Raw genomic sequence first — 1,153,433 nt, 5'->3', positions numbered from 1 at the left:
TAATGATTAATTTGCTTGCACCTTAAGCCAAAAAGGAATGATGAATAATTTCTTCAATTTGAACACATGTGAAATAATGAGCATTTGAGCATGATCCCTTTGCACAATTGAGCCAAATAATGTCAATTTGAGATGTATTGAACATGAGGAGTATTTTGCAAAAAGAATGAATCAAATTGGAGCATTGTATCAAAAGTTATGCCATTTTAAATTTCCATGCACACCTTGTGATCAAATGACCATAACTTCTCAACCAATCATCATATGGTCATGAATTAGGACTTTTTGGAAAGGGGAGACAAAGATCTACAACTTTCATGTTCACTAAAAATCCATTTGAAGCTTCTTTGACATTGACAAGTCAAGTTGAATGTGAACCAAAAACTTGCCAAATTTGGAAACTTTGAATTATAGGTCATTTTCCATTTTTAGTAACTTTTGCCATGACCTTTGAATCTTCAAGATGGATGTTTAGAATGATGAATAGGCCTCATTTGAACATGATTGAGGTGTCTTAACTCATTTCCCCACCTCAAAGCCCTCAGTTGACTGCACAGTTGACTTTTGGTCCTCAGATGACCTTGAAATATCTTGATTAGCTTGGGCCTCTACCACTTGGTGAAATAGCTTCAAAATGAAACCCTAGCTCATGTAAGCTCCTTATATTAATCATGTGGTCCTCATCCCAAGAAAATACCTCATCTCTTGCACAAAATATCTTCTTGAAGCTCTTGACCTGGTGATTGCTTAAGCTACAACAAAAGATGTTAGTGACATATTTTTGTGCTTTTGGTTAGTGAATAAAACAAGAAAAGCAATGATATACAATTCAAGCATGCTTGGTGGTCTCAAACCACTCACAAGAGATCCCTACCCAAAGGGAAAGGGAGCCAAGATTCTCAATGATCCTTGAGGCTATGCAATGCAATGCAATGCTATGATGCCATGAGGGATCTTAGGGACAAAATTGGGGTCTTACAAATACTAACTTCTAATCATTAACAAATAACATTTAATTTCAAGCCATTTACTTTTAATGCACTTTAATTTTTAAGCTCTATTCATTTGCCATTATACATACCATTCTAATTGTTTATATTAATGCCTTTTCACTTTGTCCACTTGGACCATATTGTGTGATATATTGTATTTGTATATATTTGTTTGCTTGTGTGGTCTTTGGCCATTAATGTACATAATAAGAAACAAAAAACCCTAAAAAACTATTGCGTGGACTGTTGGTTTGATCTTGAACAATTGGACTTAGAATCTAGGCAACATCCCTATGCAAAAAGACTTGGCCAATGCCAACTTTCATGTAACCAAGTGCTTGCAATTTGAAACTTCATCTGATACATCATTGAAGATTCCTTTGAGTTCATCTGCTACATGATCATTGTGAAGCTGTTATTTTGAACCTGTGACTTGTGGAACTCATTTGTTACATGAGCAAATTTGAAGGAGATCATGGAGTGGCTAAAGCTTGGATGTGGCTATCTTTATTTGATGCCTTGCTCTTCAAGTTAATATTGTATGCATTGTTTGTTGCTTGATTCTAGTATCCAAGGGAATTTGGGGTTTCTATATGGCATTCTTGCCTATTGGATTGCAGCCCATTGGTTAGATCTTTTCAACTCTTAACTTTTAAATTTATGCTTAGGATTAGTCTATTCATCTCCTCCCCATCTCTTTAATTTCAAAATCTCTCCCTCCTTTTAAAAACTTCTTTGTTTGAACTTGTTATTTTCTAAACTTAGACCCTTTGCAAATTAGAAACTTTGGCCTTATGCCATTGCATTTTCGAACTTCTTTTCTTAAATCAAACTTGTAAATAAACTTAACAATACTTGACTTAAAATTTTCAAAAGCCAAAAAGAACTAACTCATTCAAACCATTTTCTAGGCCCTTGTGCCTTTCAAACTTAATTTTTGATTAAAAGCAATGCATCCACTTTGAAATTTGTATCACAAACTACGAGGTTTTGATCCCTCATTTTTATGTTGGTACGTAGGCACAAGTCCGAAGGTTATTCAAACAAAAAAATATAATTAATGAATTCTTTTCTTATCCCCTCATTCTATTTGTTTGTAAACATTACTTTATACAAAATACATATGCACACAAGAAAGGGCTCCCTAGGAGTACCTAGGACACTTTGGGTCCTAACACCTTCCCTCTGTGTAACCAACCCCCTCACCTGTAATCTCTGGCATTTTATTAGTTTTGATTTGAAAACTTCTTATTTTTTGTGTTTTGTTCGTACTTTTCCCTTTTCCCCTGGAAATAATAAAAGCGCGATTGCGACTCTTGTTATTTGATGTCTTGCTTATCCATAGCTTGATGATCATGAATTTACCGCTACACACACTACCTACAAAAGAAAAAAGCTATAGATAGACATATTTTTGGCATTTTGGTTAGTAAATAATGAAAAACAAAGTATGATACAATCAAATGTGCTTGGTGATCTCTCCCAATGAAAACCCAATGAATGAGGGGTAAGGAGGATGCCAATGTGTGATCCCAAAGCCAATGTACATGATATGATAGCATGAGGGATCTTAGGGTCAAAATTGGGGTCTTACAACTGTGATCTGGAAAAGTTTAAAGCAAGATACAGTTGCTGATTCTACAACCGAGGCCGAGTATATTGTCGCCTCAAGTGCAGGAAAGGAAGTTGTTTGGATCAAAAAATTCATTTGTGAACTTGGCATAGTTCCTAGCATTGTGGATTCCATTTATCTCTATTATGATAACAATGGTGCCATGCACAAGCTAAGGAGCCTAGATCTCACCAACGATCCAAACATATACTTAGGCATTACCACCTCATTCGAGAGATAATAAATAAAGAAGATGTGAAAATATGCAGAGTACCTACACTTGACAATATTGCTGACCCACTAGACTCTTGCACAGCAGAAGCATGATGTCCATACTAGATCTATGTGTATTAGGGGTATGCCTGATTGGCTCTAGTTCTAGTGGGAGATTTTTGGTGTAAGCCCTAGAGGCTAATACTTCTGGTACTTGTATCGAATTATTTATTAATAATAAAAGGATTTTTCTTATTATGTTTGTTTAATAAAGTCCCTCGAATAGCTAGTCTGTTTAATGTATCAAGTGTGACTTAATCATGAGATCCCATTAAACATAAGGACAATATTCTTAAAGTATCCGTAGTAGAGCTTTGTTGTGAAATGGGATAACATTAAAGCATTAAGACTATTATATATATAGACCGATGATCACATCTCATGGATCATGGATAAGGAGTTATCAAGTCTTAAACATAGGTATGAATATTAAGAGTAATATTTATACTGGATTAACCCTCTATGAGAATACTACATAGAATGTTATGCAAAGTGTCATAAGTTATTCTCATGGTGATAATGGTGTATACCACCCTTCAACCTGAAACCACTATGGACCCTAGATGTAGAGTCAAGTTCTTTATTGCTGATTAAACTTTCTCCGTAACTGGATGACCATAAAGACAGTTGATGGGTACTCCACGAAGCAATTTGAGGGACATGAGTGACCTAGATGGAATTTGCCCATCCTGCGTAACATGATAAATGTATAAGGGACCAATATTGAACTGGACAAGGATGACACAGTTTATGCCTTGTGTTCAATATAGATATAAGTGCAAAAAAGGTAATTGTAGACACAAGTATTATCACAAAAAGGGATTTGTCATATCACATGACATTTTCATGTCTTGGGTAGCAGTGATGTGTTGCTAGATACCATTCACTGTTTATCATGTTAAATATGTGATTTAATATCATTTCCAATATCGCGAAAACCTACAGGGTCACACACAAAAGGACGGATTGATGAGAGACAGAGTAAATAGGAACACCGTAAGGTACGGTGCACTTAAGTGAATTGTAGAATATCGTAAGGTACGGTGCACTTAAGTATAATACGAAATATGGTAAGGTACTATACGCTTAAGTGATTTTCAGTATACCATAAGATATGGGCAACATACACTTAAGTGGGCTTTTTAGCTTGCAGGACACACAAGTGGTTCTATAAATAGAACAATTGTTCAGAAGCATTTAACATGATGAAATTTCGTTTCTCTCTCTCTCTCTCTCACTCACTCACTCAAAGCCTTCATTCATAGCAGTTAGCACTGAGACTGAAGGAATCTGTTCGTGTGGATTGAGTACAGGCATTGTCATCATTCAGCGCTCGTGATCACTCCTTAGATTTGCATAAAAGGTTTCAATAACCACAAGAGGTAACGATTTCTATCACTGATCATGCCCATTTGTAAGGATCACTAAAGGAAAAATTTTAATTTTCGCTGCGTTTTGGATCACAATTTTCCTTCAGTATCACCTTGCCTAGATGATCTCCTTGTGCCTAGTAATGGTAAACATGTGATAAGACATTTTCTAGGGTAGAGAGAAGTCAGGGTCAACATCTTACCCACGTCTCCTTTGGAAATAGTAATTCAATGGTTCACTATTAACTGAGTGGGTGATGAACTTTTCCAAGGAAACCTTAGGCCCAAGGCCTTTATAAATATTTTTCCCCAAGAGGGGGTGGAATTCATATGATTACAATTAAGCATTAGATAAATATGTAGAGCCTCTCATCTCAAATGATTATGTCCTCTAAACAACCATAACATCACCATACAAGGCTTCTTGTTGCCGTGGGCAAACCCTAACTACCATACAACTTAATATACATATTGTTAGCCTGTAATTTTGAGCTCGAAAAAGTTAATTAGATGATGCACTAGAATAATACTAAGTGTTAGAATTGATTGACATAATTCGACAGTAATGGGTAAGTCGACTAGAGCGTTTTGACTAGCATCCTGAACTATAGTTTAGAAGTATCTCAAGATAAGGTGTGGAAGAATCTCAAGAGAAGATCTTAATACATGGTTTGGGGGAGTCTCAAGAACAGATCTGATAGATCACTTGACACCGTATTGAGGTCGAAGCTTTCGACATTCTTCAAGGACTTTAAAGATTTTGGAAACCAAATACTAGAAAGGGGACTTAGCATTATCATCAATCACCTTTGACAAACAGAAAGTTATTAATCGCAAAGAGAATTTTGAATGTGGGGTAATGATTTTTAGTATTTTTCAAGTATTGACGATGTGGCAGTGCATCAGAAGATCAAGTTGCATGTTCTTGAAGACGTGTTAGTTCTCTAGGAATAAGTTGTCGAAGACAATTTACCTTTATTTTAGTATATATAGCAGTTTCATATGTTGTAATCAAGGTCTCAAATTTCATATACTTTCTCTATAGAACTGGAGTACCCGAGTCATAATGCAAAACAGTTTGTGAGTAACATGTGTGTTTGTGTCCCTTTTTGTTTTATTTACTTTATGTTTCCTTAATTGAAACACCATTACTTTCTATCATTTATTGTGTTTATCTGATGTTGTTTATTGCAAGTTTCTTTTAATTTAATTCAAGCTTTTTCATCGTTAAAGTTTGTCTTTTATCTTGTCTGCATATAGACACTCACAATCACCTTATATACATACTTTCTTGTAAACGTGTTTGCACAAAACTGCTCCCGAGATTTTTCTAGTTAATCTCACAGACTTTCAAACTCGTGATTTTTCGCTAAAACCACCCGCTAACAAATTGGCACGTATATTGGGATCTTTTGTGCAAAAACTCATCTTTTCTCTTAGAAGAAATTATTGTATTATTTACACAACTGTGTTCTACATGAAATGTTTTTAATGTCCATAGTCATATGTGTATGAGAAGTGGTAGGATTTTAGCATAAATGGTTAACCCAAAAAATACTTCTCGTTCCCAAAATGATGTTGCAGACCTCGAACCAACAGACACTTTGATGGTTGGGACAATAGGGACACAAAACCCTGTCAGAGCCACATGCCTAATTTTAACTCCAGTAGCGACTTCAACGTCAATACCAGGAGTATTTGTTTCTTTACCATCGGTGAAAAACATTCCAACCACACCCAAACCTACTTTGATAGGTGTAGGAGACCTTAATCTCCCTTATGTCCCAAGTTTTACTCTACCTTTAGTTACTAGGGATTATCCATATGGCATGCCAATTGCCATGATGGAAAGTTTACAAAGTCACACTTCAATGTTTATAGATAATGCTGCAACGATAGAGACACCCCTTAATCCTTATTTGGTGTCCGAATATTCTATAAGAAACCTTGGTCGAATAACACAACCACAAGGAGGAGTTTGATATGTTCCTCCATGAATACCAACTTTAACAACGAATTCCCTAGTGTCTATGAGGTAATAGATGGATGAAAGTAACCATGAGATGATGAACATGTTAACACAACAAATAGGTATTGTGTTTCATCTTCTAATACATAACACAACCTAGAGTTACCAACAGTTGACCCATCAGATGGGTAGAATTGTTGTTTTTGTTGGGCCCTACAACGTCAGTTGTGTTGGCACCTAATAACCAAATTCCTGTTGAACAACCTCCATCTAGGATAGTCGAAGGAAACCAAGCCAAAATGGCACTGAAATAGTTATGGTGCCAAGTGACCATGAAGTTGACCAAGTACTTAGGAATGTCCAACAAAATAACTTTTGGGGTAAAAATAATATAACTAACGTGGTCGAAGAGATTTTAGCCCATAATTGCCTTAATGTTGCCTTAATAGGCCTAATTATTTGGCTCCTCTGTCGAATATGTCTGGCAGACCGAACTACCCAGGGGATGGAAGGTCTCCAAATTCACCAAGTTTTCTGGTGACATCAATAAGTTCACAATCAAGCATGTTTCTAGGTATCAAACTGAGGTCGGCGATATAGCCAATAATGAGAATTTGAAAATGAGGTATTTTCCTAATTCTTTGACAAGTAATGCTTTTACGTTGTTCACCATCTTTCCTCCATATTCTATATTTAATTAGAATCAATTAGAAATATTGTTTCATGAACATTTATATTTGGGCCAAAGATTAGCCTCATGGAATTAACAAGTGTGAGGTGAAAGATGGTCGAAACCATAAATGATTATCTAAATAGGTTTAGGATAATGAAGTCAAGGTGCTTCACTTAGGTGCCTGAACATGAATGAGTCAAGTTGGCTGCAGGGGGTCTTGATTATTCCATTAGGAAAAAGTTAGACACTCAATATCTAAGAGATATGACTCAATTAGCAGATAGGGTTTGACATATAGAATGTTTGAAAGCTAAAAAGGCCAGCTTGAGTAAGTATCATATAAAGGAAAAAGTAGCCTACATTGAGATAAAAGAAATAGAAAAGTTATCTGACATGCACAATGATTTTGTCGAGGAAAATGAGGTAAATGTGGCAGAACTAAAGCCAAGTCCTCCCTATGTATGTAAATTACTAAAACCTTCAAATGGGAAAAATCTCATTGAACCAAAAATGATAAACTTATCACAAAAATTTATACGTTTGATGTAACTAAATGTGATGAGATTTTTATTTCTTAGTCTCTGATGTTCAAATTGTAATTCCGAAAGGGCTTTAGACACCCTCATTAGAACAGATAAAGAAAAAAGTTGTTGTTGTAAATTTCGTAACTTCTTAGGCCATAAAATTTATCAATGTGTGGTTTATAGGGACCTTGTTTAAAACGTATTGAAGGGCAGGAGGCTCAAATTTGCTGATAAGGAAAAACCTCAACCAGAGGAAGAAGTTAATCCTAAGTTCGAGGAGGCTCTTTTCCTCGAGCCTGTGGATGTGTTCATGGTTTATATCACCGATGGCACAAAAGGAGTTGAACCCAGTTACAAAGAGAAATTGAAGGTAGTTTTTCCCAAGGCTGAGGAAGAGCTCATCGATTTTTTGAATAAGTGCAAGCTCAAATTTTATGAGGTTATGTTGTACTCATGTTGCAATGCTATTTTTGATAAAGAAGTTGCGTAAGAGTTGGAAAAACCAACCCCTATCAGTTAAAGAAATTTGGTCGACAAGACCAATGCAAGAAGTTCTTTTTCAATAAGAGGGGATTCCCTAAAAATACTCAGATCCCTAAGACCTATGTCCCTCCTGCTAATGACCCTTCTAAGGAGTGGGTTGGACATGTAGGAAGGTCGATTGTTGATAAGGGAAAATGGAAGCTGATAGAAGTGGGTGCAGGATCCTCCTACCTTGACAACTCTCAGGCATCCAAGAAATATTCATATATTTCTAAAAATAACATGGGGAAGAATCCCATGACGTGAACCAAGTGGAGGAGGCACTAGAGAAATAAAAATTTGCCTTCGAAGCAGGGATCGCAAGCAAGAATAGTTGTGTTCAAGCTACGACTGATGGACAAACGACAAAGAAGCCTGTCAAATAAAGGTTATTTCCCCCATTACCACTAGTGATGGAAAATGAACTAAAGATTTATATCGATGAAGAGGAAGAGATGGTGATTAATTACTTCGAATCAGGGCCGGAGGATGATTCAGATATTATATGCAACATGATATCTATGTGAAACTAGCTGAAATATGCCCACCGAATGCATCACACGCTCGAAGGTACAACATAGTCGCCACCAAACTTTATTTATCCCAAAAGAGATAAGGGAAAATATCGATAAAACCCAAGGGAAAATAGAGAAAGTATTAGCACCCCTCACATCCATGGTACTCCATGGGAACCTTTTTGAATGCTCTTGCTTGGATGGGTGTTGATATCTTCATATACCTGCAAAACAGAAAAATGGGTTAGAAAAAGAGTGCTCGAGGAGAATTGGGGCCCTCATGCCTACATATTCTCATGGTGCAATAAGAAAGTCAGAGCTTTGTAGTTCGTGGAATCGTAGAGGACAAAGAAAAGAAAAGAAAGTCCTCGCCAAGGATTCACATCCTTGTGCCTAGGTATCCTCATAGTGCAATAAGGAAGATAGAGCTCCGTAGTTCATAGGAAAAAGACCGAGAAAAAGATAATTGGGGGTGGTGTTAAAATTGGAAAGAAAAAAGCTTACCAAGTCATGGGGATTGACATGGTAAGCAAAGAAAGCAGGAACCTGTCAAAGCACTGGGTCTAACATGACAGGGATCTTACCAAATCATTGGGTCTCATATGGTCAGGGAGAAAAATAGGAACTTGTCAAGGAATAGGAACTAATATGACAGGGGTCTTACCAAAGCACAAGAACTGATATGGTAAGGAGGAAAATCATGAACTTGTCAAAGCTCAGGGACTGATATGGCAAGGTTCTTACCAAGGCACATGGTCTGATATGGTAAGAAAGAATTTAGGAACCTGTCAAAGCATTGGGTCTAACATGACAAGGGTCTTACCAAAGTATTGGGTCTCACATGGTAAGGAAAGAAAAGCAAGAACTTGTCAAGGCACATGGACTGATATGACAAGGGTCTTACCAAAGCACTGGGTCTCACATGGTAAGGAAGAAGCACATGAACTTGTCTAGGCATAAGGATTGATATGACAAGGGTCTTACTAAAGCATTGGGTATCACATGATAAGGGAGAAAAATAGGAACTTGTCAAGGCACATGGACTGATATGACAAGGGTCTTACCAAAGTACTGGGTATAACATGGTAAGAAAGAAATTAGGAACCTATCAAAGCACTAGATCTAACATGATATGGGTCTTACCAAAGTACTGGGTATAACATGGTAAGAAAGAAATACATGAACTTGTCAAGGCACAAAGACTAATATGACAAGGGTCTTACCAAAGCATAGGGACATATATGGTAAGGAATAAAAGTAGGAACTTGTCAAGGCACCGAGACTGATATGACAAAGGTCTTACCAAAGCATTGAGTCTCACATGGTAAGGGAATGGTGTCAAAACCAAGAGAAGGGGGTTAACCACTAAGGTGATATCCCTGAATTGTGGTGTCATAACCAAGAAAGAGGGTTAACCATAGAAGGTTATGTTCCTAGAAAGGTGATTACAGTGGTGTTTAACCCAAAAGATGAGAAAAATGAGCCACATGTCTAGTTGCAAACATGACAGTGAATTGACTGGAATTGCACTAAAGTCTATGAATAAAAATAAATACTCTGAGTAGCTAGGGTCTACATCCTGTGCATAGAGGTACTCTAGACAAGGGTAAGGAAGATCCCCTCTCATCATTTTCTACTACTTAAGGCTCATGTCATTCAAATATAGTCAAAGACTGACAGGTTATTGATGCAAGTTCCTAAAGATGCTTGTAGGGATGAGTCAGATGATTGTGATCTGCTGAGGAGATCTGTAATCCACCAGGAGTCTTGAACTTGTTGAGAGGATGAGGCTCCAAAGTAATAGAGATAAGTCACATCAAGTGACCAATTATGGTCACTTGACAAAGACAAAGAGGAAGTGTGACAGATGGAAGGATCTAGTTAATCAAATGGGAATTTGATCAAGCCAAATCATAGGAAAGGGATTAATGAACACACAGAGATGAATGATCATACAAAACTAGCCTAAGGTTTCATTGTTAAGTAGCCCAAGAGAAAGCCATGTGGGTTCAAATTGTATTGTCATATGCCTCATTGTTAGGTAGCCCAAGAGAAAGCCATGTATGTGTAAAAAGTGTGTTAAACCTAAGCAGATGAATGCAATATGCATAAAGCAGCTGAATAAGACAGATGAATAAGACCATAGACTCAAAAGTTCAACAGGAGAGAAGCAAGTCAAAGTGTCCACAAGATCCACGGGTCCAAGGTCACTCCAAGTCAAGCAAAGAGTCTAAACCTAAGTCAAAGTTCGAAGTCCAAAAGGTCTTTATCACTCCAAGTCAGGCATAGGGTTAAGATTAAGTCCAAGTTGCTTTATCATCTTTTGATTCATTAAGATTAACAAGCAGTTCAATCAAACAAGATAATAAGCAACAAATGAATAAGGCAATATGAATATAGTATGGAGTGATATGATGATTAATGAGCCATGAAATTAAATGACATAAAATTCAATGACTTGAATTAAATAGCAAGAATTAAATGGAATTAATGTAAAGAGCGAGAAGTAATGTTAGGAGTTAATGGTTAATGAATTGTACCGGGACAATTTAGTGATATGTTAAGCAATCATAACTAGGCTTATGTAGAAGCCATACCTATCTGAGACCGATCAAAAACAATGTATGTGTCCGACAAGTTAGAGACTTAACACAAAGTTAATCTCAAGCAACATGTCACACAATGATAAAAAAAGGAAGAGAAGAAAGTAGAAAGAGTGAAATGGAAAATCAAGGAAATCACATAGGGATCATTCTATCCACAAATCAAAGGACTCAAAATATGGCGCATATAGGGTTAACCTATCATTGATGCAAAGTATTGAAGATGATTCAAGATCATCTATCAACAATTTTGGACAAAGAAGGTTGAATCAACCTCAAGTTTATCTATCACTAATTTCAGATGTGGAAGAATTCATCAACCAAGCAATCAACTCCATTCAAAACATCAAGTGAATGACAAAAAGAAATAAAAGATGATCAAAATATGATTTAAAAATGATTAATAAAAGAAAATAAAAGATAAAATGTCAAAGAGGGGTCAAAACACAAAATAAAAGCCCAAGAAAAATGCGAGAGGTCAACAAAAATATGAGAGACTTGACCTCAAAAGTTGGGATCAAAACTGTTTTAAAATGATTAAAATAAAAATGTTAAAAGAAAATTAAATGAGAAATAAGAGAAAATATGAATTAAATGCAGAATTATTTTTAAAAATGTTATTATGGAATTATGGAATTAAGTTGGACTAGAAAATAATAAAGGAGCTATTTAAAATTAATTTTGGTTGAAAAGGAAATAAAAAAGAATTTAATTTTTTTGAATATAACAAATAGCAAAGGTGGCACGCACTGATTGTGTAAGTGATTTGAATTTGGACCCAATGCGTGCGAAGAATTTCATCTTTTCAACCTCCAAAATTTTGATTTTGCAACTTCCTGAACTTGAAGTTTTAAGCTCAAACACGTGTCATGCAAGCTTCTACTTCACTCATCATTCATGTCCCCCTACATCAAGGCAATTGATTTTTTCTAAGCAAGGAGAATTTGATCAAACTCGTGAACAATCCTAGTTCTTCAAAGTAAAATTAAATGACTAAAACAAAAGATAAATCTCAGTTAAGAGAGGGCTTTTGATCAGCAGAACAAGGCAAAGAGTATGGTAACTTGTTTGCTTGAAGTTGTAACTCGTATCTGCCTTTTTGATTAGAGCTTCATAAGTCAACAATGGTGGATATGGAAGCAAGGCTGCAAGAGCATTCAGACCACGACAATGCTTCAGACAACTTTAGATGATGCCGATGAAGGATTATGGAAAAAGAAATGGAAGCAAAAGGACTTGAATCGAAAAAGAGATTGACTGGTAATTTAAGGTATCGGGCTTTAACTATTTCAGAGTTTCCTTGGCTTTCAAAGCTTGGGAGTGTAAGACCCCAATTTTGACCCTAAGATCCCTCATGCCATTTCATCATAAGCATTAGCATTGGGATCATATATTGGCATCCTCCTTACCCCTCCTTCATTGGTTTTTTTTTGGGAGAGATCACCAAGCACTTTGTGATAATATCATACTTGTATTTTATCATTTTACTAACCAAAATACCAAAAATATGTCTTTGCATTTGCCTAACTCTGTTGTAGGCATGGCATGCTCTCCAAAGATCACAACCATGAATTGATACAAGAATGGTTACAAGCATCATACATGAGTCCCAATGATCTCTACATGTTATATTGATCATGTTTTCTTTAAGAGTTTGAGGGTGATTTGCCTTGGAAACCCTAGTTTGACTGGGTATCTTGAGTAACTTCTCCAACAAGCTATCTCACAAATTGATCAAATTTCCCAAGGGACACTTCAAATTTCATCATCTTATGCATATATGATCTACCATGGACCAAGAAATTCAAGATACTTGAAGATTAGCAAGTTGGTTGATGGTGGTTGGCCAGATGAATTCATCTGATCAAAATTGGGTCTCCCTAGACCCTATCTCCTACATTTTTTACCATATTAAAATGATTCCTAGAGCAAACTTACTATAAATGACATTCCAAACAACATTCATGTTGAGACTTAGATCTATTTTTTCTTGGAAAATCATTTTCTATGTTGAAACATTATAGGTCATTTTGTCTAAACCCTAATTTGAAAGTCAACTTCCCAAGGCCATAACTTGATCATTTTTATGAGATGAAATATTTCCAAGTTGAAAAGTCAAATTAAAGATGTCTAATTCAACTTTTATGTTTGGAGTGGGAGCTAATTCAACTTTTTTGAGCATGTGATATGAGGTTACATTATAGGTCACTTTTGACCTATACCCTTGATCAAATGATTTTTCCAAACTTCAAAAATGCATAACTCTATCATTTCTAATCCAAATGACATGAAATTGGTGACCATTTTTAAGGTATTTGAGATATATACAACTTTGATGAATACATGTTTCTCATTTAAAGCTCACATAAAAAGTTAAGCAAGGTGGAATATTGAGATATATGGCTTGACACTTAGAAAAAATTTCAACATTTTGAAATTTCCAAACTTCCACCTCAAAATTCATCATGATTCATGCTCCAAATGGAAAAGTGTTGAACATGAAAGTTGTTTCTCTTGATCTCACCTTTCTAAAAAGTCCAGGTTCATCCATTTTGGACAAGAATTACTAGGTCTGCGCATGGCATGAACACGATATCATCATTTGGCAAGATTGAACTTCAAACATCCATGCATAATTGCCTAGCATTCTAACATGACTTCAGCCTTGCTTACACTTAATTATGGATCAGATAGAGTGATTTCATGGGCCTGTACACTCCCATACACTCATGCATCTCACATTGCTAATTTTGGAAGTTCACTTCAAGTGTGCAAATATCAATTGAATTGGCTATAAATAGAGACCTCTAGCATCAGAATTTTACACACATTCGCGCCAACTTTGATCCTAAAACTCTAACCCTCTCATTCCAAAGGATAATCCTGAGAATTTCATTTGAAGTTGAGTTTGAATTCTCACTGTTTTAAGATTCAAAACACCAGGGATCCAAGACCTTTTGTGCATTCCATTCTACTTCTGCAAGCATTTGGAGTGAGATCAAGCACGAGCCAAGGCAAGAACAGTTGAATCCAGACCTACATTGAAGGTATTTTCCAGAAATTTTCATCTCTTCGATTCTCTCTCAATCTTGCTCAATTCTCTTGATTCTTTAGTTGTATGAAGTCCTACCAATGTAGGCAAGAAGATTGAGTTGCTTTGAGGCCAAATTGAAGCAACTCAGTTTATGTGCCTCAAATTTCAACTCCATGTATCTCTCAATATACTTGGAGTTAGGATGAATTAAGGTCAGATTCGTGCTCTACGCCATTTTTTCTTTCAGATCATGTCTTCCTCTTTCATTTTTTTAATGGTGATAAGTGAACCAGTCCGGCCAAGGTCGCCAGAGAAGACGACCGGCCTTTGGACGCCGATGATGTGCTGGCTTGGTTCTGAGTCATTGATCTCATTTGAATTGTTTTAATCACGAACGTGCATTGTAATTACCTTTCTTGTGGCGCATTGACTAAATACCATAATGGAACGCGCGCTGGTGGCCACTTGATCTGCCACCTCAATTAATGAGGGAGATCAAGTGGCTCACGTTTTTTGGTTATTTTCTGATTTTCTTTTATTCCTTTTATTTTCATTAATTCATATTAATTTTAATATTGATCCAAAAATATGAGAGTTTCACCAAAAAATTTCAAATAATTTCCTCTTTCATATTCTGAATTAAAATTATTTTTTGGATCATTATTAATATTTTTCATGATTTAATTGATTTTTATTTTGTTTTTAATTGTTTAAAAATACTTTTAAGTCTTTTAAAATTCTGAAAAAATTTCTCCAAGGTCCTTTGACCTTGTTTGACCTATGATAAATCTCATGGCCATTTATTTGGTGTTTTGATGAGGTTTTAGGAATTTGACAAACCATATTTAATTTTATGCATTATTTTTAGTATTTTTAAATTGAATAAATGCCAAATAATTATGGAGACCCTTTTGGATTTGGAAATGTCACACAAGTATTTGTGGTTAGGCATTACTATCTCTAATTTGGGTCTGAGAAGCTGAGGACCGTAGAACATTTACCCCCTCTTGGTCTATTTAGGACGTAGTGCGGAAACTGTTCAAGTGTAGACTTGATAACAGTTGTTACGCGATACTACACTCAGACGAGTTTCTCTTGAGAATATTATTGGTCGATGCGTCAGTCATCTTAACCTGTAATATCTGATAGATGGAATTAAGACTCTGGGAACTTTTTAGAACATGATCTATAGGTTTTATCCTTAGTTCACTCCTTCGGGATGGTTCTTACCCAGACTCCATGCCCGTGACTTGCAACAAACCCTTGATTCTTAGTTGATCCAATCAAGTCTTGTCAATATCAATGGAACTTGGGTGTTGATAAGGTGTAAACCATAATCCACCAAAATGGATGATTGATCTTAACAATGACTTGATTCATCCCTTGACCTTTATTTGCCTTGTGTGTGATCCCTTATTTGTGATTGTTGCATTCATGCGCATCATAACATTCATCACACGAAAATTTCAAGGAACTGAGGTATTATCTGCAAATATTTTCAGACCATGGACTATGGACGAAGGAACACTAAGAAGTACAGTTTCAGATGTCCCGACTTGATAGAGTTAAGGAAGCTAGCATCTTTTGTATTAGATCCATTGGACTTCAAACAACGTCATGGGAAGCTTTTGTTCATCTTGCTTGATGATGTGGTTGAAGGACTTTTGAGTGTATTGGTGCAGTTCTATGATCCTCTCTATCGATGTTTCACTCTCCCAGATTTTCAGCTTGTGCCTACGTTGGAGGAGTATTCTCATCTTTTGGGGGTACCTGTTTCTAGTAGAGTACCTTTTAGTGGATTGGAGGAGATTCCCTGATCTAATATTATTGCTGAAGCTCTTCACTTGAAGAAGTCTGAGATAGAGGCTCATTGGGTGAAGAAAGGAGGGTTATTTGGGTTGCCATCTGATTTCCTCATAAAGAAAGCTACTGCTTTTGCTCAAGCCGGTAGTGTGGATGCTTTTGAAGCTATCTTTCCATTGCTCATTTATGGATTAGCTTTGTTCCCTAACATTGACGGTTTTGTTGATGTTAACACCATTAGACTTTTCTTAATAGGGAATCATGTGCCTACTTTATTGGGTGATATATATTTCTCTTTGCATCTAAGGAATTCTAAGGGTGGTGGAACTATTGTCTGTTGCATTCCTCTTCTGTACAAGTGGTTTATTTCACACTTGCCTCAGACACCTGCTTTTGTGGAGAACAAACAATGTCTACGGTGGTCTCAGAGACTTATGTCTCTCACTAATGATGATATAGTTTGGTATGATCCGTCTTTAAGCAGTTTGGAGATTATTGATAGTTGTGGTGAATTCTTTAATGTGCCTCTCATTGGTACACAAGGAGGAATTAACTACAACCCTGCTTTGGCTCGTCATCAACTTGGGTTCCCCTTGAGAGACAATCCTAATAACACTTTGTTAGAAGGTGTTTTCTATCAAGAGGGTAAAGATCCCTAACATTTGAAGCATAAGATTGTGCATGCTTGGCATAATGTGCATAGGAAGGGAAGATCCGAGCTTGGTCCATGCAATTGTGTAGCTTTGGAAGCTTACATCTTTGGGTGAAGAAGAGAGCTTTGGAGTTGAAGATGCCTTATCCTTGAGAAAGACTTATGTCTATGGTTGTGGTTGAGCCATTAACTCTTCCTAACCAAGATGTAGAGGAGTTGGAAGACGTGCTAATCAAGATGAAGCAAAAGAAGGATATGTGGGAAGAGCGTTTCCATGCTTTGAGGAAGAAGCATGAAGAGTTGCAGTTGGAGTCTAAGGACAAAGATGCGCTTATTGAGCTACTTGAAGACCGAGTGACGAAGAGACAGAGAGAGCCAGAGGTTTCATCTTCTAGCCTGCCTCAGCCTTCCGTTGCTTGGAAGAAGATTGTTGACCAACTTGTCCTTGAGAAGACTCATATAAAGGCTTCTTTTGAGACCGAGATCCATCGCATTCGAAGGAAGTATGCGCCTACAGCCAGATCTTCTGACATTGTTGTTAGGGATCCTTAGGATGACTAGTTTCCTTTTCTCTTGTATTTTTCATTTGGTTTCTAAAATTTTACTCAATGTAATCCTTCTAATTTATATAAATAAAAATAGGTTTTTGGTCATATCCAAATTGTTGCAATTGCCATTTAAATATATATATATATATATATATATATATATATATATATATATATATATATATATATATATATATATATATATATATATATATATATATTTGCAAATGATATAGTAAGTTCATTGAAAAATAAAAATAATCAAACATTGCAGTTCATGCATCATTTGCATAAGCAAGTTTTTGCTAGATGTCTGATTGGTGTTTCTTTTGTGCTTTAGCCAAGCTGACTCACCGTTACAATACCCGAGCCAATCATCTGAGAATCATGGAGCACTTAGAGAAAGAGAACAGCGAGCTGAAGGATGAGATCGCCCGCCAGACTGCCATGATGGAGTCAATTCTTGTCGCTCAGATTCAATCTTCTCCAACGCCTGCAACTCCTCCTGCAAGGACTGTTATTTCAGAGGTGGCTACCTCTATTGTGCCTGCTGCTGCCGCCCACTTCGCGCCAACTATGCCTGCCGGATTCCTGTGGGTAATGTCGTCCAACTTTGTGCCAGAAGGCTTTGCGCCTACCTTTGTTTCCATGCCGGTATCTAGCCCGGTCATATCCGTGCCACCTCCCGTTATGCACACTTTGCCTCGCGTAGAGGATACCACCTACCATTCTGAGTCGTCTGAGGGTCCGGATGTTTATGAGAAGATGGATGAAATGAAGGATCGGTTTCTTGAGTTGCGCAAGGAATTGAAGACGCTGAGAGGTAAAGATTTGTTTGGGAAGAATGTTGTCGAGTTGTGTTTGGTGCCCAACATTAAGATCATGGTGAAGTTCAAAGTGCCTGACTTTGAAAAGTATAAGGGGAACTCTTGTCCGCTCAGTCATCTTGTGATGTATGCTTGCAAGATGTCTACTCAGACCGACAATGATCAATTGCTTATTTACTACTTCCAAGATAGTCTGACCGGCGCTGCGCTTCGTTGGTATATGGGATTGGACAGTGCCAACATTCTCACTTTCAATGACTTAGGGGAGGCTTTTATCAAGAAGTATAAGTATAATGTGGACATGATGCCAGATAGAGACCAACTGAGGTCTATGTCTCAGAAAGATAAAGAGACATTTAAAGACTATGTGCAGTGATGGAGGGAGTTGGCTGCCCAGATCACTCCTTCTTTGGAGGAAAAAGAGATGACAAAGATCTTCTTGAAAACTCTGAGTTCATTTTACTATGAACGAATGATTGCTAATGCCCCCAGTGACTTTACCGAAATGGTAAACATGGGGATGAGGCTTGAGGAAGGAGTTCGTGAGGGACGTTTGTCAAGAGATGAGGCATCAACAAGCAAAAGGTATGGTAGTAATTTTGGTAAGAAGAAGGACAGTGAGACGAATGTAGTAATTAGTGGGAGGCAGAGGAGGCCTCAGATCAGAAGGAATCAAATATCCCGTCAACATCATCATCAAGTATCTTGTGTTATCCCGGTATTTTCTAATTAAGAAACAACACCGGTTCAACAACAACATCAACAACAACAACCGCAACAATGAACAAACACCTACAACAACAACAATACCAACAACAATCATCATCAACAAAACTTTGAGAGGAAAAAGGTCCTTTTTGACCTGATTCCTATGTCTTACGCAAAGCTTTATCCATCCTTGGTTCTCAAGAACCTTATCCAACCAAGAAACCCGCCACAGATTCCAGAACCACTTCCTTGGTGGTATAAACCTGAGCTCCGTTGTGCTTTTCATCAAGGAGCACCCGGACATGATATTGAAAATTGTTATCCATTGAAGTATGAGGTTCAGAAATTGATGAAGAGTGGTATGATGTCCTTTAAGGATCGTGCGCCGAATGTGAAAGCAAACCCTTTGCCCGCTCATGGGAACTCTTCTGTGAATATGGTGGACGGTTGTCTTGGAGAATTCAAAGTTTTTGATGTGCGGTTTATCCTAAGATCCTTCGTGCAGATGCATAAGGATGTTTATTTGGTAAGTGAATGTGAGCACGACCATGATGGTTGCGTTGTTTGTAGTGTTAACCCAAGGGGTTGTGATGTTGTGAAAAAGGACATCCAACGACTGATGGATGAAGGCATGATCCAAATTGTTCAATCCCGTCATGCAGATGACGATATTAATGTCACAGTGCCCGTTTTCAAGCAACAAGAGCGGTTGGTAAACCAGTATGACTCCAGTAACAACAATAGTCAAATATCAGTATCGCTGTTGGTAATACGGTTAGCGGGCCTAGTCCTGTATTCATCTAATAAAGTTGTGTCGTATCAGTATAATGCTACAATGATGAAGGATGGTCAAGAGGTCCTGTTGCCTACGACTAGTTCAGTGGTGAGCATTGCCGATGTTACTAAGGTGACCCGTAGTGGTCGAGTGTTTGGGCCGGTGTTCCCAAAGGATAAAGAAGAATCGGTTGTTGGGAAGAAAGTGGAAGTGCCTAATGTAGACCCAGTTGGTTGCTCAAGAGATAAGTCTGGTGAATCCAGCAACTTGAAACCCAATGATGATGATGAGGTACTCCGACTAATCAAAAGAAGCAAGTTCAATATGGTGGAGCAACTGCTCCAAACCCCCTCAAACATCTCAGTGTTGTCTCTGCTGATGAATTCCTAAGCACACAGAGAAGCACTACAGAGAGTTCTCGAACAAGCTTTCGTAGAACATGATGTTACAGTGGATCAATTCGATCATATCGTGGCTAACATCACTTCTTGCAATAATCTCAGCTTTTGTCATGAAGAACTCCCCGAGGAGGGCAGAAATCATAATTTAGCTTTTCACATCTCGATGAATTGCAAAGAGGATGCTTTGTCAAATGTGCTTGTTGACACCGGTTCGTCACTAAATGTGCTTCCAAAGTCAACTTTGTCAAAGCTATCTTATCAAGGAGCACCCATGAGGTCATAGTATGTTACCTCTTCATTTGATTTGTTTCTGGAAGTTGATTTTGAGCGATCTCCCTTGGGTCTTGGTCTTTTGAAGTTATTATTCCTTTTTCTCCAGAGTTGTTTTACTCTTCTGGTCAAAAGGGATAACTCCTCTTCATCATCAGAGTCTTCCTTTTCAGAGTCATCATTGTCTTCTTCTTCAGCTTGGAAGGCTTTGTTCCTTTCTGGTTTACGTCTTTCAGATATAGATTTCAGTGCTACATATTTGTTCTTCTTTTGAGGCTCATCTTCCTCAAGTTCTATCTCGTGACTTCTGAGGGAACTAACGAGTTCTTCAAGGCTGATGTTGTTTAGATCCTTTGATAATTTTAATGCGGTGACCATGGGTCTCCACTTCTTTGGTAAGCTTTTGACAATCTTTTTGACATGATCTGCAGTTGTGTAGCCTTTGTCCAGAACCTTGAGACCTACAATTAAAGTTTGAAATCTAGAAAACATTACCTCTATAGCTTCATCGTCCTCCATCTTGAAGGCTTCATACTTCTGAATTAGAGCCAGAGCCTTTGTTTCTTTGACTTGTGAGTTTCCTTCGTGAGTCATCCTTAGGGAGTCAAGTATTTCTTTAACAGTTTCCCTGTTGGTGATCTTTTCATATTCATTGTAGGAAATGGCATTCAGTAGTATTGTTCTGGCTTTGTGATGGTTCTTGAAGTCGCGCTTCTGATCATCCGTCATCTTGTTTCTGGCAATGGCAACGACATCATCAGATGTAGGAGGTATGTAGCCAATAGTAACCATGTCCCATAAATCAGCGTCATAACCCAGAAAGAAACTTCTGATTCTGTCTTTCCAGTAATCAAATTTTTCTCCGTCAAAGATTGGAGGTTTAGCGTTATAACTATCTCTTTCATTGGTGTTGACCATACTGTTTTTCTCACGCTGGATCTCTCTACACTGTTAAGTGTTTGATTAGAAAATCAATAACAGAGTTGAAGCTCTGATACCAATTGAAGGTAGAGAAAAACTAGAAAGGGGGGTTTGAATTGTTTTTGAGAGAATAAAAACTTTTGGAAAAGAGACACACGTAGACACAAATAAATTCAACACATAATTTTATACTAGTTCGCTTGAAATTCAAAGCTACTCCAGTCCACCCGGTCAAGGTGATTTCACCTTCAAAAAGGACTTAATCCACTAATCTTGAAAGATTACACAAGCAATCGTCTAAGAGGGGAAAGATCTCTTAGCCCTCTCAAATTTGCTGACTTCACAAGTCACTTGAGGAGATTTTACATCAAATAAATAGATTTACAGTAATGCTTAGTGCTTCTAGGTAAGCAGAAATTACACAAGTTACAAGCAAGGAATTATTCACACGTTAGAGCAGCAGCTCGTGTGAAAGAGAGAATAGTGAGTATAATAGAAGTGTGGTATTCTCGTGTGTTTCAGGTGTCTTCTTAGATAGACGTTCCATCCTTTATATAGGAGTGATGAGGCGACCGTTGAAGGATGTTAATGTCAGAATCTTGGGCAATGATGGATGATTAATATCATTAATCTTTGTGTTCTTTCCAAAACAATTTTGGGGCTCCATGAACTTTTTCCTGAAATAGATTCTTTCCATAAGTAAATTCCTTCATAGCTAAGCACTCTGAATCAGAAGGTTCGAATATCAGAATCTTCATTAATTAAGTGTATCTTCAGAAGATGCTTGTCACTGACTGTCTTCAGAGTTTCTTTTCACTTGATTTTATCAGAGCGTAAGGCTTCAGATTCTAGAGTCATTCTTTCGCTTCAGAGTGCCTGATGTCTCTTATTTAGTTTACGCTTGTGTTGATCAGAGTCAGAGCTTCTGCTTGCGTATCAACTAAGTGGTATCCTAGAACTTCTTTTTGTATCTGATGATTGTTTATCTGATTGTTTTGATTAGAGTCCTGCATACTTAGAAAAATTTCGTTAGGGTACCACTTTTGTTTCATCCTTTGTTATCATCAAAATCTTAGAGATACATTGTAGAAACTAAATTTGTTCTTACAACTTGAGTGCATCCACTCACTAAATCACTATTCAGATTCACGAAACATCAATCCCCGAACGGACTTACGTCTAAGCTAGGCTCGGTTCACACATGCTCGTATGATTCGACTTTCACGGTGGATATTGGGTCCTCTATGAGGCTTAATCCCCAGTTCAAGCGATCGTCACCCGTATGGACCTCTAACTCACTTACGGTCTCTTTCACCGTATGGGCCTCTAACCCACTTAGGTGTCCACCTTCCCCCCATGTCCGCCATGGTTGGGACTCAAACCCAATTGAGGCACGAATCATTGGTACAAGATTCCCATTTTATGCTTTACATAAGCCTCTCAAATGGTATGTGCATAATCATAAATAATTCTGAATACGTGATTAGTTCTCAATAATAAATAGGACTTTTGGAACAAAGGTTCCTCACCAAAATATCAAACAAATTCTAATGATATCATATCAATTTTCATGGCATCATAACATGATCCGATCTCATTACATAAATCACACATGTTCCATACAAAGCATATTTATTCGTTTACCAAGTGAATACTTGTCCATGATACACACCTAGGTACTGTTGCATCCAAGCATCACCGTATACTCATTTCCATAACATAGATTATGATTCTAAGTTATTAATCAAGTTATTCTCCTAGGTTTCCTCACTCATCTTTGTAATTTTTTTAATCATGTTATTTTACAATCAAACATCCAACCAATTCATGGCATACACATTAGCATAACAAAATGTCATGCATGAAACACACATAGTGGTATAACATGTCACAATAAACCCTTGGCATATCAGACTCACAACATACTCATTAGTATCTTAGGTTATTCAAGTCTTTATACACAAACAATTCAAACATAATCAAGCATTATTGGTTAGTTCATGGTCTCTCATCACTATGCAATATCTCATTAGATTAGCTTTCCAAAGCTTCAAGTCTCATATCAATCGGATTCACGGTTCTTGAGTTATGGTGGAAACAAGAACCACATATTTTAACTTAACTAATATTCTAGGTTAAACCCATCCAATCTCATGTAAATCAACCGATTAATGTTAAATTAATGCATACACATCATGGTATAAGTTATAATACATCTAAGGTGGTTTAGAAACATGAAATAAGTGGTTTTAGGAAAAACAAGGTTGAACCAATCGATTGAGCTGGGAGCAAATCGATTGTATGCAGTTTCTGTAAATTATTTTTCACACATTTTACAGGACCAATCGATTAGGCACTGTAAGCAATCGATTGACATCAGCAAAATTCATCTTTTTCTTCACTGAATCGTGAACCAATCTATTGGTTCTGCAACTTTTCTATAACCAATCGATTGATACCTGCATAAACTCTAAAAATACCTCTTCTAAACTCATCCTTTGACATTGTTAATCACTCTAAATCATGGTAAGACATGTACCAACATAAGCTCATATGAATCAACAACATAATCCACATAACATAACATCAATTCACATAAGCAACATGAAAGATCACTAACAACATGTAACAACAAGGATACCTACCATACTATCCATTTTCTTCATGACTCAAGACAACAACACCAAACCCTAGTATTCTATATCATGATAATCTTACTCTAGAGAGGAAACTAACTAGAACTCACTTGATTCAAGAAGATGATGATGAGACTGATGTTATGGAGATGAAGTTGGTGATGATGAAGATGGAGATAAGATGATGGTGGTATGATGAGTTTCTTCTTCCTTCCTCTTCTTTTCTCTCTTATTCCTCTTTCTTCTTCCTTCCTCTTCTTTTCTCTCCTCTTCCTTCACGTTTTATTCTTCTCTTTCTTTCTTAATTTTCTTCCTTTCTCTTTTTCCACTTCCTGATAACTCTTTCTTCTCAATCTTATCCACACCTTTTCTTCCTATTATTCCCACCACACAATATGTATATACATACTATCATATAATATATAATATTATGTAATGATACAAAATATCCTCAAGTGATATTTTTATCTTTTAGTACCAATTGACCAATTGTTAATGTTACTAAAATGTCCTATTTTTTACTTATTAATATTAGTCTTCCTCTTTTATTAATAATTAATCTCTTCAGAGTTTATTGGTTACTCTATTGGTCCCAATTGACAACCTTTAAAGCACATATGAGCTCTAATTGTTCCAACTGACAAGGGATAGAGTACATAGGAACTCTGTTGATCTCAACTGACAATTAATTGAGAATTTAAGGGTATATGGGATATTACAATCATACATTTGGTTACTTACAACATTATCCAATCCATTTTTGCCTTTTTCACAACTTCATATCACTTGATTTAATTCAACAATCTTTGCTTCAAGGGTATATATTTATTACATGATGAAATTATTTTAAATTTGTTTAATTCTACTTGCAAGGTATTATATTCACTTTCTAAAGATGAAATTATTTTCTTTTACTTAACACATAATCTAGAAAGCTTTAGACATTTATTATGCAAATCATTAAAGGCATCTTATAATTCATCATAAGAAGGTTTATCATTTGAGCCCAAATTACTAACCTCATAATAATCATTGAATTGATGTGAAACCATGAAAGATACATGTTCTTGTTCTTCATTTTCATAATTTATACCCACATCATTGTCTTCATTAAACTTCTTTCTTTTATCAATTTTCATTGTTTTGTCTCTTTTCAAGATTTTTTTCAACTTCTTAAACAAGTACTTTTATAACTTCATCAGCTTCTTAATTATTGGATTGAGATTCTTCATCATCATAATCTTTGACTTTAATTTTTAATGCAAGGGATCAAATTTTATGTTCACGCCATTCATGCTTCTTCAATCGTTCAATTTCTAATTCATGTTCTTGCAAGTTTTTGAACAATGTCGCTAATGTCATCTTTGATAAACTTTTATTTTCAGAAATAGTTGTTACTTTTGGTTTTCATTCTTTTGTTAAAGATCTAAGTACCTTTATATTTAATTAATTATTGGTGAATATTTTTCCAAGAGTTGTCAAGTGATTTGTTAAATGAGTGAACCTCTTTTGCAAATCGGGTATCTTTTTCCAGATTGTATTCTAAACATCATATATTATTGTGTATGTGTGTGTGTGTGTGTGAGAGAGAGAGAGAGAGAGAGAGAGAGAAAGAGAGAGAGAGAGAGAGAGTCTAGTCTAGATCATTTTACTTCCTCCATACCTTCATGTGTGATCTCTAAGGTTTCTCATATTTATTTAATGGATTGATAATTAGACACCCTAAAGAATTTATTTAACCCCGAGGAAGATGTTATTATATTTTTAGCTTTCTTATCATGTAGAATTTTCTTGTTATGATCATCATTCCATGTATCTTCAGGTTTTGGTTGACTTACACCATTAACAACTATAGTAGAAATTCATATATCATTTTTCACAGATTTCCAAACTTCTAAGCCTTGTGGTTCTGGAGACATTTGAATTATAATCTCCCAAAAGTCATAACACTTATTGGTGAAACTAGGTAGTCTATTGACGTTGTTGCCTTCTCCTAAGAAAGATTTTGTAAAATCCATATTAACCCAAATCAAGGAGCAAGTTGTAGCGGTAAATTCATAACCATCAAGCTATAGATAAGCTTAACATCAATAAAACCAGAGTCGCCACCGTGCTTTTATTGTTTCCAAAGGAAAAGGGAAAAGTACGAACAAAACCAAAAGATAAGAAGTTTTCAAATCAAAGTTAATATAATTCCAGAGATTACAGGTAATGGGGTTTGTTGCACGGAGGGAATGTGTTAGCACCCAAAGTGTCCTAGGTACTCCTAGGGAGCCCTTTTTATGTGTGTATGTGTGTTTGGTATAAAATGATGTTTGAGAAAAATAGAATGTGGGGATGAGAAAAGAATTCATTAATTATATTTTTGTGTTTGACAAGACCTTCGGACTTATGCCTACGTACCAACATAAAAATGAGGAATCAACACCTTGTAGTTCGTGGTAACAACTTCAAAATGAGTGAGTTGCTTTTAATAAAAGGTTTAAGCTAAAAGAGGCACAAAGGGCCCAAAAGTCTGAATGGGTGTTAATTATTTTTGTCTTTTGAAATTTTAAGTCAATATGATTAGATTTGTTTACAAGTTTGATTTAGGAAAAGAGTTTGAAAATTCAATGGCATAAGGCCAAAGTTTCTATTTTGAAATAATGTATAAGTTTAAAATCACAAGCAAAGAAGGTTTTTTGAAAAGGGGGAGATATTTTGAAATTTAAGAAGTGGGAAGAGATGAAGAGACTAATCCTAAGCATAAAATTTAAAGTTAATAGTTGAAAAGATCTGATAAATGGGATGCAATCCAACAGACAAGAATGTCATATAGAAAACCCACTTTCCCTTTGGACTTTGAATCAAGCAATAATCAGGAAGCAATTACCAATATCAGACATCATGAAGATCAAGGTATCAAATAAAGATGGCCACATCCAAGCAAGCAAATCCCATAGCTAGCAGTCTTCTTTGTCTTCTCGTGTATCAGATAAAATACTCCTTGATCAACTTAGAATGATGCATCAGACATAAGATCAAAATAACAGTTCTATCAAGGCCATGTAGAAGATAAGTTCAAATAGATCCCAATACTTGCATCAGATGAAGGCTCAAATCACAATAACTTGGTCTCAAAGTGTTGGTATTAGCCAAGTCCTTTTTGCATAGGGAATGTTGCCTAATCCTAAGTCCAAAAGTTCAGATCAAGCTCCACAATCCACTCAAACATTTGTTAGGGTTTTTTGTTGTTCATTAGATATTTAAGGTCTTAAGACCAAAAGCACAAACAAAATACACAAACAAATATATACAATCACAATATATGGCTCAAATTAGCAAAGTAAAAATGGCATAAATATAAACAAGTTAAATGATATGTAAATGACAATGAATGGTAAATGACTAAAAAATTAAATTACATAAAGTAAATGACTTGAAAGTAAAAGTAATATTAATAAAAGTTAGTCAAATGTTAGTGAAGGTTAATTATATGTTAGTGGTGTATTGTTTTTCAATTGGTTAAGTCATTCTTTGGAGAACACTCAACCATCTATTCATAAGCATGAATCTTTGAACCAAGACATCTTCCAAAGAAAGGAAAAAAGGCCAAGTTTCAACATAATACCATGAAATATGGGAGACTTACAATCTCACTTACTAGAATGATATGCCTTTGGGTCAAATTTAGCTCTATGTTAAGCAATCGTAATTGGACTTATGTAGAAGTCACAACTATCTAAGGTCGGGCAATACAAATTTAGATGCTAATGCATGTTAGAGATTTGGTATGATGAACCAAACTCCTAAAACATACCACACACTAAAAGAAAAGATCAAGAGGGATGGACCTATCTCATTCATACTTGTATTGGTTCATCTGATACAAAGTCATTGATGAACCAATTAGCTTTAGGATATCGAGACTTCATTGGTCAATGAAAAGGATGAGAAATAACGGGGATGAAGATGAAGAGGGAGGGGAGATGAGAGAAACAAAAATTGGTCATGGGAGGAATTTTATCAAATTAAAATCATTCATTCATTTTGGGAGATGGAATGTACATTTCATCAATCCCCTAAATCCAATGATTTTAATCCAATACAAGTCAAATCAACCTTTACCAAGGCCCAAGCAAATAGTCAAACCTCACAAGACCATAAAAATGGCTCAACATAATTTTTACACAATTAATCAATTAAAAATGCATTAAAATACAAATTAGTTTGGTCAAAACCTAAAACCTCTTCAAAACACCAAATAAGTGGCCAAGAGATTTATCCTAGGTCAAACAAGGTCAAAGGACCTTAGACAAAAAATTTCATGATTTTTGAAAAGTCAGAAGTATTTTTAAACAGTTAAAAATATGCACAAAAACATTAAATTCATGAAAAATATCAAAATTAATCCAAAAAATAATTTTAATTCACAAAATGAAAGATAAAAATAATTAAATATTTTTTGTGAAAGTCCCATATTTTTTGGATAAAAAATGAAATTAATATGAATTAAACAAAATAAATGGATTAAATAAAAAATCAGAAAATAAAAAGAAATTCAAAAACATAAGGCCCATCAGATCTCCCTCATTAATTGAGGTGGCAGATCTGATAGCCACGCGCTACGGTGCACTAGACACATGAGTCAAGCGCGCTGCAACATGAGTTAAACAAAACAAAGACCAGGATTAAAACATGGAATCAAGAACAGATGGTTGGGAAGTTGCCAACACACCACCGGAGCCCTAGCTCCGATCATCTTCTCCGGTGAGGATCACCGGACTGGTCCAACCAAAACATCATGAAAAATGAAAAAGGAATACACTAATTTGAAGAAAAATGCTCAGGAGCATAAATCCGACCTCCATTTCTTCCAATTCCAAGTATATTGAAAGATACACGGATTTGAAATTTGAGGTTCATTATCTGAGTTGCTTCGATTTGACCTCAAAGCAACTCAATCTTATTGCCTACATTGGTAGGACTTCAGCAAACTAAAAATCACAAAGAATAGTGAAGAATTAAGAGAGAATCCAAGAGATGAAGTTTCTGAATTTTCACCTTCGAGTTGCTTCAAATTTGCTTGATCTTGATCTGGATTTGCTTGATTCCTCTTCCTCTTGCTTGCAGTGATCAATTGAGATGGAAAGGGCAATGAATTCTTGGAGTTTGAATTTCAAAATAGAAGGTGAAATTCAAACTCGATTTCAATGAAATCTTCAAGAATTTCTATGGAGTGAAGGGTTTGAATCGTCTTGGCAAAGCTTGGGCAAGGTATTCATGAAATTCTGAGCTCATTGCACTTGTATTTATAGCCAATTCAAATGCTTTCTACACACTTTCATTTGAAATCCAAAACTAGCAATTGCATCATGAGCTTGCATGGGCGTGTACAAAGCCCAAAGAATGATTGGAAAAGGTCCAAAATCATGCACATGTGATGCTGAAAGCAATGCGTTAACCCATGCAATGTTGAAATGAAATTGAACATGAGAAACTTCCAAATGGTACCAAGCATTACACCCATGCACAAGTCCTTCAACATTGATCCAAGTGAGATGATCTTGGACTTTTTGGAAAGATGAAATCAAGGGGAACAACATTCATGTTGAACACTTTTCCATTTGAAGCTTGGATCATTATTAATTTTGAGGTGGAAGTCTGGAAAATCAAACATAAATGAAATTTTTTTAAGTACCAAGTCAAATGTTTACTCCTTCCACCTTGAATAACTTTTGTTATGGACTTCAAATGGAAAAACTTCCTTCATAAAAGTTGTATCTATATCAAACCTCTTAAATTTGGTAACAAATTTAACCTCATTTGGATTTGGCATGAAAGATTTATGCATTTTATAAGTTGAGGAAAATCACTTGTTTAATGGTAATGGCCCAAAATGACCTATAATGTTTCCACTTGGGCTATGAATTTTCAAGTTGAATTTGAAATTCTTAAAAACATCAAAGTTGAAGAGGACATCTTTAATTTTATCATGGAATTTTAATGGATTTCATATCATAAAAATTGAGCAAGTTATGATCTTGGGTAGTTGACCTTCTAACTAGGGTTCAGACAAAATGACCTATAATCTTTCACCATAAAAAATGACTTTCCAAGAAAAACTAGCTCTTGACTTCAAGATAAAAGTTGTTTGTAATGTCATAAGGAGTAACCTTTCGCTTGGAATAATTTTCATATGGCAAGCATTTTTGGAGATAGAGTCTAGGGAACCCCAGTTTTGACTAGTTGACTTTCTCTGGTCAACCACCATGAACCAACTTGCTAGTTTGACATAATCTTGATTTTGGGGAGTCATGGAGGATCATATTTGTTTAAGATTATGTAATATGAAGTATCCCTTTAAATATTTGATCAAATGATGAAGAAACTTCTTGAGGAAGTCACACAAGATACCCAGATGAATTAGGGATTCCAAGGCAAACAAGCTTCAAACTCTTGATGATTTCTTGATCAAAATGATATGTGAAGACCATGGGGATCCATATATGATGTATAAAGTCAATGTTAACCATTTCTTGATTAGTCTCCTTGCATTGAGGGTCTCAAACCCTAGATATGAGCTTGATGGAGCATGGGTGAACACACATACACTACCTACAAAAGCAACAAACTATACAATGACATATTTTTGGTATTTTGGTTAGTAAATAATGAAAAACAAAGTATAATACAATCAAAAGTGCTTGTTGATCTATTCCAATGTAAACCCAATGAATGAGGGGTAAGGAGGATGCCAAGGTGTGATCCCAAAGCTAATGTATATGATGAGATAGCATGAGGTATCTTAGGGTCAAAATTAGGGTCTTATAGCTGCCCCTATTTAAGGATATTCTAACTGAGGATGTGAAGGTTAAAATCTTCGTATCAACTAAGTAGAATGGACTTGAATAACAACATCTATAAACAAATTTTGGTCCCTAAGATACCTCATAATGCATATGATATGAAATGTTAAAATAATCTTTATGGGGAAATATTGCCACAAAGGAAAAAGAATCCAGAGAGACTGAAAGTCCACAGGAGCATAATGCATTCCGTAAGGAAAACTCACTGGGGAGACAGAGACTTTGGGGAATAAAAGTTGTGCGTAAGCCGGGTTACGACTTGAAAACTGATGGAGATACGAGGGGGATTCCATGAAAATAAATCAATGGAAGGACTTAGTCTAGGGATAAGGGAAAATCTGCAAGGGAAATAGGTAAATCAGAATAAACCAAAGTACTCGAACCGAGCAAGGAATTGGCGAATTTCACTCAGGAAATACGCACACAAACTCAACTAGGGAAGAATGAACTTCAACATAGGAGTACCAGAAGTACATTATCTAATACCGTTTACTGGATAGGAAGATAACATATTCTGACAAAGAGGCATCTGTTACCAATTAGGGTAAACATATCAAGGATGACCCGCTGAGGAAAAAAAAGGTGTATTCGTTACCAGCTACTGTGTAAGAATAGCCTACTAGGGAAAATATCAAATAGGATTTACAACTATCGGTTACTGGGCAGAAGACCAAAGAAAGAGAATATATGTCACTGGTTAAAGTAAACATATCAAGGATAGACTCCGGGGAAGAATATCCTCATCGGTTAGGATGAACATATCAAGGATAAACCACCCGGGTAAAATGGGAAGAATATTTGTTACGAGTTAGGGTAAACATATCAAGGATAAACTGCCTAAAAAAGTAGGAACTATATCTATCGGTTACTGGATAGAATACCAAAGAGAGAATATCCGTCATCGGTTAGGATGGACATATCAAGGATAGACTCAGCAGGGGGAAGTAGGATTTATAACTACCAGTTACTAGGCAGAAGACCGTAAAGAGGAGAAAATTCGTCATCAGTTAAGATGAACATATCAAGGATTAACTCGTTGGGGAATGAAATAGGGATTACAACTACCTTTTTACTAGATAGAAAACCACAAGGGGACAATACCCATCATCGGTTATGATGAACATATCAAGGATAGACTGCCTGGGGAAACGTGAAAACGAATTCGCTGGGAAAAATAAAGGAAGTAGATTACTTTTACCGGGTATTGGGCAAAAGAGAAGTACTCACAAATCAAGAAGAATATTACCAGTTACTAGACAATAGACTCTAGGGGGACCCAAAAGTATCTATCTAGGTAAGAGCTAGAAAGAACCGGTCAAACAAAGACTCAACCCAATGAGGATGTAACTCAAGGGGAGTGGTTCCATCCAGATAATTAACTGGGGAGGAAACTGAAATAATTATCATCCACGAGGAAATAGCTCAGTGGGGAATGAGAAAGTTTAAACTCTTTCTGCCTAAGGGGATGACACTCTACAATCGAAAGAGGAAAGACGCACCAAGCCTGTATGGGGAAATAATGTCACCAAAATAGGGAAACAGAATAATGAAATTAAATGCGATAAAAAATGCATAAGGAAATGTATGATGTATGAATATGTATGTACATGATTGACAATTATGCTGACAAAACTATCGCAAAGGATACAAATGTCACGGATTTGAATCATCGCTACAACACACAGGTAATCTCGACAAGATGGAGACACCAACTGGAGAAACGTGATTGGGATGGATGCAAATCAACTGGCTCTGAATATATCAAACCTAGCTGAAGAAAGAGAAAAGATCTTCTGAGGATCTGAACCGTCAACTTTGCGGGGAATTTTAGGTCAACACCATACCAAATGGGAGACAACCTCGGAGGGGACCAAATCAAACACTGCTCAGAATCAACACTGCCGGGAATCAGGAATGAACTTCGCTAGGGGCTTCAGGAGATAAAACTTGGTACGGGATCTGAGTCAAACTGTTGAAGATGTGAGCCTATCAATCAATAGCGACAATGACCCGCGAACTCAGCTTAGGAAACTCGACTTACTGTTGGGGAGGAAAAAAATCACCAAACCAACCGCTTGGGCAAGACCAACAATGCTTCGCACTTTATGAATCACCTGTTCTCAGATTGCTGTTGATATTCCTTACTGAAATTGATTGCCTTTTTAAAGTAATTGCTTTCATATTTTAAGAAAAAATCATTTTTATTTATTAATTTGTTTCAAAATTATCATCATAAAATTCAATTCTATAGTATTTCTTGACTGCATCATAAAATTATCATCATAAAATTTTTATTTATTAATTTTTTCAACTTAGTGATCTGGTCTTTTTATGTTAGGCGAAGTATTTCTTGACTGCATCGGCGTTCACAGGACGAGTGAACTCTTCACCATCCATAGTTGTAAGAATCAAAGCACCGCCTAAAAAGGCTCTCTTAATAACATATGGGCCTTCATAATTAGGAGTCTATTTGCCCTTGTCATCTGGTTTGAAAGATAGAATCTTCTTGAGCACAAGGTCACCTTCTCGGAACATACGAGGCCTGACCTTCTTATAAAATGCTTTCTTCATTCTCTACTGATATAACTGACCAAGACACATGGCAGTCAACCTTTTCTCTTCAATTAAATTCAGTTGGTCATATCTGGTCTGACACCATTCAGCTTCTGTCAACTTGGCTTCCATCAAGACACGTAATGATGGGATATCAACCTCTACGGGGAGCACAACTACCATGCCATAAATAAGAGAGAAAGGGGTTGTCCTTGTTGAAGTGCGGATGGATGTACCACCATTTTCTGAATGATCTTCTTAATGTTCTTGTTTGCAGCTTCAACCGCCCCATTAATCTTAGGTCTGTAGGCTGAAGAATTATGGTGTGCAATCTTGAAGTCTTTACAAAAGAGCTTCCACCATATTGTTATTCAAGTTTGATCCATTGTCACTAATGATCTTACTTGGCACACCATACCGGCATATAATCTGATTCTTGATAAACCTCACAACAACTTGCTTGGTTACATTCACATACGATGCCGCTTCAACCCACTTTGTGAAGTAGTCAATAGCCACCAAAATAAAACGATGTCCATTTGAAGCTTTAGGCTCAATCATGCCAATCATATCAATTCCCCACATGGAGAAGGGCCATGGAGAGGAAATGGCATTCAATAGTGTCAGAAGAACATGAATTTTATCTGCATATATTTGACACTTATGGCATTTCTTCACAAACTTACAACAGTCAGATTCCATTGTCAGCCAATAGTAACCTGCTCTCAACATCTTCTTTGCTATAGCATGTCCATTGGAATGAGTACCAAAGGAACCTTCATGAACTTCAGCCATCAATAAGTCCGCTTCGTATCTATCCACGCATCTGAGCAAAATCATATCAAAATTTCTCTTATAGAGCACATCACCATTCAGGTAGAAGTTTCCAGCTAATCTCCTCAAAGTTTTCTTGTCTTTAAAAGATACCCCAGGTGGGTAAATCTGACTTTAGAGAAAACACTTGATATCAAAGTACTACGGTTTTTCATCTTTGACCTCTTCAATAGCAAACACATGAGGTGTCCTATTAAGACGCGTCACAGTCAGATTGGGAACTTCATTCCAGAATTTCACCATAACCATAGAAGCCAATGTTGCAAGAGCATCTGCCATCCGGTTTTCATCTCGAGGGATATGATAAAACTCAACCTTTGTAAAGAAAGTAGAAATCCTCCTCGCGTAGTCTCTATATGGTATTAAACCGGGTTGATTTGTCTCTCATTCACCTTTGATTTGATTCACAACCAAAGTTGAATCTCCGTAGACGTTAAGATATTTGATTCTGAGATCAATAGCCTCTTCAAGCCCCATAATGCAAGCTTCATACTCAGCCATGTAGTTTGTACACTTGAAAGTCAATCTAGGTAAACGGTAAATGAGTGCCTTGAGGAGTAATGATCACTGCCATAATGCCATTCCCATACTGGTTAACAACTCCATCAAATACCATGCCCCAACGGGAACCAAGCTCTGGCCCTTCTTCAAGCAATGGCTCATTACAATCTTTCATCTTCAAGTACAAGATCTCTTTGTCAAGAAAATCATACTGCACTGACTGGTAATCTTCAATTGGTTGGTGAGCCAAATGGTCAGCCAAGACACTACCTTTAATCGCTTTTTGAGATCAATATTCAATATCATACTCGGATAACAACATCTGCCAACGAGCAATCCTCCCGGTTAAAGAAGGCTTCTCAAAAATATACTTGATTGGATCCATTTTGGATATCAACCAAGTAGTATGATTTAACATATACTGGCGCAGATGCTTAGCAGCCCAAGCCAATGCGCAAAAAGTCTTTTCAAGCATAGAATATCGAGTCTCACAGTCGGTGATCTTCTTATTGAGGTAGTAAATTGCATACTCTTTATTTCCAGTTTCGTCTTGCTGACTTAGAACATAGCCCATACTCTCATCGAGCACAATCAAATACGTGATCAATGGTCTTCCTTCAACAGGAGGAGACAGAATCGGAGGCTCAAGCAGATACTCCTGGATACTATCAAAGGCTTTTTGGCATTCCTCAATCCAACCACAAGACTGATCTTTCTAAAGAAGCTTAAATATAGGTGCACACGTGGCAGTCATATGCGATATGAATCTTGAGATATAATTCAAGCGGCCAAGAAAACCTCTGACTTGCTTCTCAGTTTTGGGTGTCGGCATCTCTTGTATTGCTTTGACCTTGGAAGGATCAACTTCAATACCCTTCTTACTGACAATAAAGCCCAACAACTTACCAGAACGAACACCAAAAGTACACTTATTGGGATTCAAACGGAGTTTGTACTTCCTCAAACGCTGGAACAACTTCAATAAATGCTCATAATGTTTTTCTTCATCACTTGATTTGGCAACTATATCATCAATAAATACTTCAATCTCTTTATGCATCATATCATGAAAAAGAGTGGTCATACCTATCTGGTACGTTGCACCAGCATTCTTTAAACCCAAAGGCATCACTCTATAACAGAATGTTACCCATGGTGTAATGAATATGGTTTTCTCCATATCTTCAGGTGCCATCTTGATTTGATTATAACCGTAAAATCCATCCATAAATGAAAAGACTTTGAATTTAGCAGTATTGTCTACCAACATATAATTGTGTGGCAGAGGAAAATCATCTTTCGGACTGGCTTTGTTCAAATCTTTGTAATCAACAGACATGCGGACTTTTCCATCCTTCTTCAGAACATGCACAATATTGGCCACCCACTGCGGATATTCGGAGTTAACAAGGAAACCAACACCAAGCTGCTTCTTCACTTCCTCTTTGATATTTACTGCCATATCAAGATGAATTCTCCTTAACTTCTGCTTGACTGGCGGGCATTCTGACTTCAACGACAAGCTATGCTCCACGATCTCAGAATCCAAACTAGGTATGTCTTGATAGGACCAAGCAAACACATCATAATATTCTCGAAGAAGATCAATCAACCCCTTCTTAGCTTTTGGAAACAGTTGAGACCCAATCTTGACTTCCTTCACATCATCTTCGGAACCCAAGTTGACTAGTTCAATATTCTTTTCAAACGGATGAACGGCTTTTTCCTCATGCTTAAGTAAACGAGATAATTCATCAGATATTTCTTCATCATCAGTCTCTTCCTAAGCCTCAAACACTGGGAAATCAAAGTTTGGAGAGAGAGTAGGATCATTATATTCAATGGGTTTGGGAACCAACCTGCATAATGATTTGATATTTTGATTTTAGAGAAGTGAACCGTGACCAAATATTATGCAGATGGGAAATTATTATTTATTTATGTTCTTTGTGATTACCATATTCAGAAAAGTTAAAAGTAAAAATAAAACATCATAGATGTGGATGAATAAAATTGTATTTCATTGTTGATAATTGAAATGCCTAACAATGTTCACTTCTCCCTTAGGCATACGAGAAGGATTTTTCTTAAAATGAAAAACAAATTACTTAGAGCGGTGAACAACAATAGGAATATCAACAGCAACCCAAATGTTGCAAGTATGGTCATGCGTCACAAAGTTGGCGCAAGCTTCGTCTTCATCATCATCATCCTCGATCACAGCAGCTGAGTGTTGATCATTACCATGAATGAACCCTCCATTATGGAAACTCAGTTGAACATCTTCAGTTTTTGGTGTTGAACGACCCTAGTTAAAAGTACAATCCGGCCCTATTCTTGTTTTCAGCAATCTCTATCACACGACCCCACTGATCAGTGTTGCCAGTCTCATTAGCTTTCTGAGCATCCTTCAAAGAAGACATGGGTGCCCTAGTTTTCTTCACTTCAGCAATAGACAAGGATTGGAATGGAGTCCCAACATCCTCCTCAGCTTCAACATAAGAAAAGGATGACAAATGGATCACTAAAAGTGCCTTCTCTCCACCAACAACGACAAGTTTGCCGTTTTTCACAAATTTAAGCTTCTGGTGTAGAGTAGATGTCATGGACCCTGCTTCATGAATCCATGGCCTTCCCTATAAACAGCTATAGGCCGGGTGAATATCCATCACTTGAAAAGCAATATGAAAATCACTCGGACCTATCTTGACTGGAAGGTCCACTTCACCAATGACAGTTTTATGAGAACCATCAAATGCTTTGACAATCACGCCACTGTACCTCATTGGGGCGCCTTGATAAGAAAGTCTGGATAGAGTTGATTTCGGGAGCACATTTAGAGATGACCCAGTGTCCACCAACACATTAGACATAGCATCCTCCTTGAAATTCATCGAAATATGGAGCGCCAAATTGTGATTTCTACCTTCCTCGGGAAGCTATTTGTCATAAAAACTCAAATTATTGCAAGAAGTGATGTTAGCAACAATGTGGTCGAACTAACCCACAGTAACATCGTGCTCAACATAGGTTTGCTCTAGCACTTTCTACAATGCCTCCCAATGTGCCTCGGAATTCATCAACATAGACAACACCAAAATCTTTGACGGGTTTGGAACAGCTGCTCCACCATATTGAACTCACTCCTCTTTATTAACCTCAAAACCTCATCATCATCATTAGTCTCCAGCTTGCTGGATTCACCAGACTGACACACTGGAGCACTAATTGGATTCACCACTGGCATATCTACCTTCTTACTGATTGAAACATCCTCTATCCCCTTCGGAAAGACCGGACCGAAGACACAACCACTATGGGTCACCTTTGAAATATCAGTTATATTCACCACAGAATTTGCTACGGGTAAAGGAATCTCTTGACCATTCTCCACCATGGTGGCATTATACTGATAAGGCACAACTTTATCGGATGCATACGGAACAGGGCCCACTAACCATATTACTAACGATGATATCGATCTATTAACATTATTATTGTTGTTGCTATCAAATTGGATTACTATCCGCTCATGGGTCTTGAACACAGGCACAATCACATTCACATCATATATATCCCTCGAATGTTGAATCTGGATTACATTCTCATCCATCAACTTCTGGATATCTCTCTTGACAATCATACACCCATGGGGGTTCACACTACAAATTGCACAACCATCATGGTCTTGCTCATAGTCACTGATCAGACACAAGAGCCTATGCATTTCCACCAATGACCTATGGATACGTCGTACATCAAAAACTCGGAAATTCCCTGGGCAGTCGTCCACCATGCTGACAGTAGCAATACCATGAGCAGGTAACGAATTAGCTTTCACATTAGGCGCACGGTCCTTAAAGGACCCCATCCCACTCTTCATGAGCTTTTGTACTTCGTACTTCAACGGGTAGTAGTTCTCAATGTCATGGCCAGGGGCTCCCTGGTGAAAGGCACAACGGAGTTCAGGTTTGAACCACCATAGAAGTGGCTCGGGAATTTGAGGTGGATTTATGGGTTGAATAAGGTTCTTAAGAACCAAAGATGGATATAATTCTGCGCAGGACATAGGAATATGGTCAAAAGAGACCTTCTTCCTCTCAAAACTTTATTGTTGATTATTGTTGTTGTTGTAGTTGGTTCTTTGTTGCGGTTGTTATTGATGTTGGTGTTGTTGAATCAGAACAGATTGATTGTTGGAATTGTTGGAAAATACAGGAATCACTAAAGAAACTTGATGTTGATGCTGACGCGGTTGAGAACTCCTTCTGACATGAGGCCTCCTCAGCCTCCCCACAGATACTGAATTAGTTTCCCCCTTCTTTCTCTTGGAGAAACTACCACCGTACTTCTTACTAGATGATGCTTCTTCCTTAGACAGACGTCCTTCACGGACTCCCTCTTCTAACCTCATCCCCATATTTACCATTTAGGTAAAGTCACTAGAGGAACTGGAAATCATACGTTTGTAATAAAACGAATCAGGGTCTTTAGGAAAATCTTCGTCATCTCTTTCTCTTCCAATGGAGGATTAATCTAGGCAGCAAGTTCCCTCCACCTATGAGGATACTCTTTAAATGTATCCTTATCCTTCTGAGACATAGACCTCAGCTGGTCTCTATCAGGCGCCATATCAACATTGTATTTATATTGCTTAACAAAAGCTTCACCCAAATTGTTTAAAGTACGACCACTTGCGCTGTCCAACCCCATATACCATCTCAAAGCAACACCAGTCAAACTGTCTTGAAAGTAGTGAATCAGCAACTGATCATTATCAGTTTGAGTTGACATCTTTATGGCGTACATAACAAAGTGACTTAGTGGACAAGTGTTTCCCTTATACTTTTCAAAGTCAGGGATTTTTAACTTCATCTAGATCTTCACATTCGGTACCAGGCAGAGCTCAACATCACTCTTACCAAACAGGTCTTTTCCTCTCAACGTCTTCAACTCCTTTCGCAACTCAAGGAACTGATATTTCATTTCGTCCATTTTCTCATATACATCCGGGCCCTCAAATGGATCAGAATGGTAGATAGTGTCCTCAACACGAGGCAAAGTATGAAAAACTGGAGGCGGCACAGACATGACCGAGCTAGATGTCGGCATAGAAAGAAAAATGGGTGCAAACCCTTCAAGCACAATGATTGGTGGCATTCCCCACGGGAATCCAACAGGCATGAAAGGACTGGATTGGCTAGCAGTGATGGGAACAGTTGAGGTAGCAACCTCAGAAATAGCAGTTCTCTGGGGAGGAGTTGCGGGAGTTGGTGAAGACTGATTCTACGCAGCAAGAACAGACTCCATCATAGTGATCAACCGTGGAATCTCATCCTTCATCTCTCTATTCTCTTGTTCCAAATGTTTCATGATCTTGGGTTGATTGGCGTGATTGTTCTATCAGTTTGTCAGCTTGGCTTAAGCACAGAAGAATAACCGATAAGATAATTTGGAGGAAGAAAAACCTGATATGCATATGATGCATGTAATGCAATATTTTGGTTTGTTTTTAATTTCAAGGAACACATGAAGTTCTATTGGCAAACATATTTAAATAATAATAGTAACAATTTGATTGACAATAAAAATATCTTTTTATTCATAAAATTTGGAAGGATTACACTGAGTAAAATTTCAGAAACCAAAGTATAAATACAAGAGAAAAGGAAACAGATCATCCTAAGGATCCCCTAGCAACATTGTTAGATGATCTGGCTGCGGGCGCGTACTTCCTTCAGATGTGTCGAATCTCAGACTCAAAAGATGTCTTCATCTGAGCCTTCTCAAGGACAAGTTGATCAACAACCTTCTTCCAAGCACCGGAAGACAGAGGCATACTAGAGGAAGATGGACCATCTGGCTCTCTCTGTCTCTTCACTTCTCGGTCTTCAAGAAGTTCAATAAGCGCGTCCTTTTCCTTTGACTCAAGCTGTAACTCCTCATACTTTCGGCTCAAAGCATGGAATCACTCTTCCCATATATCTCTCTCTTGCTTCATCTTGGCGAGTGCGTCTTCGAACTCCTCTATATCTTGGTTAGGGAGAATTGATGGCTCAGTCACAACCAAAGACATATGTCTTTCACAAGCATACATCATCTTCAGCTCCAAAGCTCTCTTCTTCACCCAAATAGTGTAAGCTTCCAAAGCTACACGGTTGCACGGACCAAGCTCAGATCTTCCTTTCCTATGCATATTATGCCAAGCATGTATCATCTTCTGCTTCAGATGTTCGAGATCTGTACCCTCTTGATATAAAATACCTTCTAACTGAGTGTTATTAGGTTTGTCTCTCAAGGGGAACCCAAGTTGACGATGAGCCAAAGCAGGGTTATAGTTGATTCCTCCTTGTGTACCAATGAGAGGCAAATTAGAGAATTCACCACAACTATCAATAATATCTCAGCTACTCAATGTAGAATCATACCAAACAATATCATCATTAGTGAGAGACATAAGTCTCTGGGACCACCTTAGGCATTATTTACTCTCCAAGAAAGCAGGCGTCTGAGGCAAGTGCGAAATAAACCATTTGTGCAGAAGAGGAACACAACACACAATAGTCCCACCACCTTTAGAATTCCTTAAATGCAAAGAGAAATACATGTCACCCAACAGAGTCGAAACAGGATTCCCAATCAAGAAGATTCTAATGGTGTTAACATCAACAAAACCGTCAATGTTAGGGAACAAAGCCAAACCGTAGATGAGCAACACAAAGATGGCTTCAAAAGCATCCACACTACCGGCTTGAGAAAAGACAGTGGCTTTATGAATGAGGAACTCAGAAGTCAAACCAAACATTCCTCCTTTCTTCACCCAATGAGTCTCAATCTCATACTTCTTCAAACGAAGAGCTTTAGCTATGATATGAGATCTGGGAATCTCCTCCAATCCACTAAAAGATACCTTGTCAGAAATTGGTATTCCCAAGAGATGGGCAAATTCCTCTAACGTAGGCACAAGATGATAATCGGGAAAAGTGAAGCAACGGTAGAGAGGGTCATAAAACTGAACCAAAACACTCAAGAGTCCCTCAACAACATCAGCAGATAGCACAGACAAAAGCTTCCCAGAATGTTGCTTTAAGTCCAAAGGATCTAATACAAAGGATGCTAACTTCCTTAGATCTTTCAAATCAGGACATCTGAAACTATACTTCTTAGTGTTACTTCGTCCATAAGCCATGGTCTGAAAACATTTGCAAATAAGATCTTAGTTCCTTGAAATTTATTTTTGTGATGAATGTTATGATGTACATGAATGCATGAATGCAACAATCGCAAACAAGGGATCACACACAAGGCAAACACAAACAAAGGTCAAGGGATGGATCAAGTAATCATCAAGATCAATCATCCATTTTGGTGGATTATGATTTTCACCTTATCAACACCCAAGTTCCATTAATTTTGATGAGACTTGGTCGGCTCAACCGAGAACCAAAGGGTTTGTTGTGAGTCTCGAGCATGGAGTCAGGTTAAGAACCATCCCAAAGGTGTGTACTAAGGATAAAAACTTGTAGATCATGTTCTAAAAAGTTCCCAGAGTCTTAATTCCATCTATCAGATATTATAGGTTAGGATGACTAACTCATCAACCCATAATATTCTCAAGAGAAACTCGTCTGAGTGTAGTATCACGTAACAACTGTTATCAGGTCTACACCTGAACAGTCTCTGCACTACGTCCTAAATAGGTCAAGTTGGGTTAAATGTTCTACGACCCTCAACTTCTTGGACCCCAAATCAGAGAGAGTAATGCCTAACCACAAATAACTTGTGTGACATTAGTAACTCCAAAAGGGTCTCCACTGAGTAGATGGGTCTCAAGCCAACTTGTTAAGGACTACTCCACACAAGTTGAACATGACTATACCACCCTCATATCTTAATTGCAATCAAGTTCGGGTTAGAACTTATCTCACCACTTAGAGATCACCAAGCACAACAAGAAAATTATACCATACAAAGAAGTATACAAACATCAAATATACAAATATATACACATAAAAAAGTAGGCTAAACCCACTGAGGACTACTCCCCAGTAGAGTCGCCACTTAATTTATGTAGCAGTAAATTCATGACCATCAAGCTATAGATAAGCTTAACGTCAATAAAACCAGAGTCACCACCGCACTTTTATTATTTCAAAAGCAAAAAGGAAAAGTACGAACAAAACCCAAAGATAAGAAGTTTTCAAATCAAAACTAATAAAATGCCAGAGATTACAGGTAAGGGGGTTGGTTACATAGAGAGAAGGTGTTAGCATCCAAAGTATTCTAGGTACTCCTAGGGAGCCCTTTTTTATGTGTGTATCTGTGTTTGGTATAAAATGATGTTTGAGAAAAATTTAATATGGGGATGAGAAAATAATTTATTAATTATATTTTTGTGTTTGACAAGACCTTCGGACTTGTGCCTACGTACCAACATAAAAATGAGGGATTAAAACCTCGTAGTTCATGGTAACAATTTCAAAATGAGTGAGTTGCTTTTAATAAAAGGTTTAAGTTAAAAGAGGCACAAAGGGCCCAAAAGTTTGAATGGATGTTAATTCTTTTTGTATTTTGAAATTTTAAGTTAATATGATTAGATTCGTTTACAAGTTTGATTTAGGAAAAGAGTTTGAAAATTCAATGGCATAAGGCCAAAGTTTCTATTTTGAAATAATGTGTAACTTTGAAATCACAAGGAAAGAAGGTTTTTTGAAAAGGGGGAGAGATTTTGAAATTTAAGAAGTGGGAAGAGATGTAGAGACTAATCCTAAGCATAAAATTAAAAGTTAAGAGTTGAAAAGATCTGACCAAGGGGATGCAATCCAACAGACAAGAATGTCATATAGAAAACCCACTTTCCCTTTGGACTTTGAATCAAGCAATAATTAGCAAGTAATTAGAAATATCAGACATCATGAAGATCAAGGCATCAAATAAAGATGGTCACATCCAAACAAGCAAATCCAATAGCTAGCAGTCTTCTTTGTCTTCTCATGTATCAGATGAAATACTCCTTGATTAACTCAGAATGATGCATCCGACATAAGATTAAAATAACAGTTCTATCAAGGCCAAGTAGCAGATAAGTTCAAATAAATCCCAATACTTGCATCAGATGAAGGCTCAAATCACAATAACTTGGTCTCAAAATGTTGGCATTGGCCAAGTCCTTTTTGCATAGGGAATGTTTCCGAATCCTAAGTCCAAAAGTTCAGATCAAGCTCCACAGTCCACTCAAACATTTGTTAGGGTTTTTGTTGTTCATTAGGTATTTTAAGGTTCTAAGACCACAAGCACAAACAAAATACACAAACAAATATATACGATCACAATATATGGCTCAAATGAGCAAAGTGAAAATGGCATAAACATAAACAAGTTAAATGATATGTAAATGACAATGAATGGTAAATGACTAAAAAATTAAATTACATAAAGTAAATGAGTTGAAAGTAAAAGCAATATTAATAAAAGTTAGTCAAATGTTAGTCAAGGTTAATTATATGTTAGTGGTGTTTTGCTTTTCAATTGATTAAGTCATTCTTTGGAGAACACTCAACCATCTATTCATAAACATGGATCCTTGAACCAAGACATTTTCCAAAGGAAGAAAAAAGGCCAAGTTTCCACACAATACCATGAAAGATGGGAGACTTATAATCTCACTTACTAGAATGATATGCCTTTGGGGTCAAATTTAGCTTTATGTTAAGCAATCGTAATTGGACTTATGTAGAAGTCACAACTATCCGAGGTCGGGAAATAAAAATTTAGGTGTTAATGCATGTTAGAGATTTGGTATGAAGAACCAAACTCCTAAAACATACCACACACTAAAAGAAAATATCAAGAGGAATGAACCTATCTCATCCATACTTGTATTGGTTTATATAACACAACGTCATTGATGAACCAATTAGCCTTAGGATATTGAGACTTCATTGGTCAATGAAAAGGATGGGAAAGAATGAGGATGAAGATTAAGAGGGAGGGGAGATGAGAGAAACATAAATTGGTCATGGGAGGAATTTTATCAAATTAAAATCATTCACTCATTTTGGGAGATGAAATATACATTTCATCAATCCCCAAAATCCAATGATTTTAATCTAATAAAAGTCAAGTCAACCTTGACCAAGGCTCAAGCAAATAGTTAAACATCACAAGACTATAAAAATGGCTCAACATAATTTTTACACAATTAATCAATTAAAAATCAAATTAAAAATGCATTAAAATACAAATTAGTTTCGTCAAAACCTAAAATCTCTTCAAAACACCAAATAAATGGCCAGGAGATTTATCCTAGGTCAAACAAGGTCAAAGGACCTTAGACAAAAAAAATCATGATTTTTGAAATGCCAGAAGTATTTTTAAACAATTAAACACGTGCACAAAAACATTTAATTCATGAAAAATATCAAAATTAATCCAAAAAATAAAAATTCAGAAAATGAAAGAAAAATATTTGAAGATTTTTGGTGAAAGTCCCATATTTTTTATATAAAAAATAAAATTAATATGAATTAAACAAAATTAATGGATTAAATGAAAAATTAGAAAATAAAAAGAAATTCCAAAAAACAAGGGCAATCAGATCTCCCTCATTAATTGAGGTTGCAGATTTGATGGCCACACGCTAAGGTGCACCAGACACATGAGTCAAGCGCGCTGCAACATGAGTCAAACAAAACAAAGGCCAAGATTAAAACATGAAATCAATATCAGATGGTTGGGAAGCTTCCAACACACTACCGGAGCCCTAACTCCGATCATCTTCTCCAGTGAGGATCACTGGACTGGTCCAACCAAAGCTTCATGAAAAAGGAAAAATGAATACACTAATTTGAAGAAAAAATGCTCAGGAACACAAATCTGACCTCCATTTCTTCCAATTCAAAGTATATTGAAAGATACATTAATTTGAAATTTGAGTTCATGATCTGAGTTGCTTCGATTTGACCTCAAAGCAACTAAATCTTGCTGCCTACATTGGTAAAACTTCAGCAAACCAAAAATCACAAAGAATAGTGAAGAATTAAGAGAGAATCGAAGAGACGAAGTTTCTAAATTTTCACCTTCGATTTGCTTCAAATTTGCTTGACCTTGATCTGGATTTGCTTGATTCCTCATCCTCTTGCTTGCAGTGATCAATTGAGATGGAAAGGGCAATGAACTCTTGGAGTTTGAATTTCAAAACAAAAGGTGAAATTCAAACTCGATTTCAATGAAATCTTCAAGAATTTCTATGGAGTGAAGGGTTTGAATCGTGTTGACAAAGCTTGGGCAAGGTATTCATGAAGTTCTGAGCTCATTGTAATACCCCAAAATTTACCCTTCATTTATCCTGAAAAAAAAAAAATTTAATTAATTAATTAATTAATTAATTAATTAATTAATTAAATAAATAAAATAAATAAATAAAATATAACAAATTATTTTGGACTTGGGTCTCCCTCATTTGAGCCCATTACCCACGAAAATCAGTCTATAAATACTGAAGTTTCAGTAGAGGAAAAGACACTTGGAGTTACACTGGGAGATTCACTTGAGAAAAAGGGAGAGAAGCAAAATACTCTGAGGTTTCCTTGGAACAAAACCCCGAGGAAAAAGATAGTGAGAGAAGAACTAACAGAGTTCAGAGCAGCCTCCAAACCCTGAAGGGAACTCAACTTGTAAACCTCACGGGTGCAACTCAATTTCAATCAAGCTCTCCAATCAGGTTTGCCCTATATCCATCATCTTTATGCCTTTTATTTGAATGCTCTAAATGTATGAGGTATTATGGGTGAATTTGATACCTTTTTTGTGAGCCTTTTGTGAATTTTGATGGAATTATTCATGCGGTTACATTTTGATTTAGGGGCAACTCTGGGTTACCCTATTTTGTTTATTCTAACCTGTCTTGTGTTTCCATGACATTGTTTTCTCTTGATTTCATCCTGCTGCTCTAACCCTTTGTCGAGTTTTGTGAGGGCTCACATGGCTTTCGCAGAGACACTCGCGTGGTTTCCCACTTTATTTGTGGGATACCCCCTGGAGTTTTATTCTGATTATTCGTGTTGACTGATTTCCTTTGACGGTCCAGCTGGAGACATTTCAGGGTTTCTTGCCCCTTTAACTGCTATAGCTTCGGATCTTTATCCGTGTGGTAATTTTTTCCCTTTCTCATACTTTATCGCTTTCTTAGCTGGAAGACCTCGATAGGAGGCAATGTTTGAGCCCCTTGGTGGCATTTTACTTTGAGATACATGTTTTGTGTTTTGTATTCATATCCCTGTAGGTAGCGCGGTTCCTTCGTCAAGGACTGCCTTTTTGCCCTCGAGCATCCCAAACCCTAAAACCCAAAGCAACACGTTTACTCCTTCTACTACAGGCGAGTAAGTCTCCAAAGGTCGAGCATCCGGTAGATTGCGTAGTAACGTTGTTCGTCCAAAACCCAATCCATAACCCCGTAGTTAGCCGAACTACGGCTTGCTCTGATTCTCATTCCAGATGAGATACGTAGGCATAAGACGCGATGTCTTAGCGAGCACACATCCCCCAACCCATAGGTCAACCGAGCTACGAAGACTCTGATTCTCATATTCAGATGAGATACGTATGCAATGGATGCGACATCCACGCGAGTCATTTCTCTTAACCTTTTAGTAAATAGTACATTAGGCAAACCCACACCCTTTAGACAAAAAGCCACAAAAGTGGATCCCGTAGAGTACTACGGATGCGTAGGGGTGCTAATACCTTCCCTTCGCATAACCGACTCCCGAACCCAAGATTTGGTTGCGAGACCCCGTCTTGTCCTTTCCTTTTTTCAGGTTTACTTCGAGCGTTTCCTTTCCCTCCTTTGGGATGAATAACGCACGGTGGCGACTCTTCTGTCATTTTCTTTCGCCGGTTGTTTTTTCGCACACTGTATTTTTCAGGTTGCGACACTCATTGCACTTGTATTTATAGCCAATTCAAATGCTTTCTACACACTTTCATTTGAAAACCAAAAATAGCAATTGCATCATGAGTTTGCATGGGTGTGTACAAAGCCCAAAGAATGATTGGAAAAGGTCCAAAATCATGCACATGTGATGCTGAAAACAATGCATTAAGCCATGCAATGTTGAAATGAAATTGAGCATGAGAAACTTCCAAATGGTACCAAGCATTACACCCATGCGGAAGTCCTTCAATATTGATCCAAATGAAATGATCTTGGACTTTTTGGAAAGGTGAGATTAAGGGGAACAACTTTCATGTTGAACACAACTCCATTTGAAGCTTGGATCATTACGAATTTTTGGTGGAAGTTTTGAAAATCAAACATAAATGAAATTTTTCTAAGTACCAAGTAAAATGTTTACTTCTTCCACCTTGAATAACTTTTGCTATGGACTTCAAATGGAAAAACTTACTTCATCAAATTTGTATCGCTTTTAAACCTCTTCAATTTGGTCACAAATTTGACCTTATTTGGATTTGGCATGAAAGAGTTATGCATTTTAGAAGTTGAGGAAAATCACTTGTTCAATGGTAATGGCCCAAAATGACCTATAATGTTTCCTCTTGGAACATGCATTTGCAATTTGAATTTGAAATTCTTACAAACTTCAAAGTTGAATAGGGTATATTTAATTTGATCATTGAATTTTAATGGATTTCATATCATAAAAATTGAGCAAGTTATGGTCTTGGGGAGTTGACCTCCTAACTAGGGTTCAGACAAAATGACCTATACTCTTTCACCATAAAAAATGACATTCCAAGCAAAACTAGCTCTTGAATTAAACATGAAAGTTGTTTGGAATGTCATAAGGAGTAACATTTATCTTGGAATCATTTTCATATGATAAACATTGTAGGAGATAGGGTCTAGGGAACCCCAGTTTTGACTAGTTGACTTTCTCTGGTCAACCACCATGAACCAACTTGCTAGTTTGATATTCTCTTAATTTTTGGGACTCATGGAGGATAATATATATGTAGTATGATATAATATTAAGTATCCCTTGAAATATTTTATCAAATGATGAAGAAACTTGCTGAGGAAGTCACACAAGATACCCAGATGAATTAAGGCTTCCAAGGCAAACAAGCTTCAAACTGTTGATGACTTCTTGATAAAAATGATATGTGAAGACCATGAGGATTCATATATGATATCTAGAGTCAATGTGAACCATCTCTTGATTAGTATCCTTGCATTGAGGGTCTCAAACCCTAGATATGAGCTTGATGGAGCATGGGTGAACACACATACTACCTACAAAAGCAACAAACTATACAATGACATATTTTTGGTATTTTAGTTAGTAAATAATGAAAAAAAGTATGATACAATCAAAAGTTCTTGGTGATCTCTTCCAATGCAAATCCAATGAATGAATGGTAAGGAGGATGCGAAGGTGTGATCCAAAAGCCAATGTATATGATGAGATGACATGAGGGATCTTAGGGTCAAAATTGGGGTCTTACACAAGTAACCTTACTCTTGCTCTGATAGCATATGTAGCTATGAGAGACAATCTAAGATGAGAGTGAATTAGATTTGGTGAATTTTTCTTGATTTTATGCAATATTTCTCGAATTTTAAATTTATCAGAAACAAGTAATTGGATGATACTTTAAGATTAATGTAAAGTGCATAATTTTAAAGGTATAAAGATAAAGAGTATATCAGAATTATACTAGTTCCCCTTATCAACCAATGATACATCTAGTGCCTCTACTCCTTAGAGAATTTTCCATTATATTTAGATCATTCTACAACTCTCCACCAAAATCTCTTTACAACCTTCTAAAACATATAAAAACACCAAACCCTATGATGGACTCTGAATATCCTCGAATCAAAGAACATTTTAAATAATCATCAAAACCTATGATGATCCTCACAAAAACAAGAAAGTACATAACTTTCTATTTATAATCATCTTTCACCAACACACAATGATGAAAAACACAAGCATTCAAACTTTTGTTGAGAAATGAAGAATGTGGTAGTAGGCTATATGTCAAATCCACTCGTGGGATTATAGACTTTATTTTCTCAATATCACAATTCAAAATATATAATTAATTGCTTAGATTCTGTTTTGATTTATGAAACTTTTTCTGATTTATGAAAGTTCACATAGTTTCAAACCATTTGAAAAATGAAGAACCATTTGAAAATGATATTTAATTCTTATAAATATGATTTTGAAACTTGGTAATTCATTTTCTAGTGTATGATGCTTTATACACACTTCTAAAAACCTCTATGGATGATTTCATAAATTTGAAATGGTTCCATGAAACTTTGCAATTCAAAAAAATGATTTCGTTTGATAAAAAATGCACTGGTTCATAAGGTATTCGGTTACCAAAATCTTGTATTTGAATACCAACTTGTAACGTTCCAAAAATTTTAAATTTTGCCACTTATATTCGTATACAAGAATGTGGTATTCGAATACCACTATCATTCCAACACTAAAATCAACTTTTTAAGGCACGACTTCAATGGTTTTTATGCGATAAATTTGAAAACGTTTTCGGTTAACTTTGAATGAATTTTTCTAAGTTTTAAGTGATATATAAGATGAATGATGATTTATCAAAGATAAAAACAATCTTAACTTTGCTCAATGTCGATCTTTGCCACTTTGTCATGATTGATTGTTGTCTTCATCTTTATCGTTCACTGTGTTCATCTTTTTCTTCTTTGTTGATTATTGTTGACTTTCTTTTTTGGCATAGTTAATCACCAAGTTACTTAACTTAATTTAATGTTCCGCTTTAGTCTCTTAACTAAAAAACATTACAACTTAGTCTTTTAACTTCACTTCTGTTACCCTATTTGGTCTCTCCCGTTCATTTCTAGAAAAAAACATTAAGTTCTAGTGACATGGCATGACAACAAGGTCATTGGTATAAATCTGAGTCAACATATGTAGTTAAAAACTGATATACTATTTAAATTGCAAGGGTTTTGTTTTTGGAGGTTAAAACAAAATTCATGTAATTTAAACAATGTATAAGTTTTTAACTATATATGATGACTCATATTTGTACCAATGACCTTGTTGTCATGTCAAGTCACTAGAATTTAACGTTTTTTTTTCTAGAAATTAATGAAAGAGACCATATAAGATAACATAAATGAAGTTAAGAGACTAACTTATAGTGTTCTTTATTTGATGATCTAAAACGGAACATGAAATTAAGTTAAATGACTAAAACATGTATTAAGTCTTTTATTTTTTTTATTGATGTATTTGTCTTCATCAAAACCTATCTATTGTCAAAATAAATACATTTTTTCACAATTTTTAATTTAATATAATGTTTTTTTTTTTTACAATTTAAGAATAAAATTGACTTTTTATTTATTTTTTAGTCTTTGAAACAAAAGGGCAGTGTAAAGATTCGCATGTTACATCCTGATCCAGCTATATCTTGCTTACAAAGTCATAAAGGTACAATCATAGTTGATGAGAGGACAGATACTTTACATAAGAAAGGTCTATAACTTTCCTTAACATTTCAAACTAGGGAGACACGCCCTGTCTGGTTAAGGAAATTATTATACTAATAATATAAAACTGTCTTACCATTCCAGCTCTCACTTGGCCACAATATCCTCAAACCACCAACTCATATGGGCCATTTGTCATCTCTTATTATCACAAGTAACAAAAAAAAGCTTGCAATGTTTTGTGTGAGTGATGGTAGTATATAGTATTTTTTTTTTTTTATGAATTCTTTGGAATATGTTTTACAGAAATATCCAAATCTGAAAATAATTCTTCGACTCTGATGAGTCTTGGAAAAGAGGATATTTGTTCATTTATAAAAACCAGCCCATATGTTGATAATGGTAAAAATTAGGATCATAAACATAGAAACGTGATCGCATAGAGACTGCCACAAGCACTCTATTTCTGGCAATTCATTTATTTATTTCATACTACAATAACTTAGATGAAAAAAGTGTTTCAAATTCTTTTTCAATGCATTAGTTTTTTTAACCAGTTTGAAAACTGTTTTAATTTATATATTGTGTAGAAAAGTAATTCTATTATTTTAATGAATTAGTTTATGCAGTGCTCCAAAAGTGTATAATTTCTCAAAATGGTCTAGTTTGTAAACAAAAAATTCAATCGGTCATACTTTTTCATTTTTTTAAATACTGTATTAGTATTATAGTGAAGGGGTGAAGGTTGTGTTTGACAAATGGACCTTCTCCCATTTATATTAACACTTTTTCCACATTTTTTAATATATTAAATTAATTATTTTTGTTAATATAATAATAAAATAATTATTTTAATAAAATAATTATTTTAAAATGTATATTTAAAATTTGCATCATTTTTTTTGTATTTAAAAGAAATAATTTTCTACTATTTCAGTTTTTTTAGAAATAATTAAAAGTAATAATAATAAAAATAATAAAAAAATAGTAGAGTTATTATTCATTCCAGTCACCACAAATCATTGGTTTGTGGTATAACTCCTTTGCCCATTGGTTTGTGGAGTGGCCTTCTATAAATAGTAGAGTGTTAGAAAATAGTATAGTTATTATTCATTTCAGTCACCACAAATCATTTATGATTATGTATCTCTGGGCTGTTGTTTTTTTTTAGTACTTATGAGCGTTTTCCTAAATTTATAATGGAATTTTAGAACATTGATTACAATCATCAACACGAGTTTTCGACAATACACCTTCGCTCATTCAATGTGTATTGATCAATGATGTATTGTCATTTCAAGCATTGCGTGTTCATTATGTTGCAACAGACCTCCGTTCATTCAATGTCCCCTTAATGCTTCAAGTTATTGTTCAATAAACCTTCACCCATTAGCTTAAAAAAAGGTACAATAGACATTCGTCCACTGACTTAAAAAAAGTATAGTAGACCTTCACCAATTAGTTGTAAGGTATCAAACTGGTCAAAGAAATATTGTGCCATGTCGCATCGCGTCAGAGCAGGCATTAAGACATTAGACCAATGGATAATACATTGTCTTATGCATGCATGTAGTCTTATACTTTAGATAATAGTCGGATGCATTGTTACTGTAACACTCTAAACCCCACATACAATTTAATATGGAATTTACTTAAACAAAATGAAACAATTCAGGGTGTCATGCACAATCAAACATAGTCTGCTCCGTAACACGGGTTATAACATAACAATTTAGAACTTGCCATTGCATACTCACTTTTACTTAAGATATCATCGCAGTGGAATCATTTTTAAAATCAAATAAACACAATATTGCAACTCATGACATTTAGTCTCACAAACCCCAACCTTCATAATGCAACAAAAGAAGTTATATTATTCAACTCACAACAACTTTGAGATCTCAACAAAACATAAATAGTAACTTCAACAAAATAAAACAAGTGAGAGCAAACATTCCCAACCCGATGTTACATGATCAGAGCAAGACCCTACTAATAAAATGACAAACTAATGGAAGCCACTCCAAGAGTTATCTTCCACTTACTTCAACAATGCTACTCCTGAGTAGATGATCATTCCAAGAGTTATCTTCCACTTACTAATGTAAGCCACTCCAAGAGTTATCTTCCACTTACTTCAACAATGCTACTCCTAACAAACAAAAGGGGTGAGAATACACTTCAATAATTAACAGTGAAAATAAGCGGGAGTAGATGATCACATAACTGTGAGTGCAACTTCCATTAGATAATTGTTTGTATGATGTCAAAACTAGGATACTTTAGCGTTAATGTATATTGGGCGGTATCCTCTGGTTCTATATGTGCATCTTAGCATTAGGAAACATGAGAGCATTTGGAAACAACTTGGAAAATATCTCATGCATCAAACATGCATGAAAAATCATTTTTTGTGAAAAATAGGTATTACAGGTCGACACATGCAATTACAGGTCGACCTATGGAAAAACTTTCTTGGTTATAGATCGACATATGTAGTCTATAGGTCGACACGTATGCTGATGTATTAAAGACTGTAACATCTATCTCATGTGCTAATTCTTGAGGTCGACACATAGGAAACGCATAACGGTCATAGGTCGACACATGACTTTAGACAAGTCGACCTATGCATCAAATAGGTTGACACATAAATCGTATAGGCCAATCTATGCGATGTATTTTTTCAAAAATTCATATTTTCTTAAGTCCTTTGCATTTCCTTTTGCTCTAGTTCACCCATACGAATAAATACTTCATACATGCATCATTCTCTAGTAAGGTTTCTAGAGTGAGTAAAACCTACATGAATCCAGGATTTCAAAGCATTCTCATCATCTTCAACTCTATATATGCACACACAATTAAACTACACATAATCATTTTTTGATTGGGTGTCATCTAGATTAGGGTTGATAACATCCAAATAGGTTTGTTGTACCGAGAATATTGGATTGAGAACTTTGAGGGATTCAAATCAGAAAACCGAGTTGGGGTTTTCCTTCAAGACCTTTTAGGGTTTGAAGGTTTTGGACAAGATTGTGAAATTCAGATCCGATCAAGTGAAAACCTTGCGACAAGGGGTGCCTTGCAAGGGATTAATGTGAGACGGTGGATCGTGGTTGTAAATATTGGGTTTTAACATGTGTGCGCTTGGGATTAATTCAACCGGGTGAAAGCCATGTGATAAGGAGTGCCTTGCATGGAAGTAGCAAGAATAGGTGAATTGAAGCGACATTGTTGGTTACTTGACCAATATTTGATCAATGGTTTTGGAGGTGGTAGAGTCAACATCAAACTTATGATTGTAGAGTTCGATTTCTTCATCTCTTGTATACACATATTTTTCAAAGTAAGATATAATATAATATCTCAATTCAAAATCGAATTGAGGCCATACATACACATAGTGAGGACGATTGGGGAATTGCCTAAACAAATCCGTGTGCATTCTCTCTCTCTCTCTCTCTCTCTCTCTCTCTCTCTCTCTCTATATATATATATATATATATATATATATATATATATATATATATATATATATATATATATATATTATATATATATATATATATATATATATATATATATATATATCTTTTATTTTGTGGTTTGCAAATTGTCGATTACATTGATCATTTGATCAACATTGTTTGATCATATGTTTGAATGCGTTTTGAAATTTGTGTTGTTGTGTAGATTATAAACCATTTGCTTGTGATTGGATTTCTAAGAACAACAAACACTACATAAAGCTCCAAACATAGTTGATCGCACACTAAATGTTCGACAAATTGCTTGGCTTAATTTTTTTTTTTGTGTTTTGTTAATTGGAGATAGACTTTTCCTATTGTATTGTATTCAACTAGTTGTGATTAGTTGTTGTTGATTGACTTGTGGATTATTATCATTGCATTGACACCTCTACGCATATCCGAGATTTTTGATAGTAGGTTCGGTTAGACGATTTTTAATCCAGGAAATTTTTGAAACTTGATTCCGTGCTATAAACTTTTTCAAAACCAATTTTGGTGCAAGTTTTCAACTTATGATCTATTCACCCCCTCTAGATCCTGACCTATCGTCTAACAATAAAAACAACATACACATTACTCAATCAACACTAACATATTAAGTATTCTCATCCAACAACGAAACACTTATGCAATATACCCAACACCGACTCATTATGCATGTGGTACCAAATATGAACACTCAAGTTCATTTTGATCCCCGATGCCCATCATAGGATCAGATTACCTCTTAGAATCGGAGCATAACAAATCACTACCATCACCATAGGTAGGACTTCACTAATCCTCCATAATAGGAATTATCTACTCACACTCGATCCATCATCATAGGATCGAGGCTCACCTAAAAGAACTGAAGTTCTGATAACATAAATACATGGACTCTTAGCATGCAATAACAACACATACACATACACCTCTCTTCTGACCGTGTATGCCACCAACAAGATAATCAACATGAACATAACATATGTATAATTAAATATACAACATCTTTAATAATCACCATAAGTATTCATGCTTAACAATTACTTTTACACACACATAAGCATATTCCACTAAATATTACTATAACCATACCACTATAACAACATCATTATTATTCAACATTTACATTGTTAACCAATTGTGATTAATATTCTCATCATCATAACATCATCACAAGATAACATCAACAATTACGCATAAATATCATCAATTATTCATGTTATCACGATGCAATTAGCCACTGAAATTAATTCTATTTGATGGTAAATTGCATTAGCTTTTCAACACTTCAAACCACATCTCAATCCAAGTCTAGGAACTTAAGTTACGGTGATTTGAATCGCAAACAAAAATTTTGTGTTGTCATGCTCTCCCGGCGAGCCAAGTCAGTAGCGAAACACCCTTTCCTCTCCTGGCAAAGACCCAGCAAGACCAGCTCACCGTGAGCTCACCCGACAAAGCTGACAGAACCCAAAAACACGATTTTGCACTGCAAAACCTTCAAAGCCTTCCCAAATTCGATCCCAAACATCCCCTAAAAGTACAAAAACTTATAGCACATGAATACCACACAATATCATATTAATTCCTATTAATCTAACATGTTATTACACTAATTTAAATAAAAAAAATAGAATTATTCATACTTTAAAAATCTCGATCTCGTAACAAAACTCATGTTTATGAACACATAGCATACAAAATAATTACCCCAAATAAAGTACACAAATTTGCAAGTAATGATAATATAAAACAAAATTGAAATCATGTTATTCATCACATTCATTATAACTAAAGGAATAATAAATGATGTAGGAGGTTAAGGGTGCCCCCACTCTATTCCTCATGCCTTAACACCCATTAGAGAAGCACATCTTTTCACTTACCTTAATTCCTAGCAGGACTTTGGTAAAATTCAGGTTTTATTGATCCTTCTTCCTCAACTGCTAACCTTCTCTCTATTCTCCCTTGCCTTTTGCCTCTTTCTCTTCTTTTTTTTTTCAATTTTCTACATACTGATCCATAAAGCTCAAAACTTAAGTTAGGCTTTTAACTTATATCATTAGGGTAATCTTTCTAGAATTAAAATTCTGACCCAACTCTTATCCCCCTTACTCCTTCCTCCCTCTCACTTCTCATAATTTCTCTTTTTACCCAAAGTCTATATTTTCTCATTATAATTAAATAAATCAAATAAATTACTATTATTTAAATATTAAAATACTAATATTCTAGATTTAATCTAGTTTTCTCCATACACTCCACAATTCTAACTATACACCCTCAAACACTTATTTCTTTAGTTAAACCATAATAACTAACTAAATTGAACACAACTATAATTAAATAAAACACTGAAAATCACAAATAATCACCAATAATTCAAAATAAAACAATTAATAAAATTGGAGTGTTACCGTTACTATCAATAATACTGATATACCTAATTCATTTATTACCATCAAAACCAAAATTTTCCATCAAAATACCACCATTTTACTATTATTTTCACACTCACTTTCCTACAATCTTCTAACTCTATTACTTACTCACATCATCAATTTTTCATAATCAAAATGTATCTGTTGTGGCAAGAAAATAAACACTATTGAACATGGGAAAACATTGAATCATACATAAGTTTTTCTATGATTACTATAAGACCCCAAATTTGACCCTAAGATCCCTCATGCTATCTCATCATATGCATTATCCTTGGGATCACACCTTGGTGGACCCCTAATTCATTGGGTTTTCATTGGGAGAGATTACCAAGCACTTTTGATTGTATCATACTTTGTTTTTCATTATTTACTAACCAAAATACCAAAAATATGTCAATGTGTAGTTTAACTCTTTTGTAGGTAGTGTGTATGCTCACCCATGTTCCATCAAGCTCATATCTAGAGTTTGAGACCCTCCATGCAAGAAGTTCAATCAACAAATGATTCACTTTGGCTCTAAGCATCATATATGGATCCCCACGATCTTTACATGTCGTTTTGATCAAGAAATCACTAAGAGTTTGAAGCTTGTTTGCCTTGGAAGCCCTAATTCATCTGGGTATCTTGTGTGACTTCCTCAACATGTTTCTTCAACATTTGATGAAATATTTAAAGGTATACTTCATATTACATCATATTATGCCTATATGATCCTCCATGAGTCCCAAAAGTCAAGAGAATTTCAAGCTAGCAAGATGGTTCATGGTGGTTGGCCAGAGAAAGTTAACTGGTCAAAACTGGGGTTCCCTAGACCCTATCTCCTACAATATTTGTCATATTAAAATGATTCTAAGATAAACATTACTCAAAATGACATTCCAAACAACTTTCATGTTGAATTCTAGAGCTAGTTGTGCTTGGAAAGTCATTTTTTATGCTGAAAGATTATAGGTCATTTTGTCTGAACCCTAGTTTGAAGGTCAACTTCCCAAGACCATAACTTGCTCAATTCTTATGATATGAAAGCCATTAAAATTCCATGATGTAATTCACGATTTCTACTTCAACTTTTATATTTGGAGGAAGTTCAAATTCAATTTTAAAATGCATGTGCCAAGAGAAAACATTATAGGTCACTTTGGACCAATACCATTGAACAAATGATTTTCCTCAACTTCTAAAATTTATAACTCCTTCATGCCAAATCCAAATAAGGTCAAATTTGTGACCAAATTGAATATGTTTGAAAGATCTACAACTTTGACGAAGGAACTTTTTCCATTTGAAGTCCATAGAAAAAGTTATTTAAGGTGGAAGAAGTGAGCATTTGACTTGGGACTTAGAAAATTTTCAAATATGTTTGATTTCCCAAACTTCCACCTCAAATTCATCATGATACAAGCTTCAAATGAAAAAGTGTCCAACATTAAAGTTATTCCCCTTAATCTCACCTTTCCAAAAAGTCCAAGATCATCGCATTTGGATAAAAAATGAGGGACTTACGCATGGCTCCACTGTGGGATTTGTTTTTGCAAGTTTTGGACTCAAGTGATCATTCTTCTTTGCATTCTTCATTGTAATGACTTCAACATTAATTACACATGAATTGGAGATGGATTGCATCATTCCTTAGGCCCAAATCATTGCCCATGCATCCATGCAAGTTGGTTTCCAAATTTGGCAAATTTTAAGTGGTGCAAAAATCAATTCCAATGCCTATTTAAACAAGCTCATGGCTTCAGAAAATTAATCCACACCCTACCCAATCTTTGATAGACTGATCCAAACCCTCATTTCCATAGAATTTATGAAGGTTTCTCTTGAAATCAAGCTTGAACTTCATCTTTTTTTTGGAACTTCAAACTTCAGAAATTCACCTCCCTTTTCATCTCAATTGGCTTCTGCAAGCAAGAGGAAAGGAAAGCAAGCAAATCCAGATCAAGATCAACTGAAATTGGATCAACTCGAAGGTGATTTTTCAGAAACTTCATCTCTTCGATTCTCTCTCAATTCTTCACCATTCTTTGTGATTTTTGGATGGCTGAAGTCCTACCAATGTAGGCTGTAAGACCCCAATTTTGTCCCTAAGATCCCTCATGGCATCATATCATAACATTGCATTGCCTCAAGGATCATTGTGCACCTTGCTTCCTTCCCTGTGGGTGGGATCTTTCTTGAGAGTGCTTCTTGATCACCAAGCATTGCTTGCATTTGTATGTCATTGCTTTTCTTTTTATCACTAACCAAAATGTACAAAAATATGTCATTAACCCTTGTTACTTGCAGTTGAAGCATTTGCAGGTCAAGCAATGAAAGGCATCCAGTGAGCAATAGATGGTGGTTATTCTTGAGATTTGGGCCCCATGATCATTATCAAGAGTTCATATGAGCTATGATGTCATTTTGAAGCAAAATCCCAAGTGGTAGAGGTCTAAATTTCATCAGGACATTTCCAGGTCATCTGAAGACCCAGAAAGTCAACTGCAAAGTCAACTGTGGATTTGGAGGTGGGAAGTGATTAGAAATACTTCATTCATGTTCAAACAAGTCTCATTTGACATTTCAAACACTCACATTGAATAATTTGAAGTCAAGTCAAAAATTTCCCAAAATGGAAACTGACCCATAATTTGAAGTTTCCAAAAATGGAAGGGTTTTGGACCAACTTCAACTCAATCTTACATCATCAAAAAAGCTTCAAATGAACTTTTGTTGAACATGAAAGTTGTAGATCTTTCTCTCCCATTTCCAAAAAGTCCAAGATCATGAGCATCTGATGAATGGTTGAGGAGATATGATCCAATCATTGCCAAGTATGCATGGAACTTCAAATGAGCATAACTTTTGAACCAAAGCTCCAATTTGAGTGGTTCTTTTTGAAATTTTCTTCTCTTGACCTCTAATTTCCAAATCATGCATCACATTACACAAAATCTCATCACATAATCACTTGCTATTCCATGCTTTTTTTGGAGGGAAATTGCAAAATTCAAAAATGGTGCATTGTATGGACTTTCTACCATTGCCATTAAGTTTAAAAGATAATTTTAAGTGAAAATGATGAGGCCAAGGGTACTGTTCACGTGTAAATAGTACATGCACCATGCAAATTTGATTTTTTGCAAAAAACACCTTATTTCACTTAACCAAGTTAATTATGGATTAGCAAAGTGATTAGGAAAGGATATATATACTCTAATTATAACATAATTGAAGGAGGTTAATCACAATTCACATTTCTAGATCCAAAATTCTCTCTCCCTCCAAAATTTTCTTCCATTCATAATTCAAATTTTCTTCAAATAACATTGCAATTTTACTTCATATTCTTGTTCCCTAGCTTTGATTTAGTGCATATCAAGTGTTGTTTTGTTGAATTCGACCAAGAACTAAGTGAAGCAAGCTCATGAAGATGAAGATGGAATTTCTGTTTTGAGCTAGATCCAGCACCTTTCAAGCTTCAATTGCTTCATCAAACATCATTTCAAGTGTTGTAGAGTATATTTGGATCAATACAAGCTGTGGATCTTGCAGTTCAAAGGTTCTGCTCTTCAAGAGGTTAATTTTCGACCCTCTTAATCTTGAAATTCATTGCTATATTCTGGTAGATCTTGTTCTCCTGATGATTCTGATCTAAAAATCATGTGAATTGGTGCATTATTGAGCAAGATACGTGTAATTCAAGTTTGATGCATCAAAATGTTTTCTATCGATTCTCTCTTGTTATGTTGATTCATGCTTAGCTATTACTTGATCTTTAATCTCCATTGAAAATGCTTCATGTTGATGTAATTGTTTTGATTTTCTGGAAAAAAATTCTGGAAACGTGTATGAGCTTCATGCTACTGTTCATCGTCTTCATCATGAAGAAGATGAAGTCCATCCATTAGCGACGGACTCTGTTGATTAGCGACGGATTCTGGAGTTTGCCATGTTGTGCTAGGGTTTGGTCGTGATTGGTCCACGCGTGCGTCCACATTGCATTTCCATTGGTTTACAGCGCTTTGACTTGGCCATGCAAGCATTGACCTGCCACCTATTAAATGAAACAGTGCATTTCATACGCACTGGCGCGCCATTTTCAAATTCACCCAGGGATCGATTCCCAGCGAAGGCAATTTTTCAAATTGTTCATGATTTTTAGTGTTTCCCTCCATGAACCATGCCATGCTTCATATTATTTTTTTTTATTTTTTTAAATTGTAAAATCCATATCAAATTGAAAATTGATCCAAAAAATACCTGGTTTTTTGCTAATTGATCCTTGAGATGTCTAGTTTTTAATGATGATGCTTTCAAAAGTTGTGCATGGCTGGATTTTATTTGGTGCTATCATATGTGATCATGTGTCTATTTGTGACCTTGTCTTATTCTTCTTGTTGTGAAATGCTTGATTTTAATCCAAATGATCTGAAATTTTACATGCTGATTCTAGACACATTGATTGATGTTTTGGTTTTGGTTTGGTATTTTTCTCATTTACCATTTCTGTTTTATGCTTGTGTTAGCATGGTGTGACAATTTGTGTCACACATTTGGTTGTTCTTACTTGTGCAATTTAATTTCCATGCCAAGTGATCTTTGATGCTTCTGATTTTTTGTATGATGATCATGTTAGATGTCTTGAATGTTCATGAATTTTTCCAGAATTATTTGAATCATTTCTGTTTTGATTTGGAATTTTCATTCATGACGTCCATATATGAGCCTTGAAATTGCCTTTGACTTCTTTTGATCATGAAATGCCTTTGATGATTGATTTTGATGTGAGCCTTTTTAGGACTTGTTAATATGTGTTTGAAGTTGCATTGTGTTGAATTTCATCTTCTGTTTTGAATTTTTTCCTCACCTTCGACCCTAGGCTTTGACCTAGTGGTTTGTTGCTTACATGTGAGCTTTGAATTTCAGGTTTAAGCATCCAAATGCCATGGTTAATGATGCTTCATCACTTGAACATTGATATTTGCTTTTGATTACTAACACTTGCTGTTTTGTAGGTTGATGATAACTCATTTGAGTTTGCCTTATGGCTTTTGTGTTGTACATTGGGATTGTCTGTTGGTTATTAACTGTTGTCTGTTTGTCTGAAAGTTGTACTGATTGGTTTAGCTGTTTACACATGTACCTAAGTTGCTTTAAGTTCATTTGAACTTTGCTTTGCTTTGCTTGTGGTTGGCATACCACTTAGGTATAACCCCTAATCTTCATGTAGTCTGGAAGACCTGTCATGTTACTTTGGCAGGCACCTGTCTGAAGCCCTCCTTAAGAGGCCATGTTTTTGTTTGTTTAATTTTTGTGCCAAGCAGGTTAAGTCCTCTTAAGAGGCAATTGGCAGGTAGAAGGGATGTGTAATCCATCCCCTGCTATTCAGTTATGTCATTCACTTTGCTCACACCATGTGTTGATGCATTGTGAATAAGAACCCAAGATCTTATAGAGTCAACCATATGTGGAGAAGAGTTCCTACATTCTGAACTCCCACACTTTCTATTGTTTAAAGCTCTCCCAGGCCAGGGATAAGAGCTATGAGGCATAACCCTCATCTCCATTTCATCTGCTTCACCCTAACTCTCAATGTTAGGGTTAAGAGCTCAAAACACCCATACAGTATTGGCTTGTTTCTAAAGCCTAACCTTGATTGAGCCTATTGATTGTGTATAGTGTGTGCCAACTGATTGCTTGATTGCTTATTTGTTCATCTGTGCATAATTGTTTATGTGTGCCTTTGTGCATTGTTTTCATCTTTGAGCATTAATTGTATATAATTTCATGATCATTGTTCATATCTTTGTGACACTTTGTTTGTCCATTGAGGAGTCAATTGTAAGTCCATTTATTGGCAGTTGTTTCCTATGATCTAGGTGGAGTTGGGACTAAGACCATTGATTGGCATCCCATTTCCTTGGAGTCGAGTGTAAGACCATTTATTGGCAACTTGTTTCCTCTTGCTTCTTGCATTTGTTTCTTTTGTTTTGTGAGACTAGTATAAGTCCATTGATTGGCATCTGGTATCCATGTTTCTCTTTGTTTTAGGAGATTGGTATAAGTCCATTGATTGGCATCCGGTATCCATTTTCTTTTGTGAGATTGGAATAAGTCCATTGATTGGCATCCGGTATCCATTTACTTTGTTCATCTGTTATTTGCTTGTTGCCTTTTCCAAAGGAATCACTTGGATCATCTATATATGATCTCAAGAGGTGAATATCTAAGAAGTTTTGCATCCCTTAACCTTCACCCTTTTTGTTCTAAACCTCCATTTGCATGTTAACTCAAACCAAAAAAATATTGTGCAAACATTTTCATTTCTTTTCAAACTAGAAACCTAGGCCTTAAGCCTTTGATTTTCAAACTTCATTTTCATAATACTTCTTTTGAATTGAATTGTAATCATACTTTGACCATCTTTTGTGAATAATTCTAATTGGTTAATTACACTCATTCAATTGTTTTGTGGCTTTGTCCATTCTTGATAAGTTTTCATACATTAGCCATAGATCTCAATTATCTTAGTGGTTGATGTGAATCTCACCTTTTGTCCTTAGTGATTGAATTGTAAGACTTCCTTGCTTATTATAGGGCATGGTCCCTCACTAGCAAGTTGAAGCTTTTCTCACATGGTGGACTTGTGGTTGTATAGGTTGAGTTTTCTCCCATGGATAATGAAATACCTTAGGGCTTTTGTTTAAAATCAATCCACTCATATTTTGGAAATATTTTAGCCGAACTACGAGGTTTTGATCCTGTAAAGGTACGTAGGCAATGGTTATCCATCCAAACACAAAAATAATAAAAATTGTATATTCTTTTCTCATCCTCCCAATCAATGTTTGCACAAATAAATATGTTCATAAACAATATCTTTTGCAACAAGTTGTGAAAAGGGTTCCCTAGGAGTACCTAGGATGCATTGGGTGCCTAACACCTTCCCTTTGCATAATTACCCCCTTACCCAGATCTCTGACCTTTCATTAGTTTTCTATGTGTAAAACTTCTTAGGCTTTTGTTCGCTTTTTAGCCATTCCTTTGGATAAATAAAAGTGCAGTGGCGACTCTATATTTGTATGCTTTGCTTTTGATTTAGTCAATAAATCATAAAGTGACGAATACACCGCTACAGAAAAGTGGCGACTCTGCTGGGGATTTATTTCTTTCCTAGTGGGTTTGCCAACTTTTCACAATTGTTGTGATATATGGTTTATGACATATTTTTGTACAAATTTGGGATTACTGTATTGCTTGTAATAATTGATTTGCTTGATATATCAATTGCTTGCTTGCTTGGTGATCTGTGAGATGAGTTCTATACCCGAACTCGAGTGCACCTTATGATAGGAGAATGGCATAGCCTCGTTGTTAGGGACCAATTAGTACTACTTTTTATATCATTTTATTGGTCCCTTTTACCAAGTTTTGATGTAATTACACACTTTTATTCTCACTATTTTGTATAAATGCAATTAGGTTTAATTTATTTTGTTTTGAATAGTTATTTCACCTTTTTGTTAGTTTTGTAGAATTTTGGGATAAGAAAGGCCTTGGATTGCAACACCACATCTTGGAGGAAGCTTGCCAAACAAGGAAGCTGGAGAAGCAACAGTTCGCGCCGCGAACTGCCTTCGCGCCGCGAAGGCTGCGAATCCAGCAAGCTGACTGAGGGTCAAAAGTGCTGTTTTGCAGGAAAAGTTTATTGCCATTTTGATGTCTGCCTGGGAACTGCTTTTCTGCTTTAGATGACAATGACTAATTAGGGAAATGTCAACCTTTTTTGTTAGAGACAAATACATTATTCTAGGGCATTGAGATTTTACATTTTTTATCATTCACACATTGATATTGAGAGCTTTTTGTAAGAGAGAAAAACAGAGTTTTTCTTCTTTAACTTTCTGCTTTGAACAATGATGATGAGGAGCTAAACTCCCCTTTGTCAAGATTGGAGGTAGTAGCTATTCTCATATGTTTATGTATTCCATTTGATTTATATGTATGATAAAGATTGTTGATGTATTGAATACTGTTTTTGCCCTAAGTTGAAAACCAGATTTGAGTAGTTGTCGAGAGAGATTATTTGAGTCTTGACATAAAACAGATTTCCAAGTAGTGAATAAGTTGTAGAGATAGATTTATTCATTACTATTCTTTGGTATTAAACATTAAAGATTGCTATATTGATAGTTAGGTGGAGAGATCGTCTAAGGATCAATATAGTGATTATCACAATATCATTTAGACATAAATGACTTTGAGAGGATACTTGAACATCATCAATAATCTTGAATCTATTTATTTATCATAAGGAATCATAAGCATTTGAAATAGTGAACTCCAATCTTGCCAAGCTTTTATATTTGATTAAAACCATTTTACTATTTTTAGTGACATTTACTCACAAGATAATTTTCCAAACAAAACAACCTTGTTACTTTCTAAACTTATAACATTTGGATTATAGAACGGCGGTAATATCAACCAATCTCTGTGGATACGATATAAAATATTTGCCGAAGATATACTTTTCAACAAATTGGCGCCGTTGCCGGGGATTGGTGTCGATATTACAAGCATTGCAATAATTCTTTGTTTTAAGTTGTGTTACAATTATTATTATCCCTCTTTTATTTCACTTGGTTTGTTAGTTTTGTAGATTCTAGTGCATGCAAGGAAAAGCAACCGAGGAACAACTTCAATTCGATCCTGAAATTGAAAGAACACTTGGGAAGCTCAATAGCAAAACACGAAGAAGAAGGAAACTAGCCGAAGAGAGGAACCGGAGAGAAGAAGCATCTACTTCCGCACTTGTTCCAATCGAAGAAGTGGTTGTAGAGGCTTGTGACGAAAACATGGCGGATGACAATCGTACCGAAATGTCCGCCAATAGTCCAAGAAGAAATGCTCAATTTGCCCGTGGAGGAAGAAATATGGAGATGAAGACCGGAATCCTCCAACTTCTCTACGCAAATCCATTCACCGGAATGGATCATGAAGATCCGTATACCCATCTCATCAAATTTTATGAGATTGCGGGTTCTACGGGAATTGATGAAACGGGTGAAGAGGCACTATTCAAAAGGATGTTCCCACACTCCTTAGTGGGGAAGGCAAAAGAGTGGTACCTTGATCAAGCGGCAAGAGTAATGACGAATTGGAATTTGTTAGAAGAAAAGTTCTTAGAAAGATACTTCCCTCAATCCCGATTCATGGAAGCCAAAACGGCTATTGCGGTATTCACTCAAGGAGGCAACGAGTCTCTAAATGAAGCTTGGGAAAGATTCAAATCAATGTTGAGGAAATGTAAGGGACATGGTTTTGATGAGCTCACTCAAATCCATATTTTTCTAAATGGACTCCAATCAACTCACAAGACACTTCTGGACGCCACCGCGGGTGGCTCGCTTATGTCAAAAACTGCGGAAGAAGCTAAAGTCATTATTGAACGGATGGCCCTCAATGATCATCAAGGTCAACATGATCGTAGCCCTTCACAACGTAAGCCGGGAGTTCTTGAGTTAAATACCAATGATGCCATCCTTGCTCAAAACAAGCTACTCTCTCAACAAGTGGAGCTTCTCACTCAACAAATGGCCAAGCTTCCACATCAAATAAAAGAGATTCAAGGGTTTCAAGTTCAGCATCAAGTAGCATGTTGCGAATTATGTCAAGGGGATCACCCTACTGGTTTTTGTCCTCCACCCCAAGAAGAAGTGAGTTATATGAACAATCAAAATCAGGGCTATCAAAGACAACAGCCTAACAATCAAGGCTACCAACCAAGAAACAATCAAGGCTATCAACCGTCAAGGTTCAACAATCAGAATTTTCAGCAGCAAAGTCCTTACCAACATCCAAACTCTCAAGGACAGCAGTCGCAAGGAGGAAATTCCAAGCTAGAAGACACTCTTCAACAATTCATGCAAGCTTCCATGGCAAATCAGAAGAGTAACGAAGCAGCAATTAAAAATCTGGAAAATCAAGTAGGTCAACTCGCGAAGCAACTGTCGGAACAAAACGCAGGGCCTTCTTTCTCTGCTAACACTCAACCGAATCTAAAGGAGCATTGCAAAGCAATTGTCACAAGGAGTGGTAAAGAGTTGGTAAGTGAAAAAGGTGAAGAGATTGTAGAAGAGAACATCACTGATGGGATGCTGGAAGAAAAAGACATAGTTGGTGAAAGGGAAAATGCTACTGGAAATGCTCAGTTCGCGCCGCGAACCACCTTCGGGCCGCGAAAAGAGCAGGTTTTGCCAACTGATCAGCAGATTGATTTAGAGGGGAAAAAGGATGTTGAATCAAAGAAGAAAAAGAAATCTGAGAAAGGGGTGAGCGTCATTCCAACTCAACATCTACCCTATCCACATGCTCCATCAAGGAAGGACAATGCTAGGCATTATGCACGGTTCACGGACATCTTCAAGCAACTCCAAATCAACATTCCATTTGCTGATGCATTAGAACAAATGCCACGGTATGCTAAATTCATGAAGGACATTCTTACAAAGAAAAGGCGACACGTGGAAGATGAGACCATATTGCTTGATGCACGGTGTAGCGCCATCATCCAAAAGACTCTCCCAAGGAAGGAGTTCGATCCGGGCCGGGTTGTTCTACCAGTAACCATTGGAAGCACATACGTTGGAAATGGGTTGATTGACTTGGGCTCTAGTATAAATTTAATCCCCCTCTCCATTGTCAAAATATTGGGGAATGTTGAGATTAAATCGACGAGAATGACTCTACAACTAGCCGACAAGTCTACCACCTCACCATACGGAATCGCCCAAGACATGCTTGTGAAAGTGGACAAATTTTTGTTTCCGGTGGATTTTGTAATAGTAGAGATGGATGAGGACCGTGATGTACCCCTAATTCTTGGAAGACCTTTTATGAGAATAGCTCGGATGATGATCGACATAGATGATGGGCTAATGAAGGTGAGAGTGCAAGATGAAGAGGTGACTTTTAATCTTTTCGAAGCAATGAAACATCCAACCGACAAGCATGATTCTTTCTGAATCGATGCAATTGAAGAGGAAGTAGTGGAGGTCGTGAACCAAATTCATATTTCTAATCCTCTAGAAAGATCCCTTATCGGAGCATACAATGTGTTAACCGACAATGAGGAACGAGAGATCGAAGCAATGTTGCACGAGCTAGAATCTTGTGGTGAGCTGGCCTATCAAGAAGAATTAACGGAAGACTTGGATGCAAAGAAGAAAATGGAAGAGCAAAAGTTAGAGTTGAAAATGCTTCCGTCACACTTGAAGTATGTGTTTCTTGGAGACGAGTGTACCAAACCAGTGATTATAAGCAACGCGTTGTCCACACAAGAGGAAGACAAGTTGAATCAAGTTTTGAAAAAGAACAAAGGTGCAATAAGGTGGGTGTTATCCGACTTGAAGGGTATTAGTCCGGCCTATTGCATGCATAAGATCATGATGGAGGAGAATTTCAAACTAGTTGCGCAACCTCAGAGGCGTCTGAATCCATCAATGAAAGAGGTGGTCCGGAAAGAAGTTGTCAAACTGTTGGAAGCCGGAATGATTTATCCTATATCCGATAGCGCATGGGTGAGTCCGGTACAAGTGGTCCCCAAGAAAGGCGGAATGACGGTAATCAAAAATGATAAAAATGAGTTGATTCCGACAAGAACAGTGACAGGGTGGAGGATGTGTATCGACTATAGAAGGTTGAACCAAGCCACAAGGAAAGATCATTTCCCACTACCCTTCATGGATCAAATGTTGGAGAGGTTAGCCGGTAAAAATTTCTACTGTTTCTTGGACGGATATTCGGGGTATAATCAAATTTCAGTAAACCCGGCAGATCATGAGAAGACAGCTTTTACGTGTCCTTTTGGCATCTTTGCTTACCGAAGAATACCTTTTGGGTTATGTAATGCACCGGCCACATTTCAACGGTGTATGCAAGCTATATTTTCGGACTTGATAGAAGAATGCATTGAGGTGTTCATGGATGATTTTTCTGTTTATGGATCATCTTTTGAATTGTGCTTAAAACACCTTGATGTAGTTTTGGGGAGATGCGTGGAGACCAACCTAGTGCTCAACTGGGAAAAATGCAATTTTATGGTCACTGAGGGTATAGTACTTGGTCACAAGATTTCTTCTGAAGGGTTAGAGGTGGACAAGGCCAAGGTGGAGGTTATTGAGAAACTGCCACCTCCAACTAACATTAAAGGGATAAGAAGCTTTCTAGGACATGCCGGTTTCTACCGGAGATTCATACAAGATTTTTCAAAGATCGCAAAGCCATTGAGCAATTTGCTCAACAAAGGTACGCCTTTTCTTTTTGATGAGTCATGTCTTAAAGCTTTCTTAGATTTGAAAGAAAAGTTGGTCACCGCACCAATAATCGTAGCACCAAACTGGAACCTTGATTTTGAACTCATGTGTGATGCTAGCGATTATGCAGTTGGTGCGGTGTTAAGACAAAGAAGCGATAAAGTTTTCCATGCCATACACTATGCTAGTAAGGTGCTTAATGAAGCACAAGTTAATTACGCAACAACTGAAAAGGAATTACTAGCCATAGTATATGCATTGGAAAAATTTAGAGCTTATTTGATTGGTTCAAAAGTTGTAATCTACACTGACCACTCAGCGATAAAATATCTGCTTACCAAGCCGGATTCAAAACAAAGGCTTATTCGTTGGATCCTTTTATTACAAGAGTTTGATCTAGAAATTCGGGATAAAAAAGGTTCTGAAAACTTGGTGGCGGATCATTTGTCTCGGTTGGTCAATGTAGACATTACAAACAAAGAACAGGAGGTGAGAGAAGAATTTCCAGATGAAAAACTTTATGCGATTCAAGTGAGGCCTTGGTTTGCTGATTTTGCTAACTACAAAGCAACTGGTTTAACACCGGAAGACCTCACTTGCAATCAAAGAAGGAAATTCTTGGCAGATGCAAAATATTATGTTTGGGATGATCCTTATCTGTTTAAAGTAGGAGCAGACAATATTTTGAGAAGGTGTGTAACAATTGAGGAGTCAAGAGACATTCTTTGGCACTGTCACAACTCTCCGTATGGAGGTCACTATAGTGGTTTGAGAACAGCCACTAAAGTACTCCAATCGGGTTTTTATTGGCCATCTTTATTCAAAGATGCGCACGAACATGCGAAGAGTTGTGATACATGCCAACGGAGTGGAGGAATAGGAAAACGGGATGAAATGCCTCTAACCAACATGCTAGAAGTGGAAGTTTTTGATTGTTGGGGTATTGATTTCGTTGGCCCATTCCCCTCTTCTTTCTCAAATGAGTACATACTAGTAGCTGTTGATTATGTTTCGAAGTGGGTGGAAGCAATTGCCTCACCTAAGGCCGATGCCAAAACTGTGATTAAATTTTTAAAGAAGAACATATTTTCATGTTTTGGTGTGCCTAGAGTGTTGGTAAGTGATGGAGGCTCACACTTTTGCAATACACCCTTAGAAAAAGTTCTGCAACATTATGGTGTAAAGCACAAGGTGACCACTCCCTACCACCCACAAGCGAACGGTCAAACTGAGGTTTCAAACCGGGAAGTCAAACGGATCCTTGAGAAAACAGTCTCTAATTCAAGAAAAGATTGGTCCTTAAAACTGGATGAAGCTTTGTGGGCGTATCGCACTGCCTACAAAGCACCTATTGGGCTGACTCCGTTTCAAATGGTGTATGGGAAGACTTGTCATCTTCCAGTGGAAATGGAGCATAGAGCATTATGGGCTCTTAAGTTCTTGAATTTCGACTCCACTCTAGCTGGAGAAAGAAGGAAAGGTCAACTCCATGAATTGGAGGAACTAAGGAACGATGCATACCATTCTAATAAGCTGTACAAGGAAAAGGTAAAGGCATACCATGATGGAAAGGTCCGCCATAAGGAGTTTCATGTTGGACAGATGGTATTGCTTTTTAACTCAAGGTTGAAGTTATTTCCTGGTAAGTTGAAGTCGAAGTGGTCAGGACCATTTGTTGTCAAGGAAGTACGGAATTATGGAGCCATTGTGATAGAGGATCCAAAGTCACAAGAGAGCTGGACTGTCAATGGTCAAAGACTGAAAGTCTATCATAGCGGTGACATAAACCGTGATGTGTGTGTCATTTCCTTATCTGGACCAGGTTAATCGAGGTACCGTCGAGCTCTTAACGACGTTAAATAAAGCGCTTGTTGGGAGGCAACCCAACGTTGTAAGTTTGAATTTTATTTTTCTCAGTTGTGTGATTTTTTATCTCTGTTAAAGTTTTAGAATTGTAAAGTTCTGTTTTTTGCTATTCGCGCCGCGACCCCCTGTTCGCGCCGCGAACTGAATGAAAATTTTTGAGTGGGTTCTGTTTTTTGCAGTTCGCGCCGCGACCCCCTGTTCGCGCCGCGAACTGAATAAAAAAATTTGAGTGGGTTCTGTTTTGTGCAGTTCGCGCCGCGACCCCCTGTTCGCGCCGCGAACACTGCGTAACAGAGTCACTTATATTCTGTTTAGGTCATTTCTTTTCTCATTTCAAACATTTCTCATTTCAAACCAACTTTGCCGCGCTTTCACCCCACTCTCAAAATCCCACCAAATCTTAAAATTCTTTAGTCCCATTGTTCAAATCTTCAATTGTTAGCAAGATTTAGTGATTCAAAAGGTATGCACTCTTCAATTTCTCTTTTCCAATCCTTTTTGGGGTTTTTCATTTAGGGTTGGTTAGAAATCAAATTTTTCTGTAGATTACCTTTTGAAATCACTATGCATGTTTGATTTAGAGTAGGATTATGGTAGAGTTGAGAATTTTGATTGATTGGGAGTGGATTGCTTCCCACTTGAGGAACCCTAGGAAGCTCTGGGAAATTTCCTGGATTCGCAGAGTTCGCGCCGCGAACTGTGAATTCCAACACCATGTTTTTGTGTTGACTGTTTGCTAATCCTGTTCATATTTGTTTTGTGGTTGTTCTGGTGTTGATTGCAGATGTCCAAAAGAACTAAAACCACGACACCTCCTCAAGCACGTTCATTCAGGAAGTTCATTAGTGATGAACACGAGGCACGATTCGAGAGCCTCATCAAGAGAACCATTTTGCCTGAGAGGTTTATTCGGCTAGCTCCAACCGGGGTGTATCATAGCGTGGTTGCGGCTTTTGAACAACGAAAGTGGATGAAGTTATGCGAACCAGAAGCAGCAATCAACTACGATATTGTTCGAGAATTTTATGCGAATGCTATGCATCGCGAGGAGGGTACGGCTTTCATTTACCGATCCAGGGTAAGGGGCAAGATCGTTTCCTTTGGAAGGGATGACATTAATTCTTATCTGGGTAATCCCTTAACTCTCGGAGAGGGTGAGTGTTGTGAGTACAGTACCATGGAGGCAGCTAACAGGTGGAATCTGGAAGCGGTCAATGCTACCCTATGTCTCAGCGGAAAATCCTACGAACTAAATGATGAAGGACATCTGAAATTGTGGAAAAGAGAAAATTTTAATTTGGGAGCTAGGGCTTTTCTGGTGCTACTGTTGACTAATATCCGACCAAGAAGCCACACCACCACAATTCCTATGGACGTAGGGTGTCTATTGTACTGCATCATGGTCGGGAAGTCTGTGGATGTCGCAGCCCTCATTGCAGGCGAACTGAGAAAGATAGTTTTAAGCGGAACCAATTTCGGTGGCAAAGCTGGTGTACTCGCTTATCCAGGACTTATCATGGGACTGTGCCGTAAGGCAAATGTTCCCATCCCTGAGGAAATACACTTCTCGATCACCAGTGTGATCAATGACTCATATCTGAACAGGTTTCTGCAAAACCCATATGATAAGACTGATGCACCTGGTACTTCTTCATCCAGAGCCCGAGCCAGACCTCGACCTCAACCTCAACCTCAACCTCACACTACCCCAGGCTTTGATCAGATGGTGTTTGCCAACTACTGTTGCGAGAGCTTTGAGGCCTCCAGGAGGTCTCAATCATTTCTTTTCGATGCCATGCAGCAGCAGTTCCAGAACACGTTTTTGGCACCAGAGGCACGTACTTTTCCTTCGCAAGCGAACTATGCAGCTTATGCAAATTGGCCTGAGGGCAGGCCAAATTTTATGGGGGGTGTAGGAGGCAGTGCTTACCCAAATGAGGAGATGGAGGATGTTCTTGGAAATGTAGGTGGTGACGAAGAGGAGGAGGATTGAGAATGTGGAGATTTGAGAGTTGTTGTATTTCTGAGTTTCTTTGTACTATTTCTGTTTTTGTTTTTGGGAATTTGCGACGTACTTTTGGGTGGCTCTAGTTCACCATAACTTTATTTTGGCACTTTATTTTTGTTAGTATTTTGACAATTGCATGAATGCTAGTTGAGATTTAAGTGTGTTTTAATCAAATTTTGGTTTACCAACATTTTTGTTTAATTGTTCTTATTCTTAAGTCAAGCTTTAAGCAACCGAGAAATGATCGCAAAGAAAGAAGTATAGGACACTTCGAGTGGTGATGATAAGAATTAGTGTCGGCATTTCAAGGTACACTTTATCGCTTTCTAGACTTAACATGAGTAGTTTGATGGTGTATGCAAATTTCAAGTCATAATTTCATTGAAGTATATGTCAGTTTTGAATCAAAATAGGACTTAACCATTTGTGAGGAGACTTTCCATTGTACACTAAAAAGCGGGAAACCGAGCATTGTTTTAACTCATTCTTATCATGCTAAATCATGCATCAATTCATTTTTGTGTGAAAATTTTGAAAATGATAGAGGCATTTTTTGTGAGAAAAACCACTTGACCAAAAAAGTTTGAATCAACTAACCGTGTGAGGAATAATCCTTAGTTAAACCCCTTTGAGCTTATTTTAGGATTCATTTGATTGATCATTGTAAAATCAGTTGAAAATTGTGGAATAAATGAATCCTAATTTCTTTCGTATCAGTTGAAACCTCAAACCAAGTTGTTTGCGAAATTTTGCCTTTTGCTTGTGTCTAAGTAGGGAGCATTATTGAATAATTTTGGTTTTGGAATCTAAAGTTGGGGAGAGTAAAATGAGAAGTGATTAGAAACTTGGAAAAGTGAGTTTCTTATGAAAGGGTGAAAATTTGAAAAGAAACAAGAAAAAGAAATCACCCTTGAAACCATAGAGCAATATAAAAAATAAAAAAAAATAAAAAAAAAATAAAAAAAAATAAAAAAAATAAAAAAATAAAAAAATAAAAAAATAAAAAATAAAAAAATAAAAAATTTGCTCATGGTTGTGTGGATGTGGAAAGAAAAAAGAGCAAGAAAAAGATAGGGATCAAAGAAAGGGAAAGTGTGTAGAGTTGAATATTTGGGAATGCTCCCTTAGGATAGGCAATTTGGTTGAATTCTCTTAATCATATCCTTTCTTGTAACCTAAGCCACATTACAACCTTTGAAAGACCTCTTGATTCTCATTTTTCACATGATTTGGTACTTGTTGTGATAACCGCATGATTTGAGTTGTTGTTGATTTAATTGCTTGGATGAGTGAAAGTAACCCTTCATTGTTATTCATCAATATTTTGATGTGTGTGTAAGTTTGATTCAATTTTGACATATATGGCTTCGAATTCCTTGGAATGATTTTTGCACTCTACCATTTCCCTTATTCATGTTTTGTCTAGAGTTGAGATAGGTGAATTGAGAAAATGCCAAACACTTTTGAACCATTTGAATGTCCTTGATAAATTCTTGTTTAAATCTTTTGTGTCATTGCTTTGGTTGTAAGGGTGGAAACTTTTGTTTAGGGACAAACAAAATGCTAAGTTGGGGAGAGTTGTTAGGGACCAATTAGTACTACTTTTTATATCATTTTATTGGCCCCTTTTACCAAGTTTTGATGTAATTACACACTTTTATTCTCACTATTTTGTATAAATGCAATTAGGTTTAATTTATTTTGTTTTGAATAGTTATTTCACCTTTTTGTTAGTTTTGTAGAATTTTGGGATAAGAAAGGCCTTGGATTGCAACACCATATCTTGGAGGAAGCTTGCCAAACAAGGAAGCTGGAGAAGCAACAGTTCGCGCCGCGAACTGCCTTCGCGCCGCGAAGGCTGCGAATCCAGCAAGCTGACTGAGGGTCAAAAGTGCTGTTTTGCAGGAAAAGTTTATTGCCATTTTGATGTCTGCCTGGGAACTGCTTTTCTGCTTTAGATGACAATGACTAATTAGGGAAATGTCAACCTTTTTTGTTAGAGACAAATACATTATTCTAGGGCATTGAGATTTTACATTTTTTATCATTCACACATTGATATTGAGAGCTTTTTGTAAGAGAGAAAAATAGAGTTTTTCTTCTTTAACTTTCTGCTTTGAACAATGATGATGAGGAGCTAAACTCCCCTTTGTCAAGATTGGAGGTAGTAGCTATTCTCATATGTTTATGTATTCCATTTGATTTATATGTATGATAAAGATTGTTGATGTATTGAATACTGTTTTTGCCCTAAGTTGAAAACCAGATTTGAGTAGTTGTCGAGAGAGATCATTTGAGTCTTGACATAAAACAGATTTCCAAGTAGTGAATAAGTTGTAGAGATAGATTTATTCATTACTATTCTTTGGTATTAAACATTAAAGATTGCTATATTGATAGTTAGGTGGAGAGATCGTCTAAGGATCAATATAGTGATTATCACAATATCATTTAGACATAAATGACTTTGAGAGGATACTTGAACATCATCAATAATCTTGAATCTATTTATTTATCATAAGGAATCATAAGCATTTGAAATAGTGAACTCCAATCTTGCCAAGCTTTTATATTTGATTAAAACCATTTTACTATTTTTAGTGACATTTACTCACAAGATAATTTTCCAAACAAAACAACCTTGTTACTTTCTAAACTTATAACATTTGGATTATAGAACGGCGGTAATATCAACCAATCTCTGTGGATACAATATAAAATATTTGCCGAAGATATACTTTTCAACACTCGTCGACTTGTGTGGAGTTATTCCTTAGCAAGTTGACTTGCGAGTCCATTCACTTGGTGGAGGTCATGTTGGATTAATAATGTCACACAAGTTATTTGTGGTTAGGCATTATTCTTTCAACATGTGCCTTAGAAGCCAAGGACCTTAGTTTACCAAGCCCATCTTGGCATATTTTTAGGACGTATTGCGGAGGTCGTTCAGATGTAAGATCTGATGCGATTGTTACGCGATACTACACTCATAAGAGTCTCTCTTGAGAATATTTTTGGAATACGAGTATTCGTTCCTCCGATAATATTCGAAAGATGGGATGATGACTATGGGAACCTCTGGTAGAACATGTTCGGCAGGTTTAAACCATAGTACACTCCCTTTGGGTGGTTCTTAACCGAGACTCCATGCTCGTGACTCACAACAAACCCGTGATTCATGGTTAATCCGTTCACCCATCGTTAATATCAATGGAACTTGGGTGTTGATAAGGTGAAAACCATAATCCACCAAAATGGATGATTGATATTAAGGATGGTTGAACCGTTCGTACATCGTTAATATCAATGGAACTTGGGTGTTGATAAGGTGAAAACCACAATCCACCAAAATGGATGATTGATATTAAGGATAATACGAGCTATCCCATGACCTTTGTCTGGTGTGCTTTGCTTGATCCTTGAGTGTGATTGTTGCATTCATGCATTCATGCATTCATCTGCATCCATATCATCAGATAAAAAGAAAATTTTCAAGGAACTTAAGGGGGTTTATTTGCAAAATTTTCAGATATGGAAAGACAAAAAAGGCATACAAAGAAGTACAGCTTTAGACAACCCGATGTGAAAGAGTTAAGGAATCTGACATCTTATGTATTAGATCCCTTGGGTTTCAAAGCTCGTTATGGGAAGCTTCTGCCTCTGCTGACTACTCAGGTTGATGAAGGGTTGATGAATACTTTGGCACAGTTCTATGATCCTCTATATCACTGCTTCTCTTTTCCAGAATTTCAGCTATTGCCTACCCTTGAGGAGTATGCTCATCTTGTGGGTATTCCGATTCTGGATCAGGTGCCGTTCAGTGGCTTGGAGAGTATTCCTACTTCTCGAGAGATAGCTGACTTGTTGCACATAGATGAATCCTTGGTTAAAGCTCATATGACTACCAAAGGTGGAATTCAAGGTCTCCCTTCTGAGTTCCTCATTGCTCAAGCTACCGTTTATGGGAAAGCCATGAGTGAGGATGCCTTTGAGGCCATATTTGTGCTTCTCATCTATGGATTGGTATTGTTCCCCAACATCGACAAATTCGTGGATGTGAACGCCATTAGAATCTTTTCTGTTCTTAATCCCGTTCCGACTCTGTTGGGTGATGCCTATTTCTCTTTGCATCTGAGGAATGCGAAGGGTAGTGGTGCTATTGTGTGCTGTTTGCCTCTGTTGTATAAGTGGTTTATTTATCACTTACCTCAGACGGTCGCTTTCAAGGAGAACAAGGGATGTCTACGGTGGTCTACGAGACTCATGTCTCTCACTAATGATGATATCTCTGAAGGAGAATTTGCGACCCAAAGCGCAGCGGAAATTAAAATTTCTCCTTTAGAGATCCTTACGAATGGTCATGATCAGTGATAGAGTATTTACCTCTTGTGACGGTTGAAACCTTTGGTGCAGATCTCTTGTGACGATCAAAACCTTTGATGCAGATCCACGAAGCGATCACGAACGTTGAACGATGACAACGTCTCTACTCAGTCCACACGAACGGGTTCCTTCAATCTCAGTGCTAGCTGGTACGAATGAAGGCTTTGAGTGAGAGAGAGAGTGAGAGAGAAAACGAAAATAATGCAACCGCAAATTTTTGCTTCTGCACAAGGGTTCTATTTATAGAACCACTTGTGTGGGCTTCAAGCTAAAAGCCCACTTAAGTGTATTTTGGCCCATATCTTATAATATGCCCCAAATCACTTAAGCTCATGGTACCTTACCATATTTCGTATTCTACTCAAGTACATCGTACCTTACGATGCTCTATAACTCACTTAAGGGCACCGTACCTTACGGTATTCCTTAGTTACTCTATCTCTCATCAATCCGTCCTTTGTGTGTGACCCTGTAGGTTTTCGTGACGTTGGCAATTATATTAAATCACACATTTAATATAATAAACAGTGAGCGGTATCTAGCAACACATCACTGCTACCCAAGACACGAAAATGTCATGTGATCTGACAAAACCATCTGTGATAATAATTATGTGTATAATTACCCTTTTGCCCTTATGTCTATATTGAACACAAGGCATAGACCGTGTCATCCTTGTCCAGTTCAATATTGGGCCCATAGACATTTATCCTGTTATGCAGGATGGGCAAATTCCATCTAGGTCACTCATGTCCCTCAGCATGCTTCGTGGAGTACCCATCAACTGTCTTTATGGTTATCCAGTTACGGACAACGTTGGATCAGCAATAAAGCACTCGACTCTACATCTAGGATCCATAGTGGTTTCAGGTCGAAGAGTGGAATACACTATTATCACCATGAGAATAACTTATGACACCTTGCATAACTTTCTATATAGTATTCTCATAGCGGGTCAATCCGGTATAAATATTACTCCTAATATTCATACCTATGTTTAAGACTTGATAACTCTTTATCCATGATCCATGAGATGTGATCATCAGTCTACAAACATAATAGTCTTAATGCTTTAATGTTATCCCACTTCACACTAAAGCTCGACTACGGATACTTTAGGAATAGTGTCCTTATGTTTAATGTGTTCTCATGATTAAGTCACACTTAATACATTAAACGGACTATCTATTCCAGGGACTTTATTAATCAACCATAATAAAGAGAATGCCTTTTATTATTCGATACAAGTACCAAAATGTATTGGCCTCTAGGGCTTACACCAACAATCTCTTGGTATGATCGTGCATATGATGGTGTCCAGATCATTGATTCTTGTGGTGAATTCTCCAATGTGCCTCTTCTTGGTACATGTGGTGGGATTAGCTACAACCCTGTGTTAGCACGACGTCAACTTGGGTTCCCCCTAAAGGATAAACCTAATAACATTCTGTTAGAAGGTGTGTTCTTTCAGGAGGGTAAAGATCCCCAAGGCCTGAAAGCCAGGATGGTCCGCGCTTGGCGCAAGATTCACAAGAAGGGTAGAAGTGAATTGGGTCCGAAGAACTGCATAGCTTTGGAGCCATACACTACTTGGGTGAGGTAGAGAGCATCAGAGTATCTCATGCCTTATGATTATCCAAGACCTACACCGTTGGTTGTGGCTGGGCCTTCAACCCTCCCTAACCAAGGCGTAGAGGAGTTGAGAGACGAAGACCTTTCACGTGCTTGGGTCCGTGAAAGAGAAGAGTTGCTTCAACAACTTAAGGAGAAAGATGCCATGATTGAGTTTCTCGAGCATCAGGTCATTGACGATCCTGATGATACTTGGACTTCTCTACTTCCTCAGTCTTCTAAGTTCTGGAAAAGGAGGTATGACAGACTCGCCAAAGATAAGGCGGACATGGAAGCAGCATATGAGAGAGAGATCAAGAGGCTTCGTGCAGCTTATCTTCCAGCATCCCGAGCTTCTAGGGATCCATAGGATGTTTATTTTCCTTCTCTCTTGTAATAATTGATAATGTTGTACTTCTTTGTTCAAATATATTCGATGAGATGTTTTCCATATGCGATTAAATGCTTAATATTAAATTTTTTTGCAAATAGAACCCTAAAAGTTCCTTGAAAATAAAAATAAATCATGTGCACAAGCATTGCATGCATCATTTTGCATAAGCAGGTGTTGTTCTGGTCTTCTTGTCTGTGGCCTAACTCTGTGCTCTTCATTTATTTGGAAGACAAGCTGACTCATCGGTACTACACCCGAGCTAATTCTGCAAGAGTGATGGATCAACTCGAACAAGAGAACCGAGAGCTGAAGGAAGAGGTCGCTAGATTGAGCGCTCTGATGGAGCAGTTTCTGGCTGCTCAGAATCAACCGTCTCCACCACCAGCAACTCCTCCCCAGAGGACTGTTATATCAGAGATTGTCTCCTCGACAGTGCCAGCTGCCAGTGCCCATTTCATGCCAGCCATGCCAGCCGGGTTTCCTTGGGGTATGCCTCCTGGTTTTATGCCTGATATTCCAGCTCCTACCTTTGCTTCCATGCCGACATCTAGCCCGGTCCTTGCAATGCCTCCTCCTGTCGTGCATACCGCTCCCAGGGTAGACGACACCATCTATCATTCTGAGCCGTCTGAGGGCCCAGATGTTAATGAGAATATGGATGCAATGAACGACCAATTCCTTGAACTCCGCAAGGAATTGAAGACCCTTAGAGGGAAATATTTGTTCGGCAAGTCTGCTGCTGAACTCGGTTTGGTTCCCGGTGTTAAGATACCTGTCAAGTTCAAAGTCCCTGACTTTGAGAAGTATAAGGGGAACACCTGCCCGCTCAGTCACCTGGTTATGTATGCCAGGAAAATGTCTACTCAGACATATAATGATCAGCTGCTGATTCATTATTTTCAGGATAGTTTGTCTGGTGCAACTCTTCGGTGGTATATGAGCCTAGATAGCGCAAACATCCGTTCCTTCAACGATCTTGGCGAAGCTTTCGTCAAGCAATACAAATATAATATGGATATGGCTCCTGACCGTAATCAACTCAGAGCCATGTCCCAAAAGGACAAAGAGACATTCAAGGAGTACGCCCAGAGGTGGAGAGAGTTGGCAGCTCAGATTACTCCTCCGCTGGAAGAGAAGGAGATGACTAAGATCTTTCTGAAGACTCTTAGTTCATTTTATTATGAGCGGATGATCGCTAGTGCTCCCTCTGATTTCACCGAGATGGTGAACATGGGGATGCGATTGGAGGAAGGAGTCCGTGAAGGACGGTTATCCAAAGATGAAGGCTCTTCAAGCAAGCGGTATGGGGCGTTTGCTAAGAAGAAAGATGGGGAGGCACATGCTGTGCAATCCCATGCTAAACCAAGAAGACCCTCTGCTAAGAGGAAGCCTGTGCGTCATGCCAGCAACCAGCATCAGGTGGCTCATATAGCACCTGTCTTTTGTGACAATCAGCATCATAATCAGCAACAACCTCAGTATCAGCAACAACATCGCCCTCAGCAACAGGCTTACCAGCCTCGCAACAACAGTAATCAAGCTAATTTGGGTTATGAGAGGAAGAAGATCACCTTCGATCCGATTCCTATGTCATACGCTGAGCTATATCCCTCTTTAATAGAGCAGAAACTGATTACTCCTAGAGAGCCTTCGGATGTGCCTGCTAACCCGCAGTGGTGGTACAAGCCCGACCAACATTGTGTTTATCACTCGGGTGCTCCGGGTCACAATGTAGAAAATTGTTATCCGTTGAAGACTAGGGTTCAAGACCTTATGAGATGCGGCATTCTGAGCTTTGAGGACTCAGGCCCCAATGTTACGAAGAACCCATTGCCCGAGCATGGGAAGTCGGTTAACATGGTCCAGGGTTGCCCTGGCAAATACAAAGTCAAATATGTAAGCCATATTCGACAGTCATTGGTTGAGTTGCATCGTCTGTTGTGTGATTATAGTCATATGGAGCACGACCATGACAAATGCCGTATCTGCTCTGTCAATCGTCTGGGTTGTCGCCAAGTGCGCAGAGAGCTGCAAGAGTTGCTAGATGATGGAACTATTGAGATTCTTCAGAACAGAAATGTTGATGAAGACGAACCAGAAGTAAATGTGATTTCTCCTGTGTTCAAAATTCCTGAGCCTATTGTCATCCGTTATGATGGTAGCAAGCCGAAAGTCTCTCCTTCTTTGGTGATCAAGCCTGCAGGCCCTGTGCCTTATTCTTCAGATAGAGCAGTTCCCTTCCGCTATAATCCTGTTGCTATGGAAGATGGGAAAGAAGTGTCGTTGCCTTCATCCTCTGTTATTAATATTGCTGATGTAAGCGGATTGACCCGTAGTGGTCGTGTGTTTTCAGCGCCGAAGCCTCAGGCTAAGGCTGATTCTGATGTTCGTCCAGTGGGGAATGCTATTAATCCTCCGAACCCGACACTTGCTGTTGCTAAACCCTCCTTTGTACAAAAGACTCCTACTTCTTCTGTTGGCCCAAGTGGCACTGTGAATGAAGACTATGATGAGATGCTGAGGCTCATCAAGAAGAGTGAGTACAACGTTGTAGACCAGCTTCTACAAACGCCGTCCAAGATCTCCGTGTTATCGTTACTTCTGAATTCAGAACCCCATAGGGAGGCTCTGCAGAAAGTTTTGGATTTGGCTTATGTTGATCACGATGTCACGATTGAACAGTTTGACAGTATTGTTGCAAACATTACTGCTTGCAACACTTTGAGTTTCTGTGACGCTGATCTTCCTGAGGAGGGAAGAGACCACAACATGGCTTTACATATATCCATGAATTTCAAGAGCGACGCCATGTCCAACGTGCTGGTGGACACTGGGTCATCTTTGAATGTATTGCCGAAGACCACTCTTTCGAGATTGTCATATCAAGGGCCTCCCATGAGGCAGAGTGGTGTTGTTGTAAAAGCTTTCGATGAGTCGCATAAGACTGTGATTGGGGAAGTGGATCTCCCAATCAAGATTGGACCAAGTGATTTCCAAGATACCTTTCAGGTTATGGATATCCACCCATCTTATAGCTGTCTCCTTGGCAGACCATGGATTCACGAGGCTGGCACCGTGACATCCACCCTACACCAGAAGCTGAAATTCGTCAAGAATAAGAAACTGGTTGTGGTAGGGGGAGAAAAGGCCCCCCTGGTTAGCCACTTGTCTTCTTTCTCATATATTGATGCTGAGGATGAAGTTGGAACTCCTTTCCAAGCTTTATCTATTGCTGAGCCAATTGAGAAGAAGTCTCCTTCATTTGCTTCCTACCGTGATGCGAAACTGGCCATTGAATGTGGTGCAGTTACTGGTTTGGGGAATATGATTGAGCTTGAAGACAATAAATCCCGGGCTGGCATTGGCTATTCGTCAGGGGTCTTCAATGAGAAAGGGTTGTTCAAGAGTGGAGGTTTCATCCACGCCGATCAAGCTGAGGAAGCTGCTGCTATCTTGGAAGAGGATGCAGAGGATACTGGCAACTTTGTTATCCCTAGCGGGATCTACTACAATTGGGTCGCTGTAGATGTTCCTACAGTCATTCATAAGTCAGAGTAATATGTTCACTTTGTTTGAAAACCCTTCTCCCATGCCAAAAGGAGAAGTGATGACATTGTTGGCAGCATTTATACAATGATATTTCAGTCAATAAATTCATGTTAAATGTTTGTTTTTCCATTTGTTTTCACTTTTTGCTTTTGCATGAAATCGGTAATCACAAAAAACCCTAAAAACAAGAATAAAAGCAATCTTTTCATCTGCATAATGATTTGCTTGTTTAAATTCTAAAGTTTTTATTATCCAAAATCATTATGCAGGTTGATTCTAAAACCCATTGAACATAATGATCCAACGCCATCTCCCAATTTTGAATTCCCTGTATTCGAAGCAGAGGAAGATGATGTTGAAGGGATTCCTGATGAGACTACCCGTCTTCTTGAGCACGAAGAGAAGATCATTCAGCCGCACCTTGAGAATCTGGAAACAGTCAACTTGGGGTCTAAAGATTGTGTTCGTATGGTGAAGATTGGGGCACTTCTTGAAGAGTCTGTCAAGAAGGGGTTGATCAGTTTGCTACGAGAATATTCCGATATCTTTGCTTGGTCGTATGAAGACATGCCAGGTCTAGATACAGATATTGTGCAACATTTCCTGCCTTTGAAGCCTGAGCGCGTGTCTGTGAAGCAGAAGCTCAGAAGAACTCATCCCGATATGGTAGTGAAGATCAAAGAGGAAGTTCAGAAGCAAATTGATACGGGGTTTCTGGTGACTTCCACATATCCTCTATGGGTGGCCAACATTGTGCCTGTGCCTAAGAAGGACAGAAAAGTCCGTATGTGTGTTGATTACAAAGATTTGAATAAGGCTAGTCCGAAAGATGATTTTCCTCTACCACACATTGATATGTTGGTAGACAATACAGCTAAGTTCAAAGTCTTCTCATTTATGGACGGATTTTCCGGATATAATCAAATCAAGATGGCACCCGAGGATATGGAGAAGACAACATTCATCACACCTTGGGGAACATTCTTTTATCGAGTGATGCCCTTCGGTTTGAAGAACGCCGGAGCCACGTATCAACGTGCTATGACTACCTTGTTTCATGATATGATGCACAAGGAGATAGAGGTCTATGTTGATGATATGATTGCTAAGTCCCGAACGGAAGTGGAACATGTTGAGCATTTGCTGAAGCTTTTTCAGCGTCTGAGGAAGTACAAGCTTCGTCTGAATCCGAACAAATGTACATTTGGAGTCCGTTCTGGCAAGTTATTGGTTTTGTTGTCAGCGAGAGAGGTATTGAGGTTGATCCTGCGAAGGTCAAAGCAATACAAGAGATGCCTGCGCCCAAAACTGAAAAGCAAGTCCGAGGTTTTCTTGGCCGCTTGAATTATATTTCCAGATTTATATCCCACATGACTGCCACATATGCGCCGATATTCAAGCTCCTCCGGAAAGATCAGTCTCATGATTGGACCGAGGATTGCCAGAAAGCTTTCGACAGTATCAAAGAATATCTGTCTGAACCTCCGATCTTGTCTCCGCCTGTGGAAGGAAGCCCTCTGATCATATATTTGACTGTTCTTGAAGACTCGATGGGTTGTGTCCTCGGTCAGCAAGACGAATCGGGAAAGAAAGAATCTGCTATCTACTACCTGAGTAAGAAGCTCACTGATTGTGAGTCTCGATACTCAATGCTTGAGAAGACGTGCTGTGCTTTGGCTTGGGCTGCTAAGCTTTTGCGCTAGTACATGATAAATCATACAACTTGGTTGATATCCAGAATGGATCCAATCAAGTATATCTTCGAGAAGCCTGCTTTAACCGGGAGGATTGCCCGTTGGCAGATGTTGTTGTCTGAATATGATATCGAGTATCGAGCTCAGAAAGCTATCAAAGGTAGTATCTTGGCTGACCACTTGGCACATCAGCCGATTGAAGATCATCAGACTGTTCAGTACGACTTCCCAGATGAAGAGATTCTGTATTTGAAAATGAAAGATTGTGATGAGCCTACACTTGATGAAGGTCCAGAACCTGGTTCCAGATGGACGATGGTGTTTGATGGCGCTGTAAATCAGTACGGAAATGGAATTGGGGCAGTAATCATTACTCCTCAAGGCACACATATTCCGTTTACAGCAAGGCTAACTTTCAAATGCACGAATAATATGGCTGAGTACGAAGCCTGTATTATGGGATTGGAAGAGTGCATTGATCTGAGGATCAAGTATCTCGATGTGTATGGTGATTCGGCCCTGGTTGTCAATCAGATCCAGGGTGAGTGGGAGACGAATCAACCCAGTCTTATTCCATACAGAGATTATGCGAGGAGGATTTCAACGTTCTTTACAGAAGTTGACTTTCATCATATTCCTCGAGAGGATAATCGGATGGCAGATGCTCTTGCTACGCTTGCTTCGATGATTGTGGTCAAGTATTGGAATGAAGTTCCCAATATCACTGTGATGCGCTTGGATAGACCAGCTCACGTGTTTGCAGTTGAAGAAGTGAATGATGACAAGCCTTGGTATTTTGATATCAAGAATTTCCTCCAGAACCAGGTCTACCCGCCTGGGGCATCTGTGAAAGATAGGAAAACTTTGAGAAGGTTGTCAGGCAGTTTCTACCTCAGCGGTGAAGTGCTGTATAAGAGAAATTTTGACATGGTTTTGCTCAGATGCGTGGATAGACACGAAGCAAACCTGTTGATGACTGAGGTCCATGAAGGTTCATTTGGTACTCATTCCAATGGACATGCCATGGCTAGAAAGATGCTGAGAGCAAGCTACTATTGGCTGACAATGGAGTCTGACTGTTGCAAATATGTGAAGAAATGCCACAAGTGTCAGATTTACGCGGATAAGATTCATATTCCTCCGACACTTCTGAATGTGATTTCATCACCATGGCCTTTCTCTATGTTGGGAATCGACATGATTGGCATGATTGAACCGAAAGCGTCCAATGGGCACAGGTTTATTCTCGTAGCAATTGATTACTTCACCAAATGGGTTGAAGCGGCATCGTACGCTAATGTGACCAGGCAGGTGTTCGTGAAGTTTGTCAAGAATCAACTAATTTGCCGTTATGGTGTGCCTGATAAGATCGTTACTGATAATGGATCTAATCTGAACAACAAGATAATGGAAGAGTTGTACGCTGAGTTCAAGATTGCACATCATAATTCCTCTCCTTACAGACCCAAGATGAATGGGGCTGTTGAAGCTGCTAATAAGAATATCAAGAAGATTATCCAGAAGATGACAGTTAGGTACAAAGATTGGCATGAGATGCTGCCATTTGCTTTGCATGGGTATCGTACATCTGTCCGCACTTCAACAGGGGCAACCCTTTTCTCTCTTGTTTACGGCATGGAGGCTGTTCTCCCAGTAGAGGTGGAGATCCCATCAATGAGAGTCTTGATGAAAGCCAAGTTGACTGATGCTCAATGGATTCGGAGTCGTTATGACCAACTGAATTTGATTGAAGAGAAGCGATTGACTGCCATGTGCCATGGTCAGTTATATCAGCAGAGAATGAAGAAAGCATTTGATAAGAAGGTCAAGCCTCGTGTGTTCCGAGAAGGTGACCTCGTGCTCAAGAAAGTCTTGTCTTTCGCACCCGATTCCAGGGGCAAGTGGACTCCAAACTATGAAGGTCCATATGTTGTTAAGAGAGCCTTTTCAGGCGGTGCTTTGATGCTCACAACAATGGATGGGGAGGATTTCACTCGTCCTGTGAATTCAAATGCAGTCAAGAAATACTTTGCCTAAAAAAAAACAGAATAGCTCGCTAAGTTGAAAACCCGAAAGGGCGGCTTAGGCAAAAATGAGCGTCTTGGTGGAAAACCCGAAAGGGGCGATCCAGGCAAAAGTTAGAGACATGAAAAAAAAAGTGAATTTGCATCCCGCTAGATTGAGTACCTCACCCTGGGGCAATCTAGGCAAAAATTAGGGATTTGGCAAGTAACTGCATCCTGACAAGACTTTCTGGTTCACAGTTGTCTGTTCGTCATAGATTCTCGATTCGTTGTCAACTGAAGCTTAGAATACATCGGATTCAAATTGGTAGAGAAATGATCATTATGTTCAATGTATCCCTCTTCCAATATATATCACCGATTTCAAATTTGTACAGATCTTTGGAGTCTTGCCATTTGCAGGCTACCATTCCATCAAATAAATTTGAGCTTTTATCCAATTATTTGCACTCTTATTTGTTTCAATTCAACAAATGTTTTGCATGTTTTAATTGATAAAATGTCATTCTTTTAAACAAACAAATTTTTCAAAAAGTGTTTTTAAACAAAGTGAACATTCACGATGATAAAAGGATACTCAAGAATTCTCAGTGCTCTCCCAAGGGTGGCATGATTTCCAACAGGGTAAGACATTTGTTCATATTCCTGGCTTGGTTGTATTCTCTTTCTCCAGATTGTTGTTTGGGTTGTTCCCCAATCAGAGCTTTTGTTGAGATTTTGTGTTCCCAGATCAGAGTGCTTATTGGAAACTTCAGTTTTCCTCTCTTGCAGCATTCTCTCCCCAGCGTGGTTGTTTTCCTTTTGGAAGATTCGGTAGTTGGTGGGTTGATATCCCGGTACTTCGTCCTCTCCTCAGTAAAGTCGCCAACGGAGTTGTTAGTATGATGTACTTCATCTATGCTGCCTCTCCATCAGAGTGTTTTGTTGAGGTTTTCACCTCCACTCCCTTCAACAGAGCAGTGATTCATTCCTCCTCAGCAGTTGTGGTTCCTTTTGGAAGGTTAAGTTTTTAGTGGTTGATCCCCAGTTTTCCTTCTCTTCTTCAGATGAATCTCCAGTAGATTTGTGGCATGGTGGATTGTATCTTTGATGATCTTCCCCTGCAGAGATTTGGTGATTTCCTGATGTTTTGATCCCCAGTAGAGTGGCTTGTATGGCAGAATCTACTTGTGTGATCTTTTCTCCCTCAGTGGGTTGTTCCCCAATGGAGTTGCTGACAGTATCCCCAGTAGAGTTGCTTGTGCGGCTAGATTCTACTTGTGTTCTGTTCTCTTCAGCAGTTCTTGCCTGTGCAGTGAGCTCTTGCTTCTCGGTTGAGACTGAGGATCCCTCTGCAGAAATCTCGGGATTTCTCCATTTCCCCAATAGAGTTGTCTTTGTGGCAGTTGCTGCCTGTTGTGAACTTCTGTTCCCCAGTTGGGTTGATTGATGATCCATCGCTCAGAGATTGTGTGATTTCTCTGATATCTCTGATTTTTTCCCCGCAAATCTTTGCTTTTTAGCATTCAGATCTCCAGCAGATTGGCTTTCCAGTTGGATTTCTTGGATTTTCCTCTGGAGGTGTAGTATCGGGCGTTTGATTCCTGGACCCTGTTTGTGTTAGAAATGTCTGTTTTGTCAGCATTCATCAAACACAAATCACGCATATTCATGCATACTTTCAACATTTAGATATTCATGTTGCATTTTTTGCCATATATCTTTTGTTTGGTATTTCCTGCTATTGGTGATATATATCTCTTCAGTAGATCTCTCCAAGCAGATGTCGGGTGTTTAATCTCTCAAAATAGAGTCCGCCCCATAAGCAGAAAGTGTCTGTCCTTCTGCAGTTCCCCACTGAGATATATCCTCGTGGATGACGGTTGTTTCCGTTTCCTCCCAACACATATATTGGGATGGGTTTTCCTTTTGAGTTCTTTCCTCATTAGGATGAGTCTTGTTTCAGTTTGCCTTTTTGGATTGATCCTGAATTGGCATTTTTTCAACTGTCTCTTGTGCTTCCCTGTGGAATAAATGAATAAGTTGCCCAGTAACTGGCAACAGTTCATCTTATCCCCAGCGGTTGGTTACCCAGAGGTTGGTATTTGCGAACTTTTTGTTCCTCAGTAAGTCGGTGGTTTTCTACCCAGTATTCGGTAGTCGTAAATCCTATTTCTCTTGCTCTCCAGCAGTTTGTGGTTAGTTATCAACCCTATTCTGTTTTCCCCATGCGGAGTTGTGATCCTTCCACTCCCCACACAGAGGTTTTGGTTTTCTACCCCGTATTTGGTAGTTGTAAACCCTAATCTTTTTATCCTCATCAGAGTTGTGGCCTCTACCCGGTAGCCGGTAGTTGTAAGTCCTATCTCTTTTCCCCTAACAGAGGTAACCTTTATGGTTCGTTCTGATTGGTGGTGGATTTTGTGGTCTTCTACCCAGTATTCGGTAGTTGTAAATCCTATGTTGTTGCTGTCTCCCTAGCGGAGTCTGTGCTTGCTTGTGGATAATTGCCGTATGCTAGCAGTTTTATCCTCAGCCAGAGTCTTTGGTCTTCTACCCAATATTCGGTAGTTATAAATCCTTTGTTCTCCCCTTTTGCAGAGTTAACCTTGTTGTTCATCCTAACCGATGATGGTTACTCTTTGTGGTTATCTTCATCTAGTATTCGATGTTGATATTCCCTCCTTGCTTTTGGGTAATTGCTCTGAGTAAGCAGTTGTATTTCCCAGCAAGTCTTTTTGTGGATGATTACCGGATGCTAGCAATTTTATCCTCAGTGGGTCCTTTCACCGATTGCCAGTGATATGTTCCCTGGATCATTGATTTTGTATCAGTGCATCCCCTGTGAGTCATCTTTCATTTACCCTTTTGATCGGTAATGATGGTTGCTCCCTTTGATTGTTCATTTTTATATACCTAGTTTTGGTATCCCGATGCCTTTCTTTTCGGTCGATTTATCCTTTATTTAGCCAGTAACCGGTTGTGGATAATCTTCCATGCGAGTATATTATCTACGTTCCGACGGTAATAGATAATATATCTCATGCACTCTTCAGTCGAAGCCTTTTGTATTTCCCCAGTCGAGTAAGATTCGTATTTCCTTTTGCGGAATCGAATATTCTTTGTTCCCTTTTTTGAGCGTATCTCCCAGTAACCGGTGATATGTCTCCTGGATAATTGCCGTATGCTTGCAATTTATCCTCAGCGAGTTATCTTTCGTCTACCCTGTTGTTGTTGGTAACGATTGTTTCTCTTTTTGGTTGTTCACCTATTATATACTCGGTAACCGGTATCCTTGGTGTCCCTTCCATTGCGAGTATATTATCTACGTTTTGACGGTAATAGATAATATATCTCATGCGAGTATACTATCCACGTTCTGACGGTAATGGATATTATATCTCATGCACTCTTTGGTTGAAGTCTTTTGTCCTTCCCTGTTTGAGTAAGATTCGTTTTCCCGTTGCGGAGTCGAATATCCATCCTGTAAGTCGATTTTCTTTTTCAAGCCCTCTTTTCGGATGATGAGTGTCTTGGCATATATACCAATTCACGCTGTGGTCGGTCACCTATTATATACCCAGTAACCGGTATCCCTGGTGCTCCTTCCTTTCTGCTCCCTATTATGACCTTGGTCCCCTGTGGAGTCAGATTTTCCTGAGTTGATGTACCTTTTTCAGGTCTTTCTCAGATGTTTGGTTGATTGATATCTATCACCCTTATACCGGTCTTAGATATTCTTTCTTCATGAGCTTGCTGTTCTTTCACCCAGTAACCGGTGTTTAGATCACATGTCTCTTTGAGCTTGTTACCCAGTAGCCGGTAACACCTCATCTTGCAGATTTTCCCCAGAAGAGTCTCTTTGTTAGACATCCCCCAGTGGAGTTTCTGTTGTGTTTTTACCCTGTTGCTGTATTGGCGTTTTCCCCAATATATGCAATTTTCCCCGGCAGGGAGGTTCTGTGTGAATCTTTCCCCAGTCCGAGTCCGGATTTTTATCCAAAGTATCTTTTGTGGTTAGTTTGAGTCAGCTTGAGTCTTTCCAATGGATTTGTCCCTTTTGGAACTCTTTTCTCCCCAGTTTGAGTCCTTTACTCCCTAGTAAAGTCTCCAGTCGCGTGTCCTGCTCACGCAGCATCAGTTTCCCCTAATTCAAAGTCGTGTCCTGCTCACGCATTTCTTTTTCTTATCCCCATGAGAGTCCTGTTAGAGTCTCTGTTCCTGGTGAGTGTATTACTCCGATGGATCGTCTTTTCTTCTTTGTGGACCAGTATCCCCCACAGAGTTTGTTTCCTTTGCATTCATACATTTGCATCATGAGGTCTCTTAGGGACCAAAATTTGTCTCATTACTGTTATTTAAGCCCATTCTACCGCGTCGAGATGAAGATTTTAACCTTCACTTCTCCGGCTAGAATGACCTTAAATAGGGGCATCTGTAAGACCCCAATTTTTCCCCTAAGATCCCTCATGGCATCATATCATAACATTGCATTGCCTCAAGGATCATTGTGCACCTTGCTTCCTTCCCTGTGGGTGGGATCTTTCTTGAGAGTGCTTCTTGATCACCAAGCATTGCTTGCATTTGTATGTCATTACTTTTCTTTTTATCACTAACCAAAATGTACAAAAATATGTCATTAACCCTTGTTACTTGCAGCTGAAGCATTTGCAGGTCAAGCAATGAAAGGCATTCAGTGAGCAATATATGGTGGTTATTCTTGAGATTTGGGCCCCATGATCATTATCAAGAGTTCATATGAGCTATGATGTCATTTTGAAGCAAAATCCCAAGTGGTAGAGGTCTAAATTTCATCAGGACATTTCCAGGTCATCTGAAGACCCAGAAACTCAACTGCAAAGTCAACTGTGGATTTGGAGGTGGGAAGTGATTAGAAATACTTCATTCATGTTCAAACAAGTCTCATTTTACATTTCAAACACTCACATTGAAGAATTTGAAGTCAAGTCAAAAATTTCCCAAAATGGAAAGTGACCCATAATTTGAAGTTTCCAAAAATGGAAGGGTTTCGGACCAACTTCAACTCAATATTACATCATCAAAAAAGCTTCAAATGAAATTTTGTTGAACATGAAAGTTGTATATCTTTTTCTCTCATTTCCAAAAAGTCCAAGATCATGAGCATCTGATGAACGGTTGAGGAGATATGATCCAATCATTGCCAAGTATGCATGGAACTTCAAATGAGCATAACTTTTGAACCAAAGCTCCAATTTGAGTGGTTCTTTTTGCAATTTTCTTCTCTTGACCTCTAATTTCCAAATCATGCATCACATTACACAAAATCTCATCACATAATCACTTGCTATTCCATGCTTTTTTTGGAGGGAAATTGCAAAATTCAAAAATGGTGCATTGTATGGACTTTCTACCATTGCCATTAAGTTTAAAAGATAATTTTAAGTGAAAATGATGAGGCCAAGGGTACTGTTCACGTGTAAATAGTACATGCACCATGCAAATTTGACTTTTTTGCAAAAAACACCTTATTTCACTTAACCAAGTTAATTATGGATTAGCAAAGTCATTAGGAAAGGATATATATACTCTAATCATAACAGAATTGAAGGAGGTTAATCACAATTCACATTTCTAGATCCAAAATTCTCTCTCCCTCCAAAATTTTCTTCCATTCATAATTCAAATTTTCTTCAAATAACATAGCAATTTTACTTCATATTCTTGTTCCCTAGCTTTGATTTAGTGCAGATCAAGTGTTGTTTTGTTGAATTCGAGCAAGAACTAAGTGAAGCAAGCTCATGAAGATGAAGATGGAATTTCTGTTTTGAGCTAGATCCAGCACCTTTCAAGCTTCAATTGCTTCATCAAACATCATTTCAAGTGTTGTAGAGTAGATTTGGATCAATACAAGCTGTGGATCTTGCAGTTCAAAGGTTCTGCTCTTCAAGAGGTTAATTTTCGATCCTCTTAATCTTGAAATTCATTGCTATATTCTGGTAGATCTTGTTCTCCTGATGATTCTGATCTAAAAATCATGTGAATTGGTGCCTTATTGAGCAAGATACGTGTATTTCAAGTTTGATGCATCAAAATATTTTCTATCGATTCTCTCTTGTTATGTTGATTCATGCTTAGCTATTACTTGATCTTTAATCTCCATTGAAAATGCTTCATGTTGATGTAATTGTTTTGATTTTCTGGAAACGTGTATGAGCTTCATGCTACTGTTCATCGTCTTCATCATGAAGAAGATGAAGTTCATCCATTAGCGATGGACTCTGTTGATTAGCAACGGATTCTGGAGTTTGCCATGTTGTGCTAGGGTTTGGTCATGATTGGTCCACGCGTGCGTCCACATTGCATTTCCATTGGTTTACAACGCTTTGACTTGGCCATGCAAGCATTGACCTGCCACCTATTAAATGAAACGGTGCGTTTCATACGCACTGGCGCGCCATTTTCAAATTCGCCCAGGGATCGATTCCCAGCGAAGGCAATTTTTCAAATTGTTCATGATTTTTAGTGTTTCCCTCCATGAACCATGCCATGCTTCATATTATTTTTTTTATTTTTTTAAATTGTAAAATCCATATCAAATTGAAAATTGATCCAAAAAATACCTGGTTTTTTGCTAATTGATCCTTGAGATGTCTAGTTTTTAATGATGATGCTTTCAAAAGTTGTGCATGGCTGGATTTTATTTGGTGCTATCATATGTGATCATGTGTCTATTTGTGACCTTGCCTTATTCATCTTGTTGTGAAATGCTTGATTTTAATCCAAATGATCTGAAATTTTACATGCTGATTCTAGACACATTGATTGATGTTTTGGTTTTGGTTTGGTATTTTTCTCATTTACCATTTCTGTTTTATGCTTGTGTTAGCATGGTGTGACAATTTGTGTCACACATTTGGTTGTTCTTACTTGTGCAATTTAATTTCCATGCCAAGTGATCTTTGATGCTTCTGATTTTTTGTATGATGATCATGTTAGATGTCTTGAATGTTCATGAATTTTTCCAGAATTATTTGAATCATTTCTGTTTTGATTTGGAATTTTCATTCATGATGTCCATATATGAGCCTTGAAATTGCCTTTGACTTCTTTTGATCATGAAATTCCTTTGATGATTGATTTTGATGTGAGCCTTTTTAGGACTTGTTAATATGTGTTTGAAGTTGCATTGTGTTGAATTTCATCTTCTGTTTTGAATTTTTTCCTCACCTTCGACCCTAGGCTTTGACCTAGTGGTTTGTTGCTTACATGTGAGCTTTGAATTTCAGGTTTAAGCATCCAAATGCCATGGTTAATGATGCTTCATCACTTGAACATTGATATTTGCTTTTGATTACTAACACTTGCTGTTTTGTAGGTTGATGATAACTCATTTGAGTTTGCCTTATGGCTTTTGTGTTGTACATTGGGATTGTCTGTTGGTTATTAACTGTTGTCTGTTTGTCTGAAAGTTGTACTGATTGGTTTAGCTGTTTACACATGTACCTAAGTTGCTTTAAGTTCATTTGAACTTTGCTTTGCTTTGCTTGTGGTTGGCATACCACTTAGGTATAACCCCTAATCTTCATGTAGTCTGGAAGACCTGTCATGTTACTTTGGCAGGAACCTGTCTGAAGCCCTCCTTAAGAGGCCATGTTTTTGTTTGTTTAATTTTTGTGCCAAGCAGGTTAAGTCCTCTTAAGAGGCAATTGGCAGGTAGAAGGGATGTGTAATCCATCCCCTGCTATTCAGTTGTGTCATTCACTTTGCTCACACCATGTGTTGATGCATTGTGAATAAGAACCCAAGATCTTATAGAGTCAACCATATGTGGAGAAGAGTTCCTACATTCTGAACTCCCACACTTTCTATTGTTTAAAGCTCTCCCAGGCCAGGGATAAGAGCTATGAGGCATAACCCTCATCTCCATTTCATCTGCTTCACCCTAACTCTCAATGTTAGGGTTAAGAGCTCAAAACACCCATACAGTATTGGCTTGTTTCTAAAGCCTAACATTGATTGAGCCTATTGATTGTGTATAGTGTGTGCTAACTGATTGCTTGATTGCTTATTTGTTCATTTGTGCATAATTGTTTGTGTGTGCCTTTGTGCATTGTTTTCATCTTTGAGCATTAATTGTATATCATTTCATGATCATTGTTGATATCTTTGTGACACTTTGTTTGTCCATTGAGGAGTCAATTGTAAGTCCATTTATTGGCAGTTGTTTCCTATAATCTGGGAGGAGTTGGGACTAAGACCATTGATTGGCATCCCATTTCCTTGGAGTCGAGTGTAAGACCATTTATTGGCAACTTGTTTCCTCTTGCTTCTTGCATTTGTTTTCTTTGTTTTGTGAGACTAGTATAAGTCCATTGATTGGCATCTGGTATCCATGTTTCTCTTTGTTTTAGGAGATTGGTATAAGTCCATTGATTGGCATCCGGTATCCATTTTGTTTTGTGAGATTGGAATAAGTCCATTGATTGGCATCCGGTATCCATTTACTTTGTTCATCTGTTATTTGCTTGTTGCCTTTTCCAAAGGAATCACTTGGATCATCTATATATGATCTCAAGAGGTGAATATCTAAGAAGTTTTGCATCCCTTAACCTTCACCCTTTTTGTTCTAAACCTCCATTTGCATGTTAACTCAAACCAAAAAAATATTGTGCAAATATTTTCATTTCTTTTCAAACTAGAAACCTAGGCCTTAAGCCTTTGATTTTCAAACTTCATTTTCATAATACTTCTTTTGAATTGAATTCTAATCATACTTTGACCATCTTTTATGAATAATTCTAATTGGTTAATTACACTCATTCAATTGTTTTGTGGCTTTGTCCATTCTTGATAAGTTTTCATACATTAGCCATAGATCTCAATTATCTTAGTGGTTGATGTGAATCTCACCTTTTGTCCTTAGTGATTGAATTGTAAGACTTCCTTGCTTATTATAGGGCATGGTCCCTCACTAGCAAGTTGAAGCTTTTCTCACATGGTGGACTTGTGGTTGTATAGGTTGAGTTTTCTCCCATGGATAATGAAAGACCTTATGGCTTTTGTTTAAAATCAATCCACTCATATTTTGGAAATCTTTTAGCCGAACTACGAGGTTTTGATCCTGTAAAGGTACGTAGGCAATGGTTATCCATCCAAACACAAAAATAATAAAAATTTTATATTCTTTTCTCATCCTCCCAATCAATGTTTGCACAAATAAATATGTTCATAAACAATATCTTTTGCAACAAGTTGTGAAAAGGGTCCCCAAGGAGTACCTAGGATGCATTGGGTGCCTAACACCTTCCCTTTGCATAATTACCCCCTTACCCAGATCTCTGACCTTTCATTAGGTTTCTATGTGTAAAACTTCTTAGGATTTTGTTCACTTTTTAGCCATTCCTTTGGATAAATAAAAGTGCGGTGGCGACTCTATCTTTGTATGCTTTGCTTTTGATTTAGTCAATAAATCATAAAGTGACGAATACACCGCTACATAGGCAACAAGATTGAGTTGCTTTGAGGTCAAATCGAAGAAACTCAGTTCATGATCCTCAAAATTCAAATCCCTGTTATATACTTGGAATTGGAGAAAATTGAGGCCAGATTCGAGCTCCTGAGTATTTTTTCTTTAAATCCATGTCTTTGTTTTTCATTTTGGTGATGGTTGATGATGGACTAGTCCGGTGAGGTCCACCGGAGAAGAAGACCGGAGCCCTAGCTCTGGTAGTGTGTTGTCACACCTCTCAACCACAGGATCCATTCAAAATGTTTTGATCTCAGCCCTTGGTGTAAGAACAAATTCAGTTCTACAATGTATCTCTAAGATTTTGATGATAACAAAGGATGAAACAAAAATGGTACCCTAACGAAATATTTTTAAGTGTGCAAGACTCTAATCAAAATAGTCAGATAGACAATCATCAGATACAGAATCAAGCGTTAAGATACCACTCATAAGATACGCAACCAAAAGCTTTGACTTTGATCAAACGCAAGTGCAAAGCTAAACTAAAGAGGTCAGAAACTCTGAAGTGGAAGAATGACTCTAGAATTTGAAGACGTGCGCTCTGATAAAGTCAAGTAAAGACAAACTCTGAAGACAGTCAGCAACAAGCATCCTCTGAAGTCTCCATCACTCAATGAAGACTCTTACTCTAGGATCTTCTCATTCAGAAAGCTTAAACTTGAAGAAACTCGCTTATGGAAAGAAACTATTTTTAGAAGGATGTTATGGCGCCCCAAATATTACTTTGGAAAGAACACGAAGATTAATGACATTAATCATTCATCAATGCCCAAGATTCTGACATCAACATCACCCAACGGTCTTCTCACTCTCCTATATAAAGGATGGAATGCCACCCAAAGAAGATACCTGAAACACACGAGAATACAATACTTCCGCCAATCATTATTCTTTCTCTCTCGAGCTGCTACTCTAACGTGGGAATATTTCTTGTTCTTATCTTGTGTAATATCTGCTTATTGTTAGAAGCACTATTCATTACTATAACCATACTATATTGCTAAGATATTTCCTCAAGTGACTTGTGAAGTCCGAAAACTTGAGAGGGCTAAAGGATCTTATTCCCTTAGACGGTTGTTTGTGTAATATTTAAAGATTAGTGGATTAATTCCTTTTTTGAAGGCGAAATCACCTTGGCCGGGTGGACTGGAGTAACTTTGAATTTCAAGCGAACCAGTATAAAATTCTGTGTTGATTTCTTTTGTTTCTCCGTGTGTCTCAATTCGAAAAAGTTTTTATTCTTCTAAAACAATTCAAACCCCCCTTCTTATTTTTCTCTACCTTCAATTGGTATCAGAGCTTCGGCTCTGTTATTGATTTTCTAATCAAACACTTAACAATGTAGAGAGATCCAGCATAAGAAAAACACTATGGCCAACACCAATAAAAGAGATAGGTACAATGTTAAACCTCCAATCTTTGATGGAGAAAAATTTGATTACTGGAAAGATAGAATTGAAAGTTTCTTTCTGGGATATGATGTTGATCTGTGGGACATAGTTACTATTGGCTACATACCTCCTGTATCTGACGCTGGCGTTGCCATTGCCAGAAGCAAGATGACAGATGATCAGAAGCACGACTTCAAAAACCATCACAAAGCCAGAACAATACTGCTGAATGCCATTTCCTACAATGAATATGAAAAGATCACCAACAGGGAAACAACTAAAGAAATACTTGACTCCCTGAGGATAACTCACGAAGGAAATTCTCAAGTCAAAGATACAAAGGCTCTGGCTCTAATTCATAAGTACGGAGCCTTCAAGATGGAGGAAGATGAAGCTATAAAGGTAATGTTTTCTAGATTTCAAACTTTAATTGTAGGACTCAAGCTTCTGAACAAAACCTACACAACTGCAGATCATTTCAAAAAGATAGTCAGAAGCTTTCCAAATAAGTGGAGACCCATGGTCACATCATTAAAATTGTCAAAGGATCTGAACAATATCAGCCTTGAAGAACTCGTTAGTTCACTCAGAAGTCACGAGATAGAAATTGAGGAAGATGAGCCTCAAAAGAAGATCAAATATGTAACACTAAAGTCCAGATCTGAAAGACGCAAACCAGAAAGGAACAAAGCCTTCCAAGGTGAAGAGGAAGACAATGACGACTCTGAAAAGGAAGACTCTGACGATGAAGAAGAGTTATCTCTTTTGACCATAAGAGCAAAACAACTCTGAAGAAAAAGGAATAATAACTTCAGAAGACCAAGATCCAAGGGAGATCGCTCAAAATCAACTTCCAGAGGTAAATCTAACAAAGAAATAACATGCTATGAATGTAAGGAAACATGTCATTACAGAAATGAATGTCCAAAGCTGAAGAAGGAAAGCTCCAGAAGAGAAAGTTTCAAGAAAAGCTCCTTCAAGACCAAAAAGGGACTGATGGCCACCTGGGACGACAGTGGATCTGATTCCTCTGAATCAGACTCTGAAGAATAGACAAATGTTGCATTCATGGCTACCACCTCTGGAAACACATCAGATCAAACTCTGACAAAAGAAAGAGACTCCACAAATAAACAATGTTTAAAACTTGAAGAAGCTTTATCTCAAGCCCCACAAACTTCTAACACAATGATATATAAATATGAAAAATCTTTTCAAAAGTTTCTGAAAAATGGGATAGAAAGAAGCAGAATGGCATCCATGATTTATCGAGTCAGTCAGAATAATAAAAGGGGAATAGGGTATGATCCTAGTGGAGATGCAACTTCCAAAGATGACAAAGTCAAATCTCTTTTTTCTTATCACTACACACATGCACAAGCACAACGTTTTGATAATGCTAGTTTAGCGGTAAATTCATAACCATCAAGCTATGGATAAGCTAGACGTCAATAAAACCAGAGTCGCCACCGCACTTTTATTGTTTCCAAGGGAAAAGGGAAAAGTACGAATAAAACCCAAAAATAAGAAGTTTTCAAATCAAAGCTAACAAAATGCCAGAGATTACAGGTAAGGGGGTTGGTTACACAGAGGGAAGGTGTTAGCACCCAAAGTGTCCTAGGTACTCCTAGGGAGCCCTTTTTTGTGCGCATATGTGTTTTTGTAAAAAATGATATTTGCAATAAATAGAATGGGGGGATGAGAAAAGAATCCATTAATTATATTTTTGTGTTTTACAATACCTTTGGACTTATGCGTACATACCAACATAAAAATGAGGGATCAAAACCTCGTAGTTCGTGGTATCAATTTCAAAGTGAGTGCATTGCTTTTAACAAAATTTAAGTTTTGAAAGGCACAAGGGCCTAAAATGGTTTGAATGAGTGTTAATTCTTTTGGGATTTTGAAATTTTAAGTCAAGTATAGTTAAATTTTTTTACAAGTTTGATTAAGAAAAGATTTTTAAAAATGCAATGACATAATGCCAGAGTTTCTAGTTTGCAATAAGGTCAAAGTTTAGAAAACAAACACAAGCAAAAAAGATTTTAAAAAGTGGGAGAGATTTTGAAATTAAAGAAATGGGGAGGAGATGAAGAGACTAATCCTAAGCATAAACTTAAAAGTTGAGAGTTGAAAAGATATGACCAATGGGTTGCAATCCAATAGACAAGAATGTCATATAGAAACCGAAAATTCCCTTGGACTTTAGAATCACACCACAATCTATACACAAACAACAAGTTAAAGAGCAAGGCATCAAATAAAGATAGCCAAATCCAAGCTTAACAACTCCATGATCTTCTTCAAGTTTTGCCCATGTAGCAGGTGACTTCCACGATGGCATAAGTCACAGGTTCAAAATAACAGCTTCACAATGATCATGTTACAAATGAACTTAAATGGATCTTCAATCATGTATCAGATGAAGTTTCAGTTCACAAGCATTTGATCTCATGAAAGTTGGCATTGGCCAAGTCCTTTGCATAGGGAGTGTTGCCTAAATTCTAAGTCCAATTGTCTCAGATCAAACCAACACTCAACCCACTTATCACAAGCATGGATCCTTGAAAGGAAGGAAAAAAGGCCAAGTCTCCATACATTACCATGAAAGAGGGGAGACTTACAATCTCACTAACTAGAATGATATGCCTTTTGTGTCGAAATTTAGCGCTATGTTAAGCAATCGTAATTGGACTTATGTACAAGTCACAACTATTTGAGTTCGGGCAATAGAATTTTGGTGTTAACGCATGTTAGAGACATAGTATGATGAACTATGATCATGAAACATACCACACACAAAAAGAATATGCAAAGTGGGGGACCTAATCTCATCCATACTTATGTTGATTTTGCAATCAATTAGTCTTAGGATATAGAGATATTATAGGTCCATGACATGAATGAATAAAGAAAGGGAATGAGATGAAGAGGGGGGGGGGGGGGGGGGGGGGAATGGATCAAACACAAATTGGACAAAGGAGGAATTTTACCATGTTAAGATCACTCATTCATTTTGGGAGATGGAATGTACATTCCATCAATCCCCTAAATCCAATGATCTTAACCTAACAAATTCAAATCAACCTTGACCAAGGCCCAACAACACAAGTCAAACTCACAAAGTCAATTAAAATGGCTCTACATGATTTATTTGGCATTTAATCAATTAAAAATAATAAAAATAATGCATTAAATTAAATATGGTTGGTCAATTTCCTAAAACCTCATCAAAACACCAAAGAAATGGCCATGAGATTTATCATAGGTCAAAGGACCTTGGAGAAAAAATTTCAGAATTTTTGGAAACTTAAAAGTATATTTAAACAATTAAAAATATTCACAAAATCAATTAAATCATGAAAAACATTAATAATGATCCAAAAAATAATTTTAATTCAGAAAATGAAAGAGGATTTTATTTAAATTTTTTTGGTGAAACTCTCATATTTTTTGGATCAATATTAAATTTAATATGAATTAATGAAAATAAAATAAATATAATGAAAATTAATTAAATCAGAAAAACGTGGACCACTTGATCTCCCTCATTAATTGAGGTGGCAGATCAAGTGGTGGAGAAAGCGCGTTCCATGGTACACGCTAGTTAGTGTGCTACACAACTGGTCATCACAAGCAACGTTCATGATTAAAACATTTTGAATTGATCCAATGGTTCAGAACACATCCAACGCATCGCCGGAGTCAAGTGCCAGTCATCTTCTCCGATGACCCTGGCTGGACTGGTTCTCTCATCACCATCACATAAATAAAAAAAGAGGACATGATCTTAAAGAAAAAATGGCGTAGATCACGAATCTGATCTCAACTTAAACTAGCTCCAAGTATATTGAGAGATACGTGGAGTTAAATTTTGAGGTGTATGAACTGAGTTGCTTCGATTTGACCTCAAAGCAACTCAATCTTCTTGCCTACATTGGAGGGACAATCAAAGAAAAGAAAAATATGGAAAAATACCTTCAATGTTGTGCAGAACTGGATCTCATTTCCTTAAATTCGTGCTTGATCTTGCTTATGGAGCTTGCAGAAGTAGATTAGGAATGGTACAAGGCTTTGGATCCTGGAGTTCTTGAATCTCCAAACAGTGAGATTCAAACTCAAATTTCAAGTGAAATTTATCAGGTTTTCCTTTGAATTGTGAGGGTTTCAATGGTTGGAGGAAAAGCTGGTGTCATACGGTGAACTGGACTTTATTTGGATTTGTAATCGCAATGTCGCGGTTAGCAAGAGTCGCCACCGACTTTTCTTTTATCCCTTAAGGAAAGGTGGAAAAGAACAGGAAAGACCTTAATTTTAAATTCTTAGGTTCGGGAGGTACTTTATACAAAGGGAAGGTATTAGCACCCTTTGTATCCATGGTTATCCATGGGCTCTTAATTGCTTAATCATTTATGTTTTCTTTGTTTGAAAAAAGTGGTTGAGAAATGTATGAAAAATGTTTTGAAAATGAGAATTTAACTTTGTAATGATTCTTGCATGAATGTATACAAAGTGGTTATCTCGTTTAATTTAGAAAATAGTTTAGAAAAATATAACTCGGCAATGATCCTAGTACGGATGTATGCTAAGTGGTGATTTTCCAAAAGAAGACGTTTGAAAGGTGTGAGGTGCGAAAAGTATATTTTTTAGGTTATGAATGGGCAATTAAGGTTATACCTGTCCGAGGTCTTTCCGGGCATCTCCCGTCCTTATGAGGGTAAAACTGTCCTTACTATTGAGAAGTAAGTAGTTTTATCCTTGGGATGTTGAAGGGTCATCGTAGGGTCATCGATTGGTCATTGAAGGCAACAGTTGTGAGGATACCTTAGCATTCGAAGGCACTATCATCATTTAACCGTAGGCTACGCCGAAGGGACATCGAGGGACAAAATCGTATTTTCGAAGGCAACATCTGAGGGACCATGATTTATTTTATGATGATTTAATCGCAGGGCCATTGCTAAGTGTATCCCCACATTCGCGGGACATGACCGTAATACCGTAATATCATAAGGCAGCAAAGAGAGGTCCAAGATCACTTATTTAAAGGTCATATTTTAAAGTCGATTAAGTAATTAAGTCCATACTAAAATCAATGCACTAAAATTAATACATTAAAATTAAGACATTAAAATTAACACATTGAAATTAATTAGGCCACTTAGGGTGAGTCTCCGCAAGGGTATCCCACAAATAAAGTGGAAGACCTAAACAGCAATCTTTTCCTGGGACATATGAACCTTTGCAAAATTCAGCAAACGGGTTAGAATACCAAATCAGGATGCAATCGAGAGTTGCACCAAAGTAATAGGTAAACAAAGCATGGTTATGATAAAACAGCGGCATCCATTACAACAATTCAAAGTATCCAGGCAGACTTAAGTTACATGCAAAGCCTCAAATATATTTATGAATCTCAATTATGATATCACATGTGAATAAAGCGATAATAGTAACGCAAACCTGTTTGCAATTGAGTCGCAACCTTGAATTGGCCGATCGGCTAGAATTGAGCGGAGGTGACCTTGCTGCCGCCGTAAGATTAGATTCGGTAAAAAGGCACACAATAGTTTACGTTGTAGAAACTATTGTGCAAAAAGAATCAACTAAATACCAAAAGGGAATCAGGAATTGCAAAAGAAATAGTGTAGCACTTGTAAAACACAATGCCTAAGCTGCTGGAAAAGAAGAGAAAATGCAAAGGCGAAAACGGCAAAAGAAAAAGAATCTCGGCCCAAAGCTCCCCCTTTTAGGTTTTCAAGGTGGCTATTTATATTGGTGTCATTAGGTCATGCATGCTGCCCAAAAAGGTCTTCAACACGTACGTGGATATAGGGCCCAACGGATCTTCAAGTCTCCGAAGCGTTGCCTGCGCCCACAAAGTAGGGGAATGGTGTGACGTTCGTCACACCATGTGTGACGCCCGTCACAGGGGTGTGCGAGGCGTGACGCTCGTCACAGCCTCTGTGACGCTCGTCACAGATGCCACACCCGTGTTCTTGTACTTTGGGTTGGGCTTTGCTGTTTGGTCCGTTTTCTTTCCTTTTTGTACCCCTTTTCCTCCACTTCCAAATAAACCACTTTCATATTATCACTAGGTGAGCGTGTAGCGAGTAGGCCAATTTGGGTCATTCGCGAGCTGGGCCTTTGTTCCTTTAAGTGTCATAAAATGAGTCGGAGTGCCCTGAAATGTCTTGAAATATTAATGGGCAAATTTTGGGGTATGACAGCTGCCCCTGTTCAATATTCTTGAACCGAGAGAGTAGAATGGTATGTGCACCCTTCGTGGTCTGAAGGTGGAAGATTATTGAACACTAGAATGCCCCGAAAATTTGCGCTTGTCAATTGGTCTTGATGGAGATGGGCTTAAAGATGCCATCCAGGAAGTTTGATGATGGGAGCTTCAGACTGTGTCGTACGTTAGGCCAATTTGAAGACATGGGTGCCACACTGGGTCGTACATTAGGCTGCCGACTTCGCTGGGGAGTCAGAGTATGCTATATACTGCTGGGGATAAGGGATCAGAATGGGTCATACACTGGACCGTATCTGAATACCAGAGTTAGCTGTTCGTTAGGCAGGTGACTTTGATGGGGATGAAAGATCAGACGGATCGTACGCCAGATCGGTTCTGAGTTGCAGAATGAGCCGTCCGTTAGGCTGAATCTGCTTGAAGAGGGAGTAGTCGTATACCAGACTACCATTCAGGAATGTACCTGTCCGAAGGTAGCACCTGAGCAAAGGAGTAGCCGTATACCAGACTACCATTCAGGAATGTACCTGTCCGAAGGTAGCACCTGAGCAAGGGAGTAGCCGTATACCAGACTACCATTCAGGAATGTACCTGTCTGAAGGTAGCACCTGAGTAAGGGAGTAGCCGTATACCAGACTACCATTCAGGAATGTACCTGTCCGAAGGTAGCACCTGAGTAAGGGAGTAGCCGTATACCAGACTACCATTCAGGAATGTACCTGTCCGAAGGTAGCACCTGAGTAAGGGAGTAGCCGTATACCAGACTACCATTCAGGAATGTACCTGTCCGAAGGTAGCACCTGAGTAAGGGAGTAGCCGTATACCAGACTACCATTCAGGAATGTACTTGTCCGAAGGTAGCACCTGAGTAAGGGAGTAGCCGTATACCAGACTACCATTCAGGAATGTACCTGTCCGAAGGTAGCACCTGAGCAAGGGAGTAGCCGTATACTAGACTACCATTCAGAAATGTACCTGTCCGAAGGTAGCATCTGAGGAGATAAAGGTCTAACTTGGTCGTGCATTAGACTGTAATTGAGTTGAAGAAGGTCAGAATGGATCGTACGCTAGATCGTATCTGAGTCGAAGGAGTCATATGTTGAGCTGAATCAGAATGAACCGTATGTTAGGCTGTATCTGTATACGTTGTACTTGCAATAAATGTCTGGGATGGGCTTAAAGATGCCATCGCTAGGAGGATATCGAAGTGTTGTCAGAATGAATGTTCCCATGAATTGCATCTGGAATATGTATCTGAATCTTGTCTGTGATTGATAAAGGCGTCTGCCTGAATGAGCCTTTTACTTTGACTATATCAGGAGGATAATTAATCTGCAAAGAAAGGTTAGCGCTATGCTATGTCATGATGCATGAGATGTTTTATGCTTTCGAAAATAAATGCGAATGTTGTATGCATGCGTATGTGGTGAAACGATGTAATGAATGAGTTATGCGTATGAGAAGTTCTGCTTGGGGACTCTACTGGGGAAAATAAATCCCCATCTACTGATTGGAGATATTCGTGTTGAGGACCCTCTCTCGGCTGGGGGTTCTGATCGATGGTAGAGATATTCAACAGAGCCTGGCTGGGGATGGATGAGATGATCAATCTGTCTGATGATGCCGACCTCCGTTGGGGAATAACTGGCGTTGCCGGGGAATCGAATTAGTAACAGCCTCCTTGGAAAGCATGGTTAGACCTTCTCCTCGATCCTGAAGTCGTGTAGTAATTGCTATTGCTATTTTAGGCATGCATTTTTATAAACATTGGTCATATCCGAGTGCATAAGTCAATTCAAGTTAAATCAATGGACATTTACGCAACCAAAACAGAAAAGTAAAAAACAAAAGCATCTTTTTGGAAATGAAATTGTATTGATGTTGAAAGAGGGCCTATAAACAGGCAATTTATGTACAAGGAGACAGAAATCCTAGTAAGAGGAAATTGTCAAGAAAAAGAGAAAGCTATGCAGAAAAAGTCCTATCGATTCTAATTCCACCACTGTCATTATGTCTTCAAGCATCTCATCTCCTGCCGTCGGATAGAAGTGATTGGCTTGGTCAGTCCCTTGAACTTGGGTGAAAGTTGACTGAGAACGGGACATAGTCATACGTTTTAATCCCTAATTTTTGCCTGGACCGCCTTTTCAGGTTTTCAGTCCACCAGGATACCCTTTTTTGCCCAAGCCACCTTTTCAGGTTTTCGACTTGCCGGGTGTACATTTTTTTTATATATCCCTAATTTTTGCCTGGACCGCCTTTTCAGGTTTTCAGTCCACCAGGATACCCTTTTTTGCCCAAGCCACCTTTTCAGGTTTTCGACTTGCCGGGTGTACATTTTTTTTATATATCCCTAATTTTTGCCCGAACCCTTTCGGTTCGCCGGGATGCCCTTACTTTTGCCTAGATACGTCGATCTAGCGGGTCTCTTTTATGCGTAGTATTTTTTAACTATGTCCGCGTTCACGGGATGTGGGAAGTCTTCACCATCCATTGTAGCGAGTATCATGGCTCCACCCGAGAATACCTTCTTAACTACAAATGGCCCTTCGTATGTGGGGGTCCATTTGCCTCTGGGGTCAGTTTGTGGTAGGATGATGCGTTTGATTACCAAGTCGCCAATTTGATACACTTGTCTCTTGACCTTTTTGTTGAATACCCTGGTCATGCGCTTATGATATATCTGCCCGTGACATACAGCCGCAAGTCTCTTCTCATCCATCAAATTTATCTGATCGAGTCGAGTCTGAATCCATTCGTCCTCGTCTAAGCCCGCCTCTTTCATGATTCTCAGAGAGGGAATCTGGACTTCCACCGGTAAAACAGCTTCCGCTCCGTAGACTAAAGAGAAGGGAGTTGCCCCTGTCGAAGTGCGTACTGAAGTGCGATAACCATGGAGAGCAAATGGTAACATCTCATGCCAATCTTTGTACGTTACTGTCATCTTTTGTATGATCCTCTTGATGTTCTTATTAGCAGCCTCCACGGCGCCATTCATCTTTGGCCGGTACGAAGAGGAGTTATGGTGTTTAATTTTGAACTGCGTGCAGAGTTCAGTAATCATCTTGTTGTTCAGATTAGTACCATTGTCAGTGATAATCCTTTCAGGGATGCCATACCGACAAATAAGGCTATTCTTGACGAACCGTGCCACCACATTCTTGGTGACAGAAGCGAATGAGGCTGCCTCTATCCACTTCGTAAAGTAATCAATAACGACAAGAATAAAGCGATGTCCATTAGAAGCCGTGGGTTTAATCTCTCCAATCATATCGATGCCCCACATTGCAAAGGGCCAAGGAGCTGTTAACACGTTCAATGGAGCAGGGGGCACATGTACTTTGTCCGCATAGACCTGGCACTTGTGACAGGTTCTGGAGTGATGGTGGCAATCAGCTTCCATGGTAGACCAATAATACCCTGATCTCAGGATCTTCTTGGCCATTGTATGTCCACTAGAAGGAGTCCCAAAAATACCATCATGCATGTCTTCCATAATCCTTTCTGCTTCCTTTCTATCCACACAGCAAAGCAGAGTCGAATCATGATTACGTTTGTATAACACTCCATTACTCAGAAAGAATTTAGCGGAGAACTTCCTCAGGAATCTTCTGTCATTGATGGATGCCCCTTCAGGGTATTCCTGAGCTTCTAAATATCTTTTTACGTCGTGGAACCAAGGTTTCTCCTGTACCTCCTCAGTGTTAAGTTCATAACAGTGTGCTGGTTCATCCAATCGTTCAATAGTGATCCTAGGAGCTTCACCGTCCCATCTGACTCTGAACATAGATGACATGGTAGCCAGTGCGTCTGCCAACTGATTCTCTTCTCGTGGAATGTGTTCGAATGTAATCTCCTCGAAGTATGGGATTAATGTCATTACCTGCTCTCGATAAGGAATGAGATTTGGATGTTTAGTATCCCATTCTCCTTTGATCTGACTGATTACCAAGGCCGAATCTCCGTATACACTCAAAAACTTGATTCGCCAATCTATAGCAGCTTTGAGTCCAAAAATACATGCTTCATACTCAGCCATATTATTGGTACAATGAAAACATAGTCTATCTGTGAAAGGCGTATGGTAACCCTCGGGAGAAATGAGTACAACCCCAACACCATGGCCCAATGCATTAGAAGATCCATCAAAGACCATAGTCCATCGGGACCCCCATTCGGGTCCTTCATCTGGTTTAGGTTTTCCACTATCAGTAACAAGCATGACATCCTCATCTGGGAACTCAAAATTCATAGAGTGGTAATCGTCCACCGCTTGATGAGCCAAATGATCAGCTAGCACGCTTCCTTTGATTGCTTTCTGGGTAGTGTACTGGATATCATACTCTGTTAAGATCATCTGCCATCTCGCTATTCTTCCGGAGAGGGCAGGCTTCTCGAACATGTATTTGATGGGATCCATCCTAGAAATCAACAAAGTGGTATGATTCAACATATACTGTCTTAGTCGGCGAGCAGCCCAGGCCAAAGCACAGCAAGTTCTCTCGAGCAGTGAGTATCTTGTTTCACAGTCGGTAAACTTTTTGCTCAGGTAGTATATGGCATGCTCTTTTCGACCAGACTCGTCATGTTGCCCCAATACGCACCCCATTGAATTTTCTAACACGGTCAAATACATGATTAGAGGTCTTCCTTCAACTGGTGGTATCAGAATCGGAGGTTCCTGGAGGTAGTTCTTGATTTTGTCAAAAGCTTCTTGGCACTCGTCATTCCATATCATTTCTTGGTTTTTCCTCAGCAATTTGAAGATGGGTTTGCAGGTAGCGGTCAAGTGGGAGATAAATCGAGCAATGTAGTTCAAGCGTCCCAAGAAACCTCTGACTTCTTTCTTCGTACGGGGGACTGGCATTTCCTGAATAGCTCTCACTTTAGCTGGGTCCACCTCAATTCCTTTACCACTGACAATAAAGCCCAAGAGTTTACCGGATCTTACTCCAAAGGTGCATTTGTTCGGATTCAATCTCAACTTGTACTTCTTCAACCTCTCGAACAGTTTGTATAAATGATCGAGATGTTCTTCTTCAGTATGAGATCTAGCTATCATGTCATCCACATATACTTCTATCTCATGATGAATCATGTCATGGAACAAGACCACCATAGCACGCTGGTATGTTGCCCCGACGTTCTTTAGACCGAACGGCATTACTTTGTAACAGAAAGTGCCCCATTGCGTCACAAACGTGGTTTTCTCCATGTCCTCAGGTGCCATCTTAATCTGATTGTAACCTGAGAAACCATCCATGAATGAGAACAATTTGTGTTGAGCGGTGTTATCTACCAGAACATCAATGTGTGGGAGTGGAAAGTCATCTTTGGGACTCGCTTTATTCAAATCTCTGTAATCCACGCACATTCGCACCTTACCATCTTTCTTTGGCACTGGCACCACATTAGCAACCCATTGAGGATAAGAAGTAACAGCTAAGAAACCGGCATTGAATTGTTTCATAACCTCGGCTTTGATTTTCTCAGACATTTCAGGACGCATGCGGCGAACCTTTTGCTTGACAGGACGGCAGTCTTCCCTCGTAGGCAGCCGATGCACCACTATATCAGTATCCAACCCGGGCATGTCTTCGTAAGACCAAGCGAAAACCTCTACATAGTCATGTAACATCCGAATCAATCTTTCCTTGACACTGCTTTCCAATCCTCCTCCTATTTTGACTTCTCTTCTGTCTACCTCAGTACCCAGATTTACAATTTCGAGGGACTCTTCATGCGACTGTATAGTCCTTTCCTCTTGCAATAACAATCTGGCAAGCTCTCCAGGGACTTCACAATCTTCCTCACTTCCATTTTCGGCTTGGTAGATTGGATTTTCAAAGTCATAATGAACAGTAGCGGAATTATTATCAATAGGATCCAGAGTGAGTACGGATCTGCAATTCGTTACGTGAGTGTGTGTAAGAAAGCATAGCTTGTTTGAAAGACGACAGGAAAAATAAAGAGCGCCACATTTGAATGCGAAAATGTCCATTGATTTATTGAATATGAAAATATGCTTATGATATGCCAAAACCCTTAACAAATTAGCTATTGTGCCCCGGGTATAGACACAATGCTTTAAGAAGTTCAATTAGAATTTGCAATGCTAAATAGACAATAACAATTACTCCTGACTAAAGGAGATCGGGATAGTGTCTTCAGCCTTCCAATTATTGAGTCCGTCGCCAATTGTTGGGTAGATCCAACTATCCAGGGCGCAATCGCTGTCAGCATCTTCTACAACATTGATTTGATCTTTGACCGTCTTCTCAGAGTTGAATCCCAGACCAGCTTTGTCAGACTTGTACGGTACGTTGATCAGTTGACCCCAGCCAGTACAGCCACCATCTTCCACTACAGCTTGAGCATCTTTCAGAGAAATCATAGCAGGAGGAGCACGACCAACCTTGGGCATACAGGGAGTTGGCTTAAGGACAGGATCGGGCGGGGAAACCACTTCAAATGACTGAGTTGGAGTCTCGAAGAATTCACCATCCATTTCGACGTATCTGAAGGTATGCACACTACTGACAATGTATTCTTCTTCCCCACACACAGTGACGATCTTACCCTCTATTGGATACCTTAGCTTTTGATGGAGAGACGAAGCTACAACACCTGCCTCATGAATCCAAGGGCGCCCCAATAGGCAGGAGTAGGCAGGACGAATGTTCATTACATAAAAGGTAGTGTTGAAAACCTGAGGTCCTATCTTGATAGGGAGAACAACTTCGCCGTGGACAACACTCTTTGCACCATCGTAAGCCCGCACCACAATGTCACTAGGCTTCAGTTCAACGCTCTTGCAGTCAAGTTTCTCGAGCACGGCTTTCGGTAACACATTCAAAGAAGAGCCATTATCGATCAGCACATGGGACAGGGTGATCCCTTTACACTCAATGGAGATATGCAGGGCCTTATTATGGTTCTTTCCTGCTGGTGTCAGATCAGCGTCGGAAAATCCTAGGCCATTGTCAACAGCCAAGTGAGCCACATAATGTTCGAACTGATCGACAGATGTTTCCTGAGGCACATGAGCAGTCTTCAAGAATTTTATTAACGCATTGGCATGAGATTCAGAAGATAACAGCAATGATAACATTGAGATCTTAGATGGGGTATGCCCCAACTGCTCTACAACATCAAAGTCACTCTTGCGAATGATTTTCAACACTTCCTCCATTTCTCGTTTGGCAACGTCTTCAGTAGTTTCTGCGACCGGTGTCTCTGACTGAGAAGGGTTGACTGGTTCTTTTCCTCGGTTTTCGGGAACCGGAGGTGAGATCTCTGGAGAGAAGATCCTTCCGCTTCGAGTAACCTTACTAGTCCCAACAATGTCATTAGGATTAGCAGAATTGCCAACTTGCTTTACACCATGGATGTAAACATCACCCCCATAATTCCACGGAATGGCTTTGCTCGAGGAATATGGTACTGGGCCAGGGGTAGTAATGATCAGGGGAGCTACTCTGGGCTCAGCAATAATCTTCACAGGTATTCTGGGAGCAGTTATCTTCACTGGAATCTTGGACCTCGCAATCACAGATACTTCTTCAATAGGGTTTTCTGCCTTAGAAACCCTTTCAAAGAGGATTGTACGATCGTCCATCAGTCGTTGGATACCATTCTTCAATTTCAAACAGTCTTCGGGCCGGAGTATGCAGAGATTGCAATCTTCAGTACAACCTGGAAATAAACCAGCTTGCAATAAATTCCTCTTTATGATCGGGAGAGGAGATGTTAAATCCGCTACAGTAGTGATGAGAGAACCGTCATCGAGAGCATTAACAGCTTTGTCATGATTAGGCATAGGAGCGGTGATGACATTAGGGGTCTCCGGAGGCTCGAACTCAATTTCCCCAGCGTCGATCATGTCCTGAATCTTATTCTTCAACAGCCAACAATCGTTTGTATCATGCCCAGGGCTATCGGAGTGATATGCACACCTGGCATTGGGATTATAACGAGGCGAAGCAGTGTTGACATTTGCAGGAGGACCTCTGAGGGTGATTAGGTTTACCTTCAGCATACTTTGCAGTGCTTGTGCTAAAGTCATATTGAGCTTGGTAAACTGCCTTCTTGGTCTGTCTTGTCTTTGCTGGAAGTTTTGAGCTGGCGGGGCTGCGATCGTCACTGCTCCAATGGCATGGTCACCGATTTTCTTATTATGATTCCTGTGACCATACACAGCATTCGATTCGTTCTTCCCATGGTAGGACTTCTTACTGCTTGTAGAAGTAGCGGCCTGTAATTTTCCACTTCGAATGCCGCTCTCCACCCGTTCACCTGTCAGTATAAGTTCAGTGAAACCTGATGAAGAACTCCCCAGTAGGTGGCTGTAGAATGGGCCAGTCAGGGTACCCATGAACAGGTCTACTAATTCTCGGTCAGTCATAGGGGGTTTGACTCTGCCGGCCAAATCTCTCCATTTCTGAGCATACTCTTTGAAGCTTTCTTTAGATCCCATGGCCATGTTCTGCAACTGTAGCCGAGTAGGTGCTAATTCAGAATTGTACTGGTACTGCTTATAGAAAGCCGTTGCTAAATCAGTCCAGGTGCGGATGTCAGAACTCTCGAGCTGATAATACCATTCCAACTGAGTGCCAGACAGACTTTCTTGGAAGAAGTGGATCCACAGTTTCTTATCAGTGGTATGCGGCTGAATCTTTCTCACATAAGCCCTTAAATGCATCTGAGGACAGGATGCACCATCGTACTTAGTGAAAGTGGGGATTTTGAATTTGCGAGGAATGGTCACATCGGAGACCAGACCCAAACTTTCGAAATCCAGACCAGGTGTCTTCTGACCCTCCATGGCTAGCATGCGTTCTTCCAGCAGTTTGTACTTATCATCTCTTGGAGAGTACTGTTCATTTTCATACTCTTCATCTTCATCCTCAGGGTTGGAGAAATCAGGATTCTCCTCCTCTGAATCAATTTCTGCCCCCTCCTCTGGACCATTCGGGATTCCAAATTTGATTCCCGTAGCCTGTCCTTTACGCCTTCTGCCCGGGTTAATGAAGCTCACAGCTTTCTTGTCCTTCTTCTTTTCGGCCAAAAAAGCCTTCAGTTCCTCCTGCCCCTTGGATAAGCTTAGCATCATCTCCTTGAACTGAGCATTCTGAGTCTGGAGATCTTTGACAGTTTGCTCGAGATCCATTTTTCTGTTTGAAGGAAAACCGTGAGAATACTGATCCTTTTAGAGTACCTGTTATGCAATGTCATGTTATGCTATGCAATGTATGAAATGTTTTCAAGGACTTTTGGAATTTAACTTTGCATAAATCACCAACAAGAGAGAAATGTTTATTGCTACTTTTTTTTTAATCAATGTTCGTTACAAAAGGAATAATAGTAAAATACAATGAAAGCTCAAGTCTCCCAGGGGCGACTTCTTTTTGGGCGAAGATATGCATTGAGTCTTCGTTCCTCGTTAAGCTGACTGGTGAGCTCTAGTACTTTCTTCCTTTCTGTATTGAACTGAGCTTCAAAAGTATCCCTCTCTTCTTTCAACTGGGTCCAGGATCTTTTCAATTCCTCAACATCAGTAGGCATATCTGGGTAAGGAATGATCTGGGAAGTACCTCCTTCGACCTCTGATTCAACAATCAATGGTCCGACTGCAAGATACGGCATGACAAGTTCGCGAGCTCTGGCGCGTACCCATCTAAGATAAGGTTCCATAGGAATAGAATTTTTCTTGCCTAAATTGCTTCTTTTCACCATGCCCCAAGCTCGTACAAACTTTTGACGGAGATTTTGAGGGTCATTGTCATAGTCAAACACTATACCTTGAACAATTATTTCATGCGGACCATCCCTTCGAGCATACCCAAACTGACGTAGGGCTAAGGCAGGATTATAAGTAATACCTCCTCTTATCCCCATGAGGGGTACATTAGGGAATTCTCCACAACGGTCGATGATGATAACATTTTCTCTGAGGTTAGAACACCAACGGATGTCCGAATGAGAGAGTGCCATTATCCTTTGAGACCACTTCAGATTTTGATCATTCTTCAAGATTGATTGAGGAAGGTGCGAAATAAACCACCTAGACAACAAAGGTATGCAACACATGAGAGTCCCTTGCTTCTTCATAGTGCGCGTGTGAAGGGAATGCAAGACATCTCCAAGCAAGGTAGGCACCGGGTTGTGAGTGAGGAATATCTTAATAGCATTCATGTCTATGAATTGATCTGGATTAGGGAATAACACCAAACCATAGATTAGCAATGCTAGAACATCTTCAAAAGCATGGACATTCATCACTTTTAGGAATTCTCGGGCCTTACTTATCAAGAATTTGGCAAGTAAACCTTTAATTCCACTTCTTGTTACCCAATTAGTTTCAATGTCGGACTTTGTCATGTGTAAAGCTGCGGCAACTTCTTCGGCTTTTGGCATCTTTTCTAAACCACTGAAAGGCATTTGATCCAGGATAGGTATCCCATGCAGCTGGGAGAATTCTTCTAATGTGGGTACCAACTGATAATCTGGGAAAGTGAAGCAATGATGCTTAGGATCGAAGAACTGGAATAGGACTCTCATCATATCTTCTTTGAAACCAGTGGTAACCAGATTGAGGAGATGACCATGTTTCTTGTTGAACTGAGCATGATCTGGGAGTTCTGACACCAAATCCTTGAGTTGAGGAGAGATTGTTACAAGATTGATCCGGATAGTCTTCCTGGAAGCCATAACCTGTTCGACAGAGCAAAGCTAAATTCCTAAGTCCTTGAAATGGTTAGTATGATGATGTTATGATGTTATGATGTTATGATGTTATGCAAGCACAAGCATGTCACACAATAATTATTCCTAGGTTTTAAGGCTTGCATGAGTTCCGTAGGTAAGTACCCTCCCCACTGAAGTTTGGTTGGTTCAACCTGTCCTAGAATAGTAACCGGGTTCTAGAAGGATCTCAGATCATCGACCTTTCTTTAGGTCCACTTCAGTGCAACACCAAGTGGCTGACCGAAGCTTCCCTAAAGTCCAATCTCAAAGAGTGTAGTATCGAGTATCAACCAACCTCAGTCGGAACCGAAGCCAGTTATCTCACTACTTTCTAATGGCTAGGATGAGTCAATTAGGGTTCTAAAGGTCTGGTTAATGCTTTGATGACACCACGCGGAAGCCAAATTTTTCCTCAAATAACATGAGGACCATCAGGACAACCAAAGTGTCACATTAACCGTAGCTATCATTTTGACCATTCCAGTATACGCCGGATAGTCGCGATGATCTATTGCTACTTACCTAAGGTACACTAGATCCGGGTGTAGGATCTTTCACTCGAAGCCCCCTTAAAAGGAATAATAAAACATAAATGATTTTTTTTTTTTTTTAAGATGGACCTCTCTTCTTTCCCCAGCAGAGTCGCCAGTTCTGTCATACGGTGAACTGGACTTTATTTGGATTTGTAATCGCAATGTCGCGGTTAGCAAGAGTCGCCACCGACTTTTCTTTTATCCCTTAAGGAAAGGTGGAAAAGAACAGGAAAGACCTTCATTTTAAATTCTTAGGTTCGGGAGGTACTTTATACAAAGGGAAGGTATTAGCACCCTTTGTATCCATGGTTATCCATGGGCTCTTAATTGCTCAATCATTTATGTTTTCTTTGTTTGAAAAAAGTGGTTGAGAAATGTATGAAAAATGTTTTGAAAATGAGAATTTAACTTTGTAATGATTCTTGCATGAATGTATACAAAGTGGTTATCTCGTTTAATTTAGAAAATAGTTTAGAAAAATATAACTCGGCAATGATCCTAGTACGGATGTATGCTAAGTGGTGATTTTCCAAAAGAAGACGTTTGAAAGGTGTGAGGTGCGAAAAGTATATTTTTTAGGTTATGAATGGGCAATTAAGGTTATACCTGTCCGAGGTCTTTCCGGGCATCTCCCGTCCTTATGAGGGTAAAACTGTCCTTACTATTGAGAAGTAAGTAGTTTTATCCTTGGGATGTTGAAGGGTCATCGTAGGGTCATCGATTGGTCATTGAAGGCAACAGTTGTGAGGATACCTTAGCATTCGAAGGGACTATCATCATTTAACCGTAGGCTACGCCGAAGGGACATCGAGGGACAAAATCGTATTTTCGAAGGCAACATCTGAGGGACCATGATTTATTTTATGATGATTTAATCGCAGGGCCATTGCTAAGTGTATCCCCACATTCGCGGGACATGACCGTAATACCGTAATATCATAAGGCAGCAAAGAGAGGTCCAAGATCACTTATTTAAAGGTCATATTTTAAAGTCGATTAAGTAATTAAGTCCATACTAAAATCAATGCACTAAAATTAATACATTAAAATTAAGACATTAAAATTAACACATTGAAATTAATTAGGCCACTTAGGGTGAGTCTCCGCAAGGGTATCCCACAAATAAAGTGGAAGACCTAAACAGCAATCTTTTCCTGGGACATATGAACCTTTGCAAAATTCAGCAAACGGGTTAGAATACCAAATCAGGATGCAATCGAGAGTTGCACCAAAGTAATAGGTAAACAAAGCATGGTTATGATAAAATAGCGGCATCCATTACAACAATTCAAAGTATCCAGGCAGACTTAAGTTACATGCAAAGCCTCAAATATATTTATGAATCTCAATTATGATATCACATGTGAATAAAGCGATAATAGTAACGCAAACCTGTTTGCAATTGAGTCGCAACCTTGAATTGGCCGATCGGCTAGAATTGAGCGGAGGTGACCTTGCTGCCGCCGTAAGATTAGATTCGGTAAAAAGGCACACAATAGTTTACGTTGTAGAAACTATTGTGCAAAAAGAATCAACTAAATACCAAAAGGGAATCAGGAATTGCAAAAGAAATAGTGTAGCACTTGTAAAACACAATGCCTAAGCTGCTGGAAAAGAAGAGAAAATGCAAAGGCGAAAACGGCAAAAGAAAAAGAATCTCGGCCCAAAGCTCCCCCTTTTAGGTTTTCAAGGTGGCTATTTATATTGGTGTCATTAGGTCATGCATGCTGCCCAAAAAGGTCTTCAACACGTACGTGGATATAGGGCCCAACGGATCTTCAAGTCTCCGAAGCGTTGCCTGCGCCCACAAAGTAGGGGAATGGTGTGACGTTCGTCACACCATGTGTGACGCCCGTCACAGGGGTGTGCGAGGCGTGACGCTCGTCACAGCCTCTGTGACGCTCGTCACAGATGCCACACCCGTGTTCTTGTACTTTGGGTTGGGCTTTGCTGTTTGGTCCGTTTTCTTTCCTTTTTGTACCCCTTTTCCTCCACTTCCAAATAAACCACTTTCATATTATCACTAGGTGAGCGTGTAGCGAGTAGGCCAATTTGGGTCATTCGCGAGCTGGGCCTTTGTTCCTTTAAGTGTCATAAAATGAGTCGGAGTGCCCTGAAATGTCTTGAAATATTAATGGGCAAATTTTGGGGTATGACAGCTGGCATGCAAGGTCCTTCAAATTGATGCAAGGGACCTCTATTTATAGCAAAATGTAAGTGATATTTGCACACTTGAAAATGCTTCCAAAATTGGCAATGTGAAGTGCACGCTTGCATGGGCATGTACAGGCCCATGAAGCAATTCAATTAGGTCCAAATGCAAGTGAAATGAAGTCTGAATGAGAATTGGATTACAAGGCAAGAATGTTTGGATGTTTGAAGGATGATTCTTGCCAACTGATACAACCCTGTTCAAGCCATGCGCAGACCACTCAAACCTTGTCCAAAATGAATGAATTTGAACTCTTTGGAAAGGTTAGATCTAGAGGAACAACTCTTACGTTGAACACTTTTCCATTTGGAACTTGTACCATGGTGAATTTTGAGGTGGAAGTTTGGAAATTTCAACATGTCAAAATATTTTCTAAGTGTCAAGCCATATGTTCAATTATTCCACCTTGGCTAAATTTCTATGTGAGCTCCAAATGAGAAAAGTGTCTTCATCAAAGTTGTATCCCTTTCAAAAAACTTCAAAATGGTAGCCAATTTGACATCATTTGGATTTGGGATGAATGAGTTATGCATTTTTGAAGTTGAGGAAAATCACTTGTTCAATGATATTGGTCCAAAATGACCTATAATGTATCCCCATATCACATGCTCATAAAAGTTGATTTATCTCTTCCTCCAAACATAAAAGTTGAATTATACACCTTGAATTTGATTATGAAACTTGGAAATATTTCATCTCATAAAAATTTAGCAAGTTATGGCCTTGGGAAGTTGATTTTCAAATTAGGGTTTAGACAAAATGACCTATAATCTTTCAATATAAAAAATGACTTTCCAAGCAAAACTAGATCTAGACCTCAACATGAAAGTTGTTTGAAATATTATTTAGAGTAACGTTTCTCTTGGAATACGTTTCATATGATGAAAATTGTAGGAGATAGGGTCTAGGGAGACCCAATTTTGATCAAATGAATTCATCTGGCCAACTACCATCAACCAACTTGATAACTTGAAAATCTATTGAATTTTTAGGCTCATGGGAGATCATATATGCATAAGATGATGAAATTTGAAGTGCCCCTTGAAGTATTTGATCAATTGGTGAAGAAGCTTGTTGAAGAAGTCACTCAAGATACCCAGATGAACTAGGGTTTCCAAGGCAATCCAACTCCAAACTCTTGAAGAATGCTTGATCAAAATAACATGTAGAGATCAATGGGACTCATATAAGATGCCTAAAACCATTGTGGATCATTTCTTGGTTGAGATTTTAGCAATGAGGGTCTTAAACCCTAGATGTGAACTTGATAGATCAATGGTGATCATGCCCTACCTACCAAAGAGTTAGACAAATACGAAGACATATTTTTGGTATTTTAGTTAGCATATGATAAAATACAAGGTATGATACAATCACATGGTGCTTGGTGATCTCTCCCAAAATAAACCCAATGAAAGATGGGTAAGGAGGATGTCAAGGTATGATCCCAATGCTAATGCATATGATGAGGTAGCATGAGGGATCTTAGGGTCAAAATTGGGGTCTTACAGCTAGAAAGCCCAAAGTTCTAAGAAACTTTGGGAAAACTAATCACAAAGGACCCAAAAGATTAGGGGTACCAAAGGATAAGATTGTTTATGTTGCAGATATCTTATGCAGCAGAGTTAAGACACCAATCATGGTACCTGGACTCTGGATGCTCGCGACACATGACAGGAAGAAAGTATATGTTCCAAAGCCTGGAACTTAAAGATGCTGGCTTTGTAGGTTTCAGAGGAAATTAGAAAGGAGGAATCAGAGGCTTCAAAACTATTGGTAATGGAACTCTTCCCTCTATATCTGATATTCTCTATGTAGAAGGATTAATGCATAACCTATTATCAATAAGCCAATTAAATGATAATGGTTATGATGTAATCTTCAATTAAAAAACATGTAAAGCAATTAATCAGAATAATGGAACAATTCTATTCAATGGCAAGAGGAAAAACAACATTTACAAAATAAATCTTTCAGATCTAAAAGATCAAAATGTAAAATGCTTGATGTCTGTTCACGAAGAGCAATAGGTATGGCATAGACGGTTGGGCCATATTAGCATGAGAAAACTTTCTCAACTAAATAAACTCGATTTAGTTAGAGGTCTACCTAAGCTGAAGTTTTCTTCAGAAGCTCTATGTGAGGCATGCCAGAAAGGAAAATTTTCTAAAACATCTTTTAAAAAGAAAAATGTTGTTTCCACCTCAAAGCCTCTGGAACTTCTTCACATTTACCTTTTTGGGCCTGTTAAGACAACGTCAGTCAATGGAAAGAAGTATGGACTAGTCATTGTTGATGATTTTAGTCGCTGGACATGGGTAAAATTCCTAAAGCACGAGAGTGAGTCTCACCCTGGATTCACTAGCTTCTGTTCTAAAGTGCAAAATGAATTTGACTCTAAAATTATCAGAGTCAGAAGTGATCATGGTGGAAAATTCGAAAATAAGTTCTTTGAAGAACTATTTAACTCTAATGGAATATCACATGATTTCTCTTGCCCTAGAACTCCACAATAAAATGGAGTTGTAGAAAGGAAGAATATGACACTCCAAGAAATGGCCAAAACCATGATCAATGAAACAAACGTGGCTAAGCACTTTTGGGCTGAAGCAGTAAATACAGCGTGTTATATTCAGAATAGAATCTCTATAAGACCTATTCTGGAAACGACTTCCTATGAACTGTGTAAGAGAAGAAAACCCAACATTTCTTATTTCCATCCTTTTGGGTGCTCTTGTTTTATTCTCAATACTAAAGAACATCTGAACAAGTTTGATTCAAAAGCACAAAAAAGTATTATGTTAGGATACTCAGAACGCTCTAAAGGCTACAAAGTATACAACACAGAAACCAAAATGTGGAATAATTAATACATGTTAGATTTGATGATAAACTTGACCCTAAAAAGTCAAAGCTAGTTGAGAAACTTGCAAATTTGGAGATAACTCTTGCAGGCTCTGACGAAAAGACTAAAGCATCAGAAGAATTTGAGAAACAAAGCTCAGATGTAACTGAAGTTTCAACTATCCAGAAAAGATCAAGAAGTCTTCCTAACATCTCTGATGATTTGATTCTGGGAAACAAGGATGAACCTGTCATAACTAGGTCAACATTCAAAGTATTTGAAGAAACTCCTCTAAGATTAGTATCTCTAATCGAGCCTACTTCCTGTGATGAGGCACTTCAAGACAATGACTGGGTTCTAGCAATGAAAGAAGAACTGGATCAATTCTCAAAGAATGATGTTTGGGATCTTATCCCAAAGCCTAAAGGAACTCATATTATTGGAACATGATGGGTATTCAGAAACAAACTGAACGAAAAAGAAGAAGTAGTCAGAAACAAAGCACGACTGGTGGCACAAGGTTACAATCAATAAGAAGGAATTAACTACAATAAAACCTTTGCTCCAGTCGCCATGTTAGAATCTATTCGCTTACTAGTTTCGATTGCTGTAAATCATTCCATCAAAATATATTAGATGGATGTCAAGAGCGCATTCCTTAATGGTTATATATCAGAAGAAGTGTATGTCAATCAAACTCCAAGTTTTGAAAATTCTTGTAGGTGCTTAATTGGCTGCATTATATGGTAAAACACAAGCTGGCTACTAATGTCTTGATTGATGTCATGACATGGTATGTTTATGTGACTACATTGTAGGTTAGAATATCTAACTGTACTCTGATGTCTTGACTGATGTCATGACACACTTGAGTAGTTACTGCAGGATTAGCTAACACAGGATTTATGGAATGTCAAACTGGATGCTGTGACATTCATACCTGTCAGCAGATACTAAGGAATAGAACAGCTGGTGTTCTGTTAGAACTTAGTATTTATTTCCAGTCTGGTTATCAAGGGAAGACCAGACCTAGCATAAGGCCTACTGACTGAATGTCAAACTGGATGTTATGACATTCATCATTGACAGCAGCTACTGAACATTAGACAGAGTGGTAATCTACTATACTTCAGCATGTTACTTAGTCTGTTCTTCAAGAGAATAACAGAACTAACTTAAGGCCAAATGTGTAAATGTTAAATTGGACACTTTGACATTTATTAATGTAAGCTGTTACTGTAGTATGGTCATTTTGATCATGTACAGGTCAGCAAAATTGTACAGTCTGTTTTCTGGAAAAACAGACTCAGCATATGGACCTTGATGTCAAGCTGAATGTCGTGACATTCATTCCTGACAGCATATGCTATATTGTAGGTTGTTCAGTTTTCTGTTTCAGCTTTTCTTGGGCTATTCTTCAGGAAGTCAACAGCTTAGAGAAAAACCAGGAAATCAACAACCAAGTTACATTTAATGAACCTAACAAATAGCCTATTTGTTAGTAACCTAGATATTGAATTTATGGGAACTCACGTGACCTTAAATTCAGGAGAATACAAGTGCAAAAGCCCAGGTACTGCAATATAAAAGGAAGGCGTTCCTTCATTCAGTTTCGGGGATTTTGAGGCGTGAAGATTTTGTGTGTCCATCATACTTCACTGCTGTATTTTTGTGAGTCTTGTATTAGACGTATCTTGTAAGCCAAGCCATTATCAAGTAGATGATTGCTGTGGCATAGGGTGTTCATTGAGTTGTAAGTGTTGTGTCGCTCAAAGCTTTTAAGCGTGAGTGCTGTGTATCTTGATTAAAGCTGTGAAGCACAATCAAGAGTTGTTTGAAGTGTGACTTCAAATTGTCTTTAATATTGATTAAAGGTAGTAATCACTGAGGTGATTGAGGGGGAGTGAGTAGGAACTCTGATCTTAGTGTAAGATTGAAATTGCATTGGGTAGGGATTAAGTGATAAGTTATAAACGGGTGAGTTTAGCTTTGAATTAATACTACTAATAGTGGATTTCCTCCCTGGCTTGGTAGCCCCCAGATGTAGGTCATGTTGGACTGAACTGGGTTAACAATTACTTGTGTTATTTACTGCACTTACGTTTAAGTTCTGCATAATTCATGTCTGTGCAGAATTGGATGTCATAACAACCCATGTGACATCTAAAGTCTGATAACTAGAATTTCAATTGGTATCAGAGCAGGTACCCTGCCTGTGATATTCTGGGTGAGATCTAGGGAAGTTACTTTCTAGTACCATGGACAAGGATATAGGACACTCAAATAGACCACCCATGTTGGATGGCTCTAATTATGATGACTGGAAGCCTCGTATGATAGCCTTCTTAAGGTCTCTAGATAGCAAAGTCTGGAGAGCTGTCAACAAAGGATGGGAACATCCAATGAGGACAGGTGAAGATGGAGTCAGTGTGCAGATTCCTGAAGAAGAGTGGGACAAGGAGCAAGAGGCATTAGCTCTTGGAAATTTCAAGGCCTTGAATGCATTGTTCAATGGAATCAGTAAGAACATCTTCAGGCTGGTGCACCACTGTGAACTAGCTAAGGAAGTTTGGATACCCTCAAGGTAACTCATGAAGGTACTTCCAAGGTGAAGATGTCCAAACTTCAGATGCTGACCACCAAGTTTGAAAATCTGAGGATGAAAGAGGATGAGACTATTCATGACTTTCACATGAATATTCTTGAAATTGCAAACACCTCTGGTGGACTAGGTGAGAAAATGGCTGAAGAGAAACTTGTAAGAAAGATTCTCAGGTCCTTGCCTAAGAGATTTGCTATGAAGGTCACAGCCATAGAGGAGGCACATGACATCTGCAATATGAAGGTGGATGAGCTCATTGGTTCTCTCCAAACCTTTGAAATGGGATTGTGTGAGAATATTGAAAAGAAGAACAAAAGCGTAGTTTTTGTATCTAATGCTGAAGAAGAGTCAGAAGCAGGATATACTGAAGATGATGAAAGTATATAAGAAACCTTAGCCATGCTTGGGAGACAGTTCAACAAGCTCATAAAGAAATTTGATCAACAGGGTAGACCCAATGTCAAGAACATTCCGTCTGACATAAGAAAAAGATCAACTTCTGAAGAAAAGTTCAACCAAGGCAAGGGAATCCAGTGCCATGGATGTGAAGGATATGGTCATATTAAGGCTGACTGCCCTACCTTTCTCATGAGGCAAAGGAAAGGGCTATCTGTCACCTGGCCAGAAGAAGACACTGAGAGTGAATCTGAAGGAGAATCTGCCAAACATGTCACTGCTCTGACCAGTGTCTGTGCCTCAGAGGATAACTCAAGTGGAGATGAGCTCACCTTGGATGAACTTGCTGCCTCAAATAAAGAACTATGTGTTAAAAGTGCAGAAGTTTGTATCCAAGGAGAAAAGCATAAGAAACTCATCAAAGAGCTACAAGATGAGAAACTAGAGCAGCTAAAAGTCATAGAGGGTCTGAAGAGTGAGATTTCTTTGCTGACCTCTAAGCTAGACCAAATGACCAAATCCATCAAACTGTTGAATAAGGGATCTGACACCGTGGAAGATATCCTGAAGATAGGACAGAAGTCTGGAACCTCATCTGGTTTAGGCTCTGGGAAAAGATCCTCAGCTGAACGTAAACGCCCAAAGGCTAAAGTTCAGAAATCCCAAGGGAAGTCACATCCAATGTCTCAACATCGAGGACCCAGAATGAGCAATCATCAGAAGAATAAATTCAAGAGATGGAGATGCCATTACTGTGGTAGATTCGGTCACATAAAACCCTTCTGCTATAGGCTACATGGTTACCCAAACCAGATCTCACAAGGTAGGCCTAAGAAGAAGGCGTCTACGCATAATATCCTCAGTAAGAAACAAACCTGGGCGGCTAATCATTCATCTCAGGGCAATCCTAAGCAGCAGGTATCTAAACATCACTTCACTCCTGAGAATCAACAGTGTATTGCTAACCTTGCTCACACATCTTCAAGGGCACATATCGGACAAGAATGGTACCTTGACAGTGGCTGCTCAAGGCATATGACTGGGGTGAGCAACCTAGTGGTGAATCTGCATCCTCCTCCCACCAAGTTTGTGACATTTGGTGATGGAACTAAAAGAGAAGTCAAGGGTGTTGGCAAGCTGGACTGTCCTGAAGCTCCAAAATTGAATGGTGTATTGTTAGTAAAAGGACTAACTGTGAACCTCATAAGCATAAGCCAGCTATGTGACCAAGGATGCAAGGTGGAATTTACCAAGGGAGGATGTGTGGTGTTGAATGAGTGCAATCAAGAAGTGATGAGAGGAGACAGATCCAAAGATAATTGCTATCTATGGAAATCTAAAGACTCTCTCAAGGGAGATCAGGAAGGGAAGCTGGGGCATGGAAGACTTGATTCCCTTCAGGGAAAAGGAATGAAGAAGAACATTCCCAAGGGAGCTATGAGAAGAGTCTCATATCTGTCTGTAGATAAAAGGGACAGACAGAGGTGTGTACTATTGTCGTCTGCAGAAACTCAGTACCTAGGTTGTGGTAGCAGGTGGTCATCCCTAGTATGGAGAAACCTAATGCAGACAGGGTACAATGTCACCCGGAATGTCATGACATTGTACGCTACTAAGTGTGACAATAGTAAGGGCAAAGAGGGAATGCGTGCGTCTGAAAAGTTATAGCAACTAATGAAGTTAGTTAGCTACTGTTTAATAAGTCAAATTATTAAACAACAAATAGTGAGCTCTGAGTGGTCAAAATCTAATAGACCTGACTCTTGCATAAAGCGTTTCACATTCAGTCGCTTCAAACCCCATTCGTGCAAACCCTCTTCCAAAGAAACGGTTCATCTTCCCTCTGAGATATTCAGCATGGCACATCAATCTGATACCACCTCCTATACCACCATGTCCGATTCTCACAGCACGGAGTTCAGCAATCCCAACCGGGAGGAAGTTAGTGTCAACGCTGCAACGACGTCCCATGCAAGAAGACCAAAAGAAACGGTCTCCAGAATCTCCTCAGCTATCGCTCTGGACAACCCTTCCAAGGAAGGATCGAGGTATGTGCATAATGCCATTGCCTCTATGGTCACTAAGATTCTGTCCGGGGATCAGAATGTTCCTAGGGTTTCTGTTCCCTTGAACACTATCGTACCCAATGATGGTGCATGTCGTGAAACCGCAGTTGTGTTAAGGGAAAATGTGGCTGGATTACCTGAAGAAGGTTCTAAGAATGATAAAAATGCAAGCAAGGTGAGAGGTGAGAAAGTAAGTGTCCCTCAAGATGTTGAGGCCAACCCTAGAGCTGACACAGTCAACCTGGACGAGTTTTCTGATAACGAACTGTTGGCCTCGGTTATCCCTAGCATAGCCAAGAGGGTCAGAACTAAGAGAGGGAAAAAGACAGTGATGCAAAGGTCTCCATCCAAGGAAGTTGATGAGACAACTCCTCACAAGCAAACAGGGACAGAGAGTGCACGCAAAAGGAAAGGTCATGGACCTGCCAAACCTTGGAGCAAAGAGGTGCCCAAGAAGTTGAAGACCAAGGTTGTGGTGGTGGAGTCTGAATCTGATGTCCCATGTGATGTTACAACATCCATGTCCAGGAAGAAGTCGTCGTCTAGCAAGTTGGCTGCTAGTGTCTCAGAAGTTCCCATTGACAATGTGTCCTTCCACTTTGCCTCCGGTGTTAACAGGTGGAAGTATGTCTACCACAAGAGGCTGGCCTGAGAGAGAGAACTGGCTCAGAATGCATTGGAATGTAAGGAGATTGTGGATCTCATCAAAGAGGCAGGGTTGATGAGAACTGTGACTCAACTCCCAAAATGCTATGAGACCTTAGTGAAGGAGTTCATTGTAAATCTATCCGAGGAGTGTGCTGATGGGAAATCCAGAGAATTCAGAAAGGTCTATGTGCGTGGCAAGTGTGTGACCTTTTCCCCCTCAGTGATAAATCTGTATTTGGGAAGATCAGATGAAGTGCAACCAGAGCTTGAAGTGACTGACAATACAATCTGTCAAGTCATCACAGCAAAGCAAGTCCAGAAATGGCCTCTCAAAGGGAAGCTGGTGGCCAGTCAACTAAGTGTAAAGTATGCAATGTTACACAAAGTTGGAGCAGCCAACTGGGTACCCAGAAATCACAAGTCAACTGTGTCTGTGATGTTAGGAAAGTTCATCTATGCAGTGGGAACCAAGGCAAAGGTGGACTATGGTACTTACATCTTTGATCAAACAATGAAACATGCTGGGAGTTTTAGTGTGAAGGGACCTATTGCCTTTCCATCTCTCATATGTGGCATTGTGCTGAATCAATTTCCACACATCCTGACAGATAATGACTTTGTGAAAAGAAGAGAGAGTCCATTGGCCTTCAGCTACAAACTGTTCTTGGGCAAGCATGTCCCTGATATTGTCTTGACATCGGGAGAAACATCCAAAGCTGGCAACCAACCAGACAAAGCTGCTGTTATTGCAGTTCTCAGAGAGACCTGCAAAGAGCTGGAGGCTAGAAAGCATGCTTTGGAAAAGCTCATCTTGCAATTGGAGACTTCTGCTGAGGACACGGATGGAGCTGATAGGCAAAGTTTTGAGGATGAGGAGGAGGCCAGCTCTGAAGAGGAGGCTGATGATGAGGCTGAGGATTAAATACTTGTCTTTGTGTGTTTTCTGTCATTTGTGTAATTCTACTTACTATTTGTGGATCTGTAATTTAAAGTGTTGCTTTGGCAACATTTTTGGACAAAAAGGGGGAGTGACAACTGATACCCCAGGACAACAGAAGTTTACTTTGTTAAACTTTGTTAAAACAGGTTCTCATACATGACAGATTGAAGTTTTCCTCTACTGCAGCTGATGTGTGATGAAGTGTGTATTTAGCTTCTGTTTGTATGCTGCTGTGTGTGAAGTTTTTATTTAATTCCCTCCCCTGCAGCTGATGTGTGTTGAAGTTTTGTATTTAACTTCTGCTCCTCTGTATGTGTGCTGCTTTGTGAAGTTTTTATTTAACTTCCATGTGTGTGAATGTGCTGCCACTCTGAGTGTATTAGCTAGGCTTATTTCCTGCTAGGTGTGTGATTCCGCTGCTATGAACTCTGTTATGGGGATCAAAGTGTTTTAGCCAAAAATTTGCCAAAGGGGGAGTTTGTAGGTGCTTAATTGGCTGCATTATATGGTAAAACACTAGTTGGCTACTAATGTCTTGACTGATGTCATGACATGGTATGTTTATGTGACTACATTGTAGGTTAGAATATCTAACTGTACTCTGATGTCTTGACTGATGTCATGACACACTTGAGTAGTTACTGCAGGATTAGCTAACACAGGATTTATGGAATGTCAAACTGGATGCTGTGACATTCATACCTGTCAGCAGATACTAAGGAATAGAACAGCTGGTGTTCTGTTAGAACTTAGTATTTATTTCCAGTCTGGTTATCAAGGGAAGACCAGACCTGGCATAAGGCCTACTGACTGAATGTCAAACTGGATGTTATGACATTCATCATTGACAGCAGCTACTGAACATTAGACAGAGTGGTGTTCTGCTATACTTCAGCATGTTACTTAGTCTATTCTTCAAGAGAATAACAGAACTAACTTAAGGCCAAATGTGTAAATGTTAAATTGGACACTTTGACATTTATTAATGTAAGTTGTTACTGTAGTATGGTCATTTTGATCATGTACAGGTCAACAAAATTGTACAGTCTGTTTTCTGGAAAAACAGACTCAGCATATGGACCTTGATGTCAAGCTGAATGTCGTGACATTCATTCCTGACAGCATATGCTATATTGTAGGTTGTTCAGTTTTCTGTTTCAGCTTTTCTTGGGCTATTCTTCAGGAAGTCAACAACTTAGAGAAAAACCAGGAAATCAACAACCAAGTTACATTTAATGAACCTAACAAATAGCCTATTTGTTAGTAACCTAGATATTGAATTTATGGGAACTCACGTGACCTTAAATTCAGGAGAATACAAGTGCAAAAGCCCAGGTACTGCAATATAAAAGGAAGGCGTTCCTTCATTCAGTTTCGGGGATTTTGAGGCGTGAAGATTTTGTGTGTCCATCATACTTCACTGCTGTATTTTTGTGAGTCTTGTATTAGACGTATCTTGTAAGCCAAGCCATTATCAAGTAGATGATTTCTGTGGCATAGGGTGTTCATTGAGTTGTAAGTGTTGTGTCGCTCAAAGCTTTTAAGCGTGAGTGCTGTGTATCTTGATTAAAGCTGTGAAGCACAATCAGGAGTTGTTTGAAGTGTGACTTCAAATTGTCTTTAATATTGATTAAAGGTAGTAATCACTGAGGTGATTGAGGGGGAGTGAGTAGGAACTCTGATCTTAGTGTAAGATTGAAATTGCATTGGGTAGGGATTAAGTGATAAGTTGTAAACGGGTGAGTTTAGCTTTGAATTAATACTACTAATAGTGGATTTCCTCCCTGGCTTGGTAGCCCCCAGATGTAGGTCATGTTGGACTGAACTGGGTTAACAATTACTTGTGTTATTTACTGCACTTACGTTTAAGTTCTGCATAATTCATGTCTGTGCAGAATTGGATGTCATAACAACCCGTGTGACATCTAAAGTCTGATAACTAGAATTTCAATTCTAAATGTCAAGAACACATTTTTAAACTAAAGAAATCACTGTATGGACTAAAACAAGCTCCTAGAGCTTGGTATGAAAGACTGAGCAACTTTCTCCTGGAACATGATTTCATTAGAGGAAAGGTTGACTCTACACTCTTCTGTAAAAACATTAGAAACAATCTCATGACATTTTTACTAAACCCCTCGCTGAAGACAGATTCTGTTTTATTCTGAAAATTTTAAAAATTGAAAGTTGCCTAGAATAAACCAAATGTGTTTCTCTGAAATAGCAAAATAAGGCTCTGAAATAAACATATAGTATCTGGATCTGACTCTGATACTTCTACCAGTTAGGAGTTATCTGAATCAGAAATCCTCAGGATCTAATCGTTTGGTATTCCTGAAGATTAGATAAATCAACATCTGGGGTATCATGCGTCTGACTTTGGATCTTCTAGACAACTGTCTAGCAGAAATCAAGAGACAGACCCTTGAGATCTCCTCGAGCAGTATGCTGATTTGGGGATTAGACCTCCATCATGACCTGTAATCATTTCTCCCCTAAGCGTGTAAACTTGGATAACATGCATCATTAATTTCATAACTTCTGAACTACCTCTAACACTGTCATTTTGCATGCATTTATTCGGGTATTTACACTTTTCACTCATCACAAACTCACACTTTTACCCTCACACCTTACATAAACCCCATCTCTCTCCCTCTCAGTTCATCATCTCCATCAAGGTCTTCATCATCTTCAAGCAAGTTCTTCATCCTTCAAACCATTTCAATAATTTCTTCATGGATGCTCAAGAACAATCAGTCTACAACTACTCACAAAAAATGGAATCACTGATCAAACACCCATTTCTACTCAACAAACAACTGCAACCACTGGTGTCGTTTCAACCCCCATCTACAGAGAACCACACATTCTTGACAGTGAACCTCACATTCACCTTGCAACGCCATTTGAGAAGCTTGAGGTACTATGCGAATCGCTGGTGGATTTCGATAATATGAAGCGAAATGGCATAGACCTCACAGAGGAGTTGAGAATGCAAGGGTGGGAAACCTACTTTCAGAGACTCTACGGTCCGGTGTACACCTATCTAGTAAATGAGTTCTGGCGCTTCGCAGACTCAGATGATCACTATATCGTCTCTCACGTTCTGGGAGTCAAAATAGTCATCACTGAGAAGTCAATAGCCTCCCTTCCGAACATGGAAAAGACAGGGGGAAGAAGAATCTACAACATTAATCCTAGGGAAAAGTATTTATCCCAGGAAATAGCCCCCACATCTTTCAACAGAACGCTGAGGGCAAACACTCCAAGAACAAAGAACTTCATCAGAATCTCTACGTGTAGCTGAAGATCTTCCGGGGCACCATCCATCACCGCTTTGCATCAAACTCTTATGACTACATCAACACGGATCAGAAGTGCATCCTTTACTGCATCCACAAAGGGCTGAAACTGAATCTACCAGTGTTGCTCTTCAAGAATCTCAGAGATTCTGTCAAGAATACCAGAAACAATATGAAGCCCAGAACCTACATTCATTTGGGAAGACTTATCTGAGATGTTCTGATCGAGAGTGGATTGATGGATCACCTGATCCGTCACAATTTGATGGAAGATGTAACTGTTGACACTGGAAGACCTCTGAGTGCTCGGAATTTGAAGAGTATGGGGGTGATTGAGCAAGTCAGAGCTAAACCAACTCTAGACACTTCCTGGGAAGCACTCAAGGCTCAAAGGAAGATTCCCAATGGTCTCTATCTTTTCTCAAAGATTAACCCTCCAGAAGTAGTGGCTCACTATTTGAAAGACCTTGCAAGCCAAGGGGTGGATATTTCTGAGTTCTCCATGGACTGGCTGCCTGAGCATCCACCAAACTTCATGAAGAGGATGCGAGAGCCTTCTGAAAAGTGAAATAAGGCCAAAAAGGCTAAATTGGGAGAAACTTTTAGGTCAAGACCTCCAGTCCCTCTGGATGATTCTCCAAGTAAGTCTCTGCCTCCCTCTCACTTTGTCAAATTAAAGCCTATTGCTTCTTCTCTTCCCCAAACCATTCCCATCTATACCCAATCAGAAACACCTCCCTCCACCACCAGAACTTCTAACCCACCATCTCTCAAATTTAATCTTGCAACCACTACCATACCCGTTTCTGAAGCAGAAATGCTGAACGGAACCACCTCACCGTCATCTTCCTCACCTTCATCTCCACCATACTACATTCTCTCATCAGACAACGAACCCTCTGACCCCCCAATCCCCCACTCTAGCTCAACTTCAGGCACGTGCTCTGGCCTCACAGCATCCACCACAACCTGAACCTGAATCTGAAGTCGCCTCTCCACCCTCTGAACAACAAAATCCACCTCCATTTGTACAACCACAAACTCCACCTCCTGAATAACCAACACCTTCACCCTCTGAACATCAACCTAGTCCATCACCTGTACAAACACCACTACCTCCCTCTGATATTCCCCCACTACCAACCTCTGAAGACATCATCACTCCTCCAAATCCCGTTGACACTTACCCAACTCCACCATCCTCCCCATCCTCTAACCCTGAACCAGAAACTGCCTTCCCTATATTAAAAGAAGCAATAACTTTATTTGCAGAGTCTTCAATGGAGAAGATCAAGTCTCTGTCTATCAACTCTGGCATCAGTGATGATCGCTCTACAGTAAGGATCCACTGGAACAGAGTGATCAGATGGATGACCTCTGAATCCATCAAACTCAAAGGCCTCTTTGAACAAGTCCGCAACGACTTTATCAGAGTAAGGCTATAGGCTCGCTTGGTCAGAGAGGATGAGGAAAAGGCCATGAATGAAGTGTAAGACCCCAATTTTGACCCTAAGATCCCTCATGCAATTTCATCATAAGCATTAGCATTGGGATTATACCTTGGCATTCTCCTTACCCCTCTTTCATTGGGTTTGTTTTGGGAGAGACCACCAAGCACCATGGGATTGTATCATATTTGTATATTATCATTTTACTAACCAAAATACAAAAATATGTCTTTGCATTTGCCTAACTCTTTTGTAGGTAGGGCATGATCACCATTGATCTATCAAGTTCATATCTAGGGTTTGAGACCCTCATGACAAAGAGCACAACCATGAATTGATCCAAGAGTGGTTATGAGTATAATATATGAATTCCATTGATTCCTACATGTTATATTGATCAATTTTTCTTCAAGAGTTTGAGGGTGATTTGCCTTGGAAACCCTAATTTGACTGGGTATCTTGAGTAACTTCTCCAACAAGCTATCTTGCCATTTGATCAAATTTATCAAGGGAAACTTCAAAATATATCATATTATGAATATATGATCTACCATGAGCCAATAAAGTCAAAAGAATTGAAGGGTAGCAAGTTGGTTGATGGTGGTTGGCCAGATGAATTCATCTAATCAAAACTGGGTCTCCCTAGACCCTATCTCCTACAATTTTCACCATATGAAAATGATTCCAAGATAAACGTTACTTTAAATGACATTGCAAACAACTTTCATGTTGATACCTAGAGCTAGTTTTTCTTGGAAAATCATTTTCTATGTTGAAACATTATAGGTCATTTTGTCTAAACCCTAATTTGAAAGTCAACTTCCCAAGGCCATAACTTGCTGAATTGTTATGAGATGAAATATTTCCAAGTTTCATAATAAAATTCAAGATGTCTAATTCAACTTTGATGTTTTTAGTGAGAGTTAATTCAACTTTTATGAGCATGTGATATGAGGTTACATTATAGGTCACTTTTGACCTATACCATTGAACAAGTGATCTTTCCAAACTTCAAAAATGCATAACTCTATCATCCCAAATCCAAATGACATGAAATTAGTGACCATTATGAATATCTTTGAAAGATATACAACTTTGATGAAGACACTTTTCTCATTTGAAGCTCACATAAAAATTTAAGCAAGGTGGAATATTGAGATATATGGCTTGACACTTAGAAAAGTTTTCAACATGTTGAAATTTCCAAACTTCCACCTCAAAATTCTCCATGTTCCAAGCTCCAAATGAAAAAGTGTTGAACACCAATATTGTTCCCCTTGGTCGCATATTTCTAAAGAACCCAAGTTCATGCATTTTGGATGAGGTATGCTAGGTCTACGCATGGCTTTAACAGAGCTGCATCTTTGGCAAGAATCAAATTTCAAAACTTCAGTTCACTTTGCCTTGCCAATCAAGCTTCCATTCAAACTTCATTTGGATTGATTTTGGACCTTTTTACATTGCATCATGGGAATGCACATGCCCATGCACTCGTGCCATCAACATTGCTAAATTTGGACAAAATTTGAAGTGTTCAAATATCATTCATTCATGCTATAAATACATGCTCTCTGTGCTCATTTGAAACAGACCTTGCGCGCCAGCTTTTCCCCCCATTAAAACCCTCTCATTCCAAAGGAAAACCTAATAAATTTCAATTTGAAATTTGAGTTTGAATCTCAACTATTGGAGATTCAAAAACTCCAGGATCCAAAGCCTTGCAACCTCATTAGTCACTTCCTGTTAGCTTCTCAAGTGTGATCAGATCGTGTTTGGAGCAAGCAACATCAAGAACTGTATAGCATTGAAGGTAATTTTCAGAAAACTTCATCTCTTCGATTCTCTCTCAATTCCACTCAATTCTCTTGGATCTTTGGTTGTCTGAAGTCCTACCAATGTAGGCAAGAAGATTGAGTTGCTTAGACGTCAAATTGAAGCAACTTAGTTGACACACCTCAAAATTCAACTCCTCATATCTTTCTATATATGTGGAGTTAGTTAAAATTGAGGTCAGATTCGTGCTCTACGCCATTTTTTCCTTCAGATCATGTCCTTCTTTTTCATTTTCTTGATGGTGATGAGTGGACCAGTCCGGCCAGGGTCACCGGAGAAGATGACCGGCCTTTGGACGTCGGCGATGCGCTGGATATGTTCAAAGCCATTGATCTGGTTCAAATTGTTTTAATCTCGTGCGTTGCTTTTAAATACCAAGCCTATGCCGCGTTGACTGCAGTGCACCATGGAACGCACGTTGGTGGCCACTTGATATGCCACCTCAATTAATGAGGGAGATCAAGTGGTCCACGTTTTTTCTGATTATTTGAATTTCATTTTAATTTCTTTATTTTCATTAATTCATATTAATTTTAATATTGATCCAAAAAATATGAGAGTTTCACCAAAAAATCTCAAATAATTTCCTCTTTCATATTCTGAATTAAAATCATTTTTTTGGATCATTATTGATATTTTTCATGATTTAATTGATTTTGCATTTGTTTTTAATTGTTTAAAAATACTTTTAAGTCTTTTAAAATTCTAAATTTTTTTCTCCAAGGTCGTTTGACCTTATTTGACCTATGATAAATCTCATGGCCATTTCTTTGAGGTTTTAGGAATTTGATAAACCATATTTAATTTAAATGCCTTATTTTAGTATTTTTAATTTGAATAAATGCCAAATAATTTTGTTGACCAATTATGATAACTTGTTTGTGTTTGACTCTTGTTGTCGGGCCTTGGTCAAGGTTGATTTGACTTTGTCAAGTTAATATCATTGGATTTAGGGGATTGATGGAATGTACATTCCATCTCCCAAAATAAATGGATGATATTAATTTGGTAAAAGTCCTCCTTTGACCAATTTGAGTTTTGATCCATTCCCCTCCTTCTTCATCTCACCCCCCTCTCTATGCATTAATTTCATTTGGCCTATGATATCTCAAAGTCTTAAAGCTAGTTGATTGAAAAATTAGGATGAGTATGGATGAGATTAGGCCACCTCTTTTGCAGATTTCTTTTTTTGTGTGGTATGTTTCATGAGCATAGTCCATTATACTATTTCTCTAACATGAATTAACATCAAAATCCTATTGCCCGACCTTAGATAGTTGTGACTTCTACATAAGTCCAATTATGATTGCTTAACATAGCGCTAAATTTGTAACACAAAAGGCATAACATTCTAGTTAGTGAGATTGTAAGTCTCCCCTCTTTCATGGTATTGTGTGAAAACTTGGAATTTTTTCCTTCCTTTGGAAGATGTCTTGGCTCAAGGATCCGTGCTTGTGATAAGTGGGTTGAGTGTTATCCAAAGAATGTCTTAAAATGAAAAGCAAAAGCAAAACAATACTAACTCCTAACTCATTAACAACTAACTCTTTAATTTCAAGCCATTTATTTTAATATCATTTAATTCTTGCCTTTATTCATTTGCCATTGTTCATATCATTTTAATTGTTTATGTTAATGCAATTTTCACTTTGTCCACTTGGACCATATTGTGATATATCCTGTTTGTGTATACTTTGCTTGTTTGTATAGTCTTTGACCATTAATGTACATAATAACAACAAAACCCTAAAAAACTTTTGTGTGGACTGTTGGCTTGATCCTGGACAAATGGACTTAGAACTTATGCAACATTCCTATGCTAAAGGATTTGGCCAATGCCAACTTTCTTTGAAACCAAGTGCTTGCAATTTGAAACTTCATCTGATACATCATTCAAGATCCCTCTGAGTTCATCTGCAACATGATCATTGTGAAGCTGTCATTTTGAACCTATGACTTGTGGAATTCATCTGCTACATGGACTAATTTTGAAGAAGATCATGGAGTGTTTAAAGCTTGGATGTGGCTATCTTTATTTGATGCCTTTTCTCTTCAAGATAATATAATTGTGCATTTGTATGTTGCTTGATTCTAAATGTCCAAGGGAATTCAGGGTTTCTATTGACATTCTTGTATATTGGATTGCTACCCATTTGGTCTGATCTTTTCAACTCTTAACTTTTAATTTTGTGCATAGGATTAGTCTCTTCATCTTCTCCCCATTTATTTAATTTCAAAATCTCTCCCTCCCTTTTCAAAATCTTCTTTGATTGAACTTATTTTGTTCCAAACTTTGACCAATTTGCAAAAAGGTAGAAACTTTGGCCTTATGCCATTGCATTTTCAAATTTCTTTCCTTAAATCAAACTTGTAAATAAACTTACCTATACTTGACTTAAACTTTCAAAAATCCAAAAAGAACTAACTCATTCAAACCATTTTTTAGGTCTTCGTGCCTTTCAAACTTAATTTTTGTTAAAAGCAATGCATCCATTTTGAAATTTGTATCACGAACTACGAGGTTTTGATCATTTTTATGTTGGTACGTAGGCATAAGACCGAAGGTCTTGCCAAACACAAAAATATGATTAATGAATTCTTTTCTCATCCCCCCATTCTATTTGTTTATAAACATCATTTTTGTATCAAATACATATGCACACGAAAAGGGCTCCCTATGAGTACCTAGGACACTTGGGGTGCTAACACCTTCCCTCTGTGTAACCAACCCCCTTACCTTTAATATCTGACATTTTATTAGTTTTGATTTGAAAACTTCTTACTTTTGGGTTTTGTTCGTACTTTTTCCCTTTTCCCTTGGAAACAATAAAAGCGCGGTGGCGACTCTTGTCGTTTGATCTCTAGCTTATCCATATCTTGATGATCATGAATTTACCGCTACATAAATTAAGTGGTGGCTCTGCTGGGGAGTAGTCTCTAGTGGGTTTAGCCTACTTTTTGTGTGTATATATTTATATATATGTGATGTTTGTATATATGTATGTGTGATATAATCTGCTTGTTGTGCTTGGTGATCTCTGAGCGGTGAGATAAGTTCTGACCCGAACTTGAGTGCAATTAAGATAGGAGGATGGTATAGTCATGTTCGACTTGTGTGGAGTAGTTCTTAACAAGTTGGCTTGAGATCCATCTGCTCAGTGGAGACTCTTTTAGATTTGGAAATGTCACACAAGTATTTGTGGTTAGGCATTACTATCTCTAATTTGGGTCTGAGTAGCTGAGGACAGTAGAACACTTACCCCCTCTTGGCCTATTTAGGACGTAGTGCGGAAACTGTTCAAGTGTAGACTTGATAACAGTTGTTACGTGATACTACACTCATACGAGTTTCTCTTGAGAATATTATGGGTCGATGAGTCAATCATCTTAACCTGTAATATCCGATAGATGGAATTAAGACTCTGGGAACTTTTTAGAACAAGATCTATAGGTTTTTATCCTTAGTTCACTCCTTTGGAATGGTTCTTACCCAGACTCCATGCTCGTGACTTGCAACAATACCTTGATTCTTGGTTGATCCAATCACGTCTTGTCAATATCAATGGAACTTGGGTGTTGATAAGGTGCAACCCATAATCCACCAAAATGGATGATTGATCTTGACAATGACTTGATTCATCCCTTGACCTTTGTGTGCCTTGTGTGTGATCCCTTATTTGTGATTGCTGTGTTCATGCATTCATGCTCATCATAACATTCATCACATGAAAATTTCAAGGAACTGAGGTATTATTTGCAAATATTTTCAGACCATGGATTGTGGACGAAGGAACACTAAGAAGTACAACTTCAGATGTCCCGACTTGAAAGAGTTAAGGAAGCTAGCATCTTTTGTATTAGATCCCTTGGACTTCAAACAACGTCATGGGAAGTTATTGTCTATCTTATCTACTGATATGGTTGAAATACTTTTGAGTGTGCTAGTGCAGTTCTATGATCCTCTCTACCGCTGTTTCACTTTCTTAGATTTTCAGCTTGTGCCTACTTTGGAGGAGTATTCTCATCTTTTGGGGATACCTGTTTCTAGTAGAATACCTTTTAGTGGATTGAAGGAGATTCCCCGGTCTAGTATTATTGCTGAAGCTCTTGACTTGAAGAAGTCTGAGATAGAGGTTCATTGGGTGAAGAAAGGAGGATTGTTTGGGTTGCCATCTAATTTCCTCATCAAGGAAGCTACTTCCTTTGCTCAAGCCGGTAGTGTGGATACTTTTGAAGCTATCTTTGTGTTGCTCATTTATGGATTAGCTTTGTTCCCAAACATTGACGGTTTTGTTGATGTTAACGCCATTAGACTTTTCTTGATTGGGAATCCTGTGCCTACTTTGTTGGGTGATACGTATTTCTCTTTACATCTAAGGAATTCTAAGGGTGGTGGAACTATCGTCTGTTGCATTCCTCTTTTGTACATGTGGTTTATTTCGCATTTGCCTCACACACCTGCTTTTGTGGAGAACAAACAATGTCTAAGGTGGTCTCAGAGACTTATGTCTCTCACTAATGACGATATAGTTTGGTATGATCCGTCTTTAAGTAGTTTGGAGATTATTAATAGTTGTGGCGAATTCTCTAATGTGCCTCTCATTGGTACACAAGGAGGAATTAACTACAAAGCTGCTTTGGCTCGTCGTCAACTTGGGTTCCCCTTGAGAGACAAACCTAATAACACTTTGTTAGAAGGTCTTTTCTATCAAGAGGGTAAAGATCCCCAACATTTGAAGCAAAAGATTGTGCATGCTTGGCATAATGTGCATAGGAAAGGAAGATCCGAGCTTGGTTTGTGCAATTGTGTAGCTTTGGAAGCTTACACTCTTTGGGTGAAGAAGAGAGCTTTGGAGTTGAAGATGCCTTATCCTTGTGAAAAACCTATGTCTATGGTTGTGGTTGAGCCATTAACTCTCCCTAACCAAGATATAGAGGAGTTGGAAGACGTGTTCGTCAAGATGAAGCAAGAGAAGGACATGTGGGAAGAGCGTTTCCATGCTTTGAGAAAGAAGCATGAAGAGTTGCAATTGGAGTCTAAAGACAAAGATGCACTTATTGAGCTACTTGAAGATCGAGTGACAAAGAGACATAGAGAGCCAGAGGTTTCATCTTCTAGCATGCCTTAGCCTTCCGTTGCTTGGAAGAAGATTTTTGATCAGCTTGTCCTCGAGAAGACTCAGATGAAGGCTTCTTTTGAGACCGAGATCTGACGCATTCGAAGGAAGTACGTGCCTTCACCCAGATCTTCTGACGTTGTTAGGGATCCTTAGGATGACTAGTCTCCTTTTCTCTTGTATTTTTATTTTGGTTTCTGAAATTGTACTCAGTGTAATCCTTCCAATTATATAAATGAAAAGAGATTCTTGGTCATATAAAAATTATTGCAATTATTGATATATATATATATATATATATATATATATATATATATATATATATATATATATATATATATGTATATATATATATGTATATATATGTTTGCAAATGATATAGTAAGTTCCTTGAAAACAAAAATAAATTAACAAGCATTGCATTTCATGCATCATTTGCATAAGCAGGTTTCTCTTTCGCTAGATGTCCCATTGATGTTTCTTCTGTGCTTTAGCCAAGATGACTGATCTGTACAACACGCGTGCTAATCACTTCAAAATTATGAAGCATTTAGAGCAAGAGAACAGAGAGCTGAAGGACGAGATCGCCCGCTTGACTGCCATGACGGAGTCAGTTCTTGTCGCTCAAAGTCAATCTTCTCCAACGCCTGCAATTCCTCCTGCGAGGACGGTTATTTCAGAGGTGGCTACCTCTACCATGCTTGCTGCTACCGCCCATTTTGTGCCTACTATGCCTGCCGGATTCCCGTGGGGAATGCCGTCCAACTTCATGCCCGAAGGCTTTGTGCCTACCTTTGCTTCCATGCCGACATCTAGCCTGGTCATGTCTGTGCCACCTCCCGTTGTGCATACCTTACCTCGTGTAGAGGACACCATTTATCACTCCGAGCCGTCTGAGTGTACGGATGTCTACGAGAAAATGGATGGAATGAAGGATCAGTTTCTTGAGCTGCGCAAGGAATTGAAGACGCTAAGAGGTAAAGATTTGTTTGGAAAGAGTGATGCTGAGTTGTGTTTAGTGCCCAACGTCAAGATCCCGTTGAAGTTCAAAGTGCTTGAATTTGAAAAGTATAAAAGGAATACTTGTCCGCTCAGTCATCTAGTGATGTATGCTCGCAAGATGTCTACTCAGACCGATAATGATCAATTGTTGATTCATTATTTCCAGGACAGTCTGACCGGTGCTGCGCTCCGTTGGTATATGGGGTTGGATAGCGCAAGCATTCACACTTTCAATGACCTGGGAGAGGATTTTGTCAAGAAGTATAAGTACAACGTGGACATGGCGCCTGATAGAGACCAACTGGGGTCTATGTCGCAGAAAGATAAGGAGACATTTAAAGAGTATGCGCAGAGATGGAGGGAATTGGCTGCCCAGATCACTCCTCCTTTGGAGGAAAAAGAGATGACAAAGATCTTTCTGAAAACTCTGAGTTCATTTTATTATGAAAGAATGATTTCTAGTGCCCCTAGTGACTTTACCGAAATGGTAAACATGGGGATGAGGCTTGAGGAAAGAGTTCGAGAGGGACGTTTGTCGAAAGATGAAGCATCGACAAGCAAGAGATATGGCAACAGTTTCAGTAAGAAAAAGGACAATGAAGAAAATGCAATAAGCAATAGGAGGCAGAGGAGGCCTCAGATCAGAAGGAATCAATCATCTCGTCAACATCATCATCAAGTATCTTCCGTTATCCCGGTATTTTCTAATCAACAATCAACACCAATTCAACAATTACAACGTCAACAACAACAACCGCAACAACGAACAAACATCTACAACAACAACAATACCAACAACAATTATCATCAACAAAACTTTGAGAGGAATAAGGTCTCTTTCGACCCGATTCCTATGTCTTATGCATAACTCTACCCGTCCTTGGTTCTTAAGAACCTTATCCAACCAAGAAACCCACCACAGATTCCATGGTGGTATAAGCCTGAGCTCCATTGTGCTTTTCATCAAGGAGCACCCGGACATGATGTTGAGAACTGTTATCCACTCAAGTATGAGGTTCAGAAGCTGATGAAAAGTGGAATGGTGTCCTTCGAGGACCGTGTGTCGAATGTGAAAGCAAATTCGTTGCCCGCCCATGGGAACTCTTCTGTGAATATGGTGGATGGTTGTCCTGGTGAGTTCAAAGTGATTGTGGGCACGACCATGATGGTTGTGTTGTTTGTAGTGTTAACCTGAGGGGTTGTGAAGTTGTGAAAAGGGACATCCAGCGAATGATGGATGAAGGCATGATTCAATTTGTTCAATCCCGTCATGTAGATGACGATGTAAATGTCATAGTGCCCATTTCAAGTAGCCAGAGAGATTGGTAATTCAGTACGACAGCAGCAACAATAACAATGTCAGCAATAGGTCAGTATCGTCGTTTGTTATACGGTTAACGGGTCCAGTCTCGTATTCATCTGATAAAGTTGTGATGTATCAGTATAATGCTACAATGATAGAAGATGGTCAAGAGGTCCCGTTACCTTCGACTAGTTCAGTGGTGAGCATTGCTGATGTTACCAAGGTGACCCGCAGTGGTCGAGTGTTTGGGCCGGTGTTCCAAAATGATAAGTAAGAATTAGTTGTTAGTAAGAAGGTAGAAGTGCCTGTTGTAGATCCAGTTTGTGCTTCAAAGGGTAAGTCTGGTGAATCCAGCAATGCGAAGGCCAACGATGATGATGAGGTACTTCGATTGATTAAAAGAAATGAGTTCAATATGGTGGAGCAGCTGCTCCAAACCCCCTCAAAAATCTCAGTGTTGTCTCTGCTCATGAATTCTGAAGCGCACAGAGAAGCACTGTAGAGAGTTCTAGAACAAGCTTTTGTAGAACATGATGTTATAGTGGACCAATTCGATCATATCGTGGCTAACATCACTTCTTGCAATAATCTTAGCTTCTGTGATGAAGAACTCCCTGAGGAGGGAAGAAATCATAATCTGGCTTTGCACATTTCTATAAATTGCAAAGAGGATGCTTTGTCAAATGTGCTTGTTGACACCGGGTCGTCACTGAATATGCTTCCGAAGTCGACTCTGTCAAAGCTATCATACCAAGGAGCGCCTATGAGGTATAGCGGTGTAATCGTCAAGGCCTTTGATGGTTCGCGCAAAATGGTTATTGGTGAAGTGAACCTTCCAGTTAAGATAGGTCCGAGTGATTTTAAAATTACTTTCCAAGTAATGGATATCCACCCGACCTACAGTTTCTTGTTGGGGAGGGCATGGATCCATGAGGCAGGAGCTGTTACCTCCACTTTGCACCAGAAACTCAAATTTGTGAAGAATGGCAAGCTAGTGATTGTCGGTGGAGAGAAGGCGATGTTGGTTAGCCATTTGTCATCTTTATCTTACGTTGAAGTTGAGGATGAAGTTGGAACTCCATTCCAGGCCTTATCTATTGCTGTTGAAAAGAGAGTTGGGGCACCTATGTCCTCATTGAAAGATGAAAAGAGAGTTGGGGCACCTATGTCCTCATTGTGGAAGAAGGCAATGTTGATCAGTGGGGGCACATGGTAGAGGTCTCCGACAACAAAGGCAAAACCGGTTTAGGGTTCCAGAAAGGTTCATCAACTGCAAGGACTGAAGATATGCAACTTAGCTTCCGTAGCGGAGGGTTCATTCATGGCAATGAACAACACTTAGCTGATGTGCTAGAGGATGATGAAGAGGAAGATTGCACCAATTTTGTGACGCATGGAAAGGCTTCCAACAATTGGGCTTCTGTTGATATTCCTGTTATTTTGCATCGATCTTAGTAATTTCTTTTATATGTTTTTAAAATCCTTCTCATATGCCTAAGGGAGACGTGAACATTGTTTGGGCATTTTCAAATTGATCATTAATAAAATTAATTTTATTCATCCACATATATGATGTTTTGTTTTTACTTTTTTGCTTTATTCTGAAAATGGTAATCACAAAAAAAACAAAAATAAACAATAAAGTTGTCCATCTGCATAATATTTGGTCACAAATTCACTTCTCTAAAATCAAAATATCAAATCATTATGTAGGTTGGTTCCTAACCCCATTGAATACAATGATCCTTCTCCTTCTCCAAATTTTGAATTCCCTGTGTTTGAGGCCTAGGAGGAAAGTGATGTGGAAGTGAGTGATAAATTATCTCGTCTTCTTGAGCAAGATGAAAAGACCATTCAGCCGTTCGAAGAGCAGATTGAGCTTGTCAATTTGGGTTCCGAGGATGATGTGAAGGAAGTCAAGATTGGGTCTTGACTGTGTCCAGATGTTAAAAAGGGGTTGATTGATCTTCTTCGAGAGTATTCAAATGTGTTTGCTTGGTCCTATCAAGACATGCCTGGTTTGGATTCTTAGATTGTGGAGCATAGATTGCCGTTGAAGCCAGAATGCCCGCCGGTCAAGAAGAAGTTGAGAAGAAGAACACATCCTGATATGACTGTGAAGATCAAAGAGGAAGTGCAGAAGCAGATTGATATTGGTTTCCTTGTAACTACTGAGTATCCGCAATGGGTGGCCAATATTGTGCCTGTGCCGAAGAAAGATGGAAAAGTCCGCATGTGTGTCGATTATAGAGATTTGAATAAAGCCAGTCTGAAATATGATTTCACTCTACCACACATTGATATGTTGGTAGACAATACTGCTAAATTCAAAGTCTTTTCGTTTATGGATGGATTTTCCGGATATAATCAGATCAAGATGGAACCTGAAGATATGAAGAAGACCACATTCATTACACCTTTGGGAACGCTCTGTTATAGAGTGATGCCTTTAGGTATAAAGAATGTTGGTGCAAATTACCAGAGAGAAATGACTACTCTTTTTCATGATATGATGTATAAATAGATTGAAGTTTATATCGATGACATGATTGCTAAATCAATTGATGAAGAGGAACATGTTGAGCAGTTGTTGAAGCTATTCCAGCGTTTGAGGAAGTATAAACTCCGCTTGAATCCTAATAAGTGCACTTTTGGTGTTCGTTCTAGTAAGTTGTTGGGCTTTATTGTCAGCGAGAAGGGTATTGAAGTTGATTCTGCCAAGGTCAAAGCAATATAAGAAATGTCTGCTCCCAAAACTGAGAAGCAAGTCAGAGGTTTTCTCGGCCGCTTGAATTATATTTCTAGATTCATTTCCCACATGACTGCCACATGTGCGCCTATATTCAAGCTTCTTCGGAAAGATCAGTCTTGTGATTGGACCGAAGACTGCCAGAAAGCTTTTGACAGTATCATTGAATATTTGCTTGAACCTTCGATTTTGTCTCCACCTGTTGAAGGAAGACCGTTGATCATGTATTTGACTGTGCTTGAAGATAGTATGGGTTGTGTTCTTGGTCAGCAAGATGAGACTGGAAAGAAAGAATTTGCAATTTACTACCTCAGTAAGAAGTTCACTGACTATGAGATTAGTATTCTATGCTTGAGAAAACTTGTTGCGCATTGGCTTGGGTTGCTAAGCGCCTGCGTCAGTATATGTTGAATCATACCACTTGGTTGATATCCAAAATGGATCCGATCAAGTATATATTTGAGAAGCCTGCTTTAACTGGGAGGATTGCCCGTTGACAGATGTTGTTATTAGAGTATGATATCGAATGCCGATCTCAGAAAGCAATCAAAGGTAGTATCTTGGCTGACCATTTGGCAATCAAAGGTAGTAGATAATGGATTTCTGCTCCTCCTGTGTTGAAGTTTATTTCTTCCCAGTTGAGTTGAGTGCGCATTTCCTTAGTGAAATCGCTTTCCCCTGCATGATTCGAGTACTTCAGTTTTATCATGACTTACTCGTATCCCCTGCAGATGTTTTTGTTTCCCCGGCTGAGTCTTTCCATTTTGTGGAATCCCTCGAGTCCCCCAGTAGTTTTAAGTCGTAGCCTGACCTACGCATAACTCCTTTTTCCCTAGAGTCTCTGTCTCCTCAGTGAGTTTTTCTTACGGAATGCATTGTACTCCTGCGGATTTTTGGTCTCTCTGATTTCTTTTTCCTTTGTGGCAATATTTCCCCACAAAGCTTTAACTTTTACATTCATATCATATGCATCATGAGGTCTCTTAGGGACCAAAATTTGTTTCTCTATGTTGTTATTTAAGCCCATTCTACTGAGTCGAGTCAAAGATTTTAACCTTCACCTCTTCAGTTAGAATGTCCTTAAATAGGGGCAGTCGTAAGACCCCAATTTTGACCCTAAGATCCCTCATTTATTTCCATCATAAGCATAAGCATTGGGATCATATCTTGGCATTCTCCTTACCCCTCTTTCATTGGGTTTGTTTTAGGAGAGATCACCAAGCACTTTGTGATTATATCATACTTGTATTTTATCATTTCACTAACCAAAATACTAAAAATATATCTTTGCATTTGTCTAACTCTTTTGTAGGTAGGGCATGATCTCATTGATTCATCGAGTCCACATCTAGGGTTTGAGACCCTCATGAACAAAGAGCACAACCAAGAATTGATTCAAGAATGGTTATAAATATCATATATGAGTCCCAATGATCTCTACATGTTATGTTGATAAATTTTTCTTCAAGAGTTTGAGGGTGATTTGCCTTGGAAACCCTAGTTTGACTGGGTATCTTGAGTAACTTCTCTAACAAGCTATCTCACAAATTTGATAAAATTTCTCAAGGGACACTTCAAAATTCATCATCTTATACATATATGATCTACCATGTGCCAATAAACTCAAGAGAATTGGAAATTAGCAAGTTGGTTGATGGTGGTTGGCCAAATGAATTCGTTTGATCAAAACTGGGTCTCCCTAGACCCTATCTCCTACAATTTTCACCGTCTGAAAATGATTCCAAGCGCAAACTTACTCTAAATGACATTACAAACAACTTTCATGTTGAGACCTAGAGCTAGTTTTTCTTGGAAAATCATTTTCTATGTTGGAACATTATAGATCATTTTGTCTAAACCCTAATTTGAAAGTCAACTTCCCAAGGCCATAACTTGCTCAATTTTTATGAGATGAAAGATTTCCAAGTTGCACAATCAAATTCAATGTGTCTACTTCAACTTTGATATTTGGAGTGGGAGCTAATTCAACTTTTTTGAGCATGTGATATGAGGCTACATTATACGTCACTTTTGACCTATACCATTGATCAAGTGATTTTTCCAAACTTCAAAAATGTATAACTCTATCATTTCAAATCCAAATGACATAAAATTGGTGACCATTTTTAAGGTATTTGAGAGAGCTACAACTTTGATGAATACACTTTTCTCATTTGAAGCTCCCATAAAAAGTCAAGCAAGGTGGAATATTGAGATATATGGCTTGACACTTAGAAACATTTTGATATGTCAAATTTTTCCAAACTTCCACCTCAAATTTATCCAAGTTCCAAGCTCCAAATGAAAAAGTGTTGAACATCGAAGTTGTTCCTCTTGATCTTACCTTTTCAAAGAGCTCAAATTCATTCATTTTGGATAAGAAATGCATAGGCTGAGCATGGCTTAAACAGGATGATATCATTTGGCATGGATCAATCTTCAAGCAACAATGCACATGTGCCTTGCAATCTAAGCTAACTTCAACACATCTGATATGCAATTTTGGACCTTCAGCTATCATTTCCTGGGCCTATGTGCGCCCATGCACCATTCCATCATCATTTTCCAACACTATTGCGCCAGCTTTGATCCCCCATTGAAAACGCTTCACTCTCATAGGATAAACCTGATAAATTCATTTGAAATTGAGCTTGAATCTCCACTATTTTGGAATTCAATTCTCCAGGAACACATTACTTCTAAACCTCTCCATTATCTTCCTACAAGAAAGTAGAGTGAGTCCAAGTGCAAGCAAGTTCAAGATCCATCAAGTTCAGACCTCCATTGAAGGTAATTTGCAGAAATTTTAAACTCTTCGATCCTCTTAAATCCTTGCTCAATTCCATTGATTCTTTGGTTGTTTGAAGTCCTACCAATGTAGGCAAGAAGATTGAGTTGCTTTTAGGTCAAATCCAAACAACTCAGTTCATGTACCTCAATTTTCAATTCCACATATCTCTCAATATATTTGGAATTGGAATGAATGGAGGTCAGATTCGAGCTCAGTGCCATTTTTTCTTCAAGATCATGTCCTTGTTTCTTTTTTGGTGATGGTTTATGTTGACCAGTCCGGTGAGGATCAACCGAGAAGATGACCGGAGCTCTGGCTCCGACGATGACTTGGCCAACCTCTGAACCATATGATCCTCCTCTCACGTTCTAATCCTGAGTGTTGCTTTGAATTAGCATCTGTGCCACGCGGTTGACTCATGTACATGTGGAGTGCGCGTTTTGGATCATCAGATCTGCCACCTTAATTAATTAGGGAGATCTGATGGTCCACGTAATTTAGAATTTCTGAAAATTTATTTTAATTGCATTTTCTTCAATAATTCATATTAAATTCAATATTGATCCAAAAAATATGAGACTTTCACCAAAAAATTTCAAACATTTTTCTCTTCCATATTCTGAATTAAAATTATTTTTTGGATCATTATTAATATTTTTCATGAATTAATTGATTTTGCATTTATTTTTAATTGTTTAAAAATATTTTTAAATGTCCAAAAATTATGAAATTTTTTCTCCAAGGTCCTTTGACCTTGTTCGACCTATAATAAATGTCATGGCCATTTCTTTGGTGTTTTGATGAGATTTTAGGAATTGGACAAAACATATTTGAATTAAATGCATTACTTTATTATTTTTAATTGAATAAATGCCATTTAAATTGTGTTAACCATTTGTATTGACTTAATTGAGTTTGCTTGTTTGTTGTTGGGCCTTGGTCAAGGTTTATTTGACTTTGCCAAGTTAATATCATTCGATTTAGGGGATTGATGGAATGTATATTCCATCTCCCAAAATGAATGAATGATATTAATTTGGTAAAATTTCTCCTTTGACCAATTTGTGATCTCATTCATCCCCTTCCCTCTTCATCTCATTCCTCTTCTTCATCCATTCATTTTCATTTGGCCTATGACATCTCAAAGTCCTAATGCTAGTTGATTGAAAAATTGACATGAGTATGGATGAGATTAGGCCACACCTTTTGCATATTTTTTGTGTGTGGTATGTTTTATGAGCATAGTTCATAATACTATGTCTCCAACATGCATTAACACCAAAAGTATATTGCCCGGCCTCAAATAGTTGTGACTTCTAGATAAGTCCAATTACAATTTCTTAACATAGCGCTAAATTTGTGACATAAAAGGCATAAGCATTCTAGTTAGTGAGATTGTAAGTCTCCCCTCTTTCATGGTATTGTGTGGAAACTTGACCTTCTTTCCTTCCTTTGGAAGATGTTTTGGTTCAAGGATCCATGCTTGTGATAAGTGGGTTGAGTGTTCTCCAAAGAATGTCTTGAAATTAAAAGCAAAACAAAACTAACTTCTAACTTACTAACCATTAACTTTTAATTTCAAGCTTTTACTTTAATGCAATTTACTTTTAGCACTTTATTTCATTTGCCATTATACATATCATTCTAATTGTTTATGTTAATGTAATTTTCACTTTGTCCATTTGGACCATATTGTGTGATATATTTTGTTTGGGTTGCTTTGTTTGTTTGTGTGGTCTTTGACCATTTAATGTACATAATAAAAACAAGAACCCTAAAAAACTTTTGAGTGGACTGTTGGTTTGATCTTGAGCAATGGACTTAGAATCTAGGCAACCTTCCTAAGCTAAAGGACTTGGCGAATACCAACTTGTTGAAGAACCAAGTGCTTGCAAAATGAAATTCATCTGATACATCTTTGAAGATCTCTCTAGATTCATCTGCAACATGATCAATGTGAAGCTGTTATTTTGAACCTGTGACTTGTGGAATTCATCTGTTGCATGGACTATTTTGAAGAAGATCATGAAATGGATAAGCTTGGATGAGGCCATCTTTTTTTGAGGCCTTTGCTCTTCAAGAGAATATAATTGTGCATTTGTGTGTGGCTTAATTCTAAAATTCCAAGGGAATTCTTGGTTTCTATTGACATACTTGTCTATTGGATTGCTACCCATTTTGTCAGATCTTTTCAACTTTAAACTTTTAAATTTTGTGCATAGGATAGTCTCTTCATCTTCTCCCTATTTCTTTAATTTCAACTTCTCTCCCTCCATTTTCAAAATCTTCTTTGTGTGAACTACTTTTGTTCTAAACTTTGACCACTTTAAAAAAAGGTAGAAACTTTGGCCTTATGACATTGCATTTTCAAACTTATTTTCTTAAATCAAACTTGTGAATAAACTTAACTATACTTGACTTAAACATTCAAAAAGCCAAAAAGAACTAACTCATTCAAATCATTTTAGGCCTTTGTGCCTTTCAAACTTAAATTTTGTTAAAATCAATGCAATCATTTTGAAATTTGTAGCACGAACTATGATGTTTTGATCCCTCATTTTTATGTTGGTACGTAGGCACAAGACCGAAGGTCTTGTCAAACACAAAAATATAATTAATGAATTCTTTTCTCATCCTTCCATTCTATTTGTTTGTAAACATCACTTTGTACAAAATACATCTGGGCACAAAAAGGGCTCCCTAGGAGTACCTAGGACACTTTGGGTGCTAACACCTTCCCTCTGTGTAACCAACCCCCTTACCTGTAATCTTAGATTTTTATTAGTTTTTATTTGAAAACTTCATACTTATTTGGGTTTTGTTCGTACTTTTTCCCTTTTCCCTTGGAAACAATGAAAGTGCGGTGGCGACTCATGTTAATTGATCTCTAGATTATCAATAGCTTGATGATCATGAATTTCCCGCTACAGTAGGCACAAGCTGAAAATCCGGGAAAGTGAAACAACGGTAGAAAGGATCATAGAACTACACTAGCATACTCAAAAGTCCTTCAACCACATCAGTAGATAAGATAAACAATAGCTTCCCATGACGTGATTTGAAGTCCAAGGGATCTAATACAAAAGATGTTAGCTTCCTTAACTCTTTCAAGTCGGGACATCTGAAACTGTACTTCTTAGTGTTCCTTCGTCGATAATCCATGGTCTGAAAATATTTGTAAATAATACCTCAGTTCCTTGAAATTTTCGTGTGATGAATGTTATGATGCGCATGAATGCATGCATGCAATAATCACAAATAAGGGATCACACACAAGGAAAACAAAGGTCAAGGGATGAATCAAGTCATTGTCAAGATCAATCATCGATTTTGGTGGATTATGGTTTGCACCTTATCAACACCCAAGTTCCATTTGATATTGACAAGACTTGATTAAATCAACCAAGAATCAAAGGTTTATTGTAAGTCACGAGCATGGAGTCTGGGTAAGAACCATCCCAAAGGAGTAAACTAAGGATAAAAAATTGTAGATCATGTTCTAAAAAGTTCCCAGTGTCTTAATTCCATCTATCGAATATTACAGGTTAAGATGACTGACTCATCGGCCCATAATATTCTCAAGAGAAACTCGTCTGAGTGTAGTATCACGTAACAACTGTTATCAAGTCTACACTTGAATAGTTTCCGCACTACGTCCTAAATAGGCGAAGAGGGGGTAATTGTTCTACGGTCCTCAGCTTCTCAAACCTGAATTAGAGATAGTAATGCCTAACCACAAATACTTGTGTGACATTTCCAAATCCAAAAGAGCCTCCACTGAGCAGATGGATCTCAAGCCAACTTGTTAAGGACTACTCCACACAAGTCGAACATGACTATACCATCCTCCTATCTTAATTGAACTCAAGTTTGGGTTAGAACTTATCTTACCACACAGAGATCACCAAGCACAACAAGCAGATTATATCACACATACATATATACAAACATTGCATATATACAAATATATACACAAAAAAAGTAGGCTAAACCCACTGGAGACTCCTCCCCGGCAGAGTCGCCACTTTATTTCTGTAGCGGTAAATTCCTGATCGTCAAGCTATGGATAAGCTAGAGATCAAATAACAAGAGTCGCTACCATGCTTTTATTATTTCCAAGGGAAAAGGGAAAAAGTACGAACAAAACCCAAAAGTAAGAAGTTTTCAAATCAAAACTAATAAAATGTCAGAGATTACAGGTAAGGGGGTTAGTTACACAGAGGGAAGGTGTTAGCACCCAAAGTGTCCTAGGTACTCCTAGGGAGCCCTTTTTGTGGGCATATGTATTTGGTACAAAAATGATGTTTACAAACAAATAGAATGGGAGGATGAGAAAAGAATTCATCAATTATATTTTTTGTGTTTGGCAAGACCTTCGATCTTGTGCCTACGTACCAACATAAAAATGAGGGATCAAAACCTCGTAGTTCGTGATACAAATTTCAAAGTGGATGCATTGCTTTTAACAAAAATTATGTTTGGAAGGCACAAAGGCCCAAAAATGGTTTGAATGAGTTAGTTCTTTTTGGTTTTTTAAAAGTTTAAGTCAAGTATAGTTAAGTTTATTTACAAATTTGATTTAAGAAAAGAAGTTTGAAAATGCAATGGCATAAGACCAAAGTTTGTATCTTTTTGCAAAGTGGTCAAAGTTTAAGACAAAATAAGTTCAATCAAAGAAGATTTTGAAAAGGGAGGGAGAGATTTTGAAATTAAAGAAATGGGGAGAAGATGAAGAGACTAATCCTATGTACAGAATTAAAATTTAAGAGTTGAAAAGATCTTACCAAATGGGTAGCAATCTAATAGACAAGAATGTCAATAGAAACCCAGAATTCCCTTGGAATTTTTAGAATCAAGCAACACACAAATGCACAATTATATTATCTTGAAGAGAAAAGACATCAAATAAAGATAGCCACATCCAAGCTTATCCATTCCATGATCTTCTTCAAGATTAACCCATGTAACAGATGAATTCCATAAGTCACAAGTTCAAAATAACAGCTTCACAATGGTCATGTTGCAGATGAACTCAGATGGATCTTGAATGATGTATCAGATGAAGTTTCAAATTGCTAGAACTTAGTTTCTCAACAAGTTGGCATTGGCCAAGTCCTTTAGCATATGAATGTTGCCTAAGTTATAAGTCCATTTGTCCAAGATCAAGCCAAGAGTCCACACAACTTTGTTTTAGGGTTTTTGTTGTTATTATGTACATTAATGGTCAAAGACCACACAAACAAGAAAAGTATATACAAACAAGGAATATCACGCAATATGGTCCAAGTGGACAAAGTGAAAATTGCATTAACATAAAGAATTAGAATGATATGAACAATGGCAAATGAATAAAAGATAGAATTAAATGACATTAAAGTAAATGGCTTGAAATTAAAAGTTAGTTGTTAATAGGTTAGAAGTTAGAAGTTAGATTAGAAGTTAGTATTGTTAGTAGGTTAGAAGTCACAACTATTTGAGGTGGGGCAATAGAATTTTGGTGTTAATGCATGTTAGAGACATAGTATTATGGACTATGCTCATGAAACATACCACACACAAAAAAGGATATGCAAAAGGTGTGGCCTAATCTCATCCATACTCATGTTAATTTTTCAATCAACTAGCTTTAGGACCTTGAGATATCATAGGCCAAATGAGATGAATGCATAAAGAAGGGGAATCAGATGAAGAGGGAGGGGAATAGATGAAAACTCAAATTGATCAAAGGAGAACTTTTACCAAATTAATATCATCCATTCATTTTGGGAGACGGAATGTACATTCCATCAATCCTCTGAATCCAATGATATTAACTTGACAAAGTCAAATCAACCTTGACCAAGGCCCAACAACAAGAGTCAAACACCAACAAGTCATCACAATTGGTCAACAAAAATTATTTGGCATTTATTCAAATTAAAATACTAAAAGAAGGCATTTAAATTAAATATGGTTTGTCAAATTCCTAAAACCTCATCGAAACACCAAATAAATGGCCAAGAGATTTATCATAGGTCAAACAAGGTCAAAGGACCTTGGATAAAAAATTTCAGAATTTTTAAAGACTTAAAATTATTTTTAAACAATTAAAAACAAATGAAAAATCAATTAAATCATGAAAAATATTAATAATGATCTAAAAAATAATTTTAATTCAGAATATGGAAGAGGAAATTATTTGAAATTATTTGGTGAAACTCTCATATTTTTGGGATCAATATTAAGATTAATATGAATTAATGAAAATCAAAGGAATAAAAATTCAAATCAGAAAATTAAAAAAAACGTGGACCATTTGATCAGCATCATTAATTGAGGTGGAAGATCAAGTGGTTGAGCGCGCGCGTTCCATGGTGCGCCTGAGTCAAACATCCATATGCTTGGTAATCAATATGTACGCTCATGATTAAAACAATTTGAATCCATCTAATGGCTCTGGACTATGCCACATCATTGCCGAAGCAAAGCGTTAGTCGTCTTCTTAGGCGACCTTGGCCGGACTGGTCCATTCATCACCACATCATAAATGAAAAAAGAGGACATGATCTGAAAGAAAAAATGGCGTAGAGCACGAATCTGACCTCAATTTTAACTAACTCCTCACATATAGAAAGATTTTAGAAGTTGAATTTTGAGGTATGTCAATTGAGTTGCTTCGATTTGACCTATAAGCAACTCAATCTTCTTGCCTACATTGGTAGGACTTCAGACAACCTAAGAATTAAGAGAATTTTGCAATATTTAGAGAGAATCGAAGAGATGAAATTTTCTGGAAAATACCTTCAATGCAGGTCTGGATTCAACTGTTCTTGCCTTGGCTCGTGCTTGATCTCACTCAAAATGCTTGTAGAAGTAGAATGAAATGCATAAAAGGTCTTGGATCCCTGGAATTTTGAATCTCAAAACAATGAGATTCAAACTCAATTTCAAGATGAAATTCTCAGGACTATCCTCTCAAATGGAAGGGTAAGGGGTCTAGGATTAAAGCTGGTGCGAATGTGTGTTGAATTCTAATGCTAGAGGTCTCTATTTATAACTGAATCACATGATATTTGCACCTTCCAAATCACTTTCCAAAATTGGAAATGGATGATGCATGGGTGCATGGGCTTGTACAGGCCCATGAGATCATTGCTTTAGGTCCACAAATGAGTGTGAGAGAGTCCGAAATCAACTTGGTTTACAAGGCAAGTGTACATGGAAACTTGAAGTTTGATCTTTGCTAAATGATGATACCATGTTCAAGCCATGCGCAGCCTATTCAATTCTTGTCCAAAATCGATGAACTTGGACTTTTTGGAAAGGTGATATCAAGAGTAACAACTTTCGTGTTCAACACTTTTCCATTTGAAGCTCGTATCATTATGAATTTTGAGGTGGAAGTTTGTAAATTTCAACATATTGAAAATTTTTCTAAGTGTCAAGCCATATATCTCAATATTCCACCTTGCTTAACTTTTTATGTGAGATTCAAATGAGAAAAGTGTCTTCATCAACGTTGTAGCTCTTTCAAAGACCTTCAAAATGGTCACCAATTTAATGTAATTTGTATATGAAATGATAGAGTTATGCATTTTTGATGTTTGGAAAAATCACTTGTTCAATGGTATAGGTCAAAAGTGACCTATAATGTAACCTCATATCACATGCTCATAAAAGTTGAATTAGCTCTCACTCCAAACAACAAAGTTGAAGTAGACATCTTTAATTTGATATTTCAACTTGGAAATATTTCATCTCATAAAAATTAAGCAAGTTATGGCCTTGGGAAGTTGACACTCAAATTAGGGTTTAGACAAAATGACCTATAATGTTTCAACATATAAAATGATTTTACAAGCAAAACTATCTCTAAGTCTAAACATTAAAGTTTCTTGGAATGTAATTTAGAGTAATTTTTCTCTTGGAATCATTTTCATATGGTGAAAATTGTAGGAGATAGGGTCTAGGGAGACCCAGTTTTGATTAGATGAATTCATCTGGCCAACCACATCAACCAACTTGCTAATCTTCAATTATATTGACTTTCTAGGATCATGGTAGATCATACATGTCGCGTCGCGCGAAAAACCGGCGGGAAAAGAAAGAAACAACAGAGCCGCCACCGTGCGTTATTTATCCCAAAAGAGGGAAAGGAAACGCTCAGAGTAAACCTGGGAAAAGAACATGGTCTCGCGACCAAAGAGAATGGGTTCGGGAGTCGGTTATGCGAAGGGAAGGTATTAGCACCCCTACGCATCCGTCGTACTCGACGGGATCCACGCACAATAGAAAGGAAAATGATTGCTAAACACTGCTCAAATACTCACACATACTGGCTGAAAGAAACGCAAGAGACTGACTGAAACTGACTCGGCAGGATGTCGCATCCTGGGCCTACTTAGTCTATCAGGCATAGACATCAGAGTCGAAGTAGTTCGGACTGGGGAAACGACACATGCTCGCTAGGATGTCGCATCCTATGCATACGTATCTTCTCGGACGAGAGAAGAATCAGAGCATTCGTAGCTCGGCTGACGCGCACACAAACAAACAAACAGACACAGGCAAACGTGGAGCCCGACTGCCAATCTCTGGACTTATATCAGCATCCGAACCTAAAACACACGCAAAGAGGCAAACATGGAGCCCAAATGCCAATCACTGGACTTACATTGACATCCGAACCTAAACGCACACAACAGATAGATAGGGAGTCGGGGACTCAGCCTATAACTGTCAAGCACACACTCAAACAGACAGACAACAAATTGCTAAGGAGTCAGGCACTCGAGCCTAGCAACTGTCAGACAACACACACAAAAGAAAGAAAGGGCGCCCGGAGAGATCAGCTCAATCTCCTGCCTACATACTTCATCTGGTATGAAGATCAGGGCGATGTAGTTCCCCTACGCAGGGATAAAGGACTAGCCTAACCAGATAACAGAGGGAGACACAACTCTAGGGAGACTACGACTCGAGCCTAGATGTTGTCATGCAAAATCATCCCTAAGTTAAGGTTTCTAGCTAAATGGCACGCGGGCCGACCTATCCTAAGCATGGCTCACACAGGAAGCAAGCCACGCACACTTAACTTGCACAGGAAGCAAGTCTAAACTAATCCTAACTTGCACAGGAAGCAAGTCAAACAATCCTATCTTGCACAGGAAGCAAGTCAAACAATCCTACAAGCACAGATAGCACACGCTATACACAAACAAGTGGCTCAAACAAGGGTTAGGTTTTAGTCAAGGGGTCATATCAACCTCAACAAACAAACCTCTGGAACTGGGTGAATGTTGCTCTTAACCATGCCATTGAGGGGCTAAGGTGAAGCAGATGAAAGGATGAAGTGAGGATGAGACCTCACAGCTCTTATCCCTGGCCTGGGAGAGCTCAAGACAAGAATGTGTGGGTTCAGAAAGTGGGAACCCTTCTACACATTTAAAACTGACTCAACTGTACAGTTGTACAAGATCTTGGGTTTGTATCCGCAATGCATCAACACAGTGGTGTGAGCAAGGCAGATGACACACTGAATAGTGGGGGATAGATTGCATATCCCTACCTTCCACCAATTGCCTCTTCACTTAGGAGGACTTTGACTCTATGCGAGGACAAAATTAAACAATCACAAACATTGCCTCTTAAGGAGGACTTCAGACAGTTGCCTGGCCAAGTAACAGGCCAGGTCTTCCAGACTACATGAAGTAAAAGAGACATACCTCAATGCAAATTGCTTATACAAGCAAAGCAAAGCAAAAGTTCACAAGGAACTAAAAGCAACTAAAGTACCTGAAATCAGTCAAGCACAGTTAGTATACAAGTTCAAACAAAGCAAACAGAAACAGACACCAACAGTCAATTAGGGGCACATGGATGTGCAAGGCACAAGGCTTAAGGCATGTGAGCCAAGCCACCTACAAAACAAAGAGGTTAGACAATGATACTTGAGTAAGCTCAATCAAAAGAATTGGTCTTAATGGCCATTTGATGGTCAACCTGAAAACACAAACTCAAAGGTGAGTAACAGGACCACTAGGGCAAGCCTAGGGTCAAAAGTGAATGAGAAAGTAAAAACAGCAAGGGGTAAGTATCCAAAATCATGTTCAAACAATTAGGAAACAAAACCAATTGGGCTCACATCCATATCAATCACTATCATCATTTCATGAACCACTTAGGTCAAAACATGGCAAACAGAAGCTCATAGAAGTCAACAGAAAGACTTAACTCAAAAGCAATCTAAACATTTTCCAAAAATCACGAAATAAATCATGATCAAACCTAACACATAGCGTGGTAAGCATGTCAAATTTCAACCCATTTGGACAAGTGGAAGGCAGTCAATGAAAATCAGAAAGTCAAAGCAATTTTGAACATGCTCAAAGAAGTCAACCAAACATGCATCAACTTAGAAAAATCATAAGTCAAGAATGGTGTATGATAAATGAATGGGATCAAAACCATGGTAAAGATGAGGATGTCTAGTTATATCATGTAAAATTTCATGTCCATCCAATAAAGTATGAGAATTTCACAAATGAAATGGGAACATGTGTCACACAAAGTCAACATTTGACTAGGCAGGGAAGAAAAATCTCAAACAAATGGAAAATAGTTCAATTAAATCCAAGAAAATTCACATGTAAACTAGACATACAAGAGTAAGTTCATGCAAAAAACCAAGTCATTTGGAGGTCAAGAAGCATGGCAATGAAAATCATGAAGTTGGACATCAATGGTGTGATACCAATTGTCACACCCTAATTCAAAAAATCATATCTCACAAACTACAAATGATAAATTCACAAACTCTACACCAAAATCACGATGAGTGTGTCTAGTTTAAGAACAAAAAATTTGGGAGCCATTGGATACATTCTCATCATTTCACAATTGATTTGGCAAAGTGTACAAAATTTGGTCACATGTCACAAACCCTAGCACCATTTAAAATTCGACCATGAAAAAATTCTGGAAAATATATGACAAAAAACTAGAGATCAAGATGGACACAACACAAAAAATCCCATTAAATTTGGATTAAAAATGAACAAGTTATGATTTTTGTAAGTTTGAGTGATTAAATGAAATAAAAATTGAAAATTAAATGGATTAATGGAATAAATAAAGAAACAATGGGGGGGTCAACGCCCCGGTCAACGCGCCCAGTAGCAGCGCTCCTTTTTAAATATATATTTTAGAAGGCATTTAATAATTGAATTGGCATCGCGCCCCAGTGGTAAAACACTTGGTATTTGAAGCAAGGGTCTGGGGTTCGAATCCCCCTCGCCCCAGGCCTTTTGACATTTATTTGAAAAACAAGGCAAGGCAATTGCTACAGTAAAAAGAAATTCCAGTAACACATTTACAGTATTCATGCTGCAGGAAAAATATGCAGTATACATATCCATCAAACCCAGGTCAAAATTTCTTTTTTTTTTTTTCAAATTCAAGAATAAACATATCAATGTGTACATCCAAACATGCACATCCATAATCCAACATCAATAACCATTAAACCATCCTAAACAAAAAATATTAAGCAAGAACAAGTTTGGACATCAAAGTTCATTTCACCATATCTCTCTAAATATTCAACCAATCATCACGATTCAAAGAGCAGAGTAACCAGCAAGGCAAGCTCTACACAAAGCCTATCATTATTTCAAGAAATGAGATGTTCGAATCCTTACTTGTTTTTGAAGAAATCCACGAAACAGTTGTTGTTTGTGTGTTTAATGGTGAAACAGATGTAGCAAGGCCCTCCAAATGATGGTTGATGAAGGTTGTTTGGCGTGCAATGGCTTGAGATAGCTTCAAACTTGGACTGCCATTGATGATGCCTCTTTAAAACAGTAGAGGAAAAGGAGCTTCCAGTTGGAGAGTGTTGCTAAAAACAGGTTCAAAATGATGAATAGATGTAGTATTAAGCAAGGCCAAGCTCAGTTCTTTGTGAGTTTTTTTTTTGACTGTTTTGGAAATGCATAAAATGAAGTGTTTTTTTTTTTTGAGTGAGAGCATGAATGAATTCTGGTTTGATGGATGCAGCTAGTAGTTTCCAATGACAGAAAATGATCTCCCAAAATTCTGTTGGATAGTACAAGGCATGGTATGGAAGTATGGAGTGGAAATGTCCTTTTGTTCCAAAATTTAAGCAAGTTGGCATGGCCTCTTGTTTTGCTGGTTTTTTTGGCTGCAAAATCTATTCATAATGACAGAGAATGGCCTCTAAATTTTCTGTTTTGATGAGTACAAGGCATGGCTAAAGTGCAAGTATGGAGGGCATGGTGTAATTGTACTTTTATCCAAATTTCAAGCAAGTTGAAGAATGGCTTCATGTACTGCATAATTGAGCTTGCAAACACATTCTAAATGACATTTATGAGCTGTTCCAATTGGCCAAATGTTGAAAAAATGTTTAAATCAAAAAGTCAACTCTTGGTCAAACTTACATTTAAATGAAAAAGGTCAAAATATGCCATTTTGATTGGTGAAGTTTTGGCTCATGAAATTTATATTTTTGGAAAGAGGGGATCAAATGTGACTTGTAGGAAAAAACCCCACCAAAATTGGCCAAACGGTTTGAGAGATATGGCCTTTCGAAGTTCAAGATTTTCTGAAATCGATTCAATCATAACTTGCCAACCACACATGGGAATTGAGAGTTCTTGGACTTTTTGGAAATGGGAGAACAAGATCTTCAACTTTCATGTTGGGCAAAAATTCATTTGAGGCTTGTATCAAAATGTAGGTTTGAGGATCAAGACTTTCCATTTATGGCAGGTTTCAGTTACAGGCCCAGTTTCCATATTGGGAAATTTTGATCTGGCTTCAAATTCTTCCATGATGGTGTTTGGCATGATGTATGATGACTATTTGGACATGAATGAACTCTCACAAACCAATTCCAATCATCCAATCACTGATTAAATGGACAGTTGACCAACAGTTGACTTTTAGGGTTTCTGACTGATTGTGCATTGACTGATGACTTCCAAACCCTAATTCCTTGAGAACTTGACTTCAAATGATGTCCCAAGTTGTATGAACTCTTGATTATTGATCATGGTGCCCAAATTCCACAAGAATGACCACCATCCACTGCTTTGACTGACAGTTGACCTTTTTTAGGGTTTTTGACTGTCTGTGTATGAACTGATGACTTCTGAGTCTTCAACCCTTGACCAAAATACTTCAAATAGACCTCCAAGCCATGTGAACTTGTTGGACCAACCCCAAGGCCTTGGTTCAATGAGAAATTCCTTTGCTTGCTTGGTTGACTGATCAGGAGATTAGTTTGACCTAATTCTTGATTGCTTGCTCTTGAGGCAACTGAGGGACAATGCAAATGTTATGCAATGGACCATGATATGCTATGACCTAATATGAAAATGTATGTATAATGATAGGTGCAAATTTGAGGTGCTACAGCTGCCCCTATTCAATCAGCTGGGAACCCGAACGGATGATAGCAACGGCTGTCAGACTTTCAGGGTAAACAGGGATTGAATACCAAAGAACCGTAGAATTTGCACAGACTGGATATGATACCAAAGAACCACGTCATTTACCGATGACAAACTGCATGACAGCTTCAGAAAAAGCAAAACCATTTACCGATGGTTAGAAACTGGAAATTTGATATTTACCGATATCAACGTCAGCACGACCATTTACCGATGGCGGCTGGGGAAAACAAACTTCTGAAAAGCAAAACCATTTACCGATGGTTAAAACTTGATATTTACCGATATCAACTTCAGCACGACCATTTACCGATGGCGGCTGGGAAACAGATTTTGATGTAGAAAGGAAGCAAGACCATTTACCGATGATATCTTCAAAGAAACTTGACATTTACCGATGTCAACTTAGCAAGACCATTTACCGATGGCATCTTCAAAGAAACTTGACATTTACCGATGTCAACTTCAACTTGACCATTTACCGATGGCTACTGCAACTGGGAATTTGATATTTACCGATATCGAAGAAAACTGGGCCATTTACTGATGGCATCTCCACTTGGGGGGGATAAAATCTTTGTGGTGATACCAGACAAGACGTTTACCGACGACTTCTGGGGATTTTGATTTTATCAACAAGGAAACAAAGTAATGACCAGACACTTACAGATGACTGGGATGAGACTCGATGTTTACCGACATCAAAAGAATGACCAGACATTTACCGATGACTAGGGTGGGACACGATGTTTACCGACATCGAAAGATGATGTTTACCGACATCCAAAGAAATGACCAGACATTTACCGATGACTGGGATGGGACTCGATGTTTACCGACATCGAAAGATGATGTTTACTGACATCAAAAAGAATGACCAGACATTTACTGATGACTGGGATGAGACAAACAAACATTCGCAACTGGAAACCAGATAGGACATTTACAGATGACTCTACTGGGGATTTCTAGCTGGGGATTTGTCAGACATTTACCGATGACTGAGGAAAAGACTCGATGTTTACCGACATCGAAAGATGATGTTTACCGACATCAAAAAAATGACCAGACATTTACCGATGACTGGGTGAGCCTCGATGTTTACCGACATCAAAAAGAATGACCAGACATTTACTGATGACTGGAGAGAAGACTCGATGTTTACGGACATCGAAACAATGGTGTTTACCGACACCAAATATGATGACCAGACATTTACTGATGACTGGAGAGAGTACCGATGTTTACAGACACCGAAACAAGTGGTGTTTACCGACACCAAAAATGATGACCAGACATTTACCGATGACTGGAGAAAATACTCGATGTTTACCGACACCGAAACAATGGTGTTTACCGACACCAAAAATGAATAAGCACACGCGGGTACTTACTGGTATCACAAAAACGACATCTGAGATATGTCAAGGCAAGGTTGACCACTTGCTGGGGGTCTCACTGAGGAGAAACAAACTTTCTGTCACCATCGGGTGAGGAAATAAACCTCTGTGGGGAATAAACAATTCTGAATGCTGTCAAAAGCAACTGTAGCAGTCTTGCTGTGCTGATGTTGAATGAAATGATCCGCCTCTGCCGGGGATACGGTCTGGTGAAGTTAACACATGAATGCATATGTTTGAATTTTTCTATGGCGTAATGCTCCATATTGGATGGGAATGCTACGCAGTTTTTTTGAGGATGCAATGATTACTACATGCAAAATGCAAATGAACCCTGGCTAGGGAGCCGAAATGATCAGATACTCTGACTCTGTGGGGAGACTCCTCTTGGGGGAAATACTCTGCGGGGAACTTTGCTTGAGGAATGGTAAAGCGACTCCACACTCATGTTGAAGCATGGCACTGCTGCTGGGAAAAGGTAAACTCCGCTGGGGATAAATTCAATGAACCTGCCTCACTCGGGGAGGAAATCGGCAAATACAGGCCTGCTGGGGACAGGCCATCCTTAGATCTGTTGGGGAATAGAAAACACTATCCACAGACGTCTTCGCAGGGGAACATAACTCTGATAGCTTTCAAGCTTGCTTGGGGAAAATATCTGTTGAGGAAACGTCCTCACAGACGCCAATCTGAAAAACAGCACAACGAAATGCCCCCCAGGGGATGTATGGACAAGATACGCTCAAGTGTCCGCAACATTCAAAATGATTTTCAAATGTTTTATCATTCTGCACATTGTTGTGTAGCCTTCATGTTTTTTATATGCAATGCTTATCAAAAATTCGGACATTTTGCGAACAAAACAGTAAAAATAAAAATAAGAGCTATTTATCTGAATAACGATTTTCTTTTTATTGATTGAAGATGTGCCTGAAGAGGCAAATACATTAGGAAGCAATTCCTAGAAAGAGGTAATTGCGTACAAAAGGAAAATCCTATCCTAATGGCAACGTGGACACGGCATCCACTATTTCCCAATTCTGTTATAACTCACAGATCATCAGTTTTCCTCCCAACTCCTTGCTTTCTGAGAAGAATGACTGGACAGATCACATCTTTCGAGATGGCAGACGACAAAGCTCGATGAAGTACAGACAACTCAGACTGTAGTCTTCGCTTTAATCCCTAATTTTTGCCTGGATCGCCCTTTCGGGTTTTCAATCCACCGGGATACCCATTTTTGCCTAAGCCGCCCTTGCGGGTTTTCGACTTACCGGGTGTACAATTTTTTTATTTTATCCCTAATTTTTGCCCGAACCTTTTCTTTCTGCTTTTTGGTTCGTCGGGATGCCCCTTTTTTGCCTGGACTCTTTTATTCTTTTTGTCCAGCGGGTCGATTTATGCGAAGTATTTTTTGACTACATCTGAGTTGACAGGAGACGGAAAATCTTCACCATCCATAGTTGTAAGCATCAAGGCTCCGCCGGAGAAGACCTTCTTCACAACATACGGACCTTCATAGTTAGGAGTCCACTTGCCCCTGTTATCTGCACCGGGAGGGAGGATCCTCTTCAACACTAGATCACCTATCTGATAGCTTCGAGGACGCACTTTCTGATCAAAGGCTCGCTTCATCCTTCGCTGATACAACTGTCCATGACATACAGCTGCTAGCCGTCTCTCCTCGATAAGGCTCAACTCGTTAAACCTTGTTCGAATCCACTCGGCTTCGTCTAGCTTGACATCCAATAAAACTCTCAGAGAAGGAATCTCCACTTCAACAGGTAGGACAGCTTCCATACCATACACAAGGGAGTAAGGGGTTGCCCCGGTCGACGTACGTACTGAGGTACGGTACCCATGCAAGGCGAAAGGCAGCATCTCATGCCAATCCTTGTACGTAACGACCATCTTCTGCACAATCTTCTTGATATTCTTGTTCGCCGCTTCTACAGCACCATTCATCTTCGGTCTGTAAGGAGAAGAGTTGTGATGTTCAATCTTGAAGTCTTTACAAAGCTCTTTCATCATCTTGTTGTTGAGATTCGAACCATTGTCAGTGATGATTCTCTCAGGAACTCCATAACGACATATGATTTCTTTCTTGATGAACCGGGTAACCACTTGTTTGGTAACGTTAGCATAGGAAGCTGCTTCCACCCATTTGGTGAAATAGTCAATTGCAACCAAGATGAAGCGATGTCCATTCGAAGCAGTAGGCTCAATCTTCCCAATCATATCAATGCCCCACATGGCGAACGGCCAAGGCGAATTCATGATATTCAGAGGGCTTGGTGGTACGTGCACCTTATCAGCATAGATTTGACACTTATGGCACTTCCGAGCATACTTGAAACAATCGGATTCCATAGTCATCCAGTAATAACCTGCTCTCAACAATTTCTTAGCCATTGCATGTCCGCCGGCATGAGTACCGAAGGAACCTTCATGGACTTCCTGCATTAACATGTCTGCCTCGGGTCTGTCCACGCATCTGAGCAAGACCATGTCAAAGTTTCTCTTATACAACACATCATCCTGATTCAAATAGAAGCTTCCAGCCAGCCTCCTCAGGGTTTTCTTGTCATTCTTCGACGCACCTTCAGGATATTCCTGAGTCTTGAGGAAATTCTTGATGTCATAATACCACGGCTTATCATCAATATCATTAACGGACTCGGCTGCAAACACATACGCAGGCCTCTCGAGTCGATTCACTTCAATATGTGGCACATGATTCCACCAATGAACTTTGATCATAGACGACAAAGTAGCCAAAGCATCAGCCATTTGATTCTCATCCCGGGGGACATGATACAACTTCACCTTCTTGAAGAACGTCAGTATTCTTCTGGTATAATCTCTATACGGAATCAAATGCGGCTGGTTCGTATTCCAATCTCCATTGACTTGATTGACCACTAGAGCGGAATCTCCAAATATGTCAAGGGTTTTGATCCTCAGATCAATGGCTTCTTCTATCCCCATGATACAAGCCTCATACTCAGCTTCGTTGTTGGTGACGTCAAACGTCAATCTGGCAGAAAAAGGTATATGAGCACCTTTAGGATTGATCAATACTGCACCAACACCGTTACCGTTCATATTCACAGCCCCATCAAACATCAGTGTCCATTTGTCATCTGGGTCCGGTCCTTCCTCGACAAGAGGTTCTTCGCAATCTTTCATCTTAAGATACATGATGTCTTCATCTGGGAATTCAAACATCATAGGCTGATAATCTTCAATCGGTTGCTCGGCAAGGTAATCTGACAGAATACTACCCTTGATGGCCTTCTGTGACGTGTACTGAATGTCATACTCTGTTAGAATCATCTGCCAACGAGCAACACGTCCGGTGAGAGCTGGTTTCTCAAAGATGTACTTCACTGGATCCATCTTAGAAATCAACAAAGTGGTATGGTTCAACATATACTGTCTCAGTCGGCGAGCAGCCCAGGCCAAAGCACAGCAAGTTTTCTCGAGCAGTGAATATCTTGTTTCACAGTCGGTAAACTTTTTGCTAAGGTAGTATATGGCATGCTCTTTTCGACCAGACTCGTCATGCTGTCCCAATACACACCCCATCGAGTTCTCAGTCACTGACAGGTACATTATCAGAGGTCTCCTAGGAACTGGAGGTATAAGGATTGGAGGTTTCTGTAAATACTCTTTTATCTTGTCGAAAGCTTTTTGACAATCATCATTCCACTTGATCGCTTGATTCTTCCTGAGCAGTTTGAAAATTGGTTCACATGTAGCAGTTAGATGAGATATGAACCTTGCAATGTAGTTCAACCTCCCTAAAAACCCACGGACTTGCTTCTCCGTCTTCGGTTCAGGCATCTCTTGAATAGCTTTGACTTTCGCTGGATCGACCTCAATCCCTTTCTCACTGACAATGAAGCCTAGAAGTTTCCCTGATCTCACCCCAAACGTACACTTGTTCGGATTCAACCTCAGCTTGAACTTTCTCAACCGATCAAACAGCTTCTGCAAATTAACCAAGTGCTCCTCTTCTGTCTGCGACTTCGCAATCATATCATCTACGTACACTTCAATTTCTTTGTGCATCATGTCATGAAATAGAGTCGTCATTGCCCTCTGATAGGTAGCACCAGCATTTTTTAGCCCAAATGGCATCACCTTATAGCAGAACGTGCCCCAAGGTGTAATGAATGTCGTCTTTTCCATATCCTCTGGCGCCATCTTGATCTGATTATATCCAGAGAAACCATCCATGAAAGAGAATACCGAGGATTGAGCCGTATTATCAACCAATACATCGATGTGAGGTAATGGGAAATCATCTTTCGGACTCGCTCTATTCAAATCCCGGTAATCGACACACATTCTGACTTTACCATCCTTCTTCGGCACAGGAACGATGTTGGCAACCCACGGTGGATAACTGGTAACAGCCAAAAAACCTGCATCCCACTGCTTCTGAACTTCTTCCTTGATCTTAGTTGCCATGTCAGGACTCGTTCTACGAAGCTTCTGCTTGACCGAAGGACATCCTTCTCTAAGAGGTAATCGGTGCACCACAATGTCTGTATCTAAACCAGGCATATCTTGATACGACCAGGCGAATACTTCCACATATTCTCTCAGCATCTCAATCAGCCTCCTCTTGACAGAGTCCTCTAAAGCAGCCCCAATCTTGATTTCTCTTTTGGCGTCTTCAGTACCCAAATTAATAGTTTCCAACTCCTCCTGATGAGGTTGGATGACCCTTTCCTCCTGCTTCAGTAATCTGGCTAATTCTGCAGGGAGTTCACAGTCTTCCTCACTCTCCTCTTCAGCTTGGTAGATGGGATTGTCGAAATCATACTGAGCCATAACAGAACTGTTCATAGTGAATGCCATAAGATCGCTTCTGCATGTTTGATGCTTTGTTTTAGAAAAAGAGTTCAAAAAAGTCACAAAAACAAAAAACATTGCCATTTTTATTGTTTTGAAAAAAAGTGAAAACAGAAAACAGAAAGACAGGGATCACAAAATTTGTTCAAAAAATGTCCTTCATTAATGATAATCATTAAAACATGATGAGGCCCTACAAAATGAATCACTACGCCTTGGGCAGAACGTAGGATTTTCATGCAAAATGACAAAACAACAGAAAATTACTCTGTTAGAAGAGTAACTGGAACCACTTCTTCAGCCGTCCAGTTGTTGATAGACCCCCCTGGTGCACACGGGCGAACCCAGTTATCCAGATCACAGTCACTGTCACAGTCTTCACTACTGGTTGCAGAGACGTCGCCATGATTCATCAGCCCAGCGCTGGTAAAGGTACTCGGACCCGCTTGACTATTCTGCTCTGCTTGGAGAGGCTCATAACCAACGCCAAATTTGTCTTCTTTGATAGGCAAATCCACCATCTTGCCCCAGCCTTCAGTTTTGCCAGAATCAACAACCTCCTTAGCCTGCTTGTAAGAAGTAATTGAAGCACCTGGCTTCCTCTGCTCAGCATACGCCACCTTCTCAAGAGCCACAGTCTCAAACGCCTGGCATAATGTTTCGTGGATCTCGCCGTCCACCTCAACATATTTGAACGAGGACAGATGACTCACCAGAATCTCTTCTTCACCGCACACAGTCACAATCTGACCGTTCCAGACATACTTGAGCTTTTGATGGAGAGTCGACGAGACTGCCCCTGCTGCATGAATCCATGGACGCCCCAACAAACAACTATAGGCAGGCTGGATGTCCATAACATAGAAGATGATATCGAAAACCTCAGGACCTATCTTCACAGGCAAGGTAACTTCTCCACACACAGAACGTTTGGATCCGTCGAAAGCACGAACGATCAGGTCACTGGGATTAAGCACAAACCCTTCCGCATCAATCTTCCTCAGAATCTGCTTAGGCAACACATTCAACGACGACCCGGTGTCTACCAATACATGAGACAACACTGCCCCCTTGCACTCCATGGTAATGTGCAAGGCTTTGTTATGGTTTCGCCCTTCAGGTGGTAAATCCAAGTTGGTGAAACCTACACCATGTCTGGTGCTCACATTGGCCATCACACCCTCCAGTTGATTGACAGAAATCTCTTGAGGCACGTAAGCCAGATTCAACATCTTCAGCAAGGCATTACGGTGTGCTTCAGAGCACATCAACAGTGAAAGTATAGAAATCTTGGACGGAGTCTGATTCAACTGATCCACAATCTTGTAGTCACTCTTCTTGATTATCTTCATAAACTCCTCCACGTCCTTCTCAAATGACCCCTCGGGCGCTTCTTTCTGAACAGGTTCTTCCTCAACCACAGCTTGCTTCCCCTTTGCTTTGGCGAGAGCTTCAGCATTATTGTCCCTCAAAGGCTGCGGTGCGAACAGACGACCGCTTCTGGTAAAACCTCCTGGACCCCCTACATTATCCACGGCCGGACCAACAGTTGCAGGAACTCTATTCGGTAAACCAATTGTCACTGGAGTTTGATTCACTGGTCTCGTCGGATTTTCAGCCCTTCTGTAATTGCGGTGAGCATTATCATACTTCCACGGCACAGCTCTACTATTCTCAACAGCCCTTCTTTCAGACGCAACGATAGTAGTTGGAACACTGATGGTTACAGGCACGGGAATGGTAACTGGTGTACCATTGGCTGCAGGTGCACTGACGATCCTTTGTCCACGTTCTTCAGACGGTTTAAAGTAAATGGTGATAGTTGATGCTGTTCCATGATCTTTTACAGCCCTACTGAATTGTAAACAACCTTCATCCATCATACCCTGGATACCGGTCCTTAACTGGTCGCAACCATTCTCAGATTCTGCACAGCCCAAACAATCTTCATCACAGCCCGGGTAGACACCCCCATTCAGCAGACGACCCTTCACAACTAGCAGAGAAGTCTGAACATCATCAACATTAACAACCAGATCTTCATCTTCTTTCCCCTCAATATTGTTCACTCTATGCCCACCATGCTGAGGCATAGGGTTGTTCACGACGTTAGGCACTGGAGCGAAGTTGATTGCCTTGGCATCGATCAAATCTTGAACCTTGTGCTGGAGAGCTCGACACTTCTCGGTATGGTGGCCTGGTGCCCCAGAGTGAAAGTCACAACAGACGTTTGCATCATAACCAGGAGGCAGCACTGTAGGCGAAGCCATTGTACGCAACTCAATCATCCCCAACTTGAGTAGTTCGGGTAATAACTCTGTGTAAGACATGGGCAGAGGATCAAATCTTCTATCAGCCTGCAATTTCTGTCTGGGCTGATAAGGACGTTGCTGTTGTTGTTGTTGTTGTTGCGGTTGTTGAACTCTTGGTTGTTGTTGTTGACGAGGTTGAGGTGCCGGAATAGTCACTGCAGCTACTGGACGATATTGATCTCTGTTAGCATTTGTTCTGTACACACCCCCTCTGTGCTGTACAACATTGGTCTCTCCTTCTCTACGGCGAGGTGCCCCAGAGAAGGGTTTCTTTAATGAAGACGAGGAACCAGCATCATGGATCCTACCAGCTTTGATTAGACTCTCAGTCCTCTCTCCACAAATGACAACATCAGAAAAACTACCGAACGGGCAACTCCCCATCCGGTCCATAAACACACCTTGAAGAGTACCGATAAACATGTCTGTCAACTCCCTCTCCAGCATAGGGGGTTGAACTCTAGCAGCCAGTTCACGCCACCTCTGAGCGTACTCCTTGAAGCTTTCTCCGGATTTCTGACATAGACTCTGCAGCTGAGTCCGGCTAGGCGCCATGTCCATGTTATGTTTGTACTGTCTGAGGAACGCTTCACCCAGATCTCTCCAGCATCGGATCGAATCTCTCTTCAATTCCATGTACCAGTCCAAAGAAGCCCCAGATAGACTATCTTGGAAAAAATACATCCACATCTTTTCATCATCGGTATACGCAGAGATTTTTCGATAATAAGCCTGCACATGGGTGCGAGGGCAAGAAGTACCGTTGTATTTGTCGAAGGACGGCGCTTTGAACTTGTGAGGGATTCTCAAACCTTCAACCAACCCCATATTGGTGACATCAAAACCGAGAGAATTTTGACTTTCCATAGCACGGATCTTCTCAGCAAGAGCTTCAACCTTACGATCTCTCTCATTAACCCTTCCTAGAATGTCTTCGTCTTCACTGAGCAGAGAGAACATATCCTCTTGTCTGTCAACAATCGTAGCAGGATTACGGGCCGGAGTACGGACTACTCTGGCATTAGCGGCATCTGGAACAATAGGTTGACCGTTGATTCGAATACCCCCCAACTCATCACCTACAGCATAGTTGTTGACGGGTACGGCAGTAGCAACATTGTTATCATTGACCGGGCCTCCCTCTGGCGGAGCATTGTTGATCGGTGGATTTGCAGCCTCTTGTCTCTGAACCATAGCTCGAAGTTCTTCTTGACCTTGCGCAACCCCTTGCATCATATTCATAAACTGGGCCATGCTAGCCTTCATCTCAGCCAACTCAGCTTGAAATTGATCCATACTTCTCTGTCGATTCAGTCTTGTTAAGTAGCGGTGCGGACGTTGATCAGCTATCCTGCCTGAACAGGAACCAAGAGTGAGAAGTCACGATCAAGAACACCTGTTATGCAAAATGATATGAGTATGATGCTAATGATGCGTATGATGCACATGATATGCTCATTTCTCAGGCATTCAAAGAGCCTGACCCATCCTGAAAAGATGGCAACCTGCAGCAACAAGAGAACAAACAGATACAGGGAAATGCTGACATCCTTATATACACATAAGGGTAAAAAGGCATACAACCAATGTCAACAGAATATCTGAATAAACAACGTACAAAAGAAAAAGAATCCCATCCAACAAGCCTGGAGGTGATTCTTAACAAAAAGATCCAAGAGATGGCTTACACGCAAATGAATCCCATCCAACAAGCCTGGAGGTGATTCTCAACAAAATGCAATCAGAGATACAAACTAAGACAGACGGTCTTCCGGAATGAGGGTCTTCAGGTAATGGCACTGGTCTATCAACAGCGAGCATTCTGAGCAATCTGGTAAAGGAGTGATCTTCTCTTTCAACTGTCTTCTGAGCTCCAAGACTTCTCCTCCAAGGTGGTCCTCTGATCTTTGTCTCAACTCCATCTCCTTCTTCAACTGAGCATCTTTGTCTCTGAGTTGCTTCTCCAAGTCTCTGATCTTCTTCTGATAACTGGCTTCTGCTCTCTGCAGTCTCAAGCGCTCCCGGTGTTCTGCATCTAACATACTCTCCATCTCCTCGTAGGATCTCTTCTTACTTCTCAGTCTGCTAGCATCTTCTCCTTGCACTTCCCTGAGTTGATGGGCCAAGTGCAGCTTATCAGCTTTGGCTTTGTACAGCTCCATATGAGTATCTTGCTCCTTCTCTCTCAAACGGCGATTCTCCATTAGGGCTTGCTTGTAGTGCTCCGCAGACACACTCTCAGCAAGGATCAAAGGTGGTTGCTCCTGCAACGGCTCCATCCTATCGTAGGGTAACAACAAAGTTTCTACTCTCTCCTTGACCCAATCAGTGTAATCGGGCATAGCAACGGCAAACTTCTTCCCTAAGACGGATCCATCTCTGACACCAATGGACTTCCAAGCTCTTCCAATCTGCTCCAACCTAACAGGGTCATCCTTCTTCTCAAAACAAAAACTCTCAGCTATCTCTGCTTCGAGTGGTCTTCTACTCATCACAAACCCCAACTGGCGAAGAGAAAGAACTGGGTTGTAATTGATGCAACCCCTAGTCCCTATGAGTGGCACATTACGGAATCCTCCACAGCTCATAATGACGTTACACACATCCATCCGGTAAGATTGCCACCTGATATCATAGGAGGTAAGAGACATAACCCTCTGAGTCCATTTATGCGTGCTCTGAGCATCCACAAAAGGTCCACTGACTGGCAGAAGAGACAAGAACCATCTGAGCAAAAGTGGGAGACAACACCTGATAGCCCCACCCTTACCATGCCTACTGTGAATAGCATAGTAAGTGTCAGCCAATAGAGTAGGAACTGGATTTCCTCCAATGAAAATGCTGACTGCAGCATAGTCAACAAAATTCGGCATACTCGGAAACAAGACGATCCCATAGATCATGACGGCCAACTGAGCATGAAAGGCTTCCCAACTTCCCTTCTCTGCTTCTTCTCTAGCTACCCTCAACAGAAATTTCAAAGGCAATCCTACAACATCCCCACTGGACTTCCAACTATCACTGACTTCCTTGATACCCAAGTGGAGAGCTCTGGCAATCAATCTAAAGTCAACCTCCTTTGGGACGTCTAAGAAGGGAGTCTGGTGCTGAACTGGGATACTCAACATGATAGAATACTCCTCGAGAGTCGGTGCTAACTGGTAATCCTGGAAAGTGAAGCATCTGAGCTCTGGATCATAAAACTGTAGTAGCGTCTGCAGAGGCACTGGATCTACTACCGTCTTCAATACTGTCAAGATATCTCCATACCGCCCGACAAAACTCTTCAGTCGATCGTCTGTCACGAGGCTACCCAACTCAGCTAGCGGAGTCAACGGCTCACGGTGGAAACTGTAGGAACAGGTCTTCCGCTTCGGCTCGGGGACCGTTGCCATCTCTATCAGTAGACAAGCTCGGGAATGTACCTGAGAAATGATATGCATGCAGGGATTAGTTTTTTTCTTTTTTTTTCTTTTTTTTTTTTTTTTTTTTTTGCGTTTCTTTTGAAAAATAAATATGCTATGATGCACATGATGCAGACTGGACTGGCTGGTTGTGCAATCTCTGATCACTAGGTCGAAGCTTCAGTCAAAATCGGAACATAAATCCCACTTAAGGTTAACTGAACACTGTCTGAACACAAAGTCACCATCAGAACCAAGTCACCAACAGAACCGAGTCACCAATGGTACCTGTAATGAAATAACCCTTCCCCACTCACGGGTGTAGTCTAGGCCAGGGTAAAGCTTGAGAGAAACGCAGCATAAATAACCTTTCGCAGAATACTGTCATATACACACCCGAAGTATGTAACGACAGCATCCCACCAGGGTCTGAACTGCTCGTGATATCAATGTTCCGCTAAGTGGCGCCATACCACCCGCTTCCCATGAATCACTCTATTCCTAGGTATCCTAGATTGCACTCATGGTCTGGTATTGGACCTTTTACCTCAACTGACTCTTCCCCCCCACACAGAGAGAAACAACAACCAGCCAGGTGAACAGATGAATAAATGCAAACATTAATGCAAACATAAATGCAAACAATAGACAATGAATGCAAACAGTAAATAATGAATGCAATAAATAAACACAGCACAAAGCAACCAAAACCCTAACCTAGAGAGCGCTAGGAGAGACTCGCTCAGGGAAGATGGACCAGCATAGGTCAACTTCTCTATTATCCCCAGCAGAGTCGCCAGCTGTCGCGTCGCGCGAAAAACCGGCGGGAAAAGAAAGAAACAACAGAGCCGCCACCGTGCGTTATTTATCCCAAAAGAGGGAAAGGAAACGCTCAGAGTAAACCTGGGAAAAGAACATGGTCTCGCGACCAAAGAGAATGGGTTCGGGAGTCGGTTATGCGAAGGGAAGGTATTAGCACCCCTACGCATCCGTCGTACTCGACGGGATCCACGCACAATAGAAAGGAAAATGATTGCTAAACACTGCTCAAATACTCACACATACTGGCTGAAAGAAACGCAAGAGACTGACTGAAACTGACTCGGCAGGATGTCGCATCCTGGGCCTACTTAGTCTATCAGGCATAGACATCAGAGTCGAAGTAGTTCGGACTGGGGAAACGACACATGCTCGCTAGGATGTCGCATCCTATGCATACGTATCTTCTCGGACGAGAGAAGAATCAGAGCATTCGTAGCTCGGCTGACGCGCACACAAACAAACAAACAGACACAGGCAAACGTGGAGCCCGACTGCCAATCTCTGGACTTATATCAGCATCCGAACCTAAAACACACGCAAAGAGGCAAACATGGAGCCCAAATGCCAATCACTGGACTTACATTGACATCCGAACCTAAACGCACACAACAGATAGATAGGGAGTCGGGGACTCAGCCTATAACTGTCAAGCACACACTCAAACAGACAGACAACAAATTGCTAAGGAGTCAGGCACTCGAGCCTAGCAACTGTCAGACAACACACACAAAAGAAAGAAAGGGCGCCCGGAGAGATCAGCTCAATCTCCTGCCTACATACTTCATCTGGTATGAAGATCAGGGCGATGTAGTTCCCCTACGCAGGGATAAAGGACTAGCCTAACCAGATAACAGAGGGAGACACAACTCTAGGGAGACTACGACTCGAGCCTAGATGTTGTCATGCAAAATCATCCCTAAGTTAAGGTTTCTAGCTAAATGGCACGCGGGCCGACCTATCCTAAGCATGGCTCACACAGGAAGCAAGCCACGCACACTTAACTTGCACAGGAAGCAAGTCTAAACTAATCCTAACTTGCACAGGAAGCAAGTCAAACAATCCTATCTTGCACAGGAAGCAAGTCAAACAATCCTACAAGCACAGATAGCACACGCTATACACAAACAAGTGGCTCAAACAAGGGTTAGGTTTTAGTCAAGGGGTCATATCAACCTCAACAAACAAACCTCTGGAACTGGGTGAATGTTGCTCTTAACCATGCCATTGAGGGGCTAAGGTGAAGCAGATGAAAGGATGAAGTGAGGATGAGACCTCACAGCTCTTATCCCTGGCCTGGGAGAGCTCAAGACAAGAATGTGTGGGTTCAGAAAGTGGGAACCCTTCTACACATTTAAAACTGACTCAACTGTACAGTTGTACAAGATCTTGGGTTTGTATCCGCAATGCATCAACACAGTGGTGTGAGCAAGGCAGATGACACACTGAATAGTGGGGGATAGATTGCATATCCCTACCTTCCACCAATTGCCTCTTCACTTAGAAGGACTTTGACTCTATGCGAGGACAAAATTAAACAATCACAAACATTGCCTCTTAAGGAGGACTTCAGACAGTTGCCTGGCCAAGTAACAGGCCAGGTCTTCCAGACTACATGAAGTAAAAGAGACATACCTCAATGCAAATTGCTTATACAAGCAAAGCAAAGCAAAAGTTCACAAGGAACTAAAAGCAACTAAAGTACCTGAAATCAGTCAAGCACAGTTAGTATACAAGTTCAAACAAAGCAAACAGAAACAGACACCAACAGTCAATTAGGGGCACATGGATGTGCAAGGCACAAGGCTTAAGGCATGTGAGCCAAGCCACCTACAAAACAAAGAGGTTAGACAATGATACTTGAGTAAGCTCAATCAAAAGAATTGGTCTTAATGGCCATTTGATGGTCAACCTGAAAACACAAACTCAAAGGTGAGTAACAGGACCACTAGGGCAAGCCTAGGGTCAAAAGTGAATGAGAAAGTAAAAACAGCAAGGGGTAAGTATCCAAAATCATGTTCAAACAATTAGGAAACAAAACCAATTGGGCTCACATCCATATCAATCACTATCATCATTTCATGAACCACTTAGGTCAAAACATGGCAAACAGAAGCTCATAGAAGTCAACAGAAAGACTTAACTCAAAAGCAATCTAAACATTTTCCAAAAATCACGAAATAAATCATGATCAAACCTAACACATAGCGTGGTAAGCATGTCAAATTTCAACCCATTTGGACAAGTGGAAGGCAGTCAATGAAAATCAGAAAGTCAAAGCAATTTTGAACATGCTCAAAGAAGTCAACCAAACATGCATCAACTTAGAAAAATCATAAGTCAAGAATGGTGTATGATAAATGAATGGGATCAAAACCATGGTAAAGATGAGGATGTCTAGTTATATCATGTAAAATTTCATGTCCATCCAATAAAGTATGAGAATTTCACAAATGAAATGGGAACATGTGTCACACAAAGTCAACATTTGACTAGGCAGGGAAGAAAAATCTCAAACAAATGGAAAATAGTTCAATTAAATCCAAGAAAATTCACATGTAAACTAGACATACAAGAGTAAGTTCATGCAAAAAACCAAGTCATTTGGAGGTCAAGAAGCATGGCAATGAAAATCATGAAGTTGGACATCAATGGTGTGATACCAATTGTCACACCCTAATTCAAAAAATCATATCTCACAAACTACAAATGATAAATTCACAAACTCTACACCAAAATCACGATGAGTGTGTCTAGTTTAAGAACAAAAAATTTGGGAGCCATTGGATACATTCTCATCATTTCACAATTGATTTGGCAAAGTGTACAAAATTTGGTCACATGTCACAAACCCTAGCACCATTTAAAATTCGACCATGAAAAAATTCTGGAAAATATATGACAAAAAACTAGAGATCAAGATGGACACAACACAAAAAATCCCATTAAATTTGGATTAAAAATGAACAAGTTATGATTTTTGTAAGTTTGAGTGATTAAATGAAATAAAAATTGAAAATTAAATGGATTAATGGAATAAATAAAGAAACAATGGGGGGGTCAACGCCCCGGTCAACGCGCCCAGTAGCAGCGCTCCTTTTTAAATATATATTTTAGAAGGCATTTAATAATTGAATTGGCATCGCGCCCCAGTGGTAAAACACTTGGTATTTGAAGCAAGGGTCTGGGGTTCGAATCCCCCTCGCCCCAGGCCTTTTGACATTTATTTGAAAAACAAGGCAAGGCAATTGCTACAGTAAAAAGAAATTCCAGTAACACATTTACAGTATTCATGCTGCAGGAAAAATATGCAGTATACATATCCATCAAACCCAGGTCAAAATTTCTTTTTTTTTTTTTCAAATTCAAGAATAAACATATCAATGTGTACATCCAAACATGCACATCCATAATCCAACATCAATAACCATTAAACCATCCTAAACAAAAAATATTAAGCAAGAACAAGTTTGGACATCAAAGTTCATTTCACCATATCTCTCTAAATATTCAACCAATCATCACGATTCAAAGAGCAGAGTAACCAGCAAGGCAAGCTCTACACAAAGCCTATCATTATTTCAAGAAATGAGATGTTCGAATCCTTACTTGTTTTTGAAGAAATCCACGAAACAGTTGTTGTTTGTGTGTTTAATGGTGAAACAGATGTAGCAAGGCCCTCCAAATGATGGTTGATGAAGGTTGTTTGGCGTGCAATGGCTTGAGATAGCTTCAAACTTGGACTGCCATTGATGATGCCTCTTTAAAACAGTAGAGGAAAAGGAGCTTCCAGTTGGAGAGTGTTGCTAAAAACAGGTTCAAAATGATGAATAGATGTAGTATTAAGCAAGGCCAAGCTCAGTTCTTTGTGAGTTTTTTTTTTGACTGTTTTGGAAATGCATAAAATGAAGTGTTTTTTTTTTTTGAGTGAGAGCATGAATGAATTCTGGTTTGATGGATGCAGCTAGTAGTTTCCAATGACAGAAAATGATCTCCCAAAATTCTGTTGGATAGTACAAGGCATGGTATGGAAGTATGGAGTGGAAATGTCCTTTTGTTCCAAAATTTAAGCAAGTTGGCATGGCCTCTTGTTTTGCTGGTTTTTTTGGCTGCAAAATCTATTCATAATGACAGAGAATGGCCTCTAAATTTTCTGTTTTGATGAGTACAAGGCATGGCTAAAGTGCAAGTATGGAGGGCATGGTGTAATTGTACTTTTATCCAAATTTCAAGCAAGTTGAAGAATGGCTTCATGTACTGCATAATTGAGCTTGCAAACACATTCTAAATGACATTTATGAGCTGTTCCAATTGGCCAAATGTTGAAAAAATGTTTAAATCAAAAAGTCAACTCTTGGTCAAACTTACATTTAAATGAAAAAGGTCAAAATATGCCATTTTGATTGGTGAAGTTTTGGCTCATGAAATTTATATTTTTGGAAAGAGGGGATCAAATGTGACTTGTAGGAAAAAACCCCACCAAAATTGGCCAAACGGTTTGAGAGATATGGCCTTTCGAAGTTCAAGATTTTCTGAAATCGATTCAATCATAACTTGCCAACCACACATGGGAATTGAGAGTTCTTGGACTTTTTGGAAATGGGAGAACAAGATCTTCAACTTTCATGTTGGGCAAAAATTCATTTGAGGCTTGTATCAAAATGTAGGTTTGAGGATCAAGACTTTCCATTTATGGCAGGTTTCAGTTACAGGCCCAGTTTCCATATTGGGAAATTTTGATCTGGCTTCAAATTCTTCCATGATGGTGTTTGGCATGATGTATGATGACTATTTGGACATGAATGAACTCTCACAAACCAATTCCAATCATCCAATCACTGATTAAATGGACAGTTGACCAACAGTTGACTTTTAGGGTTTCTGACTGATTGTGCATTGACTGATGACTTCCAAACCCTAATTCCTTGAGAACTTGACTTCAAATGATGTCCCAAGTTGTATGAACTCTTGATTATTGATCATGGTGCCCAAATTCCACAAGAATGACCACCATCCACTGCTTTGACTGACAGTTGACCTTTTTTAGGGTTTTTGACTGTCTGTGTATGAACTGATGACTTCTGAGTCTTCAACCCTTGACCAAAATACTTCAAATAGACCTCCAAGCCATGTGAACTTGTTGGACCAACCCCAAGGCCTTGGTTCAATGAGAAATTCCTTTGCTTGCTTGGTTGACTGATCAGGAGATTAGTTTGACCTAATTCTTGATTGCTTGCTCTTGAGGCAACTGAGGGACAATGCAAATGTTATGCAATGGACCATGATATGCTATGACCTAATATGAAAATGTATGTATAATGATAGGTGCAAATTTGAGGTGCTACAATACATATATATAATATGATTAATTTTGAAGTGTCCCTTGAGAAATTTGATCAATTGGTGAGATAGCTTGTGGGAGAAGTTACTCAAGATGCCCAGCCAAACTAAGGTTTCCAAGGCAAATCACCTTCAAACTCTTGAAGAAAACTTGATTAATATAACATGTAGATATCATTGGGGCTCATATATGATGCTTGTAACCATTATTGGATCAATTCATGGTTGTGCTCTTTGTCATGAGGGTCTCAAACCCTAGATATGAACTTGATGAATCAATGGTGATCATGCCCTACCTACAAAAGAGTTAGGCAAATACAAATACATATTTTTTGGTACTTTGGTTAGTAAAATGATAATATACAAGTATGATATAATCACAAAGTTCTTGGTGATCTCTCCCAAAATAAACCCAATGAAAGAGGGGTAAGGAGGATGCCAAGGTATGATCCCAATGCTAATGCTTATGATGAAATTGCATGAGGGATCTTAAGGTCAAAATTGGGGTCTTACAGAAGGTACCCCATGGGGTTATGAACGTAGTCTTATCCATATCTTCTGGAGCCATCCTAATTTGATTGTAACTGGAGAAACCATCCATGAAGGAGAAAATAAATAATTTAGATGTATTATCCACTAGCACATCGATGTGGGGTTGTGGGAAGTCGTCTTTGGGAATTTATCTATTCAAATCTTTGTAATCTACACACATCCTTACCTTTCTGTCCTCTTTGGGCACGAGCACAATATTGGCAATCCATTGGGGATAGTTGAAAACTGCTAAGAAACCGAAGTTGAACTATTTTTGTACTTCCTCCTTGATTTTCATAGCCATGTCAGGACGATTCGTTCTTAGCTTTTGTTTAACGGGAGGGCAATCTTCTCTGATAGGTTGATGGTGGACCATAATGTCAGTATCGAGGCCTGACATGTCTTGGTAAGACCATGCAAACACATCTATGTAGTCTTTTAAGAGCTTGACCAACTTTGCCTTTACTTTGTCTTATAGAGGCGATCCTGCCCTGACCTACTTAGCTTCCTCGTTTGTTCCAAGGTTGACCACTTTGACTGATTCCTCGTGCGATTATATGACCTTCAACTCTTGTTTGATTAGTCTTGCTAGCTCTTCGGGGAGTTTGCAATCTTCATCACAGTCCTCATCGGTGTGATTAATCGGGTTGTCGGAGTTATATGAGACTATAGAAAAATTGTCATTGGTGATAATAGAGGGTGATCTGCACGATTTAGGGTTCATGATTTTATTGGTATGAAGGGAAGAAAAATGATTTGAAAAACTTAAATAAAAATAAAAGCATTGCCATATTTTTTGATTAAGTGGAAAAGTAAATGAAAGACAAGGATCACAAAATTGAATGTGAAACGTGGTGATTTTAATTAATTTAATAAAAGGGAAATTAAATGGGGACCCTACAAATGATTTCATCATGCCTTGACCACGACATGGGTTCTTTTATTGATTAAGGAAAAACAGAAAAAAAAGGAAATTACTTCTTGATCATTGTTACTTCGGGTATTTCCAACACAGTTCAATTGCTGGCTCTTCTTCCTTCGGTCTTTGGGTAGACCTCACTTTCATCTTCTTTTACATCCTCTTCTAGGGCACAGATATGACCATTGACAAGGTGCCTGGCGCTTGAGAAGTAATCTGATAGAGGGAGCACTTGTCGCTTTACAACTATCGGCATCGGCTTCTTCAAGTCTTGGGAATTTAATCCCAATCTAAAGTGTGCCTTATTATTAAGAAATTCAAGCATCCTTCAGGGTGTTCACTCCTTATGATGGTCAACGCATCTTTGAGGGAGGCCATTGGGAATTCAACATTTTTCAGTTCCCCTACAGGGCCAACCATTTCAACATTGACAATCTCAAACGATTTAAATGGGATTTCCTTCAACTCCCCCTCTACTTCGACGTATTGGAATTCCGTTAAGTGACTCACCATGATGTCTTCTTCAACCTCCACGACTACCAGTTTGTTGCTATCCAAAAATTTCCGCCTTTGATGGAGCGTTGAAGTAACGGCTCTGGCCGAATGAATCCATGGTCTTCCAGGTAAGCAACTATAAGTTGGGTGTATGTCCATCACAAAGAAGGTAATGAAGAAAGTATGGGGGGAAATTTGGATGGGAATATCTACTACGCCGATTACTTTTAGCCTTGACCCATCAAACACCCTTATTACAAGCCCGCTCGACTTCACCATAAGTCATTCAATGGTCAACTTTTCAAGAGAGCTCTTGGGCATCACGTTGATAGATGGACCAGTATCCATCAAGACTCTTCATCCCTAAATCCTAGGCTCAGACTGGTAGCTATGTTGTCAATCACCCCCTCGAATTGGCACACGTAGATCTCTTGCGGCACATGGGCAACTTTTAGAAATTTGACCAAGGCATTGCGATGTGCTTTGGAGCACATAAGTAAAGACAACATAGATATCTTTGATGGATTTTAATGGGAGAGATGTGGGAGCAAAAATCCTACCGCTCCTAGTGACCCCACCGGTCCCAGTTATACTGATTATTGGTTTGGTAGGCGTCATAGGCTTTTCTTGCATCTTCTGTCCATGGATATAGATAGTGGAGTCATACACCCATGGAACTACCTTGGTTTCATTGTAGGGAAATAATGTCGGGATTGTTATTACCATAGGAGCGATGGGTGTTACTGAAGGAGTCATTTGGGAGAGATTGTATGGAATCTGTAAAGGTAGAACTTCATCATATGGTACTTCAAGGGTAGATACTTCTTCAATCATAGAAGGGCAGTCTATCAACAGAAACCCTTGGTTCATTAGGTTTCGTGTGGTGGTCTTCAAAATTTTACACCATTGTGGGTCAATCAAACATTGTTCACAAGTCGTTGTACAAATAGGAAATGAATCACTTTCCAATAAGACGTTCTTGATATCGGCAAGTGGAGTTTTCAGTTCATCGACATAGGTTATCAGTCTTCGTCCATTATCCATTTCTACCATGTTCACGTTCGTTTTGTTGTGCGGAGGCATGAGATTATTGTTTACATTTGGGACATTGGGTGTGAATGTAATTGCCTTTGAATCAATTAAGTCTTGCACTTTATACTTTAAAGCGTTGCAATTTTCAATGGAATGTCCGGGAGCTCCAGAGTGGAACTCACAACTAGCATTCACATTGTAACCGGGAGGGAGAACCGCTGGAAGGGGTACCAACTCCCTAAATTGTATAAGTGATCCTCTCAACATATATGGTAAAATGTGACTATATGGCATCATAACTGAATCAAACCTTCTTTCAGGTCTTCTTTGTCTTTGTTGTTGCTGTTGCTGATATTGTGGTTGTTGTTGTTGTTATTGAGGTTGATAATGTTGTTGTTGTTGCTGTTGTTATTGAACAAGAATAGTGAAATATTGTTGTTGTGATTGTTGGACAGGAGCCACGACGGATACTTGTTGATATGGAACACGGTATGTCGGGGTCCTGGCTAGGATTAATGTTGTCGTGTTGGTCTCTCCTTCTCTCTTCTTGCCATAGGCGACAAAAGGTTTCTTCACCATGCCAGAAGTACTTGCAAAATTCTGGATTTTACCCATTATGATCATCTTTTCAATTCTCTTGCTAGCCAAAACCAAGTCAGAAAAGCCCGAGGATGTACTTCCTACCATCCTATCGAGATATGGGCTGTAAGACCCCTATTTTGACCCTAAGATCCCTCATGTTATTCTCATCATATACATTAGCATTGGGATCACACCTTGGCATCCTCCTTACCCCTTATTCATTGGGTTTGAATTAGGAGAGATCACCAAGGACTTTTGATTGTATCATACTTTGTTTTTCATTATTTACTAACCAAAATACCAAAAATATGTCAAGGTATAGTTTAGCTCTTTTGCAGGTAGTGCACATGCTGACATATGCTCTATCAAGTTCACATATAGGATTTAAGACCCTCAATGCAAGGAGCTCAATCAATAAATGGTCTAATATGGCTTTAAGTATCATATATGGATCCCCATGATCTTCACATGTTATTTTGATCAATAAATCATCAAGAGTTTGGAGTTGATTTGCCTTGGAAACCCTAATTCATTTGGGTATCTTGTGTAACTTCTTCAACAAGTTTCTTCACAAATTGATCAAATATTTCAAGAGGATACTTAACATTTCATAATCTTATGCATATATGATTCTCCATGAGTCCCAAAAGTCAAGAGAATGTCAAGCTAGCAAGTTGGTTCATGGTGTTTGACCAGAGGAATTCAACTAATCAAAACTGGTGTTCTCTAGACCCTATCTCCTACAATTTTTATCATATGAAAATTCTTCCAAGAGCAAAGTTACTCTGAATTACATTACAAACAACTTTCATGATGAAGTATAGAGATAATTTTTCTTGGAAAGTCATTTTTTATGGTGAAAGATTATAGGTCATTTTGTCTAAACCCTAATTTGGAGGTCAACTTCCCAAGAACATAACTTGCTCAATTTTTATGAGATGAAATCCATTAAAGTTGCAAAATCAAATTCAAGATGTCTACTTTAAATTTTATGTTTGGAGAAAGAGAGAATTCAACTTTTAAATTCATGTGATATGAGGATACATTATAGGTCATTTTGGGCCAATACCATTGAACAAGTGATTTTCCTCAAATTCTAAAATGCATAACTCCTTAATGCTAAATCCAAATGAGGTCAAATTTGTGACCAATTTGAATTACTTTGAGATAGCTAAAACTTTCATGAAGGAGCGCTTCTCATTTGAAGTCCATAGAAAAAGTTACTCAAGGTGGAAGAAGTGAACATATGGCTTGACACTTAGAATTTTTTTTGATATGTTTGATTTTCCAAACTTCCACCTTAAAATTCATCGTGATCCTAGCTTCAAATGAAAACGTGTTCAACATGAAAGTTATTCCTCTTGATCTAACCTTTCAAAATAGTCCAATTTCATCCCATTTAGACAAAGTATGAGTGACTTGTGCATGGCTTAAAGTTGGATCACCATTTGGCATAATTAAACTTCCATCTTCCATACACAAATGCATGGCTTGTTAACATGACTTCAGCAATGCTTACACATGATTTTGGACCTGAATGAATCACTACATAGGCCTATCACACGCCCATGCATCCATGCAAAGTGAAATTGCTATTTTTGAAAGTTTGAAACAAGTGTGCAAATTGTTAGACCCTAATTTTGACCCTAAGATCCCTCAGGGCATCATATCATTGCTCATTGCATTGCCTCAAGGATCATAGCATGTGTGGCTCATTTACCCTAGGGTTGGGACTTGTGTGAGTGGTTTGAGACCACCAAGCATGCTTGAATTGTATATTATTGCTTTTCTTATTTTGTTTACTAACCAAAAGCACAAAAATATGTCACGAACTTCTTTTGTTTTGAAGCTCAAGTGATCACATGTGCCCTTGCTCATAGAAGGCAACCTGAAGCTCTGCTGAAATCCATACCCAACCATACCAAAGGAATTCTGATTTTTATTTTCTCAATTCAAGCTTGAATTTCAACAAAATCAGTTCATCTTCAAGACTTATTCCTTAGCCTTGCATTCATACAACATATCAAGATAAAATTGGAAGCAAAAGTTGGAAGGAATCGTGTTGATCAAAGTTGCTCTTCAAAGGTATATGATCCAACTGTTTTGATCTGAATTTCATCATATAATGTGAATTGCTTGTGTTCAAATGGTTTTCTGAAGTCCTCATGCAAGAGGCAAGCCAGTGGTGGCTTTGATTTCATGTTTTGAAGCATTTCAGTTTGCATACCTGGATTTTCAAGCTCAGATTTCTCACTTAATAGAGATCTTGAGGACAATCCAAGGTTACAGAGGTGATGTACATCACCACAACTTCATTTTGGTACCACGTTTGTGCATTTTGGTTGAGGTTTAAAAACCTGCAACTGGTGGCCGGAATCAGTTGGTCCACCGGAGAAGATGGTGGTTTCCACCACCATCCCCACGTGGATGACTCCAGGCCCTTGGATGAGGCCTCAACGTTCTAATCCTGGCCAATGATTCTTTTGACTTTTTTTAATTCACTTTGTAACGCGTATGACTAATGACCATGGTACGCGCGCGCTTCTGGACCGCCTGATGTGTCCACGTCATTTTATGAGCTAGATCAAGCGCTCCCTGATTTTTCTCCTTTTCTAATTTCTGTTTTATTTTCTTTTATTCCCTTTTATTTCAAAAATTCATAACTATTTTATTTGAAATCACAAAAATATGAGACCAATTACAAAAAAAATCTTGAAAAATCTAGTTTCATAATCTGATTTATAATTATTTTTGTGATTCCATTTAATTTTTTTTGTGAATTATTTTGTTTTTAATAGTTTTTAATTCATCTTAAATACTTTTTGATATCCAAAAATTCCAAAAATATTTTCTTAACAAATATGGATCATGATAAGTCTATGAAAAATATTCTTATCAATTTCTTAATTGATTTGAGATTTATTTGAGATTTTAATTCATTTGTGTTATTTTCCTTTGTTTTTAATTGTTTTAAAATAGTTTCTGTTTTCCAAAAATGTTGAGAAAATTTGTCAAACCTTATTTGACCATGTTAGACCTATGATGATTCAATTGGACTTATCCAAGTTGATTTGAATTGAATTTGAGGTTTGACCATATTTTGGTTCATTTTATTTTATGTTTTATTTTAATTTCAAAAATACCAAAAAATATGTTTGACTTTATTGATCTCTAATCTTCATTTCTCTTCTGTTTTACATTGGTTGATGATGATTTCACTCACATTTGATCATTGTGTTTTGATTATGTCATTTGAATTCTCATTTTTATTCGTTTCATTTCATCTTCATCTTCTTCTTTTTATTTTGGCCAAATGAGTTAATGATTTGTGGTTAGCCTTGACATATGAGAGGCTTAACCTTCTTTGATCCAAATCAAATTCAACTTGATCAAAGATCAAGTGAATTGCTTTGTGTCTAAGATAAGTTGCTTATTGGTCAAGCAAAAAACCTAAAATCCATACAAGACATTTCCTTCTTTTCTTTTGGCATGGCAAGTTGTAGGAGCTTGGCTTACTAGTCATGATCTCTAACTTGTGTTTATTTTCCTATAGTTTTATTGACCGGCCTCAGATAGATGTGATTACTACATTAGTCCACTTACGATTGCTTAACATAGCGCTAAATTGTCTTATGGCACACTAACATTAACTACTAACTACTAACTTTAATTCAAGCATTTAATTTCTTGCAATTTACTTTAATGCAATTTAATTTCTTGCTCATTTATTCATATTGCCTTTTCCCTTTGCTCACTTGAGCTCATATTTTATGTTTATGCCATTTTCCTTTTGCTCATTTGAGCACATTATTGTATATATATATATATTGTGGCTTTGTGCTTGTTTTGTCTTTGTTTGTGTGAACCCAATGCAAAAAGGAGAAATGACTTAGAACTAGGACCTTACCTATGCTTAAAGGAGTTCAAGAGCAACTAGGCCTCATACCTTTAGAATGCTAAACTTGTTGAAGAGCAACTAGGCCTCGTGCCTTTAGAATGCTAAATCTTAAAAGTTGACTTCGATGGACCCCTAATCTAAAATCATTCTTTGTCCATTCCTCTTATTGTGTTGTAAACCTTTTGATTGTTTGTTCTTGTGTGATAGGGATTCCAAACTTGAGATAGTAAAAAGGACCATTGTCATCAATAGCCAAGTTAAGAGAGACAAGCCAAATGGAGATCCTAGGAGCTTGAATATAATATTTGATTGATTGCTTGAGTTGAATGCTAAGTCCAAAGGAAAGGATCATCTTGAATCATCTTTATGATCTCAAGAAAAGGAACTCCAAGGGTTTTATCTCTTCTCTCATCTTTGCATGTTTAGGACTAGCCCTTCTCTTCTTCTCTCCACTCTAACCCAAGCCAAACTCATTTTGTGCAAACTTTGACATTTTTTTTTAAACTAGAAACCTAGTGTAAGAACAAAAATTGTTCTACAACAGATTCCTTGATTTTGATGATAACAAAGGATGAAACCAAAAATGGCACCCTAACGAAAAGTTTCTAAGTGTGCAGGATTCTAAAGATAGAAGAAATAAATCTGATGATGTCATCAGATGCACAACAAGATCAGATACAAATTATCAAGTATCAGAAGCATCTAAAGTGGAATCTCGTTTCAAGAAGCTCTGACTCTGGACAAAACTGCAAAGTATCAGAAGCATCTGAACATAAAGTAAAGTCTAGAAGCTCTGATTCTGGAGAAACGTTATCAGCGCCATCTGAACTCTCAAGAGATCAACATCAGAAGCAAGATTCCAAGATTCTCCAGAAACACAAATACTCTGATTATGGATTTGCTAATCATGAAAGAGTAACGTTGAAGACAAGTAAAGATTTTCAAATTGGATTTCCTGATTAAGAAAGAGACGTTAATCTCCGCTTCCAAGAGAAAAGATACTACTTGTGGTAAGTAGTCACTTCAAAGATGAAAAGTTAAAATGCAGAAGCTATTTAAGTGATGGAGTAAACTCAGTTTAATATCCACCAGATTCAACTCTACTCCAACTCATATATAAATAGAGATGAAATCAACTTTCAGTAAGTAAGAAAATCAACTAGCCAAAACTATACTGAATTATTTCACGCTCAAGAAAATCATCTTTGCTCCCAAAGAATTTCACTAAGCTTTTGCTTATTAAGTGAAAAATCTGTTCTTAAGTTTGTAATACTTGCTTTCTTAGAAGCACTCTAGATTACATATCTTGTATCTAATTTTTATTTGATTTCCTCAAGTGACTCTTTGTAGTCAGTAGACTTGAGAAGACTAAGAGATTTTCTTCTCTCTTAGGTGTTGTTTGTAATCTTTCAAGATTAGTGGATTAAGTCCTTGTTGAAGGCGAAATCACCTTGGCCGGGTGGACTGGAGTAGCTTTGTGTTATAAGCGAACCAGTATAAAATCATTGTGTGATTTTTATTTTGAAAAGCGCTTATTTTTCAAACAATTCAAACCCCCCTTTCTTGTTTTTCTCACCTTCAATTGGTATCAGAGCTCCGGCTCTGTTATTGATTTTCAAATCAAACACTTAACCGTGTAGAGAGATCCAGTGCGAGAAAAACAAATGGCTCACTCAAATGAAAGAGATTCTTACAATGCTAAACCTCCTGTTTTTGATGGAGAAAAGTTTGATTACTGGAAAGACAGAATCGAAAGTTTCTTTCTGGGTTATGATGCTGACCTCTGGGACATTGTCACAGATGGATACAAACCTCCAGTCTTAAATGGAGCTGAAGTTCCCAGAAGCAAAATGTCAGAAGATCAGAAACGTGATTTCAAGAATCATCACAAGGCCAGAACAATACTTCTAAATGCTATATCATACAACGAATACGAAAAGATCACCAACAGAGAGACGGCTAAAGATATACTTGACTCTCTGAAGATGACCCATGAAGGAAACTCCCAAGTCAAGGAGACGAAGGCTCTGGCGCTGATCCAGAAATATGAAGCCTTCAAGATGGAAGATGACGAAGCTATAGAAGCTATGTTTTCCAGATTCCAAACTCTTATTGCAGGTCTTAAAGTGCTTGACAAAGGATACACGACTGCAGATCATGTTAAGAAGATAGTCAGAAGTCTGCCAAAGAAATGGAGACCAATGGTTACCGCTCTGAAGTTATCAAAGGATCTGAACAATATCAGCCTTGAAGAACTTGTTAGCTCTCTCAGAAGTCATGAGATAGAACTAGAGGAGGATGAGCCTCAGAAAAGAAACAAGTCAGTGGCGCTGAAGTCCAGACCTGAAAGACGGAAGTCAGACAGAACCAAAGCTCTCCAGGCAGAAACTGCAGATACTGACGACTCTGAACCTGAAGACTCTGATGATGAAGAAGAACTGTCCTTACTAACCAGAAGAGTTAAGCAACTCTGGAAAAGAAGGAACAACAACAACTTCAGAAGATCAAGACCCAGAGGGGATCGATCAGAGTCAACTTCAAAAGGTAAACCTAATAAAGATATTACCTGTTTTGAATGTAAAGAAACAGGTCATTACAGAAATGAATGCCCCAAGCTGAAGAAAGATAACTCTAAGAAAGAAAGCTTCAAGAAAAATACCTTCAGAACAAAGAAGGGATTAATGGCCACCTGGGACGATAGTGAATCCGAATCATCAGAATCTGACTCTGATGAACAGGCCAACGTAGCTCTTATGGCTACCACATCCAGCAGCTCAGATGAAGAATCTGAAGAGGTATTTTCTGAACTTTCTAGATCTGACTTAGAATCATGTTTATCAGAAACTCTTACCTCTCTTCAGAAATTAAAACAAAAAGTTAAAGACATTAAAGGCCTTCTTAAAGCAAAATCTGAAGTATGTAGTAGACTTGAGACAACAATTCTAGCACGAGATGATACTATCAGATCTCTAACGATAGAAAGAGATGGAGCTAAAACAAAAAGCTTAGAATTAGAAGAAACGTTGTCTCAAGCACCACAAACTTCAAATGAAATTATTTATAAATATGAAGAAGCCTTTCAACAATTTCTGAAGAATGGGATAAATAGGAGTATTATGGCATCCATGATTTATGGAGTAGGTCAGAATAATAAAAGGGGAATTGGGTATGATTCTGAGGAAAATAAAACCTCTACCAGTAACCAGCTTAAATCTCCGTTTTCATATCATTACACACACACACAAGAACAAAAATTTAAGAATGATAGAAGAGCCAAAGTTATAAGAAACTCTGGGAAGACTAATCTAAAAGGACCCAAGAGATTCTGGGTACCGAAAGATAAGATTATCTATGTTGCAGATATCCTATGCAGCAAAGTTCAGACACCAGTCATGGTACCTGGACTCTGGATGCTCGCGACATATGACGGGAAGAAAGTCTATGTTCCAAAGCCTGGAACTTAAAGACGCTGGATTTGTAGGCTTCGGAGGAGATCAGAAAGGAAGGATCAGAGGCTCCGGAACTATTGGTAATGGTACTCTTCCCTCTATATCTGATGTTCTTTATGTAGAAGGATTAATGCATAACTTGTTATCCATAAGTCAATTAAGTGATAACGGTTATGATGTAATCTTTAATCAAAAAACGTGTAAAGCCATTAGTCAGAACGATGGCTCTGTCCTTTTCACAGGCAAGAGGAAAAACAACATTTATAAAATAAATCTTTCTGATTTAAAAGATCAAAATGTTAAATGTTTAATGTCAGTTCACGAAGAGCAATGGGTATGGCATAGACGCTTAGGCCACATTAGCATGAGAAAACTCTCTCAGCTAACTAAACTTGAGTTAGTCAGAGGCTTACCTAAACTGAAGTTTTCTTCAGATGCTCTGTGTGAAGCTTGTCAAAAAGGAAAGTTTTCAAAAACATCTTTTAAAAAGAAAAATGTTGTTTCTACCTCTAAGCCTCTGGAGCTTCTTCACATTGACTTATTCGGTCCTGTGAAAACAGCATCAGTCAATGGAAAGAAGTATGGACTAGTAATCGTTGATGATTACAGCCGCTGGACATGGGTAAAATTCCTAAAGCACAAGAGTGAGTCCCACTCTGTATTCACCAGTTTCTGTTCTAAAGTGCAAAAAGAATTTGACTCTAAAATTGTTAGAGTCAGAAGTGATCATGGTGGAGAATTTGAAAATAAAGATTTTGAAGAATTATTTGATTCTAATGGAATATCCCATGATTTCTCCTGCCCTAGAACTCCACAACAAAATGGAGTTGTAGAGAGGAAGAATAGGACACTCCAAGAAATGGCCAGAACCATGATCAATGAAACAAATGTAGCAAAGCACTTTTGGGCAGAAGCTGTAAATACAGCGTGTTACATTCAGAATAGAATCTCTATTAGACCTATTCTGGAAAAGACTCCCTATGAACTGTGTAAGGGAAGAAAACCCAACATTTCATATTTTCATCCTTTTGGATGCATTTGTTTTATATTAAATACTAAAGAACATCTGAACAAGTTTGATTCCAAAGCACAGAAAGTTATTATGTTAGGATACTCAGAACGCTCTAAAGGCTATAGAGTATACAACACAGAAACCAAAATTGTGGAGGAATCAATTCATGTTAGATTTGATGATAAGCTTGACCCTGAAAAGTCAAAGCTAGTTGAAAAGTTTGCAGATTTGGAAATCACTCTCGTAGAATCTGAGAAAACTCCAGAAGCAACTGTCACTCCAGACTCTGAAGAAATTAAATCTCCAGAAATTCAAAGGAAACTTAAAAGTCGTATTAACGTATCTGAAGATTTGATTTTGGGAAACAAAGATGAACCTGTTAGAACCAGATCTACCTTCAAAACCTCTGAAGATATTCCTCTGGGACTAGTATCTCTGATTGAGCCTACGTCCTGTGATGAAGCTCTTCAAGATAACGATTGGGTGGCAGCTATGCAAGAAGAGTTAGATCAATTCTCCAAGAATGATGTCTGGGATCTCGTTCCTAAACCCAGAGGCACTCATGTCATTGGAACCAGATGGGTTTTCAGAAACAAGCTGAACGAGAAAGGAGAAGTTGTCAGAAACAAAGCTCGACTGGTAGCTCAAGGTTATAGTCAACAAGAAGGTATTGATTATAATGAAACTTTTGCTCCAGTCGCGAGGTTAGAATCTATTCGTCTTCTTGTATCTTTTGCTATTAATCATTCTATCAAATTATACCAAATGGATGTCCAGAGTGCATTTCTTAATGGTTATATTTCAGAAGAAGTGTATGTCAATCAACCTCCAGGTTTTGAAAATTCAAACTTTCCAGAACATGTTTTCAAACTTAAGAAATCCTTATATGGACTTAAACAAGCTCCCAGAGCTTGGTATGAACGCTTAAGCAATTTTCTTCTGGAACAAAATTTTATCAGAGGGAAAGTTGATTCTACACTCTTCTGTAAAAACCATAAAAATGATCTCATGATATGCCAGATTTATGTTGATGACATTATTTTTGGTTCTGCTAATATCTCTGTTTGCCAAGAATTTTCTAAGTTAATGCAGGCAGAATTTGAAATGAGTTTAATGCAAGAACTAAAGTTCTTTCTGGGAATTCAAATTAATCAAACTCTAGAAGTCACATACATTCATCAAAGCAAGTACATTAAAGACGTTCTGAAGAAGTTTGATATGTCTGAATGCAACTCTGCAAAAACTCCTATGCACCCAACTTGCATTCTGGAAAAGGAAGAGGTAAGCAACAAAGTTTGTCAGAAGCTCTATCGAGGTATGATAGGCTCTCTTCTCTATCTGACTGCTACTCGTCCTGATATTCTCTTTAGCGTCTGTCTTTGTGCCAGATTCCAATCAGATCCTAGAGAATCTCATTTAACAGCTGTTAAGAGAATTCTTAAGTATCTGAAAGGAACTCCTAACCTGGGCCTGATGTATGAGAAAACATCAGAGTATAGGCTTTCTGGTTATTGTGATGCAGATTATGCAGGAGATAGAATAGAATGAAAAAGCACATCTGGAAATTGCCAGCTTCTGGGAAACAATCTAATCTCCTGGGCTAGCAAAAGACAGTCAACTATCGCTCTATCAACTGCAGAAGCAAAATATATCTCAGCATCACTGTGCACAACTCAGATGCTCTGGATGAAGCATCAGCTAGAAGATCTTCAGATATTTGAGAGTAACATTCCTATCCTTTGTGATAATACTGCTGCTATTTGTTTGAGTAAGAATCCTATTTTACATTCCAGAGCCAAACACATAGAAATTAAACATCATTTTATTAGAGACTATGTTCAGAAAGGGATAGTAACGCTGAAGTTCATTGATACAGAACATCAATGGGCAGATATCTTTACTAAGCCTCTAGCTGAAGATAGATTTCTTTTCATCTTAGAAAATCTGAACATTAAAAATTGTCCTGAATGAAGTATGGCTCTGAAAAATATAAAATAAGATTCTGATAAAAACAAATATGATTCTGCCTCTGACTCTGATACTTCTACATTGTTAAAAAGATATCTGAGTTAGAAATCTTCAGAACCAATCTCTTGGTATTCCTGAAGATCAGATACATTAAACACGTGGAGCTCTGAGCGTCAAACCTTAGAACTTCTAGACAGCTGTCAAGAAATTCAAAAGGCAGACGTTTGAGTTTTTCCTCGAGCAGTGTGCAAACTGTGGGATTAGACATTCATTTATTAGCTGTAATCATTTTTCCCCCAAACGTGCTATTTTGGTTTTTGTGCTAACGCTGGTATGTGTGTCGTTTTGCATGCGTTTTTACTTAGGTATATAAACACTTTTCTCACATTTCACACACTTATCACTCTCACTCACTCTAAAACCCTAAACCCTTCTCTGCAAGTTCTCTGCAAGTTCTTCATCTTCTTCTTCAATCTTCTTCATGAATGCTCAAGAGCAAGAAGTTTTTAACTTCTCCCAACAGATGGAAGCCAGTTCTAATCCCCAAACCTCAAACACTCAAACACCCACTGTTACAGGCGTCACCATAACCCCTGTTTATCAAGAACCCCACATTCTTGACCGAGAAAGCCACATAAACCTTTCAACTCCCTTTGAAGGTTTGGATGTTTTGTGTGAATCCTTGGTTGATTTTGACAACCTAAGAAGAAATGGCGTTGATCTCACTAGGGAACTTCGTCAACAAGGATGGGAAACCTACTTCGACAGGCTTTATGGTCCAATCTACCCTCTTCTAGTCAAGGAGTTCTGGAGACATGCAGATGCAGATGACCAGTTCATTGTTTCTTTTGTTCTGGGAGTGAAGATTGTAATCACTGAAGCTTCAATTGCCTCCCTGCTGAACATGGAGAAAACTGGAGGTAAAAGGATTTACAACATTCCTCCAAGGTCAAAGCGCATCACTGAAGTCATCAACCCAACAATCTTCAAACCTAATGTTGAAGGAAACCCCTCTAAGAACAAGGAGCTTCACCAGAACCTCCGAGTTTGGCTGAAGATAATTCTGGGAACAATCCATCACCGTCCAGCCTCTAACTCTTCAGATTATATCAATGCAGACCAGAAATGCATTCTGTACTGCATTCAGAAGGGTATCAAGATCAACCTCCCTACTCTCCTGTTCAGATATCTGAGGGATTCTGTCAGAGAAACCAGAAACAACATGAAGCCAAGGTCTTACATCCCTCTGGGGAGATTGCTCTCTGACATCTTCATTGAGCATGGATTGGTAGATGATCTGGAAAAGACCAGATGTATGGATGATCTGGCAATTGATGTAGGGAGAGCTTTAAATGCCAAAAACCTCAAGAGCATGGGAATCATCAAAGAGATCAGAGTCAAGCCAACTCTGGATGTATCCTGGGAATCTCTAAAAGATCAGAGGAAGATGCCTCATGGCCTTGCCAGGTTCTTCAAGAATGAACCCAAGAGTGCCATTGCTATCTACCTTCAGGATCGTCTGGATGAAGGCGTTGATATTTCTGATTTCAGTCTCGACGACTGTCTGGATTCAGTAGAAGATCTGGTCAGATACAAGAGAGGTGTCTCTGAAAAACTGATAGCTGCTGAGGCAAGGAGAGCAAAGAAAGCCAGACTTGGAGAAACTTCTGGAAGCAAAACTTCAGCACCTCTGAATGTCTCTTCTGGTAAGTCTATTCCTCCTGTCTCCTCTGAATTTAAAATGGCTTCCTCTAACCCTCTCTCTTCACAACCAATATATACCACCTCTGAAATACCACCCTCAATCACCAGAACCTCTCAACCTATACAAACCCACCAAAGCATTTCTTCTTCTTCATCCTCTGAATATGAATCTCCTCCTTACCTTTCCCCTTCTTCTGACCAAGAGTCCTCTGACCAAGAACACTCTGACCCAAACTCCCCAACCATAGCAACACTCTATGCCCATCGACTTGCTTCACAACGAACACAAACCACAGAACCTGAAATAACTTCACCACTACAACAAACAACCACCATACCCTCTGTAATTCAACCATCTGCTCCTCTCACCTCTAATATCATTCCACCAATCCTTCCCGCTGTCCCAGAACTAGAATCCGAACCTTTAGATTTAAACCCACTTTATGCTTCATCCCCCAGTCTTCAACCAGAAGCAGATTCTGAACCCCAACCTGAGTCAGAATCTGAACCTCAAACTCTAAATCTCAGCCCTCAAAACTCTCCACCTCATACCTCTGAACCAGAACCTGAACCTGAGCTTTCTAAACCTACCCTTAAGGAAGCCATCTTTATGATTGCAGAGGCTTCAGCTCAAAAGATAGATTCTCTAGTCACAAACTCTGAAATCAGTGATGATCCTGCATCTGTAAGGACACACTGGAACAGAGTCATTGGCTGGATGACATCTGAGTCTTTTAGGCTGAAGAGTGTCTCTGAACAAGTCAGAAATGGCTACATCAGAGATGCTGAGGCAAGACTCCAGGAGAGACTTGCCAGAGAAGCTGAAGCCAGAAGGCTAGAAGAGGAGAGGTTGGCTAAGGAAGCTGAAGAAGAAGCAAAAAGACTAGAGGAAGAAAGACTGGCAAAAGAAGCAGAAATCCTAAGGCAACAAGAAGCTGAAGCTAAAGCTCTGGCAGATGCAGAAGCTCAAGCTGCTGCAGAAGCTGAAGCCCAGCAGGCTCTGACTCAGGGGGAGTCTTCAACTGCTGTTCCCATGATTCTTCAGACTTTGAAGGATCTTAAGGAAGATCAGAATATCCTCCGAGACAGAATGGACAAGCAAGATACGGTCAATGAGAATATCCAGAAGATGCTTGCCATGATCTTGCAGAAATTGCCTCAGAACCCTTAGGCACTTAGGATTTTATGTTTTGTTTGCCTTTTGTTGTTTTTGCTTCTGTCTTCTTTTTGGATCTAATGTTTTGCTCTTGATTTTAATGAATCTGATGTTTCTCTTTTAATGAAGTGTTTTTCTCTTTAAGTTATTTTTTTTTACTATGTCTTTTTGATTCTGACAAAAAGGGGGAGAAATCATTAAATAGCTCTGATGAAAATTTGTCTAAAACCTTAAGCACTCTGCAACATTTGTAGAAATAGCTCTGATAAAAATAGCTCTGATAAAAATAACTCTAACATTAAATTTAAGAATTTGCAGAAAGTTTCAGAAATCTCATTACTTGAAAAGCTCTGGTAAGAACTTCTGAACTCCCTAGCACTAACTCAGGGGGAGCTTCTGTCTATCTGATCTTATTTTATTCATGTTTCATCTGCTATTTTAAGTTGTTTTGTCATCATCAAAAAGGGGGAGATTGTAAGAACAAAAATTGTTCTACAACAGATTCCTTGATTTTGATGATAACAAAGGATGAAACCAAAAATGGCACCCTAACAAAAAGTTTCTAAGTGTGCAGGGTTCTAAAGATAGAAGAAATAAATCTGATGATGTCATCAGATGCACAACAAGATCAGATACAAATTATCAAGTATCAGAAGCATCTAAAGTGGAATCTCGTTTCAAGAAGCTCTGACTCTGGACAAAACTGCAAAGTATCAGAAGCATCTGAACATAAAGTAAAGTCTAGAAGCTCTGATTCTGGAGAAACGTTATCAGCGCCATCTGAACTCTCAAGAGATCAACATCAGAAGCAAGATTCCAAGATTCTCCAGAAACACAAATACTCTGATTATGGATTTGCTAATCATGAAAGAGTAACGTTGAAGACAAGTAAAGATTTTCAAATTGGATTTCCTAATTAAGAAAGAGATGTTAATCTCCGCTTCCAAGAGAAAAGATACTACTTGTGGTAAGTCGTCACTTCAAAGATGAAAAGTTAAACTGCAGAAGCTATTTAAGTGATGGAGTAAACTCAGTTTAATATCCACCAGATTCAACTCTACTCCAACTCATATATAAATAGAGATGAAATCAACTTTCAGTAAGTCAGAAAATCAACTAGCCAAAACTATACTGAATTATTTCACGCTCAAGAAAATCATCTTTGCTCCCAAAGAATTTCACTAAGCTTTTACTTATTAAGTGAAAAATCTGTTCTTAAGTTTGTAATACTTGCTTTCTTAGAAGCACTCTAGATTACATATCTTGTATCTAATTTTTATTTGATTTCCTCAAGTGACTCTTTGTAGTCAGTAGACTTGAGAAGACTAAGAGATTTTCTTCTCTCTTAGGTGTTGTTTGTAATCTTTCAAGATTAGTGGATTAAGTCCTTGTTGAAGGCGAAATCACCTTGGCCGGGTGGACTGGAGTAGCTTTGTGTTATAAGCGAACCAGTATAAAATCATTGTGTGATTTTTATTTTGAAAAGCGCTTATTTTTCAAACAATTCAAACCCCCCTTTCTTGTTTTTCTCACCTTCACCTAGGCCATATGCCTTTGATTTTTTTCAAACTCTTTTTATTAATACTTATTTTGAATGAACCTTAAGTCAACTTTGACTTCATTTTGTGAATACTTCTAACTTGTATATACAACTCACTCAAGTTGTTTTTATGGTTCCAATGGCCACCTTTGTTAAAACCTTTTTCATAAACATTAGCCATAGGTTTGAGTTATCATAGTGGTTGATGTAAACCTCACCTTATCCTTAGTGATTGGAGTATAAGTCTTTCATACTTATTATAGGGTGGATCCCTCACTAGTATGTTGAAGCTCTCCTCACATGGTGGATTGTTGGTTTAGGTTGAGTTTTCTCCCTTTGATAACAAAAGACCTTAAGGCTTTTGATCAAATCAATCCACCAATCTTTTCAGATTTTTTACCCCGAACTACGAGGTTTTGATCCTATCTTTGTGATGGTACGCAGGCAATGGGTGTATCCATTCAAACAACAAAATTGTAAATATGTATATTCTTTTCTCATCTCCCCAATCATGTTTGCACAAATATTTTCACAAATACCAACCTACAATACACACTTGCAAAAAGGGCTCCCTTAGAGTACTAAGGATGTTTTGGGTGCTTAAAACCTTCCCATTTCATAACCAACCCCCTTACCCATATCTCGGACATTTTTACTAGTTTTTGATTTGATAAAACTTCTTACTTGGTTTTTGTTCACTTTCTAACCTTTCCTTTGGATAAATAGAAGTGCGGTGGCGACTCGAATTGTATGCTTACTTTTGATTTAGTCAATAAATCTAAAGGTAACGAATACCCCGCGACAGAAAAGTGGCGACTCTGCTGGGGAGGGTTCTTCCTAGTGGGTTTAGCCTACTTTTCGCTTGTTGTATTATATGTTTATATTTATTGGTGACATATTTTTGTGCAAATTTGGGATGACTGTATAGTTTGTAATGTATGAATTGCTTGATATATATCAATTGCTTGTGTGCTTGGTGGTCTCTTATGAGATGAGTTCTATACCCGAACCCGAGTGCACTTATGATAGGAGAATGACATAGTCTTGTTGACTTGTGTGGAGTTATTCCTTAGCAAGTTGACTTGCAAGCCCATTTACTAGGTGGAGGTCTTGTTGGGATCAATAATGTCACACGAGTAGTCGTGGTTAGGCATTACTCTTTCCAATATAAACCTTAGAAGTCAAGGACCTTAGATTACCTAGCCCATCTTAGCCTATTTTAGGACGTAGTGCGAAGGTCGTTCAAGTGTAAGATTTGATACGATTGTTATGCAATACTACACACATAAGAGTCTCTCTTGAGAATATTTTTGGAATACGAGTAGTCATTTTATCCGATAATATTCGAAAGATGAGATGATGACTATGGGGACCTTTTTAGAACATGATTGTCAGGTTTAACCATAGTACACTCCCTTTGAGTGGCTCTTAACCGAGACTCCATGCTCGTGACTTGCAACAAACCCTTGATTCGCGGTTGATCCGTTCTCGTATATCCTCAATATCAATGGAACTTGGGTGTTGATAAGGTGTAAAACATAATCCACCAAAATGGATGATTGATATTAAGGATGACTTGATCCATCCCATGACCTTTGTGTGGTGTGACTTGCTTGATCCTTGAGTGTGATTGTTGCATCCATGCATTCATGCATTCATTTGCATCCATATCATCAACAATGAGAAAATTTCAAGGAACTTAAGAGGTCTATTTGCAAATTTTCAGACATGGATAAGAAAAGAAGGAATACAAAGAAGTACAGTTTCAGACAACCCGACTTGAAAGAGTTAAGGAGTTTGACATCTTATGTATTAGATCCCTTGGAGTTCAAAGCTCGTCATGGGAAGCTTCTGTCTATTCTTTCGACTTAGGTGGATGAAGGCCTGATGAGTGTGTTGGTGCAGTTCTATGATCCTCTGTACCGTTGCTTCACTTTTTCGGATTTCCAACTTTTACCTACACTTGAGGAGTATGCCTATCTTATGGGTATACCTATCTTGGATCAGTTGCCGTTCAGTGGCTTGGAGAGGGTTCCTTCTTCCCAAGAGATTGCTGACATGCTTCATGTAGATGCATCTGAGATTGTTGCTCATATGACTACCAAAGGTGGAATTCAAGGTCTCCCATCTGATTTTCTCATCACCCAAGCTACTTTGTTTGGGAAGGCCATGAGTGAGGACGCCTTTGAAGCCATATTTGTGCTTCTTATTTATGGGCTAGTGTTATTCCCCAACATCGACAATTTTGTGGATGTGAACGCTATTAGGATTTTCTCTACTCTTAATCACGTTCCTACTCTGTTGGGTGACACTTATTTCTCTTTGCATATGAGGAATGCAAAGGGTGGTGGATCCATTGTGTGCTGTTTGCCTCTATTGTACAAGTGGTTTATTTCGCACTTGCCTCAGACGCTCGCCTTCAAGGAGAACAAGGGATGTCTACGGTGGTCTACGAGACTTATGTCTCTCACTAATGATGATATCTTTTGGTATAATCGTGTATATGATGGTGTCCAGATTATTGACTCTTGTGGTGAATTCTCCAATAGGCCTCTTCTCGTTACATGTGGTGGGATTAACTACAACCCTATTTTGGCTCGCCGTCAGCTTGGGTTCCCCTTAAAGGACAAACCTAATAACATTTTGTTAGAAGGTGTGTTCTTTCAAGAGGGTAAAGATCCCCAAAACTTGAAGGGCGGAATGGTCCGTGCCTGGCGCAAAGTTCATAGGAAGGGAAGGAAAGAGCTTGGTCCAAAGAATTGTATTGCTTCGGAGCCCTACACCTCTTGGATGAGGAAGAGAGCGCTTGAGTACCGTATGCCCTATGACTATCCGAGACCTACCCCTATGGTTATGGTTGGGCCTTCAACCCTCCCTAACCAAGGAGTAGAGGAGTTGAGAGATGAAGACCGTTCGCGTACTTGGGTTCGTGAGCGAGAGGAACTACTTCAGCAACTCAGAGATAACGATGTTGTGATAGAATTTCTGGAGCATCAGGTTATTGATGAGCCTGATGATGTGGTTACTTTTCTTCTTCCTCAGTCATCCAGGTTTTGGAAGAGGAAGTATGATCAACTCGCCAAGGAGAAGGCTGATATGGAAGCAGCTTATAAAAGAGAGGTGAAGAGGCTTCGTGCATCTTATCTTCCGGTCTCAAGAGCTTTGGAGGATTATTTCTAGGGCTTCATAGGATGTTATTTCTCCTTTCCTCCTATATTGTATTTGGTTACCAAAACTGTACTACTTCTTTGGTGTAAAATTTTTTCCAAATATTATTATGAGTATTCCATATATGAGTAATATTTCCAAATATTTGCAAATAGATCTCTAAAGTTCCTCTGATAAAAAAATAAATCATATGCACAAACATTGCATGCATCATATGCATAAGCAGGTTTTGTTCAGCTCTGATCAGTGGTCTAATTCTTTGCACTTCATTTATTTTGAAGACAAGCTGACGCACCGGTATAACACGAGAGCAAATCTTCCCAAGCTGATGGATCATCTAGAGCAAGAGAACCGGGAACTAGAAGAGGAAGTAGCTAGGTTGACTGCCATGATGGAGTCAGTGCTGGCTGCCCAGAGCCAATCGTCTCCAACTCCTGCAACTCCTCCCCAGATGACGGTTATATCAGAGGTTGCTTCCTCAACTGTGCTTGCTGCAACAACTTACTTTGCGCCTGCTATGCCAGTCGGGTTCCCCTGGGGAATGCCTGCCAATTTTGTGCCTGAGGGTATTGCTCCAACCTTCGCTTCTCTGCCGGCATCTAGCCCGGTCCTTTTTGTGCCACCTGCTGTTGTGCAGACTTTACCAAGAGTTGAAGACACCATCTATAATTCTGAGCCGTCTGAGGGCCCATATGTTTATAAGAAGATGGACGCGATGAACAACCAATTCCTTGAGCTGCGCAAGAAACTGAAAACTCTGAGGGGTAAAGACCTCTTTGGTAAGACTGCTACTGAGTTGTGCCTTGTGCCCAACGTCAAGATCCCTGTTAAGTTCAAAGTACCCGACTTTGAGAAATACAAGGGAAACACTTGCCCTCTCAGCCATCTTGTGATGTATGCTCGCAAGATGTCGATGCAAACAGACAATGATCAACTCCTTATCCACTATTTCCAGGACAGCCTGTCCGGTGTTGCACTCAGATGGTACATGGGTCCGGATAATGCGAACATCCGCTCCTTCAATGATCTTGGCAAAGCTTTCGTCAATCAATACAAGTACAATGTGGATATGGCTCCCGATAGGGATCAACTGAGGGCAATGTCCCAGAAAGAGAAGGAGACTTTTAAGTTATACGCCCAAAGATGGCGTGAGTTGGCCGCTCAGACTGTGCCACCCCTCGAGGAGAAAGAAATGACCAAAATCTTCCTGAAGACTTTGAGTTCTTTCTATTATGAGAGGATGATTGCTAGTTCTCCCTCGGACTTCACCGAAATGGTGAATATGGGAATGAGACTAGAGGAAGGAGTCCGTGAAGGACGTCTGTCTAGAGAGGAAGGCTCTTTAGCAAAGCGATATGGGGTCTTTGCAAAGAAGAAGGAGGGAGAGGCACATGTTGTGTCTTCCCACATCAAGAGAAGACCCTCTGTGAAGAGGAAGACTGTTTTCCCTGCCGTCAGCCAACACCAGGTGGCTCATATAGCACCTGCCTTCAGGGTAGTTCATCATCATCAACAACAACAACAATATCAACAACAACATCGTCCACAACAGCAGGCCTACCAGCCTCGAAACAACAATAACACCAGCACCAGCTACGATAGGAGGAGGGTCACTTTTGATCCAAATCCAGTGACCTATGCTGAAATCTATCCGTCTTTGATTGATAGAAAATTAATCATTCCACGTGATCCACCGGTTGTACCGACCAACCCTCAGTGGTGGTACAAGCCAGAGCTATATTATGTATATCATTCCGGTGCTCCCGGACATGATGTGGAGAATTGCTATCCCCTGAAGACCAAGGTGCAAGACCTTGTTAGAAGTGGGATTTTGTTTTTTAGGACGTATGTCCTAATGTCAAGAAGAACCCATTGCCCGAGCATGGGAAAGTTGTTGTGAACATGGTCCAGGGTTACCCTGGCAAGTATAAAGTCCTGTATGTCATTGATATCAGGCAATCTTTGGTCGAGATGCATAGATTGTTATGTGGATACAGTCATTATGAGCATGACCATGACAGGTACCAGGTGTGCACTGTCAACGGAAGAGGATGCTGACAAGTTAGGAAGGACATCCAAGAGATGCTGGATCAGGGAATGATCGAAATACTTCAGAATCGCAACGAGGATGAAGTTGATGTTATTTCTCCTGTATTCAGAATACCAGAGCCTATTGTTGTCAAATATGATGGCAGCAAGAAGAAGGTTTCTCCATCTCTTGTAATCAAGCCAACGGGTCCTGTCCCATATTCATCAGATAAAGATGTGCCTTACCGGTACAATGCAGTTATGCTAGAAGATGGAAAGGAGATGCCTTTGCCCTCAACTTCCGTAGTAAGAATTTCTAATGTTAGTGGTGTGACCCGTAGTGGTCGTATTTTCTCGGCGCCGCCAAAACCCCAAGATGACGTGGGAAGAGTTGCTATTGTTAATCCTGTCAGTCCTGTGGGGACTTCTTCGAATCCGGCACTTGTTGTGAAGGGTGTTGACCCTGTTGTTGTTGTTAAAGCTCCTGTCCTGGTTGGCCAACATGACATTCTGAAAGAGGACTGTGATGAGATGTTAAGGCTCATCAAAAGGAGCGAGTATAATGTTGTTGATTAGCTGCTTCAAACTCCATCAAAGATATTTGTGCTATCTTTGTTGATGAATTCCGAGCCACACCATGAAGCTTTGCAAAGGGTGTTGGACGTGGCATACGTGGACCATGATGTCACAATTGAACAGTTTGATAGCATTGTTGCAAACATAACCGCTTGTAACAATTTGAGCTTTTGTGATGCTGATCTTCCCGAGGAGGGAAAAGACCACAATTTGGCTCTACACATTTTAATGAATTGCAAGGATGATGCCTTGTCTAATGTGTTGGTAGACACAGGGTTATCACTCAATGTGTTGCCAAAATCCACTATGGCCAAACTTTCTTACCAGGGGCCTCCCATGAGGCAGAGTGGAGTAGTTGTGAAAGCTTTTGATGGATCACGTAAAACTATGATCGGTGAAGTTGAACTCCCGATCAAAATTGGACCTAGTGACTTCTAGATCACTTTCCAGGTCATGGATATCCATCCATCATACAGTTGTTTGCTTGGCAGACCATGGATTCACGAGGCAAGCGCCGTGACATCCACCCTACACCAGAAATTAAAATTCGTTAAGAATAAGAAGTTGGTGGTGATAGGGGGAGAGAAAGCTCTCTTGGTCAACCATTTATCTTCCTTTTCCTATATTGATGTTGAGGATGAGGTTGAGACTCCAGTCCAAGCCTTATCTATTGCTGATCCTCCAAGGAAAGGACCTTATTCATTTGCATCCTACAATGATGCTATGTTGGCCATTGAGCATGGTACAACTACTGGTTTAGGACGAATGATCAAGCTGGAAGATAATAAATCCCGGGATGGCATATGGTATTCTTCAGGCATTTCCAATGAGCGTGGGCTGTTCTAGAGTGGAGGTTTCATCCACACTGTTGAAGATCAAGAGGCTGCTGCCATAGTGGAAGATGATGAAGAGGAAGACCTTGGCAACTTTGTCATACCTGGTGGAATCTGCAATAATTGGGTCGTTGTTCATGTTCCAACAGTTATCCACAAGTCCACGTAATATGTTCATTTTGTTTAAAAAACCCTTCTCCCATGCCAAAAGGGGAAGTGATGACATTATTGACACATTAATACAATGATATTCATTAAATAATCACATGTTAAATGTTTGTTTTTCCAAATTATTTTCCATTTTTTCTTTTTTGCATGAAATTGGTGATCACCATAAAACCCTAAAAAGAGAATAAAATCAATCTTTTCATTTGCATAATGATTTGCCTTGTTTGAATTTTGAAATCTCTTTTATACTCTAAATCATTATGCAGGTTAATCAAACCCATTGAACATAATGATCCAATGCCATCTCCCGACTTTGAGTTCCCTATATTTAAGGCCGAAGAAGACGATGTTGAAGAGATTCTTGAGGAGATTATCCGTCTACTTGAGCACGAAGAGAATATCATCCAGCCACATCTTGAGAATCTAGAAACAGTCAACTTGGGGTCTGAAGACTGCATTTGTGAGGTGAAGATTGGGGCACTCCTGGAAGAGTCTGTGAAGAAGGGGTTGATTGAGTTGCTACGAGAATATGTCGATGTCTTTTCCTGGTCGTATGAAGACATGCCTGGCCTAGATACTGATATTGTGCAACATTTCCTGCCTCTGAAGCCTGAGTGTGTACCTGTGAAGCAGAAGCTCAGAAGAACTCATCCTGATATGGCAGTGAAGATTAAAGAAGAAGTTCAGAAGCAAATTGATGCAGGGTTTCTGGTGACTTCTACATATCCTCAATGGGTGGCGAATATTGTGCATGTGCCTAAGAAAGATGGAAAAGTCCGAATGTGTGTGGACTATTGAGACTTGAATAAAGCTAGTCCGAAAGATGATTTTCCACTACCACATATTGATATGTTGGTAGACAATACAGCTAAATTCAGTGTCTTCTCATTTATGGAAGGAGTTTCCGGTTATAACCAGATTAAAATGGCACCCGAGGATATGGAGAAGACAACATTCATCACACCTTGGGGAACATTCTGTTATCGAGTGATGCCCTTCGGTTTGAAGAACGCCGGAGCCACGTATCAATTGAGTAAGATTCTTATTTCCTTATGGAATTGAATTCCCATCCTTTAAATCGAGTTTGCTTTTTCAACCCTCCTTTTTGGATGATGAGTGTCTTGGATATGCTCCCAATTCACGCCTGGTTGGTCACCTATTATATGCCCAGTAACCGGTATCCCTGGTGTTCCTTCCTTCTGCTCCCTATTATGACTTTTTATCCCCTGTGGAGTCAGATTTTCCTGAGTTGAGATATGCCTTTCGGTTCCTCCTCGGACGTTTCGGATGATTAATATCTCTCACCCTTATACCGGTCTTAGATATTCTTTCTCCCTGAGCGTGTTGTTCTTTCCCCCTTATACCGGTGTTTTGATCACATGTCTCTTTGAGTTTATTACCCAGTAGCCGGTAATATCTCGGTGTTTCTTCCTCAACTGAGTGCTTTATGGATTTCCCCGTCTGAGTCCGGATTTTTATCCAAAGTATCCTTTGTGGATAGTTTGTTGTATTGGCATATTCCCCAATACATGCTTCTTTGCGTCAGCTCAAGCCTTTCCATTGATTTATTTTCATGGAATCCCTTCGGGTCTCCCAGCAAGTTATTAAGTCGTGACCTGCTCACACATTTTACCCTTCTTTTTCCCTAGAGTCTCTATCTCCTTAGTGAGTGTATTACTCCTATGGATTTTTCAGTTTCTCCAGATTTCTTTTTCTTTGTGGCTATATGTCCCCATAGAGTGTTAACTTTTGCATGCATACATTTGCATCATGAGGTCTCTTAGGGACCAAAATTCGTCTCTTTGTTATTATTTAAGCCCATTCTACCTCGTCGAGACAAAGATTTTAACCTTCATATCTCCGGCTAGAATGACCTTAAATATGGGCATATTTAAGACCCTAATTTTGACCCTAAGATCCCTCATGGCATCATATCATTGCTCATTGCATTGCCTCAATGATCATAGCATGTGTGGCTCCTTAACCCTTGGGTTAGGACTTGTGTGAGTTGGTTTGAGACCACTAAGCATGCTTGAATTGTATATTATTTCTTTTCTTATTTTGTTTACTAACCAAAAGCACAAAAATATGTTACTAACTTGTTTTGTTTTGAAGCTTAAGCAATCATGAAACCCATTGCTCCTAGGAGGCTCCTATGCTCAAAAGGTGGCCAGATGAAGACGAAAGCAAGCATAACAATAGTTTACAAAGCTCTCAATCATCATATATGTCTCCCAAGTATTTCAATTTGCTAATTTGATCAATATAAACCATAGGGCTTGAGGATTGTTTCCCAAGGAAACCCTAATTCAACTGTGCATTGACTATGCCTTGCTCATGAAGCAACCTCAACCTATGATCAAATTCAATTAAAGGAAGTTCTTTCATTCATTATTTTATGCATATATGAGCCTATGTGAGTATCCTCAATCATTCATTCATCAAGATTTGAAGTTTGGACTTCAGAAGTTGACTAGTCAAGTCATTTGACTAAATTTAAATCCACTGAGACCTAACTTTTGATGTGTTTGTCAAATGAAGATGACCCCAAGAGAAACAATGTGATTAAGAACCATATGAACAACTTTCATGTTCATCAAAAATTCATTTTAAACTTGGAAGGTCAACATTCATTTCAAAACATTATAGGTCATTTTGACTGAAACCCTAATTTTGGGTCAACTTCCCAAGGACCTAACTCACCCATTTTTTATGATTTTGAGGTGATACAAATTGCATTGGAAATCTTAATATGTCTAATTCAATTGTTATGTTGGACAAAATTTCATAATCCTAAAAGAAACACATGTGATAATACAAAACATTATAGGTCGCTTTGGACCAAAGCCATTGAATCTTGAAAAAGTCCAACTATAAGTGCCCATAACTTTCTCATTAAAAATCCAAATGATGCAAAAGTTAAGTCCAAATTTATTATCTTGAAAGGATCTACCACTTTTATGTTGGAGGTTTTTCCATTTGAGGCTTCCATCATTGAGACAGAAGGGATTGAAGTTGGTCACTTTTGGCAAAATTTTCAAAGACATGTTTTGTACATCAAACTTCATGGCCAGTTTTCACAAATTTTCAAACTCCAAATGGATTTTTCTTCACCATAGCTTTTGTTCCTTATGTCAAGACCTTTCCAACCATTACCCATATGCCTATGTTTGGAATTTCTATGTATGACTTTTGAAGAGAGGAACATTTGTGACCATTTATGCATTTCATGATGAAACTTCATACACAAGCAATTATAATGCAAACCACACGTCCAAATCAATTCATCATGCTATCAGATTGCAAAACCATCAACTTTTGGGCCTCACATGCGCCTGTACAGGCCCATGCATGGAGGACCCAAAGCTTCATGCACACGGATTCCATTCACCTTGCCTTGCATTTCAGCTATAAATAACATGCTTACTTCATTCAATAATCAACCTGAAGGCGCCTAAAGCTCTGTTGAAATCCATTCCCAACCTCACACCAAAGGAATTCTGAATTTTCATTTCTCTTTTCAAGTTTGAATTTCAACAAAATCAGTTGATCTTCAACACTTATTCCTTAGCCTTGCACTTATACCATACCTCAAGATCAAGCTGCAAGCAAGAATTGGAGTGGATCGTGCTCATCAAAGTTGCACTTCAAAGGGATTCCAAACTTGAGATAGTTGGAAGGACCATTGTCATGAGCATCCAAGTTAAGAGAAACAAACCAAGTGGGAGATCCTAGGTGCTTGATTGAATATTTGTTTGATTGCTTGAGTTAATTGCTAAGTCCAAAGGAAAGGAGCATCTTGAATCATCTCTATGATCTCAAGAAAGGAACTCCAAGGATTTTATCTCTTCTCTCATCTTTGCAAGTTTAGGACTAGCCCTTCTCTTCTTTTCTCCACTCTAACCCAAGCCAAACTCATTTTTGTGCAAACATTGACATTGTTTTCAAACTAGAAACATAGGCCATATGCCTTTGATTTTTCAAACTCTTTTCATTAATACTTATTTTGAATTGAATCTTAAGTTAACTTTGACCTCATTTTGTGAATACTTCTAAGTTGTAAATACAACTCACTTCAAAAATTTTTTGTGGTTCCAATGGCTATCTTTGTTAAAACTTTTTTTCATAAACATTAGCCATAGGTTTGAGTTATCATAGTGGTTGATATAAACCTCACCTTATCCTTAGTAATTGGACTATAAGTCTTCCATACTTATTATAGGGTGGATCCCTCACTAGTATGTTGAAGCTCTCCTCACATGGTGGATTGTTGATTTAGGTTGAGTTTTCTCCCTTTGATAATGAAAGACCTTAAGGCTTTTGATCAAATCAATTCACCTATATTTTGAGATTTTTTACCCCGAACTACGAGGTTTTGATCCTACCTTTGTGATGGTACGTAGGCAATGGGTTCATCCATTCAAACAACAAAATTGTAAATAATTTGTATATTCTTTTGTCATCTCCCCAATCATGTTTGCACAAATATTTTCACAAATACCAACCTACAATACACTCTGCAAAAAGGGCTCCCTTAGAGTACTAAGGATGTTTTGGGTGCTTAAAACCTTCCCATTGCATAACCAACCCCCTTACCCAGATCTCTGACATTTTTATTAGTTTTTGATTTGAGAAAACTTCTTGGTTTTTGTTTGCTTTCTAACCTTTCCTTTGGATAAATAGAAGTGCAGTAGCGACTCAAATTGTATGCTTACTTTTGATGTAGTCAATAAATCATAAGGTAACGAATACCCCGCTACAGAAAAGTGGTGACTCTGCTGGGGAAGACTGATTGTCACCACCCTAGTGGGTTTAGCCTACTTTTTGCTTCTGTTGTATTGTATGTTTTTATTTATTTGTGACATATTTTTTGTGCAAATTTGGGATGACTGTATTGTTTGTAATGTATGAATTGCTTGATATATATATTGCTTGTATGCTTGGTGGTCTCTTATGAGCTGAGTTCTATACCCGAACTCGAGTGCACTTATGACTGTATTGTATGTATGAATTGCTTGATATAAATCATAAGGTAACGAATACCCCGCTACAAGATGGTCTATCCAAGCGCATCACAGTGATATTGGGAACTTCATTCCAAAATCTCACCACAATGATAGAAGCAAGTGTAGCAAGAGCATCTGCCATCCGATTCTCATCTCGAGGAATATGATGGAAGTCAACCTCAGTAAAGAAAGTTGAAATCCTCCTCGCATAATCTCTATATGGGATGACGCCAGGCTGATTCATTTCCCATTCACCCTTAATCTGATTAACAACAAGGGCCGAATCACCATAAACATCAAGATGTTTGATCCTAAGATCAATACACTATTCCAAACCCATGATACATGCCTGATACTCCGCCATATTATTCGTGTATTTGAAAGTCAGCCTTGCTGTAAAAGGAAAATGTGTGCCCTGAGAAGTAATAATCATTGCCCCAATACCATTTCCATATTGATTAACAGCGCCATCGAATACCATGCCCTATCGGGAACCAAGCTCTGGCCCTTCATCGAGCGTAGGCTCATCACAATCTTTCAACTTCAAATACAGAATCTCCTCATCAGGGAAGTCGTACTGAACAGACTGATAATCCTCAATTGGTTGATGTGCCAAATGGTCAGCCAAGATACTACCTTTAATTGCTTTCTAAGCTCGATACTCAATGTCATACTCAGACAACAGCATCTGCCAATGGGAAATCCTCCCAGGTAAAGCAGGCTTCTCAAAGATATACTTGATTGGATCCATTTTGGATATCAACCAAGTCGTATGATTCAACATATACTGGCGTAAGCGCTTAGCGGCCCAAGCCAAAGCATAACATGTCTTCTCAAGCATTGAGTACCGAGACTCACAATCAGTGAACTTCTTATTCAAGTAGTATATAACAACTCTTTCTTCCCTGATCCATCTTGCTGACCCAACACACAACCCATAGAGTCATCAAGCACTGTCAAGTACATAATCATTGGTCTCCCTTCAACAGGCGAAGACAGAATCGGAGGCTCAGACAGATACTCTTTGATACTGTCAAAAAAGCTTTCTGGCAATCCTTAGTCCAATCATGACGCTGATCTTTCTGAAGGAGCTTGAATATTGGCGCACATGTGGCAGTCATGTGGGATATAAATCTGGAAATATAATTCAAGCGGCCAAGAAAACCTCGAACTTGCTTCTCAGTTTTGGGCGCAGGCATCTCTTGTATTGCTTTAACCTTGGTAGGATCAACTTCAATACCTCTTTCACTGACAATAAAGCCCAATAACTTGCCAGAACGGACTCCAAATGTACACTTGTTCGGATTCAGGCGGAGTTTGTACTTCCTCAAACGCTGAAAAAACTTCAACAAGTGCTCTACATGTTCAACTTCTATTTTCGACTTCGCAATCATAGCTCGTTGATACGTGGCTCCGGCATTCTTCAGACCGAAAGGCATCACTCGATAATAGAATGTTCCCCAAGGTGTGATGAATGTTGTTTCCTCCATATCCTCGGGTGCGATTTTGATCTCGTTATAGCCTGAAAATTCGTCCATAAATGAGAAGACATTGAATTTAGTTGTATTATCTACCAACATATCAATGTGTGGTAGAGGAAAATCATCTTTCGGACTAGCTTTATTCAAGTCTCTATAATCCACACACATTCGGACTTTTCCATCTTTCTTAGGCACGGGGACAATATTGGCCACCCATTGAGGATATGTAGAAGTCACCAAAAACCCCGCATCAATTTTCTTCTAAACTTCTTTGATTTTCACTGCCATATCAGGATGAGTTCTTCTGAGCTTCTGCTTCACAGGTACACACTCAGGCTTCAAAGGCAGGAAATATTGCACGATATCAGTATCTAGACCAGACATGTCTTCATACGACCAGGCAAAGACGTCGACATATTCTCGTAGCAACTCAATCAACCCTTTCTTGACAGACTCTTCCAGGAGTGCCCCAATCTTCACCTCACGAACACAATCTTCAGACCCCAAATTGACTGTTTCCAGATTCACAAGATGCGGCTGAATGATCTTCTCTTCGTGCTCAAGCAGACGGGTAATCTCATCAGGAATTTCTTCAACATCATCTTCTTTGGCCTCAAATACAGGGAACTCAAAGTTGGGAGATAGTGTTGGATCATTATGTTCAATGGGTTTGATCAACCTGCGTAATGATTTTGGATATAAAAGAGATTTTAGAATTCAACCAAGGCAAATCATTATGCAGATGAAAAGAATGATTTTATTCTCTTTTTTAGGGTTTTTTAGTGATCACCAATTATTGTAGAGTCCTGATATGTAATTTTTGAATGAATATCATTGTATTAATGTGCCAACAATGTCATCACTTCTCCTTTTGGCATGGGAGAAGGGTTTTTAAACAAAAGTGAACACATTACGTGGACTTATGAACAACTGTTGGAACATCAACAGCGACCCAATTATTGTAGAGTCCTCCAGGGATGACAAAGTTGCCCAGATCCTCCTCTACATCATCTTCCACTATAGCAGCTGCCTCTTGGTCTTCCACCGTGTGGAAGAAACCTCCACTCTGGAACAAACCACGCTTGTTGGAAGTTCCTGAAGAATACCCTATTCCAACCCGAGATTTATTATCTTCCAGCTTGATCATCTGTCCTAAATCAGTAGTTGCCCCATGCTTAATGGCCAACTTCGCATCATTGTAGGAAGCAAATGAAGAAGGTACTTTCCTTGAAGGCTCAACAATAGATAAGGTTGGAACAGAGTCCCCACCTTATCCTCATCATTTATATAAGAAAAGGAAGACAAATGGCTTACCAAGAGAGCCTTCTCTCCCCCTATCACCACTAACTTCTTATTCTTGACGAATTTTAACTTTTGGTGTAGGGTGGATGTCACGGCGCCTGCCTCGTGAATCCATGGTCTGCCAAGCAAGCAGCTATATGATGGGTGAATATCCATGACCTGGAAAGTGATCTAGAAATCACTAGGTCCAATCTTGATTGGGAGTTCAACTTCGCCAATCACAGTTTTCCTGGATCCATCGAAAGCTTTGACTACCACTCCACTTTGCCTCATGGGAGGCCCCTGGTATGAAAGTTTGGCCAGAGTGGATTTTGGCAACACATTTAGCGATGATCCTATGTCTACCAGCACATTAGACAAGGCGTCATCCTTGCAGTTCATGGGAATATGTACAGCCAAATTGTGGTCTTTTCCCTCCTCGGGAAGATCAGCATCGCAAAAGCTCAAATTGTTACAAGCAGTTATGTTTGCAACAATGCTATCAAACTGTTCAATAGTGACATCGTGATCCACGTATGCCACGTCCAACACCCTCTACAAAGCTTCACGGTGTGGCTCAGAATTCATCAACAAAGATAGGACAGATATATTTGATGGGGTTTGAAGCAGCTGATCAACAACATCATACTCGCTCGTCTTGATGAGCCTCAACATCTCATCACAGTCCTCTTTTAGAATGCCATGCTGGCCAACAGGGACAGGAGCTTTAGTAGATTTATCAACAACAAGTGCCGGATTCGGAGAAGGAGAAGAAGTCCCCACATGACTGGCAGAATTATTAACAGCAGCAGCTCTTCTCATGTCATCTTGGGGTTTCGGCGGCGCCGAGAAAACACGACCACTGCGGGTCACACCACTGACATCAGATATACTCACAACAGAAGTGGAGGGCAACGACACCTCCTTCCCATCTTCCAACGCAACTGCGTTATATCTGTGGGAACTGCTTTATTTGAAGAATACGGGACAGGGCCCGCTGGCTTGATAATAAGAGATGGAGAAACCTTCTTCTTGCTGCCATCATATCTGACAACAACAGGTTATGGTATTCTAAAAACAGGGGATATAACATTCACTTCATCCTCATCACGATTATGAAGTATCTCGATCACACCTTAATCCAGCATCTCTTGGATGTCCTTCCTGACTTGGCGACATCCTCTCTCATTGATAGTGCACACTCGGCATCTATCATGGTCATGCTCGTAGTGGCTATATCCACATAACAGTCTGTGCATCTCGACCAACAATTGCCTGATATGACTGACATACAAGACTTTATATTTTCCAGGGCAAGCCTGAACCCTGTTCGCAGCAGCTTTCCCATGCTCGGGCAATGGGTTCTTCTTCACATTCGGACCTACGTCCTCGAAAAACAAGATCCCACTTCTAACAAGGTCTTGCACCTTGGTCTTCAGGGGATAACAACTCTCCACATCATGTCCGGGAGCACCAGAATGATATACACAATGAAGCTCAGGCTTGTACCACCACTGAGGGTTGGTCAGTACAGGGGGTGGATCGCGTGGAGTGATCAGCATAGGTGTTGCATTACGTGAAAAAACCGGCGGGAAAACAAAACAACAGAGCCGCCACCGTGCGTTATTTATCCCAAAGGAGGGAAGGGAAACGCTCGAAGTAAACCTGGAAAAGACATGGTCTCGCGACCAAAGAGAGATGGGATCGGGAGTCGGTTATGCGAAGGGAAGGTATTAGCACCCCTACGCATCCGTCGTACTCGACGGGATCCACGCACAAAAGGAAGGATAAAGGTTGCTAAAACACTGCTCAAACATCACACACTGGCTGAAAGAGACACAGGAAAGACAAAAGAAACTAACTCGGCAGGATATCGCATCCTGGGCCTACGTAGTCTGTCAGGCACAGACATCAGAGTCGACGTAGTTCGGGACAGGGGGAAACGTGCTCGCTAGGATGTCGCATCCTATGCATACGTATCTTCTCTGACTGGAGAAGAATCAAAGCACTCGTAGCTCAGCTAACGCACGCCAAATAAAACCACACAGGAAACCGACTGCCAATCGCTGGACTTACGTCAGACTCCACACAAACAGGCAAACATGGACACCGAATGCCAATCGCTGGACTTACATCAGACTCCGAACCAACAAACACACACAGGAAACCAACTGTCAATCGCTGGACTTATGTCAGACTCCAACTCACACGACAAACAAACACACGGGAAACCGATTGCCAATCGCTGGACTTACGTCAGACTCCAACACACACAAAGGGTTGCAAAAGAAAAAGGGCGCCCGGAGAGATCAGCTTATCTCCTGCCTACGTACCTCATCTGGTATGAGGATCAGGGCGACGTAGTTCCCCTACGCAGGGAAAGAGGACTAGCCTAACCAGAGACTGGGAAATGACATACTAGAAGGGAGACTAACTCGAGCCTAATAGTTATCATGTAAATTCACCATGGTCCTAGGTCAAGGTTTCTATCTAACTTGCACAAGGAGCAAGCTATCCTAAACAGCACAAGCAAAGCAAACATACACACAAATAGCACACACTATATACAAACAAAGTGGGCTCACACAAGGTTAGGCTGTGAAACACAAGCCAAACTGGAATCGGGTGTAATTAGCTCTTAACCCTAACATTGAGATTTAGGGTGAAGCAGATGAAATGGGAAGTGAGGGTAAGACCTCACAGCTCTTATCCCTGGCCTGGGAGAGCTTCAGACAAATAGAAGGTGTGGGAGTTCAGAAAGTAGGAACTCTTCTATCCACATATGACTGACACAACATAGATCTTGGGCTATTACCCGCAAAGCATCAACACAAGGTGTGTGAGCAGAGTGGATGACACACTGACTAGCAGGAGATGGATTACACATCTCTTTTATCTGCCAATTTCCTCATAGAGGTCTTTTCCTGCTTGGCACAAAGATAAACAAACACAAGCATTGCCTCTTAGGGAGGACTTCAGACAGGTGCCTGCCCAAGTAACAGGACAGGTCTTCCAGACTACATGAAGTCAGTGAGTTATACCTCAAATGGTTAAGCAACCAAGCAAAGCAAAAACAAGTTCAAAAGAACTTAAGCAACTAATGTACCTGAAAAAAATCTAACTCAATCAGTATACAAGTCAAACAGTCAAACAACATTCAACATTAACAGTCAAACAGACAAGCAAGCAATGCAACAAGGTGCAAGCTCAAATACAAATGTCTTGGCATCAACCTATAAAACAACTCAAAGTTAATCAAAATCAACCAATTTAGTCAACTCAAGCAAGTGAATCAATCCCATTATGGCCATGTGCTTCTTAACCTGAAATCAAAACTCAAACATAAGCACAAACCACTAGGACAAGGCCTAGGGTCAAAGAGGGAGAAAAAAATTCAAAACAGGACATGAAATTCAAAATGAATCAACTTCATTCAATTAAGAACACCATCCAAAAGGTCTCATATCAATATCATCAACCAAATTCATTTCACAAACCAATCATGGCAAGGTATGCAAGTTGAAAGCACATTGAGGCAACAGAATGAACAAATGCACATTAATTCAAAAAAGCTCCAATTAATCTCAAGAAAAATCATGGCTAAACAGAACACACAACATGATCATCACACAAAAAATTAGGGCAATTGGACAAGATTAAGCATGGTAATCAAATTGTATAAGGCAAGGTAAGCACAAACAAGCTCAAATAGGACACCAAATGCTACATCAACTTAGCACAAGCCTAAAACAGAATTGGAACATCGTAAAGACCTTCAACCAAAGCCAAAACAAACTTCAATATGTCTAGAAGCAATGTGCAAAATTTCACATCCATATGATAAGGCACAAGCATTTAACAAGTGATTGAAATTCAAGACTATTCAAAAGCTCACAAATGGCAATCCAGAAAGGAAAATCTCAAACAAATCAGAAATGAATCCAAAAATTCCAAGAAAATTCATGATCAATCACAACATCTATAAGAAGCATCATACAAAAAATCACATCAATTGGAATTTATTTGGCATGGCAAACAAACTAATCAAGTTGGACAAGCAAAGGTGTGACACATATTGTCACACCTACATTCACAAGATCATATCTCAGCAATGGCACATGATAAAATTCCAAACTCAACACCAAAATGTCCATCATGAAGTCTAGTTTAAGCATGTAAAATTTCATAAGCATTGGATTAAAACTCATCATTTCACAAGAGATATGGCAAGCAAGGTACAAAATGTGATACATGCACACAAACCCTAGGCCAAATCATTTTCCATCCAGGCACAATTTGTGGAAAAATAACCAAAAAAAACTAGAAACAATAAGTGATCTAATGCAAAAATGTCCAGATTTTTTGGAGAATTTATCAATTAGTTATGAATTTATGAAGTCAAAGAAAAAATAAAAAAAAAGCATGTGAAGCATAGTTCATGTTATGGAGGGAAAACAGATAAAAAGAAATGTCATTTGGATAGATGCTGTGAGCCAGAATCGAAGGGAGGTAAAATTCAAAATGAAGCGTGCTTGCTGCAAAACGCAGCGCTTCATTAATCCTAGGTGGCACAAACGAGCGCTTCAGGCCAATCAAATTGCCATGCGTACGCCACATGGACCAATACATGTCCAGCTTCTCATAAACACATGCAGCGCGCGAATATCATAACCTAACGGATCAAAACACCAATTCTGGAAAATTTCTCAGCAACCTTCATACAGTTCATCATGTTCTTCATGCTCAAGAACAAAAGTTTACAGAAACACAAAATAAGCACATCACTGGATAGATCTCTTAACATGCAACATGAATCCATGCATATTTTAACCTAACTCCACATATCATGAACAAATCGAAGCTAAGAACATTCATACACAAAACTTTGAATCGATCTAACTAACTCAATTTTGCACGAAATTTAATGAAACAAAGCTCAGTTTGATCGACGTTGGAAGATGAACAACAACATCATAATCAATTTAAGAATGGAGGAATTCGATTTCTGACCTCTTGGAGCAAACAAAATTAGAATAACTTAATTCAGGCCTTGGCAAAGCTCAACAGATCCTCTAGAGCACTTGTATGGATGAATGGATGAAGAATGAAGGCTTAATCGTGCTTGATCTTCTCCAAATCTGAATCTACCATTGATGGATGCAAGCTTCGAGCTGCTTCAAATCTGCAGGAATTGCTTTGGTTCTTGCTTCAAACATGGGCCATAATCCTTCCAGATGATGATTTGATCGATGGATGATGAATTGGTTTGAAGAAAATTGAAAAATTTTGAGAGAGAAAATTTGAAGAAAATTTAGATCTGAAAATGTGATGTTGTGTTAATGCTGAGATCTGTTATGATTAGCTATATATATGCTGTGTTAATCATGTTCTTAATCACAATTAAGCATTTGGCAAGTGGATTAGGGAAAACAAGGTGTGGATGCAAATTTGGGTAATGCACCTTATGCATGAAAGCTCAATGGAACAGTGCACGAATTGCCTTGGAATTTCACTTGAAATATTATTTTGGAGCCAATGCAAGTGTGAGAATGTGAAAACAATACTTCATTTTTAAATTTGAAAATTCCCTCCAAAATTCAAATGAAAAATCAAATGTTTATGTGATGAGAATGCATGGCATGTGATCCATAATTTGGATAGTAGAGGTGAAAACATGAATGTACAAAAAAGAACCACTCCATTTGGCCCTATGGTTTGAAAGTTATGCATGTTTGAAGTTCCATGTTCACTTGGCCATGATTGATCCATATCTTTTCAACCACACATGAGAAATTCATGATCTTGGACTTTTTGGAAATTGGAGAACAAGATCTTCAACTTTCATGTTGGACAAAATTTCATTTGAAGCTTGCTTGATGATGTAATCTTGAGGAGAAAACCTTTCCATTTTTGGCAATTTCAAATTACAGGTCACTTACTATTTTTGGAAATTTTTCATCTGACCTCAAATCCTTCAATGTTGATGTTTGAAATGTCAAATGAGACTTGTATGGACATGAATGAGGCCTCTCTAACCATCTCCCACCTTCAAATCCATGGTTGAATTGACAGTTGACTTTGGTTGACTTTCTAGGGTTTCAGATGAATTGATCATTGACTGATGAACTTTGAACATCCAATGCTTGACCAAACCACTTCAAAATGATCCTGGGGCCACATGAACTCATTGAACCAACCCTAGGGCTTTGCTTCCATAGAAAATGCACTTGCTTGCTTGCACAGTTGAATCTTCTGACCAGTCTGACTGATGACATGTGATGAACTATGTAATGAACAATGCAATGTTAATGACCTAAAATGAAAATGTATGTACAAATGGGAGGTGCAAATTTGAGGTGCTACAGCTGCCCCTATTCAATCAACTGGGAACCTGAACGGATGAGAGCAACGGCTATCAGACCTTCAGGGTAAACAGGGATTGAATACCAAAGAACCGTAGAAATTTGCACTCCGCAGGGGATCCAAGGAAAGGAAGATTCACCAACGGACGCTTCCACTGGGAACTGATATTTGTCACTGAACCAGACAAGATGTCTACCCACGACTCCACTGGGGGATTATGATTTTTTTTCAGAAAAAGGAACCACATCCAGACATCGAAGGACGATGAAAGGGAATAGAAGTCACAACTAGACGCCAACGGACGACTAGGAAAAACTCGACGTTTATCGAAACCAACGGAGAGGTGACCAAACATCAACGGATGAATGGCAAGAGAGACAACCATACGTCAACGGACGAATGGGAAAAACTCAACGTTTATCGAAACCAACAGAGAGGTGACCAAACATCAACAGATGAATGGGAAGACTCGACCAGACGTCAACGGATGCATGGAAAAGAAATACATCTAGATGTCAACGGACAACTAGGAAAAACTCGACGTTTATCGAAACCAACGGATAGGTAACCAGAGATCAACGGATGAATGGGAAGACTCGACCAGACGTCAACGGACGAACGGGAGAAGCTCGACGTTTATCGACACCAACGGAGAAGGAGACCAGACATTAATGAATGACTGGGAAGAAAGTGATACAACCAAACGTCAACGGACGAATGGGAAAAACTCGACCAGATGTCAACGGACGCAAGGGAGAAGCTCGACGTTTATCGACACCAACGGAGAAGGAGACCAGACATCAACGGATGAATGGGAAAGACTCGACCAAACGTCAACGGACGAAAGGGAGAAGCTCGACGTTTATCGACACCAACGGAGAAAGGTGACCAGACATCAATGGATGAATGGGAAAGACTCGACCAGACGTCAACGGACGAAAGGGAGAAGCTCGACGTTTATTGACACCAACAGAGAAAGGTGACCAGACATCAACGGATGAATGGGAAGACTCGACCAGACGTCAACGGACGAAAGGGAGAAGCTCGATGTTTATCGACACCAACGGAGAAGGAGACCCTACTGGGGAAAAGCTAATCACAACCAAATGTCAACGGACGATTGGGAAAAACTCAACGTTTATCGACACCAACGGAGAAAGGTGACCAGACATCAACGGATGAATGGGAAGACTCGACCAGACATCAACGGACGAAAGGGAGAAGCTCGACGTTTATCGACACCAACGGAGAAGGAGACCCTACTGGGGAAAAGCTAATCACAACCAAACGTCAAGGGATGATTGGGAAAAACTCAACGTTTATCGAAACCAACGGAGAGGTGAACGGACATCAACGAATGACCTGTGGGGGGAAATACAACCAAACGTCAACAGACGAATGGGAAAAACTCAACATTTATCGATACCAACGGAGAGGTGACCAGACATCAACGGATGAATGGGAATACAGAAAGATGATACGATCATCGAAAGATGATGTCTACGGACACCAAAACAAAACCCACACGGGGATAACCATGACACTCACGGGTATCACAAGGATGACATCTACATATGTCGAGACAAGGCCAAACACTTGCTGGGGATCTCACCGGGGAGAATCAAACTTTCCGTTCGCGGACGGGTGAGGAAATAAACCTCTCTGGGGAATATCCTGAATGCTGTAAGGAGTAACTGTAGCAAACATGCTGTACAGATGTTGAACAATGATTCGCCTCTGCCGGGGATATGGTCTGATTAGGTTCAACACATGAATGCATATGTTTGAATTTTTCTATGGCGTAATGCTCCATATCGAATGGAAATGCTACGCGTTTTGAGGATGCAATGATTACTACATGCCAAATGCAAATGATGAACTCCTGCTGGGGAGCAAAAGATCAGATACTCCGACTTTGTGAGGAGACTCTGCTTGAGGAGTACTCTGCGGGGAGATAGCACCGACTTCTCACTCAGGCCGGAGAATAACACTGCTGCTGGGGAAAGGATCCCAATCCACTCGGGGACTCTGCTTGGGAAACAACCAAAGCGACTTCACTGGGGAAAGACCATCCCATTCACAAGTAGGATAAACTCTGCTGGAGATGCTTTCACTGAACCTGATCCACTCGGGGAACCTGCTCGGGAAAACCATCAACACAAACCTCTGCTCAGAAGATCTGCTAGGGAAAACTTCACAACCCTGACGGGGACAGGCATTCACCACTCTGCTGAGGAAAAGCATAACTCTGGTGGGGAAAGTAATATATCAGACCATGCTGGAGATAGATATCCACAACCCTGCTGGGGATAAGCGCTCACGACCACGCTAGGGATAGCAGTACTTCAAACCAGACTGCTGGGGAATAGAACTACTCCACTGATACTTCCGCTGGGGATACAACATCCCCCCATCTCAGTGGGGATAATCCATCTTCAAACTCAGCTGGGAACTCAACTGGGGAAACATCTGCTGGGGAATCGTCCTCATAGATGACAACCTACAAAACAGCTCAACATACATGCCCCAGGGGTTGCATGGACATGATACGCTCAAGTGCCCTCAACATTCAAAATGATTTTCAAATGTTTTATCTTTCTGCACGTTATTGCTTAGCCTTCATGTTTTTATATGCAATGTTTATCAAAAATTCGGACGTTTTTGCAAACAAAACAGTAAAAATAAAAACAAGAGAGCAATTTATCTGAATAACGACTTTTATTGATTGAAAATGGGCCTGAAAAGGCGAATACATCGGGAAGCAATTCCTAGAAAGAGGTAATTGCGCACAAAAGGAAAAAAATCTATCCTAATGGCAATGTGAACACGGCATCCACTATTTCCCAATTCTATTATAACTCATAGATCATCAATTTCCTCTCAAGTTCCTTGATTTCTGAGAATAATGACTGGACCGATCACATCTTTCGAGATGGCGAACGACGAAGCGTGATGAAGTACAGATAAACTCAGACTGTAGTCTTCGCTTTAATCCCTCTTTTGCCTGGATCGCCCTTTCGGGTTTTCAATCCACCGGGATACCCTTTTTTGCCTAAGCCGCCCTTGCGGGTTTTCGACTTACCGGGTGTACAAATTCTTTTCATTTTATCCCTAATTTTTGCCCGAACCTTTTCTTTCTGTTTTTGGTTCGCCGGGATGCCCTTTTTTGCCTGGACTCTCTTATTCTTTTTGTCCAGCGGGTCAATTTATGCGAAGTATTTTTTGACTACATCTGAGTTAACAGGGGACGGAAAATCTTCACCATCCATAGTTGTAAGCATCAAGGCTCCATCGGAGAAAACCTTCTTCACAACGTATGGACCTTCATAATTAGGAGTCCACTTGCCCCTGTTATCTGTACCGGGAGGAAGGATCCTCTTCAAAACTAGCTCACCAGTTTGATAGCTTCGAGGACGCACTTTCTGATCAAAGGCTCTCTTCATCCTTCTTTGATACAACTGCCCATGGCACACAGCTGCTAGCCTTCTCTCTTCGATAAGGCTTAATTCGTTAAACCTTGTTCGAATCCACTCGGCTTCATCAAGCTTGACATCCAACAAGACCCTCTGAGAAGGAATCTCCACTTCAACAGGTAAGACAGCTTCCATACCATACACGAGGGAGTACGGGGTTGCCCCGGTCGACGTACGTACTGAGGTACGGTACCCATGCAAAGCGAAAGGCAGCATCTCATGCCAATCCTTGTACGTCACGACCATCTTCTGCACAATCTTCTTAATATTCTTGTTTGCAGCCTCTACAACACCATTCATCTTCGGTCTGTAAGGAGAAGAATTGTGATGTTCGATCTTGAAATCTTTGCAAAGTTCTTTCATCATCTTGTTATTGAGATTCGAACCATTATCGGTGATGATTCTCTCGGGAACCCCATAACGACAGATGATTTCTTTCTTGATGAACCGGGGAACCACTTGTTTGGTAACATTAGCATAGGAAGCTGCTTCCACCCAATTGGTGAAGTAATCAATCGCAACCAAGATGAAGCAATGTCCATTAGAAGCAGTAGGCTCGATCTTCCCAATCATATCAATGCCCCACATGGCAAACGGCCAAGGCGAGTTCATGACATTCAGAGGGCTTGGTGGTACATGCACCTTATCAGCATAGATTTGACATTTATGGCACTTCCGAGCGTACTTGAGACAATCGGATTCCATAGTCATCTAGTAATAACCGACTCTCAACAATTTCTTAGACATTGCATGACCACCAGCATGGGTACCAAACGAACCCTCATGCACTTCCTGCATCAACATGTCTGCTTCGTGTCTATCCACGCATCTGAGCAAGACCATGTCAAAGTTTCTCTTATACAACACATCGTCCTGATTCAAATAAAAGCTTCCAGCTAGCCTTCTCAGGGTTTTCTTGTCATTCTTTGACGCACCTTCAGGATACTCCTGGCTCTTGAGGAAGTTCTTGATATCATAGTACCACGACTTCTTATCAACAACAGACTCGGCTGCAAATACATACGCAGGCCTCTCGAGTCGATTCACCGCAACATGTGGCACATGATTCCACCAATGAACTTTGATCATAGAAGATAAAGTAGCCAAGGCATCAGCCATCTGATTCTCATCCCGGGGAACATGATACAACTTCACCTTCTTGAAGAACGTCAATATTCTTCTGGTGTAATCTCTATAAGGAATCAAATGCGGCTGATTGGTATTCCAATCTCCATTGACCTGGTTAATCCCTAGAACGGAATCTCCATATATGTTAAGCGTTTTGATTCTCAAATCAATGGCTTCTTCTATCCCCATGATACAAGCCTCATACTCAGCCTCGTTGTTGGTGACGTCAAAAGTCAATCTGGCAGAGAAAGGTATATGAGCACCTTTGGGATTGATAAGCACTGCACCAACACCATTACCATTCACATTCACGGCCCCATCAAACATCAATGTCCACTTGTCATCAGGATCCGGTCCTTCCTCGACAAGAGGCTCTTCACAATCTTTCCTCTTAAGATACATGATGTCTTCATCAGGGAATTCAAACATCATCGGCTGATAATCATCAATTGGTTGCTCGGCAAGGTAGTCTGACAGAATACTACCTTTGATGGCCTTCTGCGACGTGTACTGGATATCATATTCTGTTAAAATCATCTGCCAACGGGCAACACGTTCGGTGAGAGACGGCTTCTCAAAGATGTACTTTACTGGATCCTTCTTAGAAATCAACAAGGTAGTATGGTTCAACATATATTGCCTCAGTCGGCGAGCAGCCCAGGCCAAAGCACATCATGTTTTCTCAAGCTGTGAATATTTGATTTCACAGTCGGTAAACTTTTTGCTAAGGTAGTATATGGCATGCTCTTTTCGACCAGACTCGTCATGCTATCCCAATACACACCCCATCGAGTTCTCAGTCACTGACAGGTACATTATCAGACGTCTCCCAAGAACTGGAGGAATAAGGATTGGAGGTTTCTGTAAATACTCTTTTATCTTGTCAAAAGCCTTGTGACAGTCGTCATTCCACCTGATTGCTTGATTCTTTCTTAGCAACTTGAATATTGGTTCACACGTGGCAGTTAGGTGAGATACAAACCTTGCAATGTAGTTCAATCTCCCTAACGAACCTGCTTCTCTGTTTTCGGTTCAGGCATTTCTTGAATAGCTTTGACTTTTGTTGGGTCAACTTCAATCCCTTTCTCACTGACAATGAAGCCTAACAGCTTTCCAGATCTCACACCAAACGTACACTTGTTCGGATTCAGCCTCAGTTTGAACTTTCTCAGCCTATCAAACAACTTCTGCAAATTAACCAGATGCTCCTCTTCTGTCTGCGACTTCGCAATCATATCATCCACGTACACTTCAATCTCTTTGTGCATCATGTCATGAAAGAGAGTCGTCATAGCCCTCTGATAGGTAGCACCGGCATTCTTCAGCCCAAATGGCATCACCTTATAGCAAAACGTGCCCCAAGGTGTAATGAATGTCGTCTTTTCCATGTCCTCTGGCGCCATCTTAATCTGATTATAACCAGAAAAACCGTCCATGAAAGAGAAAACCGAGGATTGAGCCGTATTATCCACCAATACATCAATGTGAGGTAATGGGAAATCATCTTTCGGACTCGCTCTATTCAGATCCTGGTAATCGACACACATTCTGACTTTGCCATCCTTCTTCGGCACAGGAACGATGTTGGCCACCCACGGGGGATAAGTTGTCACTGACAAGAAACCCGCATCGAACTGCTTCTGAACCTCTTCCTTGATCTTAACAGCCATATCAGGACTCGTTCTACGAAGCTTCTGCTTGACCGAAGGACAATCTTCTCTGAGAGGTAATCTATGCACCACAATATCAGTATCCAACCCAGGCATATCTTGATAAGACCAGGCGAATATCTCCACATACTCTCTCAGCATCTCAATCAACCTGCTCTTGACATCTGCCTTCAAAGCAGCCCCGATCTTAATATCTCTTCTGGCATCCTCACTACCAAGATTAATAATCTCCAACTCCTCCTGATGAGGTTGGATGACCCTTTCTTCCTGCTTCAACAATCTGACCAATTCTTTAGGGAGTTCACAGTCTTCCTCACTCTCCTCTTCAGCTTGGTAGACGGGATTATTGAAATCATATTGAGCCATAACAGAACTGTTCATAGTGGATTCCGTGAGATCACTTCTGCATGTTTAATGCTTTGTTTTAGAAAAAGAGTTCAAGAAAGTCACAAAAACAAAAAAAATTCCATTTTTATTTTTTTGAAAGATGAAAACAAAAATAGAAAGACAGGGATCACAAAATTGTTTGCAAAACGTCCTTTATTAATGATAATCATTGAAAAACATGATGAGGCCCTACAATGAACCACTACGCCTTGGGCAGAACGTAGGGTTTTGTGCAAAATGAAAAACAACAGAAAATTACTCTGTTTGAAGAGTAACTTGGACCACATCTTCTGCTGTCCAGTTGTTGATCGACTCCCCTGGTGCACACGGGCGAACCCAGTTGTCCAGATCACAATCACTGTCTCCATCTTCGCTACCGACCGCAAAGACGTCACCGTGATTCATCAGCCCAACGCTGGTAAAGGTACTCGGACCCGTCTGCACACCCTGCTCCGCCTGTAGAGGTTGATAGCCAATTCCAAACTTATCCTCCTTGATAGAAAAATCCACCATCTTGCCCCAGCCTTCAGCCTTGCCAGAGTCAACAACCTCCTTGGCCTGCTTATACGATGCAATTGAGGCACCTGGATTCTTCTGCTCAGCAAAAGCCACCCTCTCAAGAGCAACGGTCTCAAATGCCTGGCATAATGTCTCATGGATCTCGCCATCCACCTCTACATACTTGAAAGAGGATAGGTGACTCACCAGAATATCTTCCTCACCGCACACGGTCGCAATCTGACCATTCCAGACATATTTCAACTTCTGATGGAGAGTCGACGAAACTGCTCCAGCTGCGTGAATCCACGGATGTCCCAACAAGCAACTGTATGCAGGCTGGATGTCCATCACATAGAAAATTATGTCAAACACCTCCGGACCTATCTTCACTGGAAAGGTGACTTCACCAAAAACAGACCGTTTGGATTCGTCAAATGCACGCACAATCAGGTCACTCGGAGTGAGGATAACTCCTTCCACATCAATCTTGCCCAAAGTCTTCTTAGGCAGCACATTCAGCGAAGAACCGGTGTCTACCAGCACATGAGACAAAACAGCACCCTTGCACTCCATGGTGATATGCAAGGCCTTATTATGATTACGTCCTTCAGGCGTCAAGTCCAGGTCTGTGAACCCTAAACCGTGCCTGGTACTCACATTGGCAATCACACCCTCCAGTTGGTTGACAGATATCTCTTGAGGTACGTAAGCCAGATTCAGCATCTTCAACAGGGCATTACGATGTGCCTCAGAGCACAGAAGCAACGAGAGTATGGAAATTTTGGACGGAGTCTGATTCAATTGGTCTACAATCTTGTAGTCACTCTTCTTGATTATTTTCATAAACTCCTCCACGTCTTTCTTAAATGAACCCTCAGGCGCCTCCTTCTGAGCCGGTTCTTCATCAACCACAACCTGTTTGCCTTTAGCCTTGGCGAGAGCCTCGGCATTGTTGTCTCTCAATGGTTGCGGGGCAAACAGGCGACAACTTCTGGTAAACCCTCCCGGTCCTCCAACATTGTCCACAACTGGACTAACAACCACAGGAGTTCTCACTGGCACACCAATAGTCACAAGCGCTTGATTCACTGGCCTGACCTGATTCTCAGCCCTTCGGTTACTGCGATAAGCGTTGTCATATCTCCATGGCACAGCCCTATTGTCAACAACCCTTCTGCCCGAAGCAACGACGGTAGTTGGAGCACTGACGGTTGCAGGAGCGGAAATGGTAACAGGAGTACCACTAGCTGGAGGTGCATTAACAACTCTCTGGCCACGTCCTTCTGACGGTTTGAAGTAAATAGTGACGGTTGACACCATCCCACAATCTTTGACAGCCCGACTGAATTGCAAACAGCCCTCGTCAATCAAGTTCTGTATTCCAGCCCTCAACTGACTACAACCGTTCTCAGATTCAGCACAATCGACACAGCCCTGATTACAGCCCGGGAATACGCTTCCACTCAACAGACGGTCCTTCACAACAAACAATGAAGTCTGAACATCCTCAACACTGAACACCAGATCTTCAGCTTCTTCCCCTTCAATATTGTTCACTCTGTATGCACCATGCGGAGGCATAGGGTTGTTTACAACATTCGGCACAGGAGCAAAATTGATATTTTTAGCGTCAATTAGGTCCTGGACTTTATGATGAAAAGCCCTGCAGTTCGCAATGTGGTGCCCCGGTGCACCAGAGTGGAAATCACAACGCACGTTGGCATCACACCCAGGTGGTATCTTTGTCAACGGTGCCATGGTCCTCAACTCCACGAATCCTAATCTGAGTAACTCAGGTAGCAACTCAGCATAGGTCATCGGTAGCGGATCAAAACGTCGATCAGGCATCCTCTGTCTTGGCTGATACGGACGTTGTTGTTGTTTTTGTTGTTGTGGCGGTTGTTGAACTCACTGTTGTTGCTGTTGTTGACGAGGTTGAGGTGCTGGAATGGTCACGGCAGCCACCTGGCGATATTGATTCCTATTCACAACTCTTCTTCCATGTTGCACAGCACTGGTTTCACCCTCTCTCCGGCGAGGTGCCCCAACAAACGGTTTCTGGGACGACGAAGAACCCACATCTTGAATTTTACCAGCCTTGATCAGGCTCTCTGTCCTCTCTCCGCAGATTACCACATCTGAAAAACTACCGAATGGGCAGCTTCCCATCCGGTCCATGAAAACACCCTGCAGAGTACCGATAAACATGTCAGTCAACTCCCTCTCCAGTATAGGGGGTTGTACTCTTGCAGCCAATTCACGCCACCTTTAGGCGTACTCCTTGAAGCTTTCACCTGATTTCTGACAAAGACTCTGCAGCTGAGTCCGGCTCGGCGCCATGTCCATATTATGTTTATATTGCCTCAAGAAGGCCTCACCCAGATCTCTCCAACAGCGGATAGAATCTCTCTTAAGCTCCATGTACCAATCCAAGGAAGCCCCAGATAAGCTATCCTGGAAGAAGTACATCCACATCTTCTCATCATCGGTGTAAGCAGAGATTTTCCGATAATAGGCCTGCACGTGGGTGCGAGGGCAAGAAGTACCATTATATTTATCGAACGAGGGCGCTTTGAATTTGTAAGGGATCCTCAAACCTTCTACCAAACCCATGTTGGTCACATAAAAACCCAGGGAATTCTGACATTCCATGGCTCTTATTTTCTCAGCAAGGGCATCGACTTTACGGTCCCTCTCTTCCACTCTAACCACATCACCATCATCTTCACTGAGCAGAGTGAACATGTCCTCTTGTCTGTCAACAATCGGAGCAGGATGACGAACAGGAGCCCGGGTAGCTCTGGCATTAACAGTCTCTGCAGTAAGAGGTTGTCCGTTGATTCTGATCCCCCTTAACTCATCACCCACAGCGTAGTCATTGGCGGGAGCAGCAGTAACATTTTCATGAACGGGCACACCCACTGGTGAAGCTCGGTTGGACTACGGAATCACGGTTTCTTGTCTTTGGGCTAAGGCACGCAGCTCCTCTTGCCCTTGCATAACACCTTGCATCATCGTCATAAACTGGGCCATGTTTGCCCTCATCTCAGCCAATTCTGCCTGAACCTGGTCCATATTCCTCTGATGATTGAGTCTGGTTGAGTAGCGATGCGGTCTTCGATCAGCTATCCTGCCTGACACATGAACCAGAGTGAGAAGTCGTGAACAAGAACACCTGTTATGCAATATGATATGAGTATGATGCTAATGCATATGATGCACATGATATGTTCATTTCTCAGGCATTCAAAGAGCCTGATTCATCTTCGAAAGATGGAAACCTGCAATACACAACACAGAAGCACATGATCATCATACACAAGAGTAATGAGTACACGGTGAAACCAACAACCTCATCTATAGATAAGAGCAACAGGATCATACAACAAAGTCAACAAAGATCCAAATGGTCAAAGTACAACAAATGAACCCCATCCAACAAGCCTGGGGGTGATTCTCAACATAAACATCAGGAATACAACCTAAGACAAACGACTTCCAGGAATGAGCGTCTTCAAGTAATGACACTGGTCTATCAACAGGTCACACTCTAAACATTCTGGCAAGGGAGTGATCTTCTCCTTCAACTGTCTTCTGAGCTCCACAACTTCTCCTCCAAGTTGGTTCTCTGATGCATGTCTCAAGTCAACTTCCTTCTTCAACTGGATATCTTTGTCTCTGAGTTGTTTCTCCAAATCTCTTATCTTCTTCTGATAGCTGGCCTCAGCTCTCTGCAGCCTCAAACACTCTCGGTGTTCTGCATTCAGCAAGTTCTCCATCTCTTCATAGGATCTCTTCTTGCTCCTTACTCCACCAACATCTACACTCTGGATGTCTCTGAGTTGATGAGTCAGGTTCAACTTATCAGCTTTGGCTTTGTACAACTCCATCTGAGCATCTTGCTCTTTCTCCTTCAACCGACGATTCTCCATCAAGGCTTGCTTGTACTGCTCAGAAGGTACACTCTTAGCAAGGATCAAAGGTGGTTGCACTTGCAAAGGCTTCATCCTATCATAAGGCAACAACAAAGTTTCCACTCTCTTCTTGACCCACTCAGTGTAGTCAGGCATAGCAATGGCAAACTTCCTCCCTAAAACAGCTCCATCTTTGACACCAATGGTCTTCCAAGCTCTTCCTATCTGCTCCACTCTAGCAGGGTCACTTCGCTTCTCAAAATACACACTCTCAACTATCTCAGCGTCAAGCAGTCTTCCATTCATCACGAACCCCAACTGGCGAAGAGAAAGAACTGGATTGTAATTGATGCAACCCTTAGTCCCTACAAGTGGCACATTACGAAACTCCACACAACTCATAATGACATTGCGCACATCCATCCGGTAAGATTTCCATCTGATATCATATGAGGTAAGAGACATAACCCTCTGAGTCCACTTATGAGTGATCTGAGCATCCACAAAAGGTCCACTGACTGGCAGGAGAGACAAGAACCATCTGAGCAATAATGGAAGGCAACATCTGATAGCTCCACCCTTACCATGCCTACTATGGATAGCATAATAAGTGTCAGCTAACAGAGTAGGAACCGGATTTCCTCCGAGAGAGATAGTGACTGCAGCATAGTCCACAAAGTTGGGCATACTCGGGAACAAGATAATCCCATAGATCATAACAGCTAATTGAGCATAAAAGGCTTCCCAATTCCCCTTCTCTACTTCCTCTCTAGCAATCCTCAATAGGAACTTCAAAGGCAACCCTACAACATCCCCACTGGACCTCCAATTATCACTGACTTCTTTGATACCCAAATGGAGAGCTCTGGCAACAACTCTGAAATCAACCTCCTTAGGCACGTCCAAGAAAGGAATCTGGTACCGGATTGGAACATTCAGCAGAATAGAGTACTCCTCAAGAGTAGGCGCCAACTGATAATCCTGAAAGGTGAAGCAACGGAGCTCTGGGTCGTAGAACTGTAGAAGAGTCTGCAACGGCACTGGATCAACTACCATCTTCAACAGTGTCAGAATATCCCCATACTGATCAACAAACCCCTTCTGATTACCACTAGTCACAAGGTTGCTCAACTCTATCAGCAATGTCAAAGGCTCACGGTGAAAGCTATAGGAACAAGTCTTCCGCTTCAACTTCGGGACTGTTGCCATCTCTATCAGTGAATCGAACTCCTGAATGAACCTGAGAAATGATATGCATGCAGAGATTATCTTTTTTCTTTTCCTCTTTTTTTTTTCAATTCTTTTTTATTGCGTGATTTTTTGAAAATAAACATGCTATGATGCGAATGATGCAGACAAGACTGGCTGGCTGTGCATCTTGGAACACAGGATCAAGGCTTCGGCTTGAACTCAGAATCACAAATTCATCTGAAACCCCAAAGTCATCTGAGACAACCCAATCTGAAGAACAAAGTCACCAACAGGATCACAAGTCACCAACAAGTCACCGACGAGTCACCAACTGTACCTGTAATAATGATCATTCCCTCCCCACTCACGGGGGTCATCTAGGCCAGGGTAAGGTCGAGAGAAACGCAGCATAAATAACTCTTTCATAGAACATCATCATATACACACCCAAAGTATGTAACGACAATACCCCATCAGAGTCTGAACTGCTCGTGATATCAATGTTCCGCTAAGTGGCGCAATACCACCCGCTTCCCATGAATCACTCTATTCCTAGGTATCCTAGATTTCACTCATAGCCTGGGTATTGGGCCTTTTACCTCATGTAACTCCCACCCCACAGAGAGACAACACAGCACAGCCAGATGAACAGATGAATATGAATGAATGCAAACATAAATGCAAACATAAATGCAAATAACAAATAAATGAATGCAATAAATGAAACAGCAAAAGCAACCAAACCCTAACCTAGAGAGCGCTAGGAGAGACTCGCTTAGGGAAGATGGACCAGCAAGAGGTCAATTTCTCTTTTCCCCAGCAGAGTCGCCAGCTGTCGCATTACGCGAAAAAACCGGCGGGAAAACGAAACAACAGAGCCGCCATCGTGCGTTATTTATCCCAAAGGAGGGAAGGGAAACGCTCGAAGTAAACCTGGAAAAGACATGGTCTCGCGACCAAAGAGAGATGGGATCGGGAGTCGGTTATGCGAAGGGAAGGTATTAGCACCCCTACGCATCCGTCGTACTCGACGGGATCCACGCACAAAAGGAAGGATAAAGGTTGCTAAAACACTGCTCAAACATCACACACTGGCTGAAAGAGACACAGGAAAGACAAAAGAAACTAACTCGGCAGGATATCGCATCCTGGGCCTACGTAGTCTGTCAGGCACAGACATCAGAGTCGACGTAGTTCAGGACAGGGGGAAACGTGCTCGCTAGGATGTCGCATCCTATGCATACGTATCTTCTCTGACTGGAGAAGAATCAGAGCACTCGTAGCTCAGCTAACGCACGCCAAACAAAACCACACAGGAAACCGACTGCCAATCGCTGGACTTACGTCAGACTCCACACAAACAGGAAAACATGGACACCGAATGCCAATCGCTGGACTTACATCAGACTCCGAACCAACAAACACACACAGGAAACCAACTGTCAATCGCTGGACTTATGTCAGGCTCCAACTCACACGACAAACAAACACACGGGAAACCGACTGCCAATCGCTGGACTTACGTCAGACTCCAACACACACAAAGGGTTGCAAAAGAAAAAGGGCGCCCGGAGAGATCAGCTCATCTCCTGCCTACGTACCTCATCTGGTATGAGGATCAGGGCGACGTAGTTCCCCTACGCAGGGAAAGAGGACTAGCCTAACCAGAGACTGGGAAATGACATACTAGAAGGGAGACTAACTCGAGCCTAATAGTTATCATGTAAATTCACCATGGTCCTAGGTCAAGGTTTCTATCTAACTTGCACAGGGAGCAAGCTATCCTAAACAGCACAGGCAAAGCAAACATACACACAAATAGCACACACTATATACAAACAAAGTGGGCTCAAACAAGGTTAGGCTGTGAAACACAAGCCAAACTGGAATCGGGTGTAATTATCTCTTAACCCTAACATTGAGAGTTAGGGTGAAGCAGATGAAATGGGAAGTGAGGGTAAGACCTCACAGCTCTTATCCCTAGCCTGGGAGAGCTTCAGACAAATAGAAGGTGTGGGTGTTCAGAAAGTAAGAACTCTTCTATCCACATATGACTGACACAACATAGATCTTGGGCTATTACCCGCAATGCATCAACACAAGGTGTGTGAGCAGAGTGGATGACACACTGACTAGAAGGAGATGGATTACACATCTCTTTTATCTGCCAATTGCCTCATAGAGGTCTTTTCCTGCTTGGCACAAAGATAAACAAACACAAGCATTGCCTCTTAGGGAGGACTTCAGACAGGTGCCTGCCAAAGTAACAGGACAGGTCTTCCAGACTACATGAAGTCAGTGACTTATACCTCAAATGGTTAAGCAACCAAGCAAAGAAAAAACAAGTTCAAAAGAACTTAAGCAACTAATGTACCTGAAAAAAATCTAACTCAATCAGTATACAAGTCAAACAGTCAAACAACATTCAACATTAACAGTCAAACAGACAAGCAAGCAATGCAACAAGGTGCAAGCTCAAATACAAATGTCCTGGCATCAACCTATAAAACAACTCAAAGTTAACCAAAATCAACCAATTTAGTCAACTCAAGCAAGTGAATCAATCCCATTATGGCCATGTGCTTCTTAACCTGAAATCAAAACTCAAACATAAGCACAAACCACTAGGACAAGGCCTAGGGTCAAAGAGGGAGAAAAAAATTCAAAACAGAACATGAAATTCAAAATGAATCAACTTCATTCAATTAAGAACACCATCCAAAAGGTCTCATATCAATAGCATCAACCAAATTCATTTCACAAACCAATCATGGCAAGGTATGCAAGTTGAAAGCACATTGAGGCAACAGAACGAACAAATGCACATTAATTCAAAAAAGCTCCAATTAATCTCAAGAAAAATCATGGCTAAACAGAACACACAACATGATCATCACACAAAAAATTAGGGCAATTGGACAAGATTAAGCATGGTAATCAAATTGTATAAGGCAAGGTAAGCACAAACAAGCTCAAATAGGACACCAAATGCTACATCAACTTAGCACAAGCCTAAAACAGAATTGGAACATCGTAAAGACCTTCAACCAAAGCCAAAACAAACTTCAATATGTCTAGAAGCAATGTGCAAAATTTCACATCCATATGATAAGGCACAAGCATTTAACATGTGATTGAAATTCAAGACTATTCAAAAGCTCACAAATGGCAATCCAGAAAGGAAAATCTCAAACAAATCAGAAATGAATCAAAAAATTCCAAGAAATTTCATGATCAATCACAACATCTATCAGAAGCATCATACAAAAAATCACATCAATTGGAATTTATTTGGCATGGCAAACAAATTAATCAAGTTGGACAAGCAAAGGTGTGACACACATTGTCACACCTACATTCACAAGATCATATCTCAGCAATGGCACATGATAAAATTCCAAACTCAACACCAAAATGTCCATCATGAAGTCTAGTTTAAGCATGTAAAATTTCATAAGCATTGGATTAAAACTCATCATTTCACAAGAGATATGGCAAGCAAGGTACAACATGTGATACATGCACACAAACCCTAGGCCAAATCATTTTCCATCCAGGCACAATTTGTGGAAAAATAACCAAAAAAAAACTAGAAACAATAAGTGATCCAATGCAAAAATGTCCAGATTTTTTGGAGAATTTATCAATTAGTTATGAATTTATGAAGTCAAAGAAAAAATAAAAAAAAGCATGTGAAGCATAGTTCATGTTATGGAGGGAAAACAGATAAAAAGAAATGTCATTTGGATAGATGCTGTGAGCCAGAATCGAAGGGAGGTAAAATTCAAAATGAAGCGTGCTTGCTGCAAAACGCAGCGCTTCAATAGTCCTAGGTGGCACAAATGAGCGCTTCAGGCCAATCAAATTGCCATGCGTACGCCACATGGACCAATACATGTCCAGCTTCTCATAAACACATGCAGCGCGCGAATATCATAACCTAACGGATCAAAACACCAATTCTGGAAAATTTCTCAGCAATCTTCATACAGTTCATCATGTTCTTCATGCTCAAGAACAAAAGTTTACAGAAACACAAAATAAGCACATCACTGGATAGATCTCTTAACATGCAACATGAATCCATGCATATTTTAACCTAACTCCACATATCATGAACAAATCGAAGCTAAGAACATTCATACACAAAACTTTGAATCGATCTAACTAACTCAATTTTGCACGAAATTTAATGAAACAAAGCTCAGTTTGATCGACGTTGGAAGATGAACAACAACATCATAATCAATTTAAGAATGGAGGAATTCGATTTCTGACCTCTTGGAGCAAACAGAATTAGAATAGCTTGATTCAGGCCTTGGCAAAGCTCAACAGATCCTCTAGAGCACTTGTATGGATGAATGGATGAAGAATGAAGGCTTAATCGTGCTTGATCTTCTCCAAATCTGAATCTACCATTGATGGATGCAAGCTTCGAGCTGCTTCAAATCTGCAGGAATTGCTTTGGTTCTTGCTTCAAACATGGGCCATAATCCTTCCAGATGATGATTTGATCGATGGATGATGAATTGGTTTGAAGAAAGTTGAAAAAGTTTGAGAGAGAAAATTTGAAGAAAATTTTCAGATTTGAAAATGTGATGTTGTGTTAATGCTGAAATCTGTTATGATTAGCTATATATATGCTGTGTTAATCATGTTCTTAATCACAATTAAGCATTTGGCAAGTGGATTAGGGAAAACAAGGTGTGGATGCAAATTTGGATAATGCACCTTATGCATGAAAGCTCAATGGAACAGTGCATGAATTGCCTTGGAATTTCACTTGAAATATTATTTTGGAGCCAATGCAAGTGTGAGAATGTGAAAACAATACTTCATTTTTAAATTTGAAAATTCCCTCCAAAATTCAAATGAAAAATCAAATGTTTATGTGATGAGAATGCATGGCATGTGATGCATAATTTGGATAGTAGAGGTCAAAACATGAATGTACAAAAAAGAACCACTCCATTTGGCCCTATGGTTTGAAAGTTATGCATGTTTGAAGTTCCATGTTCACTTGGCCATGATTGATCCATATCTTTTCAACCACACATGAGAAATTCACGATCTTTGACTTTTTGGAAATGGGAGAACAAGATCTTCAACTTTCATGTTGGACAAAATTTCATTTGAAGCTTGCTTGATGATGTAATCTTGAGGAGAAAACCTTTCCATTTTTGGCAATTTCAAATTACAGGTCACTTACTATTTTTGGAAATTTTTCATCTGACCTCAAGTCCTTTAATGTTGATGTTTGAAATGTCAAATGAGACTTGTATGGACATGAATGAGGCCTCTCTAACCATCTCCCACCTTCAAATCCATGGTTGAATTGACAGTTGACTTTGGTTGACTTTCTAGGGTTTCAGATGAATTGATCATTGACTGATGAACTTTGAACATCCAATGCTTGACCAAACCACTTCAAAATGATCCTGGGGCCACATGAACTCATTGAACCAACCCTAGGGCTTTGCTTCCATAGAAAATGCACTTGCTTGCTTGCACAGTTGAATCTTCTGACCAGTCTGACTGATGACATGTGATGAACTATGTAATGAACAATGCAATGTTAATGACCTAAAATGAAAATGTATGTACAAATGGGAGGTGCAAATTTGAGGTTCTACAATAGGTCATTGGAATTGGATCAAAAGTGACCCTCTTCCTATCATAGCTGGTGCTGGTATTGTTGTTATTTCGAGGTTGGTAGGCTTGCTGTTGCGGATGATGCTGTTGTTGTTGATATTGTTGTTGTTGATGTTGATAATATTGAGCTTCCCTAAAGGCAGGTGCTATATGAGCCACCTAGTGTTGGTTACTGGCAGGGCTAACAGTCTTCCTCTTCACAGAGGGTCTTCTTTTAATATGGGAAGACACGACATGTGCCTCTCCCTCCTTCTTCTTTGCAAAGCCCCCATACCGCTTTGCAGAAGAGCCTTCATCCCTGGTCAGACGTCCTTCCCGGACTCCTTCCTCTAGCCTCATCCCCATGTTCACCATTTCGGTGAAGTCCGAGGGAGCACTAACTATCATCCTCTCATAATAAAATTAACTCAAGGTCTTCAGAAAGATCTTGGTCATTTGCTTCTCCTCGAGTGGGGGCACAATTTGTGCGGCCAATTCACGCCACCTTTGGGCGTACTCCTTGAACGTTTCCTTTTGCTTCTGGAACATAGCCCTCAGCTGGTCCCTATCGGAAGCCATATAAATAGTGTACTTATATTGCTTGACGAAAGCTTCGCCAAGGTCGTTGAAGGAGCGGATGTTCGCACTATCCAGACCCATATACCATCTGAGTGCGGCACCGGACAGGCTGTCTTGGAAATAGTGGATGAGGAGTTGATCATTCTCGGTCTGAGTTGACATCTTGCGTGCGTACATCACAAGATGACTGAGAGGGCAAGTGTTTCCCTTGTACTTTTCAAAGTCAGACACTTTGAACTTGATAGGGATTTTGACGTTGGGCACAAGGCACAACTCAACAGCAGATTTACCAAAGAGGTCTTTCCCTCTTAGAGTCTTCAATTCCTTGCGTAGATCAAGGAATTGGTCATTCATAGCATCCATTTCTCATAGACATCTGGGCCCTAAGACGGCTCAGAGTGATAAATGGTGTCTTCGACTCTCGGTAACGTGTGAACAACGGGAGGTGGCATAGCAAGGACCGGGCTAGATGCCGACAGAGAAGCAAAGGTCGGAGCGAGACCCTCTGGCACAAAGTTTGCGGGCATCCCCCAGGGAAACCCGGCTGGCATAGAAGAGGCAAAGTGAGCAGTGGCGGCAGGCACAGTAGAGGAAGCTACCTCTGAGATGATCGTCCTCTGGGGAGGAGTTGCAGGTGTTGGAGAAGACTGGCTTTGAGCAGCCAGCACTGACTCCATCATGGCAGTCAATCTAGCTACCTCCTCTTTCAGTTCACGATTCTCTTGTTCAAGATGATCCATCAACTTTGGTAGATTTGCCCTAGTGTTATACCTGTGCGTCAGCTTGTCTTCAAAATAAACGAAGAACACAGAGTTAGACCACTGATCAAGAAATCCTGAACAAAACCTGCTTATGCACATGATGCATGAAATGTTTGTGCATATGATTTTATTTTTATTTGAGGAACTTTATAGAGATCTATTTGCAACTATTTAGAAATATTACTCTTTCTAGACATATAATGGAAATATTCATATCAATAATGTTTGGAAAAAAAATTTACACCAAAGAAGTACAGTCTTGGTAACCAAATAAATACAAGAGAGAAGGAAAATGAACATCCCATGGAATCCTAGAAACAATCGTCCAAAGCTCTCGAGACCGGAAGATAAGCTGCACGAAGCCTCTTCACCTCTCTCTCATAGGCTGCCTCCATATCTGCCTTCTCCTTGGCGAGTCGATCATACTTCCTCTTCCAAAACTTAGAAGACTGAGGAAGAAGAGAGGTCACCATATCATCGGCCTCATCAATAATCTGATGCTCCAGAAACTCTATCACAACATCCTTATCTATGAGTTGCTGAAGTAGCTCTTCTCGCTCACGGACCCAAGCACGCGAACGGTCTTCGTCTCTCAACTCCTCTACTCCTTGGTTAGGGAGGGTTGAAGGCCCAACCATAACCATAGGTGTAGGTCTCGGATAGTCATAGGGCATGCGGTGCTCAGAAGCTCTCCTCCTCACCCAAGAGGTGTAGGGTTCCAAAGCAATACAATTATTCAGACCAAGCTCTTTCCTTCCCTTCCTATGAATCTTGCGCCAAGCGCGGACCATTCTATCCTTCAAGTTTTGGGGATCTTTACCCTCTTGAAAGAACACACCTTCCAACAGAACGTTGTTAGGTTTATCCTTTAAGGGGAACCCAAGCTGACGGCGAGCCAAAATAGGGTTGTAGTTAATCCCACCACATGTACCAAGAAGAGGTGTAACACCCCGAATAAAATAAGAGAATTATTTAAATTAAGTTAATAATATATTTATTAATTTAATTAAATAAATTGAATTATTGGATTATTATTATTACTATTATTTGGAATAATAATTATTGGAAAATATATAAGTTGGAATAAGGAAAAAAGGGTTTCATTGTTGGTAAAGAGTTTTCACGTGAAACAGAGAAGCGGCTGAAAAGTGGAAAGTGGAGAAAGGGCAAAGAGGAAGAGCTAGAGAGCAAAGGTTGAAGAACGGAAAAGCTTGAAGCTTAGAGATTGCCGGATTATCTCAGGTAAGGGGGTTTATCGTCGTTTAATGGGTATTATAGATTAACATGTCATGGGTAGTGATAAACCGTTGAAGTGACCCTAATTGGGATGTTGAATGCTGAAATATTGTGATGAATAAGTTGTATTAAAGCTGTAATTGAGTCCGTAATTGTGTGAGTCGTGTTCCCCCGAACGTATAGCTTTTTACGGAAATTGAATCGGAGGTCCGGAAGTCCTCCAACGGCGGAAAATGCGGAGAACTCTGCATTCTGCCTTGTGTTAGCGCAGGAACTGCTGTTTTGTCTGCGTTAACCGGTTAACCCAGGGCGTTAACCGGTTAACACTGTTATATTTTGTGAAAATGTGCTGTTTTGCCTGCGTTAACCGGTTAACCCAGGGCGTTAACCGGTTAACACTGTTGCGTTTTGCCAGAAAGTGTGTTTTGTCCTGCGTTAACCGGTTAACCCAGGGCGTTAACCGGTTAACACTGTTGGAAAAGTGAAAAATTGATATTTTAATGTTGTGAGCATAATTGGTGATTTGCCTAGGTTGGTGTGTGACATAGTAGGGATTGAGTTATGTTATGAAGTAATATTGTAGTCAATTTTGATGAGTCAAATTTGTTGGGTTTGTGTTATAAAGTGTCGATGCAAGTATGACTGAGTTGTTAAGTTGTTCCGTGTACGGAAAGTTGTTAAAAATACTGAGTTGTAGGCTTGATGAGCCAAAGTTGATTATAAGTTGATTATGTTGAAAACCTTGTTGTGTTGCTATTATTATTATGTTGTCGGAATTGTAAAGTCGTGTATGCCATGTACATTCATATGCATTAAGTCGGAGCTTTGCTCACACCACGTTGGCCTGGATTGGCAAATTTTAAGTTGAAAGTTGAAGGCTTATGCCTTGATGCCCAATAAAATGGCAATGATTTTAAGTTGGGAGTTTTACTCCGATTGGTACCACATGCATGACGAGTCGAGTCTCATTTGAGTTGCATTTTACGTTGTTATTGAGTATGATATTTGAGTTGATGTGCCGTTACTGAACGCAGGATATGATTAGGGTGATTAACGTGTAAATTTACTTAGCATTACATGATGATTTATAATGCTTATTATATCGATTGAGGAACTCACCCTTACAACTATTTTTCAGGTAACGAGCAGTGAGTGAGTAGAAGCTAGTGCTTGGAGTCTAGTGTGGTCTCTTTAGTGGGTCATGCTCTGATAGATGTAACATCGGGACGGGATGTTTTAACTTGTTGAATAATTTTAGGTGTAATGTATTACATATGTTGAATGATCTCTATCCGCTGCGTATTTTGCAAGAGATGTTTATGTTGAATTAAATAATGAGCATGACTGATTTTTATGGTGAAATGTGTGAAGTGTTGTGTGACACCCTTAACTGCAATAATTACTCTGATTTATATATTTGTTGTTGTAAATTAAATATTTGGGGTATTTTAGAAGGGTGTTACATTAGTGGTATCAGAGCAGGTCGGTCTGTCCGGCCAGTTGTCGTGTCGTTACTGTCTAACAATTGTGTATTGTTACTAATCTAACTTTTAAGTTGTGTTGTATTGATAAGTTGAAATGGCTGGAAGGAATGACGCTGCAATGGCTGCCGCAATGCAAGCGATGGCCCAAGCTGTGCAGAACTTGCCAAATGCTGGTGGTGATGCTGGATCACGTAGCTTGGCGACTTTTCAGAGAGAGAATCCGCCGGTGTTTAAAGGGAAGCATGATCCAGATGCAGCCTTGGGATGGTTGAAAGAGATTGAGAGAATCTTCCGTGTTATGGATTGCACTCCAGCTCAGAAGGTTCGGTATGGTACTCACATGCTAGCAGTCGAAGCTGATGACTGGTGGCTAGAGACTCACGAGAGGTTGACCGTGGCAGGTGAAGTCATTACTTGGGATGTATTCCGTAGGGAATTCATGAGAAAGTATTATCCGGAAGATGTCCGTGGTAAGAAGGAAATTGAGTTCCTTGAGCTGAAGCAAGGAAACATGTCTGTCACTGACTATGCTGCGAAATTTGTGGAGCTGTCCAAATTTTATCCTCATTACACTGGTGCTGGTGCTGAATTTTCAAAGTGCATCAAGTTTGAAAATGGACTGTGCTCTGAAATTAAGAAGGCTGTTGGGTATCAGAAGATACACATTTTTACTGAATTGGTTGATAGCTGCAGGATATTTGAAGAAGACAATAATGCTCATTACAAGATTGTCAGTGACCGCAGGGGCAAGCAACATCAAAATCGTGGCAAGCCGTATGATGCCCCAGTGGGAAAAGGGAAACAAGGAGCTGCTCCGGCTCAGAGGACTAGTAGGGGAGGTGCTCCTGCTGGTATAGTTTGCTTCAAATGTGGTCAGGCTGGTCATAAGAGTAATGTATGCACTGCTGAAGTAAAGAGATGTTTTCGTTGTGGTAAGACTGGTCATGCAATAGCTGATTGCAAGCACAAGGAAATGATTTGTTTTAATTGTGGCGAAGAAGGGCATATTGGAAGTCAGTGTCAGAAGCCAAAGAAATCTCAAACTGGGAAGGTGTTCACATTGACCGGAACTCAAACCTCCAGTGAGGACAGACTTATCCGAGGTACGTGTTATATTAATGGCTTTCCCCTTATAGCTATTATTGACACAGGTGCTACTCATTCCTTTATATCTTTGGATTGTGCTGTGAAACTTAAGTTAGAGATATCTGAGATGTTTGGTAGTATGGTAATTGATACTCCTACAAAGGGTTCAGTGACTACTACTTCGGTTTGTTTAAATTGTCCTTTGAGTATTTTTGGTAGAGACTTTGGGATGGACCTAGTGTGTCTTCCACTAGTGCAGATTGATGTTATTCTGGGTATGAACTGGTTGGTGTTTAACCGAGTTTCTATCAACTGTTTTGATAAGACTGTGGTCTTTCCTGATATTGAGGAAGGAAAGAGTTTGTTTCTATCGGCAAGGCAAGTGAATGAGGAAGTAGCTGATGGGGCAGAGTTGTTTATGCTATTAGCGACTTTGGAGGCTAAAGATAAACTGGTGATTGGCGATCTAGCCGTGGTGTGTGATTTTCCTGATGTGTTTCCGGAAGAGGTGAATGAATTACCGCCAGAGCGGGAAGTGGAGTTCTCAATTGATTTGGTACCTGGTACTAGGCCGATATCGATGGCTCCGTACCGTATGTCTGCTGTTGAGTTAACTGAATTGAAGAGTCAGTTGGAAGATCTGTTGGATAAGAAATTTATTCGTCCAAGTGTGTCACCGTGGGGTGCACCAGTGCTATTGGTTAAAAAGAAAGAAGGTACGATGAGGTTGTGTGTGGACTACAGGCAACTGAATAAAGTGACGATCAAGAATCGGTATCCTTTGCCGAGGATTGATGATTTGATGGATCAGTTGGTTGGTGCAAGTGTGTTCAGCAAAATAGATTTGAGATCTGGGTATCATCAGATCCGTGTGAAAACCGAGGATATTCAGAAGACTGCTTTCAGAACAAGGTATGGACATTATGAGTATTCTGTAATGCCTTTTGGTGTGACTAATGCGCCTGGAGTATTTATGGAGTACATGAATAGGATTTTCCATCCGTACCTAGACAAGTTTGTTGTGGTGTTTATTGATGATATTTTGGTGTATTCGAAATCTGAAGAAGAGCATGCTGAACATTTGAGAGTGGTTTTGGGAGTTCTACGAGAAAAGAAGTTATTTGCTAAATTGTCCAAGTGTGAATTTTGGTTAGGAGAGGTGAGTTTTCTTGGTCATGTGATCTCAAGAGGTGGCGTTGCTGTTGATCCTTCTAAGATAGAAGCGGTATCTAAGTGGGAAGCTCCGAAGTCTGTTGCTGAGATTCGAAGTTTCCTTGGTTTGGCTGGTTATTATAGGAAGTTCATTGAGGGATTTTCTAAGTTGGCGTTACCATTGACGATGTTGACTAGGAAGGGGCAAGCGTTTATTTGGGACTCAAAATGTGAAGAAGGTTTCCAAGAGTTAAAGAGAAGGTTAACTACTGCTCCTATTCTGATATTACCGAGTTCGTCGGAATCATTTGAAGTTTTCTGTGATGCTTCATTGTTGGGTTTGGGTGGCGTGTTGATGCAGAATAAGCGGGTTATAGCTTATGCTTCAAGACAGCTGAGGGTCCATGAGAGGAACTACCCGACGCACGATTTAGAGTTGGCGGCTGTGGTGTTTGTTCTGAAGTTATGGAGGCATTACTTGTACGGGTCAAGATTTGAGGTTTTCAGTGACCATAAAAGTTTAAAGTATTTGTTTGATCAGAAAGAGCTGAATATGAGACAGAGAAGGTGGTTAGAGTTTCTGAAGGATTATGACTTTGGTTTGAATTACCATCCGGGTAAAGCAAACGTAGTGGCTGATGCATTGAGTCGGAAATCATTACATATGTCTATGCTAATGGTTAAGGAATTGGATTTAATTGAGCAGTTTAGAGACTTGAGTTTGGTGTGTGAGAGTACTCACAATAGTGTTAAATTGGGAATGTTGAAGTTAACAAGTGGTATCCTGGATGAGATCAGAGAGGGTCAGAAATCCGATGTGCTTTTGGTTGATAAGTTGACTCTAGTGAATCAAGGTCAAGGTGGCGAATTCAGAGTTGATGAAAATGGTATTCTGAAATTTGGTAAGCGGGTGTGTATTCCGAATGTTACCGAACTTAAGAAGAGTATTCTTGAAGAAGGACATCGTAGTGGGTTGAGTATTCATCCTGGAGCTACGAAGATGTATCACGATTTGAAAAAGTTATTTTGGTGGCCGGGGATGAAAAGAGAAATTGCGAGTTTTGTTTATTCCTGTTTGACTTGTCAGAAGTCAAAGATTGAGCATCAGAAGCCGTCTGGGCTAATGCAACCGTTGGCTATTCCAGAGTGGAAGTGGGATAGTATTAGTATGGATTTTGTTTCTGGTTTACCGAGGACAATTAAGAATTTTGAAGCTATTTGGGTGATTGTTGACAGATTGACAAAGTCGGCTCATTTCATTCTGATCAGAATGGATTATCCGTTAGAGAGATTAGCCGAGTTGTATATTGAGAAGATTGTAAGTTTGCATGGTATTCCGTCGAGTATTGTTTCAAACAGAGATCCTAGATTTACATCGAAGTTCTGGGAAGGTTTGCAGAGGGCTTTGGGAACTAAGCTGAGATTGAGCTCTGCATATCACCCGCAGACTGATGGTCAGACTGAGAGGACGATTCAGTCACTAGAGGATCTGTTGAGGGCTTGTGTTTTGGAAAAGGGAGGTGCTTGGGATTGTTATTTACCTTTGATTGAGTTTACTTACAACAATAGTTTTCATTCGAGCATTGGTATGGCGCCGTTTGAAGCTTTGTATGGTAGGAGATGTCGGACACCGTTATGTTGGTATGAGTCCGGTGAGAGTGTTGTGGTTGGACCGGAGATTGTTCAACAGACTACAGAAAAGATTAAGATGATTCAGGAGAAGATGAGATTTTCTCAGAGTCGTCAGAAGAGTTATCATGATAGGAGGAGGAAATCACTTGAATTCCGAGAGGGAGATCACGTGTTTCTTCGTGTTACTCCGATAACTGGGGTTGGTCGAGCTTTGAAGTCAAAGAAGTTGACACCTCGATTTATTGGTCCTTATCAGATTTTGGAGAGGATAGGAGAGGTAGCCTATCGTATCGCTTTACCGCCGTCACTTGCGAATTTGCATGAGGTTTTTCATGTGTCTCAGTTGAGGAGGTACATTCATGATCCGTCGCATGTGATCCAAGTAGATGATGTACAGGTGAGAGATAACCTGACTGTTGAAATATCGCCTATGAGGATTGAGGATCGAGAGTTGAAGCAGTTGCGGGGTAAAGAGATTGCCTTAGTGAAAGTAGCTTGGGGAGGACCAGCAGGTGGCAATGTGACTTGGGAACTGGAGAGTCAGATGAAAGAGTCTTATCCAGAGTTATTTGCTTGAGGTATGTTTTCGAGGACGAAAACTCTTTTAGTGGGGGAGAGTTGTAACACCCCGAATAAAATAAGAGAATTATTTAAATTAAGTTAATAATATATTTATTAATTTAATTAAATAAATTGAATTATTGGATTATTATTATTACTATTATTTGGAATAATAATTATTGGAAAATATATAAGTTGGAATAAGGAAAAAAGGGTTTCATTGTTGGTAAAGAGTTTTCACGTGAAACAGAGAAGCGGCTGAAAAGTGGAAAGTGGAGAAAGGGCAAAGAGGAAGAGCTAGAGAGCAAAGGTTGAAGAACGGAAAAGCTTGAAGCTTAGAGATTGCCGGATTATCTCAGGTAAGGGGGGTTTATCGTCGTTTAATGGGTATTATAGATTAACATGTCATGGGTAGTGATAAACCGTTGAAGTGACCCTAATTGGGATGTTGAATGCTGAAATATTGTGATGAATAAGTTGTATTAAAGCTGTAATTGAGTCCGTAATTGTGTGAGTCGTGTTCCCCCGAACGTATAGCTTTTTACGGAAATTGAATCGGAGGTCCGGAAGTCCTCCAACGACGGAAAATGCGGAGAACTCTGCATTCTGCCTTGTGTTAGCGCAGGAACTGCTGTTTTGTCTGCGTTAACCGGTTAACCCAGGGCGTTAACCGGTTAACACTGTTATATTTTGTGAAAATGTGTTGTTTTGCCTGCGTTAACCGGTTAACCCAGGGCGTTAACCGGTTAACACTGTTGCGTTTTGCCAGAAAGTGTGTTTTGTCCTGCGTTAACCAGTTAACCCAGGGCGTTAACCGGTTAACACTGTTGGAAAAGTGAAAAATTGATATTTTAATGTCGTGAGCATAATTGGTGATTTGCCTAGGTTGGTGTGTGACATAGTAGGGATTGAGTTATGTTATGAAGTAATATTGTAGTCAATTTTGATGAGTCAAATTTGTTGGGTTTGTGTTATAAAGTGTCGATGCAAGTATGACTGAGTTGTTAAGTTGTTCCGTGTACGGAAAGTTGTTAAAAATACTGAGTTGTAGGCTTGATGAGCCAAAGTTGATTATAAGTTGATTATGTTGAAAACTTTGTTGTGTTGCTATTATTATTATGTTGTCGGAATTGTAAAGTCGTGTATGCCATGTACATTCATATGCATTAAGTCGGAGCTTTGCTCACACCACGTTGGCCTGGATTGGCAAATTTTAAGTTGAAAGTTGAAGGCTTATGCCTTGATGCCCAATAAAATGGCAATGATTTTAAGTTGGGAGTTTTACTCCGATTGGTACCACATGCATGACGAGTCGAGTCTCATTTGAGTTGCATTTTACGTTGTTATTGAGTATGATATTTGAGTTGATGTGCCGTTACTGAACGCAGGATATGATTAGGGTGATTAACGTGTAAATTTACTTAGCATTACATGATGATTTATAATGCTTATTATATCGATTGAGGAACTCACCCTTACAACTATTTTTCAGGTAACGAGCAGTGAGTGAGTAGAAGCTAGTGCTTGGAGTCTAGTGTGGTCTCTTTAGTGGGTCATGCTCTGATAGATGTAACATCGGGACGGAATGTTTTAACTTGTTGAATAATTTTAGGTGTAATGTATTACATATGTTGAATGATCTCTATCCGCTGCATATTTTGCAAGAGATGTTTATGTTGAATTAAATAATGAGCATGACTGATTTTTATGGTGAAATGTGTGAAGTGTTGTGTGACACCCTTAACTGCAATAATTACTCTGATTTATATATTTGTTGTTGTAAATTAAATATTTGGGGTATTTTAGAAGGGTGTTACAAGAGGCACATTGGAGAATTCACCACAAGAATCAATGATCTGGACACCATCATACACACGGTTATACCAAAAGATATCATCATTAGTGAGAGACATAAGTCTCATGGACCACCGTAGACATCCCTTGTTCTCCTTGAAGGCGGGCGTCTGAGGCAAGTGAGAAATAAACCACTTGTATAACAGAGGCAAACAACACACAATGGAACCACCACCCTTTGCATTCCTCATATGCAGAGAGAAATAAGTGTCACCTAACAGAGTCGGAACGGGATTAAGAGAAGAGAAAATCCTAATAGCGTTCACATCCACAAAATTGTCGATGTTGAGGAATAACACTAGCCCATAGATGAGAAGTACAAATATGGCTTCAAAGGCGTCCTCACTCATGGCCTTCCCAAACAAAGTAGCTTGAGCGATGAGGAAATCAGATGGGAGACCTTGAATTCCACCTTTGGTAGTCATATGAGCAACAATATCAGATACATCTATGTGCAACAGATCAGCAATCTCTTGGGAAGAAGGAACTCTCTCCAAGCCACTGAACGACAATTGATCTAAGATAGGTATACCCACAAGATAGACATACTCCTCAAGTGTAGGCAAAAGATGGAAATCCGGAAAAGTGAAGCACCAATACAGAGGATCGTAGAACTGCACTAACACACTCATCAAACCTTCATCCACCTGAGTAGAAAGAATAGACAAGAGCTTCCCATGGCGAGCTCTGAACTCCAAGGGTTCTAATACATAAGATGTCAAACTCCTTAACTCTTTCAAGTCAGGTTGTCTGAAACTGTACTTCTTCGTATTCCTTCTTGGCTTATCCATGTCTGAAAATTTGAAAGTAAACCTCTTAAGTTCCTTGAAATTTCTTTATTGTTGATGATATGGATGCATATGAATGCATGAATGCATGGATGCAACAATCACACTCAAGGATCAAGCAAGTCACGCCACACAAAGGTCACAGAATGTTTCAAGTCATCTCCAATATCAATCATCCATTTTGGTGGATTATGGTTTACGCTTTTTCAACACCCAAGTTCCATTTATATTGAAGATATACAAGAACGGATCAACCGCGAATCAAGGGTTTGTTGTAAGTCACGAGCATGGAGTCTCGGTTAAGAACCAACCAAAGGGAGTGTACTATGGTGAAACCTGACAATCATGTTCTAAAAAGGTCCTCATAGTCATCATCTCATCTTTCGGATATTATCGGATAAAACGACTACTCGTATTCCAAAAAATATTCTCAAGAGAGACTCTTATGAGTGTAGTATCGCGTAACAATCGTATCAAATCTTACACTTGAACGACCTTCGCACTACGTCCTAAAATAGGCCAAGATGGTCTAGGTATCTAAGGTCCTTGGCTTCTAAGGTATATATTGGAAAGAGTAATGCCTAACCACGACTACTCGTGTGACATTATTGATCCCAACAAGACCTCCACCAAGTGAATGGGCTTGCAAGTTAACTCGTCAAGGAATAACTCCACACAAGTCAACAAGACTATGCCATTCTCCTATCATAAGTGCACTCGAGTTCGGGTATAGAACTCAGCTCACAAGAGACCACCAAGCACACAAGCAATATATATATCAAGCAATTCATACATTACAAACAATACAGTCATCCCAAATTTGCACAAAAAATATGTCACAAATAAATATAAACATACAATACAACAGAAGCAAAAAGTAGGCTAAACCCACTAGGGTGGTGACAATCAGTCTTCCCCAGCAGAGTTGCCACTTTTCTGTAGCGGGGTATTCGTTACCTTATGATTTATTGACTAAATAAAAAGTAAGCATACAATTTGAGTCACCACCGCACTTCTATTTATCCAAAGGAAAGGTTAGACAACGAACAAAAACCAAGAAGTTTTATCAAATCAAAAACTAATAAAAATGTCAGAGATCTGGGTAAGGGGGTTGGTTATGCAATGGGAAGGTTTTAAGCACCCAAAACATCCTTAGTACTCTAAGGGAGCCCTTTTTGCAAAGTGTATTGTAGGTTGGTATTTGTGAAAATATTTGTGCAAACATGATTGGGGAGATGAGAAAAGAATATACAGTTTATTTACAATTTTGTTGTTTGAATGGATGATCCCATTGCCTACGTACCATCACAAAGGTAGGATCAAAACCTCGTAGTTCGGGGTAAAAAATCTCAAAATATAGGTGAATTGATTTGATCAAAAGCCTTAAGGTCTTTTGTTATCTAAGGGAGAAAAATCAACCTAAACCAACAATCCAACATGTGAGGAGAGCTTCAACATACTAGTGAGGGATCCACTCTATAATAAGTATGGAAGACTTATAGTCTAATCACTAAGGATAAGGTGAGGTTTATATCAACCACTATGATAACTCAAACATATGGCTAATGTTTATGAAAAAAAAGTTTTAACAAAGGTGGCCATTGGAACCACAAAAAAAAATTGAAGTGAGTTGTATTTATAACTTAGAAGTATTCACAAAATGAGGTCAAAGTTAACTTAAGATTCAATTCAAAATAAGTATTAATGAAAAGAGTTTGAAAAATCAAAGGCATATGGCCTAGGTTTCTAGTCCTAAACATGCAAAGATGAGAGAAGAGATAAAATCCTTGGAGTTCCTTTCTTGAGATCATAGAGATGATTCAAGATTCTCTTTTCCTTTGGACTTAGCAATTAACTTAAGCAATCAAACAAATATTCAATCAAGCTCCTAGGACCTCCCACTTGGCTTGTTTCTCTTAACTTGGATGCTCGTGAAAATGGTCCTTCTAACTATCTCAAGTTTGGAATCCCTTTGAAGAGCAACTTTGACGAGCACGATCCACTCCAATTCTTGCTTGCAGCTTGATCTTGAGGTATGGTATGAGTGCAAGGCTAAGGAATAAGTGTTGAAGATCAACTGATTTTGTTGAAATTCAAACTTGAAAAGAGAAATGAAAATTCAGAATTCCTTTGGTGTGAGGTTGGGAATGGAATTCAGCAGAGCTTTAGGCGCCTTCAGGTTGATTATTGAATGAAGTAAGCATGTTATTTATAGCTGAAATGCAAGGCAAGGTGAATGGAATCCGTGTGCATGAAGCTTTCGGTCCTCCATGCATGGGCCTGTACAGGCGCATGTGAGGCCCAAAAGCTGATGGTTTTGTAAGATGATAGCATGATGAATTGATTTGGACGTGTGGTTTGCATTACAATTGCTTGTGTATGAAGTTTCATCATGAAATGCATAAATGGTCACAAATGTTCCTCTCTTCGAAAGTCATACATAGAAATTCCAAACATAGGCATGTGAGTAACGGTTGGAAAGGTCTTGACATAAGGAACAAAATATATGTTGAAGAAAAATCCATTTGGAGTTTGAAAAATTGTGAAAACTGGCCATGAAGTTTGATGTGCAAAACATGTCTTTGAAAATTTTGCCAAAAGTGACCAACTTCAAGCCCTTCTGTTTCAATGATGGAAGCCTCAAATGGAAAAACCTCCAACATCAAAGTGGTAGATCCTTTCAAGATAATAAATTTGGACTTAACTTTTGCATCATTTGGATTTTTGATGAGAAAGTTATGGGCACTTAAAGTTGGACTTTTTCAAGATTCAATGGCTTTGGTCCAAAGTGACCTATAATGTTTTGTATTATCACATGTGTTTATTTTAGAATTATGAAATTTTGTCCAAAATAAAAATTGAAGTAGACATCTTAAGCTTTCCAATTCAATTGGTCTCACCTCAAAATCATAAAAAATAGGTGAGTTAGGTCCTTGGAAAGTTGACCCAAAATTAGGGTTTCAGTCAAAATGACCTATAATGTTTTGAAATAAATGTTAACCTTCCAAGTTTAAAATGAATTTTTGATGAAAATGAAAGTTGTTCATATGGTTCTTAAGAACATATTTTCTCTTGGGGTCATCTTCATTTGACAAACACATCAAAAGTTAGGTCTCAATGGATTTCAATTTAGTCAGATGACTTGACTGGTCAACTTCTGAAGTCCAAACTTCAAATCTTGATGAATGAATGATTGAGGATACTCACATAGGCTCATATATGCATAAAATAACAAATCAAATAACTTACCTTGATTGAATTTGATCATAGGTTGAGGTTGCTTCATGAGCAAGGCACAGTCAATGCATAGTTGAATTAGGGTTTCCTTGGGAAACAATCCTCAAGCCCTATGGTTTATCTTGATCAAATTGGAAAATTGAAATACTTGGGAGACATATATGATGATTGAGAGCTTTGGGAACCATTTTTATGCTTGCTTTCATCTTCATCTGGCCACCTTTTGAGCATAAGAGCCTCCTAGGAGCAATGGATTTCATGATTGCTTAAGCTTCAAAACAAAACAAGTTAGTGACATATTTTTATGCTTTTGGTTAGTAAACAAAATAAGAAAAGCAATAATATACAATTCAAGCATGCTTAGTGGTCTCAAACCAACTCACACAAGTCCCAACCCAAGGGTTAAGGAGCCACACATGTTATGATCCTTGAGGCAATGCAATGTGCAATGATATGATGCCATGAGGGATCTTAGGGTCAAAATTAGGGTCTTACACGGCTCATGTGTTTGCAGTTGAAGAAGTGAAAGATGATAAGCCATGGTATTATGGTATCAAGTGCTTTCTCCAAAGTCAGATTTACCCGCCTGGGGCATTTGTTAAAGATAGGAAGACTTTGAGAAGATTATCTGGCAGTATCTACCTCAATAGTGATGTGCTTTATAAGAGGAATTTTGACATGGTTCTGCTCAGATGCGTGGATAGACACGAATAAGACCTGTTAATGACTGAAGTCCATGAGGGTTCATTTGGTACTCATTCCAATGGAAATGCCATGGCAAAGAAGATGTTGAGAGCAGGCTACTATTGGCTGACAATGGAGTCTGACTGCTACAAATACGTGAAGAAATACCACAAGTGTCAGATTTATGTGGATAAGATTCATATTCCTCTGACACTTCTGAATGTTATTTCATCACCATGGCCTTTCTCCATGTGGGGAATTGACATGATTGGCATGATAGAGCCAAAGGCGTCAAACGGTCACCGTTTTATTCTCGTAGCTATTGATTACTTCACCAAGTGGGTTGAAGCGGCATCATATGCGAATGTGACCAGGCAGGTGGTTGTGAAGTTTATCAAGAATCAACTCATATGTCGTTATGGTGTGCCAGACAAGATCATTATTGATAATGGATCTAACTTGAACAACAAGATGATGAAAGAGCTGTGTAGCGAGTTCAAGATTGCGCATCATAATTCTTCTCCCTATAGACCCAAGATGAATGGGGATGTTGAAGCTGCTAACAAGAACATTAAGAAGATTATCCAACTGATGGTTTTTAAGTACAAAGATTGGCATGAGATGCTGCCATTTGCCTTGCATGGTTATCGTACATCCGTCCGCACTTCAACAGGGGCAACCCCTTTCTCTCTTGTATATGGCATGGAGGTTGTGCTCCCCGTGGAGGTCGAGATCCCATCAATGAGAGTCTTGATGGAAGCCAAGTTGGATGAGGCTGAATGGGTTCAGAGTCGTTATGACCAACTGAATTTGATTGAAGAGAAGAGATTAACTGCCATGTGCCATGGTAAGTTGTATCAGCAAAGGATGAAGAAAGCCTTTGATAAGAAGGTCAAGCCTCGTGTGTTATGAGAAGGTGAGCTCGTGCTCAAGAAAGTCTTGTCTTTCGCGCCCGATTCCAGGGGCAAGTGGACTCCAAATTATGAAGGTCCATATGTTGTTAAGAGAGCCTTTTCAGGCGGTGCTTTGATGCTTACAACTATGGATATGGAGGATTTCACTCGTCCTTTGAATTCAGATATAGTCAAGAAATACTTCGCCTAAAAATAAAAACAGAATAGCTCGCTAAGTTGAAAACCCGAAAGGGCGACTTAGGCAAAAATGAGCGTCTCGGTGGATTGAAAACCCGAAAGGGCGATCCAGGCAAAAGTTAGAGACATGAAAAAAATGAACATATGTATCCCGCTAGATTGAGTACCTCGCCCTGGGGAAATCTAGGAAAAAATTAGGGATTTGGCAAGTAATTGAATCCTGACAAGACTTTGTTCCACAAGTTGTTATCCGTCAAAGATTCTCGCTCAGTCATCGTCAACTGAAGCTTCAAATACATTGGATTCAGAGTTGGTGGAGAAATGATCATTATGTTCAATGTAGCCCTTTTTCCAATATATATCACCAATTTAAAATTTGTAAAGATCCATGGAGTCTCGCCATTTACGGACTACCATTCAATCAAATAAATTTGAGCCTTTATCCAATTCTTTGCACTCTTATTTGTTTCTGCTTAACAAATGTTTGCATGTTTTAATTAATAAATATCATTTTTTTAAACAAATAAAGTTTTTTATAAACTGTTTTTAAACAAAGTGAACATTCACAAAGACTGAAAGGATAAATGGAATGTCTTCAGTGCTCTCCCAAGGATAGTACAATCTCCAACAGGATAAGACATTTGTTCATATTCTGGCATGTTTGTATCCTCTCCATCATCTTTCAAGTTGTCTCCCCAGAAAGCACAGAGAAGGGTGATACATCCTCAAATCCCCAGAGAGTCTGGAGTTTTGGCCTTGATCTTTTTAGAGACGTGTATACCTCCATCCTCAACTCCCCGGAGAGTCTGAGTCTAGCATTTGTGTTTTATCAATTATATGGTTGTCATCCCGTGTATGGACTGACCTAAAGTCCCTTATAGGTTGATAAAAGTTGATATGCTATCTATTCATGAGGAAGTTTGTCTATCCCTAGTGAGCGGAAATTCCCAGCATGAGTAGAAGTCCTTAGCAGGAGTAAACACGTGTTCCCTGCAAAATTATCTTTCAGATATCTCCTCAGCAGTAGTTACTCATGGTAGTTGGTGAAGGGCTTGTTCCCCGTTTCATCCCTAACATAGCACGTGTTGACATAGGATTCATTTTCGATCCTTTTAGCCAGAACAGTCCCTCAGGAGATACTTGTAGTTATCCCAGCAGGTTGGCTTGCAGTCTCTCCCCAGCAAGTTTGCTTACAACTCATCCCTAGAAAGGATTGCTCATAGCAGACTATCCCCGGTATGGTCGCCTACAGTCTATCCCAGTGGAGTTGCCCGGTCAGAGCCTGGTAATTTTTTCTCCCCTCCTTATTGGAAAGTTTCCTCTAAGTTGAGCTGTTGGTGAAGATGTTGTTTCCTTCCCCAGCGGAGCAATTGGTTCTCTCTTCCGTTTGCAGAGATGTCTCTCCAGCAAATGAGAAGGGTTTGTTTTGATTGTTAAAACTTCTGTTTGGCGGCCGTTCCCCACATTGTTTCATATCATTCCTTAATAAGTTCCCCAATAGAGTTTCTTCTATGATGGATCTTATTCGTGTTGAGTTCCCCAGTAGAGTTTCCTCTATGTTGGATTTTATGTCTGTTTAACAGCAAATCCCTGGCAGTGACTCCGTAGTTTCCTCAATTGATTGACAAGTCTGTTTGGTGGTTATTCCCCACAGAATTTCTCATTATCCCTTGATAAGATCCCCAGTAGAATTCGTCTATGATAGATCTTATTGATATCTCTTCATGTTCCCGAGAATTGTTGGAAGATCCCCGACAGTTGATAGCTGTGACCTTCGCCTATCCCCAATGTGAAAGAATTCTTTAACTTGAATTAATTTTTAATGATAGCAAATTGTGTGATCATCATCCAAATTGATTGTGCATTGCATTACATGATATATTTGTGTTCTTATTTTGTCCATCATCCCACTTTATTGTTGCATAAAACATACATATAAACCTACATTGAAAATTCCCTTCAAATAACAATTAAAATGCATTTATATCAGTATGTATCAATACATGAGCCTCTGCATCGATACATGTAGCATATGATTAATCACAAAACAATTTCTGTTCAGTATGCATCGATGCATACGAGCCATGCATCAATACATGGAAGGGCAAAAACTCTATGCATCGATACACACGAATTCTGCATCGATACATGACCACTTGAGACAGCCTGTGCATCAATACATGCGCAGTAGGCATCGATACATATTAGTGTAAAATTCACATACATCGATACACACGAGTTATGCATCGATACATGATTAATTGATTTCACCAAAAAATCACACAACTTACAGTATGCATCGATACACACCCTGCATGTATCAATACATGAATCTGTTTTATGTCATAACAGCAACTGTTTTTGCAGCATATAAGAACAGGTTTCAACAGCAGACAAGGAAACGAATTCATTGAGGGAAAACAATTGAACACAGATCAAAAAGCAGTGTTGGAGCAATTGTTTGTGAGCACATAGAAACCTGAAAGAGACTTCATCTTCTTCATCTTCTCAATCACTCTTCTTCAAGAACATTTACACATAACAATTCTTGTTCTTTGGATTAAAGAAGCATTGAGATAACGTTCAGTGGTACGATCAAGGATCTAGCTGTGGGTTGCAGTGGAACGATCGAGGATCTAGCTGAGTCGAAGATTGAAGGGGGTTTCTAGGAAAAACCTACTGGTTTGTCCTTCAAGAACTGGTGTGTTCTTGAGGGTTTGGGAGTCACATTTGCAGAACAAATTCAGCCGCAGCGTTGCGTTTGGAGATCGGGGGATTTCGCAAGCAGGTCGTGGAACCGGTGAATTGTTTGCAACTTTGTGCAGGAAAATCTTGATCGAGCTCAGATCAAGTGAAGGTTTATACAAGAAGAGGTTCTTGGAGTTTAGAAATTCTGTCTTTGTATCAAAACCTTGTATCAACGGATTCGGCAATAATTGATAATCAAAGTTCTCAATTTCATTTGAAATTGAGAGGGAGACGTACCCACACGCGAGGACGACGTGGGGAACTTCCTTACCAAATCTCTGCGTATCGTATTCTTACCTTAATCTTCTTTACGTTACAAAACCGTTTTGCAATTTCTGTTAGTGTGTGGTGATTGATCATTTTTCTGGACAGCAGTGATAATAAAACTCTTAGTCATACACCATTGCTGATTATCATCAAACACACACACACCAACTGTTTGACAAAACGGTTAAATTGATTGTGTTCATTGGAAATAGAATTTAAGGATAAGCGCATTCAATCTGTTAAAATTCTGTGTGTATTATCTCTGTCATTCTCATTAAAATCCAGCAACTGCACTTGCGTGTCCGGCTTTCTAGTAGCGGTTCAGAATAGACGGAAGTCGATTCGGGACTGCTTCTTTCCGCCATTTTTGAAAACTCTGATTAAACGTTAAATCCGTTAAGTTTTTAAGAGGTGATCTATTCACCCCCCCTCTCGATCACTAGCCACACCGTCTAACAAGTGGTATCAGAGCGCCGGTTCGCTGGTGCTCTGTGGCTGCCTGTAACAGTATGGATTCTGAACCAAAGGGGGCGTATAATAGAGCGCCTATTTTCAACGGTGAAAATTATGGCTACTGGAAAGACTGCATGCGAGTTCATATAAATTCTGTGGATAGGTTAGTATGGGCTGCCATTGAAAACGGTCCGTTTCAAATTACAATGACTAATGCGGCTGGCGCCATAGTACCTAAACCAGAAGATGATTGGAATGAGAAAGATGATAAAAAGTGGTCGTGTGATTGGAGAGCTCGAAACATGTTAATTTCAGCACTTGGTGTTGATGAGTATTATCGAGTATCACATTGCACGACAGCTAAAGAAATGTGGGACGCTTTAGAAGTTGCCCATGAGGGTACTACTGAAGTAAAACAGTCCCGCATTAACACACTCAATCAAGAGTTTGAGCTCTTTCGCATGAAACAAGGAGAATCCATCTCCGACATGCAAAAGAGATTCACCCATCTAACTAACCGATTGAATGCTCTTGGAAAACCTATTTCCAATGAAATTGCTACTAATAAAATTCTCAGGTGTCTAAGCAGGGAGTGGCAACCTAAAGTTACAGCAATCAAGGAAGCCAACGATCTTACAAGACTTACGATTACAACACTGTTTGGAAAGCTGGAAGAACATCAGAAAGCTTTGGAAAGTCTTGAAAAATATGAGAATAAAAGTAAGAAGGAAAAGGAGAAGAAAAGAGACAAAGAGGGAGAGAAGAAGCCAATAGCTCTTGTGGCTTCTAGCTCTAAGTCCTCACGAAAAGAGCAAAGCGACAATGATTCAAGTAGTGACAAAGACTCGGATGATGAGGAAATGGGAGTGTTTGTAAGGAGATACAATAGATTCATTCGAAAGAATGGAGTCAAGCATTCCGACAAAAATCTCATGAAGTTTCGAAGACAATCCATAAATTCGAAACAAGAAGAAAACAAGAAGAGTAGAGGAAGAGGATCATGCTTTAATTGTGGTAAATCCGGACACTTTAAAACGGACTGCCCTATGAAGTATAAGGACCAAAGAAAAGACTCACCAAAAGGGTACAGCAAGCAAAGAAGAGCGTATATTGCATGGGAAAGTGATAGTGATTCATCAAGCACACAAAGCTCAAGTGATGATGATGAAGCTGCAAATCTGTGCCTTATGGCTCACACAAAAAATCAGTCCTACCACAAGAAGAAAAACAATGACAAAAAGGTAAAACAAGCCTACTTCAATAACTTCTCCTCTATGTCTTTTTCGGAATTAAAAATAGCTTTTGAAAAACTGCATAACGAAGCTGTAGATGCTTTTAAACGACTAGCTTCCGACAAACATATCTTCTCTTTTTTGGAAGGTAAAGTAAACAAAGCTGAAATTGATTTAGAAGCATTGAAAACTAGTATTGCAGAAAATTCAAAAACTATTGACATTGACGGATGTAGTAGAGTTAGGTATTGTGACGCTTGTTATGTTTGGCAAAAAGAGGTAAACACTCTTAAGGTCAAACTAGAGAAAGCGCTACAACCTAAAATTACTTATGCCGTTGACCCCAAGTTGTTTAAGAAGTCATTGAATCCTCCATATGCAAAATACTCTTTTATTTTAAAGGATTCAATGAACAAGAAACAACAAACACATCATCATGGTTTATGTCATTATTGTTGTCATGCTGGCCATACCATTGAGAAATGCAAATTTAGGAGATTTCTAGTCCCTAAAGGTATTTATCAATGGAAGCCAAAAGGCAACCATGTTAACACTTACCCTCTTGGACCCAATGAAAATTGGGGACCAACTTCTCTCTTTTGATGTTGTAGGATGAGTGCCTTGCCTCCGTAGATAGAAGGTGGTTTCTTGACAGCGGCTGCTCAAGGCACATGACCGGTGACATATCGCTTTTTATAGATTTCAAGGCAAAGAAAAAGGGATATGTTACTTATGGAGACAACAACAAAGGAGCTATACTCGGCAAAGGTAGTGCAGGTAATCCCTCCACCACTACTATTTCAAATGTCCATTTAGTTGAGGGACTTAAACACAATTTGTTAAGCATAAGTCAACTATGCGACATGGGCTATAAAGTTTCGTTTACAAAAACTTGCTGCATAATTGAACATGCTGAACAAAACATTGTGTTTAAGGGTGTAAGAGTAAACAACATCTATATGCTTGACTTGTTTGATGTACCGTTAACAAATACTAAATGTCTAGTCACCTTGAATGATGATTCTTGGCTTTGGCATAGACGTTTAGCTCATGTTAACTTCGATTTGCTAAACAAGGTTGTATCTAAGGATCTAGTAGTTGGTCTACCAAAAATAAAATTTTCAAAAGACCACCTATGTGACGCGTGCCAAATGGGAAAGCAAACAAGGGTGTCTTTTAAATCTAAAAATGTAATTTCAACTTCACGACCCCTTGAGCTTCTCCATATGGACCTCTTTGGACCTTCTAGGACAAAGAGCCTAGGTGGAAACTACTATGGCTTTGTAATAGTTGATGACTACTCTAGATTCACTTGGACTATATTCCTTCATAGCAAAGATGAAACTTTTTCTGCTTTTAAAAATTTTGCAAATCTGTCCCAAAACAAAATGAATTCCAAAATAGTTACAATTCGTAGCGATCATGGTGGTGAGTTTCAAAATTATCACTTTGAGAAGTTTTGTGACAAGTATGGCATTGAGCATAACTTTTCAGCCCCTCGCACTCCACAACAAAATGGCGTTGTGGAGCGTAAAAATCGTGTTTTAGAGGAGTTGGCAAGAACAATGCTTAATGAGGGTGGATTACCAAAATACTTTTGGGCTGATGCTGTTAGCACAGCCTGTTATGTCCTAAACAGAATCTTAATTCGCCCTATTTTGAACAAAACTCCTTATGAACTTTTGAAAGGAAGAAAACCAAACTTGTCACATCTTCACGTATTCGGTTGTAAATGTTTTGTTTTGAATAACGGTAAGGAAAACATTGGGAAGTTTGATGCAAAAGCGGATGAAGGTATTTTTCTTGGTTACTCAATGTCAAGTAAAGCATATAGAGTGTATAATAAGCGTTTACTTACTGTTGAAGAGTCGGTTCATGTTTCTTTTGATGAGTCTTATCCGAAAAATGTCGGAAAAGGTATTTCTTTTGATGACGCAGGTGTATCTACAGAAGACATACTCAAGGAAACTGTTGAGGAAATTGATCAGTCCAAAACAGCTGCCCATGAGAAGGAGGAAGATACAAGTCATGAAGAAATTGAGGAAGAAAAGACAGCTGAAGTGAATGATCTTCCAACAGCTTGGAGATCCTCAAAAGACCATCCCATCGACAACATTTTGGGAGACATTTCAAAGGGAGTAATGACCCGGTCTAAGATAAGTAACTTTTGTTCTCACTTCGCGTTTGTTTCACAAGTAGAACCTAAAAATGCCAAAGAGGCCTTGATTGATGAATTTTGGCTAATGGCCATGCAAGAAGAGCTTAATCAATTTAAAAGAAATGACGTTTGGGAACTTGTCCCTCGTCCGCGAGATCATCATATCATAGGCACTAAGTGGGTTTTTAGAAACAAGCTTGATGAAAACGGAGTGATTACTAGGAACAAGGCACGCTTAGTAGCACAAGGATATAACCAAGAGGAGGGCATAGACTATGAGGAAACTTATGCTCCAGTTGCTCGCCTCGAAGCTATACGTCTTTTGCTTGCCTATGCGTGTTCTAAGGATTTTAAGCTTTACCAAATGGACGTAAAGAGTGCCTTTCTTAATGGTGTCATAAATGAAGAAGTATATGTTTCACAACCTCCCGGTTTTGAAAATGCTGAAAATCCAGATCATGTTTTCAAATTAAAAAGAGCTTTGTATGGTCTTAAACAAGCCCCTCGGGTTTGGTATGAAAGGCTTAGCAAATTCCTAATTGATCATGGATATTCAAGAGGTAAAGTGGACAATACTCTCTTTATTAAACACAAAGGGAAGCACATTCTTTTAGTTCAAGTTTATGTCGACGATATCATATTTGGTTCAACTAACATACACTTGGTCGAAGAATTTTCTAAGGTTATGCAGGGTGAATTTGAGATGAGTCTAATGGGGGAGCTGAACTACTTCCTAGGACTGCAAATAAAGCAACTTGATGCGGGTACAGCAGTATGTCAAACAAAATACTGCAGAGAACTACTCAAGCGCTTTGGAATGAATGACTCAAAATCGATTGACACCCCAATGCCTACCAACGGAAATCTAGACAAGGATGAGCATGGTAAGTGTGTAGATGTCAAAAGGTTCAGAGGTATGATCGGATCTCTCTTGTATCTTTCTGCTTCTAGGCCTGACATCATGTTTAGTGTTTGCATGTGTGCACGCTATCAATCAAATCCTAAGGAATCGCATCTTAAAGCGGTAAAGCGCATATTTAGATACCTTCACGGAACACCTAAATATGGGCTTTGGTATTCCAAAGGAAGTGATTGTAGCTTAGTAGGGTACTCCGATTCTGATTTTGCTGGCTGCAAATCAGATAGGAAAAGCACAAGTGGCACATGTCACCTGTTTTCAAACTCCTTGGTCAGTTGGCATAGCAAAAAGCAAGTTTCTGTGGCTTTGTCAACTGCAGAGGCAGAATACGTTGCAGCCGGTAGTTGTTGCGCTCAGATTTTATGGCTGAAGCAGCAACTACAAGACTTCAACATTCAACTCAAACGTATTCCTATCAAATGTGACAACACTAGTGCCATAAACCTTACTAAAAACCCTGTTTTACACTCACGCACTAAACACATAGAGATTAGACATCATTTCCTTCGTGATCATGTTGAAAAAGAAGACGTTGTCTTTGAGCACGTTGATTCCAAAAATCAACTTGCTGATATTTTCACTAAACCATTGGCAACGGAACCTTTCTTCAACATTCGCCGCGAATTGGGAATCTTAGATCTTTCTCAATTGATGTCATAAGCATGTTATCTCTTAATTATATTCTGCCTCACCATGGTTGATAAGGGCTGTTTTAGATGTCAATTATACATCACAAGAGTTCTCCAACAGAGGTAATATCAATCCTTTCTACAATTTTCTTATTGCTAAGTGATTGTGTATGTTACATCAAATATCCTTACTCTAGTTGACACAAACTTTGACTGCATAACTCCTGTCCATATTGTGTGCACACTAAAATTTGACTTCTGAATCTCTGTTGAGCATAATCATCATGACAGTGCATAATGCATATTCATACTGCATTAAAATTCATTAAAAACTGGTTCAACATCAGTATGCATCGACACAAATGACGCCTGCATCGATCCATATATTCAAAAATTCAATTTCTTTCAAAAACTGCTTCAGGATGTATCGATGCATCCATCGCACGTATCGATACACAGGGCAATTGTAAACACTTGGCATCGACGCATCCATCGCATGTATCAATACACATGAAAATTTTGAATACTAGGCATCGACGCATGACTATCTGCATCGATACATACTGATGTTATCTGCATTAAATGCATTTCTTTCTCTCTCATGCATCGACACATCAGCCAATCATCTCACTTCCTATCTCATTACTTCATCTCATCTGACCTCAAAAACCTAAAAACCAGTGGCTAACCCTAATCCTTCTCATCCTCACTCTCTCTCTCACAAACTTGGTAAAACCCTAAATCTCATATCACCATGCCTCCACGCACTATTCCAGCCAGAGCCAAAGGAAAAGGAAAGGGAAAGGAAGCAGCCGGTACGTCTCAGCAACCACCAGATGTTCCTTCAAATGCCTTAGACATTCTTCATCCTGCCATTGCTGCTGAATTTGAGGAATCCTTCAAGGCCAGGTTGGTAATGAAACCTCATATCTTTGATAAAACAGATGTTGTTCATTTGCACCTAAATGAAGTAGTTGAACTGTTACATGCACAAAGACTTGGGTCTTTTCTATCTACAAAAGATGAGTATCATGAGGATTTCATCCGGGCCTTTTATGCTGGTTTACAAACTGGTACAGGCTATATGTTCCGGTGTTCTATCGGAGTCAGAACATATACCTTTGAAGCCTGTAATTGGGAAACAGTGTTTCAAATGCCGCTTCCGTCGATGGCTTTCAAGTCCTGGCATGACCTGCATTTTGATCCTGAATTTGACCTGAAGGACTTTACAACTTCTATCCTAAAGATTGATAGACCGTTGAGTGAGGACGAACACATCACGTCAGGTATGATCAAACAAACTCCGCGTATTCTTCACTGGATCATTACTCACATTCTGCGTCCAACCAACAGTGGCCACTCTCGGTTGGATAGGCCTAGCATACATCTTCTCTACATTCTGCAAAATAAGATTCACTTAAATTGGGCAAACTACTTTGTAAAACGTCTATTTTATGTGCGAGACAGCTCCAAAACTGTGGCGCTAGGGTATGCCTCTCAAGTAATGAAAATTCTCAAGTTTTGGAAAGTTACAATACCTATTGTGCCTCTCCTATCTCCATCTGCAGCTCAAGAATTTGATTCTGCCACTCTATCGCATATGGGATATCGATGGGACAAAGACCGCAAGTGCTTCTACTTTTTTGAAAGAAAATCCAAAACCAGAATTTACAACTTTGACGTGCCTTCTGAACGCATCCATGTTGCTGAAGAACAGCCTGATGAAGAAATGCAGGATGCGCCTGAAACAGATGTGCCTCAAGCTGAGGCCAATACTGGTTGGGGTGAGTGGGTGCCACGAAGGTGGTCTCCCACCAACTACGTACCTGAACCTACAGCCCCTCCATTCGCCGGTGGTACTTCAGCCTCAACACCAAATGCGGACATCACTCACATGCTTCAACAGATGGAAATCGTCAACAAAGAACGCCATGAAGAAGCACGGTACTGGCATGTTCAACAAACTGAATGGCACAACGAACATCGGGACTGGCATGATGAGCATACACGGATGTATCACAATCAACACGCTTGGCACCAAGACTTGGTAAAATGGCATCAGGTTTTCTACAACGAAATGTCCGGCTTTATGGATGATTGTCGTGAAAATCCTGGGATTATGGATAGCTTTAGAAGCATTGAAGTTCAGAATCGATTTAGGCGATACTCCTTCATGGGCCAAAATCCAGACACAATGCCTCCTCCTCCGCCTCCGCCAAGCTACCGAGATCCTGACAGACACGATGAGGAGTCCTGTGGTGGAAACAATCCAAATTAACCAACCACCCTTTCATCTCACTGCATTTCATTTCATATTGCTCATGTTTTATTTTGTTGCACAATATATGGTTTAGCTTATGTAACTCTTAAACTCGTTCGCACACTTAAAATGCTTTTCAGTTTCTGTTTACCCCTATTTGTTATTGCCCTTACTTTTTGAATGATTCTTTGTGAATGATTCTTTAACTTGCGGCTTCTTTCTTTGTGATTGATAGCCTATTATCCATTTTTGCCATGCCCTGCTACACTTTCTGCTTGATAACTATGTTCCTCTTTTTGATGTTGACAAAGGGGGAGAAATATGCACAAACTCAGGGGGAGTATCACACATCTTGCCAAATTTGCCATCATCAAAAAGGGGGAGTTTGTGAAAGAATTCTTTAACTTGAATTAATTTTTAATGATAGCAAATTGTGTGATCATCATCCAAATTGATTGTGCATTGCATTACATGATATATTTGTGTTCTTATTTTGTCCATCATCCCACTTTATTGTTGCATAAAACATACATATAAACCTACATTGAAAATTCCCTTCAAATAACAATTAAAATGCATTTATATCAGTATGTATCAATACATGAGCCTCTGCATCGATACATGTAGCATATGATTAATCACAAAACAATTTCTGTTCAGTATGCATCGATGCATACGAGCCATGCATCAATACATGGAAGGGCAAAAACTCTATGCATCGATACACACGAATTCTGCATCGATACATGACCACTTGAGATAGCCTGTGCATCAATACATGCGCAGTAGGCATCGATACATATTAGTGTAAAATTCACATGCATCGATACACACGAGTTATGCATCGATACATGATTAATTGATTTCACCAAAAAATCACACAACTTACAGTATGCATCGATACACACCCTGCATGTATCAATACATGAATCTGTTTTATGTCATAACAACAACTGTTTTTGCAGCATATAAGAACAGGTTTCAACAGCAGACAAGGAAACGAATTCATTGAGGGAAAACAATTGAACACAGATCAAAAAGCAGTGTTGGCGCAATTGTTTGTGAGCACATAGAAACCTGAAAGAGACTTCATCTTCTTCATCTTCTCAATCACTCTTCTTCAAGAACATTTACACATAACAATTCTTGTTCTTTGGATTAAAGAAGCATTGAGATAACGTTCAGTGGTACGATCAAGGATCTAGCTGTGGGTTGCAGTGGAACGATCGAGGATCTAGCTGAGTCGAAGATTGAAGGGGGTTTCTAGGAAAAACCTACTGGTTTGTCCTTCAAGAACTGGTGTGTTCTTGAGGGTTTGGGAGTCACATTTGCAGAACAAATTCAGCCCCAGCGTTGCGTTTGGAGATCGGGGGATTTCGCAAGCAGGTCGTGGAACCGGTGAATTGTTTGCAACTTTGTGCAGGAAAATCTTGATCGAGCTCAGATCAAGTGAAGGTTTATACAAGAAGAGGTTCTTGGAGTTTAGAAATTCTGTCTTTGTATCAAAACCTTGTATCAACGGATTCGGCAATAATTGATAATCAAAGTTCTCAATTTCATTTGAAATTGAGAGGGAGACGTACCCACACGCGAGGACGACGTGGGGAACTTCCTTACCAAATCTCTGCGTATCGTATTCTTACCTTAATCTTCTTTACGTTACAAAACCGTTTTGCAATTTCTGTTAGTGTGTGGTGATTGATCATTTTTCTGGACTGCAGTGATAATAAAACTCTTAGTCATACACCATTGCTGATTATCATCAAACACACACACACCAACTGTTTGACAAAACGGTTAAATTGATTGTGTTCATTGGAAATAGAATTTAAGGATAAGCGCATTCAATCTGTTAAAATTCTGTGTGTATTATCTCTGTCATTCTCATTAAAATCCAGCAACTGCACTTGCGTGTCCGGCTTTCTAGTAGCGGTTCAGAATAGACGGAAGTCGATTCGGGACTGCTTCTTTCCGCCATTTTTGAAAACTCTGATTAAACGTTAAATCCGTTAAGTTTTTAAGAGGTGATCTATTCACCCCCCCTCTCGATCACTAGCCACACCGTCTAACACCCAATGGTGGTCTTTGTCCCTGGCAGCGACTCTGCTTGATCCCCAGCGACAGTCTGTGTCTCCTGGTATTTGATGCTCCCCACCAGATTTGATTTCTCCTGTGGGCCTGGCCTTTCTATTTTGAGATGTTATACCGGATGTCCGTCCATTGATTCTCGGACTTTTTTGTGTTAGATATGTCTGTTTGTCAGCATTAATCATACATAAACCACGCATATACATGCATAATTACAACATTCAGATATCCATGTTGCATTCTTTGCCATATATCTTTGCTTGTTATCTCCTGCTACTGGTGAAATGTTCTTCCCCAAGCAGATGTCAGTGTCTGATCTTTTCATATAGAGTCAGCCCTATAGGTAGAAAGTGTCTATCTTTCCTTCATTATTCCCCACCGAGTTATGTCCTCGTGGATGATTATTGTTTCAGTCTCCTCCCCAATTATATATAGGGATGGAATTACTCCCCTGAGTTATATCCTCATTGGGTTGAGTCTTGTTTCATTGTGTCTTTCTAGTTTGTTCCTAGATTGACTCTTTTCTTGTTATCCCCTGCAGTCCCCTATGGTTTAGTTGTTCAATTGCTCAGTAACCAGTAATTGTCCATCTTCTCCCCAGTAGAATTTCTGTGGCCTTCTACCCAGTAACCTGTAGTTGTAAGTCCTATTTCTGTGGTTTTCTACCCAGTAACCGGTAGATGTAATCCCCTCTTTGTTGGTTATCTTTATCCAATATTCGATATTGATACTCCTTCGTTTTAGAGTATACCACCCAGTAACCGGTGATATATCTCTTGGATGATTGCCCTTGTCAAGCAATTTATCCCCCGCGAGTCATCTTTCATTTACCCTTTGTTTGGTAATGATTGTTTCTCCTTTGGATTGGTCATCATTTTATACCCAGTAACCGGTATCCCGATGTCCTTTCTTTTCGGTCAATTTATCCTTTATTAACCAAGTAACCGGTTGTGGATAATCTTCCATGCGAGTATGTTATATACGTTCTGACGGTAATAGATAATATATCTCATGTGCTCTTCAGTCGAAGTCTTTGTTCTTCCCCAGTTGAGTAAGATTCATATATTCTTATTAGAATTGAATGTCCATCCTATAAGTCGAGTTTGCTTTTTCAGCCCTCCCTTCGGATGATGAGTGTTTTGGATATGTTCCCAATTCATGCCTGGTTGGTCACCTATTATATGCCCAGTAACCGGTATCCCTGGTATTCCTTCCTTCTGCTCCCTATTATGACTTTTTGTCCCCTGTGGAGTCAGATTTTCCTGAGTTGAGATATACCTTTTTGGTCCTCCTCGGATGTTTCAGATGATTGATATCTCTCACCCTAATACCGGTCTTAGATATTCTTTGTCCCTGAGCATGTTGTTTTCTCACCCAGTAACCGGTGTTTTGACAGCATGTCTCTTTTTGAGTTTATTACCCAATAACCGGTAATATCTCGTTTGTTTCTTCCTCAGCTGGATCCTTTATGGATTTCCCCGTCTGAGTCCGGATTTTTATCTGAAGCATCCTTTGTGGATAGTTATGCTGTATTGGCATATTCCCCAATACATGCATTTTTGCGCTAGCTCGAGTGTTTCCATTGATTTATTTTCATGGAATCCCTTCGTGTCTCCCAGCAAGTTTTAAGTCGTGACCTGCTCACGCATTTTTACCCTATCTTCAACAGAGTCTCTGTCTCCTTAGTGAGTGTATTACTCCTATGGGTTTTCAGTTTCTCCTTATTCCTTTTCCTTTGTGGCCATACTTCCCCATAGAGTATTAACTTTTGCATGCATACATCTGCATCATGAGGCCTCTTAGGGACCAAAATTCGTCTCTTTGTTATTATTTAAGCCCATTCTACCTCGTCGAGACGAAGATTTTAACCTTCATATCTCCGGCTAGAATGACCTTAAATATGGGCATCTGTTAGACCCTAAGATCCCTCATGGCATCATATCATTGCTCATTGCATTGCCTTAAGGATCATAGCATGTGTGGCTCCTTTACCCTAGGGTTGGGACTTGTGTGGTTTGAGACCACCAAGCATGCTTGAATTGTATATTATTGCTTTTCTTATTTTGTTTACTAACCAAAAGCACAAAAATATGTCACTAACTTCTTTTGTTTTGAAGCTCAAGTGATCACATGTGCCCTTTCTCCTAGAAGGCAACCTGAAGCTCTGCTGAAATCCATACCCAACCATACCAAAGGAATTCTGATTTTTATTTTCTCAATTCAAGCTTGAATTTCAACAAAATCGGTTGATCTTCAAGACTTATTCCTTAGCCTTGCATTCATACCACATCTCAAGATCAAATTGGACGCAAAAGTTGGAAGGAATCGTGCTGATCAAAGCTGATCTTCAAAGGTATATGATCCAACTGTTTTGATCTAAATTTCATCATATAATGTGAATTGCTTGTGTTCAAATGGTTTTCTGAAGTCCTCGTGCAAGAGGCAAGCCAGTGGTGGCTTTGATTTCATGTTTTGAAGCATTTCAGTTTGCATACCTGGATTTTCAAGCTAAGATTTCTCACTTAATAGAGATCTTGAGGACAATCCAAGGTTACAGGGGTGATGTACATCACCCCAGCTTCATTTTGGTACCAGGTTTGTGCATTTTGGTTGAGGTTTAAAAACCTGCAACTAGTGGCCGAAATCAGTTGGTCCACCGAAGAAGATGGTGGTTTCCACCACCATCCCCACGTGGATGACTCCAGGCCCTTGGATGAGGCCTCAACGTTCTAATCCTGGCCAATGATTCTTTTGACTTTTTTTAATTCACTTTGTAACGCGTATGACTAATGAACATGGTACGCGCGCGCTTCTGGACCGCCTGATGTGTCCACGTCATTTAATGAGCTAGATCAAGCGCTCCCTGATTTTTCCCTTTTTCTAATTTCTGTTTTATTTTCTTTTATTCCCTTTTATTTCAAAAATTCATAACTATTTTATTTGAAATCAAAAAATATGAGACCAATTGCAAAAACTTTCTTGAAAAATCTAGTTTCATAAACTGATTTTTACATATTTTTATGATTCCATTTAATTTTTTTTGTGAATTATTTTGTTTTTAATAGTTTTTAATTCATTTTAAATACTTTTTGATATCCAAAAATTCCAAAAAAAAATTCTTAACACATATGGATCATGATAAGTCTATGAAAAATATTCTCATCAATTTCTTAATTGATTTGAGATTTTAATTCATTTGTGTTATTTTCCTTTGTTTTTAATTGTTTTAAAATAGTTTCTGTTTTCAAAAAATATTGAGAAAATTTGTCAAACCTTGTTTGACCATGTTAGACCTATGATGATTCAATTGGACTTATCCAAGTTGATTTGAATTGAATTTGAGGTTTGACCATATTTTGGTTCATTTTATTTTATGTTTTATTTTAATTTCAAAAATACCAAAAAATATGTTTGACTTTATTGACCTCTAATCTTCATTTCTCTTCTGTTTTACATTGGTTGATGATGATTTCACTCACATTTTATCATTGTGTTTTGATTATGTCATTTGAATTCTCATTTTTATTCATTTCATTTCATCTTCTTCTTTTTATTTTGGCCAATGAGTTAATGATTTGTGGTTATCCTTGACATATGAGAGACTTAACCTTCTTTGTTCCAAATAAAATTCAACTTGATCAAAGATCAAGTGAATTGCTTTGTTTCCAAGATAGGTTGCTTCTTGGTCAAGCATAAAATCTAAAATCCATACAAGGCATTTCCTTCTTTTCTTTTGGCATGGCAAGTTGTAGGAGCTTGGCTTACTAGTCATGATCTCTAACTTGTGTTTATTTGCCTATAGTTTTATTGACCGACCTCAGATAGGTGTGACTACTACATTTGTCCACTTATGATTGCTTAACATAGCGCTAAATTGTCTTATGACACACTAACATTAACTACTAACTACTAACTTTAATTCAAGCATTTAATTTCTTGCAATTTACTTTAATGCAATTTAATTTCTTGCTCATTTATTCATATTGTCTTTTCCCTTTGCTCACTTGAGCTCATATTTTATGTTTATGCCATTTTCCTTTTGCTCATTTGAGCACATTATTGTATATAAATATATTGTGGCTTTGTGCTTGTTTTGTCTTTGTTTGTGTGAACCCAATGCAAAAAGGAGAAAGGACATAGAACTAGGATCTTACCTATGCTTAAAGGAGTCCAAGAGCAACTAGGCCTCATGCCTTTAGAATGATGAACTTGTTGAAGAGAAACTAGGCCTCATGCCTTTAGAATGCTAAATCTTAAAAGTTGACTTCAATGGACCCCTAATCTAAACTCATTCTTTGTACATTCCTCTTATTGTGTTGTGAACCTTTTGATTATTTGTTCTTGTGTGATAGGGATTCCAAACTTGAGATAGTAAGAAGGACCATTGTCATGAATAGCCAAGTTAAGAGAGACAAGCCAAATGGAGATCCTAGGAGCTTGAATATAATATTTGATTGATTGCTTGAGTTGAATGCTAAGTCCAAAGGAAAGGATCATCTTGAATCATCTTTATGATCTCAAGAAAAGGAACTCCGAGGGTTTTATCTCTTCTCTTATCTTTGCATGTTTAGGACTAGCCCTTCTCTTCTTCTCTCCACTCTAACCCAAGCCAAACTCATTTTGTGCAAACTTTGACATTGTTTTTTAAACTAGAAACCTAGGCCATATGCCTTTGATTTTTTTCAAACTCTTTTTATTAATACTTATTTTGAATGAACCTTAAGTCAACTTTGACTTCATTTTGTGAATACTTCTAACTTGTAAATACAACTCACTCAAGTTGTTTTTGTGGTTCCAATGGTCACCTTTGTTAAAACCTTTTTCATAAACATTAGCCATAGGTTTGAGTTATCATAGTGGTTGATGTAAACCTCACCTTATCCTTAGTGATTGGACTATAAGTCTTCCATACTTATTATAGGGTGGATCCCTCACTAGTATGTTGAAGCTCTCCTCACATGGTGGATTATTGGTTTAGGTTAAGTTTTCTCCCTTTGATAACAAAAGACCTTAAGGCTTTTGATCAAATCAATCCACCAATCTTTTTAGATTTTTTACCCCGAACTACGAGGTTTTGATCCTACCTTTGTGATGGTACGTAGGTAATGGGTTTATCCATTCAAACAACAAAATTGTAAATATTTATATTCTTTTCTCATCTCCCCAATCATGTTTGCACAAATATTTTCACAAATACCAACCTACAATACACACTTGCAAAAAGGGCTCCCTTAGAGTACTAAGGATGTTTTGGATGCTTAAAACCTTCCCATTTCATAACCAACCCCCTTACCCAGATCTCTGACATTTTTATTAGTTTTTGATTTGATAAAACTTCTTACTTGGTTTTTGTTCGCTTTCTAACCTTTCCTTTGGATAAATAGAAGTGCGGTGGCGACTCGAATTGTATGCTTACTTTTGATTTAGTCAATAAATCTAAAGGTAACGAATACCCCGCTACACAAATAATAATTCCTTGGCTATAAAAAGAAGCTCTTTCACTCAGAATTGAGGACCCATGCGCGCCAGCTTTGAATCCCTAGCCCTAAATACCTTCATTCAGAGGATAACCTTGAGGATTTCCATTGGAAATCGAGTTTGAATCTCCACTATTTTGAGACTCAAAACTCCAATAGTCCTGCTTCTTTCTTGATTCATTTCCATTCCATCAAGCATCCAGAGCAAGACCAAGCACAATTGAGAGCAAGATCGTGGTCATCTGAACCTGTAGTGAAGGTGATTTTCTCAATTTTTCATCTCTTTGATTCTCACTTAATTCTCCATAATTCTTATTTATTTTGGGTTGTCTGAAGTCCTACCAATATAGGCAAGAAGATTGAGTTGCTTTGAGGTCAAATCAAGCAACTCAGATCATGATCCTCAAAATTCAACTCCTTGTATCTTTCAATATACTTGGAGTTAGATGAAATTGAGGCCAGATTCAAGCTCCTGGGTATTTTTACTTTAAATTCATGTCCTCCTTTTTCATTTTGGTGATGGTTGAGGGTGGACCAGTCCGGTGAGGTCCATCGAAGAAGAAGACCAAACTTGTATCTCCGGCGGTGCGTTGGCATGTCTCAGACCATAGGATGCATCTATTTTGTTTTAAACTCATGCGTTGGTTTTGATTACCATCCCTGCAGCGCTTTGACTTAGGTCTATCATGGAACGCAAGCTGAGATTCACTTGATCTGCCACCTCAATTAATAAGGGAGATCAAGTGGTCCGTGTATTCTAGCATTTTCTGATTTTTAGTTTAATTGCTTTATTTTCATTAATTCATATTAATTTTAATATTGACCCAAAAAATATGAGACTTTCACCAAAAAATTCAAATAAATTCCTCTTTCATTTTCTGAATTAAAATATATTTTGGATCTTTATTAATATTTTTCATGATTTAATTGTTTTTGTGCATATTTTTAATTGTTTAAAAATACTTTTAAGTTTCCAAAAATAATGAAATTTTGTCTCCAAGATCCTTTGACCTTGTGTGATCTATGATAAATCTCATGGCCATTTATTTAGTGTTTTGATGAGATTTTTTAGGATTTTGACAAACCATAATTTAATTTAATGTATTTTTTAATTGATTTTTAATTGTTTAATTACAAATAAATTGTGTTGAGCTATTTGTGTTGACTTGTTGAGTTTGACTATTGTTGTTGGGCCTTGATCAAGGTTGATTTGACTTTGTTGATTTAAAATCATTGGATTTAGAGGATTGATGAAATGTACATTTCATCTCCCAAAATGAATGAATGATTTTAATTTGATAAAAGTCCTCCTTTGACCAATTTGTGTTGATTCCATTCCCCCTTCCTCTTCATCTCAATCCCATTCTATCTCATCCATTTCATTGACCTATGATATCTCTATATCCTAAGGCTAATTGATTGTAAAATCAACATAAGTATGGATGATATTAGATCCACCCTCTTGCCATTTTCTTTTAAGTGTGGTATATTTTAGGAGTATGGTTCATAATATCATATCTCTAACATGCATTAACACTAAAATTTCTATTGCCCGACCTTAAATAGTTGTGACTTCTACATAAGTCCAATTACGATTGCTTAACATAACGCTAAATTTTGACACAAAAGGCATAACATTCTAGTAAGTGAGATTGTAAGTCTCCCCCTTTCATGGTATTATATGGAAACTTGGCCTTTTTTTCGTCCTTTGGAAGATGTCTTGGTTCAAGGATTCATGCTTGTGAATAGGGGGTTGAGTCTTCTCCAAAGAATGACTTACACAATTGAAAAGAAAAAGCAATAATAACTTCTAATCAACTAACATTTAATTTCAAGCCACTTACTTTTATTCACTTTAAATTCAAGTCTTTATTCATTTGCCATTATTCATACCATTTAACTTGTTTACTTTAATGCCATTTTCACTTTGCTCACGTGAGCCATATCTTGTGATTATATTATGATTGCATATACTTGTTTGTGTATTTTGTTTGTGTTTGTGGTCTTTTGACCTTAATGCACATAATAACAACAAAAACCCTAAAAAATGTTTGTGTGGGCTGTTGGTTTTGATCTGAGACATTGGACTTAGAGTTAGGCAACATTCCCTATGCAAAAGGACTTGGCCAATGCCAACTTTTCTGAAAACCAAGTGCTTATGAAGTAAACTTTCACCTGGTACAAATATTGAGATCCCTTTTGAGTTCATCTGCTACATGATCTTGGTGAAGTTGTTACTTTAAACCTGTGTCTAGTGCCTATCTCTGAGCCATTCAAGGATTAAGTCATCTGATACATGGAAGATTAAGAAGAAGATCATGGAGTTGCTAAGCTTGGATGTGGCTATATTTATTTGATGCCTTGCTCTTCATCTTGCTATTTGTGTATTGATATTGCTTGATTCTAAAGTCCAAGGGAAATTTGGGTTTCTATATGACATTCTTGTCTATTGGATTGGATCCCATTAGTCAGATCTTTTCAACTCTTAACTTTTAAATTTTTGCTTAGGATTACTCTCTTCATCTCATCCCACTTTAATTTCAAATCTCTCCCTCCTTTTAAAAATCTTCTTTGTTTGTGATTTCAAAACTATGACTTTATTGCAAATTAAAAACTTTGGCCATATGCCATTGCATTTTTAAACTCTTTTCTTAGTCAAATTTGTGAATGAACTTAACTATACTTGACTTAAAATTTCAAAAAAAAAAAGTAACACTCATTCAAACATTTTTAGGCCTTTGGTGCCTCTCTTAAACTTAAATTTTTGTTAAAAGCAACTCATTCACTTTGAAATTGTTACCACAAACTACGAGGTTTTAATCCCTCATTTTTATGTTGGTACGTAGGCACAAGTCTGAAGGTCTTGTCAAACACAAAAATATAATTAATGAATTATTTTCTCATCCTTCCACTCTATTTAATGAAAATATCATTTTGTACAAAAACACATATGCACACAAAAAAAGGCTCCCTAGGAGTACCTAGGACACTTTGGGTGCTAACACCTTCCCTCTGTCTAACCAACCCCCTTACCTATAATCTATGGCATTTTATTAGTTTTGATTTGAAAACTTCTTATCTTTGGGTTTTGTTCGTACTTTTCCCTTGGAAACAAAAAAAGCGCAGTGGCGACTCTGGTTTTATTGACGTTAAGTTTATCCATAGCTTAATGGTCATGAATTTACCGCTACATAAATTAAGTGGCGACTCTGTTGGGGAGTAGTCTCCAATGGGTTTAGCCTACTTTTGGTGTGTATATAATTGTATATTTGATGTTTGTATATTTGTTTGTATGATATAATTTGCTTGCTATGCTTGGTGATCTCTGAGTGGTGAGATAAGTTCTAACCCGAACTTGAGTGCAATTAAGATAGGAGGATGGTATAGTCATGTTCGACCTGTGTGGAGTAGTCCTTAACAAGTTGGCTTGAGACCCATCTACTCAGTGGAGACCCTTTTGGAGTTATTGATGTCACGCAAGTTATTTGTGGTTAGGCATTACTATCTCTAATTGGGGTCCGAGAAGCTGAGGACCATAGAACATTTACCCCCTCTTGGCCTATTTAGGACGTAGTGCGGAGACTGTTCAAGTGTAGACTTGATAACAGTTGTTACGCAATACTACACTCAGACGAGTTTCTCTTGAGAATATTATGGGTCGATGAGTCAGTCATCTTAACCTGTAATATCCGATAGATGGAATTAAGACTCTGGGAACTTTTTAGAACATGATCTACATGTTTTTATCCTTAGTTCACTCCTTTGGGATGGTTCCTACCCAGACTCCATGCTCGTGACTTACAACAAACCCTTGATTATTGGTTGATCCAATCAAGTCTTGTCAATATCAATGGAACTTGGGTGTTGATAAGGTGAAAATCATAATCCACCAAAATGGATGATTGAGCTTGACAATGACTTGATTCATCCCTTGACCTTTGTTTGTTTTCCTTGTGTATGATCCCTTACTTGTGATTGTTGCATTCATGTGCATCATAACATTCATCACACAAAAAATGACTTCAAGGAACTGAGGTTTTATTTGCAAATATTTTCAGACCATGGATTGTGGATGAAGGAACACTAAGAAGTACAGTTTCAAATGTCCAGATTTGAAAGATTTAAGGAAGCTATCATCTTTTGTATTAGATCCCTTGGACTTCAAACAACGTCATGGGAAACTTCTATATGTATTGTCTACTGACGTAGTTGAAGGACTCTTGAGTGTGTTGGTTCAGTTTTATGACCCTCTCTACTGAAACTTCACTTTTCCCGATTATCAGTTTGTGCCTATGTTGGAGGAGTATGCCCATCTCTTGGGAATATCTGTTTTTGACAAAGTGCCCTTAGTGGACTGGAAGAGATTCCCTTATCTCATACCATAGCTGAAGCTTTTCACTTGAAGAAGTCTGAGATTAAGGCTCATTGGGTGAAGAAATGAGGAATGTTCGGGTTTACTTTTGAGTTCCTCATCAAGGAAGCTACTACCTTTGCTCAATCCGGTAGTATGGACGCTTTTGAAGCTATATTTATGTTGCTCATCTATGGTTTGGATTTGTTGATGTTAACGCCATTGGAATCTTCTTGAGTGGGAATCATGTGCCTACTTTGTTGGGTGATATGTACTTATCTTTACATTTGAGGAATTCTAAAGGTGGTGGAACTATTGTGTGATATGTTCCCCTTCTATATAAGTGGTTTATTTCGCACTTTCCTCAGACACCTGCTTTTGTGGAGAACAAGCAATGTCTATGGTGGTCTCAGAGACTTACGTCTCTCACTAATGATGATATAGTTTGGTATGATTCTTCGTTGAGCATCTGGGATATTATTGACAGTTGTGGTGAATTCTATAATGTACCTCTCATTGGTACACAAGGAGGAATTAACTACAACCCTGCTTTGGCCCGTCGTCAACTTGGGTTCCCCTTGAGAGACAAACCTAATAACACTAAGTTAGAAGGTCTTTTCTATCAAGAGGGTAAAGATCCCCAATATTTGAAGCAAAAGATGGTACATGCTTGGTGTAATGTGCATAGGAAAGGAAGATCCGAGCTTGGTCCACACAACTGTGTAGCTTTGGAAGCCTACACTTCTTGGGTGAAGAAGAGAGCTTTGGAATTGAAGATGCCTTATGCTTGTGAGAGACTTGTGTCTATGGTTGTGGTTGAGCCATTAACTCTCCCTAACCAAGAAGTAGAGGAGTTGGAAGACGCACTCGCCAAGATAAAGTAAGAGAAGAATATGTGGGAAGAGCGGTTCCATGCTTTGAGCAGAAAGCATGAGGTGTTGCAGCTTGAGTCTAAGGACAAAGATGTACTTATCGAGCTTCTTGAAGACCGAGAAGTGAAGAGACAGAGAGAGCCAGAGGTTTCATCTTCCTCAAGTATGCCTCAATCTTCCGGTGCTTGGAAGAAGATTGTTGATCAGCTTGTCCTTGAGAAGACTCAGATGAAGACTTCTTTTGAGTCTGAGATTTGACGCATCCGAAGGAAGTACGCGCCTGCAGATAGATCATCTGACACTATTGTTAGGGGGTCCTTAGGATGACTAGTTTCCTTTCCTCTTGTATTTGTAATTTGGTTTCTAAAATTGTACTCAGTGTAATCCTTCGAATTATATAAATAAAATAGATTTTTATGGTCAATCAAATTTGTGCAATTGTGATTATTATATAATTGCAAATAAAATAGTATGTTCCTTGAAAATAAAAACAACCAAAGCATTGCATTTCACGTATCATTTGCATAGCAGGTTTTTCTTCTGCCAGATGTCTTATTGGTTATTCTTTTATGTTTCAGCCAAGCTAACTCATCGATAGAATACCCGCGCCAATCATCCGAGAATCATAGAACACTTGGAGCAAGAGAACAGAGAATTGAAGGACGAGATCACCCGCCTGACTGCCATGATGGAGTCAGTTATAGCTACTCAGAGTCAATCTTCCCCAATGCATGCAACTCCTCCTCCTCAGAGGACTGTCATTTTAGAGGTTGTTACTTCAAACGTGCCTGCCACTCAGTTCACTCCCGCTATGCCTGCCGGATTCCTGTAAGGAATGCCGCCCAACTTTGTGCCCGAGGGTTTTACGCCTACCTTTGCTTCCATGCCGACATCTAGCGGGGTCATGCTTGTTCCTCCTCCAATTTTCATACCCATCCTCATGTTGAGGATACAATCTACCATTACGAGTCGTCTGAGGGTCTGGATGTCTATGAGAAGATGGATGAGATAACAGACCAATTCCTTGAGTTGCGAAAGGAGTTGAAGACCTTGAGGGGAAAGGATTTGTTTGGTAAGAGTGTTGCAGAACTTTGCTTGGTTCCCAATGGTAAGATCCCGATGAAGTTCAAAGTCCCTGACTTTGAAAAGTATAAAGGAAATACCTGTCCACTCAGTCATCTCGTCATGTATACTAGAAAGATGTCGACGCGAACTAATAATGATCAGTTACTGATTCATAATTTCCAAGACAGTCTGACTGGTGCCGCTTTGAGGTGCTACATGGGTTTGGATAGTGCGAGTGTCCGTGTGTTTAATGATTTGGGTGAGGCCTTTGTGAAATAGTACAAGAATAATGTGGATATGGCGCCGGATAGGGACTGTAGCGGGGTATTCGTTACCATTAGACTTATTGACTAAATCCAAGGTAAACCATACAAGTCGAGTTGCCACCGCACTTTTATTTATCCAAAGGAATGGTTAGAAAGCGAACAAAAACCTAAAAGTTTTATCGAATCAAAAACTAGTAAAAAAGTCAGAGATCGGGGTAAGGGGGTTGGTTATGCAATGGGAAGGTGTTAAGCACCCAAAACGTCCTAGGTACTCCTAGGGAGCCCTTTTCATACTTGTTGTAAGGTTGGTATTTTGTGAAAAAATTTGTTTGTGCAAACATGATTGAAGAGATGAGAAAAGAATATACAAGTCATTTACAATTTTTGTTTGAATGGATAAACCCATTGCCTACGTACCATCTTAAAAAAGATTAGAATCAAAACCTCGTAGTTCGGGGTAAAAATCTCAAAAATGAGTTGGTGAATTGATTGGTCCAAAAGCCATAAGGTCTTTTGTTATCCAAGGGAGAAAATGCAAACTAAAACCACAAATCCACCATGTGAGGATAGCTTCAACATGCTAGTGAGGGGTTAACCCTATAATAAGCATGGAAGACTCATTGTCCATCACTAAGGATATAGGTGAGTATTACATCTACCTCAAGGATAACTCAAACCTAGTAGCTAAAGGTTATGAAAAGTTTTGATTGAGACAAGTGGCCATTGAAACCACACAAAGCATTTGAATGAGTTATATTTACCAATGAAAAGTATTTACAAAATATGGTCAAAGTTGACTTAAAGGTTCAATTCAAAATAAGTGTTATGAAAAGAAGGTTTGAAAATCAAAAGGATAATGCTCAGGTTTCTAATGTTTGAAAACGAATGTTAAATGTTTGCACAAAAGTTTTGGCTTGGGTTAGAGTGGAGGGAAGAAGAAGAATGGCTAAAGTCCTAATCATACAAGAGATGAAGGATAAGAAATAAGACCACAAATGGAGTTCCTCTCTTGAGATCATATTGATGATCCAAGTAGCTCCCATCCTTTGGAATATGCAAGCAAAATAAGTGTAAGCTCAAGCAATCAACATAATCAAACAAGCTCTTAGAAGATCCTCAAAGGCTCTTGTATCTTTCACTTTGGATGAACATGGCAATGGTTCTTCAATTTGGCTCAAATAGAATTCCCTAGCACAAAAGCACACACATCAAAAAGTTCCATGAAGTAAATCAAGAATGGACAAGAGTGACTTTAGAGATTTGGTCCTTCTAATCCATCTTCAATATTAAGGCCTTTTTACACCATTTTGCATAGGGATTGTCCTAGAATCTAAGTCCGTTTGTCCATTTTTGCATTTTGTCCACAACAATCAAAACAAAAACACAAGCACAATAATATATATACAATTATGTGGTCAAGTGAGCAAAAGGCAAGTTGCATTAACATAAACATGTGCTAAAATGAGCAAAGGAAAAAGAAAATAAATAATATGTACAAGAATAGTAAATTGCATAAATGTAAAGAGCAAGAATTAAATGTTAATGGTTAATGGTTAGTGTTAGAGATAGTGTGCCATAAGGCAATTTACTGCTATGTTAAGCAATCATAATTGGACTTATGTAGAAGTCACAACTATCTGAGGTCGGTCAATAACAATGTAGGCAACAACACAAGTTAGAGATTTTGATTAGTGAATCAAACTCCTACAACTAGTCATGCCAAAAAAGAAGATGAGAAATGATCTTGTATTGATTTAGGTTCTTTGCTTGATTAGGAAGCAACCTATCCTTAATGCAAAGCCATTCACTTGATCCATGATCAAGATGAATTAGATTTGAATAAAGGAAGGTTAAACGTCTCATGTATCAAGGCTAACCACCAATCTTTAACTCATTGATCAAAAAAGAAAAAGAAGAAGAAAAAGAAGAAGATGATGAATATTAAAGCACATTAATGGAAATCGAATGGAATAATCAACAAGCATTGACCAAAGATAGAGAAGATCAAGGTCAAACAATAGAAAATAGAAGCAAAATGAAGATTAGAAGTCAAGAAACAAGTAAAATATTTTTGGTATTTTTCAATATTAAAATAAAACTTGAATTAAAATAATAAAGAAAGATCAAACTTCAAACTCACTTCAAATCAACTTTGAAAAGTCCAAGTGAATTTTCCCAACTTCAACAAGGTCAAACAAAGTTTGACAAAAAATTTCAGCATTTTTAGAAGTCAGAAACTATTTTAAATCAATTAAAAAGGCATAAAAATAACGTAATTGAATTAAAATCTCAAAAAAATCTCAAATCAATTAATAAATTGATGAGAATATTTTTCATAGATCTATCATCATTCAAAGAGGTTGGAGAAATATTTTTGTATTTTTTGAATATAAAAAACTATTTAAAATGAATTAAAAATAAGCAGAAAAGAGAAAATTCCTAAAAAATATCAAATAATAAAATAAAAAATATTAAAAATCATTTTTAGAAACTAGAAATTAAAAGGGGAAAAATGCAATTGGTCTCATTTTTTTTGGACCAATAATGAAGGAGATATGAATTTTTAAAAAGAAATGGAATTAAAAGAAATAAAAGAAATAGAAATCAGAAAATAGAAAATATGAAAATGCGTGGACCGTCTAATGAGACTTCATTAATTGACGTGGATCATCATGCGGCCAGGAAGCGCACGCTCACCATACACGCTAGTCAACTGAAGCGCACTGTGCCATTAAAATAGTCATAACAATGAATGTATGAGATTAGATCTGGAAAATGAAATGGAAGGCTCAGATCTAATCTGGAGACCAGACGGTGGCCAGCGCCACCGTCTTCTCCGGCCAACTTCCGGCCAAGCTCCAAGTTGCAGAGAAACAAATGTTCACCAAATGCTACGATTCAGGCACCAATCGAAAGCTGGGGTGATGTACATCACCCCTGTACCAACCAAATCCAATTTAGGTTTCTACATTAAGAGAAATCAGAGATCGAAATTCTGTGGTGTTCAAGTGAACTTAATGGATTTTGAAAATTCGAAGCTCAAGAATGTTGCCTCTATGCAGAGGACTTCAGATCACACAACAACAGCAAGAAATAACCAGTATATGAGTAGAATCGAAGAAACTAAAATGTGAGGTAAACCTCTGATTTGCAGAGCTTGGAGTCACAATTCCTTGCTATGGATGCTTGCAGTTTGTTCCTTAGACCAAAGGGAAGAAGGCTAAGGAACTTTAGATCTAAGAAAACACTCGAGGTAATTGAATTCTAGATCTTAAAATTGAGAGAAAAATTAGTGAGTTCCTTTGGTGTGAGGGTGAGGGTTCAATTGCACAGCATTTAGGGCGCATTCAGGTTAGTGAAATGAAGAGCAATGGCATTGTATTTATAGGCAAGGCAATGCTGAAATGCATGATCAAAAATTTGCTTGAATGGAAAGGGCCTCCATGCATGGGCATGTACAGGCGCATGGAGGGCCCAATTCCACTTGGATTGGGTAGTTGATCATCATCATGTGCAAACTGGACGTGCAAATTATGCATAATCATGTCATGCAATGCAAATTTTATGAATTCTAAAAAATGGACCATAATGTTCATGTCTTCGAAAATGGCTCTTCCAATCTTGAAACACCACCTCATGAGTAATGGTTGGAAATATTTTTTCATAAGGATCATTTGTTATGTTGTAAACACCACCTCATCAAGCCCTTTTGTCTCAATGATGAAAGCTCCAAATGAAACAATCTTCAACATCAAAGTTGTAGATCGTTTCAATACAATCAATTTGGAATTAAATTTTGCATCATTTGGATTTTTTATTAAGAAGTTATGGGCACTTGAAGTTGGACTTTTTCACATTTCAATGCCTTTGGTCCAAAGTGACCTATAATGTTTTACATTATCACATGTATTTATTTTAAGATTTTGAAATTTTTCTCAACATACCATTTGAAGTAGACATCTTAAGCTTTACAATCCATTCGATCCCACCACAAAATCATGAAAAATTAATAAGTTATGTCCTTGGGAAGTTGACCCAAAATTAGGGTTTCAGTCAAAATGACCTATAATGTTTTGGAATGAATGATGACCTTCCATGCTTCAAATGAATTTTCGATGAACATGAAAGTTGTTCATATGGTACTTAAGAACATTGTTTCTCTTGGGGTCATCTCTATTTGCCAAACACATCAAAAGTTAGGTCTCGATGTATTTCAAAATAGTAGATGAATTGACTGATCAACTTCTCAAGTCCAACCTCATATCTTGATGAATTGATGATTGAGAACACTCAAATAAGTTCAAATATGCATGAAATTATGAATTAAATAACTTCCTTGATTTCAATTTACCATGGGTTGAGGTTGCTTCATGAGCAAGGCACAATTGATGAATAGATGAATTAGGGTTTCCTTGGGAAACAAACCTCAAGCCCCTTGATTTGCTTTGATCAAAATGATGAATTGAGATACTTGGGAGGCATATTTGAAGGATGAGAGCTTTGGGAACCATTTCCATGCTTGCTTTCATCTTCATTTGACCATATCAATGCACATAGGATCTCCTAGAAGCTTTGGATCTTGTGACTGCTCAAGCTACAAACAAAAGATGTTAGTGACATATTTTTGTGCTTTTGGTTAGTAAATAAAAAAATGAGAGAAGCAATAATTTACAATTCAAGCATGCTTGGTGATCTCAAACCAACTCACAAGGGATCCCACCCAAAAGTAAGGAGCCAAGATGCTATTATCCTTGAGGCAAGATGCAAATGCAATGTTATGATGCCATGGGGGATCTTAGGGTCAAAATTAGGGTCTTACAGATGCCCCTATTTAAGGTCATTCTAGCCAGAGAAGGGAAGGTTAAAATCTTCGTCTCGACGAGGTAGAATGGGCTTAAATAATAACAAAGAGACGAACTTTGGTCCCTAAGAGACCTCATGATGCAAATGTATGTATGAAAAAGTTAATACTCTGTGGGGATATATGTCCACAAAGGAAAAGAAATCAGGAGAAACTGAAAATCCGTATGAGTAATACACTCATAAATGGGACAGAGACTCTGGGGATTCTAACGGGGATAAGAAAGGGCATAAAATGTGTGAGCAGGTCACGACTTAAGAGTTGCTGAGACACGAGAGGAAATCCATGAAAATAAATCAAAGGGAAGACTCGAGCTGACTCAGGGATGCATGTATTGGGGAATATGCCAATACAGCAAAACTATCCACAATGGATAGTTCGGATAAAAATTCGGACTCAGATGGGGAAAATCCACTAAGGGAGTTCACTGAGAAATGTCCAAATAGGACTCATCTGAGGAAACAACGACTGAGGTATTACCGGTTACTGGGTAATAAGCTCAAGGAGACATGTGATCAAAACACTGGTATGAGGGTGAAAGAACAACACGCTTGGGGAGAATGAATATCTAAGATCGGTATAAGGGTGAGAGATATCAAACATCCACAATCATCCGAGGAAAACCTAAAAAGGTATACTTCGACTCAGGAAATCTGGCTCCACAGGGGACAGAAAGTCATAATAGGGAGCAGAAGGAAGGAACACCAGGGATACCGGTTATTGGGCATATAATAGGTGACCAACCAAGGCGTGAATTAGGGAATATTTCCAAAACACTCATCATCCAAAAGGAGGGCTGAAAAAGCAAACTCGATTACATGATGGGCATTCAATTCCACAAAGGGGATACGAATCTTAATCGACTGGGGAAGAACAAAGACTTCGACTGAAGAGCACATGAGATATATTATCTATTACCGTCAGAACGTAGATAATATACTCGCATGGAAGATTATCCACAACCGGTTATTGGGTTAATAAAGGATAAATCAACCGAAAGGAAAGGACATCGGGATACCGAATACTAGGTATAAAATGATGACCAATCAAAGGGAGAAACGATCATTACCAACCAGGGGTAAACGAAAGATAACTCGCTGGGGATACATTGACAAAGGCAATGATCCGAGAGATACATCACCGGTTACTGGGAGATATACTCAAAAGTGAAAGAATATCGATACCGAATACTGGATAAAGATAACCGACAAAGAGGGGATTACATCTACCAGATACTAGGTAGAAAACCACGGGAGAGTAACCGCCATCGGTTAGGATGCAAAAAATAAGGTTAACTATGCGAGGGGATAAAATGAGGTTTACAACTACTGGTATGAGGGTAGAAAACCACAGAAATAGGACTTACAACTACCGGTATAAGGGTAGAAGGCCACAGACTCCGCTGGGGAATAGATGGGCAATTACTGGTTACTGAGAAATCATTCATCTAAATTGCGGGGAAGTGCAGGGGAAATAATAAAAGGAGTCGCTCTAGGAACAAGCTAGAGAGACACAATGAAACATAACTCGACCTGATGAGGATATAGCTCAGGGGAGAACTGCATCCCAATATAGGTGTTGGGAGGAAACTGAAATAACAATCATCCACGAGGACATAACTCAGTGGGGAATATGGAATAAAGGGTAGACACTTTCTGCCTATGGGGCTGACTCTACATGGGGAGATCAAACGTAAACATCTGCTTGGGGAAATATATTCCACCAAATAGAAGGAGGCAACAATCAAAGATATATGTCAAGAAATACAACATGAATATCTGAATGTTAAAATTATGCATGTTTATGCGTGGTTTATGTATGATGAATGCTGACAAAAAGACATATCTAACACAAACAGGTCCAAGAATCAATGGTCAAACATTCGGTACTACATCTCAAGAGAGAAAGCCAGGCCCACTAGAGAACATCCAATCCGATGGGGGAAACAGATACCAGGAAGCAAATATCTCCGCAGGGAGATGAGAGTCAGTCACTCCAGCTGGGGCAAGGGTCAACACATCTTCCTCAGAAGCTCTCATACTACTCTATAACCAGGCAAAGTCTCGGCGGAGGAGTCTAAACACGGATAAAATCCGCCGTAGAAGCAACTCTACTGGGGAAATTATCGAAGAGGGAAATGAAACTCTGTGGGGAGTAACCACCAATCAAAAGTTTCAGAACCAACATATCTCCTTGTACTGTTGAATAAATCATATATGCCGAGGAGAAGAGAACACTACTCCGCGGGGGGAAGAAAAGCTAAACATATGGACCTTCATAGTTTGGAGTCCACTTGCCCCTGGAATCGGGCGCGAAAGACAAAACTTTCTTGAGCACAAGGTCACCTTCTCATAACACATGAGGTTTGAACTTCCTATCAAAGGCTTTCTTCATCCTTTGCTGATATAACTGACCGTGGCACATGGCAGTTAATCTCTTCTCTTCTATCAAATTCAGCTGGTCATAACGACTCTGAACCCATTCAGCATCAGTCAATTTGTCTTCCATCAAGACTCTAATTGATGGGATCTCCACCTCTACTGGGAGCACAACCTCCATGCCATAAACAAGAGAGAAAGGGGTTGCCCCTGTTGAAGTGCGGACAGATGTACGATACCCATGCAAAGCAAATGGCAGCATCTCATGCCAATCTTTGAACATAACAACCATCTTCTGGACAATCTTCTTGATATTCTTGTTAGCAGCTTCAACAGCCCCATTCATCCTGGGTCTGTAAGGAGAAGAATTGTGATGTGCAATCTTGAACTCGCTACACAGCTCTTTCATCATCTTGTTGTTCAAGTTAGATCCATTATCAGTAATGATCTTATCTGGCACACCATAACGGTATATGAGTTGATTCTTGATAAACTTCACAACCACCTGCCTGGTCACGTTTGCATATGACGCCGCTTCAACCCACTTGGTGAAGTAATCAATTGCTACGAGAAGAAATCTGTGACCATTGGACGCTTTCGGCTCTATCATGCCGATCATGTCAATTCCCCACATAGAGAAAGGCCATGGTGATGAAATCACATTCAGAAGTGTCTGGGGAATATGAATCTTGTCCGCATAAATCTGACACTTATGGCATTTCTTCACGTATTTGTAGCAGTCAGACTCCATTGTCAGTCAATAGTAGCCTGCTCTCAACATCTTTCTAGCCATGGCATGTCCGTTGGAATGAGTACCAAATGAACCCTCGTGGACCTCAATCATTAACAGGCCTGCTTCGTGTCTATCCACACATCTGAGAAGAACCATGTCAAAATTCCTCTTATAAAGCACATCGCCATTGAGGTAGAAACTGCCTGATAATCTCCTCAAAGTATTTCTATCTTTCACAGATGCCCCAGGCGGGTAAATCTGGCTCTGCAGAAAACATTTGATATCATAATACCATGGCTTATCATCTTTCATTTCTTCTACTGCAAATACATGAGCTGGTCTGCCCAAGCACGTCACTGTGATATTGAGAACCTCATTCCAGAGTCTCACCATGATCATCAAAGCAAGCGTAGCAAGCGCATCTGCCATCTGATTCTCGTATCGAGGAATATGATGGAAGTCAATCTCAGTAAAGAATGTTGAAATCCTCCTCACATAATCTCTATATGGGATGAGGACAGGCTGATTCGTCTCCCATTCACCCTTAATTTGATTAACAACAAGGGCCGAATCACCATAAACATCAAGATGCTTGATCCTAAGATCAATACACTCTTCTAGTCCCATAATACAGGCCTCATACTCAGCCATATTATTCGTGCATTTGAAAGTTAGCCTTGTTGTAAAAGGAAAATGTGTGCCCTGAGGAGTAATAATCACTGCCCCAATACCATTTCCATACTGATTTACAGCGCCATCAAACACCATGCTCCATCGGGAACCAGGCTCTGACCCTTCATCAAGTGTAGGCTCATCGCAATATTTCATTTTCAAATACAGGATCTCCTCATCTGGGAAGTCATACTGAACTGACTGATAATCCTCGATTGGTTGATGTGCCAAGTGGTCAGCCAAGACACTACCTTTTATAGCTTTCTGAGCTCGATACTCAATATCATACTCAGACAACAACATCTGCCAACGGGCAATCCTCCCAGTTAAAGCAGGCTTCTCAAAGATATACTTGATTGGATCCATTTTGGATATCAACCAAGTCGTATGATTCAACATATACTGGCGTAAGTGCTTAGCGGCCCAAGCCAAAGCACAACATGTCTTCTCAAGCATCGAGTATCGAGACTCACAATCAGTGAACTTTTTACTCAGATAGTATATAGCATACTCTTTCTTCCCTGATTCGTCTTGCTGACCAAGGACACAACCCAATGAGTCTTCAAGAATAGTCAAATACATAATCAATGGTCTCCCTTCCACAGGCGGGGACAAAATCGGCGGCTTAGACAGGTACTCTTTGATACTGTCAAAGGCTTTTTGGCAATCCTCGGTCCAATCATGAGACTGATCTTTCCGGAGGAGCTTGAATATTGGCGCATGTAGCACCTCAAATTTTCACCTCCCCTTTGTATATACATTTTCATTTTAGGTCATTAACATTGCATTGACATTGCATAGTCCATCATGTCATTAGGCAAGACTGGTTAGAAGATTCAACTGTGCAAGCAAGCAAGAGCATTGTCCATGAGATTAAAGCCCTAGGGTGATTCCCATGAGTTCACATGATTCAAAGATCATTTTGAGGTGTTTTGGCCAAGTATTGGAGGCTCAGAGATCATCAGTCCATGTGCAAATCATCTGAAACCCTAGAAAGTCAACAGAAGTCAACTGTCAGTTCAACTATGGATTTGGAGGTGGGAGATGGTTAGAGATGCCTCAATCATGTGTGAACAAGTCTCATTTGACATTTCAAACATCAACATTGAAGAATTTGAAGTCAGATCAAGACTATCCAAAAATAATAGGTGACCTGTAATTTGAATTTTCCAAAAATGGAAAGGTTGTGGACCAGCTTCAACTCAAGATTACATCATCAAGAAAGCTTCAAATGAAATTTTATCCAACATAAAAGTTGAAGGTCTTTCTCTACCATTTCCAAAAAGTCCAAGATCATGGATTTCTCATGCGTGGTTAAGGAGATATGGTTCAATCATGGCAAAGTGTGGTTGGAACTTCAAATGAGCATAACTTTCAAACCAAAGCTCCAAATTGGATGGCTCTTTTTGCATTGTTCTTATTTTGACCTCTAATTTCCAAAACATGCATTACATTGCACAAATTATCATCACATGAGCATTTGATATTTCATTTGATTTTTGGAGGGAAAACATGAAATTCAAATTTTGTGCACCATTTACACATTTCACCATTGCCTTTGGCTCTAAAATTGCATTTTAAGTGGATTTGAATCAGATTTTCGTGCACAGTTCACATGCATTCCCATGCATGAGGGTGAAAAACCAAATGACACATACACCTCATTTTGCTAATTCCACTTACAAAATGGCTTAAGCATGATTAAAAGAGTGATTAGCATGGCATATATAAAGCAAACCCTAACTGTTTCAGCATTAACAACAATCATAATTTCATATCTAGATCTCAAACACCAAAAAATTTCTCTCACTTTTTTCTTGCAATTTCTTCACATTCAATCCTTTCTTCTTGCTTAATTCTTGTTGCTGAGTTGTTCTTGAGCAGGTTTACACGTGGAGTTGAAGAAAACAGTGCAAGGTTGAAGCATTCTTGAAGCTTGAAGCAACAATGGTGAATCCAAACTCTGGAAAAATCGTGCACAATTGAGCTGCAATTTCTCATTCAATCACTCATACAAGCATCCTGGAGGAACATTGAAGCATCACAAGGCCTTGACTCCATCTAATTCCAGATCTTCTCTACAAGAGGTTACAAATCGCATCTCATAATTTTGAATTTCCTTGCCATCTTATGATAGATCTAAGTATGCTGAGTAGTTTAAGCTTCGAATCGTGCAAATCCATGCTGTTTTGAGTGAGATATGGCTGTTTGAATTTTTGTTGATGAATCTTCTTCACTTCGATCCATGCATGTTTGGTTGTTTCTTGTTGATTTGTTTGTGGATTCATGATCTATGATGAAGGCACTACATAATGATATGCTCAATTTTGATTTCTGGATGCTTTGAATTTTTCTAGAAATGTTGGATGAAGATCTTCATCGTGTTCATCATGTTCATACACATTGCCAGTTTTCCTGCGAATTTTCTTGCAAAACGCATAGGATTACCTGCGAAATTTGCCACGAGTTCATGTTGTTTCCTGCGGATTTTCAAACACGTGCATGCGCGCCAACTTAGGGTTTGTAGGTCAAAACGATGTCGTTTTGAAGGCGCGCGCTTGGCATTTTAGAACTGGCCATGGCTCGAATCCTGCTGAGCGCATTTTCCACATTGCCTTGTGTTTTTCATCATTTCTTCATCATTTCATGTCTTGGCTTCACATTTCCATTTCAATTTTTCTCAACTTCATAAATTCACAGTAAATTGAAAACTCATCCAAAAATTATGAGGTTTTTTGCATCATGATCCTTATCTTGTCTAGTTTTTTATGATCATTAAAATGCAAATTGTGCCTGGCCTGGATATTTTTTGGTGCTAGGATACTTAAACATGTATGCATTCTTGACCTTGCTTTGCTATATCATTTGTGAAATGCTTGATTCTTGTCCAATGCTTATGAAATCTTGCATACTATAACTAGACACTTTGCTTGACATTTTGGTGTTGATTTGGTATTTTTATCAATTACCATTGCTGTTTTATGATCATGCTAAAGTAGGTGTGACAATTTGTGTCACACCTTGTGATGTTCAACTTGAATGATGTGTTTGGCATGCCAAATGATATCCAATTGCCCTGATTTTTTGTGTGACGCATGTTATAGATGTTATGATTGCTCATGATTTTTGTTGGAATTTTTGGGATCATTTCTGATTTAATTGAGATTTTTCATTCTGGATGGTCACATTTGAGCTTTTAAATGGCCTTGAACTTCATTTGATCACAAAATGCTTGTTTCTTATCCAATGCTTCTGAATTTTTGCACACTATTTCTAGACATGTTGAGTGTTGTTTTGGCTTTGGTTTGAGGTTTTTACCAATTACCATTTCTGTTTTATGCCTATGCTAACTTGGTGTGACAATTTGTGTCACACATGTGCTTGTCTTGTGCTTGTCTTGACTTATGCTATTGCCATGCCTAATGATGTCCAATGCTCCTAATTGTTTGTGTGATGATCATGTTGTATGTCCTGTTTACTCATGAATTTTTCCAAGATTATTTGAATCATTTTTTATTTAATGTGCATTTATTTCTTCTGATGTCACAATGTGGTCACAATTTGCATACCTTGCCATGTTTGGTTCATGAAATGCTTTTGGTTAATGATATTGATATGGGACCTTTTGAGTTGTGTTCTGGATTGGATAAGGATGATCCATGTTAAATTTCATGTTTTGTTTTGAATGTTTGACCCTCTTTTGACCCTAGGCTTTGACCTAGTGGTTTGGACTCACTGTTTGGATTGTGGATTTCAGGTTAAGAAGCACATTGCCATGGTTGGATTGGTTCACTCATTTGGATTGATTAGTTGATTGATGTTGGCTAACCTTATGTTGTTTTGTAGGTTGATACCAAGTCATTTGTGTTGTGCCCATTGGCTTGTTCCTTGCACATTGTTGCCTGATGCTTTGTCTGTCTGTGTGATTGACTGTTGTCTGTTTGATTGATTGAACTGTGTACTGATTGGGTTAGATTTTTTCACAGGTACCTAAGTTGCTTTGAGTACTTTTGAACTTGCTTTTGCTTTTCTTGGTTGCTTAACCACTGAGGTATAATTTCTCCGACTTCATGTAGTCTGGAAGAGTTGTCCTGTTATGTGGGCAGGCACCTGTCTGAAGCCCTCCTTAAGAGGCAATGCTTGTGAATGTTTACTTTTGTGCCAAGCAGGTAAAGACCTCTTAAGAGGCAATTGGCAGATAAAAGAGATGTGTAATCCATCTTCTGCTATTCAGTGTGTCATCCACTTTGCTCACACACCATGTGTTGATGCCTTGTGGATATTAACCCAAGATCTTTGTTGTGTCAGTCATATATGGAGAAGAGTTCCTACATTCTGAACTCCCACACTTTCTATTATGAGTCAAGCTCTCCCAGGCCAGGGATAAGAGCTGTGAGGTCTTACCCTCACTTCCCATTTCATCTGTTTCACCCTAACTCTCAATGTTAGGGTTAAGAGCTAAAAACACCCCATTCCAGTTGGCTTGTTTTTGCAGCCTAGCCTTGTATGAGCCCAATTGCTTGCATATAGTGTGTGTGATTGTTTATTGTGCTTGTGTTTGTTTGATTGTGCTGTTTAGGATAGCTTGCTCCCTGTGCAAGTTAGATAGAAACCTCAACCTAGGGCCATTGTGGATTACATGATAACTATTAGGCTCGAGTCAGACTCCCTTTTAGTTTGTCATTTCCCCGTCTCTGGTTAGGTTAGAAGTTCTTTCCCTGTTTAGGGGAACTACGTCGCCCTGATCCTCATACCAGATGAGGTACGTAGGCAGGAGATGAGCTGATCTCTCCGGGCGCCCTTTTCCTTTTGCAACCCCTTTGTGTGTGTTTGGAGACTGACGTAAGTCCAGCGATTGGCAGTTGGTTTCCTGTGTCTTGTTTGCTTGGTGGAGTCTGACATAAGTCCACCGATTGGAAGTCGGTTTCCTGTGTGTGTGTTTATTGGTTCGGAGTCTGATGTAAGTCCAGAGATTGGCATTCGGTCTCCATGTTTGCCTGTTTGTGTGGAGTCTGACATAAGTCCAGCGATTGGCAGTCGGTTTCCTGTGGTGGTTTTGTGTGGCGTGCGTTAGCCGAGCTACGAGTGCTCTGATTCTTCTCTAGTTAGAGAAGATACGTATGCATAGGATGCGACATCCTAGCGAGCATGTTTCCCCCGTCCCGAACTATGTCGACTCTGATGTCTGTGCCTGACAGACTACGTAGGCTCAGGATGCGATATCCTGCCGAGTCCGTTTCTTCCATCTTTCGTTTGGGTTTCCTTCCAGTTTTGTGCAGTGTTTGAGCAGTTATCTAACAACCTTTATTCTATTCCTTCTGAGCGTGGATCCCGTCGAGTACGACGGATGCGTAGGGGTGCTAACACCTTCCCTTCGCATAACCGACTCCCGATCCCATCAATCTCTGGTCGCAAGACCATTTCCTTTCCAGGTTTACTTTGAGCGTTTCCTTTCCCTCCTTTGGGATAAATAACGCACGGTGGCGGCTCTGTGTCTTTTTCCCGCCGGTTTTTCGCGTAATGCGACAGCGCACATGTGGCAGTCATGTGGGATATAAATATGGAAATATAATTCAAGCGGCCAAGAAAACCTCGGACTTGTTTCTCAGCTTTGGGCGCAGGCATCTCTTGTATTGGTTTGACCTTGGCAGGATCAACCTAAATACCTCTCTCGCTGACAATAGAGCCCAATAACTTGCCGGAACAAACTCCAAATGTACACTTGTTAGGATTCAGACGAAGCTTATATTTCCTCAACCGCTGAAATAGCTTCAACAAGTGCTCTACATGTTCAACTTCCGTTCTCGACTTCGCAATCATATCATCAACATACACCTCAATCTCCTTGTGCATCATATCGTGAAACAAGGTAATTATAGCTCGTTGATACGTGGCTCCGGCGTTCTTCAAACCGAAGGGCATCACTCGATAACAGAATGTTCCCTAAGGTGTGATAAATGTTGCCTTCTTCATATCCTCGGGTGCCATTTTAATCTGATTATATCCGGAAAATCCGTCCATAAACGAGAAGACATTGAATTTAGCTGTATTATCTACCAACATATCAATATGTGGTAAAGGGAAATCATCTTTCGGACTAGCTTTATTCAAGTCTCTATAGTCCACACACATCCGGACTTTTCCATCTTTCTTAGGCACGGGCACAATATTGGCCACCCATTAAGGATATGTAGAATTCACCAGAAACCCCGCATCAATTTGCTTCTGAACTTCTTCTTTGATCTTCATTGCCATATTAGGATGAGTTCTTCTGAGCTTCTGCTTCACAGGCACGCATTCAGGCTTCAAAGGTAGGAAATGTTGCACGATATCAGTATCTAGACCAGGCATGTCTTCGTAGGACCAAGTAAAGACGTCGACGTATTCTCGTAGCAACTCAATCAACCCCTTCTTAACAGACTCTTCAAGGAGTGCCCCAATCTTCACTTCTCACACATAATCTTCAGACCCCAAGTTGATTGTTTCTAGACTCTCGAGATGCGGCTGAATGATCTTCTCTTCATGCTCAAGTAGACGGGTGATCTCATCGGGAATCTCTTCAACATCATCTTCTTCTGCCTCAAATACAGGGAACTCAAAGTTGGGAGATGGTGTTGGATCATTATGTTCAATGGGTTTGATCAACCTGCATAATGATTTTGGATATAAAAGAGATTTTAGAATTCAAACAAGGAAAATTATTATGCAGATGAAAAGATTGATTTTGTTCGATTTTTTAAGGTTTTATGTGATTACCAATTTCATGCAAAAAGCAAAAAAATGAAAATAAATGGAAAAAACAAACATTTAACATGAATTTATTGAATGAAAATATCATTGTATTTATGATCCAACAATGTCATCACTCCTCCTTTTGGCATGGGAGAAGGGTTTTTGAACAAAATGAACATTACCTTGACTTATGGATAACTGTTGCAACATCAACAGCGACCCAGTTATTGCAGACCCCTCCAGGGATGACAAAGTTGCCAGAATCTTCTTCTGCATCCTCTTCCACAACAGCAGCAACTTTCTCGTCTTGAACAGTGTGGATGAATCCACCACTCTGAAACAGCCCGCGCTTGTTGAAAGCGCCAGAAGAATATCATATGCCAGCCCGGGATTTGTTGTCTTCCAGTTTGATCATTTGTCCTAAACCGGTAGTTGTACCATGCTCAATGGCCAACTTAGCATCATTGTAGGACGCAAATGAAGAAGTTCCTTTCTTAGTAGGCTCAGCAATAGATAAAGCTTGGAATGGTGTTTCAACTTCATCCTCAGCATCTATGTAAGAGAAGGAAGAAAAATGGCTAACCAGGAGAGCTTTTTCTCCCCCTACCACCACCAGCTTCTTGTTTTTGACAAACTTCAGTTTCTGGTTTAGGGTGGATGTCACAGCGCCTGCCTCGTGAATCCATGGTCTGCCCAATAGACAGTTATATGATGGGTGGATATCCATGACCTAAAAAGTGATATGGAAATCACTCGGTCTGATCTTGTATGGGAGCTCAACGTCTCCAATCACAGTTTTCCTGGATCCATCAAAAACATTAACCACTACTCCACTCTGCCTCATGGGGGGGCCCTGATATGACAATCTAACAAGAGTGGATTTCGGCAACACATTCAGCGATGATCCAGTGTCAACCAACACATTGGACATGGCATCATCCTTACAGCTCATGGAGATGTGTAGTGCCAAATTGTGGTCTCTTCCCTCCTCGGGGAGATCAGCATCACAAAAACTCAAATTGTTATAAGCGGTGATGTTTGCAACAATACTGTCAAATTGTTCTATTGTGACATCATGGTCTACATACGCCACATCCAACACCTTCTGCAGAGCTTCACGGTGTGGTTCTGAATTCATAAGCAATGATAGCACAGAGATCTTTGATGGCGTCTGTAGAAGCTGATCTACAACGTTGTATTCACTTCTTTTGATGAGCCTCATCATCTCATCACAGTCTTCTTTCACGGTGCCACTCTGGCTAGCAGAGACAGGAGTTTTTACAACGGAGGCAGATTTATTGGCAACAAGTGCTGGATTCGGAGCAATAATAGCATTCCCAACCGGGCGTTCAGTATAATCAGCAATATCAGCCCTTCGGACATCAGCTTGGGGTTTCGGCGGAGCCGAGAAAACACGACCGCTACGGGTCAAGCCGCTGACATCGGCAATATTAACAACAGAAGTAGAGGGCAGGGGCACCTCCTTCCCATCCTCCAATGCCACAGCATTGTAGCGATAGGGGACCGCTTTATCAGAAGAGTATGGCACAGGGCCAGCTGGTTTAATGATCAAAGAGGGAGAAGCCTTCTACTTGATGCCATCATACCGAATGACAACAAGCTCAGGGATTCAAAATACCGGAGATATCACATTGACTTCATCATCGTCATCAACATTTCAATTTTGAAGTATCTCAATTACTCCTTCATCCAGCATTTCTTGGATGTCTTTACGGACTTGGCGACATCCCCTTTGATTGATAGTGCAAACACGGCATCTATCATGGTCATGCTCATAATGATTGTACTCACACAACAGTCTGTGCATCTGGACCAATGATTGTCGAATATGGCTGACATATTTGACCTTATATTTACCAAGGCAGCCCTGGACCATGTTAACAGAGGATTTCCCATGCTCGGGCAATGGGTTCTTCTTCACATTAGGACCTACGTCCTCGAAACACAAGATACCACATCTCACAAGGTCTTGAACCTTGGTCTTAAGCGGGTAACAGTTTTCCACGTCATGTTCGGGAGCACCGGAATGATAAACACAATGAAGCACGGGCTTATACCACCACTGAGGGTTGGTAGGTATAGCCAGTGGGTCTCGTGGAGTAATCAGCTTCCTCTCTATCAAAGAGGGATACAATTCTACATAGGTCATAGGAATAGGATCGAAGGTGACCCTCTTCCTCTCATAGCTTGTACTAGTTTGATTGTTGTTTCGAGGCTGGTAGGCCTGCTGTTGACGACGGTGATGTTATTGTTGATATTGTTGTTGTTGTTGCTGGTTATTATTGTGATGCTGATATTGCTGATTATCTCTGAAAACAGGTGCTATGTGAGCCACCTTTCTCCTTACTGAGGGTCTTCTCTGTTTAACATGGGAGGTCACAGCATGTTCCTCGCCATCTTTCTTCTTTCCAAACGCCCCATATCATTTGGCAGAAGAGCCTTCTTCTCTAGTCAGGCGCCCTTCCCTGACTCCTTCCTCCAGACGCATCCTCATGTTCACCATCTCGGTGAAATCAGAAGGAGCACTGGCAATCATCCGCTCATAGTAAAATGAGCTCAAGGTCTTCAGAAAGATCTTGGTCATTTCTTTCTCCTTCAGCGGAGGCACAATCTGTGTTGCTAGCTCTCGCCACCTCTGGGTGTACTCTTTGAAAGTTTCCTTGTCCTTCTGGGACATGGCCCTCAATCGATCCCTATCGAGAGTCATATCCATGTTATACTTGTATTGCTTGACGAAGGCTTCGCCAAGATCATTGAAGGACCGAATGTTCGCACTGTCCAAGCCCATATACCATCTCAAGGCAGCACCAGACAAACTGTCCTGGAAGTAGTGAATGAGAAGTTGATCGTTGTCGGTCTGAGTCGACATCTTCCTGGCATACATGACCAGGTGGCTGAGAGGGCAAGTATTTCCCTTGTATTTTTCAAAGTCAGGCACTTTGAACTTTATAGGGATTTTGACGTTTGGGACCAAGCAGAGTTCAGCAGCAGACTTGCCGAAAAGGTCTTTTCCTTTGAGAGTTTTCAATTCCTTGCGGAGTTCAAGAAACTGATCATTCATAGCATCCATTTTTTCATAGACATCTGGGACCTCAGACGGCTCAGAGTAGTAGATGGTGTCGTGTACCCTAGGCATAGTATGCACGACAGGAGGTGGAACGACAAGGATCGGGCTAGATGCCGGCAGAGAAGCAAATGTGGGTGCAAGACCCTCAGGAACGAAGTTGGGAGGCATCCCCCAAGGAAACCCGGATGGCATAGTTGTTGGTGCAAAGTGGGCGATGGCCGCTGTAATACCCCAAAATTTACCCTTCATTTTTTCCCTAGAAGCATGGGATTGTTTCACATTGCATTACCATCATACTAGGTCATATTCATTGCATACTGCATTAGTAACTTGGAAAATCAGGGTTTAATTGATCACTTCTTACCAGAAGGAGCCCACACAAAGCAAGACTGAGAATTGAACTTCATTCTCCAAATATACAAGTCTCAAGGGGTTCCATATGTCTTATTATGGTCTACAGTTCATCAGTGGAAGATTCAGAACTCTCAGAGTGTGCATCTGCACTTAATCAGGAAATTAGGGTTTCATGGCTATCTGCAACAGGCAAGGTTTGGTGGGAAGTGAAGGAGCTCATTCATGTCATGATTATAGAGGCATCTTGGCCTAGGAAGGTTCATAATCTTCTCACAAAGATCCATTGGCAATCAATGCAATCAGTTCCTAGTCATTTTTGCCCTAAAACTAGGGTTTGGTATAAAATCGGTTTATTTCTGATTCCTTGGGTGAAACTATTTTCCATGGCCCTCCATATGTCCACAAGGGTCTACATACAAAAAAATCAGCTCTTTATTTGAGCCAGAGGTGCTTCAATTGATCAATGGAATCGGGAATCAGACGGTTCGGGAGAAGTCAACTGCGGGGCCAGAAAAGTCAACTCCTGACATTTTGAAAGTGGAATCTCAAAATTCATGCCTAAAGGAGCCTACATATGAAATTTGATCAAGGTTGGATCATGGATTCATCATTTAATCAGGAGTTGAAAAAGTTACTAAATTTAGAAATAGTTGACTTTCCATTTAAGGCAAGTTTTTATGTTTTTTGCACCCACTTTAAGCCAATATTCCATCACGATGCAAGCTCCATTTGAAAATTTCTCGAACATGAAAGTTGTTCCTCTTGTTCCAAGATTTCTAGAGATATAAAGTTTGTTTAATTTGGACTAAAATTGAGAAAATTAGGCTTGACCAAAGTAAGACATTATTTTAGAACACTTAGAAAAAAATTTAAGTCCAAAATTTGCAAAATTTGTCAAGGCTTATGGGCCAGATTCCTTGCACTTCAAGGCATCTTTTGAAAATACTTTCGTCATGATAGTTGTACCTTGCTATGTCCTCTTTCACATCCTTTTGGAATCATCCCATTTGGATCATTGGTTTGAAAGATACACTCATCTAAAGTTGGTATCATAGACTGAATTTTTTGACAACATTTAGGCCAAACTGTTCCAACCATTATTCAGCTATGAGACCAGAACTTTATGGCCATTTTTCACCTCTTTCCACTCATCATTTCAATTTGTGTTCAACATGAAAAGTGTTAAGCTGCATACCATCTTTCTACTATTTGCATTGCCTTGTCATTTGGTTACATAATCATCAAGATATAAAGCCTCAAAGTCACCTATTTGGTTTGTTTTTGTGCTGCACAAGAAAACCAAGTCTGACCACAAAACCAACCAACACACTTTTTACCTCATTTGTTCATGCACTTTTATGTTCATTCACTTAAGTTTTGCTACATTTAGAACTTGCTTTCACCACCCCTCACTTTTGCACCTTTGTTCATAACTCAAAACCAACATTCCAAGCCCATTTAGAACATTTAAACCCTACATATATAAGCTCCTAAAAACCCTAATCTGAAAAATAGTGGTTGTATTTTTGAGCAAGAGGCAAGGGAGTGCATTCAAGATCCATTCCTCATTTTCCAAAAGAACATCTTCCTTCTCTTTCATTGCCTCCACACCAAGAAGTAGTGGATTGTTTTCCACTAGGTAAGCATCCTATGACTTGTTCATTTCATGCTTGTCCATTGTCATTTTTTCATGTTATCCATCCATGTTTCATTTTAGTTTTCATTTATGTCATGCTTGTTTGCCATTATTTCCATGCTTATTTTTTATGTTGTTATTGTGCCATGCTTGTCCATGAACCCTTCAATATGAGACATTACTTTTAAGTTGGATTTTGTAACATTATTTTTTGTTGAATTCGGGTGCATGAAGCCCCCTTGTTGTTCGCTTTTCTACATGATAAAGCCATTATTTTCAATAAAACAAAGCACCATTGTGTTCTACACGTTCCATACTTGAACTTTGATTTTTACATCATCTCATTTAGAGCCCTATAGAGTGAGATATGTTGGTTTGAAAAATGAAGAAATTTGCTGCGTTTTTTCGTGTGTTGCTGCATTTGCATGGCTTGCATGAGAGAGCGGACACGTGTCACTCTCGCGGCTGTTGGATCACACGGCCAGCTTGCAATCTCAACCATCCGCCTCTTTTTGTCTTCTAGTAACTTAAACTCCCCATGACCAATTGACTTGATGTTCACATATTTTATTTAAATGAACTTTTTTTAATTCATGTCACGCGTTACTGTTCATCTGGACTGGGCCTAGTGTTGTGCCCTCTACCTGCACCCCACCTCAAGGCCCATCAATTCATTTATTCACACTTCCATTTATTTCCATTCTTTTATTTATTTTATTTTCTGTTATGTTTTTAATTCTATAAATTATTTTATTTGTTCATAAAAATATCAAAAAATACTTTTAATATTCCTCAATGTTTTATTTTATTTATTTTTATTTTTATTTTCATATTTATTTAATGTTAATATTTTATTTTAATTATTTGTTTCAAATAGTCCATTTTAACACACTTATTTGTATTAATTTTATTTTCTTGACTTAAAATTATTTTTAACTTCTGATTTTTAGGATGAGGATTGACCAATGTCTCATGGTCAACCTGACCTTTTATTGGAATTTTATTTCCCACTTTTAATTTATTTTGGATTTATTTTTAACCTAGTCTTGTTGTTTGACTTTTGGTTTGACCTTTGTTTTGATTCAATTAATTCAATAACCAATTTTCATTATTTTTAAAATCTTTTTGGGGGATGATGATGTCCTGACCCCACCTTAGTTAGTTTAATTTTTCATAATTTTTGTGATTAATTTACTATTTATTTGATAATTTTCAAGTTGACTTGACTTTTCAGTTGACTTTTCTATGATTGATGTTTGACATAGGGATTGCTTAAGGCAATTGAAGAGATCTTTTGATCCTCCCTTGTTCATCTCATATGCCATATATTAGAGGCTTTTCATCTTGATTTTATTCGATCCTTGTATCATTTCCCGATTAAATTATTCAGTGATCCTTTGTGTACATAGTTGCATCTGTCTGATTCATCTGATATTTTTTATACTTGTTTCTTTCATCCATGCTTCTATTGTTTGATTGATTAACATGTTTATACTTCTCATGCATTGTCTAATGCTTCATTATTTCATTCTTTGATTATTTGATTTGATCATATACTTGTTTATATATCTTATTGTTTGATAACTATTGCCTACTTGTATGGTGTATGAGGCATATATTATTATTGTTTGATTGCCATGAACAATCCCCATTCATAACAAATGTACCCATCTCCCATGAAGTGTATAATGTTTATTCTTTCATTCTTTATTCATCTGTTAATACAAGAAATAAAATGAACATCCGATAACCTTTTCAAAACAAGATCAAAACCTCGATCCAACGTCGAGTAATCATTTTCAAAACTTAACAGAACCAGCACGTATTCATCCATCCTTTTGTAAGTCGATTGCTTCATGCATCGCCATTTCTCTTGTAAGTCAATTACTTCAGGCATCGCCATCTACCACCTATAAGTCGATTGCTTCAGGCATCGGAACCTACCCTTTACCCCACTCCTCTTCTTGCTCCATTTGTCGATTCTTATTTCCGTTTAGGTAGCACCCATTAGGTAGAACCCTTTGTATGATAACATAGGTAGAATTCCCATATCCTTTTGTATGATAACATAGGTAGTATTCCCTTATTATTTTGTATGATAACATAGGTAGAATTCCCTCATTCTTTTGCATGCTAACATTAGGTATATGTTCCCATTTGTAAATCCTAACACATAGGTTCGCATTGCATGACAACTCTAGGGCAGAGCTTCCCCATTTTTAGACCTTCTGTGCGTCTCCGATCTCGTGGCATGTCACTCCGTTCTATTGCAAAGAGGTAACTGCCTAAGACTCGATTCAGCGAGCTGCGACACCTGCTGCTAGGACGTGAACACATTGCCCACTCTCCTTTGACACAACTGGTGTCCTCCTTTGTAAGACCATGTTCAGATGGCAACCCCTAGTTAGCCGAACTACGGCAACTCTGATTCTCTTGTTCAGATGAGATACATAGGCACGAGACGCGATGTCTTGCCGAGTTTTGACTGACGACTAACAACTAATCCTTGCTTGTTTTCGCCCTCGTTGCGATTCTTTTCTCTCGCCCTTGTTGCGATCGAGACCTTTCTTTTCTCTCGCCCTCGTTGCGATCGAGACCTTCCCTTTCTCTTACCCTAGTTGCAATCGAGACCCCTGTGTTCCCGTAGTTAGCCGAACTACGGTTTGCTCTGATTCTCACTCCAGATGAGATACGTAGGCATAAGACGCGATGTCTTAGCGAGCACACCTCTCTTTAACCCATAGGTAACCGAGCTACGAAGACTCTGATTCTCATATTCAAATGAGATACGTATGCAGTGGATGCGACATCCGTGCGAGTCATTTTCTTTTGACCTTTCTTTTAGTAAATAGTACATTAGAGAAACACACACCCTTTAGACAAGAACAACAAGAGTGGATCCCGTAGAGTACTACGGATGCGTAGGGGTGCTAATACCTTCCCTTCGCATAATCGACTCCCGAACCCAAGATTTGGTTGCGAGACCTTGTCTTTTCCTTTCCTCAGGTTTACTTCGAGCGTTTCCTTTCCCTCCTTTGGGATAAATAACGCACAGTGGCAACTCTTCTATCATTTTTCTTTTCTCGCCGGTTGTTTTTTCGCAGGTTGCGACAGCCGCAGGCACTGTTGAAGAGGCAATCTCGGAGAAGATTGTCCTCTAGGGAGCAGTTGAAGGTGGCGGAGACGACTGGCTCTGGGCGGCCATGAAAGACTCCATCAGGGCAGTCAATCTGGCCACTTCCTCCTTAAGTTCACGGTTCTCTTACTCCAAATGATCCATTAGTCTTGCAGAGTTGGCTCGGGTGTAGTATCGGTGAGTCAGCTTGTCTTCAAAATAAATGAAGAACACAGAGTTAGACCCTAGAACAAGAAGCCTGGAGCAAAACCTTCTTGTGCACATGATGCATACAATGCTTGTGCATATGATTTATTTTTATTTATCAGACGAACTTTAGAGTCCTATTTGCAAATATTGAAAATATTATATATTTAGACATATATGGAAATATCATATCAATAATATTTGGAGAATATTTTTACACCAAAGAAGTACAGTCTTGGTAACCAAATACAATACAAGAGAGAAGGAAAATGAACATCCTACGGAACCCTAGAAACAATCATCTAAAGCTCTGGAAACTGGAAGATAAGCTGCACGAAGCCTCTTCACCTCCCTCTCATAGGCTTCCTCCATATCTGCCTTCTCTTTGGTGAGTCGATCGTACTTCCTCTTCCAGAACTTGGAAGACTGAGGAAGAAGAGAAGTCAATGCATCATCAGGCTCATCAATAACCTGGTGCTCAAGGAACTCTATCAAAGCATCCTTATCTCTAATCTGCTGAAGCAACTCCTCTCGTTCACGGATCCAGACACGTGAACAGTCTTCGTCTCTCAACTCCTCTACTCCTTGGTCAGGGAGGGTTGAAGGCCCAGCCACAACCAAAGGTGTAGATCTTGGATACTCGTAAGGCATGAGGTACTCGAAAGCTCTCCTCCTAACCCAAGAGGTGTAGGGTTCCAAAGCAATATAGTTCTTCGGACCCAGCTCCTTCCTTCCCTTCCTATGGATCTTGCGCCAAGCGCGAACCATCCTTTCCTTCAAGCCTTGGGGATCCTTACCCTCCTGGAAGAATACACCTTCTAACAGAATTTTATTAGGTTTATCCTTTAGGGGGAACCCAAGCTGACGACGTGCCAAAATAGGGTTGTAGTTAATCCCACCACATGTACCAAGAAGAGGTACATTGGACAATTCACCACAAGAGTCGATAATCTGCACACCATCATATACACGGTTGTACCAAAAGATATCATCATTAGTGAGAGACATGAGTCTCGTGGACCACCGTAGACATCCTTTGTTCTCCTTGAAGGCGACCGTCTGCGGCAAGTGCGAAATAAACCACTTGTACAGCAGAGGCAAACAGCACACAATGGCACCACCACCCTTTGCATTCCTCATATGCAAAGAAAAGTATGTGTCACCCAACAGAGTTGGAACGGGATTAAGAGTAGAGAAAATCCTAATAGCGTTCACATCTACAAACTTGTCAATGTTGGGGAATAACACTAGCCCATAGATGAGAAGTACAAATAAGGCTTCAAAGGCGTCCTCACTCATGACCTTCCCATACATAGTAGCTTGAGCAATGAGGAACTCAGAAGGGAGACCTTGAATTCCACCTTTGGTAGTCATATGAGCACCAACCAGAGATTCATCTATATGCAACATATAAGCTATCTCTTGAGAAGTAGGAATACTCTCTAAGCCACTGAACGGTAACTGGTCTAGGATAGATATGCCCACAAGGTAGGCATACTCCTCAAGCGTGGGGAAAAGCTGGAAATCCGGAAATGTGAAGCAACAGTACAAGGGATCATAGAACTGCACCAATACACTCATCAAACCTTCGTCCACTTGAGTAGTCAGAATAGATAGAAGCTTCCCATAACGAGCCTTGAAACCCAAGGGATTTAGTACATAGGATGTCAAATTCCTTAGCTCTTTCAAGTCAGGTTGTCTGAAACTGTACTTCTTCGTATTCCTTCTTTGTCTTTCCATGTCTGAAAATTTTGCAAATAGAACTCCTAAGTTCCTTGAAAATTTTCTCATTATATTGATGATATGGATGCAAATGAGTGGATGAATGCATGGATGCAACAATCACACTCAAGGATCAAGCAAAGCACACCACACAAAGGTCATGGGATGGATTATGTCATCCTTAATATCAATCATGCATTTTGGTGGATTATGGTTTACACCTTATCAACACCCAAGTTCCATTGATATTAAGGATACAAGAACGCATCAACCATGAATCAAGGGTTTGTTGCAAGTTACGAGCATGGAGTCTCGGTTAAGAACCACCCAAAGGGAGTGTACTAGGGTTTAAACCTGCCAAACATGTTCTACAAGAGGCTCCCATAGTCATCATCCCATCTTTCGGATATTATCGGATAAACGACTACTCGTATTCCAAAAATATTCTCAAGAGAGACTCTTATGAGTGTAGTATCGCGTAACAATCGTATCAAATCTTACATTTGAACGACCTTCGCACTACGTCCTAAAAAAATAGGCAAAGATGGGCTTGGTAAACTAAGGTCCTTGGCTTCTAAGGTCTATATTGGAAAGAGTAATGCCTAACCACGACTACTCATGTGACATTATTGATCCCAACATGACCTCCACCAAGTGAATGGGCTTGCAAGTCAACTTGCTAAGGAATAATTCCACACAAGTTGACAAGACTATGCCATTCTCCTATCCTAAGTGCACTCGAGTTCGGGTATAGAACTCATCTCACAAAGATCACCAAGCATACAAGGAATTAATATTCAAGCAATTCAATCATTACATACAATACAGTAATCCCAAATTGCACAAAAATATGTCACAAAATAATATACAATACAATACAACAAATATGAAAAGTAGGCAAAACCCACTAGGCAAATATCCCCAACAGAGTCGCCACTTTTGTGTAGCGGGGTATTCGTTACCATTAGACATATTGACTAAATCCAAGGTAAACCATACAAGTCGAGTCGCCACCGCACTTCTATTTATCCAATGGAATGGTTAGAAAGCGAACAAAAACCTAAAAGTTTTATCGAATCAAAAACTAGTAAAAAAGTTAGAGATCGGGGTAAGGGGGCTGGTTATGCAATTGGAAGGTGTTAAGCACCCAAAACATCCTAGGTACTCCTAGGGAGCCCTTTTCATACTTGTTGTAAGGTTGGTATTTTGTGAAAAAATTTGTTTGTGCAAACATGATTGAAGAGATGAGAAAAGAATATACAAGTCATTTGCAATTTGTATTTGAATGGATAAACCCATTGCCTAGATACCATCTTAAAAAAGATTAGGATCAAAACCTCGTAGTTCGGGGTAAAATTCTCAAAAATGAGTTGGTGAATTGATTGGTCCAAAAGCCTTAAGGTCTTTTGTTATCTAAGGGAGAAAACTCAAACTAAAACCACAAATCCACCATGTGAGGATAACTTCAACATGCTAGTGAGGGATTACCCCTATAATAAGCATAGAAGACTGTCGCAACGCGAAAAACAACCGGCGGAAAAAATACAGTTTACAGAGCCGCCATCGACGCTATTCATCCTATGACGGAAAGGAAGCGCAGGACTAACCTAAGAAAGGGAAAGGAACGGTCTTACGACCAGAGATTACAAGGTACGGGAGCCGGTTACCCAAGGGGAAGGTATTAGCACCCCTCACCTCCGCCGTACTCGACGGGATCCACGCTCAAAAGATAGTTCAAAGAATAGGAAAAGGTTACTAATAAAACTGCTCAAAGAAATTGCACAAACCGGAATAATAAACAGGTAAAGGAAGATGGAGGAAGTGGACTCGGTAGGATGTCGCATCCTGGGCCTACGTAGTTTGTCAGAAACAAACATCAGAGTCAACGTAGTTCGGGGAAAGGGAGACATGCTCGCTATGACATCACATCCTATGCCTACGTATCTTCTCTATCCAAAGAAGAATCAGAGCACTCGTAGCTCGGATAACGCACGCCGAAACAAAACATCAAAAAGAGACGCTGAGACGTCAAAAGAAACACTCAAAAGGAAACAGAATGCCAATACATGGACTTACGCCTGACTCCTAACAACAAAAACAAACAAGGAAACAGAATGCCAATACATGGACTTATATCTGACTCCCAACAATCAACACAAACAAGGAAACAGAATACCAATACATGGACTTATATCCGACTCCAAACAAAAACAAACGCTAATCAGCGAACACCAAAGAAAGAGGTTATCAGATTACCCAACAAAGTAACCAAACATCCAAAGATGAACCCCAAAGATGAACCCCAAGTGAATAATCACGACAAACATCGCAAATGAACCCCAAGTGAGTGACAACCGTCACAAATGAACCCCGAGATGATAACCATCATCACAAATGAACCCCAAGTGAGTGACAACCGTCACAAATGAACCCCAAAGATGATAACCATCATCACAAATGAACCCCAAGTGAGTGACAACCGTCACAAATGAACCCCAAGTGAATCTCAAAGATGAACCCCATAAGGTATAAACATACCACACACGCACATGCTGAACAAACAAGTACTCACACCAAAACAAAGAAGAGGGTGAACACACACAAAAAAAAAACAAAAGGGTGCCCGGAGAGATTGCTCGCAACCTCCTACCTACGTATCTCATCTGGTATGAGAATCAGGGCGACGTAGTTCCCCTTAACAGGGGAAACAACAAACTAATAGGGAGTCTGGAACTCGAGCCTAATAGTTGTCATGCAAACAATATACCTAAGTCGGGAATAAGGGTGATGAACACACACAAAACCAAAACAACAAAAAAAGGTGCTCGGAGAGATTGCTCGCAACCTCCTGCCTACGTATCTCATCTGGTATGAGAATCAGGGCGACGTAGTTCCCCTTAAAAGGGGTACAACACTCTCCTAACCAGAGACCAGGGAAACAACAAACTAAATAGGGAGACTAGAGCTCGATCCTAATAGTTGTCATGCAAACAATATCCCTAGGTTGAGGTCTCTAACAAGAACTTAACTCGCTTTGGAAGCGACTCAACTTAAATAGCAAATAAACATCAATACAAGTGATCAAACATCACACACAATATTCATACAAGAGGCCCAAACAATGGGTAGGCTTTAGTCAAGAGGGGTCATATCAACCTCGACAAACAAGCCAAACTGTAAGGGGTAGTCAACTGGGCTCTTAACCACTAACATTGAATGTCAGGGTGAGCAGATCAAAATGGTAATGAGGATGAGACCTCATGCTCTTAACCCTGGGCTGGGTGAGCTCATGACAAAGAAAGCGTGGGGATCCAGAAAGAGGGACCCTATTCCACTTGACAGACTCTGGACAAAGATCTTGGGTTCATGTTCAGAAGCATCAGCACGTAGTGCGAGCATAATGAACGACTCACTGAATAACGGGGGATTGGCTACTAATCCCTTTTATCCGTCAATTTCTTCTTCATTTAGGAGGACTTATCAAGTAGCACATGCCTCATCTTGGAGGTCTTTGGCACAATTGTAAACAAACACAAACAGAGCCTCTTAAGGAGGACTTGCCAGCAAAATGCCTGCCAAAAAAGTGACAGGACTTCCAGACTACATGAAGTAAGAGGATAACTACCTAAGTGGTGTGTCAACCACAATCCAAAGCTCAAGCAAGATCTAAAAGCAAGCAACTAATGTACCTGTACAAAAGCTAACCAGTTAGTATCTCAGACAAACAATCAGAAAACAAACAGTGAAACCATTCAACTGTTACACAATTCAATGAGCAATGTTCAAGCAATCAAATGAAGCAATGATCTCAACACATAAACTCAAATCCCTACAAAAACACAAAGAAGTCAGAACACAATCCAATTTTCATCTCAAAAGGTGAGCAACTCAACCATTAATGCTAAATGTCCAAACCTGAAACACAAGTCAAGGTTAGTTCATGTACAAAACATTAGTGCAAAGACTAAGTCCAAAACCAAACCAAATGATCAAAACAGAAGTCAATCTTTCACATAATGCACATTCAAACAATAAACAAAATGTCCTCAAAAGGACCAACATTAATTCACAAGGCAAGTCCCTCAAATGATCAATGTAAAGCAAAGGCAGCAAAGGTGCACAAAATGGACATCCAAATTAGAAAATCCAAATCACAACAGAAAAGCATGCAAAGGCTATGAAATTTTTTATGCAAGCTACTCATGTCATGAACAAACAATGTGCAAGAAATCAAATCCTGAAGAGCTCAAATGATAGATGAATAAAAATGCACAAATTGAATGCCAAACATGTGACACAAATTGTCACATACATCTCCATGTGTCAAAAACAATGAAAGCATATGAGAAAAATTCCAAACCAATTCTCAAAAATCATATCATGAGTGAAGATCAAGCATACAAAAAATCATATCAATTGGATCAAGGATGAAGATTTCACAAGGCAATGAACATAGCATATCAATTTGGCATAAGGTTCAATCAAAAATTCCAAAATAAAAATCCAGAAACAAATCATTCATGAAAATAATCCTATAGAAAACTAGACATTAAAACAAATCTATGAAAAAAAATTGGAGTCAAATTGGATTATTTTACTATTTTTAATAATTTTTCAAAGATGACTAAAATAATATGAAATAATAAAAAGAAATATGGAGGGAAAATGAGAATTCAAATTAATTCAAAAACAAATGCATCACCGCTGGATCGAACACGCGCGCTCAGGATCAAACATGTGAAACGCTGCGTTTCACTTAATGACATGGCATGCACACAAATCAGGTCAATAGCACGCATGGCAAGGTCAAAGAGATCACATCCAATGAAACCAACACGCAGGCGTACACATCAGACGCCACGCAGACAAAGCCCTAACAACACATCAGACGCCGGAGCTGTAGCTCCGGTCGTCTTCTTCGGCCGTCTCCGACGGAGATTCATGAATTTTTTTCCAGAAATCATCGAGCCATATATCATTGGAACCGCCAGGCCACGTAGATCACAAATATCATGATGAAACATCCTAAAACCTCCTAGATTATCCAGATCGAACAAGAACATAATTGAGATCCAAACTTTAAATCAACATAACATGCTCATTTCTCATCCATTTTCAAATATAAACATATCAGCATGCTCCACACAACCAGATCTACACAATTATGTACACAAAACAGCAAAATGTGAGGATCGAATTCAACCTACTTGGAAATGGCAGTTTCTGTACACGTGTTCTTAAGCTCTCATATGCTCCAGATCAACTTCCTTGAACCTCTATTGAAGCTTTGTGCATAAAGGATTGGATGAAAACGCCTGGATCTAGCTTAATTTCCAACTTCCATCAACATGTTCATGTACATGAACTGCTCCAAATCTTGCTCAATTCCAACAAACAATGGTTGATTCTTGCTCAGAATTGCATGAGGATCAAGAATCTCAAAAAATATTTGGTGTTTGTGTGAAGAAAAATGAAATTCAAAGTGAGAGAAAAATTGGAGGGAAATGGAAAATTTGAGATCTGAAAATTCTATTATGAGCAAATGAGATTAGGGTTTGGCTTTTATATGGTGTGTTAATGACACTGAAAATCCAATTAAGCTTTGGTTAAACTTGATTAGGGGAATGTGAAGTGAATTGCAAAAATTGCAAAAATGAACTTGCATGGCCATGTATCACGTGCTCTTTCTCATGCAAGGGTTTGAATCCACTCCAAATTATCCCATGGTCATGATGGAATGATTAAATTGCTTATACCATAAGCCAATTTTGAATTATTGAATTTCCCTCCAAAATGAACATGAATGAAATAGTGAGCATACTAGCTTCTCTCATGCATAGCAAGGCTCATTTGAAATGTATTGGTCATGAGGAGTATTTTGCAAAAAGAATGGACCAAATTGGAGTTTTGTATCAAAAGTTATGTCACTTTGAACTCCCATGCACACCTTGTGATCATTTGGCCATAACTTCTTAACCACTCATCATATGAACAGGAAATAGGACTTTTTGGAAAGGGGAGACAAAGATCTACAACTTTCAGGTTCACCAAAAATCCATTTGAAACTTATTTGATGTTGATAAGTCAAGTTGAATGTGGACCAAAAACTTGCCATTTTTGGAAACTTTGAATTACAGGTCATTTTCCATTTTTGGAAACTTTTGCCATGACTTCAAAATCTTCAAGATAGATGTTTAAACTGACAATTGAACCTCCTTTGAACATGATTGAGGTGTCTCAACTCATTTCCCCACCTCATAGCCCTCAGTTGACTGCACAGTTGACTTTTTGATCCTTAGATGACCTTGAAATGCCCTGATCAGCTTGAGCCCCTTCCACTTGGGGAAATTGCTCAAAAATGAAACCCTAGATCATGTAAGCTCCTCATAACAATCATATGATCTTCATCCCCAGCAAATACCTCATCTCCTTGAGAAACCCTAGTTGGAAGAATGACATTGATTAGGGTTGACCAGAGGTCACAACCCTAATCCAAAGGAACTTGAGAATGAACAATGAAACCCTTGACGATGATAGAACCATGATGATTGTAATATATCCTTGCAAACAAAATGATGCTCAAGACCTTTGAAGAATCAAGAAAACCCTAACTGAAGCCCATGCCTTCAGATGGTTGATCATCAATTCATAGAAACCCTCAGGCTTGAATCATGTAACTCCTCTATCTTTTGAAAAGACTTTGGAGGATGACTTTCTTATTTCACATGATATGTAAAAATGCAATGCCTAATGCTCTAAAATATGAAATGCAATGTGTCAAACTAGTCTCAAGAAGAGGAGGGCAAATTTTGAGGTGTTACAAAGACTCATTGTCCATCACTAAGGATATAGGTGAGTATTACATCTACCTCAAGAATAACTCAAACCTAGTAGCTAAAGGTTATGAAAAGTTTTGATTAAGACAAGTGGCCATTGAAACCACAAAAAGAATTTGAATGGGTTATATTTACCAATGAAAAGTATTTACAAAATATGGTCAAAGTTGACTTAAAGGTTCAATTCAAAATAAGTGTTATGAAAAGAAGGTTTGAAAATCAAAAGCATAATGTTTAGGTTTCTAATGTTTGAAAACGAATGTTAAATGTTTGCACAAAAGTTTTGGCTTTGGTTAGAGTGGAGGGAAGAAGAAGAATGGCTAAAGTCCTAATCATACAAGAGATGAAGGATAAGAAACAAGACCACAAATGGAGTTCCTCTCTTGAGATCATATTGATGATCCAAGTAGCTCTCATCCTTTAGAATATGCAAGAAAAATAAGTGTAATCTCAAGCAATCAACATAATCAAACAAGCTCTTAGAAGATCCCCAAAGGCTCTTGTATCTTTCACTTTGGATGAACATGGCAATGGTTCTTCAATTTGGCTCAAAATAGGATTCCCTAGCACAAAAGCACACACATCAAAAATTTCCATGAAGTAAATCAAGAATAGACAAGAGTGAGTTTAGAGATTTGGTCCTTCTAATCCATCTTCAACATTAAGGCCTTTTTACTCCATTTTGCATAGGGATTATCCTAGAATCTAAGTCCATTTGTCCGTTTTTGCATTTGGTCCACAACAATCAAAACAAAAACACAAGCACAATAATATATATACAATTATGTACTCAAGTGAGCAAAAGGCAAATTGCATTAACATAAACATGTGTGCCATAAGGCAAATTGCATTAACATAAACATCTGTGCCAAAAAGCAAATGAATAATATGTACAAGAATAGTAAATTGCATAAATGTAAAGAGCAAGAATTAAATGTTAATGGTTAATGGTTAGTGTTAGAGTTAGTGTGCCATAAGGCAATTTAGCGCTATGTTAAGCAATCGTAATTGGACTTATGTAGAAGTCACAACTATCTGAGATCAGTCAATAATAATGTAGGCAACAACACAAGTTAGAGATTTTGATTAGTGAATCAAACTCCTACAACTTGCCATGCCAAAAAAGAAGATGAGAAATGATCTTGTATTGATTTAGGTTCTTTGCTTGATTAGGAAGCAACCTATCCTTAATGCAAAGCCATTCACTTGATCCATGATCAAGATGAATTAGATTTGAATCAAGGAAGGTTAAACCTCCCATGTATCAAGGCTAACCACCAATCTTTAACTCATTGATCAAAAAAGAAAAAGAAGAAGAAGAAGAAGAAGAAGATGAATATTAAAGCACATTAATGGAAATGGAATGGAATAATCAACAAGCATTGACCAAAGATAGAGAAGATCAAGGTCAAACAATAGAAAACAGAAGCAAAATGAAGATTAGAAGTCAAGAAACAAGTAAAATATTTTTGGTATTTTTCAATATTAAAATAAAACTTGAATTAAAATAATAAAGAAAGGTCAAACTTCAAACTCACTTCAAATCAACTTTGAAAAGTCCAAGTGAATTATCCCAAGTTCAACAAGGTCAAACAAAGTTTGACAAAAAATTTCAGCATTTTTAGAAGTCAGAAACTATTTTAAATCAATTAAAAAGGCATAAAAATGACCTAATTGAATTAAAATCTCAAATAAATCTCAAATCAATTAATAAATTGATGAGAATATTTTTCATAGATCTATCATCATTCAAAGAGGTTGGAGAAATATTTTTGTATTTTTTGAATATAAAAAACTATTTAAAATGAATTAAATATAAGCAGAAAAGAGTAAATTCCTAAAAAATATCAAATAATAAAATAAAAAATATTAAAAATCATTTTTAGAAACTAGAATTAAAAGGAGAAAAATGCAATTGGTCTCATATTTTTTGGACCAATAATGAAGGAGATATGAATTTTTAAAAAGAAATGGAATTAAAAGAAATAAAAGAAATAGAAATCAGAAACTAGAAAATGTGAAAATGCGTGGACCGTCTGATGAGACCTCATTAATTGACGTGGATCATCACGCGGCTAGGAAGCGCACGGTCACCATACACGCTAGTCAACTGTAGTGCACCATGCCATTAAAATAGTCATAACAATGAACGTATGAGATTAGATCTGGAAAATGAAATGGAAGGCTCAGATCTAATCTGGAGACCAGACGGTGGCCAGCGCCACCGTCTTCTCCGGCCAACTTCCGGCCAAGCTCCAAGTTGCAGAGAAACAAATGTTCACCAAATGCTACGATCCAGGCACCAATCGAAAGCTGGGGTGATGTACATCACCCCTGTACCAACCAAATCCACTCTAGGTTTCTACATTAAGAGAAATCAGAGATGGAAATTCTGTGGTGTTCAAGTGAACTTAATGGATTTTGAAAATTTGAAGCACAAGAATGTTGCCTCTATGCAGAGGACTTCAGATCACACAACAACAACAACAAGAAATAACCAGTATATGAGTAGATTCGAAGAAATTAAAATGTGAGGTAAACCTATGATTTACAGAGCTTGGAATCACAATTCCTTGCTATGGATGCTTGCAGTTTGTTCCTTGGATCAAAGGGGAGAAGGCTAAGGAACTTTAGATCTAAGAAAACAATCGAGGTAATTGAATTCTAGATCTGAAAATTGAGAGAAAAATTAGTGAGTTCCTTTAGTGTGAGGGTGAAGGTTCAATTGCACAGCATTTAGGGCGCCTTCAGGTTAGTGAAATGAAGAGCAATGGCATTGTATTTATAGGCAAGGCAATGCTGAAATGCATGATCACAACTTTGCATGAATGGAAAGGGCCTTCATGCATGGGCCTGTACAGGCGCATGGAGGGCCCAATTCCACTTGGATTTGGTAGCTGATCATCATCATGTGCAAACTGGACGTGCAAATTATGCATAATCATCTCATGCAATGCAAATTTTATGAATTCTCAAAACTCGACCATAATGTTCATGTCTTCGAAAATGGCTCTTCCAAACTTGAAACACCACCTCATGAGTAATGGTTGGAAATCTTTTTTAGGATCATTTGTTATGTTGATCAAAACTCCATTTAAGCCTTGGAAATTGATGAAAAGTGGTCATGAAGTGTAGGGTGCAAAACATGTGCATGTGAGATTTTCAAAAATAGCCAAAGTTCAAGCCCTTCTGTCTCAATGATGGAAGCTCCAAATGACAAAATCTTCAACATCAAAGTTGTAGATATTTTCAAAGAAATTAATTTGGACTTAAATTTTTCATCATTTGGATTTTTGATGAAGAAGTTATGGACACTTGAAGTTGGACTTTTTCACATTTCAATGCCTTTGGTCCAAAGTGACCTATAATGTTTTGCATTATCACATGTATTTATTTTAAGATTTTGAAATTTTTCTCAACATAACATTTTAAGTAGACATCTTAATATTTCCAATTCATTTGATCCCATCTCAAAATCATGAAAAATGAATGAGTTATGTCCTTGGGAAGTTGAACCAAAATTAGGGTTTCAGTCAAAATAACCTATAATGTTTTGGAATGGATGATGACCTTCCAAGCTTCAAATGAATTTTTGATGAACATTAAAGTTGTTCATATGGTCCTTAAAAACATTGTTTCTCTTGGGGTCATCTCCATTTTCCAAACACATCAAACGTTAGGTCTCAGTGTATTTCAAAATAGTCAGATGAATTGATTGATCAACTTCTCAAGTCCAAACCTCATATCTTGATGAATTGATGATTGAGAACACTCAAATAAGTTCAAATATGCATGAAATGATGAATTAAAGAACTTCCCTTGATTGCAATTGACCATGGGTTGAGGTTGCTTCATGAGCAAGGCACAGTTGATGAACAGATGAATTAGGGTTTCCTTGGGAAACAAACCTCAAGCCCCTTGATTTACTTTGATCAAAATGATGAATTGAGATACTTGGGAGGCATATTTGAAGGATTAGAGCTTTGGGAACCATTTCCATGCTTGCTTTCATCTTCCCTTGACCATATCAATGCACATAGGATCTCCTAGAAGCTTTGGACCTTGTGACTGCTCAAGCTACAAACAAAAGATGTTAGTGACATATTTTTGTGCTTTTGGTTAGTAAATAAAAAAAATGAGAGAAACAATAATATACAATTCAAGCATGCTTGGTGATCTCAAACCAACTCACAAGGGATCCCATCCAAAAGTAAGGAGCCAAGATGCTATGATCCTTGAGGCAAGATGCAAATGCAATCTTATGATGCCATGAGGGATCTTAGGGTCAAAATTAGGGTCTTATAGGGACCAATTTGGGTCGATGTCTCAGAAGGAAAAGGAGACGTTTAAATAGTACGCCCAGCAATGGAGAGAGCTAGCCGCTCAGATTACCCCTCCTTTGGAAGAAAAGGAGATGACCAAGATATTTCTCAAGATCCTGAGCTCATTTATTATGAGTGAATGATTGCTAGTGCCCCCGGTGATTTTACCGAAATGGTAAATATGGGGATGAGATTAGAATAAGGTGTCTATGAGGGAAGGTTGTCTAAATAAGAGGCATCATCAAGCAAGAGGTATGGTAATAGTTTCGCTAAGAAGAAAGAAGTTGAAGCCAATGCAGTATCAGTTAGGAGGCAGAGGAGGCCTCATGTCATAAGAAGTCTGCAACCCCGTCAATACCATCGTCAAGTATCATCTGTTATTCCAGTATTTTCAAATAATCAATCTATGTCAGTTCAACAACAACGTCAACAACAACCACAACAAAGAACAAACAACAACAACAACAACAACACCAATAATCAACAACAACAACAGAATTTTGAGAGGAAGAAGGTCTCTTTCGACCCAATTCCTATGACTTATGATGAATTGTATCCATCTCTGGTTCTCAAGAACCTTCTACAACCGAGAAATCCGCCACAGATTCTAGAACCACTTCCATGGTGGTATAAACTAGAGCTTCACTGTGCATTTCACCAAGGAGCTCCCGGTCATGATATCGAGAATTGTTATCCCCTAAAATATGAAGTCCAGAAGTTGGTCAAGAGTGGGATGGTGTCCTTTGAGGACCGTGCGCCTAATGTCAAAGCTAACCCATTGCCTACTCATGGTAATCCCTCTGTCAACATGGTAGATGGCTATCCAGGGAGTTTCCGGGTATTTGATGTGCGACAAATTCGCCGATCGTTGGTTGAGATGCATAAAACCCTGTGTACTATTAGTGATTGTAAGCATGATCATAGTAGTTATGCAATTTGCAGTATGAGCCCCCGTGGGTGTTCATTTGTCAAGAGAGATATCCAGAGGTTGATACGTGAGAATGTAATCCAAATTCAACAGTCTAGGGATATAGATGACGTCAATGTAATAGTTCCTGTGTTCAAGACATCCGAGAGGGTGGTAATTCAATTTGACAGCAGCAGCAGCAGTAACAGTGTCAGCAATAGATCGATATCATCGTTAGTAATACGGTTGGTAGGTCCAGTCCCGTACGCATCTGATAGAGCTGTTCAATATCAGTATAATGCTACTATGTTAGAGAATGGTCAAGAGGTTCCATTGCCTACGATCAGTTCTGTTGTGAGTATTGCTGATGTGACGAGAGTGACCCGTAGCGGCCGTGTTTTTGGGCTTGTGTTCCCGAAGAGTGTAGAAGATGTATCTGTCAGTAAGAAGGTTGAAGTGTCTACAGTAGATCCGGTTAATGCTCCAAGATGTCAGTCTGGTGAATCCAGTCGTTTGAACCTTAATGATGATGATGAGGTACTTCATCTAATCAAGAAAAGAGAGTTTAATATGGTGGAGCAGTTGCTCCAAACTCCTTCCAAGATTTCAGTGTTGTCTCTGCTCATGAGTTCTGAAACGCACAGAAAAGCATTGCAAAAGGTATTGGAGCAAGCTTAGGTAGAGCATGATGTAATAGTTGATCAGTTCGATCATATTGTGGCTAACATCACTTCATGCAATAACCTGAGCTTTTGTGATAAAGAACTTCACGAGGAAGGCAGACATCAAAATTTAGCACTGCACATATCAATGAACTGCAAGGAGGATGCTTTGTCAAATGTGTTGGTTGACACCGGCTCTTCATTGAATGTACTTCCCAAATCAACTCTTTCCAAATTATCATATCAAGGAGCTCCAATAAGGTACATTGGCGTGATCGTCAAGGCATTTGATGATTCTCGCAAGACTGTAATCGGTGAGGTGGACCTTCCTGTGAAGATAGGTCCGAGTGATTTCCGAATTACTTTCCAAGTAATGGATATCCACCCGGCATATAGTCGCTTGTTAGGAAGGCCATGGATACATGAGGCAGGAGCTGTTACGTCAACTCTTCATCAGAAGTTGAAGTTTGTGAAGAATGGTAAGCTTGTTATCGTCGGTGCAGAGAAGGCTCTTTTGGTAAGCCATTTGTCGTCTTTCTCTTATGTAGAAGCTAAGGATGAGATTGGAACTCCGTTCCAAGATCTATCTATTGCAGAAGAAAAGAGAGTTGGGGAACCTATGTCCTTCTTCAAATACGCATAGAAGATTGTTGAAGACGGTAATTCTGATCAATGGGGCCAGATGGTAGAGGTCATCGAGAACAAGAGCATAGCTGGTTTGGGATTCCAACAAGGTTCGTCTATGATTAGAGCTGAAGATGTGTAACCCAGTTTCCGTAGTGGAGGGTTCATTCATGGTAATGAACAACACTTAACTACTGTGATCGAGGATGATGAAGACGAAGACTACAACAATTTTGTGACGCATGGAAAAGCTTGCAACAATTGGACCGTTGTTGATGTTCCTGTTATTATGCATTGCTCTAAGTAAATGCTTTTATTGTTTTTGAAAATCCTTCTCCTATGCCTAAGGGAAAAGTGAACATTGTTTGGCATCTTTCAATTTGATCATTAATAAAATGCAATTCTATTATGTAAGACCCTAATTTTGACCCTAAGATCCCTCATGGCATCATGTTATTGCACAAGTGCATTGCCTCAAGGATCATAGCATGTTTGGCTCCTTAACCCTATGGTTGGGACTTGTTTGAGTGTTTTCAGACCATCAAGCATGCTTGTATTGTATATTATTGCTTTTCTTATTTGATTACTACCCAAAATCACAAAAATAAGTCACTAACTCTTTTTGTTTTGAAGCTCAAGTGATCATGTGCTCCAATGCTCCTAAGAGGCTCCTAATCCCAATGAAATGGCTAGATGAAGATGAGAAAAAGCATGAAAATGGTCCACAAATCTCCTAATCATCATATATGTCTCCCAAGTATCTCAATTTTTCAATTTGATCAAGATAACCCAAGAGGCTTGAGGATTGTTTCCCAAGGAAACCCTAATTCCATTGGGCTTTGATTCTGCCTTGCCCATGAAGCAATCTCAGCCTCTAATCAAATTTAATAAAGGGAAGTTCTTTCATTCATCATTTTATTCATATGTGAGCCTATTTTAGGCCCCTCAATCATTCATTCATCAAGATTGGAAGTTTGGCCTTGAAAAGTTGACAAGTCAAGTCATCTGACTAAGTTGAGCACCACTGAGATATAACATTTGATGTGTTTGTCACATGAAGATGACCCCAAGAGAAAAACTGTTTCTAAGAACCATATGAACAACTTTCATGTTCATCAAAAATCCATTTTAAACTTGGAAGGTCATCATTAATTTCAAAACATTATAGGTCATTTTGACTGAAACCCTAATTTTGGGTCAACTTACCAAGGGCATAACTTCCTTAATTTTTATGCTTTTGAGGTTACACCAAATGCATTGGAAATATTGAGATGTCTACTTCAAATTTTATGTTTGACAAAATTTCATAATCATAAAATAAATACATGTGATAATACAAAACATTATAGGTCATATTGGACCTAATTCATTGAATTTGAAAAAGTACCCAACTTCAAATGCCCATAACTTTGTCATAGAAAATCCAAATGATGAAAACTTTGAGTCTAAATTGATTATCTTGAAAATATTTACAAATTTTATGTTGGAGGTTTTTCCATTTAAATCTTTCATCATGCAAACAAAGAGGTTTGATTAAGCTTGCTTTTGGTGAAATTTTTCAAAGTGTTTTGAATATGTTTTGTACTTGGATTTTCACAGCCAGTTTTCATCAATTTGCACATGCCAAATGAATTTTTCCCAACATGACTTTTGTTCCTTATTTCAAGGGTTTTCCAACCATTACTCACATTACTTATTTGGACCTACCATTTGTGAGTTTCGAAAATCTTTTCATATATGTGCATTTTGGTATTTTATGATGAAACTTAAATTGCAAGCATGTTTCAGTCCTTTGTCAACGTCCAAATCCTTTCCATATGAACTCAACAAGCTTTTTCATTCATCATTGGGCCTCCCACACGCCTGTACAGGCCCATGCACATCAAAGTTCAAATTGCCATGCACATGAAAGAAGCGTGTGATCTGATATCTTCAGCTATAAATAACCACTCCATGAGCTTCATTCATCAACCTTTTGGAGATCTGAATTGCTGCAGCATTGAAACCATAGTCATACCAAAGGAATTGTTCAAATTTTGTTCTTACTTTCGAGCTTGAAATTCAGCATCATTAGCTGAGCTTCAAAGCCTAATTCCTTAGCCTTTCACTTCCCCTACATCCACAAATCAAAGAGGAGCAAGGAACTTGGAGGATTCGTGGCCAGAAGTGCTTCAATTCAAAGGTATACATTCAAACTTTTTGGATCTAGAACTCTCAATTTAATGTAGCATTCTTGTGTTTTTATGGTTTTCTGAAGTCCTCACACTTGAGGCAAGCCATTGGTGCTTTCAATTCATCATTTCATGAGCTTACAATTTGAACACCATGATCTTATTCTTCACGTTTCTCTCAATATAGGAAGAGTGAGGAAGATCCATTGGTACAGTGATGATCTCCATCACACAAGCTTCATTTTCATGTCCTTGTTTTCCATTTTCATTAAAACTTTTTTCTCTGCAACTGGTGGTCGGAAGTGGTTGTCTCGCCGGAGAAGATGATGGTTTCCACCACCATCACCACGTGTGCACCTTCATGGCCTTTGGATCTTGTATTCAAGATCTAATCGTGTGCATCCATTGTGATTACTTCATTTAATACACATTGTGGCGCGTTTGACTTGGATGTACCATGCGCCCTCATATCTGGACCGTCCCTTGATGCCACGTCAATTAATGAGCTCCATCACGTGGCTGTGATTTTTTCCATTTTTTCCATTTTCTTTTATTTTCAGTTAATTCATTTGATTTTCAAAAATTCATAAAAAATTCATTTGAAGTCATAAAAATATGAGACCAACTCCAAAAAATTTCTTGAAAAATCTAGTTTCATATTTTGATTTTTAATTATTTTTGTGACTTCATTTGATATTTTTCATTGATTATTTGATTTTTAATAGTTTTAATTCATTTTAAAATACTTTCTGACTTTTGAAAAATCCAAAAATATTTTCATAGCATTTATGGATCATGATAAGTCAATGAAAAATAGTCTCATCAATTTCTTATTTGATTTTAGATTATTTGAAATTTTAATTCATATTGTGCTATTTTTAATTGTTTTTCAAATACTTTCTGGTTTCAAAAATTTGTGAGAAAATTAGTCAAAGCTTGTTTGACCATGTTGAACCTATGAGAATTTAATTGGACTTGTTGAAGTGGTTTTGAATGGAATTTGATGTTTGACCTTATTTGTTTATTTTTTATTTGCATTTTATTTTAATTAAAAAAATACCAAAAAAATACCATTGACTCTTTGACTTGTTATCTCCATTTCTCTTCTGTTTGGTGTTGGTTGATGTTGATTTGATTCACATTTGATCAATTGGATTTGATTGTGATCTTCTTTTTCCCTCCCTTTCATCTTCATCCCTTTCTTTCCATCAATGGTCAATGAGTTAAAGTCTTATGGTTGGTCTTGACAAATGAGAAGTTTAACCTTCTTTGATCCAAACCAAACTCAACTTGATCCATGATCAAGTGAGTTGTTTTATGTCCAAGATAGGTTGCTTCTTGGTCTGGAAAATAACCTAAAGTCAATACAAGGCCCTTCCCCTTTTGTTTTGGCATGACAAGTTTATGGAGCTTGGCTTACTAGTCATGACCTCTAACTTGTGTTATTTGCCTATATTCTTATTGACTGGCCTCAGATAGGTGTGACTACTATATTAGTCCACTTATGATTGCTTAACATAGCGCTACATTGTCTTATGACAAGCTAACATAACTTTACTAACTACTAACTTTAATTTGAGCATTTAATTTCTTGTCATTTACTTTTAATGTCATTTATTTATTGCTCATTACTCATATTGATTTTCACTTTGCTCACTTGAGCACACATTTTATGTTTATGTCATTTTTATTTTACTCATTTGAGCCCATTATTGTACATAAATATATTGTTATCTTGTGTTGTTTTGTGTTTTGTTTGATTTGAACCCAAATGCAAAAGGAAAAAGGACTTAGAATTAGGACTTATCTATGCTGAAAGGAGTTCAAGAGCAACTAGGCCTCATGCCTTTAGAATGCAAAATTATTGAAGAGCAACTAGGCCTCATGTCTTTAGAATGCTAAAATTCAAAGTTGATCTTAATGGACTTCTCCTCCAAACTTATTCTTTGTCCATTCCCTTTATTGTGTTGTGAACTTTTTGATGTTTGCTTGTGTGTGATAGGGATCCCATCTTGAGATTGTGAAAAGAAGACCATTGTCATGAATAGCCAAGTTAAGAGCCAGCCAAATGGAGATCCTAGGAGCTTGAATTCAATTTATTGATTACTTGTTTGTATGCTAAATCCAAAGGAAAGGAGCATCTTGAGTCATCTCTATGACTTCAAGAAAAGGAACTCCAAGGGTTTTATCTTTCCCCTCTTATCTTTGTATGCTTTAAGACTAGCCCTTCTCTTCTTCTCCCCACTCTAACCAAGCCAAAAATCTTTCTCTTAAAACTTTGACTTTATTTCAAATTAGAAACCTAGGCCTTAAGCCTTTGATTTTTCAAAAACTATTTTCATAATTACTCATGGTGAACAAACTTTAATCCAAACTTTGACTTCATTTTGTAAATAAGTCTAACTTGTAAATATAACTCACTTCACGTTGTTTTTGTGGTTCCAATGGCCACTTGTTAAAACTTTTTCAAAAAACATTTGTCATAGGTTTCAGTTATCATAGTGGTTGATGTAAATCTCACCTCATCCTTACTGTTGGATTATAAGTCTTCCATGCTTATTATAGGGTTGACCCCTCACTAGCATGTTGAAGCCTTCCTCACATGGTGGATTATTGGTTTAGGTTGAGTTTTCTCCCTTTGATAACAAAAGACCTTAAGGCTTTTGATCAAATCAATTCACCAATCTTTGAGATTTTTACCCCGAACTACGAGGTTTTGATCCTCCTTTGTGATGGTACGTAGGAAATGGGTTCATTCATTCAAACAATAAAATTTGTAAATATAATCTATTCTCTTCTCATCCCCCCAATCTTTTGTACAAGTCTTTTCACAAATACCAACCTACAACACATATTTGAAAAAAGGGTTCCCTTAGAGTACTAAGGATGTTTTGGGTGCGTAAAACCTTCCCATTTTAGAACCCACCCCCTTACCTAGATCTCTGACATTTTTATTAGTTTTTGATTTGAAAAACTTCTTACTTGGCTTTTGTTCGCTTTTTAGCCTTTCCTTTGGACAAATAAAAGTGCGGTTGCGACTCGAATTATATGTTTACTTTTTGTTTAGTTAATAAACCTAAAGGTAACGAAAACCCTGCTACATATTCATCCATATCTATGATGTTTTATTTTTACTTTTTGCTTTTTTGAAAATGGTAATCACAAAAAAAAACATAAATAAATAAATACAATTGTCCATCTGCACAATATTTGGTCACAAATCACTTATCTAAAATCAAAATATCAAATCATTATGCAGGTTGGTTTCTAAACCCATTGAATACAATGATCTTACTCCTTCTCCAAACTTTGAATTTCCTATGTTTGAGTTCGAGGAAGAAAGTGATGAGGAAGTATCTGATGAATTGTCTCATCTACTTGAGCACGAGGAAAAAGCCACTTAGCTATTTGAAGAGCAGATTGAGTTAGTCAACTTGGGTTCCGAAGATGATGTGAAGGAAGACAAGATTGGGTCTCGACTGTGTCTAGAGGTTAAGAAGGGGTTGATTGATCTTCTTCGAGAATATTCATATGTGTTTGCTTGGTCCTATCAAGACATGCCTGGTTTGGATTTTGAGATTGTGGAGCATAGATTGCGGTTGAAGCCAGAATGCCCGCCAGTCAAGCAAAAGTTGAGAAGAACTCATCTTGACATGGCAGTGAAGATCAAAGAAGAAGTGCAAAAGCAGATTAACACCGGTTTCCTTGTTACTGTTGAGTATTCGCAGTGGGTGGCCAATATTGTGCATGTTCCAAAGAAGGATGGAAAAGTCCGCATGTGTGTTGATTATAGAGATTTGAACAAAGCTAGTCAGAAAGATGATTTCCCTCTACCACACATTGATATGTTGGTAGACAATACAGCTAAGTTCAAATTCTTTCCGTTTATGGATGGGTTTTCCAGTTATAATCAGATTAAGATGGCACCCGAAGATATGGAGAAGACCATATTCATTACACCCTGGGGAACATTTTGTTATAGAGTGATGCCTTTCGGTTTAAAGAATGCTGGTGCAACTTACCAGAGAGCAATGACCACTCTTTTTCATGATATTATGCATAAAGAGATCGAAGTCTATGTTGATGATATGATTGCTAAATCCAGTGATGAAGAAGAACATGTTGAGCATTTGTTGAAGCTATTACAGCGTTTGAGGAAGTACAAACTCCTCTTGAATCCCAATAAGTGCACATTTGGTGTTCGTTCTGGTAAGTTGTTGGGCTTTATTGTAAGTGAGAAGGGTATTGAAGTTGATCCTGCCAAGGTCAAAGCAATACAAGAGATGCCTACGCCCAAAACTGAGAAGCAAGTCAGAGGTTTTCTCAGTCGCTTGAATTATATCTCAAGATTCGTTTTGCATATGACTACCACATGTGCGCATATATCCAAGCTTCTTCGGAAAGATAAATCTTGTGATTGGACTGAAGATTGCCAAAAAATCTTTTGACAGTATCAAAGAGTATTTGCTTGAGCCTCTGATTCTGTCTCCACCTATTGAAGGAAGACCTTTGATCATGTATTTGACTGTGCTTGAAGAGAGTATGGGTAGTGTTCTTGGTCAGCAAGATGAGACTGGAAAGAAAGAATATGCTATTTACTACCTCAGTAATAAGTTCACCGATTGTGAGACTCGGTATTCTACGCTTGAAAAGACTTATTACGCATTCGCTTAGGCTGCTAAGCGTCTGCGTCAGTATATGTTGAATCATACCACTTGGTTGATATCTAAAATGGATCCGATCAAGTATATTTTTGAGAAGCCTTCTTTAACTGTGAGGATTGCCCGTTGGCAGATGTTGTTATTAGAGTATGATATCGAATACCGATCTCAGAAAGAAAACAAAGGTAGTATCTTGGCTGACCATTTGGGTCACCAACCAATTGAAGATTACCAGTCAGTGCAGTATCATTTTCCTGATGAAGAGATCTTATACTTGAAGATGAAAGATTGTGATGAACCATTGCTTGAAGAAGGGCTAGAACCTGGTTCCTATTGGGGCATGGTATTTGATGGATTTGTTAATCAATATGGCAATGGCATTGGGGCAGTAATCATTACTCCCCAAGGAACTCATTTTCCGTTTACAACTAGATTGACTTTTAAGTGTACAAACAATATGGTTGAGTATGAAGCTTGCATTATGGGGCTTGAAGAGGCCATTGATCTCAGAATCAAATATCTTTACGTCTATGGAGATTCAGCTTTGGTTGTGAATCGGATCAAAGATGAATGGGAGAAGAATCAACCCGGTTTGATACCATATAGAGATTATGCGATGAGGATTTCAACTTTCTTTAAAAAGGTTGAGTATCATCATATCCCTCGTGATGAAAACCGGATGGCAGATGCTCTTGCAATGTTGGCTTCAATGATTATGGTGAAGTATTGGAATGAGGTCCCTAATTTGACTGTGATGCGTATTGATAGGCCAGCTCACGTGTTTGCTGATGAAGAGATCAAAGATGGGAGCCATGGTATTTTGATATTAAGTGTTTCCTCCAAAGTCAGATTTACCCATCTGGGGAATCTTTGAAAGATAAGAAGAATTTGAGGAGATTAGCCAGAAATTTCTACCTAAATGGTGATGCACTTTATAAGAGAAACTTCGATATGGTTCTGCTCAAATACGTGGATGGACATGAAGGAGACTTGTTGATGACTGAAGTCCATGAAGGTTCTTTTGGTACTCATTCCAATGGACATGCTATGGCAAAGAAGATGTTGAGAGCAGGTTCCTATTGGCTGACAATGGAATCTGACTATTGCAAGTTTATGAAGAAATGCCATAAGTGTCAAATCTATGCAGATAAAATGCATGTTCCTCCGACACTATTAAATGTCATTTCCTCCCCATGGACCTTCTCCATGTGAGGAATTGATAAAACTGGCATGATTGAGCCCAAAGCGTCGAATGGACATCGTTTCATTCTGGTGGCCATTGACTACTTCACGAAGTGGGTTGAAGCGGCATCATATGCAAATGTAACCAAGCAAGTTATTGTGAGGTTTATCAAGAATCAAATTATATGTCGTTGTGGTGTGTCAAGTAAGATCATTACTGATAATGGATCTAACTTGAATAATAAAATGGTGGAAGATCTTTGTAAAGATTTCAAGATTGCACACCATAATTCTTCTCCCTACAAACCTAAGATGAATGGGGTTGTTGAAGCTGCAAACAAGAACACCAAGAAGGTTATTCAGAAAATGGTTGTAATATATAAGGATTGGCATGAGATGCTCCCATTTCCTCTACATGGATATCATACATACATCTGCACTTCAACTGGGGCAACCCTTTTCTCACTTGTTTATAGCATGGAAGTTATGCTCCCAGTAGAGGTTATGATCCCATCACTGCGTGTCTTGATGGAAGCCAAGTTGACCGAGGCTGAATGGTGTCATACCAAGTATGACCAGCTGAATTTGATCGAAGAGAAGAGGTTAAATGCCATGTGTCATGGTCAGTTATATCAGCAGAGAATGAAGAAAGCTTTTGATAAGAAGGTCAGACCTCGTGTATTCAGAGAAGGTGACCTTGTGCTCAAGAAGATTTTATCTTTCAAACCAGATTCTAGGGGCAAACGGACTCCTAATTATGAAGGCCCATGCGTTGTTAAGAGAGCCTTTTCAGGTGGTGCTTTGATTCTTGCAACTATGGATGGTGAAAAGTTCACTCGTCCTGTGAATGTCGATGCAATCAAGAAATACTTCGCCTAAAAAGAAAAGAATAGCTCGCTAAGTTGAAAACCCGAAAGGGCGGCTTAGGAAAAAATGAGCGTCTCAGTGGATTGAAACCCGAAAGGGCGATCCAGGCAAAAATTAGAGACATAAAACAGAAAAAATTGAGTACCCCACCTTGGGCCAATTTATGCAAAAGATAGGGATCATGGCAAGTAACTGCAAGTTGGTTGATCTTCAGTCTTGAAGACTTTCTTGAGCACAATGCTTGGTTCTGATTCATCTTCAACCAAAGCTAAGAGCACAGCGGATATTGAAGGCGGTAGAAGGATTAGTGATCATTGTATTCAATATAGCCCTTTTCCATGTAAATTACCGTTTTTTAACTTTTGTAAAGATCTATGGAGTCTTGTCATTTACAGACTACCATTCCATTAAATAAAGTTGAGTTTTTTATCCAATTATTTCCACTCTTATTTATTCATCTAAATAGAATTAAATTTTATTGCGATCACTTTTGAAATTAAATTTTAAAATAAAAAGCATTTTTTCTTAAATAATAAATGCAAATACTTTTTGATCTCATTAAGGAATATCAACAGCGGTTTGAAAAGCGGTAAGCCCTAAATGCGAAGCATTGTTGGTTTTTCCCCAATCGGTTGGAATGATCCTTATTTCATCCCCAGCAGCATTCTCGCAACATTTCAGTAGTCGAGTTTCGTTGGTTTCCCCAGCTAAGTTTGTATTTGCCTCCCGCGAGTTGTAGGCGCGTCCTAGCAGCGGTTCGCACGGTTCGGAAAAATTTTATTCCCCCTGCGAGTTTCCATCAGAGTTTTACCTAACCTCTATTAGCCCTAATTCTGAGCAGTGTTGTAGTTGTCCCCTGCAGGGTTGTCTCCCATTCAATATGGTGCTGACCTAAAATTCTCCGCAGAGTTGATGTTGCAGTTTCCTCAGCAGATCCTCTCCTCTCTCCCCAGCCTGGGTTGACCCCTTTGAGGTAGATGATTCTTGTGCATTCCTTTTACATCTTGTTCTCTCCAGCAGTTGTTTCCCTCCTGTGTGGATTGGCGGAGAATTGTATCGATGATTCAGACCAGTGACATTTGTATCATTTGTGATCGTTTTGTCAGCATAATCATCATATATACATATACATATACATTCATTTTCATTATTGCATTACTAATACACTTTGTGATTCATTGTTTTTCTGGTCCTCTGCTATGACAGTATACTTTTCCCCACGCAGATTTGGTTTGTCTGTCCTCTTTCAATTGTAGAGTGTCAACCCATTAAGCAGAAAGAATTTAACCTTTCTTATTTCCCACTGAGTTACTTCCTCGTGGATTATTGTTATTTTAGTTTCCTCCCCAGTTGATTATCTGGATGGAACCATTCCCCTTGAGTTATATCCTTATTGGATTGAGTCTTTAATAGACTGTTTCTTTCTAGATCTTACCTAGATAGATGCTTCTGGTCCCCTTGAGAGTCTATTAACTAGTGACTGGTAATATTCTTCTCAATTTTTGTAGATTTTTACTTTTTGCCCAATACCCAGCAAAAGTAACCCTTTACTCCCCCAGCGGATTCGTTTTTTACGTTTCCCCAGGAAGTTTATCCTTGATATGTTCATTCTAACCGGTGACAGATACTTTCTTCTCTACTTTGAGTTTATCCTTGATATGTTCATCTTAACCGATGACGGATATTCTCTTTTTGGTATTCTACCCAGTAAAAAGGTAGTTGTAATCCCTATTTTCTTTCCCCAGAGAGTTAATCCTTGACATGTTCATCCTAACCGATGACGGGTTTCCTTCTCTTTGAGGTCTTCTACCAAGTAACCGGTAGTTGTAAATCCTGTTTCCCTTTGCAGAGTTTATCCTTGATACGTTCATCCTAACCGGTGACGGATATTCTCTTTTTGGTATTCTATCCAGTAACTGATAGATGTAATTCCAATTTCTCTCCTCGGAGTATATCCTTGATATGTTCATCCTAACCGATGACGGATATCCTTTTTTTGGTGTTCTATCCAATATCTTATAGATGTAATTCCTACTTTTTTCAGGCTGTTTATCCTTGATATTTTCATCTTAATTGGTGACGGGTATCCTTCCTGATGTTCCCAAGTGAGTCTATCCTTGATATGTTCATCCTAACCGATGATTGATATTCTTCCCCTTTGAGTCTATCCTTGACATATTCACTTTAATCAATGACGGGTATTCTCTTTCTTTGTGGTCTTCTTCCCAGTAACCGGTAGTTGTAAATCCTATTTGGCTTTTCCCAACAGGTTATTCTTACCCAGTAACTGGTAAATGAATCCACCTCCGGATTGCCCTCAGTGAGTCATCCTTGATATGTTTACCCTAATCGGTAACGGATGTCCTCCCTGTCAGATTTCGTTATCTCTTTCGCCCGTAGCCGGTAACGGATGATATACATATGTTCCTCCTGTGTTGAAGATAATTTCTTCCCCAATTGAGTTTAATGTGTATTTCCTCAGGGAATTTCCTTTTCCTACTTAGGTCGAGTATTTCAGTTTTGATCTACCCATTTCCCCGACAAATGTTTTTTCTTTCCCCGGCTGTGTCCTTCCATTGATTTATTTTCATGGAATCCCTCGAGTCGCCTAGCAATTTTAAGTCGTAGCCTGGCCTACGCACGAAATTTTTATCCCTCAGAGTCTATGTCTCCCCAGTGAGTTTTCCTTATGGAATGCATTATGCTTCTGTGGACTTTCAGTCTCTCCGGATTCTTTTCCTTTGTGGAAACATTTTCCCCACACAGATTATTTTTAACATTTCATATCATATGCATCATGGGTCTCTTAGGGACCAAAATTTGCTTTTATTTTGTTATTTAAGTCCATTTTACTGAGTCGATACGAAGATTTTAACCTTCATCTCCTCAGATAGAATGTCCTTAAATAGGGGCAGCTGTAAGACCCCAATTTTGACCCTAAGATCCCTCATGCTATTCTCATCATATGCATTAGCATTGGGACCACACATTGGCATCCTCCTTACCCCTCATTAATTGGGTTTCCATTGGGAGATTTCACCAAGCACTTTTTATTTTATCATACTTTGTTTTTCATTATTTACTAACCGAAATACCAAAAATATGTCAATGTATAGTTTAGCTCTTTTGTAGGTATTGCACATGCTCACCTATGCTCTATCAAGTTCACATCTAGGGTTTAAGACCCTCAATGCAAGGAGCTCAATCAATAAATGGTCTACTATAGGTCTAAGTATCATAGATGGATCCCCATGATCTTCACATGTTATTTTGATCAAGAAATCATCAAGAGTTTGGAGTTGATTTGCCTTGGAAACCCTAATTCATCTAGGTATCTTGTGTAACTTATTCAACAAGTTTCTTCACAAATTGATCAAATATTTCAAGAGGATACTTCACGTCTCATCATCTTATGCATATATGATTCTCCATGAGTCTCAAAAGTCTAGAGAATGTTAATCTAGCAAGTTGGTTCATGGTGTTTGACCAGAGGAATTCAACTGATCAAAACTGGGGTTCCCTAGACCCTATCTCCTATAATATTTATCATATTAAAATGATTCCAGGAGCAAAGTTACTCTAAATAACATTACAAACAACTTTCATGATGAAGTCTAGAGCTAATTTTGCTTGTAAATTCATTTTTTATGGTGAAAGATTATAGGTCATTTTGTCTAAACCCTAATTTGGAGGTCAACTTCCCAAGAGAATAACTTGCTCAATTTTTATGAGATGAAAGTCATTCAAGTTGCACAATCAAATTAAATATGTCTACGTCAACTTTGACGTTTGGAGGAAGAGCAAATTCAACTTTTAAATGCATGTGATATGAGGATACATTATAGGTAATTTTGGGCCAATACCATTGAACAAGTGATTTTCCTCAACTTCTAAAATGCATAACTCCTTCATGCTAAATCCAAATAAGGTCAAATATATGACCAATTTGAAGAAATTTGAAAGAGCTACAACTTTGATGAAGGAACATTTCTCATTTGAAGTCCATCAAAAAAGTTACTCAAGGTGGAAGAAGTGAACATATGGCTTGACACTTAGAATTTTTTTTATATGTTTGATTTTCCAAACTTCGACCTCAAAACTCATTATGATCCAAGCTTCAAATGAAAAAATGTTCAACATGAAAGTTGTTCCTCTTGATCTAACCTTTCCAAAAAGTCTAATTTCATACCATTTGTATAAAGTATGACTGACTTCCGCATGGCTTAAAGTTGGATCATCATTTGGCATAATTGAACTTCCATCTTCCATACATAAATGCATGGCTTATTAACATGACTTCAGCAATGCTTACACATGATTTTGGACCTGAATAAATCATTACATGGGCCTATCACACGCCCATGCATCCCTGCAAAGTGAAATTTCTATTTTTGAAAGTTTGAAACAAGTGTGCAAATAACAATGCCTTGGCTATAAATAGAAGCTCTTTCACTCAGAATTGAGGACCCTTGCGCGCCAACTTTGAATCCCTAGCCCTAAACACCTTCATTTAGAGGATTTCCATTGGAAATCGAGTTTGAATCTCCACTGTTTTGAGATTCAAAACTCCAAGAGTCCTGCTTCTTTCTTGATTCATTTCCACTTCATCAAGCATCCAGAGCAAGACCAAGCACAATTGAGAGCAAGATCGTGGCCATCTGAACCTGTAGTGAAGGTGATTTTCTCAATTTTTCATCTCTTCGATTCTCACTCAATTCTCCATAATTCTTCTTGATTTTTGGTTGTCTGAAGTCCTACCAATGTAGGCAAGAAGATTGAGTTGCTTTGAGGTCAAATCAAAGCAACTCAGATCATGATCCTCAAAATTCAACTCCCTGTATCTTTCAATATACTTGGAGTTAGATGAAATTGAGGCCAGATTCGAGCTCCTCAGCATTTTTACTTTAAATTCATGTTCTCCTAGTAAGACCCCAATTTTGACCCTAAGATCCCTCATGCAAATTCATCATAAGCATTAAGCATTGGGATCATACCTTGGCATCCTCCTTACCCCTCCTTCATTGGGTTTATTTTGGGAGAGATCACCAAGCACTTTGTGATTGTACCATACTTATATTTTATCATTTTACTAACCAAAATACCAAAAATATGTCTTTGCATTTGATTAACTCTTTTGTAGGAAGGGCGTGATCTCCATTGGTCTATCAAGCTCATATCTAGGGTTTGAGACCCTTATAACAAATAGCACAACCATGAATTGATCCAAGGATGGCTATAAACATCATATATGAGTCCCAATGATCTCTACATGTTATATTGATCAAGTTTTCTTCAAGAGTCTGAGGGTGATTTTCCTTGGAAACCCTAGTTTGACTGGGTATCTTGAGTAACTTCTCCAACAAGCTATCTCACCAATTGATCAAATTTCTCAAAGGGCACTTAAAAATTCATCATATTATGCATATATGATCTACCATGATCCTAGAAAGTCAAGAGAATTGAAGATTAGCAAGTTGGTTGATGGTGGTTGGCCAGATGAATTCATCTGATCAAAATTGGGTCTCCCTAGACCCTATCTCCTACAATTTTCACCATATGAAAATGATTCCAATAGAAAACTTACTCTAAATTACATTCCAAACAACTTTCATGTTGAGACCTAGATCTAGTTTTTCTTGGAAAATCATTTTCTATGTTGAAACATTATAGGTCATTTTGTCTAAACCCTAATTTGAAATTCAACTTCCCAAGGCCATAACTTGCTCAATTTTTATGAGATGGAAGATTTACAAGTTGCACAATCAAATTAAATGTGTCTACTTCAACTTTGATGTATGGATTGATAGTTAATTCAACTTTTTTGAGCATGTGATATGAGGTTACATTATAGGTCACTTTTGACCTATAACATTGATCAAGTGATTTTTCCAAACTTCAAAAATGCATAACTCTATCATTTCTAATCCAAATGACATGAAATTTGTGACCAGTTTTAAGGTATTTGAAAGATATACAACTTTGATGAAGACACTTTTCTCATTTGAAGCTCATATAAAAAGTTAAGCAAGGTCGAATATTGAGACATATGGCTTGACACTTATAAAAAAATTGATATGTCAAAAATTTCCAAACTTCCACCTCAAGTTTCTTCATGTTCCAAGCTCCAAATGAAAAAGTGTTGAACATGAAAATTGTTCCTCTTGATCTCACCTTTCCAAAGAGCTCAAATTCATCCATTTTGTACAAGGAATGCATAGGTTGCGCATGGCTTGAACATGGTATCATCATTTGGCAAGATAGAACTTCAAACATCCATGCACAATTGCATAGCTTTCCAACATGACTTCCGCATTGCTTACACTCAATTATGGATCAGATAGAGTGATTTCATGGGCCTGCATACATCCATGCACCCATGCATCATCAATGACCAATTTTGGAAAGTGATTTCAAGTGTGCAAATATCAATTGAATTGGCTATAAATAGAGCCTCACATGCTCAGCATTTCACACACATTCACGCCAGCTTTGATCCCAAACCTCTAACCCTCTCATTCCAAAGGATAATTCTGAGAATTTCACTTGAAATTGAGTTTGAATTCTCACTATTTTGAGATTCAAAACTCCAGGGATCCAAGACCTCTTGTGTGTTCAATTCTTCTTCTGCAAGCATTTGGAGTGAGATCAAGCACAAGTCAAGGCAAGAACAATTGGATCCAGACCTACATTGAAGGTATTTTCCAGAAATTTTGATCTCTTCGATTCTCTCTCAATCTTGCTCAATTCTATTGATTCATAGGTTGTCTTAAGTCCTACCAATGTAGGCAAGAAGATTGAGTTGCTTTGAGGCCAAATCGAAGCAACTCAGTTCATGTACCTCAAATTTCAACTCCATGTATCTCTCAATATACTTGGAGTTAGGATGAATTGAGGTCAGATTCGTGCTCAGTGCCATTTTTACTTTGAAATCATGTCCTTCTTTTTAATTTTGGTGATGGTTATGACTGAACCAGTCCGACCAGGGTCGCCGGAGAAGACGACCGGCCTTTGGACGTCGGCGGTGAGCTGGACGGTTCTGAGCCACAGGATCCTTTTGAAATGAAATAATCTCATGCGTTGGTTTGAATTACCAAGTTTGTGGCGCGCTGACTAGGGCGTATCGTGGATTGCGCGCTTGTGGCCACTTGATCTGCCACCTCAATTAATGAGGGAGATCAAGTGGTCCACGTTTTTTCTGTTATTTTAATTTTCATTTTAATTGCTTTATTTTCATTAATTCATATTAATTTTAATATTGATCCAAAAAATATGGGAGTTTCACCAAAAAAATTCAAATAATTTCCTCTTTCATATTCTGAATTAAAATTATTTTTTGGATCATTATTAATATTTTTCATGATTTAATTGATTTTGCATTTGTTTTTAATTGTTTAAAAATACTTTTAAATGTCCAAAAATTATGAAATTTTTTGTCCAAGGTTCTTTGACCTTGTTTGATCTATGATAAATCTCATGGCCATTTCTTTGGTGTTTTGATGAGGTTTTAGGAATTGGACAAACTATGTTTAATTTAAATGCCTTATTTTAGTATTTTTAATTTGATTAAATGGAAAATAATTTTGTTGACCAATTGTGATGACTTGTTTGAGTTGGATTTTTGTTGTTGGGCCTTGGTCAAGGTTGATTTGACTTTGTCAAATTAATATCATTGGACTTAGGGGATTGATGGAATGTACATTCCATCTCCCAAAATGAATGGATGATATTAATTTGGAAAAAGTCCTCCTTTGACCAATTTGTGTTTTGATTCATTCCCCTCACACTTCATCTTATTCCCCTTCTTCATTCATTCATTCCATTTGTCCTATGATATCTCAAAATCCTAAGGCTAGTTGATTGTAAAATTAACATGAGTATGGATGAGATTAGGTCACACCTTTTGCATATCTTTTTTGTGTGTGGTATGTTTCATGAGCATAGTCTATTATACTATGTCTCTAACATGCATTAACACCAAAATTCTATTATCCGACCTCAAATAGTTGTGACTTCTACATAAATCCAATTACGATTGCTTAACATAGTGCTAAATTTGTGACATAAAAGGCATAAGCATTCTAGTTAGTGAGATTGTAAGTCTCCCCTCTTTCATGGTATTGTGTGGAAACTTGACCTTATTTCCTTCCTTTGGAAGATGTTTTGGTTCAAGGATCCATGCTTGTGATAAGTAGGTTGAGTGTTCTCCAAAGAATATCTTAAAATGAAAAGCAAAAGCAAAACAATACTAACTTCTAAGCTATTAACAACTAACATTTAAATTCAAGCCATTTACCTTAATGCAATTTACTTTTAGCATTTTATTTCATTTGCCATTATTCATATCATTCTAATTGTTTATGTTAATGCAATTTTCACTTTGTCCATTTGGACCATATTGTGTGATATATTTTGTTTGTGTATACTTTGTTTATTTGTGTGGTCTTGTCGCACCTTGAAAAAATGTGATCCCTCGCGATGGACGCGGAAAAATTGTTAGTTCGAACAGAGTCGCCACCGAACTTTATTTATTCCAGTGAAGGAATAGGAAAATATCGATAAAACCTTTAGAAATAAGAATAATGGTTGTCGCAACCATATTCGGGTTCGGAAGTCGATTACGCAAGGGGAAGGTATTAGCACCTCTCACGTTTGTTGTACTCAATGAGAACCTTTTAGTTGAATTTGCGATTTGAATGTTAATTTATGTTGTTTGTTTCCTTTGAGTAATAAAAATATTAAAAAGAGACGGATGGAAACCTCAGAAGGGGGAAAAGGGAGGTTTTTTATTAGTGTGCTCGCCAAGATCTCGCAATCTCGTGCCTACGTATCCTTATAGTGCAATAAGGAAATCAAAGCATTCGTAGTTCGGGGACTATGATTTGGTTGGTGTTTTTTAATGAACGACTGTGTAGATCGCATTCTAAAGACTAAACGTTGGCTTGTCTACTCTTGGCGGAGGCTTAAGCACTGGTTTGTTGTGCGCATTAGAAAGGATTAACAGGGTTCTTTTTTAAAACAGTTTTGGTCACGCGGGGGTGACAAGTTGAACTGATATGTTAGGTGTTTTGTTTGGTTGGTTTCGATCACACAGGGCGAGAAGTTAGGTTTGATGTGTTTAAGATATTTTTGAAGAACGACAAAAGATTGAGCAATGTGGTGCACATCAATCGTTCAATTCTTTCAAGGAATAATAAGACGAACGCCTTCTACTCCTTTTTTGTTTAAATTATTTATTGAAAGTTTGTTTGTGGAAATCGAATATGCACGGCAGTGAGGTGTGCGCCTCCCACTTGCTTATTCTAGAAATAATGAGGCGTGCGCCACCTATTCCTTTATCCAAATTTATTTAATGTGTTTTAATCGGAAGTCAATAACTTGAGCAATATGGCGAGCGCCAATTATTTAATTATTAAGAGATGGAGAGGCGAACGCCTCCCATTCTTCTTCATCCGTGGTTTAAATTGTAAAAAACATTTTATTGATTTGGGAAAATAATTTTGAATTTGTACGGTCGAGACTTTAATTGGAAGTCGATAATTTGAGCAATATGGCGAGCGCCAATTATTCAATCATTCGAGAGATAGTGAGGCGAACGCCTCCTATCTTTTATCAACCGAAATTTAATAATTAAAAATGTTTTAGAAATTATATTAATCTGGAAGAAACGATTTGGGTATTGTGCGATTAATGTTTTAATTTGATGACAAGAATTCGAGCAATATGGCGTGCGCCAATCGTTCGAGTACTTGAGAAACAGTGAAGCGAACGCTTACTGTACTCTTTTTCATCCAAAGTTTATAAAAGAAGATATATTATTACATTAATTTAGGAAGATGATTTGTATTTGTAAGTTTTTAGGGTTTTAATTAAATGACGAAAATTCGAGCAATATGGCGGACGCCAATTATTCGAATAATCGAGAGATAGTGAAGCGTACGCTTACTATACTCCTTTTCATCCACAAGTATATGAATAATCTTTTAGAAGTTATATGGATTTGAAAAGGATTTAAATTTTCACGGCTAATCGGATTAAAATAGAAATACTCGGCATTGGACCAAGATTTTCGCTTATGAATGAGATTGAATGGGTTCTGGTTTAGGCATAATGCAAAATTATGATGGTGAAAGAAATCGATCAATTTTTATTTATCAAAATTAATTGATTAAAGCTTGATTAAGTCGATTAATTAAATTACTGAGGATTAATTATCAACATTATTTAGTTAAAATTAAATAATCAAGTTAATTAAAATTAATTAATAGTAATTAACTATTTGGACAAAATTTAATTAATTAATTTGGTATAATTAAAAGAGAAAGAATTAAGTGATGATGTTGATATAATTGATCAAATTAAATCGGTGACAATGTGCTCATAAAACCGGTTTGTATATAGCGACAACGAATTTGGAGTGTCGTATGTGGATCAAAATGCGGTGAAATGTTCTATTAATTTATTGAAACTTGGCGGCATAACGACATGTACAAGTCGAGTCCATGAATTATAAGTTCGATCACGTAACGCAAACAAAAGCAACAACCGCAGATACTTTTTTTTATTTATTCACAATTAATATAGCGTATAGGAATTTATTATAAGTGGAGCAAAAATGTACAAAGTTAGTAAAGAAATGACCCCTTCCTTTCACTATTCAAATGGCCCATGATCTGAATTTTTAACTCAAATCTAACAACAACAACAACAAAAAATAAATTTATCATGTATAAACAAATATCCCTAAAATAAGATTGACTTTTTCAATTTTTCATGTACTGGCACAATATCAAACGAAATGCAGCAGGCACAATATTCTTAATATCTCACCATCTGTTTGCAATACTAACCAATATTCTATAACCTATAAATAGCAGTAAAATGTTGGACATCAAAATGATCAATTTATGATACTCACATCCAAACGAATTCAACAAGCACACTTAGTTGAAAATGAATATCAAGTAATCAACTCAAAACTTTCAACATGATAATCCCAATCTCAAGCATAAAACTAAATATAATCAAATTGAAAATTAAGGATGCAATTGAAAGAATGGTCAGTGTAACATCAACACAAACTCAAACCAAATCGTTATCGAAATTGTGGGACTGACACGAAACAAAAACAACAACGACATAGAGTAACAACATTCCGAATTTTTTTACAATTCTCACCGAAATTTACAGCACAAAGCACTTTAATACCATCTACACCCAAAACGAATCAAAAAATATACAAACACACACATTATCCAAATATATCCAATATTATCATGAAATCGAAAAAAAAATCAAAGTTCTAAAACAAGCTTAAATTGATCTGTTACCGTAAAATTGAATAGTCATCAAGAGTTTATTTCAGAAGCATATCATCATAAGGTTCTTCAAATCCACTTATCCATGGTACATCATCAAAAATAGGCTCGAACGACACTCGGCTTATCGAAGTGATTTGAAACCAAAACCTTTAATTTCGAGCAGAGCTGAAGAATAAACTTATGTTGTTGTTCGATATTATTGTTGCCGGTTTGTGAGGGATATTGTGAATCGGCACGGCGGAGACGAAGTAGTGCGTTGATGTGAAGACGGATCGCGGTTGATGAGTGTTGTGAAGACGGAGAAGGATGACGCGGCGGTCTGGCGGTTGTTTCTCCGGATGGAAGAAGACGGTTTTTTGTGAGGTTCCGCGGCGGGTTTTGAAGGTAGATTGAGGGAAACACGGACGGAGGAAGTTTTCGTTATTTTGGGGTGGAGGGAGAAAAGGAACAGTCGGTGTCGAGCGGTGTTGAGGTGGAGGTTATGGACGAACGGTGGTGACGGCGGACGTGTGGTTGTGAGTTCGTGTTTCGTCGGCGACGTGAAGGTGTGAGGGCGGATGGTTGTGGGTGAAATGGAGGTGCTGAATTGTAGTTTTGTTGACGATGGCCGGCAATCGTTAGTAGAGGAATGGAGATTATCTCGGTCGGTGGAGGAAGGCGATGGGGTTAGGAAGAAGGAGAGACGTCGCATTGTTGGCGCTTTTGATTTGTTTTAGAGGTCGATGAAGGGTTGGGTTGTTAGCGGTGGTTTCCGTGGTGTTTAGGGTGTGAGAACAACGGAGTTGAGGTGGACGGAGGTGCATGGTGTTGTATGGAAGGTTGAAGACGAAGGGAGAGAAGAAGAAAAATGGATTGTTTCCTGGATTTCGATGGCGAGTATCAAGAGTCTTTCTTTCTTTTTTGATTGTTGGAGAGAGAGAGAGTAAGTTAGTGTTTGTTGGTGAGTGGTGAGAATGGTGCTAGCGAACGTCCTCTGAAAAATGAGAGAACCCTTTCCTCTTTTATTTTCTTTTTCTTTTTTAACGTATCTTTTCCACCAGCTGTGCCTTTTTCTCGTAACCGTTGGAGTGGGGACCAAAATGGGATGTGTGTCTGTTGAAAAGTATATTTCCGGCAAATATTTTTATATCGTATCCACAGAGATTGGTTGATATTACCGCCGTTCTATAATTCCAATTGTTATAAGTTTGAAATGTAACCAAGTTGTTTTGATTGAATAGTTATCTCTTGAGTAAAATAGCACTAAGACAATGAAAATAATTTCAATCAAATATAAAAGGCTTGGCAAGATTGGAGTTCAGTATCCAAATTTCTTATGTTTTCTTAATGACAATTATATGGACTTAAAATTATTGATGATATTCAAGTATCCTCTCAATAACATTTATTTCTAAATGAGATTGTGATAATCACTATATTAATCGTTAGACGATTTCTCCACCTAACTATTAATATAACAATCTTTAAAGTTTGATACAAAAGAAGAGTAGTGTATAAATCTATTTCTACAATTTATTCACTACTTGAAAGCATATTTTAAGTCAAGACTTGAATAATCTTTCTCAACAATAATTCAAATCTGAATATTCAAAATAGGGTACAAATATCAATCATTACATCAATAATCTTTTATCACATACAAGAGTCAATAGGAATACATAAGCAATAAGGAATAGCTACTACCTCCAATCTTGACAAAATGGGGTTTAGCTCCTCATCATCGTATTTGACAGCAAAATGAAATACAAAAATAACCTCTGTTTTTCTTCTCCAACTTCTGAATGATAATCTTTCCTTTTCTCCCATAATGTGTTTAAAGAGTTCCTCCTTTCCCTAAATGTCTCATTTCTATCTAAAACAGAAAAATACTCTAAAAATGATCTAAAACTATCACACTTAAGTTGGGTTCAAAACATAACCATTGGCTCAAACCAAATAACAAGCTTGCTGTCTTTGCAAGGTTCGCGGCGCCAACAAGGGTCGCGGCGTGAACTGAAGGAAGTTCAGCTTCCTTGCCTTGCAAGCTTCCTTAAAACCATTTATTCCAAGCTTTGTTCTTCAAATGCTTCCAAAATGCCATTCAAACTCCTTCCAAATTATGCTCATGCAATCCAATGCTCTCTTGTTCATAATTTCTACAAAACTAACAAATAAGTGAAATATCTACTCAAAACATAATCAAATTAAACTTAATTGCATATTTACTAAATTATGAGAATAAAAGTGTGTAATTCAATAAGAAAATGGTAAAAGGGACCAATAAAAATATATGAAAAGTAGTGATAATTGGTCCCTAACAACTCTCCCCAACTTATCATTTTGTTTGTCCCTAAACAAAAGCTTTCACCAAAACAACCAAAGTAATGAAACAATAGATTGAAACAAGGATTAACCAAAGACATTCAAATGGTTCAGAAGTGCACGGCACTTTCTCAATCCACCTACCTCAATGCTAGATAAAACATGAATAAGAGCAATGGTTTGGTGCAAATGACATACCAAGGGATTCAAAGCAATACATGTCAAAATTGAATCAAACTTACACACACATCATAGTAAAGATGAATAAACATGAGGGTTTTCTTTCACTCATCCAAACAATTAAATCAACAACAACTCGAATCATGCGGTCATCAAAGCAAACACTAAATCATGTAAAAAATGAGAATCAAGAGGTCTTTCAAAGGTTGTAATGTGGCTTGGGTTACAAGAAAGGATATGATTAAGAGAATTTAAACAAAAATTCTTATCCCAAGGGAGCATTCCCATAAATTCAAACTCAACAACAATTTCCGTTTTTTGATCTCAATCTTTCTTCTTTTCTTATTTTTCACATCCACACAACCATGAGCCCTCTTTTTGTTTTTTTCTTTCTTTTCTTTTTCTTTGCTCCATAATTTCGAAGGTGATTTATTTTTCTTGTTTCTTTTCACACTTTCACCTTTTCTAAAACATCACTTTTCCAAGTTTTTAATCAACTCTTCTAATTTACTCTCCCCAACTTTAGATTTCAAGACCAAATTTATTCAATAATGCTCCCTACTTAGACATAGGCAAAAGACAAAATTTGCAAACAAACTCGGTTGAAGGTTCAATTGAAATGAAAGAAATTAGGATTCATTTATTCGCAAAATTTTCAATGGAATTTACACTTATCAATCAAATGAATCCTAAAACAAGCTCAAAGGGGTTAACTAAGGATCACTCCTCACAAGGTTAGTTGATTCAAAACTTTTTGGCCAAGTGGTTTTTCTCAATAACAAACAATGCCTCTATCATTTTCACAATTTTCACAAAAATAGATTAATACATGATTTAGCATGATAAGACTGAATTGAAATAATTTTCGGTCTCCCACATTTAGTGCACACTGGAAAGCTACCTCACAATTGGTTAAGTTCTACTTTGATTCAAAATTGACATGTATCTCAAGGAATTTATGATATGAATTTTGCAACACACCATCAAACTATTCATGTTAAGTCTAGAAAGCGATAAAGTGTACCTTGAAATGCCGACAACTAATTCTTATCATCGCCACTCGAAGTGTCCTACGCTTCCTTCTTTGCAAGCATTACTTGGTTCCTTCAAGCTTAACTTAAGAATAGGAAAAATTAAACAAACAAATGGGGCATACCAAAGTTCATTGCAACACACAATTAAATCTCACAAAAATATCCATGTAATTAACAAAACCAAAGTTTATGGTGAAACGAGAGCCACCAAAATTACAACCATAATTAAAACATAAAAACAATAATAATAAAAAGCTAACAATAAAAATCTAATACTACTCGAAACAAAGTCTTCAATCCTCCTCATCATGTCCACCACCTACGGATCCAAGGACATCTTCCATGTCATCATCATGGGCCGCACCACCACCTCCTACACCCCCCATAAATGTTGGCCTGCCCTTAGGCCAATTAGAATAAGAAGCATACTTCGCCTGGGTCGGAAAAGTGCGGGCTTCGAGCGCTAGAAAGGTATTCTGAAACCGTTGTTGCATAGCATCAAAAAGGAATGATTGAGACCTCCTAGAATCCTCAAAACTCTCACAGCAGTAGGTGGCAAATTCCATCTGATCAAAAGCTGGTGTACTGCGGGCGCGGGGTCTAAAGGAAGAAGTGCTTGCTCCTTCAGCTCTATCCATTTGGCTCTGGCAGAACCTGTTCAAATATGCATCTTTAATTACACTAGTAATGGATAGGTGTACCTCACCCAGAATGGGCACATTTGCCTTTCGGCAAAGTCCCATAATCAGCCCCGGATATGTTAGAACATCGGCTTTCCCACCTAACTTGGTTCCACTAGTCGCAACTTTTCGCATCTCCCCCACGATGATGGATGCCACATCCACTGATTTACCAATCATGATATAGTACAAGAGGCATTCGACGTCCAGTGGAATGGTGGTGTTATGGCTCCGTGGCCGAATGTTATTCAATAAAAGCACCAAGTAAGCCCTTGCTTCCAAATTCAGATTCTCCCTCTTCTATTACTTTGGAAATCCTTGATCATTCAAATCAAATGTCCTTCCCTCAAGCCACAAATGAGCACTAACGGTAGGAAGATCCCAATCATTGGCCATTTCTTTGGCACGGTATTCACACCGCCCGTTATCCGCCAAAGTGAGAGGATAACCCAAATAAGCATTGATCGCATCCCTACTGAAGGTGATGATCTTTCCCCTCACCTTGGTTTAGTAATGATATGCTACTCCTTCCTCCAACTGAAGAGCATTGGCGTAAAATTCACGCACAATGTCGTAGTTGATCTCTGGTTCTGGCTCACAGATTTTGCTCCACTTTCTCCTTTCAAAGTTTGCCACCAGCTTCCTATAATTGCCACCCGGTGACAAACGAATGAATCTTTCTGGTTGAATGGTCCTCTTAATCAGTTTTTCAAATCTTTCCTCGTGCTCATCACTAATGAATCCTCGCACGGATCTTGAAGGACCGGAGCTCATTGTTTTGGTGCGTTTTGACATCTGCAATAAAACCACAAACAACCACACAATAGCCATGATTGAAGTTAGCATACATAATCAACAAAAATGAAGCTGATATTTTCCAGTTCGCGGCGCGAAGGCCCGTTCGCGGCGCGATCAATGCGAACAAGAAAACTCAGCAGCCTCTAGGGTTCCTACTGCTCAAAAAATTTTCAGCAATGATACCACAAACCCTTAACCTATCCTAATTTGAATCATCTCTACACATGCAAGGTGAATTTCAGCAAATAAATCATCTTCTAACAAATGCCCTAGTTCACCTTAATGAGAGACAAAGAAGGAAAAGGAAAAAAAGATTACACATACCTTTGTTAAGAGAAGGAGATTGGATTGATTCTTGCTAAAAAAAATTGGGATTGCTGAGATGGAGAGGGTTAAGTTTGAATTTGGAAGTGAGATAGTGAAAGTGATGAAGAGAAATGTGAAGTTACAAAATATGATAAGGAAATAGAAATAACATAAAACATAACTTAAAAGGGTCTGCCACGCTCAGTTCGCGGGGCGAACTTGGTTCGCAGCGCAAACTTAAATTTTCCATTCAGTTCGCAGGGCGAAGGCTGTTCGCGGGGCGAACTGAAGGAATTTTCAAAAATTGTTTGACATTGGACAGAACTCCATTTTTCTCTATAAAACCAAAACAGACTAAATTGCGCAACTGAAATAACAAAAATTGAAATGCATGCTTACGAAGTTGGGTTGCCTCCCAACAAGCGCTTTGTTTAACGTCGTTTGAGCTCGACGGTTCGATGATACTTCACGGTCCGGCGAGCGAAATGACACAGACGTCTCGATTTACTTCTCCATCATGGTAGACTGTTAGTCTTTGCCCATTCACATTCCAACTTTCTTTTGACATTGGATCCTCAACCACAATGGCTCCATAATTTCGCACCTCTTTCACCACAAACGGTCCCGACCATTTGGACTTCAACTTACCCGGGAACAACTTGAGTCTTGAATTGAAAAGTAGCACCATTTGTCCAACTTTGAACTCTTTGTGAAGGACCTTTTCATCATGATATGCTTTCACCTTCTCCTTGTAAGGTTTGTTTGAGTGATAAGCATTGTTTCTTGATTCCTCTAATTCATGGAGTTGTGCTTTTCTTTTTTCACCGGCTAGAGTGGAGTCAAAGTTCAAGAATTTAAGAGCCCAAAGTGCTCTATGTTCCATCTCTACCGGGAGATGACAAGTCTTCCCATAAACCATATGAAATGGGGTTAGTCCAATAGGAGCTTTGTAGGCGGTACGATACGCCCATAAAGCTTCATCCAATTTAGAAGACCAATCTTTTCTCGAACTCGAAACAGTCTTTTCAAGTATCCTTTTGATTTCTCTATTTGATACTTCCGTTTGACCATTTTCTTGTGGATGGTAAGGAGTAATCACTTTATGCTTTACACCATAATGTTCCAAAACTTTTTCCAAGGGTGTATTACAAAAATGTGATCCCCCGTCGCTTACCAACACCCTAGGCACACCAAACCGTGAAAATATGTTTTTCTTTAGAAATCTTATCACGGTTTTGGAGTCGGCCTTAGGTGAAGCAATTGCTTCCACGTAGTCAATGGCTACAAGAATATACTCATTGGAGAAGGAAGAGGGGAATGGGCCAACAAAATCAATGCCCCAACAATCAAAAACTTCAACTTCCAACATGTTGGTTAGGGGCATTTCATCTCGTTTGCCTATCCGTCCGCTTCGTTGGCATGTGTCACAACTCTTTGCGTGTTCATGTGCGTCTTTAAACACGGACGGCCAATAAAATCCCGCTTGGAGGACTTTAGTGGCTGTTCACAAACCGCTATAATGACCTCCATACGGAGAGTTATGATAATGCCAAAGGATGTCTTTTGACTCTTCAAGTGTCACACACCTTCTTAAAATACTGTCCACACCCGCTTTGAACAAATATGGGTCATCCCACACATAATACTTTGCATTCGCTAAGAATTTCTTTCTTTGATTACTAGTGAGGTCTTTCGGTGTCAAACCGGTTGCCTTATAATTAGCAAAATCGGCAAACCAAGGCCTCACTTGAATCGCATAAAGCTTTTCGTCCGGAAATTCTTCCCTCACTTCTTCTTCTTTATTTGTAATTTCCACATTCACCAAACGGGACAAATGATCCGCTACCAAGTTTTTGGAACCTTTTTTATCCCGGATTTCCAAATCAAATTCTTGTAATAATAAAATCCAACGAATTAGTCTTTGTTTGGAATCCGGCTTGGTTAGCAAATACTTGATTGCCGAATGGTCGGTGTAAACTACAACTTTGGATCCAATCAAGTAAGCTCTAAACTTTTCCAATGCACACACTATAGCTAGTAACTCCTTTTCGGTTGTCGCATAATTGACTTGCACCTCATTTAAAACTTTACTAGCATAGTGGATGGCATGAAAAAATTTAGCTCTTCTTTGATCCAAAACCGCACCAACCGCATAATCGCTTGCATCACACATAAGTTCAAAATCAAGTGACCAATTAGCTGCAACGATTATGGGTGTGGTGACTAATTTTTCTTTTAACTCATGGAATGCTTTTAGACACGACTCATCAAAAAGAAATTGCGTACCTTTGTTGAGAAAATTACTCAAGGGCTTTGCTATCTTTAAGAAGTCTTTGATGAATCTTCAATAAAATCCGGCATGTCCAAGAAAACTTCTTACTCCTTTGATGTCTGTTGGAGGTGGTAATTTTTCAACGACTTCCACCTTTGCTCTATCAACTTCTAGCCCTTCTAAAGAGATTTTGTGACCAAGAACAACTCCTTCGGTGACCATAAAATTGCATTTCTCCCAATTGAGCACTAAGTTTGTTTCCACACATTTTTCCAAGACCACATCAAGATTCTTCAAGCATAAGTCAAAGGACGCCCCATAAACGGAGAAATCATCCATAAACACCTCAATTCATTCTTCGATCAAATCCGAGAATATTGCTTGCATACACCGTTGAAATGTTGCCGGTGCATTACACAACCCAAAAGGCATTCTTCGGTAAGCAAAAATGCCGAAAGGGCATGTAAAAGCCGTCTTCTCATGATCCGCCGGATTGACCTAAATTTGGTTGTAACCCGAATAACCATCCAAGAAACAATAGAAATTCTTGTCGGCCAACCTTTCCAACATTTGATCTATGAAAGGTAGCGGAAAGTGATCTTTCCTTATAGCTTGATTTAGCCTCCTATAGTCAATGCGCATACTCCATCCGGTTACCGTTCTAGTTGGAATCAACTCTTTTTTATCATTTTTTACAACCTTCATACCACCCTTCTTTGGAACTACTTGCACCGGACTCACCCATTCACTATCGGAGATAGGATAAATCATCCCGGCCTCCAATAGTTTGACAAATTCTTTTCTCACCACTTCTTTCATTGATGGATTTAAGCACCTTTGAGGTTGTGCAACGGGTTTGAAATTTTCTTCCATCATGATCTTATGCATGCAATAAGCCGGACTAATACCCTTTAAATCGGATAATACCCACCCTATTGCGCCTTCATTCTTTTTCAGCACTTGTATCAATTTATGCTCCTCTTTTGTGGACAAGGCATTGCTAATGATCACCGGTTTAGTACAATCATCACCAAGGAACACATATTTCAAGTGTGGAGGTAGCATCTTCAACTCTAACTTTGGCTCTTCCACTTTCTTTTTCACATCCAAGTCCTCATTTTTCTCCTCATGATAAGCAATCTCTCTACAAGACTCCAATTCATGCAAAATTGCTTCAAATTTTTTTTCTTCTTTTTCGGTTAAAACATTGTAAGCTCCGATAAGAGATCTCTCTAACAGATTAGAAAAATGAACTTGATTTGCAACCTCCACAATTTCCTCCTCGGTGGCATCGATTCGGAAAGAATCATGTTTGTCATTAGGATGCTTTATGGCCTCAAAAAGATTGAAAGTTACCTCTTCATCTTGCACTCTTACTTTCATGAGTCCATCATCAATGTCAATCATCATTCGGGCTGTTTTCATGATTGGTCTTCCAAGAATTAGAGGAACATCACGATCCTCATCCATGTCCACTATCACAAAATCTACCGGAAACAAGAATTTGTCCACCTTCACTAGCATATCTTGAGCAACTCCATATGGTGAAGTGGTAGACTTATCGGCTAGTTGTAAAGTCATCCTTGTATATTTAATCTTAACATTCCCCAATCTTTTAACAATGGATAAGGGAATTAAATTGATGCTAGATCCCAAGTCGATCAAACCATTGCCAATGTAAGTGCCTCCAATGGTTACCGGTAAAACGACTTGGCCCGGATCGGATTCCTTCCATGGGAGAGTTTTTTGGATTATGGCGCTACAACGTGCATCAAGCAGGATTGTCTCGTCTTCCACATATCTCTTCTTCTTTGTGAGAATATCCTTCATGAACTTTGCATACCTTGGCATTTGCTCCAATGCGTCGGAAAATGGAATATTTATTTGAAGTTGCTTAAATATATCCATAAACCGTGCATAGTGTCTAGCATTCTCCTTCTTTGATGGTGCGTGCGGTTAAGGTAGATGTTGAGCTGGAATAGCACTCACTCTTTTGTCTCCTTTTTTCTTCTTTCTTGGCTCCGCTTCTTTCTTCTCACCCACTTCACCCTGCTGTTCTGCTAAGCTATTATGTTCCTGCTCTTTTCGCGGCACCAAAGTAGATCGCGGCGCGAACTGAACAGTTTTTGCCTCTTTTTTCTTTTCACACTCCACGTCCTCATTTTCAGGTACAACATTCATATCATTCTCTACTGCAATCTCCTCACTTCTTCCACTTGTCAACTCTTTACCGCTTCTTGTAACAATTGCATTACAATGCTCCTTTGGATTGGTTTGAGTGTTGGCGGAGAAAGAAGAACCCACGTGTTATTCCGACAATTGCTTCGCAAGTTGGCCTACTTGATTCTCCAAAAAATTTATAGCTGCCTCATTGCTCTTCTGGTTTGCCATGGAGACTTGCATGAATTGTGTGAGAGTATCTTCTAGCTTTGAACTTCCGCCTTGCGATTGTTGTCCTTGAGAATTTGGATTTTGATATGGACTTTGTTGCTGAAAATTTTGGTTGTTGAATCTTGATGGTTGATAGCCTTGGTTGTTCCTTTGATATGAGTTGTTATGGGGTGGAGGTTGCCTTTGATAACCTTGATTTTGGTTGTTCATATAACTCACTTCTTCCAATGGAGGACAATAACCGGTTGGATGATCTCCTTGACATAGTTCACAACATGCTACTTGATGTCTAGCTTGAGATCCTTGCATTTCCTTCAGTTGTTGTGGAAATTTGGACATTTGTTGAGTGAGTAACTCCACTTGTTGAGAAAGTAACTTGTTTTGGGCAAGAATAGAATCATTGGTATTTAATTCAAGAACTCCCAGTTTCCTTTGTGAAGGACTACGATCATGTTGACTTTGACGATCATTGAGTGCCATCCGGTCAATAATGACTTTCGCCTCTTCCGCATTCTTTGACATAAGAGAGCCACCCGCGGTAGCATCCAAAAGTGTTTTGTGAGTCGATTGGAGCCCATTTAGAAAAATGTGGATTTGAGTGAGTTCATCAAAACCATGGACTTTGCATTTTCTCAACATTGACTTGAATCTTTCCCAAGCCTCATTTAGAGACTCATTGCTCCCTTGAGTGAATACTGCAATAGCCGTTTTGGCTTCCATGAATCGGGATTGAGGAAAATATCTTTCTAGAAACTTTTCTTCTAACAAATTCGAATTCGTCATCACTCTTGGTGCTTGATCAAGATACCACTCTTTTGCTTTCCCCAACAAGGAATGTGGGAACATTCTCTTGAATAATGCTTCTTCACCTGCTTCCTCTATTCCCGTAGAACCCGCAATCTCATAGAATTTGATGAGATGGGTATACGGATCTTCATGGTCCATTCCGGTGAATGGATTTGCATAAAAGAGTTGGAGGATTCCGGTCTTCATCTCTGTGTTCCTTCCACCTCGAGCAAATTGGGCATTCCACCTTGGACTATTAGCGGACATTTCGGTAGGAGTTTCATCCGCCATGTTTCCTTCACAAGTTTCTACACCCACTTCTTCGATTTGAACACGTGAAAAAGTAGATACTTCTTCTCTCCGGTTCCTCTCTTCGGCTAGTTTCCTTCTTCTTCGTGTTTTGCTATTGAGCTTTCGAAGTGTTCTTTCAATTTCGGGGTCGAATTGAAATTGCTCCTCGGTAGCCTTTCCTCGCATGCACTAGAATCTACAAAACTAACAAACCAAGTGAAACACAAGAGTGATAGTAGTAAAAATAAAAAACTTAGAACAATGAATTATTGCAACGCTTGTAATATCGAACACCAATCCCCGGCAACGGCGCCAATTTGTTGAAAAGTATATTTCCGGCAAATATTTTTATATCGTATCCACAGATATTGGTTGATATTACCGCTGTTCTATAATTCCAATTGTTATAAGTTTGAAATGTAACCAAGTTGTTTTGATTGAATAGTTACCTCTTGAGTAAAATAGCACTAAGATAATGAAAATAATTTTAATCAAATATAAAAGGCTTGGCAAGATTGGAGTTCACTATCCAAATTTCTTATGATTCCTTAATGACAATTATATGGACTTAAAATTATTGATGATATTCAAGTATCCTCTCAATAACATTTATTTCTAAATGAGATTGTGATAATCACTATATTAATCATTAGACGATTTCTCCACCTAACTATTAATATAACAATCTTTAAAATTTGATACAAAAGAAGACTAGTGTATAAATCTATTTCTACAATTTATTCACTACTTGAAAGCATATTTTAAGTCAAGACTTGAATAATCTTTCTCAACAATAATTCAAATCTGAATATTCAAAATAGGGCACAAATATCAATCATTACATCAATAATCTTTTATCACATACAAGAGTCAATAGGAATACATAAGCAATAAGGAATAGCTACTACCTTCAATCTTGACAAAATGGGGTTTAGCTCCTCATCATCATATTTGACAGCAAAATGAAATACAAAAATAACCTCTGTTTTTCTTCTCCAACTTTTGAATGATAATCTTTCCTTTTCTCCCATTGTGTGTTTAAAGAGTTCCTCATTTCCCTAAATGTCTCATTTCTATCTAAAACAGAAAAGTACTCTAAAAATGATCTAAAACTATCACACTTAAGTTGGGTTCAAAACATAACCATTGGCCCAAACCAAATAACAAGCTTGCTGTCTTCGCAAGGTTTGCGGCGCCAACAAGGGTCGCGGCGCGAACTGAAGGAAGTTCAGCTTCCTTGCCTTGCAAGCTTCATTAAAACCATATCTTCCAAGCTTTGTTCTTCAAATGCTTCTAAAATTCCATTCAAACTCCTTCCAAATTATGCTCATGCAATCCAATGCTCTCTTGTTCATAATTTCTACAAAACTAACAAATAAGTCAAATATCTACTCAAAACATAATCAAATTAAACTTAATTGCATATTTACTAAATTGTGAGAATAAAAGTGTGTAATTCAATAAGAAAATGGTAAAAGGGACCAATAAAAATATATGAAAAGTAGTGATGATTGGTCCCTAACAGTGTCCCCTCACAAAATCCAAAAAGAAGATCTTTCTTTTATTTTTCGGATTAACTATTTATTTAAATTTTCATTTTATGATTGGTTGCTATAAATAAGTATGGATTGCTAACATTGACCATTGATTAATTCGAATCAACGATTCAGATTGAATCAAAGAAGCACACAAAGAAACACATCTCTTTAAATAATTTGAAATGCCTAAAATGCCCTTTCTAGATGATTGAATTGATTTGAATAATTTAAATCAATTAAATCAAATAAACTTGACAACTCTCTAAATAAATATGATAAAAATAAAATGAGGATATGTAAAATTCTATTTATTTAATCTGAATATTTTGGCGAAAGAATAAAATTAAAACAGCTAGAAATGAATAAAAGTCGGGTGAAAATTTGCTCAAAAAATTAAATCGGACACACTAAAATGAACAGCACGAAATATACTTATTGAAAAAATACAGCGTTTCTTTTAATTTTAAATAAATTTTCACCGGTAAAAAGGCTCAGACGAATTAAAATGCAGCTGAAGAAGGCGTCGAAAAATATAATAAGCACACCAGTTTAAACTACGCGAACCGTAGATTAATAATACTAGCATATGCAAGTTTAATTTTGAAACTTTTTGTCCGCTGATTTTGTCCGTACTTGAGGAATGATTTAACCAAATTGTCTGTATTTTCAAGAATTTATTCCGACTAATATTTTATGTGCTATTCATGATAAAATGCGTGTTATGCTGTACATATGATGCAAACTGAAAAATGGAATCGAATTTATGAGAAATTAAAATGGCCCGGACAAAATTGGGGTATGACAGTTGCCCCTATTTAATTACCTTGAACTAGAAAGTATGAATGACAGCGGTCTTCGTACATTCATGGTGGAAGATAATTAAATACGAAAAGACCCGAATTTTGTCCTTAAAAATGTAAGAAAGAAATGAAGAAAGAAATGTAGTGAGAAATACAGTAAGAAACATTTTTAGAAGAAAAATGAAACAATCAAGACTCTTTGGGAATTATCAGAACAGTATCTTGGATGTCATGGTCGAGATAATCCGATAGTGGAATGATACCTCAACTGTACCTAAGACTTTCTGAGCATTAGCAAAACAACATCTTGATTTGAATGCATGAGATTCCGAACAAGGGAATGATACCTCAATCATATTTAAGATTCTCCGAGGATACCTAGAGCAGTATCTCTAAAAATTGAATGAGACTCTTCATATTGATGAAGCAGCATCTCAAACAGGAAAATGAGATTCTCTGTATCGAATCAAAGCAGCATCTTATATGATGGAATTAAGATATTCCGAACAAGGGAATGATACCTTAATTGAATCTAAGACTCTTCAAGGATACTAGAGCAGTATCTCTAAAAAATGAATGAGACTCATCATATTAATGAAGCAGCGTCTCAAACAGATAAATGAGATTATCTGTATCAAATCAAAGCAGCATCTTATATGATAGAATTAAGATATTCCGAACAAGGGAATGATACCTTAATTGAATCTAAGACTCTTCAAGGATACTAGAGCAGTATCTCTAAAAAATGAATGAGACTCATCATATTAATAAAGCAGCATCTCAAATAGATAAATGAGATTCTCTGTATCGAATCGAAGCAGCATCTTATATGATAGAATTAAGATATTCCAAACAAAAGGAATGATACCTTAATTGAATCTAAGACTCTTCAAGGATACTAGAGCAGTATCTCTAAAAATGAATGAGATTCGTCATATTAGTGAAGCAGCGTCTCAAATAGATAAATGAGATTCTCTGTATCGAATCGAAGCAGCATCTTATATGATAGAATTAAGATATTCCAAAAAAAAGGAATGATACCTTAATTGAATCTAAGACTCTTCAAGGATACTAGAGCAGTATCTCAAAAGAAATTGGAATGAGACTTTTCGTATTGATGAAGCAGCATCTCAAACGGCAAAAATGAGACTCTCTGTATCAAATCGAAGCAGCATCTTATTCGATAGAATTAAGATATTTCGAACAAGGGAATGATACCTTAATTGAATCTAAGACTCTTCAAGGATACTAGAGTAGTATGTCTAAAAAATTGAATGAGACTCTTCATATTGATGAAGCAGCATCTCAAACAGCAAAATGAGATTCTTCAAATAAAGGAAGCAGTATCTCAAACAGATAAATGAGATTCTCCATATGAATGAAGCAGTATCTCAAATGTTCGTCTGTTTGGGGAAATATTTTAGAAAGGGCTCCTTTTGTAGGAGATTTACTAGCCAAGCTCTGTAGGGAGGAAGCTCATAAGAGACTTTTTAGGGTAACCTCTGCATGGGGAGCAATGATAGCATAGATGCTGGGGAATATCGTTACTAACCACAAAATTGAAAAATGGATTGCTGGGAAATAGTTCCATGAACACATGCAGGGTAATAACTCTATTTGAAAAAATGAGGAACGTCCGAGATGCATATGAATGAACCTGGATCTTAATAATTTATGTTTGATGTTTGTATGATTGTTCCACTTTGGGTGGCAATGCCATGCATGGGATGATGCATTATATGCATGAAAGGATGCAATTCTTGGGGATATTTAGGATGTGCATGTAGGAATGTGAGTGATTTTTTTCTTGTATAAGGTTATGCATAAGTATGCGGATGATTGATATGACTGTGTTTTTTTTTTAATTTTCTGTTTGGTAGGAAAACCATTTATGAATGATTCATGTGATGCATGTGGGAATGCAAACGGGTAATTGTGCTTTTATAGGGTTTTATTCTTGATTGTCAATGAGGTTGGACTTTAAATGGGAAATTCCATATGAGAACTGGTGAAGGAGATTGAACTGCTGTAAGACCCTAATTTTGACCCTAAGATCCCTCATGGCATCATATCATTGCTCATTGCATTTTGCCTCAAGGATCATAGCATCTTGGCTCCTTGCCCTAGGGTTGGGACTTGTGTGAGTTGGTTTGAGACCACCAAGCATGCTTGAATTGTATATTATTGCTTTTCTTTTTTTTTACTAACCAAAAGCACAAAAATATGTCACTAACATCTTTTGTTTTGAAGCTCAAGCAACCATGAGATCCAAAGCTCCTAGGAGGCCCTTATGCTCATTGAAATGACCAGATGAAGATGGAAGCAAACATGACAATGGTTCCCAAAGCTCTCAATCATCATATATGTCTCCCAAGTATATTAATTTTCCAATTTGATCAAGATAAACCAAAGGGCTTGAGGCTTGTTTCCCAAAGAAACCCTAATTCAACTGTGCATTGACTGTGCCTTGCTCATGAAGCCACCTCAACCTATGATCAAATTCAATCAAGGGAAGTTCTTTAATTAATTCTTTTATTCATATATGAGCCTATGTGAGTATCCTCAATCATTTATTCATCAAGATTTGAAGTTTGGACTTGAGAAGTTGACCAATCAAGTCATCTGACTATTTTGAAATCCACTAAGACCTGACTTTTGATGTGTTTGTCAAATGAAGATGACCCCAAGAGAAAAACTGTTCTTAAGAACCATATTAACAACTTTTATGTTCATCAAAAATCCATTTGAAACTTGGAGGGTCATCATTCATTTCAAAACATTATAGGTCATTTTGACTGAAACCCTAATTTTGGGTCAACTTCCCAAGGACCTAACTCCTTCATTTTTTACGATTTTGAGGTGAGACCAAGTGCATTGGAAATTTTAAGATGTCCACTTCAAATTTTATGTTGGACAAAATTTTATAATCCTAAAATAAACACATGTGATAATACAAAACATTATAGGTCACTTTGGACCAAAGCCATTGAATCTTTAAAAAGTCCAACTTCAAGTGCCCATAACTTTCTCATAAAAAATCCAAATTATGCAAAATGTAAGTCCAAATTAATTGTATTGAAAATATCTACAACTTTGATGTTGGAGGTTTTTCCATTTGAGGCTTGCATCATTGAAATAGAGGGGCTTGAAGTTGGTCATTTTTGGCAAAATTTTCAAATACATGTTTTGTACGTCAAACTTCATGGCCAGTTTTTACAATTTTCCAAACTCCAAATGGATTTTTGTTCAACATAGCTTTTGTTCCATATGTCAAGACCTTTCCAACCATTACTCACATGCCTATGTTTGGATTTTCCAAATGGGACTTTCGAAGAAGGGAACTTTTGTAACCATTTATGCATTTCATGATGAAACTTCATACACAAGCAAATGCCATTCAATCTGCACGCCCAAACTTGCTTTAAATCATTTCAGCTTGCAAAACCATTAGCTTTTGGGCCTCACATGCGCCTGTACAGGCCCATGCATGGAGGACCCAAAGCTTCATGCACACGGTTTCCATCCACCTTGCCTTGGATCTCAGCTATAAATAAACACATTGCTTCATTCAATTCTCAACCTGAAGGCGCCTGAAACCCTGCTGGAATTGAATCCTAACCTCTCACCAAAGGAATTTGAATTTTCATTTCTCTTTTTCAAGTTTGATTTTCAACAACATCAGTTGATCTTCAACACTAATTCCTAAGTCTTGCATTCATACCACACTTCAAGATCAAGTTGCAAGCAAGAGATTGGTTGGATCGTGCTCATCAAAGTTGCACTACAAAGGTTCACCTCTCAACTATTTTGCTTCGAATCTCACCATATATTGTGCATTGCTTGTGTTGGTTTGGTTTTCTGAAGTCCTCGTGTGAGAGGCAAGCCAATGGTGGCTTTAATTTCATGAATTGTTGCTCTGCAGATTGAACACCTAGATTTTCAACCTCAGATTTCTCCTTCCGTAGGGATCTTGAGTGAAAATTAAGGTTACAAGGGTGATGTACATCACCCTAGCTTTAATTTGGTATAAAGATCATTTGATTTGGTTGAGGTTGCAAAACCTGCAACTGGTGGTCGGATTTAGTGAGCTCACCAGAGAAGACGGTGGTGTCCACCACCGTCCCCACGTGGATGGTCTCATGTCCATTGGATCCAACTGCTGTGATCTAATCCTGACCATGCTTTTGTCTGACTCTTTTTAATTCATGGTGTGATGTTGTTGACTCATGATCACCATGCGTGTGCGCCTCATGTTCCTTAGATCAGCCACGTCAATTAATGAATCCTGATCCAATCGATGTGGATTTTCCAGCTTTTATTAATTTTTGTTTTATTTTCTTTAATTCTTTTTATTTTCAAAAATTGATAACTCTTTTATTTGGAATCACAAAAATATGGGACCAATTGCAAAAAATTTCTCTTAAATTCTAGTTTCATAATCTGATTTTTAATTGTTTTTGTGATTCCATTTAATATTTTTTGTGAATTATTTTGTTTTTGATTGTTTTTAATTCATTTAAAATACTTTTTGATATTCAAAAATGCCAAAAATATTTTCTTAATACATATGGATGATGATAAGTCTATGAAAAATATTCTCATCAATTTCTTAATTGATTTGAGATTTATTTGAGATTTTAGTCCATTTGTGTTATTTTTCTTCATTTTTAATTGTTTAAAAATAGTTTCTGTTTTCAAAAAATGTTGAGAAAATTTGTCAAACCTTGTTTGACCATGTTAGACTTATGATGATCCAATTGGACTTATCCAAGTTGATTTGAATTGGATTTGAAGTTTGACCCCACTTTGTTCATTTTATTTTATGTATTATTTTAATTCCAAAAAATACCAAAAATATGTTTGACTTTTCTTGACTTCTAATCTTCATTTCACTTCTGTTTATCATTGATTGATGTTGATTCCATTCACATTTGATCATTGTGTTTTGGTTATGTTATTTGAATTTTTAATTTGTACATTGTGATTGTATATACTTTTTTGTGTATTTTGTTTGTGTTTGTGGTTGATCCGCTATCGCGCACGGGTCAAAAACGAGTTTAAAAGTGTAGTAAAATAGAAGCGACACTCGAATATCGTATCACAAGGACTCTTGAATGTTATAACCAAACGAATAAAAAAATGGGGTTTTTAAGATTCAAAACTTAAATCGAAGATGACTAAAGGTAAAAGCAAAATTGATAAATAAGCTAATCTATTGTATCGATTTCCGACTTATCATCGATTCTTATAATTTCAATTCCCTAGCGGATTCAATCCCATTCGATTACAATACCCACTGACAAGCGCAAATTGGTATTATATGATGTATTTTCCTAATTTCCGAATTAAGCAAACGGATTTAAGAAGACGCGAATTAAGCAAACGCGACTTGATCAAACACGATAACGAAAAAGCTACGCTGACGTGATTATAGTTAAGGATCATACAAACAATCAAATTTAATCAACTATATCCTATAAGAAACAATTGAATTAAGCAAACGAAAGTAATTGAATTAAGCAAACGAGTTTATAGGAAGAATTGAAAAGAAATTGAAATTAAATTGAAATTAATAAAAACCTCAAAGTGGAATTCGAATACAACAGATCAACTTTTTGGGAATTAGCTCTCCATGAAATCTTCTAAGCAATATTATATCATCAAAATTCAGAATTAGGATTTCTATAGTAGTGAAAGACCTAATATAATAAAAGGTAAATTCGGGCCCTTATAGGATCCAATCCGAAAATTACAAAAACTGACCCAAACTAACTATCTTAATTAAGTCTAGAACTTTAACGAATTATTCGACCATCCTTCACTTAGAATCAGCTTTTCACTTCAACACGAAACTTTTAGCTTATCCTCTCAGCTTTCCAACGCATATTAAAACGCATCAATCCGATCCTCGTAGCTCAAGTTATGATTTGCATAGTAACAAGGCATGAAATAACTATTTATGCTGAAAATAAAGTATGAAAATAAAATAAAACTTAAATATAAAAATACACTAAAATAGTAAAAATAATAGAATAAACTATAGAGTTTCCTAAATAAAATAGTATAAGAAGGTGCATCAATATGCACTGATCAAATTCCCCCACACTTGAACTTTTGCACTCCGAGCAAAATTATAAATTCAAAACTCAAAACAAAAAGAAAAAAACAAGAACAAACAAAACATGCAATTCCAAAGTTTATCAAGATACAAGGTACAAGCAGAATTCTAAGTCTAAGCTTCAAGAATATGGTGTTAGTGGGCAACTTCTTGTGACATTCAAAGAAGATAGAAAAACAGATTACCATATAGTACATCCAAAAGTAATAAGATCCTCACATGATAAATTTCACTCAACTCTCAAGTGTTTAGGTTAACTGTTTACACTCAAAGCACAACATGAAAGTTAGTACTACCTGTCGCACCTCAAAAAATGTGATAATGCGATCCCTCGCGATAGGACGCGGAAAAAATGTTGTTAACAGAGTCGCCACCGAACTTTATTCATTCCAATGAAGGAATAGGAAAATATCGAGAAAACCTTTAGAAATAAGAATAATGGTCGTCGCAACCATATTCGGGTTCGGGAGTCAATTACGCAAGGGGAAGGTATTAGCACCCCTCACGTCCGTTGTACTCAACGGGAACCTCTTAGTCTGATTTTGCTATTTGACTGTTAATTGACTGTTATTTGCTTGCTTCGAGTGATTAGAATTGATGATAGATATGGATGAAGACCTCAGGAGGGGGAAATGGGAGGTTTTTTATTAGTGTGCTCGCGAAGATACAGCAATCTCCTGCCTACGTATCCTTATGGTGCAATAAGGAAATCAGAGCATTCGTAGTTCGGGCTACTACGAATATTTGGTGTGTTTTGTTTTGATGAACGATTGTGTAGGTCGGCGTTCTAATGGCTAAACGCTGGCCTGTCTACTCTCGGGGGAGGCTCTAGCACTGGTTTGTTGTGCGCATTAGAAAGGATTGACAGCGTTCTTTTTGAAAGGGTTTTGGTCACGCGGGGGTGACAAGTTGAATTGATGTGTTTGATGTTTGATTGGTTTGGTTCGCTCGGGGGAGGGAAATTAGGTTTGATTTGTTTGAAATGTTTTTTGAGGAACGACGAAAGATTGAGCAATGTGGTGTTCACCAATCGTCCAATTCTTTCGAGGAGTAATAAGGCGTCCGCCTTCTACCCCCTTTTCATTCGGATTATTATTGAAAGTTTGTTTGTGTATTTTAGTCGGAAGTTGATAATTTGTGCAATATGGCGTACGCCAATTATTCAAATAATCGAGAGATGGCGAGGCGTACGCCTCTCATCTTTTATCATCCGAGGTTTAATTTAAGAAAGACATGTTTAAATGTTTGTATTTGATTTGCAAAGATAGTTTGAATTTATTCGATTGTGTTTTAATTTGATGACGAAGATTCGAGCAATGTGGCGTACGCCAATTATTCGAATAATCGAAAGATAGTGAGGCGTACGCCCCCTATCCTTTTTTCATCTGGAATTTAGGATTAAAAGGATTTAGAATTTCTATAGAAAATGTGATTTGAAATTGTATGATTATTAGGGTTTTATTTGAATGACGAAAATCCGAGCAATATGGCGTACGCCAATTATTCTAATAATCGAGAGATAATGAAGCGGATGCTCACTATTCTCCTTTTCAGTCAAAGATTAATAGAGCTTTTAGAATTAATTGTTAATTGGGGGAGTGATTTTAATTTTATGGAGTTTTAGGGTTTTAATTGAATGACGAAAATCCGAGCAATATGGCGTACGCCAATTATTCGAACAATCGAGGGATAATAAAGCGGATGCTCACTATTCCCCTTTTCATCCAAAATATAGAATTAAAAGGATTTGGAATTTGTAGAAATGATTTGAAATTGTGTGATTTAGGATTTAATCGGGTGACAAGAACTCGCGCAATATGGCGTACGCCAATTATTCGAGTAATTGAGAAATAGTGAAGCGTACGCTTCCTATCTCCTTTTCATCCCAACGTTTATGTTTAAAAGAGAAAATTCTTTTGAAATTGGATGATTTGAAAAGTGGTTTGAACTTGTGTTTATGAAATGAATTTTATTTAGTGTATTATGTTATCTACTCGATTAATCAATAACCAAGTAGGTTTCATTGTAAGAAAGCCCAAGAGTAAGCTATGTGAGGTTGATGGCGATGCGAATAGCAATCGACTTACAAGGGTGTTTTACAAATGGGCTCGATATTTAAATCGAGAATTGTTGTTTGTGCTTTTTTGAAATTGGTTTGGATTAATGATGAATTTGTTTTGAAATAAAATTGGAAATGGTTGATGAAATAATGATGACATAAAATGTTTTTTTTTTGTTGAAATAATATGAAGTTGTGATAGTGGGAGAAATTAATCAATTTTTTTTAACAAAACTAATTTATTAAAATTTGATTTAAATTGATTAATTAAATTAATTAAAGTTAATTATCAAAATTATTTAATTAATTCAAATAATTAAGTTAATTAAAATTGATTAATAGAAATTAAACTCATCAAGTTTTAATCAATTAATTAAGCCAAAAGAGAAAGAAAATAGGAATTAACATTGATTTAATCATGTAACGATGAATATGTTCTCGAAACCGGTTTGAGCATAAAGACAATATGATTGATGTCCTATGCGAGGTTGTAACACGGTGAAAATGTACAAGTTAATATATTAGAACCTTGGGCGGCATAACGGCATTGAATTACCGAATCCATAGTTTTAAGAAAAAATCTGATTTAACATGTACTGAGCTTAAACAACAACAACTCAAAGTAATATTTACAAAGCAATTTTCCATGATTAAGACAAAACAAGTAATCCAATGATTTTGCAAATGAAACTATTACAGGGATTACTGCAAATTAACAATTTCGAAATCAAAACAATATTCTCAACAGAATACAACCCAACAATTTTAAAATTCAACTAAAGACCAAAACAGCCAAAGCAAATCGATTCCCAAAATACCAATAGCAGTAGTGTCATTCTTAAACCATCTCAAGTATAACAACATATCGACACTGCAATATTTCAATGTTTGCAAGTACCAAAAACAGAGTTTAATGTTCAGAATGAAATTCACAACACAGCCAGACATTCTAATGTTCTAAAGTTCAAGATATGAAAACAAACCAAAATGCACTCTGCAATGCTTCAATGTTCAATAATGACATTAATCACCACTAGCTGACTCGAACAAAACAGATAATCAATATAGTAAAATATAAGAAACATGGTGGACATTCGACCTTAAGAGATTACCGAGGCTGACTGGACACGCTGAACCTGTTGATCAGAAATAACGAACCAAATCCTTGCAAACAATGGTAATACACAAATCAACCTAGGTCCGGATAGGCCCAATCGTCTGAATCTGCAACACAATTTTGTTGTTTGCCGGACTGTGACAGAAGCTCACAGTCTTGATGAAACTCGAACGATTGTCACTCGATGCGGCGTACCGACATGTGTACAAGCGAGAACAAACTCGTTGGATCTTTGAGATGTTGAGCGAGGCGATTTTCGCGGTGGTGTGGTCTTGACGGAGTTTGCGATTTGAGGGTTTTGATGAAGGTGTTGAGCGGCGGCGAGTGTGACGGAAGGCGAAGGGTTTGAGTGATGAGGTTTTGAAGGGTTTGACGGATGAGAGGAATTTCGGTTTGGGTTTTGTGGATTTGTGAGGAGGAGAAAGAGAGCGATGGAGCTGGGTTTCGAGGTGAAGCGATTTGAAGGGTTGATGGAGGAAAATGGGTTTGACGGCGGCGAAGAAAAGGTGGGTTTGACGGCGAAGGGTTTTTCGTCGACGATGGATGAAGAAGAAAGAGTTTCGGATGGTGGTGACGGATGATGAGATGCGGGAAGGTGAGGGTTTTGAGAGAGAGAGCATGAGGGGTGTTGGGTGATGGCGGAGGTTGATGGTCGATGAAGGTGAGATTTTGACAGTGGTGAAGAGATTTTCGCAGAGAGAGAAGAGAGAATCAGGAAAAAAGGGTCAATGAAAGAGTGGAGCGTGAAGGGATAAATGAGGGAGTGTGAAGGTACTGAGTGGAAAGAGAAAGTGAGTGGCGTGTAGAGTGAGGTCCGTTGGAAAATTTGTGAGCTGTCAGATCTTATTGTTACCAGGAGAGAGATATATAAGGATTTTGTTTGTTTTCTCTTTTTTAGCCCAAATGATCCAGACGAGAGAGAGTGATTTGTATGGAAAATTAATGAGACACATGTGTGACAGTTGGGAGTGGATTGTGAGTGGAATTGGGATCCAATGTAAGAAAAAAATATATATATTTTTCATAATTATTATTCATAACAAATCATAAAAACTAATTAATATTTAATTTAAACTAACTAATATTTAATTTACACTAACTAATATTTAATTTGAACACATTCTAATTTCTTTAACTAAATGTCTAACCAAAAATATTGACCCATTAAAAACAAAAATCGAGTACAAATTTATTCGAAAAAAATGAACCGGTCACACTACAATTGTCAACACAAAACACATTATTTGAAAAATACACTGTTTCCTCAAATTTTGACAATTCAACCGATTTGTCTGTATTCTCAGATAAATTCATTTCGACTGACATTTTAGGTGTTACTCTTGATGCAAATGTATGTCATGCTATGCATATGATGCTAAATCAAAATGAAATTAATTCTACGAAAAATTAAAAATGCCCGGACAAAATTGGGGTATGACAGCTGCCCCTGTTTAATTAACTTGAACCAGAAGGTAAGAATGACAACAGTTTTCATACATTCGTGGTGGAAGGTAATTAAATACGAAAAGATCCAAATTTTGTCCTTTGAAATGCAATGGAGAAATGCAGAAAGAAAATGCAATGGATTCTAATAACACCAAGGTAATAGGGTAAAACGTCAGATTAATGCCAACCCTCGAGTCAACATTCAATCTTGCAAAGGTCGTTTCTGATGCAAAGACAAAAAACTGATCCTGTTTTCTGGCATCAAAAGGATGACAGTAGAGTTAGCTGTTACCACCAAAAGGATGATAGGAATTCAACATGATTTCCAGGATTGTCATCACCAAAAGGATGATGGATAAACCGAGCTTTCAAAAGTAGTCATCACCAAAAGGATGATGGTTACAGTGGCTACAACAAAGATCGCCATCACCAAAAGGATGATGGTAAGATCAACAACAAATCTCGCTATCACCTAAAGGATGAAAGTTAGACACAATTCAAAGATTTCCATCACCAAAAGGATGATGTCTGTCATCAAAAGGATGATGGTTATTCTGATAAAGTTTCCCATTACAGAGAGTATATCATCAATGTTACCACCAAAAGGATGATAGTTAACTCATCAACCTCAAAGATCACCGTTACCCAAAAGGATGAAGGTAAGATCCAACAACAAAACTTGTTATCACCAAAAGGATGATAATAAGTCAAATAACTTCAATGATCACCATCACCAAAAGGATGAAGGTAGAGTCACACAACAAACTTGTTATCACCAAAAGGATGATAATAAGTCAAAACTCAATGATCACCAGCACCAAAAGGATGAAGGTAAGATCAAAACAAAACTTGTTACCACCAAAAGGATGATAATAAGTCACACAACTCAAAGGATCCCCATCACCAAAAGGATGATAGTAAGATCAAAACAAAACCTTGTTATCACCAAAAGGATGATAATAAGTCAACAATCACCATCACCAAAAGGATGAAGGTAAGGTCAAACGACAAAACTTGTTACCACCAAAAGGATGATAATAAGCACATACGCAATTGATCACCATCACCAAAAGGATGAAGGTAGGATCAAGACACAAACTTGTTATCACCAAAAGGATGATAATAAGTCGACAATCACCATCACCAAAAGGATGAAGGCATTGTCAAACGACAAAACTTGTTACCACCAAAAGGATGATAATAAGTCAATAACCTTAAATATCACTGACACCAAAAGGATGACAGTAAGATCAAACAAACAGAACTTGTTATCACCAAAAGGATGATAATAAGGACAGAACTTTAAAACTTGTTATCACCAAAAGGATGATAATAAGCTGAAACAGACTCAATGATCGCCATCACCAAAAGGATGAGGGTAAGATCAAAACAAAACTCGTTATCACCAAAAGGATGATAATGAGCCCATAACTCAAATGGTCACCGTCACCAAAAGGATGAAGGTAAGACCAATCAACAAAACTTGTTATCACCAAAAGGATGATAGTAAGTCAATAGTCACCATCACCAAAAGGATGAAGGTACTACAAACAACAGAACTCGTTATCACCAAAAGGATGATAATGAATCCACAATCACCATCACCAAAAGGATGAAGGTGAGATCATAACTTCGAAACTTGTTACCACCAAAAGGATGATAATAAGTTATAATGACTTCAAATATTGTTGACACCAAAAGGATGACAGTGGGGTTGGACTTTCCAAATGTCACCATCACCAAAAGGATGATGGCTTAAACCAAGCTTTATAAACTCTATCACCAAAAGGATGATATTAGATTGAACTGGACGTCATCACCAAAAGGATGATGGTTGAACCAAAATGACAAGGATCCTTATCACCACAAGGATCGCCGACACCAAAAGGATGACGGTAGGCTGTAATAATTGCAGAGGCCGCCATTCACCAAAAGGATGAAGGTTGAACCAAAACTTCAAGGATCTTCGACACCAAAAGGATGACGGTAAGATCGCAAATGTCAATGATTTACCATTACCAAAAGGATAACGGTTACTGTAAACAAGACAATGATCAATATTATTCCTCAATGGACTTTCACCAAAAGGATGATAGTGAGAAAAATATTGGAAAAATAAAGCTACTGTCAAAGTTCAGTAAACCTGATTTGTTGGGTAGTATTGGAGCATTGTTGGGTAAGACTTGGTTAGGGTATCGACAACAAAAGGTTGTAGAACAAATATTCTCTGGGGAGGTGCAATTTCTGTCAACAAAAGGTTACAGGAAACGACCTGTTGATGGACGCTCAACGTGAAACAAGGTAAGTGTTTAAAGAAACAATGTTTGTCTTAGCTGAGGATAACATCTTGTCAACAAAAGGTTGAAGGATGTAGCTCAATGGGGAACGCCCAATGGTAGGGTAGGAATTCACTTAGAAAAAGTGACAATGACTCGACTGAGGGTTGGCCTGGATGCCTACGACTAAACCTTGGATTTTGATTCGTGTTATGTACATGAATGATATGTATGTATTATGTATGAGGTGATGCATTGGATGCATGTGATGCATGTTTGAATGCAAAGACTGATTGGCTTGTTTGGGATTGGCCCCCCCTTTCAAAGGCGATGTGTTTTCTGGAAACCAGTACTGGTTATATTTGTTTTTGTGAAGGTGCCACCAAGGTGGGCTTTGGATTTTCTGGTAATTGTCAATGTGGATTGGACCGTCAGCTGGTGAAAAGGATATGACTTCCCGACACTCGGTAGTTGATGATGTGATGAACACGCAATAGATGCGGATACTCTTGGTGCCCCAAGTTTGATCTCTTGCTGATATGTGGTGTATTTGTCTTCGAGAAGATCTCTATTCTTCTTCTGAAGTGTTTGGCCAGCCTGTAACTGAGCATAGCGACATGATTAACGCATGTTAGTTGTGCTTTTGACGTGCCCTAAGGATTCTTGTTGCACTGGTATGGACTTTCGACATTTTTGTTGTGAATCCAAGCAGTTACTAGTGTCTGACGTAATCTGCTTGACTGACTTGAAGATATGAAGGGAATTTGCCCCTTGCAACTTGTCTTGCCCCCTAGTTAGCCTTTGAGGGACCTGCCCCAAACGGGCTGAGTTTTGAAGTGTTTTTCCTCCTTGATCAACCGATGCTTGGAGATTTGCCTTATACTGACCACTTCTTATGTCAATATAATCAAACGGATGTCATACCCATGATCCATGGGATTATGAAATGGTTTTGCTTCGTGTCAGCACCAACGATCAAGTGCCTCTTGAATTGCCCCTTGTTGGAATTTTCTCGATGTCAAGTACTGACTGACAATTAAGAATTGTCATTCAAGAAATGGTGATTTTAATGCAACAGTTATGCAATTTTTGAAAAACAATCATTCATTTTAGAGTGTTGTGGTAGTGTGTGGTGAGTGGATCATGAATCCAGTCACAGTGCCTGATTTAGCTAGCGTGTAAGTGATATAGTGAGAATAGAAATTAGCAAATCTTTGGGAGTCAGTTTACTCAACCTTGCTATAGTATGCTTTCAGAACAAACCTTACTTCAATTAGGTCTTTTGAAGGTTGTAACGTGGCTTGGTTCATGGTTATTGAAACAAAAGGATATAAGGCTCAAAATTTATTTTAACCCACCCCTTATTCATGATGATCTCCAATCCTACGTTCAGTTAATTCACACACATTTGTCTTTTGTAGGTGTAAGGATAAAGATGGTGATTCAAGGTCTCTTGGAATGGCAGCCACCTTATTTCGTTTTTTGGATGTCGGTGACCCTTTGATTTTGGTATGGTGGTCACTGAATCTTGTTTTGTTTTGTTGGAGACTTTCATTGTCTCTTTCAATTTTGTTTTGATCCCTAACTTTTGCATGGACTGCTTTGTTTGAAGCTTTAATCCATCGGGATTGCCCCTGTTTTTGCCTAAGTCTCCTTTTAGGGTGTTGGACTTAGCGGGCTTTTTCTTTGATTTTTTTTTTGAAAATTGTGACTGCCAAGTCATTGTTCTTTGAAGAACAACAGACCTAAAATTTGGATTTGTATGGTTTCTTCGACACTTCAAGATGTGTGCGAAGAATATCATGTGATTGATCCTTGTATGGGATATTTCATCTTGTAATTTTAATGTGTAGTCAAATCAACTGAACACTACCCTGCCCCTGGTTAAGCGTAAGGGTTTTTTTAGATCTGAAAGAAACTCCTACTTCTAGGCTCGAAGTGGTTGACTAGGGATTAACTCCTTATCTCTCCAGTGTTTGGGGATTTGAAACAATGCCTATACATCATCAGCAGGATTTTATCCAAAAGCATACGATCAACAATTATGAGTATTTTGTTTTCGTCATCCTCCTTCCAACATTTACTAACAATAGTGTGATAAAGGAGGTGAAGTGTAAAAGTATGTGTTTGTGCTTTTGCAAATGTGATAGATGAGTGAATATGAAAGATTGATTCAAAGCATGCATAATTATCCCATTAATAAGACCAAATAAAAATAACAATGTTTAAAGCATACAGTACTTAGACAAACAAGATCAAATTACAAGAATGCAAAAATGGTAAAAATGGCATAATGATCGCCTTCATTCAAATGAACAGGCCTTCATTACTTGATTTCTCTGCTTGCTCAGGCCGATGGGAAGCTTTATCTTCGAGGTTCACTCGACTCTTCATGCGCTGGCATGGGATTTGTTGCGACGTTTGGCCTCACTGGCGTGAATGTAAGTGCCTTACTATCAATCAGGTCCTGGACCTTGTGCTTGAAAGCCTTACAGTTCTCTATTGTGTGCCCTGGGGCACCTATGTGATACTCACAGTGAGCATTGGCATCGTAGCCTGGAGGGTAAGGCGGAGTTGCAGGTGTTATCTCCTTCAGAACGACCGATCCATCCTTTAGTAGGTAGGGGAGGATCTTGCTGTATGACACTGGCAAAGGATCAAAATGTCTTTCTGGCCTCCTTGCCCTCTGCTGATTAGGTTGACGTTGTGGAGCACCTTGTTGTTGATTCTGATGTTGTTGTTGGTAAGCCGGCTGTTGATGAGGCTGCTGATATTGTTGTTGATAAGGTTTCTGATATGGTGTCGGGATGACCGCGGAAACCTGATGATAAGGCGTATGAGCATATGGAGGTTCCCTATATCCTCCTCCTCTCATTATGGCGTTGGTCTGACCCTCTGGCTTCTTTGGGAGATTAGGATAAGGTTTCTTCATCCCACTTGAAGCATTAGCAGCACAAGGTAGCTTTCCCTTCTTGATCTGGCTCTCGATTCGTTCTACCACGGAGACGACCTCAGCAAAAGTTGGGAAACTGGATCCTACCATCTTTTCCATGTACAGGGTGTGCAGAGTTCCCATAAACATGTCAATTAGGTCTTTGTCAAGGAGAGGAGGTTGGACACGAGCTGCTAGCTCTCTCCACCGCTGAGCGTATTCCTTAAATGACTCGTTGTTGCGTTGAGTCATGTCTTGTAGTTGTGTGCGATTGGGCGCTAGATCAGTGTTATACTGATAATGCCTGAGGAAAGCTTCAGCAAGGTCTCTCCATGACTGGACCTGACCTCTCCCTAGTTGCATGTACCACTCCAAGGATGCCCCACTGAGGCTATCTTGGAAGTAATGAATCAGGAGTTGATCATTACTGATGTGGGCGGCCATTTTGCGACAGTAGGCTCTGAGGTGAGTTCTCGGGCAGCTGATCCCTTTGTACTTGTCAAAGTCCGGGACTTTGAATTTCTGCGGAATCACGAGGCCTAGCACCAAGCACATATCAACGGCGTCCAAACCGGGAGTAGTGTGAACCTCTAAGGACTTGAATTTCTCTTCCAGAGCATGGAGTCTCTCAACAGCTGGGTCTGGGATACCTCCAACAGCAAGTTTGGCGGGTTGTGGCATGAAGAAGGCGTCGTATGGATCTTCATCACCCATCAAGGATCCATGGCGAGCAGATGTAGCAGAATGCTCATGGGGATTCATGTTGACCATGGGAACAGGAATAGGGATCGGTCCTCCTCTAGGCTGATTAGGGTTACCATCAAGGTCAATCACTCCAGGGATACTGAGCGATGGTGATCCAAACTGGGCAACAACTTTCCTGGCTTCGGCGTTAGTCTCAGCATCCTTCTCCTCTCTGGGCCAGAAGCAACATGGTCTCAAGCAAACGATCCATCTTCGCTTGCATGGAGTCAATGTCTGTTCTCATCGAGACTTGGTTTGCTTCCAGCTGTTCAAGTGTCATCTTGTAGTTGTGGCGTGTCTCGTACCGGTGTCGGGTAGTCAGTGTTACTGGACAAAGGGTAGAGTATGGTGTAAGTTTTTTGTTTCTGGAAGATGATATGCAATGCATGTTTATGATATGCAAATGCATAAAATTTGGACATGTTTTTTCACAAAGGAATACAAACACTGAAGATCATTCATACGTCGGGTACATCAAGATAATAGGAAGAAGCACAGGTTTCTCTGATCACAAGAAATTCCCCAAAGGTAGGTTCTAAAGTTATGTTTTCAAGGAAGGAACTTAGACTCACGGATCAAGTTCAAAACTTCCTCGCAATGGTGGGTTAGCCACATCGTGATGGGAGTTCTGAAATGATCTAATCGAAGTGGGATTCTCGTATTGTACGAACAGGGTGTAGACCCTTCGGTTCAATACTACATAATCACCGATCATGAAAACAAAACTTGGTTTTAAGGCGAGGTCCCTAGAGTCACGGATCGTGTTTAGAACCTCCCCCACAATGATGGGCTAGCCATATTGTGATGGAAACTCCAAACAGATCTACTCTAGGTGGAGTCTTCGTATTGTCCCAATGAGGTGTACACCCCCCGGTTCAATACTACACAACTCTGGGTTCTAAGTTTTTTCTCGAAGCTCGGGTATGGAGCTTATCTCACAACATACATCAAGCCCCATATCAAAGTATCAAGGCAAATTATATACAACACAATCAATCAGAATAAAATACAGAGAGATAAACATGGAAAGAAAGAATATCTTCCAACAGTCATAGCAAAATCAGACTAAGTTAGGCTAGACTCTCTCTTGCTTGGAGCAGGGTCCCCAGCAGAGTCGCCAGTCTGTCGCACCTCAAAAAATGTGATAATGCGATCCCTCGCGATAGGACGCGGAAAAAATGTTGTTAACAGAGTCGCCACCGAACTTTATTCATTCCAATGAAGGAATAGGAAAATATCGAGAAAACCTTTAGAAATAAGAATAATGGTCGTCGCAACCATATTCGGGTTTGGGAGTCAATTACGCAAGGGGAAGGTATTAGCACCCCTCACGTCCGTTGTACTCAACGGGAACCTCTTAGTCTGATTTTGCTATTTGACTATTAATTGACTGTTATTTGCTTGCTTCGAGTGATTAGAATTGATGATAGATATGGATGAAGACCTCAGGAGGGGGAAATGGGAGGTTTTTTATTAGTGTGCTCGCGAAGATACAGCAATCTCCTGCCTACGTATCCTTATGGTGCAATAAGGAAATCAGAGCATTCGTAGTTCGGGCTACTACGAATATTTGGTGTGTTTTGTTTTGATGAACGGCTGTGTAGGTCGGCGTTCTAACGGCTAAACGCTGGCCTGTCTACTCTCGGGGGAGGCTCTAGCACTGGTTTGTTGTGCGCATTAGAAAGGATTGACAGCGTTCTTTTTGAAAGGGTTTTGGTCACGCGGGGGTGACAAGTTGAATTGATGTGTTTGATGTTTGATTGGTTTGGTTCGCTCGGGGGCGGGAAATTAGGTTTGATTTGTTTGAGATGTTTTTTGAGGAACGACGAAAGATTGAGCAATGTGGTGTTCACCAATCGTCCAATTCTTTCGAGGAGTAATAAGGCGTCCGCCTTCTACCCCCTTTTCATTCGGATTATTATTGAAAGTTTGTTTGTGTATTTTAGTCGGAAGTCGATAATTTGTGCAATATGGCGTACGCCAATTATTCAAATAATCGAGAGATGGCGAGGCGTACGCCTCTCATCTTTTATCATCCGAGGTTTAATTTAAGAAAGACATGTTTAAATGTTTGTATTTGATTTGCAAAGATAGTTTGAATTTACTCGATTGTGTTTTAATTTGATGACGAAGATTCGAGCAATGTGGCGTACGCCAATTATTCGAATAATCGAAAGATAGTGAGGCGTACGCCCCCTATCCTTTTTTCATCTGGAATTTAGGATTAAAAGGATTTAGAATTTATATAGAAAATGTGATTTGAAATTGTATGATTATTAGGGTTTTATTTGAATGACGAAAATCCGAGCAATATGGCATACGCCAGTTATTCGAATAATCGAGAGATAATGAAGCGGATGCTCACTATTCTCCTTTTCATTCAAAGATTAATAGAGCTTTTAGAATTAATTGTTAATTGGGGGAGTGATTTTAATTTTATGGAGTTTTAGGGTTTTAATTGAATGATGAAAATCTGAGCAATATGGCGTACGCCAATTATTCGAACAATCGAGGGATAATAAAGCGGATGCTCACTATTCCCCTTTTCATCCAAAATATAGAATTAAAAGGATTTGGAATTTGTAGAAATGATTTGAAATTGTGTGATTTAGGATTTAATCGGGTGACAAGAACTCGCGCAATATGGCGTACGCCAATTATTCGAGTAATTGAGAAATAGTGAAGCGTACGCTTCCTATCTCCTTTTCATCCCAACGTTTATGTTTAAAAGAGAAAATTCTTTTGAAATTGAATGATTTGAAAAGTGGTTTGAACTTGTGTTTATGAAATGAATTTTATTTAGTGTATTATGTTATCTACTCGATTAATCAATAACCAAGTAGGTTTCATTGTAAGAAAGCCCAAGAGTAAGCTATGTGAGGTTGATGGCGATGCGAATAGCAATCGACTTACAAGGGTGTTTTACAAATGGGCTCGATATTTAAATCGAGAATTGTTGTTTGTGCTTTTTTGAAATTGGTTTGGATTAATGATGAATTTGTTTAGAAATAAAATTGGAAATGGTTGATGAAATAATGATGACATAAAATGTTTTTTTTTTGTTGAAATAATATGAAGTTGTGATAGTGGGAGAAATTAATCAATTTCTTTTTAACAAAACTAATTTATTAAAATTTGATTTAAATATATTAATTAAATTAATTAAAGTTAATTATCAAAATTATTTAATTAATTCAAATAATTAAGTTAATTAAAATTGATTAATAGAAATTAAACTCATCAAGTTTTAATCAATTAATTAAGCCAAAAGAGAAAGAAAATAGGAATTAACATTGATTTAATCATGTAACGATGAATATGTTCTCGAAACCGGTTTGAGCATAAAGACAATATGATTGATGTCCTATGCGAGGTTGTAACGCGGTGAAAATGTACAAGTTAATATATTAGAACCTTGGGCGGCATAATGGCATTGAATTACCGAATCCATAGTTTTAAGAAAAAATCTGATTTAACATGTACTGAGCTTAAACAACAACAACTCAAAGTAATATTTACAAAGCAATTTTCCATGATTAAGACAAAACAAGTAATCCAATGATTTTGCAAATGAAACTATTACAGGGATTACTGCAAATTAACAATTTCGAAATCAAAATAATGTTCTCAACAGAATACAACCCAACAATTTTAAAATTCAACTAAAGACCAAAACAGCCAAAGCAAATCGATTCCCAAAATACCAATAGCAGTAGTGTCATTCTTAAACCGTCTCAAGTATAACAACATATCGACACTGCAATATTTCAATGTTTGCAAGTACCAAAAACAGAGTTTAATGTTCAGAATGAAATTCACAACACAGCTAGACATTCTAATGTTCTAAAGTTCAAGATATGAAAACAAACCAAAATGCACTTTGCAATGCTTCAATGTTCAATAATGACATTAATCACCACTACCTGACTCGAACAAAACAGATAATCAATATAGTAAAATATAAGAAACATGGTGGACATTCGACCTTAAGAGATTACCGAGGCTGACTGGACACGCTGAACCTGTTGATCAGAAATAACGAACCAAATCCTTGCAAACAATGGTAATACACAAATCAACCTAGGTCCGGATAGGCCCAATCGTCTGAATCTGCAACACAATTTTGTTGTTTGCCGGACTGTTACAGAAGCTCACAGTCTTGATGAAACTCGAACGATTGTCACTCGATGCGGCGTACCGAAATGTGTACAAGCGAGAACAAACTCGTTGGATCTTTGAGATGTTGAGCGAGGCGGTTTTCACGGTGGTGTGGTCTTGACGGAGTTTGCGATTTGAGGGTTTTGATGAAGGTGTTGAGCAGCGGCGAGTGTGACGGAAGGCGAAGGGTTTGAGTGGTGAGGTTTTGAAGGGTTTGACGGATGAGAGGAATTTCGGTTTGGGTTTTGTGAATTTGTGAGGAGGAGAAAGAGAGCGATGGAGCTGGGTTTCGAGGTGAAGCGATTTGAAGGGTTGATGGAGGAAAATGGGTTTGACGGCGGCGAAGAAAAGGTGGGTTTGACGGCGAAGGGTTTTTCGTCGACGATGGATGAAGAAGAAAGAGTTTCGGATGGTGGTGACGGATGATGAGATGCGGGAAGGTGAGGGTTTTGAGAGAGAGAGCATGAGGGGTGTTGGGTGATGGCGGAGGTTGATGGTCGATGAAGGTGAGATTTTGACAGTGGTGAAGAGATTTTCGCAGAGAGAGAAGAGAGAATCAGGAAAAAAGGGTCAATGAAAGAGTGGAGCGTGAAGGGATAAATGAGGGAGTGTGAAGGTACTGAGTGGAAAGAGAAAGTGAGTGGCGTGTAGAGTGAGGTCCGTTGGAAAATTTGTGAGCTGTCAGATCTTATTGTTACCAGGAGAGAGATATATAAGGATTTTGTTTGTTTTCTCTTTTTTAGCCCAAATGATCCAGACGAGAGTGAGTGATTTGTATGGAAAATTAATGAGACACGTGTGTGACAGTTGGGAGTGGATTGTGAGTGGAATTGGGATCCAATGTAAGAAAAAAAAATATATTTTTCATAATTATTATTCATAACAAATCATAAAAACTAATTAATATTTAATTTAAACTAACTAATATTTAATTTACACTAACTAATATTTAATTTGAACACATTCTAATTTCTTTAACTAAATGTCTAACCAAAAATATTGACCCATTAAAAACAAAAATCGAGTACAAATTTATTCGAAAAAAATGAACCGGTCACACTACAATTGTCAACACAAAACACATTATTTGAAAAATACACTGTTTCCTCAAATTTTGACAATTCAACCGATTTGTCTGTATTCTCAGATAAATTCATTCCGACTGACATTTTAGGTGTTACTCATGATGCAAATGTATGTCATGCTATGCATATGATGCTAAATCAAAATGAAATTAATTCTACGAAAAATTAAAAATGCCCGGACAAAATTGGGGTATGACACTACCATAAGCTTGAAAAGACTCTAACATCCACAATTGAAATACATGCACACAAAGATGAAAAGAACTTTTATTTGGTTGTAACGTGGCCAAGGTAAGGGTGAGATAAATCCTAAGGGGTACTAGGCTAAAATTCAAAGAGAAAAAAGAGACTTGAAAGAAATTGCGGGAAGTGGATTTATAAATTATTTCATTCACTTCAACAACTCTATATGAATTGTTTTCGTTCATATTTTTTTCTCATTTCTCTTTTTTGTTCTTCTTTTTTTCTTTTTCATAAGGAGTATGTATTGACATGTATACATCCTTCTATTTTTTTCGTTTCTATTTTTCTTTTCTTTTTCTACCAACTTTTGAAATATTGCAAACATAATTATTCAACCCCACACAACTCCAAACAAGACTCTTTCAAGCCTTTAAATAGGGTGATATAACATTGTTTTTCACTTCTCGGTTTGTAATGAGTTTTAAACAAAAAAGGATAATAGGCTCAAGGGGGTTTCAAACAAGGGATGAAATTATTTCAGGGTTGACTTTTTGGCTAACTGGCTAAAAAAACAAAAAACAAAACTGCTTTTATCATATCAGTGTGCACAAGTAAACAACAGCATCAACAAGAGTCTATTCAAGTTCTAGAGACTAACAGACATGAGTGAATCACACAAGAAAGAAAGAGATTGATTTTTGTATGTTATCCATATAAGGCTCAAAATCTCACAAGGTTAATTGATCTACCACAAATAATGTACAATTTAGAGTTTAGTCATTCCTATCATACTAAAAATGCATAGCAAATTTTTCACATCACACCACAAGACTTTAGTCAAGAGAACTAAGAAAAATACTCATAATTGTAACTCAAAAACCAAAGGAAAAAACATGCAACTTTTTTTTTAAGAAAGCAAACCAAAACCAAAACAGAGAAAAAACAAAGAAAACAAAACAAATAAATGGTTCTCTCCCCCATACTTAAAACATACATTGTCCTCAATGAAAGAGCATAAATATAAAATAAGAGTGAGAGAAAGGAAGGAACACACCCGAGGAGTCAAGGCGGATAAGTGATTGCATAAGCAGTCTTTCCCAAAGAGAGTTCTTATACAGTCTCTTCTTCCAAGGTCGGGTTCTCATGTAGTAGCTTTGGGTAGTGTCCATTGACCTTGAAATTTTGATTAGTGCATTCGCCTTGTATTCCAAGATCAAAGAAGAACCTTTGATAAGTAAAAGTGTTGAATGAGCGCGTGAAAGTGATCTCCTTTTTCATAATATCAAGAATCAAAGGATTACGGGCTGCCTCACTACTTTTATTTCATCTTTAAGTGAGATCTTATGCATACATATGGAATGGTTAATATCACGAGTGTCAGCCAAGGTCCATCCAATTCCCTTCTTATGTTTCTGCTTAAGTTGAGACTTTGATGAATAATATGAATCCTCGGGAAGTGGTTTAGGCTCTACAGAATGTGGTTGTTCAATGGATGATATGTTTGGGGAAGCCGGAATATCCAGAGCTTCAACTAAATAAACAACTTCATTTACACTGTCACCCTGCAAGGCAGCATCAATCTCAGCACAAACAGCACAAAGGTTAGTGTTAGTACAACCATCACATGAGTAAATATCATCAAAACCAGATAAAGTTGGAAAATCAGCTGAAAACAAATCAGAATAAGCTTCATCAACAACTTAAGAAAGCAACTCTATCTGAAAAACAGAATGCTCTTCCTCGTCAATCTTCTTATTTTTCAAGCTCCTTGTGGGAAAGGGATTGATGATACATATTGTATTACCCCAAAATTTACCCTTCATTTTTCCTGGAAGCATACGCTTTACACCTCATGCATGCATTCATTTTTAGGTCATTTAGCATTTGCATTTCATCATGGCGATCGGAATCGGATCCAAGAAGCTTGAACATCATCCAGGACACTTTGTGGGTCCTATTTAGATGATCAGTCAACACAAGGGAAAGACTTGAGTTACTTCCAACAGGGGTCTATTCGTCAGTCAAAACGTTAATCTTGAAGGAGCGAAGGTTGTTCATGAGCTGTCATGCTCGCTATGCGAAGCCCACGTGTTTTGAAAAAAAAAACGAAAAAAAAACGAAAAAAAAACGAAAAAAAACGAAAAAAACGAAATAAATAAATAAATAAATAAAAGAAAAAATCTTGGACTTGGACCTCTCTCATTTGAGCCCACAGGTCCACAAAAATCAGGTTATAAATTCAGAGTTTCAGTGAAACAAAAGTCATTATATTCCTATTACCCTGGCTGGAAAAAGATAGTGAGAGAAGAGCTAACAGAGTTCAGAGCAGCCTCCAAACCCTGAAGGGAACTCAACTGCACAGAATCACCTCTGCTCACATAAACCCTAAAGATTGTTTTGTAAACCTCACGGGTGCAACTCAATTTCAATCAAGCTCTCCAATCCGGTTTGCCCTTATTCCCATTACCTTTAAGCTTTGAATTTGAATACTCTGAATGTTTGAGATATTATGGGTGAATTTGATATCCTTTTGATGCATGTCTTTTTTGTGAATTTTAATGGCATGATTCATGTGGTTACATTTTGATTTGGGGGCAACCCTTGATTACCCTATTTTTTGTCTCTAACCTGTTTGTTGAGTTTTTGTGAGGGCTCACATGACTTTTGCAGGGATAACTTGCATAGTTTTCCACTTTATTTGTGGGATACCCCCTGGAGGTTCATTCCGGTTACCTGTACTGATCCACTTTCTTTGATGATGTTAGCTTGGAGGGATCTCAGGGTTTATCGTTCCTTTAATTGCTGTTACCTCGGATCTTCATCTGTGTGGTACCTTTTACATTTTTCCCGCATTTTACTGCTTTCCTAGCTGGAAGACCTCGATAGGAGGCAATGTTTTTGTGTTTACTTTATGCAGGTTCCTTTGTCCAGGACTCCTTTTGCACGAGCGTTCCTATAATGCAAGCAAACCTATTGATTTTTCTTCTCCTAAGAACACGTTTACTCCTTCTACTACAAGCGAGTAAGTCTCCAAAGGTCGAGCATCCGGTAGATTGCGTAGTAACGTCGTTCGTCCAAAACCCAATCCATAACCCCGTAGTTAGCCGAACTACAGCTTGCTCTGATTCTCATTCCAGATGAGATACGTAGGCATAAGATGCGATGTCTTAGCGAGCACACATCCCCCAAACCCATAGGTCAGCCGAGCTACGAAGACTCTGATTCTCATATTCAGATGAGATACGTATGCAGTGCATGCGACATCCGCGCGAGTCATTTTCATTTAACCCCTTTTTTAGTAAACAGCACAAGATAAACTCACACCCTTTAGACAAGAACTACAAAAGTGGATCCCGTAGAGTACTACGGATGCGTAGGGGTGCTAATACCTTCCCTTCGCATAACCGACTCCCGAACGCAAGATTTGGTTGCGAGACCTTGTCTTTTCCTTTCCTCTTTTCAGGTTTACTTCGAGCGTTTCCTTTCCCTCCTTTGGGATAAATAACGCACAGTGGCGACTCTTCTGTCATTTTCTTTCGCCGGTTGTTTTTTCGCACACTGTATTTTTCAGGTTGCGACACATACTTTTTTTCAACCTCAACAACAATAGAAGGTTCAGGTTTCTTTTCAGGTGTTACACTAATAATTTTCTTATTTTTTTCTGGGGCTGGTTTTGTAACTTTTTCGGATCTCAAGGAAATTGTACTCACATTAGATACTTTTGGATTATCTATTGTTTGGGCATGTAGTTGATTTGATCCTTGAGCTTGTTGCATGACACTCATTGAAGTGGCAAGTTATCCAATTTGTGGTTGCAAAGTCTGAATACTAGAATCTGTTCGTTGTTGAAATTGGAGACTGTTTACAACCATTTGCTTGACAAATTCCTCTAGTGAAGGTTCAGAAGGTGAAGAGGTGGTTACTTGTTGAGGGTTATATGGTGGTGGTGGTGGAATGTGCAGCATCAATTGTTACACTAAAGAGGTAAGTTCATCAATCTGGTTTCTAGAGCCTTGTTGGAAGAAGAAACTTGAATCTCATTCACACCTTTTGCTTGGACCATAAAATTATCCCTTGTTATGAACTGTTGGGAGTTAAGTGACAAGTTTCCAATCAAGGATTTGACAGCAATAGGATATTCAATATACAAAGCATTATAATCAACATCAAGGACAACAAGTTCTCTCATAGCTCTTTGGTCAGTCATGTTAAACTTAATAGAAAAGAAAAAAAATCAACAAATAATAAGAAAACACAACTAACTCAGCAATGCAGCAACAAATAGGAAAATATTGACAATGTCCCTATTAAGAAAAAACAATTGAAATACGAAAAAAACGATTAAAATAAAATACAAAAAATACAAAAACACAAAAATTAATCTAATAACGTAAATTAAGAATTTTGAGAATTTTTTCAGAAATTTTTGAAACTACCAAAACAGAAAATAAATCATAAAAAATAGAAAAATAGGGAATTTCGATTTTTTAGAGCGACGTCCACTATTTAGTCTCTAAACAGAGGCTTTCGATCCTTGATTTTTTCCTAAAAAATCGACAAAAAATTGGAATAATCTGAGACGATTTGCTTAAAAACAGAAGAAAAAAAATTATCCCAAAACGTAAGAAAGTTAAGGCAAAAAAAATGCTAAAAACAAACAACACCTATGGCTATAATAATGGTTAGACTATAATAATGGTTAAAATCTACAAGAGTCCCGGACAACGACGCAAATTTGATCTGCTGTCGGGCACGGGTCAAAAACGAGTTTAAAAGTGTAGTATAACGAAAGCGACACTCGAATATCGTATCACAAGGACTCTTGAACGTTATAACCAAATGAATAAAAAAGGGAGTTTTTAAGATTCAAAACTTAAATTGAAGATGATTAAAGGTAAAAGCAAAATTGATAAATAAGCTAATCTATTGTATCGATTTCCGACTTATCATCGATTTTTATAATTTCAATTCCCTAGCGGATTCAATCTCATTCGATTACAATACCCACTGACAAATGCAAATTGGTATTATATGATGTATTTTCCTAATTTCCGAATTAAGCAAACGGATTTAAGCAGACGCGAATTAAGCAAACGCAACTTAATCAAACACGATAACGAAAAAGCTAACGTGATTATAGTTAAGGATCATACAAACAATCAAATTTAATCAACTCTATCCTATAAGAAACAATCGAATTACGCAAACGAAAGTAATTGAATTAAGCAAACGAGTTTATAGGAAGAATTGAAAAGAAATTGAAATTAAATTGAAATTAATAAAAACCTTAAAGTGGAATTCGAATACAACAAATCAACTCTTTGGAAATTAACTCTCCATGAAATCTTCTAAGCAATATTGTATCATCAAAATTCAGAATTAGGATTTCTATAGTAGTGAAAGACCTAATATAATAAAAGGTAAATTCGGGCCCTTATAGGATCCGACCCGAAAATTACAAAAACTGGCTCACACTAACTATTTTAATTAAGTCTGGAACTTTAACGACTTATTCGACCCTCCTTCACTTAGAATCATCTTTTCACTTCAACATGAAACTTTTAGCTTCTCCTCTCAGCTTTCCAACGCATATTAGAATGCATCAACCCGATTCTCGTAGCTCAAGTTATAATCTGCATAGTAACAAGGCATGAAATAACTATTTATGCTGAAAATAAAGTACGAAAATAAAATAAAACCAAAAATAAACTTAAATATAAAAATACACTAAAATAGTAAAAATAATAGAATAAACTATAGAGTTGCCTAAGTACAATAGTATAAGAAGGTGCATCAATATGCACTGATCAGTGGTCTTTTGACCTTAATGTACATAATAATAACAAAAACCCTAAAAAATGTTTGTGTAGACTGATGGTTTTGATCTGAGACATTGGACTTAGAGTTAGGCAACATTCCCTATGCAAAATGACTTGGCCAATGCCAACTTTTCTGAAAACCAAGTGCTTATGAAGTAAACTTTCATCTGGTACAAGTATTGAGATCCCTTTTGAGTTCATCTGCTACATGATCTTGGTCAAGCTGTTACTTTAAACCTGTGTCTAGTGCCTATCTCTGAGCCATTCAAGGATTATGTCATCTGATACATGGAAGATTATGAAGAAGATCATGGAGTTTCTAAGCTTGGATGTGACTATCTTTATTTGATGCCTTGCTCTTCATCTTGCTATTTGTGTATTGATATTGCTTGATTCTAAAGTCCAAGGGAAATTTGGGTTTCTATATGACATTCTTGTCTATTGGATTGCATCCCATTGATCAGATCTTTTCAACTCCTAACTTTTAAATTTTTGCTTAGGATTAGTCTATTCATCTCCTCCCACTTCTTTAATTTCAAATCTCTCCCTCCTCTTAAAAATCTTCTTTGCTTGTGATTTCAAAACTTTGACTTTATTGCAAATTAGAAACTTTGGCCTTATGCCATTGCATTTTAAAACTCTTTTCTTAATCAAATTTGTAAATGAACTTAACTATACTTGACTTAAAATTTCAAAAGACAAAAAGAACTAACACTCATTCAAATATTTTTAGGCCTTTGGTGCCTCTCTTAAACTTAAATTTTTATTAAAATCAACTCATTCACTTTGAAATTGTTACCACGAACTACGAGTTTTTGATCCCTCGTTTTTATGTTGGTATGTAGGCACAAGTTCAAAGGTATTGTCAAACACAAAAATATAATAAATAAATTCTTTTCTCATCCCTCCACTCTATTTATTTCAAATATAGTTTTGTACAAAAATACATATGCACACAAAAAATGGCTCCCTAGGACACTTTGGATGCTAACACCTTCCCTTTGTGTAACCAACCCCCTTACTTGTAATCTATGGCATTTTATTAGTTTTGATTTGAAAACTTCTTTTCTTTGGGTTTTGTTCGTACTTTTCCCTTTTCCCTTAGAAACAATAAAAGCGCGGTGGCGACTCTGGTTTTATTGACGTTGAGTTTATCCATAGTTTAATGGTCATGAATTTACCGCTACAGCTACCCATGAACATGCCTACCAACTCTCGTTCGAGCAACGGGGGTTGTACTCTGGTTGCTAGCTCTTTCCACCTCTAAGCATACTCCTTGAAGGTTTCCTCTGACTTTTGCATCAGATTTTGAAACTGCGTGCGGTTTGGTGCCATATGAGTATTGTACTGATAATATTTGAGGAACGCTTCATCCATTTCCCTTCAGGTGCGAACATGGGTACCCTCCAACTGCATGTACCAATCTAGCGATGCTCCATTTAACGAATCTTGAAAAAAGTGCATAAGGAGTCGATCATCGTTAGAGTAGGCGGCCATTTTTTGACAGTAGGCTCTAATGTGGGTTCTTAGGTCATTGGCGCCTTTATACTTCTCAAATTCGGGGACCTTGAATATAGCAGGAATGACTACGCCAGGGACTAAGCATATTTCAGTAGCATCGAGGACTAAAATGTCGATACTTTCCATCGCTCTTAGCTTCTCCTCGTTAGACTTTACTTTTCTCTCCACTTTGTTGGTCGAGGGACCAAAAGCTTCGTACATAGAGGCGTCTTTTTGGACTAAAGAAAGCATCTTGTTGATCGTCGATCTCTATGACAGGGGTATTAAGAATAGGGGAGGAACACTACCAGATGCATCTACTGGAATATGAACTGGAATGTTTCTTTGAGGAGGAAGCAGTGGAGTCTTTACGACATGAGGATTGGTAGATGGAATGGGATTGGCAACGTGAGCATGCTGATTCATCTCCTCTTGCATTTTTGCCATGATTTCCTGGCCTCTAGTGACTGCCTGTATTGTCTCTATCAACTGCCCTATTTGGGACCATACTTAAGACACTTCTTCTCTGAGCGCGGCTTGATTTTGTTCGAGTTGATCCATGACGATTTGCTAATGTCAGCGTGTTTTATATCGGGAAGTCAGTTTGGAGGCATTGTTTCTAATCAAGGAAAAGGATGGGTGGATGAGTTTTTTTTTATATTTTTGAAAATGAAAATGATGCATGAATTATTTTTTTGTTAATTCAAAGCTCTTTAGTCATTCATGTTGTTTATTGCAAGAAATACTTAACGATTTATGTTTGTAATCAAAGATAAAGGAAAGCATACAGAGTGAATCACAAAAGCTTTATTCATCCTTTGAAGGGAATCATATTCATTATAAATATATGTGAATTGCAAAATACAAGTAGGTGAGACAAATAAGCAAACTAAATGTTGACCCTAAAAGTGACCCCTTGAGACTTGCGGAGAGCCTCAATATCGGTGATAAGTTCGGCCATCGTCTTCTTGCCGAATTTGACGAAATGGTAGACCTCTTCGGGGGTGTTTTCTGGGAACATGATTAAATCATCTTCCTTCAACTTGACGGGAAAGTCTTGGAGATCATAATTAGTTAGCACCGCCATGTTGGAATATTTATCCCTCCATTTGTTGTAGAGGGTTTGGAGGTTATGGATGATTTCATCCCTTTGAGCAATTGAAGCTTCGGCTCCATGGCATCACTCCTCCCAATATCAGCACTCGTTTTGTAACTCCATGTATGCTTGATCATAGATTCCCATCTTCATATTTTTGATTTGATCGCAAGCTCGTCCAAGGTTGAACTGCTCGTGCAAGAGGCTTCGGTGAACCTTCTCCCTCTCTAGTTGTTACTTAGCCAAGAGTTCCTTGCACTCTTTTAGAGTGGCTCTAAGCTCAAGGAGTTGGGCTTCTTAATCCTCCCTAGCTTATTTCTTCATAGCATTAGACCTGTCAATGGTCTTCTTAAGGTCCGTAATGGTTCGGTACGCTTGATCCAACTTGTCGTTGCAAAAGTCTAACTCAAAATTATCTCCTTGTAGAGCTCCACCAACCTAAACTCTCTGGCCTTCGACTTCTCTAAGTATCTTTTTGCTATCAGCGAACTTCTCACAGACTTGCTTACCCTTATCTTCCAATACTTGGTTACGTTCCTTGGCACGATTGAGTTGGACTCGTAATTGAGTGTTTCCCAACTCAAGCTCTTGTATTTTGTCAGTTAGCTTGCTTGTGTCCTCTTGTAGTATAGGCTCGAGGTCGGGCATCAATGGAAACGAAGAAGGATCAAAGAGGAAAGGCATCTTGACAACCCTATCCCTCTCTTTTACCCACACAAAGTAGGGTTCCTTGGCTAGGATATTCTTCTTGCCCCACTCTTGGTCAATCCAGATTATGCTTGTCCAAGCTCTTCGCACTCTCTTCACGTTCGAATTGAGTGGATCCATGGTATTGACGATGAAAAGTATAAAGTCTTGCTCCTCGGGAGGACTCAACATGACGTATCCCAATTGTTTCTTGAGTAAAACGGGGTTGTAGTTGATACAACCTTGCATTCCTATTAGGGGTACATTTGGGAACCCTCTACATCTTACAATGACATCCTTTATTTCCCATTCTCTCTTGTACCAGAGGATTGAACTGGTGGAGAAAGGTGCAAACTTTTGGGGCCACGACAGGTTGCTTTGAGCAAAGGGTCCGCGTAGAGGCATACAAACTCTCATCCATAGGTGTAGCAGGGGAGAACAACAAAGGAATGTTCCTCCTTTGTTCTCATGCCTCATATGGAAGGTATGATAGAAGGCGACAAGCAAAAATGGCAGCAGGTTCTTGGTTATAAAGACTTCCACCACCAAATGATCCACAGATTTGTCTACATTTGGGAATAGAACAATTTCATGAATCGGAAATGCTAATGTTACGCTATAGAAGTCTGGCATTTCTTCCTTAATCATCTCTCACGCACGGGCTTCGAGGAATCTCTGATTCAAACCCTTGACGGTACCTTTAGATCCCCAATTGGCCACTAGTTTGTTGGAGTTGATACCTTTCATACCCCAAACTTTTCCCTCCCCTTTTCATCCTTCACTTAACCTTGGATTTGAGATTCATATGCACACATTCATGATTCATTCATGTGGATCATGCATTCGTGTTAATACAAGCATCATAGATTCAAAGTTGATGATCCATTTAAACTAGGATTTTGTTTGAGGATTCGAGAATTGATCATCATATGGAGTGCAAGCCCTAATTTCATGCCTTCTTAGATCTTGATTCATGGAGTTCACATCTTGACATAACATGACATCAAAACCCTAAATCTTGGTGCTCCAGACCTTGGAGATTGCATCATGGTATCCATTATGCATAAACCCTATTCTTGCTTTGGGATGTTCTTTTTCATGTGGCTTGCTTTGGGTGATTTTGAAACCCTGATTTTATGGGCCACTTGGTGACCTTGCTTATGGAGCCTGGTTTCTTGTTTTGGTATCATTGTTCATCTGGTTTGCACTGATCTTGTGAAACCCTAATTCTAGAGGGTAAATCATTCAATTACTTATGGAGTGCTTTGTGCCCTAGTTCTTGATTCAAAACCTTGGGCCATTCGTGATGATTTCATTGATCCTTTGCTTAATGACTCATTTGTTAAAGACACGTGTTTCAGGCATGGTCCACAAGGGTTCAACTCGCACCATTCACTCAATAGCATTAGCATTGCATTTGTATATTGCATCTTCTTGGTTAAGTTGACTGTTGATCAACTGTTGACTTTTTGGTAACAGATCATTACTAATTTTAAGCGTAATTTATGCCTTGTTTTATTAACTCATGTCATCCATTAAACATTCTACATGGTATTCCTTCACATTTGTATCCATACATTTAAATTACCAAGTTTAATCAAGTTGATAGTTTGCATTCATGGTAAACAATTACTTGTTTTAGCATACATGAGTTAACCAACATTTGCCTTTGTTAATCAATTTTGATTGTCATTATAATAAATCATGGTCCATTTCATTGTCCCATATATGTTGAAATTATCAAGTTTGACTCATCATTGATTCTTTTCCATTTGCACTTAATCAAGCTCACTTGAATTTTAACTTGAAGAGAAAACTTTATGCACTTTATTATAATTGGTATCCATATATTTTTCACACATTTTAACAAAGACAAGTCAATTTGTCACATTTCATTCATTAACATTTTGCACGCATAAGTTTGCATCAACAAAACATTTAGTTTAAAAAAAACATATAGTTTCATTACATGTTGAACATTTATACAAAGTTTCCATTACATTTTACAAAGTCCATACAAAAGCCTATACAAGTCATACATTACATGTCATGATACATTCGCCTTGAATTAAAGTTTGGTTCTTGTCTTAGCTTGCCACCAAGTCACCTCTTCCCAATACATTTTCCAAATCCTCAACGTCACCTGTAATATCACATAGCAGAAAGTTGGCCCTAGTAGCATTGGAAATTTATCAATTGACAATTTTTTTTGAACCTCTTGAACAACTAATTTGGGCTGAACTACTTTGGGTGAAACGGTTATATGCTAGTGTAGTTAACTTTGAATGTGACTGTTATTGTTTTAATGAACATGTATGTTTCTTCTAGCAGGTACAATCACAACTAACCAGTTAATTAAACAACTAATTTGCAACTAACACTAATAGTTTTTTATATTAACAAATTAACAGAGTCCAATTCATAAGAGGGTTCAATTCACATGATCAGGGTCCCGTTACAATTTAATTCCAATAGTATTTTACAGAAATTTAATTTGATTCATCAAGTGTCACTAACATCCATTTCACAACTGCATCAAACAGCTCATGACAGAATAATTAAACTGATTCAAATTAACAATCAACATTTTTTAGCAAAGTTAACAATCCATAGCCAACAATTCGATCGATTCCAGTAATTTCAGATTAATATAATTAACCTATACTAACTCAATTAAGTAATTCACCTGCAAATTTATGTTAGTATAACAATCTAACATTCACACTACCTAATCGATTCAACATAACAGAGCTTCATAACAAACTGACTTGGTTAACTAACTTCCTCAAACAGAAATGCATCTAACTGCTAACAAATTTGAATCTCACTAACCGACTTCTCAATCCCTGGATTCCTAACTGATTCTCGTGCATCTCAATAACTAACTTTAACATTATAACTAACTGGTTAACTTAATCACTAACACCATTACAATTTATAACTGATTTACACAAGGTTGATCTATCCGAGGCGATTCCCGGCGCATGGAATATGATTTCGTGTGCTTGGACCATTCCACTTCTGAACAGGATTCACATATACCTTTACTGATTTGGGCCAAGTCATGACAAGGCTCGTTCCCATTTTCTATCCATACCTCACGCAAGCATATTGCACCCCCTTTCAAGACTCAAACAATAGCATGGTCGTGGGCTTCTTCAGACCCATCGTCCCTTTCAGCGCACCATGCACTTGGACCTACACCCCCTCTATTTCATCAATTAGGGCCCAGTTTCTTTTTTTATATGTCGTTTGTATGTTTAATTAAATTAATTAGCTTAATTAGGTTTTAGAATTAGGAATTAATTATTGTTGATTAGCTTAATTAGGTTTTAGAATTAGGAATTAACTCAAGTTAATTTGACTAATTAGATTTTAGGATTAGTGACTTTAGGTTTGTTAGGATTAATCGTGATTAATTATACTAATTAGAATTTTAATTAGTTTAATTAGAAATTCCATTTTTAGAATAAGTAGAAATTTAGGGCTTAATTAGATTATTTAGAATTTAATTAATTTTAAATCTTAATTAGGCCATATTAGAATGATTAGAACACTTAGGCTTAATTAGTTCTTGGTTAAATGTTGATTTTAGATTCTATCTTCCAAATTAGTTCATTTTTTGGCATATTGACCATTTTGCCCTTAGGACTTAGAAATTCTGATTTTTTTATGTATGATCCCTTAACTTAGTGCTTTAATTAGAATTGTCTGATTTCATTTTCACTGATTAGTTCATTAGGATGTTGTACATAGTTCAACTAATTTCATTTTAATCCCACTGATTAATTTTGATCAACGGACACTTTGGTCAACCAAATCCTTTGTAGCATGCTTTAATCCCCAAGCTTATTCATGTGATCTAAAGACCCTTGATCACTTGATAGGGCAAGTCTATCATGCTTAAGCTATATTCGATATGTTCAATCTCAAGAGCTCAAGACCTCAAGATTCAAATGCAAGATCAAGAATTCAAAGCAAATATCAATCAAGCACAATTAACAAAGTGGACTACTTCTCAAGCACAACAAAGATATCAACACTTGTCAATCATAATTTAGATTGTATGGCACGAGCCTTAAGAAAAAAAGAATAATAAGAGTGGATAATTTCTATCCTTGTCTAGGGTATCCTTAGGTACGGGACGAATGACCTAGTTTCTCAAGGTATTCGCCTTTGTTCATAGACTTTAGCGCAATTCAAATAAAATGATTGTCAAGTATTCTTCTATAATAAGTAGTATTGCATCATCAAGATCAATCATCAGGATCTCCTATCAGCAACTTGTCAATTCTGATTCGAGTTGTACGCCATGAGCCTTAAGTAACAAAGAATGATGAGAGTGTAGAATTCATATCCTTGTCTATGGTATCCTTGGGTACGGGACGAATGACCCAATTGCTCAAGGTATTCGCCTTTGTTCATAGACTTTAGTGCAATCTGAATCATACAATTGACAAGTCTTCTTCAAGCAAGCACCAATCATTCAACACCTCAACAATTAAGCATCATTGCACATCAATCCTTTTTCAACAGTGAAACACCATTACTTTCCTCTTGGATTTAGTACCAGACTCTCCTTATTAATGTGCATACATCTTTTGGGATCATTATCTTAGGGTCACATACCCATTTCTTAATCAATTAACTCATGCATTGCCTATCAGTTCAGACTATGGCATATTTTATTCCTTGCCCGTAAGGTGAAGACTTTGGCATTCAGCCTATGGAGTACATACTCTGGATTTATTTTTTTCCAATAAGGTACATACCTCGGTATCCTGCCTTACAGTTCAAACTATGGCATATTTTATTCCTTTCACATAAGGTGTAGAGCTCGGCATTCAGCCTATGGAGTACAGACTCTGGCTTTACTCTTTTCCTATAAGGTACAGACCTTGGCATCCTGCCTTATAGTTCATATTATGGCATACTTTATTCTTTGCCTATGAGGTATAGACCTTGACATCTTGCCTATACAGTTTAGATTGTGGAATGCTTTGTTCTTTGCCTATAAGGTATAAACCTTGGCACTCTTACCCCGTTGAGTTCAAACTCTAGCAAACAATTGATTGTGCATATAGAGTTCAGACTTTGGCATTCTTTAGTCTTTACCCATAAGGTGCATACCTTGGCATTCATCCTCACAACAACATTGTTGCCCCTGTTATCGATCGAAACGATTTTGAGTTGAAACCCTCATTACTATCAGCCGTCCAACAACATCAATTTACTGGAAATCCTACGGACGACCCTAATGAACATTTGACTAAGTTTGTGCAGTACGCAGACACTGTGAAGGTGAATGGTGTATCTCAAAATGCGATAAGACTACGCCTTTTTCCTTTCTCTCTAAGAGACAGAGCTTGGGCTTGGTTGCAATCCTTGTCATCCAACTCAGTCACTACATGGGAAGAACTGAAGAACGTTTTCTTAGCCTGATATTTTCCGCCAAGCAAAACTGCTATGCTGAGAGCTCAAATCAACGGATTTCAACAAAAAGATGCAGAATCTCTCTACGATGCATGGGAGAGATGCAAAGACATGATGAGGATATGTCCACATCACGGTCTCGAAGACTGGGTGATCATTCACACATTTTACAATGGGCTTCTGTATAACACAAGACTGACAGTAGACGCTGCCACGGGTTGTGCACTTATGGACAAGCCATACAACGAAGCCTATCAACTCATCGAAAACATGGCCCAAAACCATTGCCAATGGGGAGGTGAAAGAACTCCAATAGAAAATTCCCAAACAAAAGGTGGAATGTACGAAATCAGTAGCCTTGACCACGTCCCTGCAAAGGTAGATGCCCTTGTTCAAAAGTTAGACAACTTAACCATACCACCCGCAGCCACCGTGGCTACCGTAACTCCAAACTGCGAGTTATGTGGAATTCCTGAGCACACTGCACCAGAATGTCAGATATTAGCAGGAGTCCCCACTGATCAAGTAAATTATGCACAAGGAAATCCTTATTCGAGTACCTACAACCCAGGTTGGAAAAACCATCCCAACTGTTCGTACAAGAACAACAACGCCCTGTATGCACCTGGCCAAGCACCCGTTGTTCCACCTGGATATCAAAAGTCAGCTACTAATGCTCCTAACATGCCTAGGAAGTCCAAGCTTGAACTAATGATGGAAAGCTTCATAGCTACTGTCATACCCCGATTTTGACCCTGAATTTTTTTATTTTTATTTGGCACTTGGCCTAAAATTCATTTGCATACATTCATTCCCAAATCCATTTTTTTTATTGATAGACATGGGTCATTATCTAGCTTCTTGATCATGGTGTTTTTTTTATTATAAAATGGATTTTTATTATTTGACTTTTTTTAACTTTCAATTTGATTTTAATTTCGAAATTAAGTTTAAATCCAAATTTCAATTTAATCTTAATTATTTATTTTACTAATGATTCAAACTCTAATTGATTTTTATTTCCAAATGAATGTTAGAGTTGATATCAAAGTAATCTTAATGAATTATAGATTAATTTGATTTTTAATTTGGTTTTTGCTGATTTGTTATTATTATTTAAATTGATATTTAGACTAGTCTTGGATTATTCCTAAAAGTCCATATCCATTTTATAATCAAATATCCAATAACCCAACTCTATTTTTTTTAATTCCATATCCAAAACCCATATCCATTTTCATTATCCATTTGGAACCAATTTAAACCATAACCATCCAAATAATTATACATTCCATACAGTCAACTACATTTTCATTCATAACATTCCATACATTCAACTACATTCTCATTCATAACTTTCCATGAAAATCAATAAAGAACCATTTCCACACAATATCCAATAAACCTTCCATTTAAATTCAAAACGCCATACAAAGTCAATTCATCACGTTCCATACAAAATAAAATGCCATAAATGTTCCATTACATTTCTATCCCCTCAACTACAACATATACAACCTAATCCCAAGCTCCTAACCTAACTCTAAACAAGCAAACCTTTCATTTTTTCAATAAAACTCGTTGCCCTACTACAAGCTGAAGCATGGCTCTGCGTTTCCTCAGCAGAACACCACCAACCTGCAGTCACCGCATCAGTTGTTGATAAGCAGAAAGAACTTTTGGTCAATAAAGTTGTTAGAAAGCAAACAAATTCAATTGATGAAACGAGAAGGATATTGAAGAGTCTAAATCTTCTGAGGAAATTTTGTCATAACAATCTGCTGAATCTGTTGTTGTCACTGTTGATAAGGTTACAGTGCTACCCACATCGGCTGTGACCGAGGATTCTGTTTCTGTTGTGACAAATAATGAAGCCAGCACGAGGGAACCCATTAGTCGGTCCAATTCTTTGAAGGATAACCAGAAGAAACCTGAAAAAAGGCCAATGCACCTGTTAACCACAACAAGCTGCTATCAAAACTACCTGCAAAACTTCCATGACAGAAAAACATAGCATAACAGCAGCAAGCCAAATGAAACGTAGGTCGTACCAGCTGCAAAGTGAAACGCGAATGGACGAATTGAGCCAAAGCAATCCAAAACGCGGTAGCGGCACATGAAAAGCAAGTTCACGCCAAATGAACCTCGAAATGAAAAACGCATCCAGCACCTACACTTACGCCGCAAAACCTCGGAACTTGTGGAAGCAATCATACGGGAAGTTGGGCTCCAAGGTGATGCAAGGATGCTTCTTCCGATCGGTGTTAATGACACTGTAATTCCAATATAGGATGATGAAGCTCATGTTGCTATCTTATACCTTTTGAGGAAAACTGGGAAGGTTGATGCTTCAAAGGATCAGGTCTTACATTACCTTTTTAGAAACAAGACTTCACAAGTTTTCTCAGAATCCAAGGGATATCACTCCCTACATCTTCACTGATTCTGATCTAGCAGTGGTTGATGATTTAGGGCAGATTTTTCGTGACCATCCTAATTTTCATATGGCCTTGACCTTCAGGAACAACGAGGGTCAGCCTTTGAATTCAGGACTCATTGCAGCAAGATGTACCCGTCCCGTTTCAATTGTGCCCCTGGTCCATAACCGATCACACCAGCCGTAACCTGCAAAAATTAATCACATTGGTCAAAACCGCACATCAACAAGAAAGCCAGAGATCTGTTGTACAAGGATTATCACAGTGACAAGAAGTTCACTATCAGCACTTACTCACCTACTGGAGTTGCCATAACATCCTCAGGGACAAAGAAGGGTGAACTGTTTTTGGGTGATGTTAATACCCAGTTGAAGAACAAAAACATCACTACTGATATCAAAGTTGACACAAATTCTAATCTTTTCATAACTATCACTGTCAACGAACCTGCTCCTGGCGTGAAGGACCTGGAAAATGCTTTCGTCTATATCCAGAAAATGAATTTGAGAAACTTGAGGACTCTACAATGCCAGAAATTAAGCGTTGCAACCTTGCTAATGTCATTTTGCAGCCTAGGCTTTGGGTGTTGACGACATATTAGGGTTCGATTTCATTGAGAAACCTTCAAGGACAGCTATCATAAAATCATTGGAGCAGCTATCTGATCTTGTTGGATGGCAAATGGCTCGACCTCCCTTGGGTCCTATTCATTCCAAAGCTACCTGTATGAAGAACAGAAAGAGCTCGTTAAACTCGTTGATGCCAAACTTGGTCAAGGTTCAACTTTGTATGCAAAAAAAAGCATTGTATTAAGCATTGGTGCAGACAAAACCGACGAGGTCGAGCTTCGGAATGCGAGGGCAGCTGATTTTCTTGTGGTTTCTTCTCGGAAGGTGGTGGGGAAATGATTACTGCAGAGAAAGAGCAACAAAATCATAGCAACATCAACCAAATCATGATCGAAAAAGCTTTGTAATAATTGAAGTTTTAATTGAAAATTTCACTGCAGTAAAAAAATATAGGTAACTCAGCAAAGCATTAGAATCCAAAATTTCCCAAATTGAGGATAAGGACAAATTCAAAGAGAAAGCAGGAGTTCATAGTACCGGTTCCGGATTGTAGCATAAAACAGGATAAATTTGTTTCTGAGCACACAAAAGCGCTTTTGGAGTTTTTCTCCATTGGAACCTTTGGAAGACCTTTGTAACCCTAATCTGTGAGGATAAAAGAGAAAAAGCGATTCAGAGAGGGAGAATTGAAAAAACCCTAATTGGAGGCGGAAAAAGCTACCAAACACACAAAAAAACCTAAATCCCATAATCAGACCTGGTTTTGAAGAGGCGGAGGAGTGAGTTTTTTAGGCTTCATCGTCTCCGTTTGCTTTCGCCAAAGGTGAGCCTCGTTCTCCTTGTCTCTCCTTAAAAACCTTGAACCCTTGCATTTTAGAGTGAGAGGGATTGTGTGGTACGCGAGAGTTGGAGAGCAGCGGTGAGTGAGAGAGGGGAGTTGAGCGATTGAGAGCGAGGGAAAGATCGTGAGATAGGGAGAGCATTTGAGAGTGTTTTTTTTATGAGTTAGAGTGAGAAAGAGTGAGAACGACGAGTCTGTACATTTTTTCAATGTTTTTTTCTTTAATTTATTCCATAGTCTTTTTTAAAAAACTATTAAATTTATGTTTAGGTTTCCTAAGTTCAGTCAATAAATATTTTACATTTCCCATTTTTATTCTTTTTGAAAAAACCAACGGCCAAGGGGTTGGGATTAATTAGGGTATTCTACAGTTTCTTTTTTTATTTAGTTTTTTATTTTAATCCTATTTTTAGTTTATCTTAGTTTATATATTTAAATTAGTATTAAAATAACAGCTAGTTGGTAAGTGGCCTGGTGGAGAGGAGTGATTGCTAGGTCTTTAGTGTAGTGGGTTCAATACCCCTATGTGTAGCTTCTTCTTTTTTTTTAACATTTTCTTTTATGTTTATGCTTTATTACTCATAGTTTTTTTATTATTGTTTAATAACGCAAATTTGATTTCTTTTAATTTCATCATGCATTCGAAACCATTTGAAAACTATAAAAATCATATTTTTTTCTCGATTTAATATCGAGCCCTTTTTCACACCCTTGTAAGTCGATTGCTTTTTAAGCATCGTCGTCAACCTCACATAGCTTACTCTTGGGCTTTCTTACAATGAGCCGGTTCTCTTGCACTTACACTCATGCATTGCATTATTTGTTGTTTGGGTCCGATTCAATTATTTCATGATTTTTTAATCCCTATTTGACAAAATGTACCCCACTCCCCCGATGTGTAATAATTTGGTACTGTTTTATTTCTTTATTACTTGACTGTTTAGTTAGCTACTAACACAAGAATAAAATTAACAATTTCAAAAATACAAAAAAATGTGACTCGATCCAACGTCGAGCTTTTTCTCAATAAACAAATCAACTCATTTCTCCCTCCTATTCCATCCCATTTCAAAAAAAAACTTCATCAAATGCTTGATCCAACGTCAAGCCATTTTTCATAAATAAAAACTCGAAAAATATTAATTCATAGTTAAGACCTTTTCAATAAGATGGAAGTGGAACGTGGTGTATACCACGCACTCCTGAGACTAGGATTCGAGATGTATATCTCGCCAATCCTAGCTCTCGCCATCATCCAAGTTTATCCACTTTGGTTTTCTCTCAAACACTCATTCAAATTTCTCTTAAACGTCCATCAACGCTTGATCTAGGGTCAAGTCATTTTCACAACAAAAACCAAAATACCTAATTCTTACTTAACACTTTTCAAATAAAGATGGAAATGGAACATGGTGTATACCATGCACTCCTGAGGTTAAGATTCGAGACGTATGCCTCGCCAATCTTAACTCTCGCCATCTTCTAAAATTGTCAATGCGGTTTCGTCAAACCCTTTCTCAATCAAATCTAAGATACCTAAATCTTATTTAACACTTTTTCAATAAAGGTGGAAATGGAACATGGTGTATACCATGCACTCCTGAGGTTAAGATTCGAGACGTATGCCTCGCCAATCTTAACTCTCGCCATCTTCTAAAACTGTCAATGCGGTTTCTTCAAACCCTTTCTCGATCAAATTCCAAAAACACTTAATTCCTATCTTAACTTCTTTCAATAAAGGTGGAAATGGAACATGGTGTATACCGTGCACTCCTGAGGCTAGGATTCGAGATGTATATCTCGCTCATTCAAGTTCTCGTCATCATTCAAAACACCTCCAACCGATCAAACTCTTTTCTCGCCGCCGTGCGATTAATCAAAAATCTTTTTCATAAATGAAAGATATATTGTCTTAAGTGATACAAAACAATGTTTCGGCCACGATTGTTGAGTAGAGATAAATGACGCTTTTCCGAATGTAGATTTATAAATCCGTTCGATGTGTGGTATGCGTTCACTCCTCATCTGTTTTGGGTAAAATAATGTTTTCGTCGATTAATACAGTATGACTTTCGCTAAAATCGACCAACAAACAAACATTTTTCTACCCAGAACTACGTAAGCCTTGATTTCTCTTTTGAGATACGTAGGAGCAGGATTTTTAAATCTTGTCAGGCCCACTAATAAAAAACTTAGGTTTAGTCCTTCGTTAAAAAATCCAAAAACATTTTCCTCTCTTTTACTCTTTCTTTCCCACTTAATAATTAGAAAAGCCTAATATTTTAACTAACACTAATGCACACAACTGACCTAATGGTTCCCGTTGAGTACAACGGACGTGAGGGGTGCTAATACCTTCCCTTTGCGTAATCGACTCCCGAACCCTGATATTGGTTGCGATGACCATATCTTATCCTTTATTTTGTCTTGGGTTTTATCGATATTTCCCCTTTCCTTTTTAGGAATAAATAAAGTTCGGTGGCGACTCTGTTCAGTCCATCATTGCGAGCGTGCGATCGCGCTTCGCTTTGAAGTCGTATCCCCATTTTTTCGAGGTGCGACAGCTATCCAAGCTCAAACAAACAAATACTTCTTGAACCAAAACATACATACTAGTGAGCAACTTAAACAATTATCGAGCAAAGTAGACGCCTTAGCCACCCACATCAAAATGCTTGAAACATAAATTTCACAAGTGGCTCAACAACAAGCATCTACTGCTGCTCCCGCTGGCACATTTCCTGGATAACCACAACCTAATCCAAAAGGACATGCAAATGCCATTATATTGAGAAGTGGAAAAGAATTAGACGGACTCGTAGATCCAAGACTCCAAAATCCTGCCATGTACCAAAAACCTGACAAAACAACAACTGAGAAGGTAAGTGAACCGAAGGAGAAGGAAGATAATACCCAAGAGGCCGAAGAGAAAGAAAAACCTTATGTGCCTCCACCACCTTATAAACCACCCATTCTGTATCCTCAAAGACTCGCAAATTCTAAAACTGCAGGACAATTTAGGAAATTTGTTGAAATTTTGAAGCAACTGAATATTACAATTCCCTTTACAGAAGCCATCACACAAATGCCCTCATATGCCAAATTTCTTAAAGAGATCCTATCCAATAAGAAAAAGATCGAGGATAACGAAACAGTTACACTTACTGCTGAGTGTAGCGCAATAATCCAAAACAACATGCCTCCCAAACTAAAAGACCCAGGTAGTTTCTTCATACCCTATGTCATTGGAAAGTTCGTCATAGACAAATCTCTATGCAACTTAGGAGTCAGCATTAGTGTAATGCCCTCAACCATCTGTAAAAGGCTCAACATGGGAGAACTAAGACCAACCAAGATGTTTGTTCAACTAACTGACCGCTCAATCAAATATCTTGTTGGTATACTAGAGAATGTCTTAGTACGTGTAGGACAATTCTAAATTCCTATAGACTTCATAATCATGGACATCAAAGAAGATGCCACTACACCTATTATATTAGGAAGGCCATTCTTGGCTACCGCCGGAGCCATAATAGACGTGAAAATAGGTAAGCTAACATTCGAAGTTGGAGAAGAAAAGGTTGAATTCATCTTGACACAATTCTTACAAGCGCCAACCATAGATGATACTTGTTATCTACTTGATGTCATAGACAAGTGCGTAAGAGAGATGGAGATGTAAGAAACCACATATTCTGATATAATGAAAATCCAAATCCCTCCAATCTTTGAAGATGGTAATTGGCGTGAACCATACCAAAATGACAGTCTAAGCGAATGCTTAGCACTTACGCCCAACCACATGCCATGCCCGAAGAAACTAAACCTGGAATTAAAAGCACTACCAAAGAACCTAAGATATGAATTCCTAGACATTGAACTCAAAAGACTAGTAATAGTCAACGTGGACTTAGGACATATGGAAACTGAAAAGTTACTAGATGTCTTAAGAAAATATCCAACTACGTTAGGCTACATCATCGCCGACCTAAAAGGAATAAATCCTTCCATCTGTATGCATCGCATTATGCTAGAGGAAGATTGTAAAACCTCTAGAGAACACCGGAGAAGGATCAACCTAATCTTAAGTACTGTAGTCAAGGATGAAGTAAAGAAGTTATTATATGCAGGAATCATATACCCGATCTCCGATAGTCAATGGGTTAGCCCCGTTCATGTAGTACCCAAGAAAAGGGGTGTTACAGTTGTTAAGAACAAGAAGGGTGAATCTATAGCACAAAGAGTTGTGACCGGAAGTAGAATGTGCATTGATTCTAGGAAACTAAACAAAGCCACTCGAAAGGATCATTTTCCTCTGCCTTTCATTGATCAAATGCTTGAACGATTGGCTAAGCATTCCCACTTCTGCTATCTAGACGGTTATTCAGGATTCTTTCGAATTCCTATCCATCCTAACGACCAAGAAAAAATAACCTTCACATGCCCTTATGGTACATTTGCTTATCGACAAATGCCATTTGGACTATGTAACGCTCCCACAACATTTCAAAGATGCATGATGTCAATCTTCGCTAACTTTATAGACGACATTATGGAAGTCTTTATGGACGATTTTTCTGTTTATGGGCAGAGCTTTGAAGGATGTCTATCAAACCTTGAAATGGTACTTGAAAGATGCGTAAAGGTGAATCTCTTCTTGAACTGGGAGAAATGTCATTTCATGGTTCAACAAGGAATCGTTTTAGGACACATAGTATCTGATAAAGGAATTGAAGTAGACAAAGCTAAAATCGAAGCCATAGAGAATCTTCAACCTCCGAAAACCGTACGAGAAATACGAAGCTTCTTAGGACACGCCGGTTTCTACCGACGCTTTATCAAAGATTTCTCGAAAATTACCAAACCACTGACTGGTTTATTAATGAAAGATGCTGACTTTATCTTTGATGAGAAATGTTTAATAGCCTTTGAACAATTAAAAACATCTTTAATCACCGCACCTATCATGCAACCACTTGAATGGAGATTACCATTCGAAATCATGTGTGATGCGAGTGACTATGCCGTAGGCGCAGTGCTAGGACAAAGGAAGGATAAAAAACTTCATGTGATCTACTACACAAGTAGAATATTAGATCCTGCCCAAATGAACTACGCCACCACTGAAAAAGAACTCCTAGTCGTTGTGTTCGCTTCAGATAAATTTCGTTTTTACTTAGTAGGAGCAAAAATCATCATCTATACTGATCACGCTGCTATTAGATACTTGCTAAGAAAGAAGGATGCTAAACCAAGACTCTTAAGATGGATCCTACTCTTACAAGAATTTGAATTAGAAATAAAAGATAAAAAGGATACTGAGGACGTAGTAGCAGACCACTTATCACGAATCGAAGGGAATAAGCCTGAACAAATTCCAATCAATGATGATTTCCCTTAAGAACGACTTATAGCCCAAATGGAAAGTGACATGTCTGAGCTAACCTTAAATGATACCGAAATAGAAGAATCCGTGGAAGAAATTCATACGAATATAACTCTGCCATGGTACACTGATTTTGTCAACTACCTAGCTGTTGGAGCACTTCCACCGGACCTATCATACCAACAAAAGAAGAAACTCTTTCATGATCTAAAACAGTACTACTGGGATGAACCTCTACTTTTCAAAAGAGGTACTGACGGTATTTTCCGCCGATGTGTTTTTGAGGATGAAATAGACGATATAATCTCTCATTGCCATTCCTCTCCCTATGGTGGGCACGCAAGCACTTCAAAAACTTATGCCAAGATCTTACAATCTGGCCTCTTTTGGCCTACTATATGGAAAGATGTCCATAATACAGTTATAAATTGCGACCGGTGCCAACGCATTGGTAACGTTTCAAGACGCGACGAAATTCCACAAACAGGCATTTTAGAAGTGGAAGTCTTTGATGTGTGGGGGATTGACTTCATGGGACCATTCCCGTCTTCTTTTGGTAATAAGTACATACTCGTAGCTGTCGATTACGTTTCAAAATTGATCGAGGTTGTAGCTTCTCCGACAAATGACACACGAGTAATGATTAAGTTGTTCAAGAACATAATCTTTCCTAGATTCGGGGTGCCGAAATTAGTAGTTAGTGACGGTGGCTCCCATTTCATATCAAATATCTTTGGCAAACTTCTTCTGAAGTATGGAGTTCGACACCGTGTAGCAACACCGTATCACCCACAAACCAGTGGGAAATTCGAAGTTTCGAATAGAGAGATCAAACAAATTCTAGAAAAGACTGTCGGAATATCTAGAAAAGACTGGTGATCTAAACTAAATGAAGCTCTGTGGCCATATATGACAGCCTATAAGACCCCAATAGGGACCACACCCTTTAAATTAGTCTATGGTAAATCATGTCATCTCCATGTGGAGTTAGAACACAAAGCTTATTGGGCAATTAAGACCCTGAATCTAAATTATACTTCCGCAGGCGAGAAGCGAATTTTAGACATTCACGAATTGGAAGAACTTAGACTAGACGCCTATGAGAATGCCAAGATATACAAAGAACGAACCAAAAAATGGCACGATAAACGTATATCCAGGAAAGAGTTTAATGTCGGTGACGTAGTGCTACTACTTAATTCAAGACTTAAGCTTTTTCCGGGAAAACTTAAATCTAGGTGGTCAGGCCCTTTCGAAATTACAAAAGTTTTTAAAAGCGGTGCGATAGATATCAAGGGTAGAAATAGTGAACCGTTCATGGTAAACGGGTAGCAATTAAAACATTATAATAATATTAATAATAGAGACTATTCAAATAGTCTAAGACTTATAGAGTTGTCCGCTCAACCCCAAAACTAATATATCGCAACGTTATTGTCGAACTTACGACATTAAACAAAGTGCTTAGTGGGAGACAACCCGCCTCTTTTTAATTTGTTATTGATTTTGTTATTTTTATGTTTTTCATTTTAAGCGTTGTCCTTCTTTGACTATTACTTTTATTTTGCTCTCTTTCCTTGATTCTATGCAGTAATGTACTTGTTGTTTCTCGTTACTAACTTAGAAATATTGGATACTGATTAACAGGCGAACTTATAACTAGTTAGTAACTAACTTTCATCATGCAACCAGTAGATACAGTTTTCAGAGGTAGAGTTCAAAGAAGGTGTTATAATTATTTATCTTAGAAGGATATGGCTTTATCCATATATTATGATGGACCTACCATGGATAGGTTAGGTATCCGAGATAGTATCTTGTTTATGTTTAACTAGCTAGGTTGGAAGAATGTTGTTATTAAGAGAAGGTTTGTCACATACCGTGAGCTTACCCTAGAATTCCTTAGCTCCCTAGTTTACGACCCCGAGTATGGTTACGGACTCAACAAAGGGTTGATTTCCTTTAGGCTGTTTGGTATGAATTTTACTTATAACCGCAGAGCCCAACATCGTGGCAAAGAGTAGCGATCCTCCTGTTTCTCCCCTTTTCTTACTTTATTTTATCGCATTGAGGACAATGCTTTGTTTAAGTGTGTGTGTGGGGGGGGGGGGATCCTTGTCTTTCCTTCATTTGTTTCTATTTTTAGCCATAACAAAAAAAATTGTCTTTCATTTATTTGTTCCTATCTAATCGTTCATTTATTTCTATCTAATTTGCCATAACAATTTTTTTTGTTTTTATGTTAAATGCATACCCTACGAGTATATAGGTTGTCTTAGATAGGTTCTGTTAGGAAGCTGAGAAAAGTCTAACAAGATTGATACCGTCCTGACACCTTAGATCTCTCACTTTTGCGAGATCAGTTTGAATACCCATTATACTGATACCTTAAGTCTCCGTTCTAGATTAACCGCTAGTAGTTTATACTAGCAGTCAACACCGTCTTAAACACAAACCATGTGAAGAGCCGATGAATATAAGTGATTGATGCCTACGAATTAAGAAGATCCTTCATACTTTTGCTATCGAGAAATTGAAAATGCACCATACAAACGGTTGCAAGATATACAAAAGAAAAAAAACCGTTGCCGGTTAGTTCAAAGGTGCCTGGTACTGAACTCGGTAGGGCGAACTACGGTTTGATCCCCCATAACCTTCAAATGGGATATATAAAGGGTTACCACACTAGTGTACCAGACCCCGTGCTAAAAAAGGATCAAAGCCACTAATCGGCTACTTCACTAAGTGTGTGTAAAGGCAAAGGGCTTAATGTGATTGCGCTAGAATGAAACCGGGTGAAATAGGAACAAGAAGCATTAGGTTGAGCTATAATAGCATGATTCGAACTGGTTTGTACAAAAGAGAGATCTATGTTAATGCTTATTGCTTGTGTCGTCACTGTATCTTTAGTGTTTTACTTGAGTATCTGTTATTCTAACGGAATACCTAACGACCACGTACGAATTGGAAATGTGTCATGTATTCGCGTTTAACTAGTGTTTCGAATTTTATACTGACTATTTGCTTGAGGACAAGCAAAGATTCAAGTATAGGGGAGTTTGATAACGCGAAAATACATCGTATATTTGCCTAGATTTACATTCAAAGATCGTACCATTTTCATTTATATTCCGATTATTCCGCAAGTGTTCGAGTTATTTTTGCAGGTATTTCAATTCACATGCTTAAATGAGTAAAGTATAGAAAAGGAAGGAAAAGAAGAAGAAACAGAAGAGAAGCAGCAGAAAAACCAGAAAAACCAGAAATATTAAATCTTGTGCAGGTGACGAATGTCACACGTCACGACCGTCACACCCTAGGTGTGACGAACGTCACAGACCCACCACGACCGTCACAAAGGCAAAGGCAGCGTAATGAATTTGTCAACAGAAGTGATCCACACGCCCCATTTTTCGCTCCTCAACCCACTTTCTCGTGAATCTCTCACTCAACCAAGTCACACTTATTTCTCTCAACTATGAATACCAAATGGATACTATAAAAGGATGAAAGTTGGAAACCTACGGGGATGTTTGTTTGAAGCCTCCCTGAAGCAAACTCTCAAGCTATTTTTCTCTGCATTTATTTTCCACAGCAATTTTGTTTTCTATTATTTTTCTTCAGCAACATTGTTTTCTTTTACCACAATTTATTTACCGTTCCGTTCAGAGCTTTGATTTTTCCCTTTCCGTTTTTCACTTATCCAAAAGTAGTAGTTTTCTACATTGGGGAACTACTGCAATTTATTTAATTTAGTTTAAGCAATTGTTTCAAAGAAGCAGAATCCTACCGGCCTGTGGAGGACTGCTCAAGTACTTCAAGATTCAGCATATTCGATTAATCAAAGTTCCAGGTTTTTATTCAATTATTATTATTATTGCTTTTCTATTAAATACATGTTTGCCTTATTGTTAATTTGTTTATGTTCGTCTGTGTCTGTGTTAATTAACATGTCCGGCTAAACTACCGGTATCGGTATGTAAAAAATTTAATTAGACGGGATTTAATAATAATCGGTGTAAACTTCTTTTCTCAAATAATCTTTTTGGCTGTGGTTTTTAATTTAAATCTAATTAACTTTGTTACGAGAGTGAGAAGCTATTTAATACGGGTTTTCCACGAGAGTGGGAAATTAACTAAGGTTAGAACCGACAATCGCGAGAGCGTGAGGATCGAACTGGATAGTAAAAACTAGGCATTGATTTTAAAAACAGCGAGAGCACTTTAAAAGAAATTAGAACTTATTTATTCTCAAAAAGTATTTTTAACTTCAAATGGGACAGCGAGAGCGTACACTATGACTTAAAAGTATAGTCCGAGTCAACAATCATGAGAGTGTGAGATAAATCCTTTTAAATGAGTATTTTCTACTAAAAGATATTTGGTAATTAAAATTACACCGGTGACTTATCGAAACCCTGATGATTAATGTGTTGCATACTGATATCCCTATATTAATATTCTCTCAAAAACTTAATTTCCTTTAGATTTAATTTTTGTTCAACCAAACCTCTAAAAATCATCTCCTTGGCTAAACATAGTAACATCGATAACATTAGTTTGACCATCGGTCCCTGTGGGTTCGATATCTTTTAAAACTAAAACAACTGGACTGTGCACTTACAGTCAAGTACCCGATAGACTATATTTTATATACAGTCACGAGACGTATCACCTTCTTTCTTTGCAGCTATTGATCTCTGAGCCGTTGAGACTTCCTTAGATTTCTATTTTTCTTTCTTTGCCTGCTTCTTCATCAAATTGCGTATCTCCTTTTCAAATTCTCTCTTTTCAGTCTTGAATGGCTTTGCTTTGCCCATATTTTTTCCTTCAAGGAAAAACTCTTCAAGAGGAAAGTGATATGGTTAATACAATAACATATGCTTTTATAGAGAAGCATTTGTGTAAAACTTCATCAGTCTTCAAGACTATGTTCCTTGAGTCTTGTTCTTTCTCTCCTTTTTTCAAGTCTTGCCTCCTATGCTATGTAGACAAAATCTAGCTTTGACTATCTTGGAAATTGTGGAAAATATGCTTATCTAACACTAGTTAATCAAGTTTTATCTTAAAATTTTCTTTTCTTTAGTATCTTCTCTCTCTCTCTCTCTCTCTCTCTCTCTCTCTCTCTCTCTCTCTCTCTCTCTCTCTCTCTCTCTCTCTCTCTCTCTCTCTCTCTCTCTCTCTCTCTCTCTCTCTCTCTCTCTCTCTCTCTCTCTCTCTCTCTCTCTCTCTCTCTCTCTCTATATATATATATATATATATATATATATATATATATATATATATATATATATATATATATATATATATATATATATATATATATATATATATATATATATATATATATATATATATATATATATATATATATATATATATATATATATATATATATATATATATATATTATATATATATATATATATATATATATATATATATATATATATATATATATATATATATATATATATATATATATATATATCCTGTTTTAATTAACTTTTTTTTATGACAAAAGGGGGAGAAAATCATGGAAGTATTTTAAGAGGATAAAAGAATTTTGAATGCTTTTAAATATACTCGAACCTTTATCAGAACTCTTTTTGTGTTTAAATCTGAAGATTATGTCCTGCTACTATCAAGATAAGTTTAAATAACTTGGATATGACTTATGGGGGAGCTTACAAAACTCAACCTTTGAGCTATTAGACTCAGGGGGGCTTACAAACCTCAGACCCAAATATTATCTAGTTAGTTAAATAGACCAACCATTATTCTTAAATACCTTTGTTTGTCATCATAAAAAATGAGGAGATTGTTGGAACAAAATTGTTCACATCCATTGGGTTTTGATGATGATAAAGTAGTTAAAGAACAATTTGGTATACTAATATATGTTCAAGTGTGCAGGATCATAAGCTTAAAAATCAACTTAGAACTGACCTTGATAAAAGCATATGAAGAGAAGCTAAATGACTATTATTCGAAAGAATCAGAATCTGATGACTCAGAACATGGTATCTCAGCTTTTGGCGACAACTCAAATTCTGAATACCTAAGCTAAAGGTACTCTGCTTTTGATCCATACTCTGTCTCCAAAGCAGATCGATCTTGTCTAAACCATATTATGGAAAAAGTCAACTAGAGTCTCTTAGTGTAAGGCTCGAGGAAAGTTGACATGACCTCTTAAGTATGCCCCAACATCTTGGTATATACCTAGTATGAGAAAGACACGGTGGATACAATTATTACACAAAGGATGAAGATATTAATAGGAATTATTTCTAACGTCTCTCTTGGAACTACTTCTCAATAAATATCAGTTGTGCAAGTTACCTTCCAACATCTCTTTTTCCGCCTCTATAAAAGGAGTTAAAGATTTGAAGAAAGTCAACTAACCATCTAACAAGAACAACACTAAGCACAACTTTGAGCTAAAGTTTTATAACTGTTTACTGCATAAGTTCTTGAGATTTCTTATCTTTGTATACCTTAGAAATATAAAGTGTTTAAGAATCTTTGTGTGTGTTGTATCACTTTTATACTTCTGATTTTACATCAAGTATAATTATTACCTATTCTCCTAAACTATTTGTTTAGAGTATATGAAGTCTCTGTTGGTTTGCTTGAGCAGTGGAACTCTCTTGCGAGTTTGCTTGAGCAGTGGAAGCCTCTTCCATGTGTGCTTGAGCATAAGTCTCTTTCTACTGTGATTGAGTAGTTGAAGTCTCTTTCTAGTTTGCTTGAGCAAAGTGTGATCTGTTTGATTATAGTGAAAATCTTTTATTGGACAAGGGGACTGGAATACTCTCTATTTGTGGGAGGAACCAATATAACTCTGTGCGTTGCTTTACTTCTTGCTTCTGAATATTATTCATTCCGCTGCTAACAACTCTTAAATCAGATTCTGAAGTTTGTTTTTCATAAGTGAAAAAGAACTCACATACATAATTCAACATCCCCCCCCCCTTCTTGTGTGTTTTTCTCACCTTCAACCCAACCACTTTTTGTATAAATCTTAGTACATTAAAAAGAAAAGAATATCCCTACTGTAAAGTTAACATCCAACTACTAACATATAATCTCAAATTCCCTAATAAAGCTTCGGCTGTTGGAAGAAATTTGGGAAGGAGATACATTTGCAGTAATTAAAACCTCCACTTCAGACAAGGTAAAGGGAATCAAAACCCCTAAATCTTGAACATTGAGAAAATGCATATGAAAATAGGGATTGGGCGAGTCAGGTAGGGTAGCCATGTTAACACGTTTCTCCTCAACGCACGTTTCCAAATAATATAATCCTCGTCGCCGAAGTTGGAAAGGCTTATGGGTCGTTGAAAGGAGACCACCATCTATTCACCAATGTATATGGTCTTGAAGTCTTCAACACTCGTGTATTTAACATCGTTATCTGCCATTAGTCCCTGGAAGTTTCCTAGGAAAAAATAGGAAGAAAGAGAGTCACTATCACTTGCAGAACTACTAGTGTTCTCATAACTCCCAAACACGTCTATTTTTAAGAGTCTATAGTCAACTAAATCATCTAATTATTCAGTATTTCTCATGTAACACATATACATTTCACACCATTCTCTAAATTTATAAGGCTATATCACCTTACCAATCTCATATAAATTCCTAATGATTTCCATTAAAGGGAAAAAAGGAAGGAAAAGTAAAGCCTATACCCATGGATAAAGAATTGAAAGTTGAATTTGGTGAAATTGTGAAGCAAGTTCGCTCTGAGCTTAATGAAGATTTAGATGAAAGCTTTGAAGGAGAAAGTATTCTAAAATGTGGACAAAGATGTTTAAACTCCTTTTGTAGGCCTAGAGGTAATAAGTAAGCTTTCATTATGTACATCATGAATTGAAAAAATGTTCCCCATGTCTTTGACACATACATGGAACTCATGCCAATTTTGCTTCCCAAAACAAACCCATCATTAACGCGGGTTTAACTATGGCAACTATGGCGCTTGAGGACTCACATCAAGTGACACTTGAAAGACTCACCCCAGATTCTACTTGAGGGACTCGCCTTAAGTTCTACTAGGGGACTCACTCCAAGTTCTGCTTCAGGGACTCGCCCCCAAGTTCAACTTAAAGGACTTTCCCTAAGAATGATTTTAACTGCTCTTTGGGTATTCAAAACGTGAAGATTAGAGGCGATCGAACTAAACCACTTTGTCCTTTATTAGCCCCCGTACTTGATGAATTGTGTATCGATATAATTGTATTAGGTCTAATCATCAAGTTGACTTCACCCTCAAGTTCAATTTTTCATCTCCGCATTTTGATAAAACTCTCAATCTCCTTTTTTTTACTTCGTGATAGACCAATTCTTATCTTCTTTAACTCCATCATCATATCAATAATAAAAATCATTTGATGTCTATGTAAGACCCTGCTTAAAAGAATAATAGTTTAGAATACTTCATCCATTCCTTATCATATGCAATTTTTGTTTTTTTTAGATTTATTTAATAATTGATGTATTTGATTTATATATAAATTAATTACATTAGTTATTCAATAAACCTAAAATGTCCAAATAAAATAAAGGAAATATGTGTTAAGCCATGTGTAAAAAAGGGGAGGAGATTGTCTCCTGGGACATTCATCTCCAGTTAAATCACATCCCTTCATTTCTACATTTAAGTCCAATGAAAACAACTTTTAAAAAATCAATGATGAGAAACTCTACTTTATTTTCTCCATACAATCCTAATCCGTAAAAAAGTCATACCATGTCTGTTTAAAGTTTAACTAAAATAAGAAATTTCCAAAATTTAAGAGTTTAGGTAGTAGAAGAAGAGTTCACCTAAATAGTTGACATACACGTAATTGGTTTCCAAAATTAACAACGCTGATGGCTTTTTAAAGTACAAATGATATTAATGGTGGAATCCTAATTTGAAGGGTAATAAGAAGATTTCTTTTTAAAGAACCCTAAGTTTGTTCAATAATAAAAATTGGAATGTGAAGGTAAGTGAAGAACACAAAAGCACATAAAGTTGTACAGCATGAGTAGTAAGGCACATCCACACATGCTCATTGAATAAACAAAATGAAGGAAAGTTGTACAAAAAATAAAGAAAACTTTTCCTCCTTCCTCCTTTATTAAATCTATTCCTTTTTGGAATCCAACATTATACATGATCTCTTACTTATTTCTTACCAAAGCGTTATGATTGCATTACAGTGCTGGTGTTTATTTCCATGGTGAAACAAGTATTGAGAAAAAATGCACAGTAATAGAAAACAATTTACTCATACTATTAACAGTTAAATTGATTGATATATGAGACTGGTTGTTTATCATATTGTGCATTTTTAATAGAAATACTTGCTTCTGTTAAGGAAAACTACTAAGATCCTGCTATAATATTATACTCTAGCTTGTGAAGACATGTTACTTTTAGACTCTACCAACAGGAGAAACTGGTGGATTAGAAACATAACTTGTAGGAATATCCTCTAATTTACCAAAAGCCTTTAGTTCATCGGTTTGCGACTTTCTTGAACCAGAAAGCTCACATGGCATCTTGCTATCGACTAATGCAATGCAAATGGCGAATGCTTGCAAAAGTGAGAGCGACGAGTCAAAGGCTACAGAACTCATACCATTTTCTAAGGGGGTTAAGCTGAATGCTGGGCGCGGGTCTTGTTTGTTCCCCTGTGGTTAGTAAGAAAAGAGATCCATGCATCAAAATTACTAATCTTAGTAATATGTAGTAACGTATGCAAAATAAGTTTCGTGGAAAAAATGTACCTGAACAAAAAGATCGAATTGATAATCTGCAAAATAAGGTTTGGATGACCGTGGTTTTCTACTGGCTTGATTTTCATTAGCAAGAATTTTAAGTTTGCAAGCCAAATCCCAACCGCCGCAGTCACATGATCCACCGGATTTCCAGCGTTCAAGTAGTGATGAAGGTCCACCTTTACTTGGAAAACTATGAACCCCGCCTGGGAGCACAACCGTTGCGCGGACGGCGTCATGACTATCACTGTGGCAACTGCTATGATGTTGACTGTTAATGAAACTGATAGCCTTAGGTATTTTGATGGCAATAGCAGCAAGTTCGTCATTTGGCTGATAGTCGGCGTCTTGAGCATCCCCTTGCCCGAGCTTTACAGAAAACAAAACAAACTCTTTCATGGTAGAGGAGTCCATACAATTCTGGCTGGTTAAATCATAATAGTGCATATCAGAAGCCTTCATTTGAGCCACGACATGGGGAAGGTAATCAGGTTCTTTGCTTCTGCCTGCTTTACTCATCCAACTTCCATTCTTCTTCTTAACCTCGCTAAAGGTTAAAAAGGTATAGATGCGATTGCATTCGTCTTTTCCAGAGCTGCCTAAGTTCTTCACTTTGGCTGCAAGAATGTTGCCGTCAATTTGGTTAACAGCAAATGTAAAAAGGGGCAGACCATTCTTCACAGCAATTCTCAGAAGAGCTTGAGTCGTTGATGGACCGTGCTTCTTGTCCTTTGAAGAATCAATGGTCTTAACTGCGCTACAACCGGCCCTATGGTCCCTATCCACTTCTTTGATTGGATGTAGAGTTGAAAATCTCCCATTCGCTGACCTATAATTCTTATTTATTGACAATGAATCCTTCTGAGATGAGTCCAAGGAGTGACTGAACTTAGCTGTCTTTGGTTTCAGCAGTGGATCCAGTAACCTCCGTAAAGGGCTTGACTTGCTTCTAGCAGCATCACCAGGTTTATCATTTCCTGAAATGTTTAAGTTCTCACAACCTCTTACATTGTCTGAACTATATTCAGCAGCTGTTATAGAGTTCTGATGCGGCACGTAACCGGTCTCTTTACAAGCAGAACCTCTACTTGTATAGCCGGTGCTTAATTGACGAAAAGGTGAAGAGCTTCTTGACTTTCCAGATGTTACTTTTTGGTCAAATTCATGGAGAGGCGCATTCGCAGATGATGTTTTGGCCATGGTTTGTTTCCTTTCCTCGGCTTTTCTAGATTTGGGTGGGCTTATTTCTACTCTGACGGATAAAGGTGACGAGGGAGTCGAAGCTGGCGATGAAAAAGTAGAAGCAGGAAGCTTGAAACTTTCCATATCTGTGGAACTGCAAGCAGAACCTTTATCTTGAGAATCATTACAGCTAAGTTCATCTGGAAGGTCACCGGAATGCGAAATATCGTGATTTAGTTCTTTACGAAAGAATTCCTTAGGCTGTTCTGAAAAGCTCAATCGAGTATGATATTCTGACTTCTGAGCTAAGAATGATAGTGAATGATCGTTTGACTTCGTAGGCAAATTATGAACAGCCGGCTCTCTTTTTCTTAGCATACCTTGCGAAACATTATCAATATTTGGTTCATTCAATTTCTCTACTCTTTTTCCCATTCCACCATCTCTAGTGCGAATTTCTAGCATAGAAACATTATCAATATTTGGTTCATTCAATTTCTCTACTCTTTTTCCCATTCCACCATCTCTAGTGCGAATTTCTAGCATAGCACTTGATGCCGCTTTATGCAATTGCTCATTTCGTATGATGCCACTTTCCTTATCAATATGCTGATCAAAAGATTCCCTGTTGAATTCTTTTAGTCTTCTGTTAGTACGGTCCTTCGTGTTAATATTACCGATGCTACCTCTAAAATCCTGACAGTGCCCAATACTTCTTCTAGAGAATTTGACAGCTTGAGAATGGTCTTGAATCGAAGACGCCATAAAGTGAGATTTCAGCGACTGACGCAATATTGTCCCTTGCTCTTTGCTAGAATGACCAGATAACCCATCTTTTGAAACGGAAGAGGAATCATTGTTTGATGACGAACTCCTGCTATTTCTATGTGATGCATGTTTACGGCTGTTCTTCCATTGTTCTAGACGGTTCCAATCAAGAACGCCGACATTTAAAACTTTCTCGCGACTTTCTTCTCTTCCCCTTTGTAAATAACCCGGCAAATTGGACATGTACTTAACCATCTCATCTTCATATTCCCTTCCATAATTCCCGTGCTTGCGGTGACTCCGGTAAGATTTTACCACTATATCTTCCTCATTTTCGTGAATTTCATGATGATAATCAGCAGCATATGGCCTAGATGACCTCCCCGTCGTTCTCTCGCCGTAAACCTTTCTGCTCATGGTGATAAACGGTTTCCTGAATTTTACTTCAGATCTGACAACAATCCATCAATTTTGCAAACCAAATAACCACCTTGCAATCCAAAACATACTACAACTTATTTTTCATCTAAAAACCTGGATTATAAGTAAAAAGTCAAAACTTTTAAAAACAAAGATTTCAACAAGCTAAATGAATTATTGCTTATTGTGAAAGAGAAATACATTCCAAACTAATAAGTAACATCATAAACTCATAACAGAATGAAAAAAACAAGATTGATGGAAAGGGACATAAAATTTATAAGCTAACAAAGCAAGTAAGGTCCAAAGAAAGATTCTTGAAATTTTCCAGTTTGTGAATAAGTGTAAATTAAGCTGTAAAGGTCGTAGGGTCGCAATTCACATCAACACAAAAACTTTAATATGAAACCACGTGACTGAAGAGGACATAGCAAGATGAGAAAAACCAGAGAAATGAGCGATGCAAGTTCGAATCTGCAACATCCCCACTGATTGCAGAATGCCTGTTCGAACCCGAGACATCTCACTGACCACTGATAATGCGTGTTCGAACCCGAGACATCCCACTGAGGGCAGAAATGCGAGTTTGAATCTGCTACGTCACATTTTACCAGTAACAGACAAGGGTATAATGGTCCATGCAAATGATATAAACTCAATTTTAAAAAATATATAAAAGATAAGGTACAGATACCCGTCCTCTTCGGGACCAAGATTTCCAGCTATTTCATTATAATTTTGAAAATCAAATTATTGAACTGTCTCTCCACTTGCAAGAAAAAATAAACAATAAAACTGCACATGTGAAAAAATTAAAACAGCTTAAAAATAAAATCACTTTTCATCTCTTCTTTCTGGGTAACCAAACATTACCAAATTAGAAAAGTGATCAAATTCTGGAAACAAGTCACAAGAACAGAAAAGCATAATGAAAATGCATACCAGAGAAAGAGTGGAGTGAAGGATTGAGCGGTGTCGGTGGTGAAAAAGAGTGTGGGATGAAGGGAGAGAAAAAGAAGATAAAAATAATGTGGTGAATATACGAAAGAGTAAAAGTTGAGATCAGAGGCAAAAGTCTTTGAGAGTAGATTGTAGCACCTGAAACAAGACACATGGCTACAAAAACGCGTACACACCTAAACTGTGATTTATAGTGCGTAAAAGTATAGAGACAATGGAGGAGCTGAGGTGAAAGGGAGTGATTTGTTTTTTTGTGTGGGGTTGTAAGTGCACGCCACTCCTACAACTACTACCTTAGGCATTACATAACATTTACTAACAACATGGTTGTAGATTTATGACTTATTTACCTAATTTATAGATTTTTATTAAATAAAAGTGGACACTCCGAATGCGTACCCTTGACAATCTAATGTCTCGTTTTAGCACGCTTTTAGTATTATGGAATAAAGTGTGGATATTATTATTTGAAGAAAATATTTTGAGGGAAAAAAATGATATTTAATAAAATTACAAGTATATTTAATATAAAATTATATATTAATAAAAAGTTATCTTATTAAATTAACTCATTTAATAGTTAATAGCTGTGTAAAAAATATGAATGTTGAAATTCAAATCGATCCAAATAAAACCTTTAAACCGTTTAAAAAATATAAATAATCACAAGAATTAAATTTTATTGAATGTGTTTGAATATGGTTTTGTAAAAATTGCATTCATATTGGATATTTTCAAATTTTATTGAATGTGTTTGAATATGGTTTTATATATATTTTTTATTAATGTGACATGTTTTGTTAATTTATTATTTTAATGATATTTATTTTTTAATATTAATTATTTATTTAGTTTTATTTATATATTTTTATTATTTTGTTTATTTCATTCTTTTTAATATACTATATATCATATAAATTTATTATTTAGTATTTTAATAAAAATATAGTTTATAATTTAAATATTTAAAAATTAATCCAAATTAAATTATTTAAAATTGAATGGAATTAATAATCAATTATTTAAAATTGAATGGAATTAATAATCAATTATGTCAATATCAAAATTTAACATACATCTTTCAATCACAGAAAAGAAAAGGATTTCATACTTTTTTTACAACCATATAAATTTCTAAATTTTATCAATCAATTATAATTTTTCTTTCAACCACACTTCGTCATCATCACGTCGTCTCTTTTAATATAGTCACAATAATCAACATAATATTGATTATGGTTCAAATCAATATTATTTGTTGGTGTCAATTAAGACTTATTTGTTGTAGTTCAACTCAAATTCTTTTTTTTAATAAAGTATATTGTATTATTTATTTTTATATTCTATTTTATTTAATTTAGATATTTTTAATTATTTAAACTTTATTTTAATTATTATATTTTATTATTTTAATTTTGATTTCAAAATATTTTATTTTATTTTATTATAATTTTTTAATTTGATCAAATTTTACTTAAATGAATGTTGAAATGAAATGTAGAATCATATTATGTTATTATATGTATTATCATTATTGTTATATTAACTTTATAATAGATTTTTAAAAATTTCATTTTATTAAATTATTTGTTATATATCTATGAAATTTAATATTATATTATTAATTAACAATTCGATTATAGGTTTAATCGATTTAATCAATTAAACATTAATTATGATGTCTCTTTTTGAATTAAGTGGGAGTTGTGACGGCTGACGTGGAAAAATTAAGTCCTGATTAAGGGGGAGCGGTTTATTATCCAAAGGCTAAAAATGATGGACAAATGATCAGACGGTGATGGCGACATCACGTAGAGAAAAAATCGGTGACGATAAAGAGGAATAGGATAGATAGTGTGTGATCCCATGTCCCACGTGAACTATTATTTTAATATTCTTTACTATTGGATTTGATTCTCTTTCTATGAGAAAGTGTTGATTCAAATGTGGGCCCATTCGTCAACGGGATTCAGTGGGTGGGCTTCACGTGGACCCACTTCTTTTTCCTCTGGGCTTGAGCCGGGCTATGAGAGAAATTGTAGTTTTTCTTTTCTTTAATTAATATGATTAATTAGTAATTTATATTTGTTTTTATAATTTTTTATTTGCATGTTTTTGTGGTTGATTTCTTTGGATTCTTCTGTTCTCTAACGTTTGGCGTAGGGCATTATTTAATTTGGACGTTAATAGCTTCAAGCCGGTTGCAATAGCAAGCATCTAATTTCTATATATAGTTTAAAACAAATACTAATACTATATTTTGGTGTGACATGACTGAAAGCCACACTTTGGACAAAAGTTTTACTTTAAGAATTTGTGTATTGCGTTTGTTTGGTTTGGGAAGTTTGAGTTTACCAAATTTTGGAACTAAATGCATAGCCAGCTTTTCCATTTCCATATGTGTTAATGCAAATCAACATCTCCTATAAACAAATTCCACTTGCTGCAGACCACTTGTTATGTTAAATGTTGCTAAATGTATAAATTTTTATTTATCTTGTAAAATATAAAATTATCTCCTAAAACTAAATCATGTATAATGTGAGGCTCTTAGATTATTATTATTATTATTATTATTATTATTATTATTATTATTATTATTATTATTATTATTATTATTATTATTATTATTATTTATAATGATATATTTGAAAAAGTTCACAAGGGGCGACAGTTTGGTATCGCTCACGCCCGAGAGACGCCGTCCACGACCTATATTACTCACTCAGAGTGGGGGACGTGGAAAGTGTCGTGTCATGGTCATAAGTGAAAGGGTATGGGAAATAATGTAACACCCTGAGTTCAATTATTTGATTTAATCAAATTATTTAAGATTTTATTCGAATTGATTGTCCTATTAAATTGTTTATGATGTAATTGTGGGATAAATGTCCTTGAAATAGAGGTATAGGGAGAGTATGAGCTAGGTATTGGTGTTTAGAATTATTATGAGTCTTAATGAATTTTTAGAATAATATTTATATTTATTTAATAATTAAAATAATGAGGAAAATTAGATGTATAGAAGAATTGGGGGCAAGGTTGGGAATAAGGAAGATATGGAGGATAGAATGGGGAATACAATGGTAAGTTGGAGGGTATTATAGGAAGAGTCTATTTTGGAAGGAAATAAGTCTTAGAACAAAATAAAGAATTGGGAGCCTAGAGAGTCATAACGTATTTTTGGGAGTTGGATCAAAAGAGGCAAAGAGGAAGAGCAAAGGTTTAAGGTTGAAAAACTCTAGGAAATCAAATGGGCTTTTGGATGGAAATCAGGTATGGGGAGATGTGCTTCTTTAATGGGTGTTAGAACATATTGGATAGACGGAGGAACCCTTAAGCTCCTTAGAATTGGATATTGTAGATCTAAATTCTGATGTTGTGTTATCACTTTTGATTGTATGGTGAATTATGGTGAAATTTGTGTAATATATGCGTGAATATGCTATTTTGATGTTGTTGATCATGATATGCCATTGATTGATGTTTTGAAGGGTTTTAACCTTGATTGTGTTCTTGCTGATTTAAAGATAATGGTGTGTGATGATGTGTTGTAACATGACTTTGACTCTTGAAAACTATGAGTAAGATGATGAATTAGGAAGCTATAACCATAGAAAAATGAGTTTTAATTTATGGGTTTTCGTGGTATGAGTTTTTGGTGCATTTGGGAGTGTTTAGATGGTTAAAAGCTTATTGTTTGAAAATTTCACAGTATGTGTCGACCTATGAAGGTCATGAGTCGACATATGCAAGAAGCACGTGAGTCAGGATGTACAGGCTTTAAAAATGCAGCACATGAGTCAGGATGTACAGGCTTTAAAAATGCAGCACATGTGTCGACCTATAAGTCATATGTGTTGACACATAGGTAAAAAAAACTATTATATGTGTCGACCTATAGATCGTATGTGTCGACACATAGACTACTTTTTTGCTTAAAAACTTGCTTTTTCAACACAAAACATTTTCTAACATATTTCAAGGGGATTATAGGCTTCCTAAGTCTAAGTTACACTCATAGTAGTCAATTGTCAACTGTAGAGAGATTTATGATGATTTGTTTGGTTAATTAGTAAATCATTACAATGAATACGATGATGTGTTGTTATTGTTGGGTAAAGTGATATGAATGAATTCCATGTAATAACGTGTGATGAGTTGTTATTGTTTGTTGATGTTAGTAACACTATAACCTAAATTGATTATTGCATGAAGAATGATGTGATACATGAATGATGAGATGTGTGTAGGGGAATCCTTTGTAGTGAATATTGATGTGTTAATGCATGTTAATTGAGAGTCATGCATCATGGTGTACGAACTTCGGTCTAGTTTTGGTGAGCTTCGATCCTATGGTGATGGATCGGGTGTGAGTAGCTAATTCCCATTATGGGGGATTAGTGAAGTGTTACCTAGGGTGATGGTAGCGATTTTGGTGTGCTTCGGTTCCAAAGGGAATTGATCCTATGGTGGGGATCATGGAGTGAGATGAACTTGAGTGTTCATATTTGGTACCGCATGCATGTTGAGTCGGTGTTGAGTGTAATGCATAAGTGTTGCATTGTGTTGATTGTTGATTATGTGTTATTGGATGAGAATACATGGTGTGTTGGTGTTGATTGAGCATTATGTATGTTGATGTTATGCAATAATTTACTACCACTTGTTTTTCACCGTTGATTACTGAAGTGTATTCTCACCCCTTATGTTTGAATGTTGCCTTTACATGGACATCATGCAGATGCTCGGGAGTAGTTTTACTGCAGTAAGTGGAAGGTAGCTCTCGGAGTGGCTTCCCGTAGTTAACGTTTCTTTTAGTAGGGTCTTGCTCTGATCAATGTAATATCGGGTTGGGAACATTTTATTTTAATTTCTTTTGTCATTGTGTTTTCTACAAGGTTTAAATGGTGATTATGTGAGCATCATGATATTTGTTATTGCATTATGAAGTTTTAAGTTATGAGATTTTATACCTTGAATTGCAATTATAAATTGTTTGATTGATTCTGCTGTAATGATACCCTAAGTGAAGGTGAGCAGACGATGACATATGTTGTGTGATAAGTTTTGTAATTCGTGTTATGGAGCATGATTGATTTTTGATGTGTGTGACACCATTGTAGTCGTATTTTCAATTAAACCATGTGTTAAAATTATGTGTAAGGTTTAGGGTGTTACAAATAACATAAGTCTCCTTTAGAAGGAGGGATTCAACGGTCGACTCCCCTTTACTAGCGCTTTCTATTTTCGAGAAATCCTAATCTAGACCCATAAGCCTTTATAAATACTTTGTCCAGTGGATGGAGAAGAAAAAAGTCTCATATTCATAGAGAATATCCCCAAAAGTAGAGTTTATCACTCCTTTTGGGTTGCTAACCCTACAGAAACGTTAAAACAATTGACAACCCCAACCACCTTAGGGTTGCTACACATTTGTATTTTTTTAGCAACTACAATAGCACATACCATGGAGCTCCGGTAAAACTGGTGGGTCACACCTTTCATTATTACCACCACTTTCATTGACGTCAATGCAGCTTGTCCCAAGGACCTTTATCCTCTGCGAGATATTAATCACATAATCGATGGGTCCTCGGGCTACCAGACTCTAAGTTTTATGGACACCTACTCGGAGTGCAACCAGGATGACATGGATCCTATGGATGCGCCCAATACAGGGTTCATGTCAAACCATGACAACTACTATTATAACGCCACGCCCCTTGACCTAAAGAATGCGCATGCCATCTACCAGTGGCTCATAGATGTGGTATTTTCCCAACAGATAGGGAGAAACTTGGAAGTCTATATCGACACATGCTAGTAAAAACCACAAAAAGTCATAGTCATGCAACGAATTAGAAGACGTCCTAGGATCAGTCAAGAAGTATAACATGTGCCTGAACCTCGCCAAGTGCTCCTTCGGGGGTGCAGGCATGAAAGTTCCTTGGCTTCATGTTAACCAAGAAGGACATTGAAGCAAACCTAAATAAGTGTCAAGTTATCATCAACACCAATGTTAGAGAGGTCCAGTTGTTAATGGGTCCTCTCTCCGCTTTATCTCATTTCCTCTCTTGTGCAAGCGACAAGGCTTTTCCTTTCTTCGCCTCCCTAAAAAAGAAGGAGAAGTTCAAGGTTAGGGGAATACGAGGAGGAATTCTAAAGAATTAAAAAAAATTCTCTCATCGTCTCATGTCCTTACTCACCCAAGAATTGGGTTTCCATTGCTCCTCTACTTTTCGGTCAAAGATCAGGCGATGAGTTCAGTACTCGTCCAAGAGGTGGACAAAGCAGAACAACTAGTATATTTTGTAAGCAGGGTGTTTAAAGGAGCCAAGGCCCGTTATCAAAACATTGAGAAATTATATTTGGTTGTCGTAACTACAACGAGGAAGTTCTGACCCTATTTCTAGGGCCATAAAGTATTTTTAAAAACCAAATACCATGTTTGGCAGGTCCTTAAGAAGCCAGACCTAGCAAGAAGAATGATGTCTTAGGAGGTAGAATTTTTGGAGTATGACATCCAATAGGTTCTAAGAGGAAGCATCAAATCCCAAGTCCTGGAAGATTTTTTGGCGAAATTCAGCCCGTCAATATACGAGGAGGTTCCCCTGAATGGACGTTATTAGTGGATGACACCTTAAACATCAAGAGGAGCGGAACTAGATTAGTATTAGAAGGAATTAAAAACATACTAATCGAGAAGTCGTTAATATTTGAATCAGGATCTGCAACAACCTGGACGGGTATGAAGCCTTCATAGTCAGTAGGGTCCTCGCCTTAGAAATGGGTGCTTCAAACTAATGGCTAAGAATGATTCTTAACTGGTAGCCAATAAAGTCGTCGGGGAGTACCAAGGAAATGAACCTCAACTCATAAAGTATCTCCGCAAGGTGCAGGATTTATCAACACACTTCGAGTCATTCGAAGTAAAGTACGTACCTAGGGAGCAAAATTTCAGAGCAAACCTTCTATCCAAATACTCTAACACGAAGACAACAGGGTACAATCAAACTGTGATACAACAAAGTCTTACCCTTTAGCATTAAGGTAGACAATATTTACGCCTTATAAGCTTCCCTAGACTAAAATTGGATATCGCCCATATTGTGCTATCTACAGGAGGACGAGCTTCCTTGTGTGGAGATGGAGGCAAAAAAGGTTTGGAAGTAGGTTACTAAATACACCCTTTTAGAGGGAAAATTCTACAAGACGGGAAAAGTATCCCATATGTTACAATGCATATGGGAACACAAAAATGCTTTAGTATTCATTGAAGTTCATATAGAAGCATGTGGTAGCCACATTAGCAGTCGGGCCCTCTGTGTTGGTGTAAGCCCTAGAGGCCAATACTTTTTGGTACTTGTATCGAATTATTTATTAATAATAAAAGGCATTTTATTTATTATGGTTGATTAATAAAGTCCCTGGAATAGATAGTCCATTTAATGTATTAAGTGTGACTTAATCATGAGAACACATTAAACATAAGAACATTATTCTTAAAGTATCCGTAGTCGAGCTTTAGTGTGAAGTGGGATAACATTAAAGCATTAAGACTATCATGTTTGTAGACTGATGATCACATCTCATGGATCATGGCTAAAGAGTTATCAAGTCTTAAACATAGGTATGAATATTAGGAGTAATATTTATACCGGATTGACCCGCTATGAGAATACTATATAGAAAGTTATGCAAAGTGTCATAAGTTATTCTCATGGTGATAATGGTGTATACCACTCTTCGACTTGAAACCACTATGGACCCTAGATGTGGAGTCGAGTGCTTTATTGCTGATCCAACGTTGTCCGTAATTGGATAACCATAAAGACAGTTGATGGGTACTCCACGAAGCATGCTGAGGGACATGAGTGACCTAGATGGAATTTTCCCATCCTGCATAACAGGATAAATATCTATGGGCCCAATATTGAACTGGACAAGGATGACACGGTCTATGTCTTGTGTTCAATATAGACATAAGGGCAAAAGGGTAATTATACACATAAGTATTATCATAGAAGGTTTTGTCAGATCACATGACATTTTCGTGTCTTGGGTAGCAGTGATGTGTTGCTAGATATCGCTCACTGTTTATTATGTTAAATGCGTGATTTAATATAATTGTCAACGTCACGAAAACCTACAGGGTCACACACAAAGGACGGATTGATGAGAGATAGAGTAACTAAGGAATACCGTAAGGTACGGTGCCCTTAAGTGAATTATAGAACATCGTAAGGTACGGTGTACTTGAGTAGAATACGAAATATGGTAAGGTACCATGGACTTAAGTGATTTTGGGCATATTATAAGATATGGGCCAAAATACACTTAAGTGGGCTTTTTAGCTTGAAGCCCACACAAGTGGTTCTATAAATAGAACCCTTGTGCAGAAGCATTCACGGCGGTTGCATTATTTTCGTTCTCTCTCTCTCTCTCTCTCTCTCTCTCTCTCTCTCACTCAAAGCCTTCATTCGTACCAGCTAGCACTGAGATTGAAGGAATCCGTTCGTGTGGACTGAGTAGAGACGTTGTCATCGTTCAACGTTCATGATCACTCCGTGGATCTGCATCAAAGGTTTTGATTGTCACAAGAGATCTGCACCAAAGGTTTCAATCGTCACAAGAGGTAAATATTCTATCACTGATCATGACCATTCGTAAGGATCTCTAAAGGAGAAAATTTTAATTTCCGCTGCGTTTTGGATCGCAATTCTCCTTCACTCTGTTAATACCTTAGGATTGGCATTAATTTTGTAAAACAAATAATGTAATCACCTCTGTTGTTTTAATATGTTGGGTTGAAGAAGTTCAACATCTGGACCAACATGTCATGTACAATGTCACGACATCGTGACTATGACATCACCCATGTGTAGAAAACTAAATTAGTTAATTCAGGCATATATTCTGGGATTAGTGAGGATATTTGGTGAATATCCTAACTTCTTTGTGGAGGTCTTAAAGATTCAATCAGAATATACAGTTTCTAAATATGGAGATATATATGGAGATATTTTAGGAACTAAAAGATTGAAGACCTTGGTTATAGCAGAAGTTTTCTGCTGACTTTGTAACAGTAAAGGAGAAGCTTGCTGCGATTTCTAAGGCCCAAATCCAGTTGGGTGGTTAGGTTATAAATAGCAGATTGTAACCTAGGTTTAGTAAGCCTCAAACAATGTAAAAATTAGGGGTGTGTGTGAGGTAAACCTCCCAACCTGTGGGAAGGTTACCATGTGTTTCTCAGTGCTCTAAGCTGAGATTATTTGTAACTCAAAACCTGTAGGTAAGAGTGATTATGGTCTTGAATGAAGTTGTGAAGCAAGTTCAATTTGTCTAGCATTACTTTGAAATTGTAGTGATAGGAATGGAAACTGGTGGTTTCTATCTAGGAGTTCCTAGGTATAGATTGCATTGGGTAGGGATTAAGTGAAGAGTTGTAAACGAGGGAGTTTAACTCTGAATTAGTACTACTAATAGTGGATTTTCTTCCTGGCTTGGTATGCCCCCAGAGTAGGTGATGTTGCACCGAACTGGGTTAACAATTTCCTGTGTTTGTTTTTCCTTTAGCACGTTACAATCCTGTCTATTATAACGCAGCATGCATTTCAGTCTGTTTATCAAGAGAATAACAGATCTGGTACATAACATACTGTTTGAATGTCAATCAGAATGTTTTGACATTCATCATTGGCAGCATATACTGAATAATAGGAAGGTTGGTTTTTCTGCTTCAGTTCAGTATTTATTTCAGTCTGTTCTTCAGGAGTATAACAGACCTGGCATAAGGCTCATTGTGAAAATGTAAAACTGGATGTCTTGATATTTATTACTGTAAGCTGATACTGAAGTATAGACTGGTTGGTCTTTTACAGTACAGCATTTGGCACAGTCTGCTTTCAGGAAAATAACAGAATTAACATGTGGTACATGCTCTGGTCATTAAACTGAATGTTGTGACATTCATTCCTAACAGCATATGCAAAATTGTAGGATGGTTAGCTTTTCTGTTTCAGTATTTATCTCAGGCTATTCTTTAGGAATCCAACAAGCTGAGCTAAAATCCAGGAAACTAACAACTGAGCTACAATTAATGAACCTAACTAATAGCCTATTTGTTAGCACCCTAATATGTGGAAATTAGGTTAACGTGTTTAACCTTTATTTTAGGAAATACAAGTACAAGGCCAGCAAACTGTAATACTGTAACAGGTGATGCTCAAATTACTATTGAGACATCATGCTGATAACTGTGCAGGATCAACAGAAGTTAGTGCTAGGTTTGATCTCTGCTGAGTCGTTGTACCAGATGGACAGAACTGGGTGTTCTTCCATTCTATGGTAATATAGTAGCAGATGTCGTGACATCTGTGAATGTGTGCACATTAGTACTGGGTGTTAATTGTATAGCTATCTTGCTGTATTATTAACAATGTTGGATCAAATGTCATGACTTGGAGTAGAACATCTGAACTCTGACTACACCAGAATTTCACCCTCACCTAAAAACTACTGAGGGCATGTTACTATTGGCTCACCTTGACGAAAGACAACGTGGTGTTCGTCAAGAAATGTGATCGCTGTTAGAGACATGTCGATCTGCACCACCCCTGGCCGAGCTTCTTCACTCTATGACATCATATCCTTGGCCCTTTTACCAATGAGGCGTGGATATTTTGAGCTCATTCCTATGGCGTTTGGATAATTGGAAATTTTTATTATATGAGTCGACTTCTTCACGAAGTGGATAGAAGCGGAGGTTGTCGCCAAAATGATGGTAGAAAGAATTCGCCATAGACTACCAAACACCATCATATTAGACAATGGAACCCAATTCGCTAGTATTATAGTTATTGATTTCTATCACGAGCTGGGAGTTCAAACAAAGTTTGTATCTGTCATCCACCCACGGGCTAATGGACAAGGAGAGTCAACAAACAAGGTGATCTTAAAAGGGATAAAAAAATGGATGATGTCAAAGGGCACATGGGTTGAATTACTCCATGAAATATTATGGTCGTATCATACTACCCCTTATTCAACTACCAAGGAGATTCCCTTTACCATGGTATACATAACATATGTTATTTTATGCATAGAGATCGACACGCCCTCATGGGGGCACTTTCAATTTAGCCCAAAAGTGAACGACTTAGGGCTAAGGCGCGCTAACGATATAATATGCAAAATAAGAGATGTCTCCCATATCCAAGAGTTCGCCGCCAAGAAAAGGGTGTCCAAAAGATACAACTCTAAGGTAATGCCAAGGGAAATACATGAAGGAGACTTGGTGTTAATATAAGTTATTGTGACTGCTTGGCATAGAAAATTGCAGCCCATTTGGGAAAGACTATATCACATATTCTAAAAGTTACCACATGAAGCATATAAGTTGGAGGAATTGGATGGACGAATCATCCCCAGGACATGGAACTTCACTCGCTTAAAATATTATTATAGTTAAGTTATTTGAGATTTGTTAGACGGGGTGTGTTACCCACCTATGTATGAATTTTTCTAAATATTTATAAGAAAGAGGAATATTTTGGTTTCATTGTTAAATATGTTGGACTTCTAAAAGAAGATTCTTGCCGTCTCCTAAGGGAATGCAAGAACATTGAACTTCCACTAGAGGAACCTTGCCACTTCCTAAGGCAATACATTAATGATGGACTTCCACAGGAAGATCCTTGCCACCTCCTAAAGCAATACATGAACGTTGGACTTCCACAAGAAGATCCTTGCCACCTTATAAGACAATACATGAACATTGAATTCCACAGGAAGATCCTTACTACCTCTTAAGGAAATACATGAACGTTGTGCTTCCATAGGAATATCCTTTTCTCCTCCTAAGAAAATACATGAATTATGGATTTCCACATGAAGATTCTTTCCGCCTCCTAAAGAAATACATAAACGTTGGACTTTCATAGGAAGATCATATCCCTTATTAAGGCAATACATAGATTTTGATTTCCACAAGAAGGACATTTCTTTCCTCGTGGTAAACATGAATGAGTTATATATGTAGGGATCACCTCATCTAAATGCCTCACCTATATGACTAAGAGTCTCGTCAGACATGTCCATCTAAACGTCTTGCCTGAGGGACTAAGAGTCTCATCAGACAAGCTCATCTAAATGTGTTGCCTGAGGGACTCGACTAAGAATCTCACCAGAAAAGATCAATTAAACACTTTTACTAAGGGACTAAGAGTATTATTAGACAGGCTCATCTAAACACCTCTCCTAAGGGACTCATCTAAGAGTTTCATCATACAAGTTCATATAAATGTCTCGTTTGAGAGACTAAGAGTCTCATTAGACAGGATCATTTAAACGTCTCACCTGAAGGACTTAGAGTCTCATCAGACAGACTCATCTAAATAAGAATTTTATTGAAATACATCGACAATATTAAAAGATTTTATACAATCAATTAATCATAGACGTTGGATGTTGGAAAAAATTGGCTTTTATTTTAACCATCTATAAAATAATGTAAACAGATGATGATGATGAATTGATCGTGTAAAACTTTTTATACTTTAGTACATACTAATTAATCTCTTTTTTAAAATCTTAGAAATGTTTTCTTCTAATTTTCTATTTCAAATTGTTTATTCTAATTCACATTGTTACATAGTTAGGAACATTGCATTTCATGTTTTCTACATGTATTTTAGTTTAAGTAATTTTACTTATCAATCATTTTTTTCATATATTTTAAAAATGAATTATTTCTAACTTATATCAAACACATTTAAATCCCGTTAAAGAAAATCAAACACATTTAAATATTTAACTTTTAATATAAAAATAAATTTAAATATTAATTTTTTAAATGTAGTAATATTCAAACACATTTACATATTTTGTAGTTTGCTTTTTTTTTTAATTAAAAAAAAACTAAAATAAACTTGACATAAATAATTTGTTAGAGTTATAAATTAAAAGAAGATAGAATGACATACAATTATTATTTTCATGATAATTAATTTTATTTAAAATCTTTAAAGAATATCTCTAAGATGCTCGTTTGGTATGATCTTTAAAAGATTTTTTTTAAATAACCAATATTTTCAATTAAAATATTAAAATAACTAAAATTTCTAAAAATACACCAAAATAACCATATTTTTAACTGATGCGCTAGTTGAACTGGCGCATCCAATTAAGCTAGAGAGGAGGCGCCCTTTGGCGCATGCATGCAAAGCCAATGCATGTAGGTGCCATGCTTCTTGACGCATGCATGTGTGGTTTAGTGTCTGCGTCCATGCATCTGGCGCATGCATTGTCATGTGTGTGTGGCGTCTAGGGCATTGGCGCATGCATTTCATGGTTCATCTATAAATAACATGCACATCTTTTTGCAAACTACTTCTTACCCTCCAAGTCCATTTTCTTTCATTCTACTTCAACCTCCTTCAATTTTTTGTTCTTTAACCATGTTTGAATACATTCACAAGAGAAATACCGATTTATTTATTTTAGCAGTCGCACCTCCGATAAAGATTCGACTTTGGAATATAGAATTATTTGAACGTCTTAATCGGACGTTGAACCGTTGGTTAGATGGAGAAATTGCAGATGGTGAAAGGATTAGAAGAATTCAATGGCTTGAGTCCATGTTCAACCAAAATGGAGAAGTGCGTGTATAAGTGAATATTAAGACTGATAGAGACATTCACAGGATGACGTATAATATGTTCAAAATTGTTTTGATGGTTGTAATCACTTAGTTATAGTAATGGTATTTTATTTGTTGTAGTCTGTTGTTTTGTTGTTTATGTGTTGTTTGTGTGTTGAATGTGTTGTATTTGTTTGTGATGGTATTTTCTCACAAAGTTATCATATGAAATAAATATTGTTTTTAATGTAAAGCAAAAGAGGTACATGTAAAATTATCTTGTTATGTTTGTTCCAACACTGGGACAGTTAGTACGATTGTGACTGGGCTGGCGACATGAACTACATAATCGAACCATTTTGTTTGTCGTATCCATTTCGGTTCGAATACGGATGCTGTTTGGGCGATCCTTTTTCTTTCTTCGCATAACTTCATTATGCCAGAGAATGTCCCCTTGATATTCAGGACAATAATCCTCTTTTGCAACAACTGAAAAGCTAATTTTGTAAACATTGGATAGACTTATGACTTTGTAAATGTCGGATAGTAAGTAGGATGGATCCCTTCGAACCTTTGAGCATGCCACAATGACATGGGAGCAGGACATACAAAAGGCTTGGAACTTTCCGCAGTCGCACCAACCTCTATTTAGTTCCACTAAGTATTGTCCCATCGACATGCCTATATTATGATTCTATTCGGTAATTTTTTATTTCCTGAAAGTACTGGTAATACGGTAAATATTATGTATTTACCGTTGTTACGAAACATAAACAAGGTAAGCACATACAATTGGGGTTCAACTGTTTTTGTCCATCTATATAGTGTGTTGTGTAAAAATGCCCCAAAAAATACTTGTACGTTTTATTCATGCACATATTTGCTACAAGCATGCGGTTGGTCAAAAATGTCGTCATTCGCCCCGGTAAACAAAAAGTCATTCATATTCCCCTTTGCAACAAAGTAAGTTTAAAATTTTACCATCTAATTTGTTAGACTTTATATTACAACTAACTGTAAATAATAATTTTCAAATGTTTTTGATCTAGGTAGTCAGTTAAAGGGATGGACTACAACAGGTGTCTGAAATACGTTGTAGTAGTATATCGCAATCTATTGGACCATATTGGACCAGACGATGTAATACTACTACACAACTCTACTTTTTATTTAAAAATAATTATCAAATTACATATAATCTAATCTTGTCATATTCTTGTACAGTTTATCTGGAGGCCATATCTGGATCTTGATCATCAGATTAACCATGATGACGATGCAATTTGGACAGCAAAAAACACCAATTATCCGGTTTACTACTATGGAGATGCACCAGAGTGACCGGGTAAAACTGCAGTTCGGCATGCAGCAACAAATTCCAGAACCTCCGATGTGTTTGGGAGATTGGCATCAACAAAGAGTCGATGCCCAATGGGATTATTCTGATTGGAGATAATTCGCAAAAGAGACGTGTTGTAACACCCTTCTAAAATACCCCAAAAGTTTAATTAAAATAACAACATATATCAATCAGAGTAAATATGCAATTAAGGGTGTCACACAATTACTTCACACCATTCACCATGATAACTGTCATGCTCTTTTATTAATTCAAAACATAAAGCATTTGCACAATACGCAGCGGATAGAGATTAAATCAATCATGCAAAACATGTAGCATATTACATGTAAACTGGTTCACCACCAACAATAAAACATTTAAAACATCCCATCCCGATGTTACATCTACCAGAGCATGACCCACTAAGGAACTACACTAGACTTCAAGCACTAGCTCCTACTCAATCACTGCTCGTTACCTGAAAAATAGTTGTAAGGGTGAGTTCCTCAATCGATATAATAAGCATTATAAAATATCATGCAATGTTAAGTAATTTAACACATTTCATCACCCTAATCATAACACACATTCAGTAACGGCATATCAACTCAAACATCATACTCAACACCAACATAAAGCACACGTATAATCTCAATTCATACTCAACACCAACACAAAACACACGTATAATATTGGAATACATCCATTCATATTATACGCCATACATACATTATGCAATGAGACTCCATGCATGCGGTACCGACTATTCGTGAACATATAGTTCAACTTCACCGACCAAATCCAGGTACGGCTACCAAGCTCACTAGTCCCACTCATTTGAGACCTAGTGACTCACATCACTAATTCCTCACCATGGGAATTAGCTACCACCCCAAGGGCCATGTTATGCACGCTAAATCACCTAGCATGCAAACATCAATAATCCACAATGGACATATGCTCACACTCTAAGCCATAAACAGTCCATTCACAATAGCATACATAATAGATATATTCACAACATTATGCACACCATCATACATTATCAATACAATTATCACAGAATCATATTATGTCATGCCACATAATCAATCACAGTATTAGCACACTCTACTAATACCTACACTGCTCAAAACAACGGGAAACGATCCCTACTATATCATACATCAGCTAAAATTACATTACTCAGCTGAACAACCAAAAACTGCACAACAACAGCACAGAAAAATCACAATTCTGCCCATACACGTATTGCCTAGTCCCATACGCGTATGGCCCATTTCTCAGCCAATCCCATACGCGTATTGTCTGCCTCATACGCGTATGCTACGCGTACCACTTCCTCATACGCGTATCAACAGAGACAAAACCACGTTCAAATCATCATCTTCCTCATCCATACGCGTATTGCCTAGTGCCATACGCGTACCAGACCATCTCATACGCGTATTGCCTAGTGCCATACGCGTATGACCAGAAACCAGAATTCCAGATCTGCTATGGTTTTCTCTGCTACGAGATTCTCAGATCCAACCTTCCACATTCCAATTTTTACACAACATTCAATCATATTGTCTAACACAGATCATACTCTATTCGATTTCGCAATTCTAACTTTATTACATCTAATTCCTACGAATTTCCTTCAATTATAACCCATATTTCGTTCATCCAATATTTCACGAATTTCAGTATACATCATTCTAATCAGAGTCAAATCAATGGTTTATCACTACCCATTACATGTTAACCCATAATACCCATTAAACGACGATAAACCCCCCTTACCTGAGTTAATCCGGCAATCCTTTAGCTTCGAGCTTTTCCTCTCTTCAACCCTTGTTCTCCGGCTCTTTGCCCTTTTTCCACTTTAGAGTCGTTTCTCTGTTTTCACGTGAAAACCTCTTTTTGCCAAATGGGGCTCTTTTTACTGATTCCAACATTATATATATTTTCCAATAATTATTATTCCAATAATAATAATAATAATAATCCAATAATTCCAATTATTTAATTAAATTAATAAATATAATATTAACTTAAATTAAATAATTATCTTATTTTTATCGGGGTGTTACAACTCTCCCCCACTAAAAGAGTTTTCGTCCTCCAAAACATACCTCAAGCGAATAACTCCGGATAAGACTCCCCAAGCTCCCAAGTTCCCAAGTTCTCAAGTTCCCAAGTCACATTGCCACCTGCTGGTCCTCCCCAAGCTACCTTTACCAAAGCAATCTCTTTACCCCGCAACTGCTTCAACTCTCGATCCTCGATCCTCATAGGTGATGTTTCAACAGTCAGGTTATCTCTCACCTGTACATCATCTATTTGGACTACATGCGACGGATCAGGAATGTACCTCCTCAACTGAGACACATGAAAAACCTCATGCAAATTCGCAAGTGACGGCGGTAAAGCGATACGATAGGCTACCTCCCCTATCCTCTCCAAAATCTGATAAGGACCAATAAATCGAGGTGTCAACTTCTTCGACTTCAAAGCTCGACCAACCCCAGTTATCAGAGTAACACGAAGAAACACATGATCTCCCTCTTGAAACTCAAGTGACTTCCTCCTCTTGTCGTGATAACTCTTCTGACGACTCTGAGCAATCCTCATCTTCTCCTGAATCATCTTAATCTTTTCCGTAGTTTGTTGAACAATCTCCGGTCCAACCACCGCACTCTCACCGGACTCATACCAACATAAAGGTGTCCGACATCTCCTACCATACAAAGCTTCAAACGGTGCCATACCAATGCTCGAATGAAAACTATTGTTGTAGGTAAACTCAATCAAAGGTAAATAACAATCCCAAGCACCTCCCTTTTCCAAAACACAAGCCCTCAAAAGATCCTCCAGTGACTGAATCGTCCTCTCAGTCTGACCATCAGTCTGCGGATGATATGCAGAACTCAATCTCAGCTTAGTTCCCAAAGCCCTCTGCAAACCTTCCCAGAACTTCGATGTAAATCTAGGATCTCTGTCCGAAACAATACTCGACGGAATACCATGCAAACTTACAATTTTCTCAATATACAACTCAGCTAATCTCTCTAACGGATAATCCATTCTAATCGGAATGAAATGAGCCGATTTTGTTAATCTGTCAACAATCACCCAAATAGCTTCAAAATTCTTACTTGTCCTCGGTAAACCAGAAACAAAATCCATACTGATACTATCCCACTTCCACTCTGGAATAGCCAACGGTTGCATTAGCCCAGACGACTTCTGATGCTCAATCTTTGACTTCTGACAAGTCAAACAAGAATAAACAAAACTCGCAATTTCTCTTTTCATTCCCGGCCACCAAAATAACTTTTTCAAATCATGATACATCTTAGTAGCCCCAGGATGAATACTCAGGCCACTACGATGTCCTTCCTCAAGAATACTCTTCTTAAGTTCGGTAACATCCGGAATACACACCCGATTACCAAATTTCAAAACACCATTCTCATCAACTCTGAATTCACCACCTTGACCTTGATTCACTAGAGTCAACTTATCAACCAAAAGCACATCGGATTTCTGACCCTCTCTAATCTCATCCAGAATACCACTCGTTAACTTCAACATTCCCAATTTAACACTATTGTGAGTACTCTCACACACCAAACTCAAGTCTCTAAACTGCTCAATTAAATCCAATTCCTTAACCATTAACATAGACATATGCAATGATTTCTGACTCAATGCATCAGCCACTATGTTTGCTTTACCCGGATGGTAATTCAAACCAAAGTCATAATCCTTCAGAAACTCTAACCATCTCCTCTGTCTCATATTCAGCTCTTTCTGATCAAACAAATACTTTAAACTTTTATGGTCACTGAAAACCTCAAATCTTGACCCATACAAGTAATGCCTCCACAACTTCAGAACAAAACCACAGCTGCCAACTCTAAATCGTGTGTCGGATAGTTCCTCTCATGAACCCTCAGCTGTCTCGAAGCATAAGCTATAACCTGCTTATTCTGCATCAACACACCACCCAAACCCAACAATGAAGCATCACAGTAAACCTCAAATAGTTCTGACGGACTCGGTAATATCAGAATAGGAGCAGTAGTTAACCTTCTCTTTAACTCTTGGAAACCTTCTTCACATTTTGAGTCCCAAACAAACGCTTGCCCCTTTCTAGTCAACATCGTCAACGGTAACGCCAACTTAGAAAATCCCTCAATGAACTTCCTATAATAACCAGCCAAACCAAGGAAACTTCGAATCTCAGCAACAGACTTCGGAGCTTCCCACTGAGATACCGCTTCTATCTTAGAAGGATCAACAGCAACACCACCTCTTGAAATCACATGACCAAGAAAACTAACTTCTTCTAACCAACAACACCGGTGCACCCCACGGTGACACACTCGGACGAATAAATTTCTTATCCAACAGATCTTCCAACTGGCTCTTCAATTCAGTTAACTCAACAGCAGACATACGGTACGGAGCCATCGACACCGGCCTAGTACCAGGTACCAAATCAATCGAGAACTCAACTTCACGCTCTGGCGGTAATTCATTCACTTCTTCAGGAAACACATCAGGAAAATCACACACCACGGCTAGATTGCAAATCACCAGTTTATCTTTAGCCTCCAAAGTCGCTAACAGCATAAACAACTCTGCCCCATCTGCTACTGCCTCATTCACCCGCCTTGCTGACAGAAACAAACTCTTTCCTTCCTCAATCTCAGGAAAGATCACAGTTTTATCAAAAAAATTGATATAGACTCGGTTAAACACCAACCAGTTCATACCCAGAATAACATCAATCTGCACAAGTGGAAGACACACTAGGTCCATCCCAAAGTCTCTACCAAAAATACTCAAAGGACAATTTAAACAAACTGAAGTAGTAGTCACTGAACCCTTCGCAGGAGTATCAATCACCATACTTCCATGCATCTCAGATATCTCTAATTTAAGTTTCACAGCGCAATCCAAAGATATAAAGGAATGAGTCGCACCTGTGTCAATAATAGCTACAAGAGGAAAGCCATTAATATAACACGTACCTCGGATCAAACGATCATCTGCATAAGTCTCAGAACCCGGTAAAGCAAAGACCTTGCCTCCCGACTGATTCTCTTTCTTCGGCTTAGGACACTGTGGACTGATATGACCCACCTCTCCACAGTTGAAACAAGTCACAGTCTTCAACCGGCACTCTGCAGCCAAGTGACCACCTTTGCCACATTTGAAACACTTCCTCGCAGCACTGGTACACTCATGGACATGATGTCCAGCCTGACCACATCTGTAACACTTAGCAGGGCACTAGAGTCTCCCCCACTAGGCCTCTTCATCCCACTCTGTCTCTGAAAACCTTTGCCAACTGCATACGGTTTTCCATGGTCATTCTGATTCTTGCCTTTCCTATCAACCCTCTGCTGATAGCTTTCCGCTCTGGCCTTGGTATCCTGTTCAAACATTCTGCAACAGTCGACCAAATTAGAAAACACTCTAATCCGCTGATACCCAATAGCCTGCTTGATCTCGGGACGTAACCCGTTCTCAAACCTCACGCATTTTGAAAATTCTCCAGTAGCCTCATCATAGGGAGTGTAATACTTCGACAGCTCTGTGAACTTAGCAGCATACTCAGTAACAGACCGGTTGCCTTGCTTCAATTCTAAGAACTCTATCTCTCTCCTTCCTCTGACATCCTCTGGAAGGTACTTCCTCAGAAATCTCTCTCTGAACACCGCCCAAGTGACCTCGGCACTCCCGGCAGCTTCCAACTCAGTGCGGGTAGCAACCCACCAATCATCTGCTTCCTCTGACAGCATATGCGTACCGAACCTGACCTTCTGGTTATCGGCACACTCAGTCACTCGGAAGATCCTCTCGATCTCCTTCAACCACTTCTGAGCACCATCTGGATCGTATGCTCCCTTGAACATTGGAGGATTGTTCTTCTGGAACTCACTCAGTTGACGAGCAGCTCCCATTCCCACAACATTCGGATTTCCCCCAAGTACTCCAGCTAGCATACCCAAAGCCTCAGCAATCGCAGCATCGTCTCTACTTCTTCCAGCCATCTCTATTCTGAGAACCCAACAAGATAAAACAATAAGTACTGATAGGGTTATACAACACCTATCCCGTACAGGGGGAACAGAATAATTACGACTCGACTCGACCGACTATGCTCTGATACCACTAATGTAACACCCTTCTAAAATACCCCAAAAGTTTAATTAAAATAACAACATATATCAATCAGAGTAAATATGCAATTAAGGGTGTCACACAATTACTTCACACCATTCACCATGATAACTGTCATGCTCTTTTATTAATTCAAAACATAAAGCATTTGCACAATACGCAGCGGATAGAGATTAAATCAATCATGCAAAACATGTAGCATATTACATGTAAACTGGTTCACCACCAACAATAAAACATTTAAAACATCCCATCCCGATGTTACATCTACCAGAGCATGACCCACTAAGGAACTACACTAGACTTCAAGCACTAGCTCCTACTCAATCACTGCTCGTTACCTGAAAAATAGTTGTAAGGGTGAGTTCCTCAATCGATATAATAAGCATTATAAAATATCATGCAATGTTAAGTAATTTAACACATTTCATCACCCTAATCATAACACACATTCAGTAACGGCATATCAACTCAAACATCATACTCAACACCAACATAAAGCACACGTATAATCTCAATTCATACTCAACACCAACACAAAACACACGTATAATATTGGAATACATCCATTCATATTATACGCCATACATACATTATGCAATGAGACTCCATGCATGCGGTACCGACTATTCGTGAACATATAGTTCAACTTCACCGACCAAATCCAGGTACGGCTACCAAGCTCACTAGTCCCACTCATTTGAGACCTAGTGACTCACATCACTAATTCCTCACCATGGGAATTAGCTACCACCCCAAGGGCCATGTTATGCACGCTAAATCACCTAGCATGCAAACATCAACAATCCACAATGGACATATGCTCACACTCTAAGCCATAAACAGTCCATTCACAATAGCATACATAATAGATATATTCACAACATTATGCACACCATCATACATTATCAATACAATTATCACAGAATCATATTATGTCATGCCACATAATCAATCACAGTATTAGCACACTCTACTAATACCTACACTGCTCAAAACAACGGGAAACGATCCCTACTATATCATACATCAGCTAAAATTACATTACTCAGCTGAACAACCAAAAACTGCACAACAACAGCACAGAAAAATCACAATTCTGCCCATACGCGTATTGCCTAGTCCCGTACGCGTATGGCCCATTTCTCAGCCAATCCCATACGCGTATTGTCTGCCTCATACGCGTATGCTACGCGTACCACTTCCTCATACGCGTACCAACAGAGACAAAACCACGTTCAAATCATCATCTTCCTCATCCATACGCGTATTGCCTAGTGCCATACGCGTACCAGACCATCTCATACGCGTATTGCCTAGTGCCATACGCGTATGACCAGAAACCAGAATTCCAGATCTGCTATGGTTTTCTCTGCTACGAGATTCTCAGATCCAACCTTCCACATTCCAATTTTTACACAACATTCAATCATATTGTCTAACACAGATCATACTCTATTCGATTTCGCAATTCTAACTTTATTACATCTAATTCCTACGAATTTCCTTCAATTATAACCCATATTTCGTTCATCCAATATTTCACGAATTTCAGTATACATCATTCTAATCATAGTCAAATCAATGGTTTATCACTACCCATTACATGTTAACCCATAATACCCATTAAACGACGATAAATCCCCCTTACCTGAGTTAATCCGGCAATCCTTTAGCTTCGAGCTCTTCCTCTCTTCAACCCTTGTTCTCTGGCTCTTTGCCTTTTTTCCACTTTAGAGTCGTTTCTCTGTTTTCACGTGAAAACCTCTTTTTGCCAAATGGGGCTCTTTTTACTGATTCCAACATTATATATATTTTCCAATAATTATTATTCCAATAATAATAATAATAATAATCCAATAATTCCAATTATTTAATTAAATTAATAAATATAATATTAACTTAAATTAAATAATTATCTTATTTTTATCGGGGTGTTACACGTGTCGTCATTGGAGGAATCGACGACAACACATCTTAAACGAACCAGACATACAAGGTACTAGACCAACTCAACAGTAAATGACATGGTTTATGTCGGTTACAACGCCACAATTTGTGTCTGAGCCAAGGTATTTGATTGATCCACGCCAATTAACTTCGTCATCATACGCCCAACAATAAATCTCCGTTAAAGAACAATGTAAACCCACCCAAACCCAACGACCAACCTCACACTATCACCCTACCATATACACCTAACAACCAAACACCCAACCTCGCAACTCATTCATGCCACACACCCAACCTCAAAACCAAGAATCAAACTCTATCCACCAACAACCATACACAGCCACCACAACAGTCTATAGACCATGTGAGTCATACGATTCATACCATCGTAGCCCCTCACCAATGACCACCCAAACATCCTATCGCCACAACACCCAACCATTATTTGACTATAGTACACCCCAGGAACCATTGATTCGTTTCCAAACCAATTCAATGTCCCAATTCATGCAACCATACTGTCCACAATTCACCCAACCACAACGACCCAACTACGACAACATGGACACCAAACTCAATTACAAAAATGTCGTTGGTGACAACCCCCCAACTATTGGGGACAAATGATGACACATCTATCAAATATTGTTGGACCTTCCACCAGACCTTCACACCAGCCACCATTGGATCATGTCAGCACTCAAATACCCCAAACACCTCAGAAAAATCGTGGGAGACCTCGAAGACAGACTAACACACCTGGATGTGAAATAAGGGGCGTTTCAATCGGGCGGGTTCTTGAATTTCTTGTCAATTCCATGTAATTTTTTATTATAATATAAATATAATTTTTATTTTCAGTATTTTTTTAATTAATTATAAATTTAACATTTAAAATTAAAAAAATTAAAAATTAAAGGTGCATGCGGCACATGCATTGACACATACACTATGTAGTGTATGCATGCGTCAATGCATGTGGCACCAAGGCATGCATGCGCCAAAGCATGTGGCGCCTACATGCACTGATTTTGCATGCATGCACCAAAGCTCTGGACGTCTCCTCTATGGCTTAATTGGATGTGTCAGTTCAACTGACATATCAATTAAAAAATGTGGTTATTTTGGTATATTTTTGAATTTTTAATTATTTTAATATTTTAATTGAAAATATTGGTTATTTAAAAAAAATCTCTTTAAAATCTCTGGCAGTGTTTCATAAATATTTGACTTTAAAATACCATTCTCTAACTTGTCAAGAGTTTTTAATAAATTGTAAAAATATTTAAAAAAATATATAGTTAAATTGTTTAAATAATAAAAAATATTAAATGATATAAAAATGATGTGAAATCCATTAACAAAATTTATATAAGTATTATAGACGTGGATATTTTAATTAGATATGATGATGTGGTTGGTCTAAGTATAATATACTGTATTATATATTAGTTTGTCCTTTTAATAACATAGTGAAAGTGAAATTATATAAGTATTTATCTATCTATTGTTAAATAAAGGGAGAAAACTTCCCCTTTCTAGGCCGCAATTGATCAGATCAAAGTTGTTGGCACAAGGGAGAACAAAACTAAAAGCAATGTTAAACACCACTCTTGGACAATATGTGTCGTCCTTTCTATGGCTTAAAGGTCATTTAGCCGTCCACATTTTAAGGTAGAAAAGATTCCTAATCCACCACCATCCCACATCCTGTCTTCACATCGCTTTCCGCCGTATAATATAAGATTAAGATTGGACTATTTATTCGTCAAAATACTACTACTACTACAATTATACAATAAACAAAAGATGAAGGTTCAAAGCCAGACAGCATCATCACGAATGAGATCCAAATCTGTAATGATGCTATTTGCACATTGCTTTAATAGATAAATCACTTTTCTAAATAATATAAAACGATGCCGGCACGCCTTGCACACCAACTCTTGGCGCAAACTATTATTCTTAATATGAGTTTGTATAAAATTAGTCATTGTGATCTTGACTTTTATTGTTTATAATCCTTATCTTTGAAGTTGTGTACTCTAAGCTCAAACTTAATTACGATTTATGATTTGTTATTTAGTATATAAGTTACTTATATATAAATAGAAATATTTTATAATTTAATTTGTACGATCATAATTCAATAATATCAATTTTTATTTTTATTTTCTCTCACTCTTTCTCTTCTCATTAAAAGTTACTAACTCACTAATAAATTAGATCTAGATCTTCGGTTAAATTCTTGATCGTGTTTTCAAGAATCACGCGTCGGTGATTGTGTTTTCGGGATCGTGGATTGTTAATCAATCGCTGCAAAGATGAATGGTACTAATGACATTCTGAAATCTCTTCCAATTCTTGACGGTGAAAATTGGAATCGATTGAGCAAGCAGATGAAGTCCTTGTTCGACTTTCATGAAACCCTATAAGTGGTTACTAATGGCGTCCCTGAGTTTGTTGAGATTGCAACCGATGTTCAGAGAGTCGCGAACAAGGAAGCGGAGAAGAAAGACCACAAGGTCGCATATTACATTGAATCGGCGGTAGATTCAGCGAATTTCAACAAGATCTCTCATGCTGAATCGACGAAAAAGACATGCGACATTCTTGTCAAGTACTATGAAAGAGGTGAGAAAGTCAAAGTTGTCAAATTGCAGACTTTGCGACGATAATATGAATTGATGCAAATGAGAGAAGATCAAAAGATTGCAGGCTATGTGCCGAAGGTGCAGAATCTCGTTCATCTCATGAAGGGTTGTGGTGATAAGATGATAATTGATAAGGTAATATGTATGTTGACCTCTCACTTTGATCATATTATCATAACTATTCAAGAATTCAACAATCTTGAAACCCTGAAACTGGAAGATTTGGTTGGTGTCGCTACTGGGGACTTTGACCGTTTTCATAAATATGAAACAGAAAAGTCTCCACCGAATTTTATTTATTCCCAAAGAGGGAAAAGGGAAATAGTCGATAAAACCCTCGGGGAAAAGAAATGCACACATGAAGTGCACGTACGAATACGGATTTGTCTCGCAACCAAGATTGGGTTCGAAAGTCGATTACACGGGGGGAAGGTATTAGCACCCCTCACGTTCATGGTACTCCATGGCAACCATTTAAGTTATCTGCATGCATGGGTATTTGTTTATTTATTGCTTTATTTTCAAAAGAGTGTGAAAGAATGAGATTTTGGGTTTTTATTATTGGGCTCGCCAAGGATTGTGGCCCTTGTGCCTACGTATCATTCATCGGGTGATGAAGACTCAGAGCTCCATAGTTCGGAGTAAAAAAATGTTTGTGGATTTGTTGAGTTTACCTTTGAGAAAAGAGTTTTTGGTGTGATGCCCTAAGGCACAAAAATGAGTTTGATAGGTTGTGTTGTTTTTACCTTGAATAAGGGTTTATGAAAAAAAGAATGTTTGTGATTATAATACACTAAAGTCTATGGGCTGAGACAAATCTTCTAGACAAACAAGTCAATCGTCTTATGTCCAAAATAATCAGAGTAAGGGTAGGATAACTTCATCTTTACTCATTCCCACCACTTAAGGCTCGTGGCGCACAACACTAATCATAGTTTTTTTTAAAATTTGATTATGAAAATGCTACTTGATATTGGATCAAGGGTTTATTGCTTTGATTTTGAAATTGTGACGTACAATGAATATACAAAGTAACCAAGTAAGAAAGTAAATGGTCACATTGTAAGATAGACCAAGAGAAAACCTTGTGTGTGCAAAAGTAACCTAAGCTAACAAAGGATAATGGTCTTACAGTCATGTCTCCCTAGGGTAGTGCCATGATGTTATTCTTACAACAGGTATGTAAGTCATAGATGAAGTCCAAAGTTAAGGGAAAATATCAAAAGATAAGGGCAAGGTCTCCAAGCAATGGTCCTAAGTGAAATTCTCCAAGTCTAATGATTGATTACAGAACAATGCATCTTTTTTATCTTATAATCTTATCATGTTTTTGTTGTTTTTGATTGTATGATGAAAATAAATAAATAACAATAATAAATATACGTGAGGAGTGTATACAATGATGATGATGATAATGGGTACTTGAATGTAAATTACAAGGTAATAAAGTTGACATAAAATAAACCACAAGATAATAATAACAAGATCACAATAACAATGGTTAGTGGTGAACAAAGTTAGTGATGTATAGTTAGTAATTAGTTAAATGTACAAAGTAAACATTTGAGGATTAAATATTCATAGGTCAAAGGATTCAAAATATGGCGCATCAGAGGATAAATTATCACTGATGTAAAGTATTGAAGATGATCCATGATCATTTAAAAATAGATTTGAAACAATTTAAGTTATACAACCCCAAGTCCATCTATCAATGATTTGACAAATGGAAGATTGTACCACTCAATGATTATAAGTTAACAATTTGATTAATGATTAAGTTAAGCAATGATTTATGTACAAGTTAAGTAATGAAAGCACAAATGTTAGAGGGTTAGTAGATAATGGAAACAAAATAAGCAAAATGAGTCCACAAGTTAGAAACACAAACATGGCTTCATCTATGTATTAAATGACTCAAGTATGGTTAAATAGAGGCAACCTACCAATAGCTCAAAGTATCATGAATGATCCATTGATCATTCATTGATAGATTTGAAGCATTGAAGGTTATATACACCCTAAATAACCAATGTCATGACCTAACATATTTTATTAGCCATCATCAATTAAGGCATAAAAAATCAACAAACAAGTCAAAATAAAAATAAAACAAGGGTGGAATAAAATAAAAGGGAGAAAAATAAGTCAAGTTTGTGTTGAAAATATTTTGATCAGAATAAAAATAAGTGGTGAAAAAAATAAAATCAAAATGAAATAAAATGGTTTAAAAAAAGAAAAAAAAGAAAAAGAAAAGAAAGAAAGAGAGAGTGAGGGCGCTGGGGGTTGAACCTCTAACCTTGGACTCATAGGGTCAACCCCCATCCACTGGGCCAAGTGCCCTTTCGTGTTAGTCAGCACATCCAACAAATAATATATTAAGTTAAACACTAAAATAGAACATGTGAGTTGATGAGCCAATCAAAGTGAGACATGAGATATTTTTAAATTGCGAGGTAATGAACGTTGAGTCGTATTCAACCTCAGAACATAAAAAATCGACTTTTGAAACTCGTGTTTTTGGAGGGAATCGAACATGGATTCAACCTCCCCACACTTCATCGTTATCATCTCCATACTCATGAGCCATTGATTGGCTCTGAGTGTGGATAATTTCTCAAGAATACAAAAAACTGACTTGACGTAAAAATTAAATTAAATGGTGGATAATGGATAATCAAGATTCATACCATGTGGTTAAGCATCAGTGAAGAATTTCGAGTAAAATGGTAACCTGTTTGAGTGAAAAAGATGAGTGGAACTACCTAGTCGAAATCAATCTCAGATGGTGACTCTGATGACTATGGATAGCTCAGGGAAGGTGGTTGTAAGGTGTGTTAGTGTTTCATAAATCTTAAGTGAGGTGGTGTGAAGGTTTATGGGTGCTTGGTCTGGATTGAAATGGCTTAAAACTTAGAAAGTGTAACTCTGTTTTGGATGGAGAAATGTGATTACGAGGCAAAGTTTTTCTGGATTGAAAAGGTTGGGAAATGTATGGAATGCCTTCCCCTATTTATAAAGAAGGTGATGGAAGTGTTTGGTAGGAGAATAAAGGGAGTTTACTTAGAAAATGGTGAAGGTCCGAAGCATGCTCGAAGATGGAATTTTTGGGATAAAAGTTGTCTGCTTTTGACCTGGTTTGCACCTTAGCATCAGATAGGTGAAGCAAAGGGCTTTGATCAAAGCTGCTATGGTTTTGTCTTTTATCCATTTTAGGAAAATTTTCACTTTTTTAACTTGGCTTGAAATGTTCACATGTGCTCTTGTTGCAACCAACTTGACTTCTAAACATGTCACACAATGTTATACAATGTATCTTGGGCCAAAAGGTATCAGAACACATGAGTTTGGTGGCTTGGTGCATTAAAATGCAAAATCTTCCTAAGTGTGACTGGTTTGGTGCACCATGATAAGTCAACAACTTTGAACTTGGGCCAAATGAAATTGGCTCGTGCATTTTTCATGAAACTCGTGCCAAATGTTCTTTTCCATGCCCTTGATCATTTTCAAAATGAACCAGGACAAAAGGAGTTGTGGTTTGGAAATGGCAATGAGGTAAAGTGGGGGTCATGGGCATGATTCTAGGTCTGACTATGCATCTCGACTAGCTTGGCCAATCCAAAAATTGTGGTCCTTTCTCAATGAATTAGGTCTTGGACATTGAAACAAAGTTGAAAAGGGATTAAGTTAAGACACTTGGAACAAAGAATATCTTGAAAACCTTGAAAGATAAAAAAGTTATGGGGTTTGGACTAAATGGTAGGCCAAACTTGCCAAAATGTGACCAACTAACATGACCTAGAAATGTCATTTTGAGATTTCTTGACTTTTAAGGCACCATGATGGATGTTTGAACTTCATATGATCATATATTAATGGAAAATGAGGCTTGGTGCTTGGTGGGGTGATTTTAGGTCAAGTCCATGGGTGAAATCAATGCATTCAAAGTTCAAAGTTCATGATCAAACCAAGGACTTGTTCCATGGTGAAATGGATGTTTGTTTGATGAAATGATTGAAAACGACTTGAATTGGAGGTGAATAAAGTTTTGAATGATGGTATGATCAAGTAAGGCAAGGCATAGAATTAAAGGATGCACAAATTAGGGTTTCATGGACCACAAGTTTCATCAAGAACCATAGCTAGACAAATTAGGGTTTTGGGGTGTAAGAGGTGTATTGGCTTGATTAAAAGGGTTATGGCATGAACAAAATTTGGATATTAGGGGTCCTCAATGGTATGGCCAAGGCAAAAAATGAATGGGAACTTGTACAAGCCATTGAGGGTCAAGAACTAGCGTAGAGGTCCTTGGGTGACCAAATGAATCTTCACACGTCTTCAATGAGGGCTCACCACTCAATTAGGGTTTTAGAGGGTTGTATGGAGGTAGGGTCAATTTGAGGGTATGACAGATGTCCTTATTTAATCTTCTCAAACCTGAATGTGTGGATAGCAACGACTTTCATACCTTCAAGGTAGGAGGGGATTAAATACCAAAAGAGTATCCGAGAATTTGCCCTATTAGGGATGAAAGTGATATGAAATGATCCGTTGGGGATTATATGTGGGAAAGTATTTACGGGATGGAAATGATCTTGATCTGAGACGAACTGCTGGGGAAATGAATATGGTATTTGGGAACATTACCGGAGAGAATATGGTTATAATAATTATGTATGATATTCAATGTGATATATGTTATGCAACATAAGTATCTCTTCAAAAAGAAAGTTAGATGACAATACTCCAAGAAGAAAGGTAGGGAAGAAACTCTGTTGGGGATTTGAATTATGTAAAAATAGGTGACTGCCCCTAGCAACGGCTGGGGAGGAAAAAGTTCAGCAACGATTCTTAGCAACGACTGGAATACCTAACTCTGATGGGGAGATTTAGATTTAGTGACGATTCCTAGCAACTGCTAGAATACCTGACATCTATTGGGGATATTTTCAAGTTCAACGATGATTTCCAGCAATGGCTGGAATACCTGACTCTGCTGGATAGAAAAGAGGTTCAATGGTGATTCCTAGCAACAACTGGAACACCTGACTCTGGGGGTAAAAATAAGTTTACGATGATTCCTAGCAACTGATGGAATACCTGACTGGGCTGGGGGAAACCAAACAGTTCAGTGATGATTCCTAGCAACGACTGGAATACCTGACTTATGTTGAGGATGAAACCAAATGGTTCAGTGACGATTCCTAACAATGGTTGTAATACCTGACTCTGGTTGGGGATGAATGAAAGTTCAATGACGATTCCTAACAACGGCTGGAATACTTGACTAATGCTGGGGCAAAAAGAAGCTCAATGACGATTCCTAGCAATAGCTTGGAATACCTGACTCTAGCAGGGGAATATTTGAAGGTAATAATTTCTAGCGACATCTTGAATGACTGACTCGTGGGGAATCAAAATATTTTAGTGACGATTCCTAGCAACGACTGGAATACTTGAATCTTCTTAGGGAAAAGTTGAAAGTCCAGTGATGATTCTTAGCAACGGCTAGAATACCTGACTCTATTAGGGAAAATCCCTAACAACTGATGGGAAGTTCTGAAATCTGACAAGGACAATCCCTAGCAACGGCTGGAAAGGTCGAAAGTTTGATTAATTGTTCTCGAGTAATATTGGAATGTGAATTAAAGAGTATATTTATGATGCAATATTTTGTATGCGTCATGCCGATGTATGTTCGGGCTACCGAGGAATGTGCAAATGCAAGGTTTATAAATTGTGCCAAGTATGATTAGGCTTTGCGGGGGATATTTCGTTAGGGGTGCCAATAATTATTGTGCTTTGTGCTTGTTTGGGGAGAGTGGAACTAACTTCCCGACATCAGAATCTTGATCTTCTGGTATCTAAGTTACGTTTGGCGCAATTGCGGATAGCTGCTGACTATCTTGCTGGGGGATTTCTTGATTAGGCCAAGTCCAAAGGACTTTATGGCTTTGCGATGTTTAGGTATACCAAGCATGTTGGACTATGGTTACTTCGGATACTTTGAAAGAGAAGTAACTTCGATGTTTTGCCTCTTGAAGTTTTTTTAGTAAAAGTTGTTTACCCAAAATTTTCAATGCAATGTTAATTAAATAAAGTCACACTTTACAAACAAAGCAAGAAAGGTAAAAGTATTGAGCATGAATGATGGAATCAATTTTATTGATAAAAATGATCCCAAAAATGGGTGATTTATACAAGGAAGCAATTCCTAAAAGAAGTGATTGCAAAAAGAATTTGAAAAACTATAATGGTAATGGAAATAGCTCTGATTTCCACTTAGTTTCGATTCTGGTATAGTCCTTATATCCTCGAAGGTCCTCAAATCTTGCTTCGGAAGAAAGTGATTAAATTGACTCGCTAGGGAGTGTGAAAGATTCTTTGCGGAATGCAACCTCTCGCTTTTAAGAATCCCTAATTTTTCCCTAGACCGCCCTTTCAGTTTTTTGTCTACCGGGATACCCATTTTTGCATAAGTCTCCCTTTTGTGTTTTCAACTTATCAGGTTCTTTCTTTTTTTCAAGCGTAGTATTTTTTTACCGCATCCACATTCACAAGGGATGGAAGATATTTACCATCCCTAGTTGCGAGTATTAAGGCTCCTCTAGAGAAAACCTTTCTTACAACATATGAGCCTTCATAGTCTGGCATCCATTTTCCCCTTGGGTTAGTGTGAACCGGTAGAATCTTCTTCAAGACTAGGTCTTTGCCCATGAGGTTACGGGGAAAGACCTTTTTGTCATGTACCCTCTTGATATGCTTTTGATATAGTTAGCCATAGAAGATGGCTTCTAGGAGCTTTTCATCAATGAGGTTTAGCTAGTCAAATCAGGCTTGCGCCCACTCAGCTTCATTGAGCTTTACATTGGTAAAAATCCTTAAGGAATGAATCTCTACTTCAACAGGTAGGATTGCATCCATGACATACACAAGAGAGAAGGGGTTTGCCCTAGCGAATGTGTGTACGGATGTACAATAGCCATGCAACACAAACAGAAGCATCTCATGCCAATCTTTGTCGGTTTCTAGCATCTTTTGTATGATTTTCTTAATATTTTTGTTGGCTGCCTTAACATCACCATTCTCTTTGGTCGATAAGGCGATGAGTTATGATGTTAGACCTTGAAGCTCTTACATAGCTCTTTCATCATCTTGTTATTGAGGTTAGATCCATTATCAATAATGATATTGTTTGGGACCCCATAACGACAAATGATTTCTTTCTTCAGGAAGCACGCCACCACTTGTCTTGTGACGTTTGCGTACGAGACTGCTTCCACCCATTTAGTGAAATAGTCTATAGCTACCAAGATAAAGCGATGTTCATTTGAGGTAGCAAGCTCAATGTGCCTACTCACATCAATGCCCCACATGGCAAAAGGCCAAGGTGATGTTAAGAGATTGAGTGACACTGGTGGCACATGTATCTTATCGGTATAAATCTGGAATTTATGGCATGTTTGGACATGGTGGTAGTCAGCCCTCAAGATTTTCTTAACCATCGTATGTCCACTGGCATGTGTCCTAAAGGAACCTTCATTGATTTCCATTATAATCTGTTTTTCTTCGCTTTTGTCTACACATCTTAGCAAGACCGAATCATAATTCCTTTTGTATAGAACCCCTCTATTCAAGAAGAACTTGGCTGATAGTTTTTGAAGATACTTCTTGTCGGTGATGGATGCATTCTCAGTATATTCTTGGCTTTCCAAGTATTTCATGATATCGTAAAACCAAGGATGGCTATCAGTCTTGTCTTCGGCTTCCAAACAGTAAGATGGCTCATCCAAGTAGTCAAGGTGGAAAGTTGGTGCTTTGTTTTTCCATTTGACCTTAAACATGGATGAAAGATTAGCTAAGGCATCGACCAACTGATTCTCCTCCCAAGGGATGTGATGGAATGTAATCTCTTTGAAGAATGGGATCAACTTTAGGACATTCTCCTTGTAAGGGATCAACTTGTGATCTCGGGCTTCCCAATCTCCTTTGACTTGGATGATGACCAAGGTTGAATCTCCATAAACTTCAAGGATTTTGATCCTAAGATAAATAGCAGATTCAATACCAAAGACACAAGCCTCGTACTCCTTCATATTGTTAGTACATTCAAAGCACAACCTCGCTGTGAAGGGTAGATGAAAACCAGTCGGGGATGTGATGACTAACCCAATGCCATTTCCTTGAGCGTTAGAAGCTCCATCAAACACAAGTGCCCACCTATACCCAGGTTCTGGTCCTTCCCGGGGTCGGGGATGTTGCAATCCCTTATCAACATGATGTCCTTATCAGGGAATTCAAAGTGCATGGATTGATAATCCTCCAAGGGTTGGTGAGAAATATAGTCAGATAAGACATTTCCTTTTATAGATTTCTAGGTGACATGTTGAATGTCATACCCAGTCAGGGCCATTTGCCAACGAGCAACTCTACCGGTGAGAGCGGGCTTCTTGAAGATGTATTTGACAGGGTCGATGTTAGAGATCAAGAGTGTCATATATGTAAGCATGTATTGCCTCAAGCGTTTGGTAGCCTAAGAAAGTGCATACCAGGTTTTCTCAAGCATCGAATACCTACTCTCACAATCGATAAACTTCTTGCTTAAGTAGTATATGACGTGCTCTTTTCTTCCAGTCTCGTCATGTTGTCCGAGGACGCATCCCATAGACCCCTCAAGGATTGTTAGGTACATGATTAGAGGTCTTCCAGGCACATGAGACATCAAAATTAGAGGTTCTTGTAAGTACTCCTTGATCTTCTCAAAGGCATTTTGACAATTGTCGTTCCATATGACGACCTTATCTTTTCGAAGTAGTTTGAAGATTGGCTCATAGGTGGTCGTGAGGTGAGATATGAATTTAGCTATGTAATTCAATCTTCCAAGAAATCCTCGTACCCCCTTCTCAGTTTTAGGTGCATGCATAACTTATATGGCCTTTACCTTTTCAGGGTCTAGTTCAATACCTCGTTGGCTGATAATAAAACCTAGCAGTATGTCAGATCTTACCCCAAATGTGAATTTACTGATATTGAGCCTCAATCTAAACTTCCTCAATCATTCAAATAGATTCTCTAGATTAACCAAAAGCTCCTATTCAGTTTGGGACTTGGAAATCATGTCGTCAATGTACACTTCAATCTCTTTATGAATCATGTCATGAAAGAGTTTCATCATTGCACGTTGATATGTTGAACCAACATTCTTTAATATAAAGGGCATGACCTTGTAGCCAAAATTTCCCCATGGGGTGATGAAATTTATTTTCTCCATGTCTTTCAGAGCCATTCTGATTTGGTTGTAACCGGAGAAGCCATCCATGAAAGAGAAGATAGAGAATTGAGTTGTGTTGTCCACTAGCACATCAATGTGAGATAGTGGGAAGTCATCTTTCATACTTTCTCTATTCAAATATTTGTAATCTACACACATACACACTTTGACATCCTTCTTAGGTATGGGCACGATGTTTGCAATCCACTGAGGGTAGTTGGAAACTACTAGAAAACTTGCGTTGAGCTGCTTTTGCACTTATTCATTAATCTTCATTGCAATGCCAGGCCTAGTTCTCCTTAGTTTCTACTTAACTTGAGGGCAGTCTGTTTTGAGAGGTAATCGGTGGACCACGATGTCGGTGTCAAGACCGGGCATGTCTGGGTAGGACCATGCAAACACATCCATGTACTCTAGGAGGAGTTTGACCAACTTTCCTTTCACATATTCTTGTAGGGCCACACCTATTCTGACCTCTTTCACTTCCTCTTCGGTTCAAAGATTGACCACTTCTACCAATTCTTCATGCGGTTGGATGACCTTTGGCTCTTGCCTTAGCAGTCGAGCTAACTCCTTGGGGAGTTCACAGTCTTTTTCAACGTGATTGATTGGATTGTCGAAGTCATATGGAACTATAGCAATATCATTGTTGGTGGTAATCGGGGGGAATCTGCATGATTCAAGGTTCATGCTTTTATTTTTATGAAGGAGAGGAAAAATGAATGAAAATTTATAGAGAAAGTAAGAAAACATTGCCATTTTTTCTGTTAAGTGAAAAATTAAAAATAAATGAAAGACAAAGGGCATAATTTGAATGCAAAGGTGATGATTTCATTGATTAATTTGATTGAAAATTAACGGGGGACCTATATATGATTCCCCATGCCTTGGGCGTAACATGGTTATTTTTCTTAAAGGAAAACAAAACAAAACGGGAAATTACTTTTCAAACATAGTAACTGCAAGTATCTCCATCGTGGTCCAATTTATCAGTTCTTGTCCTTCCATACTCTAGTACACAAGTCTTTTTTCAACAACCACACTATCTCTTTCCTCTTCCATTACACAGATTTGACCGTCTATGAGGTTGCTGACGCTTGCAAAGATTTTTGATAACGGGAGCATTTGTCCCTCCACAACTTTTGGCATTAACTTCTTCACACTTTAGGAATGATAACCCAAACCGGAGCGGTCCTTATTCACAGGCACATCCAATACTCTTCCCCAACCTTCGGGGTGCCCATTCTTAATCACAACTTTCACATCTTTCCAAGAGGCCATTGGAAATCCAGCTTTCTTCCCTTCCTTCACGGGGGCTACCATCTCTACATTCACCACTTTAAATGATTGGAGCGGAGTCTCATGTAATTCACCTCCTCCTTCGATGTAGCGAAAAGATGATAAGTGAATTACCATGATATCCTCCTCAACTTCAATTACCACAAGCTTATTGTTGACAAAACATTTCAACCTTTGATGGAGTGTCATTGTGACAACTCCGGCTGAGTGTATCCAAGGTCGTCCGAGTAGACAACTATAAGCGGGATATATGTCAATGACAGAGAAGGTAATAAATAAAGTATGGGGTCCAATCTTTATGGGGAGGTCAACTTTACCAATCACAGTCCTCCTCGAGCCATCAAATGCTCTAATAACCAACTGTCTAGGTTTCATCACTAACCCTTGAATGGTTAACTTGGACAACGAGCTCTTTGGTAGAACGTGTCACATCACGCGAAAAACCGGCGGGAAAACAAGAACAACAGAGCCGCCGCCGTGCGTTATTTATCCCAAAAGAGGGAAAGGAAACGCTCAGAGTAAACCTGGAAAAGACATGGTCTCGCGACCAAAGAGAATGGGATCGGGAGTCGGTTATGCGAAGGGAAGGTGTTAGCACCCCTACGCATCCGTCGTACTCGACGGGATCCACGCACAATAGGAAGGGAAAATGGTTGCTATAACACTGCTCACACACACACACACTAGCTGAAGGAGACACAAGAAAACAAAAGAGACTGACTCGGCAGAATATCGCATCCTGGGCCTACTTAGTCTATCAGGCATAGACATCAGAGTCGAAGTAGTTCGGACTGGGAAACGACACATGCTCGCTAAGGTATCGCACCTTATGCATACGTATCTTCTCGGACGAGAGAAGAATCAGAGCATTCGTAGCTCGGCTGACACACACACAAACAAACACTGGCAAAGGCAAACGTGGAGCCTGAATGCCAATCACTGGACTTACATCAACATCCGAACCAAAACACACTCAAAAAAGGCAAACATGGAGCCTGAACGCCAATCACTGGACTTACATCAGCATCCGAACCAACAAACCCACACTGGAACCCGAATGCCACTCGATGGACTTACATCAGCTTCCAAGCACACAACAACACACACAGAAGGGTTGAAGACAAAAGGTGGAAAAAGAAAAAGGGCGCCCGGAGAGATCAGCTCATCTCCTGCCTACGTACCTCATCTGGTATGAGGATCAGGGCAACGTAGTTCCCCTACAGAGGGATAAAGGACTAGCCTAACCAGATAACAGAGGGAGACACAACACTAGGGAGACTACGACTCGAGCCTAGATGTTGTCATGCAAAATCAACCCTAAGTTAAGGTTTCTAGATAACTGGCACAGGGAGCCAGCCTATCCTAATCATGACTTGCACAGGGAGCAAGCCACACACACATTTAACTTGCACAGGTGTCGCATTACGCGAAAAACCGGCGGGAAAAGAAAGAAACAACAGAGCCGCCACCGTGCGTTATTTATCCCAAAAGAGGGAAAGGAAACGCTCGAAGTAAACCTGGGAAAGAACATGGTCTCGCGACCAAAGAGGATGGGTTCGGGAGTCGGTTATGCGAAGGGAAGGTATTAGCACCCCTACGCATCCGTAGTACTCTACGGGATCCACGCACACTAGGAAGGAATATTGGTTGCTAAACACTGCTCAAACTCACACACACTGGCTGAAGGAGACAAAAGAAACTGACTGAAACTGACTCGGCAGGATGTCGCATCCTGGGCCTACTTAGTCTATCAGGCATAGACATCAGAGTCGAAGTAGTTCGGACTGGGGAGACGACACATGCTCGCTAGGATGTCGCATCCTATGCATACGTATCTTCTCGGACGAGAGAAGAATCAGAGCATTCGTAGCTCGGCTGACACGCACACAAACAAACACAAACACAGGCAAACGTGGAGCCTGAATGCCAATCGTTGGACTTACATCAGCATCCGAACCAGAAAACGCACACAGGAAACCAACTGCCAATCGCTGGACTTATGTCGGACTCCAAACAGAACACACACAAGGGTGGTTAAGACACAAAGGGTGAAAAAAGAAAAAGGGCGCCCGGAGAGATCAGCTCAATCTCCTGCCTACATACTTCATTTGGTGTGAAGATCAGGGCGATGTAGTTCCCCTACGCAGGGACAAGGATCTAGCCTAACCAGATAACAGAGGGAGACACAACTCTAGGGAGACTACGACTCGAGCCTAGATGTTGTCATGCAAAATCAACCCTAAGTTAAGGTTTCTAGCTAAATGGCACAAGGGCCAACCTATCCTAGACAAGGCTTGCACAGGAAGCAAGGGTCTCGATTGCAACTAGGGCAAGAGAAAGGGGAGGTCTCGATCGCAACGAGGGCGAGAGAAGAGAATTAGTGTTAGTGGTTAGTCAAACTCGGCAAGACATCGCGTCTCGTGCCTACGTATCTCATCTGAATATGAGAATCAGAGTTGCCGTAGTTCGGCTACGGAGGGACAAAGGTCTCGATTGCAACTAGGGCAAGAGAAAGGGAAAGTCTCAATCGCAACGAGGGCGAGAGAAAGGAAAAAGGCTCGATCGCAACGAGGGCGAGAGAAAGGATCGCAACGAGGGCGAAAGCAAACAAGGATTACTCTAAACTAAACCTAACTTGCACAGGAAGCAAGTCAAACAAACATACAAGCACAGATAGCACACACTATACACAAGCAAGTGGCTCAAACAAGGGTTAGGTTTTAGTCGAGGGGTCGTATCAACCTCAACAAACAAACCTCTGGAATGGGGTGAGTGTTGCTCTTAACCTTGCCATTGAGGGGCTAAGGTGAAGCAGATGAAAAGAGATGAGGGGTGTGCCTCATTGCTCCTATCCCTGGCCAGGGAGAGCATTTGACAAGAATGTGTGGGTTCAGAAAGTGGGAACCCTTCTACACATTAGATACTGACTCAACTGTGCAATTGCACAAGATCTTGGGTTTTTATCTGAAATGCATCAACACAGTGGTGTGAGCAAGACAGAAGACACACTGAATAGCAGGGGATAGGTTGCTTATCCCTTGGTTCTGCCAATTGCCTCTTCACTTAGGAGGTCTTTGACTCAATGCAAGGACAATTTAAACATACACAAGCATTGCCTCTTAAGGAGGACTTCAGACAGTTTGCCCGGCCAAATAACAAACCGGGTCTCCAGACTACATGAAGTAAAAGAGATTATACCTCAAGCAAGTTGCTAAAAAGCAAAGCAAAGCAAGTTCAGAGAACTTAAGCAACTAAGGGTACCTGAAAGAGTCAAACTAATCAGTTCACAGTTCACAAACAAAACAAAAGGAATTGATAAACAACAGTCAACACAGAGGAACCAATGTGCAAAGCACAAACTCAAGTCAAATGAATCAAGACCTGCAAAACAAAGGTTAGCTCAATGACATTCAAGCAAACTCAAACAAATGAAAGTGATCTCAATGGTCATTTGGTGCTCAACCTGAAAACACAAACTCAACAGTAAGTAACTGGACCACTAGGGCAAGCCTAGGGTCAAAAGAGAATGAAAAAGAGTCAAAACAGCAAACCATATTTAACCAAAATCAAATTCAATCAATCAAGAAGCAATTCCAATTGGATTCACATGCATATCATGTATCATCATTAATTCACAAGCAAAGGAAGGCAAGGCATGGCAAATGAAAGCACAAAGAAGTCAACAGAATGACTTGCATCAAAAGTCAACTCAAACAATTTCAAAAATCAACAAATAAATCATACTCAATCCTAACATCTAGCATGGTAAGCATGTCAAATTTCATTGCATTTGGACAAGTGGAAGGCAGCCAATGAAAATCATGAAGTCAAAACAAATTTCAAGCATGCACAAAGAAGTCAACAGCAAGAATTAGCTCAAAACCAAACATAATCAATTCCAAAAATTATCAAATAATTCAGGGTCAAACACAATCCATAACATGGCATACATATGAAATTTCAGCTCAATTGGATCATGGGAAGATAGTCAATTAAAATCAGGAAGTCAACATAATTTCAAGTAAGCACAAAGAAAGTCCACAATCATGGGTCAACTTCAAAAAATCATAACAAAATGAAAACAGATGAGAAATGGATGGGATTAACACCAATGCAAAGCTCAAGATATCTAGTATGCACATGTAAAATTTCATGATCATCCAATAAGATATGAGAATTTCACAAAGGATTTGGCAAGATGTGTCACACAACGTCAACATTTGACTAGGCAGAGAAGAAAATTCACAAACAAATAGGAAATGGCATGATTAAATCCAAGAAAAATCATACATCAACTAGACATATAAGAGATGGCTCATGCAAAATTTCACATTATTTGAAGGTCAGAAAGCATGTGAACAAAAATCATGAAATGGCATAGCATTGGTGTGACACAAATTGTCACACCCTACTTCAAAAATTTATATCTAACAAACCACAAATGATAAATGCACAAACTCTACATCAAAACAAAGGTGAATGAGTGTAGATTAACCACAAAAAATTTCAGGGCCATTGGATGCAACATGATCATTTCACAAAAGGATTGGCAAAAGGTATCAAATAAGCATACATGACAAGAAACCTCATACCATTTAAAATCCAGCCAACCAAAAATTCAATAAAAATCATGATAAAATACTAGACATTCAACAGGTCATAATGCAAAAAATCCCATGATTTTTGGAGTTGAAATGAATGAGAAATGGATTTTGGAAGTGGAATGATCATTTGAAATAAACATGAACAAAGAAGATGAATGGGAGGTCAAACTATGGTTGACCAGTGGCACGTTGGTAATTACCATCCTCATTTAACCAAACGCTGCGTTTAGGACCACAAAATAGAATATTCTGATTGGCTAGTTTTCAATGAAACAGTACAGAGGCCAATCGATGTTCACTGTTCTGGAAAAATGGCTAGGGTTTAACAGCAATGTTCATCTTCATGCAATCATCATAGCAAAACGAATTCAAACAAAATTATGCAAACCACATGGCAACACAATCATAATGTTCATGCAACATATAACAACAGCACACCAAACACGATTCTGGGAAAATTCTGGGCAGAGCTAGGGTTTTAACATGAACAGCATGTGTTCATCAACTTCATCAAATCGAAATTTGCAAAAACGCCCAGAAATCAATAGCAAGCACATCAATGGCATCAGCAAACATCAGGCATGCATATTCCAAACATAGATTTCATTGAATCAACAACATCAAAGCAAATCGACTTAGAACAAGTTTGAGCATAAAAATGAAATCCAGATTTCTCAGCCATAACACAAACATTTTAAGCAATCTATAGTTCATTAGAATCAGCAAAGAATGAACTATCATAAGCATGGCATGGATTAGAGAAATAGGGTGGTCGAAACTTTACTTGATTTTGAAGAAACTTGAGATGCAGTAGTTATTTGGGTGATGTAGCTCGAAACAGATCTTCCTTATGCATTATAATGATGGATGCTTGAAGCTTTTTGACTCAGCAAGGCTTGGTATCCTTCAAATCTCAAGTTGCCATTATTGGTCTATGGAGAAAACAGAACTTGATGCTGCAGTACAGGTGATGGATGATGCTTGAAAAAGGCTCCAAATGAGGGCTAGAGCATGAAACCAAGAAGAGAACTCGTGGTGTTTTGGGAGTTTTGAGCAGAAATGCCAATCGAGCCAAAATGCAAGAAGGAGAGAATGAGAGTGTTTCTGTTGTGTAAAAGCTGCAGCTAGGGTTGGTTTGTGCAGAAAATGAATTATATATTGACTGTTTAACCTTAATTAATCATGTGCTAAGCTTGTTTTACTCTAATGGAACCATTTGCATTTTGCTAACTTTGAACCAAAGGTGCATGTGGAGGTATGGTCCTGCACGAATTGGGCCTTAAAACAGGCTGCAAATAACATTTAAAACAGACCCCAAATGGCCAAATTGCTTAAAAATAGCTAAATCCAAAAGTCAACATTTTGCACACTTGAATTTAATGAAATCAAGCTCAAAAATGGCATTTTGATTGGCAAGGTTTTGGTTCATGATGAATGCATTTTTGGAAAGAGGGGAACAAATGGAGCTTGTAGGAAAAAACCCCATCAAATTTGGCCAAGTGGTTCATGAGATATGGCTTGTTGAAGTTCACAAATTTTTGAAATTAAATTGATCATATCTTGACAACCATACATGGGATTTGAGAGTTCTTGGACTTTTTGAAAATGGGAGAACAAGATCTTCAACTTTCATGTTGGGCAAAAATTCATTTGAAGCTTGTATCATGATGCAAGTTGAGGATCAAGAAGTTTCCATTTTTGGCAGTTGAAATTACAGGTCCACTTTCTATTTTTGGAAATTTTCTGATTGGTTTCAAATTCTTCAATGATGTTGTTTGCCATGATATATGAGGCCTATTGGGACATGAATAAACTCTCTCAAACCATTTCCATCCATCAAAACCATAAAATCAACCACAGTTGACCAACTTTGACTTTTTAGGGTTTCTGACTGTCTGTGCATGAACTGATGGCTTCTGAACATCCAATCTTTGGCTTAAACACTTCAAATGGACCTCCAAGTCATGTGAACTTGTTGGACAAACCCTAGGGCCTTGACTCCTTGAGAAACACCCTTGCTTGCTTGGTTGACTGATCTCCTGATCAGTTTGACCTAATTCTTGCTTGCTTGCTCTTGAGGCAACTGGGGACAATGCAATGCTATGCAATGGATCATGATATGCTATGACCTAATATGAGATGGTATGTACAATGATAGGTGCAAATTTGAGGTGCTACAGCTGCCCCTATTCAATCAGCTGGGAACCCGAACGGATGATAGCAATGACTGTCAGACTTTCAGGGTAAACAGGGATTGAATACAAAAGAACCGTAGAAATTTGCACCGACTAGATATAATACAAAAAGAACCACGTCATTTACCGATGACAACTGCATGACAACTTCAAAACAGCAAAACCATTTACCGATGGTTGGAAAACCGGGAACTTGATATTTACCGATATTAACTTCAGCAAGACCATTTACCGATGGCGGCTGGGGAAAACAAACTTCTGAAAAACAAAGCCATTTACCGATGGTTAAAACTTGATATTTACCGATATCAACTTCAGCCAGACCATTTACCGATGGCTGCTGGGAAAGCAAACTTCTGAAAAACAAAACCATTTACCGATGGTTAAAACTTGATATTTACCGATATCAACTTCAGCCAGACCATTTACCGATGGCTGCTGGGAAAGCAAACTTCTGAAAAACAAAACCATTTACCGATGGTTAAAACTTGATATTTACCGATATCAACTTCAGCACGACCATTTACCGATGGCTGCTGGGAAACCGATTGAGGTAGAAAGGAAGCAAGACCATTTACCGATGGTGGCTTCAAAGCAAACCTGATATTTACCGATATCAAGGCCATTTACCGATGGCTGCTGCAACTGGGAATTCGATATTTACCGATATCGAAGAAAACTGGGCCATTTACCGATGGCATCTCTGCTTGGGGAGGAACAAAATCTTTGTGGTGATACCAGACAAGACGTTTACTGACGACTTCTGGGGGGTTTCTGATTTTATTAGCGAAAGAACAAAGAATGACCAGACATTTACCGATGACTGGGATGAGACATGATGTTTACCGACATCGAAAGATGATGTTTACCGACATCGAAAGATGATGTTTACCGACATCAAAAAGAATGACCAGACATTTACCGATGACTGGGATGAAACTCGATGTTTACCGACATCAAAAGAAACGACCAGACATTTACCGATGACTGGAGATGGGAAATTTATTGGTGAGACAAACAAATATTTGCAACTGGAAACCAGATAGGACATTTACAGATGACTCTACTGGGGATTTCTAGCTGGAGAATTATCAGACATTTACCGATGACAGAGGGAGACTCGATGTTTACCGACACCGAAACAATGGCGTTTACCGACACCAAGAAATGACCAGACATTTACCGATGACTGGGTGAGACTCGATATTTACCGACACCGAAACAATGGCGTTTACCGACACCAAACGATAGAACACACGCGGGTGCAGACATGACACTTACTGGTATCACAAGAATAGCATTTGATATGCCAAGGCAAGGTTGAACACTTGCTGGGGGTCTCACTGGGGATAAACAGACTTCTGTCACCATCGGGTGAGGAAATAAACCTCTGTCACCATCGGGTGAGGAAATAAACCTCTGCCCCCATCGGATGAGGAAATAAACCTCTGTGGGGATAATCAAATCTGAATGCTGTCGAAGCAACTGTAGCAGGCTTGCTGTGCTGATGTTGAGTAAAATGATCCGCCTCTGCCGGGGATACAGTCTGATGTGGTTTCGAACACATGAATGCATATGTTTGAATTTTTCTATGGCGTAATGCTCCATATGGGATGGACATGCTACGCAGTTTGAGGATGCAATGATTACTATATGCAATGCAATATGATAAGAACTCTGCGGGAGAAAAACACAGGATGACTGTGCTGAGGAATCTTCAAGATAACTCTACCGGGGAAGACAACAACTGCTGGGGAACCAACAATGCCAATCCGCTAGGGGAAGACAAGACAACTCGCTGGGGAGTAAATAAAGCAACTCTGCTAGGGGGAAACAACGGTAAACTGCTGGGGAATAGCCCAATCAATCCACAAAAATTTCGCTTGGGGAAATAAAAAACTCCGCTGGGGAAGCTAACCAGGCAACTCTCTGGGGATAAGACCCACGATATTCACAAGTAGAAACAAACTCAGCTGGGGATGCGGATACCAATTTGCTATGGTCACTCGTCCGATCCACTGGTGGGATAAACGCTGCTGGAGAGACCAATGCTTCGCTGGGGAAGGCTTAAACAAACCATAGTCAGGAGAATGACTCTGTCTGGGGAAAGCACTGCTGGGGAATGCTCACAGGTGACGACCTTACTGGGGAAAATATTCACAGGTGACGACCTGCAAATCGGACAACAGATGCCCCAGGGAATACATGGACAAGATACGCTCAAGTGTCCTCAACATTCAAAATGATTTTCAAATGTTTTAATCTTTCTGCACGTCATTGTTTAGCCTTCATGTTTTTATATGCAATGTTTATCAAAAATTCGGACGTTTTTGCAAACAAAACAGTAAAAGTAAAAACACAGAGCAATTTATCTGAATAACGACTTTTTATTGATTGAAAGTGTGCCTGAAAAGGCAAATACATGGGGAAGCAATTCCTAGGAAGAGGTAATTGCGCACAAAAGGAAAAATAAACTATCCTAATGGCAATGGGAACACGGCATCCACTGTTTCCCAACTCTGTTATAACTCATAGACCATCAGTTTCCTCCCAATTCCTTGCTTTCTGAGAAGACTGACTGGACCGATCACATCTGTCGAGATGGCAGCTGACGAAGCATGGTGAAGTACAGATGACTCAGACTGTAGTCTTCGCTCTAATCCCTCTTTTGGCTGGACCGCCCTTTCGGGTTTTCAATCCACCGGGATACCCATTTTTGCCTAAGCCGCCCTTGCGGGTTTTCGACTTACCGGGTGTACAAATTTTTTCATTTTTATCCCTAACTTTTGCCCGAACCTTTTCTTTCTGTTTTTGGTTCGCCGGGATGCCCATTTTTGCCTGGACTCTTTTATTCTTTTTATCCAGCGGGTCAATTTATGCGAAGTATTTTTTGACTACATCTGAGTTAACAGGGGAAGGAAAATCTTCACCATCCATAGTTGTAAGCATCAAGGCTCCACCGGAGAAGACCTTCTTCACAACATATGGACCTTCGTAATTAGGAGTCCACTTGCCCCTGTTATCTGTACCGGGAGGAAGGATCCTCTTTAAAACCAGATCGCCAGTTTGAAATGTCCGAGGACGCACTTTCTGATCAAAGGCTCGCTTCATCCTTCTCTGATATAACTGCCCATGGCACACAGCTGCTAACCGTCTTTCTTCGATAAGGCTTAACTCGTTAAACCTTGTACGAATCCACTCGGCTTCGTCCAGCTTGACATCCAATAATACCCTCAGAGAAGGGATCTCCACCTCCACTGGTAGGACTGCTTCCATACCATACACAAGGGAGTAGGGGGTTGCCCCGGTCGACGTACGTACTGAGGTACGGTACCCATGCAAAGCGAAAGGCAACATCTCGTGCCAATCCTTGTACGTAACGACCATTTTCTGCACAATCTTCTTGATATTCTTGTTAGCTGCCTCTACAGCACCATTCATCTTCGGTCTGTAAGGAGAAGAATTGTGATGTTCAATCTTGAAATCTCTGCATAAGTCTTTCATCATCTTGTTATTGAGATTTGAACCGTTGTCAGTGATGATTCTCTCAGGGACTCCATAACGACAGATGATTTCTTTCTTGACGAACCGGGCAACCACTTGTTTGGTGACGTTGGCATAGGAAGCTGCTTCCACCCACTTGGTGAAGTAATCGATCACAACCAAGATGAAGCGATGTCCATTCGAAGCAGTGGGCTCAATCTTCCCAATCATATCGATGCCCCACATGGCGAACGGCCAAGGCGAGTTCATGACATTCAACGGGCTTGGTGGTACATGCACCTTATCAGCATAGATTTGACACTTATGGCACTTCCGAGCGTATTTGAAGCAATCGGATTCCATAGTCATCCAGTAATATCCGGCTCTCAGCAATTTCTTGGACATTGCATGACCACCAGCATGGGTACCAAACGAACCCTCGTGCACTTCTTGCATTAACATGTCTGCTTCGTGTCTATCCACGCATCTGAGCAAGACCATGTCAAAATTCCTCTTGTATAGCACATCATCCTGATTCAGATAAAAGCTTCCAGCCAGCCTTCTCAGGGTCTTCTTATCATTCTTCGACGCACCCTCAGGATACTCTTGAGTCTTGAGGAAGTTCTTGATGTCATAATACCACGGCTTATCATCAATAGCAACAACAGACTCGACTGCAAACACATACGCAGGCCTCTCGAGTCGATTCACAGCAATACGTGGTACATGGTTCCACCAATGAACCTTTATCATGGAAGATAAAGTAGCCAAAGCACCAGCCATTTGATTCTCATCCCGAGGGACGTGATACAACTTCACCTTCTTGAAGAACGTCAGTATTCTTCTGGTGTAATCTCTATACAGAATCAGATGTGGCTGGTTAGTATTCCAATCTCCATTGACCTGATTGATCACTAGAGCAGAATCTCCAAAAATGTCGAGTGTTTTGATCCTCAGATCAATGGCTTCTTCTATCCCCATGATACAAGCCTCATACTCAGCTTCATTGTTGGTGACGTCGAATGTCAATCTGGCAGAAAAAGGTATATGAGCACCTTTGGGATTGATCAGCACTGCACCAACACCGTTACCATTCATATTCACAGCCCCGTCAAACATCAGTGTCCACTTGTCATCAGGATCCGGTCCTTCCTCAACAGGTGGCTCTTCACAGTCTTTTGTCTTCAGATACATGATGTCTTCATCAGGGAATTCAAACATCATTGGCTGATAATCGTCGATTGGTTGTTCGGCAAGATAGTCTGACAGAATACTACCTTTGATGGCCTTTTGCGACGTGTACTGAATGTCATACTCTGTTAGAATCATTTGCCATCGAGCAACGCGTCCGGTGAGAGCCGGCTTCTCAAAGATGTATTTGACTGGATCCATCTTAGAAATCAACAGAGTAGTATGGTTCAACATATACTGCCTTAGTCGGCGAGCAGCCCAGGCCAAAGCACAACAAGTTTTCTCGAGCGGTGAATATCTTGTTTCACAGTCGGTAAACTTTTTGCTTAGGTAGTATATGGCATGCTCTTTTCGACCAGACTCGTCATGCTGACCCAATACACACCCCATCGAAGTCTCGGTGACTGAAAGGTACATTATCAGTGGTCTCCCTGGAACTGGAGGGATCAGGATTGGAGGGTTCTGTAGATATTCTTTGATTTTGTCAAAAGCTTTCTGACAGTCATCATTCCATTTGATCGCCTGATTCTTTCTGAGTAGCTTGAAAATTGGTTCACATGTGGCAGTTAGATGAGATATGAACCTTGCAATGTAGTTCAACCTCCCTAAAAACCCACGGACTTGCTTTTCCGTTTTCGGTTCAGGCATCTCTTGAATAGCTTTGACCTTTGCTGGATCAACCTCAATCCCTTTCTCACTGACAATGAAGCCTAAGAGCTTCCCGGATCTCACCCCAAACGTACACTTGTTCGGATTCAGCCTCAGCTTGAATTTGACCAGTCTGTCAAACAACTTCTGCAAATTAACCAGGTGCTCCTCCTCTGTCTGCGACTTCGCAATCATATCATCCACATACACTTCGATTTCATTGTGCATCATGTCATGAAAGAGAGTCGTCATAGCCCTCTGATAGGTAGCACCGGCATTCTTCAACCCAAATGGCATCACTTTGTAGCAGAACGTGCCCCAAGGTGTAATGAATGTCGTCTTTTCCATGTCCTCTGGCGCCATCTTGATCTGGTTATAGCCCGAGAAACCGTCCATGAAAGAGAATACCGAGGATTGAGCCGTATTATCCACCAATACATCAATGTGAGGTAATGGGAAATCGTCTTTCGGACTCGCTCTGTTCAAATCCCGGTAGTCGACACACATTCTGACTTTGCCATCCTTCTTCGGCACGGGAACAATGTTGGCAACCCACGGTGGGTAACTTGTAACAGCCAGGAAACCTGCGTCCCACTGCTTCTGAACCTCTTCCTTGATCTTGACTGCCATATCAGGACTAGTTCTGCGAAGCTTCTGCTTGACCGACGGACACTCTTCTCTAAGAGGTAACCGATGCACCACAATGTCTGTATCCAGTCCAGGCATATCTTGGTATGACCAGGCGAATATTTCCACATATTCTTTCAGCATCTCGATTAGCCTCCTCTTGACAGAGTCTTCTAAAGCAGCCCCGATCTTGATCTCTCTTCTGGCGTCCTCGGTACCCAGATTAACAATCTCCAACTCCTCCTGATGAGGTTGGATGACCCTTTCCTCTTGCTTCAGCAATCTGATCAATTCAGCAGGGAGTTCACAGTCTTCCTCACTCTCCTCTTCAGCTTGGTAGATGGGATTGTTGAAATCATACTGAGCCATAACAGAGTCGTTCGCAGTGGATGCCAAAATATCACTTCTGCATGTTTAATGTTTTGTTTTTAGAAAAAGATTTCAATAAAGTCACAAAAAAAACAAAACATTGCCATTTTTATCTTTGAAAAAGTGGAAAACAGAAAATAGAAAGACAAAGATCTCAAAATTTGATTGAAAAACGTCCTTTATTTATAAACATTGTGAACATGATGTGGCCCTACAATGAACCACTACGCCTTGGGCAGAACGTAGGGTTTTTCATGCAAAATGAAAAAACAAAGGAAAATTACTCTGTCAGTAAAGTAACTTGGACCACTTCTTCAGCCGTCCAGTTGTTGATAACCTCGCCTGGTGCACAAGGGCGGACCCAGACATTCAGATCACAGACACTGTCTTCACCGTCAGCAGCAATGACATCTCCATGGTTCATCAGCCCAGCGCTGGTGAAGGTACTCGGACCTGCCTGTACATGCTGCTCTGCTTGGAGAGGCTCGTACCCAATGCCGAATTTGTCTTCTTTAACCGGCAAGTCAACCATCTTGCCCCAGCCCTCGGCTTTGCCGGAGTCAACCACCTCTTTGGCCTGCCTGTAGGATGCAATCGAAGCACCTGGCTTCCTCTGCTCAGCACAAGCTACCCCTTCAAGCGCCACAGTCTCAAATGCCTGGCACAGGGTTTCGTGGATCTCGCCATCCACCTCAACATATTTGAATGAGGAGAGATGACTCACCAGAATTTCCTCTTCGCCACATACGGTCACAATCTGACCGTTCCAGACATACTTGAGTTTTTGATGGAGAGTTGACGAGACTGCTCCAGCGACGTGAATCCATGGACGCCCCAACAGACAGCTATAAGCAGGCTGAATGTCCATCATATAGAACACGATGTCGAAAACCTCCGGACCTATCTTTACCGGCAAGGTGACTTCACCAAACACAGAACGTTTGGATCCGTCGAATGCACGCACAATCAGGTCACTGGGAGTGAGCACGACTCCCTCGACATCGATCTTCTTCAATATCTGCTTGGGTAGGACATTCAGGGACGACCCGGTGTCCACCAGCACGTGAGATAATACAGCACCCTTGCACTCCATAGTGATGTGCAAGGCTTTGTTATGATTGCGACCCTCAGGCGTTAGGTCTAGGTCAGTGAAACCTACACCATGCCTGGTACTCACATTGGCTAGTACACCTTCCAGCTGGTTGACAGATATCTCTTGCGGGACGTATGCCATATTCAGCATCTTCAGCAAAGCGTCCCGATGTGCCTCAGAACACATCAGCAAAGAGAGTATCGAAATCTTTGACGGAGTTTGGTTGAGCTGATCTACGATCTTGTAGTCACTCTTTTTGATAATTTTCATGAACTCCTCAACATCTTTTTCGAAAGAACCCTCAGCCTCCTTCTGAGCCGGTTCTTCGTCAACCACTGCTTGTTTACCCTTAGCTCTGGCAGATGCTTCAGCAGTAGCATCCCTCAAAGGCTGAGGAGCAAACAGTCGTCCACTCCTGGTGAAACCTCCCGATCCTCCAACATTGTCCACCACCGGACTTGTAACAGCAGGAGTTCTCACCGGAGCACTGATTGTAACTGGCGCTTGATTAAATGGCCTTGTCTGATTACCAGCCCTCCTATCACGGCGATAGGCGTTGTCATAACTCCAGGGAACTGCTCTACTACTTTCAATCTGCCTTCTGCCGGGCGCGACAATAGTAGCTGGTGCACGGATGGTTACCGGAGCAGGAATGGTAACCAGAGTATTGCTCGTTGTGGGTGCACTGACAGTCCCACGCCCTCGTCCTTCAGACGGCTTGTAAAATATGGTGACAGTAGACACTGCCCCATCATCCTTAATGGCCCGGCTGAACTGGAGACAGCCCTCATCAATTAACCCCTGAATACCAGCCCTCAACTGGTCACAGCCATTGGTAGCTTCTGAACAACCCAAACACTCTTCACTACAACCTGGGTCAACACCCCCCTTCAGTAGACGGCCCTTGACTATCAGCAAAGAAGTTTGGACTTCATCAACGTTGATAACCAAGTCTTCAGCCTCTCCATCTTCGACATTGTTAACCCTATGCCCACCATGCTGAGGCATAGGATTGTTCACTACATTTGGAACGGGAGAAAAGTTGATCGCCTTAGCATCGATCAAGTCCTGAACCTTATGTTGCAAAGCCCTACACCTTTCAGTATGGTGGCCCGGTGCCCCAGAGTGAAAGTCACATCGGACATTTGCGTCATAGCCAGGAGGCAGCACTGTCGGAGTAGCCATTGTACGCAATTCCACAAACCTTAACCGGAGTAGTTCGGGTAATAATTCGGCGTACGTCATAGGCAATGGGTCAAATCTTCTATCAGGATTCAACCTTTGCCTCTGCTGAAAAGGACGTTGCTGCTGTTGCTGCTGTTGTTGCGGTTGTTGTTGAACTCTCTGTTGTTGCGGACGAGGTTGAGGTGCAGGAATGGTCACTATAGCCACTGGACGGTATTGATCCCGGTTTGTATTAGCTCTGTACACACCCCCTTGTGCTGTACAGCATTAGTCTCTCCTTCTCTACGGCGAGGTGCCCCAGAGAAGGGTTTCTTGGAAGAAGATGAGGAGCCTGCATCATGGATCCTCCCAGCCTTGATTAGACTCTCTGTTCTTTCGCCGCAGATAACGACGTCAGAAAAACTTCCGAATGGGCAGCTTCCCATCCGGTCCATGTAAACGCCTTGAAGAGTACTGATGAACATATCAGTCAACTCCCTTTCCAGCATAGGGGGTTGAACTCTTGCAGCAAGCTCACGCCACCTCTGGGCATACTCCTTAAAGCTTTCATTGTTCTTCTGACAAAGACTCTGCAGCTGAGTCCTGGTCGGAGCCATGTCCATGTTGTGCTTATACTGTCTGAGGAACGCCTCACCCAGATCTCTCCAGCATCGAATGGAATCCCGCTTTAACTCCATATACCAATCCAGAGACGCCCCAGATAGGCTGTCTTGGAAGAAATACATCCACATCTTCTCATCATCAGTGTATGCGGATATCTTTCTGTAGTATGCCTGCACGTGGGTGCGAGGACAGGAGGTACCGTTGTATTTGTCAAATGACGGTGCCTTGAATTTGTGCGGGATTCTCAGACCTTCAACTAATCCCATGTTTGTAACATCAAAACCGAGGGAGTTTTGACATTCTATTGCCCGGATCTTCTCAGCAAGGGCCTCAACTTTGCGATCTCTCGCATCATTTCTACCCAGAATGTCTTCGTCTTCACTGAGCATAGTGAACAAATCCTCTTGTCTGTCAACAATCGGAATTCTGTTACGGGCCGGAGCATGGATGACTCTGGCACTAGCAGCATCCGGAGCAATTGGTTGACCATTAACCCGAATACCCCTCAACTCTTCTCCTTCAGCATAGTTGTTGACGGGAATAGCAGCAGCAGGAATGTCAGGAACTGGATTTCCTTCTGGTAGAGCCTGGTTGGGCGGTGGAATTGCAGCTTCTTGTCTCTGAACCAGTGCTCGGAGCTCTTCTTGGCCTTGTGCAACCCCTTGCATCATGTGCATGAACTGGGCCATGTTAGCCCTCATCTCTGCCAACTCAGCTTGTACTTGATCCATGTTGCGTTGATGGTTGAGCCTCGTTGAGTAGCGGTGTGGTCTTTGATCAGCTATCCTGCCTGAACACAGGAACCCACAGTAAGAAGACGGCACAAGAACACCTGTTATGCAAATGATATGATTATGATGTTTTAATGATATGCATGATGCACATGAGATGCTCGTTTCTCAGGCATTCAAAGAGCCTGACTCGTCTTCAAAAGATGGCAACCTGCAGCAACAAGAGAATGATACAAATACAGGGAGAAAGAGAGCAACAAAGAAATACTGACAACCTTATACATACATAAGGGTAAGAAGGTCATACAGCCAAGTCAACACAAAATCCGAATAATCAGAGTACAAAGAAAAAGAATCCCATCCAACAGGTCTGGAGGTGATTCTCAACAATAAAGATTCAAAGACGGAGTACAAATAAATGAATCCCTTCCAACAAGCCTGGAGGTGATTCTCAACAAAAACAAACAAAGATACTATCTAAGACAGGCGGTCTTCCGGAATGAGGGTCTTCAGGTAATGGCACTGGTCTATCAACAGTGAGCATTCTGAACATTCTGGTAGAGGGGTAATCTTCTCTTTCAACTGTCTTCTGAGCTCCAAGACTTCTCCTCCAAGATAATCCTCTGATTTCTGTCTTAACTCCATCTCTCTCTTCAACTGAGTGTCCTTATCTTTGAGTTGCTTTTCCAGGTCTCTGATCTTCTTCTGATGGTTGACTTCTGCTCTCTGTAGCCTCAGACATTCCCTATGCTCCGCATCCAACATGGATTCCATCTCCTCATAGGATCTCTTCTTACTCCTTGCTCTGCTAGCATCCTCTCCTTGCACTTCCCTGAGTTGATGGGCCAAGTGCAGCTTATCAGCCTTAGCTTTATACAGTTCCATCTGAGTATCCTGCTCCTTTTCTCTCAGACGACGACTCTCCATCAGAGCTTGCTTATAGTGTTCAGCGGGCACACTATCAGCAAGAATCAAGGGTGGTTGCTCTTGCAACGGCTCCATCCTATCGTAGGGTAGCAGTAAGGTTTCCGCTCTCTTCTTTACCCAATCGGTGTAATCGGGCATTGCAATGGCAAACTTCTTCCCTAAGACGGATCCATCCTTCACACTAACAGATCTCCAGGCTCTTCCAATTTGCTCTAACCTGACGGGGTCATCCTTCTTCTCAAAATACACACTTTCAGCTATCTCAGCTTCAAGTGGTCTTCTGCTCATAACAAACCCTAGCTGGCGAAGGGAGAGAACTGGGTTGTAGTTGATACAGCCTTTGGTCCCCACGAGTGGCACATTCCGGAATTCACCACAACTCATGATAACATCCTTCACGTCCATCCGGTATGACTGCCATCTGATGTCGTAGGAGGTGAGCGACATGACCCTCTGAGTCCACTTAAGAGTGCTCTGGGTATCCACAAAGGGTCCACTGACAGGCAGGAGTGACATAAACCATCTGAACAGGAGAGGTAGGCAGCACCTGATGGCTCCACCCTTACCATGCCTACTGTGGATGGCATAGTAAGTGTCAGCTAGAAGGGTTGGGACTGGATTCCCTCTGATGAGGATACTGATAGCAGTGTAGTCAATGAAGTTAGGCATACTCGGAAATAGGACGATCCCATAGATCATGGCAGCAAGCTGTGCGTGAAAAGCTTCCCAATTTCCCTTCTCTGCTTCATCTCTGGCAACCCTCAGAAGAAACTTCAACGGCAGGCCCACAACTTCCCCACAGGGCTTCCAATTCTCACCAACCTCCTTAACACTCATCCGGAGAGCTCTGGCAATCAATCTGAAGTCAACCTCCTTTGGGACGTCCAAGAAGGGAGTCTGATGCTGAACTGGGACATTCGTCAGGATAGAGTACTCCTCGAGAGTAGGTGCTAGCTGATAATCTTGAAATGTGAAGCATCTGAGCTCTGGGTCATAGAATTGTAGAAGTGTCTGCAAAGGCACCGGATCCACCACTGTCTTCAGCACTGTCAGGATATCTCCATACTGCCCAACAAAACTCTTCAGACGATCATCTGTCACAAAGCTAACCAACTCGATCAATGAGGTCAACGGCTCATGATGGAAACTGTAGGAACAGGTCTTCCGCTTCGGCCCTGAGACTGTTGCCATCTCTATCAGTAGACAAGCTCTGGAATGTACTTGAGAAATGATATGCATGCAGAGATTAGTTTTTTTCTTTGTTTTTTTTTTCTTCTTTTTTTGATTTTTTTTTCAATTTTTTTTTCATTGCGTTTCTTTTGGAAAAATAAATATGCTATGATGCAAATGATGCAGACTGGACTGGCTGGTTGTGCAAACTCTGATACTAGGTTGAAGCTTCAGTCAAAATCAGAACATAAATCCAACTTATGGTCAAACTGATCACACTGTCGTCTGAACTAGAGTCACCAACAGAACCAAGTCACCAACGGTACCTGTAATGAATAACCCTTCCCCACTCACGGGTGTAGTCTAGGCCAGGGTAAAGCTGAGAGAAACGCAGCATAAATAACCTTTCGCAGAATACCATCATATACACACCCGAAGTATGTAACGACGATACCCCACCAGGGTCTGAACTGCTCGTGATATCAATGTTCCGCTAAGTGGCGCAATACCACCCGCTTCCCATGAATCACTCTATTCCTAATCATCCTAGATTTCACTCATGGTCTGGGTATTGGACCTTTTACCTCGACTGACTCCCCCCCACAAAGAAAAAGAGACAACCAGCCAGGCAGAATGAATAATGAATATGAATGCAAACAATAATGCACACAATAAATGCAATCAATAAATGAAATGAACAAATAATGAAAGCAATAAATAAAAACAGCACAAAGCAACCAAAACCCTAATCCTAGAGAGCGCTAGGAGAGACTCGCTCAGGGAAGATGGACCAGCATAGGTCAACTTCTCTACATCCCCAGCAGAGTCGCCAGCTGTCGCATTACGCGAAAAACCGGCGGGAAAAGAAAGAAACAACAGAGCCGCCACCGTGCGTTATTTATCCCAAAAGAGGGAAAGGAAACGCTCGAAGTAAACCTGGGAAAGAACATGGTCTCGCGACCAAAGAGGATGGGTTCGGGAGTCGGTTATGCGAAGGGAAGGTATTAGCACCCCTACGCATCCGTAGTACTCTACGGGATCCACGCACACTAGGAAGGAATATTGGTTGCTAAACACTGCTCAAACTCACACACACTGGCTGAAGGAGACAAAAGAAACTGACTGAAACTGACTCGGCAGGATGTCGCATCCTGGGCCTACTTAGTCTATCAGGCATAGACATCAGAGTCGAAGTAGTTCGGACTGGGGAGACGACACATGCTCGCTAGGATGTCGCATCCTATGCATACGTATCTTCTCGGACGAGAGAAGAATCAGAGCATTCGTAGCTCGGCTGACACGCACACAAACAAACACAAACACAGGCAAACGTGGAGCCTGAATGCCAATCGTTGGACTTACATCAGCATCCGAACCAGAAAACGCACACAGGAAACCAACTGCCAATCGCTGGACTTATGTCGGACTCCAAACAGAACACACACAAGGGTGGTTAAGACACAAAGGGTGAAAAAAGAAAAAGGGCGCCCGGAGAGATCAGCTCAATCTCCTGCCTACATACTTCATCTGGTGTGAAGATCAGGGCGATGTAGTTCCCCTACGCAGGGACAAGGATCTAGCCTAACCAGATAACAGAGGGAGACACAACTCTAGGGAGACTACGACTCGAGCCTAGATGTTGTCATGCAAAATCAACCCTAAGTTAAGGTTTCTAGCTAAATGGCACAAGGGCCAACCTATCCTAGACAAGGCTTGCACAGGAAGCAAAGGTCTCGATTGCAACTAGGGCAAGAGAAAGGGGAGGTCTCGATCGCAACGAGGGCGAGAGAAGAGAATTAGTGTTAGTGGTTAGTCAAACTCGGCAAGACATCGCGTCTCGTGCCTACGTATCTCATCTGAATATGAGAATCAGAGTTGCCGTAGTTCGGCTACGGAGGGACAAAGGTCTCGATTGCAACTAGGGCAAGAGAAAGGGAAAGTCTCAATCGCAACGAGGGCGAGAGAAAGGAAAAAGGCTCGATCGCAACGAGGGCGAAAGCAAACAAGGATTACTCTAAACTAAACCTAACTTGCACAGGAAGCAAGTCAAACAAACATACAAGCACAGATAGCACACACTATACACAAGCAAGTGGCTCAAACAAGGGTTAGGTTTTAGTCGAGGGGTCGTATCAACCTCAACAAACAAACCTCTGGAATGGGGTGAGTGTTGCTCTTAACCTTGCCATTGAGGGGCTAAGGTGAAGCAGATGAAAAGAGATGAGGGGTGTGCCTCATTGCTCCTATCCCTGGCCAGGGAGAGAATTTGACAAGAATGTGTGGGTTCAGAAAGTGGGAACCCTTCTACACATTAGATACTGACTCAACTGTGCAATTGCACAAGATCTTGGGTTTTTATCTGAAATGCATCAACACAGTGGTGTGAGCAAGACAGAAGACACACTGAATAGCAGGGGATAGGTTGCTTATCCCTTGGTTCTGCCAATTGCCTCTTCACTTAGGAGGTCTTTGACTCAATGCAAGGACAATTTAAACATACACAAGCATTGCCTCTTAAGGAGGACTTCAGACAGTTTGCCCGGCCAAATAACAAACCGGGTCTCCAGACTACATGAAGTAAAAGAGATTATACCTCAAGCAAGTTGCTAAAAAGCAAAGCAAAGCAAGTTCAGAGAACTTAAGCAACTAAGGGTACCTGAAAGAGTCAAACTAATCAGTTCACAGTTCACAAACAAAACAAAAGGAATTGATAAACAACAGTCAACACAGAGGAACCAATGTGCAAAGCACAAACTCAAGTCAAATGAATCAAGACCTGCAAAACAAAGGTTAGCTCAATGACATTCAAGCAAACTCAAACAAATGAAAGTGATCTCAATGGTCATTTGGTGCTCAACCTGAAAACACAAACTCAACAGTAAGTAACTGGACCACTAGGGCAAGCCTAGGGTCAAAAGAGAATGAAAAAGAGTCAAAACAGCAAACCATATTTAACCAAAATCAAATTCAATCAATCAAGAAGCAATTCCAATTGGATTCACATGCATATCATGTATCATCATTAATTCACAAGCAAAGGAAGGCAAGGCATGGCAAATGAAAGCACAAAGAAGTCAACAGAATGACTTGCATCAAAAGTCAACTCAAATAATTTCAAAAATCAACAAATAAATCATACTCAATACTAACATCTAGCATGGTAAGCATGTCAAATTTCATTGCATTTGGACAAGTGGAAGGCAGCCAATGAAAATCATGAAGTCAAAACAAATTTCAAGCATGCACAAAGAAGTCAACAGCAAGAATTAGCTCAAAACCAAACATAATCAATTCCAAAAATTATCAAATAATTCAGGGTCAAACACAATCCATAACATGGCATACATATGAAATTTCAGCTCAATTGGATCATGGGAAGATAGTCAATTAAAATCAGGAAGTCAACATAATTTCAAGTAAGCACAAAGAAAGTCCACAATCATGGGTCAACTTCAAAAAATCATAACAAAATGAAAACAGATGAGAAATGGATGGGATTAACACCAATGCAAAGCTCAAGATGTCTAGTATGCACATGTAAAATTTCATGATCATCCAATAAGATATGAGAATTTCACAAAGGATTTGGCAAGATGTGTCACACAAAGTCAACATTTGACTAGGCAGAGAAGAAAATTCACAAACAAATAGGAAATGGCATGATTAAATCCAAGAAAAATCATACATCAACTAGACATATAAGAGATGGCTCATGAAAAATTTCACATTATTTGAAGGTCAGAAAGCATGTGAACAAAAATCATGAAATGGCATAGCATTGGTGTGACACAAATTGTCACACCCTACTTCAAAAATTTATATCTAACAAACCACAAATGATAAATGCACAAACTCTACATCAAAACAAAGGTGAATGAGTGTAGATTAACCACAAAAAATTTCAGGGCCATTGGATGCAACATGATCATTTCACAAAAGGATTGGCAAAAGGTATCAAATAAGCATACATGACAAGAAACCTCATACCATTTAAAATCCAGCCAACCAAAAATTCAATAAAAATCATGATAAAATACTAGACATTCAACAGGTCATAATGCAAAAAATCCCATGATTTTTGGAGTTGAAATGAATGAGAAATGGATTTTGGAAGTGGAATGATCATTTGAAATAAACATGAACAAAGAAGATGAATGGGAGGTCAAACTATGGTTGACCAGTGGCACGTTGGTAATTACCATCCTCATTTAACCAAACGCTGCGTTTAGGACCACAAAATAGAATATTCTGATTGGCTAGTTTTCAATGAAACAGTACAGAGGCCAATCGATGTTCACTGTTCTGGAAAAATGGCTAGGGTTTAACAGCAATGTTCATCTTCATGCAATCATCATAGCAAAACGAATTCAAACAAAATTATGCAAACCACATGGCAACACAATCATAATGTTCATGCAACATATAACAACAGCACACCAAACACGATTCTGGGAAAATTCTGGGCAGAGCTAGGGTTTTAACATGAACAGCATGTGTTCATCAACTTCATCAAATCGAAATTTGCAAAAACGCCCAGAAATCAATAGCAAGCACATCAATGGCATCAGCAAACATCAGGCATGCATATTCCAAACATAGATTTCATTGAATCAACAACATCAAAGCAAATCGACTTAGAACAAGTTTGAGCATAAAAATGAAATCCAGATTTCTCAGCCATAACACAAACATTTTAAGCAATCTATAGTTCATTAGAATCAGCAAAGAATGAACTATCATAAGCATGGCATGGATTAGAGAAATAGGGTGGTCGAAACTTTACTTGATTTTGAAGAAACTTGAGATGCAGTAGTTATTTGGGTGATGTAGCTCGAAACAGATCTTCCTTATGCATTATAATGATGGATGCTTGAAGCTTTTTGACTCAGCAAGGCTTGGTATCCTTCAAATCTCAAGTTGCCATTGTTGGTCTATGGAGAAAACAGAACTTGATGCTGCAGTACAGGTGATGGATGATGCTTGAAAAAGGCTCCAAATGAGGGCTAGAGCATGAAACCAAGAAGAGAACTCGTGGTGTTTTGGGAGTTTTGAGCAGAAATGCCAATCGAGCCAAAATGCAAGAAGGAGAGAATGAGAGTGTTTCTGTTGTGTAAAAGCTGCAGCTAGGGTTGGTTTGTGCAGAAAATGAATTATATATTGACTGTTTAACCTTAATTAATCATGTGCTAAGCTTGTTTTACTCTAATGGAACCATTTGCATTTTGCTAACTTTGAACCAAAGGTGCATGTGGAGGTATGGTCCTGCACGGATTGGGCCTTAAAACAGGCTGCAAATAACATTTAAAACAGACCCCAAATGGCCAAATTGCTTAAAAATAGCTAAATCCAAAAGTCAACATTTTGCACACTTGAATTTAATGAAATCAAGCTCAAAAATGGCATTTTGATTGGCAAGGTTTTGGTTCATGATGAATGCATTTTTGGAAAGAGGGGAACAAATGGAGCTTGTAGGAAAAAACCCCATCAAATTTGGCCAAGTGGTTCATGAGATATGGCTTGTTGAAGTTCACAAATTTTTGAAATTAAATTGATCATATCTTGACAACCATACATGGGATTTGAGAGTTCTTGGACTTTTTGAAAATGGGAGAACAAGATCTTCAACTTTCATGTTGTGCAAAAATTCATTTGAAGCTTGTATCATGATGCAAGTTGAGGATCAAGAAGTTTCCATTTTTGGCAGTTGAAATTACAGGTCCACTTTCTATTTTTGGAAATTTTCTGATTGGTTTCAAATTCTTCAATGATGTTGTTTGCCATGATATATGAGGCCTATTGGGACATGAATAAACTCTCTCAAACCATTTCCATCCATCAAAACCATAAAATCAACCACAGTTGACCAACTTTGACTTTTTAGGGTTTCTGACTGTCTGTGCATGAACTGATGGCTTCTGAACATCCAATCTTTGGCTTAAACACTTCAAATGGACCTCCAAGTCATGTGAACTTGTTGGACAAACCCTAGGGCCTTGACTCCTTGAGAAACACCCTTGCTTGCTTGGTTGACTGATCTCCTGATCAGTTTGACCTAATTCTTGCTTGCTTGCTCTTGAGGCAACTGGGGACAATGCAATGCTATGCAATGGATCATGATATGCTATGACCTAATATGAGATGGTATGTACAATGATAGGTGCAAATTTGAGGTGCTACAACAGGGAGCAAGCCAAGCAAAACCTAACTTGCACAGGAAGCAAGTCTAAACTAACCCTAACTTGCACAGGAAGCAAGTCAAACAAACATACAAGCACAGGTAGCACACACTATACACAAGCAAGTGGCTCAAACAAGGTTAGGTTTTAGTCGAGGGGTCATATCAACCTCAACAAACAAACCTCTGGAACTGGGTAGATGTTGCTCCTAACCTTGCCATTGAGGGGCTAAGGTGAAGCAGATGAAAGGTGAGTGAAGATAAGACTTTACAGCTCTTATCCCTGGCCTGGGAGAGCTTAAGACAAGAATGTGTGGGTTCAGAAAGTGGGAACCCTTCTACACATTTAGAACTGACTCAACTGTACAATCGTACAAGATCTTGGGTTTGTATCTGCAACGCATCAACACAGTGGTGTGAGCAAAGCAGATGACACACAGAATAGCAGGGGATAGATTGCATATCCCTTGGGTTCTGCCGATTGCCTCTTCACTTAGGAGGTCTTTGACTCTATGCAAGGACAAAAGTAAACAGTCACAAACATTGCCTTTTAAGGAGGACTTCAGACAGTTGCCTGGCCAAGTAACAGGCCAGGTCTTCCAGACTACATGAAGATTAGAAATATACCTCAATGGAAATTGCTTATACAAGCAAAGCAAAGAAAAAGTTCACAAGGAACTGAGCAACTAAAAGCACCTGAAATGGTCAAGCAGATGTTAGTATGCAACTTCAAAACAAAGCAAAAAGAAACAGACATCAACAGTTAATTAGAGGCAAATGGATGTGCAAGGCATAAGGCTTAAGGCATGTGAGCCAAGCCACCTACAAAACAAACAAGTTAATCAATGATAATCAAGCAAGCTCAATCAAAAAGAAATGGTCTCATTGGTCATTTGTTGGTCAACCTGAAAACACAAGCTCAAAAGTGAGTAACAGGACCACTAGGGCAAGCCTAGGGTCAAAAGAGAATGAAAAAGTCAAAACAGCAAAGGGCAGGCATTCAAAATCATGTTTAATCAATCAAGAAACAAATCCAATTGGGTTCATGTTCATATCATGCATCATCATCATTTCATAAGCAAAAGAAGTCAAAACATGGCATTTAGGAGCTCATAGAAGTCAACAGCAAGACTTAGCTCAAAAGCAATCTTAAACATTTCCAAAAATCATTAAATAAATCATGATCAATCATAACCCACATCATGGTAAGCATGTCAAATTTCAGCTCATTTGGACAAGTAGAAGATAGTCAATGAAAATCAGAAAGGCAAGGCAAGTTTAAACATGCTCAAAGAAGTCAACCAAACATGCATCAACTTGAAAAATTCATAAATCAGATATGGTGTATTATAAATGAATGGGACTAAAACCATGTCAAAGATTAGGATGTCTAGTTATCTCATGTAAAATTTCATGTCCATCCAATAAAGTATGAGAATTTCACAAATGAAATGGCAACATGTATCACACAAAGTCAACATTTTGGTCAAACAGGGGAGAAAATCCCAAACAATTAGGAAATGCCACAAATAAATCCAAGAAAATTCACATGTAAACTAGACATACAAGAGTACATTCATGCAAAAATTCAAACCAATTTGAGTTCAAGAAGCATGGTAATGAAAATCATGAAGTTGGACATCAATGGTGTGACACAAATTGTCACACCCTAATTCAAAAATTCATAACTCACAATCCAGATAAGATAAATTCACAAACTCTACACCAAAATCACCATGAATGTGTCTAGTTTAAGCACAAAATATTTGGGAGCCATTGGATAAAGTATCACCATTTCACAAATGTTTTGGCAAAAGGTACAAAATATGAGCACATGTCACAAACCCTAATACCAATTAAAATTCACTCATCCAAAAAATCAGCAAAAATCATGATAAAAACGTAGAGATCCAGATGAACACAATGCAAAAATTCCCATGAGGTTTGGAATTAAAATGGATGAGATATGATTTTTCAAAGTTGGAGTTCAGAAAATGGAATTAAAATGAAAAATAACAATGTAATTCAATGGGACATGTGCCCCGAGTGGCAAACTTGTAATTACTTGTGCCACTTATTGAAACACGGTCGTTTTGGCAAAGGAAACGAAATGTTTCTATTGGTCGGTTTCAAATGGAACAGGGACGCGGTTCATGCAAACCCTAATCCAGAAATCCGCAGCAAAATGCGCAGCTGGCCTCATGAAGGCTGCAGGAGAATCCGCAGGTAAATGGGCAGTTTCATGAACAGCATGAAGATCTTCATGATCTTCATGCACGAAAATTCCAGAAAAAAAACATAATCCCAGAAACACAAATTAAACACACATTCATGAAGATCCACCAACACTTAACACGAATCAATGTGCAATTTATCCAAAAACAAACAACAACATCAAGAATCGATCCAATCTTGTTATGAACACAAAACTTCCAAACCCTCGTTCTCTCTCATTTCTCAATGGTTTTTCACGATTTAAGTTTCATGGTGATCAGCATGGCATACTCTATCTAAGGCATGGCATAGTTTTAAGAATAGTGAAGATCGAAAACTCACCAAGATTGAAGGGCAGTCGTGATTTAGAGGTTCTTTGCTTGCAAATGCCCAAAACAGATGTACATGAAGCTTCTAAAAGATGGATGGAGGAAGAACTTTGGCTCAGTAGTGCTTGAAGATGATGTTACAGCTGGGAAACAGGGCTCCAAATAGCTTCCAAAGTGATGGAATGTGATGATAAAACCAAGCCAAGCTCGAGTCCTTTTGAGGTTTTTTGGCCGAAAATCTAAAATGAAGAGAATGAGTTTTTGAGAGAGATGAGTTTTCTGTTGGTAAATGGTGGCTGCTAGGGTTTCATTTAGCAGAAAAATGATGTTTAAATACTCTGTTTAAGGGTACAAATCACAGTCCATGAAAAGGTGGGATGGAGTTGGTGAAAAATGTACTTTTGGCCAATTTCCAAGCAAGTTAGGAATGGCTGTGTGTACTGCACGAAAATGACTTGGTTCATGTCACAAATGCATTTTCAGAACATGTTTGATTGGTAGAATTGGTTAGAAATGATTATCTCACAAATTCACTTTTGTACCACACTTGAAATTAATTCATGCAAGTCCAAAAATGCCATTTTGATTGGTGAAGTTTTGGTGAATGGTGATGACATTTTTGGGAAGATGGCATCAAATGTGACTTGTAGCAAAAAACCCCACCCAATTTGGCCAAATGGTTTGGGAGATATGGCCTTTTGAAGTTCAAGAATTTTTGAAAATGAATTGATCATAACTTGCCAACCATACATGGGAATTGAGTGTTCTTGGACTTTTTGGAAATGGGAGAACAAGATCTTAAACTTTCATGTTGGGCAAAAATTCATTTGAAGCTTGTATCATGATGTAAGTTTGAGGATCAAGACTTTCCATTTTTGGTAAATTTCAGTTACAGGTCAAGTTTCCCTTTTTGGAAATTTCTGATCTGGCTTCAAATTCTTCCATGATGGTGTTTGACATGATATATGAGGCCTATTTGGACATGAATAAGCTCTCTCAAACCAAATCCATCCATCGAAACCATAAAATCAATCACAGTTGACCAAGTTTGACTTTTTAGGGTTTCTGACTGACTGTGCATTGAATGATGACTTCTGAACATCCAATCCTTGACCAAAACACTTCAAATGGACCCCCAAGTCATGTGAACATGTTGGACCAACCCTAGGGCCTTGGCTCCTTGAGAAACACACTTGCTTGCTTGATTGACTGATCTCCTGATCAGTTTGACCTAATTTCTTGATTGGCTTGCACTTGAGGCAAATGGGACAATGCAATGCTATGCAGTGGACCATGATATGCTATGACCTAATATGAGAATGTATGTACAATGATAGGTGCAAATTTGAGGTGCTACAGCTGCCCCTATTCAATCATCTGGGAAACCGAACGGATGATAGCAATGGCTGTCAGACTTTCAGGGTAAACAGGGATTGAATACAAAAGAACCGGAGAAATTTGCACCGACTGGATATAATACAAGAAGAACCACATCATTTACCGATGACAACTGCACGACAAATTCAGAAAAGCAAAACCATTTACCGATGGTTAGAAACTGGAAACTTGATATTTACCGATATCAACTTCAGTGAGACCATTTACCGATGGCTGCTGGGAAACAACTTGAGAAAAGCGAAACCATTTACCGATGGTTGGAAACTTGATATTTACCGATATCAACTTCAGCTCGATCATTTACCGATGGCTACTGCAACTGGGGATCCGATATTTACCGATATCGAAGAAAACGGGGCCATTTATCGATGGCGGATAAAACTGGGCATTCAATATTTACCGATATCGAAGCATACAGGGCCATTTACCGATGGCGTCTCCACTTGGGGAGGAATAAAATCTTTGTGGTGTAATCAGACAAGACGTTTACCGACGACTTCTGGGGATCTTGATTTTATCAACAAGGAAACAAAGCATGACCAGACATTTACCGATGACTGGGATGAGGCTCGACGTTTACCGACATCGAAAGATGATGTTTACCGACATCAAAACAAACGACCAGACATTTACCGATGACCGGGGAACACTTCACTAAAGGAAAACAAATATTTGCAACTGGAAACCAGTTAGGACGTTTACCGATGACTCTACTGGGGATCTCTAGCTGGGGAATTATCAGACATTTACCGATGACTGAGGAAAAGACTCGATGTTTACCGACACCGAAACAATGGTGTTTACCGACACCAAAAATGACCAGACATTTACCGATGACTGGGGAGAATAACCCGATGTTTACAGACACCGAAACAATGGTGTTTACCGACACCAAAAATGATGACCAGACATTTACTGATGACTGGAGAGAATACCCGATGTTTACAGACACCGAAACAATGGTGTTTACCGACACCAAAAATGATGACCAGACATTTACTGATGACTGGGGAGAATACCCGATGTTTACAGACACCGAAGCAATGGTGTTTACCGACACCAAACAAAGAAACACACGCGGGTGCTAGTATGACACTTACTGGTATCACAAGAACGACTTTTTAGATGTGTCAAGGCAAGGTCGACCACCTGCTGGGGGTCTCACTGGGGAGAAACAAACTTTCTGTCACCAACGGGTGAGGTAATAAACCTTTGTGGGGATATCAAACCTGAATGCTGTCAAGAGCAACTGTAGCAGACTTGCTGTGCTGATGTTGAATGAAATGATCCGCCTCTGCCGGGGATACGGTCTGGTGAGGTTAACACATGAATGCATATGTTTGAATTTTTCTATGGCGTAATGCTCCATATGGAATGGAAATGCTACGCGGTTTTGAGGATGCAATGATCACTAAAATGCAAGAATGCAAAAATGATGAAAAACTCCGGCTGGGGAGCCAAAACTGATCGGGTACTCCAACTCTGCGGGGAGACTCTGCAAGGAATGCAACGACTTCTCACTCGTGTTGAAGAATAGCACTGCTGCTGGGGAAAGGTAAACTCCGTTGGGGATATCCTTCAGTCCACAGATAGGATAAATGCTGGAGATAGATTTCAATGAACCTGCCTCACTCGGGGAGGAAATCGGCAAATACAGGCCTGCTGGGGATAGGCAATCCTTAGATTTGTAGGGGAATAGAAGGCACTATCCACAGACGTCTCCGCAGGGGAACACAACTCTGATAGCTTCCAAACTTGCTTGGGGAAAATATCTGCTGAGGAAACGTCCTCACAGATGCCAATCCTGAAAAACAGCACAACAAAATACCCCCAGGGGATACATGGACAAGATACGCTCAAGTGTCCTCAACATTCAAAATGATTTTCAAATGTTTTATCTTTTTGCACGTTATTGTGTAGCCTTCATGTTCTTATATGCAATGCTTATCAAAAATTCGGACATTTCTGCAAACAAAATAGTAAAAATAAAAACAAAAGAGCCATTTATCTGAATAACGACTTTTATTGATTGAAAATGTGCCTGAAAAGGCAAATACATTGGGAGGCAATTCCTAGAAAGAGGAAATCGCGCACAAAAGGAAAAATCTATCCTAATGGCAATGTGAACACGACATCCACTATTTCCCAATTCTGTTATAACTCACAGATCATCAGTTTTCCTCCCAACTCCTTGCTTTCTGAGAAGAATGACTGGACGGATCACATCTTTCGGGATGGCAGACGACAAAGCTTGATGAAGTACAGACAACTCAGACTGTAGTCTTCGCTTTAATCCCTCTTTTGGCTGGATCGCCCTTTCGGGTTTTCAATCCACCGGGATACCCATTTTTGCCTAAGCCGCCCTTTGCGGGTTTTCGACTTACCGGGTGTACAAATTCTTTTCATTTTATCCCTAATTTTTGCCCGAACCTTTTCTTTCTGTTTTTTGGTTCGCCGGGATGCCCTTTTTTTGCCTGGACTCTTTTTTCCTTTTTGTCCAGCGGGTCAATTTATGCGAAGTATTTTTTGGCTACATCTGAGTTAACAGGAGACGGAAAGTCTTCACCATCCATAGTTGTAAGCATCAAGGCTCCACCGGAGAATACCTTTTTCACAACATATGGACCTTCATAGTTAGGAGTCCACTTGCCCCTGTTATCTGTACCGGGAGGGAGGATCCTCTTCAAAACTAGATCACCGATCTGATAGCTTCGAGGACGCACTTTCTGATCAAAGGCTCGCTTCATCCTTCGCTGATACAACTGTCCATGGCATACAGCTGCTAACCGTCTCTCTTCGATAAGGCTCAACTCGTTAAACCTTGTTCGAATCCACTCGGCTTCGTCCAGCTTGACATCCAGTAAAACTCTCAAAGAAGGAATCTCCACTTCAACAGGTAGGACAGCTTCCATACCATACACAAGGGAATAAGGGGTTGCCCCGGTCGACGTACGTACTGAGGTACGGTACCCATGCAAAGCGAAAGGCAGCATCTCATGCCAATCCTTGTACGTAACGACCATCTTCTGCACAATCTTCTTGATATTCTTGTTCGCCGCTTCTACAACACCATTCATCTTCGGTCTGTAAGGAGAAGAATTGTGATGTTCAATCTTGAAATCTTTACACAGCTCTTTCATCATCTTGTTATTGAGATTCGAACCATTGTCAGTGATGATTCTCTCCGGAACTCCATAACGACAGATGATTTCTTTCTTGATGAACCGGGTAACCACTTGTTTGGTAACGTTAGCATAGGAAGCTGCTTCCACCCATTTGGTGAAATAGTCAATCGCAACCAAGATGAAGCGATGTCCATTCGAAGCAGTGGGCTCAATCTTCCCAATCATATCAATGCCCCACATGGCAAACGGCCAAGGCGAATTCATGACATTCAGAGGGCTTGGTGGTACATGCACCTTATCAGCATAAATTTGACACTTATGGCACTTCCGAGCATACTTGAAACAATCGGATTCCATAGTCATCCAGTAATAACCCGCTCTCAACAATTTCTTAGCCATTGCATGTCCGCCGGCATGAGTACCGAAGGAACCTTCATGAACTTCCTGCATTAACATGTCCGCCTCGGGTCTGTCCACGCATCTGAGCAAGACCATGTCAAAGTTTCTCTTATACAACACATCATCCTGATTCAAATAGAAGCTTCCAGCTAGCCTCCTCAGGGTTTTCTTGTCATTCTTCGACGCACCTTCAGGATACTCCTGAGTCTTGAGGAAGTTCTTGATGTCATAATACCACGGCTTCTCATCAACACAACAGACTCGGCTGCAAACACATACGCAGGCCTCTCGAGTCGATTCACCGCAACATGTGGCACATGATTCCACCAATGAACTTTGATCATAGACGACAAAGTTGCCAAAGCATCAGCCATCTGATTCTCATCCCGGGGGACATGATACAACTTCACCTTCTTGAAGAACGTCAGTATTCTTCTGGTGTAATCTCTATACGGAATCAAATGCGGCTGGTTCGTATTCCAATCTCCGTTGACTTGATTGATCACTAGAGCGGAATCTCCATAAATGTCAAGCGTTTTGATCCTCAGATCAATGGCTTCTTCTATCCCCATGATACAAGCCTCATACTCAGCTTCGTTGTTGGTGACGTCAAACGTCAATCTGGCAGAAAAAGGTATATGAGCACCTTTAGGATTGATCAATACTGCACCCACACCGTTACCGTTCATATTCACAGCCCCATCAAACATCAGTGTCCATTTATCATCTGGATCCGGTCCTTCCTCGACAAGAGGCTCTTCGCAATCTTTCATCTTAAGATACATGATGTCTTCATCAGGGAATTCAAACATCATAGGCTGATAATCTTCAATCGGTTGCTCGGCGAGGTAGTCTGACAGAATACTACCTTTGATGGCCTTTTGTGACGTGTACTGAATATCATATTCTGTTAGAATCATCTGCCAACGAGCAACACGTCCGGTGAGAGCTGGTTTCTCAAAGATGTACTTCACTGGATCCATCTTAGAAATCAATAAGGTAGTATGGTTCAACATATACTGCCTCAGTCGGCGAGCAGCCCAGGCCAAAGCACAGCAAGTTTTCTCGAGCAGTGAATATCTTGTTTCACAGTCGGTAAACTTTTTGCTAAGGTAGTATATGGCATGCTCTTTTCGACCACACTCGTCATGCTGTCCCAATACACACCCCATCGAGTTCTCAGTTACTGACAGGTACATTATCAGAGGTCTCCCTGGAACTGGAGGTATCAGAATTGGAGGTTTCTGTAAATACTCTTTTATCTTGTCAAAAGCTTTCTGACAGTCATCATTCCACTTGATCGCCTGATTCTTTCTAAGCAGTTTGAAAATTGGTTCGCACGTGGCTGTTAGATGAGATATGAACCTTGCAATGTAGTTCAACCTCCCTAAAAACCCACGGACTTGCTTCTCCGTTTTCGGTTCAGGCATCTCTTGAATAGCTTTGACTTTCGCTGGATCAACCTCAATCCCTTTTTCACTGACAATGAAGCCTAAAAGCTTCCCTGATCTCACCCCAAACGTACACTTGTTCGGATTCAACCTCAGCTTGAACTTTCTCAACCGATCAAACAGCTTCTGCAAATTAACCAGGTGCTCCTCTTCTGTCTGCGACTTCGCAATCATATCATCTACGTACACTTCAATTTCTTTGTGCATCATGTCATGAAAAAGAGTCGTCATTGCCCTCTGATAGGTAGCACCAGCATTCTTTAGCCCAAATGGCATCACCTTATAGCAGAACGTGCCCCAAGGTGTAATGAATGTCGTCTTTTCCATGTCCTCTGGCGCCATCTTGATCTGATTATATCCGGAGAAACCATCCATGAAAGAAATACCGAGGATTGAGCCGTATTATCAACCAATACATCAATGTGAGGTAATGGGAAATCATCTTTCGGACTCGCTCTATTCAAATCCCGGTAATCGACACACATTCTGACTTTACCATCCTTCTTCGGCACAGGAACGATGTTGGCCACCCATGGGGGATAACTCGTAACAGCCAAAAAACCTGCATCCCACTGCTTCTGAACCTCTTCCTTGATCTTAGTTGCCATATCAGGACTCGTTCTACGAAGCTTCTGCTTGACCGAAGGACATCCTTCTCTAAGAGGTAATCGATGCACCACAATGTCTGTATCCAAACCAGGCATATCTTGATATGACCAGGCGAATATCTCCACATATTCTCTCAGCATCTCAATCAGCCTCCTCTTGACAGAGTCCTCTAAAGCAGCCCCAATCTTGATTTCTCTTTTGGCGTCCTCAGTACCCAAATTAACAACCTCCAACTCCTCCTGATGAGGTTGGATGACCCTTTCCTCCTGCTTCAGCAATCTGACCAATTCTGCAGGAAGTTCACAGTCTTCCTCACTCTCCTCTTCAGCTTGGTAGATGGGATTGTCGAAATCATACTGAGCCATAACAGAACTGTTCATAGTGAATGCCATAAGATCGCTTCTGCATGTTTAATGCTTTGTTTTAGAAAAAGAGTTCAATAAAGTCACAAAAAACAAAAACATTGCCATTTTTATTGTTTTGAAAAAAAATGAAAACAAAAAATAGAAAGACAGGGATCACAAAGTTTGATTTCAAAAAATGTCCTTCATTAATGATAATCATTAAAACATGATGAGGCCCTACAATGAATCACTACGCCTTGGGCAGAACGTAGGATTTTCATGCAAAATGACAAAACAACAGAAAATTACTCTGTCAGAAGAGTAACTTGAACCACTTCTTCAGCCGTCCAGTTGTTGATAGACCCCCCTGGTGCACACGGGCGAACCCAGTTGTCCAAATCACAATCACTGTCACAGTCTTCACTACCGGTTGCAGAGACGTCGCCATGATTCATCAGCCCAGCGCTGGTAAAGGTACTCGGACCCGCTTGACCATTCTGCTCTGCTTGGAGAGGCTCGTAACCAACGCCAAATTTGTCTTCTTTGACAGGCAAGTCCACCATCTTGCCCCAGCCTTCAGCTTTGCCAGAATCAACAACCTCCTTAGCCTGCTTGTAAGAAGTAATTGAAGCACCTGGCTTCCTCTGCTCAGCGTACGCCACTTTCTCAAGAGCCACAGTCTCAAACGCCTGACATAAGGTTTCGTGGATCTCGCCATCCACCTCAACATACTTGAACGAGGATAGATGACTCACCAGAATCTCTTCTTCACCGCACACAGTCACAATCTGACCGTTCCAGACATACTTGAGCTTTTGATGGAGAGTCGACGAGACTGCCCCTGCTGCATGAATCCATGGACGCCCCAATAAACAACTATAGGCGGGCTGGATGTCCATAACATAGAAGATGATATCGAATACCTCAGGACCTATCTTCACAGGCAAGGTAACTTCCCCACACACAGAACGTTTGGAGCCGTCGAAAGCACGAACGATCAGGTCACTGGGAGTAAGCACAAACCCTTCCACATCAATCTTCTTCAGAATCTGCTTAGGCAGCACATTCAGCGACGACCCGGTGTCTACCAATACGTGAGACAACACTGCCCCCTTGCACTCCATGGTGATGTGCAAGGCTTTGTTATGGTTCCGCCCTTCAGGCGGTAAGTCCAGGTTGGTGAATCCTACACCATGCCTGGTGCTCACATTGGCCATCACACCCTCCAGTTGATTGACAGAAATCTCCTGAGGCACGTAAGCCAGATTCAACATCTTCAGCAAGGCATTACGGTGTGCCTCAGAGCACATCAACAGTGAAAGTATAGAAATCTTGGACGGAGTTTGATTCAACTGATCTACAATCTTGTAGTCACTCTTCTTGATTATCTTCATAAACTCCTCCACGTCCTTCTCAAATGACCCCTCGGGCGCTTCCTTCTGGACAGGCTCTTCCTCAACCACAGCTTGCTTACCCTTTGCTTTGGCGAGAGCCTCAGCATTATTGTCCCTCAAAGGCTGCGGTGCGAACAGACGACCGCTTCTGGTAAAACCTCCTGGACCCCCTACATTATCCACAGCCGGACCAACAGTTGCAGGAACTCTATTCGGTAAACCAATTGTCACTGGAGTTTGATTCACTGGTCTCGTCTGACTTTCAGCCCTTCTGTAACTGCGGTGAGCATTATCATACTTCCACGGCACGGCTCTACTATTCTCAACAGCCCTTCTTCCAGACGCGGCGATAGTAGTTGGAGCACTGATGGTTACAGGCACGGAAATGGTAACTGGGGTACCATTTACTGCAGGTGCACTAACGACCCTTTGTCCACGTCCTTCAGACGGCTTAAAGTAAATGGTGATAGTTGACACTGTTCCACGATCTTTTACAGCCCTACTGAATTGCAAACAACCCTCATCCATCATACCCTGGATACCGGCCCTTAACTGGTCGCAACCATTCTCAGATTCTGTACAGCCCAAACAATCCTCATCACAGCCCGAGTAGACACCCCCATTCAGCAGACGGCCCTTCACAACTAGCAGAGAAGTCTGAACATCATCAACATTAACAACCAGATCTTCAGCTTCTTTCCCCTCAATATTGTTCACTCTATGCCCACCATGCTGAGGCATAGGGTTGTTTACGACGTTAGGCACTGGAGCGAAGTTGATTGCCTTGGCATCGATCAAATCTTGGACCTTGTGCTGGAGAGCCCGACACTTCTCAGTATGATGCCCTGGTGCCCCAGAGTGAAAGTCACAACGGACGTTGGCGTCGTACCCAGGAGGCAATACTGTAGGCGGAGCCATTGTACGCAACTCAACCAACCCCAACCTGAGTAGTTCGGGCAGCAGTTCGGCGTACGACATGGGTAGCGAATCAAAACGTCGATCAGGCATCCTTTGTCTGGGCTGATACGGACGTTGCTGTTGTTGTTGTTGTTGCGGTTGTTGAACTCTTTGTTGTTGTTGTTGACGAGGCTGAGGTGCCGGAATGGTTACTGCAGCAGCTTGACGGTATTCAATTATGTTCTGATCTCTGCGGTGTTGAACAGCATTAGTTTCACCCTCTCTTCGACGAGGTGCCCCAGCAAACGGCTTCTTAGAAGAAGAGGAACCAGCATCTTGGATCTTCCCAGTTTTAATCAAGCTCTCAGTCCTCTCTCCACAAATGACAACATCAGAAAAACTACCAAATGGGCAGCTCCCCATCCGGTCCATAAACACACCTTGAAGAGTACCGATAAACATATCTGTCAACTCCCTCTCCAGCATAGGGGGTTGAACTCTAGCAGCCAGTTCGCGCCACCTCTGGGCGTACTCCTTGAAGCTCTCTTTGGATTTCTGACAAAGACTCTGCAGCTGAGTCCGGCTCGGTGCCATGTCCATGTTGTGTTTGTATTGCCTCAAAAAGGCCTCACCCAGATCCCTCCAACAGCGGATAGAATCTCTCTTCAATTCCATGTACCAGTCCAAAGAAGCCCCAGATAGACTATCTTGGAAAAAATACATCCACATCTTTTCATCATCTGTATACGCAGAGATTTTTCGATAATAAGCCTGCACATGGGTGCGAGGGCAAGAAGTACCGTTGTATTTATCGAAGGACGGTGCTTTGAACTTGTAAGGGATTCTCAAACCTTCCACCAACCCCATATTGGTAACATCGAAACCGAGAGAATTCTGACATTCCATAGCCCGGATCTTCTCAGCAAGGGCATCAACTTTACGATCCCTCTCATCAACCCTTCCCAGAACATCTTCGTCTTCACTGAGCAGAGTGAACATATCCTCTTGTCTGTCAACAATCGGAGCAGGATTACGGGCCGGGGCACGGACTGCTCTGGCATTAGCGGCATCTGGAACAATAGGTTGACCGTTGATTCGAATACCCCCCAACTCATCACCTACAGCATAGTTGTTGATGGGTACAGCAGCAGCAACATTATCATCATTGACCGGGCCTCCCTCTGGCGGAGCATGGTTGACCGGTGGAATTGCAGCCTCTTGTCTCTGAACCATGGCTCGAAGTTCTTCTTGACCTTGTGCAACCCCTTGCATCATATTCATAAACTGGGCCATGTTAGCCTTCATCTCAGCCAACTCAGCTTGAACTTGATCCATACCTCTCTGTTGATTCAGTCTTGTGGAGTAGCGGTGCGGACGTTGATCAGCTATCCTGCCTGAACAGGAACCAAGAGTGAGAAGTCACGACCAAGAACACCTGTTATGCAAAATGATATGAGTATGGTGCTAATGATGCGTATGATGCACATGATATGTTCATTCCTCAGGCATTCAAAGAGCCTGAGTCATCCTCAAAAGATGGCAACCTGCAGCAAGAACAACATAGAAGCACAGAAACAACATACACAAGAGTGATGAGTACAAGGTGAAACCAACAACCCCATCTATATGAGTAACAGGATCATACAACAAAGTCGACAAAGAAAATCCGAACAATCGGAGTACAACAATGAATCCCATCCAACAAGCCTGGAGGTGATTCTCAACATACATATCAAAGATACAAGCTAAGACAAACGGCCTCCCGGAATGAGAGTCTTCAGGTACTGACACTGGTCTATCAACAGGTCACATTCTGAACATTCTGGTAAAAGAGTGATCTTCTCCTTCAGTTGTCGTCTAAGCTCTACCACTTCTCCTCCAAGGTGGTTCTCTGATGCCTGTCTCAAGTCTACTTCCTTCTTCAACTGGATGTCTTTATCTCTGAGTTGCTTCTCCAAATCTCTGATCTTCTTCTGATAGCTGGCCTCAACTCTCTGCAACCTCAAGCACTCCCGGTGTTCTGCATCTAACATGCTCTCCACCTCCTCGTAGGATCTCTTCTTGCTTCTCAGTCTGCTAGCATCCTCTTCTCGCACTCCTCTGAGTTGATGAGCCAAATTCAACCTATCAGCTTTGGCCTTGTACAGCTCCATCTGGGTATCTTGCTCCTTCCCTCTCAAACGGCGATTCTCCATCAGGGCTTGCTTGTAGTGCTCCGCAGGCACACTCTCAGCAAGGATCAAAGGTGGTTGCTCCTGCAACGGCTCCATCCTATCGTAGGGTAACAACAAAGTTTCTACTCTCTCCTTGACCCAATCAGTGTAATCGGGCATAGCAACGGCAAACTTCTTCCCTAAGACAGATCCATCCTTCACACCAATAGACTTCCAAGCTCTTCCTATCTGCTCCAATCTGGCCGGGTCACTCTGCTTCTCAAAATACACACTTTCAGCTACCTCAGCCTTAAGTGGTCTTCCCTTCATCACAAACCCCAACTGGCGGAGAGAAAGAACCGGGTTGTAATTGATGCAACCCCTAGTCCCTACGAGTGGCACATTACGGAATCCTCCACAGCTCATAATGACGTTACGCACATCCATCCGGTAAGATTTCCACCTGATATCATAGGAGGTAAGAGACATAACCCTCTGAGTCCACTTATGCGTGCTCTGAGCATCCACAAAAGGTCCACTGACTGGCAGGAGAGACAAGAACCATCTGAGCAAAAGCGGGAGACAACACCTGATAGCCCCACCCTTACCATGCCTACTGTGAACAACATAGTAAGTGTCAGCCAACAGAGTAGGAACTGGATTTCCTCCAATGAAAATACTGACTGCAGCATAGTCAACAAAATTGGGCATACTCGGAAACAGGACGATCCCATAGATCGCGACGGCCAACTGAGCATGAAAGGCTTCCCAGCTTCCCTTCTCTGCTTCTTCTCTAGCTACCCTCAACAGAAACTTCAAAGGCAATCCTACAACATCCCCACTGGACTTCCAACTATCACTGACTTCCTTGATACCCAAATGGAGAGCTTTGGCAACAACTCTGAAACCAACCTCCTTGGGCACATCCAAGAAAGGAACCTGATACCGGACCGGGACACTCAGCAGAATGGAGTACTCCTCAAGAGTGGGCGCCAACTGATAATCTTGAAAGGTGAAACAATGAAGCTCTGGGTCGTAGAACTGTAGAAGAGTCTGCAACGGCACCGGATCGACTACCATCTTCAACAGTGTCAGAATATCTCCATACTGGTCAACAAACCCCTTCTGGTTACCACTGGTCATAAGGTTGCTCAACTCAATCAGAGACGTCAAAGGTTCACGGTGAAAGCTGTAGGAACAAGTCTTCCGCTTCAACTCTGGGACTGTTGCCATCTCTATCAGTGAACAAGCTCTGGAATGTACCTGAGAAATGATATGCATGCAGGGATTAATTTTTCTTCTTTTCTTTTCCTTTTTTTTGTATCCTTTTTTATTGCGTTTCTTTTGAAAAATAAATATGCTATGATGCAAATGATGCAGACTGGACTGGTTGGCTGTGTCTCTCAGAACACAGGATCAAAACTTCGGCTTGAACTCGGAACCACAAATTCATCTGAAACCCAAAGTCATCTGAGACCCCAAAATTCTGAACCAATAGTCACCAACAGGATCACAAGTCACCAACAAGTCACAAACTGTACCTGTAATAATGATCATTCCCTCCCCACTCACGGGTGTCATCTAGGCCAGGGTAAGGTCGAGAGAAACGCAGCATAAATAACCTTTCGCAGAATATCATCATATACACACCCGAAGTATGTAACGATAATATCCCACCAGGGTCTGAACTGCTCGTGATATCAATGTTCCGCTAAGTGGCGCAATACCACCCGCTTCCCATGAATCACTCTATTCCTAAGTATCCTAGATTTCACTCATGGCCTGGGTATTGGGCCTTTTACCTCATGTAACTCCCACCCCAACAGAGAGAAACAGACAACCAGCCAGCCAGGTGAACAGATGAATATGAATGCAAACATTAATGCAAACATAAATGCAAACAATAAATAAATGAATGCAATAAATAACAGCAAACAGCAACCAAAACCCTAACCTAGAGAGCGCTAGGAGAGACTCGCTTAGGGAAGATGGACCAGCATAGGTCAACCTCTCTTATGTCCCCAGCAGAGTCGCCAGCTGTCGCATCACGCGAAAAACCGGCGGGAAAACAAGAACAACAGAGCCGCCACCGTGCGTTATTTATCCCAAAAGAGGGAAAGGAAACGCTCAGAGTAAACCTGGAAAAGACATGGTCTCGCGACCAAAGAGAATGGGATCGGGAGTCGGTTATGCGAAGGGAAGGTGTTAGCACCCCTACGCATCCGTCGTACTCGACGGGATCCACGCACAATAGGAAGGGAAAATGGTTGCTATAACACTGCTCACACACACACACACACTGGCTGAAGGAGACACAAGAAAACAAAAGAGACTGACTCGGCAGAATATCGCATCCTGGGCCTACTTAGTCTATCAGGCATAGACATCAGAGTCGAAGTAGTTCGGACTGGGAAACGACACATGCTCGCTAAGGTATCGCACCTTATGCATACGTATCTTCTTGGACGAGAGAAGAATCAGAGCATTCGTAGCTCGGCTGACACACACACAAACAAACACTGGCAAAGGCAAACGTGGAGCCTGAATGCCAATCACTGGACTTACATCAGCATCCGAACCAAAACACACTCAAAAAAGGCAAACATGGAGCCTGAACGCCAATCACTGGACTTACATCAGCATCCGAACCAACAAACCCACACTAGAACCCGAATGCCACTCGATGGACTTACATCAGCTTCCAAGTACACAACAACACACACAGAAGGGTTGAAGACAAAAGGTGGAAAAAGAAAAAGGGCGCCCGGAGAGATCAGCTCATCTCCTGCCTACGTACCTCATCTGGTATGAGGATCAGGGCAACGTAGTTCCCCTACAGAGGGATAAAGGACTAGCCTAACCAGATAACAGAGGGAGACACAACACTAGGGAGACTACGACTCGAGCCTAGATGTTGTCATGCAAAATCAACCCTAAGTTAAGGTTTCTAGCTAACTGGCACAGGGAGCCAGCCTATCCTAATCATGACTTGCACAGGGAGCAAGCCACACACACATTTAACTTGCACAGGGAGCAAGCCAAGCAAAACCTAACTTGCACAGGAAGCAAGTCTAAACTAACCCTAACTTGCACAGGAAGCAAGTCAAACAAACATACAAGCACAGGTAGCACACACTATACACAAGCAAGTGGCTCAAACAAGGTTAGGTTTTAGTCGAGGGGTCATATCAACCTCAACAAACAAACCTCTGGAACTGGGTAGATGTTGCTCCTAACCTTGCCATTGAGGGGCTAAGGTGAAGCAGATGAAAGGTGAGTGAAGATAAGACTTCACAGCTCTTATCCCTGGCCTGGGAGAGCTTAAGACAAGAATGTGTGGGTTCAGAAAGTGGGAACCCTTCTACACATTTAGAACTGACTCAACTGTACAATCGTACAAGATCTTGGGTTTGTATCTGCAATGCATCAACACAGTGGTGTGAGCAAAGCAGATGACACACAGAATAGCAGGGGATAGATTGCATATCCCTTGGGTTCTGCCGATTGCCTCTTCACTTAGGAGGTCTTTGACTCTATGCAAGGACAAAAGTAAACAGTCACAAACATTGCCTCTTAAGGAGGACTTCAGACAGTTGCCTGGCCAAGTAACAGGCCAGGTCTTCCAGACTACATGAAGATTAGAAATATACCTCAATGCAAATTGCTTATACAAGCAAAGCAAAGCAAAAGTTCACAAGGAACTGAGCAACTAAAAGCACCTGAAATGGTCAAGCAGATGTTAGTATGCAACTTCAAAACAAAGCAAAAAGAAACAGACATCAACAGTTAATTAGAGGCAAATGGATGTGCAAGGCATAAGGCTTAAGGCATGTGAGCCAAGCCACCTACAAAACAAACAAGTTAGTCAATGATAATCAAGCAAGCTCAATCAAAAAGAAATGGTCTCATTGGTCATTTGTTGGTCAACCTGAAAACACAAGCTCAAAAGTGAGTAACAGGACCACTAGGGCAAGCCTAGGGTCAAAAGAGAATGAAAAAGTCAAAACAGCAAAGGGCAGGCATTCAAAATCATGTTTAATCAATCAAGAAACAAATCCAATTGGGTTCATGTTCATATCATGCATCATCATCATTTCATAAGCAAAAGAAGTCAAAACATGGCATTTAGGAGCTCATAGAAGTCAACAGCAAGACTTAGCTCAAAAGCAATCTTAAACATTTCCAAAAATCATCAAATAAATCATGATCAATCATAACCCACATCATGGTAAGCATGTCAAATTTCAGCTCATTTGGACAAGTAGAAGATAGTCAATGAAAATCAGAAAGGCAAGGCAAGTTTAAACATGCTCAAAGAAGTCAACCAAACATGCATCAACTTGAAAAATTCATAAATCAGAGATGGTGTATGATAAATGAATGGGACTAAAACCATGTCAAAGATTAGGATGTCTAGTTATCTCATGTAAAATTTCATGTCCATCCAATAAAGTATGAGAATTTCACAAATGAAATGGCAACATGTATCACACAAAGTCAACATTTTGGTCAAACAGGGGAGAAAATCCCAAACAATTAGGAAATGCCACAAATAAATCCAAGAAAATTCACATGTAAACTAGACATACAAGAGTACATTCATGCAAAAATTCAAACCAATTTGAGTTCAAGAAGCATGGTAATGAAAATCATGAAGTTGGACATCAATGGTGTGACACAAATTGTCACACCCTAATTCAAAAATTCATAACTCACAATCCAGATAAGATAAATTCACAAACTCTACACCAAAATCACCATGAATGTGTCTAGTTTAAGCACAAAATATTTGGGAGCCATTGGATAAAGTATCACCATTTCACAAATGTTTTGGCAAAAGGTACAAAATATGAGCACATGTCACAAACCCTAATACCAATTAAAATTCACTCATCCAAAAAATCAGCAAAAATCATGATAAAAAAGTAGAGATCCAGATGAACACAATGCAAAAATTCCCATGAGGTTTGGAATTAAAATGGATGAGATATGATTTTTCAAAGTTGGAGTTCAAAAAATGGAATTAAAATGAAAAATAACAATGTAATTCAATGGGACATGTGCCCCGAGTGGCAAACTTGTAATTACTTGTGCCACTTATTGAAACACGGTCGTTTTGGCAAAGGAAACGAAATGTTTCTATTGGTCGGTTTCAAATGGAACAGGGACGCGGTTCATGCAAACCCTAATCCAGAAATCCGCAGCAAAATGCGCAGCTGGCCTCATGAAGGTTGCAGGAGAATCCGCAGGTAAATGGGCAGTTTCATGAACAGCATGAAGATCTTCATGATCTTCATGCACGAAAATTCCAGAAAAAAAACATAATCCCAGAAACACAAATTAAACACACATTCATGAAGATCCACCAACACTTAACACGAATCAATGTGCAATTTATCCAAAAACAAACAACAACATCAAGAATCGATCCAATCTTGTTATGAACACAAAACTTCCAAACCCTCGTTCTCTCTCATTTCTCAATGGTTTTTCACGATTTAAGTTTCATGGTGATCAGCATGGCATACTCTATCTAAGGCATGGCATAGTTTTAAGAATAGTGAAGATCGAAAACTCACCAAGATTGAAGGGCAGTCGTGATTTAGAGGTTCTTTGCTTGCAAATGCCCAAAACAGATGTACATGAAGCTTCTAAAAGATGGATGGAGGAAGAACTTTGGCTCAGTAGTGCTTGAAGATGATGTTACAGCTGGGAAACAGGGCTCCAAATAGCTTCCAAAGTGATGGAATGTGATGATAAAACCAAGCCAAGCTCGAGTCCTTTTGAGGTTTTTTGGCCGAAAATCAAAAATGAAGAGAATGAGTTTTTGAGAGAGATGAGTTTTCTGTTGGTAAATGGTGGCTGCTAGGGTTTCATTTAGCAGAAAAATGATGTTTAAATACTCTGTTTAAGGGTACAAATCACAGTCCATGAAAAGGTGGGATGGAGTTGGTGAAAAATGTACTTTTGGCCAATTTCCAAGCAAGTTAGGAATGGCTGTGTGTACTGCACGAAAATGACTTGGTTCATGTCACAAATGCATTTTCAGAACATGTTTGATTGGTAGAATTGGTTAGAAATGATTATCTCACAAATTCACTTTTGTACCACACTTGAAATTAATTCATGCAAGTCCAAAAATGCCATTTTGATTGGTGAAGTTTTGGTGAATGGTGATGACATTTTTGGGAAGATGGCATCAAATGTGACTTGTAGCAAAAAACCCCACCCAATTTGGCCAAATGGTTTGGGAGATATGGCCTTTTGAAGTTCAAGAATTTTTGAAAATGAATTGATCATAACTTGCCAACCATACATGGGAATTGAGTGTTCTTGGACTTTTTGGAAATGGGAGAACAAGATCTTAAACTTTCATGTTGGGCAAAAATTCATTTGAAGCTTGTATCATGATGTAAGTTTGAGGATCAAGACTTTCCATTTTTGGTAAATTTCAGTTACAGGTCAAGTTTCCCTTTTTGGAAATTTCTGATCTGGCTTCAAATTCTTCCATGATGGTGTTTGACATGATATATGAGGCCTATTTGGACATGAATAAGCTCTCTCAAACCAAATCCATCCATCGAAACCATAAAATCAATCACAGTTGACCAAGTTTGACTTTTTAGGGTTTCTGACTGACTGTGCATTGAATGATGACTTCTGAACATCCAATCCTTGACCAAAACACTTCAAATGGACCCCCAAGTCATGTGAACATGTTGGACCAACCCTAGGGCCTTGGCTCCTTGAGAAACACACTTGCTTGCTTGATTGACTGATCTCCTGATCAGTTTGACCTAATTTCTTGATTGGCTTGCACTTGAGGCAAATGGGACAATGCAATGCTATGCAGTGGACCATGATATGCTATGACCTAATATGAGAATGTATGTACAATGATAGGTGCAAATTTGAGGTGCTACAGAACGTTCAAAGATGAACTAGCATCTACCAACACCCTAGATAAGATAGTATCTACACATTTGACATAAATATGTAGAGCCTTGATGTGATTTTTCCCCTCGGGTGGGAGCTCATCGTCGTTAAACCCTAAACTTGTACTGGCAGCAATGTTGTTGACAACACCTTCGAATTGACATACATAAATTTCTTGCAGCACATGAGAGATCCTTAAGAATTTTACTAAGGCATCTCTATGTGCTTCGGATCACATTATCAAAGACATCATTGAGATCTTCGACGGGGTCTGGCTGAGTTGATAAACCACCTTATAGTTGCTTTTCTTAATGATGCGCAAAAACTCCTCCACCTCACTGGTTGGTGGAGAATTTTTCCTTTGTTGGTCATTTTCAACTTGTTTGCCTTTTTCTTAATTTGAGGTCCCACTATTGTCAATAACAGGGAGTATAGGTGCAAAAATACTTCCACTTCTTGTTACTCCACCGGTTCCGGTTATATTCACCATTGGCTCATTGGATGCTATATGCTCTTCTTGTACTTTCTGTTCATGGATATAGTAAGTTGAGTCATAGATCCATGGTACTTCTTTAGTGTCTTCAAAAGGTAATAGAATGGGCACAATCATCAATAGAGGAGTAACTAGATTATCAGAAATAGTCATTAGAGACAAATCATATGGGATTTTTAGTGGTTGGACTTCATTGTACGAGATTTCCAGAGTTGACACATCTTCACTAGTGGACAAATTCTCCACTACCATGATTCCTTCAATTATTAATCTTTAGACAACATACTTCAAAAATTTGCATTCTTGAGGGTTGATTAGACAATGCTTACAATTAGGATCACAAACAGGGAACACATTACTTTTCAACAATTGTTCCTTAATCTTAATCATGGGGATCTTTAACTCTTCCATTCAGGACACCAACCTTCTTCCTTCACCAATTTCTACCATATTTATTGCAGGTTTTTTATGTGGTGGCATTGGGTTGTTGTTCACATTTGGGCCATTAGGCACAACATGATTTCCTTTGAGTCTATCAAATATTGGACTTTGTATTTCAATGCTTTACAATTCTCAATTGAATGACTGAGAGCACCGTAGTGGAACTCGCATTGGGCATTTACATCATAGCCAGGAGGAAGGACCATTGGTGGTGGTCTTATCTCCCTTAATTACACCAATGAGCCATGTAATAGATACGACAATATACGACTGTATGGCATAGGAGCTAGATCGAATCTTCTTTCAGGTCTTCGTTGTTGTTGTTGTTGTGGATAATGTTGTTGTTGTTTTTTTTGTTATTGTTGTTAACATTGTTGTTGTTGTTGATATAATTTTTATTGATATGGAGTGAGTTGTTGGTTGGCTCGTTGATCAACTGGGATAACTTACATTTGTTGATTCTGAATTTTTGCCACAACGACAACTTGTTCGTATGGAACACGATATGTCAAGGCTCTTGCTCTTACCATGGAAGTTTCATTTGCTTCACCTTACCTCTTATTCCTATAGGCTACATATGGCTTATTCACCACACAAGATGTACTAGCGACATTCTGGATTTTGCCCATCTTAATCATGTTCTCTATCCTTTTGTCGGCTAGGAATATATCAGAGAAACCTGAAGACGTGCTTTCTATCATTCTGTCCAAATAGGGGCCTTGATGGTTACCCATAAACATATCAATTAACTCCCTTTCCAACAAAGGAGGTTATACCCTTGCGCTAGTTCCCTTCATCGTTAGGCATACTCTTTAAAATTCTCGTAGGACTTTTGAGTCAAATTTTACAGATGGGTCATGTTGGTTTTGTATTGATAATATTTTTGGAATGCCTTAACCATATCCCTCCACGCCCGTATGTGAGTTCCTTCCAATTGCATATACCAATCTAGTGATGCTCCACTTAAAGAGTCTTGAAGAAGTGCATAAGTAGTTTATCGTCATCGGAGTAGGCAGCCATATTTTGGCAATAAGCCCTAATATGTGTTCTAGGGTCTCTGGCTCCTTTGTATTTTTAAAAGTCGGGAACTTTGAACTTGGCGGGTATAACTACGCCTGGGACCAAATACATTTTGGCAACGTCAAAACCTATATCATTGGAGCCTTCCATGGATTTTAACTTCTCCTCAATAGCTTTAACTTTCTTCTCTAAGTCATTGGCAAGTTGACCAAAAGCGTTATACACATAGGTGCCCCTTAGACTGAAGAAGGCAGCTTTCTGATCATCAATCTCAATAACTAGAGGATGGATAACTGGTGAAAGACCACTGTCGGGTTCCCCTACGGGAATCTGGACTGGAGTGGGGCCTTGTGGAGGCACACGATTCTCCATAGTAGTTGGAATGGCAGTGGTAGAAGTGTGGGCCCTTTGGTTTATCTTCTCTTGCATCTTCGCCATGATTTCTTGACCACGAGTGACGACTTGAATAGTCTCCATCAATTTCCCCATTTACACTCGCATCTGAAACACCTCATCGCGTAGGGAAGCTTGGTTATGCTCAAGTTGACCCATTATAGCTTGTTGAGTGTTATGGGTGTAATATGGATGACGGGAAGTCAGTTTGCTATTTTCTGTTTTAAGAAAGGTTGATGACGAGTTTGGGGTTTTGTTTTGAAAATGCGGAATGATGCATGAACGTTTTTTATTTTTTTATGTTTGTTAATGCAAATCTCTTAGTTATTCGTGTTGTTTATTGTGAAAAACACTTAACATTTAAACATTGCAATCAAGAATAAAGATGTACACACAGAGTGAATCATAAAGAATATTCATTCATCCATTATAGGGAAATAAGTACAAGTACATAAAAGTTGCAAATACAAGTTTTTAAACTGAAAAAAACAAACATGCAAACTAGATGTCAACTTTAAAGGTAACCCCTTGAGACTTGCGGAGAGCTTCAATATCGGTGATAAGTTCCGCCATTGTCTTCTTGCAGAATTTGGAAAAGTTGTAGACTTCTTCAGGGGTGTTCTCGGGGCACGTGATCAAATCATCCTCTTATAACTTTTTAAGAAAGTCTTGGAGGGCGTAATTTGTCAATACAACTATATTGGTGTGCTTGTTCTTCCATTCTTTGTAGAGAGTTTGGAGGTTTTGGATAATACCATCCATTTGAGCAATTGAATCTTCTTCCCCACAACACATCTCTTCCCAGTATCGACAATCATTTTGCAACTCCAAGTAGGCTTGATCATAGACTCCCATATTCAGATTCTTAATTTGCTCTCAAGCTTTCCCAAGTTGGAATCATCTGCGCAAGAAGCTTCGATAAACTTTCTCCCTTTCTAACTGATCTTTGGCCAAAAGATCCTTGCACTCTTTAAGAATGGTCCTTAGCTCTAGGATTTGGGCTTCATAATCCTCCCTACCTTCTTTCTTCGTCGCATTAGACCTCTCAACAGTTTTCTCAAGGTCCTTGATAGTACGGTACGCTTGATCTAACTTTTAGTTGCGGAAGTCTAGCTCAGAATTGGCTCCTTATAGAGCACTACCTACACATACTCTTTTGTCTTCCACCTCCCTTAATCTCTTCATGCTAGCCTTTAATTCCTCATTGACTAGCTTACCCTTGTCTTCCAATACTTCCTTGCGTTGCTTGGTACGGCTGAGTTGGACTCGTAATTGAGTGTTCTCGAACTCAAGCTCTCGGATTTCGTCGATAAGCTTGTCCACATCTTCTTGCGAGATGGGCTTGGGTTCGGGCATCAACGAGAATAATGAAGGATCAAACATGAAAGGAATATTGACGAATAAAGCTCTCTCTCTCACCCACACAAAGTAGGGTTCCTTGGCTAAGATATTCTTCTTCCCTCACTCTTGGCCAATCCTGACTATGCTTGTCCAAGCTCTCTTCACTCTTTTCACAACTAAATTGAGTGGGTCGACATTGTTGGAGATCAAAGGTACGAGGTCTCGGTCTTCGCTAGGACTCAACATAACATACCCCAATTGTCTCTTGAGTAACACGTGCTTGTAGTTGATTCAACCAAATATTCCTATTAGGGGTGCATTTGGGAACCCTCCATATCTAAAAATGACGTCATTGGTTTCCCACTCTCTTTTGTACCATAAGATTGAACTGGAAGAGAGAGAAGAAAATCTTTAGGGCCATGAAAGATTACTATAGGCAAAGGGTCCTTGTTGAGGCATATGAGTCCTCATCCATAAATGTAAGAGGGGTGCACAACAGAGAAAGGTTCCTCCTCTTTTCTCATGCCTTGTATGAAAGGTATGATAGAAATCTGCAAGCAAGAATGACATTGAATTGTTGGTTAGGAAAATCTCCAATGCCAAGTGATCTACAAAATTGTCTATGTTAGGGAATAGAAAAATTCCATGGATCAACAATGCTAAAGATGTGCTACATAATTCTTCCTTTTCTTCTTTTATCATTTTCCAAGCATGGTCTTCTAGGAATTTCTTTGTAAGACCTTTGACGGTACCTTTGGTCCCTAGTTAGCCACTTATTCGTTTGCGTTGATACCCGAGACTAAAGCTGACTCAGACAAGGTAAATCCTTCTTTCAACTTGGGGAATGGATTCAAATCTTTGATTTATCGGTTGAGAAGCCTCTTAATTTCCTCCAAGGTTAGGGGCAGTTGAAAATATGGGAAAGTGAAACATCTTAGCGGGACGTCGTAGTACTGAGCTAGGTCTATGAGCTCCAAAGTCAACCTTTTCACTTAGGAGGTCTAAGATGCTGCCATAAGTTGTTTGGAACTTATTATTTTTAAGGGACGCAACCTTATATCTTAGAACCTTCAAGGTATCTGTTCGGGGATCTTTGTATTTGAAGGTGAATGTACTCTTTCTTGGCGGAGGATTCATGATCGTTTTGCAAATTTTCTTGTATTCTTGCGTTAAATAATGAAATTCTAAATGATTTGTTTTATTATGATGTATGAATGTTTATGAATGCATGGATGAACAGATTATTGGTTTCCACAGAACTCAGGCACGGGGTTCGAAATCTGAGATCACTGTGATAAGGAATATGGTTTAATAATGACTACTTTCAAACCAAGGTTCTCACTTGGCAAGATCTAGGGCTTTTGATCAGAGTTGTTATGGCTTTATCTTTTATCCATTTTTGGAAAATTTTCACTTTTTCACTTTGGCTCAAAATGTTCACATGTGCTCTTGTTGTAACCAAGTTGACTTCTAAACATGTCACATAATGTTATGTAATGTATCTTGGGCCAAAATGGATAAAAACACATGAGTTTGGTGGCTTGGTGCATCAAAATGCAAAATCTGCCTAAATGTGAGTGGTTTGGTGCACCATGATAAGTCAGCAACTTTGAGCTTGGGCCAAATGAATTTTACTCATGCATTTTTCATGAAACTTATGTCAAATGTTATTTGCCATGCCCTTGATTATTTGAGAAAAGAACCAGGTCAAAAGGAGTTGGGGTTTGGAAATGGCAATGAGGTAAAGTGGGGGTCATATGCATGATTCTAGGTCTAGCTAGGCATCTTGACCAGCTTGGCCAATCCAAAAATTGAGGTCCTTGCTCAATGAATTAGGTTTTGGACCTTGAAACAAATTTGAAGAGGGATTCAATTAGGACATTGGCATAAATAATATCTTGAAAATCTTGAAAGATGAAAATATTATGTGGTTTGGACCAAATGGTAGGCCAAACTTGCCAAAAGGTGACCAACCAACATGACCTAGAAATGCCATTTTGAGATTTCTTGATTTTTAAGGCACAATGATGAATGCTTGAAGCTCATATGATCATATCTTGATGGAAAATGAGGCTTGGTGTTTGGTGAGATTATTTTAGGTAAAGTCCATTTGTGAAATCAATGCATTGAAAGTTCAAATTTCATGGTCAAGCCAAAGACTTGTACCATGGTGAAATGGATGTTTGTTTGATGAAATGGTTGAAAATGACTTGAATTAGGTTCTTCTCTCCAGTATTGCATTAGTAGTAGTTATGTGTAAGGCTATAAATAAGGAAGATTTCTTCTCATATCAAGTTTATTGCTACACACGAAGGCTTGGAGCAGAATTGGTGTCATTGGAAGATTCAAGAAACGTATTCAAGTAAATATTACATAGAAGAGTTTGTCCAGTTTTTTGTGTACAAGTCAAAATCCAAATCCAAATTAGGAGATTTACTTTCTCAGTTGTGTTATTGGTTGGTGATTGTATAAACTCTTGGGAGTATTTTTTAAATAACAAGGAATTATGAATGTTCCAATGGGAAACTTTGAAGAGTGCACGTGGGAAAAGCGAGGACGAACACTGAAGTACTATAAATATATTTTCATCTCTGTGTGTGTGTGTGTATGTGCGCGCGCGCGTGTGTGTGTGTGTCTCCCTCTCCCCCTCTCTCTCTCACTCACTCTTGTATTTATATTCATAGTGATTGCATGCTTAGGTTTCTCAATTCCTTCGTATTATATTGTTTTGTTCTTGATAGAGATTTATTACATAAGCATTATGTTTTGTTGGAATTGGATAACTTGTTAAGAAAGATTTCTAATTGATAAATCGGAAAATGAATTGAAGTTAGAACTCCAAAAATTGAATCATTATGTACATTCCTTGTGGCTACACATATTGAGTCAATTCATACCAAGCGTTTTACCATTATAATCTGTGATATTTGTTAAAGGAACTGTGTTAGTTTGATCATATTCAACTGTATAATTTTCATTTTCGCATCAAATCTTCTGCTCGCAAATGATTTTTGAAACACTCTGATTTTGGAAAATGATGGTTGGATTTTTTATTTTGGGTCTATTCACCCCCCTCTAGATCGTGTTTCTACTTCCATATTCACACCCAACACAAAGCACTAGACTCTAATGGATTCCAACCCATTATCTTTACTATATAGTTTCATATTATAGGAGGTAAAGTTTAGAAATTAGCATTGATGCTTTTTTTTTGTCGCATCCCTGGTGATCTTGCTGAAACCCTTATCATTATTATCTCTAAAGTTGACGAACTTCAAAGTATTAAGGATTTTAGACCCATTAGTCAATGTAATGTTCTCTTCAAACTTGTATCTAAGGTCTTGGTTCGACGTATTATACTGCATTTGGAAACCCTCATTGTCCCTCTTCAGAGTTGATTTATCCTCAATCGAGGCACTGCAAATAATGCTCTTAACGCTTAAGATATTGTTCACTACATGCATACTAAGAAATTAAAATAAGGTTTTCGTATGTATAAGATTGATTTTGAGAAGGAATATGATAGTGTGGATAATTTTTTTTGAAAATCACTCTAGCAGAATTTGGATTTCCAACGTTAACAATTGATCTAATTATGAGTTGCATCACCTCATAATCCATATCTCTTAGGTGGAATAATGAGAAACTTGATAATTTTTCTCCTATTCGTGGTCTGCGATAAGGTAACCCTATATCTCCTTACTTATTCTTGCTTTGTATCGAGAAATTGATCCTTTTCGTTCAGGAAAAAATAGAATAGAATAATTAGCTCCCCATACGCATCTCTAATAATGGACCAATGATTTCTCATCTCTTCTTTACAGATGATTGTCAACTCTTTACAAATGTCAAAAATTTTTAGGTTATGATAGTTAATGAGGTGCTTCAAGCTTTTTGCAAAGCCTATGAGATGAAGATTAATGTCCACAAATCTAAATTCAATCCCTCTAAGAAATTATCACGTGAAAAGGTAATGAAATTTGAAGGTATGATTAACTTCCAGCATACCTTTAATTTTGGTACATATCTTGAATTTCCTTTGCTTTATGGTAGAATTAATGTATTCAAAATAAACTAGAATTATTGTAAAAGTTACAACTATCTAAATAAACTAGAATTAATGTAACATGAAATCCAAAAAGGTTTTTGAAACTTAGGATCTGACGAGCGTATCTTCTTCGGGCAGAGCTGGTTTCTCGCCCCCGGTGAATCCTCATGCTTTGGTTTTAAGCATGTGGCACACAAATTTACTACCCTCGATGTGAGGCGCTTCTTTGGCTTTGTTGGGCCTTGGGATTTTGGCTCTCTCTCTCTCTCTCTCTCTCTCACGAGTTAGACTTATCTTTCGAATAGGAGGAGTCACACTTCACATATATATTGAGGTATCCATTCTGTATTAGTCTCTCAATTTCCTTTTTCAGTTGGTATCAATCTTCGATGTGCTTCCCCTTGACTCTATGTAAGTTGCACCACCTTCCTAGATCAGAACCAATCGCACCTGCCTTAGGAGCAGGCGACGTAAGAATGTTATGCAGGCGGAGAACCTTGCGCTGGATTTTCTCGCGATGAGTATTCTAGATCATGAAGCTCTGTATCATCTTACCTACTCTTTCAAATGCGGTCTTTTACTTTATGGGTGAGGTGTAAGTGCTCTTACTCTGGTGATGTGAGCCTTCAGCATTAGGAACATACTCCATAATGTCGTGTGCCTTTTTTTCTTTATTTCTTTCTCCGCCCTTTATGTAACACTCCACTATGATGACCACTTTTTCCAACGAGAGCGTCGACTTCTGGGAAAGGGACTCGTTGAAGTGTCTTACCTTGAGTCTATTTTGGATTGCCCTCACAAACATTTATTTATTTGGTCGGATAATCCTGATAATGGCCTCGTTGAAGCGGGTGAGGTAGTCCCTTAATGACTCTGACGGGCCTTGGCATATGTTAAATAGGATTGTGGTAGACATCTTCCCGTGGCGATTAAAAACGAGATGGTGTACTAGCTTCTATACCAGTTTCAGATAGTTGTTGATGGAAGCACGAGGTAAACCCATATACCATCGAATGGTAGCATCCCAAAAAGTTCCAGATAGAACTTTACACTCTAGAGAGTCAGACACTCCTATGATGGCCATTTGTATGTTGATGGAGCTGACATGCAAGTAGGGATCGTTGCATCCATCAAACTTGGCCAAAGAGGGAGGTTTGAAGCCCTATAAGACATACACCCCCCATATCTCATCTGAGAGTGGCTAGGGGTCCAATAGTTCCATCTCCTCCTAGGGATTGGATTCCTATTGGCATTGTCTAATATTGTGGACGCCGTCCTCCAATGTCTGGTTATGATGGCATAAATCGTTCATAGCGGCATGCATCTCCGTCAAGGCGTTGGCATCACCGTTATCGCTGGTACCTTCAAGCGTAAGGGATAAAGCTATCCTATCACTACTATAAATAATACATTGTATGACAATGCTTTCACCTCACCCAATAGAAAACCGAGGTATAATTCCAGGACGCGTCATAATTTATTTATTTTAAAACAAATATTTATTCCCTCAAATATTGAATATAACAGAGGGGAAAAGTAATCAATGACATGCTTCGAATCCCAACAAAAGTAGTTTAAGTGTTATTTCTTTTATTTAATTTTAGTTACTTGATATATTCCTTCGGTTTCTTTAATAACCTAGGGGGTAGGTTTTACTATAAAAGCATTAATTAATAAGTTTTATCCTAAACCTAGTCGCTCCAATCTCGTATACATCATCTTTGGGATGAATTGCAAACCTAAAAAAATCTTCAAGATTTTGTGTTATATGTTGTTCTTCTAATACCAACCTCGAACAAAATATTTTTTTTCAGCTTTTGCAATCCATCTCACATAATTATATTTTTTATGTTGTTGTTGATGTTGTTGTTGTTGATGATGATGAAGTCGTTGTTGTTGTTGCAACCCATCTCCATGATTTCTTGTTTTCCTCGGCTTACAACATTGAGAAATTTATTCCTAAACAAACTGTATATTGCACACAAAGAAAGTAGTGAATGGTAAAAATTAAAAAAAGAAATATTACATGTTACTCTCAATTTTTCATCATTCTGCAAGTAATATATTATCTCAGTTTTAATATATTACCTCAGTTTTAATATAAAACTGAGGAGGAAGTCCCTAGTTTATTTTATTTTATAATTAACATTGAAATAACATTTTTCATCAATTTTAAAAAAGAACCAAAGGAAATATTTACCCAGTTAACCAACAACGAATCTATGTCATACATTCATAAAGTAACAATAACGTCCAAGATATTGCCAACACATCTATCCACGAGAAATACTTTATATCTAATAAGAACGCGAACACCGCCACTATATATCTTGAACGCTATATTGTGAAACTCAAACATTTATAATGAAAGTGTTTTATATGAAAACATTAATAATGAAAGCTTAGAACAGATCCCTGGGATGAATTGCAACTGCAGAAAAACATTTATTGTGAGGTTGGTGTTCTTACATAATATCTTATATTTTTACTTGAATTTTATGTTATGTATCTAACTTTTTTTTTTTTACGTTATATCAGAAATTGGAAGCATTCCAAGCATTCAGCTTGAAAAGCATTGAGTAAATTTGAATTTATTCAAAGTGATGATGATGAATCAAATTTGTCAAAATTTGTACTTGCCGATTGAAACCAAAATATTGTAACATTAAACACTTTGACTTCAATATTTTGTGTAACTTAATTATTCTGAATAAACAATATAATTTAATAGTTATTGTAAACAATGCAATTTAAAATTTAGTGTAAGCAATTTAATTTGTATTTAAAAAAAAATCTGTTTCCCTCGGTTTTTGACAAAAACCGAGAGGTATGTGACAATAGTTTTGAAAATATAAAAATGATAAAGTTGGGGATCGATCCATGACCATTTCAACTATCCCCTCGATTATTCTGAAATCGAGGGATATTGTGGATAGTTTTCATGACATCATTCGTTACCTCGCTTGTGTAACCGAGGTTATACGCGTCTGAGGTGAGATGAGTTATTTGTAGTAGTGTGTTAACCATGACATGAAGTGGCTAGGTGTTGGAGTGAAGGGTGACAACGAGCTGGGTGATGGTGATCTGAAGATGGTGTGACCCATGTTAGTTTTAGCGGGGGCCCAAAGTGGATGTCATTTTACTAGTTAAAAAGTAGAGGTGTACGTGTTACTCCTACAAGGGTAGGAAGACTCAGAGGCCTTACTAGGTTTATAATAATTTGGTGTGGTTAGAGCTTGCCGACGACAACAAGAAGCCCTACACTGTGGTGTTTTGTGGTGATTTTAGGAGTCTTGCTCACGTGAGGTGAAAGACTATGTTGATAGATGACGTGCTTGTAGTAAGCGTGTACGTGTTATAATCTGGCTAAGATTTATGTTAAGGGTGTAATAAATTGTCCCTCCTCCCTCGAGGGGAGGAATATTTATAAAGATCTTTTGAACGCAAAGTTTGGATAACCCCGAGTGGTAGCAATCGCTCTCCCTAATCATGAGAGATTATTGACCACCTATCCTTAAAGAATTAGTGGAGGACTCCCTCTCCTTTGACGAACAACTCTACACACGTCATCAATGTTCAGATCGAGTCTTTAAATTTCTTCCTAAACGTTGCCGCTCTTGAGCGAAGGTGCCGTTAACAAATATTACACTATAATTTTTTTTAGTTTAGTAGCTCAATATCTCCGCACATCATATTTAATTTTACTTAAAAAATTAATAATTATATGGCGAAGTTTTTTTCTTAGTACAATTGCTTAAAGACAAAATGCCTATCCATCAACTCACTATTACTAAATTAAAAAATTCAATATGTCATGAACCATGCGATTGAGAAAACAACTCTTTATTCTCACTTTCGTCCAAATAAACAACACTTTATTCCACCTTATTGGCTTTAATAATAATATTATAAAAGTTGGCAGTCACATAACACTATCTCAAATATGACTAATTTAATCTTTAGCACATGCAAAATACACGTAAAACGTTCGTGCTTTGTAACAGTCGCAGTATTAGTACTAGTCTTCTACCCCACGTGATACATAATGGACAATGATCAATATAACACGCAAAATATTATTATTAGATATTGGATTCCACTTTACTCCTTAAATCCAATAGATATGAAACAATAAGTGCTACTTATAGATTTCACGAGTCTAATTATTGACAGCATATTACTACAATGATCCATAGGCAAATTTTCTCAGGAAAAGAACGAGGTCTACATCATGTTTGATACGACTATGGAAAACAACAGTAACCTTTTATGATTTTACATATTGGTAATGATCATAGAATTAAGACAACGAGGCCATAATGAAAAAGCTTTTGGCTATATTGGTAATCGATTTTTTACTAGTGGAGTTTCTCTTTTTCTTTTGATCAATCATATATTCAGGTGCTTCTTTGACACTATTCGGCCTTTGTTTTAATTCAAAAGATGAAATTATTTTGCATGCAATTTCTATGATAGATTTGAAAATAAAAAAGTTATTATGAATATGGGACTGCTAACATTAGTTAGTTACGGGGTTGGTTAGGGTAGTATTGCACACTAATATCTAGCCCAAATTTCAATTAATTATGGAGACTTCTTATCCCAACTATAACTATAGTTGTGGAAAAATCATATGAAAATTTAAAAATGCCCCTTAATTTTTGGAGATATTTTTTCGGGTTCACCCTTATCTTAAGGCAAAATGTTAAAATTGAGGGACATCCAACATATTCTACAAAATTCAATCTGGAGATGCATCTTCGAGATAATTTAACGTACACACACTCATTGAAACACCATTTTTGCGATACATTGTTCTAGAGATGCATCACCGTATTCACACGAGACAGAATTCAAAGATGCATCTCTGTAACCATACCAAACATTATATTTTAAGTTTGTTTTAGTGATGATTTGATGAAATTGACGAAATATTATAGTTATACTATTATGAATTAGACCATACAACCGATATGAAGAAAATGACATATATAAAGTAAAAAAATTCAGAGAACACAATGAAGTCGAAATAAGTCTAAATAAAATACAATTGATAATAAATTCGGAGTACAAATACAATAAACTACTGCATATGACGGACTCGACCTCAGGACCCCCAATTCTCACACTACCACCTTTATTGCACTGCCTCCCATGCCTCCGCCATCATGGCATCTACAATGCCCCTTAGAGCTATCTATAAAGAGAATTCTCTCAATACTCCTCTTCTTAATCTCCATGATACTGTGACATCTATGCAACACATCAACAACATGATCTACCCTAGCCTGCTCCTCATCTAGTATCTCATGATGAGCCGACATCGGTGGATCTCTTGGAGCGTCTTGTATCTTATAAGGATGTGACGTCCTAAAGAGCCACCAGATGTAACCGTCTACATAACTCCAATCGCTCTCAGTTATGGTACTTTGTCCCTCCTCCAGTACCAGATGATTAAGATGATCATCAAACATAGCATATATATCTCTACATGTCACAGCGGAAGAAACATACACATAAGGGTCTTTGAGAATGTACTACGTGTAACCGAACTGTCGCATGGCGTGCCCCAGGAAGATGAAGAAACGTCAGACGTGAATTGCAAGCCAACCATCCCGAGTATAAGACTATATTATCAAAGGGACGCGTCTCGCAGTGATCGACATACATATGAAATTTTATATCCTCTGCTACGAAGCAGTCAAGATAGACTGTGAGTGGTTATATCATTTAGTTCCCTCTTAGCGGGTCGAATGCAATAGCACATGGCATATCCTTAGTATAATTCGATGGACATGACAAGTCGAAGATGTGTGGGAAGTGTTGAAGGATCCAAGCCTGAAAAGTGTTGGAACACATGAATCATTATTAATGATGTTGCAAAAGTTTAATGAAAATGGAACACAAACACTAAAAGACCAAGAAATATTACTGTCAATAGTATGATGCTTCATGTCACTTATTTCGTCTTCAACATGCAACCTTCGAATAACTTAGAGTACAAGTATACCAAACAAGCAACCACCCAGTTGTGCTCAAGGATCCGCTTAAAGTTATCAAAGTATCGCAGGTAGATGACATCCACATAAGTGGAACTCTTGTCCACAAAAATGATAGTGTCAACTAAATACAACAGGTATCCTCTCATAGCATATACCTATACCATGTAATCTACTCGTCATCACCAACAAACTGCTCTACTCTAGCTAGCTCATATGTATACACCTTTTCCAAGAATCAAAACCTTGCATAAGCCCCTTGGGTAGCTTCAAACTCCTTCATGGAAGCCTCTGGGTCAACTCCCAAATAGTCTACCATCATCTCCAATGCATCATCTCTGTTAATCTTCCCATGATACAAAAGTTTCCCTTTATTTGGAAGATGCAGCAGACATGAGACATCGTCCAGTGTGATAGACATATCACCATATGGAAAATGAAATTATGACTTCTCCGTGTGACATCTATCTACAAACGCATTAAGTATACCGTGGATAATTGTATCATAAATGGTCTTGCACAAGTCTCCCATCTCAGAGAGCTGTAAAACATCCTGAAACCATGGCACATTATGTTAGAACAAGATTTGCTTCTGCATATATACCTTAAGTATTGATGATAACAATGTTGTATTTGTGTGAGAATAATTTTGGAACCCTAATAGTTTATTATTGTGTAGCTTTAACAACCAGTTCTGATTCTGAATATATGATGTGCAACATCATCAGATTCTGAACTACGTGTTCCAAATCCTCTTTTGTGCCAACTATTAGAAGTTCTGAAAGGTGTTCAATATTGTTACAACAATGATCTTTCTGCTTCTGTGTTGATTCACTCATGAGAAGCTTCTGAGGAGACATTGTGTTGCTGCTGCAATGTTATGCTTCTGGACGTGACTCTGATCACCAAACTTCTGAAGAATGGCAAGCTTCTGAAGTTGTGTTATGTAGCTGAAGATTCTGAAAATCTTAAGCCAGACGAATGAAGTTATCAAGGTTCTGAGTGAAGATTCTGAAGACTCTGAAGATCTCAAGCCAGACTACTGACATTGTCAAGGTTCTACCCAAATATTTTGAAGTTTCTGAATCCAGCTTTATGTTTCTTCATTTCATGTTTCAAGAACTTTCATCAGAAGCCAATAAACTTGAAGTCAAGATCAAAATGGGTACGTGATCAAATAGTACCTAGTACAAATCGAACATCTTTTCCATGGCTATCTCACCTGATTTCTTAGGCAATGACAGTACTATACATCACACCTGTCACTGATTTTATGGGCGAAGGACGATACACAATATCATTCCTTTCCAATCCAACAGTAGATAGTCGTTTAAATGAGCTTTCACCATTTTGCCCTTCAATGGTCTTATGCTTATGCTATATAAGTAAGACTTGGAGACTTGAAGAAAAACGCTGGTGACACAATATTTTGACAAGTCTTTTTCTTTGTGAAAAACTGTCATTCTTTTGTACATAAATTTTCTTTAAGTGTTTGTTATTCATTTATGTAAAATATGCTTGTGTAGAAGCATCTTGTAACACACAAAATATTATTCAAACTATTTGTTTGATTCCTTAAGGAGGTTATCCTTGAGAAGATAAAGAGGGTTGTTCTTTGTGAGTCTTGAGGAGACTAGGGTATAGTTGGATCCTTCATAAGACAAAGAAGGTTATTCTTTGTGTTTGTTGTAATCTGTTGATTATAATGGATTAAGTCCTTGTGTATAAGGAAAAATCACCATGGCGGATGGACTGGATTAAGTTTGAGTTTCAAGCGAACCAGGATAAAATACTTGTGCTTTTGCTTGTAAAACTCAATTCGGACCCCCCATTTTCTTGTGTTTTTCACACCTTCATATTAGACTACTGCAACACAATAATCTTCCACCCATGGTTGATGAATTTCAACGGATCACAGTCCTGTAGAAAAATAAATCATCGTTAGAAAATTTTAATATTATAACAAACGTGATTTGAAAAGAATGAATCCAACTAATTGTAACTCTCTGTCCAAACATGTCTGGAAGTATGGTTCGAGTAAAAAGGCAGTAATGACAAGTGTGACGAGCCTCCTCCGAACCCCTGCGGTGCCTGGGGTGCCTCAGTTACCTATGATACCTCATGTGCTTAGGGTGCCTCAGGTACCTCTAATGTATGAGGTACCCCCAGTAACTCGGGTTCCTCTACTGCATCAGATGCATAAATAGGTGAATCATGTCGCCTACAAGAAGATGGTGGTAGAGATGCATGAGCAGGTGACACTCGTCTCCTACGGTAAGAAAAAGATGGAGATACATGAGCCCTAGAAGCAGAACACGGAGATACATGAGCCCTAGAAGTCGATACCTCAGTATCAACCAGGCTAGAGGTAAAAGGATCCTGGGAGGGCTGACTTTTTCCCTCTAAACATATTCATGTTGTGCAGTCCTGGTGTGCCTCAATATTTATTGTATATCAGTCATAAATCTTATAAGTAAACCATACAAGCATTACACAATGAGTACAAGCAAAAAAAGAAGAAGAAAACGCACACTGAAAACTCTAGAGATGCATCTCCGGATTCTAGAAATCAAAACATTGGAAAATTATGGATATGTATCGCCGAAAAAAAAATCGCTAATCACTGTCAATGGTGCTAATGCACTCCCCCAAATCAGCAAAAAGTGTGCATTAATCAATAAAAATACTTATCAAACACGTTTATTTTAATGTATAAACTATCAAACATCTATATGTATTTCATAACCTAAACATCAATTTATACATATTAATAGAAAAACTAAAAAACATTTAGAAAAATTGAAAACTTACAAATTGGGAGAAGAAGCTTTGAATACTTTTTCACATTAACTTTGGGGTTGATTCAGAAATGTATTGACTTGGGGTACGTCCAAATATGCATCTACAAATTCTGGGGAAACTATTGTATTTTCACGAGGTGTGCTAGTAAAGTATAAGGTGCATTAATAAATTCCCTTAATTATAGGGTTAGTTAGGATAATATCACACACAAATGTTTAGCCCAAGTTTATGCAGATCGAATTCAAGTAGTTAAAAATCAACTTAGTTCAGTGTTTTATGTACAGACGATGACCCAAATGTTATCACTCTTGTAGAAATTTAATGGATCCTATTAGAGTTTGGCCTAACTCATCCTTACAAAATTGCTTGTAAGGTGAAACGTTCCACTCTATATAAACTCTTTAGAGGTTCTATTTCAAAAATATGTAAGACTTGAAATATTTCTAATACACCCCCTCACGCCCATCACTCTTTTGGGCTTTGTGCCTTGATATAAATGATGGACAACCCATGGTCCAATCGATAGGTTCTGATACCATATTAGAGTTTGACCTAACTCATCCTTAAAAAACCGACTCCTAAGGTGAAGTGTGTCAATCTATATAAACTCGTTACAAGCTCTATGTGTAACCAATGTAGGATTTGAAATCTTTTCAATAAAGCCAATAATCCAGAATGGACCAGATCTAAGTGCATAGTTCAAGGAGCTAATAATAGATTTCCCATCTTCGATGGTTCTTTTGCAATTTCAGAATTTGAAGACCTTAATAATATGACATATAATAGGTTCTCAATTCAATGATGTATGGAAGATATAAAGGAGGGAATTTCAAGAATTGATAGTGTTTATGTGTCTAAACTTAGATCGCAACTCAATAATCTAAAACAAGGCTCATGAATTGTTATTGGGTTATTTATTAAGATGAAAATTCTTTGGGATAAATTGTATACATATTAGCTAGTTCCATCATGTACATGTCCTCATTCTTATAGATGTGAAACAATGCACTCAATAAGGAATTACATACTTAAGGATCAAGTCATACAATTTTAAACTGGTCTATGGCCAATTTTCTATGGTAAAGGCACCAGTGTTATTGGTGGAGTCTTTACCCTCGATTAACAAAGTATATTAATTAGTTACTTAAGAAAAGCAACAACATTTTTACATATGTCACCGATGAATCCAACATTTTTTCCAATTCTTATTGTTATGGGTCAATCCGAAGGCCCAATAGCCTCGACCCAAATAATATATTGAATCCACTATGTCACTCACGGAGAAAGCGTGTTATCCTGGGTCAGCGCATAGGTGATCTGAATCATGGCCTCATACAACGGATCCCCGCATCCCATGCATAAGGATCAAAACCAAGCTCCCAAACTCTGATGAGTCTACTCAAGTCTTACAGATGTTGAACCTAAGCTTCCATGGAATACAAAGATCAACAAAGGTTTGAAGAATGGAATTGTTTGAAGCAAGCAATCACTATCACAAGGAATAACCCTGCAACTTATAAACGTGTTTAATCAACACTCCTGAAGGATCTGCTTTAAAGGAATTTATCTACATAAAGTTATCAACTCTTTAAGAGAATATCTGGACTAGTTCTGATCAAGAATCTGATGAAGACAAGCTAAGAACCTATGAACTCTAGACTCTGAAGTCTCACTCCAACCAAGTTCTGAAGACATACTTCAACTTCTGATCAAACTTTAACTAATTCTATAAAAAAAATCCTCTGAATCAAGAAGTCAAGTATAAGGATAACAATGACTTTGAACAAGCTTCAATAAACTCTACAAGAAGATTTCAAGTCTGAAGTTATCCAAAGAAGATCCAGCGACAATGGTACAATACTTTATGTCTAATCAGTATTAAGTTATGTTGTTAGGATCTTATCTCTCCAACTTATCTAAACTACACTCTCTTCTCCCAACGTCTTTATGCTAGCTGAGTTTTGGCTCACTCTATTGTACAACGGCTAAAGACCTTCAAGGGCTACTTGTACCTTTTGTAAATTCAATCTTCAACGGATTTATTGTCATAATCTATTTATATATGAAGATTGAAAACATTCAAATTATTATTGTAAACAAGATGAATGTGAGTTGAAGAATACATGACTATGTTTACAAAGATGTGATACTAGTTCACAGTATTGGTTGAGAAAGAGATTGTGGTTTATTCAGAAAACATGGATCTAAGAATCACACACTAAATAGAAAATATAACCACAAGGGTTAAGTGTCTGAGAGCAGAGCGAAAATGATCAAGAAAGATCATCAAAACAGAAAGGCACAACAAGAGAAAATATGTGCAAGGAGAGAAAAAGAATGACCATTTCATTCTTCCACACTCAGGAGCAAATAACTCACAATATTCTCAAGAGTGTAAACCTTTGTGTATCTTCTTATCCAAGAAGCACTCAATGAACACAAGTTTAATGCTAAAATCTTTTGATTAAGAGATTATGAAGACTCTAGTAGTTGTGCTCAGAGTAAAGTCCTAATCTAATTAATTAGGAAAATAAGCATCTTTCTATGTGATTGAGAAAAACTCCTTAACATGAGCTTAAGGTAGGAAAGTATTAAATGAGTTGTTTCGGCATTGAAGTATCATGCTTATGGGCAGAGCAGAAAGTCTCGAGTTGGGTGCTTAAGCATTGAAGTCTCATGCTTGCGGGAAGAGAAGGAAGTCTCGGTGACTGAGCAGGAAGTCCTTAACATGAGCTTAAGGCAAGAAAGTCATGAACAGGGTGTTTAGGCAAGGAAGTCTCGATCGGATGTGATTGAGAAAAAAGTATTGGGTTGTTGGCTTAAGCAATTGTAATCAGTCTGATTATAGTTAAAAGCTCTTGTGTTGTAAAGGGACTGGACTACTCTCAGTTTGAGAGGAACCAGGATATATTGTGTGTCTATTTATTTATTTTTGCATTTATATTCCGTTGTGCAAGCAATCTCTAAAGTCAGACTCGGTTCTAATTCAACCTCTTACTTGTATCAAAATCTGAAAGTGAAACCTTAGATTCTAAAACAGGAGTTGAAGAAAAGGAAGTAAACTTATCATTGTTGTTACTCACTCTGGTATTAGACTCTAAACGTGGTTCATAACCTGATGATTCATAATCAGAAGTGAAAAGAGATTTTTAGGCATACATAACTCAACCTTCTTCATGTGTATTTTTCTCATCTTCAGTGTCATGTTGGCGTGTGATAGTGGGTTTTTAAGAGTAATGATGATGTCTGTCTTGTCAGATCTCCCCTCTCTCCTTGTCATGATGACTTTTATGGAGAAGTCAATTGTCATCATGAATCTAGGTCGAAAGAGTTTCCAAACGGTTTTAATACATAAATAAGTCGGAGAGCCCCAATGGGATCCCAATCCGTTGGTGTCATAGATCTCAGACATTTATAAATCAGATAACCCCAATTGTCATCTCGACCTTTTGGAATTATAGAACTCGGTAATTTCTAGACATATATAAGTTAGAGAGCCCCAATTGGCATCTCTACCTTTTGGTATCGTAGAACTCGGTAAGTTCTATACATATATAAGTTAGAGATCCCCAAATGGCATCTCGACTGTTTGGCGTCATAGAACTTGGTAAGTTCTAGACATATATAAGTCGGAGATCCCTAATTGGCCTCTCGGCGTTTTGGCATCGTAGAACATATACATTTATAAGTCAGAGGGCCCTCGTGGGATCTCGAAATGTTGACGTCCCATTTTAACTAAGCTAAGGTCTTATTAGAAGTGAGATAGCCAGGTGGATTTTTGAATATTAATAGTCACCAAATCATGAAAGATTCAGACGATCTCGTATTGGCAAATTCTGAGTATATTTGGCTACATTCTTTATATGACCCATGTGAGTTAGGGTCCAATGCCCGAGAATCTTTGGTGTGACTAAACCGGAGATCATTCTCAACGGAGTATAAGTGCATAATTTTTTTGTCGTTAGTAATCCTTTACGGATGCATGTTGTAATGTTTGGACGCTTTCAAGATCTTTCGACAATAATATCCGAGCCTTCATGAGTTTGTTTTTAGTTGTGACCATGTTAGTCCTTTTAGAACTACTATGTAGCCCTAATGGGATTTATCTCTTTGATAATAATTGATTTTTTTGATTGGAAATCAAATAGAATGGTTGGACCCAAATGGATCTTAGCTTACCTTTAGCTGAGATTTGTACCGTATAGATTCTCAGCCCTAGTGAGTCGGGCCTTACTGAATGATGGGTCATGTTATTTTAAACATAGATCGGTCGGTGTCATGTGGATCATGGTGGATCTCAGTGCATTGTTGGGACCGGTTAACCAAGTCGTTTAAGGTCAAAGGTATATCGACTGAAAATTCAGAGGTATATTGACATAGCTCTTTTAAACGAATAGAGGTATATTAACATAAATGGGCCAAAGGTTCTTATTTGCTTGGAATTTTGATTTGGTCCGAAGTTTTTATTAACATAGCCTGGTCAAAGGTTTCTATTTACTTGACTGATTTGCTAGAGATTCTTATTTACTTGAAATTTTGATTTGATCAGAGGTTTTAATTAACATGACATGGTCAGAGGTTTCTATTTACTTGGTTGATAACTTAAGGTAAGAGGTTTTATTAACTTGACCTGACCAGAGATTTCTCATTTACGTAGCCGATTAGTTAAAGTCAAAGGTTTTATTAACTTGACTCGGTCAGACGTTTCTCATTTACATAGCTGATTACTTAAGGTCAAAGATTTTATTAACTTGACTCAACCAGAGATTTCTCATTTATGTAGCTAATTACTTAAGGTCAGAGGTTTTATTAACTTGACTCAACCAAAGGTTTCTCATTTACGTAGCTGATTACTTAAGGTCAAAGGTTTTATTACATTTACTTGGCCAAAGGTTTCTCATTTACGTAGCAGATTACTTAAGGTCAGAAGTTTTATTAACTTTACCCTGCCAGAGATTTCTCATTTGTGTAGCCGATTAGATTAATTCGTATGACATTTTGGTTTCTTTTGATCGTAGCATATGGTGTCCTCTTACCGAAAATTTGAGATCTTCGATAGAATATAGTATGTTCCGACAACTACCCCGCATGATTTGAAGAGTTAGAAAAGAGGATATACCTCCGGCCCTCGCATGGGAAAATGGATGATGTCCATTGCCTAAAATAAATTCTGAAGTGATCATTAATTTACAAACAATACAGAAATTAACTCACCTTATTTCATAATAAATTTAAAACATAATTTACATTGTCCAGCTTATTGGTTTTTCCGTCTGTATCTCTTGATAAATCCCTGCTTTTATGTTTGCTAAATATGCATTAGCATGTATGTATAAGACAATTTTTTTTTCTTCATATAACAAATTTAATATGTATGCCGTGGGAACATAATGCATGCTATCCAAGTTGTACAAACTAGTATAATAATTATGAATTAGTAATTTTATCAATTAGTAATTTTATCACCATTATAGAAATTTCTCCCGCTGATGGTCTTTAACCAAATAAGCCGCCAGCCAGTCCTCATTTCAATTTGTCAGACATGTCATTTAAATGAGTCAAAAGGAGACAAATTATAATATTAATATCCTCAATGCATAAATCCTCACTGGAATAAGAATGAAGGATAATAAATAAAGTATTTTCATCTAATAATTTAATTATGTTTTATCAATCGCAAAATGCCAAGATCATCGTATCACCATTTACCAACTTTAGAGACTATGTAGTGTGCTTACAAGCATCGAATGCGAACATTAATATCGTACAGACGGACATGTGCCCGCTTTTTTTAATGCACACAACTGAAAAAAAAATATTTGTTTTTTATAAGGTTTCTATTATAGGTCTTATTAAAAATAATATTATTACATTTTGAAAATGGTAAATAAATATATTCAAAATTATATCGAAGCATGCAAAGTAGTATTGATGTTGTGTGATCAATGACGTTCTTTAAGAGGAATGTCGAACATGAAATCTCTATTCGAAGTATTTTTTTTTCCTGCAATTGTTTTTTGTAGTAAAAAAAATGTAAGACTCTCAAATTAAATTTTTTTTAGAGAAAAAGATAATAAAATTAATAATAATTAGTGTAATCAAGTTTTTTTACCTTATAAAGATTCGAATCAATTCTTCGTGCATCCCTTTATCAATGCGCTCTTGAGATTTAAAAAACTACAAATATATGACGAAATGTCATATCATCAAGGAAATACATTCAGAACATTTGACTCGTTTGAATATAATATGGTTTATTATGACACAATTAATACCTAGAGAATGGAGATACTTTATTTTAGTGTAGATTTGGTAGAACAACAACTATAACTTGTTTCAGAATTACCTAGATTTCTGGTAAATAAGGAAATCAACCGACTTAGTAAATATATATGGTTTTATTTACATAAACCATAAATTGCAGTTAAATTCATGCATTCAAAAATAGTCTAGAGTAAAAATATTCTTAAATGAATTAAATAAAAATTTCTCCATCCTTTTAGATATTATTTCTCCTTACTCCATTTTTCAAAGTTGTGTTTTATCTGTTATCACTGTGGAGCTCCAACCGATAGAGTAAATTTTCAGACGTTTGACCTATTACAATAAGGATGATAAATTTTTTAGTGAAAGAGTGATGAAAATGCAAGAAACAATTTTTTATACGTATTGTAGAAAAGGTAAATACACCTTATTGTCGAGTTTGTCGATGGGTGAAATACTTTGTTCATCCTTCCATGTATTCCATTTATCTTCAAAGTCTGCTATCTAAAATTTATTGCATAAGAATAGTGAGAATAAGTATGACCCAATTGATATCTAACATAAAAGCATAAAATAAATGATTAAGTATAACTTACTTTTATGTCGAAGCAAGTTTCAACATTCTTTCATCTCAACTCCTTACATAATTGAAAGATTTCACCGTGTTCTAGTTTCGCTGTATATTAAAGCAAAAGAAAATTATATTTAGTTATGATATAAAGATTTCACCGTTTTCTTACAACAGGAAGAACTTGACGAAAATCTCCCCCCATGATCATAAATTTTCCACCAAGTGGATCATTGTTGCTACAAATGTCTTGTAATAATCGATCTAAGGCTTCCAAATAATTTTTGTTTGTCATTGGTGCTTCATCCCAAATTATTGCGGCAGCAACTCTAATGACATTTTCAAGATATTTTTGCTTTTGAATACCACAAATGGAACTCTGTTGTATATCAATAGGTATCTTAAATCGAGAGTGTAGTCCTACCACCGGGTAACAATGTTGCAGCTATACCAGATGATGTAGTTGCTACGATAATTTCTCCTCTACTTCTTAAAGTTACCATTAATGTTCGAAAAATGAATGTTTTACCTGTTCCTCCTGGACCATCAACAAAAAATACCCCACTGTGTTTTTGAACAATTATATTCATAATGGTTTTGAATGCAATCATTTGATCATTATTTAACTTAGCAACATATTCAATATCTTCATTGGGGATTGTAGCGGAAAATTCATGACCATCAAGATATGGATAAGCTAGACATCAAATAACAAGAGTCGTCACTGCACTTTTATTGTTTCCAAGGGAAAAAGGGAAAAGTACAAACAAAACCCAAAAATAAGAAGTTTTCAAATCAAAACAAATAAAATGTCAGAGATTACAAGTAATGGGGTTGGTTATACAGAGGGAAGGTGTTAGCACGCAGAGTGTCCTAGGTTCTCCTAGGGAGCCCTTTTTGTGTGCATATGTATTTTGTACAAAGTGATGTTTACAAACAAATAGAATGGGGGGATGAGAAAAGAATTCATTAATTATATTTTTTTGTGTTTGACAAGACCTTCGGACTTATGCCTACGTACCAACATAAAAATGAGGGATCAAAACCTCGTAGTTCGTGGTATAAATTTCAAAGTGGATGCATTGTTTTTAACAAAAATTAAGTTTGAAAGGCACAAAGGCCTAAAAATGGTTTGAATGAGTTAGTTCTTTTTGGCTTTTTTGAAAGTTTAGGTAAAGTATAATTAAGTTTATTTACAAGTTTGATTAAGAAAAGAAGTTTGAAAATGCAATGGCATAAGGCCAAAGTTTCTAGTTTGCAAAGTGGTCAAAGTTTTGAATAAAAATAGTTCAAGCAAAGAAGAATTTTTAAAAGGAGAGAGAGGTTTTGAAATTAAAAAGAAGTGGGGAGGAGATGAAGAGACTAATCCTTTACACAAAATTAAAAGTTAGGAGTTGAAAAGATCTGACCAATGGGTAGCAATCCAATAGACAAGAGTGTCATATAGAAACCCAAATTCCCTTGGACATTTAGAATCAAGCAACACACAATCCATATTATATCAATCTTGAAGAGTAAGGCATCAAATAAAGATAGCTACATCCAAGCTTAGCCACTCCATGATCTTCTTCAAATTAGCCCATGTAACAGATGAATTCCACAAGTAATAGGTTCAAAATAACAACTTCATAATGATCATGTTGTAGCTGAACTCAAAGGGATCTTCAAAGATGTATTAGATGATGTTTCAAATTTCAAGCACTTAGTTTCACAACAGTTGGCATTGGCCAAGTCCTTTAGCATAGGGAGGTTGCCTAGATTCTAAGTCCAATTGTCTAAGATCAAGCCAACAGTCCACACAAAAGTTTTTTAGGGATTTTGGTATTATTATGTACATTAGTGGTCAACGACCACACAAACAAACAAAATATACACAAACAAGATATATCACAAATATGGTCCAAATGGACAAAGGGAAAATGGCATTTAGCATAAACAATTAGAATGGTATGAATAATGGCCAATGAATAAAGCTTAACAATTAAAGTGCATTAAAAGTAATTGACTTGAAATTAAATGTTAGTTGTTAATGAGTTAGAAGTTAGTATAGTTTTGCTTTTGCTTTTTTTGTTTTAAGTCATTCTTTGGAGAATACTTAACCCACTTATCACAAGCATGGATCCTTGAGCCAAGACATATTCCAAAGGAAGGAAAAAAGGTCAAGTTTACAATACCATGAAAGAGGGGAGACTTACAATCTCACTAACTAGAATGTTATGCCTTTTGTGTCAAAAATTTAGCGCTATGTTAAGCAATCGTAATTGGACTTATGTAGAAGTCACAACTATTTGAGGCCGGGCAATAGAATTTTGATGCTAATGCATGTTAGAGACATAGTATAATGGACTATGCTCATGAAACATACCACACACAAAAAGAATATGCAAAAGAGGTGGCATAATCTCACCCATACTTATGTTGATTTTGCAATCGATTAGCCTTAGGATTTTGAGATGTCATAGACTAAATGAAATGAATGCATAAAGAAGGGGAATTAGATGAAGAGGGAGGGGAATGGATCATAACTCAAATTGGTCAAAAGAGGACTTTTTCCAAGTTAATATCATTCATTCATTTTGGGAGATGGAATGTACATTCCATCAATCCCCTAAATCCAATGATATTAACCTAGCAAAGTCAAATCAACCTTGACCAAGGCCCAACAACATGAGTCAAACTTACACAAACCATCACAAGAGGTCAACACAATTATTTGACATTTATTCAAATTAAAAATACTAAAACAATGCATTTAAATTAAATATGGTTTGTCAAATTCCTAAAACCTCATCGAAACACCAAAGAAATGGCCATGAGATTTATCATAGGTCAAATAAGGTCAAAGGGCCTTGGAGAAAAAAATTCAGAATTTTTAACGACTTAAAAGTATTTTTAAACAATTAAAAATAATCACAAAATCAATTAAATCAATTAAATCATAAAAAATCTTAACAATGACCAAAAAAATAATTTTAATTCAGAATATGAAAGAGGAATTTATTTATTTTTTTGGTGAAACTCTCATATTTTTTGGATCAATATTAAAATTAATATGAATTAATGAAAATCAAATGAATTAAAACAAAAATCAAAAAATAAAAAAAAACGTGAGCCACTTGATCTCCCTCATTAATTGAGGTGGCAGATCAAGTGGATGGAAACACGCATTCCATGGTGGAACTTAGTCAGCGCGCCACACGCATGGTAATCAAAACCAACGCCTAAGAATAAAACATTTCAAACGGATCTTGTGGTCTGGAGGCGTGCCAACACACCGCCGGAGCCAGAGTACCAGTCTTCTTCTCCGGTGGACCTCACCGGACTGGTCCACCCTCAACCATCACGAAAATAAAAACGAAGGACATGATCTGAATGAAAAAATGGCGTAGAGCACGAATCTGACCTCAATTTCAACTAACTCCAAATATATAAAAAGATATGAGGAGTTGAATTTTGAGGTGTGACAACTGAGTTGCTTCGATTTGACCTCAAAGCAACTCAATCTTCTTGCCTACATTGGTAGGACTTCAGACAACCAAAGATCCAAGAGAATTGAGTGAGAATCAAAGAGATGAAGTTTTCTGAAATTTACCGTCAATGCTGTGCAGAAATGGATCTTGCTTGCTTCAACCTTGATCTGATCACACTTGAGAAGCTTGCATGAGAGGTTTGGCAATGGTACAAAGCTTTGGATCCTGGAGTTTCTGAATCTCGGAACAGTGAGATTCAAACTCAATTTTGAGGTTGAAAATTCTCAGGTTTTCCTTTAATTGGTGAGGGTTTCAATTGGGGGGCAAAGCTAGCGCGCAAGGTCCTTTGAATTGAGCTCCAAGGGCCTATATTTATAGCAATTGGGACTGATATTTGCACCATTGAAAAACTGCTGAATTTGGATAAATCATGCACAAGCTTGTATGGGCGTGTACAGGCCTATGAAGCAATCCAATTTGATCCACTTGCAACTGTTCTGAAGTTCAAATGAGGCTTGGATGTCAAGGCAATGTGAAATGGGATTTTTGGCATTTGATTTCTTCCAATCATGCAGACCTGTTAAAGCCATGTGCAACCCTAGCAAACTTTATCAAAAATGCATGAACTTGGGTTCTTTGGAAAGCTTAGATCAAGGGTAACAACTTTTATGTTGGACAATGTTTCATTTGAAACTTGGATCATGGTGAAATTTTAGGTGGAAGTTTGAAAATTTCAACATGTTGAAAAGTTTTCTAAGTGTCAAGCCGTATATCTCAATATTCCACCTTACTTAACTTTTTATGTGAGCTTCAAATGAGAAAAGTGTCTTCATCAACATTGTTGCTCTTTTAAAGAAATTCAAAATGGTCACCAATTTCATGTTATTTGGATTTATAATGATAGAGTTATGCATTTTTGAAGTTGAGGAAAATCACTTGTTCAATGGTATAGGTAAAAAATGACCTATAATGTATCCTCATATCACATGCTCATAAAAGTTGAATTAAATCTCACTCCAAACATCAAAGTTGAATTAGACATCTTGAATTTGATTTTTAAACTTGGAAATCTTTCATATCATAAAAATTGAGCAAGTTATTGCCTTGGGAAGTTGACTTTCAAACTAGGGTTTATACAAGATGACCTATAATGTTTCAACATAGAAAATGATTTTCGAAGCAAAACTAGCTCTAGGTCTCAACATGAAATTTGTTTGGAATGTCATTTAGAGTAACATTTCTCTTGAAATCATTTTCATATGGTGAAAATTGTAGGAGGTAGGGTCTAGGGAGACCCAGTTTTGATCAGATGAATTCATCTGGCCAACCACCATTAACCAACTTGCTAACTTTCAATTATCTTGACTTTATAGGCTCATGGTAGATCATATATGAATAATATGATGAGTTTTGAAGTGTCCCTTGAGAAATTTGATCAATTGGTGAGATAGCTTATTGGAGAAGTTACTCAAGATACCTAGTCAAACTAGGGTTTCCAAGACAAATCACCTCCAAACTCTTGGAAGATGCACTCGCGAAGATGAAGCAAGAGAAGGATGTGTGGGAAGAGTGTTTCTGTGCTTTGAGCAAAAAGAATGAAGAGTTGCAGTTGGAGTCTAAGGACAAATATGCACTTATTGAGCTACATGAAGACCGAGTGACAAAGAGACAGAGAGAGCCAGAGATTTCATCTTCTAGCACGCCTCAACCTTCCGTTGCTTGGAAGAAGATTGTTGATCAGCTTATCCTCGAGAAGACTCAGATGAAAGCTTCTTTCAAGACCGAGATTCGACGCTTTCGAAGGAAGTACATGCCTGAAGTAAGATCTTCTGACATTGTTGTTAGGGATCCTTAGGATGGCAAGTCTTTTTTTCTCTTGTATTTTCTATTTGGTTTCTGAAATTATACTCAGTGTAATCCTACCAATTTATATAAATAAAAAGAGATTTTTGGTCATATAAAATTGTTGCAATCATATAAATATTTGCGAATGATATAGTAAGTTCCTTAAAAATAGAAATAAACAAACAAGCATTGCATTTCATGCATCATTTGCATAAGCAGGTTTCTCTTTCGCCAGATGTCTCATTGGTGTTTCTTATGTGCTTCAGCCAAGTTGACTCATCAGTACAACACTCGTGCCAATCATATCAGAATCATGGAACATTGGAGCAAGAAAATAGAGAGTTGAAGGACGAGATTGCCCGACTGACTGCCATGATGGAGTCAGTGTTGGCTGCTCATAGCCAATCTTCTCTAACACCTGCAACTCCTCCTCAGAGGACGGTTATTTCAGAGGTGGCTACCTCTACCATGCCTGCTGCTGCCGCTCACTTTGCGCCTTCTATGTCCGCCGGATTGCCGTCCAACTTTATGCCTGAAGGCTTCGCGCCTACCTTTGCTTCCATGCCGGCATCTAGCCCGGTCATGTTTATGCCACCTCCCATTGTGCATACCTTATCTCGTGTAGAGGACATAATTTATCACTCCGAGCCGTCTGAGGGTCCGGATATTTACGAGAAAATGGACGAAATGAAGGATCAGTTTCTTGAGTTGGGAAAGGAATTGAAGACACTAAGGGGTAAGGATTTGTTTGGGAAAAGTGCTGCTGAGTTATGTTTAGTGCCAAATGTGAAGATCCCGGTCAAGTTCAAAGTGCTTGACTTTGAAAAGTATAAAGGGAACACATGTCAACTCAGTCATCTAGTGATGTATGCCCGCAAGATGTCTACCCAAACTGACAATGATCAACTGTTAATTCACTACTTCAAAGACAGTTTGACAGGTGCTGCGCTCCATTGGTATATGGGGTTGGACAGTGCAAGCATTTGCACTTTCAACGACTTGGGGGAGGCTTTTGTCAAGCAATATAAGTACAATATGGATATGGCGCCTAATAGAGACCAGCTGAGGTCTATGTCTCAGAAGGATAAAGAGACATTCAAAGAGTACGCGCAAAGATGGAGGGAATTGGATGCTCAGATCACTCCTCCTTTGGAGGAAAAAGAGATGACAAAGATCTTTCTGAAAACCCTGAGTTCATTTTATTATGAACGTATGATTGCTAGTTCCCCCAGTGACTTTACCTAAATGGTAAACATGGGGATGAGACTTGAGGAAGGTGTTCGAGAAGGAAGTTTGTCAAAAGATGAGGCATCGTAAAGTAAGAGGTACATCAGTAGCTTTGGGAAGAAGAAAGGCAGCGAAGCTAATGTAGTAATCAGTGGGAGGCAAAGAATGCCTCATATCAGGAAGAGTCAATCACCTTGTCAACATCATCATCAAGTATCTTCAGTTATCCCTGTATTCTCTAATAATCAATCAATACCAATTCAACAACAACAACATCAACAACAACAACCGCAACAACGAGCAAACACCTACAACAACAACAATACCAACCATCATCATCAATAAAACTTTGAGAAGAAGAAGGTCTCTTTTGACCCAATTCCTATGTCATATGTAGAACTTTATCCGTCTTTGGTTCTCAAGAACCTAATCCAACCAAGAAACCCGCCATAAATTCCAGAACCACTTCCGTGGTGGTATAAACCTGAACTCCGTTGTGCTTTTCATCAAGGGGCACCCGTGCATGATATAGAAAATTGCTATCCACTCAAGTATGAAAGCAAATCCATTACCCGCCCATGGAAATTCTTCTGTTAATATGGTGGATGGTTGTTCTGGCGAGTTTAAGGTTTTTGATGTTCGTTTTATCCAGAGGTCCTTAGTGCAGATGCATAAGGACATTTTCTTGGTGAGTGATTATGAGCATGACCACGAGGGTTGTGCTGTTTGCAGTGTTAATTCAAGGGGTTGTGAAGTTGTGAAAAGGGACATCCAACGACTGATGAATGAAGGCATGATTCAGATTGTTCAATCTCATCATGTAAATGATGATATAAATGTCATAGTGCCCATTTTCAAGCAGTCGGGGAGATTGGTAATTCAATACGACAACATCAACAGTAACAATGTCAGCAATAAATCAGTATCGCCGTTGGTTATAAGGTTAGCGGGTCCAGTCCCGTATTCATCTGATAAAGTTGTTCCGTATCAGTATAATGCTATGATGATGAAGGATTGTCAAGAGGTCCCGTTGCCGACGACTAGTTCTGCGGTGAGCATTGCTGATGTTACCAAGGTGACCCGAAGTGGTCGTGTGTTTGGGCCGGTGTTCCCAAAGGATAAAGAAGAATCGGTTGTTAGTAAGAAGGTAGAATTTCCTGTTGTGCATCCGTTTAGTGCTTCAAAGGGTAAGTCTGGTGAATCTAGCGATTTGAAGGCTAATGATGAAGATGAGGTACTTCGATTGATCAAGAGAAGTGAGTTTAATATGGTGGAGCAGCTGCTCCAAACCCCTTCAAAGATCTCTGTGTTGTCTCTGCTCATGAACTCAGAAGCGCACAGAGAAGCACTACAGAAAGTTCTCGAGCAAGCTTTTATGGAACATGATGTTATAGTGGATCAGTTTGATCATATTGTGGCTAACATCACTTCCTGCAACAATCTCATCTTTTGTGATGAAGAACTCCCTGACGAGGGAAAAAATCATAACTTGGCTTTGCATATCTCCATGAACTGCAAAAATGATGCTTTGTCGAATGTGATTGTTGACACTGGGTCTTTGTTGAACGTACTGCCGAAGTCAACATTGTCAAAGTTATCATATCAAGGAGGCCCTATGAGGTATAGCGGTGTAATTGTCAAAGCTTTTGATGGTTCATGTAAAACAGTGATAGGTGAAGTGGACCTTCTAATTAAGATAGGTCCGGGTGACTTCCAGATTACTTTTCAAGTAATGGATATCCACTCGGCCTATAGTTGCTTGTTGGGAAGGCCATGGATCCATGAGGTGGGAGCTGTTACCTCCACATTGCATCAGAAGCTCAAATTTGTGAAAAATGGAAAGCTTGTAATCGTTGGTGGGGAGAAGGCATTGTTGGTTAGCCACCTATCATCTTTTTCTTATATTGAAGTTGAGGACGAGGTTGAAACACCATTCCAAGCCTTATCTATTGCTGCTGAAAAGAGAGTTGGGGCACCTATGGCCTCATTGAAGGATGCAAAGAAGATTGTAGAAGAAGGCAATGTTGATCAGTTGGGGAACATGGTAGAGGTGTCCGACAATAAAGGCAGAATCACTCTAGGTTTTCAGCGAGGTTCATCAACCGCAAGGTCTGAAGATATGCAACTTAGCTTCCGTAGCGGAGGGTTCATTCATGGCAATGAACAACACTTAGTTGCTGTGCTAGAGGATGACAAAGAGGAAGACTGCAACAATTTTGTGACGCGTGGAAAGGCTTGCAACAATTGGACTACTGTTGATGTTCCTATTATTTTGCATCGATCTAAGTAATTGCTTTTATATGTTTTCAAAATCCTTCTCCTATGCCTAAGGGAGAAGCGAACATTGTCTGGGCATTTTCAAATTGATCATTAATAAAATTAATTCTATTCATCCACATATATGATGTTTGTTTTTACTTTTTGCTTTATTCTGAAAATGGTAATCACAAAAAACATAAATAAACAATATAATTGTCCATCTGCATAATATTTGGTCACAAATTCACTTCTCTAAAATCAAAATATCAAATCATTATGCAGGTTGGTTCCTAACCTCATTGAATACAATGATCCTTCTCCTTCTCCAAATTTTGAATTCCCTGTGTTTGAGGTCGAGGAGGAAAGTGATGAAGAAGTAAGTGATGAATTATCTCGTCTTCTTGAGCATGATGAAAAAGCCATTCAGTCGTTCGAAGAGCAGATTGAGTTAGTCAACTTGGGTTTCCAGGATGATGTGAAGGAAGTCAAGATTGGGTCTCGACCTTGTCCAGATGCGAAGAAGGGGTTGATTGATCTTCTTCGAGAGTATCCCGATGTGTTTTCTTGGTCCTATCAAGACATGCCTGGGTTGGATTATGAGATTGTGGAGCATAAATTGCCGTTAATGCCATAATTCCCGTCAGTCAAGCAGAAGTTAAGAAGAACGCATCTTGATATGGCAGTGAAGATCAAAGAAGAAATGAAAAAGCAGATTGACGTCGGTTTCCAGGTGACCGATGAGAATCCGCAATGGGTGGCCAATATTGTGCATGTGTCGAAGAAAGAGGGAAAGGTCCGCATGTGGGTTGACTATATAGATTTGAATAAAGCCAGTCTGAAAGATGATTTCCCTTTTCCACGATTGATATGTTGGTGGACAATACTGCTAAATTCAAAGTCTTTTCATTTATGGATGGATTCTCCAGATATAATCAGATCAAGATGGTGCCCGAAGATATGGAGAAGACCACATTCATTACACCTTGGGGAACATTCTGTTATAGAGTGATGCCTTTTGGTTTAAAGAATGCTGGTGCAACTTACCAAAGAGCAATGACTACTCTTTTTCATGATATGATGCATAAAGAGAGCCTTTTCAGGCGGTGCTTTGATTCTTACAACTATGGATGGTGAAGAGTTCATTCGTCCTGTGAACATAGATGCAGTCAAGAAATACTTTGCCTAAAAAAGAAAAGAACATCTTGCTAAGTTGAAAACCCGAAAGGGCGGCTTAGGCAAAAAAGGAGCGTCTCGGTGGATTGAAGACCTGAAAGGGCGATCAAGGAAAAAATTAGAGACATAAAATAGAAAAATTTATCCTGATAAATTGATTACCCTACCTTGGGGCAATTTATGCAAAAATTAGGGATTATGGCAAGTAACTGCATGCTACTGATAGTCCAGTATTTGAGAGACTGTTGAGCACAAGGGTTGATGGTGATTCATTATCCCCAGTGGCGGTCAAAAGCACAACGGAAATCAAGATATGATAGAAGGATTAGCGGTCAATTGTATTCAATGAAACCCTTTTCCATGTAAATTATCATTTTCAACTTTGTAAAGATCTACGGATTCTTGTCATTTACAGACTACCATTCTATTAAATAAAGTTGAGCATTTATCCAATTATTTCTACTCTTATTTATATCAGCCAAATAGTTTTAAATTTTATTATGATCATTTTTGAAATTAAAATTTTAATCAAAATCGTTTTCTTAGACATATAAAAGCAAGAATTTTTCAGAGGCAATTTTAAAGCCATATCAACAACATTTCGAAAAATTACAAGTCTTAAGTGTGGAGCTCTATGGGTTCCCCAAGAAGATAACCCTTCGGGTATCCTTAGCCGAGTTTGTTGATCCAGTTCCCCTACGGAGTGGTTGATCCCCAGCAGAGCTTCTCTACTTTTCCCAGCTGAGTTGGTTGATTCAATCCCCAGTCGAGTTTGTGTGTTCCTCAACAGGGTTGATTTTCTGTTTTGATCTTAAGCAGAGTAAGATCGATTTTCCCAGTACATCGCGTTGGTTTCTCCGCCAATAGCCATCCGACTCAGTCCCAGTCAGAGTTTCCTCCTTGTTTCTGAGCAACTATTTGATATGGTGTTTGTAGTGGTAAATTCATGATCATCAAGCTATGGATAAGTAAGACATCAAATAACAAGAGTCGCCACCGCGCTTTTGTTATTTCCAAGGGAAAAAGTACGAACAAAACCCAAATGTAAGAAGTTTTCAAATCAAAACTAACAAAATGCCAGAGATTACAGGTAAGGGGGTTGGTTACATAGAGGGAAGGTGTTAGCATCCAAAGTGTTCTATGTACTCCTAGGGAGCCCTTTTTTGTATGCATATGTATTTTGTACAAAAGTGATGTTTACAAACAAATAGAGTGAGGGGATGAGAAAAGAATTCATTAATTATATTTTTGTGTTTGACAAGACCTTCGGACTTGTGCTTATGTACCAACATAAAAATGAGGGATCAAACCTCGTAGTTCGTGATACAAATTTCAAAGTGGGTGCATTACTTTTAACAAAATTAAGTTTGAAAGGAAAAAGGCCTAAGAATGGTTTGAATGAGTTAGTTCTTTTTTGACTTTTGAAAGTTTTAGGTCAAGTATAGTTAAGTCTATTTACAAGTTTGATTAAGAAAAGAAGTTTGAAAATGCAATGGCATAAGGCCAAAGTTTCTATCTTGCAAAGTGGTCAAAATTTAGAAAATAACAAGTTTAAACAAAGAAGTTTTCTTGAAAGGAGGAAGAGATTTTGAAATTAAAGAAATGGGGAGGAGATGAAGAGACTAATCCTATGTATAAAATTAAAAGTTAAGAGTTGAAAAGATTTGACCGATGGGTAGCAATCCAATAGGCAAGAATGCCATATAGAAACCCAAATTCCCTTGGACATTTTGAATCAAGCAACACATAATGCACAATTATACCAATCTTGAAGAGCAAGGCATCAAATAAATATAGCCAGATCCAAGCTTAGCCACTCCATGATCTTCTTCAGATTAAGCTCATGCAACAGATGAATTCCATAAGTCACAGGTTCAAAACAACAGCTTCACAATGATCAAGTTGCAGATGAACTCAAAGGGATCATGAATGATGTATTAGATGAAGTTTCAAATTGTAAGCACTTGGTTACATGAAAGTTGGCATTGGCCAAGTCCTTTAGTATAGGGAGGTTGCCTAGATTCTAAGTCCAATTTTGTCCAAGATCAAGTCAACAGTTCACACAAAAGTTTTTTAGGGTTTTTGTTCTTATTATGTAAATTAATGGTCCAAGACCACACAAAAAAAAATATACACAAGCAAGATATATCACACAATATGGTCCAAATGGACAAAGGAAAAATGACATTAACAGAAACAATTAGAATGGTATGAATAATGGCAAATGAATAGAACTTAAAAATTAAAGTGCATTAAAATAAAGGACTTGAAATTAAATGTTAGTTGTTAATGAGTTAGAAGTTAGTATTGTTTTTCTTTTTCTTTTCATTTTAAGTCATCCTTTGGAGAACACTCAACCCACTTATCACAAGCATGGATCCTTGAGCCAAGACATCTTCCAAAGGAAGGAAAAAAGGCCAAGTACCATGAAAAAGGGGAGATTTACAATCTCACTAACTAGAATGCTATGTCTTTTGTGTCAAAAATTTAGCGTTATGTTAAGAAATCGTAATTGGACTTATGTAGAAGTCACAACTATTTGAGGACGGGCAATAGAATTTTGGTGTTAATGCATGTTAGAGACATAGTATAATGGACTATGCTCATGAAACATAGCACACACAAAGAATATGCAAAAGAGGTGGTCTAATCTCATCCATACTTATGTTGATTTTGCAATCAACTAGCCTTAGGACTTAGAGATATCATAGGCCAAATGAGATGAATGCATAAAGAAGGGGAATGAGATGAAGAGGGAAGGGAATGGATCAAAACTCAATTTGGTCAAAGGAGGACTTTTACCAAATTAATTTCATTCATTCATTTTGGGAGATGGAATGTACATTCCATCAATCCCTTAAATCCAATTATAAGAACTTAGCAAAGTCAAATCAACCTTGACCAAGGCCCAACAAGAAGAGTTAAAGTTACACAAACCATCACAATAGGTCAACACAATTATTTGACATTTATTCAAATTAAAAAATGCTAAAATATGGCATTTAAATTAAATATGGTTTGTCAAATTCCTAAAACCTCATCAAAACACCAAAGAAATGGCCATGAGATTTATCATAGGTCAAACAAGGTCAAAGGACATTGCAAAAAAATTTTCAGAATTTTTAAAGACTTAAAAGTATTTTTAAAGAATTAAAAATATTCAAAAAATAAGTTAAATCATGAAAAATATTAATAATGATCCAAAAAATAATTTTAATTCAAAATATGAAAGAGGAAATTATTTGAAATTTTTTGGTGAAACTCTCATATTTTTTGGATCAATATTAAAGTTAATATGAATTAATGAAAAAAACGTGGACCACTTGATCTCCCTTATTAATTGAGGTGGCAGATCAAGTGGTCTGAAACGCGCGTTCCACCAAACACACGAGTCATCGTGTTGTACCAAGGGTAATCACAATGGGCACTCAGGATTAAAACATTTTGAAAGGATCTTGTGGCTGGGAGACGTGAAAACGCACCGCCGGAGCCCGAGCTCCGGTCTTCTTCTTCGGTGGACCTCACCGGACTGGTCCACCCTCAACCATCACCAAAATAAAAAAAAGAGGACATGATCTGAAAGATAAAATGGCATAGAGCACGAATCTGACCTCAATTTCAACTAAGTCCAAATATATAAAAAGATATGAGGAGTTGAATTCTGAGGTGTGTCAACTGAGTTGCTTCGATTTGACCTCTAAGAAACTCAATCTTCTTGCCTATATTGGTAGGACTTCAGACAACCAAAGATCCAAGAGAATTGATGAGAATTTTGTGAGAATCGAAGAGATGAAGTTTTCTGAAAATTACCTTCAATGTTGTGCAGAACTTGAGGTTTCTTGCTTCAAACACGACCTGATCACACTTGAGAAGCTTGCAAGGAGTGGTTAGCCGTGGTGCAAGGCTTTGGATCCTGGAGTTCTTGAATCTCCAAACATTTAAGATTCAACTCAATTTTTAGATTGAAAATTATCAGGTTTTCCTTTAGAATGAGAGGGTTTCAATTGGGGGGCAAAGCTGACGCGCAAGGTGTGTTTTAAATGAGCTCATAGGCCATGTATTTATAGCATTTGGGATTGATAATTGCACACTTGAAAATTTGCTAAGTTTGGCAATGTGATGCACAAGCTTGCATGGGCGTGTATATGCCCATGAAGAAATCCATTTTGATCCAATTGCAACTGTACTAAAGTTCAAATGATGCTTGATTGGCAAGGCAATGTGAAATGGAGTTTTGGACATTTGATTTCCTCCAATGGTGCAGCTCTGTTAAAGCCATGCGCTGCCCTAGCAAACTTCATCCAAAATGCATGAACTTGGGTTCTTTAGAAAGCTTGGATCAAGAGGAACAAGTTTGATATTGAACACGCTTGGATCATGGTGAATTTGAAGGTGGAAGTTTGGAAATTCCAACATGTTGAAAATTTTTCTAAGTGTCAAGCCATATATCCCAATATTTCACCTTGCTTAACTTTTTATGTGAGCTTCAAATGAGAAAAGTGTCTTCATAAAAGTTGTATCTCTTTCAAATACCTTAAAAATGGTCACTAAATTCATGTCATTTGGATTTAGAATGATAGAGTTATGCCATTTTGAAGTTTGGAAAAATCACTTGTTCAATGGTATAGGTCAAAAATGACCTATAATGTATCCTCATATCACATGCTCATAAAAGTTGAATTAGCTATCACTCCAAACATCAAAGTTGAAGTAGACATCTTGAATTTGATTGTGCAACTTCTAAATCATCCATCTCATAAAAATTGAGCAAGTTATGGCCTTGGGAAGTTGACTTTCAAATTAGGGTTTAGACAAAATGACCTATAATGTTTCAATATAGACAATGATTTTCCAAGCAAAACTAGCTCTAGGTCTCAACATGAATGTTGTTTGGAATTTAATTTAGAGTAACTTTTCTCTTGGAATCATTTTTATATGGTGAAAGTTGTAGGAGATAGGGCCCAGGGAGACCCAGTTTTGATCAGATGAATTCATTTGGCCAACCACCATCAACTAACTTGCTAACCTTCAATTCTCTTGACTTTATTGGCTCATGGTAGATCACGTATGCATAAGATGATGAATTTTGAAGTTTCCCTTGAGAAATTTGATTAATAGGTGAGATGGCTTATTGGAGAAGTTACTCAGGATACCCGGTCAAACTAGGGTTTCCAAGGCAAATCACCTCCAAACTCTTGAAGAAAACTTGATCAATATAACATCAATGGAACTCATATATGATGCTTATAACTATTCTTGGATCAAATTCATCATTATTCTCTTTGTCATGAGGGCCTCAAACCCTAGATATGAACTAGATAAATCAATGTGATCATGTCCTACCTACAAAAGAGTTAGGCAAATGCAAAGACATGTTTTTGGTTAGTAAAATGATAATATACAAGTATGATACAATCACATAATGCTTGGCGATCTCTCCCAAAACAAACTCAATGAGAGAGGGGTAAGGAGGATGCTAAGGTATGATCCCAATGCTAATGAATATGATGAAATTATATGAGGGATCTTAGGGTCAAAATTAGGGTCTTACAACTGCCCCTATTTAAGGACATTGTAACTAAGGAGGTGAAGGTTAAAATCTCCGGCTCGACTCAGTATAATGGGCTTAAATAACAACACATAGAAACAAATTTTGGTCCCTAAGAGACCTCATAATGCATATGATATGAATGCAAGAGCTAATGCTTTGTGGGGAAATATTACCATAAAGGAAAAGAAATCAGAGAGACTGAAAGTCTGCAGGAGTATAATGTATTTCGTAAGGAAAAATCACTGGGGAGACAGAGACGCTGAGGGGATAAAAGAGGTTGTGCGTAGGCCAGGATACGATTTAAAACTGCTGGGGGACTAGAGGAATTCCATAAAAAATGGAAAGACTCAGCCGGGGAAACAAAACATTTGCAGGGGAAACGAGTAGATCAGGATAAAATTGACGTACTTGAATCATGCAAGAAAAGTGATTTCACTAAGGAAATGCATACTCAACTCAACTGGGGAGAAATAAACTTCAACACAGGAGGAGCAGAAGTCTACTATCTTCTACTTGTTACTGGGTAAGGAGAAAATAAAGATCTGACATAGAAGACATCCATCATCTGTTAGGATGAACATATCAAGGATGACTCACTGAGAACCACCAGGAGGGAGTATTCATTACCGGTTTCTGAGTAAGAATAGCCTTGCTGGGGAAAAACTACAGAAAGTAGGATTTATAACTACCAGTTAAAGGGTAGAAGACCAAATATGAGAATATTTGTCATCGGTTAGGATGAACATATCAAGGATAAACTCAACAGGAAAGAAAATCTGTCATCTGTTAGGATGAACATATCAAGGATAGACTTTCCTGGGAATGTCAAGGAGGATACCCGTCATCGGTTATGATGAACATATCAAGGATATACCAACTGAACAAAAAGTAGGAATTACATCTATCGAATGTTGGATAGAATACCATCAAAGAGAAAATTTGTCACCGGTTAAGATGAACATAGCAAGGATAGACTCTGGTGAGGAGAGAAAATAAGAATTACATCTATCAGTTACTAGATAGAATACAATGAGAGGATATTCATCATCGGTTAGGATGAACATATCAAGGATAAACTCTGCAAAGGAAAAACTGAAACAATAATCATCCACGAGGAAATAAATCAGTGGGGAAAGGAGAAAGGTTAAAGTCTTTCTGCTTAAGGGGCTGACCTTCTATAATTAAAAGGATTAACACCGAACTTGTATGGGGATAAAGTACCACCATAAAAGAGCATAAGAATCTCAAACAATGATTCAACAAATATGAATGATGCAAATATGCAAATATGAACTTACATGAGTGTATATGCATATATATATATGATGATTATGCTGACAAAACGATCACAAAGGATATAAGGGTGTCGCAAAATTTGAATCATCGGTACAATCCTCGGTCAATCCACAAAAGGGAAATAACTGCCAGAGAACAGAGAGATCTACATCGCAAAAGCTCAACCCTAGCTGGGGAAGGAGGAGATCTGCTGAGGAAAGGAAACATTATCACGTCTGCGGGGAATTTTAGGTCAACACCATGTTAAATGGGAGACAACCATACAGAGGATAAACGCAAGATAGCTGCTCAAAAACCAGGAGGAAACTCTGACTGGGAGCGAGTCGGATGGCGACTGATGGAGACACCAACGCGATCTACTAGGGAATCAAAATACTACACTGAGGACCAAAACTACTGATGAATACACAAACTCTGTCTGGGATCAAACTCAACTCTGCAGGGTACTGAATCAACCAACTTAGCTGGGAAACCTGAAGGGTTAACTGCTTGGGGAACCCTTAATGCTTCACACTGAAGACTTGCAGCTTTTGAAATGCTGTTGACATTTCTTTTAAGTTTTCTTTGAAAAATTCTTGCTTTTATATATTTAAGAAAAATGATTTTGATTAAAATTTTAAATTTCAAAATGATCATAATAAAATTTAAAACTATTGGCTGAAGTAAATAAGAGTGAAAATAATTGGATAAAAGCTCAACTTTATTTAATGGAATGGTAGTCTGTAAATGACAAGACTCCATAGATTTTTACAAGGTTGAAAATGGTAATTTACATGGAAAAGGGTTACATTGAATACAAATGATCATTAATCCTTCTACCATCTCTTGATATCCGTTGTGCTTTCGGCCACTACCGGGGATGATGATTTGATGTCAACCCTCGTGCTCAAAGTTTCTCGAAATTGAAGATCAATAGAATGCAGTTACTTTCCATAATCCCTAATTTTTGCATAAGTTTCCCCAAGGTGGGGTACTCAACTTATCGAGAAAGTTCTTTCTATTTTATGTCTCTAACTTTTGCCTAGATCGCCCTCTCGGGTTTTCAATCCACCGAGACGTTTTTTTTGCCTAAGCCGCCCTTTCGGGTTTTCAACTTAGCGAGATGTTCTTTTCTTTTTAGGCAAAGTATTTCTTGACTGCATCTGCGTTCAGAGGACGAGCGAACTCTTCACCATCCATAGTTGTAAGAATCAAAGCACCGCCTGAAAAGGCTCTCTTAATAACATATGGGCCTTCATAATTAGGAGTCCATTTGCCCCTAGAATCTGGTTTAATTGATAAAACCTTCTTGAGCACAAGGTCACCTTCTTTGAACACACGAGGTTTGACCTTCTTATCAAAAGCTTTCTTCATCCTTTGCTGATATAACTGACCATGACACATGGCAGTTAATCTCTTCTCTTCAATCAAATTCAACTAATCAAACCTGGTCTGACACCATTCAGCCTCAGTCAACTTGGCTTCCATGAGCACACGTAATGAAGGAATCTCAACTTCTACGGGGAGCACTGCTTCCATACCATAAATAAGAGAGAAAGGGGTTGCCCCTGTTGAAGTGAGGATGGATGTACGATACCCGTGCAAAGCAAATGGGAGCATCTCATGCCAATCCTTATATGTTACAACCATCTTCTGAATAATCTTCTTGATGTTCTTGTTCACATCTTCAATAGCCCCATTCATCTTGGGTATGTAGGGAGAAGAATTATAATGTGCAATCTTGAAGTCTTTGCAAAGAGCTTCCACCATATTATCATTCAAGTTCGATCCATTATCGATAATGATCTTACTTGGCACACCATAACGGCATATGATCTGATTATTGATAAACCTTACAACAACTTGCTTGGTTACATTCGCATACGATGCCGCTGTCATACCCCAATTTTGTCCGGGTAAAAGAAATTTCCAACCAGCATTTACTACCCAATGTTATAAGACATGTATATTATCTTAAGACATAAGCTTCATCTTGAGGTTTCTCAACCCCTGGTGACATCAAGTCTTCAGTGACATTTTCCTCTATTGAGACCCTTAAGAAGACACCTGTTGCATTTTTCTCTTACTACTATTACTGAAGCATGGGATGGTATGTGCATTTTGGTTAACAAGGCCCATTTAGATTTATCCATGAGATCTCTTTGTTTTAAAAAGGGCCCATTCACATCAACATGTCCATAATTAATTTTGTAAAGTGTGGTTCAAATCTTTTTACATTACTAATCCAAAGTCCATTTTCTTATTAGTAAGTATTAAGAGTCATGTTATAATTTTTATGATCACTTGTTATTAGTTCATTTACACATCCCAAATATTTATGCTAAATTCTAAGTCCTTCATAGGTCCCTAAATTATATTTGCATTTTTTTTAGGCGTGTATGTGTTGGTTTTAAATCAAAGCACCATATTTAGACTCATGTGTTGAAGTTGAAATTGTGTTGGTTTTAAATCAAAGCACCATATTTAGACTCATGTGTTGAAGTTGAAATTGTGTTGTTTTTAAATCAAGTCACCACATTTGGATTCATTGTGCCAAAGTTGAAAGTGTGTTGGTTTTTGATTAGAGTTGAAATTGCAATGACATGTTTCATTTTAAACTTTTGGTCACGTTTGTATTTTGTTAATAATAACAAGCTAAAGGCAACCATTAGTTGAATGCTCATGGTGGTCCAAACAGGTTTCCAATTGAAATAATAAGACAAAGTTTAAGACACTTTAATTGATTAGCACAAATAAAATATTAAGATAAGGTTTAAATGTTTAAAAGGTAATTACATGAATAATTTCTAATCCATTAGGTTACAAACAGTCCAAAAATACACATTTGTCCTAAAAACCTAAGTAATTACATCTTAATATTCCAAATTGAATAAAAAAGTTGCTACAAATCCAACTGTTGGAATCGAAATTCTCAAGAACCAGCGCCCAAAATCAAGCCATTTCCAAAACCGCCTGTTGAGGTGAAGCATCCCTAAGTCCAATTGCCTCTTAGAGTTGGCGCAGGTTTCTTCCCAAAAAAATAAGGTCACTTCGCTTTATAACCTGTAGAGGAAAACGACTTAAGTCAAAAAGTCCTTTCCATAAGCGCTTAAAAAACTGAAAAGTAATTAATAAATTAATCAGTCCAAGGCTTTGCACAGAGAACTAACATGAATACCTAAAAAGTATTTCGCAAACCAGTTCAAAACAATTACATCCCATGAAATCGGGGATGAAGAAAAAACTGACAAATAATTTTTTAAGACCTAAAACTTCATCATGAAAAGCTCATCATATATATTCAGGATAGGTTAACAGTAAAGGGGAAGAGGATCAAGAAAGAGGAAATTAAAAAATAATAATTTTAACAGTAAGCGTAAAACACTCAAAAGATCAACACAACCATCAAAAAGGGGCAAAGGGAGTTGATTTATTAGAAGAAACTTATCTGGAAACGCCGGTGACCCACTTCCAGTCAAGTATTTTTTCTTTCTCTTCCGCTTTAAATATTCGCACTACCTCGTTCGTCTTGATGAATCGACCAAAACCCCCACGTTAATCGCTCAAAATCTCTGTCGTCGTGACTTTATTCGTAGACTTAGGGTTTCAACTCAGAATGTGGATATTCATATGTTTTTGGTGTTCGTTGGCGTGAGAGGAGGAGATTTCTAGGGTTCGGTTTAAGAAAATCTCTGTTTTGATTTTTTAGGGTTTCCTATTTAGGTGGTTTGGTTGATCTTTGTTGAAAACTGAGGCCGGATCTACAATCTTTGGCCAAAAAGGTGGGGGCTTGGTTTTGTTTTTAAGGTTGAGGATGGTGGTCACCGGAGAAGACGGTGGCAGCCGCCGCGTGCCGTCGTTTCTCCGATGAAGATCGCTCAGAGGCGGTGGCGGAAATTGCAAAGCAATTTCTTTTTTCTTTTTAAGTGAAGTAGAGAGAGAGAGAGCGAAGAGAGAGAACGGAATGAGGGAATGACCTATTTTCCTCTGTTTTTTGTTTTTTATATTTTATTATTATTATTTTGGGGCGCCATGTGACCCCTTTCTGGTGGCGCCATATGTTTGGCCAACCAGGGGATCCTGTGTGGATCCCCCCACCATATGGTGGTATACCCTTATATGCACTCCCTTTGATCTTTGACCAAGTCAAAGTATATTGATCGTGTGGCCCTGATTTCTCCATATCCAGTCAACATTTGACCAAGCCATTTAGGGCTTTTGGTACTTTCTTTTGGGCCAACTCTGTTTGGGTCCAAAGACCTATCCTCTATTCAAACCCCCATTCTATCTTCAGCAGCACCTTGAATTGGGCTTTTCTCTTACTTGGCTCATTTGCTTGCATTTTTATTTTATTCCACTTATTCTGTTTTATTTTTATACATAAAAAATATACAATGGACTTTTGTGGCTATTAAATAAAAATAAGACAATGCTTTGGTTTATTTACTTTATTTCAAAATTATAATTATATTATTATTATTATTATTATTAATTTTTTTTTAGTAAATATGTAGTTATACTACTATTATTATTATTAATTTTTAATAGTAAATATGCAATTATATTATTATCATTATTATTAATATTTAATAAATATGCAATCATTTGGTTATATTCATTTTTTTAATTACTTATTGTTTAATTAAAATAATCCATTAAACATTTAATTAATTAATTAATTAATTATATCATCACTAATGTCATTCATAACTTAGGTAATTGTTTATTTTGTGGAGTGTATGTGCATGATTATTTCTTTATTTATTTGTTTATACCGAACCTTGAGTGCACACGAAATAACATGTTATATTTGTGACAAAATTATGTCGCTTTCACCGATTTAAAAATCATTCGAGCCAATTTCAAAATAAATCACATAATTCTTGATTCAAAGTCGAGTCCATTTTCAAGCACCTTTGTAAGTCGATTGCTCTTAAAGCATCGTCATCAACCTCACATGGCTTACTCTTGGGCCTTCTTATAATGAGACCTATTCGATTAATCGATTAGATGAACAATACATTAAAGTAGTTCAATTCATTCACAAAATACAAATTTAAAACCTTGATCCAACATCGAGTATTTTCATTCAAATTAACCCAAAATAGCTAAATCACAATTGAATACCATTTCGTTTGGAAATAAAAACGAGGTAATGGTTTTGAGTTTTCAACTCCCCTCCTCGATTATTTAAGCACGAACTCTTATATTCAATTAGTCGAACAACCATCATTTCTATCCACCTAAGCACAAACAAATCGAATCATTTTATAATAAGAAATGCAAAGGGAGATGACTTTGAGTCTTCAATTTCTCTCCTCGATTATTTGAATACGAGTTCTCTTACTTGGTCAGTCAAACAACCGTCATTTCTCCACAAACTTCTAAACCCGATTAAATCAAATTATTTTCATAATAAGTTAAATGAAAAGGGAGATGACTTTGAGTTTTCAACTTCTCTCCTCAATTGTTTGAATACGAGTTCTCTTACTCGGTCAGTCGAACTATTGTCATTTTTCTTCTAACTGATACCGTAAGTCAAATCATTTTCACAATAAACTATACGAAAAGGGAGATGGTCTTGAGTTTTCAATTCCTCTTCTCAAATGCTTGGATATGACTTATCTTACTCAGCCATTCGAGTACTTGTCGTTTATTCTAAAAATACATCAACCATACACAAACTTATTTTCGTAATCATTCAGATTAAAAAGAAAGCGGTCTAGAGTCTTCTATTCCCTTTCCCGATTATTAGGATACGAGTTGTCTTACTTGATTATCCAAGTATTCGTTATCCATTCAAAACATCTTAATTATTGTCAAATCCTTTCTATAATTAAGGATGAAAAAGAAAGCGGTCTAGAGTCTTCTATTCTCTTTCCCGATTATTAGGATACGAGTTGTCTTACTCGACTATCCGAGTAATCGTCATCCAGCCAAAAACATCTAAACCAATCAAAACATCCAATATATTATTTCAACTTGTCACCCCCGTGTGACCAAAACTCTTTTCAGAAAGAACACTGTTAAACCTTTCTAATACACACAACAAACTAGCGCTTAAGCCTCCGCCAAGAGTAGACAAGCCAACGTTTAGACTTTAGGATGCGATCTAAACAGTTGTCCATTAAAAAACACCAACCAACCGTAATTCCCCGAACTATGAATGCTCTGATTTCCTCATTTAAGGATACGTAGGCAGGAGATTATTGTATCTTCGCGAGCACGCTAATAAAAAACCTCCCCTTTTCCCTTTCTGAGGTTCCCATCCATTCTTATTTTCAATATATTTATTACCCGAAGATAACACACAACGTAAATTAACACTCAAATTGCAAAATTGAACTAAAAGGTTCTTGTTGAGTACAACGGACGTGAGGGGTGCTAATACCTTCCTCTCGCGTAATCCACTCCCGAACTCGAATATGGTTGCGACGACTATTATTCCATTTCCAAAAGGTTTTATCGATATTTTCCTATCCCTTTATTGGGATGAATAAAGTTTGGTGGTGACTCTGTTCAAACATTAATTCTTTCCGCGACCATCGCGAGGAATCGTATTTTTCGAGACGCGACAGCCACTTCAACCCATTTTGTGAAGTAGTCAATTGCCACTAGAAAGAAACGATGTCCATTCGATGCTTTGGGCTCAATCATATTAATTCCCACATGGAGAAGAGTCATGGGGAAGAAATAACGTTCAATAGTGTCGGAGGAACATGAATCTTATCGGCATATATTTGACACTTGTGGCATTTCTTCACAAACTTGCAATAGTCAGATTCCATTGTCAGCCAATAGTAACCTGCTCACAACATCTTTTTTGCCATTGCATGTCCATTGGAATGAGTACCAAAGGAGCCTTCATGCACTTCAGTCATTAACAAGTCTGCTTCATGTCTATCCCTGCATCTAAGCAGAACCATGTCGAAGTTTCTCTTGTATAGAACATCACCATTCAAGTAGAAATTACCGGCTAATCTTCTCAAAGTCTTTTTATCTTTCAAGGATGCCCCAGATGGGTAAATCTGACTTTGGAGGAAACATTTGATGTCATAATACCACGGATTCTCGTCTTTGATTTCTTCAACAGCAAACACATGAGTTGGCCTATCAAGAGGCATCACAGACAATTTGGGAACTTCATTCCAATACTTCACTACAATCATAGACGCTAATGTTGCAAGAGCATCGGCCATCCGGGTTTTATCTCGAGGGATATGATGAAACTCAACTTTTGTAAAGAAAGTTGAAATCCTCCTCGCATAATCTCTATATGGTATCAAACCGGGTTGATTCATCTCTCATTCACCTTTGATCTGATTTACAACCAAAGCTAAGTCTCCGAAGACATCTAAATACTTGATTCTGAGATTCATGGCCTCTTCAAGCCCCATAATGCAAGCTTCATACTCTGCCATATTTTTTGTACACTTGAAACTCAATCTAGTTGTAAAGGGAAAGTGCGTGCCTTGAGGAGTAATAATCATTGCTACAATGCCATTACCATATTGATTAACAACTCCATCAAATACCATGCCCCAACAGGAACCAGGTTCTGGCCCTTCTTCAAGCAATGGTTCATCACAATATTTCATTTTCAAGTCCAAGATCTCTTCATCAGGAAAATCATACTGTACTGACTGGTAATCTTCAATTGGTTGGTGAGCCAAATGGTCAGCCAAGATACTACCTTTGATTGCTTTCTGAGATCAGTATTCAATATCATACTCTGATAACAATATCTGCCAATGGGCAATTCTCCCGGTTAAAGCAGGATTTTCAAATATATACTTGATTGGATCCATTTTGGATATTAACCAAGTGGTATGATTTAACATATATTGACGCAGACACTTAGCAGCCCAAGCCAATGCGCAATAAGTCTTCTCAAGCATAGAATACTGAGTCTCACAGTTGGTGAACTTCTTACTGAGGTAGTAAATTGCAAATTCTTTCTTTCTAGACTCATCTTGCTGACCTAGAACACAACCCATACTATCTTCAAGCACAGTAAAATTCATGATCAATGGTCTTCCTTCAACAGGTGGATACAAAACTGGAGGTTCAAGCAAATATTCCTTGATACTATCAAAAGATTTCTGGCAGTCTTCCGTCCAATCACAAGACTGATCTTTCTGAAGAAGCTTGAATATAGGCGCATATGTGGCAGTCATGTGTGAAATCAATCTTGAGATGTATTTCAAGCGACCGAGAAAACCGCCGACTTGCTCCTCAGTTTTGGGCGCAGGTGTAGTGGTAAATTCATGACCATCAAGCTATGGATAAGCTAGACATCAAATAACAAGAGTCGCCACTGCACTTTTATTATTTCCAAGGGAAAAGGGAAAAGTACGAACAAAACCCAAAAGTAAGAAGTTTTCAAATCAAAACTAATAAAATGCCAGAGATTACAGGTAAGGGGGTTGGTTACATAGAGGGAAGGTGTTAGCACCCAAAGAGTCCTAGGTACTCCTAGGGAGCCCTTTTTTTGTGCATATGTACTTTGTACAAAATGATGTTTACAAACAACTAAAGTGAGGGGATGAGAAAAGAATGTCATATAGAAACCCCAAATTCCCTTGGATATTAGAATCAAGCTATAAAAAATCCATACAATATGAACTTGAAGAGCAAGGCATCAAATAAAGATAGCCACATCCAAGCTTAGCCACTCCATGATCTTCTTCAAATTAGCCCATGTAGCAGATGAATTCCATAAATCACAGTTTCAAAATAACAGCTTCACAATGATCATGTTACAGATGAACTCAAAAGGATCTTGAATGATGTATCAGATGAAGTTTCAAATTGCAATCACTTGGCTTCACAAAAGTTGGCATTGGCCAAGTCCTTTAGCATAGGGAGGTTGCCTAGATTCTAAGTCTGATTGGTCCAAGATCAAGTCAACAGTCCACACTAATGTTTTTTAGGGTTTTTGTTCTTATTATGTACATTAATGGTCCAAGACCACACAAACAAACAAAATATACACAAACAAGATATATCACACAATATGGTCCAAATGGACAAAGGGGAAAATGACATTAACATAAACAATTAGAATGGTATGAATAATGGCAAATGAATAGAACTTAAAAATTAAAGTGCATTAAAATAAAGGACTTGAAATTAAATGTTAGTTTTTAATGAGTTAGAAGTTAGTATTGTTTTGCTTTTGCTTTTCATTTTAAGTCATTCTTTGGAGAACACTTAACCCACTTATCACAAGCATGGATCCTTGAGCCAAGACATCTTCTAAAGGAAGGAAAAAAGGCCAAGTTTCCACACAATACCATGAAAGAGGGGAGATTTACAATCTTACTAACTAGAATCCTATGCCTTTTGTGTAAAAAATTTAGCGCTATGTTAAGCAATCGTAATTGGACTTATGTAGAAGTCACAACTATTTGAGGTTGGGCAAAAGAATTTTGGTGTTAATGCATGTTAGAGACAGAGTATAATGAACTATGCTCATGAAACATACGACATACAAAAGAATATGCAAAAGAGGTGGCCTAATCTCATCCATACTTATGTTGATTTTGCAATCAACTAGCCTTAGGACTTAGAGATATCATACGCTAAATGAGATGAATGCATAAAGAAGGGGAATGAGATGAAGATGGGAGGGAATGGATCAAAACTCAAATTGGTCAAAGGAGGACTTTTACCAAATTAATCTCATTCATTCATTTTGGGAGATGGAATGTACATTCCATCAATCCCCGAAATCCAATGATATTAACTTAGCAAAGTCAAATCAACCTTGACCAAGACCCAACAACACAAGTCAAACTTACACAAACAATCACAATTGGTCAACACAATTATTTGGCATTTATTCAAATTCCTAAAATATGGTTTGTCAAATTCCTAAAACCTCATCAAAACACCAAAGAAGTGGCCATGAGATTTACCATAGGTAAAACAAGGTTAAAGAACCTTGGAGAAAATTTTTCAGAATTTTTAAAGACTTAAAAGTATTTTTAAACAATTAAAAATTATCACAAAATCAATTACATCATGAAAAATATTAATAATGATCCAAAAAATAATTTTAATTCAAAATATGAAAGAGGAAATTATTTGAAATTTTTTGGTGAAACTTTCATATTTTTTGGATCAATATTAAAATTAATATGAATTAATGAAAATCAAAGGAATAAAAATTAAAATCAAAAAATCAAAAAAACGTGAGCCACTTGATCTCCCTCATTAATTGAGTTGGAAAATCAAATGGACACAAACACGCGTTCCATGATGGAACCTAGTCAGCGTGACATACGCGTGGTAATCAAAACCAACGCCTAAGATTAAAACAAATTGAATGGATCATGTGGCTGGGAGACGTGCCAACGCACCGCCGGAGCTGTAACTCCGATCTTCTTCTCCGGTGGACCTCACCGGACTGGTCCGCCCTCAACCATCACCAAGATAAAAAAGGAGGACATGATCTGAAAGAAAAAATGGCGTAGAGCACGAATTTGACCTCAATTTTAACTAACTCCACATATATAGAAAAATATGAGGAGTTGAATTTTGAGGTGTGTGAACTGAGTTGCTTCAATTTGATCTCTAAGCAACTCAATCTTCTTGCCTACATTGGTAAGACTTTAGAAAACCAAAGATCCAAGAGAATTGATGAGAATTGAGTGAGAATCGAAGAGATGAAGTTTTCTGAAAATTACCTTCAATGTTATACAGAACTTGAGGTTGCTTGCTTCAAACACGATCTAATCACACTTGACACTACGCCAAAAATGACTTTTAACAGCGCATCTTAGACAGCGCTTTTAAAAGAAAGCGCTGTCTAAGGTTAAAATTAAAATAAAACACGGAAAATGTTCCAAAAAAATAATGAAAGCGCTGTCTAAGGGGGGGTCTTAGACAGCGCTTTCTAAAAGCGCTGTCTAAGACCCCCCCTTAGACAGCGCTTTTAGAAAGCGCTTTTAAATATAGACCTTAGTCAGCGCTTTTGATAAAGCGCTGTCTAAAGTCTTTAAATTAAAAAAAAATTAAAACCAAAAGCGCTGTCTAAGGGGGGGTTTAGAAAGCGCTTTTAAATAAAATGTGTTTGAAGAATCAATCAATCCATCTATCTTTCTATCTATCCTTGATTTTAATTTAATTTAATTTATTTCTGTTTTTCTTCTAATGAAAAAAAAAATCAAGTTAACCCACAAAATAACATTGGGGGAAGATAACACTTGGATTCATCTTTGCCGGAGCTTCGTCGCCTTCTTCTTGTGTTTCTCTTTCCCCTCCTTTGGTGACTTCATCTATCTCACTTTAATTTTTTTCTCAATTTCGAATTTCAAACCCTAATTTTATCTCCACCCCACACCAAATAACTTAAATTTGTTGGAATTTGTTGCTCCTTCAAGATGACGACAATTCGTACGTTTTGCTGCAACGACCTTCTTCGTTTTACCAATGTCAATCTAGATCATCTCACTGAAACTGTAACTTTTCTCTTTCTCTCTGGTCCATCAACTCAATCTAGTGCATTTCACTTTGTGTGTTCTTAACTTTCTTGTTTGTTTCAGTTTAACATGTCATTCTACATGACGTATTTAGCGCGATGGCCCGACTATTTCCATGTCGCCGAAGGCCCTGGGAACCGAATTATGGGTTACAGTAAGTCTTTGCCCTCTCTGCTTTCTTTTTCTTGTCTATGAAGCATGTTTTTTTTTTTTGCATAATGTAGGTTGATTTGATTATCAAAAAGAAAATTCATATTGAGATTGTGATAAAGCATTGACTTTTCTAGCCTTTTCTGTTTCTGCCTAAAATGTTAGGGTTTTGCATTTTGGTTTTTCTTGGGAAAATATAAGTGGAAGTGGTTCTGGGGTTTTCCCTTGGGTGGTCCGATAGCGGAAACTTGATAGCAGGTGACCAAACGGATCTTAAACGAGGCTCTGATACCATATTAAGAAATGTGGTTAGACCTAACTCAACAGACAAAACCAACTTGTAGGGTGAGGATAGCCCCTCATTTATAAGCACATGTTCAAACTATATATTGTCCGTTCTGAGACTCTTAATAGATACCTTGAGAGATATAAGAGAGAGATGACTGTACTTATTCTATTAACCAACATAGGAACAATTTAATTGTCTGAAATATTTACAACTGTCACTAAAATAATATGTTACTTGAGAAGAAGTTAGACTGTGACCCTTAGATGGGTAAGACAGATGGCTCAAGGCCTAATAACATATAACGAGTACAATGATAGGTGTAAAACTAACATTAGATATTTCAAGGTGGTCCAATAATTATGTCTCAGGTAAATAAATAAAATGATATTTAAATATGTTTTCTTATTTTGATGTAACAAATTTTTGTTATAAAGTTTATGATATTTATTTGAATTTACAGATTGAGAATGAGTATGGACCTGTGGAATGGGAGATTGGTGCTCCTGGAAAGGCTTACACAAGTTGGGCTGCTCAAATGGCGGTAGGTCTAGACACCGGCGTACCTTGGGATATGTGCAAGCAAGAAGACGCCCCTGATCCCGTTGTAAGATTTTCTCCCGTAATCATGATCATCTGTATTCACACATTTAGAAAATCGATAGTCGTTTGATCAAGATCAGACGATCTGAAAATGAGGATTTTAATATTATTTATCGACTATGTTGTAGATTGACACTTGCAATGGATATTATTGTGAAAACTTCACTCCCAATGAGAACAATAAACCCAAAATGTGGACCGAGAATTGGTCCGGATGGTAAGTCATGCTCATACAAATGCTACCATTAATATAAAGCTAGAAGCATTTCATTTGGGATCAAATGTTTAATTTTTTGTTACATGTTCTACAGGTACACTGATTTTGGTAGCGGTATATCTCATAGACCGATCAAAGATTTGGCATACTCAGTTGCAAGATTCATACAAAATCGCGGCTCCTTTGTTAACTACTACATGGTATATGTTACATCTAAGTTTATGTTATAGAAACTTTGATTTTTGTCTGATATCTTATATTTGAATGCAGTATCATGGAGGGACTAATTTTGGTCGAACATCGAGTGGTCTTTTCATTGCAACAAGCTATGATTATGATGCTCCTATTGACGAATATGGTACGCGTTAAGGTTTAAATTGTTTGCGTGTTTTGAGTTATAACAGTTAGAAACATTTTAAAGTGTTACAAAATGTTAGGACTTGTGAATGAACCAAAATGGGGACATTTGAGAGACTTGCATAAGGCAATAAAACAGTGTGAGCCAGCTTTGATTGCTGTGGATCCTACGGTCACATATTTCGGGAAAAACCTCGAGGTAAATTCTATTATCTAGTTCATGATAAAATTAAGGTTCAAAATTGTTACTGTGTTGAAGATTTGTTTTGTTAATTTGATCATATAGGAACATGTGTACTACATAAGTAGTAGTGTTTGTGTTGCATTTCTTGCAAATTATGACACGAAATCGGCTGCAACGGTTACGTTTGGAAATAGCCATCATGACCTTCCACCTTGGTCTGTCAGCATTCTTCCTGATTGCAAAACCGAAGTTTTCAACACTGCAAAGGTAAGTAACGCAAGATAACCGAATATGTTGGACAAACCGGACTCTGATACTAAAATGTAGGTTGGTGTGCAAAGCATCATAAAAACGATGACTCCGACAAACATTACATTTGATTGGCAATCATATACCGAAGATCCCGCCTTCTCTAGTGAAGACGATTCTGTCACAGCAGAAGCACTTTGGGAGCAGATCAACGTTACTCGCGATTCTTCAGATTATTTGTGGTATTTGACAGAGTAAGAATTTTTGAACTTTCCTAACTTGTCAAACACATTAAAAAATCGGAATACCAATTCTTGATTCTTGATACTAATTCTATCGTTGATCCATTCTCAGTGTCAACATTAGTCCTAATGAAAGTTTTATAAAGAACGGTCCGTCTCCTATTCTGACCGCAAACTCAGCAGGTCATGTTCTACATGTTTTTGTTAATGGACAACTTTCAGGTCAGTATGCTTTTTCTTGGAAATTTTTTCATGATAAATTTCATTTTTATATATTTTTAAATTAACATATGTTATATGAATGTAGGAACTGTATATGGAGGATTGGATAATCCTAAGTTAACATTTAGTGAAAGTGTGAACCTAAAAGTTGGCAATAACAAGATTTCTTTACTTAGTGTTGCCGTCGGTCTTCCGGTTAGTATTTTTTTTTTTATGTCTATGTTTTAGGTGACAATTGACATTTTCAATTTGATGATAAGTAATATTTTAATTTTGTCTGCATTCAAATTAAAACCAGAACGTTGGCTTGCACTTTGAAACATGGAATGTTGGAGTGTTAGGACTTGTAACATTGAAGGTCTAAACGAAGGGACTCGCGACTTGTCGTGGCAGAAATGGTCTTACAAGGTTTGATATAGCGAATAACTTTTTTGCAGGGACTAAAATTTTATTATAATGTACATTGTTGAGACGAGTTTGATTTTGTTGGACAGGTTGGACTAAAAGGCGAATCATTGAGCCTTCATACCATAATTGGAAGTTCCTCTGTTGAGTGGACACAAGGATCATCATTGGCTAAAAAACAACCTTTGACTTGGTACAAGGTAAGAATATTTTTACTACAAAGGGAACAATTGTGTCATTGTTACATATGATCATCTTCAGTTGCATGAAATCTGAGTCATTTTACTCTTCAATCTTGTTAGACAACGTTTAACGCGCCGAGTGGCAATGATCCGTTGGCTCTAGATATGAGTAGCACCCGCGACCGTCAACTTAGGTTTAATCTTAAGTAGACCGGATACCGTGACGGAGTACGTTCTTCGGATCCTCATGGACAATAAAGATGCGTAATCAACAACGTAATCAAATAGATTGCGGGTATTTCATGTTGAGGTTTATGCGAGATACTCTTGCTTTGGGCCGATTAAAGATTCCCACCGATGTATGTATTTCTAACTTATGAGTTATTTTTATATTTACACATATCTCATATAATTAAATAGTTGGAATTAATTCAAAATATGTTATATTATTATGTAGTACTTTGAGGAATTCAAGTGTGCATTTTATACAAAGGATCAAGTGGACGAAATCAAAGAGGAGTGGTGTCAATTCATGATAGAGCTCAATGTTTGTTCATAAATTTGTGTAATTAATGTGTACATTTGTAGTATATGTAATGACTTGTAAATGTGTACATAAATTTGTATATATTTTGATACATTTAAGGCAAAATTGGTTTGAATTGGTATATATATATATTTGTTAGCCAAAAATTGGTAGAAAAAAGGCCAAAATGGCATATATAAAATGTGATAATTGTCTGTCAAAATCTGGTTGAAAACAGGTAGAAATTCTGGTTTATAAACCTGGAAAAATTAAAATAGGAGGGTCTTAGAAAGCGCTTTTGGCCAAAGCGCTGTCTAAGGGGGTGGGGCTTAGACAGCGCTTTTCAAAAGCTCTGTCTAAGGTATACCTAAAAAATTTAAAATAAGAGGGTCTTATAAAGCGCTTTTGGCCAAAGCGCTGTCTAAGGGGGGGGGGGGCTTAGACAGCGCTTTTAAGATTTAAAAAAGCGCTGTCTAAACCTTTAGCAGCGGAGGTTTAGACAGCGCTTTAAAGCGCTGTCTAACGCTAAAAAAAGCGTTGTCTAAGGTCTTGTTTGTTTTAGTGTGAGAAGCTTGTAGGGAGTGGTTAACAATGGTGCAAGGCTTTGGATCCTGGAGTTCTTGAATCTCCAAACAGTTGAGATTCAAACTAAATTTTCAGATTGAAAATTATCAGGTTTTCCTTTAGAATGAGAGGGTTTCAATTGGGGGAAAAAGCTGGTGCACAAGGTGTGTTTGAATTGAGCTCCAAGGGCCTGTATTTATAGCATTTGGGATTGATAATTGCACACTTGAAAATTTTCTAAATTTGGCAATATGATGCACAAGCTTGCCTAGGCGTGTCTAGGCCCATGAAGCAATCCATTTTGATCTAATTGCAAATGTACTGAAGTTCAAATAATGCTTGATTGGCAAGGCAAAGTGAAATGGAATTTTGGACATTTGATTTCCTCCAATGGTGCAGCTCTGTTAAAGCCATGCGCAGACCTAGCAAACCTCATCCAAAATGCATGAACTTGGGTTCTTTGGAAAGCTTGGATCAAGGGGAACAAGTTTGATGTTGAACACTTTTCAATTTGGAGCTTGGATCATGGAGAATTTGAAGGTGGGACTTTGGAAATTTCAACATGTTGAAAAAATTTCTAAGTGTCAAGCCATATATCTCAATATTCCACCTTGCTTAACTTTTTATGTGAGCTTCAAATGAGAAAAGTGTCTTCATCAAAGTTGTAGCTCTTTCAAAGACCTTCAAAATGGTCACAACTTTCATGTAATTTGGATTTTGAATGATAGAGTTATGCATTTTTGAAGTTTGGAAAAATCACTTGTTCAATGTTATAGGTCAAAAATGACCTATAATGTATCCTCATATCACATGCTCATAAAAGTTGAATTAGCTGTCACTCCAAACATCAACGTTGAAGTAGACATATTGAATTTGATTGTTCAACTTGGAAATCTTTCATCTCATAAATATTGAGAAAGGTATGGCCTTGGGAAGTTGACTTTCAAATTAGGGTTTAGAGAAAATGACCTATAATGTTTCAACATAGAAAATGATTTTCCTAGCAAAACTAGCTCTAGGTCTCAACATGAAAGTTGTTTGGAAATTCATTTAGAGTAACTTTGATTTTTGAATCATTCATATGGTGAAAATTGTAGGAGATAGGGTCTACGGAGACCCAGTTTTGATCAGATAAATTCATCTGGCCAACCACCATCAACGAACTTGCTAACCTTCAATTCTCTTGACTTTCTTGGATCATGGTAGATAATATATTCATAATATGATGAATTTTGAAGTGTCCCTTGAGAATTTGATCAATTGGTGAGATGGCTTGTTGGAGAAGTTACTCAAGATACCCAGTCAAATTAGGGTTTCCAAGGCAAATCACCTCCAAACTCTTGAAGAAAACTTGATAAATATATAATGTAAGAATCAATGGAACTCATATATGATGCTCATAACCATTCTTGGATCAATTCATGGTTATGTTCTTTCTCATAAGGGCCTCAAACCCTAGATATGAACTTGATAAAACAATGTGAGCATGCCCTACCTACAAAAGACTTAGGCAAATGCAAAGACATATTTTTGGTATTTTGGTTAGTAAAATGATAATATACAAGTATGATACAATCACATGGTGCTTGGTGATCTATCCTAAAATAAACCCAATGAAAGAGGGGTAAGTAGGATGCCAAGGTATGATCCCAATGCTAATACTTATGATGAATTTGCATGAGGGATCTTAGGGTCAAATTGGGGTCTTACAACAGGCATCTCTTGTATTGCTTTGACCTTGGCAGGATCAACTTCAATACCCTTCTCGCAGATAATAAAGCCCCACAACTTACTAGAACGAACACCAAAAGTACACTTATTGGGATTCAAGTGGAGTTTATACTTCCTCAAACGCTAGAATAACTTCAACAAATTCTCAACATATTCCTCTTCATCAATTGATTTAGCAAACATGTCATCGACATAAACTTCAATCTCCTTATGCATCATATCATGAAAAAGAGTAGTCATTGCTCTTTGGTAAGTTGCACCAGCATTCTTTAAACCGAAAGGCATCACTCTATAACAGAATGTTCCCCAAGGTGTAATGAATGTGGTCTCTCCATATCTTTGGAGAAGCTGCTCCACCACATTGAACTCTCTCTTTTTGATCAGACGAAGTACCTCATCATCATCATTAGCCTTCAAATTGCTGGATTCACCAGACTGACCTTTTGAAGCACTAACCGGATCTACAGCAGGCACTTCAACTTTCTTACTGACAGTTGATTCTTCTTTATCTTTTGGGAACACCGGCCTAAACACACGACCACTTTGGGTCACCTTGGTAACATCAGCAATGCTCACTATAGAGCTTGTCGTAGGCAACAGGACCTCTTGACCATCCTTCATCATTGTTGCATTGTACAGATACATAACAGCTTTATCGGATGAATACGGGACTGGACCCGCTAACCGTATGACCAACGGTGATACCGATCTGTTGCTGACGCTGTTACTGTTGTCGTATTGAATCACCACTCTCTCAGGATTCTTGAAAACGGGAACTATGACATTCACATCGTCACCTACATGACGGGATAGAATAAATTGAATCATGCCTTCATCCAACAACCGCTGGATGTCCCTTTTTACAACCTCACAACCTCTCGGGTTGACACTGTAGATAGCACAACCATCATGGTCGTGCTCACAATCACTCACTATACAAATGTCCTTATGCATTGCCACTAAGGACCTCTGAATAAAACGAACATCAAACACTTTAAACTCCCTAGGATAACCGTCCACCATATTCACAGAAGAATTCCCATGAGCGCGCAATGGATTTGCTTTCACGTTGAATGCACGATCCTCGAAGGACACCATTCCATTCTTTATCAACTTCTGAACCTCATACTTGATCGGATAACAACTCTCAATGTCATGTCTGGGTGCTCCTTGGTGAAAAGCACAACGGAGTTCAGGCTTGTACCACCATGGAAGTGGTTCTGGAATTTGTGGAGGGTTTCTTGGTTGGAGTAGGGTCTTGAGAACCAAAGATGGGTATAGTTCAGCGTACGTCATAGGAATCGGGTCAAAAGAGATCTTCTTCCTATCAAACTTTTGTTGATGGTGATTGTTGGTATTATTGTTGTTGTAGGTGTTTGTTCATTGTTGTGGTTGTTGTTGTTGTTGTTGAATTGGTACTGATTGATTATTCGAAAATACGGGAGTTACTAAAGATACTTGATGATGGTGTTGACGGGATGATTGATTTTTTCTGATTTGAGGCTCCCTCTGCCTCCCATTAGAAATTGCATTAGCTTCGCTATCTTTCTTCTTCCCAAAACTGTTGCCATATCTCTTACTTGATGATGCTTCCTCCTTTGACAAACGTCCTTCTCGGACACCTTCCTCAAGCCTCATCCCCATATTTACCATTTCCGTGAAGTCATTGGGGGCACTGGCAATCATAAGTTCACAATAAAATGAACTCAGGGTCTTCAAAAATATTTTTGTCATTTCCTTCTCCTCTAAAGGAGGAGTGATCTGAGCATCCAATTCTCTCTACCTCTGTGCATACTCTTTGAATGTGTCTTTATTCTTCTGAGACATAGACCTCAGTTGGTCTCTATCAGGCGTCATATCCACGTTGTACTTATACTATTTGACAAAAGCCTCTCCCAAGTCGTAGAAAGTGTGAATGCTTGCACTGTCCAACCCCATATACCAATGGAGCGCAACACCAGTCAAACTGTCTTGGAAGTAGTGTATCAACAATTGATCGTTGTCAGTTTGGGTAGACGTCTTAAGGGCATACATCACTAGAAGGCTGAGTGGACATGTTTTCCCTTTGTATTTTTCAAAATCAGGCACTTTGAACTTCACTAGAATCTTCACATTTGGCACCAGACATAACTCGAAAGCACTCTTCCCAAACAAGTCCTTACCTCTCAATGTCTTAAATTCCTTGCGCAGCTCAAGAAACTGATCCTTCATTTCGTCCATTTTCTCGTAAACATCCGGACCCTCAGACGGCTCAGAATGATAAATGGTGTCCTCTACACGAGGTAAGGTGTGCACAACAGGAGGTGGCATAGACATGACCGGGCTAGATGCCGGCATAGAAGCAAAAGTAGGCGCAAAGCCTTCAGGCATGAAGTTCAGCGGCATTCCCCACGGGAATCCTGCAGGCATAGCAGGCGCAAAGTGGGCGGTAGAAGCGGGCATTGTAGAGGTAGCCACCTCTAAAATAATAGTCCTCTGAGGAGGAGGAGTTGCGGGCATTGGAGAAGATTGACTATGAGCAACCAACACTGACTCCATCATGGCAGTCAGTCGACCGATCTCATCCTTCAACTCTCTGTTCTCTTGCTCAAGATGTTCCATGATTCTAAGATGATTGACGTGAGTGTTGTACCGATGAGTCAGCTTGGCTGAAGCACAAAAGAAACACCAATGAGACATCTGGCGAAAGAGAAATCTTTTTATGCAAATGATGCATGAAATGCAATGCTTGTTTGTTTATTTTTATTTTCAAGGAACTTACTATATCATTTAAATATATATATATATATATATATATATATATATATATATATATATATATATATATATATATATATATATACTTAACAACAATTGCAACAATTTGATATGACCATAAAAATCTCTTTTCATTCATATAATTGGAAGGATTGCACTGAGTACAACTTCAGAAACCAAAAATAAAAAATACAAGAGAAAATGAGACTAGTCATCCTAAGGATCCTTAACAACAATGCCAGAAAATCTGGCTGAAGGCGCGTACTTCCTTCGAATGCGTCGAATCTCGGTCTCGAAAGAAGCCTTCATCTGAGTCTTCTCGAGGACAAGTTGATCAACAATCTTCTTCCAAGCGACGGAAGGCTGAGGTATGCTAGAAGATGAAACCTTAGGCTCTCTCTGTCTCTTTGTCACTCGGTCTTCAAGTAGCTCAATAAGTACATCTTTGTCCTTAGACTCCAACTGCAATTCTTTATGCTTCTTGCTCAGAGCATGGAAACGCTATTCCCACATGTCCTTCTCTTGCTTCATCTTGGCGAGTGCGTCTTCCAACTCCTCTACATCTTGGTTAGGGAGAGTTAATGGCTCAACCACAACCACAAACATAGGTCTCTCACAAGGATAGGGCATCTTTAACTCCAAAGCTCTCTTCTTCACCCAAAGAGTGTAAGCTTCCAAAGCTACGCAATTGCACAGACCAAGCTCGGATCTTCTTTTCCTATGCACATTATGCCAAGCATGCACAATCTTCTACTTCAAATGTTGGGGATCTTTACCCTCTTGAAAGAAAAGACCTTCTAACAAAGTGTTATTAGGTTTGTCTCTCAAGGGGAACCCAAGTTGATGACGAGCCAAAGCAGGATTGCAGTTAATTCCTCCTTGTGTACCAAAGAGAGGCACATTAGAGAATTCACTACAATAATGAATAATCTCCAAACTGCTCAAAGACGGATCCTACCAAACTATATCATCATTAGTGAGAGACATAAGTCCCTAAGACGACCGTAGACATTGTTTGTTCTCCATAAAAGCATGTGTCTGAGGCAAGTGCGAAATAAACCACTTGTACAGAAGAGGAATGCAACAGACAATAGTTCCACCACCTTTAGAGTTCCTTATATGCAAAGAGAAATACATATCACCCAACAAAGTAGGCACATGATTCCCAATCAAGAAGATTCTAATGGCGTTAACATCAACAAAATCGTAAATGTTAGGGAACAAAGCTAATCCATAGATGAGCAACACAAAGATAGCTTCAAAAGCGTCCATACTACTGGCTTGAGCAAAAATAGTAGCTTCCTTGATGAGGAAATAAGATGGCAACCCAAATAAACCTCCTTTCTTCACCCAATGAGTCTCTATCTCAAGCTTCTTCAAGTGAAGAGCTTCAGCAATAAGATGAGATTTGGGAATCTCTTCCAATCCACTAAAAGGTACTCTACTAGAAATGGGTATCCCTAAGAGACGGGCATACTCCTCCAATGTAGGCACAAGCTGATAATCTGGGAAAGTGAAGCAACGATAGAGAGAATTATATAATTGTACCAATACACTCAGAAGTCCTTCAACCACATCAGCAGACAAGATATACAATAGCTTCCCATGACGTTGTTTGAAGTCCAAGGGATCTAATACAAAAGATGATAGCTTCCTTAACTCTTTCATGTCAGGACATCTGAAATTGTACTTCTTAGTGTTCCTTCGTCCATAATCCATGGTCTGAAAATATTTGCAAATAATACCTCAGTTCCTTGAAATTTTCGTGTGATGAATGTTATGATGTGCACAAATGCATGGATGCAACAATCACAAATAAAGGGATCACACACAAGGCAAACAAACAAAGGTCAGGGGATGAATCAAGTCATTGTCAAGATCAATCATCCATTTTGGTGGATTATGGTTTACACCTTATCAACACCCAAGTTCCATTGATATTGACAAGACTTGATTGGATCAACCAAGAATCAAGGGTTTATTGTAAGTCACGAGCATGGAGTCTGGGTAAGAACCATCCCAAAGGAGTGAACTAAGGATAAAAACCTGTAGATCATGTTATAAAAAAGTTCCCAGAGTCTTAATTCCACCTATTAGATATTACAGGTTAAGATGATTGACTCATCGGCCTATAATATTCTCAAGAGAAACTCGTCTAAGTTTAGTATTGCGTAACAACTGTTATCAAGCCTACACTTGAACAGTCTCCGCACTAAGTCCTAAATAGGCCAAAAGGGGTAACTATTCTACGGTCCTCAGCTTCTCGGACCCAAATTAGAGATAGTAATGCCTAACCACAAATACTTGTGTGACATCTTCAAATCCAAGAGGGTCTCCACTGAGCAGATGGATCTCAAGCCAACTTGTTAAGGACTACTCCACACAAGTCGAACATGACTATATCATCCTACTATCGTAAGTGCACTCAAGTTCGGGTTAGAACTTATCTCACCACTCGGAGATCACCAAGCATAACAAGCAGATTATATCATACAAACAAACATACATCACATATATACAAATATATACACACACAAAAATAGGCTAAACTCACTGGAGACTACTCCCCAGCAGAGTCGCCACTTAATTTCTGTAGCGGGAAATTCATGGTCATCAAGCTATGGATAAGCTAGACATCAAATAACAAGAGTCGTCACCCCGCTTTTATTGTTTCCAAGGGAAAAGGGAAAAGTACGAACAAAACCCAAAAATAAGAAGTTTTCAAATCAAAACTAATAAAATGTCAGAGATTACAGGTAAGGGGGTTGGTTACACAGAGGGAAGGTGTTAGCACCCAAAGTGTCATAGGTACCCCTAGGGAGCCCTTTTTTGTGTGCATATGTATTTTGTACAAAGTGATGTTTACAAACAAATAGAATGAGGGGGATGAGAAAAGAATTCATTAATTATATTTTTTTGTTTTTGACAAGACCTTCGGACTTGGGCCTACGTACCAACATAAAAATGAGGGATCAAAACCTCGTAGTTCGTGGTATAAATTTTAAAGTGGATGCATTGTTTTTAACAAAAATTAAGTTTAAAAGGCACAAATGCCTAAAAATGGTTTGAATGAGTTAGTTCTTTTTGGATTTTTTGAAAGTTTAGGTCAAGTATAATTAAGTTTATTTACAAGTTTGAATAAGAAAAGAAGTTTGAAAATGCAATGGCATAAGGCCAAAGTTTCTAGTTTGCAAAGTGGTCAAAGTTTAGAATAAAACTAGTTCAAGCAAATAAGAATTTTTAAAAGGAGAGAGAGATTTTGAAATTAAAGAAGTGGGAAGGAGATGAAGAGACTAATCCTATGCACAAAATTAAAGGTTAAGAGTTGAAAAGATCTGACCAATGGGTAGCAATCCAATAGACATGAGTGTCATATAGAAACCCAAACTCCCTTGGACATTTAGAATCAAGCAACACATAATGCATATTATATCAATCTTGAAGAGCAAGGTATCAAATAAAGATAGTCACATCAAAGCTTAGCCACTCCATGATCTTCTTCGAACTAGCCCATGTAACAAATGAATTCCACAAGTCATAGGTTCAAAATAACAGCTTCATAATGATCATGTTGCAGCTAAACTCAAAGGGATCTTCAAAGATGTATCAGATGAAGTTTCAAATTGCAAGCACTTAGTTTCAGAACAGTTGGCATTGGCCAAGTCCTTTAGCATAGGAGGCTGCCTAGATTCTAAGTCCAATTGTCCAAGATCAAGCCAACAGTCCACACAAAAGTTTTTTAGGGTTTTTGTAATTATTATGTACATTAATGGTCAAAGACCACACAAACAAACAAAATATACACAACAAGATATATCACAAATATGGTCCAAATGGACAAAGGGAAAACGACATTTAGCATAAACAATTAGAATGGTATGAATAATGGCAAATGAATAAAGCTTAACAATTAAAGTGCATTAAAAGTAAATGACTTGAAATTAAATGTTATTTGTTAATAAGTTAGAAGTTAGTATAGTAATGCTTTTGCTTTTTTTGTTTTAAGTTATTCTTTGGAGAACACTTAACCCACTTATCACAAGCATGGATCCTTGAGCCAAGACATCTTCCAAAGGAAGGAAAAAAGGCCAAGTTTCCACACAATATTATGAAAGAGGGGAGACTTACAATCTCACTAACTAGAATGATATGCCTTTTATGTCAAAAATTTAGCGTTATGTTAAGCAATCGTAGTTGGACTTACGTAGAAGTCACAACTATTTGAGGTCGGGTAATAGAATTTTGGTGCTAATGCATGTTAGAGACATAATATAATGGACTATGCTCATGAAACATACCACACACAAAAAGAATATGCAAAAGAGGTGGCCTAATTTCATCCATACTTATGTTGATTTTGCAATCAACTAGCCTTAGGATTTTGAGATGTCATAGGCTAAATGAAATGAATGCATAAAGAAGGGGAATTAGATGAAGAGGGAGGGGAATGAATCATAACTCAAATTGGTCAAAGAAGGACTTTTACCAAGTTAATATCATTCATTCATTTTGGGAGATGAAATGTACATTCCATCAACCCCCTAAATCCAATGATATTAACCTAGCAAAGTCAAATCAACATTGACCAAGGCCCAACAACACAAGTCAAACTTACACAAACCATCACAAGAGGTCAACATAATTATTTGGCATTTATTCAATTTAAAAATACTAAAATAATTCATTTAAATTAAATATGGTTTATCAAATTCCTAAAACCTCATCAAAACACCAAAGAAATGGCCATGAGATTTATCATAGGTCAAACAAGGTCAAAGGACCTTGGAGAAAAAATTTCAGAATTTTTAAAGACTTAAAAGTATTTTTAAACAATTAAAAATAATCACAAAATCAATTAAATCATGACAAATATTAATAATGACCCAAAAAATAATTTTAATTCAGAATATGAAAGAGGAATTTATTTAAATTTTTTTGGTAAAACTCTCATATTTTTTGGATCAATATTAAAATTAATATGAATTAATGAAAATCAAATGAATTAAAACAAAAATCAAAAAATCAAAAAAACGTGAGCCACTTGATCTCCCTCATTAATTGAGGTGGCAGATCAAGTGGATGGAAACGCGTGTTCCATGGTAGAACTTAGTCAGTGTGCCACACACATGGTAATCAAAATCAACGCTTAAGATTAAAACATTTCAAATGGACCTAGTGGTCTGGCGGCGTGCCAACACACCGCCGGAGCCAGAGCTCCGGTCTTCTTCTCCGGTGGACCTCACCGGACTAGTCCACCCTCAACTATCACCAAAATAAAAAAAAGGAGGACATGATCTGAAAGAAAAAATGGCGTAGAGCACGAATCTGAACTCAATTTCAACTAACTCCAAATATATAAAAAGATATGAGGAGTTGAATTTTGAGGTGTGACAACTGAGTTGCTTCGATTTGACCTCAAAGTAACTCAATCTTCTTGCCTACATTGGTAGGACTTCAGACAACCAAAGATCCAAGAGAATTGATGAGAATTGTGTGAGAATCGAAGGGATGAAGTTTTCTGAAATTTACCTTCAATGCTGTGCAGAAATGGATCTTGCTTGCTTCAACCTTGATCTGATCACACTTGAGAAGCTTGCAGGAGTGGTTTGGTAATGGTACAAAGCTTTGGATCCTGGAGTTTCTGAATCTCCAAACAGTGAGATTCAAACTCAATTTTCAAGTTGAAAATTCTCAGGTTTTCCTTTGAATGGTGAGGGTTTCAATTGGGGGAAAAACTGGCGCGCAAGGTCCTCTGAATTGAGCTCCAAGGGCCTGTATTTATAGCAATTGGGACTGATATTTGCATACGTGAAAAATTGTTGAATTTGGACATTTCATGCACAAGCTTGCATGGGCGTGTATAGACCCATGAAGCAATCCAATTTGATCCACTTGCAATTGTTCTGAAGTTCAAATGAGGCTTGGATGTCAAGGCAATGTGAAATGGGATTTTTGGCATTTGATTTCTTCCAATCATGTAGATCTGTTAAAGCCATGCGCAACCCTAGAAAACTTTATCCAAAATGCATGAACTTGGGTTCTTTTGAAAACTTAGATCAAGGGGAACAAATTTTATGTTGGACACTTTTTCATTTGGAACTTGGATCATGGTGAATTTTGAGGTGGAAGTTTAGAAATTTCAACATGTTGAAAAAAAATTAAGTGTCAAGCCATATATCTCAATATTCCACCTTGCTTAACTTTTTATGTGAGCTTCAAATGAGAAAGGTGTCTTCATAAAAATTGTATATCTTTAAAAGACCTTCAAAATGGTCACCAATTTCATGTCATTTGGATTTATAATGATAGAGTTATGCATTTTTGAAGTTGAGGAAAATCACTTGTTCAATGGTATAGGTCAAAAATGACCTAATAATGTATCCTTATATCACATGCTCATAAAAGTTGAATTAGCTCTCACTCCAAACATTAATATTGAAGTATAAATCTTGAATTTGATTGTGAAACTTGGAAATATTTCATATCATAAAAATTGAGAAAGTTATGGCCTTGGGAAGTTGACTTTCAAATTAGGGTTTAAACAAGATGACCTATAATGTTTCAACATAGGAAATGATTTTCCAAGAAAAACTAGCTCTAGGTCTCTACACGAAAGTTGTTTGGAATATCATTTAGAGTAATGTTTCTCTTGGAATCATTTTCATATGGTGAAAGTTGTAGGTGATAGGATCTAGAGAGACCTAGTTTTGATCAGATGAATTCATCTGGCCAACCACCATCAACCAACTTGATAACCTTCAATTCTCTTGACTTTCTAGGGTCATGGTATATCATATATGCATAAGATGATGAATTTTGAAGTTTCCCTTGATAATTTTGATCAATTGGTGAGATAGCTTATTGGAGAAGTTACTCAAGATACCCAGTCAAACTAGGGTTTCCAAGGCAAATCACCTCCAAACTCTTGAAGAAAACATGATCAATATAGCATGTAGAGATCATTGGGACTCATATATGATGCTTTGAAACATTTGTGGGTCAATCCAATGTTGTGCTTTTAGTCATGAGGGTCTCAAACCCTTGATAGACTTGATAGATCAATGAGGATCATGCCCTACCTACAAAAGAGTTAGGCAAATACAAATACATATTTTTGGTATTTTAGTTAGTAAAATGATAATATACAAGTATGATATAATCACATGGTGCTTGATGATCCCTCCCAAAACAAACCCAATGAAAGAGGGGTAACTAGGATGCCAAGGTATGATCCCAATGCTAATGCATATGATGAAATTGCATGAGGGATCTTAGGGTCAAAATTGGGGTCTTACAGGGATATCAACCACTAAATCCTCTTGTATGATACTTGGAATTGCATCTCTGTCTATTGTATTAAGAGTTAAACATGGGAGATCATAATCTTAAATTTTTTTACCATGCAGGTTTAAGAGTTCATTCAAGTCCTTCAACAACATATTAGTTAAGTTTGACTCCACAACATTGTTAGTTGTTTGATAATCCTCTGCCATATGTGTAAATAAACTCATTCCAAAGGCCTCTAGGCTCAGTAGGTTCACAAAATAGTAAAATACTCATGTTCGTAAAGCATATGGCATTCGGAGACTCGTAACCTCAACCAAACAATCGCGAATACTATGATCATTCTCTCGAAATCCCCTATCCTCAGCTGATTTTTTGAATGTATTGAGAGTTGTGCCATTATTTTTAAGAAGATATTCTCAATTGGTTGGACCTGTGACATGAGATAACAACAATCGAAAGTAAAACTTATCTCCCTCCGAAGGTGATACCTTATAGATTCTCCCGATAACTTTTCTGGTTTGACCGTCTGTGATGCCATTCCATGTCCCGCTTGTTCCAACAATAATGCTCTGGAATCTCTGTATACAGATAACTTTTTTCTTATGGATCTCGTAGATTCAATGCAAAGAATTATGTGAGCATTATTTTGGAGTTGCAAATTCATTATTTAACACATCCGCAATTCGCTGATGATCATAAAAGCGCACTTGATGGCGGTTTGGCAAGTTGATTTGCAATCTTTCAACCGAAGGATATGATTGGTAAAGAGTGAATCAAAATATTTTTCATAATGCCTCAGAAGCACAAATCCATCTTGCATCAACATATTGCTGAACTTCATCCATATATGATCCTTTATGAACTTCCATAGCCACGCGATCAGGGCCCTTGTACACATATTTGTATAGATACTTAATACTTTTAATGCTACTGCAAATCTCTACATTGATGTGACAATCATACTTTAACAATAATCAAGGGTGATAAGGAACCACCCATTTGATACCGCTTTAACGAACAATACATGAAGGGAATTGTTGTTGGTGTAATGTGATCACCGGAAAAAATATATATATCCTGCAACCTTCGCTTTTTTTCATAATAAAAAATAGTAATTAGTATCATCATTTTTCAATAAATAAAAATATGTCTACATTGTAGAAATATTAAATGAAGTGTTGAAATAAAATTGTGAAATATGTTTCCTTTACACTTTTTAAATATACTCAACAATTTATCTTTATTCATTTATTTACCATCATAAACTTATCTATCTTTTATTGATCTATCATACACCATTTTTTTTCACATATGGATAGCATCATTGTGCTCCATTCCTCTTCTTTTTCTTCTTAAGATAGAAGTCATAAAAAAAATTTAAAAAAAAAATATGTTTAATAAAAACATATATAAATAAGTCATTATTTTCTTTCGAGATATAGAACCAAATTTAAGACACATGATGAAAGCAAGGAGTGAAAAAAACATACAAACAATATTTTTTTTTTATAAATTTAAAATTATCTTGAAGAAATAAAATCATTTAAATATATAAAATATAAATTATAAATTTAAAAATATAAAAGATAAGTTTGAATGACAAAAGAAATAAATAATTGAATTCAATGTTAGAATTCTATAGTTATAAAGTATAGTAATTGTGTCAAAAAGTACCGAAATTAACCAACAAAATTAATCAATAAATTTTAAAATTCAATCATAACATACCAAATCAAGAGTTGTGTCATGAATAAAGTTGTCGCTAAAACATACGACTTGGCTCAAATGATGTTTTCCCTTCTTCTCCCTTTTTCTTCTCCATCTTTATCTCCTTCAAAAATATTATTAAAATTAGCATAAAATTATTGATTTACTTTTTCTTATGTTGATTGAAAACTGGAATAATAATGCATCCAAAGTGAACACCTATCAATCTTTTATGATTTTGTGTTAAAAAAATAAAAATATTGAAAACAATAAAAGCATTAGACACCTTGAAGCTATTTTATTGTTTGTGTTAATTGTAACATGATATCTATAATTATAAATATTAAACTTTCCTTTATCTATTATAAATTATAGTAGGAGCCCGGTTATAATGAGAATTTATATGGAGGGCAATCAAGGTGTAATATATCAGTGACCGTTTTAGTTTTCCGCCATTAATAATTTTATGATGAGCAATAATTTTTTAAAATGCAATTGCATAAATTTGCAAGTGAAAAAGTATATGAAAAAAAAAACAATCTTTTTTAATTAATAATTATTGAATATAATAATATTATTGATTCAAAAATATTATAAATAATTTAAGTTTTGAATTAAAAAACAATAAGAATAATGACAATAACTGTCTTGATCAATAAATGAAATGACAGTAACTATTTACATACTTACTACATATTCTTTGTTCAACAAATTTACTCCACTCAATTCTTTGCATCTAAACAAAGTGAATGTGAAGTTAAAAAACTTATATATTGACTTTGCCAAAAAGAAGTACATTGTATTTTTCTTTTAATTCTTGCAAAATCACATCAATTTCTCACATCAACAGGATTGCAAGTTTATTGTAAAAAAATCAACCATTCATTTCTACACCATTTTTACACTACTTAGTTTTTCATAATGTAAAACAAAAAGAATTTTATAGAAATTGTTTCAAAAATTACTATTAAAAAATTTATGAGTAGGAAGACAATAAAGGTGACAACATTTATTGTTTCATCTTTGAAAAACACGATTATAAGCACAAAAGAGTTTATCCCATTTGAATCTTTCTTTCTGTATGATGAAAATAGAAAACAGTTAAGGTTTAAAAGCATATTAAAAAACTGCCAAGAGGATGAAGAGCAGTTGAATAATTTCTAAGAGGATGAGAATTATTGAGCGAGTTGAATAATTTCCAAAGGGAATGAGCGTGATGAAGAACGATTGACAGTATGAAATCGTGAAGTATGCAGAGGCAAAATAATCACAATTGTAAAAAAATTCTTGTGAAAAAAATTGGATGCAGAGCAACGGTTGATGAATTGAGAAATAAGAAATTTGTAACATTGCAAAATTACGATACCAGTTTCTTTTTTATAATAAATTTCAAATGTGAGAGGAGGAAGTTAAAGGGTATTATTGGAAACAAAAAAAAGAGCAACTCCAAAAATTTATTGCATAAGAATAGTGAGTATAAGTATGACCCAATGGATATCTAACATAAAAGCATAAAATAAATGATTAAGTATAACTTACTTTTATGTTGAAGCAAGTTTCAAAATTCTTTCGTCTCAACTCCTTAAATAATTGAAAGATTTCACCGTGTTCTAGTTTCGCTATATATTAAAGCAAAAGAAAATTATATTTAGTTATGATATAAAGAATACAATATAAGTTTGGTATGTCGTGTAACCAAAATGAGAATCAATGTGTGAGCAATTTTTTTAATGTACTTAATAAATATTTGCAGGTGCGATAAAAGAATTTGTTTGAAGACTATATTTTTTATGTAGTCACCATCTTCTCCTTTCAATTTTCCTTCCGTAGTTAAAACTCTTGTTATAGTCTGTGAAACACCCTGGATAAAGCCACATATAATTGTCCATGGCTAAAAAGATGTCGTGGAAGATATGTTCAAGCATTTAGAATGGTTTGTCCTTGTGGTTTATTTATTGTAATTGCAAAACTTAGTCGCACAGGAAATTGCTTTCTACTAAGGATAAAAGGCAATCCATCACTTACAGGTGTTTTTATTTTAATCATGGGCAAAAAAGCAAGTTTTCCTGCGTTGCTTCCTGTGAAGATTTCCACATCCAACATATTCATAAATAAACCACGACATAATAATCGTGTCCCATTACACAATCCATATCTAGGATCTAGATTTCGTAACAACATCAATCGTGCACCCTTTTTCATCTTTAGAATATGTGGTGGCAAACTACCTTGTGCAATTGAGTTTAAGAATTCTTGTTGGTATAAATTATGATTATCTCCTTCAACCTCGTCAAACGATAACAAATTATGTTCTTCTCCTGGAAACTGGTCGATAATCATATCATTCAATTTCTAGACATCATCATTTGTTGGTGTCAAAATAGCTCTTTGTACCATATATGGGTCATCCCAACCATGTAATTCTAAATTAGGAAAAATATGTTGGATAAGTACTTGTATGGAATGTTCAACTTCCCATGGGATTGCAATATATAAAGGTAACATCACCATGTCATATGGTTTGGTAGGTTCAACAACATCACCAATGCGAATAAGAAATTCTGCAAACTCTTAATCATGCAATGATCACATATTTTGATGCAAACGTAAAATCTCGATATGATTGATTCGCTGTCGCGCGCGGATCAAAAACGAGTATTTTTGGCAAAACGTAGTTAGCTACAAATTGACTCGGATTATCGTTCTCACAAGGATTCTTGAATGAATTAACCAATGATAGTAACGTTTAATGGGGTTTTGGTTGGTTTAGGATTCAATTAAAAAAAGGATTAAAATAAGTGATTATTCAAATAAGCTGTAGCAACAATTTACTAATTCGGTCTTTGCCTATCATCGACTATCGTAATTCCAACCGCAGATTAACTATTCCTATTCGATTATAATATCAACTGACAAGCGCAATTGATAGTATAAGTTGTATGTTCCTATTATCCGAATTAAGCAAACGGGATTAAGTTTCATGAATTAAGCAAACATGAATTAAACGGACTCGATAACGAATTAAGCAAACGAAATCGTGACTATAGTTAGGATCACACAATCAATCGGATTAAATCAATATAGCATATGTAAATCGGATTAAGCAAACAAAATACATATATTAATATTGAAAGGAATAAAAAACCTGAATAAGAATTACTAAAATCTCAAGGTACCGGAACCCGAATACAGCAAATTGTTTGGATCAATTAGTTCTTCATGAGAATTCTTCCAAAGCTTTCCAGTATTTCGTGAATCGTCCTCCTCATGTTATGCGGCTGCTAGGTATATGGAAAATAAGGAATTTGGTTTATAACCCAACTAGATCGAAAATATAACCCAAACCCAAAACTAATGACCCAAAACTTAAATAAAACTAATGCTGCAACTTCAACGAATTTTCTGGCCCTGCTACAGTCTTATTCAGCTCTCTACTTCTGAACAAAAGTTGTAGATCTTTTTCTTAGCTTTCCATCGACTGGTAGCACGTCTCAATCCGATACTCCTAGCTCAAGATATGATTTTTCTCGCGAAAGCTGCTAATGCTGAAAATTAAATACGAAAATTAAATAAGTGCAAAAATAACATAAATTATGAAAACACATTAAAAGATAAAAATAATCAAAGCAAACCGAAGAAATGCTTAAGTACAAACATGGAAGAACGTGCATCCAAAATGCACTGATCAAATTCCCCCACACTTGAACTTTTGCACTCTGAGCAAAATGAAAAACAAAACAAAACACAGACACATCAACGATTACTCATTCTAGGCTACAAGTCATCTTCGGTTAAGTTTGCTTCGATAGGTACTAATCTTGCACACTAAGGACATTGTAAGAACACTAATCCACAGTTATGTAGACATAAACCTCCTGAATACACAAATCAACTCGAATCATATTATTATACTAAAGCCTAACTTACTCATCCTTCTTTGGCTCTTTTTCATTCAGGCGCAATCACATTAAGCCCGTTATCTCCACACACTCATAGCAAGGCGACCGATTAGTGACTCTGATCCTTTTCTGCATGGGGTTCTGGTACTTAAGTGGCATAACCCTTTGATTACTCAATTGTAGTTATGGGGGATCAGACCGTAATCCGCCCTACCAAGTTCAGCACCAGAAACCGCTGAACCAACTACAAAAGAGTCTTATTTCCAACTTTTTTTTGAAGGTTCCATAACCGTTGGGTTAAGTGACCGGGTGAGGGTCACCAAACTTAGAAGGTGCATTCCTTTATTTTTTTCTCTTTTTTTCCCGGAACACTCACTTATATTCATCGGCTTCCCTGCGTAAAGTGTGTGTGAGATGATGCTGACTGCTGAAATAAACTACTCAAGAGCTGTCAGAGGATGAGAATGTAAGGCTAAAACATAATAAAAGTCCAACTCAATTTCCATATGCAGGAGACTTATGGTGTTAAAACAATACCGATCTTGTGAATTTTTCCCAAGTCTCCGCAAACTCGACTCAAAGTAACCTATAGCCTAAAACTTTCAACAAAAATGCAATTATTTTTTGAAAGAAAACAGAAACAACACAAAGAACAAAAACAAAGAAAATAAAGTATTCCCTCCCCCACACTTAAAATATGCATTGTCCTCAATGAAAGAAACAAACATAAAATAAGAGAGAGAAGAGAGAGGAAAGAACACACCCGAGTAGTCAAGGAGGATAGGTGATCACATAAGCAGCCTTTCCCAAAGAGATATATTCTACATTTTCTTCTTCCAAAGTGGGGCTGTCATGGAATAGCTTTGGGTAATGTCCATTGAAATTTTTATTAGTATCTTCGCCTTTTATTCCAGGATCAAAGAATCTTCTAAAAGTAAAAGTGTCAAATGGACACGTGAAGGTGATCTGATCTGGAATGTCAGCCAATGTCCAACCAAATGCCTTTTTATGCTTCCTTAAAACCTACAAAAGCTTATTTTCTTGATCGGAATCAAGGTTAGAAGAAATTATATCCGGTGGTTTTTCATTCATCTCTAAATAAGCATATTTCATATTTTCAGGAAGTTGTTTCAGCTCGAGGGAAGGTGGTTGCTCAATAGAAGGAGTGTTTGGGGCAGCCGGGATGTCAAGAGCTTTATCTACATGAACAACTTTATTTGTAACCTCATCTGCAGTAAGAATATCAACTTGCAAGGCAGCCTCAATTTCAGCACAAACAGAGCAAATTTTAGTTTCAGTACAAATATCACAAGAATAAACATCATCAAAACCAGACAATGATGGAAAATCAGATGCAAACAAATCACTACCAGTATCATCAACAATTTCAGAAATCAAATCTATTTGAAAAACAGAATGTTCTTCCAAGGGTTGTTGGTTTGATCCTTGAGCTTGCTGCATGGCATTCACCAAAGTGGCAAGCTGCCCAATCTGTGTTTGCAAAGTCTTTAAAGTAGAATCTACTTGTTGTTGAAACTGGAGATTATTTGCAGCCATTTGTTTGACAATATCTTCTAGTGAAGGTCCAGAAGGTGCAGAACGCACAACCTCAAATTCCTTCAGATGCTCATGCGGATCCTCACCTGCAAGACCACTAAATCTTGGAAACAAGTGTATTAAACCAGATTTCAATTCAAAAGGAGTGTCAGCTTCAGGATATTCAATACACATGCCATTATAATTCACATCAGGGACAGCTAACTGCCTTAAAGTTCTTTGGTCAACCATAGTAAAAAACAAACACAATGAAGGAAAACGATTAAAATAAATTTAGAAAAATAAACTAACACCGAAATTAATCTAATGACGTTAATTAAGAATTTTGAGAATTTTTTCAGATTTTTCTAAAACTACCAAAACCGAAAATAAATCATAAAAAATAGAAAATAGAGGCTTTTGATTACTGATTTTTTCCTAATGAATCGATCAAAAATCGGAATAATCTGAGACAATTTGTTTAAAAACATATTTTTTCCCTAAACCGCAAAAAGACCCGAACGCAAGGAAGTTAAGGCAAAAAATTCTAAAAAAAAACAACACATATGACTATAAAGATGATTAATATAATCAAGAATCCCCGGCAACGACGCCAATTTTGATCCGCTGTCGCGCGCGGATCAAGAACGAGTATTTTTGGCAAAACGTAGTTAGCGACAAATTGACTCGGATTATCGTTCTCACAAGGATTCTTGAATGAATTAACCAATGATAGTAACGTTTAATGGGGTTTGGGTTGGTTTAGGATTCAATTAAAAAAAGGATTAAAATAAGTGATTATTGAAATAAGCTGTAGCAACAATTTACTGATTCGGTCTTTGCCTATCATCGACTATCGTAATTCCAACCGCAGATTAACTATTCCTATTCGATTATAATATCAACTGACAAGCGCAATTGATAGTATAAGTTGTATGTTCCTATTATCCGAATTAAGCAAACGGGATTAAGTTTCATGAATTAAGCAAACATGAATTAAACGGACTCGATAACGAATTAAGCAAACGAAATCGTGACTATAGTTAGGATCACACAATCAATCGGATTAAATCAATATAGCATATGTAAATCGGATTAAGCAAACAAAATACATATATTAATATTGAAAGGAATAAAAAACCTGAATAAGAATTACTAAAATCTCAAGGTATCGGAACCCGAATACAGCAAATTGTTTAGATCAATTAGTTCTTCATGAGAATTCTTCCAAAGCTTTCCAGTATTTCGTGAATCGTCCTCCTCATGTTATGCGGACGCTAGGTATATGGAAAATAAGGAATTTGGTTTACAACCCAACTTGATCGAAAATATAACCCAAACCCAAAACTAATGACCCAAAACTTAAATAAAACTAATGCTGCAACTTCAACGAATTTTATGGCCCTGCTACAGTCCTATTCAGTTCTCTACTTTTGAACAAAAGTTGTAGATCTTTTTCTTAGTTTTCCATCGACTGGTAGCACGTCTCAATCCGATACTCCTAGCTCAAGATATGATTTTTCTCACGAAAGCTGCTAATGCTGAAAATTAAATAGGAAAATTAAATAAGTGCAAAAATAACATAAATTATGAAAACACATTAAAAGATAAAAATAATCAAAGCAAACCGAAGAAATGCTTAAGTACAAACATGGAAGAACGTGCATCCAAAATGCACTGATCAATGATTCCATAAATGAGACTGAATAATACACGCTAAAATCATTTGTTCCTTAGTACCTTTTCTTACAACAGAAAGAACTTGACGAAAATCTCCCCCCATGATTAAAACTTTTCCACCAAGTGGAACATTGTTGCTACAAATGTCTTGTAATGATCGATCTAAGGCTTCCAAACAATTTTTTTTGTCATCGGTGCTTCATCCCAAATTATTGCGACAGTAACTCTAATGAGATTTTCAAGATCTTTTTGCTTTTGAATACCACAAATGGAACTCTGTTGTATATCAATTGGTTTTGAATGCAATCATTTGATCATTATTTAACTTAGCAACAGATTCAATATCTTCATTGGGGATATCGACCGCTAACTCCTCTTGTATGATACTTGGAATTGCATCTCTGTCTATTGTATTAAGGGGTAAAGATGGGAGATCATAATCTTAAATTTTTTTACCATGCAGGTTTAAGAGTTCATTCATGTCATTCAACAACATATTAGTTAAGTTTGATTCCACAACATTGTTAGTTGTTTGATAATCCTCTACCATATGTGTAAAAAACTCATCCCAAAGGCCTCTAGCATCAGTAGGTTCACAAAATAATAAAATCGTCATGAATAACCTTCGTAAAGCATATGGAATTCAGAGACTCGTAACCTCAACCAAACAATCACGAATACTATGATCAGTCTCTAGAAATCCCCTATCCTCGGTTGATTTTTTGAATGTATTGGAGGTCGTGCCATTATTTGTAAGAAGATATTCCCAATTGGTTGGTCCTGAGACATGAGAAAACAACAGTTGAAAGTAAAACTTATCTCCCTCCGAAGGTGATTCCGTATAGATTCTTTCGATAACTTTTCTGGTTTGACTGCATGTGATGCCATTCCATGTCCCGCTTGTTCCAACAATAATGCTCTGGAATCTCTGTATACAGATAATTTTTTGCTTGTGGATCTCATAGATTCAATGCAAAGAATTGTGTGGGCATTATTTTGGAGTTGCGTTCATTATTTAAAACATCTGCAATTCGCTAATGATCATAAAAGCGCACTTGATGGTGGTTCGGCAAGTTTATCTGCAATTTTTCAACTAAAGGATGTAATTGGTAAAGAGTGAATCGGAATATTTTCCATAATGCCTCGGGAGCACAAATCTATCTTGCATCAACATATTGTTGAACTTCATCCATATATGATCCTTTATGAACTTCCATAGCATCACGATCAGGGCCCTTGTACACATATTTGTATATATACTTGATACTTTTAATGCTACTGCAAATCTCTACGTTGATGTGACAGTCATATTTTAACAATAACCAAGGGTTATATGGAACCACCCATTTGATACCACTTTAACGGACAATACATGAAGGGAATTGTTGTTGGTGTAATGTGATCACCGCAAAAAATATATATAACCTGCAGCCTTCGCTTTTTTTCATAATAAAAAATAGTAATTAGTATCATAATTTTTCAATAAATAAAAATTTATCTACATTGTAGAAATATTCAATGAAGTGCTGAAATAAAATTGTGAAATATGTTTCCTTTACACTTTTTAAATATACTCAATAATTTATCTTTATTCATTTATTTACCATCATAAACTTATCTTTCTTTTATTGATCTATCATATACCATTTGTTTTCACATATGGATAGCATCATTGCTCTCCATTCCTCTTCTTTTCCTCCTTAAGATAGAAGTCATGAAAACAAAATTACAAAAAAGTATGGTTAATAAAAACATACATAAATAAGTTATTATTTTCTTTCGAGATATATAACCAAATTTAAGACACATGATGAAAGCAAGGAGTGAAAAAAACTACAAACGATATTTTTTTTTATAAATTTAAAATTATCTTGAAGAAACAAAATCATTTAAATATATCAAATATAAATTATAAATTTAGAAATATAAAAGATAAGTTTGAGTGACAAAAGAAAAAAATAATTGAATTCAATGTTAGAATTCTATAGTTATAAAATGCACTAATTGTGTCAAAAAAAAGTACAGTAATTAACCAACAAAATTAATCAATAAATTTTGAAATTCAATCATAACATACCAAATTAAGAGTTGTATCATTACTAAAGTTGTGGCTAAAACATACAACTTGGCTGAAATGATATTTTCCCTTCTTCTCCCTTTTCCTTCTCCATATTTATCTCCTTCAAAAATATTATGGAAATTAGCATAAAATTATTGATTTGAAACCTAGAATAATAATGCATCCGAAGTGAACATCTATCAATCTTTCATGATTATGTGTTTAAAAAATAAAAATATTGAAAACAATAAAAGTATTAGACACCTTGAAACTATTTTATTGTTTGTGTTAATTGTAACATGATATCTATAATTATAAATATTAAATATTCCTTTATCTATTATAAAATATTATAGGAGCCAGATTATAATGAGAATTTATGTGGAGGGCAATCAAGTGTAATATATCAGTGACCGTTTTAGTTTTCCGCCATTAATAATTTCATGATGAGCAATAATTTTTTTAAATGCAATTGCATAACTTTGCAAGTGAAAAAGTATATGTAAAAAAAACCAATCTTTTTTAATTAATAATTATTGAATATAATAATATTATTGATTCAAAAATATTACAAATAATTTAAGTTTTGAATTAATAAACAATACGAATAATGACAGTAACTATCTTGATCAATAAATGAAATGACAGTAACTATTTATATACTTATTACATACTGTTTGTTCAACAAATTTACTTCAGTAAATTCTTGGCATCTAAACAAAGGGAAGGTCAATTCTTGGCATCTAAACAAAGGGAAGGTGAAGTTAAGAAACTTATATATTGACTTTGTTAAAAAGAAGTACATTATATTTTTCTTTTAATTCTTGCAAAATCACATCAATTTCTCACATCAGGATTGCGAGTCTGTTGTAAAAAAATCAACCATTCATTTCTACACCACTTTTACACTATTTAGTTTTTCATAATGTAAAACAAAAAGAATTTTATAGAAATTGTTACAAAAATAACTATAAAAAAATTTATGAGTAGGAAGACAATAAAGGTGATAACATTGACTGTTTCATCTCTGAAAAACATGATTATAAGGACAAAAGAGTTTATCCCATTTGAATCTTCATTGTGTATGATGAAAATAGAAAGTAGTTAAGAGTTAAAAGCATATTAAAAAATTGCCAAAAGGATGAAGAGCAGTTGAACAATTTCTGAGAGAATGAGAATTATTGAATGAGTTGAATAATTTCCAAAAAGAATGAGCATGATGATGAAGAACGATTGACAGTATGAAATCGTGAAGTATGCAGAGGCCAAATAATCACAATTGTAAAAAAAAATTCTCGTGAAATTTTTTGAATGGAGAGCAATGGTTGATGAATTGAAAAATTAGAAAACGATTTCTTTTTATGATAAGTTTGTAACATTACAAAATTAAGATAACAAATAAATATGGTATAGCAACTAAATTAAGATAGCAAATAAATTTAGTGTGCTTACAACCATCATATGCAAATATTATCATCATGAGTAGCAAATAAATATGGTATAGCAACGAAAAAAGGTAGTAAACGGTAAGGTGATCAGTCAGTATATTGTGAATCCCTTTAAACAGAAATCACGATAGCTCATTCATCCAAAATGATCCCATTGAATAATACTTCCCAACTACAACAATAAGAGTTACATTCATGCTTAACAAAAACTTCATGTATTTCTACACTGCTGAAAAACTTCACTGAATTAATTTAGATAAAATAATCGCAAATCAATTTAAACATAGATATTAATAAAGGTGCTGATAACCACTCTTAAACTAATTGCACTGGCATAGCTGGCAACAAAGTTCTATTGAATCCTGCGCGTCTACAGTATTAGACTCATATTTCCGCCGTCTGACAAAGAGTATTTCATTTGTATTTTTTTTATCTCAAAATGATTGTCATATTTAAAATATCAATACAATATTTATTATTATTTTTTTACTATCATATGCTTATTTATTAACTTTCATTTTATTTAAATACTTTTTAACTACAATTAATAAGGATATTCTAATAAATTATATTAATTATGTCATCAAAACCAACGTATTCAATTATTTTCTTAAAAATCGTGAATTATTCAAATAAGATATTTTTTATGAGACAAAAAAATAACTTAATAACAAAGGTTTCTCAGTCTAATAAGCATTTGCTTGACTATTTCAGTAAAAACGTGTCATAACACATAATGCATGCGATAATTAATCTCAATTTATTCTTACAGATTTACAGGACTTACAATGCTTGAATTGATCGATGGTAAGACCTGATAGTATCTCTTCCAGAACAAAATAACTTAAGCACGCTATCCAGCATAATTATTGGTTGCGCCTTCTGATCATCATCGTTATCGTCATCACAAGCTTATATGTTATTGCCGACTCCAATTGAATTCATCAGACATCTTTTCCAGATTTTCTTACGAATAATACTCCATCTTAATTTTTTACGAGGTTGAGATAAAGAGTGATTTGTCACCACCGACGGCCATATCGTGATATAATTTAATATTAAAACGGTGATAGGAACACCAGAGGATCGTTCCCCACCATGCGTCTGTTGGAAATTATTTTGCAATATTAGTTCCAAAATGACAAAAAAGTTAAATAGCATTTAATGCTTTGCTTTAAGTCCCACATAGAAAGTGGAGACATCCTTTAAAGCATTTATAAATGCTTTGGAACTTTAACTCACCAAAGGAACAAAGAGAATAAGGTTCCACATGGACATGTGGTGGTCCCAAGCATTATGCCACTTGACACAACCAATGGACCCTCGCCGGTGTTGCCACCAGCGACACCGGCTCCGGGACTGGGACCGGGGGCGTAGAGGCGACACTTGAGCACTTGGCCTTCGGCCGGCATGCTGCGTTTTTATTAGTGCTCAGAATTTTAGTTATTGTTTTGTTTGAATTTTGAATTCAATTTTCATATCTTTTCATGAAATAGTGTCATATATGAAACATTATGTTTTATGGTGAAATGGTGTTGTTTCATCAAAGGTTGCAAACTTTTGAAACAACATCCATATCTCCTATAAATATATGATTCTATTCAGAAAAATAACACAAGAACTAAAAACGTATTTCTCTTCCAAAATTCCAGAAAAACCTTCCTTGCATTTCGGGTTCTTCACTTGTCTTGTGCAGACTCGAAATTAAGGTTGATATTATCCTGAGTGTTCTTGCATTTTCCAACTCTAAGACATAATAAAAGAGTGCTTGAAATACTTTTAAGGAAAGTGATTCTCAATCACGATTCAGTCCTGGATCCATTTAATTTTACCGAATTTTCTAACAATCTTAAAAGTATTAGTAACATAATGGCTTCAGACGCTGCTGTTTCAAGCATCAAAGTGATGAACCAGGATCTTGTCAAGTTAGATCGATTTGATGGAACAAATTACGCAAGATGGCAAGACAAGATGACATTCCTATTGACTGCCCTGAAGGTTCACTATGTTCTTGATCCCGACCTACAACCAATACCTGAACCAACAGAAAATGATTCGGAAGAACTCAAGAAGGAGCGCAAGAAACGCAAGGAGGACAAACTGCTTTGCCGTGGACACATTCTGAATACTTTATCTGATCGTCTCTACGACCTCTACATAGACAATCCATCGGCAACAGAAATATGGAAGGCACTAGAATTCAAGTTCAAGGTTGAAGAGGAAGGTACGAAGAAGTTCTTAATATCTAAATATTTCGATTTTAAATTCTTAGATTTTAAGCCCATTCTTCCCCAAGTGCATGAATTGCAAGTTCTGGTCAATAAAATAAAGGCAGTAAAAATAAACATCCCTGAGACCTTCCAAGTCGGTGCAATTATTGCAAAATTACCACCTTCATGGAAAGGCTACCGAAAGAAATTGTTGCACAGTTCCGAGGACTTCTCCTTGGAGAAAATTCAGAAACATCTTCGAATCGTGGAGGAATCGAAGGAGAGGGAGAAATCAGAACCCCCTACTCATTTCAAAACAAACGCTGTGACCAACAAGGGAAAGAAGAGACATGATGGCATGAAGAGTCATCTTGGACCAAAGAAAGAACATAACAAGTTCAAGAACTCTGGCAGTCATAAAGGTCCAAAGAACGGATGTTTCGTATGCGGTAAACCTGGACACTATGCTCGAGATTGCAGACAAAAATAAAGCAAAAAATGAGATCAATGAAATTCGATCAGATGATGACATAATTGCTACAGTGAGCGAAATTATGGCAATCAAAGGAAAAGTTCAAGGTTGGTGGTATGACACTTGTGCTACGGTGCATGTTACTTATGACAAGGCTGCATTCAAAACCTATTCTGAAGCAATTGATGGACAAGAGGTACAAATGGGAAATGAAGTCCGCTCTAAAGTTGTTGGAACCGGTTCGGTCGAACTTAACTTCACTTCTGGAAAGAAAGTTACACTTGTAAATGTGCTTCATGTTCCAGACATGAATAGGAATCTTGTTAGTGGGGATTTATTGGGAAAACCGGGTATTAAATCTGTATATGAATCGGGCAAACTTATTTTGACCCGTAATGGTGTATTCATTGGAAAAGGATATTCCGCAGAGGGAATGATCAAACTATGTACTAATGATAATATTATTAATAAAATTTCTAATTCCGCTTACATGCTTGATTCCGTTTCTTTATGGCATAATAGATTAACACATTGTGGTATTAGTTCTATGAAGAGACTAATTAAATCTGGACTAATTTCATGTAATATAAAGGATTTCAAAAAATGTGAATTATGTGTTGAATCAAAAATGATTAAGAAGCCTTTCAAAAGTGTTGAAAGGAAAACGAAATTACTTGATCTTGTGCACTCAGATTTGTGCGAATTTAATGGCATGTTGACACGTGGAGGGAATAGATACTTTATTACATTCATAGGCGATTCCTCTAGATACACTCATGTATATCTCTTAAAGCATAAAGATGATGCATTTAATGCCTTTAAGACTTATAAAGTAGAAGTCGAAAATCAATTAAATAAAAGTATAAAGGTCCTTAGAAGTGATAGGGGCGGCGAATACTTTTCAATTGAATTTGATGCATTCTGTGAAGAGCACGGTATAATACATGAATGTTCGGCACCACGAACATCGCAACAAAATGGCATGGCAGAAAGAAAGAATCGAACATATCAAGAGATGATGAATGCCATGTTGATTAAATTACCCCTTAACTTGTGGGGTGAGGCATTATTGTCCGCCTGTCATATAATCAATAGAATTCCGTTAAAGAAAACTGGTATATCTCCATATGAGTCATGGAAAGGCAGAGCGCCAAATATCGGTTACTTTAAAGTGTGGGGGGGTGTGGCATACTACAAAAACATGGACCCTAAAAGAACCAAGTTGGGTCCTCGAGGAATAAGATGTGCTTTTGTAGGATATGCACAACACAGTAAAGCATATAGACTCTTAAATCTAGAATCTAATGTAATTGTTGAATCCCGGGATGTAGAATTCTTTGAAAACCTTATCACAAAGGATAAAGGATCGGAGTCGGCCACTAATAAAGAATCTCATGAAGATAACTCTTCTCGGATTGTAGAAATACAAACTGAAGGCACTCCTATAATCATTGAACCACAACCCGAGCCTAGGATAAGCAAGAGAATTCAGAAAACAAAGAATCTAGGACCAGATGAGATTGATTCTCAATCTATTTCCTTTTATCTTGTTGAGGGAAATTGTAAGAACTTTGTTCAACGCATTCCGATTATTCTTCAAGTGGAAGATGATCCAAAAACTTATAAGGAAGCAATAACTTCAAGGGACTCCACTTTTTGGAAAGATGATATCCAAGATGAAATGGATTCAATTGTATCAAACCACACTTGGGAACTTGTTGACTTACCTAAGGGATCAAGGCTCATTGGATGCAAGTGGGTGTTTAAGAAGAAATACCATAGCGATGGTACTCTAAACACTTATAAAGCCAGATTAGTGGCAAAAGGATTTAGACAGAAAGAAGGCATAGATTACTTCGACACATACGCACCAGTAGCAAGAACAACTACTATTAGATTGTTGTTTGCCTTAGCATCTTTGAATGATCTTATAATCCATCAGATGGATGTTAAAACAGCGTTCCTAAATGGAGATCTCGATGAGGAAATCTACATGGAACAACCGAAAGGCTACCTGCTTCCTGGAAATGAACAAAAGGTGTGTAAACTTGTCAAATCCTTATACGGACTAAAACAAGCACCAAAACAGTGGCATCAAAAATTTGACTCTGTAATACTCTCAAATGGATTTATTCCTAATTCTTGTGACAAGTGTTTATACACAAAGACGTGCAAAACCACTGTAATATTCCTTTGTCTCTATGTCGACGATATGTTGATCATTAGTAATGATTTAAAAGGAATCTTAGAAACAAAGAAGTTTCTAACATCTACTTTCAAGATGAAAGATCTTGGACTTGTTGACACAATTTTAGGGATCAAGGTTAAGCGAAATAGTGGGGGTTATGAACTTAGTCAAACCCACTATATTGAGAAAATGCTTGATAAGTTTAAACATCTAAACTTTAAGGAAGTAACCACTCCATTTGATCATGCCAACAAACTTCAAAAGCATAATGGAAGATCAGTGGATCAATTGGAATATTCAAGTGCAATAGGGTGTCTAATGTACCTAATGCAATGTACCAGACCCGACATATCATTTGCAGTCAGTAAAATGAGTCGATTTACTAGTAATCCAAGTAATGAACATTGGAAGGCAATTACAAGGATTTTTGGCTATCTACTAAAAACCAAGGACCTTGGTCTTCACTATGGAAGGTTCCCTGCCATATTAGAAGGATACACTGATGCGAGTTGGATATCTAATATTGGAGACCATAAATCTACAACTGGATGGATATTTACACTTGCTGGTGGAGCAATTTCTTGGAAGAGCAAGAAACAAACATGCATTACACTTTCGACCATGGAATCAGAGTTCGTGGCTCTCGCTTCCACCGGTCAAGAAGCGGAATGGTTGAGGGATCTTCTGTTGGAAGTTCCATTGGCTAAAGACAATGTCTCAAAAGTGATGATACATTGCGATAGCCAAGCCACATTAGCAAGAGCATTCAGCGAAGTGTATAATGGAAAGTCTAGACATATAGGACTTAGACATTCGTTCGTAAGAAAATTGATTAAGGATGGAATCATTTCACTCACCTACATACGAACATGTTATAACTTAGCAGATCCGTTTACTAAGCCACTGACCAGAGACTTAGTACGAACAACCTCGAGAGGAATGGGGTTGAAACTCCTTAAATAAAAGTTCCGACAGCGGCAGCAACCCAATCTTATGTTAACAAAACATTAACTTCAAGATTCAATGGGTAACAACAAGTCGTTGAATTGGATGTAAGTCAAGAATTTGGGAAATAAGGTTGACTGTGTTGAATTGAGGGTTGAGGTTTCCAAAACCTCTTAATGAAGTTCATTAACGAAGAAGAGTATCTATTGGAAAGGATGCTATATGAACCTCACCTATGTGAATTTTGAGATGGTGCCGTCTCAAAGTGAGAGTTGGAGTTTCTCTCATGAAAAATTCATGAAAAGGATAGCATATGGCCATAAATAAGTGTTAAGCGAGATATGTAAAGGAAGAACCTTTAAAGAGTGTGTGTAAGGTAACGCCGGTCTGATCCCATGGATTAATGGTTTAAAAGCTTTGCTACCAAACATTCCGATTAAACTTTGCGTTATCCTCACTAAGGTTAAGTTTAAAATCGAAAGATACCTAACTGTATTAACACTTTTTATATTTCACTATCTGGAATGATTTTTTGTCATTATTAGAACTAGTGGGGGATTGTTGGAAATTGTTTTGCAATATTAGTTCCAAAATGACAAAAGAGTTAAATAGCATTTAATGCTTTGCTTTAAGTCCCACATAGAAAGTAGAGACATCCTTTAAAGCATTTATAAATGCTTTGGAACTTTAACTCACCAAAGGAACAAAGAGAATAAGGTGCCACATGGACATGTGGTGGTCCCAAGCATTATGCCACTTGACACAACCAATGGACCCTCGCCGGTGTTGCCACTGGCGACACCGGCTCCGGGACCGGGGGCGTAGAGGCGGCACTTGAGCACTTGGCCTTCGGCCGGCATGCTGCATTTTTATTAGTGCTCAGAATTTTAGTTATTGTTTTGTTTGAATTTTGAATTCAATTTTCATATCTTTTCATGAAATAGTGTCATATATGAAACATTGTGTTTTATGGTGAAATGGTGTTGTTTCATCAAAGGTTGCAAACTTTTGAAACAACATCCATATCTCCTATAAATATATGATTCTATTCAGAAAAATAACACAAGAACTAAAAACGTATTTCTCTTCCAAAATTCCAGAAAAACCTTCCTTGCATTTCTGGTTCTTCACTTGTCTTGTGCAGACTCGAAATTAAGGCTGATATTATCCTGAGTGTTCTTGCATTTTCCAACTCTAAGACATAATAAAAGAGTGCTTGAAATACTTTTAAGGAAAGTGATTCTCAATCACGAGTCAGTCCTGGATCCATTTAATTTTACTGAATTTTCTAACAGCGTCTGGAAGTTGGTATGGTGTCGGCGATTTCCCAAAGTCCGAACGGTTCACCGAGTCTTCCATTGCCGAAGTTAATGGAAGAATTCCTTGAAGTGTTAACATGAAAAAGAGAATTAAAAATCAACGTTTAACATTAGTAGATAAGACGAAATCAACGCAAATCATATAATTAAATATGAAAAGGAAAATGAATCCACTCCTTAAGTGATGGTAAGAATATGAACAACATCCGAAAAATGTAACATTTTCTCCATTGGTAAGATTAAAAGTTAAAACTTGAAGTTTAGGTTAGTTTTATCGAGCCCCACGTGGACGTCAAATGTTCTTGCTAAAACATCATTTGAAGAAATCCTTCTAAAGCCGATTAGGGGACTTCCCTATTTGAAGAAATCCTTCTAAAGCCGATTAGGGGACTTCCAAGAGACTCACCCAATTACTTTTTATGGACATAAATATGATTTGATGGTCATTAGTAGAATACTACTCCAACCTGATTTATAAGTAAAAAAGATAAATTTCACTCTTTCATGTGAGAGAGATAACATAATTACTAGTATACCCTCAGTTAAATTATCTTCCACTAACACTATTAAGTAATTAATGCAAGGATACCTTTGAAATAAAGACATTAAATACATATAGATTTGTTTACATTTGCTTATATTTAAGACAAAAAAAATGAGAAGATTTTTGCTTATAAGTAAGGCTGGAGGGAGTAACAATTACAGCTGCCCATTATTGATGGGTCTCATAATATTACATTATTTATGGAAGAATGTTGTAACGGACAAATCATAATTTTATAACTGGTGAATGGCATCGTGTCTGAGTAAGTCATCTCGGGCATATCATAATCCGAGACGTATATACCCTATAGTCGCTACACCATTTGTATTCATCGCCTAAAAACGTGCCTCTGAGATCTCTATAACTCGGGTTCTTATTTGTTTCATAAGTAGCAACTTGGTTATATTTTCAAGTACTTGACACTCCCGACTTTCACCTCTCAGGCCTAGTGATTTATAACATCGCTCTGAGAATTTTGGGGTGTACGGATTAGTATAAGTCAATTATGTGACAAAGGTAATGATGTAACCTTTGATTCTTCTGGATGCAAAGTCATAAAATCTAAATAAAATGAAACAATATTTAGGAGCTCAAGAAGTTAAAAGGTCTACATAGTAGATCTAATTAAAATTTCTTCATGTGATGTATGTGTCCTGAGTAACGAGGATGAATCTTGTCTATGGCATAAGAGAATAACTCACATTCACATGGTCTACTTAAACAAGTTGGTCTGCAAGAACCTTATAGACGGTCTTCTAGACTTGCATTTCAAAAAGAATAAATCATGTGATGTGTGCCAAAAGGATAAGAAAGTAACAACCTATTTTAAAGAAAAAGAATATTGTTTCCACTAGGAATTCAAAAAATTATGTAACGAGAATGGTATTAGGCATATTTTTTTTCACTACACGAACTCCCCAACAAAAGGGGGTACTAGAGAGGAAGATAGATCTCTAGAAGAGCTTGCAAGGACGATGGTCAATGAGAAAAAAAATTCCAAATATTTCCGGGCTAATGCGGTAAGCACTGTTTCTTATGTCATGAATCGTGTCTTGATAAGACCAATTCTAAAGTGGGCTCCCTATGAACTATACAAAGGAAGAAAGTCAAATGTCTCTCACTTACATGAATTTTGATACAACTACTTTATCAATAACAACAAGAAACATAACCTAATAAATTTTAATGCAAAAGCAAATGAAGGCATATTCATAGAATATTCCACTTTGAGCAAAGCTTTTATTAACAAAAGAAACCTGACAATAGATGATTCAATTCACATTAACTTTGATGAAACTAATCCTAAACCATTAGAAGTAGATTTTACTTAATATGCAAGTATTTTGGAAAAGACAAATCAAGAATAAACTGATCAAGAAGTAGACCAAGGTCAAAGTCTGAATTAAGTCATAAATGAAGAACATGTTTAAGATCAAAATATAGATTCTTCTTGAGATCATAAATATCTTTGAAAATAATAAAGGACAAAAAAGACCATCATATTCAAAATGTTATTGGAGATATCTCAAAGGAGGTCACTACTCGACACTCCCTCAACAAAGCAAGTCACTTTGTAGATTTTGTTTCGCAATATAAGACAAAAGGAATTGGTGAGGCTATCATTGATGAAGATTGATTTCTTTCCATGCAATATGAAATAAATCAATTTGAACGAAATAACATTTGGGAACTTGAACCCAAAGCTTCAGTTAATCAAGTGATTGGTACCCGATGGGTATTTCGTAAGAAGTTAAACGAAGATGGTAATGTTTTAAGAAATAAAGACAAACTCATTGCATAAGGATAAAGTCAATGGAAGGAAATAGATTTTGATGAAACATATGCTCTTGTTGCTCAATTAGAGGCCATAAGGTTTCTATTAGCCTTTTCTTGCACCGTGAACATTAAACTATTTCAAATGGATGTAACAAGTGCTTTCTTAAATGGTTACATCCAAGAAGAGGTATTTGTTGATCAATCTTCAGGTTTTACCAACTCGGCCTTTCTTGATCATGTTTTCATACTTAAGAAATCTTTATACGATCTGAAACAAGCTCATAGAGCTTGGCATGATCGTCTAAGGAAGTTCTTACTTGAAAACAAGTTTCAAAGATGACAAGATGATAAAACTCTTTTTATCAAGAAAGTCGAGCATGGCATTTTACATGTTCAAATTTATGTTGATGATATCATCTTAGGTGCTACTAACTAATCCTTGAACAAGGATTTTTCTGAAATGACGTATAACGAATGTAAAATGCCAATGATAGGGGAGCTTTGATACTTCCCAGGACTTCAAATTCATCAAGCTAATGTAGAAACTTTAATAAATCAAGCAAAAATATTTCAAAGAGTTACTAAAGATATTTTACATGGAAAAATCTAAAGTAATAGCAATACCAATGTCAATCTCATGTAACCTCAAATAGCATGAGAATGGAAAACCAGTTGAGGAAAGAAAATACTGAGGTATGATAAACTCTCTTTTCTATCCTACTGCATATCATCATGATATCATGTTCATTGTATGTATTTGTGTATGCTTTCAATAATCCCTAAAAGAATTATATCTTAGTGCAGAAAACACGTCTTGGGATGTCTCACGAGCACATAATAAATGGATCTATAGTACCCTAAGGGGGAGGATTGTGACTTAGTTGGGTACATTAGTTTTGAATTTTTGGGTGTAAATTGGATAGGAAAAGTACCAGTTGTACATGTCACTTACTTGGAAAATCGCTTGTTTTCTGACATATAGCAAGCAAGTCTCACTCTATCCACAACTAAGGAATAATACATTGTTATTGGTAGTTATTACTCTCAAATTATCTGGATAAAATAAAAACTCAGTTACAATTTTAATCTTCGAGTTGTTCCAATAAGATGTGATAACATTAGTGCCATAAACCTCACCAAAAACCCAGTACTTCACTTTAGAGATAATTTTACTAAAATATCTAATTAATTATTCATATTCTTTGATATTTGTTTGAATTAGTGCCTTGTGCTTGATTTATTTATGTAATTTCTTATAGACCATGTATGATGCATTATGATCATGATTAAACCATTTAAATGACAAATATTTCTCGATTCAATATCATGCCCATTCTTTAAGCACCCTTGTAAGTCGATTGCTTTTAACATCTCCATCAACCTCACATAGCTTACTCTTGGGCTTTATTACAATGAGACCTATTCGACTTTGATTAATCGATTAAATGACTGATACACCAAATATAATCCAATTCATCTCAAACACAAATCCAAACCTTGATCCAACATCGAGTATTTTTTTATTCAAATCAAATTAAAATACCTAATCATGATTAAACACCATTCCATTTAGAAATGAAAAGGTGGATGGTTTTGAGCCTTCAACTCTTCTCCTCGATTGATTGAGTACGGGTTCCCTTACTCGATTATTCAAACAATTATCATTTCTCTAAAAACTCCTAAACTCGATTAAATAAAATCATTTTCATAATAAACTAAACGAAAAGGGAAATGGTCTGGAGCCTTCGATTCCTCTCCTCTAATGCTTGGATATGAGTTGCCTTACTAGATTATTCGAATGTTTTTCGTTCATCTAAAAAACATCAACCATATACAAACTTATTTTCATGAATACTTAGATGAAAAAGAAAGTGGTATAGAGTCTTCTATTCTGTTTCCCAAATGATTGGATACGAGTTGCCTTACTCGATCATTCGAGTATTTGTCATCCATTTAAAATACCTTAACTATTCTCAAACCCTTTTGTAATCAAGGATGAAAAGGAAGATGGTCTAGAGCCTTTGATTCCTCTCCTAGACTATTTGGATATGAGTTTCCTTACTCAACTATCCGAGTAATCGTCATTTAAATAAAACTTCCAACATATTAAATCCAACTTATCAAAACATTTTCAAAAGAACACTATTTAATCATTTCTAACACGCATAACAAACTAGTGTTTAAGCCTCCGTCGAGAGTAGACAAGTCAATGTTTAGCCTTTAGAACACGATCTAAACATATGTTCATTAAAAGACACAAACAAATCGTAGTTCCCCGAACTACGAATGCTCTGATTTCCTTATTGCACTATAAGGATACGTAGGAACGAGATTGCAAGATCTTGACGAGCACACTAATAAAAAACCTCCCTTTTTCTCCTTTAGAGGTTTCCATCCATTTCTCTATTCACATCTTTTATTCACTCTAAGAAAACAAACAACATTTAACTAACATTCAAATTGCAAATTAGACTAAAAGGTTCCCGTTGAGTACAATGGACGTGAGGGGTGCTAATACCTTCTCCTTGCGTAATCGAATCCTGGCCCGAATATGGTTGCGACGACCATTTTCCATTTTTTAAGGTTTTATCAATATTTACCTATTCCTTCATTGGAATAAATAAAGTTTGGTGACGACTCTGTTCAGTTCATTTTTTTCGTGATTATCGCGAGGGATCGTATTTTTCGAGATACGACAAGGATTATAATTCGAATCAAAAATCGGTAGAGAAATCGACATGGTCATGAAGATATTGGTTCCTCTTGAAGAAGTTGAAGAGTCCTACTTAACCCATTTTTCTGATTAATATCTTTGCATATTTTTTTATTAAAGATTATATCGTAACCGTTATCACTTAATTGACATATGGATAACAAGTTATGCATTAATCCTTCAACATAAAGGACATCATAAATAGAAGGAAGAGATCCATTACCAACTATTCCAGATCCTCTAATTCTTCCTTTCTGATTTCCTCCAAATCCTACGAAGCCAGCGTCTTTAAGTTCCAGGCTTTGGAACATATGCTTTCTTCCCGTCATGTGTTGCGGGCATCCAGAGTCCAGGTACCATGATTGGTGTTTTAACTCTGTTGCACAAGATATCTGCAACATATACTATTTTATCTTTTGGTACCCATAATCTTTTAGGTCCTTTATAATTAGTTCTCCCAGAGTTTCTGAAAACTTTGGATTTTCTAGCATTATTAAATTTATGTGTTTGTGCATGTGAGTAATGATAAGAAAAAGGAGATTTCAGTTTGTTTTATGTAGAAGGTTTTAAATCATCTTCATCAGAGTCATATCCAATTCCTCTTTTCTTATTGTGACTAACACCATAAATCATGGAAGCGATTTTTCTTCTTTCAAGCCCATTGTTCAAAAATTTATGAAAAGCTTTTTCATATTTATATATGATGGTGTCAGAAGTAGGTGGAGCTTTGGAAAGTGTTTCTTCAAGTTTTGAACATTTTTTGGTTGAAAATCCATTTTATTTTTCAAGGATAAAGTTGTTTTCTTTAAGTTCATAAACTTCTTTCTAAAGCTTATCACACTCTTCAATTGTCTCTTCATGAACATTTTGCAGGTTCTTAAATTTCAGTTAAAGCTTCTGATACAAGATCAGATATTCTGATAAACAAGCTTCCAAATCAGAGCGAGAAAAGTCAGAGAATACCTCTTCCGAGTCAGATTCCTTTTCAGATGAACTTCCAGATGTGGTAGCCATGAAAGCAACATTTGCATGTTCCTCTTCAGAATCAGATTCTGAAGCGGCAGATTCAGAGTCATCCCATGTCACCCTAAGTCCCTTTTTCTTAGCTTTGAAGGAGTTTTTCTTGAATCCTTCTTTTCTGGAACTGTCTTTATCAAGATTGGACATTCATTTCTGTAGTGTCCAGGCTATTTGCATTTATAGTAGGTTACCTCTTTGTTGGGTCTGTTTCTGGAGGTTGACTCTGGACGATCTTCCTTCTGTCTGGGTCTTCTGAAGTTATTATTTCTTTTTCTCCAGAGTTGTTTGATTCTTATGGATAGAAGAGATAACTCCTCTTCATTATCATAATATTCCTTCTTAGAGTCATCATTGTCTTCTTCTTCATCTTAAAAGGCTTTGTTCCTTCCTGGCTTTCTTCTTTCTGATCTAGACTTCAGAGCTACTGATTTGATTTTCTTATAAGGTTCATCTTCCTCTAGCTCTATCTCATGACTCCTGAGGGAGCTGATAAGTTCTTCAAGGCTTATGTTGTTCAGATCCTTATATAACTTTAAAGCAGTAACCATAGGTCTCCACCTCTTTGGAAGACTTCTGATTATCTTTTTGACATGATCTGTTGTTGTGTATCCTTTGTCCAGAACCTTGAGTCCTACAACTAAAGTTTAGAATCTAGAAAACATTACCTCAACAGCTTCATCATCTTCCATTCTGAATGCTTCATACTTTTGGATTAAGGTCAGAGCCTTAGTCTATTTGACTTGATTATTGCCTTCGTGAGTCATCTTTAAGGAATAAAATATTTCTTTAGTTGTTTCCGTGTTAGTAATGTTTTCGTACTCATTGTAGGATATTGCATTCAACAAAATAGTTTTGGCTTTGTGGTGATTCTTGAAATTATGCTTCTGATCATCATTCATTTTTCTTCTTGGAATGGCGATACTAAGAGTAGATATGGGTGGTTCATAACCATTTGTAACAATGTTCCATAGATCAGCATCATATCCTAGTAAAAAGCTTTCAATTATATCCTTCCAATAATCAAATTTCTCTTTATCAAACACTAGAGGTTTAGCATTGTAGCTATCTCTTTCATTTGTATTAGCCATGATGTTTTGCTCACGTTGGATCTCTCTACACTGTTAAGTGTTTAATTCAAAAATCAATAATAGAGTTGAAGCTCTGATACCAATTAAAGGTGGAGAAAAACAAGAAAAGGGGGGTTTGAATTGTTTTTACTGTAAATAAAAACTTTTGCAACACCGCACACAAGAAAATAAAAGCAGATAACACAAGGAATTTATTCTGGTTCGCTTGAAAATCAAAGTTACTCCAGTCCACCCGGCCAAGGTGATTTCCCCTTCAATAAGGACTTAATCCAATAATCTTGAAAGATTACAACAATCGTCTAAGATTTCAGTGATCTCTTAGCCCTCTCAAGTCTACAGACTTCACAAGTCAGTTAAGGAACCACAACAACTAGAGAGAATTACAAGTGAGTGTTTAGTGCTTCTAGACAAGCGGTATGAACACAATTGAAAACAGATGATCAATGATCACACTGTGAGCAAGAACTCTTGTGTGATTACTGAATTTTACAATAGCCAGTATTTAGGATATTGTTCAAGATGTATTGTAGAATTCTTGTGTAATAGCTTCGTGTACTGGTATGATGATGGTGAGGCATTTTTATAGTTATTGGAGATGATACCGTTGGAGAGAAAATTGATGGTGATATCTTGCCAATAATGGGACTTAATGACATTAATTTTCTTGGACTTTCCATAGCAGTCTTGGAGTGTAGTCAATACTGTCCATGTATATATTCATACCATACTTAGAATACTTCTTGATTAAGTTTCTGTTTTGATGAATCAGATGATCTATGTGACGCGAATCAAAGTGAGCGGAATTCAGAGTCTTTTGAGCAGAGCTTGTATTCTTCAAATAGTTGTTTGTTGAGTAGTCTTCAGTGTCAGCTTGATTGATCTTCAGATAGAGTGTCTTCAGAGTCTACAGATGTAAAGTCTTCAGAGTTTTTACAGTCTTCAGATGTAGAGTCTTTAAAGTCTTTAGATTTACAATCTTCAGATGTAGATAATTCTCTCAGAAGTGTGTGTTTGGAGTCAGATATGATATCTTCGTTGTTGGATCAGCTGTTCTGGACTTCGTCTGATGTTAGATATTGTTTTTATCAGATTCATTTTACCTTAGAAACCTGCACACATAGATAAATTTATTAGGGTACCAAATTCATTCTTTGTTATCATAAAAACTTAGAGATATATTGCAGAACCAAAATCTTGTTCTAACAATCTCCCCCTGTTTGATGATGAAAAAAACTTAGATTTCTGAGGAAACAATGGTACTTTACATGACATAGATTAAGAATTGAATCAGAGTCAGATATAGTATGACTCCCCCTGAGATTGACAATCTCCCCCTAAGTCTAATACACATAAATTTTTTTTGTGTTATTTGTATCTGAGGGGTTTCCAAGGTTAGAGTGTTTCTTACCAGAGTTTCTTAGGTTGTTTTGCTTATTTTTCATATACTGATTCATTTGTCCTTGTTCATATAAAAGCACTTAGACTACGCAATTTATTTATGATATTAGGATATGAGCAGTGTATTCTGAGAGTTAGATATTTTATTTCATCATAAAACTGTATTTCTTTCTCCCTTTTTTGTCAGACTCAAAAAGAACAAAGTAAAAACAAGAGACAAACATAGAAGCCAACAAACCATTTCATTTAAAGTTCAGAGAGAGATACACATAAGAGAAAAACATATAAGCCAAAAATCCTCAAAGGCAAAAACTCTTAGAACTAACAAGTACAAACAATTAGTCCTTGAGTGCCTAAGGGTTTAAAGGAGGAGGCATCCTCTGAAGCAGTTGGGCAAGCAGGCTCTGGATGCTGGAGTTGACTAAATCTTGTTGGTCGAGTCTGACTCTCACCAGTTGTTGTTCCTTTTGAAGTTCTTCTAGAGTCTTCAGTACCAGAGGTGAGATATCAGATGTTGATGACTCACTTCGTGTCAAAGTAACCTCGGAAGTCTTTGCATCTTCTTCTGCACCTAGGCGAGCAGCCTCTTTAGTGTGAGCTTTAGTTTTAGCCTCAGCTTCTGCAGCAGCAACTTCAACGGAATCTTTCTCCTTAACTTCTAATTGGGCCCTCTCTTCAGCTTCTATTTTGGCATTCTCTTCAGCTTCCTTTCTGGACCGTTCCTCAGCTTCATGCGCCAGGCCCGCCTCAAGTCTTTCCTCAGCATCTCTGATATAGTCATTTCTGACTTGTTCAAAGATTCCCTTTAGCTTGAAGACCTCAGAGGTCATCCACCTGAGAAATCCATTCCAGTGGGTCCTTACTTTAGAAGGATCGTCACTTAGACTGGACTCTTCAGATAGTTGCATGAGTTTTGCAGTAGTGATTTCCGAGAACTTGGCAAAGCTCTCATCCAGGGTTGGAAGGGTAAGGTCAGGGTTAGAGGGTTGAGGAATAGGTTCAGAGGTGGGTTCAGAAATGGGTTCAGAAATAGGTTCAGTAATGGGTTCATAGGTTGGTGGAAGGGTTTCAGAGGGTTCTGAAATGTGTGGAAGGGTTTCGAAGGGTGGTGGTATTGGTTAAGAGGTAGAGGTAGGTTTTATAAGGGTGCAGAGGGAGTTGGTATAAGTTCAGAATTTTTTGGAACAGACGTAGGTTATTCAGAAGTTTCTTGGAGTTGTGCCAGAGTAGGAAAGGTGAAGGAGAAGGGCAATCCAAAACGCAAGGGAATTTAAAAAAAAATCTCCTTTAGTGAACCTTACGAATGGGCAAGATCAGTGATATAATCGTTACCTCTTGTGATGATCGAAACCTTTGATGCAGATCTATGGAGTGATCACGAACGTTGAGCAATAACAACGCCTCTACTCAGTCCACACGAACGGATTCCTTCAATCTTAGTGCTAGCTGCTACGAATGAAGGCTTTGAGTGAGAGAGAGAGAGAGAGAGAGAGAGAGAAACAAAATTACAACTGCACAAATGCTTATGCACAAGGGTTCTATTTATAGAACCACTTGTGTGGGCTGCAAGCTAAAACGCCCACTTAAGTGTATGTGACCCATCTCTTATAATATGCCAAAATCACTTAAGCGCGTGGTACCTAACCATATTTCGTATTCTACTTAAGTACACCGTACCTTATGATGCCCTACAATTCACTTAAGTGCACCGTACCTTACGGTGTTCCTTAGTTACTCTATCTCTCATCAATCCGTCCTTTTGTGTGTGGCCCTGTAGGTTTTCGCGGCATTGGCAATTATATTAAATCACGTATTTAACATAATAAACAGTGAACGGTATCTAGCAACACATCACTGTTACCCAAGACACGAAACTATCATGTGATCTGACAAATCCTTTTGTGATAATACTTATGTGTACAATTACCATTTTTCCCTTATGTCTATATTGAACACAAGGTATAGACCGTGTCATCCTTGTCCAGTTCAATATTGGGCCCATAGACATTTATCCTGTTACGCAGGATGGGCAAATTCCATCTAGGTCACTCATGTCCCTTAGCATGTTTCGTGGAGTACTCATCAACTGTCTTTATGGTCATCTAGTTACGGACAATGTTTGATCAACAATAAGGAACTCGACTCTACATCTAGGGTCCATAGTGGTTTCAGGTCGAAGGGTGGTATACACCATTATCACCATTAGAATAACTTATGACACTTTGCATAACATTCTATATAGTATTCTCATAGCGGGTTAATCCAGTATAAATATTACTCTTAATATTCATACCTATGTTTAAGACTTGATAACTCCTTATCCATGATCCATGAGATGTGATCATCAGTCTATATACATAATAGTTGTAATGCTTTAATGTTATCCCACTTCACAATAAGGCTCGATTACGGATACTTTAAGAATAGTGTCCTTATGTTTAATGTGATCTCATGATTAAGTCACACTTGATAGATTAAATGGACTAGCTATTCTAGGGACTTTATTAAACAACCATAATAAAGAAAAATCATTTTATTATTAATAAATAATTCGATACAAGTACCAAAAGTATTGGCCTTTAGGGCTTACACCAACAATCTCCCACTAGCACTAGAGCCAATCAGGCATACCCCTAATGCCCATAGATCTAGTATGGCCATCATGCTTCTGCTGCGCAAGAGGCTTTGTCAGTGGGTCAGCAATATTGTCAAGTGTACGTACTCTGCATATTTTCACATCTCCTCTATCTATTATCTCTCGAATGAGGTGATAACGCCTAAGTATGTGTTTGGATCGTTGGTGAGATCTAGGCTCCTTAGCTTGTGCGATAGCACCATTGTTATCACAATAGAGACCAATGGGATCCACAATGCTAGGAACTATGCCAAGTTCACTATGAACTTTTTGATCCAAACAGCTTCCTTTGCTGCACTTGAGGCAGCAATATACTCGGCCTCGGTTGTTGAATCAGCAACTGTATCTTGCTTTGAACTTTTCCAGCTCACATCGCCACCGTTTAAGCAAAATACATAACCAGACTGCGATTTAAAGTCATCCTTATTTGTCTGGAAGCTAGCATCGGTGTATCCAATTACAGCAAGCTCTTCCTGACCTCCATATATCAAGAATGAGTCCTTAGTCCTTCTCAAATACTTAAGGATATTCTTGACAGCTACCCAATGAGCATCATCGGGATCAGATTGGTACCTACTCGTTGCACTTAAAGCATACGAGACATCTGGTCGAGTACATAACATGGCATACATGATAGATCCTATTGCAGATGCATATGGAATCTTATTCATGCGATCCATTTCTTCCTTATTTGAAGGGGATTGTGTTTTTGATAGACACGGGTCATGTTGCATAAGTATGAATCCTTTCTTGGAATCATGCATATTAAAGCGTCTCAGTACTTTGTCTATGTATGTACTCTGACTTAGGCCAAGCATTTTTTGTGATCTATCTCTATAGATTCTGATTCCTAATATATAGGCCGCTTCACCTAGATCCTTCATAGAAAAGAATTTCCCCAACATAGACTTTACTTGTTGTAGGGTAGGGACATCGTTTCCAATGAGTAATATGTCATCTACATATAATACCAGGAAAATGATCATGCTCCCACTAACCTTCTTGTAGACACAAGGCTTATCTTCGTTCTTGATGGATCCATATTGTTTTACTGTTTCATCAAAACGAAGATTCCAGCTTCTGGAAGGTTGCTTCAATCCATAGATTGATCTTTGTAACTTACATATCTTTTGGGCTTCTTCTAGTATGTCAAATCCTTCAGGTTGTGTCATATACACATCCTCAAGAAGATTCCCATTAAGGAAAGCAGTTTTGACATCCATCTGCCATATTTCATAATTATGATATGCAGCGATAGCAAGTAAAATCCGAACAAATTTAAGCATTGCAACTGGTGAAAAGGTTTCATCATAGTCAACCCCATGAATTTGTTTATATCCTTTTGCAACCAGTCTTGTCTTATAGGTATGTACCTTACCATCCATGTCAGTCTTCTTTTTGAAGACCCACTTGCATCCTATAGGGTTAACTCCTACAGGAGGTTCTACCAAGGTCCAAACTTGGTTTGTGTACATGGAATCCATTTCAGATTTCATGGCTTCTAGCCACTTCTCAGACTCGGGACAAGTTATGGCCTCTTGGTAGGTCACATGCTCATCTTGATCCATGAGTAATACATCACCTTGATCAGTTATGATATATCCATGTCTCTCAGGTAGGTGACGTATCTTGCTTGACCTACGCTGGTCTTGTTCTACTTGAGCAGGTTGCTCTTCCACAACTACTTGTGTTTCCCGCTCTAATTCCTCCATAGGTGTATCAATGCTTTGTGATTATTGAATTTCTTCAAGCTCTACTTTCCTCCCACTGATTCCTTTGGAAATAAAATCCTTTTCTAGGAAAACTCCAGTTCGAGCGACAAACACTTTGCCTTCAGAAGGATTGTAAAAGTAATACCCTCTTGTTTCTTTAGGATACCCCATAAATAAGCATTTGTCAGATTTGGGCTCAAGCTTAGTTGAAATTTGTCTTTTCACATAAACTTCGCAACCCCAAATCTTCATGTAAGACATATGCGGTTTCTTACCACTCCATATCTCATATGATGTATTCTCAACCTTTTTGGATGGAACACAGTTAAGTGTGTAAGCTGCTGTCAATAGTGCACGTCCCCAAAAGGAGTTTGAAAGATCGGCGTGACTCATCATGGATCGGACCATGTCTAACAGGGTTCGATTTCTTCTCTCAGATACACCGTTCCATTGGGGTGTTCCATGAGGAGTAAGTTGGGATAAGATCCCACACTCTTTCAGATGGTCATCAAACTCTAGGCTTAAATACTCACCACCTCGATCTGATCGAAGAGTTTTAACATTCTTACCTAGTTGGTTTTGTACTTCATTCTTGAATTCCTTGAACTTTTCAAAGGACTTTGATTTGTGTTTCATTAAATACACATAACTATATCTACTGAAATCATCAGTAAATATGATGAAGTACTAAAAACCTCCTCTGGCTGGTATGTTCAGTGGTCCACATACATCAGTATGTATGAGGGCCAAAAGATCATTAGCTCTTTCACCTTTTCCTGTGAATGGATACTTTGTCATCTTTCCAATTAAACAAGATCTGCATGTCTCATATGATTCATAATCAAAAGATTCCAAGAGTCCATCTTTATGGAGTTTGGAAATGTGTTTCTCATTTATGTGGCCTAATCGACAATGCCAAAGGTAAGTTGGATTTAACTCATTAGGTTTCATCCTTTTAGTATTAATGTTATAAATGGGAGTTTCAAGATCAAGGACATATAGTCCATTGTTCATTTGTGCAGTAGCATAGAGCGTATCATTCAAATAAATTGAGCAACAATTGTTCTTTATTATAAATGAAAAACCAAACTTGTCCAAACAAGAAACGGAAATAATATTCCTGCTAATTGCAGGTATATAATAACAGTTCTCTAACTGAATTATTAAACCACTAGGTAAAGTCAATACATAAGTTCCTACGGCTAAAGCAGCAACCTTTGCTCCATTGCCAACTCGTAGGTCAACTTCACCTTTTGCCAAATCTCTACTCTTTTTTAGCCCCTGCACATTGGTACAAATGTGAGAACCGCATCCAGTATTTAATACCCATGATGCATAAGTAGATCAATTAATTTCAATAACAAAAATACCTGAATTTGAAGTCACTACTCCATTCTTCTTATCTTCCAGGTACTTTGGGCAGTTTCTCTTCCAGTGTCCGGTCTTACCGCAATGGAAGTAGGTGCCTTCCTTTGTTGTGCCTCCACTAGGCTTCAAAGCAGCAACATTGGGTTTGGGTTTGGAAACTTCCTTGCCTTTCCCTTTATCACCCTGCTTGGTGGGTCTTTTGTTCTGTCTCTTTCCATTTTCGATCATCAGAATGGACTTTCCTTTTGACTTCAGATTTTGCTCAGCAGTTCTTAACATGGCTAGCATTTCAGGAAGAGATTTGTCCATATCATTCATATTGAAATTAAGGACAAATTGACTGAATCTATCTGGCAACGATTGCAAGATCAAATCAGTCGCAAGTTCCTTTCCGAGGGGAAAACCCAACCTCTCAAGGTTTTCCACATACCCAATCATCTTGAGCACATGGGGACCTACAGGGGCTCCCTCAGCTAACTTGCCTTTAAAAAGGGCTTTTGAAACATCAAACCTTTCATGCCTTGCTTGCTCTTGATAGAGCATCTTCAGGTGTTCGATCATATTGAACGCTGCCATATTCTCATGTTGCTTTTGCAACTCTGAGTTCATGGTAGCTAGCATGAGGCAGGCAATTTCATTGGCATCATCAACATGCTTCTTATAAGCATCTCTTTCTGCCTTAGGTGCAGAACTAGGAGGTTCCTCTTCAGGAACAGGTTTCTCCAAGACATACAACTTTCTATCATGTTTGAGGATAATCCTCAGATTTTGGTGTCAATCCAGAAAATTTGTCCCAGACAAATTTTCCTTGTCAAGGATTGATCGCAAAATGTTGTTAGAGGTGTTTGTTTTCATGGTAATCTACATGAAAATAATTAAAATGTAAGTATCAATAACATATTTAATTAGGCCTTTAATTAAATATGATCCCACTATTTTACTCAAAACAAATGACCCTCACCATTTGATTCGGAAAATCCCGTTGGAAGATTTTCTAGTGGGTCGAGATCCACATTTCACTTTGTTTTAAGTCCGAGTAGGCGGATTACACAAAACTAGGTTATTTAGGTAGGAACTCCTTCCAGTTGTATCTAATACAACTCTCGAATATTTTAGTTGGGTGAATAACTCCTTATTCCAATCCATCACATGGATCATTTCCAACTCTTGCTTCTAAACATATATAATCTTATAATAATTTGTTTAGTTAAGTTTGACCCATTGTTTTAGCAATTGGATATTACAATTATCCCATCGCACCTTACTAATATAGAACATGCACCTCGCATAGGCGAAACCTACATTATCCGATACTAGTCATGATGAGTGATAAAACTTGGAAAGCATAAACTTAATATTTAATTTGAGGGAATTTGCAATTATTCTGATCTCACTGGCTTATTTATCATATAAATCGTCTCTCACATGCATCAACATACATTCACATGCATCAACATACATAATGAAACAGTTATGGCCCCTAGCCCAATTATTCTCCCAAGCCAATGAGAGAACCTAAGCTAACCTAATAACGATCTAAGCTTCTCCAAGCAAGACCTTCAAGGTTGTCCTCCTTTGATATTGTATTCTTCTCTTTCTTCATAACATTACATTACATAAAAGAAACTTGTTTTACATACGAGGGAGTGAGATGAGAAAAGAAGTTACATTAAGAGATTAAAAGAGAGGCACGACACGCAGGTCGTATTTTAAAATCCCAAAACAAAATAAAGGAAAACTAAGGCCAATACCGATCACCACAAGACAATAATAATAAACACATTATTATTATTAATTTTAATTTTGTTAATTAATTAAAACCAAATTAAATTTCGGTGACCGATCACACTACGCAGAGTTAGCCGGGGGTTCCGCTGAACGATCAGCGGACGGGGGTCAAGGGGCAGCGCCCCCTTGCGGGGTTGCGGGGAAGCGCCCTGACTCAAATTTTAATGAATAATTCATTTGAAATAGACGTCGTTTTTCACATCAACACTTGATACTTTAAAGCACAACTCTTGCGCAGTCAAAACCCTAATCGCATAACTCTTTGACAACACAACCCTTGTGTTGTCATTAACCATAATGCACCAATTTCAGACCGTCAAACACACCTCGATTGTTAATTCAGTATGATTCATCAACACATCATTGCTTCACCATACTAATGTCGGATCAAGAAGTAAATGACCATTGATCGCTCAAAGGAAAACAACCATTAAGTGTTTGAAATGAACGAAACAGAAACAATATATCATATATACCGTATTTTGCATCAGGATTACTTATATCATATATATAACTTGATCAATCTCAATTGCGTAACCTATGGACGATCGATGTATCGCTGCTTCACCATACTAATGTCGGATTCCCAAGCATAGTCAACATCAACCATCCAAATCGTACATACATGATGCCAAATTTAATTACTAGTTTATTCTTTGATTCATTCTATCTTTTAATCATACTAATACAGAAAATACAGAAAATAAACAGCTATCAGATGCATGGTTTCGTAAGTGGCTCTGATACCACTGAAGGAGAAGGGCAATCCAAAACGCAGCGGAATTTTAAAAAATTCTCCTTTAGTGATCCTTACGAATGGGCATGATCGGTGATATAATCGTTACCTCTTGTGACGATCGAAACCTTTGATGCAGATCTACGGAGCGATCACGAACATTGAATGATGACAACGCCTCTACTCTATCCACATGAACAAATTCCTTCAATCTAAGTGCTAGCTGCTACGAATGAAGGCTTTGAGTGAGAGAAAGAGAGAGAAACGAAATTGCAACTGCACAAATGCTTCTGCACAAGGGTTCTATTTATAGAACCACTTGTGTGGGATGCAAGCTAAAAGGCCCACTTAAGTGTACGTGACCCATATCTTATAATATGCCAAAATCACTTAAGCGTGTGGTACCTTACCATATTTCGTATTCTACTTAAGTACATCGTACCTTACGATGTCCTACAATTCACTTAAGTGCACCGTACCTTACGGTGTTCCTTAGTTACTCTATCTCTCATCAATCCGTCCTTTTGTGTATGATCCTGTAGGTTTTCGCGGCATTGGCAATTATATTAAATCACGTGTTTAACATAATAAACACTGAGCGGTATCTAGAACCACATCACTGCTACCCAAGACACGAAAATGTCATGTGATTTGACAAATCCTTTTGTGATAATACTTATGTGTACAATTACCCTTTTGCCCTTATGTCTATATTGAACACAAGGCATAGACCGTGTCATCCTTGTCCTGTTCGATATTAGGCCCATAGACATTTATCCTGTTACGTAGGATGGGCAAATTTCATCTAGGTCACTCATGTCCCTTAGCATGCTTTGTGAAGTACTCATCAAATGTCTTTATGGTCATCCAATTACGAACAATGTTTGATCAACAATAAGGCACTCGACTCTACATCTAGGGTCCATAGTGGTTTCAGGTCGAAGGGTGGTATACACCATTATCACCATGAGAATAACTTATGACACTTTGCATAACATTCTATATAGTATTTTCATAGCGGGTCAATCCAGTATAAATATTGCTCTTAATATTCATACCTATGTTAAAGACTTGATAACTCCTTATCCATGATCCATGAGATGTGATCATCAGTCTATATACGTAATAGTCTTAATGCTTTAATGTTATCTCACTTCACAATAAGGCTCGACTACGGATACTTTAAGAATAGTGTCCTTATGTTTAATGTGATCTCATGATTAAGTCACACTTGATAAATTAAACGGACTAGCTATTCTAGGGACTTTATTAAACAACCATAATAAAGAAAAAGCCTTTTATTATTAATAAATAATTTGATACAAGTACCAAAAGTATTGGCCTATAGGGCTTAGGAATAGGTTCAGAGGTGGGTTCAGAAATGGGTTCAGAAATAGGTTCAGTAATGGGTTCAGAGGTTGGTGGAAGGGTTTCAGAGGGTTCTGAAATGTGTGGAAGGGTTTCAAAGGGTGGTGGTATTGGTTTAGAGGTAGATGGTAGGTTTTCTAAGGGTGCAAAGGGAGTTGGTATAAGTTCAGAAGTTTCTGGAACAAACGTAGGTTGTTCAGAAGTTTCTTGGAATTGTGCCAGAGTGGGAGGTAGGATCAGCGACGTCTGAATGTTCAGTGTCAGAAAAGAGGTCATAGTATGAAGGAGAGTTGGGAGTGGAGGAATGAGGGGATATTGGTTCGTTCATAAGTAAAGCCTCAGAAATGGGGAGTGAGGTGGAGGTTAGGTTGAATTGAGGTATGAGAGGTAAGGATGAGTCAGAAACATGGGGTTCAGAGGTTTTAGTTACTGAGGATAGTTGGATGGGGATAGAGGGTTCAGAGGGAGAGATTGTTGGAGGTGGTTGAGGCAAGGATGAGAGAATTTTCCTAGACCCATAAGATAAGGGAGCTTCATATAAAGGAGACTTACTTGAAGTTGAGGTTCTTAGAGGCACAGGCGGATGAGTTGCTGAAGATTCTCCCAGCTTCATAGTCTTCTTATTATTTGTCTTCTTAGAGGGCTCTCTCTTCATCTTCATGAAGTTTGGAGGTTGTTCTGGTATCCATACTATAGAGAACTTAGATATGTCAATATCTTGTTCAGCCAGATCCTGAAGGTAGTGAGCGATAACCTCTGAAGGATCAATCTTGGAGAAAAGATATAATCTATTTGGTATCTTCCTCTGATCCTTCAGAGCTTCCTAAGAGGTGTCCAAGATAGGTTTGGCTCTGATCTTGTCGATGAGCCCCATAATTATCAGATTCCTGGCGTTTAGAGGTTTTCCTACATCCACTGTTACATATTCTATCATGTTGAGCAAGATCAGATGATCTACCACTCCACTCTCTATGGAACGTCATAAATTAGTCTCCCTAGAGGGATGTAATTTATGGGCTTCATGTTGTTTCTGGTGTCTCTGACTGAATCCCTCAGATACTTGAAGAGGAGGGAGGGGAGACTCAGCTTCAACCCTTTATGCAGACAGTGCATAATGCACTTCTGTCTTGTGTTGATATAGTCCAATGAATTTGATGTTGGACGGTGGTAGATGGTTCCCATGATTATCTTCAACCAAACTCTTAGATGTTGGTGAAGTTCCTTGTTATTGGAAGATTTCTTCTCAGAGTTCTGAGCGAAGATGGATGGGATGATTTCTTGGGACATGTACTTTGCCATGGGATTGATGTTTTAGATTCTTCTTCCTCCCACAGACTCCATATTCAACAGCTTTGTTATAGATTTTTCCTTGATAACGGTCTTCACCCCCAGAACGTATGACATTATACAGTAATCGTCGTAGTCCGCAAACCTCCAAAATTCCTTCACTAAGAAGGTGTAGACTGGACCATAGAGCCTTTGGAAATAGTTTCCCCAACCTTGATTTTCAAGTTCTTCAGTAAGATCAAAACCATTTCTTTTAAGGTTGTCAAAATCAATCAGCAGTTCACATAGTACTTCCAGATTTTCAAACGGAGTGGCTAGATTTATGTGAGGGGGCGGTCAAGAACGTGGGGTTCTTTGTATGCAGTTATTGAAGTTGTAGCAGTTTAAGTAGCAACCTGATGTGGAGCTTCAGCACGTTGCTCAGCAACATCCATTTGCTAAGAGTATTCATAGACCTGTTGTTGTTGAGGATCCATTTGAAGTTATAGAAGATGAAGATTTATATGAAGATGAAGGCTGTTGAAGCTACAGAGGAAATGAGCGTAAGAGGGTTTGTATAGGTTGTGAGTGAAAAGTATGATAGTGAGAAATGTGGTAAATATATATACCTAACCAAAATGCACGCAAAACGACAGTGTATTAAATAAGAAAGGGACTATGAAATTGGATTTTTACTTAAACATAAGGCAGCGGTATTATCATAAAAGATAGGGATGTTACTCTCATATATCTGAAAGTCCTCAAGCTGATTCTTCGTCCAGAGCATCTGAGTGCTGCATAGTGAAGCTGAAATGTATTCTGCCTCTGCAGTTGACAGTGCAATGGTCGATTGTCTTTTGCTAGCCCATGAGATGAGGTTTCCTCCCAGAAATTGACAGTTCCCATATGTGCTTTTGCATTCCAATCTGTCTCCAGCGTAATCTGCATCACAATACCCATAAAACTTATACTTTGATGTTTTCTTGTACATCATGCCCAGGTTAGGTGTTCCTTTCAGATACCTTAGGATTCTCTTAACAATAATTAAGTGAGATTCCCTTTGATCTGACTGAAATCTGGTACAAAGATATACACTGAATAATATATCTAGACGCGTAACAGTCAGATAGAGAATAGAACCTATCATACCACGATAGAGTTTCTGACAAACCTTTTGACTTACCTCTTCTTTCTCCAGAATGTAAGTAGGATGCATGGGAGTCTTTGCTAGTTTGCTTTCTGACATTTCAAATTTCTTCAGAATGTATGTTATGTATTTGCTTTGATATACATATGTAGCATTTGATGTTTGATTAATTTTAATCCCCAGAAAGAACTTTAGTTCTTGCATAAAACTCATTTCAAATTTAGCCTGCATTAGCTCAGAAAATTCTTGACAAACAGAGGGGTTAGCATAACCAAAACTTATGCCATCAACGTATATCTGACAGATCATAAGGTCGTTTATGATGTTTTTAGATAAGAGAGTGGAGTCCACTTTGCCTCTAATAAAATCATTTTCTAGAAGAAAAGAACTTAGTATTTCATACCAAGCTCTGGGAGCTTGTTTCAGACGATAGAGAGATTTTTTCAGTTTAAAAACATGTTCTGGACATTTTGAGTTTTTAAAACTAGGTGGTTGATGGACATACACCTCTTCAAAAATATATCCATTCAGAAACGCACTTTTTACATCCATCTGATATAATTTAATAGGGTAATTTACAACAAAAGATACAAGTAGACAAATAGATTCTAACCTAGCGACTGGAGCAAAGGTTTCATTGTAGTCAATACCTTCTTGTTGACTATAACCTTGTGCCACCAATGGTACTTTATTTTTTACCACTTCACCCTTTTCATTAAGTTTGTTTCTGAAGACCCATTTGGCTCTAATCACATGGGTTCCCTTGGGTCGTGGTACAAGATCCCAGACATCATTCTTGGAAAATTGATCAAGTTCTTCTTACATTGCCATAATCCATTATTTTTCTTGAAGAGCTTCTTCACAAGATGTTGGCTCTATCAGAGATACTAGTTCCAGAAGTGTTTCTTTAGAGCCTTTGAATGTCCTGACAGGTTCATATTTATTTTCTAGAATCAATTCTTCAGAAACATTTTGTCTATTTCTTGTTTTCTGATTAATTGTGACTTCAGGTGCTTCTGACGTTTCATTTTTTGCTTCCTCAGATTTTTGGTCTTTTCGTCATAACCTGCAAGTGTTATCTCCAAATCTACAAAATTTTCAACTAGCTTTGACTTTTCAGAGTCAAGCTTATCATCAAATATGACATGTATTGATTCTTCCACAATTTGTGTTTCTGTATTGTATACTCTATAGCCTTTAGAGCGTTCTGAGTATCCTAACATAATACACTTTTGTGCTTCATAGTCAAACGTGTTCAGATTATCTTTAGTATTTAGGATAAAACAAGAGCATCAAAACATATGAAAATAAAAAATGTTGGGTTTTCTTCCCTTACACAGTTCATATTCTCCAGAATAGGTCTAATAGAGATTTTATTATGAACATAACACACTGTATTCACAGCTTCACCCCAGAAGTGTTTAGTCATATTTGTTTCATTGATCATGGTTATGGCCATTTCTTGGAGAGTCATATTCTTCCTTTCTACAACTCCATTTTGTTGTGGAGTTCTGGGACATGAGAAATCATGAGATATTCCATTAAAGGCAAAAAGCTCTTCAAAAAGTTTTTTTTCAAATTCGCCACCATGATCACTTTTGACTCTAATGATTTTAGAGTTCAAATTCATTTTGCACTTTTGAGTAGAAACTGGTGAACACAAAATGTGACTCATTCTTGCATCTTAAGAATTTTATTCATGTCCAATGACTATAATCATCAAAAATGACAAGTCCATACTTCTTACCATTGACTGACGCTGTCTTAACAGGTCCAAAAAGGTCAATGTGTAAAAGTTCCAGAGGCTTAGAGGTAGAAACAACATTTTTGTTTTTGAAGGTTGTCTTAGAAAATTTTCCTTTCTGACATGCTTCACAAAGAGCATATGAAGAAAACTTTAGCTTAGGTAGGCCTCTGACTAACTCAAGTTTATTTAGTTGAGAAATCCTCCTCATGCTAATGTGACCCAAGCGTATATGCTATACCCATTGATCTTCATTTACAAACATTAAACATTTTACATTTTGATCTTTTAAATCTGAAAGCTTAACTTTGTAAATGTTGTCCGTCCTCTTACCAGTGAAAAGGACTGTGTCATTTTTCTGATTAATAACTTTGTACGTTTTTTGATTAAAGATTATTTCATAATCGTTATCACTTAATTGACTTATGGATAACAAGTTATGCATTAATCCTTCAACATAAAGGACATCAGAAATAGAAGGAAGAGATCCATTACCAACTGTTCCAGGTCCTCTTATTCTTCCTTTCTGATTTTCTCCAAAGCCTACGAAGCCAAAGTCTTTAAGTTCCTCGCTTTGAAACATATGCTTTCTTCCTGTGATGTATCGCGAGCATCCAGAGTCCAGGTATCATGATTGGTGTTTTAACTCTGCTGCACAAGATATCTGCAACATATATTATTTTATCTTTTGGTACCCAGAATCTTTTAGGTCCTTTATGATTAGTTCTCCCAGAGTTTCTGAAAACTTTGGGTTTTCTATCATTATTAAATTTACGTGTTTGTGCATGTGAGTAATCATCTTCATCAAAGTCATATCCAATTCCTCTTTTCTTATTGTGACTAACACCATAAATCATAGAAGCCATTTTGCTTCTTTCAAGCCTATTGTTCATAAATTTCTGAAAAGCTTTTTCATATTTATATATGATGGTGTTAGAAGTAGGTGGATCTTTGGAAAGAGTTTCTTCAAGTTTTGAATATTTTTTATTGAAAATTCATTTTATTTTTCAAGGATAAAGTTATTTTCTTTAAGTTCAAAAACTTCTTTCTCAAGCTTATCACACTTTTCAATTGTCTCTTCATGATCCTTTTTCAGGTTCTTGAATTTCATTCGAAGCTTCTTATACAAGCTCAGAGATTCTGATAAACAGGCTTCCAGATTAGAGAGAGAAAAGTCAGAGAATACCTCTTCATAATCTGATTCCTTTTCGGATGAACTTCCAGATGTGGTGGCCATGAAATCAACATTTGCATGTTCCTCTTCGGAATCAGATTCTGAAGCGTCAGATTCAGAGTCATCCCATGTCGCCATGAGTCCCTTCTTCTTAGCTTTGAAGGAGTTTTTCTTGAATCCTTCTTTTCTGGAACTGTCTTTCTTGAGCTTTGGACATTCATTTCTGTAGTGTCCAGGCTATTTGCATTCATAGTAGGTTACCTCTTTGTTGGGTATTCCTCTAGAGGTTGACTCTGGACGATCTCCCTTCTGTATGGGTCTTTTGAAGTTATTATTTCTTTTTCTCCATAGTTTTTTGATTTTTATGGATAGAAGAGATAACTCCTCTTCATCATCAGAATCTTCCTTCTCTGAGTCATCATCGTCTTCTTCTTCACCTTGAAAGGCTTTGTTCCTTTATAGCTTTCTTCTTTCTGATCTAGACTTCAGAGCTACTGATTTACTTTTCTTCTAAGGTTCATCTTCCTCTAGCTCTATCTCATGACTCCCGAGGGAGATGATAAGTTCTTCAAGGCTTATGTTGTTCAGATCCTTGGATAACTTTAAAGCAGCAACCATAGGTTTCCACTTCTTTGGAAGACTTCTGATTATCTTTTTGACATGATCTGCTGTTGTGTATCCTTTGTCCATAACCTTGAGTCCTGCAACTAAACTTTGGAATCTAGAAAACATTACCTCAACAACTTCATCATCTTTCATTCTGAAGGCTTCATACTTTTGGATTAAGGCTAGAGCCTTAGTCTCTTTGACTTGATTATTGCCTTCGTGAGTCATCTTAAAGGAATCAAAGATTTCTTTAGCTGCTTCCCTATTGGTGATCTTTTTGTACTCATTGTAGGATATTGCATTCAATAAAATAGTTTTGGCTTTGTGGTGATTCTTGAAATCACGCTTTTGATCATCATTCTTTTTGCTTGTTGTTATGGTGATACTAAGAGCAGATATGGGTGGTTCATAACCATTTGTAACAATGTCCCATAGATTAGGATCGTAGCCTAGGAAGAAGCTTTCAATTTTATCCTTCCAATAATCAAATTTCTCTCCATCAAACACTAGAGGTTTATCGTTGTAGCTATCTCTTTCATTTGTGTTATCCATGATGTTTTTCTCACGATGGATCTCTCTACACTATTAAGTGTTTGATTCAAAAATCAATAACAGAGTCGAAGCTATGATACCAATTGAACGTGGAGAAAAACAAGAAAGGGGGGTTTGAATTTTTTTTACCATAAATAAAAACTTTTTCAATGCCACACACAAGAAAATAAAAGCAGATAACACAAGGAATTTATCTTAGTTCGCTTGAAAATCAAAGTTACTCCAGTCCACCCGGCCAAGGTGATTTCATCTTCAATAAAGACTTAATCCAATAATCTTGAAAGATTACAACAATCGTCTAAGAGTTCAGTGATCTCTTAGCTCTCTCAAGTCTACAGACTTCACATGTCACTTGAGGAACCACAACAACTAGAGAGAATTACAAGTGAGTGTTTAGTGCTTCTAGACAAGCGGTATGCACACAATTGAAAACAGATGATCAATGATCACGCTATGAGCAACAACTCTTGTGTGATTATTAAATTTTACAATAGCAAGTATTTAGAATATTGCTCAAGATGTATTGTAGAATTCTTGTGTAATAGCTTCGTGTACTGGTATGATGATGGTGAGGCCTTTTTATAGTGATTGGAGATGATACTGTTGGAGAGAAAATTGATGGTGACATCTTGCCAATAGTGGGACTTAATGACATTAACTTTCTTGTCCTTTCCATAACAGTCTTGTAGTGTAGTCAATGTTGTCCATATATATATTCATACCATACTTAGAATACTTCTTGATTAGGTTTATGGTTTTGATGAATCAGATGATCTGTTGGGCATGAATCAGAGTGAGCGGAATCATAGTCTTTTGAGTAAAGCTTGAATTCTTCAAATAGTTGTTTGTTGAGTAGTCTTCAGTGTCAGCTTGACTGATCTTCAGATAGAGTGTCTTCAGAGTCTATAGATGTAAAGTCTTCAGAGTCTTTACAATCTTCAGATGTAGAGTCTTTAGATTTACAGTCTTTAGATGTAGATGATTCTCTCAGAAGTGTGTGTTTGGAGTAAGATACGATATCTTCATTGTTGGATCAGCCGTTCTGGACTTCGTCTGATGTCAAATATTGTTTCTATCAGATTCATTTTACCTTAGAAACCCGTACACTTAGAGAAATTTATTAGGGTACCAAATTAATTCTTTGTTATCATCAAAACTTAGAGATATATTGCAGAACTAGAATCTTGTTCTAACATCAACATCCTATTCAACATCATTACTAGTGTGAAACCTTGCTTTGAAAGTTATTAATCTAGGAAGATCAATTGGAGATATGCCTTTTGATGATGATAACTAGTCTTTGAATATAACAATTGTTATCAAGCATAAAGTGGTTGAATATGCAACCAAATCATTAGGGTTTGTTAAATTAGGGTTTGATGAACTTTATTATATGTTCTTGATAAACACTATTTGGTTAATCTCCCTGAGGCGGGTCAGGTGAGATCACAATTGTCCTGTCTTTAGTAGGTAATTCTCGTCAGTCTTTCTTCCTTGATGGGAAGTCTTTTTATACCTATAATACCTCAAAGGACCATTTAATAAGTGTCTCTTTGAATCCCATGTTTAAATGGTGTTAATAACGTCTGTCGTCCTCTGTTACTATCATGTAAAGTCTCCTTCATCATTTTCTGTAACTCCTTATGCAATCATGGATCTACCTTGTAACCGTTATGTGTGACCGTCCATGTCATCTGCCAGCACTCACACGAGACCGGGTCCGGCCTGTTCATGTCGTCTAATAGAGCTATCATGAGACCGGGTCCGACCTGTTCATGTTATCTACCAACACTTCCATGACCGGGGTTCAACTTGTTCATATTATGCAGCTCTACATGTTGTCTCCTCATACTCGGCATCAGTAACTCGGCCTTGGATATTGGTCATTACTAGAACCAAACTTTTCATCTATTGGATATGCTAAACTCTAGAGATAAAATTAGGTCAAGTATATGTATCACTACCATGAAAAAGGTTTTTTTACCTCGCTTGAAACAAGGTTTTTACCTTGGTTTGATGGGCAAGGTAACAAATAGTGTAATGGAAAGTTTTCCACTTTTCCCCTCAGTTGATTTATCCACCGAGGTGAAATCAACAACTTCCCTTCGTATGGTTTTTCCACTGAGGTGAAATCAACAACAACAAAACCATTCTCCATGATGGATTGCAAGAGCAAAGAAATATTTTGATCAATGTTGATTCCTTAATGTAATATCTTCTCTCACAATTGTTAAAATTATTTTCTATAATACATTCTTGTTAAAAATGTTTAATGTTGCTAGAAAAATATATGGATGTAGGAGTTGTTGTTGTTGTCCAGTTTAAATATTTCTAAAAACAACAAAAATAACACTAATTATTTGAGAAAATAATTTTATCAATTATATGAGAAGATAATTAAGGAACCAACCTTAAGACATTTCTCTATTCTACAATCCTTCTAGAGAATTGTGTTGTACTTCATGCAATGCTTTCATTATGAGTGTTTTCATTACATTAAGTTGGTATTTCAGCACTCTCAAGAAAAGTCATTGGTATTTATGTGGATTAATGAATTGGCAATGTCTTGACTATTGTTATTTTAAAAATGGACGACAAAGATTCGTTAATTAAAAAAATAGATTCCCCTCGGTTGTCAGCACAACTAAGGAAAGTGGTCATATATAAAAAAATTAAAAATAATAAAATGCAGTAAAATGCAATTGGCGGGATTCGAAGGGGAGTTGCTCAAAAATTTGTTTCTCAGTTTCTAGCTCAACCGATGGATTAGGTCATTACTAAAAAATTAAGAAAAATAATAAAATATGCTAAAATAAAGTTGTTGGGATTCGAAGGGGTGTTGATCAAACTTTCTCATTGGTACAACCAAGGGAATATGTAATATTAAAAAAAATATCTATATTGATATGTGGCGCACCTATGATTTCAACCTTGGTTGTTCGTTGGTTGGGATGAAAACTATGTCATAAAATGTATTATTTTTGGTAGTGTATGAACTATCGATACTTAATACTATTTTATTTGTTAATATATTGAGAGATTATCTATTAGACAATATGATTGATCTCACATTATTGACTTAGACACAAGATACGAAGAGAGTGATCAATGGTAATATTAATATCTAATTATAATTTCATAGTACTGATCACGATGATACATGAGGACATATTGATGAAATCTAACCCCAACAATTGTTTTCAAATGTTAACACCAAAATTCATTTTATTACTTTTCATTTTACTTTATGATATTTCAAAATTGACAAACAAATAATATTTGATAAATCATTCTTAAAATCATGTAAACTATTGAATGGCCTTTCAATCACAACTAAGTCATTTGAAGTTGAGAAATAACTTGTATTTGCTTTTACACTTGCAATAAATGTGAATGAGTTTACGATGGGTGGAGCAGCTCAAGTGACATGTACTCTTAAATGAGTATACTCTTAAACATCATCATTTAATTATATTTATTTATTAATATAAAACAATTATTGATATTTAAAAATAAAAAACTTTTCAAAAAATGGTAGAATCCATGTGTAAAATACAATTAAGTGTATGGAAAATTGTTTATTTTAAGTATGATATTTGAAAAGAAAATTATTGGGATAAAAAGAAGCAGTTTAATTCACTTTAATTAAAATGGTATTACTATATACAAAATAGGTAATCAATAAGTCATAAACTAGTTCTTAAAAAGTTATTTTCATTAATTTAATTATTATACTTTATAAACATAATAAAATATTTAAAATATATGAGATCCAGTATTTTAATTTTATATATATATATATATATATATATATATATATATATATATATATATATATATATATATATATATATTCGTCAACTTAATCCATAACTTTTTAATAATAAAAATTAGATTTAATATTTCTTAATTCAGTAGATCAATTTTGAAATTTATTGAACTGTCTTTATTTAAAAAATATTCATATTAGTTCATTAACTTTTTAAAATATTTTTTTTTGTCAAATTAGCAAAAAAAATAAAAAAATCAATCATTAAATTTATTGATAAATTAGTCAAAAATAAATAATAGAATATATTTTGAAGTAATAAAAAACAAATATGATCTTTTTTATGTTAAGGATTAAAATGAATCCTGAGATTAATATATAGAACAAAGAAAAAAAATATTAAATCTAAAAATTAAATTGACCGATTTTATATAAACATGATCAATTTATTATATTTCCATAATCAATTTATTAAATTAAAGATATACTGATAATTTAAAAGTTAATTTGATAGTTCAAACCAATAATGTATAAAAAATTATATTTTGTTTTTTAGTCAATAACGTCAAGCAATGTGGATGGTGAATCTGGTCGAAGAGATAACAACGAAGAGTCATGGAGCAATTACCATGAAGATCGACATCATGTCAGCTATCAATCTGGAGAAGAATCCAATAGCACATGATCGAAGCAAGCACATTTAAATGAAGTTCCATTATCTTCGAAAGCAGGTAGCAGATGGGAAGATGAATGTGGAACACAGGAGTTGTTGTTGTTGTTCTAATTTAATAGTTATAAAAACAACAAAATTAACAACAACTAACACTGCTAAGTATCATTCATGATTTCCTAACTAACATCAAACATTTTTAACAAACATCCATTTAAGAAAATAATTTTATCAATTATATGACAAGATACTTAAGGAACTAACCATAAAACATTTCATTATTCTACAATCCCTTCTAGAGAATGGTGTTGTACTTCATGTAATTCTTGTTGGTGCAAAGGTAGAATGAATGGAAATATTCTATTAAGAATGACGGCTACAAAAACATGATAAAAGTTACAATGATTGTCACCCTATTTATAAGCTAAAACTAGGGTTACTAGAATAGGATAAAATACTAAAATACCCTCTAACAAACTTAGGGGCTAAGAAAATAGTACAACTAAATATGAATTACTTCTAATACCATCCCTTAATTCATATTCCATCAAAACTTGTAACACCAATTCCATCCCTTAATCTGAGAAATTGGTCAGTCTTGATAGCTTTCGTCAGAACATCTGCCAACTGTTTCTGAGTGCTGCAGTGTACAACTTCTAACACTCCCCTCTGAACTTGATGTCTCAGAAAATGATACTTGGTCTTAATGTGCTTGCTTCTCCCATGCAACACTGGGTTTCTGCCAAGATTGATTGCAGACTTGTTGTCAATCATCAGCTTCAGAGGTTTGTTTACTTTAATCTTCAGATCCTGCAATAGATTCAGAATCCACACAGCTTGGCATGCAGTAACAGCACATGCAATGTATTCAACTTCACAAGTTGACAACGCCACAACAGTTGCTTCTTGGAACACCAAGAAATGGGACCTCCCAGAAATTTGAATAAGTACCCAGACGTACTTCTTCTGTCAACTCTGTCTCCACACCAATCAGAATCTGAATAACTCAGAAGTTCTGACTCATCATTTCTTCCAGAAGGAAATAATACTCCATACTTCAGAGTTCCCTTGATATACCTCAGAATCCTGACAACAACTTGGTAATGGGACCACTTAGGTTTACTCATGAACCTACTAACCATCCCAACTGAATAGCAAATATCAGGTCTGGTATTGCACAAATACCTCAGAGAACCAACCAACTGTTTGAAGGTTGTAGCGTCCACATCCTTTCCATCAGAGTCAGAATCCAGTTTCTGATTTGTATCAGAAGGTGTGACAGCAATCTTACAATTCTTCAGATTAAATCTCTTCAGAAGTTCTAATTCATACTTGAGCTGGTGCAAAATAATACCTTTCTCAGAGTATCTAAATTCCATCCCTAGAAAGTATGTCATTTTGCCTAGATCAGTCATTTCGAATTCATTCATCAGAACTTTCTTGAACTTGGCTATCTCCTGTTCAGAACTTTCAGTCAGCAATATATCATCAACATATAAACATACCAGAGTCATATTTCCTTCAGAAGTATGCTGAACATAGACACCGTACTCCATCTCACATTTCTGAAAACCTTGCTTCTTGAAAAATGAATCAATCTTCTGATTCCAAGCTCTGGGCGCTTGTTTCAATCCATATAGAGCTTTGTATAATCTGTACACCATCCCTTCCTGATTCTTTTTCACAAATCCAGGAGGTTGTGACACGTAAACTTCTTCTTCTAATGGACCGTTCAGAAATGCAGATTTTACATCTAAATGCATCAGAGGCCAATTCCTGTTAGCAGCTATTGCAATCACCATTCTGATTGTTTCATGTCTTGCTACAGGTGCAAACACTTCAGAGTAATCCAACCCAGGTTTCTGTAGAAATCCTCTGGCTACCAACCTTGCTTTGTGTTTTCCAATTGAACCATCTGGCTTTAACTTCTGCTTGAAACCCATCTGACGCTGATGGCTTTCTTGTCTTTTGGAAGTTCTGTCAGCTTCCAAGTCTTGTTTCTCTTTATAGCATCAAGTTCTTCTTTCATGGCCTTCAGCCAGAGCTTCTGCTTAAGAGCCTCTTCTGTACTCATGGGTTCAGAGTCTACTAACATGGCACACTGAATAACTTCTCCTTCAGAGTCTACTTCAGTGTCTTGCAGCATGTCAAATTCTGCATATCTTCTGGGGATGTTTCTGATTCTTTGTGGTCTCTGAACTTGTTCAGAGTCTTGAGCTTTAGAGTTTCTAGCTTCAGATGGTTGACTTCCTCCAGAGCTTTGACCATCTTCAGGGTCTGGCATATTTCCAGAGTCTGAATTGCCACCAGAATCTGGATTACCATCAGAGTCTGGGTCATCAGAGTCTGGATCATCAGAGTCACCTTCATCTTCTGAGTCTTCTCCAGAGTCAGAATCACTATCAGAATCAACGTCAGAGTTTACTCTAACTTCAGAAATTCTTAACTCTGACCTTTCTTCAGAAGTTCTAACATCAGAATCAGATTGAGACTTATCCCAATTCCAAAATTCTGATTCCTTCACAATCACATCTCTGCTGAATTCAATTTTATTGGTTTCTGGACAATAGAGCTTGTATGCACCTGTACTGTGGTACCATATCAGAATCATCACTTTGCTTCTATCATCCAGCTTCTGTCTTCTGGCTTCTGGAACATGTTTATAGCAAACAGAACCAAACACCTTCAGATGACTAACACTTTGCTTATCTCCAGTCCACTTCTGTATTGGAACTATTTCCTTCAACTTCTTCGTAGGGCATCGGTTGAGTACATACGTTGCAGTGGCAACAACTTCTCCCCAGAGCTTCTGAGGAAGTTTCTTCTCCTTTAGCATGCTTCTCACCATATCAAGCAAAGTGCGGTTTCTTCTTTCAGCAAGACCATTGTGTTGAGGGGTATAAGGAGCAGTAACCTCATGCTCAATTCCATTCTCCTCATAGAACTTCTGGAACTCTTTGGAGTTATACTCACCTCCACCGTCAGTTCTAAGAATCTTCAACTTCTGACCACTCTGATTCTCAGCCTTCATTCTGAACTTCTTGAATTCATCAAACACCTCGTGTTTAAACTTAATAAGGGATACCCATGTCATTCTTGTGAATTCATCAACAAATAACACAAAGTATTTATTCCCTCCAATCGATGCTACTGGAAATGGACCACACACATCAGAATGTACAACTCCCAAGGCATGTTTTGCTCTTGGAGCAGTTTCTGACGCAAATGGCAATCGTGGTTGTTTTCCTTCCATGCAAACTTTGCATGACTTTTCAGGCTTCTTAATTGCAGAAATTCCATGTACCAACTTCTTTGAATTCAGATGTTTTAAGCTTCTAAAATTCAAATGACCAAATCTTCTGTGCCACAGCTCACTCTCCTTCTCAGCACTTGTTGCACTAAGACATTCTGAGTCTGCAGTTCTGACATTCACCTTGAATGTTCTATTCCTTCCCTGTTCTGACTCCATGATCAACTTCTGATTGCAGTCATACAACTTTAGAAGATTGTCCTTCATGGTAACTGAAAAACATTTCTCAATTAATTGTCCCACACTCATCAGATTGCTTTTGATGCCAGGTACATACCACACGTTCTGAATCAATGTTGTTTTCCCATTGTTCAGAATCACTCTGACATTTCCCATACCTTCTGCATTAAGATATTTGTCATAAGCACATCTGATCTTTGTCCTCTTTTCAGAGTCAAAGTCAACCAGCCATTTCTTGTTTCCAGTAAGATGATTTGAACAACCAGTGTCCATATACCACCAGTCTATCAGATCCATATCATCAGATTCAGAGGCCATCAATAGCACAGATTCGTCATCAGAACTTCTGGCTATATTTGCTTCTTCTGATTTTCTCTCCTTGTTTGACTAACAGTCTCTAGCAAAGTGACCAAACTTTTTACAACAGTAACATTGGATCTTCTTCTTGTCATACTTCTCTTTTCCCTTCTGAGCATTCTTTTGTCTATCAAAGGTTGAGCTTTCTGACTTCTGACCACCATCAGATCTTCTCCTGGCTTCTGACTGCTTCTGATACCTCCTATCAGAAGTTGCTTTCAGAGCCTGCTGCTCTACTTCCCTTTCAGAAGTTCTTTCAGTCAAACTCAACTCTTGCGCTTCTAGACTGCTCTGCAGCTCTTCAATTCTCATGGTGCTCAGATCCTTGGAATGTTCTATTGCTACTACAATGTAATCAAATTGAGAGGTAAGGGATCTCAATACCTTCTCCATGATTGTTTCTTCAGAAAGAGTTTTTCCACACGCTTTCATCTCATTAGTGATCAGAATCACTCTGGAGATGTATTCAGAAACTTTCTCATTATTCTTCATGTTGAGATTCTCATATTGCTTTCTCAAGGACTGAAGTTTCACCTTCTTCACTGATGCGTCACCACCATAACATCTAACCAGTGTGTCCCACGCAGCCTTTGCTGTCGTTGAATCTGCAATCTTCTCAAACACATTTACATCAACACATTGATGAATGAAGAACAATGCTTTCTGATCCTTCTTCCTTACTTCCTTCTGCGCATTTTTCTGTTCATCCGTCGCATCTGCTGCTATCGGAACATAACCATCAGTGACAAGATCTAGAACATCTTGAGCACCGAACAGTACACGCATTTGGATCATCCAACGATTCCAGTTTTTACCGTCAAATACTGGAAGTTTGGTGTTCATGTTGCCGTTTCCGTTCATCTTTCTACCTTGCATAGTACACTCAGATTTCTCACACAGTGTTTCCCAACCCACAGAATTAAAATTCTGATCAGATTTTGTTCAAGATTCAACACGAATCTAAGAATCAAAATCAAACACACAAGACCTCACGTTCACTCGTGTTTCCCGTGTTTCCTAATGAATGCGAACCGGAGCTCTAGATACCAATTGTTGGTGTAAAGGTAGAATGAATGGAAATATTCTATTAAGAATGACGGCTACAAAAACATGATAAAAGTTACAATGATTGTCACCCTATTTATAAGCTAAAACTAGGGTTACTAGAATAGGATAAAATACTAAAATACTCTCTAACAAACTTAGGGGCTAAGAAAATAGTACAACTAAATATGAATTACTTCTAATAATTATTTCATTATGAGTGTTTTCATTATATTAAGTTGGCATTTCAACACTCTCAAGATAAGTCGTTGTGGCATTTACGTTCTATTTGGTTGGTGTGAATTTCATGCGGATCACCGGTATTTTATGTGGATTGATGAATTGATAATGTCTTGACCGTTGTTATTTTATAAATGCACGACACAGATTCGTTAATTATAAAAAAAATAGTTTCCCCTCGATTGTTAGCACAAATAATGAAATTTGTCATAAATAAAAAATTAAAAAAATAAAATGCACTAAAATGCAATTTATGGGATTCGAAGGGGGAGTTGATCAAAAATTTGTTCCTCGATTTCCAGCTCAACCGATGGATTAGGTCATTAATAAAAAAATTTTTAAAAAAAGTTAAAATTTAGTTGTTGGGATTCAAATGAGTGTTAATTAAACTTTTCCCCTTGGTACAACCAAGAGAATATGTAGTATTTAAAAAAACATCTATATTGAAATGTGACGTGCCTATGATTTCAACCTTGACTGTTCATTGGTTGGGATGAAAACTATGTCATAAAATGTATTATTTTTTGTAGTGTGTGAACTATTGATACTCAATACTATTGTATTTGTTAATATGCTGAGAGATAATCTATTAGACAATATGATTGATCCCACGTTATTGACTTAGACACAAGATGCGAAGAGAGCGATCAACAATAATATTAATATCTAATTATAGTTTCATAGTATTGATCACGATGATATATGAGGACACATTGATGAAATCTAACCCCAATAATTTTTTTTAAATGTTAAACCAAAGTTCATTTTATTACTTGTCATTTTACTTTATGTTAATTCAAAATTCACAAACAAACAACATTTGATAAATCATTCTTAAAATCATAGAAACTATTGAACAGTCTTTGAAACACAACCAAGTTAGAATTGACAAATAACTTGTATTTATTTTTTCACTTGCAACAAGCGTCAATGAATTTATGATGGATTGAGCAGCTCATTTGACATGTACTCTTAAATGAGTGTAATCTCAAACATCAACATTTAATTATATTTATTTATTAATATAAATAAATTATTGATATTTATAAATAAAAAACTTTTCAAAAAATGGTAGATTCCATGTATAAAATACAATTAAGTGTATGGAAAATTGTTTTTTTTTTTAAAATATGATATTTGAAAAGAAAATTATTGGGAAAAAAAGAAGCACTTTAATTCACTTTAATTAAAATGGTATTACTATATATAAAATAGGTAATCAATAACTCATAAACTAGTTCTTAAAAAGTTATTTTCATTAATTTAATTATTAAACTTGATAAACATAATAAATTATTTAAAAATATATGAGATCCAACAATTTAATTTTAAAATATATATAAATTCGTCAACTTAGTCTATAACTTTTTAATAATAAAAATTAGGTTTAATATTTTTTATTGAGTAGGTTAATTTCGAAATTCATTTAACTCTCTTAACTTAAAAATATTCATATTAGTTTATTAACTTTTAAAAATACTTTTTGTTAACTTTTTTGTCAAATTAATAGAAAAAAAAATCAAAAATCAATCATTAAATTTATTAATAAAATTAATAAAAAATAAATAATATAATACATTTTGAAAAATTAAGAAATAAATATAATTATTTACCAAAATGAATCCCGAAATAATATATATAACAAAAAATATTAAATCTAAAAATTAAATTGACCGAATTATATAAACATTATCAATTTATAATATTTCCACAATTTATTAAATTAAAGATATACTGATAATTTAAAAGTTAAATTGATAGTTCAAACCAATAATGTATAAAAAAATTAAATTTTGTTTTTTCTTAATTATGTCAAAAGGGGATGGATGAAGCACCATAGAAATTTATTTAAAAGGGTCCCACCACAGGTAACTAATGACCCACAAACCTCTTACCATGATGGAAAATCAAAATGTACCCCATTTGGTTCTAATACCACCACCATTCCATGGCCACATGACACCTATGCTTCAACTAGCCACAATCCTTCATTCAAAAGGCTTCTCCATCACCATAGCACACACCCATTTCAATTCCCCTAATCCTTCTAATTACCCTAATTTCAATTTCCTACCCTTCTTTGATGGTTTATCTGATACCCAAATCACATCTAAGAATTTTATAGATATTGCTTCAACTCTAAGTACCAATTGTGTAACTCCACTTAAGGAGACATTAATTCATCATATGGCCAAATTAGAAAAGCTTGATGAAAAGATTGCTTGTATCATCTATGATGGATTTTTTCACTTCATTGATTCTTTGACTAAGGAATTGAAGCTACCAAGTATTGTCTTTCGTACCACTAGTGCTACTAATTTTCTCACTTATCATGTGTGTGCTCACCTACAAACCAAAGGGTACCTTCCCTTGCAAGGTTGTATATTATTTTAACTTTTTTTTTTTTTCACAAATTACTTTTTTTCAAGTCATCGTTTTGAAAAATTATTTTAATACGGTGTTATAGTCCATCTTGTCAAAATGCATTGGATCGAATTTGACCTAATTCTAAGAAATATTATAGATAAAATCAGACAAAGAGAATGTGAAATTATATTAACTTTCGTACTATTTGTCTTGTTTCAAATGAATTTGAGAATAAATATATTATTATTATTATTATTATTATTATTATTACTATTATTATTAAAATTTATTTTTAAGTCAATATTATCCTACTTTTAATTAGTTTATAACATATGTTTTTTTAATAAATTATTTATTGATTAATTTAAAAGATAATGAGGTTTTTCAATTTTGTATTGGCACTTTAATGTGATTAATTTCTTTTATAAAATCTAAGTGATTTTTTTATCTTATAATTTCTTTTAAATTTTTGTATGTGTTAATCATTTATTATTTTATTATAATTTATCAAATTTATAGTTCGATTTAAATACGGAAAGTTAATTTAATTAATGTTAATATCGAATTCATATTACATATATCTAATCCTTTTTATTTAAAAGTTTATAATAGATAATACTACACGCAATTCTATTTATAAGAGAAAATTTATTTTAAAAATTCATAATAGGTCGTTCTACCTTCGATCCTATTTATAAAAGAAAAATTATTTTTTAGATTTATTAAATAATAAATATATTTGGATTGTATGATGAACTAAATATATTAAATATTTAATGAATTTAAAAAGTCAATTTTCTTTTATAAATAAAATAAGTGGAATTACATGAGAATATCCAATTACTTTACCTTGCATTATGTAGCCCAAAATATAATTTAGGTATTTATTGTTAGACGAATGAGACTAATTAAAATGTAACATGTTTGATGTATGACATTGATAGATTCCAAGTCATTGGATTTGGTTCCAGAACTGGAGTTGCTGCGGTTCAAAGATTTACCTATTTTCGGTTTAACAAATCCACATGATTTCCTTCATAGCACATCTAAAACACTTTCCATAACACCATTAGCTGTTATTTTCAACACTGTGGATGGGTTGGAAGATTCATCTCTAAATGATCTTCAACATCTATACAATGTTAATCTCTTCCCGATAGGCCCTCTACACATGATTGCCAATGAGTTCGATAATATCAGCATTCTGCGAGAAAAGGATAATTGTATATCTTGGCTAAACAACAAACCAAGAAAATCTGTGTTATATGTAAGCTTAGGAAGCATTGCTAGTTGGGAAGAGAAAGAGCTAACTGAAATGGCCTGCGGATTAGTGAAGAGCAGACAAAATTTCCTTTGGGTTATTCGGCCCGAGACAGTTACCGATGTTTCGGCGTGGTTGGAATCGTTGTCGGAAGATGTTAAATTAGGTGTGGTAGAGAGAGGTTGTGTTGTGAAATGGGCACCTCAAAGTGAGGTTTTGGCACATGAAGCTGTTGGAGGTTTTTGGAGTCATTGTGGTTGGAATTCAACATTGGAGAGTTTGTGTGAAGGAGTACCAATTATTTGTCAACCTTATTTTGGAGATCAGAGGGTAAATGCTAGATTGTTGAGCCATGTTTGGAAGGTGGGTTTGGAATGGTGTAATGTCATGGAAAGAAATGAGATTGAAAAGGTTGTTAGAAGACTTATGGTGAATCAAGAAGGAGAAGTATTGAGGAAAAGAGCAATTGAATTGAAGCATGAGATTAGGTTGTCTTTAAGTGGTTCTTCATGTGATGCATTAGATGGATTGGTAAAATTCATCTTATCATTAGAAGGAAGCAAATTGTAAACACCAATTTTGAGTGTTCATTGAATAAGAGTATATTTTTGAGTGTTAATTATTTTTCTTTAAATTAATAATTGCATTGAGATATGAAGAGTATATAACATTAGATAGATAGATAGATACAATAGCATGGTAGCATATTACATCCTTATAATACACAAAAACAAACCTATTTAGAGTTAAGGAAACAAACTGAAGAAACACCCTTCAATCGGTGCCTTCAATTTCAACGACCCTAACGTTCCTACCACCGGAAACTGAGGAATGTTCAAGCTTAGGAACAGTGACAACAAGAACACCATTAATCATGTTAGCTTTAAGCTGGTGAAGGTTACCATCATCTGGAATCTTAAACCTGCTCATGAAATCACCGCTCTCAACACTAACCTGAAGCATCCTCTCATCTTGGAGTTCGACCAATACGTCTTCGTTGGTGAAGGCGGGAAGCACAAGCTTCCAGACGTGAGCTCTAGGTGTTTCTTTCCAATCCAGATGGGTGTTTATGGATGATCGGAAGCCGAATTCAGGGAAGAAATTGGAAAAGGGAGAAGAGAGTGGGAAGTGAAAGTCCATGAAAGGGTCCAATTGAAACAGGTGATTTGGATCCCATAAGTTGACAGAGTTTGAATTGGAACCATTTCCTTGAACTTCGTCGATGGGTATTATCGACATCCTTAGAAAGATTGATTTTGTAGCAACTGGTGTGTAGTATTGTTGAACACTAACTCTGGAAGGAGCTTAAGAATAAATAGATCCCCTTACTTTGATTGTTCTAGAAACTTAGAGAGACTTCTACTTTTTCCATGTTTTTTTTAAAGTAAGATTATTTAGGGATTTTTTTTAAATAATTTATTTTTTTAATTAAAATTCTAAAATAATCATTTTTTAAAAATACTTATCGAAATAATCATTTTTCATGAAACATGCGTTAGTTTGACTGACACATCCATTTTGCAATGAGCATAGACGTCTATATCATTGGCGCATGCATAAAATTAAGATAATGAAATTGACGCATAGTTACTATATATTATGTGTATGTGTCATTGCATGTGGCTCATGCTCATGATGTATATAATTTTTTTTAAAATTATATTTTATACTTATAAATGAATAAATAAAATAAATAGGTAAATAAAAAATTATTATTATTATTATTATTATGATATAAAGTCAAAATACATAACAGTTGACAAGAAAATCAATGATCCGTCCGATTGAAACGCCCCCATGTTCCACATCCCGGTGCGTTAGCCTGCCTTCGAGGTCTCCCACGATTTCCCTGAGGTGTTTAAGGTCTTTGAGTGCTGACATGATGCAATGGTGGTTGGTGTGAAGATCCGGTGGAAGGTCCAACGGTATTTGACAGATTTGTCATCATTTTTTCCCAATAGTTGGGGGATTGTCGCCAAAGGCGCTGCCGTAATTGAGTTCGGTGTCCATGTTGTCGTAGTTGGATCGTTGTGGTTGGAGGGTTTGTGGACGGTATGGTTTGAAGGTGAGAAAAACAAGAAAGGGGGGGTTTGAATTGTTTTGAAAAATAAACGCTTTTCAAAATGAAAACCACACAATGATTTTATACTGGTTCGCTTATAACACAAAGCTACTCCAGTCCACCCGGCCAAGGTGATTTCGCCTTCAACAAGGACTTAATCCACTAATCTTGAAAGATTACAAACAACGTCTAAGATAAAAATCTCTTAGCCCTCTCAAGTATACAGACTACACAGAGTCACTTGAGGAAATCAACAAACAATAGAAGAAAGATTTATGTAAACTAGAGTGCTTCTAAGAAAGCAAGTATTACAAAATTAAGAACAAGAGTTTTTTCACGTTATAAGCAAAAGCTTCGTGAAGATCTTAGAGAGAAAGAATGTTTTTCTTGTGTTGATGTTTCAGTATAATTTTTCCTTGTATGTGTGTAGTAGTTGAAATGTTGATTTGCAATCCTTTATATAGATCAATGAAGTAGTAGTTGAAACTGATGGATATTGAGATGAAGTTACGCCATCACAAAAACAGCTTCTGCAGGATAACTTTTTCTTCTTGAAATGACTACTTACCACAAGTAGTATTTTCTTTATTGAAAATGGAGATTAACGTCTCTTTCTCAATTAGGAAATCCATTTGCAAATCTTTACTTGACTTCAACGTTACTCTTTCATGATTAGCAATTCCATGCTCAGAGTATTTGTGTTTCTGGAGAAATTTGGAGTTTTGTATCTGATGTTGATCTCTTGTGAGTTCAGATAGTTTCTTTAGATAGCGCTGAGAACTTCTGGAGTTTAGAGATAGCGTTGTTCAGAGTCAGAACATCTAGAGTTCACTTCTTGTTCAGATGCTTCTGATACTTTGTTGTTTTGCTTAGAGTTAGAACTTCTTGAGCGTGTTTCCTCATCAGATGCTTCTGATTATTTGAGAATATGTATCTGATCTGCTTCTGTATCTGATGACATCATCAGATTTCTTCCTTCTTTCTTTAGAATCCTGCACACTTAGAAACTTTTCGTTAGGGTGCCATTTTTGGTTTCATCCTTTGTTATCATCAAAATCAAGGAATCTGTTGTAGAACAATTTTTGTTCTTACAATCTCCCCCTTTTTGATGATGACAAAACAACCTTAATTAGCAGATGAAACATGAATAATATTAGATCAGATAGACAGAAGCTCCCCCTGAGTTAGTGCTTAGGGAGTTCAGAAGTTCTTACCAGAGTTTCTTAAGTACAGAGGTTTCTGAAACTTTCTGCAATTTCTTAAGTCCAGGTTAGATAAATTTTATTTTTAAGAAAAATATGTTGCAGAATGCTTAAGGTATTAGACAATGTTTTCATCAGAGCTATTAATAATTTCTCCCCCTTTTTGTCAGAATCAAAAAGACATAGTAAAATAAATAAAGAGAAAAACATGAAATTCATATAAAAGCACAAAGGCAACAAGAAAACATCAGATTCAGAGAAGGCAAGAAACAGAAACAACAGGCAAGCAAAATAAATAAAATCCTAAGTGCCTAGGGGTTCGGAGGCGGAGGCATTCTCTAAAGCAGCATTGCAAGCATGTTCTGGATGTTGTCGTTGACAATATCTTGCTTGTCCATTCTAGCCCGGAGTTCATTCTGATCTTGCTTGAGTTCTTTCAGAGTCTGAAGAACCATAGGGATCACAGAAGAGGACTCCCCCAGAGTCAGAGCCTGCTGTGCTTCAGCTTCTGCAGCAGCTTGTGCTTCTGCATCCGCCAGAGCCTTGGCTTCAGCTTCCTTTTCCCTTAGGATTTCAGCTTCCTTAGCAAGTCTTTCTTCTTCTAGCCTTCTTGCTTCTTCTTCAGCTTCCTTGGCCAATCTCTCTTCCTCCAGCCTTCTGGCTTCAGCCTCTCTGGCAAGTCTCTCCTGGAGTCTTGCCTCAGCATTTCTGATGTAGCCATTTCTGACTCGTTCAGATATTCTCTTCAGTCTAAAGGCCTCAGATGTCATCCAGCCAATGACTCTGTTCCAGTGTGTCCTTACAGATTTAGGATCATCACTGAGTTCAGAGTTAGTGACCAGAGAATCGACCTTTTGAACTGAAGCCTCTGCAATCATCAAGATGGCTTCCTTAAGGGTAGGTTTAGAAAGTTCAGGTTCAGGTTCTGGTTCAGAGGTGTGAGGTGGAGAGTTTGGAGGGCTGAGATTTAAGGTGAGAGGTTCAGATTCTAATTCAGGTTGGGGTTCAGATTCTGCTTCTGGTTGAGGTTCAGATGTTTGGGGTGAAGCGTAAAGAGGGTTTAAATCTAAAGGTTCAGATTCTGGTTCTGGGGCAGCGGAGATGTTTGGTGGGATGATATCAGAGGTGTGGGGGTCAGAGGGTTGAGTTTCAGAAGGTATGGTGGTTGTTTGTTGTGGTGGAGGTGAGGTTGCTTCAGATTGTGTTTGTGTTTGTTGTTGTGAAGCAAGTCTTTGAGCCTGAATTTGGGCTATGGTTGGAGAGTTAGGGTCTGAGTATTCTTGGTCAGAGGAGATAGAAAGGTATGGGGGTGATTCTGGTTCTGAGGATGATGAAGAGGAAGTGCTTTGGTGGGTTTGTTTAGGTTCAGAGGGAGGTATGAATGTACGGGCTACATTTAGAACTGGTGTAGGTTGGGAGGTTCTGGTGATTGAGGGTGAAATATCAGAGGTGGTATAAATGGGTTGTGAAGAGAGAGGGTTAGAAGAAGCCATCAGAGGATTAGAGGTAACAGGAGGAACAGACTTACCAGTAGAGATATTCAGAGGAGCTGAAGATTTGCTTCCAGAAGTTTCTCCAAGTCTGGCCTTCTTTGCCTGTGGTGCTATCTTCTTTTCAGAAAGACCTCTCTTGTATCTGACGAAGTCTTCTTCAGAATCCAGACAGTCGTCGAGGCTGAATTCAGAGATGTCAACACCATCATCCAGCAGACGCTGAAGATAGATAGCAACAGCATCTCTGGGTTCATTCTTGAAGAACCTGGCCAGGCCATGAGGCATCTTCCTCTGATCTTTCAAACAATCCCAGGATGTATCCAGAGTTGGTTTGACTTGAATTTTCTTGATTATCCCCATACTCTTGAGGTTTCTGGCATTCAGAGGCTTCCCAACATCTATTGCCAGATCATCCATCAATTTGGTCTTTTCCAGATGGTCTACCAGTCCATGCTCAATGAAGACGTCAGATAGCAATCTTCCCAGAGGAATGTAGGATCTGGGCTTCATGTTATTTCTGGTTTCTCTGACGGAATCTCTCAGATATTTGAACAGGAGAGCAGGGAGGCAGATCTTTATACCCTTCTGAATGCAGTACAGAATGCATTTCTGGTCTGCATTGATGTAGTCAGAGGAGTTAGAGGCAGGACGGTGGTGAATAGTTCCCAGAATAATCTTCAGCCACACTCTGAGGTTCTGGTGCAGCTCCTTGTTCTTTGAAGGATTTCCTTCAACGTTGGGTTTGAAGATTGTTGGGTTGATAACATCAGTGATGCGCTTTGACCTAGGAGGGATGTTGTAAATCCTTTTTCCTCCACTTCTCTCCATGTTCAACAGAGAGGCAATAGACCCTTCAGTAATAACAATCTTCACCCCTAGAACATATGAGACGATGAAGTTGTCATCTGCATCTGCAAATCTCCAGAACTCCTTGACGAGAAGTGGGTAAATAGGACCATAAAGTCTTTGGAAATAGTTTTCCCACCCTTGTTGACGAAGTTCTCCAGTTAGATCAACGCCATTTCTTCTTAGGTTGTCGAAATCAACAAGCGATTCGCACAACACATCCAAACCTTCAAAAGGGGTTGAAAGGTTGATATGGCGTTCACGGTCAAGAACGTGAGGTTCTTTGTAAACAGGGGTGATAGAGACGCCTGTAACCGTTGGAGTTTGAGTGTTTGAGGTTTGAGCAGTAGAACTAGATTCCATTTGTTGAGAGAAGTTAAATACTTCTTGTTGTTGAGCGTCCATGGTGAAGAAGAAGATGAAGATTGAAGAACTTGCAGAGAATGCTTCAGAGAGGGTTTAGGGTTTTAGAGTGAGTGAGAGTGATAAGTGTGTGAAATGTGAAAAAAAGTGTTTATATACTCTAAGTAAAACACATGCAAAACGACACACATTCCAGCGTTAGCACAAAAATCAAAATAGCACGCTTGGGGGGAAAAATGATTACAGCTAATTAATGAATGTCTAATCCCAACAGTACGCACACTGCTCTAGGAGATTTCAAACGTTCTGACCTTTGATTTCTTTTGACAGCTGTCTAGAAGTTCTAGGGTTAGACGCTTAGAGCTCCACGTGTTTATGTATCTGATCTTCAGGAATACCAAAGGATAGGTTTCTGAAAATTTCTAACTCAGATATCTTCTTAACTTGATAGAAGTATCAGAGTCAGAGGCAGAAATACATTTGTTTACATCAGAGTCTCACTTTACTTTTTCAGAGCCATACTTCATTCAGGACAATTTTTAATGTTCAGATGTTCTAAGATAAAAAGAAATCTATCTTCAGCTAGAGGCTTAGTAAAGATATCTGCTCATTGATGTTCAGTATCAATGAACTTCAATGTTACTATCCCTTTCTGAACATAGTCTCTGATAAAATGATGTTTTATTTCAATGTGTTTGGCTCTGGAATGTAGAATGGGATTCTTACTTAAACAAATAGCAGCAGTATTATCACAAAAGATAGGAATGTTACTCTCAAAGATTTGCAGATCTTCTAACTGATGCTTCATCCAGAGCATCTGAGTTGTGCACAGTGACGCTGAGATATATTCTTCTTCTGCAGTTGATAGAGCAATTGTTGATTGTCTTTTGCTAGCTCAGGATATCAGATTGTTTCCCAGAAGCTGGCAATTTCCAGAAGTGCTTTTTCGTTCTATTCTATCTCCTGCATAATCTGCATCACAATAACCCGAGAGTCTATATTCTGATGTTTTCTCAAACATCAGGCCCAGGTTAGGAGTTCCTTTCAGATACTTAAGAATTCTCTTAACTGCTGTTAAATGAGATTCTCTAGGATCTGATTGGAATCTGGCACAAAGACAGACACTAAAGAGAATATCAGGACGAGTAGCAGTCAGATAGAGAAGAGAGCCTATCATACCTCGATAGAGCTTCTGACAAACCTTGTTGCTTACCTCTTCCTTTTCCAGAATGCAAGTTGGGTGCATGGGAGTTTTTGCAGAGTTGCATTCTGTCATGTCAAACTTCTTCAGAACGTCTTTAATATATTTACTTTGATGGACGTACGTGACTTATGGAGTTTGATTAATTTGAATTCCCAGAAAGAACTTTAGTTCTTGCATTAGACTCATCTCAAATTCTGCCTGCATTAACTTAGAAAATTCTTGGCAAACAGAGATATTAGCAGAACCAAAAATAATATCATCAACATAAATCTGGCATATCATGAGATCATTATTAAGGTTTTTACAGAAGAGTGTAGAATCAACTTTCCCTCTGATAAAATTTTTTTCCAGAAGAAAATTGCTTAATCGTTCATACCAAGCTCTGGGAGCTTGTTTAAGTCCATATAAAGATTTTTTAAGTTTAAAAACATGTTCTGGAAAATTTGAGTTTTCAAAGCCTGGAGGTTGATTGACATACACTTCTTCTGAAATATAACCATTAAGAAATGCACTCTTGACATCCATTTGATATAATTTGATAGAGTGATTTATAGCAAAAGATACAAGAAGACGAATAGATTCTAACCTCGCGACTGGAGCAAAAGTTTCATTATAATCAATACCTTCTTGTTGACTATAACCTTGAGCTACCAGTCGTGCTTTGTTTCTGACAACTTCTCCTTTCTCGTTCAGCTTGTTTCTGAAAACCCATCTGGTTCCAATGACATGAGTGCCTCTGGGTTTAGGAACGAGATCCCAGACATCATTCTTTGAGAATTGATCCAATTCTTCTTGCATAGCTGAAACCCAGTCGTTATCCTGAAGTGCTTCATCACAAGACATAGGCTCAATCAGAGACACTAGTCCCAGAGGAGTATCTTCAGAAGTTCTGAAGGTGGATCTGGTTCTGACAGGTTCGTCCTTGTTTCCCAGAATCAACTCTTCAGATACATTGATACGACTTTTGACTTTCTTTGGGATTTCTGGAGATTTAATTTCTTCAGAGTTCTGAGTGACAGTTGCTTCTAGAGTTTTATCAGATTCTACAAGGGTGATTTCCAAATCTGCAAACTTTTCAACTAGCTTTGACTTTTCAGGGTCAAGCTTATCATCAAATCTGACATGAATTGATTCTTCCACAATTTTGGTTTCTGTGTTGTATACTTTGTAGCCTTTAGAGCGTTCTGAGTATCCTAACATAATACCTTTCTGTGCTTTGGAATCAAACTTGTTCAGATGTTCTTTAGTATTTAATATAAAGCAAGAACATCCAAAAGGATGAAAATATGAAATGTTTGGTTTTCTTCCTTTACACAGTTCATAGGGAGTCTTTTCTAGAATAGGTCTTATAGAGATTCTATTCTGAATGTAACACGCTGTATTTACAGCTTCTGCCCAAAAGTGCTTTGCTACATTTGTTTCATTTATCATGGTTCTGGCCATCTCTTGGAGTGTCCTATTCTTCCTTTCTACAACTCCATTTTGTTGTGGAGTTCTAGGGCAGGAGAAATCATGGGATATTCCATTAGAATCAAATAATTCTTCAAAATCTTTGTTTTCAAATTCTCCACCATGATCACTTCTGACTCTAATAATTTTAGAGTCAAATTCTTTTTGCACTTTGGAACAGAAACTGGTGAATACAGAGTGAGACTCACTCTTGTGCTTTAGGAATTTTACCCATGTCCAGCGACTGTAATCATCAACAATGACTAGTCCATACTTCTTTCCATTAACTGATGCTGTTTTCACAGGACCAAATAAGTCAATGTGAAGAAGTTCCAGAGGCTTAGAGGTAGAAACAACATTTTTCTTTTTAAAAGATGTTTTTGAAAATTTTCCTTTCTGACAAGCTTCACACAGAGCATCTGAAGAAAACTTCAGTTTAGGTAGGCCTCTGACTAACTCAAGTTTAGTTAGCTGAGAAAGTTTCCTCATGCTAATATGGCCCAAGCGTCTATGCCATACCCATTGCTCTTCGTGAACTGACATTAGACATTTAACATTTTGATCTTTTAAATCAGAAAGATTTATTTTGTAAATGTTGTTTTTCCTCTTGCCTGTGAAAAGGACAGAACCATCGTTCTGATTAATGGCTTTACATGTTTTTTGATTGAAGATTACATCATAACCGTTATCACTTAATTGACTTATGGATAACAAGTTATGCATTAATCCTTCTACATAAAGAACATCAGATATAGAGGGAAGAGTACCATTACCAATAGTTCCGGAGCCTCTGATCCTTCCTTTCTGATCTCCTCCGAAGCCTACGAATCCAGCGTCTTTAAGTTCCAGATTTTGGAACATAGACTTTCTTCCCGTCATGTGTCGCGAGCATCCAGAGTCCAGGTACCATGATTGGTGTCTGAACTTTGCTGCATAGGATATCTGCAACATAGATAATCTTATCTTTCGGTACCCAGAATCTCTTGGGTCCTTTTAGATTAGTTTTCCCAGAGTTTCTTATAACTTTGGATCTTCTAGCATTTTTAAATTTGTGTTCTTGTGTGTGTGTGTAGTGATATGAAAAAGGAGATTTAATTTGGTCACTGGTAGAAGTTTTATCTTCCTTAGGATCATAACCAATTCCCCTTCTATTGTTCTGACTTACTCCATAAATCATGGATGCCATAATACTCCTATCTATCCCATTCTTTAGAAATTCTTGAAAGGCTTCTTCATATTTATAAATAATTTTATTTGAAGTTTGTGGTGCTTGAGACAACGCTTCTTCTAATTCTAAGTTATTTCTCTTAGCTCCATCTCTTTCTAATGTTAAAGATCTAATCGTATCTTCTTGTGCTAGAATTGTCATCTCAAGTTCACTACACTCTTCAAATTTTGCTTTAAGACAGCCTTTAATGTTTTTAAACTTTTGTTTTAATTTCTGATAAGAGGTAAGAGTTTCTGACAAACATGATTCTAAGTCAGATCGAGAAAGTTCAGAAAATACCTCTTCAGATTCTTCATCTGAGCTGCTGGATGTGATAGCCATAAGTGCTACGTTGGCCTGTTCATCAGAGTCAGATTCTGATGATCCAGATTCACTATCATCCCAGGTGGCCATTAATCCTTTCTTTGTTCTGAAGGTATTTTTCTTGAAGCTTTCTTTTCTAGAGTTGTCTTTCTTCAGCTTGGGGCATTCATTTCTGTAATGACCTGTTTCTTTACATTCATAACAGGTAATATCTTTGTTAGCTTTACCTTTTGAAGTTGACTCTGATCGATCCCCTCTGGGTCTTGATCTTCTGAAGTTGTTGTTGTTCCTCTTTTTCCAGAGTTGCTTGACTCTTCTGGTTAGTAGGGACAACTCTTCTTCATCATCAGAGTCTTCTGGTTCAGAATCGTCAGTATCTTCAGCTTCTGCCTGGAGAGCTTTGGTTCTGTCAGGTTTCCGTCTTTCAGATCTGGACTTTAGCGCTACTGACTTGTTCTTTTTCTGAGGCTCATCCTCCTCTAATTCTATCTCATGGCTTCTGAGAGAACTAACAAGTTCTTCAAGGCTGATATTGTTCAGATCCTTTGACAGTTTCAGAGCAGTAACCATAGGTCTCCATTTCTTTGGCAGACTTCTGACTATCTTCTTAACATGATCTGCAGTTGTGTATCCTTTGTCCAGCACCTTGAGACCTGCAATAAGAGTTTGGAATCTAGAAAACATAGCCTCTATAGCTTCATCATCTTCCATTTTGAAGGCTTCATATTTCTGGATAAGTGCCAGAGCCTTTGTCTCTTTGACTTGAGAGTTTCCTTCATGAGTCATCCTCAGAGAGTCAAGTATATCTTTGGCTGTTTCTCTGTTGGTGATCTTTTCATACTCGTTATAAGATATAGCATTTAGGAGTATGGTTCTGGCCTTGTGATGATTCTTGAAAACTCGTTTCTGATCATCTGACATCTTACTTCTGGGAACTTCAGCTCCATCCACTGTGACAGAAGGTTTGTATCCATCTGTGACAATGTCCCAGAGTTCAGCATCATAGCCTAGAAAGAAACTTTCAATTCTATCTTTCCAGTAATCAAACTTCTCTCCATCAAAGACAGGAGGCTTAACATTGTAACTATCCTTTTCATTTGTGTGGGCCATAGTTTTTCTCTTTATGGATCTCTCTACACTGTTAAGTGTTTGATTAGAAAATCAATAACAAAGCCTGAGCTCTGATACCAATTGAAGGTGAGAAAAACAAGAAAGTGGGGGTTTGAATTGTTTTGAAAAATAAGCGCTTTTCAAAATGAAAACCACACAATGATTTTATACTGGTTCGCTTATAACACAAAGCTACTCCAGTCCACCCGGCCAAGGTGATTTCGCCTTCAACAAGGCCTTAATCCACTAATCTTGAAAGATTACAAACAACGTCTAAGATAAAAATCTCTTAGCCCTCTCAAGTATACAGACTACACAGAGTCACTTGAGGAAATCAACAAACAATAGAAGAAAGATTTATGTAAACTAGAGTGCTTCTAAGAAAGCAAGTATTACAAAATTAAGAACAAGAGTTTTTTCACGTTATAAGCAAAAGCTTCGTGAAGATCTTAGAGAGAAAGAATGTTTTTCTTGTGTTGATGTTTCAGTATAATTTTTCCTTGTATGTGTGTAGTAGTTGAAATGTTGATTTGCAATCCTTTATATAGATCAATGAAGTAGTAGTTGAAACTGATGGATATTGAGATGAAGTTACGCCATCACAAAAACAGCTTCTGCAGGATAACTTTTTCTTCTTGAAATGACTACTTACCACAAGTAGTATTTTCTTTATTGAAAATGGAGATTAACGTCTCTTTCTCAATTAGGAAATCCATTTGCAAATCTTTACTTGACTTCAACGTTACTCTTTCATGATTAGCAATTCCATGCTCAGAGTATTTGTGTTTCTGGAGAAATTTGGAGTTTTGTATCTGATGTTGATCTCTTGTGAGTTCAGATAGTTTCTTTAGATAGCGCTGAGAACTTCTGGAGTTTAGAGATAGCGTTGTTCAGAGTCAGAACATCTAGAGTTCACTTCTTGTTCAGATGCTTCTGATACTTTGCTGTTTTGCTTAGAGTTAGAACTTCTTGAGCGTGTTTCCTCATCAGATGCTTCTGATTATTTGAGAATATGTATCTGATCTGCTTCTGTATCTGATGACATCATCAGATTTCTTCCTTCTTTCTTTAGAATCCTGCACACTTAGAAACTTTTCGTTAGGGTGCCATTTTTGGTTTCATCCTTTGTTATCATCAAAATCAAGGAATCTGTTGTAGAACAATTTTTGTTCTTACATGGTTGACCGAATTGGAACATTTAATCGTTTTGGAAACGAAACAATGGTTGTTGTGGTGTATTAAAGTCAAACAATAGTTGGGTGTTGTTGCAATGTGATGCTTGGGTGTTCATAATTGGGGGACTATGATGGCGTATACCCCAGACGGGACTTGTGTTAGTGGTAATGGCATATTCCACCGACTATTCTGGGTGTATCAACCATGCATTAAAGATTTTTCTTTCTGTAAATCCATTATACAAATTGATGGTACATGGTTGTACGGGAAATATAAAGGAACGCTACGAATGGAAGTGACACAATATGACAACAATAACATTTTTCCAATCGCCTTTGCACTAGTTGAAGGGGAGACTGCTAGGGGATGAAGTTTTTTCCTCAAAAATCTCTGATTGCATGTTGCTCCTCATCCTAACTTATGTTTGATCTCAGACATACATCCTTCAATTGTGAGTGCCTATAAAAACATTGATAATGACTGGTAGGATCCTCCTTCGACGCATGTCTACTGCATTAGATAGATCGCTCAAAATTTCATGCGGAGATCAAAGACAAAACATTGCGGAAGAAGGTTATCAACACAGGGTATGCATTAACAAAACCTTCTTTTAAACACTACCGCGAAGACATCAGATTGTCAAACGCAGATGTAGTAAGGTGGATCGATAATATTCCATTGGAGAAGTGGACTAGGGAATACGACAACGATCAACGATGGGGCCACATGACAAAAAATCTTGTGGAATCAATGAACTATGTCTTCAAAGGCATCTAAAACCTACCTATAATCGCTCTAGTGCAAGCAACCTATTTTAGGCTAGGGGTGTTGTTTGAGATAAGATGTTCCAAATGGAGTTCAGTGTTACAATCTGACAGTTGTTCAGTGATGCTTCAATGAAATTCATTAAAGAGGAAGCTGCCAAAGCTAACACACATGTGGTCACGGTGTTTGACCATACTAAAGGTTGGTACAGTTTTGTTGAGTCAATGGATCACAATGAAGGCATGCCGAGGGGACACTATCGAGTGGAACTAGATAAAGGATGGTGCGACTGCGAAAAGTTCCAAGCCTTTCGTATGCCCTACTCCCATGTCATAACGGCATGTTCAAAAGTTCGACAGGATCCTTCCAAATTACTATCCGAAATTTACAAAGTCATAAATCTTTGTAATGTTTACAAAATTAGCTATTTGGTGGTAGCAAAGGAGGTTTATTGACCTGTATATCAAGGGGACACTCTTTGAAACAATGAAATAATGCAAAGAAAGAAAAAGGGCCGCCCAAACAACACCCGTATTCGAACCAAAATGGATACGACGAACAAAATGGTTAGATTATGTAGTTCATGTTATCATCCCGGTCATAACCGTAATATCTGTCCCAGTGTTAGAACAAGCACAACAAGATAACTTTAATTGTAACTCTTTTGCTTTATATTAAAAACAACATTCATTTCATATGATAAGCATAAAAAATACAATAATTAAACAAAAACACAAGAAACTATAACAAATAAAATAACATCACAAACAAATACAACACATAAACATCATAACTATGCGATTACAACCATCAAAACAATTTTGTGAGAAATATACATCATCTTGTGAACGTCTATATAAGTTTTAATATTGGCCCAAAAAAGAACTTCTCCATTTTGGTTGAACGTCGTATCAAGCCATTGAATTTTTTTGATCATTTCACCATTTGCAATGTCTTCATCTAACCAATGGTTCAAGGTCATGTTAAGATGTTCAAACATATCTACATTCCAAATTCGGATATTGATCAGAGGTTGCACTATTGAAAATATTAAATCGGCATTTCTCTTCTGAATATAAGGATACAAGTATGAATATTAAGATATTTTAAAGAAAATAGAAGGAGATTGAAGGAAAATGGAAGGAGGGGATAAGAAGTTGTGTGAAAAATTATGGGAGGGTGATACTGTGTATTTATAGATGCAGTGGTGGAGTAATAGCCATATGCATTGGCGCACACATATAGTGGACTATGCATGCGTCATTGTATGTAGTTCCTACACATGCATGAGTTAATCTTACCGGCTCCTAAATCATAGATGCGCCAGTGCATGTGGCACCAATGACTAATATTTTCATTGGATGCGTCAATGCAATTGGCGCTTGTGTTAGATGTTTTTTGAAAGATGGTTATTTTGGTAAATATTTTGAAAAAATGGTTATTTTAGAATTTTAATTGAAAAAATAGGTTATTTAAAAAAAATCTATTTAGGGGATGGTGTTTTTTATTATTAATAATTTTATTTGTTTATTAATAAGCTATGATGCATAGGTACGTGTGCGGTATCCGGTGCGGGTACTGGTATCAATATGACATTTATAAAAAATTAAAGTACGAGTACATTTGTAAGAAATAAGAATTTTCTATAAAATGAATGAGTAGAGAATTAAATTGTTAGGTTTATAACAAAAAACCACTATAAAAAATTGAAAAAACCAAAAATAATGTTAAGATACAATAACCAAAAAAATTAAAACACATAAATATACTATATTGATATTTGAGAAAATCACAAATTTCATTCAAAACCGAATAATGAGAAAAAATAAAGTACCACGACCCGGTATCGATACTACACCATTTTAGAAGTACCCATGCTTCAGAGTTAATAAGACAAAGAGGAAGAGACTCTAATACCATCCTCAGATTTAAGTAACAGATTAGACAACGTTGTTGCTGAGAGATCTGTCAAGACACAAATGATATTTATAATAGCCTTTTGTGTATTAGGATCGGTAGGATTTCTCCCACTGGTTTTCATCATAAGAGGACCGGAGAGATTCATAGACCATATACTATCCATCACCGAGGAGGTATAGGTGGATGCTCTAAAGAAGATAATGACGACACGCATGCTAAAGTGTCTGGTCTTGATCATGTTAATACAAAGACACATGTTGGGGTGATTGATCTTGATCATTTTGATACAGAGGTATAAATGTTTTATATAATTTGATTTTATGTATTAACGATTAATTTAAAATAATTAATATTATACGAATTAATTATGACAAGACCTCATCCCATTGAAGGTCTTTACTCATAGGATGAAGCTGGATAATTTTTTTTCTAGATGTGTATATACTTGATGAGGCCATGAGTTTATTAGATGATGATGGTTGGCTCCCTCAGGTGCAATGTTCGCTCACCATGATTGACGACCCTTTGTCATCTGCATTCGTGAAGCGATGGCATAACAATACATCTTTATTTCATCTTCTATTTAGGGAGATGAAGATCACCATGGATGACTTCTCTAGTCTATTCCATCTTCCGCTCTTGGGTAACTTTTTCACCCCTCAATTGATGAGTGTTGAACTGGCTACTATAAACATGGTTGTCAAACTCGCGGATAGACTCGTAAACTCATATTAGTCTAAGAAACAAAAATGAGTAGACTCACACATATAATCGTTTTTTGATAGACTTGAGTATACTTGAGTAGACTCGCATAAAATCGTATAGACTCGCGAGTCTATGTTGAGTTTACGAGTCTATAAGTTTTTTTGATTTTTTTTAAACCCAAAAAAGGTCCAAATTCCCCAAAAGATTTTATTTTATTTTATTTTAAAAAAAGCATTAATTTTTTTGCTTATATGAGAATTGGAAAGCCTATTTCCTAGTCTCTTGTTTCACCAAAGTTTCTTCCTCTCTTCATCCATTCATCGAAGGGGTGCATTTATTTTTGTAAGAACAAAAATTGTTCTACAACAGATTCCTTGATTTTGATGATAACAAAGGATGAAACCAAAAATGGCACCCTAACGAAAAGTTTCTAAGTGTGCAGGGTTCTAAAGAAAGAAGTAATAAATCTGATGATGTCATCAGATGCACAACAAGATCAGATACAAATTCTCAAGTATCAGAAGCATCTGAAGTGGAATCTCATTCAAGAAGCTCTGACTCTGGACAAAACTGCAAAGTATCAGAAGCATCTGAACATGAAGTAAGTCTAGAAGCCCTGACTCTGAACAACGCCCTCTAAAGAATCTATTTAGATCAACATCAGAAGCAAGATTCCAAGTTTCTCCAGATACACAAATACTCTGATTATGGATTTGCTAATCATGAAAGAGTAACGTTGAAGACAAGTAAAGATTTTCAATTGGATTTCCTGATTAAGAAAGAGACGTTAATCTCCACTTCCAAGAGAGAAGATACTACTTGTGGTAAGTAGTCACTTCAAAGAAGAAAAGTTAAACTGCAGAAGCTATTTAAGTGATGGAGTAAACTCAGTTTAATATCCACCAGATTCTACTCTACTCCAACTCTTATATAAATAGAGCTGCAATCAACATTCAGTAAAGAGAAATCAACTAGCCAAAACTATACTGAATTATTTCACGCTCAAGAAAATCATCTTTGCTCTCAAAGAGTTTCACTAAGCTTTTGCTTATCAAGTGAAAAATCTGTTCTTAAGTTTGTAATACTTGCTTTCCTAGAAGCACTCTAGATTACATATCTTGTATCTTTTATTTGTTTGATTTCCTCAAGTGACTCTGTGTAGTCTGTAGACTTGGGAAGACTAAGAGATTTTCTTCTCTCTTAGGTGTTATTTGTAATCTTTCAAGATTAGTGGATTAAGTCCTTGTTGAAGGCGAAATCACCTTGGCCGGGTGGACTGGAGTAGCTTTGTGTTATAAGCGAACCAGTATAAAATCATTGTGTGATTTTCATTTTGGAAAAGCGCTTATTTTTCAAACAATTCAAACCCCCCCTTTCTTGTTTTTATCACCTTCAATTGCATGTGTTTTACTTAGGGTATATAAACACTTTTCTCACATTTCACACACTTATCACTCTCACTCACTCTAAAACCCTAAACCCTTCTCTGCAAGTTCTCTGCAAGTTCTTCACCTTCTTCATCAATCTTCTTCATGGATGCTCGACAGCAAGAAGTTTTTAACTTCTCCCAACAGATGGAATCCAGTTCTAATCCCCAAACCTCAAACACTCAAACACCAACTGTTACAGGCGTCACCATAACCCCTGTTTATCAAGAACCCCACATTCTTGACCGAGAAAGCCACATAAACCTTTCAACTCCCTTTGAAGGTTTGGATGTTTTGTGTGAATCTTTGGTTGATTTTGACAACCTAAGTAGAAATGGCGTTGATCTTACCAAGGAACTTCGTCAACAAGGATGGGAAACCTACTTCAACAGGCTTTATGGTCCAATCTACCCTCTTCTGGTCAAGGAATTCTGGAGACATGCTGATGCAGATGACCAATTCATTGTCTCTTTTGATCTAGGGGTAAAGATTGTCATCACTGAAGCCTCAATTGCCTCCTTGCTGAATATGGAGGAAAGTGGAGGAAAAAGGATTTACAACATTCCTCCCAGGTCTAAGCGCATCACTGAAGTCATCAACCCAACTATCTTCAAACCTAATGTTGAAGGAAACCCCTCTAAGAACAAGGAGCTACATCAGAACCTCCGAGTGTGGCTGAAGATAATTCTGGGAACAATCCATCACCGTCCAGCCTCTAACTCTTCAGATTATATCAATGCAGACCAGAAATGCATTCTGTACTGCATTCAGAAGGGTATCAAGATCAACCTCCCTACTCTCCTGTTCAGATATCTGAGGGATTCAGTCAGAGAAACCAGGAATAACATGAAGCCCAGATCCTACATTCCTCTGGGTAGATTGCTCTCTGACATCTTCATTGAGCATGGACTGGTAGACGCTCTGGAAAAGACCAGATGTATGGATGATCTGGCAATTGATGTAAGGAAGCCTCTAAATGCCAAAAACCTCAAGAGCATGGGAATCATCAAAGAGATTAGAGTCAAGCCCACTCTGGATGTATCCTGGGAATCTCTAAAAGATCAGAGGAAGATGCCTCATGGCCTGGCCAGATTCTTCAAGAATGAGCCCAGAGACGTTGTTGCCCTCTATCTTCATCGTCTGCTGGAAGAAGGTGTTGATGTCTCTGATTTCAGCATCGATGACTGTCTGGATTCAGAAGAAGATCTAGTCAGATACAAGAGAGGTATCTCTGAGAAACAGATAGCTGCTGAGGCAAGGAAAGCAAAGAAAGCCGGACTTGGAGAATCTTCTGGAACCAAATCTCCTGCTCCTCTGCAAACTTCTTCTTCTGGTATGTCTATTCCTCTTGCTACTTCTGTTCCTATGATGGCTTCTTCTCACCCTCTCACAACACCTCCCTTATATACTACCTCTGAAATCCCACCCTCAATCACCAGAACCTCCCAACCTACACCAGTTCTAAACATAGCTAGAACCTTCATTCCTCCCTCTATACCTTCACAAACTCACCAAAGCACTTCTTCTTCTTCATCATCCTCTATACCAGAATCACCACCTTATGTTATTGTTTCCTCTGACCATGAACCTTCTGATCCTGACTCCCCAACAATAGCCACTCTATATGCTCATAGACTTGCCTCTCAACAACAAACTCTAACACAATCTGAAGTAACCTCACCACTCCAAACTTCACTTCCACCACAACAAACAACAACTCTCCCCTCTGAAACTCAACCATTTGATCCCTTCACCTCTAATATCACTCCACCAATTATTCCCGCTGTACCTGAACCAGACTCTGACCCATTAGACCTAAATCCTCTTTATGCTTCATCCCCCAGTCTTTAACCAGAAGCAGAATCTGAACCTCAAACTCTAAATCTTAGCCCTCCAAACTCTCCACCTCATTCACCTGAACCTGAACCTGAACTTACCATACCTACCCTTGAGGAAGCCATCAGGCAGGTAGCAGAAGCTTCAATCCAGAAGGTCAAGTCTCTGGCTAACAACTCTGAAGTCAGTGATGATCCTAAATCTGTTAGGACACACTGGAACAGAGTCATTAGTTGGATGACCTCTGAGTCTTATAGGCTGAAGAGTGTCTCTGAACAAGTCAGAAATGGCTACATCAGAGATGCTGAGGAAAGACTCCAGGAGAGATTAGCCAGAGAAGCAGAGGCCAAAAGGCTAGAAGAGGAGAGGTTGGCTAAGGAAGCTGAAGAAGAAGCAAAAAGACTAGAGGAAGAAAGACTGGCAAAAGAAGCAGAAATCCTAAGGCAACAAGAAGCTGAAGCTAAGGCTCTGGCAGATGCAGAAGCTCAAGCTGCTGCAGAAGCTGAAGCCCAGCAGGCTCTGACTCAGGGGGAGTCTTCAACTGCTATTCCGATGATTCTTCAGACTTTGAAGGACCTTAAGGAAGATCAGAATATCCTCCGAGACAGAATGGACAAGCAAGATACGGTCAATGAGAACATCCAGACGATGCTTGCCATGATCTTGCAGAAATTGCCTCAGAACCCTTAGGCACTTAGGATTTTTTTGTTTTGCTTGCCTTTTGTTGTTTTTGCTTCTGTCTTTTTTTTGAATCTGATGTTTTGTGTTTCTCTTTTAATGAAGTGTTTTTCTCTTTAAGTTTTTTTTTTTTACTATGTCTTTTTGATTCTGACAAAAAGGGGGAGAAATCATTAAATAGCTCTGATGAAAATTGTCTAAAACCTTAAGCACTCTGCAACAATTGATTAAATAGCTCTGATAAAAATAACTCTGATTAAATAGCTCTAACATTAAATTTAAGAAATTGCAGAAAGTTTTCAGAAATCTCATTACTTGGAAAGCTCTGGTAAGAACTTCTGAACTCCCTAGCACTAACTCAGGGGGAGCTTTTGTCTATCTGATCTTATTTATTTCATGTTTCATCTGCTATTTTAAGTTGTTTTGTCATCATCAAAAAGGGGGAGATTGTAAGAACAAAAATTGTTCTACAACAGATTCCTTGATTTTGATGATAACAAAGGATGAAACCAAAAATGGCACCCTAACGAAAAGTTTCTAAGTGTGCAGGGTTCTAAAGAAAGAAGTAATAAATCTGATGATGTCATCAGATGCACAACAAGATCAGATACAAATTCTCAAGTATCAGAAGCATCTGAAGTGGAATCTCATTCAAGAAGCTCTGACTCTGGACAAAACTGCAAAGTATCAGAAGCATCTGAACATGAAGTAAGTCTAGAAGCCCTGACTCTGAACAACGCCCTCTAAAGAATCTATTTAGATCAACATCAGAAGCAAGATTCCAAGTTTCTCCAGATACACAAATACTCTGATTATGGATTTGCTAATCATGAAAGAGTAACGTTGAAGACAAGTAAAGATTTTCAATTGGATTTCCTGATTAAGAAAGAGACGTTAATCTCCACTTCCAAGAGAGAAGATACTACTTGTGGTAAGTAGTCACTTCAAAGAAGAAAAGTTAAACTGCAGAAGCTATTTAAGTGATGGAGTAAACTCAGTTTAATATCCACCAGATTCTACTCTACTCCAACTCTTATATAAATAGAGCTGCAATCAACATTCAGTAAAGAGAAATCAACTAGCCAAAACTATACTGAATTATTTCACGCTCAAGAAAATCATCTTTGCTCTCAAAGAGTTTCACTAAGCTTTTGCTTATCAAGTGAAAAATCTGTTCTTAAGTTTGTAATACTTGCTTTCCTAGAAGCACTCTAGATTACATATCTTGTATCTTTTATTTGTTTGATTTCCTCAAGTGACTCTGTGTAGTCTGTAGACTTGGGAAGACTAAGAGATTTTCTTCTCTCTTAGGTGTTATTTGTAATCTTTCAAGATTAGTGGATTAAGTCCTTGTTGAAGGCGAAATCACCTTGGCCGGGTGGACTGGAGTAGCTTTGTGTTATAAGCGAACCAGTATAAAATCATTGTGTGATTTTCATTTTGGAAAAGCGCTTATTTTTCAAACAATTCAAACCCCCCCTTTCTTGTTTTTCTCACCTTCAATTTTGTCTCTTGCTTTGTTCACGTTCATTTCTATAAATTAATCTTTCGTTGTGTAAGTATTTTCTTATAGATTTCACTTAGGTGTTTCTCTTGTATATTCTCTTGTGCAAAGATGATGAATGGATAAATGAAGATCCTAATGAATAAAATATTCAAACTGAATTTAATGTTTAGCAAGATGATGTTATTGTTAACAATGTTGTGGAAGTTGGTGTTGTTGTTAATAATGTTGTATAAAATGGTGGTGGTGGTTGTGGCAATGTTGAAATATGTGGAAGTGGAACTTCAAACAATCTGACTTTGGTTAATGATGAAGAAGGTGTTTCATCTGGGGCATAATTTAATTATGATACTCAAGATATCGATGAAGATGATGGTGATGATATTGGTGGTGATGATTTCACTAGAGCTTTGGATGTTTAAAGCCATTAGCATATCTGTTTAATGACTTATTTTTTGCTTTCTGTAGTAGTCAACTAAGAAAAATTTAGTAATTTACGTATTTAAATACATACTTTGCTATTTTTTTGTTTTATTATTGAGTTTTTTTAAAAGAAATTCGTTATGGAGTATGAAATTTAAATTCTGATATTAATTGGTGTTTTATTATATATATTTGTATCATATATGAGCCATTTACAAGTTTAAAAATGTATGTGTGTTTCATATATGTGTCACATACAAGTTTTTGAAAGTCATTTTTAATTTTCCATAGACTAATACGATTTTTCAAGTCGAGTCAACGAGTCGAGCCTACATACCCTTTACAAGTCTGAGTAGACTCGCGAGTTTGACAACCTTGACTATAAGTGTGGACACATATGTAGGCGTTACACACAAAAAATATTCTGAAGGAGTTTAAGTTCAATAGGGTGGTCATTCTCGTTTCTCTTGGCTCTATGACACTTACGTATCATTAGTAGATCATGTTATGTACATGAAGGTCGCCAGAGTATACATGATGCATCTGGTTGAATGTGATATTTTTATATATAAGTTACAATATCTACATTGATGTGAGGTATATATCCCAAATCATCGATCTTTGATTTCATGGATGAGCATATGGATTTGTTTCTACGAAGCCTATCTATAACACTCTTGGAGAGTCTACTACATTTGAGACGATGCAACTTGATGGTTATATGAGTCTCTTTCAATTATATATATTTCTTAAATTGTTTGTAAGTGTTAATATAAAGTTGTGTGATTTTGATTTGTATGTTTTACTGAAGTGTTGGATGGAAATTTTCCAATTCTTGCCATAATTTTTTAGTTACTATAATAAAGGGTAATAGATTGATCACCTTCACGAAGAACATAAACCTCCTTTTGAAGATAACAAATGCAAAAGATATTTCCATAATGGTATTGATCCTTCAGTCTCCAAATTTCTTGAGCAATGCCATCCACATCACACTATGAGCAAATTCTACATCAATTGAGTTGGTTAACCAAGTCATTATCATTGCATCGCGTTTTCCTCAACAAATTGATAATTGGTCTGAATCTTGGTTCAAATTAGGGTTTTTTTTTCAAAACAAATCATAGTTTGTTCTTCAATCTCATAGCCACGGGCGTCGATCTTGACCTCTAGTGATAATTTGTATTATTCAGTATTAGAGAGACGATTGATATGCATGGATTGACACTTGGATGCATAAAAACTAGATCTAGCATATTCATTTGATAGCTTAGATTTGAAGACAACAAGTAGTTGAAATTGTTGTTTTGAGGTGGTGGTGGTGGTTGATGACATTCCATCATATTATGTTTGTAATACATTAATTTTTTAGTGCTTTTATTATTAATGTGGTATCATTTTGTAGGTTTTAATAAAGAATATGAAAATCATGGAAAAAACTAATATATGCAAAACCATTTAAAGATACGCGAAAAATACCTGAGTGTATCGCACGCTCGAAGATACAACAGGGTCGCCATCAAACTTTATTTATTCCTGAAGGAAAGGGAAAATATCGATAAAACTTGAGGGAAGAGAAAAAGGGTAAGGAAGTCGGTTATGCAAGGGGAAGGTATTAGCACCCCACCACATCTATTGTACTAAACGGGAGCCGTTTCGATTGTTCCTTGATCGAATGGATGTTACTATCTAAATGTTACTCACAAAAGGATAAAGGGAAAAAGGAGAAGAAATAAAAAAATTGCTTGGTAAGGATTAGGGCTCTCATGCCTACGTATCCTTATAGTGCAATAAGAAATTCAGAGCTTCGTAGTTCATAGAACTAAAGGTGGGAGATGAAAGAAGAGTGATAAAGGTGTGTTTTGAACCAAATGATAATGTTGTTTGAACCCATAGAGTAGGTATATTTGAACCCAAGAGAAAAGGTTGGCATAAAGCCAAAAAGAAGGGTATTTTCCTATATAAGAACTTACAAGGACACAAAAGGAAATGTATTTCTATACAAGACACACAACTCTTGGATCAGAGATGGGCATTGGTTATTGACCCAAAAGTATGTATGGAACTCAAGTAAATATTGTATTTGGTTCAAAGAAATAGTAAATCACTGGGTATGAATGGTTAGTAGAAGATATTGAATGTAGGTAGTGAATAATAAATAGTGATAAGTGAATGATTGGAGAACGGGAATAATAGGAATAATAATTAATATGATCGCCAAGGATTCACATCCTAATGCCTATGTACTATCTTAGTGCAATGAGAAAGTCAGAGCTCCGTAGTTCATAGAACTAAGACGGAAAAAACTGAAAAAAAGGGTGTATGTCTAAGCAATTAGGACCGACAAGACAAACAAAAAAGAAAGAATGTGTATGACTGAAGTGATGGGAAGTATAACTGGTACCAAAAGACAATGTTATTGTTGGAATCCACAGGGTAATGATGTTTGAATCAAATAGTAAAGGTGGCATGAACCAATATATGGAATGACTAGAAAGAAAGGGGTTCTGCCTGAAGCTAGCAAAAATATACCCGAACGCATAACACACTCAAAGATATAACAGGGTCGCCACCGTAATTTATTTATCCCAAAATAGGGAAGGGAAAATATCAATAAAACCCAAGGGAAAAGAGAAACAAGTAAGGAAGTCGGTTATGCAAGGGGAAGGTATTAGCACCCCTCACATCCATGGTACTCCATGGAAACCTTTTTTATTGCTATTTGCTTGGATGGATGTTACTATCTTTGTGTACCTGCAAAATAGAAAATGGGTTAGAAAAAAGAGTGTTAGAGGAGGATTGGGGCTCTCATGCCTACGTATTCTCATAGTACAATGAGAAAGTCAGAGCCTCGTAATTCATAGAACTAGAGAAAGAAAAGAGGGAAAAGTAAGAAAAATGCTCGCCAAAGATTCGCATCCTCGTGCCTACATATCCTCATAGTACAATAAGAAATCCAGAGCTCAGTAGTTTGGAGAACTAAGACTGAAAGAAATATATGATCGGGGGTGGTGTTTAAACCGGAAAAGGCTAGAAAATGACTGAAGTGGTGTTTAAACCAAAGGAAAATGATTATGGTGTTTAAACCAGAGGTTAAGAAAAAAAAGGTGGTGTTTAAACCAAAGGAGTGGTGTTTAAACTAAAAGTCGGTGTTTAAACCGGAAAAGAAGAAAAAGTGATGTTTAAACTAAAGGTCGGTGTCTAAACTGGAAAAGAAGCAAAAGTGGTGTTTAAACTAAAGGTCGATGTTTAAACCGGAAAAGAAGCAATGAGTGGTGTTTAAACCAATAGAGTGGTGTTTAAACCAAAGGTCAGTGTTTAAACCAGAAAAGAAGCAAAGGATGGTGTTTAAACCAAAATAAACTTGAGATGATGTTTAAACCAAAATGAACTTGAAAGTAGAGCCACATGGCTAGATATAGACTTGATAATGAATTGACTAGAATTGAACTAGAGTCTATGAATAAAGGTGAATACTCTGAGCAACTGAGTCATTAGTCACGTACCCAAAATATACAAAATAAGGATAGGAATGCTCTCTCTCACTCCTTCTCTATTGCTTAAGGCTCATGGCATGCAATACTTGTCAATGTTTGACAAGTTATTGAGACAGGTTCTTAGGGATGCTCTATGGGGATGAGGCAAATGGATGATACCTTGACTTGAGCTTGAAGTCTTGTACTTGCTGGGAATCTTGAGCTCCAAAGCAACAGAGACAAGTCTCATCAAGTGACCAAGATATTTATGGTCACTTGACAAAGACAAATGGAATGTATGCAAAGTCAAAGGATCTAGTTGATCAAATGAGAATTGATAAAGCTAAATCAAAGGGAATGAGATGGATAAAACACACAATGAATGATCATGCAAAGACTAGTCTAGGTTCTCATTGTAAGGTAACCCAAGAGTAAGCCATGTGTGAAAAAGTGTACTAAGCCTAGGTCTCATTGTTAGGTAGCTCAAGAGTAAGCCATGTGTGTGTTAATGTAGGCTAACCTAAACAAATGAATGTGGTAAGCAAAGGTATAAGGCAATGAACAAAAAAACAAGATCACAAGATCGCAAGTTCACAAGTTCAACAGGTGAACAAGGTGTAAGTGATCAAGAGGTCAATGAGTCCAAGGTCACTCCAAATCAAGCATAGGTCTAAGTCCTAAGTCCAAAGTCCAAAGTCTTCAATATCACTCCAAGTCAAGCATGGGTCTTAAGGATCAAGTCTATCCATTTTATCATGTTTTGATTCATTGAGATTGTCAAGCAGACCAAACACAATATAAGAAACATAAGATGAATAAGACAAGATGAATAATGTATGAAGTGAGATGATGGGTAATGAGACATAAAAGTAAATTGCATAAAGTACAGGCCCAAAAGTAAATTGCATAAAGTAAATGTTAGGAGGTTTAATGTAACAAGTTAGTAATCATGAGGAAAGTAATGTATGTGGCAATCGTGTTAGAGTGTTGATACCAAATCAAACTCTCAAGGCATGAAGCACAATTGTTCAAAACTCAAAGAAGAAAGAAGAGAACAAAAGGAAAAATGAAAGCAAACTCAAGTGTTTGACTTATGATCCACTATCAAACAAGTCAATGGACCCAAACATATGGTGCATCTTGGAGATAATTTATCACTAACTCAGAGTGTCAAAAATATGATCCAATGATCACCTATCCACATATTGAATTAGAGGAAATTGAATAAACCTTTGATCAAACCCACTAACTCCAATTATTATTCACAAGAAAATTAAGACTTCTCAAACAATGTTATCCTAGATGAGAGTAATTACCCATTTTGGTCTCAACTCATGAAAATATATATCAGTGTGTGTAATAAAGATGGGAAATTGACTGGAGAAACGAAAAAAAACTTGCATTATAAGATCCAAACCTTGGATAATGGATTACATAGAATCATAGTGAAAATTTGGTTGATTGACTCAACGAGTTCGTCATTAATGCAACGATTTATTTTCCTTCACCCTGCGCATGAAATTTGGGATGCTTTATCGAAAACCTCCATTTATATTGCGCAATGGCAAGGCTCTGGGTTCATATATTTTTAGTTCCTTTGTGTCTGGTTTTGATCATATTTGTGGGGAGATATTACGAAAAGATCCAAATATTTACTTAGAGAGTACATATATGTATGTCGGGCCCGAAGTTCAATAATAGAAGACAATGAGAGGCTCTCATTTGATCTCTAAGAACTCTACCATGTTAACCAATAAAACTCACCAACTTATTTCTTGTTTAAGAACCACAACATTCAACCAAAGGGAAATTCTAGCGACTTGGTTTGAACTCACTATGGTGAAACAGGTCATTTAATGCAACGATGATATGAACAATTGTAATACCCACTTGCTTTAGTATTGAATTGTGAAATGTTTTTCATCAAATATGAATTTTGTTACACCTACTTGGAAAAGATCCAAAGTTTTCTCAATTCTACATATATGACACTAACAACGAGATTATAAACCACATGAGACATGTCAGATACGTACAAATAATGAGGAGATGAAACAGTTTTTCGGAATGAGATTTAGGCATTGGTGATGATGCAATTGTAGACTCTGGTGACATGGATATCACACTTGATATCCCACATGATTTGTATATTTCAATTGATAGCAATCCTTTTGCAGCAATTGTTGAAATCTCATATCTTTCTATTTTAGATAATATGAATGAAGTATCTTTTTCCGATAATAAAAATTCATTATTGATATGGTTAATGAATATGCGTTATATTTATTTTTCAAGAAGGAAAAAATATATTTGAGTTATGATAGTTTGTACTCACCCAACTCCTACAATGATTTAGTCGGTAACATTCACACTCCATTAATGTTATTAAAAATTATTGACTAGTATTTAGAATTGTACAATAAAACTAGATTCATAACTATAAAGATGGAAAAATATGTTGTTGAAGGAAATGTGATCTCAAGGGGTAATACCAGGGATAAGGTCTTTACTCCTCGATTGTCCTTGACACCATCTGATGTGAAAATTTGTTTCAAATCTTAGTCAAGATAATTTCTATTGAGTATTTCTTTTGCAATGACTATTAATAAAAGTCAATGTCAGTTACTTAAGCATGTTGGAATTTCTTTCTTCGTGTTTTCACACAATCAATTATACATTGCAATTTCAAAAGTCACTTCAAAAGGAAAATTGAAATTGTCGATAACAAAAAATGAAGATCATCAATATACTAATTCAACATCAAATATTATATACAAATAATTTTTTTTGAAATTTGTAAGATAAATAATATCAATATCGTATAAACATTTGTATGTTTTTTCTATACAATGAACTCAAATATATATATATATATATATATATATATATATATATATATATATATATATATATATATATATATATATATATATATATATATATATATATATATATATATGCGAATGTTAATCAAATGTTCTCATAAAATAACAAATCGTAACAAGTATAGTTTTAATTTAAACCTAAAACATCTACTTAAGCCAAATCGTAACATGTATAGTTTTAATTCAAACCTAAAACATCTACTTAAGCCAAATGAAACTCAAACCCTATTAGATTTACAATATGCTTCATTTCTTTGTTTATTTTACATAAATGATCAACCCTTATTACTAATCAAACATTCATAGATAGGATACACTTTACCAATCCATCTAATGCATCACATGAAGAACCACTTAAAGACAACCTAATCTCATGCTTCAATTCAATTGCTCTTTTCCTCAATTCCTCCCCTTCTTGATTCACCATAAGTCTTCTAACAACCTTTTCAACCTCATTTCTTTCCATGACATTACACCATTCCAAACCCACCTTCCAAACATGGCTCAACAATCTAGCATTTACCCTCTGATCTCCAAAATAAGGTTGACAAATAATTGGTACTCCTTCACACAAACTCTCCAATGTTGAATTCCAACCACAATGACTCCAAAAACCTCCAACAGCTTCATGTGCCAAAACCTCACTTTGAGGTGCCCATTTCACAACACAACCTCTCTCTACCACACCTAATTTAACATCTTCCGACAACGATTCCAACCACGACGAAACATCGGTAACTGTCTCGGGTCGAATAACCCAAAGGAAATTTTGTCTGCTCTTCACTAAGCCGCAAGCCATTTCAGTTAGCTCTTTCTCTTCCCAACTAGCAATGCTTCCTAAGCTTACATATAACACAGATTTTCTTGGTTTGTTGTTTAGCCAAGATATACAATTATCCTTTTCTCGCACAATGCTGATATTATCGAACTCATTGGCAATCATGTGTAGAGGGCCTATGGGGAAGAGATTAACATTGTATAGATGATGAAGATGATTTAGAGATGAATCTTCTAAACTTTCCACAGTGTTGAAAATAACACCTAAAGGTGTTATTGAAAGTGTTTTAGAGATGCTATGAAGGAAATCATGTGGATTTGTTAAATTGAAAATAGGTAAATCTTTGAATCGCAGCAACTCCAGTTCTGGTACCAAATCCAATGACTTGGAATCTGTCGTGTAACATGTTAATTAGTCATTCATCCGAGAATAAATAAATATAAATAATTAAATTAATAAAGTAATTGGGTCCAAAACTATACTGACCGAGTCTTAGAAATAAACAGAAATAGATTATGATTAATTGAAATAGGACTAGTTTGTTAAAGATTTTTTATTAAAAAAAAGTGATTAATCAATTGCATTAGGGGTTAATGGATATGATGCTGAAAATGGTTTTAACTTTGAGCTATGGGACAGTTTCTTCATCAAGGTCCAATCAAAAGAATTTCAATCCAAGAAGAAAGTGACATTTTGATATTAAAAAAAAAGGAATGACCACATTCAAGGATTATCACATTAAACTTAGGAAGAAGATGAAGATTTTTCAATAAAAGCTAGCAAACTTTATAAGAAAAAAAATTTAGTAATCGTTTATACAGTACTTAAATAAGTGACAATTTTAATATTACATGTCATTGGTTATATTAACGGAAATTGCAGTTGTTATTGACATTTAGATGGAAAATACTAAATAGTTTTGAAAAATTGAATGATAGAAATGATGTTTTTCAAAACAATGGAATCAAAATAAATGAGAGTATAAGATATAAGACAAAAAAAAAGTATTATACAAAAATTTTATATAATTAAAATATTATAATTTTCAAAGTAATATATTTTTAAATTGATTTTTTAGAATAAATATTCAAAATAAATTTTAATGTTAATTGATTTTTTTAAATTTTAATATAAAATAAGTCATGAAATTGGTAAAATGAAACTTATTCGTGCTAACCCTTAACGGAGCCGCAATGACGTGGTTCAAAGCTCTTCAAGAAGACAAAAACATAAACTCTTAGAGTGAATTTTGTGACTCTTTTACCACCATTCACAGCTCGAAAGTGACAACTCATTATGGTAGCCATCCTTGTTCGGATCCAGGATAAAAAGAAAGAGACCCAATAAAAGTACATTGATTGATTCACCAAAGTAGTAATGAAAGTGGGGAGAACAAATAACGAATTAAAATGCAAGATATTTAAAAAGGAAATGAGACAAGATTGTATGTCCCGCAAGAAGATAGGGCTAGAAAGAGGATGTAGATTAAACAATTTTTTGGCTGAAACCTAAACCTACATAAATTATGAGAAAGAACTCTTGGACGAAAAGGTGGAAAGGGGTCAAGGAGCGAGACACATAAGAAACGGTCGGGGGACTGGAAATAGATAACATTTGTCACATGGAGGATAGAGATTGGGGGCCTCGAGCTAGGTTCTCGTCATATACTTCCTTCAACACTTCATGGGAGAACATCTTAAAGGATTGCGAAAGTACTAACTTTATGGAAGTTGAGATAAGAAACTTTTACCAGTTCAAGGAATCCGCTTGAAATTAAAAGATAAGATATTTTCATTTTCATAAGAGTCACAACTAGAACGCCAATGAATGTGACAATTTAAAGGACACGTTCGAGGATGTTCGAGGATCTAGAAGGGAGACTCACTTGATACACTAATGAGGACATTCAAAATATGGTTGAGAAATAAATAAAGCAAGAAACAACCCTCCCATTGGGAAAATGGGTGCCGTAAAAAAAATTATTGAGGTTGTAGGCGGGATAAAAGAGAAGAAAGATACTAGCAATAAAGAAGAAGAATACTAAAAAGGAAAACACCAATAATAACATCCATTTCTGGAGGTTTTCCAGGCCAAGGAACCCATCCAACAACACCGTCAAGAGAAGAATCATCGAGCTAAAGGTCGTCAACACATAAGGAAAAGCAACTTCTGAAGGGAAACCAGAGAGGCATATCCTTGAGTTCTGTGATAGTGAATAAAAATGGGTAGAACCCAAGTAAATTATTTCCCCTAATAATAACCACGACCATGATCAACTTCGTTGTGTCGATAATCCTCATAGATAGGGAAAGCTCATGTGACATCATGTACGTGTAGCTTTTCGAGGGGCTCGGGTTGAAGACAGAAAATACCGCCATAGGAAAACTCAAGCCTATAAGCCTTCAAAGGAACAATAACTCACCCCTGTAGGTACATCAAACTAATGGTCGCATTCAGAGAAGGAACAAACACCATAATAGTTGAACTTTAGTTTTTAAAAATTCCCTAGAAAAGTGTCTATAATTGCATGCTAGGCAAGCCCTTCATGACATTATGGACAGGGTGGCTCCCCGGTCCACTTGAAGATGAAATGTCATAACTTACAAAATGAGTTGGTAACAATATGTGATGATCTATCTCGACCCCGAAGGATACAAAAAGCATTATAGTGCGATATAGGTTGAAAAGGAGAAAGTGAGATGGAGATCAACACGACCTCCCTCATCAAACTACTATTGGGGGTAAATGATGATCGACCATCAAAAGAAGGGATTGATGCTCCCACCAAGTATATCATAAATTAATCTGAAGTGATCATTTCAAAATATGGCAAAAAAAAAGGTTGAAGCTGGCCACAATTCACCACACTGGGAAACCGGAGATCAATAAGTAGCGACATAGTTGCTTGATTCAATATCCCTATTTAATACATGTAAATTTTGTTTCACATTATTATGTAACACTTCCTACTTCGTAACAAATAACACTTTCCCAAATTTCTCTCTGTTATGATCACAAAGGATGTACATGACTAAGGGGTACTGTCACAAACACCATATGTGTACGATTAAAGCAATTAAAACCCCATAATGAAAGTCGCGGGAATAAAGGCAATAAACCATGAAACAAAGTGGTGATTATGGCTCACCCGTCTCTTAGTAGCTAGCCAATCTATAGCGCATAGAAGAATTCCCATTATGTAGGTCTCAGACCAAATTCAAACTTGGGGGGAAGGGAAGGGGTACCGACTATTGGACGTGTCTTGTCCCCATATATGTCTAATAAATTTTTCGAGCATGACCTTGGGTGCTATCCATTCAAGAAAAAATACTTAAGACTCAAGGAAACACACATAACATGTAAAAATAAGGCTAAGTAAATAATGATCGAGCAACGAATAGAAGTAATAATGAAGAATTTTCATTTAGTCAACAACAAGCATTACACCAGGCAACAACACCCCGACAAAAAAGATTATGAGTCTGAGTCAATATTAATTGGCTTTCCATCCACCATCACTTGCCCAAATAAAATATGTTCCCTTGATATTTGCACCCCAGAATGGAAAAATTGCACTTTCCTTAGTGTTTTCTCAAAATAAACATGGAGAATGGAATGACTATCTTTCATTGACTAGGCGTGCTCTTCGAATAGGTCCATGTTGCACATCTAATGAAGGTCATCTTGAACCTTCTTCAAAACTTTATGAGCTTCATTCAAAGACATTTCCAACGCTCGACTAAAGCAACCTTAGTTTTGGATAGTTCTGTCGGAACAGATGATAGAGCGGCGTCATTCCCCTTTATCTCTAGGGCCAACAAATGCACCTTTCCATCCAGCAGATGATAATACCCAAAAAAAAATTGTATCTCATTCCCTATACCCGTCAGCAAACCGCTTGTCTTCGTAAAATTCTTCAAAAAATGGTTCTTCTTGATATAAATAGATTAACATATTTCATAAGTGCTTTATTTCTCTTTTCAAATATGGTCAGGAAAGAATATGTTTCCCCTACCAGTAGCACCATGTTAAGAAAACCGACACCCGACGCATTTAATATGACATCTCTATTAGAACTTCTTGACTAAGACCCTAGTCTTCGTTCAAAAAATAAGTGTAATCTTCGTTAGAGATAAAAGATTAGAGTTCCCTAACCGACCAAGGACCAGGATGGGCTAGACAGAACAGAGACTACACACCCGGGGCCGGGGTTAATAATTCTTCAAGATCATATCCTCTCAAATATTGCACGGTTGTCCTAGATCCTTTGTTATTCTTCCTTCTACCAGAAGGTGCTTCAGGGGAATACCCTCTTGAGGAATTGTCATTTGTCGCATATGACCGTGAATGTTGGACACCTCCCACCGCATGTTTATTGGGGGACATGATACCTTTGTTCTAGATGGGATATGAAGGATTAATGAGGTCATATCAACAATGGGACCCACATTTGGAGTTCTTTCTGAAGCATACACATGAACACTATCTAAGATAAACAAAGTGACCATAGACATTCTCCTCATTTGAAATATTATCCTGTGACACTTCATCTTATCTGGATAAAATCAATCATGGGAGTCATGGAAGCTACCACCAGAGAATTATTAGAGAAAGTTGGAAAATTTATGTGATATGTACCGAAGATGACACACTTTTTCTCTCTAGTGGTTGCCTCCACCAGTAATTGCATCTCCATATACCGCTTCTTTTATTTCTTGAACCCCGCCCAAAAGGTGTGATGTTGTCAAGAAACCCCACAATTTTCCAGAAGGCCAACAATTTTCTCTTCAAGTTAGTCTATTTTTGAGACAAGTTTCCTTGGAGAAAAACATAAGATCCAGCCTCAACCAAGAAGTGGAAATGATGAAAGAACTTTGGGAACCCATCCATAAATTTAGGGGCACCCTAGGTTGAATATCACACATATTTAGGCCACCTCACTGATGGGAGTGAGCAAGTAGTATCAGTCTTTAAAATTATCCATGTTGTTAGAGTATACTTGAAACTCTTCTAAACATTCCTAAGGGAGAGCAAACTTTGACCTTGCGTCAAGTCATCCGAATGGAATTCAACGTTAAATAGATGGAAAAAATGTCAAGGTCGACATTTTTTTCTTGCACACGCACCAATATTAAAAGACATTGATATAAGTCCAGATCACCTAATACAATTGTGAGGGGACAACCATTAGATGATTCAGAACACCTGCCACAAAGTCGTTAAAAGGAAGATGAAAATCTATCAATAAAAAATAATCATTCATGAAGAGGGCCGACACACCTTTCATATTTATTACACACATTTTTATCTTCTTTTGGGGAAAGTACCCCTCAGTCCGAAAGGGGACCCTCATTAGTGAAAGTGTGGTCCAAACCACCCTTATTAGCGAAGAAGAACACAATGTTCAGTGTTTCTTGATTCATCCACACAACTGAGTTGTCTTCCATCATATATATTGCGTTACTAGGCTAGAGTTGTCCATTTCAAAGATATTGTTCACACAAAAAAAAACTACGACCGTGAACATAAACACAAGATTTATATTCCAACTACCACATCATTTCACCGTATGTGGGGTGGCAACCGAAAGCACAACGATGTGCATTGATAGAAGTTTGAGCCATGCACTTATGTTTGAAGTCACCTAACAATAGTGTTCATCAAGGGAAAGGCTGGAAAGTCCAAATTCCAGCAACCAACCTAGGAGTAAGGTTACCATCTACTCTGCCACAATCGGCCGAAGCTAGTTCATTTGAATCATCTATCGCCGCCATTTCAAGAAACTCTATCGCCACCATCGCTCGTGAGTAAATACATACGGGAATGTATCCTATTAAGGAAATGATAGAGTCGTATAAAAACTTGGTAACTTCTTCTTGTAGAAATTAATTACGTAGGGTCTACTCAAACTTTAAGAATGAATATTTTTGAAAGAGAGGTGCTATTTAGACATCAAAACTAGACACCGTATACCAAACACCATATATAAAATACATATACTTTATAATAATGTTTCAGTTTCTGAATTTCCATGAGAAATTCTTTAGTATCTATTCACAAATGACACACCTCTATCCACTAGAGTAGAGACATCTTGCGTGTACAAATAAATCAATCCTAGTAGTATATATTTTAGGTAAGATTTAGGTCATTTTGAAAAGATTGCAAATAACTTATTCACACACAATCAATTACGTAAAGTTTACGTCATTGTTTTTAATTGGTTGACATAATTTACCTACAATTTTTCAAAGGTGGCAAATAATTTATCATATTATGATTTGTCAAAGATCTAAAAAAAGAAATTATGAAGTTATAGTAATATACACAAACCTTGCAAGGGAAGGTAACCTTTGGTTTGAAGATGAGCACAGACATGATAAGTGAGTATATTAGTAGCACTTGTAGTTCGGAAGACTATGCTTGGTAGCTTTAATTCCTTGGCCAAAGAATCAATGAAGTGAAAAAATCCATCATAGATGATACAAGCAATCTTTTCATCATGTTTTTCTAGTTTTGCAATATGATGAACTAATGTCTCCTTAAGTGGAGATACACAATTGGTATTTAGAGTTGAAGCAATATCTACAAAGTTCTTGGATGTGATTTGAGTCTTAGATAAACCATCAAAGAAAGGTAGAAAATTGAAAATAGGGTGATTTGAAGGATTAGGTGAATTGAAATGGGTGTGTGCTATGGTGATGGAGAAGCCTTTTGAATGAAGGATTGTGGCTAGTTGAAGCATAGGAGTTATGTGGCCTTTTAATGGCGGTGGTATTAGAACCAAATGAAGCCTAGTTTGGTTTTCCATCAATCTTTTGGTAAGAGGTTTGTGGGTTATTGGTTACTTAAATAAATGTATTTTTTTGGTTATTATAATATTTCAAAAATTATTTAAAATGGTTGCTTGTCTCATGTTTTGCTTTAACCACGTGTAACTCACTCATGCTCACCCTCACTTTTTTCAACAAGTAATGTTTACTTTCTTAACAGTGACATTTATTATTTTCTCCTAGAATAAATCCTTCGGTGTGAAAAGATACACCACCCAAAATATAACGATTTCTTTTATTTGTTTCAGATGTTTCTTTAGACTTGGAGGAATTCCAATGTACGGTTAATTTCTCCCACACCTCATCTCCCATCCAACCTGATTAGTACTCTAAATCTTTGCGAACATCTTGCATTAACTATGACATCCTAGTTTCACCTCTTTTATCAGAGTTGCGTCGCACTGAAACTTTGTCCTTAGTTGGCCACGTAAACTTTTTCTGTATCTAAATAAATATGTTAGCTTTATACATCAACTACTGTCAATTAGAATAACTACAGCATGAACTTAAACATAATAAATATTTTAGGTGAGGGTTGATCCAATGTTGATGGTGTACACTTATTACTGTGATTTCTCTTAATCCAACGGTTCATAAAAGTTGTGCTTAATGTAACATTTAACTCACCTGTTTACATTAGACAAATACTCTATAATACCATGCTAAAAGTGTCTCTTCTCATTGGCTCATTAATAAATTTCAAAACTAATTCTGGCAAATTGCCAACATGAGTTAGCATCAGCTCTATTAAGTTTAAAAAATGACACTAGCAACATTTTATACTTAAATGCATGCATGCCATTGCCAACAATTTTTCAACAGAAAAACTAACCTAAGCTAGAACATATAAAGAGAATTTTCTAACTAAGAATGAGAGTAACAGACTCAACTCACATATAAATATCATATTAGGAAGAGTATAAGGTTTTGCTTCAGAAGCTCCAGGATAGTCTTCAGATCAGAATCCATTTTATCTTGTCTTGCACCTATAATCTTCAACTGGATCCATCTCTTCCTGTTTGGCAGCAACAAAAATCAATTTCTTCTCCAAGTGTTCAAACTTCTGACTAGAAGAAGCTACTGACTTCTGATTCATGTTGGAGTAAATTGTGTGGTCCAGGTATTAAGAGGTCTTGTATAATTTGCTCAGATTTAGATTGAACAAGAATGTCAGTCTGAACAAGGTTTGGTTGGGGAGGGTTAACAGAAGGTGTGGTTTCCATTGGAATGACTTGGAGAGGCATGATGTTTAGAGGTCTTAAGTATGATGAATCAAAATGGAAACTTGAGTTAGTGCTAGAGGACTTTACACTAGAAACCTCAATGGGTGGTTCAAACATAACATTGATGGGTGATGGTTGTTCTGAATTAGAAATATAAGTTAGTTGGTTATGATTAGAAGATGGTCCACCGGCTAAGTGATTTGTTAAATCTTTTAGAACAGATGTTGTTGGGACAATTTTTTATTGAGAGAATTCCTTTAGCATTTGAGCTTTGTTAATAGTATCTGATTCAGGAGTTAGTTGAGGGGATGAAGTGATATGACCCATAGATAAGTCATGTTATGGTGAATGGGTGTGCTTTGACAAGGGTTTTGGTGATTGAGGTAGTGTTGGTGTCGGTGATTTAGTGATGAGAGGTGAATTGGAAGAATTTAAAAAATTATTCGAGATATGATTCAGATGAATACCGGTGTTCATAGTATCTGCAACACCTGAAGTAAGTTGAACTTCCTCCTTAGTGGCCTCATGAGTCTGAGCAACAACTTCTTCCATATCAGACGCACCAACAACAAAAGGACCCTCATCTTATACAACCTAAACTTCTACTTGCTTCTAAAGAACTTCAACAATATAAGGCTTATTAGAGCAGTAACAATGAGTGTTGCTCCTTTTTGAACATCTTTTGTAGGAATATTCAGAGCATCATTATTCATAACCTTTGTCCTTTTAACCAAAGGTTGTTCATCCTCTTCTTTATTATTATCATCAACATCTGATAGCACCATCTTCCTCAACTTCTTCTTTTTAACAGATAGTTCATAAGTGGTTGCCTTCTGAGAAGTCTTGTCAGTGGCTCCACTCCTAGTCTTGGTAGACATCAAGACAGATGTGGAGGATATTTCTTGAACCTCCTTCCTTTTAGGTGGTTTCTGAACCACCTTTTCAGATTCAGAAGAAACTTGTTTCCTCTTTCTTGAAGGTATGTACACACTGCCTTCAGGAGCTTTAGGAATGTCAACAATGGTCACTGTTACTCTAGTCTCCTTTTTGGTTAATCACCACTTATTGGTTAACATACCCTTTTTTCATTGGTTAATCACCGTCTATCAGTTAAAATACCACATTCTTTTTCTTTTGGGTTAATCACCACTTATTGGTTAACATACCCTTTTTGCATTGGTTAATCACTTTCTATCGGTTAAAATACCATATTTTCATTCTTTTTGGATAATCATCACTTATTGGTTAACATACCCTTACTGCATTGGCTAATCACCGTCTATTGGTTAAAATACCATATTCTCATTCTTTTGGGTTAATAACCACTTATCGGTTAACATACCCTTTATGAATTGGTTAATCACCGTCTATCGGTTAAAATATCATATTCTCATTCTTTTGGGTTAATCACCACTTCTTGGTTAACAAATCCTACAACTCGTGCATTGGTTAATCACCGTCTATCAGTTAAAATACCACACTTTCATTCCTGGGTTAATCACCACTTCTTGGTTAACATGCCCTCATGCATGGTTAATCATTGTTTATCGATTAAAATACCTCATTCTTAGTTTAGACACTACATTCCTGGTTTAGATATACCTACCAAACAACACTTTCCTCATTTCACAACTCTTTTACACTTCAAGCAATTCTTTTTTTTTTCATTCAAGCAACTCTCTTTTGTAATCAATTCAAACAACTTTTTCTTTTATTTTTATCACACAAACTTTTATCAAAACAATTTTCTCTTCTTTTCATAAAAGAACTATTACAATCCATTCCTTAGCAAACATACTAAAAGCTTAAAGCATCCGAATAAGGATTAGAATCAGTTAATCTCTACACACTTCTAGGATACAATTATAACAGCTCCCTAAAAAAACCAACAAATTTGTATTTTCTACCATGAACTACACAGTTCTGATTGTCTCATTACACTATGAGAATATGTAGGAACGAGGGTCTGAATCTTTGGCGAGCACACTAATTAATAAACTTATTTTTCCCCTTTCGCAAGTAAACTTTAGATAATAACGCCCCTTCACGTAAAGAACAATCAAAATGCTTCGTGTTTTGTATAACAGATGTGAGGGGTGTTAATATATTCCCCTTGCAAAACTGACTTCCTTACTCTTTTCTCTTCCCCTTGGGTTTTTATTGATATTTTCACTTTCCTTCAGGAATAAATAAAGTTTAGTGACATCTCTGTTGTATCTTTGAGCGTGCAATGCACTCAGGTATTTTTTCATCGCGCGACAATTACCATCTATCTCTTTTTTATCTTGTCAAAGGGGGAAAAGTTGTAATGCGAGTCTATATTTTTTATGCATTTTATGAGGTTTTGTGTATGCAATGTTTCAGGGGAAGTACAAGTATTTGTTTCCTTTGGCTCAAATTCGACTCAATTCCAAGTGAAAGTTTGCCAAGCATAAAAAAGGGGGAGACTGAAGTTGCATGTCTCTAACACATTAAGGGGAAGAACCCCAATATGGCTTTGTTGCTTGTCTCTTAAGATTTCGTTTCTTTATTATTGTTTATTGAGTTTCTCTTCAATTGTACATCTTTGGATTAAGTTTTGAATCCATTCATTTTAGCATGCATAAGTCAAGTGTTTGCATTTGAGTATGATCATTATGTTTAAAGCCAATTTGTTGAGTTAATGGAACAAGATCCATATTTTATATTAGTTCAAGTTATGTGGGAAGTGGAATCTCAAACTATTTTGAAAAACTTGAAAAAATTAAGATTTCGTGTGTGAGATTCGAATCTCTCACAAACCATGACTCAAATCAAATCAAACTGAGGAGAACATGATGGATTTTTTGTATTTGTGACTCGAATCACAACTTTCACTTGATTTGAATCATGCAACACTGTGACTCGAATCATAAGTTACACATGATTCAAATCACACAATTCTTGTTAGCATCTTCCCAAAGTGATTTGAATCACTACTTACACATGACTCAAATCACACAGGTTCTCATATTTTCCTATTTGGCGTTGTCCAATTTTATTCAAATCACAATTTCTACATGACTCGGATCATGACCTTTAATGTCTCGAACCACAGTTATAACCCGACTCGCATCACAGGAAAATGGGCCACTTCTTTTATGTTGATCTTGTCCCACTCTACTTATTCACTTGAATCAAATCAACAAATTTTCTTGACTCAAATCAAAGAACCTTTTTTTCATATATTTTTGTGCTTAATCTCCAACAACTATAAATCTTTTCTCACCTCACATTTTGCATCTAACGAGTATAACATATGTAACTAACAACTTCCATCTTTGAAAACTCAAAGCACTTTCAAACCAAACAAATTCATCTTCAAACTCGTGTTTTATTAATTGTTTAATGGATTCAAATATTGATTGATAAGATTTGTGATTGTTGTGGAAGACTTGTCTTGGAACTAACATTTCTTTAGAGAATGTGTAAATATTTTTAGGAGGTTCAAGATTGTGGTAGTTGGGACTGGTAGTGATAAATTCCAGTGAAAAGAAAGAGGTTCTTCTCTCCAAGATGACCTTAGTAGTGATGTGTGGAAGCCTACAGGCAAGGTAGGAGTCTTTCTCAATCTTCATACAATTCATCGCTCAAGAAATCAATGGGATCATAGAGGATTGCCACATATGAAGACTTGAAGCACATTAGTGAAGCTGGAAGATTCAAGAAGCAAGAATCGAATAAAGATTTCACAAATAATTTGTCATCAAGGTTGTATACAGGTCAAGATCAATATAAGATATTTATTTTTCTCCGTATTATTGTGAATTTTGTGATTGTATGAACTAGTGTAATATTTGTCAAAACATAATGGAAGAACATGTTTCAATGAGAAACCATTGGAGAGAGGAGTGGGCTCCTATGAGGACGATGGAGCCACACCACTATACATACTGGTGTACTCTCTCTCTCTCTCTCTCTCTCTCTCTCTCTCTCTCTCTCTTTATCTCATGAAACCTTTCAATTTATCATTTTGATATAGTTTTTTAACTTTTTGTTATTGTCTTTGAACAATCTAAGGATAATTGTGAATTGCAGTATAATTGTATTGTGATTCCTTCCAATATAAGCATAACACCTCTATTTTTAAAAATCTCTTTCCACATTGCAAACTCTGGAAATCTTTTTGAAAACCTGGAGTTTTTTTTTTGAAATTCGGATAATTTTTTAAAGGGTTTATTCACCCCCTCTAGACCGTTTCTCTACTCCATATTTGCACCCAACACTGCAAGGTATGGGCATTGTTTCCAATGAATAATATGTCATATACATATAATATCATGAAGATGATCATGATCCCACTAACCTTCTTGTAGACACAAGGATCATCTTCGTTTTTAATGAATCCATATTGTTTTACTGTTTCATGAAAACAAAGGTTCCACCTTCTAGAAGCTTGCTTCAATCTATAGATTGATCGATGTAACTTGTGTATCTTTTGGCCTTCTTATGGTACATCAAATCCTTTAGGTTATGCCATGTACACATCCTTAAGAAGATTCCCATTAAGGAAAGCAATATTGATATCCATCTACCATATTTCATAGTCATGATATGCAGTGATAACAAGTAAAATCTAAATAGATTTGAGCATTGCAACTGGTGAAAAGATTTCATCATACTCTACACCATGAATTTTTTATAGCCCTTAGAAACTAGTATTGTCTTATAGGTATATACCTTACCATCCATTTAAGTCTTATTTTTAAAGACTCGCTCGCATCATATAATATTAACTTCTATAAGAAGATCTATGAAGGTGTAAACTTGTTTTGTGTACAAGAAATTTGTTTCAGATTTCATGTCTTCTAGCCACTTCTCAGAGTCAGAACCAATGATGGCCTCTTGGTAGGTCACAATCTTATCCTGATCCATGAGTAATATATTACCTTTATCAGTTACAATATAATCATATCTCTCAAGTTGGTGAAGTATTTTATTTTCCCTACATTGGTCATGTTCTACAAGAGCAGGTTGCTCTTCAACAACCTCTTCTAAAAATGAAACATCCTCAACAAAAATAAAAGATGATGGGCATGACAACCAACATCAATTATAATTGAACTGGACAACTTAATTGACTGGACCTAATGCAGATATGCGATTGGACAACTGTCAAAATAAGATGGACTTAATGTTATAAAGAAATTTCCCTCCCTGACCATGACAATACATAATTTGAAAACTAATTCTGGGTAAACTAACCTCAACTCACATATCCAAATACTCTATAATACCATGCTAAAAGTGTCTCTTCCTATTGGCTCATTAATAAATTTGAAAACTAATTCTGGGAAATTGCCAACATGAGTTAGCATCGGCTCTATTAAGTCTAAAAAATGACAATAGCAACATTTTATACTTAAATGCATGCATGCCTTTGCCAACAATTTTTCAACAGAAAAACTAACCTAAGCTAGAACATATAAAGAGAATTTTCTAACTAAGAATGAGAGTAACCGACTCAACTCACATATAAATATCATATTAGGGAGAGTATAAGGTTTTGCTTCAGAAGCTCTATGATAGTCATCGGATCAGAATCCATTTCATCTTGTCTTGCACCTATAATCTTCAACTGGATCCATCTCTTCCTGTTTGGCAGCAACAAAAATCAATTTCTTCTCTAAGTGTTCAAACTTCTGGCTAGAAGAAGCTACTGACTTCTGATTCATGTTGGAGTAAATTGTGTGGTTCAGGTATTAAGAGGTCTTATATAATTTGCTCATATTTAGATTGAACAAGAATGTCAGTCTGAACAAGGTTTGGTTGGGGAAGGTTAACAGAAGGTGTGGTTTCCATTGGAATGACTTGGAGAGGCATGATGTTTAGAGGTCTTAAGTATGATGAATCAAAATGGAAACTTGAGTTAGTGCTAGAGGACTTTACACTAGAAACCTCACTGGGTGGTTCAAACATAACATTGATGGGTGATGGTTGTTCTAAATTAGAAATATAAGTTAGTTGGTTATGATTAGAAGATAATTCACCAGCTAAATGATTTGTTAAATCTTCTAGAACATATGTTGTTGGGACAGTTTCTTATTGATATACGTCCTTTAGCATTTGAGCTATGTTAATAGTATCTGATTTAGGAGTTAGTTAAGGGGATGAAGTGATATGACCCATAGATAAGTCATGTTATGGTGAAGGGGTGTGTTTTGATAAGGGTTTTGGTGATTGAGGTGGTGTTGGTGTCGGTGATTTAGTCATGAGAGGTGAATTGGAAGAATTAAAAAAAATCATCTGAGATATAATTCAGATGAATATTGGTGTTCATAGTATCTACAACACCTGAAGTAGGTTGAGCTTCCTTAATGGCCTCATGAGTCTGAGCAACAACTTCTTCTTCTATATCAGACGTATCAACAACAGAATGACCCTTATATTCTACATCCTCAACTTCTACTTGCTTCTGAATAACTTCAGCAATTTAAGGCTTATCCATAGCCTTATTGAGTAGACCAGTAACAATCAGTGTTGCTCCTTTTTGAACATTTTTTGTAGGAATGTTCAGAGCATCCTTATTCAGAACCTTTATCCTTTTAACCAAAGGTTGGTCATCCTCTTCTTTTTTAGTATCATCAACAATTGGTAACACCATTTTCCTTAACTTCTTCTTTTTAACAGGAAGTTCATAAGTGGTTGCCTTCTGAGGAGTCTTTCCAGTGGCTCCACTCCTAGTCGTGGTAGACATTAAGACAGTTGTGGAGGATATTTCTTGAACCTCCTTCTGAACTTCCGCCTGTTGTACAACCTTACTTTTAGGTGGTTTCTGAACCACCTTTTCAGATTCAAAAGCAAGTTGCTTCCTATTTCTTGAAGGCATGTACACACTGCCTTCAAGAGCTTTAGCAATGTCAACTATGGTCACTGTTACTCTAGTCTCCTTTAGGGTTAATCACCACTTGTTGGTTAACATACCCTTTCTTCATTAGTTAATCACCGCCCATCCGTTAAAATACCATATTCTTATTCTTTTGGGTTAATCACCACTTATTGGTTAACATACCCTTTATGCATCGGTTAATCATCGTATATCAGTTAAAATACCACATTTTCATTCTTTTGTGTTAATCACCACTTATTGGTTAACATACCCTTTCTGCATTGGTAATCACCGTCTGTTGGTTAAAATACCACATTCTCATTCTTTTGGGTTAATCACCACTTATTGGCTAAGATACCCTTTATGCATTGGTTAATCACCATCTATCAGTTAAAATACCATATTCTCATTCTTTTGGGTTAATCAGCACTTCTTGGTTAACAAACCCCACAACTTCTACATTGGTTAATCACCGTCTATATGTTAAAATACCACACTTTCATTCCTGGGTTAATCACCACTTCTTGGTTAAGATGCCCTCATGCGTGGTTAATCACAGTTTAACGGTTAAAATATCTCATTCTTAGTTTAAACATTGCATTCATGGTTCAGATACACCTACCTATAGATTCAAACAACAATCTTGGTCCAAACAACACTTTCCTCATTTCACAACTCTTTTACACTTCAAGCAATTCTTTTTTTCCATTCAAGCAACTCTATTTTGTAATCAATTCAAACAACTTTTTTTTATCATACAAACTTTTTTTTAAATAATTTTCTCTTCTTTTCATAAATGAACTGTTATAATTCATTCCTTAGCAGTCAGACTAAAAGCTCAGAGCATCTGAGCAAGAATCAGAATCAACTAATGTCTACACACTTCTAGGATACGATTATAATGGTTCCCTGAAAACAACCAACAAATCTGTATTTTCTACCATGAACTGCAGAGCTCTGATTTTCTCATTGCACTATGAGAATACGTAGGCACGAGAGCTTAAATCCTTGGCGAGCACACTAATTAATAGACTTATTTTTCCCCTTTCGCAAGTAACATTTAGATAGCTGTAAGACCCCAATTTTTACCCTAAGATCCCTGATGTTATCTCATCATTTACATTGGCTTTGGGATCACACATTGGTATCCTCCTTACCCCCCATTCATTAGGCTTGTATTGGGAGAGATCACCAAACACTTTTGATTGTATCATACTTTTTTTTTCTTTGTTTACTAACCAAAATACCAAAAATATGTCAGGTATAGTTTCATTTCTTTTGTAGGTAGTGTGTGCATCCACCCGTGCCTCACCAAGCTCATATCTAGGGTTTTAGACCCTCAGTGCAAGAGATCAGTCAAGGAAAGGTTCAAATTGGTTCTAAGTGTCATATATGGATTCCCATGTTCTTTAATTGTTATTTTGATAAAAATTTCATCAAGATTTTGAAGCTTGTTTGCCTTGGAAGCCCTAATTCATCTAGGTATCTTGTGTGACTTCCTCAACAAGTTTCTTCAACAATTGGTCAAAGATATCAAGGTATACTTCATTATACTTCATATCAAGCATATGTGATTCTCCATGAGCCCTAAGGAGAAAAACAACTTCAAGTTTGCAAGTTGGTTCAAAGAGGTTGACCAGAGAGAGTCAACTGGTCAAATCTAGGGTTTCCTAGACCCCGTCTCCTACAATTTTTGTCATATGAAAATGATTACAAGACACAAGTTACTCTTTATGACATTACAAACTACTTCCATGTTTATATCAAGAGCTAAGTTTGCTTGGAAAGTCATTTTTTATGGTGAAAGATTATAGGTCATTTTGTTTGTGCCCTAGATAGAAGGTCAACTTCCAAGGACCATAACTTGCTCAATTTTTATAATATGAAGGCCATACAAAGTTTCATGATCAATTTCAAGATGTCTTATCCAATTTTCTTCTTTGAGAAATGTCAAATTCTACTTGAAAGGGCATGTACCAAGAAGAAACATTATAGGTCATTTTGGGTCATCATCATTGAACAAGTAATTTTCCTCAACTTCTAAAATCAATAACTCCCTCATTCAAGATTCAAATGGTGTAAAATTTGTGTCCAAATTGAATAAAAGTTAAAGAGCTACAAATTTTAAGAAGGAACCATTTTCATTTGAAGCTCATAGAAAAAGTTTTTCAAGGTGGAAAAAGTGGTCATTTGACTTTTAACTTAGAAAATTTTCAACTATGTTTGATTCCTCAAACTTCCACCTTAAAATTCATCATGATTCAAGCTCCAAATCAAAAAAGTTTCAACAACAAAGCTTCTCCCCTTCATGTTAGCTTTCCAAAGAGTCCAAGATCATGGCATTTGTTGTAGTTTTAAGTGACTTGCACATAGGTGTAATTCATGGCCCTAATTGGAAAGTTTCATGGTCATTTTTTCATTTCACTAATGTATGGTTTCATGTTATTGTTTCAGGATCATTAGCACACGAATTTGGACTTGTTTGCATCATTTCATGGGTCTTGTACATGTCCATGTCCATGCAAGCATGCAACCTCACATTGCTATTTTTGGCATTTGTTTGAAAGTGTGTGAAAAGCAATTGAATTGACTATAAATACATTGCCCTTGTGCTCAGAATAAGGATCCCTTTGCCCTAGCTTTGATCCTGCAACTCTCCCACCCTCCATTGATAAGATAACCTGAGCTACAATTCCATTTCTGTTTTGGAATTGAAACTCTAAGGGATCAAGCCATTTGATAATCCATTTCACTTCCTGCAAGTTGGTAGAAGCAATCCAAGCCAAATTGGAAGAGAGATCGAGCTCAATTGCATCAAACCAAAGGTGATTTTTTAGAATTTTCTCTTCTTCGATTCTCCCTCAATTCTCCATTATTTTTCTTGATCTTTGGTTGTCTGAAGACCTACCAATGTAGGAAACAAGATTGAGTTGCTTTAAGGTCAAATCGAAGCAACTCGATTCATACTCCTCAATTTTCAATTCCACATATCTCTCTATATAGTGAGAATTAGAAGCTTTTTAGGGAAAATTCGAGCGCCTGGCATTTTTCTCATCAAATTAGTGTATGCATCTTTAATTTTCATGAACTTTGGTGGTGGACCGGTCCGATGAGGTCCACCTGAGAAGATGACCTGAGCCCTAACTCCGGTGATGTGTTAGCGTGTTTCTATCCATCTGATCTTGCTCCAGCGTTTTAATAATGGCATTTGGTTTGTTTGACTCAATTTTCCACGCATTGGATGAAGCGCATCATAGACCCTTAGCGCGTGGCCATCAATTCTGGCACCTCAATTAATGAGGGAGATTTGATGTCCCATGTTTTTTCCATTTATTTTATTATTCTTATTTTATTTTTTATTACTCCTATTTTGTTTAATTCATATTAAATCCATTTTTAATCCAAAAAAATATGGGACTTTCACTAAAAGCCTTTAAAATTTTCCCCTTCCATATTTTGAATTAAAATCATTTTTTGGATTAATTTTGTTATTTTTTGTGAATTAAATGATTTTTGACCTTGCTTGACCTAGGATAAATCCATTGGCCATTTATTTGGTGATTTGAAGGGATTTGAAGTTTTGTCCTTTTTAAAATTCATTTTATTCCATTTTTAATTTGATTTTTAATTGTTTAATTGTTTAAAAATATTGTTGAGCCATTTGATTGACTTTGTGATGTTTGACTTTCTGTTTGGCCTTGATCATGGTTGATTTGAACTTCCATTTAATCAATACTATTGGATTTAGGGGGTTGACGAAATGTACATTTCATCCCTCAAAATGAATGGATAGTATTGATCAGATGAAATTCCTCCTATGATCAATTTGGGTTCCCATTTCCCTTTCTCTTTTCATCTTCATCGCTCTTCTTCCCCAATCCATTCATTGACCAATGAATTCTCAAATGTCAAATGTTAGTTGATTCATCAATGACCTTGTGTTAGATGAATCAACATGAGCCTGATTGAGATAGATCAATCCCACTTTATTTTTATTTGTGGTATGTTTTAGAAGCTTAGTTCTTCGTACCATGTATCTAACATGCATTAACACCAATATCTTTATTTCCCGGCCTCAGATAGTTGTGACTTCTACATAAGTCCAATTATGATTGCTTAACATAGAGCTAAATCTGTCCCAAAATGCATAGCGTTCTTGTAAGTGAGATTACAAGTCTCCCATTCTTCATGGAATTATGTGAAAACTTGACATTTTTTTCCATTTATGAGAGCTAGTGACATACTTGTTGATTTATCCAAGTTGGAGCCCTTCTCATGGATGATGTCTTGGTTCATGTCTTCATACTTGTGAATGAATGGTTGAGTGTTCTCCAAAGAATGACTTAAACAAATTGAACTCTTCACTAATATTTGACTAACTCCCTTTATTATATTGCTTTACTTTCAAGTCATTTACTTAATGCAATTTAAACTTCAGTACCTTTATCATTCATTGCCATTTACATTTTATGCAAGATGTTTATGTTTCAATCATTTTCACTTTTCTCACTTGAGTCATATCATTTATGCTTATTGTGTGTTTTTGACTTTGTTCGGTTTGTGGTCTTAGGACCTTAAAATACTTAATAACAACAAAACCTTAAAAAATATCTTGGTGGACTGATGGACTTGATCTGAACTTTTGGACTTAGAATAGGCAACTTCCATATGCTTTGAGGACTTGGCCAATGCCACTATTTGAGACTGAGATATCCTTGATTGTCCCTTTCATCTGATGCAAACCTTGAGTGCCCCTGGTTCATCTGTTATCTTGTCTCTGTGCTTAAGCTATTATTTTGATCTTGTTTTTTATATCTGATGATTGTTTCTATGAGTTTCCCACAAAGAATATTTTATATGATACATTTTGAAGACATTGAAGACTGCTTTCTATTGGAGTGCTTGCTTGGATGTTATGGTTATTTTTATTTGATGCCTTGGTCTTCATATTGATTGCTTGGATATTACTTATGCATGTTGCTTGCTTAAAAAACCAAAGGAAATGGGTTTGTATATGACATTTTTGTCTTGTGGATTGCTTCCCATTGGTCAGGTCTTTTTAACTCTTAACTTTTAATTTTTGTCTAGGGCAGTCCCTTCATCTCCTCCCACTTCTTTAATTTCAAAGTCTCTCCCTCATTTCAAAGCCTTCTTTTTTTGTGTTTTCAACTTAGACTTGTTTTAATGAGTAGAAACTTTGGCCTTATGCCATTGAATTTTCAAAACTTTTTCTTAAATCAAACTTGTAAATAAACTTAACCATATTGACTTTAATTTCAAAATACATAAAGATCTAACAATCACATTCAAGTCTTAGGCCTTTTGTGCCCACTTTCTTTTAACATTTTGATCAAACCAATTCACCAACATCTTTGAAATTTTTACCACGAACTACGGGGTTTTGATCCCTCATTTTTATGTTGGTACGTAGGCATAAGACCGAAGGTCTTGTCAAACACAAAATATAACTAATGAATTATTTTTCTCATCCCCTTACTCTTTTTTTTTATCAAACATATTTTCAGCTAAAACACTTGCACACAAAAAAGGGCTTCCTATGAGTACCTATGACACTTTAGGTGCTAATACCTTCCCTCTGCGTAACCAACCCACTTACCTGTAATCTCTTACATTTTATTAGTTTTGATTTGAAAACTTCTTATCTTTGGGTTTATTCGTACTTTTTCCCTTTTCCTTTGGAAACAATAAAAGCGCGGTGGCGACTCTGGTTTTATCGACGTCGAGTTAATCAATAGCTTGATGGTTATGAATTTACCGCTACAGAAAAAAAAGTGGCGAATCTTCTAGGGAGTAATCCTCAGTGGGTTTAGCCTACTTTTTGTATGTATATATTTATATATTTGATGTTTGTTTGTATATACTGTTTGTGTGATACTCTGTCTGTTGTGCTTGGTGATCTCTGTATGGTGAGATAAGTTCTAACCCAAACTTGAGTGCAATCTAAGATATGAGGGTGGTATAGTCATGTTGGCTTTGAAGAAGTAGTCCTCAAAGAGTTGACATGAGATCCCCCACTCAGTGGGGACCTCTTTAGAGTTACTAATGTCACACGAGTAAGTCGTGGATAGGTATTACTTTCTCTAATTTGGGGGTCCGAGAAGCTGAGGACCGTAGAACATTGATGCGTGCTTTTCGCAAGTATACGAACGCGTCAGAGTAATATAAAAGATTGTCGAATCCACAGAGACCAAGTGTCAATCTATCGTTATCTATTGTTATGGTGTTTATTTAAGGTAATCAAAATAGGGGTTTTTAGAGTGTGCAATGAAAAGTAAAGTGTTGAATAAAGTTCAATTAATAAAGACAGGCTCGAATGTAATTCACATAATCAATTAATAATCCAAGTACTTGCTAATAGAACTACTTATGGGCAGTCTTTCTTACTTTGAAAAGAACCAATTTAACAGGAACTGTCGCTTTCGCGTATTCAGAACCGAGTTGTACTCCCTAATCAAACCCTCTTATTGTCACTTATAAAAAGGCGCGCATTGCGTTAGAGTAGTAAACCTATTTTTAAGAAATATAGTATCTTGACTAAGTTGAAAAGTATTTTAACCTGGATTTCTTAACCAAAAGAGGTTCTCACGAACCAGACTCTAAACTTATAAACGTGTCCAAAAATAGTTTTAAAATCACTTTTCTTCTTAAGTTAAAAACTCCTAATGAACTAAACAAAGCGCTTTCGCTGTTTTTGAAATAGTTAAAAACAATTAAGTTTAAAAAGACGTTGGACGACTTTCGATCTTATCCAACGGAAATTAAGTGTGGGAAAACTTAGGTTTAAAGTCAAAGTAGCCCTTAAGTATTTCTACGAACAATTGTACGAATTATCGGTTCAATTACGATCCTTACATTCTAACCTTTATGGATTTAGTTAGACATGGTAAAGTAAAGGTGCATTTTAAATTAAATAAAAGTAGTGCGAGTGCGGAAAGTAAATAAAAGTAGTGCGAGTGCGGAAAGTAAACAAAAGTAGTGCGAGTGCGGAAAGTAAATAAAAGTAGTACGAGTGCGGAAAATAAATAAAAATTATGCGAGTGCGGGAAATAAATAAAGTAAAGCGAGTGCGAGAAAATAAATAAAGTAAAATGCGAGTGCGGGAAAATAAAATAGATAAAGGTAAAGTAATAAAAACCTGCTCCAATCGGAGGGTTGAATAAAATGCAAAGCGGAAATGAAAATGGCGGCAGGATTAACTTCCTTCCAAAGTGCTCCAAACTCGATTACAGACTCGATCACAAAACTCGATTACACAATTGTGGTAACACCCCAATGCGAAGCGATTACCACTTTAAAATACTGAATATATGCCTAAGTGAAACTAATTTTGCACTGGATCTTCCTCTGCTCTAAGTTTGGGTGCTTAAACAATTGAATTCGAGTCTCTATTTATAGGCAAGCAAAATGATGGAATTGACAAGGATGCCCTTCAGTTTGAATTTGGGAGGGAAAACTTTTCCTCTTGTGGCACCCGCCACAAGTCCATGGCGCCCGCCACAAGGCCAATCTGTGGCGCCTTAGTGGAAGTAGTGGGTAACGTGGCAGTTGAGGGAAGTTGAGCTAGGACACGTCATGGCAGGGTCTATGACGCCAGCCACAGTGGGAGCCACAAGTACAAAATGCTGAATTTTAGGGTTTTTAGCTCGTTTTCACTCCTTTTCTCGATCGGGGCTCCGATTAAAGTAAAAACCTAAAAACAAAGAGAAACATAGTAATAACATAAAAAAATGATAATAAAACAACTAAAATGCATGCGAAATCGGAGTCGAAAATACGGTGAATTTCAGTGTCATCAAACATTTAACCCAACTTGGCCTATTTTAGGATGTAGTGTGGAGACTGTTCAAGTGTAGACTTGATAACAGTTGTTACGCGATACTACACTCAAACGAGTTTCTCTTGAGAATACTATGGGTTGATGAGTCATTCATCCTAACCTGTAGTATCCGATAGATGAAATTATGACTCTAGGAACTTTTTAGAACATGATCTACATGTTCTTTATCCTTAGTACACTCCTTTGGGATGGTTCTTAACCCGACTCCATGCTCGTGACTCACAACAAACCCTTTGAATCTTGGTTGATCTGATCAGTCTCTTCAATATCAATGGAACTTGGGTGTTGATAAGGTGAAAGACATGATCCACCAAAATGGATGATTGATCTTGATGATGACTTGATCCATCCCTTGAACTTTTTTTGTGTTTTCCTTGTGTCTGATCCCCTGTGTATGATTGTTGCATTCGTGCATTCATGCGCATCATAGCATTTATCATAGAAAATAAATTTCAAGAAAACTAAGGTCGTATTTGCAAATGTTTTCAGATCATGGATTATGGACGAAGGAACACTAAAAAGTACAGTTTCAGATGTCCCGACTTGAAAGAGTTAAGGAAGTTATCATCCTTTATATTAGATCCCTTGGATTTCAAGCAACGTCATGGGAAGCTTTTATCCGTATTGTCTACTAATATGGTTGAAGGACTTTTGAGTGTCTTGGTGCAGTCCTATGATCCTCTTTATTAGTGCTTCACTTTTCCTGATTATAAGCTTGTGTGCACGTTAGAAGAGTATGTCTATCTCTTAGGTATGCCTGTATCTAACAAGGTACCTTTCAGTGGATTGGAGGAGATCCTGAGATCTCAAATCATAGTCAAAGCTCTTCATTTGAAGAAATATGATATTTATGCCAACATGGTGAAGAAAGGAGGGATTCTATGGCTGACTTCTAAGTTTCTCATTGGTAGAGCTACTTCTTTTGCTCAAGCCGGTAGCATGGATGCTTTTGAATCTATCTTTGTCTTGCTCATCTATGGTTTAGCTTTGTTCCCTAACATTGACAATTTCGATGTTAATGCCATTAGAATATTCTTGATTGGGAATCTTGTTCAAACTTTGTTGAGTCACGCGTATTTCTCTTTTCATTTAAGGAATTCTAAGAGTGGTGGAACCGTTGTGTTCTGTGTTCCTCTTTTGTACAAGTGGTTTATTTCACACTTGCCTCAGACACCTGCTTTCTTGGAGAATCGACAATGTCTATGATGGTCCTAGAGACTTATGTCTCTCACTAATGATAATATTGTTTGGTATGATTCTACTTTGGATAGCTTGGATATTATTGATAGTTGTGGTGATTTATCCAATGTGCCTCTCGTTGGTACACAAGGAGGAATCAACTACAACTTTATTTTGTCCCGTCGTCATCTTGGGTTCCCCTTGAGAGATAGGCCTAATAACATTTAGTTAGAGGGTCTATTCTATCAGGAGGGTAAAGATCCCCAAAATCTGAAGAGTTGGATGGTGCGTGCTTGGCATAATGTCCATAGGAAGGGTATAGCCGAGCTTGGTCCACACAACTGTGTAGCTTTGGAAGCTTACACTATTTGGGTGAAGAAGAGAGATTTGGAGCTTAATATGCCATACGCTTGCGAGAGAACTATGTCTATGGTTAAGGTTGAGCCATCAACTCTCCCTAACCAAGATGTAGAGGAGTTGGAAGGTGAACTTGCCAAGATTAAGAAAGAGAGAGATATTTGGGAAGAGCGGTTCCATGCCTTGAACCGCAAGCATGTGGAGTTACAACTTGAGTCGAAGGACAAGGATGCATCCATTGAGGTTCTCGAAGAGCGTGTAGTGAAGAGACAAAGAGAGCCAGATGATTTATTTTCCTCTAGCATGCCTCATCCTTCCAGTTCTTGGAAGAAGGTTGTTAATCGACTCGTCCTCGAAAAGGCTCAAATGCAGACAACTTTTGAGTAAGAGATTCGCTGCATCTGAAGGAAGTACACTCCATTGGCTAGTTAAGTTTCTAGGGATCCTTAGGATGATAGTTTCCTTTTCTTTTGTATTTATATTTTGGTTTCTGAAATTTTACTCAGCATAATCTGTAAGACCCCAATTTCGACCCGAAGATCCCTCATGATATCTCATCATTTGCATTGGCTTTGGGATCACACCTTGGCACCCTCCTTACCCCTTATTCATTGGGTTTTTTATTGGGAGAGATCACCAAGCACATTTAATTGTATCATACTCCATTATTTTCTTTGTTTACTAACCAAAATGCCAAAATATGTCTATGATAGCTTTGTTTCTTTTGTAGGTAGTGTGTGCATCCACATGTGCCCTGTCAAGCTCACAACTAGGGTTTGAGACTCTCATGACAAAAGATCAATCAGGGAATGGTTAACCATTGGTTCTAAACATCATATGTGGATCCCTATATTCTTCATTTATCATTTTGATCAAGAATTCATCAAGAGTTTGAAGCTTGTTTGCCTTGGAAGCCCTAATTCATCTGGGTATCTTGTGTGACTTCCTCAGCAATTTTCTTCAACAATTGGTCAAATATATCAAAGGATACTTCATTATAAATCATATTATGCATATATGATCCTCCATGATCCCTAAATATCAATATAACTTGAAGTTTGCAAGTTGGTTCAAAGAGGTTGATCAGTGAAAGTCAATATAAATCATAGCACGCTCATTGTGATTACCCAATGTGTGGAATGTTGACTAGCACGCACCATGGAACGCGTGCTCTCCACCACTTGATCTGCCACCTCAATTAATGAGGGAGATCAAATGGTCCACATTTTTTTGATTATCTGATTTTTATTTTTATTCCTTTGTTTTTCATTAATTCATATTAATTTTAATATTGATCCAAAAAATATGAGAGTTTCACCAATTTTTTTTAAATAAAACCCTCTTTCATTTTCTGAATTAAAATTATTTTTTGGATCATTATTAATATTTTTTATGATTTAATTGATTTTGTGAATATTTTTAATTGTTTAAAAATACTTTTAAGTTTCCAAAAATTCTGAAAAAAAATTTCCAAGGTCCTTTGACCTTGTTTGACCTATGATAAATCTATGGCCATTTCTTTGGTGTTTTGATGAGGTTTTAGGAAATTGACCAACCATATTTAATTTAATGCATTATTTTTAATATTTTTAATTGATTAATTGCCATTTTAATTGACTTTGTAAGTTTAACTTGTGTTGTTGGGCCTTGGTCAAGGTTGATTTGACTTTGTTAGGTTAAGATCATTGGATTTAGGGGATTGATGGAATGTACATTCCATCTCCCAAAATGAATGAATGATCTTAACTTGTTAAAAGTCCTCCTTTGTCCAATTTGTGTTTGATTCATTCCCCCTCCCTCTTCATCTCATTCCCCTTTATGCATTCATGTCATGGACCTATGATATCTTAATATCCTAAGGTTGGTTGATTGTAAAATCAACACAAGTATGGATGAGATTAGGCCCCCCACTTTGCATATTCTTTTTGTGTGTGATATGTTTCATGAGCATAGTTCATCATATTATGTCTCTAACATGCACTAACACCAAAATTCTATTGCCCGACCTTAAATAGTTGTGAGTTCTACATAAGTCCAATTACGATTGCTTAACATAGCGTTAAATTTTGACACAAAAGGCATAGCATTCTAGTTAGTGAGATTGTAAGTCTCCTCTATTTCATGGTATTATGTGGAAACTTGTCCTTTTTTCCTTCCTCTGGAAGATGTCTTGGTTCAAGGATCCATGTTTGTGATAAGTGGGTTGAGTGTTCTCCAAAGAATGACTTAAAACAAAAGCAAAGCAAGAACAATACTAACTTCTAACTCATTAACAACTAACATTTAATTTGAAATCATTTATTTTTAATGCAATTTAATTTTTGAGCTTTATTCATTTGCCATTATTCATACCATTCAAATTGTTTATGTTAATGTCATTTTCACTTTGTGCACTTGGACCATATTTTGTGATATATTTTGTTTGTGTATATTGTGTTTGTTTGTGTGGTATTTGACCATTAATGTACATAATAAGAACAAAAACTCTAAAAAATATCTTGTGTGGACTGTTGGTTTGATCTGAGACAATGGGACTTAGAATTTAGGCAACACTCCCTATGCAAAGGACGTGGCCAATACCAACTTTCATGTAACCAAGTGCTTGAAATTTGAAACTCCATCTGATACATCATTGAAGATCCATCTGATTTCATCTGCAACATGATCATGGTGAAGCTGTTATATTGAACCTGTGATTTGTGCCATCTCGAAATTCATCTGCTACATGGGCAAATTTGAAGAAGATCATGGAGTTGCTAAACTTGGATGTGGTTATCTTTATTTGATGCCTTGCTCTTCGAGTTGATATTTTGTTGCTTTATTCTAAAGTCCAGGGGAAATTTGGGTTTCTATATGACATTCTTGTCTATTGGATTGCAGCCCATTGGTCAGATCTTTTCAACTCTCAACTTTTAAATTTGTGCTTAGGATTAGTCTCTTCATCTCCTCCCTACTTCTTTAATTTCAAAATCTCTCTCTCCTTTTAAAATCTTCTTTGCTTGTGTTTGTTGATTTCTAAACTTTGACCATTTTTACAAACTAGAAACTTTGGCCTTATGTCATTGCATTTTCAAACTCATTTTCTTAATCAAAATTGTACATGAACTTAACTATACTTGACTTAAAATTTCAAAAGCCAAAAAGAACTAACACTCATTCAAACCATTTTTAGGCCTTTACTCCTTTCAAACTTAAATTTTTGTTAAAAGCAATGCACTCACTTTGAAATTGATACCATGAACTACGAGGTTTTGATCCCTCATTTTTATGTTGGTACGTAGGCACAAGTCCGAAGGTCTTGTCAAACACAAAAATATAACTAATGAATTCTTTTCTCATCCCCGCACTCTTTTTATTTTCAAACATCATTTGTACAAAAACACATATGCACAAAAAAAAGGGCTCCCTAGGAGTACCTAGGACACTTTGGGTGCTAACACCTTCCCTCTGTGTAACCAACCCCCTTACCTGTAATCTCTGGCATTTTATTAGTTTTGATTTGAAAACTTCTTATTCTTGGTTTTTTTCCGTACTTTTCCCCTTTCTCTTGGAAACAATAAAAGTGCGGTGGCGAATCTTGTTTAATTGATGTCTAGCTTATCCATAGCTTGATGATAATGAATTTACTGCTACAGTAGGCACTGTCCTTGTAAGTTGGGGTTCAATCGTAGGACTGGTGATTTCTGAAACGACCATCGTTTGGGTCTCCAACTTGGCCTTAATGACTTGTAGTATCTCCATGACTTGGCCCATGTTTCCTCGTAGATCCTCAAATTCTGAGCTTACTCTCTCCAGTTCTTGTTCTTGACCCGTCATTCTTTGGCGAGCGTTGGCTCTGGTGTTGTAGTGGTGTTGGGGACTTAGTGGGGAACTGGAAGAAGACACAAAAATGAGTTTTTTGTTTGAAGAATGACATGGATGCATATATGGGTGCATTTTGTGCAAAGCTCTTAGTTATCTTTGTTATTTATTCCAAAAATGTTAGAACATATTGAATAAGAATAAAAGCATAACAATTAAGACCCAAAATGAAAACTTCCATTAATTTAAAAATCAAATTCGAATACAAAATGATTTAACTTCAAGTACAAATGATTCAAATTCAAATACAAATGATTCAAATTCAAATACAAAAGATTCAAACACAGGCAATTCAAATTCAAGTACAAGTAAACTTAAGCTCCATCTCAACCCTTTTGATTGTAGCAAGATCTGTGGTGAGCTCATTCACCATTTTCTTGCAAAACTTGACAAAATTGAAAACTTGGGGAGGTGTGTTTTCTGGACACATACACCAATCGACTTCTTGGAGTTTTCCTGGGAGTTCCAACATGTCGAGGTTAACAAATCTAGCCAAGTTACAGAACTTGCCATTCCATTCAACATAGAGCTCTTGGAGTTTCTTGATGACACACTGATCTTCATCCAGGGCCGCTCTAGCCTCTCTATACAGCCTTTTCCAATACACACAGTCATTCTTTAGGAGCAAGTAGGTTGCATCACCTTCTTGGATCTCCAAAACTACGAACCTCCTACTAGCTTCTTCCAACTGGTACTCGAGGTGGTGACAGTTTCTTTCAGCTTCTTCTTTCTGGAGTACCTCGCGAGACAACTTATCTTTGCACTTTTTGAGAGTGTCCTTCAGTTCACGAATTTGTGCTTCAAAGTCGAGCTTAATTTCCTTCTTTTCCATAAAAGACCTATCCAACATCCTTCCTAGCTCACAAATTCTATATTCAGCTTTCTTGAGCTCTTCCTTTCTGGTCTGTATCACTGATGTGGAACCTATAAGGATATGACCAAGTTCGTCCTTTTGGTCTTCCAGTAACCTGGCTCTCTTGTTCCTATCTTCAAGTTCCTAGACCTTCCTCTTACGTTCATCCTTCAAATTTTGGTTTCCCTAGATAACTCGGTTCATCTGAATCCGTAATTCAGTATTCTCCAATTCGAGCTCTTTAACCTTAACAGTGAGTTTCTACACGTCCTCAGAAAGTATAGGTTTTGGCTCAGGAATCTTAGGGAAAGCTGAGGCATTAAAGATAAATGGAAAATGAATTACTTCAACGATTTCTTTTACCCATCGAGTGTAATGTTCTTTGACAAGAGTGTTCCTTTTTCCGAACTCTTTACCCTTTCTAACAATCTTTAACTAAGCCTTTCAGATCACTCTTACATCAAGATTACTTGCTTGAATATCAAAGAGCACAAATGGATGTAAGTCTTTTTCTTCAGGAGGACCATCCATGGAATAACCGTGTTGCATCCGGGATAACATAGGGTTATAATTAATGTAACCCTTAGTCCTAACAACGACATATTAGGAAATTCCCTACAGCTGACAATGATGTTTGGGGTTTCCGACTCTCTGATATACCATCTGATGGAACTTGCAGTGAGAGAAGCTAGCCTTTGATGGTATTTAAGTTCTTTTTCCATAAAAGGGCCTTTTTCGGGCATATGTTGCATGAATCAAGTATAAAGAAAAGGATCACAACATAACAAAGTTCCACCCCTCTTTTCATGTTGAGCGTGAAGGGCATGGTAAATGTCAGCCAATAGAAATGGTATAGGATTTTCGGAGAGAAAGACTTCCATGGCTACATGATCCACAAACTTTTCAATGTTTGGGAAGATCACAATCCCATGGATTAATAGAGCCAACACAACATAAAATGCCTTCCAATTTCCTTCTTTCTTGAACTTCAGAGTTAATTCTTCCAAGAACCTCATGGCAAAACCTTTGAAACCCCCCCTTCTCGACCCAATTGGCTATAACAATTGGGACATTGATACTTAGGGCTAAGGCTATCTTCTTTGGGTCCACTTCCTCTTCAAGATTTGGAAATGGATTAAAGTCTTTCAAATTTAGACCCACAATTCTCTCAATTTCTTCCAAAGTATGAGCTAGTTAGAAATAAGCAAATGTGAAGCAGTGTAGAGGCGGATCATAATATTGTGCCAAAGAGATGATAATCCCATAGTCAAATTTCTTTGTCAAAAGCCTCAAAATTTTCCCATAGTCTTTTCCGAAGTCATCACGCTTATTGAGAGTCAAATCAGAGATCAATCCTTTCAGAGTATCAAGCTTAGGTTCCTTGTACTTAAGTGAGAAAGTGTTTCTTCTTGGAGTTGTCATTTTCAAGTTCTCAATTCCTGAAACAAATAAGAGACAACTATGGGTTTGCTTTTTATGATGTTTATGCAATGTATATGGATGAATGTGATGCATTTTTTTGTATAAGTTCATAGGCTCGAGGTATGGATAAGTCTGATTGCTTTGTATAAAATAGGGTTCTCACCAGGTATGGTCTAGGGTTTTAAAAAAAGTTCCTAGAGTCATGGATCCATTAGACTATTTGTTGCCGGTGGCAACTTACTTGTCGGGCATCAACTCCATCTAAAGAATCTACTCTAAGTGAGGTTCTTGCATCGATCCAATGAGAAATTCATCTCACGGACCCACATAACGCAACCATCTTTCCTAGTTAGCCAAAGGATTAAGGTTCTACAAAAGGTCCTTAGAGTCATGGATCCTAATGAAAATATCGAAGCTTACAACAACTTACTTGCCAGGCGACAACATCCTCCCAAGGATCTACTCTAAGTAAGGTTCTCACACTGACCCAATGAGAAATTCATCTCGCGGACCCGTACTACTCAACCTCGTCCTATCTTATTTTTTTTACTTGAAACTCGGGTAAAAAGTCTTTCCCACAAGGTTTGCAATTAGAGTATCCAAGTATCAAAGCATAATGAAACAACAAATTTTATCAATGTGACTATAAAGATAGCAAAAGCAATAAAGAAAAGCCATACAAGTAAACAAACAAAGGCACACAAACGACCTAACTAGGCCTGAATCACTTAGGGGACAAGAATATTTTCCCCAGTAGAGTCGCCATCTATCACACCTCGAAAAATGAGAACACGACTTAGCGAAGCGCAATCGCACGCTCGTATAATGGACTGAACAGAGTCGCCACCGAACTTTATTTATTCCTAAAAAGGAAAGGGGAAATATCGATAAAACCCAAGAAATAATGACAATGATTATGGTCGTCGCAACCAAATCAGGGTTCGAGAGTCGATTACGCAAGGGGAAGTATTAGCACCCCTCACGTTTGTTGTACTCAACGGGAACCATTAGGTTAATTGTGCACGTTAGTGTTAGCTTGAAATGTTAGGCTTCTCAAGTTATTAAGAGGGAAATAAGAATATGATGAAAAGAAAGGAGGAGATGTTTTTGGATTTTTTGCAATGAAAAGGACTAAACCTAAGTTTTTTATTAATGGGCCTGACAAGATTTCGCAATCCTGCTCCTACATATCTCAATAGAGAACTCAAGGCACACGTAGTTCTGGATAGAAAATGTTTGTTTGATGGTCGATTTTAGCGAAATATATCTTGTATTAATCGACGAGAAACATTACTTTACGCAAAACAGATGATGAGCGGACATATGCATCACATCGAATGGATTTACAAATCAACATTCGGAAAAACGTCACTTATCTCAACTCAAAAATTATGGATTAATCATTGCTTTACATCATCATAAGACAAGATGTCTTTCGTTTATGAAAATGTTTTAAAGACTGCACGGCGGCGAAGAAAAGAGTTTGATTGGTTGGATGTATTTTTGGGTTTGAAAGACGAGTATTTATGACTTGAAAGCTCTTACAACTTGGGTATAATACTCGAGAATACTTCTGGACGTTTCACCCAGGTAATCTTTTCTTTCAATTGTATTGAGAAAAGAAGTTTGAATATTTACAAGTGTTTTGAAGGGAAAAGATGAACGCTTATGGCTTGCAAACTCTTATAACTTAGGTCTAGCGTTCGGGACTACATCTGGACCTTTAATCCAGGTAGTCTTTTTGTTCCAATTTAGTTAAAAAAATTATTTGAATTGATTTGAATTGAGAATGGTTTGAAGAAATTGAAATTGATTGACGATTAAATATGGAAGTGAAATTGAGAAGTTGGGAGAATGGGAGTGGATTGAGACTTGATGTTGACCAAGTGTTTTTTTAATTTTAAAAATGGAGCTTGGTGTTGACCAAATATCTTTATTGTTTTGAAAGATTGATTTTACATTTTGTTTTTTTTTGTCTATTATCTAATTAATTGATTAACGCACTATCTAAGAATAAAAATAGAAAAAGGGTACGAAAAAGAAAAAAAATACAAATAAGAAAAAGGGGTGAAGGGTACATTTGTTAATTCAGGAAAGAAAATACAATAAAGAAAATAAATAATAAAAATAAAAATAAACACACAAAATAAAAGAATAATAACAAGGTGAGAGAAAATAGACTACAAACACAAATATAAAAAAAATTATTTTTTTGTGAATTTTCTTTGTCATTATTTTTTATATATATACATATTTTATAAAAAAAATTCTTTATTTTGATAAAAGATAAAACAAGAATAAAAACCTAATCACCTATAAAAAACAACTCTAAATGATAATTAAAAAAATATATTATTGTTATTAGTTTTTTTAAAGAATATAATGTTTATTACTCTCATTATTATTATTATTATTAATATAATTATTTATTATTTTTATAATTTTTTTATAAAAAAGAAGAAGATACTTTTCATATTTTTAAACTAAGCATGATTTGTATAATAATAATAAAAGAGAAATTAAAAGAAAGAAAGAAAAAAAAACAATAAAAAAAACACTACTAATGAGAAGTAGTCAACACCTCTTTTGAAAATTTGAACACCGAAGTTTTCAAAATTCAAAAACTACAAAATATTCGTCGACACGTGACAAGACATTGAATAAAATAAATGGAAAATAAATGAAAAATAAATATTAATCACAAATTAGAAAATAAGAAGCAAGTTAAATCAAAGTAAAAGATTTTTTTTAATATTTAATTAATTAACTTTTAATTTTTTTGATAAAAGGAAGAAAATCTCTAAGCATTTATTCAAACAAATATATAAATATCTAAACAAATCAATTTTTTTACTTTATAACAATAGTTATCATCTTTATTATATTTTATCAAATTAAAAAAACCAAAAAAAACCAAAAACAAAAAAACAAAAGGGCTTAAAGGAAAAAAGAAAAACCATAGGTTGTTGTATCTATCCTCTTTATTTCTCTTTACTAATAAAATAAAAAATATTCATTAATATCCTTTTTAACAAAATAAAATCTATTAAAGTCTAATTAAAACCTTAAATGAAAAGAAGTTATCATAACTATAAAAAAAAACCACAAGTTGAAAATCTAATACATAGAACGTGAGAGTTCTCTTTTTTATTTATTTTTTATTAATACTTTTTTATTTTAAAAAATCTAATTATAAAGATAATTTTTTTAAATGAAACACTTTATCATTATTATTTGTTATTATTATTTTTAGACATAGGCTATTTTAATTTTTTTGTTTTGATATTTTTTATTAAAAAAAACTAAGTACTTAAATAAAATAAATTTAACTAAAATAAAATGTTTTTGTTATCATTTTTAATTAGAAATTAATCTCTTTTCTTATAAAATAATTATTAATTTACTACTAATTATATCAAATAGAGAGAAAAAGATAGTATATAAAAGAAGAAAAGGAAAGAGAAAAAAAGTGCTAGTGTCTATCAACTAGGATGAGAGTATGAGATCCAATAACAAAAGAGAATGAGTCCCAAATGGGCACGGGACACTTGACCCGGCCCAGATCTCCAACGATCTAGCAAGAGAGAGACTAAGAAGGGCTTCCAGTGGGCAACCCTAGCCCCCCATTTCCCTCTCTTTCTCGAACACGTGTAAATATCAAAGAAAGACCTATGAGTAACGGTCAAAACTGTCATTAAAATAAAAATAAATGTGACTGTTTGAATAGAGTAATAATGATGAAATTAAAAGGGCATTTAAAAAATAAAAATAATAAATAGTCATAATGACCGTTTAGCACTCTCTCACATTTCCAACAAAACCTCCTATTTCCAACAACTTAACACTCTCTCACATTCTTTTTCAAATCAATCTCCTCACTCCTATTTCTCTGAAACAAAATGTCCTCGCCCCCCACCAAAACCAATAACACAGTTTCATGGAAAAATGTAGAAAAGGAAACTACTTGGTCACCAACAACCCAACGATCCATCTCTACACCTCATAAACTGATGAGTGATAACAAGCGCATGAATACATAAGCCCTAAATCAACGTCTAATACGCAAAAACAACACCAAATCAGCAAACATATCATGTAGAAATCAAATAGAAAATCTAACTTAGAAGTTCTCACAGTCACACCAACTCAACATAGTTTTCGCACCAAAACACAAACATTCATTCCACACGATGTCAAAATCGGATGAAAGAGTGAAAAATAAATAGATAACATACTGAAAAGGAGAGAGGAAGTGACTTCCGGTTTAGTGGTGGTAGTTTCAACGAGGTGGTAATTTGCTCTAACACGACGACAGTTGTTTCAAAGGTAAATATAACTTTCCTCTGCTCGTGCTCGAAACTCCTTATGCTTTAAAAAATCTTCCCATTTGATCCGCGATTTTCGTCAAGGACCATGATGAATAGTGGATGTTTATTTTTCGTGTGAAATATGTATGTTTTCTTAATATTGCTTTGATTGATGTGTGTTGTGCGGATTCCTCTGTAAATTTATCTGCTCTCTAATTTTTGTATTATGCAGTGTGTAGTGTTGATGGCTAGGGTTTGTTGTTCTCCCTCTTTATGTTGCTGCTTGTTGAATATTTTATACGGGCGGATTTAGGGTTTCAAACTGATGTATGATGATGAATGTGGAATAATATAGAGGAAAAAAATGTGTTAGAAGTATGTTTTGCTATTTTGATGAAATTGGGGCTGCTGTACTTTCTGCCTTGTTGAGTTTGTCTCTTTGTGACAATTAAAATTTTAAAAAACTTGATCGGGAAAATAGCAAGTGTACTATTTTGTCTTTTATAGTAATAATGGGGAAATTCTCCGAATGTCGATCTCAAGGACTACAAGTCAATATCGAGTTTAAATTATCATTCAATTAAATAAAAAGTATTAATTTGGTTTTTAGGTGTAAAAATATAAGAATAAAGGTAAAAAAAAATAAGGATGAAAATAAAGGTTTACAGGGAAAAAGGAACAATGCCAGGGAAGGTGTATGATTTATCCTTGTAACAACTTTGAGTCACTATTGCATCCACAAATATCAACTACTACCAGTTCTTAAGGGTATTTTCTCCCAAGTCCTTGGTGGGAAAATCTTTAATCAATCAACCCTAATTTCTATGTCCATAGCTTTATAATATCAAGAATACTCTAGTTCATACAGGGTATCCCTAGTCCTAGGTGATGCCTGACACGAGTGGCCGTGTCAGGCCACTGTCTTCCTTGCCACGCCCTCCTTTGCTTGACACGGGTGTCCGTGTCAGGCCTTTTGTACCGGGTTTTCCACTCCTTTGCTTGCCGGAATCTCGCATTGTCTCACTCTGAGTTTCCTGGTTCTTCTACCTGGACCTGCCGGACAAAAACACAACTATCCCACACATAAAATCACGAAAATAGAATTAAAATATAACAATGAAAGGAAATACTTAAATATTATACTGGAAGTAAAAGTGCCTTGAAAAGAATAAAAAATGCTTGCATAGTGTTTCAAAATCCTCGGTTTCTTGTCGGATCAGTAACGAAAACTTAATGCAAATGGTGACTGATCACAACCCCAAACTTAGCTCATTGATTATCCTCAAGTAATGTTTAAGATAACACTGCGTGTCACTCCCCATGATTCTTATTTCCTAACACTGCTGAGATCATTCACTAACGTCGTCCCTCTTCCTTCCATAAATCCGGCCTTTTCCTTGTTAGTTTTTAATCGCACTTCCACTTCAAAGCACAGTTTCACCTGTCAACTTATATCACATTCTCACCAATTCTCTCGGGGTTAAGTGTTTTCACTCATAATTCAGAATATGCAATATCAACTCGCAAGTTTGAATAGTCTCTCTTTTCATATCACTTACACACAACACACACACTTTTGAGGTCTTTTGGGTTGTAACTTGGCTTGGGTTAGAGTGTGGATATTCAAACAAAAATGGGAAATAAGTGGTTTTTGGTTCAGAGTCGATGTTACCTACTGTGTTGGTTTCTTTTGTTTTTTCGCTCGGTTTTCTCTTCTTTTTTTTTCTTCTATTTTTCAACCGAATGCCCTTTTTCGTGCTTCTTTTGAATCCTTGAGTTTATTTATAATAATTCTTTTTCCTTTTCTCTCGATGATTTCCTATTTCACTTTTTTTCTCTTTTTGTTTTCGCACTTTCTTGGGCGTTTGGAACTCTTTGGGGTTTTACCCCAAACTTAGCTTTTCAACACAGTTTAAAGGTATTAACATGACTCTGAACAGGGTAAGGAAGTGTTTTGGCCAAGGGGTACATTTATGGGGTTTAAACAAAAAAATGGATACAGGATCAAATGGGGTTTACAAGGGATATAATTATTTAGGATGGCTAGAAAGGCTCAGGGTTAATTTCAAATAGCGTGCCTCAGTGTGTGTAATCATGCAGTGACAGTCCCAGAGAGTCTACGTAATTTAGAGTGATAAAGACAAACATGAATATCGCTCATGATGATCACTGTGTTTGGCTTTTTATGACTCACCCATTTTGGTTAAGCTTTGACAGTATCCACATCACTCTTTAGCCTAATGCGACTTCTTCCTTACTTCGGAATGTACATGACACTTATGTTGGTTAAGCTGTATACGCTGCGTCTGATCTTCCTTTTTCAGCAGTGTCAACATCCTGGAGAGGTCCTTCATAACAAGCCATGGTAAGTGGCATGATCCTTTCATCCACTACCACTCGTGATCATTACTATTTCCAAAATATCACCACAGACTTGAAACACTCGCAACATAATGTACCTTCAAACAGAAAAACCAAATCTAGAATGCAATAAAGTAAAATAACACCATACTGAAATAAAATAACAAAATACTAAAAATAACAATAAAAGACATAAAATCTCCCCCACACTTGAACTAAACATTGGCCTCAATGTTTACGAATAAGAGCGAAGGAGGACACTCACAGTACCCTACTGAGGAGGTGGTTGTGGAAAATGCAACATCAACTGTCGATTCATGCTACTCATCTCATCCAACATTGCCCCCTGCCGAGCTTGCTCAATGCCTTGTCGTTGTTGTTCCGTCCTTAAGTCACCTATTTCGGTTTGTACCCAAGTCCATTGGCCAGTGGACCAGGAAGGGGAACCTGCCTCCTGCTGGGTAGGTTCCTATGTGGTGGTACAAACTGTTCCTGAGGTGCTTGGGGTTCCTCTTCTTCTGTCTCCGTGGCATCCACTTGGTCATCTACAAAATGCTCACCTACAGCAAAATGGTCAGTGCCGTGGTCTTCCTCCGCGCCGGGGTCAACGCTCACATACAACCAGTTGGCACAGTCAGTAATAGCAACTTTGTCTGGATCCGACAGAGCTATAATAAACCTCTTATGGATAAGCACAAAATAGTAAGTAGGGGCAAGTTGAATTAGAGTGGACATGTCAATTTTGGTCTTACCTGCAATTGGCGTGTCTTCGAGTAACACAGCTTGATACCCGGAATGTTCGGCTATTTGGGTGATCATTCCACCCACTGAGATGCCTCCGGAGTCTGCTCGGCCAACTCTTCCCAGATAGTCAGCTGCAAAGGCATATACATTGATGGCTTTGTTTTGTGACATCGAGTACATAAAAAATATCTCTCTCTGAGTAGCTACCCCTGTGTTATCGCCTCTTCCAAACAGGGTGTAGGCCAAACCCTTCTGAGCATGCTCAATGCCTTGCCGTTGTTGTTCCGTCCTTAAGTCACCTATTTCGGTTTGTACCCAAGTCCCCGACAATGGCGCCAAAAACATGATCGGGAAAATAGCAAGTGTACTATTTTGCCTTTTATAGTAATATTGGGGAAATTCCCTGAATGTCGATCTCAAGGACTGCAAGTCAATATCGAGTTTAAATTATCATTCAATTAAACAAAAAGTATTAATTTGGTTTTTAGGTGTAAAAATATAAGATGAAAGGTAAAAGCAAATAAGGATGAAAATAAAGGTTTACAGGGAAAAAGGAACAATGTCAGGGAAGATGTATGATTTATCCCTATAACAACTCTGAGTCACTATTGCATCAACAAATATCAATTACTACCAGTTCTTAAGGGTATTTTCTCCCAAGTCCTTGGTGAGAAAACCTTTAATCAATCTACCCTAATTTCTATGTCCATAGCCAATTAAGGTGAAGTTAAGCTTTACTGCAGCAACACTTTTACTTACTTCCCCTTTTTTTTTTGAAATTTTGAAGTTTGACTCTCTTTTTTTGAAAATTTTCTTTCCTTTGCTTAAGTCTCAAGGTATTAAGAGGAAGCTTCAAGTAGAATGTGCACTAGTAATTTTGGGATTGTAGAGACATGGAGTAAGGATCATGAAAGATTGAAGGAGGTGCCCTAATTTCTTTATGGCATTAAGTTTGTCTCTAGAACTTGTAATGTAAACATTCATGGATGTTCCAAATCCAATCTTAATGCAAAAAGAAATTAATTTGTAATTTTCTATTCAGGAGTTCTTCTTATGATGTAACAAGAATTTTAAACATTTCACTCTTGAAATGAATTGCCTTTGAAATCAACTTGAGTCAAAAGGGTAAGATGGCAATATAAAGAAAAATTAAAATAAAATTAAAATGTCGATTTAAAATCTTTTTATGAATTTTTTTCAAAAGACAACAATATCATTTAAACCAAGAAAAATAATAAACTCATTATTTAAATCTAAATTGCAAACCAAAGTCAAACATTATTCAAGAAATAAGACTTATTTATAAAATTAGAATTGTGATGACAATGGTCATAGATGGTAGATTTAAATGGTATGAGATTTATAATTATTCTAAATTGAATGAAAGGGTGTATGCATGATAACAATATATATACTGACCTTAACAAAGCACCACAAGTAAAGTTAATTATGTTGGTGTAAGCCCTAGAGGCCAATACATTTTGGTACTTATATCGAATAATAAAAGGCATTCTCTTTATTATGGTTGATTAATAAAGTCCCTGGAATAGATAGTCCGTTTAATGTATTAAGTGTGACTTAATCATGAGAACACATTAAACATAAGGACACTATTCCTAAAGTTTCCGTAGTCGAACTTTAGTGTGAAGTGGGATAACATTAAAGCATTAAGACTATTATGTTTGTAGACTGGTGATCACATCTCATGGATCATGGATAAAGAGTTATCAAGTCTTAAACATAGGTATGAATATTAGGAGTAATATTTATACCGGATTGACCCGCTATGAGAATACTATATAGAAAGTTATGCAAGGTGTCATAAGTTATTCTCATGGTGATAATAGTGTATTCCACTCTTCGACCTGAAACCACTATGGATCCTAGATGTAGAGTCGAGTGCTTTATTGCTGATCCAACGTTGTCCGTAACTGGATAACCATAAAGACAGTTGATGGGTACTCCACAAAGCATGCTGAGGGACATGAGTGACCTAGATGGAATTTGCCCATCCTGCATAACAGGATAAATGTCTATGGGCCCAATATTGAACTGGACAAGAATGACACGGTCTATGCCTTGTGTTCAATATAGACATAAGGGCAAAAGGGTAATTATACACATAATTATTATCACAGAAGGAATTGTCAGATCACTTGACATTTTCGTGTCTTGGGTAGCAGTGATGTGTTGCTAGATACCGCTCACTGTTTATTATGTTAAATGCGTGATTTAATATAATTGTCAACGTCACGAAAACCTACAGGGTCACACACAAAGGACGGATTGATGAGAGATAGAGTAACTAAGGAATACCGTAAGGTACGGTGCCCTTAAGTGAGTTATAGAGCATCGTAAGGTACGATGTACTTGAGTAGAATACGAAATATGGTAAGGTACCATGAGCTTAAGTGATTTTGGGCATATTATAAGATATGGGCCAAAATACACTTAAGTGGGCTTTTAGCTTGAAGCCCACACAAGTGGTTCTATAAATAGAACCCTTGTGCAGAAGCAAAAAAATTTTGCGGTTGCATTATTTTCGTTTTCTCTCACTCTCTCTCTCTCACTCAAAGCCTTCATTCGTACCAGCTAGCACTGAGATTGAAGGAACCCGTTTGTGTGGACTGAGTAGAGACGTTGTCATCGTTCAACGTTCGTGATCGCTTCGTGGATCTGCATCAAAGGTTTTGATCGTCACAAGAGATCTGCACCAAAGGTTTCGATCATCACAAGAGGTAAATATTCTATCACTGATCATGACCATTCGTAAGGATCTCTAAAGGAGAAATTTTTATTTCCGCTGCGTTTTGGACCGCAATTCTCCTTCAGTGGTATCAGAGCCACTTACGAAACCATGACTCGGATAGTTGTTTATTTTCTGTATTAATATGATTAAAAGACAGAATGAATCAATTAATTAAACGAGTAATTAAATTTGGCATCATGAGTGTACGAGTTGGATGATTGATGTTGACTATGCTTCGGAATCCGACATTAGTATGGTGAAGCAGCGATACATCGATCGTCCATAGGTTACGCAATTGAGACCGATCAACTTATATATGATATAAGTAATCCTAATGCAAAATACGGTATATGTGATATACTGTTTCTGTTTCGTTCATTCGAACACTAAATGATTGTTTTCCTTTGAGCGATCAATGGTCATTTGCTTTGGAATCCGACATTAGTATGGTGAAGCAATGACCTGTTGATCAATCATACTGAATCAACAATCGAGGTGTGTTTGACGGTCTGAAATTGGCGCATTAGGGTTGGTGACGGCGCAAGGATTGTGCCGTCAAGGAGTTGTGAATTTAGGGCTTTTTGGAAGAGGTCCGTAGACTGTTTCAAAGTCCTATTAGTTTGGCCGCGTGAAGCTCGTGTGACGAGCGTAACAGGCGTAACAAACTGAATGCGTGACGGTCGTAACACGCCCATGACGGTCGTGACACTCACATTGCCTGTGACGGTCGTCACACGCCTGTGACGGTCGTCACACTCCCAGAGTCAAAATTTTGGGGTTCCTGTTTTGTGACTACGATGCAAAACAATGTCCATTTCAAATGAATTGTTCGAATTTAATTGACCGGGCAGCGGAACCCCCGGCTAACTCTGCGTAGTGTGATCGGTCGCCGAAATTTAATTTGGTTTTAATTAATTAAGGGAATTAAAATTTAATAATAACAATGTGTTTATTATTATTGCCTTGTGGTGATCAGTTATGGCCTTAGTTGTCCTTTATTTTGTTTTGGGTTTTTAAATACGACCTGCGTGTCGTGCCTCTCCTTTTGATCTCTTAATGTAACTTCTTTTCTCATCTCAAACCCTCGTATGTAAAACGAGTTTCTTCTGGAATGTAATGTTATGAATAAAGAGAAGAAGACAATGTTATGAAGAAAGAGAAGATTTCAATATCAAAAGAGGACAATCTTGAAGATCTTGCTTGGAGAAGCTTAGAGAAGAATTCAATATTAAAGGAGGACAACCTTGAGGATCTTGCTTGGAGAAGCTTAGATCGTTGTAGGTTAGCTTAGGTTCTCTCATTGGCTTGGTAGAACAATTGCGCTAGGGGCCATAACTGTTTCATTTTGTTTGTATGTATGTGTAAGACCCCAATTTTGGCCCTAAGATCCCTCATGGCCCATATCATATCATATCATGGCCTCAAGGATCATTGCATGCCCTAGCTTCCCTCCTAGTGGGTGGTTTGCCTTGTGAGTGTGGTTCTTGATCACCAAGCATGCTTTGCATTTGTATATCTTTGCTTTTCATATGTTTACTAACCAAAAAGTACAAAAATATTGTCATCTAACCATGTTACTTGCAGCTGAAGCAATCATCAGCCAATTAGGTCAAAATCAGTCAAAGTCAGTCATTGCAGTGGTTGGTGGCCATTCTTGCAGAATTTGGGCACCATGATCAATAATCAAGAGTTCATATATGTTGTGATATCATTTGGAATCAAGATCTCAAGGAATTAGGGTTTGGAATTCATCAGAAGTGGTTCAGTCATGCAAAATCCTAGAAAAGTCAAACTTGGTCAACTGTGGATTTAATCAGTGATTTGATGGTGGGATTTGGTCTGAGAAGTCTCATTCATGCCTATACAAGCTTCATATATCATGTCAAGCATCCACAGTGAAGAAAATAAAGTCAAACAGAAAATTTCCCAAAATAGAAACTTGACCTGTAATTGGAATTTGCCAAAAATGGAAACTTCTTGATCTTAAACTTACATCATGATACAAGCTTCAAATGAATTTTTGCCCAACATGAAAGTTGAAGATCTTGTTCTCCCATTTTCAAAAAGTCCAAGAACACTCAATTCCCATGTATGGTTGGCAAGTTATGATCAATTCAATCTCAAAAATTTTTGAACTTCAAAAGGCCATATCTCTCAAACCATTTGGCCAAATTTGGTGGGGTTTTTTCCTACAAGTCATATTTGATCCCCTCTTTCCAAAAATATCATCATCATGCACCAAAACATCACCATTCAAAATGGCCTTTTTGAACTTGCTTGAATTTATTTCAAGTGAGGTTGAAATTTGACTTTTCAAAATATTCATTTTTAACCATTTTGGCCAATTGGGAAAGTTCAGAAATATCATTTGGGACATGTTTGCAAGCCCAATTTCGCAGCCAGCACCCTACACCTCACCATTTGGACCAAAGTGCTCATTTTAGCAAAATGCTTCATTAAGTTAATTGGTGATTAGCATTCATTGAGCAGACCTTAAACAGCATACAAATACTCATTTTCTGACATTTTGACAACCCTAGCAGCCTCATTCTCCAAACAGAAAAACCATATTCTCTCAAACACCTCTTTTCTTCATTTTGCATTTTTTCTGAAAACTCCAAAGAAACACGATTGTTACTTGTTTACTTCATCATTCATCCTCATTTTGGAGCTGTTGTAAGCCCTGAATCTCCACTGAAAGCAAGGATTCTCCACTGTTATTTCCAAGTTCCATCAATGGCAGGTCTTGGTTACGACTGGAATTGAGTTTGCTGAGCTAAATTTCTTCAACCCTTCATCAATACCAACTACAAGCTTCATCTGTTTCGAGCAAGCAAAGCCAAACAACATCAGAATCCCAACTGTCCTTCACTTTTGGTAAATTTTCGATTCTCACTATTTGTAAAACCATGCTATGCCTTATGTGAATCCTTTCTTGCTGGTCATTATGAGCTTTAAGTTGATGAAAATGGTTGATTATTTACAAAGTTATGTTGATTGGAAACTTGAGGTTTGAATATGTTTTCACATGATGCCGCTTTGTTAGCTAGAGTTATTGTTAATGGTTGTTGGACTTGTGATGAGTGTTGTGTGATGAGCCAAATGCTATGCTGTATGTCCATTTCTGGGAAAATTTTTGAATCGATTTTGGTGAAGGAGACGAAGTACTGTAGCAAACCCTAGAGTTTTTCCAGAATCGCGTTTGGCTACTTCTGTTTGCATGAGATTTTCACTGTTTCATTGCCTGGCCAATCGCAACATTCCATTTGCATGTGTAATACGCTGCGTTTCACTAACTTGTCCAAGTAATTTCAAGTTTGCCATTCCCGTGCCCCATGTCCCATTAAATCCATGTCATTTTCATTATTTATTTCATTTTGTTACTCAATCTTACAAAAATCATAACATCTTCATTTTAAATCCAAATTTCATGGGAATTTTTGCATTGTGATCATCTGGATCTCTACTTTTTTATCATGATTTTTGCTGATTTTTTGGATGATCGAATTTTAAATGGTATTAGGGTTTTGTTCATGTGTCCATATTTTGTACCCTTTGCCAAATCCTTTGTGAAATGATGATGCATTATCCAATGGTCCTGAAATTTTTTGTACACAAACTAGACACATTCATGGTGATTTTGGTGTAGAGTTTGTGAATTTATCTTATCTGGATTGTGAGTTATGAATTTTTGAATTAGGGTGTGACAATTTGTGTCACACCATTGATATGCAACTTCATGATTTTTGATACCATGCTTCCTGACCTCAAATTGATGTGAATTTTTTCATGATTGTACTCTTGTATGTCTAGTTTACATGTGAATTTTCTTGGAATTATTTGTGGCATTTCCAAATTGTTTGAGATTTTCTCCCCTGTTTGACCAAAATGTTGACTTGTGTGATACATGTTGCCATTTCATTTGTGAAATTCTCATACTTTATTGGATGAACATGAAATTTTACATGTGATTAGTAGACATCTTAAGCTTTGCCATGGTGTTTATCCCATTCATTTCTCATATGTTATCTCTGATTTATGATTTTTTGAAGTTGATACATGTTTGGTTGACTTCTTTGAGCATGCTTAAACTTGCTTTGACTTTCTGATTTTCATTGACCATCTTCCCATGATCCAAATGAGCTGAAATTTTATATGCATGTCATGTTATGGATTATGATTGATCATGAATTATTTGATGATTTTTGGAAATGTTTATGGTTGGTTTTGAGTTAAGTCTTGCTGTTGACTTCTATGAGCTTTCATTTGCCATGTTTTGACTTCTTTTGCTTATGAAATCATGATGATGAATGATATGAATGTGGGACCAATTGAGTTTGCTTCTTGATTGTTTAAACTTGATTTTGGTTGAATTTCATTTGCTTTTTTGACTTTCTCATCCTCTTTTGACCCTAGGCTTGTCCTAGTGGTCCTGTTGCTTATGTTTGAGTTCATGTTTTCAGGTTAAGCAACAATGCTCCAAAGAGATCATACAAATTTGATTAAGCTTGATTGTTTATCATGACTAACATGTTTGTTTTGTAGGTTGCTTGGCTCACAAGCTTTGAGCCTTGTGCTTTGCACATTTATCTGTTTGTGTTTGACTGTTAATCCTTACCTCATTTTGCTTTGACTTTGAGTTGTGTACTGATTCTGTTTGACTATTTCAGGTACTATTAGTTGCTTAGTTCTTTGAACTTGCTTTGCTTTGCTTTAATAGCAATTTGCATTGAGGTATAATCCCTTTTCTTCATGTAGTCTGGAAGACCTGGCCTGTTATTTGGCCAGGCAACTGTCTGAAGTCCTCCTTAAGAGGCAATGCTTGTGTGTGTTTACTTTTGTCCCAAGCAGGAAAAGTCCTTTAAATAAGGCAATTGGTAGATCAAAGAGATATGTAACCTATCTCCTACTATTCTGTGAGTCTTCTCCTTGCTCCCATTACATGGTTGTAGCATTGAGATCCAAACCCAAGATCTATTGAGTCAATAATCTGTGGAGAGAGTTCCTACTTTCTGAACTCCCACACCTTCTGATATTCAAATGCTCTCCCTGGCCAGGGATAAGAGCAATGAGGCACACCCCTCATATCCTTTCATCTGCTTCACCTTAGCCCCCTCAATGGCAAGGTTAAGAGCACCATTGACCCTATTCCAGTTGGCTTCAATGCCTAACCCTTTGTATGAGCCTCATTGTGTGGTTATAGTGTGTGCTGATTGACTTCATTGATTGATCACTTACTTCATATACGCATGTTTGCTTGTATGCTCTATGCATTTATCATCATTAATTGCTCATTATTGCATGATCATCTCATTTGTCTTTGTGACATTATCATTGTTGTTTACCCATTGAGGACAATTGTAAGACCATTCATTGGCCATTGTTCCTATGATATGGAAGTGAGTTGTAAGACCATTTCATTGGCCACTCATCTTATCTTTGCTTGATGCATTTGTTTGATTGTATGTGAGGATGCAATTATAAGTCCCTGCAAGTTGGCATTTGTATTCCTAGGACCATACTGTGGAGGTTAGAGTAAGCCCAGATAGATTGGCATCTGACATCCATGTTTTGCTTTTCTTTGTTTATGTGAGGATGCAATTGTAAGTCCCTGCAAGTTGGCATTTGCTTTCCTATGATCATATGTTGGATATTGGTATAAGTCCAGACAGATTGGCATCCGGTATCCATTCTTTCATTTTCTTTGTTGAGGAGATTAGTGTAAGTCCATTGAGTGGCCTCTGATATCCATTTCTGTTTTAGGAGACTGGTGTAAATCCATCTATTGGTATCCGGTATCCGCTTTTTGTTTGTGAGATTGGAGTAAGACCATTGAGTGGCATCCGGTATCATTTGCTTGCTTACATTATTATTATCCATTGCCTATTCCAAAGGACACACTTGAATCATCTTCTATATGATTTCAAGAGGTGAACCTTCTAAGAAGTTTTACAATCCATCTTCATCCATTCATCCTCATTATGTCCTAAACCTTTTCACACATTACTTTCAAACTTGACATAGATATTGTGCAAACATCTTCATGTTTTCAAACCAAAAACCTGGACCCCAAGTCCTTGACTTTTTTCAAACTCCATTTCATAATACTTCTTTGAATTAATCTTAATCATACTTTGACCCTACTTTCACAATCACAATCAATTAACTTCACCCATTCACTTGTTTTGGCTTTGTCCATTGTTAATCTTTTCATGCATTAGCCATAGGTTTCAATTATCATTGTGGTTGATGTAAACCTCACCTTATCCTTAGTGAGTCGACTATAAGACTTCCGTACTGAAAACAGGGCTAACCCCTCTAGTACGTCGAAGCTATCCTCGCATGGTGGATGTTGGTCTTGGTCGAGTTTTCTCCCATTGATAATGAAAAGCCTCAGTGCTATTGTTTAAAATTGAATCCACCAACTTTTGGAAATCTTTTAGCCGAACTACGGCGTTTTGATCCTTACCTTTGATGGAAGGTACGTAGGCAACGGGTTCATCCGTTCAAACCTAATAAAATTGTATATTCTTTTCTCATCTTCCCAATCATGTTTGCACAATGAATATGTCAAAAACAAATAACAATTTTATACAACAAGTGTGAAAAGGGCTCCCTAGGAGTACCTAGGACGTAGTGGGTGCCTAACACCTTCCCATTGCGTAATTTACCCCTTACCCAGACTCTCTGATCTTTTTATTAGTTTTCTACGTGTAAAACTTCTTAGGCTTTTGTTCGCTTTTTAGCCAGTCCTTTGGATAAATAAAAGTGCGGTGGCGACTCGAAATTCATTGTATGCTTTGCTTATGGTTTAATCGATAAATCATATAGCGACGAATACACCGCTACAGTATGTTGATGCATGTGAATGTATGTTGATGCATGTGAGAGACGATTTATATGATAAACAAGCCGGTGAGATCATAACAATTGCAATTCCCTCAAACTAAAATATTAAGTTTATGCTTTCCAAGTTTTAGCATTCATCAAGACTAGTATCGGATAATGTAGGTTTTGCCAAAGCGAGGTGCATGTTCTATATTAGTAAGGTGCGATGGGATAATTGTAATATCCAACTGCTAAAACAATGGGTCAAACTTAACTAAACAAATTATGATGATATTATATATGTTTGCTTTCCAAGTTTTAGCACTCATCAAGACTAGTATCGGATAATGTAGGTTTCGCCAAAGCGAGGTGCATGTTCTATATTAGTAAGGTGCGATGGGATAATTGTAATATCCAACTGCTAAGACAATGGGTCAAACTTAATTATAATAATATCATATATGTTTTAGAAGCAAGAGTTGGGAATAATCCATATGATGGATTGGAATAAGGAGTTATTCACCCAACTGAAATTTTCGAGAGTTGTATGAGATACAACTGGAAGGAGTTCCTACCTAAATAACCTAGTTTTGTGTAATCCGCCTACGCGGACTTAGAACGAAGTGAAATATGGATCTCGACCCACTAGAAAATCTTCCAACGGGATTTTCCGAATCAAATGATGAGGGTCATTTGTTTTGAGTAAAATAGTGGGAGCATATTTGATTAAAGGCCTAATTAAATATGTCAATGAGACTTATATTTTCTTAATCCTTATGTAGATAACCATGACAGCAAACACCTCTAACAACATCTTGCGATCAATCCTTGACAAGGAAAAATTGTCTGGGACAAATTTTCTGGATTGGCACCGAAACCTGAGGATTGTCCTCAAACATGATAAAAAGCTGTATGTCTTAGAGACACCTGTTCCTGAAGAGGAACCTCCTAGGTCTGCACCTAAGGCAGAAAGAGATGCTTATAAGAAGCATGTCGATGATGCCAATGAAACTGCTTGTCTCATGCTGGCTACCATGAACTCAGAATTGCAAAAGCAACATGAGAACATGTCAGCGTTCGATATGATCGAACACCTGAAGCTGCTCTATCAAGAGCAAGCAAGGCATGAGAGGTTTGAAGTTTCAAAAGCCCTTTTCCAAAGCAAGTTAGCTGAAGGAGCCATTGTAGGTCCCCATGTACTCAAGATGATTGGGTATGTGGAAAACCTTGAGAGATTGGGTTTTCCCCTCGGAAAGGAACTTGCGACTGATTTGATCTTGCAATCGTTGCCAGAAAGATTCTGTCAATTTGTCCTAAATTTCAACATGAATGATATGGATAAATCTCTTCCTGAACTGCTAGGCATGTTGAGAACAGCTGAGCAGAATCTGAAGACAAAAGGGAAGTCCATTCTGATGATCGGAAATGGAAAGAGACAGAACAAAAGGCCTACCAAGCAGGGTGATAAAGGGAAAGGCAAGGAAGTTGCCAAACCCAGACCCACTGTTGCTGCTTTGAAGCCTAGAGGAGGCATAGCAAAGGCAGGCACCTGCTTCCATTGCGGTAAGACCGGACACTGGAAGAGAAACTGCCCAAAGTACCTGGAAGATACGAAGAATGGAGTAGAGACTTCAACTTCAGGTATTTTTGTTATTGAAATAAAGTTATCTACTTCTGCATCATGGATATTAGATACTGGATGTGGTTCTCACATTTGTACAAATGTGCAGGGGCTAAAAAGAAGTAGAGATTTGGCAAAAGGTGAAGTTGACCTACGAGTTGGCAATGGAGCAAAGGTTGCTACTTTAGCCGTAGGATCTTATTAACTTTACCTAGTGGTTTTATAATTCAGTTAGAGAACTGTTATTATGTATCTGCAATTAGCAGGAATATTATTTCCATTTCTTGTTTGGACAAGTTTGGTTTTTCATTTATAATAAAGAACAATTGTTGCTCAATTTATTTGAATGATATATTTTATGCTACTGCACAAATGAGCAATGGACTATATGTCCTTGATCTCGAAATGCCTATATATAACATTAATACTAAAAGGATGAAACCTAATGAGTTGAATCCAACTTACCTTTGGCATTGTCGATTAGGCCACATAAATGAGAAACGTATTTCCAAACTCCATAAAGATGGACTCTTGGACTCTTTTGATTATGAATCATATGAGACATGCAGATCTTGTTTAATTGGAAAGATGACAAAGTCTTCATTCACAGGAAAAGGTGAAAGAGCGAATGATCTTTTGGGCCTAATACATACTGATGTATGTGGACCACTGAACATACCAGCCAGAGGAGGTTTTCAGTACTTCATCACATTCACTGATGATTTCAGTAGATATGGTTATGTGTATTTAATGAAACACAAATCAGAGTCCTTTGAAAAGTTCAAGGAGTTCAAGAATGAAGTACAAAACCAACTAGGTAAGAATATTAAAACTCTTCGATCAGATCGAGGTGGTGAGTATTTAAGCCTAGAGTTTGATGACCATCTGAAAGAGTGTGGGATCCTATCCCAACTTACTCCTCCTGGAACACCCCAATGGAATGGTGTATCTGAGAGAAGAAATCGAACCCTGTTAGACATGGTCCGATCCATGATGAGTCACGCCGATCTTCCAAACTCCTTTTGGGGACATGCACTATTGACAGCAGCTTACACACTTAACCGTGTTCCATCCAAAAAGGTTGAGAAGACACCATATGAGATATGGAGTGGTAAGAAACCACATATGTCTTACATGAAGATTTGGGGTTGTGAGGTTTATGTGAAACGACAAATTTCAACTAAGCTTGAGCCCAAATCTGACAAATGCTTATTTGTGGGGTATCCTAAAGAAACAAAAGGGTATTACTTCTACAATCCTTCTGAGGGTAAAGTGTTTGTCGCTCGAACTGGAGTTTTCCTAGAAAATAATTTTATTTCCAAAGGAACCAGTGGGAGGAAAGTAGAGCTTGAAGAAATTCAAGAATCACAAAGCATCGACACACCTATGGAGGAATTGGAGCAGGAAACACAAGTAGTTGTGTAAGAGCAACCTGCTCAAGTAGAACAAGACCAGCGTAGGTCAGGCAGGATACGTCACCTACCTGAGATATATGGATATCTGATCAAGGTGATGTATTACTCATGGATCAAGATGAGCTTGTGACCTACTCATGGAATCTTCGTTTTGATGAAACAGTAAAACAATATGGATTCATCAAGAACGAAGATGAGCCTTGTGTCTACAAGAAGGTTAGTGGGAGCATGATCGCATTCCTGGTATTATATGTAGATGACATATTACTTATTGGAAACGATATCCCTACCCTGCAACAAGCAAAGTCTTGGGTGGGGAAATGCTTATCTATGAAGGACCTAGGTGAAGCAGCCTATATATTAGGAATCAGAATCTATAGAGATAGATCATAAAATGCTTGGCCTAAGTCAGAGTACATAGACAAGGTGCTGAGACGCTTTAATATGAATGATTCCAATGGTTATGTGTTTTGCTGAAATGGTGGCGCTGTGAGCTTGAAAAGTTCAAAGCAAGATACAGTTGCTGATTCTACAACCGAGGCCGAGTATATTGCTGCCTCAAATGCAGAAAAGGGAGTTGTTTGGATCAAAAAGTTCATTAGTGAACTTGGCATAGTCCCTAGCATTGTGGATCCCATTGGTCTCTATTATGATAACAATGGTGCTATCGCACAAGCCAATGAGCCTAGATCTCACCAACGATCCAAACACATACTTAGGTGTTATCATCTCATTCGAGAGATAATAGATAGAGGAGATGTGAAAATATGTAAAGTACCTACACTTGACAATATAGTTGACTCACTGACAAAGCCTCTTGCGCAGCAAAAGCATGATGGCCATACTAGATCAATGGGCATACGGGGTATGCCTGATTGGCTCTAGTGCTAGTGGGAGATTGTTGGTGTAAGCCCTAGAGGCCAATACATTTTGGTACTTATATCGAATAATAAAAGGCATTCTCTTTATTATGGTTGATTAATAAAGTCCCTGGAATAGATAGTCCGTTTAATGTATTAAGTGTGACTTAATCATGAGAACACATTAAACATAAGGACACTATTCCTAAAGTTTCCGTAGTCGAACTTTAGTGTGAAGTGGGATAACATTAAAGCATTAAGACTATTATGTTTGTAGACTGGTGATCACATCTCATGAATCATGGATAAAGAGTTATCAAGTCTTAAACATAGGTATGAATATTAGGAGTAATATTTATACCGGATTGACCCGCTATGAGAATACTATATAGAAAGTTATGCAAGGTGTCATAAGTTATTCTCATGGTGATAATAGTGTATTCCACTCTTCGACCTGAAACCACTATGGATCCTAGATGTAGAGTCGAGTGCTTTATTGCTGATCCAACGTTGTCCGTAACTGGATAACCATAAAGACAGTTGATGGGTACTCCACAAAGCATGCTGAGGGACATGAGTGACCTAGATGGAATTTGCCCATCCTGCATAACAGGATAAATGTCTATGGGCCCAATATTGAACTGGACAAGAATGACACGGTCTATGTCTTGTGTTCAATATAGACATAAGGGCAAAAGGGTAATTATACACATAATTATTATCACAGAAGGAATTGTCAGATCACTTGACATTTTCGTGTCTTGGGTAGCAGTGATGTGTTGCTAGATACCGCTCACTGTTTATTATGTTAAATGCGTGATTTAATATAATTGCCAACGTCACGAAAACCTACAGGGTCACACACAAAGGACGGATTGATGAGAGATAGAGTAACTAAGGAATACCGTAAGGTACGGTGCCCTTAAGTGAGTTATAGAGCATCGTAAGGTACGATGTACTTGAGTAGAATACGAAATATGGTAAGGTACCATGAGCTTAAGTGATTTTGGGCATATTATAAGATATGGGCCAAAATACACTTAAGTGGGCTTTTAGCTTGAAGCCCACACAAGTGGTTCTATAAATAGAACCCTTGTGCAGAAGCAAAAATTTTGCGGTTGCATTATTTTCGTTTTCTCTCACTCTCTCTCTCTCTCACTCAAAGCCTTCATTCGTACCAGCTAGCACTGAGATTGAAGGAACCCGTTCGTGTGGACTGAGTAGAGACGTTGTCATCGTTCAACGTTCGTGATCGCTTTGTGGATCTGCATCAAAGGTTTTGATCGTCACAAGAGATCTGCACCAAAGGTTTCGATCATCACAAGAGGTAAATATTCTATCACTGATCATGACCATTCGTAAGGATCTCTAAAGGAGAAATTTTTATTTCCGCTGCGTTTTGGACCGCAATTCTCCTTCAAATTAATCCTTGATTAATGGATTCCGACTGATGCATGGAGAATGACTTTAGGCAAGGAAAAATTTAGGGTATGACAGCAGGCATCTCCTGTATTGCTTTGGCCTTGGCAGGATCAACTTCAATACCCTTCTCGTTGACAATGAAGAACAACTTACCAGAACGAACACCAAAAGTACACTTATTGGGATTCAAGCAGAGTTTATATTTCTTCAAACGCAGGAATAACTTCAACAAATGCTCAACATGCTCTTCTTCATCACTTGATTTAGCAATCATATCATCAACATAAACCTCAATCACTTTATGCATCATATCATGGAAAAGAGTGGTCATAACTCTCTGGTACGTTGCACCAACATTCTTTCAACCGAAGGGCATCACTCGATAACCGAATATTCCTCAGGGTTAAATGAATGTGGTCTTCTCCATATCTTTGGGTGCCATATTGATCTGATTATAATTGGAAAATCCATCCATAAATGAAAAGACTTTGAATTTAGCTGTATTGCCTACCAATATATCAATGTGCGGTAGAGGAAAATCATCTTTCAGACTGACATTATTCAAATATCTATAATCAACACACATGCAAACTTTTCCATCTTTCTTAGGAACAGGCACAATATTGTCCATCCACTGCGGATACTCAGAGGTAACAAGAAAACCAACATCAATTTGCTTTTGCACTTCCTCTTTAATCTTCACTGCCATATCATGATGAGTTCTTCTCAACTTCTTCTTGACCGGCGGGCATTCTGGCTTCAAAGGCAATCTATGCTCCACAATCTCAGAATCTAAACCAGGCATATCTTGATAATACCAAGCAAACACATCAGATAATTCACGAAGAAGATCAATCAACCCATTCTTAGCTTCTGGACACAGTTAAGATCTAATCTTGACTTTCTTCACATCATCATCGGAATCCAAGTTGACTAATTCAATTTGCTCTTCAAACGGCTGAATTGCCTTTTCCTCGTGCTCAAGCAAACATGATAATTCATCAGATACTTCTTCATCATTATTCTCTTCCTCAACTTCAAACACAGGGAAATCAAAGTTTGGAGAGGGAGTGGGATCATTATATTCAATGGGTATGAGAACCAATCTGCATAATGATTTGGTATTTTAATTTTAGAAAAGTGGAGTGCAAAAAAATATTATGCAGATGGAAAGATTATTATTTATTTATGTTTTTTGTGATTACCATTTTCAGAAAAAGCGAAAAGTAAAAAAAATATCATAGATGTGGATGAATAAAATTGTACTTTATTGATGATAATAAGAAAATGCCCGACAATGTTCACTTCTCCCTTAGAAATAGGAGAAGGATTTTTCTTAAAATAATGGAAACAAATTACTTAGAATGGTGCATAATAACGGGAACATCAACAACGATCAAGTTGTTATAAGCCTGGCCATGTGTCACAAAGTTGTCACAAGCCTCGTCTTCATCACTGCCTTCAATAATAGCAGCTGAGTATTGATCATCCTCATGAATGAACCCTCCACTGCATAAAACTAGTTACATAACCTTGACACTGATGTTGAATGGCCTGTGTTGAAATCCCAACCTTGCTTTATTCTTATTCTCAATGATTTCCAAAACACGACCCCACTTATCAATGCTACCAGCCTAAATAGCCTCTTGCACATCCTTTAAAGAAGACATGAGTGCCATAGCTTTCTTCAATTCATCAGCAATGGACAAAGAATGGAACATCATTCCAACTTCCTCCTTAGCATCAACATAAGTAAAAGATGACAAATGGCTCACCAACAATGTCTTCTCTCCACCAACAACGACAAGCTTGCCGTTCTTCACAAATTCCAGCTTTTGGTGTAGAGTAGACGTCACAGCTCCAGGTTCATGAATCCATGGCCTTCCCAACAAGCAAATATAGGCCGGGTGGATATCCATCACTTGAAAAGTAATTTGGAAATCACTCGGACCTATCTTAACTAGAAGGCCCACTTCTCTAATGATAATTTTTCGAGAACCACCAAACGCTTTAACAACCACGCCACTATACCTAATCGGGGCACCTTGATAAGAGAGTCTTGATAGAGTTGATTTTGGAAATACATTTAACGATGAACCTGTGTCAACCAAAACATTAGACAGAGCATCCTCCTTACAATTCATCAAAATATGGTGCGCCAAATTGTTATTCCTGCCTTCCTCAAGAAGTTCTTCGTCACATAAGCTCAAGTTGTTACAAGAAGTGATGTTGGAAACAATATGGTCAAACGGATCCATAGTAACATCATGTTCGACATAAGCTTGTTCCAACACTTTTTGTAGTGCTTCTCTGTGTGCTTCAGAATTCATCAGTAATGACAACACATAGATTTTTGACGACGTCTGAAGCAGCAGCTCCACAACATTAAATTCACCTCTCTTGATCAAGAGAAACACCTCATCATCATCGTTAGTCTTCAATTTTCCAGATTCACCAGACTGACACATTGGAGCACTAATCCGATCCACTATAGGAATCTATGCCTTCTTCCCTACGAAAATATCTTCCAGAATCTTTGGAAACACCAGACTGAATACACGACCACTACAGTCACTTTTTTGCTATATCCGCAATATTCACCACTGAGTCTGCAACTGAAGAAGAACCTCTTGACCATTCTCTATCATAGTGGCATTATACTGGTATGGCACAACTTTATCGGATGAGTAGGGGATGGGGCCCACTAACCGTATAACCAACGACGATACCGACCTGTTGACATTATTGTTGTTGCTGCTATCATATTGAATAAATACCTGCTCAGGGGTCTTGAATCCTGACACTATCACATTCACATCATTATCCATATACCTTGACTGTTGAACCTGGATAACATTCTCATCCATCAAACTCTGAATATCTCTTGACAATTACACAGCCACGAGGATTCACACTACAAATGACACAACCATCATGGTCATGTTCACAATGTCTCACTTTACACAAATCCATGTGGATCTCCACCAAAGACCTATGGATGTGACATACATCAAATACCCTAAAATTCTCTGGACAACCGTCCACCATGTTCATTCAGGCATTACCATGAGGAGACAACGAGTTTGCTTTGACATTCGACGCTCTATCCTTAAAGAACATCACACCACTCTTCACAAGCTTCTGAACTTCATATTTCAGCGGATAACAGTTCTCAATATCATGACCAGGAGCTCCCTGGTGAAAAGCACAATGAAGATCAAGTTTGAACCATCATGGCAGTGGCCTAGGAGTTTGCGGAGGGTTCCTTGGCTGGATAAGATTCTTGACGACCAAATACGAGTATAGCTCTGTGTATGTCATAGGAATAGGGTCAAAAGAGACCTTCTTCCTCTCAATGTTTTGCTGATGATTGTTGTTGTTATTATAATTAGTTCATTCTTGCGGTTATTGTTGATGTTATTGTTGATTTGGAACTGATTGATTGGTTGAGTTGTTGAAAAAAACTAAAATATTTGATGATACTTGGTGTTGATGCTTACGGGATTGAGAACACTTCATGACATGAGGCCTCCTTTGCCTCCCAACTGATACTGCATTAGTTTCTCCTTCCTTCTTAATGGAGACACTCCCATCATACTTCTTTCTTGTTGACACTTCATCTTTGGATAGACGTCCTTCACAGACTCCTTCTTCTAATCTCATCCCTATGTTTACCATCTCAGTAAAATTATTGAGGGAAATTGCGATCATACGTTCATAATAAAATGAACTCACCATTTTCAAGAAAATCTTGGTCATCTCTTTTTCTTCCAAAGGCTGACTAATCTGAGCAGCTAACTCCCTCCATCTCTGGCTATATTCTTTAAATGTCTCCTTGTCCTTCTGAGACATAGACCTCAATTGATATCTATCTGGATCCATATCAATGTTATACTTGTACTGCTTGACAAAGGTCTCACCTAAGTCATTGAAAGTATGAATGCTACCACTGTCCAGGCCCATGTACCATCTAAGGGCAGTTCCCGTCAGACTATCCTGGAAGTAGTTAATAAGCAGCTGATCATTATCAGTTTGAGTAGACATCTTCCAGGCATACATAATAAGATGACTCAACGGACACGTATTACCTTTGTACTTTTCAAAGACTGGGACCTTGAATTTCACCTGAATTTTGACATTCAGAACTAAACACAGTTCAACAACACTCTTCCCAAACAAATCCTTTCCTCTTAGAGTCCTTAATTTATTGCGTAGCTCAAGAAACTGGTCCTTCATTTCATCCATCTTCTCATAAACATTTGGACCTTCAGATGACTCAGAGTGGTAAATGGTGTCCTCGATACAAGGTAGAGTGTGAACAATAGGAGGAGGCATAGTCAGGACCGAGCTAGATGCCATCACAGAAGCAAAAGTTGGTGCATACCCTTTAGGCACAAAATTAGGTGGCATTACCCAAGGGAACCTAGCTGGCATAGCAGGAACAAACTGTCTGGCAGTAACAATAGGTACAAATGGCGAAACAATCTCTAAAATAACAGTCCTCTGAGGAGGAGGAGTTGCAGAAGGTGGAGACTGTTGGTTCTGAGCAGCTATCATAGATTCCATCAGCGTCGTAAGTCTGGAGATCTCATCCTTCAGATCTCTATTTTCTTGCTCTAGATGTTCCATTCTTCTCAAATGATTAGCTCGAGTGTTGTAGTGGTGAGTCAGCTTGGCTGATACATAGAAGAAGAACTGATAAGACACCTAGCGAGAGAAGCCTACTATGCAAATGGTGCATGAAATGCAATATTTTTGATTTTTTTTAATTTCAAGGAACATATGAAGTCTTATTTTAAAATAATAATAATCAACAATAATAATAATTCAATTGACCATAAAATCACTTTTTATTTATAACATTTGGAAGGATTACCCTAAGTACAATTTCAGAAACCAAAAGTAAAAATACAAGAGAAAAGGAAAATGTCATCCTAAGGGTCCTTAGCAACTGCATTAGATGATCTGGCCAAGGGAGTATACTTCTTGCGGATGCGTCGAATCTCTGACTCAAACGATGTCTTCATCTGAGCCTTCTCAAGGACAAGCTGACCAACAACCTTCTTCCAAGCACCGGAAGGTGGAGGCATGCTATAGGAAAATAAATCCTCTGGCTCCCTCTGTCTCTTCACTGCACGCTAATCAATAATCTCAATAAGTGCATCTTTGTCTTTCGACTCAAGTTGTAACTCCTCATGCTTTCAGCTCAAAACATGGAACCGTTCTTCCCATATGTCTTTCTCTTGCTTCATCTTGGCAAGTGCATCTTCCAACTCCTGTACATCTTAGTTAGGGAGATTTAGTGGTTCAACCATAACCATGGACATAGGTCTCTCATAAGCGTACAACATCTTCAGCTCCAAAGCTCTCTTCTTCATCCAAATAGTGTAAGCTTCCCAAGCTACACAGTTGCATGGACCGAGTTCAGATCTTCCTTTCTAATGCACATTATGCTAAGCATGCATCATCCTTTTCTTCAAAAGTTAGGGATATTTACCCTCCTGATAGAATAGGCTCTCTAACTGAATGTTATTAGGCTTATCTCTCAAGGGGAACCCAAGCTGACGATGGGATAAAGCTAGGTTGTAGTTGATTCCTCCTTGTGTACGAATGAGAGGAACATTAGAGAACTCACCATAACTGTTAATAATGTCCAAACTACTCAATGCAGAATCATACCAAAAAATATCATCATTAGTGAGAGACATAAGTCTCTGAGACCACCGTAGACATTATCGGTTCTCCAAGAAAGCAGGCATCTAAGGCAAGTGTGAAGTAAACCACTTGTACAGAAGAGGAACACAATATACAATAGTCCCACCACCTTTAAAATTCCTCAAATTCAAAGAGAAATACATGTCACCCAACAGAGTCGGAACAAGATTCCTAATCAAGAAAATTCTAATGGCGTTAACATCAACAAAACCGTAAATATTAGGGAACAAAACTAGACCATAAATGAGCAAAACAAAGATAGCTTCAAAAGCATCCATGCTACCGGCTTAAGCAAAGACAGTAGCTCTACCAATGAGAAACTCAGAAGTCAACCCCAAAATTCCTCCTTTCTTCACCAAATGAGCATCAATCTCAGATTACTTCAAATGAAGAGCTTCGGCCATGATATGAGATCTCGGGATCTCCTCCAATCCACTGAAAGTACCTTGTTAGATACGAGTATACCCCAGAGATAGGCATACTCTTCCAACATGGGCACAAGCTGATAGTCAGGAAAAGTGAAGCACCGATAAAGAGGGTTGTCGCATCCTGCGAAAAATCAACCGGCGAGACTCAAAATAAAACACACACAGAGCCGCCACTAAACGTTATTTATCCCAAGATAGGGAAAGGAAACGCTCAGAGAAACCTGGAAAGACATGGTCTCGCGACCAGAGAGAAAAGGTTCGGGAGTCGGTTACGCGAGGGGAAGGTATTAGCACCCCTCACGTCCTAGGTACTCCTAGGGATCCACGTCCTAGAATAAAGAAAAGGTTGCTAAACATCACACACACAGGGAACGCAGGTGGGGTTAGGAGAAACGGGCTCGATAAGGTATCGCACCTTATGCCTACATATCTTGTCTGGAACAAGAATCAGAGCCTCTGTAGTTCGGCTTACGCACGCCAAACAACACAAAACATACAAACAAGCAAGAGTGGCAAACATGGAGCCCGACAACCATTGGATGGAATTACGTCGGCATCCGAACCAAAACACACTCAAAAGGGCAAACGTGGAGCCCGACTGCCAATCCTGGGCTTACGTCGGCATCCGAACCCAAACATACAATCAGATAACAAGTAAACACACGCAAAAAAGAAAAAGGTTGCCCGGAGTGGTCTCGCACGACCACCTGCCTACATACCTCGTCTGGAACAAGGATCAGGGCGATGTAGTTCCCCTGAAAAGGACTAAATTGCTAACCAGAAACCGGGGAAAAATACACAACTAGGGAGCTGAGACTCGAGCCTAATGTTGTCATGCATCGTTAACCCTAAGTTCGGTTTTCTATCCTACTTGCATAAGCAAACTAACCTAACCAGGAAAGAAGCTAGCACACAAGCATACAATCATATCATACATCAAATGAGAACAGGCATCTCAAACAAGCATGTCAATCAGATATTCACAGAGCACACGCTATAACCAAACAAGGGGGCTCAATCAATCAGGTTTGACTGCCTAAGCAAGTCGTCTGTACAGGCTGGTTTTGCTCTTAACCTTGCCATTACGAGGCTAAGGTGAAGCAGATGAAAGGATGAAGTGAGGATCAGACCTCACAGCTCATATCCCTAACCAGGGAGAGCTGACAAATGAGCATGGGTCCAGAATAGGGGAACCCTTTTATACTCGATGACTCTGACACAACAGATCTTGGGCTTTTGATCTCAATGCTACAACCATGTAATGGGAGCAAGGAGAAGACTCAACTGAATAGTGGGGGGTAGGCTGCATACCCCTACCTTCCACCAATTGCCTTATTTAAAGGACTTTCACCTGCTTGGGCTTAAAAATAAACAACCCCAATCATTGCCTCTTAAGGAGGACTTCAGACATTTATTTGCCCGGCCCGGTAACAGCCGGGTCTCCAGACTACATGAAGTTAGAGGACCTACCTCAATGCAAGTTGCTTAAGCAAAGCAAAGCAATAGTTCACAAGGAACTGAGCAACTAAAGTACCTGGAAACAATCAAACACAGTTAGTACCCAGACAGACAAACTAAACAGCAAGTGTTCAATCAATCAAACTATACAAGCTATGCACAAACAAAGCAAGCCAAAGCTCAAGCCTATGCTTCACAACCTACAAAACACAATTATGTTAGTGTACAAACATCAACAACATCAATCAAAATTGATTTGGACCATTATCCATGTGCATTGCTTTTTAATCCTGAAAAATCAAGCAAACATTAGCAACTAGACCACTAGGCCAAGCCTAGGGTCCAAAGGCAAGAAAAAAATCTCAAACAGCAAGGTATCTTCAAACCAAATTCAAATTAACATCAAACAAGAGCAAACATCATTGGTCTCATGTTTATATCATCCATTATGTTCAATTCATGCACAAAACAATCCCTATTGGTTCATATGAAGCATCAAACATACAAACAGAAGTATTGCATTCAAATCCATACCAAAATACATCCAAAAATTCTCAAATTAAATACACCTAAACAGGGGATAATCAAGGTCTACCATGTCAAATTTGAGCTTAATTGGGCAAATGGAACCATGTCAATGAAAATCAACAAAAACAGACACAATTTCATGCTTCAACTCACAACATCAATGCATACATCCACTTCAAAAAATCATAACTCATTGAAAACAATAAAGAAATGGATGAGACCAAAACAGGGATGTCACACAATGTGTCTATTACAAGCATATCAAATTTTATGGCCATACAATACAACATGAGCATTTCACATCAAAATTACAAACCTAGGTCACATGAGCTTGCACATTCAATCACCAGAAATGAAAAATCATGATCAAATTGAAAATGCAGTGAAAAATTCTACAAAAATTCATCAAGCATCCTAACATGTCAACAATTCACCCTGCAAAATTTCATTCAATTCTAACATGTATAGGTCATCCAATTAAATTCAACAAGTTGACATCAAGAGGTGTGACACAAATTGTCACACCTATGTTCCAAAAATCATAACTCAAGGGCCAGGCATCAAAAATCCACAAAATTTACATATAAATGAACCTCAATGAATCAAGAATCACCACAAAAATTGGCACAAATTTATTTTACAATATGGACATTTCATGATCAAATTGGTGAGATGTATCAAAAATGAACATACATGAGAAAAGCCTAAGCCAAACAACATTTTTACCAAGCACAACTTTGACCAATAGGTCAAAAAAATTCCACAGTCCAAGACAAAGTCAACAAAATTTTTCTCACAATTTTCTGATTTTTTTTCTATCTTTTATGCATTTTTTAATGTCCTAAACAATTTCTAATAATTAAACATAATTAATTAAAATAGCAGTGGCGTTTTGGTAATTATCAATTGGCGGGGGAGGGAAACAGCTTTTTTAAATTTTTGAATGCTTTTTCGGATCAAACACACAAACAGTCATCGTTTTGGCCAAGAATTTTCCAGATTTCGAAAATTATGAAGAACACTCAACCTCAATGGAAATGGACATGCGTATAGTCGTTGAACTCGTCTTTCCACACACAATCCGAATATGCAATCTATTTATCCTAATTGTTCCTCTATCACACGAATCGTGCAACCTAGGGTTTATGCTCATAATTTCATTTCAAGATTTCTCAGGCTACAAGCATCCATTCACAATTCTAAAACTATCATGATGATCTACATACTACACACTTTCAAACGCATATAATCACAAAGCATTCGGTGAAAGTTGAATTTCCACGAACCTGGCAATGGCAGTGCGTGAATCGTTGTTCTTGGAGCTTCTCTTCCTTAAACAGATGAGCAATGGAGATGAGGAAGGTGATAGGTGCGTCTAGTTCCAATTGATGTTGATCCTAGAGCTCAAAATCCGATTTCACCATGGATGCTCTTGAAGATGCAGTCACGATTCGATGCCTTTCATGCTCCAAATACCACAAACAGTTCTAGAGGATGATGCAAGGAGTCCAAATCAAAAAGAATCACGAAAAATGGTTGAGAATTGATGATGAATTTTGGAATTGAAGGTGTTGGTGTTCTTGAGGGTTTTGAGAGAATGTGGAAGTTTCAGATCTGCTTCTTGGAGATTGTGAATTCTGTTAGGATTAGGAGAGGTTTTAGCTTATATATGTCCACTTAATCATGCCTTAATCCACTTAATTAACAATTTGGAATGTTAATGGAAATGGTAATTTTGTAAACAAGGGCAAAATGGTAAATACATCATCCCAGCTAGTGCCAGCTGTTTTGACAGCTCAAGCAATCCCCAAATGACATATGTGAAGTGTAGAAACTTGTTTCATGTCCATTGGTTGCTTAGATCTCATTTTCACGTTGTATTTGCAAAATGTCCATTTTAGCACTTCATTTTTCAAACCACATTCCAAATTATAAGCCTTATGCATGAAATGAAAATTCAAACAAGCTTAAAATGCCATTCCTGAGGTGTTGGAAAAAGTCCCATTCAAAAATTCCAATTATTTTGACATTTGGACAATTTCGCCCCTGATCCAATTCAGCTGTCCAGTTGAAAAGTGACTTTTTGCCTTGGCCATTTTTGAACAAATCCAATGATGCACCCTCCAAAGTACATGTTAAATGGAGTTTGTGCATATAAAGAACTTGCAATTTGGACAAAGCATGTGGAAATTATGGCCTCCTGATTACGGGTCATTTTTGAATTTCACTGAGCCATAACTTTCCAACCATACATGGGATTTTCAAGTTCTTGGACTTTTTGGAAAGGTGAGAACAAGATCTACAACTTTCATGTTGAACAATTTTTCATTTGAAGCTTCCTTGGACACGTGGCTTTGAGGTCAAAAACTTTCCATTTTGGGAAACTTCAGTTACAAGTCACTTTCTATTTTTGGCAGTTTTTTGTCCTGACTTGATTTTCTTCATTCTTAAGCCTTGAGATGTCAAATAACACTTGTTCCAACATGAATGAAGTGTATCCAACTCATTTCCACCTCCAAATCCATCAGATCATGTACAGTCGACCACAGTTGACTTTTTCATCTGACAGATGAATTTGGCAATGCATAGATCAATTTGAGCTCCAATCTTCAACTGAAATGGCTCAAGGGTGAAACCCTAGCCTCAATAAACACAATATAATCACATAATGGACCCCATAACCATCAGAAACCCCATCTCCTGATTAAACCCTGATTGGCCCAATACAACTGATTAGGGTTGACCAGTGGTCAAAACCCTAATCTCAAGGAATCTTCTTCAATCTCCTGATGACATCCAACCATGATGATGATGATGTATCATTGTAATCAAGATGAAGACCAATATCCTTGGAGAATCACAAAACCCTAATTCACAGCCCAATCCTCAGATGGCCATGATCAGTCAATAAACCCTAGGCTTGCACTTGACTTTCTCATCTTCTGATCAAGACTTGAGAAGATAGCTTGCACAATGTAACCACATGATATGCAATATGCAATGCCTAATGACCTAAAAATGTATGCAATATGTTAATGCTAGTCCCAAGAGATGAGGGCAAATTCTGAGGTGTTACAAGGGTCATAGAACTGAACCAACACACTCAGAAGTCCTTCAACCACATCAGTAGATAGTACATACAAGAGCTTTCCATGACGTTGCTTGAAGTCCAAGGGATATAATACAAAGGATGACAACTTCCTTAGCTCTTTCAAATCAGGACATCTGAAACTGTACTTTTTAGTGTTCCTTCGTCCATAATCCATGGTCTGAAAATATTTTCAAATAAGACCTTAGTTTCCTTGAAATTTATTTTTCTGTGATGAATTTTATGATGTGCATGTATGCATGAATGCAACAATCACACATAAGGTAAACACAAACAAAGGTCAAGGGACGGATTAAGTCATCATCAATGTCAATCATCCATTTTGGTGGGTTATGGTTTTCACCTTATCAACACCTAAGTTCCATTGATATTCACAAGACTTAATCAGATCAACAAAGAATGAAAGGGGTTTGTTGTGAGTCACGAGCATGAAGTCAAGTTAAGAACCATCCCAAAGGAGTGTACTAAGGATAAAAAACCTATAGATCATGTTCTAAGAAGTTTCCAAAGTCTTGATTCCATCTATCAAATATTATAGGTTAGAATGACTGACTCATCAATCCATAATATTCTCAAGAGAAACTCGTTCGAGTGTAGTATCGCGTAACAACTGTTATCAAGTCTACACTTGAACAGTCTCCGCACTACGTCTTAAATAGGACAAGTTGGGTTAAATGTTCTACGGTCCTCAGCTTCTCGGACCCCCAAATTAGAGAAAGTAATTCCTATCCTTAAATTACTTGTGTGACATCAGTAACTTTAAAGAGGTCTCCACTGAGTAGATGGGTCTCAAGCCAACTCGTTAAGGACTACTTTACACGAGTTGAACATGACTATACCATCCTCATATCTTAACTGAACTCAAGTTCGGGTTAGAACTTATCTCACCACACAGAGATCACCAAGCATAACAGACAGATTATATCACACAAATAATATATACAAACAAACATCAAATATAGAAATATATACACATAAAAAGTAGGATAAACCCATTGAGGACTACTCCCCAGCAGAGTCGCCACATAATTTCTGTAGCGGTAAATTCGTGACCATCAAGCTATGGGTAAACTTGACGTCAGTAAAACCAGAGTCGCCATCGCGCTTTTATTATTTCCAAAGGAAAAGGGAAAAGTATGAACACTACCCAAAGATAAGAAGTTTTCAAATCAAAACTAATAAAATTCTAGAGATTACAGGTAAGGGGGTTGGTTACACAGAGGGAATGTGTTAGCATCCAAAGTATCCTAGGTACTCCTAGGGAGCCCTTTTTTTGTGCATATGTTTTTGGGTATAAAAGATATTTGATAAAATATAGAGTGTAGGGATGAGAAAAGAATTCATTGATTATATTTTTATTTTTGAATAGACCTTCAGTCTTATGCCTACGTACCAACATAAAAATGAGGGATCAAAACCCTGTAGTTCGTGCTAAAAATTTCAAAGAAGTTGTGAATTGATTTTAACAAAAGTTTAATAAGAAAAGGCAAAAAAAGGCAAAAAAATTTAAATGAGGTTGTTAGTTCTTTTTGTCTTTTGAAATTTAAGTCAATATGGTTAAGTTTATTTACAAGTTTGATTTAAGAAACGTTTGAAAAGTTCAATGGCATAAGGCCAAAGTTTCTAATCATTAAAACATGTCTAAGTTTGAAATCACAAGCAAATAAAGTTTTTGAAAAGAGTGAGAGATTTTGAAATTTAAGAAGTGGGAGGAGATGAAGAGACTATCCTAGGCAAAAATTAAAAGTTAAGAGTTGAAAAGATCTGACCAATGGGATGCAATCCAACAGACAAGAATGTCATATAAAAACTCATTTTCCTTTGAATTTGAGAAATCAACAAGCAATAAACAATGAGCAGTATCCAAGCATCATATGAAGACTAAGGCATCAAATAAAGATAACTATAATATCCATGCAAGTCTTCTAATAACTAGCAGTCTTCAATATCTTCCAATGTAGCAGATGGAATGTTCCTTGGTCAACTCAGAACAATCATCAGACATGAATAATAATAATAATAATAATATAACATTTAAGCACAAAGACAAGGTAGCAAATGAGTCAAAGGGACCCATGATCTTGCATCATATGAAGGCATAGTCAAAGATAGCTCAGTCTCAGATGTTTGCATTGGCCAAGTCCTTTAGCATCAGGAATGTTACCTAGTTCTAAGTTCAGAAGCTCATATCAAATCCCAACAGTCCAACCAAATGTTTTATAGGGTTTTGTTGTTATTAGGTGTTTTAAGGTCCTAAGACCACAAAAAAACAAAAGACAAACAAACAATATATACAATCACAAGATATGGCTCAATAGAGCAAAGTGAAAAGGTCTTGAAACATAAACAAGTTGCATGAAACGTAAATGGCAATGAATGATAAAGGTACTTGAAATTTAAATTGCATAAAGTAAATGACTTGAAAATAAAACAATATTAATAAAAAGTTATTCAATGGTTAGTCAAATGTTAGTGGTGAGTTTTAATTGATTAAGTAATTCTTTGGAGAACACTCAACCATTCATTCATAAGTATGAATCCTTGAACCAAGACATCATTCATGAGAAGGGCTCCAACTTGGATAAATCAACAAGTATGCCACTAGCTCTCATGAATGGAAAAAATGTCAAGTTCCCACACAATGCCATGAAGAATGGGAGACTTACAATCTCACTTACTAGAATGTTATGCTTTGAGGGACAAATTTAGCTTTATGTTAAGCAATTATAATTTGACTTACGTAGAAGTCACAACTATCTGAGGCCGGGAAATAAAAATATAGGTGTTAATGCATGTTAGAGATTTAGTACAAAGAACCAAACTCCTAAAATATACCACACACTAAAAGAAATGTGATGACCTATCTCAGTCAGACTTGTGTTGATTCATCTGACACAAGGTCATTGATGAACCAACTAACATTTAGACATTAAAGAAATCATTGGTCAAATGAAGGATTGGTAAAGAATATGGATGAAGATGAAGAGGGAAGGGGAAGTAGAAACACAAATTGATCATGAGAAGAATTTCATCTGATCAATACTATCCATTCATTTTGGGAGATGAAATGTACATTTCATCAATCCCCTAAATCCAATGGTATTGATCAAACAAAAGTCAAATCAAGCATGACCAAGGCGAAAACAGAAAGTCAAACATCACAAGACCATAAAAATGGCTCAACATAATTTTTACACAGTTAATCAATTAAAAATCAAATTAAAAGGGAATAAAAATACATTTTAAGATGGAGAAAACCTCAAATCTCTTCAAACACCAAATAAATAGCCAAGGGATTTATCCTAGGTCAAACAAGGTCATAGGACCTTAGACAAAAAAATTCATGATTTTTAGAAAGTCAGAAGTATTTTAAAACAATTAAAAATATGTCCAAAAACATTTAATTCATGAAAAATATCAAAATAAATCCAAAAATTAATTTTAATTCAAAATATGAAAGAGGAAAATATGTAAAGATTTTTGGTTAAAGTCCCATATTTTTTGGATTAAAAATGAAATTTATACGAATTAAACAAAATAAAGGAATTAAACAGAAAATTAGAAATTAAAATAAAATGAAAAAAAACGAGGGTCATCAGACCTCCCTCATTAATTGAGGTGGAAGATCTAATGGCCACAACGCGTGGTCCATCATGTACCACCGTCAACGCGTGCAGACACGTGGTAATCAGAAGTGAAGGCCAAGATTAAAACGTTTGAACATGATCAAGTGGTTAGGAAGATGCCAACACACCACCGGAGTCCTAGATCCAGTCTTTTTCTCCGGTGGACCCCACCGGACTGGTCCACCACCAACCACCACTAAAACAAAAAGTGAGTACACTATTTTAAAGATAAAATGCTCAGGAGCTCGAATCTAGCCTCAATTTCCCTAATTCCAAGTATATTGAAAGATACGTGGACTTGAAGTTTGAGGTGCATGATCTGAGTTGCTTCGATTTGACCTCAAAGCAACTCAATCTTGTTGTCTACATTGGTAGGACTTCAACCAACCAAGAATTACTTGAAATATTGGAGAATTGAGAGAGAATCGAAGAGAGAATTTTTCACAATATTCACCTTCTGTTTGTAGTGATGAAGCTCGATTTGGATCTCAATTGGGTTGGGCTTGCTTCTACTTGGTTGCAGGAGATGAAAGGGATTATCAAAAGGATTGGATCCTTGGAGTTTCAACCCCAAAATAGAAGTAGAACTAAAGCTCGATTTCAAGTGAAATCTTCAAGGCTATCCTATCAATGGAGGTTAGGAAAGATTCAGTTCAAAGTTTGGGCAATCGGGGTCCTCATTTTGATTACAAGGGCAGTTTATTTATAGCCATGTTCATTGCTTTCCACACACTTTCAAACTTTGGCCAAAAATAGTAATGTGACGTGCATGCTTGCATGGACGTGTGTCGCATCCGCGAAAAAACAACCGTCGGGACTCAAATAAAAACACAACACAGAGCCGCCACTGCGCGTTATTTATCCCAAAATAGGGAAAGGAAACGCTCAGAGAAACCTGGAAAGGAAATGGTCTTGCGACCAAAGAGAAAGGGTAAGGGAGTCGGTTACGCAAGGGGAAGGTATTAGCACCCCTCACGTCCGTCGTACTCGACGGGATCCACGTTCTAAAATAAAGAATAGGTTGCTAAACATCACACACACACACAAGGAACGCAGGTGGGGTTAGGAGAAGGGAGCTCGATAGGACATCGCGTCCTATGCCTACATATCTCGTCTGGAACGAGAATCAGAGCCACTGTAGTTCGCCTCACGCACGCCAAACAACACAAAACGCACAAACAGATGGCAAACATGGAGCCTGACAACCACTCGATGGAATTACGTCAGCATCCGAACCAAAACACACAAAACGGCAAACGTGGAGCCCGACAGCCAATCACTGGACTTACGTCGGCATCCGAACCCAACACACAGTCAGATAACAAGTAAACACACACAAAAAAGAAAAAGGTTGCCCGGAGTGGTCTCGCACGACCACCTGCCTACATACCTCGTCTGGAACAAGGATCAGGGCGATGTAGTTCCCCCTAAAGGGAAAGAAAACCTAGCCAGAAACCGAGGGAAGACACACTACCAGGGAGCTGGACTCGAGCCTAGTGTTGTCATGCATCGTTACCCTACGTTCAGGTTTCTACCTACTTGCACAAGCAAGCTAATCCTATCCAGGAAAGAAGCAAGCATACAAGCATACAAGCATACATCAAATGAGAACAAGCATCTCAAACAAATATCCACATAGCACACACTATAACCAATCAAGTGGGCTCAATCAATAGGTTTGACTGCCGAAGCAAGTCATCTGTACAGGCTGTGTTTGCTCTTAACCTTGCCATTACGAGGCTAAGGTGAAGCAGATGAAAAGGTGAAGTGAGGATGAGACCTCACAGCTCTTATCCCTGACCAGGGAGAGCTTCAGACAAAGGAGCGTGGGTCCAGAATGGAGGGACCCTTCTACGCTCAAAGACTCTGACTCGATTGTGCAACAGCACGAGATCTTGGGTTTGTGTCCCAATGCATCAACACACAGCCGTGTGAGCAGAGGGACGACTCACAGAGTAGTGGGGGATAGATTGCATATCCCTTTGATCCACCAATTGCCTCATAGAGGACTTCACCTGCTTAGGCACAATATTAAACAATCACAAACATCGCCTCTTAAGGAGGACTTCAGACAGTTTGCCCGGCCAAATAACAGACCGGGTCTCCAGACTACATGAAGAATAGAAGTCCTACCTCAAGTGGTTTAAAAACCAAGCAGCAGCAAGCAAGTTCTTAAAGAACTGTAAGCGACTAAATGTACCTGAAATCAATCAAGTATCATCAGTACTCAGACAAACAACAATAAACAGCAAATGTTAATCAGTCAGACTATACAAATTAATGCACACAAAGGCAAGCTATAAGCTCAAGCTCAAGCTTCACAACCTACAAAACAAATTCATGTTAGTTCTCAACATCAAACAACATCAACTTAATTGACTTGGTTCAATCTCCTTAAGCATTGTGCTTTTCATCCTGAAAAATCAAGCAAATGTGAGAAACAAGACCACTAGGCCAAGCCTAGGGTCCAAAAGGGAGAAAAAACTCTAAACAGCAAGTAATTCTTAACCAAAACCAAATTAATGCAAATAGAAAGCAAATGCAATTGATCCCATGTTTATATCATTCACCATATTCATTTCATGACCAAAACATCACAAACTAGGTCAAATGCAACATCCAATGTCCAAACAGAATGAATTCACTCAAAAGCATATCAAAACAACTCCAAAAATCCTCAAATAATTCACACCTAAACAGGACCTATTCAAGGTATAGCATGTCAATTTTCATCTCAATTGGACAAACAGAACTAGGTCAATGAAAATCAAGAAATCCAGACACAATTATGTAAGCCAATTCATAGCATCAACACATGCATTCACTTCAAAAATTCATAAGTCAATTAAAACAATTAAGAAATGAATGGGACCAAAACAGGGATGTCCTACAATGTGTCTACAACCAGCATACCAAATTTCATGTTCATCTAAAACCATATGAGGATTTCACAAAGATAACACAAACATGTGTCACATGAGCTTGCACAATTGACATACAGAGATGAAAAATATCAATCAAATTGAAAATGCCACATAAAAATCCAGAAAAATTCACATAGCATCTCAACATATCCATAATCATTCATGCAAAATTTCACTCCATTTCAACAATCATAGGCTAGGCAAATAATTTCATGAAGTTGCCCTAGTTAGGTGTGACACAAATTGTCACACCTAAGCTCAAAAAATCATATCTCACTCCACAGGTATCCAAAATTCACAAAATTTATATGTAAATCACCATTAACATGTCTACAATCACCATAAAAAATTTCAGACATTTCTTCTTAAGTATGAGAATTTCACATTGAAAATGGCAAAACATGTCAAAAATACACACAAGTCAAACATCCCTAGGTCAAACCAATTTTTCACCATGCACAACCTTGAAAATCATATCCATAAAATTCTAGAGGCAAAATGGGATCTACAAAAAAAATCCTCATATTTTTCTGATCATTAAAATATTTTTTATGAATTTTTTAAGATTAAAATGATTTGTGTAATATTTATTGAATGTTTTAATTAATTAATTGGATTAATGGCATTATGGTAAATACGCGCTCAGGGACCAAAACGCAGCACTCCACATTAATTCGTTGTCAGCGTGTGAGTGGCCAGAAACGGAGGGAAACAACATTTGAAATTTGGCCTGGCAATTGATGAATCAAACAGTAAAAAAACCAGAAAATCATCTTCTTCTTCGCCGCGCTTGTTCCTCACCATCCCAAACCGGTTTCGACTCAAACTTCAACCAAAATCAACAAATGGATATGCGTTGGAACGGTCTCAGTGTGAGGATCATGGATACGTAACTAATTTTGCCTAACTCTCACTGTACAAACCGGATCGATCCATTAAAGTTTCACATTCAAAACTTCGAATTCAGATTTCTCTCGCCTCACTCGATCATTTCACAAACCACGAGCTACATGCTAACCTATGATAAATGATCTACACAACGCATATGATAATTGAAGGAATCGTGAGATTCGAATTTCGAGTACCTTGCAATGGCAGTGATGTTTCTTGATGCTTTGGCTCGAAATTCCTCAAAACAGATCGAGATTGAGACTTGGAGAAGTGACTTCAAGGCTTAGTTTAGATCGAAGTTGCTCCAAATGCAAGGAATTCCAATTCACCATTATTGAGCATACTTTGGACAGTGGTGATTCTTGAGCTTTCTTGATGCCAATTGCCAAAACAGTTGGAGAAGGAGAGGAATGAAGATCGAATCCAAAAGAATCTTGCAAAATGACCAAGAATTGGAAGAGATTTTGTGATTTTTTGCTTGACGTGTTCTTGAGGTTTTGGTGAAATTTGGAGAATTTGAGATTGTGATTTGTGTAATGTGAATTCTGTTAGAAGTTAGTTAGGATTAGGAATTTATACCTCAGCTTAATCAAGCTTTTTAATCACTAATTAACAAAATGAAATGTAATTAGCAAAGTGTCATTTTCAAAGGCAAGGGCAAAATGGTATTTTCATATGCCAGCCAATGACAGCTCATTGACAGCTCACACACTCTCAAAATGACATGTGTGAGCTGTTGCAACTTGTCTCATGTTGATTGGATACATATTTTGCAATTTCACTAGGTGATGGCACTTTGTTCATTTTTCAAGTTCATTTCAAAAGTGAAATCTCAAACCATGAGGCCTTGGCATGTTATAATGATTCAAACCATTTCCAAATATCATTTGTGAGGTGTTGCAAAAATCCCCACTCAAAAATTCCCATTATTTCACAAGTTGGACAATTTTGCCCCTGGATCTTCTAACTGTGCACTTGAAATTTGACTTTTTGCATTGACCATTTTTGAAGAAATCCAATTATGCACCATGAAAGTACATGTCAAATGGAGTTTGTGCACAAAAAGATCATCCCATTTGGACACTCCATGTGGAAGTTATGCCCCTTTGATTATGGGTCATTTTTGAAATTGACTGGACCATAACTTGTCAACCATACATGGGATTTTCAAGTTCTTGGACTTTTTGGAAATGTTAGAACAAGATCTACAACTTTCATGTTGAACAAATTTTCACTTGAAGCTTCCTTGGACATGTAATTTTGAGGTCAAAAACTTTCCATTTTTGGAAACTTCCATTACAAGTCACTTTCTATTTTTGGCAGTTTTTGTTCTGACTTAATTTTCTCCATTCCTGAGCTTTGAAATGTCAAATATCACTTATTTCAACATGAATGAAGTGTATCCAACTCAATTCCACCTCCAAATCCATTAAATCATGCACAGTTGACCACAGTTGACTTTTTCAGCTGATAGATGAATTTGGCAATGCACTGATCCAACTGAGCTCCAATCCTCTGATGAAATGGCCCAAGGGTGAAACCCTAGCCTCCATAAGCTCAATAAAATCATGAAATGATCCCCATCCTCTTAGCTATGCCCTGATTGGCCCAATGCAACTGATTAGGGTAGACCAGTGGTCAAAACCCTAATATCAAGGAATCTGCTTCAACACTTGATGATATCAAACCATGATGATGATGATGTATCACTTCAATCAAGATGAAGACCAATATCCTTTGAGAATCATGAAACCCTAATTTGAATCACCACCCTCAGATGACTAATGATCAGTCAATAAAACCCTAGGCTTGCATCTCCACCTCTTATCTTCTGACCAAGACTTGTGAGGATGACTTGCACAATGTAACCACATGATATGCAATATGCAATGCCTAATGACCTACAAATGCAATGTAATATGTTATGCTAGTCCCAAGAGAGGAGGGCAAATTTTGAGGTGTTACAACGTGTGATAGGCCCATGAAATGATGTAAACAAATCCAAATTCACTTTCAAATGATGCTGCAACTTTAACATGAAGCCATGCAATGTGTATTTGAAAAAATGATCATGAACTTTCCAATTAGATCCATGCATTACACCCATGCGCAAGTCCCTCAATTCTTGTCCAAATGAAGTGATTTTGGACTTTTTGGAAATGTGACATCAAGGGGAACAACTTTGATGTTAAACACCTTTAAATTTGGATCTTATATCATGATGAATTTTGAGGTGGAAGTGAGAGAAATCAAACATAGTTGAAAATGTTTGAAGTACAAAGTCAGATGACCACATCTTCCACCTTGAATAACTTTTGTTATGAGCTCCAAATGAAAATGGTTTATTCATTAAAGTAGTATCCCTTTCATTCCTCTTAAATTTGGTAATAAATTTGACCTTATTTGGATTTGGCATAAGGGAGTGACACTTCCAGCTCATCGCCGGAGCCAAAGGCCAATCATCTTCTCCGATGACCCTGGTCGGACTGGTTCATCCATCACCATATCATAAATGAAAAAGGAGGACATCATCTTAAAGAAAAAATGGCGTAGATCACGAATATCACCTCAATTTAATCTAACTCCAAATATATAGAAAGATATGTGGAGTTGAATTTTGAGGTGTGTCAACTGAGTTGCTTCGATTTGACCTCAAAGCAACTCAATCTTCTTGTCTACATTGGTAGGACTTCAGACAACCAAGGATTCAAGAGAATTAATGAGAATTGAGAGAGAATGAAAAAGAAGAAAAATATAGAAAAATACCTTCAATGTTGTGCAAAAATGGATCCCTCTTGCTTCAATTCTTGCTTGATCTTGCTTATGGAGCTTGTGGAAGTGGATTAAGAGTGATGCAAAGCTTTGGATCCTGGAGTTTTTGAATCTCCAAACAGTGAGATTCAAACTCAAATATCAATTGAAATTTATCAGGTTTTCCTTTGAATGGTGAGAGTTTCAATGATTGGAGTCAAAGTTGGCGCGCAAGGTCCTTCAAACTGAAGCATTGGACCTCTATTTATAGCAAAAGATGGGTGTTATTTGCACACTTGAAAATACTTCCAAAATTGGCAATGCAATGTACATGCTTGCATGGGCGTGTGCAGGCCCATGAAGCAACTCTACTAGGTCCACAATCAACTGAAATGAGGTCTGAATGAAGCTTGGATTGCAAGGCAAATATATTTGAATGTTTGAAGCATGATTCTTGCCAACTGATACAACCCTGTTTAAACCATGCGCAGACCCCTTAAACTTTGTCCAAAATTAATGAATTAAGACTCTTTGGAAATCTTAGATCAAGAGGAACAAGTCTTATGTTGAACACTTTTCCATTTAAAACTTGTATCATGGTAAATTTTGAGGTGGAAGTTTGGAAATTTCAACATGTCAAAATATTTTCTAAGTGTCAAGCCACATGTTCAATTATTCCACCTTGCCTAACTTTTTATGTGAGCTCCAAATGAGAAACTTCTCTTTATCAAAGTTGTAGATATTTCAAAAAACTTCAAAATGGTCGAAAATTTGACATCATTTGGATTTGGTATGAGTGAGTTATGCATTTCTGAAGTTAAGGAAAACCACTTGTGCAATGGTATTGGTCCAAAATGACCTATAATGTATCCTTATATCACATGCTCATAAAAGTTGAATTAGTTCTTACTCCAAAATAAACGTTGTAGTAGAAACCTTTAATTTGATTGTGCAACTTGGAAATGTTTCATCTCATAAAAATTGAGCAAGTTATGGCCTTGGGAAGTTGACTTTCAAATTAGGGTTTAGACAAAATGACCTATAATGTTTTAACATAGAAAATGACTTTCCAAGCAAAATTAGCTCTAGACTTAAACATGAAAGTTGTTTGGAATGTCATTTAGAGTAACTTTTCTATTGGAATCATTTTCATATAATAAAAATTGTAGGAGATAGGGTCTAGGGGGACCCAGTTTTGATTAGATGAATTCATCTGGCCAACCACCATCAACCAACTTGCTAACTTGCAATTCTCTTGACTTTTTTAGGCTCATGGTAGATCATATATGCATAATATGATGAAATTTGAAGTGCCCCTTGAGAAATTTGATCAATTGGTGAAGAAGCTTGTTGAAGAAGTTACTCAAGATACCTAGATGAACTAGGGTTTCCAAGGTAAACCAACTCCAAACTCTTGAAGAAATCTTGATCAATATAACATGTAGAGATCATGGGGACTCCTATATAATGCCTAGAGCCATTATGGATCATTCCTTGGTTGTGCTCTTAGCAATGAGGGTCTTAAACCCTAGATGTGAACTTGATAGACCAATAGTGATCATGCCCTACCTACAAAAGAGTTAGGCAAATATAAAGACATATTTTTGATATTTTGGTTAGTGAAATGATAAAATACAAGTATGATACAATCACATGGTGCTTGGTGATCTCTCCCAAAACAAACCAATGAAAGAGGGGTAAGGAGGATGCCAAGGTATGATCCCAATGCTAATGCATATGATGAGATTGCATGAGGGATCTTAGGGTCAAAATTGGGGTCTTACAGCTGCCCCTATTTAAGGACATTCTAACTGAGGAGGTGAAGGTTTAAATCTTCGTATCGACTCAGTAGAATGGGCTTAAATAGAAACATATAGAAACAAATTTTGGTCCCTAAGAGACCTCTTGATGCATATGATATGGATGTAAAAGCAAATATTTATGGGGAAATATTGCCACAGAGGAAAAGAAGTCAGAGAGACCAAAGGTCCGCAGGAGCATGATGCATTCCATAAGGAAAAACTCACTGGGGAGACAGAGACTCTGAGGGGATAAAAGAGGTTGTGCGTAGTCCAGGCTATGACTTAAAAATTGTTGGGAGACTAGAGAAATTCCATGAAAATGGAAAGACTCAGCCGGAGAAACAAAAGACGTCTACAGGGGAAACAGGTAGATCAGAATAAACCTGAAATACTCGAATCATGCAAGAAAAGTGATTTCGCCAAGGAAATACGCACTCAACTCATCTGGGGAAGAAATAAACTTCAACACAGGAGGAGCAGAAATCTATTATCACTACCTGTTACTGGGTAAGGAGATAATAAAATCTGATCAGAGAGGACACCCATTATCGGTTAGGGTAAACATATCAAGGATGACTCACTGAGGGCCGCCAGGAAGTGCATTCATTACCAGTTACTGGGTAAGAATAGACTTGTTGGGGAAAACTGCAGAAATAGGATTTACAACTACCGGTTACTAGGCAGAAGACCAAAGATAAGAATATTCGTCATCGGTTAAAGTGATCATATCAAGGATAGACTCAAAGGAAAGAGAATTCATCATCGGTTAAGATGAACATATCAAGGATAATCTTGTCTTGGAATTGTTAAGGAGAATACCCGTCATCGGTTAGGATGAACATATCAAGGATAAACCACCTGAACAAAAAGTAGGAATTACATCTATCGAATGTTGGATAGAATACCACAGAGAGCATATTCGTCACTGGTTAAAGTGAACATATCAAGGATAAACTCTGCAAAAGGAGAAGTAGGGATTACAACTACCTTTTTACTGGGTAGAATATCAAAGATGAGAATATCCGTCATCGGTTAGGATGAACATATCAAGGATAGACTCAAAACAGGGGAAGAAAATATCTATCACCGATTAGGATGAACATATCAAAGATATACTTCCTGGGGAAACATAAAAATGAATCCGCTGGGGAGAAAAAGGTTACTTTTGCCGGGTATTGGGCAAGAAGTAGCAAAATGCAACCTAAGAAGAACATTACCAGTTATTGGGTAATAAACTCTTAGGGGACTTGAAGCATCAATCTAGGTAAGATCTAGAAAGAAAACAGTCAATCAAGACTCAACCCAATGAGGATATAACTCAAGGGGAGGAATTCCATCTAGATAATCAACTGGGGAGGAAGTTGAAATAAATCATCATCCACGAGGAAATAACTCAGTGGGGAAAGGAGAAAGGTTAAAGTCTTTCTGCTTAAGGAGTTGACACTCTACAATTGAAGGAGGACAGACACCAAACTTGTATGGGGATAAAGTACCACCATAAAAGAGAATTAAAATCACAAGAATGAATCAACAAGTGTGATGATGCAATAATGAAATTATATGAGTGTATATGTATATGTGTATGTAGATATGATGATTATGCTGACAACACGATCACGAAGGATACAAAGATGTCGCAGATTTGAATCATCGATACAATTCTCGGCCAATCCACAAAAGAGGGAAACAACTGCTGGAGAAAAGTGAAATCAATATCCCGAAGGCTCAACCCTAGCTGGGGAAACAAAGGAGATATGTTGAGGAAAACCATTATCAAGTCTACGGGGAATATAAAGATTTGTGACGAGGTGAAACACCAATTTGATGTCGGTTTTCTAGCAGTTGCGAAGTACCCTCAATGGGTAGCTAATATCGTACCAATACCTAAAAAGGATGGCAACGTTAGGATGTGTGTTGATTACAGGGATCTAAACAAATCTAGTCCAAGGGACGATTTTCCCTTTCCGCATATTGACACTCTGGTAGACAACACTGCTAAGTTCGCAGTCTTCTCCTTCATGGATGGATTCTCGGGTTATAATCAAATTAAGATGGCTCCATAAGACATGGAAAAGACCACATTGATCACCCCTTGGGGAACATTTTGCTACAAGGTAATGTCATTCAGTCTCAAAAATGTCGGGGCAACTTACCAAAGAGCAATGGTCACTCTTTTCCATTATATGATGCACAAGGAAATTGAGGTTTATGTAGATGATATGATTGCAAAATCCCAAAGTGAAGAGGATCATATATATCATTTGCAGAAGATTTTTGAGCATCTTCGAAAATTCCAGCTATGACTGAATCTTGCTAAATGCACTTTCGGTGTTCGATCTGGAAAGTTGCTTGGTTTCATCGTTAGTTAACGAGGAATTGAGATAAATCCAGATAAGGTTAGAGCAATACAAGAAATGCTTGTTCCCCGTACTGAGAAAGAAGTTATAGGATTCCTTGGACTATTGAACTATATCTCTAAGTTTATATCTCATATGACTGCTATGTGTGACCCCATATTCAAGTTGCTTCGAAAAGATCAAGCAATTGGATGGAACTCTAACTGTCAAAGTGATTTTGAGAAGATCAGAAAATACCTGCAAGAGCCCCATATTCTAATTCAACCTGTTCAGGGGAAACCACTCTTTGTGTATTTAACTGTGCTTGAAAAGTCAATGGGATGCGTGCTGGGACAACATGATGAAACTGGGCAAAAAGAACATGCCATATACTATCTGAGCAACAAGTTTACCGATTGTGAAACTCTATATTCACTCTTGGAGAAAACTTGTTGTGCTTTAGCATGGGCCGCTCGCCGTCTAAGGCAATACGTGATTTGTCACACTACTTTGTTGATATAAAAAATGGATCCAATAAAGTATATATTTGAAAAGCCTGCTTTAACGGGAAGACTCGCTCGTTGGCAGATGTTACTGTCTGAGTATGACATCCAATATGTATCCCAAAAAGCCATTAGAGGAAGTGTGTTCTCTGATTACCTGGCACACCATCCTATTACCATCCGTTGAAATTTGACTTCCCTAATGAAGACATTGTGGTAGTAAAAGATAGTGAAATCCCAGGACCTGATGAAGGACCTGAACCCAAATCTCAGTGGAAGCTCATGTTTGATGGTTCCTCCAATTACATAGGTCATGGCGTAGGAGCTATTCTGTTGAATCCGAATGGTGGGTACACTCCTTTCATAGCAAGGTTGTGTTTTGATTGCACAAATAATATAGCAGAATGTGAGGCATGCATCATAGGCATTGAAGCATCAATTGACCTCCGAATCAAAATCCTTGAAGTATGTGGAGACTCGGCCTTGGTGATATACCAAGTCAAAGGCGGATCGGAAACCTGTGATACCAAGTTGATCTCGTATCGTGCCTATGTCATTGAGCTGATAAAATACTTTGACGAAATCACTTTTCGTCATATCCCGAGAACTGAGAATCAAATAGTTGATGCTTTGGCTATGTTGGCTTCAACGTACTAAGTTAGATTCCATAATAAAACGCCTCTCATTCAGATAGAGCGGAAATTTAAGCTTGCCTACTGTCAGTTAGTGGAAGAGGAAGCTAATGGTAAACCTTGGTTTCACAACATCAAATGCTTTTTGCAAAACCAAGAATATCCAGCAGATGCGACAACCCTTGACAAGAAAACATTTAGGAAGTTAGCATCCAAATTCTGCTTAAGCAATGGTGTGTTATACAAGAGAAACCACAATATGATTCTGCTAAGATGCATGGATGGACATGAAACGGAGCTGCTAATCAAGGAGATTCATGAAGGATCCTTTGGAACTCATGCCAATGGGCATGCCATGGCCAAGAAAATTTTGAGAGTTGGTTACTACTGGTTGACCATGGAACCTGACTACTTCAGTTATGCTAGGAAATATCATAAATGCCAAATATATGCTGACAAGGTACACGTGCCTCCGACCCTACTAAATGTTTTTACATCACCTTGTCGTTCGTGATATGGGGCATCGACATGATTGGAGCCATCGAGCCTAAAGCTTCCAACGGTCACCGCTTCATCCTAGTTGCCATTGATTACTTTACCAAATGGGTAGAAGTCGCCTCTTATGCTAATGAGACAAAACAAGTGGTCGCGCGGTTCCTTAAGAAGGAGATTAGTTGCCGCTATGGAGTCCCAAGTCGGACCATTACAGACAATGGAACGAATCTGAACAATAAGACAATGAAATAATTTTTTGAAATATTCAAGATTGAGCATCATAACTCTTCACCATATCGTCTAAAGATGAATGGTGTTGTTGAAACCGCTAATAAAAACATCAATAAGATCCTGCAGAAAATGGTGAAAACCTATAAGGATTGACACGAAATGCTACCCTTTGCACTGACTGGATATCGGACTTCCGTCTGCACTTCAACAGGGGCAACCCCATTCTCTTTGGTATATGGGATGGAAGCAGCTCTCCCAATTGAAGTGGAGATACCTTAAATGAGAATCTTGATAGAGACCAAGCTAGAAAAGGTTGAATGGATCCAAAACATATTTGATCAGTTAAACCTCATAGATGAGAAGCAAATGACCTCTCTGTGTCATGGACAATTGTACTAGAAATGTCTCAAGAGGGATTTTGACAAGAAAGTACGTGTTCGGGAATTTAGAGAGGGAGGCCTCGTGCTCAAGAAGATCTTGCCAATACACAAGGATTCACGCGGGAAATAGACTCCCAATTACGAAGGCCCATATGTTGTACAGAAAGCTTTCTCCGGGGGTGCCTTAATCCTTACAACTATGGATGATGAAGAGCTCTGACACCCCGTGATCTCTGATGTAGTTAAAAAATACTACGTCTAAAAAAACCGCTAAGTCGAAAAATTGAAAGTGCGACTTAGGAAAAAATGGGTATCCCGGTGGATCAAAAATCCGAAAGGGCGATCAAGGAAAAAGTTAGGGATAAATAAAAAATGATAGCTCGCTAATTTGAAAACTCAAAAGGGCAACTTAGACAAAAAAGAACGTCTCGGTGGATTGAAAACCCGAAAGGGCGATCCAGACAAAAGTTAGGGACAAAAGGCATAAACTGCATCAGTTGATAGTGATTGACACAGAAGAATCAGAGGTGGAAAATCAATCATGTTACTCCCTCTAGAAGCAATATTTTAGGGAGTCATGGGTAGGGATAGTAGTGGTCACTGGATTCAATGTAAACCTTTCCTTATTGACATTTTCAAAATTGTAACATTCCATGGAGCTATGCCATTTGTGTGCTACCATTCATAATAAAAAGTTTTGCCCATCAATTATTGTTATGTGTTTCTACTATGTTTTTATTTGTTATGCAAAATGCCATTTATTTGTTAATAATGAAATTTTGAAACTTGAAAAGAATTAAAAACATATTGAAAAGAAAAAAAATTGCTTGATATATATGAAAATCAAGAGAAAATCATTTGTTTTCCCGAAAGTCTCAAGGTTGCAGAAATACTCCTAGATCACCAACAAAAATCTCCATGGAACACAACTTATTAATCCCCTGAAAGGATCCCATTGGCTAGTTGTACTTGCCTTTTGATAGAAGTTTTCTTTGAATGCGCCTATTATATTACGTTTGGTTGAGTTATTAGTGTTGAGGAATCAGGGTTTCTATAAATAAATCCTACAAACTCCTAGTCTGCTCAACGTCAACATTTTCATATCATGATCATTCATATATCATGCATAAAATCAAAATCAAGTCATGCATGGTCCAAAATGTACTTTGTACTCATTTGCATTGAACTTTGGCCTCGTCGTTGATTGTTATCCCTTGACCCAAAGTCTAGTTGTCACTGGTACTCAATCCAAAAACCAATCATAATGGGAATCCTAGAGAATTCAGTTATGACTTGTGTTATTTCCAATCCGATTGTTATGGGTATGTCTGGTTCAGATGTCCCTGATATCTTGTCGAAAATCCAATTGTTATTTGGTACCCTTAAAACTTGGTTGTCACTAGTATTATCTCAAGAGTTCAATTGTGATTGGCGTCTCCAAAATTCAGTTATTACTGGCATTATCATCAAAAAATCCAGTTGTTACTAGTATCTTTTCAAAATCCTATTGTCGTCGGTATCTATTTAAACTCCAGTAGTAACTGGCACTCTGATCTTAAAATCCAATTGTTGTTGGCTTTCTCTAAAAGTCCAGTTATAACTGGCACTCCATTTTGTAAGACCCCAATTTTGACCCTAAGATCCCTCATGTTATCTCATCAGTTGCATTGGCTTTGGGATCACACCTTGGTATTCTCCTTACCCCTTATTCAATGCATTTGCATTGGGAGAGATCACCAAGCACATTTGATTGTATCATACTCCATTTTTCTTTGTTTACTAACCAAAATACCAAACATATGTCTATGTATAGCTTTGTTTCTTTTGTAGGTAGTGTGTGCATCTACCAATGCCTCATCAAGCTCACAACTAGGGTTTGAGACCCTCAGTGCAAGGAAATAAATCAATAGATGGTTCACAATGGTTCTAGACATCACATATGGATCCCCATGTTCTTCATTTATCATTTGGATCAAGATTTCATCAAGAGTTTGAAGCTAGTTTGCCTTGGAAACCCTAATTCATCTTGGTATCTTCTATGACTTCCTCAACAAGTTTCTTCAACATTTGGTCCAATATATTAAGGTATACTTCACCATACATCACCTTATGCTTATATGATCCTCCATGAGCCCAAGAGATCAATATAACTTCAAGTTTTCAAGTTGGTTCAAAGAGGTTGACCAGAGAAAGTCAACTGGTCAAAACTGGGGTTTGCTAGACCCTATCTCCTACAATGTTTGTCATATTAAAATTATTCCAAGAGAAACGTTACTCATTATGACATTACAATCAACTTTCATGTTGACATAAAGAGCTAGTTTTTTTTCGAAAGTCATTTTTAATGGTAAAATATTATCGGTCATTTTGTATGTGCCCTAGTTAGGAGGTCAACTTACAAGGACCATAACTTGCTCAATTTTTATGCGATGAAGGCCATATAAGTTTCATGATCAATTTAAAGATGTCTTATACAACTTTAATTCTTTGAGAAATGTCAAATTCAACTTAAAAGGGCATGTTCTAAGAGAAAACATTATACGTCATTTTGGGCCATTACCATTGAACAATCAATTTTCCTAAACTCCTAAAATGCATAACTCCCTCATGCCAAATCCAAATGAGGTCAAATTTGTGACCAAATTGAAGAGGATTTAATGAGTTATAACTTTGATGAACATTTCCATTTGAGGCTCATATCAAAAGTTATTCAAGGTGGAAGAAGTGGTCACTTGACTTGGTATTTAGAAAAAAATTCAATTATGTTTGATTTCTGAAACTTCCACCTCAAAACTTATCATGACCAAAGCTTCAAACAGAAAAGTGTTTAACATCAAAGTTATTCCATTTGATGTCACCTTTCCAAAAAGTCCAAGATCACATTATTTGGACAAGATTTGAGGGACTTGCGCATGGTTCCTTTCATAAGTTTATTTTGGCAAGATTTGAATTCAATTGACCATTTCCCTTTGCATGCTTACATGTTATTGTTTCAGGATCCATTATGCACGAATTGGAGTGAGATCACATCATGAATTGAGCCCAAATCATTGCCCATGCATCCGTGCACCAAAGTTGCTAAAATTGGAAAAGTTTCAAAGTGTGTGAAAAGCAAGTTGCTAGGCTATATATACATGACCATTGTGACTAGAATAAGGACCCTTCTGCCCAAGCTTTGAACCCTTGCATCCCTAGCCTCCATTAAAGGATAAACTTGAATATTTCACTTGAAATTGAGTTTCAATTCTCCTTCTGTTTTGAGATTGAAACTCCAAGAATCCAAGTCTCTCTTTGATCCATTTCACTTCCTATAAACTTCTAGGGTCGAGCCAAGGCAAATTGGAAGCAAGATCAAGCTGAATTGAAGCTACCCGAAGGTGATTTTTCTCAAACTTCTCCTCTTCGATTCTCCCTCATTTCTTAACTATTTTGCTTGATTATTGGTTGTCTGAATTCCTACCAATGTAGGCAACAAGATTGAGTTTGTTTGAGGTCAAATTGAAGCAACTCAAATCATGAACCTCAATTTTCAAATCCATGTATCTTTCAATATACTTGGAATTGGATGAAATGGAGGTCAGATTCGAGCTTCTGAGTATTTTTTCTTTAAAATCATGTCCCTGTTTTTCATTATGGTGATGATTTATGGTGGACCAGTCTGGTGAGGTCCACCGGAGAAGATGATCGGAGCTAGGGCTCCAGTGGTGCGTTGGCACCTTCCAAACCATCAGATCCTTTCAAAACGTTTTAATCCTGGTCCTTCTTCCTGATTACCACGCGTGTACACGCGTTGACTGCAGAACATGATGGAAGTGCACGCTTGGCCACCAGACCTGCCACCTCAATTAATGAGGGAGATCTGATGGCCCTTGTTTTTTTGTATTTTTTGATTTTTCGTTTAATTGTCTTATTTTGTTTAATTCATAATAAATCCATTTTTAACCCAAAAAATATGGGACTTTCGCCAAAAATCTTTAATTATTTTTCTCTTTCATATTCTGAATTATAACTAGTTTTTGGATTAATTTTGGTATTTTTCATGAATTAAATGTTTTTTTATCATTTTTTTAATTGTTTAAAAATACTTATGACTTTTTAAAAATCATGAAATTTTTTGTCTAAGGTTCTTTGACCTCGTTTGACCTAGGATAAATCCCTTGGCCATTTATTTGGTATTTTGAAGGGATTTGAGATTTTGTCTAAATTAAAATGCATTTAAATTCATTTTTAAATTGATTTTTAATTGATTAAATGTTTAAAAATTATGTTGAGCCATTTTATGGTCTTATGATGTTTTACTTTCTATTTAGGCCTTGGTCATGGTTGATTTGACTTTTCTTGGATCAAAACCATTGAATTTAGGGGATTGATGAAATGTACATTTCATCTCCCAAAATGAATGGATGGTTTTGATCAGATGAAATTCCTCTCATGATCAATTTGTGTTTCTATTTTCCCCTCCCTCTTTTCAAAAACTTTCTTTGCTTGTAATTTCAAACTTAGTAATGTTTTAATGATTAGAAACTTTGGCCTTATGGCAATGAATTTTTTAATCTTTTCTTAATCAAATTTGTAAATAAAATTAACCATATTGACTTAAATTTAAAAAAACAAAAAAAGAACTAACAACCTCATTCGAAACTTTGGCCTTTTGTGCCCTTTTACTTAAATTTTTTTGTTAAAATCAATTCATCAACTCATTTGAATTTTTTACCACGAACTACGAGGTTTTGATCCCTCATTTTTATGTCGGTACGTAGGCATAAGACCGAAGGTCTTGTCAAACACAAAAATATAATCAATAAATTCTTTTCTCATCCTCACACTCCTCTTATCAAACATCTTTTATACCAAAAACATATGCACACATAAAAAGGGCTCCCTAGGAGTACCTAGGACACTTTGGATGTTAACACATTCCCTCTGTGTAACCAACCCCCTTACATGTAATCTCTGATATTTTATTAGTTTTGATATGAAAACTTCTTATCTTTGGGTTTTGTTCGTACTTTCCCCTTTTCCTTTGGAAATAATAAATGCGCGGTGACGGCTCTGGTTTTATTGACGTCAAGTTTATCCATAGCTTGATGGTCATGAATTTACCGCTACACGTTTGAAAATCCAATCGTAATTGGTACCTGAAGTTTGGTTATCGTCAATATCATTTAAAAGTTCAGTTGTCGCTGGCACTCCATCTAAAGTCCAATTATTGTTGGCATATGTAGAGAGTTTAATTACCCTCTCTTTCCTGATGGTTCCCATAAAGTCATGTATGACTCATCATTTTAAGGAATTCCCAGAAGCTTGGATGTTATTTTAGTTAGAAATAACTCCAATGATATTTACCTTGATTGATTTCTTCATAGAGAGTCATCTTAGCCTTTGAAATGGATGAACTTCTCGTAAGAAGGATCCTAATCTAGTTTGTGTGGATGATTTTCTAGTAAGAAAACTCCAATCTGATGTATGGATAATCTTCTCGTAAGAAGACTCCCATCTATTTTTGTCTTGGATAAATTCCATGTTAGGAATCTCCAAAATCTTTGATTGGATGAATTTTTTAGAGAAATCCCCAGAATTGTCAAAAGTATTCTAAAGTGTTAGGTCATGTCTGAACCTGTTTGATAAAACATACTTTGAATATTTCTTATGAGAATATTTAGAGCTGTCAGACACATTATAGAGTGCCAAGTCATGTCTAAACCTATTGATCAATCGTACCTTGAATATTCCCCAGTGTCTTTTCCCCAACAAATTGTCTTTGGCATTTTCTATGAATCACCGCTATCGAATTTCTGTCATTCTCCACAGGTTTGTTCATCATCCATAAAAAAAATCATGTTAGGGTTCGTCTTGTCCCAGGTAAGCAAACAAAAAAAATCATTCAGCGCATAGCAGGGCATCTCATTTGCATCCAGGGGGCAAAATTCCAGATCTTCTGTATTTAAATACCCTTCACCTTGACCTCATGAGGACTGTCATTACTCATGATATCAAGTGGACATATTTAAATAGGGGCAACTGTCATACCCTAAATTTTTCCCTGCCTAAAGTCATTCATCTATATTCCAGTCATCTATATTGATTAGTTTTCATCCATTCATTTTCATTGTGTCTCATGATTATTTCATCGGATTAAGATCCCATTTCCATGCATCAATCAGAATCCATTAATCAAGGATTAATTAACTTTACTTGTGTTGCTTTGTTAAGGTCAGTATATATATTGTTATCATGCATACACACTTTAATTCAATTTAGAATAATTGTAAATCTCATACCATTTGAATCTACCATCTATGACCATTGTCATCACAATTCCATTTTTACAAATAAGTCTTATTTCTTGAATAATGTTTGACTTTGGTTTGGAATTTAGATTTAAATAATGAGTGTTTTATTTTTCTTGGTTTAAATCAGATTGTTGTCTTTTGAAAAAAAATCATAAAAAGTTTGTAAATCAACATTTTACTTTTATTTTAATTTTTCTTTGTATTTCCATCTTACCCTTTTGACTCAAGTTGATTTCAAAGGCAATTCATTTTAAGACTAAAATGTTTAAAGTTCTTGTTACAACATAAGAAGAACTCCGGAATAGAAAATTACAAATTAATTTCTTTTTACATTAAGATTGGATTTGGAACATCCATGAATGCTTACATTACAAGTTCTAATGACAAACTTAATGCCATAAAGAAATTAGGACACTTCCTTCAATCTTCCATGATCCTTACAACATGTCTCTACAATCCCAAAATTACTAGTGCACATTCCACTTGAAGCTTCCTCTTAATACCTTGAGACTTAAGTAAAGAAAAGAAAAAATTCAAAAAAAGAGAGCAAGATCAATCCACACTATCGTCTAAATCATCCCAACTTCAAAATTTCAAAAAAAAAAGAGGGAAGTAAGTAAAAGTGTTGCTGCAGTAATTTGTAAATACAGTAATATTTTCATTGTCACAAAGAGACAAACTCGGCAAGGTAGAAAGTATAGCAACCCCAATTTCACCAAAATAGCAAAACATACTTCTAACACATTTTGATTCCTTTGTATTATTCCATATTCATCATCATACATCAGTTTGAAACCCTAAATCCTCCCATATAAAATGATCAACAAGTAGCAACATAAAGAGGGAGAACAACAAACCCTAGCCACCAACATTACACACTGCATAATACAAAAATTAGATAACAGATAAATTTACAGAGGAATCCACACAACACACATCAACCAAAGAAATATTAAGAAAACATACATATTTCACACGAAAAATAAACATCCACTATTCATCAAGGTCCTTAACGAAAATCGCGGATCAAATGGGAAGATTTTTTAAAGCATAAGGAGTTCCGAGCACGAGCAGAGGAAACTTTTTTTTACCTTTGAAACAACCGCCGTCGTGTCAGAGAAAATCACCACCTCGTTGAAACTACCACCACTAAACCGGAAGTCGCTTCCTCTCTCCTTTTCGGTATGTTCTCTGTTTATTTTTCGTTCTTTCTTCCAATTTTTACATCGTGTGAAATGAATGTTTGTGTTTTGGTGCGAAAACTATGTTGAGTTGGTGTGACTGTGAGAACTTCTAAGTTAGATTTTCTATTTGATTTCTACATGATATGTTTGCTGATTTGGTGTTGTTTTTGTGTATTAGACATCGATTTGTTTCAGAGAAATAGGAGTGAGGAGATTGATTTGAAAAAGAATGTGAGAGAGTGCTAAGTTGTTGGAAATATGAGGTTTTGTTTTTAACTTTTCTGACTGTTCGTTTCTTTTTCCTCATTATGACTATTTACTATATTTATTTTTTAAATGCCCTTTTAATTTTATCATTATTACTCTATTTGAACAGGCACATTTATTTTTATTTTAATGCTAGTTTTGACCGTTACTCAGATGTCTTTCTTTGATGTTTACATGTGTTTGAGAAAGAGAGGGAAATGGGAGGATAGGGTTGGCCGCTGGAAGCCCTTCTTAGTCTCTCTCTTGCTAGATCGTTTGAGATATGGGCCGAGTCAAGTGACCCGTGCCCATTTGGGCCTCATTCTCTTTTATTATTGGGCCTCATACTCCCATCCTAGTTGATATACACTAACATTTTTTCTCTCTTTTCTTTTCTCCTTTTATATACTACTCTTTTCTCTCTCTTTGATCTAATTAATAGTAAATTAATAATTATTTCATAAGAAAAGAGATTAATTCTAATAAAAAATGATTAAAAAAATATATTATATTTTAGTTAAATTTATTTTATTTAAGTACTTAGTTTTTTTTCTTTAATAAAAAATATCAAAACAAAACAAAAAAGTTAAAATATCCTATGTCTAAAAATAATAATAATAAATAATGATGATAAATTGTTTCATTTAAAAAATATCTTTATAATTAGACTCTTTTTCTTAAATAAAAAAATATTAATAAAAAAAAAAATAGAACTTTCGCGTTTTATGTATTAGATTTTCAATGTGTGATCTTTTTTTTTATAACTTCTTTTCATTTAAGATTTTAATTAGACTTCAATAGATTTTATTTTTTTTTAATAAGGATATTAATGAATATTTTTTTATTTTATTAGTAAGGAGTAATAAAGTAGGTAGATACAACAACCATTGGTTTTTCTTTTTTCCTTTAAGCCCTTTTGTTTTTTTTTAGGTTTTATTTTGTTTTTTTAATTAGATAAAATATAATAAAGATGATAGCTATTGTTATAAAGTTTTAAAAAAATTGATTTGTTTGGATATTTATCTATTTGTTTGAATAAATGCTTAGAGATGTTCTTCCTTTTATCAAAAAAATTAAAAGTTAATTAATTAAATATCAAAAAATATATATTTTACTTTGATTTAACTTTCTTCTTATTTTCTAGTTTGTGATTAATATTTATTTCCCATTTATTTCTCATTTATTTTCCATTTATTTTATTCAATGTCTTGTCACGTGTCGACGAATATTTTGTAGCTTTTGAATTTTGAAAACTTCGGTGTTCCAATTCCTAAAAGAGGTGTTGACTACTTCTCATTAGTAGTGTTTTTTTATTATTATTTTTTTCTTTCTTTTAATTTCTCTTTTATTATTATTCTACAAATCATGCTTAGTTTAAAAATATAAAATTATCTTTTTTTTTATAAAAAAAATATAAAAAGAATAAAAAAGAATAATAATAATAATAATAATAATAATAATAATAATAATAATAATAATAATAATAATAATAGTAATGAGAGTAATAAAAATGAGGAGGAAGTTGGAATGTCGTTTCATATTTTGTCCATTGTCATCTTTTACTTATGTTGATGCTGAGGAGGAAGTTGGAACTCCGTTTCATGCTTTGTCCATTGCTGATGAATTGAAGAAAGCTAGGGCACCCATGTCTTCTTTAAAGGATGCCCAAGAGGCTATTCAGGCTGGCAACATTGATAAGTGGGGTCGTGTTTTGGAAGTCGTTAAGAATAAGAACAGAGCAAGGTTGGGATTTTAACAAGGGTCATTCAACATCAATGTCAAGGTTATGTAACCAGTTTTCCGTAGTGGAGGGTTCATTCATGAGGATGGTCAACACTCAGCTGCTATTATTGAAGGCAGTGATGAAGGCGAGGCTTGTGACAACTTTGTGACACATGGCCAGGCTTGCAACAACTTGATCGCTGTTGATGTTCCCGTTATTATGCACCGTTCTAAGTAATTTGTTTCCATTATTTTAAGAAAAATCTTTCTCCTATGCCTAAGAGAGAAGTGAACATTGTCGGGCATTTTCTTACTATCATCAATAAAGTACAATTTTATTCATCCACGTCTATGATGTTTTTTTTTACTTTTTGCTTTTTATGAAAATGGTAATCACAAAAAACATAAATAAATAATAATCTTTCCATCTGCATAGTATTTGTTTGCATTCCACTTTTCTAAAATCAAGATATCAAATCATTATGCAAATTGGTTCTCAAGCCCATTGAATATAATGATCTCACTCCCTCTCTAAACTTTGATTTCCCTGTGTTTGAAGTCGAGGAAGAGAATAATGATGAAGAACTATCTGATGAATTATCATGTTTGCTTGAGCACGAGGAAAAGGCGATTCAGCCGTTTGAAGAGCATGTTGAATTAGTCAACTTGGGTTCCGATGATGATGTGAAAGAAGTCAAGATTAGATCTTAACTGTGTCCAGAAGCTAAGAATGGGTTGATTGATCTTCTTCGTGAATATTCTGATGTGTTTGCTTGGTCTTATCAAGATATGTCTGGTTTGGATTAAGAGATTGTGGAGCATAGATTGCCTTTGAAGCCAGAATCCCCGTTGGTCAAGCAGAAGTTGAGAAGAACTCATCATGATATGGCAGTGAAGATTAAAGAGGAAGTGTAGAAGTAGATTGATGTTGGTTTTCTTGCTACCTCTAAGTATCCGCAGTGGGTGGACAATAGTGTGCATGTTCCTAAGAAAGATGGAAAAGTATGCATGTGTGTTGATTATAGAGATTTGAATAAAGTTAGTCTGAAAGATGATTTTTCTCTGCCATACATTGATATGTTGGTAGACAATACAGCTAAATTCAAAGTCTTTTCGTTTATGGACAGATTTTCCAGTTATAATCAGATCAATATGGCACCCAAAGATATGGAGAAGACCACATTCATTACACCACGGGGAACATTCTATTATCGAGTGATGCCCTTCGATTTGAAGAATGTTGGCGCAACGTACTAGAGAGCTATGACCACTCTTTTCGATGATATGATGCATAAAGAGATTGAGGTTTATGTTGATGATATGATTGCTAAATCAAGTGATGAAGAAGAGCACGTTGAGCATTTGTTAAAGTTATTCCAGCGTTTGAGGAAATATAAACTCCGCTTGAATCCCAATACGTGTACTTTTGGTGTTTGTTCTAGTAAGTTGTTGGGCTTCATTGTCAGCGAGAAGGGTATTGAAGTTGATCCTGCCAATGTCAAAGCAATACAGGAGATGGCTGCTGTCATACCCTAAATTTTTCCCTGCCTAAAGTCATTCTCCATGCATCAGTCAGAATCCATTAATCAACAACTAATTAACTTTACTTGTTTGGCTTTGTTAAGGTTAGTATATATATTGTTATCATGCTTACACCCTTTCATTCAATTTTGAATAATTATAAATCTCATACCATTTGAATCTACCATCTATGACCATTGTCATCACAATTATATTTTTATAAATAAGTCTTATTTCTTTAATAATGTTTAACTTTGGTTTGGAATTTAGATTTAAATAATGAGTGTATTATTTTTCTTGGTTTAAATCATATTGTTGTCTTTTGAAAAAAAATCATAAAAAGTTTTTAAATCGACATTTTACTTTTATTGTAATTTTTCTTTGTATTGCCATCTTACCCTTTTGACTCAAGTTGATTTCAAAGGCAATTCATTTCAAGAGTGAAATGTTTAAAATTCTTTGTTACATCATAAGAATAACTCCTGAATAGAAAATTACAAATTAATTTCTTTTTTAATTAAGATTGGATTTGGAACATCCATGAATGTTTACATTACAAGTTCTAGAGACAAACTTAATTCCATAAAGAAATTAGGGAACCTCCTTCAATCTTTCATGAACCTTACTCCATGTCTCTACAATCCCAAAATTACTAGTGCACATTCTACTTGAAGCTTCCTCTTAATACCTTGAGACTTAAGCAAAGGAAAGAAAAATTTCAAAAAAAGAGAGTCAAACTTTAAAATTTCAAAAAAAAAGGGGAAGTAAGTAAAAGTGTTGCTGCAGTAATTTGTAAATACAGTAAAATTTTCATTGTCATAAAGAGACAAACTCGGCAAGGCAGAAAGTACATCAACCCCAATTTCACCAAAATAGCAAAACATACTTCTAACACATTTTGATTCCTTTGTATTATTCCATATTCATCATCATACATCAGTTTGAAACCCTAAATCCCCCCATATAAAATGATCAACAAGTAGCAACATAAAGAGGGAGAACAATAAACCCTAGCCACCAACATTACACACGGCATAATACAAATATTAGATAGCAGATAAATTTACAGAGGAATCCACACAACACACATCAACCAAAGAAATATTAAGAAAACATACATATTTCACAAGAAAAATAAACATCCACTATTCATCACGGTCCTTAACGAAAATCACGGATCAAATGGGAAGATTTTTTAAAGCATAAGGAGTTCCGAGCACGAGCAGAGGAAACTTTTTTTTTACCTTTGAAACAACCGCCGTCGTGTCAGAGAAAATCACCACCTCGTTGAAACTACCACCACTAAACCGGGAGTCGTTTCCTCTCTCCTTTTCGGTATGTTCTCTGTTTATTTTTCATTCTTTCTTCCAATTTTTACATCGTGTGAAATGAATGTTTGTGTTTTGGTGCGAAAACTATGTTGAGTTGGTGTGACTGTGAGAACTTCTAAGTTAGATTTTCTATTTGATTTCTACATGATATGTTTGCTGATTTGGTGTTGTTTTTGCGTATTAGACGTTGATTTAGGGCTTGTGTATTCGTGCGTTTTTTATCACTCATCAGTTTATGAGGTTTAGAGATGGATCGTTGGGTTGTTGGTGACCAAGTAGTTTTCTTTTCTACATTTTTCCATGAAACTGTGTTATTGGTTTTGGTGGGGGACGAGGACATTTTGTTTCAGAGAAATAGGAGTGAGGAGATTGATTTGAAAAAGAATGTGAGAGAGTGCTAAGTTGTTGGAAATAAGAGGTTTTGTTTTTAACTTTTTTGACTTTTCGTTTATTTTTCCTCATTAAGACTATTTTTCTTAAATGCCCTTTTAATTTCATCATTATTACTCTATTCGAACAGTCATATTTATTTTTATTTTAATGTCAGTTTTGACCGTTACTCATAGGTCTTTCTTTGATATTTACACGTGTTCGAGAAAGAGAGGAAAATGGGGGGCTAGGGTTGCCCACTGGAAGCCCTTCTTAGTCTCTCTCTTGCTAGATTGTTGGAGATCTGGGCCGGGTCAAGTGTCTCGTGCCCATTTGGGTCTCATTCTCTTTTATTATTGGGCCTCATACTCTCATCCTAGTTGATAGATCCGAGCACTTTTTCTCTCTTTCCTTTTCTTCTTTTATATACTATCTTTTTCTCTCTATTTGATATAATTAGTAATAAATTAATAATTATTTCATAAGAAAAGAGATTAATTTCTAATTAAAAATGATAACAAAAATATTTTATTTTAGTTAAGTTTATTTTATTTAAGTACTTAGTTTTTTTGTAATAAAAAATATCAAAACAAAAAAATTAAAATATCCTATGTCTAAAAATAATAATAAATAATAATAATAATAAAGTGTTTCATTTAAAAAAAGTATCTTTATAATTAATTTTTTTTTAAATAAAAAAATATTAATAAAAAATCACAAAAAAAGAGAACTCTCACGTTATGACAACGTCTTTTCATTTAAGGTTTTAATTAGACTTTAATAGATTTTATTTTTTTAATAAGGGTATTAATGAATATTTTTTATTTTATTAGTAAAGAGTAATAAAGTGGATAGATACAACAACCATTGGTTTTTCTTTTTTCCTTTAAGCCCTTTTGTTTTTTTAATTTGATAAAATATAATAAAGATGATAACTATTGTTATAAAGTTAAAAACCATTGATTTGTTTAGATATATATTTGTTTGAATAAATGCTTAGATATTTTCTTCCTTTTATCAAAAAAATTGAAAGTTAATTAATTAAATATTAAAAAAAAATCTTTTACTTTGATTTAACTTTCTTCTTATTTTCTAATTTGTGATTAATATTTATTTTTCATTTATTTTTCATTTATTTTATTCAATGTCTTGTCACGTGTCGATGAATATTTTGTAGCTTTTGAATTTTGAAAACTTCGGTGTTCAAATTCCCAAAAGAGGTGTTGACTACTTCTCATTAGTAGTGTTTTTTTTGTTTTTTTTTTCTTTCTTTATTTTAATTTCTCATTTATTATTATTATAAAAGTCATGCTTAGTTTAAAAATATGAAAAGCATCTTCTTCTTTTTTTATAAAAAAATTATAAAAATAATAAATAATAATAATAATAATGAGAGTAATAAAAATGATATTCTTTAAAAAAAACTAATAACAATATTATGTTTTTTTAATTATTATTTAGAGTTGTTTTTTAAAGGTGATTAGATTTTTATTCTTGTTTTATCTTTTATCAAAATAAATAATTTTTTTTAATAAAATATGTATATAAAAAATAATGACAAAGAAAATTCACAAAAAAATAAAAAATATTTTATCTTTGTGTTTGTAGTCTATTTTTTCTCACCTTGTTATTATTCTTTTATTTTATGTGTTTATTTTTATTTTTATTATTTATTTTCTTTATTGTATTTTCTTACATTCCTGAATTGACAAATGTACCCTTCACCCCTTTTTCTTATTCGTATTTTTTTTCTTTTTCGTACCCTTTTCTTATTTTAATTCTTAGATAATGTGTTAATCAATTAATTAGATAATAGACAAAAAAATAAAATGTAAAATCAATCTTTCAAAAACAATAAAGATATTTAGTCAACACCAAGCTCCATTTTTAAAATTAAAAAAACATTTGATCAACATCAAGTCTCAATCCACTCCCATTCTCCCAACTTCTCAATTTCACTTTCACATTCAATCATTAATCAATTTCAATTTCTTCAAACCATTCTCAATTCAAATCAATTCAAATAATTTTTTTAAGTAAATTGGAAGAAAAAGACTACCTGGATTAAAGGTCCAGATGTAGTCCCGAACGCTAGGCCCAAGTTGTAAGGGTTTGCAAACCATAAGCGTTCGTCTTTTCCCTTCAAAACACTTGTAAATATTCAAACTTCTTTTCTCAATACAATTGAAAGGAAAAGATTACCTGGGTGAAAGGTCCAGAAGTATTCTCGACTGTTATACCCAAGTTGTAAGAGCTTGCAAGTCATAAATACTCGTCTTTCAAGCCTAAAAATACATCCAACCAATCAAACTCTTTTCTTCGCCGTCGTGCGGTATTTAAAACATTTTCATAAACGAAAGACATTTTATCTTATGATGATGTAAAGCAATGATTCATCCACAATTTTTGAGTTGAGATAAGTGACGTTTTTTCAAATGTTGATTTGTAAATCCATTCGATGTGATGCATATGTCCACTCCTCATCTGTTTTGGGTAAAATAATATTTCTCGTCGATTAATACAAGATATCTTTCGCTAAAATCGACCATAAACCAACATTTTCTACCCAGAACTACGTGTTCCTTGAGTTCTCTATTGAGATACGTAGGAGCAGGATTGCGAAATCTTGTCAGGCCCATTAATAAAAAACTTAGGTTTAGTCCCTTTCATTGCAAAAAATCCAAAAATATCTCCTCCTTTATTTTCATCATATTCTTATTTCCCTCTTAATAACTTGAGAAGCCTAACATTTCAAGCTAACACTAACGCGCACAATTAACCTAATGGTTCCCGTTGAGTACAACGGACGTGAGGGGCGCTAATACCTTCCCCTTGCGTAATCAACTCCCGAACTCTAATTTGGTTGCGACGATCATAATCATTGTCGTTCTTTCTTGGGTTTTATCGATATTTCCCCTTTCCTTTTTAGGAATAAATAAAGTTCGGTGGAGACTTCATTCAGTCCATTATGCGAGCGTGCGATTGTGTTTCGCTAAGTTATGTTCTCATTTTTCGAGGTGTGACACCTGTGCCCAAAACTGAGAAACAAGTTAGAGGTTTTATCGGATGCTTGAATTATATCTCGAGATTTATATCACATATGACTGTCACATGTGCGTCTATATTTTAGCTTCTTCATAAAGATTAGTCTTGTGATTGGACCGAGGAATGCCAGAAAACTTTTGACAGTTTCAAAGAATATCTGCTTGAGGCTCCAATTCTATCTTCACTTGTTGAAGGAAAACCGTTGATCATGTATTTGATTGTGCTTGAAGAGAGTATGGGTTATGTTCTTGGTCAACAGGATGAATCTGGAAGAAAGAATATGCAATTTACTACCTCAGTAAGAAGTTCACCGACTGTGAGACTCAATATTCTATGCTTGAGAAGACATGATGTGCTTTGGATTGGGTTGCTAAGCCTCTGTGCCAGTATATGTTGAATCATACAATTGGTTGATATCCAAAATGGATCCAATCAAATACATTTTTTAAAAGCCTACTTTAACTAGGAGGATTTCCCGTTGGCAGATGTTGTTATCTGAGTATGATATTGAATACCGAGCTCAAAAAGCTATTAAAGGTAGTATCTTGGCTGACCATTTGGCTCACCAACCTATTGAAGATTATCAGTCAGTGTAGTATGATTTTCCTGACGAAGAGATTTTGTATTTGAAGATGAAAGATTGTGATGAACCATTGCTTGAAGAAGGGCCAGAACCCGGTTCCTGTTGGGGAATGGTATTTGATGGAGTTGTTAATTCATATGGTAATGGCATTGGGGCAGTGATTATTACTCCTCAAGGCACTCATTTTCCGTTTACAGCTAGATTAACCTTCAAATGTACAAACAATATGGCTGAGTATGAAGCTTGCATTATGGGGCTTGAAGAAGCCATTGATCTCAAAATAAAATATCTTGACGTCTATGGAGATTCAGCTTTGGTGGTTAATCATATCAAAGGTGAATGGGAGATAAATCAACTCGGTTTGATACTGTATAGAGATTATGTGAGGAGCATATCAACTTTCTTTATAAAGGTTGAGTTTCATCATATCCCTCGAGATGAAAATCAGATGGCAGATGCTCTTGCAACATTGGCTTCCATGATTGTGGTAAAGTTTTAGAATGAAGTTCCCAATTTGACTATGTTGCATCTTGATAGGCTAGCTCATGTGTTTGTTGTTTAATAAATCAAGGATTAAAAGCCATGGTATTATGATATCAAATGTTTCCTCCAAAGTCAGATTTACCCGCCTGGGGAATCTTTGAAAGATAAGAAGACTTTGAGAAGATTAGTTGGCAACTCCTACCTGAATGGTGATGTGCTTTATAAGAGAAATTTTGATATGGTTTTGCTCAAATGCATGGATAGACACGAAGTAGACCTGTTAATGACTGAAGTCCATGAAGGTTTTGTTAGTACTCATTCCAATGGACATGCTATGGAAAAATAGATGTTGAGAGCAGGTTACTATTGGATGACAATGGAATTTGACTGTTGCAAGTTTGTTAAGAAATTCCACAAGTGTCAAATTTATGCGGATAAGATTCATGTTCCTCCGACACTTTTGAATGTCATTTCCTCTCCATGGCCCTTCTTCATGTGGGGAATTGATATGATCGGCATGATTAAGCTCGAAGCATCGAACATACATCGTTTCATTCTGGTGTATATTGATTACTTCACAAAATAGGTTTAAGCAGCACGGTATGCAAATTTAACCAAGCAAGTTGTTGTAAGGTTTATCAAGAATCGGATTATATGTCGTATGGCGTGCCAAGTAAGATCATTACTGATAATGGATCGAACTTGAATAATAATATTGTGGAAGTTCTTTGTAAAGACTTCAAGATTGCACATCATAATTCTTCTCCCTACAGACCTAAGATGAATGGGGTTATTAAAGTTGCGAACAAGAATATTAAGAAGATTATCCAGAAGATGGTTGTGATGTACAAATATTGGCATGAGATGCTCCCATTTGCTTTGCATGGGTACCGTACATCCTCCCGCACTTCAACAAGGGCAACCCCTTTCTCTTTTTTTTATGGCATGAAAGTTGTGCTCCCTATAGAGGTTGAGATCCCATCGTTGCGTGTTTTGATGGAAGACAAGTTGACTGAAGCTGAATGGTGTCAGACCAGCTATGATCAATTGAATTTAATTAAAGAGAAGAGATTGACTGTCATGTGTCATAGTCAGTTATATCAGCAGATCCGGTTGATATATTGGTACTTTGGAATTGGTTTATTTCTCAATCTCCAAGAAGAGTCTTATGATTGTAGCTTTCCTTTTAAGGAATATACTGCTGATTTGCATTCTCGTGTGGTCTTTGTTTTGTTCTGGCAAATTTTTGCATCCCTAGTAAAGCCCCACATAGTTGATTGTGGATGGAATCCCTAGTAGATCGCCTGGTCCCCCCCCCCCCCACTCAGAGTTTTTACCTCTTGTTGTGACTTAGGTCCCCAGCGGAGTTCCATCTTCTGATAGAAGATTTTTTTCCTTCATGTAGCATTTGATTCTGAGCAGTATTGATGATGTTCCCTGTAGGATTGTCTCCCATTTGATATGGTGTTGACTTAAAATCCCCCGCAGTGTTGACTTGTTGCTTTGAAAAGTATATATATATCCTTCGGCTTGAGATGTGGATCTTCAACAAATCTTTCTTATCTTCAGAATATTGGTTGATATTCTCAATAGTGCTTTCGTCCCCACGAAGTTGCCAATCTGTATCTTTCTCCTCTCCCAGAGAGTTTGAGTTTTAAGCAAGATCTTTGTTATTCTTGGCTTATCCCCTAGCAGTATTATCTACCCCTCTTTTGAGAGTTGAGTTTAAGTTGGATTTGTTCTGATCCTTTTTTATTTCCACGGATATATATATGTATGTATGTATATATATATATATATATATATATATATATATATATATATATATATATATATATATATATATATATATATATATATATATATATAATATATATATATATATATATATATATATATATATATATATATATATATATATATATATATATATATATATATATATATATATATATATATACTTTTTGTCTCCTCAGAGCGCTGAGTTTTAAGCAGTTTTCGGTCGAATGCATGTTCTCCATATCTTCCCCAACCAGAGTTAAGCTTTCATTTTGAAATGTTATATCCTCAGTCTCCCTTAAGCTATGGTTGTGTGCCATCCCCGAGAATTGAATCTAGTTTGCATCTAGGATTTTATATCCTCGATAACTTATTTTCATCCCTAGCAGGTTCTCCAGTTGGTGTTCCCATCTTTTTTAGAATAGCTGAGTATCTAGTTGTGATGATTCAGGTCTTCAATGTTTGTATCCTTTGTGCTCATTTGTCAGCAGAATCATATACATACTCATGCATAACATATCATCAGATATTTCATTGTGCATTTTCTCATATTGACCCTTTTTTTGATCCCCTGCGTCGGTGATATCATTTCTCCATGCATATTTGGTGTGTCTGTCCTCCTTCAATATAGAGTGTCAGCCCCTTAATCAGAAATAATTTTATCCTTTCTCCTCCCTACTGAGTTATTTCCTCGTGGATAATTGTTATTTTTGTTTCCACCCCAGTTTATTATCTGGATGAAACTACTCCCCTTGAGTTATATCCTCATTAGGTTGAGTCTTGTTTGACAGTTTCTTTCTACTTCTTACCTTGATAAATCTTTTGGTCCCCGAGAGTTTATTACCCAGTAACCGGTAATATCCTTCTTGATGGTTGAGTACTTTACCTGTGATTTACCCCAGTAACCGGTAAAAGGTAATTTACTTCTTTGATTTCCCGAGTGGATTAGTTTTTTTTGTTTCCCCAACAAGTTTATCCTTGATATGTTCATCTTAACCGGTGATGGATATTCTTCCTGTTTGGTCTTCTACCCAGTAAAAAGGTAGTTGTAAATGCTTCTTTCCCCAGAGAGTTCATCCTTGATATGTTCACTTTAACCGGTGACAGATTTTCTCTTTTTATGGTATTCTACCCGGTAAAAAGATAGTTGTAATTCTTATTTACGCTATTCTTCCCAATAAATGGTAGATATAAATCCTATTCTCCCCTCTGATTTTATCCTTGATATGTTCATCTTAACCGGTGATGGATATTCTTCCCTTTGAGTTTATCCTTGATATGTTCACTTTAACCGGTGACAAATACTCTCTCTTTGGTCTTCAACCAAGTAAAAAGGTAGTTGTAAATCCTATTTTTTATGGCAGTTTATCCTTGATATGTTCACTTTAACCAGTGACAGATATTCTTCCCTTTGAGTTTATCCTTGATATGTTCACCTTAACCGATGACAGATATTCTCTTTTCGGTCTTCTACCTAGTTACCGATAGATGTAAACCCTATTTCTTTGTGAATTTATCCTTGATATGTTTACCTTAATCGGTAACGGATATTCTCCCCGATAGTCTATCCTTGATATGTTCATTTTAACCGGTGACGGATATTCTTCCTTTGGTCTTCTACCCAGTAAAAAGGTAGTTGTAAATCCTATTTCGTTTCTTTTTCCCTAGTAGGTTATTCTTACCCAGTAACCGGTAATGAATATTCCTCCTCTTCCTTAGAGAGTCATTCTTGATATGTTTACCCTAACCGATAACGGATGTCCCTCTGTCCCAATATATGATCTCCCTACCTAGTGATCAGTGGTAGATGATATATCTCTTTTACTCCTGTGGTAAAGTTTTTTCTTCTCCGGTTGAGTTGTGGGTTCGTATTTCTTTGTGAAATCAAATTTACTTTTTTGTAAGTATTTCAACTTTGTCCTAATCTACTCTCTTCCCCCGCGGATGTCTTGTGTTGTGTTGGTGTTACCCCAATACATGCAGGCTTCCTTTTTCCTCAAACCGAGTCTTTCCATTAATTTATTTTCATGGAAATCCCCTCGTGTCTCCAACAGTTTTTGCTGTAGCTTGGCCTACTCATACTTTTATCCCCAAAGTCTTTGTCTCCCTAGTGAATTTTCCTTGTGGTATGCATTATGCTCCTGCGGACTTTCGGTCTCTCCGGATTGTTTTCCTTTGTGACAATATATTCCCCACAAAGATTATTTTTGCATTCATATCATATGCATCATGAGGTCTCTTAGGGACCAAAATTTGTTTCTTGATGTTGTTATTTAAATCCATTCTACCAAGTTGACACGAAGATTTTAACCTTCACATCCTCTGCTAGAATGTCCTTAAATAGGGGCAGCTGTAAGACCCCAATTTTGACCCTAAGATCCCTCATGTTATCTCATCATTTGCATTGGCTTTGGGATCACACCTTGGTATCCTCATTACCCCTCATTCATTGGGTTTGTATTGGGAGAGATCACCAAGCACTTTTGATTGTATCATACTTTGTTTTTCTTTGTTTACTAACCAAAATACCAAAAATATGTCTAGTATAGTTTCATTTCTTTTGTAGGTAGTGTGTGCATCCACCTGTGCCTTATCAAGCTCATATCTAGGGCTTGAGACCCTTAGTGCAAGAGATCAATCAAGGAAAGGTTCACATTGGTTCTAAGTATCATATATGGATCCACATGTTCTTTAATTGTTATTTTGATCAAGAATTCATCAAGATTTTGAAGCTTGTTTGCCTTGGAAACCCTAATTCATCTGGGTATCTTGTGTGACTTCCTCAACAAGTTTCTTCAACAATTGGTCAAAGATCTCAGGGTATATTTCATTATACTTCATCTCGAGAATATATTATTCTCCATGTGCCCCAAGGAGCAAAATAACTTCAAGTTTTCAAGTTAGTTCAAAGAGGTTGACCAGAGAGAGCCAACTGGTCAAATCTAGGGTTTCCTAGACCCCATCTCCTACAATTTTTGTCATATGAAAATGATCCCAAGCAAAAAGTTACTCTTTATGACATTCCAAACAACTTTCATGTTGACATCAAAATCTAATGTTTCCTGGAAAATCATTTTTTATGGTGAAAGATTATAGGTCATTTTGTCTGTGCCCTAGATAGAAGGTTAACTTATAAGGACCATAACTTGCTCAATGTTTATGATATGAAGGCCATCCAAAGTTTCATGATCAATTTCGAGATGTCTTATCCAACTTTTCTTCTTTGAGAAATGTCAAATTCTACTTTCAAGGGCATGTACCAAAAGGAAACATTATAGGTCATTTTGGGCCATCATCATTGAACAAGAAATTTTCCTTAACTTCTAAAATCCATAACTCCCTCATGAAAGATTCAAATGGTTTCAAATTTGTGTCCAAATTTAATAATAATGAAAGAGCTACAACTTTTAAAAAGGAACCATTTTCATTTGAAGCTCATAGCAAAAGTTATTCAAGGTGGAAAAAATGGTCATTTGACTTTTAACTTTAAAAATTTTCAACTATGTTTGATTCTTCCAACTTCCACCTCACAATTCATCATTATCCAAGCTCCAAATGAAAAAATGTTTCAACATCAAATTTGTTTCCGTTCATGTTAGCTTTCTAAAGAGTCCAAGATCATGGTATTTGGAGTATTTTTGAGTGACTTGCGCATGGGTGTAATGCATGGCCCTAATTGGAAAGTTTCATGATCATTTTTCATTTCACTGATGCATGGTTTCATGTTATTGTTTCAGGATCATTAGCACAAAAATTTGGACTTGTTTACATCATTTCACAGGCCTTGTGCACGTCCATGCAAGCATGCAACCTCACATTGCTATTTTTGGCATTTGTTTGAAAGTGTGTGAAAAGCAATTGAATTGGATATAAATACATTGCCCTTTTACTCATAATAAGGATCTCTTCGCCCCAAGTTTGATCCTGTAACTCTCTATGAGAGAATTCTTTACCTTGAATTAATTTTTAATGATAGCAAATTGTGTGATCATCATCCAAATGTTGGTTGTGCATTGCATTACATGATACATGTGTGTTTATTATGTTTTTCATCCCACTATATTGTTGCATAACTGTACATATAAACCTACATTGATATTTCCCTTTAAATATCAATTAAAATGCATTTTATGTCAGTAAGCATCGATACATAAAGCCTCTGCATCGATACATGCAGCATGAAATAAATCACAAAACCTTTCTGTTCAGTATGCATCGATGCATACGAGCCATGCATCAATACATGGAAGACAAAATACTCTATGCATCGATACACACGATCCCTGCATCGATACATGACAAATTGAAATAGCCTGTGTATCAATACATACGCACCAGGCATCGATACATACTAGTGTAATAAGCACTTGCATCGATACACACGACTTTTGCATCGATACATGAATAATAAATTTCACCAAAATTTACATTACTTACAGTATGCATCGATGCACACTATCATGTATCAATACATAAAGCTGTTTTGTGGTATAACAGTAACTGTTTTTGCAGCATATAAAAGACAGGTTACAACAGCAGTGCAAAATCACGAATTCATTGAGGGAAAACAATTGAACACAGATCAAAAAGCAGTGTTGGAGCAATTGTTTGTGAGCAATTAGAAACCTGAAAGAGACTTCATCTTCTTCATCTTCTCAATCACTTTTCTTCAAGAACATTTACACATAACCATTCTTGTTCTTTGGATTAAAGAAGCATCGAGATAACGTTCAGTGGTACGATCAAGGATCTAGCTGTGGTTTGCAGTGGAACGATCGAGGATCTAGCTGAGTCGAAGATTGAAGGGGGTTTCTAGGAAAAACCTACTGGTTTGTCCTTCAAGAACTGGAGTGTTCTTGAGGGTTTGGGAGTCACATTTGCAGAACATATTCAGCCGCAGCGTTGCGTTTGGAGATCGGGGGATTTCGCAAGCAGGTCGTGGAACCGGTGAATTGTTTGCAACTTTGTGCAGGAAAATCTTGATCGTGCTCAGATCAAGTGAAGGTTTATACAAGAAGAGGTTCTTAGAGTTTAGAATTCTGTCTTTGTATCAAAACCTTGTATCAACGGATTCGGCAATAATTGATAATCAAAGTTCTCAATTTCATTTGAAATTGAGAGGGAGACGTACCCACACGCGAGGACGACGTGGGGAACTTCCTTACCAAATCTCTGCGTATCGTATTCTTACCTTACTCCTCTTTACGTTTTTCAAACTGTTTTCACAATATCAGTTAGTGTGTGGTGATTGCTTCTTGTTCAAGACAGTAGTGGCAAGAAAACTTTAATCAAACTCCATTGCTGTTGATTAACGATCACACACACACACCAACTGTTTGATAAAACGGTTAGCTAGATTTTATTCATTGGAAATAGAATTTAAGGATAAGCGCATTCAATTTGTTAGAATTCTGGTGTGAATTGCTTCTGTCATTCTCATTAAAATCCAGCAATTATACTTGTGTGTCCAGCTTTCTAGTAGCGGTTCAGAATAGACGGAAGTCGATTCGGGACTGATTTTTCCGCCAATTTTGAAAACTCTGATAAAACGTTAAATCCGTTAAGATTGAAAGAGGTGATCTATTCACCCCCCTCTCGATCACTAGCCACACCGTCTAACAAGTGGTATCAGAGCGCCGGTTCGCTGGTGCTCTGTGGCTGCCTGTAACAGTATGGATTCTGAACCAAAGGGGGCGTATAATAGAGCGCCTATTTTCAACGGTGAAAATTATGGCTACTGGAAAGACTGCATGCGAGTTCATATAAATTCTGTGGATAGGTTAGTATGGGCTGCCATTGAAAACGGTCCGTTTCAAATCACTATGACAAATGCGGCTGGCGCCATAGTACCTAAACCAGAAGATGATTGGAATGAGAAAGATGAGAAAAAGTGGTCGTGTGATTGGAGAGCTAGAAACATGTTAATTTCAGCACTTGGTGTTGATGAGTATTATCGAGTATCCCATTGCACGACAGCTAAAGAAATGTGGGACGCTTTAGAAGTTGCCCACGAGGGTACTACTAAAGTAAAACAGTCCCGCATTAACACACTCAATCAAGAGTTTGAGCTCTTTCGCATGAAACAAGGAGAATCCATCTCCGACATGCAAAAGAGATTCACCCATCTAACTAACCGATTGAATGCTCTTGGAAAACCTATTTCCAATGAAATTGCTACTAATAAAATTCTCAGGTGTCTTAGCAGGGAGTGGCAACCTAAAGTTACAGCAATCAAGGAAGCCAACGATCTTACAAGACTTACGATTACAACATTGTTTGGAAAGCTGGAAGAACATCAGCAAGCTTTGGAAAGTCTTGAAAAATATGAGAATAAAAGTAAGAAGGAAAAGGAGAAGAAAAGAGACAAAGAGGGAGAGAAGAAGCCAATAGCTCTTGTGGCCTCTAGCTCTAAGTCCTCACGAAAAGAGCAAAGCGACAATGATTCAAGTAGTGACAAAGACTCGGATGATGAGGAAATGGGACTGTTTGTAAGGAGATATAATAGATTCATTCGAAAGAATGGAGTCAAGCATTCCGACAAAAATCTCATGAAGTTTCGAAGACAATCCATAAATTCGAAACAAGAAGAAAACAAGAAGAGTAGAGGAAGAGGATCATGTTTTAATTGTGGTAAATCCGGACACTATAAAACGGACTGCCCTATGAAGTATAAGGACCAAAGAAAAGATTCACCAAAAGGGTACAGCAAACAAAGAAGAGCGTATATTGCATGGGAAAGTGATAGTGATTCATCAAGCACACAAAGCTCAAGTGATGGTGATGCAGCTGCAAATCTGTGCCTTATGGCTCACACTAAAAATCTGTCCTACCACAAGAAGAAAAACAATGACAAAAAGGTAAAACAAGCCTATTACAATAATTTCTCCTCCATGTCTTTTTCGGAACTAAAAATAGCTTTTGAAAAACTGCATAACGAAGCTGTAGATGCTTTTAAAAGACTATCTTCCGACAAACATATTTTCTCTTTTTTGGAAGGTAAAGTAAACAAAGCTGAAATTGACTTAGAAGCATTGAAAACTAGTATTGCAGAAAATTCAAAAACTATTGACATTGACGGATGTAGTAGAGTTAGGTATTGTGACGCTTGTTATGTTTGGCAAAAAGAGGTAAACACTCTTAAGGTCAAATTAGAGAAAGCGCTACAACCTAAAATTACTTATGCCGTTGACCCCAAGTTGTTTAAGAAGTCATTGAATCCTCCATATGCAAAATACTCTTTTATTCTAAAGGATTCAATGAACAAGAAACAACAAACACATCATCATGGTTTATGTCATTATTGTTGTCGTGCTGGCCATACCATTGAGAAATGCAAATTTAGGAGATTTCTAGTCCCTAAAGGTATTTATCAATGGAAGCTAAAAGGCAACCATGTTAACACTTACCCTCTTGGACCCAATGAAAATTGGGGACCAACTTCTCTCTTTTGATGTTGTAGGATGAGTGCCTTGCCTCCGTAGATAGAAGGTGGTTTCTTGACAGCGGCTGCTCAAGGCACATGACCGGTGACATATCGCTTTTTATAGACTTCAAGGCGAAGAAAAAGGGATATGTTACTTATGGAGACAACAACAAAGGAGCTATACTCGGCAAAGGTAGTGTAGGTAATCCCTCCACCACTACTATTTCAAATGTCCATTTAGTTGAGGGACTTAAACACAATTTGTTAAGCATAAGTCAACTATGCGACATGGGCTATAAAGTTTCGTTTACAAAAACTTGCTGCATAATTGAACATGCTGAACAAAACATTGTGTTTAAGGGTGTAAGAGTAAACAATATCTATATGCTTGACTTGTTTGATGTACCGTTAACAAATACTAAATGTCTAGTCACCTTGAATGATGATTCTTGGCTTTGGCATAGACGTTTAGCTCATGTTAACTTCGATTTGCTAAACAAGGTTGTATCTAAGGATCTAGTAGTCGGTCTACCAAAAATAAAATTTTCAAAAGACCACCTATGTGACGCGTGCCAAATGGGAAAGCAAACAAGGGTGTCTTTTAAATCTAAAAATGTAATTTCAACTTCACGACCCCTTGAGCTTCTCCATATGGACCTCTTTGGACCTTCTAGGACAAAGAGCCTAGGTGGAAATTACTATGGCTTTGTAATAGTTGATGACTACTCTAGATTCACTTGGACTATATTCCTTCATAGCAAAGATGAAACTTTTTCTGCTTTTAAAAATTTTGCAAATCTGTCCCAAAACAAAATGAATTCCAAAATAGTTACAATTCGTAGCGATCATGGTGGTGAGTTTCAAAATTATCACTTTGAGAAGTTTTGTGACAAGTATGGCATTGAGCATAACTTTTCAGCCCCTCGCACTCCACAACAAAATGGCGTTGTGGAGCGTAAAAATCGTGTTTTAGAGGAGTTGGCAAGAACAATGCTTAATGAGGGTGGATTACCAAAATACTTTTGGGCTGATGCTGTTAGCACAGCCTGTTATGTTCTAAACAGAATCTTAATTCGCCCTATTTTGAACAAAACTCCTTATGAACTTTTGAAAGGAAGAAAACCAAACTTGTCACATCTTCACGTATTCGGTTGTAAATGTTTTGTTTTGAATAACGGTAAGGAAAACATTGGGAAGTTTGATGCAAAAGCGGATGAAGGTATTTTTCTTGGTTACTCAATGTCAAGTAAAGCATATAGAGTGTATAATAAGCGTTTACTTACTGTTGAAGAGTCGGTTCATGTTTCTTTTGATGAGTCTTATCCAAAAATTGTCGGAAAAGGTATTTCTTTTGATGACGCAGGTGTATCTACTGAAGACATACTCAAGGAAGCTGTTGAGGAAACTGATCAGTCCAAAACAGCTGCCCATGAGAAGGAGGAAGATACAAGTCATGAAGAAATTGAGGAAGAAAAGACAGCTGAAGTGAATGATCTTCCAACAGCTTGGAGATCCTCAAAAGACCATCCCATCGACAACATTTTGGGAGACATTTCAAAGGGAGTAATGACCCGGTCTAAGATAAGTAACTTTTGTTCTCACTTCGCGTTTGTTTCACAAGTAGAACCTAAAAATGCCAAAGAGGCCTTGATTGATGAATTTTGGCTAATGGCCATGCAAGAAGAGCTTAATCAATTTAAAAGAAATGACGTTTGGGAACTTGTCCCTCGTCCGCGAGATCATCATATCATAGGCACTAAGTGGGTTTTTAGAAACAAGCTTGATGAAAACGGAGTGATTACTAGGAACAAGGCACGCTTAGTAGCACAAGGATATAACCAAGAGGAGGGCATAGACTATGAGGAAACTTATGCTCCAGTTGCTCGCCTCGAAGCTATACGTCTTTTGCTTGCCTATGCGTGTTCTAAGGATTTTAAGCTTTACCAAATGGACGTAAAGAGTGCCTTTCTTAATGGTGTCTTAAATAAAGAAGTATATGTTTCACAACCTCCCGGTTTTGAAAATGCTGAAAATCCAGATCATGTTTACAAATTAAAACGAGCTTTGTATGGTCTTAAACAAGCCCCTCGGGTTTGGTATGAAAGGCTTAGCAAATTCCTAATTGATCATGGATATTCAAGAGGTAAAGTGGACAATACACTCTTTATTAAACACAAAGGGAAGCACATTCTTTTAGTTCAAGTTTATGTCGACGATATCATATTTGGTTCAACTAACATACACTTGGTCGAAGAATTTTCTAAGGTTATGCAGGGTGAATTTGAGATGAGTCTAATGGGGGAGCTGAACTACTTCCTAGGACTGCAAATAAAGCAACTTGATGAGGGTACAGCAGTATGTCAAACAAAATACTGCAGAGAACTACTCAAGCGCTTTGGAATGAATGACTCAAAATCGATTGACACCCCAATGCCTACCAACGGAAATCTGGACAAGGATGAGCATGGTAAGTGTGTAGATGTCAAAAGGTTCAGAGGTATGATTGGATCTCTCTTGTATCTTTCTGCTTCTAGACCTGACATCATGTTTAGTGTTTGTATGTGTGCACGCTATCAATCAAATCCTAAGGAATCGCACCTTAAAACGGTAAAGCGCATATTTAGATACCTTCACGGAACACCTAAATATGGGCTTTGGTATTCCAAAGGAAGTGATTGTAGCTTAGTAGGGTACTCCGATTCTGATTTTGCTGGCTGCAAATCAGATAGGAAGAGCACAAGTGGTACATGTCACCTGTTTTCAAACTCCTTGGTCAGTTGGCATAGCAAAAAGCAAGTTTCTGTGGCTTTGTCAACTGCAGAGGCAGAATACGTTGCAGCCGGTAGTTGTTGCGCTCAGATTTTATGGCTGAAGCAGCAACTACAAGACTTCAACATTCAACTCAAACGTATTCCTATCAAATGTGACAACACTAGTGCAATAAACCTTACTAAAAACCCTGTTTTACACTCACGCACTAAACACATAGAGATTAGACATCATTTCCTTCGTGACCATGTTGAAAAAGAAGACGTTGTCTTTGAGCACGTCGATTCCAAAAATCAGCTCGCTGATATTTTCACTAAACCATTGGCAACGGAACCTTTCTTCAACATTCGTCGCGAATTGGGAATCTTAGATCTTTCTCAATTGATGTCATAAGCATGTTATCTCTTAATTATATTATGCCTCACCATGGTTAATAAGAGCTGTTTTAGATGTCAATTATCCATCACACGAGTTCTCCAACAGAGGTAATATCAATCCTTTCTACAATTTTCTTATTGCTAAGTGATTGTGTATGTTACATCAAATGTTCTTACTCTAGTTGATACAAAATTTGACTGCATATACTCCTGTCCATATTGTGTGCACACTAACAATTTGACTTCTGAATCTCTGTTGAGCATAATCATCATAACAGTGCATAATGCATATTCATACTCCATTAAAATTCATAAAAAAAAAAAAAAAAACTGGTTCAGCATCAGTATGCATCGACATAAACGAAGCCTGCATCGATCCATATATTCTAAAATTCAATTTTTTCAAAAACTGCTTCAGGATGTATCGATGCATCCATCGCATGTATCGATACACAGGGCAATTGTAAACACTTGGCATCGACGCATCCATCGCATGTATCGATACACATGACAATTTTGAATACTTGGCATCGACGCATGACTATCTGCATCGATACATACTGATGCTATCTGAATTAAATGCATTTCTTTCTCTCTCATGCATCGACACATCAGCCAATCATATCACTTCCTATCTCATTACTTCATCTCATCTACCCTCAAAAACCCCAAAACCAGTGGCTAACCCTAATCCTCCTCATCTTCACTCTCTCTCACAAACTTGGTAAAACCCTAAATCTCACATCACCATGCCTCCACGCACTATTCCAGCCAGAGCCAAAGGAAAAGGAAAGGGAAAGGAAGCAGCCGGTACTTCTCAGCAACCACCAGATGTTCCTTCAAATGCCTTAGACATTCTTCATCCTGCCATTGCTGCTGAATTTGAGGAATCCTTCAAGGCCAGGTTGGTAATGAAACCTCATATCTTTGATAAAACAGATGCCGTTCATCTGCACCTAAATGAAGTAGTTGAACTCTTACATGCACAAAGACTTGGGTCCTTTCTATCTACAAAAGATGAGTATCATGAGGATTTCATCCGGGCCTTTTATGCTGGTTTACAAATTGGTAGAGGCTATATGTTCCGGTGTTCTATCGGAGTCAAAACATATACCTTTGAAGCCTCTGATTGGGAAACGGTATTTCAAATGCCGTCTCCGTCGATGGTTTTCAAGTGCTGGCATGACCTGCATTTTGATCCTGAATTTGACATACAGGACTTTACAACTTCTATCCTAAAGATTGATAGACCGTTGAGTGAGGACGAACACGTCACGTCAGGTATGATTAAGCAAACTCCGCGTATTCTTCACTGGATTATCACACATATTCTGCGTCCAACAAACAGCGGACACTCTCGGTTGGATAGGCCTAGCATACATCTTCTCTACATTCTGCAAAATAAGGTTCTCCTAAATTGGGCGAACTACTTTGTAAAACGTCTATTCTTTGTGCGAGATAGCTCCAAGAATGTGGCTTTAGGTTATGCCTCTCAGATAATGAAAATTCTTAAGTTTTGGAAAGTTGCAATACCTATTGTGCCTCTCCTATCTCCATCTGCAGCTCAAGAGTTTGACTCTGCCACTCTATCGCATATGGGATATCGGTGGGACAAGGACCGCAAATGCTTCTATTTCTTCGAAAGAAAATCCAAAACCAGAATTTACAATTTTGACGTGCCTTCGGAACGCATCCATCTTGCTGAAGATCAGCCTGATGAAGAGATGCAGGATGCGGCTGAAACAGATGCACCACAAGCTGAAGCCAATACTGGCTGGGGTGAGTGGGTGCCACGAAGGTGGTCTCCTACCAACTACGTACCTGAACCTACAGCCCCTCCATTCTCCGGTGGTACTTCAGCCCCAACACCAAATGCGGACATTGCTCATATGCTTCAACAGATGGAAATTGTCAACAAAGAACGCCATGAAGAAGCACGGTACTGGCATGTTCAACAATCTGAATGGCACAACGAGCATCGGGACTGGCATGATGAGCATACACGGATGTATCACAATCAACACGCTTGGCACCAAGACTTAGTTAAATGGCATCAAGTTTTCTACAACGAAATGTCCGGCTTTATGGATGACTGCCGTGAAAATCCTGGGATTATGGACAGTTTTAGAAGCATTGAAGTTCAGAACCGATTTAGGCAATACTCCTTCATGGGCCAAAATCCGGACACAATGCCTCCTCCTCCGCCTCCGCCAAGCTACCGAGATCCTGACAAACATGATGAGGAGTCCTGTGGTGGCAACAATCCAAATTAACCCACCTGCATTTCATCTCATTTCATCTCATATTGCTCCAGTTTTTCTTTTGTTAAACACTATGGTTTAGCTTATGTAACTCTTAAACTCGTTCGTATCTTTAAAACGCTTTTCCAATTCTGTTTATCTCTATTGTTATTGCCCTTATTCTTCATTCTTTGTGAATGATTCTTTACTTTGATGCTTCATTCTTTGTGATTGATAGCCTGTTATCCATTGTTTGCCATGTCTTGCTACACTATGCTACCTTGATAAATTTGTCTCTTCCTCTTTTTGATGTTGACAAAGGGGGAGAAACTGCAGATATGCACAAACTCAGGGGGAGTATCACACATCTTGCCAAGAATTTGCCATCATCAAAAAGGGGGAGTTTGTGAGAGAATTCTTTACCTTGAATTAATTTTTAATGATAGCAAATTGTGTGATCATCATCCAAATGTTGGTTGTGCATTGCATTACATGATACATGTGTGTTTATTATGTTTTTCATCCCACTATATTGTTGCATAACTGTACATATAAACCTACATTGATATTTCCCTTTAAATATCAATTAAAATGCATTTTATGTCAGTAAGCATCGATACATAAAGCCTCTGCATCGATACATGCAGCATGAAATAAATCACAAAACCTTTCTGTTCAGTATGCATCGATGCATACGAGCCATGCATCAATACATGGAAGACAAAATACTCTATGCATCGATACACACGATCCCTGCATCGATACATGACAAATTGAAATAGCCTGTGTATCAATACATACGCACCAGGCATCGATACATACTAGTGTAATAAGCACTTGCATCGATACACACGACTTTTGCATCGATACATGAATAATAAATTTCACCAAAATTTACATTACTTACAGTATGCATCGATGCACACTATCATGTATCAATACATAAAGCTGTTTTGTGGTATAACAGTAACTGTTTTTGCAGCATATAAAAGACAGGTTACAACAGCAGTGCAAAATCACGAATTCATTGAGGGAAAACAATTGAACACAGATCAAAAAGCAGTGTTGGAGCAATTGTTTGTGAGCAATTAGAAACCTGAAAGAGACTTCATCTTCTTCATCTTCTCAATCACTTTTCTTCAAGAACATTTACACATAACCATTCTTGTTCTTTGGATTAAAGAAGCATCGAGATAACGTTCAGTGGTACGATCAAGGATCTAGCTGTGGTTTGCAATGGAACGATCGAGGATCTAGCTGAGTCGAAGATTGAAGGGGGTTTCTAGGAAAAACCTACTGGTTTGTCCTTCAAGAACTGGAGTGTTCTTGAGGGTTTGGGAGTCACATTTGCAGAACATATTCAGCCGCAGCGTTGCGTTTGGAGATCGGGGGATTTCGCAAGCAGGTCGTGGAACCGGTGAATTGTTTGCAACTTTGTGCAGGAAAATCTTGATCGTGCTCAGATCAAGTGAAGGTTTATACAAGAAGAGGTTCTTAGAGTTTAGAATTCTGTCTTTGTATCAAAACCTTGTATCAACGGATTCGGCAATAATTGATAATCAAAGTTCTCAATTTCATTTGAAATTGAGAGGGAGACGTACCCACACGCGAGGACGACGTGGGGAACTTCCTTACCAAATCTCTGCGTATCGTATTCTTACCTTACTCCTCTTTACGTTTTTCAAACTGTTTTCACAATATCAGTTAGTGTGTGGTGATTGCTTCTTGTTCAAGACAGCAGTGGCAAGAAAACTTTAATCAAACTCCATTGCTGTTCATTAACGATCACACACACACCAACTGTTTGATAAAACGGTTAGCTAGATTTTATTCATTGGAAATAGAATTTAAGGATAAGCGCATTCAATTTGTTAGAATTCTGGTGTGAATTGCTTCTGTCATTCTCATTAAAATCCAGCAATTATACTTGTGTGTCCAGCTTTCTAGTAGCGGTTCAGAATAGATGGAAGTCGATTCGAGACTGATTTTTCCGCCAATTTTGAAAACTCTGATAAAACGTTAAATCCGTTAAGATTGAAAGAGGTGATCTATTCACCCCCCCTCTCGATCACTAGCCACACCGTCTAACACTCTCCCACCCTCCATTGATAGGATAACCTTGAAGATTTCATTTGAAATCGAGCTTCAATTCCATTTCTATTTTGGAATTGAAACTCCAAAGGTCCAAGACATTTGATCATCCATTTCACTTCCTGCAAGTTGGTAGAAGCAAGCTAAGCCAAATTGGAAGAGAGATCGAGCTCAATTGCATCAAACCGAATGTGATTTTTCAGAATTTTCTCTTCTTCGATTCTCCCTCAGTTCTCCATTATTCTACTTGATCTTTAGTTGTATGAAGACCTACCAATGTAGGCAACAAGATTGAGTTACTTTGAGGATGAATCGAAGCAACTCAATTCATACTCCTCAATTTTTAATTCCACATATCTCTCTATATAGTGAGAATTGGAAAATTTTGAGGGCAGATTCGAGTTCCTGGCATTTTTCTCTTCAAATTAGTGTATGCATCTTTAATTTTCATGAACTTTGGTGGTGGATCAGTCCGGCGAGGTCCACCGGAGAAGATGACCGGATCCCTAGCTCTGATGATATGTTGACGTGTTTCTATCCATCTGATCTTGCTCTAGAGTTTTAATCATGACCTTTGGTTTGTTTGACTCAGTTTGCCATGCATTGACTGAAGCGCATCATCACAAACCCTTAGCGCGTGGCCATCAGATCTGCTTCCTCAATTAATGAGGGAGATCTGATGGCCCATGTTTTTTCCATTTATTTTATTATTCTGATTTTTTTATTACTCATATTTTGTTTAATTCATATTAAATCCATTTTTATCCAAAAAATATGGGATTTTCACCAAAAATCTTTAAATATTTTCCTCTTCCATATTTTGAATTAAAATCATCTTTTGAATTAATTTTTATATTTTTTGTGAATTAAATTTTTTTTGAATTTTTTTTTAAATATTTTTAAATACTTCTGACTTTCTAAAAATTCTCAAATTTTTTGTCTAAGGTCCTTTGACCTTGCTTGACCTAGGATAAACACCTTGCCCATTTATTTGGTGATTTGAAGGGATTTGAGGTTTTGTCCTTTTTAAAATGAACTTTATTCCATTTTTAATTGTTTAATTGTTAAAAAATATTGTTGAGCCATTTGATTGACTTTGGGATGCTTGACTTTCTGTTTGGCCTTGATCATGGTTGATTTGAACTTCCATTTGATCAAAACTGTTGGATTAAGGGGTTGATGAAATGTACATTTCATCCCTCAAAATGAATGGATAGTATTGATCAAATGAAATTCCTCCTATGATCAATTTGGGTTCCCATTTCCATTTCCCTCTTCATCTTCATCCCTCTTCTTCCCCAATTTATTCATTGACCAATGAATTCTCAAATGTCAAATGCTAGTTGATTCATCAATGACCTTGTGTCAGATGAATCAACATGAGGTTGATTGAGATAGTTCCATCCCACGTTATTTTTGTGTGTAATATGTTTTAGGAGCTTGGTTCTTTGTACCATGTCTCTAACATACATTAACACCAATATCTTTATTGCTCGGTCTTAGGTAGTTATGACTTCTACATAAGTCCAATTACGATTGCTTAACATAGAGCTAAATATGTCCCAAAAGGCATATCATTCTTGTAAGTGAGATTGTAAGTCTCCCATTCTTCATGGAATTGTGTGAAGACTTGACGTTTTTTCCATTCATGAGAGGTGGTGGCATACTTGTTGATTTATCCAACATGGAGCCCTTCTCATGGATTATGTCTTGGTTCATATCTTCATACTTGTGAATGGATGATTAAGTGTTCTCCAAGGAATAACTTAAACAAATTGAACTCTTCACTAACCTTTGACTAACTCTTTATTAACATTGTTTTACCTTCAAGTCATTTACTTAATGCATTTAAATTTTAGTACCTTTATCATCCATTGCCATTTACATTTACTTGGCCAATGCCACTATTTGAGACTGAGTTATCCTTGATTGTGCCTTTCATCTGATGAAAACCTTGAATGCCATTGGTTCATATGTTATTTTGTCTCCGTGCTTAAGCTGTTATTTTGATCTTGTTGTTTATATCTGATGATTGTTTCTATGAGTTTGCCACAAGGAATATATCATCTGATACATTTTGAAGACATTGAAGACTACTTGCTATTGAATTATTTGCTTGTATGTTATGGATATCTTTATTTAATGCCTTGGTCTTCATATTGATTGCTTGGATATTACTTATGCTTGTTGCTTGCTTAAAAGTCCAAAGGAAATGAGTTTCTATATGATATTCTTGTCTTGTGGATTGCTTCCCATTGGTCAGATCTTTTCAAGTTTTAACTTTTAATTTTTGTCTAGGGTAGTTCCTTTATCTCCTCCCACTTCTTTAATTTCAAAATCTCTCCCTCATTTCAAAACCTTTTTTGTTTGTGTTTTCAACTTAGACTTGTTTTAGTAAGTAGAAACTTTGACCTTATGCCATTGAATTTTCAAAACTTTTTCTTAAATCAAACTTGTAAATAAACTTAACCATATTGACTTTAATTTCATAAGACATAAAGAACTAAAAATCTCATTCAAGTCTTAGGCCTTTTGTGCCCTCTTTCTTTTAAACTTTTGATAAAACTAACTCACCATCATCTTTGAAATTTTTACCACGAACTACGGGGTTTTGATCCCTCATTTTTATGTTGGTACGTAGGCATAAGACCGAAGGTCTTGTCAAACACAAAATATAATTAATGAATTATTTTTCTCATCCCCTCACTTTTTTTATCAAACATCTTTTCAGCTAAAACACTTGCACACAAAAGAGGGCTCCCTAGGAGTACCTAGGACACTTTGGGTGCTAATACCTTCCCTTTGTGTAACCAACCCCCTTACCTGTAATCTCTGACATTTTATTAGTTTTGATTTGAAAACTTCTTATCTTTGGGCTTGTTCATACTTTTTTCCCTTTTCCTTTGGAAACAATAAAAGCGCGGTGGTGACTTTGGTTTTATCGATGTCGAGTTAATCAATAGCTCGATGACCATGAATTTACCACTACAATAATAACACTCATTCACTCAAAGAACAATCGAAATGGCCCACGTTGAGTATAACGGATATGATGGGGTGTTTATACCTTTCCCTTGCATAACTGACTTCCTTACCCTTTTCTCTTCCCCTTGGGTTTTATCGATATTTTTACTTTCCTTCAGGAATAAATAAAGTTTAGTGATGACTCTATTATATCTTTGAGCGTGCAATGTGCTCAGGTATTTTTTGCAGCACGACAATTACCATCTATCTCTTTTTGATCTTGTCAAAGGGGGGAAAGTTGTAATATGAGTCTATATTTTTTATGTATTTTATGAGGTTTTGTGTGAGCAATGTTTCAGGGGCAGTACAAGTATTTGTTTGCTTTGGCTCAAATTTGACTCAATTCCAAGTGAAGTTTTGCCAAGCATAAAAAAAGGGGAGACTGAAGTTGCATGTCTCTAATACATTAAGGGAAAACCCCAATATAGTTTTGTTGCTTGTCTCTTAAGATTTTGTTTCATTATTATTGTTTATTGGGTTTCTCTTCAATTGTACATATTTGGATTAAGTTTTGAATCCATTCATTTTAGCATGCATAATTCAAGTGTTTGTAACTGAGTATGATAATTATGTTTTAAGCCAATTTGTTGAGGTAATGGAACAAGATCCATATTTTATATTAGTTCAAGTTATGTGGGAAGTGGAATCTCAAACTATTTTGAAAAACTTGATAAAAATTAAGATTTCATGTGTGATATTTAAATCAAATCAAACTGAGGAGAACATGAAGGATTTTTGTATTTGTGACTCGAATCACAACTTTCACTTGATTTGAATCATGCAACACTATGACTCGAATCACAAGTTCCACATGATTCAAATCACATAGCTCTTGTTAGCGTCTTCCCAAATTGATCTGAATCACCACTTACACATGGCTCGAATCACATCGTTTCTCACATTTTCCTATTTGGTGTTGTCCAATTTTATTCAAATCACAATTTCTACATGACCCGAATCATGAACTTTAATGTCTCGAACCAGAGTTATAACCTGACTCGCATCACAGAAAAATGAGTCACTTCTTTTATGTTGATCTTGTCCCACTCTATTTGTTCACTTGAATCAAATCAACAAATGTTCTTCACTCAAATCAAAGAACCTTTTTTTCATCTATTTTTGTTCTTAATCTCCAACAAATATAAATATTTTCTCACCTCACATTTTTCATATAACGAGCATAACATATGTAACTAACAACTTCTATCTTTGAAAACTCAAAGCACTTCCAAACAAAAAAAATTCATCTTCAACCTCGTGTTTTGTTAATTGTTTAATGGATTCAAATATTTATTGAGAACATTTATGATTGTTGTGGATGACTTGTCTTGGAACTAACATTTCTTTGAAGAATGTGTAAAGATTTTATGGAGGTTCAAGATTGTAGTACTTGTGACTAGTGGTGATAAATTCCAGTGAAAAGAAGGAGGTTCTTCTCTCCAAGATGACCATGGTAGTGCTGTGTCGAAGCCTATAGACAAGGTAGGAGTCCTTCTCAATCTTAGGACAATTCATCGCTCAAGAAATCAGTGGGATCATAGAGGGGATTTCCACATACGAAGGCTTGGAGCACATTGGTGAAGCTGGAAGATTCAAGAAGCAAGAATCGAGTAAATATTTCACAAATAATTTTCCATCAAGGTTGTATACAAGTCAAGATCAAGATAAGATATTTGTTTTTCTCCGCATTATTGTGGATTTTGTGATTGTATGAACTAGTCTAATATTTGTCAAAACATAATGGAAGAATAAGTTTCAATGGGAAACCATTGGAGAGAGGAGTAAGCTCCTATGAGGACGGTGGATCCAAACCACTATACATCCCGATGTACTCTCTCTCTCTCTCTCTCTCTCTCTCTCTCTCTCTCTCTATATATATATATATATATATATATATATATATATATATATATATATATATATATATATATATATATATATATATATATATATATCGTGAAACTTTTCAATTTATCATTTCAATATAGTTTGTAACTTTTTGTTATTTTCTTTGAACAATCTAAGGATAATTGTGAGTTGCAGTATAATTGTGTTGTGATTCCTTCCAATATAAGCATAACACCTCTATTTTTGCAAATCTCTTTCCACATTGCAAACTCTAGAAATATTTTTGAAAACCTTGAGATTTTTTTTTTTGAAATTCAGATAAATTTTTAAAGGGTCTATTTATCCCCTCTAAACCGTTTCTCTACTCCATATTCGCACCCAACACTGCAAGGTAGGGGCATTATTTCCAATGAATAATATGTCATATAAAAATAATATCATGAAGATGATCATGATACCACTAACCTTCTTGTAGACACATGGGTCATCTTCATTTTTAATGAATCCATATTGTTTTACTGTTTTATCAAAACAAATGTTCCACCTTCTAGAAGCTTGCTTCAAGCTATAGATTGATTGATGTAACTTGCATATATTTTGGGCTTCTTATGGTACGTAAAATCCTTTAGATTTTACCATGTACACATCCTCAAGAAGATTCCCATTAAGGAATGAAATATTGATATTCATCTACCATATTTCATAGTCATGATATGCAGCGAGATAGCAAGAAAAATCTAAACAGATTTGAGCATTGCAACTAGTGAAAAGGTTTCATCATAGTTTACACCATGAATTTTTATTATATCCCTTAGCAACTAGTCTTGTCTTATAGGTATGTACCTTACCATCCATTTAAGTCTTATTTTTAAAGACCCACTCACATCATATAGGATTAAATTTTATAAGAGGATCTACAAAGGTCTAAACTTATTTTGTGTACACAAAATTTGTTTCCGATTTCATGTCTTCTAGCCACTTCTCAGAGTCAGGACCAATGATGGCCTCTTGGTAGATCACAAGCTTATCTTGACCCATGAGTAATATATTACCTTTATCAGTTACGATATAACCATATCTCTCAGGTTGGTGAAGTATTTTATTTTACCTACATTTGTCATGTTCTACATGGGCAGGTTGCTCTTCAACAACCTCTTGTGTTTCATTCTCTTGTTCCTTTATAGGTATTTAACTAATTTATAATTCTTGAATTTATACAATATCTACTTTCCTCCCACTGTTTCCTTTGGAAATGAAATCCTTTTCTCGGAAGCATTTATTAGATTAGGGCTCAAGTGTAGTTGAAATTTGTTTTCTTCACATAAACTTCGCAACCCCAAATATTTATGAAAGACATATGTTGTTTCTTACCACTCCATATCTCATATGATGTGTTATTAACTATTTTGAATGGAAAATAGTTAAGTGTGTAAGCTGATGTCAATAGAGCATGTTCCCAAAAGGAGTTTGGAAGATCAACATGACTCATCATGGATTGAACCATGTCTAACAATGTTTGGTTTCTTTCTCTCATATACACCACTCCATTATGGTGTTCCATGAGGATTTATTAATGATATAATCTCACACTCTTTAAGATGGTCATCAAACTCTAAACTTAAATACTCACCACCTCGAACTGATCGAAGGGTTTTAATATTCTTGCCTAGTTGGGTTTATATGTCATTTTTGAACTCCTTGAACTTTTCAAATGATTTAGATATGTGTTTCATTAAATACACATAACCATATCTACTATAATTGTCAGTAAATGTGATGAAATAATAAAAACCTCCTTTTGTTGGTATGTTTAATGGTCCACATACATCACTATGTATGATGGACAAAAGATCACTTGACCTTTAACCTTTACCTGTAAATAGGGACTTTGTCATCTTCCAAGTAAACCAGATCTGCATGTTTCATATGATTCACAGTCAAAAGATTCCAAGAGTCCATTTTTATGAAATTTGGAAATGTGTTTCTCATTTATGTGGTCTAAGCCATAATGCCAAAGGTAAGTTGGATTTAACTCTTTAGGTTTAATCCTTTTAGTATTAATGTTATAAATTGACATTTCAAAATCAAGGACAGACAATTCATTATTCATTTGTGAAATTTCCATACTCTCATGTTGCTTTAGCAATTCATAGTTTATGGTATCCAAATCTAAAATTCTACGTCAAGGGAGCTTCTTTTTTAGAGCCAAATCCAAAATTCCATATAAGGGAACTTCTTTTTTCATTTTCTCTCACATTTGCGCTCTAATTTTCATTTCCCCTATTTCGCTTTATCTTATGAGCCCTTAACCGCCTGTTACTTTGTCTCCAAAAAAGGTTACTTACAACCAATAAAATCAAAAAAGCCTTTAAAGGTTTTGTTTGGGGAGACAATAGGAGTGTAAAGTCTTATTGTTTGCCTCCATTTCTGAAGTATATCATATGGTGTGCAACAACAAATGAACAAACATGAAACACAAGCTTACATGTTTTGGAGGGTGAGTTTCTCATAAAGTCTGTGTTTTCTAGTTAGAAGTTTTTATTAGATCTTAGTTTGCTCATTTTCTTATTTTTGTAGAGGTTTTTCTAATGTGTTTAATTTTATCTATGTTACTTTGAGAAGAGCTTTGAATTTTTATGATTTGTTTTCGAAGGTAGCACTGTGAATAACTTAATTAATTTCAATGAAGGTATGCTCCTTTTATGAGTTTGGTTCATCTGGTAAGTAAAATAATTTTCTATAAATCTATTTTGTATCAATAAATTACATAAACTATATTTGGTGTAGGTACTAGTGTATTTTATGTGCAAACTACATGAAAATTCTAGTGTATCTTCCACTTTGACCTTCAATATCATCTAAGGTATGGCTACTACCAAGCAGAAATGCTTAATCAATCTCTATCATTACATATGATTGTATGAATGAATGATTGTGAAAACCCATAATAACATGACTAACATTCACATATATTTACACTTATCTTCTTTATTGTAGGTATGTTATCCCAAAATTTTAAGATGATAGGTGTGTGAGTTCTCTCTACACTACTCACACTTGTTATTCTCAATAGTTCTCATCAAGTGTAAGTCTATCCACAATGGGGGTCAACACGAAAACTCATTTTTTTTTACTTTGGAAATTTTCTTTATGAGAAATATACCTTTGTGAGAGACACATCACATACTCATCTAAAACCTTAAAGTGATGAGTGTATTCTCTTATTTATAATTGCTCAAATCTCTACATTTCTAATAAATGTGGAACTTTCTCACACTATTCACACTTATTATTCTCAATAGTGCTTAAACTTGCAAATTATGCGGACAATATTTTAAAATGATTGGTTTTAGACTCCTTGCTGCTTGAATATGATTCTTTTTAATGTATTTCTAATCCATTTTGAGGTTTGGGCATGACGTGATTTATTCGTAACTACCTTCTCTTTGATTTAATGTATTGACTGATTTGTTCATATATAATAAAGTAAAATATAATTTTTTTTCCATAAGTAATAGTTAATCATACTTTTGGAACATGCCAAACTCCACCGACACAAATTAATACTCAATTAAGTTTAAAGCTACTTTGCTCGTAGGTACAAGACCAAAACCTCATCCATCACATATATGATTTTCTTTTGGAAGATATGAACTTGCATGGGACAATGCCAAACCATCTCCATAAATACTATGATTTAAAAATATAATTAAGGAAAATTTGGTAGTAAAGTCATACACTTGATTTGCATTTATGTCATAAAGTTTAATAGGTTTGGGAATTGTGACTCAACCAATGCCATAAGCCTTATCTGGGTTAGAGGGTACCCAGAAGCCGAATAAAATTGTCAAAATCTTCAACAGTGGCATCAACATCAAGTTCTGGGCTTTTTATAATCGTGACTAAACATAGGGTAATCAAAAGATACAAAGTGAACGTGTGCAAGAGGAACTATCAGAAAGAGAAAAAATGTTCCCCTTGTATAGCAGAATATAGTACTCCATATTTATTTACTATTCTTTATTTGTCATTCATCTAACTTCCTTTCCTATGTATATTATGTATTTTAATTGTCACATAGTATATGTCTAGATTCTGTACACCCACAATTGTTGTTGACGTATACTATGTAGGAGGGATCATAATAATGCTCAACGGTGTTATATCTTGTTATGCATACCAATAGTGTTGATTTAGTATAAAAATTAAAATATAAGTTTTTTACTTAAATATTTGTTGTTATTAATAGAATATTAAGATGCTCCCACCTATACAATTGTCGTTATTTTAAACTTTTTATTTTTTTTTAATATTATGGTGGTTAAAATTGATGTTATTTATGATTAAAAAACCCGACATTTTAAACATAATATGTCACGATTACAAAAAACCACCATTTTTTTAAAAGGTAAACAAGTATAAAAGAAAGTCAAACTTTAGTTGTTACCTCGAAAGAAGTGACCTCAATAGATTACACAAATAAAAGCTATCGGAAAGACACTACAAAAACATCAGGACAATGATCGGCAGTAAGTGTTTACGGAGACTAGTAACAACTGCATATAAGCGAAGAAATAATTCTTAGACCTCAAAAGTGGTAGAAAAAAGAAGGGAAAAGTTACCCTTCAACCCCTTAAATATATTCCAAATACAATTGTCGCGCGATCAATGTTTGATGCTATCGAAAAGGACAATCGTGCCACCAAACATCGGGATCTTGCCTCAATATATTGAAACACTCAATTATCCTAGAAAGGAAGATCATCATCATTGTCTAACATGGAACCACATGTCAAATTTATCCTATGAAACTTTGCAGTTACGCGAAGAGCATTAAGTGTACACATTTTTCAATGTGATTAAATTCATCTCAAAATCTTTCTACTTCCTTCTATGGAAGAACAATTTAAAAATCCAATGGATAATCAATGGTAGTCTAAACCACACAAAACTCGGCTTCGTCAAATAATAACAAAAGGGGATTTTCTCATTGCATCTCTAGAAGCACCCAAATCACAACAAAATTCGCTATTCTGAAATCCACCCAATTTTGATCAAAATATGGCCCGGAGATGCATCTCTTATATGTTGGGTGTATCTGGAGATGCATCCCTGAAATGTCCCGTGAAGTCCTTTTACATGTATTGGAAGCATGGTGATTGCAAGGGGGATTACTTTGGAGATGCATCTCTGGAAATCCCCCTGAATGGTTTCAAAACAACATCATTGTCCCAACATTATAATTTTTTTGAGGCCAAGTTATATTAATGTAAAATCAAAGAAATCGCAGTAAAATCAAGTTTAATTAAATGTAAATTAAAGTAAAAAATAATACATCAAAACATAAACTACTGAGTATATTGAACCCACTGCATTCTCCTCCTCCGACTGTACTGCACGACATTTCATAACTTGGCAACCATGTTGTAAGACCCCAATTTTGTCCCTAAGATCCCTCATGGCATCATATCATATCATATCATTGCCTCAAGGATCATTGTGCACCTTGCCTTCTTTCCCTGTGGGTGGGATATCCTTTGAGAGTGGTTCTTGATCACCAAGCATGTTTTGCATATGTGTATCATTGCTTTTCATTTGTTTACTAACCAAAAGTACAAAAATATTGTCATTTAACCTTGTTACTTGCAGATGAAGCAACACTAGGTCAAACTAGTCAAAGGCATCCATTGAGCAATAGATGGTGGTCATTCTTGAGAATTTGGGCACCATGATCATTCATAAGAGCTCATATGAACCATGACATCATTTTGAATCAAGATCTCAGGTGGTAGAGGCTTGAATTTCATCTGAGCATAGCTAGGTCAGCTGAAACCCTAGAAAAGTCAACACAAGTCAACTGTGCATTCAATCATGGATTTGAAGGTGGGAGATGGTTAGAAAGGCCTCATTCATTTCCATACAAGTCTCATTTGACATTTCAAATATCAACAATGGGGAATTTGAGGTCAGATGAAAAGTTTCCAAAAATAGTAAGTGACCTGTAATTTGGAATTGCCAAAAATGGAAAGGTCTTCTCCTCAAGATTACATCATCAAGAAAGCTTCAAATGAAATTTTGTCCAACATGAAAGTTTAAGATCTTGCTCTCACCTTTCCAAAAAGTCCAGGAACATGAATTTCTCATGTGTGGTTAAGAAATTATGGATCAAACATGGCCAAGCAAATTTGAACTTCAAGCTTGCATAACTTTTGAACCAAAAGGCCAATTGGAGTGGTTCTTTTTGGAACATTTCCATCTTGATATGCTCTATCCAAATCATGCATTACATTTCATCAATTCTCATCACAAAAATATTGGCATTTTCACTTGAATCTCATTTGAATTTTGGAGGGAAAGTAGCAATTTGAAAAATAGGCATTGTTTTCACTTCTAACCAATTACATTTGCTTCAAAACAGATTTTTAAGTGCATTCCAAGTGAAATTCGTGCACTGTAGCATTGCCATGCATGCATAAGGGGTGAACTTGCCATTTTGCATAAACACTCTCATTTCCCTAATTCACTTAGCATTTGATTAGAGCTTAAGCTAAACATGATTAACAGTTGATATATAAAGCTAATCCTAACAGAAAATCATAACCACACTTCACAAATTCCAGATCTGAAAATTCTCTCTCAACTTTCCCTCAACTTTTTCATCGATTTTCTTCATATCCTTTGCATTGTTCTTGTTCTGTTCATCATCTACAAGCAATATTGAAGATTGTTGAAGCAAGATCTTGAAGAATTCATCAAGAATTATGGATTGTTGAAGCTTATGCATATCCATGGCAGTTGAGATTTCTGGACAAAGCAAGCACGATTGAGCTGTTCTTCATCATCCATTCATCTATCCAAGCATTGTAGAGCATCTGTTTCAGCTTGCCAAGGCCTGAATTGCACGATTTCACTTCTGTTGCATCTTGAAGGTCAGTTTTCGATGCTCTTAATTCATAAAATTGATGTATGATTCTGGTAGATCTTTGAACATAGGTCACACTGAGCTTTAGATCTTGGAATTTCGTTGAGTAATGAATTAGTTGTGATGATTTGAAGTTTGATAGATGAAACTTGTTGTGCTCGATTTGTTTGATACAGTTAGAATTAGATTAAATTAATACTGGATTGATGATGTATGTTAGAAGACGAATCCATTGATATGTGTTTGGTGAATTTCTGTGATGATTTGTTCTTGATGATGAAGAACACGATGAACAATGGATGAATGTTAGGGTTTTAGTTTTCCAGATTCATTTTGATCTTGCCTGGCCGTGTTTGCATGTAAATTCTTGTTTCTGCTCATGTACTGGTACACTTGGCACTCACGTGGCTCATTGATTGGCTGGGAGCGCTTTTCAGCGCCAACTAAGCATAAGTGAAACGGTGTGTTTCACTTATGAGTGCGCCACATTTAAATCCTTGCACGGTTCGATTCTGGTTGTAGACAAATTCACATAATTGCCTTGCATTATTTTCCTCTTGTATGCATCCATGTTCATGCTACTTCATCATGCATTTTTAATTTTTCTCTTCACTAAAAAATCCATAACTCCATGAATAATCATCCAATTAACATGAGATTTTTTGCACTTTAATCCTCATGATGTCTACTATTTTTTGATGATTTTTCCAGAATTTGTGCTCGGTTGGAATTTTAATTTGCCTAGGGTTTGTTCATGCATATGCTATCTTGTACATTGCTTTCCATTTTGGTTGTGAAATAATGATGGTTGACCCAATGAATGTGAAAATTGATATGCTTAAACTAGACATCTTTAGGGACCTTTTGGTGTTGAGTTTGCATTTTTCTCATTTCTGGATGTGGAGTTATGATCTGATTAATGTAGGTGTGACAATGTGTGTCACACCTTGGCTTGCTTGATTTGTTGATTTTATTTACCATGCCAAATAAATGCCAATTGATCTGAATTTTTGCATGATGCTCCTTCTGGATGTTAAGTTTGCTCATGAAGTTTTGTGGAATTGTTGGATCCATTTCTGATTTGTTTGGGATTTTTATTTCTGGATTGTCATGTTTGAACTTTTGATGAGTGTTGAACTTCAATGATTTGGGAAATGCTTATGCCTTGTCATATGAGCTTGAAATTTTACACATGTTTTCTAGATACATTGAAGTTTATTGTGGCTTTGGTTTGAGTCATTTATCACTTGTCATCTCTGTTTTAGGATTGCCTTAAGTTGATGTATCAATTTGTGCCTCCTTTGAGCTTGTTTGTGCTTACCATGACTTGATGAATTTATGTGCCATGCTCATACTTGTCCAAATGCCTTGATTTTTGGTGTGTTGATTATTTGATGTGTGCTGTTTATCCATGATTTTTCTTGAGATTTATTGAATCATTTTTGAGTTGATGTGGATTGGTTCATTCTATTTGCTTCAATGAGCTTTCAATTTGCATACTTTGCCTTATTTGATTTATGAAATGAATTTGATTGATGCTATTGACATGAGACCTTTTGGATGTTGTTCTTAATTGTTTGAGCTTGATTCTTGTCAATTTTCATGTTCTGTTTTGGATTATTTCTCCTTCTTTGACCCTAGGCCTTGTCCTAGTGGTTTGCTTCTCATGTTTGAGCTTGTTTTTCAGGTTAAGAAGTACATGGCCATAAGGGGATTAATTCACATTGCTTGAGTTGGTTTATTTGATTGATATTGACTAACCTTGACTTGTTTTGTAGGATGCTTTTAGCTCATTTGAGTTGAGCTTGTGCCTTGCATATTGTAGCCTTGCTTGTTTGATTGTATATTGTCTGTTGACTGTTGGATTATCTGTTTGACTTTTTGAGTTGTATACTGATTGAGTTGGATTGTTTTCAGGTACATTAGTTGCTTAAGTTCATTTTGAACTTGCTTTTGCTTGGTTGCTTAACCAATTAGGTATACTTTCTCTTCTTCATGTAGTCTGGAAGACCTGGCTTGTTATGTGGCCAGGCACCTGTCTGAAGTCCTCCTTAAGAGGCAATGCTTGTGATTGTTTACTCTTTGTGCCAAGCACGAAAAGTCCTCATATGAGGCAATTGGTAGATAAAAGAGATGTGTAGTCCATCTCCTACTATTCTGTGTGTCATCCCTTTGCTCACATTACATGTTGATGCATTGTGGATCTTAACCCAAGATCTATAGAGTCATTCACTTGTGGAGAGAGTTCCAACTTTCTGAACTCCCACACCTTCTGATATTCAAAGCTCTCCCTGACCAGGGATAAGAGCTATGAGGCACACCCCCTCATATCCTTTTCATCTGCTTCACCTTAACTCTCAATGTTAAGGTTAAGAGCACCACTTACCCCATTCCAGTTGACTGTAAAGTCTAACCCTTGCTTGAGCCTAATTGCTTGTATATAGTGTGTGCTAACTGAATCATTGATTGCTTATTGGTTCATCTGTACATGTTTGCTTGTTTGCCTTTGTGCATTTATCATCATTAATTGTTCATTATTGCATGATCATCATTTCTTTGTGATACATCTTTGTTTGTCCATTGAGGAATCAACTGTAAGTCCATTCATTGGCCATTGTCCCTATGATTTGGAAGGGATGGAGTGTAAGACCATTTCATTGGCCACTTATGTCCTCTTTGCTTAGTGCTTCTGTTTGTTTGTTGTATGTGAGGATTCAATTGTAAGTCCATGTTGTTGGCATTTGTATTCCTATGATCATCCTTTGGATATTAGAGTAAGTCCAGATAGATTGGCATCTGATATCCATGTTTTGTTTTGCTTTGGGGAGATTGGAGTAAGCCCATATATTGGCATCTGGTATCCTTGTCTGTTTGGTTCTTCGGATATTGGTATAAGTCCAGTTGATTGGCATCCGGTATCCACCCTTTTGTTTTGTTTTGCTTTAGGAGGTTGGAATAAGTCCATTTATTGGCATCTGACATCCCTGTTTGTTTTAGGAGACTGGTGTGAATCCATTGATTGGTATCCGGTATCCACCTTTGTTTGTGAGATTGGTGTAAGTCCAGTAATTGGCATCCGGTATCATTTGTTTTGCTTATTTGTTATTGCTCATTTGCCTATTCCTAAGGACACACTTGAATCATCTTCTATATGATTTCAAGAGGTGAACTTCTGAGAAGTTTTACACTCCTTCCTCCACACCCTTTTGTTTCCAAAAACTCCCTTTTCACATTGTTAATTCAAAACTTTGAACTATTGTGCAAACATCTTCATGTCTTTTCAAATTAGAAACCTGGACCTTAAGTCCTTGATTTTTCAAACTCCATTTTATAACACTTCTTTTTGAATTGAATTCTAATCATACTTTGACCATATTTTGTAAATACTCATAACTGGTTAATTCCAACTCACTCAATTGTTTTGTGGCTTTGTCCATTGTTGATATGTTTTCATACATTAGCCATAGGTTTCAATTCTCATAGTGGTTGATGTAAATCTCACCACATCCTTAGTGAGTTGATCGTAAGTCTTCCATACTTATTATAGGGTTAACCCCTCACTAGTATGTTGAAGTTATCCTCGCATGGTGGATTGTTGGTCTTGGTTGAGTTTTCTCCCGTTGATAATGAAAAGCCTTAGTGCTCTTGTTTTAAAATCAATTCACCTACCATTTTGGAAATCTTTTAGCCGAACTACGGCGTTTTGATCCTTACCTTTCATGGAAGGTACGTAGGCAACGGGTTCATCCGTTCAAACACAAAAATAACTAACTTGTATATTCTTTTCTCATCTTCCCAATCATGTTTGCACAATATGTCATAAACAAATAAACTTTTTATACAACAAGTGTGAAAAGGGCTCCCTAGGAGTACCTAGGATGTTTTGGGTGCCTAACACCTTCCCATTGCGTAATTAACCCCTTACCCAGACTCTCTGATCTTTTCATTAGTTTTCTACGTGTAAAACTTCTTAGGCTTTTGTTCGCTTTTTAGCCATTCCTTAGGATAAATAAAAGTGCAGTGGCGACTCGATTCTTTGTATGCTTTGCTTTTGATTTAGTTAATAAATCATAAAGTGACGAATACACCGCTACAGAAAAGTGGCGACTCTGCTGGGGAAAATATATCCTTGGTGGTTTTGCCTACTTTTCACCCTTGTTGTATGATATTGTTTATTTGTTATTTGACATATTTTTGTACAATTTGGGATAACTGTATTGATTGTAATGTTTGAATTTCTTGATATACAATTACTGTTTGCTTTGGTGATCTCTGTGAGATGAGTTCTATACCCGAACTCGAGTGCACCTTAGGATAGGAGAATGGCGTAGTCTTGTCGACTGGTGTGGAGTATTCCTTAGCCAGTTGACTTGCGAGTCCATTCACTTGGTGGAGGTCATGTTGGATTAATAATGTCACACAAGTTATTTGTGGTTAGGCATTATTCTTTCAATCATGTGCCTTAGAAGCCAAGGACCTTAGTTTACCAAGCCCATCTTGGCCTATTTTTAGGACGTAGTGCGGAGGTCGTTCAGATGTCAGTTCTAATGCGATTGTTACGCGATACTACACTCATAAGAGTCTCTCTTGAGAATATTTTTGGAATACGAGTATTCGTTTCTCCGATAATATCCGAAAGATGGGACGATGATTATGGGAACCTCTGGTAGAACATGTCCGGCAGGTTTAAACCCTAGTACACTCCCTTTGGGTGGTTCTTAACCGAGACTCCATGCTCGTGACTCTCAGCAAACCCGTGATTCGTGGTTGAGTCGTTTAAATATCCTTAATATCAATGGAACTTGGGCATTGATAAGGTGCAAACCATAATCCGCCAAAATGGATGGTTGATATTAAGGATGATTGAGCCGGTTCATGTACCGTTAATATCAATGGAACTTGGGTGTTGATAAGGTGAAAACCATAATCCACCAAAATGGATGATTGATATTAAGGATACTATGAGCTTTCCCATGACCTTTGTCTGGTGTGACTTGCTTGATCCTTGAGTGTGATTGTTGCATTCACGCATTCATGCATTCATCTACATCCATATCATCAAAAAATGGAAAAAAAAATTTAGGAACTTAAGGGGTTTCTTTGCAAAAAAAAATTTTCAGACAAAGAATTATTCAATGAGATTTTTTCCATTGAATTCAAAATGCTTCAATATTTCAAAGTTTGCAAATAAAACCCTCGAGTTTCTTTGAAATAAAAAAACAAAGCATGTGCACAAACACTTCATGCATCATTTGCATAAGCGGGTGTTTTGTTCCGGTCTCCCGTCCTGTGATCTGACCCTGCGATCTTCATTTATTTTGAAGACGCACTTCGCCGGTACTACACTGGGTTATCTCTGCCAGATTGATGGATCATGTTGAGCAAGAGAGCTGTAAACTCGAGGAGGAATTTGCCAGACTATGTGCTTTTGATGGATTTATTCCTGGTTAGCCACCTGTCTTCTTTCTCGTACATTGATGCTGAGGATGAAGTTGGAACGCCTTTCCAAGCTTTATCTATTGTTGAGCCGATTGAGAAGATGTCTCCTTCATTTGCTTCCTACCGCGATGCGAAACTGGCCATTGAATGTGGTGCAGTTGCTGGTTTAGGGAAGATGATTGAGCTTGAAGATAATAAATCCCGGGCTGGCATTGGCTATTCTTCTGGGGCATTCAACGAGCATGGGCTGTTCAAGAGTGGAGGTTTCATCCATGCTGATCAACCTGAAGAAGCTGCTGCTATCTTGGAAGAGGATGCAGAGGATTTGAGCAATTTCATCATACCTGGTGGCGTCTGCCACAATTGGGTCGCTGTGGATGTTCCTACGGTCATTCATAAGTCAGCGTAATTTGTTCACTTTGTTCAAAACCCTTCTCCCATGCCAAAAGGAGAAGTGATGACATTGTTGGCAGCATTTTATACAATGATATTTCATTCAATTAATGCATTGTTAAACATTTGTTTTTCCATTTGTTTTCACTTTTTGTTTTTGCATGAAATCAGTGATCACAAAAAACCCTGAAAAACAAGAAAGCAATCTTTTCATCTGCATAAATGATTTGCTTGTTTAAATTCAAAAGCTTTTCATTATCCAAAATCGTTATGCAGGGATTTCTAAACCCATTGAACATAATGATCCAACGCTATCTCCCAATCTTGAATTCCCTGTATTTGAAGCAGAGGAAGATGATGTTGAAGGGGATTCCTGATGAGATTACCCGTCTTCTTGAGTACGAAAAGAAGATCATTCAGCTGTATCTCAGCAAACGGTCAAACAGGGGCATTACAAATGTAATGTAAAAAAAAAGAGAAGAGGGTGAAAAACAAAATAAAAAAAAAGTCAAAAAATCAGAATTTAAAAAAAAAAGAAAAGAAAGTATACCCTCGAGTCCCTAGTTGACTGGTGCTGAATGGATTCCGAGTCGTTATGACCAGTTGAATTTGATTGAAGAGAAGCGATTAACTGCCATGTGTCATGATCAGTTATATCAGCAGAGAATGAAGAAAGCATTCGATAAGAAGGTCAAGCCTCGTGTTTTCCGAGAAGGGGACCTCGTGCTCAAGAAAGTTTTGTCTTTCGCGCCCGATTCTAAGGGCAAGTGGACTCCAAACTACGAGGGTCCATATGTTGTTAAGAGAGCCTTTTCAGGCGGTGCTTTGATGCTTACAACAATGGATGGGGAGGATTTCACTCGTCCTGTGAATTCAGATGCAGTCAAGAAATACTTTGCCTAAAAAAAAAGAGTATATGCAAATGAAGAACAGAATAGCTCGCTAAGTTGAAAACCCGAAAGGGCAGCTTAGGCAAAAATGAGCGTCTCGGTGGAGAACCCGCAAGGGTGATCCAGGCAAAAATTAGAGACTTGAAAAGTATATTTGCATCCCGCTAGATTGAGTACCTCACCATGGGGCAATCTAGGCAAAAATTAGGGATTTGACAAGTAACTGCATCCTGACAAGACTTTCTGTTCCGCAACTGTCTTTTCGTCAGAGGTTCTCGATTCGTCGTCAACTGAAGCTTCGAATACATCGAGATTCAAATTGGTAGAGAAAGGATCATTATGTTCAATGTAGCCCTCTTCCAATATATATCACTGATTTCAAATTTGTACAGATATATGGAGTCTTGCCATTTGCAGGCTACCATTCCATCAAATAAATTTGAGCTTTTTATCCAACTATTTGCACTCTTATTTGTTTCAATTCAACAAATGTTTTGCATGTTTTAATTGATAAAATGTCATTGTTTTAAACAAATAAAATTTTCAAATTTGTTGTTTTAAACAAAGTGAGCATTCACAATGATGAAAGGATACTTAAGAATTTCTCAGTGCTCTCCCAAGGGTGGCATGATGTCCAACAGGTAAGACATTTGTTCATATTCTTGGCATTTGGTTGTATCCTCTTTCTCCTGCTTTGTTGTTGGGGTTGTTCCCCAAGCAGGGTTGTTGTTGTGGGTTGTTCCCCAAACAGAGTGTTGTGGAAGACTTCGGTTTTTTCTCCAGCAGTAGTCTCTCTCCAGTGCAGTTGCTAGCGGAGTTGTTGTTTCTCCCCTCAGCATGGGTGATTTTCTTTTGAAGATTCAGTGGTGGGTGGATTGATATCCCGGTACTTTACCACTTTCCTCAGTACAGTCGCCAGGGTTGTTGATATGATATACTGCATTGTTGCTATATCTCCCCATCAGAGTGTTTCCCTTCAGCAGGGCAGTGATTATGTTCCTCCTCAGCAGTTGTGGATGTTCTCCTCAGAAGAGTCAGCATTTAGTGGTTGATTCCCCGGCTCTCTTCCATACCCCCAATGGATTCTTCAGTAGATTTCTCCAGTGGAGCCGCCAATAGATTTGTGGTTTGGTGGACTGTATTTGTGCGAAATCCCCAATGGAGTTGGTATTCCCCAATAGAGTCAGGATTGCTTCTATGGTATTCCCTCAGAGTCTCCGCCAGAGCTGGTATCCTCGACAGAGTTGCTTGTGTGGCAGTTTCTGCTTGTTGAAATCTCTGTTTCCCCCAGTAGGGTCGGTTGGTGGTTTAGCATCCAGAGATTTGGTTGATTTCCTGATTGCTTTTGATCCTCAGTAGAGTGGCTTGTTGCAGAATCTACTTGTGTGATCTGTTTTTCCTTCAGTGGGTGTATTCCCGATGGAATGGCTACTTGTTATTCCCAGTAGAGTTGCTTGTGCAGTAGATTCTACGTGGATGATCTGTTCTCCCTCAAAGGGTTGTTCCCCAGTGGAGTTACTTGGAGTTTGCTTTTGTAGCAGTTCTCGCTTGTGCAATGAACTTTTGTTTCTCAGTTGATACTGAAGATCCCCTGCAGATATTTCGGGATTTCTCCTTTTTCCCCAATAGATTTGTCTTTGTGGCTGTTTGTGCCTGTTGTGACTTTTTGTACTCCAGTTGGGTTGTTGTTGATCCATTACTCAGAGATTTTGTGATTTCTTTGATATCTTTGATCTTTTGCCTCCCCGTAGATCTTGGCTTCTCAGCATGTAGATCTCCAGCAGATTGGCTTTCCAGTTGGTTTTTTTTGCCCCTGGAAGTATAGTACCAGGCGTTTGATTCCTGGGCCTGTTTGTGTTAGATATGTCTGTTTTGTCAGCATTCATCAAACATAAATTACGCATATTCATGCATCATCATAAACATTCAGATATTCATGTTGCATTGTTTACCATATATCTTTTGTTTGTTGTCTCTTGCTATGGGTTTCATAGATCTCTCCAATAGATCTTCCCAAGCAGATGTCGGGTGTTTTAATCTCTCCATATAGAGTCAACCCCATAAGCAGAAAGCGTCTGTCTTTCCTTCTGCAGTTCCCCACTGAGATATATCCTCGTGGATGACGGTTTCTTCCGTTTCCTCCCAACACATATATTGGGATGGATTTTCCTATTGAGTTATATCCTCATAGGATGAGTCTTAATTCAGTCTGTCTTTTCGGTTTGGTCCTGAATTGGCATTTGTCAACTGTTTCTCGTGCTTCCCTGTGGAATAAATGAATGATTTTCCCAGTAACCGGCATTATTTCTTTTATCCCCAGCGGAATCTTTTTGGGCCTCTACCCTTATACCGGTAGTTGTAAGTCCTATGTTTCTTGTTCCCTCTTCTTGGTGGAATTTGTGGTTATATACCTTTTATTCCTCAGCAAGAGTTGATTTGGTTTTCTACCTAATATTCGGTAGTTGTAAATCCTTTTTTTTTCTGCTCTTCAGCAGTTTGTGGTTTGTTATAAACCTTATTTTGTTCCCGTGCGGATTTGTGATTTCCTTCATTCCCCACGCGGAGTTGTGGTTTTCTGCCCCGTTTTTGGTAGATGTAAACCCTGATTCTTGTATCCTCATCAGAGTGTGATGGCTACTACCCAGTATTCGGTAGTTGTAAGTCCTATCTCTTTTCCCCTAGCAGAGGTAACCTTTGTGGTTCGTTCGGGTTGATGGTGGATTTTGCGTTGTTGTGGTTTTATTCCCAACGGAGTCTGTGCTTTTTGTGGATAATTGCCGGTTGCTATCAATTTTATCCCCAACCAGAGTTTGGCATTCTACCCCGTATTCGGTAGTTATAAACCCTAATTTCTCCCCTTTGCAGAGTTAACCTTGTTGTTCATCCTAACCGATGGTGGTTATTCTTTGTGGTTATCTTCATTCGATGTTCGATGTTGATATTCCTCCTTTTGCTTGTTGATAATTGCCGGTTGCTAGCAATTGTATCCCCAGCAGTCTTCTGGATCATTGCCGTATGCTTGCAATGTTATCCTCTTTGAAGTCGCCAGCAAGTCCTTGTGGACAATTGTTGTTTGTGCAATTCATCCCCGGATCATTGATTTTGTATCAATGTATCCCCAGTGAGTCTTCGTTCATTTACCCGTTTGCTTGGTAATGTTATTGCTCCCTTTTGATTGGTCATCATTATATACCTAGTTTTGGTATCCCGATGCCTTTCTTTTCGGTTGATTTATCCTTTATTAACCCAGTAACCGGTTGTGGATAATCTTCTATGCGAGTGTGTTATCCACGTTCTGACGGTAATGGATAATATATCTCATGCACTCTTCAGTCGAAGCCTGTTGTGTTTCCCCAGTCGAGTAAGATTCGTATTTCCTTGGTGGAATCGAATATTTGTTGTTTCTTGGATAATTTCCGGATGCTTGCAATTTATCCCTCTGAGTTATCTTTCGTTTACCCGTATGCTTGGTATCGATTGTCTCTCTTTTTGGTTGATCACCTATTATATGCCCTAACCGGTATCTCTGGTGTCTCCTTTTTTTCGAGTATATTATTCACGTTCTGACGGTAATGAATGATATATCTCATGCACTCTTCAGTCGAAGCCTGTTGTTTTCCCCCAGTAGAGTAAGATTCGTATTCTTTGTAGAATCGAATATCCATCCTTTAACAAGTTTGTGTTTCGGATGATGAGTGTTTTGGCATATATACCAATTCACGCTTTGGTAGGTCACCTATTATATACCCAATAACCGGTATCTCTGGTGTCTCTTCCTTTTCGAGTATATTATTCACGTTCCGACGGTAATGAATAATATGTCTCATGCACTCTTGGGTCAATCTTTTGATTGTTTTCTCCGTAGAGTAAGATTCGTATTCCTTGTGGAATCGAATATCCGTCCTATAAACAAGACTGCTTTTCTAGCTTTCTTCAGGATGATGAGTGTTTTGGAACACACACCAATTCACGCTTTGGTCGGTCACCTGTTACATACCTACAACCCGGTATCCTTGGTGTTCCTTCCTGTCTGCTCCCTATTATGACCTTGGTCCCTTGTGGAGTCAGATTTCCCTGAGTTGAAGTATATCTTTTTCAGGTTTTCCTCACATGATTTGGTCGATTGATATCTCTCACCCGTACACAGGTCTTAGATATTCTTTCTTCCCGAGCATGTTACTCACTAACCGGTAACATTTCATCCTTTGGCTTCCCCTGGAAAATCTTTGTTAGATTTCCCCAGCGGAGTTGTGGTTCTACTCGTGTTGCTGTATTGGCGTTCTCCCCAGTAGACGCATTTTGTGAGTCAGTTTGAGTCTTTCCAACGGATGTGTCATCCTTTGGAATGCTTTCTCTCCCCAGTGAGGTCTAGTCCAGTCGTGTCTCATTCACGCAGTGTCAATTTTACCCTAATTCAGAGTCGTGCCCTGCTCACGCATTCTTTTGCTTTTTTCTTATCCCCATGAGAGTCCTGCCAGAGTCTCTGTTCCTGGTGAGTGTATTACTCCGATGGATCGTCTTTTCTTCTTTGTGAATCTTATCCCCACAGAGTTTCTGTCTTTTACATGCATACATTTGCATCATGAGGTCTCTTAGGGACCAAAATTTGTCTCATTTACTGTTATTTAAGCCCATTCTACCGCGTCGAGATGAAGATTTCTAAACTTCACTTCTCCGGCTAGAATGACCTTAAATAGGGGCATCTGTAAGACCCCAATTTTGTCCCTAAGATCCCTCATGGCATCATATCATATCATATCATTGCCTCAAGGATCATTGTGCACCTTGCCTTCTTTCCCTGTGGGTGGGATATCCTTTGAGAGTGGTTCTTGATCACCAAGCATGTTTTGCATATGTGTATCATTGCTTTTCATTTGTTTACTAACCAAAAGTACAAAAATATTATCATTTAACCTTGTTACTTGCAGATGAAGCAACACTAGGTCAAACCAGTCAAAGGCATCCATTGAGCAATAGATGGTGGCCATTCTTGAGAATTTGGGCACCATGATCATTCACAAGAGCTCATATGAACCATGACATCATTTTGAATCAAGATCTCAGGTGGTAGAGGCTTGAATTTCATCTGAGCATAGCTAGGTCAGCTGAAACCCTAGAAAAGTCAACACAAGTCAACTGTGCATTCAATCATGGATTTGAAGGTGGGAGATGGTTAGAAAGGCCTCATTCATGTCCATACAAGTCTCATTTGACATTTCAAATATCAACAATGGGGAATTTGAGGTCAGATGAAAAGTTTCCAAAAATAGTAATTGACCTGTAATTTGGAATTGCCAAAAATGGAAAGGTCTTCTCCTCAAGATTACATCATCAAGAAAGCTTCAAATGAAATTTTGTCCAACATGAAAGTTTAAGATCTTGCTCTCACCTTTCCAAAAAGTCCAGGAACATGAATTTCTCATGTGTGGTTAAGAAATTATGGATCAAACATGGCCAAGCAAATTTGAACTTCAAGCTTGCATAACTTTTGAACCAAAAGGCCAATTGGAGTGGTTCTTTTTGGAACATTTCCATCTTGATATGCTCTATCCAAATCATGCATTACATTTCATCAATTCTCATCACAAAAATATTGGCATTTTCACTTGAATCTCATTTGAATTTTGGAGGGAAAGTAGCAATTTGAAAAATAGGCATTGTTTTCACTTCTAACCAATTACATTTGCTTCAAAACAGATTTTTAAGTGCATTCCAAGTGAAATTCGTGCACTGTAGCATTGCCATGCATGCATAAGGGGTGAACTTGCCATTTTGCATAAACACTCTCATTTCCCTAATTCACTTAGCATTTGATTAGAGCTTAAGCTAAACATGATTAACAGTTGATATATAAAGCTAATCCTAACAGAAAATCATAACCACACTTCACAAATTCCAGATCTGAAAATTCTCTCTCAACTTTCCCTCAACTTTTTCATCGATTTTCTTCATATCCTTTGCATTGTTCTTGTTCTGTTCATCATCTACAAGCAATATTGAAGATTGTTGAAGCAAGATCTTGAAGAATTCATCAAGAATTATGGATTGTTGAAGCTTATGCATATCCATGGCAGTTGAGATTTCTGGACAAAGCAAGCACGATTGAGCTGTTCTTCATCATCCATTCATCTATCCAAGCATTGTAGAGCATCTGTTTCAGCTTGCCAAGGCCTGAATTGCACGATTTCACTTCTGTTGCATCTTGAAGGTCAGTTTTCGATGCTCTTAATTCATAAAATTGATGTATGATTCTGGTAGATCTTTGAACATAGGTCACACTGAGCTTTAGATCTTGGAATTTCGTTGAGTAATGAATTAGTTGTGATGATTTGAAGTTTGATAGATGAAACTTGTTGTGCTCGATTTGTTTGATACAGTTAGAATTAGATTAAATTAATACTGGATTGATGATGTATGTTAGAAGACGAATCCATTGATATGTGTTTGGTGAATTTCTGTGATGATTTGTTCTTGATGATGAAGAACACGATGAACAATGGATGAATGTTAGGGTTTTAGTTTTCCAGATTCATTTTGATCTTGCCTGGCCGTGTTTGCATGTAAATTCTTGTTTCTGCTCATGTACTGGTACACTTGGCACTCACGTGGCTCATTGATTGGCTGGGAGCGCTTTTCAGCGCCAACTAAGCATAAGTGAAACGGTGTGTTTCACTTATGAGTGCGCCACATTTAAATCCTTGCACGGTTCGATTCTGGTTGTAGACAAATTCACATAATTGCCTTGCATTATTTTCCTCTTGTATGCATCCATGTTCATGCTACTTCATCATGCATTTTTAATTTTTCTCTTCACTAAAAAATCCATAACTCCATGAATAATCATCCAATTAACATGAGATTTTTTGCACTTTAATCCTCATGATGTCTACTATTTTTTGATGATTTTTCCAGAATTTGTGCTCGGTTGGAATTTTAATTTGCCTAGGGTTTGTTCATGCATATGCTATCTTGTACATTGCTTTCCATTTTGGTTGTGAAATAATGATGGTTGACCCAATGAATGTGAAAATTGATATGCTTAAACTAGACATCTTTAGGGACCTTTTGGTGTTGAGTTTGCATTTTTCTCATTTCTGGATGTGGAGTTATGATCTGATTAATGTAGGTGTGACAATGTGTGTCACACCTTGGCTTGCTTGATTTGTTGATTTTATTTACCATGCCAAATAAATGCCAATTGATCTGAATTTTTGCATGATGCTCCTTCTGGATGTTAAGTTTGCTCATGAAGTTTTGTGGAATTGTTGGATCCATTTCTGATTTGTTTGGGATTTTTATTTCTGGATTGTCATGTTTGAACTTTTGATGAGTGTTGAACTTCAATGATTTGGGAAATGCTTATGCCTTGTCATATGAGCTTGAAATTTTACACATGTTTTCTAGATACATTGAAGTTTATTGTGGCTTTGGTTTGAGTCATTTATCACTTGTCATCTCTGTTTTAGGATTGCCTTAAGTTGATGTATCAATTTGTGCCTCCTTTGAGCTTGTTTGTGCTTACCATGACTTGATGAATTTATGTGCCATGCTCATACTTGTCCAAATGCCTTGATTTTTGGTGTGTTGATTATTTGATGTGTGCTGTTTATCCATGATTTTTCTTGAGATTTATTGAATCATTTTTGAGTTGATGTGGATTGGTTCATTCTATTTGCTTCAATGAGCTTTCAATTTGCATACTTTGCCTTATTTGATTTATGAAATGAATTTGATTGATGCTATTGACATGAGACCTTTTGGATGTTGTTCTTAATTGTTTGAGCTTGATTCTTGTCAATTTTCATGTTCTGTTTTGGATTATTTCTCCTTCTTTGACCCTAGGCCTTGTCCTAGTGGTTTGCTTCTCATGTTTGAGCTTGTTTTTCAGGTTAAGAAGTACATGGCCATAAGGGGATTAATTCACATTGCTTGAGTTGGTTTATTTGATTGATATTGACTAACCTTGACTTGTTTTGTAGGATGCTTTTAGCTCATTTGAGTTGAGCTTGTGCCTTGCATATTGTAGCCTTGCTTGTTTGATTGTATATTGTCTGTTGACTGTTGGATTATCTGTTTGACTTTTTGAGTTGTATACTGATTGAGTTGGATTGTTTTCAGGTACATTAGTTGCTTAAGTTCATTTTGAACTTGCTTTTGCTTGGTTGCTTAACCAATTAGGTATACTTTCTCTTCTTCATGTAGTCTGGAAGACCTGGCTTGTTATGTGGCCAGGCACCTGTCTGAAGTCCTCCTTAAGAGGCAATGCTTGTGATTGTTTACTCTTTGTGCCAAGCACGAAAAGTCCTCATATGAGGCAATTGGTAGATAAAAGAGATGTGTAGTCCATCTCCTACTATTCTGTGTGTCATCCCTTTGCTCACATTACATGTTGATGCATTGTGGATCTTAACCCAAGATCTATAGAGTCATTCACTTGTGGAGAGAGTTCCAACTTTCTGAACTCCCACACCTTCTGATATTCAAAGCTCTCCCTGACCAGGGATAAGAGCTATGAGGCACACCCCCTCATATCCTTTTCATCTGCTTCACCTTAACTCTCAATGTTAAGGTTAAGAGCACCACTTACCCCATTCCAGTTGACTGTAAAGTCTAACCCTTGCTTGAGCCTAATTGCTTGTATATAGTGTGTGCTAACTGAATCATTGATTGCTTATTGGTTCATCTGTACATGTTTGCTTGTTTGCCTTTGTGCATTTATCATCATTAATTGTTCATTATTGCATGATCATCATTTCTTTGTGATACATCTTTGTTTGTCCATTGAGGAATCAACTGTAAGTCCATTCATTGGCCATTGTTCCTATGATTTGGAAGGGATGGAGTGTAAGACCATTTCATTGGCCACTTATGTCCTCTTTGCTTAGTGCTTCTGTTTGTTTGTTGTATGTGAGGATTCAATTGTAAGTCCATGTTGTTGGCATTTGTATTCCTATGATCATCCTTTGGAGATTAGAGTAAGTCCAGATAGATTGACATCTGATATCCATGTTTTGTTTTGCTTTGGGGAGATTGGAGTAAGCCCATATATTGGCATCTGGTATCCTTGTCTGTTTGGTTCTTCGGAGATTGGTATAAGTCCAGTTGATTGGCATCCGGTATCCACCCTTTTGTTTTGTTTTGCTTTAGGAGGTTGGAATAAGTCCATTTATTGGCATCTGACATCCCTGTTTGTTTTAGGAGACTGGTGTGAATCCATTGATTGGTATCCGGTATCCACCTTTGTTTGTGAGATTGGTGTAAGTCCAGTAATTGGCATCCGGTATCATTTGTTTTGCTTATTTGTTATTGCTCATTTGCCTATTCCTAAGGACACACTTGAATCATCTTCTATATGATTTCAAGAGGTGAACTTCTGAGAAGTTTTACACTCCTTCCTCCACACCCTTTTGTTTCCAAAAACTCCCTTTTCACATTGTTAATTCAAAACTTTGAACTATTGTGCAAACATCTTCATGTCTTTTCAAATTAGAAACCTGGACCTTAAGTCCTTGATTTTTCAAACTCCATTTTATAACACTTCTTTTTGAATTGAATTCTAATCATACTTTGACCATATTTTGTAAATACTCATAACTGGTTAATTCCAACTCACTCAATTGTTTTGTGGCTTTGTCCATTGTTGATATGTTTTCATACATTAGCCATAGGTTTCAATTCGCATAGTGGTTGATGTAAATCTCACCACATCCTTAGTGAGTTTATCGTAAGTCTTCCATACTTATTATAGGGTTAACCCCTCACTAGTATGTTGAAGCTATCCTCGCATGGTGGATTGTTGGTCTTGGTTGAGTTTTCTCCCGTTGATAATGAAAAGCCTTAGTGCTCTTGTTTTAAAATTAATTCACCTACCATTTTGGAAATCTTTTAGCCGAACTACGGCGTTTTGATCCTTACCTTTCATGGAAGGTACGTAGGCAACGGGTTCATCCGTTCAAACACAAAAATAACTAACTTGTATATTCTTTTCTCATCTTCCCAATCATGTTTGCACAATATGTCATAAACAAATAAACTTTTTATACAGCAAGTGTGAAAAGGGCTCCCTAGGAGTACCTAGGACGTTTTGGGTGCCTAACACCTTCCCATTGCGTAATTAACCCCTTACCCAGACTCTCTGATCTTTTCATTAGTTTTCTACGTGTAAAACTTCTTAGGCTTTTGTTCGCTTTTTAGCCATTCCTTAGGATAAATAAAAGTGCGGTGGCGACTCGATTCTTTGTATGCTTTGCTTTTGATTTAGTTAATAAATCATAAAGTGACGAATACACCGCTACACATGTTCCCCACGAGGGTCAACTGGGGTCTGTCATCCTCAAAGAGTCATGCCTCTATCCCTGCTCTACCCATCTCCACAACATGCCGACTGACCAACGTCACATTCTTAATATGGTCATCTTGAGCCTCAAGTACGTCTTGGTTAGCTAGCCTAGGTGGTCTTCTAGGAGCGTCTAGTGTGATGATAAGGTGTGACACCCTTTAGAACTAGGTCATATAGCCTTATGCATAAGCCAATTGTACAAGAGTTAGTACCATACGATACTTCTCTGGTATCAAGTGAGTCTCGAAATAACTCACTAACCACTACTCAGAGCTTTCTATCCCTAGTCCGCTAGCGTAAGTAGGGTTTGGCGATGTAAAGAACATTAATTCTCTATGCCACTACTCAATGTCTCATATCCCTATTCAACCAGCGTAAGTATAACAGTTGCCTTAGGTCCACAACATAGGCTAAGGATCAATAATCTCTATGTGTTCAAAATCAGATTAACAGAGTATCTCAAATAAAAAGCATTAAAATTAAACAACAACTTAATAAAATTATAATTCAAAGGATTCATACAAAGTCAAACCAACATATAATGCCAACAAGATTGAGTAAGGTTCATCATCACACAACCTAACCTAGATATGCTTAGCTACTCATAGTTAAAATTACAATACCAATTGAATAAAGAAGAATAACATATGAATTCCCTTGAAGGATTCACCTCCATGGCTTCCAATTCTCTCAAAATCACCCTTTGATGCTGTAAAATCCTGCTCCCAGTGCCAAATTTTGTAACCCCTGTGAAAGTGCAAAATTTCCCCTTTTAAAGGTGCCAGAATGGACGAGAACGTGTCAGAAAAGGCTCAGAAAAATGACCATCACACGCGTGATGAAGCTTTTAATGCCTTATCGCGTGCACAATGCTGCGCGATGATGGATGCGATTATTTCCGAAACTTCACTCTTTTTAGCTCCCTTTTCACTCAAACTTCCACTAAGCCACAATTTGCACACTTAGCTATTTTTCCTTTATTCTTTGATCATTTTTTCTCATATTTGCTCGACTTTCACTTATTTTACTCAGATTCATCGACCAACGGACTTTCATCAGTACGTATCTGTAAAAATAAAATATTACCATAAGTATCGATTTAATTAGTTGAAAAACATATGTATTGCAAAAGAAATATACCTCTCATTCTTAGATATGCCTAGCAACATGATCTGCATAGAGATGAATTAAAGAGGTGTCAAATTAGTCTCTTGGATAACTCTCTAATGGGCTAGCAACTTCCTCTTAGCCTTCAGGGACTTTAGGGTCTGTTGCATCATCTAGGGACTCATGGCCCAGTAAAGTGGATGCTTGAGAGAGGTGGCTACGAGAAGCAAAACCTAGGCGTTGCGAACTTGATGGTTGCGAACCATCAAACGAGTTATCATTAACCTGTGGTCTCGTGGTCCTAACTGCGGCCCTCTCACATTTCACTAACGCGGTTTGGAACACACGTCCCAGCCTAACTCTGCCAGCGTTATTTTCAGCGTTGTTATCAACCATTGCACCTGCATTAGAAACTGACACAGAGATAAAAAGCATGTCAGTGAAAATTCACAAAATCTACCAAATTTTAGTCTGAGTCTAATCCGGAGACGCATCTCCAAAAATAACACAGAGAAAATATGGAGATGCATCTCCGGACCAACCTGCAATTTTCAGCTATGGTAGAAACTCCATAATTGCCTAACCCTAAAAAAAAATCTGCCGATGCATGTTTTTGTAGGCTACCAATTTCACTTACACTACTATCTAATGTAACTTAAAAAACTAACTACAAATCAGAACATAATAAGAAAACAAAAACTGAAAAACTTATCAAATGAATGTTATGAGATGCTGGAAAGGAGGATAAAGAGCTCCATTGATATAAACTTCAATGAAATTGTGAGATGCTTCAATGGTTGTGGGAGGTTAAATATTTTTTTAAGAACTTTTTAGAAAATGAAGAGGAAGGAAGAGGGATGAGTCTGGCGCGAGACATGAAACAAAAACGTCCAGAGATGCATCTTTGAACCACCCACTAACTTTTGAATAAATAATGTGTATGGAGATGCATATTCAAACGTATCTTTATTGCATACGGAGATGCATCTCCGAATTAAATTTTAGCATAATAGAGGTGCATACCATTAAGTTTCATTTGAAAATAGTTTAAAATAAATGCGTCTAAACATACATCTCTGAACATTATAAACATTTTTGAATTTTCACGATGATCAGATAACACTCGTTAATGTGGAAATAGCATCCCCAAACAAGAACAGCCTCAGAAAGAAGAAAAGTATCATATACATTTGATAGTTTCAGAAAGATCCATTCGAAAAAGACTATGAAATTATTGAGAGGTGAGGAGAGAATTTTCTCTAACTGATCCAAAATGACTTTAAATGTATTTGGACTTGGTATTTTAGTGTCCAATCATACTTAAATGTGAATGGGGCCGACTTAGCATAGCGACCCATTATGCCTCTAGTAATAACCAATTCGGTTTTCCATATCCGTTTAGTTTTGTTTGTGACCACAGACCACCACTTTCCCCTCATACCGCATAATCATCCAATAAAATCACGACTTAACTCCACGTATTACTACTGCAGTACAATACGATCTCATATACGAGTACACGACTCTTCTTTCCTATTTGACCCAAAACTGTACTATACTATCACTTCACGGATGCACCAGAACCCCCAAATACACATTTATTACTAATCGCCAAACCATAGCATAGAAGGAACCTCTCAGATCTCACTCCAAAGAGACGAAGAACACCGACATGGACGGTGGACACATGCACGGCGGCATGGATGGCATGGATGGGATGACGCACAACTCATCATCATCACCATCATCAACGAATGGAACCATGATGATGGGTCATAAGATGCACGGCATGATGCACATGACATTCTATTGGGGAAAAGACGCGTTGATTCTCTTCAACGATTGGCCTGCTGGTGATACCGGTATGTATGTATTGGCCTTGATCATTGTTTTCGTCATGTCGGTTCTCATCGAGTTGCTCTCCCGAACCCGGTTGATTAAACCCGGTTCGAACCCTGTTACTGCCGGTCTGGTTCAGACACTTTTGCATGTTCTTAGAGTTGGTCTAGCTTATTTGGTTATGTTGGCTCTTATGTCTTTCAATGGAGGTGTGTTCTTGGTTGCTGTGCTTGGTCATGCGCTTGGGTTTCTCTTGTCAAGCAGTGCTTTCAGAAAACAAAACCATGATGAGCCTTATGATCTTCCTCCCATCTCTTGTTAAATGTTTTATTATTTTTTTGATTTCTGATACTTAATTTTAAGAATAATCATAAATTATTTAGTGTTAATTTGCAATTTCTGTCTTGGGTTGCAAATTTTGCTAATGAAATTATAGTTGGGTTAAAATTTAGATACATATGAATGTTTAAATACCTTCGTCGGACATAAAGGCTTTTGTGATTTCGGTCCGAATATCAGGAGAGTAGTGATTATTTAAGCTTGTTACTATACTATACTTTTAGAGAAATCAATGGATATGTAACGCCTTGCAACATTTTGGAACTTTAGTTACAACATTTGGATATCATATGTGTATCTGTGTTCTGGATGATATCACCTTCACATATGATATCATCAACGTTTAGTTACAACGTTTCAATTTGAGTTTAGAGGAAATAAAAGGCATGTTGCCATGCCTAACCAGTATATCCTTTTGAAACTTTAGTTACAATATTAGGATATTTTATATTTTTGACTCAGCTTTGGTTAGGTTCTCACCAAAACTGTTACGAAAATATTCCTTAGAGCCGTCATGTGTATCTGGATTCTGGATGATACATCATATGTGGAGGTGATATGGCCATATGGGCTAGGAGAGAATATGGCGCATAGAGACAAATTGATTGATTGTGTGAAGATAATTCTTGTACAAGGCGACAATAAGGGGGAAATTTTCCGCCATTCCTTATTCTCCGTACTTACTCGGTTCTTTCTACCCCTCATTTTGCTTAAATCTCCATTTTGGCCTTCTAGTTTCAGAGATTGTTATTATTCTTCTCCAGTTTTATTTAGAGAAATTCTTATCTACCTATAAAAAAAAATTTGGACATAGTTAGTTACCCATAAGTAAATTGTCTTGAAAACGTTTCAAATTTAAACAGTTTTATAAATAATTAAATATGATAAGATTAAATGACATTAAATAATTGGATGGAGGTAGATGTTGAGATATGATATGATTTAGTTGATATTCGATATGATTTAAGTGTAATCATTATGATTGATATATCGGATTCTCATTGTAGTATACTCAATATGAATATGAACAAGCTGAGAGCTAATCTCTCAAATTTAATATCAAATTGTTATTCTCAAGTTGGTACTAGAACAATGATCTTGGAACAGTCATAATCATACGATAATGTTATATCGAAAGTTAAGATATATAACTCTTTTGTTCACACATGTCATCCCATCCGATTTGCCGTTGTCATATCAGCCAGCCCCTAAAATTTTGTTTGCCGCGTTCAGCAGGGCTGTCCCAATCAATTCAGAGGTCCTGTTCTAATTTTAAAAATGGGCATATATATATATATATATATATATATATATATATATATATATATATATATATATATATATATATATATATATATATATATATATATATATATATATATATATATATAATGATTAAAAACGACAAGCAAAAGATAAAATTATATATTAACAAAATGAAGTACCAAAAAATTCAAAGGTATTCTTTAAACTACTAACACCATTTCTTACAACTTAAATTATCTAACTACATAAAAAGAGTCTTCCTACGAACACTTTTTGAAGCAAAATCGTCAACTAAGTCTTCATATTTTATTGTCTCCAAAATATCATTTTGAATAGCTATTAATGTCAATCCATTAAGCCTTTCTTGTGACATGGTAGACCGCAAGTAAGTCTTTAACAACTTCAATTTTGAAAAACTTCTTTCTGCAGAAGCAACTGTCACAGGAATAGTTAATAAGATTCTATATGCAATAACTACAACTTCAATTTTGAAAAACTTCTTTCTGCAGAAGCAACTGTCACAGGAATAGTTAATAAGATTCTATATGCAATAACTACAACTTCAATTTTGAAAAACTTCTTTCTGCAGAAGCAACTGTCACAGGAATAGTTAATAAGATTCTATATGCAATAACTGTATTAGAAAAACAATCCAAGCCTTTTAAAAATAATAATATATCAGTAGGTCTTATGGTTTCTTCAGGCAACATTTCTCTTAGTAATTTCAACTCTGCAAAAAATTCATTCCCATCAATATCAGATTGCTCATTATGTTTCAATGCTTGCTCAAAGTTAGTACAACAAGACTTCAAAGTTGCATTATCTAATGATTGTAACTTGTGAGAAGTAAACAAGAAATCAAAAATACTTTCATATTCTTGGTATTGCTCAAACCTCTTATTAAGAGAAACAACAGCTCGATCAACAAGGTAAAGAAAATAATTAACTCTGAATGATTCTTCTTCTAATAGCTCGACTGATGGGATATTCAAATTCTCATCAAATTGCCTTTTTCTTTTAATTATACGCCTTTGAGGAAATATTGGGGTAATATTCAATTCCACCGCAATTTCCTTAGCGTTAATCAATACCTTATAAAAACTTGTTTCTCTATATCCCTCAAAATACGAAATCAACCCCTTAATTTTTTGCATAACAACATCAATAAGCATATCCTTTTCTTGTAAAAGCTTGCTAACAGAATTAATTGCAGATAATATTTCAAACCAAATAATTATAGCCATCAAAAACTCAAAATCACCAAGCTCATTTATTGCTAAGGATTTAGCTTCATTTTGTATTTTAGGATCAAGATCATTTTCTGACACTTCAAGCAAAGCTTCTGTAAATTCTAGCATTTGAGTTCTTATAGCTTTGACACTTTCTACACGACTCTCCCAACGAGTGGATGACAATGATTTTGGAGTCAACCCTTTTACATTATCTTTCCAAATTTTCCATCTCTTAGTAGAATTGGCGAAAATTGTATAAATGCGTTGAACAACTCCAAAAAAATTCCTAGCTTTAATACAAGAGTTAGTCATATCACACAATGTCAATAACTAATCTGGTCTAGCAATTAGACTAAACCTGTGACCCATCTAGTTCTCAGTTCAATTGGTTCGACCAACCGGTTCAGTCTGATTTTTAAAACACTAGACATGCACATCTCATCATTGTTCAACCTCACTGGCGCATATGTCTCACACTCCGCCCTCCATGCCTCCCATGAGGTCGTCACCGATACCATTTTTCTCGTCAAACGTCGATTTATGCGTTATGACCCTTTTTAGTCAGTGGGTTTTTGTCTTTCCTTATGTTCACCTCTGTTTCACTTTTCTGCATAATAACAACCTCTATTTTTATTTCACTTTTCTGTTACATTCGTCTTAATCGATGACGGGTTTTCTTTTCCTTGTGGTCTTCTACCCAGTAACTGGTAGTTGTAAATCCTATTGTTCCCCTGAGCGGAGTCTATCCTTGATATGTTCACTTTAACCGGTGACGAATTTTCTCTTCTTTGGTATTCTATCTAGTAACTGATAAATGTAATCCCTATTTTTGCTCCCCTTTTCAGAGTCTATCCTTGATATGTTCATCTTAACCGGTGATGGATTTTCTCTTTGATTGGTCTTCTACCCAGTAACCGGTAGTTATAAATCCTATTGTGTCCCCTCGCAGAGTTAATCCTGGATATGTTCATCCTAACCGGTGACGAATTCTCTCTCTGACGGTTTTCTATCCAGATTTCGATAGATGTAATTCCTACCCCTTTTTTATTCGGTTGGTATATCCTTGATATGTTCATCCTAACCGATGATGGATATCCTCCTTGACATTTCCCAGGCAAGTCTATCCTTGATATGTTCATCCTAACCGATGACGAATTTTCTTCCCTGTTGAGTTTATCCTTGATATGTTCATCTTAGCCGATGAAGGATACTCTCACCCTTGGTCTTCTACCCAGTAACTTGTAGTTGTAAATCCTATTTTTCGCAGTTTTCCCCAGCAAGACTATTCTTACCCAGTAACCGGTAATGAATTTCCTCTCCTGGAATCCTCAGCGAGTTATCCTTGATATGTTCATCCTGACCGATGACGGATGTTCTCTCTGTCAGATCTTTATTATCTCCTTACCCAGTAATAGGTAGTAGATAATAGATTTTTGCTCCTCCTGTGTCGAAGTTTCTTTCTCCCCAGTTGAGTTGAGTGCGCACTTCCTAAGTGAAATCGCTTTCCCCTGCATGATTCGAGTACTTCAGTTTTATCCTGACTTACTCGTATCCCCTGCAGATGTTGTTATTTCCCCGGCTGAGTCTTTCCATTTTTGTGGAATCCCTCTAGTCCCCCAGCAGTTTTAAGTCGTAGCCTGGCCTACACAAAACTTCTTTTTATCCCCCAGAGTCTTTGTCTCCCCAGTGAACTTTCCTTATGGAATGCATTATGCTCTTGCGGACTTTCGGTCTCTCTGATTTCTTTTTCCTTGGTGGCAATATTTCCCCACAGGGCATTAAATTTTGCATTCACATCATATGCATCATGAGGTCTCTTAGGGACTAAAATTTATTTCTGAATTTTTATTTTTATTGCATTATTTTCAATAATTCATATTAAATTCAATATTGATCCAAAAAATATGGGACTTTCGCCAAAAAATTCCAAATATTTTTCTCTTTCATATTCTGAATTAAAATTATTTTTTTGGATCATTATTAATATTTTTCATGAATTAATTGATTTTGCATTTTTTTAATTGTTTAAAAATATTTTTAAATGTCCAAAAATTATGAAATTTTTTCTCCAAGGTCCTTTGACCTTGTTTGACCTATGATAAATCTCATGGCCATTTCTTTGGTGTTTTGATGAGATTTTAGGAAATTGACAAAACATATTTGATTTAAATGCACTATTTTATTATTTTTTTAATTGAATAAATGCCAATTATTTTTGTTGACCATTTGTATTGACTTGTTTGAGTCTGCTTATTGTTGTCGGGCCTTGGTCAAAGTTGATTTGACTTTGTCAAATTAATATCATTGGATTTAGGAGATTGATGGAATGTACATTCCATCTCCCAAAATGAATGAATGATATTAATTTGGTAAAAGTCCTCATTTGACCAATTTGTGATTTCATTCATCCTCTTCCCACTTCATCTCATTCCTCTTTTTAATTCATTCATTCCGTTTGGCCTATGACATCTCAAAGTCCTAATGCTAGTTGATTGAAAAATTGACATGAGTATGGATGAGATTAGGCCACTCCTCTTGCATATTCTTTTTTGTGTGTGGTATATTTCATGAGCATAGTCCATTATACTATGTCTCTAACATGCATTAACACCAAAATTTTATTGCCCAGTCTCAAATAGTTGTGACTTCTACATAAGTCCAATTACGATTGCTTAACATAGCATTAAATTTGTGACATAAAAGGCATAAGCATTCTAGTTAGTGATATTGTAAGTCTCCCCTCTTTCATGGTATTGTGTGGAAACTTTGCCTTTTTCCTTCCTTTGAAAGATGTTTTAGCTCAAGGATCCATGCTTGTGATAAGTGGGTTGAGTGTTCTCCAAAGAATGTCTTCAAAAGAAAAAACAAAACAAAATTTGAAATTCTAGTTATCAGACTTTGGATGTCACACTGGTTGTTATGACATCCAATTCTGCACAGACAGGGATTATGCAGAACTTAACAGTAAGTGCAGTAAATAACACAAGTAATTGTTCACCCAGTTCAGTCCAACATGACCTACATCTAGGGGCTACCAAGCCAGGGAGGAAATCCACTATTAGTAGTATCAATTCAAAGCTAAACTCACCCGTTTACAACTTATCACTTAATCCCTACCCAATGCAATTTCAATCTTAACCTAAGATCAGAGTTCCTACTCACTCCCCCTCAATCACCTCAGTGATATTAAAGACACTTTGAAGTCACACTTCAAAAACAACTCTTGATTATGCTTCACAGCTTAAATCAAGATACACAGCACTCACGCTTAAAAGCTTTGAGTGACACAACACTTACAACTCAATGAACACCATATGCCAAAGCAATCATCTACTTGATAATGGCTTGGCTTACAAGATACGTCTAATACAAGACTCACAAAATACAGAAGTGAAGTATGATGGACACACTAAATCTTCACGCCTCAAAATCCCCGAAACTGAATGAAGGAATGCCTTCCTTTTTATATTGCAGCACCTGGGCTTTTGCACCTGTATTTTCCTGAATTTTAGGTCACACAAGTTCCCTCAAATTCAACATTTAGGTTGCTAACAAATAGGCTATTTGTTAGGTTCATTGAATGTAGCTTGGTTGTTGATTTCCTGGATTTTCTCTCAGCTGTTGAATCCCTAAAGAATAGCCTGAGAAAAAGCTGAAACAGAAAACTGAACAACCTACAATTTAGCATATGCTGTCAGGCACGAATGTCACGACATTCAGCTTGACATCAAGGTCCATATGCTGAGTCTGTTTTTCCAGAAAACAGACTGTACAATTTTGCTGACCTGTACATGATCAAAATGACCGTACTACAGTAACAGCTTACATTAATAAATGTCAAAGTGTCCAACTTAACATTTATACATTTGGCCTTAAGTTAGTTCTGTTATTCTCTTGAAGAACAAACTAAGTTTTATGCTGAAGTATAGCAGAACACCACTCTGCCTAATCTTCAGTAGCTGCTGTCAATGATGAATGTCACAACATCCAGTTTGACATTCAGTCAATAGGCCTTATGCCAGGTCTGGTTCTTCCTTGATAACCAGACTGCAAATGAATACTAAGTTCTAACAGAACTTCTGTTCCTTAGTATCTGTTGACAGGTATGAATGTCACAGCATTCAATAATCCTGTGTTAGCTAGTCCTGCAGTAACTACAATGTAGTCACATATACATGTCATGACATCAGTCAAGACATTAGTGTTTTACCATATAATGCAGCCAATCAAACACCTACAAACTCCCCCTTTGGCAAATTTTTGGCTAAAACACTTTGATCCCCATAACAGAGTTCATAGCAGCGGAATAATACTAGCTAATACACTCAGAGTGGCAGCACACTCACACACATGGAAGTTAAATAAAAACTTCACATAGCAGCACACACATATTAGAAGTTGCACCTAAACTTCAACATCAGCTGCAGGGGGGGAGGGAAGTTAAATAAAAACTTCACACACATATCAGCATACACACAAAGGCATACAACAGCATACACACAGAAGCTAAATACACACTTCATCACACAGTAGCTGCAGTAGGGAAAACTTCAATCTGTCATGAATGGGAACCTATTTTAATAAAGTTTAACAATGTAAACTTCTGTTGTCCTGGGGTATCACTTGTCACTCCCCCTTTTTGTCAAAAATGTTGCCAAAGCAACACTTTAATTTACAGATCCACAAATAGTAATTAGAATTACACACATGACAGAAAAACACAAAAGAAGTGATTAATCCTCAGCCTCATCATCAGCCTCCTCTTCAGAGCTGGCCTCTTCCTCCTCCTCAGCCATTTGCCCTTCAGCTCCATCCGTGTTCTCAGCAGTAGACTCCAGCTGCAAGATGAGCTGTTCCAGTGCATGCTTTCTAGCTCCCAGCTCTTTGCAGGTCTCTTTGAGAACTTTAATAACTTCAGCTTTGTCTGGTTGGTTGCCAGCTTTGGAAGTCTCTCCCGATGTCAAGACAATGTCAGGGACATGCTTGCCCAGGAACAGTTTGTAGCTGAAAGCCAATGGACTCTCTCTTCTTTTCACGAAGTCATTATCTGTCAGGATGTGTGGAAATTGATTCAGCACAATTCCACATATGAGAGATGGAAAGGCAATGGGTCCCTTCACACTAAAGCTCCCAGCATGCTTCATTGTCTGATCAAAATATGTAAGCACCATAGTTCACCTTTGCCTTGGTTCCCACTGCATAGATGAACTTCCCTAATGCCACAGACACAGTTGACTTGTGGTTAGTGGGTACCCAGTTGGCTGCTCCAACTTTGTGTAGCATTGCATACTTAACACTTAGTTGGCTGGCTACTAACTTCCCTTTGAGAGGCCATTTTCGGACTTGCTTTGCTGTGATGACTTGACAGACTGTATTGTCAGTCACTTCAAGCTCAAGTTGCTCTTCATCCGCTCTTCCCAGATACTGATTTATCACAGAGGGGGAAAAGGTCACACATTTGCCACGCACATAGACCTTTCGAAATTCCTTGGATCTCCCATCAGCACACTCCTCTGACAGATTTACAATAAACTCCTTCACTAAGGTCTCATAGCACTTAGGAAGTTGAGACACAGTTCTTATCAAACCAGCCTCCTTGATGAGATCCACAATCTCTTTATAGTCCAGTGCATTCTGTGTCAGTTCTCTTTCCAATGCCAGCCTCTTGTGGTATACATACTTCCACCTGTTAACACTGGAGGCAAAGTGGAAGGACACATTGTCAATGGGAACTTCTGGGACACTGGTTGCCAACCTACTGGAAGAAGGCTTCTTCCTGGACATGGATGTTGTGACATCACATGGGGCATCAGATTCAGACTCAACCACCACAGCCTTGGTCTTCAACTTCTTAGGCACCTCTTTGCTCCAAGCTTTTGTAGGTCCATAGCTTTTCCTCTTGTGTGCACTCTCTGACCCTGGTTGCTTGTGAGGATTTGTTTCACCAACTTCCTTGGAGGGGGACTTCAGCTCCACAGCCTTTTTCTCCCTTCTGGTCCTAACTCTCTTGGCTATCCTAGGGACAACTGTAGCCAGAAGTTCATTGTCTGAGAGCTCATCCACGTTAATCGTTTCAGCCCTAGGATTGTCCTCAACACCTTGAGTAACATTGGCCTTCTCACCTCTCACTTTGCCTGAGGGTTTTTCAACCTTTGATCCCTCATGAGCATCTGGTTGCTCAACATTGTCAGTGACATTTTTCCTCAACACTACAGCTTTATCTTGACATGCAGCAATGTCAGGAATGATTGTGTTCAAGGGAACAGAAACCCCAGGAACATCTCGATTGCCAGATAGTATCTGAGTGACGATAGTTGCAATGGAGTTATGTACATACCTTGACCCTTCCCTTGTGTGTTCATCAAGAGCGATTTCTGATGAAAACCCGGTGACCGTTTCCTTAGGTCTTCTTGCATGGGACGAAGTTGCTGCGTCAACAACTGGATCCTCCCGGGTAGGGTGGTAAGACTCGGTGCTGCGAGAATCAGACATGGTGGTGTACGAGGAGGTGTCGGATTGACGAGCCATGCTGAAAATCAGAGAGGGAAGATGAATCGTTTCTTTGGACGAGGGTTTGCACGAGTGGAGAATGAAACGACTGAATGTGAAACGCTTTATGCAAGAGTAAGGTCTATTAGATTTTGACCACTCAGCGCTCACCATTTGTTTAATAATTTGACTTATTAAACAGTAGCTAACTAACTTCATTAGTTGCTATAACTTTTCAGACGCACGCATTCCCTTTTTGTCCTTACTATTTTCACTCTTAGTAATGTACAATGTCATGACATTCTGGGTGACATTGTACTCTGTCTGCATCAGGTTCCTCCAAACTAGAGATGACCACCTGCCTCCACAAGCTCGGTACTGAGTTTCTGCAGACGTCAATAACACACCCCTCTGTCTATCCCTTGCTGTCATATCAGTTGTATGATGGTCAATGGGAACCAAGGGCTCATTACTTTTGAGCAGACACTTTCCATGGTCTGTCCTTTTATCTAACGACAGATATGAGACTCTTCTCATAGCTCCCTTGGAAATGCTCTTCTTCACTCCTCTTACCTGAGGGGCATCAAGTCTTCCATGTCCCACCTTCCCTTCCTGATCTCCCTTGGCCAAAGGACACTTGGGAAGGTTGATAGAGTCTTTAGATTTCCATAGATAACAATTATCTTTGGATCTATCTCCTCTCATCACTTCTTGATTGCACCCATTCAACACCACATATCCTCCCTTGGTAAATTCCACCTTGTATCCTTGGTCACACAGCTGGCTTATGCTTATGAGGTTCACAGTTAGTCCTTTTACTAACAATACATCACTCAATTTTGGAGTTTCTGGACAGTCCAGCTTCCCAACACCCATGACTTCTCTTTTAGTTCCATCACCTAATGTCACAGACTTGGTGTTAGAGGAATGTAGATTCACCACTAGGTATTTCATCCCAGTCATATGCCTTGAGCAGCCACTATCAAGGTACCAATCTTGTCTGATATGTCCCCTTGAAGAAGTGTGAGCAAGGTTAGCAACACACTGTTGATTCTCAGGTGAGAAGTGAGTCTTAGATGCCAGCTGCTTAGGATTGACCTGAGGTGTCTGCTTAGCCGCCCATGTTGGTTTCTTAATGGGGGCATTATGCGTAGACACCTTTTTCTTAGGCCTACCTTGAGGGGTCTGGATTGGGTAACCATGCAGCCTGTAGCAGAATGGTTTTATGTGACCGAATCTACCACAGTAATGACATTTCCATCTCTTGAATTTCTTCTTCTGATGATTGTTCATTCTGGTTCCTCGATGTTGTGACTTTGAATGAGACTTCCCTTTGGATTTCTGAACTTTAGCCTTTGGGCGTTTGCGTTCAGCTGAGGATCTTTTCCCAAAGCCTAAACCAGATGTGGTTCCAGACTTCTGTCCTGTCTTCAGGATTTCTTCCAAGGTGTCAGATCCCTTATTCAACATTTTGATGGATTTGGTCATTTGGTCTAGCTTAGAGATCAGCAACGAAATCTCACCCTTCAGACCCTCTATGACTTTCAGCTGCTCTAGTTTCTCAGCTTCTAGTTCTTTGATGAGTCTCTTATGCTTTTCTCCTTGGATGCAAACTTCTGCGCTTTTAACACATAATTCTTTATATGAGACAGCAAGCTCATCCAAGGTGAGTTCATCTCCACTTGAGTTATCCTCTGAGGCACAAACACTGGTTAGAGCAGTGACTTGTTTGGCCGATTCTCCTTCAGATCCACTCTCAGTGTCTTCTTCTGACCAGGTGACAGATAGCCCTTTCCTTTGCCTCATGAGAAGGGTAGGGCAGTCAACCTTACTATGACCATATCCTTCACATCCATGGCACTGGATTCCCTTGCCTTGGTTGGCCTTTTCTTCATGAGTTGATCTTTTCTTTATGTCAGACGGGACGTTCTTGACATTAGATCTACCCTGTTGGTTAAATTTCTTTATGAGCTTGTTGAACTGTCTCCCAAGCATGGCTAAGGCTTCTGATATACTTTCATCACCTCCAGTATATCCTTCTTCTGACTCCTCTTCAGCATTAGATATAAAGGCTATGCTTTTCTTCTTCTCAGCATACTCACCTAAGCCCATTTCAAAGGTTTGGAGAGAACCAATGAGCTCATCTACCTTCATATTGCTGATGTCCCGAGCCTCCTCTATGGCAGTGACCTTCATAGCAAACCTCTTAGGCAAGGACCTGAGAATCTTTCTTACAAGTTTCTCTTCAGTCATTTTCTCACCTAGTCCACCAGAGGTGTTTGCAATTTCAAGAATATTCATGTGAAAGTCATGAATAGTCTCATCCTCTTTCATCCTCAGATTTTCAAACTTGGTTGTCAACATCTGAAGTTTGGACATCTTCACCTTGGAAGTACCTTCATGAGTTACCTTGAGGGTATCCCAAACTTCCTTAGCTAGTTCACAATGGTGCACCAGCCTGAAGATGTTCTTAGTGATTCCATTGAACAGTGCATTCAAGGCTTTGGAATTTCCAAGAGCTAATGCCTCTTGTTCCTTGTCCCAATCTTCTTCAGGAATCTGCACACTGACTCCATCTTCATCAGTCCTCGTTGGATGTTCCCATCCCTTGTTGACAGCTCTCCAGACTTTGCTGTCTAGAGACCTTAAGAAGGTTGTCATGCGAGGCTTCCAGTCATCATAATTAGATCCATCCAACATGGGTGGTCTGTTTGAGTGTCCTAAATCCTTGTCCATGGTACTAGAAAGTAACTTCCCTAGATCTCACCCAGAACTTCACAGGCAGGGTGCCTGCTCTGATGCCAATTGAAATTCTAGTTATCAGACTTTGGATGTCACACTGGTTGTTATGACATCCAATTCTGCACAGACAGGGATTATGCAGAACTTAACAGTAAGTGCAGTAAATAACACAAGTAATTGTTCATCCAGTTCAGTCCAACATGACCTACATCTGGGGGCTACCAAGCCAGGGAGGAAATCCACTATTAGTAGTATCAATTCAAAGCTAAACTCACCCGTTTACAACTTATCACTTAATCCCTACCCAATGCAATTTCAATCTTAACCTAAGATCAGAGTTCCTACTCATTCCCCCTCAATCACCTCAGTGATATTAAAGACACTTTGAAGTCACACTTCAAAAACAACTCTTGATTATGCTTCACAGCTTAAATCAAGATACACAGCACTCACGCTTAAAAGCTTTGAGTGACACAACACTTACAACTCAATGAACACCCTATGCCAAAGCAATCATCTACTTGATAATGGCTTGGCTTACAAGATACGTCTAATACAAGACTCACAAAATACAGCAGTGAAGTATGATGGACACACTAAATCTTCACGCCTCAAAATCCCCGAAACTGAATGAAGGAATGCCTTCCTTTTTATATTGCAGCACCTGGGCTTTTGCACCTGTATTTTCCTGAATTTTAGGTCACACAAGTTCCCTCAAATTCAACATTTAGGTTGCTAACAAATAGGCTATTTGTTAGGTTCATTGAATGTAGCTTGGTTGTTGATTTCCTGGATTTTCTCTCAGCTGTTGAATCCCTAAAGAATAGCCTGAGAAAAAGCTGAAACAGAAAACTGAACAACCTACAATTTAGCATATGCTGTCAGGCACGAATGTCACGACATTCAGCTTGACATCAAGGTCCATATGCTGAGTCTGTTTTTCCAGAAAACAGACTGTACAATTTTGCTGACCTGTACATGATCAAAATGACCGTACTACAGTAGCAGCTTACATTAATAAATGTCAAAGTGTCCAACTTAACATTTATACATTTGGCCTTAAGTTAGTTCTGTTATTCTCTTGAAGAACAAACTAAGTTTTATGCTGAAGTATAGCAGAACACCACTCTGCCTAATCTTCAGTAGCTGCTGTCAATGATGAATGTCACAACATCCAGTTTGACATTCAGTCAGTAGGCCTTATGCCAGGTCTGGTTCTTCCTTGATAACCAGACTGCAAATGAATACTAAGTTCTAACAGAACTTCTGTTCCTTAGTATCTGTTGACAGGTATGAATGTCACAGCATTCAATAATCCTGTGTTAGCTAGTCCTGCAGTAACTACAATGTAGTCACATATACATGTCATGACATCAGTCAAGACATTAGTGTTTTACCATATAATGCAGCCAATCAAACACCTACAAAATTAACTTCTAACCTACTAATTACTAACTTTTAATTTCAATCTTTTACTTTAATGCAATTTACTTCTAGCACTTTATTTCATTTGCCATTGTTCATATCATTCTAATTGTTTATGTTAATGTAATTTTCACTTTGTCCATTTGGACCATATTATGTGATATATTTTATTTGTATATACTTGCTTGTTTGTGTGGTCTTTGGCCATTAATGTACATAATAATAACAAGAACCATAAAAAACTTTTGAGTGGACTGTTGGCTTGTTCTTAAGCAAATGGACTTAGAATCTAGACAACCTTCCTAAGCTAAAGGACTTGGCCAATGCCAAATTGTTGAAGACTCAAGTGCTTGCAATTTGAACTTCATCTGATACATCTTTGAAGACCTCTCTAGGATTCATCTGCAACATGATCATTATGAAGTTGTTATTTTGAACCTGTGACTTGTGGAATTCATCTGTTACATGGGCTATTATGAAGGAGATCATGGAATGGATAAGCTTGGATGAGGCCATCTTTATTCGATGCCTTGCTCTTCAAGATAATATAATTGTGCATTTGTGTGTTGCTTGATTATAAAAGTCCAAAGGGAATTCTGGGTTTCTATTGACATTTTTGTCTATTGGATTGCTACCCACTTGGTCAGATCTTTTCCACTCTAAACTTTTAAATTTTATACATAGGGTAGTCTCTTCATCTTCTCCCCATTTCTTTAATTTCAAATTCTCTCCCTCCATTTTAAAAAAGAAATCTTCTTTATGTGAACTATTTTTTGTTCTAAACTTTGACCACTTTTTTTTGCAAAAAAGATAGAAACTTTGGCCTTATGCCATTTGAATTTCAAACTTCTTTTCTTAAATTAAACTTGTAAATAAACTTAACTATATTTGACTTAAACATTCAAAAAGCCAAAAAGAACTAACTCATTCAAATCATTTTAGGCCTTTGTACCTTTCAAACTTAAATTTTGTTAAAATCAATGCATCCACTTTGAAGTTTGTATCACGAACTACGAGGTTTTGATCCCTCATTTTTATGTTGGTACGTAGGCACAAGACCGAAGGTCTTGTCAAACACAAAAATATAATTAATGAATTCTTTTCTCATCCCCCCATTCTATTTGTTTGTAAAACATCACTTTGTACAAAATACATATGCACATAAAAAGGGCTCCCTAGGAGTACCTAGGACACTTTGGGTGCTAACACCTTCCCTATGTGTAACCAACCCCCTTACCTGTGATCTCTGACTTTTATTAGTTTTTATTTGAAAACTTCTTACTTTTTGGGTTTTGTTCGTACTTTTTTCCTTTTCCCTTGGAAACAATAAAAGCGCGGTGGCGACTCTTGTTATTTGATCTCTAGCTTGTCAATAGCTTGATGATCATGAATTTGTCGCTACAAGTACTATAAATGTTTAGGGTGCTAGTACCTTCCCTTTGCATAACCAACCCCCGAACCCTTATATCTCTTTTAATTAGTTTTGTTTTAAAACTCTTTTGGGTTTTGTTCGTTATTTTCCCCTTTCCTTTGGAAATAATAAAAGTGCGGTGGCGAATCTTGCTTTGTGAGTTAAGTTAATCAATATCTTAATCTCAAAATTTTTACCGCTACAAAAAAGTGGCGACTCTGCTGGGGAGTAGTACTTAGTGGCTTTAGTCTGTCTTTATTTATATGTGTATATTAAGTTTGTTGTTGTTTGTTATTATTTGTTCTGTCTGGATGCTTGGTGATCTTTGTATGGTGAGATGGGTCATATACCCGCACTTGAGTGCTCTTATGATAAGAGGGTGATATAGTCTTGTTTGGCTTACGTGGAGTTAATCCTTAATAAGCTTACTTGAGATCCTCCGCTCTATGGAGGCCCCTTTGGTATTACCGATGTCTTACGAGTAGTCGTAATCGACATTATTTTTTTTGATCTGGGAGCCCGAGAAGCCGAGGACCTTAGAACCCTTAACCCATATTAGCCTTTTAGGACGTAGTGCGGTGGCTATTCATGTGTAGACTTGAATTAGTTGTTACACGATACTACATTCGGACGAGTTTCTCTTGAGAATATTATTGGTTGGCGAGTAGTTGTTTAAGCCGATAATATCCAAAAGATGGAATTATGACGTTGGTAAATTATTTAGAACCTTGTTCTACAAGTGATTATAACCTTAGTACATACCTTGTGGGTTGGTTCTTACCCTTGGCTCCATGCTCGTGACTCCGAGCCTTTAGACCTTGCTTGTGTGCCTTGTGTGATCTTGTTTGTGGTTGCTGCATCATGCACTCATTGCATTCATGAGCATTTTTCTCAGTTTTTAAGGAACTTAGAGATTCTCTTTGCAAACATCGCAGATATTTTGACCATGGATATTGGGAGACGGAATACTCAGAAATACAGTTTCAGATGTCCTGATCTTAAGGAATTGAGAAAGCTAGCATCTTTTGTGGATGATCCTAAGGATTTCAGAGACTGTTTTGGAAGACTTTTGTCTATTGTATCTACTGATGTTGAATATGGTCTTCTTTGTACTCTGGTTTAGTCCTACGATCCCGTCTACCGGTGCTTCACTTTCCCTGATTATCAGTTGTTGCCTACCATGGAGGAGTATGCTTATCTTTTGGGTATACTATCGTATCTCAGAGAAACACGCACACGAAAACAGAGTCGCCACCAATGTTATTTACCCCAAGAGAGGGAAAGGAAACGTTGAGTAAACCTACAAAAGGATGAATCTAATGGTCTCGCAACCAAGAGATGGGTAAGGGAGTCAATTACGCAAGGGGAATGTATTAACACCCCTCACGTTTATAGTATTCTACAGGATCCACTCTTGTTGTTCTAATCAAAGGGTGTGTCAAGTCTAAAGCTAGGTTGCGAAGGGAATTCATGAAAATGAATTATTAACAAAGAAAAAGAAGAAGAAAATATTTTTATTATTGCGCTTGCTTAGGTTTTGCAACCCAATGCCTACGTATCAAAAAGAATCAGAGCACCGTAGTTCTTCTCAAAAACTTTGGTGTGTTGGTGTTTTTTATGGGTAACAACCCCTATTTAAAATTTTCATAAGAAAATCCAAGTGGCAAAAGGATTTTAGATTTGTTGAGTGTTTTTGTTGAAAGGATACTTCAAATGGTCCCTCAGAAGGCGGGGGGATCTGTGTACTTATTTCTTAATTGTGAAAGAGTTTCAATAATGTTAGAATGTTTTTTGAACTTGATTAAGAAAAAGGTTTTAAATTTAGAATGAATGCAAAGAGAAAAAAAACTAACAAAGGGGAGTCTCAATCCTACTTCTTGTCATGCAATATAGAAAAGTTAGGGTCAAGGAAACCTCTACCTAATATTGTCATTAATGGATACCAAACCTAAGGTCTATTTAGTTCAGTCTTGACCAAGAAATAACTAAATAATCCTATGGGGATCATACAATCTAACACTTAAACAAGGCAAGCAAATATCACATGAACATGTAATTAGGTAAGCACCTATGCAAGTAGCAGACCAAGACCATAGATAACACGAAAAATGCACTTAAACAAGTAGAAATCATGTCATCAAGGAAAAATAAGAGAAGAGATGGCAATTAAATAATCACACATCAAATGAGGAGTGAACACTTACTCACACATAGGCACTTAAACAAGATACCTAAAGCAGTGCCCACTTAAACAAGCAAGCATCAAAGATGAAAGAAAATGCAAATAGGTGAACACTCATGCAAGCAACAAGGTATAAGGAATGATGTTAATTGAACAATCATACATCAAACCATAGGAATGAAGAGTTAAGGCATACAAGATATGAACATCTCTTAACCTAATAACTATCCTACTTGAACAAGTAAGGAAGCAAAACATACAAACAAGGGTTAACAAACCAAGTGAACATGTTATCAAACAAACAAGAGGTAATAAACTTATCACCAAAGTAAGCATTTAGGCATGTTAATCAAGGCCCTAGGGGTCATGCACAATAGGTTTTGGCATTAGAAAAATCATAAAGGAAACAAACACTTAAACAAGCTACCATGCAAGGCCTCAAGTGTGAAGTGTTTAACTTAGCATGGCATAAGAAGGTGAATTGAAGTGAGGGAGAGGAGATGCCATACAAGTCAGCAACTAAGGAACTATAAATTCATTATAATCAACCAATCATACTTGGAAAATAAGTGTCACAAACTTGCACAAAGGTGAGGTCACAAACAACCCTAATTGGAAACTAGTCCTCTAATAAATGATAACAAGCAAAGGAAAAATAGAATGGGAATGGTGAATTAATAAGAGACAAAAATGAAAGTCATAATCAACTCAAACATGTCTTTTATGGCATACCAAAAATCCAAACAAGAATTGAATTCAAGGCATAAGCATTCAAGTAAGCAAACATCCATCCAAACCACAAAGAAAAGTCAACAATTCTTAACCAAGAAGTATGGGCACAAGGAAATATATACAAGATAAGTCAATAGATTAAACATGGTATTCACACATGAGAGACCTATAATCATCATCAAAGTATTGTAGCGGTAAATTCATGATCATCAAGCTATGGATAAGCAAGACATCAAATAACAAGAGTCGCCACCTGTTACCACGAAAAATCTCTAAGGCATGCTGAAAGCATAGTTAATGACAGAGTCCTGTAAATTTGGGGGTTATACCCCATCAAAGGATGAAGAGGTGTTGGAGGCAAGCAAGAGTAGGAAAAACACAAATCGAAGGATGAAGTCGACAAGGGAAGTTGGCCCGGTTGACATGCCATTTGGTCGACCAACGTAAAGTTTGGGACTTAAAGGTTTTTAGGTAAATGTGCAGAAGACAGTATCGCCCTAACGTCTGGGCGGGAGAAATTTGAAATTTAAAATAACTAGTAGTTACAAACAGAATAAGAGCGCCAGAATGTGGAGCAGTTAGCAAGACATGGGTGCAACGGTTGGGCATATCGTGTGACATAACATCTACTAGTTTCTAGGAATCTTAGCTTATGAGCAGTTCCTCTAGTTTAGTATAAATAGAATGTCCCACAAGGGGCTCAGGGTGTTCACTTTGTACTGAAAATCACTTGTAAGAAAACTTCCCATTCCCAACGCGAGGAAGCAAGAGTTTTTGAGAAGTGCTATGTACATGAATCACCACATTTATTTCAATACAACTTCCTTACTTTTAAATTGTTCCCGTTGAACATTTTATCTTAATTTCATTTACTTTTGAGTTATCATTTTACGTTGTCGTTTACGTTGTCGACACTGATTCTATTACGATAATAGAGTTTACCAAAAGCGTGTTCGTCGTATACCTCTTTTGAATGTTATAGCACTGTCGGTCACGAGTCACCTATAGGCGATAACATTATCTAAACCGTTCGTGTGGAAAAACCCTACACTTGTTCGACACTTTGTTAGGAGCCGTTCCTCACAAAGTCATTCTGTCGAGTTGGACAAGCCTCACTTGCACTAGCACATGTCCTAGGATCAACTGGTCGATCCTGCAAGTAACCCTTTGTTTTAAAGCCTAGGGAGGACCAGTGGTTGTTTACCAATTTCCACAGTAAACAAAATGGCACGCCCATTGGGACCGTGCTAGAGCATTTGTGAAATTGCATGAAACTTAGAAGTGGCAAACTGTATAGTAAGCCACGAAATATTATGAAAATGCCAGAAACTAACACAAATGAAGTTCCACGAGGAACTTTATCCACTACGGAAACAGTAGTCTCACAGGTTGCCACTTTGCCACCGATGACAAGTGCAGCCTTAACCACGTCGACTACGGGTGTGGTTGGAACATCAATTCCTCAGCCTCCACCAGGGGGTTCAGGATCAACGATAACGACGTTCAGACCATATGTGCCTCACTTTGGCACCACAGATCCGCTTTATGGAATTCCGTATTCCTTAATGCCAGGATATCAGTTGACATCCAGTGCAACACTGTTTTCAGATACAAATCCTCCCTTGCAAGGATCAGCGCAAGGGGGCAACATGAGGAACACTACTCAGAACAGGACCATGCCGCTGTCGAACACTTCAGTAGCAGTGTTGAGACAGCAAATGGACGATAGTAACCATGAATTGGTTAACATGTTGACCAACCAGATAGGCACCGTCTTTAATCCACTAATACAAGAATCTGCTGAAACAAATAGGTAGGTGGCGAACCAATTGACACGTTTGTGCAATTTTCTGGGGGCACCGGCTCGACAGATGACGCCAATGATTAGACCAACTGTTCCTGTGCAGATGGAGATAGGGGCAGCGGAGGAGGAGACGGTCCACGAAGGACAAATCATTCGACCCCTTCAAAATCAAGGCGTCGAATCAGGAGTCACAGGACGTAACCAGATGATAATGGTTAACCGACACCAGGATGCTGATCAAATTGTCGATCAACATCGACAAGAAGACTTGGCAGTGGAAAATAATTTGACAACTATTGTCGAAAGGATTATGGCTAGAAATGGCATGGGTGCTACATTGCAAAGGCCATTATACGCCTCCCCGTTAGCTGAGTTTATTCTCCACGCCGAGGCTCCCAGGGGGATGAAAGTGCCCAAGTACACTAAATTTGGGGGAGAGTTTGGTGAATCGACAATAGAGCACGTTGCCAGATACCTAACAGAGTCAGGGGATCTAGCTCATAATGAGTGTTTAAGAGTAAAAAACTTCCCCTCCTCTCTGACCAAGGCTGCCTTCACATGGTTTACTTCGTTGGCCCCAAGTTCAATCGATTCGTGGGCCAAACTAGAAAAGAAGTTCCATGAACAGTTTTACGAAGGACACTCCAAAATTAGTTTGGAAGAGTTGTCTAGTATCAAGAGAAGGTTTGCTGAGAGCATCGATGATTATATTTTAGGTCTTTAAAGGCTAGGTGTTTTATGCAAGTGCCAAAACATGAACTAGTTCAAATGGCTGCAGGAGGCTTAGATTATTCCATTAGGAAGAAGATAGATCCAACGTTTGTGAAAAGTATGTCACAACTGGCTGATAGAGTTCGACATCTAGAACGGCTAAGGTTAGAAAAAGTTAGGCACAATAAGTCTAAGAAAGAAAAGGTAGCGTTTGTCGAATACGACACGACAAACCCAATACGTGAGGCTGATTATGCTTCATCGACCGAACTAGAAATCGACGTGGCTGAACTAAAGCCAGGGTCTGCCTATGAGTGTCGATCATTGCTGCCTATGCAAGGAAAAAACCCTGTCGACAACAACCCAAAATTCCCTTCGATAACTTATACTTTTGATGTGTCGAAGTGTGAGGAAATCTTTGACTTATTGGTCAAAGATGGGAAAATGGTGGTACCTCCTGGTACTAAAATACCACCGTTAGAACAGAGACAGAAAATAGGGTTTTGTAAATATCATAACTATCTTGGTCATAATACCTCTAATTGTTACCTTTTCAGGGATTTGGTTCAGAAAGCGATTCAAGAAGGCAGGCTGAAATTTGCTGGCCGTAGAATGAAGATCGACGCTGATCCTCTTCACCAGGAGGAAGCCCTATTCGTGGAGCCAGTTGAGATCAACATGGTCGAGATCACTGAATATGATGAGGCCAACATGCTCGAGCAAACTGGGGAAAGTCCAGATGTCGATATAACTGAAGTGTACCCAAGGGCTGATGAAGACTTGGTAGACTTTCTGTATCGCTGCAAGAACAAGGGTTCACAAGTGTGCTTGTGCCCTAGGTGTGGTGCTGTCACCGACAAAATAGCGGCGGAGAATTTCCAGAAGCTGCAATTGGGTAAAAGCAAAAGGAATGTGCCGACCAGGGGTTACCAGAATGAAAGAGGCTCAAAAAAGACTGTGGGAAATAACCAAGCAAGGCCTAAAAGTTTTGTACCGTCAGCAAGTGCCCCTAGAGGTACTTGGATCAAGCCCCAAGAAAAACAAGACACCCAACAAGGTGTTGTTCCTGCTGCTAGAGGAGGTCTAGCAATTAACTACAGGCGTGAGTTTAAGTCTGAAAAAAGGACTCATGTCTCTGAAAACTATTTGGGAAAGAATCCTATGTCAAGGACTCAATGGAGACGTTTTCAGAGGCGTAAACAGGCCGAAAGAGAAGCTGCAAGAGGCATGACCAGCGAGGCGAACGATGGGAAGAAAATTGTTGTGAAAGTCGACACAGCAGCGAAGGAACGAATAAGAGAATACGTCCGTCGACCAACTGAAAGAAGTTCTGAAGAAGTGACTGATGACTTCAAATCAGAATCTGAAGTAAGCCTGGACATCCTGGTCAACGTGGTGTCAATCCTGTCACAAGAATACAAATGTGTGACTGAAGTCGAAGAGTCGGTAGACAATGCTGATGCTGAAGAATTGGCGTTGCACCAACCAAGATGCTATTTTATGCTGAACGATGGGTCTGCTGAAAGCCAAGAGGCAGTGTTCGAAAGACCAACGATGAGTATGAAGAATCATTTGAAACCCTTGCTGATAAGGGCAAAAGTGGAAGGCGTAACTATCAACAAAGTTTTGGTCGATTGTGGTGCCATAGTCAACATCATGCCACACCATATTCTGAGGAAGATTGGCAAATATGACACCGACATCAGGTCTAATAACGTGGTCTTGTCGGACTAAGGAGGAAAGACAAAAAGGACCATGGGAGTGATTATGGTGAATATCACAGTGGGTTCAGTAACCTGACCGACACTATTCATGGTGATAAACGCTAAGCCAAGTTACAACTTGCTATTTGGCAGAGAGTGGCTACATGGCATCGGAGCTGTACCATCTTCAGCACACCAAAGGATGGTGATTTGGAGAGAGGATGGGGTGGCCGAAAATATCGAAGCCGACCAAGGATACTTTATGGTCGACGTGAATAATGTCGGCAAGAAGGAGTTTGAAAGAAAGCTGGCCAACATCTCTCCTTGCTTCCCAACTGAGGATGTATATGCTAATCTAAGTGAAGCTTTTGTCTCTCTAACTCTACATGAGACTCACAACTTTATTTGGGATGTGGAATTCCTAGATGATCCACCCTACACAGGTATCCGGCCGACAGGCTGGGGGGACGTCACTGATGATGTCTGAGTTAGAAGCTCTAAGAAAGATTTCGGCATATGTTACCGAGAACAAAATAAAATCGGCTCTAGAAGCTGAAGAAAACGTGGCTGCTGACGCCTGTGCGTTAAATAAAGAAGAACGTATGGCTATTGGGCCAGAACCCCCAGACAAGCCAACTTTGGCCAAAAGGAACATCGACATGCAGCGTCTGGACTGCATTTATGACAATGAACCTTTAGGGTTCGAAAAAGACCCAAAGGCACCAGAGAAAATCCGACCAAAAGACCCCTTGGAAGAAGTCGACCTTGGCGAGAGTGGCGAGAAAAGGCCAACATATATAAGCGCCAACATCGACAAAGAACTGAAATCTGAGGTAATATCCATACTTAAAGAATTTAGAGACTGTTTTGCTTTGGATTATAACGAAATGCCTGGTTTAAGTAGAGATTTGGTCGAGTTAAAGCTGCCAATAAAAGCTGGAAGAAAGCCAGTGAAGCAGACGCCCAGGCATTTCGCCCTAGAGATCATGGCAAAAATAAAAATAGAAGTAGAAAGACTCTTGAAAAGCAAGTTTATTCAAACGGCAAGGTATGTCGAATGGTTGGCCAATATTGTGCCAGTCATAAAGAAGAATGGCTCTTTAAGAGTGTAATACCCCAAAATTTACCCTTCATTTTTCCTGAAAAAAAAAAAAAAAAACGAAAAAAAAAAAACGAAAAAAAAAAAAAGTTAAAAATAAATAAATAAATAAAATTAATTAAATAAATAAATAAAATATAACAAATTTTTTTGGACTTGGGTCTCCCTCATTTGAGCCCACTACCCACGAAAATCAGTCTATAAATACTGAAGTTTCAGTAGAGGAAAACACACTTGGAGTTACACTGGGAGATTCACTGGAGAAAGATTTTGAAAGAAGGAAACCTAGGAACTACTCTGCAGCGACCTTCAGGCAGCCCTGAGAAGTTCACTCCGCCTCACACAAACCCTAGTATTACTTTGCAGATCCGGTCGTACCATTCAATCTTAATCAATCTCTCTAATCAGGTTTGCCATATATCCATCATCTTTATGCCTTTAATTTGAATGCTCTAAATGTATGAGGTATTATGGGTGAATTTGATACCCTTTTGATGCATGTGTTTGACAAGAGGTTTAGGCCTCCTACCCTTGATTGCTTTTTGTGAGCCTTTTGTGAATTTTGATGGAATTATTCATGTGGTTACATTTTGATTTAGGGGCAACTCTTGGTTACCCTATTTTGTTTCTCTAACCTGTCTTTGTGTTGCCATGGCATTGTTTTCCCTGGATTTCACCTTGTTTGTCTAACCTTTCTGTTGAGTTTTCGTGAGGGCTCACATACTCTTGCAGGGACACCATCCGGAGGTTTATCCTGATTAATCGTATTGACTGATTTTCTTTGATGGTCTAGCTGGAGAGATCTCAGGGTTGCTAATCCTTTAATTGCTGTAACTTCGGATCTTTATCCGTGTGGTAATTTTTTTCTTTTCTCGTACTTTATCGCTTTCTTAGCTGGAAGACCTCGATAGGAGGCAATGTTTGAGCCCCTTGGTGGCATTTTACTTTGAGATACATGTTTTGTGTTTTGTATTCATATCCCCACATGTAGCGCGGTTCCTTCGTCAAGGACTGCCTGTTTGCCCTCGAGCATCCCAAACCATAAAACCCAAAGCAACACGTTTACTCCTTCTACTACAGGTGAGTAAGTCTCCAAAGGTCGAGCATCCGGTAGATTGCGTAGTGACGTCGTTCGTCCAAAACCCAATCCACAACCCCGTAGTTAGCCGAACTACGGCTTGCTCTGATTCTCATTCCAGATGAGATACGTAGGCATAAGATGCGATGTCTTAGCGAGCACACATCCCCCAACCCATAGGTCAGCCTAGCTACGAAGACTCTGATTCTCATATTCAGATGAGATACGTATGCAGTGGATGCGACATCCGCGCGAGTCATTCTCGTTTAACCTTTTTTTTTGGTAAACAACACAAGATAAACTCACACCCTTTAGACAAAAACCATAAAAGTGGATCCCGTAGAGTACTATGGATGCGTACGGGTGCTAATACATTCCCTTCGCATAACCGACTCCCGAACCCAAGATTTGGTTGCGAGACCCCGTCTTGTCCTTTCCTTTTTCAGGTTTACTTCGAGCGTTTCCTTTCCCTCCTTTGGGATGAATAACGCACGGTGGCGACTCTTCTGTCATTTTCTTTCGCCGGTTGTTTTTTCGCGCACTGTATTTTTCAGGTTGCGACAAAAAGTATGTATTGATTTTAGAGATCTAAATGCTGCCACCCCAAAGGATGAATATGCCATGCCCGTGGCTGAAATGTTGGTCGATTCGGCCGCTGGTTTTGAATATTTAAGCATGTTAGATGGTTATGCTGGATATAACCAAATTTTTATTGCAGAAGAGGACGTGCTGAAGACGGCGTTTCGATGTCCAGGAGCCTTGGGGACATATGAGTGGGTTGTCACGCCTTTCGGTTTGAAAAATGCCGGAGCAACATACCAGAGGGTAATGAACTCAATGTTCCATGATTTTATCGAAGATTTCTGTAAGACCCCAATTTTGTCCCTAAGATCCCTCATGGCATCATAACATTTCATTTGCATAGCGTCGAGGATCATTAGCATCTTGGTTCCCTTTTCCTTTGGGTGGGACCTTCTGTGAGATGGTTTGAGATCACCAAGCATGCTTTGAATTGTATATCATTGCTTTTCTCATTTTTTTGTTTACTAACCAAAAGCACAAAAATATGTCACTAACATCTTTTGTTTGTAGCTTGAGCAATCACAAGGTCCAAAACTTCTAGAAGATTATTGGTACAAAGACAGGGTCAAGAGGAGATGAAAACAAGCATGGTAATGGTTCCCAAAGCTCTCATCCATCAAATATGACTCCCTAGCACCTCAACGCATCATTTTGATCAAAACAAGTCAAAGGGTTTGAGGTCTTGTTCTTCAGAGAAACCCTAATTCATCTGTGCATCATAATGCCTTGCTCATGAAGCAACCTCAGCCCATGGTCAAATAAAATCAAGGGAAGTTCTTTAATTCATCATTTCATGCATATTTGAACTTATTTGAGTGTCCTCAATCATCAATTCATCAAGATATGAGTTGTGGACTTGAGAAGTTGATCAGTCAATTCATTTGACTATTTTGAAATGCATTGAGGCCTAACGTTTTATGTGTTGGTCAAATGGAGATCGTTCCAAAAGAAAAATTCTTCTTAAAGACAATATGAACAACTTTAATGTTCATCAAAAATTGATTTGAAGCATGGAAGGCCATATGTCATTCCAATACATTATAGGTCATTTTGACTGAAACCCTAATTCTGGGTCAACTTCCCAAGGACACAACTCATTCATTTTTTATGATTTTGAGGTGGGATCAAATGAATTGGAAAGCTTAAGATGTCTACTTCATATGTTATGTTGAACAAATTTTCAAAATCTCAAAGGAAATACATGTGATAATGCAAGACATTATAGGTCCTTTTTGACCAAAGGAATTAAAATTAAAAAAAGTCCAACTTCAAGTGCCCATAACTCTTTCATCAAAAATGCAAATAATGAAAAATGTAAGTCCATTTTGATTGTCTTGAAACGAACTACAACTTTGATGTTGGAGGTTTTTTCATTTGGGGCTTGCATAATGGAAACAGAGGGGTTTGAAAGTTGGCCAAATTTAGAAACCTTGCCTTGACATATATGCACCTTGCACTTTAAACTCAAATTTCATAAATTTCCACACTTCAAATGATTTTTTGTCCAACATAACATTTGTTCCTTATACAATACAAAGACCTTTCCACCATTACCCATATGCCTATGTTTGGATTTTCTAAATGGTACTTTCGAAGAGATGATTGTTTAGGTACAATTGAGAAATTCACTTGAAATCTTGGTACATAAGCAATTGCCTTGCAAGTCACACGTCCAATTCCATTTGGATGATGCTCAGAATTCATTTGGCATTGTTTTTGGGCCTTGTGCATGATCATGCAAGCCCATGCAATGAAGCTCCACATGCCATGCACACGGATTGATCACATTCTCCTTGCCACTTCCTCTATAAATAGAGACCTCATTCCATCCATTTCACACACCTGATTCAACCTGAAATGCTGCAGAATTCTCTCCATAGCCATCACTAAAGAAGCAATTGCATTTCTCTCAAATTTTTCAGATTTGAAATTCAACTTCATCTGGTTGAATTCTTAGGTCTAATGCTTCTAAACCTTCATCATTCATCTCATTGAACTTCTGTTTTAGCAAAGCAAGCAAGGCATCGTGCTCAAATTACCAGAACTCGAGCTTACACTCCAATTGGTATTTTCTTCGAATCTCATCATCCATGGACCTATTTGCTTGGATCTAATGTTTTCTGAAGTCCTCACTTGAGAGGCAAGCTAGTGGTAGCTTCAATTTCGTTTTTCCTTGATCTGCATTTTCCATACCTGAATCTTCCACCTCAGATTTCTTAATTTATAGGAATCTTGAGCGTGATTCAAGGTTACAGGGGTGATGTACATCACCCCAGCTTCATTTTGGTATAAAGATCGTGTACTTTGGTTGCCTTTTGAATTTCTGCAATTTCGCCGGAAAATCCAAGCTCACCGGAGAAGACGGTGGCTCCGGTGGCTTCATCATCTCCAGATCCATTCCTGGCCGTGTGATATATTTTCCAGATTCAATCAGGATCCTTGCTTGTTATGACTTTTATTTGTTTTCCATGTGAGTGCATTGACCGTGGATCACAATGAGCGCGCACCTTTGGATCCTTGGATCTGCCAGCTCAATTAATGAGCTAAGATCCAAGGGCTCTTGTTTTTTGCATTTTCTATTTTCTGGGTTTAATTTCTTTAATTCCAATTATTTTCAAAAATCAATATCTCTTTCATTTTTAATCCAAAAATTATGGGACCAATTGCATTAGTCTCCAAATAATTTCTAGTTTCTATTTCTGATTTTTAATATTTTTTATTTTATCATTTGATATTTTTTGTGAATTTTCTCTTTTCTGGTTATTTTTAATTCATTTTAAATATTTTTTGATATTCAAAAAATGCAAAAATATTTTCCTAGCCTATTTGAATGATGATGAATCTATGAAAAATATTCTCATCAATTTTTAAATTGATTTGAGATTTATTTGAGATTTTAATTCAATTAGGTTATTTTTATTCATATTTAATTGATTAAAAATAGTTTCTGACTTTTAAAAATGCTGAATTTTTTTGTCAAACTTTGTTTGACCTTGTTAACTTAGGATAAATTACTTGGACCTTTCAAGGTTGATTTGAAGTAATTTTGAAGTTTGACCTTTCCATTTTATTTTTAATTCAAGTTTAATTAAATATTAAAAAATGCCAAAAATAGTTTATTCATTTCTTGACTCCCAATCTTCATCTCACTTCTGTTTTTGATTGTTTGACCTTGACTTTCAATGTTATTGGTCAACATATGAGGATTGGTACATTGTATTTCATTTAATGCACTTTAATTTTGCCATTTCCACTTCTCCTTCTTCTTCTTCTATTTCTTTTCTTCTTGATCAATGAGTTGAAGGTTGATAAGTTAGCATTGGTTAGGGAGATTTAATCTTCTTTGATTCAAATCTAATTCATCTTGATCAATTGATCAAGTGAATGGCTTTGCATTAAGGATATGTTGTCTTTTAAATCATGCAAAAGACTTAAACCAATACAAGATCAATTCTCATTTTCTTTTTGGCATGACAAGTTTTTGGGACTTGGTTCACTAATCAAGACTCCTAACTTGTGTTTGTTGCCTATATTATTATTGACCGGCCTCAGATAGTTGTGACTTCTACATAAGTCCAATTACGATTGCTTAACATAGCGCTAAATTTGCCTTATGGCATACTAACTACTAACACTAACTATTAACAATTAACATTTACTTTATGCAAATATACTTTTATGCAATTTACTATTCTTACACATATTATCCATTTTCTTTTCTCTTTGCTCACTTGAGCACATGTTTATGTTAATGCCATTTGCCTTTTGCTCACTTGAGCACATAATTGTGTATATATTATTGTGCTTGTGTTTTTGTTTTGATTGTTGTGGACCAAATACAAAGAAATGGACTTAGTTTCTAGGACTTTCCCTATGCAAAGAAATGGAGAATTGGACTTAGATTCTAGGACCTTCCTTATGCAAAATTGGAGTAAAAGGATCTTAATGATGAAGATGGATTAGAAGGACCAAATCTCTAAACTCACTCTTGTCCATTCTTGTTTTACTTCATGGAACTTTTGATGTGTGTGCTTTTGTGCTAGGAGTTTCCATTTGAGCTTAATTGGAGGACCATTGCCATGATCATCCAAGTGGAAGATACCAGATACATTGAGGATCTCTTATGAGACTTGTTTGATTGCTTTGTGGTTGCTTATTCCAAAGGATGGAGCTACTTGGATCATCAATATGATCTCAAGAGAGGGACTCCATTGTGGTTTTGATTCTTCACCCCTTCTCTTTTTGTTTTACTTAGGACTTAGCCCTTCTTCTTCATCTCTCCACTCTAACCCAAGCCAAAACCTTTTGTGCAAACATTTAACCTTTGCTTTCAAACATTAGAAATCTAAGCCTTATGCTTTTGATTTTCAAACTTTCTTTTCACAATACTTATTTTGAATTGAATCTTTAAGTCGACTTTGACTATTTCGTACATACTTCTAATTGGTAAATCTAACCCATTCAAATTTCTTTTTGTGGTTCCAATGGCCATTTCTTAATCAAATTTTCCATAACCTTTAGCTATTAGGTTTGAGTTATCTTTGTGGTAGATGTAATACTCACCTATGTCCTTAGTGATGGAAAATGAGTCTTCCATGCTTATTATAGGGTTAACCCCTCCCTAGCATGTTGAAGCTATCCTCACATGGTGGATTTGTGGTTTGGTTGAGTTTTCTCCCTATGATAACAAAAGACCTTAAGGCTTTTGGACCAATCAATTCACCAACTTGTTTTGAGATTTTTACCCCGAACTACGAGGTTTTGATCCTAATCTTTTTTAAGATGGTACGCAGGCAATGGGTTTATCCATCCAAACACAAAATGTAAATAACTTGTATATTCTTTTCTCATCTCTTCAATCATGTTTGCACAAACAAATTTTCACAAAACAAACAACCTTTGCAACAAGTATGAAAAGGGCTCCCTAGGAGTACCTAGGATGTTTTGGGTGCCTAACACCTTCCCATTGCATAACCAACCCCCTACCCACATCTCTGTTTCTCTTTTATTAGTTTTTGTTAAATTTTTTAGGTTTTTGTTCGCTTTCTAACCATTCCTTTGGATAAATAGAAGTGCGGTGGCGACTCCACTTGTATGATTTACCTTGGAGTTAATAAATATCTCTATTGGTAACGAATACCCCGCTACAGAAAAGTGGCGACTCTGCTGGGGATATGTATTTGCCTAGTGGGTTTTGCCAACTTTTCATGCTTGTTGTATTGTATTTATTTTGTGACATATTTTTGTGCAATTTGGGTTTACTGTATTGTATGTAATGATTGATTTGCTTGATATTAATTCCTTGTATGCTTGGTGATCTTTGTGAGATGAGTTCCATACCCGGACTCGAGTGCACTTAGGATAGGAGAATGACGTAGTCTTGTTGACTTGTGTGGAGTTATTCCTTAACAAGTTGACTTGCAAGTCCATTCACTTGGTGGAGGTCATGTTGGGATCAATAATGTCACACAAGTAAGTTGTGGTTAGACATTACTCTTTCCAATATAGACCTTAGAAGCCAAGGACCTTAGTTTACCAAGCCCATCTTAGCCTATTCTTAGGATGTAGTGCGAAAGTCATTCAAGTGTAAGATTTGATACGATTGTTACGCGATACTACACTCATAAGAGTCTCTCTTGAGAATATTTTTGGAATACGAGTAGTCGTTTCTCCGATAATATCCGAAAGATGGGATGATGACTATGGGAACCTCTTGTAGAACATGTTTGACAGGTTTAAACCCTAGTACACTCCCTTTTGGGTGGTTCTTAACCTAACTCCATGCTCGTGACTTGCAACAAACCCTTGATTCATGGTTGATCCGTTCATGTATCCTTAATATCAATGGAACTTGGGTGTTGATAAGGTGTAAACCATAATCCACCAAAATGGATGATCGATGTTAAGGATAACATGATCCATCCCATGACCTTTGTTTGGTGTGCTTTGCTTGATCCTTGAGTGTGATTGTTGCATTCATGCATTCATGCACCCATTTGCATCCATATCATCAATAATGAAGAAAATTTTCAAGGAACTTAAGGGGTTTGATTTGCAAAATTTTCAGACATGGAAAGACAAAGAAGAAATACAAAGAAGTACAACTTCATACAACTAGATTTGAAAGAGTTAAGGAATCTGACATCCTATGTATTAGATCCTTTGGGTTTCAAAGCTCGTTTTGGGAAGCTTCTTCCTCTTCTGACTACTCAGGTGGACGAAGGGTTGATGAGTGTATTGGTGCAGTTTTATGATCCCTTGTACCGTTGCTTCACGTTTCCGGATTTCCAGCTTTTGCCTACCCTTGAGGAGTATGCTTACCTTGTGGGTATACCTATTCTAGACCAGTTGCCGTTCAGTGGCTTGGAGAGTATTCCTACTTCTCAAGAGATAGCTAACATGTTACACATAGATGAATCTCTGGTTGGTGCTCATATGACTACCAAAGGTGGAATTCAAGGTCTCCCTTCTGAGTTCCTCATTGCTCAAGCTACTATATATGGGAAGGCCATGAGTGAGGACGCCTTTGAAGCCATATTTGTACTTCTCATATATGGATTGGTATTGTTCCCCAACATCGACAAGTTTGTAGATGTGAACGCTATTAGGATCTTTTCTACTCTTAATCCCGTTCCGACTCTGTTGGGTGATACCTATTTCTCTTTGCATATGAGGAATGCAAAGGGTGGTGGCGCCATTGTGTGATGTTTGCCTCTGTTGTGTAAGTGGTTTATTTCTCACTTACCACAGACGGTCGCCTTCAAAGAGAATAAGGGATGTCTACGGTGGTCCACGAGACTTATGTCTCTCACTAATGATGATATCTCTTGGTACAACCGTGTGTATGATGGTGTGCAAATTATCGACTCTTGTGGTGAATTCTCCAATGTACCTCTTCTTGGTACATGTGGTGGGATTAACTACAACCCCATTTTAGCACGTCGTCAGCTTGGGTTCCCCCTAAAGGATAAACCCAATAACATTCTGTTAGAGGGTGTGTTCTTTCAGGAGGGTAAAGATCCCCAAAACTTGAAGGGCAGAATGGTCCGCGCTTGGCGCAAGGTTCATAGGAAAGGAAGGAAAGAGTTGGGTCCTAAGAATTGTGTTGCTATGGAGCCTTACACTGCTTAGGTTAGAAAGAGAGCTTCTGAGTATCTCATGCCTTACGAGTATCCGAGACCTACACCTTTGGTTATGGCTGGGCCTTCAACCCTCCCTAACCAGAGAGTAGAGGAGTTGAGAGACGAAGACCGTTCACGTGCTTGGATCCGTGAACGCAAAGAGTTGCTTCAGCAGATTAGGGAGAAGAATGCTTTGATAGAGTTCCTCGAACATCAGGTTATTGATGATCCTAATGATGCATGGAATTCTCTACTTCCTCAGTCTTCCAAGTTTTGGAAGAGGAAGTATGACCGACTCGCCAAGGAGAAGGCGAATATGGAGGCAGCCTACGAGAGGGAGGTGAAGAGACTTCGCGCATCCTATCTTCCTGTGTCCCGAGCTTTAGATGATTGTTTCTAGGGATCCATAGGATGATTATTTTCCTTCTCTCTTGTATATGATTGACAATGCTGTATTTCTTTTCCCTGATAATATTTTATGAGATATTTCCATATGTGATAAATGTTTAATGTTTCCAAAATTTACAAATAAAACCTTAGAGTTCCTTTGAAATAAAAACAAATCATATGCACGAGCATTGCATGCATCATGTGTATAAGCAGGTTTTGTTCCCAGCTTCTTGTCCTGTGGTCTAACTCTGTGTCCTTCATTTATTTTGAAGACAAGCTGAGTCACCGGTACTACACTAGAGCCAACGTTTCAAGATTGATGGATCACCTAGAACAAGAGAACCGTGAGCTGAAAGAAGAAGTGGCCAGACTGAGTGCCTTGATGGAATCATTCTTGGCTGCTCAGAGCCAGTCCTCTCCGACGCCTTCAACTCCTCCCCAGAGGACAATCATCTCTGAGATTGTTTCCTCAACTGTCCCTGCAGCCAGTGCACATTTTGCTTCAGCAGCTATGCCAGCCGGATTCCCGTGGGGGATGCCTCCCAATTTCATGCCTGAGGGTCCTGCTCCAACTTTTGCTTCTATGCCGGCATCTAGCCCAATCCTTGCTGTTCCTCCTCCTGTCGTGCATACCATGCCCAGGGTAGACGACACCATCTATCATTCTGAGCCATTTAAGGGTCCAGATGTCTATGAGAAGATGGATGCTATGAATGATCAATTTCTTGAGCTTCGCAAGGAATTGAAAACTCTTAGAGGAAAGGATCTTTTTGGCAAGTCTGCTGCCGAACTGTGCTTGGTCCCCAATGTGAAAATCCCTGTAAAGTTCAAGGTCCCTGATTTTGAAAAGTACAAGGGAAATACTTGCCCTCTCAGCCACCTGGTCATGTATGCCAGGAAGATGTCGACTCAGACCGACAATGACCAACTGCTCATCCACTACTTTCAGGATAGTCTGTCCGGTGCTGCCCTACATTGGTATATGGGTTTAAACAGCGCGAACATCCGATCCTTCAACGATCTTGGCGAAGCCTTCGTCAAGCAATATAAGTACAATGTGGATATGGCTCCCGATAGGGATCAATTGAGGGCCATGTCCCAGAAGGACAAGGAAACATTTAAAGAATACGCCCAGAGGTGGCGAGAGTTGGCAGCACAGATCGTGCCTCCGCTAGAAGAGAAGGAAATGACCAAGATCTTTCTAAAGACCTTGAGTTCATTCTATTATGAGCGGATGATTGCTAGCGCTCCTTCTGACTTCACCGAGATGGTGAATATGGGGATGCGTCTAGAAGAAGGGGTTAGAGAAGGACGTCTAACCAGAGAAGAAGGCTCTTCTGCCAAACGTTATAGGGCGTTTGTGAAGAAGAAAGATGGAGAGGCACATGCTGTGACCTCCCATGTGAAAACCAGAAGACCCTCTATGAGGAGGAAGACCGTGCGTCCCGCCGGTAACCAGCACCAGGTGGCTCATATAGCACCTGTTTTCAGAGACAATCAACAATATCAGCAACATAACAACAAGCAGCAACCACATCCGCAATATCAGCAACAACAACATCGACCGCAGCAGCAGGCCTGTCAGCCTCGAAACAGTAATCAAAGCAGCACGAGTTACGAGAGGAAAAGGGTCACCTTTGATCCTATTCCAATGACGTATGCAGAGTTATATCCCTCCTTGATAGAGAGGAAGTTGATTACTCCGAGAGACCCACCGGCTATACCTGCTAACCCCCAGTGGTGGTATAAGCCCGAGTTACATTGTGTTTACCATTCTGGTGCTCCCGGCCATGACGTGGAGAATTGTTACCCTTTGAAGACCAAGGTTCAAGACCTTGTGAGGTGTGGCATTCTGTGTTTTGAGGACGTAGGTCCTAATGTGAAGAAGAACCCATTGCCCGAGCATGGGAAATTTGTCAACATGGTCCAGGGTTGCCCTGGCAAGTACAAAGTCAAATATGTCAGTCATATTCGACAGTCTCTTGTCGAAATGCATCGTCTGCTATGTGATTACAATCATTATGAGCACGACCATGATAGATTCCGAATATGCTCTGTTAACCGATTGGGTTGTCGCCAGGTGCGAAAGGATATTCAGGAAATGCTGGATGAAGGAGTCATTGAGATTCTTCAGAATAGGAATGTTGACGAAGATGAGCCTGAGGTCAACGTAATTTCCCCAGTATTCCGGACGCCCGAGCCTGTTATCATCAAGTATGATGGTAGCAAGAAGAAGGCTTCTCCTGTTCTTATCATTAAGCCTGTCGGTCCTGTACCATATTCTTCCGAGAAAGCCATCCCCTTTCGTTACAACGATGTTGCTGTAGAAGATGGGAAAGAGGTGTCCTTGCCATCTTCCTCTGTTGTTAATATCGCAGATGTTAGTGGTTTGACCCGCAGCGGTCGTGTGTTTTCAGCACCTCCTAAGCCCCAGGCTAATGCTGATTTTGTTGAACGCCCGATTGGGAATGCCGTGAGCACTCCGAATCCGGCACCTGTTGTTAAGCCCTCCTCTACATTGATAACTCCTACTTTTGTTGGCTCGAGTGGCAATGTGAAAGAAGACTGCGATGAGATGCTGAGGCTCATCAAGAGAACTGAGTACAATGTTGTAGACCAACTTCTACAAACACCATCCAAGATATCTGTGTTATCATTACTTCTGAATTCAGAACCACATAGAGAGGCACCGCAAAAGGTATTGGATGTGGCATACGTAGATCATGATGTCACAATAGAACAATTCGATCGCATTGTTGCAAACATTACCGCTTGTAACAACCTGAGTTTCTGTGACTCTGATCTCCCTGAGGAGGGAAGAGACCACAACTTGGCTTTACACATATCTATGAATTGCAAAGACGACGCCATGTCCAATGTGCTGGTGGACACTGGGTCATCACTAAACGTATTGCCAAAAACCACTCTCTCGAAGCTGTCATATCAAAGGCCTCCCATGAGGCAGAGTGGAATTGTTGTGAAAGCTTTCGATGGGACGCGTAAAACTGTGATTGGGGAAGTTGATCTCCCAGTCAAAATCGGACCGAGTGATTTCCAGATTACCTTCCAGGTTATGGATATCCACCCATCGTATAGCTGTCTCTTAGGCAGACCATGGATTCACGAGGCAGGCGCCGTGACATCTACCCTACACCAAAAACTGAAATTTGTGAAGAATAAAAAGCTGGTGGTGGTAGGGGGAGAAAAGGCTCTCCTGGTTAGCCATCTGTCTTCCTTCTCATATATAGATGATGAGGATGAAGTTGGAACTCCTTTCCAAGCTTTATCTATAACTGAGCCTATTGAGAAGAGAACTCCTTCATTTGCTTCCTATAAAGATGCAAAGTTGGCCATTGAGTGTGGTGCAACTGCTGGTTTAGGAAAAATGATTGAGCTAGAAGACAATAAGTCTCGGGCTGGCATAGACTTTTCTTCTGGGGTCTTCAACACCAAAGGGCTGTTCAAGAGTGGAGGTTTCATCCACACCGGTCAGGATGAAGAAGTTGTTGCTGTCTTGGAAGAAGATACAAAGGATTCTGGCAATTTCATCATCCCTGGAGGGGTCTGCAACAATTGGGTCGCTGTGGATGTTCCTACAGTTATCCATAAGTCAACGTAATGATCACTTTGTTTAAAAAACCCTCTTCCCATGCCAAAAGGAGGAGTGATGACATTGTTGGCACATAAATACAATGATAATTTCATTCAATAAATGCATGTTAAATGTTTGTTTTTCCAATTATTTTCCCTTTTTGCTTTTTACATGAAATTGGTGATCACATAAAACCTAAAAAATAGAATAAAATCAATCTTTTCATCTGCATAATGATTTTCCTTGTTTGATTTCTAAAATCTTTTCATATCCAAAATCATTATGCAGGTTGATCAAACCCATTGAACATAATGACCCAACACCATCTCCCAATTTTGAGTTCCCTATATTTGAGGCGGAAGAAGATGATGTTGAAGAGATTCCTGACGAGATTATCCGTCTACTTGAGCATGAAGAAAAGATCATTCATCCGCACCTCGAGAATCTGGAAACAGTCAACTTGGGGTTTGAAGATTGTGTTCGTGAAGTGAAGATTGGGGCACTCCTTGAAGAAACTATTAAGAAGAGGTTGATTGAATTGCTACGAGAATATGTTGACGTCTTCGCTTGGTCGTATGAAGACATGCCAGGTCTAGATACTGATATTGTGCAACATTTCCTACCTTTGAAGCCTGAGTGTGTGCCTGTGAAGCAGAAGCTCAGAAGAACTCATCCTGATATGGCAGTGAAAATCAAAGAGGAACTTCAGAAGCAAATTGATGCGGGGTTTCTGGTGACTTCTACATATCCTCAATGGGTGGACAACATTGTGCCCGTGCCTAAGAAAGATGGAAAAGTCCGGATGTGTGTGGACTATAGAGACTTGAATAAAGCTAGCCCGAAAGATGATTTCCCTCTACCACACATTAATATGTTGGTAGACAATACATCTAAATTCAATGTCTTCTCATTTATGGATGGATTTTCTGGATATAACCATATCAAGATGGCACCCGAGGATATGGAGAAGACAACATTCATCACACCTTGGGGAACATTCTGTTATCGAGTGATGCCCTTCGGTTTGAAGAACGCCGGAGCCACGTATCAACGAGCTATGACCACCTTGTTTCATGATATGATGCACAAGGAGATTGAAGTATATGTTGACGATATGATTGCTAAGTCAAGAACGGAAGTTAAGCATGTAGAGCACTTGTTGAAGCTTTTTCAGCGTTTGAGGAAGTACAAGCTTCGTCTGAATCCCAACAAGTGTACATTTGGAGTCCGTTCTGGCAAGTTATTGGGCTTTATCGTCAGTGAAAGAGGTATTGAGGTTGATCCTGCAAAGGTCAAAGCAATACAAGAGATGCCTGCACCCAAAACTGAGAAGTAAGTCCGAGGTTTTCTTGGCCGCTTGAATTATATTTCCAGATTCATATCCCACATGACTGCCACATGTGCGCCGATATTCAAGCTCCTCTGGAAAGATCAGTCTCATGATTGAACCGAGGATTGCCAGAAAGCTTTCGACAGTATTAAAGAGTATCTGTCTGAACCTCCGATTCTGTCTCCGCCTGTAGAAGGAAGACCTTTGATCATGTATCTGACTGTTCTTGAAGACTCAATGGGTTGCGTCCTTGGTCAACAAGACGAATTAGGGAAGAAAGAGTATACTATTTACTACCTGAGTAAGAAGTTCACTGATTGTGAGTCTCGATACTCAACGCTTGAGAAGACATGTTGTGCGTTGGCTTGGGCTGCTAAGCGCTTACGCCAGTATATGATAAATCATACGACTTGGTTGATATCCAGAATGGATCCAATCAAGTATATTTTCGAGAAGCCTGCGTTAACAGGGAGATTTGCCCGTTGGCAGATGTTGTTATCTGAGTATGATATTGAGTATCGAGCTCAGAAAGCTATTAAAGGTAGTATCTTGGCTGACCATTTAGCACATCAGCCTATTGAAGATTATCAGTCAGTTCAGTATGACTTCCCGGATGAGGAGATTCTGTATTTGAAAATGAAAGACTGTGATGAGCCTACACTCGATGAAGGGCCAGAGCCTAGTTCCAGATGGAGTATGGTGTTTGATGGCGCTGTAAATTAGTATGGAAATGGTATTGGGGCAGTGATTATTACTCCTCAGGGCACACATATTCCTTTTACAGCAAGGCTAACTTTCAAATGCACGAATAATATGGCTGAGTATAAGGCCTGTATTATGGGATTAGAGGAATGCATTGATCTAAGGATCAAGCATCTCAATGTATATGGTGATTCGACCCTCGTTGTTAATCAGATTAAGGGTGAATGGGAAACGAATTAGCCTGGTCTCATTCCATATAGAGATTATGCAAGGAGGATTTCAACGTTCTTTACTGAGGTTGACTTCCACCATATTCCTCGAGATGAGAATCGGATGGCAGATGCTCTCGCTACGCTAGCTTCAATGATTGTGGTAAAACTTTGGAATGAAGTCCCCAATATCACTGTGATGCGCTTGGACAGACCAACTCATGTATTTGCAGTAGAAGAAGAGAAAGATGACAAGCCATGGTATTATGACATCAAGTGTTTCCTTCAGAACCAAATTTACCCGCCTGGGGCATCTGTAAAAGATAGGAAAACTTTGAGGAGATTGTCAGACAGTTTCTACCTCAATGGCGACGTACTTTATAAGAGAATTTTTGACATGGTTCTGCTCAGATGCGTGGATAGACACGAAGCAGACCTGTTAATGACAGAGGTCCATGAGGGTTCATTTGGTACTCATTCCAATGGACATGCCATGGCTAGAAAGATGTTGAGAGCAGGCTACTATTGGTTGACAATGGAGTCTGACTGCTGCAAATACGTAAAGAAATGCCACAAGTGTCAGATTTACGCGGATAAGATTCATATTCCTCTGACACTTTTGAATGTGATTTCATCACCATGGCCTTTCTCTATGTGGGGAATTGACATGATTGGCATGATAGAGCCAAAAGCGTCCAACGGGCACATATTTATTCTCGTAGCAATTGATTACTTTACTAAGTGGGTTGAAGCGGCATCGTATGCAAACGTGACCAGGCAAGTGGTCGTGAAGTTTATCAAGAATTAGCTTATATGCCGCTATGGTGTGCCAGACAAGATCATTACTGATAATGGATCTAACTTGAACAACAAAATGATGAAAGAACTGTGTAGCGAGTTCAAGATTGCGCATCATAATTCTTCTCCTTATAGACCCAAGATGAACGGGGCTGTTGAAACTGCTAATAAGAATATCAAGAAGATCATCCAGAAGATGGTTGTCACGTATAAAGATTGGCATGAGATGTTGCCATTTTCTTTACATGGATATCGTACGTCTGTCCGCACTTCAACAGGGGCAACCCCTTTCTCTCTTGTTTATGGCATGGAGGCCGTACTCCCAGTAGAGGTGGAGATCCCATCAATGAGAGTCTTGATGGAGGCCAAGTTGACTGATGCTGAATGGGTTCAAAGTCGTTATGACCAACTGAATTTGATAGAAGAGAAGAGATTGACTGCCATGTGCCATGGTCAGTTGTATCAGCAGAGAATGAAGAAAGCTTTTGATAAGAAGGTCAAGCCTCGTGTGTTCCGAGAAGGTGACCTTGTGCTCTAGAAAGTCTTGTCTTTCGCGCCCGATTCCAGGGGCAAGTGGACTCTAAACTATGAAGGTCCATATGTTGTTAAGAGAGCCTTTTCAGGCGGTGCGTTGATACTTACAACTATGGATGGGGAGGATTTCACTCGTCCTGTGAATTCAGATGCAGTCAAGAAATACTTCGCCTAGAAATAAAAACAGAATAGCTCGCTATGTTGAAAACCCGAAAGGGCGAATTAGGCAAAAATGAGCATCTCGATGGATTGAAAACCCGAAAGGGCGATCTAGGCAAAAGTTAGAGACATAAAAAATGAATATATGTATCCCGCTAGATTGAGCACCTCACCCTGGGGCAATCTAGGCAAAAATTAGGGATTTGGCAAGTAACTGAATCCTGACAAGACTTTGTTCTACATCTGTCATCCGTCGGGGGATCTTGCTCATTCGTCATCAACCAAAGCTTCGAATACATCGAATTCAGAATTGGTGGAGAAATGGTCATTATGTTCAATTTGCCTTTTTCCAATATATATCACCAATATCAAACTTGTAAAGATCTATGGAGTCTTGCCATTTGCAGACTACCATTCCATCAAATAAATTTGTGCCTTTTATCCAATTATTTGCACTCTTATTTGTCTCTATTCAACAAACATTTTGCATGCTTTTAACTGAGAAAATATCGTTGTTTTGGAAAAATGAAATTTTCATAACTTGTTTTTTAAACAAGGTGAACATTCACAATGATGAAAAGGATACTCAGGAGATCCTCAGTGCTCTCCCAAGGATGGTATGATCTCCAACAGGGTAAGACATTCGTTCATATTCCTGGTGTGACTGTATTTTCTTTCTCCGGAACCCTAAGTGGTATGCTTGTTGAGATATTCACCACTCTTCCCTTCAGCGGAGTAGCAACCTTTCCTCCTCAGCAGATGTGATCTCCTTGGTGGGTACGGTAGTTGGTGGTTGATCCCTAGAATCCCTTTATCCCTCGGATAGATTCCCTAGTAGAGGTGTTTATGTGGCAGATTCTGCCTGTGCAATAAACTCTTTTCCCCAGCTGTGACTGATGATTCATCCCCTGCAGAGGTCTTTGCTCCCTGGTATCTCTGATTCCCGGTAGATTGGATACTCTCTGGTGATTTGGCTCTCTCTATTGAGATGTAGTACCGGATGTTTGTATTCCTGTGAAGCCTGTTCGTGTTAGAAATGTCTGTTTGTCAGCATTCAGCATACATTAACCATCACACATGTGTGCATATAATTTTCGAACATTTGGATATTCATATTGCATTTTTTTCCATATATCTTTTGTTTGTTATCCTCTGCTAGTTGGTAATATATTTCCAAGCAGATGTCGGTGGCTGATCCCTCAATATAGAGAGTCAGCCTATTAAGCAGAAAGTGTTTATCTTTCCTTCCGCATTCCCCACTGAGTTATATCCTCGTGGACGACGGTTGTTTTCGCTTCCTCCCAACACATATATTGGGATGGGTTCCCTTATTGAGTTATATCCTCACTAGGACGAGTCTTGATTCAGTTTGCCTCTTTGGTTTGATCCTAAATTGGCCTCTTGTGACGGTTTCCTGTGCTTCCCCATGGTATAAATGAATAATTGCTCAGTAATCGGTAATCATTCATCTTATCCCCGACGGAGTCTGTGGTTTACTACCCCTATACCGGTAGTTGTAAACCCTATTTTCTCTCTTTTGCAGAGTTAACCTTTTTGTTCATCCTAAGTTGATGACGGTTACTTTTCCGTGGTTTTCTACCTGGTATCCGGTAGATGTAATCCCCTCCTTGATGGTTATCATTATCCAATATTCGGTATTGATATTCCCTCCTTCTTTTGGATAATTGCTCTGATCAGACAATTTATCCCCAGCAAGTCATCTTTCATACCGGTTGCCGGTAATGTTTATTGCTCCCCTTGATTGGTCATCATTATATACCTAGTGTTGGTATCCCGATGCCTTTCTCTTTGTCGTTCGATTTATCCTTTATTAACCCAGTAACCGGTTGTGGATAATCTTCCGTGTGAGTGTATTATTTACATTTTGACGGTAATAGATAATATATCTCATGCACTCTTTGGTCGAAGCTTTTGTTCTTCCCCAGTTGAGTAAGATTCATATCCCTGTTTTGGAATCGAATGTCCATCCCTTAATCGAGTTTGCTTTTTTCCCTCTTTTTGGATGATGAGTGTTCTAGGAATATCCCCCAATTGACGCTTTGGTCGGTCACCTATTATATGCCCAGTAACCGGTATCCCTGGTGTTCCTTCCTTCTGCTCCCTATTATGACTTTTTGTCCCCTGTGGAGTCAGATTTTCCTGAGTCGAAATATACCTTTCTAGGTCTTCCTCAGATGATTTGGTTGATTGATATCTCTCACCCTTATACCAGTCTTAGATATTCATTCTTCCCGAGCATGTCGTTCTCTCACCCTTATACCGGTGTTCAGATCACACGTCTCTTTGAGCTTATTACCCAGTAACCGGTAATACCTCATCCCGTTGTTTCCCCAGGAGATTCCTTTTTATCCCCAGTGAGGTCCCTTAGTGGATTATCCTCACCTGAGTCCAGATTTTTATCCGAAGTATCCATTGTGGATAATGTTACTGTGTTGGCATATTCCCCAACACATGCACCTTCGAGTCAGCTCGATGTCTTTCCATTGGATTTACTCCCTTTAGAATTCTTTTCCCCAAGCTTTGAGTTGTGCCCTACTCACGCATTTCCTTCTTATCCCCATTAGGGTCCCCAGAGTCTCTGTCCCATTTTATGAGCATATTACTCAGATGGATTTTCAAATCCTCCTGATCTTTTCCTTTGTGGACATATATCTCCACAGAGTATTACCTTTTGCATACATACATTTGCATCATGAGGTCTCTTAGGGACCAAAATTCGTCTCTCTGTTATTATTTAAGCCCATTCCACCCCGTCGAGACGAAGATTTTTAACCTTCACTTCTCCGGCTAGAATGACCTTAAATAGGGGCATCTGTAAGACCCCAATTTTGTCCCTAAGATCCCTCATGGAATCATAACATTTCATTTTCATAACCTCGAGGATCATTAGCATCTTGGTTCCCTTTGCCTTTGGGTGGGACCTTCTGTGAGATGGTTTGAGATAACCAAGCATGCTTTGAATTGTATATCATTGCTTTTCTCATTTTTTTGTTTACTAACCAAAAGCACAAAAATATGTCACTAACATCTTTTGTTTGTAGCTTGAGCAATCACAAGGTCCAAAGCTTCTAGAAGATTATTGGTACAAAGACAGGGTCAAGAGGAGATGAAAACAAGCATGGTAATGGTTCCCAAAGCTCTCATCCATCAAATATTCCTCCCTAGTACCTCAATGCATCATTTTGATCAAAACAAGTCAAAGGGTTTGAGGTCTTGTTCTTCAGAGAAACCCTAATTCATCTGTGCATCATAATGCCTTGCTCATGAAGCAACCTCAGCCCATGGTCAAATACAATCAAGGGAAGTTCTTTAATTCATCATTTCATGTATATTTGGACTTATTTGAGTGTCCTCAATCATCAATTCATCAAGATATGAGTTGTGGACTTGAGAAGTTGATCAGACAATTCATCTGACTATTTTGAAATGCACTGAGGTCTAACGTTTTATGTGTTGGTCAAATGGAGATGGTTCCAAAAGAAAAAATGTTATTAAGGACAATATGAACAACTTTCATGTTCATCAAAAATTGATTTTAAGCTTGGAAGGCCATATGTCATTCCAATACATTATAGGTCATTTTGACTGAAACCCTAATTCTGGGTCAACTTCCCAAGGACAAAACTCATTCATTTTTTATGATTTTGAGGTGGGATCAAATGAATTGGAAAGCTTAAGATGTATACTTCAAATGTTATGTTTAAAAAATTTTCAAAATCTCAAAGGAAATACATGTGATAATGCAAGACATTATAGGTCCTTTTTGACCAAAGGCATTAAAAGTAAAAAAAGTCCAACTTCAAGTGCCCATAACTATTTCATCAAAAATCTAAATGATGCAAAATGTAAGTCCATTTTGATTGTCTTGAAAAGATATACGACTTTGATGTTGGAGGTGTTTCCATTTGGCGCTTGCATCATGGAATCAGAGGGGCTTGAAAGTTGGCCAAATTTAGAAACCTTGCCTTGACATATCATGCACCTTGCACTTTAAACTCAAATTTCATAAATTTCCACACTTCAAATGAGTTTTTGTCCAACATAACATTTGTTCCTTATACAAAGACCTTTCCCACCATTACCCATATGCCTATGTTTGGATTTTCTAAATGGTACTTTCGAAGAGATGATTGTTTAGGTACAATTGAGAAATTCACTTGAAATCTTGGTACATAAGCAATTGCCTTACAAGTCACACGTCCAATTCCATTTGGCTGATGCTCAGAATTCATTTGGCATTGTTTTTGGGCCTTGTGCATGATCATGCAAGCCCATGCAATGAAGCTCCACATGCCATGCACACGGATTGATCACATTCTCCTTGCCACTTCCTCTATAAATAGAGACCTCATTCCATCCATTTCACACACCTAATTCAACCTGAAATGCTGTAAAATTCTCTCCATAGCCATCACTAAAGAAGCAATTGCATTTCTCTCAAATTTTTCAGATCTAAAATTCAACTTCATCTGGTTGAATTCTTAGATCTAATGCTTCTAAACCTTCATCATTCATCTAATTGAACTTCTGTTTTAGCAAAGCAAGCAAGGCATCATGCTCAAATTACCAGAACTCGAGCTTACACTCCAACTGGTATTTTTTTCGAATCTCATCATCCATGGACCTATTTGCTTGGATCTAATGTTTTCTGAAGTCCTCACTTGAGAGGCAAGCTAGTGGTAGCTTCAATTTCGTTTTTCCTTGATCTGCATTTTCCATACCTGAATCTTCCACCTCAGATTTCTTAATTTATAGGAATCTTGAGCGTGATTCAAGGTTACAGGGGTGATGTACATCACCCCAGCTTCATTTTGGTATAAAGATCGTGTACTTTGGTTGCCTTTTGAATTTCTGCAATTTGGCCGGGAAATCCAAGCTCACCGGAGAAGATGGTGGCTCCGGTGGCTTCATCATCTCCAGATCCATTCCTGGCCGTGTGATCTATTTTCCAGATTCAATCAGGATCCTTGCTTGTTATGACTTTTATTTGTTTTCCATGTGAGTGCATTGACCATGGATCACAATGAGCGTGCACCTCTGGATCCTTGGATCTGCCAGCTCAATTAATGAGCTCAGATCCAAGGGCTCTCGTTTTTTGCATTTTCTATTTTCTGGTTTTAATTTCTTTAATTCCATTTATTTTCAAAAATCAACATCTCTTTCATTTTTAATCCAAAAATTATGGGACCAATTGCATTAGTCTCCAAATAATTTCTAATTTCTATTTCTGATTTTTAATATTTTTTATTTTATCATTTGATATTTTTTGTGAATTTTCTCTTTTCTGGTTATTTTTAATTCATTTTAAATAGTTTTTGATATTCAAAAAATGCAAAAATATTTTCCTAGCCTATTTGAATGATGATGAATCTATGAAAAATATTCTCATCAATTTTTAAATTGATTTGAGATTTATTTGAGATTTTAATTCAATTAGGTTATTTTTATTCATTTTTAATTGATTAAAAATAGTTTCTGACTTTTAAAAATGCTGAATTTTTTTGTCAAACTTTGTTTGACCTTGTTAACTTAGGATAAATTACTTGGACCTTTCAAGGTTGATTTGAAGTAATTTTGAAGTTTGACCTTTCCATTTTATTTTTAATTCAAGTTTAATTAAATATTAAAAAATGCCAAAAATAGTTTATTCATTTCTTGACTCCCAATCTTCATCTCACTTCTGTTTTTGATTGTTTGACCTTGACTTTCAATGTTATTGGTCAACATATGAGGATTGGTACATTGTATTTCATTTAATGCACTTTAATTTTGCCATTTCCACTTCTCCTTCTTCTTCTTCTATTTCTTTTCTTCTTGATCAATGAGTTGAAGGTTGATAAGTTAGCATTGGTTAGGGAGATTTAATCTTCTTTGATTCAAATCTAATTCATCTTGATCAATTGATCAAGTGAATGGCTTTGCATTAAGGATATGTTGTCTTTTAAATCATGCAAAAGACTTAAACCAATACAAGATCAATTCTCATTTTCTTTTTGGCATGACAAGTTTTTGGGACTTGGTTCACTAATCAAGACTCCTAACTTGTGTTTGTTGCCTATATTATTATTGACCGGCCTCAGATAGTTGTGACTTCTACATAAGTCCAATTACGATTGCTTAACATAGCGCTAAATTTGCCTTATGGCACACTAACTACTAACACTAACTATTAACAATTAACATTTACTTTATGCAAATATACTTTTATGCAATTTACTATTCTTACACATATTATCCATTTGCTTTTCTCTTTGCTCACTTGAGCACATGTTTATGTTAATGCCATTTGCCTTTTGCTCACTTGAGCACATAATTGTGTATATATTATTGTGCTTGTGTTTTTGTTTTGATTATTGTGGACCAAATGCAAAGAAATGGACTTAGTTTCTAGGACTTTCCCTATGCAAAGAAATGGAGAATTGGACTTAGATTCTAGGACCTTCCTTATGCAAAATTGGAGTAAAAGGATCTTAATGATGAAGATGGATTAGAAGGACCAAATCTCTAAACTCACTCTTGTCCATTCTTGTTTTACTTCATGGAACTTTTGATGTGTGTGCTTTTGTGCTAGGAGTTTCCATTTGAGCTTAATTGGAGGACCATTGCCATGATCATCCAAGTGGAAGATACCAGGTACATTGAGGATCTCTTATTAGACTTGTTTGATTGCTTTGTGGTTGCTTATTCCAAAGGATGGGAGCTACTTGGATCATCAATATGATCTCAAGAGAGGGACTCCATTGTGGTTTTGATTCTACACCCCTTCTCTTTTTGTTTTACTTAGGACTTAGCCCTTCTTCTTCATCTCTCCACTCTAACCCAAGCCAAAACCTTTTATGCAAACATTTAACCTTTGCTTTCAAACATTAGAAACCTAAGCCTTATGCTTTTGATTTTCAAACTTTCTTTTCACAATACTTATTTTGAATTGAATCTTTAAGTCGACTTTGACTATTTCGTACATACTTCTAATTGGTAAATCTAACCCATTCAAATTTCTTTTTGTGGTTCCAATGGCCATTTCTTAATCAAATTTTCCATAACCTTTAGCTATTAGGTTTGAGTTATCTTTGTGGTAGATGTAAAATTCACCTATGTCCTTAGTGATGGACAATGAGTCTTCCATGCTTATTATAGGGTTAACCCCTCCCTAGCATGTTGAAGCTATCCTCACATGGTGGATTTGTGGTTTGGTTGAGTTTTCTCCCTTTGATAACAAAAGACCTTAAGGCTTTTGGACCAATCAATTCACCAACTTGTTTTGAGATTTTTACCCCGAACTATGAGGTTTTGATCCTAATCTTTTTTAAGATGGTACGTAGGCAATGGGTTTATCCATCCAAACACAAAATGTAAATAACTTGTATATTCTTTTCTCATCTCTTCAATCATGTTTGCACAAACAAATTTTCACAAAACAAACAACCTTTGCAACAAGTATGAAAAGGGCTCCCTAGGAGTACCTAGGATGTTTTGGGTGCCTAACACCTTCCCATTGCATAACCAACCCCCTACCCAGATCTTTGTTTCTCTTTTACTAGTTTTTGTTAAAACTTTTAGGGTTTTGTTCGCTTTCTAACCATTCCTTTGGATAAATAGAAGTGCGGTGGCGACTCGACTTGTATGATTTACCTTGGAGTTAATCAATATCTCTAATGGTAACGAATACCCTGCTACAATTTCATGCAAGTATACATTGATGATATTGTGATGAAATTGAATGGTCAACATACTCACGTCGAACATCTTCGAAAGGCCTTTCTGAGGATGAGGAAATGTGGATTAAAAATGAATCCATTAAAGTGCGCTTTTTGTGTGCAAGCAGGCGACTTCCTTGGTTTTGTGGTGCATAAAAAGGGTATTGAAGTAAACCAAAGCAAAACAAAAGCCATTATGGACGTCAAGCCTCCGTCGACCAAAAAGGAGTTGCAATCTTTTTTGGGAAAAATAAATTTTCTTATAAGATTTATATCCAATCTAAGTGGCAAAACAAAAGCATTCTCCCCACTACTTCGACTGAAGAACGAGGATTTCAAGTGGCAGGATGAACACCAAGAGGCTTTCGACAAAATCAAAGAGTATTTGACTAGGCCTCTAGTATTGGCCCCTCATGTTAGGCATAGGCCAATGAGACTGTATATTGCAGCCTCAGAATCGACTATAGGAAGTATGTTAGTCCAAGAGGATGAAAAATGCGTCGAAAGACCTGTGTATTACCTTAGTCGAATACTTAATGACCCTGAAACTAGGTATAGTGATATAGAAAAACCATGTCTATGCCTGTATTTCTCTTGTATGAAACTAAAGCAATATATCAAGCCTGTTGATGTGTACGTATCTTCCCACTTTGATATTACTAAACACATGTTATCTAAACCAATTTTGCATAGTCGAATTGGGAAATGGGCTTTAGCGTTAACAAAATACTCCCTAACATATGTAGCCTTGAAAGCGATGAAAGGGCAGGTAGTAGCGGATTTTCTTGTCGACCACTCAATGATCGAAATGGCGCATAATTACGTAGATTTAGCACCATGGAGGCTATATTCGATGGGTCAAGACATAAGCATGGATCTGGGATAGGAGGAGTCATAATTTCTCCAAATGGAATTCCAGCAGAGTTCAAATACAGAATCGAAGGGGTATGCACCAATAATGAAGTAGAATATGAGTCACACATCACCGGACTTGAACTACTGCTAGAATTGGGGGCAAGGAATGTCAAAATTTAGGGAGACTCAGAGTTAGTGATTAAACAAGCATCAAAAGAGTACAGATGTGTTAAAGAAAATTTAATCATGTATTTTATGGTCACTATCAGATTACTCAAGAGGTTTGAGCAGATCAATCTCCAACAGATTCCACGACAAGAGAACCAAAGAGCAAATGATTTGGCGCAGGAGGCCTCAGGGTACAAAGCGTCGAAAGACCAGGATGAAGAGGTCCAGGTGAGAGAGAAAGTACGAGCAACAGTGTTGTCACCGTCAGATTTGGCGATCGTGAAGTTGGGAGCCGTAGATAAAAATCATTTTGAAATTCTGGCTGTCGACGATGAAGATGAAAGTGATTGGCGTAAACCACTAGTCAATTACTTACGCAATCCCCTGGGGTTGACAAATCGAAAGATAAAATATAGGGCCCTTAGCTACGTCTTGGTAAATGATGAATTATTCAAAAAGACGGTCGAGGGAGTGTTATTAAAATGTCTAGGAGAAAGTGAGGCATATGTGGCTGTGTCGAGCATACATAGCGGGGCGTGTGGGGAACATCAAGTAGGTTTGAAGATGAAATGGCTCTTGATGCGCTCAGGAGTTTATTGGCCTTCAATGCTGAAAGATTGCATTGAATTTGATAAAGGTTGTCAAGAATGCCAATTACATGGGGGCATACAACATGTGCCTGCAAGCGAGCTGCATACAATTGTGAAACCCTGGCCATTTTGAGGATGGGATCTGGATGTTATAGGAGAAATAAATCCAGCCTCGTCAAAACAACAAAGGTATGTGTTAGTCGGTATCGACTATTTCTCAAAATGGGTCGAAGCCGTAGCACTGACAATGTGGACGAAGAGCCTGTGATAGACTTTGTCCAGAGTTACATCATCTGCAGGTTTGGCATCCCAGAAACTATTACAACCGACCAGGGGTCAGTTTTCACTGGTCAAAAAGTGCAAGATTTTGCAAAAGAAATGGGAATCAAGTTACTGATCTCTACCCCCTATTACGCATAGGCAAATGGCCAAGTCGAAGCTGCTAACAAGGTGATCATCAGCCTAATAAAGAAACACATAGGCAAGAAGCCAAGAAATTGGCATAAGACGTTGGACCAAGCTTTGTGGGCATGTCGAACGTCACCAAAAGAGGCAACTGGAACAACCCCATTTTGACTAGTTTATGGGCACAACGGAGTATTACCAGTAGAGATTCAGGTCCAGGCGGTCAGAACCCAAAGGCAGTATGAAATACCTTCTGAAGATTACTGGAGTATGATGACAGACGAATTGGTCGACGTAGATGAAGAAAGAATGTTAGCGTTGGACTCCCTACAAAGATAGAAAGAGAAAGTCGCCCGAGCCTACAATAAAAGGGTGAAAGGGAAAGTGTTTGCTGTCGACGATCTGGTTTGGAGGGTGATCCTGCCTATGGATAGAAATGATAGAGTTTTGGGTAAATGGTCCCCTAATTGGGAGGGACCGTTTAAGGTTTTGCAGGTTTTTTCTAACAACGCCTACGAGGTCGAAGAGTTGGCACCAGATAGGCGAGTCTTAAGAGTGAATGGAAAGTATTTGAAAAAATATAGGCCTCTCCTTCAAGAGGTCAAAATTGTGACAGACTAAATAATTGTCGAAAGAACAAGGTTGAAGATAACTACGTTAGAAACCAGCTGCAAAGGCACAAAAAATAAATATACATTGCTAAAAGTAAGAGAGATAACATTAAAGTGGCAAGAAGCCATTGTTTAGACATTACAAAAATTTATACAGATAAGAGAAACGGTCAAAGCTGGCCGAACTTAGATTGGAAAGATTTAAGTTCAAAATTATAATGCAAGGACACAGGCTCCAAGGTGTCGGCGTGGGCTTTGAGCTCTTCAAGCTTCCTGTAGCGGGGTATTCGTTACCATTAGAGATATTGACTAAATCTAAGGTAAACCATATAAGTCGAGTCGCCATCGCACTTCTATTTATCCAAAGGAATGGTTAGAAAGCGAACAAAAACCTAAAAGTTTTATCAAATCAAAAACTAGTAAAAATGTCAGAGATCGGCGTAAGGGGGTTGGTTATGCAATGGGAAGCTTTTAAGCACCCAAAATATCCTAGGTACTCCTAGGGAGCCCTTTTCACATTTGTTGTAAGGTTGGTATTTTGTGAAATAATTTGTATGTGCAAACATGATTGAAGAGATGAGAAGAGAATATACAAGTTAATTACAATTTGTGTTTGGATGGATAAACCCATTGCCTACGTACCATCTTAAAAAAGATTAGGATCAAAACCTCGTAGTTCGGGGAAAAAGTCTCAAAATGAGTTGGTAATTGATTGGTCCAAAAGCCTTAAGGTCTTTTGTTATCCAAGGGAGAAAACTCAACCTAAAACCACAAATCCACCATGTGAGGATAACTTCAACATGCTAGTGAGGGGTTAACCCTATAATAAGCATGGAAGACTCATTGTCCATCACTAAGGATATAGGTGAGTATTACATCTACCTCAAGGATAACTCAAACCTAATAGCTAAAGGTTGTGAATTTTTTTTGATTAAGAAAGTGGCCATTGAAACCTCAAAAAGGTATTTGAATGAGTGGTATTTACCAATGAAAAGTATTTACAAAAATATGGTCAAAGTTGATTTAAAAGTTCAATTCAAAATAAGTGTTATGAAAAGAAAGTTTGAAAATCAAAAGCATGAGGCTTAGGTTTCTAATGTTTGAAAATAAGTGTTAAATGTTTGCACAAAAGTTTTGGCCTGGGTTTGAGTGGAGGGAAGAAGAAGAATGGCTAAAGTCCTAATCATACAAGAGATGAAGGAGAAGAAACAAGACCACAAATGGAGTTCCTCTTTTGAGATCATATTGATGATCCAAGTAGCTCCCATCCTTTGGAATATGCAAGCAATATGATAGTAATCTCAAACAATCAACATAACCAAATAATCTCCTTAGGAGATCCTCAAAGTATCTTGTATCTTTCACTTTGGATGAACATGGCAATGGTTCTTCAATTTGAGCTCTCATAGAATTCCCTAGCACAAAAGCACACACATCAAAAGTTCCATGAAGTAAATCAATAATGGACAAGAGTGAGTTTAGATATTTGGTTCTTCTAATCCATCTTCAACATTAAGGTCCTTTTACTCCAATTTGCATAGGGAAAGTCCTAGAAACTAAGTCCATTTGTCCATTTCTTTGCATTTGGTCCACAACAATCAAAACAAAACACAAGCACAATAATATATACACAATTATGTGCTCAAGTGAGCAAAAGGCAAATTGAATTAACATAAACATGTGCTCACGTGAGCAAAGGGGGAAAAGCAAATGAATAACATGTATAAGAATAGTAAATTGCATAAATGTAAAGAGCAAAAAATAAATGTTAATGGTTAATGGTTAATATTAGTAGTTAGTATGCCATAAGGCAAATTTAGCGCTATGTTAAGCAATCGTAATTGGACTTATGTAGAAGTCACAACTATATGAGGCCGACAATAATAATGTAGGCAACAACACAAGTTAGAGGTCTTGATTAGTGAATCAAACTCCAACAACTTGCCATGCCAAAAGAGAAGATGAGAAATGATCTTGTATTGACTTAGGTTCTTTGCATGATTTAGGAAGCAACCTATCCTTAATGCAAAGCCATTCACTTGATCCATGATAAAGATGAATTAGATTTGAATCAAGAAAGATTAAACCTCCCTAATCAATGCTAACCATCAACCTTTAACTCATTGATCAAAAAGAAAATAAGGAGAAGAAGAAGAAGATGAAGAATAGAAATGAAGAATTAAAGTGCATTAAATGAAATGGAATGTACCAATCAACAAATGTTGACCAAAGATAGGGAAGGTCAAGGTCAAACAATAGAAAACAGAAGCAAGATGAAGATTGGAGGTCAAGAAATAAACAAAATATTTTTGGCATTTTTAATATTTAAAATAAAACTTGAATTAAAATATTAAAGGAAGGTCAAACTTCAAACTCACTTCAAATCAACTTTGAAAAGTCCAAGTGAATTATCCCAAGTTCAACAAGGTCAAACAAAGTTTGACAAAAAATTTCAGCATTTTTAAAAGTCAGAAACTATTTTAAATCAATTAAAAATGCATAAAAATAACCTAATTGAACTAAAATCTTAAATCAATTAGTAAATTGATGATAACATTTTTCATAGATCTATCATCATTCAAAGAGGTTGAGAAAATATTTTTGTATTTTTTGAATATCAAAAACTATTTAAAATGAATTAAAAATAACCAGAAAAGAGAAAATTATTAAAAAACAGAAAATGATAAAATAAAAAATATTAAAAATCATTTTTAGAAACTAGAAATTAAAAAAGAAATAATGCAATTGGTCCCATAATTTTTGGACCAATAATGAAAGAGATATGGATTTTAGAAAATGAAATGGAATTAAAAAATAGAATAGAAATTAAAATCAGAATTAAAAAAAAGGAAAAGCGTGAGCCCTTGGATCTGAGCTCATTAATTGAGCTGGCAGATCCAAGCATCCACAAGCGCGCGCCCAGTGTGTTCCAAAGTCAATGCAATCACATGGACATTAAAGAAAAGTCATAACAATGTGTGGAGGAGATTAGATCTGGAAACTGAGATGGACGACTCAGATCCAATCTGGAGACCAGACGGTGGCCAGCGCCACCGTCTTCTCCGACTAGCTCCGGCGAAGGCCAAAAATTGTTGGGATTCAAATGTGCATCAAAACGCACAATCTAGGTACCGTTCGAAAGGTGAAGTGATGTACATCACTCCTATGCCACTCAATTCCACTCTAGATCCCTATTAAGAGAGAAATCAGAGATGGAACTTTGGTGGTGTTCAACTGAACTTGCTTGATTTCAACAATTAAGAACACAATGATGATGCCTCTATGTAGAGGACTTCAGACAACACAAAATCAAGGCAAATGGAGCAATTTGTGAGGAGATTCGAAGCAAAATGCAGTTGAGCAAAACCTTTGGATTGTGAAGAATTGAGTCACGATCTTTGATTCCTTTTGCAAACAGAAGCTTCAATGGATCAAGGTGAAGAGGTCTAGGAACTTTAGATCTGAAGAAAACAGTCAAGGAAACTGAATTCTAGATCTGAAATTTTTAGAGAAAAATGATATTTGTTCCTTTGGTATGGGTGGGGATTCAATTCAGCAAGGACTTAGGCGCCATTAGGTTGAAGAAATGAGAGAGAGATATGCATTGTATTTATAGATGGAGAGAGCTGTAAGCAATGCTGAATGTGTGACTTCAAATTTGCATGAATGGAAAGGGCCTCCATGCATGGGCCTGTACAAGCGCATGGAGGGCCCAATTCTACATGGCTTGGCAAGCTGAGATCATAATTAAATGAAATGGACGTGCAAAATAGATGTAATCAGCTCATGCATGGCAATTGAATCAAGTTTTCAAAAATGCACCTAATTCTTCATCTCTTCGAAAATGATGCTTCCAAACTCCAAATGCAACCTTATGAGTAATGGTTGGAAAGCTTGTTGTATAAGGAACAAATGCTATGTTGATCAAAACTCCAATTGGGCCTTGGAAAATAATGAAATTTGAGCTTGAAGTGTAGGGTGCAAAACATGCATATATGAAGTTTCCAAATTTGGCCAATGTTCAAACCTCTCTATTTCAATGATGCAAGCTCGAAATGATAAAATCTTCAACATCAAAGTTATAGATATTTTCAAGAAAATCAATTTGGACTTAAATTTTGCATCATTTGGATTTTTGATGAAGAAGTTATGGACACTTGAAGTTGGACTTTTTCACATTTCAATGCATTTGGTCCAAAGTGACCTATAATGTTTTGCATTATCACATGTATTTCTTTTGAGATTTTTCAATTTTGCTCAACATAACATTTGAAATAGACACAATAAGCTTTCCAATGCATTAAGTCTCACCTCAAAATTATGAAAAATTAATGAGTTATGTTCTTGGGAAGTTGACTCAAAATTAGGGTTTCAGTCAAAATGACCTATAATGTCTTGGAAAGGATGATGACCTCCCAAGCTTCAAATAAAATTTTGATGAACATGAAAGTTGTTCATATTGTCCTTAAGAACCATTTTTCTCTTGGGGTCATCTCCATTTGACCAACACATAAAAAGTTAGGTCTCAGTGCATTTCAAAATAGTTAGATGAATTGACTGATCAACTTCTCAAGTCCACACCTCATATTTTGATGAATTGATGATTGAGGGCACTCAAATAAGTTCAAATATGCATGAAATGATGAATTAAAGAAATTCCCTTGATTGTATTTGACCATGGGTTGAGGTTGCTTCATGAGCAAGGCAATGTTGATGATCAGATGAATTAGGGTTTCCTTGGGAAACAAACCTCAAACCCCTTGACTTGCTTTGATAAAAATGATGAATTGAGATACTTGGGAGGCATATTTGATGGATGAGAGCTTTGGGAACCATTACCATGCTTGCTTTCATCTTCTCTTGACCATATCATTGCACAAAGGATCTCCTACGCCAAAACAGGTTTTTGGCAGCGCCCCTTAGACAGCGCTTTTCTCCAAAAGCGCTGCTACACGTTAAAAAAAAATAAAAATAAGGAAACTGAATACGTAGATGGCTTAAAGCGCTGCTAAATGGATGGTCTTAGACAGCGCTTTTTAAAAGCGCTGCTAAATGGCCTACCTTAGACAGCGCTTTTGAGAAGGTCCACCTTATACAGCGCTTCTCCCAAAAGCACTGTCTAAGGCCTTAAAATTATTTAAATTAATCACAACAAAAGCGCTGTCTAAGGCCTACCTTATACAGTGCTTTTTAGAAGGTCACCTTAGACAGCGCTTTTGGGAGAAGCGCTGTATAAGGCCTTAAAATTATTTAAATTAATCACAACAAAAGCGCTGTATAAGGCCTACCTTATACAGCGCTTTTGACAAGGTCACCTTATACAGCGCTTCTCCCAAAAGCGCTGTCTAAGGCCTTTTAAATTTTTAAAAAAAGCGCTGTATAAGGCCTACCTTATACAGCGCTTTTAGAAGCGCTGCTATTGACCCCTCCTGTGCCAGCGCTTTCCTTCAAAGCGCTGTCTAAGGCCATTTTAATTTGTGAGCTTAGCCAGCGCTTTTCATAAAAGCGCTGTCTAAGGCCTTATTTACCAAATTTTTTTTTTAGTAAGTTATAATATATGAATTCATTCAGTACGTTAAGACCCATTTTGTTTCCCTCGCTCCCACAACCTTCTTCTCACTGCGTTCATACTCGTTGCGTTCATCATCACTGCTTCTCCCAAAACCTCCATTCTTGATTCCTGCGTTCATCACTCACTTCGTTCATCACCGTTTACATTTTTGTAAGTGCATTTTCTGTTCGTTTCATCTTTCTTTATTTAGGGCAGTTTATTAGTGATAAAGGTTTGCTTCTGGGTTGATTCTTTTGTGGTTCATGTGTTAGGGCAGTTGATTCTCTTGTGTTAGGGCAGTTGATTCTTTTGTGTGTTAGGGCAGTTGATTCTTTTGTGGTATGTTAACAAATGTATATATTTTTGATATTAATCACCATGTCAAAGGGAGATGGTTTGTGTTTGCTTCCATTAGGTTTCTATTATACTGATGATGAATTGTAGCAAGTGTTAAATGTGATTGTTAGCATTGGCGTGTAAGTTGGATAGGATTAGATAGAACTGTTAAAGGGAGATGGTGTTAGTGTTAATGAAATAGTTAATTAGTGTGGTTAGTGTTAGAATGAAAAACTGAAATGCAAGTTTAGAAAATGCAGGTCAGCTGTTAGACAGTTAAAGAAAGGCTAGCTTGTTAGAATGGGAATGATGTGAGTCAAAGTTAATTGAATGGAACTGCATTGACTTGGCTTGTGACTTTACCTTGTTGAATTGTTTTTTTTCTGATGCCATGAAACTGAACTGATTAAACTTGAATTATGTTGGACTGCTGAACTATATTGCACATTTGAACTACACTTGTTATTTGCTTGAATGTGTTGGACTGGTTTGGAAAATATTTTGCTAAGTTGGATTGGTATTAAATTGGTTTTTGACAATGCTGAACTAGTTTTGGATTGACATATTACCCTACTTGAATTGCTTGTACTTTAGTTGATTACTTTACTGACTGATTGATACATTGCTTGATCTGTTTAATGTCTAATAAGCTGTTGTTTATTTTATAGGGTGTTCATTTCCTTAGGACTCAATTGAGGACTATTGCTAACAAGCTTTGTTGACATCCACAATTAAAAGGTAGTAACTTATTGCCTCTTCTTCTTTTTTTCATAGAAATGACTTATAATATAAGCAATTATATGATAAACGCGGAAATAAGTTGTTTATTCATATAGGGTGTTAGTCCTCTAAATTATTTCCAATCATTTGACATTCAATCATAATAAATATCCAAATTGTCATGATTTTAATAGCATAACTACAACATAGTTATAGTTACTTCACTTCATAGTTAGTAGAAGAATATATATATATATATATATATATATATATATATATATATATATATATATATATATATATATATATATATATATATATATATATATATATATATATATATATATATATATATATATATATATATAATTTATTAGTTTGTAATAATCTTCTTTTTGTGACGCGAAAGTGTTTATCTTAGGAAATTCTTCTTTTATGTTGTTTTGAAATAGTTGCGTGAATAATTTAGGAAAACCATGGATAAAAAATGGATGTCTGCCGATCGATTGTCGAAAGAGTACGAGAATGGGGTATTGGAATTCGTTAAGTTTGCTGTTGAACATGTCAAAGACCCCAGTCGAATGAAATGTCCTTGCTTGGGTTGTTGTTATATGGGTCGGGTTGACGCAGATGGATTGAAATCGCATTTACTGATGCGTGGAATTGATCGAAGTTATACGTGTTGGATATTTCATGGTGAGAAAATTAACGAGAATGTTGAACAGAGGGAGAAAAGTAATACGACCTATGCTTCATACGACAAAGACACGGAAACATACGATTGTGATCGAGTTGAAGAGATTGTAGAAGCACTGGATGAAGATCTTCATGATTGTCCTGAAATGTTTGAGAGGATGGTAAGCGATGCAGAGAAACCGTTGTACAAAGGTTGCACTAAATTCTCAAGACTTTCTGCGGTATTAAAGTTGTACAACTTAAAGGCGGGCAATGGATGGTCGGATAAAAGTTTCACAGAGTTGTTGGCCCTTATGAGAGAAATGCTACCGGATGATAATGTTCTTCCTAATCGAACCTATGAGGCAAAAAAAATGTTGTGCTCTATTGGCATGAGCTATGATAAGATACATGCTTGTCCTAACGATTGCATTTTGTTTTGTAACGAATATGCAATGTTAACTGAGTGCCCTAAATGCGGTTTGTCTCGATATAAGAAAAGATTATCTCCCGCAAAAGTCTTATGGTATTTTCCGATAATTCCGAGATTTAGGCGCATGTTTCGTAGTGAAACCGATGCAAGACATCTTACTTGGCATGCAGATGAAAGAATTATTGATGGAAAGTATCGGCATCCGGCTGATTCACCACAGTGGTCGAAGATTGATAATGATTATCCTGAGTTTGGATCAGAAGCAAGAAACCTTCGATTGGCATTATCTACTGATGGAATGAACCCACATGGTCTTCAAAGTATCTCACATACCACATGGCCTGTGATTCTTATGATTTATAACCTACCTCCGTGGCTATGTATGAAGCGTAAGTACATGATGTTATCTATGTTAATCTCTGGGCCTAAACAACCAGGGAATGACATAGACGTATACTTGACACCTCTGATCGAAGATTTAAAGATTTTGTGGGAGAACGGTGTGGAGGTTTATGATGGATATAGGAAAGAAAGTTTCAATTTGAGGGCGATGTTGTTTGGCACAATTAATGATTTTCCAGCATACGGGAATCTATCTGGGTATAGCATTAAAGGTCAACGTGCGTGTCCTGTTTGTGAAGACGGAACCGATACGATTCGATTGGAACTTTGCCAGAAGAATGTGTTTCTCGGTCATCGTAGATTCTTACATTCTAAACATCACTACCGTGGGTGGAGAAAAGCATTCAATGGAGACACCGAACATCGTAGAGCTCCACCCGCATTGTCAGGTGAACAAGTTTTTGAAAAGGTGAAAGATGTGCGTACTGAGTTTGGCAAGCCTTTTGCACATAAGATTGTGAAAGGTGGGTGGAAGAAAAGGTCGATATTTTTTGAATTGCCATATTGGAAGTCTTTGTACGTGAGACATTGACAACTAATTGACAAGTTTTATTGGTGCATTGGTAAGGAATGAAGTTCCAATTACTTGTGATAATTGGAGAAATAAACAATTGAACGAAGCTAAAGACAAAATATGGAGTGAGATAAAGGTACCATATGTGATGTTATTTGTTTTTAATGACGATTATGTCTTTAAATTAATTGTACTAACGCAATGTGTGTATGTTTTTCGTAGAGGTGTTTCGACATCGAAGAAAACAGAAGAGATCATTGTCTCAAATTGGCCGGAAAGTTACTAAGAGGGTTTAGAACCTTTTTATCAACCACCTTTCTTAGGGATACAGAAGGTACTTTTGTTGATGCAGAGCTTCCATCTAAATATGCAAGTTTGATTTCACCTAAAGAATGGGAAACGTTTAAATCCAAACGAAAAACCCAAGAATTTAAGAGTGTAAGTGAAACAAACCGGCAAAGAGCATCAAGTCCGGCGTATCCCTATAGAAAAGGGCGTGTTGGATATGGACGCTTAGAGCAGTCTATAGTAAGTATCTATAAATTGCATTGATATACTTGTTATATTTGATCATATTTTGTCATGAGTTATATTTGATCATATTATGCTTAATGTGTAGTTAACAAAGGAGAATAGTTCTGAAACATCTCTTCCGGCACATGTTTTGTGGAAGGAAGCCCGTGTCGGTAAGGATGGAAAGATTAAAGAAGACGTTCAACAAATATTTGAGAAATGTGTAAGTATAGCATTATTTAAGACAATAACACTTTGACTTTGACACTTTCGAATCGTCCAATTTCGAACACTTTGACTTTGACACTTACTTAAGACAATAACATTACTATTGTGTGTATGTTCATATGATTTTCAGGAGACTCTATCTCAATCTATAGTTCCATATGAAGACACTGATTGCAGGAGCATACTGAGTCGAGCATTAGATGTTCCCGAGTATTCTGGTCGGGTGAGGGGCAAGGGATTTGGGATCACTCAAAAATCCTTGAATATTAAAAAACAAAAGACTCCTAGTAATAAAGAACTGCAGCAAACTTTGGAAGCATTAAAAGCTGAAGTTCTTGAATTAAGAAAGGAAAGAGAATGAGATCGAGCAGCGGGTTTTAAAGATACTAGTGACAAAGATAGTATCAATTGTAATTTTCAACCGACTATTCCAGAGGTAATTATATATCTTATTATGAAATTAAATTAGCTTAATTTATTTAATTGTCATATATACACATTAAAAATGTCATATTTATTATTGGTTTTAGGGCATTTCACCTTGTCACCTCTACTTAGCGAGACCGACTTATCGGATGGTTGGCAAGGGGAAAGTTCATAACAATTTGGGTGAATTACTTCACACTAAACCGCTCCCTACTGGATCTTTGAAAGTCTCGGTTGATATTGCTTTGGAGAAGGATGCGTTATTACCACATCCTGACGATGTTTCGGATGCAACTTTATTGGGAGATGCCATAGGTTCATTTGTTGCATGGCCGACAGACCTCATTATCGTAGGATATGAGGTATGCTTAAAACCATTATGAACCTTTAGGTATTCAAATTTTTTACGCGCATTTTACGTACACATTTTTTACATGTTAATGTTAATTAGACTCCCACAAAATCCAAAGCAAAAGATAAGGGGATTGCGCGGGAAATCGAGTCAGTTGCATCGCAAAAAGAGGTACATCACAATTATATGCTATTTAGATTCCTGTTAATTCGTCATCTTACACTTCACCTTACTAATTATATGATATTTAGATTCCTGTTGCTAAGAAGACTGAAATTTCCAAGAGGACCGAGGCTAAAAAGAAAAATCCTTCCAAGTATAGAGCGTGCCTCCATACATATTTAGAAACGACAGATATTTCGGATGGATGTGTTCGTTTAATACCTATGGATGGAGCTATTTTTGGTTTTGAGTATGCCGAGCCATTGGGTAAAGAGGATTTTGATCAAATTTTGTATCATACGCAATTAAGCGTTGGTGTTATCAACACATACATGAGGTATATCCGATCTACTTTATTTAAATTCTTGAACAAGTTATTTACTCGTTTCATATGAATAGTCTAAATGTTAATGATGTTTTTATATAAGGTATTTATATGACAAATTGATGGGTCCGCGTGGGTTGGAGCAAAGATTCTCATTCTTAAATCCCATGAAAACGAACTTAACCGAAATGATAAGAAAACCAGATGAAGTCAGGACGTATGTAGTCGAGCGCTTTATGGCCGACACAGATAGAGAAAAGTTGTTCTTTTTACCGTTTAATACCGGCGACGGGTTAGTTCTTCAATCTAAATTCATCTGTTATAATTTTTCATATTTTGACGTCGTGTAGAAAGTTTCCATCTAACATTTGTTTTATTACAGTGGACATTGGTTGTTGGTCGCGATAAATCCTTTTAAAGAAATTGTGTATTATTTGGATTCTTTACACAATGATTGGACAACATACCCTGCTATGAAGACGATAGTTGACACGTAAGTGCAAATAACCCAATATTCGTGTGTATACTTATTTATTTATGTGAATTGTTCTAAATATTCGTTTATATTTCATTATAGCATTATACAAACTGTTCGAGCACAAAGAAAAATTCAAGTACCAAAGAGAAAAGCCAATAACATTACATGGAATAGAGTGGAGGTATATTAATTATCACAATTTTGATTATATTAGTGATGACACATGATAAAACTTAGGATATTTATCCATATTGTTTTTCCATGTGTAGTGTCCTCGACAGCGTAATAATATAGATTGTGGATATTACACGTTGAGGTTTATGAAAGAAACTCTTCTTATGGATCGAACAGATATTCCATCTGATGTATGGATTTCTAACTTATGAGTTATTTTCATATTTAACACATATTTCTCATAATTAAATAGATTTAACTAAATCATACTATGTTATATTATTATGTAGTACTTTGATGAATATAGATGTGCTTATTACTCAAAAGATCAGTTGGATGAAATTAAAGAGGAATTGTGTCAATTCATTATCGAGCTACAGGTTTTGTGAGGTATTGAACTCTTACTTTAATTTTGAATGTGATCTGAATAACTTTGAGTGAATTCCATTTGCTTACTACAATCTTTATTTGGTGTTGTTTCAGGTTATATAGCATATTTAGAAGATAGAACTAGAATGTGTTGAAATACATTTTGATTAGCATTTTTGGAGGTTATTAGAAATGTGTAGATTTTTTGTAAAGGCAAACATTTTCAAGTATATATATAAATACTCAAAAAACTGCTGAAATTAGAAGTATATTGTGTTGAACTATAATGTGTTTATAATGCATATAGATTTTCAAGTATATGTGCATATTCAGAAGATAGAACTACAATGTGTTGAACTATAAGGTGCATATAGATTGGATTCAAGCTCCAATTTATGAAAATCTGCTGTAATTTGCAATTTACAGGTGCTAAATAATGTGGTGAAAACGTATAAAAAGATCCTCCAAAATTTGGAGTCTTAGACAGCGCTTTTAGGCAAAAAGCGCTGGTAAAGGCATTTTAATTTTGACCTTAGACAGCGCTTTTATCAAAAAAGCGCTGGCATAGGTGGTTAATTCAACAAAATATAGTGTAAAAAAGCGCTGGCATAGGGTGGGCTATACCAGCGCTTTTTCTGTAAAAGCGCTGGTATAGCCCACCCTATGCCAGCGCTTTTTTACACTATATTTTGTTGAATTAACCACCTATGCCAGCGCTTTTTTAATAAAAGCGCTGGCATAGGGGGGGTTTAGACAGCGCTTTTTCAGTAAAAGCGCTGTCTAAACCCCCCCTATGCCAGCGCTTTTTTAGTTAATTTCAACATGAAATTAACTAAAAAATCGCTGGCATAGGGGGGTTTTAGACAGCGCTTTTACTGAAAAAGCGCTGTCTAAACCCCCCCTATGCCAGCGCTTTTTTAGTAAATTAAGCGCTGTCTAAGACCTATACCAGCGCCAGTATAGCCAGCGCTTTTAAGCGCTGTCTAATGTCAAAAAAAGCGCTGTCTAATCCCTTGTTTGGCATAGTGGCCTAGAAGCTTTGGATCTTGTGACTGCTCAAGCTACAAACAAGGGATGTTAGTGACATATTTTTGTGCTTTTGGTTAGTAAAAAAACAAGGGATGTTAGTGACATATTTTTGTGCTTTTGGATCTTGTGAAGTAATAATATACAATTCAAGCATGCTTGGTGATCTCAAACCACTCACAAGAGAGATCCCACCCAAAGGTAAGGAGCCAAGGTGCTTATGATCCTTAAGGCTATGCAAATGCCATGTTATGATGCCATGAGGGATCTTAGGGCCAAAATTAGGGTCTTACACTTCCCTTCGTCGGCCATAAGCTCTTCAGCAACCGCTAAAGCATCACTAGCGGTTTGCTACACAGTGGCCTGGGCAGGTTTTAGCACTTCGTCAACAAAACGTGACTCCTCCTTGGTAATTGATTCCAATTCACCGCCCAAAGTGGCAATTTGACGCCGAAGGGCATCAATTTGTTGACGTATCTCAGTGGCCCGTGTTTATTTGGAGGTCAATTCTTTCTTCCGCTCCTCCATATCCCCCAACATACTGGTGACTTCCGCATCGGCATGCGTCACCAACTCCCATTTCTCCTTCACAGAGGCCTCAGTAGCAGCAATTTGGCGCTCAGTGTCCCGGACGCTGTCGATGTGGTGCAGCATGGGAACCAGAATTTGCTCTAGAGCCACCATTGCACGTTTGGCATAATTAGAGAGTTGGAAACCCTTTAGCTGGTCAAGCACGCTCAGGATCTCTGGACCGACAGCAGGTTCATGCATGAGCACGAAAGGAAGGCCAGGATTCAGGGCGTGAACACGGATTTTGTCCATGAGAGCCTTAGTCTTCGTCGCCTCAGGGCCCATTTTGCCAGAATGGAACTGCTCAGAGTCTGAAGAAACATCACGCGATTTCACCAGATTGCGGAGCCTGGCAATTGCTTCTAAAGCAGAAGGCTTGATCGTCAACCCCGGGAAAGTCGAAGGAGAAGCTGCTGACGGAGAAGTAATCTAAGGGAGAGACGCAGTCGATAAATGAGCAGTCTAAGAGGATTGTTGTTTGTTGGTGTCGACACCTACTGGCCCCCGTGGATCCTACAAGGAAGCTGAAGAGAGACTAGAGTCAGAACTAGTCGAACTGGAGTCCGGATGCGTCGCATGACTAGTGACTGAGTCAAAGTCACTGTCACTAATCTGAAGAGGAAAGTCAATGGACTCACCAGCGGTGTCGACAGATTGAAACGGGCGAGCTGGAGAAGAAACCGGCGACGCAGGAGTATAGTCAGCAATAGGTTGAGTCGGCTCAATAGAGGCATCAACCTGCAGAAAGAAAAATGTGTAAGAGAAATACAAGAATCCAAGGAAATAAAAAGGAAAAGGGGTAAATACCTGTGTCGACGCAGGAGAGACTGCATCCTGATTTGTTTTCCCCAAGGCAGGAGCGGGAGAGAGGCCAGTCGACGGTGAAGCTCCCACAACCGCATCAGGGACCGTATCGAGGATAGAAGTGTCGACCACAATGGTGTCGACGTCTCTAACAGGAGCCTCTGGAGGAGGCGTTGTATGGTACTTCTTCTTTTTGGTTTCGCCACTCTTGGAGGGAGAGTCATGTTTTTTCCTCTTGTGGCCATGGTGGTTTTTGGATTTATGCGGGGAAGTGTGCTGGAAACACGAAGAGAGGTTATAAGCAGATATTCTAGCTAGAAGAGCAGACAAGCCGACAAGAAATACCTCAGAGCCTGTGGGGGCAGAACGTTTGTGTTTTTATGGATTTTTTGGAGTGAGAAGAGACAGTAGGTTCTGTCGAGCGTGGTTGACCCTGCACATAAGAGATATTAGAGACCACGTAGTATTTCTCTTAAGAAGTCACGAGAGTAAATAAGAATGCTTCAGATAGGGGCATACCGAAGAACTGGGTTTCCTCAAGACTTGAGCGATAGGGCGCCCATCATCGTCAGAGGATTTCTCAGGAGAAGCCTACAAGAAGAGAGAGGATGGCTAAGAGTAAAAACAAAAGACTAAAAGGAATAGTGATTCAGCCAGAGTCGAACCTGAGCCTCCTGTGTCGAAGGAGTAGGTTGGTTAGCAGAGGCAGAACCTGCAGGATTTAGAGGGATCGCTGCGAATAAACAAAAGAAACGCAAGTGAGCGACGAAATCCAGTTAGAAGGGAGTGGTCAAATTTCGGAGAAGTGTTACCAAGTTGTGTGGTTTCGAACACGCTAACATATTGAGGATCAATATGAAGCGGCCCTGAGTAGTCAGGCAGATAATACTTCCTTGGGACCACTCTGTCGACCTTTTTCTTGGAGGCATTTTGCACGTATAAAATGAGACAATAAAACCACACCGAAACCAAATGGCCAAAGGCCAAAACCAGAGGGCTAGATGGAAGAGGAGGGAACTTGAGGTTCCCAAAGTGGAGGGCGTAAAGATACTTGTTCTTCACGTGACCAGGGATTTTGAGTTTTGAAAGCCGGTATGTTAGTTTCGCTTTTAGTTCGACCGCAGCCGCCCAGATGGTCCCACGAAGATTATCTGGTCGATACACAACTTGGAAATAATTCTGGAAAGCACGAATCTGTTTGACATGAAGAGCCTTACATTTGGTCGATTTCGCCTACAAACAAACAAAAGCCTCAATTAATTCAGAAAGTTTGGCATCAGGAGCGCCAACATAAAGGGTAAAATACGACTGCCACCAATCACTGAATTCTTTGGTACAGTAGTAGGCTGGTCGAAAAGGAAGAGAAGGGAGACGTAGTAGGTTTTTCCAAATAGACTCGAGTTCCTCTTCGATCTCGCTCCAAGGTTGACCGCAGAGGATATTGGCAAGTAGTTCTTGAGATGAGAATAGAGGCTTGGGAACAAATTGGCAAAGGCCAAATTGCCTGGCCACAAGGTTAGGCTGGTAAGCCACTAAACCAGGATTGCTGCTGGAGGTCTCAGCCGACAGGAAGCGAGGGACCAGAAAACGCCTCCAAATGAGGAAGGCCCCATCTCTGTGTTCCCCGTCAGTCGGAGGGAAAGGCCTGGTGAGCCACTCAGGTGTAAGAACAAAAATAGTTCTACAATAGATTCCATGATTTTGATGATAACAAAGGATGAAACCAAAAATGGCACCCTAACGAAAAGTTTCTAAGTGTGCAGGGTTCTAAAGGAAGAAGAAATAAATCTGATGATGTCATCAGATGCAAAACAAGATCAGATGCAAAATCTCAAGTATCAGAAGCATCTAAAGAGGAATCTCATTCAAGAAGCCTTGACTCTGGACAAAACTGCAAAGTATCAGAAGCATCTGAACATATGAAGTAAAGTCTAGAAGCTCTGACTCTGAACAAATGCCTTCTGTAAATTCTGAAGTTATCAGCGCCATCTGAACTTTCAAGAGATAACATCAGAAGCTAGTTTCTCCAGATACACAAAGACTCTAATCAGAATTGTTAATCATGATGAAGTAACGTTTAAGCCAAGTTAAAGTTCTGCAAATGGATTTCCTCAATTAGAAAGAGACGTTAATCTCCACTTCCAAGAGAGAAGATACTAATTGTGGTAAGTAGTCACTTCTAAGAGAAAAAGTCTACTGCAGAAGCTATAAATGGAATGGCGTAACTACATCTCAATATCCAACAGATTCAACGCTACTTCAAATCTACTTCAACTCCTATAAATAAGAGAAGAAATCAACATTCAGTAACAACAAGAAATCACTAGCCAAAACTATACTGAAATTATATCACGCTCAAGAAAAACATCTTTGTTCTTCAAAGAATTTCACTAAGCTTTTGCTTATCAAGTGAAAAATTTGTTCTTAAGTTTGTAATATTTGCTTTCTTAGAAGCACTCTAGATTACACATCTTGTATCTAATTTTTTATTTGATTTCCTCAAGTGACTCTTTGCAGTCTGTAGACTTGAGAGGACTAAGAGATTTTCTTCTCTCTTAGGGGTTGTTTGTAATCTTTCAAGATTAGTGGATTAAGTCCTTGTTGAAGGCGAAATCACCTTGGCCGGGTGGACTGGAGTAGCTTTGTGTTATAAGCGAACCAGTATAAAATCATTGTGTGATTTCATTTTGCAAAAGCGCTTGTTTTTCAAACAATTCAAACCCCCCCTTTCTTGTTTTTCTCACCTTCAATTGGTATCAGAGCTCCGGCTCTGTTATTGATTTTCAAATCAAACACTTAACCGTGTAGAGAGATCCAGTGCGAGAAAAACAAATGGCCCACTCAAATGAGAAAGATTCTTACAATGCCAAGCCTCCTGTTTTTGATGGAGAAAAGTTTGATTACTGGAAAGATAGAATCGAAAGTTTCTTTCTGGGTTATGATGCTGACCTCTGGGACATTGTCACAGATGGATACAAACCTCCAACCTTAAATGGAGCTGAAGTTCCCAGAAGCAAAATGTCAGAAGATCAGAAACGTGAGTTCAAAAATCATCACAAGGCCAGAACAATACTTCTAAATGCTATATCATACAACGAATACGAAAAGATCACCAACAGAGAGACGGCTAAAGATATACTTGACTCTCTGAAGATGACCCATGAAGGAAACTCCCAAGTCAAGGAGACGAAGGCTCTGGCGTTGATCCAGAAATATGAAGCCTTCAAGATGGAAGATGACGAAGCTATAGAAGCTATGTTTTCCAGATTTCAAACTCTTATTGCAGGTCTTAAAGTGCTAGACAAAGGATACACGACTGCAGATCATGTTAAGAAGATTGTCAGACGTCTGCCAAAGAAATGGAGACCTATGGTTACTACTCTGAAGTTATCAAAGGATCTGAACAGTATCAGCCTTGAAGAACTTGTTAGTTCTCTCAGAAGCCATGAGATAGAACTAGAGGAGGATGAGCCTCAGAAAAGGAACAAGTCAGTGGCGCTGAAGTCCAGACCTGAAAGACGGAAGTCAGACAGAACCAAAGCTCTCCAGGCAGAAACTGCAGATACTGACGACTCTGAACCTGAAGACTCTGATGATGAAGAAGAACTGTCCTTACTAACCAGAAGAGTTAAGCAACTCTGGAAAAGAAGGAACAACAACAACTTCAGAAGATCAAGACCCAGAGGGGATAGATCAGAGTCAACTTCAAAAGGTAAACCTAATAAAGATATTACCTGTTTTGAATGTAAAGAAACAGGTCATTATAGAAATGAATGCCCCAAGTTGAAGAAAGATAACTCTAAGAAAGAAAGCTTCAAGAAAAATGCCTTCAGAACAAAGAAGGGATTAATGGCCACCTGGGACGATAGTGAATCAGGATCATCAGAATCTGACTCTGATGAACAAGCCAACGTAGCATTCATGGCTACCACATCCAGCAGCTCAGATGAAGAATCTGAAGAGGTATTTTCTGAACTTTCTAGATCTGACTTAGAATCATGTTTATCAGAAACTCTTACCTCTCTTCAGAAATTAAAACAAAAAGTTAAAAGCATTAAAGGCCTTCTTAAAGCAAAATCTGAAGAATGTAGTGAACTTGAGACAACAATTCTAGCACATGAAGATACAATCAAATCTTTAACGTTAGAAAGAGATGGAGCTAAAACAAAAAGCTTAAAATTAGAAGAAGCGTTGTCTCAAGCACCACAAACTTCAAATGAAATTATTTATAAATATGAAGAAGCCTTTCAGAAGTTTCTGAAGAGTGGAATAGATAGGAGTATTATGGCATCCATGATTTATGGAGTAAGTCAGAATAATAAAAGGGGAATTGGGTATGATTCTGATTCTGATAAAACTTCTACCAGTAACCAAATTAAATCACCTTTTTCATACCACTATACACACACACAAGAACACAAATTTAAAAATGCTAGAAGACCCAAAGTTGTAAGAAACTCTGGGAAAACTAATCTGAAAGGACCCAAGAGATTCTGGGTACCGAAAGATAAGATTATCTATGTTGCAGATATCCTATGCAGCAAAGTTCAGACACCAGTCATGGTACCTGGACTCTGGATGCTCGCGACATATGACGGGAAGAAAGTCTATGTTCCAAAGCCTGGAACTTAAAGACGCTGGCTTTGTAGGCTTCGGAGGAGATCAGAAAGGAAGGATCAGAGGCTCCGGAACTATTGGTAATGGTACTCTTCCCTCTATATCTGATGTTCTTTATGTAGAAGGATTAATGCATAACTTGTTATCCATAAGTCAATTAAGTGATAACGGTTATGATGTAATCTTTAATCAAAAAACGTGTAAAGCCATTAGTCAGAACGATGGCTCTGTCCTTTTCACAGGCAAGAGGAAAAACAACATTTATAAAATAAATCTTTCTGATTTAAAAGATCAAAATGTTAAATGTTTAATGTCAGTTCACGAAGAGCAATGGGTATGGCATAGACGCTTAGGCCACATTAGCATGAGGAAACTTTCTCAGCTAACTAAACTTGAGTTAGTCAGAGGCCTACCTAAACTGAAGTTTTCTTCAGATGCTCTGTGTGAAGCTTGTCAGAAAGGAAAGTTTTCAAAAACATCTTTTAAAAAGAAAAATGTTGTTTCTACCTCCAAGCCTCTGGAGCTTCTTCACATTGACTTATTTGGTCCTGTGAAAACAGCATCAGTCAATGGAAAGAAGTATGGACTTGTAATCGTTGATGATTACAGCCGCTGGACATGGGTAAAATTCCTAAAGCACAAGAGTGAGTCTCACTCTGTATTCACCAGTTTCTGTTCTAAAGTGCAAAAAGAATTTGACTCTAAAATTGTTAGAGTCAGAAGTGATCATGGTGGAGAATTTGAAAATAAAGATTTTGAAGAACTATTTGATTCTAATGGAATATCCCATGATTTCTCCTGCCCTAGAACTCCACAACAAAATGGAGTTGTAGAGAGGAAGAATAGGACACTCCAAGAAATGGCCAGAACCATGATCAATGAAACAAATGTAGCAAAGCACTTTTGGGCAGAAGCTGTAAATACAGCGTGTTACATTCAGAATAGAATCTCTATTAGACCTATTCTGGATAAGACTCCCTATGAACTGTGTAAGGGAAGAAAACCCAACATTTCATATTTTCATCCTTTTGGATGCATTTGCTTTATATTAAATACTAAAGAACATCTGAACAAGTTTGATTCCAAAGCACAGAAAGGTATTATGTTAGGATACTCAGAACGCTCTAAAGGCTACAGAGTATACAACACAGAAACCAAAATTGTGGAGGAATCAATTCATGTTAGATTTGATGATAAGCTTGACCCTGAAAAGTCAAAGCTAGTTGAAAAGTTTGCAGATTTAGAGATCACTCTGGTAGAATCTGAGAAAACTCCAGAAGCAACTGTCACTCCAGACTCTGAAGAAATTAAATCTCCAGAAATTCCAAGGAAAGTCAAGAGTCGTAGCAACGTATCTGAAGATTTGATTTTGGGAAACAAAGATGAACCTGTTAGAACCAGATCTACCTTCAGAACTTCTGAAGATATTCCTCTGGGACTAGTGTCTCTGATTGAGCCTACGTCCTGTGATGAAGCTCTTCAAGATAATGATTGGGTGGCAGCTATGCAAGAAGAGTTAGATCAATTCTCCAAGAATGATGTCTGGGATCTCGTTCCTAAACCCAGAGGCACTCATGTCATTGGAACCAGATGGGTTTTCAGAAACAAACTGAACGAGAAAGGAGAAGTTGTCAGAAACAAAGCACGACTGGTAGCTCAAGGTTATAGTCAACAAGAAGGTATTGATTATAATGAAACTTTTGCTCCAGTCGCGAGGTTAGAATCTATTCGTCTTCTTGTATCTTTTGCTATTAATCATTCTATCAAATTATACCAAATGGATGTCAAGAGTGCATTTCTTAATGGTTATATTTCAGAAGAAGTGTATGTTAATCAACCTCCTGGTTTTGAAAATTCAAACTTTCCAGAACATGTTTTCAAACTTAAAAAATCTTTATATGGACTAAAACAAGCCCCCAGAGCTTGGTATGAACGTCTGAGCAATTTTCTTCTGGAACAAAATTTTATCAGAGGGAAAGTTGATTCTACACTCTTCTGTAAAAATCATGAAAATGATCTCATGATATGCCAAATTTATGTTGATGACATTATTTTTGGTTCTGCTAATATCTCTGTTTGCCAAGAATTTTCTAAGTTAATGCAGGCAGAATTTGAAATGAGTCTAATGCAAGAACTAAAGTTCTTTCTGGGAATTCAAATCAATCAAACTCCAGAAGTCACGTACATTCATCAAAGTAAGTACATTAAAGATGTTCTGAAGAAGTTTGATATGTCTGAATGCAATTCTGCAAAGACTCCCATGCATCCAACTTGCATTCTGGAAAAGGAAGAGGTAAGCAACAAGGTTTGTCAGAAGCTCTATCGAGGTATGATAGGCTCTCTTCTCTATCTGACTGCTACTCGTCCTGATATTCTCTTTAGCGTCTGTCTTTGTGCCAGATTCCAATCAGATCCTAGAGAATCTCATTTAACAGCTGTTAAGAGAATTCTTAAGTATCTGAAAGGAACTCCTAACCTGGGCCTGATGTATGAGAAAACATCAGAGTATAGGCTTTCTGGTTATTGTGATGCAGATTATGCAGGAGATAGAATAGAACGTAAAAGCACATCTGGAAATTGCCAGCTTCTGGGAAACAACTTAATCTCCTGGGCTAGCAAAAGACAGTCAACAATTGCTCTATCAACTGCAGAAGCAAAATATATCTCAGCGTCACTATGCACAACTCAGATGCTCTGGATGAAACATCAGCTAGAAGATCTACAAATCTTTGAGAGTAACATTCCTATTTTTTGTGATAATACTGCTGCTATTTGTTTAAGTAAGAATCCCATTCTACATTCCAGAGCCAAACACATAGAAATAAAACATCATTTTATTAGAGACTATGTTCAGAAAGGGATAGTAACGCTGAAGTTCATTGATACAGAACATCAATGGGCAGATATCTTTACTAAGCCTCTAGCTGAAGATAGATTTCTTTTCATCTTAGAAAATCTGAACATTAAAAATTGTCCTGAGTAAAATTTGGCTCTGAACATGTAAAATGAGACTCTGATAAAAACAAATACACTTCTGCCTCTGACTCTGATACTTCTACCAAGTTAAGAAGATATCTGAGTTAGAAATCTTCAGAAATCCTTTGGTATTCCTGAAGATCAGAAACATCAACACGTGGGGAACATGCGTCTAACCCTAGAACTTCTAGACAGCTGTCAAAAGAAATCAAAGGTCAGAACGCTTGAAATCTCCTCGAGCAGTGTGCTTACTGTTGGGATTAGACATTCATTAATGAGCTGTAATCATTTTTCCCCCAAACGTGCTATTTTGGTTTTTGTGCTAACGCTGGTATGTGTGTCGTTTTGCATGTGTTTTTACCCTTAGTATATAAACACTTTCTCTCACTTTTCACACTTATCACTCTCACTCACTCTAAAACCCTAAACCCTCTCTCGAAGTTTTCTCTGCAACCTTCTCAGTTCTTCATCTTCTTCATCAATCTTCGTCATGAATCCTCAAGAGCAAGAAGTTTTTAACTTCTCCCAACAAATGGAAGCCGCTTCTAACCCCCAAACCTCAAACACTCAAACACCCATGGTTGTAGACGTTACCACAACCCCAGTCTACAAAGAACCTCACATTTTGGAACGCGAACAACACATTCATCTTTCAACTCCCTTTGAAGGTTTGGATGTACTGTGTGAATCGCTGGTGGATTTTGAGAATTTAAGAAGAAACGGTGTTGATCTTACTGAAGATCTTCGCAAGCAAGGTTGGGAAACCTACTTCAACAGGCTTTATGGTCCAATCTATCCTCTTCTGGTGAAGGAATTCTGGAGATGTGCAGATGCTGATGATGAGTTCATTGTTTCTTTTGTTCTGGGAGTGAAGATCATTATCACAGAAGCGTCTATTGCTTCTTTGCTGAATATGGAGAAAGCTGGAGGTAAGAGGATTTACAACATTCCTCCAAGGTCCAAGCGCATCACAGAAGTCATTAACCCTACAATCTTCAAAGCAAACGTTGAAGGAAACCCATCTAAGAACAAGGAGCTTCATCAGAACCTCCGAGTTTGGCTGAAGATTATTCTGGGAACAATCCATCATCGTCCAGCCTCCAACTCTTCAGATTACATAAATGCTGACCAGAAATGCATCCTCTACTGTATTCAGAAGGGTATTCCAATCAACCTCCCTGTTCTCCTCTTCAGATATCTGAGGGATTCAGTCAGAGAAACAAGGAATAATATGAAGCCCAGATCCTACATTCCTCTGGGAAGATTGCTCTCTGACATTTTCATTGAGCATGGGCTGGTAGATGCTCTGGAGAAGACCAGATGTATGGATGATCTGGCAATTGACGTTGGAAAGCCTCTGAATGCCAAAAATCTGAGGAGTATGGGAATCATCAAAGACATCAGAGTCAAGCCCACTATGAATGTGACCTGGGAAGCTCTGAAGGATCAGAGGAAGATGCCTCATGGCCTTGAAAGGTTCTTCAAGAATGAACCCAGAGATGCCATTGCTATCTACCTTCAGGATCGTCTGGATGAAGGCATTGATATCTCTGATTTCCGTCTTGAAGACTGTCTGGACTCTGTAGAAGATCTGGTCAGATACAAAAGAGGTCTTTCTGAGAAGAAGATAGCTGAGGAAGCAAGGAAGGCAAAGAAAGCCAGACTTGGAGAAACCTCTGGCACCAAAGTTTCAGCTCCTCTGAATGTCTCTTCTGGTAAGTCCATTCCTCCTGTCTCTTCTGAATCTGTAATGGCTTCCTCTAACCCTCTCTCCTCTCAACCAATATATACCACCGCTGAAATACCACCCTCAATCACCAGAACCTCTCAACCTCCACCTGTTCTAAAAATTGCCCGTAATTTCACAACAACCTCTGACCCTAATCAACTATATCACCACAGCTCCTCCTCATCCTCTGAATATGAATCACCCCCTTACCTTTCCCCTTCTTCTGACCAAGAGTTATCTGATCATGAGTCCTCTGATCAAGAACACTCTGACCCAAACTCCCCAACAATAGCTGAAATTTATGCTAAAAATTTCGCTCCATAACCCACAAGACAATCTGAAGTAACCTCTCCCCTCCGAACTTCTCTTCCCCAACAAACAACCACCATCTCCTCTGAAAATCAAACCTCACTTCCACCACAACAGACAACCACCACACCCTCTGAAACCCAACCACCTGTGATTCAACCATCTGAACCTTATATCACTCCACCAATTATTCCCGCTGTACCTGGACCAGACTCTGACCCTTTAGACCTAAATCCACTATATGCTTCATCCCCTAGTCTTCAACCAGACGCAGATTCTGAACTTCAAGCAGAATCTGAACCTCAACAATCTGAACCTCAACAAACTGAACCTCAACCTCTAAATCTCAGCCCTCAAAACTCTCCACCTCATTCACCTGAACCTGAACCTGAACTTACCATACCTACCCTTGAGGAGGCCATTATACAGGTTGCAGAAGCTTCAGTCCAGAAGATCAAGTCTCTGGCTAAAAACTCTGAAGTTAGTGATGATCCTAAATCTGTTAGGACACACTGGAACAGAGTCATTAGTTGGATGACCTCTGAGTCTTATAGGCTGAAGAGTATCTCTGAACAAGTCAGAAATGGCTACATCAGAGACTCTGAGGAAAGACTCCAAGAGAGACTGGCTAGAGAAGCTGAGGCCAGAAGGTTAGAGGAAGAGAGACTGGCTAGAGAAGCTGAGGCCAAGAGATTAGAGGAAGAAAGATTGGCTAGGGAAGCTGAAGAAGAAGCTAAGAGGTTGGAAGAAGAACGCCTGGCAAAGGAAGCAGAACTTCTAAGGATTCAGGAAGCTGAAGCCAAGGCTAAGGCAGATGCAGAAGCCCAAGCTGAAGCTGAAGCTGAAGCTCAGCAAGCTCTGATTCAGGGGGAGTCTTCCTCTGCGATCCCTCTGATTCTTAACACTCTGAAGGAAATCAAGCAAGATCAGCAAGAGATCAAGAAAGATCAGAATGAGCTTCGTGCCAGGATGGACAAGCAAGATGCTCTGAACGAAAACATCCAGAACATGTTTGCCATGTTGCTTCAGAGACTTCCTCAACCTCCAAACCCTTAGGCACTTAGGATTTATTTTTTGTTTGTTTGCCTAAGTGTTTTTGCTTCTGTTTTTTCTTTTTTAGCTCTGATATTCTGTTGAATCTAATGTTTTTGACTGTTGTTTGCCTTTGTGCTGTTTAATGAAATGTTTTTCTCTCTATTATTCTCTTTATTTTTTATGCCTTTTTGATTATGCCAAAAAGGGGGAGAAATTATTAAATAGCTCTGATGAAAATTATGTCTAAAACCTTAAGCATTCTGCAACAATTATAGAATTAGTTCTGATATAAATAGCTCTGATTAAATAATAGCTCTGATTAAATAATAGCTCTGATTAAATAACTCTAACTTTAAAGTTAAGCATTTGCAGAAAGTTTTCAGAAACCTAATTACTGGAAAGCTCTGGTAAGAACTTCTGAACTCCCTAGCGCTAACTCAGGGGGAGCTTTTGTTTATCTGATCTAATATTTTTCATGTTTCATCTGATAATTTTATTTGTTTTGTCATCATCAAAAAGGGGGAGATTGTAAGAACAAAAATAGTTCTACAATAGATTCCATGATTTTGATGATAACAAAGGATGAAACCAAAAATGGCACCCTAACGAAAAGTTTCTAAGTGTGCAGGGTTCTAAAGGAAGAAGAAATAAATCTGATGATGTCATCAGATGCAAAACAAGATCAGATGCAAAATCTCAAGTATCAGAAGCATCTAAAGAGGAATCTCATTCAAGAAGCCTTGACTCTGGACAAAACTGCAAAGTATCAGAAGCATCTGAACATGAAGTAAAGTCTAGAAGCTCTGACTCTGAACAAATGCCTTCTGTAAATTCTGAAGTTATCAGCGCCATCTGAACTTTCAAGAGATAACATCAGAAGCTAGTTTCTCCAGATACACAAAGACTCTAATCAGAATTGTTAATCATGATGAAGTAACGTTTAAGCCAAGTTAAAGTTCTGCAAATGGATTTCCTCAATTAGAAAGAGACGTTAATCTCCACTTCCAAGAGAGAAGATACTAATTGTGGTAAGTAGTCACTTCTAAGAGAAAAAGTCTACTGCAGAAGCTATAAATGGAATGGCGTAACTACATCTCAATATCCAACAGATTCAACGCTACTTCAAATCTACTTCAACTCCTATAAATAAGAGAAGAAATCAACATTCAGTAACAACAAGAAATCACTAGCCAAAACTATACTGAAATTATATCACGCTCAAGAAAAACATCTTTGTTCTTCAAAGAATTTCACTAAGCTTTTGCTTATCAAGTGAAAAATTTGTTCTTAAGTTTGTAATATTTGCTTTCTTAGAAGCACTCTAGATTACACATCTTGTATCTAATTTTTTATTTGATTTCCTCAAGTGACTCTTTGCAGTCTGTAGACTTGAGAGGACTAAGAGATTTTCTTCTCTCTTAGGGGTTGTTTGTAATCTTTCAAGATTAGTGGATTAAGTCCTTGTTGAAGGCGAAATCACCTTGGCCGGGTGGACTGGAGTAGCTTTGTGTTATAAGCGAACCAGTATAAAATCATTGTGTGATTTCATTTTGCAAAAGCGCTTATTTTTCAAACAATTCAAACCCCCCCTTTCTTGTTTTTCTCACCTTCATCAGGACCCTCAATTCGACGGCTGAAAGGAGCCATAGAGGGTAGGAAATCGACATGAGTCAACATGATGTTAAATAGAAGTCGAAACACTTGAAGGTCCGAGAATTTTTTGTCGATAGGTGTCAGGGGGATCAACCGCTTCCAGATAAGATGTCGTTCCTCTGGGGGATACGCAACCCTCCTCATTCCGTAGGGGGCTATATATTTGGTGAAAGTGGCATTGAGCCACAACTGCAAAAACCAGAAAGGGCCATGGACCAACACGTTTTTCTTTCTGGAGTTCTCGGGGTTGAAGAGCCTAATTTGGCAGACAACCTCAGATAGAGACTCATAGAGAGAAGCCAAAATTAGTTGGCCCAAGGTAATTCACGCTCTTGGTGCAGTTGGGTTGCCAGGAGAGCAAAGTGCTTGGCTACCTGCATGGATCTAGAACAGAAGACAAAGCGGGACAACCAAAGGGTCAAAAAAGCCACATGTTCTTCGTCGGTCACAGGGCCTGCAGAAGTGGCATGATGATCAATAAAATTATTGTATGTTGGCTTGCGAGAGTCGCCAACGTCGAACCTCAAGGGAACTGGCACTACAGCTTCGCAGTCGAAGAATTCGCCAGTCGGTTTCAAGCCAGTGATGGCAGCAATGTCCAGAAGTGTCGGCGTGATCATGCCACATTTAGTATGGAAGGAGTTGGTCGAACTCTCCCAGAACTAAGGGCAGCTAATAACATGCCACAAGACTGAGGAAGGCCACAACGGGCAATCTGTAAAATGGTATAGATGCCTGTCCTTTTCCAGTGGTCGATTTTTTCTGATTCCAATCGGTCCATCCAAGCGCAAAACTTAGGACAATTTCTGGGAGGAGCAGTCCTGAAGTTCCTGTCGACGTATCGAAGGGAGAAGGGTTTTTGAGAGGAAATCACAGGTTCAGAAATGTGACTGGCGGGGAAAAGGGAAGAGTCGTTTCTAGTAATCTCTGGATGTCGGTTTTCTGGGAGAGGACCTAAGAATGCTAAGGGTTCATTAGCCAAAGAAAGAGGAATCAATACCTGAGAACGCCAGATTTTCTCATTTTCTTCTGCAAACGGAGGCTCAGGAACATACTCCCTACCATCAATGTTGATGGGATGTGTGAGTTTAGCAGCAGAAGGTTTGTTGGAGCTTGCCATGGGGAGAATAGAAGATTTTTTCATTGTAGAGAAGAAGAGTTTTTCACAGAGCGCTGACGATAAGTAAATGCTGAAGCAAGAGGGCGAAAAACGAGATGAAGAAGAAAGAATAAGGGTTTTATAGAGTTCAAACCCTGAGCAGAGAAGAGTGAGCGGTTGAACTTCCTTTTTCGACACGTATGCCCACGTTCCCACGCTTACAGACACATGGTGGAGATAAGGTAAGCGAAAAGACAAACACGTTTTAGTCATAAATACACGAAATGGCGTAGATGTGATTTTGTGCGTCTCGAGGGAAAAAGGAAACGTCCGTCATGATTACATGACGTCATCAACATGGGGTGAACAGAGGCCCCCACCAAGTAGAAGTGGAAACAGTGAGGGGTAAATCGACGTTTCAGAGATGCCATCATCTCACTAACCTCGACAGTCGAAAATGGCCTCTCTGGGGGGCATCTTGTTACCACGAAAAATCTCTAAGGCATGCTGAAAGCATAGTTAATGACAGAGTACTGTGAATTTGGGGGTTATACCCCATCAAAGGATGAAGAGGTGTTGGAGGCAAGCAAGAGTAGGAAAAACACAAATCGAAGGATGAAGTCGACAAGGAAAGTTGGCCCGGTCGAAAGGCCATTTGGTCGACCAACGTAAAGTTTGGGACTTAAAGGTTTTTAGGTAAATGTGCAGAAGACAGTATCGCCCTAACGTCTGGGCGGGAGAAATTTGAAATTTAAAATAACCAGCAGTTACAAACAGAATAAGAGCGCCAGAATGTGGAGCAGTTAGCAAGACATGGGTGCAACGGTTGGGCAGATCGTGTGACATAACATCTGCTAGTTTCTAGGAATCTTAGCTTATGAGCAGTTCCTCTAGTTTTGTATAAATAGAATGTCCCACAAGGGGCTCACGGTGTTCACTTTGTACTGAAAATCACTTGTAAGAAAACTTCTCATTCCCAGCGCGAGGAAGCAAGAGTTTTTGAGAAGTGCTATGTACGTGAATCACCACATTTATTTCAATGCAACTTCCTTACTTTTCAATTGTTCCCATTGAACATTTTATCTTAATTTCATTTACTTTTGAGTTATCATTTTACGTTGTCGTTTACGCTGTCGACACTGATTCTATTACGATAATAGAGTTTACCAAAAGCGTGTTCGTCGTATACCTCTTTTGAAGGTTATAGCGTTGTCGATCACGAGTCACCTATAGGCGATAACATTATCTAAATCGTTAGTGTGGAAAAACCCTACGCTTGTTCGACACTTTGTTAGGAGCCGTTCCTCACAAAGTCATTCTGTCGAGTTGGACAAGCCTCACTTGCACTAGCACATGTCCTAGGATCAACTGGTCGATCCTGCAAGTAACCCTTTGTTTTAAAGCCTAGGGAGGACCAACGGTTGTTTACCAATTTCCACAGTAAACACCACCGCGCTTTTATTGTTTCCAAGGGAAAAGGGAAAAGTACGAACAAAACCCAAAAGTAAGAAGTTTTCAAATCAAAACTAATAAAATGCCATAGATTACAGGTAAGGGGTTGGTTACACAGAGGGAAGGTGTTAACACCCAAAGTGTCCTAGGTACTCCTATGGAGCCCTTTCTTGTGTGCATATGTATTTTGTAAAAATGATGTTTACAAACAAATAGAATGGGGGGATGAGAAAAGAATTCATTAATTATATTTTTGTGTTTGAAAAGACCTTCGGACTTGTGCCTACGTACCAACATAAAAATAAGGGATCAAAACATCGTAATTCGCGATACAAATTTCAAAGTGGATGCATTGCTTTTAACAAAAATTAGGTTTGAAAAGCACAAAGGCCTAGAAAATGGTTTGAATGAGTTAGTTCTTTTTGGCTTTTGAAAATTTTAAGTCGATTATAGTTAAGTTTATTTACAAGTTTGATTTAAGAAAAGAAGTTTAAAATGCAATGGCATAAGACCAAAGTTTCTAATTTGAAAAGGGTCTAAGTTGAGAAAAAAACAAGTACAAACAAAGAAATTTTTAAAAGGAGGGAGAGATTTTGAAATTAAAGAGACGGGGAGGAGATGAAGAGGCTAATCCTAAGCACAAAATTAAAAGTTAAGAGTTGAAAAGATCTGACCAATGGGCTGCAATCCAATAGACAAAAATGTCATATAGAAACCCAAATTCCCTTGGACATTGGAATTAAGCAACAACCAAAGCACACCATATTAGATTGAAGAGCAAGGCATCAAATAAAGATAGCCATATACAAGCTTAGCCATTCCATGATCTTCTTTTAAATTTTCCCATATAGTAGATGAATTCCATAATGCCATAAGTCACAGGTTCAAAATAACAGCTTCACAATGATCATGTTGCAGATGAACTCAAATGGATCTTTAATGATGTATCAGATGAAGTTTCAGATTACAAGCACTTGATTACATGAAAGTTGGCATTGGTCAAGTCCTTTGCATAGGGAGTATTGCCTAAATTCTAAGTCCAATTGTCTCAGATCAAACCAACAGTCCACACAAGATGTTTTTTAGGGGTTTTGTTCTTATTATGTACATTAATGGCCAAATACTACACAAACATCACAATATACACAAGAAAAATATATCACAAAATATGGTCCAAATGGAGAAAGTGAAAATGACATTAGCATAAACAATTAGAATGGTATGAACAATGGCAAATGAATAAGGCTTAAAAATAAAGGGCATTAAAGTAAATGACTTGAAATTAAATGTTAGTTGTTAATGAGTTAGAAGTAAGTATTGCTTTTCCTTTTTATTTTAAGTCATTCTTTGGAGAACACCCAACCCACTTATCACAAGCATGGATCCTTGAACCAAGACATCTTCCAAAGAAAGAAAAAAAGGCCAAATTTCCACACAATACCATGAAAGAGGGGAGACTTACAATTTCACTAAATAGAATGCTATGCCTTTTGTGTCAAAAATTTAGCGTTATGTTAAGCAATTATAATTGGACTTATGTAGAAGTCACAACTATTTGAGGTCGGACAATAGAATTTTGGTGTTAATGTGTAGCGGAGTATTCGTTACCTTTAGATTTATTGACTAAATAAAAAGTAAATCATACAATTTGAGTCACCACCACACTTCTATTTATCCAAAGGAAAGGTTAGAAAGCGAACAAAAACCAAGTAAGAAGTTTTATCAAATCAAAAACTAATAAAAATGTCAGAGATCTGGGTAAGGGGGTTGGTTATGCAATGGGAAGGTTTTAAGCACGCAAAACATCCTTAGTACTCTAAGGGAGCCCTTTTTGCAAATGTGTATTGTAGGTTGGTATTTATGAAAGTATTTGCGCAAACATGATTGGGGAGATGAGAAGAGAATATACATATTATTTACAATTTTGTTGTTTGAATGGATAAACCCATTGCCTACGTACCATCACAAAGGTAGGATTAAAACCTCGTAGTTCGGGGTAAAAAAAAATCTCAAAATATTGGTGAATTGATTTGATCAAGAGCCTTAAGGTCTTTTGTTATCAAAGGGAGAAAACTTAACCTAAACCAACAATCCACCATGTGAGGAGAGCTTCAACATACTAGTGAGGGATCCACCCTATAATAAGTATGGAAGACTTATAGTCCAATCACTAAGGATAAGGTGAGGTTTACATCAACCACTATGATAACTTAAACCTAATGACTAATGTTTATGAAAAGGGTTTTAACAAAGGTGGCCATTGGAACCACAAAAACAACTTTAAGTGAGTTGTATTTACAAGTTAGAAGTGTTCACAAAAATGAAGTCAAAGTTGGCTGAAGGTTCATTCAACATAAGCATTAATGAAAAGAGTTTGAAAAATCAAAGGCATATGGCCTAGGTTTCTAGTTTTGAAAACAATGTCAATGTTTGCACAAAATGAGTTTGGCTTGGGTTAGAGTGGAGAGAAGAAGAGAAGGGCTAGTCCTAAACATGCAAAGATGAGAGAAGAGATAAAACCCTTGGAGTTCCTTTCTTGAGATCATAAAGATGATCCAAGATGCTCCTTTCCTTTGGACTTAGCAAACAACAAGCAATCAAGACAATTAAACATTCAAGCTCCTAGGATCTCCATTTGGCTTGTCTTTCTCTTAACTTGGCTATTCATGACAATGGTCCTTCTTACTATCTCAAGTTTGGAATCCCTATCACACAAGAACAAACAATCAAAAAGTTCACAATGCAATAAGAGGAATGGATAAAGAAAGAGTTTTAGATTAGGGGTCCTTTCAAGTCAACTTCAAGATTAAGCATTCTAAAGGCATGATGCTTAGTTGCTCTTGAACAAATTTAGCATTCTAAAGGCATGAGGCCTAGTTGCTCTTGAACTCCATTAAGCATAGGTAAGGTCCTAAGTCTAAGTCCTTTCTCCTTTTTGCATTGGGTACACACAAACAATCACAAAACAAACACAAAGCAACAATATATTTATATACAATAATAAGCTCAAATGAGCAAAAGGAAAATGGCATAAACATAAACATGAGCTCAAATGAGCAAAGGGAAAAGGCAATATGAATAAATGAGCAAGAAATTAAATTGCATTAAAGTAAAATGCAAGAATTAAAGGCTTGAATTAAAAGTTAGTAATTAGTAGTTAGTGTTAGTGTGCCATAAGGAAATTTAGCGCTATGTTAAGCAATCGTAAGTGGACTAATATAGTAGTCACACCTATCTGAGGCCGATCAATAAAACTATAGGCAAATAAAGACAAGTTAGAGATCATGACTAGTAAGCCAAGCTCTTACAACTTGCCATGCCCAAAGAAAAGAATGAAAGGCCTTGTATGGATTTTAGGTTTTTTGCTTGACCAAGAAGCAACCTATCTTGGACACAAAGCAATTCACTTTATCTTTGATCAAGTTGAATTTGATTTGGATCAAAGAAGGTTAAGCCTCTCATATGTCAAGACTAACCTCAAATCATTAACTCATTGGCCAAAATAAAAAGAAGAAGATGAAGATGAAACGAAATGAAATGAATAGAAAATGAGAATTCAAATGACATAATCAAAATACAATGGTCAAAGGTGAATGGAATCAACATCAACCAATGGTAAACAGAAGTGAAATGAAGATTAGAAGTCAAGAAAGGTCAAACATATTTTTGGCATTTTTTGGAATTAAAATAGTACATAAAATAAAATGAACAAAGCATGGTCAAACTTCAAATTCAATTCAAATCAACTTGGATAAGTCCAATTGAATCATCATAAGTCTAACATGGTCAAACAAAGTTTGACAAATTTTTTCAACATTTTTTGAAAACAGAAACTATTTTAAAACAATTAAAAATCAAGAAAAATAACACAAATGAACTAAAATTTCAAATAAATCTCAAATCAATTAAGAAATTGATGAGAATATTTTTCATAGACTTATCATGATCCATAAGTGCTAAGAAAATATTTTTGGAATTTTTGAATATCAAAAAGTAATTAAAATGAATTAAAAACTATTAAAAACAAAATAATTCACAAAAAATATTAAATGGAATCACAAAAATAATTAAAAATCAAATTATGAAACTAGATTTTAAAAGAAATTTTTTGCAATTGGTCCCATATTTTTGTGATTCCAAATAAAAGAGTTATGAATTTTTGAAAATAAATGGAGTAAAAGAAAATAAAACAGAAATTAGGAAAATCTGGAAAATCCACAGCGCTTGGATCCATTTTCATTAATTGACGTGGACAATCCCATGGCTCTGATGCGCGCCCGCATTGTGGTCATTAGTCAAACGCGAAGCAAATTGGATTAAAAAAGGTCAAATGAAGCAAAGGCCAAGATTAGATCCTATGAGCCAGATCTGAAGGCTATGGATGTTCCACGTGGGAATGGTGGTGGAAACCACCGTCTTCTCCGGTGAGCCAACAGAAACCGGCCACCAGTTACAGGTTTTGCAACCTCAACCAAATTACACGTTCCTTATACCAAATTAAAGCTGGGGTGATGTACATCACCCCTGTAACCTTGGATTTCTCTCAAGATCTCTATGGAAGGAGAAATCTGAGATGGAAAATCCAGGTGTTCAATCTGAAACGCAATAATTCACAAAATTAAATCCACCATTGGCTTGCCTCTCACACGAGGACTTCAGAGAACCAAATAAACACAAGCAATTCACAATATACTATGAGATACAGATCAAAACAATTGAGCAATCAACCTTTGGAGAGCAGTTTTGATCAACACGATTCCTTCCAACTCTTGCTTGCAGCTTGATCTTGAGGTATAGTTTGAATGCAAGGCTAAGGAATTAGTATTGAAGATCAACTGATTTTTGTTGAAATTCAAACCTGAAATGAGAAATAAAAAATGAGAATTCCTTTGGTATGGTTGGGTTTCCAATTCTGCAGAGCTTCAAGTTGATTCAAGGATGATATTTGAATGAGGCAAGGCATGTATTTATAGCTGCAGCTGCAAGCAAAGTGCGCCAAACTCGTGTGCATGAAGCTTTGGGTCCTCCATGCATGGGCCTGTACAGGTGCATGTGAGGCCTAAAAGCTGATGGAAATGAATGCTGAACACATACCAAATGAAAATGGACGTGTGATTTGAATGGTATTTGCTTGTGCATGAAGATTCCATGTGAATTTCATATTGGGGCCTAAAAGTTCCCCTCTTCGAAAGTCATACATAAAAAATCCAAACATAGGCATGTGAGTAATGGTTGGAAAGTTCTTGACATAATAAACAAAAGTTATGTTGGTCAAAAATCCATTTGGAGTTTGGAAATTTATGAAAACTGGTCATGATGATGTACAAAACATGTCTTTGAAAAATTGCCAAAACTGACCAACTTCAAGCCCTTCTGTTTCAATGATGCAAGTCTCAAATGGAAAAACCTCCAACATAAAAGTTGTAGATATTTTCAACATCATCAATTTGGACTTATATTTTTCATCATTTGGATTTTTGATGAGAAAGTTATAGGCACTTGAAGTTGGACTTTTTCAAGATTCAATGGCTTTGGTCCAAAGTGACCTATAATGTTTTGTATTATAACATGTGTTTCTTTTAGGATTATGAAATTTTGTCCAACATAAAATTTTAAGCATACATCTTAAGCTTTCCAATGCAATTGGTATCACCTCAAAATAATACAAAATGAAGAAGTTAGGTCCTTGGGAAGTTGACCCAAAATTAGGGTTTCAGTCAAAATGACCTATAATGTTTTGAAATGAATGTTGACCTTCCAAGTTTCAAATGGATTTTTGCAATTGGTCCCATATTTTTGTGATTCCAAATAAAAGAGTTATGAATTTTTGAAAATAAATCGAATAAAAGAAAATAAAACTTAAATTAGGAAAATCTGGAAAATCCACATCGCTTGGATCCACTTTCATTAATTGACGTGGACAATCCCATGGCTCTGAGGCGCGCGCGCATTGTGGTCATTAGTCAAACGCGAAGAAAATTGGATTAAAAAAGGTCAAATGAAGCGAAGGCCAAGATTAGATCATATGAGCCAGATCTGAAGGCTATGGATGTTCCACGTGGGAATGGTGGTGGAAACCACCGTCTTCTCCGGTGAGCCAACAAAAACCGGCCACCAGTTGTAGGTTTTGCAACCTCAACCAAATTACACGTGCCTTATACCAAATTAAAGTTGGGGTGATGTACATCACCCCTGTAACCTTGGATTTCTCTCAAGATCTCTATGGAAGGAGAAATCTGAGATGGAAAATCCAGGTGTTCAATCTGAAATGCAACAATTCACAAAATTAAAGCCACCATTGGCTTGCCTCTCACACGAGGACTTCAGAGAACCAAATAAACACAAGCAATTCAAAATATACTATGAGATACAGATCATAACAGTTGAGCAATGAACCTTTGGAGAGTAGCTTTGATCAGCACGATTCCTTCCAACTCTTGCTTGCAGCTTGATCTTGAGGTATGGTATGAATGCAAGGCTAAGGAATTAGTATTGAAGATCAACTGACTTTGTTGAAATTCAAACTTGAAATGAGAAATCAAAAATGAGAATTCCTTTGGTATGGTTGGGTTTCCAATTCTGCAGAGCTTCAGGTTGATTCAAGGATGATATTTGAATGAGGCAAGGCCTGTATTTATAGCTGTAGCTGCAAGCAAAGTGTGCCAAACTTGTGTACATGAAGTTTTGGGTCCTCCATGCATGGGCCTGTATAGGCGCATGTGAGGCCCAAAAGCTGATGGAAATGAATGGTGAACACATACCAAATAGAAATGGACGTGTGATTTGAATGGTATTTGCTTGTGCATGAAGATTCCATGTGAATTTCATATTTGGGCCTAAATGTTCCCCTCTTTGAAAGTCATACATAAAAAATCCAAACATAGGCATGTGAGTAATGGTTGGAAAGGTCTTGACATAAGGAACAAAAGCTATATTGGGCAAAAATCCATTTGGAGTTTAGAAATTTATGAAAACTGGTCATGAAATTTGATGTACAAAACATGTCTTTGAAAAATTACCAAAAGTGACCAACTTCAAGCCCTTCTGTTTCAATGATGCAAGTCTCAAATGGAAAACCTCCAACATTAGAGTTGTATATATTTTCAAGATGATCAATTTGGACTTAAATTGTTCATCATTTGGATTTTTTATGAGAAAGTTATGGGCACTTGAAGTTGGACTTTTTCAAGATTCAATGGCTTTGGTCCATTAAGACCTATAATGTTTTGTATTATCACATGTGTTTCTTTTAGGATTATGAAATTTTGTCCAACATAAAATTTGGTCCAACATGAAAATTTGTCCAACATCTTAAGATTTCCAATTCAATTTGTCTCACCTCAAAATCATAAAAAATGAAGAAGTGAGGTCCTTGGGAAGTTGACCCAAAATTAGGGTTTCAGTCAAAATGACCTATAATGTTTTGAAATGAATGTTGACCTTCCAAGCTTCAAATGGATTTTTTATGAACATGAAAGTTGTTCCTATGGTTCTTAAGAACATTGTTTCTCTTGGGGTTATCCTAATTTGACAAACACATCAAAAGTTAGGTCTCAGTGGATTTCAATTTGGTCAGATGAATTGATTGGTCAACTTCTCAAGTCCAAACTTCAAATCTTGATGAATGAATGATTGAGGATACTCACATGGGTTAATATATGCATAAAATGATGAATGAGAGAACTTCCCTTAATTTAATTTGATTATAGGTTGAGGTTGCTTCATGAGTAAGGCACAATCAATGCATAATTGAATTAGGATTTCCTTGGGAAACAATCCTCAAGCCCTTTGGCTTATCTTGATAAAGTTGGTAATTTGAGATACTTGGGAGACATATATGATGATTGGAAACCTGGTGAACCATTGTCATGCTTTCTTTCATCTTTATCTAGCCATTTCATTGGGTAATGGGAGCCTCCTAGGAGCCTTGGGTCACATGATTGCTTGAGCTTCAAAACAAAACAAGTTAGTGACATATTTTTGTGCTTTTGGTTAGTAAACAAAATAAGAAAAGCAATAATATACAATTCAAGCATGCTTGGTGGTCTCAAACCAACTCATACAAGTCCCAACCCAAGGGTAAGGAGCCACACATGCTATGATCCTTGAGTCAAATGCAATGAGCAATGATATGATGCCATGAGGGATCTTAGGGTCAAAATTAGTGTCTTACAGATGCCCCTATTTAAGGTCATTCTAGCCGGATATATGAAGGTTAAAATCTTCGTCTCGACGAGGTAGAATGGGCTTAAATAATAACAAAGAGACGGATTTTGGTCCCTAAGAGACCTCATGATGCAAATGTATGCATGCAAAGGTTAATACTCTGTGGGGGAATATGGACACAAAGAAGAAAAGAAATCAGGAGAAACTGAAAATCCATAGGAGTAATGTGCTCACTAAGGAGACAAAGACTCTGGGGAAAAAGAAGGTTAAAATGCGTGAGCAGGTCACGACTTGAAAACTTGCTGGGAGACACGAAGGGATTCCATGAAAATAAATCAATGGAAAGACTCGAGCTGACGCAAAGATGCATGTATTGGGGATTACGCCAATACAACAAAACTATCCACAAAGGATACTTCGGATAAAAATCCGGACTCGGGTGGGAAATATCCATTAAAGGATTCAGCTGAGGAAGAAAACAATGAGATATTACCGGTTACTGGGTAATAAACTCAAAAAGAGACATGTGATCAAACACCGGTATAAGGGTGAGAGAACAACATGCTCAGGGAGAAAGAATATCTAAGACTGGTATAAGGGTGAGAGATATCAATCTTCCAAAACATCTGAGGAAAACCCAAAAGGTATATTTCAACTCAGGAAAATCTGACTCCACAGGGGACAAAAGTCATAATAGGGAGCAGAAGGAAGGAACACCAGGGATACCAGTTACTGGGCATATAGTAGGTGACCAACTAGGCGTGAATTGGGAACATATCCAAGACACTCATCATCCGAAAAGGAGGTTTGACAAAGCAAACTTGTTTTATAGGTTGGCCATTCGATTTCACAAGGAAATACAAATCTTGCTCAACTGGGGAAGAAAAAGTCTTCGACAGAAGAGCGCATTAGATATATTATCTATTACCGTCAGAACATAGATAACATACTCTCATGGAAGATTATCCACAACCGGTTACTGGGTTAATAAAGGATAAATCGACCGAAAAGAAAGGACATCGGGATACCGGTTACTGGGTATAAAATGATGACCAATCCAAAGGAGAAACAATCATTACCAAACAAGGGTAAATGAAAGATGACTCGCTGGGGATACATTGACAAAAGCCATGATCCAGGAGATATATCACCGGTTACTGGGTGGTATACTCAAAATGAAGGAGTATCAATACCGAATATTGGATAAAGATAACCAACAAACAGGGGATTACATCTACCGGTTACTGGGTAGAAAACCACAGAAATAGGACTTACAACTACCGGTTACTGGGTATAAGGCAACAAAGTCCACTGGGGAAAGGATGAACAATTACTGGTTACTGAGTAATTGAACAGCTAAACCACAGGGAAACTGCAGGGAAAGTAACAAGAAAAGAGTCAATGTTAATACCTTAGGATTGGAATTAATTTTGTAAAACAAATAATGTAATCATCTCTGTTGTTTTAATATGTTGGGTTGAAAAAGTTCAACATCTGGACCAACATGTCATGTACGATGTCACGACATCATTCCTGTGACATCGTACATGTGTAGAAAACTGAATTAATTAATTCAGTATATATTCTGGGATTAGTGAGGATATTTGGTGAATATCCTAACTCCCATGTGGAGGTCTTAAAGAATCAATCAGAAGATATATAGGCTCAAAATAAGGAGATATATATGGAGAGATTTTAGGATTGAAGACCTTGTTTGTAGCAGAAATTTTCTGCTGTATTTGTAACAGCAAAGAACAAGTTTGCTGCGATTTCTGAAGGCCCAAATCCAGTTGGGTGATTAGGTTATAAATAGCTTATTGTAACCTAGTTTTTGTAAGCCTCTTAGAATGAAAATTTAGGGGTGTGTGTGAGGTAAACCTCCCAATCTGTGGGAAGGTTACCCTATGTTTCTCAGTGGTAACAGCTGAGAGTATTTGTAACTCAAAGCCTGTAGGCAAGAGTGATTATGTTCTTGAATGAAGCTGTGAAGCAAGTTCAAGTTGGTTAACATTACATTGTATTTGTAGTGATAGGAATGGAAACTGGAGGTTTCTATCTAGGAGTTCCTAGGTATAGATTGCATTGGGTAGGGATTAAGTGAAGAGTTGTAAACGGGGGAGTTTAACTCTGAATTAATACTGCTGATAGTGGATCTTCTTCCTGGCTTGGTAGCCCCTAGACGTAGGTCATGTTGGACTGAACTGGGTTAACAATTTCCTGTGTTTGTTTTCCTTCTGCATATGTTATAATCCTGTATGCCATAACTAAGCTTGTATTTCAGTATGCCTAGCAAGATAATAACAGACCTGATACATAGCCTTCTGGTTGTATGTCAATCAGAATGTCGTGACATTCATCATTGACAGCATATACTGAATAATAGGCAGGTTGGCTTCTATGCTTCAGCTCAGTATATATTTAAGTCTGGTTTTCAAGTGAAAACAGACCTGGCCAAAGGATCATTGTGAAGCTGTCAAACTGGATGTCTAGACAGTTGTTCATGTAGGCTGATACTGAACTAGAGACTGGTTGGTCTTTTACAGTATAGCAAATTTAGCACAGTCTGTTTCTCAAGAACATAACAGAATCAGCATGATGTATATGTTCTGAATGTCAAACTGAATGTTGTGACATTCATTCCTAACAGCATGTGCTAAAGTGTAGGATGATTAGTTTTTCTGTTCCAGTATTTTTCTCAGGCTATTCTTTAGGAATCCAACAGCTGAGCTAAAATCCAGGAAACCAACTACTACCCTACAATTAATGAACATAACAAATAACCTATATGTTAGCTCCCTAATAGGTGGAAATTAGGGTAACTTGCTTGTCCTTTAGTTTAGGAAACACGAGTACTAAGCCAGCAAATTGAAATACAGTAACAGGTGATGTGCAATTCAATATTGATATATCATGCTGATAACTGTCCAGACACAACAGAAGTAAGTATGGTGTTTGATCTCTGTTGTGTCTTTGTACAAGAAGGACATAACTAAGTGTTCTTTCATTCTAAGGTAATACAGTAGCAGAAGTTGTGACTACTGTGAAAGCATGCTTGAGTACAGGGTTTTAATTTGTATAACCGTCTTGTTGTATTAGTTTAAATGTTGGATCAGATGTCATGACTTGGAGTAGAACATCTGAATTCTGACTACGCCAGAATTTCAAATGGTATCAGAGCAGGCATCCTGTTCTGTTTCTGAATGAGATCCATGGGTGATACTTTCTGGTATCTTGCAAGGAGTTATGTTAGTACTGATGATGGAATCGTTGGAAGGTTCTGTGATTCCCCTGAATGGTCCCTTGAAGTAGGTGGATGGACTGTTCATGACTGGAATGGTGTGTACCTGTTTTTGGAGGTTGGCAATTGGCCTATGTGTGGAACAACTGTGCTAGTATTGAATCATATTCAAGCCTGGTATGTTCTTGGAGGCTGATCTGGTGAAGGGTGTGTACATAAGTTGAGTTGTATTATGATTTCCGCTGCATAATACCTGGCAAAACTCAAACTCTGATGTAGTTTCTCCTCTTGTGGATGAAAGGCTGCTGTATTCCAGATTTCATCATAACCTACTGAAGATGTCAAAGATACTTGAGTCTCCTCAAGTCCACCCATCATGACGTTCTCTCTTCAGGATGGTAAGAATCACCTGATCACTGATTCTTCTACACTCTTGGGTAGTGTATATGAAGACCTTGAAGATTTTCAAGGAGGGTTTGTTCCAAGCAGGTGGAACTAATGTTCTATGTGATGTTAGAACATGCTGTTCAACAAGTATGCACCTACTGGTTGAAGAGCAGATGTTTTTAGGCGTCAAACAAAGAGATACTTAGGTTTGGAACCTACTCCTGACCTGGAAGAGGAGACATCTGTGTGAGCTAAGTTGACAAGGGTAGGGTCAACTGTGTGTATGCTCAAGAAGGTCACTTTTAGAAGTCTGATCTCTAGAAGTGGAGCTGGTTGAGATGTGACATTGTGCAATCCCTGCTGTGTGCCTTATTCCTGTAGACTGATCAGGGTTGGATAGTTGTTCCCTGAAGTACTATGGTGTACTGGAAGACAAGTCCCCTGGATGATAGAAGTCAATAATGGGGTAACCTGACTGCTATTCCATTTAAGAGGATTGGGACCATGAATCTTGTTATTCAAACACCACGATCAGAAGTGGCAGTTCTTTCAAGGAGTGAGAATATGAAGATTCAGAGGTTGGTTGAGGTAGTATGCTCTGGCAATGCATATCTACTATGGACTGGTGTGGTTGTGTTTCACTAGTACTTATGGTCAGCTGAAGTCTGATTAGTGTGATTGGAGTATGTATAGGTAACTCATAGAGTTAGGTGCCACTGGTAGGGATGGTGTATGTCATGTTGAGACATGTCTGTACAATGCATGGATATTGGTGTGAAGTTTCCATGATTGTTAATTTGAGGGGGAGTCTTGGTTAACCTCCTCACGTTTGGTCAGCCTAGGGTCTGGTTGGCTGTTGACCTGTGTCACATGGGTTCTGGTGGTTGTGTGACACATTTGCAAGGAAGAATTCATCTCTCTCTTTCCTAAGGGTGAATTTAATCTGAGAAGATTTTCAAAACTGTTGAAGTGCTTGCAAGCAGAAGAAGTGACACTAGAAGAGTATTTTCAAAGTAGTCTTATGGTGGAAATATCTGAAAGGAATATTGGGAAAGGATTCAAGATCAATGTCAACTTGTGCCAAGTACAAGTATTTAATTGATTATCCTTGGAGCTCAAGATTACTGATGTTATTAAAGATGTTGGAACATCTCTTCTTCAAGACCCTGTGCAGAATCACAGGAAGGATAGTACATTGGTTTATGATCTATCTCTTTGATGGCAGCAAAAGCATGTGATCTCTGAAAAGGTTTCCTAGCAAGAAACATGTTCAGCCTTGGTGTGTAAAGAAGAAGAAGACATCATAGTTTTGATGGTGGTTACTTGGATCAGTTCATCTCTGATCTAAGTAAGGAAGTGCATTGGCTAATGCACACTATGAAGTTAAGAACAAATGGCAGCTTTATTAACATCATGGAAACAACCTTGCTGTAGGAAGTGGAATCTCTGGCATAGCTGAAGGGATAGTTTCTAACTGGTCCTTCTGAAGACTCATGCATCAGAATGTCTGATGTCTTTGGAGAAGAAACAGGGATTCATCAAGGTGTGAGCTTGGATGACTTAACTGCGAACCTGCAGGATGGAGGTTGTTTACTCAAACTTGGTTCCACAATCAAGTCTATGAGAACATTGAACTCTTGTTCTATGAAGGGAGGAAGTTCCTTCAAGTGGCAGAAGAAGGAGCTGAATTCAACAGCCGGATGTCAAAACACAATGTTGTGACATTTGGTTCAACATCAGATTCTTAGTTGGTGAAGTGGCACATCAACTTAAGATAGAAGGATCTATAGAGGTGTAGATTGGGTACTTCAAAAGGATCGTTCTCATTGTAGTACTTTGAAGTTGCTGGATGGAGAAGATGCTACATGTCTTAGTGAATCTAAGTTCTGTTTAACATGTAGCTTGAAGCTCAAGTCTCACTTGGAAGGTCAGCATATCTTTGGGAGAAGTCTGATAAACTTGGAGAGCTCAAAAAGTGGCATTTGACTTTTTCATATGAGGATTCATGAAGGAGGTAATCAACCAGTGACAGTTGGTCCATCTCAGAAGTGAGTTCGAAGAATCAAGATAATCAACAGATGGCAGCTGATTATTCTTGAGGAAAGTCTGAGACAAATTACTTTTGAGCAGAAAAGTAGTAAGTGGAAGACAAAGGTAGGTGGTTTCTATTCATTTCTTGGAACTTGTGTTAGGAGTTCTGAGCTATCTATGGAAGATTATCTCTGGTAATGGGATGAGGGTGTACATGTCCCAATTTGTGTCTGGTTCTTTTGGATTAAGCTGGTGACTCAGTGATATCTGAAGATTATCAGATGGTGTTCCTTGTTATGGTGTGAGGATGTACTAACTAATGTTAGAACATTTTGTGAAACGGCCTTCTGTTCTGGTTAAAAGAGAGATTGACACAGAGTGTGGATGTGTTCAGCCAAGAGGGTTGAACAGAGGGTGTGCTCTTGAAGACATGAAGATGCGTCTTATGTTTTCCATTCATCAAGTGGTTTGAGTTCTCTTTGAATCAAGAAGTATTTGAAGGTCCAACTCTGGGATGTTGGATATGTTTCTGTGTGATCACCAAGTATCAAGAGGAGAGTTGGATGTCCATGACAGGGGGAGTTATATCCTTGTGCTGCAAGAAATCATCAAGCGGGTGGTCTATGGGTTCTCAGATAACAAGGCATGGAACCTTGTTAGCTATTGGGATGATGTGATGCATGTCAATGCTGAGAGAGCACAAGAATGTCTGACCGGATGTCATGACAGTACCTGGGACAATAGGTTTCCTTCTGAAGCTCACAGTCATTAGGAAATATGGATGTGATGTGTCTAATTATGATATATCAGAGTAAGCCTGAGTGCTACAGTTGTGTGTTACAGGGGGAGTAACCATCTACTGGTGTTTGTGATTTTGGCTTTAGTAGTGCCAGATGTCAAGTCTCTACTGGAGGTATGAAAATGGTCTTAGGAAATTCTGAATACTGGCAGAATGCAGGGAAAAGCCACGTGGAATGTTAAGACATCGCGTGCAACGTGTCTGACTGCATATATGGAATAGTCTCCATGCACTGGAACTGCTGTTTTGGAAAAGAAACAGTCAAGAGCTATAAAAGGTATTCAAAGATAGTCTGAGATTTTGTTGGTGATTCTCTGACTGTTTCTCAGCAAATATTAATGAATCTTGACCAAGCATTTATTCCTACCGTTAATTCCTAAGCACGGGCTGGACTATTTAAAGGATGTAATAGCCCCCTCCTTCTCACAGGAGAAACACTCCATTCCCTCTGAATCATGGGGTATGTTAAGGTTTGGGCAAACTGCGCCTGGATCTGGTTCTGTGAGGGGTTCCTTTACAAATGTTTAGCTAAAAAGGGGGAGAGAAATATAGTCCTGAGGTTAAGAATGTACCAGAAGCAAGCCAACTGTGGTTGTGGTAGCAAACAGAAACTGGCGTCAGGCACAAAATCCACCAACTGGGTATACCACTTGTGTCTTGTGATCTGAGTTAAGAAGACAGTTGTGCCTTGTGATCTGAGTTACATTGTCTATGTACTTAGCATTACATATTCTTCAAGAAGCTCTCCTGTTGAGGGGAAGGGTTCTGGTACAACTGATTCTTGTACCTCTACTTCCTCATGTACACCAACTTTGGTGTTTGTGGTGGTGGAGTCAATGACAGAGATGAAGAGCATACCCATATTGGGATGTTTTATCCAGTGCAATGTTTATTTGTTTTAGCTAAAATTTGCCAAAGGGGGAGATTGTTAATACCTTAGGATTGACATTAATTTTGTAAAACAAATAATGTAATCATCTCTGTTGTTTTAATATGTTGGGTTGAAAAAGTTCAACATCTGGACCAACATGTCATGTACGATGTCACGACATCATCCTGTGACATCGTACATGTGTAGAAAACTGAATTAATTAATTCAATATATATTCTGGGATTAGTGAGGATATTTGGTGAATATCCTAACTCCCATGTGGAGGTCTTAAAGACTCAATCAGAAGATATATAGGCTCAAAATAAGGAGATATATATGGAGAGATTTTAGGATTGAAGACCTTGTTTGTAGCAGAAATTTTTTGCTGTATTTGTAATAGCAAAAAACAAGTTTGCTGCGATTTCTGAAGGCCCAAATCCAGTTGGGTGATTAGGTTATAAATAGCTTATTGTAACCTAGTTTTTGTAAGCCTCTTAGAATGAAAATTTAGGGGTGTGTGTGAGGTAAACCTCCCAATCTGTGGGAAGGTTACCCTGTGTTTCTCAGTGGTAACAGCTGAGAGTATTTGTAACTCAAAGCCTGTAGGCAAGAGTGATTATGTTCTTGAATGAAGCTGTGAAGCAAGTTCAAGTTGGTTAACATTACATTGTATTTGTAGTGATAGGAATGGAAACTGGAGGTTTCTATCTAGGAGTTCCTAGGTATAGATTGCATTGGGTAGGGATTAAGTGAAGAGTTGTAAACGGGGGAGTTTAACTCTGAATTAATACTGCTGATAGTGGATCTTCTTCCTGGCTTGGTAGCCCCCAAACGTAGGTCATGTTGGACTGAACTGGGTTAACAATTTCCTGTGTTTGTTTTCCGTCTGCATATGTTATAATCCTGTATGCCATAACTAAGCTTGTATTTCAGTCTGCCTAGCAAGATAATAACAGACCTGATACATAGCCTTCTGGTTGTATGTCAATCAGAATGTCGTGACATTCATCATTGACAGCATATATTGAATAATAGGCAGGTTGGCTTCTATGCCTCAGCTCAGTATATATTTAAGTCTGGTTTTCAAGTGAAAACAGACCTGGCCAAAGGATCATTGTGAAGCTGTCAAACTGGATATGTAGACAGTTGTTCATGTAGGCTGATACTGAACTAGAGACTGGTTGGTCTTTTACAGTATAGCAAATTTAGCACAGTCTGTTTCTCAAGAACATAACAGAATCAGCATGATGTATATGTTCTGAATGTCAAACTGAATGTTGTGACATTCATTCCTAACAGCATGTGCTAAAGTGTAGGATGATTAGTTTTTTTGTTCCAGTATTTTTCTTAGGCTATTCTTTAGGAATCCAACAGCTGAGCTAAAGTCCAGGAAACCAACCACTACCCTACAATTAATGAACATAACAAATAACCTATGTGTTAGCTCCCTAATAGGTGGAAATTAGGGTAACTTGCTTGTCCTTTAGTTTAGGAAACACGAGTACTAAGCCAACAAATTGAAATACAGTAACAGGTGATGTGCAATTCAATATTGATATATCATGCTGATAACTGTCCAAACACAACAGAAGTAAGTATGGTGTTTGATCTCTGTTGTGTCTTTGTACAAGAAGGACATAACTAAGTGTTATTTCATTCTAAGGTAATACAGTAGCAGAAGTTGTGACTACTGTGAAAGCATGCTTGAGTACAGGGTTTTAATTTGTATAACTGCCTTGCTGTATTAGTTACAATGTTGGATCAGATGTCATGACTTGGAGTAGAACATCTGAATTCTGACTACGCCAGAATTTCAGTCAATCTAGGAACAAACTAGAGAGACGCAATGAAACATGACTCAACCTAATGAGGATATAACTCAGGGGAGTAATTCCATACCAATACGTAATGAGGGAGGAAACTAAAACAAATAATCATCCACGAGGACATAACTTAGTGGGGAATGATGAAGGAAAGATAAACATTTTCTGCCTATAGGGATGACTCTAAATGGAGAGATCAGACACAAACATTTGCTTGGGGAAGAATATTTCACCAATAGCAGGAGATAACAAGCAAAGATATATGGCAAAGAATGCAACATGAATATTTGAATGTTATGATTATACATGTTTATGCGTGGTTCATGTGTGATTAATGCTGACAAACAAACATATCTAACACAAACAGGTCCGAGGATCAACAGAAAGACATCCGGTATAACATCTCAAAAGAGGGAAAGGCCAGGCCCACAAGAGAAAACCCAATCTGGTGGGGAGTATCAAATACCAGGAAACATCAATCACCGCTGGGGCCAAAGCCCACTACTGAGGATTAGAAACCGTTGTTGGGGATAAGCAAAGGTCACGGCCATCACCTGCCGGGGATCCTCCGACAATTCTCGGGATCATGTAGAGATATTGATAAGATCTGTCAGAGAAGAAATCTACAGGGGATCTTATCAGGCAATAATATGAAATTCTGTGGGGAACAAACACCAAACAGAAACACATTAATCAAGCATCCTCTTCTAACCGCTGAAGGAACATCTCTGCCACCGGGAGGAGGAACAAATTGCTTCATTGGGGAAGCTACAAAGTCACCTCCAAGGATTTTCTACTGAACATCCAAAGGATCCAACATAGAGGAAACTCTACTGGGGAGCTCAACATTGATAAGATTCCGTCGTAGAAGAAACTCTACTGGGGAACTTATCAAGGGATGATATGAAACTCTGTGGGGAACAACCGCTAAACAAAAGTTCCAACAATCAAAACACTTCTTTCTCATCCGCTGGAGAGATATCTCTGCTAGGAGGAGAGAGAACCATTGTTCTGCTGGGGAAGGAAATAAACATCTTCAACACCAACTCTGCTAGGAGGAAAACTTCCAACAAAGAGGGGAAAACAAATGAGGCTCTGATCAGGCAAATCCACTAGGGATAGACTGTAGGTGATCCAACTAGGGACAGTCTGCTGTGAGCAACCCTACTGGGGGACGAGTTGTAGGCAAACCTGCTGGGGAGAAACTGAAAGCCAACTTGCCGAGGATTTCCACTCATGCTGGGAAGACCAACTTCCTCACGAAAATAGATAACATATCAAGTTTTATCAATCTATAAGGGATTTTAGGTCAGTCCACACAAAGGATGACAACCCTATAATTGATAAAACACAAATGCTAGGCTCAGACTCCCTGGGGATCTGAGGATGGAGGTATATACATCTCTCAAAAGATCAAGGCCAAAACTCCAGATTCTTTAGGGACTTGATGATGTATCACCTTTCTCTGTCCTCACTGAGGAGACGACCTGAAAGATGATGAAAGAGGATACAAATATGCTAGGAATATGAACAAATGTCTTACCCTTTCGGAGATCGTACTATCCTTGGGAGAGCACTGAAGACATTCCGATTATCCTTTCAATCGTTGTGAATGTTCACTTTGTTTAACAATAGTTTATAAAACTTTATTTGTTTAAAACAATGATATTTATCAATTTAAAACATGCAAACATTTGTTAAGAAGAAACAAACAAGAGTGCAAAGAATTGGATAAAGGCTCAAATTTATTTGATAGAATGGTAGTCCGCCAATGGCGGGACTCCACGGATCTTTACAAATTTGAAATTGGTGATATATATTGGAAAAAAAGGGCTACATTGAACATCATGACCATTTCTCCACCAACTCTGAATCCGATGTATTTGAAGCTTCAGTTGACGATGATTGAGCGAGAATCTTTGATAGACGACAGCTTGTAGAACAAAGTCTTGTCAGGATGCAGTTACTTGCCAGATCCCTAATTTTTGCCTAGATTGCCCCAGGGTGAGGTACTCAATCTAGCGGGATATATATTCATTTCTTTTATGTCTCTAACTTTTTCCTGGACCGCCCTTTCAGGTTTTCAATCCACCGAGACGCTCATTTTTACCTAAGTCGCCCTTTTGGGTTTTCAACTTAGCAAGCTATTTTGTTTTTTTAGGAGAAGTATTTCTTGACTGCATCTGAATTCACATGACGAGTGAAATCCTCCCCATCCATAGTAGTAAGTATCAAAGCACCGCCTGAAAAGGCTCTTTTAACAACATATGGACCTTCATAGTTCGGAGTCCACTTGCCCCTGGAATCGGGCGCGAAAGACAACTTTCTTGAGCACGAGGTCACCTTCTCTGAACACACGAGGCTTGACCTTCTTATCAAAGGATTTCTTCATCCTTTGCTGATATAACTGACCATGGCACATGGCAGTTAATCTCTTCTCTTCAATCAAATTCAGATGATCATAACGACTCTGAATCCATTCAGCCTCAGTCAACTTGGCTTCCATCAAGACTCTCATTGATAGGATCTCAACCTCCACAGGAAGTACAACCTCTATGCCATATACAAGAGAGAAAGGGGTTGCCCCTGTTGAAGTACGGACAGATGTACGATAGCCATGCAAAGCAAATGGCAGCATCTCATGCCAATCTTTGTACGTAACAACCATCTTTTGGATAATCTTCTTGATGTTCTTGTTAGCAGCTTCAACAGCCCCATTCATCTTGGGTCTATAAGGAGAAGAATTATGATGTGCAATCTTGAACTCACTACACAACTCTTTCATCATCTTGTTGTTCAAGTTAGATCCATTATCAGTAATGATCTTGTTTGGCACACCATATCGGCGTATGAGTTGATTCTTGATAAACTTCACAACCACCTACCTGATGACATTCACATACGATGCCGCTTCAACCTATTTGGTGAAGTAGTCAATTGCTACGAGAATAAAACGGTGACCGTTTGACGCCTTTGGCTCTATCATGCCAATCATGTCAATTCCCCACATGGAGAAAGGCCATGGTGAGGAAACAACATTCAGAAGTGTCGGGGGAATATGAATCTTATCTGCGTAAATTTGACACTTGTGGCATTTCTTCACATATTTGCAACAGTCAGGCTCCATTGTCAGCCAATAGTAGCCTGCTCTCAACATCTTCTTTGCCATGGCATGTCCATTGGAATGAGTACCAAATGAACCCTCATGGACTTCAGTCATTAACAGGCCAACTTCGTGTCTATCCACGCATCTGAGCAGAACCATGTCAAAATTCCTCTTATAAAGCACGTCACCATTGAGATAGAAACTGCCAGATAATCTCCTCAAAGTCTTCTTATCTTTAACAGATGCCCCAGGCGGGTAAGTTTGACTTTGGAGAAAGCATTTGATATCATAATACCATGGCTTATCATCTTTCACTTCTTCAACTGCAAATACATGAGCTGGTCTATCCAAGAGCATCACATTGATATCGGGGACTTCATTCCAATATTTCACCATAATCATCGAAGTAAGCATAGCAAGCGCGTCTGCCATCCGATTCTCATCTTGAGGAATTTGATGGAAGTCAACCTCAGTAAAGAAAGTTGAAATCCTCCTCTCATAGTCTCTGTATGGGATGAGGCCAGGTTGATTCGTCTCCCATTCACCCTTAATCTGATTAACATCAAGGGTCGAATCACCATAAACATCAAAATGTTTGATCCTAAGATCAATACACTCTTCCAATCCCATAATACATGCCTCGTACTCTGCCATATTATTCGTGCATTTGAAAGTTAGCCTTGCTGTAAAAGGAAAATGTGTGCCTTGAGGAGTTATAATCACTGCCCCAATACCATTTCCATATTGATTAACAGCGCCATTGAATACCATACCCCATCGGGAACCAGGCTCTGGCCCTTCATCTAGCGTAGGCTCATCGCAATCTTTCATCTTAAAATACAGAATCTCCTCATCTGGGAAGTCGTACTGAACAGACTGATAATCCTCAATTGGTTGACGTGCCAAGTGGCCAGCCAAGATACTACCTTTAATAGCTTGAATATAGGCGCACATGTGGTAGTCATGTGGGATATAAATCTGGAGATGTAATTCAAGCGGCCAAGAAAACCTCGGACTTGCTTCTCAGTTTTGGGTGCATGCATCTCTTGTATTGCTTTGACCTTGGCAGGATCAACTTCAATACCTCTTTCACTGACAATAAAGCCCAATAACTTGCCGGAACGGACTCCAAATGTACACTTGTTCGGATTCAGGCGGAGTTTATACTTCCTCAAATGCTGAAAAAGCTTCGACAAGTGCTCTACATGTTCAACTTCCGTTTTCGACTTCGCAATCATATCATCAACATATACCTCAATCTCCTTGTGCGTCATATCATGAAACAAGGTAGTCATAGCACGTTGATACGTGGCTCCGACGTTCTTCAAACCGAAGGGCATCACTCGATAACAGAATATTCCCCAAGGTGTGATGAATGGTGTCTTCTCCATATCCTCGGGTGCCATTTTAATCTGATTATAACCGGAAAATCCGTCCATAAACGAGAAGACATTGAATTTAGCTGTATTGTCTACCAACATATCAATGTGTGGTAGAGGAAAATCATCTTTCGGACTAGCTTTATTCAAGTCTCTATAGTCCACACACATTCGGACTTTTCCATCTTTCTTAGGCACGGGCACAATATTGGCCACCCATTGAGGATATGTAGAAGTCACCAGAAACCCCGCATCAATTTGCTTATGAACTTCTTCTTTAATCTTCAATGCCATATCAGGATGAGTTCTTCTGAGCTTCTGCTTCACAGGCACACACTCAGGCTTCAAAGGCAGGAAATGTTGCACGATATCAGTATCTAGACCGGGCATGTCTTCATACGACCAGGCAAAGACGTCGACATATTCTTGTAGCAACTCAATCAACCCCTTCTTCACAGATTCTTCAAGGAGTGCCCCAATCTTCACCTCACAAACACAATCTTCAGATCCCAAGTTGACTATTTCCAGATTCTGAAGGTGCGGCTGAATGATCTTCTCCTCGTGCTCGAGTAGACAGGTAATCTCATTAGGAATCTCTTCAACGTCATCTTCCTCGGCCTCAAATACAGGGAAATCAAAGTTGGGAGATGGCGTTGGATCATTATGTTCAATGGATTTGATCAACATTCATAACGATTTTGGATATAAAAGAGATTTTAGAATTCAAACAAGGCAAATCATTATGCAGATGAAAAGATTGATTTTATTCTCTTTTTAGGGTTTTATGGTGATCACCAATTTCAAGCAAAAAGCAAAAAGGGAAAATAATTTGGAAAAACAAACATTTAACATGTAATTTTTGAATGAATATCATTGTATTAATCAAATATGTGCCAACAATGTCATCACTTCTCCTTTTGGCATGGGAGAAGGGTTTTAAAACAAAATGAACATATTACGTGGACTTGTGGACAACTGTTTGAACATCAACAACAACCCAATTATTGCAGATTCCTCCAGGGATGACAAAGTTGCCCAGATCTTCCTCTGCATCATCTTCCACTATGGCTGCAGCCTCTTGGTCTTCAACAATGTGGATGAAACCTCCACTCTAAAACAAACCACGCTCGTTGGAAATGTCTGAAGAATACCCTATGCCATCCCGGGATTTATTATCTTCCAGCTTGATCATTTGTCCTAAACCAGTAGTTGCACCATGCTCAATGGCCAACTTAGCATCATTGTATGAAGCAAATGAAGAAGGTTCTTTCCTTGAAGTCTCAGCAATAGACAAGGCTTGGAACAGAGTCTCAACCTCATCCTCAGCATCTATGTAGGAAAAGGAAGACAAATGGCTAACCAAGAGAGCCTTCTCTCCCCCTATCACCACCAACTTTTTGTTCTTAACAAACTTTAACTTTTGGTGTAGGGTGGATGTCACGGCGCCTGCCTCATGAATCCATGGTCTGCCAAGCAAGCAACTATATGATGGGTGAATATCCATGACCTGGAAAGTGATATGGAAATCACTAGGTCCAATCTTGATTGGGAGTTCAACTTTGCCAATCACAGTTTTTCGCGATCCATCAAAAGCTTTGACTACCACTCCACTCTGCCTCATGGGAGGCCCCTGATAGGAAAGTTTCGCCAGAGTGGATTTTGGCAACACATTTACCGATGACCCTGTGTCTACCAACATATTAGACAAGGCGTCATCCTTGCAGTTCATAGAAATGTGTAGAGCCAAATTCTGGTCTTTTCCTTCCTCGGGAAGATCAGCATCGCAAAAGCTCAAATTGTTACAAGCAGTTATGTTTGCAACAATTCTATCAAACTGTTCAATTGTGACATCGTGATCCACGTATGCCACTTCCAACACCCTCTGCAAAGCTTCACGGTGTGGCTCAAAATTCATCAGCAAAGATATGACAGATATCTTTGATGGAGTTTGAAGCAGCTGATCAACAACATTATACTCGCTCCTTTTGATGAGCCTTAGCATCTCATCATAGTCCTCTCTCAAAATGCCATGCTGGCCAACAGGGACAGGAGCTTTAACTGATTTATCAACAATAGGGTCAACGCCCTTCACAACAAGTGTCGGATTCAAAGAAGTTCCGACAGGACCGGCGGGATTAACAACAGTAGCTCTTCTCACGTCTTCTTGGGGTTTCGACGGCGCCGAGAAAACACGACCACTGCGGGTCACACCACTGACATCATATATAATCACCACAGAGGTGGAGGGAAACAACACCTCCTTCCCATCTTCTAACGTAACTGCGTTATATCTGTAGGGAACAACTTTATTTGAAGAGTAGGGGACAGGGCCTACTGGCTTGATTATAAGAGATGGAGAAACCTTCTTCTTGCTGCCATCATACTTGACAACGACAGGTTCTGGTATTCTGAATACAGGCAAAATTACATCCACTTCATCTTCATTGTGATTCTGAAGTATCTCAATCATTCCCTGATCCAGCATCTCTTGGATGTCCTTCCTGACTTGTTGACATCCTCTTTCATTGACAGTGCACACCTGTCACCTGTCGTGGTCGTGCTCATAATGACTGTATCCACACAACAGTCTATGCATCTCGACCAAAGATTTCCTGATATCATTGACATACATGACTTTATATTTTCAAGGACAACCCTGGACCATGTTCATAGTAGCTTTCCCATGCTCGGGCAATGGGTTCTTCTTGACATTGGGACCTACGTCCTCGAAAAACAAAATGCCACTTCTAACAAGGTCTTGCACCTTGGTCTTCAAGGGATAGCAATTCTCCACATCATGTCCGGGAGCACCAGAATGATATACATAATGTAGCTCTGGCTTGTACCACCACTGAGGGTTGGTCAGTACAGCAGGTGGGTCACGTGGAGTAATCAACTTTCTATCTATCAGAGACGGATAGAGTTCAACATATGTCATTGGAATTGGATCAAAAGTGACCCTCTTTCTATCGTAGCTGGTGCTAGTATTGTTGTTGTTTCGAGGCTGGTAGGCCTGCTGTTGTGAACGATGTTGCCGTTGATATTGTTGATGTTGTTGTTGTTGTTGATAAGCTTCTCTAAAGGCAGGTGCTTATGAGCCACCTGGTGTTGGCTAACGGCAGGGCGAGCAATCTTCCTCTTCACAGAGGGTCTTCTTTTGACATGGGAGGACACATCATGTAGCTCTCCCTCCTTCTTCTTTGCAAAGCTCCCATATTTCTTTGCCGAAGATCCTTCATCCTTAGATAGACATCCTTCACGGACTCCTTCCTCTAGCCTCATTCCCATGTTCACCATTTCGGTGAAGTCTGAGGGAGCACTAGCTAGCATCCTCTCATAGTAAAATAAACTCAAGGTCTTCAAAAAGATCTTGGTCATTTCCTTCTCCTCGAGGGGTGGCACGATCTGAGCGGCCAATTCACGCCACCTCTGGGCATACTCCTTAAACGTCTCCTTCTCTTTTTGGGACATAACCCTCAGCTGGTCCCTATCAGGAGCCATATCAACATTGTATTTGTATTGCTTGACGAAAGCTTCGCCAAGATCATTGAAGGAGCAGATGTTCGCGCTGTCCAGACCTATGTACCACCTGAGAGCGACACTAGACAGGTTGTCCTGGAAATACTGGATAAGGAGTTGATCATTGTCTGTTTGTGTCGACATCTTGCAAGCATACATCACAAGATGGTTGAGAGGGAAAGTGTTTCCCTTATATTTTTCAAAGTCAGGCACTTTGAACTTGATAGGGATCTTGACATTGGGCATAAGGCACAACTCAGCAGCAGATTTACCGAAGAGGTCTTTCCCTCTTAGAGTCTTCAGTTCCTTGCGTAGCTCAAGGAATTGGTCGTTCATAGCATCCATTTTCTTATAAACATCTGGGCCCTCAGATGGCTCAGAATGATAAATGGTGTCTTCGACTCTCGGTAACGTGTGAAAAACGGGAGGTAGCACAGCAAGGACCGGGCTAGATGCCGGCAGAGAAGCAAAGGTTGGAGCGAGACCTTCAGGCACAAAGTTTGCGGGTATCCCCCAGGGAAACCCGACTGGCATATTCGGCGCAAACTGAGCTGTGGCGGCAGGCACAGTTGAGGAAGCGATCTCTGAGATGACAGTCCTCTGGGGAGGAGTTACAGGTGTTGGAGAAGACTGGCTCTGAGCATCCAACACTGACCCCATCATGGCAGTCAACCTAGCTACTTCCTCTTTCAATTCACGATTCTCTTATTCAAGATGATCCATCAGCTTTGGTAGATTCGCTCTGGTGTTGTACCGGTGCGTCAACTTGTCTTCAAAATAAATGAAGAGCAAAGAGTTAGACCACTGATCAAGAAGCTCTAAACAAAATCTGCTTATGCATATGATGCATGTAATGTTTGTGCATATGATTTATTTTTAATCAGAGGAACTTTATAGAGATCTATTCTCAAATATTTAGAAATATTGATCTTTTTATACATATAATAGAATATTCATATCAATAATATTTGGAAAAAATTTTACACCAAAGAAATACAGTCTTGGTAACTAAATACAATACAAGAAGAAACGAGAAATAACATCCTATGGAGCCCTAGAAACAATCGTCCAAAGCTCTTGAGACCGGAAGATAAGCTGCATGAAGCCTCTTCACCTCTCTCTCATAGGCTGCCTCCTTATCTGCCTTCTCCTTGGCAAGTCGATCATACTTCCTCTTCCAAAACTTGGATGACTGAGGAAGAAGAGAAATAACCACATCACCAGGATCGTTAATAACCTGATGCTCCAGAAATTCTATCACTACATCTTTATCTCTAAGCTGCTGAAGTAGCTCCTCTCGCTCACGGACCCAAGCACGCGAACGATCTTCATCTCTCAACTCCTCTACTCCTTGGTTAGGGAGGTTTGAAGGCCCAACCATAACCATAGAGGTAGGTCTTGGATAGTCATAGGGCATGCGGTACTCAAAAGCTCTCCTCCTCACCCAAGAGGTGTAGGGTTCCAAAGCAATGCAATCCTTCAGACCAAGCTCTTTCCTTCCCTTCTTATGAATCTTGCGCCAAGCACAGACCATTCTGCCCTTCAAGTTCTGGGGATCTTTACCCTCTTGAAAGAACACACCTTTCAACAGAATGTTGTTAGGTTTATCCTTTAAGGGGAACCCAAGCTGACGGCGGGCCAAAATAGGGTTGTAGTTAATTCCACCGCATGTACCAAGAAGAGGCACTTTGTAGAATTCACCACAAGAATCAATAATCTGGACACCATCATACACACGGTTATACCAAAAGATATCATCATTAGTGAGAGACATAAGTCTCGTGGACCACCGTAGACATATTTTGTTCTCCTTGAAGGCGAGCATCTGAGGCAAGTGCGAAATAAACCACTTGTACAACAGACGCAAACAACACACAATGGTACCACCACCCTTTGCATTCCTCATATGCAAAGAGAAATAAGTATCACCCAACAGATTCGGAACGGGATTAAGAGTAGAGAAAATCCTAATAGCATTCACATCCACAAAATTGTCGATGTTGGGGAATAACACTAGCCCATAGATGAGAAGTTCAAATATGGCTTCAAAGGCGTCCTCACTCATGGCCTTCCCAAAAAAAGTAGCTTGAGCGATGAGGAAATCAGATGGGAGACCTTGAATTCCCCCTTTGGTAGTCATATGAGCACCAATATCATATACATCTATGTGCAACAGATCAGCAATCTCTTGAGAAGAAGGAACTCTCTCCAAGCCACTGAACGACAACTGATCTAAGATAGGTATACCCACAAGATAGGCATACTCCTCAAGTGTAGGCAAAAGCTGGAAATCCGGAAAAGTGAAGCAACGGTACAGAGGATCATAGAACTGCACCAACACACTCATCATACCTTCATTCACCTGAGTAGAAAGAATAGACAGAAGCTTCCCATGGCGAGCTTTGAACTCCAAGGGATCTAATACATAGGATGTCAAATTCCTTATCTCTTTCAAGTCGGGTTGTCTGAAACTGTACTTCTTCGTATTCCTTCTTTGCTTATCCATGTCTGAAAATTTGCAAATAGACCTCTTAAGCTCCTTGAAAATTTTCTCATTATTGATGATATGGATGCAAATGGGTGCATGAATGCATGGATGCAACAATCACACTCAAGGATCAAGCAAGTCACACCACACAAAGGTCACGGGATGGATCAAGTCATCCTCAATATCAATCATCCATTTTGGTGGATTATGGTTTACACCTTATCAACACCCAAGTTCCATTGATATTAAGGATATACGAGAATGGATCAACCGCGAATCAAGGGTTTCTTGCAAGTCACGAGCATGGGGTCTCGGTTAAGAACCACCCAAAGGGAGTGTATTATGGTTAAACCTGACAATCATGTTCTAAAGAGGTTCCCATAGTCATCATCTCATCTTTCAGATATTATCGGATAAACGACTACTCGTATTCCAAAAATATTCTCAAGAGAGACTCTTATGAGTGTAGTATCGCGTAACAATCGTATCAAATCTTACACTTGAATGACCTTCGCATTACGTCCTAAAATAGGCCAAGATGGGCTAGGTAATCTAAGGTCCTTGGCTTCTAAGGTATATATTGGAAAGAGTAATGCCTAAACACGACTACTCGTGTGCCATTATTGATCCCAACATGACCTCCACCAAGTGAATGGGCTTACAAGTCAACTTGCTAAGGAATAACTCCACACAAGTCAATAAGACTATGCCATTCTCCTATCATAAGTGCACTCGAGTTCGGGTATAGAACTCATCTCACAAGAGACCACCAAGCACACAAGCAATTGATATATCAAGCAATTCATACATTACAAACAATACAATCATCCCAAATTGGCACAAAAATATGTCACAAGTAAAATAAACATACAATACAACAAAGGCAAAAAGTAGGCTAAACCCATGCAGATTATTCCCAGCAAAGTCGCCACTTTTCTGTTGCGGGGTATTTGTTACCTTTAGATTTATTGACTAAATCAAAATTAAATCATACAATTCGAGTCGCCACCGCACTTCTATTTATCCAAAGGAAATGTTAGAAAGCGAACAAAAACCAAGTAAGAAGTTTTATCAAATAAAAAACTAATGAAAATGTCAGAGATCTGGGTAAGGGGGTTGGTTATGCAATGGGAAGGTTTTAAGCACGCAAAACATCCTTAGTACTCTAAGGGAGCCCTTTTTGCAAATGTGTATTGTAGGTTGGTATTTATGAAAGTATTTGCGCAAACATGATTGGGGAGATGAGAAGAGAATATACATATTATTTACAATTTTGTTGTTTGAATGGATAAACCCATTGCCTACATACCATCACAAAGGTAGGATTAAAACCTCGTAGTTCGGGGTAAAAAAAAATCTCAAAATATTGGTGAATTGATTTGATCAAGAGCCTTAAGGTCTTTTGTTATCAAAGGGAGAAAACTTAACCTAAACCAACAATCCACCATGTGAGGAGAGCTTCAACATACTAGTGAGGGATCCACCCTATAATAAGTATGGAAGACTTATAGTCCAATCACTAAGGATAAGGTGAGGTTTACATCAACCACTATGATAACTCAAACCTAATGACTAATGTTTATGAAAAGGGTTTTAACAAAGGTGGCCATTGGAACCACAAAAACAACTTTAAGTGATTTGTATTTACAAGTTAGAAGTATTCACAAAAATGAAGTCAAAGTTGGCTGAAGGTTCATTCAACATAAGCATTAATGAAAAGAGTTTGAAAAATCAAAGGCACATGGCCTAGGTTTCTAGTTTTGAAAACAATGTCAATGTTTGCACAAAATGAGTTTGGCTTGGGTTAGAGTGGAGAGAAGAAGAGAAGGGCTAGTCCTAAACATGCAAAGATGAGAGAAGAGATAAAACCCTTGGAGTTCCTTTCTTGAGATCATAAAGATGATCCAAGATGCTCCTTTCCTTTGGACTTAGCAAACAACAAGCAATCAAGACAATTAAACATTCAAGCTCCTAGGATCTCCATTTGGCTTGTCTTTCTCTTAACTTGGCTATTCATGACAATGGTCCTTCTTACTATCTCAAGTTTGGAATCCCTATCACACAAGAACAAACAATCAAAAAGTTCACAATGCAATAAGAGGAATGGATAAAGAAAGAGTTTTAGATTAGGGGTCCTTTCAAGTCAACTTCAAGATTAAGCATTCTAAAGGCATGATGCCTAGTTGCTCTTGAACAAATTTAGCATTCTAAAGGCATGAGGCCTAGTTGCTCTTGAACTCCATTAAGCATAGGTAAGGTCCTAAGTCTAAGTCCTTTCTCCTTTTTGCATTGGGTACACACAAACAATCACAAAACAAACACAAAGCAACAATATATTTATATACAATAATAAGCTCAAATGAGCAAAAGGAAAATGGCATAAACATAAACATGAGCTCAAATGAGCAAAGGGAAAAGGCAATATGAATAAATGAGCAAGAAATTAAATTGCATTAAAGTAAAATGCAAGAATTAAAGGCTTGAATTAAAAGTTAGTAATTAGTAGTTAGTGTTAGTGTGCCATAAGGAAATTTAGCGCTATGTTAAGCAATCGTAAGTGGACTAATATAGTAGTCACACCTATCTGAGGCCGATCAATAAAACTATAGGCAAATAAAGACAAGTTAGAGATCATGACTAGTAAGCCAAGCTCCTACAACTTGCCATGCCCAAAGAAAAGAATGAAAGGCCTTGTATGGATTTTAGGTTTTTTGCTTGACCAAGAAGCAACCTATCTTGGACACAAAGCAATTCACTTTATCTTTGATCAAGTTGAATTTGATTTGGATCAAAGAAGGTTAAGCCTCTCATATGTCAAGACTAACCTCAAATCATTAACTCATTGGCCAAAATAAAAAGAAGAAGATGAAGATGAAACGAAATGAAATGAATAGAAAATGAGAATTCAAATGACATAATCAAAATACAATGGTCAAAGGTGAATGGAATCAACATCAACCAATGGTAAACAGAAGTGAAATGAAGATTAGAAGTCAAGAAAGGTCAAACATATTTTTGGCATTTTTTGGAATTAAAATAGTACATAAAATAAAATGAACAAAGCATGGTCAAACTTCAAATTCAATTCAAATCAACTTGGATAAGTCCAATTGAATCATCATAAGTCTAACATGGTCAAACAAAGTTTGACAAATTTTTTCAACATTTTTTGAAAACAGAAACTATTTTAAAACAATTAAAAATCAAGAAAAATAACACAAATGAACTAAAATTTCAAATAAATCTCAAATCAATTAAGAAATTGATGAGAATATTTTTCATAGACTTATCATGATCCATAAGTGCTAAGAAAATATTTTTGGAATTTTTTAATATCAAAAAGTAATTAAAATGAATTAAAAACTATTAAAAACAAAATAATTCACAAAAAATATTAAATGGAATCACAAAAATAATTAAAAATCAAATTATGAAACTAGATTTTAAAAGAATTTTTTTGCAATTGGTCCCATATTTTTGTGATTCCAAATAAAAGAGTTATGAATTTTTGAAAATAAATGGAGTAAAAGAAGATAAAACAGAAATTAGGAAAATCTGGAAAATCCACAGCGCTTGGATCCACTTTCATTAATTGACGTGGACAATCCCATGGCTCTGATGCGCGCCCGCATTGTGGTCATTAGTCAAACGCGAAGCAAATTGGAATAAAAAGGTCAAATGAAGCAAAGGCCAAGATTAGATCCTATGAGCCAGATCTGAAGGCTATGGATGTTCCACGTGGGAATGGTGGTGGAAACCACCGTCTTCTCCGGTGAGCCAACAAAAACCGGCCACCAGTTACAGGTTTTGCAACCTCAACCAAATTACACGTGCCTTATACCAAATTAAAGCTGGGGTGATGTACATCACCCCTGTAACCTTGGATTTCTCTCAAAATCTCTATGGAAGGAGAAATCTGAGATGGAAAATCCAGGTGTTCAATCTGAAACGCAATAATTCACAAAATTAAATCCACCATTGGCTTGCCTCTCACACGAGGACTTCAGAGAACCAAATAAACACAAGCAATTCACAATATACTATGAGATACAGATCAAAACAGTTGAGCAATAAACCTTTGGAGAGCAGTTTTGATCAACACGATTCCTTCCAACTCTTGCTTGCAGCTTGATCTTGAGGTATAGTTTGAATGCAAGGCTAAGGAATTAGTATTGAAGATCAACTGATTTTGTTGAAATTCAAACTTGAAATGAGAAATAAAAAATGAGAATCCCTTTGGTATGGTTGGGTTTCCAATTCTGCAGAGCTTCAAGTTGATTCAAGGATGATATTTGAATGAGGCAAGGCATGTATTTATAACTGCAGCTGCAAGCAAAGTGTGCCAAACTCGTGTGCATGAAGCTTTGGGTCCTCCATGCATGGGCCTGTACAGGCGCATGTGAGGCCTAAAAGCTGATGGAAATGAATGCTGAACACATACCAAATGAAAATGGACGTGTGATTTGAATGGTATTTGCTTGTGCATGAAGATTCCATGTGAATTTCATATTGGGGCCTAAAAGTTCCCCTCTTCGAAAGTCATACATAAAAAATCCAAACATAGGCATGTGAGTAATGGTTGGAAAGGTCTTGACATAATAAACAAAAGTTATGTTGGTCAAAAATCCATTTGGAGTTTGGAAATTTATGAAAACTGGTCATGATGATGTACAAAACATGTCTTTGAAAAATTGCCAAAAGTGACCAACTTCAAACCCTTCTGTTTCAATGATGCAAGTCTCAAATGGAAAAACCTCCAACATAAAAGTTGTAGATATTTTCAACATCATCAATTTGACTTACATTTTTCATCATTTGGATTTTTGATGAGAAAGTTATGGGCACTTGAAGTTGGACTTTTTCAAGATTCAATGGCTTTGGTCCAAAGTGACCTATAATGTTTTGTATTATAACATGTGTTTCTTTTAGGATTATGAAATTTTGTCCAACATAAAATTTTAAGCATACATCTTAAGCTTTCCAATGCAATTGGTATCATCTCAAAATAATACAAAATGAAGAAGTTAGGTCCTTGGGAAGTTGACCCAAAATTAGGGTTTCAGTCAAAATGACCTATAATGTTTTGAAATGAATGTTGACCTTCCAAGTTTCAAATGGATTTTTTATGAACATGAAAGTAGTTCCTATGGTTCTTAAGAACAATTGCTATCTTGGGGTCATCCTCATTTGACAAACACATAAAATGTTAGGTCTCAGTGGATTTCAATTTGGTCAGATGAATTGACTGGTCAACTTCTCAAGTCCAAACTTCAAATCTTGATGAATGAATGATTGAGGATACCCACACGGGCTCATGTATGCATAAAATGATGAATTAGAGAACTTCCCTTTATTGAATTTGATCATAGGTTGTGGTTGCTTCATGAGCAAGGCACAATCAATGCACAGTTGAATTAGGGTTTCCTTGGGAAACAATCCTCAAGCCCTTTGGCTTATCTTGATCAAATTGGAAATTTGAGATACTTGGGAGACATATATGATGATTAGAAACCTGGTGAACCATTTTCATGCTTGCTTTCATCTTCATCTAGCCATTTAATTGGGTAATGAGAGCCTCATAGGAGCCTTGGGTCACATGATTGCTTGAGCTTCAAAACAAATCAAGTTAGTGACATATTTTTGTGCTTTTGGTTAGTAAACAAAATAAGAAAAGCAATAATATACAATTCAAGAATGCTTGGTGGTCTCAAACCAACTCACACAAGTCCCAACCCAAGGGTAAGGAGCCACACATGCTATGATCCTTGAGTCAAATGCAATGAGAAATGATATGATGCCATGAGGGATCTTAGGGTCAAAATTAATGTCTTACATAATGCATGTTAGAGACATAGTATAATGGACTATGCTCATGAAACATATCACACACAAAAAAAATATGCAAAAGAGGTGGCTTAATCTCATCCATACTATTATTGATTCTCAATCAACTAGCCTTAGGACCTTGAGATATCATAGGACCATGACATGAATGCATAAAGAAGGGAAATAAGATGAAGAGGGAGGGGAATAGATCAAAACTCAAATTGGACAAAGGAGGACTTTTACCAAATTAAGATCATTAATTCATTTTGGGAGATGGAATGTACATTCCATCAATCCCCTAAATCCAATGATCTTAACCTAGCAAAGTCAAATCAACCTTGACCAAGGCCCAACAACACAAGTCAAACTCATACAAACAATCAAAATGGCTCAACACAATTATTTGGCATTTATTCAATTTAAAAATACTAAAAATAATGCATTAAATTAAATATGGTTTGTCAAATTCCTAAAATCTCATCAAAACACTAAAGAAATGGCCATGAGATTTATCATAGGTCAAACAAGGTCAAATGACCTTAGAGAAAAAAATTCAGAATTTTGAGAGACTTAAAAGTATTTTTAAACAATTAAATATATTCATAAAATCAATTAAATCATGAAAAATATTAATAATGATCCAAAAAATGATTTTAATTCAAAATATGAAAGGGGATTTTATTTAAATTTTTTTGGTGAAACTCTCATATTTTTTGGATCAATATTAAAATTAATATGAGTTAATGAAAATCAAAAGAATAAAATGAAAATAAGAAAATACAAAAAAACGTGGACCACTTGATCTCCCTCATTAATTGAGGTGGTAGATTAAGTGGTCATCAACGCGCTTTCCACCATAGACTTAAGTCAATGCACCATAGGGATGGTAATCAAAACCAACGCGTGAGATTAAAACAATTTGAATTGATTATGTGGCTCAGAACCTGTCCAACATATCACCGGCGCTAAACCTCCGGTCACCTTCTCAGGCGAACCTCGCCGGACTGGTTCAGTCATCGCCATCATATAAATGAAAAAGGAGGACATGATCTGAAAGAAAAAATAGCGTAGAGTATGAATCTGACCTCAATTTTAACTAACTCCACATATATAGAAAGATGTGAGGAGTTGAATTTTGAGGTGTTTCAACTGAGTTGCTTCGATTTGACCTCAAAGAAACTCAATCTTCTTGCCTATATTGGTAGGACTTCAGACAACCAAAGATCCAAGAGAATTGATGAGAATTGAGTGATAATTGAAGAGAAGAAAATTTCTGGAAAATACCTTCAATGTTGTGCAAAACTTGTTCTTGCATGCTTCAAATTTTGCTTGATCACACTCAGGGAACTTGCAGAAGTGGTTTGGAAATGGAACAAAGCTTTGGATCTTGGAGTTTTTGAATCTCCAAACAGTGAGATTCAAACTCAATTTTCAGATTGAAAATTCTCAAGTTTTCCTTTGAATTGCGAGGGTTTGAAAAGAGGGGGCAAAGCTGGCGTGCAAGGGATTCTTCAAATGAGCTCAGAGGGCTTGTATTTATAGCAATTGGGAATGTTATTTGCACACTTGAATTTGCTTCTAAATTTGGCAATGTCATGCACATGCTTGCATGGGCGTGTACAGGCCCATGAAGCAATTCATTTTGGTCCAAGTGCATTTGAAATGAAGTTGAAATGAAGCTTGAATGGCAAGACAATGCTATGTGATGTTTTGAACATTTGATCTTTCCTCTTGATGCAGACCTGTTAAGACCATACGCAGCCCTAGCAAACCTTGTCCAAAATGGATGAAATATGACTCTTTGGAAAGCTAAGATCAAAGGGAACAACTCTTATGTTGAACACTTTTCCATTTGGAACTTAGATCAAGGTGAATTTTGAGGTGGAAGTTTGGAAATTTCAACATGTTAAAAAAAATTCTAAGTGTCAAGCCATATACCTCAATGTTCCATCTTACTAAACTTTTCATGTGAGCTCCAAATGAGAAAAGTGTCTTCATCAAAGTTGTAGCTATTTCAAATACTTTCAAAATGGTCACTAATTTCATGTCATTTGGATTTAGAATGATAGAGGTATGCATTTTTGAAGTTGAGGAAAATCACTTTTTCAATGGTATAGGTCAAAAATGACCTATAATGTATCCTCATATCACATGCTCATAAAAGTTGAATTAGATTTCACTCCAAGCATAAAAGTTGAAGTATACATCTTGAATTGGATTGTGAAACTTATAAATATTTCATCTCAAATTGAGCAAGTTATGGCCTTGGGAAGTTGACTTTCAAATTAGGGTTTAGACAAAATGACCTATAATGTTTCAACATATAAAATGACTTTACAAGAAAAATTAGCTCTAGACTTCAACATGAAAGTTGTTTGGAATGTCATTTAGAGTAACCTTTCTCTGGGAATAATTTTCATATGGTGAAAAGTACAGTTTTGATCAGATGAATTCATTTGGCCAACCACCATCAACCAACTTGCTAACTTACAATACTCTTGACTTTGTAGGCTCATGGGAGATCATATATGCATAAGATGATGAGATTTGAAGTGCCCCTTTAGAAATTTGATCAATTGGTGAGGAAGCTTGTTGAAGAAGTTACACAAGATACCCAGACAAACTAGGGTTTCCAAGGCAAATTAACTCCAAACTCTTGAAGAATACTTGATCAAAATAACATGTAGAGATCATTGGGACTCATATAGGATGCTTAGAGACATTGTGGATCATTCCTTGGTTGTGCTCTTTGTAGCCATGAGGGTCTTAAACCCTAGATATGAACTTGATAGATCAAATGGGGGTCATGCCCTTCCTACAAAAGAGTTAGGAAAATGCAAAGACATATTTTTGGTATTTTGGTTAGTAAAAATGATAATATACAAGTATGATACAATCACATAGTGCTTGGTGATCTCTCCCAAAACAAACTCAATGAAAAAGGGGTAAGGAAGATGTCAAGGTGTGATCCCAATGCTAATGCATATGATGACATTGCATGAGGGATCTTAGGGTCAAAATTGGGGTCTTACAGCTGCCCCAATTTAAGGATATTCTAACTTAGGAGGTGAAGGTTAAAATCTTCGTATCGACTCAGTAGAATGGGCTTAAATAACAACATATAGAAACAAACTTTGGTCCCTAAGAGACCTCATGATGCATATGATATGAATGTAAAAGCGAATTCTCTGCGGGGAAATGTTGCCACAAAGGAAAAGAAATTAGAGATACCGAAGGTCCGTAGCAGCATAATGCATTCCGTAAGGAAAACTCACCGGGGAGACAAAGACTCTGAGGGGATAAAAGGGGTTATACGTAGGCCAGACTACGACTTAAAACTGCTAGGAAACTAGAGGAATTCCATAAAAATGGAAAGACTCAGTCGGGGAGACAAAAGCACCTCTGCAGGGGAACCAAATAGATCAGGATAAAACTGACGTACTTGAATCATGCAGGAACAATGATTTCGCAAAGGAAATGCACACTCAACTCAACTGGGGAAGAAATAAACTTCAAAGCGGGAGGAGCAGAAATGTATTATCTACTACCTGTTACTGGGTAAGGAGATAATAAAGATCTGACAGAGAGGACACCCGTCATCGGTTAGGATGAACATATCAAGGATGACTCGTTGGGAATCTCCAGAAGGGAGTATTCATTATCGGTTACTGGGTAAGAATAGCCTTGCTGGGGAAAACTGCAAGAATAAGACTTACAACTACCAGTTACTGGGCAGAAGACCAAAGATGAGAATATCCGTCATCGGTCAGGATGAACATATCAAGGATAGACTCAAAAGGAAATAAAATTCGTCATCAGTTAAGATGAACATATCAAGGATAGAATTTCCTAGGGATGTTAAGGAGGATATCCGTCATCGATTAAGATGAACATATCAAGGATAAACTCACTGAACAAAAAGTAGGAATTACATCTATCGAATGCTGGATAGAATACCACAAGAGAAATATCCGTCATCGGTTAAAGTGAACATATCAAGGATATACTCTGCACATGGGAGAAAGGCAGGATTTACAACTACCGGTTATTGGGCAGAAGACCAAAAGAGAAGGAAACCCGTCATCGGTTAGGATGAACATATCAAGGATTAACTCTCTGGGAATAAAATAGGGATTATAACTACCTTTTTACTAGGTAGAATACAAAAGGTGAGAGTATCCGTCATCGATTAGGATGAACATATCAAGGATAAACTCAAAATGAGGGAAGAAAATATTCATCATCGTTTAGGATGAACATATCAAGGATATACTCCCTGGAAACATAAAAATGAATCCAACTGGGGACTCCGCTAAGGAGAAAACAGAGATACTTTTGCCGGGTATTCGGGCAAGAAGTAACAAACTGCAAACTAAGAAGAATATTACTAATTACTAGGTAATAAATTCTTAGGGGACCCAAAGCATCTATCTAGGTAAGATCTAGAAAGAACCGATTAATCAATACACAACCCAATGAGGATATATCTCAAGGGGAGTAGTTCCATCCAAATAACCAACTAAGGAGGAAACTAAAATAATAATCACCCACGAGGAAATAACTCAGTGGGGAAAGGAGAAAGGTTAAAGTCTTTCTACTTAAGGGACTGGCACTCTACAATTGAGGGAGTACAGACACCAAATTTGTATGGGGATAAAGTACCACCATAAAAGAAAATTTAGGATCACAGGAATGGAACAATCAATGTGATGTTGCAATAATGGAATTATATGAGTGCACGTATATGTATATGTATATGTGATGATTATGCTGACAAAACTATCGCGAAGGATACAAAGGTGTCGCAGATTTGAATCATCGATACAATCATCGGTCAATCCATAAAAGAGGGAGACAACTACTAGAGAAAAGAAGATTAACATCCCAAAGGCTCAACCCTAGTTGGGGAAGGAGGAGATCTGCCGAGACAAACGTTATCGAGTCTGCGAGGAATCTTAGATGAACACCATATCAAATGAGAGACAACCATACAAGGGATAACACAAATAGTTGCTCAGAGACCAGGAGCGAATCTGATGATGATTGGTGAGGAAACCAAAGTTCTACTGCAATCATGCGAACTACTAAAGACAACATCCTCATTCTCTTGGAGATGGCTAGGTAATAATCACCAACCTTGCTGGGGAATAACCACAAGATCCGCTGGGGGAAAACACTCCGCAGGGGATGGCGAACAAAAACCGAGTGCTGAAGAATGCTGTCGGGGATGAAAGAGAAATTGCGCCTACTGCTTGGGGAGAACCAATACTGTAACACACTTAAGCCTTACTGTTTTCGAACCACTGATGATATTCCTTTTAAATGAAATCGATTGCTTAAAATTCATGCTTTTATATGTTTAAGAAAAATGCTTTTGATTAAAAAATTTAATTTCAAAAATGATCATAATAAAATTTAAAACTATTTGCTGAAATAAATAAGAGTAGAAACAATTGGATAAAAGCTCAACTTTATTTAATAGAATGGTAGTCTGTAAATGACAAGACTCCATAGATCTTTACAAAGTTGAAAATGGTAATTTACATGGAAAAGGGTTACATTGAATACAATGATCACTAATCCTTCCACCGACTTTTGAAGTCCACTGTGCTTTTGGCTGCTACTAGGGATGATGAATCACCGCCGTTGTGCTCAACAAAGTCTTCAAAATCTGAAGATCAGCAGAATGCAGTTACTTGCCATAATCCATAATTTTTGCATAAATTTCCCCAAGGTGGGGTGTTCAATTTATCGGATAATTTTTTCTGTTTTATGTCTCTAACTTTTGCCTGGATCGCCATTTCAAGTTTTCAATCCACCGAGATGCTCATTTTTTCCTAAGCCACCCTTTCGGGTTTTCAACTTAGCGAGCTGTTCTTTTCTTTTTAGGCGAAGTATTTCTTGACTGCATATGCGTTCATAGGACGAGTGAACTCTTCACCATCCATATTTGTAAGAATCAAAGCACCGCCTGAAAAGGCTCTCTTAACAACATATGGGCCTTCATGATTAGGAGTCATTTTCCCCTAGAATCTGGTTTGAACGACAAAATCTTCTTGAGCACAAGGTCACCTTCTCTGAATATGCGGGGTCTGACCTTTTTATCAAAAGCTTTCTTCATTCTCTGCTGATATAACTGACCATGACACATGGCAGTCAATCTCTTCTCCTCGATTAAATTCAGCTGATCAAACCTGGTCTGACACCATTCAACCTCAGTCAACTTGGCTTCCATGAGCACACGCAATGAAGGAATCTCAACCTCTACGGGGAGTACTGCTTACATACATGTAGCAGCAAATTCATGATCATCAAGCTACGGATAAGCTAGAGATCAAATAACAAGAGTCGCCACCGCGCTTTTATTGTTTCCAAGGGAAAAGGGAAAAAGTACGAACAAAACCCAAAAAGTAAGAAGTTTTCAAATCGAAACTAATAAAATGTCAGAGATTACAGGTAAGGGGGTTGGTTACACAGAGGGAAGGTGTTAGCACCCAAAGTGTCCTAGGTACTCCTAGGGAGCCCTTTTTGTGTGCATATGTCTTTGGTACAAAAATGATATTTACAAACAAATAGAATGAGGGGATGAGAAAAGAATTCATTAATTATATTTTTGTGTTTGGCAAGACCTTCGGTCTTGTGCCTACATACCAACATAAAAATGAGGGATTAAAACCTTGTAGTTCGTGATACAAATTTCAAAGTGGATGTATTGCTTTTAACAAAAATTTAGTTTGAAAGGCACAGAGGCCTAAAAATGGGTTGGATGAGTTAGTTATTTTTTGGCTTTTTGAAAGTTTAAGTCAAGTATATTTAAGTTTACAAGTTTGATTTATGAAAAGAAGTTTGAAAATGCAATGGCATAAGGTCAAAGTTTCTATCTTTTTGCAAAGTGGTCAAAGTTTAGAACAAAATAAGTTCAACCAAAGAAGATTTTTAAAAAAAGGAGGGAGAGATTTTGAAATTAAAGAAATGGGGAGAAGATGAAGAGACTAATCCTATGCACAAAATTAAAAGTTAAGAGTTGAAAAGATTTGACCAAATGGGTAGCAATCCAATAGACAAGAATGTCAATAGAAACCCAAAATTCCCTTGGACTTTTAGAATCAGGCAACACACAAATGCACAATTATATTATCTTGAAGAGAAAAGGCATAAAATAAAGATATCCACATCCAAGCTAATCCATTCCATGATCTTCTTCAAGATTAACCCATGTAGCAGATGAATTTCACAAGTCACAGGTTCAAAATAACAACTTCACAATGATCATGTTGCAGATGAACTCAGAGGGATCTCGAATGATGTATCATATGAAGTTTTAAATTGTAAGCACTTGGTTTCTCAACAAGTTGGCATTGGCCAAGTCCTTTAGCGCAGAAATGTTGCCTAAGTTCTAAGTCCATTTGTCCAAGATCAAGCCAACAGTCCACATAAAAGTTTTTTAGGATTTTTGTTTTTATTATGTACATTAATGGTCAAAGACCACACAAACAAGTAAAGTATACACAACAAAATATATCACACAATATGGTCCAAGTGGGCAAAGTGAAAATTGCATTAACATAAACAATTAGAATGATATGAACAATGGCAAATGTATAAAAGGTAGAAGTAAATGACATTAAAGTAAATGGCTTGAAATTAAGAGTTAGTTGTTAATAGGTTAGAAGTTAGTATTGTTTTTCTTTTGCTTTTCATTCTTAGACATTCTTTAGAGAACACTCAACCCACTTATCACAAGCATGAATCCTTGAACCAAGACATCTTCTAAAGGAAGGAAAAAAGGCCAAGTTTCCACACAATACCATGAAAGAGGGGAGACTTACAATCTCACTAACTAGAATGATATGCCTTTTATGTCACAAATTTAGCATTATGTTAAGCAATCGTAATTGGACTTATGTAGAAGTCACAACTATTTGAGGTTGGGAAATAGAATTTTGGTGTTAATGATTGTTAGAGACATAGTATTATGGACAATGCTCATGAAACATACCACACACAAAAAGAATATGCAAAAGGTGTGGCCTAATCTCATCCATACTCATGTTAATTTTTCAATCGACTAGCTTTAGGACTTTGAGATATCATAGGCCAAATGAGGTGAATGCATAAAGAAGGGGAATGAGATGAAGAGGGGGGGAATAGATGAAAACTCAAATTGGTCAAAAGAGAACTTTTACCAAATTAATACCATCCATTCATTTTGGGAAATGGAATGTACCTTCCATCAATCCCCTAAATCCAATGATATTAACTTGACAAAGTCAAATCAACCTTGACCAAGGCCCAACAACAAGAGTCAAACACAAACAAGTCATTACAATTGGTCAACAAAATTATTTGGAATTTATTCAAATTAAAAATACTAAAATAATACATTTAAATTAAGTATGGTTTGTCAAATTCCTAAAACCTCATCAAAACACCAAATAAATGGCCATGAGATTTATCATAGGTCAAACAAGGTCAAAGGACCTTGGAGAAAAATTTTCAGAATTTTTAAAGACTTAAAAGTATTTTTAAACAATTAAAAACAAATGCAAAATCAACTAAATCATGAAAAATATTAATAATGATCCAAAAAAGAATTTTAATTCAGAATATGAAAGAGGAAATTATTTGAATTTTTTTGGTGAAACTCTCATATTTTTTGGATCAATATTAAAATTAATATGAATGAATGAAAATAAAGCAATAAAAATGAAATTCAAATAATCAGAAAAAACGTGGACCACTTGATCTTCCTCATTAATTGAGGTGGCAGATCAAGTGGCCACCAGCGTGCGTTCCATGGTAGACTTGAGTCAACACGGCACTAGCATGGTAATTAAAAACAACGCACGAGATTAAAACAATTTAAAAGGGATCAATGGCTCTGAACCGTGCCAACACATCACTTGTGTCCAAAGGCCGGTCATCTTCTCCGGTCACCCTGGCCGGACTGGTTCACTCATCACCATCAAAAAAATGAAAAAGGAGGATATGATCTAAAAGAAAAAATGGGATAGAGCACGAATCTGACTTCAATTTTAACTAACTCCTCACATATAGAAAGATATGAGGAGTCAAATTTTAAGGTGTGTCAACTGAGTTGCTTCGATTTGACCTCTAAGCAACTCAATCTTCTTGCCTACATTGGTAGGACTTCAGAGAACCAAAGAATCAAGAGAATTGAGCAAGATCGAGAGAGAATCGAAGAGATGAAAATTTCTGGAAAATACCTTCAATGTAGGTATGGATTCAACTGTTCTTGCCTTGGCTCGTGCTTGATCTCAATCAGAATGCTTGCAGAAGTAGAATGAAATGCACAAAAGGTCTTGGATCCTTGGAGTTTTGAATCTCAAAACAATGAGATTCAAACTCAAATTCAAGATGAAATTCTCAGGATTATCCTCTCAAATGGAAGGGTTAGGGGTCTAGGATCAAAGTTGGCGCGAATGTGTGTTGAATTCTGAGCATATGGAGCTCTATTTATAGCTGGATCATGTGATATTTGCACCTTCCAAATGACTTTCCAAAATTGGCAATGGATGATGCATGGGTTCATGGGCATGTATAGGCCCATGAGATCATTTCTTTAGGTCCACAATTGAGTGTGAGAGAGTCTGAAATCAACTTGGATTGCAAGGCAAGTGTACATGGAAACTTGAAGTTTGATCTTTGCCAAATGATGATGCAAAGTTCAAGCCATGCGCAACCTATTCAATTCTTGTTCAAAATGGATGAAATTGGACTTTTTGGAAAGGTTAGATCAAGAGGAACATGTTTTATATTCAACACTTTTCCATTTGAAGCTTTTATCATGATGAATTTTGTGGTGGAAGTTTGGATGTTTCAACATGTTGAAATTTTTTCTAAGTGTCAAGCCATATATCTCAATATTCCACCTTGCTTAACTTTTTATGTGGGCTTCAAATGAGAAAAGTGTCTTCATCAAAGTTTTATCTCTTTCAAAGACCTTAAAAATGGTCACCAATTTCATGTCATTTGGATTTGAAATGATAGAGTTATGCATTTTTGAAGTTTGGAAAAATCACTTGTTCGATGGTATAGGTCAAAAGTGACATATAATGTAGCCTCATATCACATGCTCATAAAAGTTGAATTAGCTATCACTCCAAACATTAAAGTTGAATTAGAAATCTTGAATTTGATTGTGCAACTTGGAAATATTTCATCTCATTAAAATTGAGCAAGTTATGGCCTTGGGAAGTTGACATTCAAATTAGGGTTTAGACAAAATGACCTATAATGTTTCAACATAGAAAATGATTTTCCAAGCAAAACAAGCTCTATATCTCAACATGAAAGTTGTTTGGAATTTCATTTAGAGTAAGTTTTCTCTAGGAATCATTTTCATATGGTGAAAATTGTAGGAGATAGGGTCTAGGAAGACCCAATATTGATCATATGAATTCATCTGGCCAACCACCATCAACCAACTTGCTAATCTTCAATTCTCTTGACTTTCTAGGCTCATGGTAGATCATATATGCATAAGATGATGAATTTTGAAGTGTCCCTTGAGAAATTTGATTAATTGGTGAGATAGCTTGTTGGAGAAGTTACTTAAGATACCTAGTCAAAGTAGAGTTTCCAAGACAAATCACCCTCAAACTCTTGAAGAAAACTTGATCAATATAACATGTAGAGATCATCGGGACTTATATATGATGCTTGTGACCATCCTTGTATCAATCCATGGTTGTGTTCTTTGTTCATGAGGGTCTCAAACCCTAGATGTGAACTTGATAGATTAATGGGATCATGCCCTACTTACAAAAGAGTTAGGCAAATAAAGATACAAATTTTTGGTATTTTGGTTAGTGAAAATGATAAAATACAAGTATGATACAATCATATAGTGCTTGGTGATGTCTCCCAAAACAAAACCAATGAAAAGGGGTAAGGAGGATGCCAAGGTATGATCCCAATTCTAATGCTTATGATGAAAGTGCATAAGGGATCTTAGGGTCAAAATTGGGGTCTTACAATACCATATACAAGAGAGAAAGGGGTTGCCCCTGTTGAAGTGCAGATGGATGTACGATACCTGTGCAAAGAAAATGGGAGCATCTCATGCCAATCCTTATACGTTACAACCATCTTCTGAATAATCTTCTTGATGTTCTTATTCGCTGCTTTAACAACCTCATTCATCTTAGGTCTGCAGGGAGAAGAATTATGATGTGCAATCTTGAAGTCTTTACAAAGAGCTTTCATCATATTATTATTCAAGTTCGATTCATTATTAGTAATGATCTTACTTGGCACACCATAACGACATATAATATGACTCTTGATAAACCTTACAATAACTTGTTTGGTTACATTCGCATACGATGCCGCTTCAACCCATTTTGTGAAGCAATCAATTGCCACTAAAATGAAACGATGTCCGTTCGAAGCTTTGGGCTCAATCATGCCAATCATATCGATTTCCCACATGGAGAAGGGCCATGGGGAGGAAATGACATTCACTAGTGTTGGAGGAACATGAATCTTATCCGCATATATTTGACACTTGTGGCATTTCTTCACAAACTTGCAACAGTCAGATTCCATTGTCAGCCAATAGTAATCTGCTCGCAACATCCTCTTTGCCATCGCATGTCCATTGGAATGAGTACCATAGGAACCTTCATGGACTTCAATCATCAATAGGTCTGCTTCATGTCTATCCACGCATCTGAGAAAAACCAAATTGAAGTTTCTCTTGTACAATACATCACCATTCAGGTAAATCTGACAAGGATGCCCCAGACGGGTAAATCTGACTTTGGAGGAAACACTTGATGTCATAATACCACAACTTCTCGTCTTTGATCTCTTCAACAACAAACACATGAGTTGGCCTATCAAGACGCATCACAGTCAAATTGGGAACCCCATTCCAATACTTCACTACAATCATTGATGCCAACGTTGCAGGAGCATCTGCCATCCGGTTTTCATCTCGGGGGATATGATGAAACTCAACGTTGGTAAAGAAAGTTGAAATCCTCCTCGCATAATCTCTATATGGTTCTGAGATCAATGGCCTCCTCTAGCCCCATAATGCAAGCTTCATATTCTTCCATATTGTTTGTGCACTTGAAAGTTAATCTAGATGTAAATGGAAAATGCGTGCCTTGAGGAGTAATGATCACTGCCCCAATGCCATGTCCATATTGATTAACAACTCCATCAAATACCATGCCCCAATGGGAACCAGGTTCTGGCACTTCTTCAAGCAATGGTTCATTACAATCCTTCATTTTCAAGTACAGGATCTCTTCCTCAGGAAAATCATATTGCACTTACTGGTAATCTTCAATTGGTTGATGAGCCAAATGGTCAGCCAAGACACTACCTTTGATTGCTTTTTGAGATCGGTATTCAATATCATATTCTGATAATAACATCTGCCAATGGGAAATACTCCCAGTTAAAACAGGCTTCTCAAATATATACTTGATTGGATCCATTTTGGATATCAACCAAGTGGTATGATTCAATATATACTGACGCAGACGCTTAACAACCCAAGCCAATGCACAACAACTCTTCTCTAGCATAGAATACCGAGTCTCACAATCGATGAACTTTTTACTGAGGTAGTAAATTGCAAATTCTTTCTTTCCAGTCTCATCTTGCTGACCAAGTACACAACCCCTACTATCTTCAAGCACAGTCAAATACATAATTATTGGTCTTCCTTTAACAGGTGGAGGTAAAATCGGAGGTTCAAGCAGATACTCTTTGATACTATCAAAAACTTTATGGAAGTCTTCAGTCCAATCACAAGACTGATCTTTCCGAAGAAGCTTGAATATAAGCGCACATGTGGCAGTCATGTGTGAAATAAATATTGAGATATAATTCAAACTGCCGAGGAAACCTCTGACTTGCTTCTCAGTTTTGTGTGCAGGCATCTCTTGTATTGCTTTGACCTTTGCGGGATCAACTTCAATACCCTTCTCGCTGAAGATAAAGCCCAATAACTTACCATAGCGAACACCAAAAGTACACTTATTGGGATTCAAGCGGAGTTTATACTTCCTCAAACGCTGGAAAAGCTTTAACAAATGCTCAACATGTTCCTTTTCATCAATTGATTTGGCAATCATATCATCAACATAAACTTCAATTTCTTTATGCATCATGTCATGAAAAAGAGTAGTCATTGCTCTTTGGTAAGTTACACCAGCATTCTTTAAACTGAAAGGCATCACCCTATAGCAAAATGTTCCCCAAGGTGTAATGAATGTGGTCTTCTCCATATCTTTGGGTGCCATCTTAATCTGATTATATCTGGAAAATCTATCCATAAACGGAAAGACTTTGAATTTAGCAGTATTGTCTACCAACATATCAATGTGTGGCAGAGGGAAATCATCTTTCGGACTGGCTTTATTCAAATCTCGGTAATCAACACACATGCGGACTTTTCCATCTTTCTTTGGCACAAGCACAATATTGGCCACCCATTGCGGATACTCAGCGGTCACAAGGAAACCGACATCAATCTTCTTCTGCACTTCTTCTTTGATCTTCACTGCCATTTCAGGATGCGTTCTTCTCAACTTCTGTTTGACTGGTGGACATTCTAGCTTCAACGGCAATCTATGCTCCACTATCTCAGAATCCAAACCAGGCATGTCTTGATAGGACCAAGCAAACACATCTGAATACTCTCGAAGAAGATCAATCAACCCCTTCTTAACTTCTGGGAAAAGTCGAGATCCAATCTTGACTTCCTTCACTTCATCCTCGGAACCCAAGTTGACTAGCTTAATCTGCTCTTCGAATGGCTGAATGGCTTTTCCTTCATGCTCAAGAAGATGAGACAATTCATCAATCACTCCTTCATCACTTTCCTCCTCAGCCTCAAACACAGGGAATTCAAAGTTTGGAGAAGGAGAAGGATCATTGTATTCAATGGGGTTAGAAACCAACCTGCATAATGATTTGATGTTTTAATTTTAGAGAAGTTAATTTGTGACCAAATATTATGCAGATGGACAATTATATTATTTATTTATGTTTTTTGTGATTACCATTTTCAGAATAAAGCAAAAAGTAAAAACAAACATCATAGATATGGATGAATAGAATTAATTTTATTGATGATCAAATTTGAAATTCCCAACAATGTTCACTTCCCCCTTAGGCATAGCAGAAGTATTTTTTAAACAAATAAAAGCAATTACTTAGATCGATGCAAAATAACAGGAATATCAACAGCGGTCCAATTGTTGCAAGCTTTTCCATGCGTCACAAAATTGCTGCAGTCTTCCTCTTCGTCATCCTCTAGCACAACAACTAAGTGTTGTTCATTGCCATGAATGAACCCTCTGCTATGAAAGCTAAGTTGCATATCCTCTGATCTAGCAGTTGATGAACCTTGTTGAAAACCCAGACCGATTGTATTCTTGTTGTCAGAGACCACTACCACTCGCCCCCACTGGTCGACATTACCTTCTTCAATAATCTTCTTTGCATCTTTCAATGAGGACATAGGTGCCCTAACTCTCTTTTCAACAAAAATAGATAAGGCTTGGAACAGAGTTCCAACCTCATCCTCAGCTTCCACGTAAGAGAAAGATGACAGATGGCTAACCAACAACGTCTTTTCCCCACCAACAATGACTAATTTTCCGTTCTTGACGAATTTGAGTTTCTGATGCAACGTGGAGGTAACAACTCCTGCCTCGTGAACTCATGGTCTTCCCAACAGACAACTGTATGCCGGGTGGATATCCATTACTTGAAAAGTAATCTGGAAGTCGCTCGGACCTATCTTCACTAGAAGGTCCACTTCACTTATCACTGTTTTGCGTGAACCGTCAAAATCTTTAACGATTACACCACTATACCTCATAGGTACTCCTTGATATGACAACTTTGATAAATTTGACTTCGGCAGCACATTCAACGATGATCCGGTGTCAACAAGCACATTAGATAAAGCGTCATCTTTGCAATTCATGGAGATATGCAAAGCCAAATTATGATTCCTACCCTCCTCAGGGAGTTCTTCATCACAGAAACTGAGATTGTTGCAGGAAGTGATGTTAGCTACAATATGATCAAACTGATCCACCATAACATCATATTCCATGAAAGCTTGCTCAAAAACTCTTTGAAGTGCTTCTCTGTGCGCTTCTGAATTCATAATCAAAGACAACACTGAAATCTTTGAGGGGGTTTGGAGCAACTGCTCCATCATATTAAACTCACTTTTCTTTATCAATCTAAGTACCTCATCATCATCATTAGTTTTCAAATTGTTGGATTCACTAGACCGACGCTTTAAAGCACTAACTGGATCTGTTGCTGGAACTTCCACTTTCTTTCCAACTGTTGAATCTTCTACATCTTTTGGGAACACCGGCCCAAACACTCGACCGCTACGGGTCACCTTAGCAACATCAACAATGCTCACAACAGAACTGGTCGTAGGTAATGGAACCTCTTGACCATCTTTCAACATATTTGCATTATACTGATAAGGAACAACCTTATCAGATGCATATGGGACTGGACCCGCCAACCGTATAACTAACGACGATACAGATCTTTGACTGATACTGTTACTGTTGCTGCTATCATATTGAATCACCACTCTCTCTGGATTCTTAAACACAGGAACAATCACATTCACATCGTCATCTATATGACGGGATTGAACAATCTGAATCATACCCTCATCCATCTACCGCTGGATATCCCTTTTCACAATCTCACAACCCCTTGAATTAACACTGCAAATAGCACAACCATCGTGGTCATGCTCATATTCACTAACCAAGAAAATATCCTTGTGCATCGTCACCAAGGATCTCCTTATGAAACGGACATCAAACACTTTGAACTCCCCAGGGCAGTCGTCTACCATATTAACAGATGAATTTCCATGAGCGGGTAGTGGGTTTGCTTTCACATTAGGTGTGTGGTCCTCAAAGGACACCATTCCACTTTTCACTAGCTTCTGAACTTCATATTTAAGTGGATAACAGTTCTCAATGTCATGTCCGAGTGCTCCTTGATGAAAAGCACAACGGATGTCAGGCTTGTACCACCATGGAAGTGGTTCACGAATTTGTGGCAGATTTCTCGGTTGTAGCAGGTTCTTGAGAACCAATTATGGATAGAGCTATGTATATGTCATAGGAATTGGGTGAAAGAGACTTTCTTCCTCTCAAAAGTTTGTTGCTGATGATTGTTGGTGTTGTTGTTATTGTAGGTGTTTGTACGTTGTTGTGGTTGTTGGTGTTGACATTGTTGTTGTTGAATTGGTGTTGATTGATTTGCTGAGAAAATGGGAATTACTGAAGATACTTGATGATGGTGTTGACGTTGTTGTTGTTAAATTGGTGTTGATTGATTTGCTGAGAAAACGGGAATTACTGAAGATACTTGATGATGGTGTTGACGGGGTGGTTGACTTCTTCTAATTTGAGGCCTCCTCTGCCTCCCACTGGAAATTGCGTTGGTTTCACTGTCCTTCTTCTTACTAAAACTGTTGCCATATCTTTTGCTGAATGATACCTCCTCCTTTGACAACCGTCTTCTCGGACACCTTCTTCTAGCCTCATCCCCATGTTTACCATCTCGGTAAAATCAATGGGGCACTGGCGATCATCTTCAAATAATAAAATGAGCTAAGGGTCTTCAGAAAAATCTTGGTCATCTCCTTTTCCTCTAAAGGAGGGTTGATATGAGCAACGAGTTCTCTCCACCTCTGCGCATACTCCTTAAATGTTTCCTTGTCCTTCTGAGACAGTGATCTCAACTGATCTCGGTCCGGAGCCATATCAATGTTGTACTTGTACTGCTTAACAAATGCTTCACCCAAATCGTTGAAAGTGAGAATGATCGCACTATCCAACCCCATAAACCATCTTAGCATGACGCCGGTCAGACTGTCTTGAAAGTAGTGGATTAATAGATGATCATTATCTGTTTGGGTAGACATCTTGCAGGCATAAATCACCAAATGACTGAGCGGACATGTGTTTCTTTTGTATGTTTCAAAGTCAGGCACTTTAAACTTCACCAAAATCTTCACATTCGGCACCAGACATAATTCAGCAACACTCTTCCCAAAAAGGTCCTTACCTCTCAAAGTCTTCAACTCCTTGCGCAGCTCAAGAAATTGATCTTTCATCTCATCCATTTTCTCATAAACATCCGGGCCCTCAGATGACTCGGAATGATAAATGGTGTCTTCCACACGAGGTAAGGTATGCACTACAGGTGGCGGAACAGACATGACCGGGCTAGATGCCGACATGGAAGCAAATATGGGCGCAAATCCCTCAGGCATGAAGTTTGGCGGCATTCCCTAAGGGAATCTGGCAGGCATAGCAAGCGCAAAATGAGCGGTAGCAGTAGGCATGGTAGAGGTAACCACCTCTGAAATAACAGTCCTCTAAGGAGGAGGAGTTGTGGGTGTTGGAGAAGACTGGCTCTACGCGGCTAGAACTGACTCCATCATGGCAGTCAGGCGGGCGATCTCCTCTTTTAGATCTCTATTCTCTTGCTCAAGATGTTCCATAATTCTGGAGTGATTTGCACGAGTATTGTATCGATGAGTCAGCTTGGCTAAAACACAGAAGAAATACCTGTAAGACCCCAATTTTGACCCTAAGATCCCTCATGCAATTTCATCATAAGCATTAGCATTGGAATCATACCTTGGCATCCTCATTACCCCTCTTTCATTGGGTTTGTTTTGGGAGAGATCACCAAGCACCATGTGATTGTATCATACTTGTATTTTATCATTTTACTAACCAAAATACCAAAAAATATTTTTTTGCATTTGCCTAACTCTTTTGTAGGTAGGGCATGATCTTCATTGATCTATCAAGTCCATATCTAGGGTTTGAGACCCTCATGAACAAAGAGCACAACCAAGGATTAATTCAAGGATGGTCAAAACATCATATATGAGTCCCAATAATCTCTATATGTTATATCGATTAGGCATTTTTCAAGAGTTTGAGGGTGATTTGCATTGGAATTCCTAGTTTCACTAGGTATCTTAAGTAACTTCTCCAACAAGCTATCTCACCAATTGATCAAATTTCTCAAGGGACACTTCAAAATTCATCATCTTATGCATATATGATCTACCACGAGCCTAGAAAGTCAAGAGAATTGAAGATTAGCAAGTTGGTTGATGGTGGTTGGCTAGATAAATTCATCTGATCAAAACTGGGTCTCCCTAGACCCTATCTCCTACAATTTTCACCACATGAAAATGATTCCAAGAGAAAACCTTAACTAAATGACATTCCAAACAACTTTCATGTTGAGACCTAGAGCTAATTTTGCTTGTAAAATCATTTCCTATGTTGAAACATTATAGGTCATTTTGTCTAAACCCTAATTTGAAAGTCAACTTACCATGGCTATAACTTGCTCAATTTTTATGATATGAAAGATTTCCAAGTTTCAAAATCAAATTCATGATGTTTACTTCAACTTTTATGTTTGGAGTGAGATCTGATTCAAATTTTTTGAGCATGTGATATGAGGTTACATTATAGGTCACTTTTGACCTATAACATCGATCGAGTGATTTTTCCAAACTTAAAAAATGCATAACTCTATCATTTCAAATCGAAATTACATTAAATTGGTGGCCATTTTGAAGGACGTTGAGAGAGCTACAACTTCGATGAAGACACGTTTCTCATTTGAAGCTCACATAAAAAGTTAAGCAAGGTGGAATATTGAGACATATGGTTTGACACTTAGAAAAATTTTCAATATGTTAAAATTTCCAAACTTCCACCTCAAAATTATTCAAGTTCCAACTCCAAATGGAAAATTGTTGAACATGAAAGTTGTTCCTATTGATCTAACCTTTCTAAAAATCCCAAATTCATCCATTTTGGATAAAAAATGAATAGGTTGTGTATGGCTTGAACATGGTATTAACATTTGGCAAGATTGGACTTCAAACATCCATGCATAATTACCTAGCATTCCAACATGATTTCAGCATTGCTTACACTCAATTATGGATCAGATAGAGTGATTTCATGGGCCTGTACAAGCCCACGCACTCATGCATCACACATTGCTAATTTTGGAAGTTCACTTCAAGTGTGCAAATATCAACTGAATTGGCTATAAATAGAGCTCCATATACTCTGAATTTCACATTCATTGGCGCCAGCTTTGATTCCAAACCTCTAACCCTCTCATTCCAAAGGATAATCCTGAGAATTTCACTTGAAATTGAGTTTAAGTTCTCACTGTTTTGAGATTCAAAACTCCAGGGATCCAAGACCTTTTGAGTATTCAATTCTTCTTCTGCAAGCATTTGGAGTGAGATCAAGCACGAGCCAAGGCCAGAACAGCTGAATCCAAACCTACATTGAAGGTATTTTTCAGAATTATTCATCTCTTCGATTCTCTCTCAATCTTGCTCAATTCTCTTGATTCTTTGGTTGTCTGAAGTCCTACCAATGTAGGCAAGAAGATTGAGTTACTTTGAGGCCAAATCGAAGCAACTCAATTCATGTACCTCAAATTTCAACTCCATGTATCTCTCAATATACTTGAAGTTAGGATGAATTGAGGTCAGATTCGTGCTCTACACTATTTTTTCTTTCAGATCATGTCCTCCTTTTTCATTTTTTAATGGTGATGAGTGAACTAGTCTGGCAGGGTCGCCGGAGAAGACGACCGACCTTTGGACGCCAGTGATGTGCTGGCTTGGTTTTGAGCCTTTGGATTGATTTGAATTGTTTTAATCACGAGCGTGCATTGTAATTACCACGTGTGCTTCTCAGTTGACTAGAGACCACATGGAACGCGCGCTGGTGGCCACTTGATCGTCCACCTCAATTAATGAGGGAGATCAAGTGGTCCACGTTTTTTCTGATTATTTGAATTTCCATTTAATTGCTTTATTTTCATTAATTCATATTAATTTTAATATTGATCCAAAAAATATGAGAGTTTCACCAAAAAATTTCAAATATTTTCCTCTTTCATATTCTGAATTAAAATTATTTTTTGGATCATTATTAATATTTTTCATGATTTAATTGATTTTTCATTTGTTTTTAATTGTTTAAAAATACTTTTAAATGTCCAAAAATTATGAAATTTTTGCTCCAAGATCCTCTGGCCTTGTTTGACCTATGATAAATCTCATGGCCATTTATTTGGTGTTTTGATGAGGTTTTAGGAATTGGACAAACCGTATTTAATTTAAATGCCTTATTTTAGTATTTTTAATTTGATTAAATGCAAAATAAATTTATTGACCAATTGTGATGACTTGTTTGTGTTTGACTATTGTTGTTGGGCCTTGGTCAAGGTTGATTTGACTTTGTCAAATTAATATCATTGGATTTAGGGGATGGATGGAATGCATATTCCATCTCCCAAAATGACTAGATGATATTAATTTGGTAAAAGTCCTCCTTTGACAAATTTGTGTTTTGATCCATTCCTCTCCCACGTCATCTTATTCCCCTTCTTCATTCATTCATTCCATTTGACCTATGATATCTCAAAATCCTAAGGCTAGTTGATTGAAAAATTAACATGAGTATGGATGAGATTAGGCCACACCTTTTGCATATCTTTTTTTTGTGTGTGGTATGTTTCATGAGCATAGTCTATTATGCTATGTCTCTAACATGCATTAACACAAAATTCTATTGCCCGACCTCAAATAGTTGTGACTTCTACATAAGTCCAATTAAGATTGCTTAACATAGCGCTAAATTTGTGACATAAAAGGCATAAGCGTTCTAGATAGTGAGATTGTAAATCTCCCCTCTTTCATGGTATTGTGTGGAAACTTGGCCTTTTTTCCTTCCTTTGGAAGATGTCTTGGTTCAAGGATTCATGCTTGTTATAAGTGGGTTGAGTGTTCTTCAAAGAATGTCTTAAAATGAAAAGCAAAAGCAAAACAATACTAACTTCTGACCGGTTAACTACTAACTTTTAATTTCAAGCCCTTTACTTTAATGCCATTTAATTCTAACTTTTATACATTTGCCATTGTTCATATCATTCTAATTGTTTATGTCAATGCAATTTTCACTTTGTCCATTTGGACCATATTGTGTGATATATTTTGTTTGTGTATACTTTGCTTGTTTGTGTGGTCTTTGACCATTAATGTACATAATAACAACAAAAACCCTAAAAAACTTTTGTGTGGACTGTTGGCTTGATCTTGGACAAATGGACTTAGAATCTAGGAAACCTTCCTATGCTAAAGGACTTGGCCAATTCCAACTTATTGAGAAAATAAGTGCTTGCAATTTGAAACTTCATCTGATACATCATTTAAGATCTCTCTCTAAGTTCATCTGCACAATGATCATTATGAAGCTATTATTTTGAACCTGTGACTTGTGAAGTTCATCTGTTACATGGGCTACTTTGAGGAAGATCATGGAATGGATAAGCTTGGATGTGGCCATCTTTATTTGATGCCTTGCTCTTCAAGATAGTATAACTGTGCATTTGTGTGTTGCTTGATTCTAAAAGTCCAAGGGAATTCTGGGTTTCTATTGACATTTTTGTCTATTGGATTGCTACCGATTTGGTTAGATCTTTTCAAGTATAAACTTTTAATTTTGTACATAAGATGGTCTCTTCATCTTCTCCCCATTTCTTTAATTTCAAAATCTCTCCCTCCCTTTTCAAAATCATCTTTGATTGAACTTATTTTGTGCTAAACTTTGACCATTTTTGCAAAAAAGATAGAAACTTTGGCATTATGGCATTGCATTTTCATACATATTTTCTTAAATCAAACTTGTAAATAAACTTAAGTATACTTGACTTAAACTTTCAAAAATCCAAAAAATAACTAACTCAATCAAACCATTTTTAGGCCTTTGTGCCTTTTAAACCTAATTTTATATTAAAAACAATGCATCCACTTTGAAATTTGTATCACGAACTACGAGGTTTTGATCCCTCATTTTTATGTTGGTATGTAGGCACAAGACCGAAGGTCTTGTCAAACACAAAAGTATAATTAATAAATTCTTTTCTCATCCTCCCATTCTCTTTGTTTGTAAACATCACTTTATACCAAGTACATATGCACACAAAAAGGGCTCCCTAGGAGTACCTAGGACACTTTGGGTGCTAACACCTTCCCTCTGTGTAACCAACCCCCTTACCTGTAATCTCTGACATTTTAATAGTTTTGATTTGAAAACTTCTTACTTTTGGGTTTTGTTCGTACTTTTTCCTTTTCCCTTGGAAACAATAAAAGCGCGGTGGTGACTCTTGTTATTTGATCTCTAGCTTATCCATAGCTTGATGATCATGAATTTACCTCTATAGAAATTAAGTGGCGACTATACTGGGGAGTAGTCTCCAGTGGGTTTAGCCTACTTTTTGTGTGTATATATTTCTATATATGTGATGTTTGTATATATGTATGTGTGATATAGTTTGCTTGTTATGTTTGGTGATCTCTGAGTGGTGAGATAAGTTCTAACCAGAACTTGAGTGCAATTAAGATAAGAGGATGGTATAGTCATGTTCAACTTGTGTGGAGTAGTCCTTAACAAGTTGGCTTGAGACCCATCTACTCAGTGGAGACTTTTTGGATTTGGAAATGTCACACAAGTATTTGTGGTTAGGCATTACTATCTCTAATTGGGTCCGAGAAGCTGAGGACCTTAGAACATTTAACCCCTCTTGGCCTATTTAGGATATAGTGCGGAGACTGTTCAAGTGTAGACTTGATAATAGTTGTTACGCGATGCTACACTCAGACGAGTTTCTCTTGAGAATATTATGGGTTGATGAGTTAGTCATCTTAATCTGTAATATCTGATAGATGGAATTAAGACTCTGGGAACTTTTTAGAATATGATCTACAGGTTTTCATCCTTAGTTCACTCCTTTGGGATGGTTCTTACCCAGACTCCATGCTCGTGACTTGCAACAAACCCTTGATTCTTGGTTGATCCAATCAAGTCTTGTCAATATCAATGGAACTTGGGTGTTGATAAGGTGTAAACCATAATCCACCAAAATGGATGATTGATCTTGACAATGACTTGATTCATCCCTTGACCTTTGTTTACCTTGTGTGTGATCCCTTATTTGTGATTGTTGCATTCATGCATTCATGCGCATCATAACATTCATCACACCAAAATTTCAAGGAACTGAGGTATTATTTGCAAATATTTTCAGACCATGGGTTATGGACGAAGGAACACTAAGAAGTACATTTTCAGAAGTCCCGACTTGAAAGAGTTAAGGAAGCTATCATCTTTTATATTAGATCCCTTGGACTTTAAACAACGTCATGGGAAGCTTCTGTCCATCTTGTCTGCTGATGTGGTTGAAGGACTCTTGAGTGTACTAGTGAAGTTATATGATCCTCTCTACCGTTGTTTCACTTTCCCAGATTTTCAGCTTGTGCCTACCTTGGAGGAGTATTCTCATCTTTTGGGGATACCTGTTTCTAGTAGAGTACCTTTTAGTGGATTCGAGGAGATTCCTCGATCTAGTATTATTGCTGAAGCTTTTCACATGAAAGAGTCTAAGATAGAGACTCATTGGGTGAAGAAAGGAGGATTGTTTGGTTGCCATCTGATTTCCTCATCAAGGAAGCTACTGCTTTTGCTCAAGCCGGTAGTGTGGATGCTTTTGAAGCTATCTTTGTATTGCTCATCTATGGATTAGCTTTGTTCCCTAACATTGATGGTTTTGTTGATGTTAACGCCATTAGACTTCTCTTGATTGGGAATCATGTGCCTACTTTGTTGGGTAATATGTATTTCTCTTTGCATATAAGAAATTCTAAAGGTGGTGGAATGATTGTCTGTTGCATTCCTCTTCTATACAAGTGGTTTATTTCGCACTTGCCTCAGACACCTGCTTTTGTCGAGAACAACACAATATCTCTCACTAATGATGATATAGTTTGGTTTGATCCGTCATTAAGCAGTTTGGATATTATTGATAGTTGTGGTGAATTCTCTAATGTGCCTCTCATTGGTACACAAGGAGGAATTAACTACAACCCTGCTTTGGCTCGTCGTCAACTTGGGTTCCCCTTGAGAGACAAACCTAATAACACTTTGTCTGACTGCCATGATGGAGTCAGTTCTTGCTGCCCAAAGTCAATCTTCTCCAACGCCTGCAACTCCTCCCGCGAGGACTGTTATTTCAGAAGTGGTTACCTCTACCGTGCCTGCTGCTGCCGCCCACTTCGCACCAACTATGCCTGTTGGATTCCCGTGGGGAATGCCGTCCAACTTTGTGCCAGAAGGCTTTGTACCTACCTTTGCTTCCATGCCAGCATCTAGCCCGGTCATGTTTGTGCGACCTCCCATTGTGCAAACCTTGCCTCGCGTAGATGACATCATCTATCATTCCAACCATCTGAGGGTCCATATGTATATGAGAAGATGGACGAGATGAAAGATCAGTTTCTTGAACTGCGCAAGGAATTGAAGACGCTGAGGGGTAAAGACCTGTTTGGAAAGAGTGTTGCCGAGTTGTGCTTGGTGCCCAACGTCAAGATCCCGGTGAAGTTCAAAGTGCCTGACTTTGAAAAGTATAATGGGAACTCTTGTCCACTTAATCATTTTGTGATGTATGCCTATAAGATGTCTACTCAGACCGACAATGATCAATTTCTTATCCACCACTTCCAAGATAGTCTGATTAGTGTTGCGCTTCGTTGGTACATGGGGTTGGATAGTGCTAGCATTCGCACTTTCAATGACTTGGGGGAAGCTTTTATCAAGAAATATAAGTATAATGTGGACATGGCGCCTGATAGAGACCAGCTGAGGTCTATGTCTCAGAAAGAGAAAGAGACATTCAAAGAGTATGCACAGAGATGGAGGGAGTTGGCTGCCCAGATCACTCCTCCTTTGGAGGAAAAAGAAATGACAAAGATCTTCTTGAAAACTCTGAGTTCATTTTACTATGAATGAATGATTGTTAGTGCCCCCAGTGACTTTACCGAATTTGTAAACATGGGGATGAGGCTTGAGGAAGGAGTCCGAGAAGGACGTTTGTCAAGAGATGAGGCATCAACAAGCAAAAGGTATGGTAGTAATTTCAGTAAGAAGAAGGATAGTGAGACGAATGCAGTAATCAGTGGGAGGCAAAGAAGGCCTTAGATCAGAAGAAATCCAATATCCCTTCAACATCATCATCATCAAGTATCCTCGGTAATCATGGTATTTTCTAATCAGCAAGCAACACCAATTCAACAACAACAACAACGTCAACAACAAAAACCGCAACAAAGAACAAAAACCTATAACAACAACAATACCAACAAGAATACCAACAACAATCAACAAAACTTTGAGAGGAAGAAGGTCTCTTTCGACCCGATTCCTATGTCATATGCAGAGCGATATCCCTCGTTAGTTCTCAAGAACTTAATTCAACCGAGGAACCCACCCCGGATTCCAGAACCACTTCCTTGGTGGTATAAACTTGAGCTCCGTTGTGCTTTTCACCAAGGAGCACCCGGAAACGATATTGAAAACTGCTATCCATTGAAGTATGAGGTTCAAAAGCTTATGAAGAGTGGTATGGTGTCCTTCGAGGACCGTGCGCCAAATGTGAAAGCAAACCATTTGCCCGCTCATGGGAACTCTTCTGTGAATATGGTGGACGGTTGTCCTGGAGAATTCAAAGTTTTTGATGTGCGTTTTATTAGGAGGTCCTTAGTGCAGATGCATAAGGATATTTGTTTGGCAAGTGAACGTGAGCACGACCATGATGGTTGTGTTGTTTGTAGTGTTAACCCGAGGGGTTATGAAGTTGTGAAAAGGGACATCCAACGTCTGATGGATGAAGGCATGATCCAAATTGTTCAATCGCTTCATGTAGATGATAATGTAAATGTCATAGTGCCTGTTTTCAAGCAACAAGAGCGGTTGGTAATCCAGTATGACTCTAGTAACAGCAACAATCAAAGAACAGTATTTTCGTTTGTAATACGGTTAGCGGGCCCAGTCCCGTATTCATCTGATAAAGTTGTGGTGTATCAGTATAATGCTATAATGATGAAGGATGGTCAAGAGGTCCCGTTACCTACGACTAGTTCAGTGGTGAGCATTGCTGATGTTACAAAGGTGACCCGCAATGGTCGAGTGTTTGGGCAGGTATTCCCAAAGGATAAAGAAGAATCAGTTGTTGGTAAGAAGGCAGAGGTGCCTAATGTAGATCCGATTGGTGTTTCAAAATATAAGTCTGGTGAACCCAACAACTTGAAAACCAATGATGATGATGAGGTACTCCGACTAATCAAAAGGAGCGAGTTTAATGTGGAAGAGCAGCTGCTCCAAACCCCCTCAAAAATTTCAGTGTTGTCTCTGCTGATGAATTCCGAAGCACACAGAGAAGCACTACAGAGAGTTCTAAAACAAGCGTTTGTAGAACATGATGTTACTGTGGATCAATTTGATCACATCGTGGCTAACATCACTTCTTGCAATAATTTCAGCTTTTGGGACGAAAAACTCCCTGAGGAGGGCATAAACTATAATTTGGCTTTGCACATCTCGATGAATTGCAAGGAAGATGCTTTGTCAAACGTGCTTGTTAACACCGGGTCATCATTGAATATGCTTCCGAAGTCAACTTTGTCGAAGCTATCTTACCAAGGAGCGCCCATGAGGTATAGCGGTGTAATTGTCAAGGCTTTCGATGGTTTGCGTAAGACGGTAATTGGTGAAGTGGACCTTCCGGTCAAGATAGGTCCGAGTGATTTTCAGATTACTTTTCAAGTAATGGATATCCACCCGGCCTACAGTTGCTTATTGGGAAGGCCATGGATTCATGAGGCGGGAGCTATTACTTCCACTTTACACTAGAAGCTCAAATTTTTCAAGAATGGCAAGCTTGTGATTGTTGGCGGGGAGAAGGCGTTGTTGGTTAGCCACCTGTCATCTTTCTCTTACATTGAAGCTGAGGATGAGGTTGGAACTCCATTCCAAGCCTTATCTATTGCTTCTGAGAAGAGAGTTGGGGCACCTATGTCCTCATTGAAAGATGCTCAGAAGATTATTGAAGAAGGTACTGTTGATCAGTGGGGGCGCGTGGTAGAGGTATCCGACAACAAGGGTAGAACCGACTTGGGGTTCCAGCGAGGTTCATCAACTGTTAGATTTGAAGGTATGCAACTCAGCTTCCGTAGCGGAGGGTTCATTCATGGCAATGAACAACACTTAACTGTTGTACTAGAGAATAGCGAAGAGGAAGACTACACCAACTTTGTAACACATGGAAAGACGTGCAACAATTGGACTGCTGTTGGTATTCCTGTTATTTTGCATCGATCTAAGTAATTGCTTTTATGTTTTTAAAATCCTTCTCCTATGCCTAAGGGAGAATGAACATTGTTTGGGCATTTCAATTTGATCATTAATAAAATTAATTCTATTCATCCACATCTATGATGTTTTGTATTTACTTTTTGCTTTATTCTGAAACTGGTAATCACAAAAAACATAAATAAATAACATAATTGTCCATCTGCATAATATTTGGTCACAAATTCACTTCTCTAAAATCAAAATATCAAATCATTATGCAGGTTGGTTCCTAACCCCATTGAATACAATGATCCTTCTCCTTCTCCAAATTTTGAATTCCCTGTGTTTGAGGCTGAGGAGGAGAGTGATGTAGAAGTGAGTGATGAATTGTCTCGTCTTCTTGAGAAAGATGAAAAGACCATTCAGTCGTTCGAAGAGAAGATTGAGCTAGTCAACTTGGGTTCCGAGGATGATGTGAAGGAAGTCAATATTGGGTCTCGACTGTGTCCAGATGTTAAGAAGGGGTTGATTGATCTTATTCGAGAGTATTCAGATGTGTTTGCTTGGTCCTATCAAGACATGCCTGGGTTGGATTCTGAGATTGTGGAGCATAGATTGCCGTTGAAGCCAGAATACTCTCCAGTCAAGCAGAAATTGAGAAGAACACATCCTAATATGGATGTGAAGATCAAAGAGGAAGTGCAGAAGTAGATTGATGCTGGTTTCCTTGTAACCGCTGAATATCCGCAATGAGTGGCCAATATTGTGCCTGTACCGAAAAAAGATGGAAAAGTCTGCATGTGTGTCGATTATAGAGATTTGAATAACGTCATTCCGAAAGATGATTTCCCCCTGCCACACATTGATATGTTGGTAGACAATACTGCTAAATTTAAAGTCATTTCATTTATGGATGGATTTTCCATATATAATCAGATCAAGATGGCACCCGAAGATATGGAGAAGACCACATTCATTACACCTTGGGGAACATTCTATTATAGAGTGATGCCTTTCGATTTAAAGAATGCTGGTGCAACTTACCAAAGAGTAATGACTACTTTTTTTCATGATACGATGCATAAAGATATTGAAGTTTATGTTGATGACATGATTGCTAAATCGGTTGATGAAGAGGAACATGTTGAGCATTTGTTGAAGCTATTCGAGCGTTTGAGGAAGTATACACTCCGCTTGAATCCCAATAAGTGTACTTTTGGTGTTAGTTCTGGTAAGTTGTTGGGCTTTATTGTCAGCGAGAAGGGTATTGAGGTTGATCCTGCCAAGGTCAAAGCAATACAAGAGATGCCTGCGCCCAAAACTGAGAAGCAAGTCAGAGGTTTTCTCGGCCACTTGAATTATATTTCTAGATTCATTTCCCACATGACTGCCACATGTGCGCCTATATTCAAGTTTCTTCGGAAATATCAATCTTGTGATTGGACCGAAGACTGCCAGAAAGCTTTTAACAATATCAAAGAATATTTGCTCGAACCTGCTGAAGGAAGACCATTGATCATGTATCTGGCTGTGCTCGAAGATAGTATGGGTTGTGTTATAGGTCAGCAAGACGAGACTGGAAAGAAAGAATTTGCAATTTACTACCTCAGTAAGAAGTTCACCGACTGTGAGACTCTGTATTCGATGCTTGAGAAGACTTGTTGTGCATTGGTTTTGGCTGCTAAGCGTCTGCGCCAGTATATGTTGAATCATACCACTTGGATGATATCCAAAATGGATCCAATCAAGTATATATTTGAGAAGCCTGCTTTAACTGGGAGAATTTCCCGTTGGCAGATGTTTTTATCAGAGTATGATATTGAATACCGATCTCAGAAAGTGATCAAAGGTAGTATCTTGGCTGACCATTTGGCTCACCAACCGATTGAAGATTATCAGTCAGTGCAGTATGACTTTCCTGATGAAGAGATTTTGTACTTGAAAATGAAAGATTGCGATGAACCATTGCTTGAAGAAGGGCCAAAACCTGGTTCCCGTTGGGGCATGGTATTTGATGGAGCTGCTAATTAATATGGAAATGGAATTGGGGCAGTGATTATTACTCCTCAAGGCACGCATCTACCATTTACAGCTAGATTGACTTTCAAGTGTACAAACAACATGCCAGAATATGAAGCTTGCATTATGGGGCTTGAAGAGGCCATGAATCTTAGAATCAAGTATTTGGATGTCTTCGGTGATTCGACTTTGGTTGTGAATCAAATCAAAGGAGAATGGGAGACAAATCAACCCAGTTTGATACCATATAGAGATTATGCGAGGAGGATTTCAACTTTCTTCACAAAGGTGGAATTTCATCATATTCCTCGAGATGAGAACCAGATGGCAGATGCTCTTGCAACGTTGGCATCAATGATTATAGTGAAGTATTGGAATGAAGTTCCCAATTTATCTGTGATGCGTCTTGATAGGCCAGCTCATGTGTTTGCTGTTGAAGAGATCAAAGACGAGAAGCCGTGGTACTTTGACATCAAATGTTTCCTCCAAAGTCAGATTTACCCGCCTGGGGCATCTTTGAAAGACAAGAAGACTTTGAGAAGATTAGCTGGTAATATTTACTTGAATGGTCAAATACTATACAAGAGAAACATCGACATGGTTTAGCTTAGATGCATGGATAGACACGAAGCAGATTTGTTGATGACTGAAGTACATGAAGGTTCCTTTGGTGCTCATTCCAATGGACATGCAATAGCGAAGAAGATGTTGCGAGCAGGTTACTATTGGTTGAGAATGGAATCTGACTGTTGCAAGTTTGTGAAGAAATGACACAAGTGTCAAATTTATGCTGATAAGATTCATGTTCCCCTGACACTATTGAACGTAATTTCTTCCCCATGGCCCTTCTCCATGTGGGGAATTGATATGATTGGGATGATTGAACCCAAAGCTTCAAATGGACATTCTTTCATTTTGGTGGAAATTGACTACTTCACAAAATGGGTCGAAGCGGCATCTTATGTAAATGTAACCAAGCAAGTTGTTGTAAGGTTTATCAAGAATCAGATTATATGCCGTTATGGTGTGCCAAGCAAGATCATTACTGATAATGGATCGAACTTGAATAATAATATGGTGGAATCTCTTTGTAAATACTTCAAGATTGCACATCATAATTCTTCTACTTACAGACCTAAGATGAATGCGGTTGTTGAAGCTGCGAACAAGAACATTAAGAAGATTATTCAGAAGATGTTGTCACGTACAAGGATTGTCACGAGATGCTCCCATTTACTTTACATGGGTATCGTACATCCATCCGCACTTCAACAGGGGCAACCCCTTTCTCTCTTGTTTATGGTATGGAAGCAGTGCTCCCCGTAGAGGTTGAAATTCCTTCATTGCGTGTGCTTATGGAAGCAAAGTTGATTGTGGCTGAATGGTGTCATACTAGGTTTGATCAACTGAATTTGATAGAAGAGAAGAGATTGACTGCCATGTGTCATGGTCAGTTATATCAGCAAAGGATGAAGAAAGCTTTTGACAAGAAGGTCAGACCTCGTGTATTTAGAGAAGCTGACCTTGTGCTCAAGAAGATTTTATCTTTTAAACCAGATTCTAGGGGCAAGTGGACCCTTAATTATGAAGGCCCATATGTTGTTAAGAGAGTCTTTTTAGGCGGTGCTTTGATTCTTACAACTATGGATGGTGAAGAGTTCACTCGTCCTATGAATGCAGATGCAGTCAAGAAATGCTTCGCCTTAAAAGAAAAGAACAACTCACTAAGTTGAAAACCCGAAAGGGCGGCTTAGGCAAAAATGAGCGTCTCGGTGGATTGAAAACTCGAAAGGGCGATCCAGGCAAAAATTAGAGACATAAAAACAGAAAGAAATTTCCCGATAAGTTGAGTACCCCCGCTTGGGGTAACTTATACAAAAATTAGGGATTATGGCAAGTAACTGCATTCTGCAGATCTTCAAGGTTTTGAAGATTTGATTGAGCACAAGGGTTGACATCAATTCATCACCCCAATAGCGGTCAAGAGCACAATGGATATCAAGAGTTGGTAGAAGGATTAAGGATCATTTGTATTCAATGTAACCCTTTTCCATTGTGAATTACCATTTTCAACTTTGTAAAAATCTATGGAGTCTTGTCATTTACAGACTACCATTCTATCAAATAAAGTTGAGCTTTTTTCCAATTGTTTATACTCTTATTTACTTCAGCCAATAGTTTTAAATTTTATTATGATCATTTTGAAAATTAAATTTTTAATCAAAATCGATTTTTCATAAATATATAAAAGCAAGAATTTTTCAAAGCAATTAAAAGGAATATCAACAACATTTTAATGGATAGCAAGTCCTTAAGTGCGAAACATCAGAGGTTCCCCAAGCCGTTAATCCTTTGGGTATCCCTGGATGTTTTTGTTGATTCAGTTCCTCGGCGGAGTGTTTGTTCCCCCAGTAGAGCTTCGTTCTGTTACCCCAGCTGAGTTGGTTGATTCTGATACCCTGCGATGTGTTATTTTCCCCGATGGAGTTTATGTTTCCTCAGCAGGGTTGACTTTCAACAGATACGGTTGACTTCCCCAGTAGATTGCATTGGTTTCCCCGCCGATCGCCAGTCGACTTGCTCCCCAGTCAGAGTTTCCTCCTGGTTCCTGAGCAGTTTGTTTTCCCCTGTAGGGTTGTCTCCCATTTTAATGTGTTGACCTAAAATTCCCCACATGCTCGGTGATGTTTTCTCTTTCCTCGGCAGATCTCCTCCTTCCCCGCTTAGGGTCGAGCCTTTTGGATTGTAGATCTCTCTATTCTCCAGCAGTTGTCTCCATATTTTATGGATTGACCCAGGATTGTACCGATGATTCAATTTCTTCGCGACACCTTTGTATCCTTTGTGATCATCTTTGTCAGCATAATCATCATATATACATATACATACACATTCATATAGTTATCATATTTACTATGGTGGTACTTGATCCCCATACAAATTTCGGTGTCTGTCCTCCCTCAATTGTAGAGCATCAGCCCCTTAAGTAGAAAGACTTTAACCTTTCTTCTTTTCCCCATTGAGCTTGTTTCCTCGTGGATGATTATTATTTCAGTTTCCTTCCCAGTTAATTATCTGGATGGAATCACTCCCCCTGGGTTATATCCTCAATGGGTTGAGTCTTGATTGACTGTTTCTTTCTAGCTCTTACCTAGATAGATGCTTTGAGTCCCCTAAGAGTCTATTGCCCAGTAACTGGTAATATTCTTCTTAGTTTGCAGTTTGTTACTTCTTGCCTAATACCTGGCAAAAGTACCCATGTTTTTCCCAGCAGTAGAATCCCCAGTGGATCTGATTCCCCAGGAAGTATATCCTTGATATGTTCATCCTAACCGATGACGGATATCTTTCTCTTCCCTACTTGAGTATATCCTTGATATGTTCATCTTAACCGATGACAAATATTCTCTTCTTGGTATTCTACCTAGTAAAAAGTTAGTTGTAATCCCTATTCTTGTTTCCCAGAGAGTTAATCCTTGATATGTTCATTCTAACTGATGACGGGTTTCCTTCTCTTTGCAGTTTTCTACCCAGTAACCGGTAGTTATAAATCCTACTTTTTGTTCCCTCCGCAAAGTTGATCCTTGATATGTTCACTTTCACCGGTGACAGATTCTCTCTCTTGGTATTCTATCCAGTAACAGATAGATGTAATTACTATTTTATCTCCTCGTATAGTCTATCCTTGATATGTTCATCTTAACCGGTGACAGATTTTCTCTTTGGCGGTATTCTATCCAGCATTCGATAGATGTAATTCCTACTTCTTATTCAGTTGGTTTACCCTTGATATGTTCATCTTAACCGATGACGGGTATCCTCCTTGACAATCCCAGGAAAGTCTATCCTTGATATGTTCATCCTAACCGATGACAGATTTTCTTCCCTGTTGAGTTTATCCTTGATATGTTCATCCTAATCGATGACGGATACTCTCACCCTTGGTCTTCTACCTAGTAACTGGTAGTTGTAAATCCTATTTTCTACAGTTTTCTGCATAGGCTATTCTTACCCAGTAACCGGTAATGAATACTCCCTCCTGACTTTTCTTAGCGAGTCATCCTTAATATCTTCATCCTAACCGATGACGGGTGTCCTCTTTGTCAGATCTTTATTATCTCGTTACCTGAAATTCTGGTGTGGTCAGAGTTCAGATGTTCTACTCCAAGTCATGACATCTGATCCAACATTGTTACTAATACAGCAAGACATTTATACAAATTAAAACCCAATACTGATATGTACACATTCACAGATGTCACGACATCTGCTACTATATCATCATAGAATGGAAGAACACCCAGTTTTGTCCATCTGGTACAAAGACACAGCAAAGATCAAACATAGCACTTACTTCTGTTGAGCCTGCACAGTTATCAACATGATGTCTCAACATTGATTTGAGCATCACCTGTTACAGCATTACAGTTTGACCTTATTTTATAACAGACAAAATTATAACGTGCAGCAGGTACAAACACAAGTAATTGTTAACCCAGTTCGGTACAACATCACCTACTCTGGGGGCATACCAAGCCAGGAAGAAGATCCACTATCAACAGTATTAATTCAGAGTTAAACTCCCCCGTTTACAACTCTTCACTTAATCCCTACCCAACGCAATCTATACATAGGAACTCCTAGATAGAAACCTCCAGTTTCCATTCCTATCACTACAATTACAATGTAATGCTAAACAACTTGAACTTGCTTCACAACTTCATTCAAGACCATAACAAACTCTTACCTACAGGCTTTGAGTTACAAATAATCTCATGCCTTCGAGCACTGAGAAACACATGGTAACCTTCCCACAGGTTGGGAGGTTTTTCGCACACACATCCCTAATTTTACATTATTTGAGGCTATCAAAACATAGGTTACAATCTGCTATTTATAACCTAAACACCCAACTGGATTTGGGCCTTCAGAAATCGCAGCAAACTTCTCCTTTGCTGTTACAAAGCCAGCAGAAAACTTCTGCTACAATCAAGGTCTTCAATCTTTTAGTTCCTAAAATATCTCCATATTTAGAAACTGTATATTCACCAAATATTCTGATTGAGTCTTCAAGACCTCCACAGATAACGCCACATAGGATTCTAACTAATCCCAGAATATTAAATCAGTTAACACATAACAAAATTAACTAATTCAGTTTTATACACAGCCGCGATGTCACAGTCATGATGTTGTGACATCTTACATGACATGTTGGTCCAGATGTTGAACTTCTTCAACTCAACATATTAAAACAACAGAGGTGATTACATTATTTGTTTTACGAAATTAATGCCAATCCTAAGGTACTAACAATCTCCCCCTTTGGCAAATTTTAGCTAAAACAAATAAACATTACACTAGACACCACATCCCAATATGGGTCTGCACTTCCTCTTTGTCATTGTCAACACCATCACCAACACCAACTATGGTGTACATGAAGAAGAAGCTGTACAAGAATCAGCTGCATCACAACCCTTCCCCTCAACCCTAGAGCTTCCTGAAGAATATGTAATGCTAAGTACATAGATAATGTAACTCAGATCACAAGACACAACTGTCCTCTTAACTCATATCACAAGTCACAGGTGATATACCCAGTTAGTGACTTTTGTGCCTGAAACCAACTTCTGCTTGCTACCACATTTTTCTTGCTTCTGGTACATCCTCAGGACAATGTTTCTCTCCCCCTTTTTAGCTAAACATTTATAAATGAAACCTTCACAAAACCAGATCCAGGCGCAGTATGCCCAAATCTTAACAAACCCCATGGTTTAGAGGGAATGGAATGTCACTCTTGTGAGAAGAGGAGTGCTGAGACACCCTTTAAATAGGCCAGACCGTGCTTAGGAATTAACGGTAGGAGTAAATACTTGGTCAAGATCCATAAATATTTGCTGAGAATCAGTCAGAGAATCACCAACAATATCCCAGACTATCTTTGAATACCTTTTATAGCTCTTGATTGTTTCTTTTCAGAAACAACAGTTCCAATGCATGTAGACTATTCCATATATGTTGTCAGACACGTTGCAAGCGATGTCTTAACATTCAACACGGCTTTTGTCTGCATTCTTCATGTATTCTCCCTATCACCATTTCCTAAAACCACTTTCTTACCTCCAGTGGTAGCTTGACATCTAGCACCACTACAACCAAAATCACAAACAACAGTAGATGGTTACTCCCCCTGTACCACACAGCTGTAACACACAGGCTCATTCTAATATATCATAATGAGACACACCACATCCATATTTCCTTATGACTGTAAGTTTCAGAAGGAAATAACAATATTGTCCAAGGCAATGTCATGACATCCGGTCAGACATTCTTCTGCTCACTCAGCCTTGACACACACCACATCATCCCTCTAACTAACAAGGTGCCATACCTTGTTATCTAAGAACAAACAGACCACAAGCTTGATGATTACTTGCAGCGCAAAGACAGAACTCCCCCTGTCATGAACAACCAACTCTCCTCTTGAAACTTGGAGATCACACATGAACATATCCAACACCCCAAAGTTGGACCTTCACATACTTCCTGATTCAAGGAGAACCCAGACCACTTGATGAATCGAAAACATAAGACGCATCTTCATTTCTTCAAGAGCACACCCTCTGTTCAACCCTCTTGGCTGAACACATCCACACTCTGTGTCAATCTCTCTTCTAACCAGAACAGAAAACCACTTCACAAAATGTTCTAACATAAGTTAGGACAACATAACAAATAACACCATCTGATAATCTTCAGATATCACTGAGTCACCAACTTGATCCAAAAGAAACCAGACACAAATTGGGACATATACATTCTCATCCCATTACAAGAGATAATCTTCCATAGATAGCTCAGAACTCCTACCACAAGCTCCAAGAGATGAATAGAAAACACCTCCTTTTGTCTTCAACTTACTACTTTTCTGCTCAAAAGTAATTTGTCTCAGGCTTTCCTCAAGAATAATCAGCTGCCATATGTTGATTATCTTGATTCTTCGAACTCACTTCTGAAATAGACCAAATGCCACTGGTTGATTACCTCCTTCATGAAACCTCATATGAAAAAATCAAATGCCACTTTTTGACCTCTCCACGTTTATGAGACTTCTCCCAAAGATATTCTGACCTTCCAAGTGAGACTTGAACTTCACGCTACATGTTAAACAAAACTTAGATTCTCTAAGACATGAACATGTAACTTCTTCTCCATTCAGACTTTCAACCTACATAGGTCCCATTAAGTCCATGTGCACCAGTTCCAGAGTTTTGGATGTTGTAGGATGTCCCAGCTTAGGATGTGACATCTTGGGTTGCTTGCCAACCTGGCATTCTCCACAGACTCTGCCTTCATCAATAAGCAGCTTTGAAATTCCTCTAACTGCTTCCTTGGATATGATCTTTTTCATTCCCATTAAATGAAGATGACCAAGACGTCTATGCCATAGATTCACCTCCTGTTCTTACTTGGCTGAGGAGCAAATTGAGGAGTAGTTTGAGACTTTAGGTTCCCATAGGTAGCAGCTATCTTTGGACTTGGATCCTCTCATAACTTCCTGATTATCTCCATTAGTCACAACACATAATTCCTTAGTGAACTGAACATAGAGACCTTGATTACACAACTGGCTTATGCTGATGAGATTAGCAGTTAGTCCTTTTACTAACAACACATTATTCAGTTCTGGAACTCCAGAGTTGTCCAGCTTACCAACACCTTTGATTTTTCCTTTAGCACCATCACCAAAGGTCACATAATTGGTAGTGTGAGGTTGTAGATCCACCAATAAATTCTCCATACCAGTCATATGTCTTGAGCATCCACTATCAAAGTATCAGTCTTCTCTGGTAAACGCCCTTAGAGCTGTGTGAGCTAACCTAGCAACCCATTGTCGTTTCTTGATGGGGGCATTATGCTTAGATGCCTTATGCTTAGGTCTGACATGAGGGGTTTGGTTAGGATAACCATGCAACCTGTAGCAGAAGGCTTTTATATGACCAAATCTACCACAGTAGTGACATCTCCATCTAGCAACTCCAAAGAACTGCAATGAGAACGATCTTTTCGAAGTACCCAATCTGCAACTCTGTAGACCCTTATATCCTAAGTTGATGTGCCACTTCACCAAATAAGATTCTGATGTTGAACCAAATGTCACAACATTGTGTTTTAACATCTAGCTGTTGAATTCAGCTCCTTCTTCTGCCACTTGAAAGAACTTCCTCCCTTCACAGAACAAGAGTTCAACGCTCTCATAGACTTGATTGTGGAACCAAGTTTGAGTAAACAACCTCCATCCTGCAGGTTTGCAGTTAAGTCATTCATGCTCACACCTTGATGAATCCCTTCTTCTTCTCCAAAGACATCAGACACTTTGATGCATGAGTCTTCAGAAGGACCAGTTAGAGACTAACCCTTCAACTATACCAAGGATTCCACTTCCTAAAGCAAGGTTGTTTCCATGATGTCAAGAATGTTGCCACTTGTTCTTAACTCCACACTATGCATTACCCAATGCACTTCCTTACCTAGATCAGAAATAAACTGATCCAAGTAACCACCATCAAGACTATGATGTCTTCTTCATCTTGTACACACCAAGGCTGAACATGTTCCTTGCCAGGAAACCTTTTCAGAGATCATATGCTTTTGCTACCACCAAAGAGATAGATCATAAACCAATGTACTATCCTTCCTGTGATTCAGCACAAGATCTTGAAGCAGAGATGTTCCAACATCTTTAAGAACATCAGTCATCTTGAGCTCCAAGGATAATCACTTAAATACTTGTACTTGGAACAAGTAGACATTGATCTTAAATCCTTTCCCAATTATCCTTTCAGATACTTCCACCATAAGAATACTTTGAAAATACTCTTCTTGTGTCAACATCTTCTGCTTGCAAGCACCTCAATAGTTTTGAGAATCTTTCCAGATTACATTCACCCTTAGGAATGAGAGAGATGAATCCTTCCTTGCAAATGTGTCACACAACAACCAGAACCCATGTGGCACAGGTCAACAGCAAACCAGATCCTAGGTTGACCAAACATGAGGAGGTTAACCAAAGCTCCCCCTCAAATTAACAATCATGGAAACTCCACACCAGTATCCATGAATTGTACACAAATGTCTCAACATGACATACACCATCCCTACCAGTGGCAACTAACTCTATGAGTTATACCTATACATACTCCAATCACACCAATCAGACTCCAGCTGACCATAAGTACTAGTGAAAAAAAACAACACCAGTCAATAGTAGATATGCATTGCTAGAGCATACTACCTCAACCAACCTCTGAATCTTCATATTCTCACTCCTTGAAGGAACTGTCACTTCTGAGCGTGGTGTTTGAATAACAAGATTCATGGTCCCAATCCTCTTAAATGAAATAATAATCAGGTTACCCCACTATTGACTTTTAACATCCAGGGGACTTGTCTTCCAACACACCATAGTGCTTCAGGGAACAACTATTCAACCCTGATCAATCTACAAGAATAAGACAAACAGCAGGAAATTGCACAATGTCACATCTCAACCAACTCCACTTCTAGAGATCAGACGTCTAAAAGTGACCTTCTTGAGCACACACACAGTTGACCCTACCCTTGTCAACTTAGCACACACAGATGTCTCCTCTTCCAGGTCAGGAGTAGGTTTCAAACACAAGTATCCCTTTGTTTGACACCTAAAAGCATCTGCTCTTCAACCAGTAGCTGCATACTTGTTGAACAACATGTTCTAACATCACATAGAACATTAGTTCCACCTCCTTGGAACAAACCCACCTTGAAAGTCTTCAAGGTCTTCATATACACTACCCAATAGAGTAAAGGAATCAGTGATCAGGTGATTCTTACCATCCTGAAGTGAGAACGTCATGATGAGTGGACTTGAGGAGACTCAAGTATCTTTGACATCTTCAGTAGATTATGATGAAATCTTGAATACAACAGCCTTTCATCCACATGAGGGGAAACTACATCAGAGTTTGAGTTTTGCCATGTATTATGCAGCGGAAATCATAATACAACTCAACCTATGAACACCCACTTCACCAGATCAGCCTCCAAGAACATAGCAAGTTTGAATATGATTCAATACTAGCACAGCTGTCCCACACAAGGCAAATTGACAACCTCCAGAGATAGGTACACATAGTTCCTGTCATGAATAGTCCATCCACCTACTTCAAGGGACCATTCAGGGAAATCACAGAACCTTCCACATGTTCCAACATCAGTACTAACATAACTCCTTGCAAGATACCAGAAAGTATCACCCATGGATCTCATCCATAAATAGAACAAGATGCCTGCTCTGATGCCAATTGAAATTCTGGTGTAGTCGAAGTTCAGATGTTCTACTCCAAGTCATGACATCTGATCCAACATTGTTACTAATACAGCAAGACATTTAAATAAATTGAAACCCAATACTGATATGCACACATTCACAGATGTCACGACATCTGCTACTATATCATCATAGAATGGAAGAACACCCAGTTTTGTCCATCTGGTACAAAGACACAGCAGAGATCAAACATATCACTTACTTCTATTGAGCCTGCACAGTTATCAGCATGATGTCTCAACATTGATTTGAACATCATCTGTTACAACATTACAGTTTGACCTTATTTTATAACAGACAGAATTATAACGTGCAACAGGTAAAAACACAAGTAATTGTTAACCCAGTTCGGTACAACATCACCTACTCTGGGGGCACACCAAGCCAGGAAGAAGATCCACTATCAGCAGTATTAATTCAGAGTTAAACTCCCCCGTTTACAACTCTTCACTTAATCCCTACCCAATGCAATCTATACCTAGGAACTCCTAGATAGAAACCTTCAGTTTCCATTCCTATCACTACAATTACAATGTAATGCTAAACAACTTGAACTTGCTTCACAGCTTCATTCAAGACCATAACAAACTCTTACCTACAGGCTTTGAGTTACAAATAATCTCATGCCTTCGAGCACTAAGAAACACATGGTAACCTTCCCACAGGTTGGGAGGTTTTTCGCACACACACCCCTAATTTTACATTATTTGAGGCTATCAAAACCTAGATTACAATCTGCTATTTATAACCTAAACACCCAACTGGATTTGGGCCTTCAGAAATCGCAGCAAACTTCTCCTTTGCTGTTACAAAGCCAGCAGAAAACTTCTGCTACAACCAAGGTCTTCAATCTTTTAGTTCCTAAAATATCTACATATTTAGAAACTGTATATTCACCAAATATTCTGATTGAGTCTTCAAGACCTCCATAAATAACGCCACATAGGATTCTAACTAATCCCATAATATTAAATCAGTTAACACAAAACAGAATTAACTAATTCAGTTTTATACACAGGCGCGATGTCACAGTCATGATGTTGTGACATCTTACATGACATGTTGGTCCAGATGTTGAACTTCTTCAACTCAACATATTAAAACAACAGAGGTGATTACATTATTTGTTTTACAAAATTAATGCCAATCCTAAGGTACTAACATTACCAAGTAACAGGTAGTAGATAAATGATTTCTACTCCTCCTGTGTTGATGTTTATTTCTTCCCCAGTTGAGTTGAGTGCGCATTTCCTTAGCGAAATCGCTTTTCCCTGCATGATTCAAGTATTTCAGTTTTATCCTGACTTACTCGTATCCCCTGCATATGTTGTTAGTTCCCCAACTGAGTCTTTCCATTTCACATGGAACTCCCCTAGTCTCATAGAAGTTTTAAGTCGTAGCCTGGCCTACGCGTAACGTCTTTTATCCCCCTAGAGTCTCGGTCTCCCTAGTGAGTTTTCCTTATGGAATGCATTTTACTCCTGCGGACTTTCGGTCTCTCTTTGATTTCTTTTCCTTTGTGGCAACATTTCCCCACAAAGAATTTACTTTTACATTCATATCATATGCATCATGAGGTCTCTTAGGGACCAAAATTTGTTTCTATATGTTTTTATTTAAGCCCATTCTACTGAGTCGACATGAAGATTTTAACTTTTCGCCTCCTCAGTTAGAATGTCCTTAAATAGGGGCAGCTGTAAGACCCCAATTTTTACCTTAAGATCCCTCATGCAATTTCATCATAAGCATTAGTATTGGGATCATACGTTGGCATCCTCCTTACCCCTCTTTCATTGAGTTTGTTTTGGGAGAGATCACCAAGCACCATGTGATCGTATCATACTTGTATTTTATCATTTTACTAACCAAAATACCAAAAAATATGTTTTTGCATTTGCCAAACTCTTTTGTAGGTAGGGCATAATCTTCATTGACCTATCGAGTCCATATCTAGGGTTTGAGACCCTCATGAACAAAGAGCACAACCAAGGATTGATTCAAGGATGGTCATAAACATCATATATGAGTTCTAATGATCTCTAGATGTTATATTGATCAGGCATTCTTCAAGAGTTTAAGGTGATTTTCATTGGAAACCCTAGTTTGACTAGGTATCTTAAGTAACTTCTCCAACATGCTATCTCACCAATTGATCAAATTTATCAAGGGACACTTAAAAATTCATCATCTTATACATATATGATCTACCATGAGCGAAGAAAGTCAAGAGAATTGAAGATTAGCAAGTTGGTTGATGGTGGTTGGCAAGATGAATTCATCTGATCAAAACTTGGTCTCCTTAGACCCTATATCCTACAATTTTCACAATATGAAAATGATTCCAAGAGAAAACTTACTATAAGTGACATTCCAAACAACGTTCATGTTGAGACCTAGAGCTAATTTTGCTTGGAAAATCATTTTCTATGTTGAAACATTATAGGTCATTTTGTCTAAACCCTAATTTGAAAGTCAACTTCCCAAGGCCATAACTCGCTCAATTTTTATGAGATGAAAGATTTCATGTTGCATATTCAAATTCAAGATGTCTACTTCAACGTTGATGTTTGGAGTGAGAGCTGATTAAACTTTTTTGAGCATGTGATATGAGGTTACATTATAGGTCACTTTTGACCTATAACATTGATCAAGTGATTTTTCGAAACTTCAATAATGCATAACTCTACCATTTCAAATCCAAATAACATTGAATTGGTGACTATTTTGAAGGTCTTTGAGATAGCTACAACTTTGATGAAGACACGTTTCTCATTTGAAGCTCACATAAAAAGTTAAGCAAGGTGGAATATTGAGACATATGGCTTGACACTTAGAAAAAATTTCAATATGGTAAAATTTCCAAACTTCCACCTCAAAATTCATCAAATTCTAAGCTCTAAATGGAAAAGTTTTGAACATGAAAGTTATACCTCTTGATCTAAGCTTTCCAAAAAGCCCAAGTTCATCCATTTGGACAAGAAATGAATAGGTTGCGCATGGCTTGAACATGGTATCATCATTTGGCAAGATTGAACTTCAAACATCCATGCATAATTGCCTAGCATTCCAACATGATTTTAGCATTGCTTACACTCAATTATGGATCAGATAGAGTGATTTCATGGGCTTGTACACGCTCATGCACTCATGTATCACACATTGATAATTTTTGAAGTTCACTTCAAGTGTGCAAGTATCAACTGAATTGGCTATAAATAGAGCTCCATATGCTCAGAATTTCACATTCATTGGCGCCAACTTTGATCCCTAACCTCTAACCCTCTCATTCCAAAGGATAATCCTGAGAATTTCACTTGAAAGTGAGTTTGAATTCTCACTGTTTTGAGATTCAAAACTCCATGGATCCAAGACCTTTTGAGCATTCAATTATTCTTCTGCAAGCATTTGGAGTGAGATCAAGCACGAGCCAAGGCAAGAACAGCTGAATCCAGACCTACATTGAAGGTATTTTTCAGAATTTTTCATCTCTTCGATTGTCTCGCAATCTTGCTCAATTCTCTTGATTCTTTGGTTGTCTGAAGTCCTACCAATATAGGCAAGAAGATTGAGTTGCTTTGAGGCCAAATCGAAGCAACTCAGTTCATGTACCTCAAATTTCAACTCCATGTATCTCTCAATATACTTGGAGTTAGGATGAATTGAGGTTAGATTCATGCTCTACGCCATTTTTTCTTTCAGATCATGTCCTCCTTTTTCAGTTTTTTTAATGGTGATGAGTGAACCAGTCTGGCCAGGGTCGCCGGAGAAGACGACCGACCTTTGGACGCCGGTCATGTGCTGGCTTGGTTCTGAGCCTTTGGATTGACTTGAATTTTTTTAATCACGAGTGTGCATTGTAATTACCACACGTGCTTCTCATTTGACTAGAGACCACATGGAACGTGCGCTGGTGGCCACATGATCTTCCACCTGAATTAATGAGGGAGATCAAGTGGTCCACGTTTTTTCTGATTATTTGAATTTCCATTTAATTGCTTTATTTTCATTATTCATATTAATTTTCATTAATTCATATTAATTGTAAAATTATCTGAATTAAAATTATTTTTTGGATACTTATTAATATTTTTCATGATTTAATTGATTTTTTATTTGTTTTTAATTGTTTAAAAATACTTTTAAATGTCCAAAAATTATGAAAATTTTTCTCCAAGGTCCTTTGACCTTGTTTGACCTATGATAAATCTCATGGCCTTTTGGCCTATGATATCTCAAAATCCTAAGGCTAGTTGATTGAAAAATTAACATGAGTATGGATGAGATTAGGCTACACCTTTTGCATACCACTTTTTGTGTGTGGTATGTTTCATGAGCATAGTCTATTATACTGTGTCTCTAACATGCATTAACACCAAAATTCTATTGCTCGACCTCAAATAGTTGTGACTTCTACATGAGTCCAATTATGATTGCTTAACATATCGCTAAATTTGTGACATAAAAGGCACAAGCATTCTAGTTAGTAAGATTGCAAGTCTCCCCTCTTTCATGGTATTGTGTGGAAACTTGGCCTTTTTTTCCTTCCTTTGGAAGATGTCTTGGTTCAAGGATCCATGCTTGTGATAAGTGGGTTGAGTGTTCTCCAAATAATGTCTTAAAATGAAAAGCAAAAGCAAAACAATACTAACTTCTAACCTATTAACTACTAACTTTTAATTTCAAGCCCTTTACTTTAATGCCATTTAGTTCTAGCTTTTATACATTTGCCATTGTTCATATCATTCTAATTGTTTATGTTAATGCAATTTTCACTTTGTCCATTTGGACCATATTGTGTGATATATTTTGTTTGTGTATACTTTGCTTGTTTGTGCGGTGTTTGACCATTAATGTACATAATAACAACAAAAATCCTAAAAAAACTTTTGTGTGGACTGTTGGCTTGATATTGGACAAATGGACTTAGAATCTAGGCAACCTTCCTATGCTAAAGGAGTTGGCCAATGCCAACTTATTGAAAAAACAAGTGCTTGCAATTTGGAACTTCATCTGATACATCATTCAAGATCTCTCTCTAAGTTCATCTGCAACATGATCATTGTTAAGTTGTTATTTTGAACCTGTGACTTGTGTAGTTCATCTGATACATGGGCTACTTTGAGGAAGATCGTGGTATGGATAAGCTTGGATGTGGCCATCTGTAATTGATGCCTTGCTCTTCAAGATAATATAATCGTGCATTTTTGTGTTGCTTGGTTCTAAAAGTCCAAGGGAATTCTGGGTTTCTATGGACAGTCTTCCATTTGGTCAGATCTTTTCAACTCTAAACTTTTAATTTTGTATATAGGATAGTCTCTTCATCTTCTCCATATTTCTTTAATTTCAAAATTTCTCCCTCCCTTTTCAAAATCTTCTTTGATTGAACTTATTTTGTTCTAAACTTTGACTACTTTTGCAAAAAAGATAGAAACTTCGGCCTTATGCCATTGCATTTTCAAACTTATTTTCTTAAATCAAACCTATAAATAAACTTAACTATACTTGACTTAAACTTTCAAAAACCAAAAAAAGAACTAACTCATTCAAACCATTTTTAGGCCTTTGTGCCTTTCAAACCTAATTTTTGTTAAAAACAATGCATCCACTTTGAAATTTGTATCACGAACTACGAGGTTTTGATCCCTCATTTTTATGTTGGTACGTAGGCACAAGACCGAAGGTCTTGTCAAACACAAAAAAATAATTAATGAATTCTTTTCAAACATCACTTTATACCAAGGACATATGCACACAAAAAGGGCTCCCTAGGAGTACCTAGAACACTTTGGGGGCTAACACCTTCCCTCTGTGTAACCAACCCCCTTACCTGTAATCTCTGACATTTTATTAGTTTTGATTTGAAAACTTCTTACTTTTGCGTTTTGTTCGTACTTTTTCCTTTTCCCTTGGAAGGATTACACTGAGTACAATTTCAGAAACAACAATTGCAACAAATTGATATGACAAAAAAAATCTCTTTTTATTTATATAATTGGAAGGATTACACTAAGTACAATTTCAGAAACCAAATGAAAAGTACAAGAGAAAAGGAGACTAGTCATCCTAAGGATCGCTAACAACAACGTCAGAAGATCTGGCTGCAGGTGTATACTTCCTTCGAATGCGTCGAATCTCGGTCTCGAAAGAAGCCTTCATTTGAGTCTTCTCGAGGAAAAGCTGATCAACAATTGTCTTCCAAGCAACAGAAGGCTGAGGCATGCTTGAAGATGAAACCTCCGGCTCTCTCTGTCTCTTTGTCACTCGGTCTTCAAGTAACTCAATAAGTGCATCCTTGTTCGTAGACTCCAACTGCAACTCCTCATGCTTTTTGCTCAAAGCATGGAAACGCCCTTCCCACATATCCTTCTCTTGCTTCATCTTGGCGAGTGCGTTATCTAACTCCTCTACATCTTGGTTAGGGAGAGTTAATGGCTCAACCACAACCATAAACATAGGTTTCTCACAAGGATAAGGCATCTTCAACTCCAAAGCTCTCTTCTTCACCCAATGAGTGTAAGCTTCCAAGCTACACAATTACACGAACCAAGCTCGATTCTTCCTTTCCTATGCACATTATGTCAAAATGCATAATCTTCTGCTTCAAATGTTGGGAATCTTTACCCTCTTGATAGAAAAGACCTTCTAACAACATGTTATTAGGTTTGTCTCTCAAGGGGAACCCAAGTTGACGTTGAGCCAACACAAGGTTGTAGTTAATTCCTCCTTGTGTACCAATGAGAGACACATTAGAGAATTCACCACAATAATCAATAATCTCCAAACTGTTTAATGAAGGATCATACCAAACTATATCATCATTAGTGAGAGACATAAGTCTCTGAGACCACCGTAGACATTGTTTGTTTTCCACAAAAGCAAGTGTCTGAGGCAAGTGCAAAATAAACCACTTATACAGAAGAGGAATACAACAGACAATAGTTCCACCACCCCTAGAATTCCTTAGATGCAAAGAGAAGTACATATCACCCAACAAAGTAGGCACAGGATTCCCAATCAAGAAGATTCTAATGGCATTAACATCGACAAAACCGTCAATGTTTGGGAACAAAGCTAATCCATAAATGAGCAACACAAAGATAGCTTCAAAAGCATCCTCACTACCAGCTTGAGCAAAAGTAGTAGCTTCCTTGATGAGGAAAACATATGGAAACCCAAATAACCCTCCTTTCTTCATCCAATGAGCCTTTTAATTTATATAAATAAAATGAGATTTTGGTCATATCAAATTGTTGCAATTGCCATTGAAATATTATATATTTGCAAATGTTATAGTAAGTTCCTTCAAAGTAAAAATAATCAAGCATTGCATTTCATGCATCATTTGCATAAGCAGGTTTTCGCCAGATGTCTGATTGGTGTTTCTTATGTGCTTTAGCCAAGCTGACTCACCGGTACTACACCCGATCCAATCATCAGAAAATCATGGAACATTTGGAGCAAGAGAACAAAGAGCTGAAGGACGAGATCGCCCGCCTGACTGCCACGATGGAGTCAGTTCTTTCTGCTCAGAACCAAGCTTCTCAAACACCTGCAACTCCTCCCGTGAGGACTGTTACTTCAGAGGTTGCTACCTCTACCATGCCTGCTTCTACCGCCCACTTCGTGCCGAATATGCCTGTCGGGTTCCCTTGGGGAATGCCGCCCAACTTTGTGCCAGAAGGCTTTGCGCCTACATTTGCTTCCATGCCAGCATCTAGCCCAGTCATGTCCGTGCCACCTTCCATTGTGCACACTTTTCCTCGTGTAGAGGATACCATCTATCATTCCGAGCCGTCTGAGGGTCCGGATGTTTATGAGAAGATGGATGAAATGAAAGATCAGTTTCTTGAGCTACACAAGGAATTGAAGACGCTGAGAGGTAAATATCTGTTTGGGAAGAGTGCTGCTGAGTTGTGTTTGGTGCCCAATGTCAAGATCCCAGTGAAGTTCAAAGTGTCTGACTTTGAAAACTATAAGGGGAACTCTTGTCCGCTCAGTCATCTTGTGATGTATGCCCAGAAGATGTCAACTCAGACAGATAATGATCAATTGCTTATTCACTACTTCCAAGATAGCCTGACTGGTGCTGCACTCCGTTGGTACATGGGGTTGGATAGTTCAAGCATTCTCACTTTCAATGACTTGGGAGAGGCTTTTGTGAAGAAATACAAGTATAATGTGGACATGGCGCCAGATAGAGACTAATTTAGGTCTATGTCTTAGAAGGACAAAGAGACATTTAAAGAGTACGCGCAAAGATGGAGGGAGTTGGCTGCCCAAATCACTCCTCCTTTGGAGGAGAAAGAAATGACAAAAATCTTCTTGAAAACCCTGAGTTCATTTTATTATGAACGCATTATTGCTAGTGCCCTAAGTGATTTTACCGAAATGGTAAATATGGGGATGAGACTTGACGAAGGAGTCCGTGAAGGACGGTTGTCAAGAGACGAGGCATCAACGAGAAAGAGATATGGTAGAAACTTTTGTAAGAAGAAGGATAGTGAAACCAACACAGTAATCAGTGGGAGGCAGAGGAGGCCTCAGATCAGAAGAAATCCACGACCCCGTCAACTTCATCATCATCAAGTGTCACCAGTAATTCCGATATTTTCTAATCAACAAGCAACACCAATTCAACAACAACAACATCAACGTTAACAACAACAACCGCAACAAAGAACGAACAACTACAACAACAACAATACCAACAACAATCATCATCAACAGAACTTTGAGAGGAAGAAGGTCTATTTTGACCCGATTCCCATGTCGTATGCAGAGTTGTATCCCTCGTTAGTTCTCAAGAACTTAATTCAACCGAGGAACCCACCGCAGATCCCAGAACCACTTCCCTGGTGGTATAAACATGAGCTCCATTGTGCTTTTCATCAAGTAGCACCCAGACACGATATTGAAAATTGCTATCCATTGAAGTATGAGGTTCAAAAGCTTATGAAGAGTGGTATGGTGTCCTTTGAGGACCGTCGAACGAATATGAAAGCAAACCCTTTGCCCTCTCATGGGAACTCTTTAGTGAATATGGTGGACGGATGTCCTGGAGAATTCAAAGTTTTTGACATCCGGTTTATTCGAAGATCCTTTGTGCATATGCACAAGGATATATGTTTGGTGAGTGACTGTGAACATGACCATGATGGTTGTGTTGTTTTTAGTGTTAACCCAAGAGGGTGTTGTAAGACCCTAATTTTGACCTTAAGATCCCTCATGCATTTCATTACAAGCATTGACATAGGGATCATACCTTGGCATCCTCCTTGCTCCCTTTCCATTGGGTTTGTTTTGGGAGAGATCACCAAGCACTTTGTGATTATATCATACTTGTATTTTATCATTTTACTAATCAAAATACCAAAAAATATGTCTTTGTAGTTGTCTAACTCTTTTGTAGGTAGGTGTAAGACCCTAATTTTGTCCCTGAGATCCCTCATGGTATCATAGCATTTCATTGCATAGCCTCAAGGATCTTTGAGCATCTTGGCTTCCTTTCCCCTATGGGTAGGGATCTCTTTTGAGTGGTTTTGATCACCAGGCATACTTGCATTGTATATCATTACTTTTATCATTTCATTTACTAACAAAAAGTACAAAAATATGTCATTAATCTTTGTTACTTGCAGCTTAAGCAAACACAGGTCAAGCACTTCCTGAGCATCCTTTGTACAAGAGATGATGGTATTTTCTTGAGATGTGGACCATATGATCATTTTGATGAGCTTATATGAGTTATGGTTCCATTTTGGAGCATTCTTCCCAAGTGTTGGAGATTCAAATTCATCAAAGCATTTTCAGGTCATCTGAAGACCCAGACAGTCCACTGCACAGTCAACTAAGGACTTTAAGGGTAGGGAGGTGATTGAAACACTTCATTCATGTTCAAACAAGGTTCATTTGACCTTTCAAACATCCATATTAAAGATTTTGAGGTCAAGTCAAAAATTTCCCAAAATGGAAAATGACCTATAATTTCAAATTTCCAAAAATGGCAAGTTTTCAGTCCACATTCAACTTAACTTTCCAACATCAAAGAAGCTTCAAATGAAATTTTGTTGAACATGAAAGTTGAAGATCTTTCTCTCCCATTTCCAAAAAGTCCAAGATCATGAGCATCTGATGACTGGTTGAGGAGATATGATCAAATGACTGCCAAGTGTGGATGGAACTTCAAAATGCCATAACTTTTGATCCAAAACTCCAATTTGAGTGCCTCTTTTTGCATATTTCTTCTCATGACCTATAATTTCCAAATACAACATGGAATTGCATGAAATTTATTCACATGACCATTTGTCCATGCATGAACATTTTGGAGTAAAAATCAAGAATTTAAATTTTATTGATCATGCATGCAAAATACCAATTCCATGTTGATTATTGGCTTAATTTTCGTTTCAGTATCATTAGTAGACCATATAAAAGCAAAACCCTAATTTCATTGGGACAGAACAACACTCAGATCTGAGAATTTCCAAATTTCTTCAAAATCTTCTCTCTTTGAAAATCCAAATTTCTTGACACAAACCGTCATTCTCTTTGCATATTTGTGACCCCTGAGTAATTCTGAGCAAGAATCATCATCTGGACTTTTCATTTGAGCTAGATTTCGAGCCATACAAGCACATGAATGTGAAAATGGAGTTCTGAAATTGAGTTGGATTTGGGGGCTTTCAGTCGCTTCTTGGTGCATAAAGCTTCATAACAAGAGCTCAGGAGTTGATCTGGACACTTGCAAGGCTTTGGATCCACTGTTTCATTGTTCTGCTCTTCAAGAGGTACTTTAGTAGCTTTAACTCATTACTTGAGTTGCTTTGCTTTTCTTGTGGTTGGCATACCACCTAGGTAATTTCTTTTCTCCATGTAGTCTGGAAGACCTGCTATCTTTGGCAGGCACCTGTCTGAAGCCCTCCTTAAGAGGCCATGTTTTTTATTGTTTAATTTTGTGCTAAAGACCTCAGTGAGGCATGGTTACATAAAGACCTCCTAAGTGAAGAGGCATTGGCAGATAGAAGGGATGTGCAATCCATCCCCTGCTATTCAGTTGAGTCTTTCATTTTGCTCACACTACGTGCTGATGCAATTTGAATAAACACCCCAAAATCTTGTTGTGTCAGTCATTGTGGAATAGAGTTCCTCATTCTGGACTCCCACACATTCTTTGACTCAAGCTCACCCAGCCCAGGGTTAAGAGCTATGAGGTCTAATCCTCATTTCCCATTTCATCTGCTCACCCTAACTCTCAATGTTAGTGGTTAAGAGCCTCTGTTTACACTTGTACAGCTAGCTTGTTTGTCGAGGTCGATATGACCCCTTGACTAAAGCCCACCCTTTGTGTGAAGCCCATTGTTTGTGTATAGTGTGTGCTCGTTTGTTGATCTGTGCATAATTGTTTGTGTGTGCCTTTGTTCATTGTCTTCATTACTTGTATATCATTTTCATGATCATTGTTCATACTTTGTGACATTTTGTTTTGTCCATTGAGGAGCCAATTGTAAGTCCAGCTATTGGCATTTGTTTCCTGTGATCTGGTAGGAGTTGGAACTAAGACCATTGATTGGCATTCCATTTCCTGGGAGTCGAGTGTAAGACCATATATTGGCATCTTGTTTCCTCTCGCTTATTTCTTTCTGATACCATGCTTTATCTGCTTTTGCTTTGTGTTGCCTATTTCCAATGGAACTTCCTTGGATCATTTCTATGATCTTGAGAAAGCAATCCTGCCTGTGGCTTTGTCCCTTAACCTTAACCTTCACCCTTTTGTACTTAACTTTGAACCTTGTTTTCATCCTTAACTCAAACCAGAAAACTTTTGTGCAAACATTTTCACTTGTTTTCAAAACTAGAAACCTAGGCCTTAAGCCTCTGATTTTCAAACTTCATTTTCATAATACTTCTTCTGAATTGAATCTAATGTCAACTTTGACCATCTTTGTGAATACTCATAATTGGTTAATTTCACTCACTCAATTGCTTTTGTGGCCCTTGTCCACTTCTTGATAAGTTTTCATACATTAGCCATAGATCTGAGTTATCTTAGTGGTTGATGTAAATCTCACCGCATCCTTAGTGATCGAATTGTAAGACTTCCATGCTTATTATAGGGTTAACCCCTCACTAGCGTGTTGAAGCTGTTCTCACATGGTAAATTGTTGGTTCAGATTGAGTTTTCTCCCGTTGATAATGAAAGACCTTAAGGCTTTTGTTTAAAATCAATCCACTCACTTTTTGGAAAAAATTTAGCCGAACTACGGCGTTTTGATCCTTATCTTTCATGAAAAGGTACGTAGGCAATGGGTTTCATCCATCCAAACACAAAAATAATAAAAATTGTATATTCTTTTCTCATCCCTTCAATCAATGTTTGCACAATAAATATTTCATAAACAATTAATTTTTACAACAGTTGTGAAAAGAGGTTCCCTAGGAGTACATAGGATGTTGTGGGTGCCTAACACCTTCCCACAACATAATTACCCCCTTACCCAGATCTCTGACCTTTTATTAGTTTTCTTTGCGTAAAACTTCTTAGGCTTTTGTTCGCTTTCTAGCCATTCCTTTGGATAAATAGAAGTGCGGTGGCGACTCTATCTTTGTATGCTTTGCTTTTGATTTAGTCAATAAATCTAAAGGTAATGAATACACCGCTACAGAAAAGTGGTGACTCTGCTGGGGAAGCAAGAAATTCCTAGTGGGTTTGCCAACTTTTCACAATTGTGGTATTATATTGTCTATTGTTTAAGACATATTTTTTGTGCAATTTGGGATTACTGTATTGTTTGTAATGATTGATTTGCTTGATATATCAATTGCTTGTTTGCTTGGTGATCTCTGTGAGATGAGTTCTATACCCGAACTCGAGTGCACATTAGAATAGGAGAATGGCATAGTCTCGTCGACTTGTGTGGAGTTATTCCTTAGCAAGTTGACTTGCGAGTCCATTCACTTGGTGGAGGTCATGTTGGATTAATAATGTCACACAAGTTATTTGTGGTTAGGCATTATTCTTTCAACATGTGCCTTAGAAGCCAAGGACCTTAGTTTACCAAGCCCATCTTGGCCTATTTTTAGGACATAGTGTGGAGGTCGTTCAAATGTAAGATTTGATGCGATTGTTACGCAATACTACACTCATAAGAGTCGCTCTTGAGAATATTTTTGGAATACGAGTATTCGTTCCTCCGATAATATTCGAAAGATGGGATGATGACTATGGGAACCTCTTGTAGAACATGTTCGGCAGGTTTAAACCCTAGTACACTCCCTTTGGGTGGTTCTTAACCGAGACTCCATGCTCGTGACTCGCAACAAACCCGTGATTCATGGTTGAGTCGTTCAGACATCGTTAATATCAATGGAACTTGGGTGTTGATAAGGTGTAAACCATAACCACCAAAATGGATGATTGATATTAAGGATGATTGAGCCGGTTCATGTATCGTTAATATCAATGGAACTTGGATGTTGATAAGGTGTAAACCATAATCCACCAAAATGGATGATTGATATTAAGGATGCTATGAGCTTTCCCATGACCTTTGTTTGGTGTGCTTTGCTTGACCCTTGAGTGTGATTGTTGCATTCATGCACCCATTTGCATCCATATCATCAAGTAAAAAGAAAATTTTCAAGGAACTTAAGGGGTTTATTTGCAAAATTTTCAGAAATGGAAAGACAAAAAAGGCATACAAAGAAGTACAGCTTCCGACAACCCGATCTGAAAGAGTTAAGGAATCTGACATCTTATGTACTAGATCCCTTGGGTTTCAAAGCTCGCTTTGGGAAGCTTCTGCCTCTGCTGACTACTCAGGTTGATGAAGGGTTGATGGGTACTTTGGTGCAGTTCTATGATCCCTTGTACCACTGCTTCTCTTTTCCGGATTTTCAGCTATTGCCTACCCTTGAGGAGTATGCTCATCTCGTGGGAATACCTATTCCGGATCAGGTGTCGTTCAGTGGCTTGGAGAGTGTTCCTACTTCTCGAGAGATAGCAGACTTGTTGCACATAGATGAATCCCTGATTGAAGCTCATATGTTTACCAAAGGTGGAATTCAAGGTCTCCCTTCTGAGTTCCTCGTCGCTCAAGCTACCGTGTATGGGAAGGCCATGATTGAGGATGCCTTTGAAGCCATATTCGTGCTTCTCATCTATGGATTGGTATTGTTCCCCAACATCGACAAATTTGTGGATGTGAACGCCATTAGGATCTTCTCTGTTCTTAATCCTGTTCTGACTCTGTTGGGTGATACCTATTTCTCTTTGCATCTGAGGAATGCAAAGGGTAGTGGCATTATTGTGTGTTGTTTTCCTCTGTTGTATAAGTGGTTTATTTCTCACTTACCTCAGACGGTCGCTTTCAAGGAGAACAACGGATGTCTACGGTGGTCCACGAGACTCATGTCTCTCACTAATGATGATATCTCTTGGTATAATCGTGCATATGACGGTGTCCAGATCATTGATTCTTGTGGTGAATTCTCCAATGTGCCTCTTCTTGGTACATGTGGTGGGATTAGCTACAACCCTATCTTAGCACGTCGTCAGCTTGGGTTCCCCCTAAAGGATAAACCTAATAACATTCTGTTAGAAGGTGTGTTCTTTCAGGAGGGTAAAGATCCCCCAAGGCTTGAAAGCCAGAATGGTTCGCGCTTGGCGCAAGATTCACAAGAAGGGAAGGAATGAGTTAGGTCCGAAGAACTGCATAGCTTTGGAGCCGTATACTGATTGGGTAAGGAAGAGAGCATCTGAGTATCTCATGCCTTATGACTATCCAAGACCTACACCTATGGTTGCGGCTGGGCCTTCAACCCTCCCTAACCAAGGAGTAGAGGAGTTGAGAGACGAAGACCTTTCACGTGCTTGGATCCGTGAAAGAGAAGAGTTGCTTCAACAACTTAAGGAGAAGGACGCTCTAATCGAGTTCCTCGAGCACCAGGTCATTGATGATCCTGATGATGCATGGACTTCTCTACTTCCTCAGTCTTCCAAATTCTGGAAGAGGAAGTATGATCGACTAGCCAAAGAGAAAGCGTATATGGAAGCGGCCTACGAGAGAGAGGTGAAGAGGCTTCGTGCAGCTTATCTTCCTGCATCCCGAGCTTCTAGGGATCCATAGGATGTTTATGTTCCTTTTCTCTTGTAATATGATTGACAATCCTGTACTTCTTTTCTCAAATATATTTGATGAGATATTTTCCATATGCGATCAAAATGTTTAATATTTTAAAACTTGCAAATAATACCCTAAAAGTTCCTTTGAAAAACAAATCATATGCACAAGCATTGCATGCATCATACGCATAAGCAGGTTTTGTTTCGGTCTTCTTGTCTGTGGCCTAACTCTGTTGCTCTTCATTTATTTTGAAGACAAGCTGACTCATCGGTACTACACCAGAGCCAACTCTGCAAGATTAATGGAGCACCTCGAGCAAGAGAACCGTGAGTTGAAGGAAGAAGTTACCAGATTGAGCGCTTTGATGGAACAGTTCTTGGCTGCCCAGAGCCAGTCTTCTCCTCCACCTGCAACTCCTCCCCAGAGGACCGTTATTTCTGAGATTGCCTCTTCGACAGTTCCAGCTGCCACTGCCCACTTCGTGCCAGCAACCACGCCGTCCGGGTTTCCGTGGGGGATGCCTCCTGGCTTTATGCCTGACATTCCTGCTCCAACATTTGCCTCTATACCGACATCTAGCCCGGTCCTTGCTATTCCTCCTCCTGTCGTGCATACCATGCCTAGGGTAGACGACACCATCTATCATTCTGAGCCGTCTGAGGGCCCAGATGTTCATGAGAAGATGGACGCGATGAATGACCAATTTCTTGAGCTACGCAAGGAATTGAAAAATCTCCGAGGAAAGGATTTGTTTGGCAAATCTGCTGCCGAGCTGTGTTTGGTTCCCAATGTTAAAATTCCTGTAAAATTCAAAGTACCTGACTTTGAAAAGTACAAGGGGAACACCTGTCCTCTCAGCCACCTGGTTATGTATGCCAGGAAGATGTCAACTCAGACTGAAAATGATCAGTTGCTCATCCATTATTTTCAGGACAGTCTGTCCGGTGCTGCTCTTAGATGGTATATGGGTCTTGACAGTACGAACATCCGATCCTTCAATGATATTGGCGAGGCTTTCGTCAAGCAATATAAATATAACATGGATATGGCTCCCGAACGGGATCAGCTGCGAGCCATGTCCCAGAAGGACAATGAGACTTTCAAAGAGTATGCCCAGAGGTGGCGAGAGTTAGCAACTCAGATTGTGCCTCCGCTGGAAGAGAAAGAAATGACCAAAATCTTTTTGAAGACTTTGAGTTCATTCTATTACGAGCGGATGATTGCTAGCGCTCCTTCTGATTTCACCGAAATGGTGAACATGGGGATGCGACTAGAGGAAGGGGTTAGAGAAGGTCGGCTAACCAGAGATGAATGCTCTTCTTCCAAACGATATGGAGCGTTTGCCAAGAAGAAAGATGGAGAGGCACATGCTGTGACCTCCCAGGTGAAATCCAGAAGACCCTCTGTGAAGAGGAAGACTGTGCGGCCAGCCAGTAATCAGCATCAGGTGGCTCATGTAGCACCTGTTTTCCGTGATAATCAGCAATATCAACATCACAATCATCAACAACCACCTCAGCAATATCAGCAGCAACAACATCGCCCTCACCAGCAGGCCTACCAGCCTCGCAACAACAGTAATCAAGCTAGCTCAAATTACGAGAGGAAAAGGGTCACCTTTGATCCTATTCCGATGTCATATGCAGAATTGTATCCCTCTTTGATAGAGAGGAAGCTGATTACACCAAGAGACCCACCGGCTATACCTGCTAACCCTCAGTGGTGGTATAAGCCCGAGCTGCACTGTGTTTATCATTCGGGTGCTCCCGATCATGACATAGAGAATTGGTATCCGCTGAAGACTAAGGTTCAAGACCTTATGAGGTGCGGAATTCTGAGCTTTGAGGACGTTGGTCCTAATGTTAAAAAGAACCCATTGCCCGAGCATGGGAAGTCAGTTAACATGGTCCAGGGTTGCCCTGGCAAGTACAAGGTCAAATATGTCAGTCATATTCGACAATCTCTAGTGGGAATGCATCGTTTGTTGTGTGACTATAGTTACTGTGAGCACGATCATGACCGGTGTTGAATTTGTTCTGTTAATAGATTGGGTTGTCGCCAGGTGCGCAAAGATCTTCAGAAGATGCTGGATGAGGGAATTATTGAGATCCTTCAGAACAGGAATGTCGACGAGGAAGAGCTAGAAGTCAACGTAATCTCTCCAGTGTTTCGGATACCTGATCCTGTTGTCATCAAATATGATGGTAGCAAGCAGAAGGTTTCTCCTTCCCTGATTATCAAACCTGCAGGTCCTGTACCTTATTCATCTGATAAAGCAATTCCCTTTCGCTACAGCGTTGTTGCTTTGGAAGATGGGAAAGAAGTGCCTTTGCCTTCCTCCTCCGTTGTAAATATTGCTGATGTGAGTGGTCTGACTCGCAGTGGTCGTGTGTTTTCTGCACCTCCCAAGCCTCAAACCAATGCTGATTTTGCTGAGCGCCCGATCGGGAATGCTGTTAATGCTCCAAATCCGGCACCTATTGTTAAATCCTCCTCTACATTGTTAACTCCTCCTCTGTTGGCCCAAGTGGCAATGTGAAAGAAGACTGTGATGAGATGCTGAGGCTCATCAAGAAGAGTGAGTACAATGTTGTAGAGCAGCTTCTACAAACGCCGTCCAAGATATCTGTGTTATCTCTGCTCCTGAATTCAGAACCCCATAGGGAGGCTCTGCAGAAAGTTTTGGATCTGGCGTATGTTGATCACGACGTCACAATAGAACAGTTCGATAGCATTGTTGCAAATATCACTGCTTGTAACAATTTGAGTTTCTGTGACTCTGATCTCCCTGAGGAGGGAAGAGACCACAACATGGCTTTACACATTTCAATGAATTGCAAAGATGACGCCATGTCCAACATGCTGGTGGACACTGGGTCATCCCTGAATGTATTGCCGAAATCCACTCTCTCTAGATTGTCATATCAAGGGCCTCCCATGAGGCAGAGTGGTGTTGTTGTGAAAGATTTTGATGGGTCGCGTAAGACCGTGATTGGGGAAGTTGATCTCCCAATCAAGATTGGACCAAGTGATTTCCAGATCACCTTTCAGGTTATGGATATCCACCCATCTTATAGCTGTCTCCTTGGTAGACCATGGAATCACGAGGCTGGCGCCGTGACATCCACCCTACACTAGAAGCTGAAATTCGTTAAGAATAAGAAACTGGTTGTGGTAGGGGGAGAAAAGGCTCTCCTAGTTAGCCACTTGTCTTCCTTCTCATACATTGATGCTGAGGATGAAGTTGGAACCCATTTTCAAGCTTTATCTATTGCTGAGCCGATTGAGAAGAGGTCTCCTTCATTTGCTTCCTATAAAGATGCGAAATTGGCCATTGAATGTGGTGCAGTTGCTGGTCTAGGAAAGGTGATTGAGCTTGAAGATAACAAGTCCCGGGCTGGCATTGGCTTTTCTTCTAGGGTCTTCAACGACAAAGGGTTGTTCAAGATTGGAGGTTTCATCCACGCCGATCAAGATGAAGAAGTTGCTGCTATTCTGGAAGAAGATGCAGAGGATACTGACAATTTTGTCATCCCTGGCGGGATCTGCAACAATTGGGTCGCTGTAGATGTTCCTACGGTCATTCATAAGTCAGCGTAATATGTTTGCTTTGTTTAAAAAACCCTTCTCCCATGCCAAAAGGAGGAGTGATGACATTGTTGGCATCATATATACAATGATATTTCATTCAGTAAAGTCATGTTAAACATTTGTTTTTCCAATTGTTTTCCCTTTTCGCTTTTTTTGCATGAAATCGGTGATCACAAAAAACCATAAAAACAAGAATAAAATCAATCTTTTCATCTGCATAATGATTTGTTTGTTTAAACTTTGAAGCTTTTCATTATCCAAAATCATTATGCAGGTTGATTTCTAAACCCATTGAACATAATGATCCAACGCCATCTCCCAATTTTGAATTCCCTGTATTCGAGGCAGAGGAAGATGATGTTGAAGGGATTCCTGATGAGATTACCCGTCTCCTTGAGCACGAAGAGAAAATCATTCAGCCGCATCTCGAGAATCTGGAAACAGTCAACTTGGGGTCTGAAGATTGTGTTCGAGAGGTCAAGATTGGGGCACTCTTGGAAGAATTTGTCAAGAAGGGTTGATCAGTCTGCTACGAGAATATTCTGATATCTTTGCTTGGTCGTACGAAGACATGCTGGGTCTAGATACAGATATCGTGCAACATTTCCTGCCTTTGAAGCCTGAGTGCGTGTCTGTGAAGCAGAAGCTCAGAAGAACTCATCCAGATATGGTAGTGAAGATCAAAGAGGAAGTTCAGAAGCAAATTAATGTGGGGTTTCTGGTGACTTCTACATATCCTCTATGGGTGGCCAACATTGTTCCCGTGCCTAAAAAAGAAGGAAAAGTCCGAATGTGCGTGGACTACAGAGATTTGAATAAAGCTAGTCCAAAAGATGATTTCCCTCTACCACACATTGACATGTTGGTAGACAATACAGCTAAATTCAAGGTCTTCTCATTTATGGACGGATTTTCCGGATATAATCAAATCAAGATGGCACCCGAGGATATGGAGAAGACAACATTCATCACACCTTAGGGAACATTCTGTTATCGAGTGATGCCCTTCGGTTTGAAGAACGCCGGAGCCACGTATCAACGAGCCATGACTACCTTGTTTCATGATATGATGCACAAGGAGATTGAAGTGTATGTCGATGATATGATTGCTAAGTCTAGAACGGAAGCGGAGCATGTTGAGCACTTGTTGAAGCTTTTTCAGCGTTTGAGGAAGTATAAGCTTCGTCTGAATCCGAACAAGTGTACATTTGGAGTCCTTTCTGGCAAGTTATTGGGCTTTATAGTCAGCGAGTGAGGTATTGAGGTTGATCCTGCAAAGGTCAAAGCAATACAAGAGATGCCTGCACCCAAAATTGAGAAGCAAGTCTGAGGTTTTCTTGGCCGCTTGAATTATATTTCCAGATTTATATCCCACATGACTGCCACATGCGCGCCGATATTCAAGCTCCTCCGGAAAGATCAATCTCATGATTTGACCGAGGATTTCCAGAAAGCTTTCGATAGTATCAAGGGATATCTGTCTGAACCTCCGATCTTGTCCCCGCCTGTGGAAGGGAGACCTCTGATCATGTATCTGACTGTTCTTGAAGACTCGATGGGTTGTGTCCTCGGTCAGCAAGATGGATCAGGGAAGAAAGAGTATGATATCTACTACCTGAGTAAGAAGTTCACCGATTGTGAGTCTCGATACTCAATGCTTGAGAAAACATGTTGTGGTTTGGCTTGGGCCGCTAAGCGTTTATGCCAGTACATGATAAATCATACAACTTGGTTGATATCCAGAATGGATCCGATCAAGTACATTCTTAAGAAGCCTGCTTTAACAGGGAGAATTTCCCGTTGGCAGATGTTGTTGTCTGAGTATGATATCGAGTATCGAGCTCAGAAAGCTATTAAAGGTAGTATCTTGGCTGACCATTTGGCACACCAGCCGATTGAAGCTCATTAGTCAGTTCATTACGACTTCCCAGACGAGGAGATTCTGTATTTGAAAATGAAAGATTGCGATGAGCCTACACTTGATGAAGGTCCAGAACCTGGTTCCAGATGGACGATGATGTTTGATGGCGCTGTAAATCAGTACGGAAATGGAATTGGGGCAGTAATCATTACCCCTCAAGGCTCACATATTCCTTTTACAGCAAGGCTAACTTTCAAATGCACGAATAATATGGCTGAGTATGAGGCCTGTATTATGGGATTAGAAGAATGCATCGATCTGAGGATCAAGCATCTCGATGTTTATGGTGATTCGGCCCTGGTTGTCAATCAGATCAAGGGTGAATGGGAGACGAATCATCCAGGTCTCATTCCGTATAGAGATTACGCGAGGAGGATTTCAACGTTCTTTACTGAGGTTGACTTCCATCATATCCCTCGAGAAGATAATCGGATGGTAGATGCGCTTGCTACGCTTGCTTCCATGATTGTGGTGAAGTATTGGAATGAAGTCCCCAACATCACAGTGATGCGCTTGGACAGACCAGCTCATGTATTTGCAGTTGAAGAAGTCAAAGATGATAAGCCTTGGTAATTTGATATCAAGAATTTCCTCCAGAACCAGATTTACCCACTTGGGGCATCTATGAAAGATAGGAAGACTTTGAAGAGACTAGCAGGCAGTTTCTACCTCAATGGCGAAGTGCTTTACAAGAGAAATTTTGACATGGTCTTGCTCAGATGCGTGGATAGACACGAAGCAGACCTATTGATGACTGAGGTCCACGAGGGTTCGTTTGGTACTCATTCCAATGGACATGCCATGGCTAGGAAGATGTTGAGAGCAAGCTACTATTGGTTGACAATGGAGTCTGACTGCTGCAAATACGTGAAGAAATGCCATAAGTGTCAGATTTACGCGGACAAGATTCAGATTCCTCCGACACTTCTGAATGTGATTTCATCACCATGGCCTTTCTCTATGTGGGGAATTGACATGATTGGCATGATTGAACCAAAGGCGTCCAACGGGCACATGTTTATTCTCGTAGCAATTGACTACTTCACCAAATGGGTTGAAGCTGCATCATATGCGAATGTGACCAGGCAGGTGGTCGTGAAGTTTGTCAAGAATCAGCTGATATGCCGTTATGGTGTGCCTGATAAGATCATTACTGATAATGGATCTAACTTGAACAACAAGATGATGGAAGAATTGTACGCTGAGTTCAAGATTGCACACCATGATTCCTCTTCTTACAGACCCAAGATGAATGGGGCCGTTGAAGCTGCTAACAAGAATATCAAGAAGATCATCCAGAAGATGGTTGTCACGTACAAAGATTGGCACGAGATGCTGCCATTTGCTTTACATGGATATCGTACATCTGTCCGCACTTCAATAGGGGCAACCCCTTTCTCTCTTGTTTACGGCATGGAGGTTGTACTCCCAGTAGAGGTGGAGATCCCATCAATGAGAGTCTTGATGAAAGCCAAGTTGACTGATGCTGAATGGGTTCAGAGCCGTTACGACCAATTGAATCTAATTGAAGAAAAGAGATTAACTGCCATGTGCCATGGTCAGTTATATCAGCAAAGAATGAAGAAAGCGTTCGATAAGAAGGTCAGGCCTCGTGTGTTCCGAGAAGGTGACCTTGTGCTCAAATCAATTTGAGCCTTTTATCCAATTATTTGCACTCTTATTTCTTTCAATTCAACAAATGTTTTGCATGTTTTAATTGATAAAATATCATTGCCTTTAAACCAATAAATTTTTCAAAATTGTTTTTAAACAAAGTGAACATTCACGATGATGAAAGGATACTTAAGAAACTCTCAGTGCTCTCCCAAGGGTGGCATGACTTCCAACAGGATAAGACTTTTGTTCATATTCCTGGCATGGCTGTATCCTCTTTCTTCAGATTGTTGTTGGGGTTTCTCCCCAAGCAGAGCTTCTGTTGAGATTTTTCCTCAAGCAGATTTTGTTGAGCAGAGTCTTTGTTATGACTCCTCCTCATCCAGTGCGCTTGTTGAGGTTTTCACCTCCCCTCCCTTCAGCAGAGTAGTGATTCTTTCCTCCTCAGCAGTTGTGGTTCCTTTTGGAAGGTTCAGTATTTGGTGGTTGATCCCCAGTTCTCCTTCTCTTCCTCGGATAAATCCCCAGTAGATTTGTGGTGGTGGATTTTTATCTATGTTGATTCATCCCTTGCAGAGATCTTGCTGTTTCCTGATCCCGTCAGAATTGTTTATTCTCCGGTGATCCTGGCCTTCTCTCCTGTGGTGTAGTACCAGGTGTTTGTTTCTTGGACCTGTTTGTGTTAGAAATGTATGTTTGTCAGCATTCACCAAACATAAATCACGCATATTCATGCATAATCATAACATTCAGATATTCATGTTGCATTCTTTGCCATATATCTTTGTTGGTTGTTCCCTGCTTCTGGTGATATATTTTCCCCAAGCAGATGTGGGAGTCTGATCTCTCAATATAGAGTCTGCCCCATAAGCAGAAAGTGTTTATCCTTTCCTTCCATATCCCCCACTAAGTTACATCCTCGTGGATGATGGTTGTTTCAGTCTCCTCCCAACACATATATTGGGATGGATGTCCCCTATTGAGTTATATCCTCATTAGGATGAGTCTTGATTTAGTTTGCCTTTTTGGATCGATCCTGAATTGGCCTTTTTGTAACTGTTTCTTGTAGTTCCCCGTGGTATAAATGAATAATTACTCAATATTTAGTAGTCATTCACGTTATCCCCGGTGGAATTCGTGGTTTCCTACCCAGTAAACCGGTAGGTGTAATCCCTCCTTTTGTTGAATAATTGATCGGTATATCAAGAATTATTCACCTTTCCCTCAACGGAGTTGGTGGTCTTCTACCAAGTAAACCGGTAGTTGTAAACCCTAATTTTTCCCTCTGGGCAGAGTTAATCTTTGTTGTTCATCCCTGTTGATGACGGTTACTCTTTGGTGGTTATCATTATCCAATATTCGGTCTTGATATTCCCTCTTTTTGTGGATGATTGCTCCGAGTAAGCAATTCTATCCCCAGTGGGTCCTTTCACCGTTTGTTAGTGATATGTTCCCCGGATCATTGATTTTTTTTATCAATATCCCCAGCGAGTCATCTTTCATCTACCCTTTTGTTGGTAGTGATTGTTTCTCCCATTGATTGGTCATCATTATATACCTAGTTTGGTATCCCGATGCCTTTCTTTTTGGTCGATTTATCCTTTATTAACCCAGTAAGCCGGTTGTGGATAATCTTCCATGCGAGTATATTATCTACGTTATGACGGTAATAGATAATATATCTCATGCACTCTTCTGGTCGGAGCCTTCTGTCCTTCCCCAGCTGAGTAAGATTCGTATTCCTTTGTTTCGGAATTGAGTATCCATCCTATAAACAAGTTTGCGTCTTGCTTTCTTCCAGGATGATGAGTGTTTTGGGAATATTCCCCAATTCACGTTGGTCGGTCACCTATTATATGCCCAGTAACCGGTATCCCTGGTGTTCCTTCCATTCGAGTATATTATCTACGTTCTGACGGTAATAGATAATATATCTCATGCGCTCTTTGGTTGAAGCCTTCTGTCCTTCTCCAATCGAGTAAGATTCGTGTTTCCCTTTGTGGAGTCGAATGTCCATCCTAGTCGTGTTTGCTTTTGAAGCCCTTCTTTCGGATGATGAGTGTTTTGGGAATATTCCCCAATTCACGTTGGTCGGTCACCTATTATATACCCAATAACCGGTATCCCTGGTGTTCCTTCCTTTCTGCTCCCTATTATGACCTTGGTCCCCTGTGGAGTCATATTTTCCTGAGTCGAAATATACCTTTTTAGGTCTTCCTCAGATGCTTTGAAGTCTTGATATCTCTCACCCTTATACCGGTCTTAGATGTTCATTTCTTCTTGAGCTTGTTACCCAGTAACCGATAACACCTCATCTCGCTGTTTTCCCCAGGATTGTCTTTTTAAGACATTGTAGCGGTGTATTCGTCACTTTATGATTTATTGATTAAATCAAAAGCATAGCATACAAAGAATCGAGTCGCCACCGCACTTTTATTTATCCAAAGGAATGGCTAAAAAGCGAACAAAAGCCTAAGAAGTTTTACACATAGAAAACTAATGAAAAGATCAGAGATCTGGGTAAGGGGTTAATTACGCAATGGGAAGGTGTTAGGCACCCAAAATGTCCTAGGTACTCCTAGGGAGCCCTTTTCACAACTTGTTGTATGAAATGTTATTTGTTTATGAAATATTTATTGTGCAAACATGGTTGAAGGGATGGGAAAAAGAATATATAATTTTATTATTTTTGTGTTTGAACGGATGAACCCGTTGCCTACGTACCTTTCCATGGAAGGTACGGATCAAAACGCCGTAGTTCGGCTAAAAGATTTCCAAAATATGAGTGAATTGATTTTAAAACAAAAGTCCTAAGATCTTTCGTTATCCACGGGAGAAAACTCAACCTTATACAAACAACAAGTCCACCATGTGAGAAAAGCTTCAACTTGCTAGTGAGGGGTGTAACACCCCAAAATTTGCCCTCCTCATTCATGCATTCATTTAGCATTTCATATTGCATTTCATCATGTCAATCAGAATTAGATCTAAAAAATAAAAAATAATAAAAAAAAATAAAAAAAACGGAAAAAAAACGAAAAAAAAATGAAAAAAAAAACGAAAAAAATAAAAAATTTACAAAAAAATAATAAAAATAATAATAATAATAATAAAAAAAAATTTTAAAAAAAATAAATAAAAAAAAAATAATTAAAAAAAAAATTAATTAATTAAATAAATAAATAAATAATAAAAATCTTGGACTTGGACCTTTCTCAAAAGCCCACTAAGCTACCAATATTAGCCTATAAATACTAGAGTTTCCTTGAAACAAAAGCCACACAGAAGAGGAGAAGAAAGAAGAGAAGCAAAATACTCTGAGGTTTCCTTGGAACAAAACCCTGAGGAAAAAGATAGTGAGAGAAGACCTAACGGAGTTCAGAGCAGCCTCCAAACCCCGAAGGGAACTCAACTACACAGAATCACCTCTGCCTCACATAAACCCTCTCCAATCAGGTTTGCCTTTATTCCCATTACCTTTTGCTTTGAAGTTGAATACTCTGAATGTATGAGGTATGATGGATGAATTTCATTAGGTTTTTCGCCCATGGGTTTAATATGTATATGAATGTATAAACAATGCCTTGAATGTTTAACCGTTTAATTTTTGAGTGTATGCCACAGGGTTTGAGGTTTCTGAAACCATACTGTTATTCATGAAAAAAATGCTTATGATGTTTCACTAACCCTTTTGTTGAATTTTTGTGAGGGCTCACATGACTTTTGTAGGGATAACTTGCGTGGTTTCCCACTTTATTTGTGGGATAACCCCTGGAGGTTCATTCCGATTACCTGTACTGATTCACTTTTCTTTGATGGTACCAGCTTGAGAGATCTCTGGGTTTCTTGTCCCCTTGGTTGCTGTTACTTCGGATCTTTATCCGTGTGGTACTTTTTACCTTTTCCCGCATTTTACTGCTTTCCTAGCTGGAAGACCTCGATAGGAGGCAATGTTTTGTGTTTACCTCAAGATACATGTTTTGTGTTTTGTGTTCGTATCCCTGCAGGTAGCGCGGTTCCTTCATCAAGGACTGCCCTTTTTGCCCTTGAGCATCCCAAACCCTAAAACCCAAAGCAACACGTTAACTCCTTCTACTACAGGCGAGTAAGTCTCCAAAGGTCGAGCATCCGGTAGATTGCGTAGTAACGTTGTTCGCCCAAAACCCAATCCATAACCCCGTAGTTAGCCGAACTACGTTTTGCTCTGATTCTCAGGCCAGATGAGATACGTAGGCATAAGACGCGATGTCTTAGCGAGCACACATCCCCCCAACCCATAGGTAGCCGAGCTACGAAGACTCTGATTCTCATATTCAAATGAGATACGTATGCAGTGGATGCGACATCCGCGCGAGTCATTTTCATTTAACCCTCTTTTTTTTTTGTAAACAGCACAAGATAAACCCACACCCTTTAGACAAGAACTACAAAAGTGGATCCCGTAGAGTACTACGGATGCGTAGGGGTGCTAATACCTTCCCTTCGCATAACCGACTCCCGAACCCAAGATTTGGTTGCGAGACCCCGTCTTGTCCTTTCCTTTTTCAGGTTTACTTCGAGCGTTTCCTTTCCCTCCTTTGGGATGAATAACGCACGGTGGCGACTCTTCTGTCTTTTTCTTTCGCCGGTTGTTTTTTTTCGCACTGTATTTTTCAGGTTGCGACAGCTGGCGACTCTGCTGGGGACCCGGTTTCCCTAAGCGAGTCCCTCCTAGCTTTTGTAGTTTGTTTATTGGGTGTTCATGCTTTTGTACGGTTATTTATTTACATGTTTTACCTTATTGCATTGTGTACATATCATTGCTTTATCTGTTGGCTGGCTATGGCTGCTTGGTGATCTTTGTGAGATGAGTTCTATACCCGAACTCGAGTGCACTTAGGATAGGAGAATGGCATAGTCTTGTCGACTTGTGTGGAGTTATTCCTTAGCGAGTTGACTTACAAGCCCATTCACTTGGTGGAGGTCATGTTGAGATCAATAATGTCACATAAGTAAGTTGTGGTTAGACATTACTTGTTCCAATATAGACCTAAGAAGCCGAGGACCTTAGTTTACCAAACCCATCTTGGCCTATTCGTAGGACGTAGTGTGAAAGTCGTTCAAATGTAAGATTTGATACGATTGTTACGCGATACTACACTCATAAGAGTCTCTCTTGAGAATATTGTTGGAATACGAGTAGTCGTTCCTCTGATAATATCCGAAAGATGGGATTATAACTATGGGAACCTTTTGTAGAACATGTTTGGCAGGTTTAAACCTTAGTACACTCCTTTTGGGTGGTTCTTAACCTAAACTCCATGCTCGTGACTTGCAACAAACCCTTGATTCATGGTTAATCCGATCAGGTATCCTTAATATCAATGGAACTCGGGTGTTGATAAGATGTAAACCATAATCCCCCAAAATGGGTGGTTGATATTAAGGATAACATGATCCATCCCATGACCTTTGTTTGGTGTGCTCTTAATTTCTCTCCAGACAGTGCAACCTGACAGATGTTCAAGCGGATCCATCAATTCTGATTGACATGCCTTTGCATTGCATAACATCATCTGCATATTTGCATCCAACATCTCATGCTTATTCATTTGCAGGGTATTCCCTTTCAAAACGGGGGTGCCTTAAAACTGAACAAGCAGTGCATCGCATACCATGCATATTAACCCTTGTCTGTTTTGCAGGTGTCACCGCAGTGTCTAATGTTTGTTCCCTGTATCAGGCAGTTATTGGTCCCAAGCGAGTCCACAGGTACCCGACAAAGGAAAATCGTCCACAGCTAGCGATGGACCAAGTACAGAAAGAGCTGGCTGATATGCGTGAAAGGATGGATCAGTTCATGACATTGATGACTGGTATGGCAGCAGGCCAAGAAAAGCTGAGGGAATTGGTTGAGCAACCGAGGCCCAATCCAGATTTGGAGATACTAAATGCTGAGGGAAACCCTGGTAACCCTGGGAACACTGATAACCCTGTGAACACTAGTAACGCGGGTAACGCAAATGCAGATGGAAACCCGGGTAATGTTGGCAACACAGGGAATGTTGGAAATGGTATTGGCGGAAGGTACAATGTGAATCAAGGAATTCGGATTAACGGGCACCCCGTTACTGAAGATTATCAGTGTGATCAATTTTCTTTGCACGACGAGGCCCTCGAGACCACTCGCCGTATGGATGAGCTTGCTGAGAAGCTCAAATCTTTGGAGTCTCAAAATTCCTTAGGCTTTGATGTCACAAATCTTGGTCTGATTCAGGGAGTAAGGATTCCTCACAAGTTCAAACCCCCTACTTTTGAGAAATACAACGGGGCTTCTTGCCCACGCACTCATCTCCAATCTTATCTGGGAAGGTTGGGAGCTCACACGGAAGATGAAAAGCTGTGGATATACTATTTTGAAGACAGTCTAACTGGAGCTTCTCGTGAATGGTATTCTCATTTGTCTCGTACTACCATCAAGAGCTGGAAAGACTTGGCAGAGGCTTTTATCAAGCAATATCAATACAACTTGGACATGGCTCCAAATCGGACCTTGATGCAAGGTATGTCTCAGACTGCCAAGGAAACCTTTAGAGAGTATGCTCAGCGTTGGAGACAGATTGCTGCGTCCGTCCAACCCCCTATGTCTGAAAGGGAGATGGCGGACATGTTCATGAACACTCTTCAAGGCAATTATATTGAGAGATTGGCTGCTTGCCCGTCAATCAGCTTTGCAGAGATAGTAATTGCTGGAGAAAGAATCGAGAGTCTGTTGAAGATGGGCCGAATTCAAGACAATAGTGCTTCCAACTCATCAGGTCCCAAGAGACCGTTTGCTGGTAACGGTCAGCGAAGAAAAGAAGGCGAGACAAGCGTTGTGTATGCCGGCAGAGGCAGGGGTAGAGGACGCCCTAATTATTACCAAGATCAAGTGGTTGCAGTCACTATTCCAACACCTGTTCCTCAACCGCAATATCATCCGCAACAACAACCCAGGTACAACAATCAAGGAGGTAATCCGGGTCAGCAGAGACACTATCAACAACATCCAAGGCAGACGGACCGGGTCATCGAGCCAATCCCAATGCCTTATTCAGTATTACTTCCCAAGCTGATTGACATGAATCTGGTTACATTGAGAACTCTGGCCCCACCAATCGATCCCAATAATTTGCCTAGAGGTTATGATGTCAACGCCAGATGTGCTTTTCACTCCAACGCACCTGGCCATACTACAGATAATTGCAAGGCTCTCCAGTTAAAGGTACAAGATTTGAGAGATGCCCAGGCTATCAATTTTGCTCTGGTGCCTAATGTTATCCAGAACCCGATGCCGGCTCACGGCGGGCAGGGGATTAATGCTGTTGAAGTGGTTAAGGCTGGTAATGCCCAAGGCTGGGGCAAATTTGTGGAGCCAGTCATCAAAGAAGACAAGTTTGGATTGGGGTATGCTCCGGGATCTCAGAAGAATGAAGCCGGTACTTTCTCCAGCGGGGGTTTGGTTTCTCCCTATGTCGTCAATGCTGCAGATGAAGACAAGGCTGACAGCAACTGTGACTTAGATAGCTGGATTCGCCCGTGTGTCCCGGGAGAAAAGCTCGATAATTGGTCGTCTGAAAAAACCGTTCGGGTTACTCTACTGAAAGAGTGATTTTTATTGTTTTCTTTTATTACATGCATAATAAAGTCTTACACTTTGCCCAAGGTGTAACGGCTCATTTGTAGGGCCATCCATTTAGTTACGTTTCGCAATTATTTTTATCATCAATAAAGGACGGCTTTTGCAAACAATTTTGTGTTCTCTTTCTTTCAGTTTTTTTACTTTTTACAAAAAAAATGGCAATGTTTCTTTTTTCGTTTTTCCTTTCTTTCAAAAAAAAAATCTCTCATTCTAAGGTAAAGCATGATCCTCCATCATGCAGAGCCGACCACCCGGATCTCACTGCTAACGACACTGCTATGGCCAAGTATGACTTCGACAATCCTATCTATCAAGCCGAAGAAGGGGCTGAGGAAGATTGTGAATTGCCTGAAGTGTTAGCCAGATTGTTGAAACAGGAGGACCGAGCTATTACACCTTATCAGGAGGTGGTTGAGACCATCAACGTTGGTACCGAAGACGACAAGAAAGAGATCAAGATCGGGGCCAGTCTACAGGCCGAGAGGAAAGACCGTTGATCATGTACTTGACTGTGTTAGAAAGGTCAATGGGTTGTGTGCTCGGTCAGCATGACGAGTCAGGTCGAAAAGAGCATGCAATATACTACCTTAGCAAAAGTTTACCGACTGTGAACAAAGATACTTATTGCTCGAGAAAACTTGCCGCGCTTTGGCATGGGCTGCTCGCCGACTAAGACAATATATGTTGACTCACACGACTCTATTGATATAAAAAATGGATCCAGTCAAGTATATTTTTGAAAAGCCAGCACTTACCGGAAAGGTTACTGTTAGATGCCCAAAAGTGCTTATTTGAGCTATCATATGTGGGCATCTTTCACTCTTATACCTTGCTAAATGTGGTCAAAACCACATTCATTTTACATGGAATGCATTACATTGATAAACAAGCTTGGTGCCTTTGATGTGTGTGTTATTGTGCAGGAAAGGCATGAATTAATTGATAATGAAGACACAACAAAATTGGCAAAGGAACCAAAGCAAACAAGCATTCTATCTGCCAGCTCGCTAGGCGAGGATGTGGCGAAGCAAAACCTTCGCTAGGCGAGCTCCTGGCGAAAGGCTCCAGTAAATTGGTTAATTAATTCGCTAGGCGAACTGAAGGCGAAGTGGCAGCGAATTCAGTCTGTTTTGGTGAAAAGAGCAGCCAGCACTAGCTCGCTAGGCGAGGCTCTAGCGAGTCCCCAGCGAGCATTCCAGTAGCAAAACCTTTCAACCTCGCTGGGGCGAAGGTTGAAGCGAGTTCTTCGCTAGGCGAAGGTCTGTTCGCTAGGCGAACATGACAGTTCACAGGCCCAGTTTTCTCTCGGCGCAGGGGCATTTTGTGCCCATTTTTGGCCTTCGCTAGGCGAGCCATTCTGCTCGCCTAGCGAACGTGACAGTTCTGCACTTGTCTATAAGTAGCAGGTGCCACCTTTTGTGCCCAGACCACTTGATACCACTTTTTACCAACTTTTCCATTTTTTGTACTTTCTCTTAGATATTTTACAGCATTGCTTTGTGGGGGATTTTATGCCCTAATTTCATTTCTCTTCATCTAGCAACCATCTTCCACAAAAAGAAGGTGGATTCCCATCCAACTTCGATCATTCGACTTGGATGTTGATCAACCCTCTTTTCTTACTTGCCGACCAAGCTACCATGAAAATGAGTAGCTAAGTCTCCATTTGTCAAGGTTAGATGTAGGTGATTTCCAAGCTTTGTGTGTAAATGTAAGGATCCTCATATGTAAACTCTTTAACGGTAAATATATGATGAAAACTTTGTTTCTATTTAAAACTCTTTGTGTTGGTATTTGATCGAGAGATGTTTACCGATTCTTGACCTAGGTTTTCATCCAAACTTGTTTGTTAGCTAGAGATAGTAACGAATGATTTTGTTCACCATAAGGTTGAACCAAAACGTTGTCTTTTTGATAGATTGTGTTCGAGAGAAACAATGGATCAAAATGACAAAACTCACAATGGGTGTTCGAGAGAAACGCATTGAGAGGACTTTGTGAAATTATTTATCATCTAAAGGAGTTTATAATATTGTTGACCGTGCAAAAACATGCAAAGCAAGTGTAATCATTGAAACCTAACTCTGACAATATTTCTCATATTAATCAAAACGTAACTTTTACCGCAATTAATTACTTTGTATGCAATATAACTTGATTAAAACCCAAAACCCCAGTGTTACTTTAAGTTAAGATTAATTCAACCATTGAACGGCAGCGATATCTTACAATCTCTGTGGATACGATAACAAAAACCCGACACTTCAAAACTGTCATTCAACAAAATGGCGCCGTTGCCGGGGATTGTAAATTGATATTGCGAGCATCGCATTGGTTGTTTAAGTTTTAGCTTGTGAATTTTTGACTTGTGCTTGTAATTCGTTTGGTTTAGTGTGCAGCTTACGTTTTATGCGAGGGAAAATCCCTGTGGACGAACTTCTTTTTGATCCTGAGATCGAGAGAACCGCAAGGAGGCTCAATAGCAAAACAAGACGTAGGAGGCAACAGGCTAGGCAACGCCAAGAGCAAGGAGAAAGTTCTTCAACCACAAATCCACACCCATTCGTACCAAACATGGAGCCACAACCACCACCACCGATTTCTACTCCATATATTAATAGTCCTAGGAACACCGCTCAGTTTGCCAACCAAACTGGAAGGCAAGCTGAGATGAAGACGGGAACTCTGAATTTATTGTATGGGAGTCCATTCACCGGAATGGACCATGAAGACCCATTTGCTTTTCTCACAAAATTTTATGAGATAGCATTGGCTGCCGGAGTGGATCAGGCTCAGGAGCTTCCGTTGTTCCGACGTTTATTTCCCCACGCTTTGCTCGGTAAAGCGAAGGATTGGTATCTCGATCAAACACCTGCTGTAATGACCGACTGGAATGTGTTAGAGGAGAAATTCATTGAAAGATTTTTCTCTCATAACCGATTCATGGAATCAAAGACGGCCATCTCGGTGTTTTCTCAAGGAACCAATGAATCTTTAAATGAAGCGTGGGAGAGATTCAAGTCCATGCTTAGGAAATGCAAAGGGCATGGATTTGACGAATTAACTCAAATCCATATCTTCAGAAATGGACTTCAACCTAACTGCAAAACATTGTTGGATGCCACCTCGGGTGGCTCGTTGATGTCAAAGAGTGCCGAAGAAGCCACCAACATTATCAACCGTATGGCTTTGAATGATCTTCAAAGTCAAAGTCGTGGAAATTCTTTGAAGAAGGCGGGAGTGCTTGAGTTAGGGACGAATGATGCCATACTTGCCCAAAACAAGCTCATCTCACAACAAGTGGAACTTTTAACGCAACAAATCAAAGAGTTAAGAGAACCGTCAAAAGTTAAACAAATAGCTTGTTGTGAACTTTGTAAAGGTGAACATGACACCGGATTTTGTCCACCTCCCGGCTTTGACGAAGTGAACTATATGGCCAATCAACGGGACTATCAACCAAGACAACAACAACCTTATCAACCGCACCCTCAACAACAACAACAACAACAACAATTCCAAGGGAACCAAGGGTTCCAACCTAGAAGCAACTATTATCATAACCAAGGTTATGGAGGTGGTTCTTCTAGCCGTCAAAATCCTCCCCAAAATCCGTATCAATCTCAACAACCGCCGGTAGTCAATTCTAAATTGGAAGAGACATTGACGCAATTCATGCAAATGTCAATGGCCAATCAAAAGAGTAATGACGCGGCCATAAAAAATCTTGAAACTCAAGTGGGGCAACTTGCCAAGCAACTAGCTGAACAACAAACCGGTCCTTCTTTCTCGGCCAATACGCAAACAAATCCAAAGGAGCATTGTAAGGCGATTGTGACAAGAAGTGGAAGGGAGTTGGGTAGTGAAAACGAAAAAAGAATGGCAAGTGAAAAAAGAGAGAAAGAGAAGGAGATTGAGGAGGAGATAGTGGAAGAAAATGTTGATGGTGAAGTAGGAATGTGGAGTGATGAGGAAGTAGTTGAAAAGAATAAAAATAATGGTGAAGTTGAAAATAAAAAAAATGTGGAGATTGAGGAGAATAAAAATGATGAGGTAATAAGGGAGGTAGTGAAGAAGCCGAGATGGAAAAGCGCTAGAATAGCGAAAGGGAAGGAGGTAGTGAGCGCTACTCCTGTCCAAAACCTTCCTTACCCTCATGCCCCTTCCAAAAGGGAAAATGAACGGCATTACGCCCGGTTCATGGATATTTTTAAGCAATTACAAATAAACATTCCGTTTGCTGAAGCTTTGGAACAAATGCCAAAGTATGCCAAGTTCATGAAGGACATACTAACCAAAAAGCGGAGGTATACGGAACCGGAGACCATCGTCCTTGATGCGAGCTGTAGTGCCATCATTCAAAGGACGCTTCCTAAGAAAGAGGTTGATCCGGGAAGAGTTACATTGCCGGTTAAAATTGGTGATGTGTATGTCGGAAAGGGACTTATTGACTTGGGGTCGAGCATAAATCTTATACCTTTGTCAATTATCAAGAGGCTTGGCAACATCGAGATTAAGTCCATCCGAATGACATTACAATTGGCGGATAAGTCGACGACCCATCCTCATGGCGTAGCCCAAGATGTGTTGGTGAAGGTCGACAAATTCTTCTTCCCGGTGGATTTCATTGTAATTGATATGGAGGAAGATGATGATGCTCCGCTCATATTGGGCCGACCATTCATGAAGACCGCAAGAATGATGATTGATGTTGATGACGGTTTAATGAAGGTGCGTGTTCAAAATGAGGAGGTCACCTTTGATCTATTCGAGGCGATGAAGCATTCCAAGGATAGACATGATAGCTTTCGAATCGATGTGATCGAAGACGCTATTATGGAAGTTTCAAAGCATATTCACGAGATATCTCCTATGGAATTAGCTCTCGACGACTCATTGGAGGTTTTCACTGTTGAAGAGGAGCTAGCTCTTGAGGAATGCTTGAAGGAACTTGATAGCTTGGAAGACCTACAACCGTGGGAAGTAGAGGAAGAAAATTTGAAGAAGGAGGTAATGGACGAGAAAGCGTCAATTGAATTAAAAGAGTTACCTTCGACGTTGAAATATGTATTCCTTGATGATACCGAGGACAAGCCGGTTATCATAAGCAACCTTTTGACAATTGAAGAAGAAGCCCGTCTCATATTTGTGCTAAAGACAAATCAAGAAGCTATGGGTTGGACTCTTTCCGATCTTAAAGGAATTAGTCCATCCTATTGTATGCACAAGATTTTGATGGAGGAGGATTTCAAGCCGGTGGCTCAACCACAACGCCGCTTAAATCCTACAATGAAAGAGGTTGTAAGAAAGGAAGTGGTGAAGCTTTTGGATGCGGGAATGATTTACCCGATCTCGGATAGTCCGTGGGTTAGTCCCGTGCACGTGGTTCCGAAGAAGGGTGGAATGACCGTAATCCGTAATGACAAAGACGAATTGATCCCGACTAAAGTTGCCACGGGATGGAGAATGTGTATAGATTATAGACGGTTGAATACCGCGACTCGTAAGGACCATTTTCCACTCCCATTTATGGATCAAATGCTTGAAAGACTATCGGGCCAACAATACTACTGTTTTTTAGACGGCTACTCCGGGTACAACCAAATTGCGGTTGACCCGGTTGATCATGAGAAGACGGCTTTCACGTGTCCGTTTGGAGTGTTCGCATACAGAAAAATGCCTTTTGGGCTTTGCAATGCGCCGGCGACATTCCAACGATGTGTCCAAGCTATTTTTGCCGATCTAATAGAGAAAACAATGGAAGTCTTCATGGATGACTTCTCGGTGTTTGGTGGGACGTTTAGTCTATGCTTGGCAAATTTGAAGACGGTGTTGGAAAGGTGTGTGAAGACTAATTTGGTGCTAAATTGGGAAAAGTGTCACTTTATGGTGACCGAGGGGATTGTGCTAGGCCACAAAGTCTCTAAAAGGGGACTTGAAGTGGATAGAGCTAAGGTTGATGTAATTGAAAAATTACCCCCTCCGGTCAATGTGAAGGGCATCCGTAGTTTTTTGGGGCACGCGGGGTTCTACCGGCGCTTCATCAAGGACTTCTCAAAGGTGGCTAAACCTTTGAGCAATTTACTCGCCAAAGATCAGGTATTTCTCTTCACCGACGATTGTTTGCAAGCTTTCGAGGTTTTAAAAGAAAAATTGGTTACCGCTCCAATAATAGTCGCTCCCAATTGGAATGAAAATTTTGAACTAATGTGTGACGCGAGTGACTATGCCGTTGGAGCGGTACTTGGCCAAAGAAAGGACAAAACTTTTCATGCTATACATTATGCGAGTAAGGTTCTTAACGAGGCTCAAATAAATTATGCCACAACGGAAAAAGAACTACTCGCAATAGTGTATGCGCTAGAAAAGTTTAGGTCCTATCTTATAGGGTCTAAAGTCGTGGTGTACACCGACCACGCGGCGATTAAATATCTGCTGACCAAGCCGGATTCGAAGCAAAGGCTCATCCGTTGGATCCTCTTGTTACAAGAATTCGATGTCGAAATTAAAGACAAGAAGGGGTCGGAAAACTTGGTAGCGGATCATTTATCCCGCTTGGTGAATGTCGAGGTTACCGCATCTGAAAAGGAAATCCGGGAAGAATTTCCTGATGAAAAATTGTTTAAGGTTCAAGTTAGGCCGTGGTTTGCAGACTTTGCAAACCACAAGGCTAGTGGTTGTGTGCCGGCCGATCTAACTTCGAACCAAAAGAGGAAGTTCCTTTCGGATGCGAAGTATTATGTTTGGGACGACCCATACTTGTTTAAGTTGGGTAGCGATAACCTGTTAAGGAGATGCGTAACTGGTGATGAAGCCCAGAGCATCCTTTGGCATTGTCACAACTCGCCTTATGGCGGTCATTATAATGGGGTTAGAACGGCCACTAAAATTCTTCAATCGGGATTTTATTGGCCAACTATTTTTAAAGACGCACATACCCATGCGCAAAGTTGTGACAGTTGCCAAAGAAGTGGTGGGATAGGTAAGAGAGATGAGATGCCTCTCCAAAATATCCAAGAAGTGGAAGTGTTCAATTGTTGGGGCATAGATTTTGTTGGACCTTTCCCACCCTCTTACGGGAATGAGTACATGCTTGTTGCTGTTGATTATGTCTCAAAGTGGGTCGAGGCGATTGCCTCACCTCGGGCGGATGCCAAAACGGTGATAAAATTTTTAAAGAAAAACATCTTTTCCCGTTTTGGAACACCCCGAGTGTTGATAAGTGACGGAGGGTCACACTTTTGTAATGCACCTTTGGAAACAATTTTAAAACATTATGGTGTATCGCATAGGGTGACAACTCCGTACCACCCTCAGGCTAATGGCCAAGCCGAGGTCTCTAATCGTGAGATTAAGAGAATCCTCGAGAAAACCGTGTCTAACTCGAAAAAGGAGTGGTCCCAAAAATTGGACGAAGCATTATGGGCCTACCGTACGGCCTTTAAAGCTCCAATTGGCCTAACTCCCTTTCAATTGGTATTTGGTAAAACTTGCCATTTGCCGGTTGAATTGGAGCACAAGGCCTTGTGGGCCCTAAAATTTTTAAATTTTGAGAATGAGTCGGCCGGTAACAAAAGGAAAGTACAACTACTTGAGTTGGAGGAGATGCGCAATGCCGCATACCACTCAAGTTGGTTGTACAAGGAAAAAGCCAAGAAGTATCATGACAAAAAAATCCGAACCAAAGAATTCGTGCCCGGACAATTGGTCTTATTGTTCAACTCCCGGTTGAAGTTGTTTCCCGGGAAGTTGAAATCGAAATGGTCCGGGCCATTTCGGGTGAAAGAAGTAAAAGAGTACGGGGCCGTTATCATTGAAGACATGGACGAGAAAGACAGTTGGACCGTGAACGGCCAACGATTGAAAGTGTATCTCGGCGGTCATGTGGATCGCGAGAGTTGTGCTCAGCCGCTCGATGCTCCTCTGTGAGCATTGCACCGTCGAGCTTAGCCGACGTTAAACAAGCGCTAGTTGGGAGGCACCCCAACATTGTAAGTATTTCCTGTTTTATGTTTTATGTTTTTCAGGCTGGATGACATGCAAGTGCTGCATTTGCAAAAGCACTTGCTGTCATGCTCGCTTGCAAGCTCGCTAGGCGAGGCTGCAGCGAGCGCGCTCGCTGGCTGCTCGCTAGGCGAGGCAGTAGCGAGCGCACCAGTACTGTTATATTTAAACAGTTCAGCAGGGCAGTTTTGCCCTTACCCTAAAAATTCTTCTGAACTGCTCTGCTGAAGTGTGCGATTTGCCTTCTCAAATTCTCTACCGTGCATCCATATCAACAACATTTGTGTGTCGGTCAATTGCAAACACTTCCCACTTCTCCTTTCCAAATCCGTTTACCTCAAGGTTTGCCCTATTGCATGTTTCTTTTGTTGCATTATTTATTTCCAACTTTGAATGGTAAATAGGATAGGTGTGATAGGAACCTTGAGGTTGCATGCAATTTTGGGAGTTTGCAATGTTGTGCATTTAGGTTTTTAAATTGGGGATTTACTCTTACTTAGGTTTTCCATGAAATTAGGTATCCCCAATAGCATAGAACAATTCATTGTCATGAGGAATCATTGGGTTTTGCTGTGGAAACCTTGTATGTACAGGTTTTGGGGAAACAATTTTGAAAATGCAGAAAACCCCAAAACCCGTAAGGTTCGCTAGCAGCTCGCTAGGCGACCTGGGGCGAGAGTTCGCTGCAACTTCGCTAGGCGAAGCAGCAGCGAACATGGCAGAATTTTGATTTATGTTTTAATTTCTAATCTGTTTGTTTCGTGTTTGTTGCTTTATCTCTTGTTTTGCAGAATGGAGTCAAGATCAAGTGCTGGCAAGAAAAGAAAGGGAGCGGCAACTACTTCACGAACCGTGCCAATCCAATTCGACCACGACAAGTTTGTGGGCCCGAAACAAGCGGCACGGTACATCGCTTTGGAGAAGCGAAACATTTTGCCTGAGAAGCGGTTTCTGATCAACCCACAGGGCACGTATCGGAGTTTTGCCGGGTTGATCGATACTAAGAAATGGGATAGGTTGATAAATCCCTTGGAACACTATGACATCGCTACAGTGCGGGAGTTCTACGCTAACGCATTGCCAGATGATGATGAGCCCTTCACTTGGGTCTCTAGAGTGGCCGGTCGGCCAGTTCCTTTTGACAGGGATATGATCAACCAAATCCTCGGGGAGCCGCTTCAGCTGGGTGCTGATGAAAGAGACCAGTACCATATTGACCTCCGGCTGCACAAGGATATCCCAGCAATTACAGCCGCCCTGCTTTTACCAGGGAAATCAGTTGAGCCGAACCCATCTGGGGTTCCTATGAGATATCATCGGGAGGACATGACTCCCATGGCTCAGCTGATTCTTCTTCTGGTTTTGACCAACATACAACCCAAATCCCACACATCTACTGTGCCGATCCCAGTGGCACATTTAGTACATTCCATCCTCGCCAATGTTGAGATTGATGTGGCGAGGATCATTGCCAATGAGCTAAAGACGGTAATAGAGAGCGGACTGAAGTCGGGGGCTCGGGTGAATTGCCCCCTTGCATTCCCTTGTTTGATTATGAGCCTGTGCATTAAGGCACGAGTGCGACTTCCGTCTCGGGGTCAGGTTAGGATCCCGGCTCCTATTGATGACCGGTATGTGGCAAAATACTGCAGAGCTAAGGCCACCGGCAGCAGTGCAGCCTCAGGTAGCACTAGGGTTTCTGATGGTCCTAGTGCTTCTACTCCCAGGGTCGATCCATACCTGCGGGCTGCGTGTGAATACAATTTCCAGTGGATGGCAGCATCGCAGAGGGCTATGATTGACATGCACGACTCCATGCAGCGTTTGCAGCTGCAGGGTAGTGGTGCACATGCTTTGATGACACGGGAGCAGTTTCTGGCGAATGCAAATTGGCCCGTGGACGTGCCAGTCTATTCTGAGGGGGTGGGAGCTGATGATGATGATGAGGATGATGATGAGGCGACCGGTTCTGAGGCCGGTAGTGAGGAGGAGTCTTGAGCCCTTTGTGGGTTAAGTTTTTGTTTTTTGTATTTCAGTTTTTTATTATGGCATTTTTTATTTTGTACTTTTGAATTTTGTATTTTGACCAATGGGTTGTACTGTTGGGGTGTTTTGTCCCCCACGAACAAAATTTTATTTTTCAGTTAATATTATTTATGTTTGTTGTTAATTTTGTGTGTTTAATAAAATTTTGGTTAAATGAGTGGCAAACCCGTCTAGATTGGTTGCTCCTCAAGAAGTACCCAATGAAGGTGCACCCGAGCTTGGATGGCAATGATAAGAATAACAAGTGAATGAAGCTAAGGTACATGGTTACCGTCGGCTAGAATTTTAGAATGCATTAGGAACTTTACTCTTTTTGGTAAATAGAATATTGTCTTTTTGCAACATAATTGAATGAATGTTTCATCTAGAACTTAGAACCATATATGGTGAGGAAACCTCCATTGTACACTTAAATGCTGGAGTCTAATAAGTTTTGTTGATTCATTTGATTCATTATTTGTCTGTTATTATTGTGAAATTGTGGAAGCAATTAGAAATGATCAAGGCACTTGTTTTCTTTCGAGCACAACTACATCCAAAAATATCTTACCTGTGAGTAGAGAGAGTATTTGTTAACCCCTTTGAGCCTAAACAGTTGAATCTCGGCTTGAAATTAAGCGAGATCTCAAAAATCTTTTTTTTACAACCCGAAAAATCTTGATTATTGTTCTTTTGCCGTAAAAAGTTAAGAGCATTCACTTAGGGTGTGGAAGAAATAAGTTGGGGAGAACGAAAAAGAATTGGTAAGTACCACAGCTTTTGAAAATGAAAAGAAAAACCGAGCAAGCATAGAAAAATATATGTATAGAAAATGTAGAAAATAAACATCTATTTTGTACATTTGATGTGAAAGAAAAGAACAAAAATATAAAGAATGAAAATGAATGCTTGCTTGGAAGAAAAATAGTGAAAAATAAGAGTTGAGTTGTGGAATATGTGTTGTGAAGGTTACAAATAAGAAACAAAGGAAACAAAGTCGAGTAGTGTGAATATTACTGTGAATGTCTCTTTTGCATCGGCACTTTCGTTTCAATGGCCTTAGAAATGTCCCTTGTTTGTTAACCCGACCAAGTTTCAACCGAAAAGCCCTTAGTGATCTTTTTGCTTCCACAGTACCATTTATGATTGATTAGACATTGTATGAATCTGTTTGATTTCTTCATTATTTGTTAGTGAGTGAGATTAGTCCCGCGGTTGCAAACGCGCAAAATCTTCATTCCTTATTCGAAGAGGAGAGATAGGATGATTCATTCAGAATAGCATTGTTGTAGATAGATATATATTTTGCATTGCTATTTAAGTTTTAGTTCTTATGTATTATTTTATTCAAAACCGTTGGAAACGTGTATTTGCGGATTTCGCTTGTGTTTGAGCCGTTTATCCAACTTCGGAGAAACCGTTTTCTTAAAGGCAAATCCTCTTGTTCTTCAAAGAGGCATACTTTGCTTGAGGACAAGCAAGAATCTAGTTGGGGAGAGTTGTTAGATGCCCAAAAGTGCTTATTTGAGCTATCATATGTGGGCATCTTTCACTCTTATACCTTGCTAAATGTGGTCAAAACCACATTCATTTTACATGGAATGCATTACATTGATAAACAAGCTTGGTGCCTTTGATGTGTGTGTTATTGTGCAGGAAAGGCATGAATTAATTGATAATGAAGACACAACAAAATTGGCAAAGGAACCAAAGCAAACAAGCATTCTATCTGCCAGCTCGCTAGGCGAGGATGTGGCGAAGCAAAACCTTCGCTAGGCGAGCTCTTGGCGAAAGGCTCCAGTAAATTGGTTAATTAATTCGCTAGGCGAACTGAAGGCGAAGTGGCAGCGAATTCAGTCTGTTTTGGTGAAAAGAGCAGCCAGCACTAGCTCGCTAGGCGAGGCTCTAGCGAGTCCCCAGCGAGCATTCCAGTAGCAAAACCTTTCAACCTCGCTAGGGCGAAGGTTGAAGCGAGTTCTTCGCTAGGCGAAGGTCTGTTCGCTAGGCGAACATGACAGTTCACAGGCCCAGTTTTCTCTGGGCGCAGGGGCATTTTGTGCCCATTTTTGGCCTTCGCTAGGCGAGCCATTCTGCTCGCCTAGCGAACGTGACAGTTCTGCACTTGTCTATAAGTAGCAGGTGCCACCTTTTGTGCCCAGACCACTTGATACCACTTTTTACCAACTTTTCCATTTTTTGTACTTTCTCTTAGATATTTTACAGCATTGCTTTGTGGGGGATTTTATGCCCTAATTTCATTTCTCTTCATCTAGCAACCATCTTCCACAAAAAGAAGGTGGATTCCCATCCAACTTCGATCATTCGACTTGGATGTTGATCAACCCTCTTTTCTTACTTGCCGACCAAGCTACCATGAAAATGAGTAGCTAAGTCTCCATTTGTCAAGGTTAGATGTAGGTGATTTCCAAGCTTTGTGTGTAAATGTAACGATCCTCATATGTAAACTCTTTAACGGTAAATATATGATGAAAACTTTGTTTCTATTTAAAACTCTTTGTGTTGGTATTTGATCGAGAGATGTTTACCGATTCTTGACCTAGGTTTTCATCCAAACTTGTTTGTTAGCTAGAGATAGTAACGAATGATTTTGTTCACCATAAGGTTGAACCAAAACGTTGTCTTTTTGATAGATTGTGTTCGAGAGAAACAATGGATCAAAATGACAAAACTCACAATGGGTGTTCGAGAGAAACGCATTGAGAGGACTTTGTGAAATTATTTATCATCTAAAGGAGTTTATAATATTGTTGACCGTGCAAAAACATGCAAAGCAAGTGTAATCATTGAAACCTAACTCTGACAATATTTCTCATATTAATCAAAACGTAACTTTTACCGCAATTAATTACTTTGTATGCAATATAACTTGATTAAAACCCAAAACCCCAGTGTTACTTTAAGTTAAGATTAATTCAACCATTGAACGGCAGCGATATCTTACAATCTCTGTGGATACGATAACAAAAACCCGACACTTCAAAACTGTCATTCAACAGTTACTAGGTGACAAATGATACTGACAGAGTATGACATCCAATACACTTCACAAAAAGCCATCAAGGGAAGTGTCTTGTCAGACTATCTTGCAGAGCAACCGATTGATGATTACCAACCTATGAGGTTTGACTTTCCTGATGAGGACATCATGTTTCTCAAATTGAAAGATTGAGGGGAACCACTCCCGGAGGAGGGGCCTGACCCTGCATCCAAATGGGTTATGATGTTTGATGGGGCGGTCCACGTCAATGGTCGCGGAGTTGGTATAGTGTTGATCACACCGGAAGGGGGTTCATATGCCATTGGTGCCAGAATAACTTTTCCCTGCACCAACAATGAAGCCGAATACGAAGCTTGTATCCTAAGACTTGAGGAAGCCGTCAAAATACAGATTAAATCCCTGGATGTATATGGGGACTCAGCTTTGGTCATCAATCAAACCAACAGGGAAATGGTGCTATGCTGGAACTACGTACCCAGAATTGACGTATCTCGGTTAGAGATGAATGAAGAAAGCATTTGGTCAGAAAGTGCGCCCTCGGGGGTATCAAGTCGGTGAATTGGTACTCAAAAGATTTCTTCCTCCTAACACAGATCACAGGGGCAAATGGACACCAAACTATGAGGGTCCGTACGTGGTTAAAAGGATTTTCTATGGCGGAGCTTTAACGCTAACAACCATGGAGGGCGAAGGATTCCCGTCCCCTATTAACTCAGACGCGGTTAAAAAATACTTCGCATAAAATAGACCCGCTGGACAGTAAAAAGAATAGTCCAGGCAAAAAAGGGGCATCCCGACGAACGAAAAAAAAAGAATAAAGAGGTTCGGGCAAAAATTAGGGATATATAAAAAAAAAAGAGTACACCCGGTGAGTCGAAAACCCAAAAGGGCGGCTCAGGCAAAAATGGGTATCCCGGTGGATTGAAAACCCGAAAAGGGGGCGATCCAGGCAAAAGTTAGGGAATAAGCGAATGAATATGATCTGAGTTCATCAGTGTTATATCACCGTTTCATTCAATCCGGCAATCTTCGAAGGTTAAAGATCGACTAATCATCCACTTCAGAAAGAAAGATGAGCAGAACGTCTTGAGGACATACGACTCATAGCAGAGTCGAAACTCAGTGGGACCCCGTATCCCCATTGCCATTAGAATAGTTCTCTTTTTATAGCGATCACCTCTTTTCAGGGATCAGCTTCCTGATGCCCTCGCCTATTCCTGACACAAATTTTCTCCCCAGTAAGAGTCGAATAATTCAGTTAAAGAGCCTCTTTATTTTTCATTTATCAGTTTGTTTGCAAAAATGTCCGAATTTTTGATAAAACGTATTGCATATGAACATAATGGTGGCTTTTGCAGATGATTTGCACAGGAAAACATTTAAAATTGCTTTGAATGTGCTTAATCCCGGACGGTGAATTCAAACCGAGTAATTCCCCCGAGGCATACGTGTATTTTTGGTTGCAGGTCACAAGAACCGGATGCCAAGTCATGAATCCTCATCCCCAAGCGGTTGACAAAGTCTCTCCTCAGCAGAGCATGTTCCCTAACAGAGTTGACAATATCCAGACTGTCTATCCCCAATAGAGTTGACAGTATCCAGACTGTCTATCCCCAGTAGAGTTGACAATATCCAGACTGTCTATCCCCAGTAGAGTTGACAGTATCCAGACTATATATCCCCAGCGGAGTTGACAGTGTCAGACTATATCTTCCTAGCAACAGCGAAGTGGTTGCATACCCAACGGACAAGAGGGTGGTGTTCCCAGTGTTCATCTCATCCCCAGCAGATTATTTCTAACAGATTTGTTCTAATCCCCAGCTAGAGGACGATTAGCAAGTTCATATCCCCAGCAAAGGTCGTTTCCTACGACATTTCCCCAGGAAGTGTTTTCCCCACAGACTCTCCTCACAGAGCCTCGCCGAACCAAGTTTCCATAGTTGATACTCCCCCCGCAAGGTCGACTTTTCAAGCAGCCAATTTATTTTTGGTGGCTCATTGGTCCCGGCAGACGGATCATTCCCCACAGAGCATTCAAGGATTGATACAGCGATCTGTTCCCTACCGGAGTTTGCTTCCCCTAGCAGATTTCTTTTTTCTTTTTACACCATGCATAACATTTGCATTTGCATGCATATCATATCAAGCATACACATAAGCTGATAAACAGATTCTTCCAAGTAGACTGAAGAATTACTTTACAACCAAGGTCTTGAGATCCAGCCAGAGGATCAAGCGTGAGTGATCCAGCCTGAGGGTCCATTTCGAAGATTCAGCCTGAGAATCGTGTTCCAGTGATCCAGCCTGAGGGTCATTTCAAAGATTCAGCCTGAGAATCGTGTTCCAGTGATCCAGCCTGAGGGTCATTTCGAAGATTCAGCCTGAGAATCGTGTTCCAGTAAGCCAACCTAAGGCTCAATTTGAAGATTCCCCAGTGAAGTTGTCTACAAGCTTTATTTCCCCAGCAAGCCCAAGTCTAATTGAGGAGTCGTTACAACATGTTCTAGCCCGAATAATATGTACGAAGCCCAAAAGTGGAATATGCTCGAAGCTGCATATCTAATATGAAGGTTGGGTGTAGATTTCAAAAGAGGGTCAACCAGCGCATGCCTCAGATGCGGGATCCTAATGATGGGAATTTATCATCAAAACAATCCAGATCTAGCCGGAAGATCGAAATAGATTCAGCCAGAGAATCGAAACAAAGGAGATCTAGCCAGAAGATCGAAGAAGATCTAGCCAGAAGATCGAAGTCAGGTCTAGCCCGAAGACCGGAAATAGATTCAGCCAGAGAATAGAAACAATTCAGATCTAGCCAGAAGATCGAAGTAGATTCAGCCAGAGAATCAAATTAAGTTCAGATTCAGCCAGAGGATCGACACTCCAGATCTAGCCAGAAGATCGAAGAAGATCTAGCCAGAAGATCGAAGTCAGGTCTAGCCCGAAGACCGGAAATAGATTCAGCCAGAGAATCGAAACAATTCAGATCTAGCCAGAAGATCGAAGTAGATTCATCCAGAGAATCAAATTAAGTTTAGATTCAGCCAGAGGATCGACACTCCAGTTCTAGCCAGAAGATCAAAGTCAGGTCTAGCCCGAAGACCGAAAATGGATTCAGCCAGAGAATCAAAGGAAATAGATTCAGCCAGAGAATCGAAACGAAGAAGATCTAGCCAGAAGATCAAAATCGTATCCAGCCCGAGGATCAAAATTAATATCCAACCAGAGGACTAAATTGAGTATAGGTTCAGCCAGAGGATCGAAACTCCAGATTAAGCCAGAGGATCGGAAGAAAGATAAACAGCGCGGTGTATTTCCGCATTTTTGTGGTATTCTCGGAGCACAAATTTTCGGTCTGTCTTTGGTATTCAATCACAGCTCACCCCGTTTGTCTGATAAGCTGTTCGCTTTCATCCTACTCGGGTTAGCTGATGATTGAATAGGGGCAGCTGTAACACCCCAAAATTTGCCCTCCTCATTCATGCATTCATTTAGCATTTCATATTACATTTCATCATGTCAATCAGAATAAGATCTAAAAAAAAAACCAAAAAAAAAAAACGAAAAAAAAAAAAAAATTTACAAAAAAATAATAAAAATAATAATAATAATAATAATTTTTTTACAAAAAAAAAAATAAATAAAAAATAATTAAAAAAAAATTAATTAATTAAATAAATAATTAAATAAATAAATAAATAATAAAAATCTTGGACTTGGACCTTTCTCAAAAGCCCACTAAGCTACCGATATTAGCCTATAAATACTAGAGTTTCCTTGAAACAAAAGCCACACAGAAGAGGAGAAGAAAGAAAAGAAGCAAAATACTCTGAGGTTTCCTTGGAACAAAACCCTGAGGAAAAAGATAGTGAGAGAAGACCTAACGGAGTTCAGAGCAGCCTCCAAACCCCGAAGGGAACTCAACTACACAGAATCACCTCTGCCTCACATAAACCCTCTCCAATCAGGTTTGCCTTTATTCCCATTACCTTTTGCTTTGAAGTTGAATACTCTGAATGTATGAGGTATGATGGATGAATTTCATTAGGTTTTTCGCCCATGGGTTTAATATGTATATGAATGTATAAACAATGCCTTGAATGTTTAACCGTTTAATTTTTGAGTGTATGCCACAGGGTTTGAGGTTTCTGAAACCATACTGTTATTCATGAAAAAAATGCTTATGATGTTTCACTAACCCTTTTGTTGAATTTTTGTGAGGGCTCACATGACTTTTGTAGGGATAACTTGCGTGGTTTCCCACTTTATTTGTGGGATAACCCCTGGAGGTTCATTCCGATTACCTGTACTGATTCACTTTTCTTTGATGGTACCAGCTTGAGAGATCTCTGGGTTTCTTGTCCCCTTGGTTGCTGTTACTTCGGATCTTTATCCGTGTGGTACTTTTTACCTTTTCCCGCATTTTACTGCTTTCCTAGCTGGAAGACCTCGATAGGAGGCAATGTTTTGTGTTTACCTCAAGATACATGTTTTGTGTTTTGTGTTCGTATCCCTGCAGGTAGCGCGGTTCCTTCATCAAGGACTGCCCTTTTTGCCCTTGAGCATCCCAAACCCTAAAACCCAAAGCAACACGTTAACTCCTTCTACTACAGGCGAGTAAGTCTCCAAAGGTCGAGCATCCGGTAGATTGCGTAGTAACGTTGTTCGCCCAAAACCCAATCCATAACCCCGTAGTTAGCCGAACTACGTTTTGCTCTGATTCTCAGGCCAGATGAGATACGTAGGCATAAGACGCGATGTCTTAGCGAGCACACATCCCCCAACCCATAGGTAGCCGAGCTACGAAGACTCTGATTCTCATATTCAAATGAGATACGTATGCAGTGGATGCGACATCCGCGCGAGTCATTTTCATTTAACCCTCTTTTTTTTTTGTAAACAGCACAAGATAAACCCACACCCTTTAGACAAGAACTACAAAAGTGGATCCCGTAGAGTACTACGGATGCGTAGGGGTGCTAATACCTTCCCTTCGCATAACCGACTCCCGAACCCAAGATTTGGTTGCGAGACCCCGTCTTGTCCTTTCCTTTTTCAGGTTTACTTCGAGCGTTTCCTTTCCCTCCTTTGGGATGAATAACGCACGGTGGCGACTCTTCTGTCTTTTTCTTTCGCCGGTTGTTTTTTTTCGCACTGTATTTTTCAGGTTGCGACAGCTGGCGACTCTGCTGGGGACCCGGTTTCCCTAAGCGAGTCCCTCCTAGCTTTTGTAGTTTGTTTATTGGGTGTTCATGCTTTTGTACGGTTATTTATTTACATGCTTTACCTTATTGCATTGTGTACATATCATTGCTTTATCTGTTGGCTGGCTATGGCTGCTTGGTGATCTTTGTGAGATGAGTTCTATACCCGAACTCGAGTGCACTTAGGATAGGAGAATGGCATAGTCTTGTCGACTTGTGTGGAGTTATTCCTTAGCGAGTTGACTTACAAGCCCATTCACTTGGTGGAGGTCATGTTGAGATCAATAATGTCACATAAGTAAGTTGTGGTTAGACATTACTTGTTCCAATATAGACCTAAGAAGCCGAGGACCTTAGTTTACCAAACCCATCTTGGCCTATTCGTAGGACGTAGTGTGAAAGTCGTTCAAATGTAAGATTTGATACGATTGTTACGCGATACTACACTCATAAGAGTCTCTCTTGAGAATATTGTTGGAATACGAGTAGTCGTTCCTCTGATAATATCCGAAAGATGGGATTATAACTATGGGAACCTTTTGTAGAACATGTTTGGCAGGTTTAAACCTTAGTACACTCCTTTTGGGTGGTTCTTAACCTAAACTCCATGCTCGTGACTTGCAACAAACCCTTGATTCATGGTTAATCCGATCAGGTATCCTTAATATCAATGGAACTCGGGTGTTGATAAGATGTAAACCATAATCCCCCAAAATGGGTGGTTGATATTAAGGATAACATGATCCATCCCATGACCTTTGTTTGGTGTGCTCTTAATTTCTCTCCAGACAGTGCAACCTGACAGATGTTCAAGCGGATCCATCAATTCTGATTGACATACCTTTGCATTGCATAACATCATCTGCATATTTGCATCCAACATCTCATGCTTATTCATTTGCAGGGTATTCCCTTTCAAAACGGGGGTGCCTTAAAACTGAACAAGCAGTGCATCGCATACCATGCATATTAACCCTTGTCTGTTTTGCAGGTGTCACCGCAGTGTCTAATGTTTGTTCCCTGTATCAGGCAGTTATTGGTCCCAAGCGAGTCCACAGGTACCCGACAAAGGAAAATCGTCCACAGCTAGCGATGGACCAAGTACAGAAAGAGCTGGCTGATATGCGTGAAAGGATGGATCAGTTCATGACATTGATGACTGGTATGGCAGCAGGCCAAGAAAAGCTGAGGGAATTGGTTGAGCAACCGAGGCCCAATCCAGATTTGGAGATACTAAATGCTGAGGGAAACCCTGGTAACCCTGGGAACACTGATAACCCTGTGAACACTAGTAACGCGGGTAACGCAAATGCTGATGGAAACCCGGGTAATGTTGGCAACACAGGGAATGTTGGAAATGGTATTGGCGGAAGGTACAATGTGAATCAAGGAATTCGGATTAACGGGCACCCCGTTACTGAAGATTATCAGTGTGATCAATTTTCTTTGCACGACGAGGCCCTCGAGACCACTCGCCGTATGGATGAGCTTGCTGAGAAGCTCAAATCTTTGGAGTCTCAAAATTCCTTAGGCTTTGATGTCACAAATCTTGGTCTGATTCAGGGAGTAAGGATTCCTCACAAGTTCAAACCCCCTACTTTTGAGAAATACAACGGGGCTTCTTGCCCACGCACTCATCTCCAATCTTATCTGGGAAGGTTGGGAGCTCACACGGAAGATGAAAAGCTGTGGATGTACTATTTTGAAGACAGTCTAACTGGAGCTTCTCGTGAATGGTATTCTCATTTGTCTCGTACTACCATCAAGAGCTGGAAAGACTTGGCAGAGGCTTTTATCAAGCAATATCAATACAACTTGGACATGGCTCCAAATCGGACCTTGATGCAAGGTATGTCTCAGACTGCCAAGGAAACCTTTAGAGAGTATGCTCAGCGTTGGAGACAGATTGCTGCGTCCGTCCAACCCCCTATGTCTGAAAGGGAGATGGCGGACATGTTCATGAACACTCTTCAAGGCAATTATATTGAGAGATTGGCTGCTTGCCCGTCAATCAGCTTTGCAGAGATAGTAATTGCTGGAGAAAGAATCGAGAGTCTGTTGAAGATGGGCCGAATTCAAGACAATAGTGCTTCCAACTCATCAGGTCCCAAGAGACCGTTTGCTGGTAACGGTCAGCGAAGAAAAGAAGGCGAGACAAGCGTTGTGTATGCCGGCAGAGGCAGGGGTAGAGGACGCCCTAATTATTACCAAGATCAAGTGGTTGCAGTCACTATTCCAACACCTGTTCCTCAACCGCAATATCATCCGCAACAACAACCCAGGTACAACAATCAAGGAGGTAATCCGGGTCAGCAGAGACACTATCAACAACATCCAAGGCAGACGGACCGGGTCATCGAGCCAATCCCAATGCCTTATTCAGTATTACTTCCCAAGCTGATTGACATGAATCTGGTTACATTGAGAACTCTGGCCCCACCAATCGATCCCAATAATTTGCCTAGAGGTTATGATGTCAACGCCAGATGTGCTTTTCACTCCAACGCACCTGGCCATACTACAGATAATTGCAAGGCTCTCCAGTTAAAGGTACAAGATTTGAGAGATGCCCAGGCTATCAATTTTGCTCTGGTGCCTAATGTTATCCAGAACCCGATGCCGGCTCACGGCGGGCAGGGGATTAATGCTGTTGAAGTGGTTAAGGCTGGTAATGCCCAAGGCTGGGGCAAATTTGTGGAGCCAGTCATCAAAGAAGACAAGTTTGGATTGGGGTATGCTCCGGGATCTCAGAAGAATGAAGCCGGTACTTTCTCCAGCGGGGGTTTGGTTTCTCCCTATGTCGTCAATGCTGCAGATGAAGACAAGGCTGACAGCAACTGTGACTTAGATAGCTGGATTCGCCCGTGTGTCCCGGGAGAAAAGCTCGATAATTGGTCGTCTGAAAAAACCGTTCGGGTTACTCTACTGAAAGAGTGATTTTTATTGTTTTCCTTTATTACATGCATAATAAAGTCTTACACTTTGCCCAAGGTGTAACGGCTCATTTGTAGGGCCATCCATTTAGTTACGTTTCGCAATTATTTTTATCATCAATAAAGGACGGCTTTTGCAAACAATTTTGTGTTCTCTTTCTTTCAGTTTTTTTACTTTTTACAAAAAAAATGGCAATGTTTCTTTTTTCGTTTTTCCTTTCTTTCAAAAAAAAAATCTCTCATTCTAAGGTAAAGCATGATCCTCCATCATGCAGAGCCGACCACCCGGATCTCACTACTAACGACACTGCTATGGCCAAGTATGACTTCGACAATCCTATCTATCAAGCCGAAGAAGGGGCTGAGGAAGATTGTGAATTGCCTGAAGTGTTAGCCAGATTGTTGAAACAGGAGGACCGAGCTATTACACCTTATCAGGAGGTGGTTGAGACCATCAACGTTGGTACCGAAGACGACAAGAAAGAGATCAAGATCGGGGCCAGTCTACAGGCCGAGAGGAAAGACCGTTGATCATGTACTTGACTGTGTTAGAAAGGTCAATGGGTTGTGTGCTCGGTCAGCATGACGAGTCAGGTCGAAAAGAGCATGCAATATACTACCTTAGCAAAAGTTTACCGACTGTGAACAAAGATACTTATTGCTCGAGAAAACTTGCCGCGCTTTGGCATGGGCTGCTCGCCGACTAAGACAATATATGTTGACTCACACGACTCTATTGATATAAAAAATGGATCCAGTCAAGTATATTTTTGAAAAGCCAGCACTTACCGGAAAGGTTACTAGGTGACAAATGATACTGACAGAGTATGACATCCAATACACTTCACAAAAAGCCATCAAGGGAAGTGTCTTGTCAGACTATCTTGCAGAGCAACCGATTGATGATTACCAACCTATGAGGTTTGACTTTCCTGATGAGGACATCATGTTTCTCAAATTGAAAGATTGAGGGGAACCACTCCCGGAGGAGGGGCCTGACCCTGCATCCAAATGGGTTATGATGTTTGATGGGGCGGTCCACGTCAATGGTCGCGGAGTTGGTATAGTGTTGATCACACCGGAAGGGGGTTCATATGCCATTGGTGCCAGAATAACTTTTCCCTGCACCAACAATGAAGCCGAATACGAAGCTTGTATCCTAAGACTTGAGGAAGCCGTCAAAATACAGATTAAATCCCTGGATGTATATGGGGACTCAGCTTTGGTCATCAATCAAACCAACAGGGAAATGGTGCTATGCTGGAACTACGTACCCAGAATTGACGTATCTCGGTTAGAGATGAATGAAGAAAGCATTTGGTCAGAAAGTGCGCCCTCGGGGGTATCAAGTCGGTGAATTGGTACTCAAAAGATTTCTTCCTCCTAACACAGATCACAGGGGCAAATGGACACCAAACTATGAGGGTCCGTACGTGGTTAAAAGGATTTTCTATGGCGGAGCTTTAACGCTAACAACCATGGAGGGCGAAGGATTCCCGTCCCCTATTAACTCAGACGCGGTTAAAAAATACTTCGCATAAAATAGACCCGCTGGACAGTAAAAAGAATAGTCCAGGCAAAAAAGGGGCATCCCGACGAACGAAAAAAAAAGAATAAAGAGGTTCGGGCAAAAATTAGGGATATATAAAAAAAAAAGAGTACACCCGGTGAGTCGAAAACCCAAAAGGGCGGCTCAGGCAAAAATGGGTATCCCGGTGGATTGAAAACCCGAAAAGGGGGCGATCCAGGCAAAAGTTAGGGAATAAGCGAATGAATATGATCTGAGTTCATCAGTGTTATATCACCGTTTCATTCAATCCGGCAATCTTCGAAGGTTAAAGATCGACTAATCATCCACTTCAGAAAGAAAGATGAGCAGAACGTCTTGAGGACATACGAGTCATAGCAGAGTCGAAACTCAGTGGGACCCCGTATCCCCATTGCCATTAGGATAGTTCTCTTTTTATAGCGATCACCTCTTTTCAGGGATCAGCTTCCTGATGCCCTCGCCTATTCCTGACACAAATTTTCTCCCCAGTAAGAGTCGAATAATTCAGTTAAAGAGCCTCTTTATTTTTCATTTATCAGTTTGTTTGCAAAAATGTCCGAATTTTTGATAAAACGTATTGCATATGAACACAATGGTGGCTTTTGCAGATGATTTGCACAGGAAAACATTTAAAATTGCTTTGAATGTGCTTAATCCCGGACGGTGAATTCAAACCGAGTAATTCCCCCGAGGCATACGTGTATTTTTGGTTGCAGGTCACAAGAACCGGATGCCAAGTCATGAATCCTCATCCCCAAGCGGTTGACAAAGTCTCTCCTCAGCAGAGCATGTTCCCTAACAGAGTTGACAATATCCAGACTGTCTATCCCCAATAGAGTTGACAGTATCCAGACTGTCTATCCCCAGTAGAGTTGACAATATCCAGACTGTCTATCCCCAGTAGAGTTGACAGTATCCAGACTATATATCCCCAGCGGAGTTGACAGTGTCAGACTGTATCTTCCTAGCAACAGCGAAGTGGTTGCCTACCCAACGGACAAGAGGGTGGTGTTCCCAGTGTTCATCTCATCCCCAGCAGATTATTTCTAACAGATTTGTTCTAATCCCCAGCTAGAGGACGATTAGCAAGTTCATATCCCCAGCAAAGGTCGTTTCCTACGACATTTCCCCAGGAAGTGTTTTCCCCACAGACTCTCCTCACAGAGCCTCGCCGAACCAAGTTTCCATAGTTGATACTCCCCCCGCAAGGTCGACTTTTCAAGCAGCCAATTTATTTTTGGTGGCTCATTGGTCCCGGCAGACGGATCATTCCCCACAGAGCATTCAAGGATTGATACAGCGATCTGTTCCCTACCGGAGTTTGCTTCCCCTAGCAGATTTCTTTTTTCTTTTTACACCATGCATAACATTTGCATTTGCATGCATATCATATCAAGCATACACATAAGCTGATAAACAGATTCTTCCAAGTAGACTGAAGAATTACTTTACAACCAAGGTCTTGAGATCCAGCCAGAGGATCAAGCGTGAGTGATCCAGCCTGAGGGTCCATTTCGAAGATTCAGCCTGAGAATCGTGTTCCAGTGATCCAGCCTGAGGGTCATTTCAAAGATTCAGCCTGAGAATCGTGTTCCAGTGATCCAGCCTGAGGGTCATTTCGAAGATTCAGCCTGAGAATCGTGTTCCAGTAAGCCAACCTAAGGCTCAATTTGAAGATTCCCCAGTGAAGTTGTCTACAAGCTTTATTTCCCCAGCAAGCCCAAGTCTAATTGAGGAGTCGTTACAACATGTTCTAGCCCGAATAATATGTACGAAGCCCAAAAGTGGAATATGCTCGAAGCTGCATATCTAATATGAAGGTTGGGTGTAGATTTCAAAAGAGGGTCAACCAGCGCATGCCTCAGATGCGGGATCCTAATGATGGGAATTTATCATCAAAACAATCCAGATCTAGCCGGAAGATCGAAATAGATTCAGCCAGAGAATCGAAACAAAGGAGATCTAGCCAGAAGATCGAAGAAGATCTAGCCAGAAGATCGAAGTCAGGTCTAGCCCGAAGACCGGAAATAGATTCAGCCAGAGAATCGAAACAATTCAGATCTAGCCAGAAGATCGAAGTAGATTCAGCCAGAGAATCAAATTAAGTTCAGATTCAGCCAGAGGATCGACACTCCAGATCTAGCCAGAAGATCGAAGAAGATCTAGCCAGAAGATCGAAGTCAGGTCTAGCCCGAAGACCGGAAATAGATTCAGCCAGAGAATCGAAACAATTCAGATCTAGCCAGAAGATCGAAGTAGATTCATCCAGAGAATCAAATTAAGTTTAGATTCAGCCAGAGGATCGACACTCCAGTTCTAGCCAGAAGATCAAAGTCAGGTCTAGCCCGAAGACCGAAAATGGATTCAGCCAGAGAATCAAAGGAAATAGATTCAGCCAGAGAATCGAAACGAAGAAGATCTAGCCAGAAGATCAAAATCGTATCCAGCCCGAGGATCAAAATTAATATCCAACCAGAGGACTAAATTGAGTATAGGTTCAGCCAGAGGATCGAAACTCCAGATTAAGCCAGAGGATCGGAAGAAAGATAAACAGCGCGGTGTATTTCCGCGTTTTTGTGGTATTCTCGGAGCACAAATTTTCGGTCTGTCTTTGGTATTCAATCACAGCTCACCCCGTTTGTCTGATAAGCTGTTCGCTTTCATCCTACTCGGGTTAGCTGATGATTGAATAGGGGCAGCTGTAACACCCCAAAATTTGCCCTCCTCATTCATGCATTCATTTAGCATTTCATATTACATTTCATCATGTCAATCAGAATAAGATCTAAAAAAAAAAACAAAAAAAAAAACGAAAAAAAAAAAAAAATTTACAAAAAAATAATAAAAATAATAAAAATAATAATAATAATAATAATTTTTTTACAAAAAAAAAAATAAATAAAAAATAATTAAAAAAAAATTAATTAATTAAATAAATAATTAAATAAATAAATAAATAATAAAAATCTTGGACTTGGACCTTTCTCAAAAGCCCACTAAGCTACCAATATTAGCCTATAAATACTAGAGTTTCCTTGAAACAAAAGCCACACAGAAGAGGAGAAGAAAGAAGAGAAGCAAAATACTCTGAGGTCTCCTTGGAACAAAACCCTGAGGAAAAAGATAGTGAGAGAAGACCTAACGGAGTTCAGAGCAGCCTCCAAACCCCGAAGGGAACTCAACTACACAGAATCACCTCTGCCTCACATAAACCCTCTCCAATCAGGTTTGCCTTTATTCCCATTACCTTTTGCTTTGAAGTTGAATACTCTGAATGTATGAGGTATGATGGATGAATTTCATTAGGTTTTTCGCCCATGGGTTTAATATGTATATGAATGTATAAACAATGCCTTGAATGTTTAACCGTTTAATTTTTGAGTGTATGCCACAGGGTTTGAGGTTTCTGAAACCATACTGTTATTCATGAAAAAAATGCTTATGATGTTTCACTAACCCTTTTGTTGAATTTTTGTGAGGGCTCACATGACTTTTGTAGGGATAACTTGCGTGGTTTCCCACTTTATTTGTGGGATAACCCCTGGAGGTTCATTCCGATTACCTGTACTGATTCACTTTTCTTTGATGGTACCAGCTTGAGAGATCTCTGGGTTTCTTGTCCCCTTGGTTGCTGTTACTTCGGATCTTTATCCGTGTGGTACTTTTTACCTTTTCCCGCATTTTACTGCTTTCCTAGCTGGAAGACCTCGATAGGAGGCAATGTTTTGTGTTTACCTCAAGATACATGTTTTGTGTTTTGTGTTCGTATCCCTGCAGGTAGCGCGGTTCCTTCATCAAGGACTGCCCTTTTTGCCCTTGAGCATCCCAAACCCTAAAACCCAAAGCAACACGTTAACTCCTTCTACTACAGGCGAGTAAGTCTCCAAAGGTCGAGCATCCGGTAGATTGCGTAGTAACGTTGTTCGCCCAAAACCCAATCCATAACCCCGTAGTTAGCCGAACTACGTTTTGCTCTGATTCTCAGGCCAGATGAGATACGTAGGCATAAGACGCGATGTCTTAGCGAGCACACATCCCCCCAACCCATAGGTAGCCGAGCTACGAAGACTCTGATTCTCATATTCAAATGAGATACGTATGCAGTGGATGCGACATCCGCGCGAGTCATTTTCATTTAACCCTCTTTTTTTTTTGTAAACAGCACAAGATAAACCCACACCCTTTAGACAAGAACTACAAAAGTGGATCCCGTAGAGTACTACGGATGCGTAGGGGTGCTAATACCTTCCCTTCGCATAACCGACTCCCGAACCCAAGATTTGGTTGCGATACCCCGTCTTGTCCTTTCCTTTTTTAGGTTTACTTCGAGCGTTTCCTTTCCCTCCTTTGGGATGAATAACGCACGGTGGCGACTCTTCTGTCTTTTTCTTTCGCCGGTTGTTTTTTTTCGCACTGTATTTTTCAGGTTGCGACAAGGGGTTAACCCTATAATAAGCAAGGAAGTCTTACAATTCAATCACTAAGGACAAAAGGTGAGATTAACATCAACCAACTAGGATAAATCAAATCTATGGCTAATGTATGAAAACTTATCAAGAATGGACAAAGCCACAAAACAATTGAGTGAGTGAAATTAACCAATTAGGATTATTCACAAAAATGGTCAAAGTATGATTAGAATTCAATTCAAAAGAATTATTATGAAAATGAAGTCTGAAAAATCAAAGGCCTAGGGCCTAGGTTTCTAATTTGAAAACAAATGAAGATGTTTGCATAATAGTTTTCAGGTTTTGGGTTAACATGCAAATGGAGGTTGAAAGAAACAAAAGGTGGGAGGGTTAGGAAGTAAAACTTCTTAGATGTTCACCTCTTGAGATCATATGTAGATGATTCAAGTGATTCCTTTGGAATAGGCAACAATGCAATAAGAAAATAACAAGATGGATAAAGTAAATGGATACCGGATGCCAATCAATGGACTTATACCAATCTCACAAAACAAAAATGAAACATGGATACCAGATGCCAATCAATGGACTTATACTAGTCTCACAAAACAAAGAGCAAACATGGATACCAGATGCCAATCCATGGACTTGTACTAGTCTCCCAAAGCAAAAGAAAACATGATACCAGATGCCAATCAATGGACTTATACTAGTCTCACAAACAAACAAAAAACATGATACCAGATGCCAATCAATGGACTTATACTAGTCTCAAACCATATCATAGGAAACAACTGCCAATCAATGGACTTATGCTTGCCTCCTCCATGGACAAAACAAGATACTACAAAGCAAAGTTTATGAAATGATACAAGTAATGATGATAAATGCACAAAGGCACACATAAGAAAGTATGTACAGATGAATCAGGTAAGCAGGCAAACAAGTCAATTAGCACACACTATATACAATCAATTAGGCTCAAGCAAGGTTAGGCTTTGCAGCCAACTAGAATGGGGTATTTTGAGCTCTTAACCCTAACATTGAGAGTTAGGGTGAAGCAGATGAAATAGAGATGAGGGGTGTGCCTCATAGCTCTTATCCCTGGTCAGGGAGAGCTTTGATCAATGGAAAGTGTGGGAGTTCAGAAAGTTGGAACTCTTCTCCACAAATGGACTCTATAAGATCTTGGGTTATTATTCACCATGCATCAACACATGGTGTGAGCAAGGTGAATGACACACTGAGTAGCAGGAGATGGATTACACATCTCTTTTATCTGCCAATTGCCTCATAAGAGGACTTTTCCTGCTTGGCACAAAATTAAACAATCACAAGCATTGCCTCTTAAGGAGGACTTCAGACAGGTGCCTACCAATAACAGTAGGTCTTCCAGACTACATGAAGATGAGAAATCATACCTAAGTGGTTAAGCAACCAAGCAAAAGCAAAGATCAAATGAACTTAAAGCAACTTAGGTACCTGTGGAAACAACTAAGCAAATCAGTATAAAACTCAGACAATCAGACAACAGTCAATAAGCAATAGATGATCTCAATGTACAAAATGTGTAAGCCATAAAGAAAACTCAAATGATTGAGCATCAACCTACAAAACACACAATGTTAGTAATCACAAGCAAACATCAATATTCACATGATGAAGCATCACCAATTATGGAACTTGAATGCTTAACCTGAAATCAAAGCTTCAAACATAAGCCACAAACCACTAGGTCAAAGCCTAGGGTCAAAGATGGAGAAAAAATTTAAAACAGGGGCTGAAAATTAACATGAATAAACTTCAATCACATCTTGACACATTCCAAAAGGTCTCACATCAAAATCATTAACCAAAAGCATTTCATGATCAAGTGAAGTTCAAGGCAATTTCAAAGCTCAAATGTGATCAACCAGAATGAAAAATGCTAATCAAATCAGAAATAATTCAAATAATTCTGAGAAAATTCATGATCAATCAAAACATTCATAATATACATCACACAAAAAATCAGAAGCATTGGACATGATTTGGCATGGCAAACTCATCATACAAGTTGAACATCAAAAGGTGTGACACAAATTGTCACACCAACTTAGCACAAGCATAAAACAGAGATGATGCATAGGAAAAATACCAAACCAAAACCAACATGTCAAGCAATGTGTCTAGTTTCATGCAAAATTTCACATTCATTGGATAAGAAACAAGCATTTCACAAAGGTATAAGCATGGCAAGGTCAAAATAAGACACATGATCAATCATTCTAGCACAAAAAATTATCCAGCCAAGCACAACTTTTTCACAATGCAAAAAACCTGGTATTTTTTGGATGAGTTTTCAAATTGATATGAATTTTCTAAGATGAGAAAAAATTAAAAAAAGCATGTGAAGCATAGCATGGAACATGTGGAGGGAAAATGGAGAAAACATGAAACAATTTGAAATTATGCTGTCGCCCGGAATCGAAGTCAGGCAACATTCAAAAGTAGCGCGCCTCAGACAAAACGACGTCGTATTGCCTTAAAGCCTAGCACGCCAAGCATTTCGTAGCTAATTTAAAAATCCGTAGCAAATTCAAAGCAAATCCGCAGCAAATCAAGAAACGCATGAACATCAAGGTTGAAGATGAAGATCATCGCGATCTTCATCTGGATTTTCCAGAAAATCTCAAACATGTCCAGAAATTGAAATCAAGCACAGCATCATGTAGTGCATTCAACATACATCAATGATCCACAATTATTTCATGCAAAAACATCCAAACACGCACGAATCAAAGAAAATAAGATTCAATCATCAAAACTTCAATTAATCATATCTAACTCAAAACAGCATCAATTTGCACGATTCAAAGCTCAGAATTACCAGCACATCAAGATCTACAACAACATCATAATAGATTCTAAAATGAAGAGAATCGAATTGTGACCTCTTGAAGTGCAGAACTGGATTTGGCTTGATACAAGGATTGTGATAGCTCCAATGTTCCTCTATGATGCTGGTACAGATGATTGAAAGAGAAAGTGAAGCTCAATTGCACACGAATTCAACAAATTTTGAAGTCACCATGGATGCTTCACTCTTCAAGTATGCTTCAATATGGCACTGTTTGCTTCAATTTCACGTCCAAAACTCTTCAATAACACCTCAGGAGTATGAATCGAGCAAGAGAAAGTGCTTTTGTTTGAAGAAATTGCAAAAAAGTTTTAGAGAAAAGTTTGAAGAATTTGGATCTAGATCTGAAAAAATGAATGTTCCTCCCTTGAAAACAGTTATGCTTATGCTTATATATGCCATGCTAATCATTCTCTAATCATGTTTAAACCAAATGCTAAGTGAGATTAACCAAATGAGGTGTATGTGCAAAAATGGTTTTTCACCTTATGCATGGAATGCATGTGTGAACAGTGCACGAATTCCCTTCATTTTCACTTAAAATCAAATTTTAAAACCAATGGCAATGGCAAAATGTTCAAACAATGCACAAATTTTGAGTTTTGAGATTTCCCTCCAAAAAGCCAATGAATTAACAAGTGCTCATGTGATGACAATTCATGTAATGTGATGCATGATTTGGAAATTAGAGATCAAGAGGAGAATATTGCAAGAATAACCACTCATTTTGGAGCTTTGATTGAAAAGTTATGTCCATTTGAAGTTCCATGCATACTTTGCCATGTTTTGATCATATCTCCTTAACCACACATGAGAAATTGATGATCTTGGACTTTTTGGAAATGGGAGAGAAAGATCTACAACTTTCATGTTCAACAAAAGTTCATTTGAATCATTCTTGATGACGTAATATTGAGTTGAAGTTGGTCCAAAATCTTTCCATTTTTGGAAAGTTCAAATTATAGGTCACTTGCTATTTTTGGAAATTCTTGACTGGACCTCAAATTCTTCAATGTGAGTGTTTGAAATGTCAAATGAGACTTGTTTGAACATGAATGAAGTATTTTTAATCACTTCCCACCTCCAAATCCACAGTTGACTTGGCAGTTGACTTTTTGGGCCTTCAGATGATTGAGATATGTTCTGATGAAATTCAAGCCTCTACCACTTGGGATTTTGCTTAAACATGACATCATAGCTCATATGAACTCTTGTGAATGATTGTGGGGTCCAAATCTCAAGAATGACCATCATCTATTGCTCAATGAATGTCTTTGATTGCCTTGACCTGTTATTGCTTCATCTGCAAGACAAAGGTTAGATGACATATTTTTGTACTTTTGGTTAGTGATTAAAAGAAAAGCAATGACATACAAATGCAATGAATGCTTGGTGATCAAGAATCACTCTCAAAAAGATAACCCACCCACAGGGAAGGAAGCAAGGTGCACAATGATCCTTGAGGCAATGAAATGTTATGATATGATGCCATGAGGGATCTTAGGGACAAAATTGGGGTCTTACAAATGCCCCTATTTAAGGTCATTCTAGCCGGAGAAGTGAAGGTTAAAATCTTCATCTCGACGCGGTAGAATGGGCTTAAATAACAATAATGAGACAAATTTTGGTCCCTAAGAGACCTCATGATGCAAATGTATGCATGTAAAACAAACAAAACTCTGTGGGGCATACTGGTCCACAAAGAAGGAAAGACGATCCATTGGAGTAATACACTCACCAGGAACAGAGACTCTAACAGGACTCTCATGGGGATAAGAAAAATAAAAAGAATGCGTGAGCAGGACACGACTCTGAATTAGGGGAAACAAGAACTAGACACAGCGTGAACAAGACACGACTGGAGACTTTACTGGGGAAAAGAAAACTTCCAAAGGAAGACACATCCATCGGAAAGACTCAAGCTGACTCAAACTATCCACAAAGGATACTTCGGATGAAAAATTCAGACTCGGACTGGGGAAAGATTCACACAGAATCTCCCTGCCGAGAAAAAAATGCATATATTGGGAAAAACGCCAATACAACACAAGGGTAAAATCACAACGGAAACTCCACTAGGGAATGTTTAACAAAGAGACTCTCCTGGAGAAAATCCGCAAGATGAGGTGTTACCGGTTACTGGGTAACAAACTCAAAGAGACATGTGATCAAAACACCGGTTTCTGGGTGAAAGAACAACAAGCTCAGGAAGAATGAATATCTAAGACCGGTATAAGGGTGAGAGATATCAATCAACCAAACATCTGAGAAAGACCTGAAAAAGGTACATCAACTCAGGAAAATCTGACTCCACAGGGGACCAAGGTCATAATAGGGAGCAGAAAGGAAGGAACACCAGGGATACCGGCTACTGGGTATATAATAGGTGACCGACCAAAGCGTGAATTGGTATATATGCCAAGACACTCATCATCCGAAAGGAGGGCTTGAAAAAGCAAATCGACTTACAGGATGGACATTCGAATACGCAACGGGAAAACGAATCTTACTCATTTGGGGAAAAAACCCAAAGAGCGCATGAGATGTAATATCCATTACCGTCAGAACATGGATAGTATACTCGCATGAGATATATTATCTATTACCGTCAGAACGTAGATAACATACTCGAAAAGGAGGAGACACCAGAGATACCGGTTACTGGGTATATAATAGGTGACCTACCGAACACGTGAATTGGTTTTTACTGCCAAGACACTCATCATCCTAAAGAGAGTGAAACACAAACTTATCAAAGGATGGATATTCGATTCTACAAAGAATACGAATCTTACTCCGCTGGGGAAAATCAACAAAGGATTCCAACCAAAGAGTGAATGAGATATATTATTCATTACCGTCAGAACGTGAATAATACACTCGAAAAGAGAGGACAAAGAATATCCGATTCCACAAAGGGACATGAATCTTACTCGACTGGGGAAACACAACAGGCTTCGACCGAAGAGTGCATGAGATATATTATCCATTACCGTCAGAACGTGGATAACACACTCGCATGGAAGATTATCCACAACCGGTTACTGGGTTAATAAAGGATAAATCAACCGAAAAGAAAGGCATCGGGATACCAAAACTAGGTATATAAAGATGACCGGTCAAAGGGAGCAACAATCATTACCAGCAAAAGGGTAAATGAAAGATAACTCACAGGGGATATATTGCAAGCATCCGACAATTATCCAGGAGAAAGGGGGAAATATCAACATCGAATACTGGATGAAGATAACCACAAAGAGTAACCATCACCGATTAGGATGAACAACAAGGTTAACTCTGCCAAAGGGAGAAATTAGGATTTACAACTACCGAATACGGGGTAGAAGACCAAAACTCTGGCTGAGGATAAAATTGCTAGCATACGACAATTATCCACAAGAAAGCCCAGACTCCACCAGGGAGACAACAACAACATAGGATTTACAACTACCGAATACTGGGTAGAAGACCACATAATCCACCATCAACCAGAATGAACCACAAAGGTTACCTCTGCTAGGGGATAAAAGTAGGATTTATAACTACCGAATACATGGTAGAAAACCAACAGCTCTCTGCGTGGGGAATGAAAGAATCACAACTCCGCACGGGGAAACAAGATAAGGTTTATAACAAACCACCAACTGCTGAAGAGCAAGACAAATAGGATTTACAACTACCGAATACGGGGTAGAAGACCATCAACTCTTGTTGAGGAATAAAAGGTATATAACCACAAATTCCTCCAAGAGGGAAAAGGAACATAGGACTTACAACTACCGGGTACTGGGTAGAGGCCCAAACTCCGCTGGGGATAAAAACTATTGCCGGTTATTGGGCAATTCATTCATTTATTCCACAGGGAAGCACAAGAGACAGTTGAAAAATGCCAATTCAGGATCAAACCAAAGAAGGCCAACTGAATCAAGACTCGTCCTAATGAGGATATAACTCAATAGGAAGATCCATCCCAATATATGTGTTGGGAGGAAACGGAAGAAACCGTCATCCACGAGGGTATATCTCAGTGGGGAATTGCAGAAGGAAAGACAGGCACTTTCTGCTTATGGGGCTGACTCTATATTGAGAGATTAGACACCCAATATCTGCTTGGGAAGATCTACTGGAGAGATCTATATCACCGTTAACAGGAGACAACAAACAAAAGATATATGGCAAAAAATGCAACATGAATATCTGAATGTTGAAAGTATGCATGAATATGCGTAATTTATGTTTGCTGAATGCTGACAAAACAGACATATCTAACACAAATAGGCCCAGGAGTCAAACGCCTGGTACTACACTTCCAGAGGAAAATCCACGGAAAGCCAATCTGCTGGCGATCTAAACAAAAGATCAGAGATATCAAAGAAATCACAAAATCTCTGAGTGATGGATCATCAATCAAGCCAACTAGGGAACAAGAGTTCACAACAGGCAGAAACTGCCACAAAACAAATCTGTTGGGGAAAAGGAGAAATCCCGAGATTTCTGCAGGGGATCCTCAGTATCAACTGGGAAACAAGAGTTCACTGCTGAAGAGAATCAGAACGCAAGTAGAATCTAGCCGCACAAGCAACTCTACTGGGGATACTGTCAGCCACTTCATTGGGGATAAACCCACTGAGGGAAGATAGATCGCACAAGTAGATTCTGCCACAAGCCACTCTACTGGGGATCAAAAACAATCAGGAAATCAATCAAGTCCATGGATGATAGATCACCAACCAATCCAACTAGGGAACAGAAGTCTACAACAGGCAGAAACTGCCACCAAAGCAACTCTGTTGAGGAAGCCAACTCTGTTGGAGATACTGCAGGGAAATCACGAAACTTCTGCAGGGAAATATCACAGATACAATCCGCCGTACCACAAATCTACTGGTGGCTCCACTGGGGAGGAGGAGGAGAACTGGGGATCAACCACCAAATGCTGAACCTTCCAAGAGGAAACCAACAACTGCTGAGGAGGAAATGATCACTGCTCTGCTGAAAGGATAAGAGGTGAAAACCTCAACAAGCACCCTGATGGGGAGATATAGCATAAACAAAGTATATCATGCCAACAACTCCGCTGGCGACTATACTGAGGAAACGGACGAAGTACCGGGATGTCAACCCACCAACTATCGAATCTTCCAAAAGGAAAGCAACCATGCTGGGGAGAGAATATTGTTGGAGAGGAAAACTGAAGTTTCCAACAAACACTCTGCTCTTGGGGAACAAAATCTCAACAGAAGCTCTGCTTAGGGAACAACCCCAACAAGAATCTGGATAAAGAGGATACAACCAATGCCAGGAATATGAACAAATGTCTTACCCTTGTTGGAAATCATTGTATCCTTGGGAGAGCACCGAGAAATTCTTAGGTATCCTTTCATCATTGTGAATGTTCACTTTGTTTAAAACAAAATTTGAAAAATTCGTTTGTTTAAAACGATGATATTTTATCAATTAAAACATGCAAAACATTTGTTGAATTGAAACAAATAAGAGTGCAAATAATTGGATAAAAGCTCAAATTGATTTGATGGAATGGTAGTCTGCAAATGGCAAGACTCCATAGATCTGTACAAATTTTGAAATCAGTGATATATATTGGAAGAGGGCTACATTGAACATAATGATCCTTTCTCTACCAATTTGAATTTCGATGTATTCGAAGCTTCAGTTGGCGACGAATCGAGAATCTCTGACGAACAACCGGGTGTGGAACAGAAAGTCTTGTCAGGATGCAGTTACTTGCCAAATCCCTAATTTTTGCCTAGATTGCCCCAGGGTGAGGTACTCAATCTAGCGGGATGCAAATATTCTCTTTTTTCAATGTCTCTAATTTTTGCCTGGATAGCCCTTTCGGGTTTTCCACCGAGACGCTCATTTTTGCCTAAGCCGCCCTTTCAGGTTTTCAACTTAGCGAGTTATTCTGTTTTTCTTTTATATACCTTTTTTAGGCGAAGTATCTCTTGACTGCATCTGAATTCACAGGACGAGTGAAATCCTCCCCATCCATTGTTGTAAGCATCAAAGCTCCGCCTGAAAAGGCTCTCTTAACAACATATGGACCTTCATAGTTTGGAGTCCACTTGCCCTTGGAATCGGGCGCGAAAGACAAGACTTTCTTGAGCACGAGGTCACCCTCTCGGAACACACGAGGTTTGACCTTCTTATCGAATGCTTTCTTCATTCTCTGCTGATATAACTGACCATGGCACATGGCAGTCAATCGTTTCTCTTCAATCAAATTCAGTTGGTCATAACGACTCTGAATCCATTCAGCATCAGTCAACTTGGGGTTTGAGGGTATATTTTTCTTTTATTTTTTCTTTCCTTTTGATTTTGATTTTGATTTTGATTCTTTTATTTTTTCACCCCCTCTTTTTTTTTTGATTACATTTGTAATGCCCCAGTTTGACTGTTTGCTGATTCTCAAGATACAGCTGAATGATCCTCTTTTTATGCTCAAGAAGTCGGGAAATCTCGTCAGGAATCCCCTTTAACATCATCTTCCTCTGCTTCAAATACAGGGAATTCAAGATTGGGAGATGGCGTTGGATCATTATGTTCAATGGGTTTAGAAATCCCTGCATAATGATTTTGGATAATGAAAAGCTTTAGAATTTAAACAAACAAATCATTATGCAGATGAAAAGGTTGTTTTTATTCTTGTTTTTCATGGTTTTTTGTGATCACCGTTTTCATGCAAAAAGCAAAAAGTGAAAACAATTGGAAAAACAAATGTTTAACATGCATTAATTGAATGAAATATCATTGTATAAATGCTGCCAACAATGTCATCACTTCTCCTTTTGGCATGGGAGAAGGGTTTTGAACAAGTGAACAAATTACGCTGACTTATGAATGACCGTAGGAACATCCACAGCGACCCAATTATGGCAGATCCAGCCTGGGATAACAAAGTTGCTCAAGTCCTCTGCATCCTCTTCCAAAATAGCAGCAGCTTCCTCAACTTGATCAGCATGGATGAAACCTCCGCTCTTGAATAGTCCTTTCTCATTGAAGACCCCAGAAGAATAGCCAATGCCAGCCCGGGATTTGTTATCTTCAAGCTCAATCATTTTTCCTAAACCAGCAACTGCACCACATTCAATGGCCAGTTTCGCATCACGATAGGAAGAAAATGAAGGAGACTTATTCTCAATTGGCTCAGCAATAGACAAAGCTTAGAAAGGCGTTCCAACTTCATCCTCAGCATCAACGTATGAGAAGGAAGACAAGTGGCTAACCAGGAATGAATCCATCAAAAGCACTTAGTCTGGTGATTTCCTTTTTGAGTTCACAGTTCTCTTGCTCAAGATGATCCATCAATCTCGAAGAATCGGCTTCAAATTAAATGAAGAGCAACAGGGATCAGACCACAAGACCAGAGGCTGAGAATAACACCTGCTTATGCATATGATGCATGAAGTGTTTGTGCATATGCTTTGTTTTTATTTCAAAGGAACCTTAGGGTTTTATTTGCAAACTTTGAAATATTGATCATTTTATCGCATATGGAAATATCTCATTGAATAATTCTTTGTCTTTCCATATCTGAAATTTTTTGCAAAGAAACCCCTTAAGTTCCTTAAAAAAAATTCTCATTTTTTGATGATATGGATGCAGATGAATGCCTGAATGCATGAATGCAGCAATCACACTCAAGGATCAAGCAAAGCACACCAAACAAAGGTCACGGGAAAGCTCATAGTATCCTTAATATCAATCATCCATTTTGGTGGATTATGGTTTTCACCTTATCAACACCCAAGTTCCATTGATATTAACGATACATGAACCGGCTCAATCATCCTTAATATCAATCATCCATTTTGGTGGATTATGGTTTTCACCTTATCAACAACCAAGTTCCATTGATATTAAGGATGTCTGAACGACTCAACCATGAATCACGGGTTTGTTGAGAGTCACGAGCATGGAGTCTCGGTTAAGAACCACCCAAAGGGAGTGTACTAGGGTTTAAACCTGCCGAACATGTTCTACAAGAGGTTCCCATAGTCATCATCCCATCTTTCGAATATTATCGGAGGAACGAATACTCGTATTCCAAAAATATTCTCAAGAGAGACTCTTATGAGTGTAGTATCGCGTAACAATCGCATCAGATCTTACATCTGAACGACCTCCGCACTACGTCCTAAAAATAGGCCAAGATGGGCTTGGTAAACTAAGGTCCTTGGCTTCTAAGGCACATGATTGAAAGAATAATGCCTAACCACAAATAACTTGTGTGACATTATTAATCCAACATGACCTCCACCAAGTGAATGGACTCGCAAGTCAACTTGTTAAGGAATACTCCACACAAGTCGACAAGACTATGCCATTCTCCTATCCTAAGGTGCACTCGAGTTCGGGTATAGAACTCATCTCACAGAGACCACCAAGCAAACAAGCAATTGTATATCAAGCAATTCAAGCATTACAATCAATACAGTTATCCCAAATTGTACAAAAATATGTCATATAACAAATAAACAATATCATACAACAAGGGTGAAAAGTAGGCAAAACCACCAAGGAGATTCAGATCCCCCGCAGAGTCGCCACTTTTCTGTAGCGGTGTATTCGTCACTTTATGATTTATTGATTAAATCAAAAGCAAAGCATACAAAGAATCGAGTCGCCACCGCACTTTTATTTATCCAAAGGAATGGCTAAAAAGCGAACAAAAGCCTAAGAAGTTTTACACATAGAAAACTAATGAAAAGATCAGAGATCTGGGTAAGGGGTTAATTACGCAATGGGAAGGTGTTAGGCACCCAAAACGTCCTAGGTACTCCTACGGAGCCCTTTTCACAACTTGTTGTATGAAATGTTATTTGTTTATGAAATATTTATTGTGCAAACATGGTTGAAGGGATGGGAAAAAGAATATACAATTTTATAATTTTTGTGTTTGAACGGATGAACCCGTTGCCTACGTACCTTTCCATGGAAGGTAAGGATCAAAACGCCGTAGTTCGGCTAAAAGATTTCTAAAATATGAGTGAATTGATTTTAAAACAAAAGTCCTAGGATATTTCATTATCCACGGGAGAAAACTCAACCTTATACAAACAACAAGTCCACCATGTGAGAAAAGCTTCAACTTGCTAGTGAGGGGTTAACCTTATAATAAGCAAGGAAGTCTTACAATTCAATCACTAAGGACAAAAGGTGAGATTAACATCAACCAACTAGGATAAATCAAACCTATGGCTAATGTATGAAAACTTATCAAGAATGGACAAAGCCACAAAACAATTGAGTGGGTGAAATTAACCAATTAGGATTATTCACAAAAGTGGTCAAAGTATGATTAGAATTCAATTCAAAAGAAGTATTATGAAAATGAAGTCTGAAAAATCAAAGGCCTAGGGCCTAGGTTTCTAATTTGAAAACAAATGAAGATGTTTGCATAATAGTTTTCAGGTTTTGGGTTAACATGCAAATGGAGGTTTAAAGAAACAAAAGGTGGGAGGGTTAGGAAGTAAAACTTCTTAGATGTTCACCTCTTGAGATCATATGTAGATGATTCAAGTGATTCCTTTGGATTAGGCAACAATGCAATAAGCAAATAACAAGATGGATAAAGTAAATGGATACCGGATGCCAATCAATGGACTTATACCAATCTCACAAAACAAAAATGAAATATGGATACCAGATGCCAATCAATGGACTTATACTAGTCTCACAAAACAAAGAGCAAACATGGATACCAGATGCCAATCCATGGACTTATACTAGTCTCCCAAAGCAAAAGAAAACATGATACCAGATGCCAATCAATGGACTTATACTAGTCTCACAAACAAAAAAAAACATGATACCAGATGCCAATCAATGGACTTATACTAGTCTCACACCATATCATAGGAAACAACTGCCAATCAATGGACTTATGCTTGCCTCCTCTATGGACAAAACAAGATACTACAAAGCAAAGTTTATGAAATGATACAAGTAATGATGATAAATGCACAAAGCACACATAAGAAAGTATGTACAGATGAATCAGGTAAGCAGGCAAACAAGTCAATTAGCACACACTATATACAATCAATTAGGCTCAAGCAAGGTTAGGCTTTGCAGCCAACTGGAATGGGGTATTTTGAGCTCTTAACCCTAACATTGAGAGTTAGGGTGAAGCAGATGAAATAGAGATGAGGGGTGTGCCTCATAGCTCTTATCCCTGGTCAGGGAGAGCTTTGATCAATGGAAAGTATGGGAGTTCAGAAAGTTGGAACTCTTCTCCACAAATGGACTCTATAAGATCTTGGGTTATTATTCACCATGCATCAACACATGGTGTGAGCAAGGTGAATGACACACTGAGTAGCAGGAGATGGATTACACATCTCTTTTATCTGCCAATTGCCTCATAAGAGGACTTTTCCTGCTTGGCACAAAATTAAACAATCACAAGCATTGCCTCTTAAGGAGGACTTCAGACAGGTGCCTACCAATAACAGTAGGTCTTCCAGACTACATGAAGATGAGAAATCATACCTAAGTTGTTAAGCAACCAAGCAAAAGCAAAGTTCAAATGAACTTAAAGCAACTTAGGTACCTGTGGAAACAACTAAGCAAATCAGTATAAAACTCAGACAATCAGACAACAGTCAATAAGCAACAGATGATCTCAATGTACAAAATGTGTAAGCCAAAAAGAAAACTCAAATGATTGAGCATCAACCTACAAAACACACAATGTTAGTAATCACAAGCAAACATCAATATTCACATGATGAAGCATCACCAATTATGGAACTTGAATGCTTAACCTGAAATCAAAGCTTCAAACATAAGCCACAAACCACTAGGTCAAAGCCTAGGGTCAAAGATGGAGAAAAAATTTAAAACAGGGGCTGAAAATTAACATGAATCAACTTCAATCACATCTTGACACATTCCAAAAGGTCTCACATCAAAATCATTAACCAAAAGCATTTCATGATCAAGTGAAGTTCAAGGCAATTTCAAAGCTCAAATGTGATCAACCAGAATGAAAAATGCAAATCAAATCAGAAATAATTCAAATAATTCTGAGAAAATTCATGATCAATCAAAACATTCATAATATACATCACACAAAAAATCAGAAGCATTGGACATGATTTGGCATGGCAAACTCATCATACAAGTTAAACATCAAAAGGTGTGACACAAATTGTCACACCAACTTAGCACAAGCATAAAACAGAGATGATGCATAGGAAAAATACCAAACCAAAACCAACATGTCAAGCAATGTGTCTAGTTTCATGCAAAATTTCACATTCATTGGATAAGAAACAAGCATTTCACAAAGGTATAAGCATGGCAAGGTCAAAATAAGACACATGATCAATCATTCTAGCACAAAAAATTATCCAGCCAAGCACAACTTTTTCACAATGCAAAAAACCTGGTATTTTTTGGATGAGTTTTCAAATTGATATGAATTTTCTAAGATGAGAAAAAATTAAAAAAAAGCATGTGAAGCATAGCATGGAACATGTGGAGGGAAAATGGAGAAAACATGAAACAATTTGAAATTATGCTGTCGCCCGGAGTCGAAGTCAGGCAACATTCAAAAGTAGCGCGCCTCAGACAAAACGACGTCGTATTGCCTTAAACCCTAGCGCGCCAAGCATTTCGTAGCTAATTTAAAAATCCGTAGCAAATTCAAAGCAAATCCGCAGCAAATCTGGAAACGCATGAACATCAAGGTTGAAGATGAAAATCATCGCGATCTTCATCTGGATTTTCCAGAAAATCTCAAACATGTCCAGAAATTGAAATCAAGCACAGCATCATGTAGTGCATTCAACATACATCAATGATCCACAATTATTTCATGCAAAAACATCCAAACACACACGGATCGAAGAAAATAAGATTCAATCATCAAAACTTCAATTAATCATATCTAACTCAAAACAGCATCAATTTGCACGATTCAAAGCTCAGAATTACCAGCACATCAAGATCTACAACAACATCATAATAGATTCTAAAATGAAGAGAATCGAATTGTGACCTCTTGAAGTGCAGAACTGGATTTGGCTTGATACAAGGCTTGTGATAGCTCCAATGTTCCTCTATGATGCTGGTACAGATGATTGAAAGAGAAAGTGAAGCTCAATTGCACACGAATTCAACAAATTTTGAAGTCACCATGGATGCTTCACTCTTCAAGTATGCTTCAATATGGCACTGTTTGCTTCAATTTCACGTCCAAAACTCTTCAATAACACCTCAGGAGTATGAATCGAGCAAGAGAAAGTGCTTTTGTTTGAAGAAATTGCAAAAAAGTTTTAGAGAAAAGTTTGAAGAATTTGGATCTAGATCTGAAAAAATGAATGTTCCTCCCTTGAAAACAGTTATGCTTATGCTTATATATGCCATGCTAATCATTCTCTAATCATGTTTAAACCAAATGCTAAGTGAGATTAACCAAATGAGGTGTATGTGCAAAAATGGTTTTTCACCTTATGCATGGAATGCATGTGTGAACAGTGCACGAATTCCCTTCATTTTCACTTAAAATCAAATTTTAAAACCAATGGCAATGGCAAAATGTTCAAACAATGCACAAATTTTGAGTTTTGAGATTTCCCTCCAAAAAGCCAATGAATTAACAAGTGCTCATGTGATGACAATTCATGTAATGTGATGCATGATTTGGAAATTAGAGATCAAGAGGAGAATATTGCAAGAATAACCACTCATTTTGGAGCTTTGGTTGAAAAGTTATGTCCATTTGAAGTTCCATGCATACTTTGCCATGTTTTGATCATATCTCCTTAACCACACATGAGAAATTGATGATCTTGGACTTTTTGGAAATGGGAGAGAAAGATTTACAACTTTCATGTTCAACAAAAGTTCATTTGAATCATTCTTGATGACGTGATATTGAGTTGAAGTTGGTCCAAAATCTTTCCATTTTTGGAAAGTTCAAATTATAGGTCACTTGCTATTTTTGGAAATTATTGACTGGACCTCAAATTCTTCAATGTGAGTGTTTGAAATGTCAAATGAGACTTGTTTGAACATGAATGAAGTATTTCTAATCACTTCCCACCTCCAAATCCACAGTTGACTTGGCAGTTGACTTTTTGGGCCTTCAGATGATTGAGATATGTTTTGATGAAATTCAAGCCTCTAGCACTTGGGATTTTGCTTAAACATGACATCATAGCTCATATGAACTCTTGTGAATGATTGTGGGGTCCAAATCTCAAGAATGACCATCATCTATTTCTCAATGAATGTCTTTGATTGCCTTGACCTGTTATTGCTTCATCTGCAAGACAAAGGTTAGATGACATATTTTTGTACTTTTGGTTAGTGATTAAAAGAAAAGCAATGACATACAAATGCAATGAATGCTTGGTGATCAAGAATCACTCTCAAAAAGATAACCCACCCACAGGGAAGGAAACAAGGTGCACAATGATCCTTGAGGCAATGAAATGTTATGATATGATGCCATGAGGGATCTTAGGGACAAAATTGGGGTCTTACAGATATCCCCAGCGAAATCCCTTAGTGGATTGTTTTTGTCCGGATTTTTATCCGAAGTATCCATTGCGGATAGTTTTGTTGTGTTGGCATATTCCCCAATACATGCATTTTCCCGACAGGGATATTTTGTTCATCCTTCCCCAGCCTGTTTCCGGATTTTTATCCGAAGTATCCTTCGTGGATAATTCTGCTGTATTGGCATATTCCCCAATACATGCGCCTTCGAGTCAGTTTCGAGCCTTTCCAATGGATGTATTCCCTTTGGAAACTCCCTTCCCCATTTTTAAGTTGTGACCTGCTCACACATTTTTTTCAGTCCTTTGTTCCCCAGTGGGGTCTTTACCCTATAGAATGAACTATTCATGGGAGTTGTCTTTTTCTCCAATTTGTTTTTTCTTCTTTGTGGACATATATCCCCACATAGAGTCTTGTTTTGCATACATACATTTGCATCATGAGGTCTCTTAGGGACCAAAATTTGTCTCTTCGTTATTATTTAAGCCCATTCTACCTCGTCGAGACGAAGATTTTAACCTTCACTTCTCCGGCTAGAATGACCTTAAATAGGGGCATCTGTAAGACCCTAATTTTGTCCCTAAGATCCCTCATGGTATCATAGCATTTCATTGCATAGCCTCAAGGATCTTTAAGCATCTTGGCTTCCTTTCCCCTATGGGTAGGGATCTCTTTTGAGTGGTTTTGATCACCAGGCATACTTGCATTGTATATCATTGCTTTTATCATTTCATTTACTAACAAAAAGTACAAAAATATGTCATTAATCTTTGTTACTTGCAGCTTAAGCAAACACAGGTCAAGCACTTCCTGAGCATCCTTTGTACAAGAGATGATGGTATTTTCTTGAGATGTGGACCATATGATCATTTTGATGAGCTTATATGAGTTATGGTTCCATTCTGGAGCATTCTTCCCAAGTGTTGGAGATTCAAGTTCATCAAAGCATTTTCAGGTCATCTGAAGACCTAGACAGTCCACTTCACAGTCAACTAAGGACTTTGAGGGTAGGGAGGTGATTGAAACACTTCATTCATGTTCAAACAAGGTTCATTTGACATTTCAAACATCCATATTGAAGATTTTGAGGTCAAGTCAAAAATTTCCCAAAATGGAAAATGACCTATAATTTCAAATTTCCAAAAATGGCAAGTATTCAATCCACATTCAACTTAACTTTCCAACATCAAAGAAGCTTCAAATGAAATTTTGTTGAACATGAAAGTTGAAGATCTTTCTCTCCCATTTCCAAAAAGTCCAAGATCATGAGCATCTGATGAGTGGTTGAGGAGATATGATCAAGTGACTGCCAAGTGTGCATGGAACTTCAAAATGCCATAACTTTTGATCCAAAGCTCCAATTTGAGTGCCTCTTTTTGCATATTTCTTCTCATGGCCTATAATTTCCAAATCCAACATGGCATTGCATGAAATTTATTCACATGACCATTTGTCCATGCATGAACATTTTGGAGTAAAAATCAAGAATTTAAATTTTATTGATCATGCATGCAAAATACCAATTCCATGTTGATTATTGGCTGATTTTAAGTGATTTCAAGGCCCAACATGGTACTGTTCACGTATAGCATCTACATGCTAAGCTCACTTGCATTTTTTACACTACACCTCCTATTTCACTAATCATGCTTAGCTTTGGCTTAATTTTCATTTTAGTATCATTAGCAGACCATATAAAAGCAAAACCCTAATTTCATTGGGACAGAACAACACTCAGATATGAGAATTTCCAAATTTCTTCAAAATTTTCTCTCTTTGAAAATCCAAATTTCTTGACACAAACCGTCATTCTCTTTGCATATTCGTGACCCCTGAGTAATTCTGAGCAAGAATCATCATCTGGACTTTTCATTTGAGCTAGATTTTGAGCCATACAAGCACATGAATGTGAAAATGGAGTTCTGAAATTGAGTTGGATTTGGGGGCTTTCAGTCGCTTCTTGGTGCATAAAGCTTCATAACAAGAGCTCAGGAGTTGATCTGGATACTTACAAGGCTTTGGATCCACTGTTTCATTGTTCTGCTCTTCAAGAGGTACTTTAGTAGCTTTAACTCATTACTTGAGTTGCTTTGCTTTGCTTGTGGTTGGCATACCACTTAGGTAATTTCTTTTCTCCATGTAGTCTGGAAGACCTGCTATCTTTGGCAGGCACCTGTCTGAAGCCCTCCTTAAGAGGCCATGTTTTTTATTGTTTAATTTTGTGCTAAAGACCTCCTAAGTGAAAAGGCATTGGCAGATAGAAGGGATGTGCAATCCATCCCCTGCTATTCAGTTGAGTCTTTCATTTTGCTCACACTACGTGCTGATGCAATTTGAATAAACACCCCAAAATCTTGTTGTGTCAGTCATTGTGGAATAGAGTTCCTCATTCTGGACTCCCACACATTCTTTAACCCAAGCTCACCCAGGCCAGGGTTAAGAGCTATGAGTCTAATCCTCATTTCCCATTTCATCTGCTCACCCTAACTCTCAATGTTAGTGGTTAAGAGCCTCTGTTTACACTTGTACAGCTGGCTTGTTTGTCGAGGTCGATATGACCCCTTGACTAAAGCCCACCCTTTGTGTGAAGCCCATTGTTTGTGTATAGTGTGTGCTCATTTGTTCATCTGTGCATAATTGTTTGTGTGTGCCTTTGTGCATTGTCTTCATTACTTGTATATCATTTTCATGATCATTGTTCATACTTTGTGACATTTTGTTTTGTCCATTGAGGAGCCAATTGTAAGTCCAGCTATTGGCATTTGTTTCCTGTGATCTGGTAGGAGTTGGAACTAAGACCATTGATTGGCATTCCATTTCCTGGGAGTCGAGTGTAAGACCATATATTGGCATCTTGTTTCCTCTTGCTTATTTCTTTTTGATACCATGTTTTATCTGCTTTTGCTTTGTGTTGCCTATTTCCAAAGGAGCTTCCTTGGATCATTTCTATGATCTTGAGAAAGTAATCCTGCCTGTGGCTTTGTCCCTTAACCATAACCTTCACCCTTTTGTGCTTAACTTTGAACCTTGTTTTCATCCTTAACTCAAACCAGAAAACTTTTGTGCAAACATTTTCACTTGCTTTCAAACTTCATTTTCACAATACTTCTTCTGAATTGAATCTAATGTCAACTTTGACCATCTTTGTGAATACTCATAATTGGTTAATTTCACTCACTCAATTGCTTTTGTGGCCCTTGTCCACTTCTTGATAAGTTTTCATACATTAGCCATAGATCTGAATTATCTTAGTGGTTGATGTAAATCTCACCGCATCCTTAGTGATTGAATTGTAAGACTTCCATGCTTATTATAGGGTTAACCCCTCACTAGCGTGTTGAAGTTGTTCTCACATGGTGGGTTGTTGGTTCAGGTTGAGTTTTCTCCCGTTGATAATGAAAGACCTTAAGGCTTTTGTTTAAAATCAATCCACTCACTTTTTGGAAAAAATTTAGCCGAACTACGGCGTTTTGATCCTTATCTTTCATGAAAAGGTACGTAGGCAATGGGTTTCATCCATCCAAACACAAAAATAATAAAAATTGTATATTCTTTTCTCATCCCTTCAATCAATGTTTGCACAATAAATATTTCATAAACAATTAATTTTTACAACAGTTGTGAAAAGAGGTTCCCTAGGAGTACCTAGGATGTTGTGGGTGCCTAACACCTTCCCACAACATAATTACCCCCTTACCCAGATCTCTGACCTTTTATTAGTTTTCTTTGCGTAAAACTTCTTAGGCTTTTGTTCGCTTTCTAGCCATTCCTTTGGATAAATAGAAGTGCGGTGGCGACTCTATCTTTGTATGCTTTGCTTTTGATTTAGTCAATAAATCTAAAGGTAATGAATACACCGCTACAGTAGGGGCGTGATCTCCTTGATTCATTGATCACATCTAGGGTTTGAGACCCTCATGAACAAAGAGCATAATCAAGAATTGATTCAATAATGGTTATAAGCATCATGTATGAGTCTCAATTGTTTCCACATGTTATATTGATTAACTTTGCTTCAAGAGTTTGAGGGTGATTTGCCTTGGAAATCCTAGTTTGACTGGGTATCTTGAGTAACTTCCTCAACAAGCTATCTCACCAATTGATCAAATTTATCAAGGGACACTTAAAAATTCATCATCTTATGCATATATGATCTACCATGAGCCAAGAAAGTCAAGAGAATTGGAAATTAGCAAGATTGGTTGATGGTGGTTGGCTAGATGAATTCATCTAATCAAAACTGGGTCTCCCTAGAACCTATATCCTACAATTTTCACCATATGAAAATTATTACAAGAGCACACATACTCTAAATGACATTATAAACAACTTTCATGTTGAGACCTAGAGCTAGTTTTGCTTGGAAAATCATTTTCTATGTCAAAACATTATAGGTCATTTTGTCTACACCCTAATTTGAAAGTCAACTTCCCAAGGCCATAACTGGCTCAATTTTTGTGAGATGAAAGATTTAAAAGTTTCACAATAAAATTCAATGTGTCTAATTCAACTTTTATGTTTGGAGTGGTAGCTGATTCAACTTCTTTGCACATATGATATGAGGCTACATTATAGGTCACTTTTGACCTATACCATTGATCAAGTAATTTTGCCAAACTTCAAAAATGAATAACTCTATCAATTCAAATCTAAATGACATGAAATTGGTGACCATTTTGAAGGTGTTTCAGAGATCTACAACTTTGATGAAGACACTTTTCTCATTTGAAGCTCCTATAAAAAGTTAAGCAAGGTGGAATATTGAGACATATGGCTTGACACTTAGAAAATTTTCAATATGTCAAAATTTTCCAAAATTCCACCTCAAATATCTCCAAGTTCCAAGCTCCAACTGAAAAAGTGTTCAACATCAAAAATGTTCCTCTTGATCTCACCTTTTCAAAGAGCTAGAGTTCATGCATTTTGGATGAGAAATACATAGGTTGTGCATGGCTTAAACAGGCTGGTATCATGTGTCATGGATCCAACTTCAAGTATCAATATTTAATTGCCTTGAATTCCAAGCTTGCTTCAACACATTTGTACTTCATTATGGATCTTTGAACAATCATTTGACGGGCCTATGCGCCCCCATGCAACTGCTTACATCACTTTGCCAATTTTGGATACTTGAATGGAGTGTGCAATTAACACTTGAATTCTCTATAAATTGAAGCTCAATTGCTCATAATCAGGACACACACTGCGTAAGCTTTGATTCCCCAAAGAAAACCCTTCATACCAAGAGGATAAAACTGAGAAATTCATTTGAATTTGAGCTTGAATCTCCACTACTTTGGAATTCAATTCTCCAGGAGTCCTTTGATTCTAAGCCATTCCATTCCTCTTCTGCAAGTAATTGAAGTGAAGCAAAGTACGATTCAGATCAAGATATAGCAAGTTCAAACCTCCATTGAAGGTATTTTGCAGAATTTTTCAACTCTTCAATTCTCCTTGTTTATTGCTCAATTCTCTTGATTGTTATGTTGGCTGAAGTCCTACTAATGTAGGCAAGGTGTTTGAGTTGTTTTGATGCTGAATCAAAGCAACTCAGATCATGAACCTCATTTTTCAATTCCACATATCTCTCAATATAGTTGGAATTGGAAGAAATGAAGGTGATATTTAGACTAAGTGATGTTTTCTCTTTAAAATCATGCCCCTGTTTGAAATTTTGGTGATGGTTGGTGATGACCAGTCCGACAAGGCTCGCCGGAGAAGACAACCGGAGCTCTGGATCCGGTGATGAGTTGTCTCAGGTCTAGACCGTGTGATCCTTGCTTCACGTTATAATCTCAGCCGTTCCTTTTGATTAACAAGTTTGCCACGCAGTTGACTAGTGCATTGGTGGAACGCGTGTTGTGGATCATCAGATCTTCCACCTTAATTAATGAGGGAGATCTGACAGTCCACGTATTTTTGCATTTTCTGATTTTCCTTTTAATTCCATTTTCTTCAATAATTCTAATTAAATTCAATATTGATCCAAAAAATATGGGACTTTCACCAAAAAATTTAAAATATTTTTCTCTTTCATATTCTGAATTAAAATTATTTTTTGGATCATTATTAAAAATTTTCATGAATTAATTGATTTTTCATTTGTTTTTAATTGTTTAAAAATATTTTTAAGTGTCCAAAAATTATGATTTTTTTTATCCAAGATCATTTGACCTTGTTTGACCTATGATAAATCACATGGCCATTTATTTGCTGTTTTGATGTGATTTTAGGATTTGGACAAAACATATTTGAATTTAACATTATTTTAATACTTTTAATTGAATAGATGCCATTTAAATTGTGTTGACCATTTGGATTGACTTATTTGAATTTCTCATTTGTTGTTGGGTCTTGGTCAAGGTTGATTTGACTTTGTCAAATTAATATAATTGAATTTAGGGGATTGATGGAATGTACATTCCATCTCCCAAAATGAATGAAAAATATTAATTTGATAAAAGTCCTCCTTTGACCAATTTGTGATCTTATTCATCCCTTTCCCTTTTCATCTAATTCCCCTTCTTCATCCGTTCATTTCCATTAGCCAATGACATCTCAAAATCCTAATGCTAGTTGATTGAAAGATTAACATGAGTATGGATGAGATTAGGTCACACTCTTTGCATATTTTTGTGTGTGGTATGTTGAATGAGCATAGTTTTTAATACTATGTCTCTAACATGCATTAACACCAAAAGTTTATTGCCCGACGTCAAATAGTTGTGACTTCTACATAAGTCCAATTACGATTACTTAACATAGCGCTAAATTTGTAACATAAAAGGCATAAGCATTCTAGTTAGTGAGATTGTAAGTCTCCCCTCTTCCATGATATTGTGTGGAAACTTGGCCTTCTTTCCTTCCTTTGGAAGATGTTTTGGTTCAAGGATCCATGCTTGTGGCAAGTGGGTTGAGTGTTCTCCAAAGAATGTCTTGAAATTAAAAAGCAAAATAAAACTAACTATTAACTTACTAACCATTGACTTTTACTTTCAAGCCTTTACTTTTAATGCAATTTACTTTAAGCACTATTATCATTTGTCATTGTACATATCATTCTAATTGTTTATGTTTATGTAATTTTCACATTGTCCACTTGGACCATATTGTGTGATATACTTTGTTGCTTTGATTGTTTGTTTGGTCTTTGACCACTAATGCACATAATAATAACAAAAACCCTAAAAAAAATTGAGTGGATTGTTGTCTTGATCTCCCCAATTAGACTTAGAACTTAGGTAACATTCCTTTGCTAATGGACTTGGCCAATGCCAATTTGTTGAAGAACCAAGAACTTGCAAGTTTGAATTCATCTGATACATCATTCTAGATCTCCCCAGATTCATCTGCAACCTTGATCATTGTTAAGTTGTTATGTTGAACCTGTGATTTGTGGAATTCATCTGCTACATAGGCTATTTTGAAGAAGATCATTGGAGTGGATAAGCTTGGATGAGGACATCTTTATTTGATGCCTTTGCTCTTCAAGATTGATATGTTTGTGCATTTGTATATTGCTTGAATCTAAAAGTCCAAGGGAACTCTGGGTTTCTATTGACATACTTGTCTATTGGATTGCTCCCATTTGGTCAGATCTTTTCAACTTTAAGCTTTTAAATTTTGTGCATAGGGTAGTCTCTTCATCTTCTCCCCATTTTTTTAATTTCAAAACCTCCCCCTCTATTTCAAAAACATTTTTTGTGTGAACTCTTTTGTTCTAAACTTTGACCACTTTCAAAAAAGATAGAAACTTTGGCCTTGTGCCATTGCATTTTCAAACTCATTTTCTTAAATCAAACTTGTAAATAAACTTAATCATACTTGACTTAAACTTTCAAAAATCCAAAAAGAACTAACTCATTCAAACCATTTTAGGCCTTTGTGCCTCTCAAGCTTAATTTTGTTAGAATCAACATACTCATTTTGAAATTTATAGCACGAACTACGAGGTTTTGATCCCTCATTTTTATGTTGGTACGTAGGCACAAGACCAAAGGTCTTGTCAAACACAAAAATAAAATAATTAATCAATTCTTTTCTCATCCCCACATTTTATTTGTTTGTAAACATCACTTTGTACAAAATACATATGCACACAAAAAGGGCTCCATAGGAGTACCTAGGACACTTTGGGTGCTAACACCTTCCCTCTGTGTAACCAACCCCCTTACCTGTGATCTCTGACTTTTATTAGTTTTTATTTGAAAACTTCTTACTATTTGGTTTTTGTTCGCATCTTTTCCCTTGGAAACAATAAAATTGCGGTGACGACTCTTGTTAATTGATCTTTAGCTTGTCAATAGCTTAATGATCATGAATTTCCCGCTACTGAAATTAAGTGGCGACTCTACTGGGGAGTGGTCTCTAGTGGGTTTAGCCTAATTTTTGTGTGAATATATTTGTATATATGTGATGTTTGTATATATGTATGTGTGATATAATCTGCTTGTTGTGCTTGGTGATCTCTGAGTGGTGAGATAATTTCTAACCCGAACTTGAGTGCAATTAAGATAGGAGGATGGTATAGTCATGTTTGACTTGTGTGGATTAGTCCTTAATAAGTTGGCTTGAGATCCATCTGCTCAGTGGAGATTCCTTTGGATTTGGGAATGTCACACAAGTATTTATGGTTAGGCATTTCTATTTCTAATTGAGTCCGAGAAGCTGAGGACCTTAGAACACCTAACCCATCTTGGCCTATTTAGTGCGTAGTGCGGAAACTGTTCAAGTGTAGACTTGATAACAGTTGTTACGTGATACTACACTCAGACGAGTTTCTCTTGAGAATATTATGGGTCGATGAGTCAGTCATCTTGACCTATAATATCCGATAGATGGCATTACGACTCTGGGAACTTTTTAGAACATGATCTACAGGTTTATCCTTTGTTCACTCCTTTGGGATGGTTCTTACCCAGACTCCATGCTCGTGACTTGTAATAAACCCTTGATTCTTGGTTGATCCAATCAAGTCTTGTCAATATCAATGGAACTTGGGTGTTGATAAGGTGTAAACCATAATCCACCAAAATGGATGATTGATCTTGACAATGACTTGATTCATCCCTTGAACTTTGTTTGCCTTGTGTGTGATCCCTTATTTGTGATTGTTGCATTCATGCATTTCATGCGCATCATAACATCCATCACACAAAAGTTCAAGGAACTAAGGTATCATTTGCAAATATTTTCAGACCATAGATTATGGACGAAGGAACACTAAGAAGTACAGTTTCAGATGTCCCGACATGAAAGAGTTAAGGAAGCTAGCATCTTTTGTATTAGATCCCTTGGACTTTAAACAATTTCATGGAAGCTTCTGTCCATCTTGTCTGCTGATGTGGTTGAAGGACTCTTGAGTGTGCTGGTGCAGTTCTATGATCCCCTCTACCATTGTTTCACTTTCCGAGATTTTCATCTTGTGCTTACCTTGGAGGAGTATTCTCATATTTTGGGGATACCTATTTCTAGTAGAGTGTCTGTTAGTGTATTGGAGGAGATTCCCCAATCTAGTATTATTGCTGAAGCTCTTCACTTGAAGAAGTCTAAGATAGAGGCTCATTGGGTGAAGAAAGGAGGGTTATTTGGATTACCATCTGATTTCCTCATCAAGGAAGCTACTTCCTTTGCCAAGCCGGTAGTGTGGACTCTTTTGAAGCTATCTTTGTGTTGCTCATCTATGGATTAGCTTTGTTCCCTAACATTGACGGTTTTGTTGATGTTAACGCCTTTAGACTTTTCTTGATTGGGAATCCTGTGCCTACTTTTCTAGGTAATATGTATTTCTTTTTGAATCTAAGGAATTCTAAGGGTGGTGGAACGATTGTCTATTGCATTCCTCTTCTTTACAAGTGGTTTATTTTGCACTTGCCTCAGACGCCTGCTTTTGTGGAGAACGAACAATGTCAAAGGTGGTCTTAGAGACTTATGTCGCTCACTAATGATGATATAGTTTGGTATGACCCATCTTTAAGCAGTTTAGAGATGATTGATAGTTGTGGCAAATTCTCTAATGTGGCTCTTATTGGTAGACAAGGAGGAATTAGCTACAACCCTGCCTTGGCTCGTCGTCAACTTGGGTTCCCCTTGAGAGATAAGCCTAATAACATGTTGTTAGAAGGTCTTTTCTATTAAGAGGGTAAAGATACCCAACATTTGAAGCAGAAGACTATGCATGCTTGGCATAATGTGCATAGGAAAGGAGATCCGAGCTTGGTCCGTGCATTTGTGTAGCTTTGGAAGCTTACACTCTTTGGGTGAAGAAGAGAGCTATGGAATTGAAGATGCCTTATCATTGTGAAAGACCTATGTCTATGGTTGTGGTTGAGCCATTAACTCTCCCTAACCAAGATGTAGAGGAGTTGGAAGACACGCTCATCAAGATGAAGCAAGAGAAGGATATGTGGGAAGAGCGTTTCCGTGCTTTGAGCAAGAAGCGTGAAGAGTTGCTATTGGAGTCTAAGGACAAAGATGCACTGATTGAGCTAGTTGAAGACCGAGTGATGAAGAGACATAGAGAGACAGAGGTTTCATCTTCTAGCATGCCTCAGCCTTCCGTTGCTTGGAAGAAGATTGTCGACCAGCTTGTCCTCGAGAAGACTCAAATGAAGACTTCTTTTGAGACCGAGATTCTTCGCATACAAAGGAAGTACGTGCCTTCAGCTAGATCTTCTGTCATTGTTGTTAGGGATCCTTAGGATGACTAGTCTCCTTTTCTCTTGTATCTTTTATTTTGGTTTCTGAAATTGTACTCATTGTAATCCTTCCAATTTATATAAATAAAAAGAGATTTTTGGTCATATCAAAATTATTACAATTGCCATTTCAATTTTTATATTTGTAAATGATATAGTAAGTTCCTTGGAAATAAAAATAATCAAGCATTGCATTTCATGCATCATTTACATAAGCAGGTTTTTTGCCAGGTGTCTAATCAGTGTTCTTCTGTGCTTTAGCCAAGCTGACTCACCGCTACAACACTCGAGCCAATCATTCAAAGATCATGGAACACCTTGAGCAAGAGAACCGACACTTGAAGGAAGAGATTGTCAGGCTGACTGCCATGATGGAGTCAGTTCTTGCTGCAGAGCCAAGCTTCTTTAACGCCTGCCACTCCTCCCGCGAGGACTGTCATCTCTGAAGTGGTTACCTCTACCGTGCCTGCTGCCACCGCCCACTTCGCTCCAAATCTACCTGCTGGGTTCCCTTGGGGAATGCCACCTAATTTTGTGCTAGAGGGTTTCGCTCCCACTTTTGCTTCCATGCCGACATCTATCCCGGTCATGTCTGTGCCACCTCCTGTTGTGCACACTTTGTCGCGTGTTGAAGACACCATCTATCACTCCGAGCCATCTGAGAGCCCGGATGTCTATGAGAAGATGGATGAGATGAAGGACCAATTCCTTGAGCTGCGCAAGGAAATGAAAACGCTGAGAGGCAAAGATCTGTTTGGGAAGAGTGCTGCTGAACTGTGCTTAGTGCCTAACGTGAAAATCCTAGTCAAATTTAAAGTTCCTGAATTTGAGAGATATAAGGGAAGTTCTTGTCCACTCAATCATCTTGTGATGTATGCCCGCAAGATGTCAACCTAGACAGATAATGACCAACTGCTGATTCACTATTTCCAGGATAGCCTGACAGGTGTTGTGCTCCGTTGGTATATGGGGCTAGATAGTGCAAGCATCCGCACTTTCAATGACCTAGGTGAGGATTTTGTGAAGTAATATAAATATAACCTGGATATGGCGCCGGATAGGGACCAATTGAGGTCCATGTCTCAGGAAGATAAGGAGAAGTCCAAAGAGTACGCCCAACGTTGGAGAGAGTTGGCTGCCCAGATTACTCTTCCTTTAGAGGAGAAGGAGATGACAAAAATATTTCTCAAAACCCTGAGTTAATTTTATTATGAACGTATGATTGCCAGTTCCCCCAGTGATTTTACCGAAATTGTAAATATGGGGATGAGACTTGAAGAAGGGGTCCATGAAGGACGATTGTCGAAAGAGGAGGCGTCAACTAGCAAGAAGTATGGCAGCAATTTTAGCAAGAGGAAAAACAATGAAACAAACGCAATAAGCAATGGGAGGCAGAGGAGGCCACAAGCAAGAAGGAATTTACCACCCCGTCAACATCATCATCATCAAGTATCTTTTATTGTTCCAGTGTTTTCAAATCAGCCAGCAACACCAATTCAACAACAACAACAACATCATTATCAGAATCAACGTCAACAACAACAATCGCAACAAAGAACAAACACCTACAACAACAATTCCAACAACAATCATCACCAACAACAGAACTTTGAGAGGAAGAAGGTCTCTTTCGACCCAATTCCTATGTCATACGCAGAACTGTACCCATCTTTAGATCTCAAGAATTTGATTCAACCGAGGAATCCACCGCAGATACCAGAACCACTTCCATGGTGGTATAAACTTGAACTTCGTTGTGCTTTTCACCAGGGTGCACCTGGGCACGATATTGAGAACTGTTATCCGTTGAAGTATGAGGTGCAAAAGCTTATGAAGAGTGGCATGGTGTCTTTTAAAGACCGCGCGCCCAATGTGAAAGCTAATCATTTTCCCGCTCATGGGAATGCCTCGGTGAACATGGTGGACGGTTGTCCAAGTGAATTCAAGGTTTTTGATGTCCGGTTTATCCGAAGGTCTTTGGTGCAAATGCATAAAGATATTTGTAGTGTGAACCCAAGGGGGTGCGTTGTTGTGAAAAGGGACATCCAGCGTCTGATGGATAAAGGCATGATCCAAATTGTTCAATCTCGTCATACAGACGATGATGTCAATGTGATTGTTCCCATTTTCAAGCAACAAGAGCGGTTGGTGATCCAGTATGATAGCAACAATAACCATAACGTTAGCAATAGATCAGTTTCGCCGTTGGTAATATGGTTGGCGGGCCTAGTCCCGTATGCATCTGATAAAGCTGTACCGTATCAGTACAATGCTACGATGATTGAGAAAGGTCAAGAGGTCCTGTTGCCTACGACCAGTTCAGTAGTGAGCATTGTAGATGTTACAAAGGTGACCCGTAGTGGTCGAGTATTTTGACCAGTTGTCCCGGAAAATAAATAAGAATTGATTGGTAGTAAGAAGGCGGAGGTTCCTAGTGTAGATCCTGTTGGTTGTTTAAGAGATAAGTCTGGTGAAGCTAACAATTTGAAAGCCAATAGTGATTATGATAAGGTACTTCGACTGATCAAGAGGAGTGAATTCAACATGGTTAAGAAGTTGCTTTAGACTCCCTCTATGATTTCAGTGTTGTCTCTGCTTTTACATTCTGAAGCGCACAAAGAAGCACTCCAGAGAGTTCTTCAACAGGCATACGTGGAGCAAGATGTTACTGTGGCTCAATTTGATCACATTGTAGCTAACATCACTTCATGCAACAATCTGAGATTCTGCGATGAAGAACTCCCTAAAGAGGGAAGAAATCACAATCTGGCTTTGCATATTTCGATGAATTGCAAGGAAGATGCTTTGTCAAATGTGCTAGTTGATACTGGGTCGTCACTCATTGTGCTTCCAAAATCAACATTATCAAAGTTATCTTATCAAGGAGCTCCCATGAGGTACAGTGGGGTAATTGTCAAAGCCTTCGATGGCTCTCGCAAGACTGTCATTGGAGAAGTGGACCTTCCAGCCAAGATAGGTCTGAGTGATTTTCAGATTACTTTCCAGGTAATGGATATTCACCCGGCCTACAGCTGTTTATTGGGAAGACCATGGATTCATGAAGCAGGGGTTGTTACTTCCACTCTGCATCAGAAGCTCAAATTTGTCAAGAATGGCAAGTTGGTGATTGTGGGAGGTGAGAATGCCTTGTTGGTCAGCCATTTGTCATCTTTTTCATATGTGGAAGCTGAGGATGAGGTTGGGACTCTGTTCCAAGACTTATCTATTGTTGTTGAGAAGATAGTTCGGGCACCTATGTCCTCTCTGAAAGATGCTCAGAAGATTGTGGAAGAAGATCCTGTTGATCAGTGGGGGCGTGTGGTAGAGGTCGCCAACAACAAAGGAACAACTGGTTTGGGGTTCCAGAAGGGTACGTCAACCGTTAGATCAGAAGAGATGCAACTTAGCTTCCGTAGCGGAGGGTTCATTCATAGGGAAGAACAACACTTAGCTACTGTGCTAGAGGACAACGAAGAGGAAGACTGCAACAACTTTGTGACGCATGGACAGACATGCAACAATTGGACTGCTATTGATATTCCTGTTATTTTGCATCGATCTAAGTAATTGCTTTTATATTTTAAAATCCTTCTCCTATGCCTAAGGGAGAAGTGAACATTGTTGGGCATTTTGAAATTGATCATTAATAAAATTAATTATATTCATCCACATCTTTGATGTTTTGTTTTTACTTTTTATTTATTTTCTGAAAATGGTGATCACAAAAAACATAAATAAACAATACAATTGTCAATCTGCATAATATTTGGTCACAAATTCACTTCTCTAAAATCAAAATATCAAATCATTATGCAGGTTGGTTCCTAACCCCATTGAATACAATGATCCTTCTCCTTCTCCAAATTTTGAGTTCCCTGTGTTTGAGGCTTAGGAGGAAAGTGATGTAGAAGTGAGCGAGGAATTGTCTCGTCTTCTTGAGAAAGATGAGAAGATTATTCAGCCGTTTGAATAACAGATTGAGCTAGTCAACTTGGGTTCTGAAGATGATGTGAAGGAAGTCAAGATTGGGTCTCAACTGTGTCCAGATGCTAAGAAGGGGTTGATTGATCTTCTTGGAGAATATTCAAATGTGTTTGCTTGGTCCTATCAAGACATGCCTGGGTTGGATTCTGATATTGTGGAGCATAGATTGTCGTTAAAGGCAGAATGCCCGCCAGTCAAGCAGAAGTTGAGAAGAATGCATCCTGATATGGCTGTGAAGATCAAAGAGGAAGTGCAGAAGCAGATTGATGCCAATTTCCTTGTGAAAGTTGAGTATCCGCAATGGGTGGCCAATATTGTGCATGTGCCAAAGAAGGATGGAAAAGTCCGCATGTGTGTCGATTATAGAAATTCGAATAAAGCCAGTCTGAAAGATGATTTCTCTCTACCACACATTGATATGTTGGTAGACAATACTGTTAAATTCAAAGTATTTTCGTTTATGGATGGATTTTCCGGATATAATCAGATTAAGATGGCACCCGAGGATATGCAGAAGACCACATTTATTACACCCTGGGGAACATTCTGTTATAGAGTGATGCCTTTCGGTCTAAAGAATGCTGGTGCAACTTATCAGAGAGCGATGACTACTCTTTTTCATGATATGATGCATAAAGAGATAGAAGTGTATGTCGATGACATGATTGCTAAATCAATTGATGAAGAGGAGCATGTTGAGCATTTGTTGAAGCTATTCCAGCGTTTGAGGAAGTATAAACTAGGCTTGAATCCCAATAAGTGTACTTTTTGTGTTCGTTCTGGTAAGTTGTTGGGCTTTATTGTCAGCGAGAAGGGTATTGAAGTTGATCCTGCCAAGGTCAAAGCAATACAAGAGATGCCCGCGCCCAAAACTGAGAAGCAAGTAAGAGGTTTTCTCGTCCGCTTGAATTATATTTCTAGATTCATTTCCCACATGATAGCCACATGTGCGCCTATATTCAAGCTTCTTCAGAAATATCAGTCTTGTGATTGGACGGAAGACTGCCAGAAAGCTTTTGATAGTATCAAGGAATATTTTCTTGAACCTCCAATTTTGTCTCCACCTGTTGAAGGAAGACCGTTGATCATGTATTTGACTGTGCTAGAAGATAGTATGGGTTGTGTTCTTGGTCAGCAAGATGAGACTGGGAAGAAAGAATTTGCAATTTACTACCTCAATAAGAAATTCACCGACTGTGAGATTCGGTATTCAATGCTTGAGAAAACTTGTTGCGCATTGGCTTGGGCTACTTAGTGTCTGCGTCAGTATATGTTGAATCATACCACTTGGTTGATATCCAAAATGGATCCAATCAAGTATATATTTGAAAATCCTGCTTTAACTGGGAGAATTGCCCGTTGGCAGATGTTGTTATCAGAGTATGATATTGAATATCGATCTCAAAAAGAAATCAAAGGTAGTATCTTGGCTGACCATTTGGCTCACCAACCAATTGAAGATTATCAGTCAGTGTAGTATAATTTTCCTGATGAAGAGATTTTGTACTTGAAAATGAAAGATTGTGAAGAACCATTGCTAGAAGAAGGGCCAGAGCCTGGTTGCCATTGGGGCATGGTATTTGATGGAGTTGTTAATCAGTATGGTAATGGCATTGGGGCAGTGATTATTACTCCTTAAGGCATGCATCTACCATTTACAGCTAGATTAACTTTCAAGTGTACAAACAACATGTTAGAATATGAAGCTTGCATTATGGGGCTTGAAGAGGCCATGAATCTCAGAATCAAGTATTTGGATGTCTTCGGTGAATCAGCTTTGGTAGTAAATCAGATCAAAGGAGAATTGGAGACGAATCAACCCAGTTTAATACCATATAGAGATTATGCAAGGGGGATTTCAACTTTCTTTACAAAGGTTGAGTTTCATCATATTCCTCGAGATGAGAACCGGATGGCAGATGCTCTTGCAACGTTGGCATCAATGATTATGGTGAAGTATTAGAATGAAGTTCCCAATTTATCTGTGATGCGTCTTGATAGGCCAACTCATGTGTTTGCTGTTAAAGCGGTCAAAGATGAGAAGTTGTGGTATTACGACATCAAGTGTTTCCTCCAAAGTCATATTTACGCGCCTGGGGCATCTTTGAAAGATAAGAAGACTTTGAGAAGATTAGTCAGTAATTTCTACTTGAATGGTGATGTACTATACAAGAGAAACTTCGACATGGTTTTGCTCAGATGCGTGGATAGACACGAAGCAGACTTGTTGATGACCGAAGTGCATGAAGGTTCCTTTGGTACTCATTCCAATGGACATGAAATGGCGAAGAAGATGTTGAGAGCAGGTTACTATTGGCTGACAATGGAATCTGATTGTTGCAAGTTTGTGAAGAAATGCCACAATTGTCAAATCTATACTGATAAGATTCATGTTCCTCCAACACTATTGAATGTTATCTCTTCCCCATGGCCCTTCTCCATCTGGGGAATTTATATGATTGGGGTGATTGAGCCCAAAGCTTCTAATGGACATCGTTTCATTTTGGTGGCAATTGACTACTTCACAAAATGGGTTGAAGCGACATCGTACGCAAATGTAACCAAGTAAGTTGTAAGGTTTATCAAGAATCAGATTATACGTCGTTATGGTGTGCCAAGTAAGATCATTACTGATAATGGATCGAACTTGAATAACAATATGGTGGAAGCTCTTTGCAAAGAATTCAAGATTGCACATCATAATTCTTCTCCCTACAGACCCAAGATGAATGGGGTTGTTGAAGCTGCGAATAAGAACATCAAGAAGATTATCCAGAAGATGGTTGTCACGTACAAGGATTGGCATGAGATGCTCCCATTTTTTTGGATGGGTATCGTACATCCGTCTGCACTTCAACAGGGGCAACCCCTTTCTCACTTGTTTATGGTATGGAAGCAGTGCTCCCCGTAGAGGTTGAGATTCCTTCATTGCGTGTGCTCATGGAATCCTAGTTGACTGAAGCTAAATGGTGTCAGACCAGGTTCGACTAGTTGAATTTGATTGAAGAGAAGAGATTGACTTCCATGTGTCATGGTCAGTTGTATCAGCAGAGGATGAAGAAAGCTTTTGATAAGAAAGTCAAACCTCGAGTGTTCAGAGAAGGAGACCTTGTGCTTAAGAAGATTTTGTCTTTCAAGCCAGATTCCAGAGGAAAATGGACCCCTAATTATGAAGGCCCATATGTTGTCAAGAGAGCCTTTTCAGGTGGTGCATTGATTCTTACAACTATGGATGGTGAAGAGTTCACTCGTCCTGTGAACGCAGATGCAGTCAAGAAATACTTCGCCTAAAAAAATAAAAGAACAACTCGCTAAGTTGAAAACTCGAAAGGGCGGCTTAGGCAAAAATGAGCGTCTCGGTGGATTGAAAACCCGAAGGGGCGACCCAGGAAAAAATTAGAGACATAAAAACAGAAATGATTTCCCGATAAGTTGAGTACCCTACCTTGGGGAAACTTATGAAAAAGTTAGGGATTATGGCAAGTAACTGCATTCTGCTGATCTTCAGTGATTTTGAAGACTTTGTTTGAGCACAAGGGTTGACGTTGGTTCATCTTCAGCAGCGGTTAAAAACACAGTGGAAATCAAGATTTGGTAGAAGGATTAAGGGTCATTTGTATTCAATGTAACCCCTTTTCCATGTAGATTACCATTTTCAACTTTGTAAAATCTATGGAGTCTTGTCATTTACTAACTACCATTCTCTAAATAAAGTTGAGCTTTTATCCAATTGTTTATACTCTTATTTACTTCAGCCAATAGTTTTAAATTTTATTATGATCATTTTGAAATTTAATTTTTTTAATCAAAATCAAGTTTTCTTAAAAGCAAAAACTTTTCCAAAGCAAATAACAGTAATATCAACAACATTTCAGTGAAACGCAATTCCTTAACTGTGAAGCATCCAAGGTTCCCCAAGCAGTAATTCTTCAGGTATCTCTAGACATCAGTATTGTTTCATTTCCTCAGTAGAGTGTTATTGTCCTCAGCTAGTGGATTCAGTTCCCCGGTGGAGTGTTTGCACCAGTGGAATTTCTTTTCTGTTCCCCAGCTGAGTTAGTTGATTCAAATCCCCAGCAACGTGTCCTTGGTCTCCAACAGAGTTTCGGCCCTCCCAGCAGAGTTCGTATTTCTTCAGCAGGTAGATTGTCATCAGTAGATGTTTGATCTCTCCCAAGTATATCGCCTTGGTATATCCACCGATCGTCGTATCTTTGCTTCCAGTCAGAGTTCCCTCCTGGTTTCTGAGCGGCTTTTTGATTCCTCCCCAGTAGGGTTGTCTCCCATTTTATGGTGTTGACCTAAAATTCCCTACAATTGGATGTGTTTTCTCCTCAGCAGATCTCCTCCTTCCCCAGCTAGGGATTGAGCTTTTGGGATGATTGATTTCCCTACTCTCCAGCAGTAGTCTCCATATTTTGTGGATTGACCGAGGATTGTACCGGTGGTTCTAAATTCTTTGTGACATCTCTGTATCCTTTGTGATCGTTTTGTCAGCATAATCACCATATATACATATACATATACATATACATTCATACAATTTCATGATTGTTGCCTATCCTACATATTTAATAGGTTTGAGATCTTCATTCTCTGCTATGGAGGTACTTTATCCCCATACCAAATCTGGTGTCTGTCCTCGTTCAAGTGTAGAGTGTCAGCTCCTAAGTAGAAAAGACTTTAACCTTTCTCTGTTTCCCCACTGAGTTTGTTTCCTCGTGGATGATTGTTATTTCAGTTTCCTCTCCGACAAATTTTCCGGATGGAATTACTCCCCTTGAGTTACGTCCTTATTGGGTTGAGTCTTGATTGACTGTTCTTTCTAGCTCTTACCTAGATAGATATTTTGGTCCCTTAAGAGTCTATTACCTAGTAACTAGTAATATTCTTCTTAGTTTATGGTTTGTTACTTTTTGCCCAATACCCGACAAAAGTACCCCTTTTCTCCCCAGTGGAGTCTCTGGAAGTATATTCTTGATATGTTCATCTTAACCAGGTGACGAATATCTTTCTTTTCCCCACAGGAGTATATCCATGATATGTTCACTTTAGCCAGTGACAGATATTCTCTCATTTGGTATTCTACCCAGTAAAAAGGTAGTTATAATCCCTATTTTGTTTCCCCAGAGAGTTAATCCTTGATATGTTCATCCTAATCGGTGACGGGTTTTCTTCCCCTTCTTTGGTCTTCTACCCAGTAACCGGTAGTTGTAAATCCTACTTTGTCCCCTCGCAGAGTTTAATCCTTGATATGTTCATCCTAACCGATGACGGATTCTCTCTCCGACGGTTTTCTATCCAGCTTTCGATAGATGTAATTTCCCTTTTGTTGTTCAGTTGGTATATCCTTGATATGTTCATCCTAACCGATAACGGGTATCCTCCTTGACATCCCCAGGAAAGTCTATCCTTGATATGTTCATCTTAACCGATGACGGATTTCCTTCCCTATCGAGTTTATCCTTGATATGTTCATCCTAACTGATGACGGATACTCTCACCCGTTGGTCTTCTACCCAGTAACTGGTAGTTGTAAATCCTACTTTGTCCCCTCGCAGAGTTTAATCCTTGATATGTTCATCCTAACCGGTGACGGATTCTCTCTCCGACGGTTTTCTTTCCAGCTTTCGATAGATATAATTTCCCTTTTGTTGTTCAGTTGGTATATCCTTGATATGTTCATCCTAACCGATGACTGGTATCCTCCTTGACATCCCCAGGAAAGTCTATCCTTGATATGTTCATCTTAACAGATGACGGATTTTCTTCCCTATCGACGTTATCCTTGATATGTTCATCCTAATCGATGACGGATACTCTCACCCGTTGGTCTTCTGCCCAGTAATTGGTAGTTGTAAATCCTGTTTTCTACAGTTTTACCCAGCAAGGCTATTCTTACCCAGTAACTGGTAATGAATGTTCCTTTTGGCTTTTCCTCAGTGAGTCATCCTTGATATGTTAATCCTAACCGATGACGGATGTTCTCTCTGTCAGATCTTTATTATCTCCTTACTCAATAACAGGTAGTAGATAATGAATTTCTGCTCCTCTTGTGTTGGAATTTTATTTCTCCTCGGTCGAGTCGAGTGCGCATTTCCTTATTGAAATCGCTTTTCCCTGCACGAGTCGAATATTTCAATTTTATCCTGGCTTATTCGTATCCCCTGCAGATGTGTTTGTTTTCCCCGGCCGAGTCTTTCCATTTATATGGATCCCCTCAAGTCCCCTAGCAGTTTTAAGTCGTAGCCTGGCCTACGCGTAACTCCTTTTATCCTCTAGAGTCTTTGTCCCCCCAGTGAGTTTTCCTTATGGAATGCATTATACTCTTGCGGATTTTCGGTCTCTCCGATTTCCTTTCCTTTGTGGCAATATTTCCCCACAAAGCATTAACTTTTGCATTCATATCATATGCATCATGAGGTCTCTTAGGGACCAAAATTCGTTTCTCTATGTTGTTATTTAAGCCCATTCTATTGAGTCAAGCCAAAGATTTTAACCTTCACCTCCTCAGTTACAATGTCCTTAAATAGGGGCAGCTGTAAGACCCCAATTTTGACCCTAAGATCCCTCATGCATTTCATTACAAGCATTAGCATAGGGATCATACCTTGGCATCCTCCTTGCCCCCTTTCTTTTGGGTTTATTTTGGGAGAGATCACCAAGCACTTTGTGATTATATCATACTTGTATTTTATCATTTTACTAATCAAAATACCAAAAAATATGTCTTTGTAGTTGTCTAACTCTTTTGTAGGTACGGGCATGATCTCCTTGATTCATTGATCACATCTAGGGTTTGAGACCCTCATGAACAAAGAGCACAATCAAGAATTTATTCAATAATGGTTATAAGTATCATGTACGAGTCCCAATTGTTTCTACATGTTATATTGATCAAGTTTGCTTCAAGAGTTTAAGGGTGATTTGCCTTGGAAACCCTAGTTTGACTCAGTATTTTGAGTAACTTCCCCAACAAGCTATCTCACCAATTGATCAAATTTCTCAAGGGACACTTAAGAATTCATCATCTTATGCATATATGATCTACCATGAGCCAATAAAGTCAAGAGAATTGGAAATTAGCAAGATTGGTTGATAGTGGTTGGCCAGATGAATTCATCTATTCAAAACTGGGTCTCCCTAGACCCTATCTCCTACAATTTTCACCATATGAAAATGATTCCAAGATAAAACTTACTCTAAATTACATTATAATTAACTTTCATGTTGAGACCTAGAGCTATTTTTTCTTGGAAAATCATTTTCTATGTTGAAACATTATAGGTCATTTTGTCTAAACCCTAATTTGAAAGTCAACTTCCCAAGGCAATAACTTGCTCAATTTTTGTGATATTAAATATTTCTAAGTTGCACAATCAAATTCAAAGTGTATACTTTAACTATTATGTTTGGAGTGGGAGATGATTCAACTTCTTTGCACATGTGATATGAGGCTACATTATAGGTCACTTTTGACCTATACCATTGATCAAGTGATTTTGCCAAACTTCAAAAATGCATAACTCAATCATTTCAAATCCAAATCACATGAAATTGGTGAACATTTGAAGGTCTTTGAGAGAGATAAAACTTTTATGAAGACACTTTTCTCATTTGAAGCTCCTATAAAAAGTTAAGCAAGGTGGAATATTGAGACATATGGCTTGAGACTTAGAAAATTTTCAATATGTCAAAGTTTTCCAAACTTCCACCTCAAATGTCTCCAAGTTCCAAGATCCAAATGAAAAAGTGTTCAACATAAAACTTGTTCCTCTTGATCTCACCTTTTTAAAGAGCTAAAATGCATGCATTTTGGATGAGAAATACATAGGTTGCGCATGGCTTAAACAGGCTGGTATCATGTGTCATGGATCCAACTTCAAGTATCAATGTTTAATTGCCTTGCATTCCAAGCTTGCTTCAACACATCTGAACTTCATTATGGATCTTTGAACAATCATTTGATGGGCCTATACGCGCCTATGCAACTGCTTACATCACTTTGCCAATTTTGGAAACTTGAATGGAGTGTGCAATTAACACTTGAATTCTCTATAAATTGAAGCTCAATTGCTCATAATCAGGACACACACTGCGCAAGCTTTGATTCCCCATAAAAAACCCTTCATACCAAGAGGATAAACCTGAGAAATTCATTTGAATTTGAGCTTGAATCTCCACTGTTTTGGAATTCAATTCTCCAGGAGTCCTTTGATTCTAAGCCATTCCATTCCTCTTCTGCAAGTAATTGAAGTGAAGCAAAGTATGATTTAGATCAAGATCTAGCAAGTTCAAACCTCCGTTGAAGGTATTTTGTAGAATTTTTCAACTCTTCGATTCTCCTTGTTTATTGCTCAATTCTCTTGATTGTTGTGATGGCTGAAGTCCTACGAATGTAGGCAAGGTGTTTCAGTTGTTTTGATGCTGAATCGAAGCAACTCAGATCATGAACCTCATTTTTGAATTCCACATATCTCTCAATATAGTTGGAATTGGAAGAAATGGAGGTGATATTCGGGCTCAGTGATGTTTTCTCTTTAAAATTATGCCCCTGTTTGAAATTTTGGTGATGGTTGATGATGACCAGTCTGGTGAGGCTCCCCGAAGAAGACAACCGGAGCTCTGGCTCCGGTGATGAGTTGTCTCAGGTCTAGACCGTGTGATCCTTGATTCACGTTATAATCTTAGTTGTTCCTTTTGATTAACAAGTTTGCCACGAAGTTGACTAGTGCATTGGTGGAACACACGTTGTGGATCATCAGATCTGCCACCTTAATTAATGAGGGAGATCTGATGGTCCACGTATTTTTGCATTTTTTTATTTTCCTTTTAATTCCATTTTTTCAATAATTCATATTAAATTCAATATTGATCCAAAAAATATGGGACTTTCACCAAAAAAATTCAAATATTTTTCTCTTTCATATTCTGAATTAAAATTATTTTTTGGATCATTATTAATATTTTAGATGAATTAATTGATTTTCATTTGTTTTTAATTGTTTAAAAATATTTTTAAGTGTCCAAAAATTATGAATTTTTTTATCCAATATCCTTTGATCTTGTTTGACCTATGATAAATCACATGACCATTTATTTGGTGTTTTGATGTGATTTTAGGATTTGGACAAAACATATTTGAATTTAATGCATTATTTTAATACTTTTAATTGAATAAGTGCCATTTAAATTGTGTTAACCATTTGGATTGACTTATTTGAATTTCTCATTTGTTGTTGGACCTTGGTCAAGGTTGATTTGACTTTGTCAAATTAATATTATTGGATTTAGGGGATTGATGGAGTGTACATTCCATCTCCCAAAATGAATGAATATTATTAATTTGATAAAAGTCCTCCTTTGACCAATTTGTGATCTTATTCATCCCTTTCCTTTTTCATCTAATTCCCCTTCTTCATCCATTCATTTCCATTGGTAAATGACATCTCAAAATCCTAATGCTAGTTGATTGAAAGATTAACATGAGTATGGATGAGATTAGGTCACACTCTTTTCATATTATTGTGTGTGGTATGTTTAATGAGCATAGTTTTTAATACTATGTCTCTAACATGCATTAACACCAAAAGTTTCTTGCCCGACCTCAAATAGTTATGACTTCTACATAAGTCCAATTATGATTGCTTAACATAGCGCTAAATTTGTGACATAAAAGGCATAAGCATTCTAGTTAGTGAGATTGTAAGTCTCCCCTCTGCCATGGTATTGTGTGGAAACTTGGCCTTCTTTCCTTCCTTTGGAAGATATTTTGGTCCAGGGATCCATGCTTGTGGCAAGTGGGTTGAGTGTTCTCCAAAGAATGTCTTGAAATTAAAAAGAAAAATAAAACTAACTATTAACTTACTAACCATTGACTTTTACTTTCAAGCCTTTACTTTTAATGCAATTTACTTTTAGCACTATTATCATTTGTCATTGTACATATCATTCTAATTGTTTATGTTTATGTAATTTTCACTTTGTCCACTTGGACCATATTGTGTGATATACTTTGTTTCTTTGATTGTTTGTTTGGTCTTTGACCACTAATGCACATAATAATAACAAAAACCCTAAAAAAATGAGTGGACTGTTGTCTTGATCTCCCCAATTGGACTTAGAACTTAGGCAACATTCCTTTGCTAATGGACTTGGCCAATGCCAATTTGTTGAAGAACCAATAACTTGCAAGTTTGAATTCATCTGATACATCATTCTAGATCTCCCCAGATTCATCTGCAACCTTGATCATTGTTAAGCGGTTATGTTGAACCTATAATTTGTGGAATTCATCTGCTACATAGGCTATTTTGAAGAAAATCATTGGAGTGGATAAGCTTGGATGAGGCCATCTTTATTTGATGCCTTTTCTCTTCAAGATTGATATGTTTGTGCATTTGTATATTGATTGAATCTAAAAGTCCAAGGGAATTCTAGGTTTATATTGACATACTTGTCTATTGGATTGCTTCCATTTGGTCAAATCATTTCAACTTTAAGCTTTTAAATTTTGTGCATAGGGTAGTCTCTTCATCTTCTCCCCATTTCTTTAATTTCAAAACCTCCCCCTCTATTTCAAAAACATTCTTTGTGTGAACTCTTTTGTTCTAAACTTTTACCACCTTCAAAAAAGATAGAAACTTTGGCCTTGTGCCATTGCATTTTCAAACTCATTTTCTTAAATCAAACTTGTAAATAAACTTAATCATACTTGACTTAAACTTTCAAAAAGCCAAAAAGAACTAACACATTCAAACCATTTTAGGCCTTTGTGCCTCTCAAGCTTAATTTTGTTAAAATCAACATACTCATTTTGAAATTTATAGCACAAACTACGAGGTTTTGATCCCTCATTTTTATGTTGGTACGTAGGCGCAAGACTGAAGGTCTTGTCAAACACAAAAATATAATTAATGAATTCTTTTCTCATCCCCCCATTCTATTTGTTTGTAAACATCACTTTGTACAAAATACATATCCACACAAAAAGGGCTCCCTAGAAGTTCCTAGGACACTTTGGGTGCTAACACCTTCCCTTTGTGTAACCAACCCCCTTACTTGTGATCTCTAACTTTTTATTAGTTTTGATTTGAAAACTTCTTACTTTTGGGTTTTGTTCGTACTTTTTCCCTTTTCCCCTGGAATCAATAAAAGCGCGGTGGCGACTCTTGTTAATTGATCTTTAGCTTGTCAATAGCTTTATGATCATGAATTTCTCGCTACCGGTGTGATGTGGTGAAAAGGGACATCCAACGTCTAATGGATGAAGGCATGAATCAAATTGTTCAATCTCGTCATGTAGATGACGACATCAATGTCATAGTGTCCGTTTTCAAGCAACAAGAGCGGTTGGTAATTTAATATGATAGCAGCAACAATAATAATGTCAGTCAAAGATTAGTATCGTTGTTGGTAATACGGTTAGTGGGCCCAGTCCCGTATTCATCTGATAAGGCTGTACCGTACCGACACAATGCTACAATGATAAATAATGGTCAAGAGGTCCCGTTACCTACGACTAGTTCAGTAGTGAGCATTGTCGATGTAACGAAGGTGACCCACAGTGGTCGAGTGTTTCGGCCGGTGTCCTTAGAAAGTAAAGAGGAAACGATTGTTGGTAAGAAGGCGGAGGTGCCTAATGTAGATCCGGTTGGTTGTTCAAAGGAATAGTCTGGTGAATCCGGCAACTTGAAAGCCAATGATGATGATGAGGTACTCCGATTAATAAAGAGGAGAGAATTTAATATGGTTGAGCAGCTGCTCCAGACTCCCTCAAAGATCTATGTGTTGTCTCTGCTTTTCAATTTCGAAGCGCACAGATAAGCACTACAGAGAGTTCTTGAACAAGCATACGTAGAGCATGATGTTACTGTGGATCAGTTTGATCACATCGTGGCTAACATCACTTTATGCAATAATTTGAGCTTCAGTGATGAAGAACTCCCTAAGGAGGGAAGAAATCATAACCTGGCTTTGCATATTTTAATGAACTAGTAGGAGGATGCTTTCTCAAACGTGCTTGTAGACACCGGTTCGTCACTAAATGTGCTTTCGAAGTTAACTCTGTCAAAGCTATCATATCAAGGAGCACCTATGAGGTATAATGGTGTAATCGTCAAGGCCTTTGACGGTTCACGCAAGACAATTATTGGTGAAGTGGACCTTCCAGTCAAGATAGGTCCAAGTGATTTTTAGATTACTTTTCAAGTAATGGATATCCACCCGGCCTACGGCTGTTTATTGGGAAGGCCATGGATTTATGAGGCAAGGGCTGTTACCTCCACTCTACATCAGAAATTGAAATTCGTCAAGAATGAAAAGCTTGTGATTGTTGGAGGAGAGAAGGCGTTGTTTGTTAGCCATCTGTCATCTTTCTCGTATGTTGAAGCTGAGGATGAGTTTGGAACTCCGTTCCAAGCCTTATCTATTGCTTCTGCGAAGAGAGTTGGGGCACCTATGTCCTCGTTGAAATATGCTCAGAAGATTGTTGAAGAAGGTACTGTTGATCAGTGGGGGCGCGTGGTAGAGGTCTCCGACAACAAGGGTAGAACCGGAAAGGCTCATCAATTGCAAGATCTGGAGATATGCAACTCAACTTCCATAGCGGAGGGTTCCTTCATGGCAATGAACAACACTTAGCTGCTGTGCTAGAGGATAGCGAAGAGGAAGACTGCACCAACTTTGTAACGCATGGAAAGACATGCAACAATTGGATTGCTGTTGATATTCCTGTTATTTTGCATCGATCTAAGTAATTGCTTTTATATTTTAAAAAAATCATTCTCCTATGCCTAAGGGAGAAGTGAACATTGTTTGGGCATTTTAAATTGATCATCAATAAAATTAATTCTATTCATCCACATCTTTGATGTTTATTTTTACTTTTTGCTTTATTCTGAAAATGGTAATCACAAAAAACATAAATAAACAATATAATTCTCCATCTGCATAATATTTGGTCACAAATTCACTTTTCTAAAATCAAAATATCAAATCATTATGTAGGTTGGTTCCTAACCCCATTGAATACAATGATCCTTCTCCTTCTCCAAATTTTGAATTCCCTGTGTTTGAGGCCGAGGAGGAAAGTGACGTAGAAGTAAGTGATGAATCATCTCGTCTTTTTGAGCAAGATGAAAAGATTATTCAGCCATTTGAAGACCAGATTGAGCTAGTCAACTTAGGTTCCGAAGATGATGTGAAGGAAGTCAAGATTGGGTCTCGACTGTGTCCAGATGTCAAGAAGGGGTTTGCTTGGTCCTATCAAGACATGCCTGGTTTGGATTCTTATATTATGGAGCATAGATTGTCGTTGATGCCAGAATGCCCGCTAGTCAAGAAGAAGTCGAGAAGAACGCATCGTGATATGGTTGTGAAGATCAAAGAGGAAGTGCAGAAGCAGATTGATGTCGATTTCCTTGTGACAGTTTAGTATCCGTAATGGGTGGCCAATATTGTGCCTGTGCCGAAGAAGGATGGAAAAGTCCGCATGTGTGTCGATTATAGAAATTTGAATAAAGTCAGTCCGAAAGATGATTTCCCTCTGCCACACATTGATATGTTGGTAGATAATACTTCTAAATTCAAAGTCTTTTCGTTTATGGATGGATTTTCCAGATATAATCAAATCAAGATGGCACCCGAAGATATGGAGAATACCATATTCATTACACCCTGGGGAACATTCTGTTATAGAGTGATACCTTTTGGTTTAAAGAATGTTGGTGCGACTTACCAGAGAGCAATGACTACTCTTTTTCATGAAATGGTGCATAAAGAGATTGAAATTTATGTCAATGACATGATTGCTAAATCAATTAATGAAGAGGAACATGTTGAACATTTGTTGAAGCTATTCCAGCGTTTGAGAAAGTATAAACTCCGCTTAAATCCCAATAAATGTACTTTTGGTGTTCGTTCTGGTAAGTTATTGGGATTCATTGTCAGCGAGAAGGGTATTGAAGTTGATCCTGCCAATGTCAAAGCAATACAAGAGATGCCTGCGCCCAAAACTGAAAAGCAAGTCAGAGGTTTTCTCGACAGCTTGAATTATATTTCCAGATTCATTTCCCACATGACTGCCACATGTGCGCCTATATTCAAGCTTCTTTGGAAGGATCAGTCTTGTGATTGGACCGAAGACTGCCCGAAAGCTTTTGACAATATCAAAGAACATTTGCTTGAACCTCCAATTTTGTCTCCATCTGTTGAAGGAAGATCCTTGATCATGTATTTGACTGTGCTAGAAGATAGTATGGGTTGTGTTCTTGGTCAGCAAGATGAGACTGGAAAGAAAGAATTTGCAATTTACTACCTCAGTAAAAAGTACACCGACTATGAGACTTGGTACTCTATGCTTGAGAAAACTTGTTGCACATTGGCTTAGGTTGTTAAGCGTCTGCGTCATTACATGTTGAATCATACCACTTGGTTGATATCCAAAATGGATCCAATCAAGTATATATTTGAGAAGCCTCATTTAACTGGGAGGATTTCCCAATTGCAGATGTTGTTATCAGAGTATGATATCGAATATCGATCTCAGAAAGCAATCAAAGGTAGTATCTTGGCTGACCATTTGGCTCACCAACCAATTGAAGATTACCAGTCAGTGCAATATGATTTTCCTGATGAAGAGATTTTGTACATGAAAATGAAAGATTGCGGTGAACCATTCCTTGAAGAAGGGCCAGAACCTAGTTCACATTGGGGCATGGTGTTTGATGGAGCTGTTAATCAATATGGAAATGGCATTGGGGAAGTGATTATTACTCCTCAAGGCACGTATCTACCATTTACAACTAGATTGAATTTCAAGTGTACAAACAACATGGCAGAATATGAAGCTTGCATTATGGGGCTTGAAGAGGCCATGAATCTCAGAATCAAGTATTTGGATGTCTTCGGTGATTCCGCTTTGGTTGTGAATCAGATAAAAGGTGAATGGGAGACAAATCAACCCGGTTTAGTACCATATAGAGATTATGCGAGGAGGATTTCAACTTTCTTTACAAAGGTTGAATTTCATCATATCCCTCGAGATGAAAATCGGATGGCAGATGCTCATGCAATGTTGGCGTCAATGATTGTGGTGAAGTATTGGAATGAAGTTCCTAATTTGTCTGTGATGCGTCTTGATAGACCAGCCCATGTGTTTGCTGTTGAAGAGATCAAAGACGAGAAGCCGTGGTATTACGACATCAAATGTGTCCTCCAAAGTCAAATTTACCCGCCTGGGGAATCTTTGAAAGATAAGAAGATTTTAAGAAGATTAGCCGATAATTTCTACTTGAATGGTGATATACTATACAAGAGAAACTTCGACATGGTTTTACTCGGATGCATGGATAGACACGAAGCAGACTTGTTGATGACCGAAGTTCACGAAGGTTCCTTTGGAACTCATTCCAATGGACATGCAATGGCAAAGAAGATGTTACGAGCAGGTTACTATTGGGTGACAATGGAATCTGATTGTTGCAAATTTGTGAAGAAATGCCACAAGTGTCAAATTTATACTGATAAGATTCATGTTCCTCCGACACTATTGAATGTTATCTCTTCCCCATGGCCCTTCTCCATGTGGGGAATTGATATGATTGGGATGATTGAGCCCAAAGCTTCGAATGGACATCGTTTCATTTTGGTGGCAATTGACTGCTTCACAAAATGGGTTGAAGAGGCATCGTATGCAAATGTAACCAAGCAAGTTGTTATAAGGTTTATCAAGAATCAAATTATATGCCGTTATCGTGTGCCAAGTAAGATTATTACTGATAATGGATTGAACTTGAATAACAATATGGTGGAAGCTCTTTACAAAGACTTCAAGATTGCACATCATAATTCTTCTCCCTACAGACCTAGGATGAATTTGGCTGTTGAAGTTGCGAATAAGAACATCAAGAAGATTATCCAGAAGATGGTTGTCACGTACAAGGATTGGCATGAGATGCTCCCATTTGCTTTGCATGGGTATCGTACATCCATCCGCACTTCAACGGGGGCAACCCCTTTCTCTCTTGTGTATGGTATGGAAGCAGTGCTCCCCGTAGTGGTTTAGATTCCTTCATTATGTGTGCTCATGGAAGCCAAGTTGACTGAGGCTGAATCGTGTCAGACCAGGTTTGATCAGTTGAATTTGATTGAAGAGAAGAGATTAACTACCATGTATCATGGTCAGTTATATCAGCAAAGGATGAAGAAAGCTTTTGATAAGAAGGCCAGACCTCGTGTATTCAGAGAAGGAGACCTTGTGCTCAAGAAGATTTTGACGTTCAAGCCAGATTCTAGAGGAAAATGAACTCCTAATTATGAAGGCATATATGTTGTTAAGAGAGCCTTTTCAGGTGGTGCTTTGATTCTTACAACTATGGATGGTGAAGAGTTCACTCGTCTTGTGGTCGCAGATGCAGTCAAGAAATACTTCTCCTAAAAAAAGAAAAGAACAACTTGCTAAGTTTAAAACCCGAAAAGGTGGCTTAGGCAAAAATGAGCGTCTCGGTGGATTGAAAAACCGAAAGGGAGATCCAGGCAAAAATTAGAGACATAAAACAGAAAGAATTTCCCGATAAGTTGAGTACCCCACCTTGGGGCAACTTATGCAAAAATTAGGGATTATGGCAAGTAACTGCATTCTGCTGATCTTTAGTGTTTTGAAGGTTTGTTTGAGCACAAGGGTTGACATCGATTCATCACCCCAGCAGTGGTCAAGAGCACAGTGGATATCAAGAGTTGGTAGAAGGATTAAGGATCATTTGTATTCAATGTAACCCTTTTCCATGTAAATTACCATTTTCAACTCTGTAAAATCTATGGAGTCTTGTCATTTACAGACTACCATTCTATTAAATAAAGTTGAGCTTTTATCCAAATTGTTTCTACTCTTATTTATTTCAGCCAATTGTTTTAAATTCTTATTCTGATCATTTTGAAATTAAATTTTTAAATCAAAATCATGTTTTCTTTAATATATAAAAGCAAGAATTTTTTTCCAAAGCAAGTAAAAGGAATATCAACAGCATTTCAATGGATAACAAGTCCTTAAGTGCGAAACATCAGAGGTTCCCGAAGCAGTTAACCCTTCGGGTATCCCTAGACATTAATGTTAATTCAGTTCCTCGGTGGAGTGTTTGATCCTCAGTGGAATTTCTTTTTCTCCAGCTGATTTGGTTGATTCAGATACCCTGCGGCATGTTGTTTTCCCCGACAGAGTTTCTTCCTTCCCCAACGAAGTTTGTATTTCCTAAGCAGGGTTGATCTTTAGAGATGGTTTATCTTCCCCAGTGGATCGCTTTGGTTTCCCCACCAATCGCTATTCAACTTGCTCCCAGTCAGAGTTTCCTCCTCGTTTCTGAGCAGTTTTTGTTATGATTATTTCTCTGTAGGGTTGTCTCCCATTTGTATGGTGTTGACCTAAAATTCCCCACAAATTGGTTGTTCTATCCTCAGTAGATCTCCTCCTTCCCTAGTTAGGTTTGAACCTTTGGGATGTTGATCTCTCTTTTCTCCAGCTTTTGTCTCCATATTTTGTGGATTGCCGAGGATTGTACCGGTGGTTCAAATTCTTTGCGACACCTTTGTATCCTTCGTGATCGTTTTTTCAGCATAACCATCATATATACATATACATTCATATAATTTCATAGTTTGCATATCTCGCATCTTCATATTTGATTTGTTTGAGATTCTTATTCTCTGTTATGGCGGTATTTAACCCCCATATCAAATCTGGTGTCTGTCCTCCTTCAATTGTAGAGTGTCAGCCCCTTAAGCAGAAAGACTCTAACCTTTCTCCATTTCCCCACTGAGTTTATTTCCTCGTGGATGGTTGTTATTTCAGTTTCCTCTCCAGTAGATTATCTGGATGTAATTACTCCCCTTGAGTTATATCCTCATTGGGTTGAGTCTTGATTGATTGTTTCTTTCTAGCTCTTACCTAGATAGATGCATTGGTCCCCTAAGAGTCTATTACCCAGTAACTGATAATATTCTTCTTAGTTTGCAGTTTGTTACTTCTTGCCCAATACCCGACAAAAGTACCCTTTTTTTCTCTCCTCAGTAGAGTCCCCAGGAAGTGAAGGCGAAGGGCGATCCAAAACGCAACGGAATTTAAAATTTCTCCTTTAGTGATCCTTACGAATGGGCATGATCAGTCATAGAATTGTTACCTCTTATGGCGATTGTAACCTTTGATGCAGATCTACGGAGCGATCACGAACATTGAACGATGACAACGCCTCTACTCAGTCCACACGAACGGATTCCTTCAATCTCAGTGCTAGCTGCTACGAATGAAGGCTTTGAGTGAGAGAGAGAGAGAAACAAAATTGCAACTGCACAAATGCTTCTACACAAGGGTTCTATTTATAGAACCACTTGTGTGGGCTACAAGCTAAAAAGCCCACTCAAGTGTATGTGGCCCATATCTTATAATATGCCAAAATGACTTAAGCGCGTGGTACCTTACCATATTTCGTATTCTACTTAAGTACATCGTACCTTACGATGGTCTACAATTCACCTAAGGGCACCGTACATTACGGTATTCCTTAGTTACTTTATCTCTCATCAATCCATCCTTTTGTGTGTGACCCTGTATGTTTTCGTGGCATTAGCAATTAATTATATTAAATCACGTATTTAACATAATAAACAGTGAGCAGTATCTAGCAACACATCACTGCTACCCAAGACACGAAAATATCATATGATCTGACAAATCCTTTTGTGTTAATATTTATATGTACAATTACCCTTTTGCCCTTATGTTTATATTGAACACAAGGCATAGACCGTGTCATCCTTGTCCAGTTCAATATTGGGCCCATAGACATTTATCTTGTTACGCAGGATGGGCAAATTCCATCTAGGTCACTCATGTCCCTTAGCATGCTTCGTGGAGTATCCATCAACTGTCTTTAAGGTCATCCAGTTACGGACAATGTTTGATCAGCAATAAGGCACTCGACTCTACATCTAGGGTCCATAGTGGTTTCAGGTTGAAGGGTGATATACACCATTATCACCATGAGAATAACTTATGATACTTTGCATAACATTCTATATAGTATTCTCATACGGGTCAATCCAGTATAAATATTACTCTTAATATTCATACCTATGTTTAAGACTTGATAACTCCTTATCCATGATCCATGAGATGTGATCATCAGTCTATATACATAATAGTCTTAATGCTTTAATGTTATCCCACTTCACAATAAAGCTCGACTATGGATACTTTAAGAATATTGTCCTTATGTTTAATGTGATCTCATGATTAAGTCACACTTGATACATTAAACGGACTATCTATTCTAGGGACTTTATTAGACAAACATAATAAAGAAAAAGCTTTTTATTATTAATAAATAATTCGATACAAGTACCAAAAGTATTGGCCTCTAGGGCTTACACCAACAAGAAGTATATCCTTGATATGTTCATCCTAACCGATGACAAATATCTTTCTTGCTCCTGCCTAAGTCTATCCTTGATGTGTTCACTTTAACCAGTGACGAATATTCTCATTTTTCTTTGGTATTATACCCAGTAAAAAGGTAGTTGTAATCCCTATTTTGTTCCTCAGAGAGTTAATCCTTGATATGTTCATCTTAACCGATGACGGGTTTTCTTCTCCTTGTGGTTTTCTACCCAGTAACCGGAAGTTGTAAATCCTATTTTTTCCCCTGTGTGGAGTTAAGCCTTGATATGTTCATCCTAATCAGTGACAAATTTTGTCTTCTATGGTATTCTATCCAGGTACTGATAGATATAATCCCTATGTTTGCTCCCCTTTTCAGAGTCTATCCTTGATATGTTCATCTTAACCGGCGACAGATTTTCTCTTTGATTGGTTTTCTACCCAGTAACCGGTAGTTGTAAATCCTACTTTGTCCCCTCGCAAAGTTTATCCTCGATATGTTCATCCTAACCGGTGACAGATTTTCTCTCCGATGGTTTTCTATCCAGCTTTCGATAGATGTAATTCCCCTTTTTTTTGTTCAGTTGGTATATCCTTGATATGTTCATCCTAACCGATGACGGGTATCATCCTTGGCATTTCCAGGAAAGTCTATCCTCGATATGTTCATCTTAACCAGTGAAGGATTTTCTTCCCTGTTGAGTTTATCCTTGATATGTTCATCCATACCGATGACGGATACTTTCACCCTTGGTCTTCTGCCCAGTAACTACTAGTTGTAAATCCTATCTTTTCTGCATTTTTCCCAGCAAGGCTATCCTTACCCAGTAACCAGTAATGAATTTCCTCTCTTGGAATCCTCAGCGAGTCATCCTTGATATGTTCATCCTAACCGATGATGGATGTTCTCTCTATCAGATCTTTATTATCTCCTTACCCAATAACAGGTAGTAGATAATATATTTCTGCTCTTCTTGTGTTAAAGTTTATCTTCCCCAGTTGAGTTGAGTCCGCATTTCCTTAGTGAAATCGTTGTTCCCTTGCACGAGTCGAGTAGTTCAGTTTTATCCTAACTTACTCGTATCCCCTGCAGATGTTGTTGTTCTCCGGCTGAGTCTTTTCCATGTTTGTGTGGAATCCCTCTAGTCCCCCAGTAGTTTTAAGTCGTAGCCTGGCCTACGCATAACTCCTTTTCCCCTAGAGTCTTGGTCTCCCCAGTGAGTTTTCCTTACAGAATGCATTGTGCTCCTGCGGATTGTCGGTCTCTCTGATATCTTTTTCTTTTGTGGCAATATTTCCCCACAGAGCATTAACTTTTACATTCATATCATATGCATCATGAGGTCTCTTAGGGACCAAAATTTGTTTCTCTATGTTGTTATTTAAGCCCATTCTATTGAGTCGAGCCGAAGATTTTTAACTTCACCTCCTTAGTTAGAATGTCCTTAAATAGGGGCAGCTGCAAGACCCCAATTTTTACCCTAAGATCTCTCATGCAATTCCATCACAAGCATTAACATTGGGATCATATCTTGGCATCCTCCTTACCCCTCTTTAATTGGGTTTGTTTTGGGAGAGATCACCAAGCACTTTGTGGTTATATCATACTTGTATATTATCATCTCACTAACCAAAATACCAAAAATATGTCTTTGCATTTGTCTAACTCTTTTGTAGGAAGGGCATGATTCCATTAATTCATCAAGTTCACATCTCGGGTTTGAGACCCTCATGAACAAAAAGCATAACCAAGAATTGATTCAAGAATGGTCATGAACATCATATATGAGTCCCAATGTTCTCTACATGTTATATTGATCAATTTTTTTTCAATAGTTTGAGGGTGATTTGCCTTGGATACCCTAGTTTGACTAGGTATCTTAAGTAACTTCTCCAACAAGCTATCTCACCAATTGATCAAATTTATCAAGGGACGCTTCAAATTTCATCATCTTAAGCATATATGATCTACCATGAGCCGAGAAAGTCAAGAGAATTGGAAGTTAGCAAGTTGGTGGATGGTGGTTGGCCAGATGAATTCATCTAATCAAAACAGGGTCTCCCTAGACCCTATCTTCTATAATTTTCACCATATGAAAATGATTCTAATAGAAAACTTACTCTAAATGACATTCCAAACAACTTTCATGTTGAGACCTAGAGCTAGTTTTGCTTGGAAAATCATTTTCTATGTTGAAACATTATAGGTCATTTTGTCTAAACCCTAATTTTAAAGTCAACTTCCCAAGGCCATAACTTGCTCATTTTTTATGAGATGAAATATTTCTAAGTTTCATAATCAAATTCCATGTGTCTACTTCAGCTTTGATGTTTTGAGTGGGAGCTAATTCAACTTTTTTGAGCATGTGATATGAGGTTACATTATAGGTCACTTTTGACCTATACCATTGATCAAGTGATTTTTCCAAATTTCAAAAATGCATAACTCTATCATTTCAAATCCAAATGACCTGAAATTGGTGACTATTTTGAAGGACTTTGAAACAGATACAACTTTGATGAAGACACTTTTCTCATTTTAAGCTCATATAAAAAGTTAAGCAAGGTGGAATATTGAGACATATGGCTTGACACTTGGAAAAATTTTGATATGTCAAAAATTTCCAAACTCCCACCTCAAATTTCTCCAAGTTCCAAGCCCCAAATGAAAAAGTGTTGAACATGAAAGTTGTTACTCTTGATCTCACCTTTCCAAAGAGCTCAAATTCATTCATGATGGATAAGGAATGCATAGGTTGCACATGGCATGAACATGGTGACATCACTTGGCAAGGATCAAACTTCAAATTTAAATGCACACTTGCCTTGCAATACAAGCTCAATTCAGACTATCTAACATTCATTTGTGGACTTATTGCAATCATCTCATGGGCTTCTACACACCCATGCACCCCATGTATCACCATTTTGGAAAATTTGGAAAGTGACTTGAAGTGTGCAAATATCAACTGAATTGGCTATAAATAGAGCTCCAATTGCTCATAATTTAATACACATTCGCGCCAGTTTTGATCCCCCATCTCAAACCCTCACTTTGCAAAGGATAAACCTGAGAAATTCTTTTGAATATAAGGTTGAATTTCCCCTATTTTGAAATTCAAATCTCTAGGAATCCACAGCCTTGTAAGCATCCAATCCTTCTTCTGCAAGAAAGTGGAGTGAGACCAAGCACAAGCAAGATCAAGATAAGTTGAATCCAGACCTCCATTGAAGGTATTTTCCAGAAATTTTGAACTCTTCGATTCTCTCAGATTCTTGCTCAATTCTATTAATTCTTTGGTTGTCTGAAGTCCTACCAATGTAGGCAAGAAGATTGAGTTGCTTTGAGGCCAAATCAAAGCAACTCAGTTCATGTACCTCAAATTTCAACTCCATGTATCTCTCAATATACTTGGAGTTAGGATGAACTGAGGTCAGATTTGTGCTCTACGCCATTTTTTCTTTCAGATCATGTCCTCCTTTTTCTTTTTTTTAATGGTGATGAGTGAACCAGTCCGGCCAGGGTCGTTGGAGAAGACGACCGGCCTTTGGTTCTGAGCCTTTGGATTGATTTAAATTGTTTTAATCTGGAGCGTGCATTTGAATTACCAATGTTGCCACGCGTTGACTAGTGACCAGGGTGGATAGCGTGTTCCTGGCCACTTGATATGCCACCTCAATTAATGAGGGAGATCAAGTGGTCCACGTTTTTTCTGATATTTTAATTTTCATTTTATTTTCTTTATTTTCAATAATTCATATTAAATTCAATATTGATCCAAAAAATATGGGACTTTCACCAAAATATTTCAAATATTTCTCTCTTTCATATTCTGAATTAAAATTATTTTTTGAATCATTATTAATATTTTTTATGAATTAATTGATTTTTCATTTGTTTTTAATTGTTTAAAAAAAATTTTAAATGTTCAAAAATTATGAATTTTTTTCTCCAAGGTCCTTTGACCTTGTTTGACCTATGATAAATCTCATGGCCATTTCTTTGGTGTTTTGATGAGATTTTAGGAATTGGACAAACCATATTTAATTTAAATGCACTATTTTAGTATTTTTAATTTGAATAAATGCCAAATAAATTTGTTGACCAATTGTGATGACTTGTTTATGTTTAACTCTTATTATTGGGCCTTGGTCAAGGTTGATTTGACTTTGTCAAATTAATGTCATTGGATTTAGGGGATTGATGGAATGTACATTCCATCTCCCAAAATGAATGGATGATATTAATTTGGTAAAACTCCTCCTTTGACCAATTTGTGATTTCATTCATTCCCATCCCACATCATATTATTCCCTTTCTTCATTCATTCATTCCATTTGGCCTATGACATCTCAAAGTCCTAATGCTAGTTAATTAAAAAATTGACATGAGTGTGGATAAGATTAGGCCACACCTTTTGCATATTCTTTTTGTGTGTGGTATGTTTCATGAGCATAGCTCATTATACTATGTCTCTAATATGCATTAACACCAAAATTCTATTGCCCGACCTCAAATAGTTGTGACTTCTACATAAGTCCAATTATGATTTCTTAACATAGCGCTAAATTTGTGATATAAAAGGCATAAGCATTCTAGTTAGTGAGATTGTAAGTCTCCCCCTTTCATGGTATTGTGTGGAAACTTGGTCTTCTTTCCTTCCTTTAGAAGATGTTTTGGCTCAAGGATTCATGCTTGTGATAAGTGGGTTGAGTGTTCTCCAAAGAATGTCTTGAAATGAAAAGAAAAAGAAAAACAATACTAACTCCTAACCTACTAACTACTAACTTTTAATTTCAAGCCTTTACCTTAATGCTATTTACTTTTAGCACTCTGTTTCATTTGCCATTGTTCATATCATTCTAATTGTTTATGTTAATGCAATTTTCACTTGGTCCATTTGGACCGTATTGCGTGACATATTTTGTTTGTATATTTTGCTTGTTTGTTTGGTCTTTGACCATTATTGTACATAATAATAACAAAAACCCTAAAAAACTTTTGAGTGAACTGTTATCTTGATCTTGGACAATGGGCTTACAATCTAGGAAACCTTCGTAAGCTAAAAGACTTGGCCAATGCCAACTTGTTGAGAACCAAGTGCTTGCAATTTGAAATTCATCTGATACATCTTTGAAGACATTTCTAAGTTCATTTGCCACATGATCATTGTGAAGCTGTTATTTTGAACTTGTGACTTATGGAAATTAATCTGTTGCATGGGTTATTTTGGAGAAGATCATGGAATGGATAAGCTTGGATGTGGCCATCTTTATTTGATGCCTTGCTCTTCAAGATAATATAATTGTTCATTTGTGTGTTTCTTGATTCTAAAAATTCCAAGGGAATTTTGGGTTTCTATTGACATTCTTGTCTATTGGATTGCTACCCATTCTGTCAGATCTTTTCAACTCTAAACTTTTAATTTTGTGCATAGGATAGTCTCTTCAGCTTCTCCCCATTTCTTTAGTTTCAAAATCTCTCCCTCCATTTTTCAAAATCTTCTTTGTGTGAACTACTTTTTTTCTAAACTTTGACCACTTTTGCAAAAAAGATAGAAAATTTGGCCTTATGCCATTGCATTTTCAAACTTCTTTTCTTGAATCAAACTTGTAAACAAATTTAACTATACTTGACTTAAACTTTCAAAAAATCCAAAAAAATAACTAACTCATTCAAACCATTTTTAGGCCTTTGTGCCTTTCAAACTTAATTTTTGTTAAAAGCAATGCATCCACTTTGAAATTTGTATCACGAACTACGAGGTTTTGATCCCTCATTTTTATGTTGGTACGTAGGCACAAGACTGAAGGTCTTGTCAAACACAAAAATATAATTAATGAACTCTTTTCTCATCCCCCCATTCTATTTGTTTGTAAACATCACTTTGTACAAAATACATATGCACACAAAAAGGGCTCCCTAGGAGTACCTAGGACACTTTGGGTGCTAACACCTTCCCTTTGTGTAACCAACCCCCTTACCTGTGATCTCTAACTTTTTATTAGTTTTGATTTGAAAACTTCTTACTTTTGGGTTTTGTTCATACTTTTTCCCTTTTCCCTTAGAATCAATAAAAGCGCGGTGGCGACTCTTGTTATTTGATCTCTAGCTTATCCATAGCTTTATGATCATGAATTTCCCATTACACACATTACCGTCTTGAGCAAAGGAAGTAGCTTCCTTGATGAGGAAATCAGATGGCAACCTAAACAATCCTCCTTTCTTCACCCAATGAGCCTCTATCTCAGACTTCTTCAAGTGAAGAGCTTCAACTATAAGATGAGATCTAGGAATCTCTTCCAATCCACTAAAAGGCACCTTGCTAGAAATAGGTATTCCCAAGAGATGGGCATACTCCTCTAACGTAGGCAGAAGCTGATAATTCGGAAAAGTGAAGCAACGATAGAGAGGGTCGTAGAACTGCACCAATACACACAGAAGTCCTTCTACCACACCAGCAAACAACATAGATAGAAGCTTCCCATGACGTTATTTGAAGTCCAAGGGATCTAATACAAAAGATGCTAGCTTCCTTAACTCTTTCAAGTCGGGACATCTGAAACTGTACTTCTTAGTGTTCCTTCGTCCATAATCCATGGTCTGAAAATATTTGCAAATAACACCTCAGTTCCCTGAAACTTTCATGTGATGAATGTCATGATGTGCATGAATGCATGAATGCAACAATCATAAATAAGGGATCAACATAAGGAAAAAAAAGGTCAAGGGATGAATCAAGTTATTTTCAAGATCAATCATCCATTTTGGTGGATTATGGTTTACACCTTATCAACACCTAAGTTCCATTGATATTAACATGACTTGATTGGATCAACCAAGAATCAAGGGTTTGTTGTAAGTCACGAGCATGGAGTCTGGGTAAGAACCATCCCAAAGGAGTGAACTAAGGATAAAAACCTGTAGGTCATGTTCTAAAAAGTTCCCAGAGTATTAATTCCATCTATCGGATATTACAGGTTAAGATGACTAACTCATCGACCCATAATATTCTCAAGAGAAACTCGCCTGAGTGTAGTATCGCGTGACAACTGTTATCAAGTCTACACTTGAACAACCTCCATACTACGTCCTAAATATGCCAAGTGGGGTTAAATGTTCTACGGTCCTCAGCTTCTCAGACCCCAAATCAGAGATAGTAATGCCTAACCATAAATACTTGTGTGATATTCCTAAATCCAAAAGGGTCTCCACTGAGTAGATGTGTCTCAAGCCAACTTGTTAAGGACTACTCCACACAAGTCGAACATGACTATACCATCCTCGTATCTTAATCGCACTCAAGTTTGGGTTAGAACTTATCTCACCACTCAGAGATCACCAAGCACAACAAGTAGATCATATCACACAAACAAATATACATACATCAATTTTACAATTATATACACACAAAAAAGTATGCTAAACCCACTGGAGACTAGTCCCCAACAGCGTCGCCACTTAATTTCTGTAGCGGTAAATTCATGATCATCTAGATATGGGTAAGCTAGACATCAAATAACAAGAGTCGTCTTCGCACTTTTATTGTTTCCAAGGGAAAAGGGAAAAAGTACGAACAAAACCCAAAAAGTAAGAAGTTTTCAAATAAAAACTAATAAAATGCCAGAGATTACAGGTAAGGGGGTTGGTTACACAAAGGGAAGGTGTTAGCACCCAAAGTGTCCTAGGTACTCCTAGGGAGCCCTTTTTTGTGTGCATATGTATTTTTGTATAAAGTGATGTTGACAAACAAATAGAATGGGGGGATTAGAAAAGAATTCATAAATTATATTTTTGTGTTTGACAAGACCTTCAGACTTGTGCCTACGTACCAACATAAAAATGAGGGATCAAAACCTCATAGTTTGTGGTATCAATTTCAAAGTGGGTGCATTATTTTAACAAAAATTAAGTTTGAAAGGCACAAAGGCCTAGAAAATGGTTTGAATGAGTTAGTTCTTTTTGGCTTTTGAAAATTTTAAGTCAAGTATAGTTAAGTTTATTTACAAGTTTGATTTAAGAAAAGAAGTTTGAAAATGCAATGGCATAAGGCCAAAGTTTCTAATTTTTGTAAAGTGGTCAAAGTTTAAAACAAAACTAGTTCAAACAAAGAAGTTTTTTTTAAAGGAGGGAGAGATTTTGAAATTAAATAGATGGGGAGCAGATAAAAAGACTAATCCTATGCACAAAATTAAAAGTTAAGAGTTGAAAAGATCTGACCAATGGGTAGCAATCCAATAGACAAGAATGTCTTATAGAAACCCAAATTCCCTTGGACATTTTGAATCAAGCAACACACAATGCATAATGATATAAATCTTGAAGAGCAATGCATTAAATAAAGATAGCCACATCCAAGCTTAGCCACTCTATGATCTTATTCAAAATAGCCCATGTAGAAGATGAATTCCTCAAGTCACAGGTTCAAAATAACAGCTTCACAATGATCATGTTGCAGATGAACTCAAAGGGATCTTCGAAGATGTATCAGATGAAGTTTCCAATTGCAAGCACTTGGTTATATAAATTTTGGCATTGGCCAAGTCCTTTAGAATATGGAGATTTCCAAGATTCAAAATCCAATTTTTCCAAGATCAAGTCAACTATCCACACAAAAGTTTTTTAGGGTTTTTGTTTTTATTATGTGCATTAAAGGTCCAAGACCACACAAACAAACAAGATATTCACAAACAAGATATATCACACAATATGGTCCAAATGGACAAAGTGAAAATTGCATTAACATAAACACTTAAAATAGTATGAATAATGACATATAAGTAGAACTTAAAAATTAAAGTGCATTAAACTAAAGGACTTGATATTAAATGTTAGTTGTTAATGAGTTAGAAGTAGTATTGTTTTGCTTTTGCTTTTCATTTTAAGTTATTCTTTGGAGAATACTCAACCCACTTATCACAAGCATGGATCCTTGAGCCAAGACATCTTCCAAAGGAAGGAAAAAAGGCCAAGTTTCCACACAATACCATGAAAGAGAGGAGACTTACAATCTCACTAACTAGAATGCGATGCCTTTTGTGTAAAAAATTTAGCGCTATGTTAAGAAATCATAATTGGACTTATGTAGAAGTCACAACTATTTGAGATCGGGCAATAGAATTTTGGTGTTAATGCATGTTAGAGACATAGTATAATGGACTATGCTCATGAAAAATACCATACATAAAAAGAATGTGCAAAAGAGGTCGCCTAATCTCATCCGTACTTATGTTGATTTTGCAATCAACTAGCCTTAGGACTTGGAGATATCATAGGCCAAATGAGATGAATGCATAAAGAATGGGAAATAGATGAAGAGGGAGGGGAATGGATCAAAATTCAAATTGGTCAAAGGAGGACTTTTACCAAATTAATATCATTCATTCATTTTGGGAGATGGAATGTACATTCCATCAATCCCCTAAATCCAATGATATTAACTTAACAAAGTCAAATCAACCTTGATCAAGGCCTAACAACACAAGTCAAACTTACACAAACCATCACAAGAGGTCAACACAATTATTTGGCATTTATTCAAATTAAAAATACTAAAATAAGGCATTTAAATTAAATATGGTTTGCCAAATTCCTAAAACCTCATCAAAACACCAAATAAATGGACATGAGATTTATCATAGGTCAAAAAAGGTTAAAAGACCTTGGAGAATTTTTTTTAGAATTTTAAAAGACTTAAAAGTATTTTTAAATAATTAAAAATAATCATAAAATCAATTAAATCATGAAATTTTTTAATAATGATCCAAAAAATAATTTTAATTCAGAATATGAAAGAGGATTTTATTTGAATTTTTTGGGTGAAACTCTCATATTTTTTGGATCAATATTAAAATTAATATGAATTAATGAAAATCAAATGAATTAACACAAAAATAAAAAAATAAAAAAAATGTGAGCCACTTGATCTCCCTCATTAATTGAGTGGCAGATCAAGTGGACACAAACGTGTGTTCCACAATAATCCTAAGTTAATGCGTTGTAGGGATGGTAATTAAAACCAACACGTGAGATTAAAACATTTCAAATGAGATCAATGGCTCAGAATCTGTCCAACACACCACCGGCGCTGGACCTCGGGTCACCTTTTCAGGAGAGGTCCACCTGACTGGTTCACTCATCACCATCAAGAAAATAAAAAAGGAGGACATTATATGAAAGAAAAAATGGCGTTGAGCACGAATCTGACCTCAATTTCAACTAACTCCAAATATATAGAAAGATATGAGGAGTTGAATTTTGAGGTGTGTCAACTGAGTTGCTTTGATTTGACCTCTAAGCAACTCAATCTTCTTGCCTACATTGGTAAGACTTCAGACAACCAAAGATCCAAGAGAATTGAGTAGAATTAAGTGAGAATCGAAGAGATGAAGTTTTCTGAAATTTACCTTCAATGTTGTGCAGAACTTGATGTTGCTTGCTTCAACCTTGATCTGATCACACTTGAGAAGCTTGCAGGAGAGGTTTAGCAATGGTACAAAGCTTTGGATCCTAGGGTTCTTGAATCTCCAAATAGTGAGATTCAAACTCAATTTTCAAGTTGAAAATTTTCAGCTTTTCCTTTGAAATGTGAGGGTTTCAATTGGGGGCAAAGCTGGCGCGCAAGGTGTGTTTGAATTGAGCTCAGAGGGCTTGTATTTATAGAATTTGGCATTGATAATTGCACACTTGAAAAAATTGCTAAATTTGGTAATGTGATGCATAAGCTTGCATGGGCATGTACAGGCCCATGAAGCAATCCATTATGATCTATATCCAACTACTCTGAAGTTCAAATGAGGCTTGAGTGGCTAGGCAATGTTATGTGGAGTTTTGGACATTTGATTTTCTCCAATGATGCAACTCTGTTGAAGCCATGCCCAGACCTAGCAAACTTCATCCAAAATGCATGAACTTGGGTTCTTTGGAAAGCTTAGATCAAGGGGAACAAGTTTTATGTTGAACACTTTTTCATTTGGAACTTGGATCATGGTGAATTTTGAGGTGTAAGTTTGGAAATTTCAACTTGTTGAAATTTTTTCTAAGTGTCAAGCCATATATCTCATTATTCCATCTTGCGTAACTTTTTATGTGAGCTTCAAATGAGAAAATGTCTTCATAAAAGTTTCAGTTCTTTCAATGACCTTCAAAATGGTCACCAATTTCATGTCATTTGAATTTAGAATGATAGAGTTATGCATTTTTGAAGTTTGGAAAAATCACTTGTTCAATGGTATAGGTCAAAACTGACCTATAATGTATCCTCATATCACATGCTCATAAAAAATGATTTATCTCTCACTCCAAAGATAAAAGTTGAAGTATACATCTTTAATTTGATTGTGCAACTTGGAAATATTTCATCTCATGAATATTGAGCAAGTTATGGCCTTGGGGAGTTGAACTTCAAATTAGGGTTTAGACAAAATGACCTATAATGTTTCAACATAGAAAATGATTTTCTAAGCAAAACTAGCTCTAGGTCTCAACATGAAAGTTGTTTGGAATGTCATTTAGAGTAATGTTTCTCTTGAAATCATTTTAATATGGAGAAAATTGTAGGAGATGGGGTCTAGGGAGACCCAATATTGATTAGATGAATTCATCTGGCCAACCACCATCAACCAACTTCCTAACCTTCAATTATTTTGACTTTCTTGGCTCATGGTAGATCATATATGCGTAATATGATGAATTTTGAAGTGTACCTTAAGGAATTTGATCAATTGATGAGGTAGCTTGTTGGAGAAGTCACTCAAGATACCCAGTCAAACTAGGGTTTCCAAGAAAAATCATCTTCAAACTCTTGAAGAATACTTGATCAATATGACATGTAAAGATCATTGGGACTCATATATGATGCTTATAACCATTTGTTAGTCAATCCAGAGTTGTGCTCTTTTGCCTCGAGGGTCTCAAACCCTAGATATGAACTTGATAAATCAATGGGATCATGCCCTACCTACAAAAGAGTTAGGCACATACAAAGACATATTTTTGGTATTTTGGTTAGTAAAATGATAATATACAAGTATGATACAATCACATGGTGCTTGGTGATCTCTCCCAAAACAAACCCAATGAAAGAGGGGTAAGGAGGATGCCAAGGTGTGATCCCAATGCTAATGTTGTTGGTGTAAGCCCTATAGGAAAATACTTTAGGTACTTGTATCGAATTATTTATTAATAATAAAAGGCCTTTTCTTTATTATGTTTGTCTAATAAAGTCCCTAGAATAGATAGTCCGTTTAATGTATCAAGTGTGACTTAATCATGAGATCACATTAAACATAAGGACACAATTCTTAAACTATTCATATTCGAGCTTTATTATGAAGTGGGATAACATTAAAGCATTAAGACTATTATCGATATAGATTGATGATCACATCTCATGGATCATGGATAAGGAGTTATCAAGTCTTAAACATAGGTATGAATATTAAGAGTAATATTTATACTGGATTGACCCGCTATGAGAATACTATATAGAATGTTACGCAAAGTGTCATAAGTTATTCTCATGGTGATAATGGTGTATACCACCCTTCAACCTGAAACCACTATGGACCCTAGATGTAGAGTCGAGTGCCTTATTGCTGATCAAACATTGTCCGTAACTGGATGACCATAAAGACAGTTGATGGTTACTCCACGAAGCATGCTAAGGGACATGAGTGACCTAATGGAATTTGCCCATCTTGTGTAACAGGATAAATGTCTATGGGCCCAATATTGAACTGGACAAGGATGACATGGCCTATGCCTTGTGTTCGTTGTATACATAAGGGCAAAAGGGTAATTGTACACATAAGTATTATCACAAAAGGATTTGTCAGATCACATGACATTTTCGTGTCTTGGATAGCAGTGATGTGTTGCTAGATACCGCTTACTGTTTATTATGTTAAATACGTGATTTAATATAATTGTCATTGCCGCGAAAACCTACAGGGTCACACACAAAAGGACGGATTGATGAGAGATAGAGTAACTAAGGAATATCGTAATTTATGGTGCACTTAAGTGAATTGTAGAACATCGTAAGGTACGATGTACTTAAGTAGAATATGAAATATGGTAAGGTACCACACGCTTAAGTGATTTTGGCATATTATAAGATATGGGCCACATACACTTGAGTGGGATTTTTGGCTTGCAGCCCACACAAGTGGTTTTATAAATAGAACCCTTGTGTAGAAGCATTAGTGCAGTTGCAATTCCGTTTCTCTCTCTCACACTCAAAGCCTTCATTCGTAGCAGCTAGCACTGAGATTGAAGGAATTCGTTCGTATGGACTGAGTAGAGGCGTTGTCATCGTTCAACGTTCGTGATCGCTCCGTAGATCTGCATCAAAGGTTACAATCGCCACAAGAGGTAACGATTTTATCACTGATCACGCCCATTCGTAAGAATCACTAAAGGAGAACTTTTAAGTTCTGCTGCGTTTTGGATCGCTCTTCTCCTTTAGTGGTATCAGAGCCACTTACAAAACCATGCATCTGATAACTGTTTATTTTCTGTATTTTCTGTATTAATACGAATTAAAGATAGAATGAATCAAAGAATAAACGAGTAATTAAATTTGGCATCATGTGTGTATGATTTGGATGATTGATGTTGACTATGCTTCGGAATCCGACATTAGTATGGTGAAGCAGCGATACATCGATCGTCCATAGGTTATGCAATTGAGATCGATCAAGTTATATATATGATATAAGTAATCCTGATGCAAAATATGGTATATATGATATATTGTTTCTGTTTCGTTCATTCAATCACTTAATGGTTGTTTTCCTTTGAGCGATCAATGGTCGTTTGCTTCTTGATCCGACATTAGTATGGTGAAGTAATGACGTGTTGATCAATTATACTGAATCAACAATCGAGGTGTGTTTGACAGTCTAAAATTGGTGCACTAGGGTTAATGACGGTAAAAGGCTTGTGTTGTCAAAGATTTATCCGATTAGAGTTGTGACTGTGCAAGAGTTGTGCTTTAAAGTATCAAGTGTTGATGCGAAAAACGACGTCGATTTCAAATGAATTGTTCATTAAAATTTTTGGTCAGGGGCAGCGGACCCCCGGCTAACTCTGCGTAGTGTGATCGGTCGCCGAAATTTAATTTAGTTTTAATTAATTAAAAGAATTAAAAATAATAATAATAATGTGTTATTATTATTGTCTTGTGGTGATCGGTTATGGCCTTAGTTTTCCTTTATTTTGTTTTGGGTTTTTAAAATACGACATGCGTGTCGTGCCTCTCTTTTAATCTCTTAATGTAACTTCTTTTCTCATCTCACTCCATCGTATGTAAAACGAGTTTCTTTTATGTAATGTAATGTTATGAAGAAAGAGAAGAATTCAATATCAAAGGAGGACAACCTTGAAGATCTTGCTTGGAGAAGCTTAGATCGTTATTAGGTTAGCTTAGGTTCTCTCATTGGCTTGGGAGAACAATTGCGCTAGGGGCCATAAATGTTTCATTATGTATGTTGATGCATGTGAATGTATGTTGATGCATGTGAGAGACGATTTATATGATAAATAAGCCGGTGAGATCAGAATAAATGCAAATTCCCTCAAATTAAATATTAAGCTTATGCTTTCCAAGTTTTAGCACCCATCAAGACTAGTATCGAATAATGTAGGTTTCGCCTATGCGAGGTGCATGTTCTATATTAGTAAGGTGCGATGGGATAATTGTAATATCCAATTGCTAAAACAATAGGTCAAACTTAACTAAACAAATTATAATAAGATTATATATGTTTAGAAGCAAGAGTTGGAAATGATCCATGTGATGGATTGGAATAAGGAGTTATTCACCCAACTAAAATATTCGAGAGTTGTATTAGATACAATTGGAAGGAGTTCCTACCTAAATAACCTAGTTTTGTGTAATCCGCCCATGCGGACTTAAAACAAAGTGAAATGTGGATCTCGACCCACTAGAAAATCTTCCAATGCGATTTTCCGAATCAAATGGTGAGGGTCATTTGTTTTGAGTAAAATAGTGGGAGCATATTTAATTAAAGGCCTAATTAAATATGTTATTGATACTTATATTTTAATTATTTTCATGTAGATTACCATGACAACAAACACCTCTAACAACATTTTGCGATAAATCCTTGACAAGGAAAAATTGTCTGGGACAAATTTTCTGGATCGGCACCGAAATCTGAGGATTATCCTCAAACATGATAGAAATTTGTATGTCTTGGAGAAACCTGTTCCTGAAGAGGAACCTCCTAGTTCTGCACCTAAGGCAGAAAGAGATGCTTATAAGAAGCATGTCGATGATACCAATAAAACTGCTTGTCTCATACTAGCTACCATGAACTCAGAGTTGCAAAAGCAACATGAGAACATGGCAGCGTTCGATATGATTGAACACCTGAAGATGCTCTATCAAGAGCAAGAAAGGCATGAAAGGTTTGAAGTTTCAAAAGCCCTTTTTCAAGGCAAGTTAGCTGAGGGAGCCCCTGTAGGTCCCCATGTGCTCAAGATGATTGGGTATGTGGAAAACCTTGAGAGGTTGGGTTTTCCCCTCGGAAAGGAAGTTGCGACTGATTTGATCTTGCAATTTTTGCCAGATAGATTCAATCAATTTGTCCTAAATTTCAATATGAATGATATGGACAAATCACTTCCTGAACTGCTAGCCATGTTAAGAACTGATGAGCAGAATCTGAAGTCAAAAGGGAAGTTTATTTTGATGATCGGAAATGGAAAGAGACAGAACAAAAGACCCACCAAGCAGGGTGATAAAGGGAAAGACAAGGAAGTTTCCAAACCCAAACCCACTGTTGTGATTTGAAGCCTAGTGGAGGCATAACAAAGGAAGGCACCTACTTCCATTGCAGTAAGATCGGACACTGGAAGAGAAACTGCCCAAAGTACTTGGAAGATAAGAAGAATGGAGTAGAGACTTCAACTTCAGGTATTTTTGTTATTGAAATTAATTTATCTACTTCTGCATCATAGGTATTAGATACTGGATGGGGTTCTCACATTTGTACCAATGTGTAGGGGCTAAAAAGGAGTATAGATCTGGCAAAAGGTGAAGTTGACCTACGAGTTGGCAATGGAGCAAAGGTTGTTGCTTTAGCCGTAGGAACTTATGTGTTGACTTTACCTAGTGGTTTAATAATTCAGTTAGAGAACTGTTATTATGTACCTGCAATTAGAAGGAATATTATTTCCGTTTCTTGTTTGGACAAGTTTGGTTTTTCGTTTATAATAAAGAACAACTGTTGCTCAATTTATTTGAATGATATATTCTATGCTACTGCAAAAATGAACAATGGACTATATGTCCTTGATCTTGAAATGCCTATTTATAACATTAATACTAAAAGGATGAAACCTAATGAGTTAAATCCAACTTACCTTTGGCATTGTCGATTAGGCCACATAAATGAGAAACGCATTTCCAAACTCCATAAAGATGGACTCTTGGACTCTTTTGATTATGAATCATATGAGACATGCAGATCTTGTTTAATTGGAAAGATGACAAAGTCTTCATTCACAGGAAAAGGTGAAAGAGCTAATGATCTTTTGGCCCTCATACATACTGATGTATATGGACCACTGAACATACAAGCTAGAGGAGGTTTTCAGTACTTCATCACATTTACTGATGATTTCAGTAGATATGGTTATGTGTATTTAATGAAACACAAATCAGAGTCCTTTGAAAAGTTCAAGGAATTGAAGAATGAAGTACAAAACCAACTAGTTAAGAATATTAAAACTCTTCGAGTAGATCGAGGTGGTGAGTGTTTAAGCCTAGGGTTTGATGACCATCTGAAAGAGTGTGGGATCCTATCCCAACTTACTCCTCCTGGAACACCCCAATGGAATGGTGTATCTGAGAGAAGAAATCGAACCCTGTTAGACATGGTCCGATCCATGATGAGTCACGCCGATCTTCCAAACTCCTTCTGAGGACATGCACTATTGACAACATCTTACACACTTAACCGTGTTCCATCCAAAAAGGTTGAGAAGACACCATATGAGATATGGAGTGGTAAGAAACCACATATGTCTTACCTGAAGATTTGGGGTTGCGAAGTTTATGTGAAACGGCAAATTTCAACTAAGCTTGAGCCCAACTCTGACAAATGCTTATTTGTGGGGTATCCTAAAGAAACAAGAGGGTATTACTTTTACAGTCCTTCTGAGGGCAAAGTGTTTGTCGCTCGAACTGGAGTTTTCCTAGAAAAGGATTTTATTTTCAAAGGAATCAGTGGGAGGAAAGTAGAGCTTGAAGAAATTTAAGAATCACAAAGCATTGATACACCTATGGAGGAATTAGAGCAGGAAACACAAGTAGTTGTGGAAGAGCAACCTGCTCAAGTAGAACAAGACCAACGTAGGTCAAGCAGGATACGTCACCTACCTAAGAGATATGTATATCTCATAACTGATCAAGGTGATATATTACTCATGGATCAAGATGAGCCTGTGAGCTACCAAGAGGCCATAACTGGTCCCGAGTCTGAGAAGTGGCTAGAAGCCATGACATCTGAAATGGATTCCATGTACACAAACCAAGTTTGGACCTTGGTAGAGCCTCCTGTAGGAGTTAACCCTATAGGATGCAAGTGGGTCTTCAAAAAGAAGACTGACATGGATGGTAAGGTACATACCTATAAGGCAAGAATGGTTGCAAAAGGATATAAACAAATTCATGGGGTTGACTATGACGAAACCTTTTCACCAGTTGCAATGCTTAAATCTGTTCGGATTTTACTTTCTATCGTTGCATATCATGATTATGGAATATGGCAAATGGATATCAAAACTGCTTTTCTTAATGGGAATCTTCTTGAGGATGTGTACATGACACAGCCTGAAGGATTTGACATACCAGAAGAAGCCCAAAAGATATGTAAGTTACAAAGATCAATTTATGGATTAAAGCAAGCTTCCAGAAGCTGGAATCTTAGTTTTGATGAAACAGTAAAACAATATGGATTCATTAAGAATGAAGATGAGCCTTGTGTCTACAAGAAGGTTAGTGGGAGCATGATCGTTTTCCTGGTATTATATGTAGATGACATATTACTCATTGGAAACGATGTCACTACCCTGCAACAAGTAAAGTCTTGGTTGGGGAAATGCTTTTCTATGAATAACCTAGGAGAAGCATCCTATATATTAGGAATCAGAATCTATAGAGATAAATCACAAAAACTGTTTGGCCTAAGTCAGAGTACATACATAGACAAAGTGCTGAGACGCTTTAATATGCCTGATTCCAAGAAAGGATTCATACTTATGCAACATGGCATGTGTCTATAAAAAAACACAATCCCCTTCAACTAAGGAAGAAAGGGATCGCATGAATAAGATTTCATATGCATCTGCAATAGGATCTATCATGTATGCCATGTTATGTACTCGACCAGATGTCTCGTATGCTTTAAGTGCAACGAGTAGGTACCAATATGATCCTGGTGATGCTCATTGGGTAACTGTCAAGAATATCCTTAAGTATTTGAGAAGGACTAAGGAATCATTCTTGATATATGGAGGTCAGGAAGAGCTGGCTGTAATTGGATACACCGATGCTAGCTTCCAGACAGATAAGGATGACTTTAGATCACAATCTGGTTATGTGTTTTGCTTAAACAGTGGCGCTGTGAGTTGGAAAAGTTCAAAGCAAGATACAGTTGCTGATTCTACAATCGAGGCCGAGTATATTGCTGCCTCAAGTGCAACAAAGGAAGTTATTTGGGTCAAAAAGTCCATTAGTGAACTTGGCATAGTTCCTAGCATTATGGATCCCATTGGTCTCTATTGTGATAACAATGGTGCTATCGCACAAGCTAAGGAACCTAGATCTCACCAACGATCCAAACACATACTTAGGCGTTATCACCTCATTCGAGAGATAATAGATAGAGGAGATGTGAAAATAACCAGAGTACCTACACTTGACAATATTACTGACCCACTGGCAAAGCCTCTTGCGCAGCAGAAGCATGATTGCCATACTAGATCTAGGGGCATTAGGGGTATGCCTGATTGGCTCTAGTGCTAGTGGGATATTTTTGGTGTAAGCCCTAGAGGCCAATACTTTTGGTACTTGTATCGAATTATGTATTAATAATAAAAGGCTTTTTCTTTATTATGTTTGTCTAATAAAGTTCCTAGAATAGATAACCCGTTTAATGTATCAAGTGTAACTTAATCATGAGATCACATTAAACATAATGACACTATTCTTAAAGTATCCATAGTCGAGCTTTATTGTGAAGTGGGATAACATTAAAGCATTAAGACTATTATGTATATAGATTGATGATCAAATCTCATGGATCATGGATAAGGAGTTATCAAGTCTTAAACATAGGTATGAATATTAAGAGTAATATTTATACTGGATTGATCCGCTATGAAAATACTATATAGAATGTTATTCAAAGTGTCATAAGTTATTCTCATGGTGATAATGGTGTATACCCCCCTTCGACCTGAAACCACTATGGACCCTAGATGTAGAGTCGAGTGACTTATTGCTGATCAAACATTGTCCGTAACTGGATGACCATAAAGACAGTTGATGGGTACTCCACGAAGCATGCAAAGGGACATGAGTGACCTAGATGGAATTTGCCCATCCTGCGTAACATGATAAATGTCTATGTGCCCAATATTGAACTGGACAAGGATGACACGGTCTATGCCTTGTGTTCAATATAGACATAAGGGCAAAAGGGTAATTGTACACATAAGTATTATCACAAAAGGGTTTTTCAGATCACATGACATTTTCTTGTCTTGGATAGCAGTGATGTGTTGCTAGATACCTCTCTCTGTTTATTATGTTAAATACGTGATTTAATATAATTGCCAATGCCGCGAAAACCTATAGGGTCACACACAAAAGGAAGGATTGATGAGAGATAGAGTAACGGAAATTCTGGTTTCAAATATGAGATGTCGAAGGTAATGTCACGACACTAATATCTAAACAATATAAACAAGATAAAAGATAAAGAACAGTAAAGCAAAAGACACAAGCAATTGTTAACCCAATTCGGTGCAAACTCACCTACATCTGGGGCTACCAAGCCAGGAAGGAAATCCACTAAATAGAATCAGTTCAAAGACTCTTAGTAAACAACTTCAAGTTACAGTCTTTCAACCTAATCTCTACCCGTGTGACTTCTACCTAAGAACTCTTAGATATGAGACCCTACTCACTCCCTATCAATCACAACAGTGATATAAAACAAGAATTACAATTAAAAGAAGACACTCTTCAAAGATACACACTTGATCTTACTAAAAAGCTTCAATCAAGTAGACACACACTCATGCTTAAAAGCTTAAAGTGACAAATTACAACTCAAAAATCAGACCAATTCAATCATCTATGGATGAATTGAATGGCTTACAATTCACACGACCACACAAGACTAAGACCCTTATTCTCTCTCAATATTTCGTTCTTTATTTCTTGTGTATAAAATCAGATTTTCCGTGTCCTTTTCATAGAAGCATTTGGCTGGGCTTGGACATCATAAAACCCTAAAACTATTTTCCATTCAAATCTTCTCATGACAGCTGATTAGATCTCTTTGGAAAATAAGTTAATCTCGTTGTAATTACTGATTGATAGCGTGTTCAATCATCTCATCAATCATACACAGATTAGCATTAAAAACGCAATCACACAATACATAACATTCAGACTGAATGTTCTGCATACAGATGTCATGACATCGAGTCTGACATCTCAGTAAAATCCTGCATAATCACATTTTAAACATCCAGCAAGTACATGTTATCTTATGTTGAGACAACACGTGTGACAACTTGTGAACACTCTTGGTTTTACCAAAATTGCTGCCAACACATAGAACCAACAAACTCCCCTTTTGGCAAATTTTGGCTAAAACATATATCAGTCCATTTGTTCACAAGAGAAAAAACATATCAGTAGTTAAGCAGCAGCAGAAGCAATAACCACACAATTACTAGCTATAATAGCAACTAGTAATAAACACACAATAAACACATAAGTGTTTCTTCTCCCCCTAAGTCTGTTCAACACAGACATCTCCTTCAACAACAGTAGCACCTGTAACATTCAGAATCACCCTCTGACATCTCCTTCAACATCACCGTACAACACAGAACATTATTCTGTTCAACATCAACACATATTAACTGCAGCTCTCTACACATTAATTGCAGCTCTCCATATATTAACTTCTCCCCCTTTTTAGTCAAAATTGACCAAAGTGACCAATTAGACAAAATAAATGTCAATCAGTCCAGCAGAGAATGTCACAAAGGATGTTATAACATATAAAATGTTAAAACAAAACGTCAGGTGTTACAGAACCATAATTATACACAGCTATAAAAGCTGAGATAACAAGAAATCCAGAGAACTCACAAAGAGCCCAAAAATTACATCATGGCATCAAACAAGACTGCCAAAAAAACTACAAACATTAAACAGCAAGCATCAAAGCATCCAAGCATCAAAACAGGGGGACCATCTTCAACACAACTCAATCTAAGGAGGTAGCATCTTTTTCACCTTCAGATCTAGAACTGCCACTAGATTTGTCTTGAGAATCAGACCTCTCACTTGAGGTGTGGGCATCTGTTTCCTTGGCTTCACCAATATTATCCATATCTCCTTGCTCCAAGATACTAATCAAAACCTCTAAATCCGCTTTCCTAGCCTTAGCCACCCTAATCCCAGTCTCCAATTCCTTACAGGTCTCTTTCAATTCAGCAATCAGACCACCTTGAGAGGCTGGCTTCTTCATCACAGATGTCATGACAATGTCATTGACATGACTGCCTTCAAATAACTTGTAATGAACTGACAATGGAGGCTTTCTTCTACTGGGGATATCATTTGTGCTTAAAATACCAGGTTGCTGGCTTAGAATTATCCCACAAATAATTGAGGGAAAGGCAATTGGCAGCTTCACTACATTTGTGGAAGCATGTCTAACAATTTGTTCAAACATGAACCTTCCATAATCAAAGTTGAGCTTGGTTCCAATAACATATATTATCCTTCCAAGAGCATTAGAGATTGTTGAGATGTGGTTTGTTGGTACCCAGTTGGCTGACCTTATCTTATGCAAGATAGCATATTTTACAGTTAATTTGCCAGCAGAGAGATGCTTTTTGCTTGGCCATTCTTTGACTTGTCCAACAGTCATTGTCCTACAGACTTCATTATCTGTGACCTCTAATTTAACAACACCTTTTGTTCCTCTTCCTAGGAACTTATTGATCACAGTAGGGGAGAACCTTACACACCTTCCTCTAACAAACACTTTGCAAAACTCTTTGTTGTTCTTGTCAGCAATATCCTCCGGGATGTTCACGACAAACTCCTTTTGCATGGCATTGATCCATAACTCATCAGTCAAGGAGCCATGGATCACTTCCCTTGATCTAGTTGTGACCCCTTTATTTGGGTCTCCTATAATGTGATCTTTGGGATGATCCTTCTGAATTCTGATGGAGGGTCCCTTGTTGATTTTGTCATCTTTAGGTTCATCTGGAGGAGGTTCACTCTCATTATTTTTGTCTGAGAGATCAGCTGAGGGATCATTTAGAGATGTCTCAACATGGTCTGTGACATCAGTCTGTTGATCATCAACCACCACATTGATAGATTACATCATTACTTTTGTTCTGGAATTAAAGACTCTATATGCTCTGCTGTTTGTTGAGTAGCCCTGAAATATTCCTTCATCACTTTTGGGATCCATCTTCCTTCTTTGTTCACGATCAGTCAAGATATAACATTTACTACCAAACACATGGAAGTATTTGATTGTAGGTCTTCTCCCTTTCCAGACTTCATATAAGGTAGTAAGAGTTTGTTTCTTCAAGGTTACTCTATTGTGAACATAGCAGGCTGTGTTCATAGCTTCAGCCCAAAAGTGGTAGGGCAATTTCTTAGCATGAATCATAGCTCTGGCTGATTCTTGAAGGGTTCTAGTTTTCCTTTCCACCACACCATTTTTCCGGGGAGTAATGGGAGATGAGAACTCATGATGAATTCCTTCTAAAGAACAGAATTCAACAAATTTGTTGTTCTCAAATTCCTTCCCATGATCACTTCTAATTTTGACTACTTGACTTTCCTTTTCTCTTTGAAGTTTTAGACAAAGATCTTTGAAGACTTCAAAAACATCAGATTTTTCTCTTATAAAATTGATCCAGGTGTATCTGGAGAAGTCGTCCACCACTACATACGCATACTTCATCCCACCAAGGCTTTCCACCTGCATGGGTCCCATCAAACCAATATGGAGGAGTTCCAGTACTTTGGAAGTGGTGTCGTGTCTGAGCTTCTGGTGTGACATCCTTGTCTGTTTTCCAATCTGACATTTCCCACAGGCTTTTCCTTCATCAATCTTCAAGTTGGGAATTCCTCTAACAGCTTCAACAGATATAATCCTCTTCATACCTTTAAGATGCAGATGGCCCAATCTTTGATGTCATATCTTCACTTCTTCTTCTTTGGCTAAAGTACACATTGAATAACTAGTTTCTTGAGAACTCCACATGTAGCATTTGTCTTTAGACCCGACTCCTTTCATGATCACTTCATTTTCTTTGTTGGTAATCAGACATTCATTTTTGGTGACGTTTACAGTTAGACCTTGGTAACATAGTTGACTGATGCTTATTAGGTTTGCAGTCAGTCCCTTAGCAAGTAGGACATTGTCAAGATTAGGAACTCCAGGGTAGTTGAGCTTACCAATTCCCTTGATTTCACCCTTTGCTCCATCACCAAAGGTTACATAACTGGTGGCATGAGGATGAAGGCCAATTAGCAGGTTTTTGTTTCCAGTCATGTGTCTGGAGCACCCACTATCAAATACCAATCTTCTTTGGATGAAACTCTGAAGGAAGTGTGAGCTATCAGACTTGTAACATCAGTCCTAGGAACCCATTATTTTTTGTTGACAAGTCTGTGATGTTTGGGTTTAGGTTGATGATGAGAGGGACTAGGATAGCCATACAACTTATAGCAGAATGGTTTTATATGGCCAAATTTTCCACAATAATGACATCTCCATCTTTGATTTTTCCCTTTCTGTTGTCTTCCTTTATGATGTTGTGACATATGATATGACATCTCTGGTTTGCTCCCAGTGTGACTGCACTTGGGTTTGAACTTTGGTTTGCTACCAGTGTGGCTGCAATCAGGTTTAGATTCATTGAACCAAATGCCACACTTGTCTCCTGTTATTTGTCCAGTCTGGAGAATTTTGTCTAAGGTGTCAGATCCATTGTTTAGCATTCTTACATACTTGGTCATCTCATCTAGTTTAGAATTCAAGAATACTGCTCCAGTCTTCAACTTGAAGATGGTTTCCAAATGTTCTGCCTTCTCATTCTCCAGCTGTGTGTAGCAGGGTATTCGTTACCTTTAGATTTATTGACTAAATCAAAAGTAAATCATACAATTCGAGTTGCCACCGCACTTCTATTTATCCAAGGGAAAGGTTAGAAAGCGAATAAAAACCGAGAAGTTTTATCAAATCAAAAACTAATAAAAATGTCAGAGATTTGGGTAAGGGGGTTGGTTATGCAATGGGAAGGTTTTAAGCACCCAAAACATCCTTAGTACTCTAAGGGAGCCCTTTTTTCAAATGTTGTATGGTAGGTTGGTATTTGGGCAAACATGATTGGGGAGATGAGAAAAGAATATGCAAATTATTTACAATTTTATTGTTTGAATGGATAAACCCATTGCCTACGTACCATCACAAAAGGTAGGATCAAAACCTCGTAGTTTGGGGTAAAAATCTAAAAAGATTGGTGAATTGATTTGATCAAAAGCCTTAAGGTATTTTGTTATCAAAGGGAGAACACTCAACCTAAACCAACAATCCACCGTGTGAGGAGAGCTTCAACATACTAGTGAGGGATCCACCCTATAATAAGTATGGAAGACTTATAGTCCAATCACTAAGGGTAAGGTGAGGTTTACATCAACCACTATGATAACTCAAACCTATGGCTAATGTTTATGAAAAGGTTTTAACAAATGTGGTCATTAGAACCACAAAAGAATCATTTGAAGTGAGTTGTATTTACCAATTAGAAGTATTCACAAAATGAAGTCAAAGTTGACTTAAGATTCAATTTAAAATAAGTATTAATGAAAAGAGTTTGAAAAATCAAAGGCATAATGCCTAGGTTTCTAGTTTTGAAAACAATGTCAATGTTTGCACAAAATGAGTTTGGCTTGGGTTAGAGTGGAGAGAAGAAGATAAGGGATAGTCCTAAATATGCAAAGATGAAAGAAGAGAATAAAACCCTTGGAGTTCCTTTCTTGAGATCATAAAGATGATCCAAGATGCTCCTTTCCTTTGGACTTAGCAATTAACTCAAGCAATCAAACAAGTATTCAATCAAGCTCCTAGGATCTTCCAATTAGACTTGTCTCCCTTAACTTGGATGCTCATGACAATGGTCCTACTAACTAGGTCAAGTTTGGAATCCCTATCACACAAGAACAAACAATCAAAAAGTTCACAATGCAATAAGAGGAATGGACAAAGAGAGAGTTTAGATTAGGGGTCCTTTCCAGTCAACTTCAAGATGTAAGCATTCTAAAGGCATGAGGCCTTGTTGCTCTTCAATCAATTTTAGCATTCTAAAGGCATGAGGCCTAGTTGCTCTTGAACTCCATTAAGCATAGGTAAGGTCATAATTCTAAGTCCTTTCTCCTTTTTGCATTGGGTTCACACAAACAAAGACAAAACAAGTACAAGGCAATAGTATATTTGCACAATAATATGCTCAAGTGAGCAAAAGGCAAAAAAGGCAATATGAATAAATGAGTAAGAAATTAAATTGCATTAAAGTAAATTGCAAGAATTAAATGCTTGAATTAAAAGTTAGTAATTAGTAGTTAGTGTTAGTGTGCCATAAGGCAATTTAGCGCTATGTTAAGCAATCGTAAGTGGAATAATGTAGTAGTCACACCTATCTGAGGCCGGTCAATAAAACTATACGCAAATAAACACAAGTTAGAGATCATGACTAGTTCGCCAAGCTCCTACAACTTGCCATGCCAAAAGAAAAGAAGAATGACCTTGTATGGATTTCAGGTTCTTTGCTTGACCAAGAAGCAACCTATCTTGGACACAAAGCAATTCACTTGATCTTTGATCAAGTTGAATTTGATTTGGATCAAAGAAGGTTAAGCCTCTCATATGTCAAGGCTAACCACAAATCGTTAACTCATTGGTCAAAAGAAAAAGAAGAAGAAAAGAGATGAAGATGAAATGTACCAAAATGAAAATTCAAGAGACATAACCAAAACACAATGATCAAATGTGAATGGGATCAACATCAATCAATGGTAAACAGAAGTGAAATGAATATTATAAGTCAAGAAAGGTCAAACATATTTTTGGTATTTTTTGGAATTAAAATAATACATAAAATAAAATGGACAAATCATGGTCAAACTTCAAATCCAATTCAAATCAACTTGGATAAGTCCAATTGGATCATCATAAGTCTAACATGGTCAAACAAGGTTTGACAAATTTTCTCAACATTTTTTGAAAACAGAAACTATTTTTAACAATTAAAAATGAAGAAAAATAACACAAATGGACTAAAATCTCAAATAAATCTCAAATCAATTAAGAAATTGATGAGAATATTTTTCATAGACTCATCATCATCCACATGTATTAAGAAATTTTTTTTGGCATTTTTGAATATCAAAAAGTATTTAAAATGAATTAAAAACAATCAAAAACAAAATAATTCACAAAAAATATTAAATGGAATCACAAAAATAATTAAAACTCAGATTATGAAACTAGAATTTAAGAGTAAAATTTTGCAATTGGTCCCATATTTTTGTGATTCCAAATAAAGGAGTTATGAATTTTTGAAAATAAATGGAATTAACGGAAATAAAACAGAAATTAAAAAAAAAAGAAAAAAAACCACAGCGCTCAGATCCACTTTCATTAATTGACGTGGATGATCCTAAGGCCATGAAGCGTGCGCTCATTGTGTTCCCCAGTCATACGCGAAGCAAACACAATTAAATGAAATCAAACATAACAAAGGCTCAGATTAGATCATGGCTAATGGATCCAAGGGCCAAGGGACTTCCACGTGGGGACGGTGGTGGAAACCACCATCTTCTCCGGTGAGCTCACTAAATCCGGCCACCAGTTGCAGGTTTTGCAACTTCAACCAAATCAAACGATCTTTATACCAAATTAAAGCTGGGGTGATGTACATCACCCCTGTAACCTTAGTTTTCACTCAAGATCCCTATGGAAGGAGAAATCTGAGATTGAAAATCTAGGTGTTCAATCTGCAGAGCAACAATTCATGAAATTAAAGCCACCATTGGCTTGCCTCTCACACGAGGACTTTAGAAAACCAAACCAACACAAGAAATGCACAAGATGTGGTGAGATTCGAAGCAAAACAATTCAGATATAAACCTTTGAAGTGCAACTTTGATGAACCCGATCCACTCCAATTCTTTATTGCAGCTTGATCTTGAAGTGATGATGATGCAAGGCTTAGGAATTGGAAGCTGAAGATCAACCAAGGAAGTTAAAATTCAAGCTTGAAAAGAGAAGTGAAAATTCAAAATTCCTTTGGAGTGAGGTTGGGATTCAATTCCAGCAGGGTTTCAGGCGCCTTCAGGTTGATCATTCAATGAAGTAATGCATTTATTTATAGCTGAAATCCAAAGCAAGGTGGAAAGGAACTCGTATGCTCATTCGGTCCTCCATGCATGGGCCTGTACAGGCACATGTGAGGCCCAAAAGCTAATGGTTTTGCAAGCTGAAATGATTTGAAGCAAGTTTGGACGTGCAGATTGACTGGCATTGGCTTGTGCATGAAGGTTTCACTTGGATTCCATAAATGGTCACAAATGTTCTCCTCTTTGAAAGTCATACATAGAAATTCTAAACATAGGCATGTGGGTAATGGTTGGAAAGTTCTTGACATAAGGAACAAAAGCTATGTTGGACAAAAATCCATTTGGAGTTTGGAAAATTGTGAAAACTAGCCATGAAGTTCAAGGTACAAAACATGTATTTGAAAAAATTGCCAAAAAAGGACCAACTTCAAGCCCTTCTTTTTCAATTATACATGCTTCAAATGGAAACATCTCCAAAACCAAAGTTGTAGATCTTTTCAAGAAAATCAATTTGGACTTAAATTTTTAATGAGAAAGTTATGGGCACTTGAAGTTGGACTTTTTCAAGATTCAATGGCTTTGCTCTAAAGTGACCTATAATGTTTTGTATTATCAAATGTGTTTCTTTTAAGATTATGAAATTTTGTTAAACATAAAAATTGGAGTAGACATCTTAAACTTTCCAATTAACTTGGTCTCACCCAAAAATCATAAAAAATGAGTGAGTTAGGTTCTTGGGAAGTTAACCCAAAATTAGGGTTTCAGTCAAAATTACCTATAATGTTTTGAAATGAATGATGACCTTCCAAGTTTCAAATGGATTTTTGATGAACATGAAAGTTGTTCATATGGTTCTTAAGAACATTGTTTCTCTTGGGGTCATCTTCAGTTTAAAAACACATCAAAAGTTAGGTCTCAGTGGATTTCAAAATAGTCAGATGACTTGATTGGTCAACTTCTCAAGTCCAAACTTCAAATCTAGATGAATAAATGATTGAGGATACTCACATATTCTCATATATGCATAAATTATGAATGAAATAACTTCCCTTGATTGAATTTGATCATAGGTTGAGGTTGCTTCATGAGCAAGGCACAATCAATGCACAGATGAATTAGGGTTTCCTTGGGAAACAATCCTTAAGCCCTTTGGTTTATCTTGATCAAATTGACAAATTGGGATACTTGGGAGACATATATGATGATTTAGAGCTTTGGGAACCATTGTCATGCTTTCTTTCATCTTCATCTGGTCGTTTCATGGAGCATGGGGACCTCATAGGAGCCTTGGATCTCACGATTGCTTAAGCTTCAAAACAAACAAGTTAGTGACATATTTGTGTGCTTTTGGTTAGTAAAAAAAATAAGAAAAGCAATAATATACAATTCAAGCATGCTTGGTGGTCTCAAACCAACTCACACAAGTCCCAACCCTAGGGTAAAGGAGTCAAGATGCTATGATCCTTGAGGCAAATGCAATGAGCAATGATATAATGCCATGAGGGATCTTAGGGTCAAAATTAGGGTCTTACATTGTGCTATCACTTTCTTTTGGCTTTCAACTGGATGACACACTTCTGCACTTCTGTGACACAACTTTCTGTAGGTAGTAGCCAACTCTTCGAAGGTTACTTCATCATCACTTGAGTCTTCATCAGAACCTCATCTTCCAGTCAAGGCAGTCACAAGATTTGCAGACTCTTCTGTTTCACTATCATCAAACCAAGTGGCAGCAAGACTCCTTTTCTGTTTCTTGAGGTAGGTTCCACATTCAGTTCTAATGTGTCCATACCCATCACATTCATGGCAGTGAACTCCTTTTCCTTCTTTGGGCTTTTCATCTAACCTTGTTCTTCTTCCAGCATTGTTGTATTTACTGATGTCAGATGCAATGTTCTTGACATTAGCCTTAGATCCTACATCCATCTTTTTCAAAAGTCTGTTGAACTGTCTTCCCAGCATTGCTACATCATTTGCCAGATCTTCATCAATATCTTGACCACTTTCCTCCTCTTCCTCCTCAGTATTTGACATGAAGGCTATGCTTTTGACTTTCTTTTCAGATCCATCACACATTCCCATCTCAAAAGTTTGGAGGGATCCAATTAGCTCATCAACTCTCATATTGGAAATGTCTTGAGACTCTTCTATGGCTGTCACTTTCATGGCAAATCTCTTAGGGAGTGACTTGAGTATTTTCCTCACTAATTTTTCATCTGACATCTTCTCACCCAGGGCTCCTGAGGCATTAGAAATTTCAAGGATATTCAAATGAAATTCATGAATATTTTCATCTTTTTTCATCCTTAAATTTTCAAACTTGGTAGTGAGCAGCTGCAGTCTAGACATCTTCACTCTATAGGTGCCTTCATAAGTGGTTTTGAGAATGTCCCAAGCATCTTTAGCCACTTCACAGTTGTTTACCAATCTGAAGATATTCGTATCTACTCTATTGAATATATCATTCAATGCTTTAGAGTTCCCAAGGGCTAAATCCTCTTCCTCCTTGGTCCATTGTTCTTCAGCCTTCTTATCAGTAGTAGCTTCTCCATCCTTAGTAATGACTAGATGTTCCCAGCCTGTTAAAACAGCCTTCCAAGCCTTATTATCCAAATATTTTAGGAAGGCTACCATTCGAGGTTTCCAGTAGTCATAGTTGGATCCATCCAGAATAGGTGGTCTGTGAACAGATCCTCCATCTCTCTCCATAGTACCAGAAAGTAATGTCCTTAGATCTCACCCAGAACCAGAGCAGGATGCCTGCTCTGATACCAATTGAAATTCTGGTATCAGGTATGAGATGTCTAAGGTAATGTCACGACACTAATATATGAACAATATAACCAGGATAAAAGATAAAGAACAGTAAAGCAAAAGACACATTCAAATGTTAACCCAGTTCGGTGCAAACTCACCTACGTCTGGGGGCTACCAAGTGTCGCAACCTGAAAAAGGAGATGCGAAAAAAACAACCGGCGAGAAAGAAAAGACAGAAGAGTCGCCACCGTGCGTTATTTATCCCAAAGGAGGGAAAGGAAACGCTCGAAGTAAACCTGGAAAAGGGAAAGGAAAAGATAAGGTCTCGCAACCAAATCTTCGGTTCGGGAGTCGATTATGTGAAGGGAAGGTATTAACACCCCTACGCATCCGTAGTACTCTACGGGATCCACTTTTGTTGTTCTTGTCTAAAGGGTGTGGGTTTATCTAATGTACTATTTGCTAAAAGAGGGGGTCAAAAGAAAATGACTCGCACGGATATCGCATCCACTGCATACGTATCTCATCTGGATATGAGAATCAGAGTCTTCGTAGCTCGGCTGCCTATGGGCTAAAGAGAAGTGTTCTCGCTAAGACATCGCGTCTTATACCTACGTATCTCATATGGAATGAGAATCAGAGCAAACCGTAGTTCGGCTAACTACGGGTTAAGGGTTGTGTTTTTTAGATGAACGACGTTACTACGCAATCTACCGGATGCTCGACCTTTGGAGACTTACTCGCCTGTAGTAGAAGGAGTTAACGTGTTCTTAGGAGAAGAAAAATCAATGAGTTTGTTTGGGTTTTAGGAATGCTCATGCAAAAAAGGAAGTCCTAGACGAAGGAACAGTGCTACCTTAATTGACATGCAAACGAGAGACTATACGAAGCCTAGCAATCCTATGGGGAGACGATCACACCATACAAAACAAACATGCATAAAGTAAAATGCCACCAAGGGGGCTCAAACCTACATGGGTAGGGCTTTAGTCAAGAGGGGTCATATCAACCTCGACAAACAAGCCATGGAATAGGTAATCAAATGGGCTCTTAACCACTGACATTGAACGTCAGGGTGAGAAGATCAAAAGGGTAATGAGGATAAGACCTCATAGCTCTTAACCCTGGACAGGGTGAGCTCATGACAAAAAGTGGGGATTCAGAAAGGTGGAACCCTCTCCACTGACTGACCGGACAAAAGATCTTGGGCTTTTGTTCTGAAGCATCAGCACGTAGTGCGAGCATAAAGAACGACACACTGAATAACGGGGGATTGATTACTAATCCCTTTTATCCGTCAATTGCCTCTTCGTGGAGGTCTTTAACACCGGTGCCTCCTTTTGGAGGTCTTTGGCCACAAAAGTAAACAAACAAAAGAAAACATTGCCTCCTATCGAGGTCTTCCAGCTAAGAAAGCGGTAAAATGCGGGAAAGATAAAGGGATCAAGAGGTCTACCACACGGATAAAGATCCGAAGTAATAACAGCTAAAGAAATAAGAAACCCAGAGATCTCTCGAGCTGGCACCATCAAAGAAAGCAAGTCAATACAGGTAATCGGAATAAATCTCCCAATGGTATCCCACAAATAAAGTGGAATGCCAAGCAAGCTATCCTTTCAGGAGTCATGTGAGCCCTCACAAAAAACTCAACAAACAGGTTAGAGTGACAAGATGGGGTGCAATCAAGAGGTGCCCCAAATCAAAATGTAACCACATGAATCATGCCATTAAAATTCACAAAAAGAGCTCACAAAAAGCAACCAAGTGTAGGAGGACTAAACCTCTTGTCAAACACATGCATCAAAAGGGTATCAAAATTCAAAGTCAGGGGGCAAGGATCCACACATCAAGGCATGACATACATACTAAAACATGTGCCCACATGCAAAACCTAACGATACCCACTCTTCCAATTCACCCATAATACCTCATACATTCAGAAATTTCAGGTTGAAAGTATAAAGTAGTGGAAATAGGGCATACCTGATTGGGGAGGATCGATTGAAATTGAATTGCACCGTTGGCTTTGCAGAACAATCTTAGGGTTTATACGAGAGGGAATTGGTTCTTTGCAGATGAGTTCCCTTCAGTCTCTGGAGGTTGCTCTGAATAAGTTAGAATCTCTCCAGGGTTTTTCCACTGAATTTTTTTTAGAATTTATAACTTGATTTTCGTGGCTTTGTGGGCTCAAATGAGAGAGGTCCAAGTCCAAGATTTTTCTGTTATATTTTATTTATTTATTTATATTTATTTATTTTTATTTTTATTTTAATTTTCAAAACGCGTGGGCTTCGCCTAGCGAGCATGACAGTTCAAGAAATTCCTCTGAGCGTAGGTGATTCTGGTGGCTTTTCTTAGGACTCGCTAGGCGACCCATTCTGCTCGCCTAGCGAGCATGACAGCTCATGAACAAACTTTTGCTCCTTCAAGATTAACGTTTTGACTGATGAATAGACCCCATTTGAACATGTTGGAAGTATCTCAAGCCATTCCCTTGTGTTGACTGATCACCCAGATAGGACCCACAAAGTGTCTTGGATGATATTCAAGCTTCTTGGATCTAATTCCGATTGACATGATGAAATGCAATATGAAATGTTAAATGACCTAAAAATGAATGCAGGAATGAGGGGGGCAAATTTTGAGGTATTGCAGCTGCCCCTATTCAATCAACTGGAGACCCGAAAAGAAGATAGCAGCGGCTTTTGCACTTTCGAGGTATCAAGGGATTGAATACAATAAAAGCCCGAAAATTTGCACTGAAGTGAAGTGAAGTAACAATGCCTGTCAGAATCGGCAAAGAGGTGGTCTTGAAAGAAGAATCTGTCTGGTACGGTGAGAGTCAGAATGAATACCGAAAAAGAATGTTAACCTGGATACCAAAATAAATGGTAACACAGAAATAACCATGGCCTGAATGTCCCTCATCAGTCTAAATACTGGAAATGACTTCGATCTGAACATCGGAAGATATGAGATTATTAATATCGGTCTGAACACCGAGAGGCTAGCCTGAATGCCACAAGTTGCGTCGACCTAAATGTCGGAAACTTCTTTGATTTGAACATCGGAAAACTGGCCTGAACGCCACTTCGATCTAAATACCAGAAACTGGCCTGAATGCCACTTCGGTCTGAATACCGGAAACTGGCCTGAATGCCACAAGTTGCATCGACCTGAATGTCGGAAACTTCTTTGATCTGAACCTCGGAAAACTGGCCTGAACGCCACTTCGGTATGAATACCGAAAACTGTCCTGAATGCCATTTCGGTCTGAATACCGGAAACTGGCCTGAATGCCAAAAGTTGCATCGACCTGAATGTCGGAAACTTCTTCGATCTGAACATCGGAAAATTGGCCTGAACGCCACTTCGGTCTGAATACCAGAAAAACTTCATGCCTGTCAGCATCGGTAGAAATAGGGAAAGATAATAGAGGTGGCGCATGGGCTAATGACACTTGCTGGGGATAATAAAGGTAAGTCATGAACAATCTTCAGTCTGAGTACTGGAAACAACTTCTGGCTTATCACTTGGGATACCGAGAATGTTTTATGCTTACATGCGTATGTTTGAATTTTTCAATGGCGTAATGCTCCATGAAAATGGAAATGCTACGCGATTTGGGAGGATGCAATGCAATATGATTCTACATACAGGGATGCGAAATGCTGGGTAGAATGTCAAGCCGAGGCAAGGGAATCTACTGGGGAAATGATCACCATCTTCTGGACCCTGGCAAGGCTGTTGGAGATGCACAGCGCAAAGAACTCTGTGGGGAAATGACCCGCCACACGGTGTTCTAGCAATGACGAAATACCGAGACTCTGACTGGGGAGAGAACGGCACTGAAAACCTGCTGTTGGGGAAAGCGATAGTGGTTCTGGAAACCATAATCTGCGAGAGAGACGACATAGCAGGGGAAGCAAACACCGATACGGTACCGAGATTCTGCTTCAAGGAAAGAGACCATGGATCTGGCGTCGAGATCATCGATCTGGCATCGAACCCTGAGGAGCAGCCGCTTCTGCTGGGAAGATACAGTCTGGCACTGTCAACTCCGCTGGGGATATATAGTCTGACACTGTCAACATTACTGGGGAGTGTATATTCTGAAAAAACCGCTTGGGGGAGGTACAACAGTGAGAGCCTGCTTGGGATCGAAGAATCCAATGCTCTGATCAGCTCTGCAGGGATAAGATACCAACTTTGACTGTTGGGGGAAAACATTCGCGATCATCGGCTGGGAACCTTAAGAAAATGCCCCGAGGGTACCTGTTCTGAATAGATGATCTAAAGCACTTAACATTTACATTAATTTTAAATGTTTATTAAGCATGTACCTGTAAAGCTCTTATGTTTCATGATGCAATGTTTATCAAAAATTCGGACGTCATTTTTGCAAACAAAATAGTAAAATGAAAATGAAAACAGAGATATACTGAATAACATGATTTTATTAATTGAATGGCCTCTGAATAGGCATTTACATCAGGAAGCAATCCCTTGAAAGAGGTAATCACATAAAAGATAAAAATAGAAATTAATCTAATGGCAGTGTGAAATGGATTTCTATTGGGTTCCAATTCTGCTATGACTTGCTCGTCTTCAAGATCCTCCAGATGATCAGCTTCCTGAAAAGAGTGATTGGACTGTTTCCTATCCTTCAAAAGTTTCCAGTCATTGACACGAGATGAGATTCAGAACTACTCAGAACGCAGTCATTCGTTTAATCCCTAACTTTTGCCTGGATCGCCCTTTTCGGGTTTTCAATCCACCGGGATACCCATTTTTGCCTAAGTTGCCTTTTCAGGTTTTCAACTTACCGGGTGTACGATCTTTTTATTTTTAATCCCTAATTTTTGCCCGAACCTTTTCACTTTCTTGGTTCGTCGGGATGCCCATTTTTGCCTGGACTATTCTTTTTACTGTCCAGCGGGTCTATTTTATGCGAAGTATTTTTTAACTGCGTCTGAGTTCACAGGGGAAGTGAAGTTTTCACCATCCATAGTTGCAAGCATTAAGGCCCCACCATCAAAAACCTTGGTGACAATATACGGTCCATCATAGTTAGGAGTCCACTTGCCCCTGTGATCTGTCTGAGGAGGAAGGATCCTTTTCAACACCAAATCTCCGACCTGGAAGCATCGAGGGCGCATTTTCCGATCAAAGGCTCTCTTCATCCGACTTTGATACAACTGCCCATGACAAATGGCTGCCATTCTCTTCTCTTCGAAAAGACTCAACTCATTGAACCTTGTCCGAATCCATTCAGCTTCGTCTAACTTGACATCCAACAGGACTCTTAGAGAAGGAATCTCCACTTCAACAGGTAGGATTGCTTCCATACCATACACAAGGGAGTAAGGGGTTACCCCGGTCGATGTACGTACTGAAGTACGGTACCCATGCAAGGCGAAGGGTAGCATCTCATGCCAATCTCTGTACGTAACGACCATCTTCTGCTCAATCTTCTTTATGTTCTTATTTGCCGCCTCAACAACACCGTTCATCTTAGGGCAGTAAGGGGGAGAATTGTGATGCTAAATGTTGAAGTTCTGGCACAACTCCTTCATCATTTTGTTGTTGAGATTAGAACCATTATCAGTAATGATTCTTTCGGGAATCCCATAGCGACAAATGATTTCTTTCTTGATGAAACGGGCAACCACATGTCTGGTGACATTCGCGAACGATGCTTCTTCGACCCACTTGGTGAAATAGTCGATGGCAACAAGGATGAAGCGATGCCCATTGGAGGCGGTCGGCTCAATCTTTCCAATCATATCGATGCCCCACATAGCAAAAAGCCACGGTGAAGACATCACATTCAAAGGATTTGGAGGCACATGTACCTTATCAGCATAAATCTGGCATTTATGACACTTCCGAGCATATTTGAAACAATCAGATTCCATGGTCATCCAGTAATATCCCGCTCTCAACAATTTCTTAACCATTGCATGTCCGTCAGCATGAGTACCGAAGGAGCCTTCATGAACTTCCTGCATTAACATGTCTGCTTCGTGTCTATCCACGCATCTGAGCAAAACCATGTCGAAGTTCCTCTTATACAGAACATCGTCTTTGTTCAAGAAGAAACTGCTTGCCAATCTCCTTAGGGTCTTTCTATCATTATTGGATGCCCCTGCAGGGTACTCTTTATTCTTCAGAAAGCACTTGATGTCGTGATACCAGGGCTTGTCGTCAACTACCAGTTCAGTAACAAACACATACGCGGCCCTGTCGAGGCGCATCACATCGATCCTGGGAGCGTGGTTCCACCGAATCACCTTGATCATGGAGGATAGAGTAGCAAGAGCATCTGCCATCTGGTTCTCATCACGAGGTATATGATACAACTTTACTGTTGTGAAGAAAGTCAATAGTCTTCTCATGTAATCTCTGTAAGGGACCAGATTGGGCTGGAGGGTGTTCCAATCACCATTCACTTGATTGATCATTAGAGCTGAATCTCCGAAGATGTCCAGAGTATTGATTCTCAAATCAATGGCTTGCTCAATACCCAAGATACACGCTTCATACTCAGCTTCATTATTTGTGCACTCAAAAGTCAGACGAGCGGTGAAAGGCATGTGGGCACCTTTCGGAGTAGTAATGACAGCGCCAATTCCACTTCCTCTGGCATTGACAGCCCCATCAAACAACAAAGTCCACTTTTCGTCTGGATCAGGTCCCTCCTCAACAACTGGCTCTTCACAGTCTTTCATCTTGAGGAACATGATGTCTTCATCTGGAAAATTAAACTTCATCGGCTCATAATCATCAATCGGCTGCTGAGCAAGATAGTCTGACAGAATACTCCCCTTGATGGCTTTCTGGGATGTATACTGGATATCGTACTCTGTCAGTACCATTTGCCAACGAGCAACCCTTCTGGTGAGAGCTGGCTTCTCAAATATGTACTTGACTGGATCCATCTTGGGGATCAATAAGGTTGTGTGAGTCAGAATGTATTGTCTCAATCGCATAGCAGCCCATGCAAGTGCACAATATGTCTTTTCAAGCATTGAGTATATCAACTCGCAGTCTGTGAATTTTTTACTCAGGTAGTAGATGGCATGCTCTTTCCTACCTGTCTCGTCGTGTTGACCGAGAACACAACCCATGGAATTGTCTAGTACTGTCAAATACATAATCAACGGTCTCCCTGGGACTAGAGGCATAAGGATAGGAGGATTCTGCAAATACTCTTTTATCTTCTCGAAAGCCCTTTGGCAATCATCATTCCACCTGATAGCCTGATCTTTTCTCTGCAATTTGAATATTGGCTCGCACGTGGCTGTTAGGTGAGAGATGAACCTTGCAATGTAGTTCAACCTCCCTAAGAAACCACTGACTTGTTTCTCTATTCTTGGCTCAGGAATTTCCTGTATCGCTTTCACGTTGGCCGGATCCACCTCAATCCCTTTTTCACTAACAATAAAACCCAGTAATTTTCCAGATCTCACCCCAAAAGTACACTTGTTCGGATTAAGCCTCAACTTGAATTTTCTCAAACGCTCAAACAATTTCTGCAAATTCACCAAATGTTCTTCTTCCGTCTGAGATTTGGCAATCATATCATCAACATAAACCTCGATTTCATGATGAATTATATCATGGAAAAGAGTCACCATCGCTCGTTGATATGTTGCTCCGACATTTTTCAGACCAAACGGCATCACCTTGTAGCAGAAGGTGCCCCATGGGGTTATGAATGTTGTCTTCTCCATGTCTTCTAGTGCCATCTTAATTTGATTATAGCCAGAAAATCCATCCATGAAGGAGAATACCGAGAACTGAGTTGTGTTATCCACCAAAACATCGATGTGAGGTAATGGGAAATCATCTTTAGGACTAGCTCTGTTCAGATCCCGGTAGTCAACACACATCTGTACCTTTCCATCCTTCTTAGGTACTGGAACGATATTTGCAACCCATGGCGGATAATTTGTGACTGCTAGAAACCCTGCATCCAACTGTTTTTGCACTTCTTCCTTTATCTTGACAACCATCTCTGGTCTTGTTCTTCTGAGCTTCTGCTTGACCGGAGGACAACCTTCTTTGAGAGGAAAACGGTGTACCACAATATCTGTGTCAAGCCCTGGCATGTCCTGATAAGACCAAGCAAAGATGTCAACATATTCTTGCAGCAATTCAATCAGCCCCTTCTTCACATCGTCTTCCAAAGCAGCCCCTATCTTGATTTCTCTCTTGACGTCCTCGGTGCCAAGATTAATCACTTCAGTAGACTCTTGATGAGGTTGAATGACCCCTTTCTCTTGTTCTAATAACCTGGCAAGTTCTTCAGGGAGTTCATAGTTTTCATCACCCTCTTCTTCAGCTTGAAAGATTGGATTTTCAAAGTCGAAGCGAGCCATAGAAGAACTGTTATCAATAGGATCCGGTGATGTGCATCTGCATGAGTGATGGTATGTGCTTATGAGTGTGAAGAAAGAGTAAAAACTAAACAAAACATTGCCAAATATTTTTTTGATTTTTGAAAACTACAAAAATAGAAAGACAGTGAACGAAATATTTGAATGCAAAAAGACGTCCTTTATTTATGATAAAAAATGTCGGTATTCGCATAGATGAGCCCTACAATGAGTCATTACGCCTTGGGCGGAACGTAAGACTTGGATATGGATGAATAAACAAGAAAAATTACTCCTCCGAAAAAGTGACTTGGACAATCTCCTCAGAAGACCAATTGTTGATGACTTCAGCTGGGATCCTCGGACGCACCCAGTTATCGATGTCGCAATCGCTATCCCCATCTTCATCGTTGACCGCAGAGACTTGGCCATACTGAATGATACCAGCACTGGAGAAAGTAATCGGCCCCTGACGAGTCTGAAGTGTTGAAGTACACACATCCGAAACATCGGAATCAAGTTCAATTACATCAGAATCAACCACATTGGAAAAATTAACTACACCATCATGGATTACAGAATCAGTAGGAACAACATCTGCGAATTCATCAGTAGTATCTTCAACCACCTCTTCCTCAACCCCTTCCGCAGACTCTTGGACAGACAAATCTTCAACCTGGAGGATACCTTTATCAAGCAAGACCTGGATACCCTACTGCAGCTTCAAACAACCTCCACTCTGAGTAGCACAATCCAAACAACCCTTCCCACAGCCGGGGAAAACATCGGCCTTCAACAAGTAGCCCTTGATATCCGACAACGGAGTCTTCAGCTTTAACACATCTTTGACGGGTCTGGCTTCCCCTTCCATCATATTAACATTCGCACCACCATGTTGGGGCATGGGATTGTTGACGACATTCGGAGCCGGTGCAAGGTCGATGGCCTTTGAATCTATGAGGTCCTGAACTACGTGCTTAAAAGCTTTGCAATTCTCAATATTGTGGCCAGGTGCCCCAGAGTGGAAGCTACACCTAGCGTTGGCGTCGTAACCCATCGGAAGTCTACCAACGGGAGGAGCCAGAGTGCGTAACTGCACAAGTTGTAGTTGTTGAAGACTAGAAAGTAGCTGAGCGTACGACATTGGAAGAGTGTCGAAACGCCGGTCCATCGTTCTTGGCCTCTGTTGATAGGCGGGTATGTTACCCTGTTGTTTTTGTTGGTACGGAGCTTGCTGACGTTGAGGTTGTTGTTGTTGTAGTGGTGCTGCAGCTGGATGGTCACAGCCGCAACATACGGTTGCTGATGATAGTTCTGAAAGTTATTCCTCCGGTTATCCCTGTTCTGATAAGAAGATATGGCACTTGCATCCCCTTCTCTCCTCTTCTGTCCCTGAATGAACGGCTTCTTCACCCCTGATGAAGATCCACCTCCACTATGGGTCTTGTATGTCTTCAGGTAATTCTCCACCCTCTCTCCGGTAGAGACTACATCAGCAAAGTTGGACGCATTGCAACCCACCAGGCGCTCCAAATAAGGTTCGGGCAGAGCGTTCATGAACATGTTAGCCATTTCCTTCTCCAACATAGGAGGTTGAACACGGGAAGCTGTCTCCCTCCAGCGTTGAACGTATTCCCTGAAGCACTCATTGCCTTTAAGAGACAGATTCTGAAGTTGAGTTCTGTCCGGAGCCATGTCTGCATTATACTGATAATGCTTCACGAAAGCCTCAGCCAAATCCCTCCAGCAGCGGACGTGGGCTCTGTCCAGCCTCATATACCATTCCAAGGATGCCCTAGCTAGGCTATCCTGGAAAAAGTACATAAGCAACTTTTCATCGTCAGAGTATGCAACCATTTTACCGAAGTAGGCTTGCACATGGGTCTTTGGGCAAGAGTTGCCATTGTATTTATCAAATATCGGGACCTTGAATTTCGGTGGCACCCTCACGCCCGGGACCAATCCCAAGTCAGCAACGTCTACTCCCAGAGGACTCTGTCCTTCCACTGCCTTCAACCTCTCTTCCAGTCTTTAAAACATAGGTGTAGCACCTCAAATTTGCACCTATCATTGTACATACCATTTCATATTAGGTCATAGCATAACATGGTCCACTGCATAGCATTGCATTGTCCCCAGTTGCCTCAGGTGCAAGCAAGTCAAGAATTAGGTCAAACTGATCAGGAGATCAGTCAACCAATCAAGCAAGGTTGTTTCTCAAGGAGCCAAGGCCCTAGGGTTTGTCCAACAAGTTCACATGACTTGGAGGTCCATTTGAAGTGTTCAAGTCAAGGGTTGGATGTTCAGAAGCCATCAGTTCATGCACAATCAGTCAAAAACCCTAGAAAGTCAAAGTTGGTCAACTGTGGTTGATTTTATGGTTTTGATGGATGGAAATGGTTTGAAAGAGCTTATTCATGTCCTAATAGGCCTCATGTATCATGGCAATCAACATCATTGAAAAATTTGAAGCCGATCAGAAAATTTCCAAAAATAGAAACTGGACCCGTAATTTCAACTGCCAAAAATGGAAACTTCTTGATCCTCAACTTGCATCATGATACAAGCTTCAAATGAATTTTTTCCCAACATGAAAGTTGAAGATCTTGTTCTCCCATTTTCAAAAAGTCCAAGAACACCAAAATCCCATGAATGGTTAGCAAGATATGATCAATTCATTTTCACAAATTTGTGAACTTCAACAAGCCATATCTCATGAACCATAAGGCCAAATTTGGTGGGGTTTTTTCCTACAAACCACATTTCATCTCCTCTTTCCAAAAATGTAAACATCATGTACCAAAACCTTTCCAATCAAAATGGCATTTTTTGACTTGTTCCATTTAAATTCAAGTTTGACTCAAGTTTGACTTTTTGAATTAAGCCTTTTCAGCATAATTGGACAATTGGGATTCATTTTAAATGTCATTTGCAACATGTTTTGAAGCCCAATTCGACCAGAATCATACCACCATTTGGACCATGTGCAAAATTAGCAATTTGGCAATTTCACTTCATTTAACTTAAGCATGCTTACCATTCATTGAACCAACAAAAAACAGCAAAATTAAGGGTCATTTGCAGCCTGTTTACAGGCCCAAATCGTGCAGACCATACCTCCATTTGTCCTTGTGTCAAACTTAGCAATTTTTGCAAATGGCTTCATTAAGGTAAAACAAGTTTAGCATTTGATTAGGAGACTTAAAACAGTCATATATAAATGATTTTCTGACAGTTTCGAACCCTAGAGATAGCCACACACAACCAGAATACTCTCATTCTCTCCTTTTGCATTTTTTGCACATATTGCATTTTCTGAAAAAAAAAGTCTCAAAAACCCTCGAACAACCTTCATTGTTTCTTCATCTGGACCTCATTTGGGAGTGTTTTCGAGCACCAAATCTCACCTGTAGCCTTCTTCATGTTCTGTTTTCACTAAGCATACAACAATGGCAGAAGTTGGTTCAAGCTACCTCGTGCATTTTTGAGCTGAAATACCTTTATCATTCATCATTTCAAAGCATGGAGAGCATCTGTTTCGACCTCCAGCAATCAGAAGATCACATTCCAACTCAGCTCTTCAAATCTGGTTGGTATTTCGATATTCTCATTTCTTAAAACCATCGCATGTTTCTTGTAGATCTTCACTCCATGAGCATTTTGAGCTTTGATTCACATAAAATGATTAAGTAATGCATGAAATATTTGGAAATGAATTTTGGTGTTCAATGTTAACTTTGCTCGATGCATACTGTTCCATGTATTTCAATGCAATTGGCTTGTGGATTTGTGATGCCTGATGTTTGCTGATGCTATTGCCATGTTTAATTTTGATTTCTGGGCGATTTGATTTTTGCTCATGATTGAATGTTGAAAATGGTTACTGCAGTTTTGAAAACTCTGCCCAGAAATTTTCATGCTTGTGTTGGTTTGTTGTTCATGTTGTGGTTGCACGAAGGACATGTTGTTTGCCATGCTGTGTGATTGATTCTATTTGAAACTTATTGTTTGATGATGAACTTTGAGGATGAATACATGCTGTTGTAATTGCAAAAACCCTAGTTGCCCAGAAAAGTAAATGGTGATTGGCTGCTGTTGCTCATTGTACTGTTCCATTGGCCATCAGCCAATTAGAACATTTCGTGGCCATAGCCTGTACGCAGTCGTTTTGTTAAGTAAGGCGCACAATTACAAGTGTGCCACTCGGTCAACCATGTTTGACCTTCCCTTCATGTTATTTGTTCATGTTTGGTTCCAATTGTACCTCAACTTCCAAAATTCATTTTTTACTCATTTCAACTCCAAAAAACATGGGATTTTTTGCATTATGACCTGTTGGATGTCTAGTATTTTACCATGATTTTTAATATTTTTTCTGATCGTTGGATTTTAAATAGCTCTAGGGTTTGTGAAATGTGACCAAAAATGATACATGTTGCCAAAACAATTGTGAAATAATCATGTTGCATCCATTGGCTCTGAATTTTTTTTGTGGAGAAACTAGACACATTCACCTTTGTTTTGATATAAAGTTTGTGCATTTATCATATGTGGTGTGTGAGATATGATTTTCTGAAGTAGGGTGTGACAATTTGTGTCACACCAATGATGTGCATTTTCATGATTTTTGTTCACATGCTTCCTGGCTTCCAAATAATATAAAATTTTGCATGAACCTCATTTCATATGTCTAATTGACTTGTGATTTTTCTTGAAATTAATGGTGCTGTTTTCCATTTGTTTGTGAATTTTATTCCCTGCCTAGTCAATTGTTGACTTTATGTGACACACCTTGCCATATCATTTGGGAAATCCTCATGCCTTATTGTATGATCATGAAATTTCATATGTGCATACTAGACATCTTGAGCTTTGCATTGGTGTTGATCCCATCCATTTATCATCTGTTTTCATTTTGTTATGATTTTTTGAAGTTGACCCATGATTGTTGACCTTCATTGTGTTTGCTTGAATTTGGTTTGACTTCCTGATTTTAATTGACCATCTTCCCATGATCCAATTGAGCTGAAATTTAATATGCATGCTATGTTATGGATTGTAATTGAGTATGAATTATTTCATGATTTTTAGAATTGTTCATGTTGGGTTTTGGATAGAGTCTTGCTGTTGACTTCTATATGCTTTCTTTTGCCATGCTTTGCATTCTTTTGTTTGTGAAATGAGGATGATGCATGATATGAGTTTGAATCCAATTGTGCTTGCTTCTTAAATGTTTGAACTTGATTATGGTTGATTTTCCTTTGCTTTTTTGACCTTTTTATTTGTCTTTGACCCTAGGCTTGTCCTAGTGGTCTCCTGGCTTATGTTTGAGCTCTTTGTTTCAGGTTAAGCATCAATGCTTCAAAGATCATACAAATGTGATTGAGTTTGATTACATATCATATGCTAACCTTTGTTTTGTAGGTTTGACTCATGTGTTTGAATCTTGTGCTTTGCACAATTGATCATCTGTTTTGTCTGTGAATTCATTTCCTTTTGCTTTGACTTGTGAAATGTTTACTGATTAGTTTGACTCTTTCAGGTACCCTTAGTTGCTTAAGTTCTCTGAACTTGCTTTGCTTTGCTTTTTAGCAATTTGCTTGAGGTATAATTCCTTTTTCTTCATGTAGTCTGGAAGACCTGGCCTGTTACTTGGCCAGGCAACTGTCTGAAGTCCTCCTTAAGAGGCAATGTTTGTGTATGTTTAATTTGTCCTTGTACAGAGTCAAAGACCTCCTAAGTGAAGAGGCAATTGGCAGAACCAAGGGATAAGCAATCTATCCCCTGCTATTCAGTGTGTCTTCTGTCTTGCTCACACCACTGTGTTGATGCATTTCAGACAAAAACCCAAGATCTTGTGCAATTGCACAGTTGAGTCAGTATCAAATGTGTAGAAGGGTTCCCACTTTCTGAACCCACACATTCTTGTCAAATGCTCTCCCTGGCCAGGGATAGAAGCAATGAGGCACACCCCTCATCACCTTTCATCTGCTTCACCTTAGCCCCTCAATGGCAAGGTTAAGAGCAACACTCACCCCATCCCAGAGGTTTGTTTGTTGAGGTTGATATGACCCCTCAACTAAAACCTAACCCTTGTGTGAGCCTCTTGTATGTATATAGTGTGTGCTATCTGTGATTGTGATTGCTTTGCTTCTTAGGCTAGCTTAGACTTGCTTCCTGTGCAAGTTAGGTTTAGTTTAGACTAATCCTTGTTTGCTTTCGCCCTCGTTGCGATCCTTTCTCTCGCCCTCGTTGCGATCGAGCCTTTTCCTTTCTCTCGCCCTCGTTGCGATCGAGCCTTTTCCTTTCTCTCGCCCTCGTTGCGATCGAGCCTTTTCCTTTCTCTTGCCCTAGTTGCAATCGAGACCTTTGTCCCTCCGTAGCCGAACTGCGGCAACTCTGATTCTCATGTTCAGATGAGATACGTAGGCACGAGATGCGATGTCTTGTCGAGTTTGACTAACAACTAACACTAATTCTTTTCTCTCGCCCTCGTTGCGATCGAGACCTCCCCTTCTCTTGCCCTAGTTGCAATCGAGACCCTTGCTTCCTGTGCAAGCCGTGTCTAGGATAGGTTGGCCCGTGTGCCATTTAGCTAGAAACCTTAACTTAGGGTTGACTTTGCATGACAACATCTAGGCTCGAGTCGTAGTCTCCCTAGTGTTGTGTCTCCCTCTGTTATCTGGTTAGGCTAGATCCTTGTCCCTGCGTAGGGGAACTACATCACCCTGATCTTCATACCAGATGAAGTATGTAGGCAGGAGATTGAGCTGATCTCTCCGGGCGCCCTTTTTCTTTTTTGTGTGTGTTGTTTGACAGTTGCTAGGCTCGAGTGCCTGACTCCTTAGCAATTTGTTGTCTGTTTCTTTTGTGTGTGTTGCTTGACAGTTATAGGCTCGAGTCCCCGACTCCCTATTAACCTGTTATGTTGTTGTGTGCTTGGAAGCTGATGTAAGACCATCGATTGGCAGTTGGTTTCCTGTGTGTGTTTTCTGGTTCGGATGCTGATGTAAGTCCAGTGATTGGCATTCAGGCTCCACGTTTGCCTTTGTCTTGTTTTGTTTGTGTGCGTGTCAGCCGAGCTACGAATGCTCTGATTCTCCTTCGTCCAAGGAGATACGTATGCATAGGATGCGATATCTTAGCGAGCATGTGTCGTCTCCCCAGTCCGAACTACTTCGACTCTGATGTCTATGCCTGATAGACTAAGTAGGCCCAGGATGCGACATCCTGCCGAGTCAGTTTCAGTCAGTTTCTTTTGTCTCTTTCAGCCAGTGTGTGTGTGTGTGAGCAGCGTTTTAGCAACCATTTTCCTTCCTTTTGTGCGTGGATCCCGTAGAGTACTACGGATGCGTAGGGGTGCTAATACCTTCCCTTCGCATAACCGACTCCCGAACCCATTCTCTTTGGTCGCGAGACCATGTTCTTTCCTAGGTTTACTCTGAGCGTTTCCTTTCCCTCTTTTGGGATAAATAACGCACGGTGGCGGCTCTGTTGTTTCTTTCTTTTCCCGCCGGTTTTTCGCGTGATGCGACAATAGGGTCCATACCATGACTCATACCAAAGTCTTCCCGAAGCAAGGGGAACTGATCCTCCTGGTCATCATGGACGGGTTGTTGACAGGAGTTGACAAGTAGGATCGGGGTAGGCCCCGGTCCACTAGGTCCGTTAACCTCTCCAGCTGGAGGATCAGTCAACGTCTCTAGTTGAGTAGTGGCGGGATTCCTCTGCATCATCTGCCTGAGCTCTTGTTGTCCCTGAGCCACCCCTTGAACCACACCCATGAATTGGTTCATGCGGATCTTCATCTCAGCGAGCTCTACTTATAGGCTTTCCATTGCTCTCTGGTGGTTTCTGCGGGTACCGTACCGGTGAATTCCTGAGTCAGCTATCCTGATAGTGGAATACCAAATAATATGAGAACACCGCAGCGATACCTGTTATGCAAGATATGCAAATGAACATGTAAACGCAATGACACGTTTATCGATTCCAAAGGGTATTCTACCCCCTTGATTCCAGTCTCACGCAAGAATACCGAGTTGTAGATAAGCTTCGAAGATCAAGATGCAATAAGGAAAACCATCATATAAATGAGTTCGCGAAGGGAAACGGCCTTAGCCAATAGTACATAGAAAAGGATCTTCACAACAAGCCTGTAGATCATCACTACAATACAATAAGTAAAGAGAGGAACAAAAATCAGGGATCAGCCTCCTGGATACAACCCATATGGACTGCTCCTTACTTTTGCCAGTAGTGCCACTGTGTCAGGACGATCTGGAGATTCTGTCAAACACCGGATAAGTAGATTCCTTTTGTGAATAACTCCATCCAACTCGTTGATGTGCTCTCTATAGTAATTCCCATCATCTTCTCCGAATACCTCTTCAAGTTTGGATTTCTTCAAACCTGCCAGCACTTTGAGTTCCTCAATCTGTTCTTGAGCTTTGTTAAACTGATCTATGATATAGCCATTGGTTGAACGGGCGCACAGCAGCTCATGGTTCTTCTCCCTCAGCAGGATCTTCAACTTCTCCATCTGACCAGTCAATTGGACCACCGTCTCCTCCTCTTTTGCCTTCCAAGAAGCTAAAAATGTATCCCATTGCTCTTGCCAACCAGCTAACTTACCATGAGCATCTGCTAACTGCTGTTTGACTCGCCTCAACTCAGAACTGGATGATCTCAAGGCTTCGTCTGTCTTCCTGAAGAAATCCACCTCCATAACTAATTTCCTCTCTGCTTCCCCTTGCAATCTGACGGCTTCCCTCTTCTGATATTCCGCCTCATGGAATTGATGCATACATTCTTGCAGCTTCACACTTAACTCCGAGTTTTCAGATTGAAGCTCCTCCATGGCATTTTTCAACTTGTCATACTCTTCTCGGTTCACCATTGTTGACTGCTCAGGAGTAGGTGGATACAAAGGTTCCTCAATAGGAAATGGCAGACCAAACTCTTCGACTCTTCCTTGAAGCCAATCTTCATACTGAGGGTAAGTCCTGCAATCTCCTTTTCCAAGCACAGTCCTTCCTCTCTTGATCACCTTGTGCCAAGCCTCAACTGCCTTACAGGATACAGTCAGATCAGATGAAGAATGGAAAAATAGAGATTCTTCCACATCCTTTTCCAAAGGCGGAGATCTTAAAGCATATCCAAACTGTCTGACTGCCAGAGAAGGATTGTAGTTGATACCTCCTCTTCTTCCTACCAACGGTACATTCGGGAAGTTCCCACAACTGTGAATAATATCCACCCCAAGCAAGCCCCGGTCTGACCACCAAGAAATATCTTTAGCTCTTATCCCCATCAATCTCTTCGACCAACTCAACGAGTCCTTGACATCAACGAACGCTCCTGACTTGGGCAGGTGGGAACTGAACCACTTATAAAACAAAGGCGCACAACAATTCACCAATCCTCCCATTCTATTCTCATTCCTGTGATGCACTGAATGAAAGAAATCTCCCAACAAGGTCGGCACTGGATTTCCCAACACGAAGAGGCGTATGGCATCTACGTCCACAAATTTCGCCACATTAGGAAACAGGACGATCCCATACACACAAAGAGCCAACACAGCATTGAAACCCCTTTGGTCACCATCTTCAAGCTTCTTCTTTGCTTCTCCCAGTAAGAAACTCAGATGAAAACCATTAACTTCTCCCTTCTGACACATATTAGCTTTCAAGACTGATTTCCCTAAATATGTGGCTGAAGCAACCATGTTGAGATCGGGCAGAAACTCGGAACTGTAGAATAGCAACTGCGGCTTGATAGGAATTCTGAGAAAACTAGCAACCTCCTCCAAAGTAGGGACCAGAATGTAATCCAGGAATGTGAAACACCTCAATGGAGGATCATAGAACTGCAACAATGTAAAGAGAGCATCATGTTGATCTTTGGAAAGAACCGTGACGAAACTTAGAATCAAACCGTAATCCTTTCGAAATCCTTCTAGAGAATCAGGATCCATTAACTTCATCAGTTGTTGAATAGGCTCCAAACAGACCACAGGAAACTTGTAGGCGACGTGTCTCTTTCTGCCAATATCCATCTTAAGAGAACTAGAGAACCCCGACCGGAATCAAGAGGAAGATGTAAACCCCCCTAGAAATAGATAAACATGTGTTAAATGATATGAATGCAAAATGATTTGATGCAATGATGTGAATGCGATGCAGTGACATGGGAATCAGGACTGCTGTATCCGCTTGAACATCTGTCAGGTTGCACTGTCTGAAGAGAAACCCACTGAAGAATATAATACAAGATCAAAGCTTTGCTCCAGAAAACCGGGTTGGTTGGAGGTTAAGGTTTCCTGAATATAGCCCGCCCCTCACTGGTAGGTTCTAAGAACAGAAGTTTGTCAACTTCGGCCCTTCGGTCGAGAATAATACGTTTACCACTAAAGGTTTGGCATTATTACGGGATAAAATACCTCCACTGACTCCCCTCAACAGGACATCCTAATAGCAAGTTCCCAGTCTCGAGGTCCTCGGATTGATCAGCGAGAATGCGCCCACCAGAGCTAACATAATCATGTCTCGGAGGAGAGGCCTCGACTGAGTTCTTGGGAAATGGTCACCAGAGTCGACGATTTCTAGAGGAACATCTGCCGTTATGGAACACCCATAGGACAAAATATATCCAAAAGAAACCTCGTCTGGATGTGGGTCTTCATGAACGACTTAACGTAGCAACACGCCACGCAAGCCTCATGACTATCCACTCTAAAACATGTGTGTACACTCAAGCCTAGGTAATGGGCTTATCTCTCATAGAACACCCTATCCCAACAAACAAACAAACCAACAGCAGAGCCAACAGATACAACAATGATATGTACACAATGCAATGAAGTAGGTAAATACTGAAAAATAAATAACTGTACAACAGAATGAACAGCCAATAAACAAACAACCTACAAAAGCTAGGAGGGGCTCGCTCAGGGAAACTAGGGTCCCCAGCAGAGTCGCCAGCCGTGATAACCTAAAAAAGGAGATGCGAAAAAAACAACCGGCGAGAAAGAAAAGACAGAAGAGTCGCCACCGTGCGTTATTTATCCCAAAGGAGGGAAAGGAAACGCTCGAAGTAAACCTGGAAAATGGAAAGGAAAAGACAAGGTCTCGCAACCAAATCTTGGGTTCGGGAGTCGATTATGCGAAGGGAAGGTATTAATACCCCTACGCATCCGTAGTACTCTACGGGATCCACTTTTGTTGTTCTTGTCTAAAGGGTGTGGGTTTATCTAATGTACTATTTGCTAAAAGAGGGGGTCAAAAGAAAATGACTCGCACGGATATCGCATCCACTGCATACATATCTCATCTGGATATGAGAATCAGAGTCTTCGTAGCTCGGCTGCCTATGGGCTAAAGAGGAGTGTGCTCGCTAAGACATCGCGTCTTATGCCTACGTATCTCATCTGGAATGAGAATCAGAGCAAACCGTAGTTCGGCTAACTACGGGTTAAGGGTTGTGTTTTTTAGATGAACGACGTTACTATGCAATCTACCGGATGCTCGACCTTTGGAGACTTACTCGCATGTAGTAGAAGGAGTTAATGTGTTCTTTTGAGAAGAAAAATCAATGAGTTTGTTTGGGTTTTAGGAATGCTCATGCGAAAAAGGAAGTCCTAGACGAAGGAATAGTGCTACCTTAATTGACATGCAAACGAGAGACTATACGAAGCCTAGCAATCCTATGGGGAGACGATCACACCATACAAAAAAAACATGCATAAAGTAAAATACCACCAAGGGGGCTCAAACCTACATGGGTAGGGCTTTAGTCAAGAGGGGTCATATCAACCTCGACAAACAAGCCATGGAATAGGTAATCAAATGGGCTCTTAACCACTGACATTGAACGTCAGGGTGAGCAGATCAAAAGGGTAATAAGGATAAGACCTCATAGCTCTTAATCCTAGACAGGGTGAGCTCATGACAAAAAGTGGGGATTCAGAAAGGTGGAACCCTCTCCACTGACTGACCGAACAAAAGATCTTGGGCTTTTGTTCTGAAGCATCAGCACGTAGTGCGAGCATAAAGAACGACACACTGAATAACGGGGGATTGATTACTAATCCCTTTTATCCGTCAATTGCCTCTTCGTGGAGGTCTTTAGCACCGGTGCCTCCTTTTGGAGGTCTTTGGCCACAAAGTAAACAAACAAAAGAAAACATTGCCTCCTATCGAGGTCTTCCAGCTAAGAAAGCGGTAAAATGCGGGAAAGATAAAGGGATCAAGAGATCTACCACACGGATAAAGATCCGAAGTAATAACAGCTAAAGAAATAAGAAACCCAGAGATCTCTCGAGCTGGCACCATCAAAGAAAGCAAGTCAATACAGGTAATCGGAATAAATCTCCCAATGGTATCCCACAAATAAAATGGAATGCCAAGCAAGCTATCCTTTCAGGAGTCATGTGAGCCCTCATAAAAAACTCAACAAACAAGTTAGAGTGACAAGATGGGGTGCAATCAAGAGTTGCCCTAAATCAAAATGTAACCACATGAATCATGCCATTAAAATTCACAAAAAGAGCTTACAAAAAGCAACCAAGTGTAGGAGGCCTAAACCTCTTGTCAAACACATGCATCAAAAGGGTATCAAAATTCAAAGTCAGGGGGCAAGGATCCACACATCAAGGCATGACATACATACTAAAACATGTGCCCACATGCAAAACCTAACGATACCCACTCTTCCAAATTCACCCATAATACCTCATACATTCAGAAATTTCAGGTTGAATATATAAGGTAGTGGAAATAGGGCATACCTGATTGAGGAGGATCGATTGAAATTGAATTGCACCGTTGGTTTTGCAGAACAATCTTAGGGTTTATATGAGAGGGAATTGGTTCTTTGTAGATGATTTCCCTTCAGTCTCTGGAGGTTGCTCTGAATTAGTTAGAATCTCTCCAGGGTTTTTCCACTGAATTTTTTTAGAATTTATAACCTGATTTTCGTGGCTTTGTGGGCTCAAATGAGAGAGGTCCAAGTCCAAGATTTTTCTGTTATATTTTATTTATTTATTTATTTATTTTCATTCTTTTTTTTTCGTTCTTTTTATTTATTTATTATTTTATTATTTATTTTCAAAACGTGTGGGCTTCGCCTAGCGAGCATGACAGTTCAAGAAATTCCTCTGAGCGTAGGTGATTCTGGTGGCTTTTCTTGGGACTCGCTAGGCGACCCATTCTGCTCGCCTAGCGAGCATGACAGCTCATGAACAAACTTTTGCTCCTTCAAGATTAACGTTTTGACTGATGAATAGACCCCATTTGAACATGTTGGAAGTATCTCAAGCCATTCCCTTGTGTTGACTGATCACCCAGATAGGACCCACAAAGTGTCTTGGATGATATTCAAGCTTCTTGGAGCTAATTCCAATTGACATGATGAAATGCAATATGAAATGTTAAATGACCTAAAAATGAATGCATGAATGAGGGGGGCAAATTTTGAGGTATTACACCAAGTCAGGAAGGAAATCCACTAAATAGAATATGTTCAAAGACTCTCAGTAAACAACTTCAAGTTACAGTCTTTTCACCTAATCTCTACCCGTGTGACTTCTACCTAAGAACTCTTAGATATGAGACCCTACTCACTCCCCCTCAATCACAGCAGTGATATAAAACAAGAATTACAATTAAAAGAAGACACTCTTCAAAGACACACACTTGATCTTACTTAAAAGCTTCAATCAAGTAGACACACACTCATGCTTAAAAGCTTAGAGTGATAAATTACAACTCAAAAATCAGACCAATTCAATCATCTATGGATGAATTGAATGGCTTACGATTCACACGACCACACAAGAATAAGACCCTTATTCTCTCTCAATATTTCATTCTTTATTTCTTGTGTATAAAATCAGGTTTTCCATGTCCTTTTTATAGAAGCATTTGGTTGGGCTTGGACATCATAAAACCCTAAAACTATTTTCCATTCAAATCTTCTCATGACAGCTGATTAGATCTTTTTGGAAAATAAGTTAATCTCGTTGTAATTACTGATTGATAGCATGTTCAATCATCTCATCAATTATACACAGATTAGCATTAAAAATGCAATCACATAATACATAACATTCAGACTGAATGTTCTGTATACAGATGTCATGACATCGGGTCTGACATCTCAGTAAAATCCTACATAATCACATTTTAAACATTCAGCAGGTACATGTTATCTTATGTTGAGACAACACTTGTGGCAACTTGTGAACACTCTTGGTTTTACCAAAATTGTTGCCAACACATAAAACCAACAGTAACTAAGGAATACCGTAATGTACGGTGCACTTAAGTGAATTGTAGAACATCATAAGGTACGATGTACTTAAGTAGAATACGAAATATGGTAAGGTACCACGCGCTTAAGTGATTTTGGCATATTATAAGATATGGGCCACATATACTTGAGTGGGATTTTTAGCTTGCATCCCACACAAGTGGTTCTATAAATAGAACCCTTGTGTAGAAGCATTAGTGCAGTTGCAATTTTGTTTCTCTCTCTCTCTCACTCAAAGCCTTCAATCGTAGCAGCTAGCACTGAGATTGAAGGAATCCGTTCGTATGAACTGAGTAGAGGTGTTGTCATCGTTCAACGTTCGTGATCGCTCTGTAGATCTGCATCAAAGGTTACAATCGCCACAAGAGGTAACAATTCTATCACTGATCATGCCCATTTGTAAGGACCACTAAAGGAGAAATTTTAAATTCCGTTGCGTTTTGTATCGCTCTTCTCATTCAAATTCATATGATGAAATTGCATGAGGGATCTTAGGGTCAAAATTGGGGTCTTACAGCTGCCCCTATTTAAGGACATTCTAACTGAGGAGGTGAAAGTTAAAATCTTCGGTTCGACTCAGTAGAATGGGCTTAAATAAGAACACATAGAAACAAATTTTGGTCCATAAGAGACCTCATGATGCATATGATATGAATGCAAAAGTTAATGCCCTGTGGGGAAATGTTGCCACAAAGGAAAAGAAATCAGAGAGGCCGAAAGTCCGTAGGAGTATAATGTATTTCGTAAGGAAAACTCACTAGGGAGATAGAGACTCTGAGGGGATAAATGAGGTTATGCGTAGGCCAGGCTACAACTTAAAACTTCTGTGGGACTAGAGGAATTCCACCCAATTTTGACCCTAAGGTCCCTCATGCAATTTCATCATAAGCATTAGCATTGGGATCATACCTTGGCATCCTCCTTACCCCTCTTCCATTGGGTTTGTTTTGGGAGAGATCACCAAGCACCATGTGATTGTATCATACTTGTATTTTATCATTTTGCTAACCAAGATACCAAAAAATATGTTTTTGCATTTGCCTAACTCTTTTGTAGGTAGGGCATGATCTCCATTTATCTATCAAGTCCATATCTAGGGTTTGAGACCCTCATGAACGAAGAACACAACCAAGGATTGATTCAAGGATGGTCATAAACAACATATATGAGTCCTAATGATCTCTACATGTTATATTGATCAGGAATTCTTCAAGAGTTTGAGGGTGATTTGCATTGGAAACCCTAGTTTGACTATGTATCTTGAGTATCTTCTCCAACAAGCTATCTAAGAAATTGATCAAATTTATCAAGGGACACTTCAAAATTAATCATCTTATGCATATATTATCTACCATGAGCCTAGAAAGTTAATAAAATTGAAGATTAGCAAGTTGGTTGATGGTGGTTGGCCAGATGAATTCATCTAATCAAAACTGGGTCTCCCTAGACCCTATCTCCTACAATTTTCACCATATGAAAATGATTCCAAGAGAAAACTTACTCTCAATTACATTCCAAACAACTTTCATGTTGAGACCTAGTGCTAATTTTACTTGGAAAATCATTTTCTATGTTGAAACATTAGAGGTCATTTTGTCTAAACCCTAATTTGAAAGTCAACTTCCCAAGGCCATAACTTGCTCAATTTTTATGAGATGAAATATTTACAAGTTCCAAAATCAAATTCAAGATGTCTACTTCAACTTTGATGTTTGGAGTGAGAGCTGATTCAACTTTTTTGAGCATGTGATATGAGGTAACATTATAGGTCACTTTTGACCTATAACATTGATCAAGTGAATTTTCCAAACTTCAAAAATGCATAACTCTATCATTTAAAATCCAAATGATATGAAATTGACGACCATTTTGAATGTCTCTGAGAGAGCTACATCTTTTATGAAGACACTTTTCTCATTTGAATCTCACATAAAACGTTAAGCAAGGTGGAATATTGAGACATATGGCTTGACACTTAGAAAAAAATTCAATATGTTAAAATTTCCAAACTTCCACCTCAAAAATTTTCAAGTTCCCAGCTCCAAATGGAAAGGTTTTGAACATGAAAGTTGTGCCTCTTGATCTAAACTTTCCAAAAAGCCTAAATTCATACATTTTGGACAAGAAATGAATAGGTTGTGCATGGCTTGATCATGGTATCATCATTTGGCAAGATTGAACTTGAAACATCCATGCACAAATTCCCAGCATTCCAACATGATTTCAGCATTGCTTACACTCAATTATGGATCAGATAGAGTGATTTCATGGGCCTGTACACGCCCATGCACTCATGCATCACACATTGCTAATTTTGGAAGTTCACTTCAAGTGTGCAAATATCAACTGAATTGGCTATAAATAGAGCTCCATATGCTCAGAATTTCACATTCATTGGCGCCAGCTTTGATCCCAAACCTCTAACCCTCTCATTCCAAAGGATAATCATGAGAATTTCACTTGAAATTAAGTTTGAATTCTCACTGTTTTGAGATTTAAAACTCCAGGGATCCAAGACCTTTTGAGCATTCAATTCTTCTTCTACAAGCATTTGGAGTGAGATCAAACACGAGCCAAGGCAAGAACAGCTGAATCCAGACCTACATTGAAGGTATTTTTCAGAATTTTTCATCTCTTCGATTCTCTCGCAATCTTTCTCAATTCTCTTGATTCTTTAGTTGTCTGAAGTCCTACTAATGTAGGCAAGAAGATTGAGTTGCTTTGAGGCCAAATCGAAGCAACTCAGTTCATGTACCTCAAATTTCAACTTCATGTATCTCTCAATATACTTGGAGTTAGGATGAATTGAGGTCAGATTCGTGCTCTACGCCATTTTTTATTTCATATCATGTCCTCCTTTTTCATTTTTTTAATGGTGATGAGTGAACTAGTCCGGTCAGAGTCACCGGAGAAGACGACCGACCTTTGGATGTCGGTGATGTGCTGGCTTGGTTCTGAGCCTTTGGATTGATTTGAATTGTTTTAATCACGAGCGTGCATCGTAATTACCACGCGTGTTGCTCAGTTGACTAGAGACCACATGGAACGCGTGTTGGTGGCCACTTGATCTGCAACCTCAATTAATGAGGGAGATCAAGTGGTCCACGTTTTTTCTGATTATTTAATTTTCATTTAATTGCTTTATTTTCATTAATGCATATTAATTTTAATATGGATCCAAAAATTATGAGAGTTTCACCAAATATTAATATTTTTCATGATTTAATTGATTTTTAATTTGTTTTTAATTGTTTAAAAATACTTTTAAATGTCCAAAAATTATGAAATTTTTCTCCAAGGTCCTTTGACCTTGTTTGACTTATGTTAAATCTCATGGCCATTTCGTTGGTGTTTTGATGAGGTTTTAGGAATTAGACAAACCATATTTAATTTAAATGCCTTATTTTAGTATTTTTAATTTGATTAAATGCAAAATAAATTTGTTGACCAATTGTGATGACTTGTTTGTGTTTGACTATTGTTGTTGGGCTTTGGTCAAGGTTGATTTGACTTTGTCAAATTAATATCATTGGATTTAGGAGATGGATGGAATGCACATTCCATCTCCCAAAATAAATGGATGATATTAATTTTGTAAAAGTTCTCCTTTGACCAATTTGTGTTTTGATCCATTCCCCTCCCACATCATCTTATTCCCCTTCTTCATTCATTCATTCCATTTGGCCTATGATATCTCAAAATCCTAAAGCTAGTTGATTGAAAAATTAACATGAGTATGAATGAGATTAGGCCACACCTTTTGCATATCATTTCTTGTGTGTGGTATGTTTCATGAGCATAGTCTATTATACTATGTCTCTAACATGCATTAACACCAAAATTCTATTGCCCGACCTCAAATAGTTGTGACTTCTACATAATTTCAATTACGATTGCTTAACATAGCACTAAATTTGTGACACAAAAGGCATAAGCATTCTAGTTAGTTAGATTGTAAGTCTCCCCTCTTTCATGGTACTGTGTGGAAACTTAGCCTTTTTTCCTTCCTTTGGAAGATGTCTTGGTTCAAGGATCCATGCTTGTGATAAGTGGGTTGAGTGTTCTCCAAAGAATATCTTAAAATGAAAAGCAAAAGCAAAACAATACTAACTTCTAACCTATTAACTACTAACTTTTAATTTCAAGCCCTTTACTTTAATGCAATTTACTTTTAGCATTTTATTTCATTTGCCATTATTCATATCATTCTAATTGTTTATGTTAATGCAATTTTCACTTTGTCCATTTGGACCATATTGTGTGATATATTTCGTTTGTGTATACTTTGCTTGTTTGTGTGGTCTTTGACCATTAATGTACATAATAATAACAAAAACCCTACAAAACTTTTGTGTGGACTGTTGGCTTGATCTTGGACAAATGGACTTAGAATCTAGGCAACCTTCCTATGCTAAAGGACTTGGTCAATGCCAATTTATTGAGAAACCAAGTGCTTGCAATTTGAAACTTCATCTGATACATCATTTAAGATCTCTCTAAGTTCATCTGCAACATGATCATTGTGAAGCTGTTATCTTGAACCTGTGATTTGTGAAATTCATCTGTTACATGGGCTACTTTGAAGAATATCATGGAATGGATAAGCTTGGATGTGGCCATCTTTATTTGATGCCTTGCTCTTCAAGATAATATAATTGTGCATTTGTGTGTTGCTTGATTCTAAAAGTCCAAGGGAATTCTGGGTTTCTATTGAAATATTTGTCCATTGGATTGCTACCCATTTGGTCAGATATTTTCAACTCTAAACTTTTAATTTTGTACATAGGATAGTCTCTTCATCTTCTCCCCATTTCTTTAATTTCAAAAATCTCTCCCTCTCTTTTTCAAAACCTTCTTTGATTGAACTTATTTTGTTCTAAACTTTGACAACTTTTGCAAAAAGATAGAAACTTTGGCCTTATGCCATTGCATTTTCAAACTTATTTTCTAAAATCAAACTTGTAAATAGACTTAACTATACTATACTTAAACTTTCAAAAAGCCAAAAAGAATTAACTCATTCAAACCATTTTTAGGCCTTTGTGCCTTTCAAACTTAATTTTTGTTAAAAGCAATGCATCCACTTTGAAATTTGTATCACGAACTACGAGGTTTTGATCCCTCATTTTTATGTTGGTACGTAGGCACAAGACCGAAGGTCTTGTCAAACACAAAAATATAATTAATGAATTATTTTCTCATCCTCCCATTCTATTTGTTTGTAAACATCACTTTATACCAAGTACATATGCACACAAAAAGGGCTCCCTATGAGTACCTAGGACACTTTGGGTGCTAACATCTTCCCTCTGTGTAACCAACCCCTTTACCTGTAATCTCTGATATTTTATTAGTTTTGATTTGAAAACTTCTTACTTTTGGGTTTTGTTCGTACTTTTTCCTTTTCCCTTGGAAACAATAAAAGCGCGGTGGAGACTCTTGTTATTTGATCTCTAGTTTATCCATAGCTTGATGATCATGAATTTTCGCTACAGAAATTAAGTTGCGACTCTGTTGGGGAGTAGTCTCCAGTGGGTTTAGCCTACTTTTTATGTGTATATATTTGTATATATGTGATGTTTGTATAGATGTATGTGTGATATAATTTGCTTGTTGTGTTTGGTGATCTCTGAGTGGGAGATAAGTTCTAATCCGAACTTGAGTGCAATTAAGATAGAAGGATGGTATAGTCATGCTCGACTTGTGTGGAGTAGTCCTTAACAAGTTGGCTTGAGACCCATCTGCTCAGTGGAGACTCTATTGGATTTGGAAATGTCACACAAGTATTTGTGGTTAGGCATTACTATCTCTAATTGGGTCCGAGAAGCTGAGGACCTTAAAACATTTAACCCATCTTGGCCTATTTAGGACGTAGTGCGGAAACTGTTCAAGTGTAGACTTGATAATAGTTGTTACGTGATACTACACTCAGACGAGTTTCTCTTGAGAATATTATGGGTCGATGAGTCAGTCAACTTAACCTATAATATCCGATAGATGGAGTTAAGACTCTGGGAACGTTTTAGAACATGATCTACAGGTTTTATCCTTAGTTCACTCCTTTGGGATGGTTCTTACCCAGACTCCATGCTCGTGACTAACAACAAACCCTTGATTCCTTATTGATCCAATCAAGTCTTGTCAATATCAATGGAACTTGGGTGTTGATAAGGTGTAAACCATAATCCACCAAAATGGATGATTGATCTTGACAAAGACTTGATTCATCCCTTGACCTTTGTTTGTTTGCCTTGTGTGTGATCCCTTATTTGTGATTGTTGCATTCATGCACTCATGCACATCATAACATTCATCACACGAGAATTTCAAGGAACTGAGGTATTATTTGCAAATATTTTCAGACCATGGATTGTGAACGAAGGAACACTAAGAAGTACATTTTCAGAAGTCCCGACTTGAAAGAGTTAAGGAAGCTATCATCTTTTGTATTAGATCCCTTGGACTTCAAACAACGTCATGGGAAGCTTCTATCCATCTTGTCTGCTGATGTGGTTGAAGGACTCTTGAGTGTGCTAGTGTAGTTCTATGATCCTCTCTATCGTTGTTTCACTTTTCCAGATTTTCAGCTTGTGCCTACATTGGAGGAGTATTCTCATCTTTTGGGGATACCTGTTTCTAGTAGAGTGCCTTTTAGTGGATTGGAGGAGAATCCCCGATCTAATCTTATTGCTGAAGCTCTTCACTTGAAGAAGTCTGAGATAGAGGCTCATTGGGTGAAAAAGGGAGGATTGTTTGGGTTGTCATCTGATTTCCTCATCAAGGAGGCTACCACTTTTGCTCAAGCTGGTAGTATGGACGCTTTTGAAGCTATCTTTGTGTTGCTCATCTATGGATTAACTTTCTTCCCTAACGTTGACGGTTTTGTTGATGTTAATGCCATTAGACTTTTCTTGATTGGGAATCCTGTGCCTACTTTGTTGGGTGATAAGTATTTCTCTTTGCATCTAAGGAATTCTAAAGGTGGTGGAACGATTGTCTGTTGCATTCCTCTTCTATACAAGTGGTTTATTTCACACTTGCCTCAGACACCTGCTTTTTTGGAGAACAAACAATGTCTAAGGTGGTCCCAGAGACTTATGTCTCTCACTAATGATGATATAGTTTGGTATGATCCATCTTTGAGCAGTTTGGATATTATTGATAGTTGTGGTGAATTCTCTAATGTGCCTCTCATTGGTACACAAGGAGGAATTAACTAAACCCTGCTTTAGCTCGTCGTCAACTTGGGTTCCCCTTGAGAGACAAACCTAATAACACTTTTTTAGAAGGTCTTTTCTATCAAGAGGGTAAAGATCCCCAACATTTGAAGCAGAGGATTGTGCATGCTTGGAATAATGTGCATAGGAAGGGAAGATCCGAGCTTGGTCCGTGAAATTGTGTAGCTTTGGAAGCTTACACTCTTTGGGTGAAGAAGAGAGCTATGGAGTTGAAGATGCCTTATCCTTGCGAAAGACCTATGTCTATGGTTGTGATTGAGCCATTAACTCTCCCTAACCAAGATGTAGAGGATTTCGAAGACGCGCTCGCCAAGATGAAGCAAGAGAAGGACATGTGGGAAGAGCGTTTCCATGCTTTGAGCAAGAAGCATGAAGAGTTGCAGTTGGAGTCTAAGGATAAAGATGCACTTATTAAGCTACTTGAAGACCAAGTGACAAAGAGACAGAGAGAGCTAGAGGTTCCATCTTCTAGCATGCCTCAGCCCTCCGTTGCTTGGAAGAAGATTATTAATCAGCTTGTCCTCGAGAAGACTCAGATGAAGGCTTCTTTTGAGACCGAGATCCGTCGCATTCGAAGGAAGTACGCGCCTTCAGCTAGATCTTCGGACATTGTTGTTAGGGATCCTTAGGATGACTAGTCTACTTTTCTCTTGTAGTTTTTTTCATTTGGTTTCTGAAATTGTACTCAGTGTAATCCTTCCAATTTATATAAATAAAAAGAGATTTTTGGTCATATCCAAACTATTGCAATTGCCATTTAAATATATATATTTTCAAATAATATCGTAAGTTCCTTGAAAATAAAAATAAAAATAAAAATAAAAAAACAATCAAGCATTGCATTTCATGCACCATTTGCATAAGCAGGTTTTCGCAAGATGTCTGATTGGTGTTTCTTCTGTGCTTTAGCCAAGCTGACTCACAGGTACAATACCCGAGCCAATCATCTGAGAATTATAGAGCATCTAGTGCAAGAGAAGAGAGAGCTGAAGGACGATATCGCCCGCCTGACTGCCATGATGGAGTCAGTTCTTGCTGCCCAAAGTCAATCTTCTCCAACACCTGCAACTCCTCCCGCGAGGACTATTATTTCAGAAGTGGTTACCTCTACCGTGCCTACTGCTGCCGCCCAATTCGCACCAACTAGGCCTGCTGGATTCCCGTGCGGAATGCCGTCCAACTTTGTGCCATAAGGCTTTGCGCCCATCTTTGCTTCCATGCCGGCGTCGAGCCCGGTCATGTCTGTGTCACCTCCCGTTGTGCACACTTTGCCTCACGTAGAGGACACCATCTATCATTCTGAGCCGTCTGAGGGTCCGGATGTGTCTGAGAAGATGGATGAAATGAAGGATCAATTTCTTGAGTTGTGCAAGGAATTGAAGACGCTGAGAGGTAAAGATTTGTTTGGGAAGAGTGTTGTTGAGTTGTGCTTAGTGCCCAACGTCAAGATCCCGGTGAAGTTCAAAGTGCCTGACTTTGAAAAGTATAAGGGGGACTCTTGTCCGCTCAGTCATCTTATGATGTATGCCCGTAAGATGTCTACTCAGACTGACAATAATCAATTTCTTATCCACTACTTCCAAGATAGTTTGATTGGCGCTGCGCTTCGCTGGTACATGGGGTTGGACAGTGCTAGGATTCGCACTCTCAACGACTTGAGGGAGGCTTTTGTCAAGAAATATTAATATAATATGAACATGGCGCCTGATACAGACCAACTGAGGTTTATATCTCAGAAGGACAAAGAGACATTCAAAGAGTATGCGCAGCGATGGAGGGAGTTGGCTTCTCAGATCACTCCTCCTTTGGAGGAAAAAGAAATGACAAAGATCTTCTTGAAACTCTGAGTTCATTTTACTATGAAAGAATGATTGCTAGTGCCCCTAGTGACTTTACTAAAATGGTAAACATGGGGATGAGGCTTGAGGAAGGAGTCCAAGAAGGACGTTTGTCAGGAGATGAGGCGTCAACAAGCAAAAGGTATGGTAGTAATTTCGGTAAGAAGAACGATAGTGAGACGAATGCAGTAATCAGTGGGAGGAAAAGGAGGCCTCAGATCAGAAGAAATCCAACATCCTGTCAACATCATCATCATCAAGCAACACCAATTTAACAACATCAACAATGTCAACAACAACAACTGCAACAAAGAACAAACACCTACAACAACAATACCAACAACAATCATCATCAACAAAACTTTGAGAGGAAGAAGGTCTCTTTTGACCTGATTCCTATGTGATATGCAGAGTTGTATCCCTCGTTAGTTCTCAAGAACTTAATTCAACCGAGGAACCCACCCCAGATTCCAAAACCACTTCCTTGGTGGTATAAACCTGAGCTCCGTTGTGCTTTTCACCAAGGAGCACCCAAACATGATATTGAAAACTGCTATCCATTGAAGTATAAGGTTCAGAAACTTATGAAGAATGGTATGGTGTCCTTCGAGGACCGTGCACCAAATGTGAAAGCAAACCCTTTGCCCGCTCATGGCAACTCTTCAGTGAATATGGTGGACGGTTGTCCTGGAGAATTCAAAGTTTTTTATGTGCGTTTTATCAGGAGGTTCTTAGTGCAGATGCATAAGGATGTTTGTTTAGTAAGTGAATGCGAGCACGACCATGATGGTTGTGCTTTTTGTAGTGTTAACCCGAGGGGTTGTGAATTTGTGAAAAGGGACATCCAATGTCAGGTGGATGAAGGCATGATCCAGATTGTTCAATCTCATCATGTAGATGACGACGTAAATGTCATAGTGCCCGTCTTCAAGCAACAAGAGCGGTTGGTAATCCAGTATGACTCCAGTAACAGCAACAATCAAATATCAATATCGTCGTTGGTAATACGGTTAGCGGGCCCAGTCCCGTATTCATATGATAAAGTTGTGTCGTATCAGTATAATACTACAATGATGAAGGATGGTCAAGAGGTCCCGTTACCTACGACTAGTTCAGTGGTGAGCATTGCTGATGTTACAAAGGTTACCCGCAGTGGTGGAGTGTTTGGGTCGGTGTTCCCCAAGGATAAAGAAGAATCCGTTGTTGGTAAGAAGACGGAGGTGCCTAATGTAAATCTGAAGCGCGCAGAGAAGCACTACAGAGAGTTCTAGAAAAAGCATTTGTAGAACATGATGTTACTGTGGATCAATTTGATCACATCGTGGCTAACATCACTTTTTGCAATAATCTCAGCTTTTGCGACGAAAAACTCCCTGAGGAGGGCAGAAACCATAACTTGGCTTTGCACATCTCGATGAATTGCAAGGAAGATGCTTTGTCAAACGTGCTTGTTGACACCGGGTCGTCACTGAATGTACTTCCGAAGTCAACTTTGTCGAAGCTATCTTACCAAGGAGCGCCCATGAGGTATAGCGGTGTAATTGTCAAGGATTTTGATGGTTCGCGCAAGATGGTAGTTGGTGAAGTGGACCTTCCGATCAAGATAAGTCTGAGTGATTTTCAGATTAATTTTCAAGTAATGGATATCCACCCGGCCTACAGTTGCTTATTGGGAAGTCCATGGATTCATGAGGCAGGAGTTGTTACTTCCACTTTACACTAGAAGCTCAAATTTGTCAAGAATGGCAAGCTTGTGATTGTTGGTGGGGAGAAGGCGCTATTGCTTAGCCACCTGTCATCTTTCTTTTATGTTGAAGCTGAGGATGAGGTTGGAACTCCGTTCCAAGCCTTATCTATTGCTGCTGAGAAGAGAGTTGGGGCACCTATGTCCTTATTGAAAGATGCTCAGAAGATTGTTGGAGAAGGTACTGTTGATCAGTGGGGGTGCGTGGTAGAGGTCTCCGACAACAAGGGTAGAACTGGCTTGGGGTTCCAGCGAGGTTCATCAACTGTTAGATCTGAAGATATGCAACTCAGCTTCCGTAGCGGAGGGTTCATTCATGGCAATGAACAACACTTAGCTGTTGTGCTAGAGGATAGCGAAGAGGAAGACTGCACCAACTTTGTAACACATGGAAAGACGTGCAATAATTGGACTGTTGTTGATATTCCTGTTATTTTGCATCGATCTAAGTAATTGCTTTTATATTTTTAAAATCCTTCTCCTATGCCTAAGGGAGAAGTGAACATTGTTTGGGTATTTCAATTTGATCATTAATAAAATTAATTCTATTCATCCACATCTATGATGTTTTGTTTTTACTTTTTTATTTATTCTGAAAATGGTGTCGCATCACGCGAAAAACCGGCGGGAAAACAAGAACAACAGAGCCGCCACCGTGCGTTATTTATCCCAAAAGAGGGAAAGGAAACGCTCAGAGTAAACCTGGAAAGAACATGGTCTCGCGACCAAAGAGAATGGGATCGGGAGTCGGTTATGCGAAGGGAAGGTATTAGCACCCCTACGCATCCGTCGTACTCGACGGGATCCACGCACAATAGGAAGGAAAATGGTTGCTAAAAACACTGCTCACACACACACAACTGGCTGAAAGAGACACAAGAAAACAAAAGAGACTGACTCGGCAGAATATCGCATCCTGGGCCTACTTAGTCTATCAGGCATAGACATCAGAGTCGAAGTAGTTCGGACTGGGGAAACGACACATGCTCGCTAGGATGTCGCATCCTATGCATACGTATCTCCTTGGACGAAGGAGAATCAGAGCATTCGTAGCTCGGCTGACACACGCACAAACAAACACTGGCAAAGGCAAACGTGGAGCCTGAATGCCAATCACTGGACTTACATCAGCATCCGAACCAAACACACACCAAGGGGCAAACGTGGAGCCTCAATGCCAATCACTGGACTTACATCAGCATCCGAACCAACCAACCCACACTGGAACCCAAATGCCACTCGATGGACTTACATCAGCTTCCAAGCACACAACAAGACAAAACAAAGACACAGGCGCCCGGAGAGATCAGCTCATCTCCTGCCTACGTACCTCATCTGGTATGAGGATCAGGGCGACGTAGTTCCCCTACAGAGGGATACAGGACTAGCCTAACCAGATAACAGAGGGAGACACAACACTAGGGAGACTACGACTCGAGCCTAGATGTTGTCATGCAAAATCAACCCTAAGTTAAGGTTTCTAGCTAACTGGCACAGGGAGCCAGCCTATCCTAATCATGACTTGCACAGGAAGCAAGCCACACACACACTTAACTTGCACGGGAAGCAAGCCAAGCAAAACCTATCTTGCACAGGGAGCAAGTCTAAACTAAACCTAACTTGCACAGGAAGCAAGTCAAACAATCACACAATCACAAGTAGCACACACTATACACAAGCAAGGGGCTCAAACAGGGCTAGGTTTTAGTCGAGGGGTCATATCAACCTCAACAAACAAACCTCTAGAACTGGGTGAATGTGCTCTTAACCTTGCCATTGAAGGGCTAAGGTGAAGCAGATGAAAGGTGAGTGAAGATAAGACTTCACAGCTCTTATCCCTGGCCTGGGAGAGCTTAAGACAAGAATGTGTGGGTTCAGAAAGTGGGAACCCTTCTACACATTTGATACTGACTCAACTGTACAATTGTACAAGATCTTGGGTTTATATCTGCAATGCATCAACACAGTGGTGTGAGCAAAGCAGATGACACACAGAATAGCAGGGGATAGATTGCATATCCCTTGGGTTCTGCCAATTGCCTCTTCACTTAGAAGGTCTTTGACTCTATACAAGGACAAACGTAAACAGTCACAAACATTGCCTCTTAAGGAGGACTTCAGACAGTTGCCTGGCCAAGTAACAGGCCAGGTCTTCCAGACTACATGAAGATTAGAAGTATACCTCAATGCAAATTGCTTATACAAGCAAAGCAAAGCAAAAGTTCACAAGGAACTGAGCAACTAAAAGCACCTGAAATAGTCAAGCAGACATTAGTATGCAACTTCAAAACAAAGTAAAAGGGAACAGACATCAACAGTTAATCATAAGCAAGTGAATGTGCAAGGCACAAGGCTCAAGGCATGTGAGCCAAGCCACCTACAAAACAAACAAGTTAATCAATGATATTCAAGCAAGCTCAATCAAAAAGAATTGGTCTCATTGGTCATTTGTTGGTCAACCTGAAAACATGAGCTCAAAGGTGACTAACAGGACCACTAGGGCAAGCCTAGGGTCAAAAGAGAATGAAAAAGTTAAAACAGCAAAGGGCAAGTATCCAAAATCATGTTCAAACAATCAAGAAACAAAACCAATTGGGCTCACATTCATACCAAACATCATTACTATTTCAAGAACAATTTATGTCAAAGCATGGCATTTAGAAGCTCATAGAAGTCAACAACAAGACTTAACTCAAAAGCAATCTTAAACATTTCCAAAAATCACCAAATAAATCATGATCAATCAGAACCCACATCATGGTAAGCATGTCAAATTTCATCTCATTTGGACAAATGGAAGGCAGTCAATGAAAATCAGAAAGTCAAAGCAATTTTGAACATGCTCAAAGAAGTCAACCAAACATGCATCAACTTGAAAAATTCATAAATCAGTGATAGCATATGAGAAATGAATGGGACTAAAACCATGGCAAAGCTTAGGATGTCTAGTTATCTCATGTAAAATTTCATGTCCATCTAATAAAGTATGAGCATTTCACAAAACAAATGGGCACATGCATCACATAAGGTCAACATTTTGGTCAAACAGGGGAGAAAATCTCAAACAATTAGGAAATGCCTCAAATAATTCCAGGAAAATTCACATGTAAACTAGACATACAAGAGTACATTCATGCAAAAACTCAAACCAATTTGAGTTCAAGAAGCATGGTAATGAAAATCATGAAGTTGGACATCAATGGTGTGACACAAATTGTCACACCCTAATTCAAAAAATCATAACTCACAAACCAGCAATGATAAATTCACAAACTCTACACCAAAATCACCATGAATGTGTCTAGTTTAAGCATAAAAAATTTGGGAGCCATTTGATAAAGCATCATCATTTCACAAATGTTTTGGCAAAGGGTACAAAAAATGGATACATGAACAAAACCAATATGCCAAATAAAATCCATTGATCACAAAAATCTGGAAAAAATATGACAATTAAGTAGAGATCATGATGAAGAGAATGCAAAAATTCCCATGAGAAATGGATTTAAAATGAATGATTTATGATTTTTGCAAGTTTGAGTTCAAAAAAATGAAAAAAAAACAATTTAATTCAATGTGTCATGTGCCCCGAGTGGAAAACTTGTAATTAACAAGGCCACTTAACCAAACGACCGCGTTTAGGGCACGGAAATGAAATAATGCTATTGGTCAGCATGGGCCAACAGTGCCATGCACGCATGAGGCCTCTAAATTCTGGGCAAGGCATTTCAAAAATTAGGGTTCATGAAGAACAGTAACAATGTTCATCTTCCAAAATCGAGCTTACCAAAAATTTTCCAGAAATCAAAATTGAACATACACAAATGATCAGCAAGCAATGACAAACACGAATCCATCATCAATTTCCATTAAAAACACAGTACACATCATGAATCGATCAAGAATGAAAATCATCATCAAACTTCATTTCAGCATAACTTTATGAATATCCAACCATTTTAAAAAATAAGACCATCACAAAGCTCAGCATGGAGAGATCTTTCTAAAGCATGTATTTATTTGAAGAAATAAAGAGATCGAAAGTTTACCAATCCTGAAGAGCAGATGAGATTCAGTTGCTATCTTGTGTTTTTGGCTTGAAACAGATGCTTAAAAACCCTCCTAATGATGAATGGTGAAGATGCTTTGGCTCAATGAAGCTTGCTCTTGCTCGACCACAAATCTGCCATGGATGATGCTTTGAAAAACCAGTCCAGCAAAACAGCCTTACAGTTGGAGAATGATGGTTGAAACAGGTTCACAATGTTGTCTGGATGATGAAGCAACAAAGCTGGCTCGTGTTCTCTTGAGGGTTTTTGCAGATTTTGAAAAATGGCAAGAAATGAGGTTTTGAGAGAGTGAGTGATTTTCTCTGTTTGTGTGGCTGCTAGGGTTTGTTTCAGAGATAAAATGATGAATATATACCCTGTTTAATGGTACTGATCAAGGTTCATGAAAATGTGGAATGGAGTTGGTGAAAAGTGTACTTTTTGCCAATTTTCAAGCAAGTTGGGGATGGGTGTGTGTACTGCACGAAAATGGGCCTCCAACAAGTCTCAAATGTCATTTCTGAACATATTCCAATGGCCAAAGTGATTACAAATGGTTATTTTAAAAAGGTCAAAATTTCACTTCACTTGAAATTAATTCAAGTGAGTCAAAAAATGCCATTTTGATCTATGATGTTTTGGTGAGTGATGGTTACATTTTTGGAAAGAGGAGGTCAAATGTGACTTGTTGGAAAAAACCCCACCAAATTTGGCCAAATGGTTTGAGAGATATGGCCTTTTGAAGTTCAAAAATTTCTGAAAATGATTTGATCATAACTTGCCAACCATACATGGGAATTGAGTGTTCTTGGACTTTTTGGAAATGGGAGAACAAGATCTTCAACTTTCATGTTGGGCAAAAATTCATTTGAAGCTTGTATCATGATGTAAGTTTGAGGATCAAGACTTTCCATTTTTGGCAGGTTTCAATTACAGGTCCAGTTTCTATTTTTGGAAATTTCTGATCTGGCTTCAAATTCTTCCATGATGGTGTTTGACATGATATATGAGGCCCATTTGGACATGAATAAGCTCTCTCAAACCAAATCCCATCATCAAAACCATAAAATCAATCACAGTTGACCAAGTTTGACTTTTTAGGGTTTCTGACTGACTGTGCATTGAATGACGACTTCTGAACATCCAATCCTTGACCAAAACACTTCAAATGGATCCCCAAGTCATGTGAACATGTTGGACCAACCCTAGGGCCTTGGCTCCTTGAGAAATGCACTTGCTTGCTTGACTGACTGATCTCCTGACCAGTTTGACCTAATTCTCTTGATTGGCTTGCACTTGAGGCAAATAGGACAATGCAATGTTATGCAGTGGACCATGTTATGTTATGACCTAATATGAGAATGTATGTACAATGATAGGTGCAAATTTGAGGTGCTACAAATGGTAATCACAAAAAACATAAATAAATAATATAATTATCCATCTGCATAATATTTGATCACAAATTCACTTCTCTAAAATCAAAATATCAAATCATTATGCAGGTTAGTTCCTAACCCCATTGAAAACAATGATCCTTCTCCTTCTCCAAATTTTGAATTCCCTGTGTTTGAGGCCGAGGAGGAAAGTGATGTAGAAGTGAGTGATGAATTATCTCGTCTTCTTGAGCAAGATGAAAAGACCATTCAACCGTTCGAAGAGCAGATTCAGCTAGTCAACTTGGGTTCCGAGGATGATGTGAAGGAAGTCAAGATTGGGTCTCGACTGTGTCTAGATGTTAAGAAGGGGTTGATTGATCTTATTTGAGAGTATTCAGATGTGTTTTCTTGGTCCTATCAAGACATGCCTGGGTTAGATTCTGAGATTGTGGAGCATAGATTGTCATCGAAGCCAGAATGCCCGCCAGTCAAGCAAAAATTGAGAAGAACGCATCCTGATATGGCTGTGAAGATCAGAGAGGAAGTGCAAAAGCAGATTGATGTCGGTTTCCTTGTAACCGTTGAATATCCGTAATGGGTGGCCAATATTGTGCCTGTACCGAAGAAAGATGGAAAAGTCCGCATGTGTGTCGATTATTGAGATTTGAATAAAGCCAGTCCGAAAGATGATTTCCCCCTGCCACACATTGATATGTTGGTAGACAATACTCCTAAATTCAAAGTCTTTTCGTTTATGGATGGATTTTCCGGATATAATTTGATCAAGATGGCACCCGAAGATATTGAGAATACCACATTCATTACACCCTGGGGAACATTCTGTTATAGAGTGATGCCTTTCGGTCTAAAGAATGCTGGTGCAACTTACCAAAGAGCAATGACTACTCTTTTTCATGATATGATGCATAAAGAGGTTTATGTCGATGACATGATTGCTAAATCGGTTGATAAAGAGGAACATGTTGAGCATTTGTTGAAGCTATTCCAGCGTTTGAGGAAGTATAAACTCCGCTTGAATCCCAATAATTGTACTTTTGGTGTTCGTTTTGGTAAGTTGTTGGGCTTTATTGTCAGCGAGAAGGGTATTGAGGTCGATCCTGCCAAGGTCAAAGAAATACAAGAGATGCCTGCACCCAAAACTAAGAAGCAAGTCAGTGGTTTTCTCGGCCGCTTGAATTATATTTCCATATTCATTTCCCACATGACTGCCACATATGCGCCTATATTCAAGCTTCTTCGGAAAGATCAATCTTATGATTGGACCGAAGACTGCCAGAAAGCTTTTGACAATATCAAAGAATATCTGCTCGAGCCTTCGATTTTGTCTCCACCTGCTGAAGGAAGACCATTGATCATGTATCTGACTGTGCTCGAAGATAGTATGGGTTGTGTTCTAGGTCAGCAAGATGAGATTGGAAAGAAAGAATTTGCAATTTACTACCTCAGTAAGAAGTTCACCCACTGTGAGACTCGGTATTCTATGCTTGAGAAGACTTGTTGCGCATTGGCTTGGGCTGCTAAGCTCTGCGCCAATATATGTTGAATCATACCACTTGGTTGATATCCAAAATGGATCCAATCAAGTTTATATTTGAGAAGCCTGCTTTAACTGGGAGGATTTCCCGTTGGGAGATGTTGTTATCAGAGTATGATATCGAATACCGATCTCAGAAAGCAATCAAAGGTAGTATCTTGGCTGACCATTTGGTTCTCCAACCAATTGAAGATTACCAATCTGTGCAGTATGATTTTCCTGATGAAGAGCTTTTGTACTTGAAAATGAAAGATTGTGATGAACCATTGCTTGAAGAAGGGCCAAAACCTGGTTCCCGTTGGGGCATGGTATTTGATGGAGCTGTTAATCAATATGGAAATGGCATTGGGGCAGTGATTATTACTCCTCAAGGCACGCATATACCATTTACAACTAGATTGACTTTCAAGTGTACAAACAACATGGCAGAATATGAAGCTTGTATTATGGGGCTCAAAGAGGCCATGAATCTCAGAATCAAGTATTTGGATGTATTCAGTGATTCGACTTTGGTTGTGAATCAAATCAAAGGAGAATGGGAGACAAATCAACCCGGTTTGATACCATATAGAGATTATGCGAGGAGGATTTCAACTTTCTTTACAAAGGTTAAGTTTCATCATATCCCTCGAGATGAAAACCGGATGGAAGATGCTCTTGCAACGTTGGCATCAATGATTGTAATGAAGTATTGGAATGAAGTTCCCAATTTATCTATGATGCACCTTGATAGGCCAGATCATGTGTTTGCTAATGAAGAGATCAAAGACGAGAAGCCGTGGTACTTTTATATCAAATGTTTCCTCCAAAGTCAGATTTACCCGCCTGGGGCATCTTTGAAAGATAAGAAGACTTTGAGAAGATTAGCCGGCAATTTCTACTTGAATGGTGATATACTACACAAGAGAAACTTCGACATAGTTTTGCTCAGATGCATGGATAGACACGAAGCAGACTTGTTGATGACCGAAGTGCATGAAGGTTCCTTTGGTACTCATTCCAATGGACATGCAATGGCAAAGATGATGTTGCGAGCAGGTTACTATTGGCTGACAATGGAATCTGACTGTTGCAAATTTGTGAAGAAATGCCACAAATGTAAAATTTATGCTAATAAGATTCATGTTCCTCCGACACTATTGAATGTTATCTCTTCTCCATTGCCCTTCTCCACGTGGGGAATTGATATGATTGGGATGATTGAACCCAAAGCTTTGAATGGACATTGTTTAATTTTGGTGGCAATTGACTACTTCATAAAATGGTTCGAAGCGACATCGTATGCAAATGTAACCAAGCAAGTTGTTGTAAGGTTTATCAAGAATCAGATCATATGCCGTTATGGTGTGCCCAGCAAGATCATTACTGATAATGGATCGAACTTGAATAATAATAATATGGTGGAAGCTCTTTGTAAAGACTTCAAGATTGCACATCATAATTCTTCTCCTTACATACCTAAGATGAATGGGGTTGTTGAAGCTGCGAACAAGAACATTAAGAAGATTATTCAGAAGATGGTTGTCATGTACAAGGATTGGCACGAGATGCTCCATTTGCTTTACATGGGTATCGCACATCCATCCGCAATTCAACAGGGGCAACCCCTTTCTCTCTTGTTTATTGTATGGAAGCAGTACTCCCCAAAGAGGTTGAGATTCCTTCATTGCTTGTGCTTATGGAAGCCAGGTTGACTGAGGCTGAATGGTGTCAGACCAGGTTTGATCAGCTAAATTTGATAAAAGAGAAGAGATTGACTGCCATGTGTCATGGTTAGTTATATCAGCAAAGGATGAAGAAAGCTTTTGACAAGAAGGTAAGACCTCATGTATTTAGAGAAGTTGACCTTGTGCTCAAGAAGATTTTATCTTTTAAACCAGATTCTAAGGGCAAGTGGATCCCTAATTATGAAGGCCCATATGTTGTTAAGAGAGCCTTTTCAGGCGGTGCTTTGATTCTTATAACTATGGATGGTGAAGAGTTCACTCGTCCTGTGAACGCAGATGCAGTCAAGAAATACTTCGCCTAAAAAGAAAAGAACAACTCGCTAAGTTGAAAACCCGAAAGGGCGGCTTAGGCAAAAATGAGCGTCTCGGTGGATTGAAAACCCGAAAGGGCGATCTAGGCAAAAATTAGAGACATAAAAACAGAAAGAAATTTCCCGATAAGTTGAGTACCCCATCTTGGGGCAACTTATGCAAAAATTAGGGATTATGGCAAGTAACTGCATTCTGCTGATCTTCAAGGTTTTGAAGATTTGATTGAGCACAAGGGTTGACATCAATTCATCACCCCAATAGCGGTCAAGAGCACAATGGATATCAAGAGTTGGTAGAAGGATTAAGGATCATTTGTATTCAATGTAACCCTTTTCCATTGTAAATTACCATTTTCAATTTGTAAAAATCTATGGAGTCTTGTCATTTACAGACTACCATTCTATCAAATAAAGTTGAGCTTTTATCCAATTGTTCCTACTCTTATTTACTTCATCCAATAGTTTTAAATTTTATTATGATCATTTTGAAAATTAAATTTTTAATCAAAATCAGTTTTTCATAAATATGTAAAAGCAAGAATTTCTCAAAGTAATTAAAAGGAATATCAATAGCATTTTAATGGATAGCAAGTCCTGAAGTGCGAAACATCAGAGGTTCCCTAAGCAGTTAATCCTTTGGGTATCCCTGGATGTTTGTGTTGATTCAGTTCTTCGGCGGAGTGTTTGTTCCCCCAGTAGAGCTTCATTCTGTTACCCCAGCTAAGTTGGTTGATTCAGATACCCTGCGGTGTGTTATTTTCCCCGATGGAGTTTCTGCCTTCCCCAACGGAGTTTGTATTGCCTCAGCAGGGTTGATTTTCAACAGATACGGTTGACTTCCCTAGTAGATTGCAATGGTTTCCACGCCGATTGCCAGTCGACTTTCTCCCTAGTCAGAGTTTCCTCCTGATTCCTGAGCAGTTTGTTTTCCCATGTAGGGTTGTCTCCCATTTTTATGGTGTTGACCTAAAATTCCCCACAGGCTCGGTGATGTTTTCTCTTTCCTCAGCAAATCTCCTCCTTCCCTGCTTAGGGTCGAGCCTTTTGGATTGTAGATCTCTCTGTTCTTCAGCAGTTGTCTCCATATTTTATGGATTGACCCAGGATTGTACCGATGATTCAATTTCTTTGCGACACCTTTGTATCCTTTGTGATCGTCTTTGTCAGCATAATCATCATATATACATATACATACACTTTCATATAATTATCATATTTGCATGAATCATTCGAGATTATTACTCTTTGCTATGGCGGTACTTGATCCCCATACAAATTTCGGTGTCTGTCCTCCCTCAATTGTAGAGCGTTAGCCCCTTAAGCAGAAAGACTTTAACCTTTCTTCTTTTCCCCACTGAGCTTGTTTCCTCGTGGATGATTCTTATTTCAGTTTCCTTCACAGTTAATTATCTAGATGGAATCACTCCCCTTGGGTTATATCCTTAATGGGTTGAGTCTTGATCGACCGTTTCTCTCTAGCTCTTACCTAGATAGATGCTTTGAGTCCCCTAAGAGTCTATTGCCCAGTAACTGGTAATATTCTTCTTAGTTTGCAGTTTGTTACTTCTTTCCCAATACCTGGGAAAAGTACCCCTGTTTTTCCCAGCAGTTGAATCCCCAGTGGATCTGATTCCCCAGGAAGTATATCCTTGATATGTTCATCCTAACCGATGACGGATATCTTTCTCTTCCCTGCTTGAGTCTATCCTTGATATGTTCATCTTAACCGATGACGGATATTCTCTTCTTGGTATTCTACCCAGTAAAAACGTGGTTGTAATCCCTATTCTTGTTTCCTAGAGAGTTAATCCTTGATATGTTCATCCTAACCGATGACGGGTTTCCTTCTCTTTGCAGTCTTCTACCCAGTAACCGGTAGTTATAAATCCTACTTTTTGTTCCCTCCGCAGAGTTGATCCTTGATATGTTCACTTTAACCGGTGACGGATTCTCTCTCTTGGTATTCTATCTAGTAACTGATAGATTTAATTCCTATTTTATCTCCTCGCAGAGTCTATCCTTGATATGTTCATCTTAATCGGTGACGGATTTTCTCTTTGACGATATTCTATCCAGCATTCGATAGATGTAATTCCTACTTTTTATTCAATTGGTTTACCCTTGACATGTTCATCTTAATCGATGACGTGTATCCTCCTTGACAATCCCAGGCAAGTTTATCCTTGATATGTTCATCCTAACCGATGCCGGATTTTCTTCCCTATTGAGTTTATCCTTGATATGTTCATCCTAACCGATGACAGATACTTTCACCCTTGGTCTTCTACCCAGTAACTGGTAGTTGTAAATCCTATTTTCTGCAGTTTTCCCCAGCGTAGGTTATTCTTACCTAGTAACCGGTAATGAATACTCCCTCCTGGCTTTTCTCAGCGAGTCATCCTTGATATGTTCATCCTAACCGATGACGGGCATCCTCTCTGTCAGATCTTTATTATCTCCTTACCCAGTAATAGGTAGTAGACAATAGATTTCTGCTCCTTCTGTGTTAAAGTTTATTTCTTCCCCAGTTGAGTTGAGTGCGCATTTCCTTAGTGAAATCGCTTTTCCCTACATGATTCAAGTATTTAAGTTTTATCCTGACTTACTCGTATCCCCTGCAGATATTGTTAGTTCCCCGACTGAGTCTTTCCATTTCACATGGAATTCCCCTAGTCTTTCAGCAATTTTAAGTCGTACCATGGCCTACGCATAACCTCTTTTATCCCCCCAGAGTATCGGTCTCCCCAGTGAGTTTTCCTTACGGAATGCATTTTACTCCTGCGGACTTTCGGTCTCTCTCTCATTTCTTTTCCTTTGTGGCAACATTTCCCCACCAAGAATTTACTTTTACATTCATATAATATGCATCATGAGGTCTCTTAGGGGCCAAAATTTGTTTCTATATGTTTTTATTTAAGCCCATTCTACTAAGTTGACATGAAGATTTTTAACCTTCGCCTCCTCAGTTAGAATGTCCTTAAATAGGGGCAGCTGTAAGACCCTAATTTTGACCATAAGATTCCTCATGCAATTTCATCATAAGCATTAGCATTGGGATCATACCTTAGCATCCTCCTTACCCATCTTTCATTGGGTTTGTTTTGGGAGAGATCACCAAGCACCATGTGATTGTATCATACTTGTATTTTATCATTTTACTAACCAAAATACCAAAAAAATATGTTTTTGCATTTGCCTAACTCTTTTGTAGGTAAAGCATGATCTCCATTGATCTATCAAGTTCATATCTATGGTTTGAGATCCTCATGAACAAAGAAAACAACCAAGGATTGATTCAAGGATGGTTATAAACATAATATATGAGTCCCAATGATCTCTACATGTTATATTGATCAATCATTCTTCAAGAGTTTGAGGGTGATTTGCATTGGAAACCCTAGTTTGAATCGGTATCTTAAGTAACTTCTCCAACAAGCTATCTCACCAATTGATCAAATTTCTAAAGGAACACTACAAAATTCATCATCTTATGCATATATGATCTACCATGAGCCTAGAAAGTCAAGAAAATTGAAGATTAGCAAGTTGGTTGATGGTGGTTGGCCAGATGAATTCATCTGATCAAAATTGGGTCTCTCTAGACCCTATCTCCTACAATTTTCACCATATGAAAATGATTCCAATAGAAAACTTACTCTCAATGACATTCCAAACAACTTTCATGTTGAGACCTAGAGCAAATTTTGCTTTGAAAATCATTTTCTATGTTGAAACAATATAGGTCATTTTGTCTAAACCCTAATTTGAAGGTCAAATTCCCATGGCCCTAACTTGCTCAATTTTTATGATATGAAAGATTTCCAAGTTGTAAAACCAAATTCAAGATGTCTACCTCAACTTTGATGTTTGGATGGAGAGCTGATTCAACTTTTTTGAGCATGTGATATGAGGTTACATTATAGGTCACTTTTGACCTATAACATTGATCAAGTGATTTTTCCAAACTTCAAAAATGCATAACTCTATCCTTTCAAATCCAAATGACATGAAATTGGTGACCATTTTGAAGACACTTTTCTCATTTGAAGCTAACTTATAAAAATTGAGACATATGGCTTGACGCTTAGAAAAATATTTAATATGTTAAAATTTCCAAACGTCCACCTCAAAATTCTTCAAGTTCCAAGCTCCAAATGGAAAAGTGTTGAACATGAAAGTTGTTCCTCTTGATCTAAACTTTCCAAAAAGCCCAAATTTATCCATTTTGGAGGAGAAATGAATAGGTTGCGCATGGCTTGAACATGGTATCATCATTTGGTAAGATTGAACTTCAAACATCCATGCACAATTGCCTAGCATACCAACATGATTTCAGCATTGCTTACACTCAATTATGGATCAGATAGAGTGATTTCATGGGCCTGTACACGCCCATGCACTCACGCATCACACATTGCTAATTTTGGAAGTTCACTTCAAGTGTGCAAATATCAACTGAATTGGCTACAAATAGAGCTCCATATGCTCATAATTTCACATTCATTGGCGCCTGCTTTGATCCCAAACCTCTAACCTTCTCATTCCAAAGGATAATGCTGTGAATTTCACTTGAAATTGAGTTTGAATTCTCACTGTTTTGAGTTTCAAAACTCCAGGGATCCAAGACCATTTGAGCATTCAATTCTTCTTCTGCAAGCATTTGGAGTGAGATCAAGCACGAGCCAAGGCAAGAACAGCTGAATCCAGACCTACATTGAAGGTATTTTTCAGAATTTTTCATCTCTTCAATTCTCTCTCAATCTTGCTCAATTCTCTTGATTCTTTGGTTGTCTGAAGTCCTACCAATGTAGGCAAGAAGATTGAGTTGCTTTGAGGCCAAATCGAAGCAACTCAGTTCATGTACCTCAAATTTCAACTCCATGTATCTCTCAGTATACTTGGAGTTAGGATGAATTTTGAGGTCAGATTCGTGCTCTTCGACATTTTTTCTTTCAGATCATGTCCTCCTTTTTCATTTTTTTAATGGTGATGAGTGAACCAGTCCGGCCAGGGTCGTCGGAGAAGACGACCGGCCTTTGGATGCCAGTGATGTGTTGGCTTGGTTCTGAGCCTTTGGATTGATTTGAATAGTTTTAATCACGAGCGTGCATTGTAATTACCATGTGTGCTGCTCAGTTGACTAGAGACCACATGCAACGCACGCTGGTGGCCACTTGATCTGCCACCTCAATTAATGAGGGAGATCAAGTGGTCCACCTTTTTTCTGATTATTTGAGTTTCCATTTAATTTCTTTATTTTCATTAATTCATATTAATTTTAATATTGATCCAAAAAACATGAGAGTTTCACCAAAAAATTTCAAAATTTTCCTCTTTCATATTCTGAATTAAAATTATTTTTTGGATCATTATTAATATTTTTCATGATTTAATTGATTTTTCATTTATTTTTAATTGTTTAAAAATACTTTTAAATGTCCAAAAATTATGAAATTTTTTCTCCAAGGTCCTTTGACCTTGTTTGACCTATGATAAATCTCATGGCCATTTCTTTGGTGTTTTGATGAGGTTTTAGGAATTATACATACCATATTTAATTTAAATGCCTTATTTTAGTATTTTTAATTTGATTAAATGCAAAATAAATTTGTTGACCAGTTGTGATGACTTGTTTGTGTTTGACTATTGTTATTCGGCCTTGGTCAAGGTTGATTTGACTTTGTCAAATTAATATCATTGGATTTAGGGGATGGATGGAATGCACGTTCGATCTCCCAAAATGAATGGATGATTTTAATTTGGTAAAAGTCCTCCTTTGACCAATTTGTGTTTTGATCCATTCCCCTCCCACTTCATCTTATTCCCCTTCTTCATTCATTCATTCCATTTGGCATTTGATATCTCAAAATCCTAAGGCTAGTTGATTGAAAAATTAACATGAGTATGGATGAGATTAGGCCACACCTTTTGCATATCTTTTTTTATGTGTGGTATGTTTCATGAGCATAGTCTATTATACTATGTCTCTAACATGCATTAACACCAAAATTCTATTGCCCGACTTTAGTGGGGTATTCGTTACCTTATGGTTTATTGACTAAACCAAAAGTAAGCATACAATTTGAGTCGCCACCGCACTTTTATTTGTCCAAAGGAAAGGCTAAAAAGCAAACAAAAGCCAAGTAAGAAGTTTTATCAAATCAAAAACTAATAAAAATTTTAGAGATCTGGGTAAGGGGGTTGGTTATGAAATGGGAAGGTTTTAAGCACCCAAAACATCCTTAGTACTCTAAGGGATCCCTTTTTGCAAATGTGTATTGTAGGTTGGTATTTGTGAAAGTATATGTGCAAAAGATTGGGGGGATGAGAAGAGGATTTACATTACATTTACAATTTTGTTGTTTGAATGGATAAACCCATTGCCTACGTACCATCACAAAGGTAGGATCAAAACCTCGTAGTTCGGGGTAGAAATCTCAAAATATTGGTGAATTAATTTGTCAAAATCCTTTAAGGTCTTTTGTTATCAAAGGGGGAAAACTCAACCTAAACCAACAATCCACCGTGTGAGGATGGCTTCAACATACTAGTGAGGGGTTAACCCTATAATAAGTATGGAAGACTTATAGTCCAATCACTAAGGATAAGGTGAGGTTTACTTCAACCACTATGATAACTCAAACATATGGCTAATGTTTATGAAAAGGTTTTAACAAAGGTGGCCATTGGAACCACAAAATCAACTTGAAGTGAGTTGTATTTACAAGTTAGATTTATTTACAAAATGAAGTCAAAGTTGGATTAAGGTTTATTCACAAATGTGTATTGGAGAAAAGAGTTTGAAAATCAAAGGCATAAGGCCTAGGTTTCTAATTTGAAACAAAGTCAAAGTTTGCACATAAATGAGTTTGGCTTGGGTTAGAGTGGAGAGAAGAAGAGAAGGGCTAGTCCAAAACATGCAAAGATAAGGGAAGAGATAAAACCCTTGGAGTTCCTTTTCTTGAGATCATAAAGATGATTAAATATGCTTCTTTCCTTTGGACTTAGCAACCACTCAAGCAATCAAACAAATATTATATTCAAGCTCCTAGGATCTCCATTTGGCTTGTCTCTCTTATCTTGGCTATTCATGCCAATGGTCCTTCTTATTATCTCAAGATGGAATCCCTATCATACAAAAGCAAACATCAAAAAGTTCACAACATAATAAGAGGAATGGACAAAGAATGAGTTTAGATTAGGGGTCCTTTGAAGTCAACTTCAAGATTAAGCATTCTAAAGGCATGAGGCCTAGTTTCTCTTCAACAAGTTTAGCATTCTAAAGGCATGAGGCCTAGTTGCTCTTGAACTCCTTTAAGCATAGGTAAGGTCCTAATTCTAAGTCCTTTCTCCTTTTTGCATTGGGTTTACACCAACAAAGACCAAACAAACACAAAGAAACAATATATTTATATACAATATGAGCTCAAATGAGCAAAAGGAAAATGACATAAACATAAAATATGAGCTCAAGTGAGCAAAGGAAAAAAGCAATATGAATAAATCAACAAGAAAGTAAATTGCATTAAAGTAAATTGCAAGAAATTAAATGCTCAAATTAGAGTTAGTAGTTAGTAGTTAGTGTTAGTGTGTCATAAGACAATTTAGCGCTATGTTAAGCAATCGTAAGTGGAATAATGTAGTAGTTACACCTATCTGAGGCCGGTCAATAAAACTATAGGCAAATAAACACAAGTTAGAGATCATGACTAGTAAGCCAAACTCCTACAACTTGTCATGCCAAAAGAAAAGAAGGAAGGCCTTGTATGGACTTTAGGTTTTTTGCTTGACCAAGAAGCAACCTATCTTGGACACAAAGCAACTCACTTGATCTTTAACCAAGTTGAGTTTGATTTGGATCAAAGAAGGTTAAGCCTCTCATATGTCAAGACCAACCACAAATCATTAACTCATTGGCCAAAATAAAAGAAGAAGATGAAGATGAAATGAATAAAAGGAAGAATTCAAATGAAATATCAAAACACAATGATCTAATGTGAATCAAATCAACATCAACCAATGTAAAACAGAAGAGAAATGAAGATTAGAAGTCAACAAATCAAACATATTTTTTTGGTATTTTTGGAATTAAAATAAATGCAAAATTAAAATGGACAAAATATGGTCAAACCTCAAATCCAATTCAAATCAACTTGGAAAAGTCCAATTAAATTCTCATAGGTCTAACATGGTCAAACAAATCAATTAAAAAATTGACGAAACTATTTTTCAAATGACTTAAAATCTCAAATAAATCTCAAATCAATTAAGAAATTGATGAGACTATTTTTCATAGACTTATCATGATCCATATGTGTTAGGAAAATATTTTTGGAATTTTCAGATATCAAAAAGTATTTAAAATGAATTAAAAACTACTAAAAATAAAATAATTCACAAAAAATATTAAATGAAGTCACAAATATAATTAAAAATCAGATTATGAAACTAGATTTTTCAAGAAATTTTTTGCCATTGGTCTCATATTTTTGTGACTTCAAATAAAATAGTTATGAATTTTTGAAATTTAAAGGAATTAAAAGAAATTAAAACAGAAAATAGAAAATAGGAAAAATCAGAGGCGCTTGGATTGATTTTATTGAATGACGTAGCCTCATCACACGGCTCAGAGGCACTAATGTACCATGGTCACAAGTCAAATGCGCAACATGCATATTTAAAATAAGTCAAACAAATGCAAGGCTGAGATTAGAACGTATGAACATCATCCAATGGCTCAGATGCATCCACGTGGGGATGGTGGTGGAAACCACCATCTTCTCCGGCCAGAGAACAAACTCCGGCCACCACGCGCAGGTTTTTCAACCTCAACCAAAATGAAAAACTATGGTACCAAAATGAAGCTAGGGTGATGTACATCACCCCCTGTAACCTTGGATTGTCCTCAATGTTTCTATTAAGTGAGAAATCTGAGCTTGAAAATCAAAGTATGCAAACTGAAATGGATTAAATCATGAAATCAAGACCACCACTGGCCTGCCTCTTGCTCGAGGACTTCAGAAAACAGTTCCAATCAAAGCAATTCACATTATATGATAAGATTCAGATCAAAACAGTTGAGTGATATACCTTTGAAGAGCATCTTTTTTGAACAACACGATTCCTTCAAGCTTTTGATTCCAATTTGATCTTGAGGTAGTGAGGATGCAAGGCTAAGGAATTAAGACTTGAAGATCAACTGATTGTGTTGAAATTCAAGCTTGAAATTGAGAAATGAAAAGTTAAATTCCTTTGAGTGAGGTTGGGTTTTCACTTCAGCAGCCTTTCAGATCACCTTAAGGTTTTTTCATTTGAATGAGCAAGGCCATGTATTTATAGCTGGAGATGAAGCAATGAAGTGATTTGCTCGTGTACATGAGAATTGGGTCCTCCATGCATGGGCCTGTACAGGCGCATGTGAGGCCAAAAAGTGAATGAAATAGCAAGTTGAGATCATTTGCAGATGGTTTGGACATGCATAAGGCCTAACATTAGCTTGCATATCAAGTTTCAATGTGAATTGCATAATTGGACATAAACCTTTAGCTCTTCGAAAGTCCCACATGGAAAATCCAAACATGGTGGCGTGAGTAATGGTTGGAAAGCTCTTGACATAAGGAACAAAATCTATATTGTGAAAAAATCATTTGGATTTTGGAAATTTATGAAAACTAGCCTTGAAGTTTGAGGTACAAAACATGTCTAGGTTTCCTTTGAAATTTTTTGTCAAAAGTGATCAACTTGAAGCCCTTCTGTTTCAATGATGTAAGCCTCAAATAGAAACACCTTCAACATAAAAGTTGTATATATTTTCAATATGATCAATTTGGACTTAAATTTTTCATCATTTGGATTTTTGATGAGAAAGTTACGGGCACTTGAAGTTGGACATTTTTCAAATTCAATGATTTTGGTCCAACGTGACCTATAATGTTTTGTATTATCACATGTGTTTATTTTAGGATTATGAAATTTTTTCCAACCTATCATTTGAAGTATAAATCTTAAGATTTAAAATGCAATTGGTCTCACCTTAAAATCATAAAAAACAAGGAAGTTAGGTCTTTGGGAAGTTGACCCAAAATTAGGGTTTCGGTCAAAATGACCTATAATGTTTTGAAATGACTGATAACCTTCCAAGTTTCAAATGGATTTTTTATGAACATGAAAGTTGTTCATATGGTTCTTAAGAACATTGTTTATCTTGGTGTCATCTTCATTTGACAAACACATCAAACGTTAGGTCTTAGGGATCCTCAGTTTAGTTAGATGACTTGACTGGTCAACTTCTCAAGGCCAAACTTCAAATCTTGATGAATGAATGATTGAGGATACTTACATAGGCTCATATATGCATAAAAAAATGAATGGAAGAACTTACCTTGATTGAATTTGATCATAGGTTGAGGTTGCTTCATGAGCAAGGCATAGTCCATGCACAATTGAATTAAGGTTTCCTTGGGAAAAAATCCTCAAGCCCTTTGAATTATCTTAATCAAATTGGAAAATTGAGATACTTGGGAGACATATATTATAATTGAGATCTTTGTAGACCATTGTCATTCTTTCTTTCATCTTCATTGAGCCACTTCATTGAGCTTAGGAGCCTCCTAGGAGCATGGGCACACATGATTGCTTAAGCTTCAAAACAAAAAGAGTTAGTGACATATTTTTGTGCCTTTGGTTAGTAAACAAAATAAGAAAAGAAAAAATATACAATACAAGCATGCTTGGTGGTCTCAAACCATTCACACAAGTCCCAACCCAAGGGTTAAGGAGCCACACATGCTATGATCCTTGAGACAATGCAATGAGCAATGATATGATGCCATGAGGGATCTTAGGGTCAAAATTAGGGTCTTACACCTATTACCACGAAAAACCTCTAAGGCATGCTGAAAGCGTAATTAATGAAGGAGTCCTGTGAATGTGAGGGTTATACCCCATCAAAGGGTGAAGAGGTGTTGGAGGCAAGCAAGAGTAGGAAAAACACAAATCAAAGGATGAAGCCGATAGGGGAAGCTGGCCTGGTCGACAGGCCATTCTGTCGACCAACGTAAGGTTTGGGACTTAAAGAATTATAGTCAAATATGCAGAAGACAGCATCGCCCTAACGTCTGGGCGGGAGAAATTTAAAATTTAAAATAACCAGCAGTTTCAAAAAGAATAATACCGCCATAATGTGGAGAAGTTAGCAAGACATGGATGCAGCGGTTGTGCAGATCGTGTGACATAACATCTGCTAGTTTCTAGGAGTTTTAGCTTATGAGTAGTTTCTCTAGTTTAGTATAAATAGAGTGTCCCCCAAGGGGCTCAGGGTGTTCACTTTGTACTTAAAATCACTTGTAAGAAAACTTCCCATTCCCAGCGCGAGGAAGCAAGAGTTTTTGAGAAGTGCCATGTACGTGAATCACCACATTTATTTCAATGCAACTTCCTTACTTTTCAATTGTTCCCGTTGAACATTTTATCTTAATTTCATTTACTTTTGAGTTATCATTTTACGTTGCGTTTATGCTGTCGACACTGATTCTATTACGATAATAAAGTTTACCAAAAGCGTGTTCGTCGTATACCTCTTTTGAATGTTATAGCATTGTCGGTCACGAGTCACCTATAGGCGATAACATTATCTAAATCGTTCGTGTGGAAAAACCATATGCTTGTTCGACACTTTGTTAGGAGCCGTTCCTCACAAAGTCATTCTGTCGAGTTGGACAAGCCTCAATTGCACTAGCACATGTCCTAGGATCAACTGGTCGATCCTGCAAGTAACCCTTTGTTTTAAAGCCTAGGGAGGACCAAAGGTTGTTTACCAATTTCCACAGTAAACAACATCGACCTCAAATAATTGTGACTTCTACATAAGTCCAATTACGATTGCTTAACATAGCGCTAAATTTGTGACATAAAAGGCATAAGCATTCTAGTTAGTGAGATTGTAAGTCTCCCCTCTTTCATGGTATTGTGTGGAAACTTGACCTTTTTTCCTTCCTTTGGAAGATGTCTTGGTTCAAGGATCCATGCTTGTGATAAGTGGGTTGAGTGTTCTCCAAAGAATGTCTTAAAATGAAAAGCAAAAGCAAAACAATACTAACTTCTAACCTATTAACTACTAACTTTTAATTTCAAGCCCTTTACTTTAATGCCATTTAATTATAGCTTTAATACATTTTCTATTGTTCATATCATTTTAATTGGTTATGTTAATGCAATTTTCACTTTGTCCATTAGGACCATATTGTGTGATATATTTTGTTTGTGTATACTTTGCTTGTTTGTGTGGTCTTTGACCATTAATGTACATAATAACAACAAAAACCGTAAAAAACTTTTGTGTGGACTGTTGGCTTGATCTTGGACAAATGGACTTAGAATCTAGGCAACCTTCCTACGCTAAAGGACTTGGCCAATGCCAACTTATTGAGAAAACAAGTGCTTGCAATTTGAAACTTCATCTGATACATCATTCAAGATCTGTCTCTAAGTTCATCTGCAACATGATCATTGTGAAGCTATTATTTTGAACCTATGACTTGTGAAATTCATCTGTTACATGGGCTACTTTGAGGAAGATCATGGAATGGATAAGCTTAGATGTGACCAACTTTATTTGATGCCTTTCTATTTAAGATAATATAATTGTGCATTTGTGTGTTGCTTGATTCTAAAAGTTCAAGGGAATTCTGGATTTCTATTAACATTTTTGTCTATTGGATTGCTACCCATTTGGTCAGATCTTTTCAACTCTAAACTTTTAATTTTGTACATAGGATAGTCTCTTCATCTTCTCCCCATTTCTTTAATTTCAAAATCTCTCCCTCCCTTTTCAAAATCTTCTTTGATTGAACTTATTTTGTTCTAAATTTTGACCACTTTTGCAAAAAAGATAGAAACTTTGGCCTTATGCCATTGCATTTTCAAACTTATTTTCTTAAATCAAACTTGTAAATAAACTTAACTATACTTAACTTAAACTTTCAAAAATCCAAAAAAGAACTAACATTTCAAACCATTTTTAGGCCTTTGTGCCTTTCAAACCTATTTTTTGTTAAAAACAATGCATCCACTTTGAAATTTGTATCACGAACTACGAGGTTTTGATCCCTCATTTTTATGTTGGTACGTAGGCACAAGACCGAAGGTCTTGTCAAACGCAAAAATATAATTAATGAATTCTTTTCTCATCCTCCCATTTTATTTGTTTGTAAACATCACTTTATGCCAAGTACATATACACACAAAAAGGGCTCCCTAGGAGTACCTAAGACACTTTGGGTGCTAACACCTACCCTCCGTGTAACCAACCCCCTTACTTGTAATCTCTGACATTTTATTAGTTTTGATTTGAAAACTTCTTACTTTTGGGTTTTGTTCGTACTTTTTCCTTTTCCCTTGGAAACAATAAAAGCACGGCGACGACTCTTGTTATTTGATCTCTAGCTTATTCATAGCTTAATGATCATGAATTTACCGCTAGACAATCGTAATTGGACTTATGTGAAGTCACCACTATCTGAGGCCGGGAAATAGAAATTTTAGTGTTAATGCATGTTAGAGATATGGTATAATGAACCATACTCCTAAAACATACCACACTTAAAAAGAAAATGGCAAAATGGTCGACCTAATCTCAACCATACTTGTATTGGTTTATGAACCAATTAGACTTAGGATATTGAGATATCATTGGCCAATGGAATGGATGGGATAGAATGGGATTGAAGATGAAGAGGGAGGGGAAATGAGATAAACACAAATTGGTCATGGGAGGAATTTTATCAAATTAAAATTATTCATTCATTTTGGGAGATGAAATATACATTTCATCAATCCCCTAAATCCAATGATTTTAATCCAACAAAAATCAAATCAACCTTGACCAAGGCCCAAACACAATAGTCAAACTTCACAAATCAATAAAATTGGCTCAACATAATTTATTCACAATTAAACAATTAAAAAATCAATTAAAAATGCATCAAATTAAATTATGTTTGATCAAAAACCTAAAATATCTTCAAAACACCAAATAAATGGCCAAGAGATTTATCCTAGGTCAATGAAGGTCAAAGGACCTTGAAAAAAAATTCATAATTTTGGGAAAGTCAAAAGTATTTTTAAACAATTAAAAATATGCACAAAAACAATTAAATCATGAAAAATATCAATATAGATCCAAAAAATGATTTTAATTCATAAAATAAAAAAGGAAAATATTTGAATTTTTTTGGTGAAAGTCCCATATTTTTTGGATCAATAATGAAATTAATATGAATTAATGAAAATAAAGCAATTAAAATAAAAAATCAAAAAATCAAAAATACGTGGACCATCTGATCTCCCTCATTAATTGAGGTGGCAGATCAAATGGTCGAAAATGTGCGTTCCATGTGGTCATGAGTCAAATGTTCCACACGCGTGGTAATCATAACGGACGTAGGAGATTAGATCCTGAGACTCAGATAAGATGGCCTGGATTGATCCAGCGCACCACCGGAGCCCTAACTCCGGTCATCTTCTCCGGTGAGAGTCATCGGACTGGTCCAACCAAAACTCAAAGAAAAATGGAAAATGAGTACACTATTTTGAAGGAAAAATGATCAGGAACTCGAATCTGGCCTCAATATTGTCCAATTCGAAGTATATAAAAAGATACAGGGATTTGAATTTTAAGGATCATGAACTGAGTTGCTTCGATTTAACCTCAAAGCAACTCAATCTTGTTGCCTACATTGGTAGGACATCAGATAACCAAAACCCAACAAGAATAGTGAAGAATTGAGTGAGAATCGAAGAGATGAAAAATCTAAAAATTCACCTTCAATGGAGCTTTAGATTGGCACGATCTTACTCTCAATTATGCTTAGCCTTGCTTCAGATGCTTGATGGAATGGAAATGGATCAAGGAAAGGGATGCACTCTTGGAGTTTTAATCTCAAAACTGTTGGAGAGTTGAAACTAGATTTTCAAAGAGAACCTTCAAGCTTATCCTTTAAAGGTGAGGGTTAGGGGTTGTTGAATCCAAGCTTGGGCATGAGGTCCCTATTTCTGAGCAAAAGAGGTCCCTATTTTTGAGCAAGAGAGGTCTTATTTATAGGCCATGAGATTGATAATTGCACACTTCCATTTTTGGCAAAAGTTTGAAAATCTCTCTTGCATGCTTGCATGGGCGTGTGATAGGCCCATCAAGTGATGCACTTAGGTCCAAAATTGAGTGTAAGCCATGCTAAAATCATGTTGTCAAGCCATGCATTTGTGTATGAAAAGTGGAACTTGAAATCATCCAAATGGTCCTTCAATTTTAACCCATGCACAAGTGCCTCATACTTTGTCCAAATGAGATGATTTTGGACTTTTTGGAAAGGTTAGATCAAGAGGAACAACTTTCATGCTGAACGTGTTTTCATTTGAAGCTTGGATGATGATGAATTTTTATGTGGAAGTTTGGAAAATTAAACATATCCAAAAAAAAATCTATGTATCAAGCCATATGTTCACTTCTTCCACCTTGAATAGCTTTTTCTATGGACTTCAAATGAGAAAAGTTCCATCATCAAAGTTGTATATATTTCAAACCCCTTACGTTTTGTCACAAATTTGACCTTATTTGGATTTAGAATGAAGGAGTTATGCATTTTATAAGTTGAGGAAAATCACTTGTTCAGTGGTATTGGCCCAAAATGACCTACAATGTTTCCTATTGGCACATGCATTTGAAAGTTGAATTTGAACTTCCTCCAAACATCAAAGTTTAATTAGACATACTTAATTTTATTATTCAAATTGTATGGATTTTATCTCATAAAAATTGAGCAAGTTATGGTCTTGGGAAGTTGACCTCCAAACTAGGGTTTACACAAAATGACCTATAATCTTTCACCATAAAAGATGACTTTCTAAGCAAAACTAGATTTTGACCTTAACATGAATGTTGTTTCGAATGTCATTTAGAGTAACTTTTCTCTTGGAATCGATTTCATATGACAAAAATTGTAGGAGATAGGGTCTAGGGAACCCCAGTTTTGACCAGTTGACTTTCTCTGGTCAACCACAATGAACCATCTCGCTAGCTTGACGTTCTCTTGACTTTTGGGACTCATGGAGGATCATATATGCATAAGATGATGTAATGTGAAGTATCCCTTGAAATATTTGATAAATTGGTGAAGAAACTTGTTGAAGAACTCACATAAGATACCCATATGAATTAGGGTTTCCAAGGCAAACAAACTCCAAACTCTTAATGATTTCTGGATAAAAATATCATGTGAAGATCAAGGGGATCCATATATGACACTTAGAGCCAATTTAAACATTTTCTTGACTGAGCTCCTTGCATTGAGGGTCTTGAACCCTAGATATGAGCTTGATGGAGCATAGGTGAGCATACACACTACCTACAAGAGCAACAAACTATACATTGACATATTTTTTGTATTTAGGTTAGTAAATAATAAAACATGAAGTATGATACAATCAAATTATGCTTGGTGATCTCTTCCAATGCAACCCCAATGAATGAGGGGTAAGGAGGATGTCGTGTGATCCCAATACTAATGCATATGATGAGATAACATGAGGGATCTTAGGGTAAAAATTGGGGTCTTACAGCATGAATCAAGTCATTATAAAGATCAATCATCCATTTTGGTGGATTATGGTTTTCACCTTATCAACACCCAAGTTCCATTGACATTGATAAGACTTGATTGGATCAACCAAGAATCGAGGGTTTGTTGTGAGTCACGAGCATGAAGTCACGTTAAGAACCACCCCAAAGGAGTATACTAAGGATAAAACATGTAGATCATGTTCTAAAAAGTTCCCAGATTCTTAATTCTATCTATCGGATATTACATGTTAGGATGACTGACTCATCAACCCATAATATTCTCAAGAGAAACTCGTTTGAGTGTAGTATCGCGTAACAACTGTTATCAAGTCTACACCTGAACAGTCTCCGCACTACATCCTAAATAGGCCAAGTTGGGTTAAATATTATGCGTTCCTCATCTTCTCGGACCCCAAATCAGAGAAAGTAATGCCTAACCACAAATAACTTGTGTGACATCAGTAACTCCAAAAGGGTTTCCACTGAGTAGATGGGTCTCAAGCCAACTTGTTAAGGACTACTCCACACAAGTCGAATATGACTATAACATCTTCCTATCTTAATTTCACTCAAGTTCGGGTTAGAACTTATCTCACTAGTCAGAGATCAGCAAGCACAACAAGCAGATTATATCATACAAACAAATATACAAACATCAGATATACAATTATATACACATAAAAAAGTAGGCTAAACCCACTGGAGACTACTCCTCAGTAGAGTCGCCACTTAATTTCTATAGTGGTAAATTCATGACCATTAAGATATGGATAAGCTTAACATCGATAAAACCAGAGTCGCCACCGCGCTTTTATTATTTCCAAAGTAAAAGGGAAAAGTACAGACAAAACCCAAAGATAATAAGTTTTCAAATCAAAACTAATAAAATGCTAGAGATTATGGGTAAGGGGTTGGTTACATAGAGACAAGAATGTCATATAGACAAGAATGTCATATAGACAAGAATTTAAAAGTTGAGAGTTGAAAAGATCTGACCAATCGGATGCAATCCAATAGACAAGAATGTCATATAGAAACCCATTTTTCCTTTGGACTTTAAATCAAGCAATATCAATAAGCAAGTAGCACAATGAAGAGAAAGGCATCAAATAAAGATAGCCACATCCAAGCTAGCAACTTCATAGTCTTATTCATAATCTTCCCATGTATTAGATGACATACTCCTTGAATGACTCAGAATAAGGCATTAGACACATGTTCAAAGTAACATTTTCATCAAGGCCATGTAGCAGATGAACTCAAGTGGATCCCAATACTTGCATCAGATGAAAATTCAAATCACAAGAACTTGGTTTCAGAGATGTTGGCATTGGCCAAGTCCTTTTGCATAGGGAATGTTGCCTAATTCTAAGTCCAAAGCTCAGATCAAATCCAACAGTCCACACAAACATTTTTTAGGGTTTTTGTTGTTTATTAGGTATTTAAAGGTCCTAAGACCACAAACATAAACAAGTATATACAATCACAATATATGGCTCAAGTGAACAAAGTGAAAAGGCATAAACATAAACAAGTTAAATGATATGTAAAATGGCAAATGAAATGGTAAATGAATTTAATTTAAATGGAATAAATTAAATGAATTGTAATTAAAAGGTTATTCAAATGTTAGTTGATTAGATGTTACTGGAGTTTTGCTTTTCAATTGTTTAAGTCATTCTTTGAAGAACACTCAACCCTCTATTCACAAGCATGGATCCTTGAACCAAGACATCTTCCAAAGGAAGGAAAAAAGGCCAAGTTTCCACATAATACCATGAAAGGGGGGAGACTTACAATCTCACTTACTAGAATGCTATGCCTTTGGGGTTTTTGTTGTTTATTAGGTATTTTAAGGTCCTAAGACCACAAACATAAACAAGTATATACAATCACAATATATGGCTCAAGTGAGCAAAGTGAAAAGGCATAAACAGAAACAAGTTAAATGATATGTAAAATGGCAAATGAAATGGTAAATGAATTTAATTTAAATGGAATAAATTAAATGAATTGTAATTAAAAGGTTATTCAAATGTTAGTTGATTAGATGTTACTGGAGTTTTGCTTTTCAATTGTTTAAGTCATTCTTTGAAGAACACTCAACCCTCTATTCACAAGCACGGATCCTTGAACCAAGACATCTTCCAAAGGAAGGAAAAAAGGCCAAGTTTCCACATAATACCATGAAAGGGGAGAGACTTACAATCTCACTTACTAGAATGTTATGCCTTTGGGTCAAATTTTAGCGTTATGTTAAGCAATCTTAATTGGACTTATGTAGAAGTCACAACTATCTGAGGTCGGGTAGTAGAAATTTTGGTGTTAATGCATGTTAGAGATACGATATAAGGAACCATACTCCTAAAACATACCACACTCAAAAAGAAAATGATCCAAGGATGAACCTAATCTCATCCATACATGTATTGGTTCATCTAACATGAAGTTATTGATGAACCAACTAGTCTTAGGATATTGAGATGTCATTGGTCAATGAAAGGGATGGGATAGAATTAGATTGAAGATGAAGAGGGATGGGAGATGAGACAAACACAAATTGGTCATGGGAGAAATTTTATCAAATTAAAATCATTCATTCATTTTGGGGGATGAAATGTACATATCATCAATCCCTTAAATCCAATGATTTTAATCCAACAAAAGTCAAATCAACCTTGACCAAGTCCCAAACACATAGTCAAACTTCACAAGTCAATCAAAATGGCTCAACATAATTTTCACACAATTAAACAATTAAAAATCAAATTAAAATGCATTAAATTAAGTTATGTTTTATCAAAAATCCTAAAACCTCTTCAAAATACCAAATAAATGGCCAAGAGATTTATCATAGGTCAAACAAGGTCAAAGGACCTTGGAGAAAAAATTTCATTATTTTTGAAAAGTCATAAGTATCTTTAAGCAATTAAAAATATGCACAAAAACAATTAAATCATAAAAAATATCAATATTAATCCAAAAAATAATTTTAATTCAGAAAATGAAAGAGAAAAATATTTGAATTTTTTTGGTGAAAGTCCCATATTTTTTTGGATCAATAATGAAATTAATATGAATTAATTAAAAATAAGCAATTAAAAGAAATATTCAAAAATTCAAAAAAAGGAGAGCCATCTGATCTCCCTCATTAATTGAGGTGGCAAATTAGATGGATGAAAGCGCGCATTCCATGTGTACACGAGTCAACGCGGCATAGGCTTGGTATTCAAAAGAGACGCATGAGATTAAAACATTTTAAAAGGATCTTATGGTTGAGATGCAAGACAACTTATCACCGGAGCCAGAGCTCCAGACTTCTTCTCCGGTGGACCTCACCAGACTGGTCCACCATCAACCATTAGAAAAATGAAAAAGCAAGACATGGATTTAAAGAAAAAATGCTCAGGAGCTCGAATCGGGCCTCAACTTTGTCCAATTCCAAGTATACGAAAAGATACAGGGATTTGATATTTGAGGATCATGATCTGAGTTACTTTGGTTTGACCTCAAAGCAACTCAATCTTGTTGCCTACATTGGTAGGACTTCAGCAAACCAACAATCAGTCAAAATGGATGACAAATGAGGGAGAATCGAAGAAGAAAAGTTTCTTAAATCTCACCTTCGAGGAGCTTTGTTTTAGCTTGATCTTGCTTCCAATTTGGCTTGGCTTGGCTTGACTCTAGAAACTTGCAGAAGATGATTTGAACGGTTAAAAAGCTTGGACTCATGGAGTTTCAATCCTAAAACAGGAGGAGAATTGAAACATAGTTTCTCAAGAAACCTTAAAGATTATCCTTTCAATGGTGTTTGGGGAAGAAGGGGGACGAAGCTTGGGCAAGAGGGGTCCCATTTCTGATCATGAAGGGTCTTATTTCTATCCAATGTGAATGATATTTGCACACTTTCAAATTTGGAAAATTTTCAAATTCTCCCTTGCATGGATGCATGGGCGTGCATTAGGCCCATGAGATGATGTGTCTGATAAAAAATACAATGTATAATATTCTGAAATCATGTTACAAGCTCATGCAAATGTGTGGGAAAATTGGAACTTGAAATTATCCAAATGGTGCTTTAACTTACACCCATGCACAAGTCCCTCAATTTTAATCTAAATGAGATCATCTTGGATGTTTTGGAAAGGTGAGATCAAGGGGAACAACTTTCATGTTGAACACCTTTTCATTTGAATTTTGGATCATGAAGAATATTTAGGTGGAAGTTTGGGAAATCAAACATATTTGAAAATTTTCTAAGTCCCAAGTCAAATGTTCACTTCTTCCATCTTGAATAAATTTTTCTATGGACTTCAAATGAGAAACATTCCTTCATAAAAGTTGTATCTCTTTCAAACCTCTTAAATTTGGTCACAAATTTGACCTCATTTGTATTTGGAATGAAGGAGTTATGCATTTTAGAAGTTGAGGAAAATCACTTGTTCAATGGTATTGATCCAAAATGACCTATAATGTTTCCTCTTGGCACATGCGTTTGAAAGTTGAATTTGAACTTCCTCCAAACATCAAAGTTGAATTATACATCCTGAATTTGGTCTTGAGAAGTTGACCTTCAAACTAGGGTTTAGACAAAATGACCTATAATCTTTCACCATAAAAAATGACTTTCCAAGCAAAATTATCTCTTTACTTAGACATGAAAGTTGTTTGGAATGTCATTTATAGTAACTTTGCTCTTGGAATCATTTTCATATGACAAAAATTATAGGAGATAGGGTCTAGGGAACCCCAGTTTTGACTAGGTGACTTTCTCTGGTCAATCACCATGAACCAACTTGCTAGCTTGACAATCTCTTGACTTTTGGGACTCATGGAGGATCATATATACATAATATGATGAAATATAAGGTATACCTTAAGATATTTGATCAATTGTTGAGGAAACTTGTTGAAGAAGTCACACAAGATACCCAGATTAATTAGGGTTTCCAAGGCAAACAAACTTCAAACTCTTGATGATTTCTTGATAAAAATAACATGTGAAGATTATGAGGATCCATATATGATACTTAGAGCCATATTAAACCAATTCTTGATTGAGCTCCTTGCATTGAGGGTCTCAAACCCTAGATATGAACTTGATAGAGCATAGGTGAACATGTACACTACCTACAAAAGCAACAAACTATACATTGACATACTTTTGGTATTTTGGTTAGTAAAATAATGAAAAACAAATTATGATACAATAAAATGTGTTTGGTGATCTCTCCCAATACAAACCCAATGAGTGAGGGGTAAGGAGGATGTCAAGGTGTGATCCCAATGCTAATGCATATGATGAGATAACATGAGGGACGTTAGGGTCAAAATTGGGGTCTTACAAGCACGGTGGCGACTCTGTTTTTATTGACGTTAAGCTTATTCATAGCTTGATGGTTATGAATTTACCGCTACACCTTGGTTCTGATTACCATTGGTGTGGCGCATTGACTCAAGTGTTTGGTGGAACACGTGCTTGGCCATCAGATCTGCCACCTCAATTAATGAGGGAGATCTGACGGCCCTTGGTTTTTCTCTTTATTTTAATTTCTGATTTTATTTTTAAATAGTCTTATTTTATTTAATTCATAATAAATCCATTTTTAATCTAAAAAATATGGGACTTTCACCAAAAATCTTTAAATATTTTCCTCTTCCATATTTTGTATTAAAAAAAATTGGATTAATTTTGGTATTTTTCATGAATTAAATGTTTTTTTTTGCATATTTTTAATTATTTTAAAATACTTCTGACTCTCTAAAAATTGTGAAATTTTTTGTCTAAAGTCCTTTGACCTTGTTTGACCTAGGATAAACCCCTTGACCATTTATTTGGTATTTTGAAGGGATTTGAGGTTTTATCCAAATTAAAATGCATTTTAATCCATTTCTAATGTGATTTTTAATTGATTAAAATTTTAAAAATTATGTTGAGCTATTTTTATGGTCTTGTGATGTTTGACTTTCTGTTTGGGCCTTGGTCATGGTTGATTAGACTTTTGTTTGATCAAAACCATTGGATTTAGGGGATTGATGAAATGTACATTTCATCTCCATAAATGAATGGATGGTATTGATCAAATGAAACTCCTCTCATGATCAATTTATGTTTCTACTTCCCTTTCCCTCTTCATCTTCATCCCTATTCTTTCTCATTCACTCATTGACCAATAAAATCTTTAATGTCTAAATGATAATTGGTTCATCAATGACTTTGTGTCGGATGAACCAATACAAGTCTGACTGAAATAGGTCCTTCCCATTTTCTTTTAGTGTGTGGTATATTTTAGGAGTTTGGTTCTTTGTACCAAATCTCTAACATGAATGAACACCTATATATTTATTGCCCGGCCTCAGATAGTTGTGACTTCTATCTAAGTCCAATTACGCTTTCTTAACATATAGATAAATTTAATTATGAAGGCATAGCATTCTAGTAAGTGAGATTGTAAGTCTCCCATTCCTCATGGCATTGTGTGGAAACTTGAATTTTTTTTTCTTTCATGAGAGCTAGTGGCATACTTGTTGAATTATCCAAGTTGGAGCCCTTCTCATGGAAGATGTCTTGGTTTAAGGATTCATACTTGTGAATGAATGGTTGAGTGTTCTCCAAAGAATGACTTAATCAATTAAAAGTCATCACTAATATTTGACTAACCATTGACTAACTCTTAATAATATTGCTTTACTTTCAAGTCATTTACTTTATGCACTTTAAATTTCAGTAACTTTATCATTCATTGCCATTTACATTTCATACAACTTGTTTATGTTTCAAGTCATTTTCATTTTTCTCATTGGAGCCATATCTTGTGATTGTATATATTTGTTTGCTTGCTTGTGTTTTGTTTGTGGTCTTAGGACCTTAAAACACCTAATAACAAACAAAAACCTAAAAAAATTGGTGAACTGTTGGACTTTATCCAAACTTTTAGACTTAGGATTAGGCAACATTCCCTATGCTAAAGGACTTGGCCAATGCCAACATCTGAGACTGAGCTATCTTTGATTGTGCCTTCATCTGATGCAAGACCTTGGATCTCTTTGATTCACCTGTTACTCTATCTTTGTGCTTAATTGTTATTTTGTTATTATTATCTATGTTTGATATTTTATTCTGAGTTGATCAAGGAATATTTTATCTGATACATTGGAAGACACTGAAGACTGCTAGGTATTGGAGTGCTTTCTTGGATATGGCTATATTTATTTGATGTCTTGATCTTCATGATATATGGATATTGCTCATTGCTTATTGCTTATTACTTGATTAAAGTCAAAAGGAAAATGGGTTTCTATATGACATTCTTGTCTGTTGGATTGCATCCTATTGGTCAGATCCTTTCAAGTCTTAGCTTTTAAATTTTTTGCTTAGGATAGTCTCTTCATCTCCTCCCACTTCTTTAACTTCAAAATCTCTCCCTCTTTTCAAAAACTTTCTTTGTTTGTGATTTCAAACTTAGACATGTTTTAATGATTAGAAACTTTGGCCTTATGCCATTAAATTTTTGGAACTTCTTTTCTTAAATCAAACTTATAAATAAATTTAACCATATTGATTTAAAATTCAAAAGACAAAAAGAACTAACAACCCAATTCAAATCTTTGGCTTTTTGGTGTCTTTTCATTTAAACTTTGTTAAAATCAATTCACCAACTTCTTTGAAATTTTTACCACAAACTACGGGGTTTTGATCCCTCATTTTTATGTTGGTACATAGGCATACGACCTAAGGTCTTGTCAAACCCAAAAATATAATTAATAAAGTCTATTTCTCATCCCCGCACTCTATATTTTATCAAACATCTTTTATACCAAAAACATATGCACACAAAAAGGGATCCCTAGGAGTACCTAGGACACTTTGGGTGCTAATACCTTCCCTCTGTGTAACCAACCTCCTTACCTGTAATATCTGACATTTTATTAGTTTTGATTTGAAAACTTCTTATTTTTGGGTTTTGTTCGTACTTTTCCCTTTTCCTTTGGAAACAATAAAAACCTGGTGGCGACTATGGTTTTATTGACGTTAAGTTTATCCATAGCTTAATGGTCATGAATTTACCGCCTTAACTCGCATTTAATGTGTGTATTCCCAAGGTTACATGTGTAATACCCTTGAAGTTTTTCTTAGTTTATTTTATCGTTTATCATTATTTAGTTGGTTTATATGCTCTGATATGTATCATTGGAAACGGGGCGTGTTATTTGTTTTGAGTTAATCGTTGGATTATGTTATTTTGATTAAGTATTTTCAATTTGATGAATAATTGAAGTTATGTTATTTATTTGAGTTCCGCTGCGGGTTTTGAAAATATTTAGCAACTATGCATGTTGTGTTTGAGTAGCATCCTAAAATGTGAACTTTATCCTTTTAATTATGAGTCGGGGTTTTATGGTGTTATAACATGCTTCCATTCTCCAAGCGTTTCCACTTCTGCAAGATAGGAATTTGTCACGAGGACCGTGGTCGAATGGGACAACAACCCGATACTCTGAAAGGTCTATTCAATCCTACGCAATGACACACTTTAGGGGCAACTGTTCAGGGTCAACCACATGCCCAAGAAAAATAAAGTCTAATCATGATGAGGCTCACTCCAAGAACGTGCAAGCCAAGGAATTAGTGACTCAAAGCGCTCACCGTCCTCGGGTATAATCAGACGGCCCCCGTGTGAGTTGTTAACTCACACTGGGATGACTCTAACCACCCACACTATATAAAGTCAAATATGTATCTTTTTCAAATATTTTCTCATTCACGCACTCAAACTATTTTTCTCACTCATCCACTGATTTATGTATTGCGTTGGAGTGCTAACTATGTATGACCACCACCGCTCAATCGTATCGAAAATTCACTCTCCCGTAGAATAACTCAAGTTCATCGAATCTCTATATATTTCTAGTTTCAATACGTATCAATAATTATTTTAGTAGCCAGTGAACTATAAGCTGCAAATTATGGGTTGATATAAACAAACCCTATATCATGTCATGTTTCTCCAATAAGTAAAAGGAACATATTCAGCTTTTTATACAGTAAAACAAAGCAGATAGACATCTCATTGGAAATGCTCATAGATTATTTGTTAAAGGCATTGAAAGCAAAGGAATCTATTAAACTCATCATACTTCATGCCCGTATTTCAACTTCAACGCAACTGCCATCACTTTCCTATGTGGGGGCTGATGAGCAAACCCACTATCCACTACCGGACATTCCATATGTTATAGGTGCAGCATGCTAACTACGTTTACTTTTGCATTTTTGAAATTTATTATTTTGCATGCTTAAGTAATCTCTAAGGTCTTTCATTTCTTTTTTCCTAGTTGGTCAAATAAAAATAAAGCAAAAGCCAATTTGGCATATCGGTTTGACGTGTTTTACATTTTCTAGAAATTTAGGGACGATCGCTGGTGGGGTTGCTTTGATAAGATTGCTGGTTAGTGGTTTACATCCACACAAAATAAACCAAAAGAATATTATTGGACATTGGCTCCTTAGACTACTTTCTCGTCATAACTTTAAATCGCTTTCTTAAAGACTGATTTGGTCATAATTGAGACAAGTTTAGAAGTCTAAAATGGATAAGATTCGATAGTATACTGGATTTAAATTGTGGTGGAAGGATAAAAAAAATCATAAATCCATTTATAATTCATTCAAATTTAATAATAAAATCCAATTCATCAAAATCTATTAAATAAAAATTAAACAAATGTTGGAGACAAATATCTCATTCAATCATAATTTCTAAATTTATCTTTAAAAATTTATAAAATTTTAATAATATAACTACAACGATCTTTTCTCTTTTTAGTTAATAATCTTTTATTAATTTAACTTTTAAATTGGTATTTTGGTGTACGGTTGGGTATGAGATAAATATGCATGTGTAGATTTGACTGAATTTTTTTATTGGTAGAATTGTAAATTGAAGATTCTACAGCGAGACAAACAATCCTCAAAGTCGCTTCAATTAAAGTGGTCAAACATGAGAAAACGTATTCTAACAATCAATATGATTTCATATCATTCGCCTTCGACACATTTAATTTTCTAGTATCAGAGGTAGTGGATCTTTTACGAATATGACCTCAAAGAAAAAATGGTGTAGATCACGAATATGACCTCAATTCAACCAAATCCAAGTATATTGAGAGATACATGGAGTTGAAATTTGAGGTACATGAACTGAGTTGCTTCGATTTGACCTCAAAGCAACTCAATCTTCTTGCCTACATTGGTAGGACTTCAGACAACCAAGGATCCAAGAGAATTGATGAGAATTGAGAGAGAATCGAAGAAAAGAAAAATCTGGAAAAATACCTTCAATGTTGTGTAGAACTGGATCTCCTTTGCTTCAATTCATACTTGATCTTACTTATGGAGCTTGCAGAAGTAGATTAGAAATGGTAAAAGGCTTTGGATCCTGGAGTTCTTGAATCTCCAAATAGTGAGATTCAAACTCAAATTTCAAGTGAAATTTATCAAGTTTTCCTTTGAATTGTGAGGGCTTCAATGGTTGGAGGCAAAGTTGGCGCGCCGGCACCTTCAAACTGATGCAATGGACCTCTATTTATAACAAAAGGTAAGTGATGTTTGCACATTTGAAAATGCTTCCAAAATTGGCAATGTGAAGTGCACGCTTGCATGGACATGTACAGGCCCATGAAGCAACTCAATTAGGTCCAAATGCAAGTGAAATGAAGTCTGAATGAGAATTGGATTGCAAGGCAAGAATGTTTTGATGTTTGAAGCATGATTCTTGCCAGCTGATATAGCCCCTTTTCAAGCCATGTGCATACCCCTCAAACTTTGTCCAAAATGGATGAAATTGGACTCTTTGGAAACGTTAGATCAAGAAAAACAACTCTTATGTCTAACACTTTTCCATTTGGAACTTGTATCATGGTGAATTTTGAGGTAGAAGTTTGGAAATTTCAACATGTCAAAATATTTTCTAAGTGTCAAGCCATATATTCAATTATTCCATCTTGGCTAACTTTTTATGTGAGCTTCAAATGAGAAAAGTGTCTTCATCAAAGTTGTAGATCTTTCAGAAACATTTAAATGGTCACAAGTTTGACCTTAATTGGATTTGGGATGAATTAGTTATGCATTTTTGAAGTTGAGGAAAATCACTTGTTCAATGGTATTGGTCCAAAATGACCTATAATGTATCCTCATATCACATGCTCATAAAAGTTGATTTAGTTACTCCTCCTAACATTAAAGTAGAAATGGATACCTTGAATTTGATTTTACAACTTGTAAATATTTTATCTCATAAAAATTGAGCAAGTTATGGCCTTGGGAAGTTGACTTTCAAATTAGGGTTTAGACAAAATGACCTATACTCTTTCAACATAAAAAATGACTTTCTATGCAAAACTAGCTCTAGACCTAAACATGAAAGTTGTTTTTAATGTCATTTAGAGTAACGTTTCTCTTGGAATCATTTTCATATGATGAAAATTGTAGGAGATAGGGTCTAGGGGGGACCCAGTTTTGATCAGATGAATTCATCTAGTCAACCACCATCAACCACCTTACTAACTTGCACTTCTCTTGACTTTTTAGACTCATGGGAGATTACATATGCATAATATTATGAAATTTGAAGTGTACCTTATAGTATTTGATAAATGGGTGAAGAAGCTTGTTGAAGAAGTTACTTAAGATACCCAAATGAACTAGGGTTTCCAAGGCAAACCAACTCCAAACTCTTGAAGAATTCTTGATCAAAATAACATGTAGAGGTCATTGGGACTCATATATGATGTCTAGAACCATTGTGGATCATTTATTGGTTGATCTTTTAGCAATGAGGGCCTTAAACCCTAGATGTGAACTTGATAAATCAATGGTGATCATGCCCTACCAACAAAAGAGTTAGACAAATACAAAGACATATTTTTCGTGTTTTGGTTAGTAAAGGACAAAATACAAAGTATGATACAATCATATGGTTCTTGGTGATCTCTCCCAAAACAAACCCAATGAAAGAGGGGTAAGGAGGATGCCAAGGTGTGATCCCAATGCGAATGCATATGATGAGATGACATGAGGGATCTTAGGGTCAAAATTGGGGTCTTACATCATGTTAATTAACTTTTAATTTGGTGCATCTTTTTTTAATAGTTTTTTCATCTCATTCACCCTCAAATAATTCAAGTTTCAATTCAAAAGCACATTTATTTTCAAGAGTCAATTGTTTAAAATTTTGGTATATCAAAAAAGAACTTTTGTTCATGAATTTGGACTTGGTACATCGATGAACTTTGAATATGGTACAAGTTTCAATGACTAAAACATAAGCCTAAGATCTACACTCTTAATACTAAGGCTAATTTTCTTCAAGCTTCTTTGAATCCCATTTGCTTTTGTTTCTTCATCCTCAAGTAACCACCTCCATATCAAACCTATCTTCAAGCCATGTTTCTTCTTCACCTCCAAGAAACCTTTTCATCAATAAGAACCTTACAAAAAAAGGAAAACTTGATCGGAAAACATTTTCAACCTAAGCATGAAGGCAAAAGTCTGGTGCAGTCAAAATGTACAAGACCAAAATAACGCAATGCAGTAACAAAGCCACCAAAGTAGTGCAAAGAACAAAACCAAGTCAACGTTCGAAAAATAAGGTTACTGCATTAAGTGAAGTATAAAACATTCCAAAACAAATTCCAATATTTCACAATTTACATTGGTAAAAAATTAAGCCAAATTCAATTTCTAATATCTCAGCAACGCACATGGTACGATTTCAAAGCTCTCCTTCCACAACCTAAAAATCCCATAAATTGTGGGATTATTCCACTGATTCTACAACTCACAGATAGTATGAACATTTGATCTTATCCATAATCCCTCTATTCACACATTCAAGGAGATAATATATCTCAACCTCAATCCCTCACATGTAATCCATTTGGCCAATTCTCACTCCTATAAAACTATATATAATTCAAACATTGGGATATTAAGAACCCTATTCAAAAACACCGAAAAACCAAAAATACATTGATACACATTGTAGATAACACAAAAAAAAACTTATTCTAAACCTCTTCACTCAGAGCTCGTATGCCTAACCAACAGAGCTTCACACTGAAGCTCTATTTGGTTGAGCTAAAACCTCAACAACATAACAACACCCGAACAACAGACAAAACGCACGCATAGAGAGTAGAAAAAGAAGGAGGTCAAGAAAGCATTAGAAGGAGAGGAAAGAGAAGAAAGAGTACCTGATTTTTATTCGTTGAAGTTGCTTTCGTTTCTTAGAATCGGTAGACCTTTGCAATTTTCTTTTTTGATTCGTGTTTGGATGAATGTTTTTGCTGATATTTTATTTTGCTTTTTTACCTCTTGCTCTGATTCTTGTACATGTAATCTACTAAATGATTAAGAAGGGGTTAGGGTTTTTTGTGGGATGGGATTTTTGTTGTGTTTCTTGTTGTATGATTTCTTATTTTGTGATTTTGTTGATGTTTTCATGTTAGAATTGTTAGGAGATTCATACAAGTTTAAAGCTTGGGTTTTAAATTGAATCTGAGTTAAGGTTTTGAAGGTCACTAATTCCTTCGATTCGTTAAAGTGGTTGTTTGGTTGTGATTTTTTATGTTGGATTAGTGTTTAGCCTCGACTTTTGGTTAGAGTTAACTTTAGAGAGATTTGGATTTGGTAAGTTTTGGAGAAATCTGGCATTTCGCTAATGAAGAGTCAACAAGGTTGTCGTACCCCAAATTTTGACCACCATATTAGTCCTTACAACTAACTTCAGATATAAGTCACCAACATATTCAGATTCCAAACAGGGCATTTGATCAACTCCAATGACCGAAAAGTCAAAGGAGAACCATTTTGACTTTTCCAAATCAATGATCCCATTTTTAAATAACGAATAAGTTAATACTGCCATGAGGGTTATTTGGTTTCTTAGGATGTATTAGGTTTTTAAATTTCCTTTAGGGATCGTATCAAGGCTAATTGGGCTTTGATTAACATTAGTAGAATTATTCTATTATTTGAAGTTTCTATTTTCTTAGATTAATTAGATATTACCAGGGTTAAATCAAATTTTATTAATTTGTGAATAGGTTAATAAAATGATTCAAATTTCATTAGGTTAACATTAGGTTTTAATTAAACGTGGGTTAATATTAGTGATTTAGATTAATTTGGTTAATGAATTAAGTAATGATTAATTAAGTTTGGATTAATTAAACTAATTCATGTTATTAATCGGGTTTTTAAACATATATTGGAATTACTGGTATAGTTAGATTATTTAGATTAATAGGTTTTTTAATATATAATTATTTTATCAACTTAATTCAATTAATTAGATTTTAGATTGAAATTCTGGTATCAGATATGAGATGTTAAAGGTAATGTCACGACACTAATATCTGAACAACAAGTGAAATACAAACAGGATAAAAATAGAGAAACAATTGAAACAGCGACACAAGCAATTGTTAACCCAGTTCGGTGCAAACACACCTACCTCTGGGGCTACCAAGCTAGGAAGGAAATCCACTAAACA

General features: G+C 38.1%; 8 protein-coding genes and 1 non-coding gene across 13 annotated transcripts; 4 read left to right on the top strand and 5 right to left on the bottom strand.

Annotated features, from left to right (window-relative positions):
* Nucleotides 1-384,995: 384,995 nt before the first annotated feature.
* Nucleotides 384,996-385,102, bottom strand: LOC127109880 (small nucleolar RNA R71). Its single transcript, XR_007797128.1, has one exon. It is a non-coding gene; the product is annotated as a small nucleolar RNA R71 (small nucleolar RNA).
* Nucleotides 385,103-403,230: 18,128 nt separating this feature from the next.
* Nucleotides 403,231-407,596, bottom strand: LOC127101063 (uncharacterized). Of its 5 annotated transcripts, none has more exons than XM_051038379.1 (3): nucleotides 407,436-407,596; nucleotides 403,977-406,451; nucleotides 403,231-403,880 (listed from the first exon to the last, which is right to left on the bottom strand). In XM_051038379.1, the coding sequence occupies exons 2-3, from the start codon at nucleotides 406,332-406,334 to the stop codon at nucleotides 403,623-403,625; spliced, it is 2,616 nt and encodes an 871-aa protein (XP_050894336.1). In that variant the 5' UTR covers nucleotides 406,335-406,451; nucleotides 407,436-407,596; the 3' UTR covers nucleotides 403,231-403,622. The 5 variants fall into 5 exon arrangements, with proteins under 5 accessions (XP_050894336.1, XP_050894335.1, XP_050894339.1 ...); XM_051038378.1 differs by having other exon boundaries at nucleotides 407,280-407,591; XM_051038382.1 differs by having other exon boundaries at nucleotides 403,977-406,407; nucleotides 407,280-407,591.
* A 134,735-nt stretch (nucleotides 407,597-542,331) lies between these two features.
* On the top strand, nucleotides 542,332-544,420 carry LOC127104370 (beta-galactosidase). Its single transcript, XM_051041557.1, has 11 exons — nucleotides 542,332-542,353; nucleotides 542,446-542,589; nucleotides 542,714-542,802; nucleotides 542,897-543,002; nucleotides 543,073-543,160; nucleotides 543,240-543,358; nucleotides 543,446-543,610; nucleotides 543,671-543,846; nucleotides 543,947-544,056; nucleotides 544,142-544,251; nucleotides 544,355-544,420. The coding sequence occupies exons 1-11, from the start codon at nucleotides 542,345-542,347 to the stop codon at nucleotides 544,418-544,420; spliced, it is 1,182 nt and encodes a 393-aa protein (XP_050897514.1). The 5' UTR covers nucleotides 542,332-542,344.
* Nucleotides 544,421-613,051: 68,631 nt separating this feature from the next.
* LOC127101060 (UDP-glucose iridoid glucosyltransferase) lies at nucleotides 613,052-615,500 on the top strand. The gene is made up of 2 exons (XM_051038376.1): nucleotides 613,052-613,553; nucleotides 614,488-615,500. The coding sequence occupies exons 1-2, from the start codon at nucleotides 613,052-613,054 to the stop codon at nucleotides 615,372-615,374; spliced, it is 1,389 nt and encodes a 462-aa protein (XP_050894333.1). The 3' UTR covers nucleotides 615,375-615,500.
* LOC127101062 (17.5 kDa class I heat shock protein) lies at nucleotides 615,451-616,154 on the bottom strand. Its single transcript, XM_051038377.1, has one exon. The coding sequence runs from the start codon at nucleotides 616,041-616,043 to the stop codon at nucleotides 615,579-615,581; it is 465 nt and encodes a 154-aa protein (XP_050894334.1). The 5' UTR covers nucleotides 616,044-616,154; the 3' UTR covers nucleotides 615,451-615,578.
* Nucleotides 616,155-643,073: 26,919 nt separating this feature from the next.
* On the bottom strand, nucleotides 643,074-650,477 carry LOC127101059 (UDP-glucose iridoid glucosyltransferase). Its single transcript, XM_051038375.1, has 2 exons — nucleotides 649,971-650,477; nucleotides 643,074-644,029 (listed from the first exon to the last, which is right to left on the bottom strand). Exons 1-2 carry the CDS (start codon nucleotides 650,446-650,448, stop codon nucleotides 643,152-643,154), a joined length of 1,356 nt encoding a protein of 451 aa, XP_050894332.1. The 5' UTR covers nucleotides 650,449-650,477; the 3' UTR covers nucleotides 643,074-643,151.
* A 138,522-nt stretch (nucleotides 650,478-788,999) lies between these two features.
* Nucleotides 789,000-790,038, top strand: LOC127101058 (copper transporter 6). The gene has a single exon (XM_051038374.1). The coding sequence runs from the start codon at nucleotides 789,277-789,279 to the stop codon at nucleotides 789,763-789,765; it is 489 nt and encodes a 162-aa protein (XP_050894331.1). The 5' UTR covers nucleotides 789,000-789,276; the 3' UTR covers nucleotides 789,766-790,038.
* A 1,251-nt stretch (nucleotides 790,039-791,289) lies between these two features.
* LOC127104369 (uncharacterized) lies at nucleotides 791,290-792,592 on the bottom strand. Its single transcript, XM_051041556.1, has 2 exons — nucleotides 791,607-792,592; nucleotides 791,290-791,563 (listed from the first exon to the last, which is right to left on the bottom strand). The coding sequence occupies exons 1-2, from the start codon at nucleotides 792,590-792,592 to the stop codon at nucleotides 791,290-791,292; spliced, it is 1,260 nt and encodes a 419-aa protein (XP_050897513.1).
* A 56,539-nt stretch (nucleotides 792,593-849,131) lies between these two features.
* LOC127101057 (uncharacterized) lies at nucleotides 849,132-851,347 on the top strand. Its single transcript, XM_051038373.1, has 10 exons — nucleotides 849,132-849,228; nucleotides 849,323-849,580; nucleotides 849,670-849,741; nucleotides 849,822-850,069; nucleotides 850,161-850,349; nucleotides 850,440-850,550; nucleotides 850,635-850,716; nucleotides 850,805-850,900; nucleotides 851,000-851,099; nucleotides 851,193-851,347. Exons 2-9 carry the CDS (start codon nucleotides 849,368-849,370, stop codon nucleotides 851,096-851,098), a joined length of 1,110 nt encoding a protein of 369 aa, XP_050894330.1. The 5' UTR covers nucleotides 849,132-849,228; nucleotides 849,323-849,367; the 3' UTR covers nucleotide 851,099; nucleotides 851,193-851,347.
* The last annotated feature ends 302,086 nt before the right edge of the window (nucleotides 851,348-1,153,433 follow it).

This window comes from Lathyrus oleraceus, chromosome 7, assembly GCF_024323335.1.
Source record: "Lathyrus oleraceus cultivar Zhongwan6 chromosome 7, CAAS_Psat_ZW6_1.0, whole genome shotgun sequence".
NCBI classification, from domain to species: Eukaryota; Viridiplantae; Streptophyta; class Magnoliopsida; order Fabales; family Fabaceae; genus Lathyrus; species Lathyrus oleraceus.
This window is presented reverse-complemented; position numbering and strand designations above follow the sequence as displayed.

Bases quoted from the DNA above. Each gene is read 5' to 3' on its own strand.
- LOC127101063 (XM_051038379.1), bottom strand. From the start codon at position 406,334: ATGAGCAGAAAGGTTTACGGCGAGAGAACGACGGGGAGGTCATCTAGG. The intron at 403,881-403,976 runs GTACATTTTTTC...TACTAACCACAG, and splicing joins AATTCGATCTTTTTGTTCAG to GGGAACAAACAAGACCCGCG.
- LOC127104370 (XM_051041557.1), top strand. The intron at 543,359-543,445 runs GTAAATTCTATT...TTGATCATATAG, and splicing joins ATTTCGGGAAAAACCTCGAG to GAACATGTGTACTACATAAG. The intron at 543,611-543,670 runs GTAAGTAACGCA...ACTAAAATGTAG, and splicing joins AAGTTTTCAACACTGCAAAG to GTTGGTGTGCAAAGCATCAT.
- LOC127101060 (XM_051038376.1), top strand. From the start codon at position 613,052: ATGACCCACAAACCTCTTACCATGATGGAAAATCAAAATGTACCCCAT. The intron at 613,554-614,487 runs GTTGTATATTAT...TGACATTGATAG, and splicing joins AGGGTACCTTCCCTTGCAAG to ATTCCAAGTCATTGGATTTG.
- LOC127101062 (XM_051038377.1), bottom strand. From the start codon at position 616,043: ATGTCGATAATACCCATCGACGAAGTTCAAGGAAATGGTTCCAATTCA.
- LOC127101059 (XM_051038375.1), bottom strand. From the start codon at position 650,448: ATGGAAAACCAAACTAGGCTTCATTTGGTTCTAATACCACCGCCATTA. The intron at 644,030-649,970 runs GTTTGTGTATAT...GTTACACGACAG, and splicing joins AGGTTACCTTCCCTTGCAAG to ATTCCAAGTCATTGGATTTG.
- LOC127101058 (XM_051038374.1), top strand. From the start codon at position 789,277: ATGGACGGTGGACACATGCACGGCGGCATGGATGGCATGGATGGGATG.
- LOC127104369 (XM_051041556.1), bottom strand. From the start codon at position 792,592: ATGACTAACTCTTGTATTAAAGCTAGGAATTTTTTTGGAGTTGTTCAA. The intron at 791,564-791,606 runs GTAGTTATTGCA...TTCCTGTGACAG, and splicing joins AGTTTTTCAAAATTGAAGTT to TTGCTTCTGCAGAAAGAAGT.
- LOC127101057 (XM_051038373.1), top strand. From the start codon at position 849,368: ATGGTTGGCAAGGGGAAAGTTCATAACAATTTGGGTGAATTACTTCAC. The intron at 850,350-850,439 runs GTTAGTTCTTCA...GTTTTATTACAG, and splicing joins CCGTTTAATACCGGCGACGG to TGGACATTGGTTGTTGGTCG. The intron at 850,901-850,999 runs GTATGGATTTCT...ATTATTATGTAG, and splicing joins GAACAGATATTCCATCTGAT to TACTTTGATGAATATAGATG.